Raw genomic sequence first — 1,153,433 nt, forward strand, 5'->3', positions numbered from 1 at the left:
TGAAATCTGTTCATTTGCTGAAAACCATCAAAACCACGAAAAGTTCTTGTATTTGAAGATAAAATCTTTTTGCTTTGAAGAAGAAAGATCTAGCTGACTGAAATAAGTTCATTGGATGAAAACCAACAAAAATTGACAAGAACCACGAAAAGTTCTTGTATTTTAAGATAAAATCTTACTCTATTAAGGAAAAAACTTCCAGCTCGCTGAAATCTGTTCATTTGCTGAAAACCAACAAAACCACGAAAAGTTCTTGTATTTGAAGATAAAATCTTTTTGCTTTGACGAAGAAAGATCTAGCTGACTGAAATAAGTTCATTAGATGAAAACCAACAAAAATTGACAAGAACCACGAAAAGTTCTTGTATTTTAAGATAAAATCTTACTCTATTCAGGAAAAACTTTCAGCTCGCTGAAATATGTTCATTTGCTGAAAACCATCAAAACCACGAAAAGTTCTTGAATTTGAAGATAAAATCTTTTTGCTTTGAAGAAGAAAGATCTAGCTGACTGAAATAAGTTCATTGGATGAAAACCGACAAAAATTGACAAGAACCACGAAAAGTTCTTGTATTTTAAGATAAAATCTTACGCTATTGAAGAAAAAACTCCCAGCTCGCAGAAATATGTTCATTTGCTGAAAACCATCAAAACCACGAAAAGTTCTTGTATTTGAAGATAAAATCTTTTTGCTTTGAAGAAGAAAGATCTCGCTGACTGAAATAAGTTCATTGGATGAAAACCAACAAAAATTGACAAGAACCACGAAAAGTTCTTGTATTTTAAGATAAAATCTTACTCTATTAAGGAAAAAACTTCCAGCTCGCTGAAATATGTTCATTTGCTGAAAACCATCAAAACCACGAAAAGTTCTTGTATTTGAAGATAAAATCTTTTTGCTTTGAAGAAGAAAGATCCAGCTGACTGAAATAAGTTCATGAGATGAAAACCAACAAAAATTGACAAGAACCACGAAAAGTTCTTGTATTTTAAGATAAAATCTTACTCTATTAAGGAAAAAACTTTCAGTTCGCTGAATTATGTTCATTTGCTGAAAACCATCAAAACCACGAAAAGTTCTTGTATTTGAAGATAAAATCTTTTTGCTTTGAAGAAGAAAGATCTAGCTGACTGAAATAAGTTCATTAGATGGAAACCAACAAAAATTGACAAGAACCACGAAAAGTTCTTGTATTTTAAGATAAAATCTTACTCTATTGAGGAAAAAACTTCCAGCTCGCTGAAATCTGTTCATTTGCTGAAAACCAACAAAACCACCAAAAGTTCTTGTGTTTGAAGATAAAATCTTTTTGCTTTGACGGAGAAAGATCTAGCTGACTGAAATAAGTTCATTCGATGAAAACAAACAAAAATTGACAATAACCACGAAAAGTTCTTGTATTTTAAGATAAAATCTTCGGCTATTAAAGAAAAAACTTCCAGCTCGCTGAAATATGTTCATTTGCTGAAAACCATCAAAACCACGAAAAGTTCTTGTATTTGAAGATAAAATCTTTTTGCTTTGAAGAAGAAAGATCTAGCTGACTGAAATAAGTTCATGAGATGAAAACCAACAAAAATTGACAAGAACCACGAAAAGTTCTTGTATTTTAAGATAAAATCTTACGCTGTTAAAGAAAAAACTCCCAGCTCGCTGAAATATGTTTATTTGCTGAAAACCAACAAAACCACGAAAAGTTCTTGTATTTGAAGATAAAATCTTTTTTCTTTGAAGAAGAAAGATCTAGCTGACTGAAATAAGTTCATTGGATGAAAACCAACAAAAATTGACAAGACCCACGAAAAGTTCTTGTATTTTAAGATAAAATCTTAGGCTATTAAAGAAAAAACTTCCAGCTCGCTGAAATCTGTTCATTTGCTGAAAACCATCAAAACCACGAAAAGTTCTTGTATTTGAAGATAAAATCTTTTTGCTTTGAAGAAGAAAGATCTAGCTGACTGAAATAAGTTCATTAGATGAAAACCAACAAAAATTGACAAGAACCACGAAAAGTTCTTGTATTTTAAGATAAAATCTTACTCTATTAAGGAAAAAACTTCCAGCTCGCTGAAATCTGTTCATTTGCTGAAAACCATCAAAACCACGAAAAGTTCTTGTATTTGAAGATAAAATCTTTTTGCTTTGAAGAAGAAAGATCCAGCTGACTGAAATAAGTTCATTGGATGAAAACCAACATAAATTGACAAGAACCACGAAAAGTTCTTGTATTTTAAGATAAAATCTTACTCTATGAAGGAAAAAACTTCCAGCTCGCTGAAATATGTTCATTTGCTGAAAACCATCAAAACCACGAAAAGTTCTTGTATTTGAACATAAAATCTTTTTGCTTTGACGAAGAAAGATCTAGCTGACTGAAATAAGTTCATTAGATGAAAACCAACAAAAATTGACAAGAACCACGAAAAGTTCTTGTATTTCAAGATAAAATCTTAGGCTATTAAAGAAAAAACTTCTGGCTCGCTGAAATATGTTCATTTGCTGAAAACCATCTAAACCACGAAAAGTTCTTGTATTTGAAGATAAAATCTTTTTTCTTTGAAGAAGAAAGATCTGGCTGACTGAAATAAGTTCATTCGATGAAAACCAACAAAAATTGACAAGAACCACGAAAAGTTCTTGTATTTTAAGATAAAATCTTACTCTATTAAGGAAAAACTTCCAGCTCGCTGAAATATGTTCATTTGCTGAAAACCATCAAAACCACGAAAAGTTCTTGAATTTGAAGATAAAATCTTTTTGCTTTGAAGAAGAAAGATCTAGCTGACTGAAATAAGTTCATTAGATGAAAACCAACAAAAATTGACAAGAACCACAAAAAGTTCTTGTATTTTAAGATAAAATCTTACTCTATTAAGGAAAAAACTTCCAGCTCGCAGAAATATGTTCATTTGCTGAAAACCATCAAAACCACGAAAAGTTCTTGTATTTGAAGATAAAATCTTTTTGCTTTGAAGAAGAAAAATCTAGCTGACTGAAATAAGTTCATTGGATGAAAACCAACAAAAATTGACAAGAACCACGAAAAGTTCTTGTATTTTAAGATAAAATCTTACTCTATTAAGGAAAAAACTTCCAGCTCGCTGAAATATGTTCATTTGCTGAAAACCATCAAAACCACGAAAAGTTCTTGTATTTGAAGATAAAATATTTTTGCTTTGAAGAAGAAAGATCCAGCTGACTGAAATAAGTTCATTCGATGAAAACCAACAAAAATTGACAAGAACCACGAAACGTTCTTGTATTTTAAGATAAAATCTTACTCTATTAAGGAAAAAACTTCCAGCTCGCTGAAATATGTTCATTTGCTGAAAACCATCAAAACCACGAAAAGTTCTTGTATTTGAAGATAAAATCTTTTTGCTTTGAAGAAGAAAGATCTAGCTGACTGAAATAAGTTCATTAGATGAAAACCAACAAAAATTGACAAGAACCACGAAAAGTTCTTGTATTTTAACATAAAATCTTACTCTATTAAGGAAAAAACTTCCAGCTCGCTGAAATATGTTCATTTGCTGAAAACCATCAAAACCACGAAAAGTTCTTGTATTTGAAGATAAAATCTTTTTGCTTTGAAGAAGAAAGATCTAGCTGACTGAAATAAGTTCATGAGATGAAAACCAACAAAATTTGACAAGAACCACGAAAAGTTCTTGTATTTTAAGATAAAATCTTACTCTATTAAGGAAAAACTTCCAGCTCGCTGAAATATGTTCATTTGCTGAAAACCATCAAAACCACGAAAAGTTCTTGAATTTGAAGATAAAATCTTTTTGCTTTGAAGAAGAAAGATCCAGCTGACTGAAATAAGTTCATTAGATGAAAACCAACAAAAATTGACAAGAACCACGAAAAGTTCTTGTATTTTAAGATAAAATCTTACTCTATGAAGGAAAAAACTTCCAGCTCGCTGAAATATGTTCATTTGCTGAAAACCATCAAAACCACGAAAACTTCTTGTATTTGAACATAAAATCTTTTTGCTTTGACGAAGAAAGATCGAGCTGACTGAAATAAGTTCATTAGATGAAAACCAACAAAAATTGACAAGAACCACGAAAAGTTCTTGTATTTCAAGATAAAATCTTAGGCTATTAAAGAAAAAACTTCTGGCTCGCTGAAATATGTTCATTTGCTGAAAACCATCAAAACCACGAAAAGTTCTTGTATTTGAAGATAAAATCTTTTTTCTTTGAAGAAGAAAGATCTAGCTGACTGAAATAAGTTCATTAGATGAAAACCAACAAAAATTGACAAGAACCACGAAAAGTTCTTGTATTTTAAGATAAAATCTTACTCTATTAAGGAAAAAACTTCCAGCTCGCTGAAATATGTTCATTTGCTGAAAACCATCAAAACCACGAAAAGTTCTTGAATTTGAAGATAACATCTTTTTGCTTTGAAGAAGAAAGATCTAGCTGACTGAAATAAGTTCATTGGATGAAAACCAACAAAAATTGACAAGAACCACGAAAAGTTCTTGTATTTTAAGATAAAATCTTACTCTATTAAGGAAAAAACTTCCAGCTCGCTGAAATATGTTCATTTGCTGAAAACCATCAAAACCACGAAAAGTTCTTGTATTTGAAGATAAAATCTTTTTGCTTTGAAGAAGAAAGATCCAGCTGACTGAAATAAGTTCATCAGATGAAAACCAACAAAAATTGACAAGAACCACGAAAAGTTCTTGTATTTTAAGATAAAATCTTACTCTATTAAGGAAAAAACTTCCAGTTCGCTGAATTATGTTCATTTGCTGAAAACCATCAAAACCACGAAAAGTTCTTGTGTTTGAAGATAAAATCTTTTTGCTTTGAAGAAGAAAGATCCAGCTGACTGAAATAAGTTCATTAGATGAAAACCAACAAAAATTGACAAGAACCACGAAAAGTTCTTGTATTTTAAGATAAAATCTTACTCTATTAAGGAAAAAACTTCCAGCTCGCTGAAATCTGTTCATTTGCTGAAAACCATCAAAACCACGAAAAGTTCTTGTATTTGAAGATAAAATCTTTTTGCTTTGAAGAAGAAAGATCTAGCTGACTGAAATAAGTTCATTAGATGAAAACCAACAAAATTTGACAAGAACCACGAAAACTTCTTGTATTTTAAGATAATATCTTACGCTATTAAAGAAAAAACTTCTGGCTCGCTGAAATATGTTCATTTGCTGAAAACCAACAAAACCACGAAAAGTTCTTGTATTTGAAGATAAAATCTTTTTGCTTTGAAGAAGAAAGATCCAGCTGACTGAAATAAGTTCATTGGATGAAAACCAACAAAAATTGACAAGAACCACGAAAAGTTCTTGTATTTTAAGATAAAATCTTACTCTATTAAGGAAAAAACTTCCAGCTCGCTGAAATATGTTCATTTGCTGAAAACCATCAAAACCACGAAAAGTTCTTGTATTTGAAGATAAAATCTTTTTGCTTTGAAGAAGAAAGATCCAGCTGACTGAAATAAGTTCATCAGATGAAAACCAACAAAAATTGACAAGAACCACGAAAAGTTCTTGTATTTTAAGATAAAATCTTAGGCTATTAAAGAAAAAACTTCCAGCTCGCTGAAATATGTTCATTTGCTGAAAACCATCAAAACCACGAAAAGTTCTTGTATTTGAAGATAAAATCTTTTTGCTTTGAAGAAGAAAGATCTAGCTGACTGAAATAAGTTCATCAGATGAAAACCAACAAAAATTGACAAGAACCACAAAAAGTTCTTGTATTTTAAGATAAAATCTTACTCTGTTAAGGAAAAAACTTCCAGCTCACTGAAATATGTTCATTTGCTGAAAACCATCAAAACCACGAAAAGTTCTTGTATTTGAAGATAAAATCTTTTTGCTTTGAAGAAGAAAGATCTAGCTGACTGAAATAAGTTCATGAGATGAAAACCAACAAAAATTGACAAGAACCACGAAAAGTTCTTGTATTTTAAGATAAAATCTTACTCTATTCAGGAAAAAACTTCCAGCTCGCTGAAATATGTTCATTTGCTGAAAACCAACAAAACCACGAAAAGTTCTTGTATTTGAAGATAAAATCTTTTTTCTTTGAAGAAGAAAGATCCAGCTGACTGAAATAAGTTCATTAGATGAAAACCAACAAAAATTGACAAGAACAAGAAAAGTTCTTGTATTTTAAGATAAAATCTTACTCTATTAAGCAAAAAACTTCCAGCTCGCTGAAATATGTTCATTTGCTGAAAACCATAAAAACCACGAAAAGTTCTTGTATTTGAAGATAAAATCTTTTTGCTTTGAAGAAGAAAGATCTAGCTGACTGAAATAAGTTCATTAGATGAAAACCAACAAAAATTGACAAGAACCACAAAACGTTCTTGTATTTTAAGATAAAATCTTAGGCTATTAAAGAAAAAACTTCCAGCTCGCTGAAATCTGTTCATTTGCTGAAAACCATCAAAACCACGAAAAGTTCTTGTATTTGAAGATAAAATCCTTTTGCTTTGAAGAAGAAAGATCTAGCTGACTGAAATAAGTTCATTAGATGAAAACCAACAAAAATTGACAAGAACAAGAAAAGTTCTTGTATTTTAAGATAAAATCTTACTCTATTAAGGAAAAAACTTCCAGCTCGCTGAAATATGTTCATTTGCTGAAAACCATAAAAACCACGAAAAGTTCTTGTATTTGAAGATAAAATCTTTTTGCTTTGAAGAAGAAAGATCTAGCTGACTGAAATAAGTTCATTAGATGAAAACCAACAAAAATTGACAAGAACCACAAAAAGTTCTTGTATTTTAAGATAAAATCTCAGGCTATTAAAGAAAAAACTTCCAGCTCGCTGAAATCTGTTCATTTGCTGAAAACCATCAAAACCACGAAAAGTTCTTGTATTTGAAGATAAAATCCTTTTGCTTTGAAGAAGAAAGATCTAGCTGACTGAAATAAGTTCATTAGATGAAAACCAACAAAAATTGACAAGAACCACGAAAATTTCTTGTATTTTAAGATAAAATCTTACTCTATTAAGGAAAAAACTTCCAGCTCGCTGAAATATGTTCATTTGCTGAAAACCATCAAAACCACGAAAAGTTCTTGTATTTGAAGATAAAATCTTTTTGCTTTGAAGAAGGAAGATCCAGCTGACTGAAATAAGTTCATCAGATGAAAACCAACAAAAATTGACAAGAACCACGAAAAGTTCTTGTATTTTAAGATAAAATCTTAGGCTATTAAAGAAAAAACTTCCAGCTCGCTGAAATATGTTCATTTGCTGAAAACCATCAAAACCACGAAAAGTTCTTGTATTTGAAGATAAAATCTTTTTGCTTTGAAGAAGAAAGATCTAGCTGACTGAAATAAGTTCATCAGATGAAAACCAACAAAAATTGACAAGAACCACGAAAAGTTCTTGTATTTTAAGATAAAATCTTACTCTATTAAGGAAAAAACTTCCAGCTCGCTGAAATCTGTTCATTTGCTGAAAACCAACAAAACCACGAAAAGTTCTTGTATTTGAAGATAAAATCTTTTTTCTTTGAAGAAGAAAGATCTAGCTGACTGAAATAAGTTCATTAGATGAAAACCAACAAAAATTGACAAGAACCACGAAAAGTTCTTGTATTTTAAGATAAAATCTTAGGCTATTAAAGAAAAAACTTCCAGCTCGCTGAAATCTGTTCATTTGCTGAAAACCATCAAAACCACGAAAAGTTCTTGTATTTGAAGATAAAATCTTTTTGCTTTGAAGAAGAAAGATCTAGCTGACTGAAATAAGTTCATTCGATGAAAACCAACAAAAATTGACAAGAACCACGAAAAGTTCTTGTATTTTAAGATAAAATCTTACTCTGTTAAGGAAAAAACTTCCAGCTCACTGAAATATGTTCATTTGCTGAAAACCATCAAAACCACGAAAAGTTCTTGTATTTGAAGATAAAATCTTTTTGCTTTGAAGAAGAAAGGTCTAGCTGACTGAAATAAGTTCATGAGATGAAAACCAACAAAAATTGACAAGAACCACGAAAAGTTCTTGTATTTTAAGATAAAATCTTACTCTATTCAGGAAAAAACTTCCAGCTCGCTGAAATATGTTCATTTGCTGAAAACCAACAAAACCACGAAAAGTTCTTGTATTTGAAGATAAAATCTTTTTTCTTTGAAGAAGAAAGATCCAGCTGACTGAAATAAGTTCATTAGATGAAAACCAACAAAAATTGACAAGAACAAGAAAAGTTCTTGTATTTTAAGATAAAATCTTACTCTATTAAGGAAAAAACTTCCAGCTCGCTGAAATATGTTCATTTGCTGAAAACCATAAAAACCACGAAAAGTTCTTGTATTTGAAGATAAAATCTTTTTGCTTTGAAGAAGAAAGATCTAGCTGACTGAAATAAGTTCATTAGATGAAAACCAACAAAAATTGACAAGAACCACAAAAAGTTCTTGTATTTTAAGATAAAATCTTAGGCTATTAAAGAAAAAACTTCCAGCTCGCTGAAATCTGTTCATTTGCTGAAAACCATCAAAACCACGAAAAGTTCTTGTATTTGAAGATAAAATCCTTTTGCTTTGAAGAAGAAAGATCTAGCTGACTGAAATAAGTTCATGAGATGAAAACCAACAAAAATTGACAAGAACCACGAAAATTTCTTGTATTTTAAGATAAAATCTTATTCTATTAAGGAAAAAACTTCCAGCTCGCTGAAATCTGTTCATTTGCTGAAAACCAACAAAACCACCAAAAGTTCTTGTATTTGAAGATAAAATCTTTTTGCTTTGAAGAAGCAAGATCTAGCTGACTGAAATAAGTTCATGAGATGAAAACCAACAAAAATTGACAATAACCACGAAAAGTTCTTGTATTTTAAGATAAAATCTTACGCTGTTAAAGAAAAAACTCCCAGCTCGCTGAAATCTGTTCATTTGCTGAAAACCATCAAAACCACGAAAAGTTCTTGTATTTGAAGATAAAATCCTTTTGCTTTGAAGAAGAAAGATCTAGCTGACTGAAATAAGTTCATTAGATGAAAACCAACAAAAATTGACAAGAACCACGAAAATTTCTTGTATTTTAAGATAAAATCTTACTCTATTAAGGAAAAAACTTCCAGCTCGCTGAAATCTGTTCATTTGCTGAAAACCAACAAAACCACGAAAAGTTCTTGTATTTGAAGATAAAATCTTTTTTCTTTGAAGAAGAAAGATCTAGCTGACTGAAATAAGTTCATCAGATGAAAACCAACAAAAATTGACAAGAACCACGAAAAGTTCTTGTATTTTAAGATAAAATCTTCGGCTATTAAAGAAAAAACTTCCAGCTCGCTGAAATATGTTCATTTGCTGAAAACCATCAAAACCACGAAAAGTTCTTGTATTTGAAGATAAAATTTTTTTGCTTTGAAGAAGAAAGATCTAGCTGACTGAAATAAGTTCATCAGATGAAAACCAACAAAAATTGACAAGAACCATGAAAAGTTCTTGTATTTTAAGATAAAATCTTACTCTATTCAGGAAAAAACTTCCAGCTCGCTGAAATATGTTCATTTGCTGAAAACCATCAAAACCACGAAAAGTTCTTGTATTTGAAGATAAAATCTTTTTGCTTTGAAGAAGAAAGATCGAGCTGACTGAAATAAGTTCATTAGATGAAAACCAACAAAAATTGACAAGAACCACGAAAAGTTCTTGTATTTTAAGATAAAATCTTACGCTGTTAAAGAAAAAACTCCCAGCTCGCTGAAATATGTTTATTTGCTGAAAACCAACAAAACCACGAAAAGTTCTTGTATTTGAAGATAAAATCTTTTTTCTTTGAAGAAGAAAGATCTAGCTGACTGAAATAAGTTCATTAGATGAAAACCAACAAAAATTGACAAGAACCACGAAACGTTCTTGTATTTTAAGATAAAATCTTACTCTATTAAGGAAAAAACTTCCAGCTCGCTGAAATATGTTCATTTGCTGAAAACCATCAAAACCACGAAAAGTTCTTGTATTTGAAGATAAAATCTTTTTGCTTTGAAGAAGAAAGATCTAGCTGACTGAAATAAGTTCATTAGATGAAAACCAACAAAAATTGACAAGACCCACGAAAAGTTCTTGTATTTTAAGATAAAATCTTAGGCTATTGAAGAAAAAACTTCCAGCTCGCTGAAATCTGTTCATTTGCTGAAAACCATCAAAACCACGAAAAGTTCTTGTATTTGAAGATAAAATCTTTTTGCTTTGAAGAAGAAAGATCTAGCTGACTGAAATTAGTTCATTAGATGAAAACCAACAAAAATTGACAAGAACCACGAAAAGTTCTTGTATTTTAAGATAAAATCTTACTCTATTAAGGAAAAAACTTCCAGCTCGCTGAAATCTGTTCATTTGCTGAAAACCAACAAAACCACCAAAAGTTCTTGTATTTGAAGATAAAATCTTTTTGCTTTGACGAAGAAAGATCTAGCTGACTGAAATAAGTTCATTAGATGAAAACCAACAAAAATTGACAAGAACCACGAAAAGTTCTTGTATTTTAAGATAAAATCTTCGGCTATTAAAGAAAAAACTCCCAGCTCGCTGAAATATGTTCATTTGCTGAAAACCAACAAAACCACGAAAAGTTCTTGTATTTGAAGATAAAATCTTTTTGCTTTGAAGAAGAAAGATCTAGCTGACTGAAATAAGTTCATTAGATGAAAACCAACAAAAATTGACAAGACCCACGAAAAGTTCTTGTATTTTAAGATAAAATCTTAGGCTATTAAAGAAAAAACTTCCAGCTCGCTGAAATCTGTTCATTTGCTGAAAACCATCAAAACCACGAAAAGTTCTTGTATTTGAAGATAAAATCTTTTTGCTTTGAAGAAGAAAGATCTAGCTGACTGAAATAAGTTCATTAGATGAAAACCAACAAAAATTGACAAGAACCACGAAAAGTTCTTGTATTTTAAGATAAAATCTTCGGCTATTAAAGAAAAAACTTCCAGCTCGCTGAAATCTGTTCATTTGCTGAAAACCATCAAAACCACGAAAAGTTCTTGTATTTGAAGATAAAATCTTTTTGCTTTGAAGAAGAAAGATCCAGCTGACTGAAATAAGTTCATTAGATGAAAACCAACATAAATTGACAAGAACCACGAAAAGTTCTTGTATTTTAAGATAAAATCTTACTCTATGAAGGAAAAAACTTCCAGCTCGCTGAAATATGTTCATTTGCTGAAAACCATCAAAACCACGAAAAGTTCTTGTATTTGAACATAAAATCTTTTTGCTTTGACGAAGAAAGATCTAGCTGACTGAAATAAGTTCATTAGATGAAAACCAACAAAAATTGACAAGAACCACGAAAAGTTCTTGTATTTCAAGATAAAATCTTAGGCTATTAAAGAAAAAACTTCTGGCTCGCTGAAATATGTTCATTTGCTGAAAACCATCAAAACCACGAAAAGTTCTTGTATTTGAAGATAAAATCTTTTTTCTTTGAAGAAGAAAGATCTAGCTGACTGAAATAAGTTCATTAGATGAAAACCAACAAAAATTGACAAGAACCACGAAAAGTTCTTGTATTTTAAGATAAAATCTTACTCTATTAAGGAAAAACTTCCAGCTCGCTGAAATATGTTCATTTGCTGAAAACCATCAAAACCACGAAAAGTTCTTGAATTTGAAGATAAAATCTTTTTGCTTTGAAGAAGAAAGATCTAGCTGACTGAAATAAGTTCATTAGATGAAAACCAACAAAAATTGACAAGAACCACAAAAAGTTCTTGTATTTTAAGATAAAATCTTACTCTATTAAGGAAAAAACTTCCAGCTCGCAGAAATATGTTCATTTGCTGAAAACCATCAAAACCACGAAAAGTTCTTGAATTTGAAGATAAAATCTTTTTGCTTTGAAGAAGAAAGATCTAGCTGACTGAAATAAGTTCATTAGATGAAAACCAACAAAAATTGACAAGAACCACAAAAAGTTCTTGTATTTTAAGATAAAATCTTACTCTATTAAGGAAAAAACTTCCAGCTCGCAGAAATATGTTCATTTGCTGAAAACCATCAAAACCACGAAAAGTTCTTGTATTTGAAGATAAAATCTTTTTGCTTTGAAGAAGAAAAATCTAGCTGACTGAAATAAGTTCATTGGATGAAAACCAACAAAAATTGACAAGAACCACGAAAAGTTCTTGTATTTTAAGATAAAATCTTACTCTATTAAGGAAAAAACTTCCAGCTCGCTGAAATATGTTCATTTGCTGAAAACCATCAAAACCACGAAAAGTTCTTGTATTTGAAGATAAAATCGTTTTGCTTTGAAGAAGAAAGATCCAGCTGACTGAAATAAGTTCATTAGATGAAAACCAACAAAAATTGACAAGAACCACGAAACGTTCTTGTATTTTAAGATAAAATCTTACTCTATTAAGGAAAAAACTTCCAGCTCGCTGAAATATGTTCATTTGCTGAAAACCATCAAAACCACGAAAAGTTCTTGTATTTGAAGATAAAATCTTTTTGCTTTGAAGAAGAAAGATCTAGCTGACTGAAATAAGTTCATTAGATGAAAACCAACAAAAATTGACAAGAACCACGAAAAGTTCTTGTATTTTAACATAAAATCTTACTCTATTAAGGAAAAAACTTCCAGCTCGCTGAAATATGTTCATTTGCTGAAAACCATCAAAACCACGAAAAGTTCTTGTATTTGAAGATAAAATCTTTTTGCTTTGAAGAAGAAAGATCTAGCTGACTGAAATAAGTTCATGAGATGAAAACCAACAAAATTTGACAAGAACCACGAAAAGTTCTTGTATTTTAAGACAAAATCTTACTCTATTAAGGAAAAACTTCCAGCTCGCTGAAATATGTTCATTTGCTGAAAACCATCAAAACCACGAAAAGTTCTTGAATTTGAGAATAAAATCTTTTTGCTTTGAAGAAGAAAGATCCAGCTGACTGAAATAAGTTCATTAGATGAAAACCAACAAAAATTGACAAGAACCACGAAAAGTTCTTGTATTTTAAGATAAAATCTTACTCTATGAAGGAAAAAACTTCCAGCTCGCTGAAATATGTTCATTTGCTGAAAACCATCAAAACCACGAAAAGTTCTTGTATTTGAACATAAAATCTTTTTGCTTTGACGAAGAAAGATCGAGCTGACTGAAATAAGTTCATTAGATGAAAACCAACAAAAATTGACAAGAACCACGAAAAGTTCTTGTATTTCAAGATAAAATCTTAGGCTATTAAAGAAAAAACTTCTGGCTCGCTGAAATATGTTCATTTGCTGAAAACCATCAAAACCACGAAAAGTTCTTGTATTTGAAGATAAAATCTTTTTTCTTTGAAGAAGAAAGATCTAGCTGACTGAAATAAGTTCATTAGATGAAAACCAACAAAAATTGACAAGAACCACGAAAAGTTCTTGTATTTTAAGATAAAATCTTACTCTATTAAGGAAAAAACTTCCAGCTCGCTGAAATATGTTCATTTGCTGAAAACCATCAAAACCACGAAAAGTTCTTGAATTTGAAGATAACATCTTTTTGCTTTGAAGAAGAAAGATCTAGCTGACTGAAATAAGTTCATTGGATGAAAACCAACAAAAATTGACAAGAACCACGAAAAGTTCTTGTATTTTAAGATAAAATCTTACTCTATTTAGGAAAAAACTTCCAGCTCGCTGAAATATGTTCATTTGCTGAAAACCATCAAAACCACGAAAAGTTCTTGTATTTGAAGATAAAATCTTTTTGCTTTGAAGAAGAAAGATCCAGCTGACTGAAATAAGTTCATTAGATGAAAACCAACAAAAATTGACAAGAACCACGAAAAGTTCTTGTATTTTAAGATAAAATCTTACTCTATTAAGGAAAAAACTTCCAGTTCGCTGAATTATGTTCATTTGCTGAAAACCATCAAAACCACGAAAAGTTCTTGTGTTTGAAGATAAAATCTTTTTGCTTTGAAGAAGAAAGATCCAGCTGACTGAAATAAGTTCATTAGATGAAAACCAACAAAAATTGACAAGAACCACGAAAAGTTCTTGTATTTTAAGATAAAATCTTACTCTATGAAGGAAAAAACTTCCAGTTCGCTGAAATATGTTCATTTGCTGAAAACCATCAAAACCACGAAAAGTTCTTGTATTTGAACATAAAATCTTTTTGCTTTGACGAAGAAAGATCGAGCTGACTGAAATAAGTTCATTAGATGAAAACCAACAAAAATTGACAAGAACCACGAAAAGTTCTTGTATTTCAAGATAAAATCTTAGGCTATTAAAGAAAAAACTTCTGGCTCGCTGAAATATGTTCATTTGCTGAAAACCATCAAAACCACGAAAAGTTCTTGTATTTGAAGATAAAATCTTTTTTCTTTGAAGAAGAAAGATCTAGCTGACTGAAATAAGTTCATTAGATGAAAACCAACAAAAATTGACAAGAACCACGAAAAGTTCTTGTATTTTAAGATAAAATCTTACTCTATTAAGGAAAAAACTTCCAGCTCGCTGAAATATGTTCATTTGCTGAAAACCATCAAAACCACGAAAAGTTCTTGTATTTGAAGATAAAATCTTTTTGCTTTGAAGAAGAAAGATCCAGCTGACTGAAATAAGTTCATTAGATGAAAACCAACAAAAATTGACAAGAACCACGAAAAGTTCTTGTATTTTAAGATAAAATCTTACTCTATTAAGGAAAAAACTTCCAGTTCGCTGAATTATGTTCATTTGCTGAAAACCATCAAAACCACGAAAAGTTCTTGTGTTTGAAGATAAAATCTTTTTGCTTTGAAGAAGAAAGATCCAGCTGACTGAAATAAGTTCATTAGATGAAAACCAACAAAAATTGACAAGAACCACGAAAAGTTCTTGTATTTTAAGATAAAATCTTACTCTATTAAGGAAAAAACTTCCAGCTCGCTGAAATCTGTTCATTTGCTGAAAACCATCAAAACCACGAAAAGTTCTTGTATTTGAAGATAAAATCTTTTTGCTTTGAAGAAGAAAGATCTAGCTGACTGAAATAAGTTCATTAGATGAAAACCAACAAAATTTGACAAGAACCACGAAAACTTCTTGTATTTTAAGATAATATCTTACGCTATTAAAGAAAAAACTTCTGGCTCGCTGAAATATGTTCATTTGCTGAAAACCAACAAAACCACGAAAAGTTCTTGTATTTGAAGATAAAATCTTTTTGCTTTGAAGAAGAAAGATCCAGCTGACTGAAATAAGTTCATTGGATGAAAACCAACAAAAATTGACAAGAACCACGAAAAGTTCTTGTATTTTAAGATAAAATCTTACTCTATTCAGGAAAAAACTTCCAGCTCGCTGAAATATGTTCATTTGCTGAAAACCATCAAAACCACGAAAAGTTCTTGTATTTGAAGATAAAATCTTTTTGCTTTGAAGAAGAAAGATCCAGCTGACTGAAATAAGTTCATCAGATGAAAACCAACAAAAATTGACAAGAACCACGAAAAGTTCTTGTATTTTAAGATAAAATCTTAGGCTATTAAAGAAAAAACTTCCAGCTCGCTGAAATATGTTCATTTGCTGAAAACCATCAAAACCACGAAAAGTTCTTGTATTTGAAGATAAAATCTTTTTGCTTTGAAGAAGAAAGATCTAGCTGACTGAAATAAGTTCATTAGATGAAAATCAACAAAAATTGACAAGAACCACGAAAAGTTCTTGTATTTTAAGATCAAATCTTAGGCTATTAAAGAAAAAACTTCCAGCTCGCTGAAATCTGTTCATTTGCTGAAAACCATCAAAACCACGAAAAGTTCTTGTATTTGAAGATAAAATCTTTTTGCTTTGAAGAAGAAAGATCTAGCTGACTGAAATAAGTTCATTCGATGAAAACCAACAAAAATTGACAAGAACCACGAAAAGTTCTTGTATTTTAAGATAAAATCTTACTCTGTGAAGGAAAAAACTTCCAGCTCACTGAAATATGTTCATTTGCTGAAAACCATCAAAACCACGAAAAGTTCTTGTATTTGAAGATAAAATCTTTTTGCTTTGAAGAAGAAAGATCTAGCTGACTGAAATAAGTTCATGAGATGAAAACCAACAAAAATTGACAAGAACCACGAAATGTTCTTGTATTTTAAGATAAAATCTTACTCTATTCAGGAAAAAACTTCCAGCTCGCTGAAATATGTTCATTTGCTGAAAACCAACAAAACCACGAAAAGTTCTTGTATTTGAAGATAAAATCTTTTTTCTTTGAAGAAGAAAGATCCAGCTGACTGAAATAAGTTCATTAGATGAAAACCAACAAAAATTGACAAGAACAAGAAAAGTTCTTGTATTTTAAGATAAAATCTTACTCTATTAAGGAAAAAACTTCCAGCTCGCTGAAATATGTTCATTTGCTGTAAACCATAAAAACCACGAAAAGTTCTTGTATTTGAAGATAAAATCTTTTTGCTTTGAAGAAGAAAGATCTAGCTGACTGAAATAAGTTCATTAGATGAAAACCAACAAAAATTGACAAGAACCACAAAAAGTTCTTGTATTTTAAGATAAAATCTTAGGCTATTAAAGAAAAAACTTCCAGCTCGCTGAAATCTGTTCATTTGCTGAAAACCATCAAAACCACGAAAAGTTCTTGTATTTGAAGATAAAATCTTTTTGCTTTGAAGAAGAAAGATCCAGCTGACTGAAATAAGTTCATCAGATGAAAACCAACAAAAATTGACAAGAACCACGAAAATTTCTTGTATTTTAAGATAAAATCTTCCTCTATTAAGGAAAAAACTTCCAGCTCGCTGAAATCTGTTCATTTGCTGAAAACCAACAAAACCACCAAAAGTTCTTGTATTTGAAGATAAAATCTTTTTGCTTTGAAGAAGCAAGATCTAGCTGACTGAAATAAGTTCATTGGATGAAAACCAACAAAAATTGACAAGAACCACGAAAAGTTCTTGTATTTTAAGATAAAATCTTACGCTGTTAAAGAAAAAACTCCCAGCTCGCTGAAATATGTTCATTTGCTGAAAACCAACAAAACCACGAAAAGTTCTTGTATTTGAAGATAAAATCTTTTTTCTTTGAAGAAGAAAGATCTAGCTGACTGAAATAAGTTCATGAGATGAAAACCAACAAAAATTGACAAGAACCACGAAAAGTTCTTGTATTTTAAGATAAAATCTTCGGCTATTAAAGAAAAAACTTCCAGCTCGCTGAAATATGTTCATTTGCTGAAAACCATCAAAACCACGAAAAGTTCTTGTATTTGAAGATAAAATTTTTTTGCTTTGAAGAAGAAAGATCTAGCTGACTGAAATAAGTTCATCAGATGAAAACCAACAAAAATTGACAAGAACCATGAAAAGTTCTTGTATTTTAAGATAAAATCTTACTCTATTCAGGAAAAAACTTCCAGCTCGCTGAAATATGTTCATTTGCTGAAAACCATCAAAACCACGAAAAGTTCTTGTATTTGAAGATAAAATCTTTTTGCTTTGAAGACGAAAGATCTAGCTGACTGAAATAAGTTCATCAGATGAAAACCAACAAAAATTGACAAGAACCACGAAAAGTTCTTGTATTTTAAGATAAAATCTTACGCTGTTAAAGAAAAAACTCCCAGCTCGCTGAAATATGTTTATTTGCTGAAAACCAACAAAACCACGAAAAGTTCTTGTATTTGAAGATAAAATCTTTTTTCTTTGAAGAAGAAAGATCTGGCTGACTGAAATAAGTTCATTAGATGAAAACCAACAAAAATTGACAAGAACCACGAAACGTTCTTGTATTTTAAGATAAAAACTTACTCTATTAAGGAAAAAACTTCCAGCTCGCTGAAAAATGTTCATTTGGTGAAAACCATCAAAACCACGAAAAGTTCTTGTATTTGAAGATGAAATCTTTTTGCTTTGAAGAAGAAAGATCTAGCTGACTGAAATAAGTTCATTAGATGAAAACCAACAAAAATTGACAAGACCCACGAAAAGTTCTTGTATTTTAAGATAAAATCTTAGGCTATTAAAGAAAAAACTTCCAGCTCGCTGAAATCTGTTCATTTGCTGAAAACCATCAAAACCACGAAAAGTTCTTGTATTTGAAGATAAAATCTTTTTGCTTTGAAGAAGAAAGATCTAGCTGACTGAAATTAGTTCATTAGATGAAAACCAACAAAAATTGACAAGAACCACGAAAAGTTCTTGTATTTTAAGATAAAATCTTACTCTATTAAGGAAAAAACTTCCAGCTCGCTGAAATCTGTTCATTTGCTGAAAACCAACAAAACCACCAAAAGTTCTTGTATTTGAAGATAAAATCTTTTTGCTTTGACGAAGAAAGATCTAGCTGACTGAAATAAGTTCATTAGATGAAAACCAACAAAAATTGACAAGAACCACGAAAAGTTCTTGTATTTTAAGATAAAATCTTCGGCTATTAAAGAAAAAACTCCCAGCTCGCTGAAATATGTTCATTTGCTGAAAACCAACAAAACCACGAAAAGTTCTTGTATTTGAAGATAAAATCTTTTTGCTTTGAAGAAGAAAGATCTAGCTGACTGAAATAAGTTCATTAGATGAAAACCAACAAAAATTGACAAGACCCACGAAAAGTTCTTGTATTTGAAGATAAAATCTTAGGCTATTAAAGAAAAAACTTCCAGCTCGCTGAAATCTGTTCATTTGCTGAAAACCATCAAAACCACGAAAAGTTCTTGTATTTGAAGATAAAATCTTTTTGCTTTGAAGAAGAAAGATCTAGCTGACTGAAATAAGTTCATTAGATGAAAACCAACAAAAATTGACAAGAACCACGAAAAGTTCTTGTATTTTAAGATAAAATCTTCGGCTATTAAAGAAAAAACTTCCAGCTCGCTGAAATCTGTTCATTTGCTGAAAACCATCAAAACCACGAAAAGTTCTTGTATTTGAAGATAAAATCTTTTTGCTTTGAAGAAGAAAGATCCAGCTGACTGAAATAAGTTCATTAGATGAAAACCAACATAAATTGACAAGAACCACGAAAAGTTCTTGTATTTTAAGATAAAATCTTACTCTATGAAGGAAAAAACTTCCAGCTCGCTGAAATATGTTCATTTGCTGAAAACCATCAAAACCACGAAAAGTTCTTGTATTTGAACATAAAATCTTTTTGCTTTGACGAAGAAAGATCTAGCTGACTGAAATAAGTTCATTAGATGAAAACCAACAAAAATTGACAAGAACCACGAAAAGTTCTTGTATTTCAAGATAAAATCTTAGGCTATTAAAGAAAAAACTTCTGGCTCGCTGAAATATGTTCATTTGCTGAAAACCAACAAAACCACGAAAAGTTCTTGTATTTGAAGATAAAATCTTTTTTCTTTGAAGAGGAAAGATCCAGCTGACTGAAATAAGTTCATTAGATGAAAACCAACAAAAATTGACAAGAACCACGAAAAGTTCTTGTATTTTAAGATAAAATCTTACTCTATTAAGGAAAAAACTTCCAGCTCGCTGAAATATTTTCATTTGCTGAAAACCATCAAAACCACGAAAAGTTCTTGTATTTGAAGATAAAATCTTTTTGCTTTGAAGAAGAAAGATCCAGCTGACTGAAATAAGTTCATTGGATGAAAACCAACAAAAATTGACAAGAACCACGAAAAGTTCTTGTATTTTAAGATAAAATCTTACTCTATTAAGGAAAAAACTTCCAGCTCGCTGAAATATGTTCATTTGCTGAAAACCATCAAAACCACGAAAAGTTCTTGTATTTGAAGATAAAATCTTTTTGCTTTGAAGAAGAAAGATCCAGCTGACTGAAATGAGTTCATTAGATGAAAACCAACAAAAATTGACAAGAACCACGAAAAGTTCTTGTATTTTAAGATAAAATCTTACTCTATTAAGGAAAAAACTTCCAGTTCGCTGAATTATGTTCATTTGCTGAAAACCATCAAAACCACGAAAAGTTCTTGTGTTTGAAGATAAAATCTTTTTGCTTTGAAGAAGAAAGATCCAGCTGACTGAAATAAGTTCATTCGATGAAAACCAACAAAAATTGACAAGAACCACGAAAAGTTCTTGTATTTTAAGATAAAATCTTACTCTATTAAGGAAAAAACTTCCAGCTCGCTGAAATCTGTTCATTTGCTGAAAACCATCAAAACCACGAAAAGTTCTTGTATTTGAAGATAAAATCTTTTTGCTTTGAAGAAGAAAGATCTAGCTGACTGAAATAAGTTCATCAGATGAAAACCAACAAAAATTGACAAGAACCACGAAAAGTTCTTGTATTTTAAGATAAAATCTTAGGCTATTAAAGAAAAAACTTCCAGCTCGCTGAAATATGTTTATTTGCTGAAAACCATCAAAACCACGAAAAGTTCTTGTATTTGAAGATAAAATCTTTTTGCTTTGAAGAAGAAAGATCTAGCTGACTGAAATAAGTTCATCAGATGAAAACCAACAAAAATTGACAAGAACCACGAAAAGTTCTTGTATTTTAAGATAAAATCTTACTCTATTAAGGAAAAAACTTCCAGCTCGCTGAAATCTGTTCATTTGCTGAAAACCAACAAAACCACGAAAAGTTCTTGTATTTGAAGATAAAATCTTTTTTCTTTGAAGAAGAAAGATCTAGCTGACTGAAATAAGTTCATTAGATGAAAACCAACAAAAATTGACAAGAACCACGAAAAGTTCTTGTATTTTAAGATAAAATCTTAGGCTATTAAAGAAAAAACTTCCAGCTCGCTGAAATCTGTTCATTTGCTGAAAACCATCAAAACCACGAAAAGTTCTTGTATTTGAAGATAAAATCTTTTTGCTTTGAAGAAGAAAGATCCAGCTGAATGAAATAAGTTCATTGGATGAAAACCAACAAAAATTGACAAGAACCACGAAAAGTTCTTGTATTTTAAGATAAAATCTTACTCTGTTAAGGAAAAAACTTCCAGCTCACTGAAATATGTTCATTTGCTGAAAACCATCAAAACCACGAAAAGTTCTTGTATTTGAAGATAAAATCTTTTTGCTTTGAAGAAGAAAGATCTAGCTGACTGAAATAAGTTCATGAGATGAAAACCAACAAAAATTGACAAGAACCACGAAAAGTTCTTGTATTTTAAGATAAAATCTTACTCTATTCAGGAAAAAACTTCCAGCTCGCTGAAATATGTTCATTTGCTGAAAACCAACAAAACCACGAAAAGTTCTTGTATTTGAAGATAAAATCTTTTTTCTTTGAAGAAGAAAGATCCAGCTGACTGAAATAAGTTCATTAGATGAAAACCAACAAAAATTGACAAGAACAAGAAAAGTTCTTGTATTTTAAGATAAAATCTTACTCTGTTAAGGAAAAAACTTCCAGCTCGCTGAAATATGTTCATTTGCTGAAAACCATAAAAACCACGAAAAGTTCTTGTATTTGAAGATAAAATCTTTTTGCTTTGAAGAAGAAAGATCTAGCTGACTGAAATAAGTTCATTAGATGAAAACCAACAAAAATTGACAAGAACCACAAAAAGTTCTTGTATTTTAAGATAAAATCTTAGGCTATTAAAGAAAAAACTTCCAGCTCGCTGAAATCTGTTCATTTGCTGAAAACCATCAAAACCACGAAAAGTTCTTGTATTTGAAGATAAAATCTTTTTGCTTTGAAGAAGAAAGATCTAGCTGACTGAAATAAGTTCATTAGATGAAAACCAACAAAAATTGACAAGAACCACGAAAATTTCTTGTATTTTAAGATAAAATCTTACTCTATTAAGGAAAAAACTTCCAGCTCGCTGAAATCTGTTCATTTGCTGAAAACCAACAAAACCACCAACAGTTCTTGTATTTGAAGATAAAATCTTTTTGCTTTGAAGAAGAAAGATCCAGCTGACTGAAATAAGTTCATTAGATGAAAACCAACAAAAATTGACAAGAACCACGAAAAGTTCTTGTATTTTAAGATAAAATCTTACGCTGTTAAAGAAAAAACTCCCAGCTCGCTGAAATATGTTCATTTGCTGAAAACCAACAAAACCACGAAAAGTTCTTGTATTTGAAGATAAAATCTTTTTTCTTTGAAGAAGAAAGATCTAGCTGACTGAAATAAGTTCATTGGATGAAAACCAACAAAAATTGACAAGAACCACGAAAAGTTCTTGTATTTTAAGATAAAATCTTACTCTATTAAGGAAAAAACTTCCAGCTCGCTGAAATATGTTCATTTGCTGAAAACCATCAAAACCACGAAAAGTTCTTGTATTTGAAGATAAAATCTTTTTGCTTTGAAGAAGAAAGATCCAGCTGACTGAAATAAGTTCATTCGATGAAAACCAACAAAAATTGACAAGAACCACGAAAAGTTCTTGTATTTTAAGATAAAATCTTACTCTATTAAGGAAAAAACTTCCAGCTCGCTGAAATATGTTCATTTGCTGAAAACCATCAAAACCACGAAAAGTTCTTGTATTTGAAGATAAAATCTTTTTGCTTTGAAGAAGAAAGATCTAGCTGACTGAAATAAGTTCATTCGATGAAAACCAACAAAAATTGACAAGAACCACAAAAAGTTCTTGTATTTTAAGATAAAATCTTAGGCTATTAAAGAAAAAACTTCCAGCTCGCTGAAATCTGTTCATTTGCTGAAAACCATCAAAACCACGAAAAGTTCTTGTATTTGAAGATAAAATCTTTTTGCTTTGAAGAAGAAAGATCTAGCTGACTGAAATAAGTTCATTAGATGAAAACCAACAAAAATTGACAAGAACCACGAAAATTTCTTGTATTTTAAGATAAAATCTTACTCTATTAAGGAAAAAACTTCCAGCTCGCTGAAATCTGTTCATTTGCTGAAAACCAACAAAACCACCAACAGTTCTTGTATTTGAAGATAAAATCTTTTTGCTTTGAAGAAGAAAGATCTAGCTGACTGAAATAAGTTCATTAGATGAAAACCAACAAAAATTGACAAGAACCACGAAAAGTTCTTGTATTTTAAGATAAAATCTTACGCTGTTAAAGAAAAAACTCCCAGCTCGCTGAAATATGTTCATTTGCTGAAAACCAACAAAACCACGAAAAGTTCTTGTATTTGAAGATAAAATCTTTTTTCTTTGAAGAAGAAAGATCTAGCTGACTGAAATAAGTTCATTGGATGAAAACCAACAAAAATTGACAAGAACCACGAAAAGTTCTTGTATTTTAAGATAAAATCTTACTCTATTAAGGAAAAAACTTCCAGCTCGCTGAAATATGTTCATTTGCTGAAAACCATCAAAACCACGAAAAGTTCTTGTATTTGAAGATAAAATCTTTTTGCTTTGAAGAAGAAAGATCTAGCTGACTGAAATAAGTTCATTAGATGAAAACCAAACAAAAATTGACAAGAACCACAAAAAGTTCTTGTATTTTAAGATAAAATCTTACGCTATTAAAGAAAAAACTCCCAGCTCGCTGAAATATGTTCATTTGCTGAAAACCAACAAAACCACGAAAAGTTCTTGTATTTGAAGATAAAATCTTTTTTCTTTGAAGAAGAAAGATCCAGCTGACTGAAATAAGTTCATTAGATGAAAACCAACAAAAATTGACAAGAACCACGAAAAGTTCTTGTATTTTAAGATAAAATCTTACTCTATTAAGGAAAAAACTTCCAGCTCGCTGAAATATTTTCATTTGCTGAAAACCATCAAAACCACGAAAAGTTCTTGTATTTGAAGATAAAATCTTTTTGCTTTGAAGAAGAAAGATCTCGCTGACTGAAATAAGTTCATTGGATGAAAACCAACAAAAATTGACAAGAACCACGAAAAGTTCTTGTATTTTAAGATAAAATCTTACTCTATTAAGGAAAAAACTTCCAGCTCGCTGAAATATGTTCATTTGCTGAAAACCATCAAAACCACGAAAAGTTCTTGTATTTGAAGATAAAATCTTTTTGCTTTGAAGAAGAAAGATCCAGCTGACTGAAATAAGTTCATTAGATGAAAACCAACAAAAATTGACAAGAACCACGAAAAGTTCTTGTATTTTAAGATAAAATCTTACTCTATTAAGGAAAAAACTTCCAGTTCGCTGAATTATGTTCATTTGCTGAAAACCATCAAAACCACGAAAAGTTCTTGTGTTTGAAGATAAAATCTTTTTGCTTTGAAGAAGAAAGATCCAGCTGACTGAAATAAGTTCATTAGATGAAAACCAACAAAAATTGACAAGAACCACGAAAAGTTCTTGTATTTTAAGATAAAATCTTACTCTATTAAGGAAAAAACTTCCAGCTCGCTGAAATCTGTTCATTTGCTGAAAACCATCAAAACCACGAAAAGTTCTTGTATTTGAAGATAAAATCTTTTTGCTTTGAAGAAGAAAGATCTAGCTGACTAAAATAAGTTCATTAGATGAAAACCAACAAAATTTGACAAGAACCACGAAAACTTCTTGTATTTTAAGATAATATCTTACGCTATTAAAGAAAAAACTTCTGGCTCGCTGAAATATGTTCATTTGCTGAAAACCAACAAAACCACGAAAAGTTCTTGTATTTGAAGATAAAATCTTTTTGCTTTGAAGAAGAAAGATCCAGCTGACTGAAATAAGTTCATTGGATGAAAACCAACAAAAATTGACAAGAACCACGAAAAGTTCTTGTATTTTAAGATAAAATCTTACTCTATTAAGGAAAAAACTTCCAGCTCGCTGAAATATGTTCATTTGCTGAAAACCATCAAAACCACGAAAAGTTCTTGTATTTGAAGATAAAATCTTTTTGCTTTGAAGAAGAAAGATCTAGCTGACTGAAATAAGTTCATCAGATGAAAACCAACAAAAATTGACAAGAACCACGAAAAGTTCTTGTATTTTAAGATAAAATCTTAGGCTATTAAAGAAAAAACTTCCAGCTCGCTGAAATATGTTCATTTGCTGAAAACCATCAAAACCACGAAAAGTTCTTGTATTTGAAGATAAAATCTTTTTGCTTTGAAGAAGAAAGATCTAGCTGACTGAAATAAGTTCATCAGATGAAAACCAACAAAAATTGACAAGAACCACGAAAAGTTCTTGTATTTTAAGATAAAATCTTACTCTATTAAGGAAAAAACTTCCAGCTCGCTGAAATCTGTTCATTTGCTGAAAACCAACAAAACCACGAAAAGTTCTTGTATTTGAAGATAAAATCTTTTTTCTTTGAAGAAGAAAGATCTAGCTGACTGAAATAAGTTCATTAGATGAAAACCAACAAAAATTGACAAGAACCACGAAAAGTTCTTGTATTTTAAGATAAAATCTTAGGCTATTAAAGAAAAAACTTCCAGCTCGCTGAAATCTGTTCATTTGCTGAAAACCATCAAAACCACGAAAAGTTCTTGTATTTGAAGATAAAATCTTTTTGCTTTGAAGAAGAAAGATCCAGCTGAATGAAATAAGTTCATTGGATGAAAACCAACAAAAATTGACAAGAACCACGAAAAGTTCTTGTATTTTAAGATAAAATCTTACTCTGTTAAGGAAAAAACTTCCAGCTCACTGAAATATGTTCATTTGCTGAAAACCAACAAAACCACGAAAAGTTCTTGTATTTGAAGATAAAATCTTTTTTCTTTGAAGAAGAAAGATCCAGCTGACTGAAATAAGTTCATTGGATGAAAACCAACAAAAATTGACAAGAACAAGAAAAGTTCTTGTATTTTAAGATAAAATCTTACTCTATTAAGGAAAAAACTTCCAGCTCGCTGAAATATGTTCATTTGCTGAAAACCATAAAAACCACGAAAAGTTCTTGTATTTGAAGATAAAATCTTTTTGCTTTGAAGAAGAAAGATCTAGCTGACTGAAACAAGTTCATTGGATGAAAACCAACAAAAATTGACAAGAACCACAAAAAGTTCTTGTATTTTAAGATAAAATCTTAGGCTATTAAAGAAAAAACTCCCAGCTCGCTGAAATATGTTCATTTGCTGAAAACCAACAAAACCACGAAAAGTTCTTGTATTTGAAGATAAAATCTTTTTGCTTTGAAGAAGAAAGATCTAGCTGACTGAAATAAGTTCATTAGATGAAAACCAACAAAAATTGACAAGAACCACGAAAATTTCTTGTATTTTAAGATAAAATCTTACTCTATTAAGGAAAAAACTTCCAGCTCGCTGAAATCTGTTCATTTGCTGAAAACCAACAAAACCACCAAAAGTTCTTGTATTTGAAGATAAAATCTTTTTGCTTTGAAGAAGAAAGATCTAGCTGACTGAAATAAGTTCATTAGATGAAAACCAACAAAAATTGACAAGAACCACGAAAAGTTCTTGTATTTTAAGATAAAATCTTACGCTGTTAAAGAAAAAACTCCCAGCTCGCTGAAATATGTTCATTTGCTGAAAACCAACAAAACCACGAAAAGTTCTTGTATTTGAAGATAAAATCTTTTTTCTTTGAAGAAGAAAGATCTAGCTGACTGAAATAAGTTCATTGGATGAAAACCAACAAAAATTGACAAGAACCACGAAAAGTTCTTGTATTTTAAGATAAAATCTTACTCTATTAAGGAAAAAACTTCCAGCTCGCTGAAATATGTTCATTTGCTGAAAACCATCAAAACCACGAAAAGTTCTTGTATTTGAAGATAAAATCTTTTTGCTTTGAAGAAGAAAGATCTAGCTGACTGAAATAAGTTCATTAGATGAAAACCAAACAAAAATTGACAAGAACCACGAAAAGTACTTGTATTTTAAGATAATATCTTACGCTATTAAAGAAAAAACTTCTGGCTCGCTGAAATATGTTAATTTGCTGAAAACCAACAAAACCACGAAAAGTTCTTGTATTTGAAGATAAAATCTTTTTGCTTTGAAGAAGAAAGATCCAGCTGAATGAAATAAGTTCATTGGATGAAAACCAACAAAAATTGACAAGAACCACGAAAAGTTATTGTATTTTAAGATAAAATCTTACTCTATTAAGGAAAAAACTTCCAGCTCGCTGAAATATGTTCATTTGCTGAAAACCATCAAAACCACGAAAAGTTCTTGTATTTGAAGATAAAATCTTTTTGCTTTGACGAAGAAAGATCCAGCTGACTGAAATAAGTTCATCAGATGGAAACCAACAAAAATTGACAAGAACCACGAAAAGTTCTTGTATTTTAAGATAAAATCTTAGGCGATTAAAGAAAAAACTTCCAGCTCGCTGAAATCTGTTCATTTGCTGAAAACCATCAAAACCACGAAAAGTTCTTGTATTTCAAGATAAAATCTTTTTGCTTTGAAGAAGAAAGATCTAGCTGACTGAAATAAGTTCATTAGATGAAAACCAACAAAAATTGACAAGAACCACGAAAAGTTCTTGTATTTTAAGATAAAATCTTACTCTATTCAGGAAAAAACTTCCAGCTCGCTGAAATATGTTCATTTGCTGAAAACCATCAAAACCACGAAAAGTTCTTGTATTTGAAGATAAAATCTTTTTGCTTTGAAGAAGAAAGATCAAGCTCACTGAAATAAGTTCATTAGATGAAAACCAACAAAAATTGACAAGAACCACGAAAAGTTCTTGTATTTTAAGATAAAATCTGAGGCTATTAAAGAAAAAACTTCCAGCTCGCTGAAATCTGTTCATTTGCTGAAAACCATCAAAACCACGAAAAGTTCTTGTATTTGAAGATAAAATCTTTTTGCTTTGAAGAAGAAAGATCTAGCTGACTGAAATAAGTTCATTAGATGAAAACCAACAAAAATTGACAAGAACCACGAAAAGTTCTTGTATTTTAAGATAAAATCTTACGCTATTAAAGAAAAAACTCCCAGCTCGCTGAAATATGTTAATTTGCTGAAAACCAACAAAACCACGAAAAGTTCTTGTATTTGAAGATAAAATCTTTTTTCTTTGAAGAAGAAAAATCCAGCTGACTGAAATAAGTTCATTAGATGAAAACCAACAAAAATTGACAAGAACCACGAAAAGTTCTTGTATTTTAAGATAAAATCTTAGGCTATTAAAGAAAAAACTTCCAGCTCGCTGAAATCTGTTCATTTGCTGAAAACCATCAAAACCACGAAAAGTTCTTGTATTTGAAGATAAAATCTTTTTGCTTTGAAGAAGAAAGATCTAGCTGACTGAAATAAGTTCATGAGATGAAAACCAACAAAAATTGACAAGAACCACGAAAAGTTCTTGTATTTTAAGATAAAATCTTACTCTATGAAGGAAAAAACTTCCAGCTCGCTGAAATATGTTCATTTGCTGAAAACCATCAAAACCACGAAAAGTTCTTGTATTTGAAGTTAAAATCTTTTTGCTTTGACGAAGAAAGATCTAGCTGACTGAAATAAGTTCATAAGATGAAAACCAACAAAAATTGACAAGAAACACGAAAAGTTATTGTATTTTAAGATAAAATCTTAGGCTATTAAAGAAAAAACTTCCAGCTCGCTGAAATCTGTTAATTTGCTGAAAACCATCAAAACCACGAAAAGTTCTTGTATTTGAAGATAAAATCTTTTTGCTTTGAAGAAGAAAGATCTAGCTGACTGAAATAAGTTCATGAGATGAAAACCAACAAAAATTGACAAGAACAAGAAAAGTTCTTGTATTTTAAGATAAAATCTTACTCTATTAAGGAAAAAACTTGCAGCTCGCTGAAATATGTTCATTTGCTGAAAACCATAAAAACCACGAAAATTTCTTGTATTTGAAGATAAAATCTTTTTGCTTTGAAGAAGAAAGATCTAGCTGACTGAAATAAGTTCATAAGATGAAAAACAACAAAAATTGACAACAACCACGAAAAGTTCTTGTATTTTAAGATAAAATCTTAGGCTATTAAAGAAGAAACTTCCAGCTCGCTGAAATCTGTTCATTTGCTGAAAACCATCAAAACCACGAAAAGTTCTTGTATTTGAAGATAAAATCTTTTTGCTTTGAAGAAGAAAGATCTAGCTGACTGAAATAAGTTCATTGGATGAAAACCAACAAAAATTGACAAGAACCACGAAAAGTTCTTGTATTTTAAGATAAAATCTTACGCTATTAAAGAAAAAAATCACAGCTCGCAGAAATATGTTCATTTGCTGAAAACCATCAAAACCACGAAAAGTTCTTGTATTTGAAGATAAAATCTTTTTGCTTTGAAGAAGAAAGATCTAGCTGACTGAAATAAGTTCATTAGATGAAAACCAACAAAAATTGACAAGAACCACGAAAAGTTCTTGTATTTTAAGATAAAATCTTAGGCTATTAAAGAAAAAACTTCCAGCTCGCTGAAATCTGTTCATTTGCTGAAAACCAACAAAACCACGAAAAGTTCTTGTATTTGAAGATAAAATCTTTTTGCTTTGACGAAGAAAGATCTAGCTGACTGAAATAAGTTCATTAGATGAAAACCAACAAAAATTGACAAGAACCACGAAAAGTTCTTGTATTTTAAGATAAAATCTTACTCTGTTCAGGAAAAACTTCCAGCTCGCTGAAATATGTTCATTTGCTGAAAACCATCAAAACCACGAAAAGTTCTTGAATTTGAAGATAAAATCTTTTTGCTTTGAAGAAGAAAGATCTAGCTGACTGAAATAAGTTCATTGGATGAAAACCAACAAAAATTGACAAGAACCACGAAAAGTTCTTGTATTTTAAGATAAAATGTTACGCTATTAAAGAAAAAACTCCCAGCTTGCAGAAGTATGTTCATTTGCTGAAAACCATCAAAACCACGAAAAGTTCTTGTATTTGAAGATAAAATCTTTTTGCTTTGAAGAAGAAAGATCTCGCTGACTGAAATAAGTTCATTGGATGAAAACCAACAAAAATTGACAAGAACCACGAAAAGTTCTTGTATTTTAAGATAAATTCTTACTCTATTAAGGAAAAAACTACCAGCTCGCTGAAATATGTTCATTTGCTGAAAACCATCAAAACCACGAAAAGTTCTTGTATTTGAAGATAAAATCTTTTTGCTTTGAAGAAGAAAGATCCAGCTGACTGAAATAAGTTCATTAGATGAAAACCAACAAAAATTGACAAGAACCACGAAAAGTTCTTGTATTTTAAGATAAAATCTTACTCTATTAAGGAAAAAACTTCCAGTTCGCTGAATTATGTTCATTTGCTGAAAACCATCAAAACCACGAAAAGTTCTTGTATTTGAAGATAAAATCTTTTTGCTTTGAAGAAGAAAGATCTAGCTGACTGAAATAAGTTCATTAGATGAAAACCAACAAAAATTGACAAGAACCACGAAAAGTTCTTGTATTTTAAGATAAAATCTTACTCTATTCAGGAAAAAACTTCCAGCTCGCTGAAATCTGTTCATTTGCTGAAAACCAACAAAACCACGAAAAGTTCTTGTATTTCAAGATAAAATCTTTTTGCTTTGACGGAGAAATATCTAGCTGACTGAAACAAGTTCATTCGATGAAAACCAACAAAAATTGACAATAACCACGAAAAGTTCTTGTATTTTAAGATAAAATCTTCGGCTATTAAAGAAAAAACTTCCAGCTCGCTGAAATATGTTCATTTGCTGAAAACCATCAAAACCTCGAAAAGTTCTTGTATTTGAAGATAAAATTTTTTTGCTTTGAAGAAGAAAGATCTCGCTTACTGAAATAAGTTCATTCGATGAAAACCAACAAAAATTGACAAGAACCATGAAAAGTTCTTGTATTTTAAGATAAAATGTTACTCTATTCAGGAAAAAACTTCCAGCTCGCTGAAATATGTTCATTTGCTGAAAACCATCAAAACCACGAAAAGTTCTTGTATTTGAAGATAAAATCTTTTTGCTTTGAAGAAGAAAGATCTAGCTGACTGAAATAAGTTCATTAGATGAAAACCAACAAAAATTGACAAGAACCACGAAAAGTTCTTGTATTTTAAGATAAAATCTTACGCTGTTAAAGAAAAAACTCCCAGCTCGCTGAAATATGTTTATTTGCTGAAAACCAACAAAACCACGAAAAGTTCTTGTATTTGAAGATAAAATCTTTTTTCTTTGAAGAAGAAAGATCTAGCTGACTGAAATAAGTTCATTAGATGAAAACCAACAAAAATTGACAAGAACCACGAAAAGTTCTTGTATTTTAAGATAAAATCTTACGCTATTAAAGAAAAAACTCCCAGCTCGCTGAAATATGTTAATTTGCTGAAAACCAACAAAACCACGAAAAGTTCTTGTATTTGAAGATAAAATCTTTTTTCTTTGAAGAAGAAAAATCCAGCTGACTGAAATAAGTTCATTAGATGAAAACCAACAAAAATTGACAAGAACCACGAAAAGTTCTTGTATTTTAAGATAAAATCTTAGGCTATTAAAGAAAAAACTTCCAGCTCGCTGAAATCTGTTCATTTGCTGAAAACCATCAAAACCACGAAAAGTTCTTGTATTTGAAGATAAAATCTTTTTGCTTTGAAGAAGAAAGATCTAGCTGACTGAAATAAGTTCATGAGATGAAAACCAACAAAAATTGACAAGAACCACGAAAAGTTCTTGTATTTTAAGATAAAATCTTACTCTATGAAGGAAAAAACTTCCAGCTCGCTGAAATATGTTCATTTGCTGAAAACCATCAAAACCACGAAAAGTTCTTGTATTTGAAGTTAAAATCTTTTTGCTTTGACGAAGAAAGATGTAGCTGACTGAAATAAGTTCATAAGATGAAAACCAACAAAAATTGACAAGAAACACGAAAAGTTATTGTATTTTAAGATAAAATCTTAGGCTATTAAAGAAAAAACTTCCAGCTCGCTGAAATCTGTTAATTTGCTGAAAACCATCAAAACCACGAAAAGTTCTTGTATTTGAAGATAAAATCTTTTTGCTTTGAAGAAGAAAGATCTAGCTGACTGAAATAAGTTCATGAGATGAAAACCAACAAAAATTGACAAGAACAAGAAAAGTTCTTGTATTTTAAGATAAAATCTTACTCTATTAAGGAAAAAACTTGCAGCTCGCTGAAATATGTTCATTTGCTGAAAACCATAAAAACCACGAAAATTTCTTGTATTTGAAGATAAAATCTTTTTGCTTTGAAGAAGAAAGATCTAGCTGACTGAAATAAGTTCATAAGATGAAAAACAACAAAAATTGACAACAACCACGAAAAGTTCTTGTATTTTAAGATAAAATCTTAGGCTATTAAAGAAGAAACTTCCAGCTCGCTGAAATCTGTTCATTTGCTGAAAACCATCAAAACCACGAAAAGTTCTTGTATTTGAAGATAAAATCTTTTTGCTTTGAAGAAGAAAGATCTAGCTGACTGAAATAAGTTCATTGGATGAAAACCAACAAAAATTGACAAGAACCACGAAAAGTTCTTGTATTTTAAGATAAAATCTTACGCTATTAAAGAAAAAAATCACAGCTCGCAGAAATATGTTCATTTGCTGAAAACCATCAAAACCACGAAAAGTTCTTGTATTTGAAGATAAAATCTTTTTGCTTTGAAGAAGAAAGATCTAGCTGACTGAAATAAGTTCATTAGATGAAAACCAACAAAAATTGACAAGAACCACGAAAAGTTCTTGTATTTTAAGATAAAATCTTAGGCTATTAAAGAAGAAACTTCCAGCTCGCTGAAATCTGTTCATTTGCTGAAAACCATCAAAACCACGAAAAGTTCTTGTATTTGAAGATAAAATCTTTTTGCTTTGACGAAGAAAGATCTAGCTGACTGAAATAAGTTCATTAGATGAAAACCAACAAAAATTGACAAGAACCACGAAAAGTTCTTGTATTTTAAGATAAAATCTTACTCTGTTCAGGAAAAACTTCCAGCTCGCTGAAATATGTTCATTTGCTGAAAACCATCAAAACCACGAAAAGTTCTTGAATTTGAAGATAAAATCTTTTTGCTTTGAAGAAGAAAGATCTAGCTGACTGAAATAAGTTCATTGGATGAAAACCAACAAAAATTGACAAGAACCACGAAAAGTTCTTGTATTTTAAGATAAAATGTTACGCTATTAAAGAAAAAACTCCCAGCTTGCAGAAATATGTTCATTTGCTGAAAACCATCAAAACCACGAAAAGTTCTTGTATTTGAAGATAAAATCTTTTTGCTTTGAAGAAGAAAGATCTCGCTGACTGAAATAAGTTCATTGGATGAAAACCAACAAAAATTGACAAGAACCACGAAAAGTTCTTGTATTTTAAGATAAATTCTTACTCTATTAAGGAAAAAACTACCAGCTCGCTGAAATATGTTCATTTGCTGAAAACCATCAAAACCACGAAAAGTTCTTGTATTTGAAGATAAAATCTTTTTGCTTTGAAGAAGAAAGATCCAGCTGACTGAAATAAGTTCATTAGATGAAAACCAACAAAAATTGACAAGAACCACGAAAAGTTCTTGTATTTTAAGATAAAATCTTACTCTATTAAGGAAAAAACTTCCAGTTCGCTGAATTATGTTCATTTGCTGAAAACCATCAAAACCACGAAAAGTTCTTGTATTTGAAGATAAAATCTTTTTGCTTTGAAGAAGAAAGATCTAGCTGACTGAAATAAGTTCATTAGATGAAAACCAACAAAAATTGACAAGAACCACGAAAAGTTCTTGTATTTTAAGATAAAATCTTACTCTATTCAGGAAAAAACTTCCAGCTCGCTGAAATCTGTTCATTTGCTGAAAACCAACAAAACCACGAAAAGTTCTTGTATTTCAAGATAAAATCTTTTTGCTTTGACGGAGAAATATCTAGCTGACTGAAATAAGTTCATTCGATGAAAACCAACAAAAATTGACAATAACCACGAAAAGTTCTTGTATTTTAAGATAAAATCTTCGGCTATTAAAGAAAAAACTTCCAGCTCGCTGAAATATGTTCATTTGCTGAAAACCATCAAAACCTCGAAAAGTTCTTGTATTTGAAGATAAAATTTTTTTGCTTTGAAGAAGAAAGATCTCGCTTACTGAAATAAGTTCATTCGATGAAAACCAACAAAAATTGACAAGAACCATGAAAAGTTCTTGTATTTTAAGATAAAATCTTACTCTATTCAGGAAAAAACTTCCAGCTCGCTGAAATATGTTCATTTGCTGAAAACCATCAAAACCACGAAAAGTTCTTGTATTTGAAGATAAAATCTTTTTGCTTTGAAGAAGAAAGATCTAGCTGACTGAAATAAGTTCATTAGATGAAAACCAACAAAAATTGACAAGAACCACGAAAAGTTCTTGTATTTTAAGATAAAATCTTACGCTGTTAAAGAAAAAACTCCCAGCTCGCTGAAATATGTTTATTTGCTGAAAACCAACAAAACCACGAAAAGTTCTTGTATTTGAAGATAAAATCTTTTTTCTTTGAAGAAGAAAGATCTAGCTGACTGAAATAAGTTCATTAGATGAAAACCAACAAAAATTGACAAGAACCACGAAACGTTCTTGTATTTTAAGATAAAATCTTACTCTATTAAGGAAAAAACTTCCAGCTCGCTGAAATATGTTCATTTGCTGAAAACCATCAAAACCACGAAAAGTTCTTGTATTTGAAGATAAAATCTTTTTGCTTTGAAGAAGAAAGATCCAGCTGACTGAAATAAGTTCATTCGATGAAAACCAACAAAAATTGACAAGACCCACGAAAAGTTCTTCTATTTTAAGATAAAATCTTAGGCTATTAAAGAAAAAACTTCCAGCTCGCTGAAATCTGTTCATTTGCTGAAAACCATCAAAACCACGAAAAGTTCTTGTATTTGAAGATAAAATCTTTTTGCTTTGAAGAAGAAAGATCGAGCTGACTGAAATAAGTTCATTAGATGAAAACCAACAAAAATTGACAAGAACCACGAAAAGTTCTTGTATTTTAAGATAAAATCTTACTCTATTAAGGAAAAAACTTCCAGCTCGCTGAAATCTGTTCATTTGCTGAAAACCAACAAAACCACCAAAAGTTCTTGTATTTGAAGATAAAATCTTTTTGCTTTGACGAAGAAAGATCTAGCTGACTGAAATAAGTTCATGAGATGAAAACCAACAAAAATTGACAAGAACCACGAAAAGTTCTTGTATTTTAAGATAAAATCTTCGGCTATTGAAGAAAAAACTCCCAGCTCGCTGAAATATGTTCATTTGCTGAAAACCATCAAAACCACGAAAAGTTCTTGTATTTGAAGATAAAATCTTTTTGCTTTGAAGAAGAAAGATCTAGCTGACTGAAATAAGTTCATTAGATGAAAACCAACAAAAATTGACAAGACCCACGAAACGTTCTTGTATTTTAAGATAAAATCTTAGGCTATTAAAGAAAAAACTTCCAGCTCGCTGAAATCTGTTCATTTGCTGAAAACCATCAAAACCACGAAAAGTTCTTGTATTTGAAGATAAAATCTTTTTGCTTTGAAGAAGAAAGATCTAGCTGACTGAAATAAGTTCATTCGATGAAAACCAACAAAAATTGACAAGAACCACGAAAAGTTCTTGTATTTTAAGATAAAATCTTCGGCTATGAAAGAAAAAACTTCCAGCTCGCTGAAATCTGTTCATTTGCTGAAAACCATCAAAACCACGAAAAGTTCTTGTATTTGAAGATAAAATCTTTTTGCTTTGAAGAAGAAAGATCCAGCTGACTGAAATAAGTTCATTAGATGAAAACCAACATATATTGACAAGAACCACGAAAAGTTCTTGTATTTTAAGATAAAATCTTACTCTATGAAGGAAAAAACTTCCAGCTCGCTGAAATATGTTCATTTGCTGAAAACCATCAAAACCACGAAAAGTTCTTGTATTTGAACATAAAATCTTTTTGCTTTGACGAAGAAAGATCTAGCTGACTGAAATAAGTTCATTAGATGAAAACCAACAAAAATTGACAAGAACCACGAAAAGTTCTTGTATTTCAAGATAAAATCTTAGGCTATTAAAGAAAAAACTTCTGGCTCGCTGAAATATGTTCATTTGCTGAAAACCATCAAAACCACGAAAAGTTCTTGTATTTGAAGATAAAATCTTTTTTCTTTGAAGAATAAAGATCTCGCTGACTGAAATAAGTTCATGAGATGAAAACCAACAAAAATTGACAAGAACCACGAAAAGTTCTTGTATTTTAAGATAAAATCTTACTCTATTAAGGAAAAAACTTCCAGCTCGCAGAAATATGTTCATTTGCTGAAAACCATCAAAACCACGAAAAGTTCTTGTATTTGAAGATAAAATCTTTTTGCTTTGAAGAAGAAAGATCTAGCTGACTGAAATAAGTTCATGAGATGAAAACCAACAAAAATTGACAAGAACCACGAAAAGTTCTTGTATTTCAAGATAAAATCTTAGGCTATTAAAGAAAAAACTTCTGGCTCGCTGAAATATGTTCATTTGCTGAAAACCATCAAAACCACGAAAAGTTCTTGTATTTGAAGATAAAATCTTTTTTCTTTGAAGAGGAAAGATCTAGCTGACTGAAATAAGTTCATTAGATGAAAACCAACAAAAATTGACAAGAACCACGAAAAGTTCTTGTATTTTAAGATAAAATCTTACTCTATTAAGGAAAAAACTTCCAGCTCGCTGAAATATGTTCATTTGCTGAAAACCATCAACACCACGAAAAGTTCTTGAATTTGAAGATAACATCTTTTTTCTTTGAAGAAGAAAGATCTAGCTGACTGAAATAAGTTCATTGGATGAAAACCAACAAAAATTGACAAGAACCACGAAAAGTTCTTGTATTTTAAGATAAAATCTTACGCTATTGAAGAAAAAACTCCCAGCTCGCTGAAATATGTTCATTTGCTGAAAACCAACAAAACCACGAAAAGTTCTTGTATTTGAAGATAAAATCTTTTTTCTTTGAAGAAGAAAGATCCAGCTGACTGAAATAAGTTCATTAGATGAAAACCAACAAAAATTGACAAGAACCACGAAAAGTTCTTGTATTTTAAGATAAAATCTTACTCTAGTAAGGAAAAACTTCCAGCTCGCTGAAATATGTTCATTTGCTGAAAACCATCAAAACCACGAAAAGTTCTTGAATTTGAAGATAAAATCTTTTTGCGTTGACGAAGAAAGATCTAGCTGACTGAAATAAGTTCATTAGATGAAAACCAACAAAAATTGACAAGAACCACAAAAAGTTCTTGTATTTTAAGATAAAATCTTACTCTATTAAGGAAAAAACTTCCAGCTCGCAGAAATATGTTCATTTGCTGAAAACCATCAAAACCACGAAAAGTTCTTGTATTTGAAGATAAAATCTTTTTGCTTTGAAGAAGAAAGATCTAGCTGACTGAAATAAGTTCATTGGATGAAAACCAACAAAAATTGACAAGAACCACGAAAAGTTCTTGTATTTTAAGATAAAATCTTACTCTATTAAGGAAAATACTTCCAGTTCGCTGAATTATGTTCATTTGCTGAAAACCATCAAAACCACGAAAAGTTCTTGTATTTGAAGATAAAATCTTTTTGCTTTGAAGAAGAAAGATCTAGCTGACTGAAATAAGTTCATTAGATGAAAACCAACAAAAATTGACAAGAACCACGAAAAGTTCTTGTATTTTAAGATAAAATCTTACTCTATTAAAGAAAAAACTTCCAGCTCGCTGAAATCTGTTCATTTGCTGAAAACCAACAAAACCACCAAAAGTTCTTGTATTTGAAGATAAAATCTTTTTGCTTTGACGGAGAAAGATCTCGCTGACTGAAATAAGTTCATTAGATGAAAACCAACAAAAATTGACAAGAACCACGAAAAGTTCTTGTATTTTAAGATAAAATCTTACGCTGTTAAAGAAAAAACTCCCAGCTCGCTGAAATATGTTTATTTGCTGAAAACCAACAAAACCACGAAAAGTTCTTGTATTTGAAGATAAAATCTTTTTTCTTTGAAGAAGAAAGATCTAGCTGACTGAAATAAGTTCATTCGATGAAAACCAACAAAAATTGACAGGAACCACGAAACGTTCTTGTATTTTAAGATAAAATCTTACTCTATTAAGGAAAAAACTTCCAGCTCGCTGAAATATGTTCATTTGCTGAAAACCATCAAAACCACGAAAAGTTCTTGTATTTGAAGATAAAATCTTTTTGCTTTGAAGAAGAAAGATCTAGCTGACTGAAATAAGTTCATTAGATGAAAACCAACAAAATTTGACAAGAACCACGAAAAGTTCTTGTATTTTAAGATAAAATCTTACTCTATTAAGGAAAAAACTTCCAGCTCGCTGAAATATGTTCATTTGCTGAAAACCATCAAAACCACGAAAAGTTCTTGAATTTGAAGATAAAATCTTTTTGCTTTGAAGAAGAAAGATCCAGCTGACTGAAATAAGTTCATTAGATGAAAACCAACAAAAATTGACAAGAACCACGAAAAGTTCTTGTATTTTAAGATAAAATCTTACTCTATGAAGGAAAAAACTTCCAGCTCGCTGAAATATGTTCATTTGCTGAAAACCATCAAAACCACGAAAAGTTCTTGCATTTGAACATAAAATCTTTTTGCTTTGACGAAGAAAGATCTAGCTGACTGAAATAAGTTCATTTGATGAAAACCAACAAAAATTGACAAGAACCACGAAAAGTTCTTGTATTTTAAGATAAAATCTTCGGCTATGAAAGAAAAAACTTCCAGCTCGCTGAAATCTGTTCATTTGCTGAAAACCATCAAAACCACGAAAAGTTCTTGTATTTGAAGATAAAATCTTTTTGCTTTGAAGAAGAAAGATCCAGCTGACTGAAATAAGTTCATTAGATGAAAACCAACATATATTGACAAGAACCACGAAAAGTTCTTGTATTTTAAGATAAAATCTTACTCTATGAAGGAAAAAACTTCCAGCTCGCTGAAATATGTTCATTTGCTGAAAACCATCAAAACCACGAAAAGTTCTTGTATTTGAACATAAAATCTTTTTGCTTTGACGAAGAAAGATCTAGCTGACTGAAATAAGTTCATTAGATGAAAACCAACAAAAATTGACAAGAACCACGAAAAGTTCTTGTATTTCAAGATAAAATCTTAGGCTATTAAAGAAAAAACTTCTGGCTCGCTGAAATATGTTCATTTGCTGAAAACCATCAAAACCACGAAAAGTTCTTGTATTTGAAGATAAAATCTTTTTTCTTTGAAGAATAAAGATCTCGCTGACTGAAATAAGTTCATGAGATGAAAACCAACAAAAATTGACAAGAACCACGAAAAGTTCTTGTATTTTAAGATAAAATCTTACTCTATTAAGGAAAAAACTTCCAGCTCGCAGAAATATGTTCATTTGCTGAAAACCATCAAAACCACGAAAAGTTCTTGTATTTGAAGATAAAATCTTTTTGCTTTGAAGAAGAAAGATCTAGCTGACTGAAATAAGTTCATGAGATGAAAACCAACAAAAATTGACAAGAACCACGAAAAGTTCTTGTATTTCAAGATAAAATCTTAGGCTATTAAAGAAAAAACTTCTGGCTCGCTGAAATATGTTCATTTGCTGAAAACCATCAAAACCACGAAAAGTTCTTGTATTTGAAGATAAAATCTTTTTTCTTTGAAGAGGAAAGATCTAGCTGACTGAAATAAGTTCATTAGATGAAAACCAACAAAAATTGACAAGAACCACGAAAAGTTCTTGTATTTTAAGATAAAATCTTACTCTATTAAGGAAAAAACTTCCAGCTCGCTGAAATATGTTCATTTGCTGAAAACCATCAAAACCACGAAAAGTTCTTGAATTTGAAGATAACATCTTTTTTCTTTGAAGAAGAAAGATCTAGCTGACTGAAATAAGTTCATTGGATGAAAACCAACAAAAATTGACAAGAACCACGAAAAGTTCTTGTATTTTAAGATAAAATCTTACGCTATTGAAGAAAAAACTCCCAGCTCGCTGAAATATGTTCATTTGCTGAAAACCAACAAAACCACGAAAAGTTCTTGTATTTGAAGATAAAATCTTTTTTCTTTGAAGAAGAAAGATCCAGCTGACTGAAATAAGTTCATTAGATGAAAACCAACAAAAATTGACAAGAACCACGAAAAGTTCTTGTATTTTAAGATAAAATCTTACTCTAGTAAGGAAAAACTTCCAGCTCGCTGAAATATGTTCATTTGCTGAAAACCATCAAAACCACGAAAAGTTCTTGAATTTGAAGATAAAATCTTTTTGCGTTGACGAAGAAAGATCTAGCTGACTGAAATAAGTTCATTAGATGAAAACCAACAAAAATTGACAAGAACCACAAAAAGTTCTTGTATTTTAAGATAAAATCTTACTCTATTAAGGAAAAAACTTCCAGCTCGCAGAAATATGTTCATTTGCTGAAAACCATCAAAACCACGAAAAGTTCTTGTATTTGAAGATAAAATCTTTTTGCTTTGAAGAAGAAAGATCTAGCTGACTGAAATAAGTTCATTGGATGAAAACCAACAAAAATTGACAAGAACCACGAAAAGTTCTTGTATTTTAAGATAAAATCTTACTCTATTAAGGAAAATACTTCCAGTTCGCTGAATTATGTTCATTTGCTGAAAACCATCAAAACCACGAAAAGTTCTTGTATTTGAAGATAAAATCTTTTTGCTTTGAAGAAGAAAGATCTAGCTGACTGAAATAAGTTCATTAGATGAAAACCAACAAAAATTGACAAGAACCACGAAAAGTTCTTGTATTTTAAGATAAAATCTTACTCTATTAAAGAAAAAACTTCCAGCTCGCTGAAATCTGTTCATTTGCTGAAAACCAACAAAACCACCAAAAGTTCTTGTATTTGAAGATAAAATCTTTTTGCTTTGACGGAGAAAGATCTCGCTGACTGAAATAAGTTCATTAGATGAAAACCAACAAAAATTGACAAGAACCACGAAAAGTTCTTGTATTTTAAGATAAAATCTTACGCTGTTAAAGAAAAAACTCCCAGCTCGCTGAAATATGTTTATTTGCTGAAAACCAACAAAACCACGAAAAGTTCTTGTATTTGAAGATAAAATCTTTTTTCTTTGAAGAAGAAAGATCTAGCTGACTGAAATAAGTTCATTCGATGAAAACCAACAAAAATTGACAGGAACCACGAAACGTTCTTGTATTTTAAGATAAAATCTTACTCTATTAAGGAAAAAACTTCCAGCTCGCTGAAATATGTTCATTTGCTGAAAACCATCAAAACCACGAAAAGTTCTTGTATTTGAAGATAAAATCTTTTTGCTTTGAAGAAGAAAGATCTAGCTGACTGAAATAAGTTCATTAGATGAAAACCAACAAAATTTGACAAGAACCACGAAAAGTTCTTGTATTTTAAGATAAAATCTTACTCTATTAAGGAAAAAACTTCCAGCTCGCTGAAATATGTTCATTTGCTGAAAACCATCAAAACCACGAAAAGTTCTTGAATTTGAAGATAAAATCTTTTTGCTTTGAAGAAGAAAGATCCAGCTGACTGAAATAAGTTCATTAGATGAAAACCAACAAAAATTGACAAGAACCACGAAAAGTTCTTGTATTTTAAGATAAAATCTTACTCTATGAAGGAAAAAACTTCCAGCTCGCTGAAATATGTTCATTTGCTGAAAACCATCAAAACCACGAAAAGTTCTTGCATTTGAACATAAAATCTTTTTGCTTTGACGAAGAAAGATCTAGCTGACTGAAATAAGTTCATTTGATGAAAACCAACAAAAATTGACAAGAACCACGAAAAGTTCTTGTATTTCAAGATAAAATCTTAGGCTATTAAAGAAAAAACTTCTGGCTCGCTGAAATATGTTCATTTGCTGAAAACCATCAAAACCACGAAAAGTTCTTGTATTTGAAGATAAAATCTTTTTTCTTTGAAGAAGAAAGATCTAGCTGACTGAAATAAGTTCATTAGATGAAAACCAACAAAAATTGACAAGAACCACGAAAAGTTCTTGTATTTTAAGATAAAATCTTACTCTATTAAGGAAAAAACTTCCAGCTCGCTGAAATATGTTCATTTGCTGAAAACCATCAAAACCACGAAAAGTTCTTGAATTTGAAGATAAAATCTTTTTGCTTTGAAGAAGAAAGATCTAGCTGACTGAAATAAGTTCATTGGATGAAAACCAACAAAAATTGACAAGAACCACGAAAAGTTCTTGTATTTTAAGATAAAATCTTACGCTATTAAAGAAAAAACTCCCAGCTCGCTGAAATATGTTCATTTGCTGAAAACCAACAAAACCACGAAAAGTTCTTGTATTTGAAGATAAAATCTTTTTGCTTTGAAGAAGAAAGATCTAGCTGACTGAAATAAGTTCATTAGATGAAAACCAACAAAAATTGACAAGAACCACGAAAAGTTCTTGTATTTTAAGATAAAATCTTACTCTATTAAGGAAAAACTTCCAGCTCGCTGAAATATGTTCATTTGCTGAAAACCATCAAAACCACGAAAAGTTCTTGAATTTGAAGATAAAATCTTTTTGCTTTGAAGAAGAAAGATCTAGCTGACTGAAATAAGTTCATTCGATGAAAACCAACAAAAATTGACAAGAACCACGAAAAGTTCTTGTATTTTAAGATAAAATCTTACTCTATTAAGGAAAAAACTTCCAGCTCGCAGAAATATGTTCATTTGCTGAAAACCGTCAAAACCACGAAAAGTTCTTGTATTTGAAGATAAAATCTTTTTGCTTTGAAGAAGAAAGATCTAGCTGACTGAAATAAGTTCATTGGATGAAAACCAACAAAAATTGACAAGAACCACGAAAAGTTCTTGTATTTTAAGATAAAATCTTACTCTATTAAGGAAAAAACTTCCAGCTCGCTGAAATCTGTTCATTTGCTGAAAACCAACAAAACCACCAAAAGTTCTTGTATTTGAAGATAAAATCTTTTTGCTTTGAAGAAGAAAGATCTAGCTGACTGAAATAAGTTCATTGGATGAAAACCAACAAAAATTGACAAGAACCACGAAAAGTTCTTGTATTTTAAGATAAAATCTTACGCTATTGAAGAAAAAACTCCCAGCTCGCTGAAATATGTTCATTTGCTGAAAACCAACAAAACCACGAAAAGTTCTTGTATTTGAAGATAAAATCTTTTTTCTTTGAAGAAGAAAGATCCAGCTGACTGAAATAAGTTCATTAGATGAAAACCAACAAAAATTGACAAGAACCACGAAAAGTTCTTGTATTTTAAGATAAAATCTTACTCTAGTAAGGAAAAACTTCCAGCTCGCTGAAATATGTTCATTTGCTGAAAACCATGAAAACCACGAAAAGTTCTTGAATTTGAAGATAAAATCTTTTTGCGTTGACGAAGAAAGATCTAGCTGACTGAAATAAGTTCATTAGATGAAAACCAACAAAAATTGACAAGAACCACAAAAAGTTCTTGTATTTTAAGATAAAATCTTACTCTATTAAGGAAAAAACTTCCAGCTCGCAGAAATATGTTCATTTGCTGAAAACCATCAAAACCACGAAAAGTTCTTGTATTTGAAGATAAAATCTTTTTGCTTTGAAGAAGAAAGATCTAGCTGACTGAAATAAGTTCATTGGATGAAAACCAACAAAAATTGACAAGAACCACGAAAAGTTCTTGTATTTTAAGATAAAATCTTACTCTATTAAGGAAAATACTTCCAGTTCGCTGAATTATGTTCATTTGCTGAAAACCATCAAAACCACGAAAAGTTCTTGTATTTGAAGATAAAATCTTTTTGCTTTGAAGAAGAAAGATCTAGCTGACTGAAATAAGTTCATTAGATGAAAACCAACAAAAATTGACAAGAACCACGAAAAGTTCTTGTATTTTAAGATAAAATCTTACTCTATTAAAGAAAAAACTTCCAGCTCGCTGAAATCTGTTCATTTGCTGAAAACCAACAAAACCACCAAAAGTTCTTGTATTTGAAGATAAAATCTTTTTGCGTTGACGAAGAAAGATCTAGCTGACTGAAATAAGTTCATTAGATGAAAACCAACAAAAATTGACAAGAACCACGAAAAGTTCTTGTATTTTAAGATAAAATCTTACGCTGTTAAAGAAAAAACTCCCAGCTCGCTGAAATATGTTTATTTGCTGAAAACCAACAAAACCACGAAAAGTTCTTGTATTTGAAGATAAAATCTTTTTTCTTTGAAGAAGAAAGATCTAGCTGACTGAAATAAGTTCATTCGATGAAAACCAACAAAAATTGACAGGAACCACGAAACGTTCTTGTATTTTAAGATAAAATCTTACTCTATGAAGGAAAAAACTTCCAGCTCGCTGAAATATGTTCATTTGCTGAAAACCATCAAAACCACGAAAAGTTCTTGTATTTGAAGATAAAATCTTTTTGCTTTGAAGAAGAAAGATCTAGCTGACTGAAATAAGTTCATTAGATGAAAACCAACAAAATTTGACAAGAACCACGAAAAGTTCTTGTATTTTAAGATAAAATCTTACTCTATTAAGGAAAAAACTTCCAGCTCGCTGAAATATGTTCATTTGCTGAAAACCATCAAAACCACGAAAAGTTCTTGAATTTGAAGATAAAATCTTTTTGCTTTGAAGAAGAAAGATCCACCTGACTGAAATAAGTTCATTAGATGAAAACCAACAAAAATTGACAAGAACCACGAAAAGTTCTTGTATTTTAAGATAAAATCTTACTCTATGAAGGAAAAAACTTCCAGCTCGCTGAAATATGTTCATTTGCTGAAAACCATCAAAACCACGAAAAGTTCTTGTATTTGAACATAAAATCTTTTTGCTTTGACGAAGAAAGATCTAGCTGACTGAAATAAGTTCATTTGATGAAAACCAACAAAAATTGACAAGAACCACGAAAAGTTCTTGTATTTCAAGATAAAATCTTAGGCTATTAAAGAAAAAACTTCTGGCTCGCTGAAATATGTTCATTTGCTGAAAACCATCAAAACCACGAAAAGTTCTTGTATTTGAAGATAAAATCTTTTTTCTTTGAAGAAGAAAGATCTCGCTGACTGAAATAAGTTCATTAGATGAAAACCAACAAAAATTGACAAGAACCACGAAAAGTTCTTGTATTTTAAGATAAAATCTTACTCTATTAAGGAAAAAACTTCCAGCTCGCTGAAATATGTTCATTTGCTGAAAACCATCAAAACCACGAAAAGTTCTTGAATTTGAAGATAAAATCTTTTTGCTTTGAAGAAGAAAGATCTAGCTGACTGAAATAAGTTCATTGGATGAAAACCAACAAAAATTGACAAGAACCACGAAAAGTTCTTGTATTTTAAGATAAAATCTTACGCTATTAAAGAAAAAACTCCCAGCTCGCTGAAATATGTTCATTTGCTGAAAACCAACAAAACCACGAAAAGTTCTTGTATTTGAAGATAAAATCTTTTTTCTTTGAAGAAGAAAGATCTAGCTGACTGAAATAAGTTCATTAGATGAAAACCAACAAAAATTGACAAGAACCACGAAAAGTTCTTGTATTTTAAGATAAAATCTTACTCTATTAAGGAAAAACTTCCAGCTCGCTGAAATATGTTCATTTGCTGAAAACCATCAAAACCACGAAAAGTTCTTGAATTTGAAGATAAAATCTTTTTGCTTTGAAGAAGAAAGATCTAGCTGACTGAAATAAGTTCATTCGATGAAAACCAACAAAAATTGACAAGAACCACGAAAAGTTCTTGTATTTTAAGATAAAATCTTACTCTATTAAGGAAAAAACTTCCAGCTCGCAGAAATATGTTCATTTGCTGAAAACCGTCAAAACCACGAAAAGTTCTTGTATTTGAAGATAAAATCTTTTTGCTTTGAAGAAGAAAGATCTAGCTGACTGAAATAAGTTCATTGGATGAAAACCAACAAAAATTGACAAGAACCACGAAAAGTTCTTGTATTTTAAGATAAAATCTTACTCTATTAAGGAAAAAACTTCCAGCTCGCTGAAATCTGTTCATTTGCTGAAAACCAACAAAACCACCAAAAGTTCTTGTATTTGAAGATAAAATCTTTTTGCTTTGACGGAGAAAGATCTCGCTGACTGAAATAAGTTCATGAGATGAAAACCAACAAAAATTGACAAGAACCACGAAAAGTTCTTGTATTTTAAGATAAAATCTTACGCTGTTAAAGAAAAAACTCCCAGCTCGCTGAAATATGTTTATTTGCTGAAAACCAACAAAACCACGAAAAGTTCTTGTATTTGAAGATAAAATCTTTTTTCTTTGAAGAAGAAAGATCTAGCTGACTGAAATAAGTTCATTCGATGAAAACCAACAAAAATTGACAGGAACCACGAAACGTTCTTGTATTTTAAGATAAAATCTTACTCTATTAAGGAAAAAACTTCCAGCTCGCTGAAATATGTTCATTTGCTGAAAACCATCAAAACCACGAAAAGTTCTTGTATTTGAAGATAAAATCTTTTTGCTTTGAAGAAGAAAGATCTAGCTGACTGAAATAAGTTCATTCGATGAAAACCAACAAAATTTGACAAGAACCACGAAAAGTTCTTGTATTTTAAGATAAAATCTTACTCTATTAAGGAAAAAACTTCCAGCTCGCTGAAATATGTTCATTTGCTGAAAACCATCAAAACCACGAAAAGTTCTTGAATTTGAAGATAAAATCTTTTTGCTTTGAAGAAGAAAGATCCAGCTGACTGAAATAAGTTCATTACATGAAAACCAACAAAAATTGACAAGAACCACGAAAAGTTCTTGTATTTTAAGATAAAATCTTACTCTATGAAGGAAAAAACTTCCAGCTCGCTGAAATATGTTCATTTGCTGAAAACCATCAAAACCACGAAAAGTTCTTGTATTTGAACATAAAATCTTTTTGCTTTGACGAAGAAAGATCTAGCTGACTGAAATAAGTTCATTTGATGAAAACCAACAAAAATTGACAAGAACCACGAAAAGTTCTTGTATTTCAAGATAAAATCTTAGGCTATTAAAGAAAAAACTTCTGGCTCGCTGAAATATGTTCATTTGCTGAAAACCATCAAAACCACGAAAAGTTCTTGTATTTGAAGATAAAATCTTTTTTCTTTGAAGAAGAAAGATCTAGCTGACTGAAATAAGTTCATTAGATGAAAACCAACAAAAATTGACAAGAACCACGAAAAGTTCTTGTATTTTAAGATAAAATCTTACTCTATTAAGGAAAAAACTTCCAGCTCGCTGAAATATGTTCATTTGCTGAAAACCATCAAAACCACGAAAAGTTCTTGAATTTGAAGATAAAATCTTTTTGCTTTGAAGAAGAAAGATCTAGCTGACTGAAATAAGTTCATTGGATGAAAACCAACAAAAATTGACAAGAACCACGAAAAGTTCTTGTATTTTAAGATAAAATCTTACTCTATTAAGGAAAAACTTCCAGCTCGCTGAAATATGTTCATTTGCTGAAAACCATCAAAACCACGAAAAGTTCTTGTATTTGAAGATAAAATCTTTTTGCTTTGAAGAAGAAAGATCTAGCTGACTGAAATAAGTTCATTAGATGAAAACCAACAAAAATTGACAAGAACCACGAAAAGTTCTTGTATTTTAACATAAAATCTTACTCTATTAAGGAAAAAACTTCCAGCTCGCTGAAATATGTTCATTTGCTGAAAACCATCAAAACCACGAAAAGTTCTTGTATTTGAAGATAAAATTTTTTTGCTTTGAAGAAGAAAGATCTCGCTTACTGAAATAAGTTCATTCGATGAAAACCAACAAAAATTGACAAGAACCATGAAAAGTTCTTGTATTTTAAGATAAAATCTTACTCTATTCAGGAAAAAACTTCCAGCTCGCTGAAATATGTTCATTTGCTGAAAACCATCAAAACCACGAAAAGTTCTTGTATTTGAAGATAAAATCTTTTTGCTTTGAAGAAGAAAGATCTAGCTGACTGAAATAAGTTCATTAGATGAAAACCAACAAAAATTGACAAGAACCACGAAAAGTTCTTGTATTTTAAGATAAAATCTTACGCTGTTAAAGAAAAAACTCCCAGCTCGCTGAAATATGTTTATTTGCTGAAAACCAACAAAACCACGAAAAGTTCTTGTATTTGAAGATAAAATCTTTTTTCTTTGAAGAAGAAAGATCTAGCTGACTGAAATAAGTTCATTAGATGAAAACCAACAAAAATTGACAAGACCCACGAAAAGTTCTTCTATTTTAAGATAAAATCTTAGGCTATTAAAGAAAAAACTTCCAGCTCGCTGAAATCTGTTCATTTGCTGAAAACCATCAAAACCACGAAAAGTTCTTGTATTTGAAGATAAAATCTTTTTGCTTTGAAGAAGAAAGATCTAGCTGACTGAAATAAGTTCATTAGATGAAAACCAACAAAAATTGACAAGAACCACGAAAAGTTCTTGTATTTTAAGATAAAATCTTACTCTATTAAGGAAAAAACTTCCAGCTCGCTGAAATCTGTTCATTTGCTGAAAACCAACAAAACCACCAAAAGTTCTTGTATTTGAAGATAAAATCTTTTTGCTTTGACGAAGAAAGATCTAGCTGACTGAAATAAGTTCATGAGATGAAAACCAATAAAAATTGACAAGAACCACGAAAAGTTCTTGTATTTTAAGATAAAATCTTCGGCTATTAAAGAAAAAACTCCCAGCTCGCTGAAATATGTTCATTTGCTGAAAACCAACAAAACCACGAAAAGTTCTTGTATTTGAAGATAAAATCTTTTTGCTTTGAAGAAGAAAGATCTAGCTGACTGAAATAAGTTCATTAGATGAAAACCAACAAAAATTGACAAGACCCACGAAACGTTCTTGTATTTTAAGATAAAATCTTAGGCTATTAAAGAAAAAACTTCCAGCTCGCTGAAATCTGTTCATTTGCTGAAAACCATCAAAACCACGAAAAGTTCTTGTATTTGAAGATAAAATCTTTTTGCTTTGAAGAAGAAAGATCTAGCTGACTGAAATAAGTTCATGAGATGAAAACCAACAAAAATTGACAAGAACCACGAAAAGTTCTTGTATTTTAAGATAAAATCTTCGGCTATGAAAGAAAAAACTTCCAGCTCGCTGAAATCTGTTCATTTGCTGAAAACCATCAAAACCACGAAAAGTTCTTGTATTTGAAGATAAAATCTTTTTGCTTTGAAGAAGAAAGATCCAGCTGACTGAAATAAGTTCATTAGATGAAAACCAACATAAATTGACAAGAACCACGAAAAGTTCTTGTATTTTAAGATAAAATCTTACTCTATGAAGGAAAAAACTTCCAGCTCGCTGAAATATGTTCATTTGCTGAAAACCATCAAAACCACGAAAAGTTCTTGTATTTGAACATAAAATCTTTTTGCTTTGACGAAGAAAGATCTAGCTGACTGAAATAAGTTCATTAGATGAAAACCAACAAAAATTGACAAGAACCACGAAAAGTTCTTGTATTTCAAGATAAAATCTTAGGCTATTAAAGAAAAAACTTCTGGCTCGCTGAAATATGTTCATTTGCTGAAAACCATCAAAACCACGAAAAGTTCTTGTATTTGAAGATAAAATCTTTTTTCTTTGAAGAATAAAGATCTAGCTGACTGAAATAAGTTCATGAGATGAAAACCAACAAAAATTGACAAGAACCACGAAAAGTTCTTGTATTTTAAGATAAAATCTGACTCTATTAAGGAAAAAACTTCCAGCTCGCAGAAATATGTTCATTTGCTGAAAACCATCAAAACCACGAAAAGTTCTTGTATTTGAAGATAAAATCTTTTTGCTTTGAAGAAGAAAGATCTAGCTGACTGAAATAAGTTCATGAGATGAAAACCAACAAAAATTGACAAGAACCACGAAACGTTCTTGTATTTTAAGATAAAATCTTACTCTATTAAGGAAAAAACTTCCAGCTCGCTGAAATATGTTCATTTGCTGAAAACCATCAAAACCACGAAAAGTTCTTGAATTTGAAGATAAAATCTTTTTGCTTTGAAGAAGAAAGATCCAGCTGACTGAAATAAGTTCATTAGATGAAAACCAACAAAAATTGACAAGAACCACGAAAAGTTCTTGTATTTTAAGATAAAATCTTGCTCTATGAAGGAAAAAACTTCCAGCTCGCTGAAATATGTTCATTTGCTGAAAACCATCAAAACCACGAAAAGTTCTTGTATTTGAACATAAAATCTTTTTGCTTTGACGAAGAAAGATCGAGCTGACTGAAATAAGTTCATTAGATGAAAACCAACAAAAATTGACAAGAACCACGAAAAGTTCTTGTATTTCAAGATAAAATCTTACGCTATTGAAGAAAAAACTCCCAGCTCGCTGAAATATGTTCATTTGCTGAAAACCAACAAAACCACGAAAAGTTCTTGTATTTGAAGATAAAATCTTTTTTCTTTGAAGAAGAAAGATCCAGCTGACTGAAATAAGTTCATGAGATGAAAACCAACAAAAATTGACAAGAACCACGAAAAGTTCTTGTATTTTAAGATAAAATCTTACTCTAGTAAGGAAAAACTTCCAGCTCGCTGAAATATGTTCATTTGCTGAAAACCATCAAAACCACGAAAAGTTCTTGAATTTGAAGATAAAATCTTTTTTCTTTGAAGAAGAAAGATCTAGCTGACTGAAATAAGTTCATTAGATGAAAACCAACAAAAATTGACAAGAACCACGAAAAGTTCTTGTATTTTAAGATAAAATCTTACTCTATTAAGGAAAAAACTTCCAGCTCGCTGAAATATGTTCATTTGCTGAAAACCATCAAAACCACGAAAAGTTCTTGAATTTGAAGATAAAATCTTTTTGCTTTGAAGAAGAAAGATCTAGCTGACTGAAATAAGTTCATTGGATGAAAACCAACAAAAATTGACAAGAACCACGAAAAGTTCTTGTATTTTAAGATAAAATCTTACGCTATTAAAGAAAAAACTCCCAGCTCGCTGAAATATGTTCATTTGCTGAAAACCAACAAAACCACGAAAAGTTCTTGTATTTGAAGATAAAATCTTTTTTCTTTGAAGAAGAAAGATCTAGCTGACTGAAATAAGTTCATTAGATGAAAACCAACAAAAATTGACAAGAACCACGAAAAGTTCTTGTATTTTAAGATAAAATCTTACTCTATTAAGGAAAAACTTCCAGCTCGCTGAAATATGTTCATTTGCTGAAAACCATCAAAACCACGAAAAGTTCTTGAATTTGAAGATAAAATCTTTTTGCTTTGAAGAAGAAAGATCTAGCTGACTGAAATAAGTTCATTCGATGAAAACCAACAAAAATTGACAAGAACCACGAAAAGTTCTTGTATTTTAAGATAAAATCTTACTCTATTAAGGAAAAAACTTCCAGCTCGCAGAAATATGTTCATTTGCTGAAAACCGTCAAAACCACGAAAAGTTCTTGTATTTGAAGATAAAATCTTTTTGCTTTGAAGAAGAAAGATCTAGCTGACTGAAATAAGTTCATTGGATGAAAACCAACAAAAATTGACAAGAACCACGAAAAGTTCTTGTATTTTAAGATAAAATCTTACTCTATTAAGGAAAAAACTTCCAGCTCGCTGAAATCTGTTCATTTGCTGAAAACCAACAAAACCACCAAAAGTTCTTGTATTTGAAGATAAAATCTTTTTGCTTTGACGGAGAAAGATCTCGCTGACTGAAATAAGTTCATGAGATGAAAACCAACAAAAATTGACAAGAACCACGAAAAGTTCTTGTATTTTAAGATAAAATCTTACGCTGTTAAAGAAAAAACTCCCAGCTCGCTGAAATATGTTTATTTGCTGAAAACCAACAAAACCACGAAAAGTTCTTGTATTTGAAGATAAAATCTTTTTTCTTTGAAGAAGAAAGATCTAGCTGACTGAAATAAGTTCATTCGATGAAAACCAACAAAAATTGACAGGAACCACGAAACGTTCTTGTATTTTAAGATAAAATCTTGCTCTATGAAGGAAAAAACTTCCAGCTCGCTGAAATATGTTCATTTGCTGAAAACCATCAAAACCACGAAAAGTTCTTGTATTTGAACATAAAATCTTTTTGCTTTGACGAAGAAAGATCGAGCTGACTGAAATAAGTTCATTAGATGAAAACCAACAAAAATTGACAAGAACCACGAAAAGTTCTTGTATTTCAAGATAAAATCTTAGGCTATTAAAGAAAAAACTTCTGGCTCGCTGAAATATGTTCATTTGCTGAAAACCATCAAAACCACGAAAAGTTCTTGTATTTGAAGATAAAATCTTTTTTCTTTGAAGAGGAAAGATCTAGCTGACTGAAATAAGTTCATTAGATGAAAACCAACAAAAATTGACAAGAACCACGAAAAGTTCTTGTATTTTAAGATAAAATCTTACTCTATTAAGGAAAAAACTTCCAGCTCGCTGAAATATGTTCATTTGCTGAAAACCATCAAAACCACGAAAAGTTCTTGAATTTGAAGATAACATCTTTTTGCTTTGAAGAAGAAAGATCTAGCTGACTGAAATAAGTTCATTGGATGAAAACCAACAAAAATTGACAAGAACCACGAAAAGTTCTTGTATTTTAAGATAAAATCTTACGCTATTGAAGAAAAAACTCCCAGCTCGCTGAAATATGTTCATTTGCTGAAAACCAACAAAACCACGAAAAGTTCTTGTATTTGAAGATAAAATCTTTTTTCTTTGAAGAAGAAAGATCCAGCTGACTGAAATAAGTTCATTAGATGAAAACCAACAAAAATTGACAAGAACCACGAAAAGTTCTTGTATTTTAAGATAAAATCTTACTCTAGTAAGGAAAAACTTCCAGCTCGCTGAAATATGTTCATTTGCTGAAAACCATCAAAACCACGAAAAGTTCTTGAATTTGAAGATAAAATCTTTTTGCGTTGACGAAGAAAGATCTAGCTGACTGAAATAAGTTCATTAGATGAAAACCAACAAAAATTGACAAGAACCACAAAAAGTTCTTGTATTTTAAGATAAAATCTTACTCTATTAAGGAAAAAACTTCCAGCTCGCAGAAATATGTTCATTTGCTGAAAACCATCAAAACCACGAAAAGTTCTTGTATTTGAAGATAAAATCTTTTTGCTTTGAAGAAGAAAGATCTAGCTGACTGAAATAAGTTCATTGGATGAAAACCAACAAAAATTGACAAGAACCACGAAAAGTTCTTGTATTTTAAGATAAAATCTTACTCTATTAAGGAAAATACTTCCAGTTCGCTGAATTATGTTCATTTGCTGAAAACCATCAAAACCACGAAAAGTTCTTGTATTTGAAGATAAAATCTTTTTGCTTTGAAGAAGAAAGATCTAGCTGACTGAAATAAGTTCATTAGATGAAAACCAACAAAAATTGACAAGAACCACGAAAAGTTCTTGTATTTTAAGATAAAATCTTACTCTATTAAAGAAAAAACTTCCAGCTCGCTGAAATCTGTTCATTTGCTGAAAACCAACAAAACCACCAAAAGTTCTTGTATTTGAAGATAAAATCTTTTTGCTTTGACGGAGAAAGATCTCGCTGACTGAAATAAGTTCATTAGATGAAAACCAACAAAAATTGACAAGAACCACGAAAAGTTCTTGTATTTTAAGATAAAATCTTACGCTGTTAAAGAAAAAACTCCCAGCTCGCTGAAATATGTTTATTTGCTGAAAACCAACAAAACCACGAAAAGTTCTTGTATTTGAAGATAAAATCTTTTTTCTTTGAAGAAGAAAGATCTAGCTGACTGAAATAAGTTCATTCGATGAAAACCAACAAAAATTGACAGGAACCACGAAACGTTCTTGTATTTTAAGATAAAATCTTACTCTATTAAGGAAAAAACTTCCAGCTCGCTGAAATATGTTCATTTGCTGAAAACCATCAAAACCACGAAAAGTTCTTGTATTTGAAGATAAAATCTTTTTGCTTTGAAGAAGAAAGATCTAGCTGACTGAAATAAGTTCATTAGATGAAAACCAACAAAATTTGACAAGAACCACGAAAAGTTCTTGTATTTTAAGATAAAATCTTACTCTATTAAGGAAAAAACTTCCAGCTCGCTGAAATATGTTCATTTGCTGAAAACCATCAAAACCACGAAAAGTTCTTGAATTTGAAGATAAAATCTTTTTGCTTTGAAGAAGAAAGATCCAGCTGACTGAAATAAGTTCATTAGATGAAAACCAACAAAAATTGACAAGAACCACGAAAAGTTCTTGTATTTTAAGATAAAATCTTACTCTGTGAAGGAAAAAACTTCCAGCTCGCTGAAATATGTTCATTTGCTGAAAACCATCAAAACCACGAAAAGTTCTTGTATTTGAACATAAAATCTTTTTGCTTTGACGAAGAAAGATCTAGCTGACTGAAATAAGTTCATTTGATGAAAACCAACAAAAATTGACAAGAACCACGAAAAGTTCTTGTATTTCAAGATAAAATCTTAGGCTATTAAAGAAAAAACTTCTGGCTCGCTGAAATATGTTCATTTGCTGAAAACCATCAAAACCACGAAAAGTTCTTGTATTTGAAGATAAAATCTTTTTTCTTTGAAGAAGAAAGATCTAGCTGACTGAAATAAGTTCATTAGATGAAAACCAACAAAAATTGACAAGAACCACGAAAAGTTCTTGTATTTTAAGATAAAATCTTACTCTATTAAGGAAAAAACTTCCAGCTCGCTGAAATATGTTCATTTGCTGAAAACCATCAAAACCACGAAAAGTTCTTGAATTTGAAGATAAAATCTTTTTGCTTTGAAGAAGAAAGATCTAGCTGACTGAAATAAGTTCATTGGATGAAAACCAACAAAAATTGACAAGAACCACGAAAAGTTCTTGTATTTTAAGATAAAATCTTACGCTATTAAAGAAAAAACTCCCAGCTCGCTGAAATATGTTCATTTGCTGAAAACCAACAAAACCACGAAAAGTTCTTGTATTTGAAGATAAAATCTTTTTTCTTTGAAGAAGAAAGATCTAGCTGACTGAAATAAGTTCATTAGATGAAAACCAACAAAAATTGACAAGAACCATGAAAAGTTCTTGTATTTTAAGATAAAATCTTACTCTATTAAGGAAAAACTTCCAGCTCGCTGAAATATGTTCATTTGCTGAAAACCATCAAAACCACGAAAAGTTCTTGAATTTGAAGATAAAATCTTTTTGCTTTGAAGAAGAAAGATCTAGCTGACTGAAATAAGTTCATTCGATGAAAACCAACAAAAATTGACAAGAACCACGAAAAGTTCTTGTATTTTAAGATAAAATCTTACTCTATTAAGGAAAAAACTTCCAGCTCGCAGAAATATGTTCATTTGCTGAAAACCGTCAAAACCACGAAAAGTTCTTGTATTTGAAGATAAAATCTTTTTTCTTTGAAGAAGAAAGATCTAGCTGACTGAAATAAGTTCATTCGATGAAAACCAACAAAAATTGACAAGAACCACGAAAAGTTCTTGTATTTTAAGATAAAATCTTACTCTATTAAGGAAAAAACTTCCAGCTCGCAGAAATATGTTCATTTGCTGAAAACCGTCAAAACCACGAAAAGTTCTTGTATTTGAAGATAAAATCTTTTTGCTTTGAAGAAGAAAGATCTAGCTGACTGAAATAAGTTCATTGGATGAAAACCAACAAAAATTGACAAGAACCACGAAAAGTTCTTGTATTTTAAGATAAAATCTTACTCTATTAAGGAAAAAACTTCCAGCTCGCTGAAATCTGTTCATTTGCTGAAAACCAACAAAACCACCAAAAGTTCTTGTATTTGAAGATAAAATCTTTTTGCTTTGACGGAGAAAGATCTCGCTGACTGAAATAAGTTCATGAGATGAAAACCAACAAAAATTGACAAGAACCACGAAAAGTTCTTGTATTTTAAGATAAAATCTTACGCTGTTAAAGAAAAAACTCCCAGCTCGCTGAAATATGTTTATTTGCTGAAAACCAACAAAACCACGAAAAGTTCTTGTATTTGAAGATAAAATCTTTTTTCTTTGAAGAAGAAAGATCTAGCTGACTGAAATAAGTTCATTCGATGAAAACCAACAAAAATTGACAGGAACCACGAAACGTTCTTGTATTTTAAGATAAAATCTTGCTCTATGAAGGAAAAAACTTCCAGCTCGCTGAAATATGTTCATTTGCTGAAAACCATCAAAACCACGAAAAGTTCTTGTATTTGAACATAAAATCTTTTTGCTTTGACGAAGAAAGATCGAGCTGACTGAAATAAGTTCATTAGATGAAAACCAACAAAAATTGACAAGAACCACGAAAAGTTCTTGTATTTCAAGATAAAATCTTAGGCTATTAAAGAAAAAACTTCTGGCTCGCTGAAATATGTTCATTTGCTGAAAACCATCAAAACCACGAAAAGTTCTTGTATTTGAAGATAAAATCTTTTTTCTTTGAAGAGGAAAGATCTAGCTGACTGAAATAAGTTCATTAGATGAAAACCAACAAAAATTGACAAGAACCACGAAAAGTTCTTGTATTTTAAGATAAAATCTTACTCTATTAAGGAAAAAACTTCCAGCTCGCTGAAATATGTTCATTTGCTGAAAACCATCAAAACCACGAAAAGTTCTTGAATTTGAAGATAACATCTTTTTGCTTTGAAGAAGAAAGATCTAGCTGACTGAAATAAGTTCATTGGATGAAAACCAACAAAAATTGACAAGAACCACGAAAAGTTCTTGTATTTTAAGATAAAATCTTACGCTATTGAAGAAAAAACTCCCAGCTCGCTGAAATATGTTCATTTGCTGAAAACCAACAAAACCACGAAAAGTTCTTGTATTTGAAGATAAAATCTTTTTTCTTTGAAGAAGAAAGATCCAGCTGACTGAAATAAGTTCATTAGATGAAAACCAACAAAAATTGACAAGAACCACGAAAAGTTCTTGTATTTTAAGATAAAATCTTACTCTAGTAAGGAAAAACTTCCAGCTCGCTGAAATATGTTCATTTGCTGAAAACCATCAAAACCACGAAAAGTTCTTGAATTTGAAGATAAAATCTTTTTGCGTTGACGAAGAAAGATCTAGCTGACTGAAATAAGTTCATTAGATGAAAACCAACAAAAATTGACAAGAACCACAAAAAGTTCTTGTATTTTAAGATAAAATCTTACTCTATTGAGGAAAAAACTTCCAGCTCGCAGAAATATGTTCATTTGCTGAAAACCATCAAAACCACGAAAAGTTCTTGTATTTGAAGATAAAATCTTTTTGCTTTGAAGAAGAAAGATCTAGCTGACTGAAATAAGTTCATTGGATGAAAACCAACAAAAATTGACAAGAACCACGAAAAGTTCTTGTATTTTAAGATAAAATCTTACTCTATTAAGGAAAATACTTCCAGTTCGCTGAATTATGTTCATTTGCTGAAAACCATCAAAACCACGAAAAGTTCTTGTATTTGAAGATAAAATCTTTTTGCTTTGAAGAAGAAAGATCTAGCTGACTGAAATAAGTTCATTAGATGAAAACCAACAAAAATTGACAAGAACCACGAAAAGTTCTTGTATTTTAAGATAAAATCTTACTCTATTAAAGAAAAAACTTCCAGCTCGCTGAAATCTGTTCATTTGCTGAAAACCAACAAAACCACCAAAAGTTCTTGTATTTGAAGATAAAATCTTTTTGCTTTGACGGAGAAAGATCTCGCTGACTGAAATAAGTTCATTAGATGAAAACCAACAAAAATTGACAAGAACCACGAAAAGTTCTTGTATTTTAAGATAAAATCTTACGCTGTTAAAGAAAAAACTCCCAGCTCGCTGAAATATGTTTATTTGCTGAAAACCAACAAAACCACGAAAAGTTCTTGTATTTGAAGATAAAATCTTTTTTCTTTGAAGAAGAAAGATCTAGCTGACTGAAATAAGTTCATTCGATGAAAACCAACAAAAATTGACAGGAACCACGAAACGTTCTTGTATTTTAAGATAAAATCTTACTCTATTAAGGAAAAAACTTCCAGCTCGCTGAAATATGTTCATTTGCTGAAAACCATCAAAACCACGAAAAGTTCTTGTATTTGAAGATAAAATCTTTTTGCTTTGAAGAAGAAAGATCTAGCTGACTGAAATAAGTTCATTAGATGAAAACCAACAAAATTTGACAAGAACCACGAAAAGTTCTTGTATTTTAAGATAAAATCTTACTCTATTAAGGAAAAAACTTCCAGCTCGCTGAAATATGTTCATTTGCTGAAAACCATCAAAACCACGAAAAGTTCTTGAATTTGAAGATAAAATCTTTTTGCTTTGAAGAAGAAAGATCCAGCTGACTGAAATAAGTTCATTAGATGAAAACCAACAAAAATTGACAAGAACCACGAAAAGTTCTTGTATTTTAAGATAAAATCTTACTCTGTGAAGGAAAAAACTTCCAGCTCGCTGAAATATGTTCATTTGCTGAAAACCATCAAAACCACGAAAAGTTCTTGTATTTGAACATAAAATCTTTTTGCTTTGACGAAGAAAGATCTAGCTGACTGAAATAAGTTCATTTGATGAAAACCAACAAAAATTGACAAGAACCACGAAAAGTTCTTGTATTTCAAGATAAAATCTTAGGCTATTAAAGAAAAAACTTCTGGCTCGCTGAAATATGTTCATTTGCTGAAAACCATCAAAACCACGAAAAGTTCTTGTATTTGAAGATAAAATCTTTTTTCTTTGAAGAAGAAAGATCTAGCTGACTGAAATAAGTTCATTAGATGAAAACCAACAAAAATTGACAAGAACCACGAAAAGTTCTTGTATTTTAAGATAAAATCTTACTCTATTAAGGAAAAAACTTCCAGCTCGCTGAAATATGTTCATTTGCTGAAAACCATCAAAACCACGAAAAGTTCTTGAATTTGAAGATAAAATCTTTTTGCTTTGAAGAAGAAAGATCTAGCTGACTGAAATAAGTTCATTGGATGAAAACCAACAAAAATTGACAAGAACCACGAAAAGTTCTTGTATTTTAAGATAAAATCTTACGCTATTAAAGAAAAAACTCCCAGCTCGCTGAAATATGTTCATTTGCTGAAAACCAACAAAACCACGAAAAGTTCTTGTATTTGAAGATAAAATCTTTTTTCTTTGAAGAAGAAAGATCTAGCTGACTGAAATAAGTTCATTAGATGAAAACCAACAAAAATTGACAAGAACCACGAAAAGTTCTTGTATTTTAAGATAAAATCTTACTCTATTAAGGAAAAACTTCCAGCTCGCTGAAATATGTTCATTTGCTGAAAACCATCAAAACCACGAAAAGTTCTTGAATTTGAAGATAAAATCTTTTTGCTTTGAAGAAGAAAGATCTAGCTGACTGAAATAAGTTCATTCGATGAAAACCAACAAAAATTGACAAGAACCACGAAAAGTTCTTGTATTTTAAGATAAAATCTTACTCTATTAAGGAAAAAACTTCCAGCTCGCAGAAATATGTTCATTTGCTGAAAACCGTCAAAACCACGAAAAGTTCTTGTATTTGAAGATAAAATCTTTTTGCTTTGAAGAAGAAAGATCTAGCTGACTGAAATAAGTTCATTGGATGAAAACCAACAAAAATTGACAAGAACCACGAAAAGTTCTTGTATTTTAAGATAAAATCTTACTCTATTAAGGAAAAAACTTCCAGCTCGCTGAAATCTGTTCATTTGCTGAAAACCAACAAAACCACCAAAAGTTCTTGTATTTGAAGATAAAATCTTTTTGCTTTGACGGAGAAAGATCTCGCTGACTGAAATAAGTTCATGAGATGAAAACCAACAAAAATTGACAAGAACCACGAAAAGTTCTTGTATTTTAAGATAAAATCTTACGCTGTTAAAGAAAAAACTCCCAGCTCGCTGAAATATGTTTATTTGCTGAAAACCAACAAAACCACGAAAAGTTCTTGTATTTGAAGATAAAATCTTTTTTCTTTGAAGAAGAAAGATCTAGCTGACTGAAATAAGTTCATTCGATGAAAACCAACAAAAATTGACAGGAACCACGAAACGTTCTTGTATTTTAAGATAAAATCTTACTCTATTAAGGAAAAAACTTCCAGCTCGCTGAAATATGTTCATTTGCTGAAAACCATCAAAACCACGAAAAGTTCTTGTATTTGAAGATAAAATCTTTTTGCTTTGAAGAAGAAAGATCTAGCTGACTGAAATAAGTTCATTCGATGAAAACCAACAAAATTTGACAAGAACCACGAAAAGTTCTTGTATTTTAAGATAAAATCTTACTCTATTAAGGAAAAAACTTCCAGCTCGCTGAAATATGTTCATTTGCTGAAAACCATCAAAACCACGAAAAGTTCTTGAATTTGAAGATAAAATCTTTTTGCTTTGAAGAAGAAAGATCCAGCTGACTGAAATAAGTTCATTACATGAAAACCAACAAAAATTGACAAGAACCACGAAAAGTTCTTGTATTTTAAGATAAAATCTTACTCTATGAAGGAAAAAACTTCCAGCTCGCTGAAATATGTTCATTTGCTGAAAACCATCAAAACCACGAAAAGTTCTTGTATTTGAACATAAAATCTTTTTGCTTTGACGAAGAAAGATCTAGCTGACTGAAATAAGTTCATTTGATGAAAACCAACAAAAATTGACAAGAACCACGAAAAGTTCTTGTATTTCAAGATAAAATCTTAGGCTATTAAAGAAAAAACTTCTGGCTCGCTGAAATATGTTCATTTGCTGAAAACCATCAAAACCACGAAAAGTTCTTGTATTTGAAGATAAAATCTTTTTTCTTTGAAGAAGAAAGATCTAGCTGACTGAAATAAGTTCATTAGATGAAAACCAACAAAAATTGACAAGAACCACGAAAAGTTCTTGTATTTTAAGATAAAATCTTACTCTATTAAGGAAAAAACTTCCAGCTCGCTGAAATATGTTCATTTGCTGAAAACCATCAAAACCACGAAAAGTTCTTGAATTTGAAGATAAAATCTTTTTGCTTTGAAGAAGAAAGATCTAGCTGACTGAAATAAGTTCATTGGATGAAAACCAACAAAAATTGACAAGAACCACGAAAAGTTCTTGTATTTTAAGATAAAATCTTACTCTATTAAGGAAAAACTTCCAGCTCGCTGAAATATGTTCATTTGCTGAAAACCATCAAAACCACGAAAAGTTCTTGTATTTGAAGATAAAATCTTTTTGCTTTGAAGAAGAAAGATCTAGCTGACTGAAATAAGTTCATTAGATGAAAACCAACAAAAATTGACAAGAACCACGAAAAGTTCTTGTATTTTAACATAAAATCTTACTCTATTAAGGAAAAAACTTCCAGCTCGCTGAAATATGTTCATTTGCTGAAAACCATCAAAACCACGAAAAGTTCTTGTATTTGAAGATAAAATTTTTTTGCTTTGAAGAAGAAAGATCTCGCTTACTGAAATAAGTTCATTCGATGAAAACCAACAAAAATTGACAAGAACCATGAAAAGTTCTTGTATTTTAAGATAAAATCTTACTCTATTCAGGAAAAAACTTCCAGCTCGCTGAAATATGTTCATTTGCTGAAAACCATCAAAACCACGAAAAGTTCTTGTATTTGAAGATAAAATCTTTTTGCTTTGAAGAAGAAAGATCTAGCTGACTGAAATAAGTTCATTAGATGAAAACCAACAAAAATTGACAAGAACCACGAAAAGTTCTTGTATTTTAAGATAAAATCTTACGCTGTTAAAGAAAAAACTCCCAGCTCGCTGAAATATGTTTATTTGCTGAAAACCAACAAAACCACGAAAAGTTCTTGTATTTGAAGATAAAATCTTTTTTCTTTGAAGAAGAAAGATCTAGCTGACTGAAATAAGTTCATTAGATGAAAACCAACAAAAATTGACAAGAACCACGAAACGTTCTTGTATTTTAAGATAAAATCTTACTCTATTAAGGAAAAAACTTCCAGCTCGCTGAAATATGTTCATTTGCTGAAAACCATCAAAACCACGAAAAGTTCTTGTATTTGAAGATAAAATCTTTTTGCTTTGAAGAAGAAAGATCCAGCTGACTGAAATAAGTTCATTAGATGAAAACCAACAAAAATTGACAAGACCCACGAAAAGTTCTTCTATTTTAAGATAAAATCTTAGGCTATTAAAGAAAAAACTTCCAGCTCGCTGAAATCTGTTCATTTGCTGAAAACCATCAAAACCACGAAAAGTTCTTGTATTTGAAGATAAAATCTTTTTGCTTTGAAGAAGAAAGATCTAGCTGACTGAAATAAGTTCATTAGATGAAAACCAACAAAAATTGACAAGAACCACGAAAAGTTCTTGTATTTTAAGATAAAATCTTACTCTATTAAGGAAAAAACTTCCAGCTCGCTGAAATCTGTTCATTTGCTGAAAACCAACAAAACCACCAAAAGTTCTTGTATTTGAAGATAAAATCTTTTTGCTTTGACGAAGAAAGATCTAGCTGACTGAAATAAGTTCATGAGATGAAAACCAACAAAAATTGACAAGAACCACGAAAAGTTCTTGTATTTTAAGATAAAATCTTCGGCTATTAAAGAAAAAACTCCCAGCTCGCTGAAATATGTTCATTTGCTGAAAACCAACAAAACCACGAAAAGTTCTTGTATTTGAAGATAAAATCTTTTTGCTTTGAAGAAGAAAGATCTAGCTGACTGAAATAAGTTCATTAGATGAAAACCAACAAAAATTGACAAGACCCACGAAACGTTCTTGTATTTTAAGATAAAATCTTAGGCTATTAAAGAAAAAACTTCCAGCTCGCTGAAATCTGTTCATTTGCTGAAAACCATCAAAGCCACGAAAAGTTCTTGTATTTGAAGATAAAATCTTTTTGCTTTGAAGAAGAAAGATCTAGCTGACTGAAATAAGTTCATTCGATGAAAACCAACAAAAATTGACAAGAACCACGAAAAGTTCTTGTATTTTAAGATAAAATCTTCGGCTATGAAAGAAAAAACTTCCAGCTCGCTGAAATCTGTTCATTTGCTGAAAACCATCAAAACCACGAAAAGTTCTTGTATTTGAAGATAAAATCTTTTTGCTTTGAAGAAGAAAGATCCAGCTGACTGAAATAAGTTCATTAGATGAAAACCAACATAAATTGACAAGAACCACGAAAAGTTCTTGTATTTTAAGATAAAATCTTACTCTATGAAGGAAAAAACTTCCAGCTCGCTGAAATATGTTCATTTGCTGAAAACCATCAAAACCACGAAAAGTTCTTGTATTTGAACATAAAATCTTTTTGCTTTGACGAAGAAAGATCTAGCTGACTGAAATAAGTTCATTAGATGAAAACCAACAAAAATTGACAAGAACCACGAAAAGTTCTTGTATTTCAAGATAAAATCTTAGGCTATTAAAGAAAAAACTTCTGGCTCGCTGAAATATGTTCATTTGCTGAAAACCATCAAAACCACGAAAAGTTCTTGTATTTGAAGATAAAATCTTTTTTCTTTGAAGAATAAAGATCTAGCTGACTGAAATAAGTTCATGAGATGAAAACCAACAAAAATTGACAAGAACCACGAAAAGTTCTTGTATTTTAAGATAAAATCTTACTCTATTAAGGAAAAAACTTCCAGCTCGCAGAAATATGTTCATTTGCTGAAAACCATCAAAACCACGAAAAGTTCTTGTATTTGAAGATAAAATCTTTTTGCTTTGAAGAAGAAAGATCTAGCTGACTGAAATAAGTTCATGAGATGAAAACCAACAAAAATTGACAAGAACCACGAAACGTTCTTGTATTTTAAGATAAAATCTTACGCTATTAAGGAAAAAACTTCCAGCTCGCTGAAATATGTTCATTTGCTGAAAACCATCAAAACCACGAAAAGTTCTTGAATTTGAAGATAAAATCTTTTTGCTTTGAAGAAGAAAGATCCAGCTGACTGAAATAAGTTCATTAGATGAAAACCAACAAAAATTGACAAGAACCACGAAAAGTTCTTGTATTTTAAGATAAAATCTTGCTCTATGAAGGAAAAAACTTCCAGCTCGCTGAAATATGTTCATTTGCTGAAAACCATCAAAACCACGAAAAGTTCTTGTATTTGAACATAAAATCTTTTTGCTTTGACGAAGAAAGATCGAGCTGACTGAAATAAGTTCATTAGATGAAAACCAACAAAAATTGACAAGAACCACGAAAAGTTCTTGTATTTCAAGATAAAATCTTACGCTATTGAAGAAAAAACTCCCAGCTCGCTGAAATATGTTCATTTGCTGAAAACCAACAAAACCACGAAAAGTTCTTGTATTTGAAGATAAAATCTTTTTTCTTTGAAGAAGAAAGATCCAGCTGACTGAAATAAGTTCATTAGATGAAAACCAACAAAAATTGACAAGAACCACGAAAAGTTCTTGTATTTTAAGATAAAATCTTACTCTAGTAAGGAAAAACTTCCAGCTCGCTGAAATATGTTCATTTGCTGAAAACCATCAAAACCACGAAAAGTTCTTGAATTTGAAGATAAAATCTTTTTGCGTTGACGAAGAAAGATCTAGCTGACTGAAATAAGTTCATTAGATGAAAACCAACAAAAATTGACAAGAACCACAAAAAGTTCTTGTATTTTAAGATAAAATCTTACTCTATTGAGGAAAAAACTTCCAGCTCGCAGCAATATGTTCATTTGCTGAAAACCATCAAAACCACGAAAAGTTCTTGTATTTGAAGATAAAATCTTTTTGCTTTGATGAAGAAAGATCTAGCTGACTGAAATAAGTTCATTGGATGAAAACCAACAAAAATTGACAAGAACCACGAAAAGTTCTTGTATTTTAAGATAAAATCTTACTCTATTAAGGAAAATACTTCCAGTTCGCTGAATTATGTTCATTTGCTGAAAACCATCAAAACCACGAAAAGTTCTTGTATTTGAAGATAAAATCTTTTTGCTTTGAAGAAGAAAGATCTAGCTGACTGAAATAAGTTCATTAGATGAAAACCAACAAAAATTGACAAGAACCACGAAAAGTTCTTGTATTTTAAGATAAAATCTTACTCTATTAAGGAAAAAACTTCCAGCTCGCTGAAATCTGTTCATTTGCTGAAAACCAACAAAACCACCAAAAGTTCTTGTATTTGAAGATAAAATCTTTTTGCTTTGACGGAGAAAGATCTCGCTGACTGAAATAAGTTCATTAGATGAAAACCAACAAAAATTGACAAGAACCACGAAAAGTTCTTGTATTTTAAGATAAAATCTTACGCTGTTAAAGAAAAAACTCCCAGCTCGCTGAAATATGTTTATTTGCTGAAAACCAACAAAACCACGAAAAGTTCTTGTATTTGAAGATAAAATCTTTTTTCTTTGAAGAAGAAAGATCCAGCTGACTGAAATAAGTTCATTCGATGAAAACCAACAAAAATTGACAGGAACCACGAAACGTTCTTGTATTTTAAGATAAAATCTTACTCTATTAAGGAAAAAACTTCCAGCTCGCTGAAATATGTTCATTTGCTGAAAACCATCAAAACCACGAAAAGTTCTTGTATTTGAAGATAAAATCTTTTTGCTTTGAAGAAGAAAGATCTAGCTGACTGAAATAAGTTCATTCGATGAAAACCAACAAAATTTGACAAGAACCACGAAAAGTTCTTGTATTTTAAGATAAAATCTTACTCTATTCAGGAAAAAACTTCCAGCTCGCTGAAATATGTTCATTTGCTGAAAACCATCAAAACCACGAAAAGTTCTTGAATTTGAAGATAAAATCTTTTTGCTTTGAAGAAGAAAGATCCAGCTGACTGAAATAAGTTCATTAGATGAAAACCAACAAAAATTGACAAGAACCACGAAAAGTTCTTGTATTTTAAGATAAAATCTTACTCTATGAAGGAAAAAACTTCCAGCTCGCTGAAATATGTTCATTTGCTGAAAACCATCAAAACCACGAAAAGTTCTTGTATTTGAACATAAAATCTTTTTGCTTTGACGAAGAAAGATCTAGCTGACTGAAATAAGTTCATTTGATGAAAACCAACAAAAATTGACAAGAACCACGAAAAGTTCTTGTATTTCAAGATAAAATCTTAGGCTATTAAAGAAAAAACTTCTGGCTCGCTGAAATATGTTCATTTGCTGAAAACCATCAAAACCACGAAAAGTTCTTGTATTTGAAGATAAAATATTTTTTCTTTGAAGAAGAAAGATCTAGCTGACTGAAATAAGTTCATTAGATGAAAACCAACAAAAATTGACAAGAACCACGAAAAGTTCTTGTATTTTAAGATAAAATCTTACTCTATTAAGGAAAATACTTCCAGTTCGCTGAATTATGTTCATTTGCTGAAAACCATCAAAACCACGAAAAGTTCTTGTATTTGAAGATAAAATCTTTTTGCTTTGAAGAAGAAAGATCTAGCTGACTGAAATAAGTTCATTAGATGAAAACCAACAAAAATTGACAAGAACCACGAAAAGTTCTTGTATTTTAAGATAAAATCTTACTCTATTAAGGAAAAAACTTCCAGCTCGCTGAAATCTGTTCATTTGCTGAAAACCAACAAAACCACCAAAAGTTCTTGTATTTGAAGATAAAATCTTTTTGCTTTGACGGAGAAAGATCTCGCTGACTGAAATAAGTTCATTAGATGAAAACCAACAAAAATTGACAAGAACCACGAAAAGTTCTTGTATTTTAAGATAAAATCTTACGCTGTTAAAGAAAAAACTCCCAGCTCGCTGAAATATGTTTATTTGCTGAAAACCAACAAAACCACGAAAAGTTCTTGTATTTGAAGATAAAATCTTTTTTCTTTGAAGAAGAAAGATCGAGCTGACTGAAATAAGTTCATTCGATGAAAACCAACAAAAATTGACAGGAACCACGAAACGTTCTTGTATTTTAAGATAAAATCTTACTCTATTAAGGAAAAAACTTCCAGCTCGCTGAAATATGTTCATTTGCTGAAAACCATCAAAACCACGAAAAGTTCTTGTATTTGAAGATAAAATCTTTTTGCTTTGAAGAAGAAAGATCTAGCTGACTGAAATAAGTTCATTCGATGAAAACCAACAAAATTTGACAAGAACCACGAAAAGTTCTTGTATTTTAAGATAAAATCTTACTCTATTAAGGAAAAAACTTCCAGCTCGCTGAAATATGTTCATTTGCTGAAAACCATCAAAACCACGAAAAGTTCTTGAATTTGAAGATAAAATCTTTTTGCTTTGAAGAAGAAAGATCCAGCTGACTGAAATAAGTTCATTAGATGAAAACCAACAAAAATTGACAAGAACCACGAAAAGTTCTTGTATTTTAAGATAAAATCTTACTCTATGAAGGAAAAAACTTCCAGCTCGCTGAAATATGTTCATTTGCTGAAAACCATCAAAACCACGAAAAGTTCTTGTGTTTGAACATAAAATCTTTTTGCTTTGACGAAGAAAGATCTAGCTGACTGAAATAAGTTCATTTGATGAAAACCAACAAAAATTGACAAGAACCACGAAAAGTTCTTGTATTTCAAGATAAAATCTTAGGCTATTAAAGAAAAAACTTCTGGCTCGCTGAAATATGTTCATTTGCTGAAAACCATCAAAACCACGAAAAGTTCTTGTATTTGAAGATAAAATCTTTTTTCTTTGAAGAAGAAAGATCTAGCTGACTGAAATAAGTTCATTAGATGAAAACCAACAAAAATTGACAAGAACCACGAAAAGTTCTTGTATTTTAAGATAAAATCTTACTCTATTAAGGAAAAAACTTCCAGCTCGCTGAAATATGTTCATTTGCTGAAAACCATCAAAACCACGAAAAGTTCTTGAATTTGAAGATAAAATCTTTTTGCTTTGAAGAAGAAAGATCTAGCTGACTGAAATAAGTTCATTGGATGAAAACCAACAAAAATTGACAAGAACCACGAAAAGTTCTTGTATTTTAAGATAAAATCTTACGCTATTAAAGAAAAAACTCCCAGCTCGCTGAAATATGTTCATTTGCTGAAAACCAACAAAACCACGAAAAGTTCTTGTATTTGAAGATAAAATCTTTTTTCTTTGAAGAAGAAAGATCTAGCTGACTGAAATAAGTTCATTAGATGAAAACCAACAAAAATTGACAAGAACCACGAAAAGTTCTTGTATTTTAAGATAAAATCTTACTCTATTAAGGAAAAACTTCCAGCTCGCTGAAATATGTTCATTTGCTGAAAACCATCAAAACCACGAAAAGTTCTTGAATTTGAAGATAAAATCTTTTTGCTTTGAAGAAGAAAGATCCAGCTGACTGAAATAAGTTCATTCGATGAAAACCAACAAAAATTGACAAGAACCACGAAAAGTTCTTGTATTTTAAGATAAAATCTTACTCTATTAAGGAAAAAACTTCCAGCTCGCAGAAATATGTTCATTTGCTGAAAACCATCAAAACCACGAAAAGTTCTTGTATTTGAAGATAAAATCTTTTTGCTTTGAAGAAGAAAGATCTAGCTGACTGAAATAAGTTCATTGGATGAAAACCAACAAAAATTGACAAGAACCACGAAAAGTTCTTGTATTTTAAGATAAAATCTTACTCTATTAAGGAAAAAACTTCCAGCTCGCTGAAATCTGTTCATTTGCTGAAAACCAACAAAACCACCAAAAGTTCTTGTATTTGAAGATAAAATCTTTTTGCTTTGACGGAGAAAGATCTCGCTGACTGAAATAAGTTCATTAGATGAAAACCAACAAAAATTGACAAGAACCACGAAAAGTTCTTGTATTTTAAGATAAAATCTTACGCTGTTAAAGAAAAAACTCCCAGCTCGCTGAAATATGTTTATTTGCTGAAAACCAACAAAACCACGAAAAGTTCTTGTATTTGAAGATAAAATCTTTTTTCTTTGAAGAAGAAAGATCTAGCTGACTGAAATAAGTTCATTCGATGAAAACCAACAAAAATTGACAGGAACCACGAAACGTTCTTGTATTTTAAGATAAAATCTTACTCTATTAAGGAAAAAACTTCCAGCTCGCTGAAATATGTTCATTTGCTGAAAACCATCAAAACCACGAAAAGTTCTTGTATTTGAAGATAAAATCTTTTTGCTTTGAAGAAGAAAGATCTAGCTGACTGAAATAAGTTCATTCGATGAAAACCAACAAAATTTGACAAGAACCACGAAAAGTTCTTGTATTTTAAGATAAAATCTTACTCTATTAAGGAAAAAACTTCCAGCTCGCTGAAATATGTTCATTTGCTGAAAACCATCAAAACCACGAAAAGTTCTTGAATTTGAAGATAAAATCTTTTTGCTTTGAAGAAGAAAGATCCAGCTGACTGAAATAAGTTCATTAGATGAAAACCAACAAAAATTGACAAGAACCACGAAAAGTTCTTGTATTTTAAGATAAAATCTTACTCTATGAAGGAAAAAACTTCCAGCTCGCTGAAATATGTTCATTTGCTGAAAACCATCAAAACCACGAAAAGTTCTTGTATTTGAACATAAAATCTTTTTGCTTTGACGAAGAAAGATCTAGCTGACTGAAATAAGTTCATTTGATGAAAACCAACAAAAATTGACAAGAACCACGAAAAGTTCTTGTATTTTAAGATAAAATCTTACTCTATTAAGGAAAAACTTCCAGCTCGCTGAAATATGTTCATTTGCTGAAAACCATCAAAACCACGAAAAGTTCTTGAATTTGAAGATAAAATCTTTTTGCTTTGAAGAAGAAAGATCCAGCTGACTGAAATAAGTTCATTAGATGAAAACCAACAAAAATTGACAAGAACCACGAAAAGTTCTTGTATTTTAAGATAAAATCTTACTCTATGAAGGAAAAAACTTCCAGCTCGCTGAAATATGTTCATTTGCTGAAAACCATCAAAACCACGAAAAGTTCTTGTATTTGAACATAAAATCTTTTTGCTTTGACGAAGAAAGATCGAGCTGACTGAAATAAGTTCATTAGATGAAAACCAACAAAAATTGACAAGAACCACGAAAAGTTCTTGTATTTCAAGATAAAATCTTAGGCTATTGAAGAAAAAACTTCTGGCTCGCTGAAATATGTTCATTTGCTGAAAACCATCAAAACCACGAAAAGTTCTTGAATTTGAAGATAACATCTTTTTGCTTTGAAGAAGAAAGATCTAGCTGACTGAAATAAGTTCATTGGATGAAAACCAACAAAAATTGACAAGAACCACGAAAAGTTCTTGTATTTTAAGATAAAATCTTACGCTATTAAAGAAAAAACTCCCAGCTCGCTGAAATATGTTCATTTGCTGAAAACCATCAAAACCACGAAAAGTTCTTGTATTTGAACATAAAATCTTTTTGCTTTGACGAAGAAAGATCTAGCTGACTGAAATAAGTTCATTAGATGAAAACCAACAAAAATTGACAAGAACCACGAAAAGTTCTTGTATTTCATGATAAAATCTTCGGCTATTAAAGAAAAAACTTCTGGCTCGCTGAAATATGTTCATTTGCTGAAAACCATCAAAACCACGAAAAGTTCTTGTATTTGAAGATAAAATCTTTTTTCTTTGAAGAAGAAAGATCTAGCTGACTGAAATAAGTTCATTAGATGAAAACCAACAAAAATTGACAAGAACCACGAAAAGTTCTTGTATTTCAAGATAAAATCTTAGGCTATTAAAGAAAAAACTTCTGGCTCGCTGAAATATGTTCATTTGCTGAAAACCATCAAAACCACGAAAAGTTCTTGAATTTGAAGATAACATCTTTTTGCTTTGAAGAAGAAAGATCTAGCTGACTGAAATAAGTTCATTGGATGAAAACCAACAAAAATTGACAAGAACCACGAAAAGTTCTTGTATTTTAAGATAAAATCTTACTCCAGTAAGGAAAAACTTCCAGCTCGCTGAAATATGTTCATTTGCTGAAAACCATCAAAACCACGAAAAGTTCTTGAATTTGAAGATAAAATCTTTTTGCGTTGACGAAGAAAGATCTAGCTGACTGAAATAAGTTCATTAGATGAAAACCAACAAAAATTGACAAGAACCACAAAAAGTTCTTGTATTTTAAGATAAAATCTTACTCTATTAAGGAAAAAACTTCCAGCTCGCAGAAATATGTTCATTTGCTGAAAACCATCAAAACCACGAAAAGTTCTTGTATTTGAAGATAAAATCTTTTTGCTTTGAAGAAGAAAGATCTAGCTGACTGAAATAAGTTCATTGGATGAAAACCAACAAAAATTGACAAGAACCACGAAAAGTTCTTGTATTTTAAGATAAAATCTTACTCTATTAAGGAAAAAACTTCCAGCTCGCTGAAATATGTTCATTTGCTGAAAACCATCAAAACCACGAAAAGTTCTTGCATTTGAAGATAAAATCTTTTTGCTTTGAAGAAGAAAGATCCAGCTGACTGAAATAAGTTCATTAGATGAAAACCAACAAAAATTGACAAGAACCACGAAAAGTTCTTGTATTTTAAGATAAAATCTTACTCTATTAAGGAAAATACTTCCAGTTCGCTGAATTATGTTCATTTGCTGAAAACCATCAAAACCACGAAAAGTTCTTGTATTTGAAGATAAAATCTTTTTGCTTTGAAGAAGAAAGATCTAGCTGACTGAAATAAGTTCATTAGATGAAAACCAACAAAAATTGACAAGAACCACGAAAAGTTCTTGTATTTTAAGATAAAATCTTACTCTATTAAGGAAAAAACTTCCAGCTCGCTGAAATCTGTTCATTTGCTGAAAACCAACAAAACCACGAAAAGTTCTTGTATTTGAAGATAAAATCTTTTTTCTTTGAAGAAGAAAGATCTAGCTGACTGAAATAAGTTCATTCGATGAAAACCAACAAAAATTGACAAGAACCACGAAACGTTCTTGTATTTTAAGATAAAATCTTACTCTATTAAGGAAAAAACTTCCAGCTCGCTGAAATATGTTCATTTGCTGAAAACCATCAAAACCACGAAAAGTTCTTGTATTTGAAGATAAAATCTTTTTGCTTTGAAGAAGAAAGATCTAGCTGACTGAAATAAGTTCATTAGATGAAAACCAACAAAATTTGACAAGAACCACGAAAAGTTCTTGTATTTTAAGATAAAATCTTACTCTATTAAGGAAAAAACTTCCAGCTCGCTGAAATATGTTCATTTGCTGAAAACCATCAAAACCACGAAAAGTTCTTGAATTTGAAGATAAAATCTTTTTGCTTTGAAGAAGAAAGATCCAGCTGACTGAAATAAGTTCATTAGATGAAAACCAACAAAAATTGACAAGAACCACGAAAAGTTCTTGTATTTTAAGATAAAATCTTACTCTATGAAGGAAAAAACTTCCAGCTCGCTGAAATATGTTCATTTGCTGAAAACCATCAAAACCACGAAAAGTTCTTGTATTTGAACATAAAATCTTTTTGCTTTGACGAAGAAAGATCGAGCTGACTGAAATAAGTTCATTAGATGAAAACCAACAAAAATTGACAAGAACCACGAAAAGTTCTTGTATTTCAAGATAAAATCTTACGCTATTAAAGAAAAAACTTCTGGCTCGCTGAAATATGTTCATTTGCTGAAAACCATCAAAACCACGAAAAGTTCTTGTATTTGAAGATAAAATCTTTTTTCTTTGAAGAAGAAAGATCTAGCTGACTGAAATAAGTTCATTAGATGAAAACCAACAAAAATTGACAACAACCACGAAAAGTTCTTGTATTTTAAGATAAAATCTTACTCTATTAAGGAAAAAACTTCCAGCTCGCTGAAATATGTTCATTTGCTGAAAACCATCAAAACCACGAAAAGTTCTTGAATTTGAAGATAAAATCTTTTTGCTTTGAAGAAGAAAGATCTAGCTGACTGAAATAAGTTCATTGGATGAAAACCAACAAAAATTGACAAGAACCACGAAAAGTTCTTGTATTTTAAGATAAAATCTTACGCTATTAAAGAAAAAACTCCCAGCTCGCTGAAATATGTTCATTTGCTGAAAACCAACAAAACCACGAAAAGTTCTTGTATTTGAAGATAAAATCTTTTTTCTTTGAAGAAGAAAGATCTAGCTGACTGAAATAAGTTCATTAGATGAAAACCAACAAAAATTGACAAGAACCACGAAAAGTTCTTGTATTTTAAGATAAAATCTTACTCTATTAAGGAAAAACTTCCAGCTCGCTGAAATATGTTCATTTGCTGAAAACCATCAAAACCACGAAAAGTTCTTGAATTTGAAGATGAAATCTTTTTGCTTTGAAGAAGAAAGATCTAGCTGACTGAAATAAGTTCATTAGATGAAAACCAACAAAAATTGACAAGAACCACGAAAAGTTCTTGTATTTTAAGTTAAAATCTTACTCTATTAAGGAAAAAACTTCCAGCTCGCTGAAATATGTTCATTTGCTGAAAACCATCAAAACCACGAAAAGTTCTTGTATTTGAAGATAAAATCTTTTTGCTTTGAAGAAGAAAGATCCAGCTGACTGAAATAAGTTCATTAGATGAAAACCAACAAAAATTGACAAGAACCACGAAATGTTCTTGTATTTTAAGATAAAATCTTACGCTATTAAGGAAAAAACTTCCAGCTCGCTGAAATATGTTCATTTGCTGAAAACCATCAAAACCACGAAAAGTTCTTGTATTTGAAGATAAAATCTTTTTGCTTTGAAGAAGAAAGATCTAGCTGACTGAAATAAGTTCATTGGATGAAAACCAACAAAAATTGACAAGAACCACGAAAAGTTCTTGTATTTTAAGATAAAATCTTACTCTATTAAGGAAAAAACTTCCAGCTCGCTGAAATATGTACATTTGCTGAAAACCATCAAAACTACGAAAAGTTCTTGTATTTGAAGATAAAATCTTTTTGCTTTGAAGAAGAAAGATCCAGCTGACTGAAATAAGTTCATTGGATGAAAACCAACAAAAATTGACAAGAACCACGAAAAGTTCTTGTATTTTAAGATAAAATCTTGCTCTATTAAGGAAAAAACTTCCAGTTCGCTGAATTATGTTCATTTGCTGAAAACCATCAAAACCACGAAAAGTTCTTGTATTTGAAGATAAAATCTTTTTGCTTTGAAGAAGAAAGATCTAGCTGACTGAAATAAGTTCATTAGATGAAAACCAACAAAAATTGACAAGAACCACGAAAAGTTCTTGTATTTTAAGATAAAATCTTACTCTATTAAGGAAAAAACTTGCAGCTCGCTGAAATCTGTTCATTTGCTGAAAACCAACAAAACCACCAAAAGTTCTTGTATTTGAAGATAAAATCTTTTTGCTTTGACGGAGAAAGATCTTGCTGACTGAAATAAGTTTATTCGATGAAAACCAACAAAAATTGACAAGAACCACGAAAAGTTCTTGTATTTTAAGATAAAATCTTAGGCTATTAAAGAAAAAACTTCCAGCTTGCTGAAATGTGTTCATTTGCTGAAAACCATCAAAACCTCGAAAAGTTCTTGTATTTGAAGATAAAATCTTTTTGCTTTGAAGAAGAAAGATCTAGCTGACTGAAATAAGTTCATTAGATGAAAACCAACAAAAATTGACAAGAACCATGAAAAGTTCTTGTTTTTTAAGATAAAATCTTACTCTATTCAGGAAAAAACTTCCAGCTCGCTGAAATATGTTCATTTGCTGAAAACCATCAAAACCACGAAAAGTTCTTGTATTTGAAGATAAAATCTTTTTGCTTGAAGAAGAAAGATCCAGCTGACTGAAATAAGTTCATTAGATGAAAACCAACAAAAATTGACAAGAACCACGAAAAGTTCTTGTATTTTAAGATAAAATCTTACGCTGTTAAAGAAAAAACTCCCAGCTCGCTGAAATATGTTCATTTGCTGAAAACCATCAAAACCACGAAAAGTTCTTGTATTTGAAGATAAAATCTTTTTGCTTGAAGAAGAAAGATCCAGCTGACTGAAATAAGTTCATTAGATGAAAACCAACAAAAATTGACAAGAACCACGAAAAGTTCTTGTATTTTAAGATAAAATCTTACTCTATTCAGGAAAAAACTTCCAGCTCGCTGAAATATGTTCATTTGCTGAAAACCATCAAAACCACGAAAAGTTCTTGTCTTTGAAGATAAAATCTTTTTGCTTGAAGAAGATCCAGCTGACTGAAATAAGTTCATTAGATGAAAACCAACAAAAATTGACAAGAACCACGAAAAGTTCTTGTATTTTAAGATAAAATCTTACGCTGTTAAAGAAAAAACTCCCAGCTCGCTGAAATATGTTCATTTGCTGAAAACCATCAAAACCACGAAAAGTTCTTGTATTTGAAGATAAAATCTTTTTGCTTGAAGAAGAAAGATCCAGCTGACTGAAATAAGTTCATTAGATGAAAACCAACTAAAATTGACAAGAACCACGAAAAGTTCTTGTATTTTAAGATAAAATCTTACGCTGTTAAAGAAAAAACTCCCAGCTCGCTGAAATCTGTTCATTTGCTGAAAACCATCAAAACCACGAAAAGTTCTTGTATTTGAAGATAAAATCTTTTTGCTTTGAAGAAGAAAGATCTAGCTGACTGAAATAAGTTCATTAGATGAAAACCAACAAAATTTGACAAGAACCACGAAAAGTTCTTGTATTTTAAGATAAAATCTTACTCTATGAAGGAAAAACTTCCAGCTCGCTGAAATATGTTCATTTGCTGAAAACCATCAAAACCACGAAAAGTTCTTGAATTTGAAGATAAAATCTTTTTGCTTTGAAGAAGAAAGATCGAGCTGACTGAAATAAGTTCATTAGATGAAAACCAACAAAAATTGACAAGAACCACGAAAAGTTCTTGTATTTTAAGATAAAATCTTACTCTATGAAGGAAAAAACTTCCAGCTCGCTGAAATCTGTTCATTTGCTGAAAACCAACAAAACCACCAAAAGTTCTTGTATTTGAAGATGAAATCTTTTTGCTTTAACGGAGAAAGATCTAGCTGACTGAAATAAGTTCATTCGATGAAAACCAACAAAAATTGACAATAACCACGAAAAGTTCTTGTATTTTAAGATAAAATCTTCGGCTATTAAAGAAAAAACTTCCAGCTCGCTGAAATATGTTCATTTGCTGAAAACCATCAAAACCTCGAAAAGTTCTTGTATTTGAAGATAAAATCTTTTTGCTTTGAAGAAGAAAGATCTCGCTGACTGAAATAAGTTCATTAGATGAAAACCAACAAAAATTGACAAGAACCATGAAAAGTTCTTGTATTTTAAGATAAAATCTGACTCGATCCAGGAAAAAACTTCCAGCTCGCTGAAATATGTTCATTTGCTGAAAACCATCAAAACCACGAAAAGTTCTTGTATTTGAAGATAAAATCTTTTTGCTTTGAAGAAGAAAGATCTAGCTGACTGAAATAAGTTCATTAGATGAAAACCAACAAAAATTGACAAGAACCACGAAAAGTTCTTGTATTTTAAGATAAAATCTTACGCTGTTAAAGAAAAAACTCCCAGCTCGCTGAAATATGTTTATTTGCTGAAAACCAACAAAACCACGAAAAGTTCTTGTATTTGAAGATAAAATCTTTTTTCTTTGAAGAAGAAAGATCTAGCTGACTGAAATAAGTTCATCAGATGAAAACCAACAAAAATTGACAAGAACCACGAAACGTTCTTGTATTTTAAGATAAAATCTTACTCTATTAAGGAAAAAACTTCCAGCTCGCTGAAATATGTTCATTTGCTGAAAACCATCAAAACCACGAAAAGTTCTTGTATTTGAAGATAAAATCTTTTTGCTTTGAAGAAGAAAGATCTAGCTGACTGAAATAAGTTCATTAGATGAAAACCAACAAAATTTGACAAGAACCACGAAAAGTTCTTGTATTTTAAGATAAAATCTTACTCTATTAAGGAAAAACTTCCAGCTCGCTGAAATATGTTCATTTGCTGAAAACCATCAAAACCACGAAAAGTTCTTGAATTTGAAGATAAAATCTTTTTGCTTTGAAGAAGAAAGATCCAGCTGACTGAAATAAGTTCATTCGATGAAAACCAACAAAAATTGACAAGAACCACGAAAAGTTCTTCTATTTTAAGATAAAATCTTACTCTATGAAGGAAAAAACTTCCAGCTCGCTGAAATATGTTCATTTGCTGAAAACCATCAAAACCACGAAAAGTTCTTGTATTTGAACATAAAATCTTTTTGCTTTGAAGAAGAAAGATCTAGCTGACTGAAATAAGTTCATTGGATGAAAACCAACAAAAATTGACAAGAACCACGAAAAGTTCTTGTATTTTAAGATAAAATCTTACGCTATTAAAGAAAAATCTCCCAGCTCGCTGAAATATGTTCATTTGCTGAAAACCAACAAAACCACGAAAAGTTCTTGTATTTGAAGATAAAATCTTTTTTCTTTGAAGAAGAAAGATCTAGCTGACTGAAATAAGTTCATTAGATGAAAACCAACAAAAATTGACAAGAACCACGAAAGGTTTTTGTATTTTAAGATAAAATCTTCGGCTATTAAAGAAAAAACTTCCAGCTCGCTGAAATATGTTCATTTGCTGAAAACCATCAAAACCACGAAAAGTTCTTGTATTTGAAGATAAAATTTTTTTGCTTTGAAGAAGAAAGATCTAGCTGACTGAAATAAGTTCATCAGATGAAAACCAACAAAAATTGACAAGAACCACGAAAAGTTCTTGTATTTTAACATAAAATCTTACTCTATTAAGGAAAAAACTTCCAGCTCGCTGAAATATGTTCATTTGCTGAAAACCATCAAAACCACGAAAAGTTCTTGTATTTGAAGATAAAATCTTTTTGCTTTGAAGAAGAAAGATCTAGCTGACTGAAATAAGTTCATTAGATGAAAACCAACAAAATTTGACAAGAACCACGAAAAGTTCTTGTATTTTAAGATAAAATCTTACTCTATTAAGGAAAAACTTCCAGCTCGCTGAAATATGTTCATTTGCTGAAAACCATCAAAACCACGAAAAGTTCTTGAATTTGAAGATAAAAACTTTTTGCTTTGAAGAAGAAAGATCTAGCTGACTGAAATAAGTTCATTAGATGAAAACCAACACAAATTGACAAGAACCACAAAAAGTTCTTGTATTTTAAGATAAAATCTTACTCTATTAAAGAAAAAACTTCCAGCTCGCTGAAATATGTTCATTTGCTGAAAACCATCAAAACCATGAAAAGTTCTTGCATTTGAAGATAAAATCTTTTTGCTTTGAAGAAGAAAGATCTAGCTGACTGAAATAAGTTCATTAGATGAAAACCAACAAAAATTGACAAGAACCACGAAAAGTTCTTGTATTTTAAGATAAAATCTTACTCTATTAAGGAAAAAACTTCCAGCTCGCTGAAATATGTTCATTTGCTGAAAACCATCAAAACCACGAAAAGTTCTTGAATTTGAAGATAAAATCTTTTTGCTTTGAAGAAGAAAGATCTAGCTGACTGAAATAAGTTCATTGGATGAAAACCAACAAAAATTGACAAGAACCACGAAAAGTTCTTGTATTTTAAGATAAAATCTTACGCTATTAAAGAAAAAACTCCCAGCTCGCTGAAATATGTTCATTTGCTGAAAACCAACAAAACCACGAAAAGTTCTTGTATTTGAAGATAAAATCTTTTTTCTTTGAAGAAGAAAGATCTAGCTGACTGAAATAAGTTCATTAGATGAAAACCAACAAAAATTGACAAGAACCACGAAAAGTTCTTGTATTTTAAGATAAAATCTTACTCTATTAAGGAAAAACTTCCAGCTCGCTGAAATATGTTCATTTGCTGAAAACCATCAAAACCACGAAAAGTTCTTGAATTTGAAGATGAAATCTTTTTGCTTTGAAGAAGAAAGATCTAGCTGACTGAAATAAGTTCATTAGATGAAAACCAACAAAAATTGACAAGAACCACGAAAAGTTCTTGTATTTTAAGTTAAAATCTTACTCTATTAAGGAAAAAACTTCCAGCTCGCTGAAATATGTTCATTTGCTGAAAACCATCAAAACCACGAAAAGTTCTTGTATTTGAAGATAAAATCTTTTTGCTTTGAAGAAGAAAGATCCAGCTGACTGAAATAAGTTCATTAGATGAAAACCAACAAAAATTGACAAGAACCACGAAATGTTCTTGTATTTTAAGATAAAATCTTACGCTATTAAGGAAAAAACTTCCAGCTCGCTGAAATATGTTCATTTGCTGAAAACCATCAAAACCACGAAAAGTTCTTGTATTTGAAGATAAAATCTTTTTGCTTTGAAGAAGAAAGATCTAGCTGACTGAAATAAGTTCATTGGATGAAAACCAACAAAAATTGACAAGAACCACGAAAAGTTCTTGTATTTTAAGATAAAATCTTACTCTATTAAGGAAAAAACTTCCAGCTCGCTGAAATATGTACATTTGCTGAAAACCATCAAAACTACGAAAAGTTCTTGTATTTGAAGATAAAATCTTTTTGCTTTGAAGAAGAAAGATCCAGCTGACTGAAATAAGTTCATTGGATGAAAACCAACAAAAATTGACAAGAACCACGAAAAGTTCTTGTATTTTAAGATAAAATCTTGCTCTATTAAGGAAAAAACTTCCAGTTCGCTGAATTATGTTCATTTGCTGAAAACCATCAAAACCACGAAAAGTTCTTGTATTTGAAGATAAAATCTTTTTGCTTTGAAGAAGAAAGATCTAGCTGACTGAAATAAGTTCATTAGATGAAAACCAACAAAAATTGACAAGAACCACGAAAAGTTCTTGTATTTTAAGATAAAATCTTACTCTATTAAGGAAAAAACTTGCAGCTCGCTGAAATCTGTTCATTTGCTGAAAACCAACAAAACCACCAAAAGTTCTTGTATTTGAAGATAAAATCTTTTTGCTTTGACGGAGAAAGATCTTGCTGACTGAAATAAGTTTATTCGATGAAAACCAACAAAAATTGACAAGAACCACGAAAAGTTCTTGTATTTTAAGATAAAATCTTAGGCTATTAAAGAAAAAACTTCCAGCTTGCTGAAATGTGTTCATTTGCTGAAAACCATCAAAACCTCGAAAAGTTCTTGTATTTGAAGATAAAATCTTTTTGCTTTGAAGAAGAAAGATCTAGCTGACTGAAATAAGTTCATTAGATGAAAACCAACAAAAATTGACAAGAACCATGAAAAGTTCTTGTTTTTTAAGATAAAATCTTACTCTATTCAGGAAAAAACTTCCAGCTCGCTGAAATATGTTCATTTGCTGAAAACCATCAAAACCACGAAAAGTTCTTGTATTTGAAGATAAAATCTTTTTGCTTGAAGAAGAAAGATCCAGCTGACTGAAATAAGTTCATTAGATGAAAACCAACAAAAATTGACAAGAACCACGAAAAGTTCTTGTATTTTAAGATAAAATCTTACGCTGTTAAAGAAAAAACTCCCAGCTCGCTGAAATATGTTCATTTGCTGAAAACCATCAAAACCACGAAAAGTTCTTGTATTTGAAGATAAAATCTTTTTGCTTGAAGAAGAAAGATCCAGCTGACTGAAATAAGTTCATTAGATGAAAACCAACAAAAATTGACAAGAACCACGAAAAGTTCTTGTATTTTAAGATAAAATCTTACTCTATTCAGGAAAAAACTTCCAGCTCGCTGAAATATGTTCATTTGCTGAAAACCATCAAAACCACGAAAAGTTCTTGTCTTTGAAGATAAAATCTTTTTGCTTGAAGAAGATCCAGCTGACTGAAATAAGTTCATTAGATGAAAACCAACAAAAATTGACAAGAACCACGAAAAGTTCTTGTATTTTAAGATAAAATCTTACGCTGTTAAAGAAAAAACTCCCAGCTCGCTGAAATATGTTCATTTGCTGAAAACCATCAAAACCACGAAAAGTTCTTGTATTTGAAGATAAAATCTTTTTGCTTGAAGAAGAAAGATCCAGCTGACTGAAATAAGTTCATTAGATGAAAACCAACAAAAATTGACAAGAACCACGAAAAGTTCTTGTATTTTAAGATAAAATCTTACGCTGTTAAAGAAAAAACTCCCAGCTCGCTGAAATCTGTTCATTTGCTGAAAACCATCAAAACCACGAAAAGTTCTTGTATTTGAAGATAAAATCTTTTTGCTTTGAAGAAGAAAGATCTAGCTGACTGAAATAAGTTCATTAGATGAAAACCAACAAAATTTGACAAGAACCACGAAAAGTTCTTGTATTTTAAGATAAAATCTTACTCTATGAAGGAAAAACTTCCAGCTCGCTGAAATATGTTCATTTGCTGAAAACCATCAAAACCACGAAAAGTTCTTGAATTTGAAGATAAAATCTTTTTGCTTTGAAGAAGAAAGATCGAGCTGACTGAAATAAGTTCATTAGATGAAAACCAACAAAAATTGACAAGAACCACGAAAAGTTCTTGTATTTTAAGATAAAATCTTACTCTATGAAGGAAAAAACTTCCAGCTCGCTGAAATCTGTTCATTTGCTGAAAACCAACAAAACCACCAAAAGTTCTTGTATTTGAAGATGAAATCTTTTTGCTTTAACGGAGAAAGATCTAGCTGACTGAAATAAGTTCATTCGATGAAAACCAACAAAAATTGACAATAACCACGAAAAGTTCTTGTATTTTAAGATAAAATCTTCGGCTATTAAAGAAAAAACTTCCAGCTCGCTGAAATATGTTCATTTGCTGAAAACCATCAAAACCTCGAAAAGTTCTTGTATTTGAAGATAAAATCTTTTTGCTTTGAAGAAGAAAGATCTCGCTGACTGAAATAAGTTCATTAGATGAAAACCAACAAAAATTGACAAGAACCATGAAAAGTTCTTGTATTTTAAGATAAAATCTGACTCGATCCAGGAAAAAACTTCCAGCTCGCTGAAATATGTTCATTTGCTGAAAACCATCAAAACCACGAAAAGTTCTTGTATTTGAAGATAAAATCTTTTTGCTTTGAAGAAGAAAGATCTAGCTGACTGAAATAAGTTCATTAGATGAAAACCAACAAAAATTGACAAGAACCACGAAAAGTTCTTGTATTTTAAGATAAAATCTTACGCTGTTAAAGAAAAAACTCCCAGCTCGCTGAAATATGTTTATTTGCTGAAAACCAACAAAACCACGAAAAGTTCTTGTATTTGAAGATAAAATCTTTTTTCTTTGAAGAAGAAAGATCTAGCTGACTGAAATAAGTTCATCAGATGAAAACCAACAAAAATTGACAAGAACCACGAAACGTTCTTGTATTTTAAGATAAAATCTTACTCTATTAAGGAAAAAACTTCCAGCTCGCTGAAATATGTTCATTTGCTGAAAACCATCAAAACCACGAAAAGTTCTTGTATTTGAAGATAAAATCTTTTTGCTTTGAAGAAGAAAGATCTAGCTGACTGAAATAAGTTCATTAGATGAAAACCAACAAAATTTGACAAGAACCACGAAAAGTTCTTGTATTTTAAGATAAAATCTTACTCTATTAAGGAAAAACTTCCAGCTCGCTGAAATATGTTCATTTGCTGAAAACCATCAAAACCACGAAAAGTTCTTGAATTTGAAGATAAAATCTTTTTGCTTTGAAGAAGAAAGATCCAGCTGACTGAAATAAGTTCATTCGATGAAAACCAACAAAAATTGACAAGAACCACGAAAAGTTCTTCTATTTTAAGATAAAATCTTACTCTATGAAGGAAAAAACTTCCAGCTCGCTGAAATATGTTCATTTGCTGAAAACCATCAAAACCACGAAAAGTTCTTGTATTTGAACATAAAATCTTTTTGCTTTGAAGAAGAAAGATCTAGCTGACTGAAATAAGTTCATTGGATGAAAACCAACAAAAATTGACAAGAACCACGAAAAGTTCTTGTATTTTAAGATAAAATCTTACGCTATTAAAGAAAAATCTCCCAGCTCGCTGAAATATGTTCATTTGCTGAAAACCAACAAAACCACGAAAAGTTCTTGTATTTGAAGATAAAATCTTTTTTCTTTGAAGAAGAAAGATCTAGCTGACTGAAATAAGTTCATTAGATGAAAACCAACAAAAATTGACAAGAACCACGAAAGGTTTTTGTATTTTAAGATAAAATCTTCGGCTATTAAAGAAAAAACTTCCAGCTCGCTGAAATATGTTCATTTGCTGAAAACCATCAAAACCACGAAAAGTTCTTGTATTTGAAGATAACATTTTTTTGCTTTGAAGAAGAAAGATCTAGCTGACTGAAATAAGTTCATCAGATGAAAACCAACAAAAATTGACAAGAACCACGAAAAGTTCTTGTATTTTAACATAAAATCTTACTCTATTAAGGAAAAAACTTCCAGCTCGCTGAAATATGTTCATTTGCTGAAAACCATCAAAACCACGAAAAGTTCTTGTATTTGAAGATAAAATCTTTTTGCTTTGAAGAAGAAAGATCTAGCTGACTGAAATAAGTTCATTAGATGAAAACCAACAAAATTTGACAAGAACCACGAAAAGTTCTTGTATTTTAAGATAAAATCTTACTCTATTAAGGAAAAACTTCCAGCTCGCTGAAATATGTTCATTTGCTGAAAACCATCAAAACCACGAAAAGTTCTTGAATTTGAAGATAAAAACTTTTTGCTTTGAAGAAGAAAGATCTAGCTGACTGAAATAAGTTCATTAGATGAAAACCAACACAAATTGACAAGAACCACAAAAAGTTCTTGTATTTTAAGATAAAATCTTACTCTATTAAAGAAAAAACTTCCAGCTCGCTGAAATATGTTCATTTGCTGAAAACCATCAAAACCATGAAAAGTTCTTGCATTTGAAGATAAAATCTTTTTGCTTTGAAGAAGAAAGATCTAGCTGACTGAAATAAGTTCATTAGATGAAAACCAACAAAAATTGACAAGAACCACGAAAAGTTCTTGTATTTTAAGATAAAATCTTACTCTATTAAGGAAAAAACTTCCAGCTCGCTGAAATATGTTCATTTGCTGAAAACCATCAAAACCACGAAAAGTTCTTGTATTTGAAGATAAAATCTTTTTGCTTTGAAGAAGAAAGATCTAGCTGACTGAAATAAGTTCATTAGATGAAAACCAACAAAAATTGACAAGAACAACGAAAAGTTCTTGTATTTTAAGATAAAATCTTACGCTGTTACAGAAAAACTCCCAGCTCGCTGAAATATGTTCATTTGCTGAAAACCAACAAAACCACGAAAAGTTCTTGTATTTGAAGATAAAATCTTTTTTCTTTGAAGAAGAAAGATCTAGCTGACTGAAATAAGTTCATTAGATGAAAACCAACAAAAATTGACAAGAACCACGAAAAGTTCTTGTATTTTAAGATAAAATCTTACTCTATTAAGGAAAAAACTTCCAGCTCGCTGAAATATGTTCATTTGCTGAAAACCATCAAAACCACGAAAAGTTCTTGTATTTGAAGATAAAATCTTTTTGCTTTGAAGAAGAAAGATCTAGCTGACTGAAATAAGTTCATTCGATGAAAACCAACAAAAATTGACAAGAACCACGAAAAGTTCTTGTACTTTAACATAAAATCTTACTCTGTTAAGGAAAAAACTTCCAGCTCGCTGAAATATGTTCATTTGCTGAAAACCATCAAAACCACGAAAAGTTCTTGTATTTGAAGATAAAATCTTTTTGCTTTGAAGAAGAAAGATCTAGCTGACTGAAATAAGTTCATTAGATGAAAACCAACAAAATTTGACAAGAACCACGAAAAGTTCTTGTATTTTAAGATAAAATCTTACTCTATGAAGGAAAAAACTTCCAGCTCGCTGAAATATGTTCATTTGCTGAAAACCATCAAAACCACGAAAAGTTCTTGTATTTGAACATAAAATCTTTTTGCTTTGACGAAGAAAGATCTAGCTGACTGAAATAAGTTCATTAGATGAAAACCAACAAAAATTGACAAGAACCACGAAAAGTTCTTGTATTTCAAGATAAAATCTTAGGCTATTAAAGAAAAAACTTCTGGCTCGCTGAAATATGTTCATTTGCTGAAAACCATCAAAACCACGAAAAGTTCTTGAATTTGAAGATAAAATCTTTTTGCTTTGAAGAAGAAAGATCTAGCTGACTGAAATAAGTTCATTGGATGAAAACCAACAAAAATTGACAAGAACCACGAAAAGTTCTTGTATTTTAAGATAAAATCTTACGCTATTAAAGAAAAAACTCCCAGCTCGCTGAAATATGTTCATTTGCTGAAAACCAACAAAACCACGAAAAGTTCTTGTATTTGAAGATAAAATCTTTTTTCTTTGAAGAAGAAAGATCTAGCTGACTGAAATAAGTTCATTAGATGAAAACCAACAAAAATTGACAAAAACCACGAAAAGTTTTTGTATTTTAAGATAAAATCTTACTCTATTAAGGAAAAACTTCCAGCTCGCTGAAATATGTTCATTTGCTGAAAACCATCAAAACCACGAAAAGTTCTTGAATTTGAAGATAAAATCTTTTTGCTTTGAAGAAGAAAGATCTAGCTGACTGAAATAAGTTCATTAGATGAAAACCAACAAAAATTGACAAGAACCACGAAAAGTTCTTGTATTTTAAGATAAAATCTTACTCTATTAAGGAAAAAACTTCCAGCTCGCTGAAATATGTTCATTTGCTGAAAACCATCAAAACCACGAAAAGTTCTTGTATTTGAAGATAAAATCTTTTTGCTTTGAAGAAGAAAGATCCAGCTGACTGAAATAAGTTCATTAGATGAAAACCAACAAAAATTGACAAGAACCACGAAAAGTTCTTGTATTTTAAGATAAAATCTTACTCTATTAAGGAAAAAACTTCCAGCTCGCTGAAATATGTTCATTTGCTGAAAACCATCAAAACCACGAAAAGTTCTTGTATTTGAAGATAAAATCTTTTTGCTTTGAAGAAGAAAGATCCAGCTGACTGAAATAAGTTCATGAGATGAAAACCAACAAAAATTGACAAGAACCACGAAAAGTTCTTGTATTTTAAGATAAAATCTTACTCTGTTAAGGAAAAAACTTCCAGTTCGCTGAATTATGTTCATTTGCTGAAAACCATCAAAACCACGAAAAGTTCTTGTATTTGAAGATAAAATCTTTTTGCTTTGAAGAAGAAAGATCTAGCTGACTGAAATAAGTTCATTAGATGAAAACCAACAAAAATTGACAAGAACCACGAAAAGTTCTTGTATTTTAAGATAAAATCTTACTCTATTAAGGAAAAAACTTCCAGCTCGCTGAAATCTGTTCATTTGCTGAAAACCAACAAAACCACCAAAAGTTCTTGTATTTGAAGATAAAATCTTTTTGCTTTGACGGAGAAAGATCGAGCTGACTGAAATAAGTTCATTAGATGAAAACCAACAAAAATTGACAAGAACCATGAAAAGTTCTTGTATTTTAAGATAAAATCTTACTCTATTCAGGAAAAAACTTCCAGCTCGCTGAAATATGTTCATTTGCTGAAAACCATCAAAACCACGAAAAGTTCTTGTATTTGAAGATAAAATCTTTTTGCTTTGAAGAAGAAAGATCCAGCTGACTGAAATAAGTTAATTAGATGAAAACCAACAAAATTTGACAAGAACCACGAAAAGTTCTTGTATTTTAAATAAAATCTTACGCTGTTAAAGAAAAAACTCCCAGCTCGCTGAAATATGTTCATTTGCTGAAAACCAACAAAACCACGAAAAGTTCTTGTATTTGAAGATAAAATCTTTTTGCTTTGAAGAAGAAAGATCTAGCTGACTGAAATAAGTTCATTCGATGAAAACCAACAAAAATTGACAAGAACCACGAAAAGTTCTTGTATTTTAACATAAAATCTTACTCTATTAAGGAAAAAACTTCCAGCTCGCTGAAATATGTTCATTTGCTGAAAACCATCAAAACCACGAAAAGTTCTTGTATTTGAAGATAAAATCTTTTTGCTTTGAAGAAGAAAGATCTAGCTGACTGAAATAAGTTCATTCGATGAAAACCAACAAAATTTGACAAGAACCACGAAAAGTTCTTGTATTTTAAGATAAAATCTTACTCTATTAAGGAAAAACTTCCAGCTCGCTGAAATATGTTCATTTGCTGAAAACCATCAAAACCACGAAAAGTTCTTGAATTTGAAGATAAAAACTTTTTGCTTTGAAGAAGAAAGATCTAGCTGACTGAAATAAGTTCATTAGATGAAAACCAACACAAATTGACAAGAACCACGAAAAGTTCTTGTATTTTAAGATAAAATCTTACGCTGTTAGAGAAAAAACTCCCAGCTCGCTGAAATATGTTCATTTGCTGAAAACCAACAAAACCACGAAAATTTCTTGTATTTGAAGATAAAATCTTTTTTCTTTGAAGAAGAAAGATCTAGCTGGCTGAAATAAGTTCATTAGATGAAAACCAACAAAAATTGACAAGAACCACGAAAAGTTCTTGTATTTTAAGATAAAATCTTACTCTATTAAGGAAAAAACTTCCAGCTCGCTGAAATATGTTCATTTGCTGAAAACCATCAAAACCACGAAAAGTTCTTGTATTTGAAGATAAAATCTTTTTGCTTTGAAGAAGAAAGATCGAGCTGACTGAAATAAGTTCATTCGATGAAAACCAACAAAAATTGACAAGAACCACGAAAAGTTCTTGTATTTTAAGATAAAATCTTACTCTATTAAAGAAAAAACTTCCAGCTCGCTGAAATATGTTCATTTGCTGAAAACCATCAAAACCACGAAAAGTTCTTGTATTTGAAGATAAAATCTTTTTGCTTTGAAGAAGAAAGATCTAGCTGACTGAAATAAGTTCATTAGATGAAAACCAACAAAAATTGACAAGAACCACGAAAAGTTCTTGTATTTTAAGATAAAATCTTACTCTATTAAGGAAAAAACTTCCAGCTCGCTGAAATATGTTCATTTGCTGAAAACCATCAAAACCACGAAAAGTTCTTGTATTTGAAGATAAAATCTTTTTGCTTTGAAGAAGAAAGATCTAGCTGACTGAAATAAGTTCATGAGATGAAAACCAACAAAAATTGACAAGAACCACGAAAAGTTCTTGTATTTTAAGATAAAATCTTACGCTGTTAAAGAAAAAACTCCCAGCTCGCTGAAATATGTTCATTTGCTGAAAACCAACAAAACCACGAAAAGTTCTTGTATTTGAAGATAAAATCTTTTTTCTTTGAAGAAGAAAGATCTAGCTGACTGAAATAAGTTCATTAGATGAAAACCAACACAAATTGACAAGAACCACAAAAAGTTCTTGTATTTTAAGATAAAATCTTACTCTATTACAGAAAAAACTTCCAGCTCGCTGAAATATGTTCATTTGCTGAAAACCATCAAAACCACGAAAAGTTCTTGTATTTGAAGATAAAATCTTTTTGCTTTGAAGAAGAAAGATCTAGCTGACTGAAATAAGTTCATTAGATGAAAACCAACAAAAATTGACAAGAACCACGAAAAGTTCTTGTATTTTAAGATAAAATCTTACTCTATTAAGGAAAAAACTTCCAGCTCGCTGAAATATGTTCATTTGCAGAAAACCATCAAAACCACGAAAAGTTCTTGTATTTGAAGATAAAATCTTTTTGCTTTGAAGAAGAAAGATCTAGCTGACTGAAATAAGTTCATTAGATGAAAACCAACAAAAATTGACAAGAACCACGAAAAGTTCTTGTACTTTAACATAAAATCTTACTCTGTTAAGGAAAAAACTTCCAGCTCGCTGAAATATGTTCATTTGCTGAAAACCATCAAAACCACGAAAAGTTCTTGTATTTGAAGATAAAATCTTTTTGCTTTGAAGAAGAAAGATCTAGCTGACTGAAATAAGTTCATTAGATGAAAACCAACACAAATTGACAAGAACCACAAAAAGTTCTTGTATTTTAAGATAAAATCTTACTCTATTAAAGAAAAAACTTCCAGCTCGCTGAAATATGTTCATTTGCTGAAAACCATCAAAACCACGAAAAGTTCTTGTATTTGAAGATAAAATCTTTTTGCTTTGAAGAAGAAAGATCTAGCTGACTGAAATAAGTTCATTAGATGAAAACCAACAAAAATTGACAAGAACCACGAAAAGTTCTTGTATTTTAAGATAAAATCTTACTCTATGAAGGAAAAAACTTCCAGCTCGCTGAAATATGTTCATTTGCTGAAAACCATCAAAACCACGAAAAGTTCTTGTATTTGAAGATAAAATCTTTTTGCTTTGAAGAAGAAAGATCTAGCTGACTGAAATAAGTTCATTAGATGAAAACCAACAAAAATTGACAAGAACCACGAAAAGTTCTTGTATTTTAAGATAAAATCTTACGCTGTTAAAGAAAAAACTCCCAGCTCGCTGAAATATGTTCATTTGCTGAAAACCAACAAAACCACGAAAAGTTCTTGTATTTGAAGATAAAATCTTTTTTCTTTGAAGAAGAAAGATCTAGCTGACTGAAATAAGTTCATCAGATGAAAACCAACAAAAATTGACAAGAACCACGAAAAGTTCTTGTATTTTAAGATAAAATCTTACTCTATTAAGGAAAAAACTTCCAGCTCGCTGAAATATGTTCATTTGCTGAAAACCATCAAAACCACGAAAAGTTCTTGTATTTGAAGATAAAATCTTTTTGCTTTGAAGAAGAAAGATCCAGCTGACTGAAATAAGTTCATTAGATGAAAACCAACAAAAATTGACAAGAACCACGAAAAGTTCTTGTATTTTAAGATAAAATCTTACTCTATTAAGGAAAAAACTTCCAGCTCGCTGAAATATGTTCATTTGCTGAAAACCAGCAAAACCACGAAAAGTTCTTGTATTTGAAGATAAAATCTTTTTGCTTTGAAGAAGAAAGATCTAGCTGACTGAAATAAGTTCATTGGATGAAAACCAACAAAAATTGACAAGAACCACGAAATGTTCTTGTCTTTTAAGATAAAATCTTACTCTATTAAGGAAAAAACTTCCAGCTCGCTGAAATATGTTCATTTGCTGAAAACCATCAAAACCACGAAAAGTTCTTGTATTTGAAGATAAAATCTTTTTGCTTTGAAGAAGAAAGATCCAGCTGACTGAAATAAGTTCATTAGATGAAAACCAACAAAAATTGACAAGAACCACGAAAAGTTCTTGTATTTTAAGATAAAATCTTACTCTATTAAGGAAAAAACTTCCAGTTCGCTGAATTATGTTCATTTGCTGAAAACCATCAAAACCACGAAAAGTTCTTGTGTTTGAAGATAAAATCTTTTTGCTTTGAAGAAGAAAGATCTAGCTGACTGAAATAAGTTCATTAGATGAAAACCAACAAAAATTGACAAGAACCACGAAAAGTTCTTGTATTTTAAGATAAAATCTTACTCTAATAAGGAAAAAACTTCCAGCTCGCTGAAATCTGTTCATTTGCTGAAAACCATCAAAACCACGAAAAGTTCTTGTATTTGAAGATAACATCTTTTTGCTTTGAAGAAGAAAGATCTAGCTGACTGAAATAAGTTCATTAGATGAAAACCAACAAAATTTGACAAGAACCACGAAAACTTCTTGTATTTTAAGATAATATCTTACGCTATTAAAGAAAAAACTTCTGGCTCGCTGAAATATGTTCATTTGCTGAAAACCAACAAAACCACGAAAAGTTCTTGTATTTGAAGATAAAATCTTTTTGCTTTGAAGAAGAAAGATCCAGCTGACTGAAATAAGTTCATGAGATGAAAACCAACAAAAATTGACAAGAACCACGAAAAGTTCTTGTATTTTAAGATAAAATCTTACGCTATTGAAGAAAAAACTCCCAGCTCGCTGAAATATGTTAATTTGCTGAAAACCAACAAAACCACGAAAAGTTCTTGTATTTGAAGATAAAATCTTTTTTCTTTGAAGAAGAAAGATCCAGCTGACTGAAATAAGTTCATTAGATGAAAACCAACAAAAATTGACAAGAACCACGAAATGTTCTTGTATTTTAAGATAAAATCTTACGCTATTAAGGAAAAAACTTCCAGCTCGCTGAAATATGTTCATTTGCTGAAAACCATCAAAACCACGAAAAGTTCTTGTATTTGAAGATAAAATCTTTTTGCTTTGAAGAAGAAAGATCTAGCTGACTGAAATAAGTTCATTGGATGAAAACCAACAAAAATTGACAAGAACCACGAAAAGTTCTTGTATTTTAAGATAAAATCTTACTCTATGAAGGAAAAAACTTCCAGCTCGCTGAAATATGTACATTTGCTGAAAACCATTAAAACTACGAAAAGTTCTTGTATTTGAAGATAAAATCTTTTTGCTTTGAAGAAGAAAGATCCAGCTGACTGAAATAAGTTCATTAGATGAAAACCAACAAAAATTGACAAGAACCACGAAAAGTTCTTGTATTTTAAGATAAAATCTTACTCTATTCAGGAAAAAACTTCCAGTTCGCTGAATTATGTTCATTTGCTGAAAACCATCAAAACCACGAAAAGTTCTTGTGTTTGAAGATAAAATCTTTTTGCTTTGAAGAAGAAAGATCTAGCTGACTGAAATAAGTTCATTAGATGAAAACCAACAAAAATTGACAAGAACCACGAAAAGTTCTTGTATTTTAAGATAAAATCTTACTCTAATAAGGAAAAAACTTCCAGCTCGCTGAAATCTGTTCATTTGCTGAAAACCATCAAAACCACGAAAAGTTCTTGTATTTGAAGATCACATCTTTTTGCTTTGAAGAAGAAAGATCTAGCTGACTGAAATAAGTTCATTAGATGAAAACCAACAAAATTTGACAAGAACCACGAAAACTTCTTGTATTTTAAGATAAAATCTTAGGCTATTAAAGAAAAAACTTCCAGCTCGCTGAAATATGTTCATTTGCTGAAAACCATCAAAACCACGAAAAGTTCTTGTATTTGAAGATAAAATCTTTTTGCTTTGAAGAAGAAAGATCCAGCTGACTGAAATAAGTTCATCAGATGAAAACCAACAAAAATTGACAAGAACCACGAAAAGTTCTTGTATTTTAAGATAAAATCTTACTCTATTAAGGAAAAAACTTCCAGCTCGCTGAAATCTGTTCATTTGCTGAAAACCATCAAAACCACGAAAAGTTCTTGTATTTGAAGATAAAATCTTTTTGCTTTGAAGAAGAAAGATCCAGCTGACTGAAATAAGTTCATTGGATGAAAACCAACAAAAATTGAAAAGAACCACGAAAAGTTCTTGTATTTTAAGATAAAATCTTACTCTATGAAGGAAAAAACTTCCAGCTCGCTGAAATATGTACATTTGCTGAAAACCATTAAAACTACGAAAAGTTCTTGTATTTGAAGATAAAATCTTTTTGCTTTGAAGAAGAAAGATCCAGCTGACTGAAATAAGTTCATTAGATGAAAACCAACAAAAATTGACAAGAACCACGAAAAGTTCTTGTATTTTAAGATAAAATCTTACTCTATTCAGGAAAAAACTTCCAGTTCGCTGAATTATGTTCATTTGCTGAAAACCATCAAAACCACGAAAAGTTCTTGTGTTTGAAGATAAAATCTTTTTGTTTTGAAGAAGAAAGATCTAGCTGACTGAAATAAGTTCATTAGATGAAAACCAACAAAAATTGACAAGAACCACGAAAAGTTCTTGTATTTTAAGATAAAATCTTACTCTAATAAGGAAAAAACTTCCAGCTCGCTGAAATCTGTTCATTTGCTGAAAACCATCAAAACCACGAAAAGTTCTTGTATTTGAAGATAACATCTTTTTGCTTTGAAGAAGAAAGATCTAGCTGACTGAAATAAGTTCATTGGATGAAAACCAACAAAATTTGACAAGAACCACGAAAACTTCTTGTATTTTAAGATAAAATCTTAGGCTATTAAAGAAAAAACTTCCAGCTCGCTGAAATATGTTCATTTGCTGAAAACCATCAAAACCACGAAAAGTTCTTGTATTTGAAGATAAAATCTTTTTGCTTTGAAGAAGAAAGATCCAGCTGACTGAAATAAGTTCATCAGATGAAAACCAACAAAAATTGACAAGAACCACGAAAAGTTCTTGTATTTTAAGATAAAATCTTACTCTATTAAGGAAAAAACTTCCAGCTCGCTGAAATCTGTTCATTTGCTGAAAACCAACAAAACCACGAAAAGTTCTTGTATTTGAAGATAAAATCTTTTTGCTTTGACGAAGAAAGATCCAGCTGACTGAAATAAGTTCATGAGATGAAAACCAACAAAAATTGACAAGAACCACGAAAAGTTCTTGTATTTTAAGATAAAATCTTACTCTATTCAGGAAAAAACTTCCAGCTCGCTGAAATATGTTCATTTGCTGAAAACCATCAAAACCACGAAAAGTTCTTGTATTTGAAGATAAAATCTTTTTGCTTTGAAGAAGAAAGATCTAGCTGACTGAAATAAGTTCATTAGATGAAAACCAACAAAAATTGACAAGAACCACGAAAAGTTCTTGTATTTTAAGATAAAATCTTACGCTATTGAAGAAAAAACTCCCAGCTCGCTGAAATATGTTAATTTGCTGAAAACCAACAAAACCACGAAAAGTTCTTGTATTTGAAGATAAAATCTTTTTTCTTTGAAGAAGAAAGATCCAGCTGACTGAAATAAGTTCATTAGATGAAAACCAACAAAAATTGACAAGAACCACGAAAAGTTCTTGTATTTTAAGATAAAATCTTACTCTATGAAGGAAAAAACTTCCAGCTCGCTGAAATATGTACATTTGCTGAAAACCATTAAAACTACGAAAAGTTCTTGTATTTGAAGATAAAATATTTTTGCTTTGAAGAAGAAAGATCCAGCTGACTGAAATAAGTTCATTAGATGAAAACCAACAAAAATTGACAAGAACCACGAAATGTTCTTGTATTTTAAGATAAAATCTTACTCTCTTAAGGAAAAAACTTCCAGTTCGCTGAATTATGTTCATTTGCTGAAAACCATCAAAACCACGAAAAGTTCTTGTATTTGAAGATAAAATCTTTTTGCTTTGAAGAAGAAAGATCCAGCTGACTGAAATAAGTTCATTGGATGAAAACCAACAAAAATTGACAAGAACCACGAAAAGTTCTTGTCTTTTAAGATAAAATCTTACTCTATTGAGGAAAAAACTTCCAGTTCGCTGAATTATGTTCATTTGCTGAAAACCATCAAAACCACGAAAAGTTCTTGTGTTTGAAGATAAAATCTTTTTGCTTTGAAGAAGAAAGATCCAGCTGACTGAAATAAGTTCATTGGATGAAAACCAACAAAAATTGACAAGAACCAAAAAAAGTTCTTGTATTTTAAGATAAAATCTTACTCTATTAAGGAAAAAACTTCCAGCTCGCTGAAATATGTTCATTTGCTGAAAACCATCAAAACCACGAAAAGTTCTTGTATTTGAAGATAAAATCTTTTTGCTTTGAAGAAGAAAGATCTAGCTGACTGAAATAAGTTCATCAGATGAAAACCAACAAAAATTGACAAGAACCACGAAAAGTTCTTGTATTTTAAGATAAAATCTTAGGCTATTAAAGAAAAAACTTCCAGCTCGCTGAAATATATTCATTTGCTGAAAACCATCAAAACCACGAGAAGTTCTTGTATTTGAAGATAAAATCTTTTTGCTTTGAAGAAGAAAGATCCAGCTGACTGAAATAAGTTCATCAGATGAAAACCAACAAAACTTGACAAGAACCACGAAAAGTTCTTGTATTTTAAGATAAAATCTTACTCTATTAAGGAAAAAACTTCCAGCTCGCTGAAATCTGTTCATTTGCTGAAAACCAACAAAACCACGAAAAGTTCTTGTATTTGAAGATAAAATCTTTTTGCTTTGAAGAAGAAAGATCCAGCTGACTGAAATAAGTTCATCAGATGAAAACCAACAAAACTTGACAAGAACCACGAAAAGTTCTTGTATTTTAAGATAAAATCTTACGCTATTGAAGAAAAAACTCCCAGCTCGCTGAAATATGTTAATTTGCTGAAAACCAACAAAACCACGAAAAGTTCTTGTATTTGAAGATAAAATCTTTTTTCTTTGAAGAAGAAAGATCCAGCTGACTGAAATAAGTTCATTAGATGAAAACCAACACAAATTGACAAGAACCACGAAATGTTCTTGTATTTTAAGATAAAATCTTACGCTATTAAGGAAAAAACTTCCAGCTCGCTGAAATATGTTCATTTGCTGAAAACCATCAAAACCACGAAAAGTTCTTGTATTTGAAGATAAAATCTTATTGCTTTGAAGAAGAAAGATCTAGCTGACTGAAATAAGTTCATTGGATGAAAACCAACAAAAATTGACAAGAACCACGAAAAGTTCTTGTATTTTAAGATAAAATCTTACTCTATGAAGGAAAAAACTTCCAGCTCGCTGAAATATGTACATTTGCTGAAAACCATTAAAACTACGAAAAGTTCTTGTATTTGAAGATAAAATCTTTTTGCTTTGAAGAAGAAAGATCCAGCTGACTGAAATAAGTTCATTAGATGAAAACCAACAAAAATTGACAAGAACCACGAAAAGTTCTTGTATTTTAAGATAAAATCTTACTCTATTAAGGAAAAAACTTCCAGTTCGCTGAATTATGTTCATTTGCTGAAAACCATCAAAACCACGAAAAGTTCTTGTATTTGAAGATAAAATCTTTTTGCTTTGAAGAAGAAAGATCCAGCTGACTGAAATAAGTTCATTGGATGAAAACCAACAAAAATTGACAAGAACCACGAAAAGTTCTTGTCTTTTAAGATAAAATCTTACTCTATTAAGGAAAAAACTTCCAGTTCGCTGAATTATGTTCATTTGCTGAAAACCATCAAAACCACGAAAAGTTCTTGTGTTTGAAGATAAAATCTTTTTGCTTTGAAGAAGAAAGATCCAGCTGACTGAAATAAGTTCATTGGATGAAAACCAACAAAAATTGACAAGAACCAAAAAAAGTTCTTGTATTTTAAGATAAAATCTTACTCTATTAAGGAAAAAACTTCCAGCTCGCTGAAATATGTTCATTTGCTGAAAACCATCAAAACCACGAAAAGTTCTTGTATTTGAAGATAAAATCTTTTTGCTTTGAAGAAGAAAGATCTAGCTGACTGAAATAAGTTCATCAGATGAAAACCAACAAAAATTGACAAGAACCACGAAAAGTTCTTGTATTTTAAGATAAAATCTTAGGCTATTAAAGAAAAAACTTCCAGCTCGCTGAAATATATTCATTTGCTGAAAACCATCAAAACCACGAGAAGTTCTTGTATTTGAAGATAAAATCTTTTTGCTTTGAAGAAGAAAGATCCAGCTGACTGAAATAAGTTCATCAGATGAAAACCAACAAAACTTGACAAGAACCACGAAAAGTTCTTGTATTTTAAGATAAAATCTTACTCTATTAAGGAAAAAACTTCCAGCTCGCTGAAATCTGTTCATTTGCTGAAAACCAACAAAACCACGAAAAGTTCTTGTATTTGAAGATAAAATCTTTTTGCTTTGAAGAAGAAAGATCTAGCTGACTGAAATAAGTTCATTAGATGAAAACCAACAAAAATTGACAAGAACCACGAAAAGTTCTTGTATTTTAAGATAAAATCTTACGCTATTGAAGAAAAAACTCCCAGCTCGCTGAAATATGTTAATTTGCTGAAAACCAACAAAACCACGAAAAGTTCTTGTATTTGAAGATAAAATCTTTTTTCTTTGAAGAAGAAAGATCCAGCTGACTGAAATAAGTTCATTAGATGAAAACCAACAAAAATTGACAAGAACCACGAAAAGTTCTTGTATTTTAAGATAAAATCTTAGGCTATTAAAGAAAAAACATCCAGCTCGCTGAAATCTGTTCATTTGCTGAAAACCATCAAAACCACGAAAAGTTCTTGTATTTGAAGATAAAATCTTTTTTCTTTGAAGAAGAAAGATCTAGCTGACTGAAATAAGTTCATTAGATGAAAACCAACAAAAATTGACAAGAACCACGAAAAGTTCTTGTATTTTAAGATAAAATCTTACTCTATTAAGGAAAAAACTTCCAGCTCGCTGAAATATGTTCATTTGCTGAAAACCATCAAAACCACGAAAAGTTCTTGTATTTGAAGATAAAATCTTTTTGCTTTGACGAAGAAAGATCTAGCTGACTGAAATAAGTTCATTAGATGAAAACCAACAAAAATTGACAAGAACCACGAAAAGTTCTTGTATTTTAAGATAAAATCTTACTCTATTCAGGAAAAAACTTCCAGCTCGCTGAAATATGTTCATTTGCTGAAAACCATCAAAACCACGAAAAGTTCTTGTATTTGAAGATAAAATCTTTTTGCTTTGAAGAAGAAAGATCTAGCTGACTGAAATAAGTTCATTGGATGAAAACCAACAAAAATTGACAAGAACCACGAAAAGTTCTTGTATTTTAAGATAAAATCTTACGCTATTGAAGAAAAAACTCCCAGCTCGCTGAAATATGTTAATTTGCTGAAAACCAACAAAACCACGAAAAGTTCTTGTATTTGAAGATAAAATCTTTTTTCTTTGAAGAAGAAAGATCCAGCTGACTGAAATAAGTTCATTCGATGAAAACCAACAAAAATTGACAAGAACCACGAAAAGTTCTTGTATTTTAAGATAAAATCTTAGGCTATTAAAGAAAAAACATCCAGCTCGCTGAAATCTGTTCATTTGCTGAAAACCATCAAAACCACGAAAAGTTCTTGTATTTGAAGATAAAATCTTTTTCCTTTGAAGAAGAAAGATCTGGCTGACTGAAATAAGTTCATTAGATGAAAACCAACAAAAATTGACAAGAACCACGAAAAGTTCTTGTATTTTAAGATAAAATCTTACTCTATGAAGGAAAAAACTTCCAGCTCGCTGAAATATGTTCATTTGCTGAAAACCATCAAAACCACGAAAAGTTCTTGTATTTGAAGATAAAATCTTTTTGCTTTGACGAAGAAAGATCTAGCTGACTGAAATAAGTTCATTAGATGAAAACCAACAAAAATTGACAAGAACCACGAAAAGTTCTTGTATATTAAGATAAAATCTTAGGCTATTGAAGAAAAAACTTCCAGCTCGCTGAAATCTGTTCATTTGCTGAAAACCATCAAAACCACGAAAAGTTCTTGTATTTGAAGATAAAATCTTTTTGCTTTGAAGAAGAAAGATCTAGCTGACTGAAATAAGTTCATGAGATGAAAACCAACAAAAATTGACAAGAACCACGAAAAGTTCTTGTATTTTAAGATAAAATCTTACTCTATGAAGGAAAAAACTTCCAGCTCGCTGAAATATGTTCATTTGCTGAAAACGATCAAAACCACGAAAAGTTCTTGTATTTGAAGATAAAATCTTTTTGCTTTGAAGAAGAAAGATCTAGCTGACTGAAATAAGTTCATTGGATGAAAACCAACAAAAATTGACAAGAACCACGAAAAGTTCTTGTATTTTAAGATAAAATCTTACGCTATTAAAGAAAAAACTCCCAGCTCGCTGAAATATGTTCATTTGCTGAAAACCAACAAAACCACGAAAAGTTCTTGTATTTGAAGATAAAATCTTTTTTCTTTGAAGAAGAAAGATCCAGCTGACTGAAATAAGTTCATTCGATGAAAACCAACAAAAATGGACAAGAAAAAGAAAAGTTCTTGTATTTAAAGATAAAATCTTACTCAATTAAGGAAAAAACTTCCAGCTCACTGAAATATGTTCATTTGCTGAAAACCATAAAAACCATGAAAAGTTCTTGTATTTGAAGATAAAATCTTTTTGCTTTGAAGAAGAAAGATCTAGCTGACTGAAATAAGTTCATTAGATGAAAACCAACAAAAATTGACAAGAACCACGAAAAGTTCTTGTATTTTAAGATAAAATCTTAGGCTATTAAAGAAAAAACTTCCAGCTCGCTGAAATCTGTTCATTTGCTGAAAACCATCAAAACCACGAAAAGTTCTTGTATTTGAAGATAAAATCTTTTTGCTTTGAAGAAGAAAGATCTAGCTGACTGAAATAAGTTCATTAGATGAAAACCAACAAAAATTGACAAGAACCACGAAAAGTTCTTGTATTTTAAGATAAAATCTTACTCTATTAAGGAAAAAACGTCCAGCTCGCTGAAATCTGTTCATTTGCTGAAAACCAACAAAACCACGAAAAGTTCTTGTATTTGAAGATAAAATCTTTTTGCTTTGACGAAGAAAGATCTCGCTGACTGAAATAAGTTCATTGGATGAAAACCAACAAAAATTGACAAGAACCACGAAAAGTTCTTGTATTTTAAGATAAAATCTTAGGCTATTAAAGAAAAAACTTCCAGCTCGCTGAAATCTGTTCATTTGCTGAAAACCAACAAAATCACGAAAAGTTCTTGTATTTGAAGATAAAATCTTTTTGCTTTGAAGAAGAAAGATCCAGCTGACTGAAATAAGTTCATTGGAAGAAAACCAACAAAAATTGACAAGAACCACGAAAAGTTCTTGTATTTTAAGATAAAATCTTACTCTATTAAAGAAAAAACTTCCAGCTCGCTGAAATCTGTTCATTTGCTGAAAACCATAAAAACCACGAAAAGTTCTTGTATTTGAAGATAAAATCTTTTTGCTTTGAAGAAGAAAGATCTAGCTGACTGAAATAAGTTCATTAGATGAAAACCAACAAAAATTGACAAGAACCACGAAAAGTTCTTGTATTTTAAGATAAAATCTTACTCTATTAAGGAAAAAACGTCCAGCTCGCTGAAATCTGTTCATTTGCTGAAAACCAACAAAACCACCAAAAGTTCTTGTATTTGAAGATAAAATCTTTTTGCTTTGACGAAGAAAGATCTCGCTGACTGAAATAAGTTCATTAGATGAAAACCAACAAAAATTGACAAGAACCACGAAAAGTTCTTGTATTTTAAGATAAAATCTTACTCTATTCAGGAAAAAACTTCCAGCTCGCTGAAATCTGTTCATTTGCTGAAAACCATCAAAACCACGAAAAGTTCTTGTATTTGAAGATAAAATCTTTTTGCTTTGAAGAAGAAAGATCTAGCTGACTGAAATAAGTTCATTAGATGAAAACCAACAAAAATTGACAAGAACCACGAAAAGTTCTTGTATTTTAAGATAAAATCTTACGCTGTTAAAGAAAAAACTCCCAGCTCGCTGAAATATGTTCATTTGCTGAAAACCAACAAAACCACAAAAAGTTCTTGTATTTGAAGATAAAATCTTTTTTCTTTGAAGAAGAAAGATCCAGCTGACTGAAATAAGTTCATTAGATGAAAACCAACAAAAATTGACAAGAACCACGAAAAGTTCTTGTATTTCAAGATAAAATCTTACTCTATTAAGGAAAAAACTTCCAGCTCGCTGAAATATGTTCATTTGCTGAAAACCATCAAAACCACGAAAAGTTCTTGTATTTGAAGATAAAATCTTTTTGCCTTGAAGAAGAAAGATCTAGCTGACTGAAATAAGTTCATTAGATGAAAACCAACAAAAATTGACAAGAACCACGAAAAGTTCTTGTATTTTAAGATAATATCTTACGCTATTAAAGAAAAAACTTCTGGCTCGCTGAAATATGTTCATTTGCTGAAAACCAACAAAATCACGAAAAGTTCTTGTATTTGAAGATAAAATCTTTTTGCTTTGAAGAAGAAAGATCCAGCTGACTGAAATAAGTTCATTTGATGAAAACCAACAAAAATTGACAAGAACCACGAAAAGTTCTTGTATTTTAAGATAAAATCTTACTCTATTAAGGAAAAAACTTCCAGCTCGCTGAAATATGTTCATTTGCTGAAAACCATCAAAACCACGAAAAGTTCTTGTATTTGAAGATAAAATCTTTTTGCTTTGACGAAGAAAGATCTAGCTGACTGAAATAAGTTCATTGGATGAAAACCAACAAAAACTGACAAGAACCACGAAAGGTTCTTTTATTTTAAGATAAAATCTTAGGCTATTAAAGAAAAAACTTCCAGCTCGCTGAAATATGTTCATTTGCTGAACACCATCAAAACCACGAAAAGTTCTTGTATTTGAAGATAAAATCTTTTTGCTTTGAAGAAGAAAGATCTAGCTGACTGAAATAAGTTCATTAGATGAAAACCAACAAAAATTGACAAGAACCACGAAAAGTTCTTGTATTTTAAGATAAAATCTTACTCTATTAAGGAAAAAACTTCCAGCTCGCTGAAATATGTTCATTTGCTGAAAACCATCAAAACCACGAAAAGTTCTTGTGTTTGAAGATAAAATCTGTTTGCTTTGACGAAGAAAGATCGAGCTGACTGAAATAAGTTCATTAGATGAAAACCAACAAAAATTGACAAGAACCACGAAAAGTTCTTGTATTTTAAGATAAAATCTTAGGCTATTAAAGAAAAAACTTCCAGCTCGCTGAAATCTGTTCATTTGCTGAAAACCATCAAAACCACGAAAAGTTCTTGTATTTGAAGATAAAATCTTTTTGCTTTGAAGAAGAAAGATCTAGCTGACTGAAATAAGTTCATGAGATGAAAACCAACAAAAATTGACAAGAACCACGAAAAGTTCTTGTATTTTAAGATAAAATCTTACGCTGTTAAAGAAAAAACTCCCAGTTCGCTGAAATATGTTCATTTGCTGAAAACCAACAAAACCACGAAAAGTTCTTGTATTTGAAGATAAAATCTTTTTTCTTTGAAGAAGAAAGATCCAGCTGACTGAAATAAGTTCATTGGATGAAAACCAACAAAAATTGACAAGAACCACGAAAAGTTCTTGTATTTTAAGATAAAATCTTACTCTATTAAGGAAAAAACTTCCAGCTCGCTGAAATATGTTCATTTGCTGAAAACCATCAAAACCACGAGAAGTTCTTGTATTTGAAGGTAAAATCTTTTTGCTTTGACGAAGAAAGATCTAGCTGACTGAAATAAGTTCATTAGATGAAAACCAACAAAAATTGACAAGAACCACGAAAGGTTCTTTTATTTTAAGATAAAATCTTAGGCTATTAAAGAAAAAACTTCCAGCTCGCTGAAATCTGTTCATTTGCTGAAAACCATCAAAACCACGAAAAGTTCTTGTATTTCAAGATAAAATCTTTTTGCTTTGAAGAAGAAAGATCTAGCTGACTGAAATAAGTTCATTAGATGAAAACCAACAAAAATTGACAAGAACCACGAAAAGTTCTTGTATTTTAAGATAAAATCTTACTCTATTAAGGAAAAAACTTCCAGCTCGCTGAAATATGTTCATTTGCTGAAAACCATCAAAACCACGAAAAGTTCTTGTATTTGAAGATAAAATCTTTTTGCTTTGAAGAAGAAAGATCCAGCTGACTGAAATAAGTTCATTAGATGAAAACCAACAAAAATTGACAAGAACCACGAAAAGTTCTTGTATTTTAAGATAAAATCTTACTCTATTCAGGAAAAAACTTCCAGTTCGCTGAATTATGTTCATTTGCTGAAAACCATCAAAACCACGAAAAGTTCTTGTATTTGAAGATAAAATCTTTTTGCTTTGAAGAAGAAAGATCTAGCTGACTGAAATAAGTTCATTAGATGAAAACCAACAAAAATTGACAAGAACCACGAAAAGTTCTTGTATTTTAAGATAAAATCTTACTCTATTAAGGAAAAAACTTCCAGCTCGCTGAAATCTGTTCATTTGCTGAAAACCAACAAAACCACCAAAAGTTCTTGTATTTGAAGATAAAATCTTTTTGCTTTGACGGAGAAAGATCGAGCTGACTGAAATAAGTTCATCAGATGAAAACCAACAAAAATTGACAGGAACCATGAAAAGTTCTTGTATTTTAAGATAAAATCTTACTCTATTCAGGAAAAAACTTCCAGCTCGCTGAAATATGTTCATTTGCTGAAAACCATCAAAACCACGAAAAGTTCTTGTATTTGAAGATAAAATCTTTTTGCTTTGAAGAAGAAAGATCTAGCTGACTGAAATAAGTTCATTAGATGAAAACCAACAAAATTTGACAAGAACCACGAAAAGTTCTTGTATTTTAAGATAAAATCTTAGGCTATTAAAGAAAAAACTCCCAGCTCGCTGAAATATGTTCATTTGCTGAAAACCAACAAAACCACGAAAAGTTCTTGTATTTGAAGATAAAATCTTTTTGCTTTGAAGAAGAAAGATCTAGCTGACTGAAATAAGTTCATTCGATGAAAACCAACAAAAATTGACAAGAACCACGAAAAGTTCTTGTATTTTAACATAAAATCTTACTCTATTAAGGAAAAAACTTCCAGCTCGCTGAAATATGTTCATTTGCTGAAAACCATCAAAACCACGAAAAGTTCTTGTATTTGAAGATAAAATCTTTTTGCTTTGAAGAAGAAAGATCTAGCTGACTGAAATAAGTTCATTAGATGAAAACCAACAAAATTTGACAAGAACCACGAAAAGTTCTTGTATTTTAAGATAAAATCTTACTCTATTAAGGAAAAACTTCCAGCTCGCTGAAATATGTTCATTTGCTGAAAACCATCAAAACCACGAAAAGTTCTTGAATTTGAAGATAAAAACTTTTTGCTTTGAAGAAGAAAGATCTAGCTGACTGAAATAAGTTCATTAGATGAAAACCAACACAAATTGACAAGAACCACGAAAAGTTCTTGTATTTTAAGATAAAATCTTACTCTATTAAGGAAAAAACTTCCAGCTCGCTGAAATATGTTCATTTGCTGAAAACCATCAAAACCACGAAAAGTTCTTGTATTTGAAGATAAAATCTTTTTGCTTTGAAGAAGAAAGATCTAGCTGACTGAAATAAGTTCATTAGATGAAAACCAACAAAAATTGACAAGAACAACGAAAAGTTCTTGTATTTTAAGATAAAATCTTACGCTGTTACAGAAAAAACTCCCAGCTCGCTGAAATATGTTCATTTGCTGAAAACCAACAAAACCACGAAAAGTTCTTGTATTTGAAGATAAAATCTTTTTTCTTTGAAGAAGAAAGATCTAGCTGACTGAAATAAGTTCATTAGATGAAAACCAACAAAAATTGACAAGAACCACGAAAAGTTCTTGTATTTTAAGATAAAATCTTACTCTATTAAGGAAAAAACTTCCAGCTCGCTGAAATATGTTCATTTGCTGAAAACCATCAAAACCACGAAAAGTTCTTGTATTTGAAGATAAAATCTTTTTGCTTTGAAGAAGAAAGATCTAGCTGACTGAAATAAGTTCATTCGATGAAAACCAACAAAAATTGACAAGAACCACGAAAAGTTCTTGTACTTTAACATAAAATCTTACTCTGTTAAGGAAAAAACTTCCAGCTCGCTGAAATATGTTCATTTGCTGAAAACCATCAAAACCACGAAAAGTTCTTGTATTTGAAGATAAAATCTTTTTGCTTTGAAGAAGAAAGATCTAGCTGACTGAAATAAGTTCATTAGATGAAAACCAACAAAATTTGACAAGAACCAAGAAAAGTTCTTGTATTTTAAGATAAAATCTTACTCTATTAAGGAAAAACTTCCAGCTCGCTGAAATATGTTCATTTGCTGAAAACCACCAAAACCACGAAAAGTTCTTGAATTTGAAGATAAAATCTTTTTGCTTTGAAGAAGAAAGATCTAGCTGACTGAAATAAGTTCATGAGATGAAAACCAACACAAATTGACAAGAACCACAAAAAGTTCTTGTATTTTAAGATAAAATCTTACTCTATTAAAGAAAAAACTTCCAGCTCGCTGAAATATGTTCATTTGCTGAAAACCATCAAAACCACGAAAAGTTCTTGTATTTGAAGATAAAATCTTTTTGCTTTGAAGAAGAAAGATCTAGCTGACTGAAATAAGTTCATTAGATGAAAACCAACAAAAATTGACAAGAACCACGAAAAGTTCTTGTATTTTAAGATAAAATCTTACTCTATTAAGGAAAAAACTTCCAGCTCGCTGAAATATGTTCATTTGCTGAAAACCATCAAAACCACGAAAAGTTCTTGTATTTGAAGATAAAATCTTTTTGCTTTGAAGAAGAAAGATCTAGCTGACTGAAATAAGTTCATTAGATGAAAACCAACAAAAATTGACAAGAACCACGAAAAGTTCTTGTATTTTTAGATAAAATCTTACGCTGTTAAAGAAAAAACTCCCAGCTCGCTGAAATATGTTCATTTGCTGAAAACCAACAAAACCACGAAAAGTTCTTGTATTTGAAGATAAAATCTTTTTTCTTTGAAGAAGAAAGATCTAGCTGACTGAAATAAGTTCATTAGATGAAAACCAACACAAATTGACAAGAACCACAAAACGTTCTTGTATTTTAAGATAAAATCTTACTCTATTAAAGAAAAAACTTCCAGCTCGCTGAAATATGTTCATTTGCTGAAAACCATCAAAACCACGAAAAGTTCTTGTATTTGAAGATAAAATCTTTTTGCTTTGAAGAAGAAAGATCTAGCTGACTGAAATAAGTTCATTCGATGAAAACCAACAAAAATTGACAAGAACCACGAAAAGTTCTTGTATTTTAAGATAAAATCTTATTCTATTAAGGAAAAAACTTCCAGCTCGCTGAAATATGTTCATTTGCTGAAAACCATCAAAACCACGAAAAGTTCTTGTATTTGAAGATAAAATCTTTTTGCTTTGAAGAAGAAAGATCTAGCTGACTGAAATAAGTTCATTAGATGAAAACCAACAAAAATTGACAAGAACAACGAAAAGATCTTGTATTTTAAGATAAAATCTTACGCTGTTACAGAAAAAACTCCCAGCTCGCTGAAATATGTTCATTTGCTGAAAACCAACAAAACCACGAAAAGTTCTTGTATTTGAAGATAAAATCTTTTTTCTTTGAAGAAGAAAGATCTAGCTGACTGAAATAAGTTCATTAGATGAAAACCAACAAAAATTGACAAGAACCACGAAAAGTTCTTGTATTTTAAGATAAAATCTTACTCTATTAAGGAAAAAACTTCCAGCTCGCTGAAATATGTTCATTTGCTGAAAACCATCAAAACCACGAAAAGTTCTTGTATTTGAAGATAAAATCTTTTTGCTTTGAAGAAGAAAGATCTAGCTGACTGAAATAAGTTCATTCGATGAAAACCAACAAAAATTGACAAGAACCACGAAAAGTTCTTGTACTTTAACATAAAATCTTACTCTGTTAAGGAAAAAACTTCCAGCTCGCTGAAATATGTTCATTTGCTGAAAACCATCAAAACCACGAAAAGTTCTTGTATTTGAAGATAAAATCTTTTTGCTTTGAAGAAGAAAGATCTAGCTGACTGAAATAAGTTCATTAGATGAAAACCAACAAAAATTGACAAGAACCACGAAAAGTTCTTGTATTTTAAGATAAAATCTTACTCTATTAAGGAAAAAACTTCCAGCTCGCTGAAATATGTTCATTTGCTGAAAACCAGCAAAACCACGAAAAGTTCTTGTATTTGAAGATAAAATCTTTTTGCTTTGAAGAAGAAAGATCTAGCTGACTGAAATAAGTTCATTGGATGAAAACCAACAAAAATTGACAAGAACCACGAAAAGTTCTTGTCTTTTAAGATAAAATCTTACTCTATTAAGGAAAAACTTCCAGCTCGCTGAAATATGTTCATTTGCTGAAAACCACCAAAACCACGAAAAGTTCTTGAATTTGAAGATAAAATCTTTTTGCTTTGAAGAAGAAAGATCTAGCTGACTGAAATAAGTTCATTAGATGAAAACCAACACAAATTGACAAGAACCACAAAAAGTTCTTGTATTTTAAGATAAAATCTTACTCTATTAAAGAAAAAACTTCCAGCTCGCTGAAATATGTTCATTTGCTGAAAACCATCAAAACCACGAAAAGTTCTTGTATTTGAAGATAAAATCTTTTTGCTTTGAAGAAGAAAGATCTAGCTGACTGAAATAAGTTCATTAGATGAAAACCAACAAAAATTGACAAGAACCACGAAAAGTTCTTGTATTTTAAGATAAAATCTTACTCTATTAAGGAAAAAACTTCCAGCTCGCTGAAATATGTTCATTTGCTGAAAACCATCAAAACCACGAAAAGTTCTTGTATTTGAAGATAAAATCTTTTTGCTTTGAAGAAGAAAGATCTAGCTGACTGAAATAAGTTCATTAGATGAAAACCAACAAAAATTGACAAGAACCACGAAAAGTTCTTGTATTTTAAGATAAAATCTTACGCTGTTAAAGAAAAAACTCCCAGCTCGCTGAAATATGTTCATTTGCTGAAAACCAACAAAACCACGAAAAGTTCTTGTATTTGAAGACAAAATCTTTTTTCTTTGAAGAAGAAAGATCTAGCTGACTGAAATAAGTTCATTAGATGAAAACCAACAAAAATTGACAAGAACCACGAAAAGTTCTTGTATTTTAAGATAAAATCTTACTCTATTAAGGAAAAAACTTCCAGCTCGCTGAAATATGTTCATTTGCTGAAAACCATCAAAACCACGAAAAGTTCTTGTATTTGAAGATAAAATCTTTTTGCTTTGAAGAAGAAAGATCTAGCTGACTGAAATAAGTTCATTAGATGAAAACCAACAAAAATTGACAAGAACCACGAAAAGTTCTTGTATTTTAAGATAAAATCTTACTCTATTAAGGAAAAAACTTCCAGCTCGCTGAAATATGTTCATTTGCTGAAAACCATCAAAACCACGAAAAGTTCTTGTATTTGAAGATAAAATCTTTTTGCTTTGAAGAAGAAAGATCCAGCTGACTGAAATAAGTTCATTGGATGAAAACCAACAAAAATTGACAAGAACCACGAAAAGTTCTTGTCTTTTAAGATAAAATCTTACTCTATTAAGGAAAAACTTCCAGCTCGCTGAAATATGTTCATTTGCTGAAAACCACCAAAACCACGAAAAGTTCTTGAATTTGAAGATAAAATCTTTTTGCTTTGAAGAAGAAAGATCTAGCTGACTGAAATAAGTTCATTAGATGAAAACCAACACAAATTGACAAGAACCACAAAAAGTTCTTGTATTTTAAGATAAAATCTTACTCTATTAAAGAAAAAACTTCCAGCTCGCTGAAATATGTTCATTTGCTGAAAACCATCAAAACCACGAAAAGTTCTTGTATTTGAAGATAAAATCTTTTTGCTTTGAAGAAGAAAGATCTAGCTGACTGAAATAAGTTCATTAGATGAAAACCAACAAAAATTGACAAGAACCACGAAAAGTTCTTGTATTTTAAGATAAAATCTTACTCTATTAAGGAAAAAACTTCCAGCTCGCTGAAATATGTTCATTTGCTGAAAACCATCAAAACCACGAAAAGTTCTTGTATTTGAAGATAAAATCTTTTTGCTTTGAAGAAGAAAGATCTAGCTGACTGAAATAAGTTCATTAGATGAAAACCAACAAAAATTGACAAGAACCACGAAAAGTTCTTGTATTTTAAGATAAAATCTTACGCTGTTAAAGAAAAAACTCCCAGCTCGCTGAAATATGTTCATTTGCTGAAAACCAACAAAACCACGAAAAGTTCTTGTATTTGAAGATAAAATCTTTTTTCTTTGAAGAAGAAAGATCTAGCTGACTGAAATAAGTTCATTAGATGAAAACCAACAAAAATTGACAAGAACCACGAAAAGTTCTTGTATTTTAAGATAAAATCTTACTCTATTCAGGAAAAAACTTCCAGCTCGCTGAAATATGTTCATTTGCTGAAAACCATCAAAACCACGAAAAGTTCTTGTATTTGAAGATAAAATCTTTTTGCTTTGAAGAAGAAAGATCTAGCTGACTGAAATAAGTTCATTCGATGAAAACCAACAAAAATTGACAAGAACCACGAAAAGTTCTTGTATTTTAAGATAAAATCTTACTCTATTAAGGAAAAAACTTCCAGCTCGCTGAAATATGTTCATTTGCTGAAAACCATCAAAACCACGAAAAGTTCTTGTATTTGAAGATAAAATCTTTTTGCTTTGAAGAAGAAAGATCTAGCTGACTGAAATAAGTTCATTAGATGAAAACCAACAAAAATTGACAAGAACAACGAAAAGATCTTGTATTTTAAGATAAAATCTTACGCTGTTACAGAAAAAACTCCCAGCTCGCTGAAATATGTTCATTTGCTGAAAACCAACAAAACCACGAAAAGTTCTTGTATTTGAAGATAAAATCTTTTTTCTTTGAAGAAGAAAGATCTAGCTGACTGAAATAAGTTCATTTGATGAAAACCAACAAAAATTGACAAGAACCACGAGAAGTTCTTGTATTTTAAGATAAAATCTTACTCTATTAAGGAAAAAACTTCCAGCTCGCTGAAATATGTTCATTTGCTGAAAACCATCAAAACCACGAAAAGTTCTTGTATTTGAAGATAAAATCTTTTTGCTTTGAAGAAGAAAGATCTAGCTGACTGAAATAAGTTCATTCGATGAAAACCAACAAAAATTGACAAGAACCACGAAAAGTTCTTGTACTTTAACATAAAATCTTACTCTGTTAAGGAAAAAACTTCCAGCTCGCTGAAATATGTTCATTTGCTGAAAACCATCAAAACCACGAAAAGTTCTTGTATTTGAAGATAAAATCTTTTTGCTTTGAAGAAGAAAGATCCAGCTGACTGAAATAAGTTCATTAGATGAAAACCAACAAAATTTGACAAGAACCACGAAAAGTTCTTGTATTTTAAGATAAAATCTTACTCTATTAAGGAAAAACTTCCAGCTCGCTGAAATATGTTCATTTGCTGAAAACCACCAAAACCACGAAAAGTTCTTGAATTTGAAGATAAAATCTTTTTGCTTTGAAGAAGAAAGATCTAGCTGACTGAAATAAGTTCATTAGATGAAAACCAACACAAATTGACAAGAACCACAAAAAGTTCTTGTATTTTAAGATAAAATCTTACTCTATTAAAGAAAAAACTTCCAGCTCGCTGAAATATGTTCATTTGCTGAAAACCATCAAAACCACGAAAAGTTCTTGTATTTGAAGATAAAATCTTTTTGCTTTGAAGAAGAAAGATCTAGCTGACTGAAATAAGTTCATTAGATGAAAACCAACAAAAATTGACAAGAACCACGAAAAGTTCTTGTATTTTAAGATAAAATCTTACTCTATTAAGGAAAAAACTTCCAGCTCGCTGAAATATGTTCATTTGCTGAAAACCATCAAAACCACGAAAAGTTCTTGTATTTGAAGATAAAATCTTTTTGCTTTGAAGAAGAAAGATCCAGCTGACTGAAATAAGTTCATTAGATGAAAACCAACAAAAATTGACAAGAACCACGAAAAGTTCTTGTATTTTAAGATAAAATCTTACGCTGTTAAAGAAAAAACTCCAAGCTCGCTGAAATATGTTCATTTGCTGAAAACCAACAAAACCACGAAAAGTTCTTGTATTTGAAGATAAAATCTTTTTTCTTTGAAGAAGAAAGATCTAGCTGACTGAAATAAGTTCATTAGATGAAAACCAACAAAAATTGACAAGAACCACGAAAAGTTCTTGTATTTTAAGATAAAATCTTACTCTATTAAGGAAAAAACTTCCAGCTCGCTGAAATATGTTCATTTGCTGAAAACCATCAAAACCACGAAAAGTTCTTGTATTTGAAGATAAAATCTTTTTGCTTTGAAGAAGAAAGATCTAGCTGACTGAAATAAGTTCATTAGATGAAAACCAACAAAAATTGACCAGAACCACGAAAAGTTCTTGTATTTTAAGATAAAATCTTACTCTATTAAGGAAAAAACTTCCAGCTCGCTGAAATATGTTCATTTGCTGAAAACCAGCAAAACCACGAAAAGTTCTTGTATTTGAAGATAAAATCTTTTTGCTTTGAAGAAGAAAGATCTAGCTGACTGAAATAAGTTCATTGGATGAAAACCAACAAAAATTGACAAGAACCACGAAAAGTTCTTGTCTTTTAAGATAAAATCTTACTCTATTAAGGAAAAAACTTCCAGCTCGCTGAAATATGTTCATTTGCTGAAAACCATCAAAACCACGAAAAGTTCTTGTATTTGAAGATAAAATCTTTTTGCTTTGAAGAAGAAAGATCCAGCTGACTGAAATAAGTTCATTAGATGAAAACCAACAAAAATTGACAAGAACCACGAAAAGTTCTTGTATTTTAAGATAAAATCTTACTCTATTAAGGAAAAAACTTCCAGCTCGCTGAAATATGTTCATTTGCTGAAAACCAGCAAAACCACGAAAAGTTCTTGTATTTGAAGATAAAATCTTTTTGCTTTGAAGAAGAAAGATCTAGCTGACTGAAATAAGTTCATTGGATGAAAACCAACAAAAATTGACAAGAACCACGAAAAGTTCTTGTCTTTTAAGATAAAATCTTACTCTATTAAGGAAAAAACTTCCAGTTCGCTGAATTATGTTCATTTGCTGAAAACCATCAAAACCACGAAAAGTTCTTGTGTTTGAAGATAAAATCTTTTTGCTTTGAAGAAGAAAGATCGAGCTGACTGAAATAAGTTCATGAGATGAAAACCAACAAAAATTGACAAGAACCACGAAAAGTTCTTGTATTTTAAGATAAAATCTTACTCTAATAAGGAAAAAACTTCCAGCTCGCTGAAATCTGTTCATTTGCTGAAAACCATCAAAACCACGAAAAGTTCTTGTATTTGAAGATAACATCTTTTTGCTTTGAAGAAGAAAGATCTAGCTGACTGAAATAAGTTCATTAGATGAAAACCAACAAAATTTGACAAGAACCACAAAAACTTCTTGTATTTTAAGATAATATCTTACGCTATTAAAGAAAAAACTTCTGGCTCGCTGAAATATGTTCATTTGCTGAAAACCAACAAAACCACGAAAAGTTCTTGTATTTGAAGATAAAATCTTTTTGCTTTGAAGAAGAAAGATCTAGCTGACTGAAATAAGTTCATCAGATGAAAACCAACAAAAATTGACAAGAACCACAAAAAGTTCTTGTATTTTAAGATAAAATCTTACTCTATTAAAGAAAAAACTTCCAGCTCGCTGAAATATGTTCATTTGCTGAAAACCATCAAAACCACGAAAAGTTCTTGTATTTGAAGATAAAATCTTTTTGCTTTGAAGAAGAAAGATCTAGCTGACTGAAATAAGTTCATCAGATGAAAACCAACAAAAATTGACAAGAACCACGAAAAGTTCTTGTATTTTAAGATAAAATCTTACTCTATTGAGGAAAAAACTTCCAGCTCGCTGAAATATGTTCATTTGCTGAAAACCATCAAAACCACGAAAAGTTCTTGTATTTGAAGATAAAATCTTTTTGCTTTGAAGAAGAAAGATCTAGCTGACTGAAATAAGTTCATTAGATGAAAACCAACAAAAATTGACAAGAACAACGAAAAGATCTTGTATTTTAAGATAAAATCTTACGCTGTTACAGAAAAAACTCCCAGCTCGCTGAAATATGTTCATTTGCTGAAAACCAACAAAACCACGAAAAGTTCTTGTATTTGAAGATAAAATCTTTTTTCTTTGAAGAAGAAAGATCTAGCTGACTGAAATAAGTTCATTAGATGAAAACCAACAAAAATTGACAAGAACCACGAAAAGTTCTTGTATTTTAAGATAAAATCTTACTCTATTCAGGAAAAAACTTCCAGCTCGCTGAAATATGTTCATTTGCTGAAAACCATCAAAACCACGAAAAGTTCTTGTATTTGAAGATAAAATCTTTTTGCTTTGAAGAAGAAAGATCTAGCTGACTGAAATAAGTTCATTCGATGAAAACCAACAAAAATTGACAAGAACCACGAAAAGTTCTTGTACTTTAACATAAAATCTTACTCTGTTAAGGAAAAAACTTCCAGCTCGCTGAAATATGTTCATTTGCTGAAAACCATCAAAACCACGAAAAGTTCTTGTATTTGAAGATAAAATCTTTTTGCTTTGAAGAAGAAAGATCTAGCTGACTGAAATAAGTTCATTAGATGAAAACCAACAAAATTTGACAAGAACCACGAAAAGTTCTTGTATTTTAAGATAAAATCTTACTCTATTAAGGAAAAACTTCCAGCTCGCTGAAATATGTTCATTTGCTGAAAACCACCAAAACCACGAAAAGTTCTTGAATTTGAAGATAAAATCTTTTTGCTTTGAAGAAGAAAGATCTAGCTGACTGAAATAAGTTCATTAGATGAAAACCAACACAAATTGACAAGAACCACAAAAAGTTCTTGTATTTTAAGATAAAATCTTACTCTATTAAAGAAAAAACTTCCAGCTCGCTGCAATATGTTCATTTGCTGAAAACCATCAAAACCACGAAAAGTTCTTGTATTTGAAGATAAAATCTTTTTGCTTTGAAGAAGAAAGATCTAGCTGACTGAAATAAGTTCATTAGATGAAAACCAACAAAAATTGACAAGAACCACGAAAAGTTCTTGTATTTTAAGATAAAATCTTACTCTATTAAGGAAAAAACTTCCAGCTCGCTGAAATATGTTCATTTGCTGAAAACCATCAAAACCACGAAAAGTTCTTGTATTTGAAGATAAAATCTTTTTGCTTTGAAGAAGAAAGATCTAGCTGACTGAAATAAGTTCATTAGATGAAAACCAACAAAAATTGACAAGAACCACGAAAAGTTCTTGTATTTTAAGATAAAATCTTACGCTGTTAAAGAAAAAACTCCCAGCTCGCTGAAATATGTTCATTTGCTGAAAACCAACAAAACCACGAAAAGTTCTTGTATTTGAAGATAAAATCTTTTTTCTTTGAAGAAGAAAGATCTAGCTGACTGAAATAAGTTCATTAGATGAAAACCAACACAAATTGACAAGAACCACGAAAAGTTCTTGTATTTTAAGATAAAATCTTACTCTATTAAGGAAAAAACTTCCAGCTCGCTGAAATATGTTCATTTGCTGAAAACCATCAAAACCACGAAAAGTTCTTGTATTTGAAGATAAAATCTTTTTGCTTTGAAGAAGAAAGATCTAGCTGACTGAAATAAGTTCATTGGATGAAAACCAACAAAAATTGACAAGAACCACGAAAAGTTCTTGTATTTTAAGATAAAATCTTACTCTATTAAGGAAAAAACTTCCAGCTCGCTGAAATATGTTCATTTGCTGAAAACCAGCAAAACCACGAAAAGTTCTTGTATTTGAAGATAAAATCTTTTTGCTTTGAAGAAGAAAGATCTAGCTGACTGAAATAAGTTCATTGGATGAAAACCAACAAAAATTGACAAGAACCACGAAAAGTTCTTGTCTTTTAAGATAAAATCTTACTCTATTAAGGAAAAAACTTCCAGCTCGCTGAAATATGTTCATTTGCTGAAAACCATCAAAACCACGAAAAGTTCTTGTATTTGAAGATAAAATCTTTTTGCTTTGAAGAAGAAAGATCCAGCTGACTGAAATAAGTTCATTAGATGAAAACCAACAAAAATTGACAAGAACCACGAAAAGTTCTTGTATTTTAAGATAAAATCTTACTCTATTAAGGAAAAAACTTCCAGTTCGCTGAATTATGTTCATTTGCTGAAAACCATCAAAACCACGAAAAGTTCTTGTGTTTGAAGATCAAATCTTTTTGCTTTGAAGAAGAAAGATCTAGCTGACTGAAATAAGTTCATTAGATGAAAACCAACAAAAATTGACAAGAACCACGAAAAGTTCTTGTATTTTAAGATAAAATCTTACTCTAATAAGGAAAAAACTTCCAGCTCGCTGAAATCTGTTCATTTGCTGAAAACCATCAAAACCACGAAAAGTTCTTGTATTTGAAGATAACATCTTTTTGCTTTGAAGAAGAAAGATCTAGCTGACTGAAATAAGTTCATTGGATGAAAACCAACAAAATTTGACAAGAACCACGAAAACTTCTTGTATTTTAAGATAATATCTTACGCTATTAAAGAAAAAACTTCTGGCTCGCTGAAATATGTTCATTTGCTGAAAACCAACAAAACCACGAAAAGTTCTTGTGTTTGAAGATAAAATCTTTTTGCTTTGAAGAAGAAAGATCCAGCTGACTGAAATAAGTTCATTGGATGAAAACCAACAAAAATTGACAAGAACCAAAAAAAGTTCTTGTATTTTAAGATAAAATCTTACTCTATTAAGGAAAAAACTTCCAGCTCGCTGAAATATGTTCATTTGCTGAAAACCATCAAAACCACGAAAAGTTCTTGTATTTGAAGATAAAATCTTTTTGCTTTGAAGAAGAAAGATCTAGCTGACTGAAATAAGTTCATCAGATGAAAACCAACAAAAATTGACAAGAACCACGAAAAGTTCTTGTATTTTAAGATAAAATCTTAGGCTATTAAAGAAAAAACTTCCAGCTCGCTGAAATATGTTCATTTGCTGAAAACCATCAAAACCACGAAAAGTTCTTGTATTTGAAGATAAAATCTTTTTGCTTTGAAGAAGAAAGATCCAGCTGACTGAAATAAGTTCATCAGATGAAAACCAACAAAAATTGACAAGAACCACGAAAAGTTCTTGTATTTTAAGATAAAATCTTACTCTATTAAGGAAAAAACTTCCAGCTCGCTGAAATCTGTTCATTTGCTGAAAACCAACAAAACCACGAAAAGTTCTTGTATTTGAAGATAAAATCTTTTTGCTTTGACGAAGAAAGATCCAGCTGACTGAAATAAGTTCATGAGATGAAAACCAACAAAAATTGACAAGAACCACGAAAAGTTCTTGTATTTTAAGATAAAATCTTACTCTATTCAGGAAAAAACTTCCAGCTCGCTGAAATATGTTCATTTGCTGAAAACCATCAAAACCACGAAAAGTTCTTGTATTTGAAGATAAAATCTTTTTGCTTTGAAGAAGAAAGATCTAGCTGACTGAAATAAGTTCATTAGATGAAAACCAACAAAAATTGACAAGAACCACGAAAAGTTCTTGTATTTTAAGATAAAATCTTACGCTATTGAAGAAAAAACTCCCAGCTCGCTGAAATATGTTAATTTGCTGAAAACCAACAAAACCACGAAAAGTTCTTGTATTTGAAGATAAAATCTTTTTTCTTTGAAGAAGAAAGATCCAGCTGACTGAAATAAGTTCATTAGATGAAAACCAACAAAAATTGACAAGAACCACGAAATGTTCTTGTATTTTAAGATAAAATCTTACGCTATTAAGGAAAAAACTTCCAGCTCGCTGAAATATGTTCATTTGCTGAAAACCATCAAAACCACGAAAAGTTCTTGTATTTGAAGATAAAATCTTTTTGCTTTGAAGAAGAAAGATCTAGCTGACTGAAATAAGTTCATTGGATGAAAACCAACAAAAATTGACAAGAACCACGAAAAGTTCTTGTATTTTAAGATAAAATCTTACTCTATGAAGGAAAAAACTTCCAGCTCGCTGAAATATGTACATTTGCTGAAAACCATTAAAACTACGAAAAGTTCTTGTATTTGAAGATAAAATCTTTTTGCTTTGAAGAAGAAAGATCCAGCTGACTGAAATAAGTTCATTAGATGAAAACCAACAAAAATTGACAAGAACCACGAAAAGTCCTTGTATTTTAAGATAAAATCTTACTCTATTAAGGAAAAAATTTCCAGTTCGCTGAATTATGTTCATTTGCTGAAAACCATCAAAACCACAAAAAGTTCTTGTATTTGAAGATAAAATCTTTTTGCTTTGAAGAAGAAAGATCTAGCTGACTGAAATAAGTTCATTGGATGAAAACCAACAAAAATTGACAAGAACCACGAAAAGTTCTTGTCTTTTAAGATAAAATCTTACTCTATTAAGGAAAAAACTTCCAGCTCGCTGAAATATGTTCATTTGCTGAAAACCATCAAAACCACGAAAAGTTCTTGTATTTGAAGATAAAATCTTTTTGCTTTGAAGAAGAAAGATCCAGCTGACTGAAATAAGTTCATTAGATGAAAACCAACAAAAATTGACAAGAACCACGAAAAGTTCTTGTATTTTAAGATAAAATCTTACTCTATTAAGGAAAAAACTTCCAGTTCGCTGAATTATGTTCATTTGCTGAAAACCATCAAAACCACGAAAAGTTCTTGTGTTTGAAGATAAAATCTTTTTGCTTTGAAGAAGAAAGATCTCGCTGACTGAAATAAGTTCATTAGATGAAAACCAACAAAAATTGACAAGAACCACGAAAAGTTCTTGTATTTTAAGATAATATCTTACGCTATTAAAGAAAAAACTTCTGGCTCGCTGAAATATGTAAATATGTTCATTTGCTGAAAACCAACAAAACCACGAAAAGTTCTTGTATTTGAAGATAAAATCTTTTTGCTTTGAAGAAGAAAGATCCAGCTGACTGAAATAAGTTCATCAGATGAAAACCAACAAAAATTGACAAGAACCACGAAAAGTTCTTGTATTTTAAGATAAAATCTTACTCTATTAAGGAAAAAACTTCCAGCTCGCTGAAATCTGTTCATTTGCTGAAAACCAACAAAACCACGAAAAGTTCTTGTATTTGAAGATAAAATCTTTTTGCTTTGACGAAGAAAGATCCAGCTGACTGAAATAAGTTCATGAGATGAAAACCAACAAAAATTGACAAGAACCACGAAAAGTTCTTGTATTTTAAGATAAAATCTTACTCTATGAAGGAAAAAACTTCCAGCTCGCTGAAATATGTTCATTTGCTGAAAACCATCAAAACCACGAAAAGTTCTTGTATTTGAAGATAAAATCTTTTTGCTTTGAAGAAGAAAGATCTAGCTGACTGAAATAAGTTCATTAGATGAAAACCAACAAAAATTGACAAGAACCACGAAAAGTTCTTGTATTTTAAGATAAAATCTTACGCTATTAAAGAAAAAACTCCCAGCTCGCTGAAATATGTACATTTGCTGAAAACCATCAAAACCACGAAAAGTTCTTGTATTTGAAGATAAAATCTTTTTGCTTTGAAGAAGAAAGATCTAGCTGACTGAAATAAGTTCATTGGATGAAAACCAACAAAAATTGACAAGAACCACGAAAAGTTCTTGTATTTTAAGATAAAATCTTACTCTATGAAGGAAAAAACTTCCAGCTCGCTGAAATATGTACATTTGCTGAAAACCATCAAAACCACGAAAAGTTCTTGTATTTGAAGATAAAATCTTTTTGCTTTGAAGAAGAAAGATCCAGCTGACTGAAATAAGTTCATTAGATGAAAACCAACAAAAATTGACAAGAACCACGAAAAGTTCTTGTCTTTTAAGATAAAATCTTACTCTATTAAGGAAAAAACTTCCAGTTCGCTGAATTATGTTCATTTGCTGAAAACCATCAAAACCACGAAAAGTTCTTGTGTTTGAAGATAAAATCTTTTTGCTTTGAAGAAGAAAGATCTAGCTGACTGAAATAAGTTCATTAGATGAAAACCAACAAAAATTGACAAGAACCACGAAAAGTTCTTGTATTTTAAGATAAAATCTTACTCTATTAAGGAAAAAACTTCCAGCTCGCTGAAATCTGTTCATTTGCTGAAAACCATCAAAACCACGAAAAGTTCTTGTATTTGTAGATAACATCTTTTTGCTTTGAAGAAGAAAGATCTAGCTGACTGAAATAAGTTCATTAGATGAAAACCAACAAAATTTGACAAGAACCACGAAAACTTCTTGTATTTTAAGATAATATCTTACGCTATTAAAGAAAAAACTTCTGGCTCGCTGAAATATGTTCATTTGCTGAAAACCAACAAAACCACGAAAAGTTCTTGTATTTGAAGATAAAATCTTTTTGCTTTGAAGAAGAAAGATCCAGCTGACTGAAATAAGTTCATGAGATGAAAACCAACAAAAATTGACAAGAACCACGAAAAGTTCTTGTATTTTAAGATAAAATCTTACTCTATGAAGGAAAAAACTTCCAGCTCGCTGAAATATGTTCATTTGCTGAAAACCATCAAAACCACGAAAAGTTCTTGTATTTGAAGATAAAATCTTTTTGCTTTGAAGAAGAAAGATCTAGCTGACTGAAATAAGTTCATTAGATGAAAACCAACAAAAATTGACAAGAACCACGAAAAGTTCTTGTATTTTAAGATAAAATCTTACGCTATTGAAGAAAAAACTCCCAGCTCGCTGAAATATGTTAATTTGCTGAAAACCAACAAAACCACGAAAAGTTCTTGTATTTGAAGATAAAATCTTTTTTCTTTGAAGAAGAAAGATCCAGCTGACTGAAATAAGTTCATTGGATGAAAACCAACAAAAATTGACAAGAACCACGAAATGTTCTTGTATTTTAAGATAAAATCTTACGCTATTAAGGAAAAAACTTCCAGCTCGCTGAAATATGTTCATTTGCTGAAAACCACCAAAACCACGAAAAGTTCTTGAATTTGAAGATAAAATCTTTTTGCTTTGAAGAAGAAAGATCTAGCTGACTGAAATAAGTTCATTAGATGAAAACCAACACAAATTGACAAGAACCACAAAAAGTTCTTGTATTTTAAGATAAAATCTTACTCTATTAAAGAAAAAACTTCCAGCTCGCTGCAATATGTTCATTTGCTGAAAACCATCAAAACCACGAAAAGTTCTTGTATTTGAAGATAAAATCTTTTTGCTTTGAAGAAGAAAGATCTAGCTGACTGAAATAAGTTCATTAGATGAAAACCAACAAAAATTGACAAGAACCACGAAAAGTTCTTGTATTTTAAGATAAAATCTTACTCTATGAAGGAAAAAACTTCCAGCTCGCTGAAATATGTTCATTTGCTGAAAACCATCAAAACCACGAAAAGTTCTTGTATTTGAAGATAAAATCTTTTTGCTTTGAAGAAGAAAGATCTAGCTGACTGAAATAAGTTCATTAGATGAAAACCAACAAAAATTGACAAGAACCACGAAAAGTTCTTGTATTTTAAGATAAAATCTTACGCTGTTAAAGAAAAAACTCCCAGCTCGCTGAAATATGTTCATTTGCTGAAAACCAACAAAACCACGAAAAGTTCTTGTATTTGAAGATAAAATCTTTTTTCTTTGAAGAAGAAAGATCTAGCTGACTGAAATAAGTTCATTAGATGAAAACCAACACAAATTGACAAGAACCACGAAAAGTTCTTGTATTTTAAGATAAAATCTTACTCTATTAAGGAAAAAACTTCCAGTTCGCTGAATTATGTTCATTTGCTGAAAACCATCAAAACCACGAAAAGTTCTTGTATTTGAAGATAAAATCTTTTTGCTTTGAAGAAGAAAGATCTAGCTGACTGAAATAAGTTCATTGGATGAAAACCAACAAAAATTGACAAGAACCACGAAAAGTTCTTGTCTTTTAAGATAAAATCTTACTCTATTAAGGAAAAAACTTCCAGCTCGCTGAAATATGTTCATTTGCTGAAAACCATCAAAACCACGAAAAGTTCTTGTATTTGAAGATAAAATCTTTTTGCTTTGAAGAAGAAAGATCCAGCTGACTGAAATAAGTTCATTAGATGAAAACCAACAAAAATTGACAAGAACCACGAAAAGTTCTTGTCTTTTAAGATAAAATCTTACTCTATTAAGGAAAAAACTTCCAGTTCGCTGAATTATGTTCATTTGCTGAAAACCATCAAAACCACGAAAAGTTCTTGTGTTTGAAGATAAAATCTTTTTGCTTTGAAGAAGAAAGATCTAGCTGACTGAAATAAGTTCATTAGATGAAAACCAACAAAAATTGACAAGAACCACGAAAAGTTCTTGTATTTTAAGATAAAATCTTACTCTATTAAGGAAAAAACTTCCAGCTCGCTGAAATCTGTTCATTTGCTGAAAACCATCAAAACCACGAAAAGTTCTTGTATTTGAAGATAACATCTTTTTGCTTTGAAGAAGAAAGATCTAGCTGACTGAAATAAGTTCATTAGATGAAAACCAACAAAATTTGACAAGAACCACGAAAACTTCTTGTATTTTAAGATAATATCTTACGCTATTAAAGAAAAAACTTCTGGCTCGCTGAAATATGTTCATTTGCTGAAAACCAACAAAACCACGAAAAGTTCTTGTATTTGAAGATAAAATCTTTTTGCTTTGAAGAAGAAAGATCCAGCTGACTGAAATAAGTTGATCAGATGAAAACCAACAAAAATTGACAAGAACCACGAAAAGTTCTTGTATTTTAAGATAAAATCTTACTCTATTAAGGAAAAAACTTCCAGCTCGCTGAAATCTGTTCATTTGCTGAAAACCAACAAAACCACGAAAAGTTCTTGTATTTGAAGATAAAATCTTTTTGCTTTGACGAAGAAAGATCCAGCTGACTGAAATAAGTTCATGAGATGAAAACCAACAAAAATTGACAAGAACCACGAAAAGTTCTTGTATTTTAAGATAAAATCTTACTCTATGAAGGAAAAAACTTCCAGCTCGCTGAAATATGTTCATTTGCTGAAAACCATCAAAACCACGAAAAGTTCTTGTATTTGAAGATAAAATCTTTTTGCTTTGAAGAAGAAAGATCTAGCTGACTGAAATAAGTTCATTAGATGAAAACCAACAAAAATTGACAAGAACCACGAAAAGTTCTTGTATTTTAAGATAAAATCTTACGCTATTGAAGAAAAAACTCCCAGCTCGCTGAAATATGTTAATTTGCTGAAAACCAACAAAACCACGAAAAGTTCTTGTATTTGAAGATAAAATCTTTTTTCTTTGAAGAAGAAAGATCCAGCTGACTGAAATAAGTTCATTGGATGAAAACCAACAAAAATTGACAAGAACCACGAAATGTTCTTGTATTTTAAGATAAAATCTTACGCTATTAAGGAAAAAACTTCCAGCTCGCTGAAATATGTTCATTTGCTGAAAACCACCAAAACCACGAAAAGTTCTTGAATTTGAAGATAAAATCTTTTTGCTTTGAAGAAGAAAGATCTAGCTGACTGAAATAAGTTCATTAGATGAAAACCAACACAAATTGACAAGAACCACAAAAAGTTCTTGTATTTTAAGATAAAATCTTACTCTATTCAAGAAAAAACTTCCAGCTCGCTGCAATATGTTCATTTGCTGAAAACCATCAAAACCACGAAAAGTTCTTGTATTTGAAGATAAAATCTTTTTGCTTTGAAGAAGAAAGATCCAGCTGACTGAAATAAGTTCATTAGATGAAAACCAACAAAAATTGACAAGAACCACGAAAAGTTCTTGTATTTTAAGATAAAATCTTACTCTATGAAGGAAAAAACTTCCAGCTCGCTGAAATATGTTCATTTGCTGAAAACCATCAAAACCACGAAAAGTTCTTGTATTTGAAGATAAAATCTTTTTGCTTTGAAGAAGAAAGATCTAGCTGACTGAAATAAGTTCATTAGATGAAAACCAACAAAAATTGACAAGAACCACGAAAAGTTCTTGTATTTTAAGATAAAATCTTACGCTGTTAAAGAAAAAACTCCCAGCTCGCTGAAATATGTTCATTTGCTGAAAACCAACAAAACCACGAAAAGTTCTTGTATTTGAAGATAAAATCTTTTTTCTTTGAAGAAGAAAGATCTAGCTGACTGAAATAAGTTCATTAGATGAAAACCAACACAAATTGACAAGAACCACGAAAAGTTCTTGTATTTTAAGATAAAATCTTACTCTATTAAGGAAAAAACTTCCAGCTCGCTGAAATCTGTTCATTTGCTGAAAACCATCAAAACCACGAAAAGTTCTTGTATTTGAAGATAAAATCTTTTTGCTTTGAAGAAGAAAGATCTAGCTGACTGAAATAAGTTCATTGGATGAAAACCAACAAAAATTGACAAGAACCACGAAAAGTTCTTGTATTTTAAGATAAAATCTTACTCTATTAAGGAAAAAACTTCCAGCTCGCTGAAATATGTTCATTTGCTGAAAACCAGCAAAACCACGACAAGTTCTTGTATTTGAAGATAAAATCTTTTTGCTTTGAAGAAGAAAGATCTAGCTGACTGAAATAAGTTCATTGGATGAAAACCAACAAAAATTGACAAGAACCACGAAAAGTTCTTGTCTTTTAAGATAAAATCTTACTCTATTAAGGAAAAAACTTCCAGCTCGCTGAAATATGTTCATTTGCTGAAAACCATCAAAACCACGAAAAGTTCTTGTATTTGAAGATAAAATCTTTTTGCTTTGAAGAAGAAAGATCCAGCTGACTGAAATAAGTTCATTAGATGAAAACCAACAAAAATTGACAAGAACCACGAAAAGTTCTTGTATTTTAAGATAAAATCTTACTCTATTAAGGAAAAAACTTCCAGTTCGCTGAATTATGTTCATTTGCTGAAAACCATCAAAACCACGAAAAGTTCTTGTGTTTGAAGATAAAATCTTTTTGCTTTGAAGAAGAAAGATCTAGCTGACTGAAATAAGTTCATTAGATGAAAACCAACAAAAATTGACAAGAACCACGAAAAGTTCTTGTATTTTAAGATAAAATCTTACTCTAATAAGGAAAAAACTTCCAGCTCGCTGAAATCTGTTCATTTGCTGAAAACCATCAAAACCACGAAAAGTTCTTGTATTTGAAGATAACATCTTTTTGCTTTGAAGAAGAAAGATCTAGCTGACTGAAATAAGTTCATTGGATGAAAACCAACAAAATTTGACAAGAACCACGAAAACTTCTTGTATTTTAAGATAATATCTTACGCTATTAAAGAAAAAACTTCTGGCTCGCTGAAATATGTTCATTTGCTGAAAACCAACAAAACCACGAAAAGTTCTTGTGTTTGAAGATAAAATCTTTTTGCTTTGAAGAAGAAAGATCCAGCTGACTGAAATAAGTTCATTGGATGAAAACCAACAAAAATTGACAAGAACCAAAAAAAGTTCTTGTATTTTAAGATAAAATCTTACTCTATTAAGGAAAAAACTTCCAGCTCGCTGAAATATGTTCATTTGCTGAAAACCATCAAAACCACGAAAAGTTCTTGTATTTGAAGATAAAATCTTTTTGCTTTGAAGAAGAAAGATCCAGCTGACTGAAATAAGTTCATCAGATGAAAACCAACAAAAATTGACAAGAACCACGAAAAGTTCTTGTATTTTAAGATAAAATCTTAGGCTATTAAAGAAAAAACTTCCAGCTCGCTGAAATATGTTCATTTGCTGAAAACCAGCAAAACCACGAAAAGTTCTTGTATTTGAAGATAAAATCTTTTTGCTTTGAAGAAGAAAGATCTAGCTGACTGAAATAAGTTCATTGGATGAAAACCAACAAAAATTGACAAGAACCACGAAAAGTTCTTGTCTTTTAAGATAAAATCTTACTTTATTAAGGAAAAAACTTCCAGCTCGCTGAAATATGTTCATTTGCTGAAAACCATCAAAACCACGAAAAGTTCTTGTATTTGAAGATAAAATCTTTTTGCTTTGAAGAAGAAAGATCCAGCTGACTGAAATAAGTTCATTAGATGAAAACCAACAAAAATTGACAAGAACCACGAAAAGTTCTTGTATTTTAAGATAAAATCTTACTCTAATAAGGAAAAAACTTCCAGCTCGCTGAAATCTGTTCATTTGCTGAAAACCATCAAAACCACGAAAAGTTCTTGTATTTGAAGATAACATCTTTTTGCTTTGAAGAAGAAAGATCTAGCTGACTGAAATAAGTTCATTGGATGAAAACCAACAAAATTTGACAAGAACCACGAAAACTTCTTGTATTTTAAGATAATATCTTACGCTATTAAAGAAAAAACTTCTGGCTCGCTGAAATATGTTCATTTGCTGAAAACCAACAAAACCACGAAAAGTTCTTGTGTTTGAAGATAAAATCTTTTTGCTTTGAAGAAGAAAGATCCAGCTGACTGAAATAAGTTCATTGGATGAAAACCAACAAAAATTGACAAGAACCAAAAAATGTTCTTGTATTTTAAGATAAAATCTTACTCTATTAAGGAAAAAACTTCCAGCTCGCTGAAATATGTTCATTTGCTGAAAACCATCAAAACCACGAAAAGTTCTTGTATTTGAAGATAAAATCTTTTTGCTTTGAAGAAGAAAGATCCAGCTGACTGAAATAAGTTCATCAGATGAAAACCAACAAAAATTGACAAGAACCACGAAAAGTTCTTGTATTTTAAGATAAAATCTTAGGCTATTGAAGAAAAAACTTCCAGCTCGCTGAAATATGTTCATTTGCTGAAAACCATCAAAACCACGAAAAGTTCTTGTATTTGAAGATAAAATCTTTTTGCTTTGAAGAAGAAAGATCCAGCTGACTGAAATAAGTTCATCAGATGAAAACCAACAAAAATTGACAAGAACCACGAAAAGTTCTTGTATTTTAAGATAAAATCTTACTCTATTAAGGAAAAAACTTCCAGCTCGCTGAAATCTGTTCATTTGCTGAAAACCAACAAAACCACGAAAAGTTCTTGTATTTGAAGATAAAATCTTTTTGCTTTGACGAAGAAAGATCCAGCTGACTGAAATAAGTTCATGAGATGAAAACCAACAAAAATTGACAAGAACCACGAAAAGTTCTTGTATTTTAAGATAAAATCTTACTCTATTCAGGAAAAAACTTCCAGCTCGCTGAAATATGTTCATTTGCTGAAAACCATCAAAACCACGAAAAGTTCTTGTATTTGAAGATAAAATCTTTTTGCTTTGAAGAAGAAAGATCTAGCTGACTGAAATAAGTTCATTAGATGAAAACCAACAAAAATTGACAAGAACCACGAAAAGTTCTTGTATTTTAAGATAAAATCTTACGCTATTGAAGAAAAAACTCCCAGCTCGCTGAAATATGTTAATTTGCTGAAAACCAACAAAACCACGAAAAGTTCTTGTATTTGAAGATAAAATCTTTTTTCTTTGAAGAAGAAAGATCCAGCTGACTGAAATAAGTTCATCAGATGAAAACCAACAAAAATTGACAAGAACCACGAAATGTTCTTGTATTTTAAGATAAAATCTTACGCTATTAAGGAAAAAACTTCCAGCTCGCTGAAATATGTTCATTTGCTGAAAACCATCAAAACCACGAAAAGTTCTTGTATTTGAAGATAAAATCTTTTTGCTTTGAAGAAGAAAGATCTAGCTGACTGAAATAAGTTCATTGGATGAAAACCAACAAAAATTGACAAGAACCACGAAAAGTTCTTGTATTTTAAGATAAAATCTTACTCTATGAAGGAAAAAACTTCCAGCTCGCTGAAATATGTACATTTGCTGAAAACCATTAAAACTACGAAAAGTTCTTGTATTTGAAGATAAAATCTTTTTGCTTTGAAGAAGAAAGATCCAGCTGACTGAAATAAGTTCATTAGATGAAAACCAACAAAAATTGACAAGAACCACGAAAAGTCCTTGTATTTTAAGATAAAATCTTACTCTATTAAGGAAAAAATTTCCAGTTCGCTGAATTATGTTCATTTGCTGAAAACCATCAAAACCACGAAAAGTTCTTGTATTTGAAGATAAAATCTTTTTGCTTTGAAGAAGAAAGATCTAGCTGACTGAAATAAGTTCATTGGATGAAAACCAACAAAAATTGACAAGAACCACGAAAAGTTCTTGTCTTTTAAGATAAAATCTTACTCTATTAAGGAAAAAACTTCCAGCTCGCTGAAATATGTTCATTTGCTGAAAACCATCAAAACCACGAAAAGTTCTTGTATTTGAAGATAAAATCTTTTTGCTTTGAAGAAGAAAGATCCAGCTGACTGAAATAAGTTCATTAGATGAAAACCAACAAAAATTGACAAGAACCACGAAAAGTTCTTGTATTTTAAGATAAAATCTTACTCTATTAAGGAAAAAACTTCCAGTTCGCTGAATTATGTTCATTTGCTGAAAACCATCAAAACCACGAAAAGTTCTTGTGTTTGAAGATAAAATCTTTTTGCTTTGAAGAAGAAAGATCTAGCTGACTGAAATAAGTTCATTAGATGAAAACCAACAAAAATTGACAAGAACCACGAAAAGTTCTTGTATTTTAAGATAAAATCTTACTCTATTAAGGAAAAAACTTCCAGCTCGCTGAAATCTGTTCATTTGCTGAAAACCATCAAAACCACGAAAAGTTCTTGTATTTGAAGATAACATCTTTTTGCTTTGAAGAAGAAAGATCTAGCTGACTGAAATAAGTTCATTAGATGAAAACCAACAAAATTTGACAAGAACCACGAAAACTTCTTGTATTTTAAGATAATATCTTACGCTATTAAAGAAAAAACTTCTGGCTCGCTGAAATATGTAAATATGTTCATTTGCTGAAAACCAACAAAACCACGAAAAGTTCTTGTATTTGAAGATAAAATCTTTTTGCTTTGAAGAAGAAAGATCCAGCTGACTGAAATAAGTTCATCAGATGAAAACCAACAAAAATTGACAAGAACCACGAAAAGTTCTTGTATTTTAAGATAAAATCTTACTCTATTAAGGAAAAAACTTCCAGCTCGCTGAAATCTGTTCATTTGCTGAAAACCAACAAAACCACGAAAAGTTCTTGTATTTGAAGATAAAATCTTTTTGCTTTGACGAAGAAAGATCCAGCTGACTGAAATAAGTTCATGAGATGAAAACCAACAAAAATTGACAAGAACCACGAAAAGTTCTTGTATTTTAAGATAAAATCTTACTCTATGAAGGAAAAAACTTCCAGCTCGCTGAAATATGTTCATTTGCTGAAAACCATCAAAACCACGAAAAGTTCTTGTATTTGAAGATAAAATCTTTTTGCTTTGAAGAAGAAAGATCTAGCTGACTGAAATAAGTTCATTAGATGAAAACCAACAAAAATTGACAAGAACCACGAAAAGTTCTTGTATTTTAAGATAAAATCTTACGCTATTGAAGAAAAAACTCCCAGCTCGCTGAAATATGTTAATTTGCTGAAAACCAACAAAACCACGAAAAGTTCTTGTATTTGAAGATAAAATCTTTTTTCTTTGAAGAAGAAAGATCCAGCTGACTGAAATAAGTTCATTAGATGAAAACCAACAAAAATTGACAAGAACCACGAAATGTTCTTGTATTTTAAGATAAAATCTTACGCTATTAAGGAAAAAACTTCCAGCTCGCTGAAATATGTTCATTTGCTGAAAACCATCAAAACCACGAAAAGTTCTTGTATTTGAAGATAAAATCTTTTTGCTTTGAAGAAGAAAGATCTAGCTGACTGAAATAAGTTCATTGGATGAAAACCAACAAAAATTGACAAGAACCACGAAAAGTTCTTGTATTTTAAGATAAAATCTTACTCTATGAAGGAAAAAACTTCCAGCTCGCTGAAATATGTACATTTGCTGAAAACCATTAAAACTACGAAAAGTTCTTGTATTTGAAGATAAAATCTTTTTGCTTTGAAGAAGAAAGATCCAGCTGACTGAAATAAGTTCATGAGATGAAAACCAACAAAAATTGACAAGAACCACGAAAAGTCCTTGTATTTTAAGATAAAATCTCACTCTATTAAGGAAAAAATTTCCAGTTCGCTGAATTATGTTCATTTGCTGAAAACCATCAAAACCACGAAAAGTTCTTGTATTTGAAGATAAAATCTTTTTGCTTTGAAGAAGAAAGATCTAGCTGACTGAAATAAGTTCATTGGATGAAAACCAACAAAAATTGACAAGAACCACGAAAAGTTCTTGTCTTTTAAGATAAAATCTTACTCTATTAAGGAAAAAACTTCCAGCTCGCTGAAATATGTTCATTTGCTGAAAACCATCAAAACCACGAAAAGTTCTTGTATTTGAAGATAAAATCTTTTTGCTTTGAAGAAGAAAGATCCAGCTGACTGAAATAAGTTCATTAGATGAAAACCAACAAAAATTGACAAGAACCACGAAAAGTTCTTGTCTTTTAAGATAAAATCTTACTCTATTAAGGAAAAAACTTCCAGTTCGCTGAATTATGTTCATTTGCTGAAAACCATCAAAACCACGAAAAGTTCTTGTGTTTGAAGATAAAATCTTTTTGCTTTGAAGAAGAAAGATCTAGCTGACTGAAATAAGTTCATTAGATGAAAACCAACAAAAATTGACAAGAACCACGAAAAGTTCTTGTATTTTAAGATAAAATCTTACTCTATTAAGGAAAAAACTTCCAGCTCGCTGAAATCTGTTCATTTGCTGAAAACCATCAAAACCACGAAAAGTTCTTGTATTTGAAGATAACATCTTTTTGCTTTGAAGAAGAAAGATCTAGCTGACTGAAATAAGTTCATTAGATGAAAACCAACAAAATTTGACAAGAACCACGAAAACTTCTTGTATTTTAAGATAATATCTTACGCTATTAAAGAAAAAACTTCTGGCTCGCTGAAATATGTTCATTTGCTGAAAACCAACAAAACCACGAAAAGTTCTTGTATTTGAAGATAAAATCTTTTTGCTTTGAAGAAGAAAGATCCAGCTGACTGAAATAAGTTCATCAGATGAAAACCAACAAAAATTGACAAGAACCACGAAAAGTTCTTGTATTTTAAGATAAAATCTTACTCTATTAAGGAAAAAACTTCCAGCTCGCTGAAATCTGTTCATTTGCTGAAAACCAACAAAACCACGAAAAGTTCTTGTATTTGAAGATAAAATCTTTTTGCTTTGACGAAGAAAGATCCAGCTGACTGAAATAAGTTCATGAGATGAAAACCAACAAAAATTGACAAGAACCACGAAAAGTTCTTGTATTTTAAGATAAAATCTTACTCTATGAAGGAAAAAACTTCCAGCTCGCTGAAATATGTTCATTTGCTGAAAACCATCAAAACCACGAAAAGTTCTTGTATTTGAAGATAAAATCTTTTTGCTTTGAAGAAGAAAGATCTAGCTGACTGAAATAAGTTCATTAGATGAAAACCAACAAAAATTGACAAGAACCACGAAAAGTTCTTGTATTTTAAGATAAAATCTTACGCTATTGAAGAAAAAACTCCCAGCTCGCTGAAATATGTTAATTTGCTGAAAACCAACAAAACCACGAAAAGTTCTTGTATTTGAAGATAAAATCTTTTTTCTTTGAAGAAGAAAGATCCAGCTGACTGAAATAAGTTCATTAGATGAAAACCAACAAAAATTAACAAGAACCACGAAAAGTTCTTGTATTTTAAGATAAAATCTTACGCTATTAAGGAAAAAACTTCCAGCTCGCTGAAATATGTTCATTTGCTGAAAACCATCAAAACCACGAAAAGTTCTTGTATTTGAAGATAAAATCTTTTTGCTTTGAAGAAGAAAGATCTAGCTGACTGAAATAAGTTCATTGGATGAAAACCAACAAAAATTGACAAGAACCACGAAAAGTTATTGTATTTTAAGATAAAATCTTACTCTATGAAGGAAAAAACTTCCAGCTCGCTGAAATATGTACATTTGCTGAAAACCATTAAAACTACGAAAAGTTCTTGTATTTGAAGATAAAATCTTTTTGCTTTGAAGAAGAAAGATCCAGCTGACTGAAATAAGTTCATTAGATGAAAACCAACAAAAATTGACAAGAACCACGAAAAGTCCTTGTATTTTAAGATAAAATCTTACTCTATTAAGGAAAAAATTTCCAGTTCGCTGAATTATGTTCATTTGCTGAAAACCATCAAAACCACGAAAAGTTCTTGTATTTGAAGATAAAATCTTTTTGCTTTGAAGAAGAAAGATCTAGCTGACTGAAATAAGTTCATTGGATGAAAACCAACAAAAATTGACAAGAACCACGAAAAGTTCTTGTCTTTTAAGATAAAATCTTACTCTATTAAGGAAAAAACTTCCAGCTCGCTGAAATATGTTCATTTGCTGAAAACCATCAAAACCACGAAAAGTTCTTGTATTTGAAGATAAAATCTTTTTGCTTTGAAGAAGAAAGATCCAGCTGACTGAAATAAGTTCATTAGATGAAAACCAACAAAAATTGACAAGAACCACGAAAAGTTCTTGTATTTTAAGATAAAATCTTACTCTATTAAGGAAAAAACTTCCAGTTCGCTGAATTATGTTCATTTGCTGAAAACCATCAAAACCACGAAAAGTTCTTGTGTTTGAAGATAAAATCTTTTTGCTTTGAAGAAGAAAGATCTAGCTGACTGAAATAAGTTCATTAGATGAAAACCAACAAAAATTGACAAGAACCACGAAAAGTTCTTGTATTTTAAGATAAAATCTTACTCTATTAAGGAAAAAACTTCCAGCTCGCTGAAATCTGTTCATTTGCTGAAAACCATCAAAACCACGAAAAGTTCTTGTATTTGAAGATAACATCTTTTTGCTTTGAAGAAGAAAGATCTAGCTGACTGAAATAAGTTCATTAGATGAAAACCAACAAAATTTGACAAGAACCACGAAAACTTCTTGTATTTTAAGATAATATCTTACGCTATTAAAGAAAAAACTTCTGGCTCGCTGAAATATGTTCATTTGCTGAAAACCAACAAAACCACGAAAAGTTCTTGTATTTGAAGATAAAATCTTTTTGCTTTGAAGAAGAAAGATCCAGCTGACTGAAATAAGTTCATTGGATGAAAACCAACAAAAATTGACAAGAACCAAAAAAAGTTCTTGTATTTTAAGATAAAATCTTACTCTATTAAGGAAAAAACTTCCAGCTCGCTGAAATATGTTCATTTGCTGAAAACCATCAAAACCACGAAAAGTTCTTGTATTTGAAGATAAAATCTTTTTGCTTTGAAGAAGAAAGATCTAGCTGACTGAAATAAGTTCATCAGATGAAAACCAACAAAAATTGACAAGAACCACGAAAAGTTCTTGTATTTTAAGATAAAATCTTAGGCTATTAAAGAAAAAACTTCCAGCTCGCTGAAATATGTTCATTTGCTGAAAACCATCAAAACCACGAGAAGTTCTTGTATTTGAAGATAAAATCTTTTTGCTTTGAAGAAGAAAGATCCAGCTGACTGAAATAAGTTCATCAGATGAAAACCAACAAAAATTGACAAGAACCACGAAAAGTTCTTGTATTTTAAGATAAAATCTTACTCTATTAAGGAAAAAACTTCCAGCTCGCTGAAATCTGTTCATTTGCTGAAAACCAACAAAACCACGAAAAGTTCTTGTATTTGAAGATAAAATCTTTTTGCTTTGACGAAGAAAGATCCAGCTGACTGAAATAAGTTCATGAGATAAAAACCAACAAAAATTGACAAGAACCACGAAAAGTTCTTGTATTTTAAGATAAAATCTTACTCTATGAAGGAAAAAACTTCCAGCTCGCTGAAATATGTTCATTTGCTGAAAACCATCAAAACCACGAAAAGTTCTTGTATTTGAAGATAAAATCTTTTTGCTTTGACGAAGAAAGATCTAGCTGACTGAAATAAGTTCATTAGATGAAAACCAACAAAAATTGACAAGAACCACGAAAAGCTCTTGTATTTTAAGATAAAATCTTACTCTATTCAGGAAAAAACTTCCAGCTCGCTGAAATATGTTCATTTGCTGAAAACCATCAAAACCACGAAAAGTTCTTGTATTTGAAGATAAAATCTTTTTGCTTTGAAGAAGAAAGATCTAGCTGACTGAAATAAGTTCATCAGATGAAAACCAACAAAAATTGACAAGAACCACGAAAAGTTCTTGTATTTTAAGATAAAATCTTACGCTATTGAAGAAAAAACTCCCAGCTCGCTGAAATATGTTAATTTGCTGAAAACCAACAAAACCACGAAAAGTTCTTGTATTTGAAGATAAAATCTTTTTTCTTTGAAGAAGAAAGATCCAGCTGACTGAAATAAGTTCATTCGATGAAAACCAACAAAAATTGACAAGAACCACGAAAAGTTCTTGTATTTTAAGATAAAATCTTAGGCTATTAAAGAAAAAACATCCAGCTCGCTGAAATCTGTTCATTTGCTGAAAACCATCAAAACCACGAAAAGTTCTTGTATTTGAAGATAAAATCTTTTTGCTTTGAAGAAGAAAGATCCAGCTGACTGAAATAAGTTCATCAGATGAAAACCAACAAAAATTGACAAGAACCACGAAAAGTTCTTGTATTTTAAGATAAAATCTTACTCTATTAAGGAAAAAACTTCCAGCTCGCTGAAATATGTTCATTTGCTGAAAACCATCAAAACCACGAAAAGTTCTTGTATTTGAAGATAAAATCTTTTTGCTTTGAGGAAGAAAGATCTAGCTGACTGAAATAAGTTCATTAGATGAAAACCAACAAAAATTGACAAGAACCACGAAAAGTTCTTGTATTTTAAAATAAAATCTTAGGCTATTGAAGAAAAAACTTCCAGCTCGCTGAAATATGTTCATTTGCTGAAAACGATCAAAACCACGAAAAGTTCTTGTATTTGAAGATAAAATCTTTTTGCTTTGAAGAAGAAAGATCTAGCTGACTGAAATAAGTTCATTGGATGAAAACCAACAAAAGTTGACAAGAACCACGAAAAGTTCTTGTATTTTAAGATAAAATCTTACGCTATTAAAGAAAAAACTCCCAGCTCGCTGAAATATGTTCATTTGCTGAAAACCAACAAAACCACGAAAAGTTCTTGTATTTGAAGATAAAATCTTTTTTCTTTGAAGAAGAAAGATCCAGCTGACTGAAATAAGTTCATTGGATGAAAACCAACAAAAATGGACAAGAACAAGAAAAGTTCTTGTATTTTAAGATAAAATCTTACTCTATTAAGGAAAAAACTTCCAGCTCGCTGAAATCTGTTCATTTGCTGAAAACCAACAAAACCACGAAAAGTTCTTGTATTTGAAGATAAAATCTTTTTGCTTTGACGAAGAAAGATCCAGCTGACTGAAATAAGTTCATGAGATGAAAACCAACAAAAATTGACAAGAACCACGAAAAGTTCTTGTATTTTAAGATAAAATCTTACTCTATTCAGGAAAAAACTTCCAGTTCGCTGAATTATGTTCATTTGCTGAAAACCATCAAAACCACGAAAAGTTCTTGTGTTTGAAGATAAAATCTTTTTGCTTTGAAGAAGAAAGATCTAGCTGACTGAAATAAGTTCATTAGATGAAAACCAACAAAAATTGACAAGAACCACGAAAAGTTCTTGTATTTTAAGATAAAATCTTACTCTATTAAGGAAAAAACTTCCAGCTCGCTGAAATCTGTTCATTTGCTGAAAACCATCAAAACCACGAAAAGTTCTTGTATTTGAAGATAACATCTTTTTGCTTTGAAGAAGAAAGATCTAGCTGACTGAAATAAGTTCATTAGATGAAAACCAACAAAATTTGACAAAACCACGAAAACTTCTTGTATTTTAAGATAATATCTTACGCTATCAAAGAAAAAACTTCTGGCTCGCTGAAATATGTTCATTTGCTGAAAACCATCAAAACCACGAAAAGTTCTTGTATTTGAAGATAAAATCTTTTTGCTTTGAAGAAGTAAGATCCAGCTGACTGAAATAAGTTCATTGGATGAAAACCAACAAAAATTGACAAGAACCAAAAAAAGTTCTTGTATTTTAAGATAAAATCTTACTCTATTAAGGAAAAAACTTCCAGCTCGCTGAAATATGTTCATTTGCTGAAAACCATCAAAACCACGAAAAGTTCTTGTATTTGAAGATAAAATCTTTTTGCTTTGAAGAAGAAAGATCTAGCTGACTGAAATAAGTTCATCAGATGAAAACCAACAAAAATTGACAAGAACCACGAAAAGTTCTTGTATTTTAAGATAAAATCTTAGGCTATTAAAGAAAAAACTTCCAGCTCGCTGAAATATGTTCATTTGCTGAAAACCATCAAAACCACGAGAAGTTCTTGTATTTGAAGATAAAATCTTTTTGCTTTGAAGAAGAAAGATCCAGCTGACTGAAATAAGTTCATCAGATGAAAACCAACAAAAATTGACAAGAACCACGAAAAGTTCTTGTATTTTAAGATAAAATCTTACTCTATTAAGGAAAAAACTTCCAGCTCGCTGAAATCTGTTCATTTGCTGAAAACCAACAAAACCACGAAAAGTTCTTGTATTTGAAGATAAAATCTTTTTGCTTTGACGAAGAAAGATCCAGCTGACTGAAATAAGTTCATGAGATAAAAACCAACAAAAATTGACAAGAACCACGAAAAGTTCTTGTATTTTAAGATAAAATCTTACTCTATGAAGGAAAAAACTTCCAGCTCGCTGAAATATGTTCATTTGCTGAAAACCATCAAAACCACGAAAAGTTCTTGTATTTGAAGATAAAATCTTTTTGCTTTGACGAAGAAAGATCTAGCTGACTGAAATAAGTTCATTAGATGAAAACCAACAAAAATTGACAAGAACCACGAAAAGTTCTTGTATTTTAAGATAAAATCTTACTCTATTCAGGAAAAAACTTCCAGCTCGCTGAAATATGTTCATTTGCTGAAAACCATCAAAACCACGAAAAGTTCTTGTATTTGAAGATAAAATCTTTTTGCTTTGAAGAAGAAAGATCTAGCTGACTGAAATAAGTTCATTAGATGAAAACCAACAAAAATTGACAAGAACCACGAAAAGTTCTTGTATTTTAAGATAAAATCTTACGCTATTGAAGAAAAAACTCCCAGCTCGCTGAAATATGTTAATTTGCTGAAAACCAACAAAACCACGAAAAGTTCTTGTATTTGAAGATAAAATCTTTTTTCTTTGAAGAAGAAAGATCCAGCTGACTGAAATAAGTTCATTCGATGAAAGCCAACAAAAATTGACAAGAACCACGAAAAGTTCTTGTATTTTAAGATAAAATCTTAGGCTATTAAAGAAAAAACATCCAGCTCGCTGAAATCTGTTCATTTGCTGAAAACCATCAAAACCACGAAAAGTTCTTGTATTTGAAGATAAAATCTTTTTGCTTTGAAGAAGAAAGATCTGGCTGACTGAAATAAGTTCATTAGATGAAAACCAACAAAAATTGACAAGAACCACGAAAAGTTCTTGTATTTTAAGATAAAATCTTACTCTATGAAGGAAAAAACTTCCAGCTCGCTGAAATATGTTCATTTGCTGAAAACCATCAAAACCACGAAAAGTTCTTGTATTTGAAGATAAAATCTTTTTGCTTTGACGAAGAAAGATCTAGCTGACTGAAATAAGTTCATTAGATGAAAACCAACAAAAATTGACAAGAACCACGAAAAGTTCTTGTATTTTAAGATAAAATCTTAGGCTATTGAAGAAAAAACTTCCAGCTCGCTGAAATCTGTTCATTTGCTGAAAACCATCAAAACCACGAAAAGTTCTTGTATTTGAAGATAAAATCTTTTTGCTTTGAAGAAGAAAGATCTAGCTGACTGAAATAAGTTCATGAGATGAAAACCAACAAAAATTGACAAGAACCACGAAAAGTTCTTGTATTTTAAGATAAAATCTTACTCTATGAAGGAAAAAACTTCCAGCTCGCTGAAATATGTTCATTTGCTGAAAACGATCAAAACCACGAAAAGTTCTTGTATTTGAAGATAAAATCTTTTTGCTTTGAAGAAGAAAGATCTAGCTGACTGAAATAAGTTCATTGGATGAAAACCAACAAAAGTTGACAAGAACCACGAAAAGTTCTTGTATTTTAAGATAAAATCTTACGCTATTAAAGAAAAAACTCCCAGCTCGCTGAAATATGTTCATTTGCTGAAAACCAACAAAACCACGAAAAGTTCTTGTATTTGAAGATAAAATCTTTTTTCTTTGAAGAAGAAAGATCCAGCTGACTGAAATAAGTTCATTGGATGAAAACCAACAAAAATGGACAAGAACAAGAAAAGTTCTTGTATTTTAAGATAAAATCTTACTCTATTAAGGAAAAAACTTCCAGCTCGCTGAAATCTGTTCATTTGCTGAAAACCAACAAAACCACGAAAAGTTCTTGTATTTGAAGATAAAATCTTTTTGCTTTGACGAAGAAAGATCCAGCTGACTGAAATAAGTTCATGAGATGAAAACCAACAAAAATTGACAAGAACCACGAAAAGTTCTTGTATTTTAAGATAAAATCTTCCTCTATTCAGGAAAAAACTTCCAGCTCGCTGAAATATGTTCATTTGCTGAAAACCATCAAAACCACGAAAAGTTCTTGTATTTGAAGATAAAATCTTTTTGCTTTGAAGAAGAAAGATCTAGCTGACTGAAATAAGTTCATTAGATGAAAACCAACAAAAATTGACAAAACCACGAAAAGTTCTTGTATTTTAAGATAAAATCTTACGCTATTGAAGAAAAAACTCCCAGCTCGCTGAAATATGTTAATTTGCTGAAAACCAACAAAACCACGAAAAGTTCTTGTATTTGAAGATAAAATCTTTTTTCTTTGAAGAAGAAAGATCCAGCTGACTGAAATAAGTTCATTAGATGAAAACCAACAAAAATTGACAAGAACCACGAAATGTTCTTGTATTTTAAGATAAAATCTTACGCTATTAAGGAAAAAACTTCCAGCTCGCTGAAATATGTTCATTTGCTGAAAACCATCAAAACCACGAAAAGTTCTTGTATTTGAAGATAAAATCTTTTTGCTTTGAAGAAGAAAGATCTAGCTGACTGAAATAAGTTCATTGGATGAAAACCAACAAAAATTGACAAGAACCACGAAAAGTTCTTGTATTTTAAGATAAAATCTTACTCTATGAAGGAAAAAACTTCCAGCTCGCTGAAATATGTACATTTGCTGAAAACCATTAAAACTACGAAAAGTTCTTGTATTTGAAGATAAAATCTTTTTGCTTTGAAGAAGAAAGATCCAGCTGACTGAAATAAGTTCATTAGATGAAAACCAACAAAAATTGACAAGAACCACGAAAAGTCCTTGTATTTTAAGATAAAATCTTACTCTATTAAGGAAAAAATTTCCAGTTCGCTGAATTATGTTCATTTGCTGAAAACCATCAAAACCACGAAAAGTTCTTGTATTTGAAGATAAAATCTTTTTGCTTTGAAGAAGAAAGATCTAGCTGACTGAAATAAGTTCATTGGATGAAAACCAACAAAAATTGACAAGAACCACGAAAAGTTCTTGTCTTTTAAGATAAAATCTTACTCTATTGAGGAAAAAACTTCCAGCTCGCTGAAATATGTTCATTTGCTGAAAACCATCAAAACCACGAAAAGTTCTTGTGTTTGAAGATAAAATCTTTTTTGCTTTGAAGAAGAAAGATCTAGCTGACTGAAATAAGTTCATTAGATGAAAACCAACAAAAATTGACAAGAACCACGAAAAGTTCTTGTATTTTAAGATAAAATCTTACTCTATTAAGGAAAAAACTTCCAGCTCGCTGAAATCTGTTCATTTGCTGAAAACCATCAAAACCACGAAAAGTTCTTGTATTTGAAGATAACATCTTTTTGCTTTGAAGAAGAAAGATCCAGCTGACTGAAATAAGTTCATTGGATGAAAACCAACAAAATTTGACAAGAACCACGAAAACTTCTTGTATTTTAAGATAATATCTTACGCTATTAAAGAAAAAACTTCTGGCTCGCTGAAATATGTTCATTTGCTGAAAACCAACAAAACCACGAAAAGTTCTTGTATTTGAAGATAAAATCTTTTTGCTTTGAAGAAGAAAGATCCAGCTGACTGAAATAAGTTCATTGGATGAAAACCAACAAAAATTGACAAGAACCAAAAAAAGTTCTTGTATTTTAAGATAAAATCTTACTCTATTAAGGAAAAAACTTCCAGCTCGCTGAAATATGTTCATTTGCTGAAAACCATCAAAACCACGAAAAGTTCTTGTATTTGAAGATAAAATCTTTTTGCTTTGAAGAAGAAAGATCTAGCTGACTGAAATAAGTTCATCAGATGAAAACCAACAAAAATTGACAAGAACCACGAAAAGTTCTTGTATTTTAAGATAAAATCTTACTCTATTAAGGAAAAAACTTCCAGCTCGCTGAAATCTGTTCATTTGCTGAAAACCAACAAAACCACGAAAAGTTCTTGTATTTGAAGATAAAATCTTTTTGCTTTGACGAAGAAAGATCCAGCTGACTGAAATAAGTTCATGAGATGAAAACCAACAAAAATTGACAAGAACCACGAAAAGTTCTTGTATTTTAAGATAAAATCTTACTCTATTAAGGAAAAAACTTCCAGCTCGCTGAAATATGTTCATTTGCTGAAAACCATCAAAACCACGAAAAGTTCTTGTATTTGAAGATAAAATCTTTTTGCTTTGACGAAGAAAGATCTAGCTGACTGAAATAAGTTCATTAGATGAAAACCAACAAAAATTGACAAGAACCACGAAAAGTTCTTGTATTTTAAGATAAAATCTTACTCTATTCAGGAAAAAACTTCCAGCTCGCTGAAATATGTTCATTTGCTGAAAACCATCAAAACCACGAAAAGTTCTTGTATTTGAAGATAAAATCTTTTTGCTTTGAAGAAGAAAGATCTAGCTGACTGAAATAAGTTCATTAGATGAAAACCAACAAAAATTGACAAGAACCACGAAAAGTTCTTGTATTTTAAGATAAAATCTTACTCTATTCAGGAAAAAACTTCCAGCTCGCTGAAATATGTTCATTTGCTGAAAACCATCAAAACCACGAAAAGTTCTTGTATTTGAAGATAAAATCTTTTTGCTTTGAAGAAGAAAGATCTAGCTGACTGAAATAAGTTCATTAGATGAAAACCAACAAAAATTGACAAAACCACGAAAAGTTCTTGTATTTTAAGATAAAATCTTACGCTATTGAAGAAAAAACTCCCAGCTCGCTGAAATATGTTAATTTGCTGAAAACCAACAAAACCACGAAAAGTTCTTGTATTTGAAGATAAAATCTTTTTTCTTTGAAGAAGAAAGATCCAGCTGACTGAAATAAGTTCATTAGATGAAAACCAACAAAAATTGACAAGAACCACGAAATGTTCTTGTATTTTAAGATAAAATCTTACGCTATTAAGGAAAAAACTTCCAGCTCGCTGAAATATGTTCATTTGCTGAAAACCATCAAAACCACGAAAAGTTCTTGTATTTGAAGATAAAATCTTTTTGCTTTGAAGAAGAAAGATCTAGCTGACTGAAATAAGTTCATTGGATGAAAACCAACAAAAATTGACAAGAACCACGAAAAGTTCTTGTATTTTAAGATAAAATCTTACTCTATGAAGGAAAAAACTTCCAGCTCGCTGAAATATGTACATTTGCTGAAAACCATTAAAACTACGAAAAGTTCTTGTATTTGAAGATAAAATCTTTTTGCTTTGAAGAAGAAAGATCCAGCTGACTGAAATAAGTTCATTAGATGAAAACCAACAAAAATTGACAAGAACCACGAAAAGTCCTTGTATTTTAAGATAAAATATTACTCTATTAAGGAAAAAATTTCCAGTTCGCTGAATTATGTTCATTTGCTGAAAACCATCAAAACCACGAAAAGTTCTTGTATTTGAAGATAAAATCTTTTTGCTTTGAAGAAGAAAGATCTAGCTGACTGAAATAAGTTCATTGGATGAAAACCAACAAAAATTGACAAGAACCACGAAAAGTTCTTGTCTTTTAAGATAAAATCTTACTCTATTGAGGAAAAAACTTCCAGCTCGCTGAAATATGTTCATTTGCTGAAAACCATCAAAACCACGAAAAGTTCTTGTGTTTGAAGATAAAATCTTTTTTGCTTTGAAGAAGAAAGATCTAGCTGACTGAAATAAGTTCATTAGATGAAAACCAACAAAAATTGACAAGAACCACGAAAAGTTCTTGTATTTTAAGATAAAATCTTACTCTATTAAGGAAAAAACTTCCAGCTCGCTGAAATCTGTTCATTTGCTGAAAACCATCAAAACCACGAAAAGTTCTTGTATTTGAAGATAACATCTTTTTGCTTTGAAGAAGAAAGATCCAGCTGACTGAAATAAGTTCATTAGATGAAAACCAACAAAATTTGACAAGAACCACGAAAACTTCTTGTATTTTAAGATAATATCTTACGCTATTAAAGAAAAAACTTCTGGCTCGCTGAAATATGTTCATTTGCTGAAAACCAACAAAACCACGAAAAGTTCTTGTATTTGAAGATAAAATCTTTTTGCTTTGAAGAAGAAAGATCCAGCTGACTGAAATAAGTTCATTGGATGAAAACCAACAAAAATTGACAAGAACCAAAAAAAGTTCTTGTATTTTAAGATAAAATCTTACTCTATTAAGGAAAAAACTTCCAGCTCGCTGAAATATGTTCATTTGCTGAAAACCATCAAAACCACGAAAAGTTCTTGTATTTGAAGATAAAATCTTTTTGCTTTGAAGAAGAAAGATCTAGCTGACTGAAATAAGTTCATCAGATGAAAACCAACAAAAATTGACAAGAACCACGAAAAGTTCTTGTATTTTAAGATAAAATCTTACTCTATTAAGGAAAAAACTTCCAGCTCGCTGAAATCTGTTCATTTGCTGAAAACCAACAAAACCACGAAAAGTTCTTGTATTTGAAGATAAAATCTTTTTGCTTTGACGAAGAAAGATCCAGCTGACTGAAATAAGTTCATGAGATGAAAACCAACAAAAATTGACAAGAACCACGAAAAGTTCTTGTATTTTAAGATAAAATCTTACTCTATTAAGGAAAAAACTTCCAGCTCGCTGAAATATGTTCATTTGCTGAAAACCATCAAAACCACGAAAAGTTCTTGTATTTGAAGATAAAATCTTTTTGCTTTGACGAAGAAAGATCTAGCTGACTGAAATAAGTTCATTAGATGAAAACCAACAAAAATTGACAAGAACCACGAAAAGTTCTTGTATTTTAAGATAAAATCTTACTCTATTCAGGAAAAAACTTCCAGCTCGCTGAAATATGTTCATTTGCTGAAAACCATCAAAACCACGAAAAGTTCTTGTATTTGAAGATAAAATCTTTTTGCTTTGAAGAAGAAAGATCTAGCTGACTGAAATAAGTTCATTAGATGAAAACCAACAAAAATTGACAAGAACCACGAAAAGTTCTTGTATTTTAAGATAAAATCTTACGCTATTGAAGAAAAAACTCCCAGCTCGCTGAAATATGTTAATTTGCTGAAAACCAACAAAACCACGAAAAGTTCTTGTATTTGAAGATAAAATCTTTTTTCTTTGAAGAAGAAAGATCCAGCTGACTGAAATAAGTTCATTCGATGAAAACCAACAAAAATTGACAAGAACCACGAAAAGTTCTTGTATTTTAAGATAAAATCTTAGGCTATTAAAGAAAAAACATCCAGCTCGCTGAAATCTGTTCATTTGCTGAAAACCATCAAAACCACGAAAAGTTCTTGTATTTGAAGATAAAATCTTTTTGCTTTGAAGAAGAAAGATCTGGCTGACTGAAATAAGTTCATTAGATGAAAACCAACAAAAATTGACAAGAACCACGAAAAGTTCTTGTATTTTAAGATAAAATCTGACTCTATGAAGGAAAAAACTTCCAGCTCGCTGAAATATGTTCATTTGCTGAAAACCATCAAAACCACGAAAAGTTCTTGTATTTGAAGATAAAATCTTTTTGCTTTGACGAAGAAAGATCTAGCTGACTGAAATAAGTTCATTAGATGAAAACCAACAAAAAATTGACAAGAACCACGAAAAGTTCTTGTATTTTAAGATAAAATCTTAGGCTATTGAAGAAAAAACTTCCAGCTCGCTGAAATCTGTTCATTTGCTGAAAACCATCAAAACCACGAAAAGTTCTTGTATTTGAAGATAAAATCTTTTTGCTTTGAAGAAGAAAGATCTAGCTGACTGAAATAAGTTCATGAGATGAAAACCAACAAAAATTGACAAGAACCACGAAAAGTTCTTGTATTTTAAGATAAAATCTTACTCTATGAAGGAAAAAACTTCCAGCTCGCTGAAATATGTTCATTTGCTGAAAACGATCAAAACCACGAAAAGTTCTTGTATTTGAAGATAAAATCTTTTTGCTTTGAAGAAGAAAGATCTAGCTGACTGAAATAAGTTCATTGGATGAAAACCAACAAAAGTTGACAAGAACCACGAAAAGTTCTTGTATTTTAAGATAAAATCTTACGCTATTAAAGAAAAAACTCCCAGCTCGCTGAAATATGTTCATTTGCTGAAAACCAACAAAACCACGAAAAGTTCTTGTATTTGAAGATAAAATCTTTTTTCTTTGAAGAAGAAAGATCCAGCTGACTGAAATAAGTTCATTGGATGAAAACCAACAAAAATGGACAAGAACAAGAAAAGTTCTTGTATTTTAAGATAAAATCTTACTCAATTAAGGAAAAAACTTCCAGCTCACTGAAATATGTTCATTTGCTGAAAACCATAAAAACCACGAAAAGTTCTTGTATTTGAAGATAAAATCTTTTTGCTTTGAAGAAGAAAGATCTAGCTGACTGAAATAAGTTCATTAGATGAAAACCAACAAAAATTGACAAGAACCACGAAAAGTTCTTGTATTTTAAGATAAAATCTTAGGCTATTAAAGAAAAAACTTCCAGCTCGCTGAAATCTGTTCATTTGCTGAAAACCATCAAAACCACGAAAAGTTCTTGTATTTGAAGATAAAATCTTTTTGCTTTGAAGAAGAAAGATCTAGCTGACTGAAATAAGTTCATTAGATGAAAACCAACAAAAATTGACAAGAACCACGAAAAGCTCTTGTATTTTAAGATAAAATCTTACGCTGTTAAAGAAAAAACTCCCAGCTCGCTGAAATATGTTCATTTGCTGAAAACCAACAAAACCACGAAAAGTTCTTGTATTTGAAGATAAAATCTTTTTTCTTTGAAGAAGAAAGATCCAGCTGACTGAAATAAGTTCATTAGATGAAAACCAACAAAAATTGACAAGAACCACGAAAAGTTCTTGTATTTTAAGATAAAATCTTACTCTATTAAGGAAAAAACTTCCAGCTCGCTGAAATATGTTCATTTGCTGAAAACCATCAAAACCACGAAAAGTTCTTGTATTTGAAGATAAAATCTTTTTGCTTTGAAGAAGAAAGATCTAGCTGACTGAAATAAGTTCATCAGATGAAAACCAACAAAAATTGACAAGAACCACGAAAAGTTCTTGTATTTTAAGATAAAATCTTACTCTATTAAGGAAAAAACTTCCAGCTCGCTGAAATCTGTTCATTTGCTGAAAACCAACAAAACCACGAAAAGTTCTTGTATTTGAAGATAAAATCTTTTTGCTTTGACGAAGAAAGATCCAGCTGACTGAAATAAGTTCATGAGATGAAAACCAACAAAAATTGACAAGAACCACGAAAAGTTCTTGTATTTTAAGATAAAATCTTACTCTATTAAGGAAAAAACTTCCAGCTCGCTGAAATATGTTCATTTGCTGAAAACCATCAAAACCACGAAAAGTTCTTGTATTTGAAGATAAAATCTTTTTGCTTTGACGAAGAAAGATCTAGCTGACTGAAATAAGTTCATTAGATGAAAACCAACAAAAATTGACAAGAACCACGAAAAGTTCTTGTATTTTAAGATAAAATCTTACTCTATTAAGGAAAAAACTTCCAGCTCGCTGAAATCTGTTCATTTGCTGAAAACCAACAAAACCACGAAAAGTTCTTGTATTTGAAGATAAAATCTTTTTGCTTTGACGAAGAAAGATCCAGCTGACTGAAATAAGTTCATGAGATGAAAACCAACAAAAATTGACAAGAACCACGAAAAGTTCTTGTATTTTAAGATAAAATCTTACTCTATTAAGGAAAAAACTTCCAGCTCGCTGAAATATGTTCATTTGCTGAAAACCATCAAAACCACGAAAAGTTCTTGTATTTGAAGATAAAATCTTTTTGCTTTGACGAAGAAAGATCTAGCTGACTGAAATAAGTTCATTAGATGAAAACCAACAAAAATTGACAAGAACCACGAAAAGTTCTTGTATTTTAAGATAAAATCTTACTCTATTCAGGAAAAAACTTCCAGCTCGCTGAAATATGTTCATTTGCTGAAAACCATCAAAACCACGAAAAGTTCTTGTATTTGAAGATAAAATCTTTTTGCTTTGAAGAAGAAAGATCTAGCTGACTGAAATAAGTTCATTAGATGAAAACCAACAAAAATTGACAAGAACCACGAAAAGTTCTTGTATTTTAAGATAAAATCTTACGCTATTGAAGAAAAAACTCCCAGCTCGCTGAAATATGTTAATTTGCTGAAAACCAACAAAACCACGAAAAGTTCTTGTATTTGAAGATAAAATCTTTTTTCTTTGAAGAAGAAAGATCCAGCTGACTGAAATAAGTTCATTCGATGAAAACCAACAAAAATTGACAAGAACCACGAAAAGTTCTTGTATTTTAAGATAAAATCTTAGGCTATTAAAGAAAAAACATCCAGCTCGCTGAAATCTGTTCATTTGCTGAAAACCATCAAAACCACGAAAAGTTCTTGTATTTGAAGATAAAATCTTTTTGCTTTGAAGAAGAAAGATCTGGCTGACTGAAATAAGTTCATTAGATGAAAACCAACAAAAATTGACAAGAACCACGAAAAGTTCTTGTATTTTAAGATAAAATCTGACTCTATGAAGGAAAAAACTTCCAGCTCGCTGAAATATGTTCATTTGCTGAAAACCATCAAAACCACGAAAAGTTCTTGTATTTGAAGATAAAATCTTTTTGCTTTGACGAAGAAAGATCTAGCTGACTGAAATAAGTTCATTAGATGAAAACCAACAAAAAATTGACAAGAACCACGAAAAGTTCTTGTATTTTAAGATAAAATCTTAGGCTATTGAAGAAAAAACTTCCAGCTCGCTGAAATCTGTTCATTTGCTGAAAACCATCAAAACCACGAAAAGTTCTTGTATTTGAAGATAAAATCTTTTTGCTTTGAAGAAGAAAGATCTAGCTGACTGAAATAAGTTCATGAGATGAAAACCAACAAAAATTGGCAAGAACCACGAAAAGTTCTTGTATTTTAAGATAAAATCTTACTCTATGAAGGAAAAAACTTCCAGCTCGCTGAAATATGTTCATTTGCTGAAAACGATCAAAACCACGAAAAGTTCTTGTATTTGAAGATAAAATCTTTTTGCTTTGAAGAAGAAAGATCTAGCTGACTGAAATAAGTTCATTGGATGAAAACCAACAAAAGTTGACAAGAACCACGAAAAGTTCTTGTATTTTAAGATAAAATCTTACGCTATTAAAGAAAAAACTCCCAGCTCGCTGAAATATGTTCATTTGCTGAAAACCAACAAAACCACGAAAAGTTCTTGTATTTGAAGATAAAATCTTTTTTCTTTGAAGAAGAAAGATCCAGCTGACTGAAATAAGTTCATTGGATGAAAACCAACAAAAATGGACAAGAACAAGAAAAGTTCTTGTATTTTAAGATAAAATCTTACTCAATTAAGGAAAAAACTTCCAGCTCACTGAAATATGTTCATTTGCTGAAAACCATAAAAACCACGAAAAGTTCTTGTATTTGAAGATAAAATCTTTTTGCTTTGAAGAAGAAAGATCTAGCTGACTGAAATAAGTTCATTAGATGAAAACCAACAAAAATTGACAAGAACCACGAAAAGTTCTTGTATTTTAAGATAAAATCTTAGGCTATTAAGGAAAAAACTTCCAGCTCGCTGAAATCTGTTCATTTGCTGAAAACCATCAAAACCACGAAAAGTTCTTGAATTTGAAGATAAAATCTTTTTGCTTTGAAGAAGAAAGATCTAGCTGACTGAAATAAGTTCATTAGATGAAAACCAACAAAAATTGACAAGAACCACGAAAAGTTCTTGTATTTTAAGATAAAATCTTACGCTGTTAAAGAAAAAACTCCCAGCTCGCTGAAATATGTTCATTTGCTGAAAACCAACAAAACCACGAAAAGTTCTTGTATTTGAAGATAAAATCTTTTTTCTTTGAAGAAGAAAGATCCAGCTGACTGAAATAAGTTCATTAGATGAAAACCAACAAAAATTGACAAGAACCACGAAAAGTTCTTGTATTTTAAGATAAAATCTTACTCTATTAAGGAAAAAACTTCCAGCTCGCTGAAATATGTTCATTTGCTGAAAACCATCAAAACCACGAAAAGTTCTTGTATTTGAAGATAAAATCTTTTTGCTTTGAAGAAGAAAGATCTAGCTGACTGAAATAAGTTCATCAGATGAAAACCAACAAAAATTGACAAGAACCACGAAAAGTTCTTGTATTTTAAGATAAAATCTTACTCTATTAAGGAAAAAACTTCCAGCTCGCTGAAATCTGTTCATTTGCTGAAAACCAACAAAACCACGAAAAGTTCTTGTATTTGAAGATAAAATCTTTTTGCTTTGACGAAGAAAGATCCAGCTGACTGAAATAAGTTCATGAGATGAAAACCAACAAAAATTGACAAGAACCACGAAAAGTTCTTGTATTTTAAGATAAAATCTTACTCTATTAAGGAAAAAACTTCCAGCTCGCTGAAATATGTTCATTTGCTGAAAACCATCAAAACCACGAAAAGTTCTTGTATTTGAAGATAAAATCTTTTTGCTTTGACGAAGAAAGATCTAGCTGACTGAAATAAGTTCATTAGATGAAAACCAACAAAAATTGACAAGAACCACGAAAAGTTCTTGTATTTTAAGATAAAATCTTACTCTATTCAGGAAAAAACTTCCAGCTCGCTGAAATATGTTCATTTGCTGAAAACCATCAAAACCACGAAAAGTTCTTGTATTTGAAGATAAAATCTTTTTGCTTTGAAGAAGAAAGATCTAGCTGACTGAAATAAGTTCATTAGATGAAAACCAACAAAAATTGACAAGAACCACGAAAAGTTCTTGTATTTTAAGATAAAATCTTACGCTATTGAAGAAAAAACTCCCAGCTCGCTGAAATATGTTAATTTGCTGAAAACCAACAAAACCACGAAAAGTTCTTGTATTTGAAGATAAAATCTTTTTTCTTTGAAGAAGAAAGATCCAGCTGACTGAAATAAGTTCATTCGATGAAAACCAACAAAAATTGACAAGAACCACGAAAAGTTCTTGTATTTTAAGATAAAATCTTAGGCTATTAAAGAAAAAACATCCAGCTCGCTGAAATCTGTTCATTTGCTGAAAACCATCAAAACCACGAAAAGTTCTTGTATTTGAAGATAAAATCTTTTTGCTTTGAAGAAGAAAGATCTGGCTGACTGAAATAAGTTCATTAGATGAAAACCAACAAAAATTGACAAGAACCACGAAAAGTTCTTGTATTTTAAGATAAAATCTGACTCTATGAAGGAAAAAACTTCCAGCTCGCTGAAATATGTTCATTTGCTGAAAACCATCAAAACCACGAAAAGTTCTTGTATTTGAAGATAAAATCTTTTTGCTTTGACGAAGAAAGATCTAGCTGACTGAAATAAGTTCATTAGATGAAAACCAACAAAAAATTGACAAGAACCACGAAAAGTTCTTGTATTTTAAGATAAAATCTTAGGCTATTGAAGAAAAAACTTCCAGCTCGCTGAAATCTGTTCATTTGCTGAAAACCATCAAAACCACGAAAAGTTCTTGTATTTGAAGATAAAATCTTTTTGCTTTGAAGAAGAAAGATCTAGCTGACTGAAATAAGTTCATGAGATGAAAACCAACAAAAATTGACAAGAACCACGAAAAGTTCTTGTATTTTAAGATAAAATCTTACTCTATGAAGGAAAAAACTTCCAGCTCGCTGAAATATGTTCATTTGCTGAAAACGATCAAAACCACGAAAAGTTCTTGTATTTGAAGATAAAATCTTTTTGCTTTGAAGAAGAAAGATCTAGCTGACTGAAATAAGTTCATTGGATGAAAACCAACAAAAGTTGACAAGAACCACGAAAAGTTCTTGTATTTTAAGATAAAATCTTACGCTATTAAAGAAAAAACTCCCAGCTCGCTGAAATATGTTCATTTGCTGAAAACCAACAAAACCACGAAAAGTTCTTGTATTTGAAGATAAAATCTTTTTTCTTTGAAGAAGAAAGATCCAGCTGACTGAAATAAGTTCATTGGATGAAAACCAACAAAAATGGACAAGAACAAGAAAAGTTCTTGTATTTTAAGATAAAATCTTACTCAATTAAGGAAAAAACTTCCAGCTCACTGAAATATGTTCATTTGCTGAAAACCATAAAAACCACGAAAAGTTCTTGTATTTGAAGATAAAATCTTTTTGCTTTGAAGAAGAAAGATCTAGCTGACTGAAATAAGTTCATTAGATGAAAACCAACAAAAATTGACAAGAACCACGAAAAGTTCTTGTATTTTAAGATAAAATCTTAGGCTATTAAAGAAAAAACTTCCAGCTCGCTGAAATCTGTTCATTTGCTGAAAACCATCAAAACCACGAAAAGTTCTTGTATTTGAAGATAAAATCTTTTTGCTTTGAAGAAGAAAGATCTAGCTGACTGAAATAAGTTCATGAGATGAAAACCAACAAAAATTGACAAGAACCACGAAAAGTTCTTGTATTTTAAGATAAAATCTTACGCTGTTAAAGAAAAAACTCCCAGCTCGCTGAAATATGTTCATTTGCTGAAAACCAACAAAACCACGAAAAGTTCTTGTATTTGAAGATAAAATCTTTTTTCTTTGAAGAAGAAAGATCCAGCTGACTGAAATAAGTTCATTAGATGAAAACCAACAAAAATTGACAAGAACCACGAAAAGTTCTTGTATTTTAAGATAAAATCTTACTCTATTAAGGAAAAAACTTCCAGCTCGCTGAAATATGTTCATTTGCTGAAAACCATCAAAACCACGAAAAGTTCTTGTATTTGAAGATAAAATCTTTTTGCTTTGAAGAAGAAAGATCTAGCTGACTGAAATAAGTTCATCAGATGAAAACCAACAAAAATTGACAAGAACCACGAAAAGTTCTTGTATTTTAAGATAAAATCTTACTCTATTAAGGAAAAAACTTCCAGCTCGCTGAAATCTGTTCATTTGCTGAAAACCAACAAAACCACGAAAAGTTCTTGTATTTGAAGATAAAATCTTTTTGCTTTGACGAAGAAAGATCCAGCTGACTGAAATAAGTTCATGAGATGAAAACCAACAAAAATTGACAAGAACCACGAAAAGTTCTTGTATTTTAAGATAAAATCTTACTCTATTAAGGAAAAAACTTCCAGCTCGCTGAAATATGTTCATTTGCTGAAAACCATCAAAACCACGAAAAGTTCTTGTATTTGAAGATAAAATCTTTTTGCTTTGACGAAGAAAGATCTAGCTGACTGAAATAAGTTCATTAGATGAAAACCAACAAAAATTGACAAGAACCACGAAAAGTTCTTGTATTTTAAGATAAAATCTTACTCTATTCAGGAAAAAACTTCCAGCTCGCTGAAATATGTTCATTTGCTGAAAACCATCAAAACCACGAAAAGTTCTTGTATTTGAAGATAAAATCTTTTTGCTTTGAAGAAGAAAGATCTAGCTGACTGAAATAAGTTCATTAGATGAAAACCAACAAAAATTGACAAGAACCACGAAAAGTTCTTGTATTTTAAGATAAAATCTTACGCTATTGAAGAAAAAACTCCCAGCTCGCTGAAATATGTTAATTTGCTGAAAACCAACAAAACCACGAAAAGTTCTTGTATTTGAAGATAAAATCTTTTTTCTTTGAAGAAGAAAGATCCAGCTGACTGAAATAAGTTCATTCGATGAAAACCAACAAAAATTGACAAGAACCACGAAAAGTTCTTGTATTTTAAGATAAAATCTTAGGCTATTAAAGAAAAAACATCCAGCTCGCTGAAATCGGTTCATTTGCTGAAAACCATCAAAACCACGAAAAGTTCTTGTATTTGAAGATAAAATCTTTTTGCTTTGAAGAAGAAAGATCTGGCTGACTGAAATAAGTTCATTAGATGAAAACCAACAAAAATTGACAAGAACCACGAAAAGTTCTTGTATTTTAAGATAAAATCTGACTCTATGAAGGAAAAAACTTCCAGCTCGCTGAAATATGTTCATTTGCTGAAAACCATCAAAACCACGAAAAGTTCTTGTATTTGAAGATAAAATCTTTTTGCTTTGACGAAGAAAGATCTAGCTGACTGAAATAAGTTCATTAGATGAAAACCAACAAAAAATTGACAAGAACCACGAAAAGTTCTTGTATTTTAAGATAAAATCTTAGGCTATTGAAGAAAAAACTTCCAGCTCGCTGAAATCTGTTCATTTGCTGAAAACCATCAAAACCACGAAAAGTTCTTGTATTTGAAGATAAAATCTTTTTGCTTTGAAGAAGAAAGATCTAGCTGACTGAAATAAGTTCATGAGATGAAAACCAACAAAAATTGACAAGAACCACGAAAAGTTCTTGTATTTTAAGATAAAATCTTACTCTATGAAGGAAAAAACTTCCAGCTCGCTGAAATATGTTCATTTGCTGAAAACGATCAAAACCACGAAAAGTTCTTGTATTTGAAGATAAAATCTTTTTGCTTTGAAGAAGAAAGATCTAGCTGACTGAAATAAGTTCATTGGATGAAAACCAACAAAAGTTGACAAGAACCACGAAAAGTTCTTGTATTTTAAGATAAAATCTTACGCTATTAAAGAAAAAACTCCCAGCTCGCTGAAATATGTTCATTTGCTGAAAACCAACAAAACCACGAAAAGTTCTTGTATTTGAAGATAAAATCTTTTTTCTTTGAAGAAGAAAGATCCAGCTGACTGAAATAAGTTCATTGGATGAAAACCAACAAAAATGGACAAGAACAAGAAAAGTTCTTGTATTTTAAGATAAAATCTTACTCAATTAAGGCAAAAACTTCCAGCTCACTGAAATATGTTCATTTGCTGAAAACCATAAAAACCACGAAAAGTTCTTGTATTTGAAGATAAAATCTTTTTGCTTTGAAGAAGAAAGATCTAGCTGACTGAAATAAGTTCATTAGATGAAAACCAACAAAAATTGACAAGAACCACGAAAAGTTCTTGTATTTTAAGATAAAATCTTAGGCTATTAAAGAAAAAACTTCCAGCTCGCTGAAATCTGTTCATTTGCTGAAAACCATCAAAACCACGAAAAGTTCTTGTATTTGAAGATAAAATCTTTTTGCTTTGAAGAAGAAAGATCTAGCTGACTGAAATAAGTTCATTAGATGAAAACCAACAAAAATTGACAAGAACCACGAAAAGTTCTTGTATTTTAAGATAAAATCTTACGCTGTTAAAGAAAAAACTCCCAGCTCGCTGAAATATGTTCATTTGCTGAAAACCAACAAAACCACGAAAAGTTCTTGTATTTGAAGATAAAATATTTTTTCTTTGAAGAAGAAAGATCCAGCTGACTGAAATAAGTTCATTAGATGAAAACCAACAAAAATTGACAAGAACCACGAAAAGTTCTTGTATTTTAAGATAAAATCTTACTCTATTAAGGAAAAAACTTCCAGCTCGCTGAAATATGTTCATTTGCTGAAAACCATCAAAACCACGAAAAGTTCTTGTATTTGAAGATAAAATCTTTTTGCTTTGAAGAAGAAAGATCTAGCTGACTGAAATAAGTTCATTAGATGAAAACCAACAAAAATTGACAAGAACCACGAAAAGTTCTTGTATTTTAAGATAAAATCTTACTCTATTAAGGAAAAAACTTCCAGCTCGCTGAAATATGTTCATTTGCTGAAAACCATCAAAACCACGAAAAGTTCTTGTATTTGAAGATAAAATCTTTTTGCTTTGACGAAGAAAGATCTAGCTGACTGAAATAAGTTCATCAGATGAAAACCAACAAAAACTGACAAGAACCACGAAAGGTTCTTTTATTTTAAGATAAAATCTTAGGCTATTAAAGAAAAAACTTCCAGCTCGCTGAAATATGTTCATTTGCTGAAAACCATCAAAACCACGAAAAGTTCTTGTATTTGAAGATAAAATCTTTTTGCTTTGACGAAGAAAGATCTTGCTGACTGAAATAAGTTCATTAGATGAAAACCAACAAAAATTGACAAGAACCACGAAAAGTTCTTGTATTTTAAGATAAAATCTTACGCTATTGAAGAAAAAACTCCCAGCTCGCTGAAATATGTTAATTTGCTGAAAACCAACAAAACCACGAAAAGTTCTTGTATTTGAAGATAAAATCTTTTTTCTTTGAAGAAGAAAGATCCAGCTGACTGAAATAAGTTCATTCGATGAAAACCAACAAAAATTGACAAGAACCACGAAAAGTTCTTGTATTTTAAGATAAAATCTTAGGCTATTAAAGAAAAAACATCCAGCTCGCTGAAATCTGTTCATTTGCTGAAAACCATCAAAACCACGAAAAGTTCTTGTATTTGAAGATAAAATCTTTTTGCTTTGAAGAAGAAAGATCTGGCTGACTGAAATAAGTTCATTAGATGAAAACCAACAAAAATTGACAAGAACCACGAAAAGTTCTTGTATTTTAAGATAAAATCTTACTCTATGAAGGAAAAAACTTCCAGCTCGCTGAAATATGTTCATTTGCTGAAAACCATCAAAACCACGAAAAGTTCTTGTATTTGAAGATAAAATCTTTTTGCTTTGACGAAGAAAGATCTAGCTGACTGAAATAAGTTCATCAGATGAAAACCAACAAAAATTGACAAGAACCACGAAAAGTTCTTGTATTTTAAGATAAAATCTTAGGCTATTGAAGAAAAAACTTCCAGCTCGCTGAAATCTGTTCATTTGCTGAAAACCATCAAAACCACGAAAAGTTCTTGTATTTGAAGATAAAATCTTTTTGCTTTGAAGAAGAAAGATCTAGCTGACTGAAATAAGTTCATGAGATGAAAATCAACAAAAATTGACAAGAACCACGAAAAGTTCTTGTATTTTAAGATAAAATCTTACTCTATGAAGGAAAAAACTTCCAGCTCGCTGAAATATGTTCATTTGCTGAAAACGATCAAAACCACGAAAAGTTCTTGTATTTGAAGATAAAATCTTTTTGCTTTGAAGAAGAAAGATCTAGCTGACTGAAATAAGTTCATTGGATGAAAACCAACAAAAGTTGACAAGAACCACGAAAAGTTCTTGTATTTTAAGATAAAATCTTACGCTATTAAAGAAAAAACTCCCAGCTCGCTGAAATATGTTCATTTGCTGAAAACCAACAAAACCACGAAAAGTTCTTGTATTTGAAGAGAAAATCTTTTTTCTTTGAAGAAGAAAGATCCAGCTGACTGAAATAAGTTCATTGGATGAAAACCAACAAAAATGGACAAGAACAAGAAAAGTTCTTGTATTTTAAGACAAAATCTTACTCAATTAAGGAAAAAACTTCCAGCTCACTGAAATATGTTCATTTGCTGAAAACCATAAAAACCACGAAAAGTTCTTGTATTTGAAGATAAAATCTTTTTGCTTTGAAGAAGAAAGATCTCGCTGACTGAAATAAGTTCATTCGATGAAAACCAACAAAAATTGACAAGAACCACGAAAAGTTCTTGTATTTTAAGATAAAATCTTAGGCTATTAAAGAAAAAACTTCCAGCTCGCTGAAATCTGTTCATTTGCTGAAAACCATCAAAACCACGAAAAGTTCTTGTATTTGAAGATAAAATCTTTTTGCTTTGAAGAAGAAAGATCTAGCTGACTGAAATAAGTTCATTAGATGAAAACCAACAAAAATTGACAAGAACCACGAAAAGTTCTTGTATTTTAAGATAAAATCTTACTCTATTAAGGAAAAAACGTCCAGCTCGCTGAAATCTGTTCATTTGCTGAAAACCAACAAAACCACCAAAAGTTCTTGTATTTGAAGATAAAATCTTTTTGCTTTGACGAAGAAAGATCTAGCTGACTGAAATAAGTTCATGAGATGAAAACCAACAAAAATTGACAAGAACCACGAAAAGTTCTTGTATTTTAAGATAAAATCTTAGGCTATTAAAGAAAAAACTTCCAGCTCGCTGAAATCTGTTCATTTGCTGAAAACCATCAAAACCACGAAAAGTTCTTGTATTTGAAGATAAAATCTTTTTGCTTTGAAGAAGAAAGATCTAGCTGACTGAAATAAGTTCATTAGATGAAAACCAACAAAAATTGACAAGAACCACAAAAAGTTCTTGTATTTTAAGATAAAATCTTACGCTGTTAAAGAAAAAACTCCCAGCTCGCTGAAATATGTTCATTTGCTGAAAACCAACAAAACCACGAAAAGTTCTTGTATTTGAAGATAAAATCTTTTTGCTTTGAAGAAGAAAGATCTAGCTGACTGAAATAAGTTCATGAGATGAAAACCAACAAAAATTGACAAGAACCACGAAAAGTTCTTGTATTTTAAGGTAATATCTTACGCTATTAAAGAAAAAACTTCTGGCTCGCTGAAATATGTTCATTTGCTGAAAACCAACAAAATCACGAAAAGTTCTTGTATTTGAAGATAAAATCTTTTTGCTTTGAAGAAGAAAGATCCAGCTGACTGAAATAAGTTCATTGGATGAAAACCAACAAAAATTGACAAGAACCACGAAAAGTTCTTGTATTTTAAGATAAAATCTTACTCTATTAAGGAAAAAACTTCCAGCTCGCTGAAATATGTTCATTTGCTGAAAACCATCAAAACCACGAAAAGTTCTTGTATTTGAAGATAAAATCTTTTTGCTTTGACGAAGAAAGATCTAGCTGACTGAAATAAGTTCATTAGATGAAAACCAACAAAAACTGACAAGAACCACGAAAGGTTCTTTTATTTTAAGATAAAATCTTAGGCTATTAAAGAAAAAACTTCCAGCTCGCTGAAATATGTTCATTTGCTGAAAACCATCAAAACCACGAAAAGTTCTTGTATTTGAAGATAAAATCTTTTTGCTTTGAAGAAGAAAGATCTAGCTGACTGAAATAAGTTCATTCGATGAAAACCAACAAAAATTGACAAGAACCACGAAAAGTTCTTGTATTTTAAGATAAAATCTTACTCTATGAAGGAAAAAACTTCCAGCTCGCTGAAATATGTTCATTTGCTGAAAACCATCAAAACCACGAAAAGTTCTTGTATTTGAAGATAAAATCTTTTTGCTTTGACGAAGAAAGATCTAGCTGACTGAAATAAGTTCATTAGATGAAAACCAACAAAAATTGACAAGAACCACGAAAAGTTCTTGTATTTTAAGATAAAATCTTAGGCTATTAAAGAAAAAACTTCCAGCTCGCTGAAATCTGTTCATTTGCTGAAAACCATCAAAACCACGAAAAGTTCTTGTATTTGAAGATAAAATATTTTTGCTTTGAAGAAGAAAGATCTAGCTGACTGAAATAAGTTCATGAGATGAAAACCAACAAAAATTGACAAGAACCACGAAAAGTTCTTGTATTTTAAGATAAAATCTTACTCTATTCAGGAAAAAACTTCCAGCTCGCTGAAATATGTTCATTTGCTGAAAACCATCAAAACCACGAAAAGTTCTTGTATTTGAAGATAAAATCTTTTTGCTTTGACGAAGAAAGATCGAGCTGACTGAAATAAGTTCATTAGATGAAAACCAACAAAAATTGACAAGAACCACGAAAAGTTCTTGTATTTTAAGATAAAATCTTAGGCTATTAAAGAAAAAACTTCCAGCTCGCTGAAATCTGTTCATTTGCTGAAAACCATCAAAACCACGAAAAGTTCTTGTATTTGAAGATAAAATCTTTTTGCTTTGAAGAAGAAAGATCTAGCTGACTGAAATAAGTTCATTAGATGAAAACCAACAAAAATTGACAAGAACCACGAAAAGTTCTTGTATTTTAAGATAAAATCTTACGCTGTTAAAGAAAAAACTCCCAGCTCGCTGAAATATGTTCATTTGCTGAAAACCATCAAAACCACGAAAAGTTCTTGTATTTGAAGGTAAAATCTTTTTGCTTTGACGAAGAAAGATCTAGCTGACTGAAATAAGTTCATTAGATGAAAACCAACAAAAATTGACAAGAACCACGAAAGGTTCTTTTATTTTAAGATAAAATCTTAGGCTATTAAAGAAAAAACTTCCAGCTCGCTGAAATCTGTTCATTTGCTGAAAACCATCAAAACCACGAAAAGTTCTTGTATTTCAAGATAAAATCTTTTTGCTTTGAAGAAGAAAGATCTAGCTGACTGAAATAAGTTCATTAGATGAAAACCAACAAAAATTGACAAGAACCACGAAAAGTTCTTGTATTTTAAGATAAAATCTTACTCTATTCAGGAAAAAACTTCCAGCTCGCTGAAATATGTTCATTTGCTGAAAACCATCAAAACCACGAAAAGTTCTTGTATTTGAAGATAAAATCTTTTTGCTTTGAAGAAGAAAGATCTAGCTGACTGAAATAAGTTCATTAGATGAAAACCAACAAAAATTGACAAGAACCACGAAAAGTTCTTGTATTTTAAGATAAAATCTTACTCTATGAAGGAAAAAACTTCCAGCCCGCTGAAATATGTTCATTTGCTGAAAACCATCAAAACCACGAAAAGTTCTTGTATTTGAAGATAAAATCTTTTTGCTTTGACGAAGAAAGATCTAGCTGACTGAAATAAGTTCATTAGATGAAAACCAACAAAAATTGACAAGAACCACGAAAAGTTCTTGTATTTTAAGATAAAATCTTAGGCTATTAAAGAAAAAACTTCCAGCTCGCTGAAATCTGTTCATTTGCTGAAAACCATCAAAACCACGAAAAGTTCTTGTATTTGAAGATAAAATCTTTTTGCTTTGAAGAAGAAAGATCTAGCTGACTGAAATAAGTTCATTAGATGAAAACCAACAAAAATTGACAAGAACCACGAAAAGTTCTTGTATTTTAAGATAAAATCTTACGCTGTTAAAGAAAAAACTCCCAGCTCGCTGAAATATGTTCATTTGCTGAAAACCAACAAAACCACGAAAAGTTCTTGTATTTGAAGATAAAATCTTTTTGCTTTGAAGAAGAAAGATCTAGCTGACTGAAATAAGTTCATGAGATGAAAACCAACAAAAATTGACAAGAACCACGAAAAGTTCTTGTATTTTAAGGTAATATCTTACGCTATTAAAGAAAAAACTTCTGGCTCGCTGAAATATGTTCATTTGCTGAAAACCAACAAAATCACGAAAAGTTCTTGTATTTGAAGATAAAATCTTTTTGCTTTGAAGAAGAAAGATCCAGCTGACTGAAATAAGTTCAGTGGATGAAAACCAACAAAAATTGACAAGAACCACGAAAAGTTCTTGTATTTTAAGATAAAATCTTACTCTATTAAGGAAAAAACTTCCAGCTCGCTGAAATATGTTCATTTGCTGAAAACCATCAAAACCACGAAAAGTTCTTGTATTTGAAGATAAAATCTTTTTGCTTTGACGAAGAAAGATCCAGCTGACTGAAATAAGTTCATTAGATGAAAACCAACAAAAACTGACAAGAACCACGAAAGGTTCTTTTATTTTAAGATAAAATCTTAGGCTATTAAAGAAAAAACTTCCAGCTCGCTGAAATATGTTCATTTGCTGAAAACCATCAAAACCACGAAAAGTTCTTGTATTTGAAGATAAAATCTTTTTGCTTTGAAGAAGAAAGATCTAGCTGACTGAAATAAGTTCATTAGATGAAAACCAACAAAAATTGACAAGAACCACGAAAAGTTCTTGTATTTTAAGATAAAATCTTACTCTATGAAGGAAAAAACTTCCAGCTCGCTGAAATATGTTCATTTGCTGAAAACCATCAAAACCACGAAAAGTTCTTGTATTTGAAGATAAAATCTTTTTGCTTTGACGAAGAAAGATCTAGCTGACTGAAATAAGTTCATTAGATGAAAACCAACAAAAATTGACAAGAACCACGAAAAGTTCTTGTATTTTAAGATAAAATCTTAGGCTATTAAAGAAAAAACTTCCAGCTCGCTGAAATCTGTTCATTTGCTGAAAACCATCAAAACCACGAAAAGTTCTTGTATTTGAAGATAAAATATTTTTGCTTTGAAGAAGAAAGATCTAGCTGACTGAAATAAGTTCATGAGATGAAAACCAACAAAAATTGACAAGAACCACGAAAAGTTCTTGTATTTTAAGATAAAATCTTACTCTATTCAGGAAAAAACTTCCAGCTCGCTGAAATATGTTCATTTGCTGAAAACCATCAAAACCACGAAAAGTTCTTGTATTTGAAGATAAAATCTTTTTGCTTTGACGAAGAAAGATCGAGCTGACTGAAATAAGTTCATTAGATGAAAACCAACAAAAATTGACAAGAACCACGAAAAGTTCTTGTATTTTAAGATAAAATCTTAGGCTATTAAAGAAAAAACTTCCAGCTCGCTGAAATCTGTTCATTTGCTGAAAACCATCAAAACCACGAAAAGTTCTTGTATTTGAAGATAAAATCTTTTTGCTTTGAAGAAGAAAGATCTAGCTGACTGAAATAAGTTCATTAGATGAAAACCAACAAAAATTGACAAGAACCACGAAAAGTTCTTGTATTTTAAGATAAAATCTTACGCTGTTAAAGAAAAAACTCCCAGCTCGCTGAAATATGTTCATTTGCTGAAAACCATCAAAACCACGAAAAGTTCTTGTATTTGAAGGTAAAATCTTTTTGCTTTGACGAAGAAAGATCTAGCTGACTGAAATAAGTTCATTAGATGAAAACCAACAAAAATTGACAAGAACCACGAAAGGTTCTTTTATTTTAAGATAAAATCTTAGGCTATTAAAGAAAAAACTTCCAGCTCGCTGAAATCTGTTCATTTGCTGAAAACCATCAAAACCACGAAAAGTTCTTGTATTTCAAGATAAAATCTTTTTGCTTTGAAGAAGAAAGATCTAGCTGACTGAAATAAGTTCATTAGATGAAAACCAACAAAAATTGACAAGAACCACGAAAAGTTCTTGTATTTTAAGATAAAATCTTACTCTATTCAGGAAAAAACTTCCAGCTCGCTGAAATATGTTCATTTGCTGAAAACCATCAAAACCACGAAAAGTTCTTGTATTTGAAGATAAAATCTTTTTGCTTTGAAGAAGAAAGATCTAGCTGACTGAAATAAGTTCATTAGATGAAAACCAACAAAAATTGACAAGAACCACGAAAAGTTCTTGTATTTTAAGATAAAATCTTACTCTATGAAGGAAAAAACTTCCAGCCCGCTGAAATATGTTCATTTGCTGAAAACCATCAAAACCACGAAAAGTTCTTGTATTTGAAGATAAAATCTTTTTGCTTTGACGAAGAAAGATCTAGCTGACTGAAATAAGTTCATTAGATGAAAACCAACAAAAATTGACAAGAACCACGAAAAGTTCTTGTATTTTAAGATAAAATCTTAGGCTATTAAAGAAAAAACTTCCAGCTCGCTGAAATCTGTTCATTTGCTGAAAACCATCAAAACCACGAAAAGTTCTTGTATTTGAAGATAAAATCTTTTTGCTTTGAAGAAGAAAGATCTAGCTGACTGAAATAAGTTCATGAGATGAAAACCAACAAAAATTGACAAGAACCACGAAAAGTTCTTGTATTTTAAGATAAAATCTTACTCTATTCAGGAAAAAACTTCCAGCTCGCTGAAATATGTTCATTTGCTGAAAACAATCAAAACCACGAAAAGTTCTTGTATTTGAAGATAAAATCTTTTTGCTTTGAAGAAGAAAGATCTAGCTGACTGAAATAAGTTCATTAGATGAAAACCAACAAAAATTGACAAGAACCACGAAAAGTTCTTGTATTTTAAGATAAAATCTTACTCTATTCAGGAAAAAACTTCCAGCTCGCTGAAATATGTTCATTTGCTGAAAACCATCAAAACCACGAAAAGTTCTTGTATTTGAAGATAAAATCTTTTTGCTTTGACGAAGAAAGATCTAGCTGACTGAAATAAGTTCATTAGATGAAAACCAACAAAAATTGACAAGAACCACGAAAAGTTCTTGTATTTTAAGATAAAATCTTACGCTATTAAAGAAAAAACTCCCAGCTCGCAGAAATATGTTCATTTGCTGAAAAACAACAAAACCACGAAAAGTTCTTGTATTTGAAGATAAAATCTTTTTTCTTTGAAGAAGAAAGATCCAGCTGACTGAAATAAGTTCATGAGATGAAAACCAACAAAAATTGACAAGAACAAGAAAAGTTCTTGTATTTTAAGATAAAATCTTACTCTGTTAAGGAAAAAACTTCCAGCTCGCTGAAATATGTTCATTTGCTGAAAACCATCAAAACCACGAAAAGTTCTTGTATTTGAAGATAAAATCTTTTTTCTTTCAAGAAGAAAGATCTAGCTGACTGAAATAAGTTCATTAGATGAAAACCAACAAAAATTGACAAGAACCACGAAAAGTTCTTGTATTTGAAGATAAAATCTTTTTTCTTTGAAGAAGAAAGATCCAGCTGACTGAAATAAGTTCATTAGATGAAAACCAACAAAAATTGACAAGAACCACGAAAAGTTCTTGTATTTTAAGATAAAATCTTAGGCTATTAAAGAAAAAACATCCAGCTCGCTGAAATATGTTCATTTGCTGAAAACCATCAAAACCACGAAAAGTTCTTGCATTTGAAGATAAAATCTTTTTGCTTTGAAGAAGAAAGATCGAGCTGACTGAAATAAGTTCATTAGATGAAAACCAACAAAAATTGACAAGAACCACGAAAAGTTCTTGTATTTTAAGATAAAATCTTACTCTATGAAGGAAAAAACTTCCAGCTCGCTGAAATATGTTCATTTGCTGAAAACCATCAAAACCACGAAAAGTTCTTGTATTTGAAGATAAAATCTTTTTGCTTTGACGAAGAAAGATCTGGCTGACTGAAATAAGTTCATTAGATGAAAACCAACAAAAATTGACAAGAACCACGAAAAGTTCTTGTATTTTAAGATAAAATCTTAGGCTATTGAAGAAAAAACTTCCAGCTCGCTGAAATCTGTTCATTTGCTGAAAACCATCAAAACCACGAAAAGTTCTTGTATTTGAAGATAAAATCTTTTTGCTTTGAAGAAGAAAGATCTAGCTGACTGAAATAAGTTCATGAGATGAAAACCAACAAAAATTGACAAGAACCACGAAAAGTTCTTGTATTTTAAGATAAAATCTTACTCTATGAAGGAAAAAACTTCCAGCTCGCTGAAATATGTTCATTTGCTGAAAACGATCAAAACCACGAAAAGTTCTTGTATTTGAAGATAAAATCTTTTTGCTTTGAAGAAGAAAGATCTAGCTGACTGAAATAAGTTCATGAGATGAAAACCAACAAAAATTGACAAGAACCACGAAAAGTTCTTGTATTTTAAGATAAAATCTTACGCTATTAAAGAAAAAACTCCCAGCTCGCTGAAATATGTTCATTTGCTGAAAACCAACAAAGCCACGAAAAGTTCTTGTATTTGAAGATAAAATCTTTTTTCTTTAAAGAAGAAAGATCCAGCTGACTGAAATAAGTTCATTAGATGAAAACCAACAAAAATTGACAAGAACAAGAAAAGTTCTTGTATTTTAAGATAAAATCTTACTCTATTAAGGAAAAAACGTCCAGCTCGCTGAAATCTGTTCATTTGCTGAAAACCAACAAAACCACCAAAAGTTCTTGTATTTGAAGATAAAATCTTTTTGCTTTGACGAAGAAAGATCTAGCTGACTGAAATAAGTTCATCAGATGAAAACCAACAAAAATTGACAAGAACCACGAAAAGTTCTTGTATTTTAAGATAAAATCTTACGCTGTTAAAGAAAAAACTCCCAGCTCGCTGAAATATGTTCATTTGCTGAAAACCAACAAAACCACGAAAAGTTCTTGTATTTGAAGATAAAATCTTTTTTCTTTGAAGAAGAAAGATCTAGCTGACTGAAATAAGTTCATTAGATGAAAACCAACAAAAATTGACAAGAACCACGAAAAGTTCTTGTATTTTAAGATAAAATCTTACTCTATTAAGGAAAAAACTTCCAGCTCGCTGAAATATGTTCATTTGCTGAAAACCATCAAAACCACGAAAAGTTCTTGTATTTGAAGATAAAATCTTTTTGCTTTGAAGAAGAAAGATCTAGCTGACTGAAATAAGTTCATTAGATGAAAACCAACAAAAATTGACAAGAACCACGAAAGGTTCTTGTATTTTAAGATAAAATCTTAGGCTATTAAAGAAAAAACTTCCAGCTCGCTGAAATCTGTTCATTTGCTGAAAACCATCAAAACCACAAAAAGTTCTTGTATTTCAAGATAAAATCTTTTTGCTTTGAAGAAGAAAGATCTAGCTGACTGAAATAAGTTCATCAGATGAAAACCAACAAAAATTGACAAGAACCACGAAAAGTTCTTGTATTTTAAGATAAAATCTTACTCTATTCAGGAAAAAACTTCCAGCTCGCTGAAATATGTTCATTTGCTGAAAACCATCAAAACCACGAAAAGTTCTTGTATTTGAAGATAAAATCTTTTTGCTTTGAAGAAGAAAGATCTAGCTGACTGAAATAAGTTCATTAGATGAAAACCAACAAAAATTGACAAGAACCACGAAAAGTTCTTGTATTTTAAGATAAAATCTTACTCTATGAAGGAAAAAACTTCCAGCTCGCTGAAATATGTTCATTTGCTGAAAACCATCAAAACCACGAAAAGTTCTTGTATTTGAAGATAAAATCTTTTTGCTTTGAAGAAGAAAGATCTAGCTGACTGAAATAAGTTCATTAGATGAAAACCAACAAAAATTGACAAGAACCACGAAAAGTTCTTGTATTTTAAGATAAAATCTTACTCTATTCAGGAAAAAACTTCCAGCTCGCTGAAATATGTTCATTTGCTGAAAACCATCAAAACCACGAAAAGTTCTTGTATTTGAAGATAAAATCTTTTTGCTTTGACGAAGAGAGATCTAGCTGACTGAAATAAGTTCATTAGATGAAAACCAACAAAAATTGACAAGAACCACGAAAAGTTCTTGTATTTTAAGATAAAATCTTACGCTATTAAAGAAAAAACTCCCAGCTCGCAGAAATATGTTCATTTGCTGAAAAACAACAAAACCACGAAAAGTTCTTGTATTTGAAGATAAAATCTTTTTTCTTTGAAGAAGAAAGATCCAGCTGACTGAAATAAGTTCATTAGATGAAAACCAACAAAAATTGACAAGAACAAGAAAAGTTCTTGTATTTTAAGATAAAATCTTACTCTGTTGAGGAAAAAACTTCCAGCTCGCTGAAATATGTTCATTTGCTGAAAACCATCAAAACCACGAAAAGTTCTTGTATTTGAAGATAAAATCTTTTTTCTTTGAAGAAGAAAGATCTAGCTGACTGAAATAAGTTCATTAGATGAAAACCAACAAAAATTGACAAGAACCACGAAAAGTTCTTGTATTTGAAGATAAAATCTTTTTTCTTTGAAGAAGAAAGATCCAGCTGACTGAAATAAGTTCATTAGATGAAAACCAACAAAAATTGACAAGAACCACGAAAAGTTCTTGTATTTTAAGATAAAATCTTAGGCTATTAAAGAAAAAACATCCAGCTCGCTGAAATATGTTCATTTGCTGAAAACCATCAAAACCACGAAAAGTTCTTGCATTTGAAGATAAAATCTTTTTGCTTTGAAGAAGAAAGATCTAGCTGACTGAAATAAGTTCATTAGATGAAAACCAACAAAAATTGACAAGAACCACGAAAAGTTCTTGTATTTTAAGATAAAATCTTACTCTATGAAGGAAAAAACTTCCAGCTCGCTGAAATATGTTCATTTGCTGAAAACCATCAAAACCACGAAAAGTTCTTGTATTTGAAGATAAAATCTTTTTGCTTTGACGAAGAAAGATCTGGCTGACTGAAATAACTTCATTAGATGAAAACCAACAAAAATTGACAAGAACCACAAAAAGTTCTTGTATTTTAAGATAAAATCTTAGGCTATTGAAGAAAAAACTTCCAGCTCGCTGAAATCTGTTCATTTGCTGAAAACCATCAAAACCACGAAAAGTTCTTGTATTTGAAGATAAAATCTTTTTGCTTTGAAGAAGAAAGATCTAGCTGACTGAAATAAGTTCATGAGATGAAAACCAACAAAAATTGACAAGAACCACGAAAAGTTCTTGTATTTTAAGATAAAATCTTCCTCTATGAAGGAAAAAACTTCCAGCTCGCTGAAATATGTTCATTTGCTGAAAACGATCAAAACCACGAAAAGTTCTTGTATTTGAAGATAAAATCTTTTTGCTTTGAAGAAGAAAGATCTAGCTGACTGAAATAAGTTCATGAGATGAAAACCAACAAAAATTGACAAGAACCACGAAAAGTTCTTGTATTTTAAGATAAAATCTTACGCTATTAAAGAAAAAACTCCCAGCTCGCTGAAATATGTTCATTTGCTGAAAACCAACAAAGCCACGAAAAGTTCTTGTATTTGAAGATAAAATCTTTTTTCTTTAAAGAAGAAAGATCCAGCTGACTGAAATAAGTTCATTAGATGAAAACCAACAAAAATTGACAAGAACAAGAAAAGTTCTTGTATTTTAAGATAAAATCTTACTCTATTAAGGAAAAAACGTCCAGCTCGCTGAAATCTGTTCATTTGCTGAAAACCAACAAAACCACCAAAAGTTCTTGTATTTGAAGATAAAATCTTTTTGCTTTGACGAACAAAGATCTAGCTGACTGAAATAAGTTCATTAGATGAAAACCAACAAAAATTGACAAGAACCACGAAAAGTTCTTGTATTTTAAGATAAAATCTTAGGCTATTAAAGAAAAAACTTCCAGCTCGCTGAAATATGTTCATTTGCTGAAAACCATCAAAACCTCGAAAAGTTCTTGTATTTGAAGATAAAATCTTTTTGCTTTGTAGAAGAAAGATCCAGCTGACTGAAATAAGTTCATTAGATGAAAACCAACAAAAATTGACAAGAACCACGAAAAGTTCTTGTATTTTAAGATAAAATCTTACGCTGTTAAAGAAAAAACTCCCAGCTCGCTGAAATATGTTCATTTGCTGAAAACCAACAAAACCACGAAAAGTTCTTGTATTTGAAGATAAAATCTTTTTTCTTTGAAGAAGAAAGATCTAGCTGACTGAAATAAGTTCATTAGATGAAAACCAACAAAAATTGACAAGAACCATGAAAAGTTCTTGTATTTTAAGATAAAATCTTACTCTATTCAGGAAAAAACTTCCAGCTCGCTGAAATATGTTCATTTGCTGAAAACCATCAAAACCACGAAAAGTTCTTGTATTTGAAGATAAAATCTTTTTTCTTTGAAGAAGAAAGATCTAGCTGACTGAAATAAGTTCATTAGATGAAAACCAACAAAAATTGACAAGAACCACGAAAAGTTCTTGTATTTGAAGATAAAATCTTTTTTCTTTGAAGAAGAAAGATCCAGCTGACTGAAATAAGTTCATTAGATGAAAACCAACAAAAATTGACAAGAACCACGAAAAGTTCTTGTATTTTAAGATAAAATCTTAGGCTATTAAAGAAAAAACATCCAGCTCGCTGAAATCTGTTCATTTGCTGAAAACCATCAAAACCACGAAAAGTTCTTGCATTTGAAGATAAAATCTTTTTGCTTTGAAGAAGAAAGATCTAGCTGACTGAAATAAGTTCATTAGATGAAAACCAACAAAAATTGACAAGAACCACGAAAAGTTCTTGTATTTTAAGATAAAATCTTACTCTATGAAGGAAAAAACTTCCAGCTCGCTGAAATATGTTCATTTGCTGAAAACCATCAAAACCACGAAAAGTTCTTGTATTTGAAGATAAAATCTTTTTGCTTTGACGAAGAAAGATCTGGCTGACTGAAATAAGTTCATTAGATGAAAACCAACAAAAATTGACAAGAACCACGAAAAGTTCTTGTATTTTAAGATAAAATCTTAGGCTATTAAAGAAAAAACTTCCAGCTCGCTGAAATCTGTTCATTTGCTGAAAACCATCAAAACCACGAAAAGTTCTTGCATTTGAAGATAAAATCTTTTTGCTTTGAAGAAGAAAGATCTAGCTGACTGAAATAAGTTCATTAGATGAAAACCAACAAAAATTGACAAGAACCACGAAAAGTTCTTGTATTTTAAGATAAAATCTTACTCTATGAAGGAAAAAACTTCCAGCTCGCTGAAATATGTTCATTTGCTGAAAACCATCAAAACCACGAAAAGTTCTTGTATTTGAAGATAAAATCTTTTTGCTTTGACGAAGAAAGATCTGGCTGACTGAAATAACTTCATTAGATGAAAACCAACAAAAATTGACAAGAACCACAAAAAGTTCTTGTATTTTAAGATAAAATCTTAGGCTATTGAAGAAAAAACTTCCAGCTCGCTGAAATCTGTTCATTTGCTGAAAACCATCAAAACCACGAAAAGTTCTTGTATTTGAAGATAAAATCTTTTTGCTTTGAAGAAGAAAGATCTAGCTGACTGAAATAAGTTCATGAGATGAAAACCAACAAAAATTGACAAGAACCACGAAAAGTTCTTGTATTTTAAGATAAAATCTTACTCTATTAAGGAAAAAACGTCCAGCTCGCTGAAATCTGTTCATTTGCTGAAAACCAACAAAACCACCAAAAGTTCTTGTATTTGAAGATAAAATCTTTTTGCTTTGACGAACAAAGATCTAGCTGACTGAAATAAGTTCATTAGATGAAAACCAACAAAAATTGACAAGAACCACGAAAAGTTCTTGTATTTTAAGATAAAATCTTAGGCTATTAAAGAAAAAACTTCCAGCTCGCTGAAATATGTTCATTTGCTGAAAACCATCAAAACCTCGAAAAGTTCTTGTATTTGAAGATAAAATCTTTTTGCTTTGTAGAAGAAAGATCCAGCTGACTGAAATAAGTTCATTAGATGAAAACCAACAAAAATTGACAAGAACCACGAAAAGTTCTTGTATTTTAAGATAAAATCTTACGCTGTTAAAGAAAAAACTCCCAGCTCGCTGAAATATGTTCATTTGCTGAAAACCAACAAAACCACGAAAAGTTCTTGTATTTGAAGATAAAATCTTTTTTCTTTGAAGAAGAAAGATCTAGCTGACTGAAATAAGTTCATTAGATGAAAACCAACAAAAATTGACAAGAACCATGAAAAGTTCTTGTATTTTAAGATAAAATCTTACTCTATTCAGGAAAAAACTTCCAGCTCGCTGAAATATGTTCATTTGCTGAAAACCATCAAAACCACGAAAAGTTCTTGTATTTGAAGATAAAATCTTTTTTCTTTGAAGAAGAAAGATCTAGCTGACTGAAATAAGTTCATTAGATGAAAACCAACAAAAATTGACAAGAACCACGAAAAGTTCTTGTATTTGAAGATAAAATCTTTTTTCTTTGAAGAAGAAAGATCCAGCTGACTGAAATAAGTTCATTAGATGAAAACCAACAAAAATTGACAAGAACCACGAAAAGTTCTTGTATTTTAAGATAAAATCTTAGGCTATTAAAGAAAAAACATCCAGCTCGCTGAAATCTGTTCATTTGCTGAAAACCATCAAAACCACGAAAAGTTCTTGCATTTGAAGATAAAATCTTTTTGCTTTGAAGAAGAAAGATCTAGCTGACTGAAATAAGTTCATTAGATGAAAACCAACAAAAATTGACAAGAACCACGAAAAGTTCTTGTATTTTAAGATAAAATCTTACTCTATGAAGGAAAAAACTTCCAGCTCGCTGAAATATGTTCATTTGCTGAAAACCATCAAAACCACGAAAAGTTCTTGTATTTGAAGATAAAATCTTTTTGCTTTGACGAAGAAAGATCTGGCTGACTGAAATAAGTTCATTAGATGAAAACCAACAAAAATTGACAAGAACCACGAAAAGTTCTTGTATTTTAAGATAAAATCTTAGGCTATTAAAGAAAAAACTTCCAGCTCGCTGAAATCTGTTCATTTGCTGAAAACCATCAAAACCACGAAAAGTTCTTGCATTTGAAGATAAAATCTTTTTGCTTTGAAGAAGAAAGATCTAGCTGACTGAAATAAGTTCATTAGATGAAAACCAACAAAAATTGACAAGAACCACGAAAAGTTCTTGTATTTTAAGATAAAATCTTACTCTATGAAGGAAAAAACTTCCAGCTCGCTGAAATATGTTCATTTGCTGAAAACCATCAAAACCACGAAAAGTTCTTGTATTTGAAGATAAAATCTTTTTGCTTTGACGAAGAAAGATCTGGCTGACTGAAATAACTTCATTAGATGAAAACCAACAAAAATTGACAAGAACCACAAAAAGTTCTTGTATTTTAAGATAAAATCTTAGGCTATTGAAGAAAAAACTTCCAGCTCGCTGAAATCTGTTCATTTGCTGAAAACCATCAAAACCACGAAAAGTTCTTGTATTTGAAGATAAAATCTTTTTGCTTTGAAGAAGAAAGATCTAGCTGACTGAAATAAGTTCATGAGATGAAAACCAACAAAAATTGACAAGAACCACGAAAAGTTCTTGTATTTTAAGATAAAATCTTCCTCTATGAAGGAAAAAACTTCCAGCTCGCTGAAATATGTTCATTTGCTGAAAACGATCAAAACCACGAAAAGTTCTTGTATTTGAAGATAAAATCTTTTTGCTTTGAAGAAGAAAGATCTAGCTGACTGAAATAAGTTCATGAGATGAAAACCAACAAAAATTGACAAGAACCACGAAAAGTTCTTGTATTTTAAGATAAAATCTTACGCTATTAAAGAAAAAACTCCCAGCTCGCTGAAATATGTTCATTTGCTGAAAACCAACAAAGCCACGAAAAGTTCTTGTATTTGAAGATAAAATCTTTTTTCTTTAAAGAAGAAAGATCCAGCTGACTGAAATAAGTTCATTAGATGAAAACCAACAAAAATTGACAAGAACAAGAAAAGTTCTTGTATTTTAAGATAAAATCTTACTCTATTAAGGAAAAAACGTCCAGCTCGCTGAAATCTGTTCATTTGCTGAAAACCAACAAAACCACCAAAAGTTCTTGTATTTGAAGATAAAATCTTTTTGCTTTGACGAACAAAGATCTAGCTGACTGAAATAAGTTCATTAGATGAAAACCAACAAAAATTGACAAGAACCACGAAAAGTTCTTGTATTTTAAGATAAAATCTTAGGCTATTAAAGAAAAAACTTCCAGCTCGCTGAAATATGTTCATTTGCTGAAAACCATCAAAACCTCGAAAAGTTCTTGTATTTGAAGATAAAATCTTTTTGCTTTGTAGAAGAAAGATCCAGCTGACTGAAATAAGTTCATTAGATGAAAACCAACAAAAATTGACAAGAACCACGAAAAGTTCTTGTATTTTAAGATAAAATCTTACGCTGTTAAAGAAAAAACTCCCAGCTCGCTGAAATATGTTCATTTGCTGAAAACCAACAAAACCACGAAAAGTTCTTGTATTTGAAGATAAAATCTTTTTTCTTTGAAGAAGAAAGATCTAGCTGACTGAAATAAGTTCATTAGATGAAAACCAACAAAAATTGACAAGAACCATGAAAAGTTCTTGTATTTTAAGATAAAATCTTACTCTATTCAGGAAAAAACTTCCAGCTCGCTGAAATATGTTCATTTGCTGAAAACCATCAAAACCACGAAAAGTTCTTGTATTTGAAGATAAAATCTTTTTTCTTTGAAGAAGAAAGATCTAGCTGACTGAAATAAGTTCATTAGATGAAAACCAACAAAAATTGACAAGAACCACGAAAAGTTCTTGTATTTGAAGATAAAATCTTTTTTCTTTGAAGAAGAAAGATCCAGCTGACTGAAATAAGTTCATTAGATGAAAACCAACAAAAATTGACAAGAACCACGAAAAGTTCTTGTATTTTAAGATAAAATCTTAGGCTATTAAAGAAAAAACATCCAGCTCGCTGAAATCTGTTCATTTGCTGAAAACCATCAAAACCACGAAAAGTTCTTGCATTTGAAGATAAAATCTTTTTGCTTTGAAGAAGAAAGATCTAGCTGACTGAAATAAGTTCATTAGATGAAAACCAACAAAAATTGACAAGAACCACGAAAAGTTCTTGTATTTTAAGATAAAATCTTACTCTATGAAGGAAAAAACTTCCAGCTCGCTGAAATATGTTCATTTGCTGAAAACCATCAAAACCACGAAAAGTTCTTGTATTTGAAGATAAAATCTTTTTGCTTTGACGAAGAAAGATCTGGCTGACTGAAATAAGTTCATTAGATGAAAACCAACAAAAATTGACAAGAACCACGAAAAGTTCTTGTATTTTAAGATAAAATCTTAGGCTATTAAAGAAAAAACTTCCAGCTCGCTGAAATCTGTTCATTTGCTGAAAACCATCAAAACCACGAAAAGTTCTTGTATTTGAAGATAAAATCTTTTTGCTTTGAAGAAGAAAGATCTAGCTGACTGAAATAAGTTCATGAGATGAAAACCAACAAAAATTGACAAGAACCACGAAAAGTTCTTGTATTTTAAGATAAAATCTTACTCTATGAAGGAAAAAACTTCCAGCTCGCTGAAATATGTTCATTTGCTGAAAACGATCAAAACCACGAAAAGTTCTTGTATTTGAAGATAAAATCTTTTTGCTTTGAAGAAGAAAGATCTAGCTGACTGAAATAAGTTCATGAGATGAAAACCAACAAAAATTGACAAGAACCACGAAAAGTTCTTGTATTTTAAGATAAAATCTTACGCTATTAAAGAAAAAACTCCCAGCTCGCTGAAATATGTTCATTTGCTGAAAACCAACAAAGCCACGAAAAGTTCTTGTATTTGAAGATAAAATCTTTTTTCTTTAAAGAAGAAAGATCCAGCTGACTGAAATAAGTTCATTAGATGAAAACCAACAAAAATTGACAAGAACAAGAAAAGTTCTTGTATTTTAAGATAAAATCTTACTCTATTAAGGAAAAAACGTCCAGCTCGCTGAAATCTGTTCATTTGCTGAAAACCAACAAAACCACCAAAAGTTCTTGTATTTGAAGATAAAATCTTTTTGCTTTGACGAAGAAAGATCTAGCTGACTGAAATAAGTTCATTAGATGAAAACCAACAAAAATTGACAAGAACCACGAAAAGTTCTTGTATTTTAAGATAAAATCTTAGGCTATTAAAGAAAAAACTTCCAGCTCGCTGAAATATGTTCATTTGCTGAAAACCATCAAAACCTCGAAAAGTTCTTGTATTTGAAGATAAAATCTTTTTGCTTTGAAGAAGAAAGATCTAGCTGACTGAAATAAGTTCATTGGATGAAAACCAACAAAAATTGACAAGAACCATGAAAAGTTCTTGTATTTTAAGATAAAATCTTACTCTATTCAGGAAAAAACTTCCAGCTCGCTGAAATATGTTCATTTGCTGAAAACCATCAAAACCACGAAAAGTTCTTGTATTTGAAGATAAAATCTTTTTGCTTTGTAGAAGAAAGATCCAGCTGACTGAAATAAGTTCATCAGATGAAAACCAACAAAAATTGACAAGAACCACGAAAAGTTCTTGTATTTTAAGATAAAATCTTACGCTGTTAAAGAAAAAACTCCCAGCTCGCTGAAATATGTTCATTTGCTGAAAACCAACAAAACCACGAAAAGTTCTTGTATTTGAAGATAAAATCTTTTTTCTTTGAACAAGAAAGATCTAGCTGACTGAAATAAGTTCATTAGATGAAAACCAACAAAAATTGACAAGAACCACGAAAAGTTCTTGTATTTTAAGATAAAATCTTACTCTATTAAGGAAAAAACTTCCAGCTCGCTGAAATATGTTCATTTGCTGAAAACCATCAAAACCACGAAAAGTTCTTGTATTTGAAGATAAAATCTTTTTGCTTTGAAGAAGAAAGATCTAGCTGACTGAAATAAGTTCATTAGATGAAAACCAACAAAAATTGACAAGAACCACGAAAGGTTCTTGTATTTTAAGATAAAATCTTAGGCTATTAAAGAAAAAACTTCCAGCTCGCTGAAATCTGTTCATTTGCTGAAAACCATCAAAACCACAAAAAGTTCTTGTATTTCAAGATAAAATCTTTTTGCTTTGAAGAAGAAAGATCTAGCTGACTGAAATAAGTTCATCAGATGAAAACCAACAAAAATTGACAAGAACCACGAAAAGTTCTTGTATTTTAAGATAAAATCTTACTCTATTCAGGAAAAAACTTCCAGCTCGCTGAAATATGTTCATTTGCTGAAAACCATCAAAACCACGAAAAGTTCTTGTATTTGAAGATAAAATCTTTTTGCTTTGAAGAAGAAAGATCTAGCTGACTGAAATAAGTTCATTAGATGAAAACCAACAAAAATTGACAAGAACCACGAAAAGTTCTTGTATTTTAAGATAAAATCTTACTCTATGAAGGAAAAAACTTCCAGCTCGCTGAAATATGTTCATTTGCTGAAAACCATCAAAACCACGAAAAGTTCTTGTATTTGAAGATAAAATCTTTTTGCTTTGAAGAAGAAAGATCTAGCTGACTGAAATAAGTTCATTAGATGAAAACCAACAAAAATTGACAAGAACCACGAAAAGTTCTTGTATTTTAAGATAAAATCTTACTCTATTAAAGAAAAAACTCCCAGCTCGCAGAAATATGTTCATTTGCTGAAAAACAACAAAACCACGAAAAGTTCTTGTATTTGAAGATAAAATCTTTTTTCTTTGAAGAAGAAAGATCCAGCTGACTGAAATAAGTTCATTAGATGAAAACCAACAAAAATTGACAAGAACAAGAAAAGTTCTTGTATTTTAAGATAAAATCTTACTCTGTTGAGGAAAAAACTTCCAGCTCGCTGAAATATGTTCATTTGCTGAAAACCATCAAAACCACGAAAAGTTCTTGTATTTGAAGATAAAATCTTTTTTCTTTGAAGAAGAAAGATCTAGCTGACTGAAATAAGTTCATTAGATGAAAACCAACAAAAATTGACAAGAACCACGAAAAGTTCTTGTATTTGAAGATAAAATCTTTTTTCTTTGAAGAAGAAAGATCCAGCTGACTGAAATAAGTTCATTAGATGAAAACCAACAAAAATTGACAAGAACCACGAAAAGTTCTTGTATTTTAAGATAAAATCTTAGGCTATTAAAGAAAAAACATCCAGCTCGCTGAAATATGTTCATTTGCTGAAAACCATCAAAACCACGAAAAGTTCTTGCATTTGAAGATAAAATCTTTTTGCTTTGAAGAAGAAAGATCTAGCTGACTGAAATAAGTTCATTAGATGAAAACCAACAAAAATTGACAAGAACCACGAAAAGTTCTTGTATTTTAAGATAAAATCTTACTCTATGAAGGAAAAAACTTCCAGCTCGCTGAAATATGTTCATTTGCTGAAAACCATCAAAACCACGAAAAGTTCTTGTATTTGAAGATAAAATCTTTTTGCTTTGACGAAGAAAGATCTGGCTGACTGAAATAAGTTCATTAGATGAAAACCAACAAAAATTGACAAGAACCACAAAAAGTTCTTGTATTTTAAGATAAAATCTTAGGCTATTGAAGAAAAAACTTCCAGCTCGCTGAAATCTGTTCATTTGCTGAAAACCAACAAAACCACCAAAAGTTCTTGTATTTGAAGATAAAATCTTTTTGCTTTGACGAAGAAAGATCTAGCTGACTGAAATAAGTTCATTAGATGAAAACCAACAAAAATTGACAAGAACCACGAAAAGTTCTTGTATTTTAAGATAAAATCTTAGGCTATTAAAGAAAAAACTTCCAGCTCGCTGAAATATGTTCATTTGCTGAAAACCATCAAAACCTCGAAAAGTTCTTGTATTTGAAGATAAAATCTTTTTGCTTTGTAGAAGAAAGATCCAGCTGACTGAAATAAGTTCATTAGATGAAAACCAACAAAAATTGACAAGAACCACGAAAAGTTCTTGTATTTTAAGATAAAATCTTACGCTGTTAAAGAAAAAACTCCCAGCTCGCTGAAATATGTTCATTTGCTGAAAACCAACAAAACCACGAAAAGTTCTTGTATTTGAAGATAAAATCTTTTTTCTTTGAAGAAGAAAGATCTAGCTGACTGAAATAAGTTCATTAGATGAAAACCAACAAAAATTGACAAGAACCATGAAAAGTTCTTGTATTTTAAGATAAAATCTTACTCTATTCAGGAAAAAACTTCCAGCTCGCTGAAATATGTTCATTTGCTGAAAACCATCAAAACCACGAAAAGTTCTTGTATTTGAAGATAAAATCTTTTTGCTTTGTAGAAGAAAGATCCAGCTGACTGAAATAAGTTCATTAGATGAAAACCAACAAAAATTGACAAGAACCACGAAAAGTTCTTGTATTTTAAGATAAAATCTTACGCTGTTAAAGAAAAAACTCCCAGCTCGCTGAAATATGTTCATTTGCTGAAAACCAACAAAACCACGAAAAGTTCTTGTATTTGAAGATAAAATCTTTTTTCTTTGAAGAAGAAAGATCTAGCTGACTGAAATAAGTTCATTAGATGAAAACCAACAAAAATTGACAAGAACCACGAAAAGTTCTTGTATTTTAAGATAAAATCTTACTCTATTAAGGAAAAAACTTCCAGCTCGCTGAAATATGTTCATTTGCTGAAAACCATCAAAACCACGAAAAGTTCTTGTATTTGAAGATAAAATCTTTTTGCTTTGAAGAAGAAAGATCTAGCTGACTGAAATAAGTTCATTAGATGAAAACCAACAAAAATTGACAAGAACCACGAAAGGTTCTTGTATTTTAAGATAAAATCTTAGGCTATTAAAGAAAAAACTTCCAGCTCGCTGAAATCTGTTCATTTGCTGAAAACCATCAAAACCACAAAAAGTTCTTGTATTTCAAGATAAAATCTTTTTGCTTTGAAGAAGAAAGATCTAGCTGACTGAAATAAGTTCATCAGATGAAAACCAACAAAAATTGACAAGAACCACGAAAAGTTCTTGTATTTTAAGATAAAATCTTACTCTATTCAGGAAAAAACTTCCAGCTCGCTGAAATATGTTCATTTGCTGAAAACCATCAAAACCACAAAAAGTTCTTGTATTTGAAGATAAAATCTTTTTGCTTTGAAGAAGAAAGATCGAGCTGACTGAAATAAGTTCATCAGATGAAAACCAACAAAAATTGACAAGAACCACGAAAAGTTCTTGTATTTTAAGATAAAATCTTACTCTATGAAGGAAAAAACTTCCAGCTCGCTGAAATATGTTCATTTGCTGAAAACCATCAAAACCACGAAAAGTTCTTGTATTTGAAGATAAAATCTTTTTGCTTTGACGAAGAAAGATCTAGCTGACTGAAATAAGTTCATTAGATGAAAACCAACAAAAATTGACAAGAACCACGAAAAGTTCTTGTATTTTAAGATAAAATCTTACTCTATGAAGGAAAAAACTTCCAGCTCGCTGAAATCTGTTCATTTGCTGAAAACCATCAAAACCACGAAAAGTTCTTGTATTTGAAGATAAAATCTTTTTGCTTTGAAGAAGAAAGATCTAGCTGACTGAAATAAGTTCATGAGATGAAAACCAACAAAAATTGACAAGAACCACGAAAAGTTCTTGTATTTTAAGATAAAATCTTACTCTATTCAGGAAAAAACTTCCAGCTCGCTGAAATCTGTTCATTTGCTGAAAACCATCAAAACCACGAAAAGTTCTTGTATTTGAAGATAAAATCTTTTTGCTTTGAAGAAGAAAGATCTAGCTGACTGAAATAAGTTCATTAGATGAAAACCAACAAAAATTGACAAGAACCACGAAAAGTTCTTGTATTTTAAGATAAAATCTTACGCTATTAAAGAAAAAACTCCCAGCTCGCTGAAATATGTTCATTTGCTGAAAACCAACAAAACCACGAAAAGTTCTTGTATTTGAAGATAAAATCTTTTTTCTTTGAAGAAGAAAGATCCAGCTGACTGAAATAAGTTCATGAGATGAAAACCAACAAAAATTGACAAGAACAAGAAAAGTTCTTGTATTTTAAGATAAAATCTTACTCTATTAAAGAAAAAACTTCCAGCTCGCTGAAATCTGTTCATTTGCTGAAAACCATCAAAACCACGAAAAGTTCTTGTATTTGAAGATAAAATCTTTTTGCTTTGAAGAAGAAAGATCCAGCTGACTGAAATAAGTTCATTCGATGAAAACCAACAAAAATTGACAAGAACCACGAAAAGTTCTTGTATTTTAAGATAAAATCTTACTCTATTAAGGATAAAACTTCCAGCTCGCTGAAATCTGTTCATTTGCTGAAAACCAACAAAACCACCAAAAGTTCTTGTATTTGAAGATAAAATCTTTTTGCTTTGACGAAGAAAGATCTAGCTGACTGAAATAAGTTCATTCGATGAAAACCAACAAAAATTGACAAGAACCACGAAAAGTTCTTGTATTTTAAGATAAAATCTTAGGCTATTAAAGAAAAAACTTCCAGCTCGCTGAAATCTGTTCATTTGCTGAAAACCATCAAAACCACGAAAAGTTCTTGTATTTGAAGATAAAATCTTTTTGCTTTGAAGAAGAAAGATCTCGCTGACTGAAATAAGTTCATTAGATGAAAACCAACAAAAATTGACAAGAATCACGAAAAGTTCTTGTATTTTAAGATAAAATCTTACTCTATTCAGGAAAAAACTTCCAGCTCGCTGAAATCTGTTCATTTGCTGAAAACCAACAAAACCACCAAAAGTTCTTGTATTTGAAGATAAAATCTTTTTGCTTTGACGAAGAAAGATCTAGCTGACTGAAATAAGTTCATTCGATGAAAACCAACAAAAATTGACAAGAACCACGAAAAGTTCTTGTATTTTAAGATAAAATCTTAGGCTATTAAAGAAAAAACTTCCAGCTCGCTGAAATCTGTTCATTTGCTGAAAACCATCAAAACCACGAAAAGTTCTTGTATTTGAAGATAAAATCTTTTTGCTTTGAAGAAGAAAGATCTAGCTGACTGAAATAAGTTCATTAGATGAAAACCAACAAAAATTGACAAGAACCACGAAAAGTTCTTGTATTTTAAGATAAAATCTTACTCTATTCAGGAAAAAACTTCCAGCTCGCTGAAATATGTTAATTTGCTGAAAACCATCAAAACCACGAAAAGTTCTTGTATTTGAAGATAAAATCTTTTTGCTTTGACGAAGAAAGATCTGGCTGACTGAAATAAATTCATTAGATGAAAACCAACAAAAATTGACAAGAACCACGAAAAGTTCTTGTATTTTAAGATAAAATCTTAGGCTATTGAAGAAAAAACTTCCAGCTCGCTGAAATCTGTTCATTTGCTGAAAACCAACAAAACCACGAAAAGTTCTTGTATTTGAAGATAAAATCTTTTTTCTTTGAAGAAGAAAGATCCAGCTGACTGAAATAAGTTCATTAGATGAAAACCAACAAAAATTGACAAGAACCACGAAAAGTTCTTGTATTTTCAGATAAAATCTTACTCTATTAAGGAAAAAACTTCCAGCTCACTGAAATATGTTCATTTGCTGAAAACCATAAAAACCACGAAAAGTTCTTGTATTTGAAGATAAAATCTTTTTGCTTTGAAGAAGAAAGATCTAGCTGACTGAAATAAGTTCATTAGATGAAAACCAAAAAAATTGACAAGAACCACGAAAAGTTCTTGTATTTTAAGATAAAATCTTACTCTATTCAGGAAAAAACTTCCAGCTCGCTGAAATATGTTCATTTGCTGAAAACCATCAAAACCACGAAAAGTTCTTGTATTTGAAGATAAAATCTTTTTGCTTTGAAGAAGAAAGATCTAGCTGACTGAAATAAGTTCATTAGATGAAAACCAACAAAAATTGACAAGAACCACGAAAAGTTCTTGTATTTTAAGATAAAATCTTACTCTATTAAGGAAAAAACGTCCAGCTCGCTGAAATCTGTTCATTTGCTGAAAACCAACAAAACCACCAAAAGTTCTTGTATTTGAAGATAAAATCTTTTTGCTTTGACGAAGAAAGATCTAGCTGACTGAAATAAGTTCATTAGATGAAAACCAACAAAAATTGACAAGAACCACGAAAAGTTCTTGTATTTTAAGATGAAATCTTAGGCTATTAAAGAAAAAACTTCCAGCTCGCTGAAATCTGTTCATTTGCTGAAAACCATCAAAACCACGAAAAGTTCTTGTATTTGAAGATAAAATCTTTTTGCTTTGAAGAAGAAAGATCTAGCTGACTGAAATAAGTTCATTAGATGAAAACCAACAAAAATTGACAAGAACCACGAAAAGTTCTTGTATTTTAAGATAAAATCTTACTCGATGAAGGAAAAAACTTCCAGCTCGCTGAAATCTGTTCATTTGCTGAAAACCAACAAAACCACCGAAAGTTCTTGTATTTGAAGATAAAATCTTTTTGCTTTGACGGAGAAAGATCTAGCTGACTGAAATAAGTTCATTCGATGAAAACCAACAAAAATTGACAATAACCACGAAAAGTTCTTGTATTTTAAGATAAAATCTTAGGCTATTAAAGAAAAAACTTCCAGCTCGCTGAAATATGTTCATTTGCTGAAAACCATCAAAACCTCGAAAAGTTCTTGTATTTGAAGATAAAATCTTTTTGCTTTGAAGAAGAAAGATCTAGCTGACTGAAATAAGTTCATTAGATGAAAACCAACAAAAATTGACAAGAACCACGAAAAGTTCTTGTATTTTAAGATAAAATCTTACTCTATTAAGGAAAAAACTTCCAGCTCGCTGAAATATGTTCATTTGCTGAAAACCATCAAAACCACGAAAAGTTCTTGTATTTGAAGATAAAATCTTTTTGCTTTGAAGAAGAAAGATCTAGCTGACTGAAATAAGTTCATTAGATGAAAACCAACAAAAATTGACAAGAACCACGAAAAGTTCTTGTATTTGAAGATAAAATCTTTTTGCTTTGAAGAAGAAAGATCTAGCTGACTGAAATAAGTTCATTAGATGAAAACCAACAAAAATTGACAAGAACCACGAAAAGTTCTTGCATTTTAAGATAAAATCTTACGCTATTAAAGAAAAAACTCCCAGCTCGCTGAAATATGTTCATTTGCTGAAAACCAACAAAACCACGAAAAGTTCTTGTATTTGAAGATAAAATCTTTTTTCTTTGAAGAAGAAAGATCCAGCTGACTGAAATAAGTTCATTAGATGAAAACCAACAAAAATTGACAAGAACCACGAAAAGTTCTTGTATTTTAAGATAAAATCTTAGGCTATTAAAGAAAAAACTTCCAGCTCGCTGAAATCTGTTCATTTGCTGAAAACCATCAAAACCACGAAAAGTTCTTGTATTTGAAGATAAAATCTTTTTGCTTTGAAGAAGAAAGATCTAGCTGACTGAAATAAGTTCATTAGATGAAAACCAACAAAAATTGACAAGAACCACGAAAAGTTCTTGTATTTTAAGATAAAATCTTACTCTATTAAGGAAAAAACTTCCAGCTCGCTGAAATCTGTTCATTTGCTGAAAACCAACAAAACCACCAAAAGTTCATGTATTTGAAGATAAAATCTTTTTGCTTTGACGGAGAAAGATCTTGCTGACTGAAATAAGTTCATTCGATGAAAACCAACAAAAATTGACAATAACCACGAAAAGTTCTTGTATTTTAAGATAAAATCTTAGGCTATTAAAGAAAAAACTTCCAGCTCGCTGAAATATGTTCATTTGCTGAAAACCATCAAAACCTCGAAAAGTTCTTGTATTTGAAGATAAAATCTTTTTGCTTTGAAGAAGAAAGATCCAGCTGACTGAAATAAGTTCATCAGATGAAAACCAACAAAAATTGACAAGAACCATGAAAAGTTCTTGTATTTTAAGATAAAATCTTACTCTATTCAGGAAAAAACTTCCAGCTCGCTGAAATATGTTCATTTGCTGAAAACCATCAAAACCACGAAAAGTTCTTGTATTTGAAGATAAAATCTTTTTGCTTTGAAGAAGAAAGATCGAGCTGACTGAAATAAGTTCATTGGATGAAAACCAACAAAAATTGACAAGAACCACGAAAAGTTCTTGTATTTTAAGATAAAATCTTAGGCTATTAAAGAAAAAACTTCCAGCTCGCTGAAATCTGTTCATTTGCTGAAAACCATCAAAACCACGAAAAGTTCTTGTATTTGAAGATAAAATCTTTTTGCTTTGAAGAAGAAAGATCTAGCTGACTGAAATAAGTTCATGAGATGAAAACCAACAAAAATTGACAAGAACCACGAAAAGTTCTTGTATTTTAAGATAAAATCTGACTCTATTAAGGAAAAAACGTCCAGCTCGCTGAAATCTGTTCATTTGCTGAAAACCAACAAAACCACCAAAAGTTCTTGTATTTGAAGATAAAATCTTTTTGCTTTGAAGAAGAAAGATCTAGCTGACCGAAATAAGTTCATTAGATGAAAACCAACAAAAATTGACAAGAACCACGAAAAGTTCTTGTATTTTAAGATAAAATCTTAGGCTATTAAAGAAAAAACTTCCAGCTCGCTGAAATCTGTTCATTTGCTGAAAACCATCAAAACCACGAAAAGTTCTTGTATTTGAAGATAAAATCTTTTTTCTTTGAAGAAGAAAGATCTAGCTGACTGAAATAAGTTCATTAGATGAAAACCAACAAAAATTGACAAGAACCACGAAAAGTTCTTGTATTTTAAGATAAAATCTTACTCTATTAAGGAAAAAACTTCCAGCTCGCTGAAATATGTTCATTTGCTGAAAACCATCAAAACCACGAAAAGTTCTTGTATTTGAAGATAAAATCTTTTTGCTTTGAAGAAGAAAGATCTAGCTGACTGAAATAAGTTCATTAGATGAAAACCAACAAAAATTGACAAGAACCACGAAAAGTTCTTGTATTTTAAGATAATATCTTACGCTATTAAAGAAAAAACTTCTGGCTCGCTGAAATATGTTCATTTGCTGAAAACCAACAAAACCACGAAAAGTTCTTGTATTTGAAGATAAAATCTTTTTGCTTTGAAGAAGAAAGATCTAGCTGACTGAAATAAGTTCATTGGATGAAAACCAACAAAAATTGACAAGAACCACGAAAAGTTCTTGTATTTTAAGATAAAATCTTACTCTATTAAGGAAAAAACTTCCAGCTCGCTGAAATATGTTCATTTGCTGAAAACCATCAAAACCACGAAAAGTTCTTGTATTTGAAGATAAAATCTTTTTGCTTTGACGAAGAAAGATCTAGCTGACTGAAATAAGTTCATGAGATGAAAACCAACAAAAATTGACAAGAACCACGAAAGGTTCTTGTATTTTAAGATAAAATCTTAGGCTATTAAAGAAAAAACTTCCAGCTCGCTGAAATCTGTTCATTTGCTGAAAACCATCAAAACCACGAAAAGTTCTTGTATTTCAAGATAAAATCTTTTTGCTTTGAAGAAGAAAGATCTAGCTGACTGAAATAAGTTCATTAGATGAAAACCAACAAAAATTGACAAGAACCACGAAAAGTTCTTGTATTTTAAGATAAAATCTTACTCTATTCAGGAAAAAACTTCCAGCTCGCTGAAATATGTTCATTTGCTGAAAACCATCAAAACCACGAAAAGTTCTTGTATTTGAAGATAAAATCTTTTTGCTTTGAAGAAGAAAGATCTAGCTGACTGAAATAAGTTCATTAGATGAAAACCAACAAAAATTGACAAGAACCACGAAAAGTTCTTGTATTTTAATATAAAATCTTACTCTATGAAGGAAAAAACTTCCAGCTCGCTGAAATATGTTCATTTGCTGAAAACCATCAAAACCACGAAAAGTTCTTGTATTTGAAGATAAAATCTTTTTGCTTTGACGAAGAAAGATCTAGCTGACTGAAATAAGTTCATGAGATGAAAACCAACAAAAATTGACAAGAACCACGAAAAGTTCTTGTATTTTAAGATAAAATCTTACGCTATTAAAGAAAAAACTCCCAGCTCGCTGAAATATGTTCATTTGCTGAAAACCAACAAAACCACGAAAAGTTCTTGTATTTGAAGATAAAATCTTTTTTCTTTGAAGAAGAAAGATCCAGCTGACTGAAATAAGTTCATTGGATGAAAACCAACAAAAATTGACAAGAACCACGAAAAGTTCTTGTATTTTAAGATAAAATCTTACTCTATTAAGGAAAAAACTTCCAGCTCGCTGAAATATGTTCATTTGCTGAAAACCATCAAAACCACGAAAAGTTCTTGAATTTGAAGATAAAATCTTTTTGCTTTGAAGAAGAAAGATCTAGCTGACTGAAATAAGTTCATTGGATGAAAACCAACAAACATTGACAAGAACCACGAAAAGTTCTTGTATTTTAAGATAAAATCTTTCGCTATTAAATAAAAAACTCCCAGCTCACTGAAATATGTTCATTTGCTGAAAACCATCAAAACCACGAAAAGTTCTTGTATTTGAAGATAAAATCTTTTTGCTTTGAAGAAGAAAGATCTAGCTGACTGAAATAAGTTCATTAGATGAAAACCAACAAAAATTGACAAGAACCACGAAAAGTTCTTGTATTTTAAGATAAAATCTTACTCTATTAAGGAAAAAACTTCCAGCTCGCTGAAATATGTTCATTTGCTGAAAACCATCAAAACCACGAAAAGTTCTTGTATTTGAAGATAAAATCTTTTTGCTTTGACGAAGAAAGATCTAGCTGACTGAAATAAGTTCATGAGATGAAAACCAACAAAAATTGACAAGAACCACGAAAAGTTCTTGTATTTTAAGATAAAATCTTACGCTATTAAAGAAAAAACTCCCAGCTCGCTGAAATATGTTCATTTGCTGAAAACCAACAAAACCACGAAAAGTTCTTGTATTTGAAGATAAAATCTTTTTTCTTTGAAGAAGAAAGATCCAGCTGACTGAAATAAGTTCATTAGATGAAAACCAACAAAAATTGACAAGAACCACGAAAAGTTCTTGTATTTTAAGATAAAATCTTACTCTATTAAGGAAAAAACTTCCAGCTCGCTGAAATATGTTCATTTGCTGAAAACCATCAAAACCACAAAAAGTTCTTGAATTTGAAGATAAAATCTTTTTGCTTTGAAGAAGAAAGATCTAGCTGACTGAAATAAGTTCATTGGATGAAAACCAACAAACATTGACAAGAACCACGAAAAGTTCTTGTATTTTAAGATAAAATCTTACGCTATTAAATAAAAAACTCCCAGCTCACTGAAATATGTTCATTTGCTGAAAACCATCAAAACCACGAAAAGTTCTTGTATTTGAAGATAAAATCTTTTTGCTTTGAAGAAGAAAGATCTAGCTGACTGAAATAAGTTCATTAGATGAAAACCAACAAAAATTGACAAGAACCACGAAAAGTTCTTGTATTTTAAGATAAAATCTTACTCTATTAAGGAAAAAACTTCCAGCTCGCTGAAATATGTTCATTTGCTGAAAACCATCAAAACCACGAAAAGTTCTTGTATTTGAAGATAAAATCTTTTTGCTTTGAAGAAGAAAGATCTAGCTGACTGAAATAAGTTCATTAGATGAAAACCAACAAAAATTGACAAGAACCACGAAAAGTTCTTGTATTTTAAGATAAAATCTTAGGCTATTAAAGAAAAAACTTCCAGCTCGCTGAAATCTGTTCATTTGCTGAAAACCATCAAAACCACGAAAAGTTCTTGTATTTGAAGATAAAATCTTTTTGCTTTGAAGAAGAAAGATCTAGCTGACTGAAATGAGTTCATTAGATGAAAACCAACAAAAATTGACAAGAACCACGAAAAGTTCTTGTATTTTAAGATAAAATCTTACTCTATTCAGGAAAAAACTTCCAGCTCGCTGAAATATGTTCATTTGCTGAAAACCATCAAAACCACGAAAAGTTCTTGTATTTGAAGATAAAATCTTTTTGCTTTGACGAAGAAAGATCTCGCTGACTGAAATAAGTTCATTAGATGAAAACCAACAAAAATTGACAAGAACCACGAAAAGTTCTTGTATTTGAAGATAAAATCTTTTTGCTTTGAAGAAGAAAGATCTAGCTGACTGAAATAAGTTCATTCGATGAAAACCAACAAAAATTGACAAGAACCACGAAAAGTTCTTGTATTTTAAGATAAAATCTTACGCTATTAAAGAAAAAACTCCCAGCTCGCTGAAATATGTTCATTTGCTGAAAACCAACAAAACCACGAAAAGTTCTTGTATTTGAAGATAAAATCTTTTTTCTTTGAAGAAGAAAGATCCAGCTGACTGAAATAAGTTCATAAGATGAAAACCAACAAAAATTGACAAGAACCACGAAAAGTTCTTGTATTTTAAGATAAAATCTTACTCTATTAAGGAAAAAACTTCCAGCTCGCTGAAATATGTTCATTTGCTGAAAACCATCAAAACCACGAAAAGTTCTTGAATTTGAAGATAAAATCTTTTTGCTTTGAAGAAGAAAGATCTAGCTGACTGAAATAAGTTCATTGGATGAAAACCAACAAAAATTGACAAGAACCACGAAAAGTTCTTGTATTTTAAGATAAAATCTTACGCTATTAAATAAAAAACTCCCAGCTCACTGAAATATGTTCATTTGCTGAAAACCATCAAAACCACGAAAAGTTCTTGTATTTGAAGATAAAATCTTTTTGCTTTGAAGAAGAAAGATCTAGCTGACTGAAATAAGTTCATTAGATGAAAACCAACAAAAATTGACAAGAACCACGAAAAGTTCTTGTATTTTAAGATAAAATCTTACTCTATTAAGGAAAAAACTTCCAGCTCGCGGAAATATGTTCATTTGCTGAAAACCATCAAAACCACGAAAAGTTCTTGTATTTGAAGATAAAATCTTTTTGCTTTGAAGAAGAAAGATCTAGCTGACTGAAATAAGTTCATTAGATGAAAACCAACAAAAATTGACAAGAACCACGAAAAGTTCTTGTATTTTAAGATAAAATCTTAGGCTATTAAAGAAAAAACTTCCAGCTCGCTGAAATCTGTTCATTTGCTGAAAACCATCAAAACCACGAAAAGTTCTTGTATTTGAAGATAAAATCTTTTTGCTTTGAAGAAGAAAGATCTAGCTGACTGAAATAAGTTCATTAGATGAAAACCAACAAAAATTGACAAGAACCACGAAAAGTTCTTGTATTTTAAGATAAAATCTTACTCTATGAAGGAAAAAACTTCCAGCTCGCTGAAATATGTTCATTTGCTGAAAACCATCAAAACCACGAAAAGTTCTTGTATTTGAAGATAAAATCTTTTTGCTTTGAAGAAGAAAGATCTAGCTGACTGAAATAAGTTCATTAGATGAAAACCAACAAAAATTGACAAGAACCACGAAAAGTTCTTGTATTTTAAGATAAAATCTTACTCTATGAAGGAAAAAACTTCCAGCTCGCTGAAATATGTTCATTTGCTGAAAACCATCAAAACCACGAAAAGTTCTTGTATTTGAAGATAAAATCTTTTTGCTTTGACGAAGAAAGATCTAGCTGACTGAAATAAGTTCATTAGATGAAAACCAACAAAAATTGACAAGAACCACGAAAAGTTCTTGTATTTTAAGATAAAATCTTAGGCTATTAAAGAAAAAACTTCCAGCTCGCTGAAATCTGTTCATTTGCTGAAAACCATCAAAACCACGAAAAGTTCTTGTATTTGAAGATAAAATCTTTTTGCTTTGAAGAAGAAAGATCTAGCTGACTGAAATAAGTTCATGAGATGAAAACCAACAAAAATTGACAAGAACCACGAAAAGTTCTTGTATTTTAAGATAAAATCTTACTCTATTCAGGAAAAAACTTCCAGCTCGCTGAAATATGTTCATTTGCTGAAAACCATCAAAACCACGAAAAGTTCTTGTATTTGAAGATAAAATCTTTTTGCTTTGAAGAAGAAAGATCTAGCTGACTGAAATAAGTTCATTAGATGAAAACCAACAAAAATTGACAAGAACCACGAAAAGTTCTTGTATTTTAAGATAAAATCTTACGCTATTAAAGAAAAAACTCCCAGCTCGCTGAAATATGTTCATTTGCTGAAAACCAACAAAACCACGAAAAGTTCTTGTATTTGAAGATAAAATCTTTTTTCTTTGAAGAAGAAAGATCCAGCTGACTGAAATAAGTTCATTAGATGAAAACCAACAAAAATTGACAAGAACAAGAAAAGTTCTTGTATTTTAAGATAAAATCTTAGGCTATTAAAGAAAAAACTTCCAGCTCGCTGAAATCTGTTCATTTGCTGAAAACCATCAAAACCACGAAAAGTTCTTGTATTTGAAGATAAAATCTTTTTTCTTTGAAGAAGAAAGATCTAGCTGACTGAAATAAGTTCATTAGATGAAAACCAACAAAAATTGACAAGAACCACGAAAAGTTCTTGTATTTTAAGATAAAATCTTACTCTATTAAGGAAAAAACTTCCAGCTCGCTGAAATATGTTCATTTGCTGAAAACCATCAAAACCACGAAAAGTTCTTGTATTTGAAGATAAAATCTTTTTGCTTTGAAGAAGAAAGATCTAGCTGACTGAAATAAGTTCATTGGATGAAAACCAACAAAAATTGACAAGAACCACGAAAAGTTCTTGTATTTTAAGATAAAATCTTACGCTATTAAATAAAAAACTCCCAGCTCACTGAAATATGTTCATTTGCTGAAAACCATCAAAACCACGAAAAGTTCTTGTATTTGAAGATAAAATCTTTTTGCTTTGAAGAAGAAAGATCTAGCTGACTGAAATAAGTTCATTAGATGAAAACCAACAAAAATTGACAAGAACCACGAAAAGTTCTTGTATTTTAAGATAAAATCTTACTCTATTAAGGAAAAAACTTCCAGCTCGCTGAAATATGTTCATTTGCTGAAAACCATCAAAACCACGAAAAGTTCTTGTATTTGAAGATAAAATCTTTTTGCTTTGAAGAAGAAAGATCTAGCTGACTGAAATAAGTTCATTAGATGAAAACCAACAAAAATTGACAAGAACCACGAAAAGTTCTTGTATTTTAAGATAAAATCTTAGGCTATTAAAGAAAAAACTTCCAGCTCGCTGAAATCTGTCCATTTGCTGAAAACCATCAAAACCACGAAAAGTTCTTGTATTTGAAGATAAAATCTTTTTGCTTTGAAGAAGAAAGATCTAGCTGACTGAAATAAGTTCATTAGATGAAAACCAACAAAAATTGACAAGAACCACGAAAAGTTCTTGTATTTTAAGATAAAATCTTACTCTATTCAGGAAAAAACTTCCAGCTCGCTGAAATATGTTCATTTGCTGAAAACCATCAAAACCACGAAAAGTTCTTGTATTTGAAGATAAAATCTTTTTGCTTTGAAGAAGAAAGATCTAGCTGACTGAAATAAGTTCATTAGATGAAAACCAACAAAAATTGACAAGAACCACGAAAAGTTCTTGTATTTTAAGATAAAATCTTACTCTATTAAGGAAAAAACTTGCAGCTCGCTGAAATATGTTCATTTGCTGAAAACCATCAAAACCACGAAAAGTTCTTGAATTTGAAGATAAAATCTTTTTGCTTTGAAGAAGAAAGATCTAGCTGACTGAAATAAGTTCATTGGATGAAAACCAACAAAAATTGACAAGAACCACGAAAAGTTCTTGTATTTTAAGATAAAATCTTACGCTATTAAATAAAAAACTCCCAGCTCACTGAAATATGTTCATTTGCTGAAAACCATCAAAACCACGAAAAGTTCTTGTATTTGAAGATAAAATCTTTTTGCTTTGAAGAAGAAAGATCTAGCTGACTGAAATAAGTTCATTAGATGAAAACCAACAAAAATTGACAAGAACCACGAAAAGTTCTTGTATTTTAAGATAAAATCTTACTCTATTAAGGAAAAAACTTCCAGCTCGCGGAAATATGTTCATTTGCTGAAAACCATCAAAACCACGAAAAGTTCTTGTATTTGAAGATAAAATCTTTTTGCTTTGAAGAAGAAAGATCTAGCTGACTGAAATAAGTTCATTAGATGAAAACCAACAAAAATTGACAAGAACCACGAAAAGTTCTTGTATTTTAAGATAAAATCTTAGGCTATTAAAGAAAAAACTTCCAGCTCGCTGAAATCTGTTCATTTGCTGAAAACCATCAAAACCACGAAAAGTTCTTGTATTTGAAGATAAAATCTTTTTGCTTTGAAGAAGAAAGATCTAGCTGACTGAAATAAGTTCATTAGATGAAAACCAACAAAAATTGACAAGAACCACGAAAAGTTCTTGTATTTTAAGATAAAATCTTACTCTATGAAGGAAAAAACTTCCAGCTCGCTGAAATATGTTCATTTGCTGAAAACCATCAAAACCACGAAAAGTTCTTGTATTTGAAGATAAAATCTTTTTGCTTTGAAGAAGAAAGATCTAGCTGACTGAAATAAGTTCATTAGATGAAAACCAACAAAAATTGACAAGAACCACGAAAAGTTCTTGTATTTTAAGATAAAATCTTACTCTATGAAGGAAAAAACTTCCAGCTCGCTGAAATATGTTCATTTGCTGAAAACCATCAAAACCACGAAAAGTTCTTGTATTTGAAGATAAAATCTTTTTGCTTTGACGAAGAAAGATCTAGCTGACTGAAATAAGTTCATTAGATGAAAACCAACAAAAATTGACAAGAACCACGAAAAGTTCTTGTATTTTAAGATAAAATCTTAGGCTATTAAAGAAAAAACTTCCAGCTCGCTGAAATCTGTTCATTTGCTGAAAACCATCAAAACCACGAAAAGTTCTTGTATTTGAAGATAAAATCTTTTTGCTTTGAAGAAGAAAGATCTAGCTGACTGAAATAAGTTCATGAGATGAAAACCAACAAAAATTGACAAGAACCACGAAAAGTTCTTGTATTTTAAGATAAAATCTTACTCTATTCAGGAAAAAACTTCCAGCTCGCTGAAATATGTTCATTTGCTGAAAACCATCAAAACCACGAAAAGTTCTTGTATTTGAAGATAAAATCTTTTTGCTTTGAAGAAGAAAGATCTAGCTGACTGAAATAAGTTCATTAGATGAAAACCAACAAAAATTGACAAGAACCACGAAAAGTTCTTGTATTTTAAGATAAAATCTTACGCTATTAAAGAAAAAACTCCCAGCTCGCTGAAATATGTTCATTTGCTGAAAACCAACAAAACCACGAAAAGTTCTTGTATTTGAAGATAAAATCTTTTTTCTTTGAAGAAGAAAGATCCAGCTGACTGAAATAAGTTCATTAGATGAAAACCAACAAAAATTGACAAGAACAAGAAAAGTTCTTGTATTTTAAGATAAAATCTTAGGCTATTAAAGAAAAAACTTCCAGCTCGCTGAAATCTGTTCATTTGCTGAAAACCATCAAAACCACGAAAAGTTCTTGTATTTGAAGATAAAATCTTTTTTCTTTGAAGAAGAAAGATCTAGCTGACTGAAATAAGTTCATTAGATGAAAACCAACAAAAATTGACAAGAACCACGAAAAGTTCTTGTATTTTAAGATAAAATCTTACTCTATTAAGGAAAAAACTTCCAGCTCGCTGAAATATGTTCATTTGCTGAAAACCATCAAAACCACGAAAAGTTCTTGAATTTGAAGATAAAATCTTTTTGCTTTGAAGAAAAAAGATCTAGCTGACTGAAATAAGTTCATTGGATGAAAACCAACAAAAATTGACAAGAACCACGAAAAGTTCTTGTATTTTAAGATAAAATCTTACGCTATTAAATAAAAAACTCCCAGCTCACTGAAATATGTTCATTTGCTGAAAACCATCAAAACCACGAAAAGTTCTTGTATTTGAAGATAAAATCTTTTTGCTTTGAAGAAGAAAGATCTAGCTGACTGAAATAAGTTCATTAGATGAAAACCAACAAAAATTGACAAGAACCACGAAAAGTTCTTGTATTTTAAGATAAAATCTTACTCTATTAAGGAAAAAACTTCCAGCTCGCTGAAATATGTTCATTTGCTGAAAACCATCAAAACCACGAAAAGTTCTTGTATTTGAAGATAAAATCTTTTTGCTTTGAAGAAGAAAGATCTAGCTGACTGAAATAAGTTCATTAGATGAAAACCAACAAAAATTGACAAGAACCACGAAAAGTTCTTGTATTTTAAGATAAAATCTTAGGCTATTAAAGAAAAAACTTCCAGCTCGCTGAAATCTGTCCATTTGCTGAAAACCATCAAAACCACGAAAAGTTCTTGTATTTGAAGATAAAATCTTTTTGCTTTGAAGAAGAAAGATCCAGCTGACTGAAATAAGTTCATTAGATGAAAACCAACAAAAATTGACAAGAACTACGAAAAGTTCTTGTATTTTAAGATAAAATCTTACTCTATTAAGGAAAAAACTTCCAGCTCGCTGAAATATGTTCATTTGCTGAAAACCATCAAAACCACGAAAAGTTCTTGTATTTGAAGATAAAATCTTTTTGCTTTGAAGAAGAAAGATCTAGCTGACTGAAATAAGTTCATGAGATGAAAACCAACAAAAATTGACAAGAACCACGAAAAGTTCTTGTATTTTAAGATAAAATCTTACTCTGTTCAGGAAAAAACTTCCAGCTCGCTGAAATATGTTCATTTGCTGAAAACCATCAAAACCACGAAAAGTTCTTGTATTTGAAGATAAAATCTTTTTGCTTTGAAGAAGAAAGATCTAGCTGACTGAAATAAGTTCATTAGATGAAAACCAACAAAAATTGACAAGAACCACGAAAAGTTCTTGTATTTTAAGATAAAATCTTACGCTATGAAAGAAAAAACTCCCAGCTCGCTGAAATATGTTCATTTGCTGAAAACCAACAAAACCACGAAAAGTTCTTGTATTTGAAGATAAAATCTTTTTTCTTTGAAGAAGAAAGATCCAGCTGACTGAAATAAGTTCATTAGATGAAAACCAACAAAAATTGACAAGAACAAGAAAAGTTCTTGTATTTTAAGATAAAATCTTACTCTATTAAGGAAAAAACTTCCAGCTCGCTGAAATATGTTCATTTGCTGAAAACCATCAAAACCACGAAAAGTTCTTGTATTTGAAGATAAAATCTTTTTTCTTTGAAGAAGAAAGATCTAGCTGACTGAAATAAGTTCATTAGATGAAAACCAACAAAAATTGACAAGAACCACGAAAAGTTCTTGTATTTTAAGATAAAATCTTACTCTATTAAGGAAAAAACTTCCAGCTCGCTGAAATATGTTCATTTGCTGAAAACCATCAAAACCACGAAAAGTTCTTGAATTTGAAGATAAAATCTTTTTGCTTTGAAGAAGAAAGATCTAGCTGACTGAAATAAGTTCATTGGATGAAAACCAACAAAAATTGACAAGAACCACGAAAAGTTCTTGTATTTTAAGATAAAATCTTACGCTATTAAATAAAAAACTCCCAGCTCGCTGAAATATGTTCATTTGCTGAAAACCATCAAAACCACGAAAAGTTCTTGTATTTGAAGATAAAATCTTTTTGCTTTGAAGAAGAAAGATCTAGCTGACTGAAATAAGTTCATTGGATGAAAACCAACAAAAATTGACAAGAACCACGAAAAGTTCTTGTATTTTAAGATAAAATCTTACTCTATTAAGGAAAAAACTTCCAGCTCGCTGAAATATGTTCATTTGCTGAAAACCATCAAAACCACGAAAAGTTCTTGTATTTGAAGATAAAATCTTTTTGCTTTGAAGAAGAAAGATCTAGCTGACTGAAATAAGTTCATTAGATGAAAACCAACAAAAATTGACAAGAACCACGAAAAGTTCTTGTGTTTTAAGATAAAATCTTAGGCTATTAAAGAAAAAACTTCCAGCTCGCTGAAATCTGTTCATTTGCTGAAAACCATCAAAACCACGAAAAGTTCTTGTATTTGAAGATAAAATCTTTTTGCTTTGAAGAAGAAAGATCTAGCTGACTGAAATAAGTTCATTAGATGAAAACCAACAAAAATTGACAAGAACCACGAAAAGTTCTTGTATTTTAAGATAAAATCTGAGGCTATTAAGGAAAAAACTTCCAGCTCGCTGAAATATGCTCATTTGCTGAAAACCATCAAAACCACGAAAAGTTCTTGTATTTGAAGATAAAATCTTTTTGCTTTGAAGAAGAAAGATCCAGCTGACTGAAATAAGTTCATTCGATGAAAACCAACAAAAATTGACAAGAACCACGAAAAGTTCTTGTATTTTAAGATAAAATCTTACGCTATTAAAGAAAAAACTCCCAGCTCGCTGAAATATGTTCATTTGCTGAAAACCAACAAAACCACGAAAAGTTCTTGTATTTTAAGATAAAATCTTTTTGCTTTGAAGAAGAAAGATCTAGCTGACTGAAATAAGTTCATTAGATGAAAACCAACAAAAATTGACAAGAACCACGAAAAGTTCTTGTATTTTAAGATAAAATCTTACTCTATTAAGGAAAAAACTTCCAGCTCGCTGAAATATGTTCATTTGCTGAAAACCATCAAAACCACGAAAAGTTCTTGTATTTGAAGATAAAATCTTTTTGCTTTGAAGAAGAAAGATCTAGCTGACTGAAATAAGTTCATTAGATGAAAACCAACAAAAATTGACAAGAACCACGAAAAGTTCTTGTATTTTAAGATAAAATCTTACTCGATTCAGGAAAAAACTTCCAGCTCGCTGAAATATGTTCATTTGCTGAAAACCATCAAAACCACAAAAAGTTCTTGTATTTGAAGATAAAATCTTTTTGCTTTGAAGAAGAAAGATCCAGCTGACTGAAATAAGTTCATTAGATGAAAACCAACAAAAATTGACAAGAACCACGAAAAGTTCTTGTATTTCAAGATAAAATCTTACGCTATTAAAGAAAAAACTCCCAGCTCGCTGAAATATGTTCATTTGCTGAAAACCAACAAAACCACGAAAAGTTCTTGTATTTGAAGATAAAATCTTTTTTCTTTGAAGAAGAAAGATCTAGCTGACTGAAATAAGTTCATTAGATGAAAACCAACAAAAATTGACAAGAACCACGAAAAGTTCTTGTATTTTAAGATAAAATCTTACTCTATTAAGGAAAAAACTTGCAGCTCGCTGAAATATGTTCATTTGCTGAAAACCATCAAAACCACGAAAAGTTCTTGAATTTGAAGATAAAATCTTTTTGCTTTGAAGAAGAAAGATCTAGCTGACTGAAATAAGTTCATTCGATGAAAACCAACAAAAATTGACAAGAACCACGAAAAGTTCTTGTATTTTAAGATAAAATCTTACTCTATTAAGGAAAAAACTTCCAGCTCGCTGAAATATGTTCATTTGCTGAAAACCATCAAAACCACGAAAAGTTCTTGTATTTGAAGATAAAATCTTTTTGCTTTGAAGAAGAAAGATCTAGCTGACTGAAATAAGTTCATTAGATGAAAACCAACAAAAATTGACAAGAACCACGAAAAGTTCTTGTATTTTAAGATAAAATCTTACTCTATTAAGGAAAAAACTTCCAGCTCGCTGAAATATGTTCATTTGCTGAAAACCATCAAAACCACGAAAAGTTCTTGAATTTGAAGATAAAATCTTTTTGCTTTGAAGAAGAAAGATCTAGCTGACTGAAATAAGTTCATTAGATGAAAACCAACAAAAATTGACAAGAACCACGAAAAGTTCTTGTATTTTAAGATAAAATCTTACTCTATTCAGGAAAAAACTTCCAGCTCGCTGAAATATGTTCATTTGCTGAAAACCATCAAAACCACAAAAAGTTCTTGTATTTGAAGATAAAATCTTTTTGCTTTGAAGAAGAAAGATCGAGCTGACTGAAATAAGTTCATTAGATGAAAACCAACAAAAATTGACAAGAACCACGAAAAGTTCTTGTATTTTAAGATAAAATCTTACTCTATTAAGGAAAAAACTTCCAGCTCGCTGAAATATGTTCATTTGCTGAAAACCATCAAAACCACGAAAAGTTCTTGTATTTGAAGATGAAATCTTTTTGCTTTGAAGAAGAAAGATCTAGCTGACTGAAATAAGTTCATTAGATGAAAACCAACAAAAATTGACAAGAACCACGAAAAGTTCTTGTATTTTAAGATAAAATCTTAGGCTATTAAAGAAAAAACTTCCAGCTCGCTGAAATCTGTTCATTTGCTGAAAACCATCAAAACCACGAAAAGTTCTTGTATTTGAAGATAAAATCTTTTTGCTTTGAAGAAGAAAGATCCAGCTGACTGAAATAAGTTCATTAGATGAAAACCAACAAAAATTGACAAGAACCACGAAAAGTTCTTGTACTTTAACATAAAATCTTACTCTATTAAGGAAAAAACTTCCAGCTCGCTGAAATCTGTTCATTTGCTGAAAACCAACAAAACCACCAAAAGTTCTTGTATTTGAAGATAAAATCTTTTTGCTTTGACGAAGAAAGATCTAGCTGACTGAAATAAGTTCATTCGATGAAAACCAACAAAAATTGACAAGAACCACGAAAAGTTCTTGTATTTTAAGATAAAATCTTAGGCTATTAAAGAAAAAACTTCCAGCTCGCTGAAATCTGTTCATTTGCTGAAAACCATCAAAACCACGAAAAGTTCTTGTATTTGAAGATAAAATCTTTTTGCTTTGAAGAAGAAAGATCTAGCTGACTGAAATAAGTTCATTCGATGAAAACCAACAAAAATTGACAAGAACCACGAAAAGTTCTTGTATTTTAAGATAAAATCTTACTCTATTCAGGAAAAAACTTCCAGCTCGTTGAAATATGTTCATTTGCTGAAAACCATCAAAACCACGAAAAGTTCTTGTATTTGAAGATAAAATCTTTTTGCTTTGAAGAAGAAAGATCTAGCTGACTGAAATAAGTTCATGAGATGAAAACCAACAAAAATTGAGAAGAAACACGAAAAGTTCTTGTATTTTAAGATAAAATCTTACGCTATTAAAGAAAAAACTCCCAGCTCGCTGAAATATGTTCATTTGCTGAAAACCAACAAAACCACGAAAAGTTCTTGTATTTGAAGATAAAATCTTTTTTCTTTGAAGAAGAAAGATCTCGCTGACTGAAATAAGTTCATTAGATGAAAACCAACAAAAATTGACAAGAACCACGAAAAGTTCTTGTATTTTAAGATAAAATCTTACTCTATTAAGGAAAAAACTTCCAGCTCGCTGAAATATGTTCATTTGCTGAAAACCATCAAAACCACGAAAAGTTCTTGTATTTGAAGATAAAATCTTTTTGCTTTGAAGAAGAAAGATCTAGCTGACTGAAATAAGTTCATTAGATGAAAACCAACAAAAATTGACAAGAACCACGAAAAGTTCTTGTATTTTAAGATAAAATCTTAGGCTATTAAAGAAAAAACTTCCAGCTCGCTGAAATATGTTCATTTGCTGAAAACCAACAAAACCACGAAAAGTTCTTGTATTTGAAGATAAAATCTTTTTTCTTTGAAGAAGAAAGATCTAGCTGACTGAAATAAGTTCATTAGATGAAAACCAACAAAAATTGACAAGAACCACGAAAAGTTCTTGTATTTTAAGATAAAATCTGACTCGATTCAGGAAAAAACTTCCAGCTCGCTGAAATATGTTCATTTGCTGAAAATCATCAAAACCACGAAAAGTTCTTGTATTTGAAGATAAAATCTTTTTGCTTTGAAGAAGAAAGATCCAGCTGACTGAAATAAGTTCATCAGATGAAAACCAACAAAAATTGACAAGAACCACGAAAAGTTCTTGTATTTTAAGATAAAATCTTACGCTATTAAAGAAAAAACTCCCAGCTCGCTGAAATATGTTCATTTGCTGAAAACCAACAAAACCACGAAAAGTTCTTGTATTTGAAGATAAAATCTTTTTTCTTTGAAGAAGAAAGATCTAGCTGACTGAAATAAGTTCATTAGATGAAAACCAACAAAAATTGACAAGAACCACGAAAAGTTCTTGTATTTTAAGATAAAATCTTACTCTATTAAGGAAAAAACTTGCAGCTCGCTGAAATATGTTCATTTGCTGAAAACCATCAAAACCACGAAAAGTTCTTGAATTTGAAGATAAAATCTTTTTGCTTTGAAGAAGAAAGATCTAGCTGACTGAAATAAGTTCATTAGATGAAAACCAACAAAAATTGACAAGAACCACGAAAAGTTCTTGTATTTTAAGATAAAATCTTAGGCTATTAAAGAAAAAACTTCCAGCTCGCTGAAATATGTTCATTTGCTGAAAACCAACAAAACCACGAAAAGTTCTTGTATTTGAAGATAAAATCTTTTTTCTTTGAAGAAGAAAGATCTAGCTGACTGAAATAAGTTCATTAGATGAAAACCAACAAAAATTGACAAGAACCACGAAAAGTTCTTGTATTTTAAGATAAAATCTGACTCGATTCAGGAAAAAACTTCCAGCTCGCTGAAATATGTTCATTTGCTGAAAATCATCAAAACCACGAAAAGTTCTTGTATTTGAAGATAAAATCTTTTTGCTTTGAAGAAGAAAGATCCAGCTGACTGAAATAAGTTCATCAGATGAAAACCAACAAAAATTGACAAGAACCACGAAAAGTTCTTGTATTTTAAGATAAAATCTTACGCTATTAAAGAAAAAACTCCCAGCTCGCTGAAATATGTTCATTTGCTGAAAACCAACAAAACCACGAAAAGTTCTTGTATTTGAAGATAAAATCTTTTTTCTTTGAAGAAGAAAGATCTAGCTGACTGAAATAAGTTCATTAGATGAAAACCAACAAAAATTGACAAGAACCACGAAAAGTTCTTGTATTTTAAGATAAAATCTTACTCTATTAAGGAAAAAACTTGCAGCTCGCTGAAATATGTTCATTTGCTGAAAACCATCAAAACCACGAAAAGTTCTTGAATTTGAAGATAAAATCTTTTTGCTTTGAAGAAGAAAGATCTAGCTGACTGAAATAAGTTCATTAGATGAAAACCAACAAAAATTGACAAGAACCACGAAAAGTTCTTGTATTTTAAGATAAAATCTTACTCTATTAAAGAAAAAACTTCCAGCTCGCTGAAATATGTTCATTTGCTGAAAACCATCAAAACCACGAAAAGTTCTTGTATTTGAAGATAAAATCTTTTTGCTTTGAAGAAGAAAGATCTAGCTGACTGAAATAAGTTCATCAGATGAAAACCAACAAAAATTGACAAGAACCACGAAAAGTTCTTGTATTTTAAGATAAAATCTAACTCGATTCAGGAAAAAACTTCCAGCTCACTGAAATATGTTCATTTGCTGAAAACCATCAAAACCACGAAAAGTTCTTGTATTTGAAGATAAAATCTTTTTGCTTTGAAGAAGAAAGATCCAGCTGACTGAAATAAGTTCATTAGATGAAAACCAACAAAAATTGACAAGAACCACGAAAAGTTCTTGTATTTTAAGATAAAATCTTACGCTATTAAAGAAAAAACTCCCAGCTCGCTGAAATATGTTCATTTGCTGAAAACCAACAAAACCACGAAAAGTTCTTGTATTTGAAGATAAAATCTTTTTTCTTTGAAGAAGAAAGATCTAGCTGACTGAAATAAGTTCATTAGATGAAAACCAACAAAAATTGACAAGAACCACGAAAAGTTCTTGTATTTTAAGATAAAATCTTACTCTATTAAGGAAAAAACTTGCAGCTCGCTGAAATATGTTCATTTGCTGAAAACCATCAAAACCACGAAAAGTTCTTGAATTTGAAGATAAAATCTTTTTGCTTTGAAGAAGAAAGATCTAGCTGACTGAAATAAGTTCATTCGATGAAAACCAACAAAAATTGACAAGAACCACGAAAAGTTCTTGTATTTTAAGATAAAATCTTACTCTATTAAGGAAAAAACTTCCAGCTCGCTGAAATATGTTCATTTGCTGAAAACCATCAAAACCACGAAAAGTTCTTGTATTTGAAGATAAAATCTTTTTGCTTTGAAGAAGAAAGATCTAGCTGACTGAAATAAGTTCATTAGATGAAAACCAACAAAAATTGACAAGAACCACGAAAAGTTCTTGTATTTTAAGATAAAATCTTACTCTATTAAGGAAAAAACTTCCAGCTCGCTGAAATATGTTCATTTGCTGAAAACCATCAAAACCACGAAAAGTTCTTGTATTTGAAGATAAAATCTTTTTGCTTTGAAGAAGAAAGATCTAGCTGACTGAAATAAGTTCATTAGATGAAAACCAACAAAAATTGACAAGAACCACGAAAAGTTCTTGTATTTTAAGCTAAAATCTTAGACTATTAAAGAAAAAACTTCCAGCTCGCTGAAATCTGTTCATTTGCTGAAAACCATCAAAACCACGAAAAGTTCTTGTATTTGAAGATAAAATCTTTTTGCTTTGAAGAAGAAAGATCCAGCTGACTGAAATAAGTTCATTAGATGAAAACCAACAAAAATTGACAAGAACCACGAAAAGTTCTTGTATTTTAAGATAAAATCTTACTCTATTAAGGAAAAAACTTCCAGCTCGCTGAAATCTGTTCATTTGCTGAAAACCAACAAAACCACCAAAAGTTCTTGTATTTGAAGATAAAATCTTTTTGCTTTGACGAAGAAAGATCTAGCTGACTGAAATAAGTTCATTCGATGAAAACCAACAAAAATTGACAAGAACCACGAAAAGTTCTTGTATTTTAAGATAAAATCTTAGGCTATTAAAGAAAAAACTTCCAGCTCGCTGAAATCTGTTCATTTGCTGAAAACCATCAAAACCACGAAAAGTTCTTGTATTTGAAGATAAAATCTTTTTGCTTTGAAGAAGAAAGATCTAGCTGACTGAAATAAGTTCATTAGATGAAAACCAACAAAAATTGACAAGAACCACGAAAAGTTCTTGTATTTTAAGATAAAATCTTACTCTATTCAGGAAAAAACTTCCAGCTCGTTGAAATATGTTCATTTGCTGAAAACCATCAAAACCACGAAAAGTTCTTGTATTTGAAGATAAAATCTTTTTGCTTTGAAGAAGAAAGATCTAGCTGACTGAAATAAGTTCATTCGATGAAAACCAACAAAAATTGAGAAGAAACACGAAAAGTTCTTGTATTTTAAGATAAAATCTTACGCTATTAAAGAAAAAACTCCCAGCTCGCTGAAATATGTTCATTTGCTGAAAACCAACAAAACCACGAAAAGTTCTTGTATTTGAAGATAAAATCTTTTTTCTTTGAAGAAGAAAGATCTCGCTGACTGAAATAAGTTCATTAGATGAAAACCAACAAAAATTGACAAGAACCACGAAAAGTTCTTGTATTTTAAGATAAAATCTTACTCTATTAAGGAAAAAACTTCCAGCTCGCTGAAATATGTTCATTTGCTGAAAACCATCAAAACCACGAAAAGTTCTTGTATTTGAAGATAAAATCTTTTTGCTTTGAAGAAGAAAGATCTAGCTGACTGAAATAAGTTCATTAGATGAAAACCAACAAAAATTGACAAGAACCACGAAAAGTTCTTGTATTTTAAGATAAAATCTTACTCTATTAAGGAAAAAACTTCCAGCTCGCTGAAATATGTTCATTTGCTGAAAACCATCAAAACCACGAAAAGTTCTTGTATTTGAAGATAAAATCTTTTTTCTTTGAAGAAGAAAGATCTAGCTGACTGAAATAAGTTCATTAGATGAAAACCAACAAAAATTGACAAGAACCACGAAAAGTTCTTGTATTTTAAGATAAAATCTTACTCTATTAAGGAAAAAACTTGCAGCTCGCTGAAATATGTTCATTTGCTGAAAACCATCAAAACCACGAAAAGTTCTTGTATTTGAAGATAAAATCTTTTTGCTTTGAAGAAGAAAGATCTAGCTGACTGAAATAAGTTCATTAGATGAAAACCAACAAAAATTGACAAGAACCACGAAAAGTTCTTGTATTTTAAGCTAAAATCTTAGACTATTAAAGAAAAAACTTCCAGCTCGCTGAAATCTGTTCATTTGCTGAAAACCATCAAAACCACGAAAAGTTCTTGTATTTGAAGATAAAATCTTTTTGCTTTGAAGAAGAAAGATCTAGCTGACTGAAATAAGTTCATTAGATGAAAACCAACAAAAATTGACAAGAACCACGAAAAGTTCTTGTATTTTAAGCTAAAATCTTAGACTATTAAAGAAAAAACTTCCAGCTCGCTGAAATCTGTTCATTTGCTGAAAACCATCAAAACCACGAAAAGTTCTTGTATTTGAAGATAAAATCTTTTTGCTTTGAAGAAGAAAGATCCAGCTGACTGAAATAAGTTCATTAGATGAAAACCAACAAAAATTGACAAGAACCACGAAAAGTTCTTGTATTTTAAGATAAAATCTTACTCTATTAAGGAAAAAACTTCCAGCTCGCTGAAATCTGTTCATTTGCTGAAAACCAACAAAACCACCAAAAGTTCTTGTATTTGAAGATAAAATCTTTTTGCTTTGACGAAGAAAGATCTAGCTGACTGAAATAAGTTCATTCGATGAAAACCAACAAAAATTGACAAGAACCACGAAAAGTTCTTGTATTTTAAGATAAAATCTTAGGCTATTAAAGAAAAAACTTCCAGCTCGCTGAAATCTGTTCATTTGCTGAAAACCATCAAAACCACGAAAAGTTCTTGTATTTGAAGATAAAATCTTTTTGCTTTGAAGAAGAAAGATCTAGCTGACTGAAATAAGTTCATTAGATGAAAACCAACAAAAATTGACAAGAACCACGAAAAGTTCTTGTATTTTAAGATAAAATCTTACTCTATTCAGGAAAAAACTTCCAGCTCGTTGAAATATGTTCATTTGCTGAAAACCATCAAAACCACGAAAAGTTCTTGTATTTGAAGATAAAATCTTTTTGCTTTGAAGAAGAAAGATCTAGCTGACTGAAATAAGTTCATTCGATGAAAACCAACAAAAATTGAGAAGAAACACGAAAAGTTCTTGTATTTTAAGATAAAATCTTACGCTATTAAAGAAAAAACTCCCAGCTCGCTGAAATATGTTCATTTGCTGAAAACCAACAAAACCACGAAAAGTTCTTGTATTTGAAGATAAAATCTTTTTTCTTTGAAGAAGAAAGATCTCGCTGACTGAAATAAGTTCATTAGATGAAAACCAACAAAAATTGACAAGAACCACGAAAAGTTCTTGTATTTTAAGATAAAATCTTACTCTATTAAGGAAAAAACTTCCAGCTCGCTGAAATATGTTCATTTGCTGAAAACCATCAAAACCACGAAAAGTTCTTGTATTTGAAGATAAAATCTTTTTGCTTTGAAGAAGAAAGATCTAGCTGACTGAAATAAGTTCATTAGATGAAAACCAACAAAAATTGACAAGAACCACGAAAAGTTCTTGTATTTTAAGATAAAATCTTACTCTATTAAGGAAAAAACTTCCAGCTCGCTGAAATATGTTCATTTGCTGAAAACCATCAAAACCACGAAAAGTTCTTGTATTTGAAGATAAAATCTTTTTTCTTTGAAGAAGAAAGATCTAGCTGACTGAAATAAGTTCATTAGATGAAAACCAACAAAAATTGACAAGAACCACGAAAAGTTCTTGTATTTTAAGATAAAATCTTACTCTATTAAGGAAAAAACTTGCAGCTCGCTGAAATATGTTCATTTGCTGAAAACCATCAAAACCACGAAAAGTTCTTGAATTTGAAGATAAAATCTTTTTGCTTTGAAGAAGAAAGATCTAGCTGACTGAAATAAGTTCATTAGATGAAAACCAACAAAAATTGACAAGAACCACGAAAAGTTCTTGTATTTTAAGATAAAATCTTACTCTATTAAAGAAAAAACTTCCAGCTCGCTGAAATATGTTCATTTGCTGAAAACCATCAAAACCACGAAAAGTTCTTGTATTTGAAGATAAAATCTTTTTGCTTTGAAGAAGAAAGATCTAGCTGACTGAAATAAGTTCATTAGATGAAAACCAACAAAAATTGACAAGAACCACGAAAAGTTCTTGTATTTTAAGATAAAATCTAACTCGATTCAGGAAAAAACTTCCAGCTCGCTGAAATATGTTCATTTGCTGAAAACCATCAAAACCACGAAAAGTTCTTGTATTTGAAGATAAAATCTTTTTGCTTTGAAGAAGAAAGATCCAGCTGACTGAAATAAGTTCATTAGATGAAAACCAACAAAAATTGACAAGAACCACGAAAAGTTCTTGTATTTTAAGATAAAATCTTACGCTATTAAAGAAAAAACTCCCAGCTCGCTGAAATATGTTCATTTGCTGAAAACCAACAAAACCACGAAAAGTTCTTGTATTTGAAGATAAAATCTTTTTTCTTTGAAGAAGAAAGATCTAGCTGACTGAAATAAGTTCATTAGATGAAAACCAACAAAAATTGACAAGAACCACGAAAAGTTCTTGTATTTTAAGATAAAATCTTACTCTATTAAGGAAAAAACTTGCAGCTCGCTGAAATATGTTCATTTGCTGAAAACCATCAAAACCACGAAAAGTTCTTGAATTTGAAGATAAAATCTTTTTGCTTTGAAGAAGAAAGATCTAGCTGACTGAAATAAGTTCATTCGATGAAAACCAACAAAAATTGACAAGAACCACGAAAAGTTCTTGTATTTTAAGATAAAATCTTACTCTATTAAGGAAAAAACTTCCAGCTCGCTGAAATATGTTCATTTGCTGAAAACCATCAAAACCACGAAAAGTTCTTGTATTTGAAGATAAAATCTTTTTGCTTTGAAGAAGAAAGATCCAGCTGACTGAAATAAGTTCATTAGATGAAAACCAACAAAAATTGACAAGAACCACGAAAAGTTCTTGTATTTTAAGATAAAATCTTACTCTATTAAGGAAAAAACTTCCAGCTCGCTGAAATCTGTTCATTTGCTGAAAACCAACAAAACCACCAAAAGTTCTTGTATTTGAAGATAAAATCTTTTTGCTTTGACGAAGAAAGATCTAGCTGACTGAAATAAGTTCATTCGATGAAAACCAACAAAAATTGACAAGAACCACGAAAAGTTCTTGTATTTTAAGATAAAATCTTAGGCTATTAAAGAAAAAACTTCCAGCTCGCTGAAATCTGTTCATTTGCTGAAAACCATCAAAACCACGAAAAGTTCTTGTATTTGAAGATAAAATCTTTTTGCTTTGAAGAAGAAAGATCTAGCTGACTGAAATAAGTTCATTAGATGAAAACCAACAAAAATTGACAAGAACCACGAAAAGTTCTTGTATTTTAAGATAAAATCTTACTCTATTCAGGAAAAAACTTCCAGCTCGTTGAAATATGTTCATTTGCTGAAAACCATCAAAACCACGAAAAGTTCTTGTATTTGAAGATAAAATCTTTTTGCTTTGAAGAAGAAAGATCTAGCTGACTGAAATAAGTTCATTAGATGAAAACCAACAAAAATTGAGAAGAAACACGAAAAGTTCTTGTATTTTAAGATAAAATCTTACGCTATTAAAGAAAAAACTCCCAGCTCGCTGAAATATGTTCATTTGCTGAAAACCAACAAAACCACGAAAAGTTCTTGTATTTGAAGATAAAATCTTTTTTGTTTGAAGAAGAAAGATCTCGCTGACTGAAATAAGTTCATTAGATGAAAACCAACAAAAATTGACAAGAACCACGAAAAGTTCTTGTATTTTAAGATAAAATCTTACTCTATTAAGGAAAAAACTTCCAGCTCGCTGAAATATGTTCATTTGCTGAAAACCATCAAAACCACGAAAAGTTCTTGTATTTGAAGATAAAATCTTTTTGCTTTGAAGAAGAAAGATCTAGCTGACTGAAATAAGTTCATTAGATGAAAACCAACAAAAATTGACAAGAACCACGAAAAGTTCTTGTATTTTAAGATAAAATCTTACTCTATTAAGGAAAAAACTTCCAGCTCGCTGAAATATGTTCATTTGCTGAAAACCATCAAAACCACGAAAAGTTCTTGTATTTGAAGATAAAATCTTTTTTCTTTGAAGAAGAAAGATCTAGCTGACTGAAATAAGTTCATTAGATGAAAACCAACAAAAATTGACAAGAACCACGAAAAGTTCTTGTATTTTAAGATAAAATCTTACTCTATTAAGGAAAAAACTTGCAGCTCGCTGAAATATGTTCATTTGCTGAAAACCATCAAAACCACGAAAAGTTCTTGAATTTGAAGATAAAATCTTTTTGCTTTGAAGAAGAAAGATCTAGCTGACTGAAATAGGTTCATTAGATGAAAACCAACAAAAATTGACAAGAACCACGAAAAGTTCTTGTATTTTAAGATAAAATCTTACTCTATTAAAGAAAAAACTTCCAGCTCGCTGAAATATGTTCATTTGCTGAAAACCATCAAAACCACGAAAAGTTCTTGTATTTGAAGATAAAATCTTTTTGCTTTGAAGAAGAAAGATCTAGCTGACTGAAATAAGTTCATTAGATGAAAACCAACAAAAATTGACAAGAACCACGAAAAGTTCTTGTATTTTAAGATAAAATCTAACTCGATTCAGGAAAAAACTTCCAGCTCGCTGAAATATGTTCATTTGCTGAAAACCATCAAAACCACGAAAAGTTCTTGTATTTGAAGATAAAATCTTTTTGCTTTGAAGAAGAAAGATCCAGCTGACTGAAATAAGTTCATTAGATGAAAACCAACAAAAATTGACAAGAACCACGAAAAGTTCTTGTATTTTAAGATAAAATCTTACGCTATTAAAGAAAAAACTCCCAGCTCGCTGAAATATGTTCATTTGCTGAAAACCAACAAAACCACGAAAAGTTCTTGTATTTGAAGATAAAATCTTTTTTCTTTAAAGAAGAATGATCTAGCTGACTGAAATAAGTTCATTAGATGAAAACCAACAAAAATTGACAAGAACCACGAAAAGTTCTTGTATTTTAAGATAAAATCTTACTCTATTAAGGAAAAAACTTGCAGCTCGCTGAAATATGTTCATTTGCTGAAAACCATCAAAACCACGAAAAGTTCTTGAATTTGAAGATAAAATCTTTTTGCTTTGAAGAAGAAAGATCTAGCTGACTGAAATAAGTTCATTCGATGAAAACCAACAAAAATTGACAAGAACCACGAAAAGTTCTTGTATTTTAAGATAAAATCTTACTCTATTAAGGAAAAAACTTCCAGCTCGCTGAAATATGTTCATTTGCTGAAAACCATCAAAACCACGAAAAGTTCTTGTATTTGAAGATAAAATCTTTTTGCTTTGAAGAAGAAAGATCTAGCTGACTGAAATAAGTTCATTAGATGAAAACCAACAAAAATTGACAAGAACCACGAAAAGTTCTTGTATTTTAAGATAAAATCTTACTCTATGAAGGAAAAAACTTCCAGCTCGCTGAAATATGTTCATTTGCTGAAAACCATCAAAACCACGAAAAGTTCTTGAATTTGAAGATAAAATCTTTTTGCTTTGAAGAAGAAAGATCTAGCTGACTGAAATAAGTTCATTAGATGAAAACCAACAAAAATTGACAAGAACCACGAAAAGTTCTTGTATTTTAAGATAAAATCTTACTCTATTAAGGAAAAAACTTCCAGCTCGCTGAAATATGTTCATTTGCTGAAAACCATCAAAACCACGAAAAGTTCTTGTATTTGAAGATAAAATCTTTTTGCTTTGAAGAAGAAAGATCTAGCTGACTGAAATAAGTTCATTAGATGAAAACCAACAAAAATTGACAAGAACCACGAAAAGTTCTTGTATTTTAAGATAAAATCTTACTCTATGAAGGAAAAAACTTCTAGCTCGCTGAAATATGTTCATTTGCTGAAAACCATCAAAACCACGAAAAGTTCTTGAATTTGAAGATAAAATCTTTTTGCTTTGAAGAAGAAAGATCTAGCTGACTGAAATAAGTTCATTAGATGAAAACCAACAAAAATTGACAAGAACCACGAAAAGTTCTTGTATTTTAAGATAAAATCTTACTCTATTCAGGAAAAAACTTCCAGCTCGCTGAAATATGTTCATTTGCTGAAAACCATCAAAACCACAAAAAGTTCTTGCATTTGAAGATAAAATGTTTTTGCTTTGAAGAAGAAAGATCTAGCTGACTGAAATAAGTTCATTGGATGAAAACCAACAAAAATTGACAAGAACCACGAAAAGTTCTTGTATTTTAAGATAAAATCTTACTCTATTAAGGAAAAAACTTCCAGCTCGCTGAAATATGTTCATTTGCTGAAAACCATCAAAACCACGAAAAGTTCTTGTATTTGAAGATAAAATCTTTTTGCTTTGAAGAAGAAAGATCTAGCTGACTGAAATAAGTTCATTAGATGAAAACCAACAAAAATTGACAAGAACCACGAAAAGTTCTTGTATTTTAAGCTAAAATCTTAGACTATTAAAGAAAAAACTTCCAGCTCGCTGAAATCTGTTCATTTGCTGAAAACCATCAAAACCACGAAAAGTTCTTGTATTTGAAGATAAAATCTTTTTGCTTTGAAGAAGAAAGATCCAGCTGACTGAAATAAGTTCATTAGATGAAAACCAACAAAAATTGACAAGAACCACGAAAAGTTCTTGTATTTTAAGATAAAATCTTACTCTATTAAGGAAAAAACTTCCAGCTCGCTGAAATCTGTTCATTTGCTGAAAACCAACAAAACCACCAAAAGTTCTTGTATTTGAAGATAAAATCTTTTTGCTTTGACGAAGAAAGATCTAGCTGACTGAAATAAGTTCATTCGATGAAAACCAACAAAAATTGACAAGAACCACGAAAAGTTCTTGTATTTTAAGATAAAATCTTAGGCTATTAAAGAAAAAACTTCCAGCTCGCTGAAATCTGTTCATTTGCTGAAAACCATCAAAACCACGAAAAGTTCTTGTATTTGAAGATAAAATCTTTTTGCTTTGAAGAAGAAAGATCTAGCTGACTGAAATAAGTTCATTAGATGAAAACCAACAAAAATTGACAAGAACCACGAAAAGTTCTTGTATTTTAAGATAAAATCTTACTCTATTCAGGAAAAAACTTCCAGCTCGTTGAAATATGTTCATTTGCTGAAAACCATCAAAACCACGAAAAGTTCTTGCATTTGAAGATAAAATCTTTTTGCTTTGAAGAAGAAAGATCTAGCTGACTGAAATAAGTTCATTAGATGAAAACCAACAAAAATTGAGAAGAAACACGAAAAGTTCTTGTATTTTAAGATAAAATCTTACGCTATTAAAGAAAAAACTCCCAGCTCGCTGAAATATGTTCATTTGCTGAAAACCAACAAAACCACGAAAAGTTCTTGTATTTGAAGATAAAATCTTTTTTCTTTGAAGAAGAAAGATCTCGCTGACTGAAATAAGTTCATTAGATGAAAACCAACAAAAATTGACAAGAACCACGAAACGTTCTTGTATTTTAAGATAAAATCTTACTCTATTAAGGAAAAAACTTCCAGCTCGCTGAAATATGTTCATTTGCTGAAAACCATCAAAACCACGAAAAGTTCTTGTATTTGAAGATAAAATCTTTTTGCTTTGAAGAAGAAAGATCTAGCTGACTGAAATAAGTTCATTAGATGAAAACCAACAAAAATTGACAAGAACCACGAAAAGTTCTTGTATTTTAAGATAAAATCTTACTCTATTAAGGAAAAAACTTCCAGCTCGCTGAAATATGTTCATTTGCTGAAAACCATCAAAACCACGAAAAGTTCTTGAATTTGAAGATAAAATCTTTTTGCTTTGAAGAAGAAAGATCTAGCTGACTGAAATAAGTTCATTAGATGAAAACCAACAAAAATTGACAAGAACCACGAAAAGTTCTTGTATTTTAAGATAAAATCTTACTCTATTCAGGAAAAAACTTCCAGCTCGCTGAAATATGTTCATTTGCTGAAAACCATCAAAACCACGAAAAGTTCTTGTATTTGAAGATAAAATCTTTTTGCTTTGAAGAAGAAAGATCTAGCTGACTGAAATAAGTTCATTAGATGAAAACCAACAAAAATTGACAAGAACCACGAAAAGTTCTTGTATTTTAAGATAAAATCTTAGGCTATTAAAGAAAAAACTTCCAGCTCGCTGAAATCTGTTCATTTGCTGAAAACCATCAAAACCACGAAAAGTTCTTGTATTTGAAGATAAAATCTTTTTGCTTTGAAGAAGAAAGATCCAGCTGACTGAAATAAGTTCATTAGATGAAAACCAACAAAAATTGACAAGAACCACGAAAAGTTCTTGTATTTTAAGATAAAATCTTACTCTATTAAGGAAAAAACTTCCAGCTCGCTGAAATCTGTTCATTTGCTGAAAACCAACAAAACAACCAAAAGTTCTTGTATTTGAAGATAAAATCTTTTTGCTTTGACGAAGAAAGATCGAGCTGACTGAAATAAGTTCATTCGATGAAAACCAACAAAAATTGACAAGAACCACGAAAAGTTCTTGTATTTTAAGATAAAATCTTAGGCTATTGAAGAAAAAACTTCCAGCTCGCTGAAATCTGTTCATTTGCTGAAAACCATCAAAACCACGAAAAGTTCTTGTATTTGAAGATAAAATCTTTTTGCTTTGAAGAAGAAAGATCTAGCTGACTGAAATAAGTTCATTAGATGAAAACCAACAAAAATTGACAAGAACCACGAAAAGTTCTTGTATTTTAAGATAAAATCTTACTCTATTAAGGAAAAAACTTCCAGCTCGCTGAAATATGTTCATTTGCTGAAAACCATCAAAACCACGAAAAGTTCTTGTATTTGAAAGTAAAATCTTTTTGCTTTGAAGAAGAAAGATCTAGCTGACTGAAATAAGTTCATTAGATGAAAACCAACAAAAATTGACAAGAACCACGAAAAGTTCTTGTATTTTAAGATAAAATCTTACTCTGTTAAAGAAAAAACTCCCAGCTCGCTGAAATATGTTCATTTGCTGAAAAACAACAAAACAGCGAAAAGTTCTTGTATTTGAAGATAAAATCTTTTTGCTTTGAAGAAGAAAGATCGAGCTGACTGAAATAAGTTCATTAGATGAAAACCAAAAAAAATTGACAAGAAACACGAAAAGTTCTTATATTTTAAGATAAAATCTTACGCTATTAAAGAAAAAACTCCCAGCTCGCTGAAATATGTTCATTTGCTGAAAACCAACAAAACCACGAAAAGTTCTTGTATTTGAAGATAAAATCTTTTTTCTTTGAAGAAGAAAGATCTAGCTGACTGAAATAAGTTCATGAGATGAAAACCAACAAAAATTGACAAGAACCACGAAAAGTTCTTGTATTTTAAGACAAAATCTTACTCTATTAAGGAAAAAACTTGCAGCTCACTGAAATATGTTCATTTGCTGAAAACCATCAAAACCACGAAAAGTTCTTGAATTTGAAGATAAAATCTTTTTGCTTTGAAGAAGAAAGATCTAGCTGACTGAAATAAGTTCATTAGATGAAAACCAACAAAAATTGACAAGAACCACGAAAAGTTCTTGTATTTTAAGATAAAATCTTAGGCTATTAAAGAAAAAACTTCCAGCTCGCTGAAATATGTTCATTTGCTGAAAACCAACAAAACCACGAAAAGTACTTGTATTTGAAGATAAAATCTTTTTTCTTTGAAGAAGAAAGATCTAGCTGACTGAAATAAGTTCATTAGATGAAAACCAACAAAAATTGACAAGAACCACGAAAAGTTCTTGTATTTTAAGATAAAATCTTACTCTATTTAGGAAAAAACTTGCAGCTCGCTGAAATATGTTCATTTGCTGAAAACCATCAAAACCACGAAAAGTTCTTGAATTTGAAGATAAAATCTTTTTGCTTTGAAGAAGAAAGATCTAGCTGACTGAAATAAGTTCATTAGATGAAAACCAACAAAAATTGACAAGAACCACGAAAAGTTCTTGTATTTTAAGATAAAATCTTACTCTATTAAGGAAAAAACTTCCAGCTCGCTGAAATATGTTCATTTGCTGAAAACCATCAAAACCACGAAAAGTTCTTGAATTTGAAGATAAAATCTTTTTGCTTTGAAGAAGAAAGATCGAGCTGACTGAAATAAGTTCATTAGATGAAAACCAACAAAAATTGACAAGAACCACGAAAAGTTCTTGTATTTTAAGATAAAATCTTACTCTATTCAGGAAAAAACTTCCAGCTCGCTGAAATATGTTCATTTGCTGAAAACCATCAAAACCACGAAAAGTTCTTGTATTTGAAGATAAAATCTTTTTGCTTTGAAGAAGAAAGATCTAGCTGACTGAAATAAGTTCATTAGATGAAAACCAACAAAAATTGACAAGAACCACGAAAAGTTCTTGTATTTTAAGATAAAATCTTACTCTATTAAGGAAAAAACTTCCAGCTCGCTGAAATATGTTCATTTGCTGAAAACCATCAAAACCACGAAAAGTTCTTGTATTTGAAGATAAAATCTTTTTGCTTTGAAGAAGAAAGATCTAGCTGACTGAAATAAGTTCATTAGATGAAAACCAACAAAAATTGACAAGAACCACGAAAAGTTCTTGTATTTTAAGATAAAATCTTAGGCTATTAAAGAAAAAACTTCCAGCTCGCTGAAATCTGTTCATTTGCTGAAAACCATCAAAACCACGAAAAGTTCTTGTATTTGAAGATAAAATCTTTTTGCTTTGAAGAAGAAAGATCCAGCTGACTGAAATAAGTTCATTAGATGAAAACCAACAAAAATTGACAAGAACCACGAAAAGTTCTTGTATTTTAAGATAAAATCTTACTCTATTAAGGAAAAAACTTCCAGCTCGCTGAAATCTGTTCATTTGCTGAAAACCAACAAAACCACCAAAAGTTCTTGTATTTGAAGATAAAATCTTTTTGCTTTGACGAAGAAAGATCGAGCTGACTGAAATAAGTTCATTCGATGAAAACCAACAAAAATTGACAAGAACCACGAAAAGTTCTTGTATTTTAAGATAAAATCTTAGGCTATTAAAGAAAAAACTTCCAGCTCGCTGAAATCTGTTCATTTGCTGAAAACCATCAAAACCACGAAAAGTTCTTGTATTTGAAGATAAAATCTTTTTGCTTTGAAGAAGAAAGATCTAGCTGACTGAAATAAGTTCATCAGATGAAAACCAACAAAAATTGACAAGAACCACGAAAAGTTCTTGTATTTTAAGATAAAATCTTACTCTATTAAGGAAAAAACTTCCAGCTCGCTGAAATCTGTTCATTTGCTGAAAACCAACAAAACCACCAAAAGTTCTTGTATTTGAAGATAAAATCTTTTTGCTTTGACGAAGAAAGATCGAGCTGACTGAAATAAGTTCATTCGATGAAAACCAACAAAAATTGACAAGAACCACGAAAAGTTCTTGTATTTTAAGATAAAATCTTAGGCTATTAAAGAAAAAACTTCCAGCTCGCTGAAATCTGTTCATTTGCTGAAAACCATCAAAACCACGAAAAGTTCTTGTATTTGAAGATAAAATCTTTTTGCTTTGAAGAAGAAAGATCTAGCTGACTGAAATAAGTTCATTAGATGAAAACCAACAAAAATTGACAAGAACCACGAAAAGTTCTTGTATTTTAAGATAAAATCTTGCTCTGTTAAAGAAAAAACTCCCAGCTCGCTGAAATATGTTCATTTGCTGAAAAACAACAAAACAGCGAAAAGTTCTTGTATTTGAAGATAAAATCTTTTTGCTTTGAAGAAGAAAGATCTAGCTGACTGAAATAAGTTCATTAGATGAAAACCAACAAAAATTGACAAGAACCACGAAAAGTTCTTGTATTTTAAGATAAAATCTTACGCTATTAAAGAAAAAACTCCCAGCTCGCTGAAATATGTTCATTTGCTGAAAACCAACAAAACCACGAAAAGTTCTTGTATTTGAAGATAAAATCTTTTTTCTTTGAAGAAGAAAGATCTAGCTGACTGAAATAAGTTCATTAGATGAAAACCAACAAAAATTGACAAGAACCACGAAAAGTTCTTGTATTTTAAGATAAAATCTTACTCTATTAAGGAAAAAACTTGCAGCTCACTGAAATATGTTCATTTGCTGAAAACCATCAAAACCACGAAAAGTTCTTGAATTTGAAGATAAAATCTTTTTGCTTTGAAGAAGAAAGATCTAGCTGACTGAAATAAGTTCATTAGATGAAAACCAACAAAAAATGACAAGAACCACGAAAAGTTCTTGTATTTTAAGATAAAATCTTACTCTATTAAGGAAAAAACTTCCAGCTCGCTGAAATATGTTCATTTGCTGAAAACCATCAAAACCACGAAAAGTTCTTGTATTTGAAGATAAAATCTTTTTGCTTTTAAGAAGAAAGATCTAGCTGACTGAAATAAGTTCATTAGATGAAAACCAACAAAAATTGACAAGAACCACGAAAAGTTCTTGTATTTTAAGATAAAATCTTAGGCTATTAAAGAAAAAACTTCCAGCTCGCTGAAATCTGTTCATTTGCTGAAAACCATCAAAACCACGAAAAGTTCTTGTATTTGAAGATAAAATCTTTTTGCTTTGAAGAAGAAAGATCCAGCTGACTGAAATAAGTTCATTAGATGAAAACCAACAAAAATTGACAAGAACCACGAAAAGTTCTTGTATTTTAAGATAAAATCTAACTCTATTAAGGAAAAAACTTCCAGCTCGCTGAAATCTGTTCATTTGCTGAAAACCAACAAAACCACCAAAAGTTCTTGTATTTGAAGATAAAATCTTTTTGCTTTGACGAAGAAAGATCTAGCTCACTGAAATAAGTTCATGAGATGAAAACCAACAAAAATTGACAAGAACCACGAAAAGTTCTTGTATTTTAAGATAAAATCTTAGGCTATTAAAGAAAAAACTTCCAGCTCGCTGAAATCTGTTCATTTGCTGAAAACCATAAAAACCACGAAAAGTTCTTGTATTTGAAGATAAAATCTTTTTGCTTTGAAGAAGAAAGATCTAGCTGACTGAAATAAGTTCATTAGATGAAAACCAACAAAAATTGACAAGAACCACGAAAAGTTCTTGTATTTTAAGATAAAATCTTACTCTATTAAGGAAAAAACTTCCAGCTCGCTGAAATATGATCATTTGCTGAAAACCATCAAAACCACGAAAAGTTCTTGTATTTGAAGATAAAATCTTTTTGCTTTGAAGAAGAAAGATCTAGCTGACTGAAATAAGTTCATTAGATGAAAACCAACAAAAATTGACAAGAACCACGAAAAGTTCTTGTATTTTAAGATAAAATCTTACTCTATTAAGGAAAAAACTTGCAGCTCGCTGAAATATGTTCATTTGCTGAAAACCATCAAAACCACGAAAAGTTCTTGAATTTGAAGATAAAATCTTTTTGCTTTGAAGAAGAAAGATCTAGCTGACTGAAATAAGTTCATTAGATGAAAACCAACAAAAATTGACAAGAACCACGAAAAGTTCTTGTATTTTAAGATAAAATCTTACTCTATTAAGGAAAAAACTTCCAGCTCGCTGAAATATGTTCATTTGCTGAAAACCATCAAAACCACGAAAAGTTCTTGTATTTGAAGATAAAATCTTTTTGCTTTGAAGAAGAAAGATCTAGCTGACTGAAATAAGTTCATTCGATGAAAACCAACAAAAATTGACAAGAACCACGAAAAGTTCTTGTATTTGAAGATAAAATCTTACTCTATTAAGGAAAAAACTTCCAGCTCGCTGAAATATGTTCATTTGCTGAAAACCATCAAAACCACGAAAAGTTCTTGAATTTGAAGATAAAATCTTTTTGCTTTGAAGAAGAAAGATCTAGCTGACTGAAATAAGTTCATTAGATGAAAACCAACAAAAATTGACAAGAACCACGAAAAGTTCTTGTATTTTAAGATAAAATCTTACTCTATTCAGGAAAAAACTTCCAGCTCGCTGAAATATGTTCATTTGCTGAAAACCATCAAAACCACGAAAAGTTCTTGTATTTGAAGATAAAATCTTTTTGCTTTGAAGAAGAAAGATCTAGCTGACTGAAATAAGTTCATTAGATGAAAACCAACAAAAATTGACAAGAACCACGAAAAGTTCTTGTATTTTAAGATAAAATCTTACTCTATTAAGGAAAAAACTTCCAGCTCGCTGAAATATGTTCATTTGCTGAAAACCATCAAAACCACGAAAAGTTCTTGTATTTGAAGATAAAATCTTTTTGCTTTGAAGAAGAAAGATCTAGCTGACTGAAATAAGTTCATTAGATGAAAACCAACAAAAATTGACAAGAACCACGAAAAGTTCTTGTATTTTAAGATAAAATCTTAGGCTATTAAAGAAAAAACTTCCAGCTCGCTGAAATCTGTTCATTTGCTGAAAACCATCAAAACCACGAAAAGTTCTTGTATTTGAAGATAAAATCTTTTTGCTTTGAAGAAGAAAGATCCAGCTGACTGAAATAAGTTCATCAGATGAAAACCAACAAAAATTGACAAGAACCACGAAAAGTTCTTGTATTTTAAGATAAAATCTTACTCTATTAAGGAAAAAACTTCCAGCTCGCTGAAATCTGTTCATTTGCTGAAAACCAACAAAACAACCAAAAGTTCTTGTATTTGAAGATAAAATCTTTTTGCTTTGACGAAGAAAGATCGAGCTGACTGAAATAAGTTCATTCGATGAAAACCAACAAAAATTGACAAGAACCACGAAAAGTTCTTGTATTTTAAGATAAAATCTTAGGCTATTGAAGAAAAAACTTCCAGCTCGCTGAAATCTGTTCATTTGCTGAAAACCATCAAAACCACGAAAAGTTCTTGTATTTGAAGATAAAATCTTTTTGCTTTGAAGAAGAAAGATCTAGCTGACTGAAATAAGTTCATTAGATGAAAACCAACAAAAATTGACAAGAACCACGAAAAGTTCTTGTATTTTAAGATAAAATCTTACTCTATTAAGGAAAAAACTTCCAGCTCGCTGAAATATGTTCATTTGCTGAAAACCATCAAAACCACGAAAAGTTCTTGTATTTGAAGATAAAATCTTTTTGCTTTGAAGAAGAAAGATCTAGCTGACTGAAATAAGTTCATTAGATGAAAACCAACAAAAATTGACAAGAACCACGAAAAGTTCTTATATTTTAAGATAAAATCTTACGCTATTAAAGAAAAAACTCCCAGCTCGCTGAAATATGTTCATTTGCTGAAAACCAACAAAACCACGAAAAGTTCTTGTATTTGAAGATAAAATCTTTTTTCTTTGAAGAAGAAAGATCTAGCTGACTGAAATAAGTTCATGAGATGAAAACCAACAAAAATTGACAAGAACCACGAAAAGTTCTTGTATTTTAAGACAAAATCTTACTCTATTAAGGAAAAAACTTGCAGCTCACTGAAATATGTTCATTTGCTGAAAACCATCAAAACCACGAAAAGTTCTTGAATTTGAAGATAAAATCTTTTTGCTTTGAAGAAGAAAGATCTAGCTGACTGAAATAAGTTCATTAGATGAAAACCAACAAAAATTGACAAGAACCACGAAAAGTTCTTGTATTTTAAGATAAAATCTTACTCTATTAAGGAAAAAACTTCCAGCTCGCTGAAATATGTTCATTTGCTGAAAACCATCAAAACCACGAAAAGTTCTTGTATTTGAAGATAAAATCTTTTTGCTTTGAAGAAGAAAGATCTAGCTGACTGAAATAAGTTCATTAGATGAAAACCAACAAAAATTGACAAGAACCACGAAAAGTTCTTGTATTTTAAGATAAAATCTTAGGCTATTAAAGAAAAAACTTCCAGCTCACTGAAATCTGTTCATTTGCTGAAAACCATCAAAACCACGAAAAGTTCTTGTATTTGAAGATAAAATCTTTTTGCTTTGAAGAAGAAAGATCCAGCTGACTGAAATAAGTTCATTAGATGAAAACCAACAAAAATTGACAAGAACCACGAAAAGTTCTTGTATTTTAAGATAAAATCTTACTCTATTAAGGAAAAAACTTCCAGCTCGCTGAAATCTGTTCATTTGCTGAAAACCAACAAAACCACCAAAAGTTCTTGTATTTGAAGACAAAATCTTTTTGCTTTGACGAAGAAAGATCTGGCTGACTGAAATAAGTTCATCAGATGAAAACCAACAAAAATTGACAAGAACCACGAAAAGTTCTTGTATTTTAAGATAAAATCTTAGGCTATTAAAGAAAAAACTTCCAGCTCGCTGAAATCTGTTCATTTGCTGAAAACCATCAAAACCACGAAAAGTTCTTGTGTTTGAAGATAAAATCTTTTTGCTTTGAAGAAGAAAGATCTAGCTGACTGAAATAAGTTCATCAGATGAAAACCAACAAAAATTGACAAGAACCACGAAAAGTTCTTGTATTTTAAGATCAAATCTTACTCTATTAAGGAAAAAACTTCCAGCTCGCTGAAATATGTTCATTTGCTGAAAACCATCAAAACCACGAAAAGTTCTTGTATTTGAAGATAAAATCTTTTTGCTTTGAAGAAGAAAGATCTAGCTGACTGAAATAAGTTCATTAGATGAAATCCAACAAAAATTGACAAGAACCACGAAAAGTTCTTGTATTTTAAGATAAAATCTTACTCTGTTAAAGAAAAAACTCCCAGCTCGCTGAAATATGTTCATTTGCTGAAAAACAACAAAACAGCGAAAAGTTCTTGTATTTGAAGATAAAATCTTTTTGCTTTGAAGAAGAAAGATCTAGCTGACTGAAATAAGTTCATTAGATGAAAACCAACAAAAATTGACAAGAACCACGAAAAGTTCTTGTATTTTAAGATAAAATCTTACGCTATCAAAGAAAAAAGTCCCAGCTCGCTGAAATATGTTCATTTGCTGAAAACCAACAAAACCACGAAAAGTTCTTGTATTTGAAGATAAAATCTTTTTGCTTTGAAGAAGAAAGATCTAGCTGACTGAAATAAGTTCATTAGATGAAAACCAACAAAAATTGACAAGAACCACGAAAAGTTCTTGTATTTTAAGATAAAATCTTACTCTATTAAGGAAAAAACTTGCAGCTCACTGAAATATGTTCATTTGCTGAAAACCATCAAAACCACGAAAAGTTCTTGAATTTGAAGATAAAATCTTTTTGCTTTGAAGAAGAAAGATCTGGCTGACTGAAATAAGTTCATTGGATGAAAACCAACAAAAATTGACAAGAACCACGAAAAGTTCTTGTATTTTAAGATAAAATCTTACTCTATTAAGGAAAAAACTTCCAGCTCGCTGAAATATGTTCATTTGCTGAAAACCATCAAAACCACGAAAAGTTCTTGTATTTGAAGATAAAATCTTTTTGCTTCGAAGAAGAAAGATCTAGCTGACTGAAATAAGTTCATTAGATGAAAACCAACAAAAATTGACAAGAACCACGAAAAGTTCTTGTATTTCAAGATAAAATCTTACTCTATTAAGGAAAAAACTTCCAGCTCGCTGAAATATGTTCATTTGCTGAAAACCATCAAAACCACGAAAAGTTCTTGTATTTGAAGATAAAATCTTTTTGCTTTGAAGAAGAAAGATCTAGCTGACTGAAATAAGTTCATTAGATGAAAACCAACAAAAATTGACAAGAACCACGAAAAGTTCTTGTATTTTAAGATAAAATCTTACTCTATTAAGGAAAAAACTTGCAGCTCACTGAAATATGTTCATTTGCTGAAAACCATCAAAACCACGAAAAGTTCTTGAATTTGAAGATAAAATCTTTTTGCTTTGAAGAAGAAAGATCTAGCTGACTGAAATAAGTTCATCAGATGAAAACCAACAAAAATTGACAAGAACCACGAAAAGTTCTTGTATTTTAAGATAAAATCTTACTCTATTAAGGAAAAAACTTCCAGCTCGCTGAAATATGTTCATTTGCTGAAAACCATCAAAACCACGAAAAGTTCTTGTATTTGAAGATAAAATCTTTTTGCTTTGAAGAAGAAAGATCTAGCTGACTGAAATAAGTTCATTAGATGAAAACCAACAAAAATTGACAAGAACCACGAAAAGTTCTTGTATTTTAAGATAAAATCTTACTCTATTAAGGAAAAAACTTCCAGCTCGCTGAAATATGTTCATTTGCTGAAAACCATCAAAACCACGAAAAGTTCTTGTATTTGAAGATAAAATCTTTTTGCTTTGAAGAAGAAAGATCTAGCTGACTGAGATAAGTTCATTGGATGAAAACCAACAAAAATTGACAAGAACCACGAAAAGTTCTTGTATTTTAAGATAAAATCTTAGGCTATTAAAGAAAAAACTTCCAGCTCGCTGAAATCTGTTCATTTGCTGAAAACCATCAAAACCACGAAAAGTTCTTGTATTTGAAGATAAAATCTTTTTGCTTTGAAGAAGAAAGATCTAGCTGACTGAAATAAGTTCATGAGATGAAAACCAACAAAAATTGACAAGAACCACGAAAAGTTCTTGTATTTTAAGATAAAATCTTACTCGATTCAGGAAAAAACTTCCAGCTCGCTGAAATATGTTCATTTGCTGAAAAACAACAAAACCGCGAAAAGTTCTTGTATTTGAAGATAAAATCTTTTTGCTTTGAAGAAGAAAGATCCAGCTGACTGAAATAAGTTCATTAGATGAAAACCAACAAAAATTGACAAGAACCACGAAAAGTTCTTGTATTTTAAGATAAAATCTCACGCTATTAAAGAAAAAACTCCCAGCTCGCTGAAATATGTTCATTTGCTGAAAACCATCAAAACCACGAAAAGTTCTTGTATTTGAAGATAAAATCTTTTTGCTTTGAAGAAGAAAGATCTAGCTGACTGAAATAAGTTCATTAGATGAAAACCAACAAAAATTGACAAGAACCACGAAAAGTTCTTGTATTTTAAGATAAAATCTTACTCTATTAAGGAAAAAACTTCCAGCTCGCTGAAATATGTTCATTTGCTGAAAACCATCAAAACCACGAAAAGTTCTTGTATTTGAAGATAAAATCTTTTTGCTTTGAAGAAGAAAGATCTAGCTGACTGAAATAAGTTCATTAGATGAAAACCAACAAAAATTGACAAGAACCACGAAAAGTTCTTGTATTTTAAGATAAAATCTTAGGCTATTAAAGAAAAAACTTCCAGCTCGCTGAAATCTGTTCATTTGCTGAAAACCATCAAAACCACGAAAAGTTCTTGTATTTGAAGATAAAATCTTTTTGCTTTGAAGAAGAAAGATCTAGCTGACTGAAATAAGTTCATTAGATGAAAACCAACAAAAATTGACAAGAACCACGAAAAGTTCTTGTATTTTAAGATAAAATCTTACTCGATTCAGGAAAAAACTTCCAGCTCGCTGAAATATGTTCATTTGCTGAAAACCATCAAAACCACGAAAAGTTCTTGTATTTGAAGATAAAATCTTTTTGCTTTGAAGAAGAAAGATCTAGCTGACTGAAATAAGTTAATTCGATGAAAACCAACAAAAATTGACAAGAACCACGAAAAGTTCTTGTATTTTAAGATAAAATCTTACGCTATTAAAGAAAAAACTCCCAGCTCGCTGAAATATGTTCATTTGCTGAAAACCAACAAAGCCACGAAAAGTTCTTTTATTTGAAGATAAAATCTTTTTTCTTTGAAGAAGAAAGATCTAGCTGACTGAAATAAGTTCATGAGATGAAAACCAACAAAAATTGACAAGAGCCACGAAAGGTTCTTGTATTTTAAGATAAAATCTTACTCTATTAAGGAAAAAACTTCCAGCTCGCTGAAATCTGTTCATTTGCTGAAAACCATCAAAACCACGAAAAGTTCTTGAATTTGAAGATAAAATCTTTTTGCTTTGAAGAAGAAAGATCTAGCTGACTGAAATAAGTTCATGAGATGAAAACCAACAAAAATTGACAAGAACCACGAAAAGTTCTTGTATTTTAAGATAAAATCTTACTCTATGAAGGAAAAAACTTCCAGCTCGCTGAAATATGTTCATTTGCTGAAAACCATCAAAACCACGAAAAGTTCTTGTATTTGAAGATAAAATCTTTTTGCTTTGAAGAAGAAAGATCTAGCTGACTGAAATAAGTTCATTAGATGAAAACCAACAAAAATTGACAAGAACCAAGAAAAGTTCTTGTATTTTAAGATAAAATCTTACTCTATTAAGGAAAAAACTTCCAGCTCGCTGAAATATGTTCATTTGCTGAAAACCATCAAAACCACGAAACGTTCTTGTATTTGAAGATAAAATCTTTTTGCTTTGAAGAAGAAAGATCTAGCTGACTGAAATAAGTTCATTAGATGAAAACCAACAAAAATTGACAAGAACCACGAAAAGTTCTTGTATTTTAAGATAAAATCTTACTCTATTAAGGAAAAAACTTCCAGCTCGCTGAAATATGTTCATTTGCTGAAAACCATCAAAACCACGAAAAGTTCTTGTATTTGAAGATAAAATCTTTTTGCTTTGAAGAAGAAAGATCGAGCTGACTGAAATAAGTTCATTAGATGAAAACCAACAAAAATTGACAAGAACCACGAAAAGTTCTTGTATTTTAAGATAAAATCTTACTCGATTCAGGAAAAAACTTCCAGCTCGCTGAAATATGTTCATTTGCTGAAAACCATCAAAACCACGAAAAGTTCTTGTATTTGAAGATAAAATCTTTTTGCTTTGAAGAAGAAAGATCTAGCTGACTGAAATAAGTTCATTAGATGAAAACCAACAAAAATTGACAAGAACCACGAAAAGTTCTTGTATTTTAAGATAAAATCTTACTCTATTAAGGAAAAAACTTGCAGCTCACTGAAATATGTTCATTTGCTGAAAACCATCAAAACCACGAAAAGTTCTTGAATTTGAAGATAAAATCTTTTTGCTTTGAAGAAGAAAGATCTAGCTGACTGAAATAAGTTCATCAGATGAAAACCAACAAAAATTGACAAGAACCACGAAAAGTTCTTGTATTTTAAGATAAAATCTTACTCTATTAAGGAAAAAACTTCCAGCTCGCTGAAATATGTTCATTTGCTGAAAACCATCAAAACCACGAAAAGTTCTTGTATTTGAAGATAAAATCTTTTTGCTTTGAAGAAGAAAGATCTAGCTGACTGAAATAAGTTCATTAGATGAAAACCAACAAAAATTGACAAGAACCACGAAAAGTTCTTGTATTTTAAGATAAAATCTTACTCTATTAAGGAAAAAACTTCCAGCTCGCTGAAATATGTTCATTTGCTGAAAACCATCAAAACCACGAAAAGTTCTTGTATTTGAAGATAAAATCTTTTTGCTTTGAAGAAGAAAGATCTAGCTGACTGAGATAAGTTCATTGGATGAAAACCAACAAAAATTGACAAGAACCACGAAAAGTTCTTGTATTTTAAGATAAAATCTTAGGCTATTAAAGAAAAAACTTCCAGCTCGCTGAAATCTGTTCATTTGCTGAAAACCATCAAAACCACGAAAAGTTCTTGTATTTGAAGATAAAATCTTTTTGCTTTGAAGAAGAAAGATCGAGCTGACTGAAATAAGTTCATTAGATGAAAACCAACAAAAATTGACAAGAACCACGAAAAGTTCTTGTATTTTAAGATAAAATCTTACTCGATTCAGGAAAAAACTTCCAGCTCGCTGAAATATGTTCATTTGCTGAAAAACAACAAAACCGCGAAAAGTTCTTGTATTTGAAGATAAAATCTTTTTGCTTTGAAGAAGAAAGATCCAGCTGACTGAAATAAGTTCATTAGATGAAAACCAACAAAAATTGACAAGAACCACGAAAAGTTCTTGTATTTTAAGATAAAATCTTACGCTATTAAAGAAAAAACTCCCAGCTCGCTGAAATATGTTCATTTGCTGAAAACCATCAAAACCACGAAAAGTTCTTGTATTTGAAGATAAAATCTTTTTGCTTTGAAGAAGAAAGATCTAGCTGACTGAAATAAGTTCATTAGATGAAAACCAACAAAAATTGACAAGAACCACGAAAAGTTCTTGTATTTTAAGATAAAATCTTAGGCTATTAAAGAAAAAACTTCCAGCTCGCTGAAATCTGTTCATTTGCTGAAAACCATCAAAACCACGAAAAGTTCTTGTATTTGAAGATAAAATCTTTTTGCTTTGAAGAAGAAAGATCTAGCTGACTGAAATAAGTTCATTAGATGAAAACCAACAAAAATTGACAAGAACCACGAAAAGTTCTTGTATTTTAAGATAAAATCTTACTCGATTCAGGAAAAAACTTCCAGCTCGCTGAAATATGTTCATTTGCTGAAAACCATCAAAACCACGAAAAGTTCTTGTATTTGAAGATAAAATCTTTTTGCTTTGAAGAAGAAAGATCTAGCTGACTGAAATAAGTTAATTCGATGAAAACCAACAAAAATTGACAAGAACCACGAAAAGTTCTTGTATTTTAAGATAAAATCTTACTCTATTAAGGAAAAAACTTGCAGCTCACTGAAATATGTTCATTTGCTGAAAACCATCAAAACCACGAAAAGTTCTTGAATTTGAAGATAAAATCTTTTTGCTTTGAAGAAGAAAGATCTGGCTGACTGAAATAAGTTCATTGGATGAAAACCAACAAAAATTGACAAGAACCACGAAAAGTTCTTGTATTTTAAGATAAAATCTTACTCTATTAAGGAAAAAACTTCCAGCTCGCTGAAATATGTTCATTTGCTGAAAACCATCAAAACCACGAAAAGTTCTTGTATTTGAAGATGAAATCTTTTTGCTTTGAAGAAGAAAGATCTAGCTGACTGAAATAAGTTCATTAGATGAAAACCAACAAAAATTGACAAGAACCACGAAAAGTTCTTGTATTTTAAGATAAAATCTTACTCTATTAAGGAAAAAACTTCCAGCTCGCTGAAATATGTTCATTTGCTGAAAACCATCAAAACCACGAAAAGTTCTTGTATTTGAAGATAAAATCTTTTTGCTTCGAAGAAGAAAGATCTAGCTGACTGAAATAAGTTCATTAGATGAAAACCAACAAAAATTGACAAGAACCACGAAAAGTTCTTGTATTTCAAGATAAAATCTTACTCTATTAAGGAAAAAACTTCCAGCTCGCTGAAATATGTTCATTTGCTGAAAACCATCAAAACCACGAAAAGTTCTTGTATTTGAAGATAAAATCTTTTTGCTTTGAAGAAGAAAGATCTAGCTGACTGAAATAAGTTCATTAGATGAAAACCAACAAAAATTGACAAGAACCACGAAAAGTTCTTGTATTTTAAGATAAAATCTTACTCTATTAAGGAAAAAACTTGCAGCTCACTGAAATATGTTCATTTGCTGAAAACCATCAAAACCACGAAAAGTTCTTGAATTTGAAGATAAAATCTTTTTGCTTTGAAGAAGAAAGATCTAGCTGACTGAAATAAGTTCATCAGATGAAAACCAACAAAAATTGACAAGAACCACGAAAAGTTCTTGTATTTTAAGATAAAATCTTACTCTATTAAGGAAAAAACTTCCAGCTCGCTGAAATATGTTCATTTGCTGAAAACCATCAAAACCACGAAAAGTTCTTGTATTTGAAGATAAAATCTTTTTGCTTTGAAGAAGAAAGATCTAGCTGACTGAAATAAGTTCATTAGATGAAAACCAACAAAAATTGACAAGAACCACGAAAAGTTCTTGTATTTTAAGATAAAATCTTACTCTATTAAGGAAAAAACTTCCAGCTCGCTGAAATATGTTCATTTGCTGAAAACCATCAAAACCACGAAAAGTTCTTGTATTTGAAGATAAAATCTTTTTGCTTTGAAGAAGAAAGATCTAGCTGACTGAGATAAGTTCATTGGATGAAAACCAACAAAAATTGACAAGAACCACGAAAAGTTCTTGTATTTTAAGATAAAATCTTAGGCTATTAAAGAAAAAACTTCCAGCTCGCTGAAATCTGTTCATTTGCTGAAAACCATCAAAACCACGAAAAGTTCTTGTATTTGAAGATAAAATCTTTTTGCTTTGAAGAAGAAAGATCTAGCTGACTGAAATAAGTTCATTAGATGAAAACCAACAAAAATTGACAAGAACCACGAAAAGTTCTTGTATTTTAAGATAAAATCTTACTCGATTCAGGAAAAAACTTCCAGCTCGCTGAAATATGTTCATTTGCTGAAAAACAACAAAACCGCGAAAAGTTCTTGTATTTGAAGATAAAATCTTTTTGCTTTGAAGAAGAAAGATCCAGCTGACTGAAATAAGTTCATTAGATGAAAACCAACAAAAATTGACAAGAACCACGAAAAGTTCTTGTATTTTAAGATAAAATCTTACGCTATTAAAGAAAAAACTCCCAGCTCGCTGAAATATGTTCATTTGCTGAAAACCATCAAAACCACGAAAAGTTCTTGTATTTGAAGATAAAATCTTTTTGCTTTGAAGAAGAAAGATCTAGCTGACTGAAATAAGTTCATTAGATGAAAACCAACAAAAATTGACAAGAACCACGAAAAGTTCTTGTATTTTAAGATAAAATCTTACTCTATTAAGGAAAAAACTTCCAGCTCGCTGAAATATGTTCATTTGCTGAAAACCATCAAAACCACGAAAAGTTCTTGTATTTGAAGATAAAATCTTTTTGCTTTGAAGAAGAAAGATCTAGCTGACTGAAATAAGTTCATTAGATGAAAACCAACAAAAATTGACAAGAACCACGAAAAGTTCTTGTATTTTAAGATAAAATCTTAGGCTATTAAAGAAAAAACTTCCAGCTCGCTGAAATCTGTTCATTTGCTGAAAACCATCAAAACCACGAAAAGTTCTTGTATTTGAAGATAAAATCTTTTTGCTTTGAAGAAGAAAGATCTAGCTGACTGAAATAAGTTCATTAGATGAAAACCAACAAAAATTGACAAGAACCACGAAAAGTTCTTGTATTTTAAGATAAAATCTTACTCGATTCAGGAAAAAACTTCCAGCTCGCTGAAATATGTTCATTTGCTGAAAACCATCAAAACCACGAAAAGTTCTTGTATTTGAAGATAAAATCTTTTTGCTTTGAAGAAGAAAGATCTAGCTGACTGAAATAAGTTAATTCGATGAAAACCAACAAAAATTGACAAGAACCACGAAAAGTTCTTGTATTTTAAGATAAAATCTTAGGCTATTAAAGAAAAAACTCCCAGCTCGCTGAAATCTGTTCATTTGCTGAAAACCAACAAAGCCACGAAAAGTTCTTGTATTTGAAGATAAAATCTTTTTTCTTTGAAGAAGAAAGATCTAGCTGACTGAAATAAGTTCATGAGATGAAAACCAACAAAAATTGACAAGAGCCACGAAAGGTTCTTGTATTTTAAGATAAAATCTTACTCTATTAAGGAAAAAACTTCCAGCTCGCTGAAATCTGTTCATTTGCTGAAAACCATCAAAACCACGAAAAGTTCTTGAATTTGAAGATAAAATCTTTTTGCTTTGAAGAAGAAAGATCTAGCTGACTGAAATAAGTTCATGAGATGAAAACCAACAAAAATTGACAAGAACCACGAAAAGTTCTTGTATTTTAAGATAAAATCTTACTCTATGAAGGAAAAAACTTCCAGCTCGCTGAAATATGTTCATTTGCTGAAAACCATCAAAACCACGAAAAGTTCTTGTATTTGAAGATAAAATCTTTTTGCTTTGAAGAAGAAAGATCTAGCTGACTGAAATAAGTTCATTAGATGAAAACCAACAAAAATTGACAAGAACCAAGAAAAGTTCTTGTATTTTAAGATAAAATCTTACTCTATTAAGGAAAAAACTTCCAGCTCGCTGAAATATGTTCATTTGCTGAAAACCATCAAAACCACGAAACGTTCTTGTATTTGAAGATAAAATCTTTTTGCTTTGAAGAAGAAAGATCTAGCTGACTGAAATAAGTTCATTAGATGAAAACCAACAAAAATTGACAAGAACCACGAAAAGTTCTTGTATTTTAAGATAAAATCTTACTCTATTAAGGAAAAAACATCCAGCTCGCTGAAATATGTTCATTTGCTGAAAACCATCAAAACCACGAAAAGTTCTTGTATTTGAAGATAAAATCTTTTTGCTTTGAAGAAGAAAGATCGAGCTGACTGAAATAAGTTCATTAGATGAAAACCAACAAAAATTGACAAGAACCACGAAAAGTTCTTGTATTTTAAGATAAAATCTTAATCGATTCAGGAAAAAACTTCCAGCTCGCTGAAATATGTTCATTTGCTGAAAACCATCAAAACCACGAAAAGTTCTTGTATTTGAAGATAAAATCTTTTTGCTTTGAAGAAGAAAGATCTAGCTGACTGAAATAAGTTCATTAGATGAAAACCAACAAAAATTGACAAGAACCACGAAAAGTTCTTGTATTTTAAGATAAAATCTTACTCTATTAAGGAAAAAACTTGCAGCTCACTGAAATATGTTCATTTGCTGAAAACCATCAAAACCACGAAAAGTTCTTGAATTTGAAGATAAAATCTTTTTGCTTTGAAGAAGAAAGATCTAGCTGACTGAAATAAGTTCATCAGATGAAAACCAACAAAAATTGACAAGAACCACGAAAAGTTCTTGTATTTTAAGATAAAATCTTACTCTATTAAGGAAAAAACTTCCAGCTCGCTGAAATATGTTCATTTGCTGAAAACCATCAAAACCACGAAAAGTTCTTGTATTTGAAGATAAAATCTTTTTGCTTTGAAGAAGAAAGATCTAGCTGACTGAAATAAGTTCATTAGATGAAAACCAACAAAAATTGACAAGAACCACGAAAAGTTCTTGTATTTTAAGATAAAATCTTACTCTATTAAGGAAAAAACTTCCAGCTCGCTGAAATATGTTCATTTGCTGAAAACCATCAAAACCACGAAAAGTTCTTGTATTTGAAGATAAAATCTTTTTGCTTTGAAGAAGAAAGATCTAGCTGACTGAGATAAGTTCATTGGATGAAAACCAACAAAAATTGACAAGAACCACGAAAAGTTCTTGTATTTTAAGATAAAATCTTACTCTATTAAGGAAAAACTTCCAGCTCGCTGAAATATGTTCATTTGCTGAAAACCATCAAAACCACGAAAAGTTCTTGTATTTGAAGATAAAATCTTTTTGCTTTGAAGAAGAAAGATCTAGCTGACTGAAATAAGTTCATTAGATGAAAACCAACAAAAATTGACAAGAACCACGAAAAGTTCTTGTATTTTAAGATAAAATCTTACTCTATTAAGGAAAAAACTTCCAGCTCGCTGAAATTTGTTCATTTGCTGAAAACCATCAAAACCACGAAAAGTTCTTGTATTTGAAGATAAAATCTTTTTGCTTTGAAGAAGAAAGATCTAGCTGACTGAAATAAGTTCATTAGATGAAAACCAACAAAAATTGACAAGAACCAAGAAAAGTTCTTGTATTTTAAGATAAAATCTTACTCTATGAAGGAAAAAACTTCCAGCTCGCTGAAATATGTTCATTTGCTGAAAACCATCAAAACCACGAAAAGTTCTTGTATTTGAAGATAAAATCTTTTTGCTTTGAAGAAGAAAGATCTAGCTGACTGAAATAAGTTCATTAGATGAAAACCAACAAAAATTGACAAGAACCACGAAAAGTTCTTGTATTTTAAGATAAAATCTTACGCTATTAAAGAAAAAACTCCCAGCTCGCTGAAATATGTTCATTTGCTGAAAACCAACAAAGCCACGAAAAGTTCTTGTATTTGAAGATAAAATCTTTTTTCTTTGAAGAAGAAAGATCTAGCTGACTGAAATAAGTTCATAAGATGAAAACCAACAAAAATTGACAAGAGCCACGAAAAGTTCTTGTATTTTAAGATAAAATCTTACTCTATTAAGGAAAAAACTTCCAGCTCGCTGAAATATGTTCATTTGCTGAAAACCATCAAAACCACGAAAAGTTCTTGTATTTGAAGATAAAATCTTTTTGCTTTGAAGAAGAAAGATCGAGCTGACTGAAATAAGTTCATTAGATGAAAACCAACAAAAATTGACAAGAACCACGAAAAGTTCTTGTATTTTAAGATAAAATCTTACTCTATTAAGGAAAAAACTTCCAGCTCGCTGAAATATGTTCATTTGCTGAAAACCATCAAAACCACGAAAAGTTCTTGTATTTGAAGATAAAATCTTTTTGCTTTGAAGAAGAAAGATCTAGCTGACTGAAATAAGTTCATTAGATGAAAACCAACAAAAATTGACAAGAACCACGAAAAGTTCTTGTATTTTAAGATAAAATCTTACGCTATTAAAGAAAAAACTCCCAGCTCGCTGAAATATGTTCATTTGCTGAAAACCAACAAAGCCACGAAAAGTTCTTGTATTTGAAGATAAAATCTTTTTTCTTTGAAGAAGAAAGATCTAGCTGACTGAAATAAGTTCATTAGATGAAAACCAACAAAAATTGACAAGAGCCACGAAAAGTTCTTGTATTTTAAGATAAAATCTTACTCTATTAAGGAAAAAACTTCCAGCTCGCTGAAATCTGTTCATTTGCTGAAAACCATCAAAACCACGAAAAGTTCTTGTATTTGAAGATAAAATCTTTTTGCTTTGAAGAAGAAAGATCTAGCTGACTGAAATAAGTTCATGAGATGAAAACCAATAAAAATTGACAAGAACCACGAAAAGTTCTTGTATTTTATGATAAAATCTTACTCTATTAAGGAAAAAACTTCCAGCTCGCTGAAATATGTTCATTTGCTGAAAACCATCAAAACCACGAAAAGTTCTTGTATTTGAAGATAAAATCTTTTTGCTTTGAAGAAGAAAGATCTAGCTGACTGAAATAAGTTCATTAGATGAAAACCAACAAAAATTGACAAGAACCACGAAAAGTTCTTGTATTTTAAGATAAAATCTTACTCTATTAAGGAAAAAACTTCCAGCTCGCTGAAATCTGTTCACTTGCTGAACACCAACAAAACCACCAAAAGTTCTTGTATTTGAAGATAAAATCTTTTTGCTTTGAAGAAGAAAGATCTAGCTGACTGAAATAAGTTCATTAGATGAAAACAAACAAAAATTGACAAGAACCACGAAAAGTTCTTGTATTTTAAGATAAAATCTTAGACTATTAAAGAAAAAACTTGCAGCTCGCTGAAATCTGTTCATTTGCTGAAAACCATCAAAACCACGAAAAGTTCTTGTATTTGAAGATAAAATCTTTTTGCTTTGAAGAAGAAAGATCCAGCTGACTGAAATAAGTTCATCAGATCAAAACCAACAAAAATTGACAAGAACCACGAAAAGTTCTTGTATTTTAAGATAAAATCTTACTCTATTCAGGAAAAAACTTCCAGCTCGCTGAAATATGTTCATTTGCTGAAAACCATCAAAACCACGAAAAGTTCTTGTATTTGAAGATAAAATCTTTTTGCTTTGAAGAAGAAAGATCTAGCTGACTGAAATAAGTTCATTAGATGAAAACCAACAAAAATTGACAAGAACCACGAAAAGTTCTTGTATTTTAAGATAAAATCTTACGCTATTAAAGAAAAAAGTCCCAGCTCGCTGAAATATGTTCATTTGCTGAAAACCAACAAAACCACGAAAAGTTCTTGTATTTGAAGATAAAATCTTTTTTCTTTGAAGAAGAAAGATCGAGCTGACTGAAATAAGTTCATTGGATGAAAACCAACAAAAATTGACAAGAACCACGAAAAGTTCTTGTATTTTAAGATAAAATCTTACTCTATTAAGGAAAAAACTTCCAGCTCGCTGAAATCTGTTCATTTGCTGAAAACCATCAAAACCACGAAAAGTTCTTGAATTTGAAGATAAAATCTTTTTGCTTTGAAGAAGAAAGATCTCGCTGACTGAAATAAGTTCATTAGATGAAAACCAACAAAAATTGACAAGAACCACGAAAAGTTCTTGTATTTTAAGATAAAATCTTACTCTATTAAGGAAAAAACTTCCAGCTCGCTGAAATATGTTCATTTGCTGAAAACCATCAAAACCACGAAAAGTTCTTGTATTTGAAGATAAAATCTTTTTGCTTTGAAGAAGAAAGATCTAGCTGACTGAAATAAGTTCATTGGATGAAAACTAACAAAAATTGACAAGAACCACGAAAAGTTCTTGTATTTTAAGATAAAATCTTACTCTATTAAGGAAAAAACTTCCAGCTCGCTGAAATATGTTCATTTGCTGAAAACCATCAAAACCACGAAAAGTTCTTGTATTTGAAGATAAAATCTTACTCTATTAAGGAAAAAACTTCCAGCTCGCTGAAATCTGTTCATTTGCTGAACACCAACAAAACCACCAAAAGTTCTTGTATTTGAAGATAAAATCTTTTTTCTTTGAAGAAGAAAGATCTAGCTGACTGAAATAAGTTCATTAGATGAAAACCAACAAAAATTGACAAGAACCACGAAAAGTTCTTGTATTTTAAGATAAAATCTTGCTCTATTAAGGAAAAAACTTGCAGCTCGCTGAAATATGTTCATTTGCTGAAAACCAACAAAACCACGAAAAGTTCTTGTATTTGAAGATAAAATCTTTTTGCTTTGAAGAAGAAAGATCTAGCTGACTGAAATAAGTTCATTAGATGAAAACCAACAAAAATTGACAAGAACCACGAAAAGTTCTTGTATTTTAAGATAAAATCTTACTCTATTAAGGAAAAAACTTGCAGCTCGCTGAAATATGTTCATTTGCTGAAAAACATCAAAACCACGAAAAGTTCTTGAATTTGAAGATAAAATCTTTTTGCTTTGAAGAAGAAAGATCAAGCTGACTGAAATAAGTTCATTAGATGAAAACCAACAAAAATTGACAAGAACCACGAAAAGTTCTTGTATTTTAAGATAAAATCTTACTCTATTAAGGAAAAAACTTCCAGCTCGCTGAAATATGTTCATTTGCTGAAAACCATCAAAACCACGAAAAGTTCTTGTATTTGAAGATAAAATCTTTTTGCTTTGAAGAAGAAAGATCTAGCTGACTGAAATAAGTTCATTAGATGAAAACCAACAAAAATTGACAAGAACCACGAAAAGTTCTTGTATTTTAAGATAAAATCTTACTCTATTAAGGAAAAAACTTCCAGCTCGCTGAAATATGTTCATTTGCTGAAAACCATCAAAACCACGAAAAGTTCTTGTATTTGAAGATAAAATCTTTTTGCTTTGAAGAAGAAAGATCTAGCTGACTGAAATAAGTTCATAAGATGAAAACCAACAAAAATTGACAAGAACCACGAAAAGTTCTTGTATTTTAAGATAAAATCTTACGCTATTAAAGAAAAAACTCCCAGCTCGCTGAAATATGTTCATTTGCTGAAAACCAACAAAACTACGAAAAGTTCTTGTATTTGAAGATAAAATCTTTTTTCTTTGAAGAAGAAAGATCTAGCTGACTGAAATAAGTTCATTAGATGAAAACCAACAAAAATTGACAAGAGCCACGAAAAGTTCTTGTATTTTAAGATAAAATCTTACTCTATTAAGGAAAAAACTTCCAGCTCGCTGAAATCTGTTCTTTTGCTGAAAACCATCAAAACCACGAAAAGTTCTTGTATTTGAAGATAAAATCTTTTTGCTTTGAAGAAGAAAGATCTAGCTGACTGAAATAAGTTCATGAGATGAAAACCAACAAAAATTGACAAGAACCACGAAAAGTTCTTGTATTTTATGATAAAATCTTACTCTATTAAGGAAAAAACTTCCAGCTCGCTGAAATATGTTCATTTGCTGAAAACCATCAAAACCACGAAAAGTTCTTGTATTTGAAGATAAAATCTTTTTGCTTTGAAGAAGAAAGATCTAGCTGACTGAAATAAGTTCATTGGATGAAAACCAACAAAAATTGACAAGAACCACGAAAAGTTCTTGTATTTTAAGATAAAATCTTACTCTATTAAGGAAAAAACTTCCAGCTCGCTGAAATCTGTTCATTTGCTGAACACCAACAAAACCACCAAAAGTTCTTGTATTTGAAGATAAAATCTTTTTGCTTTGAAGAAGAAAGATCTAGCTGACTGAAATTAGTTCATTAGATGAAAACCAACAAAAATTGGCAAGAACCACGAAAAGTTCTTGTATTTTAAGATAAATCTTAGGCTATTAAAGAAAAAACTTCCAGCTCGCTGAAATCTGTTCATTTGCTGAAAACCATCAAAACCACGAAAAGTTCTTGTATTTGAAGATAAAATCTTTTTGCTTTGAAGAAGAAAGATCTAGCTGACTGAAATGAGTTCATCAGATGAAAACCAACAAAAATTGACAAGAACCACGAAAAGTTCTTGTATTTTAAGATAAAATCTTACTCTATGAAGGAAAAAACTTCCAGCTCGCTGAAATATGTTCATTTGCTGAAAACCATCAAAACCACGAAAAGTTCTTGTATTTGAAGATAAAATCTTTTTGCTTTGAAGAAGAAAGATCTAGCTGACTGAAATAAGTTCATTGGATGAAAACCAACAAAAATTGACAAGAACCACGAAAAGTTCTTGTATTTTAAGATAAAATCTTACGCTATTAAAGAAAAAACTCCCAGCTCGCTGAAATATGTTCATTTGCTGAAAACCAACAAAACCACGAAAAGTTCTTGTATTTGAAGATAAAATCTTTTTTCTTTGAAGAAGAAAGATCTAGCGGACTGAAATAAGTTCATTAGATGAAAACCAACAAAAATTGACAAGAACCACGAAAAGTTCTTGTATTTTAAGATAAAATCTTACTCTATTAAGGAAAAAACTTCCAGCTCTCTGAAATATGTTCATTTGCTGAAAACCATCAAAACCACGAAAAGTTCTTGTATTTGAAGATAAAATCTTTTTGCTTTGAAGAAGAAAGATCTAGCTGACTGAAATAAGTTCATTAGATGAAAACCAACAAAAATTGACAAGAACCACGAAAAGTTCTTGTATTTTAAGATAAAATCTTACTCTATTAAGGAAAAAACTTCCAGCTCGCTGAAATATGTTCATTTGCTGAAAACCATCAAAACCACGAAAAGTTCTTGTATTTGAAGATAAAATCTTACTCCATTAAGGAAAAAACTTCCAGCTCGCTGAAATCTGTTCATTTGCTGAACACCAACAAAACCACCAAAAGTTCTTGCATTTGAAGATAAAATCTTTTTGCTTTGAAGAAGAAAGATCTAGCTGACTGAAATAAGTTCATTAGATGAAAACCAACAAAAATTGACAAGAACCACGAAAAGTTCTTGTATTTTAAGATAAAATCTTACGCTATTGAAGAAAAAAGTCCCAGCTCGCTGAAATATGTTCATTTGCTGAAAACCAACAAAACCACGAAAAGTTCTTGTATTTGAAGATAAAATCTTTTTTCTTTGAAGAAGAAAGATCTCGCTGACTGAAATAAGTTCATTGGATGAAAACCAACAAAAATTGACAAGAACCACGAAAAGTTCTTGTATTTTAAGATAAAATCTTACTCTATTCAGGAAAAAACTTGCAGCTCGCTGAAATATGTTCATTTGCTGAAAAACATCAAAACCACGAAAAGTTCTTGAATTTGAAGATAAAATCTTTTTGCTTTGAAGAAGAAAGATCTAGCTGACTGAAATAAGTTCATTAGATGAAAACCAACAAAAATTGACAAGAACCACGAAAAGTTCTTGTATTTTAAGATAAAATCTTACTCTATTAAGGAAAAAACTTCCAGCTCGCTGAAATATGTTCATTTGCTGAAAACCATCAAAACCACGAAAAGTTCTTGTATTTGAAGATAAAATCTTTTTGCTTTGAAGAAGAAAGATCTAGCTGACTGAAATAAGTTCATTAGATGAAAACCAACAAAAATTGACAAGAACCACGAAAAGTTCTTGTATTTTAAGATAAAATCTTACGCTATTAAAGAAAAAACTCCCAGCTCGCTGAAATATGTTCATTTGCTGAAAACCAACAAAACCACGAAAAGTTCTTGTATTTGAAGATAAAATCTTTTTTCTTTGAAGAAGAAAGATCTAGCTGACTGAAATAAGTTCATTAGATGAAAACCAACAAAAATTGACAAGAGCCACGAAAAGTTCTTGTATTTTAAGATAAAATCTTACTCTATTAAGGAAAAAACTTCCAGCTCGCTGAAATCTGTTCATTTGCTGAAAACCATCAAAACCACGAAAAGTTCTTGTATTTGAAGATAAAATCTTTTTGCTTTGAAGAAGAAAGATCTAGCTGACTGAAATAAGTTCATTAGATGAAAACCAACAAAAATTGACAAGAACCACGAAAAGTTCTTGCATTTTAAGATAAATCTTAGGCTATTAAAGAAAAAACTTCCAGCTCGCTGAAATCTGTTCATTTGCTGAAAACCATCAAAACCACGAAAAGTTCTTGCATTTGAAGATAAAATCTTTTTGCTTTGAAGAAGAAAGATCTAGCTGACTGAAATAAGTTCATTAGATGAAAACCAACAAAAATTGACAAGAACCACGAAAAGTTCTTGTATTTTAAGATAAAATCTTACTCTATTAAGGAAAAAACTGCCAGCTCGCTGAAATATGTTCATTTGCTGAAAACCATCAAAACCACGAAAAGTTCTTGTATTTGAAGATAAAATCTTTTTGCTTTGAAGAAGAAAGATCTAGCTGACTGAAATAAGTTCATCAGATGAAAACTAACAAAAATTGACAAGAACCACGAAAAGTTCTTGTATTTTAAGATAAAATCTTACTCTATTAAGGAAAAAACTTCCAGCTCGCTGAAATATGTTCATTTGCTGAAAACCATCAAAACCACGAAAAGTTCTTGTATTTGAAGATAAAATCTTACTCCATTAAGGAAAAAACTTCCAGCTCGCTGAAATCTGTTCATTTGCTGAACACCAACAAAACCACCAAAAGTTCTTGTATTTGAAGATAAAATCTTTTTTCTTTGAAGAAGAAAGATCTAGCTGACTGAAATAAGTTCATTAGATGAAAACCAACAAAAATTGACAAGAACCACGAAAAGTTCTTGTATTTTAAGATAAAATCTTACTCTATTAAGGAAAAAACTTGCAGCTCGCTGAAATATGTTCATTTGCTGAAAACCAACAAAACCACGAAAAGTTCTTGTATTTGAAGATAAAATCTTTTTGCTTTGAAGAAGAAAGATCCAGCTGACTGAAATAAGTTCATTAGATGAAAACCAACAAAAATTGACAAGAACCACGAAAAGTTCTTGTATTTTAAGATAAAATCTTACTCTATTAAGGAAAAAACTTGCAGCTCGCTGAAATATGTTCATTTGCTGAAAAACATCAAAACCACGAAAAGTTCTTGAATTTGAAGATAAAATCTTTTTGCTTTGAAGAAGAAAGATCAAGCTGACTGAAATAAGTTCATTAGATGAAAACCAACAAAAATTGACAAGAACCACGAAAAGTTCTTGTATTTTAAGATAAAATCTTACTCTATTAAGGAAAAAACTTCCAGCTCGCTGAAATATGTTCATTTGCTGAAAACCATCAAAACCACGAAAAGTTCTTGTATTTGAAGATAAAATCTTTTTGCTTTGAAGAAGAAAGATCTAGCTGACTGAAATAAGTTCATGAGATGAAAACCAACAAAAATTGACAAGAACCACGAAAAGTTCTTGTATTTTAAGATAAAATCTTACTCTATTAAGGAAAAAACTTCCAGCTCGCTGAAATATGTTCATTTGCTGAAAACCATCAAAACCACGAAAAGTTCTTGTATTTGAAGATAAAATCTTTTTGCTTTGAAGAAGAAAGATCTAGCTGACTGAAATAAGTTCATTAGATGAAAACCAACAAAAATTGACAAGAACCACGAAAAGTTCTTGTATTTTAAGATAAAATCTTACGCTATTAAAGAAAAAACTCCCAGCTCGCTGAAATATGTTCATTTGCTGAAAACCAACAAAACTACGAAAAGTTCTTGTATTTGAAGATAAAATCTTTTTTCTTTGAAGAAGAAAGATCTCGCTGACTGAAATAAGTTCATTAGATGAAAACCAACAAAAATTGACAAGAGCCACGAAAAGTTCTTGTATTTTAAGATAAAATCTTACTCTATTAAGGAAAAAACTTCCAGCTCGCTGAAATCTGTTCTTTTGCTGAAAACCATCAAAACCACGAAAAGTTCTTGTATTTGAAGATAAAATCTTTTTGCTTTGAAGAAGAAAGATCTAGCTGACTGAAATAAGTTCATGAGATGAAAACCAACAAAAATTGACAAGAACCACGAAAAGTTCTTGTATTTTATGATAAAATCTTACTCTATTAAGGAAAAAACTTCCAGCTCGCTGAAATATGTTCATTTGCTGAAAACCATCAAAACCACGAAAAGTTCTTGTATTTGAAGATAAAATCTTTTTGCTTTGAAGAAGAAAGATCTAGCTGACTGAAATAAGTTCATTGGATGAAAACCAACAAAAATTGACAAGAACCACGAAAAGTTCTTGTATTTTAAGATAAAATCTTACTCTATTAAGGAAAAAACTTCCAGCTCGCTGAAATCTGTTCATTTGCTGAACACCAACAAAACCACCAAAAGTTCTTGTATTTGAAGATAAAATCTTTTTGCTTTGAAGAAGAAAGATCTAGCTGACTGAAATTAGTTCATTAGATGAAAACCAACAAAAATTGACAAGAACCACGAAAAGTTCTTGTATTTTAAGATAAATCTTAGGCTATTAAAGAAAAAACTTCCAGCTCGCTGAAATCTGTTCATTTGCTGAAAACCATCAAAACCACGAAAAGTTCTTGTATTTGAAGATAAAATCTTTTTGCTTTGAAGAAGAAAGATCTAGCTGACTGAAATGAGTTCATCAGATGAAAACCAACAAAAATTGACAAGAACCACGAAAAGTTCTTGTATTTTAAGATAAAATCTTACTCTATGAAGGAAAAAACTTCCAGCTCGCTGAAATATGTTCATTTGCTGAAAACCATCAAAACCACGAAAAGTTCTTGTATTTGAAGATAAAATCTTTTTGCTTTGAAGAAGAAAGATCTAGCTGACTGAAATAAGTTCATTAGATGAAAACCAACAAAAATTGACAAGAACCACGAAAAGTTCTTGTATTTTAAGATAAAATCTTACGCTATTAAAGAAAAAACTCCCAGCTCGCTGAAATATGTTCATTTGCTGAAAACCAACAAAACCACGAAAAGTTCTTGTATTTGAAGATAAAATCTTTTTTCTTTGAAGAAGAAAGATCTAGCGGACTGAAATAAGTTCATTAGATGAAAACCAACAAAAATTGACAAGAACCACGAAAAGTTCTTGTATTTTAAGATAAAATCTTACTCTATTAAGGAAAAAACTTCCAGCTCTCTGAAATATGTTCATTTGCTGAAAACCATCAAAACCACGAAAAGTTCTTGTATTTGAAGATAAAATCTTTTTGCTTTGAAGAAGAAAGATCTAGCTGACTGAAATAAGTTCATTAGATGAAAACCAACAAAAATTGACAAGAACCACGAAAAGTTCTTGTATTTTAAGATAAAATCTTACTCTATTAAGGAAAAAACTTCCAGCTCGCTGAAATATGTTCATTTGCTGAAAACCATCAAAACCACGAAAAGTTCTTGTATTTGAAGATAAAATCTTACTCCATTAAGGAAAAAACTTCCAGCTCGCTGAAATCTGTTCATTTGCTGAACACCAACAAAACCACCAAAAGTTCTTGCATTTGAAGATAAAATCTTTTTGCTTTGAAGAAGAAAGATCTAGCTGACTGAAATAAGTTCATTAGATGAAAACCAACAAAAATTGACAAGAACCACGAAAAGTTCTTGTATTTTAAGATAAAATCTTAAGCTATTAAAGAAAAAAGTCCCAGCTCGCTGAAATATGTTCATTTGCTGAAAACCAACAAAACCACGAAAAGTTCTTGTATTTGAAGATAAAATCTTTTTTCTTTGAAGAAGAAAGATCTCGCTGACTGAAATAAGTTCATTGGATGAAAACCAACAAAAATTGACAAGAACCACGAAAAGTTCTTGTATTTTAAGATAAAATCTTGCTCTATTAAGGAAAAAACTTGCAGCTCGCTGAAATATGTTCATTTGCTGAAAAACATCAAAACCACGAAAAGTTCTTGAATTTGAAGATAAAATCTTTTTGCTTTGAAGAAGAAAGATCTAGCTGACTGAAATAAGTTCATTAGATGAAAACCAACAAAAATTGACAAGAACCACGAAAAGTTCTTGTATTTTAAGATAAAATCTTACTCTATTAAGGAAAAAACTTCCAGCTCGCTGAAATATGTTCATTTGCTGAAAACCATCAAAACCACGAAAAGTTCTTGTATTTGAAGATAAAATCTTTTTGCTTTGAAGAAGAAAGATCTAGCTGACTGAAATAAGTTCATTAGATGAAAACCAACAAAAATTCACAAGAACCACGAAAAGTTCTTGTATTTTAAGATAAAATCTTACGCTATTAAAGAAAAAACTCCCAGCTCGCTGAAATATGTTCATTTGCTGAAAACCAACAAAACCACGAAAAGTTCTTGTATTTGAAGATAAAATCTTTTTTCTTTGAAGAAGAAAGATCTAGCTGACTGAAATAAGTTCATTAGATGAAAACCAACAAAAATTGACAAGAGCCACGAAAAGTTCTTGTATTTTAAGATAAAATCTTACTCTATTAAGGAAAAAACTTCCAGCTCGCTGAAATCTGTTCATTTGCTGAAAACCATCAAAACCACGAAAAGTTCTTGTATTTGAAGATAAAATCTTTTTGCTTTGAAGAAGAAAGATCTAGCTGACTGAAATAAGTTCATTAGATGAAAACCAACAAAAATTGACAAGAACCACGAAAAGTTCTTGCATTTTAAGATAAATCTTAGGCTATTAAAGAAAAAACTTCCAGCTCGCTGAAATCTGTTCATTTGCTGAAAACCATCAAAACCACGAAAAGTTCTTGTATTTGAAGATAAAATCTTTTTGCTTTGAAGAAGAAAGATCTAGCTGACTGAAATAAGTTCATTAGATGAAAACCAACAAAAATTGACAAGAACCACGAAAAGTTCTTGTATTTTAAGATAAAATCTTACTCTATGAAGGAAAAAACTTCCAGCTCGCTGAAATATGTTCATTTGCTGAAAACCATCAAAACCACGAAAAGTTCTTGTATTTGAAGATAAAATCTTTTTGCTTTGAAGAAGAAAGATCTAGCTGACTGAAATTAGTTCATTAGATGAAAACCAACAAAAATTGACAAGAACCACGAAAAGTTCTTGTATTTTAAGATAAATCTTAGGCTATTAAAGAAAAAACTTCCAGCTCGCTGAAATCTGTTCATTTGCTGAAAACCATCAAAACCACGAAAAGTTCTTGTATTTGAAGATAAAATCTTTTTGCTTTGAAGAAGAAAGATCTAGCTGACTGAAATGAGTTCATCAGATGAAAACCAACAAAAATTGACAAGAACCACGAAAAGTTCTTGTATTTTAAGATAAAATCTTACTCTATGAAGGAAAAAACTTCCAGCTCGCTGAAATATGTTCATTTGCTGAAAACCATCAAAACCACGAAAAGTTCTTGTATTTGAAGATAAAATCTTTTTGCTTTGAAGAAGAAAGATCTAGCTGACTGAAATAAGTTCATTAGATGAAAACCAACAAAAATTGACAAGAACCACGAAAAGTTCTTGTATTTTAAGATAAAATCTTACGCTATTAAAGAAAAAACTCCCAGCTCGCTGAAATATGTTCATTTGCTGAAAACCAACAAAACCACGAAAAGTTCTTGTATTTGAAGATAAAATCTTTTTTCTTTGAAGAAGAAAGATCTAGCGGACTGAAATAAGTTCATTAGATGAAAACCAACAAAAATTGACAAGAACCACGAAAAGTTCTTGTATTTTAAGATAAAATCTTACTCTATTAAGGAAAAAACTTCCAGCTCTCTGAAATATGTTCATTTGCTGAAAACCATCAAAACCACGAAAAGTTCTTGTATTTGAAGATAAAATCTTTTTGCTTTGAAGAAGAAAGATCTAGCTGACTGAAATAAGTTCATTAGATGAAAACCAACAAAAATTGACAAGAACCACGAAAAGTTCTTGTATTTTAAGATAAAATCTTACTCTATTAAGGAAAAAACTTCCAGCTCGCTGAAATATGTTCATTTGCTGAAAACCATCAAAACCACGAAAAGTTCTTGTATTTGAAGATAAAATCTTACTCCATTAAGGAAAAAACTTCCAGCTCGCTGAAATCTGTTCATTTGCTGAACACCAACAAAACCACCAAAAGTTCTTGCATTTGAAGATAAAATCTTTTTGCTTTGAAGAAGAAAGATCTAGCTGACTGAAATAAGTTCATTAGATGAAAACCAACAAAAATTGACAAGAACCACGAAAAGTTCTTGTATTTTAAGATAAAATCTTACGCTATTAAAGAAAAAAGTCCCAGCTCGCTGAAATATGTTCATTTGCTGAAAACCAACAAAACCACGAAAAGTTCTTGTATTTGAAGATAAAATCTTTTTTCTTTGAAGAAGAAAGATCTCGCTGACTGAAATAAGTTCATTGGATGAAAACCAACAAAAATTGACAAGAACCACGAAAAGTTCTTGTATTTTAAGATAAAATCTTGCTCTATTAAGGAAAAAACTTGCAGCTCGCTGAAATATGTTCATTTGCTGAAAAACATCAAAACCACGAAAAGTTCTTGAATTTGAAGATAAAATCTTTTTGCTTTGAAGAAGAAAGATCTAGCTGACTGAAATAAGTTCATTAGATGAAAACCAACAAAAATTGACAAGAACCACGAAAAGTTCTTGTATTTTAAGATAAAATCTTACTCTATTAAGGAAAAAACTTCCAGCTCGCTGAAATCTGTTCATTTGCTGAAAACCATCAAAACCACGAAAAGTTCTTGTATTTGAAGATAAAATCTTTTTGCTTTGAAGAAGAAAGATCTAGCTGACTGAAATAAGTTCATTAGATGAAAACCAACAAAAATTGACAAGAACCACGAAAAGTTCTTGTATTTTAAGATAAAATCTTACGCTATTAAAGAAAAAACTCCCAGCTCGCTGAAATATGTTCATTTGCTGAAAACCAACAAAACCACGAAAAGTTCTTGTATTTGAAGATAAAATCTTTTTTCTTTGAAGAAGAAAGATCTAGCTGACTGAAATAAGTTCATTAGATGAAAACAACAAAAATTGACAAGAGCCACGAAAAGTTCTTGTATTTTAAGATAAAATCTTACTCTATTAAGGAAAAAACTTCCAGCTCGCTGAAATCTGTTCATTTGCTGAAAACCATCAAAACCACGAAAAGTTCTTGTATTTGAAGATAAAATCTTTTTGCTTTGAAGAAGAAAGATCTAGCTGACTGAAATAAGTTCATTAGATGAAAACCAACAAAAATTGACAAGAACCACGAAAAGTTCTTGCATTTTAAGATAAATCTTAGGCTATTAAAGAAAAAACTTCCAGCTCGCTGAAATCTGTTCATTTGCTGAAAACCATCAAAACCACGAAAAGTTCTTGTATTTGAAGATAAAATCTTTTTGCTTTGAAGAAGAAAGATCTAGCTGACTGAAATAAGTTCATTAGATGAAAACCAACAAAAATTGACAAGAACCACGAAAAGTTCTTGTATTTTAAGATAAAATCTTACTCTATTAAGGAAAAAACTTCCAGCTCGCTGAAATATGTTCATTTGCTGAAAACCATCAAAACCACGAAAAGTTCTTGTATTTGAAGATAAAATCTTACTCCATTAAGGAAAAAACTTCCAGCTCGCTGAAATCTGTTCATTTGCTGAACACCAACAAAACCACCAAAAGTTCTTGCATTTGAAGATAAAATCTTTTTGCTTTGAAGAAGAAAGATCTAGCTGACTGAAATAAGTTCATTAGATGAAAACCAACAAAAATTGACAAGAACCACGAAAAGTTCTTGTATTTTAAGATAAAATCTTACGCTATTAAAGAAAAAAGTCCCAGCTCGCTGAAATATGTTCATTTGCTGAAAACCAACAAAACCACGAAAAGTTCTTGTATTTGAAGATAAAATCTTTTTTCTTTGAAGAAGAAAGATCTCGCTGACTGAAATAAGTTCATTGGATGAAAACCAACAAAAATTGACAAGAACCACGAAAAGTTCTTGTATTTTAAGATAAAATCTTGCTCTATTAAGGAAAAAACTTGCAGCTCGCTGAAATATGTTCATTTGCTGAAAAACATCAAAACCACGAAAAGTTCTTGAATTTGAAGATAAAATCTTTTTGCTTTGAAGAAGAAAGATCGAGCTGACTGAAATAAGTTCATTAGATGAAAACCAACAAAAATTGACAAGAACCACGAAAAGTTCTTGTATTTTAAGATAAAATCTTACTCTATTAAGGAAAAAACTTCCAGCTCGCTGAAATATGTTCATTTGCTGAAAACCATCAAAACCACGAAAAGTTCTTGTATTTGAAGATAAAATCTTTTTGCTTTGAAGAAGAAAGATCTAGCTGACTGAAATAAGTTCATTAGATGAAAACCAACAAAAATTGACAAGAACCACGAAAAGTTCTTGTATTTTAAGATAAAATCTTACGCTATTAAAGAAAAAACTCCCAGCTCGCTGAAATATGTTCATTTGCTGAAAACCAACAAAACCACGAAAAGTTCTTGTATTTGAAGATAAAATCTTTTTTCTTTGAAGAAGAAAGATCTAGCTGACTGAAATAAGTTCATTAGATGAAAACCAACAAAAATTGACAAGAGCCACGAAAAGTTCTTGTATTTTAAGATAAAATCTTACTCTATTAAGGAAAAAACTTCCAGCTCGCTGAAATCTGTTCATTTGCTGAAAACCATCAAAACCACGAAAAGTTCTTGTATTTGAAGATAAAATCTTTTTGCTTTGAAGAAGAAAGATCTAGCTGACTGAAATAAGTTCATTAGATGAAAACCAACAAAAATTGACAAGAACCACGAAAAGTTCTTGCATTTTAAGATAAATCTTAGGCTATTAAAGAAAAAACTTCCAGCTCGCTGAAATCTGTTCATTTGCTGAAAACCATCAAAACCACGAAAAGTTCTTGTATTTGAAGATAAAATCTTTTTGCTTTGAAGAAGAAAGATCTAGCTGACTGAAATAAGTTCATTAGATGAAAACCAACAAAAATTGACAAGAACCACGAAAAGTTCTTGTATTTTAAGATAAAATCTTACTCTATGAAGGAAAAAACTTCCAGCTCGCTGAAATCTGTTCATTTGCTGAAAACCATCAAAACCACGAAAAGTTCTTGTATTTGAAGATAAAATCTTTTTGCTTTGAAGAAGAAAGATCTAGCTGACTGAAATAAGTTCATTAGATGAAAACCAACAAAAATTGACAAGAACCACGAAAAGTTCTTGCATTTTAAGATAAATCTTAGGCTATTAAAGAAAAAACTTCCAGCTCGCTGAAATCTGTTCATTTGCTGAAAACCATCAAAACCACGAAAAGTTCTTGTATTTGAAGATAAAATCTTTTTGCTTTGAAGAAGAAAGATCTAGCTGACTGAAATAAGTTCATTAGATGAAAACCAACAAAAATTGACAAGATCCACGAAAAGTTCTTGTATTTTAAGATAAAATCTTACGCTATTAAAGAAAAAACTCCCAGCTCGCTGAAATATGTTCATTTGCTGAAAACCAACAAAACCACGAAAAGTTCTTGTATTTGAAGATAAAATCTTTTTTCTTTGAAGAAGAAAGATCTAGCGGACTGAAATAAGTTCATTAGATGAAAACCAACAAAAATTGACAAGAACCACGAAAAGTTCTTGTATTTTAAGATAAAATCTTACTCTATTAAGGAAAAAACTTCCAGCTCTCTGAAATATGTTCATTTGCTGAAAACCATCAAAACCACGAAAAGTTCTTGTATTTGAAGGTAAAATCTTTTTGCTTTGAAGAAGAAAGATCTAGCTGACTGAAATAAGTTCATTAGATGAAAACCAACAAAAATTGACAAGAACCACGAAAAGTTCTTGTATTTTAAGATAAAATCTTACTCTATTAAGGAAAAAACTTCCAGCTCGCTGAAATATGTTCATTTGCTGAAAACCATCAAAACCACGAAAAGTTCTTGTATTTGAAGATAAAATCTTTTTGCTTTGAAGAAGAAAGATCGAGCTGACTGAAATAAGTTCATTAGATGAAAACCAACAAAAATTGACAAAACCACGAAAAGTTCTTGTATTTTAAGATAAAATCTTACTCTATTGAGGAAAAAACTTCCAGCTCGCTGAAATATGTTCATTTGCTGAAAACCATCAAAACCACGAAAAGTTCTTGTATTTGAAGATAAAATCTTTTTGCTTTGAAGAAGAAAGATCTCGCTGACTGAAATAAGTTCATGAGATGAAAACCAACAAAAATTGACAAGAACCACGAAAAGTTCCTGTATTTTAAGATAAAATCTTCGGCTATTAAAGAAAAAACTTCCAGCTCGCTGAAATCTGTTCATTTGCTGAAAACCATCAAAACCACGAAAAGTTCTTGTATTTGAAGATAAAATCTTTTTGCTTTGAAGAAGAAAGATCCAGCTGACTGAAATAAGTTCATTAGATGAGAACCAACAAAAATTGACAAGAACCACGAAAAGTTCTTGTATTTTAAGATAAAATCTTGCTCTATTCAGGAAAAAACTTCCAGCTCGCTGAAATATGTTCATTTGCTGAAAACCATCAAAACCACGAAAAGTTCTTGTATTTGAAGATAAAATCTTTTTGCTTTGAAGAAGAAAGATCTAGCTGACTGAAATAAGTTCATTCGATGAAAACCAACAAAAATTGACAAGAACCACGAAAAGTTCTTGTATTTTAAGATAAAATCTTACTCTATTAAGGAAAAAACTTCCAGCTCGCTGAAATATGTTCATTTGCTGAAAACCATCAAAACCACGAAAAGTTCTTGTATTTGAAGATAAAATCTTACTCCATTAAGGAGAAAACTTCCAGCTCGCTGAAATCTGTTCATTTGCTGAACACCAACAAAACCACCAAAAGTTCTTGTATTTGAAGATAAAATATTTTTGCTTTGAAGAAGAAAGATCTAGCTGACTGAAATAAGTTCATTGGATGAAAACCAACAAAAATTGACAAAAACCACGAAAAGTTCTTGTATTTTAAGATAAAATCTTACGCTATTAAAGAAAAAAGTCCCAGCTCGCTGAAATATGTTCATTTGCTGAAAACCAACAAAACCACGAAAAGTTCTTGTATTTGAAGATAAAATCTTTTTTCTTTGAAGAAGAAAGATCTAGCTGACTGAAATAAGTTCATTAGATGAAAACCAACAAAAATTGACAAGAACCACGAAATGTTCTTGTATTTTAAGATAAAATCTTACTCTATTAAGCAAAAAACTTGCAGCTCGCTGAAATATGTTCATTTGCTGAAAGCCATCAAAACCACGAAAAGTTCTTGAATTTGAAGATAAAATCTTTTTGCTTTGAAGAAGAAAGATCTCGCTGACTGAAATAAGTTCATTAGATGAAAACCAACAAAAATTGACAAGAACCACGAAAAGTTCTTGTATTTTAAGATAAAATCTTACGCTATTAAAGAAAAAACTCCCAGCTCGCTGAAATATGTTCATTTGCTGAAAACCAACAAAACCACGAAAAGTTCTTGTATTTGAAGATAAAATCTTTTTTCTTTGAAGAAGAAAGATCTAGCTGACTGAAATAAGTTCATTGGATGAAAACCAACAAAAATTGACAAGAACCACGAAAAGTTCTTGTATTTTAAGATAAAATCTTACTCTATTAAGGAAAAAACTTGCAGCTCGCTGAAATATGTTCATTTGCTGAAAAACATCAAAACCACGAAAAGTTCTTGAATTTGAAGATAAAATCTTTTTGCTTTGAAGAAGAAAGATCTAGCTGACTGAAATAAGTTCATTAGATGAAAACCAACAAAAATTGACAAGAACCACGAAAAGTTCTTGTATTTTAAGATAAAATCTTACTCTATTAAGGAAAAAACTTCCAGCTCGCTGAAATATGTTCATTTGCTGAAAACCATCAAAACCACGAAAAGTTCTTGTATTTGAAGATAAAATCTTTTTGCTTTGAAGAAGAAAGATCTAGCTGACTGAAATAAGTTCATTAGATGAAAACCAACAAAAATTGACAAGAACCACGAAAAGTTCTTGTATTTTATGATAAAATCTTACTCTATTAAGGAAAAAACTTCCAGCTCGCTGAAATCTGTTCATTTGCTGAACACCAACAAAACCACCAAAAGTTCTTGTATTTGAAGATAAAATCTTTTTGCTTTGAAGAAGAAAGATCTAGCTGACTGAAATAAGTTCATTAGATGAAAACCAACAAAAATTGACAAGAACCACGAAAAGTTCTTGTATTTTAAGATAAATCTTAGGCTATTAAAGAAAAAACTTCCAGTTCGCTGAAATCTGTTCATTTGCTGAAAACCATCAAAACCACGAAAAGTTCTTGTATTTGAAGATAAAATCTTTTTTCTTTGAAGAAGAAAGATCTAGCGGACTGAAATAAGTTCATGAGATGAAAACCAACAAAAATTGACAAGAACCACGAAAAGTTCTTGTATTTTAAGATAAAATCTTACTCTATTAAGGAAAAAACTTCCAGCTCTCTGAAATATGTTCATTTGCTGAAAACCATCAAAACCACGAAAAGTTCTTGTATTTGAAGATAAAATCTTTTTGCTTTGAAGAAGAAAGATCTAGCTGACTGAAATAAGTTCATTAGATGAAAACCAACAAAAATTGACAAGAACCACGAAAAGTTCTTGTATTTTAAGATAAAATCTTACTCTATTAAGGAAAAAACTTCCAGCTCGCTGAAATATGTTCATTTGCTGAAAAACATCAAAACCACGAAAAGTTCTTGTATTTGAAGATAAAATCTTTTTGCTTTGAAGAAGAAAGATCGAGCTGACTGAAATAAGTTCATTAGATGAAAACCAACAAAAATTGACAAAACCACGAAAAGTTCTTGTATTTTAAGATAAAATCTTACTCTATTAAGGAAAAAACTTCCAGCTCTCTGAAATATGTTCATTTGCTGAAAACCATCAAAACCACGAAAAGTTCTTGTATTTGAAGATAAAATCTTTTTGCTTTGAAGAAGAAAGATCCAGCTGACTGAAATAAGTTCATTAGATGAAAACCAACAAAAATTGACAAGAACCACGAAAAGTTCTTGTATTTTAAGATAAAATCTTACGCTATTAAAGAAAAAACTCCCAGCTCGCTGAAATATGTTCATTTGCTGAAAACCAACAAAACCACGAAAAGTTCTTGTATTTGAAGATAAAATCTTTTTTCTTTGAAGAAGAAAGATCTAGTGGACTGAAATAAGTTCATTAGATGAAAACCAACAAAAATTGACAAGAACCACGAAAAGTTCTTGTATTTTAAGATAAAATCTTACTCTATTAAGGAAAAAACTTCCAGCTCTCTGAAATATGTTCATTTGCTGAAAACCATCAAAACCACGAAAAGTTCTTGTATTTGAAGATAAAATCTTTTTGCTTTGAAGAAGAAAGATCCAGCTGACTGAAATAAGTTCATTAGATGAAAACCAACAACAATTGACAAGAACCACGAAAAGTTCTTGTATTTTAAGATAAAATCTTACTCTATTAAGGAAAAAACTTCCAGCTCGCTGAAATATGTTCATTTGCTGAAAACCATCAAAACCACGAAAAGTTCTTGTATTTGAAGATAAAATCTTTTTGCTTTGAAGAAGAAAGATCGAGCTGACTGAAATAAGTTCATTAGATGAAAACCAACAAAAATTGACAAGAACCACGAAAAGTTCCTGTATTTTAAGATAAAATCTTCGGCTATTAAAGAAAAAACTTCCAGCTCGCTGAAATCTGTTCATTTGCTGAAAACCATCAAAACCACGAAAAGTTCTTGTATTTGAAGATAAAATCTTTTTGCTTTGAAGAAGAAAGATCTAGCTGACTGAAATAAGTTCATTAGATGAAAACCAACAAAAATTGACAAGAACCACGAAAAGTTCTTGTATTTGAAGATAAAATCTTGCTCCATTCAGGAAAAAACTTCCAGCTCGCTGAAATATGTTCATTTGCTGAAAACCATCAAAACCACGAAAAGTTCTTGTATTTGAAGATAAAATCTTTTTGCTTTGAAGAAGAAAGATCTAGCTGACTGAAATAAGTTCATTCGATGAAAACCAACAAAAATTGACAAGAACCACGAAAAGTTCTTGTATTTTAAGATAAAATCTTACTCTATTAAGGAAAAAACTTCCAGCTCGCTGAAATATGTTCATTTGCTGAAAACCATCAAAACCACGAAAAGTTCTTGTATTTGAAGATAAAATCTTTTTGCTTTGAAGAAGAAAGATCTAGCTGACTGAAATAAGTTCATCAGATGAAAACCAACAAAAATTGACAAGAACCACGAAAAGTTCTTGTATTTTAAGATAAAATCTTACGCTATTAAAGAAAAAACTCCCAGCTCGCTGAAATATGTTCATTTGCTGAAAACCAACAAAACCACGAAAAGTTCTTGTATTTGAAGATAAAAATTTTTTTCTTTGAAGAAGAAAGATCTAGCTGACTGAAATAAGTTCATTAGATGAAAACCAACAAAAATTGACAAGAACCATGAAAAGTTCTTGCATTTTAAGATAAAATCTTACTCTATTAAGGAAAAAACTTGCAGCTCGCTGAAATATGTTCATTTGCTGAAAACCATCAAAACCACGAAAAGTTCTTGAATTTGAAGATAAAATCTTTTTGCTTTGAAGAAGAAAGATCTAGCTGACTGAAATAAGTTCATGAGATGAAAACCAACAAAAATTGACAAGAACCACGAAAAGTTCTTGTATTTTAAGATAAAATCTTACTCTATTAAGGAAAAAACTTCCAGCTCGCTGAAATATGTTCATTTGCTGAAAACCATCAAAACCACGAAAAGTTCTTGTATTTGAAGATAAAATCTTTTTGCTTTGAAGAAGAAAGATCTAGCTGACTGAAATAAGTTCATTAGATGAAAACCAACAAAATTTGACAAGAACCACGAAAAGTTCTTGTATTTTAAGATAAAATCTTAGGCTATTAAAGAAAAAACTTCCAGCTCGCTGAAATCTGTTCATTTGCTGAAAACCATCAAAACCACGAAAAGTTCTTGTATTTGAAGATAAAATCTTTTTGCTTTGAAGAAGAAAGATCTAGCTGACTGAAATAAGTTCATTGGATGAAAACCAACAAAAATTGACAAGAACCACGAAAAGTTCTTGTATTTTAAGAGAAAATCTTACTCTATTCAGGAAAAAACTTCCAGCTCGCTGAAATATGTTCATTTGCTGAAAACCATCAAAACCACAAAAAGTTCTTGTATTTGAAGATAAAATCTTTTTTCTTTGAAGAAGAAAGATCTAGCGGACTGAAATAAGTTCATTAGATGAAAACCAACAAAAATTGACAAGAACCACGAAAAGTTCTTGTATTTTAAGATAAAATCTTACTCTATTAAGGAAAAAACTTCCAGCTCTCTGAAATATGTTCATTTGCTGAAAACCATCAAAACCACGAAAAGTTCTTGTATTTGAAGGTAAAATCTTTTTGCTTTGAAGAAGAAAGATCTAGCTGACTGAAATAAGTTCATTAGATGAAAACCAACAAAAATTGACAAGAACCACGAAAAGTTCTTGTATTTTAAGATAAAATCTTACTCTATTAAGGAAAAAACTTCCAGCTCGCTGAAATATGTTCATTTGCTGAAAACCATCAAAACCACGAAAAGTTCTTGTATTTGAAGATAAAATCTTTTTGCTTTGAAGAAGAAAGATCGAGCTGACTGAAATAAGTTCATTAGATGAAAACCAACAAAAATTGACAAAACCACGAAAAGTTCTTGTATTTTAAGATAAAATCTTACTCTATTGAGGAAAAAACTTCCAGCTCGCTGAAATATGTTCATTTGCTGAAAACCATCAAAACCACGAAAAGTTCTTGTATTTGAAGATAAAATCTTTTTGCTTTGAAGAAGAAAGATCTCGCTGACTGAAATAAGTTCATTAGATGAAAACCAACAAAAATTGACAAGAACCACGAAAAGTTCCTGTATTTTAAGATAAAATCTTCGGCTATTAAAGAAAAAACTTCCAGCTCGCTGAAATCTGTTCATTTGCTGAAAACCATCAAAACCACGAAAAGTTCTTGTATTTGAAGATAAAATCTTTTTGCTTTGAAGAAGAAAGATCTAGCTGACTGAAATAAGTTCATTAGATGAAAACCAACAAAAATTGACAAGAACCACGAAAAGTTCTTGTATTTTAAGATAAAATCTTGCTCTATTCAGGAAAAAACTTCCAGCTCGCTGAAATATGTTCATTTGCTGAAAACCATCAAAACCACGAAAAGTTCTTGTATTTGAAGATAAAATCTTTTTGCTTTGAAGAAGAAAGATCTAGCTGACTGAAATAAGTTCATTCGATGAAAACCAACAAAAATTGACAAGAACCACGAAAAGTTCTTGTATTTTAAGATAAAATCTTACTCTATTAAGGAAAAAACTTCCAGCTCGCTGAAATATGTTCATTTGCTGAAAACCATCAAAACCACGAAAAGTTCTTGTATTTGAAGATAAAATCTTACTCCATTAAGGAGAAAACTTCCAGCTCGCTGAAATCTGTTCATTTGCTGAACACCAACAAAACCACCAAAAGTTCTTGTATTTGAAGATAAAATATTTTTGCTTTGAAGAAGAAAGATCTAGCTGACTGAAATAAGTTCATTGGATGAAAACCAACAAAAATTGACAAAAACCACGAAAAGTTCTTGTATTTTAAGATAAAATCTTACGCTATTAAAGAAAAAAGTCCCAGCTCGCTGAAATATGTTCATTTGCTGAAAACCAACAAAACCACGAAAAGTTCTTGTATTTGAAGATAAAATCTTTTTTCTTTGAAGAAGAAAGATCTAGCTGACTGAAATAAGTTCATTAGATGAAAACCAACAAAAATTGACAAGAACCACGAAAAGTTCTTGTATTTTAAGATAAAATCTTACTCTATTAAGCAAAAAACTTGCAGCTCGCTGAAATATGTTCATTTGCTGAAAGCCATCAAAACCACGAAAAGTTCTTGAATTTGAAGATAAAATCTTTTTGCTTTGAAGAAGAAAGATCTCGCTGACTGAAATAAGTTCATTAGATGAAAACCAACAAAAATTGACAAGAACCACGAAAAGTTCTTGTATTTTAAGATAAAATCTTACGCTATTAAAGAAAAAACTCCCAGCTCGCTGAAATATGTTCATTTGCTGAAAACCAACAAAACCACGAAAAGTTCTTGTATTTGAAGATAAAATCTTTTTTCTTTGAAGAAGAAAGATCTAGCTGACTGAAATAAGTTCATTAGATGAAAACCAACAAAAATTGACAAGAACCACGAAAAGTTCTTGTATTTTAAGATAAAATCTTACTCTATTAAGGAAAAAACTTGCAGCTCGCTGAAATATGTTCATTTGCTGAAAAACATCAAAACCACGAAAAGTTCTTGAATTTGAAGATAAAATCTTTTTGCTTTGAAGAAGAAAGATCTAGCTGACTGAAATAAGTTCATTAGATGAAAACCAACAAAAATTGACAAGAACCACGAAAAGTTCTTGTATTTTAAGATAAAATCTTACTCTATTAAGGAAAAAACTTCCAGCTCGCTGAAATATGTTCATTTGCTGAAAACCATCAAAACCACGAAAAGTTCTTGTATTTGAAGATAAAATCTTTTTGCTTTGAAGAAGAAAGATCTAGCTGACTGAAATAAGTTCATTAGATGAAAACCAACAAAAATTGACAAGAACCACGAAAAGTTCTTGTATTTTATGATAAAATCTTACTCTATTAAGGAAAAAACTTCCAGCTCGCTGAAATCTGTTCATTTGCTGAACACCAACAAAACCACCAAAAGTTCTTGTATTTGAAGATAAAATCTTTTTGCTTTGAAGAAGAAAGATCTAGCTGACTGAAATAAGTTCATTAGATGAAAACCAACAAAAATTGACAAGAACCACGAAAAGTTCTTGTATTTTAAGATAAATCTTAGGCTATTAAAGAAAAAACTTCCAGTTCGCTGAAATCTGTTCATTTGCTGAAAACCATCAAAACCACGAAAAGTTCTTGTATTTGAAGATAAAATCTTTTTTCTTTGAAGAAGAAAGATCGAGCGGACTGAAATAAGTTCATGAGATGAAAACCAACAAAAATTGACAAGAACCACGAAAAGTTCTTGTATTTTAAGATAAAATCTTACTCTATTAAGGAAAAAACTTCCAGCTCTCTGAAATATGTTCATTTGCTGAAAACCATCAAAACCACGAAAAGTTCTTGTATTTGAAGATAAAATCTTTTTGCTTTGAAGAAGAAAGATCTAGCTGACTGAAATAAGTTCATTAGATGAAAACCAACAAAAATTGACAAGAACCACGAAAAGTTCTTGTATTTTAAGATAAAATCTTACTCTATTAAGGAAAAAACTTCCAGCTCGCTGAAATATGTTCATTTGCTGAAAAACATCAAAACCACGAAAAGTTCTTGTATTTGAAGATAAAATCTTTTTGCTTTGAAGAAGAAAGATCGAGCTGACTGAAATAAGTTCATTAGATGAAAACCAACAAAAATTGACAAAACCACGAAAAGTTCTTGTATTTTAAGATAAAATCTTACTCTATTAAGGAAAAAACTTCCAGCTCTCTGAAATATGTTCATTTGCTGAAAACCATCAAAACCACGAAAAGTTCTTGTATTTGAAGATAAAATCTTTTTGCTTTGAAGAAGAAAGATCCAGCTGACTGAAATAAGTTCATTAGATGAAAACCAAAAAAAATTGACAAGAACCACGAAAAGTTCTTGTATTTTAAGATAAAATCTTACGCTATTAAAGAAAAAACTCCCAGCTCGCTGAAATATGTTCATTTGCTGAAAACCAACAAAACCACGAAAAGTTCTTGTATTTGAAGATAAAATCTTTTTTCTTTGAAGAAGAAAGATCTAGTGGACTGAAATAAGTTCATGAGATGAAAACCAACAAAAATTGACAAGAACCACGAAAAGTTCTTGTATTTTAAGATAAAATCTTACTCTATTAAGGAAAAAACTTCCAGCTCTCTGAAATATGTTCATTTGCTGAAAACCATCAAAACCACGAAAAGTTCTTGTATTTGAAGATAAAATCTTTTTGCTTTGAAGAAGAAAGATCCAGCTGACTGAAATAAGTTCATTAGATGAAAACCAACAACAATTGACAAGAACCACGAAAAGTTCTTGTATTTTAAGATAAAATCTTACTCTATTAAGGAAAAAACTTCCAGCTCGCTGAAATATGTTCATTTGCTGAAAACCATCAAAACCACGAAAAGTTCTTGTATTTGAAGATAAAATCTTTTTGCTTTGAAGAAGAAAGATCGAGCTGACTGAAATAAGTTCATTAGATGAAAACCAACAAAAATTGACAAGAACCACGAAAAGTTCCTGTATTTTAAGATAAAATCTTCGGCTATTAAAGAAAAAACTTCCAGCTCGCTGAAATCTGTTCATTTGCTGAAAACCATCAAAACCACGAAAAGTTCTTGTATTTGAAGATAAAATCTTTTTGCTTTGAAGAAGAAAGATCTAGCTGACTGAAATAAGTTCATTAGATGAAAACCAACAAAAATTGACAAGAACCACGAAAAGTTCTTGTATTTGAAGATAAAATCTTGCTCCATTCAGGAAAAAACTTCCAGCTCGCTGAAATATGTTCATTTGCTGAAAACCATCAAAACCACGAAAAGTTCTTGTATTTGAAGATAAAATCTTTTTGCTTTGAAGAAGAAAGATCTAGCTGACTGAAATAAGTTCATTCGATGAAAACCAACAAAAATTGACAAGAACCACGAAAAGTTCTTGTATTTTAAGATAAAATCTTACTCTATTAAGGAAAAAACTTCCAGCTCGCTGAAATATGTTCATTTGCTGAAAACCATCAAAACCACGAAAAGTTCTTGTATTTGAAGATAAAATCTTTTTGCTTTGAAGAAGAAAGATCTAGCTGACTGAAATAAGTTCATTAGATGAAAACCAACAAAAATTGACAAGAACCACGAAAAGTTCTTGTATTTTAAGATAAAATCTTACGCTATTAAAGAAAAAACTCCCAGCTCGCTGAAATATGTTCATTTGCTGAAAACCAACAAAACCACGAAAAGTTCTTGTATTTGAAGATAAAAATTTTTTTCTTTGAAGAAGAAAGATCTAGCTGACTGAAATAAGTTCATTAGATGAAAACCAACAAAAATTGACAAGAACCATGAAAAGTTCTTGCATTTTAAGATAAAATCTTACTCTATTGAGGAAAAAACTTGCAGCTCGCTGAAATATGTTCATTTGCTGAAAACCATCAAAACCACGAAAAGTTCTTGAATTTGAAGATAAAATCTTTTTGCTTTGAAGAAGAAAGATCTAGCTGACTGAAATAAGTTCATTAGATGAAAACCAACAAAAATTGACAAGAACCACGAAAAGTTCTTGTATTTTAAGATAAAATCTTACTCTATTAAGGAAAAAACTTCCAGCTCGCTGAAATATGTTCATTTGCTGAAAACCATCAAAACCACGAAAAGTTCTTGTATTTGAAGATAAAATCTTTTTGCTTTGAAGAAGAAAGATCTAGCTGACTGAAATAAGTTCATTAGATGAAAACCAACAAAATTTGACAAGAACCACGAAAAGTTCTTGTATTTTAAGATAAAATCTTAGGCTATTAAAGAAAAAACTTCCAGCTCGCTGAAATCTGTTCATTTGCTGAAAACCATCAAAACCACGAAAAGTTCTTGTATTTGAAGATAAAATCTTTTTGCTTTGAAGAAGAAAGATCTAGCTGACTGAAATAAGTTCATTGGATGAAAACCAACAAAAATTGACAAGAACCACGAAAAGTTCTTGTATTTTAAGAGAAAATCTTACTCTATTCAGGAAAAAACTTCCAGCTCGCTGAAATATGTTCATTTGCTGAAAACCATCAAAACCACAAAAAGTTCTTGTATTTGAAGATAAAATCTTTTTGCTTTGAAGAAGAAAGATCGAGCTGACTGAAATAAGTTCATTAGATGAAAACCAACAAAAATTGACAAGAACCACGAAAAGTTCTTGTATTTTAAGATAAAATCTTACTCTATTAAGGAAAAAACTTCCAGCTCACTGAAATATGTTCATTTGCTGAAAACCATCAAAACCACGAAAAGTTCTTGTATTTGAAGATAAAATCTTTTTGCTTTGAAGAAGAAAGATCTCGCTGACTGAAATAAGTTCATTGGATGAAAACCAACAAAAATTGACAAGAACCACGAAAAGTTCTTGTATTTTAAGATAAAATCTTACGCTATTAAAGAAAAAACTCCCAGCTCGCTGAAATATGTTCATTTGCTGAAAACCAACAAAACCACGAAAAGTTCTTGTATTTGAAGATAAAATCTTTTTGCTTTGAAGAAGAAAGATCGAGCTGACTGAAATAAGTTCATTCGATGAAAACCAACAAAAATTGACAAGAACCACGAAAAGTTCTTGTATTTTAAGATAAAATCTTACTCTATTAAGGAAAAAACTTCCAGCTCGCTGAAATATGTTCATTTGCTGAAAACCATCAAAACCACGAAAAGTTCTTGTATTTGAAGATAAAATCTTTTTTCTTTGAAGAAGAAAGATCTAGCTGACTGAAATAAGTTCATTAGATGAAAACCAACAAAAATTGACAAGAACCACGAAAAGTTCTTGTATTTTAAGATAAAATCTTACTCTATTAAGGAAAAAACTTCCAGCTCGCTGAAATATGTTCATTTGCTGAAAATCATCAAAACCACGAAAAGTTCTTGTATTTGAAGATAAAATCTTTTTGCTTTGAAGAAGAAAGATCGAGCTGACTGAAATAAGTTCATTAGATGAAAACCAACAAAAATTGACAAGAACCACGAAAAGTTCTTGTATTTTAAGATAAAATCTTACTCTATTAAGGAAAAAACTTCCAGCTCGCTGAAATATGTTCATTTGCTGAAAACCATCAAAACCACGAAAAGTTCTTGTATTTGAAGATAAAATCTTTTTGCTTTGAAGAAGAAAGATCTAGCTGACTGAAATAAGTTCATTGGATGAAAACCAACAAAATTTGACAAGAACCACGAAAAGTTCTTGTATTTTAAGATAAAATCTTAGGCTATTAAAGAAAAAACATCCAGCTCGCTGAAATCTGTTCATTTGCTGAAAACCATCAAAACCACAAAAAGTTCTTGTATTTGAAGATAAAATCTTTTTGCTTTGAAGAAGAAAGATCTAGCTGACTGAAATAAGTTCATTAGATGAAAACCAACAAAAATTGACAAGAACCACGAAAAGTTCTTGTATTTTAAGATAAAATCTTACTCTATTCAGGAAAAAACTTCCAGCTCGCTGAAATATGTTCATTTGCTGAAAACCATCAAAACCACGAAAAGTTCTTGTATTTGAAGATAAAATCTTACTCCATTAAGGAGAAAACTTCCAGCTCGCTGAAATCTGTTCATTTGCTGAACACCAACAAAACCACCAAAAGTTCTTGTATTTGAAGATAAAATATTTTTGCTTTGAAGAAGAAAGATCTAGCTGACTGAAATAAGTTCATTGGATGAAAACCAACAAAAATTGACAAAAACCACGAAAAGTTCTTGTATTTTAAGATAAAATCTTACGTTATTAAAGAAAAAAGTCCCAGCTCGCTGAAATATGTTCATTTGCTGAAAACCAACAAAACCACGAAAAGTTCTTGTATTTGAAGATAAAATCTTTTTTCTTTGAAGAAGAAAGATCTAGCTGACTGAAATAAGTTCATTAGATGAAAACCAACAAAAATTGACAAGAACCACGAAAAGTTCTTGTATTTTAAGATAAAAACTTACTCTATTAAGAAAAAAACTTGCAGCTCGCTGAAATATGTTCATTTGCTGAAAGCCATCAAAACCACGAAAAGTTCTTGAATTTGAAGATAAAATCTTTTTGCTTTGAAGAAGAAAGATCTCGCTGACTGAAATAAGTTCATTAGATGAAAACCAACAAAAATTGACAAGAACCACGAAAAGTTCTTGTATTTTAAGATAAAATCTTACGCTATTAAAGAAAAAACTCCCAGCTCGCTGAAATATGTTCATTTGCTGAAAACCAACAAAACCACGAAAAGTTCTTGTATTTGAAGATAAAATCTTTTTTCTTTGAAGAAGAAAGATCTAGCTGACTGAAATAAGTTCATTAGATGAAAACCAACAAAAATTGACAAGAACCACGAAAAGTTCTTGTATTTCAAGATAAAATCTTACTCTATTAAGGAAAAAACTTGCAGCTCGCTGAAATATGTTCATTTGCTGAAAAACATCAAAACCACGAAAAGTTCTTGAATTTGAAGATAAAATCTTTTTGCTTTGAAGAAGAAAGATCTAGCTGACTGAAATAAGTTCATTAGATGAAAACCAACAAAAATTGACAAGAACCACGAAAAGTTCTTGTATTTTAAGATAAAATCTTACTCTATTAAGGAAAAAACTTCCAGCTCGCTGAAATATGTTCATTTGCTGAAAACCATCAAAACCACGAAAAGTTCTTGTATTTGAAGATAAAATCTTTTTGCTTTGAAGAAGAAAGATCTAGCTGACTGAAATAAGTTCATTAGATGAAAACCAACAAAAATTGACAAGAACCACGAAAAGTTCTTGTATTTTATGATAAAATCTTACTCTATTAAGGAAAAAACTTCCAGCTCGCTGAAATCTGTTCATTTGCTGAACACCAACAAAACCACCAAAAGTTCTTGTATTTGAAGATAAAATCTTTTTGCTTTGAAGAAGAAAGATCTAGCTGACTGAAATAAGTTCATTAGATGAAAACCAACAAAAATTGACAAGAACCACGAAAAGTTCTTGTATTTTAAGATAAATCTTAGGCTATTAAAGAAAAAACTTCCAGCTCGCTGAAATCTGTTCATTTGCTGAAAACCATCAAAACCACGAAAAGTTCTTGTATTTGAAGATAAAATCTTTTTTCTTTGAAGAAGAAAGATCTCGCGGACTGAAATAAGTTCATTAGATGAAAACCAACAAAAATTGACAAGAACCACGAAAAGTTCTTGTATTTTAAGATAAAATCTTACTCTATTAAGGAAAAAACTTCCAGCTCTCTGAAATATGTTCATTTGCTGAAAACCATCAAAACCACGAAAAGTTCTTGTATTTGAAGATAAAATCTTTTTGCTTTGAAGAAGAAAGATCTAGCTGACTGAAATAAGTTCATTAGATGAAAACCAACAAAAATTGACAAGAACCACGAAAAGTTCTTGTATTTTAAGATAAAATCTTACGCTATTGAAGAAAAAACTCCCAGCTCGCTGAAATATGTTCATTTGCTGAAAACCAACAAAACCACGAAAAGTTCTTGTATTTGAAGATAAAATCTTTTTTCTTTGAAGAAGAAAGATCTAGTGGACTGAAATAAGTTCATTAGATGAAAACCAACAAAAATTGACAAGAACCACGAAAAGTTCTTGTATTTTAAGATAAAATCTTACTCTATTAAGGAAAAAACTTCCAGCTCTCTGAAATATGTTCATTTGCTGAAAACCATCAAAACCACGAAAAGTTCTTGTATTTGAAGATAAAATCTTTTTGCTTTGAAGAAGAAAGATCCAGCTGACTGAAATAAGTTCATTAGATGAAAACCAACAACAATTGACAAGAACCACGAAAAGTTCTTGTATTTTAAGATAAAATCTTACTCTATTAAGGAAAAAACTTCCAGCTCGCTGAAATATGTTCATTTGCTGAAAACCATCAAAACCACGAAAAGTTCTTGTATTTGAAGATAAAATCTTTTTGCTTTGAAGAAGAAAGATCGAGCTGACTGAAATAAGTTCATTAGATGAAAACCAACAAAAATTGACAAGAACCACGAAAAGTTCCTGTATTTTAAGATAAAATCTTCGGCTATTAAAGAAAAAACTTCCAGCTCGCTGAAATCTGTTCATTTGCTGAAAACCATCAAAACCACGAAAAGTTCTTGTATTTGAAGATAAAATCTTTTTGCTTTGAAGAAGAAAGATCTAGCTGACTGAAATAAGTTCATTAGATGAAAACCAACAAAAATTGACAAGAACCACGAAAAGTTCTTGTATTTTAAGATAAAATCTTGCTCCATTCAGGAAAAAACTTCCAGCTCGCTGAAATATGTTCATTTGCTGAAAACCATCAAAACCACGAAAAGTTCTTGTATTTGAAGATAAAATCTTTTTGCTTTGAAGAAGAAAGATCTAGCTGACTGAAATAAGTTCATTCGATGAAAACCAACAAAAATTGACAAGAACCACGAAAAGTTCTTGTATTTTAAGATAAAATCTTACTCTATTAAGGAAAAAACTTCCAGCTCGCTGAAATATGTTCATTTGCTGAAAACCATCAAAACCACGAAAAGTTCTTGTATTTGAAGATAAAATCTTTTTGCTTTGAAGAAGAAAGATCTAGCTGACGGAAATAAGTTCATTAGATGAAAACCAACAAAAATTGACAAGAACCACGAAAAGTTCTTGTATTTTAAGATAAAATCTTACGCTATTAAAGAAAAAACTCCCAGCTCGCTGAAATATGTTCATTTGCTGAAAACCAACAAAACCACGAAAAGTTCTTGTATTTGAAGATAAAAATTTTTTTCTTTGAAGAAGAAAGATCTAGCTGACTGAAATAAGTTCATTAGATGAAAACCAACAAAAATTGACAAGAACCATGAAAAGTTCTTGCATTTTAAGATAAAATCTTACTCTATTAAGGAAAAAACTTGCAGCTCGCTGAAATATGTTCATTTGCTGAAAACCATCAAAACCACGAAAAGTTCTTGAATTTGAAGATAAAATCTTTTTGCTTTGAAGAAGAAAGATCTAGCTGACTGAAATAAGTTCATTTGATGAAAACCAACAAAAATTGACAAGAACCACGAAAAGTTCTTGTATTTTAAGATAAAATCTTACTCTATTAAGGAAAAAACTTCCAGCTCGCTGAAATATGTTCATTTGCTGAAAACCATCAAAACCACGAAAAGTTCTTGTATTTGAAGATAAAATCTTTTTGCTTTGAAGAAGAAAGATCTAGCTGACTGAAATAAGTTCATTAGATGAAAACCAACAAAATTTGACAAGAACCACGAAAAGTTCTTGTATTTTAAGATAAAATCTTAGGCTATTAAAGAAAAAACTTCCAGCTCGCTGAAATCTGTTCATTTGCTGAAAACCATCAAAACCACGAAAAGTTCTTGTATTTGAAGATAAAATCTTTTTGCTTTGAAGAAGAAAGATCTAGCTGACTGAAATAAGTTCATTGGATGAAAACCAACAAAAATTGACAAGAACCACGAAAAGTTCTTGTATTTTAAGAGAAAATCTTACTCTATTCAGGAAAAAACTTCCAGCTCGCTGAAATATGTTCATTTGCTGAAAACCATCAAAACCACGAAAAGTTCTTGTATTTGAAGATAAAATCTTTTTGCTTTGAAGAAGAAAGATCGAGCTGACTGAAATAAGTTCATTAGATGAAAACCAACAAAAATTGACAAGAACCACGAAAAGTTCTTGTATTTTAAGATAAAATCTTACTCTATTAAGGAAAAAACTTCCAGCTCACTGAAATATGTTCATTTGCTGAAAACCATCAAAACCACGAAAAGTTCTTGTATTTGAAGATAAAATCTTTTTGCTTTGAAGAAGAAAGATCTCGCTGACTGAAATAAGTTCATTGGATGAAAACCAACAAAAATTGACAAGAACCACGAAAAGTTCTTGTATTTTAAGATAAAATCTTACGCTATTAAAGAAAAAACTCCCAGCTCGCTGAAATATGTTCATTTGCTGAAAACCAACAAAACCACGAAAAGTTCTTGTATTTGAAGATAAAATCTTTTTGCTTTGAAGAAGAAAGATCGAGCTGACTGAAATAAGTTCATTCGATGAAAACCAACAAAAATTGACAAGAACCACGAAAAGTTCTTGTATTTTAAGATAAAATCTTACTCTATTAAGGAAAAAACTTCCAGCTCGCTGAAATATGTTCATTTGCTGAAAACCATCAAAACCACGAAAAGTTCTTGTATTTGAAGATAAAATCTTTTTTCTTTGAAGAAGAAAGATCTAGCTGACTGAAATAAGTTCATTAGATGAAAACCAACAAAAATTGACAAGAACCACGAAAAGTTCTTGTATTTTAAGATAAAATCTTACTCTATTAAGGAAAAAACTTCCAGCTCGCTGAAATATGTTCATTTGCTGAAAATCATCAAAACCACGAAAAGTTCTTGTATTTGAAGATAAAATCTTTTTGCTTTGAAGAAGAAAGATCGAGCTGACTGAAATAAGTTCATTAGATGAAAACCAACAAAAATTGACAAGAACCACGAAAAGTTCTTGTATTTTAAGATAAAATCTTACTCTATTAAGGAAAAAACTTCCAGCTCGCTGAAATATGTTCATTTGCTGAAAACCATCAAAACCACGAAAAGTTCTTGTATTTGAAGATAAAATCTTTTTGCTTTGAAGAAGAAAGATCTAGCTGACTGAAATAAGTTCATTGGATGAAAACCAACAAAATTTGACAAGAACCACGAAAAGTTCTTGTATTTTAAGATAAAATCTTAGGCTATTAAAGAAAAAACATCCAGCTCGCTGAAATCTGTTCATTTGCTGAAAACCATCAAAACCACAAAAAGTTCTTGTATTTGAAGATAAAATCTTTTTGCTTTGAAGAAGAAAGATCTAGCTGACTGAAATAAGTTCATTAGATGAAAACCAACAAAAATTGACAAGAACCACGAAAAGTTCTTGTATTTTAAGATAAAATCTTACTCTATTCAGGAAAAAACTTCCAGCTCGCTGAAATATGTTCATTTGCTGAAAACCATCAAAACCACGAAAAGTTCTTGTATTTGAAGATAAAATCTTTTTGCTTTGAAGAAGAAAGATCTAGCTGACTGAAATAAGTTCATTCGATGAAAACCAACAAAAATTGACAAGAACCACGAAAAGTTCTTGTATTTTAAGATAAAATCTTACTCTATTAAGGAAAAAACTTCCAGCTCGCTGAAATATGTTCATTTGCTGAAAACCATCAAAACCACGAAAAGTTCTTATATTTGTAGATAAAATCTTTTTGCTTTGAAGAAGAAAGATCCAGCTGACTGAAATAAGTTCATTAGATGAAAACCAACAAAAATTGACAAGAACCACGAAAAGTTCTTGTATTTTAAGATAAAATCGTACGCTATTAAAGAAAAAACTCCCAGCTCGCTGAAATATGTTCATTTGCTGAAAACCAACAAAACCACGAAAAGTTCTTGTATTTGAAGATAAAATCTTTTTGCTTTGAAGAAGAAAGATCCAGCTGACTGAAATAAGTTCATTAGATGAAAACCAACAAAAATTGACAAGAACCACGAAAAGTTCTTGTATTTTAAGATAAAATCTTACGCTATTAAAGAAAAAACTCCCAGCTCGCTGAAATATGTTCATTTGCTGAAAACCAACAAAACCACGAAAAGTTCTTGTATTTGAAGATAAAATCTTTTTTCTTTGAAGAAGAAAGATCTAGCTGACTGAAATAAGTTCATTAGATGAAAACCAACAAAAATTGACAAGAACCACGAAAAGTTCTTGTATTTTAAGATAAAATCTTACGCTATTAAAGAAAAAACTCCCAGCTCGCTGAAATATGTTCATTTGCTGAAAACCATCAAAACCACGAAAAGTTCTTGAATTTGAAGATAAAATCTTTTTGCTTTGAAGAAGAAAGATCTAGCTGACTGAAATAAGTTCATTAGATGAAAACCAACAAAAATTGACAAGAACCACGAAAAGTTCTTGTATTTTAAGATAAAATCTTACTCTATTAAGGAAAAAACTTCCAGCTCGCTGAAATATGTTCATTTGCTGAAAACCATCAAAACCACGAAAAGTTCTTGTATTTGAAGATAAAATCTTTTTGCTTTGAAGAAGAAAGATCGAGCTGACTGAAATAAGTTCATTAGATGAAAACCAACAAAAATTGACAAGAACCACGAAAAGTTCTTGTATTTTAAGATAAAATCTTACTCTATTAAGGAAAAAACTTCCAGCTCGCTGAAATATGTTCATTTGCTGAAAACCATCAAAACCACGAAAAGTTCTTGTATTTGAAGATAAAATCTTTTTGCTTTGAAGAAGAAAGATCTAGCTGACTGAAATAAGTTCATTAGATGAAAACCAACAAAATTTGACAAGAACCACGAAAAGTTCTTGTATTTTAAGATAAAATCTTAGGCTATTAAAGAAAAAACATCCAGCTCGCTGAAATCTGTTCATTTACTGAAAACCATCAAAACCACAAAAAGTTCTTGTATTTGAAGATAAAATCTTTTTGCTTTGAAGAAGAAAGATCTAGCTGACTGAAATAAGTTCATTAGATGAAAACCAACAAAAATTGACAAGAACCACGAAAAGTTCTTGTATTTTAAGATAAAATCTTACGCTATTAAAGAAAAAACTCCCAGCTCGCTGAAATATGTTCATTTGCTGAAAACCAACAAAACCACGAAAAGTTCTTGTATTTGAAGATAAAATCTTTTTTCTTTGAAGAAGAAAGATCCAGCTGACTGAAATAAGTTCATTCGATGAAAACCAACAAAAATTGACAAGAACCACGAAAAGTTCTTGTATTTTAAGATAAAATCTTACTCTATTAAGGAAAAAACTTCCAGCTCGCTGAAATATGTTCATTTGCTGAAAACCATCAAAACCACGAAAAGTTCTTATATTTGAAGATAAAATCTTTTTGCTTTGAAGAAGAAAGATCTAGCTGACTGAAATAAGTTCATTAGATGAAAACCAACAAAAATTGACAAGAACCACGAAAAGTTCTTGTATTTTAAGATAAAATCTTACGCTATTAAAGAAAAAACTCCCAGCTCGCTGAAATATGTTCATTTGCTGAAAACCAACAAAACCACGAAAAGTTCTTGTATTTGAAGATAAAATCTTTTTGCTTTGAAGAAGAAAGATCCAGCTGACTGAAATAAGTTCATTAGATGAAAACCAACAAAAATTGACAAGAACCATGAAAAGTTCTTGTATTTTAAGATAAAATCTTACTCTATTAAGGAAAAAACTTGCAGCTCGCTGAAATATGTTCATTTGCTGAAAACCATCAAAACCACGAAAAGTTCTTGAATTTGAAGATAAAATCTTTTTGCTTTGAAGAAGAAAGATCTAGCTGACTGAAATAAGTTCATTAGACGAAAACCAACAAAAATTGACAAGAACCACGAAAAGTTCTTGTATTTTAAGATAAAATCTTACTCTATGAAGGAAAAAACTTCCAGCTCGCTGAAATATGTTCATTTGCTGAAAACCATCAAAACCACGAAAAGTTCTTGTATTTGAAGATAAAATCTTTTTGCTTTGAAGAAGAAAGATCGAGCTGACTGAAATAAGTTCATTAGATGAAAACCAACAAAAATTGACAAGAACCACGAAAAGTTCTTGTATTTTAAGATAAAATCTTTTTGCTTTGAAGAAGAAAGATCTAGCTGACTGAAATAAGTTCATTAGATGAAAACCAACAAAATTTGACAAGAACCACGAAAAGTTCTTGTATTTTAAGATAAAATCTTAGGCTATTAAAGAAAAAACTTCCAGCTCGCTGAAATCTGTTCATTTGCTGAAAACCATCAAAACCACGAAAAGTTCTTGTATTTGAAGATAAAATCTTTTTGCTTTGAAGAAGAAAGATCTAGCTGACTGAAATAAGTTCATTAGATGAAAACCAACAAAAATTGACAAGAACCACGAAAAGTTCTTGTATTTCAAGAGAAAATCTTACTCTATTCAGGAAAAAACTTCCAGCTCGCTGAAATATGTTCATTTGCTGAAAACCATCAAAACCACGAAAATTTCTTGTATTTGAAGATAAAATCTTTTTGCTTTGAAGAAGAAAGATCTAGCTGACTGAAATAAGTTCATTCGATGAAAACCAACAAAAATTGACAAGAACCACGAAAAGTTCTTGTATTTTAAGATAAAATCTTACTCTATTAAGGAAAAAACTTCCAGCTCGCTGAAATATGTTCATTTGCTGAAAACCATCAAAACCACGAAAAGTTCTTGTATTTGAAGATAAAATCTTTTTGCTTTGAAGAATAAAGATCTAGCTGACTGAAATAAGTTCATTGGATGAAAACCAACAAAATTTGACAAGAACCACGAAAAGCTCTTGTATTTTAAGATAAAATCTTAGGCTATTAAAGAAAAAACTTCCAGCTCGCTGAAATCTGTTCATTTGCTGAAAACCATCAAAACCACGAAAAGTTCTTGTATTTGAAGATAAAATCTTTTTGCTTTGAAGAAGAAAGATCTAGCTGACTGAAATAAGTTCATTAGATGAAAACCAACAAAAATTGACAAGAACCACGAAAAATTCTTGTATTTTAAGAGAAAATCTTACTCTATTCAGGAAAAAACTTCCAGCTCGCTGAAATATGTTCATTTGCTGAAAACCATCAAAACCACGAAAAGTTCTTGTATTTGAAGATAAAATCTTTTTGCTTTGAAGAAGAAAGATCTAGCTGACTGAAATAAGTTCATTAGATGAAAACCAACAAAAATTGACAAGAACCACGAAAAGTTCTTGTATTTTAAGATAAAATCTTACTCTATTAAGGAAAAAACTTCCAGCTCGCTGAAATATGTTCATTTGCTGAAAACCATCAAAACCACGAAAAGTTCTTGTATTTGAAGATAAAATCTTTTTGCTTTGAAGAAGAAAGATCTCGCTGACTGAAATAAGTTCATTGGATGAAAACCAACAAAAATTGACAAGAACCACGAAAAGTTCTTGTATTTTAAGATAAAATCTTACGCTATCAAAGAAAAAACTCCCAGCTCGCTGAAATATGTTCATTTGCTGAAAACCATCAAAACCACGAAAAGTTCTTGTATTTGAAGATAAAATCTTTTTGCTTTGAAGAAGAAAGATCTAGCTGACTGAAATAAGTTCATTCGATGAAAACCAACAAAAATTGACAAGAACCACGAAAAGTTCTTGTATTTTAAGATAAAATCTTACTCTATTAAGGAAAAAACTTCCAGCTCGCTGAAATATGTTCATTTGCTGAAAACCATCAAAACCACGAAAAGTTCTTGTATTTGAAGATAAAATCTTTTTGCTTTGAAGAAGAAAGATCTAGCTGACTGAAATAAGTTCATTAGATGAAAACTAACAAAAATTGACAAGAACCACGAGACGTTCTTGTATTTTAAGATAAAATCTTACGCTATTAAAGAAAAAACTCCCAGCTCGCTGAAATATGTTCATTTGCTGAAAACCAACAAAACCACGAAAAGTTCTTGTATTTGAAGATAAAATCTTTTTTCTTTGAAGAAGAAAGATCCAGCTGACTGAAATAAGTTCATGAGATGAAAACCAACAAAAATTGACAAGAACAAGAAAAGTTCTTGTATTTTAAGATAATATCTTACTCTATTAAGGAAAAAACTTCCAGCTCGCTGAAATATGTTCATTTGCTGAAAACCATCAAAACCACGAAAAGTTCTTGTATTTGAAGATAAAATCTTTTTTCTTTGAAGAAGAAAGATCTAGCTGACTGAAATAAGTTCATTAGATGAAAACCAACAAAAATTGACAAGAACCACGAAAAGTTCTTGTATTTTAAGATAAAATCTTACTCTATTAAGGAAAAAACTTCCAGCTCGCTGAAATATGTTCATTTGCTGAAAACCATCAAAACCACGAAAAGTTCTTGAATTTGAAGATAAAATCTTTTTGCTTTGAAGAAGAAAGATCTAGCTGACTGAAATAAGTTCATTGGATGAAAACCAACAAAAATTGACAAGAACCACGAAAAGTTCTTGTATTTTAAGATAAAATCTTACGCTATTAAAGAAAAAACTCCCAGCTCGCTGAAATATGTTCATTTGCTGAAAACCATCAAAACCTCGAAAAGTTCTTGTATTTGAAGATAAAATCTTTTTGCTTTGAAGAAGAAAGATCTAGCTGACTGAAATAAGTTCATTAGATGAAAACCAACAAAAATTGACAAGAACCACGAAAAGTTCTTGTATTTTAAGATAAAATCTTACTCTATTAAGGAAAAAACTTCCAGCTCGCTGAAATATGTTCATTTGCTGAAAACCATCAAAACCACGAAAAGTTCTTGAATTTGAAGATAAAATCTTTTTGCTTTGAAGAAGAAAGATCTAGCTGACTGAAATAAGTTCATTGGATGAAAACCAACAAAAATTGACAAGAACCACGAAAAGTTCTTGTATTTTAAGATAAAATCTTACGCTATTAAAGAAAAAACTCCCAGCTCGCTGAAATATGTTCATTTGCTGAAAACCATCAAAACCTCGAAAAGTTCTTGTATTTGAAGATAAAATCTTTTTGCTTTGAAGAAGAAAGATCTAGCTGACTGAAATAAGTTCATTAGATGAAAACCAACAAAAATTGACAAGAGCCACGAAAAGTTCTTGTATTTTAAGATAAAATCTTACTCTATTAAGGAAAAAACTTCCAGCTCGCTGAAATCTGTTCATTTGCTGAAAACCATCAAAACCACGAAAAGTTCTTGTATTTGAAGATAAAATCTTTTTGCTTTGAAGAAGAAAGATCTAGCTGACTGAAATAAGTTCATTCGATGAAAACCAACAAAAATTGACAAGAACCACGAAAAGTTCTTGTATTTTAAGATAAAATCTTAGGCTATTACAGAAAAAACTTCCAGCTCGCTGAAATCTGTTCATTTGCTGAAAACCATCAAAACCACGAAAAGTTCTTGTATTTGAAGATAAAATCTTTTTGCTTTGAAGAAGAAAGATCTAGCTGACTGAAATAAGTTCATCAGATGAAAACCAACAAAAATTGACAAGAACCACGAAAAGTTCTTGTATTTTAAGATAAAATCTTTTTGCTTTGAAGAAGAAAGATCTAGCTGACTGAAATAAGTTCATTAGATGAAAACCAACAAAAATTGACAAGAACCACGAAAAGTTCTTGTATTTTAAGATAAAATCTTACTCTATTCAGGAAAAAACTTCCAGCTCGCTGAAATATGCTCATTTGCTGAAAACCATCAAAACCACGAAAAGTTCTTGTATTTGAAGATAAAATCTTTTTGCTTTGAAGAAGAAAGATCTAGCTGACTGAAATAAGTTCATTGGATGAAAACCAACAAGAATTGACAAGAACCACGAAAAGTTCTTGTATTTTAAGATAAAATCTTTCGCTATTAAAGAAAAAACTCCCAGCTCGCTGAAATATGTTCATTTGCTGAAAACCAACAAAACCACGAAAAGTTCTTGTATTTGAGGATAAAATCTTTTTGCTTTGAAGAAGAAAGATCTAGCTGACTGAAATAAGTTCATTAGATGAAAACCAACAAAAATTGACAAGAACCACGAAAAGTTCTTGTATTTTAAGATAAAATCTTACTCTATTAAGGAAAAAACTTCCAGCTCGCTGAAATATGTTCATTTGCTGAAAACCATCAAAACCACGAAAAGTTCTTGTATTTGAAGATAAAATCTTTTTGCTTTGAAGAAGAAAGATCTAGCTGACTGAAATAAGTTCATTAGATGAAAACCAACAAAAATTGACAAGAACCACGAAAAGTTCTTGTATTTTAAGATAAAATCTTACTCTGTTAAAGAAAAAACTCCCAGCTCGCTGAAATATGTTCATTTGCTGAAAAACAACAAAACCGCGAAAAGTTCTTGTATTTGAAGATAAAATCTTTTTGCTTTGAAGAAGAAAGATCTAGCTGACTGAAATAAGTTCATTAGATGAAAACCAACAAAAATTGACAAGAACCACGAAAAGTTCTTGTATTTTAAGATAAAATCTTACGATATTAAAGAAAAAACTCCCAGCTCGCTGAAATATGTTCATTTGCTGAAAACCAACAAAACCACGAAAAGTTCTTGTATTTGAAGATAAAATCTTTTTTCTTTGAAGAAGAAAGATCCAGCTGACTGAAATAAGTTCATGAGATGAAAACCAACAAAAATTGACAAGAACAAGAAAAGTTCTTGTATTTTAAGATAAAATCTTACTCTATTCAGGAAAAAACTTCCAGCTCGCTGAAATATGTTCATTTGCTGAAAACCATCAAAACCACGAAAAGTTCTTGTATTTGAAGATAAAATCTTTTTTCTTTGAAGAAGAAAGATCTAGCTGACTGAAATAAGTTCATTAGATGAAAACCAACAAAAATTGACAAGAACCACGAAAAGTTCTTGTATTTTAAGATAAAATCTTGCGCTATTAAAGAAAAAACTCCCAGCTCGCTGAAATATGTTCATTTGCTGAAAACCATCAAAACCTCGAAAAGTTCTTGTATTTGAAGATAAAATCTTTTTGCTTTGAAGAAGAAAGATCTAGCTGACTGAAATAAGTTCATTAGATGAAAACCAACAAAAATTGACAAGAACCACGAAAAGTTCTTGTATTTTAAGATAAAATCTTAGGCTATTACAGAAAAAACTTCCAGCTCGCTGAAATCTGTTCATTTGCTGAAAACCATCAAAACCACGAAAAGTTCTTGTATTTGAAGATAAAATCTTTTTGCTTTGAAGAAGAAAGATCTAGCTGACTGAAATAAGTTCATTAGATGAAAACCAACAAAAATTGACAAGAACCACGAAAAGTTCTTGTATTTTAAGATAAAATCTTAGGCTATTAAGGAAAAAACTTCCAGCTCGCTGAAATATGTTCATTTGCTGAAAAACAACAAAACCGCGAAAATTTCTTGTATTTGAAGATAAAATCTTTTTGCTTTGAAGAAGAAAGATCTAGCTGACTGAAATAAGTTCATTAGATGAAAACCAACAAAAATTGACAAGAACCACGAAAAGTTCTTGTATTTTAAGATAAAATCTTCCTCTATTCAGGAAAAAATTTCCAGCTCGCTGAAATATGCTCATTTGCTGAAAACCATCAAAACCACGAAAAGTTCTTGTATTTGAAGATAAAATCTTTTTGCTTTGAAGAAGAAAGATCTAGCTGACTGAAATAAGTTCATTGGATGAAAACCAACAAAAATTGACAAGAACCACGAAAAGTTCTTGTATTTTAAGATAAAATCTTACGCTATTAAAGAAAAAACTCCCAGCTCGCTGAAATATGTTCATTTGCTGAAAACCAACAAAACCACGAAAAGTTCTTGTATTTGAAGATAAAATCTTTTTGCTTTGAAGAAGAAAGATCTAGCTGACTGAAATAAGTTCATTAGATGAAAACCAACAAAAATTGACAAGAACCACGAAAAGTTCTTGTATTTTAAGATAAAATCTTACTCTATTAAGGAAAAAACTTCCAGCTCGCTGAAATATGTTCATTTGCTGAAAACCATCAAAACCACGAAAAGTTCTTGTATTTGAAGATAAAATCTTTTTGCTTTGAAGAAGAAAGATCTAGCTGACTGAAATAAGTTCATTAGATGAAAACCAACAAAAATTGACAAGAACCACGAAAAGTTCTTGTATTTTAAGATAAAATCTTACTCTGTTAAAGAAAAAACTCCCAGCTCGCTGAAATATGTTCATTTGCTGAAAAACAACAAAACCGCGAAAAGTTCTTGTATTTGAAGATAAAATCTTTTTGCTTTGAAGAAGAAAGATCTAGCTGACTGAAATAAGTTCATTGGATGAAAACCAACAAAAATTGACAAGAACCACGAAAAGTTCTTGTATTTTAAGATAAAATCTTACGCTATTAATGAAAAAACTCCCAGCTCGCTGAAATATGTGAATTTGCTGAAAACCAACAAAACCACGAAAAGTTCTTGTATTTGAAGATAAAATCTTTTTGCTTTGAAGAAGAAAGATCTAGCTGACTGAAATAAGTTCATTAGATGAAAACCAACAAAAATTGACAAGAACCACGAAAAGTTCTTGTATTTTAAGATAAAATCTTAGGCTATTAAGGAAAAAACTTCCAGCTCGCTGAAATATGTTCATTTGCTGAAAAACAACAAAACCGCGAAAATTTCTTGTATTTGAAGATAAAATCTTTTTGCTTTGAAGAAGAAAGATCTAGCTGACTGAAATAAGTTCATTAGATGAAAACCAACAAAAATTGACAAGAACCACGAAAAGTTCTTGTATTTTAAGATAAAATCTTCCTCTATTCAGGAAAAAATTTCCAGCTCGCTGAAATATGCTCATTTGCTGAAAACCATCAAAACCACGAAAAGTTCTTGTATTTGAAGATAAAATCTTTTTGCTTTGAAGAAGAAAGATCTAGCTGACTGAAATAAGTTCATTGGATGAAAACCAACAACAATTGACAAGAACCACGAAAAGTTCTTGTATTTTAAGATAAAATCTTACGCTATTAAAGAAAAAACTCCCAGCTCGCTGAAATATGTTCATTTGCTGAAAACCAACAAAACCACGAAAAGTTCTTGTATTTGAAGATAAAATCTTTTTGCTTTGAAGAAGAAAGATCTAGCTGACTGAAATAAGTTCATTAGATGAAAACCAACAAAAATTGACAAGAACCACGAAAAGTTCTTGTATTTTAAGATAAAATCTTACTCTATTAAGGAAAAAACTTCCAGCTCGCTGAAATATGTTCATTTGCTGAAAACCATCAAAACCACGAAAAGTTCTTGTATTTGAAGATAAAATCTTTTTGCTTTGAAGAAGAAAGATCTAGCTGACTGAAATAAGTTCATTAGATGAAAACCAACAAAAATTGACAAGAACCACGAAAAGTTCTTGTATTTTAAGATAAAATCTTACTCTGTTAAAGAAAAAACTCCCAGCTCGCTGAAATATGTTCATTTGCTGAAAAACAACAAAACCGCGAAAAGTTCTTGTATTTGAAGATAAAATCTTTTTGCTTTGAAGAAGAAAGATCTAGCTGACTGAAATAAGTTCATTAGATGAAAACCAACAAAAATTGACAAGAACCACGAAAAGTTCTTGTATTTTAAGATAAAATCTTACGCTATTAATGAAAAAACTCCCAGCTCGCTGAAATATGTGAATTTGCTGAAAACCAACAAAACCACGAAAAGTTCTTGTATTTGAAGATAAAATCTTTTTTCTTTGAAGAAGAAAGATCTAGCTGACTGAAATAAGTTCATTAGATGAAAACCAACAAAAATTGACAAGAACCACGAAAAGTTCTTGTATTTTAAGATAAAATCTTAGGCTATTAAAGAAAAAACTTCCAGCTCGCTGAAATCTGTTCATTTGCTGAAAACCATCAAAACCACGAAAAGTTCTTGTATTTGAAGATCAAATCTTTTTGCTTTGAAGAAGAAAGATCTAGCTGACTGAAATAAGTTCATTAGATGAAAACCAACAAAAATTGACAAGAACCACGAAAAGTTCTTGTATTTTAAGATAAAATCTTACTCGATTCAGGAAAAAACTTCCAGCTCGCTGAAATATGTTCATTTGCTGAAAACCATAAAAACCACGAAAAGTTCTTGTATTTGAAGATAAAATCTTTTTGCTTTGAAGAAGAAAGATCCAGCTGACTGAAATAAGTTCATGAGATGAAAACCAACAAAAATTGACAAGAACCACGAAAAGTTCTTGTATTTTAAGATAAAATCTTACGCTATTAAAGAAAAAACTCCCAGCTCGCTGAAATATGTTCATTTGCTGAAAACCAACAAAACCACGAAAAGTTCTTGAATTTGAAGATAAAATCTTTTTGCTTTGAAGAAGAAAGATCTAGCTGACTGAAATAAGTTCATTAGATGAAAACTAACAAAAATTGACAAGAACCACGAAAAGTTCTTGTATTTTAAGATAAAATCTTACTCTATCAAGGAAAAAACTTCCAGCTCGCTGAAGTATGTTCATTTGCTGAAAACCATCAAAACCACGAAAAGTTCTTGTATTTGAAGATAAAATCTTTTTGCTTTGAAGAAGAAAGATCTAGCTGACTGAAATAAGTTCATTAGATGAAAACCAACAAAAATTGACAAGAACCACGAAAAGTTCTTGTATTTTAAGATAAAATCTTACTCTATTAAGGAAAAAACTTCCAGCTCGCTGAAATATGTTCATTTGCTGAAAACCATCAAAACCACGAAAAGTTCTTGAATTTGAAGATAAAATCTTTTTGCTTTGAAGAAGAAAGATCTAGCTGACTGAAATAAGTTCATTAGATGAAAACCAACAAAAATTGACAAGAACCACGAAAAGTTCTTGTATTTTAAGATAAAATCTTACTCTATTCAGGAAAAAACTTCCAGCTCGCTGAAATATGTTCATTTGCTGAAAACCATCAAAACCACGAAAAGTTCTTGTATTTGAAGATAAAATCTTTTTGCTTTGAAGAAGAAAGATCTAGCTGACTGAAATAAGTTCATTAGATGAAAACCAACAAAAATTGACAAGAACCACGAAAAGTTCTTGTATTTTAAGATAAAATCTTACTCTATTCAGGAAAAAACTTCCAGCTCGCTGAAATCTGTTCATTTGCTGAAAACCAACAAAACCACCAAAAGTTCTTGTATTTGAAGATAAAATCTTTTTGCTTTGACGAAGAAAGATCTAGCTGACTGAAATAAGTTCATTCGATGAAAACCAACAAAAATTGACAAGAACCACGAAAAGTTCTTGTATTTTAAGATAAAATCTTAGGCTATTAAAGAAAAAACTTCCAGCTCGCTGAAATCTGTTCATTTGCTGAAAACCATCAAAACCACGAAAAGTTCTTGTATTTGAAGATAAAATCTTTTTGCTTTGAAGAAGAAAGATCTAGCTGACTGAAATAAGTTCATTAGATGAAAACCAACAAAAATTGACAAGAACCACGAAAAGTTCTTGTATTTTAAGATAAAATCTTACTCTATTTCGGAAAAAACTTCCAGCTCGCTGAAATATGTTCATTTGCTGAAAACCATCAAAACCACGAAAAGTTCTTGTATTTGAAGATAAAATCTTTTTGCTTTGACGAAGAAAGATCTGGCTGACTGAAATAAATTCATTAGATGAAAACCAACAAAAATTGACAAGAACCACGAAAAGTTCTTGTATTTTAAGATAAAATCTTAGGCTATTGAAGAAAAAACTTCCAGCTCGCTGAAATCTGTTCATTTGCTGAAAACCAACAAAACCACGAAAAGTTCTTGTATTTGAAGATAAAATCTTTTTTCTTTGAAGAAGAAAGATCTAGCTGACTGAAATAAGTTCATCAGATGAAAACCAACAAAAATTGACAAGAACCATGAAAAGTTCTTGTATTTTAAGATAAAATCTTACTCTATTCAGGAAAAAACTTCCAGCTCGCTGAAATCTGTTCATTTGCTGAAAACCATCAAAACCACGAAAAGTTCTTGTATTTGAAGATAAAATCTTTTTGCTTTGAAGAAGAAAGATCCAGCTGACTGAAATAAGTTCATTAGATGAAAACCAACAAAAATTGACAAGAACCACGAAAAGTTCTTGTATTTTAAGATAAAATCTTAGGCTATTAAAGAAAAAACTTCCAGCTCGCTGAAATCTGTTCATTTGCTGAAAACCATCAAAACCACGAAAAGTTCTTGTATTTGAAGATAAAATCTTTTTGCTTTGAAGAAGAAAGATCTAGCTGACTGAAATAAGTTCATTAGATGAAAACCAACAAAAATTGACAAGAACCACGAAAAGTTCTTGTATTTTAAGATAAAATCTTACTCTATTAAGGAAAAAACGTCCAGCTCGCTGAAATCTGTTCATTTGCTGAAAACCAACAAAACCACCAAAAGTTCTTGTATTTGAAGATAAAATCTTTTTGCTTTGAAGAAGAAAGATCTAGCTGACTGAAATAAGTTCATTAGATGAAAACCAACAAAAATTGACAAGAACCACGAAAAGTTCTTGTATTTTAAGATAAAATCTTAGGCTATTAAAGAAAAAACTTCCAGCTCGCTGAAATCTGTTCATTTGCTGAAAACCATCAAAACCACGAAAAGTTCTTGTATTTGAAGATAAAATCTTTTTGATTTGAAGAAGAAAGATCTAGCTGACTGAAATAAGTTCATTAGATGAAAACCAACAAAAATTGACAAGAACCACGAAAAGTTCTTGTATTTTAAGATAAAATCTTACTCTATTAAGGAAAAAACTTCCAGCTCGCTGAAATCTGTTCATTTGCTGAAAATCAACAAAACCACCAAAAGTTCTTGTATTTGAAGATAAAATCTTTTTGCTTTGACGGAGAAAGATCTAGCTGACTGAAATAAGTTCATTCGATGAAAACCAACAAAAATTGACAATAACCACGAAAAGTTCTTGTATTTTGAGATAAAATCTTAGGCTATTAAAGAAAAAACTTCCAGCTCGCTGAAATATGTTCATTTCCTGAAAACCATCAAAACCTCGAAAAGTTCTTGTGTTTGAAGATAAAATATTTTTGCTTTGAAGAAGAAAGATCTAGCTGACTGAAATAAGTTCATCAGATGAAAACCAACAAAAATTGACAAGAACCATGAAAAGTTCTTGTATTTTAAGAAAAATCTTACGCTGTTAAAGAAAAAACTCCCAGCTCGCTGAAATATGTTCATTTGCTGAAAACCAACAAAACCACGAAAAGTTCTTGTATTTGAAGATAAAATCTTTTTTCTTTGAAGAAGAAAGATCTAGCTGACTGAAATAAGTTCATTAGATGAAAACCAACAAAAATTGACAAGAACCACGAAAAGTTCTTGTATTTTAAGATAAAATCTTACTCTATTAAGGAAAAAACTTCCAGCTCGCTGAAATATGTTCATTTGCTGAAAACCATCAAAACCACGAAAAGTTCTTGTATTTGAAGATAAAATCTTTTTGCTTTGAAGAAGAAAGATCTAGCTGACTGAAATAAGTTCATTAGATGAAAACCAACAAAAATTGACAAGAACCACGAAAAGTTCTTGTATTTTAAGATAATATCTTACGCTATTAAAGAAAAAACTTCTGGCTCGCTGAAATATGTTCATTTGCTGAAAACCAACAAAACCACGAAAAGTTCTTGTATTTGAAGATAAAATCTTTTTGCTTTGAAGAAGAAAGATCCAGCTGACTGAAATAAGTTCATTGGATGAAAACCAACAAAAATTGACAAGAACCACGAAAAGTTCTTGTATTTTAAGATAAAATCTTACTCTATTAAGGAAAAAACTTCCAGCTCGCTGAAATATGTTCATTTGCTGAAAACCATCAAAACCACGAAAAGTTCTTGTATTTGAAGATAAAATCTTTTTGCTTTGACGAAGAAAGATCTAGCTGACTGAAATAAGTTCATTAGATGAAAACCAACAAAAATTGACAAGAACCACGAAAGGTTCTTGTATTTTAAGATAAAATCTTAGGCTATTAAAGAAAAAAACTTCCAGCTCGCTGAAATCTGTTCATTTGCTGAAAACCATCAAAACCACGAAAAGTTCTTGTATTTCAAGATAAAATCTTTTTGCTTTGAAGAAGAAAGATCTAGCTGACTGAAATAAGTTCATTAGATGAAAACCAACAAAAATTGACAAGAACCACGAAAAGTTCTTGTATTTTAAGATAAAATCTTACTCTATTCAGGATAAAACCTCCAGCTCGCTGAAATATGTTCATTTGCTGAAAACCATCAAAACCACGAAAAGTTCTTGTATTTGAAGATAAAATCTTTTTGCTTTGAAGAAGAAAGATCTAGCTGACTGAAATAAGTTCATGAGATGAAAACCAACAAAAATTGACAAGAACCACGAAAAGTTCTTGTATTTTAAGATAAAATCTTACTCTATGAAGGAAAAAACTTCCAGCTCGCTGAAATATGTTCATTTGCTGAAAACCATCAAAACCACGAAAAGTTCTTGTATTTGAAGATAAAATCTTTTTGCTTTGACGAAGAAAGATCTAGCTGACTGAAATAAGTTCATTAGATGAAAACCAACAAAAATTGACAAGAACCACGAAACGTTCTTGTATTTTAAGATAAAATCTTCGGCTATTAAAGAAAAAACTTCCAGCTCGCTGAAATCTGTTCATTTGCTGAAAACCATCAAAACCACGAAAAGTTCTTGTATTTGAAGATAAAATCTTTTTGCTTTGAAGAAGAAAGATCTAGCTGACTGAAATAAGTTCATGAGATGAAAACCAACAAAAATTGACAAGAACCACGAAAAGTTCTTGTATTTTAAGATAAAATCTTACGCTATTAAAGAAAAAACTCCCAGCTCGCTGAAATATGTTCATTTGCTGAAAACCAACAAAACCACGAAAAGTTCTTGTATTTGAAGATAAAATCTTTTTTCTTTGAAGAAGAAAGATCCAGCTGACTGAAATAAGTTCATTAGATGAAAACCAACAAAAATTGACAAGAACAAGAAAAGTTCTTGTATTTTAAGATAAAATCTTACTCTATTAAGGAAAAAACTTCCAGCTCGCTGAAATATGTTCATTTGCTGAAAACCATCAAAACCACGAAAAGTTCTTGAATTTGAAGATAAAATCTTTTTGCTTTGAAGAAGAAAGATCTAGCTGACTGAAATAAGTTCATTGGATGAAAACCAACAAAAATTGACAAGAACCACGAAAAGTTCTTGTATTTTAAGATAAAATCTTACGCTATTAAATAAAAAACTCCCAGCTCACTGAAATATGTTCATTTGCTGAAAACCATCAAAACCACGAAAAGTTCTTGTATTTGAAGATAAAATCTTTTTGCTTTGAAGAAGAAAGATCTAGCTGACTGAAATAAGTTCATTAGATGAAAACCAACAAAAATTGACAAGAACCACGAAAAGTTCTTGTATTTTAAGATAAAATCTTACTCTATTAAGGAAAAAACTTCCAGCTCGCTGAAATATGTTCATTTGCTGAAAACCATCAAAACCACGAAAAGTTCTTGAATTTGAAGATAAAATCTTTTTGCTTTGAAGAAGAAAGATCTAGCTGACTGAAATAAGTTCATTAGATGAAAACCAACAAAAATTGACAAGAACCACGAAAAGTTCTTGTATTTTAAGATAAAATCTTAGGCTATTAAAGAAAAAACTTCCAGCTCGCTGAAATCTGTTCATTTGCTGAAAACCATCAAAACCACGAAAAGTTCTTGTATTTGAAGATAAAATCTTTTTGCTTTGAAGAAGAAAGATCTAGCTGACTGAAATAAGTTCATTAGATGAAAACCAACAAAAATTGACAAGAACCACGAAAAGTTCTTGTATTTTAAGATAAAATCTTACTCTATTCAGGAAAAAACTTCCAGCTCGCTGAAATATGTTCATTTGCTGAAAACCATCAAAACCACGAAAAGTTCTTGTATTTGAAGATAAAATCTTTTTGCTTTGAAGAAGAAAGATCTAGCTGACTGAAATAAGTTCATTAGATGAAAACCAACAAAAATTGACAAGAACCACGAAAAGTTCTTGTATTTTAAGATAAAATCTTACTCTATGAAGGAAAAAACTTCCAGCTCGCTGAAATATGTTAATTTGCTGAAAACCATCAAAACCACGAAAAGTTCTTGTATTTGAAGATAAAATCTTTTTGCTTTGACGAAGAAAGATCTAGCTGACTGAAATAAGTTCATTAGATGAAAACCAACAAAAATTGACAAGAACCACGAAAAGTTCTTGTATTTTAAGATAAAATCTTAGGCTATTAAAGAAAAAACTTCCAGCTCGCTGAAATCTGTTCATTTGCTGAAAACCATCAAAACCACGAAAAGTTCTTGTATTTGAAGATAAAATCTTTTTGCTTTGAAGAAGAAAGATCTAGCTGACTGAAATAAGTTCATGAGATGAAAACCAACAAAAATTGACAAGAACCACGAAAAGTTCTTGTATTTTAAGATAAAATCTTACTCTATTCAGGAAAAAACTTCCAGCTCGCTGAAATATGTTCATTTGCTGAAAACCATCAAAACCACGAAAAGTTCTTGTATTTGAAGATAAAATCTTTTTGCTTTGAAGAAGAAAGATCTGGCTGACTGAAATAAGTTCATTAGATGAAAACCAACAAAAATTGACAAGAACCACGAAAAGTTCTTGTATTTTAAGATAAAATCTTACGCTATTAAAGAAAAAACTCCCAGCTCGCTGAAATATGTTCATTTGCTGAAAACCAACAAAACCACGAAAAGTTCTTGTATTTGAAGATAAAATCTTTTTTCTTTGAAGAAGAAAGATCCAGCTGACTGAAATAAGTTCATTAGATGAAAACCAACAAAAATTGACAAGAACAAGAAAACTTCTTGTATTTTAAGATAAAATCTTACTCTCTTAAGGAAAAAACTTCCAGCTCGCTGAAATATGTTCATTTGCTGAAAACCATCAAAACCACGAAAAGTTCTTGTATTTGAAGATAAAATCTTTTTTCTTTGAAGAAGAAAGATCTAGCTGACTGAAATAAGTTCATTAGATGAAAACCAACAAAAATTGACAAGAACCACGAAAAGTTCTTGTATTTTAAGATAAAATCTTACTCTATTAAGGAAAAAACTTCCAGCTCGCTGAAATATGTTCATTTGCTGAAAACCATCAAAACCACGAAAAGTTCTTGAATTTGAAGATAAAATCTTTTTGCTTTGAAGAAGAAAGATCTAGCTGACTGAAATAAGTTCATTAGATGAAAACCAACAAAAATTGACAAGAACCACGAAAAGTTCTTGTATTTTAAGATAAAATCTTAGGCTATTAAAGAAAAAACTTCCAGCTCGCTGAAATCTGTTCATTTGCTGAAAACCATCAAAACCACGAAAAGTTCTTGTATTTGAAGATAAAATCTTTTTGCTTTGAAGAAGAAAGATCTAGCTGACTGAAATAAGTTCATTAGATGAAAACCAACAAAAATTGACAAGAACCACGAAAAGTTCTTGTATTTTAAGATAAAATCTGAGGCTATTAAGGAAAAAACTTCCAGCTCGCTGAAATATGTTCATTTGCTGAAAAACAACAAAACCGCGAAAAGTTCTTGTATTTGAAGATAAAATCTTTTTGCTTTGAAGAAGAAAGATCTAGCTGACTGAAATAAGTTCATTAGATGAAAACCAACAAAAATTGACAAGAACCACGAAAAGTTCTTGTATTTTAAGATAAAATCTTACTCTATTCAGGAAAAAACTTCCAGCTCGCTGAAATATGCTCATTTTCTGAAAACCATCAAAACCACGAAAAGTTCTTGTATTTGAAGATAAAATCTTTTTGCTTTGAAGAAGAAAGATCCAGCTGACTGAAATAAGTTCATTAGATGAAAACCAACAAAAATTGACAAGAACCACGAAAAGTTCTTGTATTTTAAGATAAAATCTTACGCTATTAAAGAAAAAACTCCCAGCTCGCTGAAATATGTTCATTTGCTGAAAACCAACAAAACCACGAAAAGTTCTTGTATTTGAAGATAAAATCTTTTTTCTTTGAAGAAGAAAGATCTAGCTGACTGAAATAAGTTCATTAGATGAAAACCAACAAAAATTGACAAGAACCACGAAAAGTTCTTGTATTTTAAGATAAAATCTTACTCTATTAAGGAAAAAACTTCCAGCTCGCTGAAATATGTTCATTTGCTGAAAACCATCAAAACCACGAAAAGTTCTTGTATTTGAAGATAAAATCTTTTTGCTTTGAAGAAGAAAGATCTAGCTGACTGAAATAAGTTCATTAGATGAAAACCAACAAAAATTGACAAGAACCACGAAAAGTTCTTGTATTTTCAGATAAAATCTTACTCTGTTAAAGAAAAAACTCCCAGCTCGCTGAAATCTGTTCATTTGCTGAAAACCATCAAAACCACGAAAAGTTCTTGTATTTGAAGATAAAATCTTTTTGCTTTGAAGAAGAAAGATCTAGCTGACTGAAATAAGTTCATTAGATGAAAACCAACAAAAATTGACAAGAACCACGAAAAGTTCTTGTATTTTAAGATAAAATCTTACGCTATTAAAGAAAAAACTCCCAGCTCGCTGAAATCTGTTCATTTGCTGAAAACCATCAAAACCACGAAAAGTTCTTGTATTTGAAGATAAAATCTTTTTGCTTTGAAGAAGAAAGATCTAGCTGACTGAAATAAGTTCATTAGATGAAAACCAACAAAAATTGACAAGAACCACGAAAAGTTCTTGTATTTTAAGATAAAATCTTACTCGATTCAGGAAAAAACTTCCAGCTCGCTGAAATATGTTCATTTGCTGAAAACCATCAAAACCACGAAAAGTTCTTGTATTTGAAGATAAAATCTTTTTGCTTTGAAGAAGAAAGATCTAGCTGACTGAAATAAGTTCATTCGATGAAAACCAACAAAAATTGACAAGAACCACGAAAAGTTCTTGTATTTTAAGATGAAATCTTACGCTATTAAAGAAAAAACTCCCAGCTCGCTGAAATATGTTCATTTGCTGAAAACCATCAAAACCACGAAAAGTTCTTGAATTTGAAGATAAAATCTTTTTGCTTTGAAGAAGAAAGATCTAGCTGACTGAAATAAGTTCATTAGATGAAAACCAACAAAAATTGACAAGAACCACGAAAAGTTCTTGTATTTTAAGATAAAATCTTACTCTATTAAGGAAAAAACTTCCAGCTCGCTGAAATATGTTCATTTGCTGAAAACCATCAAAACCACGAAAAGTTCTTGTATTTGAAGATAAAATCTTTTTGCTTTGAAGAAGAAAGATCTAGCTGACTGAAATAAGTTCATTAGATGAAAACCAACAAAAATTGACAAGAACCACGAAAAGTTCTTGTATTTTAAGATAAAATCTTACTCCAATAAGGAAAAAACTTCCAGCTCGCTGAAATATGTTCATTTGCTGAAAACCATCAAAACCACGAAAAGTTCTTGAATTTGAAGATAAAATCTTTTTGCTTTGAAGAAGAAAGATCGAGCTGACTGAAATAAGTTCATTAGATGAAAACCAACAAAAATTGACAAGAACCACGAAAAGTTCTTGTATTTTAAGATAAAATCTTACTCTATTAAGGAAAAAACTTCCAGCTCGCTGAAATATGTTCATTTGCTGAAAACCATCAAAACCACGAAAAGTTCTTGTATTTGAAGATAAAATCTTTTTGCTTTGAAGAAGAAAGATCTAGCTGACTGAAATAAGTTCATTAGATGAAAACCAACAAAAATTGACAAGAACCACGAAAAGTTCTTGTATTTTAAGATAAAATCTTAGGCTATTAAAGAAAAAACTTCCAGCTCGCTGAAATCTGTTCATTTGCTGAAAACCATCAAAACCACGAAAAGTTCTTGTATTTGAAGATAAAATCTTTTTGCTTTGAAGAAGAAAGATCCAGCTGACTGAAATAAGTTCATTAGATGAAAACCAACAAAAATTGACAAGAACCACGAAAAGTTCTTGTATTTTAAGATAAAATCTTACTCTATTAAGGAAAAAACTTCCAGCTCGCTGAAATCTGTTCATTTGCTGAAAACCAACAAAACCACCAAAAGTTCTTGTATTTGAAGATAAAATATTTTTGCTTTGACGAAGAAAGATCGAGCTGACTGAAATAAGTTCATTCGATGAAAACCAACAAAAATTGACAAGAACCACGAAAAGTTCTTGTATTTTAAGATAAAATCTTAGGCTATTAAAGAAAAAACTTCCAGCTCGCTGAAATCTGTTCATTTGCTGAAAACCATCAAAACCACGAAAAGTTCTTGTATTTGAAGATAAAATCTTTTTGCTTTGAAGAAGAAAGATCTAGCTGACTGAAATAAGTTCATTAGATGAAAACCAACAAAAATTGACAAGAACCACGAAAAGTTCTTGTATTTTAAGATAAAATCTTACTCTATTCAGGAAAAAACTTCCAGCTCGCTGAAATATGTTCATTTGCTGAAAACCATCAAAACCACGAAAAGTTCTTGTATTTGAAGATAAAATCTTTTTGCTTTGAAGAAGAAAGATCTAGCTGACTGAAATAAGTTCATTAGATGAAAACCAACAAAAATTGACAAGAACCACGAAAAGTTCTTGTATTTTAAGATAAAATCTTACGCTATTAAAGAAAAAACTCCCAGCTCGCTGAAATATGTTCATTTGCTGAAAACCAACAAAACCACGAAAAGTTCTTGTATTTGAAGATAAAATCTTTTTTCTTTGAAGAAGAAAGATCTCGCTGACTGAAATAAGTTCATTAGATGAAAACCAACAAAAATTGACAAGAACAACGAAAAGTTCTTGTATTTTAAGATAAAATCTTACTCTATTAAGGAAAAAACTTCCAGCTCGCTGAAATATGTTCATTTGCTGAAAACCATCAAAACCACGAAAAGTTCTTGTATTTGAAGATAAAATCTTTTTGCTTTGAAGAAGAAAGATCTAGCTGACTGAAATAAGTTCATTAGATGAAAACCAACAAAAATTGACAAGAACCACGAAAAGTTCTTGTATTTTAAGATAAAATCTTAGGCTATTAAAGAAAAAACTTCCAGCTCGCTGAAATATGTTCATTTGCTGAAAACCAACAAAACCACGAAAAGTTCTTGTATTTGAAGATAAAATCTTTTTGCTTTGAAGAAGAAAGATCTAGCTGACTGAAATAAGTTCATGAGATGAAAACCAACAAAAATTGACAAGAACCACGAAAAGTTCTTGTATTTTAAGATAAAATCTTACTCTATTCAGGAAAAAACTTCCAGCTCGCTGAAATATGTTCATTTGCTGAAAACCATCAAAACCACGAAAAGTTCTTGTATTTGAAGATAAAATCTTTTTGCTTTGAAGAAGAAAGATCTGGCTGACTGAAATAAGTTCATTAGATGAAAACCAACAAAAATTGACAAGAACCACGAAAAGTTCTTGTATTTTAAGATAAAATCTTACGCTATTAAAGAAAAAACTCCCAGCTCGCTGAAATATGTTCATTTGCTGAAAACCAACAAAACCACGAAAAGTTCTTGTATTTGAAGATAAAATCTTTTTTCTTTGAAGAAGAAAGATCCAGCTGACTGAAATAAGTTCATTAGATGAAAACCAACAAAAATTGACAAGAACAAGAAAACTTCTTGTATTTTAAGATAAAATCTTACTCTCTTAAGGAAAAAACTTCCAGCTCGCTGAAATATGTTCATTTGCTGAAAACCATCAAAACCACGAAAAGTTCTTGTATTTGAAGATAAAATCTTTTTTCTTTGAAGAAGAAAGATCTAGCTGACTGAAATAAGTTCATTAGATGAAAACCAACAAAAATTGACAAGAACCACGAAAAGTTCTTGTATTTTAAGATAAAATCTTACTCTATTAAGGAAAAAACTTCCAGCTCGCTGAAATATGTTCATTTGCTGAAAACCATCAAAACCACGAAAAGTTCTTGAATTTGAAGATAAAATCTTTTTGCTTTGAAGAAGAAAGATCTAGCTGACTGAAATAAGTTCATTAGATGAAAACCAACAAAAATTGACAAGAACCACGAAAAGTTCTTGAATTTGAAGATAAAATCTTTTTGCTTTGAAGAAGAAAGATCTAGCTGACTGAAATAAGTTCATTAGATGAAAACCAACAAAAATTGACAAGAACCACGAAAAGTTCTTGTATTTTAAGATAAAATCTTAGGCTATTAAAGAAAAAACTTCCAGCTCGCTGAAATCTGTTCATTTGCTGAAAACCATCAAAACCACGAAAAGTTCTTGTATTTGAAGATAAAATCTTTTTGCTTTGAAGAAGAAAGATCTAGCTGACTGAAATAAGTTCATTAGATGAAAACCAACAAAAATTGACAAGAACCACGAAAAGTTCTTGTATTTTAAGATAAAATCTGAGGCTATTAAGGAAAAAACTTCCAGCTCGCTGAAATATGTTCATTTGCTGAAAAACAACAAAACCGCGAAAAGTTCTTGTATTTGAAGATAAAATCTTTTTGCTTTGAAGAAGAAAGATCTAGCTGACTGAAATAAGTTCATTAGATGAAAACCAACAAAAATTGACAAGAACCACGAAAAGTTCTTGTATTTTAAGATAAAATCTTACTCTATTCAGGAAAAAACTTCCAGCTCGCTGAAATATGCTCATTTTCTGAAAACCATCAAAACCACGAAAAGTTCTTGTATTTGAAGATAAAATCTTTTTGCTTTGAAGAAGAAAGATCCAGCTGACTGAAATAAGTTCATTAGATGAAAACCAACAAAAATTGACAAGAACCACGAAAAGTTCTTGTATTTTAAGATAAAATCTTACGCTATTAAAGAAAAAACTCCCAGCTCGCTGAAATATGTTCATTTGCTGAAAACCAACAAAACCACGAAAAGTTCTTGTATTTGAAGATAAAATCTTTTTTCTTTGAAGAAGAAAGATCTAGCTGACTGAAATAAGTTCATTAGATGAAAACCAACAAAAATTGACAAGAACCACGAAAAGTTCTTGTATTTTAAGATAAAATCTTACTCTATTAAGGAAAAAACTTCCAGCTCGCTGAAATATGTTCATTTGCTGAAAACCATCAAAACCACGAAAAGTTCTTGTATTTGAAGATAAAATCTTTTTGCTTTGAAGAAGAAAGATCTAGCTGACTGAAATAAGTTCATTAGATGAAAACCAACAAAAATTGACAAGAACCACGAAAAGTTCTTGTATTTTCAGATAAAATCTTACTCTGTTAAAGAAAAAACTCCCAGCTCGCTGAAATCTGTTCATTTGCTGAAAACCATCAAAACCACGAAAAGTTCTTGTATTTGAAGATAAAATCTTTTTGCTTTGAAGAAGAAAGATCTAGCTGACTGAAATAAGTTCATTAGATGAAAACCAACAAAAATTGACAAGAACCACGAAAAGTTCTTGTATTTTAAGATAAAATCTTACGCTATTAAAGAAAAAACTCCCAGCTCGCTGAAATCTGTTCATTTGCTGAAAACCATCAAAACCACGAAAAGTTCTTGTATTTGAAGATAAAATCTTTTTGCTTTGAAGAAGAAAGATCTAGCTGACTGAAATAAGTTCATTAGATGAAAACCAACAAAAATTGACAAGAACCACGAAAAGTTCTTGTATTTTAAGATAAAATCTTACTCGATTCAGGAAAAAACTTCCAGCTCGCTGAAATATGTTCATTTGCTGAAAACCATCAAAACCACGAAAAGTTCTTGTATTTGAAGATAAAATCTTTTTGCTTTGAAGAAGAAAGATCTAGCTGACTGAAATAAGTTCATTCGATGAAAACCAACAAAAATTGACAAGAACCACGAAAAGTTCTTGTATTTTAAGATGAAATCTTACGCTATTAAAGAAAAAACTCCCAGCTCGCTGAAATATGTTCATTTGCTGAAAACCATCAAAACCACGAAAAGTTCTTGAATTTGAAGATAAAATCTTTTTGCTTTGAAGAAGAAAGATCTAGCTGACTGAAATAAGTTCATTAGATGAAAACCAACAAAAATTGACAAGAACCACGAAAAGTTCTTGTATTTTAAGATAAAATCTTACTCTATTAAGGAAAAAACTTCCAGCTCGCTGAAATATGTTCATTTGCTGAAAACCATCAAAACCACGAAAAGTTCTTGTATTTGAAGATAAAATCTTTTTGCTTTGAAGAAGAAAGATCTAGCTGACTGAAATAAGTTCATTAGATGAAAACCAACAAAAATTGACAAGAACCACGAAAAGTTCTTGTATTTTAAGATAAAATCTTACTCCAATAAGGAAAAAACTTCCAGCTCGCTGAAATATGTTCATTTGCTGAAAACCATCAAAACCACGAAAAGTTCTTGAATTTGAAGATAAAATCTTTTTGCTTTGAAGAAGAAAGATCGAGCTGACTGAAATAAGTTCATTAGATGAAAACCAACAAAAATTGACAAGAACCACGAAAAGTTCTTGTATTTTAAGATAAAATCTTACTCTATTAAGGAAAAAACTTCCAGCTCGCTGAAATATGTTCATTTGCTGAAAACCATCAAAACCACGAAAAGTTCTTGTATTTGAAGATAAAATCTTTTTGCTTTGAAGAAGAAAGATCTAGCTGACTGAAATAAGTTCATTAGATGAAAACCAACAAAAATTGACAAGAACCACGAAAAGTTCTTGTATTTTAAGATAAAATCTTAGGCTATTAAAGAAAAAACTTCCAGCTCGCTGAAATCTGTTCATTTGCTGAAAACCATCAAAACCACGAAAAGTTCTTGTATTTGAAGATAAAATCTTTTTGCTTTGAAGAAGAAAGATCCAGCTGACTGAAATAAGTTCATTAGATGAAAACCAACAAAAATTGACAAGAACCACGAAAAGTTCTTGTATTTTAAGATAAAATCTTACTCTATTAAGGAAAAAACTTCCAGCTCGCTGAAATCTGTTCATTTGCTGAAAACCAACAAAACCACCAAAAGTTCTTGTATTTGAAGATAAAATATTTTTGCTTTGACGAAGAAAGATCGAGCTGACTGAAATAAGTTCATTCGATGAAAACCAACAAAAATTGACAAGAACCACGAAAAGTTCTTGTATTTTAAGATAAAATCTTAGGCTATTAAAGAAAAAACTTCCAGCTCGCTGAAATCTGTTCATTTGCTGAAAACCATCAAAACCACGAAAAGTTCTTGTATTTGAAGATAAAATCTTTTTGCTTTGAAGAAGAAAGATCTAGCTGACTGAAATAAGTTCATTAGATGAAAACCAACAAAAATTGACAAGAACCACGAAAAGTTCTTGTATTTTAAGATAAAATCTTACTCTATTCAGGAAAAAACTTCCAGCTCGCTGAAATATGTTCATTTGCTGAAAACCATCAAAACCACGAAAAGTTCTTGTATTTGAAGATAAAATCTTTTTGCTTTGAAGAAGAAAGATCTAGCTGACTGAAATAAGTTCATTAGATGAAAACCAACAAAAATTGACAAGAACCACGAAAAGTTCTTGTATTTTAAGATAAAATCTTACGCTATTAAAGAAAAAACTCCCAGCTCGCTGAAATATGTTCATTTGCTGAAAACCAACAAAACCACGAAAAGTTCTTGTATTTGAAGATAAAATCTTTTTTCTTTGAAGAAGAAAGATCTCGCTGACTGAAATAAGTTCATTAGATGAAAACCAACAAAAATTGACAAGAACAACGAAAAGTTCTTGTATTTTAAGATAAAATCTTACTCTATTAAGGAAAAAACTTCCAGCTCGCTGAAATATGTTCATTTGCTGAAAACCATCAAAACCACGAAAAGTTCTTGTATTTGAAGATAAAATCTTTTTGCTTTGAAGAAGAAAGATCTAGCTGACTGAAATAAGTTCATTAGATGAAAACCAACAAAAATTGACAAGAACCACGAAAAGTTCTTGTATTTTAAGATAAAATCTTAGGCTATTAAAGAAAAAACTTCCAGCTCGCTGAAATATGTTCATTTGCTGAAAACCAACAAAACCACGAAAAGTTCTTGTATTTGAAGATAAAATCTTTTTTCTTTGAAGAAGAAAGATCCAGCTGACTGAAATAAGTTCATTAGATGAAAACCAACAAAAATTGACAAGAACCACGAAAAGTTCTTGTATTTTAAGATAAAATCTTACTCGATTCAGGAAAAAACTTCCAGCTCGCTGAAATATGTTCATTTGCTGAAAACCATCAAAACCACGAAAAGTTCTTGTATTTGAAGATAAAATCTTTTTGCTTTGAAGAAGAAAGATCCAGCTGACTGAAATAAGTTCATTCGATGAAAACCAACAAAAATTGACAAGAACCACGAAAAGTTCTTGTATTTTAAGATAAAATCTTACGCTATTAAAGAAAAAACTCCCAGCTCGCTGAAATATGTTCATTTGCTGAAAACCAACAAAACCACGAAAAGTTCTTGTATTTGAAGATAAAATCTTTTTTCTTTGAAGAAGAAAGATCTAGCTGACTGAAATAAGTTCATTAGATGAAAACCAACAAAAATTGACAAGAACCACGAAAAGTTCTTGTATTTTAAGATAAAATCTTACTCTATTAAGGAAAAAACTTGCAGCTCGCTGAAATATGTTCATTTGCTGAAAACCATCAAAACCACGAAAAGTTCTTGAATTTGAAGATAAAATCTTTTTGCTTTGAAGAAGAAAGATCTAGCTGACTGAAATAAGTTCATTAGATGAAAACCAACAAAAATTGACAAGAACCACGAAAAGTTCTTGTATTTTAAGATAAAATCTTACTCTGTTAAGGAAAAAACTTCCAGCTCGCTGAAATATGTTCATTTGCTGAAAACCATCAAAACCACGAAAAGTTCTTGTATTTGAAGATAAAATCTTTTTGCTTTGAAGAAGAAAGATCTAGCTGACTGAAATAAGTTCATTGGATGAAAACCAACAAAAATTGACAAGCACCACGAAAAGTTCTTGTATTTGAAGATAAAATCTTACTCTATTAAGGAAAAAACTTCCAGCTCGCTGAAATATGTTCATTTGCTGAAAACCATCAAAACCACGAAAAGTTCTTGAATTTGAAGATAAAATCTTTTTGCTTTGAAGAAGAAAGATCGAGCTGACTGAAATAAGTTCATTAGATGAAAACCAACAAAAATTGACAAGAACCACGAAAAGTTCTTGTATTTTAAGATAAAATCTTACTCTATTCAGGAAAAAACTTCCAGCTCGCTGAAATATGTTCATTTGCTGAAAACCATCAAAACCACGAAAAGTTCTTGTATTTGAAGATAAAATCTTTTTGCTTTGAAGAAGAAAGATCTAGCTGACTGAAATAAGTTCATTCGATGAAAACCAACAAAAATTGACAAGAACCACGAAAAGTTCTTGTATTTTAAGATAAAATCTTACTCTGTTAAAGAAAAAACTCCCAGCTCGCTGAAATATGTTCATTTGCTGAAAAACAACAAAACCGCGAAAAGTTCTTGTATTTGAAGATAAAATCTTTTTGCTTTGAAGAAGAAAGATCTAGCTGACTGAAATAAGTTCATCAGATGAAAACCAACAAAAATTGACAAGAACCACGAAAAGTTCTTGTATTTTAAGATAAAATCTTACTCTATTAAGGAAAAAACTTGCAGCTCACTGAAATATGTTCATTTGCTGAAAACCATCAAAACCACGAAAAGTTCTTGAATTTGAAGATAAAATCTTTTTGCTTTGAAGAAGAAAGATCTAGCTGACTGAAATAAGTTCATTAGATGAAAACCAACAAAAATTGACAAGAACCACGAAAAGTTCTTGTATTTTAAGATAAAATCTTACTCTATTAAGGAAAAAACTTGCAGCTCACTGAAATATGTTCATTTGCTGAAAACCATCAAAACCACGAAAAGTTCTTGAATTTGAAGATAAAATCTTTTTGCTTTGAAGAAGAAAGATCTAGCTGACTGAAATAAGTTCATTGGATGAAAACCAACAAAAATTGACAAGAACCACGAAAAGTTCTTGTATTTTAAGATAAAATCTTACTCTATTAAGGAAAAAACTTCCAGCTCGCTGAAATATGTTCATTTGCTGAAAACCATCAAAACCACGAAAAGTTCTTGTATTTGAAGATAAAATCTTTTTGCTTTGAAGAAGAAAGATCCAGCTGACTGAAATAAGTTCATTAGATGAAAACCAACAAAAATTGACAAGAACTACGAAAAGTTCTTGTATTTTAAGATAAAATCTTACTCTATTAAGGAAAAAACTTCCAGCTCGCTGAAATATGTTCATTTGCTGAAAACCATCAAAACCACGAAAAGTTCTTGTATTTGAAGATAAAATCTTTTTGCTTTGAAGAAGAAAGATCTAGCTGACTGAAATAAGTTCATTAGATGAAAACCAACAAAAATTGACAAGAACCACGAAAAGTTCTTGTATTTTAAGATAAAATCTTAGGCTATTAAAGAAAAAACTTCCAGCTCGCTGAAATCTGTTCATTTGCTGAAAACCATCAAAACCACGAAAAGTTCTTGTATTTGAAGATAAAATCTTTTTGCTTTGAAGAAGAAAGATCTAGCTGACTGAAATAAGTTCATTAGATGAAAACCAACAAAAATTGACAAGAACCACGAAAAGTTCTTGTATTTTAAGATAAAATCTTACTCTATTAAGGAAAAAACTTCCAGCTCGCTGAAATATGTTCATTTGCTGAAAACCATCAAAACCACGAAAAGTTCTTGTATTTGAAGATAAAATCTTTTTGCTTTGAAGAAGAAAGATCTAGCTGACTGAAATAAGTTCATTAGATGAAAACCAACAAAAATTGACAAGAACCACGAAAAGTTCTTGTATTTTAAGATAAAATCTTACGATATTAAAGAAAAAACTCCCAGCTCGCTGAAATATGTTCATTTGCTGAAAAACAACAAAACCGCGAAAAGTTCTTGTATTTGAAGATAAAATCTTTTTGCTTTGAAGAAGAAAGATCCAGCTGACTGAAATAAGTTCATTAGATGAAAACCAACAAAAATTGACAAGAACCACGAAAAGTTCTTGTATTTTAAGATAAAATCTTACTCTATTAAGGAAAAAACTTGCAGCTCACTGAAATATGTTCATTTGCTGAAAACCATCAAAACCACGAAAAGTTCTTGAATTTGAAGATAAAATCTTTTTGCTTTGAAGAAGAAAGATCTAGCTGACTGAAATAAGTTCATTAGATGAAAACCAACAAAAATTGACAAGAACCACGAAAAGTTCTTGTATTTTAAGATAAAATCTTACTCTATTAAGGAAAAAACTTCCAGCTCGCTGAAATATGTTCATTTGCTGAAAACCATCAAAACCACGAAAAGTTCTTGTATTTGAAGATAAAATCTTTTTGCTTTGAAGAAGAAAGATCTCGCTGACTGAAATAAGTTCATTAGATGAAAACCAACAAAAATTGACAAGAACCACGAAAAGTTCTTGTATTTTAAGATAAAATCTTACTCTATTAAGGAAAAAACTTCCAGCTCGCTGAAATATGTTCATTTGCTGAAAACCATCAAAACCACGAAAAGTTCTTGTATTTGAAGATAAAATCTTTTTGCTTTGAAGATGAAAGATCTAGCTGACTGAAATAAGTTCATTAGATGAAAACCAACAAAAATTGACAAGAACCACGAAAAGTTCCTGTATTTTAAGATAAAATCTTACTCTATTAAGGAAAAAACTTGCAGCTCACTGAAATATGTTCATTTGCTGAAAACCATCAAAACCACGAAAAGTTCTTGAATTTGAAGATAAAATCTTTTTGCTTTGAAGAAGAAAGATCTAGCTGACTGAAATAAGTTCATTGGATGAAAACCAACAAAAATTGACAAGAACCACGAAAAGTTCTTGTATTTTAAGATAAAATCTTACTCTATTAAGGAAAAAACTTCCAGCTCGCTGAAATATGTTCATTTGCTGAAAACCATCAAAACCACGAAAAGTTCTTGTATTTGAAGATAAAATCTTTTTGCTTTGAAGAAGAAAGATCCAGCTGACTGAAATAAGTTCATTAGATGAAAACCAACAAAAATTGACAAGAACCACGAAAAGTTCTTGTATTTTAAGATAAAATCTTACTCTATTAAGGAAAAAACTTCCAGCTCGCTGAAATATGTTCATTTGCTGAAAACCATCAAAACCACGAAAAGTTCTTGTATTTGAAGATAAAATCTTTTTGCTTTGAAGAAGAAAGATCTAGCTGACTGAAATAAGTTCATTAGATGAAAACCAACAAAAATTGACAAGAACCACGAAAAGTTCTTGTATTTTAAGATAAAATCTTAGGCTATTAAAGAAAAAACTTCCAGCTCGCTGAAATCTGTTCATTTGCTGAAAACCATCAAAACCACGAAAAGTTCTTGTATTTGAAGATAAAATCTTTTTGCTTTGAAGAAGAAAGATCTAGCTGACTGAAATAAGTTCATTAGATGAAAACCAACAAAAATTGACAAGAACCACGAAAAGTTCTTGTATTTTAAGATAAAATCTTACTCTATTAAGGAAAAAACTTCCAGCTCGCTGAAATATGTTCATTTGCTGAAAACCATCAAAACCACGAAAAGTTCTTGTATTTGAAGATAAAATCTTTTTGCTTTGAAGAAGAAAGATCTAGCTGACTGAAATAAGTTCATTAGATGAAAACCAACAAAAATTGACAAGAACCACGAAAAGTTCTTGTATTTTAAGATAAAATCTTACGATATTAAAGAAAAAACTCCCAGCTCGCTGAAATATGTTCATTTGCTGAAAAACAACAAAACCGCGAAAAGTTCTTGTATTTGAAGATAAAATCTTTTTGCTTTGAAGAAGAAAGATCCAGCTGACTGAAATAAGTTCATTTGATGAAAACCAACAAAAATTGACAAGAACCACGAAAAGTTCTTGTATTTTAAGATAAAATCTTACGCTATTAAAGAAAAAACTCCCAGCTCGCTGAAATATGTTCATTTGCTGAAAACCATCAAAACCACGAAAAGTTCTTGTATTTGAAGATAAAATCTTTTTGCTTTGAAGAAGAAAGATCTAGCTGACTGAAATAAGTTCATTGGATGAAAACCAACAAAAATTGACAAGCACCACGAAAAGTTCTTGTATTTGAAGATAAAATCTTACTCTATTAAGGAAAAAACTTCCAGCTCGCTGAAATATGTTCATTTGCTGAAAACCATCAAAACCACGAAAAGTTCTTGAATTTGAAGATAAAATCTTTTTGCTTTGAAGAAGAAAGATCGAGCTGACTGAAATAAGTTCATTAGATGAAAACCAACAAAAATTGACAAGAACCACGAAAAGTTCTTGTATTTTAAGATAAAATCTTACTCTATTAAGGAAAAAACTTCCAGCTCGCTGAAATATGTTCATTTGCTGAAAACCATCAAAACCACGAAAAGTTCTTGTATTTGAAGATAAAATCTTTTTGCTTTGAAGAAGAAAGATCTAGCTGACTGAAATTAGTTCATTAGATGAAAACCAACAAAAATTGACAAGAACCACGAAAAGTTCTTGTATTTTAAGATAAAATCTTAGGCTATTAAAGAAAAAACTTCCAGCTCGCTGAAATCTGTTCATTTGCTGAAAACCATCAAAACCACGAAAAGTTCTTGTATTTGAAGATAAAATCTTTTTGCTTTGAAGAAGAAAGATCCAGCTGACTGAAATAAGTTCATTCGATGAAAACCAACAAAAATTGACAAGAACCACGAAAAGTTCTTGTATTTTAAGATAAAATCTTACTCTGTTAAAGAAAAAACTCCCAGCTCGCTGAAATATGTTCATTTGCTGAAAAACAACAAAACCGCGAAAAGTTCTTGTATTTGAAGATAAAATCTTTTTGCTTTGAAGAAGAAAGATCTAGCTGACTGAAATAAGTTCATTAGATGAAAACCAACAAAAATTGACAAGAACCACGAAAAGTTCTTGTATTTTAAGATAAAATCTTACTCTATTAAGGAAAAAACTTGCAGCTCACTGAAATATGTTCATTTGCTGAAAACCATCAAAACCACGAAAAGTTCTTGAATTTGAAGATAAAATCTTTTTGCTTTGAAGAAGAAAGATCTAGCTGACTGAAATAAGTTCATTAGATGAAAACCAACAAAAATTGACAAGAACCACGAAAAGTTCTTGTATTTTAAGATAAAATCTTACTCTGTTAAGGAAAAAACTTCCAGCTCGCTGAAATATGTTCATTTGCTGAAAACCATCAAAACCACGAAAAGTTCTTGTATTTGAAGATAAAATCTTTTTGCTTTGAAGAAGAAAGATCTAGCTGACTGAAATAAGTTCATTGGATGAAAACCAACAAAAATTGACAAGCACCACGAAAAGTTCTTGTATTTGAAGATAAAATCTTACTCTATTAAGGAAAAAACTTCCAGCTCGCTGAATTATGTTCATTTGCTGAAAACCATCAAAACCACGAAAAGTTCTTGAATTTGAAGATAAAATCTTTTTGCTTTGAAGAAGAAAGATCGAGCTGACTGAAATAAGTTCATTAGATGAAAACCAACAAAAATTGACAAGAACCACGAAAAGTTCTTGTATTTTAAGATAAAATCTTACTCTATTCAGGAAAAAACTTCCAGCTCGCTGAAATATGTTCATTTGCTGAAAACCATCAAAACCACGAAAAGTTCTTGTATTTGAAGATAAAATCTTTTTGCTTTGAAGAAGAAAGATCTAGCTGACTGAAATAAGTTCATTCGATGAAAACCAACAAAAATTGACAAGAACCACGAAAAGTTCTTGTATTTTAAGATAAAATCTTACTCTGTTAAAGAAAAAACTCCCAGCTCGCTGAAATATGTTCATTTGCTGAAAAACAACAAAACCGCGAAAAGTTCTTGTATTTGAAGATAAAATCTTTTTGCTTTGAAGAAGAAAGATCTAGCTGACTGAAATAAGTTCATCAGATGAAAACCAACAAAAATTGACAAGAACCACGAAAAGTTCTTGTATTTTAAGATAAAATCTTACTCTATTAAGGAAAAAACTTGCAGCTCACTGAAATATGTTCATTTGCTGAAAACCATCAAAACCACGAAAAGTTCTTGAATTTGAAGATAAAATCTTTTTGCTTTGAAGAAGAAAGATCTAGCTGACTGAAATAAGTTCATTAGATGAAAACCAACAAAAATTGACAAGAACCACGAAAAGTTCTTGTATTTTAAGATAAAATCTTACTCTATTAAGGAAAAAACTTGCAGCTCACTGAAATATGTTCATTTGCTGAAAACCATCAAAACCACGAAAAGTTCTTGAATTTGAAGATAAAATCTTTTTGCTTTGAAGAAGAAAGATCTAGCTGACTGAAATAAGTTCATTGGATGAAAACCAACAAAAATTGACAAGAACCACGAAAAGTTCTTGTATTTTAAGATAAAATCTTACTCTATTAAGGAAAAAACTTCCAGCTCGCTGAAATATGTTCATTTGCTGAAAACCATCAAAACCACGAAAAGTTCTTGTATTTGAAGATAAAATCTTTTTGCTTTGAAGAAGAAAGATCCAGCTGACTGAAATAAGTTCATTAGATGAAAACCAACAAAAATTGACAAGAACTACGAAAAGTTCTTGTATTTTAAGATAAAATCTTACTCTATTAAGGAAAAAACTTCCAGCTCACTGAAATATGTTCATTTGCTGAAAACCATCAAAACCACGAAAAGTTCTTGTATTTGAAGATAAAATCTTTTTGCTTTGAAGAAGAAAGATCTAGCTGACTGAAATAAGTTCATTAGATGAAAACCAACAAAAATTGACAAGAACCACGAAAAGTTCTTGTATTTTAAGATAAAATCTTAGGCTATTAAAGAAAAAACTTCCAGCTCGCTGAAATCTGTTCATTTGCTGAAAACCATCAAAACCACGAAAAGTTCTTGTATTTGAAGATAAAATCTTTTTGCTTTGAAGAAGAAAGATCTAGCTGACTGAAATAAGTTCATTAGATGAAAACCAACAAAAATTGACAAGAACCACGAAAAGTTCTTGTATTTTAAGATAAAATCTTACTCTATTAAGGAAAAAACTTCCAGCTCGCTGAAATATGTTCATTTGCTGAAAACCATCAAAACCACGAAAAGTTCTTGTATTTGAAGATAAAATCTTTTTGCTTTGAAGAAGAAAGATCTAGCTGACTGAAATAAGTTCATTAGATGAAAACCAACAAAAATTGACAAGAACCACGAAAAGTTCTTGTATTTTAAGATAAAATCTTACGATATTAAAGAAAAAACTCCCAGCTCGCTGAAATATGTTCATTTGCTGAAAAACAACAAAACCGCGAAAAGTTCTTGTATTTGAAGATAAAATCTTTTTGCTTTGAAGAAGAAAGATCCAGCTGACTGAAATAAGTTCATTAGATGAAAACCAACAAAAATTGACAAGAACCACGAAAAGTTCTTGTATTTTAAGATAAAATCTTACTCTATTAAGGAAAAAACTTGCAGCTCACTGAAATATGTTCATTTGCTGAAAACCATCAAAACCACGAAAAGTTCTTGAATTTGAAGATAAAATCTTTTTGCTTTGAAGAAGAAAGATCTAGCTGACTGAAATAAGTTCATTAGATGAAAACCAACAAAAATTGACAAGAACCACGAAAAGTTCTTGTATTTTAAGATAAAATCTTACTCTATTAAGGAAAAAACTTCCAGCTCGCTGAAATATGTTCATTTGCTGAAAACCATCAAAACCACGAAAAGTTCTTGTATTTGAAGATAAAATCTTTTTGCTTTGAAGAAGAAAGATCTCGCTGACTGAAATAAGTTCATTAGATGAAAACCAACAAAAATTGACAAGAACCACGAAAAGTTCTTGTATTTTAAGATAAAATCTTACTCTATTAAGGAAAAAACTTCCAGCTCGCTGAAATATGTTCATTTGCTGAAAACCATCAAAACCACGAAAAGTTCTTGTATTTGAAGATAAAATCTTTTTGCTTTGAAGATGAAAGATCTAGCTGACTGAAATAAGTTCATTAGATGAAAACCAACAAAAATTGACAAGAACCACGAAAAGTTCCTGTATTTTAAGATAAAATCTTACTCTATTAAGGAAAAAACTTGCAGCTCACTGAAATATGTTCATTTGCTGAAAACCATCAAAACCACGAAAAGTTCTTGAATTTGAAGATAAAATCTTTTTGCTTTGAAGAAGAAAGATCTAGCTGACTGAAATAAGTTCATTGGATGAAAACCAACAAAAATTGACAAGAACCACGAAAAGTTCTTGTATTTTAAGATAAAATCTTACTCTATTAAGGAAAAAACTTCCAGCTCGCTGAAATATGTTCATTTGCTGAAAACCATCAAAACCACGAAAAGTTCTTGTATTTGAAGATAAAATCTTTTTGCTTTGAAGAAGAAAGATCCAGCTGACTGAAATAAGTTCATTAGATGAAAACCAACAAAAATTGACAAGAACCACGAAAAGTTCTTGTATTTTAAGATAAAATCTTACTCTATTAAGGAAAAAACTTCCAGCTCGCTGAAATATGTTCATTTGCTGAAAACCATCAAAACCACGAAAAGTTCTTGTATTTGAAGATAAAATCTTTTTGCTTTGAAGAAGAAAGATCTAGCTGACTGAAATAAGTTCATTAGATGAAAACCAACAAAAATTGACAAGAACCACGAAAAGTTCTTGTATTTTAAGATAAAATCTTAGGCTATTAAAGAAAAAACTTCCAGCTCGCTGAAATCTGTTCATTTGCTGAAAACCATCAAAACCACGAAAAGTTCTTGTATTTGAAGATAAAATCTTTTTGCTTTGAAGAAGAAAGATCTAGCTGACTGAAATAAGTTCATTAGATGAAAACCAACAAAAATTGACAAGAACCACGAAAAGTTCTTGTATTTTAAGATAAAATCTTACTCTATTAAGGAAAAAACTTCCAGCTCGCTGAAATATGTTCATTTGCTGAAAACCATCAAAACCACGAAAAGTTCTTGTATTTGAAGATAAAATCTTTTTGCTTTGAAGAAGAAAGATCTAGCTGACTGAAATAAGTTCATTAGATGAAAACCAACAAAAATTGACAAGAACCACGAAAAGTTCTTGTATTTTAAGATAAAATCTTACGATATTAAAGAAAAAACTCCCAGCTCGCTGAAATATGTTCATTTGCTGAAAAACAACAAAACCGCGAAAAGTTCTTGTATTTGAAGATAAAATCTTTTTGCTTTGAAGAAGAAAGATCCAGCTGACTGAAATAAGTTCATTTGATGAAAACCAACAAAAATTGACAAGAACCACGAAAAGTTCTTGTATTTTAAGATAAAATCTTACGCTATTAAAGAAAAAACTCCCAGCTCGCTGAAATATGTTCATTTGCTGAAAACCATCAAAACCACGAAAAGTTCTTGTATTTGAAGATAAAATCTTTTTGCTTTGAAGAAGAAAGATCTAGCTGACTGAAATAAGTTCATTGGATGAAAACCAACAAAAATTGACAAGCACCACGAAAAGTTCTTGTATTTGAAGATAAAATCTTACTCTATTAAGGAAAAAACTTCCAGCTCGCTGAAATATGTTCATTTGCTGAAAACCATCAAAACCACGAAAAGTTCTTGAATTTGAAGATAAAATCTTTTTGCTTTGAAGAAGAAAGATCGAGCTGACTGAAATAAGTTCATTAGATGAAAACCAACAAAAATTGACAAGAACCACGAAAAGTTCTTGTATTTTAAGATAAAATCTTACTCTATTAAGGAAAAAACTTCCAGCTCGCTGAAATATGTTCATTTGCTGAAAACCATCAAAACCACGAAAAGTTCTTGTATTTGAAGATAAAATCTTTTTGCTTTGAAGAAGAAAGATCTAGCTGACTGAAATTAGTTCATTAGATGAAAACCAACAAAAATTGACAAGAACCACGAAAAGTTCTTGTATTTTAAGATAAAATCTTAGGCTATTAAAGAAAAAACTTCCAGCTCGCTGAAATCTGTTCATTTGCTGAAAACCATCAAAACCACGAAAAGTTCTTGTATTTGAAGATAAAATCTTTTTGCTTTGAAGAAGAAAGATCCAGCTGACTGAAATAAGTTCATTCGATGAAAACCAACAAAAATTGACAAGAACCACGAAAAGTTCTTGTATTTTAAGATAAAATCTTACTCTGTTAAAGAAAAAACTCCCAGCTCGCTGAAATATGTTCATTTGCTGAAAAACAACAAAACCGCGAAAAGTTCTTGTATTTGAAGATAAAATCTTTTTGCTTTGAAGAAGAAAGATCTAGCTGACTGAAATAAGTTCATTAGATGAAAACCAACAAAAATTGACAAGAACCACGAAAAGTTCTTGTATTTTAAGATAAAATCTTACTCTATTAAGGAAAAAACTTGCAGCTCACTGAAATATGTTCATTTGCTGAAAACCATCAAAACCACGAAAAGTTCTTGAATTTGAAGATAAAATCTTTTTGCTTTGAAGAAGAAAGATCTAGCTGACTGAAATAAGTTCATTAGATGAAAACCAACAAAAATTGACAAGAACCACGAAAAGTTCTTGTATTTTAAGATAAAATCTTACTCTATTAAGGAAAAAACTTCCAGCTCGCTGAAATATGTTCATTTGCTGAAAACCATCAAAACCACGAAAAGTTCTTGTATTTGAAGATAAAATCTTTTTGCTTTGAAGAAGAAAGATCTCGCTGACTGAAATAAGTTCATTAGATGAAAACCAACAAAAATTGACAAGAACCACGAAAAGTTCTTGTATTTTAAGATAAAATCTTACTCTATTAAGGAAAAAACTTCCAGCTCGCTGAAATATGTTCATTTGCTGAAAACCATCAAAACCACGAAAAGTTCTTGTATTTGAAGATAAAATCTTTTTGCTTTGAAGATGAAAGATCTAGCTGACTGAAATAAGTTCATTAGATGAAAACCAACAAAAATTGACAAGAACCACGAAAAGTTCCTGTATTTTAAGATAAAATCTTACTCTATTAAGGAAAAAACTTGCAGCTCACTGAAATATGTTCATTTGCTGAAAACCATCAAAACCACGAAAAGTTCTTGAATTTGAAGATAAAATCTTTTTGCTTTGAAGAAGAAAGATCTAGCTGACTGAAATAAGTTCATTGGATGAAAACCAACAAAAATTGACAAGAACCACGAAAAGTTCTTGTATTTTAAGATAAAATCTTACTCTATTAAGGAAAAAACTTCCAGCTCGCTGAAATATGTTCATTTGCTGAAAACCATCAAAACCACGAAAAGTTCTTGTATTTGAAGATAAAATCTTTTTGCTTTGAAGAAGAAAGATCCAGCTGACTGAAATAAGTTCATTAGATGAAAACCAACAAAAATTGACAAGAACTACGAAAAGTTCTTGTATTTTAAGATAAAATCTTACTCTATTAAGGAAAAAACTTCCAGCTCGCTGAAATATGTTCATTTGCTGAAAACCATCAAAACCACGAAAAGTTCTTGTATTTGAAGATAAAATCTTTTTGCTTTGAAGAAGAAAGATCTAGCTGACTGAAATAAGTTCATTAGATGAAAACCAACAAAAATTGACAAGAACCACGAAAAGTTCTTGTATTTTAAGATAAAATCTTAGGCTATTAAAGAAAAAACTTCCAGCTCGCTGAAATCTGTTCATTTGCTGAAAACCATCAAAACCACGAAAAGTTCTTGTATTTGAAGATAAAATCTTTTTGCTTTGAAGAAGAAAGATCTAGCTGACTGAAATAAGTTCATTAGATGAAAACCAACAAAAATTGACAAGAACCACGAAAAGTTCTTGTATTTTAAGATAAAATCTTACTCTATTAAGGAAAAAACTTCCAGCTCGCTGAAATATGTTCATTTGCTGAAAACCATCAAAACCACGAAAAGTTCTTGTATTTGAAGATAAAATCTTTTTGCTTTGAAGAAGAAAGATCTAGCTGACTGAAATAAGTTCATTAGATGAAAACCAACAAAAATTGACAAGAACCACGAAAAGTTCTTGTATTTTAAGATAAAATCTTACGATATTAAAGAAAAAACTCCCAGCTCGCTGAAATATGTTCATTTGCTGAAAAACAACAAAACCGCGAAAAGTTCTTGTATTTGAAGATAAAATCTTTTTGCTTTGAAGAAGAAAGATCCAGCTGACTGAAATAAGTTCATTAGATGAAAACCAACAAAAATTGACAAGAACCACGAAAAGTTCTTGTATTTTAAGATAAAATCTTACTCTATTAAGGAAAAAACTTGCAGCTCACTGAATTATGTTCATTTGCTGAAAACCATCAAAACCACGAAAAGTTCTTGAATTTGAAGATAAAATCTTTTTGCTTTGAAGAAGAAAGATCTAGCTGACTGAAATAAGTTCATTAGATGAAAACCAACAAAAATTGACAAGAACCACGAAAAGTTCTTGTATTTTAAGATAAAATCTTACTCTATTAAGGAAAAAACTTCCAGCTCGCTGAAATATGTTCATTTGCTGAAAACCATCAAAACCACGAAAAGTTCTTGTATTTGAAGATAAAATCTTTTTGCTTTGAAGAAGAAAGATCTCGCTGACTGAAATAAGTTCATTAGATGAAAACCAACAAAAATTGACAAGAACCACGAAAAGTTCTTGTATTTTAAGATAAAATCTTACTCTATTAAGGAAAAAACTTCCAGCTCGCTGAAATATGTTCATTTGCTGAAAACCATCAAAACCACGAAAAGTTCTTGTATTTGAAGATAAAATCTTTTTGCTTTGAAGATGAAAGATCTAGCTGACTGAAATAAGTTCATTAGATGAAAACCAACAAAAATTGACAAGAACCACGAAAAGTTCCTGTATTTTAAGATAAAATCTTACTCTATTAAGGAAAAAACTTGCAGCTCACTGAAATATGTTCATTTGCTGAAAACCATCAAAACCACGAAAAGTTCTTGAATTTGAAGATAAAATCTTTTTGCTTTGAAGAAGAAAGATCTAGCTGACTGAAATAAGTTCATTAGATGAAAACCAACAAAAATTGACAAGAACCACGAAAAGTTCTTGTATTTTAAGATAAAATCTTACTCTATTAAGGAAAAAACTTCCAGCTCGCTGAAATATGTTCATTTGCTGAAAACCATCAAAACCACGAAAAGTTCTTGTATTTGAAGATAAAATCTTTTTGCTTTGAAGAAGAAAGATCCAGCTGACTGAAATAAGTTCATTCGATGAAAACCAACAAAAATTGACAAGAACCACGAAAAGTTCTTGTATTTTAAGATAAAATCTTACTCTATTAAGGAAAAAACTTCCAGCTCGCTGAAATATGTTCATTTGCTGAAAACCATCAAAACCACGAAAAGTTCTTGTATTTGAAGATAAAATCTTTTTGCTTTGAAGAAGAAAGATCTAGCTGACTGAAATAAGTTCATTAGATGAAAACCAACAAAAATTGACAAGAACCACGAAAAGTTCTTGTATTTTAAGATAAAATCTTAGGCTATTAAAGAAAAAACTTCCAGCTCGCTGAAATCTGTTCATTTGCTGAAAACCATCAAAACCACGAAAAGTTCTTGTATTTGAAGATAAAATCTTTTTGCTTTGAAGAAGAAAGATCTAGCTGACTGAAATAAGTTCATTAGATGAAAACCAACAAAAATTGACAAGAACCACGAAAAGTTCTTGTATTTTAAGATAAAATCTTACTCTATTAAGGAAAAAACTTCCAGCTCGCTGAAATATGTTCATTTGCTGAAAACCATCAAAACCACGAAAAGTTCTTGTATTTGAAGATAAAATCTTTTTGCTTTGAAGAAGAAAGATCTAGCTGACTGAAATAAGTTCATTAGATGAAAACCAACAAAAATTGACAAGAACCACGAAAAGTTCTTGTATTTTAAGATAAAATCTTACGATATTAAAGAAAAAACTCCCAGCTCGCTGAAATATGTTCATTTGCTGAAAAACAACAAAACCGCGAAAAGTTCTTGTATTTGAAGATAAAATCTTTTTGCTTTGAAGAAGAAAGATCCAGCTGACTGAAATAAGTTCATTTGATGAAAACCAACAAAAATTGACAAGAACCACGAAAAGTTCTTGTATTTTAAGATAAAATCTTACGCTATTAAAGAAAAAACTCCCAGCTCGCTGAAATATGTTCATTTGCTGAAAACCAACAAAACCACGAAAAGTTCTTGTATTTGAAGATAAAATCTTTTTTCTTTGAAGAAGAAAGATCTAGCTGACTGAAATAAGTTCATTAGATGAAAACCAACAAAAATTGACAAGAACCACGAAAAGTTCTTGTATTTTAAGATAAAATCTTACTCTATTAAGGAAAAAACTTCCAGCTCGCTGAAATATGTTCATTTGCTGAAAACCATCAAAACCACGAAAAGTTCTTGTATTTGAAGATAAAATCTTTTTGCTTTGAAGAAGAAAGATCTAGCTGACTGAAATAAGTTCATTAGATGAAAACCAACAAAAATTGACAAGAACCACGAAAAGTTCTTGTATTTTAAGATAAAATCTTACTCTATTAAGGAAAAAACTTCCAGCTCGCTGAAATATGTTCATTTGCTGAAAACCATCAAAACCACGAAAAGTTCTTGTATTTGAAGATAAAATCTTTTTGCTTTGAAGAAGAAAGATCTAGCTGACTGAAATAAGTTCATCAGATGAAAACCAACAAAAATTGACAAGAACCACGAAAAGTTCTTGTATTTTAAGATAAAATCTTAGGCTATTAAAGAAAAAACTTCCAGCTCGCTGAAATCTGTTCATTTGCTGAAAACCATCAAAACCACGAAAAGTTCTTGTATTTGAAGATAAAATCTTTTTGCTTTGAAGAAGAAAGACCTAGCTGACTGAAATAAGTTCATTAGATGAAAACCAACAAAAATTGACAAGAACCACGAAAAGTTCTTGTATTTTAAGATAAAATCTTACTCGATTCAGGAAAAAACTTCCAGCTCGCTGAAATATGTTCATTTGCTGAAAACCATCAAAACCACGAAAAGTTCTTGTATTTGAAGATAAAATCTTTTTGCTTTGAAGAAGAAAGATCTAGCTGACTGAAATAAGTTCATCAGATGAAAACCAACAAAAGTTGACAAGAACCACGAAAAGTTCTTGTATTTTAAGATAAAATCTTACGCTATTAAAGAAAAAACTCCCAGCTCGCTGAAATATGTTCATTTGCTGAAAACCAACAAAGCCACGAAAAGTTCTTGTATTTGAAGATAAAATCTTTTTTCTTTGAAGAAGAAAGATCTAGCTGACTGAAATAAGTTCATTAGATGAAAACCAACAAAAATTGACAAGAGCCACGAAAGGTTCTTGTATTTTAAGATAAAATCTTACTCTATTAAGGAAAAAACTTCCAGCTCGCTGAAATCTGTTCATTTGCTGAAAACCATCAAAACCACGAAAAGTTCTTGAATTTGAAGATAAAATCTTTTTGCTTTGAAGAAGAAAGATCTAGCTGACTGAAATAAGTTCATGAGATGAAAACCAACAACAATTGACAAGAACCACGAAAAGTTCTTGTATTTTAAGATAAAATCTTACTCTATTAAGGAAAAAACTTCCAGCTCGCTGAAATATGTTCATTTGCTGAAAACCATCAAAACCACGAAAAGTTCTTGTATTTGAAGATAAAATCTTTTTGCTTTGAAGAAGAAAGATCTAGCTGACTGAAATAAGTTCATTAGATGTAAACCAACAAAAATTGACAAGAACCAAGAAAAGTTCTTGTATTTTAAGATAAAATCTTACTCTATTAAGGAAAAAACTTCCAGCTCGCTGAAATATGTTCATTTGCTGAAAACCATCAAAACCACGAAACGTTCTTGTATTTGAAGATAAAATCTTTTTGCTTTGAAGAAGAAAGATCGAGCTGACTGAAATAAGTTCATTAGATGAAAACCAACAAAAATTGACAAGAACCACGAAAAGTTCTTGTATTTTAAGATAAAATCTTACTCTATTAAGGAAAAAACTTCCAGCTCGCTGAAATATGTTCATTTGCTGAAAACCATCAAAACCACGAAAAGTTCTTGTATTTGAAGATAAAATCTTTTTGCTTTGAAGAAGAAAGATCTAGCTGACTGAAATAAGTTCATTAGATGAAAACCAACAAAAATTGACAAGAACCACGAAAAGTTCTTGTATTTTAAGATAAAATCTTACTCGATTCAGGAAAAAACTTCCAGCTCGCTGAAATATGTTCATTTGCTGAAAACCATCAAAACCACGAAAAGTTCTTGTATTTGAAGATAAAATCTTTTTTCTTTGAAGAAAGATCTAGCTGACTGAAATAAGTTCATTAGATGAAAACCAACAAAAATTGACAAGAACCACGAAAAGTTCTTGTATTTTAAGATAAAATCTTACTCTGTTAAGGAAAAAACTTGCAGCTCGCTGAAATATGTTCATTTGCTAAAAACCATCAAAACCACGAAAAGTTCTTGAATTTGAAGATAAAATCTTTTTGCTTTGAAGAAGAAAGATCTAGCTGACTGAAATAAGTTCATTAGATGAAAACCAACAAAAATTGACAAGAACCACGAAAAGTTCTTGTATTTTAAGATAAAATCTTACTCTGTTAAGGAAAAAACTTCCAGCTCGCTGAAATATGTTCATTTGCTGAAAACCATCAAAACCACGAAAAGTTCTTGTATTTGAAGATAAAATCTTTTTGCTTTGAAGAAGAAAGATCTAGCTGACTGAAATAAGTTCATTAGATGAAAACCAACAAAAATTGACAAGAAGCACGAAAAGTTCTTGTATTTTAAGATAAAATCTTACTCTATTAAGGAAAAAACTTCCAGCTCGCTGAAATATGTTCATTTGCTGAAAACCATCAAAACCACGAAAAGTTCTTGTATTTGAAGATAAAATCTTTTTGCTTTGAAGAAGAAAGATCTAGCTGACTGAAATAAGTTCATTAGATGAAAACCAACAAAAATTGACAAGAACCACGAAAAGTTCTTGTATTTTAAGATAAAATCTTACTCTATTAAGGAAAAAACTTCCAGCTCGCTGAAATATGTTCATTTGCTGAAAACCATCAAAACCACGAAAAGTTCTTGTATTTGAAGATAAAATCTTTTTGCTTTGAAGAAGAAAGATCTAGCTGACTGAAATAAGTTCATTAGATGAAAACCAACAAAAATTGACAAGAACCACGAAAAGTTCTTGTATTTTAAGATAAAATCTTACTCTATTAAGGAAAAAACTTGCAGCTCGCTGAAATATGTTCATTTGCTAAAAACCATCAAAACCACGAAAAGTTCTTGAATTTGAAGATAAAATCTTTTTGCTTTGAAGAAGAAAGATCTAGCTGACTGAAATAAGTTCATTAGATGAAAACCAACAAAAATTGACAAGAACCACGAAAAGTTCTTGTATTTTAAGATAAAATCTTACTCTATTAAGGAAAAAACTTGCAGCTTGCTGAAATATGTTCATTTGCTGAAAACCATCAAAACCACGAAAAGTTCTTGAATTTGAAGATAAAATCTTTTTGCTTTGAAGAAGAAAGATCTAGCTGACTGAAATAAGTTCATTCGATGAAAACCAACAAAAATTGACAAGAACCACGAAAAGTTCTTGTATTTTAAGATAAAATCTTACTCTATTAAGGAAAAAACTTCCAGCTCGCTGAAATATGTTCATTTGCTGAAAACCATCAAAACCACGAAAAGTTCTTGTATTTGAAGATAAAATCTTTTTGCTTTGAAGAAGAAAGATCTAGCTGACTGAAATAAGTTCATTAGATGAAAACCAACAAAAATTGACAAGAACCACGAAAAGTTCTTGTATTTTAAGATAAAATCTTACTCTATTAAGGAAAAAACTTCCAGCTCGCTGAAATATGTTCATTTGCTGAAAACCATCAAAACCACGAAAAGTTCTTGTATTTGAAGATAAAATCTTTTTGCTTTGAAGAAGAAAGATCTAGCTGACTGAAATAAGTTCATTGGATGAAAACCAACAAAAATTGACAAGAACCACGAAAAGTTCTTGTATTTTAAGATAAAATCTTACTCTATTAAGGAAAAAACTTCCAGCTCGCTGAAATATGTTCATTTGCTGAAAACCATCAAAACCACGAAAAGTTCTTGTATTTGAAGATAAAATCTTTTTGCTTTGAAGAAGAAAGATCTAGCTGACTGAAATAAGTTCATTAGATGAAAACCAACAAAAATTGACAAGAACCACGAAAAGTTCTTGTATTTTAAGATAAAATCTTCGGCTATGAAAGAAAAAACTTCCAGCTCGCTGAAATCTGTTCATTTGCTGAAAACCATCAAAACCACGAAAAGTTCTTGTATTTGAAGATAAAATCTTACTCTATTAAGGAAAAAACTTGCAGCTTGCTGAAATATGTTCATTTGCTGAAAACCATCAAAACCACGAAAAGTTCTTGAATTTGAAGATAAAATCTTTTTGCTTTGAAGAAGAAAGATCTAGCTGACTGAAATAAGTTCATTCGATGAAAACCAACAAAAATTGACAAGAACCACGAAAAGTTCTTGTATTTGAAGATAAAATCTTACTCTATTAAGGAAAAAACTTCCAGCTCGCTGAAATATGTTCATTTGCTGAAAACCATCAAAACCACGAAAAGTTCTTGTATTTGAAGATAAAATCTTTTTGCTTTGAAGAAGAAAGATCTAGCTGACTGAAATAAGTTCATTAGATGAAAACCAACAAAAATTGACAAGAACCACGAAAAGTTCTTGTATTTTAAGATAAAATCTTACTCTATTAAGGAAAAAACTTCCAGCTCGCTGAAATATGTTCATTTGCTGAAAACCATCAAAACCACGAAAAGTTCTTGTATTTGAAGATAAAATCTTTTTGCTTTGAAGAAGAAAGATCTAGCTGACTGAAATAAGTTCATTGGATGAAAACCAACAAAAATTGACAAGAACCACGAAAAGTTCTTGTATTTTAAGATAAAATCTTACTCTATTAAGGAAAAAACTTCCAGCTCGCTGAAATATGTTCATTTGCTGAAAACCATCAAAACCACGAAAAGTTCTTGTATTTGAAGATAAAATCTTTTTGCTTTGAAGAAGAAAGATCTAGCTGACTGAAATAAGTTCATTAGATGAAAACCAACAAAAATTGACAAGAACCACGAAAAGTTCTTGTATTTTAAGATAAAATCTTCGGCTATGAAAGAAAAAACTTCCAGCTCGCTGAAATCTGTTCATTTGCTGAAAACCATCAAAACCACGAAAAGTTCTTGTATTTGAAGATAAAATCTTTTTGCTTTGAAGAAGAAAGATCTAGCTGACTGAAATAAGTTCATTAGATGAAAACCAACAAAAATTGACAAGAACCACGAAAAGTTCTTGTATTTTAAGATAAAATCTTACTCTATTAAGGAAAAAACTTCCAGCTCGCTGAAATATGTTCATTTGCTGAAAACCATCAAAACCACGAAAAGTTCTTGTATTTGAAGATAAAATCTTTTTGCTTTGAAGAAGAAAGATCTAGCTGACTGAAATAAGTTCATTTGATGAAAACCAACAAAAATTGACAAGAACCACGAAAAGTTCTTGTATTTTAAGATAAAATCTTACGATATTAAAGAAAAAACTCCCAGCTCGCTGAAATATGTTCATTTGCTGAAAAACAACAAAACCGCGAAAAGTTCTTGTATTTGAAGATAAAATCTTTTTGCTTTGAAGAAGAAAGATCCAGCTGACTGAAATAAGTTCATTAGATGAAAACCAACAAAAATTGACAAGAACCACGAAAAGTTCTTGTATTTTAAGATAAAATCTTACGCTATTAAAGAAAAAACTCCCAGCTCGCTGAAATATGTTCATTTGCTGAAAACCAACAAAACCACGAAAAGTTCTTGTATTTGAAGATAAAATCTTTTTTCTTTGAAGAAGAAAGATCTCGCTGACTGAAATAAGTTCATGAGATGAAAACCAACAAAAATTGACAAGAACCACGAAAAGTTCTTGTATTTTAAGATAAAATCTTACTCTATTAAGGAAAAAACTTCCAGCTCGCTGAAATATGTTCATTTGCTGAAAACCATCAAAACCACGAAAAGTTCTTGTATTTGAAGATAAAATCTTTTTGCTTTGAAGAAGAAAGATCTAGCTGACTGAAATAAGTTCATTAGATGAAAACCAACAAAAATTGACAAGAACCACGAAAAGTTCTTGTATTTTAAGATAAAATCTTCGGCTATGAAAGAAAAAACTTCCAGCTCGCTGAAATCTGTTCATTTGCTGAAAACCATCAAAACCACGAAAAGTTCTTGTATTTGAAGATAAAATCTTTTTGCTTTGAAGAAGAAAGATCTAGCTGACTGAAATAAGTTCATTAGATGAAAACCAACAAAAATTGACAAGAACCACGAAAAGTTCTTGTATTTTAAGATAAAATCTTACTCTATTAAGGAAAAAACTTCCAGCTCGCTGAAATATGTTCATTTGCTGAAAACCATCAAAACCACGAAAAGTTCTTGTATTTGAAGATAAAATCTTTTTGCTTTGAAGAAGAAAGATCTAGCTGACTGAAATAAGTTCATTTGATGAAAACCAACAAAAATTGACAAGAACCACGAAAAGTTCTTGTATTTTAAGATAAAATCTTACGATATTAAAGAAAAAACTCCCAGCTCGCTGAAATATGTTCATTTGCTGAAAAACAACAAAACCGCGAAAAGTTCTTGTATTTGAAGATAAAATCTTTTTGCTTTGAAGAAGAAAGATCCAGCTGACTGAAATAAGTTCATTAGATGAAAACCAACAAAAATTGACAAGAACCACGAAAAGTTCTTGTATTTTAAGATAAAATCTTACGCTATTAAAGAAAAAACTCCCAGCTCGCTGAAATATGTTCATTTGCTGAAAACCAACAAAACCACGAAAAGTTCTTGTATTTGAAGATAAAATCTTTTTTCTTTGAAGAAGAAAGATCTCGCTGACTGAAATAAGTTCATTAGATGAAAACCAACAAAAATTGACAAGAACCACGAAAAGTTCTTGTATTTTAAGATAAAATCTTACTCTATTAAGGAAAAAACTTCCAGCTCGCTGAAATATGTTCATTTGCTGAAAACCATCAAAACCACGAAAAGTTCTTGTATTTGAAGATAAAATCTTTTTGCTTTGAAGAAGAAAGATCTAGCTGACTGAAATAAGTTCATCAGATGAAAACCAACAAAAATTGACAAGAACCACGAAAAGTTCTTGTATTTTAAGATAAAATCTTACTCTATTAAGGAAAAAACTTCCAGCTCGCTGAAATATGTTCATTTGCTGAAAACCATCAAAACCACGAAAAGTTCTTGTATTTGAAGATAAAATCTTTTTGCTTTGAAGAAGAAAGATCTAGCTGACTGAAATAAGTTCATTGGATGAAAACCAACAAAAATTGACAAGAACCACGAAAAGTTCTTGTATTTTAAGATAAAATCTTAGGCTATTAAAGAAAAAACTTCCAGCTCGCTGAAATCTGTTCATTTGCTGAAAACCATCAAAACCACGAAAAGTTCTTGTATTTGAAGATAAAATCTTTTTGCTTTGAAGAAGAAAGACCTAGCTGACTGAAATAAGTTCATTAGATGAAAACCAACAAAAATTGACAAGAACCACGAAAAGTTCTTGTATTTTAAGATAAAATCTTACTCGATTCAGGAAAAAACTTCCAGCTCGCTGAAATATGTTCATTTGCTGAAAACCATCAAAACCACGAAAAGTTCTTGTATTTGAAGATAAAATCTTTTTGCTTTGAAGAAGAAAGATCTAGCTGACTGAAATAAGTTCATGAGATGAAAACCAACAAAAATTGACAAGAACCACGAAAAGTTCTTGTATTTTAAGATAAAATCTTACGCTATTAAAGAAAAAACTCCCAGCTCGCTGAAATATGTTCATTTGCTGAAAACCAACAAAGCCACGAAAAGTTCTTGTATTTGAAGATAAAATCTTTTTTCTTTGAAGAAGAAAGATCTAGCTGACTGAAATAAGTTCATTAGATGAAAACCAACAAAAATTGACAAGAGCCACGAAAGGTTCTTGTATTTTAAGATAAAATCTTACTCTATTAAGGAAAAAACTTCCAGCTCGCTGAAATCTGTTCATTTGCTGAAAACCATCAAAACCACGAAAAGTTCTTGAATTTGAAGATAAAATCTTTTTGCTTTGAAGAAGAAAGATCTAGCTGACTGAAATAAGTTCATGAGATGAGAACCAACAAAAATTGACAAGAACCACGAAAAGTTCTTGTATTTTAAGATAAAATCTTACTCTATTAAGGAAAAAACTTCCAGCTCGCTGAAATATGTTCATTTGCTGAAAACCATCAAAACCACGAAAAGTTCTTGTATTTGAAGATAAAATCTTTTTGCTTTGAAGAAGAAAGATCCAGCTGACTGAAATAAGTTCATTAGATGAAAACCAACAAAAATTGACAAGAACCAAGAAAAGTTCTTGTATTTTAAGATAAAATCTTACTCTATTAAGGAAAAAACTTCCAGCTCGCTGAAATATGTTCATTTGCTGAAAACCATCAAAACCACGAAACGTTCTTGTATTTGAAGATAAAATCTTTTTGCTTTGAAGAAGAAAGATCTAGCTGACTGAAATAAGTTCATTGGATGGAAACCAACAAAAATTGACAAGAACCACGAAAAGTTCTTGTATTTTAAGATAAAATCTTACTCTATTAAGGAAAAAACTTCCAGCTCGCTGAAATATGTTCATTTGCTGAAAACCATCAAAACCACGAAAAGTTCTTGTATTTGAAGATAAAATCTTTTTGCTTTGAAGAAGAAAGATCTAGCTGACTGAAATAAGTTCATTAGATGAAAACCAACAAAAATTGACAAGAACCACGAAAAGTTCTTGTATTTTAAGATAAAATCTTACTCGATTCAGGAAAAAACTTCCAGCTCGCTGAAATATGTTCATTTGCTGAAAACCATCAAAACCACGAAAAGTTCTTGTATTTGAAGATAAAATCTTTTTGCTTTGAAGAAGAAAGATCGAGCTGACTGAAATAAGTTCATTAGATGAAAACCAACAAAAATTGACAAGAACCACGAAAAGTTCTTGTATTTTAAGATAAAATCTTACGCTATTAAAGAAAAAACTCCCAGCTCGCTGAAATATGTTCATTTGCTGAAAACCAACAAAACCGCGAAAAGTTCTTGTATTTGAAGATAAAATCTTTTTTCTTTGAAGAAGAAAGATCTAGCTGACTGAAATAAGTTCATTAGATGAAAACCAACAAAAATTGACAAGAACCACGAAAAGTTCTTGTATTTTAAGATAAAATCTTACTCTATTAAGGAAAAAACTTGCAGCTTGCTGAAATATGTTCATTTGCTGAAAACCATCAAAACCACGAAAAGTTCTTGAATTTGAAGATAAAATCTTTTTGCTTTGAAGAAGAAAGATCTAGCTGACTGAAATAAGTTCATTCGATGAAAACCAACAAAAATTGACAAGAACCACGAAAAGTTCTTGTATTTTAAGATAAAATCTTACTCTATTAAGGAAAAAACTTCCAGCTCGCTGAAATATGTTCATTTGCTGAAAACCATCAAAACCACGAAAAGTTCTTGTATTTGAAGATAAAATCTTTTTGCTTTGAAGAAGAAAGATCTAGCTGACTGAAATAAGTTCATTAGATGAAAACCAACAAAAATTGACAAGAACCACGAAAAGTTCTTGTATTTTAAGATAAAATCTTACTCTATTAAGGAAAAAACTTCCAGCTCGCTGAAATATGTTCATTTGCTGAAAACCATCAAAACCACGAAAAGTTCTTGTATTTGAAGATAAAATCTTTTTGCTTTGAAGAAGAAAGATCTAGCTGACTGAAATAAGTTCATTGGATGAAAACCAACAAAAATTGACAAGAACCACGAAAAGTTCTTGTATTTTAAGATAAAATCTTACGCTATTAAAGAAAAAACTCCCAGCTCGCTGAAATATGTTCATTTGCTGAAAACCAACAAAGCCACGAAAAGTTCTTGTATTTGAAGATAAAATCTTTTTGCTTTGAAGAAGAAAGATCTAGCTGACTGAAATAAGTTCATTAGATGAAAACCAACAAAAATTGACAAGAACCACGAAAAGTTCTTGTATTTTAAGATAAAATCTTACTCTATTAAGGAAAAAACTTCCAGCTCGCTGAAATATGTTCATTTGCTGAAAACCATCAAAACCACGAAAAGTTCTTGTATTTGAAGATAAAATCTTTTTGCTTTGAAGAAGAAAGATCTAGCTGACTGAAATAAGTTCATTAGATGAAAACCAACAAAAATTGACAAGAACCAAGAAAAGTTCTTGTATTTTAAGATAAAATCTTACTCGATTCAGGAAAAAACTTCCAGCTCGCTGAAATATGTTCATTTGCTGAAAACCATCAAAACCACGAAAAGTTCTTGTATTTGAAGATAAAATCTTTTTGCTTTGAAGAAGAAAGATCTAGCTGACTGAAATAAGTTCATCAGATGAAAACCAACAAAAATTGACAAGAACCACGAAAAGTTCTTGTATTTTAAGATAAAATCTTACGCTATTAAAGAAAAAACTCCCAGCTCGCTGAAATATGTTCATTTGCTGAAAACCAACAAAGCCACGAAAAGTTCTTGTATTTGAAGATAAAATCTTTTTTCTTTGAAGAAGAAAGATCTAGCTGACTGAAATAAGTTCATTAGATGAAAACCAACAAAAATTGACAAGAGCCACGAAAGGTTCTTGTATTTTAAGATAAAATCTTACTCTATTAAGGAAAAAACTTCCAGCTCGCTGAAATCTGTTCATTTGCTGAAAACCATCAAAACCACGAAAAGTTCTTGAATTTGAAGATAAAATCTTTTTGCTTTGAAGAAGAAAGATCTAGCTGACTGAAATAAGTTCATGAGATGAGAACCAACAAAAATTGACAAGAACCACGAAAAGTTCTTGTATTTTAAGATAAAATCTTACTCTATTAAGGAAAAAACTTCCAGCTCGCTGAAATATGTTCATTTGCTGAAAACCATCAAAACCACGAAAAGTTCTTGTATTTGAAGATAAAATCTTTTTGCTTTGAAGAAGAAAGATCCAGCTGACTGAAATAAGTTCATTAGATGAAAACCAACAAAAATTGACAAGAACCAAGAAAAGTTCTTGTATTTTAAGATAAAATCTTACTCTATTAAGGAAAAAACTTCCAGCTCGCTGAAATATGTTCATTTGCTGAAAACCATCAAAACCACGAAACGTTCTTGTATTTGAAGATAAAATCTTTTTGCTTTGAAGAAGAAAGATCTAGCTGACTGAAATAAGTTCATTGGATGGAAACCAACAAAAATTGACAAGAACCACGAAAAGTTCTTGTATTTTAAGATAAAATCTTACTCTATTAAGGAAAAAACTTCCAGCTCGCTGAAATATGTTCATTTGCTGAAAACCATCAAAACCACGAAAAGTTCTTGTATTTGAAGATAAAATCTTTTTGCTTTGAAGAAGAAAGATCTAGCTGACTGAAATAAGTTCATTAGATGAAAACCAACAAAAATTGACAAGAACCACGAAAAGTTCTTGTATTTTAAGATAAAATCTTACTCGATTCAGGAAAAAACTTCCAGCTCGCTGAAATATGTTCATTTGCTGAAAACCATCAAAACCACGAAAAGTTCTTGTATTTGAAGATAAAATCTTTTTGCTTTGAAGAAGAAAGATCGAGCTGACTGAAATAAGTTCATTAGATGAAAACCAACAAAAATTGACAAGAACCACGAAAAGTTCTTGTATTTTAAGATAAAATCTTACGCTATTAAAGAAAAAACTCCCAGCTCGCTGAAATATGTTCATTTGCTGAAAACCAACAAAACCGCGAAAAGTTCTTGTATTTGAAGATAAAATCTTTTTTCTTTGAAGAAGAAAGATCTAGCTGACTGAAATAAGTTCATTCGATGAAAACCAACAAAAATTGACAAGAACCACGAAAAGTTCTTGTATTTTAAGATAAAATCTTACTCTATTAAGGAAAAAACTTCCAGCTCGCTGAAATATGTTCATTTGCTGAAAACCATCAAAACCACGAAAAGTTCTTGAATTTGAAGATAAAATCTTTTTGCTTTGAAGAAGAAAGATCTAGCTGACTGAAATAAGTTCATTCGATGAAAACCAACAAAAATTGACAAGAACCACGAAAAGTTCTTGTATTTTAAGATAAAATCTTACTCTATTAAGGAAAAAACTTCCAGCTCGCTGAAATATGTTCATTTGCTGAAAACCATCAAAACCACGAAAAGTTCTTGTATTTGAAGATAAAATCTTTTTGCTTTGAAGAAGAAAGATCTAGCTGACTGAAATAAGTTCATTAGATGAAAACCAACAAAAATTGACAAGAACCACGAAAAGTTCTTGTATTTTAAGATAAAATCTTACTCTATTAAGGAAAAAACTTCCAGCTCGCTGAAATATGTTCATTTGCTGAAAACCATCAAAACCACGAAAAGTTCTTGTATTTGAAGATAAAATCTTTTTGCTTTGAAGAAGAAAGATCTAGCTGACTGAAATAAGTTCATTGGATGAAAACCAACAAAAATTGACAAGAACCACGAAAAGTTCTTGTATTTTAAGATAAAATCTTACTCTATTAAGGAAAAAACTTCCAGCTCGCTGAAATATGTTCATTTGCTGAAAACCATCAAAACCACGAAAAGTTCTTGTATTTGAAGATAAAATCTTTTTGCTTTGAAGAAGAAAGATCTAGCTGACTGAAATAAGTTCATTAGATGAAAACCAACAAAAATTGACAAGAACCACGAAAAGTTCTTGTATTTTAAGATAAAATCTTCGGCTATGAAAGAAAAAACTTCCAGCTCGCTGAAATCTGTTCATTTGCTGAAAACCATCAAAACCACGAAAAGTTCTTGTATTTGAAGATAAAATCTTTTTGCTTTGAAGAAGAAAGATCTAGCTGACTGAAATAAGTTCATTAGATGAAAACCAACAAAAATTGACAAGAACCACGAAAAGTTCTTGTATTTTAAGATAAAATCTTACTCTATTAAGGAAAAAACTTCCAGCTCGCTGAAATATGTTCATTTGCTGAAAACCATCAAAACCACGAAAAGTTCTTGTATTTGAAGATAAAATCTTTTTGCTTTGAAGAAGAAAGATCTAGCTGACTGAAATAAGTTCATTTGATGAAAACCAACAAAAATTGACAAGAACCACGAAAAGTTCTTGTATTTTAAGATAAAATCTTACGATATTAAAGAAAAAACTCCCAGCTCGCTGAAATATGTTCATTTGCTGAAAAACAACAAAACCGCGAAAAGTTCTTGTATTTGAAGATAAAATCTTTTTGCTTTGAAGAAGAAAGATCCAGCTGACTGAAATAAGTTCTTTAGATGAAAACCAACAAAAATTGACAAGAACCACGAAAAGTTCTTGTATTTTAAGATAAAATCTTACGCTATTAAAGAAAAAACTCCCAGCTCGCTGAAATATGTTCATTTGCTGAAAACCAACAAAACCACGAAAAGTTCTTGTATTTGAAGATAAAATCTTTTTTCTTTGAAGAAGAAAGATCTCGCTGACTGAAATAAGTTCATGAGATGAAAACCAACAAAAATTGACAAGAACCACGAAAAGTTCTTGTATTTTAAGATAAAATCTTACTCTATTAAGGAAAAAACTTCCAGCTCGCTGAAATATGTTCATTTGCTGAAAACCATCAAAACCACGAAAAGTTCTTGTATTTGAAGATAAAATCTTTTTGCTTTGAAGAAGAAAGATCTAGCTGACTGAAATAAGTTCATTAGATGAAAACCAACAAAAATTGACAAGAACCACGAAAAGTTCTTGTATTTTAAGATAAAATCTTCGGCTATGAAAGAAAAAACTTCCAGCTCGCTGAAATCTGTTCATTTGCTGAAAACCATCAAAACCACGAAAAGTTCTTGTATTTGAAGATAAAATCTTTTTGCTTTGAAGAAGAAAGATCTAGCTGACTGAAATAAGTTCATTAGATGAAAACCAACAAAAATTGACAAGAACCACGAAAAGTTCTTGTATTTTAAGATAAAATCTTACTCTATTAAGGAAAAAACTTCCAGCTCGCTGAAATATGTTCATTTGCTGAAAACCATCAAAACCACGAAAAGTTCTTGTATTTGAAGATAAAATCTTTTTGCTTTGAAGAAGAAAGATCTAGCTGACTGAAATAAGTTCATTTGATGAAAACCAACAAAAATTGACAAGAACCACGAAAAGTTCTTGTATTTTAAGATAAAATCTTACGATATTAAAGAAAAAACTCCCAGCTCGCTGAAATATGTTCATTTGCTGAAAAACAACAAAACCGCGAAAAGTTCTTGTATTTGAAGATAAAATCTTTTTGCTTTGAAGAAGAAAGATCCAGCTGACTGAAATAAGTTCATTAGATGAAAACCAACAAAAATTGACAAGAACCACGAAAAGTTCTTGTATTTTAAGATAAAATCTTACGCTATTAAAGAAAAAACTCCCAGCTCGCTGAAATATGTTCATTTGCTGAAAACCAACAAAACCACGAAAAGTTCTTGTATTTGAAGATAAAATCTTTTTTCTTTGAAGAAGAAAGATCTCGCTGACTGAAATAAGTTCATTAGATGAAAACCAACAAAAATTGACAAGAACCACGAAAAGTTCTTGTATTTTAAGATAAAATCTTACTCTATTAAGGAAAAAACTTCCAGCTCGCTGAAATATGTTCATTTGCTGAAAACCATCAAAACCACGAAAAGTTCTTGTATTTGAAGATAAAATCTTTTTGCTTTGAAGAAGAAAGATCTAGCTGACTGAAATAAGTTCATCAGATGAAAACCAACAAAAATTGACAAGAACCACGAAAAGTTCTTGTATTTTAAGATAAAATCTTACTCTATTAAGGAAAAAACTTCCAGCTCGCTGAAATATGTTCATTTGCTGAAAACCATCAAAACCACGAAAAGTTCTTGTATTTGAAGATAAAATCTTTTTGCTTTGAAGAAGAAAGATCTAGCTGACTGAAATAAGTTCATTGGATGAAAACCAACAAAAATTGACAAGAACCACGAAAAGTTCTTGTATTTTAAGATAAAATCTTAGGCTATTAAAGAAAAAACTTCCAGCTCGCTGAAATCTGTTCATTTGCTGAAAACCATCAAAACCACGAAAAGTTCTTGTATTTGAAGATAAAATCTTTTTGCTTTGAAGAAGAAAGACCTAGCTGACTGAAATAAGTTCATTAGATGAAAACCAACAAAAATTGACAAGAACCACGAAAAGTTCTTGTATTTTAAGATAAAATCTTACTCGATTCAGGAAAAAACTTCCAGCTCGCTGAAATATGTTCATTTGCTGAAAACCATCAAAACCACGAAAAGTTCTTGTATTTGAAGATAAAATCTTTTTGCTTTGAAGAAGAAAGATCTAGCTGACTGAAATAAGTTCATGAGATGAAAACCAACAAAAATTGACAAGAACCACGAAAAGTTCTTGTATTTTAAGATAAAATCTTACGCTATTAAAGAAAAAACTCCCAGCTCGCTGAAATATGTTCATTTGCTGAAAACCAACAAAGCCACGAAAAGTTCTTGTATTTGAAGATAAAATCTTTTTTCTTTGAAGAAGAAAGATCTAGCTGACTGAAATAAGTTCATTAGATGAAAACCAACAAAAATTGACAAGAGCCACGAAAGGTTCTTGTATTTTAAGATAAAATCTTACTCTATTAAGGAAAAAACTTCCAGCTCGCTGAAATCTGTTCATTTGCTGAAAACCATCAAAACCACGAAAAGTTCTTGAATTTGAAGATAAAATCTTTTTGCTTTGAAGAAGAAAGATCTAGCTGACTGAAATAAGTTCATGAGATGAGAACCAACAAAAATTGACAAGAACCACGAAAAGTTCTTGTATTTTAAGATAAAATCTTACTCTATTAAGGAAAAAACTTCCAGCTCGCTGAAATATGTTCATTTGCTGAAAACCATCAAAACCACGAAAAGTTCTTGTATTTGAAGATAAAATCTTTTTGCTTTGAAGAAGAAAGATCCAGCTGACTGAAATAAGTTCATTAGATGAAAACCAACAAAAATTGACAAGAACCAAGAAAAGTTCTTGTATTTTAAGATAAAATCTTACTCTATTAAGGAAAAAACTTCCAGCTCGCTGAAATATGTTCATTTGCTGAAAACCATCAAAACCACGAAACGTTCTTGTATTTGAAGATAAAATCTTTTTGCTTTGAAGAAGAAAGATCTAGCTGACTGAAATAAGTTCATTGGATGGAAACCAACAAAAATTGACAAGAACCACGAAAAGTTCTTGTATTTTAAGATAAAATCTTACTCTATTAAGGAAAAAACTTCCAGCTCGCTGAAATATGTTCATTTGCTGAAAACCATCAAAACCACGAAAAGTTCTTGTATTTGAAGATAAAATCTTTTTGCTTTGAAGAAGAAAGATCTAGCTGACTGAAATAAGTTCATTAGATGAAAACCAACAAAAATTGACAAGAACCACGAAAAGTTCTTGTATTTTAAGATAAAATCTTACTCGATTCAGGAAAAAACTTCCAGCTCGCTGAAATATGTTCATTTGCTGAAAACCATCAAAACCACGAAAAGTTCTTGTATTTGAAGATAAAATCTTTTTGCTTTGAAGAAGAAAGATCGAGCTGACTGAAATAAGTTCATTAGATGAAAACCAACAAAAATTGACAAGAACCACGAAAAGTTCTTGTATTTTAAGATAAAATCTTACGCTATTAAAGAAAAAACTCCCAGCTCGCTGAAATATGTTCATTTGCTGAAAACCAACAAAACCGCGAAAAGTTCTTGTATTTGAAGATAAAATCTTTTTTCTTTGAAGAAGAAAGATCTAGCTGACTGAAATAAGTTCATTAGATGAAAACCAACAAAAATTGACAAGAACCACGAAAAGTTCTTGTATTTTAAGATAAAATCTTACTCTATTAAGGAAAAAACTTGCAGCTTGCTGAAATATGTTCATTTGCTGAAAACCATCAAAACCACGAAAAGTTCTTGAATTTGAAGATAAAATCTTTTTGCTTTGAAGAAGAAAGATCTAGCTGACTGAAATAAGTTCATTCGATGAAAACCAACAAAAATTGACAAGAACCACGAAAAGTTCTTGTATTTTAAGATAAAATCTTACTCTATTAAGGAAAAAACTTCCAGCTCGCTGAAATATGTTCATTTGCTGAAAACCATCAAAACCACGAAAAGTTCTTGTATTTGAAGATAAAATCTTTTTGCTTTGAAGAAGAAAGATCTAGCTGACTGAAATAAGTTCATTAGATGAAAACCAACAAAAATTGACAAGAACCACGAAAAGTTCTTGTATTTTAAGATAAAATCTTACTCTATTAAGGAAAAAACTTCCAGCTCGCTGAAATATGTTCATTTGCTGAAAACCATCAAAACCACGAAAAGTTCTTGTATTTGAAGATAAAATCTTTTTGCTTTGAAGAAGAAAGATCTAGCTGACTGAAATAAGTTCATTGGATGAAAACCAACAAAAATTGACAAGAACCACGAAAAGTTCTTGTATTTTAAGATAAAATCTTACGCTATTAAAGAAAAAACTCCCAGCTCGCTGAAATATGTTCATTTGCTGAAAACCAACAAAGCCACGAAAAGTTCTTGTATTTGAAGATAAAATCTTTTTGCTTTGAAGAAGAAAGATCTAGCTGACTGAAATAAGTTCATTAGATGAAAACCAACAAAAATTGACAAGAACCACGAAAAGTTCTTGTATTTTAAGATAAAATCTTACTCTATTAAGGAAAAAACTTCCAGCTCGCTGAAATATGTTCATTTGCTGAAAACCATCAAAACCACGAAAAGTTCTTGTATTTGAAGATAAAATCTTTTTGCTTTGAAGAAGAAAGATCTAGCTGACTGAAATAAGTTCATTAGATGAAAACCAACAAAAATTGACAAGAACCAAGAAAAGTTCTTGTATTTTAAGATAAAATCTTACTCGATTCAGGAAAAAACTTCCAGCTCGCTGAAATATGTTCATTTGCTGAAAACCATCAAAACCACGAAAAGTTCTTGTATTTGAAGATAAAATCTTTTTGCTTTGAAGAAGAAAGATCTAGCTGACTGAAATAAGTTCATCAGATGAAAACCAACAAAAATTGACAAGAACCACGAAAAGTTCTTGTATTTTAAGATAAAATCTTACGCTATTAAAGAAAAAACTCCCAGCTCGCTGAAATATGTTCATTTGCTGAAAACCAACAAAGCCACGAAAAGTTCTTGTATTTGAAGATAAAATCTTTTTTCTTTGAAGAAGAAAGATCTAGCTGACTGAAATAAGTTCATTAGATGAAAACCAACAAAAATTGACAAGAGCCACGAAAGGTTCTTGTATTTTAAGATAAAATCTTACTCTATTAAGGAAAAAACTTCCAGCTCGCTGAAATCTGTTCATTTGCTGAAAACCATCAAAACCACGAAAAGTTCTTGAATTTGAAGATAAAATCTTTTTGCTTTGAAGAAGAAAGATCTAGCTGACTGAAATAAGTTCATGAGATGAGAACCAACAAAAATTGACAAGAACCACGAAAAGTTCTTGTATTTTAAGATAAAATCTTACTCTATTAAGGAAAAAACTTCCAGCTCGCTGAAATATGTTCATTTGCTGAAAACCATCAAAACCACGAAAAGTTCTTGTATTTGAAGATAAAATCTTTTTGCTTTGAAGAAGAAAGATCTAGCTGACTGAAATAAGTTCATTAGATGAAAACCAACAAAAATTGACAAGAACCAAGAAAAGTTCTTGTATTTTAAGATAAAATCTTACTCTATTAAGGAAAAAACTTCCAGCTCGCTGAAATATGTTCATTTGCTGAAAACCATCAAAACCACGAAACGTTCTTGTATTTGAAGATAAAATCTTTTTGCTTTGAAGAAGAAAGATCTAGCTGACTGAAATAAGTTCATTAGATGGAAACCAACAAAAATTGACAAGAACCACGAAAAGTTCTTGTATTTTAAGATAAAATCTTACTCTATTAAGGAAAAAACTTCCAGCTTGCTGAAATATGTTCATTTGCCGAAAACCATCAAAACCACGAAAAGTTCTTGTATTTGAAGATAAAATCTTTTTGCTTTGAAGAAGAAAGATCTAGCTGACTGAAATAAGTTCATTAGATGAAAACCAACAAAAATTGACAAGAACCACGAAAAGTTCTTGTATTTTAAGATAAAATCTTACTCGATTCAGGAAAAAACTTCCAGCTCGCTGAAATATGTTCATTTGCTGAAAACCATCAAAACCACGAAAAGTTCTTGTATTTGAAGATAAAATCTTTTTGCTTTGAAGAAGAAAGATCGAGCTGACTGAAATAAGTTCATTGGATGAAAACCAACAAAAATTGACAAGAACCACGAAAAGTTCTTGTATTTTAAGATAAAATCTTACGCTATTAAAGAAAAAACTCCCAGCTCGCTGAAATATGTTCATTTGCTGAAAACCAACAAAACCACGAAAAGTTCTTGTATTTGAAGATAAAATCTTTTTTCTTTGAAGAAGAAAGATCTAGCTGACTGAAATAAGTTCATTAGATGAAAACCAACAAAAATTGACAAGAACCACGAAAAGTTCTTGTATTTTAAGATAAAATCTTACTCTATTAAGGAAAAAACTTGCAGCTCGCTGAAATATGTTCATTTGCTGAAAACCATCAAAACCACGAAAAGTTCTTGAATTTGAAGATAAAATCTTTTTGCTTTGAAGAAGAAAGATCTAGCTGACTGAAATAAGTTCATTAGATGAAAACCAACAAAAATTGACAAGAACCACGAAAAGTTCTTGTATTTTAAGATAAAATCTTACTCTATTAAGGAAAAAACTTCCAGCTCGCTGAAATATGTTCATTTGCTGAAAACCATCAAAACCACGAAAAGTTCTTGTATTTGAAGATAAAATCTTTTTGCTTTGAAGAAGAAAGATCTAGCTGACTGAAATAAGTTCATTAGATGAAAACCAACAAAAATTGACAAGAACCACGAAAAGTTCTTGTATTTTAAGATAAAATCTTACTCTATTAAGGAAAAAACTTCCAGCTCGCTGAAATATGTTCATTTGCTGAAAACCATCAAAACCACGAAAAGTTCTTGTATTTGAAGATAAAATCTTTTTGCTTTGAAGAAGAAAGATCTAGCTGACTGAAATAAGTTCATTAGATGAAAACCAACAAAAATTGACAAGAACCACGAAAAGTTCTTGTATTTTAAGATAAAATCTTACGCTATTAAAGAAAAAACTCCCAGCTCGCTGAAATATGTTAATTTGCTGAAAACCAACAAAGCCACGAAAAGTTCTTGTATTTGAAGATAAAATCTTTTTGCTTTGAAGAAGAAAGATCTAGCTGACTGAAATAAGTTCATTAGATGAAAACCAACAAAAATTGACAAGAACCACGAAAAGTTCTTGTATTTTAAGATAAAATCTTACTCTATTAAGGAAAAAACTTCCAGCTCGCTGAAATTTGTTCATTTGCTGAAAACCATCAAAACCACGAAAAGTTCTTGTATTTGAAGATAAAATCTTTTTGCTTTGAAGAAGAAAGATCTAGCTGACTGAAATAAGTTCATTAGATGAAAACCAACAAAAATTGACAAGAACCAAGAAAAGTTCTTGTATTTTAAGATAAAATCTTACTCTATTAAGGAAAAAACTTCCAGCTCGCTGAAATATGTTCATTTGCTGAAAACCATCAAAACCACGAAAAGTTCTTGTATTTGAAGATAAAATCTTTTTGCTTTGAAGAAGAAAGATCTAGCTGACTGAAATAAGTTCATTAGATGAAAACCAACAAAAATTGACAAGAACCACGAAAAGTTCTTGTATTTTAAGATAAAATCTTACGCTATTAAAGAAAAAACTCCCAGCTCGCTGAAATATGTTCATTTGCTGAAAACCAACAAAGCCACGAAAAGTTCTTGTATTTGAAGATAAAATCTTTTTTCTTTGAAGAAGAAAGATCTAGCTGACTGAAATAAGTTCATTAGATGAAAACCAACAAAAATTGACAAGAGCCACGAAAAGTTCTTGTATTTTAAGATAAAATCTTACTCTATTAAGGAAAAAACTTCCAGCTCGCTGAAATATGTTCATTTGCTGAAAACCATCAAAACCACGAAAAGTTCTTGTATTTGAAGATAAAATCTTTTTGCTTTGAAGAAGAAAGATCTAGCTGACTGAAATAAGTTCATTAGATGAAAACCAACAAAAATTGACAAGAACCACGAAAAGTTCTTGTATTTTAAGATAAAATCTTACTCTATTAAGGAAAAAACTTCCAGCTCGCTGAAATCTGTTCACTTGCTGAACACCAACAAAACCACCAAAAGTTCTTGTATTTGAAGATAAAATCTTTTTGCTTTGAAGAAGAAAGATCTAGCTGACTGAAATAAGTTCATTAGATGAAAACAAACAAAAATTGACAAGAACCACGAAAAGTTCTTGTATTTTAAGATAAAATCTTAGGCTATTAAAGAAAAAACTTGCAGCTCGCTGAAATCTGTTCATTTGCTGAAAACCATCAAAACCACGAAAAGTTCTTGTATTTGAAGATAAAATCTTTTTGCTTTGAAGAAGAAAGATCCAGCTGACTGAAATAAGTTCATCAGATGAAAACCAACAAAAATTGACAAGAACCACGAAAAGTTCTTGTATTTTAAGATAAAATCTTACTCTATTCAGGAAAAAACTTCCAGCTCGCTGAAATATGTTCATTTGCTGAAAACCATCAAAACCACGAAAAGTTCTTGTATTTGAAGATAAAATCTTTTTGCTTTGAAGAAGAAAGATCTAGCTGACTGAAATAAGTTCATTAGATGAAAACCAACAAAAATTGACAAGAACCAAGAAAAGTTCTTGTATTTTAAGATAAAATCTTACTCTATTAAGGAAAAAACTTCCAGCTCGCTGAAATATGTTCATTTGCTGAAAACCATCAAAACCACGAAACGTTCTTGTATTTGAAGATAAAATCTTTTTGCTTTGAAGAAGAAAGATCTAGCTGACTGAAATAAGTTCATTAGATGGAAACCAACAAAAATTGACAAGAACCACGAAAAGTTCTTGTATTTTAAGATAAAATCTTACTCTATTAAGGAAAAAACTTCCAGCTCGCTGAAATATGTTCATTTGCTGAAAACCATCAAAACCACGAAAAGTTCTTGTATTTGAAGATAAAATCTTTTTGCTTTGAAGAAGAAAGATCTAGCTGACTGAAATAAGTTCATTAGATGAAAACCAACAAAAATTGACAAGAACCACGAAAAGTTCTTGTATTTTAAGATAAAATCTTACTCGATTCAGGAAAAAACTTCCAGCTCGCTGAAATATGTTCATTTGCTGAAAACCATCAAAACCACGAAAAGTTCTTGTATTTGAAGATAAAATCTTTTTGCTTTGAAGAAGAAAGATCGAGCTGACTGAAATAAGTTCATTAGATGAAAACCAACAAAAATTGACAAGAACCACGAAAAGTTCTTGTATTTTAAGATAAAATCTTACGCTATTAAAGAAAAAACTCCCAGCTCGCTGAAATATGTTCATTTGCTGAAAACCAACAAAACCACGAAAAGTTCTTGTATTTGAAGATAAAATCTTTTTTCTTTGAAGAAGAAAGATCTAGCTGACTGAAATAAGTTCATTAGATGAAAACCAACAAAAATTGACAAGAACCACGAAAAGTTCTTGTATTTTAAGATAAAATCTTACTCTATTAAGGAAAAAACTTGCAGCTCGCTGAAATATGTTCATTTGCTGAAAACCATCAAAACCACGAAAAGTTCTTGAATTTGAAGATAAAATCTTTTTGCTTTGAAGAAGAAAGATCTAGCTGACTGAAATAAGTTCATTAGATGAAAACCAACAAAAATTGACAAGAACCACGAAAAGTTCTTGTATTTTAAGATAAAATCTTACTCTATTAAGGAAAAAACTTCCAGCTCGCTGAAATATGTTCATTTGCTGAAAACCATCAAAACCACGAAAAGTTCTTGTATTTGAAGATAAAATCTTTTTGCTTTGAAGAAGAAAGATCTAGCTGACTGAAATAAGTTCATTAGATGAAAACCAACAAAAATTGACAAGAACCACGAAAAGTTCTTGTATTTTAAGATAAAATCTTACTCTATTAAGGAAAAAACTTCCAGCTCGCTGAAATATGTTCATTTGCTGAAAACCATCAAAACCACGAAAAGTTCTTGTATTTGAAGATAAAATCTTTTTGCTTTGAAGAAGAAAGATCTAGCTGACTGAAATAAGTTCATTAGATGAAAACCAACAAAAATTGACAAGAACCACGAAAAGTTCTTGTATTTTAAGATAAAATCTTACGCTAGTAAAGAAAAAACTCCCAGCTCGCTGAAATATGTTCATTTGCTGAAAACCAACAAAGCCACGAAAAGTTCTTGTATTTGAAGATAAAATCTTTTTGCTTTGAAGAAGAAAGATCTAGCTGACTGAAATAAGTTCATTAGATGAAAACCAACAAAAATTGACAAGAACCACGAAAAGTTCTTGTATTTTAAGATAAAATCTTACTCTATCAAGGAAAAAACTTCCAGCTCGCTGAAATTTGTTCATTTGCTGAAAACCATCAAAACCACGAAAAGTTCTTGTATTTGAAGATAAAATCTTTTTGCTTTGAAGAAGAAAGATCTAGCTGACTGAAATAAGTTCATTAGATGAAAACCAACAAAAATTGACAAGAACCAAGAAAAGTTCTTGTATTTTAAGATAAAATCTTACTCTATTAAGGAAAAAACTTCCAGCTCGCTGAAATATGTTCATTTGCTGAAAACCATCAAAACCACGAAAAGTTCTTGTATTTGAAGATAAAATCTTTTTGCTTTGAAGAAGAAAGATCGAGCTGACTGAAATAAGTTCATTAGATGAAAACCAACAAAAATTGACAAGAACCACGAAAAGTTCTTGTATTTTAAGATAAAATCTTACGCTATTAAAGAAAAAACTCCCAGCTCGCTGAAATATGTTCATTTGCTGAAAACCAACAAAGCCACGAAAAGTTCTTGTATTTGAAGATAAAATCTTTTTTCTTTGAAGAAGAAAGATCTAGCTGACTGAAATAAGTTCATTAGATGAAAACCAACAAAAATTGACAAGAGCCACGAAAAGTTCTTGTATTTTAAGATAAAATCTTACTCTATTAAGGAAAAAACTTCCAGCTCGCTGAAATATGTTCATTTGCTGAAAACCATCAAAACCACGAAAAGTTCTTGTATTTGAAGATAAAATCTTTTTGCTTTGAAGAAGAAAGATCTAGCTGACTGAAATAAGTTCATTAGATGAAAACCAACAAAAATTGACAAGAACCACGAAAAGTTCTTGTATTTTAAGATAAAATCTTGCTCTATTAAGGAAAAAACTTCCAGCTCGCTGAAATCTGTTCACTTGCTGAACACCAACAAAACCACCAAAAGTTCTTGTATTTGAAGATAAAATCTTTTTGCTTTGAAGAAGAAAGATCTAGCTGACTGAAATAAGTTCATTAGATGAAAACAAACAAAAATTGACAAGAACCACGAAAAGTTCTTGTATTTTAAGATAAAATCTTAGGCTATTAAAGAAAAAACTTGCAGCTCGCTGAAATCTGTTCATTTGCTGAAAACCATCAAAACCACGAAAAGTTCTTGTATTTGAAGATAAAATCTTTTTGCTTTGAAGAAGAAAGATCCAGCTGACTGAAATAAGTTCATCAGATGAAAACCAACAAAAATTGACAAGAACCACGAAAAGTTCTTGTATTTTAAGATAAAATCTTACTCTATTCAGGAAAAAACTTCCAGCTCGCTGAAATATGTTCATTTGCTGAAAACCATCAAAACCACGAAAAGTTCTTGTGTTTGAAGATAAAATCTTTTTGCTTTGAAGAAGAAAGATCTAGCTGACTGAAATAATTTCATTAGATGAAAACCAACAAAAATTGACAAGAACCACGAAAAGTTCTTGTATTTTAAGATAAAATCTTACGCTATTGAAGAAAAAAGTCCCAGCTCGCTGAAATATGTTCATTTGCTGAAAACCAACAAAACCACGAAAAGTTCTTGTATTTGAAGATAAAATCTTTTTTCTTTGAAGAAGAAAGATCTAGCTGACTGAAATAAGTTCATTAGATGAAAACCAACAAAAATTGACAAGAACCACGAAAAGTTCTTGTATTTTAAGATAAAATCTTACTCTATTAAGGAAAAAACTTCCAGCTCGCTGAAATCTGTTCATTTGCTGAAAACCATCAAAACCACGAAAAGTTCTTGAATTTGAAGATAAAATCTTTTTGCTTTGAAGAAGAAAGATCTAGCTGACTGAAATAAGTTCATTAGATGAAAACCAACAAAAATTGACAAGAACCACGAAAAGTTCTTGTATTTTAAGATAAAATCTTACTCTATTAAGGAAAAAACTTCCAGCTCGCTGAAATATGTTCATTTGCTGAAAACCATCAAAACCACGAAAAGTTCTTGTATTTGAAGATAAAATCTTACTCCATTAAGGAAAAAACTTCCAGCTCGCTGAAATCTGTTCATTTGCTGAAAACCATCAAAACCACGAAAAGTTCTTGAATTTGAAGATAAAATCTTTTTGCTTTGAAGAAGAAAGATCTAGCTGACTGAAATAAGTTCATTAGATGAAAACCAACAAAAATTGACAAGAACCACGCAAAGTTCTTGTATTTTAAGATAAAATCTTACTCTATTAAGGAAAAAACTTCCAGCTCGCTGAAATATGTTCATTTGCTGAAAACCATCAAAACCACGAAAAGTTCTTGTATTTGAAGATAAAATCTTTTTGCTTTGAAGAAGAAAGATCTAGCTGACTGAAATAAGTTCATTAGATGAAAACCAACAAAAATTGACAAGAACCACGAAACGTTCTTGTATTTTAAGATAAAATCTTACGCTATTAAAGAAAAAACTCCCAGCTCGCTGAAATATGTTCATTTGCTGAAAACCAACAAAACCACGAAAAGTTCTTGTATTTGAAGATAAAATCTTTTTTCTTTGAAGAAGAAAGATCTAGCTGACTGAAATAAGTTCATTAGATGAAAACCAACAAAAATTGACAAGAACCACGAAAAGTTCTTGTATTTTAAGATAAAATCTTACTCTATTAAGGAAAAAACTTGCAGCTCGCTGAAATATGTTCATTTGCTGAAAACCATCAAAACCACGAAAAGTTCTTGAATTTGAAGATAAAATCTTTTTGCTTTGAAGAAGAAAGATCTAGCTGACTGAAATAAGTTCATGAGATGAAAACCAACAAAAATTGACAAGAACCACGAAAAGTTCTTGTATTTTAAGATAAAATCTTACTCTATTAAGGAAAAAACTCCCAGCTCGCTGAAATATGTTCATTTGCTGAAAACCAACAAAGCCACGAAAAGTTCTTGTATTTGAAGATAAAATCTTTTTGCTTTGAAGAAGAAAGATCTAGCTGACTGAAATAAGTTCATTAGATGAAAACCAACAAAAATTGACAAGAACCACGAAAAGTTCTTGTATTTTAAGATAAAATCTTACTCTATCAAGGAAAAAACTTCCAGCTCGCTGAAATTTGTTCATTTGCTGAAAACCATCAAAACCACGAAAAGTTCTTGTATTTGAAGATAAAATCTTTTTGCTTTGAAGAAGAAAGATCTAGCTGACTGAAATAAGTTCATTAGATGAAAACCAACAAAAATTGACAAGAACCACGAAAAGTTCTTGTATTTTAAGATAAAATCTTACTCTATTAAGGAAAAAACTTCCAGCTCGCTGAAATATGTTCATTTGCTGAAAACCATCAAAACCACGAAAAGTTCTTGTATTTGAAGATAAAATCTTTTTGCTTTGAAGAAGAAAGATCGAGCTGACTGAAATAAGTTCATTAGATGAAAACCAACAAAAATTGACAAGAACCACGAAAAGTTCTTGTATTTTAAGATAAAATCTTACGCTATTAAAGAAAAAACTCCCAGCTCGCTGAAATATGTTCATTTGCTGAAAACCAACAAAGCCACGAAAAGTTCTTGTATTTGAAGATAAAATCTTTTTTCTTTGAAGAAGAAAGATCTAGCTGACTGAAATAAGTTCATTAGATGAAAACCAACAAAAATTGACAAGAGCCACGAAAAGTTCTTGTATTTTAAGATAAAATCTTACTCTATTAAGGAAAAAACTTCCAGCTCGCTGAAATATGTTCATTTGCTGAAAACCATCAAAACCACGAAAAGTTCTTGTATTTGAAGATAAAATCTTTTTGCTTTGAAGAAGAAAGATCTAGCTGACTGAAATAAGTTCATTAGATGAAAACCAACAAAAATTGACAAGAACCACGAAAAGTTCTTGTATTTTAAGATAAAATCTTGCTCTATTAAGGAAAAAACTTCCAGCTCGCTGAAATCTGTTCACTTGCTGAACACCAACAAAACCACCAAAAGTTCTTGTATTTGAAGATAAAATCTTTTTGCTTTGAAGAAGAAAGATCTAGCTGACTGAAATAAGTTCATTAGATGAAAACAAACAAAAATTGACAAGAACCACGAAAAGTTCTTGTATTTTAAGATAAAATCTTAGGCTATTAAAGAAAAAACTTGCAGCTCGCTGAAATCTGTTCATTTGCTGAAAACCATCAAAACCACGAAAAGTTCTTGTATTTGAAGATAAAATCTTTTTGCTTTGAAGAAGAAAGATCCAGCTGACTGAAATAAGTTCATCAGATGAAAACCAACAAAAATTGACAAGAACCACGAAAAGTTCTTGTATTTTAAGATAAAATCTTACTCTATTCAGGAAAAAACTTCCAGCTCGCTGAAATATGTTCATTTGCTGAAAACCATCAAAACCACGAAAAGTTCTTGTATTTGAAGATAAAATCTTTTTGCTTTGAAGAAGAAAGATCTAGCTGACTGAAATAATTTCATTAGATGAAAACCAACAAAAATTGACAAGAACCACGAAAAGTTCTTGTATTTTAAGATAAAATCTTACGCTATTGAAGAAAAAAGTCCCAGCTCGCTGAAATATGTTCATTTGCTGAAAACCAACAAAACCACGAAAAGTTCTTGTATTTGAAGATAAAATCTTTTTTCTTAGAAGAAGAAAGATCTAGCTGACTGAAATAAGTTCATTAGATGAAAACCAACAAAAATTGACAAGAACCACGAAAAGTTCTTGTATTTTAAGATAAAATCTTACTCTATTAAGGAAAAAACTTCCAGCTCGCTGAAATCTGTTCATTTGCTGAAAACCATCAAAACCACGAAAAGTTCTTGAATTTGAAGATAAAATCTTTTTGCTTTGAAGAAGAAAGATCTAGCTGACTGAAATAAGTTCATTAGATGAAAACCAACAAAAATTGACAAGAACCACGCAAAGTTCTTGTATTTTAAGATAAAATCTTACTCTATTAAGGAAAAAACTTCCAGCTCGCTGAAATATGTTCATTTGCTGAAAACCATCAAAACCACGAAAAGTTCTTGTATTTGAAGATAAAATCTTTTTGCTTTGAAGAAGAAAGATCTAGCTGACTGAAATAAGTTCATTAGATGAAAACCAACAAAAATTGACAAGAACCACGAAAAGTTCTTGTATTTTAAGATAAAATCTTACTCTATTAAGGAAAAAACTTCCAGCTCGCTGAAATATGTTCATTTGCTGAAAACCATCAAAACCACGAAAAGTTCTTGTATTTGAAGATAAAATCTTACTCCATTAAGGAAAAAACTTCCAGCTCGCTGAAATCTGTTCATTTGCTGAAAACCATCAAAACCACGAAAAGTTCTTGAATTTGAAGATAAAATCTTTTTGCTTTGAAGAAGAAAGATCTAGCTGACTGAAATAAGTTCATTAGATGAAAACCAACAAAAATTGACAAGAACCACGCAAAGTTCTTGTATTTTAAGATAAAATCTTACTCTATTAAGGAAAAAACTTCCAGCTCGCTGAAATATGTTCATTTGCTGAAAACCATCAAAACCACGAAAAGTTCTTGTATTTGAAGATAAAATCTTTTTGCTTTGAAGAAGAAAGATCTAGCTGACTGAAATAAGTTCATTAGATGAAAACCAACAAAAATTGACAAGAACCACGAAACGTTCTTGTATTTTAAGATAAAATCTTACGCTATTAAAGAAAAAACTCCCAGCTCGCTGAAATATGTTCATTTGCTGAAAACCAACAAAACCACGAAAAGTTCTTGTATTTGAAGATAAAATCTTTTTTCTTTGAAGAAGAAAGATCTAGCTGACTGAAATAAGTTCATTAGATGAAAACCAACAAAAATTGACAAGAACCACGAAAAGTTCTTGTATTTTAAGATAAAATCTTACTCTATTAAGGAAAAAACTTGCAGCTCGCTGAAATATGTTCATTTGCTGAAAACCATCAAAACCACGAAAAGTTCTTGAATTTGAAGATAAAATCTTTTTGCTTTGAAGAAGAAAGATCTAGCTGACTGAAATAAGTTCATGAGATGAAAACCAACAAAAATTGACAAGAACCACGAAAAGTTCTTGTATTTTAAGATAAAATCTTACTCTATTAAGGAAAAAACTTCCAGCTCGCTGAAATATGTTCATTTGCTGAAAACCATCAAAACCACGAAAAGTTCTTGTATTTGAAGATAAAATCTTTTTGCTTTGAAGAAGAAAGATCTAGCTGACTGAAATAAGTTCATGAGATGAAAACCAACAAAAATTGACAAGAACCACGAAAAGTTCTTGTATTTTAAGATAAAATCTTACGCTATTAAAGAAAAAACTCACAGCTCGCTGAAATATGTTCATTTGCTGAAAACCAACAAAGCCACGAAAAGTTCTTGTATTTGAAGATAAAATCTTTTTGCTTTGAAGAAGAAAGATCTAGCTGACTGAAATAAGTTCATTAGATGAAAACCAACAAAAATTGACAAGAACCACGAAACGTTCTTGTATTTTAAGATAAAATCTTACTCTATTAAGGAAAAAACTTCCAGCTCGCTGAAATTTGTTCATTTGCTGAAAACCATCAAAACCACGAAAAGTTCTTGAATTTGAAGATAAAATCTTTTTGCTTTGAAGAAGAAAGATCTAGCTGACTGAAATAAGTTCATTAGATGAAAACCAACAAAAATTGACAAGAACCAAGAAAAGTTCTTGTATTTTAAGATAAAATCTTACTCTATTAAGCAAAAAAATTCCAGCTCGCTGAAATATGTTCATTTGCTGAAAACCATCAAAACCACGAAAAGTTCTTGTATTTGAAGATAAAATCTTTTTGCTTTGAAGAAGAAAGATCTAGCTGACTGAAATAAGTTCATGAGATGAAAACCAACAAAAATTGACAAGAACCACGAAAAGTTCTTGTATTTTAAGATAAAATCTTACGCTATTAAAGAAAAAACTCCCAGCTCGCTGAAATATGTTCATTTGCTGAAAACCAACAAAGCCACGAAAAGTTCTTGTATTTGAAGATAAAATCTTTTTTCTTTGAAGAAGAAAGATCTAGCTGACTGAAATAAGTTCATTAGATGAAAACCAACAAAAATTGACAAGAGCCACGAAAAGTTCTTGTATTTTAAGATAAAATCTTACTCTATTAAGGAAAAAACTTCCAGCTCGCTGAAATATGTTCATTTGCTGAAAACCATCAAAACCACGAAAAGTTCTTGTATTTGAAGATAAAATCTTTTTGCTTTGAAGAAGAAAGATCTAGCTGACTGAAATAAGTTCATTAGATGAAAACCAACAAAAATTGACAAGAACCACGAAAAGTTCTTGTATTTTAAGATAAAATCTTACGCTATTAAAGAAAAAACTTGCAGCTCGCTGAAATCTGTTCATTTGCTGAAAACCATCAAAACCACGAAAAGTTCTTGTATTTGAAGATAAAATCTTTTTGCTTTGAAGAAGAAAGATCCAGCTGACTGAAATAAGTTCATCAGATGAAAACCAACAAAAATTGACAAGAACCACGAAAAGTTCTTGTATTTTAAGATAAAATCTTACTCTATTCAGGAAAAAACTTCCAGCTCGCTGAAATATGTTCATTTGCTGAAAACCATCAAAACCACGAAAAGTTCTTGTATTTGAAGATAAAATCTTTTTGCTTTGAAGAAGAAAGATCTAGCTGACTGAAATAAGTTCATTAGATGGAAACCAACAAAAATTGACAAGAACCACGAAAAGTTCTTGTATTTTAAGATAAAATCTTACTCTATTAAGGAAAAAACTTCCAGCTCGCTGAAATATGTTCATTTGCTGAAAACCATCAAAACCACGAAAAGTTCTTGTATTTGAAGATAAAATCTTTTTGCTTTGAAGAAGAAAGATCTAGCTGACTGAAATAAGTTCATTGGATGAAAACCAACAAAAATTGACAAGAGCCACGCAAAGTTCTTGTATTTTAAGATAAAATCTTACTCTATTAAGGAAAAAACTTCCAGCTCGCTGAAATATGTTCATTTGCTGAAAACCATCAAAACCACGAAAAGTTCTTGTATTTGAAGATAAAATCTTTTTGCTTTGAAGAAGAAAGATCTAGCTGACTGAAATAAGTTCATTAGATGAAAACCAACAAAAATTGACAAGAACCACGAAAAGTTCTTGTATTTTAAGATAAAATCTTACGCTATTAAAGAAAAAACTTGCAGCTCGCTGAAATCTGTTCATTTGCTGAAAACCATCAAAACCACGAAAAGTTCTTGTATTTGAAGATAAAATCTTTTTGCTTTGAAGAAGAAAGATCCAGCTGACTGAAATAAGTTCATCAGATGAAAACCAACAAAAATTGACAAGAACCACGAAAAGTTCTTGTATTTTAAGATAAAATCTTACTCTATTCAGGAAAAAACTTCCAGCTCGCTGAAATATGTTCATTTGCTGAAAACCATCAAAACCACGAAAAGTTCTTGTATTTGAAGATAAAATCTTTTTGCTTTGAAGAAGAAAGATCTAGCTGACTGAAATAAGTTCATTCGATGAAAAACAACAAAAATTGACAAGAACCAAGAAAAGTTCTTGTATTTTAAGATAAAATCTTACTCTATTAAGGAAAAAACTTCCAGCTCGCTGAAATATGTTCATTTGCTGAAAACCATCAAAACCACGAAACGTTCTTGTATTTGAAGATAAAATCTTTTTGCTTTGAAGAAGAAAGATCTAGCTGACTGAAATAAGTTCATTAGATGGAAACCAACAAAAATTGACAAGAACCACGAAAAGTTCTTGTATTTTAAGATAAAATCTTACTCTATTAAGGAAAAAACTTCCAGCTCGCTGAAATATGTTCATTTGCTGAAAACCATCAAAACCACGAAAAGTTCTTGTATTTGAAGATAAAATCTTTTTGCTTTGAAGAAGAAAGATCTAGCTGACTGAAATAAGTTCATTAGATGAAAACCAACAAAAATTGACAAGAACCACGAAAAGTTCTTGTATTTTAAGATAAAATCTTACTCGATTCAGGAAAAAACTTCCAGCTCGCTGAAATATGTTCATTTGCTGAAAACCATCAAAACCACGAAAAGTTCTTGTATTTGAAGATAAAATCTTTTTGCTTTGAAGAAGAAAGATCGAGCTGACTGAAATAAGTTCATTAGATGAAAACCAACAAAAATTGACAAGAACCACGAAAAGTTCTTGTATTTTAAGATAAAATCTTACGCTATTAAAGAAAAAACTCCCAGCTCGCTGAAATATGTTCATTTGCTGAAAACCAACAAAACCACGAAAAGTTCTTGTATTTGAAGATAAAATCTTTTTTCTTTGAAGAAGAAAGATCTAGCTGACTGAAATAAGTTCATTAGATGAAAACCAACAAAAATTGACAAGAACCACGAAAAGTTCTTGTATTTTAAGATAAAATCTTACTCTATTAAGGAAAAAACTTGCAGCTCGCTGAAATATGTTCATTTGCTGAAAACCATCAAAACCACGAAAAGTTCTTGAATTTGAAGATAAAATCTTTTTGCTTTGAAGAAGAAAGATCTAGCTGACTGAAATAAGTTCATTAGATGAAAACCAACAAAAATTGACAAGAACCACGAAAAGTTCTTGTATTTTAAGATAAAATCTTACTCTATTAAGGAAAAAACTTCCAGCTCGCTGAAATATGTTCATTTGCTGAAAACCATCAAAACCACGAAAAGTTCTTGTATTTGAAGATAAAATCTTTTTGCTTTGAAGAAGAAAGATCTAGCTGACTGAAATAAGTTCATTAGATGAAAACCAACAAAAATTGACAAGAACCACGAAAAGTTCTTGTATTTTAAGATAAAATCTTACTCTATTAAGGAAAAAACTTCCAGCTCGCTGAAATATGTTAATTTGCTGAAAACCATCAAAACCACGAAAAGTTCTTGTATTTGAAGATAAAATCTTTTTGCTTTGAAGAAGAAAGATCTAGCTGACTGAAATAAGTTCATTAGATGAAAACCAACAAAAATTGACAAGAACCACGAAAAGTTCTTGTATTTTAAGATAAAATCTTACGCTATTAAAGAAAAAACTCCCAGCTCGCTGAAATATGTTCATTTGCTGAAAACCAACAAAGCCACGAAAAGTTCTTGTATTTGAAGATAAAATCTTTTTGCTTTGAAGAATAAAGATCTAGCTGACTGAAATAAGTTCATTAGATGAAAACCAACAAAAATTGACAAGAACCACGAAAAGTTCTTGTATTTTAAGATAAAATCTTACTCTATTAAGGAAAAAACTTCCAGCTCGCTGAAATTTGTTCATTTGCTGAAAACCATCAAAACCACGAAAAGTTCTTGAATTTGAAGATAAAATCTTTTTGCTTTGAAGAAGAAAGATCTAGCTGACTGAAATAAGTTCATTAGATGAAAACCAACAAAAATTGACAAGAACCAAGAAAAGTTCTTGTATTTTAAGATAAAATCTTACTCTATTAAGGAAAAAACTTCCAGCTCGCTGAAATATGTTCATTTGCTGAAAACCATCAAAACCACGAAAAGTTCTTGTATTTGAAGATAAAATCTTTTTGCTTTGAAGAAGAAAGATCTAGCTGACTGAAATAAGTTCATGAGATGAAAACCAACAAAAATTGACAAGAACCACGAAAAGTTCTTGTATTTTAAGATAAAATCTTACGCTATTAAAGAAAAAACTCCCAGTTCGCTGAAATATGTTCATTTGCTGAAAACCAACAAAGCCACGAAAAGTTCTTGTATTTGAAGATAAAATCTTTTTTCTTTGAAGAAGAAAGATCTAGCTGACTGAAATAAGTTCATTAGATGAAAACCAACAAAAATTGACAAGAGCCACGAAAAGTTCTTGTATTTTAAGATAAAATCTTACTCTATTAAGGAAAAAACTTCCAGCTCGCTGAAATATGTTCATTTGCTGAAAACCATCAAAACCACGAAAAGTTCTTGTATTTGAAGATAAAATCTTTTTGCTTTGAAGAAGAAAGATCTAGCTGACTGAAATAAGTTCATTAGATGAAAACCAACAAAAATTGACAAGAACCACGAAAAGTTCTTGTATTTTAAGATAAAATCTTACGCTATTAAAGAAAAAACTTGCAGCTCGCTGAAATCTGTTCATTTGCTGAAAACCGTCAAAACCACGAAAAGTTCTTGTATTTGAAGATAAAATCTTTTTGCTTTGAAGAAGAAAGATCCAGCTGACTGAAATAAGTTCATCAGATGAAAACCAACAAAAATTGACAAGAACCACGAAAAGTTCTTGTATTTTAAGATAAAATCTTACTCTATTCAGGAAAAAACTTCCAGCTCGCTGAAATATGTTCATTTGCTGAAAACCATCAAAACCACGAAAAGTTCTTGTATTTGAAGATAAAATCTTTTTGCTTTGAAGAAGAAAGATCTAGCTGACTGAAATAAGTTCATTAGATGAAAAACAACAAAAATTGACAAGAACCAAGAAAAGTTCTTGTATTTTAAGATAAAATCTTACTCTATTAAGGAAAAAACTTCCAGCTCGCTGAAATATGTTCATTTGCTGAAAACCATCAAAACCACGAAACGTTCTTGTATTTGAAGATAAAATCTTTTTGCTTTGAAGAAGAAAGATCTAGCTGACTGAAATAAGTTCATTAGATGGAAACCAACAAAAATTGACAAGAACCACGAAAAGTTCTTGTATTTTAAGATAAAATCTTACTCTATTAAGGAAAAAACTTCCAGCTCGCTGAAATATGTTCATTTGCTGAAAACCATCAAAACCACGAAAAGTTCTTGTATTTGAAGATAAAATCTTTTTGCTTTGAAGAAGAAAGATCTAGCTGACTGAAATAAGTTCATTAGATGAAAACCAACAAAAATTGACAAGAACCACGAAAAGTTCTTGTATTTTAAGATAAAATCTTACTCGATTCAGGAAAAAACTTCCAGCTCGCTGAAATATGTTCATTTGCTGAAAACCATCAAAACCACGAAAAGTTCTTGAATTTGAAGATAAAATCTTTTTGCTTTGAAGAAGAAAGATCGAGCTGACTGAAATAAGTTCATTAGATGAAAACCAACAAAAATTGACAAGAACCACGAAAAGTTCTTGTATTTTAAGATAAAATCTTACGCTATTAAAGAAAAAACTCCCAGCTCGCTGAAATATGTTCATTTGCTGAAAACCAACAAAACCACGAAAAGTTCTTGTATTTGAAGATAAAATCTTTTTTCTTTGAAGAAGAAAGATCTAGCTGACTGAAATAAGTTCATTAGATGAAAACCAACAAAAATTGACAAGAACCACGAAAAGTTCTTGTATTTTAAGATAAAATCTTACTCTATTAAGGAAAAAACTTGCAGCTCGCTGAAATATGTTCATTTGCTGAAAACCATCAAAACCACGAAAAGTTCTTGAATTTGAAGATAAAATCTTTTTGCTTTGAAGAAGAAAGATCTAGCTGACTGAAATAAGTTCATTAGATGAAAACCAACAAAAATTGACAAGAACCACGAAAAGTTCTTGTATTTTAAGATAAAATCTTACTCTATTAAGGAAAAAACTTCCAGCTCGCTGAAATATGTTCATTTGCTGAAAACCATCAAAACCACGAAAAGTTCTTGTATTTGAAGATAAAATCTTTTTGCTTTGAAGAAGAAAGATCCAGCTGACTGAAATAAGTTCATTAGATGAAAACCAACAAAAATTGACAAGAACCACGAAAAGTTCTTGTATTTTAAGATAAAATCTTACTCTATTAAGGAAAAAACTTCCAGCTCGCTGAAATATGTTCATTTGCTGAAAACCATCAAAACCACGAAAAGTTCTTGTATTTGAAGATAAAATCTTTTTGCTTTGAAGAAGAAAGATCTAGCTGACTGAAATAAGTTCATTAGATGAAAACCAACAAAAATTGACAAGAACCACGAAAAGTTCTTGTATTTTAAGATAAAATCTTACGCTATTAAAGAAAAAACTCACAGCTCGCTGAAATATGTTCATTTGCTGAAAACCAACAAAGCCACGAAAAGTTCTTGTATTTGAAGATAAAATCTTTTTGCTTTGAAGAAGAAAGATCTAGCTGACTGAAATAAGTTCATTAGATGAAAACCAACAAAAATTGACAAGAACCACGAAAAGTTCTTGTATTTTAAGATAAAATCTTACTCTATTGAGGAAAAAACTTCCAGCTCGCTGAAATTTGTTCATTTGCTGAAAACCATCAAAACCACGAAAAGTTCTTGAATTTGAAGATAAAATCTTTTTGCTTTGAAGAAGAAAGATCTAGCTGACTGAAATAAGTTCATTAGATGAAAACCAACAAAAATTGACAAGAACCAAGAAAAGTTCTTGTATTTTAAGATAAAATCTTACTCTATTAAGGAAAAAACTTCCAGCTCGCTGAAATATGTTCATTTGCTGAAAACCATCAAAACCACGAAAAGTTCTTGTATTTGAAGATAAAATCTTTTTGCTTTGAAGAAGAAAGATCTAGCTGACTGAAATAAGTTCATTAGATGAAAACCAACAAAAATTGACAAGAACCACGAAAAGTTCTTGTATTTTAAGATAAAATCTTACGCTATTAAAGAAAAAACTCCCAGCTCGCTGAAATATGTTCATTTGCTGAAAACCAACAAAGCCACGAAAAGTTCTTGTATTTGAAGATAAAATCTTTTTTCTTTGAAGAAGAAAGATCTAGCTGACTGAAATAAGTTCATTAGATGAAAACCAACAAAAATTGACAAGAACCACGAAAAGTTCTTGTATTTTAAGATAAAATCTTACTCGATTCAGGAAAAAACTTGCAGCTCGCTGAAATATGTTCATTTGCTGAAAACCATCAAAACCACGAAAAGTTCTTGTATTTGAAGATAAAATCTTTTTGCTTTGAAGAAGAAAGATCGAGCTGACTGAAATAAGTTCATTAGATGAAAACCAACAAAAATTGACAAGAACCACGAAAAGTTCTTGTATTTTAAGATAAAATCTTACGCTATTAAAGAAAAAACTCCCAGCTCGCTGAAATATGTTCATTTGCTGAAAACCAACAAAACCACGAAAAGTTCTTGTATTTGAAGATAAAATCTTTTTTCTTTGAAGAAGAAAGATCTAGCTGACTGAAATAAGTTCATTAGATGAAAACCAACAAAAATTGACAAGAACCACGAAAAGTTCTTGTATTTTAAGATAAAATCTTACTCTATTAAGGAAAAAACTTGCAGCTCGCTGAAATATGTTCATTTGCTGAAAACCATCAAAACCACGAAAAGTTCTTGAATTTGAAGATAAAATCTTTTTGCTTTGAAGAAGAAAGATCTAGCTGACTGAAATAAGTTCATTAGATGAAAACCAACAAAAATTGACAAGAACCACGAAAAGTTCTTGTATTTTAAGATAAAATCTTACTCTATTAAGGAAAAAACTTGCAGCTCGCTGAAATATGTTCATTTGCTGAAAACCATCAAAACCACGAAAAGTTCTTGAATTTGAAGATAAAATCTTTTTGCTTTGAAGAAGAAAGATCTAGCTGACTGAAATAAGTTCATTAGATGAAAACCAACAAAAATTGACAAGAACCACGAAAAGTTCTTGTATTTTAAGATAAAATCTTACTCTATTAAGGAAAAAACTTCCAGCTCGCTGAAATATGTTCATTTGCTGAAAACCATCAAAACCACGAAAAGTTCTTGTATTTGAAGATAAAATCTTTTTGCTTTGAAGAAGAAAGATCCAGCTGACTGAAATAAGTTCATTAGATGAAAACCAACAAAAATTGACAAGAACCACGAAAAGTTCTTGTATTTTAAGATAAAATCTTACTCTATTAAGGAAAAAACTTCCAGCTCGCTGAAATATGTTCATTTGCTGAAAACCATCAAAACCACGAAAAGTTCTTGTATTTGAAGATAAAATCTTTTTGCTTTGAAGAAGAAAGATCTAGCTGACTGAAATAAGTTCATTAGATGAAAACCAACAAAAATTGACAAGAACCACGAAAAGTTCTTGTATTTTAAGATAAAATCTTACGCTATTAAAGAAAAAACTCACAGCTCGCTGAAATATGTTCATTTGCTGAAAACCAACAAAGCCACGAAAAGTTCTTGTATTTGAAGATAAAATCTTTTTGCTTTGAAGAAGAAAGATCTAGCTGACTGAAATAAGTTCATTAGATGAAAACCAACAAAAATTGACAAGAACCACGAAAAGTTCTTGTATTTTAAGATAAAATCTTACTCTATTGAGGAAAAAACTTCCAGCTCGCTGAAATTTGTTCATTTGCTGAAAACCATCAAAACCACGAAAAGTTCTTGAATTTGAAGATAAAATCTTTTTGCTTTGAAGAAGAAAGATCTAGCTGACTGAAATAAGTTCATTAGATGAAAACCAACAAAAATTGACAAGAACCAAGAAAAGTTCTTGTATTTTAAGATAAAATCTTACTCTATTAAGGAAAAAACTTCCAGCTCGCTGAAATATGTTCATTTGCTGAAAACCATCAAAACCACGAAAAGTTCTTGTATTTGAAGATAAAATCTTTTTGCTTTGAAGAAGAAAGATCTAGCTGACTGAAATAAGTTCATTAGATGAAAACCAACAAAAATTGACAAGAACCACGAAAAGTTCTTGTATTTTAAGATAAAATCTTACGCTATTAAAGAAAAAACTCACAGCTCGCTGAAATATGTTCATTTGCTGAAAACCAACAAAGCCACGAAAAGTTCTTGTATTTGAAGATAAAATCTTTTTGCTTTGAAGAAGAAAGATCTAGCTGACTGAAATAAGTTCATTAGATGAAAACCAACAAAAATTGACAAGAACCACGAAAAGTTCTTGTATTTTAAGATAAAATCTTACTCTATTGAGGAAAAAACTTCCAGCTCGCTGAAATTTGTTCATTTGCTGAAAACCATCAAAACCACGAAAAGTTCTTGAATTTGAAGATAAAATCTTTTTGCTTTGAAGAAGAAAGATCTAGCTGACTGAAATAAGTTCATTAGATGAAAACCAACAAAAATTGACAAGAACCAAGAAAAGTTCTTGTATTTTAAGATAAAATCTTACTCTATTAAGGAAAAAACTTCCAGCTCGCTGAAATATGTTCATTTGCTGAAAACCATCAAAACCACGAAAAGTTCTTGTATTTGAAGATAAAATCTTTTTGCTTTGAAGAAGAAAGATCTAGCTGACTGAAATAAGTTCATTAGATGAAAACCAACAAAAATTGACAAGAACCACGAAAAGTTCTTGTATTTTAAGATAAAATCTTACGCTATTAAAGAAAAAACTCCCAGCTCGCTGAAATATGTTCATTTGCTGAAAACCAACAAAGCCACGAAAAGTTCTTGTATTTGAAGATAAAATCTTTTTTCTTTGAAGAAGAAAGATCTAGCTGACTGAAATAAGTTCATTAGATGAAAACCAACAAAAATTGACAAGAACCACGAAAAGTTCTTGTATTTTAAGATAAAATCTTACTCGATTCAGGAAAAAACTTCCAGCTCGCTGAAATATGTTCATTTGCTGAAAACCATCAAAACCACGAAAAGTTCTTGTATTTGAAGATAAAATCTTTTTGCTTTGAAGAAGAAAGATCGAGCTGACTGAAATAAGTTCATTAGATGAAAACCAACAAAAATTGACAAGAACCACGAAAAGTTCTTGTATTTTAAGATAAAATCTTACGCTATTAAAGAAAAAACTCCCAGCTCGCTGAAATATGTTCATTTGCTGAAAACCAACAAAACCACGAAAAGTTCTTGTATTTGAAGATAAAATCTTTTTTCTTTGAAGAAGAAAGATCTAGCTGACTGAAATAAGTTCATTAGATGAAAACCAACAAAAATTGACAAGAACCACGAAAAGTTCTTGTATTTTAAGATAAAATCTTACTCTATTAAGGAAAAAACTTGCAGCTCGCTGAAATATGTTCATTTGCTGAAAACCATCAAAACCACGAAAAGTTCTTGAATTTGAAGATAAAATCTTTTTGCTTTGAAGAAGAAAGATCTAGCTGACTGAAATAAGTTCATTAGATGAAAACCAACAAAAATTGACAAGAACCACGAAAAGTTCTTGTATTTTAAGATAAAATCTTACTCTATTAAGGAAAAAACTTCCAGCTCGCTGAAATATGTTCATTTGCTGAAAACCATCAAAACCACGAAAAGTTCTTGTATTTGAAGATAAAATCTTTTTGCTTTGAAGAAGAAAGATCTAGCTGACTGAAATAAGTTCATTAGATGAAAACCAACAAAAATTGACAAGAACCACGAAAAGTTCTTGTATTTTAAGATAAAATCTTACTCTATTAAGGAAAAAACTTCCAGCTCGCTGAAATATGTTCATTTGCTGAAAACCATCAAAACCACGAAAAGTTCTTGTATTTGAAGATAAAATCTTTTTGCTTTGAAGAAGAAAGATCTAGCTGACTGAAATAAGTTCATTCGATGAAAACCAACAAAAATTGACAAGAACCACGAAAAGTTCTTGTATTTTAAGATAAAATCTTACGCTATTAAAGAAAAAACTCCCAGCTCGCTGAAATATGTTCATTTGCTGAAAACCAACAAAGCCACGAAAAGTTCTTGTATTTGAAGATAAAATCTTTTTGCTTTGAAGAAGAAAGATCTAGCTGACTGAAATAAGTTCATTAGATGAAAACCAACAAAAATTGACAAGAACCACGAAAAGTTCTTGTATTTTAAGATAAAATCTTACTCTATTAAGGAAAAAACTTCCAGCTCGCTGAAATTTGTTCATTTGCTGAAAACCATCAAAACCACGAAAAGTTCTTGTATTTGAAGATAAAATCTTTTTGCTTTGAAGAAGAAAGATCTAGCTGACTGAAATAAGTTCATTAGATGAAAACCAACAAAAATTGACAAGAACCACGAAAAGTTCTTGTATTTTAAGATAAAATCTTACGCTATTAAAGAAAAAACTCACAGCTCGCTGAAATATGTTCATTTGCTGAAAACCAACAAAGCCACGAAAAGTTCTTGTATTTGAAGATAAAATCTTTTTGCTTTGAAGAAGAAAGATCTAGCTGACTGAAATAAGTTCATTAGATGAAAACCAACAAAAATTGACAAGAACCACGAAAAGTTCTTGTATTTTAAGATAAAATCTTACTCTATTGAGGAAAAAACTTCCAGCTCGCTGAAATTTGTTCATTTGCTGAAAACCATCAAAACCACGAAAAGTTCTTGAATTTGAAGATAAAATCTTTTTGCTTTGAAGAAGAAAGATCTAGCTGACTGAAATAAGTTCATTAGATGAAAACCAACAAAAATTGACAAGAACCAAGAAAAGTTCTTGTATTTTAAGATAAAATCTTACTCTATTAAGGAAAAAACTTCCAGCTCGCTGAAATATGTTCATTTGCTGAAAACCATCAAAACCACGAAAAGTTCTTGTATTTGAAGATAAAATCTTTTTGCTTTGAAGAAGAAAGATCTAGCTGACTGAAATAAGTTCATTAGATGAAAACCAACAAAAATTGACAAGAACCACGAAAAGTTCTTGTATTTTAAGATAAAATCTTACGCTATTAAAGAAAAAACTCACAGCTCGCTGAAATATGTTCATTTGCTGAAAACCAACAAAGCCACGAAAAGTTCTTGTATTTGAAGATAAAATCTTTTTGCTTTGAAGAAGAAAGATCTAGCTGACTGAAATAAGTTCATTAGATGAAAACCAACAAAAATTGACAAGAACCACGAAAAGTTCTTGTATTTTAAGATAAAATCTTACTCTATTGAGGAAAAAACTTCCAGCTCGCTGAAATTTGTTCATTTGCTGAAAACCATCAAAACCACGAAAAGTTCTTGAATTTGAAGATAAAATCTTTTTGCTTTGAAGAAGAAAGATCTAGCTGACTGAAATAAGTTCATTAGATGAAAACCAACAAAAATTGACAAGAACCAAGAAAAGTTCTTGTATTTTAAGATAAAATCTTACTCTATTAAGGAAAAAACTTCCAGCTCGCTGAAATATGTTCATTTGCTGAAAACCATCAAAACCACGAAAAGTTCTTGTATTTGAAGATAAAATCTTTTTGCTTTGAAGAAGAAAGATCTAGCTGACTGAAATAAGTTCATTAGATGAAAACCAACAAAAATTGACAAGAACCACGAAAAGTTCTTGTATTTTAAGATAAAATCTTACGCTATTAAAGAAAAAACTCCCAGCTCGCTGAAATATGTTCATTTGCTGAAAACCAACAAAGCCACGAAAAGTTCTTGTATTTGAAGATAAAATCTTTTTTCTTTGAAGAAGAAAGATCTAGCTGACTGAAATAAGTTCATTAGATGAAAACCAACAAAAATTGACAAGAACCACGAAAAGTTCTTGTATTTTAAGATAAAATCTTACTCGATTCAGGAAAAAACTTCCAGCTCGCTGAAATATGTTCATTTGCTGAAAACCATCAAAACCACGAAAAGTTCTTGTATTTGAAGATAAAATCTTTTTGCTTTGAAGAAGAAAGATCGAGCTGACTGAAATAAGTTCATTAGATGAAAACCAACAAAAATTGACAAGAACCACGAAAAGTTCTTGTATTTTAAGATAAAATCTTACGCTATTAAAGAAAAAACTCCCAGCTCGCTGAAATATGTTCATTTGCTGAAAACCAACAAAACCACGAAAAGTTCTTGTATTTGAAGATAAAATCTTTTTTCTTTGAAGAAGAAAGATCTAGCTGACTGAAATAAGTTCATTAGATGAAAACCAACAAAAATTGACAAGAACCACGAAAAGTTCTTGTATTTTAAGATAAAATCTTACTCTATTAAGGAAAAAACTTCCAGCTCGCTGAAATATGTTCATTTGCTGAAAACCATCAAAACCACGAAAAGTTCTTGTATTTGAAGATAAAATCTTTTTGCTTTGAAGAAGAAAGATCTAGCTGACTGAAATAAGTTCATTAGATGAAAACCAACAAAAATTGACAAGAACCACGAAAAGTTCTTGTATTTTAAGATAAAATCTTACTCTATTAAGGAAAAAACTTCCAGCTCGCTGAAATATGTTCATTTGCTGAAAACCATCAAAACCACGAAAAGTTCTTGTATTTGAAGATAAAATCTTTTTGCTTTGAAGAAGAAAGATCTAGCTGACTGAAATAAGTTCATTCGATGAAAACCAACAAAAATTGACAAGAACCACGAAAAGTTCTTGTATTTTAAGATAAAATCTGCCGCTATTAAAGAAAAAACTCCCAGCTCGCTGAAATATGTTCATTTGCTGAAAACCAACAAAGCCACGAAAAGTTCTTGTATTTGAAGATAAAATCTTTTTGCTTTGAAGAAGAAAGATCTAGCTGACTGAAATAAGTTCATTAGATGAAAACCAACAAAAATTGACAAGAACCACGAAAAGTTCTTGTATTTTAAGATAAAATCTTACTCTATTAAGGAAAAAACTTCCAGCTCGCTGAAATTTGTTCATTTGCTGAAAACCATCAAAACCACGAAAAGTTCTTGTATTTGAAGATAAAATCTTTTTGCTTTGAAGAAGAAAGATCTAGCTGACTGAAATAAGTTCATTAGATGAAAACCAACAAAAATTGACAAGAACCAAGAAAAGTTCTTGTATTTTAAGATAAAATCTTACTCTATTAAGGAAAAAACTTCCAGCTCGCTGAAATATGTTCATTTGCTGAAAACCATCAAAACCACGAAAAGTTCTTGTATTTGAAGATAAAATCTTTTTGCTTTGAAGAAGAAAGATCTAGCTGACTGAAATAAGTTCATTAGATGAAAACCAACAAAAATTGACAAGAACCACGAAAAGTTCTTGTATTTTAAGATAAAATCTTACGCTATTAAAGAAAAAACTCCCAGCTCGCTGAAATATGTTCATTTGCTGAAAACCAACAAAGCCACGAAAAGTTCTTGTATTTGAAGATAAAATCTTTTTTCTTTGAAGAAGAAAGATCTAGCTGACTGAAATAAGTTCATTAGATGAAAACCAACAAAAATTGACAAGAGCCACGAAAAGTTCTTGTATTTTAAGATAAAATCTCACTCTATTAAGGAAAAAACTTCCAGCTCGCTGAAATATGTTCATTTGCTGAAAACCATCAAAACCACGAAAAGTTCTTGTATTTGAAGATAAAATCTTTTTGCTTTGAAGAAGAAAGATCTAGCTGACTGAAATAAGTTCATTAGATGAAAACCAACAAAAATTGACAAGAACCACGAAAAGTTCTTGTATTTTAAGATAAAATCTTACTCTATTAAGGAAAAAACTTCCAGCTCGCTGAAATCTGTTCACTTGCTGAACACCAACAAAACCACCAAAAGTTCTTGTATTTGAAGATAAAATCTTTTTGCTTTGAAGAAGAAAGATCTAGCTGACTGAAATAAGTTCATTAGATGAAAACAAACAAAAATTGACAAGAACCACGAAAAGTTCTTGTATTTTAAGATAAAATCTTAGGCTATTAAAGAAAAAACTTGCAGCTCACTGAAATCTGTTCATTTGCTGAAAACCATCAAAACCACGAAAAGTTCTTGTATTTGAAGATAAAATCTTTTTGCTTTGAAGAAGAAAGATCCAGCTGACTGAAATAAGTTCATCAGATGAAAACCAACAAAAATTGACAAGAACCACGAAAAGTTCTTGTATTTTAAGATAAAATCTTACTCTATTCAGGAAAAAACTTCCAGCTCGCTGAAATATGTTCATTTGCTGAAAACCATCAAAACCACGAAAAGTTCTTGTATTTGAAGATAAAATCTTTTTGCTTTGAAGAAGAAAGATCTAGCTGACTGAAATAATTTCATGAGATGAAAACCAACAAAAATTGACAAGAACCACGAAAAGTTCTTGTATTTTAAGATAAAATCTTACGCTATTAAAGAAAAAAGTCCCAGCTCGCTGAAATATGTTCATTTGCTGAAAACCAACAAAACCACGAAAAGTTCTTGTATTTGAAGATAAAATCTTTTTTCTTTGAAGAAGAAAGATCTAGCTGACTGAAATAAGTTCATTAGATGAAAACCAACAAAAATTGACAAGAACCACGAAAAGTTCTTGTATTTTAAGATAAAATCTTACTCTATTAAGGAAAAGACTTCCAGCTCGCTGAAATCTGTTCATTTGCTGAAAACCATCAAAACCACGAAAAGTTCTTGTATTTGAAGATAAAATATTTTTGCTTTGAAGAAGAAAGATCTCGCTGACTGAAATAAGTTCATTCGATGAAAACCAACAAAAATTGACAAGAACCACGAAAAGTTCTTGTATTTTAAGATAAAATCTTACGCTATTAAAGAAAAAAGTCCCAGCTCGCTGAAATATGTTCATTTGCTGAAAACCAACAAAACCACGAAAAGTTCTTGTATTTGAAGATAAAATCTTTTTTCTTTGAAGAAGAAAGATCAAGCTGACTGAAATAAGTTCATTAGATGAAAACCAACAAAAATTGACAAGAACCACGAAAAGTTCTTGTATTTTAAGATAAAATCTTACTCTATTAAGGAAAAAACTTGCAGCTCGCTGAAATATGTTCATTTGCTGAAAGCCATCAAAACCACGAAAAGTTCTTGAATTTGAAGATAAAATCTTTTTGCTTTGAAGAAGAAAGATCGAGCTGACTGAAATAAGTTCATTAGATGAAAACCAACAAAAATTGACAAGAACCACGAAAAGTTCTTGTACTTTAAGATAAAATCTTACGCTATTAAAGAAAAAACTCCCAGCTCGCTGAAATATGTTCATTTGCTGAAAACCAACAAAACCACGAAAAGTTCTTGTATTTGAAGATAAAATCTTTTTGCTTTGAAGAAGAAAGATCTAGCTGACTGAAATAAGTTCATTAGATGAAAACCAACAAAAATTGACAAGAACCACGAAAAGTTCTTGTATTTTAAGATAAAATCTTACTCTATTAAGGAAAAAACTTCCAGCTCGCTGAAATATGTTCATTTGCTGAAAACCATCAAAACCACGAAAAGTTCTTGTATTTGAAGATAAAATCTTTTTGCTTTGAAGAAGAAAGATCTAGCTGACTGAAATAAGTTCATGAGATGAAAACCAACAAAAATTGACAAGAACCACGAAAAGTTCTTGTATTTTAAGATAAAATCTTACGCTATTAAAGAAAAAACTCCCAGCTCGCTGAAATATGTTCATTTGCTGAAAACCAACAAAACCACGAAAAGTTCTTGTATTTGAAGATAAAATCTTTTTTCTTTGAAGAAGAAAGATCTAGCTGACTGAAATAAGTTCATGAGATGAAAACCAACAAAAATTGACAAGAGCCACGAAAAGTTCTTGTATTTTAAGATAAAATCTTACTCTATTAAGGAAAAAACTTCCAGCTCGCTGAAATCTGTTCATTTGCTGAAAACCATCAAAACCACGAAAAGTTCTTGTATTTGAAGATAAAATCTTTTTGCTTTGAAGAAGAAAGATCTAGCTGACTGAAATAAGTTCATGAGATGAAAACCAACAAAAATTGACAAGAACCACGAAAAGTTCTTGTATTTTATGATAAAATCTTACTCTATTAAGGAAAAAACTTCCAGCTCGCTGAAATATGTTCATTTGCTGAAAACCATCAAAACCACGAAAAGTTCTTGTATTTGAAGATAAAATCTTTTTGCTTTGAAGAAGAAAGATCTAGCTGACTGAAATAAGTTCATTAGATGAAAACCAACAAAAATTGACAAGAACCACGAAAAGTTCTTGTATTTTAAGATAAAATCTTACTCTATTAAGGAAAAAACTTCCAGCTCGCTGAAATATGTTCATTTGCTGAAAACCATCAAAACCACGAAAAGTTCTTGTATTTGAAGATAAAATCTTTTTGCTTTGAAGAAGAAAGATCTAGCTGACTGAAATAAGTTCATGAGATGAAAACCAACAAAAATTGACAAGAACCACGAAAAGTTCTTGTATTTTAAGATAAAATCTTACGCTATTAAAGAAAAAACTCCCAGCTAGCTGAAATATGTTCATTTGCTGAAAACCAACAAAACCACGAAAAGTTCTTGTATTTGAAGATAAAATCTTTTTTCTTTGAAGAAGAAAGATCTAGCTGACTGAAATAAGTTCATGAGATGAAAACCAACAAAAATTGACAAGAGCCACGAAAAGTTCTTGTATTTTAAGATAAAATCTTACTCTATTAAGGAAAAAACTTCCAGCTCGCTGAAATCTGTTCATTTGCTGAAAACCATCAAAACCACGAAAAGTTCTTGTATTTGAAGATAAAATCTTTTTGCTTTGAAGAAGAAAGATCTAGCTGACTGAAATAAGTTCATGAGATGAAAACCAACAAAAATTGACAAGAACCACGAAAAGTTCTTGTATTTTATGATAAAATCTTACTCTATTAAGGAAAAAACTTCCAGCTCGCTGAAATATGTTCATTTGCTGAAAACCATCAAAACCACGAAAAGTTCTTGTATTTGAAGATAAAATCTTTTTGCTTTGAAGAAGAAAGATCTAGCTGACTGAAATAAGTTCATTAGATGAAAACCAACAAAAATTGACAAGAGCCACGAAAAGTTCTTGTATTTTAAGATAAAATCTTACTCTATTAAGGAAAAAACTTCCAGCTCGCTGAAATCTGTTCATTTGCTGAACACCAACAAAACCACCAAAAGTTCTTGTATTTGAAGATAAAATCTTTTTGCTTTGAAGAAGAAAGATCTAGCTGACTGAAATAAGTTCATTAGATGAAAACCAACAAAAATTGACAAGAACCACGAAAAGTTCTTGTATTTTAAGATAAATCTTAGGCTATTAAAGAAAAAACTTCCAGCTCGCTGAAATCTGTTCATTTGCTGAAAACCATCAAAACCACGAAAAGTTCTTGTATTTGAAGATAAAATCTTTTTGCTTTGAAGAAGAAAGATCTAGCTGACTGAAATAAGTTCATTAGATGAAAACCAACAAAAATTGACAAGAACCACGAAAAGTTCTTGTATTTTAAGATAAAATCTTACTCGATGAAGGAAAAAACTTCCAGCTCGCTGAAATATGTTCATTTGCTGAAAACCATCAAAACCACGAAAAGTTCTTGTATTTGAAGATAAAATCTTTTTGCTTTGAAGAAGAAAGATCTAGCTGACTGAAATAAGTTCATTAGATGAAAACCAACAAAAATTGACAAGAACCACGAAAAGTTCTTGTATTTTAAGATAAAATCTTACGCTATTAAAGAAAAAACTCCCAGCTCGCTGAAATATGTTCATTTGCTGAAAACCAACAAAACCACGAAAAGTTCTTGTATTTGAAGATAAAATCTTTTTTCTTTGAAGAAGAAAGATCTAGCGGACTGAAATAAGTTCATTAGATGAAAACCAACAAAAATTGACAAGAACCACGAAAAGTTCTTGTATTTTAAGATAAAATCTTACTCTATTAAGGAAAAAACTTCCAGCTCTCTGAAATATGTTCATTTGCTGAAAACCATCAAAACCACGAAAAGTTCTTGTATTTGAAGATTAAATCTTTTTGCTTTGAAGAAGAAAGATCTAGCTGACTGAAATAAGTTCATTAGATGAAAACCAACAAAAATTGACAAGAACCACGAAAAGTTCTTGTATTTTAAGATAAAATCTTACTCTATTAAGGAAAAAACTTCCAGCTCGCTGAAATATGTTCATTTGCTGAAAACCATCAAAACCACGAAAAGTTCTTGTATTTGAAGATAAAATCTTACTCCATTAAGGAAAAAACTTCCAGCTCGCTGAAATCTGTTCATTTGCTGAACACCAACAAAACCACCAAAAGTTCTTGTATTTGAAGATAAAATATTTTTGCTTTGAAGAAGAAAGATCTAGCTGACTGAAATAAGTTCATTAGATGAAAACCAACAAAAATTGACAAGAACCACGAAAAGTTCTTGTATTTTAAGATAAAATCTTACGCTATTAAAGAAAAAAGTCCCAGCTCGCTGAAATATGTTCATTTGCTGAAAACCAACAAAACCACGAAAAGTTCTTGTATTTGAAGATAAAATCTTTTTTCTTTGAAGAAGAAAGATCTAGCTGACTGAAATAAGTTCATTAGATGAAAACCAACAAAAATTGACAAGAACCACGAAAAGTTCTTGTATTTTAAGATAAAATCTTACTCTATTAAGGAAAAAACTTGCAGCTCGCTGAAATATGTTCATTTGCTGAAAAACATCAAAACCACGAAAAGTTCTTGAATTTGAAGATAAAATCTTTTTGCTTTGAAGAAGAAAGATCTAGCTGACTGAAATAAGTTCATTCGATGAAAACCAACAAAAATTGACAAGAACCACGAAAAGTTCTTGTATTTTAAGATAAAATCTTACTCTATTAAGGAAAAAACTTCCAGCTCGCTGAAATATGTTCATTTGCTGAAAACCATCAAAACCACGAAAAGTTCTTGTATTTGAAGATAAAATCTTTTTGCTTTGAAGAAGAAAGATCTAGCTGACTGAAATAAGTTCATTAGATGAAAACCAACAAAAATTGACAAGAACCACGAAAAGTTCTTGTATTTTAAGATAAAATCTTACTCTATTAAGGAAAAAACTTCCAGCTCGCTGAAATATGTTCATTTGCTGAAAACCATCAAAACCACGAAAAGTTCTTGTATTTGAAGATAAAATCTTTTTGCTTTGAAGAAGAAAGATCTAGCTGACTGAAATAAGTTCATTAGATGAAAACCAACAAAAATTGACAAGAACCACGAAAAGTTCTTGTATTTTAAGATAAAATCTTACTCTATTAAGGAAAAAACTTCCAGCTCTCTGAAATATGTTCATTTGCTGAAAACCATCAAAACCACGAAAAGTTCTTGTATTTGAAGATAAAATCTTTTTGCTTTGAAGAAGAAAGATCTAGCTGACTGAAATAAGTTCATTAGATGAAAACCAACAAAAATTGACAAGAACCACGAAAAGTTCTTGTATTTTAAGATAAAATCTTACTCTATTAAGGAAAAAACTTCCAGCTCGCTGAAATATGTTCATTTGCTGAAAACCATCAAAACCACGAAAAGTTCTTGTATTTGAAGATAAAATCTTTTTGCTTTGAAGAAGAAAGATCGAGCTGACTGAAATAAGTTCATTAGATGAAAACCAACAAAAATTGACAAAACCACGAAAAGTTCTTGTATTTCAACATAAAATCTTACTCGATTAAGGAAAAAACTTCCAGCTCTCTGAAATATGTTCATTTGCTGAAAACCATCAAAACCACGAAAAGTTCTTGTATTTGAAGATAAAATCTTTTTGCTTTGAAGAAGAAAGATCTAGCTGACTGAAATAAGTTCATTGGATGAAAACCAACAAAAATTGACAAGAACCACGAAAAGTTCTTGTATTTTAAGATAAAATCTTACTCTATTAAGGAAAAAACTTCCAGCTCGCTGAAATATGTTCATTTGCTGAAAACCATCAAAACCACGAAAAGTTCTTGTATTTGAAGATAAAATCTTTTTGCTTTGAAGAAGAAAGATCGAGCTGACTGAAATAAGTTCATTAGATGAAAACCAACAAAAATTGACAAAACCACGAAAAGTTCTTGTATTTCAAGATAAAATCTTACTCGATCAAGGAAAAAACTTCCAGCTCTCTGAAATATGTTCATTTGCTGAAAACCATCAAAACCACGAAAAGTTCTTGTATTTGAAGATAAAATCTTTTTGCTTTGAAGAAGAAAGATCTAGCTGACTGAAATAAGTTCATTAGATGAAAACCAACAAAAATTGACAAGAACCACGAAAAGTTCTTGTATTTTAAGATAAAATCTTACTCTATTAAGGAAAAAACTTCCAGCTCGCTGAAATATGTTCATTTGCTGAAAACCATCAAAACCACGAAAAGTTCTTGTATTTGAAGATAAAATCTTTTTGCTTTGAAGAAGAAAGATCTAGCTGACTGAAATAAGTTCATTAGATGAAAACCAACAAAAATTGACAAGAACCACGAAAACTTCCTGTATTTTAAGATAAAATCTTAGGCTATTAAAGAAAAAACTTCCAGCTCGCTGAAATCTGTTCATTTGCTGAAAACCATCAAAACCACGAAAAGTTCTTGTATTTGAAGATAAAATCTTTTTGCTTTGAAGAAGAAAGATCCAGCTGACTGAAATAAGTTCATTCGATGAAAACCAACAAAAATTGACAAGAACCACGAAAAGTTCTTGTATTTTAAGATAAAATCTTACTCTATTAAGGAAAAAACTTCCAGCTCGCTGAAATATGTTCATTTGCTGAAAACCATCAAAACCACGAAAAGTTCTTGTATTTGAAGATAAAATCTTTTTGCTTTGAAGAAGAAAGATCTAGCTGACTGAAATAAGTTCATTAGATGAAAACCAACAAAAATTGACAAGAACCACGAAAAGTTCTTGTATTTTAAGATAAAATCTTACGCTATTAAAGAAAAAAGTCCCAGCTCGCTGAAATATGTTCATTTGCTGAAAACCAACAAAACCACAAAAAGTTCTTGTATTTGAAGATAAAATCTTTTTGCTTTGAAGAAGAAAGATCTAGCTGACTGAAATAAGTTCATTCGATGAAAACCAACAAAAATTGACAAGAACCACGAAAAGTTCTTGTATTTTAAGATAAAATCTTACGCTATTAAAGAAAAATCTCCCAGCTCGCTGAAATATGTTCATTTGCTGAAAACCAACAAAACCACGAAAAGTTCTTGTATTTGAAGATAAAAAATTTTTGCTTTGAAGAAGAAAGATCTAGCTGACTGAAATAAGTTCATGAGATGAAAACCAACAAAAATTGACAAGAACCATGAAAAGTTCTTGTATTTTAAGATAAAATCTTACTCTATTAAGGAAAAAACTTGCAGCTCGCTGAAATATGTTCATTTGCTGAAAACCATCAAAACCACGAAAAGTTCTTGAATTTGAAGATAAAATCTTTTTGCTTTGAAGAAGAAAGATCTAGCTGACTGAAATAAGTTCATTAGATGAAAACCAACAAAAATTGACAAGAACCACGAAAAGTTCTTGTATTTTAAGATAAAATCTTACTCTATTAAGGAAAAAACTTCCAGCTCGCTGAAATATGTTCATTTGCTGAAAACCATCAAAACCACGAAAAGTTCTTGTATTTGAAGATAAAATCTTTTTGCTTTGAAGAAGAAAGATCTAGCTGACTGAAATAAGTTCATTCGATGAAAACCAACAAAAATTGACAAGAACCACGAAAAGTTCTTGTATTTTAAGATAAAATCTTACTCTATTAAGGAAAAAACTTCCAGCTCGCTGAAATATGTTCATTTGCTGAAAACCATCAAAACCACGAAAAGTTCTTGTATTTGAAGATAAAATCTTTTTGCTTTGAAGAAGAAAGATCGAGCTGACTGAAATAAGTTCATTAGGTGAAAACCAACAAAAATTGACAAGAACCACGAAAAGTTCTTGTATTTTAAGATAAAATCTTACGCTATTAAAGAAAAAACTCCCAGCTCGCTGAAATATGTTCATTTGCTGAAAACCAACAAAACCACGAAAAGTTCTTGTATTTGAAGATAAAATCTTTTTGCTTTGAAGAAGAAAGATCTAGCTGACTGAAATAAGTTCATTAGATGAAAACCAACAAAAATTGACAAGAACCACGAAAAGTTCTTGTATTTTAAGATAAAATCTTACGCTATTAAAGAAAAAACTCCCAGCTCGCTGAAATATGTTCATTTGCTGAAAACCAACAAAACCACGAAAAGTTCTTGTATTTGAAGATAAAAATTTTTTTCTTTGAAGAAGAAAGATCTAGCTGACTGAAATAAGTTCATTAGATGAAAACCAACAAAAATTGACAAGAACCATGAAAAGTTCTTGTATTTTAAGATAAAATCTTACTCTATTAAGGAAAAAACTTGCAGCTCGCTGAAATATGTTCATTTGCTGAAAACCATCAAAACCACGAAAAGTTCTTGAATTTGAAGATAAAATCTTTTTGCTTTGAAGAAGAAAGATCTAGCTGACTGAAATAAGTTCATTAGATGAAAACCAACAAAAATTGACAAGAACCACGAAAAGTTCTTGTATTTTAAGATAAAATCTTACTCTATTCAGGAAAAAACTTCCAGCTCGCTGAAATATGTTCATTTGCTGAAAACCATCAAAACCACGAAAAGTTCTTGTATTTGAAGATAAAATCTTTTTGCTTTGAAGAAGAAAGATCGAGCTGACTGAAATAAGTTCATTAGATGAAAACCAACAAAAATTGACAAGAACCACGAAAAGTTCTTGTATTTTAAGATAAAATCTTACTCTATTAAGGAAAAAACTTCCAGCTCGCTGAAATATGTTCATTTGCTGAAAACCATCAAAACCACGAAAAGTTCTTGTATTTGAAGATAAAATCTTTTTGCTTTGAAGAAGAAAGATCTAGCTGACTGAAATAAGTTCATTAGATGAAAACCAACAAAAATTGACAAGAACCACGAAAAGTTCTTGTATTTTAAGAGAAAATCTTACTCTATTCAGGAAAAAACTTCCAGCTCGCTGAAATATGTTCATTTGCTGAAAACCATCAAAACCACGAAAAGTTATTGTATTTGAAGATAAAATCTTTTTGCTTTGAAGAAGAAAGATCTAGCTGACTGAAATAAGTTCATTAGATGAAAACCAACAAAAATTGACAAGAACCACGAAAAGTTCTTGTATTTTAAGATAAAATCTTACTCTATTAAGGAAAAAACTTCCAGCTCGCTGAAATATGTTCATTTGCTGAAAACCATCAAAACCACGAAAAGTTCTTGTATTTGAAGATAAAATCTTTTTGCTTTGAAGAAGAAAGATCTCGCTGACTGAAATAAGTTCATTGGATGAAAACCAACAAAAATTGACAAGAACCACGAAAAGTTCTTGTATTTTAAGATAAAATCTTACGCTATTAAAGAAAAAACTCCCAGCTCGCTGAAATATGTTCATTTGCTGAAAACCAACAAAACCACGAAAAGTTCTTGTATTTGAAGATAAAATCTTTTTGCTTTGAAGAAGAAAGATCCAGCTGACTGAAATAAGTTCATTAGATGAAAACCAACAAAAATTGACAAGAACCACGAAAAGTTCTTGTATTTTAAGATAAAATCTTACTCTATTCAGGAAAAAACTTGCAGCTCGCTGAAATATGTTCATTTGCTGAAAACCATCAAAACCACGAAAAGTTCTTGTATTTGAAGATAAAATCTTTTTGCTTTGAAGAAGAAAGATCTAGCTGACTGAAATAAGTTCATTCGATGAAAACCAACAAAAATTGACAAGAACCACGAAAAGTTCTTGTATTTTAAGATAAAATCTTACTCTATTAAGGAAAAAACTTCCAGCTCGCTGAAATATGTTCATTTGCTGAAAACCATCAAAACCACGAAAAGTTCTTGTATTTGAAGATAAAATCTTTTTGCTTTGAAGAAGAAAGATCTAGCTGACTGAAATAAGTTCATTAGATGAAAACCAATAAAAATTGACAAGAACCACGAAAAGTTCTTGTATTTTAAGATAAAATCTTACGCTATTAAAGAAAAAACTCCCAGCTCGCTGAAATATGTTCATTTGCTGAAAACCAACAAAACCACGAAAAGTTCTTGTATTTGAAGATAAAATCTTTTTGCTTTGAAGAAGAAACATCTTGCTGACTGAAATAAGTTCATTAGATGAAAACCAACAAAAATTGACAAGAACCACGAAAAGTTCTTGTATTTTAAGATAAAATCTTACGCTATTAAAGAAAAAACTCCCAGCTCGCTGAAATATGTTCATTTGCTGAAAACCAACAAAACCACGAAAAGTTCTTGTATTTGAAGATAAAATCTTTTTTCTTTGAAGAAGAAAGATCTAGCTGACTGAAATAAGTTCATTAGATGAAAACCAACAAAAATTGACAAGAACCATGAAAAGTTCTTGTATTTTAAGATAAAATCTTACTCGATTCAGGAAAAAACTTGCAGCTCGCTGAAATATGTTCATTTGCTGAAAACCATCAAAACCACGAAAAGTTCTTGAATTTGAAGATAAAATCTTTTTGCGTTGAAGAAGAAAGATCTAGCTGACTGAAATAAGTTCATTAGATGAAAACCAACAAAAATTGACAAGAACCACGAAAAGTTCTTGTATTTTAAGATAAAATCTTACTCTATTAAGGAAAAAACTTCCAGCTCGCTGAAATATGTTCATTTGCTGAAAACCATCAAAACCACGAAAAGTTCTTGTATTTGAAGATAAAATCTTTTTGCTTTGAAGAAGAAAGATCTAGCTGACTGAAATAAGTTCATTAGATGAAAACCAACAAAAATTGACAAGAACCACGAAAAGTTCTTGTATTTTAAGATAAAATCTTACGCTATTAAAGAAAAAACTCCCAGCTCGCTGAAATATGTTCATTTGCTGAAAACCAACAATACCACGAAAAGTTCTTGTATTTGAAGATAAAATCTTTTTGCTTTGAAGAAGAAAGATCTAGCTGACTGAAATAAGTTCATTAGATGAAAACCAACAAAAATTGACAAGAACCACGAAAAGTTCTTGTATTTTAAGATAAAATCTTACTCTATTAAGGAAAAAACTTCCAGCTCGCTGAAATATGTTCATTTGCTGAAAACGATCAAAACCACGAAAAGTTCTTGTATTTGAAGATAAAATCTTTTTGCTTTGAAGAAGAAAGATCTAGCTGACTGAAATAAGTTCATTAGATGAAAACCAACAAAAATTGACAAGAACCACGAAAAGTTCTTGTATTTTAAGATAAAATCTTACTCTATTAAGGAAAAAACTTCCAGCTCGCTGAAATATGTTCATTTGCTGAAAACCATCAAAACCACGAAAAGTTCTTGTATTTGAAGATAAAATCTTTTTGCTTTGAAGAACAAAGATCTAGCTGACTGAAATAAGTTCATTAGATGAAAACCAACAAAATTTGACAAGAACCACGAAAAGTTCTTGTATTTTAAGATAAAATCTTAGGCTATTAAAGAAAAAACTTCCAGCTCGCTGAAATCTGTTCATTTGCTGAAAACCATCAAAACCACGAAAAGTTCTTGTATTTGAAGATAAAGTCTTTTTGCTTTGAAGAAGAAAGATCTAGCTGACTGAAATAAGTTCATTAGATGAAAACCAACAAAAATTGACAAGAACCACGAAAAGTTCTTGTATTTTAAGATAAAATCTTACTCTATTCAGGAAAAAACTTCCAGCTCGCTGAAATATGTTCATTTGCTGAAAACCATCAAAACCACGAAAAGTTCTTGTATTTGAAGATAAAATCTTTTTGCTTTGAAGAAGAAAGATCTAGCTGACTGAAATAAGTTCATTCGATGAAAACCAACAAAAATTGACAAGAACCACGAAAAGTTCTTGTATTTCAAGATAAAATCTTACTCTATTAAGGAAAAAACTTCCAGCTCGCTGAAATATGTTCATTTGCTGAAAACCATCAAAACCACGAAAAGTTCTTGTATTTGAAGATAAAATCTTTTTGCTTTGAAGAAGAAAGATCTAGCTGACTGAAATAAGTTCATTAGATGAAAACCAACAAAATTTGACAAGAACCACGAAAAGTTCTTGTATTTTAAGATAAAATCTTCGGCGATTAAAGAAAAAACTTCCAGCTCGCTGAAATCTGTTCATTTGCTGAAAACCATCAAAACCACGAAAAGTTCTTGTATTTGAAGATAAAATCTTTTTGCTTTGAAGAAGAAAGATCTAGCTGACTGAAATAAGTTCATTAGATGAAAACCAACAAAAATTGACAAGAACCACGAAAAGTTCTTGTATTTTAAGAGAAAATCTTACTCTATTCAGGAAAAAACTTCCAGCTCGCTGAAATATGTTCATTTGCTGAAAACCATCAAAACCACGAAAAGTTCTTGTATTTGAAGATAAAATCTTTTTGCTTTGAAGAAGAAAGATCTAGCTGACTGAAATAAGTTCATTAGATGAAAACCAACAAAAATTGACAAGAACCACGAAAAGTTCTTGTATTTTAAGATAAAATCTTACTCTATTAAGGAAAAAACTTCCAGCTCGCTGAAATATGTTCATTTGCTGAAAACCATCAAAACCACGAAAAGTTCTTGTATTTGAAGATAAAATCTTTTTGCTTTGAAGAAGAAAGATCTCGCTGACTGAAATAAGTTCATTGGATGAAAACCAACAAAAATTGACAAGAACCACGAAAAGTTCTTGTGTTTTAAGATAAAATCTTACGCTATTAAAGAAAAAACTCCCAGCTCGCTGAAATATGTTCATTGGCTGAAAACCAACAAAACCACGAAAAGTTCTTGTATTTGAAGATAAAATCTTTTTGCTTTGAAGAAGAAAGATCTAGCTGACTGAAATAAGTTCATTAGATGAAAACCAACAAAAATTGACAAGAACCACGAAAAGTTCTTGTATTTTAAGATAAAATCTTACTCTATTCAGGAAAAAACTCCCAGCTCGCTGAAATATGTTCATTTGCTGAAAACCAACAATACCACGAAAAGTTCTTGTATTTGAAGATAAAATCTTTTTGCTTTGAAGAAGAAAGATCTAGCTGACTGAAATAAGTTCATTAGATGAAAACCAACAAAAATTGACAAGAACCACGAAAAGTTCTTGTATTTTAAGATAAAATCTTACTCTATTAAGGAAAAAACTTCCAGCTCACTGAAATATGTTCATTTGCTGAAAACCATCAAAACCACGAAAAGTTCTTGTATTTGAAGATAAAATCTTTTTGCTTTGAAGAAGAAAGATCTAGCTGACTGAAATAAGTTCATTAGATGAAAACCAACAAAAATTGACAAGAACCACGAAAAGTTCTTGTATTTTAAGATAAAATCTTACTCTATTAAGGAAAAAACTTCCAGCTCGCTGAAATATGTTCATTTGCTGAAAACCATCAAAACCACGAAAAGTTCTTGTATTTGAAGATAAAATCTTTTTGCTTTGAAGAAGAAAGATCTCGCTGACTGAAATAAGTTCATTAGATGAAAACCAACAAAATTTGACAAGAACCACGAAAAGTTCTTGTATTTTAAGATAAAATCTTAGGCTATTAAAGAAAAAACTTCCAGCTCGCTGAAATCTGTTCATTTGCTGAAAACCATCAAAACCACGAAAAGTTCTTGTATTTGAAGATAAAGTCTTTTTGCTTTGAAGAAGAAAGATCTAGCTGACTGAAATAAGTTCATTAGATGAAAACCAACAAAAATTGACAAGAACCACGAAAAGTTCTTGTATTTTAAGATAAAATCTTACTCTATTCAGGAAAAAACTTCCAGCTCGCTGAAATATGTTCATTTGCTGAAAACCATCAAAACCACGAAAAGTTCTTGTATTTGAAGATAAAATCTTTTTGCTTTGAAGAAGAAAGATCTAGCTGACTGAAATAAGTTCATTCGATGAAAACCAACAAAAATTGACAAGAACCACGAAAAGTTCTTGTATTTCAAGATAAAATCTTACTCTATTAAGGAAAAAACTTCCAGCTCGCTGAAATATGTTCATTTGCTGAAAACCATCAAAACCACGAAAAGTTCTTGTATTTGAAGATAAAATCTTTTTGCTTTGAAGAAGAAAGATCTAGCTGACTGAAATAAGTTCATTAGATGAAAACCAACAAAATTTGACAAGAACCACGAAAAGTTCTTGTATTTTAAGATAAAATCTTCGGCGATTAAAGAAAAAACTTCCAGCTCGCTGAAATCTGTTCATTTGCTGAAAACCATCAAAACCACGAAAAGTTCTTGTATTTGAAGATAAAATCTTTTTGCTTTGAAGAAGAAAGATCTAGCTGACTGAAATAAGTTCATTAGATGAAAACCAACAAAAATTGACAAGAACCACGAAAAGTTCTTGTATTTTAAGAGAAAATCTTACTCTATTCAGGAAAAAACTTCCAGCTCGCTGAAATATGTTCATTTGCTGAAAACCATCAAAACCACGAAAAGTTCTTGTATTTGAAGATAAAATCTTTTTGCTTTGAAGAAGAAAGATCTAGCTGACTGAAATAAGTTCATTAGATGAAAACCAACAAAAATTGACAAGAACCACGAAAAGTTCTTGTATTTTAAGATAAAATCTTACTCTATTAAGGAAAAAACTTCCAGCTCGCTGAAATATGTTCATTTGCTGAAAACCATCAAAACCACGAAAAGTTCTTGTATTTGAAGATAAAATCTTTTTGCTTTGAAGAAGAAAGATCTAGCTGACTGAAATAAGTTCATTAGGTGAAAACCAACAAAAATTGACAAGAACCACGAAAAGTTCTTGTATTTTAAGATAAAATCTTACGCTATTAAAGAAAAAACTCCCAGCTCGCTGAAATATGTTCATTTGCTGAAAACCAACAAAACCACGAAAAGTTCTTGTATTTGAAGATAAAATCTTTTTGCTTTGAAGAAGAAAGATCTAGCTGACTGAAATAAGTTCATTAGATGAAAACCAACAAAAATTGACAAGAACCACGAAAAGTTCTTGTATTTTAAGATAAAATCTTACGCTATTAAAGAAAAAACTCCCAGCTCGCTGAAATATGTTCATTTGCTGAAAACCAACAAAACCACGAAAAGTTCTTGTATTTGAAGATAAAAATTTTTTTCTTTGAAGAAGAAAGATCTAGCTGACTGAAATAAGTTCATTAGATGAAAACCAACAAAAATTGACAAGAACCATGAAAAGTTCTTGTATTTTAAGATAAAATCTTACTCTATTAAGGAAAAAACTTGCAGCTCGCTGAAATATGTTCATTTGCTGAAAACCATCAAAACCACGAAAAGTTCTTGAATTTGAAGATAAAATCTTTTTGCTTTGAAGAAGAAAGATCTAGCTGACTGAAATAAGTTCATTCGATGAAAACCAACAAAAATTGACAAGAACCACGAAAAGTTCTTGTATTTTAAGATAAAATCTTACTCTATTCAGGAAAAAACTTCCAGCTCGCTGAAATATGTTCATTTGCTGAAAACCATCAAAACCACGAAAAGTTCTTGTATTTGAAGATAAAATCTTTTTGCTTTGAAGAAGAAAGATCGAGCTGACTGAAATAAGTTCATTAGATGAAAACCAACAAAAATTGACAAGAACCACGAAAAGTTCTTGTATTTTAAGAGAAAATCTTACTCTATTCAGGAAAAAACTTCCAGCTCGCTGAAATATGTTCATTTGCTGAAAACCATCAAAACCACGAAAAGTTCTTGTATTTGAAGATAAAATCTTTTTGCTTTGAAGAAGAAAGATCTAGCTGACTGAAATAAGTTCATTAGATGAAAACCAACAAAAATTGACAAGAACCACGAAAAGTTCTTGTATTTTAAGATAAAATCTTACTCTATTAAGGAAAAAACTTCCAGCTCGCTGAAATATGTTCATTTGCTGAAAACCATCAAAACCACGAAAAGTTCTTGTATTTGAAGATAAAATCTTTTTGCTTTGAAGAAGAAAGATCTCGCTGACTGAAATAAGTTCATTGGATGAAAACCAACAAAAATTGACAAGAACCACGAAAAGTTCTTGTGTTTTAAGATAAAATCTTACGCTATTAAAGAAAAAACTCCCAGCTCGCTGAAATATGTTCATTGGCTGAAAACCAACAAAACCACGAAAAGTTCTTGTATTTGAAGATAAAATCTTTTTGCTTTGAAGAAGAAAGATCTAGCTGACTGAAATAAGTTCATTAGATGAAAACCAACAAAAATTGACAAGAACCACGAAAAGTTCTTGTATTTTAAGATAAAATCTTACTCTATTCAGGAAAAAACTCCCAGCTCGCTGAAATATGTTCATTTGCTGAAAACCAACAATACCACGAAAAGTTCTTGTATTTGAAGATAAAATCTTTTTGCTTTGAAGAAGAAAGATCTAGCTGACTGAAATAAGTTCATTAGATGAAAACCAACAAAAATTGACAAGAACCACGAAAAGTTCTTGTATTTTAAGATAAAATCTTACTCTATTAAGGAAAAAACTTCCAGCTCACTGAAATATGTTCATTTGCTGAAAACCATCAAAACCACGAAAAGTTCTTGTATTTGAAGATAAAATCTTTTTGCTTTGAAGAAGAAAGATCTAGCTGACTGAAATAAGTTCATTAGATGAAAACCAACAAAAATTGACAAGAACCACGAAAAGTTCTTGTATTTTAAGATAAAATCTTACTCTATTAAGGAAAAAACTTCCAGCTCGCTGAAATATGTTCATTTGCTGAAAACCATCAAAACCACGAAAAGTTCTTGTATTTGAAGATAAAATCTTTTTGCTTTGAAGAAGAAAGATCTCGCTGACTGAAATAAGTTCATTAGATGAAAACCAACAAAATTTGACAAGAACCACGAAAAGTTCTTGTATTTTAAGATAAAATCTTAGGCTATTAAAGAAAAAACTTCCAGCTCGCTGAAATCTGTTCATTTGCTGAAAACCATCAAAACCACGAAAAGTTCTTGTATTTGAAGATAAAGTCTTTTTGCTTTGAAGAAGAAAGATCTAGCTGACTGAAATAAGTTCATTAGATGAAAACCAACAAAAATTGACAAGAACCACGAAAAGTTCTTGTATTTTAAGATAAAATCTTACTCTATTCAGGAAAAAACTTCCAGCTCGCTGAAATATGTTCATTTGCTGAAAACCATCAAAACCACGAAAAGTTCTTGTATTTGAAGATAAAATCTTTTTGCTTTGAAGAAGAAAGATCTAGCTGACTGAAATAAGTTCATTCGATGAAAACCAACAAAAATTGACAAGAACCACGAAAAGTTCTTGTATTTCAAGATAAAATCTTACTCTATTAAGGAAAAAACTTCCAGCTCGCTGAAATATGTTCATTTGCTGAAAACCATCAAAACCACGAAAAGTTCTTGTATTTGAAGATAAAATCTTTTTGCTTTGAAGAAGAAAGATCTAGCTGACTGAAATAAGTTCATTAGATGAAAACCAACAAAATTTGACAAGAACCACGAAAAGTTCTTGTATTTTAAGATAAAATCTTCGGCGATTAAAGAAAAAACTTCCAGCTCGCTGAAATCTGTTCATTTGCTGAAAACCATCAAAACCACGAAAAGTTCTTGTATTTGAAGATAAAATCTTTTTGCTTTGAAGAAGAAAGATCTAGCTGACTGAAATAAGTTCATTAGATGAAAACCAACAAAAATTGACAAGAACCACGAAAAGTTCTTGTATTTTAAGAGAAAATCTTACTCTATTCAGGAAAAAACTTCCAGCTCGCTGAAATATGTTCATTTGCTGAAAACCATCAAAACCACGAAAAGTTCTTGTATTTGAAGATAAAATCTTTTTGCTTTGAAGAAGAAAGATCTAGCTGACTGAAATAAGTTCATTAGATGAAAACCAACAAAAATTGACAAGAACCACGAAAAGTTCTTGTATTTTAAGATAAAATCTTACTCTATTAAGGAAAAAACTTCCAGCTCGCTGAAATATGTTCATTTGCTGAAAACCATCAAAACCACGAAAAGTTCTTGTATTTGAAGATAAAATCTTTTTGCTTTGAAGAAGAAAGATCTAGCTGACTGAAATAAGTTCATTAGGTGAAAACCAACAAAAATTGACAAGAACCACGAAAAGTTCTTGTATTTTAAGATAAAATCTTACGCTATTAAAGAAAAAACTCCCAGCTCGCTGAAATATGTTCATTTGCTGAAAACCAACAAAACCACGAAAAGTTCTTGTATTTGAAGATAAAATCTTTTTGCTTTGAAGAAGAAAGATCTAGCTGACTGAAATAAGTTCATTAGATGAAAACCAACAAAAATTGACAAGAACCACGAAAAGTTCTTGTATTTTAAGATAAAATCTTACGCTATTAAAGAAAAAACTCCCAGCTCGCTGAAATATGTTCATTTGCTGAAAACCAACAAAACCACGAAAAGTTCTTGTATTTGAAGATAAAAATTTTTTTCTTTGAAGAAGAAAGATCTAGCTGACTGAAATAAGTTCATTAGATGAAAACCAACAAAAATTGACAAGAACCATGAAAAGTTCTTGTATTTTAAGATAAAATCTTACTCTATTAAGGAAAAAACTTGCAGCTCGCTGAAATATGTTCATTTGCTGAAAACCATCAAAACCACGAAAAGTTCTTGAATTTGAAGATAAAATCTTTTTGCTTTGAAGAAGAAAGATCTAGCTGACTGAAATAAGTTCATTCGATGAAAACCAACAAAAATTGACAAGAACCACGAAAAGTTCTTGTATTTTAAGATAAAATCTTACTCTATTCAGGAAAAAACTTCCAGCTCGCTGAAATATGTTCATTTGCTGAAAACCATCAAAACCACGAAAAGTTCTTGTATTTGAAGATAAAATCTTTTTGCTTTGAAGAAGAAAGATCGAGCTGACTGAAATAAGTTCATTAGATGAAAACCAACAAAAATTGACAAGAACCACGAAAAGTTCTTGTATTTTAAGATAAAATCTTACTCTATTAAGGAAAAAACTTCCAGCTCGCTGAAATATGTTCATTTGCTGAAAACCATCAAAACCACGAAAAGTTCTTGTATTTGAAGATAAAATCTTTTTGCTTTGAAGAAGAAAGATCTAGCTGACTGAAATAAGTTCATTAGATGAAAACCAACAAAAATTGACAAGAACCATGAAAAGTTCTTGTATTTTAAGATAAAATCTTACTCTATTAAGGAAAAAACTTGCAGCTCGCTGAAATATGTTCATTTGCTGAAAACCATCAAAACCACGAAAAGTTCTTGAATTTGAAGATAAAATCTTTTTGCGTTGAAGAAGAAAGATCTAGCTGACTGAAATAAGTTCATTAGATGAAAACCAACAAAAATTGACAAGAACCACGAAAAGTTCTTGTATTTTAAGATAAAATCTTACTCTATTAAGGAAAAAACTTCCAGCTCGCTGAAATATGTTCATTTGCTGAAAACCATCAAAACCACGAAAAGTTCTTGTATTTGAAGATAAAATCTTTTTGCTTTGAAGAAGAAAGATCTAGCTGACTGAAATAAGTTCATTAGATGAAAACCAACAAAAATTGACAAGAACCACGAAAAGTTCTTGTATTTTAAGATAAAATCTTACGCTATTAAAGAAAAAACTCCCAGCTCGCTGAAATATGTTCATTTGCTGAAAACCAACAATACCACGAAAAGTTCTTGTATTTGAAGATAAAATCTTTTTGCTTTGAAGAAGAAAGATCTAGCTGACTGAAATAAGTTCATTAGATGAAAACCAACAAAAATTGACAAGAACCACGAAAAGTTCTTGTATTTTAAGATAAAATCTTACTCTATTAAGGAAAAAACTTCCAGCTCACTGAAATATGTTCATTTGCTGAAAACCATCAAAACCACGAAAAGTTCTTGTATTTGAAGATAAAATCTTTTTGCTTTGAAGAAGAAAGATCTAGCTGACTGAAATAAGTTCATTAGATGAAAACCAACAAAAATTGACAAGAACCACGAAAAGTTCTTGTATTTTAAGATAAAATCTTACTCTATTAAGGAAAAAACTTCCAGCTCGCTGAAATATGTTCATTTGCTGAAAACCATCAAAACCACGAAAAGTTCTTGTATTTGAAGATAAAATCTTTTTGCTTTGAAGAAGAAAGATCTAGCTGACTGAAATAAGTTCATTAGATGAAAACCAACAAAATTTGACAAGAACCACGAAAAGTTCTTGTATTTTAAGATAAAATCTTAGGCTATTAAAGAAAAAACTTCCAGCTCGCTGAAATCTGTTCATTTGCTGAAAACCATCAAAACCACGAAAAGTTCTTGTATTTGAAGATAAAGTCTTTTTGCTTTGAAGAAGAAAGATCTAGCTGACTGAAATAAGTTCATTAGATGAAAACCAACAAAAATTGACAAGAACCACGAAAAGTTCTTGTATTTTAAGAGAAAATCTTACTCTATTCAGGAAAAAACTTCCAGCTCGCTGAAATATGTTCATTTGCTGAAAACCATCAAAACCACGAAAAGTTCTTGTATTTGAAGATAAAATCTTTTTGCTTTGAAGAAGAAAGATCTAGCTGACTGAAATAAGTTCATTAGATGAAAACCAACAAAAATTGACAAGAACCACGAAAAGTTCTTGTATTTTAAGATAAAATCTTACTCTATTAAGGAAAAAACTTCCAGCTCGCTGAAATCTGTTCATTTGCTGAAAACCATCAAAACCACGAAAAGTTCTTGTATTTGAAGATAAAATCTTTTTGCTTTGAAGAAGAAAGATCTCGCTGACTGAAATAAGTTCATTGGATGAAAACCAACAAAAATTGACAAGAACCACGAAAAGTTCTTGTGTTTTAAGATAAAATCTTACGCTATTAAAGAAAAAACTCCCAGCTCGCTGAAATATGTTCATTGGCTGAAAACCAACAAAACCACGAAAAGTTCTTGTATTTGAAGATAAAATCTTTTTGCTTTGAAGAAGAAAGATCTAGCTGACTGAAATAAGTTCATTAGATGAAAACCAACAAAAATTGACAAGAACCACGAAAAGTTCTTGTATTTTAAGATAAAATCTTACTCTATTCAGGAAAAAACTTCCAGCTCGCTGAAATATGTTCATTTGCTGAAAACCATCAAAACCACGAAAAGTTCTTGAATTTGAAGATAAAATCTTTTTGCTTTGAAGAAGAAAGATCTAGCTGACTGAAATAAGTTCATTAGATGAAAACCAACAAAAATTGACAAGAACCACGAAAAGTTCTTGTATTTTAAGATAAAATCTTACTCTATTAAGGAAAAAACTTCCAGCTCGCTGAAATATGTTCATTTGCTGAAAACCATCAAAACCACGAAAAGTTCTTGTATTTGAAGATAAAATCTTTTTGCTTTGAAGAAGAAAGATCGAGCTGACTGAAATAAGTTCATTCGATGAAAACCAACAAAAATTGACAAGAACCACGAAAAGTTCTTGTATTTTAAGATAAAATCTTACGCTATTAAAGAAAAAACTCCCAGCTCGCTGAAATATGTTCATTTGCTGAAAACCAACAAAACCACGAAAAGTTCTTGTATTTGAAGATAAAATCTTTTTGCTTTGAAGAAGAAAGATCGAGCTGACTGAAATAAGTTCATTAGATGAAAACCAACAAAAATTGACAAGAACCACGAAAAGTTCTTGTATTTTAAGATAAAATCTTACGCTATTAAAGAAAAAACTCCCAGCTCGCTGAAATATGTTCATTTGCTGAAAACCAACAAAACCACGAAAAGTTCTTGTATTTGAAGATAAAAATTTTTTTCTTTGAAGAAGAAAGATCTAGCTGACTGAAATAAGTTCATTGGATGAAAACCAACAAAAATTGACAAGAACCATGAAAAGTTCTTGTATTTTAAGATAAAATCTTACTCTATTAAGGAAAAAACTTCCAGCTCGCTGAAATATGTTCATTTGCTGAAAACCATCAAAACCACGAAAAGTTCTTGTATTTGAAGATAAAATCTTTTTGCTTTGAAGAAGAAAGATCTAGCTGACTGAAATAAGTTCATTAGATGAAAACCAACAAAAATTGACAAGAACCACGAAAAGTTCTTGTATTTTAAGAGAAAATCTTACTCTATTCAGGAAAAAACTTCCAGCTCGCTGAAATATGTTCATTTGCTGAAAACCATCAAAACCACGAAAAGTTCTTGTATTTGAAGATAAAATCTTTTTGCTTTGAAGAAGAAAGATCTCGCTGACTGAAATAAGTTCATTGGATGAAAACCAACAAAAATTGACAAGAACCACGAAAAGTTCTTGTATTTTAAGATAAAATCTTACGCTATTAAAGAAAAAACTCCCAGCTCGCTGAAATATGTTCATTTGCTGAAAACCAACAAAACCACGAAAAGTTCTTGTATTTGAAGATAAAATCTTTTTGCTTTGAAGAAGAAAGATCCAGCTGACTGAAATAAGTTCATTAGATGAAAACCAACAAAAATTGACAAGAACCACGAAAAGTTCTTGTATTTTAAGATAAAATCTTACTCTATTCAGGAAAAAACTTCCAGCTCGCTGAAATATGTTCATTTGCTGAAAACCATCAAAACCACGAAAAGTTCTTGTATTTGAAGATAAAATCTTTTTGCTTTGAAGAAGAAAGATCTAGCTGACTGAAATAAGTTCATTCGATGAAAACCAACAAAAATTGACAAGAACCACGAAAAGTTCTTGTATTTTAAGATAAAATCTTACTCTATTAAGGAAAAAACTTCCAGCTCGCTGAAATATGTTCATTTGCTGAAAACCATCAAAACCACGAAAAGTTCTTGTATTTGAAGATAAAATCTTTTTGCTTTGAAGAAGAAAGATCTAGCTGACTGAAATAAGTTCATTAGATGAAAACCAACAAAAATTGACAAGAACCACGAAAAGTTCTTGTATTTTAAGATAAAATCTTACGCTATTAAAGAAAAAACTCCCAGCTCGCTGAAATATGTTCATTTGCTGAAAACCAACAAAACCACGAAAAGTTCTTGTATTTGAAGATAAAATCTTTTTGCTTTGAAGAAGAAAGATCTTGCTGACTGAAATAAGTTCATTAGATGAAAACCAACAAAAATTGACAAGAACCACGAAAAGTTCTTGTATTTTAAGATAAAATCTTACGCTATTAAAGAAAAAACTCCCAGCTCGCTGAAATATGTTCATTTGCTGAAAACCAACAAAACCACGAAAAGTTATTGTATTTGAAGATAAAATCTTTTTTCTTTGAAGAAGAAAGATCTAGCTGACTGAAATAAGTTCATTAGATGAAAACCAACAAAAATTGACAAGAACCATGAAAAGTTCTTGTATTTTAAGATAAAATCTTACTCTATTAAGGAAAAAACTTGCAGCTCGCTGAAATATGTTCATTTGCTGAAAACCATCAAAACCACGAAAAGTTCTTGAATTTGAAGATAAAATCTTTTTGCGTTGAAGAAGAAAGATCTAGCTGACTGAAATAAGTTCATTAGATGAAAACCAACAAAAATTGACAAGAACCACGAAAAGTTCTTGTATTTTAAGATAAAATCTTACTCTATTAAGGAAAAAACTTCCAGCTCGCTGAAATATGTTCATTTGCTGAAAACCATCAAAACCACGAAAAGTTCTTGTATTTGAAGATAAAATCTTTTTGCTTTGAAGAAGAAAGATCTAGCTGACTGAAATAAGTTCATTAGATGAAAACCAACAAAAATTGACAAGAACCACGAAAAGTTCTTGTATTTTAAGATAAAATCTTACGCTATTAAAGAAAAAACTCCCAGCTCGCTGAAATATGTTCATTTGCTGAAAACCAACAATACCACGAAAAGTTCTTGTATTTGAAGATAAAATCTTTTTGCTTTGAAGAAGAAAGATCTAGCTGACTGAAATAAGTTCATTAGATGAAAACCAACAAAAATTGACAAGAACCACGAAAAGTTCTTGTATTTTAAGATAAAATCTTACTCTATTAAGGAAAAAACTTCCAGCTCGCTGAAATATGTTCATTTGCTGAAAACCATCAAAACCACGAAAAGTTCTTGTATTTGAAGATAAAATCTTTTTGCTTTGAAGAAGAAAGATCTAGCTGACTGAAATAAGTTCATTAGATGAAAACCAACAAAAATTGACAAGAACCACGAAAAGTTCTTGTATTTTAAGATAAAATCTTACTCTATTAAGGAAAAAACTTCCAGCTCGCTGAAATATGTTCATTTGCTGAAAACCATCAAAACCACGAAAAGTTCTTGTATTTGAAGATAAAATCTTTTTGCTTTGAAGAAGAAAGATCTAGCTGACTGAAATAAGTTCATTAGATGAAAACCAACAAAATTTGACAAGAACCACGAAAAGTTCTTGTATTTTAAGATAAAATCTTAGGCTATTAAAGAAAAAACTTCCAGCTCGCTGAAATCTGTTCATTTGCTGAAAACCATCAAAACCACGAAAAGTTCTTGTATTTGAAGATAAAGTCTTTTTGCTTTGAAGAAGAAAGATCTAGCTGACTGAAATAAGTTCATGAGATGAAAACCAACAAAAATTGACAAGAACCACGAAAAGTTCTTGTATTTTAAGATAAAATCTTACTCTATTCAGGAAAAAACTTCCAGCTCGCTGAAATATGTTCATTTGCTGAAAACCATCAAAACCACGAAAAGTTCTTGTATTTGAAGATAAAATCTTTTTGCTTTGAAGAAGAAAGATCTAGCTGACTGAAATAAGTTCATTCGATGAAAACCAACAAAAATTGACAAGAACCACGAAAAGTTCTTGTATTTCAAGATAAAATCTTACTCTATTCAGGAAAAAACTTCCAGCTCGCTGAAATATGTTCATTTGCTGAAAACCATCAAAACCACGAAAAGTTCTTGTATTTGAAGATAAAATCTTTTTGCTTTGAATAAGAAAGATCTCGCTGACTGAAATAAGTTCATTGGATGAAAACCAACAAAAATTGACAAGAACCACGAAAAGTTCTTGTGTTTTAAGATAAAATCTTACGCTATTAAAGAAAAAACTCGCAGCTCGCTGAAATATGTTCATTTGCTGAAAACCAACAAAACCACGAAAAGTTCTTGTATTTGAAGATAAAATCTTTTTGCTTTGAAGAAGAAAGATCTAGCTGACTGAAATAAGTTCATTAGATGAAAACCAACAAAAATTGACAAGAACCACGAAAAGTTCTTGTATTTTAAGATAAAATCTTACTCTATTCAGGAAAAAACTTCCAGCTCGCTGAAATATGTTCATTTGCTGAAAACCATCAAAACCACGAAAAGTTCTTGTATTTGAAGATAAAATCTTTTTGCTTTGAAGAAGAAAGATCTAGCTGACTGAAATAAGTTCATTCGATGAAAACCAACAAAAATTGACAAGAACCACGAAAAGTTCTTGTATTTTAAGATAAAATCTTACTCTATTAAGGAAAAAACTTCCAGCTCGCTGAAATATGTTCATTTGCTGAAAACCATCAAAACCACGAAAAGTTCTTGTATTTGAAGATAAAATCTTTTTGCTTTGAAGAAGAAAGATCTAGCTGACTGAAATAAGTTCATTAGATGAAAACCAACAAAAATTGACAAGAACCACGAAAAGTTCTTGTATTTTAAGATAAAATCTTACGCTATTAAAGAAAAAACTCCCAGCTCGCTGAAATATGTTCATTTGCTGAAAACCAACAAAACCACGAAAAGTTCTTGTATTTGAAGATAAAATGTTTTTGCTTTGAAGAAAGATCTAGCTGACTGAAATAAGTTCATTAGATGAAAACCAACAAAAATTGACAAGAACCACGAAAAGTTCTTGTATTTTAAGATAAAATCTTACGCTATTAAAGAAAAAACTCCCAGCTCGCTGAAATATGTTCATTTGCTGAAAACCAACAAAACCACGAAAAGTTCTTGTATTTGAAGATAAAATCTTTTTTCTTTGAAGAAGAAAGATCTAGCTGACTGAAATAAGTTCATTGGATGAAAACCAACAAAAATTGACAAGAACCACGAAAAGTTCTTGTATTTTAAGATAAAATCTTACTCTATTCAGGAAAAAACTTGCAGCTCGCTGAAATATGTTCATTTGCTGAAAACCATCAAAACCACGAAAAGTTCTTGAATTTGAAGATAAAATCTTTTTGCTTTGAAGAAGAAAGATCTAGCTGACTGAAATAAGTTCATTAGATGAAAACCAACAAAAATTGACAAGAACCACGAAAAGTTCTTGTATTTTAAGATAAAATCTTACTCTATTAAGGAAAAAACTTCCAGCTCGCTGAAATATGTTCATTTGCTGAAAACCATCAAAACCACAAAAAGTTCTTGTATTTGAAGATAAAATCTTTTTGCTTTGAAGAAGAAAGATCTAGCTGACTGAAATAAGTTCATTAGATGAAAACCAACAAAAATTGACAAGAACCACGAAAAGTTCTTGTATTTTAAGATAAAATCTTACTCTATTCAGGAAAAAACTTCCAGCTCGCTGAAATATGTTCATTTGCTGAAAACCATCAAAACCACGAAAAGTTCTTGTATTTGAAGATAAAATCTTTTTGCTTTGAAGAAGAAAGATCTAGCTGACTGAAATAAGTTCATTCGATGAAAACCAACAAAAATTGACAAGAACCACGAAAAGTTCTTGTATTTTAAGATAAAATCTTACTCTATTAAGGAAAAAACTTCCAGCTCGCTGAAATATGTTCATTTGCTGAAAACCATCAAAACCACGAAAAGTTCTTATATTTGAAGATAAAATCTTTTTGCTTTGAAGAAGAAAGATCTAGCTGACTGAAATAAGTTCATTAGATGAAAACCAACAAAAATTGACAAGAACCACGAAAAGTTCTTGTATTTTCAGATAAAATCTTACGCTATTAAAGAAAAAACTCCCAGCTCGCTGAAATATGTTCATTTGCTGAAAACCAACAAAACCACGAAAAGTTCTTGTATTTGAAGATAAAATCTTTTTGCTTTGAAGAAGAAAGATCTAGCTGACTGAAATAAGTTCATGAGATGAAAACCAACAAAAATTGACAAGAACCACGAAAAGTTCTTGTATTTTAAGATAAAATCTTACGCTATTAAAGAAAAAACTCCCAGCTCGCTGAAATATGTTCATTTGCTGAAAACCAACAAAACCACGAAAAGTTCTTGTATTTGAAGATAAAATCTTTTTGCTTTGAAGAAGAAAGATCTAGCTGACTGAAATAAGTTCATTCGATGAAAACCAACAAAAATTGACAAGAACCACGAAAAGTTCTTGTATTTTAAGATAAAATCTTACTCTATTAAGGAAAAAACTTCCAGCTCGCTGAAATATGTTCATTTGCTGAAAACCATCAAAACCACGAAAAGTTCTTATATTTGAAGATAAAATCTTTTTGCTTTGAAGAAGAAAGATCTAGCTGACTGAAATAAGTTCATTAGATGAAAACCAACAAAAATTGACAAGAACCACGAAAAGTTCTTGTATTTTAAGATAAAATCTTACGCTATTAAAGAAAAAACTCCCAGCTCGCTGAAATATGTTCATTTGCTGAAAACCAACAAAACCACGAAAAGTTCTTGTATTTGAAGATAAAATCTTTTTGCTTTGAAGAAGAAAGATCTAGCTGACTGAAATAAGTTCATGAGATGAAAACCAACAAAAATTGACAAGAACCACGAAAAGTTCTTGTATGTTAAGATAAAATCTTACGCTATTAAAGAAAAAACTCCCAGCTCGCTGAAATATGTTCATTTGCTGAAAACCAACAAAACCACGAAAAGTTCTTGTATTTGAAGATAAAATCTTTTTTCTTTGAAGAAGAAAGATCTAGCTGACTGAAATAAGTTCATTAGATGAAAACCAACAAAAATTGACAAGAACCATGAAAAGTTCTTGTATTTTAAGATAAAATCTTACTCTATTAAGGAAAAAACTTGCAGCTCGCTGAAATATGTTCATTTGCTGAAAACCATCAAAACCACGAAAAGTTCTTGTATTTGAAGATAAAATCTTTTTGCTTTGAAGAAGAAAGATCGAGCTGACTGAAATAAGTTCATTAGATGAAAACCAACAAAAATTGACAAGAACCACGAAAAGTTCTTGTATTTTAAGATAAAATCTTACTCTATTAATGAAAAAACTTCCAGCTCGCTGAAATATGTTCATTTGCTGAAAACCATCAAAACCACGAAAAGTTCTTGTATTTGAAGATAAAATCTTTTTGCTTTGAAGAAGAAAGATCCAGCTGACTGAAATAAGTTCATTAGATGAAAACCAACAAAATTTGACAAGAACCACGAAAAGTTCTTGTATTTTAAGATAAAATCTTAGGCTATTAAAGAAAAAACTTCCAGCTCGCTGAAATCTGTTCATTTGCTGAAAACCATCAAAACCACGAAAAGTTCTTGTATTTGAAGATAAAATCTTTTTGCTTTGAAGAAGAAAGATCTAGCTGACTGAAATAAGTTCATGAGATGAAAACCAACAAAAATTGACAAGAACCACGAAAAGTTCTTGTATTTTAAGAGAAAATCTTACTCTATTCAGGAAAAAACTTCCATCTCGCTGAAATATGTTCATTTGCTGAAAACCATCAAAACCACGAAAAGTTCTTGTATTTGAAGATAAAATCTTTTTGCTTTGAAGAAGAAAGATCTAGCTGACTGAAATAAGTTCATTAGATGAAAACCAACAAAAATTGACAAGAACCACGAAAAGTTCTTGTATTTTAAGATAAAATCTTACTCTATTAAGGAAAAAACTTCCAGCTCGCTGAAATATGTTCATTTGCTGAAAACCATCAAAACCACGAAAAGTTCTTGTATTTGAAGATAAAATCTTTTTGCTTTGAAGAAGAAAGATCTAGCTGACTGAAATAAGTTCATTAGATGAAAACCAACAAAATTTGACAAGAACCACGAAAAGTTCTTGTATTTTAAGATAAAATCTGAGGCTATTAAAGAAAAAACTTCCAGCTCGCTGAAATCTGTTCATTTGCTGAAAACCATCAAAACCACGAAAAGTTCTTGTATTTGAAGATAAAATCTTTTTGCTTTGAAGAAGAAAGATCTAGCTGACTGAAATAAGTTCATTAGATGAAAACCAACAAAAATTGACAAGAACCACGAAAAGTTCTTGTATTTTAAGAGAAAATCTTACTCTATTCAGGAAAAAACTTCCAGCTCGCTGAAATATGTTCATTTGCTGAAAACCATCAAAACCACGAAAAGTTCTTGTATTTGAAGATAGAATCTTTTTGCTTTGAAGAAGAAAGATCTAGCTGACTGAAATAAGTTCATTAGATGAAAACCAACAAAAATTGACAAGAACCACGAAAAGTTCTTGTATTTTAAGATAAAACCTTACTCTATTAAGGAAAAAACTTCCAGCTCGCTGAAATATGTTCATTTGCTGAAAACCAACAAAACCACGAAAAGTTCTTGTATTTGAAGATAAAATCTTTTTTCTTTGAAGAAGAAAGATCAAGCTGACTGAAATAAGTTCATTAGATGAAAACCAACAAAAATTGACAAGAACCACGAAAAGTTCTTGTATTTTAAGATAAAATCTTACTCTATTCAGGAAAAAACTGCCAGCTCGCTGAAATATGTTCATTTGCTGAAAACCATCAAAACCACGAAAAGTTCTTGTATTTGAAGATAAAATCTTTTTGCTTTGAAGAAGAAAGATCTAGCTGACTGAAATAAGTTCATTCGATGAAAACCAACAAAAATTGACAAGAACCACGAAAAGTTCTTGTATTTTAAGATAAAATCTTACGCTATTAAAGAAAAAACTCCCAGCTCGCTGAAATATGTTCATTTGCTGAAAACCAACAAAACCACGAAAAGTTCTTGTATTTGAAGATAAAATCTTTTTTCTTTGAAGAAGAAAGATCTAGCTGACTGAAATAAGTTCATTGGATGAAAACCAACAAAAATTGACAAGAACCATGAAAAGTTCTTGTATTTTAAGATAAAATCTTACTCTATTAAGGAAAAAACTTGCAGCTCGCTGAAATATGTTCATTTGCTGAAAACCATCAAAACCACGAAAAGTTCTTGTATTTGAAGATAAAATCTTTTTGCTTTGAAGAAGAAAGATCTAGCTGACTGAAATAAGTTCATTAGATGAAAACCAACAAAAATTGACAAGAACCACGAAAAGTTCTTGTATTTTAAGATAAAATCTTACGCTATTAAAGAAAAAACTCCCAGCTCGCTGAATTCTGTTCATTTGCTGAAAACCAACAAAACCACGAAAAGTTCTTGTATTTGAAGATAAAATCTTTTTGCTTTGAAGAAGAAAGATCTAGCTGACTGAAATAAGTTCATTAGATGAAAACCAACAAAAATTGACAAGAACCACGAAAAGTTCTTGTATTTTAAGATAAAATCTTACGCTATTAAAGAAAAAACTCCCAGCTCGCTGAAATATGTTCATTTGCTGAAAACCAACAAAACCACGAAAAGTTCTTGTATTTGAAGATAAAATCTTTTTGCTTTGAAGAAGAAAGATCTAGCTGACTGAAATAAGTTCATGAGATGAAAACCAACAAAAATTGACAAGAACCACGAAAAGTTCTTGTATTTTAAGATAAAATCTTACGCTATTAAAGAAAAAACTCCCAGCTCGCTGAAATATGTTCATTTGCTGAAAACCAACAAAACCACGAAAAGTTCTTGTATTTGAAGATAAAATCTTTTTGCTTTGAAGAAGAAAGATCTAGCTGACTGAAATAAGTTCATTCGATGAAAACCAACAAAAATTGACAAGAACCACGAAAAGTTCTTGTATTTTAAGATAAAATCTTGCTCTATTAAGGAACAAACTTCCAGCTCGCTGAAATATGTTCATTTGCTGAAAACCATCAAAACCACGAAAAGTTCTTATATTTGAAGATAAAATCTTTTTGCTTTGAAGAAGAAAGATCTAGCTGACTGAAATAAGTTCATTAGATGAAAACCAACAAAAATTGACAAGAACCACGAAAAGTTCTTGTATTTTAAGATAAAATCTTAGTCTATTAAAGAAAAAACTCCCAGCTCGCTGAAATATGTTCATTTGCTGAAAACCAACAAAACCACGAAAAGTTCTTGTATTTGAAGATAAAATCTTTTTGCTTTGAAGAAGAAAGATCTAGCTGACTGAAATAAGTTCATGAGATGAAAACCAACAAAAATTGACAAGAACCACGAAAAGTTCTTGTATGTTAAGATAAAATCTTACGCTATTAAAGAAAAAACTCCCAGCTCGCTGAAATATGTTCATTTGCTGAAAACCAACAAAACCACGAAAAGTTCTTGTATTTGAAGATAAAATCTTTTTTCTTTGAAGAAGAAAGATCTAGCTGACTGAAATAAGTTCATTAGATGAAAACCAACAAAAATTGACAAGAACCATGAAAAGTTCTTGTATTTTAAGATAAAATCTTACTCTATTAAGGAAAAAACTTGCAGCTCGCTGAAATATGTTCATTTGCTGAAAACCATCAAAACCACGAAAAGTTCTTGTATTTGAAGATAAAATCTTTTTGCTTTGAAGAAGAAAGATCGAGCTGACTGAAATAAGTTCATTAGATGAAAACCAACAAAAATTGACAAGAACCACGAAAAGTTCTTGTATTTTAAGATAAAATCTTACTCTATTAATGAAAAAACTTCCAGCTCGCTGAAATATGTTCATTTGCTGAAAACCATCAAAACCACGAAAAGTTCTTGTATTTGAAGATAAAATCTTTTTGCTTTGAAGAAGAAAGATCCAGCTGACTGAAATAAGTTCATTAGATGAAAACCAACAAAATTTGACAAGAACCACGAAAAGTTCTTGTATTTTAAGATAAAATCTTAGGCTATTAAAGAAAAAACTTCCAGCTCGCTGAAATCTGTTCATTTGCTGAAAACCATCAAAACCACGAAAAGTTCTTGTATTTGAAGATAAAATCTTTTTGCTTTGAAGAAGAAAGATCTAGCTGACTGAAATAAGTTCATGAGATGAAAACCAACAAAAATTGACAAGAACCACGAAAAGTTCTTGTATTTTAAGATAAAATCTTACTCTATTAAGGAAAAAACTTCCAGCTCGCTGAAATATGTTCATTTGCTGAAAACCATCAAAACCACGAAAAGTTCTTGTATTTGAAGATAAAATCTTTTTGCTTTGAAGAAGAAAGATCTAGCTGACTGAAATAAGTTCATTAGATGAAAACCAACAAAATTTCACAAGAACCACGAAAAGTTCTTGTATTTTAAGATAAAATCTGAGGCTATTAAAGAAAAAACTTCCAGCTCGCTGAAATCTGTTCATTTGCTGAAAACCATCAAAACCACGAAAAGTTCTTGTATTTGAAGATAAAATCTTTTTGCTTTGAAGAAGAAAGATCTAGCTGACTGAAATAAGTTCATTAGATGAAAACCAACAAAAATTGACAAGAACCACGAAAAGTTCTTGTATTTTAAGAGAAAATCTTACTCTATTCAGGAAAAAACTTCCAGCTCGCTGAAATATGTTCATTTGCTGAAAACCATCAAAACCACGAAAAGTTCTTGTATTTGAAGATAAAATCTTTTTGCTTTGAAGAAGAAAGATCTAGCTGACTGAAATAAGTTCATTAGATGAAAACCAACAAAAATTGACAAGAACCACGAAAAGTTCTTGTATTTTAAGATAAAACCTTACTCTATTAAGGAAAAAACTTCCAGCTCGCTGAAATATGTTCATTTGCTGAAAACCAACTAAACCACGAAAAGTTCTTGTATTTGAAGATAAAATCTTTTTTCTTTGAAGAAGAAAGATCTAGCTGACTGAAATAAGTTCATTAGATGAAAACCAACAAAAATTGACAAGAACCACGAAAAGTTCTTGTATTTTAAGATAAAATCTTACTCTATTCAGGAAAAAACTGCCAGCTCGCTGAAATATGTTCATTTGCTGAAAACCATCAAAACCACGAAAAGTTCTTGTATTTGAAGATAAAATCTTTTTGCTTTGAAGAAGAAAGATCTAGCTGACTGAAATAAGTTCATTCGATGAAAACCAACAAAAATTGACAAGAACCACGAAAAGTTCTTGTATTTTAAGATAAAATCTTACGCTATTAAAGAAAAAACTCCCAGCTCGCTGAAATATGTTCATTTGCTGAAAACCAACAAAACCACGAAAAGTTCTTGTATTTGAAGATAAAATCTTTTTTCTTTGAAGAAGAAAGATCTAGCTGACTGAAATAAGTTCATTAGATGAAAACCAACAAAAATTGACAAGAACCATGAAAAGTTCTTGTATTTTAAGATAAAATCTTACTCTATTAAGGAAAAAACTTGCAGCTCGCTGAAATATGTTCATTTGCTGAAAACCATCAAAACCACGAAAAGTTCTTGTATTTGAAGATAAAATCTTTTTGCTTTGAAGAAGAAAGATCTAGCTGACTGAAATAAGTTCATTAGATGAAAACCAACAAAAATTGACAAGAACCACGAAAAGTTCTTGTATTTTAAGATAAAATCTTGCTCTATTAAGGAACAAACTTCCAGCTCGCTGAAATATGTTCATTTGCTGAAAACCATCAAAACCACGAAAAGTTCTTATATTTGAAGATAAAATCTTTTTGCTTTGAAGAAGAAAGATCTAGCTGACTGAAATAAGTTCATTAGATGAAAACCAACAAAAATTGACAAGAACCACGAAAAGTTCTTGTATTTTAAGATAAAATCTTAGTCTATTAAAGAAAAAACTCCCAGCTCGCTGAAATATGTTCATTTGCTGAAAACCAACAAAACCACGAAAAGTTCTTGTATTTGAAGATAAAATCTTTTTGCTTTGAAGAAGAAAGATCTAGCTGACTGAAATAAGTTCATGAGATGAAAACCAACAAAAATTGACAAGAACCACGAAAAGTTCTTGTATGTTAAGATAAAATCTTACGCTATTAAAGAAAAAACTCCCAGCTCGCTGAAATATGTTCATTTGCTGAAAACCAACAAAACCACGAAAAGTTCTTGTATTTGAAGATAAAATCTTTTTTCTTTGAAGAAGAAAGATCTAGCTGACTGAAATAAGTTCATTAGATGAAAACCAACAAAAATTGACAAGAACCATGAAAAGTTCTTGTATTTTAAGATAAAATCTTACTCTATTAAGGAAAAAACTTGCAGCTCGCTGAAATATGTTCATTTGCTGAAAACCATCAAAACCACGAAAAGTTCTTGTATTTGAAGATAAAATCTTTTTGCTTTGAAGAAGAAAGATCGAGCTGACTGAAATAAGTTCATTAGATGAAAACCAACAAAAATTGACAAGAACCACGAAAAGTTCTTGTATTTTAAGATAAAATCTTACTCTATTAATGAAAAAACTTCCAGCTCGCTGAAATATGTTCATTTGCTGAAAACCATCAAAACCACGAAAAGTTCTTGTATTTGAAGATAAAATCTTTTTGCTTTGAAGAAGAAAGATCCAGCTGACTGAAATAAGTTCATTAGATGAAAACCAACAAAATTTGACAAGAACCACGAAAAGTTCTTGTATTTTAAGATAAAATCTTAGGCTATTAAAGAAAAAACTTCCAGCTCGCTGAAATCTGTTCATTTGCTGAAAACCATCAAAACCACGAAAAGTTCTTGTATTTGAAGATAAAATCTTTTTGCTTTGAAGAAGAAAGATCTAGCTGACTGAAATAAGTTCATGAGATGAAAACCAACAAAAATTGACAAGAACCACGAAAAGTTCTTGTATTTTAAGATAAAATCTTACTCTATTAAGGAAAAAACTTCCAGCTCGCTGAAATATGTTCATTTGCTGAAAACCATCAAAACCACGAAAAGTTCTTGTATTTGAAGATAAAATCTTTTTGCTTTGAAGAAGAAAGATCTAGCTGACTGAAATAAGTTCATTAGATGAAAACCAACAAAATTTCACAAGAACCACGAAAAGTTCTTGTATTTTAAGATAAAATCTGAGGCTATTAAAGAAAAAACTTCCAGCTCGCTGAAATCTGTTCATTTGCTGAAAACCATCAAAACCACGAAAAGTTCTTGTATTTGAAGATAAAATCTTTTTGCTTTGAAGAAGAAAGATCTAGCTGACTGAAATAAGTTCATTAGATGAAAACCAACAAAAATTGACAAGAACCACGAAAAGTTCTTGTATTTTAAGAGAAAATCTTACTCTATTCAGGAAAAAACTTCCAGCTCGCTGAAATATGTTCATTTGCTGAAAACCATCAAAACCACGAAAAGTTCTTGTATTTGAAGATAAAATCTTTTTGCTTTGAAGAAGAAAGATCTAGCTGACTGAAATAAGTTCATTAGATGAAAACCAACAAAAATTGACAAGAACCACGAAAAGTTCTTGTATTTTAAGATAAAACCTTACTCTATTAAGGAAAAAACTTCCAGCTCGCTGAAATATGTTCATTTGCTGAAAACCAACAAAACCACGAAAAGTTCTTGTATTTGAAGATAAAATCTTTTTTCTTTGAAGAAGAAAGATCTAGCTGACTGAAATAAGTTCATTAGATGAAAACCAACAAAAATTGACAAGAACCACGAAAAGTTCTTGTATTTTAAGATAAAATCTTACTCTATTCAGGAAAAAACTGCCAGCTCGCTGAAATATGTTCATTTGCTGAAAACCATCAAAACCACGAAAAGTTCTTGTATTTGAAGATAAAATCTTTTTGCTTTGAAGAAGAAAGATCTAGCTGACTGAAATAAGTTCATTCGATGAAAACCAACAAAAATTGACAAGAACCACGAAAAGTTCTTGTATTTTAAGATAAAATCTTACGCTATTAAAGAAAAAACTCCCAGCTCGCTGAAATATGTTCATTTGCTGAAAACCAACAAAACCACGAAAAGTTCTTGTATTTGAAGATAAAATCTTTTTTCTTTGAAGAAGAAAGATCTAGCTGACTGAAATAAGTTCATTAGATGAAAACCAACAAAAATTGACAAGAACCATGAAAAGTTCTTGTATTTTAAGATAAAATCTTACTCTATTAAGGAAAAAACTTGCAGCTCGCTGAAATATGTTCATTTGCTGAAAACCATCAAAACCACGAAAAGTTCTTGTATTTGAAGATAAAATCTTTTTGCTTTGAAGAAGAAAGATCTAGCTGACTGAAATAAGTTCATTAGATGAAAACCAACAAAAATTGACAAGAACCACGAAAAGTTCTTGTATTTTAAGATAAAATCTTACGCTATTAAAGAAAAAACTCCCAGCTCGCTGAATTCTGTTCATTTGCTGAAAACCAACAAAACCACGAAAAGTTCTTGTATTTGAAGATAAAATCTTTTTGCTTTGAAGAAGAAAGATCTAGCTGACTGAAATAAGTTCATTCGATGAAAACCAACAAAAATTGACAAGAACCACGAAAAGTTCTTGTATTTTAAGATAAAATCTTACGCTATTAAAGAAAAAACTCCCAGCTCGCTGAAATATGTTCATTTGCTGAAAACCAACAAAACCACGAAAAGTTCTTGTATTTGAAGATAAAATCTTTTTTCTTTGAAGAAGAAAGATCTAGCTGACTGAAATAAGTTCATTAGATGAAAACCAACAAAAATTGACAAGAACCATGAAAAGTTCTTGTATTTTAAGATAAAATCTTACTCTATTAAGGAAAAAACTTGCAGCTCGCTGAAATATGTTCATTTGCTGAAAACCATCAAAACCACGAAAAGTTCTTGAATTTGAAGATAAAATCTTTTTGCTTTGAAGAAGAAAGATCTAGCTGACTGAAATAAGTTCATTAGATGAAAACCAACAAAAATTGACAAGAACCACGAAAAGTTCTTGTATTTTAAGATAAAATCTTACTCTATGAAGGAAAAAACTTCCAGCTCGCTGAAATATGTTCATTTGCTGAAAACCATCAAAACCACGAAAAGTTCTTGTATTTGAAGATAAAATCTTTTTGCTTTGAAGAAGAAAGATCGAGCTGACTGAAATAAGTTCATTAGATGAAAACCAACAAAAATTGACAAGAACCACGAAAAGTTCTTGTATTTTAAGATAAAATCTTACTCAATTAAGGAAAAAACTTCCAGCTCGCTGAAATATGTTCATTTGCTGAAAACCATCAAAACCACGAAAAGTTCTTGTATTTGAAGATAAAATCTTTTTGCTTTGAAGAAGAAAGATCTAGCTGACTGAAATAAGTTCATTCGATGAAAACCAACAAAATTTGACAAGAACCACGAAAAGTTCTTGTATTTTAAGATAAAATCTTAGGCTATTAAAGAAAAAACTTCCAGCTCGCTGAAATCTGTTCATTTGCTGAAAACCATCAAAACCACGAAAAGTTCTTGTATTTGAAGATAAAATCTTTTTGCTTTGAAGAAGAAAGATCTAGCTGACTGAAATAAGTTCATTAGATGAAAACCAACAAAAATTGACAAGAACCACGAAAAGTTCTTGTATTTTAAGATAAAATCTTACTCTATTCAGGAAAAAACTTCCAGCTCGCTGAAATATGTTCATTTGCTGAAAACCATCAAAACCACGAAAAGTTCTTGTATTTGAAGATAAAATCTTTTTGCTTTGAAGAAGAAAGATCTAGCTGACTGAAATAAGTTCATCAGATGAAAACCAACAAAAATTGACAAGAACCACGAAAAGTTCTTGTATTTTAAGATAAAATCTTACTCTATTAAGGAAAAAACTTCCAGCTCGCTGAAATATGTTCATTTGCTGAAAACCATCAAAACCACCAAAAGTTCTTGTATTTGAAGATAAAATCTTTTTGCTTTGAAGAAGAAAGATCTAGCTGACTGAAATAAGTTCATTGGATGAAAACCAACAAAAATTGACAAGAACCACGAAAAGTTCTTGTATTTTAAGATAAAATCTTACGCTATTAAAGAAAAAACTCCCAGCTCGCTGAAATATGTTCATTTGCTGAAAACCAACAAAACCACGAAAAGTTCATGTATTTGAAGATAAAATCTTTTTTCTTTGAAGAAGAAAGATCTAGCTGACTGAAATAAGTTCATGAGATGAAAACCAACAAAAATTGACAAGAACCACGAAAAGTTCTTGTATTCTAAGATAAAATCTTACTCTATTAAGCAAAAAACTTGCAGCTCGCTGAAATCTGTTCATTTGCTGAAAACCATCAAAACCACGAAAAGTTCTTGTATTTGAAGATAAAATCTTTTTGCTTTGAAGAAGAAAGATCTAGCTGACTGAAATAAGTTCATCAGATGAAAACCAACAAAAATTGACAAGAACCACGAAAAGTTCTTGTATTTTAAGATAAAATCTTACTCTGTTAAAGAAAAAACTCCCAGCTCGCTGAAATATGTTCATTTGCTGAAAAACAACAAAACCGCGAAAAGTTCTTGTATTTGAAGATAAAATCTTTTTGCTTTGAAGAAGAAAGATCTAGCTGACTGAAATAAGTTCATTAGATGAAAACCAACAAAAATTGACAAGAACCACGAAAAGTTCTTGTATTTTAAGATAAAATCTGACTCTATTAAGGAAAAAACTTCCAGCTCGCTGAAATATGTTCATTTGCTGAAAACCATCAAAACCACGAAAAGTTCTTGTATTTGAAGATAAAATCTTTTTGCTTTGAAGAAGAAAGATCTAGCTGACTGAAATAAGTTCATTAGATGAAAACCAACAAAAATTGACAAGAACCACGAAAAGTTCTTGTATTTTAAGATAAAATCTTACTCGATTCAGGAAAAAACTTCCAGCTCGCTGAAATATGTTCATTTGCTGAAAACCATCAAAACCACGAAAAGTTCTTGTATTTGAAGATAAAATCTTTTTGCTTTGAAGAAGAAAGATCTAGCTGACTGAAATAAGTTCATTGGATGAAAACCAACAAAAATTGACATGAACCACGAAAAGTTCTTGTATTTTAAGATAAAATCTTACTCTATTAAGGAAAAAACTTCCAGCTCGCTGAAATATGTTCATTTGCTGAAAACCATCAAAACCACGAAAAGTTCTTGTATTTGAAGATAAAATCTTTTTGCTTTGAAGAAGAAAGATCTAGCTGACTGAAATAAGTTCATTCGATGAAAACCAACAAAATTTGACAAGAACCACGAAAAGTTCTTGTATTTTAAGATGAAATCTTAGGCTATTAAAGAAAAAACTTCCAGCTCGCTGAAATCTGTTCATTTGCTGAAAACCATCAAAACCACGAAAAGTTCTTGTATTTGAAGATAAAATCTTTTTGCTTTGAAGAAGAAAGATCTAGCTGACTGAAATAAGTTCATTAGATGAAAACCAACAAAAATTGACAAGAACCACGAAAGGTTCTTGTATTTTAAGATAAAATCTTACGCTATTAAAGAAAAAACTCCCAGCTCGCTGAAATATGTTCATTTGCTGAAAACCATCAAAACCACGAAAAGTTCTTGTATTTGAAGATAAAATCTTTTTGCTTTGAAGAAGAAAGATCGAGCTGACTGAAATAAGTTCATTGGATGAAAACCAACAAAAATTGACAAGAACCACGAAACGTTCTTGTATTTTAAGATAAAATCTTACTCTATTGAGGAAAAAACTTCCAGCTCGCTGAAATATGTTCATTTGCTGAAAACCATCAAAACCACGAAAAGTTCTTGTATTTGAAGATAAAATCTTTTTGCTTTGAAGAAGAAAGATCTAGCTGACTGAAATAAGTTCATTAGATGAAAACCAACAAAATTTGACAAGAACCACGAAAAGTTCTTGTATTTTAAGATAAAATCTTAGGCTATTAAAGAAAAAACTTCCAGCTCGCTGAAATCTGTTCATTTGCTGAAAACCATCAAAACCACGAAAAGTTCTTGTATTTGAAGATAAAATCTTTTTGCTTTGAAGAAGAAAGATCTAGCTGACTGAAATAAGTTCATTAGATGAAAACCAACAAAAATTGACAAGAACCACGAAAAGTTCTTGTATTTTAAGAGAAAATCTTACTCTATTCAGGAAAAAACTTCCTGCTCGCTGAAATATGTTCATTTGCTGAAAACCATCAAAACCACGAAAAGTTCTTGTATTTGAAGATAAAATCTTTTTGCTTTGAAGAAGAAAGATCTAGCTGACTGAAATAAGTTCATTAGATGAAAACCAACAAAAATTGACAAGAACCACGAAAAGTTCTTGTATTTTAAGATAAAATCTTACTCTATTAAGGAAAAAACTTCCAGCTCGCTGAAATATGTTCATTTGCTGAAAACCATCAAAACCACGAAAAGTTCTTGTATTTGAAGATAAAATCTTTTTGCTTTGAAGAAGAAAGATCGAGCTGACTGAAATAAGTTCATTGGATGAAAACCAACAAAAATTGACAAGAACCACGAAAAGTTCTTGTATTTTAAGATAAAATCTTACGCTATTAAAGACAAAACTCCCAGCTCGCTGAAATATGTTCATTTGCTGAAAACCAACAAAACCACGAAAAGTTCTTGTATTTGAAGATAAAATCTTTTTTCTTTGAAGAAGAAAGATCTAGCTGACTGAAATAAGTTCATTAGATGAAAACCAACAAAAATTGACAAGAACCACGAAAAGTTCTTGTATTTTAAGATAAAATCTTACGCTATTAAAGAAAAAACTCCCAGCTCGCTGAAATATGTTCATTTGCTGAAAACCAACAAAACCACGAAAAGTTCTTGTATTTGAAGATAAAATCTTTTTTCTTTGAAGAAGAAAGATCGAGCTGACTGAAATAAGTTCATTAGATGAAAACCAACAAAAATTGACAAGAACCACGAAAAGTTCTTGTATTTTAAGATAAAATCTTACTCTATTAAGGAAAAAACTTGCAGCTCGCTGAAATATGTTCATTTGCTGAAAACCATCAAAACCACGAAAAGTTCTTGAATTTGAAGATAAAATCTTTTTGCTTTGACGAAGAAAGATCTAGCTGACTGAAATAAGTTCATTCGATGAAAACCAACAAAAATTGACAAGAACCACGAAAAGTTCTTGTATTTTAAGATAAAATCTTACTCTATTAAGGAAAAAACTTCCAGCTCGCTGAAATATGTTCATTTGCTGAAAACCATCAAAACCACGAAAAGTTCTTGTATTTGAAGATAAAATCTTTTTGCTTTGAAGAAGAAAGATCGAGCTGACTGAAATAAGTTCATTGGATGAAAACCAACAAAAATTGACAAGAACCACGAAAAGTTCTTGTATTTTAAGATAAAATCTTACTCTATTAAGGAAAAAACTTCCAGCTCGCTGAAATATGTTCATTTGCTGAAAACCATCAAAACCACGAAAAGTTCTTGTATTTGAAGATAAAATCTTTTTGCTTTGAAGAAGAAAGATCTAGCTGACTGAAATAAGTTCATTGGATGAAAACCAACAAAAATTGACAAGAACCACGAAAAGTTCTTGTATTTTAAGATAAAATCTTAGGCTATTAAAGAAAAAACTTCCAGCTCGCTGAAATCTGTTCATTTGCTGAAAACCATCAAAACCACGAAAAGTTCTTGTATTTGAAGATAAAATCTTTTTGCTTTGAAGAAGAAAGATCGAGCTGACTGAAATAAGTTCATTCGATGAAAACCAACAAAAATTGACAAGAACCACGAAAAGTTCTTGTATTTTAAGATAAAATCTTACGCTATTAAAGAAAAAACTCCCAGCTCGCTGAAATATGTTCATTTGCTGAAAACCAACAAAACCATGAAAAGTTCTTGTGTTTGAAGATAAAATCTTTTTTCTTTGAAGAAGAAAGATCTAGCTGACTGAAATAAGTTCATTAGATGAAAACCAACAAAAATTGACAAGAACCACGAAAAGTTCTTGTATTTTAAGATAAAATCTTACTCTATTAAGGAAAAAACTTCCAGCTCGCTGAAATCTGTTCATTTGCTGAAAACCATCAAAACCACGAAAAGTTCTTGTATTTGAAGATAAAATCTTTTTGCTTTGAAGAAGAAAGATCTAGCTGACTGAAATAAGTTCATTAGATGAAAACCAACAAAAATTGACAAGAACCACGAAAAGTTCTTGTATTTTAAGATAAAATCTTACTCGATTCAGGAAAAAACTTCCAGCTCGCTGAAATATGTTCATTTGCTGAAAACCATCAAAACCACGAAAAGTTCTTGTATTTGAAGATAAAATCTTTTTGCTTTGAAGAAGAAAGATCGAGCTGACTGAAATAAGTTCATTAGATGAAAACCAACAAAAATTGACAAGAACCACGAAAAGTTCTTGTATTTTAAGATAAAATCTTACGCTATTAAAGAAAAAACTCCCAGCTCGCTGAAATATGTTCATTTGCTGAAAACCAACAAAACCACGAAAAGTTCTTGTATTTGAAGATAAAATCTTTTTTCTTTGAAGAAGAAAGATCTAGCTGACTGAAATAAGTTCATTAGATGAAAACCAACAAAAATTGACAAGAACCACGAAAAGTTCTTGTATTTTAAGATAAAATCTTACTCTATTAAGGAAAAAACTTGCAGCTCGCTGAAATATGTTCATTTGCTGAAAACCATCAAAACCACGAAAAGTTCTTGAATTTGAAGATAAAATCTTTTTGCTTTGAAGAAGAAAGATCTAGCTGACTGAAATAAGTTCATTAGATGAAAACCAACAAAAATTGACAAGAACCACGAAAAGTTCTTGTATTTTAAGATAAAATCTTACTCTATTAAGGAAAAAACTTCCAGCTCGCTGAAATATGTTCATTTGCTGAAAACCATCAAAACCACGAAAAGTTCTTGTATTTGAAGATAAAATCTTTTTGCTTTGAAGAAGAAAGATCTAGCTGACTGAAATAAGTTCATTAGATGAAAACCAACAAAAATTGACAAGAACCACGAAAAGTTCTTGTATTTTAAGATAAAATCTTACTCTATTAAGGAAAAAACTTCCAGCTCGCTGAAATATGTTCATTTGCTGAAAACCATCAAAACCACGAAAAGTTCTTGTATTTGAAGATAAAATCTTTTTGCTTTGAAGAAGAAAGATCTAGCTGACTGAAATAAGTTCATTAGATGAAAACCAACAAAAATTGACAAGAACCACGAAAAGTTCTTGTATTTTAAGATAAAATCTTACGCTATTAAAGAAAAAACTCCCAGCTCGCTGAAATATGTTCATTTGCTGAAAACCAACAAAGCCACGAAAAGTTCTTGTATTTGAAGATAAAATCTTTTTGCTTTGAAGAAGAAAGATCTAGCTGACTGAAATAAGTTCATTAGATGAAAACCAACAAAAATTGACAAGAACCACGAAAAGTTCTTGTATTTTAAGATAAAATCTTACTCTATCAAGGAAAAAACTTCCAGCTCGCTGAAATTTGTTCATTTGCTGAAAACCATCAAAACCACGAAAAGTTCTTGTATTTGAAGATAAAATCTTTTTGCTTTGAAGAAGAAAGATCTAGCTGACTGAAATAAGTTCATTAGATGAAAACCAACAAAAATTGACAAGAACCAAGAAAAGTTCTTGTATTTTAAGATAAAATCTTACTCTATTAAGGAAAAAACTTCCAGCTCGCTGAAATATGTTCATTTGCTGAAAACCATCAAAACCACGAAAAGTTCTTGTATTTGAAGATAAAATCTTTTTGCTTTGAAGAAGAAAGATCGAGCTGACTGAAATAAGTTCATTAGATGAAAACCAACAAAAATTGACAAGAACCACGAAAAGTTCTTGTATTTTAAGATAAAATCTTACGCTATTAAAGAAAAAACTCCCAGCTCGCTGAAATATGTTCATTTGCTGAAAACCAACAAAGCCACGAAAAGTTCTTGTATTTGAAGATAAAATCTTTTTTCTTTGAAGAAGAAAGATCTAGCTGACTGAAATAAGTTCATTAGATGAAAACCAACAAAAATTGACAAGAGCCACGAAAAGTTCTTGTATTTTAAGATAAAATCTTACTCTATTAAGGAAAAAACTTCCAGCTCGCTGAAATATGTTCATTTGCTGAAAACCATCAAAACCACGAAAAGTTCTTGTATTTGAAGATAAAATCTTTTTGCTTTGAAGAAGAAAGATCTAGCTGACTGAAATAAGTTCATTAGATGAAAACCAACAAAAATTGACAAGAACCACGAAAAGTTCTTGTATTTTAAGATAAAATCTTGCTCTATTAAGGAAAAAACTTCCAGCTCGCTGAAATCTGTTCACTTGCTGAACACCAACAAAACCACCAAAAGTTCTTGTATTTGAAGATAAAATCTTTTTGCTTTGAAGAAGAAAGATCTAGCTGACTGAAATAAGTTCATTAGATGAAAACAAACAAAAATTGACAAGAACCACGAAAAGTTCTTGTATTTTAAGATAAAATCTTAGGCTATTAAAGAAAAAACTTGCAGCTCGCTGAAATCTGTTCATTTGCTGAAAACCATCAAAACCACGAAAAGTTCTTGTATTTGAAGATAAAATCTTTTTGCTTTGAAGAAGAAAGATCCAGCTGACTGAAATAAGTTCATCAGATGAAAACCAACAAAAATTGACAAGAACCACGAAAAGTTCTTGTATTTTAAGATAAAATCTTACTCTATTCAGGAAAAAACTTCCAGCTCGCTGAAATATGTTCATTTGCTGAAAACCATCAAAACCACGAAAAGTTCTTGTATTTGAAGATAAAATCTTTTTGCTTTGAAGAAGAAAGATCTAGCTGACTGAAATAATTTCATTAGATGAAAACCAACAAAAATTGACAAGAACCACGAAAAGTTCTTGTATTTTAAGATAAAATCTTACGCTATTGAAGAAAAAAGTCCCAGCTCGCTGAAATATGTTCATTTGCTGAAAACCAACAAAACCACGAAAAGTTCTTGTATTTGAAGATAAAATCTTTTTTCTTTGAAGAAGAAAGATCTAGCTGACTGAAATAAGTTCATTAGATGAAAACCAACAAAAATTGACAAGAACCACGAAAAGTTCTTGTATTTTAAGATAAAATCTTACTCTATTAAGGAAAAAACTTCCAGCTCGCTGAAATCTGTTCATTTGCTGAAAACCATCAAAACCACGAAAAGTTCTTGAATTTGAAGATAAAATCTTTTTGCTTTGAAGAAGAAAGATCTAGCTGACTGAAATAACTTCATTAGATGAAAACCAACAAAAATTGACAAGAACCACGCAAAGTTCTTGTATTTTAAGATAAAATCTTACTCTATTAAGGAAAAAACTTCCAGCTCGCTGAAATATGTTCATTTGCTGAAAACCATCAAAACCACGAAAAGTTCTTGTATTTGAAGATAAAATCTTTTTGCTTTGAAGAAGAAAGATCTAGCTGACTGAAATAAGTTCATTAGATGAAAACCAACAAAAATTGACAAGAACCACGAAAAGTTCTTGTATTTTAAGATAAAATCTTACTCTATTAAGGAAAAAACTTCCAGCTCGCTGAAATATGTTCATTTGCTGAAAACCATCAAAACCACGAAAAGTTCTTGTATTTGAAGATAAAATCTTACTCCATTAAGGAAAAAACTTCCAGCTCGCTGAAATCTGTTCATTTGCTGAAAACCATCAAAACCACGAAAAGTTCTTGAATTTGAAGATAAAATCTTTTTGCTTTGAAGAAGAAAGATCTAGCTGACTGAAATAAGTTCATTAGATGAAAACCAACAAAAATTGACAAGAACCACGCAAAGTTCTTGTATTTTAAGATAAAATCTTACTCTATTAAGGAAAAAACTTCCAGCTCGCTGAAATATGTTCATTTGCTGAAAACCATCAAAACCACGAAAAGTTCTTGTATTTGAAGATAAAATCTTTTTGCTTTGAAGAAGAAAGATCTAGCTGACTGAAATAAGTTCATTAGATGAAAACCAACAAAAATTGACAAGAACCACGAAACGTTCTTGTATTTTAAGATAAAATCTTACGCTATTAAAGAAAAAACTCCCAGCTCGCTGAAATATGTTCATTTGCTGAAAACCAACAAAACCACGAAAAGTTCTTGTATTTGAAGATAAAATCTTTTTTCTTTGAAGAAGAAAGATCTAGCTGACTGAAATAAGTTCATTAGATGAAAACCAACAAAAATTGACAAGAACCACGAAAAGTTCTTGTATTTTAAGATAAAATCTTACTCTATTAAGGAAAAAACTTGCAGCTCGCTGAAATATGTTCATTTGCTGAAAACCATCAAAACCACGAAAAGTTCTTGAATTTGAAGATAAAATCTTTTTGCTTTGAAGAAGAAAGATCTAGCTGACTGAAATAAGTTCATGAGATGAAAACCAACAAAAATTGACAAGAACCACGAAAAGTTCTTGTATTTTAAGATAAAATCTTACTCTATTAAGGAAAAAACTCCCAGCTCGCTGAAATATGTTCATTTGCTGAAAACCAACAAAGCCACGAAAAGTTCTTGTATTTGAAGATAAAATCTTTTTGCTTTGAAGAAGAAAGATCTAGCTGACTGAAATAAGTTCATTAGATGAAAACCAACAAAAATTGACAAGAACCACGAAAAGTTCTTGTATTTTAAGATAAAATCTTACTCTATCAAGGAAAAAACTTCCAGCTCGCTGAAATTTGTTCATTTGCTGAAAACCATCAAAACCACGAAAAGTTCTTGTATTTGAAGATAAAATCTTTTTGCTTTGAAGAAGAAAGATCTAGCTGACTGAAATAAGTTCATTAGATGAAAACCAACAAAAATTGACAAGAACCACGAAAAGTTCTTGTATTTTAAGATAAAATCTTACTCTATTAAGGAAAAAACTTCCAGCTCGCTGAAATATGTTCATTTGCTGAAAACCATCAAAACCACGAAAAGTTCTTGTATTTGAAGATAAAATCTTTTTGCTTTGAAGAAGAAAGATCGAGCTGACTGAAATAAGTTCATTAGATGAAAACCAACAAAAATTGACAAGAACCACGAAAAGTTCTTGTATTTTAAGATAAAATCTTACGCTATTAAAGAAAAAACTCCCAGCTCGCTGAAATATGTTCATTTGCTGAAAACCAACAAAGCCACGAAAAGTTCTTGTATTTGAAGATAAAATCTTTTTTCTTTGAAGAAGAAAGATCTAGCTGACTGAAATAAGTTCATTAGATGAAAACCAACAAAAATTGACAAGAGCCACGAAAAGTTCTTGTATTTTAAGATAAAATCTTACTCTATTAAGGAAAAAACTTCCAGCTCGCTGAAATATGTTCATTTGCTGAAAACCATCAAAACCACGAAAAGTTCTTGTATTTGAAGATAAAATCTTTTTGCTTTGAAGAAGAAAGATCTAGCTGACTGAAATAAGTTCATTAGATGAAAACCAACAAAAATTGACAAGAACCACGAAAAGTTCTTGTATTTTAAGATAAAATCTTGCTCTATTAAGGAAAAAACTTCCAGCTCGCTGAAATCTGTTCACTTGCTGAACACCAACAAAACCACCAAAAGTTCTTGTATTTGAAGATAAAATCTTTTTGCTTTGAAGAAGAAAGATCTAGCTGACTGAAATAAGTTCATTAGATGAAAACAAACAAAAATTGACAAGAACCACGAAAAGTTCTTGTATTTTAAGATAAAATCTTAGGCTATTAAAGAAAAAACTTGCAGCTCGCTGAAATCTGTTCATTTGCTGAAAACCATCAAAACCACGAAAAGTTCTTGTATTTGAAGATAAAATCTTTTTGCTTTGAAGAAGAAAGATCCAGCTGACTGAAATAAGTTCATCAGATGAAAACCAACAAAAATTGACAAGAACCACGAAAAGTTCTTGTATTTTAAGATAAAATCTTACTCTATTCAGGAAAAAACTTCCAGCTCGCTGAAATATGTTCATTTGCTGAAAACCATCAAAACCACGAAAAGTTCTTGTATTTGAAGATAAAATCTTTTTGCTTTGAAGAAGAAAGATCTAGCTGACTGAAATAATTTCATTAGATGAAAACCAACAAAAATTGACAAGAACCACGAAAAGTTCTTGTATTTTAAGATAAAATCTTACGCTATTGAAGAAAAAAGTCCCAGCTCGCTGAAATATGTTCATTTGCTGAAAACCAACAAAACCACGAAAAGTTCTTGTATTTGAAGATAAAATCTTTTTTCTTTGAAGAAGAAAGATCTAGCTGACTGAAATAAGTTCATTAGATGAAAACCAACAAAAATTGACAAGAACCACGAAAAGTTCTTGTATTTTAAGATAAAATCTTACTCTATTAAGGAAAAAACTTCCAGCTCGCTGAAATCTGTTCATTTGCTGAAAACCATCAAAACCACGAAAAGTTCTTGAATTTGAAGATAAAATCTTTTTGCTTTGAAGAAGAAAGATCTAGCTGACTGAAATAAGTTCATTAGATGAAAACCAACAAAAATTGACAAGAACCACGCAAAGTTCTTGTATTTTAAGATAAAATCTTACTCTATTAAGGAAAAAACTTCCAGCTCGCTGAAATATGTTCATTTGCTGAAAACCATCAAAACCACGAAAAGTTCTTGTATTTGAAGATAAAATCTTTTTGCTTTGAAGAAGAAAGATCTAGCTGACTGAAATAAGTTCATTAGATGAAAACCAACAAAAATTGACAAGAACCACGAAAAGTTCTTGTATTTTAAGATAAAATCTTACTCTATTAAGGAAAAAACTTCCAGCTCGCTGAAATATGTTCATTTGCTGAAAACCATCAAAACCACGAAAAGTTCTTGTATTTGAAGATAAAATCTTACTCCATTAAGGAAAAAACTTCCAGCTCGCTGAAATCTGTTCATTTGCTGAAAACCATCAAAACCACGAAAAGTTCTTGAATTTGAAGATAAAATCTTTTTGCTTTGAAGAAGAAAGATCTAGCTGACTGAAATAAGTTCATTAGATGAAAACCAACAAAAATTGACAAGAACCACGCAAAGTTCTTGTATTTTAAGATAAAATCTTACTCTATTAAGGAAAAAACTTCCAGCTCGCTGAAATATGTTCATTTGCTGAAAACCATCAAAACCACGAAAAGTTCTTGTATTTGAAGATAAAATCTTTTTGCTTTGAAGAAGAAAGATCTAGCTGACTGAAATAAGTTCATTAGATGAAAACCAACAAAAATTGACAAGAACCACGAAACGTTCTTGTATTTTAAGATAAAATCTTACGCTATTAAAGAAAAAACTCCCAGCTCGCTGAAATATGTTCATTTGCTGAAAACCAACAAAACCACGAAAAGTTCTTGTATTTGAAGATAAAATCTTTTTTCTTTGAAGAAGAAAGATCTAGCTGACTGAAATAAGTTCATTAGATGAAAACCAACAAAAATTGACAAGAACCACGAAAAGTTCTTGTATTTTAAGATAAAATCTTACTCTATTAAGGAAAAAACTTGCAGCTCGCTGAAATATGTTCATTTGCTGAAAACCATCAAAACCACGAAAAGTTCTTGAATTTGAAGATAAAATCTTTTTGCTTTGAAGAAGAAAGATCTAGCTGACTGAAATAAGTTCATGAGATGAAAACCAACAAAAATTGACAAGAACCACGAAAAGTTCTTGTATTTTAAGATAAAATCTTACTCTATTAAGGAAAAAACTTCCAGCTCGCTGAAATATGTTCATTTGCTGAAAACCATCAAAACCACGAAAAGTTCTTGTATTTGAAGATAAAATCTTTTTGCTTTGAAGAAGAAAGATCTAGCTGACTGAAATAAGTTCATGAGATGAAAACCAACAAAAATTGACAAGAACCACGAAAAGTTCTTGTATTTTAAGATAAAATCTTACGCTATTAAAGAAAAAACTCACAGCTCGCTGAAATATGTTCATTTGCTGAAAACCAACAAAGCCACGAAAAGTTCTTGTATTTGAAGATAAAATCTTTTTGCTTTGAAGAAGAAAGATCTAGCTGACTGAAATAAGTTCATTAGATGAAAACCAACAAAAATTGACAAGAACCACGAAACGTTCTTGTATTTTAAGATAAAATCTTACTCTATTAAGGAAAAAACTTCCAGCTCGCTGAAATTTGTTCATTTGCTGAAAACCATCAAAACCACGAAAAGTTCTTGAATTTGAAGATAAAATCTTTTTGCTTTGAAGAAGAAAGATCTAGCTGACTGAAATAAGTTCATTAGATGAAAACCAACAAAAATTGACAAGAACCAAGAAAAGTTCTTGTATTTTAAGATAAAATCTTACTCTATTAAGCAAAAAAATTCCAGCTCGCTGAAATATGTTCATTTGCTGAAAACCATCAAAACCACGAAAAGTTCTTGTATTTGAAGATAAAATCTTTTTGCTTTGAAGAAGAAAGATCTAGCTGACTGAAATAAGTTCATGAGATGAAAACCAACAAAAATTGACAAGAACCACGAAAAGTTCTTGTATTTTAAGATAAAATCTTACGCTATTAAAGAAAAAACTCCCAGCTCGCTGAAATATGTTCATTTGCTGAAAACCAACAAAGCCACGAAAAGTTCTTGTATTTGAAGATAAAATCTTTTTTCTTTGAAGAAGAAAGATCTAGCTGACTGAAATAAGTTCATTAGATGAAAACCAACAAAAATTGACAAGAGCCACGAAAAGTTCTTGTATTTTAAGATAAAATCTTACTCTATTAAGGAAAAAACTTCCAGCTCGCTGAAATATGTTCATTTGCTGAAAACCATCAAAACCACGAAAAGTTCTTGTATTTGAAGATAAAATCTTTTTGCTTTGAAGAAGAAAGATCTAGCTGACTGAAATAAGTTCATTAGATGAAAACCAACAAAAATTGACAAGAACCACGAAAAGTTCTTGTATTTTAAGATAAAATCTTACGCTATTAAAGAAAAAACTTGCAGCTCGCTGAAATCTGTTCATTTGCTGAAAACCATCAAAACCACGAAAAGTTCTTGTATTTGAAGATAAAATCTTTTTGCTTTGAAGAAGAAAGATCCAGCTGACTGAAATAAGTTCATCAGATGAAAACCAACAAAAATTGACAAGAACCACGAAAAGTTCTTGTATTTTAAGATAAAATCTTACTCTATTCAGGAAAAAACTTCCAGCTCGCTGAAATATGTTCATTTGCTGAAAACCATCAAAACCACGAAAAGTTCTTGTATTTGAAGATAAAATCTTTTTGCTTTGAAGAAGAAAGATCTAGCTGACTGAAATAAGTTCATTAGATGGAAACCAACAAAAATTGACAAGAACCACGAAAAGTTCTTGTATTTTAAGATAAAATCTTACTCTATTAAGGAAAAAACTTCCAGCTCGCTGAAATATGTTCATTTGCTGAAAACCATCAAAACCACGAAAAGTTCTTGTATTTGAAGATAAAATCTTTTTGCTTTGAAGAAGAAAGATCTAGCTGACTGAAATAAGTTCATTGGATGAAAACCAACAAAAATTGACAAGAGCCACGCAAAGTTCTTGTATTTTAAGATAAAATCTTACTCTATTAAGGAAAAAACTTCCAGCTCGCTGAAATATGTTCATTTGCTGAAAACCATCAAAACCACGAAAAGTTCTTGTATTTGAAGATAAAATCTTTTTGCTTTGAAGAAGAAAGATCTAGCTGACTGAAATAAGTTCATTAGATGAAAACCAACAAAAATTGACAAGAACCACGAAAAGTTCTTGTATTTTAAGATAAAATCTTACGCTATTAAAGAAAAAACTTGCAGCTCGCTGAAATCTGTTCATTTGCTGAAAACCATCAAAACCACGAAAAGTTCTTGTATTTGAAGATAAAATCTTTTTGCTTTGAAGAAGAAAGATCCAGCTGACTGAAATAAGTTCATCAGATGAAAACCAACAAAAATTGACAAGAACCACGAAAAGTTCTTGTATTTTAAGATAAAATCTTACGCTATTAAAGAAAAAACTCCCAGCTCGCTGAAATATGTTCATTTGCTGAAAACCAACAAAACCACGAAAAGTTCTTGTATTTGAAGATAAAATCTTTTTTCTTTGAAGAAGAAAGATCTAGCTGACTGAAATAAGTTCATTAGATGAAAACCAACAAAAATTGACAAGAACCACGAAAAGTTCTTGTATTTTAAGATAAAATCTTACTCTATTAAGGAAAAAACTTGCAGCTCGCTGAAATATGTTCATTTGCTGAAAACCATCAAAACCACGAAAAGTTCTTGAATTTGAAGATAAAATCTTTTTGCTTTGAAGAAGAAAGATCTAGCTGACTGAAATAAGTTCATTAGATGAAAACCAACAAAAATTGACAAGAACCACGAAAAGTTCTTGTATTTTAAGATAAAATCTTACTCTATTAAGGAAAAAACTTCCAGCTCGCTGAAATATGTTCATTTGCTGAAAACCATCAAAACCACGAAAAGTTCTTGTATTTGAAGATAAAATCTTTTTGCTTTGAAGAAGAAAGATCTAGCTGACTGAAATAAGTTCATTAGATGAAAACCAACAAAAATTGACAAGAACCACGAAAAGTTCTTGTATTTTAAGATAAAATCTTACTCTATTAAGGAAAAAACTTCCAGCTCGCTGAAATATGTTAATTTGCTGAAAACCATCAAAACCACGAAAAGTTCTTGTATTTGAAGATAAAATCTTTTTGCTTTGAAGAAGAAAGATCTAGCTGACTGAAATAAGTTCATTAGATGAAAACCAACAAAAATTGACAAGAACCACGAAAAGTTCTTGTATTTTAAGATAAAATCTTACGCTATTAAAGAAAAAACTCCCAGCTCGCTGAAATATGTTCATTTGCTGAAAACCAACAAAGCCACGAAAAGTTCTTGTATTTGAAGATAAAATCTTTTTGCTTTGAAGAATAAAGACCTAGCTGACTGAAATAAGTTCATTAGATGAAAACCAACAAAAATTGACAAGAACCACGAAAAGTTCTTGTATTTTAAGATAAAATCTTACTCTATTAAGGAAAAAACTTCCAGCTCGCTGAAATTTGTTCATTTGCTGAAAACCATCAAAACCACGAAAAGTTCTTGAATTTGAAGATAAAATCTTTTTGCTTTGAAGAAGAAAGATCTAGCTGACTGAAATAAGTTCATTAGATGAAAACCAACAAAAATTGACAAGAACCAAGAAAAGTTCTTGTATTTTAAGATAAAATCTTACTCTATTAAGGAAAAAACTTCCAGCTCGCTGAAATATGTTCATTTGCTGAAAACCATCAAAACCACGAAAAGTTCTTGTATTTGAAGATAAAATCTTTTTGCTTTGAAGAAGAAAGATCTAGCTGACTGAAATAAGTTCATGAGATGAAAACCAACAAAAATTGACAAGAACCACGAAAAGTTCTTGTATTTTAAGATAAAATCTTACGCTATTAAGGAAAAAACTTCCAGCTCGCTGAAATATGTTCATTTGCTGAAAACCATCAAAACCACGAAAAGTTCTTGTATTTGAAGATAAAATCTTTTTGCTTTGAAGAAGAAAGATCTAGCTGACTGAAATAAGTTCATTAGATGAAAACCAACAAAAATTGACAAGAACCACGAAAAGTTCTTGTATTTTAAGATAAAATCTTACTCTATTAAGGAAAAAACTTCCAGCTCGCTGAAATATGTTAATTTGCTGAAAACCATCAAAACCACGAAAAGTTCTTGTATTTGAAGATAAAATCTTTTTGCTTTGAAGAAGAAAGATCTAGCTGACTGAAATAAGTTCATTAGATGAAAACCAACAAAAATTGACAAGAACCACGAAAAGTTCTTGTATTTTAAGATAAAATCTTACGCTATTAAAGAAAAAACTCCCAGCTCGCTGAAATATGTTCATTTGCTGAAAACCAACAAAGCCACGAAAAGTTCTTGTATTTGAAGATAAAATCTTTTTGCTTTGAAGAATAAAGACCTAGCTGACTGAAATAAGTTCATTAGATGAAAACCAACAAAAATTGACAAGAACCACGAAAAGTTCTTGTATTTTAAGATAAAATCTTACTCTATTAAGGAAAAAACTTCCAGCTCGCTGAAATTTGTTCATTTGCTGAAAACCATCAAAACCACGAAAAGTTCTTGAATTTGAAGATAAAATCTTTTTGCTTTGAAGAAGAAAGATCTAGCTGACTGAAATAAGTTCATTAGATGAAAACCAACAAAAATTGACAAGAACCAAGAAAAGTTCTTGTATTTTAAGATAAAATCTTACTCTATTAAGGAAAAAACTTCCAGCTCGCTGAAATATGTTCATTTGCTGAAAACCATCAAAACCACGAAAAGTTCTTGTATTTGAAGATAAAATCTTTTTGCTTTGAAGAAGAAAGATCTAGCTGACTGAAATAAGTTCATGAGATGAAAACCAACAAAAATTGACAAGAACCACGAAAAGTTCTTGTATTTTAAGATAAAATCTTACGCTATTAAAGAAAAAACTCCCAGTTCGCTGAAATATGTTCATTTGCTGAAAACCAACAAAGCCACGAAAAGTTCTTGTATTTGAAGATAAAATCTTTTTTCTTTGAAGAAGAAAGATCTAGCTGACTGAAATAAGTTCATTAGATGAAAACCAACAAAAATTGACAAGAGCCACGAAAAGTTCTTGTATTTTAAGATAAAATCTTACTCTATTAAGGAAAAAACTTCCAGCTCGCTGAAATATGTTCATTTGCTGAAAACCATCAAAACCACGAAAAGTTCTTGTATTTGAAGATAAAATCTTTTTGCTTTGAAGAAGAAAGATCTAGCTGACTGAAATAAGTTCATTAGATGAAAACCAACAAAAATTGACAAGAACCACGAAAAGTTCTTGTATTTTAAGATAAAATCTTACGCTATTAAAGAAAAAACTTGCAGCTCGCTGAAATCTGTTCATTTGCTGAAAACCGTCAAAACCACGAAAAGTTCTTGTATTTGAAGATAAAATCTTTTTGCTTTGAAGAAGAAAGATCCAGCTGACTGAAATAAGTTCATCAGATGAAAAACAACAAAAATTGACAAGAACCAAGAAAAGTTCTTGTATTTTAAGATAAAATCTTACTCTATTAAGGAAAAAACTTCCAGCTCGCTGAAATATGTTCATTTGCTGAAAACCATCAAAACCACGAAACGTTCTTGTATTTGAAGATAAAATCTTTTTGCTTTGAAGAAGAAAGATCGAGCTGACTGAAATAAGTTCATTAGATGGAAACCAACAAAAATTGACAAGAACCACGAAAAGTTCTTGTATTTTAAGATAAAATCTTACTCTATTAAGGAAAAAACTTCCAGCTCGCTGAAATATGTTCATTTGCTGAAAACCATCAAAACCACGAAAAGTTCTTGTATTTGAAGATAAAATCTTTTTGCTTTGAAGAAGAAAGATCTAGCTGACTGAAATAAGTTCATTAGATGAAAACCAACAAAAATTGACAAGAACCACGAAAAGTTCTTGTATTTTAAGATAAAATCTTACTCGATTCAGGAAAAAACTTCCAGCTCGCTGAAATATGTTCATTTGCTGAAAACCATCAAAACCACGAAAAGTTCTTGAATTTGAAGATAAAATCTTTTTGCTTTGAAGAAGAAAGATCTAGCTGACTGAAATAAGTTCATTAGATGAAAACCAACAAAAATTGACAAGAACCACGAAAAGTTCTTGTATTTTAAGATAAAATCTTACGCTATTAAAGAAAAAACTCACAGCTCGCTGAAATATGTTCATTTGCTGAAAACCAACAAAGCCACGAAAAGTTCTTGTATTTGAAGATAAAATCTTTTTGCTTTGAAGAAGAAAGATCTAGCTGACTGAAATAAGTTCATTAGATGAAAACCAACAAAAATTGACAAGAACCACGAAAAGTTCTTGTATTTTAAGATAAAATCTTACTCTATTGAGGAAAAAACTTCCAGCTCGCTGAAATTTGTTCATTTGCTGAAAACCATCAAAACCACGAAAAGTTCTTGAATTTGAAGATAAAATCTTTTTGCTTTGAAGAAGAAAGATCTAGCTGACTGAAATAAGTTCATTAGATGAAAACCAACAAAAATTGACAAGAACCAAGAAAAGTTCTTGTATTTTAAGATAAAATCTTACTCTATTAAGGAAAAAACTTCCAGCTCGCTGAAATATGTTCATTTGCTGAAAACCATCAAAACCACGAAAAGTTCTTGTATTTGAAGATAAAATCTTTTTGCTTTGAAGAAGAAAGATCTAGCTGACTGAAATAAGTTCATTAGATGAAAACCAACAAAAATTGACAAGAACCACGAAAAGTTCTTGTATTTTAAGATAAAATCTTACGCTATTAAAGAAAAAACTCCCAGCTCGCTGAAATATGTTCATTTGCTGAAAACCAACAAAGCCACGAAAAGTTCTTGTATTTGAAGATAAAATCTTTTTTCTTTGAAGAAGAAAGATCTAGCTGACTGAAATAAGTTCATTAGATGAAAACCAACAAAAATTGACAAGAACCACGAAAAGTTCTTGTATTTTAAGATAAAATCTTACTCGATTCAGGAAAAAACTTCCAGCTCGCTGAAATATGTTCATTTGCTGAAAACCATCAAAACCACGAAAAGTTCTTGTATTTGAAGATAAAATCTTTTTGCTTTGAAGAAGAAAGATCGAGCTGACTGAAATAAGTTCATTAGATGAAAACCAACAAAAATTGACAAGAACCACGAAAAGTTCTTGTATTTTAAGATAAAATCTTACGCTATTAAAGAAAAAACTCCCAGCTCGCTGAAATATGTTCATTTGCTGAAAACCAACAAAACCACGAAAAGTTCTTGTATTTGAAGATAAAATCTTTTTTCTTTGAAGAAGAAAGATCTAGCTGACTGAAATAAGTTCATTAGATGAAAACCAACAAAAATTGACAAGAACCACGAAAAGTTCTTGTATTTTAAGATAAAATCTTACTCTATTAAGGAAAAAACTTGCAGCTCGCTGAAATATGTTCATTTGCTGAAAACCATCAAAACCACGAAAAGTTCTTGAATTTGAAGATAAAATCTTTTTGCTTTGAAGAAGAAAGATCTAGCTGACTGAAATAAGTTCATTAGATGAAAACCAACAAAAATTGACAAGAACCACGAAAAGTTCTTGTATTTTAAGATAAAATCTTACTCTATTAAGGAAAAAACTTGCAGCTCGCTGAAATATGTTCATTTGCTGAAAACCATCAAAACCACGAAAAGTTCTTGAATTTGAAGATAAAATCTTTTTGCTTTGAAGAAGAAAGATCTAGCTGACTGAAATAAGTTCATTAGATGAAAACCAACAAAAATTGACAAGAACCACGAAAAGTTCTTGTATTTTAAGATAAAATCTTACTCTATTAAGGAAAAAACTTCCAGCTCGCTGAAATATGTTCATTTGCTGAAAACCATCAAAACCACGAAAAGTTCTTGTATTTGAAGATAAAATCTTTTTGCTTTGAAGAAGAAAGATCCAGCTGACTGAAATAAGTTCATTAGATGAAAACCAACAAAAATTGACAAGAACCACGAAAAGTTCTTGTATTTTAAGATAAAATCTTACTCTATTAAGGAAAAAACTTCCAGCTCGCTGAAATATGTTCATTTGCTGAAAACCATCAAAACCACGAAAAGTTCTTGTATTTGAAGATAAAATCTTTTTGCTTTGAAGAAGAAAGATCTAGCTGACTGAAATAAGTTCATTAGATGAAAACCAACAAAAATTGACAAGAACCACGAAAAGTTCTTGTATTTTAAGATAAAATCTTACGCTATTAAAGAAAAAACTCACAGCTCGCTGAAATATGTTCATTTGCTGAAAACCAACAAAGCCACGAAAAGTTCTTGTATTTGAAGATAAAATCTTTTTGCTTTGAAGAAGAAAGATCTAGCTGACTGAAATAAGTTCATTAGATGAAAACCAACAAAAATTGACAAGAACCACGAAAAGTTCTTGTATTTTAAGATAAAATCTTACTCTATTGAGGAAAAAACTTCCAGCTCGCTGAAATTTGTTCATTTGCTGAAAACCATCAAAACCACGAAAAGTTCTTGAATTTGAAGATAAAATCTTTTTGCTTTGAAGAAGAAAGATCTAGCTGACTGAAATAAGTTCATTAGATGAAAACCAACAAAAATTGACAAGAACCAAGAAAAGTTCTTGTATTTTAAGATAAAATCTTACTCTATTAAGGAAAAAACTTCCAGCTCGCTGAAATATGTTCATTTGCTGAAAACCATCAAAACCACGAAAAGTTCTTGTATTTGAAGATAAAATCTTTTTGCTTTGAAGAAGAAAGATCTAGCTGACTGAAATAAGTTCATTAGATGAAAACCAACAAAAATTGACAAGAACCACGAAAAGTTCTTGTATTTTAAGATAAAATCTTACGCTATTAAAGAAAAAACTCACAGCTCGCTGAAATATGTTCATTTGCTGAAAACCAACAAAGCCACGAAAAGTTCTTGTATTTGAAGATAAAATCTTTTTGCTTTGAAGAAGAAAGATCTAGCTGACTGAAATAAGTTCATTAGATGAAAACCAACAAAAATTGACAAGAACCACGAAAAGTTCTTGTATTTTAAGATAAAATCTTACTCTATTGAGGAAAAAACTTCCAGCTCGCTGAAATTTGTTCATTTGCTGAAAACCATCAAAACCACGAAAAGTTCTTGAATTTGAAGATAAAATCTTTTTGCTTTGAAGAAGAAAGATCTAGCTGACTGAAATAAGTTCATTAGATGAAAACCAACAAAAATTGACAAGAACCAAGAAAAGTTCTTGTATTTTAAGATAAAATCTTACTCTATTAAGGAAAAAACTTCCAGCTCGCTGAAATATGTTCATTTGCTGAAAACCATCAAAACCACGAAAAGTTCTTGTATTTGAAGATAAAATCTTTTTGCTTTGAAGAAGAAAGATCTAGCTGACTGAAATAAGTTCATTAGATGAAAACCAACAAAAATTGACAAGAACCACGAAAAGTTCTTGTATTTTAAGATAAAATCTTACGCTATTAAAGAAAAAACTCCCAGCTCGCTGAAATATGTTCATTTGCTGAAAACCAACAAAGCCACGAAAAGTTCTTGTATTTGAAGATAAAATCTTTTTTCTTTGAAGAAGAAAGATCTAGCTGACTGAAATAAGTTCATTAGATGAAAACCAACAAAAATTGACAAGAACCACGAAAAGTTCTTGTATTTTAAGATAAAATCTTACTCGATTCAGGAAAAAACTTCCAGCTCGCTGAAATATGTTCATTTGCTGAAAACCATCAAAACCACGAAAAGTTCTTGTATTTGAAGATAAAATCTTTTTGCTTTGAAGAAGAAAGATCGAGCTGACTGAAATAAGTTCATTAGATGAAAACCAACAAAAATTGACAAGAACCACGAAAAGTTCTTGTATTTTAAGATAAAATCTTACGCTATTAAAGAAAAAACTCCCAGCTCGCTGAAATATGTTCATTTGCTGAAAACCAACAAAACCACGAAAAGTTCTTGTATTTGAAGATAAAATCTTTTTTCTTTGAAGAAGAAAGATCTAGCTGACTGAAATAAGTTCATTAGATGAAAACCAACAAAAATTGACAAGAACCACGAAAAGTTCTTGTATTTTAAGATAAAATCTTACTTTATTAAGGAAAAAACTTGCAGCTCGCTGAAATATGTTCATTTGCTGAAAACCATCAAAACCACGAAAAGTTCTTGAATTTGAAGATAAAATCTTTTTGCTTTGAAGAAGAAAGATCTAGCTGACTGAAATAAGTTCATTAGATGAAAACCAACAAAAATTGACAAGAACCACGAAAAGTTCTTGTATTTTAAGATAAAATCTTACTCTATTAAGGAAAAAACTTCCAGCTCGCTGAAATATGTTCATTTGCTGAAAACCATCAAAACCACGAAAAGTTCTTGTATTTGAAGATAAAATCTTTTTGCTTTGAAGAAGAAAGATCTAGCTGACTGAAATAAGTTCATTAGATGAAAACCAACAAAAATTGACAAGAACCACGAAAAGTTCTTGTATTTTAAGATAAAATCTTACTCTATTAAGGAAAAAACTTCCAGCTCGCTGAAATATGTTCATTTGCTGAAAACCATCAAAACCACGAAAAGTTCTTGTATTTGAAGATAAAATCTTTTTGCTTTGAAGAAGAAAGATCTAGCTGACTGAAATAAGTTCATTAGATGAAAACCAACAAAAATTGACAAGAACCACGAAACGTTCTTGTATTTTAAGATAAAATCTTACTCTATTAAGGAAAAAACTTCCAGCTCGCTGAAATTTGTTCATTTGCTGAAAACCATCAAAACCACGAAAAGTTCTTGAATTTGAAGATAAAATCTTTTTGCTTTGAAGAAGAAAGATCTAGCTGACTGAAATAAGTTCATTAGATGAAAACCAACAAAAATTGACAAGAACCAAGAAAAGTTCTTGTATTTTAAGATAAAATCTTACTCTATTAAGCAAAAAAATTCCAGCTCGCTGAAATATGTTCATTTGCTGAAAACCATCAAAACCACGAAAAGTTCTTGTATTTGAAGATAAAATCTTTTTGCTTTGAAGAAGAAAGATCTAGCTGACTGAAATAAGTTCATGAGATGAAAACCAACAAAAATTGACAAGAACCACGAAAAGTTCTTGTATTTTAAGATAAAATCTTACGCTATTAAAGAAAAAACTCCCAGCTCGCTGAAATATGTTCATTTGCTGAAAACCAACAAAGCCACGAAAAGTTCTTGTATTTGAAGATAAAATCTTTTTTCTTTGAAGAAGAAAGATCTAGCTGACTGAAATAAGTTCATTAGATGAAAACCAACAAAAATTGACAAGAGCCACGAAAAGTTCTTGTATTTTAAGATAAAATCTTACTCTATTAAGGAAAAAACTTCCAGCTCGCTGAAATATGTTCATTTGCTGAAAACCATCAAAACCACGAAAAGTTCTTGTATTTGAAGATAAAATCTTTTTGCTTTGAAGAAGAAAGATCTAGCTGACTGAAATAAGTTCATTAGATGAAAACCAACAAAAATTGACAAGAACCACGAAAAGTTCTTGTATTTTAAGATAAAATCTTACGCTATTAAAGAAAAAACTTGCAGCTCGCTGAAATCTGTTCATTTGCTGAAAACCATCAAAACCACGAAAAGTTCTTGTATTTGAAGATAAAATCTTTTTGCTTTGAAGAAGAAAGATCCAGCTGACTGAAATAAGTTCATCAGATGAAAACCAACAAAAATTGACAAGAACCACGAAAAGTTCTTGTATTTTAAGATAAAATCTTACTCTATTCAGGAAAAAACTTCCAGCTCGCTGAAATATGTTCATTTGCTGAAAACCATCAAAACCACGAAAAGTTCTTGTATTTGAAGATGAAATCTTTTTGCTTTGAAGAAGAAAGATCTCGCTGACTGAAATAAGTTCATTAGATGGAAACCAACAAAAATTGACAAGAACCACGAAAAGTTCTTGTATTTTAAGATAAAATCTTACTCTATTAAGGAAAAAACTTCCAGCTCGCTGAAATATGTTCATTTGCTGAAAACCATCAAAACCACGAAAAGTTCTTGTATTTGAAGATAAAATCTTTTTGCTTTGAAGAAGAAAGATCTAGCTGACTGAAATAAGTTCATTGGATGAAAACCAACAAAAATTGACAAGAGCCACGCAAAGTTCTTGTATTTTAAGATAAAATCTTACTCTATTAAGGAAAAAACTTCCAGCTCGCTGAAATATGTTCATTTGCTGAAAACCATCAAAACCACGAAAAGTTCTTGTATTTGAAGATAAAATCTTTTTGCTTTGAAGAAGAAAGATCTAGCTGACTGAAATAAGTTCATTAGATGAAAACCAACAAAAATTGACAAGAACCACGAAAAGTTCTTGTATTTTAAGATAAAATCTTACGCTATTAAAGAAAAAACTTGCAGCTCGCTGAAATCTGTTCATTTGCTGAAAACCATCAAAACCACGAAAAGTTCTTGTATTTGAAGATAAAATCTTTTTGCTTTGAAGAAGAAAGATCCAGCTGACTGAAATAAGTTCATCAGATGAAAACCAACAAAAATTGACAAGAACCACGAAAAGTTCTTGTATTTTAAGATAAAATCTTACTCTATTCAGGAAAAAACTTCCAGCTCGCTGAAATATGTTCATTTGCTGAAAACCATCAAAACCACGAAAAGTTCTTGTATTTGAAGATAAAATCTTTTTGCTTTGAAGAAGAAAGATCTAGCTGACTGAAATAAGTTCATTCGATGAAAAACAACAAAAATTGACAAGAACCAAGAAAAGTTCTTGTATTTTAAGATAAAATCTTACTCTATTAAGGAAAAAACTTCCAGCTCGCTGAAATATGTTCATTTGCTGAAAACCATCAAAACCACGAAACGTTCTTGTATTTGAAGATAAAATCTTTTTGCTTTGAAGAAGAAAGATCTAGCTGACTGAAATAAGTTCATTAGATGGAAACCAACAAAAATTGACAAGAACCACGAAAAGTTCTTGTATTTTAAGATAAAATCTTACTCTATTAAGGAAAAAACTTCCAGCTCGCTGAAATATGTTCATTTGCTGAAAACCATCAAAACCACGAAAAGTTCTTGTATTTGAAGATAAAATCTTTTTGCTTTGAAGAAGAAAGATCTAGCTGACTGAAATAAGTTCATTAGATGAAAACCAACAAAAATTGACAAGAACCACGAAAAGTTCTTGTATTTTAAGATAAAATCTTACTCGATTCAGGAAAAAACTTCCAGCTCGCTGAAATATGTTCATTTGCTGAAAACCATCAAAACCACGAAAAGTTCTTGTATTTGAAGATAAAATCTTTTTGCTTTGAAGAAGAAAGATCGAGCTGACTGAAATAAGTTCATTAGATGAAAACCAACAAAAATTGACAAGAACCACGAAAAGTTCTTGTATTTTAAGATAAAATCTTACGCTATTAAAGAAAAAACTCCCAGCTCGCTGAAATATGTTCATTTGCTGAAAACCAACAAAACCACGAAAAGTTCTTGTATTTGAAGATAAAATCTTTTTTCTTTGAAGAAGAAAGATCTAGCTGACTGAAATAAGTTCATTAGATGAAAACCAACAAAAATTGACAAGAACCACGAAAAGTTCTTGTATTTTAAGATAAAATCTTACTCTATTAAGGAAAAAACTTGCAGCTCGCTGAAATATGTTCATTTGCTGAAAACCATCAAAACCACGAAAAGTTCTTGAATTTGAAGATAAAATCTTTTTGCTTTGAAGAAGAAAGATCTAGCTGACTGAAATAAGTTCATTAGATGAAAACCAACAAAAATTGACAAGAACCACGAAAAGTTCTTGTATTTTAAGATAAAATCTTACTCTATTAAGGAAAAAACTTCCAGCTCGCTGAAATATGTTCATTTGCTGAAAACCATCAAAACCACGAAAAGTTCTTGTATTTGAAGATAAAATCTTTTTGCTTTGAAGAAGAAAGATCTAGCTGACTGAAATAAGTTCATTAGATGAAAACCAACAAAAATTGACAAGAACCACGAAAAGTTCTTGTATTTTAAGATAAAATCTTACTCTATTAAGGAAAAAACTTCCAGCTCGCTGAAATATGTTAATTTGCTGAAAACCATCAAAACCACGAAAAGTTCTTGTATTTGAAGATAAAATCTTTTTGCTTTGAAGAAGAAAGATCTAGCTGACTGAAATAAGTTCATTAGATGAAAACCAACAAAAATTGACAAGAACCACGAAAAGTTCTTGTATTTTAAGATAAAATCTTACGCTATTAAAGAAAAAACTCCCAGCTCGCTGAAATATGTTCATTTGCTGAAAACCAACAAAGCCACGAAAAGTTCTTGTATTTGAAGATAAAATCTTTTTGCTTTGAAGAATAAAGACCTAGCTGACTGAAATAAGTTCATTAGATGAAAACCAACAAAAATTGACAAGAACCACGAAAAGTTCTTGTATTTTAAGATAAAATCTTACTCTATTAAGGAAAAAACTTCCAGCTCGCTGAAATTTGTTCATTTGCTGAAAACCATCAAAACCACGAAAAGTTCTTGAATTTGAAGATAAAATCTTTTTGCTTTGAAGAAGAAAGATCTAGCTGACTGAAATAAGTTCATTAGATGAAAACCAACAAAAATTGACAAGAACCAAGAAAAGTTCTTGTATTTTAAGATAAAATCTTACTCTATTAAGGAAAAAACTTCCAGCTCGCTGAAATATGTTCATTTGCTGAAAACCATCAAAACCACGAAAAGTTCTTGTATTTGAAGATAAAATCTTTTTGCTTTGAAGAAGAAAGATCTAGCTGACTGAAATAAGTTCATGAGATGAAAACCAACAAAAATTGACAAGAACCACGAAAAGTTCTTGTATTTTAAGATAAAATCTTACGCTATTAAAGAAAAAACTCCCAGTTCGCTGAAATATGTTCATTTGCTGAAAACCAACAAAGCCACGAAAAGTTCTTGTATTTGAAGATAAAATCTTTTTTCTTTGAAGAAGAAAGATCTAGCTGACTGAAATAAGTTCATTAGATGAAAACCAACAAAAATTGACAAGAGCCACGAAAAGTTCTTGTATTTTAAGATAAAATCTTACTCTATTAAGGAAAAAACTTCCAGCTCGCTGAAATATGTTCATTTGCTGAAAACCATCAAAACCACGAAAAGTTCTTGTATTTGAAGATAAAATCTTTTTGCTTTGAAGAAGAAAGATCTAGCTGACTGAAATAAGTTCATTAGATGAAAACCAACAAAAATTGACAAGAACCACGAAAAGTTCTTGTATTTTAAGATAAAATCTTACGCTATTAAAGAAAAAACTTGCAGCTCGCTGAAATCTGTTCATTTGCTGAAAACCGTCAAAACCACGAAAAGTTCTTGTATTTGAAGATAAAATCTTTTTGCTTTGAAGAAGAAAGATCCAGCTGACTGAAATAAGTTCATCAGATGAAAACCAACAAAAATTGACAAGAACCACGAAAAGTTCTTGTATTTTAAGATAAAATCTTACTCTATTCAGGAAAAAACTTCCAGCTCGCTGAAATATGTTCATTTGCTGAAAACCATCAAAACCACGAAAAGTTCTTGTATTTGAAGATAAAATCTTTTTGCTTTGAAGAAGAAAGATCTAGCTGACTGAAATAAGTTCATTAGATGAAAAACAACAAAAATTGACAAGAACCAAGAAAAGTTCTTGTATTTTAAGATAAAATCTTACTCTATTAAGGAAAAAACTTCCAGCTCGCTGAAATATGTTCATTTGCTGAAAACCATCAAAACCACGAAACGTTCTTGTATTTGAAGATAAAATCTTTTTGCTTTGAAGAAGAAAGATCTAGCTGACTGAAATAAGTTCATTAGATGGAAACCAACAAAAATTGACAAGAACCACGAAAAGTTCTTGTATTTTAAGATAAAATCTTACTCTATTAAGGAAAAAACTTCCAGCTCGCTGAAATATGTTCATTTGCTGAAAACCATCAAAACCACGAAAAGTTCTTGTATTTGAAGATAAAATCTTTTTGCTTTGAAGAAGAAAGATCTAGCTGACTGAAATAAGTTCATTAGATGAAAACCAACAAAAATTGACAAGAACCACGAAAAGTTCTTGTATTTTAAGATAAAATCTTACTCGATTCAGGAAAAAACTTCCAGCTCGCTGAAATATGTTCATTTGCTGAAAACCATCAAAACCACAAAAAGTTCTTGAATTTGAAGATAAAATCTTTTTGCTTTGAAGAAGAAAGATCGAGCTGACTGAAATAAGTTCATTAGATGAAAACCAACAAAAATTGACAAGAACCACGAAAAGTTCTTGTATTTTAAGATAAAATCTTACGCTATTAAAGAAAAAACTCCCAGCTCGCTGAAATATGTTCATTTGCTGAAAACCAACAAAACCACGAAAAGTTCTTGTATTTGAAGATAAAATCTTTTTTCTTTGAAGAAGAAAGATCTAGCTGACTGAAATAAGTTCATTAGATGAAAACCAACAAAAATTGACAAGAACCACGAAAAGTTCTTGTATTTTAAGATAAAATCTTACTCTATTAAGGAAAAAACTTGCAGCTCGCTGAAATATGTTCATTTGCTGAAAACCATCAAAACCACGAAAAGTTCTTGAATTTGAAGATAAAATCTTTTTGCTTTGAAGAAGAAAGATCTAGCTGACTGAAATAAGTTCATTAGATGAAAACCAACAAAAATTGACAAGAACCACGAAAAGTTCTTGTATTTTAAGATAAAATCTTACTCTATTAAGGAAAAAACTTCCAGCTCGCTGAAATATGTTCATTTGCTGAAAACCATCAAAACCACGAAAAGTTCTTGTATTTGAAGATAAAATCTTTTTGCTTTGAAGAAGAAAGATCCAGCTGACTGAAATAAGTTCATTAGATGAAAACCAACAAAAATTGACAAGAACCACGAAAAGTTCTTGTATTTTAAGATAAAATCTTACTCTATTAAGGAAAAAACTTCCAGCTCGCTGAAATATGTTCATTTGCTGAAAACCATCAAAACCACGAAAAGTTCTTGTATTTGAAGATAAAATCTTTTTGCTTTGAAGAAGAAAGATCTAGCTGACTGAAATAAGTTCATTAGATGAAAACCAACAAAAATTGACAAGAACCACGAAAAGTTCTTGTATTTTAAGATAAAATCTTACGCTATTAAAGAAAAAACTCACAGCTCGCTGAAATATGTTCATTTGCTGAAAACCAACAAAGCCACGAAAAGTTCTTGTATTTGAAGATAAAATCTTTTTGCTTTGAAGAAGAAAGATCTAGCTGACTGAAATAAGTTCATTAGATGAAAACCAACAAAAATTGACAAGAACCACGAAAAGTTCTTGTATTTTAAGATAAAATCTTACTCTATTGAGGAAAAAACTTCCAGCTCGCTGAAATTTGTTCATTTGCTGAAAACCATCAAAACCACGAAAAGTTCTTGAATTTGAAGATAAAATCTTTTTGCTTTGAAGAAGAAAGATCTAGCTGACTGAAATAAGTTCATTAGATGAAAACCAACAAAAATTGACAAGAACCAAGAAAAGTTCTTGTATTTTAAGATAAAATCTTACTCTATTAAGGAAAAAACTTCCAGCTCGCTGAAATATGTTCATTTGCTGAAAACCATCAAAACCACGAAAAGTTCTTGTATTTGAAGATAAAATCTTTTTGCTTTGAAGAAGAAAGATCTAGCTGACTGAAATAAGTTCATTAGATGAAAACCAACAAAAATTGACAAGAACCACGAAAAGTTCTTGTATTTTAAGATAAAATCTTACGCTATTAAAGAAAAAACTCCCAGCTCGCTGAAATATGTTCATTTGCTGAAAACCAACAAAGCCACGAAAAGTTCTTGTATTTGAAGATAAAATCTTTTTTCTTTGAAGAAGAAAGATCTAGCTGACTGAAATAAGTTCATTAGATGAAAACCAACAAAAATTGACAAGAACCACGAAAAGTTCTTGTATTTTAAGATAAAATCTTACTCGATTCAGGAAAAAACTTCCAGCTCGCTGAAATATGTTCATTTGCTGAAAACCATCAAAACCACGAAAAGTTCTTGTATTTGAAGATAAAATCTTTTTGCTTTGAAGAAGAAAGATCGAGCTGACTGAAATAAGTTCATTAGATGAAAACCAACAAAAATTGACAAGAACCACGAAAAGTTCTTGTATTTTAAGATAAAATCTTACGCTATTAAAGAAAAAACTCCCAGCTCGCTGAAATATGTTCATTTGCTGAAAACCAACAAAACCACGAAAAGTTCTTGTATTTGAAGATAAAATCTTTTTTCTTTGAAGAAGAAAGATCTAGCTGACTGAAATAAGTTCATTAGATGAAAACCAACAAAAATTGACAAGAACCACGAAAAGTTCTTGTATTTTAAGATAAAATCTTACTCTATTAAGGAAAAAACTTGCAGCTCGCTGAAATATGTTCATTTGCTGAAAACCATCAAAACCACGAAAAGTTCTTGAATTTGAAGATAAAATCTTTTTGCTTTGAAGAAGAAAGATCTAGCTGACTGAAATAAGTTCATTAGATGAAAACCAACAAAAATTGACAAGAACCACGAAAAGTTCTTGTATTTTAAGATAAAATCTTACTCTATTAAGGAAAAAACTTGCAGCTCGCTGAAATATGTTCATTTGCTGAAAACCATCAAAACCACGAAAAGTTCTTGAATTTGAAGATAAAATCTTTTTGCTTTGAAGAAGAAAGATCTAGCTGACTGAAATAAGTTCATTAGATGAAAACCAACAAAAATTGACAAGAACCACGAAAAGTTCTTGTATTTTAAGATAAAATCTTACGCTATTAAAGAAAAAACTCACAGCTCGCTGAAATATGTTCATTTGCTGAAAACCAACAAAGCCACGAAAAGTTCTTGTATTTGAAGATAAAATCTTTTTGCTTTGAAGAAGAAAGATCTAGCTGACTGAAATAAGTTCATTAGATGAAAACCAACAAAAATTGACAAGAACCACGAAAAGTTCTTGTATTTTAAGATAAAATCTTACTCTATTGAGGAAAAAACTTCCAGCTCGCTGAAATTTGTTCATTTGCTGAAAACCATCAAAACCACGAAAAGTTCTTGAATTTGAAGATAAAATCTTTTTGCTTTGAAGAAGAAAGATCTAGCTGACTGAAATAAGTTCATTAGATGAAAACCAACAAAAATTGACAAGAACCAAGAAAAGTTCTTGTATTTTAAGATAAAATCTTACTCTATTAAGGAAAAAACTTCCAGCTCGCTGAAATATGTTCATTTGCTGAAAACCATCAAAACCACGAAAAGTTCTTGTATTTGAAGATAAAATCTTTTTGCTTTGAAGAAGAAAGATCTAGCTGACTGAAATAAGTTCATTAGATGAAAACCAACAAAAATTGACAAGAACCACGAAAAGTTCTTGTATTTTAAGATAAAATCTTACGCTATTAAAGAAAAAACTCACAGCTCGCTGAAATATGTTCATTTGCTGAAAACCAACAAAGCCACGAAAAGTTCTTGTATTTGAAGATAAAATCTTTTTGCTTTGAAGAAGAAAGATCTAGCTGACTGAAATAAGTTCATTAGATGAAAACCAACAAAAATTGACAAGAACCACGAAAAGTTCTTGTATTTTAAGATAAAATCTTACTCTATTGAGGAAAAAACTTCCAGCTCGCTGAAATTTGTTCATTTGCTGAAAACCATCAAAACCACGAAAAGTTCTTGAATTTGAAGATAAAATCTTTTTGCTTTGAAGAAGAAAGATCTAGCTGACTGAAATAAGTTCATTAGATGAAAACCAACAAAAATTGACAAGAACCAAGAAAAGTTCTTGTATTTTAAGATAAAATCTTACTCTATTAAGGAAAAAACTTCCAGCTCGCTGAAATATGTTCATTTGCTGAAAACCATCAAAACCACGAAAAGTTCTTGTATTTGAAGATAAAATCTTTTTGCTTTGAAGAAGAAAGATCTAGCTGACTGAAATAAGTTCATTAGATGAAAACCAACAAAAATTGACAAGAACCACGAAAAGTTCTTGTATTTTAAGATAAAATCTTACGCTATTAAAGAAAAAACTCCCAGCTCGCTGAAATATGTTCATTTGCTGAAAACCAACAAAGCCACGAAAAGTTCTTGTATTTGAAGATAAAATCTTTTTTCTTTGAAGAAGAAAGATCTAGCTGACTGAAATAAGTTCATTAGATGAAAACCAACAAAAATTGACAAGAACCACGAAAAGTTCTTGTATTTTAAGATAAAATCTTACTCGATTCAGGAAAAAACTTCCAGCTCGCTGAAATATGTTCATTTGCTGAAAACCATCAAAACCACGAAAAGTTCTTGTATTTGAAGATAAAATCTTTTTGCTTTGAAGAAGAAAGATCGAGCTGACTGAAATAAGTTCATTAGATGAAAACCAACAAAAATTGACAAGAACCACGAAAAGTTCTTGTATTTTAAGATAAAATCTTACGCTATTAAAGAAAAAACTCCCAGCTCGCTGAAATATGTTCATTTGCTGAAAACCAACAAAACCACGAAAAGTTCTTGTATTTGAAGATAAAATCTTTTTTCTTTGAAGAAGAAAGATCTAGCTGACTGAAATAAGTTCATTAGATGAAAACCAACAAAAATTGACAAGAACCACGAAAAGTTCTTGTATTTTAAGATAAAATCTTACTCTATTAAGGAAAAAACTTGCAGCTCGCTGAAATATGTTCATTTGCTGAAAACCATCAAAACCACGAAAAGTTCTTGAATTTGAAGATAAAATCTTTTTGCTTTGAAGAAGAAAGATCTAGCTGACTGAAATAAGTTCATTAGATGAAAACCAACAAAAATTGACAAGAACCACGAAAAGTTCTTGTATTTTAAGATAAAATCTTACTCTATTAAGGAAAAAACTTCCAGCTCGCTGAAATATGTTCATTTGCTGAAAACCATCAAAACCACGAAAAGTTCTTGTATTTGAAGATAAAATCTTTTTGCTTTGAAGAAGAAAGATCTAGCTGACTGAAATAAGTTCATTAGATGAAAACCAACAAAAATTGACAAGAACCACGAAAAGTTCTTGTATTTTAAGATAAAATCTTACTCTATTAAGGAAAAAACTTCCAGCTCGCTGAAATATGTTCATTTGCTGAAAACCATCAAAACCACGAAAAGTTCTTGTATTTGAAGATAAAATCTTTTTGCTTTGAAGAAGAAAGATCTAGCTGACTGAAATAAGTTCATTCGATGAAAACCAACAAAAATTGACAAGAACCACGAAAAGTTCTTGTATTTTAAGATAAAATCTTACGCTATTAAAGAAAAAACTCCCAGCTCGCTGAAATATGTTCATTTGCTGAAAACCAACAAAGCCACGAAAAGTTCTTGTATTTGAAGATAAAATCTTTTTGCTTTGAAGAAGAAAGATCTAGCTGACTGAAATAAGTTCATTAGATGAAAACCAACAAAAATTGACAAGAACCACGAAAAGTTCTTGTATTTTAAGATAAAATCTTACTCTATTAAGGAAAAAACTTCCAGCTCGCTGAAATTTGTTCATTTGCTGAAAACCATCAAAACCACGAAAAGTTCTTGTATTTGAAGATAAAATCTTTTTGCTTTGAAGAAGAAAGATCTAGCTGACTGAAATAAGTTCATTAGATGAAAACCAACAAAAATTGACAAGAACCAAGAAAAGTTCTTGTATTTTAAGATAAAATCTTACTCTATTAAGGAAAAAACTTCCAGCTCGCTGAAATATGTTCATTTGCTGAAAACCATCAAAACCACGAAAAGTTCTTGTATTTGAAGATAAAATCTTTTTGCTTTGAAGAAGAAAGATCTAGCTGACTGAAATAAGTTCATTAGATGAAAACCAACAAAAATTGACAAGAACCACGAAAAGTTCTTGTATTTTAAGATAAAATCTTACGCTATTAAAGAAAAAACTCCCAGCTCGCTGAAATATGTTCATTTGCTGAAAACCAACAAAGCCACGAAAAGTTCTTGTATTTGAAGATAAAATCTTTTTTCTTTGAAGAAGAAAGATCTAGCTGACTGAAATAAGTTCATTAGATGAAAACCAACAAAAATTGACAAGAGCCACGAAAAGTTCTTGTATTTTAAGATAAAATCTCACTCTATTAAGGAAAAAACTTCCAGCTCGCTGAAATATGTTCATTTGCTGAAAACCATCAAAACCACGAAAAGTTCTTGTATTTGAAGATAAAATCTTTTTGCTTTGAAGAAGAAAGATCTAGCTGACTGAAATAAGTTCATTAGATGAAAACCAACAAAAATTGACAAGAACCACGAAAAGTTCTTGTATTTTAAGATAAAATCTTACTCTATTAAGGAAAAAACTTCCAGCTCGCTGAAATCTGTTCACTTGCTGAACACCAACAAAACCACCAAAAGTTCTTGTATTTGAAGATAAAATCTTTTTGCTTTGAAGAAGAAAGATCTAGCTGACTGAAATAAGTTCATTAGATGAAAACAAACAAAAATTGACAAGAACCACGAAAAGTTCTTGTATTTTAAGATAAAATCTTAGGCTATTAAAGAAAAAACTTGCAGCTCACTGAAATCTGTTCATTTGCTGAAAACCATCAAAACCACGAAAAGTTCTTGTATTTGAAGATAAAATCTTTTTGCTTTGAAGAAGAAAGATCCAGCTGACTGAAATAAGTTCATCAGATGAAAACCAACAAAAATTGACAAGAACCACGAAAAGTTCTTGTATTTTAAGATAAAATCTTACTCTATTCAGGAAAAAACTTCCAGCTCGCTGAAATATGTTCATTTGCTGAAAACCATCAAAACCACGAAAAGTTCTTGTATTTGAAGATAAAATCTTTTTGCTTTGAAGAAGAAAGATCTAGCTGACTGAAATAATTTCATGAGATGAAAACCAACAAAAATTGACAAGAACCACGAAAAGTTCTTGTATTTTAAGATAAAATCTTACGCTATTAAAGAAAAAAGTCCCAGCTCGCTGAAATATGTTCATTTGCTGAAAACCAACAAAACCACGAAAAGTTCTTGTATTTGAAGATAAAATCTTTTTTCTTTGAAGAAGAAAGATCTAGCTGACTGAAATAAGTTCATTAGATGAAAACCAACAAAAATTGACAAGAACCACGAAAAGTTCTTGTATTTTAAGATAAAATCTTACTCTATTAAGGAAAAGACTTCCAGCTCGCTGAAATCTGTTCATTTGCTGAAAACCATCAAAACCACGAAAAGTTCTTGTATTTGAAGATAAAATATTTTTGCTTTGAAGAAGAAAGATCTCGCTGACTGAAATAAGTTCATTCGATGAAAACCAACAAAAATTGACAAGAACCACGAAAAGTTCTTGTATTTTAAGATAAAATCTTACGCTATTAAAGAAAAAAGTCCCAGCTCGCTGAAATATGTTCATTTGCTGAAAACCAACAAAACCACGAAAAGTTCTTGTATTTGAAGATAAAATCTTTTTTCTTTGAAGAAGAAAGATCAAGCTGACTGAAATAAGTTCATTAGATGAAAACCAACAAAAATTGACAAGAACCACGAAAAGTTCTTGTATTTTAAGATAAAATCTTACTCTATTAAGGAAAAAACTTGCAGCTCGCTGAAATATGTTCATTTGCTGAAAGCCATCAAAACCACGAAAAGTTCTTGAATTTGAAGATAAAATCTTTTTGCTTTGAAGAAGAAAGATCGAGCTGACTGAAATAAGTTCATTAGATGAAAACCAACAAAAATTGACAAGAACCACGAAAAGTTCTTGTACTTTAAGATAAAATCTTACGCTATTAAAGAAAAAACTCCCAGCTCGCTGAAATATGTTCATTTGCTGAAAACCAACAAAACCACGAAAAGTTCTTGTATTTGAAGATAAAATCTTTTTGCTTTGAAGAAGAAAGATCTAGCTGACTGAAATAAGTTCATTAGATGAAAACCAACAAAAATTGACAAGAACCACGAAAAGTTCTTGTATTTTAAGATAAAATCTTACTCTATTAAGGAAAAAACTTCCAGCTCGCTGAAATATGTTCATTTGCTGAAAACCATCAAAACCACGAAAAGTTCTTGTATTTGAAGATAAAATCTTTTTGCTTTGAAGAAGAAAGATCTAGCTGACTGAAATAAGTTCATGAGATGAAAACCAACAAAAATTGACAAGAACCACGAAAAGTTCTTGTATTTTAAGATAAAATCTTACGCTATTAAAGAAAAAACTCCCAGCTCGCTGAAATATGTTCATTTGCTGAAAACCAACAAAACCACGAAAAGTTCTTGTATTTGAAGATAAAATCTTTTTTCTTTGAAGAAGAAAGATCTAGCTGACTGAAATAAGTTCATGAGATGAAAACCAACAAAAATTGACAAGAGCCACGAAAAGTTCTTGTATTTTAAGATAAAATCTTACTCTATTAAGGAAAAAACTTCCAGCTCGCTGAAATCTGTTCATTTGCTGAAAACCATCAAAACCACGAAAAGTTCTTGTATTTGAAGATAAAATCTTTTTGCTTTGAAGAAGAAAGATCTAGCTGACTGAAATAAGTTCATGAGATGAAAACCAACAAAAATTGACAAGAACCACGAAAAGTTCTTGTATTTTATGATAAAATCTTACTCTATTAAGGAAAAAACTTCCAGCTCGCTGAAATATGTTCATTTGCTGAAAACCATCAAAACCACGAAAAGTTCTTGTATTTGAAGATAAAATCTTTTTGCTTTGAAGAAGAAAGATCTAGCTGACTGAAATAAGTTCATTAGATGAAAACCAACAAAAATTGACAAGAACCACGAAAAGTTCTTGTATTTTAAGATAAAATCTTACTCTATTAAGGAAAAAACTTCCAGCTCGCTGAAATATGTTCATTTGCTGAAAACCATCAAAACCACGAAAAGTTCTTGTATTTGAAGATAAAATCTTTTTGCTTTGAAGAAGAAAGATCTAGCTGACTGAAATAAGTTCATGAGATGAAAACCAACAAAAATTGACAAGAACCACGAAAAGTTCTTGTATTTTAAGATAAAATCTTACGCTATTAAAGAAAAAACTCCCAGCTAGCTGAAATATGTTCATTTGCTGAAAACCAACAAAACCACGAAAAGTTCTTGTATTTGAAGATAAAATCTTTTTTCTTTGAAGAAGAAAGATCTAGCTGACTGAAATAAGTTCATGAGATGAAAACCAACAAAAATTGACAAGAGCCACGAAAAGTTCTTGTATTTTAAGATAAAATCTTACTCTATTAAGGAAAAAACTTCCAGCTCGCTGAAATCTGTTCATTTGCTGAAAACCATCAAAACCACGAAAAGTTCTTGTATTTGAAGATAAAATCTTTTTGCTTTGAAGAAGAAAGATCTAGCTGACTGAAATAAGTTCATGAGATGAAAACCAACAAAAATTGACAAGAACCACGAAAAGTTCTTGTATTTTATGATAAAATCTTACTCTATTAAGGAAAAAACTTCCAGCTCGCTGAAATATGTTCATTTGCTGAAAACCATCAAAACCACGAAAAGTTCTTGTATTTGAAGATAAAATCTTTTTGCTTTGAAGAAGAAAGATCTAGCTGACTGAAATAAGTTCATTAGATGAAAACCAACAAAAATTGACAAGAGCCACGAAAAGTTCTTGTATTTTAAGATAAAATCTTACTCTATTAAGGAAAAAACTTCCAGCTCGCTGAAATCTGTTCATTTGCTGAACACCAACAAAACCACCAAAAGTTCTTGTATTTGAAGATAAAATCTTTTTGCTTTGAAGAAGAAAGATCTAGCTGACTGAAATAAGTTCATTAGATGAAAACCAACAAAAATTGACAAGAACCACGAAAAGTTCTTGTATTTTAAGATAAATCTTAGGCTATTAAAGAAAAAACTTCCAGCTCGCTGAAATCTGTTCATTTGCTGAAAACCATCAAAACCACGAAAAGTTCTTGTATTTGAAGATAAAATCTTTTTGCTTTGAAGAAGAAAGATCTAGCTGACTGAAATAAGTTCATTAGATGAAAACCAACAAAAATTGACAAGAACCACGAAAAGTTCTTGTATTTTAAGATAAAATCTTACTCGATGAAGGAAAAAACTTCCAGCTCGCTGAAATATGTTCATTTGCTGAAAACCATCAAAACCACGAAAAGTTCTTGTATTTGAAGATAAAATCTTTTTGCTTTGAAGAAGAAAGATCTAGCTGACTGAAATAAGTTCATTAGATGAAAACCAACAAAAATTGACAAGAACCACGAAAAGTTCTTGTATTTTAAGATAAAATCTTACGCTATTAAAGAAAAAACTCCCAGCTCGCTGAAATATGTTCATTTGCTGAAAACCAACAAAACCACGAAAAGTTCTTGTATTTGAAGATAAAATCTTTTTTCTTTGAAGAAGAAAGATCTAGCGGACTGAAATAAGTTCATTAGATGAAAACCAACAAAAATTGACAAGAACCACGAAAAGTTCTTGTATTTTAAGATAAAATCTTACTCTATTAAGGAAAAAACTTCCAGCTCTCTGAAATATGTTCATTTGCTGAAAACCATCAAAACCACGAAAAGTTCTTGTATTTGAAGATTAAATCTTTTTGCTTTGAAGAAGAAAGATCTAGCTGACTGAAATAAGTTCATTAGATGAAAACCAACAAAAATTGACAAGAACCACGAAAAGTTCTTGTATTTTAAGATAAAATCTTACTCTATTAAGGAAAAAACTTCCAGCTCGCTGAAATATGTTCATTTGCTGAAAACCATCAAAACCACGAAAAGTTCTTGTATTTGAAGATAAAATCTTACTCCATTAAGGAAAAAACTTCCAGCTCGCTGAAATCTGTTCATTTGCTGAACACCAACAAAACCACCAAAAGTTCTTGTATTTGAAGATAAAATATTTTTGCTTTGAAGAAGAAAGATCTAGCTGACTGAAATAAGTTCATTAGATGAAAACCAACAAAAATTGACAAGAACCACGAAAAGTTCTTGTATTTTAAGATAAAATCTTACGCTATTAAAGAAAAAAGTCCCAGCTCGCTGAAATATGTTCATTTGCTGAAAACCAACAAAACCACGAAAAGTTCTTGTATTTGAAGATAAAATCTTTTTTCTTTGAAGAAGAAAGATCTAGCTGACTGAAATAAGTTCATTAGATGAAAACCAACAAAAATTGACAAGAACCACGAAAAGTTCTTGTATTTTAAGATAAAATCTTACTCTATTAAGGAAAAAACTTGCAGCTCGCTGAAATATGTTCATTTGCTGAAAAACATCAAAACCACGAAAAGTTCTTGAATTTGAAGATAAAATCTTTTTGCTTTGAAGAAGAAAGATCTAGCTGACTGAAATAAGTTCATTCGATGAAAACCAACAAAAATTGACAAGAACCACGAAAAGTTCTTGTATTTTAAGATAAAATCTTACTCTATTAAGGAAAAAACTTCCAGCTCGCTGAAATATGTTCATTTGCTGAAAACCATCAAAACCACGAAAAGTTCTTGTATTTGAAGATAAAATCTTTTTGCTTTGAAGAAGAAAGATCTAGCTGACTGAAATAAGTTCATTAGATGAAAACCAACAAAAATTGACAAGAACCACGAAAAGTTCTTGTATTTTAAGATAAAATCTTACTCTATTAAGGAAAAAACTTCCAGCTCGCTGAAATATGTTCATTTGCTGAAAACCATCAAAACCACGAAAAGTTCTTGTATTTGAAGATAAAATCTTTTTGCTTTGAAGAAGAAAGATCTAGCTGACTGAAATAAGTTCATTAGATGAAAACCAACAAAAATTGACAAGAACCACGAAAAGTTCTTGTATTTTAAGATAAAATCTTACTCTATTAAGGAAAAAACTTCCAGCTCGCTGAAATATGTTCATTTGCTGAAAACCATCAAAACCACGAAAAGTTCTTGTATTTGAAGATAAAATCTTTTTGCTTTGAAGAAGAAAGATCTAGCTGACTGAAATAAGTTCATTAGATGAAAACCAACAAAAATTGACAAGAACCACGAAAAGTTCTTGTATTTTAAGATAAAATCTTACTCTATTAAGGAAAAAACTTCCAGCTCGCTGAAATATGTTCATTTGCTGAAAACCATCAAAACCACGAAAAGTTCTTGTATTTGAAGATAAAATCTTTTTGCTTTGAAGAAGAAAGATCTAGCTGACTGAAATAAGTTCATTAGATGAAAACCAACAAAAATTGACAAGAACCACGAAAAGTTCTTGTATTTTAAGATAAAATCTTACTCTATTAAGGAAAAAACTTCCAGCTCTCTGAAATATGTTCATTTGCTGAAAACCATCAAAACCACGAAAAGTTCTTGTATTTGAAGATAAAATCTTTTTGCTTTGAAGAAGAAAGATCTAGCTGACTGAAATAAGTTCATTAGATGAAAACCAACAAAAATTGACAAGAACCACGAAAAGTTCTTGTATTTTAAGATAAAATCTTACTCTATTAAGGAAAAAACTTCCAGCTCGCTGAAATATGTTCATTTGCTGAAAACCATCAAAACCACGAAAAGTTCTTGTATTTGAAGATAAAATCTTTTTGCTTTGAAGAAGAAAGATCGAGCTGACTGAAATAAGTTCATTAGATGAAAACCAACAAAAATTGACAAAACCACGAAAAGTTCTTGTATTTCAACATAAAATCTTACTCGATTAAGGAAAAAACTTCCAGCTCTCTGAAATATGTTCATTTGCTGAAAACCATCAAAACCACGAAAAGTTCTTGTATTTGAAGATAAAATCTTTTTGCTTTGAAGAAGAAAGATCTAGCTGACTGAAATAAGTTCATTGGATGAAAACCAACAAAAATTGACAAGAACCACGAAAAGTTCTTGTATTTTAAGATAAAATCTTACTCTATTAAGGAAAAAACTTCCAGCTCGCTGAAATATGTTCATTTGCTGAAAACCATCAAAACCACGAAAAGTTCTTGTATTTGAAGATAAAATCTTTTTGCTTTGAAGAAGAAAGATCGAGCTGACTGAAATAAGTTCATTAGATGAAAACCAACAAAAATTGACAAGAACCACGAAAACTTCCTGTATTTTAAGATAAAATCTTAGGCTATTAAAGAAAAAACTTCCAGCTCGCTGAAATCTGTTCATTTGCTGAAAACCATCAAAACCACGAAAAGTTCTTGTATTTGAAGATAAAATCTTTTTGCTTTGAAGAAGAAAGATCCAGCTGACTGAAATAAGTTCATTCGATGAAAACCAACAAAAATTGACAAGAACCACGAAAAGTTCTTGTATTTTAAGATAAAATCTTACTCTATTAAGGAAAAAACTTCCAGCTCGCTGAAATATGTTCATTTGCTGAAAACCATCAAAACCACGAAAAGTTCTTGTATTTGAAGATAAAATCTTTTTGCTTTGAAGAAGAAAGATCTAGCTGACTGAAATAAGTTCATTAGATGAAAACCAACAAAAATTGACAAGAACCACGAAAAGTTCTTGTATTTTAAGATAAAATCTTACGCTATTAAAGAAAAAAGTCCCAGCTCGCTGAAATATGTTCATTTGCTGAAAACCAACAAAACCACAAAAAGTTCTTGTATTTGAAGATAAAATCTTTTTGCTTTGAAGAAGAAAGATCTAGCTGACTGAAATAAGTTCATTCGATGAAAACCAACAAAAATTGACAAGAACCACGAAAAGTTCTTGTATTTTAAGATAAAATCTTACGCTATTAAAGAAAAATCTCCCAGCTCGCTGAAATATGTTCATTTGCTGAAAACCAACAAAACCACGAAAAGTTCTTGTATTTGAAGATAAAAAATTTTTGCTTTGAAGAAGAAAGATCTAGCTGACTGAAATAAGTTCATGAGATGAAAACCAACAAAAATTGACAAGAACCATGAAAAGTTCTTGTATTTTAAGATAAAATCTTACTCTATTAAGGAAAAAACTTGCAGCTCGCTGAAATATGTTCATTTGCTGAAAACCATCAAAACCACGAAAAGTTCTTGAATTTGAAGATAAAATCTTTTTGCTTTGAAGAAGAAAGATCTAGCTGACTGAAATAAGTTCATTAGATGAAAACCAACAAAAATTGACAAGAACCACGAAAAGTTCTTGTATTTTAAGATAAAATCTTACTCTATTAAGGAAAAAACTTCCAGCTCGCTGAAATATGTTCATTTGCTGAAAACCATCAAAACCACGAAAAGTTCTTGTATTTGAAGATAAAATCTTTTTGCTTTGAAGAAGAAAGATCTAGCTGACTGAAATAAGTTCATTCGATGAAAACCAACAAAAATTGACAAGAACCACGAAAAGTTCTTGTATTTTAAGATAAAATCTTACTCTATTAAGGAAAAAACTTCCAGCTCGCTGAAATATGTTCATTTGCTGAAAACCATCAAAACCACGAAAAGTTCTTGTATTTGAAGATAAAATCTTTTTGCTTTGAAGAAGAAAGATCGAGCTGACTGAAATAAGTTCATTCGGTGAAAACCAACAAAAATTGACAAGAACCACGAAAAGTTCTTGTATTTTAAGATAAAATCTTACGCTATTAAAGAAAAAACTCCCAGCTCGCTGAAATATGTTCATTTGCTGAAAACCAACAAAACCACGAAAAGTTCTTGTATTTGAAGATAAAATCTTTTTGCTTTGAAGAAGAAAGATCTAGCTGACTGAAATAAGTTCATTAGATGAAAACCAACAAAAATTGACAAGAACCACGAAAAGTTCTTGTATTTTAAGATAAAATCTTACGCTATTAAAGAAAAAACTCCCAGCTCGCTGAAATATGTTCATTTGCTGAAAACCAACAAAACCACGAAAAGTTCTTGTATTTGAAGATAAAAATTTTTTTCTTTGAAGAAGAAAGATCTAGCTGACTGAAATAAGTTCATTAGATGAAAACCAACAAAAATTGACAAGAACCATGAAAAGTTCTTGTATTTTAAGATAAAATCTTACTCTATTAAGGAAAAAACTTGCAGCTCGCTGAAATATGTTCATTTGCTGAAAACCATCAAAACCACGAAAAGTTCTTGAATTTGAAGATAAAATCTTTTTGCTTTGAAGAAGAAAGATCTAGCTGACTGAAATAAGTTCATTAGATGAAAACCAACAAAAATTGACAAGAACCACGAAAAGTTCTTGTATTTTAAGATAAAATCTTACTCTATTCAGGAAAAAACTTCCAGCTCGCTGAAATATGTTCATTTGCTGAAAACCATCAAAACCACGAAAAGTTCTTGTATTTGAAGATAAAATCTTTTTGCTTTGAAGAAGAAAGATCGAGCTGACTGAAATAAGTTCATTAGATGAAAACCAACAAAAATTGACAAGAACCACGAAAAGTTCTTGTATTTTAAGATAAAATCTTACTCTATTAAGGAAAAAACTTCCAGCTCGCTGAAATATGTTCATTTGCTGAAAACCATCAAAACCACGAAAAGTTCTTGTATTTGAAGATAAAATCTTTTTGCTTTGAAGAAGAAAGATCTAGCTGACTGAAATAAGTTCATTAGATGAAAACCAACAAAAATTGACAAGAACCACGAAAAGTTCTTGTATTTTAAGAGAAAATCTTACTCTATTCAGGAAAAAACTTCCAGCTCGCTGAAATATGTTCATTTGCTGAAAACCATCAAAACCACGAAAAGTTATTGTATTTGAAGATAAAATCTTTTTGCTTTGAAGAAGAAAGATCTAGCTGACTGAAATAAGTTCATTAGATGAAAACCAACAAAAATTGACAAGAACCACGAAAAGTTCTTGTATTTTAAGATAAAATCTTACTCTATTAAGGAAAAAACTTCCAGCTCGCTGAAATATGTTCATTTGCTGAAAACCATCAAAACCACGAAAAGTTCTTGTATTTGAAGATAAAATCTTTTTGCTTTGAAGAAGAAAGATCTCGCTGACTGAAATAAGTTCATTGGATGAAAACCAACAAAAATTGACAAGAACCACGAAAAGTTCTTGTATTTTAAGATAAAATCTTACGCTATTAAAGAAAAAACTCCCAGCTCGCTGAAATATGTTCATTTGCTGAAAACCAACAAAACCACGAAAAGTTCTTGTATTTGAAGATAAAATCTTTTTGCTTTGAAGAAGAAAGATCCAGCTGACTGAAATAAGTTCATTAGATGAAAACCAACAAAAATTGACAAGAACCACGAAAAGTTCTTGTATTTTAAGATAAAATCTTACTCTATTCAGGAAAAAACTTGCAGCTCGCTGAAATATGTTCATTTGCTGAAAACCATCAAAACCACGAAAAGTTCTTGTATTTGAAGATAAAATCTTTTTGCTTTGAAGAAGAAAGATCTAGCTGACTGAAATAAGTTCATTCGATGAAAACCAACAAAAATTGACAAGAACCACGAAAAGTTCTTGTATTTTAAGATAAAATCTTACTCTATTAAGGAAAAAACTTCCAGCTCGCTGAAATATGTTCATTTGCTGAAAACCATCAAAACCACGAAAAGTTCTTGTATTTGAAGATAAAATCTTTTTGCTTTGAAGAAGAAAGATCTAGCTGACTGAAATAAGTTCATTAGATGAAAACCAATAAAAATTGACAAGAACCACGAAAAGTTCTTGTATTTTAAGATAAAATCTTACGCTATTAAAGAAAAAACTCCCAGCTCGCTGAAATATGTTCATTTGCTGAAAACCAACAAAACCACGAAAAGTTCTTGTATTTGAAGATAAAATCTTTTTGCTTTGAAGAAGAAACATCTTGCTGACTGAAATAAGTTCATTAGATGAAAACCAACAAAAATTGACAAGAACCACGAAAAGTTCTTGTATTTTAAGATAAAATCTTACGCTATTAAAGAAAAAACTCCCAGCTCGCTGAAATATGTTCATTTGCTGAAAACCAACAAAACCACGAAAAGTTCTTGTATTTGAAGATAAAATCTTTTTTCTTTGAAGAAGAAAGATCTAGCTGACTGAAATAAGTTCATTAGATGAAAACCAACAAAAATTGACAAGAACCATGAAAAGTTCTTGTATTTTAAGATAAAATCTTACTCGATTCAGGAAAAAACTTGCAGCTCGCTGAAATATGTTCATTTGCTGAAAACCATCAAAACCACGAAAAGTTCTTGAATTTGAAGATAAAATCTTTTTGCGTTGAAGAAGAAAGATCTAGCTGACTGAAATAAGTTCATTAGATGAAAACCAACAAAAATTGACAAGAACCACGAAAAGTTCTTGTATTTTAAGATAAAATCTTACTCTATTAAGGAAAAAACTTCCAGCTCGCTGAAATATGTTCATTTGCTGAAAACCATCAAAACCACGAAAAGTTCTTGTATTTGAAGATAAAATCTTTTTGCTTTGAAGAAGAAAGATCTAGCTGACTGAAATAAGTTCATTAGATGAAAACCAACAAAAATTGACAAGAACCACGAAAAGTTCTTGTATTTTAAGATAAAATCTTACGCTATTAAAGAAAAAACTCCCAGCTCGCTGAAATATGTTCATTTGCTGAAAACCAACAATACCACGAAAAGTTCTTGTATTTGAAGATAAAATCTTTTTGCTTTGAAGAAGAAAGATCTAGCTGACTGAAATAAGTTCATTAGATGAAAACCAACAAAAATTGACAAGAACCACGAAAAGTTCTTGTATTTTAAGATAAAATCTTACTCTATTAAGGAAAAAACTTCCAGCTCGCTGAAATATGTTCATTTGCTGAAAACGATCAAAACCACGAAAAGTTCTTGTATTTGAAGATAAAATCTTTTTGCTTTGAAGAAGAAAGATCTAGCTGACTGAAATAAGTTCATTAGATGAAAACCAACAAAAATTGACAAGAACCACGAAAAGTTCTTGTATTTTAAGATAAAATCTTACTCTATTAAGGAAAAAACTTCCAGCTCGCTGAAATATGTTCATTTGCTGAAAACCATCAAAACCACGAAAAGTTCTTGTATTTGAAGATAAAATCTTTTTGCTTTGAAGAAGAAAGATCTAGCTGACTGAAATAAGTTCATTAGATGAAAACCAACAAAATTTGACAAGAACCACGAAAAGTTCTTGTATTTTAAGATAAAATCTTAGGCTATTAAAGAAAAAACTTCCAGCTCGCTGAAATCTGTTCATTTGCTGAAAACCATCAAAACCACGAAAAGTTCTTGTATTTGAAGATAAAGTCTTTTTGCTTTGAAGAAGAAAGATCTAGCTGACTGAAATAAGTTCATTAGATGAAAACCAACAAAAATTGACAAGAACCACGAAAAGTTCTTGTATTTTAAGATAAAATCTTACTCTATTCAGGAAAAAACTTCCAGCTCGCTGAAATATGTTCATTTGCTGAAAACCATCAAAACCACGAAAAGTTCTTGTATTTGAAGATAAAATCTTTTTGCTTTGAAGAAGAAAGATCTAGCTGACTGAAATAAGTTCATTCGATGAAAACCAACAAAAATTGACAAGAACCACGAAAAGTTCTTGTATTTCAAGATAAAATCTTACTCTATTAAGGAAAAAACTTCCAGCTCGCTGAAATATGTTCATTTGCTGAAAACCATCAAAACCACGAAAAGTTCTTGTATTTGAAGATAAAATCTTTTTGCTTTGAAGAAGAAAGATCTAGCTGACTGAAATAAGTTCATTAGATGAAAACCAACAAAATTTGACAAGAACCACGAAAAGTTCTTGTATTTTAAGATAAAATCTTCGGCGATTAAAGAAAAAACTTCCAGCTCGCTGAAATCTGTTCATTTGCTGAAAACCATCAAAACCACGAAAAGTTCTTGTATTTGAAGATAAAATCTTTTTGCTTTGAAGAAGAAAGATCTAGCTGACTGAAATAAGTTCATTAGATGAAAACCAACAAAAATTGACAAGAACCACGAAAAGTTCTTGTATTTTAAGAGAAAATCTTACTCTATTCAGGAAAAAACTTCCAGCTCGCTGAAATATGTTCATTTGCTGAAAACCATCAAAACCACGAAAAGTTCTTGTATTTGAAGATAAAATCTTTTTGCTTTGAAGAAGAAAGATCTAGCTGACTGAAATAAGTTCATTAGATGAAAACCAACAAAAATTGACAAGAACCACGAAAAGTTCTTGTATTTTAAGATAAAATCTTACTCTATTAAGGAAAAAACTTCCAGCTCGCTGAAATATGTTCATTTGCTGAAAACCATCAAAACCACGAAAAGTTCTTGTATTTGAAGATAAAATCTTTTTGCTTTGAAGAAGAAAGATCTCGCTGACTGAAATAAGTTCATTGGATGAAAACCAACAAAAATTGACAAGAACCACGAAAAGTTCTTGTGTTTTAAGATAAAATCTTACGCTATTAAAGAAAAAACTCCCAGCTCGCTGAAATATGTTCATTGGCTGAAAGCCAACAAAACCACGAAAAGTTCTTGTATTTGAAGATAAAATCTTTTTGCTTTGAAGAAGAAAGATCTAGCTGACTGAAATAAGTTCATTAGATGAAAACCAACAAAAATTGACAAGAACCACGAAAAGTTCTTGTATTTTAAGATAAAATCTTACTCTATTCAGGAAAAAACTTCCAGCTCGCTGAAATATGTTCATTTGCTGAAAACCATCAAAACCACGAAAAGTTCTTGAATTTGAAGATAAAATCTTTTTGCTTTGAAGAAGAAAGATCTAGCTGACTGAAATAAGTTCATTAGATGAAAACCAACAAAAATTGACAAGAACCACGAAAAGTTCTTGTATTTTAAGATAAAATCTTACTCTATTAAGGAAAAAACTTCCAGCTCGCTGAAATATGTTCATTTGCTGAAAACCATCAAAACCACGAAAAGTTCTTGTATTTGAAGATAAAATCTTTTTGCTTTGAAGAAGAAAGATCGAGCTGACTGAAATAAGTTCATTCGATGAAAACCAACAAAAATTGACAAGAACCACGAAAAGTTCTTGTATTTTAAGATAAAATCTTACTCTATTAAGGAAAAAACTTCCAGCTCGCTGAAATATGTTCATTTGCTGAAAACCATCAAAACCACGAAAAGTTCTTGTATTTGAAGATAAAATCTTTTTGCTTTGAAGAAGAAAGATCTCGCTGACTGAAATAAGTTCATTGGATGAAAACCAACAAAAATTGACAAGAACCACGAAAAGTTCTTGTATTTTAAGATAAAATCTTACGCTATTAAAGAAAAAACTCCCAGCTCGCTGAAATATGTTCATTTGCTGAAAACCAACAAAACCACGAAAAGTTCTTGTATTTGAAGATAAAATCTTTTTGCTTTGAAGAAGAAAGATCCAGCTGACTGAAATAAGTTCATTAGATGAAAACCAACAAAAATTGACAAGAACCACGAAAAGTTCTTGTATTTTAAGATAAAATCTTACTCTATTCAGGAAAAAACTTGCAGCTCGCTGAAATATGTTCATTTGCTGAAAACCATCAAAACCACGAAAAGTTCTTGTATTTGAAGATAAAATCTTTTTGCTTTGAAGAAGAAAGATCTAGCTGACTGAAATAAGTTCATTCGATGAAAACCAACAAAAATTGACAAGAACCACGAAAAGTTCTTGTATTTTAAGATAAAATCTTACTCTATTAAGGAAAAAACTTCCAGCTCGCTGAAATATGTTCATTTGCTGAAAACCATCAAAACCACGAAAAGTTCTTGTATTTGAAGATAAAATCTTTTTGCTTTGAAGAAGAAAGATCTAGCTGACTGAAATAAGTTCATTAGATGAAAACCAATAAAAATTGACAAGAACCACGAAAAGTTCTTGTATTTTAAGATAAAATCTTACGCTATTAAAGAAAAAACTCCCAGCTCGCTGAAATATGTTCATTTGCTGAAAACCAACAAAACCACGAAAAGTTCTTGTATTTGAAGATAAAATCTTTTTGCTTTGAAGAAGAAACATCTTGCTGACTGAAATAAGTTCATTAGATGAAAACCAACAAAAATTGACAAGAACCACGAAAAGTTCTTGTATTTTAAGATAAAATCTTACGCTATTAAAGAAAAAACTCCCAGCTCGCTGAAATATGTTCATTTGCTGAAAACCAACAAAACCACGAAAAGTTCTTGTATTTGAAGATAAAATCTTTTTTCTTTGAAGAAGAAAGATCTAGCTGACTGAAATAAGTTCATTAGATGAAAACCAACAAAAATTGACAAGAACCATGAAAAGTTCTTGTATTTTAAGATAAAATCTTACTCGATTCAGGAAAAAACTTGCAGCTCGCTGAAATATGTTCATTTGCTGAAAACCATCAAAACCACGAAAAGTTCTTGAATTTGAAGATAAAATCTTTTTGCGTTGAAGAAGAAAGATCTAGCTGACTGAAATAAGTTCATTAGATGAAAACCAACAAAAATTGACAAGAACCACGAAAAGTTCTTGTATTTTAAGATAAAATCTTACTCTATTAAGGAAAAAACTTCCAGCTCGCTGAAATATGTTCATTTGCTGAAAACCATCAAAACCACGAAAAGTTCTTGTATTTGAAGATAAAATCTTTTTGCTTTGAAGAAGAAAGATCTAGCTGACTGAAATAAGTTCATTAGATGAAAACCAACAAAAATTGACAAGAACCACGAAAAGTTCTTGTATTTTAAGATAAAATCTTACGCTATTAAAGAAAAAACTCCCAGCTCGCTGAAATATGTTCATTTGCTGAAAACCAACAATACCACGAAAAGTTCTTGTATTTGAAGATAAAATCTTTTTGCTTTGAAGAAGAAAGATCTAGCTGACTGAAATAAGTTCATTAGATGAAAACCAACAAAAATTGACAAGAACCACGAAAAGTTCTTGTATTTTAAGATAAAATCTTACTCTATTAAGGAAAAAACTTCCAGCTCGCTGAAATATGTTCATTTGCTGAAAACGATCAAAACCACGAAAAGTTCTTGTATTTGAAGATAAAATCTTTTTGCTTTGAAGAAGAAAGATCTAGCTGACTGAAATAAGTTCATTAGATGAAAACCAACAAAAATTGACAAGAACCACGAAAAGTTCTTGTATTTTAAGATAAAATCTTACTCTATTAAGGAAAAAACTTCCAGCTCGCTGAAATATGTTCATTTGCTGAAAACCATCAAAACCACGAAAAGTTCTTGTATTTGAAGATAAAATCTTTTTGCTTTGAAGAAGAAAGATCTAGCTGACTGAAATAAGTTCATTAGATGAAAACCAACAAAATTTGACAAGAACCACGAAAAGTTCTTGTATTTTAAGATAAAATCTTAGGCTATTAAAGAAAAAACTTCCAGCTCGCTGAAATCTGTTCATTTGCTGAAAACCATCAAAACCACGAAAAGTTCTTGTATTTGAAGATAAAGTCTTTTTGCTTTGAAGAAGAAAGATCTAGCTGACTGAAATAAGTTCATTAGATGAAAACCAACAAAAATTGACAAGAACCACGAAAAGTTCTTGTATTTTAAGATAAAATCTTACTCTATTCAGGAAAAAACTTCCAGCTCGCTGAAATATGTTCATTTGCTGAAAACCATCAAAACCACGAAAAGTTCTTGTATTTGAAGATAAAATCTTTTTGCTTTGAAGAAGAAAGATCTAGCTGACTGAAATAAGTTCATTCGATGAAAACCAACAAAAATTGACAAGAACCACGAAAAGTTCTTGTATTTCAAGATAAAATCTTACTCTATTAAGGAAAAAACTTCCAGCTCGCTGAAATATGTTCATTTGCTGAAAACCATCAAAACCACGAAAAGTTCTTGTATTTGAAGATAAAATCTTTTTGCTTTGAAGAAGAAAGATCTAGCTGACTGAAATAAGTTCATTAGATGAAAACCAACAAAATTTGACAAGAACCACGAAAAGTTCTTGTATTTTAAGATAAAATCTTCGGCGATTAAAGAAAAAACTTCCAGCTCGCTGAAATCTGTTCATTTGCTGAAAACCATCAAAACCACGAAAAGTTCTTGTATTTGAAGATAAAATCTTTTTGCTTTGAAGAAGAAAGATCTAGCTGACTGAAATAAGTTCATTAGATGAAAACCAACAAAAATTGACAAGAACCACGAAAAGTTCTTGTATTTTAAGAGAAAATCTTACTCTATTCAGGAAAAAACTTCCAGCTCGCTGAAATATGTTCATTTGCTGAAAACCATCAAAACCACGAAAAGTTCTTGTATTTGAAGATAAAATCTTTTTGCTTTGAAGAAGAAAGATCTAGCTGACTGAAATAAGTTCATTAGATGAAAACCAACAAAAATTGACAAGAACCACGAAAAGTTCTTGTATTTTAAGATAAAATCTTACTCTATTAAGGAAAAAACTTCCAGCTCGCTGAAATATGTTCATTTGCTGAAAACCATCAAAACCACGAAAAGTTCTTGTATTTGAAGATAAAATCTTTTTGCTTTGAAGAAGAAAGATCTCGCTGACTGAAATAAGTTCATTGGATGAAAACCAACAAAAATTGACAAGAACCACGAAAAGTTCTTGTGTTTTAAGATAAAATCTTACGCTATTAAAGAAAAAACTCCCAGCTCGCTGAAATATGTTCATTGGCTGAAAGCCAACAAAACCACGAAAAGTTCTTGTATTTGAAGATAAAATCTTTTTGCTTTGAAGAAGAAAGATCTAGCTGACTGAAATAAGTTCATTAGATGAAAACCAACAAAAATTGACAAGAACCACGAAAAGTTCTTGTATTTTAAGATAAAATCTTACTCTATTCAGGAAAAAACTTCCAGCTCGCTGAAATATGTTCATTTGCTGAAAACCATCAAAACCACGAAAAGTTCTTGAATTTGAAGATAAAATCTTTTTGCTTTGAAGAAGAAAGATCTAGCTGACTGAAATAAGTTCATTAGATGAAAACCAACAAAAATTGACAAGAACCACGAAAAGTTCTTGTATTTTAAGATAAAATCTTACTCTATTAAGGAAAAAACTTCCAGCTCGCTGAAATATGTTCATTTGCTGAAAACCATCAAAACCACGAAAAGTTCTTGTATTTGAAGATAAAATCTTTTTGCTTTGAAGAAGAAAGATCGAGCTGACTGAAATAAGTTCATTCGATGAAAACCAACAAAAATTGACAAGAACCACGAAAAGTTCTTGTATTTTAAGATAAAATCTTACTCTATTAAGGAAAAAACTTCCAGCTCGCTGAAATATGTTCATTTGCTGAAAACCATCAAAACCACGAAAAGTTCTTGTATTTGAAGATAAAATCTTTTTGCTTTGAAGAAGAAAGATCTAGCTGACTGAAATAAGTTCATTAGGTGAAAACCAACAAAAATTGACAAGAACCACGAAAAGTTCTTGTATTTTAAGATAAAATCTTACGCTATTAAAGAAAAAACTCCCAGCTCGCTGAAATATGTTCATTTGCTGAAAACCAACAAAACCACGAAAAGTTCTTGTATTTGAAGATAAAATCTTTTTGCTTTGAAGAAGAAAGATCTAGCTGACTGAAATAAGTTCATTAGATGAAAACCAACAAAAATTGACAAGAACCACGAAAAGTTCTTGTATTTTAAGATAAAATCTTACGCTATTAAAGAAAAAACTCCCAGCTCGCTGAAATATGTTCATTTGCTGAAAACCAACAAAACCACGAAAAGTTCTTGTATTTGAAGATAAAAATTTTTTTCTTTGAAGAAGAAAGATCTAGCTGACTGAAATAAGTTCATTAGATGAAAACCAACAAAAATTGACAAGAACCATGAAAAGTTCTTGTATTTTAAGATAAAATCTTACTCTATTAAGGAAAAAACTTGCAGCTCGCTGAAATATGTTCATTTGCTGAAAACCATCAAAACCACGAAAAGTTCTTGAATTTGAAGATAAAATCTTTTTGCTTTGAAGAAGAAAGATCTAGCTGACTGAAATAAGTTCATTCGATGAAAACCAACAAAAATTGACAAGAACCACGAAAAGTTCTTGTATTTTAAGATAAAATCTTACTCTATTCAGGAAAAAACTTCCAGCTCGCTGAAATATGTTCATTTGCTGAAAACCATCAAAACCACGAAAAGTTCTTGTATTTGAAGATAAAATCTTTTTGCTTTGAAGAAGAAAGATCGAGCTGACTGAAATAAGTTCATTAGATGAAAACCAACAAAAATTGACAAGAACCACGAAAAGTTCTTGTATTTTAAGATAAAATCTTACTCTATTAAGGAAAAAACTTCCAGCTCGCTGAAATATGTTCATTTGCTGAAAACCATCAAAACCACGAAAAGTTCTTGTATTTGAAGATAAAATCTTTTTGCTTTGAAGAAGAAAGATCTAGCTGACTGAAATAAGTTCATTAGATGAAAACCAACAAAAATTGACAAGAACCATGAAAAGTTCTTGTATTTTAAGATAAAATCTTACTCTATTAAGGAAAAAACTTGCAGCTCGCTGAAATATGTTCATTTGCTGAAAACCATCAAAACCACGAAAAGTTCTTGAATTTGAAGATAAAATCTTTTTGCGTTGAAGAAGAAAGATCTAGCTGACTGAAATAAGTTCATTAGATGAAAACCAACAAAAATTGACAAGAACCACGAAAAGTTCTTGTATTTTAAGATAAAATCTTACTCTATTAAGGAAAAAACTTCCAGCTCGCTGAAATATGTTCATTTGCTGAAAACCATCAAAACCACGAAAAGTTCTTGTATTTGAAGATAAAATCTTTTTGCTTTGAAGAAGAAAGATCTAGCTGACTGAAATAAGTTCATTAGATGAAAACCAACAAAAATTGACAAGAACCACGAAAAGTTCTTGTATTTTAAGATAAAATCTTACGCTATTAAAGAAAAAACTCCCAGCTCGCTGAAATATGTTCATTTGCTGAAAACCAACAATACCACGAAAAGTTCTTGTATTTGAAGATAAAATCTTTTTGCTTTGAAGAAGAAAGATCTAGCTGACTGAAATAAGTTCATTAGATGAAAACCAACAAAAATTGACAAGAACCACGAAAAGTTCTTGTATTTTAAGATAAAATCTTACTCTATTAAGGAAAAAACTTCCAGCTCACTGAAATATGTTCATTTGCTGAAAACCATCAAAACCACGAAAAGTTCTTGTATTTGAAGATAAAATCTTTTTGCTTTGAAGAAGAAAGATCTAGCTGACTGAAATAAGTTCATTAGATGAAAACCAACAAAAATTGACAAGAACCACGAAAAGTTCTTGTATTTTAAGATAAAATCTTACTCTATTAAGGAAAAAACTTCCAGCTCGCTGAAATATGTTCATTTGCTGAAAACCATCAAAACCACGAAAAGTTCTTGTATTTGAAGATAAAATCTTTTTGCTTTGAAGAAGAAAGATCTAGCTGACTGAAATAAGTTCATTAGATGAAAACCAACAAAATTTGACAAGAACCACGAAAAGTTCTTGTATTTTAAGATAAAATCTTAGGCTATTAAAGAAAAAACTTCCAGCTCGCTGAAATCTGTTCATTTGCTGAAAACCATCAAAACCACGAAAAGTTCTTGTATTTGAAGATAAAGTCTTTTTGCTTTGAAGAAGAAAGATCTAGCTGACTGAAATAAGTTCATTAGATGAAAACCAACAAAAATTGACAAGAACCACGAAAAGTTCTTGTATTTTAAGATAAAATCTTACTCTATTCAGGAAAAAACTTCCAGCTCGCTGAAATATGTTCATTTGCTGAAAACCATCAAAACCACGAAAAGTTCTTGTATTTGAAGATAAAATCTTTTTGCTTTGAAGAAGAAAGATCTAGCTGACTGAAATAAGTTCATTCGATGAAAACCAACAAAAATTGACAAGAACCACGAAAAGTTCTTGTATTTCAAGATAAAATCTTACTCTATTAAGGAAAAAACTTCCAGCTCGCTGAAATATGTTCATTTGCTGAAAACCATCAAAACCACGAAAAGTTCTTGTATTTGAAGATAAAATCTTTTTGCTTTGAAGAAGAAAGATCTAGCTGACTGAAATAAGTTCATTAGATGAAAACCAACAAAATTTGACAAGAACCACGAAAAGTTCTTGTATTTTAAGATAAAATCTTCGGCGATTAAAGAAAAAACTTCCAGCTCGCTGAAATCTGTTCATTTGCTGAAAACCATCAAAACCACGAAAAGTTCTTGTATTTGAAGATAAAATCTTTTTGCTTTGAAGAAGAAAGATCTAGCTGACTGAAATAAGTTCATTAGATGAAAACCAACAAAAATTGACAAGAACCACGAAAAGTTCTTGTATTTTAAGAGAAAATCTTACTCTATTCAGGAAAAAACTTCCAGCTCGCTGAAATATGTTCATTTGCTGAAAACCATCAAAACCACGAAAAGTTCTTGTATTTGAAGATAAAATCTTTTTGCTTTGAAGAAGAAAGATCTAGCTGACTGAAATAAGTTCATTAGATGAAAACCAACAAAAATTGACAAGAACCACGAAAAGTTCTTGTATTTTAAGATAAAATCTTACTCTATTAAGGAAAAAACTTCCAGCTCGCTGAAATCTGTTCATTTGCTGAAAACCATCAAAACCACGAAAAGTTCTTGTATTTGAAGATAAAATCTTTTTGCTTTGAAGAAGAAAGATCTCGCTGACTGAAATAAGTTCATTGGATGAAAACCAACAAAAATTGACAAGAACCACGAAAAGTTCTTGTGTTTTAAGATAAAATCTTACGCTATTAAAGAAAAAACTCCCAGCTCGCTGAAATATGTTCATTGGCTGAAAACCAACAAAACCACGAAAAGTTCTTGTATTTGAAGATAAAATCTTTTTGCTTTGAAGAAGAAAGATCTAGCTGACTGAAATAAGTTCATTAGATGAAAACCAACAAAAATTGACAAGAACCACGAAAAGTTCTTGTATTTTAAGATAAAATCTTACTCTATTCAGGAAAAAACTTCCAGCTCGCTGAAATATGTTCATTTGCTGAAAACCATCAAAACCACGAAAAGTTCTTGAATTTGAAGATAAAATCTTTTTGCTTTGAAGAAGAAAGATCTAGCTGACTGAAATAAGTTCATTAGATGAAAACCAACAAAAATTGACAAGAACCACGAAAAGTTCTTGTATTTTAAGATAAAATCTTACTCTATTAAGGAAAAAACTTCCAGCTCGCTGAAATATGTTCATTTGCTGAAAACCATCAAAACCACGAAAAGTTCTTGTATTTGAAGATAAAATCTTTTTGCTTTGAAGAAGAAAGATCGAGCTGACTGAAATAAGTTCATTCGATGAAAACCAACAAAAATTGACAAGAACCACGAAAAGTTCTTGTATTTTAAGATAAAATCTTACGCTATTAAAGAAAAAACTCCCAGCTCGCTGAAATATGTTCATTTGCTGAAAACCAACAAAACCACGAAAAGTTCTTGTATTTGAAGATAAAATCTTTTTGCTTTGAAGAAGAAAGATCGAGCTGACTGAAATAAGTTCATTAGATGAAAACCAACAAAAATTGACAAGAACCACGAAAAGTTCTTGTATTTTAAGATAAAATCTTACGCTATTAAAGAAAAAACTCCCAGCTCGCTGAAATATGTTCATTTGCTGAAAACCAACAAAACCACGAAAAGTTCTTGTATTTGAAGATAAAAATTTTTTTCTTTGAAGAAGAAAGATCTAGCTGACTGAAATAAGTTCATTGGATGAAAACCAACAAAAATTGACAAGAACCATGAAAAGTTCTTGTATTTTAAGATAAAATCTTACTCTATTAAGGAAAAAACTTGCAGCTCGCTGAAATATGTTCATTTGCTGAAAACCATCAAAACCACGAAAAGTTCTTGAATTTGAAGATAAAATCTTTTTGCTTTGAAGAAGAAAGATCTAGCTGACTGAAATAAGTTCATTCGATGAAAACCAACAAAAATTGACAAGAACCACGAAAAGTTCTTGTATTTTAAGATAAAATCTTACTCTATTCAGGAAAAAACTTCCAGCTCGCTGAAATATGTTCATTTGCTGAAAACCATCAAAACCACGAAAAGTTCTTGTATTTGAAGATAAAATCTTTTTGCTTTGAAGAAGAAAGATCGAGCTGACTGAAATAAGTTCATTAGATGAAAACCAACAAAAATTGACAAGAACCACGAAAAGTTCTTGTATTTTAAGATAAAATCTTACTCTATTAAGGAAAAAACTTCCAGCTCGCTGAAATATGTTCATTTGCTGAAAACCATCAAAACCACGAAAAGTTCTTGTATTTGAAGATAAAATCTTTTTGCTTTGAAGAAGAAAGATCTAGCTGACTGAAATAAGTTCATTAGATGAAAACCAACAAAAATTGACAAGAACCACGAAAAGTTCTTGTATTTTAAGAGAAAATCTTACTCTATTCAGGAAAAAACTTCCAGCTCGCTGAAATATGTTCATTTGCTGAAAACCATCAAAACCACGAAAAGTTCTTGTATTTGAAGATAAAATCTTTTTGCTTTGAAGAAGAAAGATCTCGCTGACTGAAATAAGTTCATTGGATGAAAACCAACAAAAATTGACAAGAACCACGAAAAGTTCTTGTATTTTAAGATAAAATCTTACGCTATTAAAGAAAAAACTCCCAGCTCGCTGAAATATGTTCATTTGCTGAAAACCAACAAAACCACGAAAAGTTCTTGTATTTGAAGATAAAATCTTTTTGCTTTGAAGAAGAAAGATCCAGCTGACTGAAATAAGTTCATTAGATGAAAACCAACAAAAATTGACAAGAACCACGAAAAGTTCTTGTATTTTAAGATAAAATCTTACTCTATTCAGGAAAAAACTTCCAGCTCGCTGAAATATGTTCATTTGCTGAAAACCATCAAAACCACGAAAAGTTCTTGTATTTGAAGATAAAATCTTTTTGCTTTGAAGAAGAAAGATCTAGCTGACTGAAATAAGTTCATTCGATGAAAACCAACAAAAATTGACAAGAACCACGAAAAGTTCTTGTATTTTAAGATAAAATCTTACTCTATTAAGGAAAAAACTTCCAGCTCGCTGAAATATGTTCATTTGCTGAAAACCATCAAAACCACGAAAAGTTCTTGTATTTGAAGATAAAATCTTTTTGCTTTGAAGAAGAAAGATCTAGCTGACTGAAATAAGTTCATTAGATGAAAACCAACAAAAATTGACAAGAACCACGAAAAGTTCTTGTATTTTAAGATAAAATCTTACGCTATTAAAGAAAAAACTCCCAGCTCGCTGAAATATGTTCATTTGCTGAAAACCAACAAAACCACGAAAAGTTCTTGTATTTGAAGATAAAATCTTTTTGCTTTGAAGAAGAAAGATCTTGCTGACTGAAATAAGTTCATTAGATGAAAACCAACAAAAATTGACAAGAACCACGAAAAGTTCTTGTATTTTAAGATAAAATCTTACGCTATTAAAGAAAAAACTCCCAGCTCGCTGAAATATGTTCATTTGCTGAAAACCAACAAAACCACGAAAAGTTATTGTATTTGAAGATAAAATCTTTTTTCTTTGAAGAAGAAAGATCTAGCTGACTGAAATAAGTTCATTAGATGAAAACCAACAAAAATTGACAAGAACCATGAAAAGTTCTTGTATTTTAAGATAAAATCTTACTCTATTAAGGAAAAAACTTGCAGCTCGCTGAAATATGTTCATTTGCTGAAAACCATCAAAACCACGAAAAGTTCTTGAATTTGAAGATAAAATCTTTTTGCGTTGAAGAAGAAAGATCTAGCTGACTGAAATAAGTTCATTAGATGAAAACCAACAAAAATTGACAAGAACCACGAAAAGTTCTTGTATTTTAAGATAAAATCTTACTCTATTAAGGAAAAAACTTCCAGCTCGCTGAAATATGTTCATTTGCTGAAAACCATCAAAACCACGAAAAGTTCTTGTATTTGAAGATAAAATCTTTTTGCTTTGAAGAAGAAAGATCTAGCTGACTGAAATAAGTTCATTAGATGAAAACCAACAAAAATTGACAAGAACCACGAAAAGTTCTTGTATTTTAAGATAAAATCTTACACTATTAAAGAAAAAACTCCCAGCTCGCTGAAATATGTTCATTTGCTGAAAACCAACAATACCACGAAAAGTTCTTGTATTTGAAGATAAAATCTTTTTGCTTTGAAGAAGAAAGATCTAGCTGACTGAAATAAGTTCATTAGATGAAAACCAACAAAAATTGACAAGAACCACGAAAAGTTCTTGTATTTTAAGATAAAATCTTACTCTATTAAGGAAAAAACTTCCAGCTCGCTGAAATATGTTCATTTGCTGAAAACCATCAAAACCACGAAAAGTTCTTGTATTTGAAGATAAAATCTTTTTGCTTTGAAGAAGAAAGATCTAGCTGACTGAAATAAGTTCATTAGATGAAAACCAACAAAAATTGACAAGAACCACGAAAAGTTCTTGTATTTTAAGATAAAATCTTACTCTATTAAGGAAAAAACTTCCAGCTCGCTGAAATATGTTCATTTGCTGAAAACCATCAAAACCACGAAAAGTTCTTGTATTTGAAGATAAAATCTTTTTGCTTTGAAGAAGAAAGATCTAGCTGACTGAAATAAGTTCATTAGATGAAAACCAACAAAATTTGACAAGAACCACGAAAAGTTCTTGTATTTTAAGATAAAATCTTAGGCTATTAAAGAAAAAACTTCCAGCTCGCTGAAATCTGTTCATTTGCTGAAAACCATCAAAACCACGAAAAGTTCTTGTATTTGAAGATAAAGTCTTTTTGCTTTGAAGAAGAAAGATCTAGCTGACTGAAATAAGTTCATGAGATGAAAACCAACAAAAATTGACAAGAACCACGAAAAGTTCTTGTATTTTAAGATAAAATCTTACTCTATTCAGGAAAAAACTTCCAGCTCGCTGAAATATGTTCATTTGCTGAAAACCATCAAAACCACGAAAAGTTCTTGTATTTGAAGATAAAATCTTTTTGCTTTGAAGAAGAAAGATCTAGCTGACTGAAATAAGTTCATTCGATGAAAACCAACAAAAATTGACAAGAACCACGAAAAGTTCTTGTATTTCAAGATAAAATCTTACTCTATTCAGGAAAAAACTTCCAGCTCGCTGAAATATGTTCATTTGCTGAAAACCATCAAAACCACGAAAAGTTCTTGTATTTGAAGATAAAATCTTTTTGCTTTGAATAAGAAAGATCTCGCTGACTGAAATAAGTTCATTGGATGAAAACCAACAAAAATTGACAAGAACCACGAAAAGTTCTTGTGTTTTAAGATAAAATCTTACGCTATTAAAGAAAAAACTCGCAGCTCGCTGAAATATGTTCATTTGCTGAAAACCAACAAAACCACGAAAAGTTCTTGTATTTGAAGATAAAATCTTTTTGCTTTGAAGAAGAAAGATCTAGCTGACTGAAATAAGTTCATTAGATGAAAACCAACAAAAATTGACAAGAACCACGAAAAGTTCTTGTATTTTAAGATAAAATCTTACTCTATTCAGGAAAAAACTTCCAGCTCGCTGAAATATGTTCATTTGCTGAAAACCATCAAAACCACGAAAAGTTCTTGTATTTGAAGATAAAATCTTTTTGCTTTGAAGAAGAAAGATCTAGCTGACTGAAATAAGTTCATTCGATGAAAACCAACAAAAATTGACAAGAACCACGAAAAGTTCTTGTATTTTAAGATAAAATCTTACTCTATTAAGGAAAAAACTTCCAGCTCGCTGAAATATGTTCATTTGCTGAAAACCATCAAAACCACGAAAAGTTCTTATATTTGAAGATAAAATCTTTTTGCTTTGAAGAAGAAAGATCTAGCTGACTGAAATAAGTTCATTAGATGAAAACCAACAAAAATTGACAAGAACCACGAAAAGTTCTTGTATTTTAAGATAAAATCTTACGCTATTAAAGAAAAAACTCCCAGCTCGCTGAAATATGTTCATTTGCTGAAAACCAACAAAACCACGAAAAGTTCTTGTATTTGAAGATAAAATCTTTTTGCTTTGAAGAAGAAAGATCTAGCTGACTGAAATAAGTTCATGAGATGAAAACCAACAAAAATTGACAAGAACCACGAAAAGTTCTTGTATGTTAAGATAAAATCTTACGCTATTAAAGAAAAAACTCCCAGCTCGCTGAAATATGTTCATTTGCTGAAAACCAACAAAACCACGAAAAGTTCTTGTATTTGAAGATAAAATCTTTTTTCTTTGAAGAAGAAAGATCTAGCTGACTGAAATAAGTTCATTAGATGAAAACCAACAAAAATTGACAAGAACCATGAAAAGTTCTTGTATTTTAAGATAAAATCTTACTCTATTAAGGAAAAAACTTGCAGCTCGCTGAAATATGTTCATTTGCTGAAAACCATCAAAACCACGAAAAGTTCTTGTATTTGAAGATAAAATCTTTTTGCTTTGAAGAAGAAAGATCGAGCTGACTGAAATAAGTTCATTAGATGAAAACCAACAAAAATTGACAAGAACCACGAAAAGTTCTTGTATTTTAAGATAAAATCTTACTCTATTAATGAAAAAACTTCCAGCTCGCTGAAATATGTTCATTTGCTGAAAACCATCAAAACCACGAAAAGTTCTTGTATTTGAAGATAAAATCTTTTTGCTTTGAAGAAGAAAGATCCAGCTGACTGAAATAAGTTCATTAGATGAAAACCAACAAAATTTGACAAGAACCACGAAAAGTTCTTGTATTTTAAGATAAAATCTTAGGCTATTAAAGAAAAAACTTCCAGCTCGCTGAAATCTGTTCATTTGCTGAAAACCATCAAAACCACGAAAAGTTCTTGTATTTGAAGATAAAATCTTTTTGCTTTGAAGAAGAAAGATCTAGCTGACTGAAATAAGTTCATGAGATGAAAACCAACAAAAATTGACAAGAACCACGAAACGTTCTTGTATTTTAAGAGAAAATCTTACTCTATTCAGGAAAAAACTTCCATCTCGCTGAAATATGTTCATTTGCTGAAAACCATCAAAACCACGAAAAGTTCTTGTATTTGAAGATAAAATCTTTTTGCTTTGAAGAAGAAAGATCTAGCTGACTGAAATAAGTTCATTAGATGAAAACCAACAAAAATTGACAAGAACCACGAAAAGTTCTTGTATTTTAAGATAAAATCTTACTCTATTAAGGAAAAAACTTCCAGCTCGCTGAAATATGTTCATTTGCTGAAAACCAACAAAACCACGAAAAGTTCTTGTATTTGAAGATAAAATCTTTTTTCTTTGAAGAAGAAAGATCAAGCTGACTGAAATAAGTTCATTAGATGAAAACCAACAAAAATTGACAAGAACCACGAAAAGTTCTTGTATTTTAAGATAAAATCTTACTCTATTAAGGAAAAAACTGCCAGCTCGCTGAAATATGTTCATTTGCTGAAAACCATCAAAACCACGAAAAGTTCTTGTATTTGAAGATAAAATCTTTTTGCTTTGAAGAAGAAAGATCTAGCTGACTGAAATAAGTTCATTCGATGAAAACCAACAAAAATTGACAAGAACCACGAAAAGTTCTTGTATTTTAAGATAAAATCTTACGCTATTAAAGAAAAAACTCCCAGCTCGCTGAAATATGTTCATTTGCTGAAAACCAACAAAACCACGAAAAGTTCTTGTATTTGAAGATAAAATCTTTTTTCTTTGAAGAAGAAAGATCTAGCTGACTGAAATAAGTTCATTGGATGAAAACCAACAAAAATTGACAAGAACCATGAAAAGTTCTTGTATTTTAAGATAAAATCTTACTCTATTAAGGAAAAAACTTGCAGCTCGCTGAAATATGTTCATTTGCTGAAAACCATCAAAACCACGAAAAGTTCTTGTATTTGAAGATAAAATCTTTTTGCTTTGAAGAAGAAAGATCTAGCTGACTGAAATAAGTTCATTAGATGAAAACCAACAAAAATTGACAAGAACCACGAAAAGTTCTTGTATTTTAAGATAAAATCTTACGCTATTAAAGAAAAAACTCCCAGCTCGCTGAATTCTGTTCATTTGCTGAAAACCAACAAAACCACGAAAAGTTCTTGTATTTGAAGATAAAATCTTTTTGCTTTGAAGAAGAAAGATCTAGCTGACTGAAATAAGTTCATTAGATGAAAACCAACAAAAATTGACAAGAACCACGAAAAGTTCTTGTATTTTAAGATAAAATCTTACGCTATTAAAGAAAAAACTCCCAGCTCGCTGAAATATGTTCATTTGCTGAAAACCAACAAAACCACGAAAAGTTCTTGTATTTGAAGATAAAATCTTTTTGCTTTGAAGAAGAAAGATCTAGCTGACTGAAATAAGTTCATTCGATGAAAACCAACAAAAATTGACAAGAACCACGAAAAGTTCTTGTATTTTAAGATAAAATCTTGCTCTATTAAGGAACAAACTTCCAGCTCGCTGAAATATGTTCATTTGCTGAAAACCATCAAAACCACGAAAAGTTCTTATATTTGAAGATAAAATCTTTTTGCTTTGAAGAAGAAAGATCTAGCTGACTGAAATAAGTTCATTAGATGAAAACCAACAAAAATTGACAAGAACCACGAAAAGTTCTTGTATTTTAAGATAAAATCTTAGTCTATTAAAGAAAAAACTCCCAGCTCGCTGAAATATGTTCATTTGCTGAAAACCAACAAAACCACGAAAAGTTCTTGTATTTGAAGATAAAATCTTTTTGCTTTGAAGAAGAAAGATCTAGCTGACTGAAATAAGTTCATGAGATGAAAACCAACAAAAATTGACAAGAACCACGAAAAGTTCTTGTATGTTAAGATAAAATCTTACGCTATTAAAGAAAAAACTCCCAGCTCGCTGAAATATGTTCATTTGCTGAAAACCAACAAAACCACGAAAAGTTCTTGTATTTGAAGATAAAATCTTTTTTCTTTGAAGAAGAAAGATCTAGCTGACTGAAATAAGTTCATTAGATGAAAACCAACAAAAATTGACAAGAACCATGAAAAGTTCTTGTATTTTAAGATAAAATCTTACTCTATTAAGGAAAAAACTTGCAGCTCGCTGAAATATGTTCATTTGCTGAAAACCATCAAAACCACGAAAAGTTCTTGTATTTGAAGATAAAATCTTTTTGCTTTGAAGAAGAAAGATCGAGCTGACTGAAATAAGTTCATTAGATGAAAACCAACAAAAATTGACAAGAACCACGAAAAGTTCTTGTATTTTAAGATAAAATCTTACTCTATTAATGAAAAAACTTCCAGCTCGCTGAAATATGTTCATTTGCTGAAAACCATCAAAACCACGAAAAGTTCTTGTATTTGAAGATAAAATCTTTTTGCTTTGAAGAAGAAAGATCCAGCTGACTGAAATAAGTTCATTAGATGAAAACCAACAAAATTTGACAAGAACCACGAAAAGTTCTTGTATTTTAAGATAAAATCTTAGGCTATTAAAGAAAAAACTTCCAGCTCGCTGAAATCTGTTCATTTGCTGAAAACCATCAAAACCACGAAAAGTTCTTGTATTTGAAGATAAAATCTTTTTGCTTTGAAGAAGAAAGATCTAGCTGACTGAAATAAGTTCATGAGATGAAAACCAACAAAAATTGACAAGAACCACGAAAAGTTCTTGTATTTTAAGATAAAATCTTACTCTATTAAGGAAAAAACTTCCAGCTCGCTGAAATATGTTCATTTGCTGAAAACCATCAAAACCACGAAAAGTTCTTGTATTTGAAGATAAAATCTTTTTGCTTTGAAGAAGAAAGATCTAGCTGACTGAAATAAGTTCATTAGATGAAAACCAACAAAATTTCACAAGAACCACGAAAAGTTCTTGTATTTTAAGATAAAATCTGAGGCTATTAAAGAAAAAACTTCCAGCTCGCTGAAATCTGTTCATTTGCTGAAAACCATCAAAACCACGAAAAGTTCTTGTATTTGAAGATAAAATCTTTTTGCTTTGAAGAAGAAAGATCTAGCTGACTGAAATAAGTTCATTAGATGAAAACCAACAAAAATTGACAAGAACCACGAAAAGTTCTTGTATTTTAAGAGAAAATCTTACTCTATTCAGGAAAAAACTTCCAGCTCGCTGAAATATGTTCATTTGCTGAAAACCATCAAAACCACGAAAAGTTCTTGTATTTGAAGATAAAATCTTTTTGCTTTGAAGAAGAAAGATCTAGCTGACTGAAATAAGTTCATTAGATGAAAACCAACAAAAATTGACAAGAACCACGAAAAGTTCTTGTATTTTAAGATAAAACCTTACTCTATTAAGGAAAAAACTTCCAGCTCGCTGAAATATGTTCATTTGCTGAAAACCAACAAAACCACGAAAAGTTCTTGTATTTGAAGATAAAATCTTTTTTCTTTGAAGAAGAAAGATCTAGCTGACTGAAATAAGTTCATTAGATGAAAACCAACAAAAATTGACAAGAACCACGAAAAGTTCTTGTATTTTAAGATAAAATCTTACTCTATTCAGGAAAAAACTGCCAGCTCGCTGAAATATGTTCATTTGCTGAAAACCATCAAAACCACGAAAAGTTCTTGTATTTGAAGATAAAATCTTTTTGCTTTGAAGAAGAAAGATCTAGCTGACTGAAATAAGTTCATTCGATGAAAACCAACAAAAATTGACAAGAACCACGAAAAGTTCTTGTATTTTAAGATAAAATCTTACGCTATTAAAGAAAAAACTCCCAGCTCGCTGAAATATGTTCATTTGCTGAAAACCAACAAAACCACGAAAAGTTCTTGTATTTGAAGATAAAATCTTTTTTCTTTGAAGAAGAAAGATCTAGCTGACTGAAATAAGTTCATTAGATGAAAACCAACAAAAATTGACAAGAACCATGAAAAGTTCTTGTATTTTAAGATAAAATCTTACTCTATTAAGGAAAAAACTTGCAGCTCGCTGAAATATGTTCATTTGCTGAAAACCATCAAAACCACGAAAAGTTCTTGTATTTGAAGATAAAATCTTTTTGCTTTGAAGAAGAAAGATCTAGCTGACTGAAATAAGTTCATTAGATGAAAACCAACAAAAATTGACAAGAACCACGAAAAGTTCTTGTATTTTAAGATAAAATCTTACGCTATTAAAGAAAAAACTCCCAGCTCGCTGAATTCTGTTCATTTGCTGAAAACCAACAAAACCACGAAAAGTTCTTGTATTTGAAGATAAAATCTTTTTGCTTTGAAGAAGAAAGATCTAGCTGACTGAAATAAGTTCATTCGATGAAAACCAACAAAAATTGACAAGAACCACGAAAAGTTCTTGTATTTTAAGATAAAATCTTACGCTATTAAAGAAAAAACTCCCAGCTCGCTGAAATATGTTCATTTGCTGAAAACCAACAAAACCACGAAAAGTTCTTGTATTTGAAGATAAAATCTTTTTTCTTTGAAGAAGAAAGATCTAGCTGACTGAAATAAGTTCATTAGATGAAAACCAACAAAAATTGACAAGAACCATGAAAAGTTCTTGTATTTTAAGATAAAATCTTACTCTATTAAGGAAAAAACTTGCAGCTCGCTGAAATATGTTCATTTGCTGAAAACCATCAAAACCACGAAAAGTTCTTGAATTTGAAGATAAAATCTTTTTGCTTTGAAGAAGAAAGATCTAGCTGACTGAAATAAGTTCATTAGATGAAAACCAACAAAAATTGACAAGAACCACGAAAAGTTCTTGTATTTTAAGATAAAATCTTACTCTATTAAGGAAAAAACTTCCAGCTCGCTGAAATATGTTCATTTGCTGAAAACCATCAAAACCACGAAAAGTTCTTGTATTTGAAGATAAAATCTTTTTGCTTTGAAGAAGAAAGATCGAGCTGACTGAAATAAGTTCATTAGATGAAAACCAACAAAAATTGACAAGAACCACGAAAAGTTCTTGTATTTTAAGATAAAATCTTACTCAATTAAGGAAAAAACTTCCAGCTCGCTGAAATATGTTCATTTGCTGAAAACCATCAAAACCACGAAAAGTTCTTGTATTTGAAGATAAAATCTTTTTGCTTTGAAGAAGAAAGATCTAGCTGACTGAAATAAGTTCATTCGATGAAAACCAACAAAATTTGACAAGAACCACGAAAAGTTCTTGTATTTTAAGATAAAATCTTAGGCTATTAAAGAAAAAACTTCCAGCTCGCTGAAATCTGTTCATTTGCTGAAAACCATCAAAACCACGAAAAGTTCTTGTATTTGAAGATAAAATCTTTTTGCTTTGAAGAAGAAAGATCTAGCTGACTGAAATAAGTTCATTAGATGAAAACCAACAAAAATTGACAAGAACCACGAAAAGTTCTTGTATTTTAAGATAAAATCTTACTCTATTCAGGAAAAAACTTCCAGCTCGCTGAAATATGTTCATTTGCTGAAAACCATCAAAACCACGAAAAGTTCTTGTATTTGAAGATAAAATCTTTTTGCTTTGAAGAAGAAAGATCTAGCTGACTGAAATAAGTTCATCAGATGAAAACCAACAAAAATTGACAAGAACCACGAAAAGTTCTTGTATTTTAAGATAAAATCTTACTCTATTAAGGAAAAAACTTCCAGCTCGCTGAAATATGTTCATTTGCTGAAAACCATCAAAACCACCAAAAGTTCTTGTATTTGAAGATAAAATCTTTTTGCTTTGAAGAAGAAAGATCTAGCTGACTGAAATAAGTTCATTGGATGAAAACCAACAAAAATTGACAAGAACCACGAAAAGTTCTTGTATTTTAAGATAAAATCTTACGCTATTAAAGAAAAAACACCCAGCTCGCTGAAATATGTTCATTTGCTGAAAACCAACAAAACCACGAAAAGTTCATGTATTTGAAGATAAAATCTTTTTTCTTTGAAGAAGAAAGATCTAGCTGACTGAAATAAGTTCATGAGATGAAAACCAACAAAAATTGACAAGAACCACGAAAAGTTCTTGTATTTTAAGATAAAATCTTACTCTATTAAGCAAAAAACTTGCAGCTCGCTGAAATCTGTTCATTTGCTGAAAACCATCAAAACCACGAAAAGTTCTTGTATTTGAAGATAAAATCTTTTTGCTTTGAAGAAGAAAGATCTAGCTGACTGAAATAAGTTCATCAGATGAAAACCAACAAAAATTGACAAGAACCACGAAAAGTTCTTGTATTTTAAGATAAAATCTTACTCTGTTAAAGAAAAAACTCCCAGCTCGCTGAAATATGTTCATTTGCTGAAAAACAACAAAACCGCGAAAAGTTCTTGTATTTGAAGATAAAATCTTTTTGCTTTGAAGAAGAAAGATCTAGCTGACTGAAATAAGTTCATTAGATGAAAACCAACAAAAATTGACAAGAACCACGAAAAGTTCTTGTATTTTAAGATAAAATCTGACTCTATTAAGGAAAAAACTTCCAGCTCGCTGAAATATGTTCATTTGCTGAAAACCATCAAAACCACGAAAAGTTCTTGTATTTGAAGATAAAATCTTTTTGCTTTGAAGAAGAAAGATCTAGCTGACTGAAATAAGTTCATTAGATGAAAACCAACAAAAATTGACAAGAACCACGAAAAGTTCTTGTATTTTAAGATAAAATCTTACTCGATTCAGGAAAAAACTTCCAGCTCGCTGAAATATGTTCATTTGCTGAAAACCATCAAAACCACGAAAAGTTCTTGTATTTGAAGATAAAATCTTTTTGCTTTGAAGAAGAAAGATCTAGCTGACTGAAATAAGTTCATTGGATGAAAACCAACAAAAATTGACATGAACCACGAAAAGTTCTTGTATTTTAAGATAAAATCTTACTCTATTAAGGAAAAAACTTCCAGCTCGCTGAAATATGTTCATTTGCTGAAAACCATCAAAACCACGAAAAGTTCTTGTATTTGAAGATAAAATCTTTTTGCTTTGAAGAAGAAAGATCTAGCTGACTGAAATAAGTTCATTCGATGAAAACCAACAAAATTTGACAAGAACCACGAAAAGTTCTTGTATTTTAAGATGAAATCTTAGGCTATTAAAGAAAAAACTTCCAGCTCGCTGAAATCTGTTCATTTGCTGAAAACCATCAAAACCACGAAAAGTTCTTGTATTTGAAGATAAAATCTTTTTGCTTTGAAGAAGAAAGATCTAGCTGACTGAAATAAGTTCATTAGATGAAAACCAACAAAAATTGACAAGAACCACGAAAGGTTCTTGTATTTTAAGATAAAATCTTACGCTATTAAAGAAAAAACTCCCAGCTCGCTGAAATATGTTCATTTGCTGAAAACCATCAAAACCACGAAAAGTTCTTGTATTTGAAGATAAAATCTTTTTGCTTTGAAGAAGAAAGATCGAGCTGACTGAAATAAGTTCATTGGATGAAAACCAACAAAAATTGACAAGAACCACGAAACGTTCTTGTATTTTAAGATAAAATCTTACTCTATTGAGGAAAAAACTTCCAGCTCGCTGAAATATGTTCATTTGCTGAAAACCATCAAAACCACGAAAAGTTCTTGTATTTGAAGATAAAATCTTTTTGCTTTGAAGAAGAAAGATCTAGCTGACTGAAATAAGTTCATTAGATGAAAACCAACAAAATTTGACAAGAACCACGAAAAGTTCTTGTATTTTAAGATAAAATCTTAGGCTATTAAAGAAAAAACTTCCAGCTCGCTGAAATCTGTTCATTTGCTGAAAACCATCAAAACCACGAAAAGTTCTTGTATTTGAAGATAAAATCTTTTTGCTTTGAAGAAGAAAGATCTAGCTGACTGAAATAAGTTCATTAGATGAAAACCAACAAAAATTGACAAGAACCACGAAAAGTTCTTGTATTTTAAGAGAAAATCTTACTCTATTCAGGAAAAAACTTCCTGCTCGCTGAAATATGTTCATTTGCTGAAAACCATCAAAACCACGAAAAGTTCTTGTATTTGAAGATAAAATCTTTTTGCTTTGAAGAAGAAAGATCTAGCTGACTGAAATAAGTTCATTAGATGAAAACCAACAAAAATTGACAAGAACCACGAAAAGTTCTTGTATTTTAAGATAAAATCTTACTCTATTAAGGAAAAAACTTCCAGCTCGCTGAAATATGTTCATTTGCTGAAAACCATCAAAACCACGAAAAGTTCTTGTATTTGAAGATAAAATCTTTTTGCTTTGAAGAAGAAAGATCGAGCTGACTGAAATAAGTTCATTGGATGAAAACCAACAAAAATTGACAAGAACCACGAAAAGTTCTTGTATTTTAAGATAAAATCTTACGCTATTAAAGACAAAACTCCCAGCTCGCTGAAATATGTTCATTTGCTGAAAACCAACAAAACCACGAAAAGTTCTTGTATTTGAAGATAAAATCTTTTTTCTTTGAAGAAGAAAGATCTAGCTGACTGAAATAAGTTCATTAGATGAAAACCAACAAAAATTGACAAGAACCACGAAAAGTTCTTGTATTTTAAGATAAAATCTTACGCTATTAAAGAAAAAACTCCCAGCTCGCTGAAATATGTTCATTTGCTGAAAACCAACAAAACCACGAAAAGTTCTTGTATTTGAAGATAAAATCTTTTTTCTTTGAAGAAGAAAGATCGAGCTGACTGAAATAAGTTCATTAGATGAAAACCAACAAAAATTGACAAGAACCACGAAAAGTTCTTGTATTTTAAGATAAAATCTTACTCTATTAAGGAAAAAACTTGCAGCTCGCTGAAATATGTTCATTTGCTGAAAACCATCAAAACCACGAAAAGTTCTTGAATTTGAAGATAAAATCTTTTTGCTTTGACGAAGAAAGATCTAGCTGACTGAAATAAGTTCATTCGATGAAAACCAACAAAAATTGACAAGAACCACGAAAAGTTCTTGTATTTTAAGATAAAATCTTACTCTATTAAGGAAAAAACTTCCAGCTCGCTGAAATCTGTTCATTTGCTGAAAACCATCAAAACCACGAAAAGTTCTTGTATTTGAAGATAAAATCTTTTTGCTTTGAAGAAGAAAGATCCAGCTGACTGAAATAAGTTCATTGGATGAAAACCAACAAAAATTGACAAGAACCACGAAAAGTTCTTGTATTTTAAGATAAAATCTTACTCTATTAAGGAAAAAACTTCCAGCTCGCTGAAATCTGTTCATTTGCTGAAAACCATCAAAACCACGAAAAGTTCTTGTATTTGAAGATAAAATCTTTTTGCTTTGAAGAAGAAAGATCTAGCTGACTGAAATAAGTTCATTGGATGAAAACCAACAAAAATTGACAAGAACCACGAAAAGTTCTTGTATTTTAAGATAAAATCTTAGGCTATTAAAGAAAAAACTTCCAGCTCGCTGAAATCTGTTCATTTGCTGAAAACCATCAAAACCACGAAAAGTTCTTGTATTTGAAGATAAAATCTTTTTGCTTTGAAGAAGAAAGATCGAGCTGACTGAAATAAGTTCATTCGATGAAAACCAACAAAAATTGACAAGAACCACGAAAAGTTCTTGTATTTTAAGATAAAATCTTACGCTATTAAAGAAAAAACTCCCAGCTCGCTGAAATATGTTCATTTGCTGAAAACCAACAAAACCATGAAAAGTTCTTGTGTTTGAAGATAAAATCTTTTTTCTTTGAAGAAGAAAGATCTAGCTGACTGAAATAAGTTCATTAGATGAAAACCAACAAAAATTGACAAGAACCACGAAAAGTTCTTGTATTTTAAGATAAAATCTTACTCTATTAAGGAAAAAACTTCCAGCTCGCTGAAATCTGTTCATTTGCTGAAAACCATCAAAACCACGAAAAGTTCTTGTATTTGAAGATAAAATCTTTTTGCTTTGAAGAAGAAAGATCTAGCTGACTGAAATAAGTTCATTAGATGAAAACCAACAAAAATTGACAAGAACCACGAAAAGTTCTTGTATTTTAAGATAAAATCTTACTCTGTTAAAGAAAAAACTCCCAGCTCGCTGAAATATGTTCATTTGCTGAAAAACAACAAAACCGCGAAAAGTTCTTGTATTTGAAGATAAAATCTTTTTTCTTTGAAGAAGAAAGATCTAGCTGACTGAAATAAGTTCATTAGGTGAAAACCAACAAAAATTGACAAGAACCACGAAAAGTTCTTGTATTTTAAGATAAAATCTTACTCGATTCAGGAAAAAACTTCCAGCTCGCTGAAATATGTTCATTTGCTGAAAACCATCAAAACCACGAAAAGTTCTTGTATTTGAAGATAAAATCTTTTTGCTTTGAAGAAGAAAGATCTAGCTGACTGAAATAAGTTCATTAGATGAAAACCAACAAAAATTGACAAGAACCACGAAAAGTTCTTGTATTTTAAGATAAAATCTTCCTCTATTAAGGAAAAAACTTGCAGCTCGCTGAAATATGTTCATTTGCTGAAAACCATCAAAACCACGAAAAGTTCTTGTATTTGAAGATAAAATCTTTTTTCTTTGAAGAAGAAAGATCTAGCTGACTGAAATAAGTTCATTAGATGAAAACCAACAAAAATTGACAAGAACCACGAAAAGTTCTTGTATTTTAAGATAAAATCTTAGGCTATTAAAGAAAAAACTTCCAGCTCGCTGAAATCTGTTCATTTGCTGAAAACCATCAAAACCACGAAAAGTTCTTGTATTTGAAGATAAAATCTTTTTGCTTTGAAGAAGAAAGATCCAGCTGACTGAAATAAGTTCATTAGATGAAAACCAACAAAAATTGACAAGAACCACGAAAAGTTCTTGTATTTTAAGATAAAATCTTACTCTATTAAGGAAAAAACTTCCAGCTCGCTGAAATCTGTTCATTTGCTGAAAACCAACAAAACCACGAAAAGTTCTTGTATTTGAAGATAAAATCTTTTTGCTTTGACGAAGAAAGATCTAGCTGACTGAAATAAGTTCATTAGATGAAAACCAACAAAAATTGACAAGAACCACGAAAAGTTCTTGTATTTTAAGATAAAATCTTACGCTATTAAAGAAAAAACTCCCAGCTCGCTGAAATATGTTCATTTGCTGAAAACCAACAAAACCACGAAAAGTTCTTGTATTTGAAGATAAAATCTTTTTTCTTTGAAGAAGAAAGATCTAGCTGACTGAAATAAGTTAATTAGATGAAAACCAACAAAAATTGACAAGAACCACGAAAAGTTCTTGTATTTTAAGATAAAATCTTACTCTATTAAGGAAAAAACTTGCAGCTCGCTGAAATATGTTCATTTGCTGAAAACCATCAAAACCACGAAAAGTTCTTGAATTTGAAGATAAAATCTTTTTGCTTTGAAGAAGAAAGATCTAGCTGACTGAAATAAGTTCATTAGATGAAAACCAACAAACATTGACAAGAACCACGAAAAGTTCTTGTATTTTAAGATAAAATCTTACTCTATTAAGGAAAAAACTTCCAGCTCGCTGAAATATGTTCATTTGCTGAAAACCATCAAAACCACGAAAAGTTCTTGTATTTGAAGATAAAATCTTTTTGCTTTGAAGAAGAAAGATCGAGCTGACTGAAATAAGTTCATTGGATGAAAACCAACAAAAATTGACAAGAACCACGAAAAGTTCTTGTATTTTAAGATAAAATCTTACTCTATTAAGGAAAAAACTTCCAGCTCGCTGAAATATGTTCATTTGCTGAAAACCATCAAAACCACGAAAAGTTCTTGTATTTGAAGATAAAATCTTTTTGCTTTGAAGAAGAAAGATCTAGCTGACTGAAATAAGTTCATTAGATGAAAACCAACAAAAATTGACAAGAACCACGAAAAGTTCTTGTATTTTAAGATAAAATCTTAGGCTATTAAAGAAAAAACTTCCAGCTCGCTGAAATCTGTTCATTTGCTGAAAACCATCAAAACCACGAAAAGTTCTTGTATTTGAAGATAAAATCTTTTTGCTTTGAAGAAGAAAGATCTAGCTGACTGAAATAAGTTCATTCGATGAAAACCAACAAAAATTGACAAGAACCACGAAAAGTTCTTGTATTTTAAGATAAAATCTTACGCTATTAAAGAAAAAACTCCCAGCTCGCTGAAATATGTTCATTTGCTGAAAACCAACAAAACCATGAAAAGTTCTTGTGTTTGAAGATAAAATCTTTTTTCTTTGAAGAAGAAAGATCTAGCTGACTGAAATAAGTTCATGAGATGAAAACCAACAAAAATTGACAAGAACCACGAAAAGTTCTTGTATTTTAAGATAAAATCTTACTCTATTAAGGAAAAAACTTCCAGCTCGCTGAAATCTGTTCATTTGCTGAAAACCATCAAAACCACGAAAAGTTCTTGTATTTGAAGATAAAATCTTTTTGCTTTGAAGAAGAAAGATCTAGCTGACTGAAATAAGTTCATTAGATGAAAACCAACAAAAATTGACAAGAACCACGAAAAGTTCTTGTATTTTAAGATAAAAGCTTACTCTGTTAAAGAAAAAACTCCCAGCTCGCTGAAATATGTTCATTTGCTGAAAAACAACAAAACCGCGAAAAGTTCTTGTATTTGAAGATAAAATCTTTTTTCTTTGAAGAAGAAAGGTCTAGCTGACTGAAATAAGTTCATTAGATGAAAACCAACAAAAATTGACAAGAACCACGAAAAGTTCTTGTATTTTAAGATAAAATCTTAGGCTATTAAAGAAAAAACTTCCAGCTCGCTGAAATCTGTTCATTTGCTGAAAACCATCAAAACCACGAAAAGTTCTTGTATTTGAAGATAAAATCTTTTTGCTTTGAAGAAGAAAGATCCAGCTGACTGAAATAAGTTCATTGGATGAAAACCAACAAAAATTGACAAGAACCACGAAAAGTTCTTGTATTTTAAGATAAAATCTTACTCTATTAAGGAAAAAACTTCCAGCTCGCTGAAATCTGTTCATTTGCTGAAAACCAACAAAACCACCAAAAGTTCTTGTATTTGAAGATAAAATCTTTTTGCTTTGACGAAGAAAGATCTTGCTGACTGAAATAAGTTCATTAGATGAAAACCAACAAAAATTGACAAGAACCACGAAAAGTTCTTGTATTTTAAGATAAAATCTTACGCTATTAAAGAAAAAACTCCCAGCTCGCTGAAATATGTTCATTTGCTGAAAACCAACAAAACCACGAAAAGTTCTTAAATTTGAAGATAAAATCTTTTTGCTTTGAAGAAGAAAGATCTAGCTGACTGAAATAAGTTCATTGGATGAAAACCAACAAAAATTGACAAGAACCACGAAAAGTTCTTGTATTTTAAGATAAAATCTTACTCTATGAAGGAAAAAACTTCCAGCTCGCTGAAATATGTTCATTTGCTGAAAACCAACAAAACCACGAAAAGTTCTTAAATTTGAAGATAAAATCTTTTTGCTTTGAAGAAGAAAGATCTAGCTGACTGAAATAAGTTCATTAGATGAAAACCAACAAAAATTGACAAGAACCACGAAAAGTTCTTGTATTTTAAGATAAAATCTTACTCTATTAAGGAAAAAACTTCCAGCTCGCTGAAATATGTTCATTTGCTGAAAACCATCAAAACCACGAAAAGTTCTTGTATTTGAAGATAAAATCTTTTTGCTTTGAAGAAGAAAGATCGAGCTGACTGAAATAAGTTCATTGGATGAAAACCAACAAAAATTGACAAGAACCACGAAAAGTTCTTGTATTTTAAGATAAAATCTTACTCTATTAAGGAAAAAATTTCCAGCTCGCTGAAATATGTTCATTTGCTGAAAACCATCAAAACCACGAAAAGTTCTTGTATTTGAAGATAAAATCTTTTTTCTTTGAAGAAGAAAGATCTAGCTGACTGAAATAAGTTCATTAGATGAAAACCAACAAAAATTGACAAGAACCACGAAAAGTTCTTGTATTTTAAGATAAAATCTTACTCTATTAAGGAAAAAACTTGCAGCTCGCTGAAATATGTTCATTTGCTGAAAACCATCAAAACCACGAAAAGTTCTTGAATTTGAAGATAAAATCTTTTTGCTTTGAAGAAGAAAGATCTAGCTGACTGAAATAAGTTCATTAGATGAAAACCAACAAAAATTGACAAGAACCACGAAAAGTTCTTGTATTTTAAGATAAAATCTTACTCTATTAAGGAAAAAACTTCCAGCTCGCTGAAATATGTTCATTTGCTGAAAACCATCAAAACCACGAAAAGTTCTTGTATTTGAAGATAAAATCTTTTTGCTTTGAAGAAGAAAGATCGAGCTGACTGAAATAAGTTCATTGGATGAAAACCAACAAAAATTGACAAGAACCACGAAAAGTTCTTGTATTTTAAGATAAAATCTTACTCTATTAAGGAAAAAACTTCCAGCTCGCTGAAATATGTTCATTTGCTGAAAACCATCAAAACCACGAAAAGTTCTTGTATTTGAAGATAAAATCTTTTTGCTTTGAAGAAGAAAGATCGAGCTGACTGAAATAAGTTCATTAGATGAAAACCAACAAAAATTGACAAGAACCACGAAAAGTTCTTGTATTTTAAGATAAAATCTTAGGCTATTAAAGAAAAAACTTCCAGCTCGCTGAAATCTGTTCATTTGCTGAAAACCATCAAAACCACGAAAAGTTCTTGTATTTGAAGATAAAATCTTTTTGCTTTGAAGAAGAAAGATCGAGCTGACTGAAATAAGTTCATTCGATGAAAACCAACAAAAATTGACAAGAACCACGAAAAGTTCTTGTATTTTAAGATAAAATCTTACGCTATTAAAGAAAAAACTCCCAGCTCGCTGAAATATGTTTATTTGCTGAAAACCAACAAAACCATGAAAAGTTCTTGTGTTTGAAGATAAAATCTTTTTTCTTTGAAGAAGAAAGATCTAGCTGACTGAAATAAGTTCATGAGATGAAAACCAACAAAAATTGACAAGAACCACGAAAAGTTCTTGTATTTTAAGATAAAATCTTACTCTATTAAGGAAAAAACTTCCAGCTCGCTGAAATCTGTTCATTTGCTGAAAACCATCAAAACCACGAAAAGTTCTTGTATTTGAAGATAAAATCTTTTTGCTTTGAAGAAGAAAGATCTAGCTGACTGAAATAAGTTCATTAGATGAAAACCAACAAAAATTGACAAGAACCACGAAAAGTTCTTGTATTTTAAGATAAAATCTTACTCTGTTAAAGAAAAAACTCCCAGCTCGCTGAAATATGTTCATTTGCTGAAAAACAACAAAACCGCGAAAAGTTCTTGTATTTGAAGATAAAATCTTTTTTCTTTGAAGAAGAAAGGTCTAGCTGACTGAAATAAGTTCATTAGATGAAAACCAACAAAAATTGACAAGAACCACGAAAAGTTCTTGTATTTTAAGATAAAATCTTAGGCTATTAAAGAAAAAACTTCCAGCTCGCTGAAATCTGTTCATTTGCTGAAAACCATCAAAACCACGAAAAGTTCTTGTATTTGAAGATAAAATCTTTTTGCTTTGAAGAAGAAAGATCCAGCTGACTGAAATAAGTTCATTAGATGAAAACCAACAAAAATTGACAAGAACCACGAAAAGTTCTTGTATTTTAAGATAAAATCTTACTCTATTAAGGAAAAAACTTCCAGCTCGCTGAAATCTGTTCATTTGCTGAAAACCAACAAAACCACCAAAAGTTCTTGTATTTGAAGATAAAATCTTTTTGCTTTGACGAAGAAAGATCTAGCTGACTGAAATAAGTTCATTAGATGAAAACCAACAAAAATTGACAAGAACCACGAAAAGTTCTTGTATTTTAAGATAAAATCTTACGCTATTAAAGAAAAAACTCCCAGCTCGCTGAAATATGTTCATTTGCTGAAAACCAACAAAACCACGAAAAGTTCTTGTATTTGAAGATAAAATCTTTTTTCTTTGTAGAAGAAAGATCTAGCTGACTGAAATAAGTTCATCAGATGAAAACCAACAAAAATTGACAAGAACCACGAAAAGTTCTTGTATTTTAAGATAAAATCTTACTCTATTAAGGAAAAAACTTGCAGCTCGCTGAAATATGTTCATTTGCTGAAAACCATCAAAACCACGAAAATTTCTTGAATTTGAAGATAAAATCTTTTTGCTTTGAAGAAGAAAGATCGAGCTGACTGAAATAAGTTCATTGGATGAAAACCAACAAAAATTGACAAGAACCACGAAAAGTTCTTGTATTTTAAGATAAAATCTTACTCTATTAAGGAAAAAACTTCCAGCTCGCTGAAATATGTTCATTTGCTGAAAACCATCAAAACCACGAAAAGTTCTTGTATTTGAAGATAAAATCTTTTTGCTTTGAAGAAGAAAGATCTAGCTGACTGAAATAAGTTCATTCGATGAAAACCAACAAAAATTGACAAGAACCACGAAAAGTTCTTGTATTTTAAGATAAAATCTTAGGCTATTAAAGAAAAAACTTCCAGCTCGCTGAAATCTGTTCATTTGCTGAAAACCATCAAAACCACGAAAAGTTCTTGTATTTGAAGATAAAATCTTTTTGCTTTGAAGAAGAAAGATCGAGCTGACTGAAATAAGTTCATTCGATGAAAACCAACAAAAATTGACAAGAACCACGAAAAGTTCTTGTATTTTAAGATAAAATCTTACGCTATTAAAGAAAAAACTCCCAGCTCGCTGAAATATGTTCATTTGCTGAAAACCAACAAAACCATGAAAAGTTCTTGTGTTTGAAGATAAAATCTTTTTGCTTTGAAGAAGAAAGATCTAGCTGACTGAAATAAGTTCATTAGATGAAAACCAACAAAAATTGACAAGAACCACGAAAAGTTCTTGTATTTTAAGATAAAATCTTACTCTATTAAGGAAAAAACTTCCAGCTCGCTGAAATCTGTTCATTTGCTGAAAACCATCAAAACCACGAAAAGTTCTTGTATTTGAAGATAAAATCTTTTTTCTTTGAAGAAGAAAGATCTAGCTGACTGAAATAAGTTCATTAGATGAAAACCAACAAAAATTGACAAGAACCACGAAAAGTTCTTGTATTTTAAGATAAAATCTTACTCGATTCAGGAAAAAACTTCCAGCTCGCTGAAATATGTTCATTTGCTGAAAACCATCAAAACCACGAAAAGTTCTTGTATTTGAAGATAAAATCTTTTTGCTTTGAAGAAGAAAGATCTAGCTGACTGAAATAAGTTCATTAGATGAAAACCAACAAAAATTGACAAGAACCACGAAAAGTTCTTGTATTTTAAGATAAAATCTTCCTCTATTCAGGAAAAAACTTGCAGCTCGCTGAAATATGTTCATTTGCTGAAAACCATCAAAACCACGAAAAGTTCTTGTATTTGAAGATAAAATCTTTTTTCTTTGAAGAAGAAAGATCTAGCTGACTGAAATAAGTTCATTCGATGAAAACCAACAAAAATTGACAAGAACCACGAAAAGTTCTTGTATTTTAAGATAAAATCTTACTCTATTAAGGAAAAAACTTCCAGCTCGCTGAAATCTGTTCATTTGCTGAAAACCATCAAAACCACGAAAAGTTCTTGTATTTGAAGATAAAATCTTTTTGCTTTGAAGAAGAAAGATCTAGCTGACTGAAATAAGTTCATTAGATGAAAACCAACAAAAATTGACAAGAACCACGAAAAGTTCTTGTATTTTAAGATAAAATCTTAGGCTATTAAAGAAAAAACTTCCAGCTCGCTGAAATCTGTTCATTTGCTGAAAACCATCAAAACCACGAAAAGTTCTTGTATTTGAAGATAAAATCTTTTTGCTTTGAAGAAGAAAGATCCAGCTGACTGAAATAAGTTCATTAGATGAAAACCAACAAAAATTGACAAGAACCACGAAAAGTTCTTGTATTTTAAGATAAAATCTTACTCTATTAAGGAAAAAACTTCCAGCTCGCTGAAATCTGTTCATTTGCTGAAAACCAACAAAACCACCAAAAGTTCTTGTATTTGAAGATAAAATCTTTTTGCTTTGACGAAGAAAGATCGAGCTGACTGAAATAAGTTCATTAGATGAAAACCAACAAAAATTGACAAGAACCACGAAAAGTTCTTGTATTTTAAGATAAAATCTTACGCTATTAAAGAAAAAACTCCCAGCTCGCTGAAATATGTTCATTTGCTGAAAACCAACAAAACCACGAAAAGTTCTTGTATTTGAAGATAAAATCTTTTTTCTTTGAAGAAGAAAGATCTAGCTGACTGAAATAAGTTCATTAGATGAAAACCAACAAAAATTGACAAGAACCACGAAAAGTTCTTGTATTTTAAGATAAAATCTTACTCTATTAAGGAAAAAACTTGCAGCTCGCTGAAATATGTTCATTTGCTGAAAACCATCAAAACCACGAAAAGTTCTTGAATTTGAAGATAAAATCTTTTTGCTTTGAAGAAGAAAGATCTAGCTGACTGAAATAAGTTCATTGGATGAAAACCAACAAAAATTGACAAGAACCACGAAAAGTTCTTGTATTTTAAGATAAAATCTTACTCTATTAAGGAAAAAACTTCCAGCTCGCTGAAATATGTTCATTTGCTGAAAACCATCAAAACCACGAAAAGTTCTTGTATTTGAAGATAAAATCTTTTTGCTTTGAAGAAGAAAGATCGAGCTGACTGAAATAAGTTCATTGGATGAAAACCAACAAAAATTGACAAGAACCACGAAAAGTTCTTGTATTTTAAGATAAAATCTTACTCTATTAAGGAAAAAACTTCCAGCTCGCTGAAATATGTTCATTTGCTGAAAAGCATCAAAACCACGAAAAGTTCTTGTATTTGAAGATAAAATCTTTTTGCTTTGAAGAAGAAAGATCTAGCTGACTGAAATAAGTTCATTAGATGAAAACCAACAAAAATTGACAAGAACCACGAAAAGTTCTTGTATTTTAAGATAAAATCTTAGGCTATTAAAGAAAAAACTTCCAGCTCGCTGAAATCTGTTCATTTGCTGAAAACCATCAAAACCACGAAAAGTTCTTGTATTTGAAGATAAAATCTTTTTGCTTTGAAGAAGAAAGATCTAGCTGACTGAAATAAGTTCATTCGATGAAAACCAACAAAAATTGACAAGAACCACGAAAAGTTCTTGTATTTTAAGATAAAATCTTACGCTATTAAAGAAAAAACTCCCAGCTCGCTGAAATATGTTCATTTGCTGAAAACCAACAAAACCATGAAAAGTTCTTGTGTTTGAAGATAAAATCTTTTTTCTTTGAAGAAGAAAGATCTAGCTGACTGAAATAAGTTCATGAGATGAAAACCAACAAAAATTGACAAGAACCACGAAAAGTTCTTGTATTTTAAGATAAAATCTTACTCTATTAAGGAAAAAACTTCCAGCTCGCTGAAATCTGTTCATTTGCTGAAAACCATCAAAACCACGAAAAGTTCTTGTATTTGAAGATAAAATCTTTTTGCTTTGAAGAAGAAAGATCTAGCTGACTGAAATAAGTTCATTAGATGAAAACCAACAAAAATTGACAAGAACCACGAAAAGTTCTTGTATTTTAAGATAAAAGCTTACTCTGTTAAAGAAAAAACTCCCAGCTCGCTGAAATATGTTCATTTGCTGAAAAACAACAAAACCACGAAAAGTTCTTGTATTTGAAGATAAAATCTTTTTTCTTTGAAGAAGAAAGGTCTAGCTGACTGAAATAAGTTCATTAGATGAAAACCAACAAAAATTGACAAGAACCACGAAAAGTTCTTGTATTTTAAGATAAAATCTTAGGCTATTAAAGAAAAAACTTCCAGCTCGCTGAAATCTGTTCATTTGCTGAAAACCATCAAAACCACGAAAAGTTCTTGTATTTGAAGATAAAATCTTTTTGCTTTGAAGAAGAAAGATCCAGCTGACTGAAATAAGTTCATTGGATGAAAACCAACAAAAATTGACAAGAACCACGAAAAGTTCTTGTATTTTAAGATAAAATCTTACTCTATTAAGGAAAAAACTTCCAGCTCGCTGAAATCTGTTCATTTGCTGAAAACCAACAAAACCACCAAAAGTTCTTGTATTTGAAGATAAAATCTTTTTGCTTTGACGAAGAAAGATCTAGCTGACTGAAATAAGTTCATCAGATGAAAACCAACAAAAATTGACAAGAACCACGAAAAGTTCTTGTATTTTAAGATAAAATCTTACGCTATTAAAGAAAAAACTCCCAGCTCGCTGAAATATGTTCATTTGCTGAAAACCAACAAAACCACGAAAAGTTCTTAAATTTGAAGATAAAATCTTTTTGCTTTGAAGAAGAAAGATCTAGCTGACTGAAATAAGTTCATTAGATGAAAACCAACAAAAATTGACAAGAACCACGAAAAGTTCTTGTATTTTAAGATAAAATCTTACTCTATTAAGGAAAAAACTTCCAGCTCGCTGAAATATGTTCATTTGCTGAAAACCATCAAAACCACGAAAAGTTCTTAAATTTGAAGATAAAATCTTTTTGCTTTGAAGAAGAAAGATCTAGCTGACTGAAATAAGTTCATTAGATGAAAACCAACAAAAATTGACAAGAACCACGAAAAGTTCTTGTATTTTAAGATAAAATCTTACTCTATTAAGGAAAAAACTTCCAGCTCGCTGAAATATGTTCATTTGCTGAAAACCATCAAAACCACGAAAAGTTCTTGTATTTGAAGATAAAATCTTTTTGCTTTGAAGAAGAAAGATCGAGCTGACTGAAATAAGTTCATTGGATGAAAACCAACAAAAATTGACAAGAACCACGAAAAGTTCTTGTATTTTAAGATAAAATCTTACTCTATTAAGGAAAAAATTTCCAGCTCGCTGAAATATGTTCATTTGCTGAAAACCATCAAAACCACGAAAAGTTCTTGTATTTGAAGATAAAATCTTTTTTCTTTGAAGAAGAAAGATCTTGCTGACTGAAATAAGTTCATTAGATGAAAACCAACAAAAATTGACAAGAACCACGAAAAGTTCTTGTATTTTAAGATAAAATCTTACTCTATTAAGGAAAAAACTTGCAGCTCGCTGAAATATGTTCATTTGCTGAAAACCATCAAAACCACGAAAAGTTCTTGAATTTGAAGATAAAATCTTTTTGCTTTGAAGAAGAAAGATCTAGCTGACTGAAATAAGTTCATTAGATGAAAACCAACAAAAATTGACAAGAACCACGAAAAGTTCTTGTATTTTAAGATAAAATCTTACTCTATTAAGGAAAAAACTTCCAGCTCGCTGAAATATGTTCATTTGCTGAAAACCATCAAAACCACGAAAAGTTCTTGTATTTGAAGATAAAATCTTTTTGCTTTGAAGAAGAAAGATCGAGCTGACTGAAATAAGTTCATTGGATGAAAACCAACAAAAATTGACAAGAACCACGAAAAGTTCTTGTATTTTAAGATAAAATCTTACTCTATTAAGGAAAAAACTTCCAGCTCGCTGAAATATGTTCATTTGCTGAAAACCATCAAAACCACGAAAAGTTCTTGTATTTGAAGATAAAATCTTTTTGCTTTGAAGAAGAAAGATCTAGCTGACTGAAATAAGTTCATTCGATGAAAACCAACAAAAATTGACAAGAACCACGAAAAGTTCTTGTATTTTAAGATAAAATCTTAGGCTATTAAAGAAAAAACTTCCAGCTCGCTGAAATCTGTTCATTTGCTGAAAACCATCAAAACCACGAAAAGTTCTTGTATTTGAAGATAAAATCTTTTTGCTTTGAAGAAGAAAGATCTAGCTGACTGAAATAAGTTCATTCGATGAAAACCAACAAAAATTGACAAGAACCACGAAAAGTTCTTGTATTTTAAGATAAAATCTTACGCTATTAAAGAAAAAACTCCCAGCTCGCTGAAATATGTTCATTTGCTGAAAACCAACAAAACCATGAAAAGTTCTTGTGTTTGAAGATAAAATCTTTTTTCTTTGAAGAAGAAAGATCTAGCTGACTGAAATAAGTTCATGAGATGAAAACCAACAAAAATTGACAAGAACCACGAAAAGTTCTTGTATTTTAAGATAAAATCTTACTCTATTAAGGAAAAAACTTCCAGCTCGCTGAAATCTGTTCATTTGCTGAAAACCATCAAAACCACGAAAAGTTCTTGTATTTGAAGATAAAATCTTTTTGCTTTGAAGAAGAAAGATCTAGCTGACTGAAATAAGTTCATTAGATGAAAACCAACAAAAATTGACAAGAACCACGAAAAGTTCTTGTATTTTAAGATAAAATCTTACTCTGTTAAAGAAAAAACTCCCAGCTCGCTGAAATATGTTCATTTGCTGAAAAACAACAAAACCGCGAAAAGTTCTTGTATTTGAAGATAAAATCTTTTTTCTTTGAAGAAGAAAGGTCTAGCTGACTGAAATAAGTTCATTAGATGAAAACCAACAAAAATTGACAAGAACCACGAAAAGTTCTTGTATTTTAAGATAAAATCTTAGGCTATTAAAGAAAAAACTTCCAGCTCGCTGAAATCTGTTCATTTGCTGAAAACCATCAAAACCACGAAAAGTTCTTGTATTTGAAGATAAAATCTTTTTGCTTTGAAGAAGAAAGATCCAGCTGACTGAAATAAGTTCATTAGATGAAAACCAACAAAAATTGACAAGAACCACGAAAAGTTCTTGTATTTTAAGATAAAATCTTACTCTATTAAGGAAAAAACTTCCAGCTCGCTGAAATCTGTTCATTTGCTGAAAACCAACAAAACCACCAAAAGTTCTTGTATTTGAAGATAAAATCTTTTTGCTTTGACGAAGAAAGATCTAGCTGACTGAAATAAGTTCATTAGATGAAAACCAACAAAAATTGACAAGAACCACGAAAAGTTCTTGTATTTTAAGATAAAATCTTACGCTATTAAAGAAAAAACTCCCAGCTCGCTGAAATATGTTCATTTGCTGAAAACCAACAAAACCACGAAAAGTTCTTGTATTTGAACATAAAATCTTTTTTCTTTGAAGAAGAAAGATCTAGCTGACTGAAATAAGTTCATTAGATGAAAACCAACAAAAATTGACAAGAACCACGAAAAGTTCTTGTATTTTAAGATAAAATCTTACTCTATTAAGGAAAAAACTTGCAGCTCGCTGAAATATGTTCATTTGCTGAAAACCATCAAAACCACGAAAAGTTCTTGAATTTGAAGATAAAATCTTTTTGCTTTGAAGAAGAAAGATCTAGCTGACTGAAATAAGTTCATTAGATGAAAACCAACAAAAATTGACAAGAACCACGAAAAGTTCTTGTATTTTAAGATAAAATCTTACTCTATTAAGGAAAAAACTTCCAGCTCGCTGAAATATGTTCATTTGCTGAAAACCATCAAAACCACGAAAAGTTCTTGTATTTGAAGATAAAATCTTTTTGCTTTGAAGAAGAAAGATCGAGCTGACTGAAATAAGTTCATTGGATGAAAACCAACAAAAATTGACAAGAACCACGAAAAGTTCTTGTATTTTAAGATAAAATCTTACTCTATTAAGGAAAAAATTTCCCGCTCGCTGAAATATGTTCATTTGCTGAAAACCATCAAAACCACGAAAAGTTCTTGTATTTGAAGATAAAATCTTTTTGCTTTGAAGAAGAAAGATCTAGCTGACTGAAATAAGTTCATTCGATGAAAACCAACAAAAATTGACAAGAACCACGAAAAGTTCTTGTATTTTAAGATAAAATCTTAGGCTATTAAAGAAAAAACTTCCAGCTCGCTGAAATCTGTTCATTTGCTGAAAACCATCAAAACCACGAAAAGTTCTTGTATTTGAAGATAAAATCTTTTTGCTTTGAAGAAGAAAGATCTGGCTGACTGAAATAAGTTCATTCGATGAAAACCAACAAAAATTGACAAGAACCACGAAAAGTTCTTGTATTTTAAGATAAAATCTTACGCTATTAAAGAAAAAACTCCCAGCTCGCTGAAATATGTTCATTTGCTGAAAACCAACAAAACCATGAAAAGTTCTTGTGTTTGAAGATAAAATCTTTTTTCTTTGAAGAAGAAAGATCTAGCTGACTGAAATAAGTTCATGAGATGAAAACCAACAAAAATTGACAAGAACCACGAAAAGTTCTTGTATTTTAAGATAAAATCTTACTCTATTAAGGAAAAAACTTCCAGCTCGCTGAAATCTGTTCATTTGCTGAAAACCATCAAAACCACGAAAAGTTCTTGTATTTGAAGATAAAATCTTTTTGCTTTGAAGAAGAAAGATCGAGCTGACTGAAATAAGTTCATTGGATGAAAACCAACAAAAATTGACAAGAACCACGAAAAGTTCTTGTATTTTAAGATAAAATCTTACTCTGTTAAAGAAAAAACTCCCAGCTCGCTGAAATATGTTCATTTGCTGAAAAACAACAAAACCGCGAAAAGTTCTTGTATTTGAAGATAAAATCTTTTTTCTTTGAAGAAGAAAGGTCCAGCTGACTGAAATAAGTTCATTAGATGAAAACCAACAAAAATTGACAAGAACCACGAAAAGTTCTTGTATTTTAAGATAAAATCTTACTCTATTAAGGAAAAAACTTGCAGCTCGCTGAAATATGTTCATTTGCTGAAAACCATCAAAACCACGAAAAGTTCTTGAATTTGAAGATAAAATCTTTTTGCTTTGAAGAAGAAAGATCTAGCTGACTGAAATAAGTTCATTAGATGAAAACCAACAAAAATTGACAAGAACCACGAAAAGTTCTTGTATTTTAAGATAAAATCTTACTCTATTAAGGAAAAAACTTCCAGCTCGCTGAAATCTGTTCATTTGCTGAAAACCATCAAAACCACGAAAAGTTCTTGTATTTGAAGATAAAATCTTTTTGCTTTGAAGAAGAAAGATCTAGCTGACTGAAATAAGTTCATTAGATGAAAACCAACAAAAATTGACAAGAACCACGAAAAGTTCTTGTATTTTAAGATAAAAGCTTACTCTGTTAAAGAAAAAACTCCCAGCTCGCTGAAATATGTTCATTTGCTGAAAAACAACAAAACCACGAAAAGTTCTTGTATTTGAAGATAAAATCTTTTTTCTTTGAAGAAGAAAGGTCTAGCTGACTGAAATAAGTTCATTAGATGAAAACCAACAAAAATTGACAAGAACCACGAAAAGTTCTTGTATTTTAAGATAAAATCTTAGGCTATTAAAGAAAAAACTTCCAGCTCGCTGAAATCTGTTCATTTGCTGAAAACCATCAAAACCACGAAAAGTTCTTGTATTTGAAGATAAAATCTTTTTGCTTTGAAGAAGAAAGATCCAGCTGACTGAAATAAGTTCATTGGATGAAAACCAACAAAAATTGACAAGAACCACGAAAAGTTCTTGTATTTTAAGATAAAATCTTACTCTATTAAGGAAAAAACTTCCAGCTCGCTGAAATCTGTTCATTTGCTGAAAACCAACAAAACCACCAAAAGTTCTTGTATTTGAAGATAAAATCTTTTTGCTTTGACGAAGAAAGATCTAGCTGACTGAAATAAGTTCATCAGATGAAAACCAACAAAAATTGACAAGAACCACGAAAAGTTCTTGTATTTTAAGATAAAATCTTACGCTATTAAAGAAAAAACTCCCAGCTCGCTGAAATATGTTCATTTGCTGAAAACCAACAAAACCACGAAAAGTTCTTAAATTTGAAGATAAAATCTTTTTGCTTTGAAGAAGAAAGATCTAGCTGACTGAAATAAGTTCATTAGATGAAAACCAACAAAAATTGACAAGAACCACGAAAAGTTCTTGTATTTTAAGATAAAATCTTACTCTATTAAGGAAAAAACTTCCAGCTCGCTGAAATATGTTCATTTGCTGAAAACCATCAAAACCACGAAAAGTTCTTAAATTTGAAGATAAAATCTTTTTGCTTTGAAGAAGAAAGATCTAGCTGACTGAAATAAGTTCATTAGATGAAAACCAACAAAAATTGACAAGAACCACGAAAAGTTCTTGTATTTTAAGATAAAATCTTACTCTATTAAGGAAAAAACTTCCAGCTCGCTGAAATATGTTCATTTGCTGAAAACCATCAAAACCACGAAAAGTTCTTGTATTTGAAGATAAAATCTTTTTGCTTTGAAGAAGAAAGATCGAGCTGACTGAAATAAGTTCATTGGATGAAAACCAACAAAAATTGACAAGAACCACGAAAAGTTCTTGTATTTTAAGATAAAATCTTACTCTATTAAGGAAAAAATTTCCAGCTCGCTGAAATATGTTCATTTGCTGAAAACCATCAAAACCACGAAAAGTTCTTGTATTTGAAGATAAAATCTTTTTTCTTTGAAGAAGAAAGATCTTGCTGACTGAAATAAGTTCATTAGATGAAAACCAACAAAAATTGACAAGAACCACGAAAAGTTCTTGTATTTTAAGATAAAATCTTACTCTATTAAGGAAAAAACTTGCAGCTCGCTGAAATATGTTCATTTGCTGAAAACCATCAAAACCACGAAAAGTTCTTGAATTTGAAGATAAAATCTTTTTGCTTTGAAGAAGAAAGATCTAGCTGACTGAAATAAGTTCATTAGATGAAAACCAACAAAAATTGACAAGAACCACGAAAAGTTCTTGTATTTTAAGATAAAATCTTACTCTATTAAGGAAAAAACTTCCAGCTCGCTGAAATATGTTCATTTGCTGAAAACCATCAAAACCACGAAAAGTTCTTGTATTTGAAGATAAAATCTTTTTGCTTTGAAGAAGAAAGATCGAGCTGACTGAAATAAGTTCATTGGATGAAAACCAACAAAAATTGACAAGAACCACGAAAAGTTCTTGTATTTTAAGATAAAATCTTACTCTATTAAGGAAAAAACTTCCAGCTCGCTGAAATATGTTCATTTGCTGAAAACCATCAAAACCACGAAAAGTTCTTGTATTTGAAGATAAAATCTTTTTGCTTTGAAGAAGAAAGATCTAGCTGACTGAAATAAGTTCATTCGATGAAAACCAACAAAAATTGACAAGAACCACGAAAAGTTCTTGTATTTTAAGATAAAATCTTAGGCTATTAAAGAAAAAACTTCCAGCTCGCTGAAATCTGTTCATTTGCTGAAAACCATCAAAACCACGAAAAGTTCTTGTATTTGAAGATAAAATCTTTTTGCTTTGAAGAAGAAAGATCTAGCTGACTGAAATAAGTTCATTCGATGAAAACCAACAAAAATTGACAAGAACCACGAAAAGTTCTTGTATTTTAAGATAAAATCTTACGCTATTAAAGAAAAAACTCCCAGCTCGCTGAAATATGTTCATTTGCTGAAAACCAACAAAACCATGAAAAGTTCTTGTGTTTGAAGATAAAATCTTTTTTCTTTGAAGAAGAAAGATCTAGCTGACTGAAATAAGTTCATGAGATGAAAACCAACAAAAATTGACAAGAACCACGAAAAGTTCTTGTATTTTAAGATAAAATCTTACTCTATTAAGGAAAAAACTTCCAGCTCGCTGAAATCTGTTCATTTGCTGAAAACCATCAAAACCACGAAAAGTTCTTGTATTTGAAGATAAAATCTTTTTGCTTTGAAGAAGAAAGATCTAGCTGACTGAAATAAGTTCATTAGATGAAAACCAACAAAAATTGACAAGAACCACGAAAAGTTCTTGTATTTTAAGATAAAATCTTACTCTGTTAAAGAAAAAACTCCCAGCTCGCTGAAATATGTTCATTTGCTGAAAAACAACAAAACCGCGAAAAGTTCTTGTATTTGAAGATAAAATCTTTTTTCTTTGAAGAAGAAAGGTCTAGCTGACTGAAATAAGTTCATTAGATGAAAACCAACAAAAATTGACAAGAACCACGAAAAGTTCTTGTATTTTAAGATAAAATCTTAGGCTATTAAAGAAAAAACTTCCAGCTCGCTGAAATCTGTTCATTTGCTGAAAACCATCAAAACCACGAAAAGTTCTTGTATTTGAAGATAAAATCTTTTTGCTTTGAAGAAGAAAGATCCAGCTGACTGAAATAAGTTCATTAGATGAAAACCAACAAAAATTGACAAGAACCACGAAAAGTTCTTGTATTTTAAGATAAAATCTTACTCTATTAAGGAAAAAACTTCCAGCTCGCTGAAATCTGTTCATTTGCTGAAAACCAACAAAACCACCAAAAGTTCTTGTATTTGAAGATAAAATCTTTTTGCTTTGACGAAGAAAGATCTAGCTGACTGAAATAAGTTCATTAGATGAAAACCAACAAAAATTGACAAGAACCACGAAAAGTTCTTGTATTTTAAGATAAAATCTTACGCTATTAAAGAAAAAACTCCCAGCTCGCTGAAATATGTTCATTTGCTGAAAACCAACAAAACCACGAAAAGTTCTTGTATTTGAACATAAAATCTTTTTTCTTTGAAGAAGAAAGATCTAGCTGACTGAAATAAGTTCATTAGATGAAAACCAACAAAAATTGACAAGAACCACGAAAAGTTCTTGTATTTTAAGATAAAATCTTACTCTATTAAGGAAAAAACTTGCAGCTCGCTGAAATATGTTCATTTGCTGAAAACCATCAAAACCACGAAAAGTTCTTGAATTTGAAGATAAAATCTTTTTGCTTTGAAGAAGAAAGATCTAGCTGACTGAAATAAGTTCATTAGATGAAAACCAACAAAAATTGACAAGAACCACGAAAAGTTCTTGTATTTTAAGATAAAATCTTACTCTATTAAGGAAAAAACTTCCAGCTCGCTGAAATATGTTCATTTGCTGAAAACCATCAAAACCACGAAAAGTTCTTGTATTTGAAGATAAAATCTTTTTGCTTTGAAGAAGAAAGATCGAGCTGACTGAAATAAGTTCATTGGATGAAAACCAACAAAAATTGACAAGAACCACGAAAAGTTCTTGTATTTTAAGATAAAATCTTACTCTATTAAGGAAAAAATTTCCCGCTCGCTGAAATATGTTCATTTGCTGAAAACCATCAAAACCACGAAAAGTTCTTGTATTTGAAGATAAAATCTTTTTGCTTTGAAGAAGAAAGATCTAGCTGACTGAAATAAGTTCATTCGATGAAAACCAACAAAAATTGACAAGAACCACGAAAAGTTCTTGTATTTTAAGATAAAATCTTAGGCTATTAAAGAAAAAACTTCCAGCTCGCTGAAATCTGTTCATTTGCTGAAAACCATCAAAACCACGAAAAGTTCTTGTATTTGAAGATAAAATCTTTTTGCTTTGAAGAAGAAAGATCTGGCTGACTGAAATAAGTTCATTCGATGAAAACCAACAAAAATTGACAAGAACCACGAAAAGTTCTTGTATTTTAAGATAAAATCTTACGCTATTAAAGAAAAAACTCCCAGCTCGCTGAAATATGTTCATTTGCTGAAAACCAACAAAACCATGAAAAGTTCTTGTGTTTGAAGATAAAATCTTTTTTCTTTGAAGAAGAAAGATCTAGCTGACTGAAATAAGTTCATGAGATGAAAACCAACAAAAATTGACAAGAACCACGAAAAGTTCTTGTATTTTAAGATAAAATCTTACTCTATTAAGGAAAAAACTTCCAGCTCGCTGAAATCTGTTCATTTGCTGAAAACCATCAAAACCACGAAAAGTTCTTGTATTTGAAGATAAAATCTTTTTGCTTTGAAGAAGAAAGATCGAGCTGACTGAAATAAGTTCATTGGATGAAAACCAACAAAAATTGACAAGAACCACGAAAAGTTCTTGTATTTTAAGATAAAATCTTACTCTGTTAAAGAAAAAACTCCCAGCTCGCTGAAATATGTTCATTTGCTGAAAAACAACAAAACCGCGAAAAGTTCTTGTATTTGAAGATAAAATCTTTTTTCTTTGAAGAAGAAAGGTCCAGCTGACTGAAATAAGTTCATTAGATGAAAACCAACAAAAATTGACAAGAACCACGAAAAGTTCTTGTATTTTAAGATAAAATCTTACTCTATTAAGGAAAAAACTTGCAGCTCGCTGAAATATGTTCATTTGCTGAAAACCATCAAAACCACGAAAAGTTCTTGAATTTGAAGATAAAATCTTTTTGCTTTGAAGAAGAAAGATCTAGCTGACTGAAATAAGTTCATTAGATGAAAACCAACAAAAATTGACAAGAACCACGAAAAGTTCTTGTATTTTAAGATAAAATCTTACTCTATTAAGGAAAAAACTTCCAGCTCGCTGAAATATGTTCATTTGCTGAAAACCATCAAAACCACGAAAAGTTCTTGTATTTGAAGATAAAATCTTTTTTCTTTGAAGAAGAAAGATCTAGCTGACTGAAATAAGTTCATTAGATGAAAACCAACAAAAATTGACAAGAACCACGAAAAGTTCTTGTATTTTAAGATAAAATCTTACTCGATTCAGGAAAAAACTTTCAGCTGGCTGAAATATGTTCATTTGCTGAAAACCATCAAAACCACGAAAAGTTCTTGTATTTGAAGATAAAATCTTTTTTCTTTGAAGAAGAAAGATCTAGCTGACTGAAATAAGTTCATTAGATGAAAACCAACAAAAATTGACAAGAACCACGAAAAGTTCTTGTATTTTAAGATAAAATCTTACTCTATTAAGGAAAAAACTTGCAGCTCGCTGAAATATGTTCATTTGCTGAAAACCAACAAAACCACCAAAAGTTCTTGTATTTGAAGATAAAATCTTTTTGCTTTGACGAAGAAAGATCTAGCTGACTGAAATAAGTTCATTAGATGAAAACCAACAAAAATTGACAAGAACCACGAAAAGTTCTTGTATTTTAAGATAAAATCTTACTCTATTCAGGAAAAAACTTCCAGCTCGCTGAAATATGTTCATTTGCTGAAAACCATCAAAACCACGAAAAGTTCTTGTATTTGAAGATAAAATCTTTTTGCTTTGAAGAAGAAAGATCTAGCTGACTGAAATAAGTTCATTCGATGAAAACCAACAAAAATTGACAAGAACCACGAAAAGTTCTTGTATTTTAAGATAAAATCTTACGCTATTGAAGAAAAAACTCCCAGCTCGCTGAAATATGTTCATTTGCTGAAAACCAACAAAACCACGAAAAGTTCTTGTATTTGAAGATAAAATCTTTTTTCTTTGACGAAGAAAGATCTAGCTGACTGAAATAAGTTCATTAGATGAAAACCAACAAAAATTGACAAGAACCACGAAAAGTTCTTGTATTTTAAGATAAAATCTTACTCTATTAAGGAAAAAACTTCCAGCTCGCTGAAATATGTTCATTTGCTGAAAACCATCAAAACCACGAAAAGTTCTTGTATTTGAAGATAAAATCTTTTTGCTTTGAAGAAGAAAGATCCAGCTGACTGAAATAAGTTCATTAGATGAAAACCAACAAAAATTGACAAGAACCACGAAAAGTTCTTGTATTTTAAGATAAAATCTTACTCTGTTAAAGAAAAAACTCCCAGCTCGCTGAAATATGTTCATTTGCTCAAAAAACAACAAAACCGCGAAAAGTTCTTGTATTTGAAGATAAAATCTTTTTGCTTTGAAGAAGAAAGATCTAGCTGACTGAAATAAGTTCATTCGATGAAAACCAACAAAAATTGACAAGAACCACGAAAAGTTCTTGTATTTTAAGATAAAATCTTACGCTATTAAAGAAAAAACTCCCAGCTCGCTGAAATATGTTCATTTGCTGAAAACCAACAAAACCACGAAAAGTTCTTGTATTTGAAGATAAAATCTTTTTGATTTGAGAAGAAAGATCTAGCTGACTGAAATAAGTTCATTAGATGAAAACCAACAAAAATTGACAAGAACCACGAAAAGTTCTTGTATTTTAAGATAAAATCTTACTCGATTCAGGAAAAAACTTCCAGCTGGCTGAAATATGTTCATTTGCTGAAAACCATCAAAACCACGAAAAGTTCTTGTATTTGAAGATAAAATCTTTTTGCTTTGAAGAAGAAAGTTCTAGCTGACTGAAATAAGTTCATTGGATGAAAACCAACAAAAATTGACAAGAACCACGAAAAGTTCTTGTATTTTAAGATAAAATCTTACGCTATTAAAGAAAAAACTTCCAGCTCGCTGAAATATGTTCATTTGCTGAAAACCAACAAAACCACGAAAAGTTCTTGTATTTGAAGATAAAATCTTTTTTCTTTGAAGAAGAAAGATCTAGCTGACTGAAATAAGTTCATTCGATGAAAACCAACAAAAATTGACAAGAACCACGAAAAGTTCTTGTATTTTAAGATAAAATCTTACTCTATTAAGGAAAAAACTTGCAGCTCGCTGAAATATGTTCATTTGCTGAAAACCATCAAAACCACGAAAAGTTCTTGAATTTGAAGATAAAATCTTTTTGCTTTGAAGAAGAAAGATCTAGCTGACTGAAATAAGTTCATTAGATGAAAACCAACAAAAATTGACAAGAACCACGAAAAGTTCTTGTATTTTAAGATAAAATCTTACTCTATTAAGGAAAAAACTTCCAGCTCGCTGAAATATGTTCATTTGCTGAAAACCATCAAAACCACGAAAAGTTCTTGTATTTGAAGATAAAATCTTTTTGCTTTGAAGAAGAAAGATCTAGCTGACTGAAGTAAGTTCATTAGATGAAAACCAACAAAAATTGACAAGAACCACGAAAAGTTCTTGTATTTTAAGATAAAATCTTACTCTATTAAGGAAAAAACTTCCAGCTCGCTGAAATATGTTCATTTGCTGAAAACCATCAAAACCACGAAAAGTTCTTGTATTTGAAGATAAAATCTTTTTGCTTTGAAGAAGAAAGATCTAGCTGACTGAAATAAGTTCATTAGATGAAAACCAACAAAAATTGACAAGAACCACGAAAAGTACTTGTATTTTAAGATAAAATCTTACTCTATTAAGGAAAAAACTTCCAGCTCGCTGAAATATGTTCATTTGCTGAAAACCATCAAAACCACGAAAAGTTCTTGTATTTGAAGATTAAATCTTTTTGCTTTGAAGAAGAAAGATCTAGCTGACTGAAATAAGTTCATTAGATGAAAACCAACAAAAATTGACAAGAACCACGAAAAGTTCTTGTATTTTAAGATAAAATCTTAGGCTATTAAAGAAAAAACTTCCAGCTCGCTGAAATCTGTTCATTTGCTGAAAACCATCAAAACCACGAAAAGTTCTTGTATTTGAAGATAAAATCTTTTTGCTTTGAAGAAGAAAGATCTAGCTGACTGAAATAAGTTCATGAGATGAAAACCAACAAAAATTGACAAGAACCACGAAAAGTTCTTGTATTTTAAGATAAAATCTTAGGCTATTAAAGAAAAAACTTCCAGCTCGCTGAAATCTGTTCATTTGCTGAAAACCATCAAAACCACGAAAAGTTCTTGTATTTGAAGATAAAATCTTTTTGCTTTGAAGAAGAAAGATCGAGCTGACTGAAATAAGTTCATTAGATGAAAACCAACAAAAATTGACAAGAACCACGAAAAGTTCTTGTATTTTAAGAGAAAATCTTACTCTATTCAGGAAAAAACTTCCAGCTCGCTGAAATATGTTCATTTGCTGAAAACCATCAAAACCACGAAAAGTTCTTGTATTTGAAGATAAAATCTTTTTGCTTTGAAGAAGAAAGATCTAGCTGACTGAAATAAGTTCATTCGATGAAAACCAACAAAAATTGACAAGAACCACGAAAAGTTATTGTATTTTAAGATAAAATCTTACTCGATTCAGGAAAAAACTTCCAGCTGGCTGAAATATGTTCATTTGCTGAAAACCATCAAAACCACGAAAAGTTCTTGTATTTGAAGATAAAATCTTTTTGCTTTGAAGAAGAAAGATCTAGCTGACTGAAATAAGTTCATGAGATGAAAACCAACAAAAATTGACAAGAACCACGAAAAGTTCTTGTATTTTAAGATAAAATCTTACTCGATTCAGGAAAAAACTTCCAGCTCGCTGAAATATGTTCATTTGCTGAAAACCATCAAAACCACGAAAAGTTCTTGAATTTGAAGATAAAATCTTTTTGCTTTGAAGAAGAAAGATCTAGCTGACTGAAATAAGTGCATTAGATGAAAACCAACAAAAATTGACAAGAACCACGAAAAGTTCTTGTATTTTAAGATAAAATCTTACTCTATTAAGGAAAAAACTTCCAGCTCGCTGAAATATGTTCATTTGCTGAAAACCATCAAAACCACGAAAAGTTCTTGTATTTGAAGATAAAATCTTTTTGCTTTGAAGAAGAAAGATCCAGCTGACTGAAATAAGTTCATTAGATGAAAACCAACAAAAATTGACAAGAACCACGAAAAGTTCTTGTATTTTAAGATAAAATCTTACTCTATTAAGGAAAAAACTTCCAGCTCGCTGAAATATGTTCATTTGCTGAAAACCATCAAAACCACGAAAAGTTCTTGTATTTTAAGATAAAATCTTAGGCTATTAAAGAAAAAACTTCCAGCTCGCTGAAATCTGTTCATTTGCTGAAAACCAACAAAACCACCAAAAGTTCTTGTATTTGAAGATAAAATCTTTTTGCTTTGACGAAGAAAGATCTAGCTGACTGAAATAAGTTCATTTGGATGAAAACCAACAAAAATTGACAAGAACCACGAAAAGTTCTTGTATTTTAAGATTAAAATCTTACTCTATTCAGGAAAAAACTTCCAGCTCGCTGAAATATGTTCATTTGCTGAAAAACAACAAAACCGCGAAAAGTTCTTGTATTTGAAGATAAAATCTTACTCTGTTAAAGAAAAAACTCCCAGCTCGCTGAAATATGTTCATTTGCTGAAAAACAACAAAACCGCGAAAAGTTCTTGTATTTGAAGATAAAATCTTTTTTCTTTGAAGAAGAAAGATCTAGCTGACTGAAATAAGTTCATTAGATGAAAACCAACAAAAATTGACAAGAACCACGAAAAGTTCTTGTATTTTAAGATAAAATCTTACTCTATTAAGGAAAAAACTTCCAGCTCGCTGAAATATGTTCATTTGCTGAAAACCATCAAAACCACGAAAAGTTCTTGAATTTGAAGATAAAATCTTTTTGCTTTGAAGAAGAAAGATCTAGCTGACTGAAATAAGTTCATGAGATGAAAACCAACAAAAATTGACAAGAACCACGAAAAGTTCTTGTATTTTAAGATAAAATCTTACTCTATTCAGGAAAAAACTTCCAGCTCGCTGAAATATGTTCATTTCCTGAAAACCATCAAAACCACGAAAAGTTCTTGTATTTGAAGATAAATTCTTTTTGCTTTGAAGAAGAAAGATCTAGCTGACTGAAATAAGTTCATTAGATGAAAACCAACAAAAATTGACAAGAACCACGAAAAGTTCTTGTATTTTAAGATAAAATCTTACTCGATTCAGGAAAAAACTTCCAGCTGGCTGAAATATGTTCATTTGCTGAAAACCATCAAAACCACGAAAAGTTCTTGTATTTGAAGATAAAATCTTTTTGCTTTGAAGAAGAAAGATCTAGCTGACTGAAATAAGTTCATTAGATGAAAACCAACAAAAATTGACAAGAACCACGAAAAGTTCTTGTATTTTAAGATAAAATCTTACGCTATTAAAGAAAAAACTCCCAGCTCGCTGAAATATGTTCATTTGCTGAAAACCAACAAAACCACGAAAAGTTCTTGTATTTGAAGATAAAATCTTTTTTCTTTGAAGAAGAAAGATCTAGCTGACTGAAATAAGTTCATTCGATGAAAACCAACAAAAATTGACAAGAACCACGAAAAGTTCTTGTATTTTAAGATAAAATCTTACTCTATTAAGGAAAAAACTTCCAGCTCGCTGAAATATGTTCATTTGCTGAAAACCATCAAAATCACGAAAAGTTCTTGTATTTGAAGATAAAATCTTTTTGCTTTGAAGAAGAAAGATCTAGCTGACTGAAGTAAGTTCATTAGATGAAAACCAACAAAAATTGACAAGAACCACGAAAAGTTCTTGTATTTTAAGATAAAATCTTACTCTCTTAAGGAAAAAACTTCCAGCTCGCTGAAATATGTTCATTTGCTGAAAACCATCAAAATCACGAAAAGTTCTTGTATTTGAAGATAAAATCTTTTTGCTTTGAAGAAGAAAGATCTAGCTGACTGAAGTAAGTTCATTAGATGAAAACCAACAAAAATTGACAAGAACCACGAAAAGTTCTTGTATTTTAAGATAAAATCTTACTCGATGAAGGAAAAAACTTCCAGCTCGCTGAAATATGTTCATTTGCTGAAAACCATCAAAACCACGAAAAGTTCTTGTATTTGAAGATAAAATCTTTTTGCTTTGAAGAAGAAAGATCTAGCTGACTGAAATAAGTTCATTAGATGAAAACCAACAAAAATTGACAAGAACCACGAAAAGTTCTTGTATTTTAAGATAAAATCTTACTCTATTAAGGAAAAAACTTCCAGCTCGCTGAAATATGTTCATTTGCTGAAAACCATCAAAACCACGAAAAGTTCTTGTATTTGAAGATAAAATCTTTTTGCTTTGAAGAAGAAAGATCTAGCTGACTGAAATAAGTTCATTAGATGAAAACCAACAAAAATTGACAAGTACCACGAAAAGTTCTTGTATTTTAAGATAAAATCTTAGGCTATTAAAGAAAAAACTTCCAGCTCGCTGAAATCTGTTCATTTGCTGAAAACCATCAAAACCACGAAAAGTTCTTGTATTTGAAGATAAAATCTTTTTGCTTTGAAGAAGAAAGATCGAGCTGACTGAAATAAGTTCATTAGATGAAAACCAACAAAAATTGACAAGAACCACGAAAAGTTCTTGTATTTTAAGATAAAATCTTACTCGATTCAGGAAAAAACTTCCAGCTCGCTGAAATATGTTCATTTGCTGAAAACCATCAAAACCACGAAAAGTTCTTGTATTTGAAGATAAAATCTTTTTGCTTTGAAGAAGAAAGATCTAGCTGACTGAAATAAGTTCATTAGATGAAAACCAACAAAAATTGACAAGAACCACGAAAAATTCTTCTATTTTAAGATAAAATCTTACGCTATTAAAGAAAAAACTCCCAGCTCGCTGAAATATGTTCATTTGCTGAAAACCAACAAAACCACGAAAAGTTCTTGTATTTGAAGATAAAATCTTTTTTCTTTGAAGAAGAAAGATCTAGCTGACTGAAATAAGTTCATTAGATGAAAACCAACAAAAATTGACAAGAACCACGAAAAGTTCTTGTATTTTAAGATAAAATCTTACTCTATTAAGGAAAAAACCTCCAGCTCGCTGAAATATGTTCATTTGCTGAAAACCATCAAAACCACGAAAAGTTCTTGTATTTGAAGATGAAATCTTTTTGCTATGAAGAAGAAAGATCTAGCTGACTGAAATAAGTTCATTAGATGAAAACCAACAAAAATTGACAAGAACCACGAAACGTTCTTGTATTTTTAGATAAAATCTTACTCTATTAAGGAAAAAACTTCCAGCTCGCTGAAATATGTTCATTTGCTGAAAACCATCAAAACCACGAAAAGTTCTTGTATTTGAAGATAAAATCTTTTTGCTTTGAAGAAGAAAGATCTAGCTGACTGAAGTAAGTTCATTAGATGAAAACCATCAAAAATTGACAAGAACCACGAAAAGTTCTTGTATTTTAAGATAAAATCTTAGGCTATTAAAGAAAAAACTTCCAGCTCGCTGAAATCTGTTCATTTGCTGAAAACCATCAAAACCACGAAAAGTTCTTGTATTTGAAGATAAAATCTTTTTGCTTTGAAGAAGAAAGATCTAGCTGACTGAAATAAGTTCATCAGATGAAAACCAACAAAAATTGACAAGAACCACGAAAAGTTCTTGTATTTTAAGATAAAATCTTACTCTATTAAGGAAAAAACTTCCAGCTCGCTGAAATCTGTTCATTTGCTGAAAACCAACAAAACCACCAAAAGTTCTTGTATTTTAAGATAAAATCTTTTTTCTTTGAAGAAGAAAGATCTAGCTGACTGAAATAAGTTCATTCGATGAAAACCAACAAAAATTGACAAGAACCACGAAAAGTTCTTGTATTTTAAGATAAAATCTTACTCTATTAAGGAAAAAACTTCCAGCTCGCTGAAATATGTTCATTTGCTGAAAACCATCAAAACCACGAAAAGTTCTTGAATTTGAAGATAAAATCTTTTTGCTTTGAAGAAGAAAGATCTAGCTGACTGAAATAAGTTCATTAGATGAAAACCAACAAAAATTGACAAGAACCACGAAAAGTTCTTGTATTTTAAGATAAAATCTTACTCTATTAAGGAAAAAACTTCCAGCTCGCTGAAATATGTTCATTTGCTGAAAACCATCAAAATCACGAAAAGTTCTTGTATTTGAAGATAAAATCTTTTTGCTTTGAAGAAGAAAGATCTAGCTGACTGAAGTAAGTTCATTAGATGAAAACCAACAAAAATTGACAAGAACCACGAAAAGTTCTTGTATTTTAAGATAAAATCTTACTCTATTAAGGAAAAAACTTCCAGCTCGCTGAAATATGTTCATTTGCTGAAAACCATCAAAACCACGAAAAGTTCTTGTATTTGAAGATAAAATCTTTTTGCTTTGAAGAAGAAAGATCTAGCTGACTGAAATAAGTTCATTAGATGAAAACCAACAAAAATTGACAAGAACCACGAAAAGTTCTTGTATTTTAAGATAAAATCTTACTCTATTAAGGAAAAAACTTCCAGCTCGCTGAAATATGTTCATTTGCTGAAAACCATCAAAACCACGAAAAGTTCTTGTATTTGAAGATAAAATCTTTTTGCTTTGAAGAAGAAAGATCTAGCTGACTGAAATAAGTTCATTAGATGAAAACCAACAAAAATTGACAAGAACCACGAAAAGTTCTTGTATTTTAAGATAAAATCTTAGGCGATTAAAGAAAAAACTTCCAGCTCGCTGAAATCTGTTCATTTGCTGAAAACCATCAAAACCACGAAAAGTTCTTGTATTTGAAGATAAAATCTTTTTGCTTTGAAGAAGAAAGATCTAGCTGACTGAAATAAGTTCATTAGATGAAAACCAACAAAAATTGACAAGAACCACGAAAAGTTCTTGTATTTTAAGATAAAATCTTACTCGATTCAGGAAAAAACTTCCAGCTCGCTGAAATATGTTCATTTGCTGAAAACCAACAAAACCACGAAAAGTTCTTGTATTTGAAGATAAAATCTTTTTGCTTTGAAGAAGAAAGATCCAGCTGACTGAAATAAGTTCATTAGATGAAAACCAACAAAAATTGACAAGAACCACGAAAAGTTCTTGTATTTTAAGATAAAATCTTACTCTATTAAGGAAAAAACTTCCAGCTCGCTGAAATATGTTCATTTGCTGAAAACCATCAAAACCACGAAAAGTTCTTGTATTTGAAGATAAAATCTTTTTGCTTTCAAGAAGAAAGATCTAGCTGACTGAAATAAGTTCATTAGATGAAAACCAACAAAAATTGACAAGAACCACGAAAAGTTCTTGTATTTTAAGATAAAATCTTACTCTATTAAGGAAAAAACTTCCAGCTCGCTGAAATATGTTCATTTGCTGAAAACCATCAAAACCACGAAAAGTTCTTGTATTTGAAGATAAAATCTTTTTGCTTTGAAGAAGAAAGATCTAGCTGACTGAAATAAGTTCATTAGATGAAAACCAACAAAAATTGACAAGAACCACGAAAAGTTCTTGTATTTTAAGATAAAATCTTACTCTATTCAAGAAAAAACTTCCAGCTCGCTGAAATCTGTTCATTTGCTGAAAACCATCAAAACCACGAAAAGTTCTTGTATTTGAAGATAAAATCTTTTTGCTTTGAAGAAGAAAGATCTAGCTGACTGAAATAAGTTCATTAGATGAAAACCAACAAAAATTGACAAGAACCACGAAAAGTTCTTGTATTTTAAGATAAAATCTTACTCGATTCAGGAAAAAACTTCCAGCTGGCTGAAATATGTTCATTTGCTGAAAACCATCAAAACCACGAAAAGTTCTTGTATTTGAAGATTAAATCTTTTTGCTTTGAAGAAGAAAGATCTAGCTGACTGAAATAAGTTCATTAGATGAAAACCAACAAAAATTGACAAGAACCACGAAAAGTTCTTGTATTTTAAGATAAAATCTTAGGCTATTAAAGAAAAAACTTCCAGCTCGCTGAAATCTGTTCATTTGCTGAAAACCATCAAAACCACGAAAAGTTCTTGTATTTGAAGATAAAATCTTTTTGCTTTGAAGAAGAAAGATCTAGCTGACTGAAATAAGTTCATGAGATGAAAACCAACAAAAATTGACAAGAACCACGAAAAGTTCTTGTATTTTAAGATAAAATCTTAGGCTATTAAAGAAAAAACTTCCAGCTCGCTGAAATCTGTTCATTTGCTGAAAACCATCAAAACCACGAAAAGTTCTTGTATTTGAAGATAAAATCTTTTTGCTTTGAAGAAGAAAGATCGAGCTGACTGAAATAAGTTCATTAGATGAAAACCAACAAAAATTGACAAGAACCACGAAAAGTTCTTGTATTTTAAGAGAAAATCTTACTCTATTCAGGAAAAAACTTCCAGCTCGCTGAAATATGTTCATTTGCTGAAAACCATCAAAACCACGAAAAGTTCTTGTATTTGAAGATAAAATCTTTTTGCTTTGAAGAAGAAAGATCTAGCTGACTGAAATAAGTTCATTCGATGAAAACCAACAAAAATTGACAAGAACCACGAAAAGTTATTGTATTTTAAGATAAAATCTTACTCGATTCAGGAAAAAACTTCCAGCTGGCTGAAATATGTTCATTTGCTGAAAACCATCAAAACCACGAAAAGTTCTTGTATTTGAAGATAAAATCTTTTTGCTTTGAAGAAGAAAGATCTAGCTGACTGAAATAAGTTCATGAGATGAAAACCAACAAAAATTGACAAGAACCACGAAAAGTTCTTGTATTTTAAGATAAAATCTTACTCGATTCAGGAAAAAACTTCCAGCTCGCTGAAATATGTTCATTTGCTGAAAACCATCAAAACCACGAAAAGTTCTTGAATTTGAAGATAAAATCTTTTTGCTTTGAAGAAGAAAGATCTAGCTGACTGAAATAAGTGCATTAGATGAAAACCAACAAAAATTGACAAGAACCACGAAAAGTTCTTGTATTTTAAGATAAAATCTTACTCTATTAAGGAAAAAACTTCCAGCTCGCTGAAATATGTTCATTTGCTGAAAACCATCAAAACCACGAAAAGTTCTTGTATTTGAAGATAAAATCTTTTTGCTTTGAAGAAGAAAGATCCAGCTGACTGAAATAAGTTCATTAGATGAAAACCAACAAAAATTGACAAGAACCACGAAAAGTTCTTGTATTTTAAGATAAAATCTTACTCTATTAAGGAAAAAACTTCCAGCTCGCTGAAATATGTTCATTTGCTGAAAACCATCAAAACCACGAAAAGTTCTTGTATTTTAAGATAAAATCTTAGGCTATTAAAGAAAAAACTTCCAGCTCGCTGAAATCTGTTCATTTGCTGAAAACCAACAAAACCACCAAAAGTTCTTGTATTTGAAGATAAAATCTTTTTGCTTTGACGAAGAAAGATCTAGCTGACTGAAATAAGTTCATTTGGATGAAAACCAACAAAAATTGACAAGAACCACGAAAAGTTCTTGTATTTTAAGATTAAAATCTTACTCTATTCAGGAAAAAACTTCCAGCTCGCTGAAATATGTTCATTTGCTGAAAAACAACAAAACCGCGAAAAGTTCTTGTATTTGAAGATAAAATCTTACTCTGTTAAAGAAAAAACTCCCAGCTCGCTGAAATATGTTCATTTGCTGAAAAACAACAAAACCGCGAAAAGTTCTTGTATTTGAAGATAAAATCTTTTTTCTTTGAAGAAGAAAGATCTAGCTGACTGAAATAAGTTCATTAGATGAAAACCAACAAAAATTGACAAGAACCACGAAAAGTTCTTGTATTTTAAGATAAAATCTTACTCTATTAAGGAAAAAACTTCCAGCTCGCTGAAATATGTTCATTTGCTGAAAACCATCAAAACCACGAAAAGTTCTTGAATTTGAAGATAAAATCTTTTTGCTTTGAAGAAGAAAGATCTAGCTGACTGAAATAAGTTCATGAGATGAAAACCAACAAAAATTGACAAGAACCACGAAAAGTTCTTGTATTTTAAGATAAAATCTTACTCTATTCAGGAAAAAACTTCCAGCTCGCTGAAATATGTTCATTTCCTGAAAACCATCAAAACCACGAAAAGTTCTTGTATTTGAAGATAAATTCTTTTTGCTTTGAAGAAGAAAGATCTAGCTGACTGAAATAAGTTCATTAGATGAAAACCAACAAAAATTGACAAGAACCACGAAAAGTTCTTGTATTTTAAGATAAAATCTTACTCGATTCAGGAAAAAACTTCCAGCTGGCTGAAATATGTTCATTTGCTGAAAACCATCAAAACCACGAAAAGTTCTTGTATTTGAAGATAAAATCTTTTTGCTTTGAAGAAGAAAGATCTAGCTGACTGAAATAAGTTCATTAGATGAAAACCAACAAAAATTGACAAGAACCACGAAAAGTTCTTGTATTTTAAGATAAAATCTTACGCTATTAAAGAAAAAACTCCCAGCTCGCTGAAATATGTTCATTTGCTGAAAACCAACAAAACCACGAAAAGTTCTTGTATTTGAAGATAAAATCTTTTTTCTTTGAAGAAGAAAGATCTAGCTGACTGAAATAAGTTCATTCGATGAAAACCAACAAAAATTGACAAGAACCACGAAAAGTTCTTGTATTTTAAGATAAAATCTTACTCTATTAAGGAAAAAACTTCCAGCTCGCTGAAATATGTTCATTTGCTGAAAACCATCAAAATCACGAAAAGTTCTTGTATTTGAAGATAAAATCTTTTTGCTTTGAAGAAGAAAGATCTAGCTGACTGAAGTAAGTTCATTAGATGAAAACCAACAAAAATTGACAAGAACCACGAAAAGTTCTTGTATTTTAAGATAAAATCTTACTCTCTTAAGGAAAAAACTTCCAGCTCGCTGAAATATGTTCATTTGCTGAAAACCATCAAAATCACGAAAAGTTCTTGTATTTGAAGATAAAATCTTTTTGCTTTGAAGAAGAAAGATCTAGCTGACTGAAGTAAGTTCATTAGATGAAAACCAACAAAAATTGACAAGAACCACGAAAAGTTCTTGTATTTTAAGATAAAATCTTACTCGATGAAGGAAAAAACTTCCAGCTCGCTGAAATATGTTCATTTGCTGAAAACCATCAAAACCACGAAAAGTTCTTGTATTTGAAGATAAAATCTTTTTGCTTTGAAGAAGAAAGATCTAGCTGACTGAAATAAGTTCATTAGATGAAAACCAACAAAAATTGACAAGAACCACGAAAAGTTCTTGTATTTTAAGATAAAATCTTACTCTATTAAGGAAAAAACTTCCAGCTCGCTGAAATATGTTCATTTGCTGAAAACCATCAAAACCACGAAAAGTTCTTGTATTTGAAGATAAAATCTTTTTGCTTTGAAGAAGAAAGATCTAGCTGACTGAAATAAGTTCATTAGATGAAAACCAACAAAAATTGACAAGTACCACGAAAAGTTCTTGTATTTTAAGATAAAATCTTAGGCTATTAAAGAAAAAACTTCCAGCTCGCTGAAATCTGTTCATTTGCTGAAAACCATCAAAACCACGAAAAGTTCTTGTATTTGAAGATAAAATCTTTTTGCTTTGAAGAAGAAAGATCGAGCTGACTGAAATAAGTTCATTAGATGAAAACCAACAAAAATTGACAAGAACCACGAAAAGTTCTTGTATTTTAAGATAAAATCTTACTCGATTCAGGAAAAAACTTCCAGCTCGCTGAAATATGTTCATTTGCTGAAAACCATCAAAACCACGAAAAGTTCTTGTATTTGAAGATAAAATCTTTTTGCTTTGAAGAAGAAAGATCTAGCTGACTGAAATAAGTTCATTAGATGAAAACCAACAAAAATTGACAAGAACCACGAAAAATTCTTCTATTTTAAGATAAAATCTTACGCTATTAAAGAAAAAACTCCCAGCTCGCTGAAATATGTTCATTTGCTGAAAACCAACAAAACCACGAAAAGTTCTTGTATTTGAAGATAAAATCTTTTTTCTTTGAAGAAGAAAGATCTAGCTGACTGAAATAAGTTCATTAGATGAAAACCAACAAAAATTGACAAGAACCACGAAAAGTTCTTGTATTTTAAGATAAAATCTTACTCTATTAAGGAAAAAACCTCCAGCTCGCTGAAATATGTTCATTTGCTGAAAACCATCAAAACCACGAAAAGTTCTTGTATTTGAAGATGAAATCTTTTTGCTATGAAGAAGAAAGATCTCGCTGACTGAAATAAGTTCATTAGATGAAAACCAACAAAAATTGACAAGAACCACGAAACGTTCTTGTATTTTTAGATAAAATCTTACTCTATTAAGGAAAAAACTTCCAGCTCGCTGAAATATGTTCATTTGCTGAAAACCATCAAAACCACGAAAAGTTCTTGTATTTGAAGATAAAATCTTTTTGCTTTGAAGAAGAAAGATCTAGCTGACTGAAGTAAGTTCATTAGATGAAAACCATCAAAAATTGACAAGAACCACGAAAAGTTCTTGTATTTTAAGATAAAATCTTAGGCTATTAAAGAAAAAACTTCCAGCTCGCTGAAATCTGTTCATTTGCTGAAAACCATCAAAACCACGAAAAGTTCTTGTATTTGAAGATAAAATCTTTTTGCTTTGAAGAAGAAAGATCTAGCTGACTGAAATAAGTTCATCAGATGAAAACCAACAAAAATTGACAAGAACCACGAAAAGTTCTTGTATTTTAAGATAAAATCTTACTCTATTAAGGAAAAAACTTCCAGCTCGCTGAAATCTGTTCATTTGCTGAAAACCAACAAAACCACCAAAAGTTCTTGTATTTTAAGATAAAATCTTTTTTCTTTGAAGAAGAAAGATCTAGCTGACTGAAATAAGTTCATTCGATGAAAACCAACAAAAATTGACAAGAACCACGAAAAGTTCTTGTATTTTAAGATAAAATCTTACTCTATTAAGGAAAAAACTTCCAGCTCGCTGAAATATGTTCATTTGCTGAAAACCATCAAAACCACGAAAAGTTCTTGAATTTGAAGATAAAATCTTTTTGCTTTGAAGAAGAAAGATCTAGCTGACTGAAATAAGTTCATTAGATGAAAACCAACAAAAATTGACAAGAACCACGAAAAGTTCTTGTATTTTAAGATAAAATCTTACTCTATTAAGGAAAAAACTTCCAGCTCGCTGAAATATGTTCATTTGCTGAAAACCATCAAAATCACGAAAAGTTCTTGTATTTGAAGATAAAATCTTTTTGCTTTGAAGAAGAAAGATCTAGCTGACTGAAGTAAGTTCATTAGATGAAAACCAACAAAAATTGACAAGAACCACGAAAAGTTCTTGTATTTTAAGATAAAATCTTACTCTATTAAGGAAAAAACTTCCAGCTCGCTGAAATATGTTCATTTGCTGAAAACCATCAAAACCACGAAAAGTTCTTGTATTTGAAGATAAAATCTTTTTGCTTTGAAGAAGAAAGATCTAGCTGACTGAAATAAGTTCATTAGATGAAAACCAACAAAAATTGACAAGAACCACGAAAAGTTCTTGTATTTTAAGATAAAATCTTACTCTATTAAGGAAAAAACTTCCAGCTCGCTGAAATATGTTCATTTGCTGAAAACCATCAAAACCACGAAAAGTTCTTGTATTTGAAGATAAAATCTTTTTGCTTTGAAGAAGAAAGATCTAGCTGACTGAAATAAGTTCATTAGATGAAAACCAACAAAAATTGACAAGAACCACGAAAAGTTCTTGTATTTTAAGATAAAATCTTAGGCGATTAAAGAAAAAACTTCCAGCTCGCTGAAATCTGTTCATTTGCTGAAAACCATCAAAACCACGAAAAGTTCTTGTATTTGAAGATAAAATCTTTTTGCTTTGAAGAAGAAAGATCTAGCTGACTGAAATAAGTTCATTAGATGAAAACCAACAAAAATTGACAAGAACCACGAAAAGTTCTTGTATTTTAAGATAAAATCTTACTCGATTCAGGAAAAAACTTCCAGCTCGCTGAAATATGTTCATTTGCTGAAAACCAACAAAACCACGAAAAGTTCTTGTATTTGAAGATAAAATCTTTTTGCTTTGAAGAAGAAAGATCCAGCTGACTGAAATAAGTTCATTAGATGAAAACCAACAAAAATTGACAAGAACCACGAAAAGTTCTTGTATTTTAAGATAAAATCTTACTCTATTAAGGAAAAAACTTCCAGCTCGCTGAAATATGTTCATTTGCTGAAAACCATCAAAACCACGAAAAGTTCTTGTATTTGAAGATAAAATCTTTTTGCTTTCAAGAAGAAAGATCTAGCTGACTGAAATAAGTTCATTAGATGAAAACCAACAAAAATTGACAAGAACCACGAAAAGTTCTTGTATTTTAAGATAAAATCTTACTCTATTAAGGAAAAAACTTCCAGCTCGCTGAAATATGTTCATTTGCTGAAAACCATCAAAACCACGAAAAGTTCTTGTATTTGAAGATAAAATCTTTTTGCTTTGAAGAAGAAAGATCTAGCTGACTGAAATAAGTTCATTAGATGAAAACCAACAAAAATTGACAAGAACCACGAAAAGTTCTTGTATTTTAAGATAAAATCTTACTCTATTCAAGAAAAAACTTCCAGCTCGCTGAAATCTGTTCATTTGCTGAAAACCATCAAAACCACGAAAAGTTCTTGTATTTGAAGATAAAATCTTTTTGCTTTGAAGAAGAAAGATCTAGCTGACTGAAATAAGTTCATTAGATGAAAACCAACAAAAATTGACAAGAACCACGAAAAGTTCTTGTATTTTAAGATAAAATCTTACTCGATTCAGGAAAAAACTTCCAGCTGGCTGAAATATGTTCATTTGCTGAAAACCATCAAAACCACGAAAAGTTCTTGTATTTGAAGATAAAATCTTTTTGCTTTGAAGAAGAAAGATCTCGCTGACTGAAATAAGTTCATGAGATGAAAACCAACAAAAATTGACAAGAACCACGAAAAGTTCTTGTATTTTAAGATAAAATCTTACTCTATTAAGGAAAAAACTTCCAGCTCGCTGAAATATGTTCATTTGCTGAAAACCATCAAAACCACGAAAAGTTCTTGTATTTGAAGATAAAATCTTTTTTCTTTGAAGAAGAAAGATCTAGCTGACTGAAGTAAGTTCATTGGATGAAAACCAACAAAAATTGACAAGAACCACGAAAAATTCTTGTATTTTAAGATAAAATCTTACGCCATTAAAGAAAAAACTCCCAGCTCGCTGAAATATGTTCATTTGCTGAAAACCAACAAAACCACGAAAAGTTCTTGTATTTGAAGATAAAATCTTTTTTCTTTGAAGAAGAAAGATCTAGCTGACTGAAATAAGTTCATTCGATGAAAACCAACAAAAATTGACAAGAACCACGAAAAGTTCTTGTATTTTAAGATAAAATCTTACTCTATTAAGGAAAAAACTTCCAGCTCGCTGAAATATGTTCATTGGCTGAAAACCATCAAAACCACGAAAAGTTCTTGTATTTGAAGATAAAATCTTTTTGCTTTGAAGAAGAAAGATCTAGCTGACTGAAGTAAGTTCATTAGATGAAAACCAACAAAAATTGACAAGAACCACGAAAAATTCTTGTATTTTAAGATAAAATCTTACGCTATTAAAGAAAAAACTCCCAGCTCGCTGAAATATGTTCATTTGCTGAAAACCAACAAAACCACGAAAAGTTCTTGTATTTGAAGATAAAATCTTTTTTCTTTGAAGAAGAAAGATCCAGCTGACTGAAATAAGTTCATTCGATGAAAACCAACAAAAATTGACAAGAACCACGAAAAGTTATTGTATTTTAAGATAAAATCTTACTCTATTAAGGAAAAAACTTGCAGCTCGCTGAAATATGTTCATTTGCTGAAAACCATCAAAACCACGAAAAGTTCTTGAATTTGAAGATGAAATCTTTTTGCTTTGAAGAAGAAAGATCTAGCTGACTGAAATAAGTTCATTAGATGAAAACCAACAAAAATTGACAAGAACCACGAAAAGTTCTTGTATTTTAAGATAAAATCTTACTCTATTAAGGAAAAAACTTCCAGCTCGCTGAAATATGTTCATTTGCTGAAAACCATCAAAACCACGAAAAGTTCTTGTATTTGAAGATAAAATCTTTTTGCTTTGAAGAAGAAAGATCTAGCTGACTGAAATAAGTTCATTAGATGAAAACCAACAAAAATTGACAAGAACCACGAAAAGTTCTTGTATTTTAAGATAAAATCTTACTCTATTAAGGAAAAAACTTCCAGCTCGCTGAAATATGTTCATTTGCTGAAAACCATCAAAACCACGAAAAGTTCTTGTATTTGAAGATAAAATCTTTTTGCTTTGAAGAAGAAAGATCTAGCTGACTGAAGTAAGTTCATTAGATGAAAACCAACAAAAATTGACAAGAACCACGAAAAGTTCTTGTATTTTAAGATAAAATCTTAGGCTATTAAAGAAAAAACTTCCAGCTCGCTGAAATCTGTTCATTTGCTGAAAACCATCAAAACCACGAAAAGTTCTTGTATTTGAAGATAAAATCTTTTTGCTTTGAAGAAGAAAGATCTAGCTGACTGAAATAAGTTCATCAGATGAAAACCAACAAAAATTGACAAGAACCACGAAAAGTTCTTGTATTTTAAGATAAAATCTTACTCTATTAAGGAAAAAACTTCCAGCTCGCTGAAATCTGTTCATTTGCTGAAAACCAACAAAACCACCAAAAGTTCTTGTATTTTAAGACAAAATCTTTTTGCTTTGAAGAAGAAAGATCTAGCTGACTGAAATAAGTTCATTAGATGAAAACCAACAAAAATTGACAAGAACCACGAAAAGTTCTTGTATTTTAAGATAAAATCTTACTCTATTCAGGAAAAAACTTCCAGCTCGCTGAAATATGTTCATTTGCTGAAAACCAACAAAACCACGAAAAGTTCTTGTATTTGAAGATAAAATCTTTTTTCTTTGAAGAAGAAAGATCTAGCTGACTGAAGTAAGTTCATTAGATGAAAACAAACAAAAATTGACAAGAACCACGAAAAGTTCTTGTATTTTAAGATAAAATCTTACTCTCTTAAGGAAAAAACTTCCAGCTCGCTGAAATATGTTCATTTGCTGAAAACCATCAAAACCACGAAAAGTTCTTGTATTTGAAGATAAAATCTTTTTGCTTTGAAGACGAAAGATCTAGCTGACTGAAATAAGTTCATTAGATGAAAACCAACAAAAATTGACAAGAACCACGAAAAGTTCTTGTATTTTAAGATAAAATCTTACTCTATCAAGGAAAAAACTTCCAGCTCGCTGAAATATGTTCATTTGCTGAAAACCATCAAAACCACGAAAAGTTCTTGTATTTTAAGATAAAATCTTAGGCTATTAAAGAAAAAACTTCCAGCTCGCTGAAATCTGTTCATTTGCTGAAAACCAACAAAACCACCAAAAGTTCTTGTATTTGAAGATAAAATCTTTTTGCTTTGACGAAGAAAGATCTAGCTGACTGAAATAAGTTCATTAGATGAAAACCAACAAAAATTGACAAGAACCACGAAAAGTTCTTGTATTTTAAGATTAAAATCTTACTCTATTCAGGAAAAAACTTCCAGCTCGCTGAAATATGTTCATTTGCTGAAAAACAACAAAACCGCGAAAAGTTCTTGTATTTGAAGATAAAACCTTACTCTGTTAAAGAAAAAACTCCCAGCTCGCTGAAATATGTTCATTTGCTGAAAAACAACAAAACCGCGAAAAGTTCTTGGATTTGAAGATAAAATCTTTTTTCTTTGTAGAAGAAAGATCTAGCTGACTGAAATAAGTTCATTAGATGAAAACCAACAAAAATTGACAAGAACCACGAAAAGTTCTTGTATTTTAAGATAAAATCTTACTCTATGAAGGAAAAAACTTGCAGCTCGCTGAAATATGTTCATTTGCTGAAAACCATCAAAACCACGAAAAGTTCTTGAATTTGAAGATAAAATCTTTTTGCTTTGAAGAAGAAAGATCTAGCTGACTGAAATAAGTTCATTAGATGAAAACCAACAAAAATTGACAAGAACCACGAAAAGTTCTTGTATTTTAAGATAAAATCTTACTCTATTAAGGAAAAAACTTCCAGCTCGCTGAAATATGTTCATTTGCTGAAAACCATCAAAACCACGAAAAGTTCTTGAATTTGAAGATAAAATCTTTTTGCTTTGAAGAAGAAAGATCTAGCTGACTGAAATAAGTTCATTCGATGAAAACCAACAAAAATTGACAAGAACCACGAAAAGTTCTTGTATTTTAAGATAAAATCTTACTCTATTAAGGAAAAAACTTCCAGCTCGCTGAAATATGTTCATTTGCTGAAAACCATCAAAATCACGAAAAGTTCTTGTATTTGAAGATAAAATCTTTTTGCTTTGAAGAAGAAAGATCTAGCTGACTGAAATAAGTTCATCAGATGAAAACCAACAAAAATTGACAAGAACCACGAAAAGTTCTTGTATTTTAAGATAAAATCTTACTCTATTAAGGAAAAAACTTCCAACTCGCTGAAATATGTTCATTTGCTGAAAACCATCAAAATCACGAAAAGTTCTTGTATTTGAAGATAAAATCTTTTTGCTTTGAAGAAGAAAGATCTAGCTGACTGAAGTAAGTTCATTAGATGAAAACCAACAAAAATTGACAAGAACCACGAAAAGTTCTTGTATTTTAAGATAAAATCTTACTCTATTAAGGAAAAAACTTCCAGCTCGCTGAAATATGTTCATTTGCTGAAAACCATCAAAACCACGAAAAGTTCTTGAATTTGAAGATAAAATCTTTTTGCTTTGAAGAAGAAAGATCTAGCTGACTGAAATAAGTTCATTGGATGAAAACCAACAAAAATTGACAAGAACCACGAAAAGTTCTTGTATTTTAAGATAAAATCTTACTCTATTAAGGAAAAAACTTCCAGCTCGCTGAAATATGTTCATTTGCTGAAAACCATCAAAACCACGAAAAGTTCTTGTATTTGAAGATAAAATCTTTTTGCTTTGAAGAAGAAAGATCTAGCTGACTGAAATAAGTTCATTAGATGAAAACCAACAAAAATTGACAAGAACCACGAAAAGTTCTTGTATTTTAAGATAAAATCTTACTCTATTAAGGAAAAAACTTCCAGCTCGCTGAAATATGTTCATTTGCTGAAAACCATCAAAACCACGAAAAGTTCTTGTATTTTAAGATAAAATCTTAGGCTATGAAAGAAAAAACTTCCAGCTCGCTGAAATCTGTTCATTTGCTGAAAACCAACAAAACCACCAAAAGTTCTTGTATTTGAAGATAAAATCTTTTTGCTTTGACGAAGAAAGATCTAGCTGACTGAAATAAGTTCATTAGATGAAAACCAACAAAAATTGACAAGAACCACGAAAAGTTCTTGTATTTTAAGATTAAAATCTTACTCTATTCAGGAAAAAACTTCCAGCTCGCTGAAATATGTTCATTTGCTGAAAAACAACAAAACCGCGAAAAGTTCTTGTATTTGAAGATAAAATCTTACTCTGTTAAAGAAAAAACTCCCAGCTCGCTGAAATATGTTCATTTGCTGAAAAACAACAAAACCGCGAAAAGTTCTTGTATTTGAAGATAAAATCTTTTTTCTTTGAAGAAGAAAGATCTAGCTGACTGAAATAAGTTCATTAGATGAAAACCAACAAAAATTGACAAGAACCACGAAAAGTTCTTGTATTTTAAGATAAAATCTTACTCTATTAAGGAAAAAACTTCCAGCTCGCTGAAATATGTTCATTTGCTGAAAACCATCAAAACCACGAAAAGTTCTTGAATTTGAAGATAAAATCTTTTTGCTTTGAAGAAGAAAGATCTAGCTGACTGAAATAAGTTCATTCGATGAAAACCAACAAAAATTGACAAGAACCACGAAAAGTTCTTGTATTTTAAGATAAAATCTTACTCTATTAAGGAAAAAACTTCCAGCTCGCTGAAATATGTTCATTTGCTGAAAACCATCAAAACCACGAAAAGTTCTTGAATTTGAAGATAAAATCTTTTTGCTTTGAAGAAGAAAGATCTAGCTGACTGAAATAAGTTCATTCGATGAAAACCAACAAAAATTGACAAGAACCACGAAAAGTTCTTGTATTTTAAGATAAAATCTTACTCTATTAAGGAAAAAACTTCCAGCTCGCTGAAATCTGTTCATTTGCTGAAAACCAACAAAACCACCAAAAGTTCTTGTATTTTAAGACAAAATCTTTTTGCTTTGAAGAAGAAAGATCTAGCTGACTGAAATAAGTTCATTAGATGAAAACCAACAAAAATTGACAAGAACCACGAAAAGTTCTTGTATTTTAAGATAAAATCTTACTCTATTCAGGAAAAAACTTCCAGCTCGCTGAAATATGTTCATTTGCTGAAAACCATCAAAACCACGAAAAGTTCTTGTATTTGAAGATAAAATCTTTTTGCTTTGAAGACGAAAGATCTAGCTGACTGAAATAAGTTCATTAGATGAAAACCAACAAAAATTGACAAGAACCACGAAAAGTTCTTGTATTTTAAGATAAAATCTTACTCTATCAAGGAAAAAACTTCCAGCTCGCTGAAATATGTTCATTTGCTGAAAACCATCAAAACCACGAAAAGTTCTTGTATTTTAAGATAAAATCTTAGGCTATTAAAGAAAAAACTTCCAGCTCGCTGAAATCTGTTCATTTGCTGAAAACCAACAAAACCACCAAAAGTTCTTGTATTTGAAGATAAAATCTTTTTGCTTTGACGAAGAAAGATCTAGCTGACTGAAATAAGTTCATTAGATGAAAACCAACAAAAATTGACAAGAACCACGAAAAGTTCTTGTATTTTAAGATTAAAATCTTACTCTATTCAGGAAAAAACTTCCAGCTCGCTGAAATATGTTCATTTGCTGAAAAACAACAAAACCGCGAAAAGTTCTTGTATTTGAAGATAAAACCTTACTCTGTTAAAGAAAAAACTCCCAGCTCGCTGAAATATGTTCATTTGCTGAAAAACAACAAAACCGCGAAAAGTTCTTGGATTTGAAGATAAAATCTTTTTTCTTTGAAGAAGAAAGATCTAGCTGACTGAAATAAGTTCATTAGATGAAAACCAACAAAAATTGACAAGAACCACGAAAAGTTCTTGTATTTTAAGATAAAATCTTACTCTATTAAGGAAAAAACTTGCAGCTCGCTGAAATATGTTCATTTGCTGAAAACCATCAAAACCACGAAAAGTTCTTGAATTTGAAGATAAAATCTTTTTGCTTTGAAGAAGAAAGATCTAGCTGACTGAAATAAGTTCATTAGATGAAAACCAACAAAAATTGACAAGAACCACGAAAAGTTCTTGTATTTTAAGATAAAATCTTACTCTATTAAGGAAAAAACTTCCAGCTCGCTGAAATATGTTCATTTGCTGAAAACCATCAAAACCACGAAAAGTTCTTGAATTTGAAGATAAAATCTTTTTGCTTTGAAGAAGAAAGATCTAGCTGACTGAAATAAGTTCATTCGATGAAAACCAACAAAAATTGACAAGAACCACGAAAAGTTCTTGTATTTTAAGATAAAATCTTACTCTATTAAGGAAAAAACTTCCAGCTCGCTGAAATATGTTCATTTGCTGAAAACCATCAAAATCACGAAAAGTTCTTGTATTTGAAGATAAAATCTTTTTGCTTTGAAGAAGAAAGATCTAGCTGACTGAAATAAGTTCATTCGATGAAAACCAACAAAAATTGACAAGAACCACGAAAAGTTCTTGTATTTTAAGATAAAATCTTACTCTATTAAGGAAAAAACTTGCAGCTCGCTGAAATATGTTCATTTGCTGAAAACCATCAAAACCACGAAAAGTTCTTGAATTTGAAGATAAAATATTTTTGATTTGAAGAAGAAAGATCGAGCTGACTGAAATAAGTTCATTGGATGAAAACCAACAAAAATTGACAAGAACCACGAAAAGTTCTTGTATTTTAAGATAAAATCTTACTCTATTAAGGAAAAAACTTCCAGCTCGCTGAAATATGTTCATTTGCTGAAAACCATCAAAACCACGAAAAGTTCTTGTATTTGAAGATAAAATCTTTTTGCTTTGAAGAAGAAAGATCTAGCTGACTGAAATAAGTTCATCAGATGAAAACCAACAAAAATTGACAAGAACCACGAAAAGTTCTTGTATTTTAAGATAAAATCTTACTCTATTAAGGAAAAAACTTCCAGCTCGCTGAAATATGTTCATTTGCTGAAAACCATCAAAACCACGAAAAGTTCTTGTATTTTAAGATAAAATCTTAGGCTATGAAAGAAAAAACTTCCAGCTCGCTGAAATCTGTTCATTTGCTGAAAACCAACAAAACCACCAAAAGTTCTTGTATTTGAAGATAAAATCTTTTTGCTTTGACGAAGAAAGATCTAGCTGACTGAAATAAGTTCATGAGATGAAAACCAACAAAAATTGACAAGAACCACGAAAAGTTCTTGTATTTTAAGATTAAAATCTTACTCTATTCAGGAAAAAACTTCCAGCTCGCTGAAATATGTTCATTTGCTGAAAAACAACAAAACCGCGAAAAGTTCTTGTATTTGAAGATAAAATCTTACTCTGTTAAAGAAAAAACTCCCAGCTCGCTGAAATATGTTCATTTGCTGAAAAACAACAAAACCGCGAAAAGTTCTTGTATTTGAAGATAAAATCTTTTTTCTTTGAAGAAGAAAGATCTAGCTGACTGAAATAAGTTCATTAGATGAAAACCAACAAAAATTGACAAGAACCACGAAAAGTTCTTGTATTTTAAGATAAAATCTTACTCTATTAAGGAAAAAACTTCCAGCTCGCTGAAATATGTTCATTTGCTGAAAACCATCAAAACCACGAAAAGTTCTTGAATTTGAAGATAAAATCTTTTTGCTTTGAAGAAGAAAGATCTAGCTGACTGAAGTAAGTTCATTAGATGAAAACCAACAAAAATTGACAAGAACCACGAAAAGTTCTTGTATTTTAAGATAAAATCTTACTCTATTAAGGAAAAAACTTCCAGCTCGCTGAAATATGTTCATTTGCTGAAAACCATCAAAACCACGAAAAGTTCTTGCATTTGAAGATAAAATCTTTTTGCTTTGAAGAAGAAAGATCTAGCTGACTGAAATAAGTTCATTAGATGAAAACCAACAAAAATTGACAAGAACCACGAAAAGTTCTTGTATTTTAAGATAAAATCTTACTCTATTAAGGAAAAAACTTCCAGCTCGCTGAAATATGTTCATTTGCTGAAAACCATCAAAACCACGAAAAGTTCTTGTATTTGAAGATAAAATCTTTTTGCTTTGAAGAAGAAAGATCTCGCTGACTGAAATAAGTTCATTAGATGAAAACCAACAAAAATTGACAAGAACCACGAAAAGTTCTTGTATTTTAAGATAAAATCTTAGGCTATTAAAGAAAAAACTTCCAGCTCGCTGAAATCTGTTCATTTGCTGAAAACCATCAAAACCACGAAAAGTTCTTGAATTTGAAGATAAAATCTTTTTGCTTTGAAGAAGAAAGATCTAGCTGACTGAAATAAGTTCATTCGATGAAAACCAACAAAAATTGACAAGAACCACGAAAAGTTCTTGTATTTTAAGATAAAATCTTACTCTATTAAGGAAAAAACTTCCAGCTCGCTGAAATATGTTCATTTGCTGAAAACCATCAAAACCACGAAAAGTTCTTGTATTTGAAGATAAAATCTTTTTGCTTTGAAGAAGAAAGATCTAGCTGACTGAAATAAGTTCATTAGATGAAAACCAACAAAAATTGACAAGAACCACGAAAAGTTCTTGTATTTTAAGATAAAATCTTACTCTATTAAGGAAAAAACTTCCAGCTCGCTGAAATATGTTCATTTGCTGAAAACCATCAAAACCACGAAAAGTTCTTGTATTTTAAGATAAAATCTTAGGCTATTAAAGAAAAAACTTCCAGCTCGCTGAAATCTGTTCATTTGCTGAAAACCAACAAAACCACCAAAAGTTCTTGTATTTGAAGATAAAATCTTTTTGCTTTGACGAAGAAAGATCTAGCTGACTGAAATAAGTTCATTAGATGAAAACCAACAAAAATTGACAAGAACCACGAAAAGTTCTTGTATTTTAAGATTAAAATCTTACTCTATTCAGGAAAAAACTTCCAGCTCGCTGAAATATGTTCATTTGCTGAAAAACAACAAAACCGCGAAAAGTTCTTGTATTTGAAGATAAAATCTTACTCTGTTAAAGAAAAAACTCCCAGCTCGCTGAAATATGTTCATTTGCTGAAAAACAACAAAACCGCGAAAAGTTCTTGTATTTGAAGATAAAATCTTTTTTCTTTGAAGAAGAAAGATCTAGCTGACTGAAATAAGTTCATTCGATGAAAACCAACAAAAATTGACAAGAACCACGAAAAGTTCTTATATTTTAAGATAAAATCTTACTCTATTAAGGAAAAAACTTGCAGCTCGCTGAAATATGTTCATTTGCTGAAAACCATCAAAACCACGAAAAGTTCTTGTATTTGAAGATAAAATCTTTTTGCTTTGAAGAAGAAAGATCCAGCTGACTGAAATAAGTTCATTAGATGAAAACCAACAAAAATTGACAAGAACCACGAAACGTTCTTGTATTTTAAGATAAAATCTTACTCGATTCAGGAAAAAACTTCCAGCTGGCTGAAATATGTTCATTTGCTGAAAACCATCAAAACCACGAAAAGTTCTTGTATTTGAAGATAAAATCTTTTTGCTTTGAAGAAGAAAGATCTAGCTGACTGAAATAAGTTCATTCGATGAAAACCAACAAAAATTGACAAGAACCACGAAAAGTTCTTGTATTTTAAGATAAAATCTTACGCTATTAAAGAAAAAACTCCCAGCTCGCTGAAATATGTTCATTTGCTGAAAACCAACAAAACCACGAAAAGTTCTTGTATTTGAAGATAAAATCTTTTTTCTTTGAAGAAGAAAGATCTAGCTGACTGAAATAAGTTCATTCGATGAAAACCAACAAAAATTGACAAGAACCACGAAAAGTTCTTGTATTTTAAGATAAAATCTTACTCTATTAAGGAAAAAACTTCCAGCTTGCTGAAATATGTTCATTTGCTGAAAACCATCAAAATCACGAAAAGTTCTTGTATTTGAAGATAAAATCTTTTTGCTTTGAAGAAGAAAGATCTAGCTGACTGAAGTAAGTTCATCAGATGAAAACCAACAAAAATTGACAAGAACCACGAAAAGTTCTTGTATTTTAAGATAAAATCTTACTCGATGAAGGAAAAAACTTCCAGCTCGCTGAAATATGTTCATTTGCTGAAAACCATCAAAATCACGAAAAGTTCTTGTATTTGAAGATAAAATCTTTTTGCTTTGAAGAAGAAAGATCTAGCTGACTGAAATAAGTTCATTAGATGAAAACCAACAAAAATTGACAAGAACCACGAAAAGTTCTTGTATTTTAAGATAAAATCTTACTCGATGAAGGAAAAAACTTCCAGCTCGCTGAAATATGTTCATTTGCTGAAAACCATCAAAACCACGAAAAGTTCTTGTATTTGAAGATAAAATCTTTTTGCTTTGAAGAAGAAAGATCTAGCTGACTGAAATAAGTTCATTGGATGAAAACCAACAAAAATTGACAAGAACCACGAAAAGTTCTTGTATTTTAAGATAAAATCTTACTCTATTAAGGAAAAAACTTCCAGCTCGCTGAAATATGTTCATTTGCTGAAAACCATCAAAACCACGAAAAGTTCTTGTATTTGAAGATAAAATCTTTTTGCTTTGAAGAAGAAAGATCTAGCTGACTGAAATAAGTTCATGAGATGAAAACCAACAAAAATTGACAAGTACCACGAAAAGTTCTTGTATTTTAAGATAAAATCTTAGGCTATTAAAGAAAAAACTTCCAGCTCGCTGAAATCTGTTCATTTGCTGAAAACCATCAAAACCACGAAAAGTTCTTGTATTTGAAGATAAAATCTTTTTGCTTTGAAGAAGAAAGATCGAGCTGATTGAAATAAGTTCATTAGATGAAAACCAACAAAAATTGACAAGAACCACGAAAAGTTCTTGTATTTTAAGATAAAATCTTACTCGATTCAGGAAAAAACTTCCAGCTCGCTGAAATATGTTCATTTGCTGAAAACCATCAAAACCACGAAAAGTTCTTGTATTTGAAGATAAAATCTTTTTGCTTTGAAGAAGAAAGATCTAGCTGACTGAAATAAGTTCATTAGATGAAAACCAACAAAAATTGACAAGAACCACGAAAAATTCTTCTATTTTAAGATAAAATCTTACGCTATTAAAGAAAAAACTCCCAGCTCGCTGAAATATGTTCATTTGCTGAAAACCAACAAAACCACGAAAAGTTCTTGTATTTGAAGATAAAATCTTTTTTCTTTGAAGAAGAAAGATCTAGCTGACTGAAATAAGTTCATTCGATGAAAACCAACAAAAATTGACAAGAACCACGAAAAGTTCTTGTATTTTAAGATAAAATCTTACTCTATTAAGGAAAAAACTTGCAGCTCGCTGAAATATGTTCATTTGCTGAAAACCAACAAAACCACGAAAAGTTCTTGAATTTGAAGATAAAATCTTTTTGCTTTGAAGAAGAAAGATCTAGCTGACTGAAATAAGTTCATTAGATGAAAACCAACAAAAATTGACAATAACCACGAAAAGTTGTTGTATTTTAAGATAAAATCTTACACTATTAAGGAAAAAACTTCCAGCTCACTGAAATATGTTCATTTGCTGAAAACCATCAAAACCACGAAAAGTTCTTGTATTTGAAGATAAAATCTTTTTGCTTTGAAGAAGAAAGATCTAGCTGACTGAAATAAGTTCATTAGATGAAAACCAACAAAAATTGACAAGAACCACGAAACGTTCTTGTATTTTAAGATAAAATCTTACTCTATTAAGGAAAAAACTTCCAGCTCGCTGAAATATGTTCATTTGCTGAAAACCATCAAAACCACGAAAAGTTCTTGTATTTGAAGATAAAATCTTTTTGCTTTGAAGAAGAAAGATCTCGCTGACTGAAGTAAGTTCATTCGATGAAAACCATCAAAAATTGACAAGAACCACGAAAAGTTCTTGTATTTTAAGATAAAATCTTAGGCTATTAAAGAAAAAACTTCCAGCTCGCTGAAATCTGTTCATTTGCTGAAAAGCATCAAAACCACGAAAAGTTCTTGTATTTGAAGATAAAATCTTTTTGCTTTGAAGAAGAAAGATCTAGCTGACTGAAATAAGTTCATCAGATGAAAACCAACAAAAATTGACAAGAACCACGAAAAGTTCTTGTATTTTAAGATAAAATCTTTTTTCTTTGAAGAAGAAAGATCTAGCTGACTGAAATAAGTTCATTCGATGAAAACCAACAAAAATTGACAAGAACCACGAAAAGTTCTTGTATTTTAAGATAAAATCTTACTCTATTAAGGAAAAAACTTCCAGCTCGCTGAAATATGTTCATTTGCTGAAAACCATCAAAACCACGAAAAGTTCTTGAATTTGAAGATAAAATCTTTTTGCTTTGAAGAAGAAAGATCCAGCTGACTGAAATAAGTTCATGAGATGAAAACCAACAAAAATTGACAAGAACCACGAAAAGTTCTTGTATTTTAAGATAAAATCTTACTCTATTAAGGAAAAAACTTCCAGCTCGCTGAAATATGTTCATTTGCTGAAAACCATCAAAATCACGAAAAGTTCTTGTATTTGAAGATAAAATCTTTTTGCTTTGAAGAAGAAAGATCTAGCTGACTGAAGTAAGTTCATTAGATGAAAACCAACAAAAATTGACAAGAACCACGAAAATTTCTTGTATTTTAAGATAAAATCTTACTCTATTAAGGAAAAAACTTCCAGCTCGCTGAAATATGTTCATTTGCTGAAAACCATCAAAACCACGAAAAGTTCTTGTATTTGAAGATAAAATCTTTTTGCTTTGAAGAAGAAAGATCTAGCTGACTGAAATAAGTTCATTAGATGAAAACCAACAAAAATTGACAAGAACCACGAAAAGTTCTTGTATTTTAAGATAAAATCTTAGGCGATTAAAGAAAAAACTTCCAGCTCGCTGAAATCTGTTCATTTGCTGAAAACCATCAAAACCACGAAAAGTTCTTGTATTTGAAGATAAAATCTTTTTGCTTTGAAGAAGAAAGATCCAGCTGACTGAAATAAGTTCATTAGATGAAAACTAACAAAAATTGACAAGAACCACGAAAAGTTCTTGTATTTTAAGATAAAATCTTACTCGATTCAGGAAAAAACTTCCAGCTCGCTGAAATATGTTCATTTGCTGAAAACCAACAAAACCACGAAAAGTTCTTGTATTTGAAGATAAAATCTTTTTTCTTTGAAGAAGAAAGATCTAGCTGACTGAAATAAGTTCATTCGATGAAAACCAACAAAAATTGACAAGAACCACGAAAAGTTCTTGTATTTTAAGATAAAATCTTACTCTCTTAAGGAAAAAACTTCCAGCTCGCTGAAATATGTTCATTTGCTGAAAACCATCAAAACCACGAAAAGTTCTTGTATTTGAAGATAAAATCTTTTTGCTTTGAAGAAGAAAGATCTAGCTGACTGAAGTAAGTTCATTAGATGAAAACCAACAAAAATTGACAAGAACCACGAAAAGTTCTTGTATTTTAAGATAAAATCTTACTCGATGAAGGAAAAAACTTCCAGCTCGCTGAAATATGTTCATTTGCTGAAAACCATCAAAATCACGAAAAGTTCTTGTATTTGAAGATAAAATCTTTTTGCTTTGAAGAAGAAAGATCTAGCTGACTGAAGTAAGTTCATTAGATGAAAACCAACAAAAATTGACAAGAACCACGAAAAGTTCTTGTATTTTAAGATAAAATCTTACTCGATGAAGGAAAAAACTTCCAGCTCGCTGAAATATGTTCATTTGCTGAAAACCATCAAAACCACGAAAAGTTCTTGTATTTGAAGATAAAATCTTTTTGCTTTGAAGAAGAAAGATCTAGCTGACTGAAATAAGTTCATTAGATGAAAACCAACAAAAATTGACAAGAACCACGAAACGTTCTTGTATTTTAAGATAAAATCTTACTCTATTAAGGAAAAAACTTCCAGCTCGCTGAAATATGTTCATTTGCTGAAAACCATTAAAACCACGAAAAGTTCTTGTATTTGAAGATAAAATCTTTTTGCTTTGAAGAAGAAAGATCTAGCTGACTGAAGTAAGTTCATTAGATGAAAACCATCAAAAATTGACAAGAACCACGAAAAGTTCTTGTATTTTAAGATAAAATCTTAGGCTATTAAAGAAAAAACTTCCAGCTCGCTGAAATCTGTTCATTTGCTGAAAACCATCAAAACCACGAAAAGTTCTTGTATTTGAAGATAAAATCCTTTTGCTTTGAAGAAGAAAGATCCAGCTGACTGAAATAAGTTCATTAGATGAAAACCAACAAAAATTGACAAGAACCACGAAAAGTTCTTGTATTTTAAGATAAAATCTTACTCTATTAAGGAAAAAACTTCCAGCTCGCTGAAATATGTTCATTTGCTGAAAACCATCAAAACCACGAAAAGTTCTTGAATTTGAAGATAAAATCTTTTTGCTTTGAAGAAGAAAGATCCAGCTGACTGAAATAAGTTCATTAGATGAAAACCAACAAAAATTGACAAGAACCACGAAAAGTTCTTGTATTTTAAGATAAAATCTTACTCTATTAAGGAAAAAACTTCCAGCTCGCTGAAATATGTTCATTTGCTGAAAACCATCAAAATCACGAAAAGTTCTTGTATTTGAAGATAAAATCTTTTTGCTTTGAAGAAGAAAGATCTAGCTGACTGAAGTAAGTTCATTAGATGAAAACCAACAAAAATTGACAAGAACCACGAAAAGTTCTTGTATTTTAAGATAAAATCTTACTCTATTAAGGAAAAAACTTCCAGCTCGCTGAAATATGTTCATTTGCTGAAAACCATCAAAACCACGAAAAGTTCTTGTATTTGAAGATAAAATCTTTTTGCTTTGAAGAAGAAAGATCGAGCTGACTGAAATAAGTTCATTAGATGAAAACCAACAAAAATTGACAAGAACCACGAAAAGTTCTTGTATTTTAAGATAAAATCTTTTTGCTTTGAAGAAGAAAGATCTAGCTGACTGAAATAAGTTCATTAGATGAAAACCAACAAAAATTGACAAGAACCACGAAAAGTTCTTGTATTTTAAGATAAAATCTTAGGCGATTAAAGAAAAAACTTCCAGCTCGCTGAAATATGTTCATTTGCTGAAAACCATCAAAACCACGAAAAGTTCTTGTATTTGAAGATAAAATCTTTTTGCTTTGAAGAAGAAAGATCTAGCTGACTGAAGTAAGTTCATAAGATGAAAACCATCAAAAATTGACAAGAACTACGAAAAGTTCTTGTATTTTAAGATAAAATCTTAGGCTATTAAAGAAAAAACTTCCAGCTCGCTGAAATCTGTTCATTTGCTGAAAACCATCAAAACCACGAAAAGTTCTTGTATTTGAAGATAAAATCTTTTTGCTTTGAAGAAGAAAGATCTAGCTGACTGAAATAAGTTCATTAGATGAAAACCAACAAAAATTGACAAGAACCACGAAAAGTTCTTGTATTTTAAGATAAAATCTTACTCTATTAAGGAAAAAACTTCCAGCTCGCTGAAATCTGTTCATTTGCTGAAAACCAACAAAACCACCAAAAGTTCTTGTATTTTCAGATAAAATCTTTTTTCTTTGAAGAAGAAAGATCTAGCTGACTGAAATAAGTTCATTCGATGAAAACCAACAAAAATTGACAAGAACCACGAAAAGTTCTTGTATTTTAAGATAAAATCTTACTCTATTAAGGAAAAAACTTCCAGCTCGCTGAAATATGTTCATTTGCTGAAAACCATCAAAACCACGAAAAGTTCTTGAATTTGAAGATAAAATCTTTTTGCTTTGAAGAAGAAAGATCGAGCTGACTGAAATAAGTTAATTAGATGAAAACCAACAAAAATTGACAAGAACCACGAAAAGTTCTTGTATTTTAAGATAAAATCTTACTCTATTAAGGAAAAAACTTCCAGCTCGCTGAAATATGTTCATTTGCTGAAAACCATCAAAACCACGAAAAGTTCTTGCATTTGAAGATAAAATCTTTTTGCTTTGAAGAAGAAAGATCTAGCTGACTGAAATAAGTTCATTAGATGAAAACCAACAAAAATTGACAAGAACCACGAAAAGTTCTTGTATTTTAAGATAAAATCTTACTCTATTAAGGAAAAAACTTCCAGCTCGCTGAAATATGTTCATTTGCTGAAAACCATCAAAATCACGAAAAGTTCTTGTATTTGAAGATAAAATCTTTTTGCTTTGAAGAAGAAAGATCTAGCTGACTGAAGTAAGTTCATTAGATGAAAACCAACATAAATTGACAAGAACCACGAAAAGTTCTTGTATTTTAAGATAAAATCTTACTCTATTAAGGAAAAAACTTCCAGCTCGCTGAAATATGTTCATTTGCTGAAAACCATCAAAACCACGAAAAGTTCTTGTATTTGAAGATAAAATCTTTTTGCTTTGAAGAAGAAAGATCTAGCTGACTGAAATAAGTTCATTAGATGAAAACCAACAAAAATTGACAAGAACCACGAAAAGTTCTTGTATTTTAAGATAAAATCTTACTCTATTAAGGAAAAAACTTCCAGCTCGCTGAAATATGTTCATTTGCTGAAAACCATCAAAATCACGAAAAGTTCTTGTATTTGAAGATAAAATCTTTTTGCTTTGAAGAAGAAAGATCTAGCTGACTGAAGTAAGTTCATGAGATGAAAACCAACAAAAATTGACAAGAACCACGAAAAGTTCTTGTATTTTAAGATAAAATCTTACTCTATTAAGGAAAAAACTTCCAGCTCGCTGAAATATGTTCATTTGCTGAAAACCATCAAAACCACGAAAAGTTCTTGTATTTGAAGATAAAATCTTTTTGCTTTGAAGAAGAAAGATCTAGCTGACTGAAATAAGTTCATTAGATGAAAACCAACAAAAATTGACAAGAACCACGAAAAGTTCTTGTATTTTAAGATAAAATCTTACTCTATTAAGGAAAAAACTTCCAGGTCGCTGAAATATGTTCATTTGCTGAAAACCATCAAAACCACGAAAAGTTCTTGTATTTGAAGATAAAATCTTTTTGCTTTGAAGAAGAAAGATCCAGCTGACTGAAATAAGTTCATTAGATGAAAACCAACAAAAATTGACAAGAACCACGAAAAGTTCTTGTATTTTAAGATAAAATCTTAGGCTATTAAAGAAAAAACTTCCAGCTCGCTGAAATCTGTTCATTTGCTGAAAACCATCAAAACCACGAAAAGTTCTTGTATTTGAAGATAAAATCTTTTTGCTTTGAAGAAGAAAGATCTAGCTGACTGAAATAAGTTCATTAGATGAAAACCAACAAAAATTGACAAGAACCACGAAAAGTTCTTGTATTTTAAGATAAAATCTTACTCGATTCAGGAAAAAACTTCCAGCTCGCTGAAATATGTTCATTTGCTGAAAACCATCAAAACCACGAAAAGTTCTTGTATTTGAAGATGAAATCTTTTTGCTTTGAAGAAGAAAGATCTAGCTGACTGAAATAAGTTCAAAAGATGAAAACCAACAAAAATTGACAAGAACCACGAAAAGTTCTTGTATTTTAAGATAAAATCTTACGCTATTAAAGAAAAAACTCCCAGCTCGCTGAAATATGTTCATTTGCTGAAAACCAACAAAACCACGAAAAGTTCTTGTATTTGAAGATAAAATCTTTTTTCTTTGAAGAAGAAAGATCGAGCTGACTGAAATAAGTTCATTGGATGAAAACCAACAAAAATTGACAAGAACCACGAAAAGTTCTTGTATTTTAAGATAAAATCTTACTCTATTAAGGAAAAAACTTCCAGCTCGCTGAAATATGTTCATTTGCTGAAAACCATCAAAACCACGAAAAGTTCTTGAATTTGAAGATAAAATCTTTTTGCTTTGAAGAAGAAAGATCTAGCTGACTGAAATAAGTTCATTAGATGAAAACCAACAAAAATTGACAAGAACCACGAAAAGTTCTTGTATTTTAAGATAAAATCTTACTCTATTAAGGAAAAAACTTCCAGCTCGCTGAAATATGTTCATTTGCTGAAAACCATCAAAATCACGAAAAGTTCTTGTATTTGAAGATAAAATCTTTTTGCTTTGAAGAAGAAAGATCTAGCTGACTGAAGTAAGTTCATTAGATGAAAACCAACAAAAATTGACAAGAACCACGAAAAGTTCTTGTATTTTAAGATAAAATCTTACTCTATTAAGGAAAAAACTTCCAGCTCGCTGAAATATGTTCATTTGCTGAAAACCATCAAAATCACGAAAAGTTCTTGTATTTGAAGATAAAATCTTTTTGCTTTGAAGAAGAAAGATCTAGCTGACTGAAGTAAGTTCATGAGATGAAAACCAACAAAAATTGACAAGAACCACGAAAAGTTCTTGTATTTTAAGATAAAATCTTACTCTATTAAGGAAAAAACTTCCAGCTCGCTGAAATATGTTCATTTGCTGAAAACCATCAAAACCACGAAAAGTTCTTGTATTTGAAGATAAAATCTTTTTGCTTTGAAGAAGAAAGATCTAGCTGACTGAAATAAGTTCATTAGATGAAAACCAACAAAAATTGACAAGAACCACGAAAAGTTCTTGTATTTTAAGATAAAATCTTACTCTATTAAGGAAAAAACTTCCAGGTCGCTGAAATATGTTCATTTGCTGAAAACCATCAAAACCACGAAAAGTTCTTGTATTTGAAGATAAAATCTTTTTGCTTTGAAGAAGAAAGATCCAGCTGACTGAAATAAGTTCATTAGATGAAAACCAACAAAAATTGACAAGAACCACGAAAAGTTCTTGTATTTTAAGATAAAATCTTAGGCTATTAAAGAAAAAACTTCCAGCTCGCTGAAATCTGTTCATTTGCTGAAAACCATCAAAACCACGAAAAGTTCTTGTATTTGAAGATAAAATCTTTTTGCTTTGAAGAAGAAAGATCTAGCTGACTGAAATAAGTTCATTAGATGAAAACCAACAAAAATTGACAAGAACCACGAAAAGTTCTTGTATTTTAAGATAAAATCTTACTCGATTCAGGAAAAAACTTCCAGCTCGCTGAAATATGTTCATTTGCTGAAAACCATCAAAACCACGAAAAGTTCTTGTATTTGAAGATGAAATCTTTTTGCTTTGAAGAAGAAAGATCTAGCTGACTGAAATAAGTTCAAAAGATGAAAACCAACAAAAATTGACAAGAACCACGAAAAGTTCTTGTATTTTAAGATAAAATCTTACGCTATTAAAGAAAAAACTCCCAGCTCGCTGAAATATGTTCATTTGCTGAAAACCAACAAAACCACGAAAAGTTCTTGTATTTGAAGATAAAATCTTTTTTCTTTGAAGAAGAAAGATCGAGCTGACTGAAATAAGTTCATTGGATGAAAACCAACAAAAATTGACAAGAACCACGAAAAGTTCTTGTATTTTAAGATAAAATCTTACTCTATTAAGGAAAAAACTTCCAGCTCGCTGAAATATGTTCATTTGCTGAAAACCATCAAAACCACGAAAAGTTCTTGAATTTGAAGATAAAATCTTTTTGCTTTGAAGAAGAAAGATCTAGCTGACTGAAATAAGTTCATTAGATGAAAACCAACAAAAATTGACAAGAACCACGAAAAGTTCTTGTATTTTAAGATAAAATCTTACTCTATTAAGGAAAAAACTTCCAGCTCGCTGAAATATGTTCATTTGCTGAAAACCATCAAAATCACGAAAAGTTCTTGTATTTGAAGATAAAATCTTTTTGCTTTGAAGAAGAAAGATCTAGCTGACTGAAGTAAGTTCATTAGATGAAAACCAACAAAAATTGACAAGAACCACGAAAAGTTCTTGTATTTTAAGATAAAATCTTACTCTATTAAGGAAAAAACTTCCAGCTCGCTGAAATATGTTCATTTGCTGAAAACCATCAAAACCACGAAAAGTTCTTGTATTTGAAGATAAAATCTTTTTGCTTTGAAGAAGAAAGATCGAGCTGACTGAAATAAGTTCATTAGATGAAAACCAACAAAAATTGACAAGAACCACGAAAAGTTCTTGTATTTTAAGATAAAATCTTACTCTATTAAGGAAAAAACTTCCAGCTCGCTGAAATATGTTCATTTGCTGAAAACCATCAAAACCACGAAAAGTTCTTGTATTTGAAGATAAAATCTTTTTGCTTTGAAGAAGAAAGATCTAGCTGACTGAAATAAGTTCATTAGATGAAAACCAACAAAAATTGACAAGAACCACGAAAAGTTCTTGTATTTTAAGATAAAATCTTAGGCTATTAAAGAAAAAACTTCCAGCTCGCTGAAATCTGTTCATTTGCTGAAAACCATCAAAACCACGAAAAGTTCTTGTATTTGAAGATAAAATCTTTTTGCTTTGAAGAAGAAAGATCTAGCTGACTGAAATAAGTTCATTAGATGAAAACCAACAAAAATTGACAAGAACCACGAAAAGTTCTTGTATTTTAAGATAAAATCTTACTCGATTCAGGAAAAAACTTCCAGCTCGCTGAAATATGTTCATTTGCTGAAAACCATCAAAACCACGAAAAGTTCTTGTATTTGAAGATGAAATCTTTTTGCTTTGAAGAAGAAAGATCTAGCTGACTGAAATAAGTTCATTAGATGAAAACCAACAAAAATTGACAAGAACCACGAAAAATTCTTGTATTTTAAGATAAAATCTTACGCTATTGAAGAAAAAACTCCCAGCTCGCTGAAATATGTTCATTTGCTGAAAACCAACAAAACCACGAAAAGTTCTTGTATTTGAAGATAAAATCTTTTTTCTTTGAAGAAGAAAGATCTAGCTGACTGAAATAAGTTCATTGGATGAAAACCAACAAAAATTGACAAGAACCACGAAAAGTTCTTGTATTTTAAGATAAAATCTTACTCTATTAAGGAAAAAACTTCCAGCTCGCTGAAATATGTTCATTTGCTGAAAACCATCAAAACCACGAAAAGTTCTTGAATTTGAAGATAAAATCTTTTTGCTTTGAAGAAGAAAGATCTAGCTGACTGAAATAAGTTCATTAGATGAAAACCAACAAAAATTGACAAGAACCACGAAAAGTTCTTGTATTTTAAGATAAAATCTTACTCTATTAAGGAAAAAACTTCCAGCTCGCTGAAATATGTTCATTTGCTGAAAACCATCAAAATCACGAAAAGTTCTTGTATTTGAAGATAAAATCTTTTTGCTTTGAAGAAGAAAGATCCAGCTGACTGAAGTAAGTTCATTAGATGAAAACCAACAAAAATTGACAAGAACCACGAAAAGTTCTTGTATTTTAAGATAAAATCTTACTCTATTAAGGAAAAAACTTCCAGCTCGCTGAAATATGTTCATTTGCTGAAAACCATCAAAACCACGAAAAGTTCTTGTATTTGAAGATAAAATCTTTTTGCTTTGAAGAAGAAAGATCTAGCTGACTGAAATAAGTTCATTAGATGAAAACCAACAAAAATTTACAAGAACCACGAAACGTTCTTGTATTTTAAGATAAAATCTTACTCTATTAAGGAAAAAACTTCCAGCTCGCTGAAATATGTTCATTTGCTGAAAACCATCAAAACCACGAAAAGTTCTTGTATTTGAAGATAAAATCTTTTTGCTTTGAAGAAGAAAGATCTAGCTGACTGAAGTAAGTTCATTAGATGAAAACCATCAAAAATTGACAAGAACCACGAAAAGTTCTTGTATTTTAAGATAAAATCTTACTCGATTCAGGAAAAAACTTCCAGCTCGCTGAAATATGTTCATTTGCTGAAAACCATCAAAACCACGAAAAGTTCTTGTATTTGAAGATGAAATCTTTTTGCTTTGAAGAAGAAAGATCTAGCTGACTGAAATAAGTTCATTAGATGAAAACCAACAAAAATTGACAAGAACCACGAAAAATTCTTGTATTTTAAGATAAAATCTTACGCTATTAAAGAAAAAACTCCCAGCTCGCTGAAATATGTTCATTTGCTGAAAACCAACAAAACCACGAAAAGTTCTTGTATTTGAAGATAAAATCTTTTTTCTTTGAAGAAGAAAGATCTAGCTGACTGAAATAAGTTCATTGGATGAAAACCAACAAAAATTGACAAGAACCACGAAAAGTTCTTGTATTTTAAGATAAAATCTTACTCTATTAAGGAAAAAACTTCCAGCTCGCTGAAATATGTTCATTTGCTGAAAACCATCAAAACCACGAAAAGTTCTTGAATTTGAAGATAAAATCTTTTTGCTTTGAAGAAGAAAGATCTAGCTGACTGAAATAAGTTCATTAGATGAAAACCAACAAAAATTGACAAGAACCACGAAAAGTTCTTGTATTTTAAGATAAAATCTTACTCTATTAAGGAAAAAACTTCCAGCTCGCTGAAATATGTTCATTTGCTGAAAACCATCAAAATCACGAAAAGTTCTTGTATTTGAAGATAAAATCTTTTTGCTTTGAAGAAGAAAGATCCAGCTGACTGAAGTAAGTTCATTAGATGAAAACCAACAAAAATTGACAAGAACCACGAAAAGTTCTTGTATTTTAAGATAAAATCTTACTCTATTAAGGAAAAAACTTCCAGCTCGCTGAAATATGTTCATTTGCTGAAAACCATCAAAACCACGAAAAGTTCTTGTATTTGAAGATAAAATCTTTTTGCTTTGAAGAAGAAAGATCTAGCTGACTGAAATAAGTTCATTAGATGAAAACCAACAAAAATTTACAAGAACCACGAAACGTTCTTGTATTTTAAGATAAAATCTTACTCTATTAAGGAAAAAACTTCCAGCTCGCTGAAATATGTTCATTTGCTGAAAACCATCAAAACCACGAAAAGTTCTTGTATTTGAAGATAAAATCTTTTTGCTTTGAAGAAGAAAGATCTAGCTGACTGAAGTAAGTTCATTAGATGAAAACCATCAAAAATTGACAAGAACCACGAAAAGTTCTTGTATTTTAAGATAAAATCTTACTCGATTCAGGAAAAAACTTCCAGCTCGCTGAAATATGTTCATTTGCTGAAAACCATCAAAACCACGAAAAGTTCTTGTATTTGAAGATAAAATCTTTTTGCTTTGAAGAAGAAAGATCTAGCTGACTGAAATAAGTTCATTAGATGAAAACCAACAAAAATTGACAAGAACCACGAAAAGTTCTTGTATTTTAAGATAAAATCTTACTCTATTAAGGAAAAAACTTCCAGCTCGCTGAAATCTGTTCATTTGCTGAAAACCAACAAAACCACCAAAAGTTCTTGTATTTTAAGATAAAATCTTTTTTCTTTGAAGAAGAAAGATCTAGCTGACTGAAATAAGTTCATTCGATGAAAACCAACAAAAATTGACAAGAACCACGAAAAGTTCTTGTATTTTAAGATAAAATCTTACTCTATTAAGGAAAAAACTTCCAGCTCGCTGAAATATGTTCATTTGCAGAAAACCATCAAAACCACGAAAAGTTCTTGAATTTGAAGATAAAATCTTTTTGCTTTGAAGAAGAAAGATCGAGCTGACTGAAATAAGTTCATTAGATGAAAACCAACAAAAATTGACAAGAACCACGAAAAGTTCTTGTATTTTAAGATAAAATCTTACTCTATTAAGGAAAAAACTTCCAGCTCGCTGAAATATGTTCATTTGCTGAAAACCATCAAAACCACGAAAAGTTCTTGTATTTGAAGATAAAATCTTTTTGCTTTGAAGAAGAAAGATCTAGCTGACTGAAATAAGTTCATTAGATGAAAACCAACAAAAATTGACAAGAACCACGAAAAGTTCTTGTATTTTAAGATAAAATCTTACTCTATGAAGGAAAAAACTTCCAGCTCGCTGAAATATGTTCATTTGCTGAAAACCATCAAAATCACGAAAAGTTCTTGTATTTGAAGATAAAATCTTTTTGCTTTGAAGAAGAAAGATCTAGCTGACTGAAGTAAGTTCATTAGATGAAAACCAACAAAAATTGACAAGAACCACGAAAAGTTCTTGTATTTTAAGATAAAATCTTACTCTATTAAGGAAAAAACTTCCAGCTCGCTGAAATATGTTCATTTGCTGAAAACCATCAAAACCACGAAAAGTTCTTGTATTTGAAGATAAAATCTTTTTGCTTTGAAGAAGAAAGATCCAGCTGACTGAAATAAGTTCATTAGATGAAAACCAACAAAAATTGACAAGAACCACGAAAAGTTCTTGTATTTTAAGATAAAATCTTACTCTATTAAGGAAAAAACTTCCAGGTCGCTGAAATATGTTCATTTGCTGAAACCATCAAAACCACGAAAAGTTCTTGTATTTGAAGATAAAATCTTTTTGCTTTGAAGAAGAAAGATCTAGCTGACTGAAATAAGTTCATTAGATGAAAACCAACAAAAATTGACAAGAACCACGAAAAGTTCTTGTATTTTAAGATAAAATCTTAGGCTATTAAAGAAAAAACTTCCAGCTCGCTGAAATCTGTTCATTTGCTGAAAACCATCAAAACCACGAAAAGTTCTTGTATTTGAAGATAAAATCTTTTTGCTTTGAAGAAGAAAGATCTAGCTGACTGAAATAAGTTCATTAGATGAAAACCAACAACAATTGACAAGAACCACGAAAAGTTCTTGTATTTTAAGATAAAATCTTACTCGATTCAGGAAAAAACTTCCAGCTCGCTGAAATATGTTCATTTGCTGAAAACCATCAAAACCACGAAAAGTTCTTGTATTTGAAGATAAAATCTTTTTGCTTTGAAGAAGAAAGATCTAGCTGACTGAAATAAGTTCATTAGATGAAAACCAACAAAAATTGACAAGAACCACGAAAAGTTCTTGTATTTTAAGATAAAATCTTACTCTATTAAGGAAAAAACTTCCAGCTCGCTGAAATATGTTCATTTGCTGAAAACCATCAAAATCACGAAAAGTTCTTGTATTTGAAGATAAAATCTTTTTGCTTTGAAGAAGAAAGATCTAGCTGACTGAAGTAAGTTCATTAGATGAAAACCAACAAAAATTGACAAGAACCACGAAAAGTTCTTGTATTTTAAGATAAAATCTTACTCTATTAAGGAAAAAACTTCCAGCTCGCTGAAATATGTTCATTTGCTGAAAACCATCAAAACCACGAAAAGTTCTTGTATTTGAAGATAAAATCTTTTTGCTTTGAAGAAGAAAGATCCAGCTGACTGAAATAAGTTCATTAGATGAAAACCAACAAAAATTGACAAGAACCACGAAAAGTTCTTGTATTTTAAGATAAAATCTTACTCTATTAAGGAAAAAACTTCCAGGTCGCTGAAATATGTTCATTTGCTGAAAACCATCAAAACCACGAAAAGTTCTTGTATTTGAAGATAAAATCTTTTTGCTTTGAAGAAGAAAGATCTAGCTGACTGAAATAAGTTCATGAGATGAAAACCAACAAAAATTGACAAGAACCACGAAAAGTTCTTGTATTTTAAGATAAAATCTTAGGCTATTAAAGAAAAAACTTCCAGCTCGCTGAAATCTGTTCATTTGCTGAAAACCATCAAAACCACGAAAAGTTCTTGTATTTGAAGATAAAATCTTTTTGCTTTGAAGAAGAAAGATCTAGCTGACTGAAATAAGTTCATTAGATGAAAACCAACAAAAATTGACAAGAACCACGAAAAGTTCTTGTATTTTAAGATAAAATCTTACTCGATTCAGGAAAAAACTTCCAGCTCGCTGAAATATGTTCATTTGCTGAAAACCATCAAAACCACGAAAAGTTCTTGTATTTGAAGATAAAATCTTTTTGCTTTGAAGAAGAAAGATCTAGCTGACTGAAACAAGTTCATTAGATGAAAACCAACAAAAATTGACAAGAACCACGAAAAATTCTTGTATTTTAAGATAAAATCTTACGCTATTAAAGAAAAAACTCCCAGCTCGCTGAAATATGTTCATTTGCTGAAAACCAACAAAACCACGAAAAGTTCTTGTATTTGAAGATAAAATCTTTTTTCTTTGAAGAAGAAAGATCTAGCTGACTGAAATAAGTTCATTAGATGAAAACCAACAAAAATTGACAAGAACCACGAAAAGTTCTTGTATTTTAAGATAAAATCTTACTCTATTAAGGAAAAAACTTGCAGCTCGCTGAAATATGTTCATTTGCTGAAAACCAACAAAACCACGAAAAGTTCTTGAATTTGAAGATAAAATCTTTTTGCTTTGAAGAAGAAAGATCTAGCTGACTGAAGTAAGTTCATTAGATGAAAACCATCAAAAATTGACAAGAACCACGAAAAGTTCTTGTATTTTAAGATAAAATCTTAGGCTATTAAAGAAAAAACTTCCAGCTCGCTGAAATCTGTTCATTTGCTGAAAACCATCAAAACCACGAAAAGTTCTTGTATTTGAAGATAAAATCTTTTTGCTTTGAAGAAGAAAGATCTAGCTGACTGAAATAAGTTCATGAGATGAAAACCAACAAAAATTGACAAGAACCACGAAAAGTTCTTGTATTTTAAGATAAAATCTTACTCTATGAAGGAAAAAACTTCCAGCTCGCTGAAATCTGTTCATTTGCTGAAAACCAACAAAACCACCAAAAGTTCTTGTATTTTAAGATAAAATCTTTTTGCTTTGACGAAGAAAGATCGAGCTGACTGAAATAAGTTCATTAGATGAAAACGAACAAAAATTGACAAGAACCACGAAAAGTTCTTGTATTTTAAGATAAAATCTTAGGCTATTAAAGAAAAAACTTCCAGCTCGCTGAAATCTGTTCATTTGCTGAAAACCATCAAAACCACGAAAAGTTCTTGTATTTGAAGATAAAATCTTTTTGCTTTGAAGAAGAAAGATCTAGCTGACTGAAATAAGTTCATTAGATGAAAACCAACAAAAATTGACAAGAACCACGGAAAGTTCTTGTATTTTAAGATAAAATCTTACTCTGTTAAAGAAAAAACTCCCAGCTCGATGAAATATGTTCATTTGCTGAAAACCAACAAAACCACGAAAAGTTCTTGTATTTGAAGATAAAATCTTTTTTCTTTGAAGAAGAAAGATCTAGCTGACTGAAGTAAGTTCATTAGATGAAAACAAACAAAAATTGACAAGAACCACGAAAAGTTCTTGTATTTTAAGATAAAATCTTACTCTATTGAGGAAAAAACTTCCAGCTCGCTGAAATATGTTCATTTGCTGAAAACCATCAAAACCACGAAAAGTTCTTGTATTTGAAGATAAAATCTTTTTGCTTTGAAGAAGAAAGATCTAGCTGACTGAAATAAGTTCATTGGATGAAAACCAACAAAAATTGACAAGAACCACGAAAAGTTCTTGTATTTTAAGATAAAATCTTAGGCTATTAAAGAAAAAACTTCCAGCTCGCTGAAATATGTTCATTTGCTGAAAACCATCAAAACCACGAAAAGTTCTTGTATTTGAAGATAAAATCTTTTTGCTTTGAAGAAGAAAGATCTAGCTGACTGAAATAAGTTCATTAGATGAAAACCAACAAAAATTGACAAGAACCACGAAAAGTTCTTGTATTTTAAGATAAAATCTTAGGCTATTAAAGAAAAAACTTCCAGCTCGCTGAAATCTGTTCATTTGCTGAAAACCATCAAAACCACGAAAAGTTCTTGTATTTGAAGATAAAATCTTTTTGCTTTGAAGAAGAAAGATCCAGCTGACTGAAATAAGTTCATTAGATGAAAACCAACAAAAATTGACAAGAACCACGAAAAGTTCTTGTATTTTAAGATAAAATCTTACTCTATTAAGGAAAAAACTTCCAGCTCGCTGAAATCTGTTCATTTGCTGAAAACCAACAAAACCACCAAAAGATCTTGTATTTTAAGATAAAATCTTTTTTCTTTGAAGAAGAAAGATCTAGCTGACTGAAATAAGTTCATTCGATGAAAACCAACAAAAATTGACAAGAACCACGAAAAGTTCTTGTATTTTAAGATAAAATCTTACTCTATTAAGGAAAAAACTTCCAGCTCGCTGAAATATGTTCATTTGCTGAAAACCATCAAAACCACGAAAAGTTCTTGAATTTGAAGATAAAATCTTTTTGCTTTGAAGAAGAAAGATCGAGCTGACTGAAATAAGTTCATTAGATGAAAACCAACAAAAATTGACAAGAACCACGAAAAGTTCTTGTATTTTAAGATAAAATCTTACTCTATTAAGGAAAAAACTTCCAGCTCGCTGAAATATGTTCATTTGCTGAAAACCATCAAAACCACGAAAAGTTCTTGTATTTGAAGATAAAATCTTTTTGCTTTGAAGAAGAAAGATCTAGCTGACTGAAATAAGTTCATTAGATGAAAACCAACAAAAATTTACAAGAACCACGAAACGTTCTTGTATTTTAAGATAAAATCTTACTCTATTAAGGAAAAAACTTCCAGCTCGCTGAAATATGTTCATTTGCTGAAAACCATCAAAACCACGAAAAGTTCTTGTATTTGAAGATAAAATCTTTTTGCTTTGAAGAAGAAAGATCTAGCTGACTGAAGTAAGTTCATTAGATGAAAACCATCAAAAATTGACAAGAACCACGAAAAGTTCTTGTATTTTAAGATAAAATCTTACTCGATTCAGGAAAAAACTTCCAGCTCGCTGAAATATGTTCATTTGCTGAAAACCATCAAAACCACGAAAAGTTCTTGTATTTGAAGATAAAATCTTTTTGCTTTGAAGAAGAAAGATCTAGCTGACTGAAATAAGTTCATTAGATGAAAACCAACAAAAATTGACAAGAACCACGAAAAGTTCTTGTATTTTAAGATAAAATCTTACTCTATTAAGGAAAAAACTTCCAGCTCGCTGAAATCTGTTCATTTGCTGAAAACCAACAAAACCACCAAAAGTTCTTGTATTTTAAGATAAAATCTTTTTTCTTTGAAGAAGAAAGATCTAGCTGACTGAAATAAGTTCATTCGATGAAAACCAACAAAAATTGACAAGAACCACGAAAAGTTCTTGTATTTTAAGATAAAATCTTACTCTATTAAGGAAAAAACTTCCAGCTCGCTGAAATATGTTCATTTGCAGAAAACCATCAAAACCACGAAAAGTTCTTGAATTTGAAGATAAAATCTTTTTGCTTTGAAGAAGAAAGATCGAGCTGACTGAAATAAGTTCATTAGATGAAAACCAACAAAAATTGACAAGAACCACGAAAAGTTCTTGTATTTTAAGATAAAATCTTACTCTATTAAGGAAAAAACTTCCAGCTCGCTGAAATATGTTCATTTGCTGAAAACCATCAAAACCACGAAAAGTTCTTGTATTTGAAGATAAAATCTTTTTGCTTTGAAGAAGAAAGATCTAGCTGACTGAAATAAGTTCATTAGATGAAAACCAACAAAAATTGACAAGAACCACGAAAAGTTCTTGTATTTTAAGATAAAATCTTACTCTATGAAGGAAAAAACTTCCAGCTCGCTGAAATATGTTCATTTGCTGAAAACCATCAAAATCACGAAAAGTTCTTGTATTTGAAGATAAAATCTTTTTGCTTTGAAGAAGAAAGATCTAGCTGACTGAAGTAAGTTCATTAGATGAAAACCAACAAAAATTGACAAGAACCACGAAAAGTTCTTGTATTTTAAGATAAAATCTTACTCTATTAAGGAAAAAACTTCCAGCTCGCTGAAATATGTTCATTTGCTGAAAACCATCAAAACCACGAAAAGTTCTTGTATTTGAAGATAAAATCTTTTTGCTTTGAAGAAGAAAGATCCAGCTGACTGAAATAAGTTCATTAGATGAAAACCAACAAAAATTGACAAGAACCACGAAAAGTTCTTGTATTTTAAGATAAAATCTTACTCTATTAAGGAAAAAACTTCCAGGTCGCTGAAATATGTTCATTTGCTGAAACCATCAAAACCACGAAAAGTTCTTGTATTTGAAGATAAAATCTTTTTGCTTTGAAGAAGAAAGATCTAGCTGACTGAAATAAGTTCATTAGATGAAAACCAACAAAAATTGACAAGAACCACGAAAAGTTCTTGTATTTTAAGATAAAATCTTAGGCTATTAAAGAAAAAACTTCCAGCTCGCTGAAATCTGTTCATTTGCTGAAAACCATCAAAACCACGAAAAGTTCTTGTATTTGAAGATAAAATCTTTTTGCTTTGAAGAAGAAAGATCTAGCTGACTGAAATAAGTTCATTAGATGAAAACCAACAACAATTGACAAGAACCACGAAAAGTTCTTGTATTTTAAGATAAAATCTTACTCGATTCAGGAAAAAACTTCCAGCTCGCTGAAATATGTTCATTTGCTGAAAACCATCAAAACCACGAAAAGTTCTTGTATTTGAAGATAAAATCTTTTTGCTTTGAAGAAGAAAGATCTAGCTGACTGAAATAAGTTCATTAGATGAAAACCAACAAAAATTGACAAGAACCACGAAAAGTTCTTGTATTTTAAGATAAAATCTTACTCTATTAAGGAAAAAACTTCCAGCTCGCTGAAATATGTTCATTTGCTGAAAACCATCAAAATCACGAAAAGTTCTTGTATTTGCAGATAAAATCTTTTTGCTTTGAAGAAGAAAGATCTAGCTGACTGAAGTAAGTTCATTAGATGAAAACCAACAAAAATTGACAAGAACCACGAAAAGTTCTTGTATTTTAAGATAAAATCTTACTCTATTAAGGAAAAAACTTCCAGCTCGCTGAAATATGTTCATTTGCTGAAAACCATCAAAACCACGAAAAGTTCTTGTATTTGAAGATAAAATCTTTTTGCTTTGAAGAAGAAAGATCCAGCTGACTGAAATAAGTTCATTAGATGAAAACCAACAAAAATTGACAAGAACCACGAAAAGTTCTTGTATTTTAAGATAAAATCTTACTCTATTAAGGAAAAAACTTCCAGGTCGCTGAAATATGTTCATTTGCTGAAAACCATCAAAACCACGAAAAGTTCTTGTATTTGAAGATAAAATCTTTTTGCTTTGAAGAAGAAAGATCTAGCTGACTGAAATAAGTTCATGAGATGAAAACCAACAAAAATTGACAAGAACCACGAAAAGTTCTTGTATTTTAAGATAAAATCTTAGGCTATTAAAGAAAAAACTTCCAGCTCGCTGAAATCTGTTCATTTGCTGAAAACCATCAAAACCACGAAAAGTTCTTGTATTTGAAGATAAAATCTTTTTGCTTTGAAGAAGAAAGATCTAGCTGACTGAAATAAGTTCATTAGATGAAAACCAACAAAAATTGACAAGAACCACGAAAAGTTCTTGTATTTTAAGATAAAATCTTACTCGATTCAGGAAAAAACTTCCAGCTCGCTGAAATATGTTCATTTGCTGAAAACCATCAAAACCACGAAAAGTTCTTGTATTTGAAGATAAAATCTTTTTGCTTTGAAGAAGAAAGATCTAGCTGACTGAAATAAGTTCATTGGATGAAAACCAACAAAAATTGACAAGAACCACGAAAAATTCTTGTATTTTAAGATAAAATCTTACGCTATTAAAGAAAAAACTCCCAGCTCGCTGAAATATGTTCATTTGCTGAAAACCAACAAAACCACGAAAAGTTCTTGTATTTGAAGATAAAATCTTTTTTCTTTGAAGAAGAAAGATCTAGCTGACTGAAATAAGTTCATTCGATGAAAACCAACAAAAATTGACAAGAACCACGAAAAGTTCTTGTATTTTAAGATAAAATCTTACTCTATTAAGGAAAAAACTTGCAGCTCGCTGAAATATGTTCATTTGCTGAAAACCAACAAAACCACGAAAAGTTCTTGAATTTGAAGATAAAATCTTTTTGCTTTGAAGAAGAAAGATCTAGCTGACTGAAGTAAGTTCATTAGATGAAAACCATCAAAAATTGACAAGAACCACGAAAAGTTCTTGTATTTTAAGATAAAATCTTAGGCTATTAAAGAAAAAACTTCCAGCTCGCTGAAATCTGTTCATTTGCTGAAAACCATCAAAACCACGAAAAGTTCTTGTATTTGAAGATAAAATCTTTTTGCTTTGAAGAAGAAAGATCTAGCTGACTGAAATAAGTTCATGAGATGAAAACCAACAAAAATTGACAAGAACCACGAAAAGTTCTTGTATTTTAAGATAAAATCTTACTCTATGAAGGAAAAAACTTCCAGCTCGCTGAAATCTGTTCATTTGCTGAAAACCAACAAAACCACCAAAAGTTCTTGTATTTTAAGATAAAATCTTTTTGCTTTGACGAAGAAAGATCGAGCTGACTGAAATAAGTTCATTAGATGAAAACGAACAAAAATTGACAAGAACCACGAAAAGTTCTTGTATTTTAAGATAAAATCTTAGGCTATTAAAGAAAAAACTTCCAGCTCGCTGAAATCTGTTCATTTGCTGAAAACCATCAAAACCACGAAAAGTTCTTGTATTTGAAGATAAAATCTTTTTGCTTTGAAGAAGAAAGATCTAGCTGACTGAAATAAGTTCATTAGATGAAAACCAACAAAAATTGACAAGAACCACGGAAAGTTCTTGTATTTTAAGATAAAATCTTACTCTGTTAAAGAAAAAACTCCCAGCTCGCTGAAATATGTTCATTTGCTGAAAACCAACAAAACCACGAAAAGTTCTTGTATTTGAAGATAAAATCTTTTTTCTTTGAAGAAGAAAGATCTAGCTGACTGAAGTAAGTTCATTAGATGAAAACAAACAAAAATTGACAAGAACCACGAAAAGTTCTTGTATTTTAAGATAAAATCTTACTCTATTAAGGAAAAAACTTCCAGCTCGCTGAAATATGTTCATTTGCTGAAAACCATCAAAACCACGAAAAGTTCTTGTATTTGAAGATAAAATCTTTTTGCTTTGAAGAAGAAAGATCTAGCTGACTGAAATAAGTTCATTAGATGAAAACCAACAAAAATTGACAAGAACCACGAAAAGTTCTTGTATTTTAAGATAAAATCTTACGCTATTGAAGAAAAAACTCCCAGCTCGCTGAAATATGTTCATTTGCTGAAAACCAACAAAACCACGAAAAGTTCTTGTATTTGAAGATAAAATCTTTTTTCTTTGAAGAAGAAAGATCTAGCTGACTGAAATAAGTTCATTGGATGAAAACCAACAAAAATTGACAAGAACCACGAAAAGTTCTTGTATTTTAAGATAAAATCTTAGGCTATTAAAGAAAAAACTTCCAGCTCGCTGAAATATGTTCATTTGCTGAAAACCATCAAAACCACGAAAAGTTCTTGTATTTGAAGATAAAATCTTTTTGCTTTGAAGAAGAAAGATCTAGCTGACTGAAATAAGTTCATTAGATGAAAACCAACAAAAATTGACAAGAACCACGAAAAGTTCTTGTATTTTAAGATAAAATCTTAGGCTATTAAAGAAAAAACTTCCAGCTCGCTGAAATCTGTTCATTTGCTGAAAACCATCAAAACCACGAAAAGTTCTTGTATTTGAAGATAAAATCTTTTTGCTTTGAAGAAGAAAGATCCAGCTGACTGAAATAAGTTCATTAGATGAAAACCAACAAAAATTGACAAGAACCACGAAAAGTTCTTGTATTTTAAGATAAAATCTTACTCTATTAAGGAAAAAACTTCCAGCTCGCTGAAATCTGTTCATTTGCTGAAAACCAACAAAACCACCAAAAGATCTTGTATTTTAAGATAAAATCTTTTTTCTTTGAAGAAGAAAGATCTAGCTGACTGAAATAAGTTCATTCGATGAAAACCAACAAAAATTGACAAGAACCACGAAAAGTTCTTGTATTTTAAGATAAAATCTTACTCTATTAAGGAAAAAACTTCCAGCTCGCTGAAATATGTTCATTTGCTGAAAACCATCAAAACCACGAAAAGTTCTTGAATTTGAAGATAAAATCTTTTTGCTTTGAAGAAGAAAGATCGAGCTGACTGAAATAAGTTCATTAGATGAAAACCAACAAAAATTGACAAGAACCACGAAAAGTTCTTGTATTTTAAGATAAAATCTTACTCTATTAAGGAAAAAACTTCCAGCTCGCTGAAATATGTTCATTTGCTGAAAACCATCAAAACCACGAAAAGTTCTTGTATTTGAAGATAAAATCTTTTTGCTTTGAAGAAGAAAGATCTTGCTGACTGAAATAAGTTCATTAGATGAAAACCAACAAAAATTGACAAGAACCACGAAAAGTTCTTGTATTTTAAGATAAAATCTTACTGTATTAAGGAAAAAACTTCCAGCTCGCTGAAATATGTTCATTTGCTGAAAACCATCAAAATCACGAAAAGTTCTTGTATTTGAAGATAAAATCTTTTTGCTTTGAAGAAGAAAGATCTAGCTGACTGAAATAAGTTCATTAGATGAAAACCAACAAAAATTGACAAGAACCACGAAAAGTTCTTGTATTTTAAGATAAAATCTTACTCTATTAAGGAAAAAACTTCCAGGTCGCTGAAATATGTTCATTTGCTGAAAACCATCAAAACCACGAAAAGTTCTTGTATTTGAAGATAAAATCTTTTTGCTTTGAAGAAGAAAGATCTAGCTGACTGAAATAAGTTCATTAGATGAAAACCAACAAAAATTGACAAGAACCACGAAAAGTTCTTGTATTTTAAGATAAAATCTTAGGCTATTAAAGAAAAAACTTCCAGCTCGCTGAAATCTGTTCATTTGCTGAAAACCATCAAAACCACGAAAAGTTCTTGTATTTGAAGATAAAATCTTTTTGCTTTGAAGAAGAAAGATCTAGCTGACTGAAATAAGTTCATTAGATGAAAACCAACAAAAATTGACAAGAACCACGAAAAGTTCTTGTATTTTAAGATAAAATCTTACTCGATTCAGGAAAAAACTTCCAGCTCGCTGAAATATGTTCATTTGCTGAAAACCATCAAAACCACGAAAAGTTCTTGTATTTGAAGATGAAATCTTTTTGCTTTGAAGAAGAAAGATCCAGCTGACTGAAATAAGTTCATTCGATGAAAACCAACAAAAATTGACAAGAACCACGAAAAATTCTTGTATTTTAAGATAAAATCTTACTCTATTAAGGAAAAAACTTCCAGCTCGCTGAAATATGTTCATTTGCTGAAAACCATCAAAACCACGAAAAGTTCTTGTATTTGAAGATAAAATCTTTTTGCTTTGAAGAAGAAAGATCTAGCTGACTGAAATAAGTTCATTAGATGAAAACCAACAAAAATTGACAAGAACCACGAAAAGTTCTTGTATTTTAAGATAAAATCTTACTCTATTAAGGAAAAAACTTCCAGCTCGCTGAAATATGTTCATTTGCTGAAAACCATCAAAACCACGAAAAGTTCTTGTATTTGAAGATAAAATCTTTTTGCTTTGAAGAAGAAAGATCTAGCTGACTGAAATAAGTTCATTAGATGAAAACCAACAAAAATTGACAAGAACCACGAAAAGTTCTTGTATTTTAAGATAAAATCTTAGGCTATTAAAGAAAAAACTTCCAGCTCGCTGAAATCTGTTCATTTGCTGAAAACCATCAAAACCACGAAAAGTTCTTGTATTTGAAGATAAAATCTTTTTTCTTTGAAGAAGAAAGATCTAGCTGACTGAAATAAGTTCATTGGATGAAAACCAACAAAAATTGACAAGAACCACGAAAAGTTCTTGTATTTTAAGATAAAATCTTAGGCTATTAAAGAAAAAACTTCCAGCTCGCTGAAATCTGTTCATTTGCTGAAAACCATCAAAACCACAAAAAGTTCTTGTATTTGAAGATAAAATCTTTTTGCTTTGAAGAAGAAAGATCTAGCTGACTGAAATAAGTTCATTAGATGAAAACCAACAAAAATTGACAAGAACCACGAAAAATTCTTGTATTTTAAGATAAAATCTTACGCTATTAAAGAAAAAACTTGCAGCTCGCTGAAATATGTTCATTTGATGAAAACCAACAAAACCGCGAAAAGTTCTTGAATTTGAAGATAAAATCTTTTTGCTTTGAAGAAGAAAGATCTAGCTGACTGAAATAAGTTCATTAGATGAAAACCAACAAAAATTGACAAGAACCACGAAAAGTTCTTGTATTTTAAGATAAAATCTTACTCTCTTAAGGAAAAAACTTCCAGCTCGCTGAAATATGTTCATTTGCTGAAAACCATCAAAACCACGAAAAGTTCTTGTATTTGAGGATAAAATCTTTTTGCTTTGAAGAAGAAAGATCTAGCTGACTGAAATAAGTTCATTAGATGAAAACCAACAAAAATTGACAAGAACCACGAAACGTTCTTGTATTTTAAGATAAAATCTTAGGCTATTAAAGCAAAAACTTCCAGCTCGCTGAAATCTGTTCATTTGCTGAAAACCATCAAAACCACGAAAAGTTCTTGTATTTGAAGATAAAATCTTTTTGCTTTGAAGAAGAAAGATCTAGCTGACTGAAATAAGTTCATTAGATGAAAACCAACAAAAATTGACAAGAACCACGAAAAGTTCTTGTATTTTAAGATAAAATCTTACTCTATTAAGGAAAAAACTTCCAGCTCGCTGAAATCTGTTCATTTGCTGAAAACCAACAAAACCACCAAAAGTTCTTGTATTTTAAGATAAAATCTTTTTTCTTTGAAGAAGAAAGATCTAGCTGACTGAAATAAGTTCATTCGATGAAAACCAACAAAAATTGACAAGAACCACGAAAAGTTCTTGTATTTTAAGATAAAATCTTACTCTATTCAGGAAAAAACTTCCAGCTCGCTGAAATATGTTCATTTGCTGAAAACCATCAAAACCACGAAAAGTTCTTGAATTTGAAGATAAAATCTTTTTGCTTTGAAGAAGAAAGATCGAGCTGACTGAAATAAGTTCATTAGATGAAAACCAACAAAAATTGACAAGAACCACGAAAAGTTCTTGTATTTTAAGATAAAATCTTACTCGATTCAGGAAAAAACTTCCAGCTCGCTGAAATATGTTCATTTGCTGAAAACCATCAAAACCACGAAAAGTTCTTGTATTTGAAGATGAAATCTTTTTGCTTTGAAGAAGAAAGATCCAGCTGACTGAAATAAGTTCATTAGATGAAAACCAACAAAAATTGACAAGAACCACGAAAAATTCTTGTATTTTAAGACAAAATCTTACTCTATTAAGGAAAAAACTTCCAGCTCGCTGAAATATGTTCATTTGCTGAAAACCATCAAAACCACGAAAAGTTCTTGTATTTGAAGATAAAATCTTTTTGCTTTGAAGAAGAAAGATCTAGCTGACTGAAATAAGATCATTAGATGAAAACCAACAAAAATTGACAAGAACCACGAAAAGTTCTTGTATTTTAAGATAAAATCTTACTCTATTAAGGAAAAAACTTCCAGCTCGCTGAAATATGTTCATTTGCTGAAAACCATCAAAACCACGAAAAGTTCTTGTATTTGAAGATAAAATCTTTTTGCTTTGAAGAAGAAAGATCTAGCTGACTGAAATAAGTTCATTAGATGAAAACCAACAAAAATTGACAAGAACCACGAAAAGTTCTTGTATTTTAAGATAAAATCTTAGGCTATTAAAGAAAAAACTTCCAGCTCGCTGAAATCTGTTCATTTGCTGAAAACCATCAAAACCACGAAAAGTTCTTGTATTTGAAGATAAAATCTTTTTTCTTTGAAGAAGAAAGATCTAGCTGACTGAAATAAGTTCATTAGATGAAAACCAACAAAAATTGACAAGAACCACGAAAAGTTCTTGTATTTTAAGATAAAATCTTAGGCTATTAAAGAAAAAACTTCCAGCTCGCTGAAATCTGTTCATTTGCTGAAAACCATCAAAACCACGAAAAGTTCTTGTATTTGAAGATAAAATCTTTTTGCTTTGAAGAAGAAAGATCTAGCTGACTGAAATAAGTTCATTAGATGAAAACCAACAAAAATTGACAAGAACCACGAAAAATTCTTGTATTTTAAGATAAAATCTTACGCTATTAAAGAAAAAACTCCCAGCTCGCTGAAATATGTTCATTTGCTGAAAACCAACAAAACCACGAAAAGTTCTTGTATTTGAAGATAAAATCTTTTTGCTTTGAAGAAGAAAGATCTAGCTGACTGAAATAAGTTCATTCGATGAAAACCAACAAAAATTGACAAGAACCACGAAAAGTTCTTGTATTTTAAGATAAAATCTTACTCTATTAAGGAAAAAACTTGCAGCTCGCTGAAATATGTTCATTTGATGAAAACCAACAAAACCGCGAAAAGTTCTTGAATTTGAAGATAAAATCTTTTTGCTTTGAAGAAGAAAGATCTGGCTGACTGAAATAAGTTCATTAGATGAAAACCAACAAAAATTGACAAGAACCACGAAAAGTTCTTGTATTTTAAGATAAAATCTTACTCTATTAAGGAAAAAACTTCCAGCTCGCTGAAATCTGTTCATTTGCTGAAAACCAACAAAACCACCAAAAGTTCTTGTATTTTAAGATAAAATCTTTTTTCTTTGAAGAAGAAAGATCTAGCTGACTGAAATAAGTTCATTCGATGAAAACCAACAAAAATTGACAAGAACCACGAAAAGTTCTTGTATTTTAAGATAAAATCTTACTCGATTCAGGAAAAAACTTCCAGCTCGCTGAAATATGTTCATTTGCTGAAAACCATCAAAACCACGAAAAGTTCTTGTATTTGAAGATGAAATCTTTTTGCTTTGAAGAAGAAAGATCCAGCTGACTGAAATAAGTTCATTAGATGAAAACCAACAAAAATTGACAAGAACCACGAAAAATTCTTGTATTTTAAGACAAAATCTTACTCTATTAAGGAAAAAACTTCCAGCTCGCTGAAATATGTTCATTTGCTGAAAACCATCAAAACCACGAAAAGTTCTTGTATTTGAAGATAAAATCTTTTTGCTTTGAAGAAGAAAGATCTAGCTGACTGAAATAAGATCATTAGATGAAAACCAACAAAAATTGACAAGAACCACGAAAAGTTCTTGTATTTTAAGATAAAATCTTACTCTATTAAGGAAAAAACTTCCAGCTCGCTGAAATATGTTCATTTGCTGAAAACCATCAAAACCACGAAAAGTTCTTGTATTTGAAGATAAAATCTTTTTGCTTTGAAGAAGAAAGATCTAGCTGACTGAAATAAGTTCATTAGATGAAAACCAACAAAAATTGACAAGAACCACGAAAAGTTCTTGTATTTTAAGATAAAATCTTAGGCTATTAAAGAAAAAACTTCCAGCTCGCTGAAATCTGTTCATTTGCTGAAAACCATCAAAACCACGAAAAGTTCTTGTATTTGAAGATAAAATCTTTTTTCTTTGAAGAAGAAAGATCTAGCTGACTGAAATAAGTTCATTAGATGAAAACCAACAAAAATTGACAAGAACCACGAAAAGTTCTTGTATTTTAAGATAAAATCTTAGGCTATTAAAGAAAAAACTTCCAGCTCGCTGAAATCTGTTCATTTGCTGAAAACCATCAAAACCACGAAAAGTTCTTGTATTTGAAGATAAAATCTTTTTGCTTTGAAGAAGAAAGATCTAGCTGACTGAAATAAGTTCATTCGATGAAAACCAACAAAAATTGACAAGAACCACGAAAAATTCTTGTATTTTAAGATAAAATCTTACGCTATTAAAGAAAAAACTCCCAGCTCGCTGAAATATGTTCATTTGCTGAAAACCAACAAAACCACGAAAAGTTCTTGTATTTGAAGATAAAATCTTTTTGCTTTGAAGAAGAAAGATCTAGCTGACTGAAATAAGTTCATTCGATGAAAACCAACAAAAATTGACAAGAACCACGAAAAGTTCTTGTATTTTAAGATAAAATCTTACTCTATTAAGGAAAAAACTTGCAGCTCGCTGAAATATGTTCATTTGATGAAAACCAACAAAACCGCGAAAAGTTCTTGAATTTGAAGATAAAATCTTTTTGCTTTGAAGAAGAAAGATCTGGCTGACTGAAATAAGTTCATTAGATGAAAACCAACAAAAATTGACAAGAACCACGAAAAGTTCTTGTATTTTAAGATAAAATCTTACTCTCTTAAGGAAAAAACTTCCAGCTCGCTGAAATATGTTCATTTGCTGAAAACCATCAAAACCACGAAAAGTTCTTGTATTTGAAGATAAAATCTTTTTGCTTTGAAGAAGAAAGATCTAGCTGACTGAAATAAGTTCATTAGATGAAAACCAACAAAAATTGACAAGAACCACGAAACGTTCTTGTATTTTAAGATAAAATCTTAGGCTATTAAAGAAAAAACTTCCAGCTCGCTGAAATCTGTTCATTTGCTGAAAACCATCAAAACCACGAAAAGTTCTTGTATTTGAAGATAAAATCTTTTTGCTTTGAAGAAGAAAGATCTAGCTGACTGAAATAAGTTCATTAGATGAAAACCAACAAAAATTGACAAGAACCACGAAAAGTTCTTGTATTTTAAGATAAAATCTTACTCTATTAAGGAAAAAACTTCCAGCTCGCTGAAATCTGTTCATTTGCTGAAAACCAACAAAACCACCAAAAGTTCTTGTATTTTAAGATAAAATCTTTTTTCTTTGAAGAAGAAAGATCTAGCTGACTGAAATAAGTTCATTCGATGAAAACCAACAAAAATTGACAAGAACCACGAAAAGTTCTTGTATTTTAAGATAAAATCTTACTCTATTCAGGAAAAAATTTCCAGCTCGCTGAAATATGTTCATTTGCTGAAAACCATCAAAACCACGAAAAGTTCTTGAATTTGAAGATAAAATCTTTTTGCTTTGAAGAAGAAAGATCGAGCTGACTGAAATAAGTTCATTAGATGAAAACCAACAAAAATTGACAAGAACCACGAAAAGTTCTTGTATTTTAAGATAAAATCTTACTCTATTAAGGAAAAAACTTCCAGCTCGCTGAAATATGTTCATTTGCTGAAAACCATCAAAACCACGAAAAGTTCTTGTATTTGAAGATAAAATCTTTTTGCTTTGAAGAAGAAAGATCTAGCTGACTGAAATAAGTTCATTAGATGAAAACCAACAAAAATTGACAAGAACCACGAAAAGTTCTTGTATTTTAAGATAAAATCTTACTCTATTAAGGAAAAAACTTCCAGCTCGCTGAAATATGTTCATTTGCTGAAAACCATCAAAATCACGAAAAGTTCTTGTATTTGAAGATAAAATCTTTTTGCTTTGAAGAAGAAAGATCTAGCTGACTGAAGTAAGTTCATGAGATGAAAACCAACAAAAATTGACAAGAACCACGAAAAGTTCTTGTATTTTAAGATAAAATCTTACTCTATTAAGGAAAAAACTTCCAGCTCGCTGAAATATGTTCATTTGCTGAAAACCATCAAAACCACGAAAAGTTCTTGTATTTGAAGATAAAATCTTTTTGCTTTGAAGAAGAAAGATCCAGCTGACTGAAATAAGTTCATTAGATGAAAACCAACAAAAATTGACAAGAACCACGAAAAGTTCTTGTATTTTAAGATAAAATCTTACTCTATTAAGGAAAAAACGTCCAGCTCGCTGAAATATGTTCATTTGCTGAAAACCATCAAAACCACGAAAAGTTCTTGTATTTGAAGATAAAATCTTTTTGCTTTGAAGAAGAAAGATCTAGCTGACTGAAATAAGTTCATTAGATGAAAACCAACAAAAATTGACAAGAACCACGAAAAGTTCTTGTATTTTAAGATAAAATCTTAGGCTATTAAAGAAAAAACTTCCAGCTCGCTGAAATCTGTTCATTTGCTGAAAACCATCAAAACCACGAAAAGTTCTTGTATTTGAAGATAAAATCTTTTTGCTTTGAAGAAGAAAGATCTAGCTGACTGAAATAAGTTCAATAGATGAAAACCAACAAAAATTGACAAGAACCACGAAAAGTTCTTGTATTTTAAGATAAAATCTTACTCGATTCAGGAAAAAACTTCCAGCTCGCTGAAATATGTTCATTTGCTGAAAACCATCAAAACTACGAAAAGTTCTTGTATTTGAAGATAAAATCTTTTTGCTTTGAAGAAGAAAGATCTAGCTGACTGAAATAAGTTCATTAGATGAAAACCAACAAAAATTGACAAGAACCACGAAAAATTCTTGTATTTTAAGATAAAATCTTACGCTATTAAAGAAAAAACTCCCAGCTCGCTGAAATATGTTCATTTGCTGAAAACCAACAAAACCACGAAAAGTTCTTGTATTTGAAGATAAAATCTTTTTTCTTTGAAGAAGAAAGATCTAGCTGACTGAAATAAGTTCATTCGATGAAAACCAACAAAAATTGACAAGAACCACGAAAAGTTCTTGTATTTTAAGATAAAATCTTACTCTATTAAGGAAAAAACTTGCAGCTCGCTGAAATATGTTCATTTGCTGAAAACCAACAAAACCACGAAAAGTTCTTGAATTTGAAGATAAAATCTTTTTGCTTTGAAGAAGAAAGATCTAGCTGACTGAAATAAGTTCATTGGATGAAAACCAACAAAAATTGACAAGAACCACGAAAAGTTCTTGTATTTTAAGATAAAATCTTACTCTATTAAGGAAAAAACTTCCAGCTCGCTGAAATGTGTTCATTTGCTGAAAACCATCAAAACCACGAAAAGTTCTTGTATTTGAAGATAAAATCTTTTTGCTTTGAAGAAGAAAGATCTAGCTGACTGAAATAAGTTCATTCGATGAAAACCAACAAAAATTGACAAGAACCACGAAACGTTCTTGTATTTTAAGATAAAATCTTACTCTATAAAGGAAAAAACTTCCAGCTCGCTGAAATCTGTTCATTTGCTGAAAACCAACAAAACCACCAAAAGTTCTTGTATTTTAAGATAAAATCTTTTTGCTTTGACGAAGAAAGATCGAGCTGACTGAAATAAGTTCATTAGATGAAAACGAACAAAAATTGACAAGAACCACGAAAAGTTCTTGTATTTTAAGATAAAATCTTAGGCTATTAAAGAAAAAACTTCCAGCTCGCTGAAATCTGTTCATTTGCTGAAAACCATCAAAACCACGAAAAGTTCTTGTATTTGAAGATAAAATCTTTTTGCTTTGAAGAAGAAAGATCTAGCTGACTGAAATAAGTTCATTAGATGAAAACCAACAAAAATTGACAAGAACCACGAAAAGTTCTTGTATTTTAAGATAAAATCTTACTCTGTTAAAGAAAAAACTCCCAGCTCGCTGAAATATGTTCATTTGCTGAAAACCAACAAAACCACGAAAAGTTCTTGTATTTGAAGATAAAATCTTTTTTCTTTGAAGAAGAAAGATCTAGCTGACTGAAGTAAGTTCATTAGATGAAAACAAACAAAAATTGACAAGAACCACGAAAAGTTCTTGTATTTTAAGATAAAATCTTACTCTATTAAGGAAAAAACTTCCAGCTCGCTGAAATATGTTCATTTGCTGAAAACCATCAAAACCACGAAAAGTTCTTGTATTTGAAGATAAAATCTTTTTTCTTTGAAGAAGAAAGATCTAGCTGACTGAAATAAGTTCATTAGATGAAAACCAACAAAAATTGACAAGAACCACGAAAAGTTCTTGTATTTTAAGATAAAATCTTACTCTGTTAAAGAAAAAACTCCCAGCTCGCTGAAATATGTTCATTTGCAGAAAAACAACAAAACCGCGAAATGTTCTTGTATTTGAAGATAAAATCTTTTTGCTTTGAAGAAGAAAGATCTAGCTGACTGAAATAAGTTCATTAGATGAAAACCAACAAAAATTGACAAGAACCACGAAAAGTTCTTGTATTTTAAGATAAAATCTTACGCTATTAAAGAAAAAACTCCCAGCTCGCTGAAATATGTTCATTTGCTGAAAACCAACAAAACCACGAAAAGTTCTTGTATTTGAAGATAAAATCTTTTTTCTTTGAAGAAGAAAGATCTAGCTGACTGAAATAAGTTCATTGGATGAAAACCAACAAAAATTGACAAGAACCACGAAAAGTTCTTGTATTTTAAGATAAAATCTTAGGCTATTAAAGAAAAAACTTCCAGCTCGCTGAAATCTGTTCATTTGCTGAAAACCATCAAAACCACGAAAAGTTCTTGTATTTGAAGATAAAATCTTTTTGCTTTGAAGAAGAAAGATCTAGCTGACTGAAATAAGTTCATTCGATGAAAACCAACAAAAATTGACAAGAACCACGAAAAGTTCTTGTATTTTAAGATAAAATCTTAGGCTATTAAAGAAAAAACTTCCAGCTCGCTGAAATCTGTTCATTTGCTGAAAACCATCAAAACCACGAAAAGTTCTTGTATTTGAAGATAAAATCTTTTTTCTTTGAAGAAGAAAGATCTAGCTGACTGAAATAAGTTCATTAGATGAAAACCAACAAAAATTGACAAGAACCACGAAAAGTTCTTGTATTTTAAGATAAAATCTTACTCGATTCAGGAAAAAACTTCCAGCTCGCTGAAATATGTTCATTTGCTGAAAACCATCAAAACCACGAAAAGTTCTTGTATTTGAAGATAAAATCTTTTTGCTTTGAAGAAGAAAGATCTAGCTGACTGAAATAAGTTCATTAGATGAAAACCAACAAAAATTGACAAGAACCACGAAAACTTCTTGTATTTTAAGATAAAATCTTACGCTATTAAAGAAAAAACTCCCAGCTCGCTGAAATATGTTCATTTGCTGAAAACCAACAAAACCACGAAAAGTTCTTGTATTTGAAGATAAAATCTTTTTTCTTTGAAGAAGAAAGATCTAGCTGACTGAAATAAGTTCATTCGATGAAAACCAACAAAAATTGACAAGAACCACGAAAAGTTCTTGTATTTTAAGATAAAATCTTACTCTATTAAGGAAAAAACTTGCAGCTCGCTGAAATATGTTCATTTGCTGAAAACCATCAAAACCACGAAAAGTTCTTGAATTTGAAGATAAAATCTTTTGGCTTTGAAGAAGAAAGATCCAGCTGACTGAAATAAGTTCATTAGATGAAAACCAACAAAAATTGACAAGAACCACGAAAAGTTCTTGTATTTTAAGATAAAATCTTACTCTATTAAGGAAAAAACTTCCAGCTCGCTGAAATATGTTCATTTGCTGAAAACCATCAAAACCACGAAAACTTCTTGTATTTGAAGATAAAATCTTTTTGCTTTGAAGAAGAAAGATCTAGCTGACTGAAATAAGTTCATTAGATGAAAACCAACAAAAATTGACAAGAACCACGAAAAGTTCTTGTATTTTAAGATAAAATCTTACTCTATTAAGGAAAAAACTTCCAGCTCGCTGAAATATGTTCATTTGCTGAAAACCATCAAAATCACGAAAAGTTCTTGTATTTGAAGATAAAATCTTTTTGCTTCGAAGAAGAAAGATCTAGCTGACTGAAATAAGTTCATTAGATGAAAACCAACAAAAATTGACAAGAACCACGAAAAGTTCTTGTATTTTAAGATAAAATCTTACTCTATTAAGGAAAAAACTTCCAGCTGGCTGAAATATGTTCATTTGCTGAAAACCATCAAAACCACGAAAAGTTCTTGTATTTGAAGATAAAATCTTTTTTCTTTGAAGAAGAAAGATCTAGCTGACTGAAATAAGTTCATTCGATGAAAACCAACAAAAATTGACAAGAACCACGAAAAGTTCTTGTATTTTAAGATAAAATCTTACTCTATTAAGGAAAAAACTTCCAGCTCGCTGAAATATGTTCATTTGCTGAAAACCATCAAAACCACGAAAAGTTCTTGTATTTGAAGATAAAATCTTTTTGCTTTGAAGAAGAAAGATCTAGCTGACTGAAATAAGTTCATTCGATGAAAACCAACAAAAATTGACAAGAACCACGAAAAGTTCTTGTATTTTAAGATAAAATCTTACTCTGTTAAAGAAAAAACTCCCAAGTCGCTGAAATATGTTCATTTGCAGAAAAACAACAAAACCGCGAAATGTTCTTGTATTTGAAGATAAAATCTTTTTGCTTTGAAGAAGAAAGATCTAGCTGACTGAAATAAGTTCATTAGATGAAAACCAACAAAAATTGACAAGAACCACGAAAAGTTCTTGTATTTTAAGATAAAATCTTACGCTATTAAAGAAAAAACTCCCAGCTCGCTGAAATATGTTCATTTGCTGAAAACCAACAAAACCACGAAAAGTTCTTGTATTTGAAGATAAAATCTTTTTTCTTTGAAGAAGAAAGATCTAGCTGACTGAAATAAGTTCATTGGATGAAAACCAACAAAAATTGACAAGAACCACGAAAAGTTCTTGTATTTTAAGATAAAATCTTAGGCTATTAAAGAAAAAACTTCCAGCTCGCTGAAATCTGTTCATTTGCTGAAAACCATCAAAACCACGAAAAGTTCTTGTATTTGAAGATAAAATCTTTTTGCTTTGAAGAAGAAAGATCTAGCTGACTGAAATAAGTTCATTCGATGAAAACCAACAAAAATTGACAAGAACCACGAAAAGTTCTTGTATTTTAAGATAAAATCTTAGGCTATTAAAGAAAAAACTTCCAGCTCGCTGAAATCTGTTCATTTGCTGAAAACCATCAAAACCACGAAAAGTTCTTGTATTTGAAGATAAAATCTTTTTGCTTTGAAGAAGAAAGATCTAGCTGACTGAAATAAGTTCATTAGATGAAAACCAACAAAAATTGACAAGAACCACGAAAAGTTCTTGTATTTTAAGATAAAATCTTACTCGATTCAGGAAAAAACTTCCAGCTCGCTGAAATATGTTCATTTGCTGAAAACCATCAAAACCACGAAAAGTTCTTGTATTTGAAGATAAAATCTTTTTGCTTTGAAGAAGAAAGATCTAGCTGACTGAAATAAGTTCATGAGATGAAAACCAACAAAAATTGACAAGAACCACGAAAAATTCTTGTATTTTAAGATAAAATCTTACGCTATTAAAGAAAAAACTCCCAGCTCGCTGAAATATGTTCATTTGCTGAAAACCAACAAAACCACGAAAAGTTCTTGTATTTGAAGATAAAATCTTTTTTCTTTGAAGAAGAAAGATCTAGCTGACTGAAATAAGTTCATTCGATGAAAACCAACAAAAATTGACAAGAACCACGAAAAGTTCTTGTATTTTAAGATAAAATCTTACTCTATTAAGGAAAAAACTTGCAGCTCGCTGAAATATGTTCATTTGCTGAAAACCATCAAAACCACGAAAAGTTCTTGAATTTGAAGATAAAATCTTTTGGCTTTGAAGAAGAAAGATCTAGCTGACTGAAATAAGTTCATTAGATGAAAACCAACAAAAATTGACAAGAACCACGAAAAGTTCTTGTATTTTAAGATAAAATCTTACTCTATTAAGGAAAAAACTTCCAGCTCGCTGAAATATGTTCATTTGCTGAAAACCATCAAAATCACGAAAAGTTCTTGTATTTGAAGATAAAATCTTTTTGCTTCGAAGAAGAAAGATCTAGCTGACTGAAGTAAGTTCATTAGATGAAAACCAACAAAAATTGACAAGAACCACGAAAAGTTCTTGTATTTTAAGATAAAATCTTACTCTATTAAGGAAAAAACTTCCAGCTGGCTGAAATATGTTCATTTGCTGAAAACCATCAAAACCACGAAAAGTTCTTGTATTTGAAGATAAAATCTTTTTTCTTTGAAGAAGAAAGATCTAGCTGACTGAAATAAGTTCATTCGATGAAAACCAACAAAAATTGACAAGAACCACGAAAAGTTCTTGTATTTTAAGATAAAATCTTACTCTATTAAGGAAAAAACTTCCAGCTCGCTGAAATATGTTCATTTGCTGAAAACCATCAAAACCACGAAAAGTTCTTGTATTTGAAGATAAAATCTTTTTGCTTTGAAGAAGAAAGATCTAGCTGACTGAAATAAGTTCATTCGATGAAAACCAACAAAAATTGACAAGAACCACGAAAAGTTCTTGTATTTTAAGATAAAATCTTAGGCTATTAAAGAAAAAACTTCCAGCTCGCTGAAATCTGTTCATTTGCTGAAAACCATCAAAACCACGAAAAGTTCTTGTATTTGAAGATAAAATCTTTTTGCTTTGAAGAAGAAAGATCTAGCTGACTGAAATAAGTTCATTAGATGAAAACCAACAAAAATTGACAAGAACCACGAAAAGTTCTTGTATTTTAAGATAAAATCTTCCTCAATTCAGGAAAAAACTTCCAGCTCGCTGAAATATGTTCATTTGCTGAAAACCATCAAAACCACGAAAAGTTCTTGTATTTGAAGATAAAATCTTTTTGCTTTGAAGAAGAAAGATCTAGCTGACTGAGATAAGTTCATTAGATGAAAACCAACAAAAATTGACAAGAACCACGAAAAATTCTTGTATTTTAAGATAAAATCTTCCGCTATTAAAGAAAAAACTCCCAGCTCGCTGAAATATGTTCATTTGCTGAAAACCAACAAAAATTGACAAGAACCACGAAAAGTTCTTGTATTTTAAGATAAAATCTTAGGCTATTAAAGAAAAAACTTCCAGCTCGCTGAAATATGTTCATTTGCTGAAAACCAACAAAACCACGAAAAGTTCTTGAATTTGAAGATAAAATCTTTTTGCTTTGAAGAAGAAAGATCTAGCTGACTGAAATAAGTTCATTAGATGAAAACCAACAAAAATTGACAAGAACCACGAAAAGTTCTTGTATTTTAAGATAAAATCTTACTCTATTAAGGAAAAAACTTCCAGCTCGCTGAAATATGTTCATTTGCTGAAAACCATCAAAACCACGAAAAGTTCTTGTATTTGAAGATAAAATCTTTTTGCTTTGAAGAAGAAAGATCCAGCTGACAGAAATAAGTTCATGAGATGAAAACCAACAAAAATTGACAAGAACCACGAAACGTTCTTGTATTTTAAGATAAAATCTTACTCTATTAAGGAAAAAACTTCCAGCTCGCTGAAATATGTTCATTTGCTGAAAACCATCAAAACCACGAAAAGTTCTTGTATTTGAAGATAAAATCTTTTTGCTTTGAAGAAGAAAGATCTGGCTGACTGAAGTAAGTTCATGAGATGAAAACCATCAAAAATTGACAAGAACCACGAAAAGTTCTTGTATTTTAAGATAAAATCTTAGGCTATTAAAGAAAAAACTTCCAGCTCGCTGAAATCTGTTCATTTGCTGAAAACCATCAAAACCACGAAAAGTTCTTGTACTTGAAGATAAAATCTTTTTGCTTTGAAGAAGAAAGATCCAGCTGACTGAAATAAGTTCATTAGATGAAAACCAACAAAAATTGACAAGAACCACGAAAAGTTCTTGTATTTTAAGATAAAATCTTACTCTATTAAGGAAAAAACTTCCAGCTCGCTGAAATCTGTTCATTTGCTGAAAACCAACAAAACCACCAAAAGTTCTTGTATTTTAAGATAAAATCTTTTTGCTTTGACGAAGAAAGATCCAGCTGACTGAAATAAGTTCATTAGATGAAAACCAACAAAAATTGACAAGAACCACGAAAAGTTCTTGTATTTTAAGATAAAATCTTACTCTGTTAAAGAAAAAACTCCCAGCTCGCTGAAATATGTTCATTTGCTGAAAAACAACAAAACCGCGAAATGTTCTTGTATTTGAAGATAAAATCTTTTTGCTTTGAAGAAGAAAGATCTAGCTGACTGAAATAAGTTCATTGGATGAAAACCAACAAAAATTGACAAGAACCACGAAAAGTTCTTGTATTTTAAGATAAAATCTTACGCTATTAAAGAAAAAACTCCCAGCTCGCTGAAATATGTTCATTTGCTGAAAACCAACAAAACCACGAAAAGTTCTTGTATTTGAAGATAAAATCTTTTTGCTTTGAAGAAGAAAGATCTAGCTGACTGAAATAAGTTCATTGGATGAAAACCAACAGAAACTGAGAAGAACCACGAAAAGTTCTTGTATTTTAAGATAAAATCTTACTCTATTCAGGAAAAAACTTCCAGCTCGCTGAAATATGTTCATTTGCTGAAAACCATCAAAACCACGAAAAGTTCTTGTATTTGAAGATAAAATCTTTTTTCTTTGAAGAAGAAAGATCTAGCTGACTGAAATAAGTTCATTAGATGAAAACCAACAAAAATTGACAAGAACCACGAAAAGTTCTTGTATTTTAAGATAAAATCTTAGGCTATTAAAGAAAAAACTTCCAGCTCGCTGAAATCTGTTCATTTGCTGAAAACCATCAAAACCACGAAAAGTTCTTGTATTTGAAGATAAAATCTTTTTTCTTTGAAGAAGAAAGATCTAGCTGACTGAAATAAGTTCATTCGATGAAAACCAACAAAAATTGACAAGAACCACGAAAAATTCTTGTATTTTAAGATAAAATCTTACGCTATTGAAGAAAAAACTCCCAGCTCGCTGAAATATGTTCATTTGCTGAAAACCAACAAAACCACGAAAAGTTCTTGTATTTGAAGATAAAATCTTTTTTCTTTGAAGAAGAAAGATCTAGCTGACTGAAATAAGTTCATTCGATGAAAACCAACAAAAATTGACAAGAACCACGAAAAGTTCTTGTATTTTAAGATAAAATCTTACTCTATTAAGCAAAAAACTTGCAGCTCGCTGAAATATGTTCATTTGCTGAAAACCATCAAAACCACGAAAAGTTCTTGAATTTGAAGATAAAATCTTTTTGCTTTGAAGAAGAAAGATCTAGCTGACTGAAATAAGTTCATTAGATGAAAACCAACAAAAATTGACAAGAACCACGAAAAGTTCTTGTATTTTAAGATAAAATCTTACTCTATTAAGGAAAAAACTTCCAGCTCGCTGAAATATGTTCATTTGCTGAAAACCATTAAAATCACGAAAAGTTCTTGTATTTGAAGATAAAATCTTTTTGCTTCGAAGAAGAAAGATCTAGCTGACTGAAGTAAGTTCATTAGATGAAAACCAACAAAAATTGACAAGAACCACGAAAAGTTCTTGTATTTGAAGATAAAATCTTTTTGCTTTGAAGAAGAAAGATCGAGCTGACTGAAATAAGTTCATTAGATGAAAACCAACAAAAATTGACAAGAACCACGAAAAGTTCTTGTATTTTAAGATAAAATCTTACTCTATTAAGGAAAAAACTTCCAGCTCGCTGAAATATGTTCATTTGCTGAAAACCATCAAAACCACGAAAAGTTCTTGTATTTGAAGATAAAATCTTTTTGCTTTGAAGAAGAAAGATCTAGCTGACTGAAATAAGTTCATTCGATGAAAACCAACAAAAATTGACAAGAACCACGAAAAGTTCTTGTATTTTAAGATAAAATCTTAGGCTATTAAAGAAAAAACTTCCAGCTCGCTGAAATCTGTTCATTTGCTGAAAACCATCAAAACCACGAAAAGTTCTTGTATTTGAAGATAAAATCTTTTTTCTTTGAAGAAGAAAGATCTAGCTGACTGAAATAAGTTCATTCGATGAAAACCAACAAAAATTGACAAGAACCACGAAAAGTTCTTGTATTTTAAGATAAAATCTTACTCTATTAAGGAAAAAACTTGCAGCTCGCTGAAATATGTTCATTTGCTGAAAACCAACAAAACCACGAAAAGTTCTTGAATTTGAAGATAAAATCTTTTTGCTTTGAAGAAGAAAGATCTAGCTGACTGAAATAAGTTCATTAGATGAAAACCAACAAAAATTGACAAGAACCACGAAAAGTTCTTGTATTTTAAGATAAAATCTTACTCTATTCAGGAAAAAACTTCCAGCTCGCTGAAATATGTTCATTTGCTGAAAACCATCAAAACCACGAAAAGTTCTTGTATTTGAAGATAAAATCTTTTTGCTTTGAAGAAGAAAGATCCAGCTGACTGAAATAAGTTCATGAGATGAAAACCAACAAAAATTGACAAGAACCACGAAACGTTCTTGTATTTTAAGATAAAATCTTACTCTATTAAGGAAAAAACTTCCAGCTCGCTGAAATATGTTCATTTGCTGAAAACCATCAAAACCACGAAAAGTTCTTGTATTTGAAGATAAAATCTTTTTGCTTTGAAGAAGAAAGATCTGGCTGACTGAAGTAAGTTCATGAGATGAAAACCATCAAAAATTGACAAGAACCACGAAAAGTTCTTGTATTTTAAGATAAAATCTTAGGCTATTAAAGAAAAAACTTCCAGCTCGCTGAAATCTGTTCATTTGCTGAAAACCATCAAAACCACGAAAAGTTCTTGTATTTGAAGATAAAATCTTTTTGCTTTGAAGAAGAAAGATCCAGCTGACTGAAATAAGTTCATTAGATGAAAACCAACAAAAATTGACAAGAACCACGAAAAGTTCTTGTATTTTAAGATAAAATCTTACTCTATTAAGGAAAAAACTTCCAGCTCGCTGAAATCTGTTCATTTGCTGAAAACCAACAAAACCACCAAAAGTTCTTGTATTTTAAGATAAAATCTTTTTGCTTTGACGAAGAAAGATCGAGCTGACTGAAATAAGTTCATTAGATGAAAACGAACAAAAATTGACAAGAACCACGAAAAGTTCTTGTATTTTAAGATAAAATCTTAGGCTATTAAAGAAAAAACTTCCAGCTCGCTGAAATCTGTTCATTTGCTGAAAACCATCAAAACCACGAAAAGTTCTTGTATTTGAAGATAAAATCTTTTTGCTTTGAAGAAGAAAGATCTAGCTGACTGAAATAAGTTCATTAGATGAAAACCAACAAAAATTGACAAGAACCACGAAAAGTTCTTGTATTTTAAGATAAAATCTTACTCTATTCAGGAAAAAACTTCCAGCTCGCTGAAATATGTTCATTTGCTGAAAACCAACAAAACCACGAAAAGTTCTTGTATTTGATGATAAAATCTTTTTTCTTTGAAGAAGAAAGATCTAGCTGACTGAAGTAAGTTCATTAGATGAAAACAAACAAAAATTGACAAGAACCACGAAAAGTTCTTGTATTTTAAGATAAAATCTTACTCTATTAAGGAAAAAACTTCCAGCTCGCTGAAATATGTTCATTTGCTGAAAACCATCAAAACCACGAAAAGTTCTTGTATTTGAAGATAAAATCTTTTTGCTTTGAAGAAGAAAGATCTAGCTGACTGAAATAAGTTCATTAGATGAAAACCAACAAAAATTGACAAGAACCACGAAAAGTTCTTGTATTTTAAGATAAAATCTTACGCTATTAAAGAAAAAACTCCCAGCTCGCTGAAATATGTTCATTTGCTGAAAACCAACAAAACCACGAAAAGTTCTTGTATTTGAAGATAAAATCTTTTTTCCTTGAAGAAGAAAGATCTAGCTGACTGAAATAAGTTCATTAGATGAAAACCAACAAAAATTGACAAGAACCACGAAAAATTCTTGTATTTTAAGATAAAATCTTACGCTATTAAAGAAAAAACTCCCAGCTCGCTGAAATATGTTCATTTGCTGAAAACCAACAAAACCACGAAAAGTTCTTGTATTTGAAGATAAAATCTTTTTTCTTTGAAGAAGAAAGATCTAGCTGACTGAAATAAGTTCATTCGATGAAAACCAACAAAAATTGACAAGAACCACGAAAAGTTCTTGTATTTTAAGATAAAATCTTACTCTATTAAGGAAAAAACTTGCAGCTCGCTGAAATATGTTCATTTGCTGAAAACCAACAAAACCACGAAAAGTTCTTGAATTTGAAGATAAAATCTTTTTGCTTTGAAGAAGAAAGATCTAGCTGACTGAAATAAGTTCATTAGATGAAAACCAACAAAAATTGACAAGAACCACGAAAAGTTCTTGTATTTTAAGATAAAATCTTACTCTATTAAGGAAAAAACTTCCAGCTCGCTGAAATATGTTCATTTGCTGAAAACCATCAAAACCACGAAAAGTTCTTGTATTTGAAGATAAAATCTTTTTGCTTTGAAGAAGAAAGATCTAGCTGACTGAAATAAGTTCATTAGATGAAAACCAACAAAAATTGACAAGAACCACGAAACGTTCTTGTATTTTAAGATAAAATCTTACTCTATTAAGGAAAAAACTTCCAGCTCGCTGAAATATGTTCATTTGCTGAAAACCATCAAAACCACGAAAAGTTCTTGTATTTGAAGATAAAATCTTTTTGCTTTGAAGAAGAAAGATCTGGCTGACTGAAGTAAGTTCATGAGATGAAAACCAACAAAAATTGACAAGAACCACGAAAGGTTCTTGTATTTTAAGATAAAATCTTAGGCTATTAAAGAAAAAACTTCCAGCTCGCTGAAATCTGTTCATTTGCTGAAAACCATCAAAACCACGAAAAGTTCTTGTATTTGAAGATAAAATCTTTTTGCTTTGAAGAAGAAAGATCTAGCTGACTGAAATAAGTTCATTAGCTGAAAACCAACAAAAATTGACAAGAACCACGAAAAGTTCTTGTATTTTAAGATAAAATCTTGCTCTATTAAGGAAAAAACTTCCAGCTCGCTGAAATCTGTTCATTTGCTGAAAACCAACAAAACCACCAAAAGTTCTTGTATTTTAAGATAAAATCTTTTTGCTTTGACGAAGAAAGATCGAGCTGACTGAAATAAGTTCATTAGATGAAAACGAACAAAAATTGACAAGAACCACGAAAAGTTCTTGTATTTTAAGATAAAATCTTAGGCTATTAAAGAAAAAACTTCCAGCTCGCTGAAATCTGTTCATTTGCTGAAAACCATCAAAACCACGAAAAGTTCTTGTATTTGAAGATAAAATCTTTTTGCTTTGAAGAAGAAAGATCTCGCTGACTGAAATAAGTTCATGAGATGAAAACCAACAAAAATTGACAAGAACCACGAAAAGTTCTTGTATTTTAAGATAAAATCTTACTCTATTCAGGAAAAAACTTCCAGCTCGCTGAAATATGTTCATTTGCTGAAAACCAACAAAACCACGAAAAGTTCTTGTATTTGAAGATAAAATCTTTTTTCTTTGAAGAAGAAAGATCTAGCTGACTGAAGTAAGTTCATTGGATGAAAACAAACAAAAATTGACAAGAACCACGAAAAGTTCTTGTATTTTAAGATAAAATCTTACTCTATTAAGGAAAAAACTTCCAGCTCGCTGAAATATGTTCATTTGCTGAAAACCATCAAAACCACGAAAAGTTCTTGTATTTGAAGATAAAATCTTTTTGCTTTGAAGAAGAAAGATCTAGCTGACTGAAATAAGTTCATTGGATGAAAACCAACAAAAATTGACAAGAACCACGAAAAGTTCTTGTATTTTAAGATAAAATCTTACGCTATTAAAGAAAAAACTCCCAGCTCGCTGAAATATGTTCATTTGCTGAAAACCAACAAAACCACGAAAAGTTCTTGTATTTGAAGATAAAATCTTTTTTCTTTGAAGAAGAAAGATCTAGCTGACTGAAATAAGTTCATTAGATGAAAACCAACAAAAATTGACAAGAACCACGAAAAGTTCTTGTATTTTAAGATAAAATCTTACTCTATTCAGGAAAAAACTTCCAGCTCGCTGAAATATGTTCATTTGCTGAAAACCATCAAAACCACGAAAAGTTCTTGTATTTGAAGATAAAATCTTTTTGCTTTGAAGAAGAAAGATCTAGCTGACTGAAATAAGTTCATTAGATGAAAACCAACAAAAATTGACAAGAACCACGAAAAGTTCTTGTATTTTAAGATAAAATCTTAGGCTATTAAAGAAAAAACTTCCAGCTCGCTGAAATCTGTTCATTTGCTGAAAACCATCAAAACCACGAAAAGTTCTTGTATTTGAAGATAAAATCTTTTTGCTTTGAAGAAGAAAGATCTAGCTGACTGAAATAAGTTCATTAGATGAAAACCAACAAAAATTGACAAGAACCACGAAAAGTTCTTGTATTTTAAGATAAAATCTTACTCTATTAAGGAAAAAACTTCCAGCTCGCTGAAATATGTTCATTTGCTGAAAACCATCAAAACCACGAAAAGTTCTTGTATTTGAAGATAAAATCTTTTTGCTTTGAAGAAGAAAGATCTAGCTGACTGAAATAAGTTCATTAGATGAAAACCAACAAAAATTGACAAGAACCACGAAAAGTTCTTGTATTTTAAGATAAAATCTTACGCTATTAAAGAAAAAACTCCCAGCTCGCTGAAATATGTTCATTTGCTGAAAACTAACAAAACCACGAAAAGTTCTTGTATTTGAAGATAAAATCATTTTGATTTGAAGAAGAAAGATCCAGCTGACTGAAATAAGTTCATTAGATGAAAACCAACAAAAATTGACAAGAACAAGAAAAGTTCTTGTATTTTAAGATAAAATCTTACTCTATTAAGGAAAAAACTTCCAGCTCGCTGAAATATGTTCATTTGCTGAAAACCATCAAAACCACGAAAAGTTCTTGTATTTGAAGATAAAATCTTTTTGCTTTGAAGAAGAAAGATCTAGCTGACTGAAATAAGTTCATTGGATGAAAACCAACAAAAATTGACAAGAACCACGAAAAGTTCTTGTATTTTAAGATAAAATCTTACGCTATTGAAGAAAAAACTCCCAGCTCGCTGAAATATGTTCATTTGCTGAAAACCAACAAAACCACGAAAAGTTCTTGTATTTGAAGATAAAATCTTTTTGCTTTGAAGAAGAAAGATCTAGCTGACTGAAATAAGTTCATTGGATGAAAACCAACAAAAATTGACAAGAACCACGAAAAGTTCTTGTATTTTAAGATAAAATCTTACTCTATTCAGGAAAAAACTCCCAGCTCGCTGAAATATGTTCATTTGCTGAAAACCAACAAAACCACGAAAAGTTCTTGTATTTGAAGATAAAATCTTTTTGCTTTGAAGAAGAAAGATCGAGCTGACTGAAATAAGTTCATTGGATGAAAACCAACAGAAATTGAGAAGAACCACGAAAAGTTCTTGTATTTTAAGATAAAATCTTACTCTATTAAGGAAAAAACTTCCAGCTCGCTGAAGTCTGTTCATTTGCTGAAAACCAACAAAACCACCAAAAGTTCTTGTATTTGAAGATAAAATCTTTTTGCTTTGACGAAGAAAGATCGAGCTGACTGAAATAAGTTCATTAGATGAAAACCAACAAAAATTGACAAGAACCACGAAAAGTTCTTGTATTTTAAGATAAAATCTTAGGCTATTAAAGAAAAAACTTCCAGCTCGCTGAAATCTGTTCATTTGCTGAAAACCATCAAAACCACGAAAAGTTCTTGTATTTGAAGATAAAATCTTTTTGCTTTGAAGAAGAAAGATCCAGCTGACTGAAATAAGTTCATGAGATGAAAACCAACAAAAATTGACAAGAACCACGAAAAGTTCTTGTATTTTAAGATAAAATCTTACTCTATTCAGGAAAAAACTTCCAGCTCGCTGAAATATGTTCATTTGCTGAAAACCATCAAAACCACGAAAAGTTCTTGTATTTGAAGATAAAATCTTTTTGCTTTGAAGAAGAAAGATCTAGCTGACTGAAATAAGTTCATTAGATGAAAACCAACAAAAATTGACAAGAACCACGAAAAGTTCTTGTATTTTAAGATAAAATCTTACGCGATTAAAGAAAAAACTCCCAGCTCGCTGAAATATGTTCATTTGCTGAAAAACAACAAAACCGCGAAATGTTCTTGTATTTGAAGATAAAATCTTTTTGCTTTGAAGAAGAAAGATCTAGCTGACTGAAATAAGTTCATTGGATGAAAACCAACAAAAATTGACAAGAACCACGAAAAGTTCTTGTATTTTAAGATAAAATCTTACGCTATTAAAGAAAAAACTCCCAGCTCGCTGAAATATGTTCATTTGCTGAAAACCAACAAAACCACGAAAAGTTCTTGTATTTGAAGATAAAATCTTTTTGCTTTGAAGAAGAAAGATCTAGCTGACTGAAATAAGTTCATTGGATGAAAACCAACAGAAATTGAGAAGAACCACGAAAAGTTCTTGTATTTTAAGATAAAATCTTACTCTATTCAGGAAAAAACTTCCAGCTCGCTGAAATCTGTTCATTTGCTGAAAACCATCAAAACCACGAAAAGTTCTTGTATTTGAAGATAAAATCTTTTTTCTTTGAAGATGAAAGATCTAGCTGACTGAAATAAGTTCATTAGATGAAAACCAACAAAAATTGACAAGAACCACGAAAAGTTCTTGTATTTTAAGATAAAATCTTACTCTATTAAGGAAAAAACTTCCAGCTCGCTGAAATCTGTTCATTTGCTGAAAACCAACAAAACCACCAAAAGTTCTTGTATTTGAAGATAAAATCTTTTTGCTTTGACGAAGAAAGATCTAGCTGACTGAAATAAGTTCATTAGATGAAAACCAACAAAAATTGACAAGAACCACGAAAAGTTCTTGTATTTTAAGATAAAATCTTAGGCTATTAAAGAAAAAACTTCCAGCTCGCTGAAATCTGTTCATTTGCTGAAAACCATCAAAACCACGAAAAGTTCTTGTATTTGAAGATAAAATCTTTTTGCTTTGAAGAAGAAAGATCCAGCTGACTGAAATAAGTTCATGAGATGAAAACCAACAAAAATTGACAAGAACCACGAAAAGTTCTTGTATTTTAAGATAAAATCTTACTCTATTAAGGAAAAAACTTCCAGCTCGCTGAAATATGTTCATTTGCTGAAAACCATCAAAACCACGAAAAGTTCTTGTATTTGAAGATAAAATCTTTTTGCTTTGAAGAAGAAAGATCGAGCTGACTGAAATAAGTTCATTAGATGAAAACCAACAAAAATTGACAAGAACCACGAAAAGTTCTTGTATTTTAAGATAAAATCTTACGCGATTAAAGAAAAAACTCCCAGCTCGCTGAAATATGTTCATTTGCTGAAAACCAACAAAACCACGAAAAGTTCTTGTATTTGAAGATAAAATCTTTTTTTATTGAAGAAGAAAGATCGAGCTGACTGAAATAAGTTCATTGGATGAAAACCAACAAAAATTGACAAGAACCACGAAAAGTTCTTGTATTTTAAGATAAAATCTTACTCTATTAAGGAAAAAACTTCCAGCTCGCTGAAATATGTTCATTTGCTGAAAACCATCAAAACCACGAAAAGTTCTTGTATTTGAAGATAAAATCTTTTTGCTTTGAAGAAGAAAGATCTAGCTGACTGAAATAAGTTCATTAGATGAAAACCAACAAAAATTGACAAGAACCACGAAAAGTTCTTGTATTTTAAGATAAAATCTTAGGCTATTAAAGAAAAAACTTCCAGCTCGCTGAAATCTGTTCATTTGCTGAAAACCATCAAAACCACGAAAAGTTCTTGTATTTGAAGATAAAATCTTTTTGCTTTGAAGAAGAAAGATCCAGCTGACTGAAATAAGTTCATGAGATGAAAACCAACAAAAATTGACAAGAACCACGAAAAGTTCTTGTATTTTAAGATAAAATCTTACTCTATTCAGGAAAAAACTTCCAGCTCGCTGAAATATGTTCATTTGCTGAAAACCATCAAAACCACGAAAAGTTCTTGTATTTGAAGATAAAATCTTTTTGCTTTGAAGAAGAAAGATCTAGCTGACTGAAATAAGTTCATTAGATGAAAACCAACAAAAATTGACAAGAACCACGAAAAGTTCTTGTATTTTAAGATAAAATCTTACGCGATTAAAGAAAAAACTCCCAGCTCGCTGAAATATGTTCATTTGCTGAAAAACAACAAAACCGCGAAATGTTCTTGTATTTGAAGATAAAATCTTTTTGCTTTGAAGAAGAAAGATCTAGCTGACTGAAATAAGTTCATTGGATGAAAACCAACAAAAATTGACAAGAACCACGAAAAGTTCTTGTATTTTAAGATAAAATCTTACGCTATTAAAGAAAAAACTCCCAGCTCGCTGAAATATGTTCATTTGCTGAAAACCAACAAAACCACGAAAAGTTCTTGTATTTGAAGATAAAATCTTTTTGCTTTGAAGAAGAAAGATCTAGCTGACTGAAATAAGTTCATTGGATGAAAACCAACAGAAATTGAGAAGAACCACGAAAAGTTCTTGTATTTTAAGATAAAATCTTACTCTATTCAGGAAAAAACTTCCAGCTCGCTGAAATCTGTTCATTTGCTGAAAACCATCAAAACCACGAAAAGTTCTTGTATTTGAAGATAAAATCTTTTTTCTTTGAAGATGAAAGATCTAGCTGACTGAAATAAGTTCATTAGATGAAAACCAACAAAAATTGACAAGAACCACGAAAAGTTCTTGTATTTTAAGATAAAATCTTACTCTATTAAGGAAAAAACTTCCAGCTCGCTGAAATCTGTTCATTTGCTGAAAACCAACAAAACCACCAAAAGTTCTTGTATTTGAAGATAAAATCTTTTTGCTTTGACGAAGAAAGATCTAGCTGACTGAAATAAGTTCATTAGATGAAAACCAACAAAAATTGACAAGAACCACGAAAAGTTCTTGTATTTTAAGATAAAATCTTAGGCTATTAAAGAAAAAACTTCCAGCTCGCTGAAATCTGTTCATTTGCTGAAAACCATCAAAACCACGAAAAGTTCTTGTATTTGAAGATAAAATCTTTTTGCTTTGAAGAAGAAAGATCCAGCTGACTGAAATAAGTTCATGAGATGAAAACCAACAAAAATTGACAAGAACCACGAAAAGTTCTTGTATTTTAAGATAAAATCTTACTCTATTAAGGAAAAAACTTCCAGCTCGCTGAAATATGTTCATTTGCTGAAAACCATCAAAACCACGAAAAGTTCTTGTATTTGAAGATAAAATCTTTTTGCTTTGAAGAAGAAAGATCGAGCTGACTGAAATAAGTTCATTAGATGAAAACCAACAAAAATTGACAAGAACCACGAAAAGTTCTTGTATTTTAAGATAAAATCTTACGCGATTAAAGAAAAAACTCCCAGCTCGCTGAAATATGTTCATTTGCTGAAAACCAACAAAACCACGAAAAGTTCTTGTATTTGAAGATAAAATCTTTTTTTATTGAAGAAGAAAGATCGAGCTGACTGAAATAAGTTCATTGGATGAAAACCAACAAAAATTGACAAGAACCACGAAAAGTTCTTGTATTTTAAGATAAAATCTTACTCTATTAAGGAAAAAACTTCCAGCTCGCTGAAATATGTTCATTTGCTGAAAACCATCAAAACCACGAAAAGTTCTTGTATTTGAAGATAAAATCTTTTTGCTTTGAAGAAGAAAGATCTAGCTGACTGAAATAAGTTCATTAGATGAAAACCAACAAAAATTGACAAGAACCACGAAAAGTTCTTGTATTTTAAGATAAAATCTTACTCTGTTAAAGAAAAAACTCCCAGCTCGCTGAAATATGTTCATTTGCTGAAAAACAACAAAACCGCAAAAAGTTCTTGTATTTGAAGATAAAATCTTTTTGCTTTGAAGAAGAAAGATCTAGCTGACTGAAATAAGTTCATTAGATGAAAACCAACAAAAATTGACAAGAACCACGAAAAGTTCTTGTATTTTAAGATAAAATCTTACGCTATTAAAGAAAAAACTTCCAGCTCGCTGAAATCTGTTCATTTGCTGAAAACCATCAAAACCACGAAAAGTTCTTGTATTTGAAGATAAAATCTTTTTGCTTTGAAGAAGAAAGATCTGGCTGACGGAAATAAGTTCATTAGATGAAAACCAACAAAAATTGACAAGAACCACGAAAAGTTCTTGTATTTTAAGATAAAATCTTACTCTATTAAGGAAAAAACTTCCAGCTCGCTGAAATATGTTCATTTGCTGAAAACCATCAAAACCACGAAAAGTTCTTGTATTTGAAGATAAAATCTTTTTGCTTTGAAGAAGAAAGATCCAGCTGACTGAAATAAGTTCATGAGATGAAAACCAACAAAAATTGACAAGAACAAGAAAAGTTCTTGTATTTTAAGATAAAATCTTACTCTATTAAGGAAAAAACTTCCAGCTCGCTGAAATATGTTCATTTGCTGAAAACCATCAAAACCACGAAAAGTTCTTGTATTTGAAGATAAAATCTTTTTGCTTTGAGGAAGAAAGATCTAGCTGACTGAAATAAGTTCATTCGATGAAAACCAACAAAAATTGACAAGAACCACGAAAAGTTCTTGTATTTTAAGATAAAATCTTACTCTATTAAGGAAAAAACTTCCAGCTCGCTGAAATATGTTCATTTGGTGAAAACCATCAAAACCACGAAAAGTTCTTGTATTTGAAGATAAAATCTTTTTGCTTTGAAGAAGAAAGATCTAGCTGACTGAAATAAGTTCATTGGATGAAAACCAACAAAAATTGACAAGAACCACGAAAAGTTCTTGTATTTTAAGATAAAATCTTACGCTATTAAAGAAAAAACTCCCAATTCGCTGAAATATTTTCATTTGCTGAAAACCATCAAAACCACGAAAAGTTCTTGTATTTGAAGATAAAATCTTTTTGCTTTGAAGAAGAAAGATCTAGCTGACTGAAATAAGTTCATTAGATGAAAACCAACAAAAATTGACAAGAACCACGAAAACTTCTTGTATTTTAAGATAATATCTTACGCTATTAAAGAAAAAACTTCTGGCTCGCTGAAATATGTTCATTTGCTGAAAACCAACAAAACCACGAAAAGTTCTTGTATTTGAAGATAAAATCTTTTTGCTTTGAAGAAGAAAGATCCAGCTGACTGAAATAAGTTCATTAGATGAAAACCAACAAAAATTGACAAGAACCACGAAAAGTTCTTGTATATTAAGATAAAATCTTACTCTATTAAGGAAAAAACTTCCAGCTCGCTGAAATCTGTTCATTTGCTGAAAACCATCAAAACCACGAAAAGTTCTTGTATTTGAAGATAAAATCTTTTTGCTTTGAAGAAGAATGATACAGCTGACTGAAATAAGTTCATTAGATGAAAACCAACAAAAATTGACAACAACCACGAAAAGTTCTTGTATTTTAAGATAAAATCTTAGGCTATTAAAGAAAAAACTTCCAGCTCGCTGAAATCTGTTCATTTGCTGAAAACCATCAAAACCACGAAAAGTTCTTGTATTTGAAGATAAAATCTTTTTGCTTTGAAGAAGAAAGATCTAGCTGACTGAAATAAGTTCATTAGATGAAAACCAACAAAAATTGACAAGAACCACGAAAAGTTCTTGTATTTTAAGATAAAATCTTAGGCTATTAAAGAAAAAACTTCCAGCTCGCTGAAATCTGTTCATTTGCTGAAAACCATCAAAACCACGAAAAGTTCTTGTATTTGAAGATAAAATCTTTTTGCTTTGAAGAAGAAAGATCCAGCTGACTGAAATAAGTTCATTAGATGAAAACCAACAAAAATTGACAAGAACCACGAAAAGTTCTTGTATTTTAAGATAAAATCTTACGCTATCAAAGAAAAAACTCCCAGCTCGCTGAAATATGTTCATTTGCTGAAAACCAACAAAACCACGAAAAGTTCTTGTATTTGGAGATAAAATCTTTTTTCTTTGAAGAAGAAAGATCTCGCTGACTGAAATAAGTTCATTCGATGAAAACCATCAAAAATTGACAAGAACCACGAAAAGTTCTTGTATTTTAAGATAAAATCTTACTCTATTAAGGAAAAAACTTCCAGCTCGCTGAAATATGTACATTTGCTGAAAACCATCAAAACCACGAAAAGTTCTTGTATTTGAAGATAAAATCTTTTTGCTTTGAAGATGAAAGATCTAGCTGACTGAAATAAGTTCATTGGATGAAAACCAACAAAAATTGACAAGAACCACGAAAACTTCTTGTATTTTAAGATAAAATCTTACTCTATCAAGGAAAAAACTTCCAGCTCGCTGAAATATGTTCATTTGCTGAAAACCACCAAAACCACGAAAAGTTCTTGTATTTGAAGATAAAATCTTTTTGCTTTGAAGAAGAAAGTTCGAGCTGACTGAAATAAGTTCATTAGATGAAAACCAACAAAAATTGACAAGAACCACGAAAAGTTCTTGTATTTTAAGATAAAATCTTACGCTATTAAAGAAAAAACTCCCAGCTCGCTGAAATATGTTCATTTGCTGAAAACCAACAAAACCACGAAAAGTTCTTGTATTTGGAGATAAAATCTTTTTTCTTTGAAGAAGAAAGATCTCGCTGACTGAAATAAGTTCATTCGATGAAAACCAACAAAAATTGACAAGAACCACGAAAAGTTCTTGTATTTTAAGATAAAATCTTACTCTATTGAGGAAAAAACTTCCAGCTCGCTGAAATATGTACATTTGCTGAAAACCATCAAAAACACGAAAAGTTCTTGTATTTGAAGATAAAATCTTTTTGCTTTGAAGATGAAAGATCTAGCTGACTGAAATAAGTTCATTGGATGAAAACCAACAAAAATTGACAAGAACCACGAAAAGTTCTTGTATTTTAAGATAAAATCTTACTCTATTCAGGAAAAAACTTCCAGCTCGCTGAAATATGTTCATTTGCTGAAAACCATCAAAACCACGAAAAGTTCTTGTATTTGAAGATAAAATCTTTTTGCTTTGAAGAAGAAAGATCTAGCTGACTGAAATAAGTTCATTAGATGAAAACCAACAAAAATTGACAAGAACCACGAAAAGTTCTTGTATTTTAAGATAAAATCTTACGCTATTAAAGAAAAAACTCCCAGCTCGCTGAAATATGTTCATTTGCTGAAAACCAACAAAACCACGAAAAGTTCTTGTATTTGAAGATAAAATCTTTTTTCTTTGAAGAAGAAAGATCCAGCTGACTGAAATAAGTTCATTAAATGAAAACCAACAAAAATTGACAAGAACCACGAAAAGTTCTTGTATTTTAAGATAAAATCTTACTCTATTAAGGAAAAAACTTCCAGCTCGCTGAAATATGTTCATTTGCTGAAAACCATCAAAACCACGAAAAGTTCTTGTATTTGAAGATAAAATCTTTTTGCTTTGAAGAAGAAAGATCTCGCTGACTGAAATAAGTTCATTAGATGAAAACCAACAAAAATTGACAAGAACCACGAAAACTTCTTGTATTTTAAGATAAAATCTTACTCTATTAAGGAAAAAACTTCCAGCTCGCTGAAATATGTTCATTTGCTGAAAACCACCAAAACCACGAAAAGTTCTTGTATTTGAAGATAAAATCTTTTTGCTTTGAAGAAGAAAGATCTAGCTGACTGAAATAAGTTCATTAGATGAAAACCAACAAAAATTGACAAGAACCACGAAAAGTTCTTGTATTTTAAGATAAAATCTTACGCTATTAAAGAAAAAACTCCCAGCTCGCTGAAATATGTTCATTTGCTGAAAACCAACAAAACCACGAAAAGTTCTTGTATTTGAAGATAAAATCTTTTTTCTTTGAAGAAGAAAGATCTAGCTGACTGAAATAAGTTCATTAGATGAAAACCAACAAAAATTGACAAGAACCACGAAAAGTTCTTGTATTTTAAGATAAAATCTTACTCTATTAAGGAAAAAACTTCCAGCTCGCTGAAATATGTTCATTTGCTGAAAACCATCAAAACCACGAAAAGTTCGTGAATTTGAAGATAAAATCTTTTTGCTTTGAAGAAGAAAGATCTAGCTGACTGAAATAAGTTCATTAGATGAAAACCAACAAAAATTGACAAGAACCACGAAAAGTTCTTGTATTTTAAGATAAAATCTTAGTCTATTAAGGAAAAAACTTCCAGCTCGCTGAAATATGTTCATTTGCTGAAAACCATCAAAACCACGAAAAGTTCTTGTATTTGAAGATAAAATCTTTTTTCTTTGAAGAAGAAAGATCTAGCTGACTGAAATAAGTTCATTGGATGAAAACCAACAAAAATTGACAAGAACCACGAAAAGTTCTTGTATTTTAAGATAAAATCTTACGCTACTAAAGAAAAAACTCCCAGCTCGCTGAAATATGTTCATTTGCTGAAAACCAACAAAACCACGAAAAGTTCTTGTATTTGAAGATAAAATCTTTTTGCTTTGAAGAAGAAAGATCTCGCTGACTGAAATAAGTTCATTAGATGAAAACCAACAAAAATTGACAAGAACCACGAAAACTTCTTGTATTTTAAGATAAAATCTTACTCTATTAAGGAAAAAACTTCCAGCTCGCTGAAATATGTTCATTTGCTGAAAACCACCAAAACCACGAAAAGTTCTTGTATTTGAAGATAAAATCTTTTTGCTTTGAAGAAGAAAGATCTAGCTGACTGAAATAAGTTCATTAGATGAAAACCAACAAAAATTGACAAGAACCACGAAAAGTTCTTGTATTTTAAGATAAAATCTTACGCTATTAAAGAAAAAACTCCCAGCTCGCTGAAATATGTTCATTTGCTGAAAACCAACAAAACCACGAAAAGTTCTTGTATTTGAAGATAAAATCTTTTTTCTTTGAAGAAGAAAGATCTAGCTGACTGAAATAAGTTCATTAGATGAAAACCAACAAAAATTGACAAGAACCACGAAAAGTTCTTGTATTTTAAGATAAAATCTTACTCTATTAAGGAAAAAACTTCCAGCTCGCTGAAATATGTTCATTTGCTGAAAACCATCAAAACCACGAAAAGTTCGTGAATTTGAAGATAAAATCTTTTTGCTTTGAAGAAGAAAGATCTAGCTGACTGAAATAAGTTCATTAGATGAAAACCAACAAAAATTGACAAGAACCACGAAAAGTTCTTGTATTTTAAGATAAAATCTTAGTCTATTAAGGAAAAAACTTCCAGCTCGCTGAAATATGTTCATTTGCTGAAAACCATCAAAACCACGAAAAGTTCTTGTATTTGAAGATAAAATCTTTTTTCTTTGAAGAAGAAAGATCTAGCTGACTGAAATAAGTTCATTGGATGAAAACCAACAAAAATTGACAAGAACCACGAAAAGTTCTTGTATTTTAAGATAAAATCTTACGCTACTAAAGAAAAAACTCCCAGCTCGCTGAAATATGTTCATTTGCTGAAAACCAACAAAACCACGAAAAGTTCTTGTATTTGAAGATAAAATCTTTTTTCTTTGAAGAAGAAAGATCTAGCTGACTGAAATAAGTTCATTCGATGAAAACCAACAAAAATTGACAAGAACCACGAAAAGTTCTTGTATTTTAAGATAAAATCTTACTCTGTTAAAGAAAAAACTCGCAGCTCGCTGAAATATGTTCATTTGCTGAAAACCATCAAAACCGCGAAAAGTTCTTGTTTTTGAAGATAAAATCTTTTTGCTTTGAAGAAGAAAGATCCAGCTGACTGAAATAAGTTCATTAGATGAAAACCAACAAAAATTGACAAGAACCACGAAAAGTTCTTGTATATTAAGATAAAATCTTACTCTATTAAGGAAAAAACTTCCAGCTCGCTGAAATATGTTCATTTGCTGAAAACCATCAAAACCACGAAAAGTTCTTGTATTTGAAGATAAAATCTTTTTGCTTTGAAGAAGAAAGATCCAGCTGACTGAAATAAGTTCATTAGATGAAAACCAACAAAAATTGACAACAACCACGAAAAGTTCTTGTATTTTAAGATAAAATCTTAGGCTATTAAAGAAAAAACTTCCAGCTCGCTGAAATCTGTTCATTTGCTGAAAACCATCAAAACCACGAAAAGTTCTTGTATTTGAAGATAAAATCTTTTTGCTTTGAAGAAGAAAGATCTAGCTGACTGAAATAAGTTCATTAGATGAAAACCAACAAAAATTGACAAGAACCACGAAAAGTTCTTGTATTTTAAGATAAAATCTTAGGCTATTAAAGAAAAAACTTCCAGCTCGCTGAAATCTGTTCATTTGCTGAAAACCATCAAAACCACGAAAAGTTCTTGTATTTGAAGATAAAATCTTTTTGCTTTGAAGAAGAAAGATCCAGCTGACTGAAATAAGTTCATTAGATGAAAACCAACAAAAATTGACAAGAACCACGAAAAGTTCTTGTATTTTAAGATAAAATCTTACGCTATTAAAGAAAAAACTCCCAGCTCGCTGAAATATGTTCATTTGCTGAAAACCAACAAAACCACGAAAAGTTCTTGTATTTGGAGATAAAATCTTTTTTCTTTGAAGAAGAAAGATCTCGCTGACTGAAATAAGTTCATTCGATGAAAACCAACAAAAATTGACAAGAACCACGAAAAGTTCTTGTATTTTAAGATAAAATCTTACTCTATTAAGGAAAAAACTTCCAGCTCGCTGAAATATGTACATTTGCTGAAAACCATCAAAACCACGAAAAGTTCTTGTATTTGAAGATAAAATCTTTTTGCTTTGAAGATGAAAGATCTAGCTGACTGAAATAAGTTCATTGGATGAAAACCAACAAAAATTGACAAGAACCACGAAAAGTTCTTGTATTTTAAGATAAAATCTTACTCTATTCAGGAAAAAACTTCCAGCTCGCTGAAATATGTTCATTTGCTGAAAACCATCAAAACCACGAAAAGTTCTTGTATTTGAAGATAAAATCTTTTTGCTTTGAAGAAGAAAGATCTAGCTGACTGAAATAAGTTCATTAGATGAAAACCAACAAAAATTGACAAGAACCACGAAAAGTTCTTGTATTTTAAGATAAAATCTTACGCTATTAAAGAAAAAACTCCCAGCTCGCTGAAATATGTTCATTTGCTGAAAACCAACAAAACCACGAAAAGTTCTTGTATTTGAAGATAAAATCTTTTTTCTTTGAAGAAGAAAGATCCAGCTGACTGAAATAAGTTCATTAAATGAAAACCAACAAAAATTGACAAGAACCACGAAAAGTTCTTGTATTTTAAGATAAAATCTTACTCTATTAAGGAAAAAACTTCCAGCTCGCTGAAATATGTTCATTTGCTGAAAACCATCAAAACCACGAAAAGTTCTTGTATTTGAAGATAAAATCTTTTTGCTTTGAAGAAGAAAGATCTAGCTGACTGAAATAAGTTCATTAGATCAAAACCAACAAAAATTGACAAGAACCACGAAAACTTCTTGTATTTTAAGATAAAATCTTACTCTATTAAGGAAAAAACTTCCAGCTCGCTGAAATATGTTCATTTGCTGAAAACCACCAAAACCACGAAAAGTTCTTGTATTTGAAGATAAAATCTTTTTGCTTTGAAGAAGAAAGATCTAGCTGACTGAAATAAGTTCATTAGATGAAAACCAACAAAAATTGACAAGAACCACGAAAAGTTCTTGTATTTTAAGATAAAATCTTACGCTATTAAAGAAAAAACTCCCAGCTCGCTGAATTATGTTCATTTGCTGAAAACCAACAAAACCACGAAAAGTTCTTGTATTTGAAGATAAAATCTTTTTTCTTTGAAGAAGAAAGATCTAGCTGACTGAAATAAGTTCATTAGATGAAAACCAACAAAAATTGACAAGAACCACGAAAAGTTCTTGTATTTTAAGATAAAATCTTACTCTATTAAGGAAAAAACTTCCAGCTCGCTGAAATATGTTCATTTGCTGAAAACCATCAAAACCACGAAAAGTTCTTGAATTTGAAGATAAAATCTTTTTGCTTTGAAGAAGAAAGATCTAGCTGACTGAAATAAGTTCATTAGATGAAAACCAACAAAAATTGACAAGAACCACGAAAAGTTCTTGTATTTTAAGATAAAATCTTAGTCTATTAAGGAAAAAACTTCCAGCTCGCTGAAATATGTTCATTTGCTGAAAACCATCAAAACCACGAAAAGTTCTTGTATTTGAAGATAAAATCTTTTTGCTTTGAAGAAGAAAGATCTAGCTGACTGAAATAAGTTCATTAGATGAAAACCAACAAAAATTGACAAGAACCACGAAAAGTTCTTGTATTTTAAGATAAAATCTTACGCTACTAAAGAAAAAACTCCCAGCTCGCTGAAATCTGTTCATTTGCTGAAAACCAACAAAACCACGAAAAGTTCTTGTATTTGAAGATAAAATCTTTTTTCTTTGAAGAAGAAAGATCTAGCTGACTGAAATAAGTTCATTAGATGAAAACCAACAAAAATTGACAAGAACCACGAAAAGTTCTTGTATTTTAAGATAAAATCTTACTCTGTTAAAGAAAAAACTCGCAGCTCGCTGAAAGATGTTCATTTGCTGAAAACCAACAAAACCGCGAAAAGTTCTTGTTTTTGAAGATAAAATCTTTTTGCTTTGAAGAAGAAAGATCTAGCTGACTGAAATAAGTTCATGAGATGAAAACCAACAAAATTTGACAAGAACCACGAAAACTTCTTGTATTTTAAGATAATATCTTACGCTATTAAAGAAAAAACTTCCAGCTCGCTGAAATCTGTTCATTTGCTGAAAACCAACAAAACCACGAAAAGTTCTTGTATTTGAAGATAAAATCTTTTTTCTTTGAAGAAGAAAGATCTAGCTGACTGAAATAAGTTCATTAGATGAAAACCAACAAAAATTGACAAGAACCACGAAAAGTTCTTGTATTTTAAGATAAAATCTTACTCTGTTAAAGAAAAAACTCGCAGCTCGCTGAAATATGTTCATTTGCTGAAAACCATCAAAACCGCGAAAAGTTCTTGTTTTTGAAGATAAAATCTTTTTGCTTTGAAGAAGAAAGATCTAGCTGACTGAAATAAGTTCATGAGATGAAAACCAACAAAATTTGACAAGAACCACGAAAACTTCTTGTATTTTAAGATAATATCTTACGCTATTAAAGAAAAAACTTCTGGCTCGCTGAAATATGTTCATTTGCTGAAAACCAACAGAACCACGAAAAGTTCTTGTATTTGAAGATAAAATCTTTTTGCTTTGAAGAAGAAAGATCCAGCTGACTGAAATAAGTTCATTAGATGAAAACCAACAAAAATTGAATAGAACAAGAAAAGTTCTTGTCTTTTAAGATAAAATCTTACTCTATTGAGGAAAAAACTTCCAGCTCGCTGAAATATGTTCATTTGCTGAAAACCATCAAAACCACGAAAAGTTCTTGTGTTTGAAGATAAAATCTTTTTGCTTTGAAGAAGAAAGATCTGGCTGACTGAAATAAGTTCATCAGATGAAAACCAACAAAAATTGACAAAAACCACGAAAAGTTCTTGTATTTTAAGATAAAATCTTACTCTATTAAGGAAAAAACTTCCAGCTCGCTGAAATCTGTTCATTTGCTGAAAACCAACAAAACCACCAAAAGTTCTTGTATTTGAAGATAAAATCTTTTTGCTTTGAAGAAGAAAGATCTAGCTGACTGAAATAAGTTCATTAGATGAAAACCAACAAAAATTGACAAGAACCACGAAAAGTTCTTGTATTTTAAGATAAAATCTTACGCTATTAAGGAAAAAACTTCCAGCTCGCTGAAATATGTTCATTTGCTGAAAACCATCAAAACCACGAAAAGTTCTTGTATTTGAAGATAAAATCTTTTTTCTTTGAAGAAGAAAGATCTAGCTGACTGAAATAAGTTCATTAGATGAAAACCAACAAAAATTGACAAGAACCACGAAAAGTTCTTGTATTTTAAGATAAAATCTTACTCTATTAAGGAAAAAACTTCCAGCTCGCTGAAATATGTTCATTTGCTGAAAACCATCAAAACCACGAAAAGTTCTTGTATTTGAAGATAAAATCTTTTTGCTTTGAAGAAGAAAGATCTAGCTGACTGAAATAAGTTCATTAGATGAAAACCAACAAAAATTGACAAGAACCACGAAAACTTCTTGTATTTTAAGATAAAATCTTACTCTATTAAGGAAAAAACTTCCAGCTCGCTGAAATATGTTCATTTGCTGAAAACCACCAAAACCACGAAAAGTTCTTGTATTTGAAGATAAAATCTTTTTTCTTTGAAGAAAAAAGATCTAGCTGACTGAAATAAGTTCATTAGATGAAAACCAACAAAAATTGACAAGAACCACGAAAAGTTCTTGTATTTTAAGATAAAAGCTTACGCTATTTAAGAAAAAACTCCCAGCTCGCTGAAATATGTTCATTTGCTGAAAACCAACAAAACCACGAAAAGTTCTTGTATTTGAAGATAAAATCTTTTTTCTTTGAAGAAGAAAGATCTAGCTGACTGAAATAAGTTCATCAGATGAAAACCAACAAAAATTGACAAGAACCACGAAAAGTTCTTGTATTTTAAGATAAAATCTTTCTCTATTAAGGAAAAAACTTCCAGCTCGCTGAAATATGTTCATTTGCTGAAAACCATCAAAACCACGAAAAGTTCTTGAATTTGAAGATAAAATCTTTTTGCTTTGAAGAAGAAAGATCTAGCTGACTGAAATAAGTTCATTAGATGAAAACCAACAAAAATTGACAAGAACCACGAAAAGTTCTTGTATTTTAAGATAAAATCTTACGCTACGAAAGAAAAAACTCCCAGCTCGCTGAAATATGTTCATTTGCTGAAAACCAACAAAACCACGAAAAGTTCTTGTATTTGAAGATAAAATCTTTTTTCTTTGAAGAAGAAAGATCTAGCTGACTGAAATAAGTTCATTAGATGAAAACCAACAAAAATTGACAAGAACCACGAAAAGTTCTTGTATTTTAAGATAAAATCTTACTCTGTTAAAGAAAAAACTCGCAGCTCGCTGAAATATGTTCATTTGCTGAAAACCATCAAAACCGCGAAAAGTTCTTGTTTTTGAAGATAAAATCTTTTTGCTTTGAAGAAGAAAGATCTAGCTGACTGAAATAAGTTCATGAGATGAAAACCAACAAAATTTGACAAGAACCACGAAAACTTCTTGTATTTTAAGATAATATCTTACGCTATTAAAGAAAAAACTTCTGGCTCGCTGAAATATGTTCATTTGCTGAAAACCAACAGAACCACGAAAAGTTCTTGTATTTGAAGATAAAATCTTTTTGCTTTGAAGAAGAAAGATCCAGCTGACTGAAATAAGTTCATTAGATGAAAACCAACAAAAATTGAATAGAACAAGAAAAGTTCTTGTATTTTAAGATAAAATCTTACTCTGTTGAGGAAAAAACTTCCAGCTCGCTGAAATATGTTCATTTGCTGAAAACCATCAAAACCACGAAAAGTTCTTGTATTTGAAGATAAAATCTTTTTGCTTTGAAGAAGAAAGATCTAGCTGACTGAAATAAGTTCATCAGATGAAAACCAACAAAAATTGACAAAAACCACGAAAAGTTCTTGTATTTTAAGATAAAATCTTACTCTATTAAGGAAAAAACTTCCAGCTCGCTGAAATCTGTTCATTTGCTGAAAACCAACAAAACCACCAAAAGTTCTTGTATTTGAAGATAAAATCTTTTTGCTTTGAAGAAGAAAGATCTAGCTGACTGAAATAAGTTCATTAGATGAAAACCAACAAAAATTGACAAGAACCACGAAAAGTTCTTGTATTTTAAGATAAAATCTTACGCTATTAAAGAAAAAACTCCCAGCTCGCTGAAATATGTTCATTTGCTGAAAACCAACAAAACCACGAAAAGTTCTTGTATTTGAAGATAAAATCTTTTTTCTTTGAAGAAGAAAGATCTAGCTGACTGAAATAAGTTCATTAGATGAAAACCAACAAAAATTGACAAGAACCACGAAAAGTTCTTGTATTTTAAGATAAAATCTTACTCTATTAAGGAACAAACTTCCAGCTCGCTGAAATATGTTCATTTGCTGAAAACCATCAAAACCACGAAAAGTTCTTGAATTTGAAGATAAAATCTTTTTGCTTTGAAGAAGAAAGATCTAGCTGACTGAAATAAGTTCATTAGATGAAAACCAACAAAAATTGACAAGAACCACGAAAAGTTCTTGTATTTTAAGATAAAATCTTAGTCTATTAAGGAAAAAACTTCCAGCTCGCTGAAATATGTTCATTTGCTGAAAACCATCAAAACCACGAAAAGTTCTTGTATTTGAAGATAAAATCTTTTTTCTTTGAAGAAGAAAGATCTAGCTGACTGAAATAAGTTCATTAGATGAAAACCAACAAAAATTGACAAGAACCACGAAAAGTTCTTGTATTTTAAGATAAAATCTTACTCTGTTAAAGAAAAAACTCGCAGCTCGCTGAAATATGTTCATTTGCTGAAAACCATCAAAACCGCGAAAAGTTCTTGTTTTTGAAGATAAAATCTTTTTGCTTTGAAGAAGAAAGATCTAGCTGACTGAAATAAGTTCATGAGATGAAAACCAACAAAATTTGACAAGAACCACGAAAACTTCTTGTATTTTAAGATAATATCTTACGCTATTAAAGAAAAAACTTCTGGCTCGCTGAAATATGTTCATTTGCTGAAAACCAACAGAACCACGAAAAGTTCTTGTATTTGAAGATAAAATCTTTTTGCTTTGAAGAAGAAAGATCCAGCTGACTGAAATAAGTTCATTAGATGAAAACCAACAAAAATTGAATAGAACAAGAAAAGTTCTTGTATTTTAAGATAAAATCTTACTCTATTAAGGAAAAAACTTCCAGCTCGCTGAAATATGTTCATTTGCTGAAAACCATCAAAACCACGAAAAGTTCTTGTATTTGAAGATAAAATCTTTTTGCTTTGAAGAAGAAAGATCTAGCTGACTGAAATAAGTTCATCAGATGAAAACCAACAAAAATTGACAAAAACCACGAAAAGTTCTTGTATTTTAAGATAAAATCTTACTCTATTAAGGAAAAAACTTCCAGCTCGCTGAAATCTGTTCATTTACTGAAAACCAACAAAACCACCAAAAGTTCTTGTATTTGAAGATAAAATCTTTTTGCTTTGACGAAGAAAGATCTAGCTGACTGAAATAAGTTCATTAGATGAAAACCAACAAAAATTGACAAGAACCACGAAAAGTTCTTGTATTTTAAGATAAAATCTTAGGCTATTAAAGAAAAAACTTCCAGCTCGCTGAAATCTGTTCATTTGCTGAAAACCATCAAAACCACGAAAAGTTCTTGTATTTGAAGATAAAATCTTTTTGCTTTGAAGAAGAAAGATCTAGCTGACTGAAATAAGTTCATTAGATGAAAACCAACAAAAATTGACAAGTCCCACGAAAAGTTCTTGTATTTTAAGATAAAATCTTACTCTATTCAGGAAAAAACTTCCAGCTCGCTGAAATATGTTCATTTGCTGAAAACCATCAAAACCACGAAAAGTTCTTGCATTTGAAGATAAAATCTTTTTGCTTTGAAGAAGAAAGATCTAGCTGGCTGAAATAAGTTCATTAGATGAAAACCAACAAAAATTGACAAGAACCACGAAAAGGTCTTGTATTTTAAGATAAAATCTTACTCTATTAAGGAAAAAACTTCCAGCTCGCTGAAATCTGTTCATTTGCTGAAAACCAACAAAACCACCAAAAGTTCTTGTATTTGAAGATAAAATCTTTTTGCTTTGACGAAGAAAGATCTAGCTGACTGAAATAAGTTCATTAGATGAAAACCAACAAAAATTGACAAGAACCACGAAAAGTTCTTGTATTTTAAGATAAAATCTTAGGCTATTAAAGAAAAAACTCCCAGCTCGCTGAAATATGTTCATTTGCTGAAAACCAACAAAACCACGAAAAGTTCTTGTATTTGAAGATAAAATCTTTTTTCTTTGAAGAAGAAAGATCTAGCTGACTGAAATAAGTTCATTAGATGAAAACCAACAAAAATTGACAAGAACCACGAAAAGTTCTTGTATTTTAAGATAAAATCTTACTCTATTAAGGAAAAAACTTCCAACTCGCTGAAATATATTCATTTGCTGAAAACCATCAAAACCACGAAAAGTTCTTGTATTTGAAGATAAAATCTTTTTGATTTGAAGAAGAAAGATCTAGCTGACTGAAATAAGTACATGAGATGAAAACCAACAAAAATTGACAAGAACCACGAAAAGTTCTTGTATTTTAAGATAAAATCTTACTCTGTTAAAGAAAAAACTCCCAGCTCGCTGAAATATGTTCATTTGCTGAAAAACAACAAAACCGCGAAAAGTTCTTGTATTTGAAGATAAAATCTTTTTGCTTTGAAGAAGAAAGATCTAGCTGACTGAAATAAGTTCATTAGATGAAAACCAACAAAAATTGACAAGAACCACGAAAGGTTCTTGTATTTTAAGATAAAATCTTAGGCTATTAAAGAAAAAACATCCAGCTCGCTGAAATATGTTCATTTGCTGAAAACCATCAAAACCACGAAAAGTTCTTGTATTTGAAGATAAAATCTTTTTGCTTTGAAGAAGAAAGATCTAGCTGACTGAAATAAGTTCATTAGATGAAAACCAACAAAAATTGACAAGAACCACGAAAAGTTCTTGTATTTTAAGATAAAATCTTAGGCTATTAAAGAAAAAACTTCCAGCTCGCTGAAATCTGTTCATTTGCTGAAAACCATCAAAACCACGAAACGTTCTTGTATTTGAAGATAAAATCTTTTTGCTTTGAAGAAGAAAGATCTAGCTGACTGAAATAAGTTCATTCGATGAAAACCAACAAAAATTGACAAGAACCACGAAAAGTTCTTGTATTTTAAGATAAAATCTGACTCTGTTAAAGAAAAAACTCCCAGCTCGCTGAAATATGTTCATTTGCTGAAAAACAACAAAACCGCGAAAAGTTCTTGTATTTGAAGATAAAATCTTTTTGCTTTGAAGAAGAAAGATCTAGCTGACTGAAATAAGTTCATTAGATGAAAACCAACAAAAATTGACAAGAACCACGAAAAGTTCTTGTATTTTCAGATAAAATCTTCCTCTATTAAGGAAAAAACTTCCAGCTCGCTGAAATTTGTTCATTTGCTGAAAACCAACAAAACCACCAAAAGTTCTTGTATTTGAAGATAAAATCTTTTTGCTTTGACGAAGAAAGATCTAGCTGACTGAAATAAGTTCATTAGATGAAAACCAACAAAAATTGACAAGAACCACGAAAAGTTCTTGTATTTTAAGATAAAATCTTAGGCTATTAAAGAAAAAACTTCCAGCTCGCTGAAATCTGTTCATTTGCTGAAAACCATCAAAACCACGAAAAGTTCTTGTATTTGAAGATAAAATCTTTTTGCTTTGAAGAAGAAAGATCTAGCTGACTGAAATAAGTTCATTAGATGAAAACCAACAAAAATTGACAAGAACCACGAAAAGTTCTTGTATTTTAAGATAAAATCTTACTCTATTCAGGAAAAAACTTCCAGCTCGCTGAAATCTGTTCATTTGCTGAAAACCATCAAAACCACGAAACGTTCTTGTATTTGAAGATAAAATCTTTTTGCTTTGAAGAAGAAAGATCTAGCTGACTGAAATAAGTTCATTAGATGAAAACCAACAAAAATTGACAAGAACCACGAAAAGTTCTTGTATTTTAAGATAAAATCTTCCTCTATTAAGGAAAAAACTTCCAGCTCGCTGAAATTTGTTCATTTGCTGAAAACCAACAAAACCACCAAAAGTTCTTGTATTTGAAGATAAAATCTTTTTGCTTTGACGAAGAAAGATCTAGCTGACTGAAATAAGTTCATTAGATGAAAACCAACAAAAATTGACAAGAACCACGAAAAGTTCTTGTATTTTAAGATAAAATCTTAGGCTATTAAAGAAAAAACTTCCAGCTCGCTGAAATCTGTTCATTTGCTGAAAACCATCAAAACCACGAAAAGTTCTTGTATTTGAAGATAAAATCTTTTTGCTTTGAAGAAGAAAGATCTAGCTGACTGAAATAAGTTCATTAGATGAAAACCAACAAAAATTGACAAGAACCACGAAAAGTTCTTGTATTTTAAGATAAAATCTTTCTCTATTAAGGAAAAAACTTCCAGCTCGCTGAAATATGTTCATTTGCTGAAAACCATCAAAACCACGAAAAGTTCTTGTATTTGAAGACAAAATCTTTTTGCTTTGAAGAAGAAAGATCTAGCTGACTGAAATAAGTTCATTAGATGAAAACCAACAAAAATTGACAAGAACCACGAAAAGTTCTTGTATTTTAAGATAAAATCTTACTCTGTTAAAGAAAAAACTCCCAGCTCGCTGAAATATGTTCATTTGCTGAAAAACAACAAAACCGCGAAAAGTTCTTGTATTTGAAGATAAAATCTTTTTGCTTTGACGAAGAAAGATCTAGCTGACTGAAATAAGTTCATTAGATGAAAACCAACAAAAATTGACAAGAACCACGAAAAGTTCTTGTATTTTAAGATAAAATCTTACTCTATTCAGGAAAAAACTTCCAGCTCGCTGAAATATGTTCATTTGCTGAAAACCATCAAAACCACGAAAAGTTCTTGTATTTGAAGATAAAATCTTTTTGCTTTGAAGAAGAAAGATCTAGCTGACTGAAATAAGTTCATCAGATGAAAACCAACAAAAATTGACAAGAACCACGAAACGTTCTTGTATTTTAAGATAAAATCTTACTCTATTAAGGAAAAAACTTCCAGCTCGCTGAAATATGTACATTTGCTGAAAACCATCAAAACCACGAAAAGTTCTTGTATTTGAAGATAAAATCTTTTTGCTTTGAAGAAGAAAGATCTGGCTGACTGAAGTAAGTTCATTAGATGAAAACCATCAAAAATTGACAAGAACCACGAAAAATTCTTGTATTTTAAGATAAAATCTTAGGCTATTAAAGAAAAAACTTCCAGCTCGCTGAAATCTGTTCATTTGCTGAAAACCATCAAAACCACGAAAAGTTCTTGTATTTGAAGATAAAATCTTTTTGCTTTGAAGAAGAAAGATCTAGCTGACTGAAATAAGTTCATTAGATGAAAACCAACAAAAATTGACAAGAACCACGAAAAGTTCTTGTATTTTAAGATAAAATCTTACTCTATTAAGGAAAAAACTTCCAGCTCGCTGAAATCTGTTCATTTGCTGAAAACCAACAAAACCACCAAAAGTTCTTGTATTTTAAGATAAAATCTGTTTGCTTTGACGAAGAAAGATCGAGCTGACTGAAATAAGTTCATTGGATGAAAACCAACAAAAATTGACAAGAACCACGAAAAGTTCTTGTATTTTAAGATAAAATCTTAGGCTATTAAAGAAAAAACTTCCAGCTCGCTGAAATCTGTTCATTTGCTGAAAACCATCAAAACCACGAAAAGTTCTTGTATTTGAAGATAAAATCTTTTTGCTTTGAAGAAGAAAGATCTAGCTGACTGAAATAAGTTCATTGGATGAAAACCAACAAAAATTGACAAGAACCACGAAAAGTTCTTGTATTTTAAGATAAAATCTTACTCTATTAAGGAAAAAACTTCCAGCTCGCTGAAATATGTTCATTTGCTGAAAACCATCAAAACCACGAAAAGTTCTTGTATTTGAAGATAAAATCTTTTTGCTTTGAAGAAGAAAGATCTAGCTGACTGAAATAAGTTCATTAGATGAAAACCAACAAAAATTGACAAGAACCACGAAAAGTTCTTGTATTTTAAGATAAAATCTTATTCTATTCAGGAAAAAACTTCCATCTCGCTGAAATATGTTCATTTGCTGAAAACCATCAAAACCACGAAAAGTTCTTGTATTTGAAGATAAAATCTTTTTGCTTTGAAGAAGAAAGATCTAGCTGACTGAAATAAGTTCATTAGATGAAAACCAACAAAAATTGACAAGAACCACGAAAAGTTCTTGTATTTTAAGATAAAATCTTACTCTGTTAAAGAAAAAACTCCCAGCTCGCTGAAATATGTTCATTTGCTGAAAAACAACAAAACCGCGAAAAGTTCTTGTATTTGAAGATAAAATCTTTTTGCTTTGACGAAGAAAGATCTAGCTGACTGAAATAAGTTCATTAGATGAAAACCAACAAAAATTGACAAGAACCACGAAAAGTTCTTGTATTTTAAGATAAAATCTTACTCTATTCAGGAAAAAACTTCCAGCTCGCTGAAATATGTTCATTTGCTGAAAACCATCAAAACCACGAAAAGTTCTTGTATTTGAAGATAAAATCTTTTTGCTTTGAAGAAGAAAGATCTAGCTGACTGAAATAAGTTCATTAGATGAAAACCAACAAAAATTGACAAGAACCACGAAACGTTCTTGTATTTTAAGATAAAATCTTACTCTATTAAGGAAAAAACTTCCAGCTCGCTGAAATATGTTCATTTGCTGAAAACCATCAAAACCACGAAAAGTTCTTGTATTTGAAGATAAAATCTTTTTGCTTTGAAGAAGAAAGATCTGGCTGACTGAAGTAAGTTCATTAGATGAAAACCATCAAAAATTGACAAGAACCACGAAAAGTTCTTGTATTTTAAGATAAAATCTTAGGCTATTAAAGAAAAAACTTCCAGCTCGCTGAAATCTGTTCATTTGCTGAAAACCATCAAAACCACGAAAAGTTCTTGTATTTGAAGATAAAATCTTTTTGCTTTGAAGAAGAAAGATCTAGCTGACTGAAATAAGTTCATTAGATGAAAACCAACAAAAATTGACAAGAACCACGAAAAGTTCTTGTATTTTAAGATAAAATCTTACTCTATTAAGGAAAAAACTTCCAGCTCGCTGAAATCTGTTCATTTGCTGAAAACCAACAAAACCACCAAAAGTTCTTGTATTTTAAGATAAAATCTTTTTGCTTTGACGAAGAAAGATCGAGCTGACTGAAATAAGTTCATTTGATGAAAACGAACAAAAATTGACAAGAACCACGAAAAGTTCTTGTATTTTAAGATAAAATCTTAGGCTATTAAAGAAAAAACTTCCAGCTCGCTGAAATCTGTTCATTTGCTGAAAACCATCAAAACCACGAAAAGTTCTTGTATTTGAAGATAAAATCTTTTTGCTTTGAAGAAGAAAGATCTAGCTGACTGAAATAAGTTCATGAGATGAAAACCAACAAAAATTGACAAGAACCACGAAAAGTTCTTGTATTTTAAGATAAAATCTTACTCTATTCAGGAAAAAACTTCCAGCTCGCTGAAATATGTTCATTTGCTGAAAACCAACAAAACCACGAAAAGTTCTTGTATTTGAAGATAAAATCTTTTTTCTTTGAAGAAGAAAGATCTAGCTGACTGAAGTAAGTTCATTAGATGAAAACAAACAAAAATTGACAAGAACCACGAAAAGTTCTTGTATTTTAAGATAAAATCTTACTCTGTTAAAGAAAAAACTCCCAGCTCGCTGAAATATGTTCATTTGCAGAAAAACAACAAAACCGCGAAATGTTCTTGTATTTGAAGATAAAATCTTTTTGCTTTGAAGAAGAAAGATCTAGCTGACTGAAATAAGTTCATTCGATGAAAACCAACAAAAATTGACAAGAACCACGAAAAGTTCTTGTATTTTAAGATAAAATCTTACGCTATTAAAGAAAAAACTCCCAGCTCGCTGAAATATGTTCATTTGCTGAAAACCAACAAAACCACGAAAAGTTCTTGTATTTGAAGATAAAATCTTTTTTCTTTGAAGAAGTAAGATCTAGCTGACTGAAATAAGTTCATTAGATGAAAACCAACAAAAATTGACAAGAACCACGAAAAGTTCTTGTATTTTAAGATAAAATCTTACTCTATTCAGGAAAAAACTTCCAGCTCGCTGAAATATGTTCATTTGCTGAAAACCATCAAAACCACGAAAAGTTCTTGTATTTGAAGATAAAATCTTTTTGCTTTGAAGAAGAAAGATCTAGCTGACTGAAATAAGTTCATTAGATGAAAACCAACAAAAATTGACAAGAACCACGAAAAGTTCTTTTATTTTAAGATAATATCTTAGGCTATTAAAGAAAAAACTTCCAGCTCGCTGAAATCTGTTCATTTGCTGAAAACCATCAAAACCACGAAAAGTTCTTGTATTTGAAGATAAAATCTTTTTGCTTTGAAGAAGAAAGATCTAGCTGACTGAAATAAGTTCATTAGATGAAAACCAACAAAAATTGACAAGAACCACGAAAAGTTCTTGTATTTTAAGATAAAATCTTACTCTATTAAGGAAAAAACTTCCAGCTCGCTGAAATCTGTTCATTTGCTGAAAACCATCAAAACCACGAAAAGTTCTTGTATTTGAAGATAAAATCTTTTTGCTTTGAAGAAGAAAGATCTCGCTGACTGAAATAAGTTCATTGGATGAAAACCAACAAAAATTGACAAGAACCACGAAAAGTTCTTGTATTTTAAGATAAAATCTTACTCTATTCAGGAAAAAACTTCCAGCTCGCTGAAATATGTTCATTTGCTGAAAACCAACAAAACCACGAAAAGTTCTTGTATTTGAAGATAAAATCTTTTTTCTTTGAAGAAGAAAGATCTAGCTGACTGAAGTAAGTTCATTAGATGAAAACAAACAAAAATTGACAAGAACCACGAAAAGTTCTTGTATTTTAAGATAAAATCTTACTCTATTAAGGAAAAAACTTCCAGCTCGCTGAAATATGTTCATTTGCTGAAAACCATCAAAACCACGAAAAGTTCTTGTATTTGAAGATAAAATCTTTTTGCTTTGAAGAAGAAAGATCTAGCTGACTGAAATAAGTTCATTAGATGAAAACCAACAAAAATTGACAAGAACCACGAAAAGTTCTTGTATTTTAAGATAAAATCTTACTCTGTTAAAGAAAAAACTCCCAGCTCGCTGAAATATGTTCATTTGCAGAAAAACAACAAAACCGCGAAATGTTCTTGTATTTGAAGATAAAATCTTTTTGCTTTGAAGAAGAAAGATCTAGCTGACTGAAATAAGTTCATTTGATGAAAACCAACAAAAATTGACAAGAACCACGAAAAGTTCTTGTATTTTAAGATAAAATCTTACGCTATTAAAGAAAAAACTCCCAGCTCGCTGAAATATGTTCATTTGCTGAAAACCAACAAAACCACGAAAAGTTCTTGTATTTGAAGATAAAATCTTTTTTCTTTGAAGAAGAAAGATCTAGCTGACTGAAATAAGTTCATTAGATGAAAACCAACAAAAATTGACAAGAACCACGAAAAGTTCTTGTATTTTAAGATAAAATCTTACTCTATTCAGGAAAAAACTTCCAGCTCGCTGAAATATGTTCATTTGCTGAAAACCATCAAAACCACGAAAAGTTCTTGTATTTGAAGATAAAATCATTTTGATTTGAAGAAGAAAGATCCAGCTGACTGAAATAAGTTCATTAGATGAAAACCAACAAAAATTGACAAGAACAAGAAAAGTTCTTGTATTTTAAGATAAAATCTTACTCTATAAAGGAAAAAACTTCCAGCTCGCTGAAATATGTTCATTTGCTGAAAACCATCAAAACCACGAAAAGTTCTTGTATTTGAAGATAAAATCTTTTTGCTTTGAGGAAGAAAGATCTAGCTGACTGAAATAAGTTCATTGGATGAAAACCAACAAAAATTGACAAGAACCACGAAAAGTTCTTGTATTTTAAGATAAAATCCTACTCTGTTAAAGAAAAAACTCCCAGCTCGCTGAAATATGTTCATTTGCTGAAAAACAACAAAACCGCGAAATGTTCTTGTATTTGAAGACAAAATCTTTTTGCTTTGAAGAAGAAAGATCTAGCTGACTGAAATAAGTTCATTGGATGAAAACCAACAGAAATTGAGAAGAACCACGAAAAGTTCTTGTATTTTAAGATAAAATCTTACTCTATTCAGGAAAAAACTTCCAGCTCGCTGAAATATGTTCATTTGCTGAAAACCATCAAAACCACGAAAAGTTCTTGTATTTGAAGATAAAATCTTTTTTCTTTGAAGAAGAAAGATCTAGCTGACTGAAATAAGTTCATTAGATGAAAACCAACAAAAATTGACAAGAACCACGAAAAGTTCTTGTATTTTAAGATAAAATCTTACTCTATTAAGGAAAAAACTTCCAGCTCGCTGAAATCTGTTCATTTGCTGAAAACCAACAAAACCACCAAAAGTTCTTGTATTTGAAGATAAAATCTTTTTGCTTTGAAGAAGAAAGATCTAGCTGACTGAAATAAGTTCATTAGATGAAAACCAACAAAAATTGACAAGAACCACGAAAAGTTCTTGTATTTTAAGATAAAATCTTACGCTATTAAAGAAAAAACTCCCAGCTCGCTGAAATATGTTCATTTGCTGAAAACCAACAAAACCACGAAAAGTTCTTGTATTTGAAGATAAAATCTTTTTTCTTTGAAGAAGAAAGATCTAGCTGACTGAAATAAGTTCATTAGATGAAAACCAACAAAAATTGACAAGAACCACGAAAAGTTCTTGTATTTTAAGATAAAATCTTATTCTATTCAGGAAAAAACTTCCAGCTCGCTGAAATATGTTCATTTGCTGAAAACCATCAAAACCACGAAAAGTTCTTGTATTTGAAGATAAAATCATTTTGATTTGAAGAAGAAAGATCCAGCTGACTGAAATAAGTTCATTCGATGAAAACCAACAAAAATTGACAAGAACAAGAAAAGTTCTTGTATTTTAAGATAAAATCTTACTCTATTAAGGAAAAAACTTCCAGCTCGCTGAAATATGTTCATTTGCTGAAAACCATCAAAACCACGAAAAGTTCTTGTATTTGAAGATAAAATCTTTTTGCTTTGAGGAAGAAAGATCCAGCTGACTGAAATAAGTTCATTGGATGAAAACCAACAAAAATTGACAAGAACCACGAAAAGTTCTTCTATTTTAAGATAAAATCCTACTCTGTTAAAGAAAAAACTCCCAGCTCGCTGAAATATGTTCATTTGCTGAAAAACAACAAAACCGCGAAATGTTCTTGTATTTGAAGACAAAATCTTTTTGCTTTGAAGAAGAAAGATCTAGCTGACTGAAATAAGTTCATTGGATGAAAACCATCAAAAATTGACAAGAACCACGAAAAGTTCTTGTATTTTAAGATAAAATCTTAGGCTATTAAAGAAAAAACTCCCAGCTCGCTGAAATATGTTCATTTGCTGAAAACCAACAAAACCACGAAAAGTTCTTGTATTTGAAGATAAAATCTTTTTGCTTTGAAGAAGAAAGATCTAGCTGACTGAAATAAGTTCATTGGATGAAAACCAACAGAAATTGAGAAGAACCACGAAAAGTTCTTGTATTTTAAGATAAAATCTTACTCTATTCAGGAAAAAACTTCCAGCTCGCTGAAATATGTTCATTTGCTGAAAACCATCAAAACCACGAAAAGTTCTTGTATTTGAAGATAAAATCTTTTTTCTTTGAAGATGAAAGATCCAGCTGACTGAAATAAGTTCATTAGATGAAAACCAACAAAAATTGACAAGAACCACGAAAAGTTCTTGTATTTTAAGATAAAATCTGAGTCTATTAAGGAAAAAACTTCCAGCTCGCTGAAATATGTTCATTTGCTGAAAACCATCAAAACCACGAAAAGTTCTTGTATTTGAAGATAAAATCTTTTTTCTTTGAAGAAGAAAGATCTAGCTGACTGAAATAAGTTCATTAGATGAAAACCAACAAAAATTGACAAGAACCACGAAAAGTTCTTGTATTTTAAGATAAAATCTTACGCTACTAAAGAAAAAACTCCCAGCTCGCTGAAATATGTTCATTTGCTGAAAACCGACAAAACCACGAAAAGTTCTTGTATTTGAAGATAAAATCTTTTTTCTTTGAAGAAGAAAGATCTAGCTGACTGAAATAAGTTCATTAGATGAAAACCAACAAAAATTGACAAGAACCACGAAAAGTTCTTGTATTTTAAGATAAAATCTTACTCTGTTAAAGAAAAAACTCCCAGCTCGCTGAAATATGTTCATTTGCTGAAAACCATCAAAACCGCGAAAAGTTCTTGTATTTGAAGATAAAATCTTTTTGCTTTGAAGAAGAAAGATCTAGCTGACTGAAATAAGTTCATGAGATGAAAACCAACAACATTTGACGAGAACCACGAAAACTTCTTGTATTTTAAGATAATATCTTACGCTATTAAAGAAAAAACTTCTGGCTCGCTGAAATATGTTCATTTGCTGAAAACCAACAAAACCACGAAAAAGTCTTGTATTTGAAGATAAAATCTTTTTGCTTTGAAGAAGAAAGATCCAGCTGACTGAAATAAGTTCATTAGATGAAAACCAACAAAAATTGACAAGAACAAGAAAAGTTCTTGTATTTTAAGATAAAATCTTACTCGATTGAGGAAAAAACTTCCAGCTCGCTGAAATATGTTCATTTGCTGAAAACCATCAAAACCACGAAAAGTTCTTGTATTTGAAGATAAAATCTTTTTGATTTGAAGAAGAAAGATCTAGCTGACTGAAATAAGTTCATCAGATGAAAACCAACAAAAATTGACAAGAACCACGAAAAGTTCTTGTATTTTAAGATAAAATCTTACTCTATTAAGGAAAAAACTTCCAGCTCGCTGAAATCTGTTCATTTGCTGAAAACCAACAAAACCACCAAAAGTTCTTGTATTTGAAGATAAAATCTTTTTGCTTTGACGAAGAAAGATCTAGCTGACTGAAATAAGTTCATTAGATGAAAACCAACAAAAATTGACAAGAACCACGAAAAGTTCTTGTATTTTAAGATAAAATCTTAGGCTATTAAAGAAAAAACTTCCAGCTCGCTGAAATCTGTTCATTTGCTGAAAACCATCAAAACCACGAAAAGTTCTTGTATTTGAAGATAAAATCTTTTTGCTTTGAAGAAGAAAGATCGAGCTGACTGAAATAAGTTCATTAGATGAAAACCAACAAAAATTGACAAGAACCACGAAAAGTTCTTGTATTTTAAGATAAAATCTTACTCTATTAAGGAAAAAACTTCCAGCTCGCTGAAATCTGTTCATTTGCTGAAAACGAACAAAACCACCAAAAGTTCTTGTATTTGAAGATAAAATCTTTTTGCTTTGACGAAGAAATATCTAGCTGACTGAAATAAGTTCATTAGATGAAAACCAACAAAAATTGACAAGAACCACGAAAAGTTCTTGTATTTTAAGATAAAATCTTAGGCTATTAAAGAAAAAACTTCCAGCTCGCTGAAATCTGTTCATTTGCTGAAAACCATCAAAACCACGAAAAGTTCTTGTATTTGAAGATAAAATCTTTTTGCTTTGAAGAAGAAAGATCTAGCTGACTGAAATAAGTTCATTAGATGAAAACCAACAAAAATTGACAAGAACCACGAAAAGTTCTTGTATTTTAAGATAAAATCTTACTCTATTCAGGAAAAAACTTCCAGCTCGCTGAAATCTGTTCATTTGCTGAAAACCATCAAAACCACGAAAAGTTCTTGTATTTGAAGATAAAATCTTTTTGCTTTGAAGAAGAAAGATCCAGCTGACTGAAATAAGTTCATTAGATGAAAAACAACAAAAATTGACAAGAACCACGAAAAGTTCTTGTATTTTAAGATAAAATCTTACGCTATTAAAGAAAAAACTCCCAGCTCGCTGAAATATGTTCATTTGCTGAAAACCAACAAAACCACGAAAAGTTCTTGTATTTGAAGATAAAATCTTTTTTCTTTGAAGAAGAAAGATCTAGCTGACTGAAATAAGTTCATTAGATGAAAACCAACAAAAATTGACAAGAACCACGAAAAGTTCTTGTATTTTAAGATAAAATCTTACTCTATTTAGGAAAAAACTTCCAACTCGCTGAAATATATTCATTTGCTGAAAACCATCAAAACCACGAAAAGTTCTTGTATTTGAAGATAAAATCTTTTTGATTTGAAGAAGAAAGATCTAGCTGACTGAAATAAGTTCATTAGATGAAAACCAACAAAAATTGACAAGAACCACGAAAAGTTCTTGTATTTTAAGATAAAATCTTACTCTGTTAAAGAAAAAACTCCCAGCTCGCTGAAATATGTTCATTTGCTGAAAAACAACAAAACCGCGAAAAGTTCTTGTATTTGAAGATAAAATCTTTTTGCTTTGAAGAAGAAAGATCTAGCTGACTGAAATAAGTTCATCAGATGAAAACCAACAAAAATTGACAAGAACCACGAAAAGTTCTTGTATTTTAAGTTAAAATCTTAGGCTATTAAAGAAAAAACATCCAGCTCGCTGAAATCTGTTCATTTGCTGAAAACCATCAAAACCACGAAAAGTTCTTGTATTTGAAGATAAAATCTTTTTGCTTTGAAGAAGAAAGATCCAGCTGACTGAAATAAGTTCATTAGATGAAAAACAACAAAAATTGACAAGAACCACGAAAAGTTCTTGTATTTTAAGATAAAATCTTACGCTATTAAAGAAAAAACTCCCAGCTCGCTGAAATATGTTCATTTGCTGAAAACCAACAAAACCACGAAAAGTTCTTGTATTTGAAGATAAAATCTTTTTTCTTTGAAGAAGAAAGATCTAGCTGACTGAAATAAGTTCATTAGATGAAAACCAACAAAAATTGACAAGAACCACGAAAAGTTCTTGTATTTTAAAATAAAATCTTACTCTATTAAGGAAAAAACTTCCAACTCGCTGAAATATATTCATTTGCTGAAAACCATCAAAACCACGAAAAGTTCTTGTATTTGAAGATAAAATCTTTTTGATTTGAAGAAGAAAGATCTAGCTGACTGAAATAAGTTCATTAGATGAAAACCAACAAAAATTGACAAGAACCACGAAAAGTTCTTGTATTTTAAGATAAAATCTTACTCTGTTAAAGAAAAAACTCCCAGCTCGCTGAAATATGTTCATTTGCTGAAAAACAACAAAACCGCGAAAAGTTCTTGTATTTGAAGATAAAATCTTTTTGCTTTGAAGAAGAAAGATCTAGCTGACTGAAATAAGTTCATTAGATGAAAACCAACAAAAATTGACAAGAACCACGAAAAGTTCTTGTATTTTAAGATAAAATCTTACTCTATTCAGGAAAAAACTTCCAGCTCGCTGAAATCTGTTCATTTGCTGAAAACCATCAAAACCACGAAAAGTTCTTGTATTTGAAGATAAAATCTTTTTGCTTTGAAGAAGAAAGATCCAGCTGACTGAAATAAGTTCATTAGATGAAAAACAACAAAAATTGACAAGAACCACGAAAAGTTCTTGTATTTTAAGATAAAATCTTACGCTATTAAAGAAAAAACTCCCAGCTCGCTGAAATATGTTCATTTGCTGAAAACCAACAAAACCACGAAAAGTTCTTGTATTTGAAGATAAAATCTTTTTTCTTTGAAGAAGAAAGATCTAGATGACTGAAATAAGTTCATTAGATGAAAACCAACAAAAATTGACAAGAACCACGAAAAGTTCTTGTATTTTAAGATAAAATCTTACTCTATTAAGGAAAAAACTTCCAACTCGCTGAAATATATTCATTTGCTGAAAACCATCAAAACCACGAAAAGTTCTTGTATTTGAAGATAAAATCTTTTTGATTTGAAGAAGAAAGATCTAGCTGACTGAAATAAGTTCATCAGATGAAAACCAACAAAAATTGACAAGAACCACGAAAAGTTCTTGTATTTTAAGATAAAATCTTACTCTGTTAAAGAAAAAACTCCCAGCTCGCTGAAATATGTTCATTTGCTGAAAAACAACAAAACCGCGAAAAGTTCTTGTATTTGAAGATAAAATCTTTTTGCTTTGAAGAAGAAAGATCTAGCTGACTGAAATAAGTTCATTAGATGAAAACCAACAAAAATTGACAAGAACCACGAAAAGTTCTTGTATTTTAAGATAAAATCTTACTCTATTAAGGAAAAAACTTCCAACTCGCTGAAATATATTCATTTGCTGAAAACCATCAAAACCACGAAAAGTTCTTGTATTTGAAGATAAAATCTTTTTGATTTGAAGAAGAAAGATCTAGCTGACTGAAATAAGTTCATCAGATGAAAACCAACAAAAATTGACAAGAACCACGAAAAGTTCTTGTATTTTAAGATAAAATCTTACTCTGTTAAAGAAAAAACTCCCAGCTCGCTGAAATATGTTCATTTGCTGAAAAACAACAAAACCGCGAAAAGTTCTTGTATTTGAAGATAAAATCTTTTTGCTTTGAAGAAGAAAGATCTAGCTGACTGAAATAAGTTCATTAGATGAAAACCAACAAAAATTGACAAGAACCACGAAAAGTTCTTGTATTTTAAGATAAAATCTTCCTCTATTAAGGAAAAAACTTCCAGCTCGCTGAAATATGTTCATTTGCTGAAAACCATCAAAACCACGAAAAGTTCTTGTATTTGAAGATAAAATCTTTTTGCTTTGAAGAAGAAAGATCTAGCTGACTGAAATAAGTTCATTAGATGAAAACCAACAAAAATTGACAAGAACCACGAAAAGTTCTTGTATTTTAAGATAAAATCTTACTCTATTCAGGAAAAAACTTCCATCTCGCTGAAATATGTTCATTTGCTGAAAACCATCAAAACCACGAAAAGTTCTTGTATTTGAAGATAAAATCTTTTTGCTTTGAAGAAGAAAGATCTAGCTGACTGAAATAAGTTCATTAGATGAAAACCAACAAAAATTGACAAGAACCACGAAAAGTTCTTGTATTTTAAGATAAAATCTTACTCTGTTAAAGAAAAAACTCCCAGCTCGCTGAAATATGTTCATTTGCTGAAAAACAACAAAACCGCGAAAAGTTCTTGTATTTGAAGATAAAATCTTTTTGCTTTGACGAAGAAAGATCTAGCTGACTGAAATAAGTTCATTAGATGAAAACCAACAAAAATTGACAAGAACCACGAAAAGCTCTTGTATTTTAAGATAAAATCTTCCTCTATTAAGGAAAAAACTTCCAGCTCGCTGAAATTTGTTCATTTGCTGAAAACCAACAAAACCACCAAAAGTTCTTGTATTTGAAGATAAAATCTTTTTGCTTTGACGAAGAAAGATCTAGCTGACTGAAATAAGTTCATTCGATGAAAACCAACAAAAATTGACAAGAACCACGAAAAGTTCTTGTATTTTAAGATAAAATCTTACTCTGTTAAAGAAAAAACTCCCAGCTCGCTGAAATATGTTCATTTGCTGAAAAACAACAAAACCGCGAAAAGTTCTTGTATTTGAAGATAAAATCTTTTTGCTTTGAAGAAGAAAGATCTAGCTGACTGAAATAAGTTCATCAGATGAAAACCAACAAAAATTGACAAGAACCACGAAAAGTTCTTGTATTTTAAGATAAAATCTTAGGCTATTAAAGAAAAAACTTCCAGCTCGCTGAAATATGTTCATTTGCTGAAAACCATCAAAACCACGAAACGTTCTTGTATTTGAAGATAAAATCTTTTTGCTTTGAAGAAGAAAGATCTAGCTGACTGAAATAAGTTCATTCGATGAAAACCAACAAAAATTGACAAGAACCACGAAAAGTTCTTGTATTTTAAGATAAAATCTTACTCTATTAAGGAAAAAACTTCCAGCTCGCTGAAATATGTTCATTTGCTGAAAACCATCAAAACCACGAAAAGTTCTTGTATTTGAAGATAAAATCTTTTTGCTTTGAAGAAGAAAGATCGAGCTGACTGAAATAAGTTCATTAGATGAAAACCAACAAAAATTGACAAGAACCACGAAAAGTTCTTGTATTTTAAGATAAAATCTTACTCTGTTAAAGAAAAAACTCCCAGCTCGCTGAAATATGTTCATTTGCTGAAAAACAACAAAACCGCGAAAAGTTCTTGTATTTGAAGATAAAATCTTTTTGCTTTGACGAAGAAAGATCTAGCTGACTGAAATAAGTTCATTAGATGAAAACCAACAAAAATTGACAAGAACCACGAAAAGCTCTTGTATTTTAAGATAAAATCTTCCTCTATTAAGGAAAAAACTTCCAGCTCGCTGAAATTTGTTCATTTGCTGAAAACCAACAAAACCACCAAAAGTTCTTGTATTTGAAGATAAAATCTTTTTGCTTTGACGAAGAAAGATCTAGCTGACTGAAATAAGTTCATTCGATGAAAACCAACAAAAATTGACAAGAACCACGAAAAGTTCTTGTATTTTAAGATAAAGTCTTAAGCTATTAAAGAAAAAACTCCCAGCTCGCTGAAATATGTTCATTTGCTGAAAACCAACAAAACCACGAAAAGTTCTTGTATTTGAAGATAAAATCTTTTTTCTTTGAAGAAGAAAGATCTAGCTGACTGAAATAAGTTCATTAGATGAAAACCAACAAAAATTGACAAGAACCACGAAAAGTTATTGTATTTCAAGATAAAATCTTACTCTATTAAGGAAAAAACTTTCAGCTCGCTGAAATATGTTCATTTGCTGAAAACCATCAAAACTACGAAAAGTTCTTGTATTTGAAGATAAAATCTTTTTGCTTTGAAGAAGAAAGATCGAGCTGACTGAAATAAGTTCATTGGATGAAAACCAACAAAAATTGACAAGAACCACGAAAAGTTCTTGTATTTTAAGATAAAATCTTACTCTATTGAGGAAAAAACTTCCAGCTCGCTGAAATATGTTCATTTGCTGAAAACCATCAAAACCACGAAAAGTTCTTGAATTTGAAGATAAAATCTTTTTGCTTTGAAGAAGAAAAATCTAGCTGACTGAAATAAGTTCATAAGATGAAAACCAACAAAAATTGACAAGAACCACGAAAAGTTCTTGTATTTTAAGATAAAATCTTACTCTATTAAGGAAAAAACTTCCAGCTCGCTGAAATATGTTCATTTGCTGAAAACCATCAAAACCACGAAAAGTTCTTGTATTTGAAGATAAAATCTTTTTGCTTTGAAGAAGAAAGATCTAGCTGACTGAAATAAGTTCATCAGATGAAAATCAACAAAATTTGACAAGAACCACGAAAACGTCTTGTATTTTAAGATAATATCTTACGCTATTAAAGAAAAAACTTCTGGCTCGCTGAAATATGTTCATTTGCTGAAAACCAACAAAACCACGAAAAGTTCTTGTATTTGAAGATAAAATCTTTTTGCTTTGAAGAAGAAAGATCTCGCTGACTGAAATAAGTTCATTGGATGAAAACCAACAAAAATTGACAAGAACCACGAAAAGTTCTTGTATTTTAAGATAAAATCTTACTCTATTGAGGAAAAAACTTCCAGCTCGCTGAAATATGTTCATTTGCTGAAAACCATCAAAACCACGAAAAGTTCTTGAATTTGAAGATAAAATCTTTTTGCTTTGAAGAAGAAAAATCTAGCTGACTGAAATAAGTTCATAAGATGAAAACCAACAAAAATTGACAAGAACCACGAAAAGTTCTTGTATTTTAAGATAAAATCTTACTCTATTAAGGAAAAAACTTCCAGCTCGCTGAAATATGTTCATTTGCTGAAAACCATCAAAACCACGAAAAGTTCTTGTATTTGAAGATAAAATCTTTTTGCTTTGAAGAAGAAAGATCTAGCTGACTGAAATAAGTTCATCAGATGAAAATCAACAAAATTTGACAAGAACCACGAAAACGTCTTGTATTTTAAGATAATATCTTACGCTATTAAAGAAAAAACTTCTGGCTCGCTGAAATATGTTCATTTGCTGAAAACCAACAAAACCACGAAAAGTTCTTGTATTTGAAGATAAAATCTTTTTGCTTTGAAGAAGAAAGATCTCGCTGACTGAAATAAGTTCATTGGATGAAAACCAACAAAAATTGACAAGAACCACGAAAAGTTCTTGTATTTTAAGATAAAATCTTACTCTGTGAAAGAAAAAACTCCCAGCTCGCTGAAATATGTTCATTTGCTGAAAAACAACAAAACCGCGAAAAGTTCTTGTATTTGAAGATAAAATCTTTTTGCTTTGACGAAGAAAGATCTAGCTGACTGAAATAAGTTCATTAGATGAAAACCAACAAAAATTGACAAGAACCACGAAAAGTTCTTGTATTTTAAGATAAAATCTTCCTCTATTAAGGAAAAAACTTCCAGCTCGCTGAAATTTGTTCATTTGCTGAAAACCAACAAAACCACCAAAAGTTCTTGTATTTGAAGATAAAATCTTTTTGCTTTGACGAAGAAAGATCTAGCTGACTGAAATAAGTTCATTCGATGAAAACCAACAAAAATTGACAAGAACCACGAAAAGTTCTTGTATTTTAAGATAAAATCTTAGGCTATTAAAGAAAAAACTTCCAGCTCGCTGAAATCTGTTCATTTGCTGAAAACCATCAAAACCACGAAAAGTTCTTGTATTTGAAGATAAAATCTTTTTGCTTTGAAGAAGAAAGATCTAGCTGACTGAAATAAGTTCATGAGATGAAAACCAACAAAAATTGACAAGAACCACGAAAAGTTCTTGTATTTTAAGATAAAATCTTACGCTATTAAAGAAAAAACTCCCAGCTCGCTGAAATATGTTCATTTGCTGAAAACCAACAAAACCACGAAAAGTTCTTGTATTTGAAGATAAAATCTTTTTTCTTTGAAGAAGAAAGATCTAGCTGACTGAAATAAGTTCATTAGATGAAAACCAACAAAAATTGACAAGAACCACGAAAAGTTCTTGTATTTTAAGATAAAATCTTACTCTATTAAGGAAAAAACTTCCAGCTCGCTGAAATATGTTCATTTGCTGAAAACCATCAAAACCACGAAAAGTTCTTGTATTTGAAGATAAAATCTTTTTGCTTTGAAGAAGAAAGATCTAGCTGACTGAAATAAGTTCATCAGATGAAAACCAACAAAAATTGACAAGAACCACGAAAAGTTCTTGTATTTTAAGATAAAATCTTAATCTGTTAAAGAAAAAACTCCCAGCTCGCTGAAATATGTTCATTTGCTGAAAAACAACAAAACCGCGAAAAGTTCTTGTATTTGAAGATAAAATCTTTTTGCTTTGAAGAAGAAAGATCTAGCTGACTGAAATAAGTTCATTAGATGAAAACCAACAAAAATTGACAAGAACCACGAAAAGTTCTTGTATTTTAAGATAAAATCTTACTCTATTCAGGAAAAAACTTCCATCTCGCTGAAATATGTTCATTTGCTGAAAACCATCAAAACCACGAAAAGTTCTTGTATTTGAAGATAAAATCTTTTTGCTTTGAAGAAGAAAGATCTAGCTGACTGAAATAAGTTCATTAGATGAAAACCAACAAAAATTGACAAGAACCACGAAAAGTTCTTGTATTTTAAGATAAAATCTTACGCTATTAAAGAAAAAGCTCCCAGCTCGCTGAAATATGTTCATTTGCTGAAAACCAACAAAACCACGAAAAGTTCTTGTATTTGAAGATAAAATCTTTTTTCTTTGAAGAAGAAAGATCTAGCTGACTGAAATAAGTTCATTAGATGAAAACCAACAAAAATTGACAAGAACCACGAAAAGTTATTGTATTTCAAGATAAAATCTTACTCTATTAAGGAAAAAACTTTCAGCTCGCTGAAATATGTTCATTTGCTGAAAACCATCAAAACTACGAAAAGTTCTTGTATTTGAAGATAAAATCTTTTTGCTTTGAAGAAGAAAGATCGAGCTGACTGAAATAAGTTCATTGGATGAAAACCAACAAAAATTGACAAGAACCACGAAAAGTTCTTGTATTTTAAGATAAAATCTGACTCTATTAAGGAAAAAACTTCCAACTCGCTGAAATATATTCATTTGCTGAAAACCATCAAAACCACGAAAAGTTCTTGTATTTGAAGATAAAATCTTTTTGATTTGAAGAAGAAAGATCTAGCTGACTGAAATAAGTTCATTAGATGAAAACCAACAAAAATTGACAAGAACCACGAAAAGTTCTTGTATTTTAAGATAAAATCTTACTCTGTTAAAGAAAAAACTCCCAGCTCGCTGAAATATGTTCATTTGCTGAAAAACAACAAAACCGCGAAAAGTTCTTGTATTTGAAGATAAAATCTTTTTGCTTTGAAGAAGAAAGATCTAGCTGACTGAAATAAGTTCATTAGATGAAAACCAACAAAAATTGACAAGAACCACGAAAAGTTCTTGTATTTTAAGTTAAAATCTTAGGCTATTAAAGAAAAAACATCCAGCTCGCTGAAATATGTTCATTTGCTGAAAACCATCAAAACCACGAAAAGTTCTTGTATTTGAAGATAAAATCTTTTTGCTTTGAAGAAGAAAGATCTAGCTGACTGAAATAAGTTCATCAGATGAAAACCAACAAAAATTGACAAGAACCACGAAAAGTTCTTGTATTTTAAGATAAAATCTTAGGCTATTAAAGAAAAAACTTCCAGCTCGCTGAAATATGTTCATTTGCTGAAAACCATCAAAACCACGAAACGTTCTTGTATTTGAAGATAAAATCTTTTTGCTTTGAAGAAGAAAGATCTAGCTGACTGAAATAAGTTCATTCGATGAAAACCAACAAAAATTGACAAGAACCACGAAAAGTTCTTGTATTTTAAGATAAAATCTTACTCTATTAAGGAAAAAACTTCCAGCTCGCTGAAATATGTTCATTTGCTGAAAACCATCAAAACCACGAAAAGTTCTTGTATTTGAAGATAAAATCTTTTTGCTTTGAAGAAGAAAGATCTAGCTGACTGAAATAAGTTCATTCGATGAAAACCAACAAAAATTGACAAGAACCACGAAAAGTTCTTGTATTTTAAGATAAAATCTTACTCTGTTAAAGAAAAAACTCCCAGCTCGCTGAAATATGTTCATTTGCTGAAAAACAACAAAACCGCGAAAAGTTCTTGTATTTGAAGATAAAATCTTTTTGCTTTGAAGAAGAAAGATCTAGCTGACTGAAATAAGTTCATTAGATGAAAACCAACAAAAATTGACAAGAACCACGAAAAGTTCTTGTATTTTAAGATAAAATCTTACTCTATTCAGGAAAAAACTTCCATCTCGCTGAAATATGTTCATTTGCTGAAAACCATCAAAACCACGAAAAGTTCTTGTATTTGAAGATAAAATCTTTTTGCTTTGAAGAAGAAAGATCTAGCTGACTGAAATAAGTTCATTAGATGAAAACCAACAAAAATTGACAAGAACCACGAAAAGTTCTTGTATTTTAAGATAAAATCTTACTCTGTTAAAGAAAAAACTCCCAGCTCGCTGAAATATGTTCATTTGCTGAAAAACAACAAAACCGCGAAAAGTTCTTGTATTTGAAGATAAAATCTTTTTGCTTTGACGAAGAAAGATCTAGCTGACTGAAATAAGTTCATTAGATGAAAACCAACAAAAATTGACAAGAACCACGAAAAGCTCTTGTATTTTAAGATAAAATCTTCCTCTATTAAGGAAAAAACTTCCAGCTCGCTGAAATTTGTTCATTTGCTGAAAACCAACAAAACCACCAAAAGTTCTTGTATTTGAAGATAAAATCTTTTTGCTTTGACGAAGAAAGATCTAGCTGACTGAAATAAGTTCATTCGATGAAAACCAACAAAAATTGACAAGAACCACGAAAAGTTCTTGTATTTTAAGATAAAATCTTAGGCTATTAAAGAAAAAACTTCCAGCTCGCTGAAATCTGTTCATTTGCTGAAAACCATCAAAACCACGAAAAGTTCTTGTATTTGAAGATAAAATCTTTTTGCTTTGAAGAAGAAAGATCTAGCTGACTGAAATAAGTTCATTAGATGAAAACCAACAAAAATTGACAAGAACCACGAAAAGTTCTTGTATTTTAAGATAAAATCTTACTCTATTAAGGAAAAAACTTCCAGCTCGCTGAAATATGTTCATTTGCTGAAAACCATCAAAACCACGAAAAGTTCTTGTATTTGAAGATAAAATCTTTTTGCTTTGAAGAAGAAAGATCGAGCTGACTGAAATAAGTTCATTAGATGAAAACCAACAAAAATTGACAAGAACCACGAAAAGTTCTTGTATTTTAAGATAAAATCTTACTCTGTTAAAGAAAAAACTCCCAGCTCGCTGAAATATGTTCATTTGCTGAAAAACAACAAAACCGCGAAAAGTTCTTGTATTTGAAGATAAAATCTTTTTGCTTTGAAGAAGAAAGATCTAGCTGACTGAAATAAGTTCATTAGATGAAAACCAACAAAAATTGACAAGAACCACGAAAAGTTCTTGTGTTTTAAGATAAAATCTTACTCTATTCAGGAAAAAACTTCCATCTCGCTGAAATATGTTCATTTGCTGAAAACCATCAAAACCACGAAAAGTTCTTGTATTTGAAGATAAAATCTTTTTGCTTTGAAGAAGAAAGATCTAGCTGACTGAAATAAGTTCATTAGATGAAAACCAACAAAAATTGACAAGAACCACGAAAAGTTCTTGTATTTCAAGATAAAATCTTACTCTATTAAGGAAAAAACTTTCAGCTCGCTGAAATATGTTCATTTGCTGAAAACCATCAAAACTACGAAAAGTTCTTGTATTTGAAGATAAAATCTTTTTGCTTTGAAGAAGAAAGATCGAGCTGACTGAAATAAGTTCATTGGATGAAAACCAACAAAAATTGACAAGAACCACGAAAAGTTCTTGTATTTTAAGATAAAATCTTACTCTATTAAGGAAAAAACTTCCAGCTCGCTGAAATATGTTCATTTGCTGAAAACCATCAAAACCACGAAAAGTTCTTGAATTTGAAGATAAAATCTTTTTGCTTTGAAGAAGAAAAATCTAGCTGACTGAAATAAGTTCATAAGATGAAAACCAACAAAAATTGACAAGAACCACGAAAAGTTCTTGTATTTTAAGATAAAATCTTACTCTATTAAGGAAAAAACTTCCAGCTCGCTGAAATATGTTCATTTGCTGAAAACCATCAAAACCACGAAAAGTTCTTGTATTTGAAGATAAAATCTTTTTGGTTTGAAGAAGAAAGATCTAGCTGACTGAAATAAGTTCATCAGATGAAAATCAACAAAATTTGACAAGAACCACGAAAACGTCTTGTATTTTAAGATAATATCTTACGCTATTAAAGAAAAAACTTCTGGCTCGCTGAAATATGTTCATTTGCTGAAAACCAACAAAACCACGAAAAGTTCTTGTATTTGAAGATAAAATCTTTTTGCTTTGAAGAAGAAAGATCTCGCTGACTGAAATAAGTTCATTGGATGAAAACCAACAAAAATTGACAAGAACCACGAAAAGTTCTTGTATTTTAAGATAAAATCTTACTCTGTGAAAGAAAAAACTCCCAGCTCGCTGAAATATGTTCATTTGCTGAAAAACAACAAAACCGCGAAAAGTTCTTGTATTTGAAGATAAAATCTTTTTGCTTTGACGAAGAAAGATCTAGCTGACTGAAATAAGTTCATTAGATGAAAACCAACAAAAATTGACAAGAACCACGAAAAGTTCTTGTATTTTAAGATAAAATCTTCCTCTATTAAGGAAAAAACTTCCAGCTCGCTGAAATTTGTTCATTTGCTGAAAACCAACAAAACCACCAAAAGTTCTTGTATTTGAAAATAAAATCTTTTTGCTTTGACGAAGAAAGATCTAGCTGACTGAAATAAGTTCATTCGATGAAAACCAACAAAAATTGACAAGAACCACGAAAAGTTCTTGTATTTTAAGATAAAATCTTAGGCTATTAAAGAAAAAACTTCCAGCTCGCTGAAATCTGTTCATTTGCTGAAAACCATCAAAACCACGAAAAGTTCTTGTATTTGAAGATAAAATCTTTTTGCTTTGAAGAAGAAAGATCTAGCTGACTGAAATAAGTTCATGAGATGAAAACCAACAAAAATTGACAAGAACCACGAAAAGTTCTTGTATTTTAAGATAAAATCTTACGCTATTAAAGAAAAAACTCCCAGCTCGCTGAAATATGTTCATTAGCTGAAAACCAACAAAACCACGAAAAGTTCTTGTATTTGAAGATAAAATCTTTTTTCTTTGAAGAAGAAAGATCTAGCTGACTGAAATAAGTTCATTAGATGAAAACCAACAAAAATTGACAAGAACCACGAAAAGTTCTTGTATTTTAAGATAAAATCTTACTCTATTAAGGAAAAATCTTCCAGCTCGCTGAAATATGTTCATTTGCTGAAAACCATCAAAACCACGAAAAGTTCTTGTATTTGAAGATAAAATCTTTTTGCTTTGAAGAAGAAAGATCTAGCTGACTGAAATAAGTTCATTAGATGAAAATCAACAAAATTTGACAAGAACCACGAAAACGTCTTGTATTTTAAGATAATATCTTACGCCATTAAAGAAAAAACTTCTGGCTCGCTGAAATATGTTCATTTGCTGAAAACCAACAAAACCACGAAAAGTTCTTGTATTTGAAGATAAAATCTTTTTGCTTTGAAGAAGAAAGATCTAGCTGACTGAAATAAGTTCATTGGATGAAAACCAACAAAAATTGACAAGAACCACGAAAAGTTCTTGTATTTTAAGATAAAATCTTACTCTATTAAGGAAAAAACTTCCAGCTCGCTGAAATCTGTTCATTTGCTGAAAACCAACAAAACCACGAAAAGTTCTTGTATTTGAAGATAAAATCTTTTTGCTTTGACGGAGAAAGATCTAGCTGACTGAAATAAGTTCATTAGATGAAAACCAACAAAAATTGACAAGAACCACGAAATGTTCTTGTATTTTAAGATAAAATCTTAGGCTATTAAAGAAAAAACTTCCAGCTCGCTGAAATCTGTTCATTTGCTGAAAACCATCAAAACCACGAAAAGTTCTTGTATTTGAAGATAAAATCTTTTTGCTTTGAAGAAGAAAGATCTAGCTGACTGAAATAAGTTCATGAGATGAAAACCAACAAAAATTGACAAGAACCACGAAAAGTTCTTGTATTTTAAGATAAAATCTTACTCTATTCAGGAAAAAACTTCCAGCTCGCTGAAATATGTTCATTTGCTGAAAACCATCAAAACCTCGAAAAGTTCTTGTATTTGAAGATAAAATCTTTTTTCTTTGAAGAAGAATGATCCAGCTGACTGAAATAAGTTCATCAGATGAAAACCAACAAAAATTGACAAGAACAAGAAAAGTTCTTGTATTTTAAGATAAAATCTTAGGCTATTAAAGAAAAAACTTCCAGCTCGCTGAAATCTGTTCATTTGCTGAAAACCATCAAAACCACGAAAAGTTCTTGTACTTGAAGATAAAATCTTTTTGCTTTGAAGAAGAAAGATCGCGCTGACTGAAATAAGTTCATGAGATGAAAACCAACAAAAATTGACAAGAACCACGAAAAGTTCTTGTATTTTAAGATAAAATCTTACTCTATGAAGGAAAAAACTTCCAGCTCGCTGAAATATGTTCATTTGCTGAAAACCATCAAAACCACGAAAAGTTCTTGTGTTTGAAGATAAAATCTTTTTTCTTTGAAGAAGAAAGATCTAGCTGACTGAAATAAGTTCATTAGATGAAAACCAACAAAAATTGACAAGAACCACGAAAAGTTCTTGTATTTTAAGATAAAATCTTACTCTATGAAGGAAAAAACTTCCAGCTCGCTGAAATATGTTCATTTGCTGAAAACCATCAAAACCACGAAAAGTTCTTGTATTTGAAGATAAAATCTTTTTGCTTTGAAGAAGAAAGATCCAGCTGACTGAAATAAGTTCATTTGATGAAAACCAACAAAAATTGACAAGAACCACGAAAAGTTCTTGTATTTTAAGATAAAATCTTACGCTATTAAAGAAAAAACTCCCAGCTCGCTGAAATATGTTCATTTGCTGAAAACCAACAAAACCACGAAAAGTTCTTGTATTTGAAGATAAAATCTTTTTTCTTTGAAGAAGAAAGATCTAGCTGACTGAAATAAGTTCATTAGATGAAAACCAACAAAAATTGACAAGAACAAGAAAAGTTCTTGTATTTTAAGATAAAATCTTACTCTATTAAGGAAAAAACTTCCAGCTCGCTGAAATATGTTCATTTGCTAAAAACCATCAAAACCACGAAAAGTTCTTGTATTTGAAGATGAAATCTTTTTGCTTTGATGAAGCAAGATCTAGCTGACTGAAATAAGTTCATTAGATGAAAACCAACAAAAATTGACAAGAACCACGAAAAGTTCTTGTATTTTAAGATAAAATCTTAGGCTATTAAAGAAAAAACTTCCAGCTCGCTGAAATCTGTTCATTTGCTGAAAACCATCAAAACCACGAAAAGTTCTTGTATTTGAAGATAAAATCTTTTTGCTTTGAAGAAGAAAGATCTAGCTGACTGAAATAAGTTCATGAGATGAAAACCAACAAAAATTGACAAGAACCACGAAAAGTTCTTGTATTTTAAGATAAAATCTTACTCTATTCAGGAAAAAACTTCCAGCTCGCTGAAATCTGTTCATTTGCTGAAAACCATCAAAACCACGAAAAGTTCTTGGATTTGAAGATAAAATCTTTTTGCTTTGAAGACGAAAGATCTAGCTGACTGAAATAAGTTCATTAGATGAAAACCACCAAAAATTGACAAGAACCACGAAAAGTTCTTGTATTTTAAGATAAAATCTTACGCTATTAAAGAAAAAACTCCCAGCTCGCTGAAATATGTTAATTTGCTGAAAACCAACAAAACCACGAAAAGTTCTTGTATTTGAAGATAAAATCTTTTTTCTTTGAAGAAGAAAGATCCAGCTGACAGAAATAAGTTCATGAGATGAAAACCAACAAAAATTGACAAGAACCACGAAAAGTTCTTGTATTTTAAGATAAAATCTTAGGCTATTAAAGAAAAAACTTCCAGCTCGCTGAAATCTGTTCATTTGCTGAAAACCATCAAAACCACGAAAAGTTCTTGTATTTGAAGATAAAATCTTTTTGCTTTGAAGAAGAAAGATCTAGCTGACTGAAATAAGTTCATTAGATGAAAACCAACAAAAATTGACAAGAACCACGAAAAGTTCTTGTATTTTAAGATAAAATCTTACTCTATTAAGGAAAAAACTTCCAGCTCGCTGAAATATGTTCATTTGCTGAAAACCATCAAAACCACGAAAAGTTCTTGAATTTGAAGATAAAATCTTTTTGCTTTGAAGAAGAAAAATCTAGCTGACTGAAATAAGTTCATAAGATGAAAACCAACAAAAATTGACAAGAACCACGAAAAGTTCTTGTATTTTAAGATAAAATCTTACTCTATTAAGGAAAAAACTTCCAGCTCGCTGAAATATGTTCATTTGCTGAAAACCATCAAAACCACGAAAAGTTCTTGTATTTGAAGATAAAATCTTTTTGGTTTGAAGAAGAAAGATCTAGCTGACTGAAATAAGTTCATCAGATGAAAATCAACAAAATTTGACAAGAACCACGAAAACGTCTTGTATTTTAAGATAATATCTTACGCTATTAAAGAAAAAACTTCTGGCTCGCTGAAATATGTTCATTTGCTGAAAACCAACAAAACCACGAAAAGTTCTTGTATTTGAAGATAAAATCTTTTTGCTTTGAAGAAGAAAGATCTCGCTGACTGAAATAAGTTCATTGGATGAAAACCAACAAAAATTGACAAGAACCACGAAAAGTTCTTGTATTTTAAGATAAAATCTTACTCTGTGAAAGAAAAAACTCCCAGCTCGCTGAAATATGTTCATTTGCTGAAAAACAACAAAACCGCGAAAAGTTCTTGTATTTGAAGATAAAATCTTTTTGCTTTGACGAAGAAAGATCTAGCTGACTGAAATAAGTTCATTAGATGAAAACCAACAAAAATTGACAAGAACCACGAAAAGTTCTTGTATTTTAAGATAAAATCTTCCTCTATTAAGGAAAAAACTTCCAGCTCGCTGAAATTTGTTCATTTGCTGAAAACCAACAAAACCACCAAAAGTTCTTGTATTTGAAAATAAAATCTTTTTGCTTTGACGAAGAAAGATCTAGCTGACTGAAATAAGTTCATTCGATGAAAACCAACAAAAATTGACAAGAACCACGAAAAGTTCTTGTATTTTAAGATAAAATCTTAGGCTATTAAAGAAAAAACTTCCAGCTCGCTGAAATCTGTTCATTTGCTGAAAACCATCAAAACCACGAAAAGTTCTTGTATTTGAAGATAAAATCTTTTTGCTTTGAAGAAGAAAGATCTAGCTGACTGAAATAAGTTCATGAGATGAAAACCAACAAAAATTGACAAGAACCACGAAAAGTTCTTGTATTTTAAGATAAAATCTTACGCTATTAAAGAAAAAACTCCCAGCTCGCTGAAATATGTTCATTAGCTGAAAACCAACAAAACCACGAAAAGTTCTTGTATTTGAAGATAAAATCTTTTTTCTTTGAAGAAGAAAGATCTAGCTGACTGAAATAAGTTCATTAGATGAAAACCAACAAAAATTGACAAGAACCACGAAAAGTTCTTGTATTTTAAGATAAAATCTTACTCTATTAAGGAAAAATCTTCCAGCTCGCTGAAATATGTTCATTTGCTGAAAACCATCAAAACCACGAAAAGTTCTTGTATTTGAAGATAAAATCTTTTTGCTTTGAAGAAGAAAGATCTAGCTGACTGAAATAAGTTCATTAGATGAAAATCAACAAAATTTGACAAGAACCACGAAAACGTCTTGTATTTTAAGATAATATCTTACGCCATTAAAGAAAAAACTTCTGGCTCGCTGAAATATGTTCATTTGCTGAAAACCAACAAAACCACGAAAAGTTCTTGTATTTGAAGATAAAATCTTTTTGCTTTGAAGAAGAAAGATCTAGCTGACTGAAATAAGTTCATTGGATGAAAACCAACAAAAATTGACAAGAACCACGAAAAGTTCTTGTATTTTAAGATAAAATCTTACTCTATTAAGGAAAAAACTTCCAGCTCGCTGAAATCTGTTCATTTGCTGAAAACCAACAAAACCACGAAAAGTTCTTGTATTTGAAGATAAAATCTTTTTGCTTTGACGGAGAAAGATCTAGCTGACTGAAATAAGTTCATTAGATGAAAACCAACAAAAATTGACAAGAACCACGAAATGTTCTTGTATTTTAAGATAAAATCTTAGGCTATTAAAGAAAAAACTTCCAGCTCGCTGAAATCTGTTCATTTGCTGAAAACCATCAAAACCACGAAAAGTTCTTGTATTTGAAGATAAAATCTTTTTGCTTTGAAGAAGAAAGATCTAGCTGACTGAAATAAGTTCATGAGATGAAAACCAACAAAAATTGACAAGAACCACGAAAAGTTCTTGTATTTTAAGATAAAATCTTACTCTATTCAGGAAAAAACTTCCAGCTCGCTGAAATATGTTCATTTGCTGAAAACCATCAAAACCTCGAAAAGTTCTTGTATTTGAAGATAAAATCTTTTTTCTTTGAAGAAGAATGATCCAGCTGACTGAAATAAGTTCATCAGATGAAAACCAACAAAAATTGACAAGAACAAGAAAAGTTCTTGTATTTTAAGATAAAATCTTAGGCTATTAAAGAAAAAACTTCCAGCTCGCTGAAATCTGTTCATTTGCTGAAAACCATCAAAACCACGAAAAGTTCTTGTACTTGAAGATAAAATCTTTTTGCTTTGAAGAAGAAAGATCGCGCTGACTGAAATAAGTTCATGAGATGAAAACCAACAAAAATTGACAAGAACCACGAAAAGTTCTTGTATTTTAAGATAAAATCTTACTCTATGAAGGAAAAAACTTCCAGCTCGCTGAAATATGTTCATTTGCTGAAAACCATCAAAACCACGAAAAGTTCTTGTGTTTGAAGATAAAATCTTTTTTCTTTGAAGAAGAAAGATCTAGCTGACTGAAATAAGTTCATTAGATGAAAACCAACAAAAATTGACAAGAACCACGAAAAGTTCTTGTATTTTAAGATAAAATCTTACTCTATGAAGGAAAAAACTTCCAGCTCGCTGAAATATGTTCATTTGCTGAAAACCATCAAAACCACGAAAAGTTCTTGTATTTGAAGATAAAATCTTTTTGCTTTGAAGAAGAAAGATCCAGCTGACTGAAATAAGTTCATTTGATGAAAACCAACAAAAATTGACAAGAACCACGAAAAGTTCTTGTATTTTAAGATAAAATCTTACGCTATTAAAGAAAAAACTCCCAGCTCGCTGAAATATGTTCATTTGCTGAAAACCAACAAAACCACGAAAAGTTCTTGTATTTGAAGATAAAATCTTTTTTCTTTGAAGAAGAAAGATCTAGCTGACTGAAATAAGTTCATTAGATGAAAACCAACAAAAATTGACAAGAACAAGAAAAGTTCTTGTATTTTAAGATAAAATCTTACTCTATTAAGGAAAAAACTTCCAGCTCGCTGAAATATGTTCATTTGCTAAAAACCATCAAAACCACGAAAAGTTCTTGTATTTGAAGATGAAATCTTTTTGCTTTGATGAAGCAAGATCTAGCTGACTGAAATAAGTTCATTAGATGAAAACCAACAAAAATTGACAAGAACCACGAAAAGTTCTTGTATTTTAAGATAAAATCTTAGGCTATTAAAGAAAAAACTTCCAGCTCGCTGAAATCTGTTCATTTGCTGAAAACCATCAAAACCACGAAAAGTTCTTGTATTTGAAGATAAAATCTTTTTGCTTTGAAGAAGAAAGATCTAGCTGACTGAAATAAGTTCATGAGATGAAAACCAACAAAAATTGACAAGAACCACGAAAAGTTCTTGTATTTTAAGATAAAATCTTACTCTATTCAGGAAAAAACTTCCAGCTCGCTGAAATCTGTTCATTTGCTGAAAACCATCAAAACCACGAAAAGTTCTTGGATTTGAAGATAAAATCTTTTTGCTTTGAAGACGAAAGATCTAGCTGACTGAAATAAGTTCATTAGATGAAAACCACCAAAAATTGACAAGAACCACGAAAAGTTCTTGTATTTTAAGATAAAATCTTACGCTATTAAAGAAAAAACTCCCAGCTCGCTGAAATATGTTAATTTGCTGAAAACCAACAAAACCACGAAAAGTTCTTGTATTTGAAGATAAAATCTTTTTTCTTTGAAGAAGAAAGATCCAGCTGACAGAAATAAGTTCATGAGATGAAAACCAACAAAAATTGACAAGAACCACGAAAAGTTCTTGTATTTTAAGATAAAATCTTAGGCTATTAAAGAAAAAACTTCCAGCTCGCTGAAATCTGTTCATTTGCTGAAAACCATCAAAACCACGAAAAGTTCTTGTATTTGAAGATAAAATCTTTTTGCTTTGAAGAAGAAAGATCTAGCTGACTGAAATAAGTTCATTAGATGAAAACCAACAAAAATTGACAAGAACCACGAAAAGTTCTTGTATTTTAAGATAAAATCTTTCTCCATGAAGGAAAAAACTTCCAGCTCGCTGAAATATGTTCATTTGCTGAAAACCATCAAAACCACGAAAAGTTCTTGTATTTGAAGATAAAATCTTTTTGCTTTGACGAAGAAAGATGTAGCTGACTGAAATAAGTTCATTAGATGAAAACCAACAAAAATTGACAAGAACCACGAAAAGTTCTTGTATTTTAAGATAAAATCTTAGGCTATTAAAGAAAAAACTTCCAGCTCGCTGAAATCTGTTAATTTGCTGAAAACCATCAAAAGCACGAAAAGTTCTTGTATTTGAAGATAAAATCTTTTTGCTTTGAAGAAGAAAGATCTAGCTGACTGAAATAAGTTCATCAGATGAAAATCAACAAAATTTGACAAGAACCACGAAAACGTCTTGTATTTTAAGATAATATCTTGCGCTATTAAAGAAAAAACTTCTGGCTCGCTGAAATATGTTCATTTGCTGAAAACCAACAAAACCACGAAAAGTTCTTGTATTTGAAGATAAAATCTTTTTGCTTTGAAGAAGAAAGATCTAGCTGACTGAAATAAGTTCATTGGATGAAAACCAACAAAAATTGACAAGAACCACGAAAAGTTCTTGTATTTTAAGATAAAATCTTACTCTGTGAAAGAAAAAACTCCCAGCTCGCTGAAATATGTTCATTTGCTGAAAAACAACAAAACCGCGAAAAGTTCTTGTATTTGAAGATAAAATCTTTTTGCTTTGACGAAGAAAGATGTAGCTGACTGAAATAAGTTCATAAGATGAAAACCAACAAAAATTGACAAGAACCACGAAAAGTTCTTGTATTTTAAGATAAAATCTTACTCTATTGAGGAAAAAACTTCCAGCTCGCTGAAATATGTTCATTTGCTGAAAACCATCAAAACCACGAAAAGTTCTTGTATTTGAAGATAAAATCTTTTTGCTTTGAAGAAGAAAGATCTAGCTGACTGAAATAAGTTCATCAGATGAAAATCAACAAAATTTGACAAGAACCACGAAAACGTCTTGTATTTTAAGATAATATCTTACGCTATTAAAGAAAAAACTTCTGGCTTGCTGAAATATGTTCATTTGCTGAAAACCAACAAAACCACGAAAAGTTCTTGTATTTGAAGATAAAATCTTTTTGCTTTGAAGAAGAAAGATCTCGCTGACTGAAATAAGTTCATTGGATGAAAACCAACAAAAATTGACAAGAACCACGAAAAGTTCTTGTATTTTAAGATAAAATCTTACTCTGTGAAAGAAAAAACTCCCAGCTCGCTGAAATATGTTCATTTGCTGAAAAACAACAAAACCGCGAAAAGTTCTTGTATTTGAAGATAAAATCTTTTTGCTTTGACGAAGAAAGATCTAGCTGACTGAAATAAGTTCATTAGATGAAAACCAACAAAAATTGACAAGAACCACGAAAAGTTCTTGTATTTTAAGATAAAATCTTACTCTATTAAGGAAAAAACTTCCAGCTCGCTGAAATATGTTCATTTGCTGAAAACCATAAAAACCACGAAAAGTTCTTGTATTTGAAGATAAAATCTTTTTGCTTTGAAGAAGAAACATCTAGCTGACTGAAATAAGTTCATTAGATGAAAACCATCAAAAATTGACAAGAACCACGAAAAGTTCTTGTATTTTAAGATAAAATCTTAGGCTATTAAAGAAAAAACTTCCAGCTCGCTGAAATCTGTTCATTTGCTGAAAACCATCAAAACCACGAAAAGTTCTTGTATTTGAAGATAAAATCTTTTTGCTTTGAAGAAGAAAGATCGCGCTGACTGAAATAAGTTCATGAGATGAAAACCAACAAAAATTGACAAGAACCACGAAAAATTCTTGTATTTTAAGATAAAATCTTACTCTATGAAGGAAAAAACTTCCAGCTCGCTGAAATATGTTCATTTGCTGAAAACCATCAAAACCACGAAAAGTTCTTGTGTTTGAAGATAAAATCTTTTTGCTTTGAAGAAGAAAGATCTAGCTGACTGAAATAAGTTCATTAGATGAAAACCAACAAAAATTGACAAGAACCACGAAAAGTTCTTGTATTTTAAGATAAAATCTTACTCTATGAAGGAAAAAACTTCCAGCTCGCTGAAATATGTTCATTTGCTGAAAACCATCAAAACCACGAAAAGTTCTTGTATTTGAAGATAAAATCTTTTTGCTTTGAAGAAGAAAGATCCAGCTGACTGAAATAAGTTCATTTGATGAAAACCAACAAAAATTGACAAGAACCACGAAAAGTTCTTGTATTTTAAGATAAAATCTTACGCTATTAAAGAAAAAACTCCCAGCTCGCTGAAATATGTTCATTTGCTGAAAACCAACAAAACCACGAAAAGTTCTTGTATTTGAAGATAAAATCTTTTTTCTTTGAAGAAGAAAGATCCAGCTGACTGAAATAAGTTCATTAGATGAAAACCAACAAAAATTGACAAGAACAAGAAAAGTTCTTGTATTTTAAGATAAAATCTTACTCTATTAAGGAAAAAACTTCCAGCTCGCTGAAATATGTTCATTTGCTGAAAACCATCAAAACCACGAAAAGTTCTTGTATTTGAAGATGAAATCTTTTTGCTTTGATGAAGCAAGATCTAGCTGACTGAAATAAGTTCATTAGATGAAAACCAACAAAAATTGACAAGAACCACGAAAAGTTCTTGTATTTTAAGATAAAATCTTAGGCTATTAAAGAAAAAACTTCCAGCTCGCTGAAATCTGTTCATTTGCTGAAAACCATCAAAACCACGAAAAGTTCTTGTATTTGAAGATAAAATCTTTTTGCTTTGAAGAAGAAAGATCTAGCTGACTGAAATAAGTTCATGAGATGAAAACCAACAAAAATTGACAAGAACCACGAAAAGTTCTTGTATTTTAAGATAAAATCTTACTCTATTCAGGAAAAAACTTCCAGCTCGCTGAAATCTGTTCATTTGCTGAAAACCATCAAAACCACGAAAAGTTCTTGGATTTGAAGATAAAATCTTTTTGCTTTGAAGACGAAAGATCTAGCTGACTGAAATAAGTTCATTAGATGAAAACCACCAAAAATTGACAAGAACCACGAAAAGTTCTTGTATTTTAAGATAAAATCTTACGCTATTAAAGAAAAAACTCCCAGCTCGCTGAAATATGTTAATTTGCTGAAAACCAACAAAACCACGAAAAGTTCTTGTATTTGAAGATAAAATCTTTTTTCTTTGAAGAAGAAAGATCCAGCTGACAGAAATAAGTTCATGAGATGAAAACCAACAAAAATTGACAAGAACCACGAAAAGTTCTTGTATTTTAAGATAAAATCTTAGGCTATTAAAGAAAAAACTTCCAGCTCGCTGAAATCTGTTCATTTGCTGAAAACCATCAAAACCACGAAAAGTTCTTGTATTTGAAGATAAAATCTTTTTGCTTTGAAGAAGAAAGATCTAGCTGACTGAAATAAGTTCATTAGATGAAAACCAACAAAAATTGACAAGAACCACGAAAAGTTCTTGTATTTTAAGATAAAATCTTTCTCCATGAAGGAAAAAACTTCCAGCTCGCTGAAATATGTTCATTTGCTGAAAACCATCAAAACCACGAAAAGTTCTTGTATTTGAAGATAAAATCTTTTTTCTTTGAAGAAGAAAGATCCAGCTGACTGAAATAAGTTCATAAGATGAAAACCAACAAAAATTGACAAGAACCACGAAAAGTTCTTGTATTTTAAGATAAAATCTTAGGCTATTAAAGAAAAAACTTCCAGCTCGCTGAAATCTGTTCATTTGCTGAAAACCATCAAAAGCACGAAAAGTTCTTGTATTTGAAGATAAAATCTTTTTGCTTTGAAGAAGAAAGATCTAGCTGACTGAAATAAGTTCATCAGATGAAAATCAACAAAATTTGACAAGAACCACGAAAACGTCTTGTATTTTAAGATAATATCTTACGCTATTAAAGAAAAAACTTCTGGCTCGCTGAAATATGTTCATTTGCTGAAAACCAACAAAACCACGAAAAGTTCTTGTATTTGAAGATAAAATCTTTTTGCTTTGAAGAAGAAAGATCTAGCTGACTGAAATAAGTTCATTGGATGAAAACCAACAAAAATTGACAAGAACCACGAAAAGTTCTTGTATTTTAAGATAAAATCTTACTCTGTGAAAGAAAAAACTCCCAGCTCGCTGAAATATGTTCATTTGCTGAAAAACAACAAAACCGCGAAAAGTTCTTGTATTTGAAGATAAAATCTTTTTGCTTTGACGAAGAAAGATGTAGCTGACTGAAATAAGTTCATAAGATGAAAACCAACAAAAATTGACAAGAACCACGAAAAGTTCTTGTATTTTAAGATAAAATCTTACTCTATTGAGGAAAAAACTTCCAGCTCGCTGAAATATGTTCATTTGCTGAAAACCATCAAAACCACGAAAAGTTCTTGTATTTGAAGATAAAATCTTTTTGCTTTGAAGAAGAAAGATCTAGCTGACTGAAATAAGTTCATCAGATGAAAATCAACAAAATTTGACAAGAACCACGAAAACGTCTTGTATTTTAAGATAATATCTTACGCTATTAAAGAAAAAACTTCTGGCTCGCTGAAATATGTTCATTTGCTGAAAACCAACAAAACCACGAAAAGTTCTTGTATTTGAAGATAAAATCTTTTTGCTTTGAAGAAGAAAGATCTCGCTGACTGAAATAAGTTCATTGGATGAAAACCAACAAAAATTGACAAGAACCACGAAAAGTTCTTGTATTTTAAGATAAAATCTTACTCTGTGAAAGAAAAAACTCCCAGCTCGCTGAAATATGTTCATTTGCTGAAAAACAACAAAACCGCGAAAAGTTCTTGTATTTGAAGATAAAATCTTTTTGCTTTGACGAAGAAAGATCTAGCTGACTGAAATAAGTTCATTAGATGAAAACCAACAAAAATTGACAAGAACCACGAAAAGTTCTTGTATTTTAAGATAAAATCTTCCTCTATTAAGGAAAAAACTTCCAGCTCGCTGAACTTTGTTCATTTGCTGAAAACCAACAAAACCACCAAAAGTTCTTGTATTTGAAGATAAAATCTTTTTGCTTTGACGAAGAAAGATCTAGCTGACTGAAATAAGTTCATTCGATGAAAACCAACAAAAATTGACAAGAACCACGAAAAGTTCTTGTATTTTAAGATAAAATCTTAGGCTATTAAAGAAAAAACTTCCAGCTCGCTGAAATCTGTTCATTTGCTGAAAACCATCAAAACCACGAAAAGTTCTTGTATTTGAAGATAAAATCTTTTTGCTTTGAAGAAGAAAGATCTAGCTGACTGAAATAAGTTCATGAGATGAAAACCAACAAAAATTGACAAGAACCACGAAAAGTTCTTGTATTTTAAGATAAAATCTTACTCTATTAAGGAAAAAACTTCCAGCTCGCTGAAATATGTTCATTTGCTGAAAACCATCAAAACCACGAAAAGTTCTTGTATTTGAAGATAAAATCTTTTTGCTTTGAAGAAGAAAGATCTAGCTGACTGAAATAAGTTCATCAGATGAAAACCAACAAAAATTGACAAGAACCACGAAAAGTTCTTGTATTTTAAGATAAAATCTTAATCTGTTAAAGAAAAAACTCCCAGCTCGCTGAAATATGTTCATTTGCTGAAAAACAACAAAACCGCGAAAAGTTCTTGTATTTGAAGATAAAATCTTTTTGCTTTGAAGAAGAAAGATCTAGCTGACTGAAATAAGTTCATTAGATGAAAACCAACAAAAATTGACAAGAACCACGAAAAGTTCTTGTATTTTAAGATAAAATCTTACTCTATTAAGGAAAAATCTTCCAGCTCGCTGAAATATGTTCATTTGCTGAAAACCATCAAAACCACGAAAAGTTCTTGTATTTGAAGATAAAATCTTTTTGCTTTGAAGAAGAAAGATCTAGCTGACTGAAATAAGTTCATTAGATGAAAATCAACAAAATTTGACAAGAACCACGAAAACGTCTTGTATTTTAAGATAATATCTTACGCCATTAAAGAAAAAACTTCTGGCTCGCTGAAATATGTTCATTTGCTGAAAACCATCAAAACCACGAAAAGTTCTTGTATTTGAAGATAAAATCTTTTTGCTTTGAAGAAGAAAGATCTAGCTGACTGAAATAAGTTCATGAGATGAAAACCAACAAAAATTGACAAGAACCACGAAAAGTTCTTGTATTTTAAGATAAAATCTTACTCTATTCAGGAAAAAACTTCCAGCTCGCTGAAATATGTTCATTTGCTGAAAACCATCAAAACCACGAAAAGTTCTTGTATTTGAAGATAAAATCTTTTTTCTTTGAAGAAGAATGATCCAGCTGACTGAAATAAGTTCATCAGATGAAAACCAACAAAAATTGACAAGAACAAGAAAAGTTCTTGTATTTTAAGATAAAATCTTACTCTATTAAGGAAAAAACTTCCAGCTCGCTGAAATATGTTCATTTGCTGAAAACCATCAAAACCACGAAAAGTTCTTGTATTTGAAGATAAAATCTTTTTGCTTTGAAGAAGAAAGATCTAGCTGACTGAAATAAGTTCATTAGATGAAAACCATCAAAAATTGACAAGAACCACGAAAAGTTCTTGTATTTTAAGATAAAATCTTAGGCTATTAAAGAAAAAACTTCCAGCTCGCTGAAATCTGTTCATTTGCTGAAAACCATCAAAACCACGAAAAGTTCTTGTATTTGAAGATAAAATCTTTTTGCTTTGAAGAAGAAAGATCGCGCTGACTGAAATAAGTTCATGAGATGAAAACCAACAAAAATTGACAAGAACCACGAAAAGTTCTTGTATTTTAAGATAAAATCTTACTCTATGAAGGAAAAAACTTCCAGCTCGCTGAAATATGTTCATTTGCTGAAAACCATCAAAACCACGAAAAGTTCTTGTGTTTGAAGATAAAATCTTTTTGCTTTGAAGAAGAAAGATCTAGCTGACTGAAATAAGTTCATTAGATGAAAACCAACAAAAATTGACAAGAACCACGAAAAGTTCTTGTATTTTAAGATAAAATCTTACTCTATGAAGGAAAAAACTTCCAGCTCGCTGAAATATGTTCATTTGCTGAAAACCATCAAAACCACGAAAAGTTCTTGTATTTGAAGATAAAATCTTTTTGCTTTGAAGAAGAAAGATCCAGCTGACTGAAATAAGTTCATTTGATGAAAACCAACAAAAATTGACAAGAACCACGAAAAGTTCTTGTATTTTAAGATAAAATCTTACGCTATTAAAGAAAAAACTCCCAGCTCGCTGAAATATGTTCATTTGCTGAAAACCAACAAAACCACGAAAAGTTCTTGTATTTGAAGATAAAATCTTTTTTCTTTGAAGAAGAAAGATCCAGCTGACTGAAATAAGTTCATTAGATGAAAACCAACAAAAATTGACAAGAACAAGAAAAGTTCTTGTATTTTAAGATAAAATCTTACTCTATTAAGGAAAAAACTTCCAGCTCGCTGAAATATGTTCATTTGCTGAAAACCATCAAAACCACGAAAAGTTCTTGTATTTGAAGATGAAATCTTTTTGCTTTGATGAAGCAAGATCTAGCTGACTGAAATAAGTTCATTGGATGAAAACCAACAAAAATTGACAAGAACCACGAAAAGTTCTTGTATTTTAAGATAAAATCTTAGGCTATTAAAGAAAAAACTTCCAGCTCGCTGAAATCTGTTCATTTGCTGAAAACCATCAAAACCACGAAAAGTTCTTGTATTTGAAGATAAAATCTTTTTGCTTTGAAGAAGAAAGATCTAGCTGACTGAAATAAGTTCATGAGATGAAAACCAACAAAAATTGACAAGAACCACGAAAAGTTCTTGTATTTTAAGATAAAATCTTACTCTATTCAGGAAAAAACTTCCAGCTCGCTGAAATCTGTTCATTTGCTGAAAACCATCAAAACCACGAAAAGTTCTTGGATTTGAAGATAAAATCTTTTTGCTTTGAAGACGAAAGATCTAGCTGACTGAAATAAGTTCATTAGATGAAAACCACCAAAAATTGACAAGAACCACGAAAAGTTCTTGTATTTTAAGATAAAATCTTACGCTATTAAAGAAAAAACTCCCAGCTCGCTGAAATATGTTAATTTGCTGAAAACCAACAAAACCACGAAAAGTTCTTGTATTTGAAGATAAAATCTTTTTTCTTTGAAGAAGAAAGATCCAGCTGACAGAAATAAGTTCATGAGATGAAAACCAACAAAAATTGACAAGAACCACGAAAAGTTCTTGTATTTTAAGATAAAATCTTAGGCTATTAAAGAAAAAACTTCCAGCTCGCTGAAATCTGTTCATTTGCTGAAAACCATCAAAACCACGAAAAGTTCTTGTATTTGAAGATAAAATCTTTTTGCTTTGAAGAAGAAAGATCTAGCTGACTGAAATAAGTTCATTAGATGAAAACCAACAAAAATTGACAAGAACCACGAAAAGTTCTTGTATTTTAAGATAAAATCTTACTCTATGAAGGAAAAAACTTCCAGCTCGCTGAAATATGTTCATTTGCTGAAAACCATCAAAACCACGAAAAGTTCTTGTATTTGAAGATAAAATCTTTTTGCTTTGACGAAGAAAGGTGTAGCTGACTGAAATAAGTTCATTAGATGAAAACCAACAAAAATTGACAAGAACCACGAAAAGTTCTTGTATTTTAAGATAAAATCTTAGGCTATTAAAGAAAAAACTTCCAGCTCGCTGAAATCTGTTCATTTGCTGAAAACCATCAAAAGCACGAAAAGTTCTTGTATTTGAAGATAAAATCTTTTTGCTTTGAAGAAGAAAGATCTAGCTGACTGAAATAAGTTCATCAGATGAAAATCAACAAAATTTGACAAGAACCACGAAAACGTCTTGTATTTTAAGATAATATCTTACGCTATTAAAGAAAAAACTTCTGGCTCGCTGAAATATGTTCATTTGCTGAAAACCAACAAAACCACGAAAAGTTCTTGTATTTGAAGATAAAATCTTTTTGCTTTGAAGAAGAAAGATCTAGCTGACTGAAATAAGTTCATTGGATGAAAACCAACAAAAATTGACAAGAACCACGAAAAGTTCTTGTATTTTAAGATAAAATCTTACTCTGTGAAAGAAAAAACTCCCAGCTCGCTGAAATATGTTCATTTGCTGAAAAACAACAAAACCGCGAAAAGTTCTTGTATTTGAAGATAAAATCTTTTTGCTTTGACGAAGAAAGATGTAACTGACTGAAATAAGTTCATGAGATGAAAACCAACAAAAATTGACAAGAACCACGAAAAGTTCTTGTATTTTAAGATAAAATCTTAGGCTATTAAAGAAAAAACTTCCAGCTCGCTGAAATCTGTTCATTTGCTGAAAACCATCAAAACCACGAAAAGTTCTTGTATTTGAAGATAAAATCTTTTTTCTTTGAAGAAGAAAGATCCAGCTGACTGAAATAAGTTCATTAGATGAAAACCAACAAAAATTGACAAGAACCACGAAAAGTTCTTGTATTTTAAGATAAAATCTTAGGCTATTAAAGAAAAAACTTCCAGCTCGCTGAAATCTGTTCATTTGCTGAAAACCATCAAAACCACGAAAAGTTCTTGTATTTGAAGATAAAATCTTTTTGCTTTGAAGAAGAAAGATCGCGCTGACTGAAATAAGTTCATGAGATGAAAACCAACAAAAATTGACAAGAACCACGAAAAGTTCTTGTATTTTAAGATAAAATCTTACTCTATGAAGGAAAAAACTTCCAGCTCGCTGAAATATGTTCATTTGCTGAAAACCATCAAAACCACGAAAAGTTCTTGTATTTGAAGATAATATTTTTTGCTTTGATGAAGAAAGATCTAGCTGACTGAAATAAGTTCATTCGATGAAAACCAACAAAAATTGACAAGAACCACGAAAAGTTCTTGTATTTTAAGATAAAATCTTAGGCTATTAAAGAAAAAACTTCCAGCTCGCTGAAATCTGTTCATTTGCTGAAAACCATCAAAACCACGAAAAGTTCTTGTATTTGAAGATAAAATCTTTTTGCTTTGAAGAAGAAAGATCTAGCTGACTGAAATAAGTTCATTCGATGAAAACCAACAAAAATTGACAAGAACCACGAAAAGTTCTTGTATTTTAAGATAAAATCTTACTCTATTCAGGAAAAAACTTCCAGCTCGCTTAAATCTGTTCATTTGCTGAAAACCATCAAAACCACGAAAAGTTCTTGTATTTGAAGATAAAATCTTTTTGCTTTGAAGAAGAAAGATCTAGCTGCTGAAATAAGTTCATTAGATGAAAACCAACAAAAATTGACAAGAACCACGAAAAGTTCTTGTATTTTAAGATAAAATTTACTCTATGAAGGAAAAAACTTCCAGCTCGCTGAAATATGTTCATTTGCTGAAAACCATCAAAACCACGAAAAGTTCTTGTATTTGAAGAGAAAATCTTTTTGCTTTGACGAAGAAAGATGTAACTGACTGAAATAAGTTCATTAGATGAAAACCAACAAAAATTGACAAGAACCACGAAAAGTTCTTGTATTTTAAGATAAAATCTTAGGCTATTAAAGAAAAAACTTCCAGCTCGCTGAAATCTGTTCATTTGCTGAAAACCGTCAAAACCTCGAAAAGTTCTTGTATTTGAAGATAAAATCTTTTTGCTTTGAAGAAGAAAGATCTAGCTGACTGAAATAAGTTCATGAGATGAAAACCAACAAAAATTGACAAGAACCACGAAAAGTTCTTGTATTTTAAGATAAAATCTTACGCTATTAAAGAAAAAACTCCCAGCTCGCTGAAATATGTTCATTTGCTGAAAACCAACAAAACCACGAAAAGTTCTTGTATTTGAAGATAAAATCTTTTTTCTTTGAAGAAGAAAGATCCAGCTGACTGAAATAAGTTCATGAGATGAAAACCAACAAAAATTGACAAGAACCACGAAAAGTTCTTGTATTTTAAGATAAAATCTTACGCTATTAAAGAAAAAACTCCCAGCTCGCTGAAATATGTTCATTTGCTGAAAACCATCAAAACCACGAAAAGTTCTTGTATTTGAAGATAAAATCTTTTTGCTTTGAAGAAGAAAGATCTCGCTGACTGAAATAAGTTCATCAGATGAAAATCAACAAAATTTGACAAGAACCACGAAAACGTCTTGTATTTTAAGATAATATCTTACGCTATTAAAGAAAAAACTTCTGGCTCGCTGAAATATGTTCATTTGCTGAAAACCAACAAAACCACGAAAAGTTCTTGTATTTGAAGATAAAATCTTTTTGCTTTGAAGAAGAAAGATCTAGCTGACTGAAATAAGTTCATTGGATGAAAACCAACAAAAATTGACAAGAACCACGAAAAGTTCTTGTATTTTAAGATAAAATCTTACTCTGTGAAAGAAAAAACTCCCAGCTCGCTGAAATATGTTCATTTGCTGAAAAACAACAAAACCGCGAAAAGTTCTTGTATTTGAAGATAAAATCTTTTTGCTTTGACGAAGAAAGATCTAGCTGACTGAAATAAGTTCATTAGATGAAAACCAACAAAAATTGACAAGAACCACGAAAAGTTCTTGTATTTTAAGATAAAATCTTACTCTATTCAGGAAAAAACTTCCAGCTCGCTTAAATCTGTTCATTTGCTGAAAACCATCAAAACCACGAAAAGTTCTTGTATTTGAAGATAAAATCTTTTTGCTTTGAAGAAGAAAGATCTAGCTGCTGAAATAAGTTCATTAGATGAAAACCAACAAAAATTGACAAGAACCACGAAAAGTTCTTGTATTTTAAGATAAAATTTACTCTATGAAGGAAAAAACTTCCAGCTCGCTGAAATATGTTCATTTGCTGAAAACCATCAAAACCACGAAAAGTTCTTGTATTTGAAGAGAAAATCTTTTTGCTTTGACGAAGAAAGATGTAACTGACTGAAATAAGTTCATTAGATGAAAACCAACAAAAATTGACAAGAACCACGAAAAGTTCTTGTATTTTAAGATAAAATCTTAGGCTATTAAAGAAAAAACTTCCAGCTCGCTGAAATCTGTTCATTTGCTGAAAACCGTCAAAACCTCGAAAAGTTCTTGTATTTGAAGATAAAATCTTTTTGCTTTGAAGAAGAAAGATCTAGCTGACTGAAATAAGTTCATGAGATGAAAACCAACAAAAATTGACAAGAACCACGAAAAGTTCTTGTATTTTAAGATAAAATCTTACGCTATTAAAGAAAAAACTCCCAGCTCGCTGAAATATGTTCATTTGCTGAAAACCAACAAAACCACGAAAAGTTCTTGTATTTGAAGATAAAATCTTTTTTCTTTGAAGAAGAAAGATCCAGCTGACTGAAATAAGTTCATGAGATGAAAACCAACAAAAATTGACAAGAACCACGAAAAGTTCTTGTATTTTAAGATAAAATCTTACGCTATTAAAGAAAAAACTCCCAGCTCGCTGAAATATGTTCATTTGCTGAAAACCATCAAAACCACGAAAAGTTCTTGTATTTGAAGATAAAATCTTTTTGCTTTGAAGAAGAAAGATCTCGCTGACTGAAATAAGTTCATCAGATGAAAATCAACAAAATTTGACAAGAACCACGAAAACGTCTTGTATTTTAAGATAATATCTTACGCTATTAAAGAAAAAACTTCTGGCTCGCTGAAATATGTTCATTTGCTGAAAACCAACAAAACCACGAAAAGTTCTTGTATTTGAAGATAAAATCTTTTTGCTTTGAAGAAGAAAGATCTAGCTGACTGAAATAAGTTCATTGGATGAAAACCAACAAAAATTGACAAGAACCACGAAAAGTTCTTGTATTTTAAGATAAAATCTTACTCTGTGAAAGAAAAAACTCCCAGCTCGCTGAAATATGTTCATTTGCTGAAAAACAACAAAACCGCGAAAAGTTCTTGTATTTGAAGATAAAATCTTTTTGCTTTGACGAAGAAAGATCTAGCTGACTGAAATAAGTTCATTAGATGAAAACCAACAAAAATTGACAAGAACCACGAAAAGTTCTTGTATTTTAAGATAAAATCTTCCTCTATTAAGGAAAAAACTTCCAGCTCGCTGAAATTTGTTCATTTGCTGAAAACCAACAAAACCACCAAAAGTTCTTGTATTTGAAGATAAAATCTTTTTGCTTTGACGAAGAAAGATCTAGCTGACTGAAATAAGTTCATTCGATGAAAACCAACAAAAATTGACAAGAACCACGAAAAGTTCTTGTATTTTAAGATAAAATCTTAGGCTATTAAAGAAAAAACTTCCAGCTCGCTGAAATCTGTTCATTTGCTGAAAACCATCAAAACCACGAAAAGTTCTTGTATTTGAAGATAAAATCTTTTTGCTTTGAAGAAGAAAGATCTAGCTGACTGAAATAAGTTCATTAGATGAAAACCAACAAAAATTGACAAGAACCACGAAAAGTTCTTGTATTTTAAGATAAAATCTTACGCTATTAAAGAAAAAACTCCCAGCTCGCTGAAATATGTTCATTTGCTGAAAACCAACAAAACCACGAAAAGTTCTTGTATTTGAAGATAAAATCTTTTTTCTTTGAAGAAGAAAGATCTAGCTGACTGAAATAAGTTCATTGGATGAAAACCAACAAAAATTGACAAGAACCACGAAAAGTTCTTGTATTTTAAGATAAAACCTTACTCTATTAAGGAAAAAACTTCCAGCTCGCTGAAATATGTTCATTTGCTGAAAACCATCAAAACCACGAAAAGTTCTTGTATTTGAAGATAAAATCTTTTTGCTTTGAAGAAGAAAGATCTAGCTGACTGAAATAAGTTCATTAGATGAAAACCAACAAAAATTGACAAGAACCACGAAAAGTTCTTGTATTTTAAGATAAAATCTTAATCTGTTAAAGAAAAAACTCCCAACTCGCTGAAATATGTTCATTTGCTGAAAAACAACAAAACCGCGAAAAGTTCTTGTATTTGAAGATAAAATCTTTTTGCTTTGAAGAAGAAAGATCTAGCTGACTGAAATAAGTTCATTAGATGAAAACCAACAAAAATTGACAAGAACCACGAAAAGTTCTTGTATTTTAAGATAAAATCTTACTCTATTCAGGAAAAAACTTCCATCTCGCTGAAATATGTTCATTTGCTGAAAACCATCAAAACCACGAAAAGTTCTTGTATTTGAAGATAAAATCTTTTTGCTTTGAAGAAGAAAGATCTAGCTGACTGAAATAAGTTCATTAGATGAAAACCAACAAAAATTGACAAGAACCACGAAAAGTTCTTGTATTTTAAGATAAATTCTTACGCTATTAAAGAAAAAGCTCCCAGCTCGCTGAAATATGTTGATTTGCTGAAAACCAACAAAACCACGAAAAGTTCTTGTATTTGAAGATAAAATCTTTTTTCTTTGAAGAAGAAAGATCTAGCTGACTGAAATAAGTTCATGAGATGAAAACCAACAAAAATTGACAAGAACCACGAAAAGTTATTGTATTTCAAGATAAAATCTTACTCTATTAAGGAAAAAACTTTCAGCTCGCTGAAATATGTTCATTTGCTGAAAACCATCAAAACTACGAAAAGTTCTTGTATTTGAAGATAAAATCTTTTTGCTTTGAAGAAGAAAGATCGAGCTGACTGAAATCAGTTCATTGGATGAAAACCAACAAAAATTGACAAGAACCACGAAAAGTTCTTGTATTTTAAGATAAAATCTTACTCTATTAAGGAAAAAACTTCCAGCTCGCTGAAATATGTTCATTTGCTGAAAACCATCAAAACCACGAAAAGTTCTTGTATTTGAAGATAAAATCTTTTTGCTTTGAAGAAGAAAGATCTCGCTGACTGAAATAAGTTCATTAGATGAAAATCAACAAAATTTGACAAGAACCACGAAAACGTCTTGTATTTTAAGATAATATCTTACGCTATTAAAGAAAAAACTTCTGGCTCGCTGAAATATGTTCATTTGCTGAAAACCAACAAAACCACGAAAAGTTCTTGTATTTGAAGATAAAATCTTTTTGCTTTGAAGAAGAAAGATCTAGCTGACTGAAATAAGTTCATTGGATGAAAACCAACAAAAATTGACAAGAACCACGAAAAGTTCTTGTATTTTAAGATAAAATCTTACTCTATTAAGGAAAAAACTTCCAGCTCGCTGAAATCTGTTCATTTGCTGAAAACCAACAAAACCACGAAAAGTTCTTGTATTTGAAGATAAAATCTTTTTGCTTTGACGGAGAAAGATCTAGCTGACTGAAATAAGTTCATTAGATGAAAACCAACAAAAATTGACAAGAACCACGAAAAGTTCTTGTATTTTAAGATAAAATCTTAGGCTATTAAAGAAAAAACTTCCAGCTCGCTGAAATCTGTTCATTTGCTGAAAACCATCAAAACCACGAAAAGTTCTTGTATTTGAAGATAAAATCTTTTTGCTTTGAAGAAGAAAGATCTAGCTGACTGAAATAAGTTCATGAGATGAAAACCAACAAAAATTGACAAGAACCACGAAAAGTTCTTGTATTTTAAGATAAAATCTTACTCTATTCAGGAAAAAACTTCCAGCTCGCTGAAATATGTTCATTTGCTGAAAACCATCAAAACCACGAAAAGTTCTTGTGTTTGAAGATAAAATCTTTTTGATTTGAAGAAGAAAGATCGAGCTGACTGAAATAAGTTCATTGGATGAAAACCAACAAAAATTGACAAGAACCACGAAAAGTTCTTGTATTTTAAGATAAAATCTTACGCTATTAAAGAAAAAACTCCCAGCTCGCTGAAATATGTTCATTTGCTGAAAACCAACAAAACCACGAAAAGTTCTTGTATTTGAAGATAAAATCTTTTTTCTTTGAAGAAGAATGATCCAGCTGACTGAAATAAGTTCATCAGATGAAAACCAACAAAAATTGACAAGAACAAGAAAAGTTCTTGTATTTTAAGATAAAATCTTACTCTATTAAGGAAAAAACTTCCAGCTCGCTGAAATATGTTCATTTGCTGAAAACCATAAAAACCACGAAAAGTTCTTGTATTTGCAGATAAAATCTTTTTGCTTTGAAGAAGAAAGATCTAGCTGACTGAAATAAGTTCATTAGATGAAAACCATCAAAAATTGACAAGAACCACGAAAAGTTCTTGTATTTTAAGATAAAATCTTAGGCTATTAAAGAAAAAACTTCCAGCTCGCTGAAATCTGTTCATTTGCTGAAAACCATCAAAACCACGAAAAGTTCTTGTATTTGAAGATAAAATCTTTTTGCTTTGAAGAAGAAAGATCGCGCTGACTGAAATAAGTTCATGAGATGAAAACCAACAAAAATTGACAAGAACCACGAAAAGTTCTTGTATTTTAAGATAAAATCTTACTCTATGAAGGAAAAAACTTCCAGCTCGCTGAAATATGTTCATTTGCTGAAAACCATCAAAACCACGAAAAGTTCTTGTATTTGAAGATAAAATCTTTTTGCTTTGATGAAGAAAGATCTAGCTGACTGAAATAAGTTCATTCGATGAAAACCAACAAAAATTGACAAGAACCACGAAAAGTTCTTGTATTTTAAGATAAAATCTTAGGCTATTAAAGAAAAAACTTCCAGCTCGCTGAAATCTGTTCATTTGCTGAAAACCATCAAAACCACGAAAAGTTCTTGTATTTGAAGATAAAATCTTTTTGCTTTGAAGAAGAAAGGTCTAGCTGACTGAAATAAGTTCATGAGATGAAAACCAACAAAAATTGACAAGAACCACGAACAGTTCTTGTATTTTAAGATAAAATCTTACTCTATTCAGGAAAAAACTTCCAGCTCGCTTAAATCTGTTCATTTGCTGAAAACCATCAAAACCACGAAAAGTTCTTGTATTTGAAGATAAAATCTTTTTGCTTTGAAGAAGAAAGATCTAGCTGCTGAAATAAGTTCATTAGATGAAAACCAACAAAAATTGACAAGAACCACGAAAAGTTCTTGTATTTTAAGATAAAATCTTACTCTATGAAGGAAAAAACTTCCAGCTCGCTGAAATATGTTCATTTGCTGAAAACCATCAAAACCACGAAAAGTTCTTGTATTTGAAGAGAAAATCTTTTTGCTTTGACGAAGAAAGATGTAACTGACTGAAATAAGTTCATTAGATGAAAACCAACAAAAATTGACAAGAACCACGAAAAGTTCTTGTATTTTAAGATAAAATCTTAGGCTATTAAAGAAAAAACTTCCAGCTCGCTGAAATCTGTTCATTTGCTGAAAACCATCAAAACCTCGAAAAGTTCTTGTATTTGAAGATAAAATCTTTTTGCTTTGAAGAAGAAAGATCTAGCTGACTGAAATAAGTTCATTAGATGAAAACCAACAAAAATTGACAAGAACCACGAAAAGTTCTTGTATTTTAAGATAAAATCTTACGCTATTAAAGAAAAAACTCCCAGCTCGCTGAAATATGTTCATTTGCTGAAAACCAACAAAACCACGAAAAGTTCTTGTATTTGAAGATAAAATCTTTTTTCTTTGAAGAAGAAAGATCCAGCTGACTGAAATAAGTTCATTAGATGAAAACCAACAAAAATTGACAAGAACAAGAAAAGTTCTTGTATTTCAAGATAAAATCTTACTCTATTAAGGAAAAAACTTCCAGCTCGCTGAAATATGTTCATTTGCTGAAAACCATCAAAACCACGAAAAGTTCTTGTATTTGAAGATAAAATCTTTTTGCTTTGATGAAGCAAGATCCAGCTGACTGAAATAAGTTCATTAGATGAAAACCAACAAAAATTGACAAGAACCACGAAAAGTTCTTGTATTTTAAGATAAAATCTTAGGCTATTAAAGAAAAAACTTCCAGCTCGCTGAAATCTGTTCATTTGCTGAAAACCATCAAAACCACGAAAAGTTCTTGTATTTGAAGATAAAATCTTTTTGCTTTGAAGAAGAAAGATCTAGCTGACTGAAATAAGTTCATGAGATGAAAACCAACAAAAATTGACAAGAACCACGAAAAGTTCTTGTATTTTAAGATAAAATCTTACGCTATTAAAGAAAAAACTCCCAGCTCGCTGAAATATGTTAATTTGCTGAAAACCAACAAAACCACGAAAAGTTCTTGTATTTGAAGATAAAATCTTTTTTCTTTGAAGAAGAAAGATCCAGCTGACTGAAATAAGTTCATTCGATGAAAACCAACAAAAATTGACAAGAACCACGAAAAGTTCTTGTATTTTAAGATAAAATCTTAGGCTATTAAAGAAAAAACTTCCAGCTCGCTGAAATCTGTTCATTTGCTGAAAACCATCAAAACCACGAAAAGTTCTTGTATTTGAAGATAAAATCTTTTTGCTTTGAAGAAGAAAGATCTAGCTGACTGAAATAAGTTCATTAGATGAAAACCAACAAAAATTGACAAGAACCACGAAAAGTTCTTGTATTTTAAGATAAAATCTTACTCTATGAAGGAAAAAACTTCCAGCTCGCTGAAATATGTTCATTTGCTGAAAACCATCAAAACCACGAAAAGTTCTTGTATTTGAAGATAAAATCTTTTTGCTTTGACGAAGAAAGATGTAGCTGACTGAAATAAGTTCATTAGATGAAAACCAACAAAAATTGACAAGAACCACGAAAAGTTCTTGTATTTTAAGATAAAATCTTAGGCTATTAAAGAAAAAACTTCCAGCTCGCTGAAATCTGTTCATTTGCTGAAAACCATCAAAAGCACGAAAAGTTCTTGTATTTGAAGATAAAATCTTTTTGCTTTGAAGAAGAAAGATCTAGCTGACTGAAATAAGTTCATGAGATGAAAACCAACAAAAATTGACAAGAACCACGAAAAGTTCTTGTATTTTAAGATAAAATCTTACTCTATTCAGGAAAAAACTTCCAGCTCGCTGAAATATGTTCATTTGCTGAAAACCATCAAAACCACGAAAAGTTCTTGTATTTGAAGACAAAATCTTTTTGCTTTGAAGAAGAAAGATCCAGCTGACTGAAATAAGTTCATGAGATGAAAACCAACAAAAATTGACAAGAACCACGAAAAGTTCTTGTATTTTAAGATAAAATCTTACGCTATTAAAGAAAAAACTCCCAGCTCGCTGAAATATGTTCATTTGCTGAAAACCAACAAAACCACGAAAAGTTCTTGTATTTGAAGATAAAATCTTTTTTCTTTGAAGAAGAAAGATCCAGCTGACTGAAATAAGTTCATTAGATGAAAACCAACAAAAATTGACAAGAACAAGAAAAGTTCTTGTATTTTAAGATAAAATCTTACTCTATTAAGGAAAAAACTTCCAGCTCGCTGAAATCTGTTCATTTGCTGAAAACCAACAAAACCACGAAAAGTTCTTGTATTTGAAGATAAAATCTTTTTGCTTTGAAGAAGAAAGATCTAGCTGACTGAAATAAGTTCATGAGATGAAAACCAACAAAAATTGACAAGAACCACGAAAAGTTCTTGTATTTTAAGATAAAATCTTACTCTATTCAGGAAAAAACTTCCAGCTCGCTGAAATATGTTCATTTGCTGAAAACCATCAAAACCACGAAAAGTTCTTGAATTTGAAGATAAAATCTTTTTGCTTTGAAGAAGAAAGATCTAGCTGACTGAAATAAGTTCATCAGATGAAAACCAACAAAATTTGACAAGAACCACGAAAACGTCTTGTATTTTAGGATAATATCTTACGCTATTAAAGAAAAAACTTCTGGCTCGCTGAAATATGTTCATTTGCTGAAAACCAACAAAACCACGAAAAGTTCTTGTATTTGAAGATAAAATCTTTTTGCTTTGAAGAAGAAAGATCTTGCTGACTGAAATAAGTTCATTGGATGAAAACCAACAAAAATTGACAAGAACCACGAAAAGTTCTTGTATTTTAAGATAAAATCTTAGGCTATTAAAGAAAAAACTTCCAGCTCGCTGAAATCTGTTCATTTGCTGAAAACCATCAAAACCACGAAAAGTTCTTGTATTTGAAGATAAAATCTTTTGCTTTGAAGAAGAAAGATCTAGCTGACTGAAATAAGTTCATGAGATGAAAACCAACAAAAATTGACAAGAACCACGAAAAGTTCTTGTATTTTAAGATAAAATCTTAGGCTATTAAAGAAAAAACTTCCAGCTCGCTGAAATCTGTTCATTTGCTGAAAACCATCAAAAGCACGAAAAGTTCTTGTATTTGAAGATAAAATCTTTTTGCTTTGAAGAAGAAAGATCTAGCTGACTGAAATAAGTTCATGAGATGAAAACCAACAAAAATTGACAAGAACCACGAAAAGTTCTTGTATTTTAAGATAAAATCTTACTCTATTCAGGAAAAAACTTCCAGCTCGCTGAAATATGTTCATTTGCTGAAAACCATCAAAACCACGAAAAGTTCTTGTATTTGAAGACAAAATCTTTTTGCTTTGAAGAAGAAAGATCTAGCTGACTGAAATAAGTTCATGAGATGAAAACCAACAAAAATTGACAAGAACCACGAAAAGTTCTTGTATTTTAAGATAAAATCTTACGCTATTAAAGAAAAAACTCCCAGCTCGCTGAAATATGTTCATTTGCTGAAAACCAACAAAACCACGAAAAGTTCTTGTATTTGAAGATAAAATCTTTTTTCTTTGAAGAAGAAAGATCCAGCTGACTGAAATAAGTTCATCAGATGAAAACCAACAAAAATTGACAAGAACAAGAAAAGTTCTTGTATTTTAAGATAAAATCTTACTCTATTAAGGAAAAAACTTCCAGCTCGCTGAAATCTGTTCATTTGCTGAAAACCAACAAAACCACGAAAAGTTCTTGTATTTGAAGATAAAATCTTTTTGCTTTGAAGAAGAAAGATCTAGCTGACTGAAATAAGTTCATGAGATGAAAACCAACAAAAATTGACAAGAACCACGAAAAGTTCTTGTATTTTAAGATAAAATCTTACTCTATTCAGGAAAAAACTTCCAGCTCGCTGAAATATGTTCATTTGCTGAAAACCATCAAAACCACGAAAAGTTCTTGAATTTGAAGATAAAATCTTTTTGCTTTGAAGAAGAAAAATCTAGCTGACTGAAATAAGTTCATCAGATGAAAACCAACAAAATTTGACAAGAACCACGAAAACGTCTTGTATTTTAGGATAATATCTTACGCTATTAAAGAAAAAACTTCTGGCTCGCTGAAATATGTTCATTTGCTGAAAACCAACAAAACCACGAAAAGTTCTTGTATTTGAAGACAAAATCTTTTTGCTTTGAAGAAGAAAGATCTAGCTGACTGAAATAAGTTCATGAGATGAAAACCAACAAAAATTGACAAGAACCACGAAAAGTTCTTGTATTTTAAGATAAAATCTTACTCTATTAAGGAAAAAACTTCCAGCTCGCTGAAATCTGTTCATTTGCTGAAAACCAACAAAACCACGAAAAGTTCTTGTATTTGAAGATAAAATCTTTTTGCTTTGAAGAAGAAAGATCTAGCTGACTGAAATAAGTTCATGAGATGAAAACCAACAAAAATTGACAAGAACCACGAAAAGTTCTTGTATTTTAAGATAAAATCTTACTCTATTCAGGAAAAAACTTCCAGCTCGCTGAAATATGTTCATTTGCTGAAAACCATCAAAACCACGAAAAGTTCTTGAATTTGAAGATAAAATCTTTTTGCTTTGAAGAAGAAAAATCTAGCTGACTGAAATAAGTTCATCAGATGAAAACCAACAAAATTTGACAAGAACCACGAAAACGTCTTGTATTTTAGGATAATATCTTACGCTATTAAAGAAAAAACTTCTGGCTCGCTGAAATATGTTCATTTGCTGAAAACCAACAAAACCACGAAAAGTTCTTGTATTTGAAGATAAAATCTTTTTGCTTTGAAGAAGAAAGATCTTGCTGACTGAAATAAGTTCATTGGATGAAAACCAACAAAAATTGACAAGAACCACGAAAAGTTCTTGTATTTTAAGATAAAATCTTACTCTATTAAGGAAAAAACTTCCAGCTCGCTGAAATCTGTTCATTTGCTGAAAACCAACAAAACCACGAAAAGTTCTTGTATTTGAAGATAAAATCTTTTTGCTTTGACGGAGAAAGATCTAGCTGACTGAAATAAGTTCATTAGATGAAAACCAACAAAAATTGACAAGAACCACGAAAAGTTCTTGTATTTTAAGATAAAATCTTAGGCTATTAAAGAAAAAACTTCCAGCTCGCTGAAATCTGTTCATTTGCTGAAAACCATCAAAACCACGAAAAGTTCTTGTATTTGAAGATAAAATCTTTTTGCTTTGAAGAAGAAAGATCTAGCTGACTGAAATAAGTTCATGAGATGAAAACCAACAAAAATTGACAAGAACCACGAAAAGTTCTTGTATTTTAAGATAAAATCTTACTCTATTCAGGAAAAAACTTCCAGCTCGCTGAAATCTGTTCATTTGCTGAAAACCATCAAAACCACGAAAAGTTCTTGTATTTGAAGATAAAATCTTTTTGATTTGAAGAAGAAAGATCTAGCTGACTGAAATAAGTTCATTAGATGAAAACCAACAAAAATTGACAAGAACCACGAAAAGTTCTTGTATTTTAAGATAAAATCTTACGCTATTAAAGAAAACACTCCCAGCTCGCTGAAATATGTTCATTTGCTGAAAACCAACAAAACCACGAAAAGTTCTTGTATTTGAAGATAAAATCTTTTTTCTTTGACGAAGAAAGATCCAGCTGACTGAAATAAGTTCATTAGATGAAAACCAACAAAAATTGACAAGAACAAGAAAAGTTCTTGTATTTTAAGATAAAATCTTACTCTATTAAGGAAAAAACTTCCAGCTCGCTGAAATATGTTCATTTGCTGAAAACCATAAAAACCACGAAAAGTTCTTGTATTTGAAGATAAAATCTTTTTGCTTTGAAGAAGAAAGATCTAGCTGACTGAAATAAGTTCATTAGATGAAAACCATCAAAAATTGACAAGAACCACGAAAAGTTCTTGTATTTTAAGATAAAATCTTAGGCTATTAAAGAAAAAACTTCCAGCTCGCTGAAATCTGTTCATTTGCTGAAAACCATCAAAACCACGAAAAGTTCTTGTATTTGAAGATAAAATCTTTTTGCTTTGAAGAAGAAAGATCGCGCTGACTGAAATAAGTTCATAAGATGAAAACCAACAAAAATTGACAAGAACCACGAAAAGTTCTTGTATTTTAAGATAAAATCTTACTCTATGAAGGAAAAAACTTCCAGCTCGCTGAAATATGTCCATTTGCTGAAAACCATCAAAACCACGAAAAGTTCTTGTATTTGAAGATAAAATCTTTTTGCTTTGATGAAGAAAGAACTAGCTGACTGAAATAAGTTCATTGGATGAAAACCAACAAAAATTGACAAGAACCACGAAAAGTTCTTGTATTTTAAGATAAAATCTTAGGCTATTAAAGAAAAAACTTCCAGCTCGCTGAAATCTGTTCATTTGCTGAAAACCATCAAAACCACGAAAAGTTCTTGTATTTGAAGATAAAATCTTTTTGCTTTGAAGAAGAAAGGTCTAGCTGACTGAAATAAGTTCATGAGATGAAAACCAACAAAAATTGACAAGAACCACGAAAAGTTCTTGTATTTTAAGATAAAATCTTACTCTATTCAGGAAAAAACTTCCAGCTCGCTGAAATCTGTTCATTTGCTGAAAACCATCAAAACCACGAAAAGTTCTTGTATTTTAAGATAAAATCTTAGGCTATTAAAGAAAAAACTTCCAGCTCGCTGAAATCTGTTCATTTGCTGAAAACCATCAAAACCACGAAAAGTTCTTGTATTTGAAGATAAAATCTTTTTGCTTTGAAGAAGAAAGATCTAGCTGACTGAAATAAGTTCATGAGATGAAAACCAACAAAAATTGACAAGAACCACGAAAAGTTCTTGTATTTTAAGATAAAATCTTACTCTATTCAGGAAAAAACTTCCAGCTCGCTGAAATCTGTTCATTTGCTGAAAACCATCAAAACCACGAAAAGTTCTTGTATTTGAAGATAAAATCTTTTTGCTTTGAAGAAGAAAAATCTAGCTGACTGAAATAAGTTCATCAGATGAAAACCAACAAAATTTGACAAGAACCACGAAAACGTCTTGTATTTTAGGATAATATCTTACGCTATTAAAGAAAAAACTTCTGGCTCGCTGAAATATGTTCATTTGCTGAAAACCAACAAAACCACGAAAAGTTCTTGTATTTGAAGACAAAATCTTTTTGCTTTGAAGAAGAAAGATCTAGCTGACTGAAATAAGTTCATGAGATGAAAACCAACAAAAATTGACAAGAACCACGAAAAGTTCTTGTATTTTAAGATAAAATCTTACGCTATTAAAGAAAAAACTCCCAGCTCGCTGAAATATGTTCATTTGCTGAAAACCAACAAAACCACGAAAAGTTCTTGTATTTGAAGATAAAATCTTTTTTCTTTGAAGAAGAAAGATCCAGCTGACTGAAATAAGTTCATTAGATGAAAACCAACAAAAATTGACAAGAACAAGAAAAGTTCTTGTATTTTAAGATAAAATCTTACTCTATTAAGGAAAAAACTTCCAGCTCGCTGAAATCTGTTCATTTGCTGAAAACCAACAAAACCACGAAAAGTTCTTGTATTTGAAGATAAAATCTTTTTGCTTTGAAGAAGAAAGATCTAGCTGACTGAAATAAGTTCATGAGATGAAAACCAACAAAAATTGACAAGAACCACGAAAAGTTCTTGTATTTTAAGATAAAATCTTACTCTATTCAGGAAAAAACTTCCAGCTCGCTGAAATATGTTCATTTGCTGAAAACCATCAAAACCACGAAAAGTTCTTGAATTTGAAGATAAAATCTTTTTGCTTTGAAGAAGAAAAATCTAGCTGACTGAAATAAGTTCATCAGATGAAAACCAACAAAATTTGACAAGAACCACGAAAACGTCTTGTATTTTAGGATAATATCTTACGCTATTAAAGAAAAAACTTCTGGCTCGCTGAAATATGTTCATTTGCTGAAAACCAACAAAACCACGAAAAGTTCTTGTATTTGAAGATAAAATCTTTTTGCTTTGAAGAAGAAAGATCTTGCTGACTGAAATAAGTTCATTGGATGAAAACCAACAAAAATTGACAAGAACCACGAAAAGTTCTTGTATTTTAAGATAAAATCTTACTCTATTAAGGAAAAAACTTCCAGCTCGCTGAAATCTGTTCATTTGCTGAAAACCAACAAAACCACGAAAAGTTCTTGTATTTGAAGATAAAATCTTTTTGCTTTGACGGAGAAAGATCTAGCTGACTGAAATAAGTTCATTAGATGAAAACCAACAAAAATTGACAAGAACCACGAAAAGTTCTTGTATTTTAAGATAAAATCTTAGGCTATTAAAGAAAAAACTTCCAGCTCGCTGAAATCTGTTCATTTGCTGAAAACCATCAAAACCACGAAAAGTTCTTGTATTTGAAGATAAAATCTTTTTGCTTTGAAGAAGAAAGATCTAGCTGACTGAAATAAGTTCATGAGATGAAAACCAACAAAAATTGACAAGAACCACGAAAAGTTCTTGTATTTTAAGATAAAATCTTACTCTATTCAGGAAAAAACTTCCAGCTCGCTGAAATCTGTTCATTTGCTGAAAACCATCAAAACCACGAAAAGTTCTTGTATTTGAAGATAAAATCTTTTTGATTTGAAGAAGAAAGATCTAGCTGACTGAAATAAGTTCATTAGATGAAAACCAACAAAAATTGACAAGAACCACGAAAAGTTCTTGTATTTTAAGATAAAATCTTACGCTATTAAAGAAAACACTCCCAGCTCGCTGAAATATGTTCATTTGCTGAAAACCAACAAAACCACGAAAAGTTCTTGTATTTGAAGATAAAATCATTTTTCTTTGACGAAGAAAGATCCAGCTGACTGAAATAAGTTCATTAGATGAAAACCAACAAAAATTGACAAGAACAAGAAAAGTTCTTGTATTTTAAGATAAAATCTTACTCTATTAAGGAAAAAACTTCCAGCTCGCTGAAATATGTTCATTTGCTGAAAACCATAAAAACCACGAAAAGTTCTTGTATTTGAAGATAAAATCTTTTTGCTTTGAAGAAGAAAGATCTAGCTGACTGAAATAAGTTCATTAGATGAAAACCATCAAAAATTGACAAGAACCACGAAAAGTTCTTGTATTTTAAGATAAAATCTTAGGCTATTAAAGAAAAAACTTCCAGCTCGCTGAAATCTGTTCATTTGCTGAAAACCATCAAAACCACGAAAAGTTCTTGTATTTGAAGATAAAATCTTTTTGCTTTGAAGAAGAAAGATCGCGCTGACTGAAATAAGTTCATAAGATGAAAACCAACAAAAATTGACAAGAACCACGAAAAGTTCTTGTATTTTAAGATAAAATCTTACTCTATGAAGGAAAAAACTTCCAGCTCGCTGAAATATGTTCATTTGCTGAAAACCATCAAAACCACGAAAAGTTCTTGTATTTGAAGATAAAATCTTTTTGCTTTGATGAAGAAAGAACTAGCTGACTGAAATAAGTTCATTGGATGAAAACCAACAAAAATTGACAAGAACCACGAAAAGTTCTTGTATTTTAAGATAAAATCTTAGGCTATTAAAGAAAAAACTTCCAGCTCGCTGAAATCTGTTCATTTGCTGAAAACCATCAAAACCACGAAAAGTTCTTGTATTTGAAGATAAAATCTTTTTGCTTTGAAGAAGAAAGGTCTAGCTGACTGAAATAAGTTCATGAGATGAAAACCAACAAAAATTGACAAGAACCACGAAAAGTTCTTGTATTTTAAGATAAAATCTTACTCTATTCAGGAAAAAACTTCCAGCTCGCTGAAATCTGTTCATTTGCTGAAAACCATCAAAACCACGAAAAGTTCTTGTATTTTAAGATAAAATCTTAGGCTATTAAAGAAAAAACTTCCAGCTCGCTGAAATCTGTTCATTTGCTGAAAACCATCAAAACCACGAAAAGTTCTTGTATTTGAAGATAAAATCTTTTTGCTTTGAAGAAGAAAGATCTAGCTGACTGAAATAAGTTCATGAGATGAAAACCAACAAAAATTGACAAGAACCACGAAAAGTTCTTGTATTTTAAGATAAAATCTTACTCTATTCAGGAAAAAACTTCCAGCTCGCTGAAATCTGTTCATTTGCTGAAAACCATCAAAACCACGAAAAGTTCTTGTATTTGAAGATAAAATCTTTTTGCTTTGAAGAAGAAAGATCTAGCTGACTGAAATAAGTTCATTCGATGAAAACCAACAAAAATTGACAAGAACCACGAAAAGTTCTTGTATTTTAAGATAAAATCTTACGCTATTAAAGAAAAAACTCCCAGCTCGCTGAAATATGTTAATTTGCTGAAAACCAACAAAACCACGAAAAGTTCTTGTATTTGAAGATAAAATCTTTTTTCTTTGAAGAAGAAAGATCCAGCTGACTGAAATAAGTTCATGAGATGAAAACCAACAAAAATTGACAAGAACCACGAAAAGTTCTTGTATTTTAAGATAAAATCTTAGGCTATTAAAGAAAAAACTTCCAGCTTGCTGAAATCTGTTCATTTGCTGAAAACCATCAAAACCACGAAAAGTTCTTGTATTTGAAGATAAAATCTTTTTGCTTTGAAGAAGAAAGATCTAGCTGACTGAAATAAGTTCATTGGATGAAAACCAACAAAAATTGACAAGAACCACGAAAAGTTCTTGTATTTTAAGATAAAATCTTACTCTATGAAGGAAAAAACTTCCAGCTCGCTGAAATATGTTCATTTGCTGAAAACCATCAAAACCACGAAAAGTTCTTGTATTTGAAGATAAAATCTTTTTGCTTTGACGAAGAAAGATGTAGCTGACTGAAATAAGTTCATTAGATGAAAACCAACAAAAATTGACAAGAACCACGAAAAGTTCTTGTATTTTAAGATAAAATCTTAGGCTATTAAAGAAAAAACTTCCAGCTCGCTGAAATCTGTTCATTTGCTGAAAACCATCAAAAGCACGAAAAGTTCTTGTATTTGAAGATAAAAAATCTTTTTGCTTTGAAGAAGAAAGATCTAGCTGACTGAAATAAGTTCATTAGATGAAAACCAACAAAAATTGACAAGAACCACGAAAAGTTCTTGTATTTTAAGATAAAATCTTACGCTATTAAAGAAAAAACTCCCAGCTCGCTGAAATATGTTCATTTGCTGAAAACCAACAAAACCACGAAAAGTTCTTGTATTTGAAGATAAAATCTTTTTTCTTTGAAGAAGAAAGATCCAGCTGACTGAAATAAGTTCATTAGATGAAAACCAACAAAAATTGACAAGAACCACGAAAAGTTCTTGTATTTTAAGATAAAATCTTACTCTATTCAGGAAAAAACTTCCAGCTCGCTGAAATATGTTCATTTGCTGAAAACCATCAAAACCACGAAAAGTTCTTGTATTTGAAGATAAAATCTTTTTGCTTTGAAGAAGAAAGATCTAGCTGACTGAAATAAGTTCATTAGATGAAAACCAACAAAAATTGACAAGAACCACGAAAAGTTCTTGTATTTTAAGATAAAATCTTACGCTGTTGAAGAAAAAACTCCCAGCTCGCTGAAATATGTTCATTTGCTGAAAACCAACAAAACCACGAAAAGTTCTTGTATTTGAAGATAAAATCTTTTTTCTTTGAAGAAGAAAGATCCAGCTGACTGAAATAAGTTCATTAGATGAAAACCAACAAAAATTGACAAGAACCACGAAAAGTTCTTGTATTTTAAGATAAAATCTTACTCTATTCAGGAAAAAACTTCCAGCTCGCTGAAATCTGTTCATTTGCTGAAAACCATCAAAACCACGAAAAGTTCTTGTATTTGAAGATAAAATCTTTTTGCTTTGAAGAAGAAAGATCTAGCTGACTGAAATAAGTTCATTAGATGAAAACCAACAAAAATTGACAAGAACCACGAAAAGTTCTTGTATTTGAAGATAAAATCTTTTTGCTTTGAATAAGAAAGGTCTAGCTGACTGAAATAAGTTCATGAGATGAAAACCAACAAAAATTGACAAGAACCACGAAAAGTTCTTGTATTTTAAGATAAAATCTTACTCTATTCAGGAAAAAACTTCCAGCTCGCTGAAATCTGTTCATTTGCTGAAAACCATCAAAACCACGAAAAGTTCTTGTATTTTAAGATAAAATCTTAGGCTATTAAAGAAAAAACTTCCAGCTCGCTGAAATCTGTTCATTTGCTGAAAACCATCAAAACCACGAAAAGTTCTTGTATTTGAAGATAAAATCTTTTTGCTTTGAAGAAGAAAGATCTAGCTGACTGAAATAAGTTCATGAGATGAAAACCAACAAAAATTGACAAGAACCACGAAAAGTTCTTGTATTTTAAGATAAAATCTTCCTCTATTCAGGAAAAAACTTCCAGCTCGCTGAAATCTGTTCATTTGCTGAAAACCATCAAAACCACGAAAAGTTCTTGTATTTGAAGATAAAATCTTTTTGCTTTGAAGAAGAAAGATCTAGCTGACTGAAATAAGTTCATTAGATGAAAACCAACAAAAATTGACAAGAACCACGAAAAGTTCTTGTATTTTAAGATAAAATCTTACGCTATTAAAGAAAAAACTCCCAGCTCGCTGAAATATGTTAATTTGCTGAAAACCAACAAAACCACGAAAAGTTCTTGTATTTGAAGATAAAATCTTTTTTCTTTGAAGAAGAAAGATCCAGCTGACTGAAATAAGTTCATTAGATGAAAACCAACAAAAATTGACAAGAACCACGAAAAGTTCTTGTATTTTAAGATAAAATCTTACGCTGTTGAAGAAAAAACTCCCAGCTCGCTGAAATATGTTCATTTGCTGAAAACCAACAAAACCACGAAAAGTTCTTGTATTTGAAGATAAAATCTTTTTTCTTTGAAGAAGAAAGATCCAGCTGACTGAAATAAGTTCATTAGATGAAAACCAACAAAAATTGACAAGAACCACGAAAAGTTCTTGTATTTTAAGATAAAATCTTACTCTATTCAGGAAAAAACTTCCAGCTCGCTGAAATCTGTTCATTTGCTGAAAACCATCAAAACCACGAAAAGTTCTTGTATTTGAAGATAAAATCTTTTTGCTTTGAAGAAGAAAGATCTAGCTGACTGAAATAAGTTCATTAGATGAAAACCAACAAAAATTGACAAGAACCACGAAAAGTTCTTGTATTTGAAGATAAAATCTTTTTGCTTTGAATAAGAAAGGTCTAGCTGACTGAAATAAGTTCATGAGATGAAAACCAACAAAAATTGACAAGAACCACGAAAAGTTCTTGTATTTTAAGATAAAATCTTACTCTATTCAGGAAAAAACTTCCAGCTCGCTGAAATCTGTTCATTTGCTGAAAACCATCAAAACCACGAAAAGTTCTTGTATTTTAAGATAAAATCTTAGGCTATTAAAGAAAAAACTTCCAGCTCGCTGAAATCTGTTCATTTGCTGAAAACCATCAAAACCACGAAAAGTTCTTGTATTTGAAGATAAAATCTTTTTGCTTTGAAGAAGAAAGATCTAGCTGACTGAAATAAGTTCATGAGATGAAAACCAACAAAAATTGACAAGAACCACGAAAAGTTCTTGTATTTTAAGATAAAATCTTCCTCTATTCAGGAAAAAACTTCCAGCTCGCTGAAATCTGTTCATTTGCTGAAAACCATCAAAACCACGAAAAGTTCTTGTATTTGAAGATAAAATCTTTTTGCTTTGAAGAAGAAAGATCTAGCTGACTGAAATAAGTTCATTAGATGAAAACCAACAAAAATTGACAAGAACCACGAAAAGTTCTTGTATTTTAAGATAAAATCTTACGCTATTAAAGAAAAAACTCCCAGCTCGCTGAAATTTGTTAATTTGCTGAAAACCAACAAAACCACGAAAAGTTCTTGTATTTGAAGATAAAATCTTTTTTCTTTGAAGAAGAAAGATCCAGCTGACTGAAATAAGTTCATTAGATGAAAACCAACAAAAATTGACAAGAACCACGAAAAGTTCTTGTATTTTAAGATAAAATCTTAGGCTATTAAAGAAAAAACTTCCAGCTTGCTGAAATCTGTTCATTTGCTGAAAACCATCAAAACCACGAAAAGTTCTTGTATTTGAAGATAAAATCTTTTTGCTTTGAAGAAGAAAGATCTAGCTGACTGAAATAAGTTCATTAGATGAAAACCAACAAAAATTGACAAGAACCACGAAAAGTTCTTGTATTTTAAGATAAAATCTTACTCTATTCAGGAAAAAACTTCCAGCTCGCTGAAATATGTTCATTTGCTGAAAACCATCAAAAGCACGAAAAGTTCTTGTATTTGAAGATAAAATCTTTTTGCTTTGACGAAGAAAGATGTAGCTGACTGAAATAAGTTCATTAGATGAAAACCAACAAAAATTGACAAGAACCACGAAAAGTTCTTGTATTTTAAGATAAAATCTTAGGCTATTAAAGAAAAAACTTCCAGCTCGCTGAAATCTGTTCATTTGCTGAAAACCATCAAAAGCACGAAAGGTTCTTGTATTTGAAGATAAAAAATCTTTTTGCTTTGAAGAAGAAAGATCTAGCTGACTGAAATAAGTTCATTAGATGAAAACCAACAAAAATTGACAAGAACCACGAAAAGTTCTTGTATTTTAAGATAAAATCTTACGCTATTAAAGAAAAAACTCCCAGCTCGCTGAAATATGTTCATTTGCTGAAAACCAACAAAACCACGAAAAGTTCTTGTATTTGAAGATAAAATCTTTTTTCTTTGAAGAAGAAAGATCCAGCTGACTGAAATAAGTTCATTAGATGAAAACCAACAAAAATTGACAAGAACCACGAAAAGTTCTTGTATTTTAAGATAAAATCTTACTCTATTCAGGAAAAAACTTCCAGCTCGCTGAAATCTGTTCATTTGCTGAAAACCATCAAAACCACGAAAAGTTCTTGTATTTGAAGATAAAATCTTTTTGCTTTGAAGAAGAAAGATCTAGCTGACTGAAATAAGTTCATTAGATGAAAACCAACAAAAATTGACAAGAACCACGAAAAGTTCTTGTATTTTAAGATAAAATCTTACGCTATTAAAGAAAAAACTCCCAGCTCGCTGAAATATGTTAATTTGCTGAAAACCAACAAAACCACGAAAAGTTCTTGTATTTGAAGATAAAATCTTTTTTCTTTGAAGAAGAAAGATCCAGCTGACTGAAATAAGTTCATTAGATGAAAACCAACAAAAATTGACAAGAACCACGAAAAGTTCTTGTATTTTAAGATAAAATCTTAGGCTATTAAAGAAAAAACTTCCAGCTTGCTGAAATCTGTTCATTTGCTGAAAACCATCAAAACCACGAAAAGTTCTTGTATTTGAAGATAAAATCTTTTTGCTTTGAAGAAGAAAGATCTAGCTGACTGAAATAAGTTCATTAGATGAAAACCAACAAAAATTGACAAGAACCACGAAAAGTTCTTGTATTTTAAGATAAAATCTTACTCTATTCAGGAAAAAACTTCCAGCTCGCTGAAATATGTTCATTTGCTGAAAACCATCAAAAGCACGAAAAGTTCTTGTATTTGAAGATGAAATCTTTTTGCTTTGACGAAGAAAGATCTAGCTGACTGAAATAAGTTCATTAGATGAAAACCAACAAAAATTGACAAGAACCACGAAAAGTTCTTGTATTTTAAGATAAAATCTTAGGCTATTAAAGAAAAAACTTCCAGCTCGCTGAAATCTGTTCATTTGCTGAAAACCATCAAAAGCACGAAAGGTTCTTGTATTTGAAGATAAAAAATCTTTTTGCTTTGAAGAAGAAAGATCTAGCTGACTGAAATAAGTTCATTGGATGAAAACCAACAAAAATTGACAAGAACCACGAAAAGTTCTTGTATTTTAAGATAAAATCTTACGCTATTAAAGAAAAAACTCCCAGCTCGCTGAAATATGTTCATTTGCTGAAAACCAACAAAACCACGAAAAGTTCTTGTATTTGAAGATAAAATCTTTTTTCTTTGAAGAAGAAAGATCCAGCTGACTGAAATAAGTTCATTAGATGAAAACCAACAAAAATTGACAAGAACCACGAAAAGTTCTTGTATTTTAAGATAAAATCTTACTCTATTCAGGAAAAAACTTCCAGCTCGCTGAAATATGTTCATTTGCTGAAAACCATCAAAACCACGAAAAGTTCTTGTATTTGAAGATAAAATCTTTTTGCTTTGAAGAAGAAAGATCTAGCTGACTGAAATAAGTTCATTAGATGAAAACCAACAAAAATTGACAAGAACCACGAAAAGTTCTTGTATTTTAAGATAAAATCTTCCGCTATTAAAGAAAAAACTCCCAGCTCGCTGAAATATGTTCATTTGCTGAAAACCAACAAAACCACGAAAAGTTCTTGTATTTGAAGATAAAATCTTTTTGCTTTGATGAAGCAAGATCCAGCTGACTGAAATAAGTTCATTAGATGAAAACCAACAAAAATTGACAAGAACCACGAAAAGTTCTTGTATTTTAAGATAAAATCTTAGGCTATTAAAGAAAAAACTTCCAGCTCGCTGAAATCTGTTCATTTGCTGAAAACCATCAAAACCACGAAAAGTTCTTGTATTTGAAGATAAAATCTTTTTGCTTTGAAGAAGAAAGATCTAGCTGACTGAAATAAGTTCATGAGATGAAAACCAACAAAAATTGACAAGAACCACGAAAAGTTCTTGTATTTTAAGATAAAATCTTACTCTATTCAGGAAAAAACTTCCAGCTCGCTGAAATCTGTTCATTTGCTGAAAACCATCAAAACCACGAAAAGTTCTTGTATTTGAAGATAAAATCTTTTTGCTTTGAAGAAGAAAGATCTAGCTGACTGAAATAAGTTCATTCGATGAAAACCAACAAAAATTGACAAGAACCACGAAAAGTTCTTGTATTTTAAGATAAAATCTTACGCTATTAAAGAAAAAACTTCCAGCTCGCTGAAATCTGTTCATTTGCTGAAAACCATCAAAACCACGAAAAGTTCTTGTATTTGAAGATAAAATCTTTTTGCTTTGAAGAAGAAAGATCTAGCTGACTGAAATAAGTTCATTAGATGAAAACCAACAAAAATTGACAAGAACCACGAAAAGTTCTTGTATTTTAAGATAAAATCTTAGGCTATTAAAGAAAAAACTCCCAGCTCGCTGAAATATGTTCATTTGCTGAAAACCAACAAAACCACGAAAAGTTCTTGTATTTGAAGATAAAATCTTTTTTCTTTGAAGAAGAAAGATCCAGCTGACTGAAATAAGTTCATTAGATGAAAACCAACAAAAATTGACAAGAACCACGAAAAGTTCTTGTATTTTAAGATAAAATCTGACTCTATTAAGGAAAAAACTTCCAGCTCGCTGAAATCTGTTCATTTGCTGAAAACCATCAAAACCACGAAAAGTTCTTGTATTTGAAGATAAAATCTTTTTGCTTTGAAGAAGAAAGATCTAGCTGACTGAAATAAGTTCATGAGATGAAAACCAACAAAAATTGACAAGAACCACGAAAAGTTCTTGTATTTTAAGATAAAATCTTACTCTATTCAGGAAAAAACTTCCAGCTCGCTGAAATATGTTCATTTGCTGAAAACCATCAAAACCACGAAAAGTTCTTGTATTTGAAGATAAAATCTTTTTGCTTTGAAGAAGAAAGATCGAGCTGACTGAAATAAGTTCATTGGATGAAAACCAACAAAAATTGACAAGAACCACGAAAAGTTCTTGTATTTTAAGATAAAATCTTACGCTATTAAAGAAAAAACTCCCAGCTCGCTGAAATATGTTCATTTGCTGAAAACCAACAAAACCACGAAAAGTTCTTGTATTTGAAGATAAAATCTTTTTGCTTTGAAGAAGAAAGATCTCGCTGACTGAAATAAGTTCATGAGATGAAAACCAACAAAAATTGACAAGAACCACGAAAAGTTCTTGTATTTTAAGATAAAATCTTACTCTATTCAGGAAAAAACTTCCAGCTCGCTGAAATATGTTCATTTGCTGAAAACCATCAAAACCACGAAAAGTTCTTGAATTTGAAGATAAAATCTTTTTGCTTTGAAGAAGAAAAATCTAGCTGACTGAAATAAGTTCATAAGATGAAAACCAACAAAAATTGACAAGAACCACGAAACGTTCTTGTATTTTAAGATAAAATCTTACTCTATTAAGGAAAAAACTTCCAGCTCGCTGAAATATGTTCATTTGCTGAAAACCATCAAAACCACGAAAAGTTCTTGTATTTGAAGATAAAATCTTTTTGCTTTGAAGAAGAAAGATCTAGTTGACTGAAATAAGTTCATTAGATGAAAATCAACAAAATTTGACAAGAACCACGAAAACGTCTTGTATTTTAGGATAATATCTTACGCTATTAAAGGAAAAACTTCTGGCTCGCTGAAATATGTTCATTTGCTGAAAACCAACAAAACCACGAAAAGTTCTTGTATTTGAAGATAAAATCTTTTTGCTTTGAAGAAGAAAGATCTAGCTGACTGAAATAAGTTCATTGGATGAAAACCAACAAAAATTGACAAGAACCATGAAAAGTTCTTGTATTTTAAGATAAAATCTTACTCTATCAAGGAAAAAACTTCCAGCTCGCTGAAATCTGTTCATTTGCTGAAAACCAACAAAACCACGAAAAGTTCTTGTATTTGAAGATAAAATCTTTTTGCTTTGACGGAGAAAGATCTAGCTGACTGAAATAAGTTCATTAGATGAAAACCAACAAAAATTGACAAGAACCACGAAAAGTTCTTGTATTTTAAGATAAAATCTTAGGCTATTAAAGAAAAAACTTCCAGCTCGCTGAAATCTGTTCATTTGCTGAAAACCATCAAAACCACGAAAAGTTCTTGTATTTGAAGATAAAATCTTTTTGCTTTGAAGAAGAAAGATCTAGCTGACTGAAATAAGTTCATGAGATGAAAACCAACAAAAATTGACAAGAACCACGAAAAGTTCTTGTATTTTAAGATAAAATCTTACTCTATTCAGGAAAAAACTTCCAGCTCGCTGAAATCTGTTCATTTGCTGAAAACCATCAAAACCACGAAAAGTTCTTGTATTTGAAGATAAAATCTTTTTGCTTTGAAGAAGAAAGATCCAGCTGACTGAAATAAGTTCATTAGATGAAAACCAACAAAAATTGACAAGAACCACGAAAAGTTCTTGTATTTTAAGATAAAATCTGACTCTATTAAGGAAAAAACTTCCAGCTCGCTGAAATCTGTTCATTTGCTGAAAACCATCAAAACCACGAAAAGTTCTTGTATTTGAAGATAAAATCTTTTTGCTTTGAAGAAGAAAGATCTAGCTGACTGAAATAAGTTCATGAGATGAAAACCAACAAAAATTGACAAGAACCACGAAAAGTTCTTGTATTTTAAGATAAAATCTTACTCTATTCAGGAAAAAACTTCCAGCTCGCTGAAATATGTTCATTTGCTGAAAACCATCAAAACCACGAAAAGTTCTTGTATTTGAAGATAAAATCTTTTTGCTTTGAAGAAGAAAGATCGAGCTGACTGAAATAAGTTCATTGGATGAAAACCAACAAAAATTGACAAGAACCACGAAAAGTTCTTGTATTTTAAGATAAAATCTTACGCTATTAAAGAAAAAACTCCCAGCTCGCTGAAATATGTTCATTTGCTGAAAACCAACAAAACCACGAAAAGTTCTTGTATTTGAAGATAAAATCTTTTTGCTTTGAAGAAGAAAGATCTCGCTGACTGAAATAAGTTCATGAGATGAAAACCAACAAAAATTGACAAGAACCACGAAAAGTTCTTGTATTTTAAGATAAAATCTTACTCTATTCAGGAAAAAACTTCCAGCTCGCTGAAATATGTTCATTTGCTGAAAACCATCAAAACCACGAAAAGTTCTTGAATTTGAAGATAAAATCTTTTTGCTTTGAAGAAGAAAAATCTAGCTGACTGAAATAAGTTCATAAGATGAAAACCAACAAAAATTGACAAGAACCACGAAACGTTCTTGTATTTTAAGATAAAATCTTACTCTATTAAGGAAAAAACTTCCAGCTCGCTGAAATATGTTCATTTGCTGAAAACCATCAAAACCACGAAAAGTTCTTGTATTTGAAGATAAAATCTTTTTGCTTTGAAGAAGAAAGATCTAGTTGACTGAAATAAGTTCATTAGATGAAAATCAACAAAATTTGACAAGAACCACGAAAACGTCTTGTATTTTAGGATAATATCTTACGCTATTAAAGGAAAAACTTCTGGCTCGCTGAAATATGTTCATTTGCTGAAAACCAACAAAACCACGAAAAGTTCTTGTATTTGAAGATAAAATCTTTTTGCTTTGAAGAAGAAAGATCTAGCTGACTGAAATAAGTTCATTGGATGAAAACCAACAAAAATTGACAAGAACCATGAAAAGTTCTTGTATTTTAAGATAAAATCTTACTCTATTAAGGAAAAAACTTCCAGCTCGCTGAAATCTGTTCATTTGCTGAAAACCAACAAAACCACGAAAAGTTCTTGTATTTGAAGATAAAATCTTTTTGCTTTGAAGAAGAAAGATCTAGCTGACTGAAATAAGTTCATTGGATGAAAACCAACAAAAATTGACAAGAACCATGAAAAGTTCTTGTATTTTAAGATAAAATCTTACTCTATCAAGGAAAAAACTTCCAGCTCGCTGAAATCTGTTCATTTGCTGAAAACCAACAAAACCACGAAAAGTTCTTGTATTTGAAGATAAAATCTTTTTGCTTTGACGGAGAAAGATCTAGCTGACTGAAATAAGTTCATTAGATGAAAACCAACAAAAATTGACAAGAACCACGAAAAGTTCTTGTATTTTAAGATAAAATCTTAGGCTATTAAAGAAAAAACTTCCAGCTCGCTGAAATCTGTTCATTTGCTGAAAACCATCAAAACCACGAAAAGTTCTTGTATTTGAAGATAAAATCTTTTTTCTTTGAAGAAGAAAGATCCAGCTGACTGAAATAAGTTCATTAGATGAAAACCAACAAAAATTGACAAGAACAAGAAAAGTTCTTGTATTTTCAGATAAAATCTTACTCTATTAAGGAAAAAACTTCCAGCTCGCTGAAATATGTTCATTTGCTGAAAACCATCAAAACCACGAAAAGTTCTTGTATTTGAAGATAAAATCTTTTTGCTTTGAAGAAGAAAGATCTAGCTGACTGAAATAAGTTCATTAGATGAAAACCATCAAAAATTGACAAGAACCACGAAAAGTTCTTGTATTTTAAGATAAAATCTTAGGCTATTAAAGAAAAAACTTCCAGCTCGCTGAAATCTGTTCATTTGCTGAAAACCATCAAAACCACGAAAAGTTCTTGTATTTGAAGATAAAATCTTTTTGCTTTGAAGAAGAAAGATCGCGCTGACTGAAATAAGTTCATTAGATGAAAACCAACAAAAATTGACAAGAACCACGAAAAGTTCTTGTATTTTAAGATAAAATCTTACTCTATGAAGGAAAAAACTTCCAGCTCGCTGAAATATGTTCATTTGCTGAAAACCATCAAAACCACGAAAAGTTCTTGTATTTGAAGATAAAATCTTTTTGCTTTGATGAAGAAAGATCTAGCTGACTGAAATAAGTTCATTAGATGAAAACCAACAAAAATTGACAAGAACCACGAAAAGTTCTTGTATTTTAAGATAAAATCTTAGGCTATTAAAGAAAAAACTTCCAGCTCGCTGAAATCTGTTCATTTGCTGAAAACCATCAAAACCACGAAAAGTTCTTGTATTTGAAGATAAAATCTTTTTGCTTTGAAGAAGAAAGGTCAAGCTGACTGAAATAAGTTCATGAGATGAAAACCAACAAAAATTGACAAGAACCACGAAAAGTTCTTGTATTTTAAGATAAAATCTTACTCTATTCAGGAAAAAACTTCCAGCTCGCTGAAATCTGTTCATTTGCTGAAAACCATCAAAACCACGAAAAGTTCTTGTATTTTAAGATAAAATCTTAGGCTATTAAAGAAAAAACTTCCAGCTCGCTGAAATCTGTTCATTTGCTGAAAACCATCAAAACCACGAAAAGTTCTTGTATTTGAAGATAAAATCTTTTTGCTTTGAAGAAGAAAGATCTAGCTGACTGAAATAAGTTCATTAGATGAAAACCAACAAAAATTGACAAGAACCACGAAAATTCTTGTATTTTAAGATAAAATCTTACTCTATGAAGGAAAAAACTTCCAGCTCGCTGAAATATGTTCATTTGCTGAAAACCATCAAAACCACGAAAAGTTCTTGTATTTGAAGATAAAATCTTTTTGCTTTGACGAAGAAAGATGTAGCTGACTGAAATAAGTTCATTAGATGAAAACCAACATAAATTGACAAGAACCACGAAAAGTTCTTGTATTTTAAGATAAAATCTTAGGCTATTAAAGAAAAAACTTCCAGCTCGCTGAAATCTGTTCATTTGCTGAAAACCATCAAAAGCACGAAAAGTTCTTGTATTTGAAGATAAAATCTTTTTGCTTTGAAGAAGAAAGATCGAGCTGACTGAAATAAGTTCATGAGATGAAAACCAACAAAAATTGACAAGAACCACGAAAAGTTCTTGTATTTTAAGATAAAATCTTACTCTATTCAGGAAAAAACTTCCAGCTCGCTGAAATATGTTCATTTGCTGAAAACCATCAAAACCACGAAAAGTTCTTGTATTTGAAGATAAAATCATTTTGCTTTGAAGAAGAAAGATCTAGCTGACTGAAATAAGTTCATTAGATGAAAACCAACAAAAATTGACAAGAACCACGAAAAGTTCTTGTATTTTAAGATAAAATCTTACGCTATTAAAGAAAAAACTCCCAGCTCGCTGAAATATGTTCATTTGCTGAAAACCAACAAAACCACGAAAAGTTCTTGTATTTGAAGATAAAATCTTTTTTCTTTGAAGAAGAAAGATCCAGCTGACTGAAATAAGTTCATTAGATGAAAACCAACAAAAATTGACAAGAACCACGAAAAGTTCTTGTATTTTAAGATAAAATCTTACTCTATTCAGGAAAAAACTTCCAGCTCGCTGAAATCTGTTCATTTGCTGAAAACCATCAAAACCACGAAAAGTTCTTGTATTTGAAGATAAAATCTTTTTGCTTTGAAGAAGAAAGATCTAGCTGACTGAAATAAGTTCATTAGATGAAAACCAACAAAAATTGACAAGAACCACGAAAAGTTCTTGTATTTGAAGATAAAATCTTTTTGCTTTGAATAAGAAAGGTCCAGCTGACTGAAATAAGTTCATGAGATGAAAACCAACAAAAATTGACAAGAACCACGAAAAGTTCTTGTATTTTAAGATAAAATCTTACTCTATTCAGGAAAAAACTTCCAGCTCGCTGAAATCTGTTCATTTGCTGAAAACCATCAAAACCACGAAAAGTTCTTGTATTTTAAGATAAAATCTGAGGCTATTAAAGAAAAAACTTCCAGCTCGCTGAAATCTGTTCATTTGCTGAAAACCATCAAAACCACGAAAAGTTCTTGTATTTGAAGATAAAATCTTTTTGCTTTGAAGAAGAAAGATCTAGCTGACTGAAATAAGTTCATGAGATGAAAACCAACAAAAATTGACAAGAACCACGAAAAGTTCTTGTATTTTAAGATAAAATCTTACTCTATTCAGGAAAAAACTTCCAGCTCGCTGAAATCTGTTCATTTGCTGAAAACCATCAAAACCACGAAAAGTTCTTGTATTTGAAGATAAAATCTTTTTGCTTTGAAGAAGAAAGATCTAGCTGACTGAAATAAGTTCATTAGATGAAAATCAACAAAAATTGACAAGAACCACGAAAAGTTCTTGTATTTTAAGATAAAATCTTACGCTATTAAAGAAAAAACTCCCAGCTCGCTGAAATATGTTAATTTGCTGAAAACCAACAAAACCACGAAAAGTTCTTGTATTTGAAGATAAAATCTTTTTTCTTTGAAGAAGAAAGATCCAGCTGACTGAAATAAGTTCATTAGATGAAAACCAACAAAAATTGACAAGAACCACGAAAAGTTCTTGTATTTTAAGATAAAATCTTAGGCTATTAAAGAAAAAACTTCCAGCTTGCTGAAATCTGTTCATTTGCTGAAAACCATCAAAACCACGAAAAGTTCTTGTATTTGAAGATAAAATCTTTTTGCTTTGAAGAAGAAAGATCTAGCTGACTGAAATAAGTTCATTAGATGAAAACCAACAAAAATTGACAAGAACCACGAAAAGTTCTTGTATTTTAAGATAAAATCTTACTCTATGAAGGAAAAAACTTCCAGCTCGCTGAAATATGTTCATTTGCTGAAAACCATCAAAAGCACGAAAAGTTCTTGTATTTGAAGATAAAATCTTTTTGCTTTGACGAAGAAAGATGTAGCTGACTGAAATAAGTTCATTAGATGAAAACCAACAAAAATTGACAAGAACCACGAAAAGTTCTTGTATTTTAAGATAAAATCTTAGGCTATTAAAGAAAAAACTTCCAGCTCGCTGAAATCTGTTCATTTGCTGAAAACCATCAAAAGCACGAAAAGTTCTTGTATTTGAAGATAAAAAATCTTTTTGCTTTGAAGAAGGAAGATCTAGCTGACTGAAATAAGTTCATGAGATGAAAACCAACAAAAATTGACAAGAACCACGAAAAGTTCTTGTATTTTAAGATAAAATCTTACTCTCTTCAGGAAAAAACTTCCAGCTCGCTGAAATCTGTTCATTTGCTGAAAACCATCAAAACCACGAAAAGTTCTTGTATTTGAAGATAAAATCTTTTTGCTTTGAAGAAGAAAGATCTAGCTGACTGAAATAAGTTCATTCGATGAAAACCAACAAAAATTGACAAGAACCACGAAAAGTTCTTGTATTTTAAGATAAAATCTTACGCTATTAAAGAAAAAACTTCCAGCTCGCTGAAATCTGTTCATTTGCTGAAAACCATCAAAAGCACGAAAAGTTCTTGTATTTGAAGATAAAATCTTTTTGCTTTGAAGAAGAAAGATCTAGCTGACTGAAATAAGTTCATGAGATGAAAACCAACAAAAATTGACAAGAACCACGAAAAGTTCTTGTATTTTAAGATAAAATCTTACTCTATTAAAGAAAAAACTCCCAGCTCGCTGAAATATGTTCATTTGCTGAAAACCAACAAAACCACGAAAAGTTCTTGTATTTGAAGATAAAATCTTTTTGCTTTGAAGAAGAAAGATCGAGCTGACTGAAATAAGTTCATTAGATGAAAACCAACAAAAATTGACAAGAACCACGAAAAGTTCTTGTATTTTAAGATAAAATCTTACTCTATTCAGGAAAAAACTTCCAGCTCGCTGAAATATGTTCATTTGCTGAAAACCATCAAAACCACGAAAAGTTCTTGAATTTGAAGATAAAATCTTTTTGCTTTGAAGAAGAAAAATCTAGCTGACTGAAATAAGTTCATAAGATGAAAACCAACAAAAATTGACAAGAACCACGAAAAGTTCTTGTATTTTAAGATAAAATCTTACTCTATTAAGGAAAAAACTTCCAGCTCGCTGAAATCTATTCATTTGCTGAAAACCATCAAAACCACGAAAAGTTCTTGTATTTGAAGATAAAATCTTTTTGCTTTGAAGAAGAAAGATCTAGCTGACTGAAATAAGTTCATGAGATGAAAACCAACAAAAATTGACAAGAACCACGAAAAGTTCTTGTATTTTAAGATAAAATCTTACTCTATTCAGGAAAAAACTTCCAGCTCGCTGAAATATGTTCATTTGCTGAAAACCATCAAAACCACGAAAAGTTCTTGTATTTGAAGATAAAATCTTTTTTCTTTGAAGAAGAAAGATCCAGCTGACTGAAATAAGTTCATTAGATGAAAACCAACAAAAATTGACAAGAACAAGAAAAGTTCTTGTATTTTAAGATAAAATCTGACTCTATTAAGGAAAAAACTTCCAGCTCGCTGAAATCTGTTCATTTGCTGAAAACCATCAAAACCACGAAAAGTTCTTGTATTTGAAGATAAAATCTTTTTGCTTTGAAGAAGAAAGATCTAGCTGACTGAAATAAGTTCATGAGATGAAAACCAACAAAAATTGACAAGAACCACGAAAAGTTCTTGTATTTTAAGATAAAATCTTACTCTATTCAGGAAAAAACTTCCAGCTCGCTGAAATATGTTCATTTGCTGAAAACCATCAAAACCACGAAAAGTTCTTGTATTTGAAGATAAAATCTTTTTGCTTTGAAGAAGAAAGATCTAGCTGACTGAAATAAGTTCATGAGATGAAAACCAACAAAAATTGACAAGAACCACGAAAAGTTCTTGTATTTTAAGATAAAATCTTACGCTATTAAAGAAAAAACTCCCAGCTCGCTGAAATATGTTCATTTGCTGAAAACCAACAAAACCACGAAAAGTTCTTGTATTTGAAGATAAAATCTTTTTGCTTTGAAGAAGAAAGATCTCGCTGACTGAAATAAGTTCATGAGATGAAAACCAACAAAAATTGACAAGAACCACGAAAAGTTCTTGTATTTTAAGATAAAATCTTACTCTATTCAGGAAAAAACTTCCAGCTCGCTGAAATATGTTCATTTGCTGAAAACCATCAAAACCACGAAAAGTTCTTGAATTTGAAGATAAAATCTTTTTGCTTTGAAGAAGAAAAATCTAGCTGACTGAAATAAGTTCATAAGATGAAAACCAACAAAAATTGACAAGAACCACGAAAAGTTCTTGTATTTTAAGATAAAATCTTACTCTATTAAGGAAAAAACTTCCAGCTCGCTGAAATATGTTCATTTGCTGAAAACCATCAAAACCACGAAAAGTTCTTGTATTTGAAGATAAAATCTTTTTGCTTTGAAGAAGAAAGATCTAGCTGACTGAAATAAGTTCATTAGATGAAAATCAACAAAATTTGACAAGAACCACGAAAACGTCTTGTATTTTAGGATAATATCTTACGCTATTAAAGGAAAAACTTCTGGCTCGCTGAAATATGTTCATTTGCTGAAAACCAACAAAACCACGAAAAGTTCTTGTATTTGAAGATAAAATCTGTTTGCTTTGAAGAAGAAAGATCTAGCTGACTGAAATAAGTTCATTCGATGAAAACCAACAAAAATTGACAAGAACCACGAAAAGTTCTTGTATTTTAAGATAAAATCTTAGGCTATTAAAGAAAAAACTTCGAGCTCGCTGAAATCTGTTCATTTGCTGAAAACCATCAAAACCACGAAAAGTTCTTGTATTTGAAGATAAAATCTTTTTGCTTTGAAGAAGAAAGATCTAGCTGACTGAAATAAGTTCATGAGATGAAAACCAACAAAAATTGACAAGAACCACGAAAAGTTCTTGTATTTTAAGATAAAATCTTACTCTATTCAGGAAAAAACTTCCAGCTCGCTGAAATATGTTCATTTGCTGAAAACCATCAAAACCACGAAAAGTTCTTGTGTTTGAAGATAAAATCTTTTTGATTTGAAGAAGAAAGATCTAGCTGACTGAAATAAGTTCATTGGATGAAAACCAACAAAAATTGACAAGAACCACGAAAAGTTCTTGTATTTTAAGATAAAATCTTACGCTATTCAAGAAAAAACTCCCAGCTCGCTGAAATATGTTCATTTGCTGAAAACCAACAAAACCACGAAAAGTTCTTGTATTTGAAGATAAAATCTTTTTTCTTTGAAGAAGAAAGATCCAGCTGACTGAAATAAGTTCATTAGATGAAAACCAACAAAAATTGACAAGAACAAGAAAAGTTCTTGTATTTTCAGATAAAATCTTACTCTATTAAGGAAAAAACTTCCAGCTCGCTGAAATATGTTCATTTGCTGAAAACCATCAAAACCACGAAAAGTTCTTGTATTTGAAGATAAAATCTTTTTGCTTTGAAGAAGAAAGATCTAGCTGACTGAAATAAGTTCATTAGATGAAAACCATCAAAAATTGACAAGAACCACGAAAAGTTCTTGTATTTTAAGATAAAATCTTAGGCTATTAAAGAAAAAACTTCCAGCTCGCTGAAATCTGTTCATTTGCTGAAAACCATCAAAACCACGAAAAGTTCTTGTATTTGAAGATAAAATCTTTTTGCTTTGAAGAAGAAAGATCGCGCTGACTGAAATAAGTTCATTAGATGAAAACCAACAAAAATTGACAAGAACCACGAAAAGTTCTTGTATTTTAAGATAAAATCTTACTCTATGAAGGAAATAACTTCCAGCTCGCTGAAATATGTTCATTTGCTGAAAACCATCAAAACCACGAAAAGTTCTTGTATTTGAAGATAAAATCTTTTTGCTTTGATGAAGAAAGATCCAGCTGACTGAAATAAGTTCATTAGATGAAAACCAACAAAAATTGACAAGAACCACGAAAAGTTCTTGTATTTTAAGATAAAATCTTAGGCTATTAAAGAAAAAACTTCCAGCTCGCTGAAATCTGTTCATTTGCTGAAAACCATCAAAACCACGAAAAGTTCTTGTATTTGAAGATAAAATCTTTTTGCTTTGAAGAAGAAAGGTCAAGCTGACTGAAATAAGTTCATGAGATGAAAACCAACAAAAATTGACAAGAACCACGAAAAGTTCTTGTATTTTAAGATAAAATCTTACTCTATTCAGGAAAAAACTTCCAGCTCGCTGAAATCTGTTCATTTGCTGAAAACCATCAAAACCACGAAAAGTTCTTGTATTTTAAGATAAAATCTTAGGCTATTAAAGAAAAAACTTCCAGCTCGCTGAAATCTGTTCATTTGCTGAAAACCATCAAAACCACGAAAAGTTCTTGTATTTGAAGATAAAATCTTTTTGCTTTGAAGAAGAAAGATCTAGCTGACTGAAATAAGTTCATGAGATGAAAACCAACAAAAATTGACAAGAACCACGAAAAGTTCTTGTATTTTAAGATAAAATCTTACTCTATTCAGGAAAAAACTTCCAGCTCGCTGAAATCTGTTCATTTGCTGAAAACCATCAAAACCACGAAAAGTTCTTGTATTTGAAGATAAAATCTTTTTGCTTTGAAGAAGAAAGATCTAGCTGACTGAAATAAGTTCATTAGATGAAAACCAACAAAAATTGACAAGAACCACGAAAAGTTCTTGTATTTTAAGATAAAATCTTAGGCTATTAAAGAAAAAACTTCCAGCTCGCTGAAATCTGTTCATTTGCTGAAAACCATCAAAACCACGAAAAGTTCTTGTATTTGAAGATAAAATCTTTTTGCTTTGAAGAAGAAAGATCTAGCTGACTGAAATAAGTTCATTAGATGAAAACCAACAAAAATTGACAAGAACCACGAAAAGTTCTTGTATTTTAAGATAAAATCTGACTCTATGAAGGAAAAAACTTCCAGCTCGCTGAAATATGTTCATTTGCTGAAAACCATCAAAACCACGAAAAGTTCTTGTATTTGAAGATAAAATCTTTTTGCTTTGACGAAGAAAGATGTAGCTGACTGAAATAAGTTCATTAGATGAAAACCAACAAAAATTGACAAGAACCACGAAAAGTTCTTGTATTTTAAGATAAAATCTTAGGCTATTAAAGAAAAAACTTCCAGCTCGCTGAAATCTGTTCATTTGCTGAAAACCATCAAAAGCACGAAAAGTTCTTGTATTTGAAGATAAAATCTTTTTGCTTTGAAGAAGAAAGATCTAGCTGACTGAAATAAGTTCATGAGATGAAAACCAACAAAAATTGACAAGAACCATGAAAAGTTCTTGTATTTTAAGATAAAATCTTACTCTATTCAGGAAAAAACTTCCAGCTCGCTGAAATATGTTCATTTGCTGAAAACCATCAAAACCAGGAAAAGTTCTTGTATTTGAAGATAAAATCTTTTTGCTTTGAAGAAGAAAGATCTAGCTGACTGAAATAAGTTCATTCGATGAAAACCAACAAAAATTGACAAGAACCACGAAAAGTTCTTGTATTTTAAGATAAAATCTTAGGCTATTAAAGAAAAAACTCCCAGCTCGCTGAAATATGTTCATTTGCTGAAAACCAACAAAACCACGAAAAGTTCTTGTATTTGAAGATAAAATCTTTTTTCTTTGAAGAAGAAAGATCCAGCTGACTGAAATAAGTTCATTAGATGAAAACCAACAAAAATTGACAAGAACAAGAAAAGTTCTTGTATTTTAAGATAAAATCTTACTCTATTAAGGAAAAAACTTCCAGCTCGCTGAAATATGTTCATTTGCTGAAAACCATCAAAACCATGAAAAGTTCTTGTATTTGAAGATAAAATCTTTTTGCTTTGAAGAAGAAAGATCTAGCTGACTGAAATAAGTTCATGAGATGAAAACCAACAAAAATTGACAAGAACCACGAAAAGTTCTTGTATTTTAAGATAAAATCTTACTCTATTCAGGAAAAAACTTCCAGCTCGCTGAAATATGTTCATTTGCTGAAAACCATCAAAACCACGAAAAGTTCTTGTATTTGAAGATAAAATCTTTTTGCTTTGAAGAAGAAAGATCTAGCTGACTGAAATAAGTTCATTGGATGAAAACCAACAAAAATTGACAAGAACCACGAAAAGTTCTTGTATTTTAAGATAAAATCTTACGCTATTAAAGAAAAAACTTCCAACTCGCTGAAATATATTCATTTGCTGAAAACCATCAAAACCACGAAAAGTTCTTGTATTTGAAGATAAAATCTTTTTGCTTTGAAGAAGAAAGATCTAGCTGACTGAAATAAGTTCATTAGATGAAAACCAACAAAAATTGACAAGAACCACGAAAAGTTCTTGTATTTTAAGATAAAATCTTAGGCTATTAAAGAAAAAACTTCCAGCTCGCTGAAATATGTTCATTTGCTGAAAACCATCAAAACCACGAAAAGTTCTTGTATTTGAAGATAAAATCTTTTTGCTTTGAAGAAGAAAGATCCAGCTGACTGAAATAAGTTCATGAGATGAAAACCAACAAAAATTGACAAGAACCACGAAAAGTTCTTGTATTTTAAGATAAAATCTTAGGCTATTAAAGAAAAAACTTCCAGCTCGCTGAAATCTGTTCATTTGCTGAAAACCATCAAAACCACGAAAAGTTCTTGTATTTGAAGATAAAATCTTTTTGCTTTGATGAAGCAAGATCCAGCTGACTGAAATAAGTTCATTAGATGAAAACCAACAAAAATTGACAAGAACCACGAAAAGTTCTTGTATTTTAAGATAAAATCTTATGCTATTGAAGAAAAAACTTCCAGCTCGCTGAAATCTGTTCATTTGCTGAAAACCATCAAAACCACGAAAAGTTCTTGTATTTGAAGATAAAATCTTTTTGCTTTGAAGAAGAAAGATCTAGCTGACTGAAATAAGTTCATGAGATGAAAACCAACAAAAATTGACAAGAACCACGAAAAGTTCTTGTATTTTAAGATAAAATCTTACTCTATTAAGGAAAAAACTTCCAGCTGGCTGAAATATGTTCATTTGCTGAAAACCATCAAAACCACGAAAAGTTCTTGTATTTGAAGATAAAATCTTTTTGCTTTGAAGAAGAAAGATCTAGCTGACTGAAATAAGTTCATTGGATGAAAACCAACAAAAATTGACAAGAACCACGAAAAGTTCTTGTATTTTAAGATAAAATCTTACTCTATTAAGGAAAAAAACTTCCAGCTCGCTGAAATATGTTCATTTGCTGAAAACCATCAAAACCACGAAAAGTTCTTGTATTTGAAGATAAAATCTTTTTGCTTTGAAGAAGAAAGATCTAGCTGACTGAAATAAGTTCATTAGATGAAAACCAACAAAAATTGACAAGAACCACGAAAAGTTCTTGTATTTTAAGATAAAATCTTACTCTGTTAAAGAAAAAACTCCCAGCTCGCTGAAATCTGTTCATTTGCTGAAAACCATCAAAACCACGAAAAGTTCTTGTATTTTAAGATAAAATCTTAGGCTATTAAAGAAAAAACTTCCAGCTCGCTGAAATCTGTTCATTTGCTGAAAACCATCAAAACCACGAAAAGTTCTTATATTTGAAGATAAAATCTTTTTGCTTTGAAGAAGAAAGATCTAGCTGACTGAAATAAGTTCATTAGATGAAAACCAACAAAAATTGACAAGAACCACGAAAAGTTCTTGTATTTTAAGATAAAATCTTACTCTATGAAGGAAAAAACTTCCAGCTCGCTGAAATATGTTCATTTGCTGAAAACCATCAAAACCACGAAAAGTTCTTGTATTTGAAGATAAAATCTTTTTGCTTTGACGAAGAAAGATGTAGCTGACTGAAATAAGTTCATTAGATGAAAACCAACAAAAATTGACAAGAACCACGAAAAGTTCTTGTATTTTAAGATAAAATCTTAGGCTATTAAAGAAAAAACTTCCAGCTCGCTGAAATCTGTTCATTTGCTGAAAACCATCAAAAGCACGAAAAGTTCTTGTATTTGAAGATAAAATCTTTTTGCTTTGAAGAAGAAAGATCTAGCTGACTGAAATAAGTTCATTGGATGAAAACCAACAAAAATTGACAAGAACCACGAAAAGTTCTTGTATTTTAAGATAAAATCTTACGCTATGAAAGAAAAAACTTCCAACTCGCTGAAATATATTCATTTGCTGAAAACCATCAAAACCACGAAAAGTTCTTGTATTTGAAGATAAAATCTTTTTGCTTTGAAGAAGAAAGATCTAGCTGACTGAAATAAGTTCATGAGATGAAAACCAACAAAAATAGACAAGAACCACGAAAAGTTCTTGTATTTTAAGATAAAATCTTACTCTATTCAGGAAAAAACTTCCAGCTCGCTGAAATATGTTCATTTGCTGAAAACCATCAAAACCACGAAAAGTTCTTGTATTTGAAGATAAAATCTTTTTGCTTTGAAGAAGAAAGATCTAGCTGACTGAAATAAGTTCATTAGATGAAAACCAACAAAAATTGACAAGAACCACGAAAAGTTCTTGTATTTTAAGATAAAATCTTACGCTATTAAAGAAAAAACTCCCAGCTCGCTGAAATATGTTCATTTGCTGAAAACCAACAAAACCACGAAAAGTTCTTGTATTTGAAGATAAAATCTTTTTTCTTTGAAGAAGAAAGATCCAGCTGACTGAAATAAGTTCATTAGATGAAAACCAACAAAAATTGACAAGAACAAGAAAAGTTCTTGTATTTTAAGATAAAATCTAAGGCTATTAAAGAAAAAACTTCCAGCTCGCTGAAATCTGTTCATTTGCTGAAAACCATCAAAACCACGAAAAGTTCTTGTATTTGAAGATAAAATCTTTTTGCTTTGAAGAAGAAAGATCTCGCTGACTGAAATAAGTTCATGAGATGAAAACCAACAAAAATTGACAAGAACCACGAAAAGTTCTTGTATTTTAAGATAAAATCTTACTCTATTCAGGAAAAAACTTCCAGCTCGCTGAAATCTGTTCATTTGCTGAAAACCATCAAAACCACGAAAAGTTCTTGTATTTGAAGATAAAATCTTTTTGCTTTGAAGAAGAAAGATCTCGCTGACTGAAATAAGTTCATTAGATGAAAACCAACAAAAATTGACAAGAACCACAAAAAGTTCTTGTATTTTAAGATAAAATCTTACGCTATTAAAGAAAAAACTTCTAGCTCGCTGAAATCTGTTCATTTGCTGAAAACCATCAAAAGCACGAAAAGTTCTTGTATTTGAAGATAAAATCTTTTTGCTTTGAAGAAGAAAGATCTAGCTGACTGAAATAAGTTCATGAGATGAAAACCAACAAAAATTGACAAGAACCACGAAAAGTTCTTGTATTTTAAGATAAAATCTTACTCTATTCAGGGAAAAACTTCCAGCTCGCTGAAATATGTTCATTTGCTGAAAACCATCAAAACCACGAAAAGTTCTTGTATTTGAAGATAAAATCTTTTAGCTTTGAAGAAGAAAGATCTAGCTGACTGAAATAAGTTCATTAGATGAAAACCAACAAAAATTGACAAGAACCACGAAAAGTTCTTGTATTTTAAGATAAAATCTTAGGCTATTAAAGAAAAAACTCCCAGCTCGCTGAAATCTGTTCATTTGCTGAAAACCAACAAAACCACCAAAAGTTCTTGTATTTGAAGATAAAATCTTTTTGCTTTGACGAAGAAAGATCTAGCTGACTGAAATAAGTTCATTCGATGAAAACCAACAAAAATTGACAAGAACCACGAAAAGTTCTTGTATTTTAAGATAAAATCTTAGGCTATTAAAGAAAAAACTTCCAGCTCGCTGAAATCTGTTCATTTGCTGAAAACCATCAAAACCACGAAAAGTTCTTGTATTTGAAGATAAAATCTTTTTGCTTTGAAGAAGAAAGATCTAGCTGACTGAAATAAGTTCATTAGATGAAAACCAACAAAAATTGACAAGAACCACGAAAAGTTCTTGTATTTTAAGATAAAATCTTACTCTATTAAGGAAAAAACTTCCAGCTCGCTGAAATATGTTCATTTGCTGAAAACCATCAAAACCACGAAAAGTTCTTGTATTTGAAGATAAAAATCTTTTTGCTTTGAAGAAGAAAGATCTAGCTGACTGAAATAAGTTCATTAGATGAAAACCAACAAAAATTGACAAGAACCACGAAAAGTTCTTGTATTTTAAGATAAAATCTTACTCTGTTAAAGAAAAAACTCCCAGCTCGCTGAAATATGTTCATTTGCTGAAAAACAACAAAACAGCGAAAAGTTCTTGTATTTGAAGATAAAATCTTTTTGCTTTGAAGAAGAAAGATCTAGCTGACTGAAATAAGTTCATGAGATGAAAAACAACAAAAATTGACAAGAACCACGAAAAGTTCTTGTATTTTAAGATAAAATCTTACGCTATTAAAGAAAAAACTCCCAGCTCGCTGAAATATGTTCATTTGCTGAAAACCAACAAAACCACGAAAAGTTCTTGTATTTGAAGATAAAATCTTTTTTCTTTGAAGAAGAAAGATCTAGCTGACTGAAATAAGTTCATTAGATGAAAACCAACAAAAATTGACAAGAACCACGAAAAGTTCTTGTATTTTAAGATAAAATCTTACTCTATTAAGGAAAAAACTTGCAGCTCACTGAAATATGTTCATTTGCTGAAAACCATCAAAACCACGAAAAGTTCTTGAATTTGAAGATAAAATCTTTTTGCTTTGAAGAAGAAAGATCTAGCTGACTGAAATAAGTTCATTAGATGAAAACCAACAAAAATTGACAAGAACCACGAAAAGTTCTTGTATTTTAAGATAAAATCTTACTCTATTAAGGAAAAAACTTCCAGCTCGCTGAAATATGTTCATTTGCTGAAAACCATCAAAACCACGAAAAGTTCTTGTATTTGAAGATAAAATCTTTTTGCTTTGAAGAAGAAAGATCTAGCTGACTGAAATAAGTTCATCAGATGAAAACCAACAAAAATTGACAAGAACCACGAAAAGTTCTTGTATTTTAAGATAAAATCTTACTCTGTTAAAGAAAAAACTCCCAGCTCGCTGAAATCTGTTCATTTGCTGAAAACCATCAAAACCACGAAAAGTTCTTGTATTTGAAGATAAAATCTTTTTGCTTTGAAGAAGAAAGATCCAGCTGACTGAAATAAGTTCATTAGATGAAAACCAACAAAAATTGACAAGAACCACGAAAAGTTCTTGTATTTTAAGATAAAATCTTACTCTATTAAGGAAAAAACTTCCAGCTCGCTGAAATCTGTTCATTTGCTGAAAACCAACAAAACCACCAAAAGTTCTTGTATTTGAAGATAAAATCTTTTTGCTTTGACGAAGAAAGATCTAGCTGACTGAAATAAGTTCATTCGATGAAAACCAACAAAAATTGACAAGAACCACGAAAAGTTCTTGTATTTTAAGATAAAATCTTAGGCTATTAAAGAAACAACTTCCAGCTCGCTGAAATCTGTTCATTTGCTGAAAACCATCAAAACCACGAAAAGTTCTTGTATTTGAAGATAAAATCTTTTTGCTTTGAAGAAGAAAGATCTCGCTGACTGAAATAAGTTCATGAGATGAAAACCAACAAAAATTGACAAGAACCACGAAAAGTTCTTGTATTTTAAGATAAAATCTTACTCTATTAAGGAAAAAACTTCCAGCTCGCTGAAATATGTTCATTTGCTGAAAACCATCAAAACCACGAAAAGTTCTTGTATTTGAAGATAAAATCTTTTTGCTTTGAAGAAGAAAGATCTAGCTGACTGAAATAAGTTCATTCGATGAAAACCAACAAAAATTGACAAGAACCACGAAAAGTTCTTGTATTTTAAGATAAAATCTTACTCTGTTAAAGAAAAAACTCCCAGCTCGCTGAAATATGTTCATTTGCTGAAAAACAACAAAACAGCGAAAAGTTCTTGTATTTGAAGATAAAATCTTTTTGCTTTGAAGAAGAAAGATCTAGCTGACTGAAATAAGTTCATTAGATGAAAACCAACAAAAATTGACAAGAACCACGAAAAGTTCTTGTATTTTATGATAAAATCTTACGCTATTAAAGAAAAAACTCCCAGCTCGCTGAAATATGTTCATTTGCTGAAAACCAACAAAACCACGAAAAGTTCTTGTATTTGAAGATAAAATATTTTTTCTTTGAAGAAGAAAGATCTAGCTGACTGAAATAAGTTCATTAGATGAAAACCAACAAAAATTGACAAGAACCACGAAAAGTTCTTGTATTTTAAGATAAAATCTTACTCTATTAAGGAAAAAACTTGCAGCTCACTGAAATATGTTCATTTGCTGAAAACCATCAAAACCACGAAAAGTTCTTGAATTTGAAGATAAAATCTTTTTGCTTTGAAGAAGAAAGATCCAGCTGACTGAAATAAGTTCATTAGATGAAAACCAACAAAAATTGACAAGAACCACGAAAAGTTCTTGTATTTTAAGATAAAATCTTACTCTATTAAGGAAAAAACTTCCAGCTCGCTGAAATATGTTCATTTGCTGAAAACCATCAAAACCACGAAAAGTTCTTGTATTTGAAGATAAAATCTTTTTGCTTTGAAGAAGAAAGATCCAGCTGACTGAAATAAGTTCATTAGATGAAAACCAACAAAAATTGACAAGAACCACGAAACGTTCTTGTATTTTAAGATAAAATCTTACTCTATTAAGGAAAAAACTTCCAGCTCGCTGAAATATGTTCATTTGCTGAAAACCATCAAAACCACGAAAAGTTCTTGTATTTGAAGATAAAATCTTTTTGCTTTGAAGAAGAAAGATCTAGCTGACTGAAATAAGTTCATTAGATGAAAACCAACAAAAATTGACAAGAACCACGAAAAGTTCTTGTATTTTAAGATAAAATCTTACGATATTAAAGAAAAAACTCCCAGCTCGCTGAAATATGGTCATTTGCTGAAAAACAACAAAACCGCGAAAAGTTCTTGTATTTGAAGATAAAATCTTTTTGCTTTGAAGAAGAAAGATCCAGCTGACTGAAATAAGTTCATTAGATGAAAACCAACAAAAATTGACAAGAACCACGAAAAGTTCTTGTATTTTATGATAAAATCTTACGCTATTAAAGAAAAAACTCCCAGCTCGCTGAAATATGTTCATTTGCTGAAAACCAACAAAACCACGAAAAGTTCTTGTATTTGAAGATAAAATCTTTTTTCTTTGAAGAAGAAAGATCTAGCTGACTGAAATAAGTTCATTAGATGAAAACCAACAAAAATTGACAAGAACCACGAAAAGTTCTTGTATTTTAAGATAAAATCTTACTCTATTAAGGAAAAAACTTGCAGCTCACTGAAATATGTTCATTTGCTGAAAACCATCAAAACCACGAAAAGTTCTTGAATTTGAAGATAAAATCTTTTTGCTTTGAAGAAGAAAGATCTAGCTGACTGAAATAAGTTCATTAGATGAAAACCAACAAAAATTGACAAGAACCACGAAAAGTTCTTGTATTTTAAGATAAAATCTTACTCTATTAAGGAAAAAACTTCCAGCTCGCTGAAATATGTTCATTTGCTGAAAACCATCAAAACCACGAAAAGTTCTTGTATTTGAAGATGAAATCTTTTTGCTTTGAAGAAGAAAGATCCAGCTGACTGAAATAAGTTCATTAGATGAAAACCAACAAAAATTGACAAGAACCACGAAAAGTTCTTGTATTTTAAGATAAAATCTTACTCTATTAAGGAAAAAACTTCCAGCTCGCTGAAATATGTTCATTTGCTGAAAACCATCAAAACCACGAAAAGTTCTTGTATTTGAAGATAAAATCTTTTTGCTTTGAAGAAGAAAGATCTAGCTGACTGAAATAAGTTCATTAGATGAAAACCAACAAAAATTGACAAGAACCACGAAAAGTTCTTGTATTTTAAGATAAAATCTTACGATATTAAAGAAAAAACTCCCAGCTCGCTGAAATATGGTCATTTGCTGAAAAACAACAAAACCGCGAAAAGTTCTTGTATTTGAAGATAAAATCTTTTTGCTTTGAAGAAGAAAGATCCAGCTGACTGAAATAAGTTCATTAGATGAAAACCAACAAAAATTGACAAGAACCACGAAAAGTTCTTGTATTTTAAGATAAAATCTTACGCTATTAAAGAAAAAACTCCCAGCTCGCTGAAATATGTTCATTTGCTGAAAACCAACAAAACCACGAAAAGTTCTTGTATTTGAAGATAAAATCTTTTTTCTTTGAAGAAGAAAGATCTAGCTGACTGAAATAAGTTCATTAGATGAAAACCAACAAAAATTGACAAGAACCACGAAAAGTTCTTGTATTTTAAGATAAAATCTTACTCTATTAAGGAAAAAACTTCCAGCTCGCTGAAATATGTTCATTTGCTGAAAACCATCAAAACCACGAAAAGTTCTTGTATTTGAAGATAAAATCTTTTTGCTTTGAAGAAGAAAGATCTAGCTGACTGAAATAAGTTCATTAGATGAAAACCAACAAAAATTGACAAGAACCACGAAAAGTTCTTGTATTTTAAGATAAAATCTTACTCTATTAAGGAAAAAACTTCCAGCTCGCTGAAATATGTTCATTTGCTGAAAACCATCAAAACCACGAAAAGTTCTTGTATTTGAAGATAAAATCTTTTTGCTTTGAAGAAGAAAGATCTAGCTGACTGAAATAAGTTCATTAGATGAAAACCAACAAAAATTGACAAGAACCACGAAAAGTTCTTGTATTTTAAGATAAAATCTTAGGCTATTAAAGAAAAAACTTCCAGCTCGCTGAAATCTGTTCATTTGCTGAAAACCATCAAAACCACGAAAAGTTCTTGTATTTGAAGATAAAATCTTTTTGCTTTGAAGAAGAAAGACCTAGCTGACTGAAATAAGTTCATTAGATGAAAACCAACAAAAATTGACAAGAACCACGAAAAGTTCTTGTATTTTAAGTTAAAATCTTACTCTATTAAGGAAAAAACTTCCAGCTCTCTGAAATATGTTCATTTGCTGAAAACCATCAAAACCACGAAAAGTTCTTGTATTTGAAGATAAAATCTTTTTGCTTTGAAGAAGAAAGATCTAGCTGACTGAAATAAGTTCATTAGATGAAAACCAACAAAAATTGACAAGAACCACGAAAAGTTCTTGTATTTTAAGATAAAATCTTACGCTATTAAAGAAAAAACTCCCAGCTCGCTGAAATATGTTCATTTGCTGAAAACCAACAAAACCACGAAATGTTATTGTATTTGAAGATATAATCTTTTTGCTTTGAAGAAGAAAGATCTAGCTGACTGAAATAAGTTCATTAGATGAAAACCAAAAATTGACAAGAACCACGAAAAGTTCTTGTATTTTAAGATAAAATCTTAGGCTATTGAAGACAAAACTTCCAGCTCGCTGAAATCTGTTCATTTGCTGAAAACCATCAAAACCACGAAAAGTTCTTGTATTTGAAGATAAAATCTTTTTGCTTTGAAGAAGAAAGATCAAGCTGACTGAAATAAGTTCATTAGATGAAAACCAACAAAAATTGACAAGAACCACGAAAAGTTCTTGTATTTTAAGATAAAATCTTACTCGATTCAGGAAAAAACTTCCAGCTCGCTGAAATATGTTCATTTGCTGAAAACCATCAAAACCACGAAAAGTTCTTGTATTTGAAGATAAAATCTTTTTGCTTTGAAGAAGAAAGATCTAGCTGACTGAAATAAGTTCATTAGATGAAAACCAACAAAAATTGACAAGAACCACGAAAAGTTCTTGTATTTTAAGATAAAATCTTACGCTACTAAAGAAAAAACTCCCAGCTCGCTGAAATATGTTCATTTGCTGAAAACCAACAAAACCACGAAAAGTTCTTGTATTTGAAGATAAAATCTTTTTTCTTTGAAGAAGAAAGATCTAGCTGACTGAAATAAGTTCATTAGATGTAAACCAACAAAAATTGACAAGAACCACGAAAAGTTCTTGTATTTTAAGATAAAATCTTACTCTGTTAAAGAAAAAACTCCCAGCTCGCTGAAATATGTTCATTTGCTGAAAACCATCAAAACCGCGAAAAGTTCTTGTATTTGAAGATAAAATCTTTTTGCTTTGAAGAAGAAAGATCTAGCTGACTGAAATAAGTTCATTAGATGAAAACCAACAAAAATTGACAAGAACCACGAAAAGTTCTTGTATTTTAAGATAAAATCTTACTCTATTAAGGAAAAAACTTCCAGCTCGCTGAAATATGTTCATTTGCTGAAAACCATCAAAACCACGAAAAGTTCTTGTATTTGAAGATAAAAATCTTTTTGCTTTGAAGAAGAAAGATCTAGCTGACTGAAATAAGTTCATTAGATGAAAACCAACAAAAATTGACAAGAACCACGAAAAGTTCTTGTATTTTAAGATAAAATCTTACTCTGTTAAAGAAAAAACTCCCAGCTCGCTGAAATATGTTCATTTGCTGAAAAACAACAAAACAGCGAAAAGTTCTTGTATTTGAAGATAAAATCTTTTTGCTTTGAAGAAGAAAGATCTAGCTGACTGAAATAAGTTCATGAGATGAAAAACAACAAAAATTGACAAGAACCACGAAAAGTTCTTGTATTTTAAGATAAAATCTTACGCTATTAAAGAAAAAACTCCCAGCTCGCTGAAATATGTTCATTTGCTGAAAACCAACAAAACCACGAAAAGTTCTTGTATTTGAAGATAAAATCTTTTTTCTTTGAAGAAGAAAGATCTATCTGACTGAAATAAGTTCATTAGATGAAAACCAACAAAAATTGACAAGAACCACGAAAAGTTCTTGTATTTTAAGATAAAATCTTACTCTATTAAGGAAAAAACTTGCAGCTCACTGAAATATGTTCATTTGCTGAAAACCATCAAAACCACGAAAAGTTCTTGAATTTGAAGATAAAATCTTTTTGCTTTGAAGAAGAAAGATCTAGCTGACTGAAATAAGTTCATTAGATGAAAACCAACAAAAATTGACAAGAACCACGAAAAGTTCTTGTATTTTAAGATAAAATCTTACTCTATTAAGGAAAAAACTTCCAGCTCGCTGAAATATGTTCATTTGCTGAAAACCATCAAAACCACGAAAAGTTCTTGTATTTGAAGATAAAATCTTTTTGCTTTGAAGAAGAAAGATCTAGCTGACTGAAATAAGTTCATCAGATGAAAACCAACAAAAATTGACAAGAACCACGAAAAGTTCTTGTATTTTAAGATAAAATCTTACTCTGTTAAAGAAAAAACTCCCAGCTCGCTGAAATCTGTTCATTTGCTGAAAACCATCAAAACCACGAAAAGTTCTTGTATTTGAAGATAAAATCTTTTTGCTTTGAAGAAGAAAGATCCAGCTGACTGAAATAAGTTCATTAGATGAAAACCAACAAAAATTGACAAGAACCACGAAAAGTTCTTGTATTTTAAGATAAAATCTTACTCTATTAAGGAAAAAACTTCCAGCTCGCTGAAATCTGTTCATTTGCTGAAAACCAACAAAACCACCAAAAGTTCTTGTATTTGAAGATAAAATCTTTTTGCTTTGACGAAGAAAGATCTAGCTGACTGAAATAAGTTCATTCGATGAAAACCAACAAAAATTGACAAGAACCACGAAAAGTTCTTGTATTTTAAGATAAAATCTTAGGCTATTAAAGAAACAACTTCCAGCTCGCTGAAATCTGTTCATTTGCTGAAAACCATCAAAACCACGAAAAGTTCTTGTATTTGAAGATAAAATCTTTTTGCTTTGAAGAAGAAAGATCTCGCTGACTGAAATAAGTTCATGAGATGAAAACCAACAAAAATTGACAAGAACCACGAAAAGTTCTTGTATTTTAAGATAAAATCTTACTCTATTAAGGAAAAAACTTCCAGCTCGCTGAAATATGTTCATTTGCTGAAAACCATCAAAACCACGAAAAGTTCTTGTATTTGAAGATAAAATCTTTTTGCTTTGAAGAAGAAAGATCTAGCTGACTGAAATAAGTTCATTCGATGAAAACCAACAAAAATTGACAAGAACCACGAAAAGTTCTTGTATTTTAAGATAAAATCTTACTCTGTTAAAGAAAAAACTCCCAGCTCGCTGAAATATGTTCATTTGCTGAAAAACAACAAAACAGCGAAAAGTTCTTGTATTTGAAGATAAAATCTTTTTGCTTTGAAGAAGAAAGATCTAGCTGACTGAAATAAGTTCATTAGATGAAAACCAACAAAAATTGACAAGAACCACGAAAAGTTCTTGTATTTTATGATAAAATCTTACGCTATTAAAGAAAAAACTCCCAGCTCGCTGAAATATGTTCATTTGCTGAAAACCAACAAAACCACGAAAAGTTCTTGTATTTGAAGATAAAATATTTTTTCTTTGAAGAAGAAAGATCTAGCTGACTGAAATAAGTTCATTAGATGAAAACCAACAAAAATTGACAAGAACCACGAAAAGTTCTTGTATTTTAAGATAAAATCTTACTCTATTAAGGAAAAAACTTGCAGCTCACTGAAATATGTTCATTTGCTGAAAACCATCAAAACCACGAAAAGTTCTTGAATTTGAAGATAAAATCTTTTTGCTTTGAAGAAGAAAGATCCAGCTGACTGAAATAAGTTCATTAGATGAAAACCAACAAAAATTGACAAGAACCACGAAAAGTTCTTGTATTTTAAGATAAAATCTTACTCTATTAAGGAAAAAACTTCCAGCTCGCTGAAATATGTTCATTTGCTGAAAACCATCAAAACCACGAAAAGTTCTTGTATTTGAAGATAAAATCTTTTTGCTTTGAAGAAGAAAGATCCAGCTGACTGAAATAAGTTCATTAGATGAAAACCAACAAAAATTGACAAGAACCACGAAAAGTTCTTGTATTTTAAGATAAAATCTTACTCTATTAAGGAAAAAACTTCCAGCTCGCTGAAATATGTTCATTTGCTGAAAACCATCAAAACCACGAAAAGTTCTTGTATTTGAAGATAAAATCTTTTTGCTTTGAAGAAGAAAGATCTAGCTGACTGAAATATGTTCATTAGATGAAAACCAACAAAAATTGACAAGAACCACGAAAAGTTCTTGTATTTTAAGATAAAATCTTACGATATTAAAGAAAAAACTCCCAGCTCGCTGAAATATGGTCATTTGCTGAAAAACAACAAAACCGCGAAAAGTTCTTGTATTTGAAGATAAAATCTTTTTGCTTTGAAGAAGAAAGATCCAGCTGACTGAAATAAGTTCATTAGATGAAAACCAACAAAAATTGACAAGAACCACGAAAAGTTCTTGTATTTTATGATAAAATCTTACGCTATTAAAGAAAAAACTCCCAGCTCGCTGAAATATGTTCATTTGCTGAAAACCAACAAAACCACGAAAAGTTCTTGTATTTGAAGATAAAATCTTTTTTCTTTGAAGAAGAAAGATCTAGCTGACTGAAATAAGTTCATTAGATGAAAACCAACAAAAATTGACAAGAACCACGAAAAGTTCTTGTATTTTAAGATAAAATCTTACTCTATTAAGGAAAAAACTTGCAGCTCACTGAAATATGTTAATTTGCTGAAAACCATCAAAACCACGAAAAGTTCTTGAATTTGAAGATAAAATCTTTTTGCTTTGAAGAAGAAAGATCTAGCTGACTGAAATAAGTTCATTAGATGAAAACCAACAAAAATTGACAAGAACCACGAAAAGTTCTTGTATTTTAAGATAAAATCTTACTCTATTAAGGAAAAAACTTCCAGCTCGCTGAAATATGTTCATTTGCTGAAAACCATCAAAACCACGAAAAGTTCTTGTATTTGAAGATGAAATCTTTTTGCTTTGAAGAAGAAAGATCCAGCTGACTGAAATAAGTTCATTAGATGAAAACCAACAAAAATTGACAAGAACCACGAAAAGTTCTTGTATTTTAAGATAAAATCTTACTCTATTAAGGAAAAAACTTCCAGCTCGCTGAAATATGTTCATTTGCTGAAAACCATCAAAACCACGAAAAGTTCTTGTATTTGAAGATAAAATCTTTTTGCTTTGAAGAAGAAAGATCTAGCTGACTGAAATAAGTTCATTAGATGAAAACCAACAAAAATTGACAAGAACCACGAAAAGTTCTTGTATTTTAAGATAAAATCTTACGATATTAAAGAAAAAACTCCCAGCTCGCTGAAATATGGTCATTTGCTGAAAAACAACAAAACCGCGAAAAGTTCTTGTATTTGAAGATAAAATCTTTTTGCTTTGAAGAAGAAAGATCCAGCTGACTGAAATAAGTTCATTAGATGAAAACCAACAAAAATTGACAAGAACCACGAAAAGTTCTTGTATTTTAAGATAAAATCTTACGCTATTAAAGAAAAAACTCCCAGCTCGCTGAAATATGTTCATTTGCTGAAAACCAACAAAACCACGAAAAGTTCTTGTATTTGAAGATAAAATCTTTTTTCTTTGAAGAAGAAAGATCTAGCTGACTGAAATAAGTTCATTAGATGAAAACCAACAAAAATTGACAAGAACCACGAAAAGTTCTTGTATTTTAAGATAAAATCTTACTCTATTAAGGAAAAAACTTCCAGCTCGCTGAAATATGTTCATTTGCTGAAAACCATCAAAACCACGAAAAGTTCTTGTATTTGAAGATAAAATCTTTTTGCTTTGAAGAAGAAAGATCTAGCTGACTGAAATAAGTTCATTAGATGAAAACCAACAAAAATTGACAAGAACCACGAAAAGTTCTTGTATTTTAAGATAAAATCTTACTCTATTAAGGAAAAAACTTCCAGCTCGCTGAAATATGTTCATTTGCTGAAAACCATCAAAACCACGAAAAGTTCTTGTATTTGAAGATAAAATCTTTTTGCTTTGAAGAAGAAAGATCTAGCTGACTGAAATAAGTTCATTAGATGAAAACCAACAAAAATTGACAAGAACCACGAAAAGTTCTTGTATTTTAAGATAAAATCTTAGGCTATTAAAGAAAAAACTTCCAGCTCGCTGAAATCTGTTCATTTGCTGAAAACCATCAAAACCACGAAAAGTTCTTGTATTTGAAGATAAAATCTTTTTGCTTTGAAGAAGAAAGACCTAGCTGACTGAAATAAGTTCATTAGATGAAAACCAACAAAAATTGACAAGAACCACGAAAAGTTCTTGTATTTTAAGTTAAAATCTTACTCTATTAAGGAAAAAACTTCCAGCTCTCTGAAATATGTTCATTTGCTGAAAACCATCAAAACCACGAAAAGTTCTTGTATTTGAAGATAAAATCTTTTTGCTTTGAAGAAGAAAGATCTAGCTGACTGAAATAAGTTCATTAGATGAAAACCAACAAAAATTGACAAGAACCACGAAAAGTTCTTGTATTTTAAGATAAAATCTTACGCTATTAAAGAAAAAACTCCCAGCTCGCTGAAATATGTTCATTTGCTGAAAACCAACAAAACCACGAAATGTTATTGTATTTGAAGATATAATCTTTTTGCTTTGAAGAAGAAAGATCTAGCTGACTGAAATAAGTTCATTAGATGAAAACCAAAAATTGACAAGAACCACGAAAAGTTCTTGTATTTTAAGATAAAATCTTAGGCTATTGAAGACAAAACTTCCAGCTCGCTGAAATCTGTTCATTTGCTGAAAACCATCAAAACCACGAAAAGTTCTTGTATTTGAAGATAAAATCTTTTTGCTTTGAAGAAGAAAGATCAAGCTGACTGAAATAAGTTCATTAGATGAAAACCAACAAAAATTGACAAGAACCACGAAAAGTTCTTGTATTTTAAGATAAAATCTTACTCGATTCAGGAAAAAACTTCCAGCTCGCTGAAATATGTTCATTTGCTGAAAACCATCAAAACCACGAAAAGTTCTTGTATTTGAAGATAAAATCTTTTTGCTTTGAAGAAGAAAGATCTAGCTGACTGAAATAAGTTCATTAGATGAAAACCAACAAAAATTGACAAGAACCACGAAAAGTTCTTGTATTTTAAGATAAAATCTTACGCTACTAAAGAAAAAACTCCCAGCTCGCTGAAATATGTTCATTTGCTGAAAACCAACAAAACCACGAAAAGTTCTTGTATTTGAAGATAAAATCTTTTTTCTTTGAAGAAGAAAGATCTAGCTGACTGAAATAAGTTCATTAGATGTAAACCAACAAAAATTGACAAGAACCACGAAAAGTTCTTGTATTTTAAGATAAAATCTTACTCTGTTAAAGAAAAAACTCCCAGCTCGCTGAAATATGTTCATTTGCTGAAAACCATCAAAACCGCGAAAAGTTCTTGTATTTGAAGATAAAATCTTTTTGCTTTGAAGAAGAAAGATCTAGCTGACTGAAATAAGTTCATGAGATGAAAACCAACAAAATTTGACAAGAACCACGAAAACTTCTTGTATTTTAAGATAATATCTTACGCTATTAAAGAAAAAACTTCTGGCTCGCTGAAATATGTTCATTTGCTGAAAACCAACAAAACCACGAAAAGTTCTTGTATTTGAAGATAAAATCTTTTTGCTTTGAAGAAGAAAGATCCAGCTGACTGAAATAAGTTCATTCGATGAAAACCAACAAAAATTGACAAGAACCACGAAAAGTTCATGTATTTTAAGATAAAATCTTACTCTATTGAGGAAAAAACTTCCAGCTCGCTGAAATATGTTCATTTGCTGAAAACCATCAAAACCACGAAAAGTTCTTGTATTTGAAGATAAAATCTTTTTGCTTTGAAGAAGAAAGATCTAGCTGACTGAAATAAGTTCATTAGATGAAAACCAACAAAAATTGACAAGAACCACGAAAAGTTCTTGTATTTTAAGATAAAATCTTACTCTATTCAGGAAAAAACTTCCAGCTCGCTGAAATCTGTTCATTTGCTGAAAACCAACAAAACCACCAAAAGTTCTTGTATTTGAAGATAAAATCTTTTTGCTTTGACGAAGAAAGATCTAGCTGACTGAAATAAGTTCATTAGATGAAAACCAACAAAAATTGACAAGAACCACGAAAAGTTCTTGTATTTTAAGATAAAATCTTAGGCTATTAAAGAAAAAACTTCCAGCTCGCTGAAATCTGTTCATTTGCTGAAAACCATCAAAACCACGAAAAGTTCTTGTATTTGAAGATAAAATCTTTTTGCTTTGAAGAAGAAAGATCGAGCTGACTGAAATAAGTTCATTCGATGAAAACCAACAAAAATTGACAAGAACCACGAAAAGTTCTTGTATTTTAAGATAAAATCTTAGGCTATTAAAGAAAAAACTTCCAGCTCGCTGAAATCTGTTCATTTGCTGAAAACCATCAAAACCACGAAAAGTTCTTGTATTTGAAGATAAAATCTTTTTGCTTTGAAGAAGAAAGATCTAGCTGACTGAAATAAGTTCATTAGATGAAAACCAACAAAAATTGACAAGAACCACGAAAAGTTCTTGTATTTTAAGATAAAATCTTACTCTATTCAGGAAAAAACTTCCAGCTCGCTGAAATCTGTTCATTTGCTGAAAACCATCAAAACCACGAAAAGTTCTTGTATTTGAAGATAAAATCTTTTTGCTTTGAAGAAGAAAGATCCAGCTGACTGAAATAAGTTCATTAGATGAAAACCAACAAAAATTGACAAGAACCACGAAAAGTTCTTGTATTTTAAGATAAAATCTTAGGCTATTAAAGAAAAAACTTCCAGCTCGCTGAAATCTGTTCATTTGCTGAAAACCATCAAAACCACGAAACGTTCTTGTATTTGAAGATAAAATCTTTTTGCTTTGAAGAAGAAAGATCTAGCTGACTGAAATAAGTTCATTCGATGAAAACCAACAAAAATTGACAAGAACCACGAAAAGTTCTTGTATTTTAAGATAAAATCTTACTCTATTAAGGAAAAAACTTCCAGCTCGCTGAAATATGTTCATTTGCTGAAAACCATCAAAACCACGAAAAGTTCTTGTATTTGAAGATAAAATCTTTTTGCTTTGAAGAAGAAAGATCTAGCTGACTGAAATAAGTTCATTAGATGAAAACCAACAAAAATTGACAAGAACCACGAAAAGTTCTTGTATTTTAAGATAAAATCTTACTCTGTTAAAGAAAAAACTCCCAGCTCGCTGAAATATGTTCATTTGCTGAAAAACAACAAAACCGCGAAAAGTTCTTGTATTTGAAGATAAAATCTTTTTGCTTTGAAGAAGAAAGATCTAGCTGACTGAAATAAGTTCATTAGATGAAAACCAACAAAAATTGACAAGAACCACGAAAAGTTCTTGTATTTTAAGATAAAATCTTCCTCTATTAAGGAAAAAACTTCCAGCTCGCTGAAATTTGTTCATTTGCTGAAAACCAACAAAACCACCAAAAGTTCTTGTATTTGAAGATAAAATCTTTTTGCTTTGACGAAGAAAGATCTAGCTGACTGAAATAAGTTCATTAGATGAAAACCAACAAAAATTGACAAGAACCACGAAAAGTTCTTGTATTTTAAGATAAAATCTTACGCTATTGAAGAAAAAACTCCCAGCTCGCTGAAATATGTTCATTTGCTGAAAACCAACAAAACCACGAAAAGTTCTTGTATTTGAAGATAAAATCTTTTTTCTTTGAAGAAGAAAGATCTAGCTGACTGAAATAAGTTCATTAGATGAAAACCAACAAAAATTGACAAGAACCACGAAAAGTTCTTGTATTTTAAGATAAAATCTTACGCTATTAAAGAAAAAACTCCCAGCTCGCTGAAATATGTTCATTTGCTGAAAACCAACAAAACCACGAAAAGTTCTTGTATTTGAAGATAAAATCATTTTTCTTTGAAGAAGAAAGATCTAGCTGACTGAAATAAGTTCATTAGATGAAAACCAACAAAAATTGACAAGAACCACGAAAAGTTCTTGTATTTTCAGATAAAATCTTACTCTGTTAAAGAAAAAACTCCCAGCTCGCTGAAATATGTTCATTTGCTGAAAAACAACAAAACCGCGAAAAGTTCTTGTATTTGAAGATAAAATCTTTTTGCTTTGAAGAAGAAAGATCTAGCTGACTGAAATAAGTTCATTGGATGAAAACCAACAAAAATTGACAAGAACCACGAAAAGTTCTTGTATTTTAAGATAAAATCTTACTCTATTAAGGAAAAAACTTCCAGCTCGCTGAAATATGTTCATTTGCTGAAAACCATCAAAACCACGAAAAGTTCTTGAATTTGAAGATAAAATCTTTTTGCTTTGAAGAAGAAAAATCTAGCTGACTGAAATAAGTTCATAAGATGAAAACCAACAAAAATTGACAAGAACCACGAAAAGTTCTTGTATTTTAAGATAAAATCTTACTCTATTAAGGAAAAAACTTCCAGCTCGCTGAAATATGTTCATTTGCTGAAAACCATCAAAACCACGAAAAGTTCTTGTATTTGAAGATAAAATCTTTTTGCTTTGAAGAAGAAAGATCTAGCTGACTGAAATAAGTTCATTAGATGAAAATCAACAAAATTTGACAAGAACCACGAAAACGTCTTGTATTTTAAGATAATATCTTACGCTATTAAAGAAAAAACTTCTGGCTCGCTGAAATATGTTCATTTGCTGAAAACCAACAAAACCACGAAAAGTTCTTGTATTTGAAGATAAAATCTTTTTGCTTTGAAGAAGAAAGATCTAGCTGACTGAAATAAGTTCATTGGATGAAAACCAACAAAAATTGACAAGAACCACGAAAAGTTCTTGTATTTTAAGATAAAATCTTACTCTGTGAAAGATAAAACTCCCAGCTCGCTGAAATATGTTCATTTGCTGAAAAACAACAAAACCGCGAAAAGTTCTTGTATTTGAAGATAAAATCTTTTTGCTTTGACGAAGAAAGATCTAGCTGACTGAAATAAGTTCATTAGATGAAAACCAACAAAAATTGACAAGAACCACGAAAAGTTCTTGTATTTTAAGATAAAATCTTCCTCTATTAAGGAAAAAACTTCCAGCTCGCTGAAATTTGTTCATTTGCTGAAAACCAACAAAACCACCAAAAGTTCTTGTATTTGAAGATAAAATCTTTTTGCTTTGACGAAGAAAGATCTAGCTGACTGAAATAAGTTCATTCGATGAAAACCAACAAAAATTGACAAGAACCACGAAAAGTTCTTGTATTTTAAGATAAAATCTTAGGCTATTAAAGAAAAAACTTCCAGCTCGCTGAAATCTGTTCATTTGCTGAAAACCATCAAAACCACGAAAAGTTCTTGTATTTGAAGATAAAATCTTTTTGCTTTGAAGAAGAAAGATCTAGCTGACTGAAATAAGTTCATTAGATGAAAACCAACAAAAATTGACAAGAACCACGAAAAGTTCTTGTATTTTAAGATAAAATCTTACGCTATTAAAGAAAAAACTCCCAGCTCGCTGAAATATGTTCATTTGCTGAAAACCAACAAAACCACGAAAAGTTCTTGTATTTGAAGATAAAATCTTTTTTCTTTGAAGAAGAAAGATCTAGCTGACTGAAATAAGTTCATTAGATGAAAACCAACAAAAATTGACAAGAACCACGAAAAGTTCTTGTATTTTAAGATAAAATCTTACTCTATTAAGGAAAAAACTTCCAGCTCGCTGAAATATGTTTATTTGCTGAAAACCATCAAAACCACGAAAAGTTCTTGTATTTGAAGATAAAATCTTTTTGCTTTGAAGAAGAAAGATCTAGCTGACTGAAATAAGTTCATTGGATGAAAACCAACAAAAATTGACAAGAACCACGAAAAGTTCTTGTATTTTAAGATAAAATCTTACTCTGTTAAAGAAAAAACTCCCAGCTCGCTGAAATATGTTCATTTGCTGAAAAACAACAAAACCGCGAAAAGTTCTTGTATTTGAAGATAAAATCTTTTTGCTTTGAAGAAGAAAGATCTAGCTGACTGAAATAAGTTCATTAGATGAAAACCAACAAAAATTGACAAGAACCACGAAAAGTTCTTGTATTTTAAGATAAAATCTTACGCTATTAAAGAAAAAGCTCCCAGCTCGCTGAAATATGTTCATTTGCTGAAAACCAACAAAACCACGAAAAGTTCTTGTATTTGAAGATAAAATCTTTTTTCTTTGAAGAAGAAAGATCTAGCTGACTGAAATAAGTTCATTCGATGAAAACCAACAAAAATTGACAAGAACCACGAAAAGTTATTGTATTTCAAGATAAAATCTTACTCTGTTCAGGAAAAAACTTTCAGCTCGCTGAAATATGTTCATTTGCTGAAAACCATCAAAACTACGAAAAGTTCTTGTATTTGAAGATAAAATCTTTTTGCTTTGAAGAAGAAAGATCGAGCTGACTGAAATAAGTTCATTGGATGAAAACCAACAAAAATTGACAAGAACCACGAAAAGTTCTTGTATTTTAAGATAAAATCTTACTCTATTAAGGAAAAAACTTCCAGCTCGCTGAAATATGTTCATTTGCTGAAAACCATCAAAACCACGAAAAGTTCTTGAATTTGAAGATAAAATCTTTTTGCTTTGAAGAAGAAAAATCTAGCTGACTGAAATAAGTTCATAAGATGAAAACCAACAAAAATTGACAAGAACCACGAAAAGTTCTTGTATTTTAAGATAAAATCTTACTCTATTAAGGAAAAAACTTCCAGCTCGCTGAAATATGTTCATTTGCTGAAAACCATCAAAACCACGAAAAGTTCTTGTATTTGAAGATAAAATCTTTTTGCTTTGAAGAAGAAAGATCTAGCTGACTGAAATAAGTTCATTGGATGAAAATCAACAAAATTTGACAAGAACCACGAAAACGTCTTGTATTTTAAGATAATATCTTACGCTATTAAAGAAAAAACTTCTGGCTCGCTGAAATATGTTCATTTGCTGAAAACCAACAAAACCACGAAAAGTTCTTGTATTTGAAGATAAAATCTTTTTGCTTTGAAGAAGAAAGATCTAGCTGACTGAAATAAGTTCATTGGATGAAAACCAACAAAAATTGACAAGAACCACGAAAAGTTCTTGTATTTTAAGATAAAATCTTACTCTATTAAGGAAAAAACTTCCAGCTCGCTGAAATCTGTTCATTTGCTGAAAACCAACAAAACCACGAAAAGTTCTTGTATTTGAAGATAAAATCTTTTTGCTTTGACGGAGAAAGATCTAGCTGACTGAAATAAGTTCATTAGATGAAAACCAACAAAAATTGACAAGAACCACGAAAAGTTCTTGTATTTTAAGATAAAATCTTGCTCTATTCAGGAAAAAACTTCCAGCTCGCTGAAATCTGTTCATTTGCTGAAAACCATCAAAACCACGAAAAGTTCTTGTATTTGAAGATAAAATCTTTTTGCTTTGAAGAAGAAAGATCTAGCTGACTGAAATAAGTTCATTAGATGAAAACCAACAAAAATTGACAAGAACCACGAAAAGTTCTTGTATTTTAAGATAAAATCTTACTCTGTTAAAGAAAAAACTCCCAGCTCGCTGAAATATGTTCATTTGCTGAAAAACAACAAAACCGCGAAAAGTTCTTGTATTTGAAGATAAAATCTTTTTGCTTTGAAGAAGAAAGATCTAGCTGACTGAAATAAGTTCATCAGATGAAAACCAACAAAAATTGACAAGAACCACGAAAAGTTCTTGTATTTTAAGATAAAATCTTACGCTATTAAAGAAAAAGCTCCCAGCTCGCTGAAATATGTTCATTTGCTGAAAACCAACAAAACCACGAAAAGTTCTTGTATTTGAAGATAAAATCTTTTTTCTTTGAAGAAGAAAGATCTAGCTGACTGAAATAAGTTCATTCGATGAAAACCAACAAAAATTGACAAGAACCACGAAAAGTTATTGTATTTCAAGATAAAATCTTACTCTGTTAAGGAAAAAACTTTCAGCTCGCTGAAATATGTTCATTTGCTGAAAACCATCAAAACTACGAAAAGTTCTTGTATTTGAAGATAAAATCTTTTTGCTTTGAAGAAGAAAGATCGAGCTGACTGAAATAAGTTCATTGGATGAAAACCAACAAAAATTGACAAGAACCACGAAAAGTTCTTGTATTTTAAGATAAAATCTTACTCTATTAAGGAAAAAACTTCCAGCTCGCTGAAATATGTTCATTTGCTGAAAACCATCAAAACCACGAAAAGTTCTTGAATTTGAAGATAAAATCTTTTTGCTTTGAAGAAGAAAAATCTAGCTGACTGAAATAAGTTCATAAGATGAAAACCAACAAAAATTGACAAGAACCACGAAAAGTTCTTGTATTTTAAGATAAAATCTTACTCTATTAAGGAAAAAACTTCCAGCTCGCTGAAATATGTTCATTTGCTGAAAACCATCAAAACCACGAAAAGTTCTTGTATTTGAAGATAAAATCTTTTTGCTTTGAAGAAGAAAGATCTAGCTGACTGAAATAAGTTCATTGGATGAAAATCAACAAAATTTGACAAGAACCACGAAAACGTCTTGTATTTTAAGATAATATCTTACGCTATTAAAGAAAAAACTTCTGGCTCGCTGAAATATGTTCATTTGCTGAAAACCAACAAAACCACGAAAAGTTCTTGTATTTGAAGATAAAATCTTTTTGCTTTGAAGAAGAAAGATCTAGCTGACTGAAATAAGTTCATTGGATGAAAACCAACAAAAATTGACAAGAACCACGAAAAGTTCTTGTATTTTAAGATAAAATCTTACTCTATTAAGGAAAAAACTTCCAGCTCGCTGAAATCTGTTCATTTGCTGAAAACCAACAAAACCACGAAAAGTTCTTGTGTTTGAAGATAAAATCTTTTTGCTTTGACGGAGAAAGATCTAGCTGACTGAAATAAGTTCATTAGATGAAAACCAACAAAAATTGACAAGAACCACGAAAAGTTCTTGTATTTTAAGATAAAATCTTAGGCTATCAAAGAAAAAACTTCCAGCTCGCTGAAATCTGTTCATTTGCTGAAAACCATCAAAACCACGAAAAGTTCTTGTATTTGAAGATAAAATCTTTTTGCTTTGAAGAAGAAAGATCTAGCTGACTGAAATAAGTTCATGAGATGAAAACCAACAAAAATTGACAAGAACCACGAAAAGTTCTTGTATTTTATGATAAAATCTTACTCTATTAAGGAAAAAACTTCCAGCTCGCTGAAATATGTTCATTTGCTGAAAACCATCAAAACCACGAAAAGTTCTTGTATTTGAAGATAAAATATTTTTGCTTTGAAGAAGTAAGATCTAGCTGACTGAAATAAGTTCATGACATGAAAACCAACAAAAATTGACAAGAACCACGAAAAGTTCTTGTATTTTAAGATAAAATCTTACTCTATTAAGGAAAAAACTTCCAGCTCGCTGAAATCTGTTCATTTGCTGAACACCAACAAAACCACGAAAAGTTCTTGTATTTGAAGATAAAATCTTTTTGCTTTGAAGAAGAAAGATCTAGCTGACTGAAATAAGTTCATTAGATGAAAACCAACAAAAATTGACAAGAACCACGAAAAGTTCTTGTATTTTAAGATAAAATCTTACTCTATTAAGGAAAAAACTTGCAGCTCGCTGAAATGTGTTCATTTGCTGAAAACCATCAAAACCACGAAAAGTTCTTGAATTTGAAGATAAAATCTTTTTGCTTTGAAGAAGAAAGATCTCGCTGACTGAAATAAGTTCATTGGATGAAAACCAACAAAAATTGACAAGAACCACGAAAAGTTCTTGTATTTTAAGATAAAATCTTACTCTGTGAAAGAAAAAACTCCCAGCTCGCTGAAATATGTTCATTTGCTGAAAAACAACAAAACCGCGAAAAGTTCTTGTATTTGAAGATAAAATCTTTTTGCTTTGACGAAGAAAGATCTAGCTGACTGAAATAAGTTCATTAGATGAAAACCAACAAAAATTGACAAGAACCACGAAAAGTTCTTGTATTTTAAGATAAAATCTTCCTCTATTAAGGAAAAAACTTCCAGCTCGCTGAAATTTGTTCATTTGCTGAAAACCAACAAAACCACCAAAAGTTCTTGTATTTGAAGATAAAATCTTTTTGCTTTGACGAAGAAAGATCTAGCTGACTGAAATAAGTTCATTCGATGAAAACCAACAAAAATTGACAAGAACCACGAAAAGTTCTTGTATTTTAAGATAAAATCTTAGGCTATTAAAGAAAAAACTTCCAGCTCGCTGAAATCTGTTCATTTGCTGAAAACCATCAAAACCACGAAAAGTTCTTGTATTTGAAGATAAAATCTTTTTGCTTTGAAGAAGAAAGATCTAGCTGACTGAAATAAGTTCATTAGATGAAAACCAACAAAAATTGGCAAGAACCACGAAAAGTTCTTGTATTTTAAGATAAAATCTTACGCTATTAAAGAAAAAACTCCCAGCTCGCTGAAATATGTTCATTTGCTGAAAACCAACAAAACCACGAAAAGTTCTTGTATTTGAAGATAAAATCTTTTTTCTTTGAAGAAGAAAGATCTAGCTGACTGAAATAAGTTCATTAGATGAAAACCAACAAAAATTGACAAGAACCACGAAAAGTTCTTGTATTTTAAGATAAAATCTTACTCTATTAAGGAAAAAACTTCCAGCTCGCTGAAATATGTTCATTTGCTGAAAACCATCAAAACCACGAAAAGTTCTTGTATTTGAAGATAAAATCTTTTTGCTTTGAAGAAGAAAGATCTAGCTGATTGAAATAAGTTCATTAGATGAAAACCAACAAAAATTGACAAGAACCACGAAAAGTTCTTGTATTTTAAGATGAAATCTTACTCTGTTAAAGAAAAAACTCCCAGCTCGCTGAAATATGTTCATTTGCTGAAAAACAACAAAACCGCGAAAAGTTCTTGTATTTGAAGATAAAATCTTTTTGCTTTGAAGAAGAAAGATCTAGCTGACTGAAATAAGTTCATTAGATGAAAACCAACAAAAATTGACAAGAACCACGAAAAGTTCTTGTATTTTAAGATAAAATCTTACGCTATTAAAGAAAAAGCTCCCAGCTCGCTGAAATATGTTCATTTGCTGAAAACCAACAAAACCACGAAAAGTTCTTGTATTTGAAGATAAAATCTTTTTTCTTTGAAGAAGAAAGATCTAGCTGACTGAAATAAGTTCATTCGATGAAAACCAACAAAAATTGACAAGAACCACGAAAAGTTATTGTATTTCAAGATAAAATCTTACTCTATTAAGGAAAAAACTTTCAGCTCGCTGAAATATGTTCATTTGCTGAAAACCATCAAAACTACGAAAAGTTCTTGTATTTGAAGATAAAATCTTTTTGCTTTGAAGAAGAAAGATCGAGCTGACTGAAATAAGTTCATTGGATGAAAACCAACAAAAATTGACAAGAACCACGAAAAGTTCTTGTATTTTAAGATAAAATCTTACTCTATTAAGGAAAAAACTTCCAGCTCGCTGAAATATGTTCATTTGCTGAAAACCATCAAAACCACGAAAAGTTCTTGAATTTGAAGATAAAATCTTTTTGCTTTGAAGAAGAAAAATCTAGCTGACTGAAATAAGTTCATAAGATGAAAACCAACAAAAATTGACAAGAACCACGAAAAGTTCTTGTATTTTAAGATAAAATCTTACTCTATTAAGGAAAAAACTTCCAGCTCGCTGAAATATGTTCATTTGCTGAAAACCATCAAAACCACGAAAAGTTCTTGTATTTGAAGATAAAATCTTTTTGCTTTGAAGAAGAAAGATCTAGCTGACTGAAATAAGTTCATTAGATGAAAATCAACAAAATTTGACAAGAACCACGAAAACGTCTTGTATTTTAAGATAATATCTTACGCTATTAAAGAAAAAACTTCTGGCTCGCTGAAATATGTTCATTTGCTGAAAACCAACAAAACCACGAAAAGTTCTTGTATTTGAAGATAAAATCTTTTTGCTTTGAAGAAGAAAGATCTAGCTGACTGAAATAAGTTCATTGGATGAAAACCAACAAAAATTGACAAGAACCACGAAAAGTTCTTGTATTTTAAGATAAAATCTTACTCTATTAAGGAAAAAACTTCCAGCTCGCTGAAATCTGTTCATTTGCTGAAAACCAACAAAACCACGAAAAGTTCTTGTATTTGAAGATAAAATCTTTTTGCTTTGACGGAGAAAGATCTAGCTGACTGAAATAAGTTCATTAGATGAAAACCAACAAAAATTGACAAGAACCACGAAAAGTTTTTGTATTTTAAGATAAAATCTTAGGCTATTAAAGAAAAAACTTCCAGCTCGCTGAAATCTGTTCATTTGCTGAAAACCATCAAAACCACGAAAAGTTCTTGTATTTGAAGATAAAATCTTTTTTCTTTGAAGAAGAATGATCCAGCTGACTGAAATAAGTTCATCAGATGAAAACCAACAAAAATTGACAAGAACAAGAAAAGTTCTTGTATTTTAAGATAAAATCTTACTCTATTAAGGAAAAAACTTCCAGCTCGCTGAAATATGTTCATTTGCTGAAAACCAACAAAACCACGAAAAGTTCTTGTATTTGAAGATAAAATCTTTTTGCTTTGAAGAAGAAAGATCTAGCTGACTGAAATAAGTTCATTAGATGAAAACCATCAAAAATTGACAAGAACCACGAAAAGTTCTTGTATTTTAAGATAAAATCTTAGGCTATTAAAGAAAAAACTTCCAGCTCGCTGAAATCTGTTCATTTGCTGAAAACCATCAAAACTACGAAAAGTTCTTGTATTTGAAGATAAAATCTTTTTGCTTTGAAGAAGAAAGATCGCGCTGACTGAAATAAGTTCATGAGATGAAAACCAACAAAAATTGACAAGAACCACGAAAAGTTCTTGTATTTTAAGATAAAATCTTATGCTATTCAAGAAAAAACTCCCAGCTCGCTGAAATATGTTCATTTGCTGAAATCCAACAAAACCACGAAAAGTTCTTGTATTTGAAGATAAAATCTTTTTTCTTTGAAGAAGAAAGATCTAGCTGACTGAAATAAGTTCATTAGATGAAAACCAACAAAAATTGACAAGAGCCACGAAAAGTTCTTGTATTTTATGATAAAATTTTACTCTATTAAGGAAAAAACTTCCAGCTCGCTGAAATATGTTCATTTGCTGAAAACCATCAAAACCACGAAAAGTTCTTGTATTTGAAGATAAAATATTTTTGCTTTGAAGAAGAAAGATCCAGCTGACTGAAATAAGTTCATCAGATGAAAACCAACAAAAATTGACAAGAACCACGAAAAGTTCTTGTATTTTAAGATAAAATCTTTCTCTATTAAGGTAAAAACTTCCAGCTCGCTGAAATCTGTTCATTTGCTGAACACCAACAAAACCACGAAAAGTTCTTGTATTTGAAGATAAAATCTTTTTGCTTTGAAGAAGAAAGATCTAGCTGACTGAAATAAGTTCATGAGATGAAAACCAACAAAAATTGACAAGAACTACGAAAAGTTCTTGTATTTTAAGATAAAATCTTACTCTATTAAGGAAAAAACTTGCAGCTCGCTGAAATGTGTTCATTTGCTGAAAACCATCAAAACCACGAAAAGTTCTTGAATTTGAAGATAAAATCTTTTTGCTTTGAAGAAGAAAGATCTAGCTGACTGAAATAAGTTCATTAGATGAAAACCAACAAAAATTGACAAGAACCACGAAAAGTTCTTGTATTTTAAGATAAAATCTTACTCTATTAAGGAAAAAACTTCCAGCTCGCTGAAATATGTTCATTTGCTGAAAACCATCAAAATCACGAAAAGTTCTTGTATTTGAAGATAAAATCTTTTTGCTTTGAAGAAGAAAGATCTAGCTGACTGAAATAAGTTCATTAGATGAAAACCAACAAAAATTGACAAGAACCACGAAAAGTTCTTGTATTTTAAGATAAAATCTTAGGCTATTAAAGAAAAAACTTCCAGCTCGCTGAAATATGTTCATTTGCTGAAAACCATCAAAACCACGAAAAGTTCTTGTATTTGAAGATAAAATCTTTTTGCTTTGAAGAAGAAAGATCTAGCTGACTGAAATAAGTTCATAAGATGAAAACCAACAAAAATTGACAAGAACCACGAAAAGTTCTTGTATTTTAAGATAAAATCTTACTCTATTCAGGAAAAAACTTCCAGCTCGCTGAAATATGTTCATTTGCTGAAAACCATCAAAACCACGAAAAGTTCTTGTATTTGAAGATAAAATCTTTTTGCTTTGAAGAAGAAAGATCTAGCTGACTGAAATAAGTTCATTAGATGAAAACCAACAAAAATTGACAAGAACCACGAAAAGTTCTTGTATTTTATGATAAAATCTTACTCTATTAAGGAAAAAACTTCCAGCTCGCTGAAATATGTTCATTTGCTGAAAACCATCAAAACCACGAAAAGTTCTTGTATTTGAAGATAAAATATTTTTGCTTTGAAGAAGAAAGATCTAGCTGACTGAAATAAGTTCATTCGATGAAAACCAACAAAAATTGACAAGAACCACGAAAAGTTCTTGTATTTTAAGATAAAATCTTACGCTATTAATGAAAAAACTCCCAGCTCGCTGAAATATGTTCATTTGCTGAAAACCAACAAAACCACGAAAAGTTCTTGTATTTGAAGATAAAATCTTTTTGCTTTGAAGAAGAAAGATCTAGCTTACTGAAATAAGTTCATTAGATGAAAACCAACAAAAATTGACAAGAACCACGAAAAGTTCTTGTATTTTAAGATAAAATCTTAGGCTATTAAAGAAAAAACTTCCAGCTCGCTGAAATCTGTTCATTTGCTGAAAACCATCAAAACTACGAAAAGTTCTTGTATTTGAAGATAAAATCTTTTTGCTTTGAAGAAGAAAGATCGCGCTGACTGAAATAAGTTCATGAGATGAAAACCAACAAAAATTGACAAGAACCACGAAAAGTTCTTGTATTTTAAGATAAAATCTTATGCTATTCAAGAAAAAACTCCCAGCTCGCTGAAATATGTTCATTTGCTGAAATCCAACAAAACCACGAAAAGTTCTTGTATTTGAAGATAAAATCTTTTTTCTTTGAAGAAGAAAGATCTAGCTGACTGAAATAAGTTCATTAGATGAAAACCAACAAAAATTGACAAGAGCCACGAAAAGTTCTTGTATTTTATGATAAAATTTTACTCTATTAAGGAAAAAACTTCCAGCTCGCTGAAATATGTTCATTTGCTGAAAACCATCAAAACCACGAAAAGTTCTTGTATTTGAAGATAAAATATTTTTGCTTTGAAGAAGAAAGATCCAGCTGACTGAAATAAGTTCATCAGATGAAAACCAACAAAAATTGACAAGAACCACGAAAAGTTCTTGTATTTTAAGATAAAATCTTTCTCTATTAAGGTAAAAACTTCCAGCTCGCTGAAATCTGTTCATTTGCTGAACACCAACAAAACCACGAAAAGTTCTTGTATTTGAAGATAAAATCTTTTTGCTTTGAAGAAGAAAGATCTAGCTGACTGAAATAAGTTCATGAGATGAAAACCAACAAAAATTGACAAGAACTACGAAAAGTTCTTGTATTTTAAGATAAAATCTTACTCTATTAAGGAAAAAACTTGCAGCTCGCTGAAATGTGTTCATTTGCTGAAAACCATCAAAACCACGAAAAGTTCTTGAATTTGAAGATAAAATCTTTTTGCTTTGAAGAAGAAAGATCTAGCTGACTGAAATAAGTTCATTAGATGAAAACCAACAAAAATTGACAAGAACCACGAAAAGTTCTTGTATTTTAAGATAAAATCTTACTCTATTAAGGAAAAAACTTCCAGCTCGCTGAAATATGTTCATTTGCTGAAAACCATCAAAATCACGAAAAGTTCTTGTATTTGAAGATAAAATCTTTTTGCTTTGAAGAAGAAAGATCTAGCTGACTGAAATAAGTTCATTAGATGAAAACCAACAAAAATTGACAAGAACCACGAAAAGTTCTTGTATTTTAAGATAAAATCTTAGGCTATTAAAGAAAAAACTTCCAGCTCGCTGAAATATGTTCATTTGCTGAAAACCATCAAAACCACGAAAAGTTCTTGTATTTGAAGATAAAATCTTTTTGCTTTGAAGAAGAAAGATCTAGCTGACTGAAATAAGTTCATAAGATGAAAACCAACAAAAATTGACAAGAACCACGAAAAGTTCTTGTATTTTAAGATAAAATCTTACTCTATTCAGGAAAAAACTTCCAGCTCGCTGAAATATGTTCATTTGCTGAAAACCATCAAAACCACGAAAAGTTCTTGTATTTGAAGATAAAATATTTTTGCTTTGAAGAAGAAAGATCTAGCTGACTGAAATAAGTTCATTCGATGAAAACCAACAAAAATTGACAAGAACCACGAAAAGTTCTTGTATTTTAAGATAAAATCTTACGCTATTAATGAAAAAACTCCCAGCTCGCTGAAATATGTTCATTTGCTGAAAACCAACAAAACCACGAAAAGTTCTTGTATTTGAAGATAAAATCTTTTTGCTTTGAAGAAGAAAGATCTAGCTTACTGAAATAAGTTCATTAGATGAAAACCAACAAAAATTGACAAGAACCACGAAATCTTCTTGTATTTTAAGATAAAATCTTACGCTATTAATGAAAAAACTCCCAGCTCGCTGAAATATGTTCATTTGCTGAAAACCATCAAAACCACGAAAAGTTCTTGTATTTGAAGATAAAATCTTTTTGCTTTGAAGAAGAAAGATCTAGCTGACTGAAATAAGTTCATTCGATGAAAACCAACAAAAATTGACAAGAACCATGAAAAGTTCTTGTATTTTAAGATAAAATCTTACGCTATTAAAGAAAAAACTCCCAGCTCGCTGAAATATGATCATTTGCTGAAAACCAACAAAACCACGAAAAGTTCTTGTATTTGAAGATAAAATCTTTTTGCTTTGAAGAAGAAAGATCTAGCTGACTGAAATAAGTTCATTAGATGAAAACCAACAAAAATTGACAAGAACCACGAAAAGTTCTTGTATTTTAAGATAAAATCTTACTCTATTAAGGAAAAAACTTCCAGCTCGCTGAAATATGTTCATTTGCTGAAAACCATCAAAACCACGAAAAGTTCTTGTATTTGAAGATAAAATATTTTTGCTTTGAAGAAGAAAGATCTAGCTGACTGAAATAAGTTCATTAGATGAAAACCAACAAAAATTGACAAGAACCACGAAAAGTTCTTGTATTTTAAGATAAAATCTTACGCTATTAATGAAAAAACTCCCAGCTCGCTGAAATATGTTCATTTGCTGAAAACCAACAAAACCACGAAAAGTTCTTGTATTTGAAGATAAAATCTTTTTGCTTTGAAGAAGAAAGATCTAGCTTACTGAAATAAGTTCATTAGATGAAAACCAACAAAAATTGACAAGAACCACGAAATCTTCTTGTATTTTAAGATAAAATCTTACGCTATTAATGAAAAAACTCCCAGCTCGCTGAAATATGTTCATTTGCTGAAAACCATCAAAACCACGAAAAGTTCTTGTATTTGAAGATAAAATCTTTTTGCTTTGAAGAAGAAAGATCTAGCTGACTGAAATAAGTTCATTCGATGAAAACCAACAAAAATTGACAAGAACCATGAAAAGTTCTTGTATTTTAAGATAAAATCTTACGCTATTAAAGAAAAAACTCCCAGCTCGCTGAAATATGATCATTTGCTGAAAACCAACAAAACCACGAAAAGTTCTTGTATTTGAAGATAAAATCTTTTTGCTTTGAAGAAGAAAGATCTAGCTGACTGAAATAAGTTCATTAGATGAAAACCAACAAAAATTGACAAGAACCACGAAAAGTTCTTGTATTTTAAGATAAAATCTTACTCTATTCAGGAAAAAACTTCCAGCTCGCTGAAATATGTTCATTTGCTGAAAACCATCAAAACCACGAAAAGTTCTTGTATTTGAAGATAAAATCTTTTTGCTTTGAAGAAGAAAGATCTAGCTGACTGAAATAAGTTCATTAGATGAAAACCAACAAAAATTGACAAGAACCACGAAAAGTTCTTGTATTTTATGATAAAATCTTACTCTATTAAGGAAAAAACTTCCAGCTCGCTGAAATATGTTCATTTGCTGAAAACCATCAAAACCACGAAAAGTTCTTGTATTTGAAGATAAAATATTTTTGCTTTGAAGAAGAAAGATCTAGCTGACTGAAATAAGTTCATTAGATGAAAACCAACAAAAATTGACAAGAACCACGAAAAGTTCTTGTATTTTAAGATAAAATCTTACGCTATTAATGAAAAAACTCCCAGCTCGCTGAAATATGTTCATTTGCTGAAAACCAACAAAACCACGAAAAGTTCTTGTATTTGAAGATAAAATCTTTTTGCTTTGAAGAAGAAAGATCTAGCTTACTGAAATAAGTTCATTAGATGAAAACCAACAAAAATTGACAAGAACCACGAAATCTTCTTGTATTTTAAGATAAAATCTTACGCTATTAATGAAAAAACTCCCAGCTCGCTGAAATATGTTCATTTGCTGAAAACCAACAAAACCACGAAAAGTTCTTGTATTTGAAGATAAAATCTTTTTGCTTTGAAGAAGAAAGATCTAGCTGACTGAAATAAGTTCATGAGATGAAAACCAACAAAAATTGACAAGAACCACGAAAAGTTCTTGTATTTTATGATAAAATCTTACTCTATTAAGGAAAAAACTTCCAGCTCGCTGAAATATGTTCATTTGCTGAAAACCATCAAAACCACGAAAAGTTCGTGTATTTGAAGATAAAATATTTTTGCTTTGAAGAAGAAAGATCTAGCTGACTGAAATAAGTTCATTAGATGAAAACCAACAAAAATTGACAAGAACCACGAAAAGTTCTTGTATTTTAAGATAATATCTTACGCTATTAAAGAAAAAACTTCCAGCTCGCTGAAATCTGTTCATTTGCTGAAAACCATCAAAACCACGAAAAGTTCTTGTATTTGAAGATAAAATCTTTTTGCTTTGAAGAAGAAAGATCTAGCTGACTGAAATAAGTTCATTAGATGAAAACCAACAAAAATTGACAAGAACCACGAAAAGTTCTTGTATTTTAAGATAAAATCTTACTCTTTTAAGGAAAAAACTTCCAGCTCGCTGAAATCTGTTCATTTGCTGAAAACCATCAAAACCACGAAAAGTTCTTGTATTTGAAGATAAAATCTTTTTGCTTTGAAGAAGAAAGATCTAGCTGACTGAAGTAAGTTCATTAGATGAAAACCAACAAAAATTGACAAGAACCACGAAAAGTTCTTGTATTTTAAGATTAAAATCTTACGCTATTAAAGAAAAAACTCCCAGCTCGCTGAAATATGTTCATTTGCTGAAAACCATCAAAACCACGAAAAGTTCTTGTATTTGAAGATAAAATCTTTTTGCTTTGAAGAAGAAAGATCTAGCTGACTGAAATAAGTTCATTAGATGAAAACCAACAAAAATTGACAAGAACCACGAAAAGTTCTTGTATTTTAAGATAAAATCTTACTCTTTTAAGGAAAAAACTTCCAGCTCGCTGAAATCTGTTCATTTGCTGAAAACCATCAAAACCACGAAAAGTTCTTGTATTTGAAGATAAAATCTTTTTGCTTTGAAGAAGAAAGATCTAGCTGACTGAAGTAAGTTCATTAGATGAAAACCAACAAAAATTGACAAGAACCACAAAAAGTTCTTGTATTTTAAGATTAAAATCTTACGCGATTAAAGAAAAAACTCCCAGCTCACTGAAATATGTTCATTTGCTGAAAACCAACAAAACCACGAAAAGTTCTTGTATTTGAAGATAAAATCTTTTTGCTTTGAAGAAGAAAGATCTAGCTGACTGAAATAAGTTCATTAGATGAAAACCAACAAAAATTGACAAGAACCACGAAAAGTTCTTGTATTTTAAGATAAAATCTTACTCTATTAAGGAAAAAACTTCCAGCTCTCTGAAATATGTTCATTTGCTGAAAACCATCAAAACCACGAAAAGTTCTTGTATTTGAAGATAAAATCTTTTTGCTTTGAAGAAGAAAGATCTAGCTGACTGAAATAAGTTCATGAGATGAAAACCAACAAAAATTGACAAGAACCACGAAAAGTTCTTGTATTTTAAGATAAAATCTTACTCTATTAAGGAAAAAACTTCCAGCTCGCTGAAATATGTTCATTTGCTGAAAACCATCAAAACCACGAAAAGTTCTTGGATTTGAAGATAAAATCTTTTTGCTTTGAAGAAGAAAGATCTAGCTGACTGAAATAAGTTCATTAGATGAAAACCAACAAAAATTGACAAGAACCACGAAAAGTTCTTGTATTTTAAGATAAAATCTTAGGCTATTAAAGAAAAAACTTCCAGCTCGCTGAAATCTGTTCATTTGCTGAAAACCATCAAAACCACGAAAAGTTCTTGTCTTTGAAGATAAAATCTTTTTGCTTTGAAGAAGAAAGATCGCGCTGACTGAAATAAGTTCATGAGATGAAAACCAACAAAAATTGACAAGAACCACGAAAAGTTCTTGTATTTTAAGATAAAATCTTACGCTATTCAAGAAAAAACTCCCAGCTCGCTGAAATATGTTCATTTGCTGAAATCCAACAAAACCACGAAAAGTTCTTGTATTTGAAGATAAAATCTTTTTTCTTTGAAGAAGAAAGATCTAGCTGACTGAAATAAGTTCATTAGATGAAAACCAACAAAAATTGACAAGAGCCACGAAAAGTTCTTGTATTTTATGATAAAATTTTACTCTATTAAGGAAAAAACTTCCAGCTCGCTGAAATCTGTTCATTTGCTGAAAACCATCAAAACCACGAAAAGTTCTTGTATTTGAAGATAAAATATTTTTGCTTTGAAGAAGAAAGATCTAGCTGACTGAAATAAGTTCATTGGATGAAAACCAACAAAAATTGACAAGAACCACGAAATCTTCTTGTATTTTAAGATAAAATCTTACGCTATTAATGAAAAAACTCCCAGCTCGCTGAAATATGTTCATTTGCTGAAAACCAACAAAACCACGAAAAGTTCTTGTATTTGAAGATAAAATCTTTTTGCTTTGAAGAAGAAAGATCTAGCTGACTGAAATAAGTTCATGAGATGAAAACCAACAAAAATTGACAAGAACCACGAAAAGTTCTTGTATTTTATGATAAAATCTTACTCTATTAAGGAAAAAACTTCCAGCTCGCTGAAATATGTTCATTTGCTGAAAACCATCAAAACCACGAAAAGTTCGTGTATTTGAAGATAAAATATTTTTGCTTTGAAGAAGAAAGATCTAGCTGACTGAAATAAGTTCATTAGATGAAAACCAACAAAAATTGACAAGAACCACGAAAAGTTCTTGTATTTTAAGATAATATCTTACGCTATTAATGAAAAAACTCCCAGCTCGCTGAAATATGTTCATTTGCTGAAAACCAACAAAACCACGAAAAGTTCTTGTATTTTAAGATAAAATCTTAGGCTATTAAAGAAAAAACTTCCAGCTCGCTGAAATCTGTTCATTTGCTGAAAACCATCAAAACCACGAAAAGTTCTTGTATTTGAAGATAAAATCTTTTTGCTTTGAAGAAGAAAGATCTAGCTGACTGAAATAAGTTCATTAGATGAAAACCAACAAAAATTGACAAGAACCACGAAAAGTTCTTGTATTTTAAGATAAAATCTTACTCTTTTAAGGAAAAAACTTCCAGCTCGCTGAAATCTGTTCATTTGCTGAAAACCATCAAAACCACGAAAAGTTCTTGTATTTGAAGATAAAATCTTTTTGCTTTGAAGAAGAAAGATCTAGCTGACTGAAGTAAGTTCATTAGATGAAAACCAACAAAAATTGACAAGAACCACGAAAAGTTCTTGTATTTTAAGATTAAAATCTTACGCTATTAAAGAAAAAACTCCCAGCTCGCTGAAATATGTTCATTTGCTGAAAACCAACAAAACCACGAAAAGTTCTTGTATTTGAAGATAAAATCTTTTTGCTTTGAAGAAGAAAGATCGAGCTGACTGAAATAAGTTCATTAGATGAAAACCAACAAAAATTGACAAGAACCATGAAAAGTTCTTGTATTTTAAGATAAAATCTTAGGCTATTAAAGAAAAAACTTCCAGCTCGCTGAAATCTGTTCATTTGCTGAAAACCATCAAAACCACGAAAAGTTCTTGTATTTGAAGATAAAATCTTTTTGCTTTGAAGAAGAAAGATCTAGCTGACTGAAATAAGTTCATCAGATGAAAACCAACAAAAATTGACAAGAACCACGAAAAGTTCTTGTATTTTAAGATAAAATCTTACTCTATTAAGGAAAAAACTTCCAGCTCTCTGAAATATGTTCATTTGCTGAAAACCATCAAAACCACGAAAAGTTCTTGTATTTGAAGATAAAATCTTTTTGCTTTGAAGAAGAAAGATCTAGCTGACTGAAATAAGTTCATGAGATGAAAACCAACAAAAATTGACAAGAACCACGAAAAGTTCTTGTATTTTAAGATAAAATCTTACTCTATTAAGGAAAAAACTTCCAGCTCGCTGAAATATGTTCATTTGCTGAAAACCATCAAAACCACGAAAAGTTCTTGGATTTGAAGATAAAATCTTTTTGCTTTGAAGAAGAAAGATCTAGCTGACTGAAATAAGTTCATTAGATGAAAACCAACAAAAATTGACAAGAACCACGAAAAGTTCTTGTATTTTAAGATAAAATCTTAGGCTATTAAAGAAAAAACTTCCAGCTCGCTGAAATCTGTTCATTTGCTGAAAACCATCAAAACCACGAAAAGTTCTTGTATTTGAAGATAAAATCTTTTTGCTTTGAAGAAGAAAGATCGCGCTGACTGAAATAAGTTCATGAGATGAAAACCAACAAAAATTGACAAGAACCACGAAAAGTTCTTGTATTTTAAGATAAAATCTTACGCTATTCAAGAAAAAACTCCCAGCTCGCTGAAATATGTTCATTTGCTGAAATCCAACAAAACCACGAAAAGTTCTTGTATTTGAAGATAAAATCTTTTTTCTTTGAAGAAGAAAGATCTAGCTGACTGAAATAAGTTCATTAGATGAAAACCAACAAAAATTGACAAGAGCCACGAAAAGTTCTTGTATTTTATGATAAAATTTTACTCTATTAAGGAAAAAACTTCCAGCTCGCTGAAATATGTTCATTTGCTGAAAACCATCAAAACCACGAAAAGTTCTTGTATTTGAAGATAAAATATTTTTGCTTTGAAGAAGAAAGATCTAGCTGACTGAAACAAGTTCATCAGATGAAAACCAACAAAAATTGACAAGAACCACGAAAAGTTCTTGTATTTTAAGATAAAATCTTACTCTATTAAGGAAAAAACTTCCAGCTCGCTGAAATCTGTTCATTTGCTGAACACCAACAAAACCACGAAAAGTTCTTGTATTTGAAGATAAAATCTTTTTGCTTTGAAGAAGAAAGATCTAGCTGACTGAAATAAGTTCATTAGATGAAAACCAACAAAAATTGACAAGAACTACGAAAAGTTCTTGTATTTTAAGATAAAATCTTACTCTATTAAGGAAAAAACTTGCAGCTCGCTGAAATGTGTTCATTTGCTGAAAACCATCAAAACCACGAAAAGTTCTTGAATTTGAAGATAAAATCTTTTTGCTTTGAAGAAGAAAGATCTAGCTGACTGAAATAAGTTCATTAGATGAAAACCAACAAAAATTGACAAGAACCACGAAAAGTTCTTGTATTTTAAGATAAAATCTTACTCTATTAAGGAAAAAACTTCCAGCTCTCTGAAATATGTTCATTTGCTGAAAACCATCAAAACCACGAAAAGTTCTTGTATTTGAAGATAAAATCTTTTTGCTTTGAAGAAGAAAGATCTAGCTGACTGAAATAAGTTCATTAGATGAAAACCAACAAAAATTGACAAGAACCACGAAAAGTTCTTGTATTTTAAGATAAAATCTTACTCTATTAAGGAAAAAACTTCCAGCTCGCTGAAATATGTTCATTTGCTGAAAACCATCAAAATCACGAAAAGTTCTTGTATTTGAAGATAAAATCTTTTTGCTTTGAAGAAGAAAGATCTAGCTGACTGAAATAAGTTCATTAGATGAAAACCAACAAAAATTGACAAGAACCACGAAAAGTTCTTGTATTTTAAGATAAAATCTTAGGCTATTAAAGAAAAAACTTCCAGCTCGCTGAAATATGTTCATTTGCTGAAAACCATCAAAACCACGAAAAGTTCTTGTATTTGAAGATAAAATCTTTTTGCTTTGAAGAAGAAAGATCTAGCTGACTGAAATAAGTTCATTAGATGAAAACCAACAAAAATTGACAAGAACCACGAAAAGTTCTTGTATTTTAAGATAAAATCTTACTCTATTGAAGAAAAAACTCCCAGCTCGCTGAAATATGATCATTTGCTGAAAACCAACAAAACCACGAAAAGTTCTTGTATTTGAAGATAAAATCTTTTTGCTTTGAAGAAGAAAGATCTAGCTGACTGAAATAAGTTCAGTAGATGAAAACCAACAAAAATTGACAAGAACCACGAAAAGTTCTTGTATTTTAAGATAAAATCTTACTCTATTCAGGAAAAAACTTCCAGCTCGCTGAAATATGTTCATTTGCTGAAAACCATCAAAACCACGAAAAGTTCTTGTATTTGAAGATAAAATCTTTTTTCTTTGAAGAAGAAAGATCTAGCTGACTGAAATAAGTTCATTAGATGAAAACCAACAAAAATTGACAAGAACCACGAAAAGTTCTTGTATTTTATGATAAAATCTTACTCTATTAAGGAAAAAACTTCCAGCTCGCTGAAATATGTTCATTTGCTGAAAACCATCAAAACCACGAAAAGTTCTTGTATTTGAAGATAAAATATTTTTGCTTTGAAGAAGAAAGATCTAGCTGACTGAAATAAGTTCATTGGATGAAAACCAACAAAAATTGACAAGAACCACGAAAAGTTCTTGTATTTTAAGATAAAATCTTACGCTATTAATGAAAAAACTCCCAGCTCGCTGAAATATGTTCATTTGCTGAAAACCAACAAAACCACGAAAAGTTCTTGTATTTGAAGATAAAATCTTTTTGCTTTGAAGAAGAAAGATCCAGCTTACTGAAATAAGTTCATTAGATGAAAACCAACAAAAATTGACAAGAACCACGAAATCTTCTTGTATTTTAAGATAAAATCTTACGCTATTAATGAAAAAACTCCCAGCTCGCTGAAATATGTTCATTTGCTGAAAACCAACAAAACCACGAAAAGTTCTTGTATTTGAAGATAAAATCTTTTTGCTTTGAAGAAGAAAGATCCAGCTGACTGAAATAAGTTCATTAGATGAAAACCAACAAAAATTGACAAGAACCACGAAAAGTTCTTGTATTTTATGATAAAATCTTACTCTATTAAGGAAAAAACTTCCAGCTCGCTGAAATATGTTCATTTGCTGAAAACCATCAAAACCACGAAAAGTTCGTGTATTTGAAGATAAAATATTTTTGCTTTGAAGAAGAAAGATCTAGCTGACTGAAATAAGTTCATTAGATGAAAACCAACAAAAATTGACAAGAACCACGAAAAGTTCTTGTATTTTAAGATAATATCTTACGCTATTAATGAAAAAACTCCCAGCTCGCTGAAATATGTTCATTTGCTGAAAACCAACAAAACCACGAAAAGTTCTTGTATTTTAAGATAAAATCTTAGGCTATTAAAGAAAAAACTTCCAGCTCGCTGAAATCTGTTCATTTGCTGAAAACCATCAAAACCACGAAAAGTTCTTGTATTTGAAGATAAAATCTTTTTGCTTTGATGAAGAAAGATCTAGCTGACTGAAATAAGTTCATTAGATGAAAACCAACAAAAATTGACAAGAACCACGAAAGGTTCTTGTATTTTAAGATAAAATCTTACTCTTTTAAGGAAAAAACTTCCAGCTCGCTGAAATCTGTTCATTTGCTGAAAACCATCAAAACCACGAAAAGTTCTTGTATTTGAAGATAAAATCTTTTTGCTTTGAAGAAGAAAGATCTCGCTGACTGAAGTAAGTTCATTAGATGAAAACCAACAAAAATTGACAAGAACCACGAAAAGTTCTTGTATTTTAAGATTAAAATCTTACGCTATTAAAGAAAAAACTCCCAGCTCGCTGAAATATGTTCATTTGCTGAAAACCAACAAAACCACGAAAAGTTCTTGTATTTGAAGATAAAAGCTTTTTTCTTTGAAGAAGAAAGATCTAGCTGACTGAAATAAGTTCATTAGATGAAAACCAACAAAAATTGACAAGAACCACGAAAAGTTCTTGTATTTTAAGATAAAATCTTACTCTATTAAGGAAAAAACTTGCAGCTCGCTGAAATATGTTCATTTGCTGAAAACCATCAAAACCACGAAAAGTTCTTGAATTTGAAGATAAAATCTTTTTGCTTTGAAGAAGAAAGATCTAGCTGACTGAAATAAGTTCATTAGATGAAAACCAACAAAAATTGACAAGAACCACGAAAAGTTCTTGTATTTTAAGATAAAATCTTACTCTATTAAGGAAAAAACTTCCAGCTCGCTGAAATATGTTGATTTGCTGAAAACCATCAAAACCACGAAAAGTTCTTGTATTTGAAGATAAAATCTTTTTGCTTTGAAGAAGAAAGATCTAGCTGACTGAAATAAGTTCATTGGATGAAAACCAACAAAAATTGACAAGAACCACGAAAAGTTCTTGTATTTTAAGATAAAATCTTAGGCTATTAAAGAAAAAACTTCCAGCTCGCTGAAATATGTTCATTTGCTGAAAACCATCAAAACCACGAAAAGTTCTTGTATTTGAAGATAAAATCTTTTTGCTTTGAAGAAGAAAGATCTAGCTGACTGAAATAAGTTCATTAGATGAAAACCAACAAAAAATGACAAGAACCACGAAAAGTTCTTGTATTTTAAGATAAAATCTTACTCTATTCAGGAAAAAAACTTCCAGCTCGCTGAAATATGTTCATTTGCTGAAAACCATCAAAACCACGAAAAGTTCTTGTATTTGAAGATAAAATCTTTTTTCTTTGAAGAAGAAAGATCTAGCTGACTGAAATAAGTTCATTCGATGAAAACCAACAATAATTGACAAGAACCATGAAAAGTTCTTGTATTTTAAGATAAAATCTTACGCTATTAAAGAAAAAACTCCCAGCTCGCTGAAATATGATCATTTGCTGCAAACCAACAAAACCACGAACAGTTCTTGTATTTGAAGATAAAATCTTTTTGCTTTGAAGAAGAAAGATCTAGCTGACTGAAATAAGTTCATGAGATGAAAACCAACAAAAATTGACAAGAACCACGAAAAGTTCTTGTATTTTATGATAAAATCTTACTCTATTAAGGAAAAAACTTCCAGCTCGCTGAAATATGTTCATTTGCTGAAAACCATCAAAACCACGAAAAGTTCTTGTATTTGAAGATAAAATATTTTTGCTTTGAAGAAGAAAGATCTGGCTGACTGAAATAAGTTCATTAGATGAAAACCAACAAAAATTGACAAGAACCACGAAAAGTTCTTGTATTTTAAGATAAAATCTTACGCTATTAATGAAAAAACTCCCAGCTCGCTGAAATATGTTCATTTGCTGAAAACCAACAAAACCACGAAAAGTTCTTGTATTTGAAGATAAAATCTTTTTGCTTTGAAGAAGAAAGATCTAGCTGACTGAAATAAGTTCATTAGATGAAAACCAACAAAAATTGACAAGAACCACGAAAAGTTCTTGTATTTTAAGATAAAATCTTACTCTATTAAGGAAAAAACTTCCAGCTCGCTGAAATATGTTCATTTGCTGAAAACCATCAAAACCGCGAAAAGTTCTTGTATTTGAAGATAAAATCTTTTTGCTTTGAAGAATAAAGATCTAGCTGACTGAAATAAGTTCATTAGATGAAAACCAACAAAAATTGACAAAAACCACGAAAAGTTCTTGTATTTTAAGATAAAATCTTAGGCTATTAAAGAAAAAACTTCCAGCTCGCTGAAATCTGTTCATTTGCTGAAAACCATCAAAACCAAGAAAAGTTCTTGTATTTGAAGATAAAATCTTTTTGCTTTGAAGAAGAAAGATCTAGCTGACTGAAATAAGTTCATTAGATGAAAACCAACAAAAATTGACAAGAACCACGAAAAGTTCTTGTATTTTAAGATAAAATCTTACTCTATTAAGGAAAAAACTTCCAGCTCGCTGAAATATGTTCATTTGCTGAAAACCATCAAAACCACGAAAAGTTCTTGTATTTGAAGATAAAATCTTTTTGCTTTGAAGAAGAAAGATCTAGCTGACTGAAGTAAGTTCATTAGATGAAAACCAACAAAAATTGACAAGAACCACGAAAAGTTCTTGTATTTTAAGATAAAATCTTACGCTATTAAAGAAAAAACTCCCAGCTCGCTGAAATATGTTCATTTGCTGAAAACCAACAAAACCACGAAAAGTTCTTGTATTTGAAGATAAAATCTTTTTTCTTTGAAGAAGAAAGATCTAGCTGACTGAAATAAGTTCATTAGATGAAAACCAACAAAAATTGACAAGAGCCACGAAAAGTTCTTGTATTTTAAGATAAAATCTTACTCTATTAAGGAAAAAACTTCCAGCTCGCTGAAATATGTTCATTTGCTGAAAAGCATCAAAACCACGAAAAGTTCTTGTATTTGAAGATAAAATATTTTTGCTTTGAAGAAGAAAGATGTAGCTGACTGAAATAAGTTCATTAGATGAAAACCAACAAAAATTGACAAGAACCACGAAAAGTTCTTGTATTTTAAGATAAAATCTTACGCTATTAATTAAAAAACTCCCAGCTCGCTGAAATATGTTCATTTGCTGAAAACCAACAAAACCACGAAAAGTTCTTGTATTTGAAGATAAAATCTTTTTGCTTTGAAGAAGAAAGATCTAGCTGACTGAAATAAGTTCATTAGATGAAAACCAACAAAAATTGACAAGAACCACGAAAAGTTCTTGTATTTTATGATAAAATCTTACTCTATTAAGGAAAAAACTTGCAGCTCGCTGAAATATGTTCATTTGCTGAAAACCATCAAAACCACGAAAAGTTCTTGTATTTGAAGATAAAATATTTTTGCTTTGAAGAAGAAAGATCTAGCTGACTGAAATAAGTTCATTAGATGAAAACCAACAAAAATTGACAAGAACCACGAAAAGTTCTTGTATTTTAAGATAATATCTTACGCTATTAATGAAAAAACTCCCAGCTCGCTGAAATATGTTCATTTGCTGAAAACCAACAAAACCACGAAAAGTTCTTGTATTTTAAGATAAAATCTTAGGCTATGAAAGAAAAAACTTCCAGCTCGCTGAAATCTGTTCATTTGCTGTAAACCATCAAAACCACGAAAAGTTCTTGTATTTGAAGATAAAATCTTTTTGCTTTGAAGAAGAAAGATCTAGCTGACTGAAATAAGTTCATTAGATGAAAACCAACAAAAATTGACAAGAACCACGAAAAGTTCTTGTATTTTAAGATAAAATCTTACTCTATTAAGGAAAAAACTTCCAGCTCGCTGAAATCTGTTCATTTGCTGAAAACCATCAAAACCACGAAAAGTTCTTGTATTTGAAGATAAAATCTTTTTGCTTTGAAGAAGAAAGATCTAGCTGACTGAAGTAAGTTCATTAGATGAAAACCAACAAAAATTGACAAGAACCACGAAAAGTTCTTGTATTTTAAGATAAAATCTTACGCTATTAAAGAAAAAACTCCCAGCTCGCTGAAATATGTTCATTTGCTGAAAACCAACAAAACCACGAAAAGTTCTTGTATTTGAAGATAAAATCTTTTTTCTTTGAAGAAGAAAGATCTAGCTGACTGAAATAAGTTCATTAGATGAAAACCAACAAAAATTGACAAGAACCACGAAAAGTTCTTGTATTTTAAGATAAAATCTTACTCTATTAAGGAAAAAACTTGCAGCTCGCTGAAATATGTTCATTTGCTGAAAACCATCAAAACCACGAAAAGTTCTTGAATTTGAAGATAAAATCTTTTTGCTTTGAAGAAGAAAGATCTAGCTGACTGAAATAAGTTCATTAGATGAAAACCAACAAAAATTGACAAGAACCACGAAAAGTTCTTGTATTTTAAGATAAAATCTTACTCTATTAAGGAAAAAACTTCCAGCTCTCTGAAATATGTTCATTTGCTGAAAACCATCAAAACCACGAAAAGTTCTTGTATTTGAAGATAAAATCTTTTTGCTTTGAAGAAGAAAGATCTAGCTGACTGAAATAAGTTCATTAGATGAAAACCAACAAAAATTGACAAGAACCACGAAAAGTTCTTGTATTTTAAGATAAAATCTTACTCTATTAAGGAAAAAACTTCCAGCTCGCTGAAATATGTTCATTTGCTGAAAACCATCAAAACCACGAAAAGTTCTTGTATTTGAAGATAAAATCTTTTTGCTTTGAAGAAGAAAGATCTAGCTGACTGAAATAAGTTCATTAGATGAAAACCAACAAAAATTGACAAGAACCACGAAAAGTTCTTGTATTTTAAGATAAAATCTTAGGCTATTAAAGAAAAAACTTCCAGCTCGCTGAAATATGTTCATTTGCTGAAAACCATCAAAACCACGAAAAGTTCTTGTATTTGAAGATAAAATCTTTTTGCTTTGAAGAAGAAAGATCTAGCTGACTGAAATAAGTTCATTAGATGAAAACCAACAAAAATTGACAAGAACCACGAAAAGTTCTTGTATTTTAAGATAAAATCTTACTCTATTAAGGAAAAAACTTCCAGCTCGCTGAAATCTGTTCATTTGCTGAAAACCATCAAAACCACGAAAAGTTCTTGTATTTGAAGATAAAATCTTTTTGCTTTGAAGAAGAAAGATCTAGCTGACTGAAGTAAGTTCATTAGATGAAAACCAACAAAAATTGACAAGAACCACGAAAAGTTCTTGTATTTTAAGATAAAATCTTACGCTATTAAAGAAAAAACTCCCAGCTCGCTGAAATATGTTCATTTGCTGAAAACCAACAAAACCACGAAAAGTTCTTGTATTTGAAGATAAAATCTTTTTTCTTTGAAGAAGAAAGATCTAGCTGACTGAAATAAGTTCATTAGATGAAAACCAACAAAAATTGACAAGAACCACGAAAAGTTCTTGTATTTTAAGATAAAATCTTACTCTATTAAGGAAAAAACTTGCAGCTCGCTGAAATATGTTCATTTGCTGAAAACCATCAAAACCACGAAAAGTTCTTGAATTTGAAGATAAAATCTTTTTGCTTTGAAGAAGAAAGATCTAGCTGACTGAAATAAGTTCATTAGATGAAAACCAACAAAAATTGACAAGAACCACGAAAAGTTCTTGTATTTTAAGATAAAATCTTACTCTATTCAGGAAAAAACTTCCAGCTCTCTGAAATATGTTCATTTGCTGAAAACCATCAAAACCACGAAAAGTTCTTGTATTTGAAGATAAAATCTTTTTGCTTTGAAGAAGAAAGATCTAGCTGACTGAAATAAGTTCATTAGATGAAAACCAACAAAAATTGACAAGAACCACGAAAAGTTCTTGTATTTTAAGATAAAATCTTACTCTATTAAGGAAAAAACTTCCAGCTCGCTGAAATATGTTCATTTGCTGAAAACCATCAAAACCACGAAAAGTTCTTGTATTTGAAGATAAAATATTTTTGCTTTGAAAAAGAAAGATCTAGCTGACTGAAATAAGTTCATTAGATGAAAACCAACAAAAATTGACAAGAACCACGAAAAGTTCTTGTATTTTAAGATAAAATCTTAGGCTATTAAAGAAAAAACTTCCAGCTCGCTGAAATATGTTCATTTGCTGAAAACCATCAAAACCACGAAAAGTTCTTGTATTTGAAGATAAAATCTTTTTGCTTTGAAGAAGAAAGATCTAGCTGACTGAAATAAGTTCATTAGATGAAAACCAACAAAAATTGACAAGAACCACGAAAAGTTCTTGTATTTTAAGATAAAATCTTACTCTATTCAGGAAAAAACTTCCAGCTCGCTGAAATATGTTCATTTGCTGAAAACCATCAAAACCACGAAAAGTTCTTGTATTTGAAGATAAAATCTTTTTGCTTTGAAGAAGAAAGATCGAGCTGACTGAAATAAGTTCATTAGATGAAAACCAACAAAAATTGACAAGAACCACGAAAAGTTCTTGTATTTTAAGATAAAATCTTACTCTATTAAGGAAAAAACTTCCAGCTCGCTGAAATATGTTCATTTGCTGAAAACCATCAAAACCACGAAAAGTTCTTGTATTTGAAGATAAAATCTTTTTGCTTTGAAGAAGAAAGATCTAGCTGACTGAAATAAGTTCATTCGATGAAAACCAACAAAAATTGACAAGAACCATGAAAAGTTCTTGTATTTTAAGATAAAATCTTACGCTATTAAAGAAAAAACTCCCAGCTCGCTGAAATATGATCATTTGCTGAAAACCAACAAAACCACGAAAAGTTCTTGGATTTGAAGATAAAATCTTTTTGCTTTGAAGAAGAAAGATCTAGCTGACTGAAATAAGTTCATTAGATGAAAACCAACAAAAATTGACAAGAACCACGAAAAGTTCTTGTATTTTATGATAAAATCTTACTCTATTAAGGAAAAAACTTCCAGCTCGCTGAAATATGTTCATTTGCTGAAAACCATCAAAACCACGAAAAGTTCTTGTATTTGAAGATAAAATATTTTTGCTTTGAAGAAGAAAGATCTAGCTGACTGAAATAAGTTCATTAGATGAAAACCAACAAAAATTGACAAGAACCACGAAAAGTTCTTGTATTTTAAGATAAAATCTTACGCTATTAATGAAAAAACTCCCAGCTCGCTGAAATATGTTCATTTGCTGAAAACCAACAAAACCACGAAAAGTTCTTGTATTTGAAGATAAAATCTTTTTGCTTTGAAGAAGAAAGATCTAGCTGACTGAAATAAGTTCATTAGATGAAAACCAACAAAAATTGACAAGAACCACGAAAAGTTCTTGTATTTTAAGATAAAATCTTACTCTATTAAGGAAAAAACTTCCAGCTCGCTGAAATATGTTCATTTGCTGAAAACCATCAAAACCGCGAAAAGTTCTTGTATTTGAAGATAAAATCTTTTTGCTTTGAAGAATAAAGATCTAGCTGACTGAAATAAGTTCATGAGATGAAAACCAACAAAAATTGACAAAAACCACGAAACGTTCTTGTATTTTAAGATAAAATCTTAGGCTATTAAAGAAAAAACTTCCAGCTCGCTGAAATCTGTTCATTTGCTGAAAACCATCAAAACCACGAAAAGTTCTTGTATTTGAAGATAAAATCTTTTTGCTTTGAAGAAGAAAGATCTAGCTGACTGAAATAAGTTCATTAGATGAAAACCAACAAAAATTGACAAGAACCACGAAAAGTTCTTGTATTTTAAGATAAAATCTTACTCTATTAAGGAAAAAACTTCCAGCTCGCTGAAATATGTTCATTTGCTGAAAACCATCAAAACCACGAAAAGTTCTTGTATTTGAAGATGAAATCTTTTTGCTTTGAAGAAGAAAGATCTCGCTGACTGAAGTAAGTTCATTAGATGAAAACCAACAAAAATTGACAAGAACCACGAAAAGTTCTTGTATTTTAAGATAAAATCTTACTCTATTCAGGAAAAAACTTCCAGCTCGCTGAAATATGTTCATTTGCTGAAAACCATCAAAACCACGAAAAGTTCTTGTATTTGAAGATAAAATCTTTTTGCTTTGAAGAAGAAAGATCTAGCTGACTGAAATAAGTTCATTAGATGAAAACCAACAAAAATTGACAAGAACCACGAAAAGTTCCTGTATTTTAAGATAAAATCTTTCGCTATTAAAGAAAAAACTCCCAGCTCGCTGAAATATGTTCATTTGCTGAAAACCATCAAAACCACGAAAAGTTCTTGTATTTGAAGATAAAATCATTTTGCTTTGAAGAAGAAAGATCTAGCTGACTGAAATAAGTTCATTAGATGAAAACCAACAAAAATTGACAAGAACCACGAAAAGTTCTTGTATTTTAAGATAAAATCTTACTCTATTAAGGAAAAAACTTCCAGCTCTCTGAAATATGTTCATTTGCTGAAAACCATCAAAACCACGAAAAGTTCTTGTATTTGAAGATAAAATCTTTTTGCTTTGAAGAAGAAAGATCTAGCTGACTGAAATAAGTTCATTAGATGAAAACCAACAAAAATTGACAAGAACCACGAAAAGTTCTTGTATTTTAAGATAAAATCTTACTCTATTAAGGAAAAAACTTCCAGCTCGCTGAAATATGTTCATTTGCTGAAAACCATCAAAACCACGAAAAGTTCTTGTATTTGAAGATAAAATCTTTTTGCTTTGAAGAAGAAAGATCTAGCTGACTGAAATAAGTTCATTAGATGAAAACCAACAAAAATTGACAAGAACCACGAAAAGTTCTTGTATTTTAAGATAAAATCTTACTCTATTAAGGAAAAAACTTCCAGCTCGCTGAAATATGTTCATTTGCTGAAAACCATCAAAACCACGAAAAGTTCTTGTATTTGAAGATAAAATATTTTTGCTTTGAAGAAGAAAGATCTAGCTGACTGAAATAAGTTCATTAGATGAAAACCAACAAAAATTGACAAGAACCACGAAAAGTTCTTGTATTTTAAGATAAAATCTTACGCTATTAATGAAAAAACTCCCAGCTCGCTGAAATATGTTCATTTGCTGAAAACCATCAAAACCACGAAAAGTTCTTGTATTTGAAGATAAAATCTTTTGGCTTTGAAGAAGAAAGATCTAGCTGACTGAAATAAGTTCATTAGATGAAAACCAACAAAAATTGACAAGAACCACGAAAAGTTCTTGTATTTTAAGATAAAATCTTACTCTATTCAGGAAAAAACTTCCAGCTCGCTGAAATATGTTCATTTGCTGAAAACCATCAAAACCACGAAAAGTTCTTGTATTTGAAGATAAAATCTTTTTGCTTTGAAGAAGAAAGATCTAGCTGACTGAAATAAGTTCATTAGATGAAAACCAACAAAAATTGACAAGAACCACGAAAAGTTCTTGTATTTTAAGATAAAATCTTACTCTATGAAGGAAAAAACTTCCAGCTCGCTGAAATATGTTCATTTGCTGAAAACCATCAAAACCACGAAAAGTTCTTGTATTTGAAGATAAAATCTTTTTGCTTTGAAGAAGAAAGATCTAGCTGACTGAAATAAGTTCATTAGATGAAAACCAACAAAAATTGACAAGAACCATGAAAAGTTCTTGTATTTTAAGATAAAATCTTACGCTATTAAAGAAAAAACTCCCAGCTCGCTGAAATATGATCATTTGCTGAAAACCAACAAAACCACGAAAAGTTCTTGTATTTGAAGATAAAATCTTATTTCAGTCAGCTGGATCTTTCTTCTTCAAAGAAAAAAGATTTTATCTTCAAATACAAGAACTTTTCGTGGTTTTGTTGGTTTTCAGCAAATTAACATATTTCAGCGAGCTGGAAGTTTTTTCCTGAATAGAGTAAGATTTTATCTTAAAATACAAGAACTTTTCATGGTTCTTGTCAATTTTTGTTGGTTTTCATCTAATGAACTTATTTCAGTCAGCTCGATCTTTCTTCTTCAAAGCAAAAAGATTTTATCTTCAAATACAAGAACTTTTCGTGGTTTTGATGGTTTTCAGCAAATGAACATATTTCAGCGAGCTGGAAGTTTTTTCCTTAATAGAGTAAGATTTTATCTTAAAATACAAGAACTTTTCGTGGTTCTTGTCAATTTTTGTTGGTTTTCATCTAATGAACTTATTTCAGTCAGCTAGATCTTTCTTCTTCAAAGAAAAAAGATTTTATCTTCAAATACAAGAACTTTTCGTGGTTTTGTTGGTTTTCAGCAAATGAACATATTTCAGCGAGCTGGGAGTTTTTTCTTTAACAGCGTAAGATTTTATCTTAAAATAGAAGAACTTTTCGTGGTTCTTGTCAATTTTTGTTGGTTTTCATCTAATGAACTTATTTCAGTCAGCTAGATCTTTCTTCTTCAAAGCAAAAAGATTTTATCTTCAAATACAAGAACTTTTCGTGGTTTTGATGGTTTTCAGCAAATGAACATATTTCAGCGAGCTGGAAGTTTTTTCCTGAATAGAGTAAGATTTTATCTTAAAATACAAGAACTTTTCATGGTTCTTGTCAATTTTTGTTGGTTTTCATCTAATGAACTTATTTCAGTCAGCTCGATCTTTCTTCTTCAAAGCAAAAAGATTTTATCTTCAAATACAAGAACTTTTCGTGGTTTTGTTGGTTTTCAGCAAATGAACATATTTCAGCGAGCTGGGAGTTTTTTCTTTAATAGCGTAAGATTTTATCTTAAAATACAAGAACTTTTCGTGGTTCTTGTCAATTTTTGTTGGTTTTCATCTAATGAACTTATTTCAGTCAGCTAGATCTTTCTTCTTCAAAGCAAAAAGATTTTATCTTCAAATTCAAGAACTTTTCGTGGTTTTGATGGTTTTCAGCAAATGAACATATTTCAGCGAGCTGGAAGTTTTTTCCTTAATAGAGTAAGATTTTATCTTAAAATACAAGAACTTTTCGTGGTTCTTGTCAATTTTTGTTGGTTTTCATCTAATGAACTTATTTCAGTCAGCTGGATCTTTCTTCTTCAAATAAAAAAGATTTTATCTTCAAATACAAGAACTTTTCGTGGTTTTGTTGGTTTTCAGCAAATGAACATATTTCAGCGAGCTGGGAGTTTTTTCTTTAATAACGTAAGATTTTATCTTAAAATACAAGAACTTTTCGTGGTTCTTGTCAATTTTTGTTGGTTTTCATCCAATGAACTTATTTCAGTCAGCAAGATCTTTCTTCTTCAAAGAAAAAAGATTTTATCTTCAAATACAAGAACTTTTCGTGGTTTTGTTGGTTTTCAGCAAATGAACATATTTCAGCGAGCTGGGAGTTTTTTCTTTAACAGCGTAAGATTTTATCTTAAAATACAAGAACTTTTCGTGGTTCTTGTCAATTTTTGTTGGTTTTCATCTAATGAACTTATTTCAGTCAGCTAGATCTTTCTTCTTCAAAGCAAAAAGATTTTATCTTCAAATACAAGAACTTTTCGTGGTTTTGATGGTTTTCAGCAAATGAACATATTTCAGCGAGCTGGAAGTTTTTTCCTTAATAGAGTAAGATTTTAAATTAAAATACAAGAACTTTTCGTGGTTCTTGTCAATTTTTGTTGGTTTTCATCTAATGAACTTATTTCAGTCAGCTAGATCTTTCTTCTTCAAAGAAAAAAGATTTTATCTTCAAATACAAGAACTTTTCGTGGTTTTGGTGGTTTTCAGCAAATGAACATATTTCAGCGAGCTGGGAGTTTTTTCTTTAACAGCGTAAGATTTTATCTTAAAATACAAGAACTTTTCGTGGTTCTTGTCAATTTTTGTTGGTTTTCATCTAATGAACTTATTTCAGTCAGCTAGATCTTTCTTCTTCAAAGCAAAAAGATTTTATCTTCAAATACAAGAACTTTTCGTGGTTTTGATGGTTTTCAGCAAATGAACATATTTCAGCGAGCTGGAAGTTTTTTCCTGAATAGAGTAAGATTTTATCTTAAAATACAAGAACTTTTCATGGTTCTTGTCAATTTTTGTTACTTTTCATCTAATGAACTTATTTCAGTCAGCTAGATCTTTCTTCTTCAAAGCAAAAAGATTTTATCTTCAAATACAAGAACTTTTCGTGGTTTTGTTGGTTTTCAGCAAATGAACATATTTCAGCGAGCTGGGAGTTTTTTCTTTAATAGCGTAAGATTTTATCTTAAAATACAAGAACTTTTCGTGGTTCTTGTCAATTTTTGTTGGTTTTCATCTAATGAACTTATTTCAGTCAGCTAGATCTTTCTTCTTCAAAGCAAAAAGATTTTATCTTCAAATTCAAGAACTTTTAGTGGTTTTGATGGTTTTCAGCAAATGAACATATTTCAGCGAGCTGGAAGTTTTTTCCTTAATAGAGTAAGATTTTATCTTAAAATACAAGAACTTTTCGTGGTTCTTGTCAATTTTTGTTGGTTTTCATCTAATGAACTTATTTCAGTCAGCTAGATCTTTCTTCTTCAAAGAAAAGAGATTTTATCTTCAAATACAAGAACTTTTTGTGGTTTTGTTGGTTTTCAGCAAATGAACATATTTCAGCGAGCTGGGAGTTTTTTCTTTAACAGCGTAAGATTTTATCTTAAAATACAAGAACTTTTCGTGGTTCTTGTCAATTTTTGTTGGTTTTCATCTAATGAACTTATTTCAGTCAGCTAGATCTTTCTTCTTCAAAGCAAAAAGATTTTATCTTCAAATACAAGAACTTTTCGTGGTTTTGATGGTTTTCAGCAAATGAACATATTTCAGCGAGCTGGAAGTTTTTTCCTGAATAGAGTAAGATTTTATCTTAAAATACAAGAACTTTTCATGGTTCTTGTCAATTTTTGTTGGTTTTCATCCAATGAACTTATTTCAGTCAGCTGGATCTTTCTTCTTCAAAGCAAAAAGATTTTATCTTCAAATACAAGAACTTTTCGTGGTTTTGTTGGTTTTCAGCAAATGAACATATTTCAGCGAGATGGGAGTTTTTTCTTTAATAGCGTAAGATTTTATCTTCAAATACAAGAACTTTTCGTGGTTCTTGTCAATTTTTGTTGGTTTTCATCTAATGAACTTATTTCAGTCAGCTCGATCTTTCTTCTTCAAAGCAAAAAGATTTTATCTTCAAATTCAAGAACTTTTAGTGGTTTTGATGGTTTTCAGCAAATGAACATATTTCAGCGAGCTGGAAGTTTTTTCCTTAATAGAGTAAGATTTTATCTTAAAATACAAGAACTTTTCGTGGTTCTTGTCAATTTTTGTTGGTTTTCATCTAATGAACTTATTTCAGTCAGCTAGATCTTTCTTCTTCAAAGAAAAAAGATTTTATCTTCAAATACAAGAACTTTTCGTGGTTTTGTTGGTTTTCAGCAAATGAACATATTTCAGCGAGCTGGGAGTTTTTTCTTTAATAGCGTAAGATTTTATCTTAAAATACAAGAACTTTTCGTGGTTCTTGTCAATTTTTGTTGGTTTTCATCTAATGAACTTATTTCAGTCAGCTAGATCTTTCTTCTTCAAAGCAAAAAGATTTTATCTTCAAATACAAGAACTTTTCGTGGTTCTTGTCAATTTTTGTTGGTTTTCATCGAATGAACTTATTTCAGTCAGCTCGATCTTTCTTCTTCAAAGCAAAAAGATTTTATCTTCAAATACAAGAACTTTTCGTGGTTTTGATGGTTTTCAGCAAATGAACATATTTCAGCGAGCTGGGAGTTTTTTCTTTAACAGCGTAAGATTTTATCTTAAAATAGAAGAACTTTTCGTGGTTCTTGTCAATTTTTGTTGGTTTTCATCTAATGAACTTATTTCAGTCAGCTAGATCTTTCTTCTTCAAAGCAAAAAGATTTTATCTTCAAATACAAGAACTTTTCGTGGGTTTGATGGTTTTGAGCAAATGAACATATTTCAGCGAGCTGGAAGTTTTTTCCTGAATAGAGTAAGATTTTATCTTAAAATACAAGAACTTTTCATGGTTCTTGTCAATTTTTGTTGGTTTTCATCTAATGAACTTATTTCAGTCAGCTCGATCTTTCTTCTTCAAAGCAAAAAGATTTTATCTTCAAATACAAGAACTTTTCGTGGTTTTGTTGGTTTTCAGCAAATGAACATATTTCAGCGAGCTGGGAGTTTTTTCTTTAATAGCGTAAGATTTTATCTTAAAATACAAGAACTTTTCGTGGTTCTTGTCAATTTTTGTTGGTTTTCATCTAATGAACTTATTTCAGTCAGCTAGATCTTTCTTCTTCAAAGCAAAAAGATTTTATCTTCAAATTCAAGAACTTTTCGTGGTTTTGATGGTTTTCAGCAAATGAACATATTTCAGCGAGCTGGAAGTTTTTTCCTTAATAGAGTAAGATTTTATCTTAAAATACAAGAACTTTTCGTGGTTCTTGTCAATTTTTGTTGGTTTTCATCTAATGAACTTATTTCAGTCAGCTAGATCTTTCTTCTTCAAATAAAAAAGATTTTATCTTCAAATACAAGAACTTTTCGTGGTTTTGTTGGTTTTCAGCAAATGAACATATTTCAGCGAGCTGGGAGTTTTTTCTTTAATAGCGTAAGATTTTATCTTAAAATACAAGAACTTTTCGTGGTTCTTGTCAATTTTTGTTGGTTTTCATCTAATGAACTTATTTCAGTCAGCTAGATCTTTCTTCTTCAAAGAAAAAAGATTTTATCTTCAAATACAAGAACTTTTCGTGGTTTTGGTGGTTTTCAGCAAATGAACATATTTCAGCGAGCTGGGAGTTTTTTCTTTAACAGCGTAAGATTTTATCTTAAAATACAAGAACTTTTCGTGGTTCTTGTCAATTTTTGTTGGTTTTCATCTAATGAACTTATTTCAGTCAGCTAGATCTTTCTTCTTCAAAGCAAAAAGATTTTATCTTCAAATACAAGAACTTTTCGTGGTTTTGATGGTTTTCAGCAAATGAACATATTTCAGCGAGCTGGAAGTTTTTTCCTGAATAGAGTAAGATTTTATCTTAAAATACAAGAACTTTTCATGGTTCTTGTCAATTTTTGTTACTTTTCATCTAATGAACTTATTTCAGTCAGCTAGATCTTTCTTCTTCAAAGCAAAAAGATTTTATCTTCAAATACAAGAACTTTTCGTGGTTTTGTTGGTTTTCAGCAAATGAACATATTTCAGCGAGCTGGGAGTTTTTTCTTTAATAGCGTAAGATTTTATCTTAAAATACAAGAACTTTTCGTGGTTCTTGTCAATTTTTGTTGGTTTTCATCTAATGAACTTATTTCAGTCAGCTAGATCTTTCTTCTTCAAAGCAAAAAGATTTTATCTTCAAATTCAAGAACTTTTAGTGGTTTTGATGGTTTTCAGCAAATGAACATATTTCAGCGAGCTGGAAGTTTTTTCCTTAATAGAGTAAGATTTTATCTTAAAATACAAGAACTTTTCGTGGTTCTTGTCAATTTTTGTTGGTTTTCATCTAATGAACTTATTTCAGTCAGCTAGATCTTTCTTCTTCAAAGAAAAGAGATTTTATCTTCAAATACAAGAACTTTTTGTGGTTTTGTTGGTTTTCAGCAAATGAACATATTTCAGCGAGCTGGGAGTTTTTTCTTTAACAGCGTAAGATTTTATCTTAAAATACAAGAACTTTTCGTGGTTCTTGTCAATTTTTGTTGGTTTTCATCTAATGAACTTATTTCAGTCAGCTAGATCTTTCTTCTTCAAAGCAAAAAGATTTTATCTTCAAATACAAGAACTTTTCGTGGTTTTGATGGTTTTCAGCAAATGAACATATTTCAGCGAGCTGGAAGTTTTTTCCTGAATAGAGTAAGATTTTATCTTAAAATACAAGAACTTTTCATGGTTCTTGTCAATTTTTGTTGGTTTTCATCCAATGAACTTATTTCAGTCAGCTGGATCTTTCTTCTTCAAAGCAAAAAGATTTTATCTTCAAATACAAGAACTTTTCGTGGTTTTGTTGGTTTTCAGCAAATGAACATATTTCAGCGAGATGGGAGTTTTTTCTTTAATAGCGTAAGATTTTATCTTCAAATACAAGAACTTTTCGTGGTTCTTGTCAATTTTTGTTGGTTTTCATCTAATGAACTTATTTCAGTCAGCTCGATCTTTCTTCTTCAAAGCAAAAAGATTTTATCTTCAAATTCAAGAACTTTTAGTGGTTTTGATGGTTTTCAGCAAATGAACATATTTCAGCGAGCTGGAAGTTTTTTCCTTAATAGAGTAAGATTTTATCTTAAAATACAAGAACTTTTCGTGGTTCTTGTCAATTTTTGTTGGTTTTCATCTAATGAACTTATTTCAGTCAGCTAGATCTTTCTTCTTCAAAGAAAAAAGATTTTATCTTCAAATACAAGAACTTTTCGTGGTTTTGTTGGTTTTCAGCAAATGAACATATTTCAGCGAGCTGGGAGTTTTTTCTTTAATAGCGTAAGATTTTATCTTAAAATACAAGAACTTTTCGTGGTTCTTGTCAATTTTTGTTGGTTTTCATCTAATGAACTTATTTCAGTCAGCTAGATCTTTCTTCTTCAAAGCAAAAAGATTTTATCTTCAAATACAAGAACTTTTCGTGGTTCTTGTCAATTTTTGTTGGTTTTCATCGAATGAACTTATTTCAGTCAGCTCGATCTTTCTTCTTCAAAGCAAAAAGATTTTATCTTCAAATACAAGAACTTTTCGTGGTTTTGATGGTTTTCAGCAAATGAACATATTTCAGCGAGCTGGGAGTTTTTTCTTTAACAGCGTAAGATTTTATCTTAAAATAGAAGAACTTTTCGTGGTTCTTGTCAATTTTTGTTGGTTTTCATCTAATGAACTTATTTCAGTCAGCTAGATCTTTCTTCTTCAAAGCAAAAAGATTTTATCTTCAAATACAAGAACTTTTCGTGGGTTTGATGGTTTTGAGCAAATGAACATATTTCAGCGAGCTGGAAGTTTTTTCCTGAATAGAGTAAGATTTTATCTTAAAATACAAGAACTTTTCATGGTTCTTGTCAATTTTTGTTGGTTTTCATCTAATGAACTTATTTCAGTCAGCTCGATCTTTCTTCTTCAAAGCAAAAAGATTTTATCTTCAAATACAAGAACTTTTCGTGGTTTTGTTGGTTTTCAGCAAATGAACATATTTCAGCGAGCTGGGAGTTTTTTCTTTAATAGCGTAAGATTTTATCTTAAAATACAAGAACTTTTCGTGGTTCTTGTCAATTTTTGTTGGTTTTCATCTAATGAACTTATTTCAGTCAGCTAGATCTTTCTTCTTCAAAGCAAAAAGATTTTATCTTCAAATTCAAGAACTTTTCGTGGTTTTGATGGTTTTCAGCAAATGAACATATTTCAGCGAGCTGGAAGTTTTTTCCTTAATAGAGTAAGATTTTATCTTAAAATACAAGAACTTTTCGTGGTTCTTGTCAATTTTTGTTGGTTTTCATCTAATGAACTTATTTCAGTCAGCTAGATCTTTCTTCTTCAAATAAAAAAGATTTTATCTTCAAATACAAGAACTTTTCGTGGTTTTGTTGGTTTTCAGCAAATGAACATATTTCAGCGAGCTGGGAGTTTTTTCTTTAATAGCGTAAGATTTTATCTTAAAATACAAGAACTTTTCGTGGTTCTTGTCAATTTTTGTTGGTTTTCATCTAATGAACTTATTTCAGTCAGCTAGATCTTTCTTCTTCAAAGAAAAAAGATTTTATCTTCAAATACAAGAACTTTTCGTGGTTTTGTTGGTTTTCAGCAAATGAACATATTTCAGCGAGCTGGGAGTTTTTTCTTTAACAGCGTAAGATTTTATCTTAAAATACAAGAACTTTTCGTGGTTCTTGTCAATTTTTGTTGGTTTTCATCTAATGAACTTATTTCAGTCAGCTAGATCTTTCTTCTTCAAAGCAAAAAGATTTTATCTTCAAATACAAGAACTTTTCGTGGTTTTGATGGTTTTCAGCAAATGAACATATTTCAGCGAGCTGGAAGTTTTTTCCTTAATAGAGTAAGATTTTAAATTAAAATACAAGAACTTTTCGTGGTTCTTGTCAATTTTTGTTGGTTTTCATCTAATGAACTTATTTCAGTCAGCTAGATCTTTCTTCTTCAAAGAAAAAAGATTTTATCTTCAAATACAAGAACTTTTCGTGGTTTTGGTGGTTTTCAGCAAATGAACATATTTCAGCGAGCTGGGAGTTTTTTCTTTAACAGCGTAAGATTTTATCTTAAAATACAAGAACTTTTCGTGGTTCTTGTCAATTTTTGTTGGTTTTCATCTAATGAACTTATTTCAGTCAGCTAGATCTTTCTTCTTCAAAGCAAAAAGATTTTATCTTCAAATACAAGAACTTTTCGTGGTTTTGTTGGTTTTCAGCAAATGAACATATTTCAGCGAGCTGGGAGTTTTTTCTTTAATAGCGTAAGATTTTATCTTAAAATACAAGAACTTTTCGTGGTTCTTGTCAATTTTTGTTGGTTTTCATCTAATGAACTTATTTCAGTCAGCTAGATCTTTCTTCTTCAAAGCAAAAAGATTTTATCTTCAAATTCAAGAACTTTTAGTGGTTTTGATGGTTTTCAGCAAATGAACATATTTCAGCGAGCTGGAAGTTTTTTCCTTAATAGAGTAAGATTTTATCTTAAAATACAAGAACTTTTCGTGGTTCTTGTCAATTTTTGTTGGTTTTCATCTAATGAACTTATTTCAGTCAGCTAGATCTTTCTTCTTCAAAGAAAAGAGATTTTATCTTCAAATACAAGAACTTTTTGTGGTTTTGTTGGTTTTCAGCAAATGAACATATTTCAGCGAGCTGGGAGTTTTTTCTTCAACAGCGTAAGATTTTATCTTAAAATACAAGAACTTTTCGTGGTTCTTGTCAATTTTTGTTGGTTTTCATCGAATGAACTTATTTCAGTCAGCTAGATCTTTCTTCTTCAAAGCAAAAAGATTTTATCTTCAAATACAAGAACTTTTCGTGGTTTTGATGGTTTTCAGCAAATGAACATATTTCAGCGAGCTGGAAGTTTTTTCCTGAATAGAGTAAGATTTTATCTTAAAATACAAGAACTTTTCATGGTTCTTGTCAATTTTTGTTGGTTTTCATCCAATGAACTTATTTCAGTCAGCTAGATCTTTCTTCTTCAAAGCAAAAAGATTTTATCTTCAAATACAAGAACTTTTCGTGGTTTTGTTGGTTTTCAGCAAATGAACATATTTCAGCGAGATGGGAGTTTTTTCTTTCATAGCGTAAGATTTTATCTTCAAATATAAGAACTTTTCGTGGTTCTTGTCAATTTTTGTTGGTTTTCATCTAATGAACTTATTTCAGTCAGCTAGATCTTTCTTCTTCAAAGCAAAAAGATTTTATCTTCAAATTCAAGAACTTTTAGTGGTTTTGATGGTTTTCAGCAAATGAACATATTTCAGCGAGCTGGAAGTTTTTTCCTTAATAGAGTCAGATTTTATCTTAAAATACAAGAACTTTTCGTGGTTCTTGTCAATTTTTGTTGGTTTTCATCTAATGAACTTATTTCAGTCAGCTAGATCTTTCTTCTTCAAAGAAAAAAGATTTTATCTTCAAATACAAGAACTTTTCGTGGTTTTGTTGGTTTTCAGCAAATGAACATATTTCAGCGAGCTGGGAGTTTTTTCTTTAATAGCGTAAGATTTTATCTTAAAATACAAGAACTTTTCGTGGTTCTTGTCAATTTTTGTTGGTTTTCATCTAATGAACTTATTTCAGTCAGCTAGATCTTTCTTCTTCAAAGAAAAAAGATTTTATCTTCAAATACAAGAACTTTTCGTGGTTTTGTTGGTTTTCAGCAAATGAACATATGTCAGCGAGCTGGGAGTTTTTTCTTTAACAGCGTAAGATTTTATCTTAAAATACAAGAACTTTTCGTGGTTCTTGTCAATTTTTGTTGGTTTTCATCTAATGAACTTATTTCAGTCAGCTAGATCTTTCTTCTTCAAAGCAAAAAGATTTTATCTTCAAATACAAGAACTTTTCGTGGTTTTGATGGTTTTCAGCAAATGAACATATTTCAGCGAGCTGGAAGTTTTTTCCTGAATAGAGTAAGATTTTATCTTAAAATACAAGAACTTTTCGTGGTTCTTGTCAATTTTTGTTGGTTTTCATCCAATGAACTTATTTCAGTCAGCTAGATCTTTCTTCTTCAAAGCAAAAAGATTTTATCTTCAAATACAAGAACTTTTCGCGGTTTTGTTGTTTTTCAGCAAATGAACATATTTCAGCGAGCTGGGAGTTTTTTCTTTAACAGAGTAAGATTTTATCTTAAAATACAAGAACTTTTCGTGGTTCTTGTCAATTTTTGTTGGTTTTCATCTAATGAACTTATTTCAGTCAGCTAGATCTTTCTTCTTCAAAGCAAAAAGATTTTATCTTCAAATACAAGAACTTTTCGTGGTTTTGATGGTTTTCAGCAAATGAACATATTTCAGCGAGCTGCAAGTTTTTTCCTTCATAGAGTAAGATTTTATCTTAAAATACAAGAACTTTTCGTGGTTCTTGTCAATTTTTGTTGGTTTTCATCTAATGAACTTATTTCAGTCAGCTCGATCTTTCTTCTTCAAAGCAAAAAGATTTTATCTTCAAATACAAGAACTTTTCGTGGTTTTGATGGTTTTCAGCAAATGAACATATTTCAGCGAGCTGGAAGTTTTTTCCTGAATAGAGTAAGATTTTATCTTAAAATACAAGAACTTTTCGTGGTTCTTGTCAATTTTTGTTGGTTTTCATCTAATGAACTTATTTCAGTCAGCTAGATCTTTCTTCTTCAAAGCAAAAAGATTTTATCTTCAAATACAAGAACTTTTCGTGGTTTTGATGGTTTTCAGCAAATGAACAGATTTCAGCGAGCTGGAAGTTTTTTCTTTAATAGCCTAAGATTTTATCTTAAAATACAAGAACTTTTCGTGGTTCTTGTAAATTTTTGTTGGTTTTCATCTCATGAACTTATTTCAGTCAGCTGGATCTTTCTTCTTCAAAGAAAAAAGATTTTATCTTCAAATACAAGAACTTTTCGTGGTTTTGTTGGTTTTCAGCAAATGAACATATTTCAGCGAGCTGGAAGTTTTTTCCTGAATAGAGTAAGATTTTATCTTAAAATACAAGAACTTTTCATGGTTCTTGTCAATTTTTGTTGGTTTTCATCCAATGAACTTATTTCAGTCAGCGAGATCTTTCTTCTTCAAAGCAAAAAGATTTTATCTTCAAATACAAGAACTTTTCGTGGTTTTGATGGTTTTCATCTAATGAACTTATTTCAGTCAGCTGGATCTTTCTTCTCCAAAGCAAAAAGATTTTATCTTCAAATACAAGAACTTTTCGTGGTTTTGATGGTTTTCAGCAAATGAACATATTTCAGCGAGCTGGAAGTTTTTTCCTTAATAGAGTAAGATTTTATGTTAAAATACAAGAACTTTTCGTGGTTCTTGTCAATTTTTGTTGGTTTTCATCTAATGAACTTATTTCAGTCAGCTAGATCTTTCTTCTTCAAAGCAAAAAGATTTTATCTTCAAATACAAGAACTTTTCGTGGTTTTGATGGTTTTCAGCAAATGAACATATTTCAGCGAGCTGGAAGTTTTTTCCTTAATAGAGTAAGATTTTATCTTAAAATACAAGAACATTTCGTGGTTCTTGTCAATTTTTGTTGGTTTTCATCTAATGAACTTATTTCAGTCAGCTAGATCTTTCTTCTTCAAAGAAAAAAGATTTTATCTTCAAATACAAGAACTTTTCGTGGTTTTGTTGGTTTTCAGCAAATGAACATATTTCAGCGAGCTGGGAGTTTTTTCTTTAACAGCGTAAGATTTTATCTTAAAATACAAGAACTTTTCGTGGTTCTTGTCAATTTTTGTTGGTTTTCATCTAATGAACTTATTTCAGTCAGCTAGATCTTTCTTCTTCAAAGCAAAAAGATTTTATCTTCAAACACAAGAACTTTTCGTGGTTTTGATGGTTTTCAGCAAATGAACATATTTCAGCGAGCTGGAAGTTTTTTCCTGAATAGAGTAAGATTTTATCTTAAAATACAAGAACTTTTCGTGGTACTTGTCAATTTTTGTTGGTTTTCATCGAATAAACTTATTTCAGTCAGCTAGATCTTTCTTCTTCAAAGCAAAAAGATTTTATCTTCAAATACAAGAACTTTTCGCGGTTTTGATGGTTTTCAGCAAATGAACAGATTTCAGCGAGCTGGGAGTTTTTGCTTTAATAGCCTAAGATTTCATCTTAAAATACAAGAACTTTTCGTGGTTCTTGTCAATTTTTGTTGGTTTTCATCTAATGAACTTATTTCAGTCAGCTAGATCTTTCTTCTTCAAAGCAAAAAGATTTTATCTTCAAATACAAGAACTTTTCGTGGTTTTGATGGTTTTCAGCAAATGAACATATTTCAGCGAGCTGGAAGTTTTTTCCTGAATAGAGTAAGATTTTATCTTAAAATACAAGAACTTTTCATGGTTCTTGTCAATTTTTGTTGGTTTTCATCTAATGAACTTATTTCAGTCAGCGAGATCTTTCTTCTTCAAAGCAAAAAGATTTTATCTTCAAATACAAGAACTTTTCGTGGTTTTGTTGGTTTTCAGCAAATGAACATATTTCAGCGAGCTGGGAGTTTTTTCGTTAATAGCGTAAGATTTTATCTGAAAATACAAGAACTTTTCGTGGTTCTTGTCAATTTTTGTTGGTTTTCATCTAATGAACTTATTTCAGTCAGCTATATCTTTCTTCTTCAAAGCAAAAAGATTTTATCTTCAAATTCAAGAACTTTTCGTGGTTTTGATGGTTTTCAGCAAATGAACATATTTCAGCGAGCTGGAGGTTTTTTCCTTAATAGAGTAAGATTTTATCTTAAAATACAAGAACTTTTCGTGGTTCTTGTCAATTTTTGTTGGTTTTCATCTCATGAACTTATTTCAGTCAGCTAGATCTTTCTTCTTCAAAGAAAAAAGATTTTATCTTCAAATACAAGAACTTTTCGTGGTTTTGTTGGTTTTCAGCAAATGAACATATTTCAGCGAGCTGGGAGTTTTTTCTTTAATAACGTAAGATTTTATCTTAAAATACAAGAACTTTTCGTGGTTCTTGTCAATTTTTGTTGGTTTTCATCTAATGAACTTATTTCAGTCAGCTAGATCTTTCTTCTTCAAAGAAAAAAGATTTTATCTTCAAATACAAGAACTTTTCGTGGTTTTGTTGGTTTTCAGCAAATGAACATATTTCAGCGAGCTGGGAGTTTTTTCTTTAATAGCGTAAGATTTTATCTTAAAATACAAGAACTTTTCGTGGTTCTTGTCAATTTTTGTTGGTTTTCATCTCATGAACTTATTTCAGTCAGCTAGATCTTTCTTCTTCAAAGCAAAAAGATTTTATCTTCAAATACAAGAACTTTTCGTGGTTTTGATGGTTTTCAGCAAATGAACATATTTCAGCGAGCTGGAAGTTTTTTCCTGAATAGAGTAAGATTTTATCTTAAAATACAAGAACTTTTCGTGGTTCTTGTCAATTTTTGTTGGTTTTCATCGAATAAACTTATTTCAGTAAGCGAGATCTTTCTTCTTCAAAGCAAAAAGATTTTATCTTTAAATACAAGAACTTTTCGCGGTTTTGATGGTTTTCAGCAAATGAACAGATTTCAGCGAGCTGGGAGTTTTTTCTTTAATAGCGTAAGATTTTATCTGAAAATACAAGAACTTTTCGTGGTTCTTGTCAATTTTTGTTGGTTTTCATCTAATGAACTTATTTCAGTCAGCTAGATCTTTCTTCTTCAAAGCAAAAAGATTTTATCTTCAAATTCAAGAACTTTTCGTGGTTTTGATGGTTTTCAGCAAATGAACATATTTCAGCAAGCTGGAGGTTTTTCCCTTAATAGAGTAAGATTTTATCTTAAAATACAAGAACTTTTCGTGGTTCTTGTCAATTTTTGTTGGTTTTCATCTAATGAACTTATTTCAGTCAGCTAGATCTTTCTTCTTCAAAGAAAAAAGATTTTATCTTCAAATACAAGAACTTTTCGTGGTTTTGTTGGTTTTCAGCAAATGAACATATTTCAGCGAGCTGGGAGTTTTTTCTTTAATAACGTAAGATTTTATCTTAAAATACAAGAACTTTTCGTGGTTCTTGTCAATTTTTGTTGGTTTTCATCTAATGAACTTATTTCAGTCAGCTGGATCTTTCTTCTTCAAAGAAAAAAGATTTTATCTTCAAATACAAGAACTTTTCGTGGTTTTTATGGTTTTCAGCAAATGAACATATTTCAGCGAGCTGGAAGATTTTTTCCTTAATAGAGTAAGATTTTATCTTAAAATACAAGAACTTTTCTTGTTCTTGTCAATTTTTGTTGGTTTTCATCTAATGAACTTATTTCAGTCAGCTGGATCTTTCTTCTTCAAAGAAAAAAGATTTTATCTTCAAATACAAGAACTTTTCGTGGTTTTGTTGGTTTTCAGCAAATGAACATATTTCAGCGAGCTGGGAGTTTTTTCTTTAATAGCGTAAGATTTTATCTTAAAATACAAGAACTTTTCGTGGTTCTTGTCAATTTTTGTTGGTTTTCATCCAATGAACTTATTTCAGTCAGCTAGATCTTTCTTCTTCAAAGCAAAAAGATTTTATCTTCAAATACAAGAACTTTTCGTGGTTTTGATGGTTTTCAGCAAATGAACATATTTCAGCGAGCTGGAAGTTTTTTCCTGAACAGAGTAAGATTTTATCTTAAAATACAAGAACTTTTCGTGGTTGTTGTCAATTTTTGTTGGTTTTCATCTCATGAACTTATTTCAGTCAGCTAGATCTTTCTTCTTCAAAGCAAAAAGATTTTATCTTCAAATACAAGAACTTTTCGTGGTTTTGATGGTTTTCAGCAAATGAACAGATTTCAGCGAGCTGGAAGTTTTTTCTTTAATAGCCTAAGATTTTATCTTAAAATACAAGAACTTTTCGTGGTTCTTGTCAATTTTTGTTGGTTTTCATCTAATGAACTTATTTCAGTCAGCTAGATCTTTCTTCGTCAAAGAAAAAAGATTTTATCTTCAAATACAAGAACTTTTCGTGGTTTTGATGGTTTTCAGCAAATGAACATATTTCAGCGAGCTGGAAGTTTTTTCCTTCATAGAGCAAGATTTTATCTTAAAATACAAGAACTCTTCGTGGTTCTTGTCAATTTTTGTTGGTTTTCATCTAATGAACTTATTTCAGTCAGCTAGATCTTTCTTCTTCAAAGCAAAAAGATTTTATCTTCAAATACAAGAACTTTTCGTGGTTTTGATGGTTTTCAGCAAATGAACATATTTCAGCGAGCTGGAAGTTTTTTCTTTAATAGCCTAAGATTTTATCTTAAAATACAAGAACTTTTCGTGGTTTTGATGGTTTTCAGCAAATGAACATATTTCAGCGAGCTGGAAGTTTTTTCCTTAATAGAGTAAGATTTTATCTTAAAATACAAGAACTTTTCGTGGTTCTTGTCAATTTTTGTTGGTTTTCATCTAATGAACTTATTTCAGTCAGCTGGATCTTTCTTCTTCAAAGAAAAAAGATTTTATCTTCAAATACAAGAACTTTTCGTGGTTTTGTTGGTTTTCAGCAAATGAACATATTTCAGCGAGCTGGGAGTTTTTTCTTTAATAGCGTAAGATTTTATCTTAAAATACAAGAACTTTTCGTGGTTCTTGTCAATTTTTGTTGGTTTTCATCTCATGAACTTATTTCAGTCAGCCAGATCTTTCTTCTTCAAAGCAAAAAGATTTTATCTTCAAATACAAGAACTTTTCGTGGTTTTGATGGTTTTCAGCAAATGAACATATTTCAGCGAGCTGGAAGTTTTTTCCTGAATAGAGTAAGATTTTATCTTAAAATACAAGAACTTTTCGTGGTTCTTGTCAATTTTTGTTGGTTTTCATCTAATGAACTTATTTCAGTCAGCTAGATCTTTCTTCTTCAAAGCAAAAAGATTTTATCTTCAAATACAAGAACTTTTCGTGGTTTTGATGGTTTTCAGCAAATGAACATATTTCAGCGAGCTGGAAGTTTTTTCCTTAATAGAGTAAGATTTTATCTTAAAATACAAGAACTTTTCGTGGTTCTTGTCAATTTTTGTTGGTTTTCATCTAATGAACTTATTTCAGTCAGCTAGATCTTTCTTCTTCAAAGCAAAAAGATTTTATCTTCAAATACAAGAACTTTTCGTGGTTTTGATGGTTTTCAGCAAATGAACATATTTCAGCGAGCTGCAAGTTTTTTCCTTCATAGAGTAAGATTTTATCTTAAAATACAAGAACTTTTCGTGGTTCTTGTAAATTTTTGTTGGTTTTCATCTCATGAACTTATTTCAGTCAGCTGGATCTTTCTTCTTCAAAGAAAAAAGATTTTATCTTCAAATACAAGAACTTTTCGTGGTTTTGTTGGTTTTCAGCAAATGAACATATTTCAGCGAGCTGGAAGTTTTTTCCTGAATAGAGTAAGATTTTATCTTAAAATACAAGAACTTTTCATGGTTCTTGTCAATTTTTGTTGGTTTTCATCCAATGAACTTATTTCAGTCAGCGAGATCTTTCTTCTTCAAAGCAAAAAGATTTTATCTTCAAATACAAGAACTTTTCGTGGTTTTGATGGTTTTCATCTAATGAACTTATTTCAGTCAGCTGGATCTTTCTTCTCCAAAGCAAAAAGATTTTATCTTCAAATACAAGAACTTTTCGTGGTTTTGATGGTTTTCAGCAAATGAACATATTTCAGCGAGCTGGAAGTTTTTTCCTTAATAGAGTAAGATTTTATGTTAAAATACAAGAACTTTTCGTGGTTCTTGTCAATTTTTGTTGGTTTTCATCTAATGAACTTATTTCAGTCAGCTAGATCTTTCTTCTTCAAAGCAAAAAGATTTTATCTTCAAATACAAGAACTTTTCGTGGTTTTGATGGTTTTCAGCAAATGAACATATTTCAGCGAGCTGGAAGTTTTTTCCTTAATAGAGTAAGATTTTATCTTAAAATACAAGAACATTTCGTGGTTCTTGTCAATTTTTGTTGGTTTTCATCTAATGAACTTATTTCAGTCAGCTAGATCTTTCTTCTTCAAAGAAAAAAGATTTTATCTTCAAATACAAGAACTTTTCGTGGTTTTGTTGGTTTTCAGCAAATGAACATATTTCAGCGAGCTGGGAGTTTTTTCTTTAACAGCGTAAGATTTTATCTTAAAATACAAGAACTTTTCGTGGTTCTTGTCAATTTTTGTTGGTTTTCATCTAATGAACTTATTTCAGTCAGCTAGATCTTTCTTCTTCAAAGCAAAAAGATTTTATCTTCAAACACAAGAACTTTTCGTGGTTTTGATGGTTTTCAGCAAATGAACATATTTCAGCGAGCTGGAAGTTTTTTCCTGAATAGAGTAAGATTTTATCTTAAAATACAAGAACTTTTCGTGGTACTTGTCAATTTTTGTTGGTTTTCATCGAATAAACTTATTTCAGTCAGCTAGATCTTTCTTCTTCAAAGCAAAAAGATTTTATCTTCAAATACAAGAACTTTTCGCGGTTTTGATGGTTTTCAGCAAATGAACAGATTTCAGCGAGCTGGGAGTTTTTGCTTTAATAGCCTAAGATTTCATCTTAAAATACAAGAACTTTTCGTGGTTCTTGTCAATTTTTGTTGGTTTTCATCTAATGAACTTATTTCAGTCAGCTAGATCTTTCTTCTTCAAAGCAAAAAGATTTTATCTTCAAATACAAGAACTTTTCGTGGTTTTGATGGTTTTCAGCAAATGAACATATTTCAGCGAGCTGGAAGTTTTTTCCTGAATAGAGTAAGATTTTATCTTAAAATACAAGAACTTTTCATGGTTCTTGTCAATTTTTGTTGGTTTTCATCTAATGAACTTATTTCAGTCAGCGAGATCTTTCTTCTTCAAAGCAAAAAGATTTTATCTTCAAATACAAGAACTTTTCGTGGTTTTGTTGGTTTTCAGCAAATGAACATATTTCAGCGAGCTGGGAGTTTTTTCGTTAATAGCGTAAGATTTTATCTGAAAATACAAGAACTTTTCGTGGTTCTTGTCAATTTTTGTTGGTTTTCATCTAATGAACTTATTTCAGTCAGCTATATCTTTCTTCTTCAAAGCAAAAAGATTTTATCTTCAAATTCAAGAACTTTTCGTGGTTTTGATGGTTTTCAGCAAATGAACATATTTCAGCGAGCTGGAGGTTTTTTCCTTAATAGAGTAAGATTTTATCTTAAAATACAAGAACTTTTCGTGGTTCTTGTCAATTTTTGTTGGTTTTCATCTCATGAACTTATTTCAGTCAGCTAGATCTTTCTTCTTCAAAGAAAAAAGATTTTATCTTCAAATACAAGAACTTTTCGTGGTTTTGTTGGTTTTCAGCAAATGAACATATTTCAGCGAGCTGGGAGTTTTTTCTTTAATAACGTAAGATTTTATCTTAAAATACAAGAACTTTTCGTGGTTCTTGTCAATTTTTGTTGGTTTTCATCTAATGAACTTATTTCAGTCAGCTAGATCTTTCTTCTTCAAAGAAAAAAGATTTTATCTTCAAATACAAGAACTTTTCGTGGTTTTGTTGGTTTTCAGCAAATGAACATATTTCAGCGAGCTGGGAGTTTTTTCTTTAATAGCGTAAGATTTTATCTTAAAATACAAGAACTTTTCGTGGTTCTTGTCAATTTTTGTTGGTTTTCATCTCATGAACTTATTTCAGTCAGCTAGATCTTTCTTCTTCAAAGCAAAAAGATTTTATCTTCAAATACAAGAACTTTTCGTGGTTTTGATGGTTTTCAGCAAATGAACATATTTCAGCGAGCTGGAAGTTTTTTCCTGAATAGAGTAAGATTTTATCTTAAAATACAAGAACTTTTCGTGGTTCTTGTCAATTTTTGTTGGTTTTCATCGAATAAACTTATTTCAGTAAGCGAGATCTTTCTTCTTCAAAGCAAAAAGATTTTATCTTTAAATACAAGAACTTTTCGCGGTTTTGATGGTTTTCAGCAAATGAACAGATTTCAGCGAGCTGGGAGTTTTTTCTTTAATAGCGTAAGATTTTATCTGAAAATACAAGAACTTTTCGTGGTTCTTGTCAATTTTTGTTGGTTTTCATCTAATGAACTTATTTCAGTCAGCTAGATCTTTCTTCTTCAAAGCAAAAAGATTTTATCTTCAAATTCAAGAACTTTTCGTGGTTTTGATGGTTTTCAGCAAATGAACATATTTCAGCAAGCTGGAGGTTTTTCCCTTAATAGAGTAAGATTTTATCTTAAAATACAAGAACTTTTCGTGGTTCTTGTCAATTTTTGTTGGTTTTCATCTAATGAACTTATTTCAGTCAGCTAGATCTTTCTTCTTCAAAGAAAAAAGATTTTATCTTCAAATACAAGAACTTTTCGTGGTTTTGTTGGTTTTCAGCAAATGAACATATTTCAGCGAGCTGGGAGTTTTTTCTTTAATAACGTAAGATTTTATCTTAAAATACAAGAACTTTTCGTGGTTCTTGTCAATTTTTGTTGGTTTTCATCTAATGAACTTATTTCAGTCAGCTGGATCTTTCTTCTTCAAAGAAAAAAGATTTTATCTTCAAATACAAGAACTTTTCGTGGTTTTTATGGTTTTCAGCAAATGAACATATTTCAGCGAGCTGGAAGATTTTTTCCTTAATAGAGTAAGATTTTATCTTAAAATACAAGAACTTTTCTTGTTCTTGTCAATTTTTGTTGGTTTTCATCTAATGAACTTATTTCAGTCAGCTGGATCTTTCTTCTTCAAAGAAAAAAGATTTTATCTTCAAATACAAGAACTTTTCGTGGTTTTGTTGGTTTTCAGCAAATGAACATATTTCAGCGAGCTGGGAGTTTTTTCTTTAATAGCGTAAGATTTTATCTTAAAATACAAGAACTTTTCGTGGTTCTTGTCAATTTTTGTTGGTTTTCATCCAATGAACTTATTTCAGTCAGCTAGATCTTTCTTCTTCAAAGCAAAAAGATTTTATCTTCAAATACAAGAACTTTTCGTGGTTTTGATGGTTTTCAGCAAATGAACATATTTCAGCGAGCTGGAAGTTTTTTCCTGAACAGAGTAAGATTTTATCTTAAAATACAAGAACTTTTCGTGGTTGTTGTCAATTTTTGTTGGTTTTCATCTCATGAACTTATTTCAGTCAGCTAGATCTTTCTTCTTCAAAGCAAAAAGATTTTATCTTCAAATACAAGAACTTTTCGTGGTTTTGATGGTTTTCAGCAAATGAACAGATTTCAGCGAGCTGGAAGTTTTTTCTTTAATAGCCTAAGATTTTATCTTAAAATACAAGAACTTTTCGTGGTTCTTGTCAATTTTTGTTGGTTTTCATCTAATGAACTTATTTCAGTCAGCTAGATCTTTCTTCGTCAAAGAAAAAAGATTTTATCTTCAAATACAAGAACTTTTCGTGGTTTTGATGGTTTTCAGCAAATGAACATATTTCAGCGAGCTGGAAGTTTTTTCCTTCATAGAGCAAGATTTTATCTTAAAATACAAGAACTCTTCGTGGTTCTTGTCAATTTTTGTTGGTTTTCATCTAATGAACTTATTTCAGTCAGCTAGATCTTTCTTCTTCAAAGCAAAAAGATTTTATCTTCAAATACAAGAACTTTTCGTGGTTTTGATGGTTTTCAGCAAATGAACATATTTCAGCGAGCTGGAAGTTTTCCCTTTAATAGCCTAAGATTTTATCTTAAAATACAAGAACTTTTCGTGGTTTTGATGGTTTTCAGCAAATGAACATATTTCAGCGAGCTGGAAGTTTTTTCCTTAATAGAGTAAGATTTTATCTTAAAATACAAGAACTTTTCGTGGTTCTTGTCAATTTTTGTTGGTTTTCATCTAATGAACTTATTTCAGTCAGCTGGATCTTTCTTCTTCAAAGAAAAAAGATTTTATCTTCAAATACAAGAACTTTTCGTGGTTTTGTTGGTTTTCAGCAAATGAACATATTTCAGCGAGCTGGGAGTTTTTTCTTTAATAGCGTAAGATTTTATCTTAAAATACAAGAACTTTTCGTGGTTCTTGTCAATTTTTGTTGGTTTTCATCTCATGAACTTATTTCAGTCAGCCAGATCTTTCTTCTTCAAAGCAAAAAGATTTTATCTTCAAATACAAGAACTTTTCGTGGTTTTGATGGTTTTCAGCAAATGAACATATTTCAGCGAGCTGGAAGTTTTTTCCTGAATAGAGTAAGATTTTATCTTAAAATACAAGAACTTTTCGTGGTTCTTGTCAATTTTTGTTGGTTTTCATCTAATGAACTTATTTCAGTCAGCTAGATCTTTCTTCTTCAAAGCAAAAAGATTTTATCTTCAAATACAAGAACTTTTCGTGGTTTTGATGGTTTTCAGCAAATGAACATATTTCAGCGAGCTGGAAGTTTTTTCCTTAATAGAGTAAGATTTTATCTTAAAATACAAGAACTTTTCGTGGTTCTTGTCAATTTTTGTTGGTTTTCATCTAATGAACTTATTTCAGTCAGCTAGATCTTTCTTCTTCAAAGAAAAAAGATTTTATCTTCAAATACAAGAACTTTTCGTGGTTTTGTTGGTTTTCAGCAAATGAACATATTTCAGCGAGCTGGGAGTTTTTTCTTTAATAGCGTAAGATTTTATCTTAAAATACAAGAACTTTTCGTGGTTCTTGTCAATTTTTGTTGGTTTTCATCCAATGAACTTATTTCAGTCAGCTAGATCTTTCTTCTTCAAAGCAAAAAGATTTTATCTTCAAATACAAGAACTTTTCGCGGTTTTGTTGTTTTTCAGCAAATGAACATATTTCAGCGAGCTGGGAGTTTTTTCTTTAACAGAGTAAGATTTTATCTTAAAATACAAGAACTTTTCGTGGTTCTTGTCATTTTTTGTTGGTTTTCATCTAATGAACTTATTTCAGTCAGCTAGATCTTTCTTCTTCAAAGAAAAAAGATTTTATCTTCAAATACAAGAACTTTTCGTGGTTTTGATAGTTTTCAGCAAATGAACAGATTTCAGCGAGCTGGAAGTTTTTTCTTTAATAGCCTAAGATTTTATCTTAAAATACAAGAACTTTTCGTGGTTCTTGTCAATTTTTGTTGGTTTTCATCCAATGAACTTATTTCAGTCAGCTCGATCTTTCTTCGTCAAGGCAAAAAGATTTTATCTTCAAATACAAGAACTTTTCGTGGTTTTGATGGTTTTCAGCAAATGAACAGATTTCAGCGAGCTGGAAGTTTTTTCCTTCATAGAGTAAGATTTTATCTTAAAATACAAGAACCTTTCGTGGTTCTTGTCAATTTTTGTTGGTTTTCATCCAATGAACTTATTTCAGTCAGCTAGATCTTTCTTCTTCAAAGCAAAAAGATTTTATCTTCAAATACAAGAACTTTTCGTGGTTTTGATGGTTTTCAGCAAATGAACAGATTTCAGCGAGCTGGAAGTTTTTTCTTTAACAGAGTAAGATTTTATCTTAAAATACAAGAACTTTTCGTGGTTCTTGTCAATTTTTGTTGGTTTTCATCTAATGAACTTATTTCAGTCAGCTAGATCTTTCTTCGTCAAAGCAAAAAGATTTTATCTTCAAATACAAGAACTTTTGGTGGTTTTGTTGGTTTTCAGCAAATGAACAGATTTCAGCGAGCTGGAAGTTTTTTCCTTAATAGAGTAAGATTTTATCTTAAAATACAAGAACTTTTCGTGGTTCTTGTCAATTTTTGTTGGTTTTCATCTAATGAACTTATTTCAGTCAGCTAGATCTTTCTTCTTCAAAGCAAAAAGATTTTATCTTCAAATACAAGAACTTTTCGTGGTTTTGATGGTTTTCAGCAAATGAACAGATTTCAGCGAGCTGGAAGTTTTTTCTTTAATAGCCTAAGATTTCATCTTAAAATACAAGACCTTTTCGTGGTTCTTGTCAATTTTTGTTGGTTTTCATCTAATGAACTTATTTCAGTCAGCTAGATCTTTCTTCTTCAAAGCAAAAAGATTTTATCTTCAAATACAAGAACTTTTCGTGGTTTTGATGGTTTTCAGCAAATGAACATATTTCAGCGAGCTGGAAGTTTTTTCCTGAACAGAGTAAGATTTTATCTTAAAATACAAGAACTTTTCGTGGTTCTTGTCAATTTTTGTTGGTTTTCATCGAATGAACTTATTTCAGTCAGCTAGATCTTTCTTCTTCAAAGCAAAAAGATTTTATCTTCAAATACAAGTACTTTTCGTGGTTTTGATGGTTTTCAGCAAATGAACAGATTTCAGCGAGCTGGAAGTTTTTTCTTTAATAGCCTAAGATTTTATCTTAAAATACAAGAACTTTTCGTGGTTCTTGTCAATTTTTGTTGGTTTTCATCTAATGAACTTATTTCAGTCAGCTGGATCTTTCTTCTTCAAAGAAAAAAGATTTTATCTTCAAATACAAGAACTTTTCGTGGTTTTGTTGGTTTTCAGCAAATTAACATATTTCAGCGAGCTGGGAGTTTTTTCTTTAATAGCGTAAGATTTTATCTTAAAATACAAGAACTTTTCGTGGTTCTTGTCAATTTTTGTTGGTTTTCATCTAATGAACTTATTTCAGTCAGCTAGATCTTTCTTGTTCAAAGCAAAAAGATTTTATCTTCAAATACAAGAACTTTTCGTGGTTTTGATGGTTTTCAGCAAATGAACAGATTTCAGCGAGCTGGAAGTTTTTTCCTTAATAGAGTAAGATTTTATCTTAAAATGCAAGAACTTTTCTTGTTCTTGTCAATTTTTGTTGGTTTTCATCTAATGAACTTATTTCAGTCAGCTGGATCTTTCTTCTTCAAAGAAAAAAGATTTTATCTTCAAATACAAGAACTGTTCGTGGTTTTGTTGGTTTTCAGCCAATGAACATATATCAGCGAGCTGGGAGTTTTTTCTTTAATAGCGTAAGATTTTATCTTAAAATACAAGAACTTTTCGTGGTTCTTGTCAATTTTTGTTGGTTTTCATCTAATAAACTTATTTCAGTCAGCTAGATCTTTCTTCTTCAAAGCAAAAAGATTTTATCTTCAAATACAAGAACTTTTCGTGGTTTTGATGGTTTTCAGCAAATGAACATATTTCAGCGAGCTGGAAGTTTTTTCCTGAATAGAGTAAGATTTTATCTTAAAATACAAGAACTTTTCGTGGTTCTTGTCAATTTTTGTTGGTTTTCATCTCATGAACTTATTTCAGTCAGCTAGATCTTTCTTCTTCAAAGCAAAAAGATTTTATCTTCAAATACAAGAACTTTTCGTGGTTTTGATGGTTTTCAGCAAATGAACATATTTCAGCGAGCTGGAAGTTTTTTCCTTAATAGAGTAAGATTATATCTTAAAATACAAGAACTTTTCGTGGTTCTTGTCAATTTTTGTTGGTTTTCATCTAATGAACTTATTTCAGTCAGCTGGATCTTTCTTCTTCAAAGAAAAAAGATTTTATCTTCAAACACAAGAACTTTTCGTGGTTTTGTTGGTTTTCAGCAAATGAACATATTTCAGCGAGCTGGGAGTTTTTTCTTTAATAGCGTAAGATTTTATCTTAAAATACAAGAACTTTTCGTGGTTCTTGTCAATTTTTGTTGGTTTTCATCGAATGAACTTATTTCAGTCAGCTAGATCTTTCTTCTTCAAAGCAAAAAGATTTTATCTTCAAATACAAGAACTTTTCGTGGTTTTGATGGTTTTCAGCAAATGAACAGATTTCAGCGAGCTGGAAGTTTTTTCCTTCATAGAGTAAGATTTTATCTTAAAATACAAGAACTTTTCGTGGTTCTTGTCAATTTTTGTTGGTTTTCATCTCATGAACTTATTTCAGTCAGCCAGATCTTTCTTCTTCAAAGCAAAAAGATTTTATCTTCAAATACAAGAACTTTTCGTGCTTTTGATGGTTTTCAGCAAATGAACAGATTTCAGCGAGCTGGAAGTTTTTTCTTTAATAGCCTAAGATTTTATCTTAAAATACAAGAACTTTTCGTGGTTCTTGTCAATTTTTGTTGGTTTTCATCTAATGAACTTATTTCAGTCAGCTACATCTTTCTTCGTCAAAGCAAAAAGATTTTATCTTCAAATACAAGAACTTTTCGTGGTTTTGATGGTTTTCAGCAAATGAACATATTTCAGCGAGCTGGAAGTTTTTTCCTTCATAGAGTAAGATTTTATCTTAAAATACAAGAACTTTTTGTGGTTCTTGTCAATTTTTGTTGGTTTTCATCTAATGAACTTATTTCAGTCAGCTAGATCTTTCTTCTTCAAAGCAAAAAGATTTTATCTTCAAATACAAGAACTTTTCGTGGTTTTGATGGTTTTCAGCAAATGAACAGATTTCAGCGAGCTGGAAGTTTTTTCTTTAATAGCCTAAGATTTTATCTTAAAATACAAGAACTTTTCGTGGTTCTTGTCAATTTTTGTTGGTTTTCATCTCATGAACTTATTTCTGTCAGCTGGATCTTTCTTCTTCAAAGAAAAAAGATTTTATCTTCAAATACAAGAACTTTTCGTGGTTTTGTTGGTTTTCAGCAAATTAACATATTTCAGCGAGCTGGGAGTTTTTTCTTTAATAGCCTAAGATTTTATCTTAAAATACAAGAACTTTTCGTGGTTCTTGTCAATTTTTGGTGGTTTTCATGTAATGAACTTATTTCAGTCAGCTAGATCTTTCGTCTTCAAAGCAAAAAGATTTTATCTTCAAATACAAGAACTTTTCGTGGTTTTGATGGTTTTCAGCAAATGAACAGATTTCAGCGAGCTGGAAGTTTTTTCCTGAATAGAGTAAGATTTTATCTTAAAATACAAGAACTTTTCGTGGTTCTTGTCAATTTTTGTTGGTTTTCATCAAATGAACTTATTTCAGTCAGCTAGATCTTTCTTCTTCAAAGCAAAAAGATTTTATCTTCAAATACAAGAACTTTTCGTGGTTTTGATGGTTTTCAGCAAATGAACAGATTTCAGCGAGCTGGAAGTTTTTTCTTTAATAGCCTAAGATTTTATCTTAAAATACAAGAACTTTTCGTGGTTCTTGTCAATTTTTGTTGGTTTTCATCTAATGAACTTATTTCAGTCAGCTAGATCTTGCTTCATCAAAGCAAAAAGATTTCATCTTCAAATACAAGAACTTTTCGTGGTTTTGATGGTTTTCAGCAAATGAACATATTTCAGCGAGCTGGAAGTTTTTTCCTTAATAGAGTAAGATTTTATCTTAAAATACAAGAACTTTTCGTGGTTCTTGTCAATTTTTGTTGGTTTTCATCCAATGAACTTATTTCAGTCAGCTAGATCTTTCTTCTTCAAAGCAAAAAGATTTTATCTTCAAATACAAGAACTTTTCGTGGTTTTGTTGGTTTTCAGCAAATGAACATATTTCAGCGAGCTGGGAGTTTTTTCTTTAATAGCGTAAGATTTTATCTTAAAATACAAGAACTTTTCGTGGTTCTTGTCAATTTTTGTTGGTTTTCATCTAATGAACTTATTTCAGTCAGCTAGATCTTTCTTCTTCAAAGCAAAAAGATTTTATCTTCAAATACAAGAACTTTTCGTGGTTTTGATGGTTTTCAGCAAATGAACATATTTCAGCGAGCTGGAAATTTTTTCCTGAATAGAGTAAGATTTTATCTTAAAATACAAGAACTTTTCGTGGTTCTTGTCAATTTTTGTTGGTTTTCATCTCATGAACTTATTTCAGTCAGCTCGATCTTTCTTCTTCAAAGCAAAAAGATTTTATCTTCAAATACAAGAACTTTTCGTGGTTCTTGTCAATTTTTGTTGGTTTTCATCTAATGAACTTATTTCAGTCAGCTGGATCTTTCTTCTTCAAAGAAAAAAGATTTTATCTTCAAATACAAGAACTTTTCGTGGTTTTGTTGGTTTTCAGCAAATTAACATATTTCAGCGAGCTGGGAGTTTTTTCTTTAATAGCGTAAGATTTTATCTTAAAATACAAGAACTTTTCGTGGTTCTTGTCAATTTTTGTTGGTTTTCATCTAATGAACTTATTTCAGTCAGCTAGATCTTTCTTCTTCAAAGCAAAAAGATTTTATCTTCAAATACAAGAACTTTTCGTGGTTTTGATGGTTTTCAGCAAATGAACAGATTTCAGCGAGCTGGAAGTTTTTTCCTTAATAGAGTAAGATTTTATCTTAAAATACAAGAACTTTTCTTGTTCTTGTCAATTTTTGTTGGTTTTCATCTAATGAACTTATTTCAGTCAGCTGGATCTTTCTTCTTCAAAGAAAAAAGATTTTATCTTCAAATACAAGAACTGTTCGTGGTTTTGTTGGTTTTCAGCCAATGAACATATATCAGCGAGCTGGGAGTTTTTTCTTTAATAGCGTAAGATTTTATCTTAAAATACAAGAACTTTTCGTGGTTCTTGTCAATTTTTGTTGGTTTTCATCTAATAAACTTATTTCAGTCAGCTCGATCTTTCTTCTTCAAAGCAAAAAGATTTTATCTTCAAATACAAGAACTTTTCGTGGTTTTGATGGTTTTCAGCAAATGAACATATTTCAGCGAGCTGGAAGTTTTTTCCTGAATAGAGTAAGATTTTATCTTAAAATACAAGAACTTTTCGTGGTTCTTGTCAATTTTTGTTGGTTTTCATCTCATGAACTTATTTCAGTCAGCTAGATCTTTCTTCTTCAAAGCAAAAAGATTTTATCTTCAAATACAAGAACTTTTCGTGGTTTTGATGGTTTTCAGCAAATGAACATATTTCAGCGAGCTGGAAGTTTTTTCCTCAATAGAGTAAGATTTTATCTTAAAATACAAGAACTTTTCGTGGTTCTTGTCAATTTTTGTTGGTTTTCATCTAATGAACTTATTTCAGTCAGCTGGATCTTTCTTCTTCAAAGAAAAAAGATTTTATCTTCAAATACAAGAACTTTTCGTGGTTTTGTTGGTTTTCAGCAAATGAACATATTTCAGCGAGCTGGGAGTTTTCTCTTTAATAGCGTAAGATTTTATCTTAAAATACAAGAACTTTTCGTGGTTCTTGTCAATTTTTGTTGGTTTTCATCGAATGAACTTATTTCAGTCAGCTAGATCTTTCTTCTTCAAAGCAAAAAGATTTTATCTTCAAATACAAGAACTTTTCGTGGTTTTGATGGTTTTCAGCAAATGAACATATTTCAGCGAGCTGGAAGTTTTTTCCTGAATAGAGTAAGATTTTATCTTAAAATACAAGAACTTTTCGTGGTTCTTGTCAATTTTTGTTGGTTTTCATCTCATGAACTTATTTCAGTCAGCCAGATCTTTCTTCTTCAAAGCAAAAAGATTTTATCTTCAAATACAAGAACTTTTCGTGCTTTTGATGGTTTTCAGCAAATGAACAGATTTCAGCGAGCTGGAAGTTTTTTCTTTAATAGCCTAAGATTTTATCTTAAAATACAAGAACTTTTCGTGGTTCTTGTCAATTTTTGTTGGTTTTCATCTAATGAACTTATTTCAGTCAGCTACATCTTTCTTTGTCAAAGCAAAAAGATTTTATCTTCAAATACAAGAACTTTTCGTGGTTTTGATGGTTTTCAGCAAATGAACATATTTCAGCGAGCTGGAAGTTTTTTCCTTCATAGAGTAAGATTTTATCTTAAAATACAAGAACTTTTCGTGGTTCTTGTCAATTTTTGTTGGTTTTCATCTAATGAACTTATTTCAGTCAGCTAGATCTTTCTTCTTCAAAGCAAAAAGATTTTATCTTCAAATACAAGAACTTTTCGTGGTTTTGATGGTTTTCAGCAAATGAACAGATTTCAGCGAGCTGGAAGTTTTTTCTTTAATAGCCTAAGATTTTATCTTAAAATACAAGAACTTTTCGTGGTTCTTGTCAATTTTTGTTGGTTTTCATCTCATGAACTTATTTCTGTCAGCTGGATCTTTCTTCTTCAAAGAAAAAAGATTTTATCTTCAAATACAAGAACTTTTCGTGGTTTTGTTGGTTTTCAGCAAATTAACATATTTCAGCGAGCTGGGAGTTTTTTCTTTAATAGCGTAAGATTTTATCTTAAAATACAAGAACTTTTCGTGGTTCTTGTCAATTTTTGGTGGTTTTCATCTAATGAACTTATTTCAGTCAGCTAGATCTTTCGTCTTCAAAGCAAAAAGATTTTATCTTCAAATCCAAGAACTTTTCGTGGTTTTGATGGTTTTCAGCAAATGAACAGATTTCAGCGAGCTGGAAGTTTTTTCCTGAATAGAGTAAGATTTTATCTTAAAATACAAGAACTTTTCGTGGTTCTTGTCAATTTTTGTTGGTTTTCATCTCATGAACTTATTTCAGTCAGCTAGATCTTTCTTCTTCAAAGCAAAAAGATTTTATCTTCAAATACAAGAACTTTTCGTGGTTTTGATGGTTTTCAGCAAATGAACAGATTTCAGCGAGCTGGAAGTTTTTTCTTTAATAGCCTAAGATTTTATCTTAAAATACAAGAACTTTTCGTGGTTCTTGTCAATTTTTGTTGGTTTTCATCTAATGAACTTATTTCAGTCAGCTAGATCTTGCTTCATCAAAGCAAAAAGATTTCATCTTCAAATACAAGAACTTTTCGTGGTTTTGATGGTTTTCAGCAAATGAACATATTTCAGCGAGCTGGAAGTTTTTTCCTTAATAGAGTAAGATTTTATCTTAAAATACAAGAACTTTTCTTGTTCTTGTCAATTTTTGTTGGTTTTCATCTAATGAACTTATTTCAGTCAGCTGGATCTTTCTTCTTCAAAGAAAAAAGATTTTATCTTCAAATACAAGAACTTTTCGTGGTTTTGTTGGTTTTCAGCAAATGAACATATTTCAGCGAGCTGGGAGTTTTTTCTTTAATAGCGTAAGATTTTATCTTAAAATACAAGAACTTTTCGTGGTTCTTGTCAATTTTTGTTGGTTTTCATCAAATGAACTTATTTCAGTCAGCTGGATCTTTCTTCTTCAAAGCAAAAAGATTTTATCTTCAAATACAAGAACTTTTCGTGGTTTTGATGGTTTTCAGCAAATGAACATATTTCAGCGAGCTGGAAGTTTTTTCCTGAATAGAGTAAGATTTTATCTTAAAATACAAGAACTTTTCGTGGTTCTTGTCAATTTTTGTTGGTTTTCATCTCATGAACTTATTTCAGTCAGCTAGACCTTTCTTCTTCAAAGCAAAAAGATTTTATCTTCAAATACAAGAACTTTTCGTGGTTTTGATGGTTTTCAGCAAATGAACAGATTTCAGCGAGCTGGAAGTTTTTTCTTTAATAGCCTAAGATTTTATCTTAAAATACAAGAACTTTTCGTGGTTCTTGTCAATTTTTGTTGGTTTTCATCTCATGAACTTATTTCAGTCAGCTAGACCTTTCTTCTTCAAAGCAAAAAGATTTTATCTTCAAATACAAGAACTTTTCGTGGTTTTGATGGTTTTCAGCAAATGAACAGATTTCAGCGAGCTGGAAGTTTTTTCTTTAATAGCCGAAGATTTTATCTTAAAATACAAGAACTTTTCGTGGTTCTTGTCAATTTTTGTTGGTTTTCATCTCATGAACTTATTTCAGTCAGCTAGATCTTTCTTCATCAAAGCAAAAAGATTTTATCTTCAAATACAAGAACTTTTCGTGGTTTTGATGGTTTTCAGCAAATGAACATATTTCAGCGAGCTGGAAGTTTTTTCCTTCATAGAGTAAGATTTTATCTTAAAATACAAGAACTTTTCGTGGTTCTTGTCAATTTTTGTTGGTTTTCATCGAATGAACTTATTTCAGTCAGCGCGATCTTTCTTCTTCAAAGCAAAAAGATTTTATCTTCAAATACAAGAACTTTTCGTGGTTTTGATGGTTTTCAGCAAATGAACAGATTTCAGCGAGCTGGAAGTTTTTTCTTTAATAGCCTAAGATTTTATCTTAAAATACAAGAACTTTTCGTGGTTCTTGTCAATTTTTGATGGTTTTCATCTAATGAACTTATTTCAGTCAGCTAGATCTTTCTTCTTCAAAGCAAAAAGATTTTATCTTCAAATACAAGAACTTTTCGTGGTTTTTATGGTTTTCAGCAAATGAACATATTTCAGCGAGCTGGAAGTTTTTTCCTTAATAGAGTAAGATTTTATCTTAAAATACAAGAACTTTTCTTGTTCTTGTCAATTTTTGTTGGTTTTCATCTAATGAACTTATTTCAGTCAGCTGGATCTTTCTTCTTCAAAGAAAAAAGATTTTATCTTCAAATACAAGAACTTTTCGTGGTTTTGATGGTTTTCACCAACGAACATATTTCAGCGAACTGGAAGTTTTTTCCTGAATAGAGTAAGATTTTATCTTAAAATACAAGAACTTTTCGTGGTTCTTGTCAATTTTTGTTGGTTTTCATCTCATGAACTTATTTCAGTCAGCTAGATCTTTCTTCTTCAAAGCAAAAAGATTTTATCTTCAAATACAAGAACTTTTCGTGGTTTTGATGGTTTTCAGCAAATGAACAGATTTCAGCGAGCTGGAAGTTTTTTCTTTAATAGCCTAAGATTTTATCTTAAAATACAAGAACTTTTCGTGGTTCTTGTCAATTTTTGTTGGTTTTCATCTAATGAACTTATTTCTGTCAGCTGGATCTTTCTTCTTCAAAGAAAAAAGATTTTATCTTCAAATACAAGAACTTTTCGTGGTTTTGTTGGTTTTCAGCAAATTAACATATTTTAGCGAGCTGGGAGTTTTTTCTTTAATAGCGTAAGATTTTATCTTAAAATACAAGAACTTTTCGTGGTTCTTGTCAATTTTTGGTGGTTTTCATCTAATGAACTTATTTCAGTCAGCTAGATCTTTCTTCTTCAAAGCAAAAAGATTTTATCTTCAAATGCAAGAACTTTTCGTGGTTTTGATGGTTTTCAGCAAATGAACAGATTTCAGCGAGCTGGAAGTTTTTTCCTTAATAGAGTAAGATTTTATCTTAAAATACAAGAACTTTTCGTGGTTCTTGTCAATTTTTGTTGGTTTTCATCTAATGAACTTATTTCAGTCAGCTGGATCTTTCTTCTTCAAAGCAAAAAGATTTTATCTTCAAATACAAGAACTTTTCGAGTTTTGTTGGTTTTCAGCAAATGAACATATTTCAGCGAGCCAGAAGTTTTTTCTTTAATAGCGTAAGATATTATCTTAAAATACAAGAACTTTTCGTGGTTCTTGTCAATTTTTGTTGGTTTTCATCTAATGAACTTATTTCAGTCAGCTAGATCTTTCTTCTTCGAAGCAAAAAGATTTTATCTTGAAATACAAGAACTTTTCGTGGTTTTGTTGGTTTTCAGCAAATGAACAGATTTCAGCGAGCTGGAAGTTTTTTCCTTGATAGAGTAAGATTTTATCTTAAAATACAAGAACTTTTCGTGGTTCTTGTCAATTTTTGTTGGTTTTCATCCAATGAACTTATTTCAGTCAGCTAGATCTTTCTTCTTCAAAGCAAAAAGATTTTATCTTCAAATACAAGAACTTTTCGTGGTTTTAATGGTTTTCAGCAAATGAACATATTTCAACGAGCTGGAAGTTTTTTCCTTAATAGAGTAAGATTTTATCTTAAAATACAAGAACTTTTCGTGGTTCTTGTCAATTTTTGTTGGTTTTCATCTGATGAACTTATTTCAGTCAGCTGGATCTTTCTTCTTCAAAGCAAAAAGATTTTATCTTCAAATACAAGAACCTTTCGTGGTTTTGATGGTTTTCAGCAAATGAACATATTTCAGCGAGCTGGAAGTTTTTTCCTTAATAGAGTAAGATTTTATCTTAAAATACAAGAACTTTTCGTGGCTCTTGTCAATTTTTGTTGGTTTTCATCTAATGAAACTATTTCAGTCAGCTCTATCTTTCTTCTTCAAAGCAAAAAGATTTTATCTTCAAATACAAGAACTTTTGGTGGTTTTGTTGGTTTTCAGCAAATGAACATATTTCAGCGAGCTGGAAGTTTTTTCCTGAATAGAGTAAGATTTTATCTTAAAATACAAGAACTTTTCGTGGTTCTTGTCAATTTTTGTTGGTTTTCATCCAATGAACTTATTTCAGTCAGCTGGATCTTTCTTCTTCAAAGAAAAAAGATTTTATCTTCAAATACAAGAACTTTTCGTGGTTTTGTTGGTTTTCAGCAAATGAACATATTTCAGCGAGCTGGGAGTTTTTTCTTTAATAGCGTAAGATTTTATCTTAAAATACAAGAACTTTTCGTGGTTCTTGTCAATTTTTGTTGGTTTTCATCAAATGAACTTATTTCAGTCAGCTGGATCTTTCTTCTTCAAAGCAAAAAGATTTTATCTTCAAATACAAGAACTTTTCGTGGTTTTGATGGTTTTCAGCAAATGAACATATTTCAGCGAGCTGGAAGTTTTTTCCTTCATAGAGTAAGATTTTATCTTAAAATACAAGAACTTTTCGTGGTTCTTGTCAATTTTTGTTGGTTTTCATCTAATGAACTTATTTCAGTCAGCTGGATCTTTCTTCTTCAAAGCAAAAAGATTTTATCTTCAAACACAAGAACTTTTCGTGGTTTTGATGGTTTTCAGCAAATGAACAGATTTCAGCGAGCTGGAAGTTTTTTCCTGAATAGAGTAAGATTTTATCTTAAAATACAAGAACTTTTCGTGGTTCTTGTCAATTTTTGTTGGTTTTCATCTCATGAACTTATTTCAGTCAGCTAGACCTTTCTTCTTCAAAGCAAAAAGATTTTATCTTCAAATACAAGAACTTTTCGTGGTTTTGATGGTTTTCAGCAAATGAACAGATTTCAGCGAGCTGGAAGTTTTTTCTTTAATAGCCGAAGATTTTATCTTAAAATACAAGAACTTTTCGTGGTTCTTGTCAATTTTTGTTGGTTTTCATCTAATGAACTTATTTCAGTCAGCTAGATCTTTCTTCATCAAAGCAAAAAGATTTTATCTTCAAATACAAGAACTTTTCGTGGTTTTGATGGTTTTCAGCAAATGAACATATTTCAGCGAGCTGGAAGTTTTTTCCTTCATAGAGTAAGATTTTATCTTAAAATACAAGAACTTTTCGTGGTTCTTGTCAATTTTTGTTGGTTTTCATCCAATGAACTTATTTCAGTCAGCGCGATCTTTCTTCTTCAAAGCAAAAAGATTTTATCTTCAAATACAAGAACTTTTCGTGGTTTTGATGGTTTTCAGCAAATGAACATATTTCAGCGAGCTGGAAGTTTTTTCCTTCATAGAGTAAGATTTTATCTTAAAATACAAGAACTTTTCGTGGTTCTTGTCAATTTTTGTTGGTTTTCATCCAATGAACTTATTTCAGTCAGCGCGATCTTTCTTCTTCAAAGCAAAAAGATTTTATCTTCAAATACAAGAACTTTTCGTGGTTTTGATGGTTTTCAGCAAATGAACAGATTTCAGCGAGCTGGAAGTTTTTTCTTTAATAGCCTAAGATTTTATCTTAAAATACAAGAACTTTTCGTGGTTCTTGTCAATTTTTGATGGTTTTCATCTGATGAACTTATTTCAGTCAGCTAGATCTTTCTTCTTCAAAGCAAAAAGATTTTATCTTCAAATACAAGAACTTTTCGTGGTTTTGATGGTTTTCAGCAAATGAACATATTTCAGCGAGCTGGAAGTTTTTTCCTTAATAGAGTAAGATTTTATCTTAAAATACAAGAACTTTTCTTGTTCTTGTCAATTTTTGTTGGTTTTCATCTAATGAACTTATTTCAGTCAGCTGGATCTTTCTTCTTCAAAGAAAAAAGATTTTATCTTCAAATACAAGAACTTTTCGTGGTTTTGATGGTTTTCACCAACGAACATATTTCAGCGAGCTGGAAGTTTTTTCCTGAATAGAGTAAGATTTTATCTTCAAATACAAGAACTTTTCGTGGTTCTTGTCAATTTTTGGTGGTTTTCATCTAATGAACTTATTTCAGTCAGCTAGATCTTTCTTCTTCAAAGCAAAAAGATTTTATCTTCAAATACAAGAACTTTTCGTGGTTTTGATGGTTTTCAGCAAATGAACAGATTTCAGCGAGCTGGAAGTTTTTTCCTGAATAGAGTAAGATTTTATCTTAAAATACAAGAACTTTTCGTGGTTCTTGTCAATTTTTGTTGGTTTTCATCTAATGAACTTATTTCAGTCAGCTAGATCTTTCTTCTTCAAAGCAAAAAGATTTTATCTTCAAATACAAGAACTTTTCGTGGTTTTGATGGTTTTCAGCAAATGAACATATTTCAGCGAGCTGGAAGTTTTTTCCTTAATAGAGTAAGATTTTATCTTAAAATACAAGAACTTTTCGTGGTTCTTGTCAATTTTTGTTGGTTTTCATCGAATGAACTTATTTCAGTCAGCTGGATCTTTCTTCTTCAAAGCAAAAAGATTTTATCTTCAAATACAAGAACTTTTCGAGTTTTGTTGGTTTTCAGCAAATGAACATATTTCAGCGAGCCAGAAGTTTTTTCTTTAATAGCGTAAGATATTATCTTAAAATACAAGAACTTTTCGTGGTTCTTGTCAATTTTTGTTGGTTTTCATCTAATGAACTTATTTCAGTCAGCTAGATCTTTCTTCTTCGAAGCAAAAAGATTTTATCTTGAAATACAAGAACTTTTCGTGGTTTTGTTGGTTTTCAGCAAATGAACAGATTTCAGCGAGCTGGAAGTTTTTTCCTTAATAGAGTAAGATTTTATCTTAAAATACAAGAACTTTTCGTGGTTCTTGTCAATTTTTGTTGGTTTTCATCCAATGAACTTATTTCAGTCAGCTAGATCTTTCTTCTTCAAAGCAAAAAGATTTTATCTTCAAATACAAGAACTTTTCGTGGTTTTGATGGTTTTCAGCAAATGAACATATTTCAACGAGCTGGAAGTTTTTTCCTTAATAGAGTAAGATTTTATCTTAAAATACAAGAACTTTTCGTGGTTCTTGTCAATTTTTGTTGGTTTTCATCTGATGAACTTATTTCAGTCAGCTAGATCTTTCTTCTTCAAAGCAAAAAGATTTTATCTTCAAATACAAGAACCTTTCGTGGTTTTGATGGTTTTCAGCAAATGAACATATTTCAGCGAGCTGGAAGTTTTTTCCTTAATAGAGTAAGATTTTATCTTAAAATACAAGAACTTTTCGTGGCTCTTGTCAATTTTTGTTGGTTTTCATCTAATGAAACTATTTCAGTCAGCTCTATCTTTCTTCTTCAAAGCAAAAAGATTTTATCTTCAAATACAAGAACTTTTGGTGGTTTTGTTGGTTTTCAGCAAATGAACATATTTCAGCGAGCTGGAAGTTTTTTCCTTCATAGAGTAAGATTTTATCTTAAAATACAAGAACTTTTCGTGGTTCTTGTCAATTTTTGTTGGTTTTCATCCAATGAACTTATTTCAGTCAGCTAGATCTTTCTTCTTCAAAGCAAAAAGATTTTATCTTCAAATACAAGAACTTTTCGTGGTTTTGATGGTTTTCAGCAAATGAACAGATTTCAGCGAGCTGGAAGTTTTTTCCTTAATAGAGCAAGATTTTATCTTAAAATACAAGAACTTTTCGTGGCTCTTGTCAATTTTTGTTGGTTTTCATCTGATGAACTTATTTCAGTCAGCTGGATCTTTCTTCTTCAAAGCAAAAAGATTTTATCTTCAAATACAAGAACTTTTCGTGGTTTTGTTGGTTTTCAGTAAATGAACATATTTCAGCGAGCCAGAAGTTTTTTCTTTAATAGCGTAAGATATTATCTTAAAATACAAGAAGTTTTCGTGGTTCTTGTCAAATTTTGTTGGTTTTCATCCAATGAACTTATTTCAGTCAGCTAGATCTTTATTCTTCAAAGCAAAAAGATTTTATCTTCAAATACAAGAACCTTTCGTGGTTTTGATGGTTTTCAGCAAATGAACAGATTTCAGCGAGCTGGAAGTTTTTTCTTTAATAGCCTAAGATTTTATCTTAAAATACAAGAACTTTTCGTGGTTCTTGTCAATTTTTGTTGGTTTTCATCTAATGAACTGATTTCAGTCAGCTCGAATTTTCTTCGTCAAAGCAAAAAGATTTTATCTTCAAATATAAGAACTTTTGGTGGTTTTGTTGGTTTTCAGCAAATGAACAGATTTCAGCGAGCTGGAAGTTTTTTCCTTAATCGAGTAAGATTTTATCTTAAAATACAAGAAGTTTTCGTGGTTCTTGTCAATTTTTGTTGGTTTTCATCCAATGAACTTATTTCAGTCAGCGAGATCTTTCTTCTTCAAAGAAAAAAGATTTTATCTTCAAATACAAGAACTTTTCGTGGTTTTGTTGGTTTTCAGCAAATGAACATATTTCAGCGAGCTGGGAGTTTTTTCTTTAATAGCGTGAGATTTTATCTTAAAATACAAGAACTTTTCGTGGTTCTTGTCAATTTTTGTTGGTTTTCATCCAATGAACTTATTTCAGTCAGCTCGATCTTTCTTCTTCAAAGCAAAAAGATTTTATCTTCAAATACAAGAACTTTTCGTGGTTTTGATGGTTTTCAGCAAATGAACAGATTTCAGCGAGCTGGAAGTTTTTTCTTTAATAGCCTAAGATTTTAGCTTAAAATACAAGAACTTTTCGTGGTTCTTGTCAATTTTTGTTGGTTTTCATCTCATGAACTTATTTCAGTCAGCTAGATCTTTCTTCTTCAAAGGAAAAAGATTTTATCTTCAAATACAAGAACTTTTCGTGGTTTTGATGGTTTTCAGCAAATGAACATATTTCAGCGAGCTGGAAGTTTTTTCCTTAATAGAGTAAGATTTTATCTTAAAATAGAAGAACTTTTCGTGGTTCTTGTCAATTTTTGTTGGTTTTCATCTGATGAACTTATTTCAGTCAGCTGGATCTTTCTTCTTCAAAGCAAAAAGATTTTATCTTCAAATACAAGAACTTTTCGAGTTTTGTTGGTTTTCAGCAAATGAACATATTTCAGCGAGCCAGAAGTTTTTTCTTTAATAGCGTAAGATATTATCTTAAAATACAAGAAGTTTTCGTGGTTCTTGTCAATTTTTGTTGGTTTTCATCCAATGAACATATTTCAGTCAGCTCGATCTTTCTTCTTCAAAGCAAAAAGATTTTATCTACAAATACAAGAACTTTTCGTGGTTTTGATGGTTTTCAGCAAATGAACATATTTCAGCGAGCTGGAAGTTTTTTCCTGAATAGAGTAAGATTTTATCTTAAAATACAAGAAGTTTTCGTGGTTCTTGTCAATTTTTGTTGGTTTTCATCCAATGAACATATTTCAGTCAGCTCGATCTTTCTTCTTCAAAGCAAAAAGATTTTATCTACAAATACAAGAACTTTTCGTGGTTTTGATGGTTTTCAGCAAATGAACATATTTCAGCGAGCTGGAAGTTTTTTCCTGAATAGAGTAAGATTTTATCTTAAAATACAAGAACTTTTCGTGGTTCTTGTCAATTTTTGTTGGTTTTCATCTGATGAACTTATTTCAGTCAGCTGGATCTTTCTTCTTCAAAGCAAAAAGATTTTATCTTCAAATACAAGAACTTTTCGAGTTTTGTTGGTTTTCAGCAAATGAACATATTTCAGCGAGCCAGAAGTTTTTTCTTTAATAGCGTAAGATATTATCTTAAAATACAAGAAGTTTTCGTGGTTCTTGTCAATTTTTGTTGGTTTTCATCCAATGAACATATTTCAGTCAGCTCGATCTTTCTTCTTCAAAGCAAAAAGATTTTATCTACAAATACAAGAACTTTTCGTGGTTTTGATGGTTTTCAGCAAATGAACATATTTCAGCGAGCTGGAAGTTTTTTCCTGAATAGAGTAAGATTTTATCTTAAAATACAAGAACTTTTCGTGGTTCTTGTCAATTTTTGTTGGTTTTCATCTAATGAACTTATTTCAGTCAGATAGATCTTTCTTCTTCAAAGCAAAAAGATTTTATCTTCAAATACAAGAACTTTTCGTGGTTTTGATGGTTTTCAGCAAATGAACAGATTTCAGCGAGCTGGAAGTTTTTTCTTTAATAGCCTAAGATTTTATCTTAAAATACAAGAACTTTTCGTGGTTCTTGTCAATTTTTGTTGGTTTTCATCTAATGAACTTATTTCAGTCAGCTAGATCTTTCTTCTTCAAAGCAAAAAGATTTTATCTTCAAATACAAGAACTTTTCGTGGTTTTGATGGTTTTCAGCAAATGAACAGATTTCAGCGAGCTGGAAGTTTTTTCTTTAATAGCCTAAGATTTTATCTTAAAATACAAGAACTTTTCGTGGTTCTTGTCAATTTTTGTTGGTTTTCATCTAATGAACTGATTTCAGTCAGCTCGAATTTTCTTCGTCAAAGCAAAAAGATTTTATCTTCAAATACAAGAACTTTTGGTGGTTTTGTTGGTTTTCAGCAAATGAACAGATTTCAGCGAGCTGGAAGTTTTTTCCTTAATCGAGTAAGATTTTATCTTAAAATACAAGAAGTTTTCGTGGTTCTTGTCAATTTTTGTTGGTTTTCATCCAATGAACTTATTTCAGTCAGCTAGATCTTTCTTCTTCAAAGCAAAAAGATTTTATCTTCAAATACAAGAACTTTTTGTGGTTTTGATGGTTTTCAGCAAATGAACATATTTCAGCGAGCTGGAAGTTTTTTCCTGAATAGACTAAGATTTTATCTTAAAATACAAGAACTTTTCGTGGTTCTTGTCAATTTTTGTTGGTTTTCATCTAATGAACTTATTTCAGTCAGCTAGATCTTTCTTCTTCAAAGCAAAAAGATTTTATCTTCAAATACAAGAACTTTTCGTGGTTTTGATGGTTTTCAGCAAATGAACATATTTCAGCGAGCTGGAAGTTTTTTCCTTAATAGAGTAAGATTTTATCTTAAAATACAAGAACTTTTCGTGGCTCTTGTCAATTTTTGTTGGTTTTCATCTGATGAACATATTTCAGTCAGCTGGATCTTTCTTCTTCAAAGCAAAAAGATTTTATCTTCAAATACAAGAACTTTTCGTGGTTTTGTTGGTTTTCAGTAAAGGAACATATTTCAGCGAGCAAGAAGTTTTTTCTTTAATAGCGTAAGATATTATCTTAAAATACAAGAAGTTTTCGTGGTTCTTGTCAATTTTTGTTGGTTTTCATCTAATGAACTTATTTCAGTCAGCTAGATCTTTCTTCTTCAAAGCAAAAAGATTTTATCTTCAAATACAAGAACCTTTCGTGGTTTTGATGGTTTTCAGCAAATGAACATATTTCAGCGAGCTGGAAGTTTTTTCTTTAATAGCCTAAGATTTTATCTTAAAATACAAGAACTTTTCGTGGTTCATGTCAATTTTTGTTGGTTTTCATCTAATGAACTTATTTCAGTCAGCTAGATCTTTCTTTGTCAAAGCAAAAAGATTTTATCTTCAAATACAAGAACTTTTGGTGGTTTTGTTGGTTTTCAGCAAATGAACAGATTTCAGCGAGCTGGAAGTTTTTTTCTGAATAGAGTAAGATTTTATCTTAAAATACAAGAACTTTTCGTGGTTCTTGTCAATTTTTGTTGGTTTTCATCTAATGAACTTATTTCAGTCAGCTAGATCTTTCTTCTTCAAAGCAAAAAGATTTTATCTTCAAATACAAGAACTTTTCGTGGTTTTGATGGTTTTCAGCAAATGAACATATTTCAGCGAGCTGGAAGTTTTTTCCTGAACAGACTAAGATTTTATCTTAAAATACAAGAACTTTTCGTGGTTCTTGTCAATTTTTGTTGGTTTTCATCTGATGAACTTATTTCAGTCAGCTAGATCTTTCTTCTTCAAAGAAAAAAGATTTTATCTTCAAATACAAGAACTTTTCGTGGTTTTGTTGGTTTTCAGCAAATGAACATATTTCAGCGAGCTGGAATTTTTTCCTGAATAGACTAAGATTTTATCTTAAAATACAAGAACTTTTCGTGGTTCTTGTCAATTTTTGTTGGTTTTCATCTAATGAACTTATTTCAGTCAGCTAGATCTTTCTTCTTCAAAGAAAAAAGATTTTATCTTCAAATACAAGAACTTTTCGTGGTTTTGTTGGTTTTCAGCAAATGAACATATTTCAGCGAGCTGGGAGTTTTTTCTTCAATAGCGTAAGATTTTATCTTAAAATACAAGAACTTTTCGTGGTGCTTGTCAATTTTTGTTGGTTTTCATCGAATGAACTTATTTCAGTCAGCTAGATCTTTCTTCTTCAAAGCAAAAAGATTTTATCTTCAAATACAAGAACTTTTCGTGGTTTTGATGGTTTTCAGCAAATGAACAGATTTCAGCGAGCTGGAAGTTTTTTCTTTAATAGCCTAAGATTTTATCTTAAAATACAAGAACTTTTCGTGGTTCTTGTCAATTTTTGTTGGTTTTCATCTAATGAACTGATTTCAGTCAGCTCGAATTTTCTTCGTCAAAGCAAAAAGATTTTATCTTCAAATACAAGAACTTTTGGTGGTTTTGTTGGTTTTCAGCAAATGAACAGATTTCAGCGAGCTGGAAGTTTTTTCCTTAATCGAGTAAGATTTTATCTTAAAATACAAGAAGTTTTCGTGGTTCTTGTCAATTTTTGTTGGTTTTCATCCAATGAACTTATTTCAGTCAGCTAGATCTTTCTTCTTCAAAGCAAAAAGATTTTATCTTCAAATACAAGAACTTTTCGTGGTTTTGATGGTTTTCAGCAAATGAACATATTTCAGCGAGCTGGAAGTTTTTTCCTGAATAGACTAAGATTTTATCTTAAAATACAAGAACTTTTCGTGGTTCTTGTCAATTTTTGTTGGTTTTCATCTAATGAACTTATTTCAGTCAGCTAGATCTTTCTTCTTCAAAGAAAAAAGATTTTATCTTCAAGTACAAGAACTTTTCGTGGTTTTGTTGGTTTTCAGCAAATGAACATATTTCAGCGAGCTGGGAGTTTTTTCTTTAATAGCGTAAGATTTTATCTTAAAATACAAGAACTTTTCGTGGTGCTTGTCAATTTTTGTTGGTTTTCATCTAATGAACTTATTTCAGTCAGCTAGATCTTTCTTCTTCAAAGCAAAAAGATTTTATCTTCAAATACAAGAACTTTTCGTGGTTTTGATGGTTTTCAGCAAATGAACATATTTCAGCGAGATGGAAGTTTTTTCCTGAATAGAGTAAGATTTTATCTTAAAATACAAGAACTTTTCGTGGTTCTTGTCAATTTTTGTTGGTTTTCATCTAATGAACTTATTTCAGTCAGCTCGATCTTTCTTCTTCAAAGCAAAAAGATTTTATCTTCAAATACAAGAACTTTTCGTGGTTTTGATGGTTTTCAGCAAATGAACAGATTTCAGCGAGCTGGAAGTTTTTTCTTTAATAGCCTAAGATTTTAGCTTAAAATACAAGAACTTTTCGTGGTTCTTGTCAATTTTTGTTGGTTTTCATCTAATGAACTTATTTCAGTCAGCTAGATCTTTCTTCTTCAAAGGAAAAAGATTTTATCTTCAAATACAAGAACTTTTCGTGGTTTTGATGGTTTTCAGCAAATGAACATATTTCAGCGAGCTGGAAGTTTTTTCCTTAATAGAGTAAGATTTTATCTTAAAATAGAAGAACTTTTCGTGGTTCTTGTCAATTTTTGTTGGTTTTCATCTGATGAACTTATTTCAGTCAGCTGGATCTTTCTTCTTCAAAGGAAAAAGATTTTATCTTCAAATACAAGAACTTTTCGAGTTTTGTTGGTTTTCAGCAAATGAACATATTTCAGCGAGCCAGAAGTTTTTTCTTTAATAGCGTAAGATATTATCTTAAAATACAAGAAGTTTTCGTGGTTCTTGTCAATTTTTGTTGGTTTTCATCCAATGAACATATTTCAGTCAGCTCGATCTTTCTTCTTCAAAGCAAAAAGATTTTATCTACAAATACAAGAACTTTTCGTGGTTTTGATGGTTTTCAGCAAATGAACATATTTCAGCGAGCTGGAAGTTTTTTCCTGAATAGAGTAAGATTTTATCTTAAAATACAAGAACTTTTCGTGGTTCTTGTCAATTTTTGTTGGTTTTCATCTAATGAACTTATTTCAGTCAGATAGATCTTTCTTCTTCAAAGCAAAAAGATTTTATCTTCAAATACAAGAACTTTTCGTGGTTTTGATGGTTTTCAGCAAATGAACAGATTTCAGCGAGCTGGAAGTTTTTTCCTTAATAGAGTAAGATTTTATCTTAAAATAGAAGAACTTTTCGTGGTTCTTGTCAATTTTTGTTGGTTTTCATCTGATGAACTTATTTCAGTCAGCTGGATCTTTCTTCTTCAAAGGAAAAAGATTTTATCTTCAAATACAAGAACTTTTCGAGTTTTGTTGGTTTTCAGCAAATGAACATATTTCAGCGAGCCAGAAGTTTTTTCTTTAATAGCGTAAGATATTATCTTAAAATACAAGAAGTTTTCGTGGTTCTTGTCAATTTTTGTTGGTTTTCATCCAATGAACATATTTCAGTCAGCTCGATCTTTCTTCTTCAAAGCAAAAAGATTTTATCTACAAATACAAGAACTTTTCGTGGTTTTGATGGTTTTCAGCAAATGAACATATTTCAGCGAGCTGGAAGTTTTTTCCTGAATAGAGTAAGATTTTATCTTAAAATACAAGAACTTTTCGTGGTTCTTGTCAATTTTTGTTGGTTTTCATCTAATGAACTTATTTCAGTCAGATAGATCTTTCTTCTTCAAAGCAAAAAGATTTTATCTTCAAATACAAGAACTTTTCGTGGTTTTGATGGTTTTCAGCAAATGAACAGATTTCAGCGAGCTGGAAGTTTTTTCTTTAATAGCCTAAGATTTTATCTTAAAATACAAGAACTTTTCGTGGTTCTTGTCAATTTTTGTTGGTTTTCATCGAATGAACTTATTTCAGTCAGCTAGATCTTTCTTCTTCAAAGCAAAAAGATTTTATCTTCAAATACAAGAACTTTTGGTGGTTTTGTTGGTTTTCAGCAAATGAACAGATTTCAGCGAGCTGGAAGTTTTTTCCTTAATAGATTAAGATTTTATCTTAAAATACAAGAACTTTTCGTGGTTCTTGTCAATTTTTGTTGGTTTTCATCTAATGAACTTATTTCAGTCAGCTGGATCTTTCTTCTTCAAAGCAAAAAGATTTTATCTTCAAATACAAGAACTTTTCGTGGTTTTGATGGTTTTCAGCAAATGAACATATTTCAGCGAGCTGGAAGTTTTTTCCTTAATAGAGTAAGATTTTATCTTAAAATACAAGAACTTTTCGTGGCTCTTGTCAATTTTTGTTGGTTTTCATCTGATGAACTTATTTCAGTCAGCTGGATCTTTCTTCTTCAAAGCAAAAAGATTTTATCTTCAAAGACAAGAACTTTTCGTGGTTTTGTTGGTTTTCAGTAAAGGAACATATTTCAGCGAGCAAGAAGTTTTTTCTTTAATAGCGTAAGATATTATCTTAAAATACAAGAAGTTTTCGTGGTTCTTGTCAATTTTTGTTGGTTTTCATCTAATGAACTTATTTCAGTCAGCTAGATCTTTCTTCTTCAAAGCAAAAAGATTTTATCTTCAAATACAAGAACTTTTCGTGGTTTTGATGGTTTTCAGCAAATGAACAGATTTCAGCGAGCTGGAAGTTTTTTCTTTAATAGCCTAAGATTTTATCTTAAAATACAAGAACTTTTCGTGGTTCTTGTCAATTTTTGTTGGTTTTCATCTAATGAACTGATTTCAGTCAGCTCGAATTTTCTTCGTCAAAGCAAAAAGATTTTATCTTCAAATACAAGAACTTTTGGTGGTTTTGTTGGTTTTCAGCAAATGAACAGATTTCAGCGAGCTGGAAGTTTTTTCCTTAATCGAGTAAGATTTTATCTTAAAATACAAGAAGTTTTCGTGGTTCTTGTCAATTTTTGTTGGTTTTCATCCAATGAACTTATTTCAGTCAGCTAGATCTTTCTTCTTCAAAGCAAAAAGATTTTATCTTCAAATACAAGAACTTTTTGTGGTTTTGATGGTTTTCAGCAAATGAACATATTTCAGCGAGCTGGAAGTTTTTTCCTGAATAGACTAAGATTTTATCTTAAAATACAAGAACTTTTCGTGGTTCTTGTCAATTTTTGTTGGTTTTCATCTAATGAACTTATTTCAGTCAGCTAGATCTTTCTTCTTCAAAGCAAAAAGATTTTATCTTCAAATACAAGAACTTTTCGTGGTTTTGATGGTTTTCAGCAAATGAACATATTTCAGCGAGCTGGAAGTTTTTTCCTTAATAGAGTAAGATTTTATCTTAAAATACAAGAACTTTTCGTGGCTCTTGTCAATTTTTGTTGGTTTTCATCTGATGAACATATTTCAGTCAGCTGGATCTTTCTTCTTCAAAGCAAAAAGATTTTATCTTCAAATACAAGAACTTTTCGTGGTTTTGTTGGTTTTCAGTAAAGGAACATATTTCAGCGAGCAAGAAGTTTTTTCTTTAATAGCGTAAGATATTATCTTAAAATACAAGAAGTTTTCGTGGTTCTTGTCAATTTTTGTTGGTTTTCATCTAATGAACTTATTTCAGTCAGCTAGATCTTTCTTCTTCAAAGCAAAAAGATTTTATCTTCAAATACAAGAACCTTTCGTGGTTTTGATGGTTTTCAGCAAATGAACATATTTCAGCGAGCTGGAAGTTTTTTCTTTAATAGCCTAAGATTTTATCTTAAAATACAAGAACTTTTCGTGGTTCATGTCAATTTTTGTTGGTTTTCATCTAATGAACTTATTTCAGTCAGCTAGATCTTTCTTTGTCAAAGCAAAAAGATTTTATCTTCAAATACAAGAACTTTTGGTGGTTTTGTTGGTTTTCAGCAAATGAACAGATTTCAGCGAGCTGGAAGTTTTTTTCTGAATAGAGTAAGATTTTATCTTAAAATACAAGAACTTTTCGTGGTTCTTGTCAATTTTTGTTGGTTTTCATCTAATGAACTTATTTCAGTCAGCTAGATCTTTCTTCTTCAAAGCAAAAAGATTTTATCTTCAAATACAAGAACTTTTCGTGGTTTTGATGGTTTTCAGCAAATGAACATATTTCAGCGAGCTGGAAGTTTTTTCCTGAACAGACTAAGATTTTATCTTAAAATACAAGAACTTTTCGTGGTTCTTGTCAATTTTTGTTGGTTTTCATCTGATGAACTTATTTCAGTCAGCTAGATCTTTCTTCTTCAAAGAAAAAAGATTTTATCTTCAAATACAAGAACTTTTCGTGGTTTTGTTGGTTTTCAGCAAATGAACATATTTCAGCGAGCTGGAATTTTTTCCTGAATAGACTAAGATTTTATCTTAAAATACAAGAACTTTTCGTGGTTCTTGTCAATTTTTGTTGGTTTTCAGCAAATGAACATATTTCAGCGAGCTGGGAGTTTTTTCTTCAATAGCGTAAGATTTTATCTTAAAATACAAGAACTTTTCGTGGTGCTTGTCAATTTTTGTTGGTTTTCATCGAATGAACTTATTTCAGTCAGCTAGATCTTTCTTCTTCAAAGCAAAAAGATTTTATCTTCAAATACAAGAACTTTTCGTGGTTTTGATGGTTTTCAGCAAATGAACAGATTTCAGCGAGCTGGAAGTTTTTTCTTTAATAGCCTAAGATTTTATCTTAAAATACAAGAACTTTTCGTGGTTCTTGTCAATTTTTGTTGGTTTTCATCTAATGAACTGATTTCAGTCAGCTCGAATTTTCTTCGTCAAAGCAAAAAGATTTTATCTTCAAATACAAGAACTTTTGGTGGTTTTGTTGGTTTTCAGCAAATGAACAGATTTCAGCGAGCTGGAAGTTTTTTCCTTAATCGAGTAAGATTTTATCTTAAAATACAAGAAGTTTTCGTGGTTCTTGTCAATTTTTGTTGGTTTTCATCCAATGAACTTATTTCAGTCAGCTAGATCTTTCTTCTTCAAAGCAAAAAGATTTTATCTTCAAATACAAGAACTTTTCGTGGTTTTGATGGTTTTCAGCAAATGAACATATTTCAGCGAGATGGAAGTTTTTTCCTGAATAGAGTAAGATTTTATCTTAAAATACAAGAACTTTTCGTGGTTCTTGTCAATTTTTGTTGGTTTTCATCTAATGAACTTATTTCAGTCAGCTCGATCTTTCTTCTTCAAAGCAAAAAGATTTTATCTTCAAATACAAGAACTTTTCGTGGTTTTGATGGTTTTCAGCAAATGAACAGATTTCAGCGAGCTGGAAGTTTTTTCTTTAATAGCCTAAGATTTTAGCTTAAAATACAAGAACTTTTCGTGGTTCTTGTCAATTTTTGTTGGTTTTCATCTAATGAACTTATTTCAGTCAGCTAGATCTTTCTTCTTCAAAGGAAAAAGATTTTATCTTCAAATACAAGAACTTTTCGTGGTTTTGATGGTTTTCAGCAAATGAACATATTTCAGCGAGCTGGAAGTTTTTTCCTTAATAGAGTAAGATTTTATCTTAAAATAGAAGAACTTTTCGTGGTTCTTGTCAATTTTTGTTGGTTTTCATCTGATGAACTTATTTCAGTCAGCTGGATCTTTCTTCTTCAAAGGAAAAAGATTTTATCTTCAAATACAAGAACTTTTCGAGTTTTGTTGGTTTTCAGCAAATGAACATATTTCAGCGAGCCAGAAGTTTTTTCTTTAATAGCGTAAGATATTATCTTAAAATACAAGAAGTTTTCGTGGTTCTTGTCAATTTTTGTTGGTTTTCATCCAATGAACATATTTCAGTCAGCTCGATCTTTCTTCTTCAAAGCAAAAAGATTTTATCTACAAATACAAGAACTTTTCGTGGTTTTGATGGTTTTCAGCAAATGAACATATTTCAGCGAGCTGGAAGTTTTTTCCTGAATAGAGTAAGATTTTATCTTAAAATACAAGAACTTTTCGTGGTTCTTGTCAATTTTTGTTGGTTTTCATCTAATGAACTTATTTCAGTCAGATAGATCTTTCTTCTTCAAAGCAAAAAGATTTTATCTTCAAATACAAGAACTTTTCGTGGTTTTGATGGTTTTCAGCAAATGAAGAGATTTCAGCGAGCTGGAAGTTTTTTCCTTAATAGAGTAAGATTTTATCTTAAAATAGAAGAACTTTTCGTGGTTCTTGTCAATTTTTGTTGGTTTTCATCTGATGAACTTATTTCAGTCAGCTGGATCTTTCTTCTTCAAAGGAAAAAGATTTTATCTTCAAATACAAGAACTTTTCGAGTTTTGTTGGTTTTCAGCAAATGAACATATTTCAGCGAGCCAGAAGTTTTTTCTTTAATAGCGTAAGATATTATCTTAAAATACAAGAAGTTTTCGTGGTTCTTGTCAATTTTTGTTGGTTTTCATCCAATGAACATATTTCAGTCAGCTCGATCTTTCTTCTTCAAAGCAAAAAGATTTTATCTACAAATACAAGAACTTTTCGTGGTTTTGATGGTTTTCAGCAAATGAACATATTTCAGCGAGCTGGAAGTTTTTTCCTGAATAGAGTAAGATTTTATCTTAAAATACAAGAACTTTTCGTGGTTCTTGTCAATTTTTGTTGGTTTTCATCTAATGAACTTATTTCAGTCAGATAGATCTTTCTTCTTCAAAGCAAAAAGATTTTATCTTCAAATACAAGAACTTTTCGTGGTTTTGATGGTTTTCAGCAAATGAACAGATTTCAGCGAGCTGGAAGTTTTTTCTTTAATAGCCTAAGATTTTATCTTAAAATACAAGAACTTTTCGTGGTTCTTGTCAATTTTTGTTGGTTTTCATCGAATGAACTTATTTCAGTCAGCTAGATCTTTCTTCTTCAAAGCAAAAAGATTTTATCTTCAAATACAAGAACTTTTGGTGGTTTTGTTGGTTTTCAGCAAATGAACAGATTTCAGCGAGCTGGAAGTTTTTTCCTTAATAGATTAAGATTTTATCTTAAAATACAAGAACTTTTCGTGGTTCTTGTCAATTTTTGTTGGTTTTCATCTAATGAACTTATTTCAGTCAGCTGGATCTTTCTTCTTCAAAGCAAAAAGATTTTATCTTCAAATACAAGAACTTTTCGTGGTTTTGATGGTTTTCAGCAAATGAACATATTTCAGCGAGCTGGAAGTTTTTTCCTTAATAGAGTAAGATTTTATCTTAAAATACAAGAACTTTTCGTGGCTCTTGTCAATTTTTGTTGGTTTTCATCTGATGAACTTATTTCAGTCAGCTGGATCTTTCTTCTTCAAAGCAAAAAGATTTTATCTTCAAAGACAAGAACTTTTCGTGGTTTTGTTGGTTTTCAGTAAAGGAACATATTTCAGCGAGCAAGAAGTTTTTTCTTTAATAGCGTAAGATATTATCTTAAAATACAAGAAGTTTTCGTGGTTCTTGTCAAATTTTGTTGGTTTTCATCTAATGAACTTATTTCAGTCAGCTAGATCTTTCTTCTTCAAAGCAAAATGATTTTATCTTCAAATACAAGAACCTTTCGTGGTTTTGATGGTTTTCAGCAAATGAACAGATTTCAGCGAGCTGGAAGTTTTTTCTTTAATAGCCTAAGATTTTATCTTAAAATACAAGAAATTTTCGTGGTTCATGTCAATTTTTGTTGGTTTTCATCGAATGAACTTATTTCAGTCAGCTAGATCTTTCTTCTTCAAAGCAAAAAGATTTTATCTTCAAATACAAGAACTTTTCGTGGTTTTGTTGGTTTTCAGCAAATGAACATATTTCAGCGAGCTGGGAGTTTTTTCTTTAATAGCGTCAGATTTTATCTTAAAATACAAGAACTTTTCGTGGTGCTTGTCAATTTTTGTTGGTTTTCATCTAATGAACTTATTTCAGTCAGCTAGATCTTTCTTCTTCAAAGCAAAAAGGTTTTATCTTCAAATACAAGAACTTTGCGTGGTTTTGATGGTTTTCAGCAAATGAACATATTTCAGCGAGCTGGAAGTTTTTTCCTTAATAGAGTAAGATTTTATCTTAAAATACAAGAACTTTTCGTGGTTCTTGTCAATTTTTGTTGGTTTTCATCTAATGAACTTATTTCAGTCAGCTAGATCTTTCTTCTTCAAAGCAAAAAGATTTTATCTTCAAATACAAGATATTTTCGAGTTTTGTTGGTTTTCAGCAAATGAACATATTTCAGCGAGCCAGAAGTTTTTTCTTTAATAGCGTAAGATATTATCTTAAAATACAAGAACTTTTCGTGGTTCTTGTCAATTTTTGTTGGTTTTCATCTAATGAACTTATTTCAGTCAGCTAGATCTTTCTTCTTCGAAGCAAAAAGATTTTATCTTGAAATACAAGAACTTTTCGTGGTTTTGTTGGTTTTCAGCAAATGAACAGATTTCAGCGAGCTGGAAGTTTTTTCCTTAATAGAGTAAGATTTTATCTTAAAATACAAGAACTTTTCGTGGTTCTTGTCAATTTTTGTTGGTTTTCATCCAATGAACTTATTTCAGTCAGCTAGATCTTTCTTCTTCAAAGCAAAAAGATTTTATCTTCAAATACAAGAACTTTTCGTGGTTTTGATGGTTTTCAGCAAATGAACATATTTCAGCGAGCTGGAAGTTTTTTCCTTAATAGAGTAAGATTTTATCTTAAAATACAAGAACTTTTCGTGGTTCTTGTCAATTTTTGTTGGTTTTCATCTGATGAACTTATTTCAGTCAGCTAGATCTTTCTTCTTCAAAGCAAAAAGATTTTATCTTCAAATACAAGAACCTTTCGTGGTTTTGATGGTTTTCAGCAAATGAACATATTTCAGCGAGCTGGAAGTTTTTTCCTGAATAGAGTAAGATTTTATCTTAAAATACAAGAACTTTTCGTGGCTCTTGTCAATTTTTGTTGGTTTTCATCTGATGAACTTATTTCAGTCAGCTGGATCTTTCTTCTTGAAAGCAAAAAGATTTTATCTTCAAATACAAGAACTTTTCATGGTTTTGATGGTTTTCAGCAAATGAACAGATTTCAGCGAGCAAGAAGTTTTTTCTTTAATAGCGTAAGATTTTATCTTAAAGTACAAGAACTTTTCGTGGTTCTTGTCAATTTTTTTTGTTTTTCATCTAATGAAACTATTTCAGTCAGCTCTATCTTTCTTCTTCAAAGCAAAAAGATTTTATCTTCAAATACAAGAACTTTTGGTGGTTTTGTTGGTTTTCAGCAAATGAACAGATTTCAGCGAGCTGGAAGTTTTTTCCTTAATAGAGTAAGATTTTATCTTAAAATACAAGAACTTTTCGTGGTTCTTGTCAATTTTTGTTGGTTTTCATCTAATGAACTTATTTCAGTCAGCTAGATCTTTCTTCTTCAAAGCAAAAAGATTTTATCTTCAAATACAAGAACTTTTCGTGGTTTTGATGGTTTTCAGCAAATGAACAGATTTCAGTGAGCTGGAAGTTTTTTCCTTAATAGAGCAAGATTTTATCTTAAAATACAAGAACTTTTCGTGGCTCTTGTCAATTTTTGTTGGTTTTCATCTGATGAACTTATTTCAGTCAGCTGGATCTTTCTTCTTCAAAGCAAAAAGATTTTATCTTCAAATACAAGAACTTTTCGTGGTTTTGTTGGTTTTCAGTAAATGAACATATTTCAGCGAGCCAGAAGTTTTTTCTTTAATAGCGTAAGATATTATCTTAAAATACAAGAAGTTTTCGTGGTTCTTGTCAAATTTTGTTGGTTTTCATCTAATGAACTTATTTCAGTCAGCTGGATCTTTATTCTTCAAAGCAAAAAGATTTTATCTTCAAATACAAGAACCTTTCGTGGTTTTGATGGTTTTCAGCAAATGAACAGATTTCAGCGAGCTGGAAGTTTTTTCTTTAATAGCCTAAGATTTTATCTTAAAATACAAGAACTTTTCGTGGTTCTTGTCAATTTTTGTTGGTTTTCATCTAATGAACTGATTTCAGTCAGCTCGAATTTTCTTCGTCAAAGCAAAAAGATTTTATCTTCAAATACAAGAACTTTTGGTGGTTTTGTTGGTTTTCAGCAAATGAACAGATTTCAGCGAGCTGGAAGTTTTTTCCTTAATCGAGTAAGATTTTATCTTAAAATACAAGAAGTTTTCGTGGTTCTTGTCAATTTTTGTTGGTTTTCATCCAATGAACTTATTTCAGTCAGCTAGATCTTTCTTCTTCAAAGCAAAAAGATTTTATCTTCAAATACAAGAACTTTTCGTGGTTTTGATGGTTTTCAGCAAATGAACATATTTCAGCGAGCTGGAAGTTTTTTCCTGAATAGACTAAGATTTTATCTTAAAATACAAGAACTTTTCGTGGTTCTTGTCAATTTTTGTTGGTTTTCATCTGATGAACTTATTTCAGTCAGCTGGATCTTTCTTCTTCAAAGCAAAAAGATTTTATCTTCAAATACAAGAACTTTTCGTGGTTTTGTTGGTTTTCAGTGAAGGAACATATTTCAGCGAGCAAGAAGTTTTTTCTTTAATAGCGTAAGATATTATCTTAAAATACAAGAAGTTTTCGTGGTTCTTGTCAAATTTTGTTGGTTTTCATCTAATGAACTTATTTCAGTCAGCTAGATCTTTCTTCTTCAAAGCAAAAAGATTTTATCTTCAAATACAAGAACCTTTCGTGGTTTTGATGGTTTTCAGCAAATGAACATATTTCAGCGAGCTGGAAGTTTTTCCTTCAATAGCCTAAGATTTTATCTTAAAATACAAGAACTTTTCGTGGTTCATGTCAATTTTTGTTGGTTTTCATCTAATGAACTTATTTCAGTCAGCTAGATCTTTCTTTGTCAAAGCAAAAAGATTTTATCTTCAAATACAAGAACTTTTGGTGGTTTTGTTGGTTTTCAGCAAATGAACAGATTTCAGCGAGCTGGAAGTTTTTTTCTTAATAGAGTAAGATTTTATCTTAAAATACAAGAACTTTTCGTGGTTCTTGTCAATTTTTGTTGGTTTTCATCTAATGAACTTATTTCAGTCAGCTGGATCTTTCTTCTTCAAAGCAAAAAGATTTTATCTTCAAATACAAGAACTTTTGGTGGTTTTGTTGGTTTTCAGCAAATGAACAGATTTCAGCGAGCTGGGAGTTTTTTCTTTAATAGCGTAAGATTTTATCTTAAAATACAAGAACTTTTCGTGGTTCTTGTCAATTTTTGTTGGTTTTCATCTAATGAACTTATTTCAGTCAGCTAGATCTTTCTTCTTCAAAGCAAAAAGATTTTATCTTCAAATACAAGAACTTTTCGTGGTTTTGATGGTTTTCAGCATATGAACAGATTTCAGCGAGCTGGAAGTTTTTTCCTGAATGGAGTAAGATTTTATCTTAAAATACAAGAACTTTTGGTGGTTCTTGTCAATTTTTGTTGGTTTTCATCTAATGAACTTATTTCAGTCAGCTGGATCTTTCTTCTTCAAAGCAAAAAGATTATATCTTCAAATACAAGAACTTTTCGTGGTTTTGATGGTTTTCAGCAAATGAACAGATTTCAGCGAGCTGGAAGTTTTTTCCTGAATAGAGTAAGATTTTATCTTAAAATACAAGAACTTTTCGTGGTTCTTGTCAATTTTTGTTGGTTTTCATCCAATGAACTTATTTCAGTCAGCTAGATCTTTCTTCTTCAAAGCAAAAAGATTTTATCTTCAAATACGAGAACTTTTCGTGGTTTTGATGGTTTTCAGCAAATGAACATATTTCAGCGAGCTGGAAGTTTTTTCCTTAATAGAGTAAGATTTTATCTTAAAATACAAGAACTTTTCGTGGTTCTTGTCAATTTTTGTTGGTTTTCATCTGATGAACTTATTTCAGTCAGCTGGATCTTTCTTCTTCAAAGCAAAAAGATTTTATCTTCAAATACAAGAACTTTTCGTGGTTTTGATGGTTTTCAGCAAATGAACATATTTCAGCGACCTGGAAGTTTTTTCCTTAATAGAGTAAGATTTTATCTTAAATTACAAGAACTTTTCGTGGTTCTTGTCAATTTTTGTTGGTTTTCATCTTATGAACTTATTTCAGTCAGCTAGATCTTTCTTCTTCAAAGAAAAAAGATTTTATCTTCAAATACAAGAACTTTTCGTGGTTTTGATGGTTTTCAGCAAATGAACATATTTCAGCGAGCTGGAAGTTTTTTCCTGAATAGAGTAAGATTTTATCTTAAAATACAAGAACTTTTCGTGGTTCTTGTCAATTTTTGTTGGTTTTCATCTAATGAACTTATTTCAGTCAGCTAGATCTTTCTTCTTCAAAGCAAAAAGATTTTATCTTCAAATACAAGAACTTTTCGTGGTTTTGATGGTTTTCAGCAAATGAACATATTTCAGCGAGCTGGAAGTTTTTTCCTGAATAGAGTAAGATTTTATCTTAAAATACAAGAACTTTTCGTGGTTCTTGTCAATTTTTGTTGGTTTTCATCGAATGAACTTATTTCAGTCAGCTAGATCTTTCTTCTTCAAAGCAAAAAGATTTTATCTTCAAATACAAGAACTTTTCGTGGTTTTGATGGTTTTCAGCAAATGAAAAGATTTCAGCGAGCTGGAAGTTTTTTCCTTCATAGCGTAAGATTTTATCTTAAAATACAAGAACTTTTCGTGGTTCTTGTCAATTTTTGTTGGTTTTCATCTGATGAACTTATTTCAGTCAGCTAGATCTTTCTTCTTCAAAGCAAAAAGATTTTATCTTCAAATACAAGAACTTTTCGTGGTTTTGATGGTTTTCAGCAAATGAACAGATTTCAGCGAGCTGGAAGTTTTTTCTTTAATAGCCTAAGATTTTATCTTAAAATACAAGAACTTTTCGTGGTTCTTGTCAATTTTTGTTGGTTTTCATCTAATGAACTTATTTCAGTCAGCTAGATCTTTCTTCGTCAAAGCAAAAAGATTTTATCTTCAAATACAAGAACTTTTGGTGGTTTTGTTGGTTTTCAGCAAATGAACAGATTTCAGCGAGCTGGAAGTTTTTTCCTTAATCGAGTAAGATTTTATCTTAAAATACAAGAACTTTTCGTGGTTCTTGTCAATTTTTGTTGGTTTTAATCCAATGAACTTATTTCAGTCAGCTAGATCTTTCTTCTTCAAAGCAAAAAGATTTCATCTTCAAATACAAGAACTTTTCGTGGTTTTGATGGTTTTCAGCAAATGAACAGATTTCAGCGAGCTGGAAGTTTTTTCTTTAATAGCCTAAGATTTTATCTTAAAATACAAGAACTTTTCGTGGTTCTTGTCAATTTTTGTTGGTTTTCATCTTATGAACTTATTTCAGTCAGCTCGATCTTTCTTCTTCAAAGAAAAAAGATTTTATCTTCAAAAACAAGAACTTTTCGTGGTTTTGTTGGTTTTCAGCAAATGAACATATTTCAGCGAGCTGGGAGTTTTTTCTTTAATAGCGTAAGATTTTATCTTAAAATACAAGAACTTTTCGTGGTTCTTGTCAATTTTTGTTGGTTTTCATCTAATGAACTTATTTCAGTCAGCTAGATCTTTCTTCTTCAAAGCAAAAAGATTTTATCTTCAAATACAAGAACTTTTCGTGGTTTTGATGGTTTTCAGCAAATGAACATATTTCAGCGAGCTGGAAGTTTTTTCCTTAATAGAGTAAGATTTTATCTTAAAATACAAGAACTTTTCGTGGTTCTTGTCAATTTTTGTTGGTTTTCATCTAATGAACTTATTTCAGTCAGCTAGATCTTTCTTCTTCAAAGCAAAAAGATTTTATCTTCAAATACAAGAACTTTTCGTGGTTTTGATGGTTTTCAGCAAATGAAAAGATTTCAGCGAGCTGGAAGTTTTTTCCTTAATAGCGTAAGATTTTATCTTAAAATACAAGAACTTTTCGTGGTTCTTGTCAATTTTTGTTGGTTTTCATCTGATGAACTTATTTCAGTCAGCTAGATCTTTCTTCTTCAAAGCAAAAAGATTTTATCTTCAAATACAAGAACTTTTCGTGGTTTTGATGGTTTTCAGCAAATGAACAGATTTCAGCGAGCTGGAAGTTTTTTCTTTAATAGCCTAAGATTTTATCTTAAAATACAAGAACTTTTCGTGGTTCTTGTCAATTTTTGTTGGTTTTCATCTAATGAACTTATTTCAGTCAGCTAGATCTTTCTTCGTCAAAGCAAAAAGATTTTATCTTCAAATACAAGAACTTTTGGTGGTTTTGTTGGTTTTCAGCAAATGAACAGATTTCAGCGAGCTGGAAGTTTTTTACTTAATAGAGTAAGATTTTATCTTAAAATACAAGAACTTTTCGTGGTTCTTGTCAATTTTTGTTGGTTTTCATCTAATGAACTTATTTCAGTCAGCTAGATCTTTCTTCTTCAAAGCAAAAAGATTTCATCTTCAAATACAAGAACTTTTCGTGGTTTTGATGGTTTTCAGCAAATGAACAGATTTCAGCGAGCTGGAAGTTTTTTCTTTAATAGCCTAAGATTTTATCTTAAAATACAAGAACTTTTCGTGGTTCTTGTCAATTTTTGTTGGTTTTCATCTTATGAACTTATTTCAGTCAGCTCGATCTTTCTTCTTCAAAGAAAAAAGATTTTATCTTCAAAAACAAGAACTTTTCGTGGTTTTGTTGGTTTTCAGCAAATGAACATATTTCAGCGAGCTGGGAGTTTTTTCTTTAATAGCGTAAGATTTTATCTTAAAATACAAGAACTTTTCGTGGTTCTTGTCAATTTTTGTTGGTTTTCATCTAATGAACTTATTTCAGTCAGCTAGATCTTTCTTCTTCAAAGCAAAAAGATTTTATCTTCAAATACAAGAACTTTTCGTGGTTTTGATGGTTTTCAGCAAATGAACATATTTCAGCGAGCTGGAAGTTTTTTCCTTAATAGAGTAAGATTTTATCTTAAAATACAAGAACTTTTCGTGGTTCTTGTCAATTTTTGTTGGTTTTCATCTAATGAACTTATTTCAGTCAGCTAGATCTTTCTTCTTCAAAGCAAAAAGATTTTATCTTCAAATACAAGAACTTTTCGTGGTTTTGATGGTTTTCAGCAAATGAAAAGATTTCAGCGAGCTGGAAGTTTTTTCCTTAATAGCGTAAGATTTTATCTTAAAATACAAGAACTTTTCGTGGTTCTTGTCAATTTTTGTTGGTTTTCATCTGATGAACTTATTTCAGTCAGCTAGATCTTTCTTCTTCAAAGCAAAAAGATTTTATCTTCAAATACAAGAACTTTTCGTGGTTTTGATGGTTTTCAGCAAATGAACAGATTTCAGCGAGCTGGAAGTTTTTTCTTTAATAGCCTAAGATTTTATCTTAAAATACAAGAACTTTTCGTGGTTCTTGTCAATTTTTGTTGGTTTTCATCTAATGAACTTATTTCAGTCAGCTAGATCTTTCTTCGTCAAAGCAAAAAGATTTTATCTTCAAATACAAGAACTTTTGGTGGTTTTGTTGGTTTTCAGCAAATGAACAGATTTCAGCGAGCTGGAAGTTTTTTACTTAATAGAGTAAGATTTTATCTTAAAATACAAGAACTTTTCGTGGTTCTTGTCAATTTTTGTTGGTTTTCATCTAATGAACTTATTTCAGTCAGCTAGATCTTTCTTCTTCAAAGCAAAAAGATTTCATCTTCAAATACAAGAACTTTTCGTGGTTTTGATGGTTTTCAGCAAATGAACAGATTTCAGCGAGCTGGAAGTTTTTTCTTTAATAGCCTAAGATTTTATCTTAAAATACAAGAACTTTTCGTGGTTCTTGTCAATTTTTGTTGGTTTTCATCGAATGAACTTATTTCAGTCAGCTCGATCTTACTTCTTCAAAGCAAAAAGATTTTATCTTCAAATACAAGAACTTTTCGTGGTTTTGTTGGTTTTCAGCAAATGAACAGATTTCAGCGACCTGGAAGTTTTTTCCTTAATAGAGTAAGATTTTATCTTAAATTACAAGAACTTTTCGTGGTTCTTGTCAATTTTTGTTGGTTTTCATCTTATGAACTTATTTCAGTCAGCTAGATCTTTCTTCTTCAAAGAAAAAAGATTTTATCTTCAAATACAAGAACTTTTCGTGGTTTTGTTGGTTTTCAGCAAATGAACATATTTCAGCGAGCTGGGAGTTTTTTCTTTAATAGCGTAAGATTTTATCTTAAAATACAAGAACTTTTCGTGGTTCTTGTCAATTTTTGTTGGTTTTCATCTGATGAACTTATTTCAGTCAGCTAGATCTTTCTTCTTCAAAGCAAAAAGATTTTATCTTCAAATACAAGAACTTTTCGTGGTTTTGATGGTTTTCAGCAAATGAACATATTTCAGCGAGCTGGAAGTTTTTTCCTTAATAGAGTAAGATTTTATCTTAAAATACAAGAACTTTTCGTGGTTCTTGTCAATTTTTGTTGGTTTTCATCTAATGAACTTATTTCAGTCAGCTGGATCTTTCTTCTTCAAAGCAAAAAGATTTTATCTTCAAATACAAGAACTTTTCGTGGTTTTGATGGTTTTCAGCAAATGAACATATTTCAGCGACCTGGAAGTTTTTTCCTTAATAGAGTAAGATTTTATCTTAAATTACAAGAACTTTTCGTGGTTCTTGTCAATTTTTGTTGGTTTTCATCTTATGAACTTATTTCAGTCAGCTAGATCTTTCTTCTTCAAAGAAAAAAGATTTTATCTTCAAATACAAGAACTTTTCGTGGTTTTGTTGGTTTTCAGCAAATGAACATATTTCAGCGAGCTGGGAGTTTTTTCTTTAATAGCGTAAGATTTTATCTTAAAATACAAGAACTTTTCGTGGTTCTTGTCAATTTTTGTTGGTTTTCATCTAATGAACTTATTTCAGTCAGCTAGATCTTTCTTCTTCAAAGCAAAAAGATTTTATCTTCAATTACAAGAACTTTTCGTGGTTTTGATGGTTTTCAGCAAATGAACATATTTCAGCGAGCTGGAAGTTTTTTCCTGAATAGAGCAAGATTTTATCTTAAAATACAAGAACTTTTCGTGGTTCTTGTCAATTTTTGTTGGTTTTCATCTAATGAACTTATTTCAGTCAGCTAGATCTTTCTTCTTCAAAGCAAAAAGATTTTATCTTCAAATACAAGAACTTTTGGTGGTTTTGTTGGTTTTCAGCAAATGAACAGATTTCAGCGACCTGGAAGTTTTTTCCTTAATAGAGTAAGATTTTATCTTAAATTACAAGAACTTTTCGTGGTTCTTGTCAATTTTTGTTGGTTTTCATCTAATGAACTTATTTCAGTCAGCTGGATCTTTCTTCTTCAAAGCAAAAAGATTTTATCTTCAAATACAAGAACTTTTCGTGGTTTTGATGGTTTTCAGCAAATGAACATATTTCAGCGACCTGGAAGTTTTTTCCTTAATAGAGTAAGATTTTATCTTAAATTACAAGAACTTTTCGTGGTTCTTGTCAATTTTTGTTGGTTTTCATCTTATGAACTTATTTCAGTCAGCTAGATCTTTCTTCTTCAAAGAAAAAAGATTTTATCTTCAAATACAAGAACTTTTCGTGGTTTTGTTGGTTTTCAGCAAATGAACATATTTCAGCGAGCTGGGAGTTTTTTCTTTAATAGCGTAAGATTTTATCTTAAAATACAAGAACTTTTCGTGGTTCTTGTCAATTTTTGTTGGTTTTCATCTAATGAACTTATTTCAGTCAGCTAGATCTTTCTTCTTCAAAGCAAAAAGATTTTATCTTCAAATACAAGAACTTTTCGTGGTTTTGATGGTTTTCAGCAAATGAACATATTTCAGCGAGCTGGAAGTTTTTTCCTGAATAGAGCAAGATTTTATCTTAAAATACAAGAACTTTTCGTGGTTCTTGTCAATTTTTGTTGGTTTTCATCTAATGAACTTATTTCAGTCAGCTAGATCTTTCTTCTTCAAAGCAAAAAGATTTTATCTTCAAATACAAGAACTTTTCGTGGTTTTGATGGTTTTCAGCAAATGAAAAGATTTCAGCGAGCTGGAAGTTTTTTCCTTAATAGCGTAAGATTTTATCTTAAAATACAAGAACTTTTCGTGGTTCTTGTCAATTTTTGTTGGTTTTCATCTGATGAACTTATTTCAGTCAGCTAGATCTTTCTTCTTCAAAGCAAAAAGATTTTATCTTCAAATACAAGAACTTTTCGTGGTTTTGATGGTTTTCAGCAAATGAACAGATTTCAGCGAGCTGGAAGTTTTTTCTTGAATAGCCTAAGATTTTATCTTAAAATACAAGAACTTTTCGTGGTTCTTGTCAATTTTTGTTGGTTTTCATCTGATGAACTTATTTCAGTCAGCTAGATCTTTCTTCGTCAAAGCAAAAAGATTTTATCTTCAAATACAAGAACTTTTGGTGGTTTTGTTGGCTTTCAGCAAATGAACAGATTTCAGCGAGCTGGAAGTTTTTTCCTTAATAGAGTAAGATTTTATCTTAAAATACAAGAACTTTTCGTGGTTCTTGTCAATTTTTGTTGGTTTTCATCTAATGAACTTATTTCAGTCAGCTCGATCTTACTTCTTCAAAGCAAAAAGATTTTATCTTCAAATACAAGAACTTTTCGTGGTTTTGATGGTTTTCAGCAAATGAACATATTTCAGCCAGCTGGAAGTTTTTTCCTTAATAGAGTAAGATTTTATCTTAAAATACAAGAACTTTTCGTGGTTCTTGTCAATTTTTGTTGGTTTTCATCTGATGAACTTATTTCAGTCAGCTAGATCTTTCTTCGTCAAAGCAAAAAGATTTTATCTTCAAATACAAGAACTTTTGGTGGTTTTGTTGGTTTTCAGCAAATGAACAGATTTCAGCGAGCTTGAAGTTTTTTCCTTAAAGAGTAAGATTTTATCTTAAAATACAAGAACTTTTCATGGTTCTTGTCAATTTTTGTTGGTTTTCATCTAATGAACTTATTTCAGTCAGCTAGATCTTTCTTCTTCAAAGCAAAAAGATTTTATCTTCAAATACAAGAACTTTTCGTGGTTTTGATGGTTTTCAGCAAATGAACAGATTTCAGCGAGCTGGAAGTTTTTTCTTTAATAGCCTAAGATTTTATCTTAAAATACAAGAACTTTTCGTGGTTCTTGTCAATTTTTGTTGGTTTTCATCTAATGAACTTATTTCAGTCAGCTGGATCTTTCTTCTTCAAAGCAAAAAGATTTTATCTTCAAATACAAGAACTTTTCGTGGTTTTGTTGGTTTTCAGCAAATGAACATATTTCAGCCAGCCAGAAGTTTTTTCTTTAATAGCGTAAGATATTATCTTAAAATACAAGAAGTGTTCGTGGTTCTTGTCAAATTTTGTTGGTTTTCATCTAATGAACTTATTTCAGTCAGCTCGATCTTTCTTCTTCAAAGCAAAAAGATTTTATCTTCAAATACAAGAACTTTTCGTGGTTTTGATGGTTTTCAGCAAATGAACATATTTCAGCGAGCCGCAAGTTCTTTCCTTAATAGAGTAAGATTTTATCTTAAAATACAAGAACTTTTCGTGGTTCTTGTCAATTTTTGTTGGTTTTCATCGAATGAACTTATTTCAGTCAGCTAGATCTTTCTTCTTCAAAGCAAAAAGATTTTATCTTCAAATACAAGAACTTTTCATGGTTTTGATGGTTTTCAGCAAATGAACATATTTCAGCGAGCTGGAAGTTTTTTCCTGAATAGACTAAGATTTTACCTTAAAATACAAGAACTTTTCGTGGTTCTTGTCAATTTTTGTTGGTTTTCATCGAATGAACTTATTTCAGTCAGCTAGATCTTTCTTCTTCAAAGAAAAAAGATTTTATCTTCAAATACAAGAACTTTTCGTGGTTTTGATGGTTTTCAGCAAATGAACAGAGTTCAGCGAGCTGGGAGTTTTTTCTTTATTCGCCTAAGATTTTATCTTAAAATACAAGAACTTATCGTGGTTCTTGTCAATTTTTGTTGGTTTTCATCTAATGAACTTATTTCAGTCAGCTAGATCTTTCTTCTTCAAAGCAAAAAGATTTTATCTTCAAATACAAGAACTTTTGGTGGTTTTGTTGGTTTTCAGCAAATGAACAGATTTCAGCGAGCTGGAAGTTTTTTCCTTAATAGAGTAAGATTTTATCTTAAAATACAAGAACTTTTCGTGGTTCTTGACAATTTTTGTTGGTTTTCATCTAATGAACTTATTTCAGTCAGCTAGATCTTTCTTCTTCAAAGCAAAAAGATTTTATCTTCAAATACAAGAACTTTTCGTGGTTTTGATGGTTTTCAGCAAATGAACATATTTCAGCCAGCTGGAAGTTTTTTCCTCAATAGAGTAAGATTTTATCTTAAAATACAAGAACTTTTCGTGGTTCTTGTCAATTTTTGTTGGTTTTCATCTGATGAACTCATTTCAGTCAGCTGGATCTTACTTCTTCAAAGCAAAAAGATTTTATCTTCAAATACAAGAACTTTTTGTGGCTTTGATGGTTTTCAGCAAATGAACATATTTCAGCGACCTGGAAGTTTTTTCCTTAATAGAGTAAGATTTTATCTTAAAATACAAGAACTTTTCGTGGTTGTTGTCAATTTTTGTTGGTTTTCATCTTATGAACTTATTTCGGTCAGCGAGATCTTTCTTCTTCAAAGCAAAAAGATTTTATCTTCAAATACAAGAACTTTTCGTGGTTTTGATGGTTTTCAGCAAATGAACAGATTTCAGCGAGCTGGAAGTTTTTTCTTTAATAGCCTAAGATTTTATCTTAAAATACAAGAACTTTTCGTGGTTCTTGTCAATTTTTGTTGGTTTTCATCTAATGAACTTATTTCAGTCAGCTCGATCTTACTTCTTCAAAGCAAAAAGATTTTATCTTCAAATACAAGAACTTTTCGTGGTTTTGATGGTTTTCAGCAAATGAACATATTTCAGCCAGCTGGAAGTTTTTTCCTTAATAGATTAAGATTTTATCTTAAAATACAAGAACTTTTCGTGGTTCTTGTCAATTTTTGTTGGTTTTCATCTAATGAACTTATTTCAGTCAGCTAGATCTTTCTTCGTCAAAGCAAAAAGATTTTATCTTCAAATACAAGAACTTTTGGTGGTTTTGTTGGTTTTCAGCAAATGAACAGATTTCAGCGAGCTTGAAGTTTTTTGCTTAAAGAGTAAGATTTTATCTTAAAATACAAGAACTTTTCATGGTTCTTGTCAATTTTTGTTGGTTTTCATCTAATGAACTTATTTCAGTCAGCTAGATCTTTCTTCTTCAAAGCAAAAAGATTTTATCTTCAAATACAAGAACTTTTCGTGGTTTTGATGGTTTTCAGCAAATGAACAGATTTCAGCGAGCTGGAAGTTTTTTCTTTAATAGCCTAAGATTTTATCTTAAAATACAAGAACTTTTCGTGGTTCTTGTCAATTTTTGTTGGTTTTCATCGAATGAACTTATTTCAGTCAGCTAGATCTTTCTTCTTCAAAGCAAAAAGATTTTATCTTCAAATACAAGAACTTTTCGTGGTTTTGATGGTTTTCAGCAAATGAACATATTTCAGCGAGCTGGAAGTTTTTTCCTTAATAGAGTAAGATTTTATCTTAAAATACAAGAACTTTTCGTGGTTCTTGTCAATTTTTGTTGGTTTTCATCTAATGAACTTATTTCAGTCAGCTGGATCTTTCTTCTTCAAAGCAAAAAGATTTTATCTTCAAATACAAGAACTTTTCGTGGTTTTGTTGGTTTTCAGCAAATGAACATATTTCAGCCAGCCAGAAGTTTTTTCTTTAATAGCGTAAGATATTATCTTAAAATACAAGAAGTGTTCGTGGTTCTTGTCAAATTTTGTTGGTTTTCATCTAATGAACTTATTTCAGTCAGCTAGATCTTTCTTCTTCAAAGCAAAAAGATTTTATCTTCAAATACAAGAACTTTTCGTGGTTTTGATGGTTTTCAGCAAATGAACATATTTCAGCGAGCCGGAAGTTCTTTCCTTAATAGAGTAAGATTTTATCTTAAAATACAAGAACTTTTCGTGGTTCTTGTCAATTTTTGTTGGTTTTCATCTAATGAACTTATTTCAGTCAGCTAGATCTTTCTTCTTCAAAGCAAAAAGATTTTATCTTCAAATACAAGAACTTTTCGTGGTTTTGATGGTTTTCAGCAAATGAACATATTTCAGCGAGCTGGAAGTTTTTTCCTTAATAGAGTAAGATTTTATCTTAAAATACAAGAACTGTTCGTGGTTCTTGTCAATTTTTGTTGGTTTTCATCTCATGAACTTATTTCAGTCAGCGAGATCTTTCTTCTTCAAAGCAAAAAGATTTTATCTTCAAATACAAGAACTTTTCATGGTTTTGATGGTTTTCAGCAAATGAACATATTTCAGCGAGCTGGAAGTTTTTTCCTGAATAGACTAAGATTTCACCTTAAAATACAAGAACTTTTCGTGGTTCTTGTCAATTTTTGTTGGTTTTCATCTAATGAACTTATTTCAGTCAGCTGGATCTTTCTTCTTCAAAGCAAAAAGATTTTATCTTCAAATACAAGAACTTTTTGTGGCTTTGATGGTTTTCAGCAAATGAACATATTTCAGCGACCTGGAACTTTTTTCCTTAATAGAGTAAGATTTTATCTTAAAATACAAGAACTTTTCGTGGTTCTTGTCAATTTTTGTTGGTTTTCATCTTATGAACTTATTTCAGTCAGCTAGATCTTTCTTCTTCAAAGAAAAAAGATTTTATCTTCAAATACAAGAACTTTTCGTGGTTTTGTTGGTTTTCCGCAAATGAACATATTTCAGCGAGCTGGGAGTTTTTTCTTTAATAGCGTAAGATTTTATCTTAAAATACAAGAACTTTTCGTGGTTCTTGTCAATTTTTGTTGGTTTTCATCTGATGAACTTATTTCAGTCAGCTAGATCTTTCTTCTTCAAAGCAAAAAGATTTTATCTTCAAATGCAAGAACTTTTCGTGGTTTTGATGGTTTTCAGCAAATGAACAGAGTTCAGCGAGCTGGGAGTTTTTTCTTTAATCGCCGAAGATTTTATCTTAAAATACAAGAACTTATCGTGGTTCTTGTCAATTTTTGTTGGTTTTCATCTCATGAACTTATTTCAGTCAGCTAGATCTTTCTTCTTCAAAGCAAAAAGATTTTATCTTCAAATACAAGAACTTTTGGTGGTTTTGTTGGTTTTCAGCAAATGAACAGATTTCAGCGAGCTGGAAGTTTTTTCCTTAATAGAGTAAGATTTTATCTTAAAATACAAGAACTTTTCGTGGTTCTTGACAATTTTTGTTGGTTTTCATCTAATGAACTTATTTCAGTCAGCTGGATCTTTCTTCTTCAAAGCAAAAAGATTTTATCTTCAAATACAAGAACTTTTCGTGGTTTTGTTGGTTTTCAGCAAATGAACATATTTCAGCCAGCCAGAAGTTTTTTCTTTAATAGCGTAAGATATTATCTTAAAATACAAGAAGTGTTCGTGGTTCTTGTCAAATTTTGTTGGTTTTCATCTAATGAACTTATTTCAGTCAGCTAGATCTTTCTTCTTCAAAGCAAAAAGATTTTATCTTCAAATACAAGAACTTTTCGTGGTTTTGATGGTTTTCAGCAAATGAACATATTTCAGCGAGCCGGAAGTTCTTTCCTTAATAGAGTAAGATTTTATCTTAAAATACAAGAACTTTTCGTGGTTCTTGTCAATTTTTGTTGGTTTTCATCCAATGAACTTACTTCAGTCAGCTAGATCTTTCTTCTTCAAAGCAAAAAGATTTTATCTTCAAATACAAGAACTTTTCGTGGTTTTGATGGTTTTCAGCAAATGAACATATTTCAGCGAGCTGGAAGTTTTTTCCTTAATAGAGTAAGATTTTATCTTAAAATACAAGAACTGTTCGTGGTTCTTGTCAATTTTTGTTGGTTTTCATCTAATGAACTTATTTCAGTCAGCGAGATCTTTCTTCTTCAAAGCAAAAAGATTTTATCTTCAAATACAAGAACTTTTCATGGTTTTGATGGTTTTCAGCAAATGAACATATTTCAGCGAGCTGGAAGTTTTTTCCTGAATAGACTAAGATTTTACCTTAAAATACAAGAACTTTTCGTGGTTCTTGTCAATTTTTGTTGGTTTTCATCTCATGAACTTATTTCAGTCAGCTAGATCTTTCTTCTTCAAAGAAAAAAGATTTTATCTTCAAATACAAGAACTTTTCGTGGTTTTGTTGGTTTTCAGCAAATGAACATATTTCAGCGAGCTGGGAGTTTTTTCTTTAATAGCGTAAGATTTTATCTTAAAATACAAGAACTTTTCGTGGTTCTTGTCAATTTTTGTTGGTTTTCATCTAATGAACTTATTTCAGTCAGCTGGATCTTTCTTCTTCAAAGCAAAAAGATTTTATCTTCAAATACAAGAACTTTTTGTGGTTTTGATGGTTTTCAGCAAATGAACATATTTCAGCGACCTGGAAGTTTTTTCCTTAATAGAGTAAGATTTTATCTTAAAATACAAGAAATTTTCGTGGTTCTTGTCAATTTTTGTTGGTTTTCATCTAATGAACTTATTTCAGTCAGCTAGATCTTTCTTCTTCAAAGCAAAAAGATTTTATCTACAAATACAAGAACTTTTCGTGGTTTTGATGGTTTTCAGCAAATGAACAGAGTTCAGCGAGCTGGGAGTTTTTTCTTTAATCGCCTAAGATTTTATCTTAAAATACAAGAACTTTTCGTGGTTCTTGTCAATTTTTGTTGGTTTTCATCTAATGAACTTATTTCAGTCAGCTAGATCTTTCTTCTTCAAAGCCAAAAGATTTTATCTTCAAATACAAGAACTTTTGGTGGTTTTGTTGGTTTTCAGCAAATGAACAGATTTCAGCGAGCTGGAAGTTTTTTCCTTAATAGAGTAAGATTTTATCTTAAAATACAAGAACTTTTCGTGGTTCTTGTCAATTTTTGTTGGTTTTCATCTCATGAACTTATTTCAGTCAGCTAGATCTTTCTTCTTCAAAGCAAAAAGATTTTATCTTCAAATACAAGAACTTTTCGTGGTTTTGATGGTTTTCAGCAAATGAACATATTTCAGCCAGCTGGAAGTTTTTTCCTTAATAGAGTAAGATTTTATCTTAAAATACAAGAACTTTTCGTGGTTCTTGTCAATTTTTGTTGGTTTTCATCTAATGAACTCATTTCAGTCAGCTGGATCTTACTTCTTCAAAGCAAAAAGATTTTATCTTCAAATACAAGAACTTTTCGTGGTTTTGATGGTTTTCAGCAAATGAACAGATTTCAGCGAGCTGGAAGTTTTTTCTTTCATAGCCTAAGATTTTATCTTAAAATACAAAAACTTTTCGTGGTTCTTGTCAATTTTTGTTGGTTTTCATCTAATGAACTTATTTCAGTCAGCTGGATCTTTCTTCGTCAAAGCAAAAACATTTTATCTTCAAATACAAGAACTTTTAGTGGTTTTGTTGGTTTTCAGCAAATGAACAGATTTCAGCGAGCTGGAAGTTTTTTCCTGAATAGAGTAAGATTTTATCTTAAAATACAAGAACTTTTCGTGGTTCTTGTCAATTTTTGTTGGTTTTCATCTGATGAACTTATTTCAGTCAGCTAGATCTTTCTTCTTCAAAGCAAAAAGATTTTATCTTCAAATACAAGAACTTTTCGTGGTTTTGATGGTTTTCAGCAAATGAACAGATTTCAGCGAGCTGGAAGTTTTTTCTTTAATAGCCTAAGATTTTATCTTAAAATACAAGAACTTTTCGTGGTTCTTGTCAATTTTTGTTGGTTTTCATCTAATGAACTTATTTCAGTCAGCTAGATCTTTCTTCTTCAAAGCAAAAAGATTTTATCTTCAAATGCAAGAACTTTTCGTGGTTTTGATGGTTTTCAGCAAATGAACATATTTCAGCGATCTGGAAGTTTTTTTCTTGATAGAGTAAGATTTTATCTTACAATACAAGAACTTTTCGTGGTTCTTGTCAATTTTTGTTGGTTTTCATCTAATGAACTTATTTCAGTCAGCTGGATCTTTCTTCTTCAAAGCAAAAAGATTTTATCTTCAAATACAAGAACTTTTCGTGGTTTTGTTGGTTTTCAGCAAATGAACATATTTCAGCCAGCCAGAAGTTTTTTCTTTAATAGCGTAAGATATTATCTTAAAATACAAGAAGTTTTCGTGGTTCTTGTCAATTTTTGTTGGTTTTCATCTCATGAACTTATTTCGGTCAGCGAGATCTTTCTTCTTCAAAGCAAAAAGATTTTATCTTCAAATACAAGAACTTTTCGTGGTTTTGATGGTTTTCAGCAAATGAACAGATTTCAGCGAGCTGGAAGTTTTTTCTTTAATAGCCTAAGATTTTATCTTAAAATACAAGAACTTTTCGTGGTTCTTGTCAATTTTTGTTGGTTTTCATCTAATGAACTTATTTCAGTCAGCTCGATCTTACTTCTTCAAAGCAAAAAGATTTTATCTTCAAATACAAGAACTTTTCGTGGTTTTGATGGTTTTCAGCAAATGAACATATTTCAGCCAGCTGGAAGTTTTTTCCTTAATAGAGTAAGATTTTATCTTAAAATACAAGAACTTTTCGTGGTTCTTGTCAATTTTTGTTGGTTTTCATCTAATGAACTTATTTCAGTCAGCTAGATCTTTCTTCGTCAAAGCAAAAAGATTTTATCTTCAAATACAAGAACTTTTGGTGGTTTTGTTGGTTTTCAGCAAATGAACAGATTTCAGCGAGCTTGAAGTTTTTTCCTTAAAGAGTAAGATTTTATCTTAAAATACAAGAACTTTTCATGGTTCTTGTCAATTTTTGTTGGTTTTCATCGAATGAACTTATTTCAGTCAGCTAGATCTTTCTTCTTCAAAGCAAAAAGATTTTATCTTCAAATACAAGAACTTTTCATGGTTTTGATGGTTTTCAGCAAATGAACAGATTTCAGCGAGCTGGAAGTTTTTTCTTTAATAGCCTAAGATTTTATCTTAAAATACAAGAACTTTTCGTGGTTCTTGTCAATTTTTGTTGGTTTTCATCGAATGAACTTATTTCAGTCAGCTAGATCTTTCTTCTTCAAAGCAAAAAGATTTTATCTTCAAATACAAGAACTTTTCGTGGTTTTGATGGTTTTCAGCAAATGAACATATTTCAGCGAGCTGGAAGTTTTTTCCTTAATAGAGTAAGATTTTATCTTAAAATACAAGAACTTTTCGTGGTTCTTGTCAATTTTTGTTGGTTTTCATCTAATGAACTTATTTCAGTCAGCTGGATCTTTCTTCTTCAAAGCAAAAAGATTTTATGTTCAAATACAAGAACTTTTCGTGGTTTTGTTGGTTTTCAGCAAATGAACATATTTCAGCCAGCCAGAAGTTTTTTCTTTAATAGCGTAAGATATTATCTTAAAATACAAGAAGTGTTCGTGGTTCTTGTCAAATTTTGTTGGTTTTCATCTAATGAACTTATTTCAGTCAGCTAGATCTTTCTTCTTCAAAGCAAAAAGATTTTATCTTCAAATACAAGAACTTTTCGTGGTTTTGATGGTTTTCAGCAAATGAACATATTTCAGCGAGCCGGAAGTTCTTTCCATAATAGAGTAAGATTTTATCTTAAAATACAAGAACTTTTCGTGGTTCTTGTCAATTTTTGTTGGTTTTCATCTAATGAACTTATTTCAGTCAGCTAGATCTTTCTTCTTCAAAGCAAAAAGATTTTATCTTCAAATGCAAGAACTTTTCGTGGTTTTGATGGTTTTCAGCAAATGAACATATTTCAGCGATCTGGAAGTTTTTTTCTTAATAGAGTAAGATTTTATCTTACAATACAAGAACTTTTCGTGGTTCTTGTCAATTTTTGTTGGTTTTCATCTAATGAACTTATTTCAGTCAGCTGGATCTTTCTTCTTCAAAGCAAAAAGATTTTATCTTCAAATACAAGAACTTTTCGTGGTTTTGTTGGTTTTCAGCAAATGAACATATTTCAGCCAGCCAGAAGTTTTTTCTTTAATAGCGTAAGATATTATCTTAAAATACAAGAAGTTTTCGTGGTTCTTGTCAATTTTTGTTGGTTTTCATCTCATGAACTTATTTCGGTCAGCGAGATCTTTCTTCTTCAAAGCAAAAAGATTTTATCTTCAAATACAAGAACTTTTCGTGGTTTTGATGGTTTTCAGCAAATGAACAGATTTCAGCGAGCTGGAAGTTTTTTCTTTAATAGCCTAAGATTTTATCTTAAAATACAAGAACTTTTCGTGGTTCTTGTCAATTTTTGTTGGTTTTCATCTAATGAACTTATTTCAGTCAGCTCGATCTTACTTCTTCAAAGCAAAAAGATTTTATCTTCAAATACAAGAACTTTTCGTGGTTTTGATGGTTTTCAGCAAATGAACATATTTCAGCCAGCTGGAAGTTTTTTCCTTAATAGAGTAAGATTTTATCTTAAAATACAAGAACTTTTCGTGGTTCTTGTCAATTTTTGTTGGTTTTCATCCAATGAACTTATTTCAGTCAGCTAGATCTTTCTTCGTCAAAGCAAAAAGATTTTATCTTCAAATACAAGAACTTTTGGTGGTTTTGTTGGTTTTCAGCAAATGAACAGATTTCAGCGAGCTTGAAGTTTTTTCCTTAAAGAGTAAGATTTTATCTTAAAATACAAGAACTTTTCATGGTTCTTGTCAATTTTTGTTGGTTTTCATCTAATGAACTTATTTCAGTCAGCTAGATCTTTCTTCTTCAAAGCAAAAAGATTTTATCTTCAAATACAAGAACTTTTCATGGTTTTGATGGTTTTCAGCAAATGAACAGATTTCAGCGAGCTGGAAGTTTTTTCTTTAATAGCCTAAGATTTTATCTTAAAATACAAGAACTTTTCGTGGTTCTTGTCAATTTTTGTTGGTTTTCATCGAATGAACTTATTTCAGTCAGCTAGATCTTTCTTCTTTAAAGCAAAAAGATTTTATCTTCAAATACAAGAACTTTTCGTGGTTTTGATGGTTTTCAGCAAATGAACATATTTCAGCGAGCTGGAAGTTTTTTCCTTAATAGAGTAAGATTTTATCTTAAAATACAAGAACTTTTCGTGGTTCTTGTCAATTTTTGTTGGTTTTCATCTAATGAACTTATTTCAGTCAGCTGGATCTTTCTTCTTCAAAGCAAAAAGATTTTATGTTCAAATACAAGAACTTTTCGTGGTTTTGTTGGTTTTCAGCAAATGAACATATTTCAGCCAGCCAGAAGTTTTTTCTTTAATAGCGTAAGATATTATCTTAAAATACAAGAAGTGTTCGTGGTTCTTGTCAAATTTTGTTGGTTTTCATCTAATGAACTTATTTCAGTCAGCTAGATCTTTCTTCTTCAAAGCAAAAAGATTTTATCTTCAAATACAAGAACTTTTCGTGGTTTTGATGGTTTTCAGCAAATGAACATATTTCAGCGAGCCGGAAGTTCTTTCCATAATAGAGTAAGATTTTATCTTAAAATACAAGAACTTTTCGTGGTTCTTGTCAATTTTTGTTGGTTTTCATCTAATGAACTTATTTCAGTCAGCTAGATCTTTCTTCTTCAAAGCAAAAAGATTTTATCTTCAAATACAAGAACTTTTCGTGGTTTTGATGGTTTTCAGCAAATGAACATATTTCAGCGAGCTGGAAGTTTTTTCCTTAATAGAGTAAGATTTTATCTTAAAATACAAGAACTGTTCGTGGTTCTTGTCAATTTTTGTTGGTTTTCATCTCATGAACTTATTTCAGTCAGCGAGATCTTTCTTCTTCAAAGCAAAAAGATTTTATCTTCAAATACAAGAACTTTTCATGGTTTTGATGGTTTTCAGCAAATGAACATATTTCAGCGAGCTGGGAGTTTTTTCTTTAATAGCGTAAGATTTTATCTTAAAATACAAGAACTTTTCGTGGTTCTTGTCAATTTTTGTTGGTTTTCATCTAATGAACTTATTTCAGTCAGCTGGATCTTTCTTCTTCAAAGCAAAAAGATTTTATCTTCAAATACAAGAACTTTTTGTGGCTTTGATGGTTTTCAGCAAATGAACATATTTCAGCGACCTGGAAGTTTTTTCCTTAATAGAGTAAGATTTTATCTTAAAATACAAGAACTTTTCGTGGTTCTTGTCAATTTTTGTTGGTTTTCATCTAATGAACTTATTTCAGTCAGCTAGATCTTTCTTCTTCAAAGCAAAAAGATTTTATCTTCAAATGCAAGAACTTTTCGTGGTTTTGATGGTTTTCAGCAAATGAACATATTTCAGCGATCTGGAAGTTTTTTTCTTAATAGAGTAAGATTTTATCTTACAATACAAGAACTTTTCGTGGTTCTTGTCAATTTTTGTTGGTTTTCATCTAATGAACTTATTTCAGTCAGCTGGATCTTTCTTCTTCAAAGCAAAAAGATTTTATCTTCAAATACAAGAACTTTTCGTGGTTTTGTTGGTTTTCAGCAAATGAACATATTTCAGCCAGCCAGAAGTTTTTTCTTTAATAGCGTAAGATATTATCTTAAAATACAAGAAGTTTTCGTGGTTCTTGTCAATTTTTGTTGGTTTTCATCTCATGAACTTATTTCGGTCAGCGAGATCTTTCTTCTTCAAAGCAAAAAGATTTTATCTTCAAATACAAGAACTTTTCGTGGTTTTGATGGTTTTCAGCAAATGAACAGATTTCAGCGAGCTGGAAGTTTTTTCTTTAATAGCCTAAGATTTTATCTTAAAATACAAGAACTTTTCGTGGTTCTTGTCAATTTTTGTTGGTTTTCATCTAATGAACTTATTTCAGTCAGCTCGATCTTACTTCTTCAAAGCAAAAAGATTTTATCTTCAAATACAAGAACTTTTCGTGGTTTTGATGGTTTTCAGCAAATGAACATATTTCAGCCAGCTGGAAGTTTTTTCCTTAATAGAGTAAGATTTTATCTTAAAATACAAGAACTTTTCGTGGTTCTTGTCAATTTTTGTTGGTTTTCATCCAATGAACTTATTTCAGTCAGCTAGATCTTTCTTCGTCAAAGCAAAAAGATTTTATCTTCAAATACAAGAACTTTTGGTGGTTTTGTTGGTTTTCAGCAAATGAACAGATTTCAGCGAGCTTGAAGTTTTTTCCTTAAAGAGTAAGATTTTATCTTAAAATACAAGAACTTTTCATGGTTCTTGTCAATTTTTGTTGGTTTTCATCTAATGAACTTATTTCAGTCAGCTAGATCTTTCTTCTTCAAAGCAAAAAGATTTTATCTTCAAATACAAGAACTTTTCATGGTTTTGATGGTTTTCAGCAAATGAACAGATTTCAGCGAGCTGGAAGTTTTTTCTTTAATAGCCTAAGATTTTATCTTAAAATACAAGAACTTTTCGTGGTTCTTGTCAATTTTTGTTGGTTTTCATCGAATGAACTTATTTCAGTCAGCTAGATCTTTCTTCTTCAAAGCAAAAAGATTTTATCTTCAAATACAAGAACTTTTCGTGGTTTTGATGGTTTTCAGCAAATGAACATATTTCAGCGAGCTGGAAGTTTTTTCCTTAATAGAGTAAGATTTTATCTTAAAATACAAGAACTTTTCGTGGTTCTTGTCAATTTTTGTTGGTTTTCATCTAATGAACTTATTTCAGTCAGCTGGATCTTTCTTCTTCAAAGCAAAAAGATTTTATGTTCAAATACAAGAACTTTTCGTGGTTTTGTTGGTTTTCAGCAAATGAACATATTTCAGCCAGCCAGAAGTTTTTTCTTTAATAGCGTAAGATATTATCTTAAAATACAAGAAGTGTTCGTGGTTCTTGTCAAATTTTGTTGGTTTTCATCTAATGAACTTATTTCAGTCAGCTAGATCTTTCTTCTTCAAAGCAAAAAGATTTTATCTTCAAATACAAGAACTTTTCGTGGTTTTGATGGTTTTCAGCAAATGAACATATTTCAGCGAGCCGGAAGTTCTTTCCATAATAGAGTAAGATTTTATCTTAAAATACAAGAACTTTTCGTGGTTCTTGTCAATTTTTGTTGGTTTTCATCTAATGAACTTATTTCAGTCAGCTAGATCTTTCTTCTTCAAAGCAAAAAGATTTTATCTTCAAATACAAGAACTTTTCGTGGTTTTGATGGTTTTCAGCAAATGAACATATTTCAGCGAGCTGGAAGTTTTTTCCTTAATAGAGTAAGATTTTATCTTAAAATACAAGAACTGTTCGTGGTTCTTGTCAATTTTTGTTGGTTTTCATCTCATGAACTTATTTCAGTCAGCGAGATCTTTCTTCTTCAAAGCAAAAAGATTTTATCTTCAAATACAAGAACTTTTCATGGTTTTGATGGTTTTCAGCAAATGAACATATTTCAGCGAGCTGGGAGTTTTTTCTTTAATAGCGTAAGATTTTATCTTAAAATACAAGAACTTTTCGTGGTTCTTGTCAATTTTTGTTGGTTTTCATCTAATGAACTTATTTCAGTCAGCTGGATCTTTCTTCTTCAAAGCAAAAAGATTTTATCTTCAAATACAAGAACTTTTTGTGGCTTTGATGGTTTTCAGCAAATGAACATATTTCAGCGACCTGGAAGTTTTTTCCTTAATAGAGTAAGATTTTATCTTAAAATACAAGAACTTTTCGTGGTTCTTGTCAATTTTTGTTGGTTTTCATCTTATGAACTTATTTCAGTCAGCTAGATCTTTCTTCTTCAAAGAAAAAAGATTTTATCTTCAAATACAAGAACTTTTCGTGGTTTTGTTGGTTTTCAGCAAATGAACATATTTCAGCGAGCTGGGAGTTTTTTCTTTAATAGCGTAAGATTTTATCTTAAAATACAAGAACTTTTCGTGGTTCTTGTCAATTTTTGTTGGTTTTCATCTGATGAACTTATTTCAGTCAGCTAGATCTTTCTTCTTCAAAGCAAAAAGATTTTATCTTCAAATACAAGAACTTTTCGTGGTTTTGATGGTTTTCAGCAAATGAACAGAGTTCAGCGAGCTGGGAGTTTTTTCTTTAATCGCCGAAGATTTTATCTTAAAATACAAGAACTTATCGTGGTTCTTGTCAATTTTTGTTGGTTTTCATCTAATGAACTTATTTCAGTCAGCTAGATCTTTCTTCTTCAAAGCAAAAAGATTTTATCTTCAAATACAAGAACTTTTGGTGGTTTTGTTGGTTTTCAGCAAATGAACAGATTTCAGCGAGCTGGAAGTTTTTTCCTTAATAGAGTAAGATTTTATCTTAAAATACAAGAACTTTTCGTGGTTCTTGACAATTTTTGTTGGTTTTCATCTAATGAACTTATTTCAGTCAGCTAGATCTTTCTTCTTCAAAGCAAAAAGATTTTATCTTAAAATACAAGAACTTTTCGTGGTTCTTGTCAATTTTTGTTGGTTTTCATCTAATGAACTCATTTCAGTCAGCTGGATCTTTCTTCTTCAAAGCAAAAAGATCTTATCTTCAAATACAAGAACTTTTCGTGGTTTTGATGGTTTTCAGCAAATGAACAGATTTCAGCGAGCTGGAAGTTTTTTCTTTCATAGCCTAAGATTTTATCTTAAAATACAAAAACTTTTCGTGGTTCTTGTCAATTTTTGTTGGTTTTCATCTAATGAACTTATTTCAGTCAGCTGGATCTTTCTTCGTCAAAGCAAAAACATTTTATCTTCAAATACAAGAACTTTTAGTGGTTTTGTTGGTTTTCAGCAAATGAACAGATTTCAGCGAGCTGGAAGTTTTTTCCTTAATAGAGTAAGATTTTATCTTAAAATACAAGAACTTTTCGTGGTTCTTGTCAATTTTTGTTGGTTTTCATCCAATGAACTTATTTCAGTCAGCTAGATCTTTCTTCTTCAAAGCAAAAAGATTTTATCTTCAAATACAAGAACTTTTCGTGGTTTTGATGGTTTTCAGCAAATGAACAGATTTCAGCGAGCTGGAAGTTTTTTCTTTAATAGCCTAAGATTTTATCTTAAAATACAAGAACTTTTCGTGGTTCTTGTCAATTTTTGTTGGTTTTCATCCAATGAACTTATTTCAGTCAGCTGGATCTTTCTTCTTCAAAGCAAAAAGATTTTATCTTCAAATACAAGAACTTTTCGTGGTTTTGATGGTTTTCAGCAAATGAACATATTTCAGCGATCTGGAAGTTTTTTTCTTAATAGAGTAAGATTTTATCTTAAAATACAAGAACTTTTCGTGGTTCTTGTCAATTTTTGTTGGTTTTCATCTAATGAACTTATTTCAGTCAGCTGGATCTTTCTTCTTCAAAGCAAAAAGATTTTATCTTCAAATACAAGAACTTTTCGTGGTTTTGTTGGTTTTCAGCAAATGAACATATTTCAGCCAGCCAGAAGTTTTTTCTTTAATAGCGTAAGATATTATCTTAAAATACAAGAAGTTTTCGTGGTTCTTGTCAATTTTTGTTGGTTTTCATCTCATGAACTTATTTCGGTCAGCGAGATCTTTCTTCTTCAAAGCAAAAAGATTTTATCTTCAAATACAAGAACTTTTCGTGGTTCTTGTCAATTTTTGTTGGTTTTCATCTCATGAACTTATTTCAGTCAGCTGGATCTTTCTTCTTCAAAGCAAAAAGATTTTATCTTCAAATACAAGAACTTTTCGTGGTTTTGATGGTTTTCAGCAAATGAACATATTTCAGCGACCTGGAAGTTTTTTCCTTAATAGAGTAAGATTTTATCTTAAAATACAAGAACTTTTCGTGGTTCTTGTCAATTTTTGTTGGTTTTCATCTTATGAACTTATTTCAGTCAGCTAGATCTTTCTTCTTCAAAGAAAAAAGATTTTATCTTCAAATACAAGAACTTTTGGTGGTTTTGTTGGTTTTCAGCAAATGAACAGATTTCAGCGAGCTGGGAGTTTTTTCTTTAATAGCGTAAGATTTTATCTTAAAATACAAGAACTTTTCGTGGTTCTTGTCAATTTTTGTTGGTTTTCATCTAATGAACTTATTTCAGTCAGCTAGATCTTTCTTCTTCAAAGCAAAAAGATTTTATCTTCAAATACAAGAACTTTTCGTGGTTTTGATGGTTTTCAGCAAATGAACAGATTTCAGCGAGCTGGAAGTTTTTTCCTTATTGCCTAAGATTTTATCTTAAAATACAAGAACTTTTCATGGTTCTTGTCAATTTTTGTTGGTTTTCATCTAATGAACTTATTTCAGTCAGCTAGATCTTTCTTCTTCAAAGCAAAAAGATTTTATCTTCAAATACAAGAACTTTTCGTGGTTTTGATGGTTTTCAGCAAATGAACATATTTCAGCCAGCTGGAAGTTTTTTCCTTAATAGAGTAAGATTTTATCTTAAAATACAAGAACTTTTCGTGGTTCTTGTCAATTTTTGTTGGTTTTCATCTAATGAACTCATTTCAGTCAGCTGGATCTTTCTTCTTCAAAGCAAAAAGATTTTATCTTCAAATACAAGAACTTTTCGTGGTTTTGATGGTTTTCAGCAAATGAACAGATTTCAGCGAGCTGGAAGTTTTTTCTTTAATAGCCTAAGATTTTATCTTAAAATACAAGAACTTTTCGTGGTTCTTGTCAATTTTTGTTGGTTTTCATCTAATGAACTTATTTCAGTCAGCTAGATCTTTCTTCGTCAAAGCAAAAAGATTTTATCTTCAAATACAAGAACTTTTAGTGGTTTTGTTGGTTTTCAGCAAATGAACAGATTTCAGCGAGCTGGAAGTTTTTTCCTTAATCGAGTAAGATTTTATCTTAAAATACAAGAACTTTTCGTGGTTCTTGTCAATTTTTGTTGGTTTTCATCTAATGAACTTATTTCAGTCAGCTCGATCTTTCTTCTTCAAAGCAAAAAGATTTTTTCTTCAAATACAAGAACTTTTCGTGGTTTTGATGGTTTTCAGCAAATGAACAGATTTCAGCGAGCTGGAAGTTTTTTCTTTAATAGCCTAAGATTTTATCTTAAAATACAAGAACTTTTCGTGGTTCTTGTCAATTTTTGTTGGTTTTCATCTAATGTACTTATTTCAGTCAGCTGGATCTTTCTTCTTCAAAGCAAAAAGATTTTATCTTCAAATACAAGAACTTTTCGTGGTTTTGATGGTTTTCAGCAAATGAACATATTTCAGCGAGCTGGAAGTTTTTTCCTTCATCGAGGAAGATTTTATCTTAAAATACAAGAACTTTTCGTGGTTCTTGTCAATTTTTGTTGGTTTTCATCTCATGAACTAATTTCAGTCAGCTGGATCTTTCTTCTTCAAAGCAAAAAGATTTTATCTTAAAATACAAGAACTTTTCGTGGTTCTTGTCAATTTTTGTTGGTTTTCATCTAATGAACTTATTTCAGTCAGCTAGATCTTTCTTCTTCAAAGCAAAAAGATTTTATCTTCAAATACAAGAACTTTTCGTGGTTTTGATGGTTTCAGCAAATGAACAGATTTCAGCGAGCTGGAAGTTTTTTCTTTATTGCCACGATTTTATCTTAAAATACAAGAACTTTTCATGGTTCTTGTCAATTTTTGTTGGTTTTCATCTCATGAACTTATTTCAGTCAGCTAGATCTTTCTTCTTCAAAGCAAAAAGATTTTATCTTCAAATACAAGAACTTTTCGTGGTTTTGATGGTTTTCAGCAAATGAACATATTTCAGCCAGCTGGAAGTTTTTTCCTTACTAGAGTAAGATTTTATCTTAAAATACAAGAACTTTTCGTGGTTCTTGTCAATTTTTGTTGGTTTTCATCTAATGAACTTATTTCAGTCAGCTGGATCTTTCTTCTTCAAAGCAAAAAGATTTTGTCTTCAAATACAAGAACTTTTCGTGGTTTTGTTGGTTTTCAGCAAATGAACATATTTCAGCCAGCCAGAAGTTTTTTCTTTAATAGCGTAAGATATTATCTTAAAATACAAGACGTTTTCGTGGTTCTTGTCAATTTTTGTTGGTTTTCATCGAATGAACTTATTTCAGTCAGCTAGATCTTTCTTCTTCAAAGCAAAAAGATTTTATCTTCAAATACAAGAACTTTTCGTGGTTTTGATGGTTTTCAGCAAATGAACATATTTCAGCGAGCTGGAAGTTCTTTCCTTACTAGAGTAAGATTTTACCTTAAAATACAAGAACTTTTCGTGGTTCTTGTCAATTTTTGTTGGTTTTCATCTCATGAACTTCCTTCAGTCAGCTAGATCTTTCTTCTTCAAAGGAAAAAGATTTTATCTTCAAATACAAGAACTTTTCGTGGTTTTGATGGTTTTCAGCAAATGAACATATTTCAGCGAGCTGGAAGTTTTTTCCTTAATAGAGTAAGATTTTATCTTAAAATACAAGAACTTTTCGTGGTTCTTGACAATTTTTGTTGGTTTTCATCTAATGAACTTATTTCAGTCAGCTAGATCTTTCTTCTTCAAAGCAAAAAGATTTTATCTTCAAATACAAGAACTTTTCGTGGTTTTGATGGTTTTCAGCAAATGAACATATTTCAGCCAGCTGGAAGTTTTTTCCTTAATAGAGTAAGATTTTATCTTAAAATACAAGAACTTTTCGTGGTTCTTGTCAATTTTTGTTGGTTTTCATCTAATGAACTCATTTCAGTCAGCTGGATCTTTCTTCTTCAAAGCAAAAAGATTTTATCTTCAAATATAAGAACTTTTCGTGGTTTTGATGGTTTTCAGCAAATGAACAGATTTCAGCGAGCTGGAAGTTTTTTCTTTAATAGCCTAAGATTTTATCTTAAAATACAAGAACTTTTCGTGGTTCTTGTCAATTTTTGTTGGTTTTCATCTAATGAACTTATTTCAGTCAGCTGGATCTTTCTTCGTCAAAGCAAAAACATTTTATCTTCAAATACAAGAACTTTTAGTGGTTTTGTTGGTTTTCAGCAAATGAACAGATTTCAGCGAGCTGGAAGTTTTTTCCTTAATAGAGTAAGATTTTATCTTAAAATACAAGAACTTTTCGTGGTTCTTGTCAATTTTTGTTGGTTTTCATCTAATGAACTTATTTCAGTCAGCTAGATCTTTCTTCTTCAAAGCAAAAAGATTTTATCTTCAAATACAAGAACTTTTCGTGGTTTTGTTGGTTTTCAGCAAATGAACATATTTCAGCGAGCTGGGAGTTTTTTCTTTAATAGCGTAAGATTTTATCTTAAAATACAAGAACTTTTCGTGGTTCTTGTCAATTTTTGTTGGTTTTCATCTGATGAACTTATTTCAGTCAGCTAGATCTTTCTTCTTCAAAGCAAAAAGATTTTATCTTCAAATACAAGAACTTTTCGTGGTTTTGATGGTTTTCAGCAAATGAACAGAGTTCAGCGAGCTGGGAGTTTTTTCTTTAATCGCCGAAGATTTTATCTTAAAATACAAGAACTTATCGTGGTTCTTGTCAATTTTTGTTGGTTTTCATCTAATGAACTTATTTCAGTCAGCTAGATCTTTCTTCTTTAAAGCAAAAAGATTTTATCTTCAAATACAAGAACTTTTCGTGGTTTTGATGGTTTTCAGCAAATGAACATATTTCAGCCAGCTGGAAGTTTTTTCCTTAATAGAGTAAGATTTTATCTTAAAATACAAGAACTTTTCGTGGTTCTTGTCAATTTTTGTTGGTTTTCATCTAATGAACTCATTTCAGTCAGCTGGATCTTTCTTCTTCAAAGCAAAAAGATCTTATCTTCAAATACAAGAACTTTTCGTGGTTTTGATGGTTTTCAGCAAATGAACAGATTTCAGCGAGCTGGAAGTTTTTTCTTTCATAGCCTAAGATTTTATCTTAAAATACAAAAACTTTTCGTGGTTCTTGTCAATTTTTGTTGGTTTTCATCTAATGAACTTATTTCAGTCAGCTGGATCTTTCTTCGTCAAAGCAAAAACATTTTATCTTCAAATACAAGAACTTTTAGTGGTTTTGTTGGTTTTCAGCAAATGAACAGATTTCAGCGAGCTGGAAGTTTTTTCCTTAATAGAGTAAGATTTTATCTTAAAATACAAGAACTTTTCGTGGTTCTTGTCAATTTTTGTTGGTTTTCATCTAATGAACTTATTTCAGTCAGCGAGATCTTTCTTCTTCAAAGCAAAAAGATTTTATCTTCAAATACAAGAACTTTTCGTGGTTTTGATGGTTTTCAGCAAATGAACAGATTTCAGCGAGCTGGAAGTTTTTTCTTTAATAGCCTAAGATTTTATCTTAAAATACAAGAACTTTTCGTGGTTCTTGTCAATTTTTGTTGGTTTTCATCCAATGAACTTATTTCAGTCAGCTGGATCTTTCTTCTTCAAAGCAAAAAGATTTTATCTTAAAATACAAAAACTTTTCGTGGTTCTTGTCAATTTTTGTTGGTTTTCATCTAATGAACTTATTTCAGTCAGCTGGATCTTTCTTCGTCAAAGCAAAAACATTTTATCTTCAAATACAAGAACTTTTAGTGGTTTTGTTGGTTTTCAGCAAATGAACAGATTTCAGCGAGCTGGAAGTTTTTTCCTTAATAGAGTAAGATTTTATCTTAAAATACAAGAACTTTTCGTGGTTCTTGTCAATTTTTGTTGGTTTTCATCTAATGAACTTATTTCAGTCAGCGAGATCTTTCTTCTTCAAAGCAAAAAGATTTTATCTTCAAATACAAGAACTTTTCGTGGTTTTGATGGTTTTCAGCAAATGAACAGATTTCAGCGAGCTGGAAGTTTTTTCTTTAATAGCCTAAGATTTTATCTTAAAATACAAGAACTTTTCGTGGTTCTTGTCAATTTTTGTTGGTTTTCATCCAATGAACTTATTTCAGTCAGCTGGATCTTTCTTCTTCAAAGCAAAAAGATTTTATCTTCAAATACAAGAACTTTTCGTGGTTTTGATGGTTTTCAGCAAATGAACATATTTCAGCGATCTGGAAGTTTTTTCTTTAATAGCGTAAGATTTTATCTTAAAATACAAGAACTTTTCGTGGTTCTTGTCAATTTTTGTTGGTTTTCATCCAATGAACTTATTTCAGTCAGCTAGATCTTTCTTCTTCAAAGCAAAAAGATTTTATCTTCAAATACAAGAACTTTTCGTGGTTTTGATGGTTTTCAGCAAATGAACAGATTTCAGCGAGCTGGAAGTTTTTTCTTTATTGCCTAAGATTTTATCTTAAAATACAAGAACTTTTCATGGTTCTTGTCAATTTTTGTTGGTTTTCATCTGATGAACTTATTTCAGTCAGCTAGATCTTTCTTCTTCAAAGCAAAAAGATTTTATCTTCAAATACAAGAACTTTTCGTGGTTTTGATGGTTTTCAGCAAATGAACATATTTCAGCCAGCTGGAAGTTTTTTCCTTAATAGAGTAAGATTTTATCTTAAAATACAAGAACTTTTCGTGGTTCTTGTCAATTTTTGTTGGTTTTCATCTAATGAACTCATTTCAGTCAGCTGGATCTTTCTTCTTCAAAGCAAAAAGATTTTATCTTCAAATACAAGAACTTTTCGTGGTTTTGATGGTTTTCAGCAAATGAACAGATTTCAGCGAGCTGGAAGTTTTTTCTTTAATAGCCTAAGATTTTATCTTAAAATACAAGAACTTTTCGTGGTTCTTGTCAATTTTTGTTGGTTTTCATCTAATGTACTTATTTCAGTCAGCTAGATCTTTCTTCTTCAAAGCAAAAAGATTTTATCTTCAAATACAAGAACTTTTCGTGGTTTTGATGGTTTTCAGCAAATGAACATATTTCAGCGAGCTGGAAGTTTTTTCCTTCATCGAGTAAGATTTTATCTTAAAATACAAGAACTTTTCGTGGTTCTTGTCAATTTTTGTTGGTTTTCATCTAATGAACTAATTTCAGTCAGCTGGATCTTTCTTCTTCAAAGCAAAAAGATTTTATCTTAAAATACAAGAACTTTTCGTGGTTCTTGTCAATTTTTGTTGGTTTTCATCTAATGAACTTATTTCAGTCAGCTAGATCTTTCTTCTTCAAAGCAAAAAGATTTTATCTTCAAATACAAGAACTTTTCGTGGTTTTGATGGTTTCAGCAAATGAACAGATTTCAGCGAGCTGGAAGTTTTTTCTTTATTGCCACGATTTTATCTTAAAATACAAGAACTTTTCATGGTTCTTGTCAATTTTTGTTGGTTTTCATCTAATGAACTTATTTCAGTCAGCTGGATCTTTCTTCTTCAAAGCAAAAAGATTTTATCTTCAAATACAAGAACTTTTCGTGGTTTTGATGGTTTTCAGCAAATGAACATATTTCAGCCAGCTGGAAGTTTTTTCTTTAATAGCCTAAGATTTTATCTTAAAATACAAGAACTTTTCGTGGTTCTTGTCAATTTTTGTTGGTTTTCATCTAATGAACTTATTTCAGTCAGCTAGATCTTTCTTCTTCAAAGCAAAAAGATTTTATCTTCAAATACAAGAACTTTTCGTGGTTTTGATGGTTTTCAGCAAATGAACATATTTCAGCGAGCTGGAAGTTTTTTCCTTAATAGAGTAAGATTTTATCTTAAAATACAAGAACTTTTCGTGGTTCTTGTCAATTTTTGTTGGTTTTCATCTAATGAACTTATTTCAGTCAGCTGGATCTTTCTTCTTCAAAGCAAAAAGATTTTATCTTCAAATACAAGAACTTTTCGTGGTTTTGATGGTTTTCAGCAAATGAACAGAGTTCAGCGAGCTGGGAGTTTTTTCTTTAATCGCCGAAGATTTTATCTTAAAATACAAGAACTTATCGTGGTTCTTGTCAATTTTTGTTGGTTTTCATCTAATGAACTTATTTCAGTCAGCTGGATCTTTCTTCTTCAAAGCAAAAAGATTTTATCTTCAAATACAAGAACTTTTCGTGGTTTTGATGGTTTTCAGCAAATGAACATATTTCAGCCAGCTGGAAGTTTTTTCCTTAATAGAGTAAGATTTTATCTTAAAATACAAGAACTTTTCGTGGTTCTTGTCAATTTTTGTTGGTTTTCATCTAATGAACTCATTTCAGTCAGCTGGAACTTTCTTCTTGAAAGCAAAAAGATCTTATCTTCAAATACAAGAACTTTTCGTGGTTTTGATGGTTTTCAGCAAATGAACAGATTTCAGCGAGCTGGAAGTTTTTTCTTTCATAGCCTAAGATTTTATCTTAAAATACAAAAACTTTTCGTGGTTCTTGTCAATTTTTGTTGGTTTTCATCTAATGAACTTATTTCAGTCAGCTGGATCTTTCTTCGTCAAAGCAAAAACATTTTATCTTCAAATACAAGAACTTTTAGTGGTTTTGTTGGTTTTCAGCAAATGAACAGATTTCAGCGAGCTGGAAGTTTTTTCCTTAATAGAGTAAGATTTTATCTTAAAATACAAGAACTTTTCGTGGTTCTTGTCAATTTTTGTTGGTTTTCATCCAATGAACTTATTTCAGTCAGCTGGATCTTTCTTCTTCAAAGCAAAAAGATTTTATCTTCAAATACAAGAACTTTTCGTGGTTTTGATGGTTTTCAGCAAATGAACATATTTCAGCGATCTGGAAGTTTTTTTCTTAATAGAGTAAGATTTTATCTTAAAATACAAGAACTTTTCGTGGTTCTTGTCAATTTTTGTTGGTTTTCATCTAATGAACTTATTTCAGTCAGCTGGATCTTTCTTCTTCAAAGCAAAAAGATTTTATCTTCAAATACAAGAACTTTTCGTGGTTTTGTTGGTTTTCAGCAAATGAACATATTTCAGCCAGCCAGAAGTTTTTTCTTTAATAGCGTAAGATATTATCTTAAAATACAAGAAGTTTTCGTGGTTCTTGTCAATTTTTGTTGGTTTTCATCTCATGAACTTATTTCAGTCAGCTGGATCTTTCTTCTTCAAAGCAAAAAGATTTTATCTTCAAATACAAGAACTTTTCGTGGTTTTGATGGTTTTCAGCAAATGAACATATTTCAGCGACCTGGAAGTTTTTTCCTTAATAGAGTAAGATTTTATCTTAAAATACAAGAACTTTTCGTGGTTCTTGTCAATTTTTGTTGGTTTTCATCTTATGAACTTATTTCAGTCAGCTAGATCTTTCTTCTTCAAAGAAAAAAGATTTTATCTTCAAATACAAGAACTTTTGGTGGTTTTGTTGGTTTTCAGCAAATGAACAGATTTCAGCGAGCTGGGAGTTTTTTCTTTAATAGCGTAAGATTTTATCTTAAAATACAAGAACTTTTCGTGGTTCTTGTCAATTTTTGTTGGTTTTCATCTAATGAACTTATTTCAGTCAGCTAGATCTTTCTTCTTCAAAGCAAAAAGATTTTATCTTCAAATACAAGAACTTTTCGTGGTTTTGATGGTTTTCAGCAAATGAACATATTTCAGCCAGCTGGAAGTTTTTTCCTTACTAGAGTAAGATTTTATCTTAAAATACAAGAACTTTTCGTGGTTCTTGTCAATTTTTGTTGGTTTTCATCTAATGAACTTATTTCAGTCAGCTGGATCTTTCTTCTTCAAAGCAAAAAGATTTTATCTTCAAATACAAGAACTTTTCGTGGTTTTGATGGTTTTCAGCAAATGAACAGATTTCAGCGAGCTGGAAGTTTTTTCTTTAATAGCCTAAGATTTTATCTTAAAATACAAGAACTTTTCGTGGTTCTTGTCAATTTTTGTTGGTTTTCATCGAATGAACTTATTTCAGTCAGCTAGATCTTTCTTCTTCAAAGCAAAAAGATTTTATCTTCAAATACAAGAACTTTTCGTGGTTTTGATGGTTTTCAGCAAATGAACATATTTCAGCGAGCTGGAAGTTTTTTCCTTAATAGAGTAAGATTTTATCTTAAAATACAAGAACTTTTCGTGGTTCTTGTCAATTTTTGTTGGTTTTCATCTAATGAACTTATTTCAGTCAGCTGGATCTTTCTTCTTCAAAGCAAAAAGAATTTATCTTCAAATACAAGAACTTTTCGTGGTTTTGATGGTTTTCAGCAAATGAACAGAGTTCAGCGAGCTGGGAGTTTTTTCTTTAATCGCCGAAGATTTTATCTTAAAATACAAGAACTTATCGTGGTTCTTGTCAATTTTTGTTGGTTTTCATCTAATGAACTTATTTCAGTCAGCTAGATCTTTCTTCTTCAAAGCAAAAAGATTTTATCTTCAAATACAAGAACTTTTCGTGGTTTTGATGGTTTTCAGCAAATGAACATATTTCAGCCAGCTGGAAGTTTTTTCCTTAATAGAGTAAGATTTTATCTTAAAATACAAGAACTTTTCGTGGTTCTTGTCAATTTTTGTTGGTTTTCATCTAATGAACTCATTTCAGTCAGCTGGAACTTTCTTCTTGAAAGCAAAAAGATCTTATCTTCAAATACAAGAACTTTTCGTGGTTTTGATGGTTTTCAGCAAATGAACAGATTTCAGCGAGCTGGAAGTTTTTTCTTTCATAGCCTAAGATTTTATCTTAAAATACAAAAACTTTTCGTGGTTCTTGTCAATTTTTGTTGGTTTTCATCTAATGAACTTATTTCAGTCAGCTGGATCTTTCTTCGTGAAAGCAAAAACATTTTATCTTCAAATACAAGAACTTTTAGTGGTTTTGTTGGTTTTCAGCAAATGAACAGATTTCAGCGAGCTGGAAGTTTTTTCCTTAATAGAGTAAGATTTTATCTTAAAATACAAGAACTTTTCGTGGTTCTTGTCAATTTTTGTTGGTTTTCATCTCATGAACTTATTTCAGTCAGCTAGATCTTTCTTCTTCAAAGCAAAAAGATTTTATCTTCAAATACAAGAACTTTTTGTGGTTTTGATGGTTTTCAGCAAATGAACAGATTTCAGCGAGCTGGAAGTTTTTTCTTTAATAGCCTAAGATTTTATCTTAAAATACAAGAACTTTTCGTGGTTCTTGTCAATTTTTGTTGGTTTTCATCCAATGAACTTATTTCAGTCAGCTGGATCTTTCTTCTTCAAAGCAAAAAGATTTTATCTTCAAATACAAGAACTTTTCGTGGTTTTGATGGTTTTCAGCAAATGAACATATTTCAGCGATCTGGAAGTTTTTTTCTTAATAGAGTAAGATTTTATCTTAAAATACAAGAACTTTTCGTGGTTCTTGTCAATTTTTGTTGGTTTTCATCTAATGAACTTATTTCAGTCAGCTGGATCTTTCTTCTTCAAAGCAAAAAGATTTTATCTTCAAATACAAGAACTTTTCGTGGTTTTGTTGGTTTTCAGCAAATGAACATATTTCAGCCAGCCAGAAGTTTTTTCTTTAATAGCGTAAGATATTATCTTAAAATACAAGAAGTTTTCGTGGTTCTTGTCAATTTTTGTTGGTTTTCATCTCATGAACTTATTTCAGTCAGCTGGATCTTTCTTCTTCAAAGCAAAAAGATTTTATCTTCAAATACAAGAACTTTTCGTGGTTTTGATGGTTTTCAGCAAATGAACATATTTCAGCGACCTGGAAGTTTTTTCCTTAATAGAGTAAGATTTTATCTTAAAATACAAGAACTTTTCGTGGTTCTTGTCAATTTTTGTTGGTTTTCATCTTATGAACTTATTTCAGTCAGCTAGATCTTTCTTCTTCAAAGAAAAAAGATTTTATCTTCAAATACAAGAACTTTTGGTGGTTTTGTTGGTTTTCAGCAAATGAACAGATTTCAGCGAGCTGGGAGTTTTTTCTTTAATAGCGTAAGATTTTATCTTAAAATACAAGAACTTTTCGTGGTTCTTGTCAATTTTTGTTGGTTTTCATCTAATGAACTTATTTCAGTCAGCTAGATCTTTCTTCTTCAAAGCAAAAAGATTTTATCTTCAAATACAAGAACTTTTCGTGGTTTTGATGGTTTTCAGCAAATGAACATATTTCAGCCAGCTGGAAGTTTTTTCCTTACTAGAGTAAGATTTTATCTTAAAATACAAGAACTTTTCGTGGTTCTTGTCAATTTTTGTTGGTTTTCATCTGATGAACTTATTTCAGTCAGCTGGATCTTTCTTCTTCAAAGCAAAAAGATTTTATCTTCAAATACAAGAACTTTTCGTGGTTTTGATGGTTTTCAGCAAATGAACAGATTTCAGCGAGCTGGAAGTTTTTTCTTTAATAGCCTAAGATTTTATCTTAAAATACAAGAACTTTTCGTGGTTCTTGTCAATTTTTGTTGGTTTTCATCGAATGAACTTATTTCAGTCAGCTAGATCTTTCTTCTTCAAAGCAAAAAGATTTTATCTTCAAATACAAGAACTTTTCGTGGTTTTGATGGTTTTCAGCAAATGAACATATTTCAGCGAGCTGGAAGTTTTTTCCTTAATAGAGTAAGATTTTATCTTAAAATACAAGAACTTTTCGTGGTTCTTGTCAATTTTTGTTGGTTTTCATCTAATGAACTTATTTCAGTCAGCTGGATCTTTCTTCTTCAAAGCAAAAAGATTTTATCTTTAAATACAAGAACTTTTCGTGGTTTTGATGGTTTTCAGCAAATGAACAGAGTTCAGCGAGCTGGGAGTTTTTTCTTTAATCGCCGAAGATTTTATCTTAAAATACAAGAACTTATCGTGGTTCTTGTCAATTTTTGTTGGTTTTCATCTAATGAACTTATTTCAGTCAGCTAGATCTTTCTTCTTCAAAGCAAAAAGATTTTATCTTCAAATACAAGAACTTTTCGTGGTTTTGATGGTTTTCAGCAAATGAACATATTTCAGCCAGCTGGAAGTTTTTTCCTTAATAGAGTAAGATTTTATCTTAAAATACAAGAACTTTTCGTGGTTCTTGTCAATTTTTGTTGGTTTTCATCTAATGAACTCATTTCAGTCAGCTGGAACTTTCTTCTTCAAAGCAAAAAGATCTTATCTTCAAATACAAGAACTTTTCGTGGTTTTGATGGTTTTCAGCAAATGAACAGATTTCAGCGAGCTGGAAGTTTTTTCTTTCATAGCCTAAGATTTTATCTTAAAATACAAAAACTTTTCGTGGTTCTTGTCAATTTTTGTTGGTTTTCATCTAATGAACTTATTTCAGTCAGCTGGATCTTTCTTCGTCAAAGCAAAAACATTTTATCTTCAAATACAAGAACTTTTAGTGGTTTTGTTGGTTTTCAGCAAATGAACAGATTTCAGCGAGCTGGAAGTTTTTTCCTTAATAGAGTAAGATTTTATCTTAAAATACAAGAACTTTTCGTGGTTCTTGTCAATTTTTGTTGGTTTTCATCTAATGAACTTATTTCAGTCAGCTAGATCTTTCTTCTTCAAAGCAAAAAGATTTTATCTTCAAATACAAGAACTTTTCGTGGTTTTGATGGTTTTCAGCAAATGAACAGATTTCAGCGAGCTGGAAGTTTTTTCTTTAATAGCCTAAGATTTTATCTTAAAATACAAGAACTTTTCGTGGTTCTTGTCAATTTTTGTTGGTTTTCATCCAATGAACTTATTTCAGTCAGCTGGATCTTTCTTCTTCAAAGCAAAAAGATTTTATCTTCAAATACAAGAACTTTTCGTGGTTTTGATGGTTTTCAGCAAATGAACATATTTCAGCGATCTGGAAGTTTTTTTCTTAATAGAGTAAGATTTTATCTTAAAATACAAGAACTTTTCGTGGTTCTTGTCAATTTTTGTTGGTTTTCATCTAATGAACTTATTTCAGTCAGCTGGATCTTTCTTCTTCAAAGCAAAAAGATTTTATCTTCAAATACAAGAACTTTTCGTGGTTTTGTTGGTTTTCAGCAAATGAACATATTTCAGCCAGCCAGAAGTTTTTTCTTTAATAGCGTAAGATATTATCTTAAAATACAAGAAGTTTTCGTGGTTCTTGTCAATTTTTGTTGGTTTTCATCTCATGAACTTATTTCAGTCAGCTGGATCTTTCTTCTTCAAAGCAAAAAGATTTTATCTTCAAATACAAGAACTTTTCGTGGTTTTGATGGTTTTCAGCAAATGAACATATTTCAGCGACCTGGAAGTTTTTTCCTTAATAGAGTAAGATTTTATCTTAAAATACAAGAACTTTTCGTGGTTCTTGTCAATTTTTGTTGGTTTTCATCTTATGAACTTATTTCAGTCAGCTAGATCTTTCTTCTTCAAAGAAAAAAGATTTTATCTTCAAATACAAGAACTTTTGGTGGTTTTGTTGGTTTTCAGCAAATGAACAGATTTCAGCGAGCTGGGAGTTTTTTCTTTAATAGCGTAAGATTTTATCTTAAAATACAAGAACTTTTCGTGGTTCTTGTCAATTTTTGTTGGTTTTCATCTAATGAACTTATTTCAGTCAGCTAGATCTTTCTTCTTCAAAGCAAAAAGATTTTATCTTCAAATACAAGAACTTTTCGTGGTTTTGATGGTTTTCAGCAAATGAACATATTTCAGCCAGCTGGAAGTTTTTTCCTTACTAGAGTAAGATTTTATCTTAAAATACAAGAACTTTTCGTGGTTCTTGTCAATTTTTGTTGGTTTTCATCTAATGAACTTATTTCAGTCAGCTGGATCTTTCTTCTTCAAAGCAAAAAGATTTTATCTTCAAATACAAGAACTTTTCGTGGTTTTGATGGTTTTCAGCAAATGAACAGATTTCAGCGAGCTGGAAGTTTTTTCTTTAATAGCCTAAGATTTTATCTTAAAATACAAGAACTTTTCGTGGTTCTTGTCAATTTTTGTTGGTTTTCATCGAATGAACTTATTTCAGTCAGCTAGATCTTTCTTCTTCAAAGCAAAAAGATTTTATCTTCAAATACAAGAACTTTTCGTGGTTTTGATGGTTTTCAGCAAATGAACATATTTCAGCGAGCTGGAAGTTTTTTCCTTAATAGAGTAAGATTTTATCTTAAAATACAAGAACTTTTCGTGGTTCTTGTCAATTTTTGTTGGTTTTCATCTAATGAACTCATTTCAGTCAGCTGGAACTTTCTTCTTCAAAGCAAAAAGATCTTATCTTCAAATACAAGAACTTTTCGTGGTTTTGATGGTTTTCAGCAAATGAACAGATTTCAGCGAGCTGGAAGTTTTTTCTTTCATAGCCTAAGATTTTATCTTAAAATACAAAAACTTTTCGTGGTTCTTGTCAATTTTTGTTGGTTTTCATCTAATGAACTTATTTCAGTCAGCTGGATCTTTCTTCGTCAAAGCAAAAACATTTTATCTTCAAATACAAGAACTTTTAGTGGTTTTTGTTGGTTTTCAGCAAATGAACAGATTTCAGCGAGCTGGAAGTTTTTTCCTTAATAGAGTAAGATTTTATCTTAAAATACAAGAACTTTTCGTGGTTCTTGTCAATTTTTGTTGGTTTTCATCTAATGAACTTATTTCAGTCAGCTAGATCTTTCTTCTTCAAAGCAAAAAGATTTTATCTTCAAATACAAGAACTTTTCGTGGTTTTGATGGTTTTCAGCAAATGAACAGATTTCAGCGAGCTGGAAGTTTTTTCTTTAATAGCCTAAGATTTTATCTTAAAATACAAGAACTTTTCGTGGTTCTTGTCAATTTTTGTTGGTTTTCATCCAATGAACTTATTTCAGTCAGCTGGATCTTTCTTCTTCAAAGCAAAAAGATTTTATCTTCAAATACAAGAACTTTTCGTGGTTTTGATGGTTTTCAGCAAATGAACATATTTCAGCGATCTGGAAGTTTTTTTCTTAATAGAGTAAGATTTTATCTTAAAATACAAGAACTTTTCGTGGTTCTTGTCAATTTTTGTTGGTTTTCATCTAATGAACTTATTTCAGTCAGCTGGATCTTTCTTCTTCAAAGCAAAAAGATTTTATCTTCAAATACAAGAACTTTTCGTGGTTTTGTTGGTTTTCAGCAAATGAACATATTTCAGCCAGCCAGAAGTTTTTTCTTTAATAGCGTAAGATATTATCTTAAAATACAAGAAGTTTTCGTGGTTCTTGTCAATTTTTGTTGGTTTTCATCTCATGAACTTATTTCAGTCAGCTGGATCTTTCTTCTTCAAAGCAAAAAGATTTTATCTTCAAATACAAGAACTTTTCGTGGTTTTGATGGTTTTCAGCAAATGAACATATTTCAGCGACCTGGAAGTTTTTTCCTTAATAGAGTAAGATTTTATCTTAAAATACAAGAACTTTTCGTGGTTCTTGTCAATTTTTGTTGGTTTTCATCTTATGAACTTATTTCAGTCAGCTAGATCTTTCTTCTTCAAAGAAAAAAGATTTTATCTTCAAATACAAGAACTTTTGGTGGTTTTGTTGGTTTTCAGCAAATGAACAGATTTCAGCGAGCTGGGAGTTTTTTCTTTAATAGCGTAAGATTTTATCTTAAAATACAAGAACTTTTCGTGGTTCTTGTCAATTTTTGTTGGTTTTCATCTAATGAACTTATTTCAGTCAGCTAGATCTTTCTTCTTCAAAGCAAAAAGATTTTATCTTCAAATACAAGAACTTTTCGTGGTTTTGATGGTTTTCAGCAAATGAACAGATTTCAGCGAGCTGGAAGTTTTTTCTTTATTGCCTAAGATTTTATCTTAAAATACAAGAACTTTTCATGGTTCTTGTCAATTTTTGTTGGTTTTCATCTAATGAACTTATTTCAGTCAGCTAGATCTTTCTTCTTCAAAGCAAAAAGATTTTATCTTCAAATACAAGAACTTTTCGTGGTTTTGATGGTTTTCAGCAAATGAACATATTTCAGCCAGCTGGAAGTTTTTTCCTGAATAGAGTAAGATTTTATCTTAAAATACAAGAACTTTTCGTGGTTCTTGTCAATTTTTGTTGGTTTTCATCTCATGAACTCATTTCAGTCAGCTGGATCTTTCTTCTTCAAAGCAAAAAGATTTTATCTTCAAATACAAGAACTTTTCGTGGTTTTGATGGTTTTCAGCAAATGAACAGATTTCAGCGAGCTGGAAGTTTTTTCTTTAATAGCCTCAGATTTTATCTTAAAATACAAGAACTTTTCGTGGTTCTTGTCAATTTTTGTTGGTTTTCATCTAATGAACTTATTTCAGTCCGCTAGATCTTTCTTCGTCAAAGCAAAAAGATTTTATCTTCAAATACAAGAACTTTTAGTGGTTTTGTTGGTTTTCAGCAAATGAACAGATTTCAGCGAGCTGGAAGTTTTTTCCTTAATCGAGTAAGATTTTATCTTAAAATACAAGAACTTTTCGTGGTTCTTGTCAATTTTTGTTGGTTTTCATCCAATGAACTTATTTCAGTCAGCTCGATCTTTCTTCTTCAAAGCAAAAAGATTTTATCTTCAAATACAAGAACTTTTCGTGGTTTTGATGGTTTTCAGCAAATGAACAGATTTCAGCGAGCTGGAAGTTTTTTCTTTAATAGCCTAAGATTTTATCTTAAAATACAAGAACTTTTCGTGGTTCTTGTCAATTTTTGTTGGTTTTCATCTAATGTACTTATTTCAGTCAGCTAGATCTTTCTTCTTCAAAGCAAAAAGATTTTATCTTCAAATACAAGAACTTTTCGTGGTTTTGATGGTTTTCAGCAAATGAACATATTTCAGCGAGCTGGAAGTTTTTTCCTTCATCGAGTAAGATTTTATCTTAAAATACAAGAACTTTTCGTGGTTCTTGTCAATTTTTGTTGGTTTTCATCTAATGAACTAATTTCAGTCAGCTGGATCTTTCTTCTTCAAAGCAAAAAGATTTTATCTTAAAATACAAGAACTTTTCGTGGTTCTTGTCAATTTTTGTTGGTTTTCATCTAATGAACTTATTTCAGTCAGCTAGATCTTTCTTCTTCAAAGCAAAAAGATTTTATCTTCAAATACAAGAACTTTTCGTGGTTTTGATGGTTTCAGCAAATGAACAGATTTCAGCGAGCTGGAAGTTTTTTCTTTATTGCCACGATTTTATCTTAAAATACAAGAACTTTTCATGGTTCTTGTCAATTTTTGTTGGTTTTCATCTAATGAACTTATTTCAGTCAGCTAGATCTTTCTTCTTCAAAGCAAAAAGATTTTATCTTCAAATACAAGAACTTTTCGTGGTTTTGATGGTTTTCAGCAAATGAACATATTTCAGCCAGCTGGAAGTTTTTTCCTTACTAGAGTAAGATTTTATCTTAAAATACAAGAACTTTTCGTGGTTCTTGTCAATTTTTGTTGGTTTTCATCTAATGAACTTATTTCAGTCAGCTGGATCTTTCTTCTTCAAAGCAAAAAGATTTTATCTTCAAATACAAGAACTTTTCGTGGTTTTGATGGTTTTCAGCAAATGAACAGATTTCAGCGAGCTGGAAGTTTTTTCTTTAATAGCCTAAGATTTTATCTTAAAATACAAGAACTTTTCGTGGTTCTTGTCAATTTTTGTTGGTTTTCATCGAATGAACTTATTTCAGTCAGCTAGATCTTTCTTCTTCAAAGCAAAAAGATTTTATCTTCAAATACAAGAACTTTTCGTGGTTTTGATGGTTTTCAGCAAATGAACATATTTCAGCGAGCTGGAAGTTTTTTCCTTAATAGAGTAAGATTTTATCTTAAAATACAAGAACTTTTCGTGGTTCTTGTCAATTTTTGTTGGTTTTCATCTAATGAACTTATTTCAGTCAGCTGGATCTTTCTTCTTCAAAGCAAAAAGATTTTATCTTCAAATACAAGAACTTTTCGTGGTTTTGTTGGTTTTCAGCAAATGAACATATTTCAGCCAGCCAGAAGTTTTTTCTTTAATAGAGTAAGATTTTATCTTAAAATACAAGAACTTTTCGTGGTTCTTGTCAATTTTTGTTGGTTTTCATCTAATGAACTTATTTCAGTCAGCTAGATCTTTCTTCTTCAAAGCAAAAAGATTTTATCTTCAAATACAAGAACTTTTCGTGGTTTTGATGGTTTTCAGCAAATGAACATATTTCAGCGAGCTGGAAGTTTTTTCCTTAATAGAGTAAGATTTTATCTTAAAATACAAGAACTGTTCGTGGTTCTTGTCAATTTTTGTTGGTTTTCATCTCATGAACTTATTTCAGTCAGCGAGATCTTTCTTCTTCAAAGCAAAAAGATTTTATCTTCAAATACAAGAACTTTTCATGGTTTTGATGGTTTTCAGCAAATGAACATATTTCAGCGAGCTGGAAGTTTTTTCCTGAATAGACTAAGATTTCACCTTAAAATACAAGAACTTTTCGTGGTTCTTGTCAATTTTTGTTGGTTTTCATCTAATGAACTTATTTCAGTCAGCTAGATCTTTCTTCTTCAAAGAAAAAAGATTTTATCTTCAAATACAAGAACTTTTCGTGGTTTTGATGGTTTTCAGCAAATGAACATATTTCAGCGAGCTGGGAGTTTTTTCTTTAATAGCGTAAGATTTTATCTTAAAATACAAGAACTTTTCGTGGTTCTTGTCAATTTTTGTTGGTTTTCATCTAATGAACTTATTTCAGTCAGCTGGATCTTTCTTCTTCAAAGCAAAAAGATTTTATCTTCAAATACAAGAACTTTTTGTGGCTTTGATGGTTTTCAGCAAATGAACATATTTCAGCGACCTGGAAGTTTTTTCCTTAATAGAGTAAGATTTTATCTTAAAATACAAGAACTTTTCGTGGTTCTTGTCAATTTTTGTTGGTTTTCATCTTATGAACTTATTTCAGTCAGCTAGATCTTTCTTCTTCAAAGAAAAAAGATTTTATCTTCAAATACAAGAACTTTTCGTGGTTTTGTTGGTTTTCAGCAAATGAACATATTTCAGCGAGCTGGGAGTTTTTTCTTTAATAGCGTAAGATTTTATCTTAAAATACAAGAACTTTTCGTGGTTCTTGTCAATTTTTGTTGGTTTTCATCTGATGAACTTATTTCAGTCAGCTAGATCTTTCTTCTTCAAAGCAAAAAGATTTTATCTTCAAATACAAGAACTTTTCGTGGTTTTGATGGTTTTCAGCAAATGAACAGAGTTCAGCGAGCTGGGAGTTTTTTCTTTAATCGCCGAAGATTTTATCTTAAAATACAAGAACTTATCGTGGTTCTTGTCAATTTTTGTTGGTTTTCATCTAATGAACTTATTTCAGTCAGCTAGATCTTTCTTCTTCAAAGCAAAAAGATTTTATCTTCAAATACAAGAACTTTTGGTGGTTTTGTTGGTTTTCAGCAAATGAACAGATTTCAGCGAGCTGGAAGTTTTTTCCTTAATAGAGTAAGATTTTATCTTAAAATACAAGAACTTTTCGTGGTTCTTGACAATTTTTGTTGGTTTTCATCTAATGAACTTATTTCAGTCAGCTAGATCTTTCTTCTTCAAAGCAAAAAGATTTTATCTTCAAATACAAGAACTTTTCGTGGTTTTGATGGTTTTCAGCAAATGAACATATTTCAGCCAGCTGGAAGTTATTTCCTTAATAGAGTAAGATTTTATCTTAAAATACAAGAACTTTTCGTGGTTCTTGTCAATTTTTGTTGGTTTTCATCTAATGAACTCATTTCAGTCAGCTGGATCTTTCTTCTTCAAAGCAAAAAGATCTTATCTTCAAATACAAGAACTTTTCGTGGTTTTGATGGTTTTCAGCAAATGAACAGATTTCAGCGAGCTGGAAGTTTTTTCTTTAATAGCCTAAGATTTTATCTTAAAATACAAGAACTTTTCGTGGTTCTTGTCAATTTTTGTTGGTTTTCATCCAATGAACTTATTTCAGTCAGCTGGATCTTTCTTCTTCAAAGCAAAAAGATTTTATCTTCAAATACAAGAACTTTTCGTGGTTTTGATGGTTTTCAGCAAATGAACATATTTCAGCGATCTGGAAGTTTTTTTCTTAATAGAGTAAGATTTTATCTTAAAATACAAGAACTTTTCGTGGTTCTTGTCAATTTTTGTTGGTTTTCATCTAATGAACTTATTTCAGTCAGCTGGATCTTTCTTCTTCAAAGCAAAAAGATTTTATCTTCAAATACAAGAACTTTTCGTGGTTTTGTTGGTTTTCAGCAAATGAACATATTTCAGCCAGCCAGAAGTTTTTTCTTTAATAGCGTAAGATATTATCTTAAAATACAAGAAGTTTTCGTGGTTCTTGTCAATTTTTGTTGGTTTTCATCTCATGAACTTATTTCGGTCAGCGAGATCTTTCTTCTTCAAAGCAAAAAGATTTTATCTTCAAATACAAGAACTTTTCGTGGTTCTTGTCAATTTTTGTTGGTTTTCATCTCATGAACTTATTTCAGTCAGCTGGATCTTTCTTCTTCAAAGCAAAAAGATTTTATCTTCAAATACAAGAACTTTTCGTGGTTTTGATGGTTTTCAGCAAATGAACATATTTCAGCGACCTGGAAGTTTTTTCCTTAATAGAGTAAGATTTTATCTTAAAATACAAGAACTTTTCGTGGTTCTTGTCAATTTTTGTTGGTTTTCATCTTATGAACTTATTTCAGTCAGCTAGATCTTTCTTCTTCAAAGAAAAAAGATTTTATCTTCAAATACAAGAACTTTTGGTGGTTTTGTTGGTTTTCAGCAAATGAACAGATTTCAGCGAGCTGGGAGTTTTTTCTTTAATAGCGTAAGATTTTATCTTAAAATACAAGAACTTTTCGTGGTTCTTGTCAATTTTTGTTGGTTTTCATCTAATGAACTTATTTCAGTCAGCTAGATCTTTCTTCTTCAAAGCAAAAAGATTTTATCTTCAAATACAAGAACTTTTCGTGGTTTTGATGGTTTTCAGCAAATGAACAGATTTCAGCGAGCTGGAAGTTTTTTCTTTATTGCCTAAGATTTTATCTTAAAATACAAGAACTTTTCATGGTTCTTGTCAATTTTTGTTGGTTTTCATCTAATGAACTTATTTCAGTCAGCTAGATCTTTCTTCTTCAAAGCAAAAAGATTTTATCTTCAAATACAAGAACTTTTCGTGGTTTTGATGGTTTTCAGCAAATGAACATATTTCAGCCAGCTGGAAGTTTTTTCCTTAATAGAGTAAGATTTTATCTTAAAATACAAGAACTTTTCGTGGTTCTTGTCAATTTTTGTTGGTTTTCATCTAATGAACTCATTTCAGTCAGCTGGATCTTTCTTCTTCAAAGCAAAAAGATTTTATCTTCAAATACAAGAACTTTTCGTGGTTTTGATGGTTTTCAGCAAATGAACAGATTTCAGCGAGCTGGAAGTTTTTTCTTTAATAGCCTAAGATTTTATCTTAAAATACAAGAACTTTTCGTGGTTCTTGTCAATTTTTGTTGGTTTTCATCTAATGAACTTATTTCAGTCAGCTAGATCTTTCTTCGTCAAAGCAAAAAGATTTTATCTTCAAATACAAGAACTTTTAGTGGTTTTGTTGGTTTTCAGCAAATGAACAGATTTCAGCGAGCTGGAAGTTTTTTCCTTAATCGAGTAAGATTTTATCTTAAAATACAAGAACTTTTCGTGGTTCTTGTCAATTTTTGTTGGTTTTCATATAATGAACTTATTTCAGTCAGCTCGATCTTTCTTCTTCAAAGCAAAAAGATTTTTTCTTCAAATACAAGAACTTTTCGTGGTTTTGATGGTTTTCAGCAAATGAACAGATTTCAGCGAGCTGGAAGTTTTTTCTTTAATAGCCTAAGATTTTATCTTAAAATACAAGAACTTTTCGTGGTTCTTGTCAATTTTTGTTGGTTTTCATCTAATGTACTTATTTCAGTCAGCTAGATCTTTCTTCTTCAAAGCAAAAAGATTTTATCTTCAAATACAAGAACTTTTCGTGGTTTTGATGGTTTTCAGCAAATGAACATATTTCAGCGAGCTGGAAGTTTTTTCCTTCATCGAGGAAGATTTTATCTTAAAATACAAGAACTTTTCGTGGTTCTTGTCAATTTTTGTTGGTTTTCATCTAATGAACTAATTTCAGTCAGCTGGATCTTTCTTCTTCAAAGCAAAAAGATTTTATCTTAAAATACAAGAACTTTTCGTGGTTCTTGTCAATTTTTGTTGGTTTTCATCTAATGAACTTATTTCAGTCAGCTAGATCTTTCTTCTTCAAAGCAAAAAGATTTTATCTTCAAATACAAGAACTTTTCGTGGTTTTGATGGTTTCAGCAAATGAACAGATTTCAGCGAGCTGGAAGTTTTTTCTTTATTGCCACGATTTTATCTTAAAATACAAGAACTTTTCATGGTTCTTGTCAATTTTTGTTGGTTTTCATCTAATGAACTTATTTCAGTCAGCTAGATCTTTCTTCTTCAAAGCAAAAAGATTTTATCTTCAAATACAAGAACTTTTCGTGGTTTTGATGGTTTTCAGCAAATGAACATATTTCAGCCAGCTGGAAGTTTTTTCCTTACTAGAGTAAGATTTTATCTTAAAATACAAGAACTTTTCGTGGTTCTTGTCAATTTTTGTTGGTTTTCATCTAATGAACTTATTTCAGTCAGCTGGATCTTTCTTCTTCAAAGCAAAAAGATTTTATCTTCAAATACAAGAACTTTTCGTGGTTTTGTTGGTTTTCAGCAAATGAACATATTTCAGCCAGCCAGAAGTTTTTTCTTGAATAGCGTAAGATATTATCTTAAAATACAAGAAGTTTTCGTGGTTCTTGTCAATTTTTGTTGGTTTTCATCGAATGAACTTATTTCAGTCAGCTAGATCTTTCTTCTTCAAAGCAAAAAGATTTTATCTTCAAATACAAGAACTTTTCGTGGTTTTGATGGTTTTCAGCAAATGAACATATTTCAGCGAGCTGGAAGTTCTTTCCTTACTAGAGTAAGATTTTACCTTAAAATACAAGAACTTTTCGTGGTTCTTGTCAATTTTTGTTGGTTTTCATCTAATGAACTCATTTCAGTCAGCTGGATCTTTCTTCTTCAAAGCAAAAAGATTTTATCTTCAAATACAAGAACTTTTCGTGGTTTTGATGGTTTTCAGCAAATGAACAGATTTCAGCGAGCTGGAAGTTTTTTCTTTAATAGCCTAAGATTTTATCTTAAAATACAAGAACTTTTCGTGGTTCTTGTCAATTTTTGTTGGTTTTCATCTAATGAACTTATTTCAGTCAGCTAGATCTTTCTTCTTCAAAGCAAAAAGATTTTATCTTCAAATACAAGAACTTTTCGTGGTTTTGATGGTTTTCAGCAAATGAACATATTTCAGCGATCTGGAAGTTTTTTCCTTAATAGAGTAAGATTTTATCTTAAAATACAAGAACTTTTCGTGGTTCTTGTCAATTTTTGTTGGTTTTCATCTGATGAACTTATTTCAGTCAGCTGGATCTTTCTTCTTCAAAGAAAAAAGATTTTATCTTCAAATACAAGAACTTTTCGTGGTTTTGTTGGTTTTCAGCAAATGAACATATTTCAGCGAGCTGGGAGTTTTTTCTTTAATAGCGTAAGATTTTATCTTAAAATACAAGAACTTTTCGTGGTTCTTGTCAATTTTTGTTGGTTTTCATCTGATGAACTTATTTCAGTCAGCTAGATCTTTCTTCTTCAAAGCAAAAAGATTTTATCTTCAAATACAAGAACTTTTCGTGGTTTTGATGGTTTTCAGCAAATGAACAGAGTTCAGCGAGCTGGGAGTTTTTTCTTTAATCGCCGAAGATTTTATCTTAAAATACAAGAACTTATCGTGGTTCTTGTCAATTTTTGTTGGTTTTCATCTCATGAACTTATTTCAGTCAGCTAGATCTTTCTTCTTCAAAGCAAAAAGATTTTATCTTCAAATACAAGAACTTTTCGTGGTTTTGATGGTTTTCAGCAAATGAACATATTTCAGCCAGCTGGAAGTTTTTTCCTTAATAGAGTAAGATTTTATCTTAAAATACAAGAACTTTTCGTGGTTCTTGTCAATTTTTGTTGGTTTTCATCTAATGAACTCATTTCAGTCAGCTGGATCTTTCTTCTTCAAAGCAAAAAGATCTTATCTTCAAATACAAGAACTTTTCGTGGTTTTGATGGTTTTCAGCAAATGAACAGATTTCAGCGAGCTGGAAGTTTTTTCTTTCATAGCCTAAGATTTTATCTTAAAATACAAAAACTTTTCGTGGTTCTTGTCAATTTTTGTTGGTTTTCATCTAATGAACTTATTTCAGTCAGCTAGATCTTTCTTCTTCAAAGCAAAAAGATTTTATCTTCAAATACAAGAACTTTTCGTGGTTTTGATGGTTTTCAGCAAATGAACATATTTCAGCCAGCTGGAAGTTTTTTCCTTAATAGAGTAAGATTTTATCTTAAAATACAAGAACTTTTCGTGGTTCTTGTCAATTTTTGTTGGTTTTCATCTAATGAACTCATTTCAGTCAGCTGGATCTTTCTTCTTCAAAGCAAAAAGATCTTATCTTCAAATACAAGAACTTTTCGTGGTTTTGATGGTTTTCAGCAAATGAACAGATTTCAGCGAGCTGGAAGTTTTTTCTTTCATAGCCTAAGATTTTATCTTAAAATACAAAAACTTTTCGTGGTTCTTGTCAATTTTTGTTGGTTTTCATCTAATGAACTTATTTCAGTCAGCTGGATCTTTCTTCGTCAAAGCAAAAACATTTTATCTTCAAATACAAGAACTTTTAGTGGTTTTGTTGGTTTTCAGCAAATGAACAGATTTCAGCGAGCTGGAAGTTTTTTCCTTAATAGAGTAAGATTTTATCTTAAAATACAAGAACTTTTCGTGGTTCTTGTCAATTTTTGTTGGTTTTCATCTAATGAACTTATTTCAGTCAGCTAGATCTTTCTTCTTCAAAGCAAAAAGATTTTATCTTCAAATACAAGAACTTTTCGTGGTTTTGATGGTTTTCAGCAAATGAACATATTTCAGCGATCTGGAAGTTTTTTTCTTAATAGAGTAAGATTTTATCTTAAAATACAAGAACTTTTCGTGGTTCTTGTCAATTTTTGTTGGTTTTCATCTAATGAACTTATTTCAGTCAGCTGGATCTTTCTTCTTCAAAGGAAAAAGATTTTATCTTCAAATACAAGAACTTTTCGTGGTTTTGTTGGTTTTCAGCAAATGAACATATTTCAGCCAGCCAGAAGTTTTTTCTTTAATAGCGTAAGATATTATCTTAAAATACAAGAAGTTTTCGTGGTTCTTGTCAATTTTTGTTGGTTTTCATCTCATGAACTTATTTCGGTCAGCGAGATCTTTCTTCTTCAAAGCAAAAAGATTTTATCTTCAAATACAAGAACTTTTCGTGGTTCTTGTCAATTTTTGTTGGTTTTCATCTCATGAACTTATTTCAGTCAGCTGGATCTTTCTTCTTCAAAGCAAAAAGATTTTATCTTCAAATACAAGAACTTTTTGTGGTTTTGATGGTTTTCAGCAAATGAACATATTTCAGCGACCTGGAAGTTTTTTCCTTAATAGAGTAAGATTTTATCTTAAAATACAAGAACTTTTCGTGGTTCTTGTCAATTTTTGTTGGTTTTCATCTTATGAACTTATTTCAGTCAGCTAGATCTTTCTTCTTCAAAGAAAAAAGATTTTATCTTCAAATACAAGAACTTTTGGTGGTTTTGTTGGTTTTCAGCAAATGAACAGATTTCAGCGAGCTGGGAGTTTTTTCTTTAATAGCGTAAGATTTTATCTTAAAATACAAGAACTTTTCGTGGTTCTTGTCAATTTTTGTTGGTTTTCATCTGATGAACTTATTTCAGTCAGCTAGATCTTTCTTCTTCAAAGCAAAAAGATTTTATCTTCAAATACAAGAACTTTTCGTGGTTTTGATGGTTTTCAGCAAATGAACAGATTTCAGCGAGCTGGAAGTTTTTTCTTTATTGCCTAAGATTTTATCTTAAAATACAAGAACTTTTCATGGTTCTTGTCAATTTTTGTTGGTTTTCATCTAATGAACTTATTTCAGTCAGCTGGATCTTTCTTCTTCAAAGCAAAAAGATTTTATCTTCAAATACAAGAACTTTTCGTGGTTTTGATGGTTTTCAGCAAATGAACATATTTCAGCCAGCTGGAAGTTTTTTCCTTAATAGAGTAAGATTTTATCTTAAAATACAAGAACTTTTCGTGGTTCTTGTCAATTTTTGTTGGTTTTCATCTCATGAACTCATTTCAGTCAGCTGGATCTTTCTTCTTCAAAGCAAAAAGATTTTATCTTCAAATACAAGAACTTTTCGTGGTTTTGATGGTTTTCAGCAAATGAACAGATTTCAGCGAGCTGGAAGTTTTTTCTTTAATAGCCTAAGATTTTATCTTAAAATACAAGAACTTTTCGTGGTTCTTGTCAATTTTTGTTGGTTTTCATCTGATGAACTTATTTCAGTCAGCTCGATCTTTCTTCGTCAAAGCAAAAAGATTTTATCTTCAAATACAAGAACTTTTAGTGGTTTTGTTGGTTTTCAGCAAATGAACAGATTTCAGCGAGCTGGAAGTTTTTTCCTTAATCGAGTAAGATTTTATCTTAAAATACAAGAACTTTTCGTGGTTCTTGTCAATTTTTGTTGGTTTTCATCTAATGAACTTATTTCAGTCAGCTCGATCTTTCTTCTTCAAAGCAAAAAGATTTTATCTTCAAATACAAGAACTTTTCGTGGTTTTGATGGTTTTCAGCAAATGAACAGATTTCAGCGAGCTGGAAGTTTTTTCTTTAATAGCCTAAGATTTTATCTTAAAATACAAGAACTTTTCGTGGTTCTTGTCAATTTTTGTTGGTTTTCATCTAATGTACTTATTTCAGTCAGCTAGATCTTTCTTCTTCAAAGCAAAAAGATTTTATCTTCAAATACAAGAACTTTTCGTGGTTTTGATGGTTTTCAGCAAATGAACATATTTCAGCGAGCTGGAAGTTTTTTCCTTCATCGAGTAAGATTTTATCTTAAAATACAAGAACTTTTCGTGGTTCTTGTCAATTTTTGTTGGTTTTCATCTAATGAACTAATTTCAGTCAGCTGGATCTTTCTTCTTCAAAGCAAAAAGATTTTATCTTAAAATACAAGAACTTTTCGTGGTTCTTGTCAATTTTTGTTGGTTTTCATCTAATGAACTTATTTCAGTCAGCTAGATCTTTCTTCTTCAAAGCAAAAAGATTTTATCTTCAAATACAAGAACTTTTCGTGGTTTTGATGGTTTCAGCAAATGAACAGATTTCAGCGAGCTGGAAGTTTTTTCTTTATTGCCACGATTTTATCTTAAAATACAAGAACTTTTCATGGTTCTTGTCAATTTTTGTTGGTTTTCATCTAATGAACTTATTTCAGTCAGCTAGATCTTTCTTCTTCAAAGCAAAAAGATTTTATCTTCAAATACAAGAACTTTTCGTGGTTTTGATGGTTTTCAGCAAATGAACATATTTCAGCCAGCTGGAAGTTTTTTCCTTACTAGAGTAAGATTTTATCTTAAAATACAAGAACTTTTCGTGGTTCTTGTCAATTTTTGTTGGTTTTCATCTAATGAACTTATTTCAGTCAGCTGGATCTTTCTTCTTCAAAGCAAAAAGATTTTATCTTCAAATACAAGAACTTTTCGTGGTTTTGTTGGTTTTCAGCAAATGAACATATTTCAGCCAGCCAGAAGTTTTTTCTTTAATAGCGTAAGATATTATCTTAAAATACAAGAAGTTTTCGTGGTTCTTGTCAATTTTTGTTGGTTTTCATCGAATGAACTTATTTCAGTCAGCTAGATCTTTCTTCTTCAAAGCAAAAAGATTTTATCTTCAAATACAAGAACTTTTCGTGGTTTTGATGGTTTTCAGCAAATGAACATATTTCAGCGAGCTGGAAGTTCTTTCCTTAATCGAGTAAGATTTTACCTTAAAATACAAGAACTTTTCGTGGTTCTTGTCAATTTTTGTTGGTTTTCATCTAATGAACTTCTTTCAGTCAGCTAGATCTTTCTTCTTCAAAGGAAAAAGATTTTATCTTCAAATACAAGAACTTTTCGTGGTTTTGATGGTTTTCAGCAAATGAACATATTTCAGCAAGCTGGAAGTTTTTTCCTGAAAAGAGTAAGATTTTATCTTAAAATACAAGAACTTTTCGTGGTTCTTGACAATTTTTGTTGGTTTTCATCTAATGAACTTATTTCAGTCAGCTAGATCTTTCTTCTTCAAAGCAAAAAGATTTTATCTTCAAATACAAGAACTTTTCGTGGTTTTGATGGTTTTCAGCAAATGAACATATTTCAGCCAGCTGGAAGTTTTTTCCTTAATAGAGTAAGATTTTATCTTAAAATACAAGAACTTTTCGTGGTTCTTGTCAATTTTTGTTGGTTTTCATCTAATGAACTCATTTCAGTCAGCTGGATCTTTCTTCTTCAAAGCAAAAAGATTTTATCTTCAAATACAAGAACTTTTCGTGGTTTTGATGGTTTTCAGCAAATGAACAGATTTCAGCGAGCTGGAAGTTTTTTCTTTAATAGCCTAAGATTTTATCTTAAAATACAAGAACTTTTCGTGGTTCTTGTCAATTTTTGTTGGTTTTCATCTAATGAACTTATTTCAGTCAGCTGGATCTTTCTTCGTCAAAGCAAAAACATTTTATCTTCAAATACAAGAACTTTTAGTGGTTTTGTTGGTTTTCAGCAAATGAACAGATTTCAGCGAGCTGGAAGTTTTTTCCTTAATAGAGTAAGATTTTATCTTAAAATACAAGAACTTTTCGTGGTTCTTGTCAATTTTTGTTGGTTTTCATCTAATGAACTTATTTCAGTCAGCTAGATCTTTCTTCTTCAAAGCAAAAAGATTTTATCTTCAAATACAAGAACTTTTCGTGGTTTTGATGGTTTTCAGCAAATGAACATATTTCAGCGATCTGGAAGTTTTTTTCTTAATAGAGTAAGATTTTATCTTAAAATACAAGAACTTTTCGTGGTTCTTGTCAATTTTTGTTGGTTTTCATCTAATGAACTTATTTCAGTCAGCTGGATCTTTCTTCTTCAAAGCAAAAATATTTTATCTTCAAACACAAGAACTTTTCGTGGTTTTGTTGGTTTTCAGCAAATGAACATATTTCAGCCAGCCAGAAGTTTTTTCTTTATTAGCGTAAGATATTATCTTAAAATACAAGAAGTTTTCGTGGTTCTTGTCAATTTTTGTTGGTTTTCATCTCATGAACTTATTTCGGTCAGCGAGATCTTTCTTCTTCAAAGCAAAAAGATTTTATCTTCAAATACAAGAACTTTTCGTGGTTCTTGTCAATTTTTGTTGGTTTTCATCTCATGAACTTATTTCAGTCAGCTGGATCTTTCTTCTTCAAAGCAAAAAGATTTTATCTTCAAATACAAGAACTTTTCGTGGTTTTGATGGTTTTCAGCAAATGAACATATTTCAGCGACCTGGAAGTTTTTTCCTTAATAGAGTAAGATTTTATCTTAAAATACAAGAACTTTTCGTGGTTCTTGTCAATTTTTGTTGGTTTTCATCTTATGAACTTATTTCAGTCAGCGAGATCTTTCTTCTTCAAAGAAAAAAGATTTTATCTTCAAATACAAGAACTTTTGGTGGTTTTGTTGGTTTTCAGCAAATGAACAGATTTCAGCGAGCTGGGAGTTTTTTCTTCAATAGCGTAAGATTTTATCTTAAAATACAAGAACTTTTCGTGGTTCTTGTCAATTTTTGTTGGTTTTCATCTAATGAACTCATTTCAGTCAGCTGGATCTTTCTTCTTCAAAGCAAAAAGATTTTATCTTCAAATACAAGAACTTTTCGTGGTTTTGATGGTTTTCAGCAAATGAACAGATTTCAGCGAGCTGGAAGTTTTTTCTTTAATAGCCTAAGATTTTATCTTAAAATACAAGAACTTTTCGTGGTTCTTGTCAATTTTTGTTGGTTTTCATCTAATGAACTTATTTCAGTCAGCTAGATCTTTCTTCGTCAAAGCAAAAAGATTTTATCTTCAAATACAAGAACTTTTAGTGGTTTTGTTGGTTTTCAGCAAATGAACAGATTTCAGCGAGCTGGAAGTTTTTTCCTTAATCGAGTAAGATTTTATCTTAAAATACAAGAACTTTTCGTGGTTCTTGTCAATTTTTGTTGGTTTTTATCTAATGAACTTATTTCAGTCAGCTCGATCTTTCTTCTTCAAAGCAAAAAGATTTTATCTTCAAATACAAGAACTTTTCGTGGTTTTGATGGTTTTCAGCAAATGAACAGATTTCAGCGAGCTGGAAGTTTTTTCTTTAATAGCCTAAGATTTTATCTTAAAATACAAGAACTTTTCGTGGTTCTTGTCAATTTTTGTTGGTTTTCATCTAATGTACTTATTTCAGTCAGCTAGATCTTTCTTCTTCAAAGCAAAAAGATTTTATCTTCAAATACAAGAACTTTTCGTGGTTTTGATGGTTTTCAGCAAATGAACATATTTCAGCGAGCTGGAAGTTTTTTCCTTCATCGAGCAAGATTTTATCTTAAAATACAAGAACTTTTCGTGGTTCTTGTCAATTTTTGTTGGTTTTCATCTAATGAACTTATTTCAGTCAGCTGGATCTTTCTTCTTCAAAGCAAAAAGATTTTATCTTCAAATACAAGAACTTTTCGTGGTTTTGTTGGTTTTCAGCAAATGAACATATTTCAGCCAGCCAGAAGTTTTTTCTTTAATAGCGTAAGATATTATCTTAAAATACAAGAAGTTTTCGTGGTTCTTGTCAATTTTTGTTGGTTTTCATCGAATGAACTTATTTCAGTCAGCTAGATCTTTCTTCTTCAAAGCAAAAAGATTTTATCTTCAAATACAAGAACTTTTCGTGGTTTTGATGGTTTTCAGCAAATGAACATATTTCAGCGAGCTGGAAGTTCTTTCCTTACTAGAGTAAGATTTTATCTTAAAATACAAGAACTTTTCGTGGTTCTTGTCAATTTTTGTTGGTTTTCATCTAATGAACTTATTTCAGTCAGCTAGATCTTTCTTCTTCAAAGCAAAAAGATTTTATCTTCAAATACAAGAACTTTTCGTGGTTTTGATGGATTTCAGCAAATGAACATATTTCAGCGAGCTGGGAGTTTTTTCTTCAATAGCGTAAGATTTTATCTTAAAATACAAGAACTTTTCGTGGTTCTTGTCAATTTTTGTTGGTTTTCATCTAATGAACTTATTTCAGTCAGCTCGATCTTTCTTCTTCAAAGCAAAAAGATTTTATCTTCAAATACAAGAACTTTTCGTGGTTTTGATGGTTTTCAGCAAATGAACATATTTCAGCGAGCTGGAAGTTTTTTCCTGAATAGAGTAAGATTTTATCTTAAAATACAAGAACTTTTCGTGGTTCTTGTCAATTTTTGTTGGTTTTCATCTAATGAACTTCTTTCAGTCAGCTAGATCTTTCTTCTTCAAAGGAAAAAGATTTTATCTTCAAATACAAGAACTTTTCGTGGTTTTGATGGTTTTCAGCAAATGAACATATTTCAGCGAGCTGGAAGTTTTTTCCTTAATAGAGTAAGATTTTATCTTAAAATACAAGAACTTTTTGTGGTTCTTGTCAATTTTTGTTGGTTTTCATCTTATGAACTTATTTCAGTCAGCTGGATCTTTCTTCTTCAAAGCAAAAAGATTTTATCTTCAAATACAAGAACTTTTCGAGTTTTGTTGGTTTTCAGCAATGAACATATTTCAGCGAGCCAGAAGTTTTTTCTTTAATAGCGTAAGATATTATCTTAAAATACAAGAAGTTTTCGTGGTTCTTGTCAATTTTTGTTGGTTTTCATCTAATCAACTTATTTCAGTCAGCTAGATCTTTCTTCTTCAAAGCAAAAAGATTTTATCTTCAAATACAAGAACTTTTCGTGGTTTTGATGGTTTTCAGCAAATGAACATATTTCAGCGAGCTGGAAGTTTTTTCCTTAATAGAGTAAGATTTTATCTTAAAATACAAGAACTTTTCGTCGTTCTTGTCAATTTTTGTTGGTTTTCATCTTATGAACTTATTTCAGTCAGCTAGATCTTTCTTCTTCAAAGAAAAAAGATTTTATCTTCAAATACAAGTACTTTTCGTGGTTTTGTTGGTTTTCAGCAAATGAACATATTTCAGCGAGCTGGGAGTTTTTTCTTTAATAGCGTAAGATTTTATCTTAAAATACAAGAACCTTTCGTGGTTCTTGTCAATTTTTGTTGGTTTTCATCTGATGAACTTATTTCAGTCAGCTAGATCTTTCTTCGTCAAAGCAAAAAGATTTTATCTTCAAATACAAGAACTTTTCGAGTTTTGTTGGTTTTCAGCAAATGAACAGATTTCAGCGAGCTGGAAGTTTTTTCCTTAATAGAGTAAGATTTTATCTTAAAATACAAGAACTTTTCGTGGTTCTTGTCAATTTTTGTTGGTTTTCATCCAATGAACTTATTTCAGTCAGCTAGATCTTTCTTCTTCAAAGCAAAAAGATTTTATCTTCAAATACAAGAACTTTTCGTGGTTTTGATGGTTTTCAGCAAATGAACAGATTTCAGCGAGCTGGAAGTTTTTTCTTTAATAGCCTAACATTTTATCTTAAAATACAAGAACTTTTCGTGGTTCTTGTCAAATTTTGTTGGTTTTCATCCAATGAACTTATTTCAGTCAGCCAGATCTTTCTTCTTCAAAGCAAAAAGATTTTATCTTCAAATACAAGAACTTTTCGTGGTTTTGATGGTTTTCAGCAAATGAACATATTTCAGCCAGCTGGAAGTTTTTTCCTTAATAGAGTAAGATTTTATCTTAAAATACAAGAACTTTTCGTGGTTCTTGTCAATTTTTGTTGGTTTTCATCTAATGAACTCATTTCAGTCAGCTGGATCTTTCTTCTTCAAAGCAAAAAGATTTTATCTTCAAATACAAGAACTTTTCGTGGTTTTGATGGTTTTCAGCAAATGAACAGATTTCAGCGAGCTGGAAGGTTTTTTTTAATAGCCTAAGATTTTATCTTAAAATACAAGAAGTTTTCGTGGTTCTTGTCAATTTTTGTTGGTTTTCATCTAATGAACTTATTTCAGTCAGCTCGATCTTTCTTCTTCAAAGCAAAAAGATTTTATCTTCAAATACAAGAACTTTTCGTGGTTTTGATGGTTTTCAGCAAATGAACATATTTCAGCGAGCTGGAAGTTCTTTCCTTACTAGAGTAAGATTTTATCTTAAAATACAAGAACTTTTCGTGGTTCTTGTCAATTTTTGTTGGTTTTCATCTGATGAACTTATTTCAGTCAGCTAGATCTTTCTTCTTCAAAGCAAAAAGATTTTATCTTCAAATACAAGAACTTTTCGTGGTTTTGATGGTTTTCAGCAAATGAACATATTTCAGCGATCTGGAAGTTTTTTCTTTAATAGCGTCAGATTTTATCTTAAAATACAAGAACTTTTCGTGGTTCTTGTCAATTTTTGTTGGTTTTCATCTAATGAACTTATTTCAGTCAGCTCGATCTTTCTTCTTCAAAGCAAAAAGATTTTATCTTCAAATACAAGAACTTTTCGTGGTTTTGATGGTTTTCAGCAAATGAACATATTTCAGCGAGCTGGAAGTTTTTTCCTGAATAGAGTAAGATTTTATCTTAAAATACAAGAACTTTTCGTGGTTCTTGTCAATTTTTGTTGGTTTTCATCTAATGAACTTATTTCAGTCAGCTCGATCTTTCTTCTTCAAAGCAAAAAGATTTTATCTTCAAATACAAGAACTTTTCGTGGTTTTGATGGTTTTCAGCAAATGAACAGATTTCAGCGAGCTGGAAGTTTTTTCTTTAATAGCCTAAGATTTTATCTTAAAATACAAGAACTTTTCGTGGTTCTTGTCAATTTTTGTTGGTTTTCATCTAATGAACTTATTTCAGTCAGCTAGATCTTTCTTCTTCAAAGGAAAAAGATTTTATCTTCAAATACAAGAACTTTTCGTGGTTTTGATGGTTTTCAGCAAATGAACATATTTCAGCGACCTGGAAGTTTTTTCCTTAATAGAGTAAGATTTTATCTTAAAATACAAGAACTTTTCGTGGTTCTTGTCAATTTTTGTTGGTTTTCATCTTATGAACTTATTTCAGTCAGCTAGATCTTTCTTCTTCAAAGAAAAAAGATTTTATCTTCAAATACAAGTACTTTTCGTGGTTTTGTTGGTTTTCAGCAAATGAACATATTTCAGCGAGCTGGGAGTTTTTTCTTTAATAGCGTAAGATTTTATCTTAAAATACAAGAACTTTTCGTGGTTCTTGTCAATTTTTGTTGGTTTTCATCTAATGAACTTATTTCAGTCAGCTAGATCTTTCTTCTTCAAAGCAAAAAGATTTTATCTTCAAATACAAGAACTTTTCGTGGTTTTGATGGTTTTCAGCAAATGAACAGATTTCAGCGAGCTGGAAGTTTTTTCTTTAATAGCCTCAGATTTTATCTTAAAATACAAGAACTTTTCGTGGTTCTTGTCAATTTTTGTTGGTTTTCATCCAATGAACTTATTTCAGTCAGCTAGATCTTTCTTCGTCAAAGCAAAAAGATTTTATCTTCAAATACAAGAACTTTTCGAGTTTTGTTGGTTTTCAGCAAATGAACAGATTTAAGCGAGCTGGAAGTTTTTTCCTTAATAGAGTAAGATTTTATCTTAAAATACAAGAACTTTTCGTGGTTCTTGTCAATTTTTGTTGGTTTTCATCTTATGAACTTATTTCAGTCAGCTAGATCTTTCTTCTTCAAAGCAAAAAGATTTTATCTTCAAATACAAGAACTTTTCGTGGTTTTGATGGTTTTCAGCAAATGAACAGATTTCAGCGAGCTGGAAGTTTTTTCTTTAATAGCCTAACATTTTATCTTAAAATACAAGAACTTTTCGTGGTTCTTGTCAATTTTTGTTGGTTTTCATCTGATGAACTTATTTCAGTCAGCTAGATCTTTCTTCTTCAAAGCAAAAAGATTTTATCTTCAAATACAAGAACTTTTCGTGGTTTTGATGGTTTTCAGCAAATGAACACATTTCAGCCAGCTGGAAGTTTTTTCCTTAATAGAGTAAGATTTTATCTTAAAATACAAGAACTTTTCGTGGTTCTTGTCAATTTTTGTTGGTTTTCATCGAATGAACTCATTTCAGTCAGCTGGATCTTTCTTCTTCAAAGCAAAAAGATTTTATCTTCAAATACAAGAACTTTTGGTGGTTTTGATGGTTTTCAGCAAATGAACAGATTTCAGCGAGCTGGAAGTTTTTTTTTAATAGCCTAAGATTTTATCTTAAAATACAAGAACTTTTCGTGGTTCTTGTCAATTTTTGTTGGTTTTCATCGAATGAACTTATTTCAGTCAGCTCGATCTTTCTTCGTCAAAGCAAAAAGATTTTATCTTCAAATACAAGAACTTTTGGTGGTTTTGTTGGTTTTCAGCAAATGAACAGATTTCAGCGAGCTGGAAGTTTTTTCCTTAATAGATTAAGATTTTATCTTAAAATACAAGAACTTTTCGTGGTTCTTGTCAATTTTTGTTGGTTTTCATCTAATGAACTTATTTCAGTCAGCTAGATCTTTCTTCTTCAAAGCAAAAAGATTTTATCTTCAAATACAAGAACTTTTCGTGGTTTTGATGGTTTTCAGCAAATGAACAGATTTCAGCGAGCTGGAAGTTTTTTCTTTAATAGCCTAAGATTTTATCTTAAAATACAAGAACTTTTCGTGGTTCTTGTCAATTTTTGTTGGTTTTCATCTCATGAACTTATTTCAGTCAGCTAGATCTTTCTTCTTCAAAGCAAAAAGATTTTATCTTCAAATACAAGAACTTTTCGAGGTTTTGATGGTTTTCAGCAAATGAACATATTTCAGCGAGCTGGAAGTTTTTTCCTTAATAGAGTAAGATTTTATCCTAAAATACAAGAACTTTTCGTGGTTCTTGTCAATTTTTGTTGGTTTTCATCTAATGAACTTATTTCAGTCAGCTGGATCTTTCTTCTTCAAAGCAAAAAGATTTTATCTTCAAATACAAGAACTTTTGGTGGTTTTGTTGGTTTTCAGCAAATGAACATATTTCAGCCAGCCAGAAGTTTTTTCTTCAATAGCGTAAGATATTATCTTAAAATACAAGAAGTTTTCGTGGTTCTTGTCAATTTTTGTTGGTTTTCATCGAATGAACTTATTTCAGTCAGCTAGATCTTTCTTCTTCAAAGCAAAAAGATTTTATCTTCAAATACAAGAACTTTTCGTGGTTTTGATGGTTTTCAGCAAATGAACATATTTCAGCGAGCTGGAAGTTCTTTCCTTAATAGAGTAAGATTTTATCTTAAAATGCAAGAACTTTTCGTGGTTCTTGTCAATTTTTGTTGGTTTTCATCTAATGAACTTATTTCAGTCAGCTAGATCTTTCTTCTTCAAAGAAAAAAGATTTTATCTTCAAATAGAAGAACTTTTCGTGGTTTTGTTGGTTTTCAGCAAATGAACATATTTCAGCGAGCTGGGAGTTTTTTCTTTAATCGCGTAAGATTTTATCTTAAAATACAAGAACTTTTCGTGGTTCTTGTCAATTTTTGTTGGTTTTCATCTAATGAACTTATTTCAGTCAGCTGGATCTTTCTTCTTCAAAGCAAAAAGATTTTATCTTCAAATACAAGAACTTTTCGTGGTTTTGATGGTTTTCAGCAAATGAACATATTTCAGCGAGCTGGAAGTTTTTCGCTGAATAGAGTAAGATTTTATCTTAAAATACAAGAACTTTTCGTGGTTCTTGTCAATTTTTGTTGGTTTTCATCTGATCAACTTATTTCAGTCAGCTGGATCTTTCTTCTTCAAAGCAAAAAGATTTTATCTTCAAATACAAGAACTTTTCGTGGTTTTGATGGTTTTCAGCAAATGAACAGATTTCAGCGAGCTGGAAGTTTTTTCTTTAATAGCCTAAGATTTTATCTTAAAATACAAGAACTTTTCGTGGTTCTTGTCAATTTTTGTTGGTTTTCATCTAATGAACTTATTTCAGTCAGCTAGATCTTTCTTCTTCAAAGCAAAAAGATTTTATTTTCAAATACAAGAACTTTTCGTGGTTTTGATGGTTTTCAGCAAATTAACATATTTCAGCGAGCTGGAAGTTTTTTCCTTAATAGAGTAAGATTTTATCTTAAAATACAAGAACTTTTCGTGGTTCTTGTCAATTTTTGTTGGTTTTCATCTGATGAACTTATTTCAGTCAGCTGGATCTTTCTTCTTGATAGCAAAAAGATTTCATCTTCAAATACAAGAACTTTTCATGGTTTTGATGGTTTTCAGCAAATGAACAGATTTCAGCGAGCAAGAAGTTTTTTCTTTAATAGCGTAAGATTTTATCTTAAAGTCCAAGAACTTTTCGTGGTTCTTGTCAATTTTTTTTGTTTTTCATCTCATGAAACTATTTCAGTCAGCTCTATCTTTCTTCTTCAAAGCAAAAAGATTTTATCTTCAAATACAAGAACTTTTCGTGGTTTTGTTGGTTTTCAGCAAATGAACATATTTCAGCGAGCTGGGAGTTTTTTCTTTAATAGCGTAAGATTTTATCTTAAAATACAAGAACTTTTCGTGGTTCTTGTCAATTTTTGTTGGTTTTCATCTCATGAACTTATTTGAGTCAGCTGGATCTTTCTTCTTCAAAGCAAAAAGATTTTATCTTCAAATACAAGAACTTTTCGTGGTTTTGATGGTTTTCAGCAAATGAACATATTTCAGCGAGCTGGAAGTTTTTCGCTGAATAGAGTAAGATTTTATCTTAAAATACAAGAACTTTTCGTGGTTCTTGTCAATTTTTGTTGGTTTTCATCTGATGAACTTATTTCAGTCAGCTGGATCTTTCTTCTTCAAAGCAAAAAGATTTTATCTTCAAATACAAGAACTTTTCGTGGTTTTGATGGTTTTCAGCAAATGAACAGATTTCAGCGAGCTGGAAGTTTTTTCCTTAATAGAGTAAGATTTTATCTTAAAATACAAGAACTTTTCGTGGTTCTTGTCAATTTTTGTTGGTTTTCATCTAATGAACTTATTTCAGTCAGCTGGATCTTTCTTCTTCAAAGCAAAAAGATTTTATCTTCAAATACAAGAACTTTTCGAGTTTTGTTGGTTTTCAGCAAATGAACATATTTCAGCGAGCCAGAAGTATTTTCTTTAATAGCGTAAGATATTATCTTAAAATACAAGAACTTTTCGTGGTTCTTGTCAATTTTTGTTGGTTTTCATCTAATGAACTTATTTCAGTCAGCTGGATCTTTCTTCTTCAAAGCAAAAAGATTTTATCTTCAAATACAAGAACTTTTCGTGGTTTTGTTGGTTTTCAGCAAATGAACAGATTTCAGCGAGCTGGAAGTTTTTTCCTTAATAGAGTAAGATTTTATCTTAAAATACAAGAACTTTTCGTGGTTCTTGTCAATTTTTGTTGGTTTTCATCTAATGAACTTATTTCAGTCAGCTAGATCTTTCTTCTTCAAAGCAAAAAGATTTTATCTTCAAATACAAGAACTTTTGGTGGTTTTGTTGGTTTTCAGCAAATGAACAGATTTCAGCGAGCTGGAAGTTTTTTCCTTAATAGAGTAAGATTTTATCTTAAAATACAAGAACTTTTCGTGGTTCTTGTCAATTTTTGTTGGTTTTCATCTGATGAACTTATTTCAGTCAGCTAGATCTTTCTTCTTCAAAGCAAAAAGATTTTATCTTCAAATACAAGAACTTTTCGTGGTTTTGATGGTTTTCAGCAAATGAACATATTTCAGCGAGCTGGAAGTTTTTTCCTTAATAGAGTAAAATTTTATCTTAAAATACAAGAACTTTTCGTGGCTCTTGTCAATTTTTGTTGGTTTTCATCTGATGAACTTATTTCAGTCAGCTGGATCTTTCTTCTTGAAAGCAAAAAGATTTTATCTTCAAATACAAGAACTTTTCATGGTTTTGATGGTTTTCAGCAAATGAACAGATTTCAGCGAGCAAGAAGTTTTTTCTTTAATAGCGTAAGATTTTATCTTAAAGTCCAAGATCTTTTCGTGGTTCTTGTCAATTTTTTTTGTTTTTCATCTAATGAAACTATTTCAGTCAGCTCTATCTTTCTTCTTCAAAGCAAAAAGATTTTATCTTCAAATACAAGAACTTTTGGTGGTTTTGTTGGTTTTCAGCAAATGAACAGATTTCAGCGAGCTGGAAGTTTTTTCCTTAATAGAGTAGGATTTTATCTTAAAATACAAGAACTTTTCGTGGTTCTTGTCAATTTTTGTTGGTTTTCATCTAATGAACTTATTTCAGTCAGCTGGATCTTTCTTCTTCAAAGCAAAAAGATTTTATCTTCAAATACAAGAACTTTTCGAGTTTTGTTGGTTTTCAGCAAATGAACATATTTCAGCGAGCCAGAAGTATTTTCTTTAATAGCGTAAGATATTATCTTAAAATACAAGAACTTTTCGTGGTTCTTGTCAATTTTTGTTGGTTTTCATCTAATGAACTTATTTCAGTCAGCTGGATCTTTCATCTTCAAAGCAAAAAGATTTTATCTTCAAATACAAGAACTTTTCGTGGTTTTGTTGGTTTTCAGCAAATGAACAGATTTCAGCGAGCTGGAAGTTTTTTCCTTAATAGAGTAAGATTTTATCTTAAAATACAAGAACTTTTCGTGGTTCTTGTCAATTTTTGTTGGTTTTCATCTAATGAACTTATTTCAGTCAGCTAGATCTTTCTTCTTCAAAGCAAAAAGATTTTATCTTCAAATACAAGAACTTTTGGTGGTTTTGTTGGTTTTCAGCAAATGAACAGATTTCAGCGAGCTGGAAGTTTTTTGCCTGAATAGAGTAAGATTTTATCTTAAAATACAAGAACTTTTCGTGGTTCTTGTCAATTTTTGTTGGTTTTCATCTGATGAACTTATTTCAGTCAGCTAGATCTTTCTTCTTCATAGCAAAAAGATTTTATCTTCAAATACAAGAACTTTTCGTGGTTTTGATGGTTTTCAGCAAATGAACATATTTCTGCGAGCTGGAAGTTTTTTCCTTAATAGAGTAAGATTTTATCTTCAAACACAAGAACTTTTCGTGGCTCTTGTCAATTTTTGTTGGTTTTCATCTGATGAACTTATTTCAGTCAGCTGGATCTTTCTTCTTCAAAGCAAAAAGATTTTATCTTCAAATACAAGAACTTTTCGTGGTTTTGTTGGTTTTCAGTAAATGAACATATTTCAGCGAGCCAGAAGTTTTTTCTTTAATAGCGTAAGATATTATCTTAAAATACAAGAAGTTTTCGTGGTTCTTGTCAAATTTTGTTGGTTTTCATCTGATGAACTTATTTCAGTCAGCTAGATCTTTCTTCTTCAAAGCAAAAAGATTTTATCTTCACATACAAGAACCTTTCGTGGTTTTGATGGTTTTCAGCAAATGAACAGATTTCAGCGAGCTGGAAGTTTTTTCTTTAATAGCCTAAGATTTTATCTTAAAATACAAGAACTTTTCGTGGTTCTTGTCAATTTTTGTTGGTTTTCATCAAATGAACTGATTTCAGTCAGCTCGAATCTTCTTCGTCAAAGCAAAAAGATTTTATCTTCAAATACAAGAACTTTTGGTGGTTTTGTTGGTTTTCAGCAAATGAACAGATTTCAGCGAGCTGGAAGTTTTTTCCTTAATAGAGTAAGATTTTATCTTAAAATACAAGAACTTTTCGTGGTTCTTGTCAATTTTTGTTGGTTTTCATCTGATGAACTTATTTCAGTCAGCTAGATCTTTCTTCTTCAAAGCAAAAAGATTTTATCTTCAAATACAAGAACTTTTCGTGGTTTTGTTGGTTTTCAGCAAATGAACATATTTCAGCGAGCTGGGAGTTTTTTCTTTAATAGCGTAATATTTTATGTTAAAATACAAGAACTTTTCGTGGTGCTTGTCAATTTTTGTTGGTTTTCATCGAATGAACTTATTTCAGTCAGCGAGATCTTTCTTCTTCAAAGCAAAAAGATTTTATCTTCAAACACAAGAACTTTTCGTGGTTTTGATGGTTTTCAGCAAATGAACATATTTCAGCGAGCTGGAAGTTTTTTCCTTAATAGAGTAAGATTTTATCTTAAAATACAAGAACTTTTCGTGGTTCTTGTCAATTTTTGTTGGTTTTCATCTAATGAACTTATTTCAGTCAGCTGGATCTTTCTTCTTCAAAGCAAAAAGATTTTATCTTCAAATACAAGAACTTTTCGAGTTTTGTTGGTTTTCAGCAAATGAACATATTTCAGCGAGCCAGAAGTTTTTTCTTTAATAGCGTAAGATATTATCTGAAAATACAAGAACTTTTCGTGGTTCTTGTCAATTTTTGTTGGTTTTCATCTAATGAACTTATTTCAGTCAGCTAGATCTTTCTTCTTCGAAGCAAAAAGATTTTATCTTGAAATACAAGAACTTTTCGTGGTTTTGTTGGTTTTCAGCAAATGAACAGATTTCAGCGAGCTGGAAGTTTTTTCCTTAATAGAGTAAGATTTTATCTTAAAATACAAGAACTTTTCGTGGTTCTTGTCAATTCTTGTTGGTTTTCATCCAATGAACTTATTTCAGTCAGCTGGATCTTTCTTCTTCAAAGCAAAAAGATTTTATCTTCAAATACAAGAACTTTTCGTGGTTTTGATGGTTTTCAGCAAATGAACATATTTCAGCGAGCTGGAAGTTTTTTCCTTAATCGAGTAAGATTTTATCTTAAAATACAAGAACTTTTCGTGGTTCTTGTCAATTTTTGTTGGTTTTCGTCTGATGAACTTATTTCAGTCAGCTAGATCTTTCTTCTTCAAAGCAAAAAGATTTATCTTCAAATACACGAACTTTTCGTGGTTTTGATGGTTTTCAGCAAATGAACAGATTTCAGCGAGCAAGAAGTTTTTTCTTTAATAGCGTAAGATTTTATCTTAAAGTACAAGAACTTTTCGTGGTTCTTGTCAATTTTTTTTGTTTTTCATCTAAGGAAACTATTTCAGTCAGCTCTATCTTTCTTCTTCAAAGCAAAAAGATTTTATCTTCAAATACAAGAACTTTTGGTGGTTTTGTTGGTTTTCAGCAAATGAACAGATTTCAGCGAGCTGGAAGTTTTTTCCTTAATAGAGTAGGAATTTATCTTAAAATACAAGAACTTTTCGTGGTTCTTGTCAATTTTTGTTGGTTTTCATCTAATGAACTTATTTCAGTCAGCTAGATCTTTCTTCTTCAAAGCAAAAAGATTTTATCTTCAAATACAAGAACTTTTCGTGGTTTTGATGGTTTTCAGCAAATGAACATATTTCAGCGAGCTGGAAGTTTTTTCCTGAATAGAGTAAGATTTTATCTTAAAATACAAGAACTTTTCGTGGCTCTTGTCAATTTTTGTTGGTTTTCATCTGATGAACTGATTTCAGTCAGCTCGAATCTTCTTCGTCAAAGCAAAAAGATTTTATCTTCAAATACAAGAACTTTTGGTGGTTTTGTTGGTTTTCAGCAAATGAACAGATTTCAGCGAGCTGGAAGTTTTTTCCTTAATAGAGTAAGATTTTATCTTAAAATACAAGAACTTTTCGTGGTTCTTGTCAATTTTTGTTGGTTTTCATCTAATGAACTTATTTCAGTCAGCTAGATCTTTCTTCTTCAAAGCAAAAAGATTTTATCTTCAAATACAAGAACTTTTCGTGGTTTTGTTGGTTTTCAGCAAATGAACATATTTCAGCGAGCTGGGAATTTTTTCTTTAATAGCGTAAGATTTTATCTTAAAATACAAGAACTTTTCGTGGTGCTTGTCAATTTTTGTTGGTTTTCATCTAATGAACTCATTTCAGTCAGCTGGATCTTTCTTCTTCAAAGCAAAAAGATTTTATCTTCAAATACAAGAACTTTTCGTGGTTTTGATGGTTTTCAGCAAATGAACATATTTCAGCGAGCTGGAAGTTTTTTCCTTAATAGAGTAAGATTTTATCTTAAAATACAAGAACTTTTCGTGGTTCTTGTCAATTTTTGTTGGTTTTCATCTAATGAACTTATTTCAGTCAGCTGGATCTTTCTTCTTCAAAGCAAAAAGATTTTATCTTCAAATACAAGAACTTTTCGAGTTTTGTTGGTTTTCAGCAAATGAACATATTTCAGCGAGCCAGAAGTTTTTTCTTTAATAGCGTAAGATATTATCTTAAAATACAAGAACTTTTCGTGGTTCTTGTCAATTTTTGTTGGTTTTCATCTAATGAACTTATTTCAGTCAGCTAGATCTTTCTTCTTCAAAGAAAAAAGATTTTATCTTCAAATACAAGAACTTTTCGTGGTTTTGTTGGTTTTCAGCAAATGAACATATTTCAGCGAGCTGGGAGTTTTTTCTTTAATAGCGTAAGATTTTATCTTAAAATACAAGAACTTTTCGTGGTGCTTGTCAATTTTTGTTGGTTTTCATCTAATGAACTTATTTCAGTCAGCTAGATCTTTCTTCTTCAAAGCAAAAAGATTTTATCTTCAAATACAAGAACTTTTCGTGGTTTTGATGGTTTTCAGCAAATGAACATATTTCAGCGAGATGGAAGTTTTTTCCTGAATAGAGTAAGATTTTATCTTAAAATACAAGAACTTTTCGTGGTTCTTGTCAATTTTTGTTGGTTTTCATCTAATGAACTTATTTCAGTCAGCTCGATCTTTCTTCTTCAAAGCAAAAAGATTTTATCTTCAAATACAAGAACTTTTCGTGGTTTTGATGGTTTTCAGCAAATGAACAGATTTCAGCGAGCTGGAAGTTTTTTCTTTAATAGCCTAAGATTTTAGCTTAAAATACAAGAACTTATCGTGGTTCTTGTCAATTTTTGTTGGTTTTCATCTAATGAACTTATTTCAGTCAGCTAGATCTTTCTTTGTCAAAGCAAAAAGATTTTATCCTCAAATACAAGAACTTTTGGTGGTTTTGTTGGTTTTCAGCAAATGAACAGATTTCAGCGAGCTGGAAGTTTTTTTCTTAATAGAGTAAGATTTTATCTTAAAATACAAGAACTTTTCGTGGTTCTTGTCAATTTTTGTTGGTTTTCATCTAATGAACCTATTTCAGTCAGCTAGATCTTTCTTCTTCAAAGCAAAAAGATTTTATCTTCAAATACAAGAACTTTTCGTGGTTTTGATGGTTTTCAGCAAATGAACATATTTCAGCGAGCTGGAAGTTTTTTCCTGAACAGACTAAGATTTTATCTTAAAATACAAGAACTTTTCGTGGTTCTTGTCAATTTTTGTTGGTTTTCATCTGATGAACTTTTTTCAGTCAGCTCGATCTTTCTTCTTCAAAGAAAAAAGATTTTATCTTCAAATACAAGAACTTTTCGTGGTTTTGTTGGTTTTCAGCAAATGAACATATTTCAGCGAGCTGGGAGTTTTTTCTTTAATAGCGTAAGATTTTATCTTAAAATACAAGAACTTTTCGTGGTTCTTGTCAATTTTTGTTGGTTTTCATCCAATGAACTTATTTCAGTCAGCTAGATCTTTCTTCTTCAAAGCAAAAAGATTTTATCTTCAAATACAAGAACTTTTCATGGTTTTGATGGTTTTCAGCAAATGAACAGATTTCAGCGAGCTGGAAGTTTTTTCCTTCATCGAGTAAGATTTTATCTTAAAATACAAGAACTTTTCGTGGTTCTTGTCAATTTTTGTTGGTTTTCATCTAATGAACTTATTTCAGTTAGCTCGATCTTTCTTCTTCAAAGCAAAAAGATTTTATCTTCAAATACAAGAACTTTTCGTGGTTTTGATGGTTTTCAGAAAATGAACAGATTTCAGCGAGCTGGAAGTTTTTTCTTTAATAGCCTCAGATTTTATCTTAAAATACAAGAACTTTTCGTGGTTCTTGTCAATTTTTGTTGGTTTTCATCTAATGTACTTATTTCAGTCAGCTAGATCTTTCTTCTTCAAAGCAAAAAGATTTTATCTTCAAATACAAGAACTTTTCGTGGTTTTGATGGTTTTCAGCAAATGAACATATTTCAGCGAGCTGGAAGTTTTTTCCTTCATCGAGTAAGATTTTATCTTAAAATACAAGAACTTTTCGTGGTTCTTGTCAATTTTTGTTGGTTTTCATCTAATGAACTTATTTCAGTCAGCTGGATCTTTCTTCTTCAAAGCAAAAAGATTTTATCTTCAAATACAAGAACTTTTCGTGGTTTTGTTGGTTTTCAGCAAATGAACATATTTCAGCCAGCCAGAAGTTTTTTCTTCAATAGCGTAAGATATTATCTTAAAATACAAGAAGTTTTCGTGGTTCTTGTCAATTTTTGTTGGTTTTCATCGAATGAACTTATTTCAGTCAGCTAGATCTTTCTTCTTCAAAGCAAAAAGATTTTATCTTCAAATACAAGAACTTTTCGTGGTTTTGATGGTTTTCAGCAAATGAACATATTTCAGCGAGCTGGAAGTTTTTTCCTGAATAGAGTAAGATTTTATCTTAAAATACAAGAACTTTTCGTGGTTCTTGTCAATTTTTGTTGGTTTTCATCTAATGAACTTCTTTCAGTCAGCTAGATCTTTCTTCTTCAAAGGAAAAAGATTTTATCTTCAAATACAAGAACTTTTCGTGGTTTTGATGGTTTTCAGCAAATGAACATATTTCAGCGAGCTGGAAGTTTTTTCCTTAATAGAGTAAGATTTTATCTTAAAATACAAGAACTTTTCGTGGTTCTTGTCAATTTTTGTTGGTTTTCATCTCATGAACTTATTTCAGTCAGCTAGATCTTTCTTCTTCAAAGCAAAAAGATTTTATCTTCAAATACAAGAACTTTTCGTGGTTTTGATGGTTTTCAGCAAATGAACAGATTTCAGCGAGCTGGAAGTTTTTTCTTTAATAGCCTAACATTTTATCTTAAAATACAAGAACTTTTCGTGGTTCTTGTCAATTTTTGTTGGTTTTCATCTAATGAACTTATTTCAGTCAGCTAGATCTTTCTTCTTCAAAGCAAAAAGATTTTATCTTCAAATACAAGAACTTTTCATGGTTTTGATGGTTTTCAGCAAATGAACATATTTCAGCCAGCTGGAAGTTTTTTCCTTAATAGAGTAAGATTTTATCTTAAAATACAAGAACTTTTCGTGGTTCTTGTCAATTTTTGTTGGTTTTCATCGAATGAACTCATTTCAGTCAGCTGGATCTTTCTTCTTCAAAGCAAAAAGATTTTATCTTCAAATACAAGAACTTTTCGTGGTTTTGATGGTTTTCAGCAAATGAACATATTTCAGCGAGCTGGGAGTTTTTTCTTTAATAGCGTCAGATTTTATCTTAAAATACAAGAACTTTTCGTGGTTTTGATGGTTTTCAGCAAATGAACATATTTCAGCGAGCTGGAAGTTTTTTCCTGAATAGAGTAAGATTTTATCTTAAAATACAAGAACTTTTCGTGGTTCTTGTCAATTTTTGTTGGTTTTCATCTAATGAACTTATTTCAGTCAGCTAGATCTTTCTTCTTCAAAGCAAAAAGATTTTATCTTCAAATACAAGAACTTTTCGTGGTTTTGATGGTTTTCAGCAAATGAACAGATTTCAGCGAGCTGGAAGTTTTTTCTTTAATAGCCTAAGATTTTATCTTAAAATACAAGAACTTTTCGTGGTTCTTGTCAATTTTTGTTGGTTTTCATCTAATGAACTTATTTCAGTCAGCTAGATCTTTCTTCTTCAAAGGAAAAAGATTTTATCTTCAAATACAAGAACTTTTCGTGGTTTTGATGGTTTTCAGCAAATGAACATATTTCAGCGACCTGGAAGTTTTTTCCTTAATAGAGTAAGATTTTATCTTAAAATACAAGAACTTTTCGTGGTTCTTGTCAATTTTTGTTGGTTTTCATCTTATGAACTTATTTCAGTCAGCTAGATCTTTCTTCTTCAAAGCAAAAAGATTTTATCTTCAAATACAAGTACTTTTCGTGGTTTTGTTGGTTTTCAGCAAATGAACATATTTCAGCGAGCTGGGAGTTTTTTCTTTAATAGCGTAAGATTTTATCTTAAAATACAAGAACTTTTCGTGGTTCTTGTCAATTTTTGTTGGTTTTCATCGAATGAACTTATTTCAGTCAGCTCGATCTTTCTTCTTCAAAGCAAAAAGATTTTATCTTCAAATACAAGAACTTTTCGTGGTTTTGATGGTTTTCAGCAAATGAACAGATTTCAGCGAGCTGGAAGTTTTTTCTTTAATAGCCTCAGATTTTATCTTAAAATGCAAGAACTTTTCGTGGTTCTTGTCAATTTTTGTTGGTTTTCATCTAATGAACTTATTTCAGTCAGCTAGATCTTTCTTCGTCAAAGCAAAAAGATTTTATCTTCAAATACAAGAACTTTTCGAGTTTTGTTGGTTTTCAGCAAATGAACAGATTTCAGCGAGCTGGAAGTTTTTTCCTTAATAGAGTAAGATTTTATCTTAAAATACAAGAACTTTTCGTGGTTCTTGTCAATTTTTGTTGGTTTTCATCTAATGAACTTATTTCAGTCAGCTAGATCTTTCTTCTTCAAAGCAAAAAGATTTTATCTTCAAATACAAGAACTTTTCGTGGTTTTGATGGTTTTCAGCAAATGAACAGATTTCAGCGAGCTGGAAGTTTTTTCTTTAATAGCCTAACATTTTATCTTAAAATACAAGAACTTTTCGTGGTTCTTGTCAATTTTTGTTGGTTTTCATCGAATGAACTTATTTCAGTCAGCTAGATCTTTCTTCTTCAAAGCAAAAAGATTTTATCTTCAAATACAAGAACTTTTCGTGGTCTTGATGGTTTTCAGCAAATGAACACATTTCAGCCAGCTGGAAGTTTTTTCCTTAATAGAGTAAGATTTTATCTTAAAATACAAGAACTTTTCGTGGTTCTTGTCAATTTTTGTTGGTTTTCATCTCATGAACTCATTTCAGTCAGCTGGATCTTTCTTCTTCAAAGCAAAAAGATTTTATCTTCAAATACAAGAACTTTTGGTGGTTTTGATGGTTTTCAGCAAATGAACAGATTTCAGCGAGCTGGAAGTTTTTTCTTTAATAGCCTAAGATTTTATCTTAAAATACAAGAACTTTTCGTGGTTCTTGTCAATTTTTGTTGGTTTTCATCTCATGAACTTATTTCAGTCAGCGAGATCTTTCTTCTTCAAAGCAAAAAGATTTTATCTTCAAATACAAGAACTTTTCGTGGTTTTGATGGTTTTCAGCAAATGAACATATTTCAGCGAGCTGGAAGTTTTTTCCTTACTAGAGTAAGATTTTATCTTAAAATACAAGAACTTTTCGTGGTTCTTGTCAATTTTTGTTGGTTTTCATCTGATGAACTTATTTCAGTCAGCTGGATCTTTCTTCTTCAAAGCAAAAAGATTTTATCTTCAAATACAAGTACTTTTCGTGGTTTTGTTGGTTTTCAGCAAATGAACATATTTCAGCGAGCTGGGAGTTTTTTCTTTAATAGCGTAAGATTTTATCTTAAAATACAAGAACTTTTCGTGGTTCTTGTCAATTTTTGTTGGTTTTCATCTAATGAACTTATTCCAGTCAGCTAGATCTTTCTTCTTCAAAGCAAAAAGATTTTATCTTCAAATACAAGAACTTTTCGTGGTTTTGATGGTTTTCAGCAAGTGAACAGATTTTAGCGAGCTGGAAGTTTTTTCTTTAATAGCCTCAGATTTTATCTTAAAATGCAAGAACTTTTCGTGGTTCTTGTCAATTTTTGTTGGTTTTCATCCAATGAACTTATTTCAGTCAGCTAGATCTTTCTTCGTCAAAGCAAAAAGATTTTATCTTCAAATACAAGAACTTTTCGAGTTTTGTTGGTTTTCAGCAAATGAACAGATTTCAGCGAGCTGGAAGTTTTTTCCTTAATAGAGTAAGATTTTATCTTAAAATACAAGAACTTTTCGTGGTTCTTGTCAATTTTTGTTGGTTTTCATCTAATGAACTTATTTCAGTCAGCTAGATCTTTCATCTTCAAAGCAAAAAGATTTTATCTTCAAATACAAGAACTTTTCGTGGTTTTGATGGTTTTCAGCAAATGAACAGATTTCAGCGAGCTGGAAGTTTTTTCTTTAATAGCCTAACATTTTATCTTAAAATACAAGAACTTTTCGTGGTTCTTGTCAATTTTTGTTGGTTTTCATCCAATGAACTCATTTCAGACAGCTGGATCTTTCTTCTTCAAAGCAAAAAGATTTTATCTTCAAATACAAGAACTTTTGGTGGTTTTGATGGTTTTCAGCAAATGAACAGATTTCTGCGAGCTGGAAGTTTTTTTTTAATAGCCTAAGATTTTATCTTAAAATACAAGAACTTTTCGTGGTTCTTGTCAATTTTTGTTGGTTTTCATCGAATGAACTTATTTCAGTCAGCTCGATCTTTCTTCGTCAAAGCAAAAAGATTTTATCTTCAAATACAAGAACTTTTGGTGGTTTTGTTGGTTTTCAGCAAATGAACAGATTTCAGCGAGCTGGAAGTTTTTTCCTTAATAGAGTAAGATTTTATCTTAAAATACAAGAACTTTTCGTGGTTCTTGTCAATTTTTGTTGGTTTTCATCTAATGAACTTATTTCAGTCAGCTAGATCTTTCTTCTTCAAAGCAAAAAGATTTTATCTTCAAATACAAGAACTTTTCGTGGTTTTGATGGTTTTCAGCAAATGAACAGATTTCAGCGAGCTGGAAGTTTTTTCTTTAATAGCCTAAGATTTTAGCTTAAAATACAAGAACTTTTCGTGGTTCTTGTCAATTTTTGTTGGTTTTCATCTCATGAACTTATTTCAGTCAGCTAGATCTTTCTTCTTCAAAGCAAAAAGATTTTATCTTCAAATACAAGAACTTTTCGTGGTTTTGATGGTTTTCAGCAAATGAACATATTTCAGCGAGCTGGAAGTTTTTTCCTTAATAGAGTAAGATTTTATCTTAAAATACAAGAACTTTTCGTGGTTCTTGTCAATTTTTGTTGGTTTTCATCGAATGAACTTATTTCAGTCAGCTAGATCTTTCTTCTTCAAAGCAAAAAGATTTTATCTTCAAATACAAGAACTTTTCGTGGTTTTGATGGTTTTCAGCAAATGAACATATTTCAGCGAGCTGGAAGTTTTTTCCTGAATCGAGTAAGATTTTATCTTAAAATACAAGAACTTTTCGTGGTTCTTGTCAATTTTTGTTGGTTTTCATCTAATGAACTTATTTCAGTCAGCTGGATCTTTCTTCTTCAAAGCAAAAAGATTTTATCTTCAAATACAAGAACTTTTCGAGTTTTGTTGGTTTTCAGCAAATGAACATATTTCAGCGAGCCAGAAGTATTTTCTTTAATAGCGTAAGATATTATCTTAAAATACAAGAACTTTTCGTGGTTCTTGTCAATTTTTGTTGGTTTTCATCTAATGAACTTATTTCAGTCAGCTGGATCTTTCTTCTTCAAAGCAAAAAGATTTTATCTTCAAATACAAGAACTTTTCGTGGTTTTGTTGGTTTTCAGCAAATGAACAGATTTCAGCGAGCTGGAAGTTTTTTCCTTAATAGAGTAAGATTTTATCTTAAAATACAAGAACTTTTCGTGGTTCTTGTCAATTTTTGTTGGTTTTCATCCAATGAACTTATTTCAGTCAGCTAGATCTTTCTTCTTCAAAGCAAAAAGATTTTATCTTCAAATACAAGAACTTTTGGTGGTTTTGTTGGTTTTCAGCAAATGAACAGATTTCAGCGAGCTGGAAGTTTTTTCCTTAGTAGAGTAAGATTTTATCTTAAAATACAAGAACTTTTCGTGGTTCTTGTCAATTTTTGTTGGTTTTCATCTGATGAACTTATTTCAGTCAGCTAGATCTTTCTTCTTCAAAGCAAAAAGATTTTATCTTCAAATACAAGAACTTTTCGTGGTTTTGATGGTTTTCAGCAAATGAACATATTTCAGCGAGCTGGAAGTTTTTTCCTTAATAGAGTAAGATTTTATCTTAAAATACAAGAACTTTTCGTGGCTCTTGTCAATTTTTGTTGGTTTTCATCTGATGAACTTATTTCAGTCAGCTGGATCTTTCTTCTTGAAAGCAAAAAGATTTTATGTTCAAATACAAGAACTTTTCATGGTTTTGATGGTTTTCAGCAAATGAACAGATTTCAGCGAGCAAGAAGTTTTTTCTTTAATAGCGTAAGATTTTATCTTAAAGTCCAAGAACTTTTCGTGGTTCTTGTCAATTTTTTTTGGTTTTCATCTCATGAAACTATTTCAGTCAGCTCTATCTTTCTTCTTCAAAGCAAAAAGATTTTATCTTCAAATACAAGAACTTTTCGTGGTTTTGTTGGTTTTCAGCAAATGAACAGATTTCAGCGAGCTGGAAGTTTTTTCCTTAATAGAGTAGGATTTTATCTTAAAATACAAGAACTTTTCGTGGTTCTTGTCAATTTTTGTTGGTTTTCATCTGATGAACTTATTTCAGTCAGCTGGATCTTTCTTCTTCAAAGCAAAAAGATTTTATCTTCAAATACAAGAACTTTTCGAGTTTTGTTGGTTTTCAGCAAATGAACATATTTCAGCGAGCCAGAAGTATTTTCTTCAATAGCGTAAGATATTATCTTAAAATACAAGAACTTTTCGTGGTTCTTGTCAATTTTTGTTGGTTTTCATCTTATGAACTTATTTCAGTCAGCTGGATCTTTCATCTTCAAAGCAAAAAGATTTTATCTTCAAATACAAGAACTTTTCGTGGTTTTGTTGGTTTTCAGCAAATGAACAGATTTCAGCGAGCTGGAAGTTTTTTCCTTAATAGAGTAAGATTTTATCTTAAAATACAAGAACTTTTCGTGGTTCTTGTCAATTTTTGTTGGTTTTCATCTAATGAACTTATTTCAGTCAGCCAGATCTTTCTTCTTCAAAGCAAAAAGATTTTATCTTCAAATACAAGAACTTTTGGTGGTTTTGTTGGTTTTCAGCAAATGAACAGATTTCAGCGAGCTGGAAGTTTTTTCCTGAATAGAGTAAGATTTTATCTTAAAATACAAGAACTTTTCGTGGTTCTTGTCAATTTTTGTTGGTTTTCATCTGATGAACTTATTTCAGTCAGCTAGATCTTTCTTCTTCAAAGCAAAAAGATTTTATCTTCAAATACAAGAACTTTTCGTGGTTTTGATGGTTTTCAGCAAATTAACATATTTCAGCGAGCTGGAAGTTTTTTCCTTAATAGAGTAAGATTTTATCTTAAAATACAAGAACTTTTCGTGGCTCTTGTCAATTTTTGTTGGTTTTCATCTGATGAACTTATTTCAGTCAGCTGGATCTTTCTTCTTGATAGCAAAAAGATTTTATCTTCAAATACAAGAACTTTTCATGGTTTTGATGGTTTTCAGCAAATGAACAGATTTCAGCGAGCAAGAAGTTTTTTCTTTAATAGCGTAAGATTTTATCTTAAAGTCCAAGAACTTTTCGTGGTTCTTGTCAATTTTTTTTGTTTTTCATCTAATGAAACTATTTCAGTCAGCTCTATCTTTCTTCTTCAAAGCAAAAAGATTTTATCTTCAAATACAAGAACTTTTCGTGGTTTTGTTGGTTTTCAGCAAATGAACATATTTCAGCGAGCTGGGAGTTTTTTCTTTAATAGCGTAAGATTTTATCTTAAAATACAAGAACTTTTGGTGGTTTTGTTGGTTTTCAGCAAATGAACAGATTTCAGCGAGCTGGAAGTTTTTTCCTTAATAGAGTAGGATTTTATCTTAAAATACAAGAACTTTTCGTGGTTCTTGTCAATTTTTGTTGGTTTTCATCTAATGAACTTATTTCAGTCAGCTAGATCTTTCTTCTTCAAAGCAAAAAGATTTTATCTTCAAATAGAAGAACTTTTCGTGGTTTTGATGGTTTTCAGCAAATGAACATATTTCAGCGAGCTGGAAGTTTTTTCCTTAATAGCGTAAGATTTTATCTTAAAATACAAGAACTTTTCGTGGCTCTTGTCAATTTTTGTTGGTTTTCATCTGATGAACTTATTTCAGTCAGCTGGATCTTTCTTCTTCAAAGCAAAAAGATTTCATCTTCAAATACAAGAACTTTTCGTGGTTTTGTTGGTTTTCAGTAAATGAACATATTTCAGCGAGCCAGAAGTTTTTTCTTTAATAGCGTAAGATATTATCTTAAAATACAAGAAGTTTTCGTGGTTCTTGTCAAATTTTGTTGGTTTTCATCCAATGAACTTATTTCAGTCAGCTGGATCTTTCTTCTTCAAAGCAAAAAGATTTTATCTTCACATACAAGAACCTTTCGTGGTTTTGATGGTTTTCAGCAAATGAACAGATTTCAGCGAGCTGGAAGTTTTTTCTTTAATAGCCTAAGATTTTATCTTAAAATACAAGAACTTTTCGTGGTTCTTGTCAATTTTTGTTGGTTTTCATCTGATGAACTGATTTCAGTCAGCTCGAATCTTCTTCGTCAAAGCAAAAAGATTTTATCTTCAAATACAAGAACTTTTGGTGGTTTTGTTGGTTTTCAGCAAATGAACAGATTTCAGCGAGCTGGAAGTTTTTTCCTTAATAGAGTAAGATTTTATCTTAAAATACAAGAACTTTTCGTGGTTCTTGTCAATTTTTGTTGGTTTTCATCTAATGAACTTATTTCAGTCAGCTAGATCTTTCTTCTTCAAAGCAAAAAGATTTTATCTTCAAATACAAGAACTTTTCGTGGTTTTGTTGGTTTTCAGCAAATGAACATATTTCAGCGAGCTGGGAGTTTTTTCTTTAATAGCGTAAGATTTTATCTTAAAATACAAGAACTTTTCGTGGTGCTTGTCAATTTTTGTTGGTTTTCATCCAATGAACTTATTTCAGTCAGCTGGATCTTTCTTCTTCAAAGCAAAAAGATTTTATCTTCAAATACAAGAACTTTTCGAGTTTTGTTGGTTTTCAGCAAATGAACATATTTCAGCGAGCCAGAAGTTTTTTCTTTAATAGCGTAAGATATTATCTTAAAATACAAGAACTTTTCGTGGTTCTTGTCAATTTTTGTTGGTTTTCATCTGATGAACTTATTTCAGTCAGCTAGATCTTTCTTCTTCAAAGCAAAAAGATTTTATCTTCAAATACAAGAACTTTTCGTGGTTTTGATGGTTTTCAGCAAATGAACATATTTCAGCGAGCTGGAAGTTTTTTCCTGAATAGACTAAGATTTTATCTTAAAATACAAGAACTTTTCGTGGCTCTTGTCAATTTTTGTTGGTTTTCATCTGATGAACTTATTTCAGTCAGCTGGATCTTTCTTCTTGAAAGCAAAAAGATTTTATCTTCAAATACAAGAACTTTTCATGGTTTTGATGGTTTTCAGCAAATGAACAGATTTCAGCGAGCAAGAAGTTTTTTCTTTAATAGCGTAAGATTTTATCTTAAAGTACAAGAACTTTTCGTGGTTCTTGTCAATTTTTTTTGTTTTTCATCTAATGAAACTATTTCAGTCAGCTCTATCTTTCTTCTTCAAAGCAAAAAGATTTTATCTTCAAATACAAGAACTTTTGGTGGTTTTGTTGGTTTTCAGCAAATGAACAGATTTCAGCGAGCTGGAAGTTTTTTCCTTAATAGAGTAAGATTTTATCTTAAAATACAAGAACTTTTCGTGGTTCTTGTCAATTTTTGTTGGTTTTCATCTAATGAACTTATTTCAGTCAGCTAGATCTTTCTTCTTCAAAGCAAAAAGATTTTATCTTCAAATACAAGAACTTTTCGTGGTTTTGATGGTTTTCAGCAAATGAACAGATTTCAGCGAGCTGGAAGTTTTTTCCTTAATAGAGCAAGATTTTATCTTAAAATACAAGAACTTTTCGTGGTTCTTGTCAATTTTTGTTGGTTTTCATCCAATGAACTTATTTCAGTCAGCTAGATCTTTCTTCTTCGAAGCAAAAAGATTTTATCTTGAAATACAAGAACTTTTCGTGGTTTTGTTGGTTTTCAGCAAATGAACAGATTTCAGCGAGCTGGAAGTTTTTTCCTGAATAGAGTAAGATTTTATCTTAAAATACAAGAACTTTTCGTGGTTCTTGTCAATTTTTGTTGGTTTTCATCCAATGAACTTATTTCAGTCAGCTAGATCTTTCTTCTTCAAAGCAAAAAGATTTTATCTTCAAATACAAGAACTTTTCGTGGTTTTGATGGTTTTCAGCAAATGAACATATTTCAGCGAGCTGGAAGTTTTTTCCTTAATAGAGGAAGATTTTATCTTAAAATACAAGAACTTTTCGTGGTTCTTGTCAATTTTTGTTCGTTTTCATCTGATGAACTTATTTCAGTCAGCTGGATCTTTCTTCTTCAAAGCAAAAAGATTTTATCTTCAAATACAAGAACTTTTCGTGGTTTTGATGGTTTTCAGCAAATGAACATATTTCAGCGAGCTGGAAGTTTTTTCCTTAATAGAATAAGATTTTATCTTAAAATACAAGAACTTTTCGTGGCTCTTGTCAATTTTTGTTGGTTTTCATCTGATGAACTTATTTCAGTCAGCTGGATCTTTCTTCTTGAAAGCAAAAAGATTTTATCTTCAAATACAAGAACTTTTCATGGTTTTGATGGTTTTCAGCAAATGAACAGATTTCAGCGAGCAAGAAGTTTTTTCTTTAATCGCGTAAGATTTTATCTTAAAGTACAAGAACTTTTCGTGGTTCTTGTCAATTTTTTTTGTTTTTCATCCAATGAAACTATTTCAGTCAGCTCTATCTTTCTTCTTCAAAAAAAAAAGATTTTATCTTCAAATACAAGAACTTTTGGTGGTTTTGTTGGTTTTCAGCAAATGAACAGATTTCAGCGAGCTGGAAGTTTTTTCCTTAATAGAGTAAGATTTTATCTTAAAATACAAGAACTTTTCGTGGTTCTTGTCAATTTTTGTTGGTTTTCATCTAATGAACTTATTTCAGTCAGCTAGATCTTTCTTCTTCAAAGCAAAAAGATTTTATCTTCAAATACAAGAACTTTTCGTGGTTTTGATGGTTTTCAGCAAATGAACAGATTTCAGCGAGCTGGAAGTTTTTTCCTTAATAGAGCAAGATTTTATCTTAAAATACAAGAACTTTTCGTGGCTCTTGTCAATTTTTGTTGGTTTTCATCTGATGAACTTATTTCAGTCAGCTGGATCTTTCTTCTTCAAAGCAAAAAGATTTTATCTTCAAATACAAGAACTTTTCGTGGTTTTGTTGGTTTTAAGTAAATGAACATATTTCAGCGAGCCAGAAGTTTTTTCTTGAATAGCGTAAGATATTATCTTAAAATACAAGACGTTTTCGTGGTTCTTGTCAAATTTTGTTGGTTTTCATCTAATGAACTTATTTCAGTCAGCTAGATCTTTATTCTTCAAAGCAAAAAGATTTTATCTTCAAATACAAGAACCTTTCGTGGTTTTGATGGTTTTCAGCAAATGAACAGATTTCAGCGAGCTGGAAGTTTTTTCTTGAATAGCCTAAGATTTTATCTTAAAATACAAGAACTTTTCGTGGTTCTTGTCAATTTTTGTTGGTTTTCATCCAATGAACTGATTTCAGTCAGCTCGAATTTTCTTCGTCAAAGCAAAAAGATTTTATCTTCAAATACAAGAACTTTTGGTGGTTTTGTTGGTTTTCAGCAAATGAACAGATTTCAGCGAGCTGGAAGTTTTTTCCTTCATCGAGTAAGATTTTATCTTAAAATACAAGAAGTTTTCGTGGTTCTTGTCAATTTTTGTTGGTTTTCATCCAATGAACTTATTTCAGTCAGCTAGATCTTTCTTCTTCAAAGCAAAAAGATTTTATCTTCAAATACAAGAACTTTTGGTGGTTTTGTTGGTTTTCAGCAAATGAACAGATTTCAGCGAGCTGGAAGTTTTTTCCTTAATAGAGTAAGATTTTATCTTAAAATACAAGAACTTTTCGTGGTTCTTGTCAATTTTTGTTGGTTTTCATCTCATGAACTTATTTCAGTCAGCTAGATCTTTGTTCTTCAAAGCAAAAAGATTTTATCTTCAAACACAAGAACTTTTCGTGGTTTTGATGGTTTTCAGCAAATGAACATATTTCAGCGAGCAAGAAGTTTTTTCTTTAATAGCGTAAGATATTATCTTAAAATACAAGAAGTTTTCGTGGTTCTTGTCAAATTTTGTTGGTTTTCATCTAATGAACTTATTTCAGTCAGCTAGATCTTTCTTCTTCAAAGCAAAAAGATTTTATCTTCAAATACAAGAACCTTTCGTGGTTTTGATGGTTTTCAGCAAATGAACAGATTTCAGCGAGCTGGAAGTTTTTTCTTTAATAGCCTAAGATTTTATCTTAAAATACAAGAACTTTTCGTGGTTCATGTCAATTTTTGTTGGTTTTCATCTAATGAACTGATTTCAGTCAGCTCGAATCTTCTTCGTCAAAGCAAAAAGATTTTATCTTCAAATACAAGAACTTTTGGTGGTTTTGTTGGTTTTCAGCAAATGAACAGATTTCAGCGAGCTGGAAGTTTTTTCCTTAATAGAGTAAGATTTTATCTTAAAATACAAGAACTTTTCGTGGTTCTTGTCAATTTTTGTTGGTTTTCATCTAATGAACTTATTTCAGTCAGCTAGATCTTTCTTCTTCAAAGCAAAAAGATTTTATCTTCAAATACAAGAACCTTTCGTGGTTTTGATGGTTTTCAGCAAATGAACAGATTTCAGCGAGCTGGAAGTTTTTTCTTCAATAGCCTAAGATTTTATCTTAAAATACAAGAACTTTTCGTGGTTCATGTCAATTTTTGTTGGTTTTCATCGAATGAACTGATTTCAGTCAGCTCGAATCTTCTTCGTCAAAGCAAAAAGATTTTATCTTCAAATACAAGAACTTTTGGTGGTTTTGTTGGTTTTCAGCAAATGAACAGATTTCAGCGAGCTGGAAGTTTTTTCCTTAATAGAGTAAGATTTTATCTTAAAATACAAGAACTTTTCGTGGTTCTTGTCAATTTTTGTTGGTTTTCATCTAATGAACTTATTTCAGTCAGCTAGATCTTTCTTCTTCAAAGCAAAAAGATTTTATCTTCAAATACAAGAACTTTTCGTGGTTTTGTTGGTTTTCAGCAAATGAACATATTTCAGCGAGCTGGGAGTTTTTTCTTTAATAGCGTAAGATTTTATCTTAAAATACAAGAACTTTTCGTGGTGCTTGTCAATTTTTGTTGGTTTTCATCCAATGAACTTATTTCAGTCAGCTAGATCTTTCTTCTTCAAAGCAAAAAGATTTTATCTTCAAATACAAGAACTTTTCGTGGTTTTGATGGTTTTCAGCAAATGAACATATTTCAGCGAGCTGGAAGTTTTTTCCTTAATAGAGTAAGATTTTATCTTAAAATACAAGAACTTTTCGTGGTTCTTGTCAATTTTTGTTGGTTTTCATCTAATGAACTTATTTCAGTCAGCTGGATCTTTCTTCTTCAAAGCAAAAAGATTTTATCTTCAAATACAAGAACTTTTCGAGTTTTGTTGGTTTTCAGCAAATGAACATATTTCAGAGAGCCAGAAGTTTTTTCTTTAATAGCGTAAGATATTATCTTAAAATACAAGAACTTTTCGTGGTTCTTGTCAATTTTTGTTGGTTTTCATCGAATGAACTTATTTCAGTCAGCTAGATCTTTCTTCTTCGAAGCAAAAAGATTTTATCTTGAAATACAAGAACTTTTCGTGGTTTTGTTGGTTTTCAGCAAATGAACAGATTTCAGCGAGCTGGAAGTTTTTTCCTTAATAGAGTAAGATTTTATCTTAAAATACAAGAACTTTTCGTGGTTCTTGTCAATTTTTGTTGGTTTTCATCCAATGAACTTATTTCAGTCAGCTAGATCTTTCTTCTTCAAAGCAAAAAGATGTTATCTTCAAATACAAGAATTTTTCGTGGTTTTGATGGTTTTCAGCAAATGAACATATTTCAGCGAGCTGGAAGTTTTTTCCTTAATAGAGTAAGATTTTATCTTAAAATACAAGAACTTTTCGTGGTTCTTGTCAATTTTTGTTGGTTTTCATCTGATGAACTTATTTCAGTCAGCTAGATCTTTCTTCTTCAAAGCAAAAAGATTTTATCTTCAAATACAAGAACCTTTCGTGGTTTTGATGGTTTTCAGCAAATGAACATATTTCAGCGAGCTGGAAGTTTTTTCCTTAATAGAGTAAGATTTTATCTTAAAATACAAGAACTTTTCGTGGCTCTTGTCAATTTTTTTTGTTTTTCATCTAATGAAACGATTTCAGTCAGCTCTATCTTTCTTCTTCAAAGCAAAAAGATTTTATCTTCAAATACAAGAACTTTTGGTGGTTTTGATGGTTTTCAGCAAATGAACAGATTTCAGCGAGCAAGAAGTTTTTTCCTTAATAGAGTAAGATTTTATCTTAAAATACAAGAACTTTTCGTGGTTCTTGTCAATTTTTGTTGGTTTTCATCTAATGAACTTATTTCAGTCAGCTAGATCTTTCTTCTTCAAAGCAAAAAGATTTTATCTTCAAATACAAGAACTTTTCGTGGTTTTGATGGTTTTCAGCAAATGAACATATTTCAGCGAGCTGGAAGTTTTTTCCTGAATAGACTAAGATTTTATCTTAAAATACAAGAACTTTTCGTGGTTCTTGTCAATTTTTGTTGGTTTTCATCTAATGAACTTATTTCAGTCAGCTAGATCTTTCTTCTTCAAAGCAAAAAGATTTTATCTTCAAATACAAGAACTTTTCGTGGTTTTGTTGGTTTTCAGCAAATGAACATATTTCAGCGAGCTGGGAGTTTTTTCTTTAATAGCGTAAGATATTAACTTAAAATACAAGAACTTTTCGTGGTGCTTGTCAATTTTTGTTGGTTTTCATCTGATGAACTTATTTCAGTCAGCTAGATCTTTCTTCTTCAAAGCAAAAAGATTTTATCTTCAAATACAAGAACTTTTCGTGGTTTTGATGGTTTTCAGCAAATGAACATATTTCAGCGAGCTGGAAGTTTTTTCCTGAATAGAGTAAGATTTTATCTTAAAATACAAGAACTTTTCGTGGTTCTTGTCAATTTTTGTTGGTTTTCATCTAATGAACTTATTTCAGTCAGATAGATCTTTCTTCTTCAAAGCAAAAAGATTTTATCTTCAAATACAAGAACTTTTCGTGGTTTTGATGGTTTTCAGCAAATGAACAGATTTCAGCGAGCTGGAAGTTTTTTCTTTAATAGCCTAAGATTTTATCTTAAAATACAAGAACTTTTCGTGGTTCTTGTCAATTTTTGTTGGTTTTCATCTCATGAACTTATTTCAGTCAGCTGGATCTTTCTTCTTCAAAGCAAAAAGATTTTATCTTCAAATACAAGAACTTTTCGTGGTTTTGTTGGTTTTCAGTAAAGGAACATATTTCAGCGAGCAAGAAGTTTTTTCTTTAATAGCGTAAGATATTATCTTAAAATACAAGAAGTTTTCGTGGTTCTTGTCAAATTTTGTTGGTTTTCATCTAATGAACTTATTTCAGTCAGCTAGATCTTTCTTCTTCAAAGCAAAAAGATTTTATCTTCAAATACAAGAACCTTTCGTGGTTTTGATGGTTTTCAGCAAATGAACATATTTCAGCGAGCTGGAAGTTTTTTCTTTAATAGCCTAAGATTTTATCTTAAAATATAAGAACTTTTCGTGGTTCATGTCAATTTTTGTTGGTTTTCATCTGATGAACTTATTTCAGTCAGCTAGATCTTTCTTTGTCAAAGCAAAAAGATTTTATCTTCAAATACAAGAACTTTTGGTGGTTTTGTTGGTTTTCAGCAAATGAACAGATTTCAGCGAGCTGGAAGTTTTTTTCTTAATAGAGTAAGATTTTATCTTAAAATACAAGAACTTTTCGTGGTTCTTGTCAATTTTTGTTGGTTTTCATCTAATGAACTTATTTCAGTCAGCTAGATCTTTCTTCTTCAAAGCAAAAAGATTTTATCTTCAAATACAAGAACTTTTGGTGGTTTTGTTGGTTTTCAGCAAATGAACAGATTTCAGCGAGCAAGAAGTTTTTTCTTTAATAGCGTAAGATTTTATCTTAAAGTACAAGAACTTTTCGTGGTTCTTGTCAATTTTTTTTGTTTTTCATCTAATGAAACTATTTCAGTCAGCTCTATCTTTCTTCTTCAAAGCAAAAAGATTTTATCTTCAAATACAAGAACTTTTGGTGGTTTTGTTGGTTTTCAGCAAATGAACAGATTTCAGCGAGCTGGAAGTTTTTTCCTTAATAGAGTAAGATTTTATCTTAAAATACAAGAACTTTTCGTGGTTCTTGTCAATTTTTGTTGGTTTTCATCTAATGAACTTATTTCAGTCAGCTAGATCTTTCTTCTTCAAAGCAAAAAGATTTTATCTTCAAATACAAGAACTTTTCGTGGTTTTGATGGTTTTCAGCAAATGAACAGATTTCAGCGAGCTGGAAGTTTTTTCCTTAATAGAGCAAGATTTTATCTTAAAATACAAGAACTTTTCGTGGTTCTTGTCAATTTTTGTTGGTTTTCATCCAATGAACTTATTTCAGTCAGCTAGATCTTTCTTCTTCGAAGCAAAAAGATTTTATCTTGAAATACAAGAACTTTTCGTGGTTTTGTTGGTTTTCAGCAAATGAACAGATTTCAGCGAGCTGGAAGTTTTTTCCTGAATAGAGTAAGATTTTATCTTAAAATACAAGAACTTTTCGTGGTTCTTGTCAATTTTTGTTGGTTTTCATCCAATGAACTTATTTCAGTCAGCTAGATCTTTCTTCTTCAAAGCAAAAAGATTTTATCTTCAAATACAAGAACTTTTGGTGGTTTTGTTGGTTTTCAGCAAATGAACAGATTTCAGCGAGCTGGAAGTTTTTTCCTTAATAGAGTAAGATTTTATCTTAAAATACAAGAACTTTTCGTGGTTCTTGTCAATTTTTGTTGGTTTTCATCTGATGAACTTATTTCAGTCAGCTAGATCTTTCTTCTTCAAAGCAAAAAGATTTTATCTTCAAATACAAGAACTTTTCGTGGTTTTGATGGTTTTCAGCAAATGAACATATTTCAGCGAGCTGGAAGTTTTTTCCTTAATAGAGTAAGATTTTATCTTAAAATACAAGAACTTTTCGTGGCTCTTGTCAATTTTTGTTGGTTTTCATCTGATGAACTTATTTCAGTCAGCTGGATCTTTCTTCTTCAAAGCAAAAAGATTTTATCTTCAAATACAAGAACTTTTCGTGGTTTTGTTGGTTTTCAGTAAAGGAACATATTTCAGCGAGCCAGAAGTTTTTTCTTTAATAGCGTAAGATATTATCTTAAAATACAAGAAGTTTTCGTGGTTCTTGTCAAATTTTGTTGGTTTTCATCGAATGAACTTATTTCAGTCAGCTAGATCTTTCTTCTTCAAAGCAAAAAGATTTTATCTTCAAATACAAGAACCTTTCGTGGTTTTGATGGTTTTCAGCAAATGAACAGATTTCAGCGAGCTGGAAGTTTTTTCTTTAATAGCCTAAGATTTTATCTTAAAATACAAGTACTTTTCGTGGTTCATGTCAATTTTTGTTGGTTTTCATCTAATGAACTTATTTCAGTCAGCTAGATCTTTCTTTGTCAAAGCAAAAAGATTTTATCTTCAAATACAAGAACTTTTGGTGGTTTTGTTGGTTTTCAGCAAATGAACAGATTTCAGCGAGCTGGAAGTTTTTTTCTTAATAGAGTAAGATTTTATCTTAAAATACAAGAACTTTTCGTGGTTCTTGTCAATTTTTGTTGGTTTTCATCTAATGAACTTATTTCATCAGCTAGATCTTTCTTCTTCAAAGCAAAAAGATTTTATCTTCAAATACAAGAACTTTTCGTGGTTTTGATGGTTTTCAGCAAATGAACAGATTTCAGCGAGCTGGAAGTTTTTTCCTTAATAGAGCAAGATTTTATCTTAAAATACAAGAACTTTTCGTGCCTCTTGTCAATTTTTGTTGGTTTTCATCTGATGAACTTATTTCAGTCAGCTGGATCTTTCTTCTTCAAAGCAAAAAGATTTTATCTTCAAATACAAGAACTTTTCGTGGTTTTGTTGGTTTTCAGTAAATGAACATATTTCAGCGAGCCAGAAGTTTTTTCTTTAATAGCGTAAGATATTATCTTAAAATACAAGAAGTTTTCGTGGTTCTTGTCAAATTTTGTTGGTTTTCATCTGATGAACTTATTTCAGTCAGCTAGATCTTTATTCTTCAAAGCAAAAAGATTTTATCTTCAAATACAAGAACCTTTCGTGGTTTTGATGGTTTTCAGCAAATGAACAGATTTCAGCGAGCTGGAAGTTTTTTCTTTAATAGCCTAAGATTTTATCTTAAAATACAAGAACTTTTCGTGGTTCTTGTCAATTTTTGTTGGTTTTCATCTAATGAACTGATTTCAGTCAGCTCGAATTTTCTTCGTCAAAGCAAAAAGATTTTATCTTCAAATACAGGAACTTTTGGTGGTTTTGTTGGTTTTCAGCAAATGAACAGATTTCAGCGAGCTGGAAGTTTTTTCCTTAATCGAGTAAGATTTTATCTTAAAATACAAGAAGTTTTCGTGGTTCTTGTCAATTTTTGTTGGTTTTCATCCAATGAACTTATTTCAGTCAGCTAGATCTTTCTTCTTCAAAGCAAAAAGATTTTATCTTCAAATACAAGAACTTTTCGTGGTTTTGATGGTTTTCAGCAAATGAACATATTTCAGCGAGCTGGAAGTTTTTTCCTGAATAGACTAAGATTTTATCTTAAAATACAAGAACTTTTCGTGGTTCTTGTCAATTTTTGTTGGTTTTCATCTAATGAACTTATTTCAGTCAGCTAGATCTTTCTTCTTCAAAGAAAAAAGATTTTATCTTCAAATACAAGAACTTTTCGTGGTTTTGTTGGTTTTCAGCAAATGAACATATTTCAGTGAGCTGGGAGTTTTTTCTTTAATAGCGTAAGATTTTATCTTAAAATACAAGAACTTTTCGTGGTGCTTGTCAATTTTTGTTGGTTTTCATCTAATGAACTTATTTCAGTCAGCTAGATCTTTCTTCTTCAAAGCAAAAAGATTTTATCTTCAAATACAAGAACTTTTCGTGGTTTTGATGGTTTTCAGCAAATGAACATATTTCAGCGAGATGGAAGTTTTTTCCTGAATAGAGGAAGATTTTATCTTAAAATACAAGAACTTTTCGTGGTTCTTGTCAATTTTTGTTGGTTTTCATCTGATGAACTTATTTCAGTCAGCTGGATCTTTCTTCTTCAAAGCAAAAAGATTTTATCTTCAAATACAAGAACTTTTCGTGGTTTTGTTGGTTTTCAGCAAATGAACATATTTCAGCGAGCTGGAAGTTTTTTCCTTAATAGAGTAAGATTTTATCTTAAAATACAAGAACTTTTCGTGGCTCTTGTCAATTTTTGTTGGTTTTCATCTGATGAACTTATTTCAGTCAGCTGGATCTTTCTTCTTCAAAGCAAAAAGATTTTATCTTCAAATACAAGAACTTTTCGTGGTTTTGTTGGTTTTCAGTAAAGGAACATATTTCAGCGAGCCAGAAGTTTTTTCTTTAATAGCGTAAGATATTATCTTAAAATACAAGAAGTTTTCGTGGTTCTTGTCAAATTTTGTTGGTTTTCATCTAATGAACTTATTTCAGTCAGCTGGATCTTTCTTCTTCAAAGCAAAAAGATTTTATCTTCAAATACAAGAACCTTTCGTGGTTTTGATGGTTTTCAGCAAATGAACAGATTTCAGCGAGCTGGAAGTTTTTTCTTTAATAGCCTAAGATTTTATCTTAAAATACAAGTACTTTTCGTGGTTCATGTCAATTTTTGTTGGTTTTCATCTAATGAACTTATTTCAGTCAGCTAGATCTTTCTTTGTCAAAGCAAAAAGATTTTATCTTCAAATACAAGAACTTTTGGTGGTTTTGTTGGTTTTCAGCAAATGAACAGATTTCAGCGAGCTGGAAGTTTTTTTCTTAATAGAGTAAGATTTTATCTTAAAATACAAGAACTTTTCGTGGTTCTTGTCAATTTTTGTTGGTTTTCATCTAATGAACTTATTTCAGTCAGCTAGATCTTTCTTCTTCAAAGCAAAAAGATTTTATCTTCAAATACAAGAACTTTTCGTGGTTTTGATGGTTTTCAGCAAATGAACAGATTTCAGCGAGCTGGAAGTTTTTTCCTTAATAGAGCAAGATTTTATCTTAAAATACAAGAACTTTTCGTGGCTCTTGTCAATTTTTGTTGGTTTTCATCTGATGAACTTATTTCAGTCAGCTGGATCTTTCTTCTTCAAAGCAAAAAGATTTTATCTTCAAATACAAGAACTTTTCGTGGTTTTGTTGGTTTTCAGTAAATGAACATATTTCAGCGAGCCAGAAGTTTTTTCTTTAATAGCGTAAGATATTATCTTAAAATACAAGAAGTTTTCGTGGTTCTTGTCAAATTTTGTTGGTTTTCATCTGATGAACTTATTTCAGTCAGCTAGATCTTTATTCTTCAAAGCAAAAAGATTTTATCTTCAAATACAAGAACCTTTCGTGGTTTTGATGGTTTTCAGCAAATGAACAGATTTCAGCGAGCTGGAAGTTTTTTCTTTAATAGCCTAAGATTTTATCTTAAAATACAAGAACTTTTCGTGGTTCTTGTCAATTTTTGTTGGTTTTCATCTAATGAACTGATTTCAGTCAGCTCGAATTTTCTTCGTCAAAGCAAAAAGATTTTATCTTCAAATACAGGAACTTTTGGTGGTTTTGTTGGTTTTCAGCAAATGAACAGATTTCAGCGAGCTGGAAGTTTTTTCCTTAATCGAGTAAGATTTTATCTTAAAATACAAGAAGTTTTCGTGGTTCTTGTCAATTTTTGTTGGTTTTCATCCAATGAACTTATTTCAGTCAGCTAGATCTTTCTTCTTCAAAGCAAAAAGATTTTATCTTCAAATACAAGAACTTTTCGTGGTTTTGATGGTTTTCAGCAAATGAACATATTTCAGCGAGCTGGAAGTTTTTTCCTGAATAGACTAAGATTTTATCTTAAAATACAAGAACTTTTCGTGGTTCTTGTCAATTTTTGTTGGTTTTCATCTGATGAACTTATTTCAGTCAGCTGGATCTTTCTTCTTCAAAGCAAAAAGATTTTATCTTCAAATACAAGAACTTTTCGTGGTTTTGTTGGTTTTCAGCAAATGAACATATTTCAGCGAGCTGGAAGTTTTTTCCTTAATAGAGTAAGATTTTATCTTAAAATACAAGAACTTTTCGTGGCTCTTGTCAATTTTTGTTGGTTTTCATCTGATGAACTTATTTCAGTCAGCTGGATCTTTCTTCTTCAAAGCAAAAAGATTTTATCTTCAAATACAAGAACTTTTCGTGGTTTTGTTGGTTTTCAGTAAAGGAACATATTTCAGCGAGCCAGAAGTTTTTTCTTTAATAGCGTAAGATATTATCTTAAAATACAAGAAGTTTTCGTGGTTCTTGTCAAATTTTGTTGGTTTTCATCTAATGAACTTATTTCAGTCAGCTGGATCTTTCTTCTTCAAAGCAAAAAGATTTTATCTTCAAATACAAGAACCTTTCGTGGTTTTGATGGTTTTCAGCAAATGAACAGATTTCAGCGAGCTGGAAGTTTTTTCTTTAATAGCCTAAGATTTTATCTTAAAATACAAGTACTTTTCGTGGTTCATGTCAATTTTTGTTGGTTTTCATCTCATGAACTTATTTCAGTCAGCTGGATCTTTCTTCTTGAAAGCAAAAAGATTTTATCTTCAAATACAAGAACTTTTCATGGTTTTGATGGTTTTCAGCAAATGAACAGATTTCAGCGAGCAAGAAGTTTTTTCTTTAATAGCGTAAGATTTTATCTTAAAGTACAAGAACTTTTCGTGGTTCTTGTCAATTTTTTTTGTTTTTCATCTAATGAAACTATTTCAGTCAGCTCTATCTTTCTTCTTCAAAGCAAAAAGATTTTATCTTCAAATACAAGAACTTTTGGTGGTTTTGTTGGTTTTCAGCAAATGAACAGATTTCAGCGAGCTGGAAGTTTTTTCCTTAATAGAGTAAGATTTTATCTTAAAATACAAGAACTTTTCGTGGTTCTTGTCAATTTTTGTTGGTTTTCATCTAATGAACTTATTTCAGTCAGCTAGATCTTTCTTCTTCAAAGCAAAAAGATTTTATCTTGAAATACAAGAACTTTTCGTGGTTTTGTTGGTTTTCAGCAAATGAACAGATTTCAGCGAGCTGGAAGTTTTTTCCTGAATAGAGTAAGATTTTATCTTAAAATACAAGAACTTTTCGTGGTTCTTGTCAATTTTTGTTGGTTTTCATCCAATGAACTTATTTCAGTCAGCTAGATCTTTCTTCTTCAAAGCAAAAAGATTTTATCTTCAAATACAAGAACTTTTCGTGGTTTTGATGGTTTTCAGCAAATGAACATATTTCAGCGAGCTGGAAGTTTTTTCCTTAATAGAGGAAGATTTTATCTTAAAATACAAGAACTTTTCGTGGTTCTTGTCAATTTTTGTTCGTTTTCATCTGATGAACTTATTTCAGTCAGCTGGATCTTTCTTCTTCAAAGCAAAAAGATTTTATCTTCAAATACAAGAACTTTTCGTGGTTTTGATGGTTTTCAGCAAATGAACATATTTCAGCGAGCTGGAAGTTTTTTCCTTAATAGAATAAGATTTTATCTTAAAATACAAGAACTTTTCGTGGCTCTTGTCAATTTTTGTTGGTTTTCATCTGATGAACTTATTTCAGTCAGCTGGATCTTTCTTCTTGAAAGCAAAAAGATTTTATCTTCAAATACAAGAACTTTTCATGGTTTTGATGGTTTTCAGCAAATGAACAGATTTCAGCGAGCAAGAAGTTTTTTCTTTAATCGCGTAAGATTTTATCTTAAAGTACAAGAACTTTTCGTGGTTCTTGTCAATTTTTTTTGTTTTTCATCCAATGAAACTATTTCAGTCAGCTCTATCTTTCTTCTTCAAAGCAAAAAGATTTTATCTTCAAATACAAGAACTTTTGGTGGTTTTGTTGGTTTTCAGCAAATGAACAGATTTCAGCGAGCTGGAAGTTTTTTCCTTAATAGAGTAAGATTTTATCTTAAAATACAAGAACTTTTCGTGGTTCTTGTCAATTTTTGTTGGTTTTCATCTAATGAACTTATTTCAGTCAGCTAGATCTTTCTTCTTCAAAGCAAAAAGATTTTATCTTCAAATACAAGAACTTTTCGTGGTTTTGATGGTTTTCAGCAAATGAACAGATTTCAGCGAGCTGGAAGTTTTTTCCTTAATAGAGCAAGATTTTATCTTAAAATACAAGAACTTTTCGTGGCTCTTGTCAATTTTTGTTGGTTTTCATCTGATGAACTTATTTCAGTCAGCTGGATCTTTCTTCTTCAAAGCAAAAAGATTTTATCTTCAAATACAAGAACTTTTCGTGGTTTTGTTGGTTTTCAGTAAATGAACATATTTCAGCGAGCCAGAAGTTTTTTCTTGAATAGCGTAAGATATTATCTTAAAATACAAGACGTTTTCGTGGTTCTTGTCAAATTTTGTTGGTTTTCATCTAATGAACTTATTTCAGTCAGCTAGATCTTTATTCTTCAAAGCAAAAAGATTTTATCTTCAAATACAAGAACCTTTCGTGGTTTTGATGGTTTTCAGCAAATGAACAGATTTCAGCGAGCTGGAAGTTTTTTCTTGAATAGCCTAAGATTTTATCTTAAAATACAAGAACTTTTCGTGGTTCTTGTCAATTTTTGTTGGTTTTCATCCAATGAACTGATTTCAGTCAGCTCGAATTTTCTTCGTCAAAGCAAAAAGATTTTATCTTCAAATACAAGAACTTTTGGTGGTTTTGTTGGTTTTCAGCAAATGAACAGATTTCAGCGAGCTGGAAGTTTTTTCCTTCATCGAGTAAGATTTTATCTTAAAATACAAGAAGTTTTCGTGGTTCTTGTCAATTTTTGTTGGTTTTCATCCAATGAACTTATTTCAGTCAGCTAGATCTTTGTTCTTCAAAGCAAAAAGATTTTATCTTCAAACACAAGAACTTTTCGTGGTTTTGATGGTTTTCAGCAAATGAACATATTTCAGCGAGCAAGAAGTTTTTTCTTTAATAGCGTAAGATATTATCTTAAAATACAAGAAGTTTTCGTGGTTCTTGTCAAATTTTGTTGGTTTTCATCTAATGAACTTATTTCAGTCAGCTAGATCTTTCTTCTTCAAAGCAAAAAGATTTTATCTTCAAATACAAGAACCTTTCGTGGTTTTGATGGTTTTCAGCAAATGAACAGATTTCAGCGAGCTGGAAGTTTTTTCTTTAATAGCCTAAGATTTTATCTTAAAATACAAGAACTTTTCGTGGTTCATGTCAATTTTTGTTGGTTTTCATCTAATGAACTGATTTCAGTCAGCTCGAATCTTCTTCGTCAAAGCAAAAAGATTTTATCTTCAAATACAAGAACTTTTGGTGGTTTTGTTGGTTTTCAGCAAATGAACAGATTTCAGCGAGCTGGAAGTTTTTTCCTTAATAGAGTAAGATTTTATCTTAAAATACAAGAACTTTTCGTGGTTCTTGTCAATTTTTGTTGGTTTTCATCTAATGAACTTATTTCAGTCAGCTAGATCTTTCTTCTTCAAAGCAAAAAGATTTTATCTTCAAATACAAGAACCTTTCGTGGTTTTGATGGTTTTCAGCAAATGAACAGATTTCAGCGAGCTGGAAGTTTTTTCTTCAATAGCCTAAGATTTTATCTTAAAATACAAGAACTTTTCGTGGTTCATGTCAATTTTTGTTGGTTTTCATCGAATGAACTGATTTCAGTCAGCTCGAATCTTCTTCGTCAAAGCAAAAAGATTTTATCTTCAAATACAAGAACTTTTGGTGGTTTTGTTGGTTTTCAGCAAATGAACAGATTTCAGCGAGCTGGAAGTTTTTTCCTTAATAGAGTAAGATTTTATCTTAAAATACAAGAACTTTTCGTGGTTCTTGTCAATTTTTGTTGGTTTTCATCTAATGAACTTATTTCAGTCAGCTAGATCTTTCTTCTTCAAAGCAAAAAGATTTTATCTTCAAATACAAGAACTTTTCGTGGTTTTGTTGGTTTTCAGCAAATGAACATATTTCAGCGAGCTGGGAGTTTTTTCTTTAATAGCGTAAGATTTTATCTTAAAATACAAGAACTTTTCGTGGTGCTTGTCAATTTTTGTTGGTTTTCATCCAATGAACTTATTTCAGTCAGCTAGATCTTTCTTCTTCAAAGCAAAAAGATTTTATCTTCAAATACAAGAACTTTTCGTGGTTTTGATGGTTTTCAGCAAATGAACATATTTCAGCGAGCTGGAAGTTTTTTCCTTAATAGAGTAAGATTTTATCTTAAAATACAAGAACTTTTCGTGGTTCTTGTCAATTTTTGTTGGTTTTCATCGAATGAACTTATTTCAGTCAGCTGGATCTTTCTTCTTCAAAGCAAAAAGATTTTATCTTCAAATACAAGAACTTTTCGAGTTTTGTTGGTTTTCAGCAAATGAACATATTTCAGAGAGCCAGAAGTTTTTTCTTTAATAGCGTAAGATATTATCTTAAAATACAAGAACTTTTCGTGGTTCTTGTCAATTTTTGTTGGTTTTCATCGAATGAACTTATTTCAGTCAGCTCGATCTTTCTTCTTCGAAGCAAAAAGATTTTATCTTGAAATACAAGAACTTTTCGTGGTTTTGTTGGTTTTCAGCAAATGAACAGATTTCAGCGAGCTGGAAGTTTTTTCCTTAATAGAGTAAGATTTTATCTTAAAATACAAGAACTTTTCGTGGTTCTTGTCAATTTTTGTTGGTTTTCATCCAATGAACTTATTTCAGTCAGCTAGATCTTTCTTCTTCAAAGCAAAAAGATGTTATCTTCAAATACAAGAATTTTTCGTGGTTTTGATGGTTTTCAGCAAATGAACATATTTCAGCGAGCTGGAAGTTTTTTCCTTAATAGAGTAAGATTTTATCTTAAAATACAAGAACTTTTCGTGGTTCTTGTCAATTTTTGTTGGTTTTCATCTGATGAACTTATTTCAGTCAGCTAGATCTTTCTTCTTCAAAGCAAAAAGATTTTATCTTCAAATACAAGAACCTTTCGTGGTTTTGATGGTTTTCAGCAAATGAACATATTTCAGCGAGCTGGAAGTTTTTTCCTTAATAGAGTAAGATTTTATCTTAAAATACAAGAACTTTTCGTGGCTCTTGTCAATTTTTTTTGTTTTTCATCTAATGAAACTATTTCAGTCAGCTCTATCTTTCTTCTTCAAAGCAAAAAGATTTTATCTTCAAATACAAGAACTTTTGGTGGTTTTGATGGTTTTCAGCAAATGAACAGATTTCAGTGAGCAAGAAGTTTTTTCCTTAATAGAGTAAGATTTTATCTTAAAATACAAGAACTTTTCGTGGTTCTTGTCAATTTTTGTTGGTTTTCATCTAATGAACTTATTTCAGTCAGCTAGATCTTTCTTCTTCAAAGCAAAAAGATTTTATCTTCAAATACAAGAACTTTTCGTGGTTTTGATGGTTTTCAGCAAATGAACATATTTCAGCGAGCTGGAAGTTTTTTCCTGAATAGACTAAGATTTTATCTTAAAATACAAGAACTTTTCGTGGTTCTTGTCAATTTTTGTTGGTTTTCATCTAATGAACTTATTTCAGTCAGCTAGATCTTTCTTCTTCAAAGCAAAAAGATTTTATCTTCAAATACAAGAACTTTTCGTGGTTTTGTTGGTTTTCAGCAAATGAACATATTTCAGCGAGCTGGGAGTTTTTTCTTTAATAGCGTAAGATATTAACTTAAAATACAAGAACTTTTCGTGGTGCTTGTCAATTTTTGTTGGTTTTCATCTAATGAACTTATTTCAGTCAGCTAGATCTTTCTTCTTCAAAGCAAAAAGATTTTATCTTCAAATACAAGAACTTTTCGTGGTTTTGATGGTTTTCAGCAAATGAACATATTTCAGCGAGCTGGAAGTTTTTTCCTGAATAGAGTAAGATTTTATCTTAAAATACAAGAACTTTTCGTGGTTCTTGTCAATTTTTGTTGGTTTTCATCTAATGAACTTATTTCAGTCAGATAGATCTTTCTTCTTCAAAGCAAAAAGATTTTATCTTCAAATACAAGAACTTTTCGTGGTTTTGATGGTTTTCAGCAAATGAACAGATTTCAGCGAGCTGGAAGTTTTTTCTTTAATAGCCTAAGATTTTATCTTAAAATACAAGAACTTTTCGTGGTTCTTGTCAATTTTTGTTGGTTTTCATCTCATGAACTTATTTCAGTCAGCTGGATCTTTCTTCTTCAAAGCAAAAAGATTTTATCTTCAAATACAAGAACTTTTCGTGGTTTTGTTGGTTTTCAGTAAAGGAACATATTTCAGCGAGCAAGAAGTTTTTTCTTTAATAGCGTAAGATATTATCTTAAAATACAAGAAGTTTTCGTGGTTCTTGTCAAATTTTGTTGGTTTTCATCTAATGAACTTATTTCAGTCAGCTAGATCTTTCTTCTTCAAAGCAAAAAGATTTTATCTTCAAATACAAGAACCTTTCGTGGTTTTGATGTTTTTCAGCAAATGAACATATTTCAGCGAGCTGGAAGTTTTTTCTTTAATAGCCTAAGATTTTATCTTAAAATATAAGAACTTTTCGTGGTTCATGTCAATTTTTGTTGGTTTTCATCTGATGAACTTATTTCAGTCAGCTAGATCTTTCTTTGTCAAAGCAAAAAGATTTTATCTTCAAATACAAGAACTTTTGGTGGTTTTGTTGGTTTTCAGCAAATGAACAGATTTCAGCGAGCTGGAAGTTTTTTTCTTAATAGAGTAAGATTTTATCTTAAAATACAAGAACTTTTCGTGGTTCTTGTCAATTTTTGTTGGTTTTCATCTAATGAACTTATTTCAGTCAGCTAGATCTTTCTTCTTCAAAGCAAAAAGATTTTATCTTCAAATACAAGAACTTTTCGTGGTTTTGATGGTTTTCAGCAAATGAACATATTTCAGCGAGCTGGAAGTTTTTTCCTGAACAGACTAAGATTTTATCTTAAAATACAAGAACTTTTCGTGGTTCTTGTCAATTTTTGTTGGTTTTCATCTAATGAACTTATTTCAGTCAGCTAGATCTTTCTTCTTCAAAGAAAAAAGATTTTATCTTCAAATACAAGAACTTTTCGTGGTTTTGATGGTTTTCAGCAAATGAACATATTTCAGCGAGCTGGAATTTTTTCCTGAATAGACTAAGATTTTATCTTAAAATACAAGAACTTTTCGTGGTTCTTGTCAATTTTTGTTGGTTTTCATCTAATGAACTTATTTCAGTCAGCTAGATCTTTCTTCTTCAAAGAAAAAAGATTTTATCTTCAAATACAAGAACTTTTCGTGGTTTTGTTGGTTTTCAGCAAATGAACATATTTCAGCGAGCTGGGAGTTTTTTCTTTAATAGCGTAAGATTTTATCTTAAAATACAAGAACTTTTCGTGGTGCTTGTCAATTTTTGTTGGTTTTCATCTAATGAACTTATTTCAGTCAGCTAGATCTTTCTTCTTCAAAGCAAAAAGATTTTATCTTCAAATACAAGAACTTTTCGTGGTTTTGATGGTTTTCAGCAAATGAACATATTTCAGCGAGATGGAAGTTTTTTCCTGAATAGAGTAAGATTTTATCTTAAAATACAAGAACTTTTCGTGGTTCTTGTCAATTTTTGTTGGTTTTCATCTCATGAACTTATTTCAGTCAGCTCGATCTTTCTTCTTCAAAGCAAAAAGATTTTATCTTCAAATACAAGAACTTTTCGTGGTTTTGATGGTTTTCAGCAAATTAACAGATTTCAGCGAGCTGGAAGTTTTTTCTTTAATAGCCTAAGATTTTAGCTTAAAATACAAGAACTTTTCGTGGTTCTTGTCAATTTTTGTTGGTTTTCATCTAATGAACTTATTTCAGTCAGCTAGATCTTTCTTCTTCAAAGGAAAAAGATTTTATCTTCAAATACAAGAACTTTTCGTGGTTTTGATGGTTTTCAGCAAATGAACATATTTCAGCGAGCTGGAAGTTTTTTCCTTAATAGAGTAAGATTTTATCTTAAAATAGAAGAACTTTTCGTGGTTCTTGTCAATTTTTGTTGGTTTTCATCTAATGAACTTATTTCAGTCAGCTGGATCTTTCTTCTTCAAAGCAAAAAGATTTTATCTTCAAATACAAGAACTTTTCGAGTTTTGTTGGTTTTCAGCAAATGAACATATTTCAGCGAGCCAGAAGTTTTTTCTTTAATAGCGTAAGATATTATCTTAAAATACAAGAAGTTTTCGTGGTTCTTGTCAATTTTTGTTGGTTTTCATCCAATGAACATATTTCAGTCAGCTCGATCTTTCTTCTTCAAAGCAAAAAGATTTTATCTACAAATACAAGAACTTTTCGTGGTTTTGATGGTTTTCAGCAAATGAACATATTTCAGCGAGCTGGAAGTTTTTTCCTGAATAGAGTAAGATTTTATCTTAAAATACAAGAACTTTTCGTGGTTCTTTTCAATTTTTGTTGGTTTTCATCTAATGAACTTATTTCAGTCAGCTGGATCTTTCTTCTTCAAAGCAAAAAGATTTTATCTTCAAATACAAGAACTTTTCGTGGTTTTGATGGTTTTCAGCAAATGAACAGATTTCAGCGAGCTGGAAGTTTTTTCTTTAATAGCCTAAGATTTTATCTTAAAATACAAGAACTTTTCGTGGTTCTTGTCAATTTTTGTTGGTTTTCATCGAATGAACTTATTTCAGTCAGCTAGATCTTTCTTCTTCAAAGCAAAAAGATTTTATCTTCAAATACAAGAACTTTTGGTGGTTTTGTTGGTTTTCAGCAAATGAACAGATTTCAGCGAGCTGGAAGTTTTTTCCTTAATAGAGTAAGATTTTATCTTAAAATACAAGAACTTTTCGTGGTTCTTGTCAATTTTTGTTGGTTTTCATCTAATGAACTTATTTCAGTCAGCTAGATCTTTCTTCTTCAAAGCAAAAAGATTTTATCTTCAAATACAAGAACTTTTCGTGGTTTTGATGGTTTTCAGCAAATGAACATATTTCAGCGAGCTGGAAGTTTTTTCCTTAATAGAGTAAGATTTTATCTTAAAATACAAGAACTTTTCGTGGCTCTTGTCAATTTTTGTTGGTTTTCATCTGATGAACTTATTTCAGTCAGATAGATCTTTCTTCTTCAAAGCAAAAAGATTTTATCTTCAAATACAAGAACTTTTGGTGGTTTTGTTGGTTTTCAGCAAATGAACAGATTTCAGCGAGCTGGAAGTTTTTTCCTTAATAGAGTAAGATTTTATCTTAAAATACAAGAACTTTTCGTGGTTCTTGTCAATTTTTGTTGGTTTTCATCTAATGAACTTATTTCAGTCAGCTAGATCTTTCTTCTTCAAAGCAAAAAGATTTTATCTTCAAATACAAGAACTTTTCGTGGTTTTGATGGTTTTCAGCAAATGAACATATTTCAGCGAGCTGGAAGTTTTTTCCTTAATAGAGTAAGATTTTATCTTAAAATACAAGAACGTTTCGTGGCTCTTGTCAATTTTTGTTGGTTTTCATCTGATGAACTTATTTCAGTCAGCTGGATCTTTCTTCTTCAAAGCAAAAAGATTTTATCTTCAAATACAAGAACTTTTCGTGGTTTTGTTGGTTTTCAGTAAAGGAACATATTTCAGCGAGCCAGAAGTTTTTTCTTTAATAGCGTAAGATATTATCTTAAAATACAAGAAGTTTTCGTGGTTCTTGTCAAATTTTGTTGGTTTTCATCTAATGAACTTATTTCAGTCAGCTAGATCTTTCTTCTTCAAAGCAAAAAGATTTTATCTTCAAATACAAGAACCTTTCGTGGTTTTGATGGTTTTCAGCAAATGAACAGATTTCAGCGAGCTGGAAGTTTTTTCTTTAATAGCCTAAGATTTTATCTTAAAATACAAGTACTTTTCGTGGTTCATGTCAATTTTTGTTGGTTTTCATCTAATGAACTTATTTCAGTCAGCTAGATCTTTCTTTGTCAAAGCAAAAAGATTTTATCTTCAAATACAAGAACTTTTGGTGGTTTTGTTGGTTTTCAGCAAATGAACAGATTTCAGCGAGCTGGAAGTTTTTTTCTTAATAGAGTAAGATTTTATCTTAAAATACAAGAACTTTTCGTGGTTCTTGTCAATTTTTGTTGGTTTTCATCTAATGAACTTATTTCAGTCAGCTAGATCTTTCTTCTTCAAAGCAAAAAGATTTTATCTTCAAATACAAGAACTTTTCGTGGTTTTGATGGTTTTCAGCAAATGAACAGATTTCAGCGAGCTGGAAGTTTTTTCCTTAATAGAGCAAGATTTTATCTTAAAATACAAGAACTTTTCGTGGCTCTTGTCAATTTTTGTTGGTTTTCATCTGATGAACTTATTTCAGTCAGCTGGATCTTTCTTCTTCAAAGCAAAAAGATTTTATCTTCAAATACAAGAACTTTTCGTGGTTTTGTTGGTTTTCAGTAAATGAACATATTTCAGCGAGCCAGAAGTTTTTTCTTTAATAGCGTAAGATATTATCTTAAAATACAAGAAGTTTTCGTGGTTCTTGTCAAATTTTGTTGGTTTTCATCTGATGAACTTATTTCAGTCAGCTAGATCTTTATTCTTCAAAGCAAATAGATTTTATCTTCAAATACAAGAACCTTTCGTGGTTTTGATGGTTTTCAGCAAATGAACAGATTTCAGCGAGCTGGAAGTTTTTTCTTTAATAGCCTAAGATTTTATCTTAAAATACAAGAACTTTTCGTGGTTCTTGTCAATTTTTGTTGGTTTTCATCTAATGAACTGATTTCAGTCAGCTCGAATTTTCTTCGTCAAAGCAAAAAGATTTTATCTTCAAATACAGGAACTTTTGGTGGTTTTGTTGGTTTTCAGCAAATGAACAGATTTCAGCGAGCTGGAAGTTTTTTCCTTAATCGAGTAAGATTTTATCTTAAAATACAAGAAGTTTTCGTGGTTCTTGTCAATTTTTGTTGGTTTTCATCCAATGAACTTATTTCAGTCAGCTAGATCTTTCTTCTTCAAAGCAAAAAGATTTTATCTTCAAATACAAGAACTTTTCGTGGTTTTGATGGTTTTCAGCAAATGAACATATTTCAGCGAGCTGGAAGTTTTTTCCTGAATAGACTAAGATTTTATCTTAAAATACAAGAACTTTTCGTGGTTCTTGTCAATTTTTGTTGGTTTTCATCTAATGAACTTATTTCAGTCAGCTAGATCTTTCTTCTTCAAAGAAAAAAGATTTTATCTTCAAATACAAGAACTTTTCGTGGTTTTGTTGGTTTTCAGCAAATGAACATATTTCAGTGAGCTGGGAGTTTTTTCTTTAATAGCGTAAGATTTTATCTTAAAATACAAGAACTTTTCGTGGTGCTTGTCAATTTTTGTTGGTTTTCATCTAATGAACTTATTTCAGTCAGCTAGATCTTTCTTCTTCAAAGCAAAAAGATTTTATCTTCAAATACAAGAACTTTTCGTGGTTTTGATGGTTTTCAGCAAATGAACATATTTCAGCGAGATGGAAGTTTTTTCCTGAATAGAGGAAGATTTTATCTTAAAATACAAGAACTTTTCGTGGTTCTTGTCAATTTTTGTTGGTTTTCATCTGATGAACTTATTTCAGTCAGCTGGATCTTTCTTCTTCAAAGCAAAAAGATTTTATCTTCAAATACAAGAACTTTTCGTGGTTTTGTTGGTTTTCAGTAAAGGAACATATTTCAGCGAGCCAGAAGTTTTTTCTTTAATAGCGTAAGATATTATCTTAAAATACAAGAAGTTTTCGTGGTTCTTGTCAAATTTTGTTGGTTTTCATCTAATGAACTTATTTCAGTCAGCTGGATCTTTCTTCTTCAAAGCAAAAAGATTTTATCTTCAAATACAAGAACCTTTCGTGGTTTTGATGGTTTTCAGCAAATGAACAGATTTCAGCGAGCTGGAAGTTTTTTCTTTAATAGCCTAAGATTTTATCTTAAAATACAAGTACTTTTCGTGGTTCATGTCAATTTTTGTTGGTTTTCATCTAATGAACTTATTTCAGTCAGCTAGATCTTTCTTTGTCAAAGCAAAAAGATTTTATCTTCAAATACAAGAACTTTTGGTGGTTTTGTTGGTTTTCAGCAAATGAACAGATTTCAGCGAGCTGGAAGTTTTTTTCTTAATAGAGTAAGATTTTATCTTAAAATACAAGAACTTTTCGTGGTTCTTGTCAATTTTTGTTGGTTTTCATCTAATGAACTTATTTCAGTCAGCTAGATCTTTCTTCTTCAAAGCAAAAAGATTTTATCTTCAAATACAAGAACTTTTCGTGGTTTTGATGGTTTTCAGCAAATGAACAGATTTCAGCGAGCTGGAAGTTTTTTCCTTAATAGAGTAAGATTTTATCTTAAAATACAAGAACTTTTCGTGGCTCTTGTCAATTTTTGTTGGTTTTCATCTGATGAACTTATTTCAGTCAGCTGGATCTTTCTTCTTCAAAGCAAAAAGATTTTATCTTCAAATACAAGAACTTTTCGTGGTTTTGTTGGTTTTCAGTAAATGAACATATTTCAGCGAGCCAGAAGTTTTTTCTTTAATAGCGTAAGATATTATCTTAAAATACAAGAAGTTTTCGTGGTTCTTGTCAAATTTTGTTGGTTTTCATCTGATGAACTTATTTCAGTCAGCTAGATCTTTATTCTTCAAAGCAAAAAGATTTTATCTTCAAATACAAGAACCTTTCGTGGTTTTGATGGTTTTCAGCAAATGAACAGATTTCAGCGAGCTGGAAGTTTTTTCTTTAATAGCCTAAGATTTTATCTTAAAATACAAGAACTTTTCGTGGTTCTTGTCAATTTTTGTTGGTTTTCATCTAATGAACTGATTTCAGTCAGCTCGAATTTTCTTCGTCAAAGCAAAAAGATTTTATCTTCAAATACAGGAACTTTTGGTGGTTTTGTTGGTTTTCAGCAAATGAACAGATTTCAGCGAGCTGGAAGTTTTTTCCTTAATCGAGTAAGATTTTATCTTAAAATACAAGAAGTTTTCGTGGTTCTTGTCAATTTTTGTTGGTTTTCATCTAATGAACTTATTTCAGTCAGCTAGATCTTTCTTCTTCAAAGGAAAAAGATTTTATCTTCAAATACAAGAACTTTTCGTGGTTTTGATGGTTTTCAGCAAATGAACATATTTCAGCGAGCTGGAAGTTTTTTCCTTAATAGAGTAAGATTTTATCTTAAAATAGAAGAACTTTTCGTGGTTCTTGTCAATTTTTGTTGGTTTTCATCTAATGAACTTATTTCAGTCAGCTGGATCTTTCTTCTTCAAAGCAAAAAGATTTTATCTTCAAATACAAGAACTTTTCGAGTTTTGTTGGTTTTCAGCAAATGAACATATTTCAGCGAGCCAGAAGTTTTTTCTTTAATAGCGTAAGATATTATCTTAAAATACAAGAAGTTTTCGTGGTTCTTGTCAATTTTTGTTGGTTTTCATCCAATGAACATATTTCAGTCAGCTCGATCTTTCTTCTTCAAAGCAAAAAGATTTTATCTACAAATACAAGAACTTTTCGTGGTTTTGATGGTTTTCAGCAAATGAACATATTTCAGCGAGCTGGAAGTTTTTTCCTGAATAGAGTAAGATTTTATCTTAAAATACAAGAACTTTTCGTGGTTCTTGTCAATTTTTGTTGGTTTTCATCTAATGAACTTATTTCAGTCAGCTAGATCTTTCTTCTTCAAAGAAAAAAGATTTTATCTTCAAATACAAGAACTTTTCGTGGTTTTGTTGGTTTTCAGCAAATGAACATATTTCAGTGAGCTGGGAGTTTTTTCTTTAATAGCGTAAGATTTTATCTTAAAATACAAGAACTTTTCGTGGTGCTTGTCAATTTTTGTTGGTTTTCATCTAATGAACTTATTTCAGTCAGCTAGATCTTTCTTCTTCAAAGCAAAAAGATTTTATCTTCAAATACAAGAACTTTTCGTGGTTTTGATGGTTTTCAGCAAATGAACATATTTCAGCGAGATGGAAGTTTTTTCCTGAATAGAGGAAGATTTTATCTTAAAATACAAGAACTTTTCGTGGTTCTTGTCAATTTTTGTTGGTTTTCATCTGATGAACTTATTTCAGTCAGCTGGATCTTTCTTCTTCAAAGCAAAAAGATTTTATCTTCAAATACAAGAACTTTTCGTGGTTTTGTTGGTTTTCAGTAAAGGAACATATTTCAGCGAGCCAGAAGTTTTTTCTTTAATAGCGTAAGATATTATCTTAAAATACAAGAAGTTTTCGTGGTTCTTGTCAAATTTTGTTGGTTTTCATCTAATGAACTTATTTCAGTCAGCTGGATCTTTCTTCTTCAAAGCAAAAAGATTTTATCTTCAAATACAAGAACCTTTCGTGGTTTTGATGGTTTTCAGCAAATGAACAGATTTCAGCGAGCTGGAAGTTTTTTCTTTAATAGCCTAAGATTTTATCTTAAAATACAAGTACTTTTCGTGGTTCATGTCAATTTTTGTTGGTTTTCATCTAATGAACTTATTTCAGTCAGCTAGATCTTTCTTTGTCAAAGCAAAAAGATTTTATCTTCAAATACAAGAACTTTTGGTGGTTTTGTTGGTTTTCAGCAAATGAACAGATTTCAGCGAGCTGGAAGTTTTTTTCTTAATAGAGTAAGATTTTATCTTAAAATACAAGAACTTTTCGTGGTTCTTGTCAATTTTTGTTGGTTTTCATCTAATGAACTTATTTCAGTCAGCTAGATCTTTCTTCTTCAAAGCAAAAAGATTTTATCTTCAAATACAAGAACTTTTCGTGGTTTTGATGGTTTTCAGCAAATGAACAGATTTCAGCGAGCTGGAAGTTTTTTCCTTAATAGAGCAAGATTTTATCTTAAAATACAAGAACTTTTCGTGGCTCTTGTCAATTTTTGTTGGTTTTCATCTGATGAACTTATTTCAGTCAGCTGGATCTTTCTTCTTCAAAGCAAAAAGATTTTATCTTCAAATACAAGAACTTTTCGTGGTTTTGTTGGTTTTCAGTAAATGAACATATTTCAGCGAGCCAGAAGTTTTTTCTTTAATAGCGTAAGATATTATCTTAAAATACAAGAAGTTTTCGTGGTTCTTGTCAAATTTTGTTGGTTTTCATCTGATGAACTTATTTCAGTCAGCTAGATCTTTATTCTTCAAAGCAAAAAGATTTTATCTTCAAATACAAGAACCTTTCGTGGTTTTGATGGTTTTCAGCAAATGAACAGATTTCAGCGAGCTGGAAGTTTTTTCTTTAATAGCCTAAGATTTTATCTTAAAATACAAGAACTTTTCGTGGTTCTTGTCAATTTTTGTTGGTTTTCATCTAATGAACTGATTTCAGTCAGCTCGAATTTTCTTCGTCAAAGCAAAAAGATTTTATCTTCAAATACAGGAACTTTTGGTGGTTTTGTTGGTTTTCAGCAAATGAACAGATTTCAGCGAGCTGGAAGTTTTTTCCTTAATCGAGTAAGATTTTATCTTAAAATACAAGAAGTTTTCGTGGTTCTTGTCAATTTTTGTTGGTTTTCATCTAATGAACTTATTTCAGTCAGCTAGATCTTTCTTCTTCAAAGGAAAAAGATTTTATCTTCAAATACAAGAACTTTTCGTGGTTTTGATGGTTTTCAGCAAATGAACATATTTCAGCGAGCTGGAAGTTTTTTCCTTAATAGAGTAAGATTTTATCTTAAAATAGAAGAACTTTTCGTGGTTCTTGTCAATTTTTGTTGGTTTTCATCTAATGAACTTATTTCAGTCAGCTGGATCTTTCTTCTTCAAAGCAAAAAGATTTTATCTTCAAATACAAGAACTTTTCGAGTTTTGTTGGTTTTCAGCAAATGAACATATTTCAGCGAGCCAGAAGTTTTTTCTTTAATAGCGTAAGATATTATCTTAAAATACAAGAAGTTTTCGTGGTTCTTGTCAATTTTTGTTGGTTTTCATCCAATGAACATATTTCAGTCAGCTCGATCTTTCTTCTTCAAAGCAAAAAGATTTTATCTACAAATACAAGAACTTTTCGTGGTTTTGATGGTTTTCAGCAAATGAACATATTTCAGCGAGCTGGAAGTTTTTTCCTTAATAGCCTAAGATTTTATCTTAAAATACAAGAACTTTTCGTGGTTCCTGTCAATTTTTGTTGGTTTTCATCGAATGAACTTATTTCAGTCAGCTAGATCTTTCTTCTTCAAAGCAAAAAGATTTTATCTTCAAATACAAGAACTTTTGGTGGTTTTGTTGGTTTTCAGCAAATGAACAGATTTCAGCGAGCTGGAAGTTTTTTCCTTAATAGAGTAAGATTTTATCTTAAAATACAAGAACTTTTCGTGGTTCTTGTCAATTTTTGTTGGTTTTCATCTAATGAACTTATTTCAGTCAGCTAGATCTTTCTTCTTCAAAGCAAAAAGATTTTATCTTCAAATACAAGAACTTTTCGTGGTTTTGATGGTTTTCAGCAAATGAACATATTTCAGCGAGCTGGAAGTTTTTTCCTTAATAGAGTAAGATTTTATCTTAAAATACAAGAACTTTTCGTGGCTCTTGTCAATTTTTGTTGGTTTTCATCTGATGAACTTATTTCAGTCAGATAGATCTTTCTTCTTCAAAGCAAAAAGATTTTATCTTCAAATACAAGAACTTTTGGTGGTTTTGTTGGTTTTCAGCAAATGAACAGATTTCAGCGAGCTGGAAGTTTTTTCCTTAATAGAGTAAGATTTTATCTTAAAATACAAGAACTTTTCGTGGTTCTTGTCAATTTTTGTTGGTTTTCATCTAATGAACTTATTTCAGTCAGCTAGATCTTTCTTCTTCAAAGCAAAAAGATTTTATCTTCAAATACAAGAACTTTTCGTGGTTTTGATGGTTTTCAGTAAATGAACATATTTCAGCGAGCCAGAAGTTTTTTCTTTAATAGCGTAAGATATTATCTTAAAATACAAGAAGTTTTCGTGGTTCTTGTCAAATTTTGTTGGTTTTCATCTGATGAACTTATTTCAGTCAGCTAGATCTTTATTCTTCAAAGCAAATAGATTTTATCTTCAAATACAAGAACCTTTCGTGGTTTTGATGGTTTTCAGCAAATGAACAGATTTCAGCGAGCTGGAAGTTTTTTCTTTAATAGCCTAAGATTTTATCTTAAAATACAAGAACTTTTCGTGGTTCTTGTCAATTTTTGTTGGTTTTCATCTAATGAACTGATTTCAGTCAGCTCGAATTTTCTTCGTCAAAGCAAAAAGATTTTATCTTCAAATACAGGAACTTTTGGTGGTTTTGTTGGTTTTCAGCAAATGAACAGATTTCAGCGAGCTGGAAGTTTTTTCCTTAATCGAGTAAGATTTTATCTTAAAATACAAGAAGTTTTCGTGGTTCTTGTCAATTTTTGTTGGTTTTCATCCAATGAACTTATTTCAGTCAGCTAGATCTTTCTTCTTCAAAGCAAAAAGATTTTATCTTCAAATACAAGAACTTTTCGTGGTTTTGATGGTTTTCAGCAAATGAACATATTTCAGCGAGCTGGAAGTTTTTTCCTGAATAGACTAAGATTTTATCTTAAAATACAAGAACTTTTCGTGGTTCTTGTCAATTTTTGTTGGTTTTCATCTAATGAACTTATTTCAGTCAGCTAGATCTTTCTTCTTCAAAGAAAAAAGATTTTATCTTCAAATACAAGAACTTTTCGTGGTTTTGTTGGTTTTCAGCAAATGAACATATTTCAGTGAGCTGGGAGTTTTTTCTTTAATAGCGTAAGATTTTATCTTAAAATACAAGAACTTTTCGTGGTGCTTGTCAATTTTTGTTGGTTTTCATCTAATGAACTTATTTCAGTCAGCTAGATCTTTCTTCTTCAAAGCAAAAAGATTTTATCTTCAAATACAAGAACTTTTCGTGGTTTTGATGGTTTTCAGCAAATGAACATATTTCAGCGAGATGGAAGTTTTTTCCTGAATAGAGGAAGATTTTATCTTAAAATACAAGAACTTTTCGTGGTTCTTGTCAATTTTTGTTGGTTTTCATCTGATGAACTTATTTCAGTCAGCTGGATCTTTCTTCTTCAAAGCAAAAAGATTTTATCTTCAAATACAAGAACTTTTCGTGGTTTTGTTGGTTTTCAGTAAAGGAACATATTTCAGCGAGCCAGAAGTTTTTTCTTTAATAGCGTAAGATATTATCTTAAAATACAAGAAGTTTTCGTGGTTCTTGTCAAATTTTGTTGGTTTTCATCTAATGAACTTATTTCAGTCAGCTGGATCTTTCTTCTTCAAAGCAAAAAGATTTTATCTTCAAATACAAGAACCTTTCGTGGTTTTGATGGTTTTCAGCAAATGAACAGATTTCAGCGAGCTGGAAGTTTTTTCTTTAATAGCCTAAGATTTTATCTTAAAATACAAGTACTTTTCGTGGTTCATGTCAATTTTTGTTGGTTTTCATCTAATGAACTTATTTCAGTCAGCTAGATCTTTCTTTGTCAAAGCAAAAAGATTTTATCTTCAAATACAAGAACTTTTGGTGGTTTTGTTGGTTTTCAGCAAATGAACAGATTTCAGCGAGCTGGAAGTTTTTTTCTTAATAGAGTAAGATTTTATCTTAAAATACAAGAACTTTTCGTGGTTCTTGTCAATTTTTGTTGGTTTTCATCTAATGAACTTATTTCAGTCAGCTAGATCTTTCTTCTTCAAAGCAAAAAGATTTTATCTTCAAATACAAGAACTTTTCGTGGTTTTGATGGTTTTCAGCAAATGAACAGATTTCAGCGAGCTGGAAGTTTTTTCCTTAATAGAGCAAGATTTTATCTTAAAATACAAGAACTTTTCGTGGCTCTTGTCAATTTTTGTTGGTTTTCATCTGATGAACTTATTTCAGTCAGCTGGATCTTTCTTCTTCAAAGCAAAAAGATTTTATCTTCAAATACAAGAACTTTTCGTGGTTTTGTTGGTTTTCAGTAAATGAACATATTTCAGCGAGCCAGAAGTTTTTTCTTTAATAGCGTAAGATATTATCTTAAAATACAAGAAGTTTTCGTGGTTCTTGTCAAATTTTGTTGGTTTTCATCTGATGAACTTATTTCAGTCAGCTAGATCTTTATTCTTCAAAGCAAAAAGATTTTATCTTCAAATACAAGAACCTTTCGTGGTTTTGATGGTTTTCAGCAAATGAACAGATTTCAGCGAGCTGGAAGTTTTTTCTTTAATAGCCTAAGATTTTATCTTAAAATACAAGAACTTTTCGTGGTTCTTGTCAATTTTTGTTGGTTTTCATCTAATGAACTGATTTCAGTCAGCTCGAATTTTCTTCGTCAAAGCAAAAAGATTTTATCTTCAAATACAGGAACTTTTGGTGGTTTTGTTGGTTTTCAGCAAATGAACAGATTTCAGCGAGCTGGAAGTTTTTTCCTTAATAGAGCAAGATTTTATCTTAAAATACAAGAACTTTTCGTGGCTCTTGTCAATTTTTGTTGGTTTTCATCTGATGAACTTATTTCAGTCAGCTGGATCTTTCTTCTTCAAAGCAAAAAGATTTTATCTTCAAATACAAGAACTTTTCGTGGTTTTGTTGGTTTTCAGCAAATGAACATATTTCAGTGAGCTGGGAGTTTTTTCTTTAATAGCGTAAGATTTTATCTTAAAATACAAGAACTTTTCGTGGTGCTTGTCAATTTTTGTTGGTTTTCATCTAATGAACTTATTTCAGTCAGCTAGATCTTTCTTCTTCAAAGCAAAAAGATTTTATCTTCAAATACAAGAACTTTTCGTGGTTTTGATGGTTTTCAGCAAATGAACATATTTCAGCGAGATGGAAGTTTTTTCCTGAATAGAGGAAGATTTTATCTTAAAATACAAGAACTTTTCGTGGTTCTTGTCAATTTTTGTTGGTTTTCATCTGATGAACTTATTTCAGTCAGCTGGATCTTTCTTCTTCAAAGCAAAAAGATTTTATCTTCAAATACAAGAACTTTTCGTGGTTTTGTTGGTTTTCAGCAAATGAACATATTTCAGCGAGCTGGAAGTTTTTTCCTTAATAGAGTAAGATTTTATCTTAAAATACAAGAAATTTTCGTGGCTCTTGTCAATTTTTGTTGGTTTTCATCTGATGAACTTATTTCAGTCAGCTGGATCTTTCTTCTTCAAAGCAAAAAGATTTTATCTTCAAATACAAGAACTTTTCGTGGTTTTGTTGGTTTTCAGTAAAGGAACATATTTCAGCGAGCCAGAAGTTTTTTCTTTAATAGCGTAAGATATTATCTTAAAATACAAGAAGTTTTCGTGGTTCTTGTCAAATTTTGTTGGTTTTCATCTAATGAACTTATTTCAGTCAGCTGGATCTTTCTTCTTCAAAGCAAAAAGATTTTATCTTCAAATACAAGAACCTTTCGTGGTTTTGATGGTTTTCAGCAAATGAACAGATTTCAGCGAGCTGGAAGTTTTTTCTTTAATAGCCTAAGATTTTATCTTAAAATACAAGTACTTTTCGTGGTTCATGTCAATTTTTGTTGGTTTTCATCTAATGAACTTATTTCAGTCAGCTAGATCTTTCTTTGTCAAAGCAAAAAGATTTTATCTTCAAATACAAGAACTTTTGGTGGTTTTGTTGGTTTTCAGCAAATGAACAGATTTCAGCGAGCTGGAAGTTTTTTTCTTAATAGAGTAAGATTTTATCTTAAAATACAAGAACTTTTCGTGGTTCTTGTCAATTTTTGTTGGTTTTCATCTAATGAACTTATTTCAGTCAGCTAGATCTTTCTTCTTCAAAGCAAAAAGATTTTATCTTCAAATACAAGAACTTTTCGTGGTTTTGATGGTTTTCAGCAAATGAACAGATTTCAGCGAGCTGGAAGTTTTTTCCTTAATAGAGCAAGATTTTATCTTAAAATACAAGAACTTTTCGTGGCTCTTGTCAATTTTTGTTGGTTTTCATCTGATGAACTTATTTCAGTCAGCTGGATCTTTCTTCTTCAAAGCAAAAAGATTTTATCTTCAAATACAAGAACTTTTCGTGGTTTTGTTGGTTTTCAGTAAATGAACATATTTCAGCGAGCCAGAAGTTTTTTCTTTAATAGCGTAAGATATTATCTTAAAATACAAGAAGTTTTCGTGGTTCTTGTCAAATTTTGTTGGTTTTCATCTGATGAACTTATTTCAGTCAGCTAGATCTTTATTCTTCAAAGCAAAAAGATTTTATCTTCAAATACAAGAACCTTTCGTGGTTTTGATGGTTTTCAGCAAATGAACAGATTTCAGCGAGCTGGAAGTTTTTTCTTTAATAGCCTAAGATTTTATCTGAAAATACAAGAACTTTTCGTGGTTCTTGTCAATTTTTGTTGGTTTTCATCTAATGAACTGATTTCAGTCAGCTCGAATTTTCTTCGTCAAAGCAAAAAGATTTTATCTTCAAATACAGGAACTTTTGGTGGTTTTGTTGGTTTTCAGCAAATGAACAGATTTCAGCGAGCTGGAAGTTTTTTCCTTAATCGAGTAAGATTTTATCTTAAAATACAAGAAGTTTTCGTGGTTCTTGTCAATTTTTGTTGGTTTTCATCCAATGAACTTATTTCAGTCAGCTAGATCTTTCTTCTTCAAAGCAAAAAGATTTTATCTTCAAATACAAGAACTTTTCGTGGTTTTGATGGTTTTCAGCAAATGAACAGATTTCAGCGAGCTGGAAGTTTTTTCCTTAATAGAGCAAGATTTTATCTTAAAATACAAGAACTTTTCGTGGCTCTTGTCAATTTTTGTTGGTTTTCATCTGATGAACTTATTTCAGTCAGCTGGATCTTTCTTCTTCAAAGCAAAAAGATTTTATCTTCAAATACAAGAACTTTTCGTGGTTTTGTTGGTTTTCAGTAAATGAACATATTTCAGCGAGCCAGAAGTTTTTTCTTTAATAGCGTAAGATATTATCTTAAAATACAAGAAGTTTTCGTGGTTCTTGTCAAATTTTGTTGGTTTTCATCTGATGAACTTATTTCAGTCAGCTAGATCTTTATTCTTCAAAGCAAAAAGATTTTATCTTCAAATACAAGAACCTTTCGTGGTTTTGATGGTTTTCAGCAAATGAACAGATTTCAGCGAGCTGGAAGTTTTTTCTTTAATAGCCTAAGATTTTATCTTAAAATACAAGAACTTTTCGTGGTTCTTGTCAATTTTTGTTGGTTTTCATCTAATGAACTGATTTCAGTCAGCTCGAATTTTCTTCGTCAAAGCAAAAAGATTTTATCTTCAAATACAGGAACTTTTGGTGGTTTTGTTGGTTTTCAGCAAATGAACAGATTTCAGCGAGCTGGAAGTTTTTTCCTTAATCGAGTAAGATTTTATCTTAAAATACAAGAAGTTTTCGTGGTTCTTGTCAATTTTTGTTGGTTTTCATCCAATGAACTTATTTCAGTCAGCTAGATCTTTCTTCTTCAAAGCAAAAAGATTTTATCTTCAAATACAAGAACTTTTCGTGGTTTTGATGGTTTTCAGCAAATGAACATATTTCAGCGAGCTGGAAGTTTTTTCCTGAATAGACTAAGATTTTATCTTAAAATACAAGAACTTTTCGTGGTTCTTGTCAATTTTTGTTGGTTTTCATCTAATGAACTTATTTCAGTCAGCTAGATCTTTCTTCTTCAAAGAAAAAAGATTTTATCTTCAAATACAAGAACTTTTCGTGGTTTTGTTGGTTTTCAGCAAATGAACATATTTCAGTGAGCTGGGAGTTTTTTCTTTAATAGCGTAAGATTTTATCTTAAAATACAAGAACTTTTCGTGGTGCTTGTCAATTTTTGTTGGTTTTCATCTAATGAACTTATTTCAGTCAGCTAGATCTTTCTTCTTCAAAGCAAAAAGATTTTATCTTCAAATACAAGAACTTTTCGTGGTTTTGATGGTTTTCAGCAAATGAACATATTTCAGCGAGATGGAAGTTTTTTCCTGAATAGAGGAAGATTTTATCTTAAAATACAAGAACTTTTCGTGGTTCTTGTCAATTTTTGTTGGTTTTCATCTGATGAACTTATTTCAGTCAGCTGGATCTTTCTTCTTCAAAGCAAAAAGATTTTATCTTCAAATACAAGAACTTTTCGTGGTTTTGTTGGTTTTCAGCAAATGAACATATTTCAGCGAGCTGGAAGTTTTTTCCTTAATAGAGTAAGATTTTATCTTAAAATACAAGAACTTTTCGTGGCTCTTGTCAATTTTTGTTGGTTTTCATCTGATGAACTTATTTCAGTCAGCTGGATCTTTCTTCTTCAAAGCAAAAAGATTTTATCTTCAAATACAAGAACTTTTCGTGGTTTTGTTGGTTTTCAGTAAAGGAACATATTTCAGCGAGCCAGAAGTTTTTTCTTTAATAGCGTAAGATATTATCTTAAAATACAAGAAGTTTTCGTGGTTCTTGTCAAATTTTGTTGGTTTTCATCTAATGAACTTATTTCAGTCAGCTGGATCTTTCTTCTTCAAAGCAAAAAGATTTTATCTTCAAATACAAGAACCTTTCGTGGTTTTGATGGTTTTCAGCAAATGAACAGATTTCAGCGAGCTGGAAGTTTTTTCTTTAATAGCCTAAGATTTTATCTTAAAATACAAGTACTTTTCGTGGTTCATGTCAATTTTTGTTGGTTTTCATCTAATGAACTTATTTCAGTCAGCTAGATCTTTCTTTGTCAAAGCAAAAAGATTTTATCTTCAAATACAAGAACTTTTGGTGGTTTTGTTGGTTTTCAGCAAATGAACAGATTTCAGCGAGCTGGAAGTTTTTTTCTTAATAGAGTAAGATTTTATCTTAAAATACAAGAACTTTTCGTGGTTCTTGTCAATTTTTGTTGGTTTTCATCTAATGAACTTATTTCAGTCAGCTAGATCTTTCTTCTTCAAAGCAAAAAGATTTTATCTTCAAATACAAGAACTTTTCGTGGTTTTGATGGTTTTCAGCAAATGAACAGATTTCAGCGAGCTGGAAGTTTTTTCCTTAATAGAGCAAGATTTTATCTTAAAATACAAGAACTTTTCGTGGCTCTTGTCAATTTTTGTTGGTTTTCATCTGATGAACTTATTTCAGTCAGCTGGATCTTTCTTCTTCAAAGCAAAAAGATTTTATCTTCAAATACAAGAACTTTTCGTGGTTTTGTTGGTTTTCAGTAAATGAACATATTTCAGCGAGCCAGAAGTTTTTTCTTTAATAGCGTAAGATATTATCTTAAAATACAAGAAGTTTTCGTGGTTCTTGTCAAATTTTGTTGGTTTTCATCTGATGAACTTATTTCAGTCAGCTAGATCTTTATTCTTCAAAGCAAAAAGATTTTATCTTCAAATACAAGAACCTTTCGTGGTTTTGATGGTTTTCAGCAAATGAACAGATTTCAGCGAGCTGGAAGTTTTTTCTTTAATAGCCTAAGATTTTATCTGAAAATACAAGAACTTTTCGTGGTTCTTGTCAATTTTTGTTGGTTTTCATCTAATGAACTGATTTCAGTCAGCTCGAATTTTCTTCGTCAAAGCAAAAAGATTTTATCTTCAAATACAGGAACTTTTGGTGGTTTTGTTGGTTTTCAGCAAATGAACAGATTTCAGCGAGCTGGAAGTTTTTTCCTTAATCGAGTAAGATTTTATCTTAAAATACAAGAAGTTTTCGTGGTTCTTGTCAATTTTTGTTGGTTTTCATCCAATGAACTTATTTCAGTCAGCTAGATCTTTCTTCTTCAAAGCAAAAAGATTTTATCTTCAAATACAAGAACTTTTCGTGGTTTTGATGGTTTTCAGCAAATGAACATATTTCAGCGAGCTGGAAGTTTTTTCCTGAATAGACTAAGATTTTATCTTAAAATACAAGAACTTTTCGTGGTTCTTGTCAATTTTTGTTGGTTTTCATCTAATGAACTTATTTCAGTCAGCTAGATCTTTCTTCTTCAAAGAAAAAAGATTTTATCTTCAAATACAAGAACTTTTCGTGGTTTTGTTGGTTTTCAGCAAATGAACATATTTCAGTGAGCTGGGAGTTTTTTCTTTAATAGCGTAAGATTTTATCTTAAAATACAAGAACTTTTCGTGGTGCTTGTCAATTTTTGTTGGTTTTCATCTAATGAACTTATTTCAGTCAGCTAGATCTTTCTTCTTCAAAGCAAAAAGATTTTATCTTCAAATACAAGAACTTTTCGTGGTTTTGATGGTTTTCAGCAAATGAACAGATTTCAGCGAGATGGAAGTTTTTTCCTGAATAGAGGAAGATTTTATCTTAAAATACAAGAACTTTTCGTGGTTCTTGTCAATTTTTGTTGGTTTTCATCTAATGAACTTATTTCAGTCAGCTAGATCTTTCTTCTTCAAAGGAAAAAGATTTTATCTTCAAATACAAGAACTTTTCGTGGTTTTGATGGTTTTCAGCAAATGAACATATTTCAGCGAGCTGGAAGTTTTTTCCTTAATAGAGTAAGATTTTATCTTAAAATAGAAGAACTTTTCGTGGTTCTTGTCAATTTTTGTTGGTTTTCATCTAATGAACTTATTTCAGTCAGCTGGATCTTTCTTCTTCAAAGCAAAAAGATTTTATCTTCAAATACAAGAACTTTTCGAGTTTTGTTGGTTTTCAGCAAATGAACATATTTCAGCGAGCCAGAAGTTTTTTCTTTAATAGCGTAAGATATTATCTTAAAATACAAGAAGTTTTCGTGGTTCTTGTCAATTTTTGTTGGTTTTCATCCAATGAACATATTTCAGTCAGCTCGATCTTTCTTCTTCAAAGCAAAAAGATTTTATCTACAAATACAAGAACTTTTCGTGGTTTTGATGGTTTTCAGCAAATGAACATATTTCAGCGAGCTGGAAGTTTTTTCCTGAATAGAGTAAGATTTTATCTTAAAATACAAGAACTTTTCGTGGTTCTTGTCAATTTTTGTTGGTTTTCATCTAATGAACTTATTTCAGTCAGATAGATCTTTCTTCTTCAAAGCAAAAAGATTTTATCTTCAAATACAAGAACTTTTCGTGGTTTTGATGGTTTTCAGCAAATGAACAGATTTCAGCGAGCTGGAAGTTTTTTCTTTAATAGCCTAAGATTTTATCTTAAAATACAAGAACTTTTCGTGGTTCTTGTCAATTTTTGTTGGTTTTCATCTAATGAACTTATTTCAGTCAGCTAGATCTTTCTTCTTCAAAGCAAAAAGATTTCATCTTCAAATACAAGAACTTTTCGTGGTTTTGTTGGTTTTCAGTAAAGGAACATATTTCAGCGAGCAAGAAGTTTTTTCTTTAATAGCGTAAGATATTATCTTAAAATACAAGAAGTTTTCGTGGTTCTTGTCAAATTTTGTTGGTTTTCATCTCATGAACTTATTTCAGTCAGCTAGATCTTTCTTCTTCAAAGCAAAAAGATTTTATCTTCAAATACAAGAACCTTTCGTGGTTTTGATGGTTTTCAGCAAATGAACATATTTCAGCGAGCTGGAAGTTTTTTCTTTAATAGCCTAAGATTTTATCTTAAAATACAAGAACTTTTCGTGGTTCATGTCAATTTTTGTTGGTTTTCATCTAATGAACTTATTTCAGTCAGCTAGATCTTTCTTTGTCAAAGCAAAAAGATTTTATCTTCAAATACAAGAACTTTTGGTGGTTTTGTTGGTTTTCAGCAAATGAACAGATTTCAGCGAGCTGGAAGTTTTTTTCTTAATAGAGGAAGATTTTATCTTAAAATACAAGAACTTTTCGTGGTTCTTGTCAATTTTTGTTGGTTTTCATCTAATGAACTTATTTCAGTCAGCTAGATCTTTCTTCTTCAAAGCAAAAAGATTTTATCTTCAAATACAAGAACTTTTCGTGGTTTTGATGGTTTTCAGCAAATGAACATATTTCAGCGAGCTGGAAGTTTTTTCCTGAACAGACTAAGATTTTATCTTAAAATACAAGAACTTTTCGTGGTTCTTGTCAATTTTTGTTGGTTTTCATCTAATGAACTTATTTCAGTCAGCTAGATCTTTCTTCTTCAAAGCAAAAAGATTTTATCTTCAAATACAAGAACTTTTGGTGGTTTTGTTGGTTTTCAGCAAATGAACAGATTTCAGCGAGCTGGAAGTTTTTTCCTCAATAGAGTAAGATTTTATCTTAAAATACAAGAACTTTTCGTGGTTCTTGTCAATTTTTGTTGGTTTTCATCTAATGAACTTATTTCAGTCAGCTAGATCTTTCTTCTTCAAAGCAAAAAGATTTTATCTTCAAATACAAGAACTTTTCGTGGTTTTGATGGTTTTCAGCAAATGAACATATTTCAGAGAGCTGGAAGTTTTTTCCTTAATAGAGTAAGATTTTATCTTAAAATACAAGAACTTTTCGTGGCTCTTGTCAATTTTTGTTGGTTTTCATCTGATGAACTTATTTCAGTCAGCTGGATCTTTCTTCTTCAAAGCAAAAAGATTTTATCTTCAAATACAAGAACTTTTCGTGGTTTTGTTGGTTTTCAGTAAAGGAACATATTTCAGCGAGCCAGAAGTTTTTTCTTTAATAGCGTAAGATATTATCTTAAAATACAAGAAGTTTTCGTGGTTCTTGTCAAATTTTGTTGGTTTTCATCTAATGAACTTATTTCAGTCAGCTAGATCTTTCTTCTTCAAAGCAAAAAGATTTTATCTTCAAATACAAGAACTTTTCGTGGTTTTGTTGGTTTTCAGTAAAGGAACATATTTCAGCGAGCAAGAAGTTTTTTCTTTAATAGCGTAAGATATTATCTTAAAATACAAGAAGTTTTCGTGGTTCTTGTCAAATTTTGTTGGTTTTCATCTAATGAACTTATTTCAGTCAGCTAGATCTTTCTTCTTCAAAGCAAAAAGATTTTATCTTCAAATACAAGAACTTTTCGTGGTTTTGTTGGTTTTCAGCAAATGAACATATTTCAGCGAGCCAGAGGTTTTTTCTTTAATAGCGTAAGATATTATCTTAAAATACAAGAAGTTTTCGTGGTTCTTGTCAAATTTTGTTGGTTTTCATCTGATGAACTTATTTCAGTCAGCTAGATCTTTCTTCTTCAAAGCAAAAAGATTTTATTTTCAAATACAAGAACTTTTCGTGGTTTTGATGGTTTTCAGCAAATTAACATATTTCAGCGAGCTGGAAGTTTTTTCCTTAATAGAGTAAGATTTTATCTTAAAATACAAGAACTTTTCGTGGTTCTTGTCAATTTTTGTTGGTTTTCATCTGATGAACTTATTTCAGTCAGCTGGATCTTTCTTCTTCAAAGCAAAAAGATTTTATCTTCAAATACAAGAACTTTTCGTGGTTTTGATGGTTTTCAGCAAATGAACAGATTTCAGCGAGCTGGAAGTTTTTTCCTTAATAGAGTAAGATTTTATCTTAAAATACAAGAACTTTTCGTGGTTCTTGTCAATTTTTGTTGGTTTTCATCTCATGAACTTATTTCAGTCAGCGAGATCTTTCTTCTTCAAAGCAAAAAGATTTTATCTTCAAATACAAGAACTTTTCGAGTTTTGTTGGTTTTCAGCAAATGAACATATTTCAGCGAGCCAGAAGTATTTTCTTTAATAGCGTAAGATATTATCTTAAAATACAAGAACTTTTCGTGGTTCTTGTCAATTTTTGTTGGTTTTCATCTAATGAACTTATTTCAGTCAGCTGGATCTTTCTTCTTCAAAGCAAAAAGATTTTATCTTCAAATACAAGAACTTTTCGTGGTTTTGTTGGTTTTCAGCAAATGAACATATTTCAGCGAGCTGGAAGTTTTTTCCTTAATAGAGTAAGATTTTATCTTAAAATACAAGAACTTTTCGTGGCTCTTGTCAATTTTTGTTGGTTTTCATCTGATGAACTTATTTCAGTCAGCTGGATCTTTCTTCTTGAAAGCAAAAAGATTTTATCTTCAAATACAAGAACTTTTCATGGTTTTGATGGTTTTCAGCAAATGAACAGATTTCAGCGAGCAAGAAGTTTTTTCTTTAATAGCGTAAGATTTTATCTTAAAGTCCAAGAACTTTTCGTGGTTCTTGTCAATTTTTTTTGTTTTTCATCTGATGAAACTATTTCAGTCAGCTCTATCTTTCTTCTTCAAAGCAAAAAGATTTTATCTTCAAATACAAGAACTTTTGGTGGTTTTGTTGATTTTCAGCAAATGAACAGATTTCAGCGAGCTGGAAGTTTTTTCCTTAATAGAGTAGGATTTTATCTTAAAATACAAGAACTTTTCGTGGTTCTTGTCAATTTTTGTTGGTTTTCATCTAATGAACTTATTTCAGTCAGCTGGATCTTTCTTCTTCAAAGCAAAAAGATTTTATCTTCAAATACAAGAACTTTTCGAGTTTTGTTGGTTTTCAGCAAATGAACATATTTCAGCGAGCCAGAAGTATTTTCTTTAATAGCGTAAGATATTATCTTAAAATACAAGAACTTTTCGTGGTTCTTGTCAATTTTTGTTGGTTTTCATCTAATGAACTTATTTCAGTCAGCTGGATCTTTCATCTTCAAAGCAAAAAGATTTTATCTTCAAATACAAGAACTTTTCGTGGATTTGTTGGTTTTCAGCAAATGAACAGATTTCAGCGAGCTGGAAGTTTTTTCCTTAATAGAGTAAGATTTTATCTTAAAATACAAGAACTTTTCGTGGTTCTTGTCAATTTTTGTTGGTTTTCATCTCATGAACTTATTTCAGTCAGCTAGATCTTTCTTCTTCAAAGCAAAAAATTTTATCTTCAAATACAAGAACTTTTGGTGGTTTTGTTGGTTTTCAGCAAATGAACAGATTTCAGCGAGCTGGAAGTTTTTTGCCTGAATAGAGTAAGATTTTATCTTAAAATACAAGAACTTTTCGTGGTTCTTGTCAATTTTTGTTGGTTTTCATCTGATGAACTTATTTCAGTCAGCTAGATCTTTCTTCTTCAAAGCAAAAAGATTTTATCTTCAAATACAAGAACTTTTCGTGGTTTTGATGGTTTTCAGCAAATGAACAGATTTCAGCGAGCTGGAAGTTTTTTCTTTAATAGCCTAAGATTTTATCTTAAAATACAAGAACTTTTCGTGGTTCTTGTCAATTTTTGTTGGTTTTCATCAAATGAACTGATTTCAGTCAGCTCGAATCTTCTTCGTCAAAGCAAAAAGATTTTATCTTCAAATACAAGAACTTTTGGTGGTTTTGTTGGTTTTCAGCAAATGAACAGATTTCAGCGAGCTGGAAGTTTTTTCCTTAATAGAGTAAGATTTTATCTTAAAATACAAGAACTTTTCGTGGTTCTTGTCAATTTTTGTTGGTTTTCATCTAATGAACTTATTTCAGTCAGCTAGATCTTTCTTCTTCAAAGCAAAAAGATTTTATCTTCAAATACAAGAACTTTTCGTGGTTTTGTTGGTTTTCAGCAAATGAACATATTTCAGCGAGCTGGGAGTTTTTTCTTTAATAGCCTTAGATTTTATCTTAAAATACAAGAACTTTTCGTGGTTCTTGTCAATTTTTGTTGGTTTTCATCTCATGAACTTATTTCAGTCAGCTAGATCTTTCTTCTTCAAAGCAAAAAGATTTTATCTTCAAATACAAGAACTTTTGGTGGTTTTGTTGGTTTTCAGCAAATGAACAGATTTCAGCGAGCTGGAAGTTTTTTCCTTAATAGAGTAAGATTTTATCTTAAAATACAAGAACTTTTCGTGGTTCTTGTCAATTTTTGTTGGTTTTCATCTAATGAACTTATTTCAGTCAGCTAGATCTTTCTTCTTCAAAGCAAAAAGATTTTATCTTCAAATACAAGAACTTTTCGTGGTTTTGTTGGTTTTCAGCAAATGAACATATTTCAGCGAGCCAGAGGTTTTTTCTTTAATAGCGTAAGATATTATCTTAAAATACAAGAAGTTTTCGTGGTTCTTGTCAAATTTTGTTGGTTTTCATCTGATGAACTTATTTCAGTCAGCTAGATCTTTCTTCTTCAAAGCAAAAAGATTTTATTTTCAAATACAAGAACTTTTCGTGGTTTTGATGGTTTTCAGCAAATTAACATATTTCAGCGAGCTGGAAGTTTTTTCCTTAATAGAGTAAGATTTTATCTTAAAATACAAGAACTTTTCGTGGTTCTTGTCAATTTTTGTTGGTTTTCATCTGATGAACTTATTTCAGTCAGCTGGATCTTTCTTCTTCAAAGCAAAAAGATTTTATCTTCAAATACAAGAACTTTTCGTGGTTTTGATGGTTTTCAGCAAATGAACAGATTTCAGCGAGCTGGAAGTTTTTTCCTTAATAGAGTAAGATTTTATCTTAAAATACAAGAACTTTTCGTGGTTCTTGTCAATTTTTGTTGGTTTTCATCTCATGAACTTATTTCAGTCAGCGAGATCTTTCTTCTTCAAAGCAAAAAGATTTTATCTTCAAATACAAGAACTTTTCGAGTTTTGTTGGTTTTCAGCAAATGAACATATTTCAGCGAGCCAGAAGTATTTTCTTTAATAGCGTAAGATATTATCTTAAAATACAAGAACTTTTCGTGGTTCTTGTCAATTTTTGTTGGTTTTCATCTAATGAACTTATTTCAGTCAGCTGGATCTTTCTTCTTCAAAGCAAAAAGATTTTATCTTCAAATACAAGAACTTTTCGTGGTTTTGTTGGTTTTCAGCAAATGAACAGATTTCAGCGAGCTGGAAGTTTTTTCCTTAATAGAGTAAGATTTTATCTTAAAATACAAGAACTTTTCGTGGTTCTTGTCAATTTTTGTTGGTTTTCATCTAATGAACTTATTTCAGTCAGCTAGATCTTTCTTCTTCAAAGCAAAAAGATTTTATCTTCAAATACAAGAACTTTTGGTGGTTTTGTTGGTTTTCAGCAAATGAACAGATTTCAGCGAGCTGGAAGTTTTTTCCTTAATAGAGTAAGATTTTATCTTAAAATACAAGAACTTTTCGTGGTTCTTGTCAATTTTTGTTGGTTTTCATCTGATGAACTTATTTCAGTCAGCTAGATCTTTCTTCTTCAAAGCAAAAAGATTTTATCTTCAAATACAAGAACTTTTCGTGGTTTTGATGGTTTTCAGCAAATGAACATATTTCAGCGAGCTGGAAGTTTTTTCCTTAATAGAGTAAGATTTTATCTTAAAATACAAGAACTTTTCGTGGCTCTTGTCAATTTTTGTTGGTTTTCATCTGATGAACTTATTTCAGTCAGCTGGATCTTTCTTCTTGAAAGCAAAAAGATTTTATCTTCAAATACAAGAACTTTTCATGGTTTTGATGGTTTTCAGCAAATGAACAGATTTCAGCGAGCAAGAAGTTTTTTCTTTAATAGCGTAAGATTTTATCTTAAAGTCCAAGAACTTTTCGTGGTTCTTGTCAATTTTTTTTGTTTTTCATCTGATGAAACTATTTCAGTCAGCTCTATCTTTCTTCTTCAAAGCAAAAAGATTTTATCTTCAAATACAAGAACTTTTGGTGGTTTTGTTGATTTTCAGCAAATGAACAGATTTCAGCGAGCTGGAAGTTTTTTCCTTAATAGAGTAGGATTTTATCTTAAAATACAAGAACTTTTCGTGGTTCTTGTCAATTTTTGTTGGTTTTCATCTAATGAACTTATTTCAGTCAGCTAGATCTTTCTTCTTCAAAGCAAAAAGATTTTATCTTCAAATACAAGAACTTTTGGTGGTTTTGTTGGTTTTCAGCAAATGAACAGATTTCAGCGAGCTGGAAGTTTTTTCCTTAATAGAGTAAGATTTTATCTTAAAATACAAGAACTTTTCGTGGTTCTTGTCAATTTTTGTTGGTTTTCATCTAATGAACTTATTTCAGTCAGCTAGATCTTTCTTCTTCAAAGCAAAAAGATTTTATCTTCAAATACAAGAACTTTTCGTGGTTTTGTTGGTTTTCAGCAAATGAACATATTTCAGCGAGCCAGAGGTTTTTTCTTTAATAGCGTAAGATATTATCTTAAAATACAAGAAGTTTTCGTGGTTCTTGTCAAATTTTGTTGGTTTTCATCTGATGAACTTATTTCAGTCAGCTAGATCTTTCTTCTTCAAAGCAAAAAGATTTTATTTTCAAATACAAGAACTTTTCGTGGTTTTGATGGTTTTCAGCAAATTAACATATTTCAGCGAGCTGGAAGTTTTTTCCTTAATAGAGTAAGATTTTATCTTAAAATACAAGAACTTTTCGTGGTTCTTGTCAATTTTTGTTGGTTTTCATCTGATGAACTTATTTCAGTCAGCTGGATCTTTCTTCTTCAAAGCAAAAAGATTTTATCTTCAAATACAAGAACTTTTCGTGGTTTTGATGGTTTTCAGCAAATGAACAGATTTCAGCGAGCTGGAAGTTTTTTCCTTAATAGAGTAAGATTTTATCTTAAAATACAAGAACTTTTCGTGGTTCTTGTCAATTTTTGTTGGTTTTCATCTCATGAACTTATTTCAGTCAGCGAGATCTTTCTTCTTCAAAGCAAAAAGATTTTATCTTCAAATACAAGAACTTTTCGAGTTTTGTTGGTTTTCAGCAAATGAACATATTTCAGCGAGCCAGAAGTATTTTCTTTAATAGCGTAAGATATTATCTTAAAATACAAGAACTTTTCGTGGTTCTTGTCAATTTTTGTTGGTTTTCATCTAATGAACTTATTTCAGTCAGCTGGATCTTTCTTCTTCAAAGCAAAAAGATTTTATCTTCAAATACAAGAACTTTTCGTGGTTTTGTTGGTTTTCAGCAAATGAACAGATTTCAGCGAGCTGGAAGTTTTTTCCTTAATAGAGTAAGATTTTATCTTAAAATACAAGAACTTTTCGTGGTTCTTGTCAATTTTTGTTGGTTTTCATCTAATGAACTTATTTCAGTCAGCTAGATCTTTCTTCTTCAAAGCAAAAAGATTTTATCTTCAAATACAAGAACTTTTGGTGGTTTTGTTGGTTTTCAGCAAATGAACAGATTTCAGCGAGCTGGAAGTTTTTTCCTTAATAGAGTAAGATTTTATCTTAAAATACAAGAACTTTTCGTGGTTCTTGTCAATTTTTGTTGGTTTTCATCTGATGAACTTATTTCAGTCAGCTAGATCTTTCTTCTTCAAAGCAAAAAGATTTTATCTTCAAATACAAGAACTTTTCGTGGTTTTGATGGTTTTCAGCAAATGAACATATTTCAGCGAGCTGGAAGTTTTTTCCTTAATAGAGTAAGATTTTATCTTAAAATACAAGAACTTTTCGTGGCTCTTGTCAATTTTTGTTGGTTTTCATCTGATGAACTTATTTCAGTCAGCTGGATCTTTCTTCTTGAAAGCAAAAAGATTTTATCTTCAAATACAAGAACTTTTCATGGTTTTGATGGTTTTCAGCAAATGAACAGATTTCAGCGAGCAAGAAGTTTTTTCTTTAATAGCGTAAGATTTTATCTTAAAGTCCAAGAACTTTTCGTGGTTCTTGTCAATTTTTTTTGTTTTTCATCTGATGAAACTATTTCAGTCAGCTCTATCTTTCTTCTTCAAAGCAAAAAGATTTTATCTTCAAATACAAGAACTTTTGGTGGTTTTGTTGATTTTCAGCAAATGAACAGATTTCAGCGAGCTGGAAGTTTTTTCCTTAATAGAGTAGGATTTTATCTTAAAATACAAGAACTTTTCGTGGTTCTTGTCAATTTTTGTTGGTTTTCATCTAATGAACTTATTTCAGTCAGCTGGATCTTTCTTCTTCAAAGCAAAAAGATTTTATCTTCAAATACAAGAACTTTTCGAGTTTTGTTGGTTTTCAGCAAATGAACATATTTCAGCGAGCCAGAAGTATTTTCTTTAATAGCGTAAGATATTATCTTAAAATACAAGAACTTTTCGTGGTTCTTGTCAATTTTTGTTGGTTTTCATCTAATGAACTTATTTCAGTCAGCTGGATCTTTCATCTTCAAAGCAAAAAGATTTTATCTTCAAATACAAGAACTTTTCGTGGATTTGTTGGTTTTCAGCAAATGAACAGATTTCAGCGAGCTGGAAGTTTTTTCCTTAATAGAGTAAGATTTTATCTTAAAATACAAGAACTTTTCGTGGTTCTTGTCAATTTTTGTTGGTTTTCATCTCATGAACTTATTTCAGTCAGCTAGATCTTTCTTCTTCAAAGCAAAAAATTTTATCTTCAAATACAAGAACTTTTGGTGGTTTTGTTGGTTTTCAGCAAATGAACAGATTTCAGCGAGCTGGAAGTTTTTTGCCTGAATAGAGTAAGATTTTATCTTAAAATACAAGAACTTTTCGTGGTTCTTGTCAATTTTTGTTGGTTTTCATCTGATGAACTTATTTCAGTCAGCTAGATCTTTCTTCTTCAAAGCAAAAAGATTTTATCTTCAAATACAAGAACTTTTCGTGGTTTTGATGGTTTTCAGCAAATGAACAGATTTCAGCGAGCTGGAAGTTTTTTCTTTAATAGCCTAAGATTTTATCTTAAAATACAAGAACTTTTCGTGGTTCTTGTCAATTTTTGTTGGTTTTCATCAAATGAACTGATTTCAGTCAGCTCGAATCTTCTTCGTCAAAGCAAAAAGATTTTATCTTCAAATACAAGAACTTTTCGTGGTTTTGTTGGTTTTCAGCAAATGAACATATTTCAGCGAGCTGGAAGTTTTTTCCTTAATAGAGTAAGATTTTATCTTAAAATACAAGAACTTTTCGTGGCTCTTGTCAATTTTTGTTGGTTTTCATCTGATGAACTTATTTCAGTCAGCTGGATCTTTCTTCTTGAAAGCAAAAAGATTTTATCTTCAAATATACGAACTTTTCATGGTTTTGATGGTTTTCAGCAAATGAACAGATTTCAGCGAGCAAGAAGTTTTTTCTTTAATAGCGTTAGATTTTATCTTAAAGTACAAGAACTTTTCGTGGTTCTTGTCAATTTTTTTTGTTTTTCATCTAATGAAACTATTTCAGTCAGCTCTATCTTTCTTCTTCAAAGCAAAAAGATTTTATCTTCAAATACAAGAACTTTTGGTGGTTTTGTTGGTTTTCAGCAAATGAACAGATTTCAGCGAGCTGGAAGTTTTTTCCTTAATAGAGTAGGAATTTATCTTAAAATGCAAGAACTTTTCGTGGTTCTTGTCAATTTTTGTTGGTTTTCATCTAATGAACTTATTTCAGTCAGCTAGATCTTTCTTCTTCAAAGCAAAAAGATTTTATCTTCAAATACAAGAACTTTTCGTGGTTTTGATGGTTTTCAGCAAATGAACATATTTCAGCGAGCTGGAAGTTTTTTCCTCAATAGAGTAAGATTTTATCTTAAAATACAAGAACTTTTCGTGGCTCTTGTCAATTTTTGTTGGTTTTCATCTAATGAACTGATTTCAGTCAGCTCGAATCTTCTTCGTCAAAGCAAAAAGATTTTATCTTCAAATACAAGAACTTTTGGTGGTTTTGTTGGTTTTCAGCAAATGAACAGATTTCAGCGAGCTGGAAGTTTTTTCCTTAATAGAGTAAGATTTTATCTTAAAATACAAGAACTTTTCGTGGTTCTTGTCAATTTTTGTTGGTTTTCATCTAATGAACTTATTTCAGTCAGCTGGATCTTTCTTCTTCAAAGCAAAAAGATTTTATCTTCAAATACAAGAACTTTTCGTGGTTTTGTTGGTTTTCAGCAAATGAACATATTTCAGCGAGCTGGGTGTTTTTTCTTTAATAGCGTAAGATTTTATCTTAAAATACAAGAACTTTTCGTGGTGCTTGTCAATTTTTGTTGGTTTTCATCTGATGAACTCATTTCAGTCAGCTGGATCTTTCTTCTTCAAAGCAAAAAGATTTTATCTTCAAATACAAGAACTTTTCGTGGTTTTGATGGTTTTCAGCAAATGAACATATTTCAGCGAGCTGGAAGTTTTTTCTTTAATAGCGTAAGATATTATCTTAAAATACAAGAACTTTTCGTGGTTCTTGTCAATTTTTGTTGGTTTTCATCTAATGAACTTATTTCAGTCAGCTAGATCTTTCTTCTTCGAAGCAAAAAGATTTTATCTTGAAATACAAGAACTTTTCGTGGTTTTGTTGGTTTTCAGCAAATGAACAGATTTCAGCGAGCTGGAAGTTTTTTCCTTAATAGAGTAAGATTTTATCTTAAAATACAAGAACTTTTCGTGGTTCTTGTCAATTTTTGTTGGTTTTCATCTGATGAACTTATTTCAGTCAGCTAGATCTTTCTTCTTCAAAGCAAAAAGATTTTATCTTCAAATACAAGAACTTTTCGTGGTTTTGATGGTTTTCAGCAAATGAACATATTTCAGCGAGCTGGAAGTTTTTTCCTTAATAGAGTAAGATTTTATCTTAAAATGCAAGAACTTTTCGTGGCTCTTGTCAATTTTTGTTGGTTTTCATCTGATGAACTTATTTCAGTCAGCTGGATCTTTCTTCTTGAAAGCAAAAAGATTTTATCTTCAAATACAAGAACTTTTCATGGTTTTGATGGTTTTCAGCAAATGAACAGATTTCAGCGAGCAAGAAGTTTTTTCTTTAATAGCGTAAGATTTTATCTTAAAGGACAAGAACTTTTCGTAGTTCTTGTCAATTTTTTTTGTTTTTCATCTCATGAAACTATTTCAGTCAGCTCTATCTTTCTTCTTCAAAGCAAAAAGATTTTATCTTCAAATACAAGAACTTTTGGTGGTTTTGTTGGTTTTCAGCAAATGAACAGATTTCAGCGAGCTGGAAGTTTTTTCCTTAATAGAGTAAGATTTTATCTTAAAATACAAGAACTTTTCGTGGTTCTTGTCAATTTTTGTTGGTTTTCATCTAATGAACTTATTTCAGTCAGCTAGATCTTTCTTCTTCAAAGCAAAAAGATTTTATCTTCAAATACAAGAACTTTTCGTGGTTTTGATGGTTTTCAGCAAATGAACAGATTTCAGCGAGCTGGAAGTTTTTTCCTTAATAGAGCAAGATTTTATCTTAAAATACAAGAACTTTTCGTGGCTCTTGTCAATTTTTGTTGGTTTTCATCTGATGAACTTATTTCAGTCAGCTGGATCTTTCTTCTTCAAAGCAAAAAGATTTTATCTTCAAATACAAGAACTTTTCGTGGTTTTGTTGGTTTTCAGTAAATGAACATATTTCAGCGAGCCAGAAGTTTTTTCTTTAATAGCGTAAGATATTATCTTAAAATACAAGAAGTTTTCGTGGTTCTTGTCAAATTTTGTTGGTTTTCATCTAATGAACTTATTTCAGTCAGCTAGATCTTTATTCTTCAAAGCAAAAAGATTTTATCTTCAAATACAAGAACCTTTCGTGGTTTTGATGGTTTTCAGCAAATGAACAGATTTCAGTGAGCTGGAAGTTTTTTCTTTAATAGCCTAAGATTTTATCTTAAAATACAAGAACTTTTCGTGGTTCTTGTCAATTTTTGTTGGTTTTCATCTAATGAACTGATTTCAGTCAGCTCGAATTTTCTTCGTCAAAGCAAAAAGATTTTATCTTCAAATACAAGAACTTTTCGTGGTTTTGTTGGTTTTCAGCAAATGAACATATTTCAGCGAGCTGGAAGTTTTTTCCTTCATCGAGTAAGATTTTATCTTAAAATACAAGAAGTTTTCGTGGTTCTTGTCAATTTTTGTTGGTTTTCATCCAATGAACTTATTTCAGTCAGCTAGATCTTTCTTCTTCAAAGCAAAAAGATTTTATCTTCAAATACAAGAACTTTTCGTGGTTTTGATGGTTTTCAGCAAATGAACATATTTCAGCGAGCTGGAAGTTTTTTCCTGAATAGACTAAGATTTTATCTTAAAATACAAGAACTTTTCGTGGTTCTTGTCAATTTTTGTTGGTTTTCATCTAATGAACTTATTTCAGTCAGCTAGATCTTTCTTCTTCAAAGAAAAAAGATTTTATCTTCAAATACAAGAACTTTTCGTGGTTTTGTTGGTTTTCAGCAAATGAACATATTTCAGCGAGCTGGGAGTTTTTTCTTTAATAGCGTAAGATTTTATCTTAAAATACAAGAACTTTTCGTGGTGCTTGTCAATTTTTGTTGGTTTTCATCGAATGAACTTATTTCAGTCAGCTAGATCTTTCTTCTTCAAAGCAAAAAGATTTTATCTTCAAATACAAGAACTTTTCGTGGTTTTGATGGTTTTCAGCAAATGAACATATTTCAGCGAGATGGAAGTTTTTTCCTGAATAGAGTAAGATTTTATCTTAAAATACAAGAACTTTAAGTGGTTCTTGTCAATTTTTGTTGGTTTTCATCTCATGAACTTATTTCAGTCAGCTCGATCTTTCTTCTTCAAAGCAAAAAGATTTTATCTTCAAATACAAGAACTTTTCGTGGTTTTGATGGTTTTCAGCAAATGAACAGATTTCAGCGAGCTGGAAGTTTTTTCTTTAATAGCCTCAGATTTTAGCTTAAAATACAAGAACTTTTCGTGGTTCTTGTCAATTTTTGTTGGTTTTCATCTAATGAACTTATTTCAGTCAGCTAGATCTTTCTTTGTCAAAGCAAAAAGATTTTATCTTCAAATACAAGAACTTTTGGTGGTTTTGTTGGTTTTCAGCAAATGAACAGATTTCAGCGAGCTGGAAGTTTTTTTCTTAATAGAGTAAGATTTTATCTTAAAATACAAGAACTTTTCGTGGTTCTTGTCAATTTTTGTTGGTTTTCATCTAATGAACTTATTTCAGTCAGCTAGATCTTTCTTCTTCAAAGCAAAAAGATTTTATCTTCAAATACAAGAACTTTTCGTGGTTTTGATGGTTTTCAGCAAATGAACATATTTCAGCGAGCTGGAAGTTTTTTCCTGAACAGACTAAGATTTTATCTTAAAATACAAGAACTTTTCGTGGTTCTTGTCAATTTTTGTTGGTTTTCATCTAATGAACTTATTTCAGTCAGCTAGATCTTTCTTCTTCAAAGAAAAAAGATTTTATCTTCAAATACAAGAACTTTTCGTGGTTTTGTTGGTTTTCAGCAAATGAACATATTTCAGCGAGCTGGGAGTTTTTTCTTTAATAGCGTAAGATTTTATCTTAAAATACAAGAACTTTTCGTGGTTCTTGTCAATTTTTGTTGGTTTTCATCTAATGAACTTATTTCAGTCAGCTAGATCTTTCTTCTTCAAAGCAAAAAGATATTATCTTCAAATACAAGAACTTTTCGTGGTTTTGATGGTTTTCAGCAAATGAACAGATTTCAGCGAGCTGGAAGTTTTTTCTTTAATAGCCTAAGATTTTATCTTAAAATACAAGAACTTTTCGTGGTTCTTGTCAATTTTTGTTGGTTTTCATCTAATGAACTTATTTCAGTCAGCTAGATCTTTCTTCTTCAAAGCAAAAAGATTTTATCTTCAAATACAAGAACTTTTGGTGGTTTTGTTGGTTTTCAGCAAATGAACAGATTTCAGCGAGCTGGAAGTTTTTTTCTTAATAGAGTAAGATTTTATCTTAAAATACAAGAACTTTTCGTGGTTCTTGTCAATTTTTGTTGGTTTTCATCGAATGAACTTATTTCAGTCAGCTAGATCTTTCTTCTTCGAAGCAAAAAGATTTTATCTTGAAATACAAGAACTTTTCGTGGTTTTGTTGGTTTTCAGCAAATGAACAGATTTCAGCGAGCTGGAAGTTTTTTCCTTAATAGAGTAAGATTTTATCTTAAAATACAAGAACTTTTCGTGGTTCTTGTCAATTTTTGTTGGTTTTCATCTCATGAACTTATTTCAGTTAGCTCGATCTTTCTTCTTCAAAGCAAAAAGATTTTATCTTCAAATACAAGAACTTTTCGTGGTTTTGATGGTTTTCAGCAAATGAACAGATTTCAGCGAGCTGGAAGTTTTTTCTTTAATAGCCTAAGATTTTATCTTAAAATACAAGAACTTTTCGTGGTTCTTGTCAATTTTTGTTGGTTTTCATCTAATGTACTTATTTCAGTCAGCTAGATCTTTCTTCTTCAAAGCAAAAAGATTTTATCTTCAAATACAAGAACTTTTCGTGGTTTTGATGGTTTTCAGCAAATGAACATATTTCAGCGAGATGGAAGTTTTTTCCTGAATAGAGTAAGATTTTATCTTAAAATACAAGAACTTTTCGTGGTTCTTGTCAATTTTTGTTGGTTTTCATCAAATGAACTTATTTCAGTCAGCTCGATCTTTCTTCTTCAAAGCAAAAAGATTTTATCTTCAAATACAAGAACTTTTCGTGGTTTTGATGGTTTTCAGCAAATGAACAGATTTCAGCGAGCTGGAAGTTTTTTCTTTAATAGCCTAAGATTTTAGCTTAAAATACAAGAACTTTTCGTGGTTCTTGTCAATTTTTGTTGGTTTTCATCTAATGAACTTATTTCAGTCAGCTGGATCTTTCTTTGTCAAAGCAAAAAGATTTTATCCTCAAATACAAGAACTTTTGGTGGTTTTGTTGGTTTTCAGCAAATGAACAGATTTCAGCGAGCTGGAAGTTTTTTTCTTAATAGAGTAAGACTTTATCTTAAAATACAAGAACTTTTCGTGGTTCTTGTCAATTTTTGTTGGTTTTCATCTCATGAACCTATTTCAGTCAGCTAGATCTTTCTTCTTCAAAGCAAAAAGATTTTATCTTCAAATACAAGAACTTTTCGTGGTTTTGATGGTTTTCAGCAAATGAACATATTTCAGCGAGCTGGAAGTTTTTTCCTGAACAGACTAAGATTTTATCTTAAAATACAAGAACTTTTCGTGGTTCTTGTCAATTTTTGTTGGTTTTCATCTGATGAACTTATTTCAGTCAGCTAGATCTTTCTTCTTCAAAGAAAAAAGATTTTATCTTCAAATACAAGAACTTTTCGTGGTTTTGTTGGTTTTCAGCAAATGAACATATTTCAGCGAGCTGGGAGTTTTTTCTTTAATAGCGTAAGATTTTATCTTAAAATACAAGAACTTTTCGTGGTTCTTGTCAATTTTTGTTGGTTTTCATCTAATGAACTTATTTCAGTCAGCTAGATCTTTCTTCTTCAAAGCAAAAAGATTTTATCTTCAAACACAAGAACTTTTCGTGGTTTTGATGGTTTTCAGCAAATGAACAGATTTCAGCGAGCTGGAAGTTTTTTCCTTCATCGAGTAAGATTTTATCTTAAAATACAAGAACTTTTCGTGGTTCTTGTCAATTTTTGTTGGTTTTCATCTTATGAACTTATTTCAGTTAGGTCGATCTTTCTTCTTCAAAGCAAAAAGATTTTATCTTCAAATACAAGAACTTTTCGTGGTTTTGATGGTTTTCAGCAAATGAACAGATTTCAGCGAGCTGGAAGTTTTTTCTTTAATAGCCTAAGATTTTATCTTAAAATACAAGAACTTTTCGTGGTTCTTGTCAATTTTTGTTGGTTTTCATCTAATGTACTTATTTCAGTCAGCTAGATCTTTCTTCTTCAAAGCAAAAAGATTTTATCTTCAAATACAAGAACTTTTCGTGGTTTTGATGGTTTTCAGCAAATGAACATATTTCAGCGAGCTGGAAGTTTTTTCCTTCATCGAGTAAGATTTTATCTTAAAATACAAGAACTTTTCGTGGTTCTTGTCAATTTTTGTTGGTTTTCATCTCATGAACTTATTTCAGTCAGCTGGATCTTTCTTCTTCAAAGCAAAAAGATTTTATCTTCAAATACAAGAACTTTTCGTGGTTTTGTTGGTTTTCAGCAAATGAACATATTTCAGCCAGCCAGAAGTTTTTTCTTTAATAGCGTAAGATATCATCTTAAAATACAAGAAGTTTTCGTGGTTCTTGTCAATTTTTGTTGGTTTTCATCGAATGAACTTATTTCAGTCAGCTAGATCTTTCTTCTTCAAAGCAAAAAGATTTTATCTTCAAATACAAGAACTTTTCGTGGTTTTGATGGTTTTCAGCAAATGAACATATTTCAGCGAGCTGGAAGTTCTTTCCTTACTAGAGTAAGATTTTATCTTAAAATACAAGAACTTTTCGTGGTTCTTGTCAATTTTTGTTGGTTTTCATCTAATGAACTTATTTCAGTCAGCTAGATCTTTCTTCTTCAAAGCAAAAAGATTTTATCTTCAAATACAAGAACTTTTCGTGGTTTTGATGGTTTTCAGCAAATGAACATATTTCAGCGAGCTGGAAGTTTTTTCCTGAATAGACTAAGATTTTATCTTAAAATACAAGAACTTTTCGTGGTTCTTGTCAATTTTTGTTGGTTTTCATCTAATGAACTTATTTCAGTCAGCTAGATCTTTCTTCTTCAAAGAAAAAAGATTTTATCTTCAAATACAAGAACTTTTCGTGGTTTTGTTGGTTTTCAGCAAATGAACATATTTCAGCGAGCTGGGAGTTTTTTCTTTAATAGCGTAAGATTTTATCTTAAAATACAAGAACTTTTCGTGGTGCTTGTCAATTTTTGTTGGTTTTCATCTAATGAACTTATTTCAGTCAGCTAGATCTTTCTTCTTCAAAGCAAAAAGATTTTATCTTCAAATACAAGAACTTTTCGTGGTTTTGATGGTTTTCAGCAAATGAACATATTTCAGCGAGATGGAAGTTTTTTCCTGAATAGAGTAAGATTTTATCTTAAAATACAAGAACTTTTCGTGGTTCTTGTCAATTTTTGTTGGTTTTCATCCAATGAACTTATTTCAGTCAGCTCGATCTTTCTTCTTCAAAGCAAAAAGATTTTATCTTCAAATACAAGAACTTTTCGTGGTTTTGATGGTTTTCAGCAAATGAACAGATTTCAGCGAGCTGGAAGTTTTTTCTTTAATAGCCTAAGATTTTAGCTTAAAATACAAGAACTTTTCGTGGTTCTTGTCAATTTTTGTTGGTTTTCATCTAATGAACTTATTTCAGTCAGCTAGATCTTTCTTTGTCAAAGCAAAAAGATTTTATCCTCAAATACAAGAACTTTTGGTGGTTTTGTTGGTTTTCAGCAAATGAACAGATTTCAGCGAGCTGGAAGTTTTTTTCTTAATAGAGTAAGATTTTATCTGAAAATACAAGAACTTTTCGTGGTTCTTGTCAATTTTTGTTGGTTTTCATCTAATGAACCTATTTCAGTCAGCTAGATCTTTCTTCTTCAAAGCAAAAAGATTTTATCTTCAAATACAAGAACTTTTCGTGGTTTTGATGGTTTTCAGCAAATGAACATATTTCAGCGAGCTGGAAGTTTTTTCCTGAACAGACTAAGATTTTATCTTAAAATACAAGAACTTTTCGTGGTTCTTGTCAATTTTTGTTGGTTTTCATCTGATGAACTTATTTCAGTCAGCTAGATCTTTCTTCTTCAAAGAAAAAAGATTTTATCTTCAAATACAAGAACTTTTCGTGGTTTTGTTGGTTTTCAGCAAATGAACATATTTCAGCGAGCTGGGAGTTTTTTCTTTAATAGCGTAAGATTTTATCTTAAAATACAAGAACTTTTCGTGGTTCTTGTCAATTTTTGTTGGTTTTCATCTAATGAACTTATTTCAGTCAGCTAGATCTTTCTTCTTCAAAGCAAAAAGATTTTATCTTCAAATACAAGAACTTTTCGTGGTTTTGATGGTTTTCAGCAAATGAACAGATTTCAGCGAGCTGGAAGTTTTTTCCTTCATCGAGTAAGATTTTATCTTAAAATACAAGAACTTTTCGTGGTTCTTGTCAATTTTTGTTGGTTTTCATCTAATGTACTTATTTCAGTCAGCTAGATCTTTCTTCTTCAAAGCAAAAAGATTTTATCTTAAAATACAAGAACTTTTCGTGGTTCTTGTCAATTTTTGTTGGTTTTCATCTAATGAACTTATTTCAGTCAGCTGGATCTTTCTTCTTCAAAGCAAAAAGATTTTATCTTCAAATACAAGAACTTTTCGTGGTTTTGTTGGTTTTCAGCAAATGAACATATTTCAGCCAGCCAGAAGTTTTTTCTTTAATAGCGTAAGATATTATCTTAAAATACAAGAAGTTTTCGTGGTTCTTGTCAATTTTTGTTGGTTTTCATCGAATGAACTTATTTCAGTCAGCTAGATCTTTCTTCTTCAAAGCAAAAAGATTTTATCTTCAAATACAAGAACTTTTCGTGGTTTTGATGGTTTTCAGCAAATGAACATATTTCAGCGAGCTGGAAGTTCTTTCCTTACTAGAGTAAGATTTTATCTTAAAATACAAGAACTTTTCGTGGTTCTTGTCAATTTTTGTTGGTTTTCATCTAATGAACTTATTTCAGTCAGCTGGATCTTTCTTCTTCAAAGCAAAAAGATTTTATCTTCAAATACAAGAACTTTTCGTGGTTTTGATGGTTTTCAGCAAATGAACATATTTCAGCGAGCTGGGAGTTTTTTCTTTAATAGCGTAAGATTTTATCTTAAAATACAAGAACTTTTCGTGGTTCTTGTCAATTTTTGTTGGTTTTCATCTAATGAACTTATGTCAGTCAGCTCGATCTTTCTTCTTCAAAGCAAAAAGATTTTATCTTCAAATACAAGAACTTTTCGTGGTTTTGATGGTTTTCAGCAAATGAACATATTTCAGCGAGCTGGAAGTTTTTTCCTGAATAGAGTAAGATTTTATCTTAAAATACAAGAACTTTTCGTGGTTCTTGTCAATTTTTGTTGGTTTTCATCCAATGAACTTCTTTCAGTCAGCTAGATCTTTCTTCTTCAAAGGAAAAAGATTTTATCTTCAAATACAAGAACTTTTCGTGGTTTTGATGGTTTTCAGCAAATGAACATATTTCAGCGAGCTGGAAGTTTTTTCCTTAATAGAGTAAGATTTTATCTTAAAATACAAGAACTTTTCGTGGTTCTTGTCAATTTTTGTTGGTTTTCATCTCATGAACTTATTTCAGTCAGCTAGATCTTTCTTCTTCAAAGCAAAAAGATTTTATCTTCAAATACAAGAACTTTTCGTGGTTTTGATGGTTTTCAGCAAATGAACAGATTTCAGCGAGCTGGAAGTTTTTTCTTTAATAGCCTAACATTTTATCTTAAAATACAAGAACTTTTCGTGGTTCTTGTCAATTTTTGTTGGTTTTCATCCAATGAACTTATTTCAGTCAGCTAGATCTTTCTTCTTCAAAGCAAAAAGATTTTATCTTCAAATACAAGAACTTTTCGTGGTTTTGATGGTTTTCAGCAAATGAACATATTTCAGCCAGCTGGAAGTTTTTTCCTTAATAGAGTAAGATTTTATCTTAAAATACAAGAACTTTTCGTGGTTCTTGTCAATTTTTGTTGGTTTTCATCTGATGAACTCATTTCAGTCAGCTGGATCTTTCTTCTTCAAAGCAAAAAGATTTTATCTTCAAATACAAGAACTTTTCGTGGTTTTGATGGTTTTCAGCAAATGAACAGATTTCAGCGAGCTGGAAGTTTTTTTTTAACAGCCTAAGATTTTATCTTAAAATACAAGAACTTTTCGTGGTTCTTGTCAATTTTTGTTGGTTTTCATCTAATGAACTTATTTCAGTCAGCTAGATCTTTCTTCTTCAAAGCAAAAAGATTTTATCTTCAAATACAAGAACTTTTCGTGGTTTTGATGGTTTTCAGCAAATGAACATATTTCAACGAGCTGATAGTTCTTTCCTTACTAGAGTAAGATTTTATCTTAAAATACAAGAACTTTTCGTGGTTCTTGTCAATTTTTGTTGGTTTTCATCGAATGAACTTATTTCAGTCAGCTGGACCTTTCTTCTTCAAAGCAAAAAGATTTTATCTTCAAATACAAGAACTTTTCGTGGTTTTGATGGTTTTCAGCAAATGAACATATTTCAGCGAGCTGGGAGTTTTTTCTTTAATAGCGTCAGATTTTATCTTAAAATACAAGAACTTTTCGTGGTTTTGATGGTTTTCAGCAAATGAACATATTTCAGCGACCTGGAAGTTTTTTCCTTAATAGAGTAAGATTTTATCTTAAAATACAAGAACTTTTCGTGGTTCTTGTCAATTTTTGTTGGTTTTCATCTTATGAACTTATTTCAGTCAGCTAGATCTTTCTTCTTCAAAGCAAAAAGATTTTATCTTCAAATACAAGTACTTTTCGTGGTTTTGTTGGTTTTCAGCAAATGAACATATTTCAGCGAGCTGGGAGTTTTTTCTTTAATAGCGTAAGATTTTATCTTAAAATACAAGAACTTTTCGTGGTTCTTGTCAATTTTTGTTGGTTTTCATCTGATGAACTTATTTCAGTCAGCTAGATCTTTCTTCTTCAAAGCAAAAAGATTTTATCTTCAAATACAAGAACTTTTCGTGGTTTTGATGGTTTTCAGCAAATGAACAGATTTCAGCGAGCTGGAAGTTTTTTCTTTAATAGCCTCAGATTTTATCTTAAAATGCAAGAACTTTTCGTGGTTCTTGTCAATTTTTGTTGGTTTTCATCTAATGAACTTATTTCAGTCAGCTAGATCTTTCTTCGTCAAAGCAAAAAGATTTTATCTTCAAATACAAGAACTTTTCGAGTTTTGTTGGTTTTCAGCAAATGAACAGATTTCAGCGAGCTGGAAGTTTTTTCCTTAATAGAGTAAGATTTTATCTTAAAATACAAGAACTTTTCGTGGTTCTTGTCAATTTTTGTTGGTTTTCATCTCATGAACTTATTTCAGTCAGCTAGATCTTTCTTCTTCAAAGCAAAAAGATTTTATCTTCAAATACAAGAACTTTTCGTGGTTTTGATGGTTTTCAGCAAATGAACAGATTTCAGCGAGCTGGAAGTTTTTTCTTTAATAGCCTAACATTTTATCTTAAAATACAAGAACTTTTCGTGGTTCTTGTCAATATTTGTTGGTTTTCATCTGATGAACTTATTTCAGTCAGCTAGATCTTTCTTCTTCAAAGCAAAAAGATTTTATCTTCAAATACAAGAACTTTTCGTGGTCTTGATGGTTTTCAGCAAATGAACACATTTCAGCCAGCTGGAAGTTTTTTCCTTAATAGAGTAAGATTTTATCTTAAAATACAAGAACTTTTCGTGGTTCTTGTCAATTTTTGTTGGTTTTCATCTCATGAACTCATTTCAGTCAGCTGGATCTTTCTTCTTCAAAGCAAAAAGATTTTATCTTCAAATACAAGAACTTTTGGTGGTTTTGATGGTTTTCAGCAAATGAACAGATTTCAGCGAGCTGGAAGTTTTTTTTTAATAGCCTAAGATTTTATCTTAAAATACAAGAACTTTTCGTGGTTCTTGTCAATTTTTGTTGGTTTTCATCGAATTAACTTATTTCAGTCAGCTCGATCTTTCTTCGTCAAAGCAAAAAGATTTTATCTTCAAATACAAGAACTTTTGGTGGTTTTGTTCGTTTTCAGCAAATGAACAGATTTCAGCGAGCTGGAAGTTTTTTCCTTCATAGAGTAAGATTTTATCTTAAAATACAAGAACTTTTCGTGGTTCTTGTCAATTTTTGTTGGTTTTCATCTCATGAACTTATTTCAGTCAGCTAGATCTTTCTTCTTCAAAGCAAAAAGATTTTATCTTCAAATACAAGAACTTTTCGTGGTTTTGATGGTTTTCAGCAAATGAACAGATTTCAGCGAGCTGGAAGTTTTTTCTTTAATAGCCTAACATTTTATCTTAAAATACAAGAACTTTTCGTGGTTCTTGTCAATTTTTGTTGGTTTTCATCTAATGAACTTATTTCAGTCAGCTAGATCTTTCTTCTTCAAAGCAAAAAGATTTTATCTTCAAATACAAGAACTTTTCGTGGTTTTGATGGTTTTCAGCAAATGAACATATTTCAGCCAGCTGGAAGTTTTTTCCTTAATAGAGTAAGATTTTATCTTAAAATACAAGAACTTTTCGTGGTTCTTGTCAATTTTTGTTGGTTTTCATCTAATGAACTCATTTCAGTCAGCTGGATCTTTCTTCTTCAAAGCAAAAAGATTTTATCTTCAAATACAAGAACTTTTCGTGGTTTTGATGGTTTTCAGCAAATGAACAGATTTCAGCGAGCTGGAAGTTTTTTTTTAACAGCCTAAGATTTTATCTTAAAATACAAGAAGTTTTCGTGGTTCTTGTCAATTTTTGTTGGTTTTCATCTAATGAACTTATTTCAGTCAGCTAGATCTTTCTTCTTCAAAGCAAAAAGATTTTATCTTCAAATACAAGAACTTTTCGTGGTTTTGATGGTTTTCAGCAAATGAACATATTTCAACGAGCTGATAGTTCTTTCCTTACTAGAGTAAGATTTTATCTTAAAATACAAGAACTTTTCGTGGTTCTTGTCAATTTTTGTTGGTTTTCATCTCATGAACTCATTTCAGTCAGCTGGATCTTTCTTCTTCAAAGCAAAAAGATTTTATCTTCAAATACAAGAACTTTTGGTGGTTTTGATGGTTTTCAGCAAATGAACAGATTTCAGCGAGCTGGAAGTTTTTTTTTAATAGCCTAAGATTTTATCTTAAAATACAAGAACTTTTCGTGGTTCTTGTCAATTTTTGTTGGTTTTCATCGAATGAACTTATTTCAGTCAGCTCGATCTTTCTTCGTCAAAGCAAAAAGATTTTATCTTCAAATACAAGAACTTTTGGTGGTTTTGTTGGTTTTCAGCAAATGAACAGATTTCAGCGAGCTGGAAGTTTTTTCCTTAATAGAGTAAGATTTTATCTTAAAATACAAGAACTTTTCGTGGTTCTTGTCAATTTTTGTTGGTTTTCATCTAATGAACTTATTTCAGTCAGCTAGATCTTTCTTCTTCAAAGCAAAAAGATTTTATCTTCAAATACAAGAACTTTTCGTGGTTTTGATGGTTTTCAGCAAATGAACAGATTTCAGCGAGCTGGAAGTTTTTTCTTTAATAGCCTAAGATTTTATCTTAAAATACAAGAACTTTTCGTGGTTCTTGTCAATTTTTGTTGGTTTTCATCTCATGAACTTATTTCAGTCAGCTAGATCTTTCTTATTCAAAGCAAAAAGATTTTATCTTCAAATACAAGAACTTTTCGTGGTTTTGATGGTTTTCAGCAAATGAACATATTTCAGCGAGCTGGAAGTTTTTTCCTTAATAGAGTAAGATTTTATCTTAAAATACAAGAACTTTTCGTGGTTCTTGTCAATTTTTGTTGGTTTTCATCTAATGAACTTATTTCAGTCAGCTGGATCTTTCTTCTTCAAAGCAAAAAGATTTTATCTTCAAATACAAGTACTTTTCGTGGTTTTGTTGGTTTTCAGCAAATGAACATATTTCAGCGAGCTGGGAGTTTTTTCTTGAATAGCGTAAGATTTTATCTTAAAATACAAGAACTTTTCGTGGTTCTTGTCAATTTTTGTTGGTTTTCATCTAATGAACTTATTTCAGTCAGCTAGATCTTTCTTCTTCAAAGCAAAAAGATTTTATCTTCAAATACAAGAACTTTTCGTGGTTTTGATGGTTTTCAGCAAATGAACAGATTTCAGCGAGCTGGAAGTTTTTTCTTTAATAGCCTCAGATTTTATCTTAAAATGCAAGAACTTTTCGTGGTTCTTGTCAATTTTTGTTGGTTTTCATCCAATGAACTTATTTCAGTCAGCTAGATCTTTCTTCGTCAAAGCAAAAAGATTTTATCTTCAAATACAAGAACTTTTCGAGTTTTGTTGGTTTTCAGCAAATGAACAGATTTCAGCGAGCTGGAAGTTTTTTCCTTAATAGAGTAAGATTTTATCTTAAAATACAAGAACTTTTCGTGGTTCTTGTCAATTTTTGTTGGTTTTCATCTAATGAACTTATTTCAGTCAGCTAGATCTTTCTTCTTCAAAGCAAAAAGATTTTATCTTCAAATACAAGAACTTTTCGTGGTTTTGATGGTTTTCAGCAAATGAACAGATTTCAGCGAGCTGGAAGTTTTTTCTTTAATAGCCTAACATTTTATCTTAAAATACAAGAACTTTTCGTGGTTCTTGTCAATTTTTGTTGGTTTTCATCTAATGAACTTATTTCAGTCAGCTAGATCTTTCTTCTTCAAAGCAAAAAGATTTTATCTTCAAATACAAGAACTTTTCGTGGTTTTGATGGTTTTCAGCAAATGAACACATTTCAGCCAGCTGGAAGTTTTTTCCTTAATAGAGTAAGATTTTATCTTAAAATACAAGAACTTTTCGTGGTTCTTGTCAATTTTTGTTGGTTTTCATCCAATGAACTCATTTCAGACAGCTGGATCTTTCTTCTTCAAAGCAAAAAGATTTTATCTTCAAATACAAGAACTTTTGGTGGTTTTGATGGTTTTCAGCAAATGAACATATTTCAGCGAGCTGGAAGTTTTTTCCTGAATAGAGTAAGATTTTATCTTAAAATACAAGAACTTTTCGTGGTTCTTGTCAATTTTTGTTGGTTTTCATCTAATGAACTTCTTTCAGTCAGCTAGATCTTTCTTCTTCAAAGGAAAAAGATTTTATCTTCAAATACAAGAACTTTTCGTGGTTTTGATGGTTTTCAGCAAATGAACATATTTCAGCGAGCTGGAAGTTTTTTCCTGAATAGAGTAAGATTTTATCTTAAAATACAAGAACTTTTCGTGGTTCTTGTCAATTTTTGTTGGTTTTCATCTCATGAACTTATTTCAGTCAGCTAGATCTTTCTTCTTCAAAGCAAAAAGATTTTATCTTCAAATACAAGAACTTTTCGTGGTTTTGATGGTTTTCAGCAAATGAACAGATTTCAGCGAGCTGGAAGTTTTTTTTTAACAGCCTAAGATTTTATCTTAAAATACAAGAAGTTTTCGTGGTTCTTGTCAATTTTTGTTGGTTTTCATCTAATGAACTTATTTCAGTCAGCTAGATCTTTCTTCTTCAAAGCAAAAAGATTTTATCTTCAAATACAAGAACTTTTCGTGGTTTTGATGGTTTTCAGCAAATGAACATATTTCAACGAGCTGGAAGTTCTTTCCTTACTAGAGTAAGATTTTATCTTAAAATACAAGAACTTTTCGTGGTTCTTGTCAATTTTTGTTGGTTTTCATCTAATGAACTTATTTCAGTCAGCTGGATCTTTCTTCTTCAAAGCAAAAAGATTTTATCTTCAAATACAAGAACTTTTCGTGGTTTTGATGGTTTTCAGCCAATGAACATATTTCAGCGAGCTGGGAGTTTTTTCTTTAATAGCGTCAGATTTTATCTTAAAATACAAGAACTTTTCGTGGTTTTGATGGTTTTCAGCAAATGAACATATTTCAGCGAGCTGGAAGTTTTTTCCTGAATAGAGTAAGATTTTATCTTAAAATACAAGAACTTTTCGTGGTTCTTGTCAATTTTTGTTGGTTTTCATCTAATGAACTTATTTCAGTCAGCTAGATCTTTCTACTTCAAAGCAAAAAGATTTTATCTTCAAATACAAGAACTTTTCGTGGTTTTGATGGTTTTCAGCAAATGAACAGATTTCAGCGAGCTGGAAGTTTTTTCTTTAATAGCCTAAGATTTTATCTTAAAATACAAGAACTTTTCGTGGTTCTTGTCAATTTTTGTTGGTTTTCATCTAATGAACTTATTTCAGTCAGCTAGATCTTTCTTCTTCAAAGGAAAAAGATTTTATCTTCAAATACAAGAACTTTTCGTGGTTTTGATGGTTTTCAGCAAATGAACATATTTCAGCGACCTGGAAGTTTTTTCCTTAATAGAGTAAGATTTTATCTTAAAATACAAGAACTTTTCGTGGTTCTTGTCAATTTTTGTTGGTTTTCATCTTATGAACTTATTTCAGTCAGCTCGATCTTTCTTCTTCAAAGCAAAAAGATTTTATCTTCAAATACATGTACTTTTCGTGGTTTTGTTGGTTTTCAGCAAATGAACATATTTCAGCGAGCTGGGAGTTTTTTCTTTAATAGCGTAAGATTTTATCTTAAAATACAAGAACTTTTCGTGGTTCTTGTCAATTTTTGTTGGTTTTCATCCAATGAACTTATTTCAGTCAGCTCGATCTTTCTTCTTCAAAGCAAAAAGATTTTATCTTCAAATACAAGAACTTTTCGTGGTTTTGATGGTTTTCAGCAAATGAACAGATTTCAGCGAGCTGGAAGTTTTTTCTTTAATAGCCTCAGATTTTATCTTAAAATGGAAGAACTTTTCGTGGTTCTTGTCAATTTTTGTTGGTTTTCATCTAATGAACTTATTTCAGTCAGCTAGATCTTTCTTCGTCAAAGCAAAAAGATTTTATCTTCAAATACAAGAACTTTTCGAGTTTTGTTGGTTTTCAGCAAATGAACAGATTATAGCGAGCTGGAAGTTTTTTCCTTAATAGAGTAAGATTTTATCTTAAAATACAAGAACTTTTCGTGGTTCTTGTCAATTTTTGTTGGTTTTCATCTAATGAACTTATTTCAGTCAGCTAGATCTTTCTTCTTCAAAGCAAAAAGATTTTATCTTCAAATACAAGAACTTTTCGTGGTCTTGATGGTTTTCAGCAAATGAACACATTTCAGCCAGCTGGAAGTTTTTTCCTTAATAGAGTAAGATTTTATCTTAAAATACAAGAACTTTTCGTGGTTCTTGTCAATTTTTGTTGGTTTTCATCCAATGAACTTATTTCAGTCAGCTCGATCTTTCTTCTTCAAAGCAAAAAGATTTTATCTTCAAATACAAGAACTTTTCGTGGTTTTGATGGTTTTCAGCAAATGAACAGATTTCAGCGAGCTGGAAGTTTTTTCTTTAATAGCCTCAGATTTTATCTTAAAATGGAAGAACTTTTCGTGGTTCTTGTCAATTTTTGTTGGTTTTCATCTAATGAACTTATTTCAGTCAGCTAGATCTTTCTTCGTCAAAGCAAAAAGATTTTATCTTCAAATACAAGAACTTTTCGAGTTTTGTTGGTTTTCAGCAAATGAACACATTTCAGCCAGCTGGAAGTTTTTTCCTTAATAGAGTAAGATTTTATCTTAAAATACAAGAACTTTTCGTGGTTCTTGTCAATTTTTGTTGGTTTTCATCTCATGAACTCATTTCAGTCAGCTGGATCTTTCTTCTTCAAAGCAAAAAGATTTTATCTTCAAATACAAGAACTTTTGGTGGTTTTGATGGTTTTCAGCAAATGAACAGATTTCAGCGAGCTGGAAGTTTTTTTTTAATAGCCTAAGATTTTATCTTAAAATACAAGAACTTTTCGTGGTTCTTGTCAATTTTTGTTGGTTTTCATCTAATGAACTTATTTCAGTCAGCTCGATCTTTCTTCGTCAAAGCAAAAAGATTTTATCTTCAAATACAAGAACTTTTGGTGGTTTTGTTGGTTTTCAGCAAATGAACAGATTTCAGCGAGCTGGAAGTTTTTTCCTTAATAGAGTAAGATTTTATCTTAAAATACAAGAACTTTTCGTGGTTCTTGTCAATTTTTGTTGGTTTTCATCTAATGAACTTATTTCAGTCAGCTAGATCGTTCTTCTTCAAAGCAAAAAGATTTTATCTTCAAATACAAGAACTTTTCGTGGTTTTGATGGTTTTCAGCAAATGAACAGATTTCAGCGAGCTGGAAGTTTTTTCTTTAATAGCCTAAGATTTTATCTTAAAATACAAGAACTTTTCGTGGTTCTTGTCAATTTTTGTTGGTTTTCATCTCATGAACTTATTTCAGTCAGCTAGATCTTTCTTCTTCAAAGCAAAAAGATTTTATCTTCAAATACAAGAACTTTTCGTGGTTTTGATGGTTTTCAGCAAATGAACATATTTCAGCGAGCTGGAAGTTTTTTCCTTAATAGAGTAAGATTTTATCTTAAAATACAAGAACTTTTCGTGGTTCTTGTCAATTTTTGTTGGTTTTCATCTAATGAACTTATATCAGTCAGCTGGATCTTTCTTCTTCAAAGCAAAAAGATTTTATCTTCAAATACAAGTACTTTTCGTGGTTTTGTTGGTTTTCAGCAAATGAACATATTTCAGCGAGCTGGGAGTTTTTTCTTTAATAGCGTAAGATTTTATCTTAAAATACAAGAACTTTTCGTGGTTCTTGTCAATTTTTGTTGGTTTTCATCTAATGAACTTATTTCAGTCAGCTAGATCTTTCTTCTTCAAAGCAAAAAGATTTTATCTTCAAATACAAGAACTTTTCGTGGTTTTGATGGTTTTCAGCAAATGAACAGATTTCAGCGAGCTGGAAGTTTTTTCTTTAATAGCCTCAGATTTTATCTGAAAATGCAAGAACTTTTCGTGGTTCTTGTCAATTTTTGTTGGTTTTCATCCAATGAACTTATTTCAGTCAGCTAGATCTTTCTTCGTCAAAGCAAAAAGATTTTATCTTCAAATACAAGAACTTTTCGAGTTTTGTTGGTTTTCAGCAAATGAACAGATTTCAGCGAGCTGGAAGTTTTTTCCTTAATAGAGTAAGATTTTATCTTAAAATACAAGAACTTTTCGTGGTTCTTGTCAATTTTTGTTGGTTTTCATCTAATGAACTTATTTCAGTCAGCTAGATCTTTCTTCTTCAAAGCAAAAAGATTTTATCTTCAAATACAAGAACTTTTCGTGGTTTTGATGGTTTTCAGCAAATGAACAGATTTCAGCGAGCTGGAAGTTTTTTCTTTAATAGCCTAACATTTTATCTTAAAATACAAGAACTTTTCGTGGTTCTTGTCAATTTTTGTTGGTTTTCATCTGATGAACTTATTTCAGTCAGCTAGATCTTTCTTCTTCAAAGCAAAAAGATTTTATCTTCAAATACAAGAACTTTTCGTGGTTTTGATGGTTTTCAGCAAATGAACACATTTCAGCCAGCTGGAAGTTTTTTCCTCAATAGAGTAAGATTTTATCTTAAAATACAAGAACTTTTCGTGGTTCTTGTCAATTTTTGTTGGTTTTCATCCAATGAACTCATTTCAGACAGCTGGATCTTTCTTCTTCAAAGCAAAAAGATTTTATCTTCAAATACAAGAACTTTTGGTGGTTTTGATGGTTTTCAGCAAATGAACAGATTTCAGCGAGCTGGAAGTTTTTTTTTAATAGCCTAAGATTTTATCTTAAAATACAAGAACCTTTCGTGGTTCTTGTCAATTTTTGTTGGTTTTCATCTCATGAACTTATTTCAGTCAGCGAGATCTTTCTTCTTCAAAGCAAAAAGATTTTATCTTCAAATACAAGAACTTTTCGTGGTTTTGATGGTTTTCAGCAAATGAACATATTTCAGCGAGCTGGAAGTTTTTTCCTTAATAGAGTAAGATTTTATCTTAAAATACAAGAACTTTTCGTGGTTCTTGTCAATTTTTGTTGGTTTTCATCTAATGAACTTATTTCAGTCAGCTGGATCTTTCTTCTTCAAAGCAAAAAGATTTTATCTTCAAATACAAGAACTTTTCGAGTTTTGTTGGTTTTCAGCAAATGAACATATTTCAGCGAGCCAGAAGTATTTTCTTTAATAGCGTAAGATATTATCTTAAAATACAAGAACTTTTCGTGGTTCTTGTCAATTTTTGTTGGTTTTCATCTAATGAACTTATTTCAGTCAGCTGGATCTTTCTTCTTCAAAGCAAAAAGATTTTATCTTCAAATACAAGAACTTTTCGTGGTTTTGTTGGTTTTCAGCAAATGAACAGATTTCAGCGAGCTGGAAGTTTTTTCCTTAATAGAGTAAGATTTTATCTTAAAATACAAGAACTTTTCGTGGTTCTTGTCAATTTTTGTTGGTTTTCATCTAATGAACTTATTTCAGTCAGCTAGATCTTTCTTCTTCAAAGCAAAAAGATTTTATCTTCAAATACAAGAACTTTTGGTGGTTTTGTTGGTTTTCAGCAAATGAACAGATTTCAGCGAGCTGGAAGTTTTTTCCTTAGTAGAGTAAGATTTTATCTTAAAATACAAGAACTTTTCGTGGTTCTTGTCAATTTTTGTTGGTTTTCATCTGATGAACTGATTTCAGTCAGCTAGATCTTTCTTCTTCAAAGCAAAAAGATTTTATCTTCAAATACAAGAACTTTTCGTGGTTTTGATGGTTTTCAGCAAATGAACATATTTCAGCGAGCTGGAAGTTTTTTCCTTCATAGAGTAAGATTTTATCTTAAAATACAAGAACTTTTCGTGGCTCTTGTCAATTTTTGTTGGTTTTCATCTGATGAACTTATTTCAGTCAGCTGGATCTTTCTTCTTGAAAGCAAAAAGATTTTATCTTCAAATACAAGAACTTTTCATGGTTTTGATGGTTTTCAGCAAATGAACAGATTTCAGCGAGCAAGAAGTTTTTTCTTTAATAACGTAAGATTTTATCTTAAAGTCCAAGAACTTTTCGTGGTTCTTGTCAATTTTTTTTGTTTTTCATCTAATGAAACTATTTCAGTCAGCTCTATCTTTCTTCTTCAAAGCAAAAAGATTTTATCTTCAAATACAAGAACTTTTGGTGGTTTTGTTGGTTTTCAGCAAATGAACAGATTTCAGCGAGCTGGAAGTTTTTTCCTTAATAGAGTAGGATTTTATCTTAAAATACAAGAACTTTTCGTGGTTCTTGTCAATTTTTGTTGGTTTTCATCTAATGAACTTATTTCAGTCAGCTGGATCTTTCTTCTTCAAAGCAAAAAGATTTTATCTTCAAATACAAGAACTTTTCGAGTTTTGTTGGTTTTCAGCAAATGAACATATTTCAGCGAGCCAGAAGTATTTTCTTCAATAGCGTAAGATATTATCTTAAAATACAAGAACTTTTCGTGGTTCTTGTCAATTTTTGTTGGTTTTCATCGAATGAACTTATTTCAGTCAGCTGGATCTTTCATCTTCAAAGCAAAAAGATTTTATCTTCAAATGCAAGAACTTTTCGTGGTTTTGTTGGTTTTCAGCAAATGAACAGATTTCAGCGAGCTGGAAGTTTTTTCCTTAATAGAGTAAGATTTTATCTTAAAATACAAGAACTTTTCGTGGTTCTTGTCAATTTTTGTTGGTTTTCATCTCATGAACTTATTTCAGTCAGCCAGATCTTTCTTCTTCAAAGCAAAAAGATTTTATCTTCAAATACAAGAACTTTTGGTGGTTTTGTTGGTTTTCAGCAAATGAACAGATTTCAGCGAGCTGGAAGTTTTTTCCTGAATAGAGTAAGATTTTATCTTAAAATACAAGAACTTTTCGTGGTTCTTGTCAATTTTTGTTGGTTTTCATCTGATGAACTTATTTCAGTCAGCTAGATCTTTCTTCTTCAAAGCAAAAAGATTTTATCTTCAAATACAAGAACTTTTCATGGTTTTGATGGTTTTCAGCAAATGAACATATTTCAGCGAGCCAGAAGTTTTTTCTTTAATAGCGTAAGATATTATCTTAAAATACAAGAAGTTTTCGTGGTTCTTGTCAATTTTTTTTGTTTTTCATCTGATGAAACTATTTCAGTCAGCTCTATCTTTCTTCTTCAAAGCAAAAAGATTTTATCTTCAAATACAAGCACTTTTCGTGGTTTTGTTGGTTTTCAGCAAATGAACATATTTCAGCGAGCTGGGAGTTTTTTCTTTAATAGCGTAAGATTTTATCTTAAAATACAAGAACTTTTGGTGGTTTTGTTGGTTTTCAGCAAATGAACAGATTTCAGCGAGCTGGAAGTTTTTTCCTTAATAGAGTAGGATTTTATCTTAAAATACAAGAACTTTTCGTGGTTCTTGTCAATTTTTGTTGGTTTTCATCCAATGAACTTATTTCAGTCAGCTAGATCTTTCTTCTTCAAAGCAAAAAGATTTTATCTTCAAATACAAGAACTTTTCGTGGTTTTGATGGTTTTCAGCAAATGAACATATTTCAGCGAGCTGGAAGTTTTTTCCTTAATAGCGTAAGATTTTATCTTAAAATACAAGAACTTTTCGTGGCTCTTGTCAATTTTTGTTGGTTTTCATCTGATGAACTTATTTCAGTCAGCTGGATCTTTCTTCTTCAAAGCAAAAAGATTTTATCTTCAAATACAAGAACTTTTCGTGGTTTTGTTGGTTTTCAGTAAATGAACATATTTCAGCGAGCCAGAAGTTTTTTCTTTAATAGCGTAAGATATTATCTTAAAATACAAGAAGTTTTCGTGGTTCTTGTCAAATTTTGTTGGTTTTCATCTAATGAACTTATTTCAGTCAGCTGGATCTTTCTTCTTCAAAGCAAAAAGATTTTATCTTCACATACAAGAACCTTTCGTGGTTTTGATGGTTTTCAGCAAATGAACAGATTTCAGCGAGCTGGAAGTTTTTTCTTTAATAGCCTAAGATTTTATCTTAAAATACAAGAACTTTTCGTGGTTCTTGTCAATTTTTGTTGGTTTTCATCTAATGAACTGATTTCAGTCAGCTCGAATCTTCTTCGTCAAAGCAAAAAGATTTTATCTTCAAATACAAGAACTTTTGGTGGTTTTGTTGGTTTTCAGCAAATGAACAGATTTCAGCGAGCTGGAAGTTTTTTCTTTAATAGCCTAACATTTTATCTTAAAATACAAGAACTTTTCGTGGTTCTTGTCAATTTTTGTTGGTTTTCATCTGATGAACTTATTTCAGTCAGCTAGATCTTTCTTCTTCAAAGCAAAAAGATTTTATCTTCAAATACAAGAACTTTTCGTGGTTTTGATGGTTTTCAGCAAATGAACACATTTCAGCCAGCTGGAAGTTTTTTCCTTAATAGAGTAAGATTTTATCTTAAAATACAAGAACTTTTCGTGGTTCTTGTCAATTTTTGTTGGTTTTCATCCAATGAACTCATTTCAGACAGCTGGATCTTTCTTCTTCAAAGCAAAAAGATTTTATCTTCAAATACAAGAACTTTTGGTGGTTTTGATGGTTTTCAGCAAATGAACAGATTTCAGCGAGCTGGAAGTTTTTTTTTAATAGCCTAAGATTTTATCTTAAAATACAAGAACCTTTCGTGGTTCTTGTCAATTTTTGTTGGTTTTCATCTCATGAACTTATTTCAGTCAGCGAGATCTTTCTTCTTCAAAGCAAAAAGATTTTATCTTCAAATACAAGAACTTTTCGTGGTTTTGATGGTTTTCAGCAAATGAACATATTTCAGCGAGCTGGAAGTTTTTTCCTTAATAGAGTAAGATTTTATCTTAAAATACAAGAACTTTTCGTGGTTCTTGTCAATTTTTGTTGGTTTTCATCTAATGAACTTATTTCAGTCAGCTGGATCTTTCTTCTTCAAAGCAAAAAGATTTTATCTTCAAATACAAGAACTTTTCGAGTTTTGTTGGTTTTCAGCAAATGAACATATTTCAGCGAGCCAGAAGTATTTTCTTTAATAGCGTAAGATATTATCTTAAAATACAAGAACTTTTCGTGGTTCTTGTCAATTTTTGTTGGTTTTCATCTGATGAACTTATTTCAGTCAGCTGGATCTTTCTTCTTCAAAGCAAAAAGATTTTATCTTCAAATACAAGAACTTTTCGTGGTTTTGTTGGTTTTCAGCAAATGAACAGATTTCAGCGAGCTGGAAGTTTTTTCCTTAATAGAGTAAGATTTTATCTTAAAATACAAGAACTTTTCGTGGTTCTTGTCAATTTTTGTTGGTTTTCATCTAATGAACTTATTTCAGTCAGCTAGATCTTTCTTCTTCAAAGCAAAAAGATTTTATCTTCAAATACAAGAACTTTTGGTGGTTTTGTTGGTTTTCAGCAAATGAACAGATTTCAGCGAGCTGGAAGTTTTTTCCTTAATAGAGTAAGATTTTATCTTAAAATACAAGAACTTTTCGTGGTTCTTGTCAATTTTTGTTGGTTTTCATCTGATGAACTGATTTCAGTCAGCTAGATCTTTCTTCTTCAAAGCAAAAAGATTTTATCTTCAAATACAAGAACTTTTCGTGGTTTTGATGGTTTTCAGCAAATGAACATATTTCAGCGAGCTGGAAGTTTTTTCCTTCATAGAGTAAGATTTTATCTTAAAATACAAGAACTTTTCGTGGCTCTTGTCAATTTTTGTTGGTTTTCATCTGATGAACTTATTTCAGTCAGCTGGATCTTTCTTCTTGAAAGCAAAAAGATTTTATCTTCAAATACAAGAACTTTTGGTGGTTTTGTTGGTTTTCAGCAAATGAACAGATTTCAGCGAGCTGGAAGTTTTTTCCTTAATAGAGTAGGATTTTATCTTAAAATACAAGAACTTTTCGTGGTTCTTGTCAATTTTTGTTGGTTTTCATCTAATGAACTTATTTCAGTCAGCTGGATCTTTCTTCTTCAAAGCAAAAAGATTTTATCTTCAAATACAAGAACTTTTCGAGTTTTGTTGGTTTTCAGCAAATGAACATATTTCAGCGAGCCAGAAGTATTTTCTTCAATAGCGTAAGATATTATCTTAAAATACAAGAACTTTTCGTGGTTCTTGTCAATTTTTGTTGGTTTTCATCGAATGAACTTATTTCAGTCAGCTGGATCTTTCATCTTCAAAGCAAAAAGATTTTATCTTCAAATGCAAGAACTTTTCGTGGTTTTGTTGGTTTTCAGCAAATGAACAGATTTCAGCGAGCTGGAAGTTTTTTCCTTAATAGAGTAAGATTTTATCTTAAAATACAAGAACTTTTCGTGGTTCTTGTCAATTTTTGTTGGTTTTCATCTAATGAACTTATTTCAGTCAGCCAGATCTTTCTTCTTCAAAGCAAAAAGATTTTATCTTCAAATACAAGAACTTTTGGTGGTTTTGTTGGTTTTCAGCAAATGAACAGATTTCAGCGAGCTGGAAGTTTTTTCCTGAATAGAGTAAGATTTTATCTTAAAATACAAGAACTTTTCGTGGTTCTTGTCAATTTTTGTTGGTTTTCATCTGATGAACTTATTTCAGTCAGCTAGATCTTTCTTCTTCAAAGCAAAAAGATTTTATCTTCAAATACAAGAACTTTTCGTGGTTTTGATGGTTTTCAGCAAATGAACATATTTCAGCGAGCTGGAAGTTTTTTCCTTAATAGAGTAAGATTTTATCTTAAAATACAAGAACTTTTCGTGGCTCTTGTCAATTTTTGTTGGTTTTCATCTGATGAACTTATTTCAGTCAGCTGGATCTTTCTTCTTGAAAGCAAAAAGATTTTATCTTCAAATACAAGAACTTTTGGTGGTTTTGTTGGTTTTCAGCAAATGAACAGATTTCAGCGAGCTGGAAGTTTTTTCCTTAATAGAGTAAGATTTTATCTTAAAATACAAGAACTTTTCGTGGTTCTTGTCAATTTTTGTTGGTTTTCATCTGATGAACTTATTTCAGTCAGCTAGATCTTTCTTCTTCAAAGCAAAAAGATTTTATCTTCAAATACAAGAACTTTTCGTGGTTTTGATGGTTTTCAGCAAATGAACATATTTCAGCGAGCTGGAAGTTTTTTCCTTAATAGAGTAAGATTTTATCTTAAAATACAAGAACTTTTCGTGGCTCTTGTCAATTTTTGTTGGTTTTCATCTGATGAACTTATTTCAGTCAGCTGGATCTTTCTTCTTGAAAGCAAAAAGATTTTATCTTCAAATACAAGAACTTTTGGTGGTTTTGTTGGTTTTCAGCAAATGAACAGATTTCAGCGAGCTGGAAGTTTTTTCCTTAATAGAGTAGGATTTTATCTTAAAATACAAGAACTTTTCGTGGTTCTTGTCAATTTTTGTTGGTTTTCATCTAATGAACTTATTTCAGTCAGCTGGATCTTTCTTCTTCAAAGCAAAAAGATTTTATCTTCAAATACAAGAACTTTTCGAGTTTTGTTGGTTTTCAGCAAATGAACATATTTCAGCGAGCCAGAAGTATTTTCTTCAATAGCGTAAGATATTATCTTAAAATACAAGAACTTTTCGTGGTTCTTGTCAATTTTTGTTGGTTTTCATCTGATGAACTTATTTCAGTCAGCTAGATCTTTCTTCTTCAAAGCAAAAAGATTTTATCTTCAAATACAAGAACTTTTCGTGGTTTTGATGGTTTTCAGCAAATTAACATATTTCAGCGAGCTGGAAGTTTTTTCCTTAATAGAGTAAGATTTTATCTTAAAATACAAGAACTTTTCGTGGCTCTTGTCAATTTTTGTTGGTTTTCATCTGATGAACTTATTTCAGTCAGCTGGATCTTTCTTCTTGATAGCAAAAAGATTTTATCTTCAAATACAAGAACTTTTCATGGTTTTGATGGTTTTCAGCAAATGAACAGATTTCAGCGAGCAAGAAGTTTTTTCTTTAATAGCGTAAGATTTTATCTTAAAGTCCACGAACTTTTCGTGGTTCTTGTCAATTTTTTTTGTTTTTCATCTGATGAAACTATTTCAGTCAGCTCTATCTTTCTTCTTCAAAGCAAAAAGATTTTATCTTCAAATACAAGAACTTTTCGTGGTTTTGTTGGTTTTCAGCAAATGAACATATTTCAGCGAGCTGGGAGTTTTTTCTTTAATAGCGTAAGATTTTATCTTAAAATACAAGAACTTTTGGTGGTTTTGTTGGTTTTCAGCAAATGAACAGATTTCAGCGAGCTGGAAGTTTTTTCCTTAATAGAGTAGGATTTTATCTTAAAATACAAGAACTTTTCGTGGTTCTTGTCAATTTTTGTTGGTTTTCATCTAATGAACTTATTTCAGTCAGCTAGATCTTTCTTCTTCAAAGCAAAAAGATTTTATCTTCAAATACAAGAACTTTTCGTGGTTTTGATGGTTTTCAGCAAATGAACATATTTCAGCGAGCTGGAAGTTTTTTCCTTAATAGCGTAAGATTTTATCTTAAAATACAAGAACTTTTCGTGGCTCTTGTCAATTTTTGTTGGTTTTCATCTGATGAACTTATTTCAGTCAGCTGGATCTTTCTTCTTCAAAGCAAAAAGATTTTATCTTCAAATACAAGAACTTTTCGTGGTTTTGTTGGTTTTCAGTAAATGAACATATTTCAGCGAGCCAGAAGTTTTTTCTTTAATAGCGTAAGATATTATCTTAAAATACAAGAAGTTTTCGTGGTTCTTGTCAAATTTTGTTGGTTTTCATCTAATGAACTTATTTCAGTCAGCTGGATCTTTCTTCTTCAAAGCAAAAAGATTTTATCTTCACATACAAGAACCTTTCGTGGTTTTGATGGTTTTCAGCAAATGAACAGATTTCAGCGAGCTGGAAGTTTTTTCTTTAATAGCCTAAGATTTTATCTTAAAATACAAGAACTTTTCGTGGTTCTTGTCAATTTTTGTTGGTTTTCATCTAATGAACTGATTTCAGTCAGCTCGAATCTTCTTCGTCAAAGCAAAAAGATTTTATCTTCAAATACAAGAACTTTTGGTGGTTTTGTTGGTTTTCAGCAAATGAACAGATTTCAGCGAGCTGGAAGTTTTTTCCTTAATAGAGTAAGATTTTATCTTAAAATACAAGAACTTTTCGTGGTTCTTGTCAATTTTTGTTGGTTTTCATCTAATGAACTTATTTCAGTCAGCTAGATCTTTCTTCTTCAAAGCAAAAAGATTTTATCTTCAAATACAAGAACTTTTCGTGGTTTTGTTGGTTTTCAGCAAATGAACATATTTCAGCGAGCTGGGAGTTTTTTCTTTAATAGCGTAAGATTTTATCTTAAAATACAAGAACTTTTCGTGGTGCTTGTCAATTTTTGTTGGTTTTCATCTAATGAACTTATTTCAGTCAGCTAGATCTTTCTTCTTCAAAGCAAAAAGATTTTATCTTCAAATACAAGAACTTTTCGTGGTTTTGATGGTTTTCAGCAAATGAACATATTTCAGCGAGCTGGAAGTTTTTTCCTTAATAGAGTAAGATTTTATCTTAAAATACAAGAACTTTTCGTGGTTCTTGTCAATTTTTGTTGGTTTTCATCTAATGAACTTATTTCAGTCAGCTGGATCTTTCTTCTTCAAAGCAAAAAGATTTTATCTTCAAAGACAAGAACTTTTCGAGTTTTGTTGGTTTTCAGCAAATGAACATATTTCAGCGAGCCAGAAGTTTTTTCTTTAATAGCGTAAGATATTATCTTAAAATACAAGAACTTTTCGAGGTTCTTGTCAATTTTTGTTGGTTTTCATCTAATGAACTTATTTCAGTCAGCTAGATCTTTCTTCTTCGAAGCAAAAAGATTTTATCTTGAAATACAAGAACTTTTCGTGGTTTTGTTGGTTTTCAGCAAATGAACAGATTTCAGCGAGCTGGAAGTTTTTTCCTTAATAGAGTAAGATTTTATCTTAAAATACAAGAACTTTTCGTGGTTCTTGTCAATTTTTGTTGGTTTTCATCTGATGAACTTATTTCAGTCAGCTGGATCTTTCTTCTTGAAAGCAAAAAGATTTTATCTTCAAATACAAGAACTTTTCATGGTTTTGATGGTTTTCAGCAAATGAACAGATTTCAGCGAGCAAGAAGTTTTTTCTTTAATAGCGTAAGATTTTATCTTAAAATACAAGAACTTTTCGTGGTTCTTGTCAATTTTTGTTGGTTTTCATCTAATGAACTTATTTCAGTCAGCTAGATCTTTCTTCTTCAAAGCCAAAAGATTTTATCTTCAAATACAAGAACTTTTCGTGGTTTTGATGGTTTTCAGCAAATGAACAGATTTCAGCGAGCTGGAAGTTTTTTCCTTAATAGAGCAAGATTTTATCTTAAAATACAAGAACTTTTCGTGGTTCTTGTCAATTTTTGTTGGTTTTCATCGAATGAACTTATTTCAGTCAGCTGGATCTTTCATCTTCAAAGCAAAAAGATTTTATCTTCAAATGCAAGAACTTTTCGTGGTTTTGTTGGTTTTCAGCAAATGAACAGATTTCAGCGAGCTGGAAGTTTTTTCCTTAATAGAGTAAGATTTTATCTTAAAATACAAGAACTTTTCGTGGTTCTTGTCAATTTTTGTTGGTTTTCATCTAATGAACTTATTTCAGTCAGCCAGATCTTTCTTCTTCAAAGCAAAAAGATTTTATCTTCAAATACAAGAACTTTTGGTGGTTTTGTTGGTTTTCAGCAAATGAACAGATTTCAGCGAGCTGGAAGTTTTTTCCTGAATAGAGTAAGATTTTATCTTAAAATACAAGAACTTTTCGTGGTTCTTGTCAATTTTTGTTGGTTTTCATCTGATGAACTTATTTCAGTCAGCTAGATCTTTCTTCTTCAAAGCAAAAAGATTTTATCTTCAAATACAAGAACTTTTCGTGGTTTTGATGGTTTTCAGCAAATTAACATATTTCAGCGAGCTGGAAGTTTTTTCCTTAATAGAGTAAGATTTTATCTTAAAATACAAGAACTTTTCGTGGCTCTTGTCAATTTTTGTTGGTTTTCATCTGATGAACTTATTTCAGTCAGCTGGATCTTTCTTCTTGATAGCAAAAAGATTTTATCTTCAAATACAAGAACTTTTCATGGTTTTGATGGTTTTCAGCAAATGAACAGATTTCAGCGAGCAAGAAGTTTTTTCTTTAATAGCGTAAGATTTTATCTTAAAGTCCACGAACTTTTCGTGGTTCTTGTCAATTTTTTTTGTTTTTCATCTGATGAAACTATTTCAGTCAGCTCTATCTTTCTTCTTCAAAGCAAAAAGATTTTATCTTCAAATACAAGAACTTTTCGTGGTTTTGTTGGTTCTCAGCAAATGAACATATTTCAGCGAGCTGGGAGTTTTTTCTTTAATAGCGTAAGATTTTATCTTAAAATACAAGAACTTTTGGTGGTTTTGTTGGTTTTCAGCAAATGAACAGATTTCAGCGAGCTGGAAGTTTTTTCCTTAATAGAGTAGGATTTTATCTTAAAATACAAGAACTTTTCGTGGTTCTTGTCAATTTTTGTTGGTTTTCATCTAATGAACTTATTTCAGTCAGCTAGATCTTTCTTCTTCAAAGCAAAAAGATTTTATCTTCAAATACAAGAACTTTTCGTGGTTTTGATGGTTTTCAGCAAATGAACATATTTCAGCGAGCTGGAAGTTTTTTCCTTAATAGCGTAAGATTTTATCTTAAAATACAAGAACTTTTCGTGGCTCTTGTCAATTTTTGTTGGTTTTCATCTGATGAACTTATTTCAGTCAGCTGGATCTTTCTTCTTCAAAGCAAAAAGATTTTATCTTCAAATACAAGAACTTTTCGTGGTTTTGTTGGTTTTCAGTAAATGAACATATTTCAGCGAGCCAGAAGTTTTTTCTTTAATAGCGTAAGATATTATCTTAAAATACAAGAAGTTTTCGTGGTTCTTGTCAAATTTTGTTGGTTTTCATCTAATGAACTTATTTCAGTCAGCTGGATCTTTCTTCTTCAAAGCAAAAAGATTTTATCTTCACATACAAGAACCTTTCGTGGTTTTGATGGTTTTCAGCAAATGAACAGATTTCAGCGAGCTGGAAGTTTTTTCTTTAATAGCCTAAGATTTTATCTTAAAATACAAGAACTTTTCGTGGTTCTTGTCAATTTTTGTTGGTTTTCATCTAATGAACTGATTTCAGTCAGCTCGAATCTTCTTCGTCAAAGCAAAAAGATTTTATCTTCAAATACAAGAACTTTTGGTGGTTTTGATGGTTTTCAGCAAATGAACATATTTCAGCGAGCTGGAAGTTTTTTCCTTAATAGAGTAAGATTTTATCTTAAAATACAAGAACTTTTCGTGGTTCTTGTCAATTTTTGTTGGTTTTCATCTAATGAACTTATTTCAGTCAGCTGGATCTTTCTTCTTCAAAGCAAAAAGATTTTATCTTCAAAGACAAGAACTTTTCGAGTTTTGTTGGTTTTCAGCAAATGAACATATTTCAGCGAGCCAGAAGTTTTTTCTTTAATAGCGTAAGATATTATCTTAAAATACAAGAACTTTTCGAGGTTCTTGTCAATTTTTGTTGGTTTTCATCTAATGAACTTATTTCAGTCAGCTAGATCTTTCTTCTTCGAAGCAAAAAGATTTTATCTTGAAATACAAGAACTTTTCGTGGTTTTGTTGGTTTTCAGCAAATGAACAGATTTCAGCGAGCTGGAAGTTTTTTCCTTAATAGAGTAAGATTTTATCTTAAAATACAAGAACTTTTCGTGGTTCTTGTCAATTTTTGTTGGTTTTCATCTGATGAACTTATTTCAGTCAGCTGGATCTTTCTTCTTGAAAGCAAAAAGATTTTATCTTCAAATACAAGAACTTTTCATGGTTTTGATGGTTTTCAGCAAATGAACAGATTTCAGCGAGCAAGAAGTTTTTTCTTTAATAGCGTAAGATTTTATCTTAAAGTACAAGAACTTTTCGTGGTTCTTGTCAATTTTTTTTGTTTTTCATCTAATGAAACTATTTCAGTCAGCTCTATCTTTCTTCTTCAAAGCAAAAAGATTTTATCTTCAAATACAAGAACTTTTGGTGGTTTTGTTGGTTTTCAGCAAATGAACAGATTTCAGCGAGCTGGAAGTTTTTTCCTTAATAGAGTAAGATTTTATCTTAAAATACAAGAACTTTTCGTGGTTCTTGTCAATTTTTGTTGGTTTTCATCTAATGAACTTATTTCAGTCAGCTAGATCTTTCTTCTTCAAAGCCAAAAGATTTTATCTTCAAATACAAGAACTTTTCGTGGTTTTGATGGTTTTCAGCAAATGAACAGATTTCAGCGAGCTGGAAGTTTTTTCCTTAATAGAGCAAGATTTTATCTTAAAATACAAGAACTTTTCGTGGTTCTTGTCAATTTTTGTTGGTTTTCATCGAATGAACTTATTTCAGTCAGCTGGATCTTTCATCTTCAAAGCAAAAAGATTTTATCTTCAAATGCAAGAACTTTTCGTGGTTTTGTTGGTTTTCAGCAAATGAACAGATTTCAGCGAGCTGGAAGTTTTTTCCTGAATAGAGTAAGATTTTATCTTAAAATACAAGAACTTTTCGTGGTTCTTGTCAATTTTTGTTGGTTTTCATCTAATGAACTTATTTCAGTCAGCCAGATCTTTCTTCTTCAAAGCAAAAAGATTTTATCTTCAAATACAAGAACTTTTGGTGGTTTTGTTGGTTTTCAGCAAATGAACAGATTTCAGCGAGCTGGAAGTTTTTTCCTGAATAGAGTAAGATTTTATCTTAAAATACAAGAACTTTTCGTGGTTCTTGTCAATTTTTGTTGGTTTTCATCTGATGAACTTATTTCAGTCAGCTAGATCTTTCTTCTTCAAAGCAAAAAGATTTTATCTTCAAATACAAGAACTTTTCGTGGTTTTGATGGTTTTCAGCAAATTAACATATTTCAGCGAGCTGGAAGTTTTTTCCTTAATAGAGTAAGATTTTATCTTAAAATACAAGAACTTTTCGTGGCTCTTGTCAATTTTTGTTGGTTTTCATCTGATGAACTTATTTCAGTCAGCTGGATCTTTCTTCTTGATAGCAAAAAGATTTTATCTTCAAATACAAGAACTTTTCATGGTTTTGATGGTTTTCAGCAAATGAACAGATTTCAGCGAGCAAGAAGTTTTTTCTTTAATAGCGTAAGATTTTATCTTAAAGTCCACGAACTTTTCGTGGTTCTTGTCAATTTTTTTTGTTTTTCATCTGATGAAACTATTTCAGTCAGCTCTATCTTTCTTCTTCAAAGCAAAAAGATTTTATCTTCAAATACAATAACTTTTCGTGGTTTTGTTGGTTTTCAGCAAATGAACATATTTCAGCGAGCTGGGAGTTTTTTCTTTAATAGCGTAAGATTTTATCTTAAAATACAAGAACTTTTGGTGGTTTTGTTGGTTTTCAGCAAATGAACAGATTTCAGCGAGCTGGAAGTTTTTTCCTTAATAGAGTAGGATTTTATCTTAAAATACAAGAAGTTTTCGTGGTTCTTGTCAAATTTTGTTGGTTTTCATCTAATGAACTTATTTCAGTCAGCTGGATCTTTCTTCTTCAAAGCAAAAAGATTTTATCTTCACATACAAGAACCTTTCGTGGTTTTGATGGTTTTCAGCAAATGAACAGATTTCAGCGAGCTGGAAGTTTTTTCCTTAATAGAGTAAGATTTTATCTTAAAATACAAGAACTTTTCGTGGTTCTTGTCAATTTTTGTTGGTTTTCATCTAATGAACTAATTTCAGTCAGCTGGATCTTTCTTCTTCAAAGCAAAAAGATTTTATCTTCAAAGACAAGAACTTTTCGAGTTTTGTTGGTTTTCAGCAAATGAACATATTTCAGCGAGCCAGAAGTTTTTTCTTTAATAGCGTAAGATATTATCTTAAAATACAAGAACTTTTCGAGGTTCTTGTCAATTTTTGTTGGTTTTCATCTAATGAACTTATTTCAGTCAGCTAGATCTTTCTTCTTCGAAGCAAAAAGATTTTATCTTGAAATACAAGAACTTTTCGTGGTTTTGTTGGTTTTCAGCAAATGAACAGATTTCAGCGAGCTGGAAGTTTTTTCCTTAATAGAGTAAGATTTTATCTTAAAATACAAGAACTTTTCGTGGTTCTTGTCAATTTTTGTTGGTTTTCATCTGATGAACTTATTTCAGTCAGCTGGATCTTTCTTCTTGAAAGCAAAAAGATTTTATCTTCAAATACAAGAACTTTTCATGGTTTTGATGGTTTTCAGCAAATGAACAGATTTCAGCGAGCAAGAAGTTTTTTCTTTAATAGCGTAAGATTTTATCTTAAAGTACAAGAACTTTTCGTGGTTCTTGTCAATTTTTTTTGTTTTTCATCTAATGAAACTATTTCAGTCAGCTCTATCTTTCTTCTTCAAAGCAAAAAGATTTTATCTTCAAATACAAGAACTTTTGGTGGTTTTGTTGGTTTTCAGCAAATGAACAGATTTCAGCGAGCTGGAAGTTTTTTCCTTAATAGAGTAAGATTTTATCTTAAAATACAAGAACTTTTCGTGGTTCTTGTCAATTTTTGTTGGTTTTCATCTAATGAACTTATTTCAGTCAGCTAGATCTTTCTTCTTCAAAGCCAAAAGATTTTATCTTCAAATACAAGAACTTTTCGTGGTTTTGATGGTTTTCAGCAAATGAACAGATTTCAGCGAGCTGGAAGTTTTTTCCTTAATAGAGCAAGATTTTATCTTAAAATACAAGAACTTTTCGTGGTTCTTGTCAATTTTTGTTGGTTTTCATCCAATGAACTTATTTCAGTCAGCTAGATCTTTCTTCTTCGAAGCAAAAAGATTTTATCTTGAAATACAAGAACTTTTCGTGGTTTTGTTGGTTTTCAGCAAATGAACAGATTTCAGCGAGCTGGAAGTTTTTTCCTTAATAGAGTAAGATTTTATCTTAAAATACAAGAACGTTTCGTGGTTCTTGTCAATTTTTGTTGGTTTTCATCCAATGAACTTATTTCAGTCAGCTAGATCTTTCTTCTTCAAAGCAAAAAGATTTTATCTTCAAATACAAGAACTTTTCGTGGTTTTGATGGTTTTCAGCAAATGAACATATTTCAGCGAGCTGGAAGTTTTTTCCTTAATAGAGTAAGATTTTATCTTAAAATACAAGAACTTTTCGTGGTTCTTGTCAATTTTTGTTGGTTTTCATCTGATGAACTTATTTCAGTCAGCTGGATCTTTCTTCTTCAAAGCAAAAAGATTTTATCTTCAAATACAAGAACTTTTCGTGGTTTTGATGGTTTTCAGCAAATGAACATATTTCAGCGAGCTGGAAGTTTTTTCCTTAATAGAATAAGATTTTATCTTAAAATACAAGAACTTTTCGTGGCTCTTGTCAATTTTTGTTGGTTTTCATCTGATGAACTTATTTCAGTCAGCTGGATCTTTCTTCTTGAAAGCAAAAAGATTTTATCTTCAAATACAAGAACTTTTCATGGTTTTGATGGTTTTCAGCAAATGAACAGATTTCAGCGAGCAAGAAGTTTTTTCTTTAATAGCGTAAGATTTTATCTTAAAGTACAAGAACTTTTCGTGGTTCTTGTCAATTTTTTTTGTTTTTCATCCAATGAAACTATTTCAGTCAGCTCTATCTTTCTTCTTCAAAGCAAAAAGATTTTATCTTCAAATACAAGAACTTTTGGTGGTTTTGTTGGTTTTCAGCAAATGAACAGATTTCAGCGAGCTGGAAGTTTTTTCCTTAATAGAGTAAGATTTTATCTTAAAATACAAGAACTTTTCGTGGTTCTTGTCAATTTTTGTTGGTTTTCATCTAATGAACTTATTTCAGTCAGCTAGATCTTTCTTCTTCAAAGCAAAAAGATTTTATCTTCAAATACAAGAACTTTTCGTGGTTTTGATGGTTTTCAGCAAATGAACAGATTTCAGCGAGCTGGAAGTTTTTTCCTCAATAGAGCAAGATTTTATCTTAAAATACAAGAACTTTTCGTGGCTCTTGTCAATTTTTGTTGGTTTTCATCTGATGAACTTATTTCAGTCAGCTGGATCTTTCTTCTTCAAAGCAAAAAGATTTTATCTTCAAATACAAGAACTTTTCGTGGTTTTGTTGGTTTTCAGTAAATGAACATATTTCAGCGAGCCAGAAGTTTTTTCTTTAATAGCGTAAGATATTATCTTAAAATACAAGACGTTTTCGTGGTTCTTGTCAAATTTTGTTGGTTTTCATCTAATGAACTTATTTCAGTCAGCTAGATCTTTATTCTTCAAAGCAAAAAGATTTTATCTTCAAATACAAGAACCTTTCGTGGTTTTGATGGTTTTCAGCAAATGAACAGATTTCAGCGAGCTGGAAGTTTTTTCCTTAATAGAGTAAGATTTTATCTTAAAATACAAGAACTTTTCGTGGTTCTTGTCAATTTTTGTTGGTTTTCATCTAATGAACTGATTTCAGTCAGCTCGAATTTTCTTCGTCAAAGCAAAAAGATTTCATCTTCAAATACAAGAACTTTTGGTGGTTTTGTTGGTTTTCAGCAAATGAACAGATTTCAGCGAGCTGGAAGTTTTTTCCTTAATCGAGTAAGATTATATCTTAAAATACAAGAAGTTTTCGTGGTTCTTGTCAATTTTTGTTGGTTTTCATCCAATGAACTTATTTCAGTCAGCTAGATCTTTCTTCTTCAAAGCAAAAAGATTTTATCTTCAAATACAAGAACTTTTCGTGGTTTTGATGGTTTTCAGCAAATGAACATATTTCAGCGAGCTGGAAGTTTTTTCCTGAATAGACTAAGATTTTATCTTAAAATACAAGAACTTTTCGTGGTTCTTGTCAATTTTTGTTGGTTTTCATCTGATGAACTTATTTCAGTCAGCTGGATCTTTCTTCTTCAAAGCAAAAAGATTTTATCTTCAAATACAAGAACTTTTCGTGGTTTTGATGGTTTTCAGCAAATGAACATATTTCAGCGAGCTGGAAGTTTTTTCCTTAATAGAATAAGATTTTATCTTAAAATACAAGAACTTTTCGTGGCTCTTGTCAATTTTTGTTGGTTTTCATCTGATGAACTTATTTCAGTCAGCTGGATCTTTCTTCTTGAAAGCAAAAAGATTTTATCTTCAAATACAAGAACTTTTCATGGTTTTGATGGTTTTCAGCAAATGAACAGATTTCAGCGAGCAAGAAGTTTTTTCTTTAATAGCGTAAGATTTTATCTTAAAGTACAAGAACTTTTCGTGGTTCTTGTCAATTTTTTTTGTTTTTCATCCAATGAAACTATTTCAGTCAGCTCTATCTTTCTTCTTCAAAGCAAAAAGATTTTATCTTCAAATACAAGAACTTTTGGTGGTTTTGTTGGTTTTCAGCAAATGAACAGATTTCAGCGAGCTGGAAGTTTTTTCCTTAATAGAGTAAGATTTTATCTTAAAATACAAGAACTTTTCGTGGTTCTTGTCAATTTTTGTTGGTTTTCATCTAATGAACTTATTTCAGTCAGCTAGATCTTTCTTCTTCAAAGCAAAAAGATTTTATCTTCAAATACAAGAACTTTTCGTGGTTTTGATGGTTTTCAGCAAATGAACAGATTTCAGCGAGCTGGAAGTTTTTTCCTCAATAGAGCAAGATTTTATCTTAAAATACAAGAACTTTTCGTGGCTCTTGTCAATTTTTGTTGGTTTTCATCTGATGAACTTATTTCAGTCAGCTGGATCTTTCTTCTTCAAAGCAAAAAGATTTTATCTTCAAATACAAGAACTTTTCGTGGTTTTGTTGGTTTTCAGTAAATGAACATATTTCAGCGAGCCAGAAGTTTTTTCTTTAATAGCGTAAGATATTATCTTAAAATACAAGACGTTTTCGTGGTTCTTGTCAAATTTTGTTGGTTTTCATCTAATGAACTTATTTCAGTCAGCTCGATCTTTATTCTTCAAAGCAAAAAGATTTTATCTTCAAATACAAGAACCTTTCGTGGTTTTGATGGTTTTCAGCAAATGAACAGATTTCAGCGAGCTGGAAGTTTTTTCCTTAATAGAGTAAGATTTTATCTTAAAATACAAGAACTTTTCGTGGTTCTTGTCAATTTTTGTTGGTTTTCATCTAATGAACTGATTTCAGTCAGCTCGAATTTTCTTCGTCAAAGCAAAAAGATTTTATCTTCAAATACAAGAACTTTTGGTGGTTTTGTTGGTTTTCAGCAAATGAACAGATTTCAGCGAGCTGGAAGTTTTTTCCTTAATCGAGTAAGATTTTATCTTAAAATACAAGAAGTTTTCGTGGTTCTTGTCAATTTTTGTTGGTTTTCATCCAATGAACTTATTTCAGTCAGCTAGATCTTTCTTCTTCAAAGCAAAAAGATTTTATCTTCAAATACAAGAACTTTTCGTGGTTTTGATGGTTTTCAGCAAATGAACATATTTCAGCGAGCTGGAAGTTTTTTCCTGAATAGACTAAGATTTTATCTTAAAATACAAGAACTTTTCGTGGTTCTTGTCAATTTTTGTTGGTTTTCATCTCATGAACTTATTTCAGTCAGCTAGATCTTTCTTCTTCAAAGCAAAAAGATTTTATCTTCAAATACAAGAACTTTTCGTGGTTTTGATGGTTTTCAGCAAATGAACAGATTTCAGCGAGCTGGAAGTTTTTTCTTTAATAGCCTAAGATTTTATCTTAAAATACAAGTACTTTTCGTGGTTCTTGTCAATTTTTGTTGGTTTTCATCTAATGAACTTATTTCAGTCAGCTAGATCTTTCTTCTTCAAAGGAAAAAGATTTTATCTTCAAATACAAGAACTTTTCGTGGTTTTGATGGTTTTCAGCAAATGAACATATTTCAGCGAGCTGGAAGTTTTTTCCTTGATAGAGTAAGATTTTATCTTAAAATAGAAGAACTTTTCGTGGTTCTTGTCAATTTTTGTTGGTTTTCATCCAATGAACTTATTTCAGTCAGCTGGATCTTTCTTCTTCAAAGCAAAAAGATTTTATCTTCAAATACAAGAACTTTTCGAGTTTTGTTGGTTTTCAGCAAATGAACATATTTCAGCGAGCCAGAAGTTTTTTCTTTAATAGCGTAAGATATTATCTTAAAATACAAGAAGTTTTCGTGGTTCTTGTCAAATTTTGTTGGTTTTCATCTAATGAACTTATTTCAGTCAGCTAGATCTTTCTTCTTCAAAGCAAAAAGATTTTATCTTCAAATACAAGAACCTTTCGTGGTTTTGATGGTTTTCAGCAAATGAACAGATTTCAGCGAGCTGGAAGTTTTTTCTTTAATAGCCTAAGATTTTATCTTAAAATACAAGAACTTTTCGTGGTTCATGTCAATTTTTGTTGGTTTTCAACTAATGAACTGATTTCAGTCAGCTCGAATCTTCTTCGTCAAAGCAAAAAGATTTTATCTTCAAATACAAGAACTTTTGGTGGTTTTGTTGGTTTTCAGCAAATGAACAGATTTCAGCGAGCTGGAAGTTTTTTCCTTAATAGAGTAAGATTTTATCTTAAAATACAAGAACTTTTCGTGGTTCTTGTCAATTTTTGTTGGTTTTCATCTAATGAACTTATTTCAGTCAGCTAGATCTTTCTTCTTCAAAGCAAAAAGATTTTATCTTCAAATACAAGAACTTTTCGTGGTTTTGTTGGTTTTCAGCAAATGAACATATTTCAGCGAGCTGGGAGTTTTTTCTTTAATAGCGTAAGATTTTATCTTAAAATACAAGAACTTTTCGTGGTGCTTGTCAATTTTTGTTGGTTTTCATCTAATGAACTTATTTCAGTCAGCTGGATCTTTCTTCTTCAAAGCAAAAAGATTTTATCTTCAAATACAAGAACTTTTCGAGTTTTGTTGGTTTTCAGCAAATGAACATATTTCAGCGAGCCAGAAGTTTTTTCTTTAATAGCGTAAGATATTATCTTAAAATACAAGAACTTTTCGTGGTTCTTGTCAATTTTTGTTGGTTTTCATCTAATGAACTTATTTCAGTCAGCTAGATCTTTCTTCTTCGAAGCAAAAAGATTTTATCTTGAAATACAAGAACTTTTCGTGGTTTTGTTGGTTTTCAGCAAATGAACAGATTTCAGCGAGCTGGAAGTTTTTTCCTTAATAGAGTAAGATTTTATCTTAAAATACAAGAACTTTTCGTGGTTCTTGTCAATTTTTGTTGGTTTTCATCTGATGAACTTATTTCAGTCAGCTAGATCTTTCTTCTTCAAAGCAAAAAGATTTTATCTTCAAATACAAGAACCTTTCGTGGTTTTGATGGTTTTCAGCAAATGAACATATTTCAGCGAGCTGGAAGTTTTTTATTTAATAGAGCAAGATTTTATCTTAAAATACAAGAACTTTTCGTGGCTCTTGTCAATTTTTATTGGTTTTCATCTGATGAACTTATTTCAGTCAGCTAGATCTTTCTTCTTCAAAGCAAAAAGATTTTATCTTCAAATACAAGAACTTTTCGTGGTTTTGATGGTTTTCAGCAAATGAACAGATTTCAGCGAGCTGGAAGTTTTTTATTTAATAGAGCAAGATTTTATCTTAAAATACAAGAACTTTTCGTGGCTCTTGTCAATTTTTATTGGTTTTCATCTGATGAACTTATTTCAGTCAGCTGGATCTTTCTTCTTCAAAGCAAAATGATTTTATCTTCAAATACAAGAACTTTTCGTGGTTTTGTTGGTTTTCAGTAAATGAACATATTTCAGCGAGCCAGAAGTTTTTTCTTTAATAGCGTAAGATATTATCTTAAAATACAAGAAGTTTTCGTGGTTCTTGTCAAATTTTGTTGGTTTTCATCTAATGAACTTATTTCAGTCAGCTAGATCTTTATTCTTCAAAGCAAAAAGATTTTATCTTCAAATACAAGAACCTTTCGTGGTTTTGATGGTTTTCAGCAAATGAACAGATTTCAGCGAGCTGGAAGTTTTTTCTTTAATAGCCTAAGATTTTATCTTAAAATACAAGAACTTTTCGTGGTTCTTGTCAATTTTTGTTGGTTTTCATCGAATGAACTGATTTCAGTCAGCTCGAATTTTCTTCGTCAAAGCAAAAAGATTTTATCTTCAAATACAAGAACTTTTGGTGGTTTTGTTGGTTTTCAGCAAATCAACAGATTTCAGCGAGCTGGAAGTTTTTTCCTGAATCGAGTAAGATTTTATCTTAAAATACAAGAAGTTTTCGTGGTTCTTGTCAATTTTTGTTGGTTTTCATCCAATGAACTTATTTCAGTCAGCTAGATCTTTCTTCTTCAAAGCAAAAAGATTTTATCTTCAAATACAAGAACTTTTCGTGGTTTTGATGGTTTTCAGCAAATGAACATATTTCAGCGAGCTGGAAGTTTTTTCCTGAATAGACTAAGATTTTATCTTAAAATACAAGAACTTTTCGTGGTTCTTGTCAATTTTTGTTGGTTTTCATCTGATGAACTTATTTCAGTCAGCGAGATCTTTCTTCTTCAAAGAAAAAAGATTTTATCTTCAATACAAGAACTTTTCGTGCTTTTGTTGGTTTTCAGCAAATGAACATATTTCAGCGAGCTGGGAGTTTTTTCTTTAATAGCGTAAGATTTTATCTTAAAATACAAGAACTTTTCGTGGTGCTTGTCAATTTTTGTTGGTTTTCATCTAATGAACTTATTTCAGTCAGCTAGATCTTTCTTCTTCAAAGCAAAAAGATTTTATCTTCAAATACAAGAACTTTTCGTGGTTTTGATGGTTTTCAGCAAATGAACATATTTCAGCGAGATGGAAGTTTTTTCCTGAATAGAGTAAGATTTTATCTTAAAATACAAGAACTTTTCGTGGTTCTTGTCAATTTTTGTTGGTTTTCATCCAATGAACTTATTTCAGTCAGCTCGATCTTTCTTCTTCAAAGCAAAAAGATTTTATCTTCAAATACAAGAACTTTTCGTGGTTTTGATGGTTTTCAGCAAATGAACAGATTTCAGCGAGCTGGAAGTTTTTTCTTTAATAGCCTAAGATTTTAGCTTAAAATACAAGAACTTTTCGTGGTTCTTGTCAATTTTTGTTGGTTTTCATCTAATGAACTTATTTCAGTCAGCTAGATCTTTCTTCTTCAAAGGAAAAAGATTTTATCTTCAAATACAAGAACTTTTCGTGGTTTTGATGGTTTTCAGCAAATGAACATATTTCAGCGAGCTGGAAGTTTTTTCCTTAATAGAGTAAGATTTTATCTTAAAATAGAAGAACTTTTCGTGGTTCTTGTCAATTTTTGTTGGTTTTCATCTAATGAACTTATTTCAGTCAGCTGGATCTTTCTTCTTCAAAGCAAAAAGATTTTATCTTCAAATACAAGAACTTTTCGAGTTTTGTTGGTTTTCAGCAAATGAACATATTTCAGCGAGCCAGAAGTTTTTTCTTTAATAGCGTAAGATATTATCTTAAAATACAAGAAGTTTTCGTGGTTCTTGTCAATTTTTGTTGGTTTTCATCCAATGAACATATTTCAGTCAGCTCGATCTTTCTTCTTCAAAGCAAAAAGATTTTATCTTCAAATACAAGAACTTTTCGTGGTTTTGATGGTTTTCAGCAAATGAACATATTTCAGCGAGCTGGAAGTTTTTTCCTGAATAGAGTAAGATTTTATCTTAAAATACAAGAACTTTTCGTGGTTCTTGTCAATTTTTGTTGGTTTTCATCTAATGAACTTATTTCAGTCAGATAGATCTTTCTTCTTCAAAGCAAAAAGATTTTATCTTCAAATACAAGAACTTTTCGTGGTTTTGATGGTTTTCAGCAAATGAACAGATTTCAGCGAGCTGGAAGTTTTTTCTTTAATAGCGTAAGATATTATCTTAAAATACAAGAACTTTTCGTGGTTCTTGTCAATTTTTGTTGGTTTTCATCCAATGAACTTATTTCAGTCAGCTAGATCTTTCTTCTTCAAAGCAAAAAGATTTTATCTTCAAATACAAGAACCTTTCGTGGTTTTGATGGTTTTCAGCAAATGAACATATTTCAGCGAGCTGGAAGTTTTTTCTTTAATAGCCTAAGATTTTATCTTAAAATACAAGAACTTTTCGTGGTTCATGTCAATTTTTGTTGGTTTTCATCTAATGAACTTATTTCAGTCAGCTCGATCTTTCTTCTTCAAAGCAAAAAGATTTTATCTTCAAATACAAGAACTTTTCGTGGTTTTGATGGTTTTCAGCAAATGAACATATTTCAGCGAGCTGGAAGTTTTTTCCTTAATAGAGTAAGATTTTATCTTAAAATACAAGAACTTTTCGTGGCTCTTGTCAATTTTTGTTGGTTTTCATCTGATGAACTTATTTCAGTCAGCTGGATCTTTCTTCTTCAAAGCAAAAAGATTTTATCTTCAAATACAAGAACTTTTCGTGGTTTTGTTGGTTTTCAGTAAAGGAACATATTTCAGCGAGCAAGAAGTTTTTTCTTTAATAGCGTAAGATATTATCTTAAAATACAAGAAGTTTTCGTGGTTCTTGTCAAATTTTGTTGGTTTTCATCTAATGAACTTATTTCAGTCAGCTAGATCTTTCTTCTTCAAAGCAAAAAGATTTTATCTTCAAATACAAGAACCTTTCGTGGTTTTGATGGTTTTCAGCAAATGAACATATTTCAGCGAGCTGGAAGTTTTTTCTTTAATAGCCTAAGATTTTATCTTAAAATACAAGAACTTTTCGTGGTTCATGTCAATTTTTGTTGGTTTTCATCTAATGAACTTATTTCAGTCAGCTGGATCTTTCTTTGTCAAAGCAAAAAGATTTTATCTTCAAATACAAGAACTTTTGGTGGTTTTGTTGGTTTTCAGCAAATGAACAGATTTCAGCGAGCTGGAAGTTTTTTCCTGAACAGACTAAGATTTTATCTTAAAATACAAGAACTTTTCGTGGTTCTTGTCAATTTTTGTTGGTTTTCATCTGATGAACTTATTTCAGTCAGCTAGATCTTTCTTCTTCAAAGAAAAAAGATTTTATCTTCAAATACAAGAACTTTTCGTGGTTTTGTTGGTTTTCAGCAAATGAACATATTTCAGCGAGCTGGAATTTTTTCCTGAATAGACGAAGATTTTATCTTAAAATACAAGAACTTTTCGTGGTTCTTGTCAATTTTTGTTGGTTTTCATCTAATGAACTTATTTCAGTCAGCTAGATCTTTCTTCTTCAAAGAAAAAAGATTTTATCTCCAAATACAAGAACTTTTCGTGGTTTTGTTGGTTTTCAGCAAATGAACATATTTCAGCGAGCTGGAAGTTTTTTCCTTAATAGAGTAAGATTTTATCTTAAAATAGAAGAACTTTTCGTGGTTCTTGTCAATTTTTGTTGGTTTTCATCCAATGAACTTATTTCAGTCAGCTAGATCTTTCTTCTTCAAAGCAAAAAGATTTTATCTTCAAATACAAGAACTTTTGGTGGTTTTGTTGGTTTTCAGCAAATGAACAGATTTCAGCGAGCTGGAAGTTTTTTCCTGAACAGACTAAGATTTTATCTTAAAATACAAGAACTTTTCGTGGTTCTTGTCAATTTTTGTTGGTTTTCATCTGATGAACTTATTTCAGTCAGCTGGATCTTTCTTTGTCAAAGCAAAAAGATTTTATCTTCAAATACAAGAACTTTTGGTGGTTTTGTTGGTTTTCAGCAAATGAACAGATTTCAGCGAGCTGGAAGTTTTTTCCTGAACAGACTAAGATTTTATCTTAAAATACAAGAACTTTTCGTGGTTCTTGTCAATTTTTGTTGGTTTTCATCTGATGAACTTATTTCAGTCAGCTAGATCTTTCTTCTTCAAAGAAAAAAGATTTTATCTTCAAATACAAGAACTTTTCGTGGTTTTGTTGGTTTTCAGCAAATGAACATATTTCAGCGAGCTGGAATTTTTTCCTGAATAGACGAAGATTTTATCTTAAAATACAAGAACTTTTCGTGGTTCTTGTCAATTTTTGTTGGTTTTCATCTAATGAACTTATTTCAGTCAGCTAGATCTTTCTTCTTCAAAGAAAAAAGATTTTATCTCCAAATACAAGAACTTTTCGTGGTTTTGTTGGTTTTCAGCAAATGAACATATTTCAGCGAGCTGGGAGTTTTTTCTTTAATAGCGTAAGATTTCATCTTAAAATACAAGAACTTTTCGTGGTTCTTGTCAAATTTTGTTGGTTTTCATCTAATGAACTTATTTCAGTCAGCTCGATCTTTATTCTTCAAAGCAAAAAGATTTTATCTTCAAATACAAGAACATTTCGTGGTTTTGATGGTTTTCAGCAAATGAACAGATTTCAGCGAGCTGGAAGTTTTTTCTTTAATAGCCTAAGATTTTATCTTAAAATACAAGAACTTTTCGTGGTTCTTGTCAATTTTTGTTGGTTTTCATCTAATGAACTGATTTCAGTCAGCTCGAATTTTCTTCGTCAAAGCAAAAAGATTTTATCTTCAAATACAAGAACTTTTGGTGGTTTTGTTGGTTTTCAGCAAATGAACAGATTTCAGCGAGCTGGAAGTTTTTTCCTTAATCGAGTAAGATTTTATCTAAAAATACAAGAAGTTTTCGTGGTTCTTGTCAATTTTTGTTGGTTTTCATCCAATGAACTTATTTCAGTCAGCTAGATCTTTCTTCTTCAAAGCAAAAAGATTTTATCTTCAAATACAAGAACTTTTCGTGGTTTTGATGGTTTTCAGCAAATGAACATATTTCAGCGAGCTGGAAGTTTTTTCCTGAATAGACTAAGATTTTATCTTAAAATACAAGAACTTTTCGTGGTTCTTGTCAATTTTTGTTGGTTTTCATCTAATGAACTTATTTCAGTCAGCGAGATCTTTCTTCTTCAAAGAAAAAAGATTTTATCTTCAAATACAAGAACTTTTCGTGGTTTTGTTGGTTTTCAGCAAATGAACATATTTCAGCGAGCTGGGAGTTTTTTCTTTAATAGCGTAAGATTTTATCTTAAAATACAAGAACTTTTCGTGGTGCTTGTCAATTTTTGTTGGTTTTCATCTAATGAACTTATTTCAGTCAGCTAGATCTTTCTTCTTCAAAGCAAAAAGATTTTATCTTCAAATACAAGAACTTTTCGTGGTTTTGATGGTTTTCAGCAAATGAACATATTTCAGCGAGATGGAAGTTTTTTCCTGAATAGAATAAGATTTTATCTTAAAATACAAGAACTTTTCGTGGTTCTTGTCAATTTTTGTTGGTTTTCATCCAATGAACTTATTTCAGTCAGCTCGATCTTTCTTCTTTAAAGCAAAAAGATTTTATCTTCAAATACAAGAACTTTTCGTGGTTTTGATGGTTTTCAGCAAATGAACAGATTTCAGCGAGCTGGAAGTTTTTTCTTTAATAGCCTAAGATTTTAGCTTAAAATACAAGAACTTTTCGTGGTTCTTGTCAATTTTTGTTGGTTTTCATCTAATGAACTTATTTCAGTCAGCTAGATCTTTCTTCTTCAAAGGAAAAAGATTTTATCTTCAAATACAAGAACTTATCGTGGTTTTGATGGTTTTCAGCAAATGAACATATTTCAGCGAGCTGGAAGTTTTTTCCTTAATAGAGTAAGATTTTATCTTAAAATAGAAGAACTTTTCGTGGTTCTTGTCAATTTTTGTTGGTTTTCATCTGATGAACTTATTTCAGTCAGCTGGATCTTTCTTCTTCAAAGCAAAAAGATTTTATCTTCAAATACAAGAACTTTTCGAGTTTTGTTGGTTTTCAGCAAATGAACATATTTCAGCGAGCCAGAAGTTTTTTCTTTAATAGCGTAAGATATTATCTTAAAATACAAGAAGTTTTCGTGGTTCTTGTCAATTTTTGTTGGTTTTCATCCAATGAACATATTTCAGTCAGCTCGATCTTTCTTCTTCAAAGCAAAAAGATTTTATCTTCAAATACAAGAACCTTTCGTGGTTTTGATGGTTTTCAGCAAATGAACAGATTTCAGCGAGCTGGAAGTTTTTTCTTTAATAGCCTAAGATTTTATCTTAAAATACAAGAACTTTTCGTGGTTCTTGTCAATTTTTGTTGGTTTTCATCTAATGAACTGATTTCAGTCAGCTCGAATTTTCTTCGTCAAAGCAAAAAGATTTTATCTTCAAATACAAGAACTTTTGGTGGTTTTGTTGGTTTTCAGCAAATGAACAGATTTCAGCGAGCTGGGAGTTTTTTCCTGAATCGAGTAAGATTTTATCTTAAAATACAAGAAGTTTTCGTGGTTCTTGTCAATTTTTGTTGGTTTTCATCCAATGAACTTATTTCAGTCAGCTAGATCTTTCTTCTTCAAAGCAAAAAGATTTTATCTTCAAATACAAGAACTTTTCGTGGTTTTGATGGTTTTCAGCAAATGAACATATTTCAGCGAGCTGGAAGTTTTTTCCTGAATAGACTAAGATTTTATCTTAAAATACAAGAACTTTTCGTGGTTCTTGTCAATTTTTGTTGGTTTTCATCTGATGAACTTATTTCAGTCAGCGAGATCTTTCTTCTTCAAAGAAAAAAGATTTTATCTTCAAATACAAGAACTTTTCGTGCTTTTGTTGGTTTTCAGCAAATGAACATATTTCAGCGAGCTGGGAGTTTTTTCTTTAATAGCGTAAGATTTTATCTTAAAATACAAGAACTTTTCGTGGTGCTTGTCAATTTTTGTTGGTTTTCATCCAATGAACTTATTTCAGTCAGCTAGATCTTTCTTCTTCAAAGCAAAAAGATTTTATCTTCAAATACAAGAACTTTTCGTGGTTTTGATGGTTTTCAGCAAATGAACATATTTCAGCGAGATGGAAGTTTTTTCCTGAATAGAGTAAGATTTTATCTTAAAATACAAGAACTTTTCGTGGTTCTTGTCAATTTTTGTTGGTTTTCATCCAATGAACTTATTTCAGTCAGCTCGATCTTTCTTCTTCAAAGCAAAAAGATTTTATCTTCAAATACAAGAACTTTTCGTGGTTTTGATGGTTTTCAGCAAATGAACAGATTTCAGCGAGCTGGAAGTTTTTTCTTTAATAGCCTAAGATTTTAGCTTAAAATACAAGAACTTTTCGTGGTTCTTGTCAATTTTTGTTGGTTTTCATCTAATGAACTTATTTCAGTCAGCTAGATCTTTCTTCTTCAAAGGAAAAAGATTTTATCTTCAAATACAAGAACTTTTCGTGGTTTTGATGGTTTTCAGCAAATGAACATATTTCAGCGAGCTGGAAGTTTTTTCCTTAATAGAGTAAGATTTTATCTTAAAATAGAAGAACTTTTCGTGGTTCTTGTCAATTTTTGTTGGTTTTCATCTAATGAACTTATTTCAGTCAGCTGGATCTTTCTTCTTCAAAGCAAAAAGATTTTATCTTCAAATACAAGAACTTTTCGAGTTTTGTTGGTTTTCAGCAAATGAACATATTTCAGCGAGCCAGAAGTTTTTTCTTTAATAGCGTAAGATATTATCTTAAAATACAAGAAGTTTTCGTGGTTCTTGTCAATTTTTGTTGGTTTTCATCCAATGAACATATTTCAGTCAGCTCGATCTTTCTTCTTCAAAGCAAAAAGATTTTATCTTCAAATACAAGAACTTTTCGTGGTTTTGATGGTTTTCAGCAAATGAACATATTTCAGCGAGCTGGAAGTTTTTTCCTGAATAGAGTAAGATTTTATCTTAAAATACAAGAACTTTTCGTGGTTCTTGTCAATTTTTGTTGGTTTTCATCTAATGAACTTATTTCAGTCAGATAGATCTTTCTTCTTCAAAGCAAAAAGATTTTATCTTCAAATACAAGAACTTTTCGTGGTTTTGATGGTTTTCAGCAAATGAACAGATTTCAGCGAGCTGGAAGTTTTTTCTTTAATAGCCTAAAATTTTATCTTAAAATACAAGAACTTTTCGTGGTTCTTGTCAATTTTTGTTGGTTTTCATCTAATGAACTTATTTCAGTCAGCTAGATCTTTCTTCTTCAAAGCAAAAAGATTTTATCTTCAAATACAAGAACTTTTCGTGGTTTTGTTGGTTTTCAGTAAAGGAACATATTTCAGCGAGCAAGAAGTTTTTTCTTTAATAGCGTAAGATATTATCTTAAAATACAAGAAGTTTTCGTGGTTCTTGTCAAATTTTGTTGGTTTTCATCTAATGAACTTATTTCAGTCAGCTAGATCTTTCTTCTTCAAAGCAAAAAGATTTTATCTTCAAATACAAGAACCTTTCGTGGTTTTGATGGTTTTCAGCAAATGAACATATTTCAGCGAGCTGGAAGTTTTTTCTTTAATAGCCTAAGATTTTATCTTAAAATACAAGAACTTTTCGTGGTTCATGTCAATTTTTGTTGGTTTTCATCTAATGAACTTATTTCAGTCAGCTCGATCTTTCTTCTTCAAAGCAAAAAGATTTTATCTTCAAATACAAGAACTTTTCGTGGTTTTGATGGTTTTCAGCAAATGAACATATTTCAGCGAGCTGGAAGTTTTTTCCTTAATAGAGTAAGATTTTATCTTAAAATACAAGAACTTTTCGTGGCTCTTGTCAATTTTTGTTGGTTTTCATCTGATGAACTTATTTCAGTCAGCTGGATCTTTCTTCTTCAAAGCAAAAAGATTTTATCTTCAAATACAAGAACTTTTCGTGGTTTTGTTGGTTTTCAGTAAAGGAACATATTTCAGCGAGCAAGAAGTTTTTTCTTTAATAGCGTAAGATATTATCTTAAAATACAAGAAGTTTTCGTGGTTCTTGTCAAATTTTGTTGGTTTTCATCTAATGAACTTATTTCAGTCAGCTAGATCTTTCTTCTTCAAAGCAAAAAGATTTTATCTTCAAATACAAGAACCTTTCGTGGTTTTGATGGTTTTCAGCAAAAGAACATATTTCAGCGAGCTGGAAGTTTTTTCTTTAATAGCCTAAGATTTTATCTTAAAATACAAGAACTTTTCGTGGTTCATGTCAATTTTTGTTGGTTTTCATCTAATGAACTTATTTCAGTCAGCTAGATCTTTCTTTGTCAAAGCAAAAAGATTTTATCTTCAAATACAAGAACTTTTGGTGGTTTTGTTGGTTTTCAGCAAATGAACAGATTTCAGCGAGCTGGAAGTTTTTTTCTGAATAGAGTAAGATTTTATCTTAAAATACAAGAACTTTTCGTGGTTCTTGTCAATTTTTGTTGGTTTTCATCTAATGAACTTATTTCAGTCAGCTAGATCTTTCTTCTTCAAAGCAAAAAGATTTTATCTTCAAATACAAGAACTTTTCGTGGTTTTGATGGTTTTCAGCAAATGAACATATTTCAGCGAGCTGGAAGTTTTTTCCTGAACAGACTAAGATTTTATCTTAAAATACAAGAACTTTTCGTGGTTCTTGTCAATTTTTGTTGGTTTTCATCTGATGAACTTATTTCAGTCAGCTAGATCTTTCTTCTTCAAAGAAAAAAGATTTTATCTTCAAATACAAGAACTTTTCGTGGTTTTGTTGGTTTTCAGCAAATGAACATATTTCAGCGAGCTGGAATTTTTTCCTGAATAGACGAAGATTTTATCTTAAAATACAAGACCTTTTCGTGGTTCTTGTCAATTTTTGTTGGTTTTCATCTCATGAACTTATTTCAGTCAGCTAGATCTTTCTTCTTCAAAGAAAAAAGATTTTATCTTCAAATACAAGAACTTTTCGTGGTTTTGTTGGTTTTCAGCTGATGAACATATTTCAGCGAGCTGGGAGTTTTTTCTTTAATAGCGTAAGATTTCATCTTAAAATACAAGAACTTTTCGTGGTTCTTGTCAAATTTTGTTGGTTTTCATCTAATGAACTTATTTCAGTCAGCTAGATCTTTATTCTTCAAAGCAAAAAGATTTTATCTTCAAATACAAGAACATTTCGTGGTTTTGATGGTTTTCAGCAAATGAACAGATTTCAGCGAGCTGGAAGTTTTTTCTTTAATAGCCTAAGATTTTATCTTAAAATACAAGAACTTTTCGTGGTTCTTGTCAATTTTTGTTGGTTTTCATCTAATGAACTGATTTCAGTCAGCTCGAATTTTCTTCGTCAAAGCAAAAAGATTTTATCTTCAAATACAAGAACTTTTGGTGGTTTTGTTGGTTTTCAGCAAATGAACAGATTTCAGCGAGCTGGAAGTTTTTTCCTTAATCGAGTAAGATTTTATCTTAAAATACAAGAAGTTTTCGTGGTTCTTGTCAATTTTTGTTGGTTTTCATCCAATGAACTTATTTCAGTCAGCTAGATCTTTCTTCTTCAAAGCAAAAAGATTTTATCTTCAAATACAAGAACTTTTCGTGGTTTTGATGGTTTTCAGCAAATGAACATATTTCAGCGAGCTGGAAGTTTTTTCCTGAATAGACTAAGATTTTATCTTAAAATACAAGAACTTTTCGTGGTTCTTGTCAATTTTTGTTGGTTTTCATCTAATGAACTTATTTCAGTCAGCGAGATCTTTCTTCTTCAAAGAAAAAAGATTTTATCTTCAAATACAAGAACTTTTCGTGGTTTTGTTGGTTTTCAGCAAATGAACATATTTCAGCGAGCTGGGAGTTTTTTCTTTAATAGCGTAAGATGTTATCTTAAAATACAAGAACTTTTCGTGGTGCTTGTCAATTTTTGTTGGTTTTCATCTAATGAACTTATTTCAGTCAGCTAGATCTTTCTTCTTCAAAGCAAAAAGATTTTATCTTCAAATACAAGAACTTTTCGTGGTTTTGATGGTTTTCAGCAAATGAACATATTTCAGCGAGATGGAAGTTTTTTCCTGAATAGAGTAAGATTTTATCTTAAAATACAAGAACTTTTCGTGGTTCTTGTCAATTTTTGTTGGTTTTCATCCAATGAACTTATTTCAGTCAGCTCGATCTTTCTTCTTCAAAGCAAAAAGATTTTATCTTCAAATACAAGAACTTTTCGTGGTTTTGATGGTTTTCAGCAAATGAACAGATTTCAGCGAGCTGGAAGTTTTTTCTTTAATAGCCTCAGATTTTAGCTTAAAATACAAGAACTTTTCGTGGTTCTTGTCAATTTTTGTTGGTTTTCATCTAATGAACTTATTTCAGTCAGCTAGATCTTTCTTCTTCAAAGGAAAAAGATTTTATCTTCAAATACAAGAACTTTTCGTGGTTTTGATGGTTTTCAGCAAATGAACATATTTCAGCGAGCTGGAAGTTTTTTCCTTAATAGAGTAAGATTTTATCTTAAAATAGAAGAACTTTTCGTGGTTCTTGTCAATTTTTGTTGGTTTTCATCTAATGAACTTATTTCAGTCAGCTGGATCTTTCTTCTTCAAAGCAAAAAGATTTTATCTTCAAATACAAGAACTTTTCGAGTTTTGTTGGTTTTCAGCAAATGAACATATTTCAGCGAGCCAGAAGTTTTTTCTTTAATAGTGTAAGATATTATCTTAAAATACAAGAAGTTTTCGTGGTTCTTGTCAATTTTTGTTGGTTTTCATCCAATGAACATATTTCAGTCAGCTCGATCTTTCTTCTTCAAAGCAAAAAGATTTTATCTACAAATACAAGAACTTTTCGTGGTTTTGATGGTTTTCAGCAAATGAACATATTTCAGCGAGCTGGAAGTTTTTTCCTGAATAGAGTAAGATTTTATCTTAAAATACAAGAACTTTTCGTGGTTCTTGTCAATTTTTGTTGGTTTTCATCTAATGAACTTATTTCAGTCAGATAGATCTTTCTTCTTCAAAGCAAAAAGATTTTATCTTCAAATACAAGAACTTTTCGTGGTTTTGATGGTTTTCAGCAAATGAACAGATTTCAGCGAGCTGGAAGTTTTTTCTTGAATAGCCTAAAATTTTATCTTAAAAGACAAGAACTTTTCGTGGTTCTTGTCAATTTTTGTTGGTTTTCATCTAATGAACTTATTTCAGTCAGCTAGATCTTTCTTCTTCAAAGCAAAAAGATTTTATCTTCAAATACAAGAACTTTTCGTGGTTTTGTTGGTTTTCAGTAAAGGAACATATTTCAGCGAGCAAGAAGTTTTTTCTTTAATAGCGTAAGATATTATCTTAAAATACAAGAAGTTTTCGTGGTTCTTGTCAAATTTTGTTGGTTTTCATCTAATGAACTTATTTCAGTCAGCAAGATCTTTCTTCTTCAAAGCAAAAAGATTTTATCTTCAAATACAAGAACCTTTCGTGGTTTTGATGGTTTTCAGCAAATGAACATATTTCAGCGAGCTGGAAGTTTTTTCTTTAATAGCCTAAGATTTTATCTTAAAATACAAGAACTTTTCGTGGTTCATGTCAATTTTTGTTGGTTTTCATCTAATGAACTTATTTCAGTCAGCTCGATCTTTCTTCTTCAAAGCAAAAAGATTTTATCTTCAAATACAAGAACTTTTCGTGGTTTTGATGGTTTTCAGCAAATGAACATATTTCAGCGAGCTGGAAGTTTTTTCCTTAATAGAGTAAGATTTTATCTTAAAATACAAGAACTTTTCGTGGCTCTTGTCAATTTTTGTTGGTTTTCATCTGATGAACTTATTTCAGTCAGCTGGATCTTTCTTCTTCAAAGCAAAAAGATTTTATCTTCAAATACAAGAACTTTTCGTGGTTTTGTTGGTTTTCAGTAAAGGAACATATTTCAGCGAGCAAGAAGTTTTTTCTTTAATAGCGTAAGATATTATCTTAAAATACAAGACGTTTTCGTGGTTCTTGTCAAATTTTGTTGGTTTTCATCTAATGAACTTATTTCAGTCAGCTAGATCTTTCTTCTTCAAAGCAAAAAGATTTTATCTTCAAATACAAGAACCTTTCGTGGTTTTGATGGTTTTCAGCAAATGAACATATTTCAGCGAGCTGGAAGTTTTTTCTTTAATAGCCTAAGATTTTATCTTAAAATACAAGAACTTTTCGTGGTTCATGTCAATTTTTGTTGGTTTTCATCTAATGAACTTATTTCAGTCAGCTAGATCTTTCTTTGTCAAAGCAAAAAGATTTTATCTTCAAATACAAGAACTTTTGGTGGTTTTGTTGGTTTTCAGCAAATGAACAGATTTCAGCGAGCTGGAAGTTTTTTTCTGAATAGAGTAAGATTTTATCTTAAAATACAAGAACTTTTCGTGGTTCTTGTCAATTTTTGTTGGTTTTCATCTAATGAACTTATTTCAGTCAGCTAGATCTTTCTTCTTCAAAGCAAAAAGATTTTATCTTCAAATACAAGAACTTTTCGTGGTTTTGATGGTTTTCACCAAATGAACATATTTCAGCGAGCTGGAAGTTTTTTCCTGAACAGACTAAGATTTTATCTTAAAATACAAGAACTTTTCGTGGTTCTTGTCAATTTTTGTTGGTTTTCATCTGATGAACTTATTTCAGTCAGCTAGATCTTTCTTCTTCAAAGAAAAAAGATTTTATCTTCAAATACAAGAACTTTTCGTGGTTTTGTTGGTTTTCAGCAAATGAACATATTTCAGCGAGCTGGAATTTTTTCCTGAATAGACTAAGATTTTATCTTAAAATACAAGAACTTTTCGTGGTTCTTGTCAATTTTTGTTGGTTTTCATCGAATGAACTTATTTCAGTCAGCTAGATCTTTCTTCTTCAAAGAAAAAAGATTTTATCTTCAAATACAAGAACTTTTCGTGGTTTTGTTGGTTTTCAGCAAATGAACATATTTCAGCGAGCTGGGAGTTTTTTCTTTAATAGCGTAAGATTTTATCTTAAAATACAAGAACTTTTCGTGGTGCTTGTCAATTTTTGTTGGTTTTCATCTAATGAACTTATTTCAGTCAGCTAGATCTTTCTTCTTCAAAGCAAAAAGATTTCATCTTCAAATACAAGAACTTTTCGTGGTTTTGATGGTTTTCAGCAAATGAACAGATTTCAGCGAGCTGGAAGTTTTTTCTTTAATAGCCTAAGATTTTATCTTAAAATACAAGAACTTTTCGTGGTTCTTGTCAATTTTTGTTGGTTTTCATCTAATGAACTTATTTCAGTCAGCTCGATCTTTCTTCTTCAAAGCAAAAAGATTTTATCTTCAAATACAAGAACTTTTCGTGGTTTTGATGGTTTTCAGCAAATGAACAGATTTCAGCGAGCTGGAAGTTTTTTCTTTAATAGCCTCAGAATTTAGCTTAAAATACAAGAACTTTTCGTGGTTCTTGTCAATTTTTGTTGGTTTTCATCGAATGAACTTATTTCAGTCAGCTAGATCTTTCTTCTTCAAAGGAAAAAGATTTTATCTTCAAATACAAGAACTTTTCGTGGTTTTGATGGTTTTCAGCAAATGAACATATTTCAGCGAGCTGGTAGTTTTTTCCTTAATAGAGTAAGATTTTATCTTAAAATAGAAGAACTTTTCGTGGTTCTTGTCAATTTTTGTTGGTTTTCATCGAATGAACTTATTTCAGTCAGCTGGATCTTTCTTCTTCAAAGCAAAAAGATTTTATCTTCAAATACAAGAACTTTTCGAGTTTTGTTGGTTTTCAGCAAATGAACATATTTCAGCGAGCCAGAAGTTTTTTCTTTAATAGCGTAAGATATTATCTTAAAATACAAGAAGTTTTCGTGGTTCTTGTCAATTTTTGTTGGTTTTCATCCAATGAACATATTTCAGTCAGCTCGATCTTTCTTCTTCAAAGCAAAAAGATTTTATCTACAAATACAAGAACTTTTCGTGGTTTTGATGGTTTTCAGCAAATGAACATATTTCAGCGAGCTGGAAGTTTTTTCCTGAATAGAGTAAGATTTTATCTTAAAATACAAGAACTTTTCGTGGTTCTTGTCAATTTTTGTTGGTTTTCATCTAATGAACTTATTTCAGTCAGATAGATCTTTCTTCTTCAAAGCAAAAAGATTTTATCTTCAAATACAAGAACTTTTCATGGTTTTGATGGTTTTCAGCAAATGAACAGATTTCAGCGAGCTGGAAGTTTTTTCTTTAATAGCCTAAGATTTTATCTTAAAATACAAGAACTTTTCGTGGTTCTTGTCAATTTTTGTTGGTTTTCATCCAATGAACTTATTTCAGTCAGCTAGATCTTTCTTCTTCAAAGCAAAAAGATTTTATCTTCAAATACAAGAACTTTTGGTGGTTTTGTTGGTTTTCAGCAAATGAACAGATTTCAGCGAGCTGGAAGTTTTTTCCTTAATAGAGTAAGATTTTATCTTAAAATACAAGAACTTTTCGTTGTTCTTGTCAATTTTTGTTGGTTTTCATCTAATGAACTTATTTCAGTCAGCTAGATCTTTCTTCTTCAAAGCAAAAAGATTTTATCTTCAAATACAAGAACTTTTCGTGGTTTTGATGGTTTTCAGCAAATGAACATATTTCAGCGAGCTGGAAGTTTTTTCCTTAATAGAGTAAGATTTTATCTTAAAATACAAGAACTTTTCGTGGTTCTTGTCAATTTTTGTTGGTTTTCATCTAATGAACTTATTTCAGTCAGCTGGATCTTTCTTCTTCAAAGCAAAAAGATTTTATCTTCAAATGCAAGAACTTTTCGAGTTTTGTTGGTTTTCAGCAAATGAACATATTTCAGCGAGCCAGAAGTTTTTTCTTTAATAGCGTAAGATATTATCTTAAAATACAAGAACTTTTCGTGGTTCTTGTCAATTTTTGTTGGTTTTCATCTAATGAACTTATTTCAGTCAGCTAGATCTTTCTTCTTCGAAGCAAAAAGATTTTATCTTGAAATACAAGAACTTTTCGTGGTTTTGTTGGTTTTCAGCAAATGAACAGATTTCAGCGAGCTGGAAGTTTTTTCCTTAATAGAGTAAGATTTTATCTTAAAATACAAGAACTTTTCGTGGTTCTTGTCAATTTTTGTTGGTTTTCATCCAATGAACTTATTTCAGTCAGCTAGATCTTTCTTCTTCAAAGCAAAAAGATTTTATCTTCAAATACAAGAACTTTTCGTGGTTTTGATGGTTTTCAGCAAATGAACATATTTCAGCGAGCTGGAAGTTTTTTCCTTAATAGAGTAAGATTTTATCTTAAAATACAAGAACTTTTCGTGGTTCTTGTCAATTTTTGTTGGTTTTCATCGGATGAACATATTTCAGTCAGCTCGATCTTTCTTCTTCAAAGCAAAAAGATTTTATCTTCAAATACAAGAACCTTTCGTGGTTTTGATGGTTTTCAGCAAATGAACATATTTCAGCGAGCTGGAAGTTTTTTCCTTAATAGAGTAAGATTTTATCTTAAAATACAAGAACTTTTCGTGGCTCTTGTCAATTTTTGTTGGTTTTCATCTGATGAACTTATTTCAGTCAGCTGGATCTTTCTTCTTGAAAGCAAAAAGATTTTATCTTCAAATACAAGAACTTTTCATGGTTTTGATGGTTTTCAGCAAATGAACAGATTTCAGCGAGCAAGAAGTTTTTTCTTTAATAGCGTAAGATTTTATCTTAAAATACAAGAACTTTTCGTGGTTCTTGTCAATTTTTGTTGGTTTTCATCTAATGAACTTATTTCAGTCAGCTGGATCTTTCTTCTTCAAAGCAAAAAGATTTTATCTTCAAATGCAAGAACTTTTCGAGTTTTGTTGGTTTTCAGCAAATGAACATATTTCAGCGAGCCAGAAGTTTTTTCTTTAATAGCGTAAGATATTATCTTAAAATACAAGAACTTTTCGTGGTTCTTGTCAATTTTTGTTGGTTTTCATCTAATGAACTTATTTCAGTCAGCTAGATCTTTCTTCTTCGAAGCAAAAAGATTTTATCTTGAAATACAAGAACTTTTCGTGGTTTTGTTGGTTTTCAGCAAATGAACAGATTTCCGCGAGCTGGAAGTTTTTTCCTTAATAGAGTAAGATTTTATCTTAAAATACAAGAACTTTTCGTGGTTCTTGTCAATTTTTGTTGGTTTTCATCCAATGAACTTATTTCAGTCAGCTAGATCTTTCTTCTTCAAAGCAAAAAGATTTTATCTTCAAATACAAGAACTTTTCGTGGTTTTGATGGTTTTCAGCAAATGAACATATTTCAGCGAGCTGGAAGTTTTTTCCTTAATAGAGTAAGATTTTATCTTAAAATACAAGAACTTTTCGTGGTTCTTGTCAATTTTTGTTGGTTTTCATCGGATGAACATATTTCAGTCAGCTCGATCTTTCTTCTTCAAAGCAAAAAGATTTTATCTTCAAATACAAGAACCTTTCGTGGTTTTGATGGTTTTCAGCAAATGAACATATTTCAGCGAGCTGGAAGTTTTTTCCTTAATAGAGTAAGATTTTATCTTAAAATACAAGAACTTTTCGTGGCTCTTGTCAATTTTTGTTGGTTTTCATCTGATGAACTTATTTCAGTCAGCTGGATCTTTCTTCTTGAAAGCAAAAAGATTTTATCTTCAAATACAAGAACTTTTCATGGTTTTGATGGTTTTCAGCAAATGAACAGATTTCAGCGAGCAAGAAGTTTTTTCTTTAATAGCGTAAGATTTTATCTTAAAGTACAAGAACTTTTCGTGGTTCTTGTCAATTTTTTTTGTTTTTCATCTAATGAAACTATTTCAGTCAGCTCTATCTTTCTTCTTCAAAGCAAAAAGATTTTATCTTCAAATACAAGAACTTTTGGAGGTTTTGTTGGTTTTCAGCAAATGAACAGATTTCAGCGAGCTGGAAGTTTTTTCCTTAATAGAGTAAGATTTTATCTTAAAAGACAAGAACTTTTCGTGGTTCTTGTCAATTTTTGTTGGTTTTCATCTAATGAACTTATTTCAGTCAGCTAGATCTTTCTTCTTCAAAGCAAAAAGATTTTATCTTCAAATACAAGAACTTTTCGTGGTTTTGATGGTTTTCAGCAAATGAACAGATTTCAGCGAGCTGGAAGTTTTTTCCTTAATAGAGCAAGATTTTATCTTAAAATACAAGAACTTTTCGTGGCTCTTGTCAATTTTTGTTGGTTTTCATCTGATGAACTTATTTCAGTCAGCTGGATCTTTCTTCTTCAAAGCAAAAAGATTTTATCTTCAAATACAAGAACTTTTCGTGGTTTTGTTGGTTTTCAGTAAATGAACATATTTCAGCGAGCCAGAAGTTTTTTCTTTAATAGCGTAAGATATTATCTTAAAATACAAGAAGTTTTCGTGGTTCTTGTCAAATTTTGTTGGTTTTCATCCAATGAACTTATTTCAGTCAGCTAGATCTTTATTCTTCAAAGCAAAAAGATTTTATCTTCAAATACAAGAACCTTTCGTGGTTTTGATGGTTTTCAGCAAATGAACAGATTTCAGCGAGCTGGAAGTTTTTTCTTTAATAGCCTAAGATTTTATCTTAAAATACAAGAACTTTTCGTGGTTCTTGTCAATTTTTGTTGGTTTTCATCGAATGAACTGATTTCAGTCAGCTCGAATTTTCTTCGTCAAAGCAAAAAGATTTTATCTTCAAATACAGGAACTTTTGGTGGTTTTGTTGGTTTTCAGCAAATGAACAGATTTCAGCGAGCTGGAAGTTTTTTCCTTAATCGAGTAAGATTTTATCTTAAAATACAAGAAGTTTTCGTGGTTCTTGTCAATTTTTGTTGGTTTTCATCCAATGAACTTATTTCAGTCAGCTAGATCTTTCTTCTTCAAAGCAAAAAGATTTTATCTTCAAATACAAGAACTTTTCGTGGTTTTGATGGTTTTCAGCAAATGAACATATTTCAGCGAGCTGGAAGTTTTTTCCTGAATAGACTAAGATTTGATCTTAAAATACAAGAACTTTTCGTGGTTCTTGTCAATTTTTGTTGGTTTTCATCAAATGAACTTATTTCAGTCAGCTAGATCTTTCTTCTTCAAAGAAAAAAGATTTTATCTTCAAATACAAGAACTTTTCGTGGTTTTGTTGGTTTTCAGCAAATGAACATATTTCAGCGAGCTGGGAGTTTTTTCTTTAATAGCGTAAGATTTTATCTTAAAATACAAGAACTTTTCGTGGTGCTTGTCAATTTTTGTTGGTTTTCATCGAATGAACTTATTTCAGTCAGCTAGATCTTTCTTCTTCAAAGCAAAAAGATTTTATCTTCAAATACAAGAACTTTTCGTGGTTTTGATGGTTTTCAGCAAATGAACATATTTCAGCGAGATGGAAGTTTTTTCCTGAATAGAGTAAGATTTTATCTTAAAATACAAGAACTTTTCGTGGTTCTTGTCAATTTTTGTTGGTTTTCATCTAATGAACTTATTTCAGTCAGCTCGATCTTTCTTCTTCAAAGCAAAAAGATTTTATCTTCAAATACAAGAACTTTTCGTGGTTTTGATGGTTTTCAGCAAATGAACAGATTTCAGCGAGCTGGAAGTTTTTTCTTTAATAGCCTAAGATTTTAGCTTAAAATACAAGAACATTTCGTGGTTCTTGTCAATTTTTGTTGGTTTTCATCTCATGAACTTATTTCAGTCAGCTAGATCTTTCTTCTTCAAAGGAAAAAGATTTTATCTTCAAATACAAGAACTTTTCGTGGTTTTGATGGTTTTCAGCAAATGAACATATTTCAGCGAGCTGGAAGTTTTTTCCTTAATAGAGTAAGATTTTATCTTAAAATAGAAGAACTTTTCGTGGTTCTTGTCAATTTTTGTTGGTTTTCATCTAATGAACTTATTTCAGTCAGCTGGATCTTTCTTCTTCAAAGCAAAAAGATTTTATCTTCAAATACAAGAACTTTTCGAGTTTTGTTGGTTTTCAGCAAATGAACATATTTCAGCGAGCCAGAAGTTTTTTCTTTAATAGCGTAAGATATTATCTTAAAATACAAGAAGTTTTCGTGGTTCTTGTCAATTTTTGTTGGTTTTCATCCAATGAACATATTTCAGTCAGCTCGATCTTTCTTCTTCAAAGCAAAAAGATTTTATCTACAAATACAAGAACTTTTCGTGGTTTTGATGGTTTTCAGCAAATGAACAGATTTCAGCGAGCTGGAAGTTTTTTCCTGAATAGAGTAAGATTTTATCTTAAAATACAAGAACTTTTCGTGGTTCTTGTCAATTTTTGTTGGTTTTCATCTAATGAACTTATTTCAGTCAGATAGATCTTTCTTCTTCAAAGCAAAAAGATTTTATCTTCAAATACAAGAACTTTTCGTGGTTTTGATGGTTTTCAGCAAATGAACAGATTTCAGCGAGCTGGAAGTTTTTTCTTTAATAGCCTAAGATTTTATCTTAAAATACAAGAACTTTTCGTGGTTCTTGTCAATTTTTGTTGGTTTTCATCTAATGAACTTATTTCAGTCAGCTAGATCTTTCTTCTTCAAAGCAAAAAGATTTTATCTTCAAATACAAGAACTTTTCGTGGTTTTGTTGGTTTTCAGTAAAGGAACATATTTCAGCGAGCAAGAAGTTTTTTCTTCAATAGCGTAAGATATTATCTTAAAATACAAGAAGTTTTCGTGGTTCTTGTCAAATTTTGTTGGTTTTCATCTAATGAACTTATTTCAGTCAGCTAGATCTTTCTTCTTCAAAGCAAAAAGATTTTATCTTCAAATACAAGAACCTTTCGTGGTTTTGATGGTTTTCAGCAAATGAACATATTTCAGCGAGCTGGAAGTTTTTTCTTTAATAGCCTAAGATTTTATCTTAAAATACAAGAACTTTTCGTGGTTCATGTCAATTTTTGTTGGTTTTCATCTAATGAACTTATTTCAGTCAGCTAGATCTTTCTTTGTCAAAGCAAAAAGATTTTATCTTCAAATACAAGAACTTTTGGTGGTTTTGTTGGTTTTCAGCAAATGAACAGATTTCAGCGAGCTGGAAGTTTTTTTCTTAATAGAGTAAGATTTTATCTTAAAATACAAGAACTTTTCGTGGTTCTTGTCAATTTTTGTTGGTTTTCATCTAATGAACTTATTTCAGTCAGCTAGATCTTTCTTCTTCAAAGAAAAAAGATTTTATCTTCAAATACAAGAACTTTTCGTGGTTTTGTTGGTTTTCAGCAAATGAACATATTTCAGCGAGCTGGAATTTTTTCCTGAATAGACTAAGATTTTATCTTAAAATACAAGAACTTTTCGTGGTTCTTGTCAATTTTTGTTGGTTTTCATCTAATGAACTTATTTCAGTCAGCTAGATCTTTCTTCTTCAAAGAAAAAAGATTTTATCTTCAAATACAAGAACTTTTCGTGGTTTTGTTGGTTTTCAGCAAATGAACATATTTCAGCGAGCTGGGAGTTTTTTCTTTAATAGCGTAAGATTTTATCTTAAAATACAAGAACTTTTCGTGGTGCTTGTCAATTTTTGTTGGTTTTCATCTAATGAACTTATTTCAGTCAGCTAGATCTTTCTTCTTCAAAGCAAAAAGATTTTATCTTCAAATACAAGAACTTTTCGTGGTTTTGATGGTTTTCAGCAAATGAACATATTTCAGCGAGATTGAAGTTTTTTCCTGAATAGAGTAAGATTTTATCTTAAAATACAAGAACTTTTCGTGGTTCTTGTCAATTTTTGTTGGTTTTCATCTAATGAACTTATTTCAGTCAGCTCGATCTTTCTTCTTCAAAGCAAAAAGATTTTATCTTCAAATACAAGAACTTTTCGTGGTTTTGATGGTTTTCAGCAAATTAACAGATTTCAGCGAGCTGGAAGTTTTTTCTTTAATAGCCTAAGATTTTAGCTTAAAATACAAGAACTTTTCGTGGTTCTTGTCAATTTTTGTTGGTTTTCATCTAATGAACTTATTTCAGTCAGCTAGATCTTTCTTCTTCAAAGGAAAAAGATTTTATCTTCAAATACAAGAACTTTTCGTGGTTTTGATGGTTTTCAGCAAATGAACATATTTCAGCGAGCTGGAAGTTTTTTCCTTAATAGAGTAAGATTTTATCTTAAAATAGAAGAACTTTTCGTGGTTCTTGTCAATTTTTGTTGGTTTTCATCTAATGAACTTATTTCAGTCAGCTGGATCTTTCTTCTTCAAAGCAAAAAGATTTTATCTTCAAATACAAGAACTTTTCGAGTTTTGTTGGTTTTCAGCAAATGAACATATTTCAGCGAGCCAGAAGTTTTTTCTTTAATAGCGTAAGATATTATCTTAAAATACAAGAAGTTTTCGTGGTTCTTGTCAATTTTTGTTGGTTTTCATCCAATGAACATATTTCAGTCAGCTCGATCTTTCTTCTTCAAAGCAAAAAGATTTTATCTACAAATACAAGAACTTTTCGTGGTTTTGATGGTTTTCAGCAAATGAACATATTTCAGCGAGCTGGAAGTTTTTTCCTGAATAGAGTAAGATTTTATCTTAAAATACAAGAACTTTTCGTGGTTCTTTTCAATTTTTGTTGGTTTTCATCTAATGAACTTATTTCAGTCAGATAGATCTTTCTTCTTCAAAGCAAAAAGATTTTATCTTCAAATACAAGAACTTTTCGTGGTTTTGATGGTTTTCAGCAAATGAACAGATTTCAGCGAGCTGGAAGTTTTTTCTTTAATAGCCTAAGATTTTATCTTAAAATACAAGAACTTTTCGTGGTTCTTGTCAATTTTTGTTGGTTTTCATCTAATGAACTTATTTCAGTCAGCTAGATCTTTCTTCTTCAAAGCAAAAAGATTTTATCTTCAAATACAAGAACTTTTCGTGGTTTTGTTGGTTTTCAGTAAAGGAACATATTTCAGCGAGCAAGAAGTTTTTTCTTTAATAGCGTAAGATATTATCTTAAAATACAAGAAGTTTTCGTGGTTCTTGTCAAATTTTGTTGGTTTTCATCTAATGAACTTATTTCAGTCAGCTAGATCTTTCTTCTTCAAAGCAAAAAGATTTTATCTTCAAATACAAGAACCTTTCGTGGTTTTGATGGTTTTCAGCAAATGAACATATTTCAGCGAGCTGGAAGTTTTTTCTTTAATAGCCTAAGATTTTATCTTAAAATACAAGAACTTTTCGTGGTTCATGTCAATTTTTGTTGGTTTTCATCTAATGAACTTATTTCAGTCAGCTAGATCTTTCTTTGTCAAAGCAAAAAGATTTTATCTTCAAATACAAGAACTTTTGGTGGTTTTGTTGGTTTTCAGCAAATGAACAGATTTCAGCGAGCTGGAAGTTTTTTTCTTAATAGAGTAAGATTTTATCTTAAAATACAAGAACTTTTCGTGGTTCTTGTCAATTTTTGTTGGTTTTCATCTAATGAACTTATTTCAGTCAGCTAGATCTTTCTTCTTCAAAGCAAAAAGATTTTATCTTCAAATACAAGAACTTTTCGTGGTTTTGATGGTTTTCAGCAAATGAACATATTTCAGCGAGCTGGAAGTTTTTTCCTGAACAGAGTAAGATTTTATCTTAAAATACAAGAACTTTTCGTGGTTCTTGTCAATTTTTGTTGGTTTTCATCTAATGAACTTATTTCAGTCAGCTAGATCTTTCTTCTTCAAAGAAAAAAGATTTTATCTTCAAATACAAGAACTTTTCGTGGTTTTGTTGGTTTTCAGCAAATGAACATATTTCAGCGAGCTGGAATTTTTTCCTGAATAGACTAAGATTTTATCTTAAAATACAAGAACTTTTCGTGGTTCTTGTCAATTTTTGTTGGTTTTCATCTAATGAACTTATTTCAGTCAGCTAGATCTTTCTTCTTCAAAGAAAAAAGATTTTATCTTCAAATACAAGAACTTTTCGTGGTTTTGTTGGTTTTCAGCAAATGAACATATTTCAGCGAGCTGGGAGTTTTTTCTTTAATAGCGTAAGATTTTATCTTAAAATACAAGAACTTTTCGTGGTGCTTGTCAATTTTTGTTGGTTTTCATCTAATGAACTTATTTCAGTCAGCTAGATCTTTCTTCTTCAAAGCAAAAAGATTTTATCTTCAAATACAAGAACTTTTCGTGGTTTTGATGGTTTTCAGCAAATGAACATATTTCAGCGAGATGGAAGTTTTTTCCTGAATAGAGTAAGATTTTATCTTAAAATACAAGAACTTTTCGTGGTTCTTGTCAATTTTTGTTGGTTTTCATCTAATGAACTTATTTCAGTCAGCTCGATCTTTCTTCTTCAAAGCAAAAAGATTTTATCTTCAAATACAAGAACTTTTCGTGGTTTTGATGGTTTTCAGCAAATTAACAGATTTCAGCGAGCTGGAAGCTTTTTTCTTTAATAGCCTAAGATTTTAGCTTAAAATACAAGAACTTTTCGTGGTTCTTGTCAATTTTTGTTGGTTTTCATCTAATGAACTTATTTCAGTCAGCTAGATCTTTCTTCTTCAAAGGAAAAAGATTTTATCTTCAAATACAAGAACTTTTCGTGGTTTTGATGGTTTTCAGCAAATGAACATATTTCAGCGAGCTGGAAGTTTTTTCCTTAATAGAGTAAGATTTTATCTTAAAATAGAAGAACTTTTCGTGGTTCTTGTCAATTTTTGTTGGTTTTCATCTAATGAACTTATTTCAGTCAGCTGGATCTTTCTTCTTCAAAGCAAAAAGATTTTATCTTCAAATACAAGAACTTTTCGAGTTTTGTTGGTTTTCAGCAAATGAACATATTTCAGCGAGCCAGAAGTTTTTTCTTTAATAGCGTAAGATATTATCTTAAAATACAAGAAGTTTTCGTGGTTCTTGTCAATTTTTGTTGGTTTTCATCCAATGAACATATTTCAGTCAGCTCGATCTTTCTTCTTCAAAGCAAAAAGATTTTATCTACAAATACAAGAACTTTTCGTGGTTTTGATGGTTTTCAGCAAATGAACATATTTCAGCGAGCTGGAAGTTTTTTCCTGAATAGAGTAAGATTTTATCTTAAAATACAAGAACTTTTCGTGGTTCTTTTCAATTTTTGTTGGTTTTCATCTAATGAACTTATTTCAGTCAGATAGATCTTTCTTCTTCAAAGCAAAAAGATTTTATCTTCAAATACAAGAACTTTTCGTGGTTTTGATGGTTTTCAGCAAATGAACAGATTTCAGCGAGCTGGAAGTTTTTTCTTTAATAGCCTAAGATTTTATCTTAAAATACAAGAACTTTTCGTGGTGCTTGTCAATTTTTGTTGGTTTTCATCTAATGAACTTATTTCAGTCAGCTAGATCTTTCTTCTTCAAAGCAAAAAGATTTTATCTTCAAATACAAGAACTTTTCGTGGTTTTGATGGTTTTCAGCAAATGAACATATTTCAGCGAGATGGAAGTTTTTTCCTGAATAGAGTAAGATTTTATCTTAAAATACAAGAACTTTTCGTGGTTCTTGTCAATTTTTGTTGGTTTTCATCTAATGAACTTATTTCAGTCAGCTCGATCTTTCTTCTTCAAAGCAAAAAGATTTTATCTTCAAATACAAGAACTTTTCGTGGTTTTGATGGTTTTCAGCAAATTAACAGATTTCAGCGAGCTGGAAGTTTTTTCTTTAATAGCCTAAGATTTTAGCTTAAAATACAAGAACTTTTCGTGGTTCTTGTCAATTTTTGTTGGTTTTCATCTAATGAACTTATTTCAGTCAGCTAGATCTTTCTTCTTCAAAGGAAAAAGATTTTATCTTCAAATACAAGAACTTTTCGTGGTTTTGATGGTTTTCAGCAAATGAACATATTTCAGCGAGCTGGAAGTTTTTTCCTTAATAGAGTAAGATTTTATCTTAAAATAGAAGAACTTTTCGTGGTTCTTGTCAATTTTTGTTGGTTTTCATCTAATGAACTTATTTCAGTCAGCTGGATCTTTCTTCTTCAAAGCAAAAAGATTTTATCTTCAAATACAAGAACTTTTCGAGTTTTGTTGGTTTTCAGCAAATGAACATATTTCAGCGAGCTGGAAGTTTTTTCCTGAATAGAGTAAGATTTTATCTTAAAATACAAGAACTTTTCGTGGTTCTTTTCAATTTTTGTTGGTTTTCATCTAATAAACTTATTTCAGTCAGATAGATCTTTCTTCTTCAAAGCAAAAAGATTTTATCTTCAAATACAAGAACTTTTCGTGGTTTTGATGGTTTTCAGCAAATGAACAGATTTCAGCGAGCTGGAAGTTTTTTCTTTAATAGCCTAAGATTTTATCTTAAAATACAAGAACTTTTCGTGGTTCTTGTCAATTTTTGTTGGTTTTCATCTAATGAACTTATTTCAGTCAGCTAGATCTTTCTTCTTCAAAGCAAAAAGATTTTATCTTCAAATACAAGAACTTTTGGTGGTTTTGTTGGTTTTCAGCAAATGAACAGATTTCAGCGAGCTGGAAGTTTTTTCCTTAATAGAGTAAGATTTTATCTTAAAATACAAGAACTTTTCGTGGCTCTTGTCAATTTTTGTTGGTTTTCATCTGATGAACTTATTTCAGTCAGCTGGATCTTTCTTCTTCAAAGCAAAAAGATTTTATCTTCAAATACAAGAACTTTTCGTGGTTTTGTTGGTTTTCAGTAAAGGAACATATTTCAGCGAGCCAGAAGTTTTTTCTTTAATAGCGTAAGATATTATCTTAAAATACAAGAAGTTTTCGTGGTTCTTGTCAAATTTTGTTGGTTTTCATCTAATGAACTTATTTCAGTCAGCTAGATCTTTCTTCTTCAAAGCAAAAAGATTTTATCTTCAAATACAAGAACCTTTCGTGGTTTTGATGGTTTTCAGCAAATGAACAGATTTCAGCGAGCTGGAAGTTTTTTCTTTAATAGCCTAAGATTTTATCTTAAAATACAAGAACTTTTCGTGGTTCATGTCAATTTTTGTTGGTTTTCATCTAATGAACTTATTTCAGTCAGCTAGATCTTTCTTTGTCAAAGCAAAAAGATTTTATCTTCAAATACAAGAACTTTTGGTGGTTTTGTTGGTTTTCAGCAAATGAACAGATTTCAGCGAGCTGGAAGTTTTTTTCTTAATAGAGTAAGATTTTATCTTAAAATACAAGAACTTTTCGTGGTTCTTGTCAATTTTTGTTGGTTTTCATCTGATGAACTTATTTCAGTCAGCTAGATCTTTCTTCTTCAAAGCAAAAAGATTTTATCTTCAAATACAAGAACTTTTCGTGGTTTTGATGGTTTTCAGCAAATGAACAGATTTCAGCGAGCTGGAAGTTTTTTCCTTAATAGAGCAAGATTTTATCTTAAAATACAAGAACTTTTCGTGGCTCTTGTCAATTTTTGTTGGTTTTCATCTGATGAACTTATTTCAGTCAGCTGGATCTTTCTTCTTCAAAGCAAAAAGATTTTATCTTCAAATACAAGAACTTTTCGTGGTTTTGTTGGTTTTCAGTAAATGAACATATTTCAGCGAGCCAGAATTTTTTTCTTTAATAGCGTAAGATATTATCTTAAAATACAAGAAGTTTTCGTGGTTCTTGTCAAATTTTGTTGGTTTTCATCTAATGAACTTATTTCAGTCAGCTGGATCTTTATTCTTCAAAGCAAAAAGATTTTATCTTCAAATACAAGAACCTTTCGTGGTTTTGATGGTTTTCAGCAAATGAACAGATTTCAGCGAGCTGGAAGTTTTTTCTTTAATAGCCTAAGATTTTATCTTAAAATACAAGAACTTTTCGTGGTTCTTGTCAATTTTTGTTGGTTTTCATCTAATGAACTTATTTCAGTCAGCTGGATCTTTCTTCTTCAAAGCAAAAAGATTTTATCTTCAAATACAAGAACTTTTCGTGGTTTTGATGGTTTTCAGCAAATGAACAGATTTCAGCGAGCTGGAAGTTTTTTCCTTAATAGAGCAAGATTTTATCTTAAAATACAAGAACTTTTCGTGGCTCTTGTCAATTTTTGTTGGTTTTCATCTGATGAACTTATTTCAGTCAGCTGGATCTTTCTTCTTCAAAGCAAAAAGATTTTATCTTCAAATACAAGAACTTTTCGTGGTTTTGTTGGTTTTCAGTAAATGAACATATTTCAGCGAGCCAGAAGTTTTTTCTTTAATAGCGTAAGATATTATCTTAAAATACAAGAAGTTTTCGTGGTTCTTGTCAAATTTTGTTGGTTTTCATCTAATGAACTTATTTCAGTCAGCTGGATCTTTCTTCTTCAAAGCAAAAAGATTTTATCTTCACATACAAGAACCTTTCGTGGTTTTGATGGTTTTCAGCAAATGAACAGATTTCAGCGAGCTGGAAGTTTTTTCTTTAATAGCCTAAGATTTTATCTTAAAATACAAGAACTTTTCGTGGTTCTTGTCAATTTTTGTTGGTTTTCATCTAATGAACTGATTTCAGTCAGCTAGATCTTTCTTTGTCAAAGCAAAAAGATTTTATCTTCAAATACAAGAACTTTTGGTGGTTTTGTTGGTTTTCAGCAAATGAACAGATTTCAGCGAGCTGGAAGTTTTTTTCTTAATAGAGTAAGATTTTATCTTAAAATACAAGAACTTTTCGTGGTTCTTGTCAATTTTTGTTGGTTTTCATCTAATGAACTGATTTCAGTCAGCTAGATCTTTCTTTGTCAAAGCAAAAAGATTTTATCTTCAAATACAAGAACTTTTGGTGGTTTTGTTGGTTTTCAGCAAATGAACAGATTTCAGCGAGCTGGAAGTTTTTTTCTTAATAGAGTAAGATTTTATCTTAAAATACAAGAACTTTTCGTGGTTCTTGTCAATTTTTGTTGGTTTTCATCTAATGAACTTATTTCAGTCAGCTAGATCTTTCTTCTTCAAAGCAAAAAGATTTTATCTTCAAATACAAGAACTTTTCGTGGTTTTGATGGTTTTCAGCAAATGAACATATTTCAGCGAGCTGGAAGTTTTTTCCTTAATAGAGTAAGATTTTATCTTAAAATACAAGAACTTTTCGTGGTTCTTGTCAATTTTTGTTGGTTTTCATCTAATGAACTTATTTCAGTCAGCTAGATCTTTCTTCTTCAAAGAAAAAAGATTTTATCTTCAAATACAAGAACTTTTCGTGGTTTTGTTGGTTTTCAGCAAATGAACATATTTCAGCGAGCTGGAATTTTTTCCTGAATAGCGTAAGATTTTATCTTAAAATACAAGAACTTTTCGTGGTGCTTGTCAATTTTTGTTGGTTTTCATCTAATGAACTTATTTCAGTCAGCTAGATCTTTCTTCTTCAAAGCAAAAAGATTTTATCTTCAAATACAAGAACTTTTCGTGGTTTTGATGGTTTTCAGCAAATGAACATATTTCAGCGAGATGGAAGTTTTTTCCTGAATAGAGTAAGATTTTATCTTAAAATACAAGAACTTTTCGTGGTTCTTGTCAATTTTTGTTGGTTTTCATCTAATGAACTTATTTCAGTCAGCTCGATCTTTCTTCTTCAAAGCAAAAAGATTTTATCTTCAAATACAAGAACTTTTCGTGGTTTTGATGGTTTTCAGCAAATTAACAGATTTCAGCGAGCTGGAAGTTTTTTCTTTAATAGCCTAAGATTTTAGCTTAAAATACAAGAACTTTTCGTGGTTCTTGTCAATTTTTGTTGGTTTTCATCTAATGAACTTATTTCAGTCAGCTAGATCTTTCTTCTTCAAAGGAAAAAGATTTTATCTTCAAATACAAGAACTTTTCGTGGTTTTGATGGTTTTCAGCAAATGAACATATTTCAGCGAGCTGGAAGTTTTTTCCTTAATAGAGTAAGATTTTATCTTAAAATAGAAGAACTTTTCGTGGTTCTTGTCAATTTTTGTTGGTTTTCATCTAATGAACTTATTTCAGTCAGCTGGATCTTTCTTCTTCAAAGCAAAAAGATTTTATCTTCAAATACAAGAACTTTTCGAGTTTTGTTGGTTTTCAGCAAATGAACATATTTCAGCGAGCCAGAAGTTTTTTCTTTAATAGCGTAAGATATTATCTTAAAATACAAGAAGTTTTCGTGGTTCTTGTCAATTTTTGTTGGTTTTCATCCAATGAACATATTTCAGTCAGCTCGATCTTTCTTCTTCAAAGCAAAAAGATTTTATCTACAAATACAAGAACTTTTCGTGGTTTTGATGGTTTTCAGCAAATGAACATATTTCAGCGAGCTGGAAGTTTTTTCCTGAATAGAGTAAGATTTTATCTTAAAATACAAGAACTTTTCGTGGTTCTTTTCAATTTTTGTTGGTTTTCATCTAATGAACTTATTTCAGTCAGATAGATCTTTCTTCTTCAAAGCAAAAAGATTTTATCTTCAAATACAAGAACTTTTCGTGGTTTTGATGGTTTTCAGCAAATGAACAGATTTCAGCGAGCTGGAAGTTTTTTCTTTAATAGCCTAAGATTTTATCTTAAAATACAAGAACTTTTCGTGGTTCTTGTCAATTTTTGTTGGTTTTCATCTAATGAACTTATTTCAGTCAGCTAGATCTTTCTTCTTCAAAGCAAAAAGATTTTATCTTCAAATACAAGAACTTTTGGTGGTTTTGTTGGTTTTCAGCAAATGAACATATTTCAGCGAGCTGGAAGTTTTTTCCTTAATAGAGTAAGATTTTATCTTAAAATACAAGAACTTTTCGTGGCTCTTGTCAATTTTTGTTGGTTTTCATCTGATGAACTTATTTCAGTCAGCTGGATCTTTCTTCTTCAAAGCAAAAAGATTTTATCTTCAAATACAAGAACTTTTCGTGGTTTTGTTGGTTTTCAGTAAAGGAACATATTTCAGCGAGCCAGAAGTTTTTTCTTTAATAGCGTAAGATATTATCTTAAAATACAAGAAGTTTTCGTGGTTCTTGTCAAATTTTGTTGGTTTTCATCTAATGAACTTATTTCAGTCAGCTAGATCTTTCTTCTTCAAAGCAAAAAGATTTTATCTTCAAATACAAGAACCTTTCGTGGTTTTGATGGTTTTCAGCAAATGAACAGATTTCAGCGAGCTGGAAGTTTTTTCTTTAATAGCCTAAGATTTTATCTTAAAATACAAGAACTTTTCGTGGTTCATGTCAATTTTTGTTGGTTTTCATCTAATGAACTTATTTCAGTCAGCTAGATCTTTCTTTGTCAAAGCAAAAAGATTTTATCTTCAAATACAAGAACTTTTGGTGGTTTTGTTGGTTTTCAGCAAATGAACAGATTTCAGCGAGCTGGAAGTTTTTTTCTTAATAGAGTAAGATTTTATCTTAAAATACAAGAACTTTTCGTGGTTCTTGTCAATTTTTGTTGGTTTTCATCTGATGAACTTATTTCAGTCAGCTAGATCTTTCTTCTTCAAAGCAAAAAGATTTTATCTTCAAATACAAGAACTTTTCGTGGTTTTGATGGTTTTCAGCAAATGAACAGATTTCAGCGAGCTGGAAGTTTTTTCCTTAATAGAGCAAGATTTTATCTTAAAATACAAGAACTTTTCGTGGCTCTTGTCAATTTTTGTTGGTTTTCATCTGATGAACTTATTTCAGTCAGCTGGATCTTTCTTCTTCAAAGCAAAAAGATTTTATCTTCAAATACAAGAACTTTTCGTGGTTTTGTTGGTTTTCAGTAAATGAACATATTTCAGCGAGCCAGAAGTTTTTTCTTTAATAGCGTAAGATATTATCTTAAAATACAAGAAGTTTTCGTGGTTCTTGTCAAATTTTGTTGGTTTTCATCTAATGAACTTATTTCAGTCAGCTAGATCTTTATTCTTCAAAGCAAAAAGATTTTATCTTCAAATACAAGAACCTTTCGTGGTTTTGATGGTTTTCAGCAAATGAACAGATTTCAGCGAGCTGGAAGTTTTTTCTTTAATAGCCTAAGATTTTATCTTAAAATACAAGAACTTTTCGTGGTTCTTGTCAATTTTTGTTGGTTTTCATCTAATGAACTTATTTCAGTCAGCTAGATCTTTCTTCTTCAAAGCAAAAAGATTTTATCTTCAAATACAAGAACTTTTCGTGGTTTTGATGGTTTTCAGCAAATGAACAGATTTCAGCGAGCTGGAAGTTTTTTCCTTAATAGAGCAAGATTTTATCTTAAAATACAAGAACTTTTCGTGGCTCTTGTCAATTTTTGTTGGTTTTCATCTGATGAACTTATTTCAGTCAGCTGGATCTTTCTTCTTCAAAGCAAAAAGATTTTATCTTCAAATACAAGAACTTTTCGTGGTTTTGTTGGTTTTCAGTAAATGAACATATTTCAGCGAGCCAGAAGTTTTTTCTTTAATAGCGTAAGATATTATCTTAAAATACAAGAAGTTTTCGTGGTTCTTGTCAATTTTTGTTGGTTTTCATCGAATGAACTTATTTCAGTCAGCTAGATCTTTATTCTTCAAAGCAAAAAGATTTTATCTTCAAATACAAGAACCTTTCGTGGTTTTGATGGTTTTCAGCAAATGAACAGATTTCAGCGAGCTGGAAGTTTTTTCTTTAATAGCCTAAGATTTTATCTTAAAATACAAGAACTTTTCGTGGTTCTTGTCAATTTTTGTTGGTTTTCATCTAATGAACTGATTTCAGTCAGCTCGAATTTTCTTCGTCAAAGCAAAAAGATTTTATCTTCAAATACAGGAACTTTTGGTGGTTTTGTTGGTTTTCAGCAAATGAACAGATTTCAGCGAGCTGGAAGTTTTTTCCTCAATCGAGCAAGATTTTATCTTAAAATACAAGAAGTTTTCGTGGTTCTTGTCAATTTTTGTTGGTTTTCATCCAATGAACTTATTTCAGTCAGCTAGATCTTTCTTCTTCAAAGCAAAAAGATTTTATCTTCAAATACAAGAACTTTTCGTGGTTTTGATGGTTTTCAGCAAATGAACTTATTTCAGCGAGCTGGAAGTTTTTTCCTGAATAGACTAAGATTTTATCTTAAAATACAAGAACTTTTCGTGGTTCTTGTCAATTTTTGTTGGTTTTCATCTAATGAACTTATTTCAGTCAGCTAGATCTTTCTTCTTCAAAGAAAAAAGATTTTATCTTCAAATACAAGAACTTTTCGTGGTTTTGATGGTTTTCAGCAAATGAACATATTTCAGCGAGCTGGGAGTTTTTTCTTTAATAGCGTAAGATTTTATCTTAAAATACAAGAACTTTTCGTGGTGCTTGTCAATTTTTGTTGGTTTTCATCTAATGAACTTATTTCAGTCAGCTAGATCTTTCTTCTTCAAAGCAAAAAGATTTTATCTTCAAATACAAGAACTTTTCGTGGTTTTGATGGTTTTCAGCAAATGAACAGATTTCAGCGAGCTGGAAGTTTTTTCCTTAATAGAGCAAGATTTTATCTTAAAATACAAGAACTTTTCGTGGCTCTTGTCAATTTTTGTTGGTTTTCATCTGATGAACTTATTTCAGTCAGCTGGATCTTTCTTCTTCAAAGCAAAAAGATTTTATCTTCAAATACAAGAACTTTTCGTGGTTTTGTTGGTTTTCAGTAAATGAACATATTTCAGCGAGCCAGAAGTTTTTTCTTTAATAGCGTAAGATATTATCTTAAAATACAAGAAGTTTTCGTGGTTCTTGTCAAATTTTGTTGGTTTTCATCTAATGAACTTATTTCAGTCAGCTAGATCTTTATTCTTCAAAGCAAAAAGATTTTATCTTCAAATACAAGAACCTTTCGTGGTTTTGATGGTTTTCAGCAAATGAACAGATTTCAGCGAGCTGGAAGTTTTTTCTTTAACAGCCTAAGATTTTATCTTAAAATACAAGAACTTTTCGTGGTTCTTGTCAATTTTTGTTGGTTTTCATCTAATGAACTTATTTCAGTCAGCTAGATCTTTCTTCTTCAAAGCAAAAAGATTTTATCTTCAAATACAAGAACTTTTCGTGGTTTTGATGGTTTTCAGCAAATGAACAGATTTCAGCGAGCTGGAAGTTTTTTCCTTAATAGAGCAAGATTTTATCTTAAAATACAAGAACTTTTCGTGGCTCTTGTCAATTTTTGTTGGTTTTCATCTGATGAACTTATTTCAGTCAGCTGGATCTTTCTTCTTCAAAGCAAAAAGATTTTATCTTCAAATACAAGAACTTTTCGTGGTTTTGTTGGTTTTCAGTAAATGAACATATTTCAGCGAGCCAGAAGTTTTTTCTTTAATAGCGTAAGATATTATCTTAAAATACAAGAAGTTTTCGTGGTTCTTGTCAAATTTTGTTGGTTTTCATCGAATGAACTTATTTCAGTCAGCTAGATCTTTATTCTTCAAAGCAAAAAGATTTTATCTTCAAATACAAGAACCTTTCGTGGTTTTGATGGTTTTCAGCAAATGAACAGATTTCAGCGAGCTGGAAGTTTTTTCTTTAATAGCCTAAGATTTTATCTTAAAATACAAGAACTTTTCGTGGTTCTTGTCAATTTTTGTTGGTTTTCATCTAATGAACTGATTTCAGTCAGCTCGAATTTTCTTCGTCAAAGCAAAAAGATTTTATCTTCAAATACAGGAACTTTTGGTGGTTTTGTTGGTTTTCAGCAAATGAACAGATTTCAGCGAGCTGGAAGTTTTTTCCTCAATCGAGCAAGATTTTATCTTAAAATACAAGAAGTTTTCGTGGTTCTTGTCAATTTTTGTTGGTTTTCATCCAATGAACTTATTTCAGTCAGCTAGATCTTTCTTCTTCAAAGCAAAAAGATTTTATCTTCAAATACAAGAACTTTTCGTGGTTTTGATGGTTTTCAGCAAATGAACATATTTCAGCGAGCTGGAAGTTTTTTCCTGAATAGACTAAGATTTTATCTTAAAATACAAGAACTTTTCGTGGTTCTTGTCAATTTTTGTTGGTTTTCATCCAATGAACTTATTTCAGTCAGCTAGATCTTTCTTCTTCAAAGAAAAAAGATTTTATCTTCAAATACAAGAACTTTTCGTGGTTTTGTTGGTTTTCAGCAAATGAACATATTTCAGCGAGCTGGAAGTTTTTTCTTTAATAGCGTAAGATTTTATCTTAAAATACAAGAACTTTTCGTGGTGCTTGTCAATTTTTGTTGGTTTTCATCTAATGAACTTATTTCAGTCAGCTAGATCTTTCTTCTTCAAAGCAAAAAGATTTTATCTTCAAATACAAGAACTTTTCGTGGTTTTGATGGTTTTCAGCAAATGAACATATTTCAGCGAGATGGAAGTTTTTTCCTGAATAGAGTAAGATTTTATCTTAAAATACAAGAACTTTTCGTGGTTCTTGTCAATTTTTGTTGGTTTTCATCTAATGAACTTATTTCAGTCAGCTCGATCTTTCTTCTTCAAAGCAAAAAGATTTTATCTTCAAATACAAGAACTTTTCGTGGTTTTGATGGTTTTCAGCAAATGAACAGATTTCAGCGAGCTGGAAGTTTTTTCTTTAATAGCCTAAGATTTTAGCTTAAAATACAAGAACTTTTCGTGGTTCTTGTCAATTTTTGTTGGTTTTCATCTCATGAACTTATTTCAGTCAGCTAGATCTTTCTTCTTCAAAGGAAAAAGATTTTATCTTCAAATACAAGAACTTTTCGTGGTTTTGATGGTTTTCAGCAAATGAACATATTTCAGCGAGCTGGAAGTTTTTTCCTTAATAGAGTAAGATTTTATCTTAAAATAGAAGAACTTTTCGTGGTTCTTGTCAATTTTTGTTGGTTTTCATCTAATGAACTTATTTCAGTCAGCTGGATCTTTCTTCTTCAAAGCAAAAAGATTTTATCTTCAAATACAAGAACTTTTCGAGTTTTGTTGGTTTTCAGCAAATGAACATATTTCAGCGAGCCAGAAGTTTTTTCTTTAATAGCGTAAGATATTATCTTAAAATACAAGAAGTTTTCGTGGTTCTTGTCAATTTTTGTTGGTTTTCATCCAATGAACATATTTCAGTCAGCTCGATCTTTCTTCTTCAAAGCAAAAAGATTTTATCTACAAATACAAGAACTTTTCGTGGTTTTGATGGTTTTCAGCAAATGAACATATTTCAGCGAGCTGGAAGTTTTTTCCTGAATAGAGTAAGATTTTATCTTAAAATACAAGAACTTTTCGTGGTTCTTGTCAATTTTTGTTGGTTTTCATCTAATGAACTTATTTCAGTCAGATAGATCTTTCTTCTTCAAAGCAAAAAGATTTTATCTTCAAATACAAGAACTTTTCGTGGTTTTGATGGTTTTCAGCAAATGAACAGATTTCAGCGAGCTGGAAGTTTTTTCTTTAATAGCCTAAGATTTTATCTTAAAATACAAGAACTTTTCGTGGTTCTTGTCAATTTTTGTTGGTTTTCATCCAATGAACTTATTTCAGTCAGCTCGATCTTTCTTCTTCAAAGCAAAAAGATTTTATCTTCAAATACAAGAACTTTTCGTGGTTTTGTTGGTTTTCAGTAAAGGAACATATTTCAGCGAGCAAGAAGTTTTTTCTTTAATAGCGTAAGATATTATCTTAAAATACAAGAAGTTTTCGTGGTTCTTGTCAAATTTTGTTGGTTTTCATCTAATGAACTTATTTCAGTCAGCTAGATCTTTCTTCTTCAAAGCAAAAAGATTTTATCTTCAAATACAAGAACCTTTCGTGGTTTTGATGGTTTTCAGCAAATGAACATATTTCAGCGAGCTGGAAGTTTTTTCTTTAATAGCCTAAGATTTTATCTTAAAATACAAGAACTTTTCGTGGTTCATGTCAATTTTTGTTGGTTTTCATCTAATGAACTTATTTCAGTCAGCTAGATCTTTCTTTGTCAAAGCAAAAAGATTTTATCTTCAAATACAAGAACTTTTGGTGGTTTTGTTGGTTTTCAGCAAATGAACAGATTTCAGCGAGCTGGAAGTTTTTTTCTTAATAGAGTAAGATTTTATCTTAAAATACAAGAACTTTTCGTGGTTCTTGTCAATTTTTGTTGGTTTTCATCTAATGAACTTATTTCAGTCAGCTAGATCTTTCTTCTTCAAAGCAAAAAGATTTTATCTTCAAATACAAGAACTTTTCGTGGTTTTGATGGTTTTCAGCAAATGAACATATTTCAGCGAGCTGGAAGTTTTTTCCTGAACAGACTAAGATTTTATCTTAAAATACAAGAACATTTCGTGGTTCTTGTCAATTTTTGTTGGTTTTCATCTAATGAACTTATTTCAGTCAGCTAGATCTTTCTTCTTCAAAGAAAAAAGATTTTATCTTCAAATACAAGAACTTTTCGTGGTTTTGTTGGTTTTCAGCAAATGAACATATTTCAGCGAGCTGGAATTTTTTCCTGAATAGACTAAGATTTTATCTTAAAATACAAGAACTTTTCGTGGTTCTTGTCAATTTTTGTTGGTTTTCATCCAATGAACTTATTTCAGTCAGCTAGATCTTTCTTCTTCAAAGAAAAAAGATTTTATCTTCAAATACAAGAACTTTTCGTGGTTTTGTTGGTTTTCAGCAAATGAACATATTTCAGCGAGCTGGGAGTTTTTTCTTTAATAGCGTAAGATTTTATCTTAAAATACAAGAACTTTTCGTGGTGCTTGTCAATTTTTGTTGGTTTTCATCTAATGAACTTATTTCAGTCAGCTAGATCTTTCTTCTTCAAAGCAAAAAGATTTTATCTTCAAATACAAGAACTTTTCGTGGTTTTGATGGTTTTCAGCAAATGAACATATTTCAGCGAGATGGAAGTTTTTTCCTGAATAGAGTAAGATTTTATCTTAAAATAGAAGAACTTTTCGTGGTTCTTGTCAATTTTTGTTGGTTTTCATCTAATGAACTTATTTCAGTCAGCTCGATCTTTCTTCTTCAAAGCAAAAAGATTTTATCTTCAAATACAAGAACTTTTCGTGGTTTTGATGGTTTTCAGCAAATGAACATATTTCAGCGAGCTGGAAGTTTTTTCCTTAATAGAGTAAGATTTTAGCTTAAAATACAAGAACTTTTCGTGGTTCTTGTCAATTTTTGTTGGTTTTCATCTCATGAACTTATTTCAGTCAGCTGGATCTTTCTTCTTCAAAGCAAAAAGATTTTATCTTCAAATACAAGAACTTTTCGAGTTTTGTTGGTTTTCAGCAAATGAACATATTTCAGCGAGCCAGAAGTTTTTTCCTGAATAGAGTAAGATTTTATCTTAAAATACAAGAACTTTTCGTGGTTCTTTTCAATTTTTGTTGGTTTTCATCTAATGAACTTATTTCAGTCAGATAGATCTTTCTTCTTCAAAGCAAAAAGATTTTATCTTCAAATACAAGAACTTTTCGTGGTTTTGATGGTTTTCAGCAAATGAACAGATTTCAGCGAGCTGGAAGTTTTTTCTTTAATAGCCTAAGATTTTATCTTAAAATACAAGAACTTTTCGTGGTTCTTGTCAATTTTTGTTGGTTTTCATCTGATCAACTTATTTCAGTCAGCTAGATCTTTCTTCTTCAAAGAAAAAAGATTTTATCTTCAAATACAAGAACTTTTCGTGGTTTTGTTGGTTTTCAGCAAATGAACATATTTCAGCGAGCTGGGAGTTTTTTCTTTAATAGCGTAAGATTTTATCTTAAAATACAAGAACTTTTCGTGGTTCTTGTCAATTTTTGTTGGTTTTCATCTAATGAACTTATTTCAGTCAGCTGGATCTTTCTTCTTCAAAGCAAAAAGATTTTATCTTCAAATACAAGAACTTTTCGTGGTTTTGATGGTTTTCAGCAAATGAACATATTTCAGCGAGCTGGAAGTTTTTTCCTGAATAGAGTAAGATTTTATCTTAAAATACAAGAACTTTTCGTGGTTCTTGTCAATTTTTGTTGGTTTTCATCTAATGAACTTATTTCAGTCAGCTAGATCTTTCTTCTTCAAAGCAAAAAGATTTTATCTTCAAATACAAGAACTTTTCGTGGTTTTGATGGTTTTCAGCAAATGAACAGATTTCAGCGAGCTGGAAGTGTTTTCTTTAATAGCCTAAGATTTTATCTTAAAATACAAGAACTTTTCGTGGTTCTTGTCAATTTTTGTTGGTTTTCATCGAATGAACTTATTTCAGTCAGCTCGATCTTTCTTCTTCAAAGGAAAAAGATTTTATCTTCAAATACAAGAACTTTTCGTGGTTTTGATGGTTTTCAGCAAATGAACATATTTCAGCGAGCCAGAAGTTTTTTCTTTAATAGCGTAAGATATTATCTTAAAATACAAGAACTTTTCGTGGTTCTTGTCAATTTTTGTTGGTTTTCATCTCATGAACTTATTTCAGTCAGCTGGATCTTTCTTCTTCAAAGCAAAAAGATTTTATCTTCAAATACAAGAACTTTTCGTGGTTTTGTTGGTTTTCAGCAAATGAACATATTTCAGCGAGCCAGAGGTTTTTTCTTTAATAGCGTAAGATATTATCTTAAAATACAAGAAGTTTTCGTGGTTCTTGTCAATTTTTGTTGGTTTTCATCTCATGAACTTATTTCAGTCAGCTGGATCTTTCTTCTTCAAAGCAAAAAGATTTTATCTTCAAATACAAGAACTTTTCGAGTTTTGTTGGTTTTCAGCAAATGAACATATTTCAGCGAGCCAGAAGTTTTTTCCTGAATAGAGTAAGATTTTATCTTAAAATACAAGAACTTTTCGTGGTTCTTTTCAATTTTTGTTGGTTTTCATCTAATGAACTTATTTCAGTCAGATAGATCTTTCTTCTTCAAAGCAAAAAGATTTTATCTTCAAATGCAAGAACTTTTCGTGGTTTTGATGGTTTTCAGCAAATGAACAGATTTCAGCGAGCTGGAAGTTTTTTCTTTAATAGCCTAAGATTTTATCTTAAAATACAAGAACTTTTCGTGGTTCTTGTCAATTTTTGTTGGTTTTCATCTAATGAACTTATTTCAGTCAGCTAGATCTTTCTTCTTCAAAGAAAAAAGATTTTATCTTCAAATACAAGAACTTTTCGTGGTTTTGTTGGTTTTCAGCAAATGAACATATTTCAGCGAGCTGGGAGTTTTTTCTTTAATAGCGTAAGATTTTATCTCAAAACACAAGAACTTTTCGTGGTTCTTGTCAATTTTTGTTGGTTTTCATCTAATGAACTTATTTCAGTCAGCTAGATCTTTCTTCTTCAAAGCAAAAAGATTTTATCTTCAAATACAAGAACTTTTCGTGGTTTTGATGGTTTTCAGCAAATGAACATATTTCAGCGAGCTGGAAGTTTTTTCCTGAATAGAGTAAGATTTTATCTTAAAATACAAGAACTTTTCGTGGTTCTTGTCAATTTTTGTTGGTTTTCATCTAATGAACTTATTTCAGTCAGCTAGATCTTTCTTCTTCAAAGCAAAAAGATTTTATCTTCAAATACAAGAACTTTTCGTGGTTTTGATGGTTTTCAGCAAATGAACAGATTTCAGCGAGCTGGAAGTGTTTTCTTTAATAGCCTAAGATTTTATCTTAAAATACAAGAACTTTTCGTGGTTCTTGTCAATTTTTGTTGGTTTTCATCGAATGAACTTATTTCAGTCAGCTAGATCTTTCTTCTTCAAAGGAAAAAGATTTTATCTTCAAATACAAGAACTTTTCGTGGTTTTGATGGTTTTCAGCAAATGAACATATTTCAGCGAGCTGGAAGTTTTTTCCTTAATAGAGTAAGATTTTATCTTAAAATACAAGAACTTTTCGTGGTTCTTGTCAATTTTTGTTGGTTTTCATCTCATGAACTTATTTCAGTCAGCTGGATCTTTCTTCTTCAAAGCAAAAAGATTTTATCTTCAAATACAAGAACTTTTCGAGTTTTGTTGGTTTTCAGCAAATGAACATATTTCAGCGAGCCAGAAGTTTTTTCTTTAATAGCGTAAGATATTATCTTAAAATACAAGAACTTTTCGTGGTTCTTGTCAATTTTTGTTGGTTTTCATCTAATGAACTTATTTCAGTCAGCTGGATCTTTCTTCTTCAAAGCAAAAAGATTTTATCTTCAAATACAAGAACTTTTCGTGGTTTTGTTGGTTTTCAGCAAATGAACATATTTCAGCGAGCCAGAGGTTTTTTCTTTAATAGCGTAAGATATTATCTTAAAATACAAGAAGTTTTCGTGGTTCTTGTCAAATTTTGTTGGTTTTCATCTGATGAACTTATTTCAGTCAGCTAGATCTTTCTTCTTCAAAGCAAAAAGATTTTATCTTCAAATACAAGAACTTTTCGTGGTTTTGTTGGTTTTCAGCAAATGAACAGATTTCAGCGAGCTGGAAGTTTTTTCCTTAATAGAGTAAGATTTTATCTTAAAATACAAGAACTTTTCGTGGTTCTTGTCAATTTTTGTTGGTTTTCATCTAATGAACTTATTTCAGTCAGCTAGATCTTTCTTCTTCAAAGCAAAAAGATTTTATCTTCAAATACAAGAACTTTTCGTGGTTTTGATGGTTTTCAGCAAATGAACATATTTCAGCGAGCTGGAAGTTTTTTCCTTAATAGAGTAAGATTTTATCTTAAAATACAAGAACTTTTCGTGGTTCTTGTCAATTTTTGTTGGTTTTCATCTCATGAACTTATTTCAGTCAGCTAGATCTTTCTTCTTCAAAGCAAAAAGATTTTATCTTCAAATACAAGAACTTTTCGTGGTTTTGATGGTTTTCAGCAAATGAACAGATTTCAGCGAGCTGGAAGTTTTTTCTTTAATAGCCTAAGATTTTATCTTAAAATACAAGAACTTTTCGTGGTTCTTGTCAATTTTTGTTGGTTTTCATCGAATGAACTTATTTCAGTCAGCTAGATCTTTCTTCTTCAAAGCAAAAAGATTTTATCTTCAAATACAAGAACTTTTGGTGGTTTTGTTGGTTTTCAGCAAATGAACATATTTCAGCGAGCTGGAAGTTTTTTCCTTAATAGAGTAAGGTTTTATCTTAAAATACAAGAACTTTTCGTGGCTCTTGTCAATTTTTGATGGTTTTCATCTGATGAACTTATTTCAGTCAGCTGGATCTTTCTTCTTCAAAGCAAAAAGATTTTATCTTCAAATACAAGAACTTTTCGTGGTTTTGTTGGTTTTCAGTAAATGAACATATTTCAGCGAGCCAGAAGTTTTTTCTTTGATAGCGTAAGATATTATCTTAAAATACAAGAAGTTTTCGTGGTTCTTGTCAAATTTTGTTGGTTTTCATCTAATGAACTTATTTCAGTCAGCTAGATCTTTCTTCTTCAAAGCAAAAAGATATTATCTTCAAATACAAGAACCTTTAGTGGTTTTGATGGTTTTCAGCAAATGAACATAATTCAGCGAACTGGAAGATTTTCCTTAATAGAGTAAGAATTTATCTTAAAATACAAGAACTTTTCGTGGTTCTTGTCAATTTTTGTTGGTTTTCATCTAATTAACTTATTTCAGTCAGCAAGATCTTTCTTCTTCAAAGCAAAAAGATTTTATCTTCAAATACAAGAACTTTTGGTGGTTTTGTTGGTTTTCAGCAAATGAACAGATTTCAGCGAGCTGGAAGTTTTTTCCTTAATAGAGTAAGATTTTATCTTAAAATACAAGAACTTTTCGTGGTTCTTGTCAATTTTTGTTGGTTTTCATCTAATGAACTTATTTCAGTCAGCTGGATCTTTCTTCTTCAAAGCAAAAAGATTTTATCTTCAAATACAAGAACTTTTGGTGGTTTTGTTGGTTTTCAGCAAATGAACAGATTTCAGCGAGATGGAAGTTTTTTCCTTAATAGAGTAAGATTTTATCTTAAAATACAAGAACTTTTCGTGGTTCTTGTCAATTTTTGTTGGTTTTCATCTAATGAACTTATTTCAGTCAGCTAGATCTTTCTTCTTCAAAGCAAAAAGATTTTATCTTCAAATACAAGAACCTTTCGTGGTTTTGATGGTTTTCAGCAAATGAACATAATTCAGCGAACTGGAAGATTTTTCCTTAATAGAGTAAGATTTTATCTTAAAATACAAGAACTTTTCGTGGTTCTTGTCAATTTTTGTTGGTTTTCATCTAATGAACTTATTTCAGTCAGCTAGATCTTTCTTCTTCAAAGCAAAAAGATTTTATCTTCAAATACAAGAACTTTTCGTGGTTTTGATGGTTTTCAGCAAATGAACATATTTCAGCGAGCTGGAAGTTTTTTCCTTAATAGAGTAAGATTTTATCTTAAAATACAAGAACTTTTCGTGGTTCTTGTCAATTTTTGTTGGTTTTCATCGAATGAACTTATTTCAGTCAGCTAGATCTTTCTTCTTCAAAGCAAAAAGATTTTATCTTCAAATACAAGAACTTTTCATGGTTTTGATGGTTTTCAGCAAATGAACAGATTTCAGCGAGCAAGAAGTTTTTTCTTTAATAGGGTAAGATTTTATCTTAAAATACAAGAAGTTTTCGTGGTTCTTGACAATTTTTTTTGGTTTTCATCTAATGAACTTATTTCAGTCAGCTAGATCTTTCTTCTTCAAAGCAAAAAGATTTTATCTTCAAATACAAGAACTTTTCGTGGTTTTGATGGTTTTCAGCAAATGAACATATTTCAGCGAGCTGGAAGTTTTTTCCTTAATAGAGTAAGATTTTATCTTAAAATACAAGAACTTTTCGTGGTTCTTGTCAATTTTTGTTGGTTTTCATCTAATGAACTTATTTCAGTCAGCTGGATCTTTCTTCTTCAAAGCAAAAAGATTTTATCTTCAAATACAAGAACTTTTCGTGGTTTTGTTGGTTTTCAGCAAATGAACATATTTCAGCGAGCCAGAGGTTTTTTCTTTAATAGCGTAAGATATTATCTTAAAATACAAGAAGTTTTCGTGGTTCTTGTCAAATTTTGTTGGTTTTCATCTGATGAACTTATTTCAGTCAGCTAGATCTTTCTTCTTCAAAGCAAAAAGATTTTATCTTCAAATACAAGAACTTTTCGTGGTTTTGATGGTTTTCAGCAAATGAACATATTTCAGCGAGCTGGAAGTTTTTTCCTGAATGGAGTAAGATTTTATCTTAAAATACAAGAACTTTTCGTGGTTCTTGTCAATTTTTGTTGGTTTTCATCTAATGAACTTATTTCAGTCAGCTAGATCTTTCTTCTTCAAAGCAAAAAGATTTTATCTTCAAATACAAGAACTTTTGGTGGTTTTGTTGGTTTTCAGCAAATGAACATATTTCAGCGAGCTGGGAGTTTTTTCTTTAATAGCATAAGATTTTATCTTAAAATACAAGAACTTTTCGTGGTTCTTGTCAATTTTTGTTGGTTTTCATCTAATGAACTTATTTCAGTCAGCTAGATCTTTCTTCTTCAAAGCAAAAAGATTTTATCTTCAAATACAAGAACTTTTCGTGGTTTTGATGGTTTTCAGCAAATGAACATATTTCAGCGAGCTGGAAGTTTTTTCCTTAATAGCCTAAGATTTTATCTTAAAATACAAGAACTTTTCGTGGTTCTTGTCAATTTTTGTTGGTTTTCATCTAATGAACTTATTTCAGTCAGCTAGATCTTTCTTCTTCAAAGCAAAAAGATTTTATCTTCAAATACAAGAACTTTTGGTGGTTTTGTTGGTTTTCAGCAAATGAACAGATTTCAGCGAGCTGGAAGTTTTTTCCTTAATAGAGTAAGATTTTATCTTAAAATACAAGAACTTTTCGTGGTTCTTGTCAATTTTTGTTGGTTTTCATCTAATGAACTTATTTCAGTCAGCTAGATCTTTCTTCTTCAAAGCAAAAAGATTTTATCTTCAAATACAAGAACCTTTCGTGGTTTTGATGGTTTTCAGCAAATGAACATAATTCAGCGAACTGGAAGATTTTTCCTTAATAGAGTAAGATTTTATCTTAAAATACAAGAACTTTTCGTGGTTCTTGTCAATTTTTGTTGGTTTTCATCTAATGAACTCATTTCAGTCAGCTGGATCTTTCTTCTTCAAAGCAAAAAGATTTTATCTTCAAATACAAGAACTTTTCGTGGTTTTGATGGTTTTCAGCAAATGAACATATTTCAGCGAGCTGGAAGTTTTTTCCTTAATAGAGTAAGATTTTATCTTAAAATACAAGAACTTTTCGTGGTTCTTGTCAATTTTTGTTGGTTTTCATCTAATGAACTTATTTCAGTCAGCTGGATCTTTCTTCTTCAAAGCAAAAAGATTTTATCTTCAAATACAAGAACTTTTCGTGGTTTTGTTGGTTTTCAGCAAATGAACATATTTCAGCGAGCCAGAGGTTTTTTCTTTAATAGTGTAAGATATTATCTTAAAATACAAGAAGTTTTCGTGGTTCTTGTCAAATTTTGTTGGTTTTCATCTGATGAACTTATTTCAGTCAGCTAGATCTTTCTTCTTCAAAGCAAAAAGATTTTATCTTCAAATACAAGAACTTTTCGTGGTTTTGATGGTTTTCAGCAAATCAACATATTTCAGCGAGCTGGAAGTTTTTTCCTGAATAGAGTAAGATTTTATCTGAAAATACAAGAACTTTTCGTGGTTCTTGTCAATTTTTGTTGGTTTTCATCTAATGAACTTATTTCAGTCAGCTAGATCTTTCTTCTTCAAAGCAAAAAGATATTATCTTCAAATACAAGAACTTTTCATGGTTTTGATGGTTTTCAGCAATTGAACAGATTTCAGCGAGCAAGAAGTTTTTTCTTTAATAGGGTAAGATTTTATCTTAAAATACAAGAAGTTTTCGTGGTTCTTGACAATTTTTTTTGGTTTTCATCTAATGAACTTATTTCAGTCAGCTAGATCTTTCTTCTTCAAAGCAAAAAGATTTTATCTTCAAATACAAGAACTTTTCGTGGTTTTGATGGTTTTCAGCAAATGAACATATTTCAGCGAGCTGGAAGTTTTTTCCTTAATAGAGTAAGATTTTATCTTAAAATACAAGAACTTTTCGTGGTTCTTGTCAATTTTTGTTGGTTTTCATCTAATGAACTTATTTCAGTCAGCTGGATCTTTCTTCTTCAAAGCAAAAAGATTTTATCTTCAAATACAAGAACTTTTCGTGGTTTTGTTGGTTTTCAGCAAATGAACATATTTCAGCGAGCCAGAGGTTTTTTCTTTAATAGCGTAAGATATTATCTTAAAATACAAGAAGTTTTCGTGGTTCTTGTCAAATTTTGTTGGTTTTCATCTGATGAACTTATTTCAGTCAGCTAGATCTTTCTTCTTCAAAGCAAAAAGATTTTATCTTCAAATACAAGAACTTTTCGTGGTTTTGATGGTTTTCAGCAAATGAACATATTTCAGCGAGCTGGAAGTTTTTTCCTGAATGGAGTAAGATTTTATCTTAAAATACAAGAACTTTTCGTGGTTCTTGTCAATTTTTGTTGGTTTTCATCTAATGAACTTATTTCAGTCAGCTAGATCTTTCTTCGTCAAAGCAAAAAGATTTTATCTTCAAATACAAGAACTTTTGGTGGTTTTGTTGGTTTTCAGCAAATGAACATATTTCAGCGAGCTGGGAGTTTTTTCTTTAATAGCATAAGATTTTATCTTAAAATACAAGAACTTTTCGTGGTTCTTGTCAATTTTTGTTGGTTTTCATCTAATGAACTTATTTCAGTCAGCTAGATCTTTCTTCTTCAAAGCAAAAAGATTTTATCTTCAAATACAAGAACTTTTCGTGGTTTTGATGGTTTTCAGCAAATGAACATATTTCAGCGAGCTGGAAGTTTTTTCCTTAATAGCCTAAGATTTTATCTTAAAATACAAGAACTTTTCGTGGTTCTTGTCAATTTTTGTTGGTTTTCATCTAATGAACTTATTTCAGTCAGCTAGATCTTTCTTCTTCAAAGCAAAAAGATTTTATCTTCAAATACAAGAACTTTTGGTGGTTTTGTTGGTTTTCAGCAAATGAACAGATTTCAGCGAGCTGGAAGTTTTTTCCTTAATAGAGTAAGATTTTATCTTAAAATACAAGAACTTTTCGTGGTTCTTGTCAATTTTTGTTGTTTTTCATCTAATGAACTTATTTCAGTCAGCTGCATCTTTCTTCTTCACAGGAAAAAGATTTTATCTTCAAATACAAGAACTTTTGGTGGTTTTGTTGGTTTTCAGCAAATGAACAGATTTCAGCGAGCTGGAAGTTTTTTCCTTAATAGAGTAAGATTTTATCTTAAAATACAAGAACTTTTCGTGGTTCTTGTCAATTTTTGTTGGTTTTCATCTAATGAACTTATTTCAGTCAGCTAGATCTTTCTTCTTCAAAGCAAAAAGATTTTATCTTCAAATACAAGAACTTTTCGTGGTTTTGATGGTTTTCAGCAAATGAACATATTTCAGCGAGCTGGAAGTTTTTTCCTTCATAGAGTAAGATTTTATCTTGAAATACAAGAACTTTTCGTGGCTCTTGTCAATTTTTGTTGGTTTTCACCTGATGAACTTATTTCAGTCAGCTAGATCTTTCTTCTTCAAAGCAAAAAGATTTTATCTTCAAATACAAGAACTTTTCGTGGTTTTGATGGTTTTCAGCAAATGAACATATTTCAGCGAGCTGGAAGTTTTTTCCTTAATACAGTAAGATTTTATCTTAAAATACAAGAACTTTTCGTGGTTCTTGTCAATTTTTGTTGGTTTTCATCTAATGAACTTATTTCAGTCAGCAAGATCTTTCTTCTTCAAAGCAAAAAGATTTTATCTTCAAATACAAGAACTTTTCGTGGTTTTGATGGTTTTCAGCAAATGAACAGATTTCAGCGAGCAAGAAGTTTTTTCTTTAATAGCGTAAGATTTTATCTTAAAATACAAGAAGTTTTCGTGGTTCTTGTCAATTTTTTTTGGTTTTCATCCAATGAACTTATTTCAGTCAGCTAGATCTTTCTTCTTCAAAGCAAAAAGATTTTATCTTCAAATACAAGAACTTTTGGTGGTTTTGTTGGTTTTCAGCAAATGAACATATTTCAGCGAGCTGGAAGTTTTTTCCTTAATAGAGTAAGATTTTATCTTAAAATACAAGAACTTTTCGTGGTTCTCGTCAATTTTTGTTGGTTTTCATCTAATGAACTTATTTCAGTCAGCTAGATCTTTCTTCTTCAAAGCAAAAAGATTTTATCTTCAAATACAAGAACTTTTGGTGGTTTTGTTGGTTTTCAGCAAATGAACAGATTTCAGCGAGCTGGAAGTTTTTTCCTTAATAGAGTAAGATTTTATCTTAAAATACAAGAACTTTTCGTGGTTCTTGTCAATTTTTGTTGGTTTTCATCTAATGAACTTATTTCAGTCAGCTAGATCTTTCTTCTTCAAAGCAAAAAGATTTTATCTTCAAATACAAGAACCTTTCGTGGTTTTGATGGTTTTCAGCAAATGAACATAATTCAGCGAACTGGAAGATTTTTCCTTAATAGAGTAAGATTTTATCTTAAAATACAAGAACTTTTCGTGGTTCTTGTCAATTTTTGTTGGTTTTCATCTAATGAACTCATTTCAGTCAGCTGGATCTTTCTTCTTCAAAGCAAAAAGATTTTATCTTCAAATACAAGAACTTTTCGTGGTTTTGATGGTTTTCAGCAAATGAACATATTTCAGCGAGCTGGAAGTTTTTTCCTTAATAGAGTAAGATTTTATCTTAAAATACAAGAACTTTTCGTGGTTCTTGTCAATTTTTGTTGGTTTTCATCTAATGAACTTATTTCAGTCAGCTGGATCTTTCTTCTTCAAAGCAAAAAGATTTTATCTTCAAATACAAGAACTTTTCGTGGTTTTGTTGGTTTTCAGCAAATGAACATATTTCAGCGAGCCAGAGGTTTTTTCTTTAATAGCGTAAGATATTATCTTAAAATACAAGAAGTTTTCGTGGTTCTTGTCAAATTTTGTTGGTTTTCATCTGATGAACTTATTTCAGTCAGCTAGATCTTTCTTCTTCAAAGCAAAAAGATTTTATCTTCAAATACAAGAACTTTTCGTGGTTTTGATGGTTTTCAGCAAATCAACATATTTCAGCGAGCTGGAAGTTTTTTCCTGAATAGAGTAAGATTTTATCTGAAAATACAAGAACTTTTCGTGGTTCTTGTCAATTTTTGTTGGTTTTCATCTAATGAACTTATTTCAGTCAGCTAGATCTTTCTTCTTCAAAGCAAAAAGATATTATCTTCAAATACAAGAACTTTTCGTGGTTTTGATGGTTTTCAGCAAATGAACAGATTTCAGCGAGCTGGAAGTTTTTTCTTTAATAGCCTAAGATTTTATCTTAAAATACAAGAAATTTTCGTGGTTCTTGTCAATTTTTGTTGGTTTTCATCTAATGAACTTATTTCAGTCAGCGAGATCTTTCTTCGTCAAAGCAAAAAGATTTTATCTTCAAATACAAGAACTTTTGGTGGTTTTGATGGTTTTCAGCAAATGAACATATTTCAGCGAGCTGGAAGTTTTTTCCTTAATAGAGTAAGATTTTATCTTAAAATACAAGAACTTTTCGTGGTTCTTGTCAATTTTTGTTGGTTTTCATCTAATGAACTTATTTCAGTCAGCTGGATCTTTCTTCTTCAAAGCAAAAAGATTTTATCTTCAAATACAAGAACTTTTCGTGGTTTTGATGGTTTTCAGCAAATGAACATATTTCAGCGAGCTGGAAGTTTTTTCCTTAATAGAGTAAGATTTTATCTTAAAATACAAGAACTTTTCGTGGTTCTTGTCAATTTTTGTTGGTTTTCATCTAATGAACTTATTTCAGTCAGCTGGATCTTTCTTCTTCAAAGCAAAAAGATTTTATCTTCAAATACAAGAACTTTTCGTGGTTTTGTTGGTTTTCAGCAAATGAACATATTTCAGCGAGCCAGAAGTTTTTTCTTTAATAGCGTAAGATATTATCTTAAAATACAAGAAGTTTTCGTGGTTCTTGTCAAATTTTGTTGGTTTTCATCTAATGAACTTATTTCAGTCAGCTAGATCTTTCTTCTTCAAAGCAAAAAGATTTTATCTTCAAATACAAGAACTTTTCGTGGTTTTGATGGTTTTCAGCAAATGAACATATTTCAGCGAGCTGGAAGTTTTTTCCTGAATAGAGTAAGATTTTATCTTAAAATACAAGAACTTTTCGTGGTTCTTGTCAATTTTTGTTGGTTTTCATCTAATGAACTTATTTCAGTCAGCGAGATCTTTCTTCTTCAAAGCAAAAAGATTTTATCTTCAAATACAAGAACTTTTCGTGGTTTTGATGGTTTTCAGCAAATGAACATATTTCAGCGAGCTGGAAGTTTTATCCTTAATAGAGTAAGATTTTATCTTAAAATACAAGAACTTTTCGTGGTTCTTGTCAATTTTTGTTGGTTTTCATCTGATGAACTTATTTCAGTCAGCTAGATCTTTCTTCTTCAAAGAAAAAAGATTTTATCTTCAAATACAAGAACTTTTCGTGGTTTTGTTGGTTTTCAGCAAATGAACATATTTCAGCGAGCTGGAAGTTTTTTCCTTAATAGAGTAAGATTTTATCTTAAAATACAAGAACTTTTCGTGGTTCTTGTCAATTTTTGTTGGTTTTCATCTAATGAACTTATTTCAGTCAGCTAGATCTTTCTTCTTCAAAGCAAAAAGATTTTATCTTCAAATACAAGAACTTTTCGTGGTTTTGATGGTTGTCAGCAAATGAACAGATTTCAGCGAGCTGGAAGTTTTTTCCTTAATAGAGTAAGATTTTATCTTAAAATACAAGAACTTTTCGTGGCTCTTGTCAATTTTTGTTGGTTTTCATCTAATGAACTTATTTCAGTGAGCTGGATCTTTCTTCTTCAAATCAAAAAGATTTTATCTTCAAATACAAGAACTTTTCGTGGTTTTGATGGTTTTCAGCAAATGAACATATTTCAGCGAGCTGGAAGTTTTTTCCTTAATAGAGTAAGATTTTATCTTAAAATACAAGAACTTTTCGTGGTTCTTGTCAATTTTTGTTGGTTTTCATCTAATGAACTTATTTCAGTCAGCTGGATCTTTCTTCTTCAAAGAAAAAAGATTTTATCTTCAAATACAAGAACTTTTCGTGGTTTTGTTGGTTTTCAGCAAATGAACATATTTCAGCGAGCTGGGAGTTTTTTCTTTAATAGCGTAAGATTTTATCTTAAAATACAAGAACTTTTCGTTTTTCTTGTCAATTTTTGTTGGTTTTCATCTAATGAACTTATTTCAGTCAGCTAGATCTTTCTTCTTCAAAGCAAAAAGATTTTATCTTCAAATACAAGAACTTTTCGTGGTTTTGTTGGTTTTAAGCAAATGAACATATTTCAGCGAGCCAGAAGTTTTTTCTTTAATAGCGTAAGATATTATCTTAAAATACAAGAAGTTTTCGTGGTTCTTGTCAAATTTTGTTGGTTTTCATCTAATGAACTTATTTCAGTCAGCTAGATCTTTCTTCTTCAAAGCAAAAAGATTTGATCTTCAAACACAAGAACTTTTCGTGGTTTTGATGGTTTTCAGCAAATGAACATATTTCAGCGAGCTGGAAGTTTTTTCCTTAATAGAGTAAGATTTTATCTTAAAATACAAGAACTTTTCGTGGTTCTTGTCAATTTTTGTTGGTTTTCATCTAATGAACTTATTTCAGTCAGCTGGATCTTTCTTCTTCAAAGCAAAAAGATTTTATCTTCAAATACAAGAACTTTTCGTGGTTATGTTGGTTTTCAGCAAATGAACATATTTCAGCGAGCTGGGAGTTTTTTCTTTAATAGCGTAAGATTTTATCTTAAAATACAAGAACTTTTCGTTTTTCTTGTCAATTTTTGTTGGTTTTCATCTAATGAACTTATTTCAGTCAGCTAGATCTTTCTTCTTCAAAGCAAAAAGATTTTATCTTCAAATACAAGAACTTTTCGTGGTTTTGATGGTTTTCAGCAAATGAACATATTTCAGCGAGCTGGAAGTTTTTTCCTTAATAGAGGAAGATTTTATCTTAAAATACAAGAACTTTTCGTGGTTCTCGTCAATTTTTGTTGGTTTTCATCTAATGAACTTATTTCAGTCAGCTAGATCTTTCTTCTTCAAAGAAAAAAGATTTTATCTTCAAATACAAGAACTTTTCGTGGTTTTGATGGTTTTCAGCAAATGAACATATTTCAGCGAGCCAGAAGTTTTTTCTTTAATAGCGTAAGATATTATCTTAAAATACAAGAAGTTTTCGTGGTTCTTGTCAAATTTTGTTGGTTTTCATCTAATGAACTTATTTCAGTCAGCTAGATCTTTCTTCTTCAAAGCAAAAAGATTTTATCTTCAAACACAAGAACTTTTCGTGGTTTTGATGGTTTTCAGCAAATGAACATATTTCAGCGAGCTGGAAGTTTTTTCCTTAATAGAGTAAGATTTTATCTTAAAATACAAGAACTTTTCGTGGTTCTTGTCAATTTTTGTTGGTTTTCATCTAATGAACTTATTTCAGTCAGCGAGATCTTTCTTCTTCAAAGCAAAAAGATTTTATCTTCAAATACAAGAACTTTTCGTGGTTTTGATGGTTTTCAGCAAATGAACATATTTCAGCGAGCTGGAAGTTTTTTCCTGAATAGAGTAAGATTTTATCTTAAAATACAAGAACTTTTCGTGGTTCTTGTCAATTTTTGTTGGTTTTCATCTGATGAACTTATTTCAGTCAGCTGGATCTTTCTTCTTCAAAGAAAAAAGATTTTATCTTCAAATACAAGAACTTTTCGTGGTTTTGTTGGTTTTCAGCAAATGAACATATTTCAGCGAGCTGGGAGTTTTTTCTTTAATAGCGTAAGATTTTATCTTAAAATACAAGAACTTTTCGTTTTTCTTGTCAATTTTTGTTGGTTTTCATCTAATGAACTTATTTCAGTCAGCTGGATCTTTCTTCTTCAAAGCAAAAAGATTTTATCTTCAAATACAAGAACGTTTCGTGGTTTTGATGGTTTTCAGCAAATGAACATATTTCAGCGAGCTGGAAGTTTTTTCCTTAATAGAGTAAGATTTTATCTTAAAATACAAGAACTTTTCGTGGTTCTTGTCAATTTTTGTTGGTTTTCATCTGATGAACTTATTTCAGTCAGCTAGATCTTTCTTCTTCAAAGCAAAAAGATTTTATCTTCAAATACAAGAACTTTTCGTGGTTTTGATGGTTTTCAGCAAATGAACAGATTTCAGCGAGCTGGAAGTTTTTTCCTTAATAGAGTAAGATTTTATCTTAAAATACAAGAACTTTTCGTTTTTCTTGTCAATTTTTGTTGGTTTTCATCTAATGAACTTATTTCAGTCAGCTAGATCTTTCTTCTTCAAAGCAAAAAGATTTTATCTTCAAATACAAGAACTTTTCGTGGTTTTGATGGTTTTCAGCAAATGAACATATTTCAGCGAGCTGGAAGTTTTTTCCTTAATAGAGTAAGATTTTATCTTAAAATACAAGAACTTTTCGTGGTTCTCGTCAATTTTTGTTGGTTTTCATCTAATGAACTTATTTCAGTCAGCTAGATCTTTCTTCTTCAAAGCAAAAAGATTTTATCTTCAAATACAAGAACTTTTCGTGGTTTTGTTGGTTTTCAGCAAATGAACATATTTCAGCGAGCCAGAAGTTTTTTCTTTAATAGCGTAAGATATTATCTTAAAATACAAGAAGTTTTCGTGGTTCTTGTCAAATTTTGTTGGTTTTCATCTAATGAACTTATTTCAGTCAGCTAGATCTTTCTTCTTCAAAGCAAAAAGATTTGATCTTCAAACACAAGAACTTTTCGTGGTTTTGATGGTTTTCAGCAAATGAACATATTTCAGCGAGCTGGAAGTTTTTTCCTTAATAGAGTAAGATTTTATCTTAAAATACAAGAACTTTTCGTGGTTCTTGTCAATTTTTGTTGGTTTTCATCTAATGAACTTATTTCAGTCAGCGAGATCTTTCTTCTTCAAAGCAAAAAGATTTTATCTTCAAATACAAGAACTTTCCGTGGTTTTGATGGTTTTCAGCAAATGAACATATTTCAGCGAGCTGGAAGTTTTTTCCTTAATAGAGTAAGATTTTATCTTAAAATACAAGAACTTTTCGTGGTTCTTGTCAATTTTTGTTGGTTTTCATCTAATGAACTTATTTCAGTCAGCTGGATCTTTCTTCTTCAAAGAAAAAAGATTTTATCTTCAAATACAAGAACTTTTCGTGGTTATGTTGGTTTTCAGCAAATGAACATATTTCAGCGAGCTGGGAGTTTTTTCTTTAATAGCGTAAGATTTTATCTTAAAATACAAGAACTTTTCGTTTTTCTTGTCAATTTTTGTTGGTTTTCATCTAATGAACTTATTTCAGTCAGCTAGATCTTTCTTCTTCAAAGCAAAAAGATTTTATCTTCAAATCCAAGAACTTTTCGTGGTTTTGATGGTTTTCAGCAAATGAACATATTTCAGCGAGCTGGAAGTTTTTTCCTTAATAGAGGAAGATTTTATCTTAAAATACAAGAACTTTTCGTGGTTCTCGTCAATTTTTGTTGGTTTTCATCTAATGAACTCATTTCAGTCAGCTAGATCTTTCTTCTTCAAAGAAAAAAGATTTTATCTTCAAATACAAGAACTTTTCGTGGTTTTGATGGTTTTCAGCAAATGAACATATTTCAGCGAGCCAGAAGTTTTTTCTTTAATAGCGTAAGATATTATCTTAAAATACAAGAAGTTTTCGTGGTTCTTGTCAAATTTTGTTGGTTTTCATCTAATGAACTTATTTCAGTCAGCTAGATCTTTCTTCTTCAAAGCAAAAAGATTTTATCTTCAAACACAAGAACTTTTCGTGGTTTTGATGGTTTTCAGCAAATGAACATATTTCAGCGAGCTGGAAGTTTTTTCCTTAATAGAGTAAGATTTTATCTTAAAATACAAGAACTTTTCGTGGTTCTTGTCAATTTTTGTTGGTTTTCATCTAATGAACTTATTTCAGTCAGCGAGATCTTTCTTCTTCAAAGCAAAAAGATTTTATCTTCAAATACAAGAACTTTTCGTGGTTTTGATGGTTTTCAGCAAATGAACATATTTCAGCGAGCTGGAAGTTTTTTCCTGAATAGAGTAAGATTTTATCTTAAAATACAAGAACTTTTCGTGGTTCTTGTCAATTTTTGTTGGTTTTCATCTGATGAACTTATTTCAGTCAGCTGGATCTTTCTTCTTCAAAGAAAAAAGATTTTATCTTCAAATACAAGAACTTTTCGTGGTTTTGTTGGTTTTCAGCAAATGAACATATTTCAGCGAGCTGGGAGTTTTTTCTTTAATAGCGTAAGATTTTATCTTAAAATACAAGAACTTTTCGTTTTTCTTGTCAATTTTTGTTGGTTTTCATCTCATGAACTTATTTCAGTCAGCTGGATCTTTCTTCTTCAAAGCAAAAAGATTTTATCTTCAAATACAAGAACGTTTCGTGGTTTTGATGGTTTTCAGCAAATGAACATATTTCAGCGAGCTGGAAGTTTTTTCCTTAATAGAGTAAGATTTTATCTTAAAATACAAGAACTTTTCGTGGTTCTTGTCAATTTTTGTTGGTTTTCATCTGATGAACTTATTTCAGTCAGCTAGATCTTTCTTCTTCAAAGCAAAAAGATTTTATCTTCAAATACAAGAACTTTTCGTGGTTTTGATGGTTTTCAGCAAATGAACAGATTTCAGCGAGCTGGAAGTTTTTTCCTTAATAGAGTAAGATTTTATCTTAAAATACAAGAACTTTTCGTTTTTCTTGTCAATTTTTGTTGGTTTTCATCTAATGAACTTATTTCAGTCAGCTAGATCTTTCTTCTTCAAAGCAAAAAGATTTTATCTTCAAATACAAGAACTTTTCGTGGTTTTGATGGTTTTCAGCAAATGAACATATTTCAGCGAGCTGGAAGTTTTTTCCTTAATAGAGGAAGATTTTATCTTAAAATACAAGAACTTTTCGTGGTTCTCGTCAATTTTTGTTGGTTTTCATCTAATGAACTTATTTCAGTCAGCTAGATCTTTCTTCTTCAAAGAAAAAAGATTTTATCTTCAAATACAAGAACTTTTCGTGGTTTTGATGGTTTTCAGCAAATGAACATATTTCAGCGAGCCAGAAGTTTTTTCTTTAATAGCGTAAGATATTATCTTAAAATACAAGAAGTTTTCGTGGTTCTTGTCAAATTTTGTTGGTTTTCATCTAATGAACTTATTTCAGTCAGCTGGATCTTTCTTCTTCAGAGCAAAAAGATTTTATCTTCAAACACAAGAACTTTTCGTGGTTTTGATGGTTTTCAGCAAATGAACATATTTCAGCGAGCTGGAAGTTTTTTCCTTAATAGAGTAAGATTTTATCTTAAAATACAAGAACTTTTCGTGGTTCTTGTCAATTTTTGTTGGTTTTCATCTAATGAACTTATTTCAGTCAGCGAGATCTTTCTTCTTCAAAGCAAAAAGATTTTATCTTCAAATACAAGAACTTTTCGTGGTTTTGATGGTTTTCAGCAAATGAACATATTTCAGCGAGCTGGAAGTTTTTTCCTGAATAGAGTAAGATTTTATCTTAAAATACAAGAACTTTTCGTGGTTCTTGTCAATTTTTGTTGGTTTTCATCTGATGAACTTATTTCAGTCAGCTGGATCTTTCTTCTTCAAAGAAAAAAGATTTTATCTTCAAATACAAGAACTTTTCGTGGTTTTGTTGGTTTTCAGCAAATGAACATATTTCAGCGAGCTGGGAGTTTTTTCTTTAATAGCGTAAGATTTTATCTTAAAATACAAGAACTTTTCGTTTTTCTTGTCAATTTTTGTTGGTTTTCATCTAATGAACTTATTTCAGTCAGCTGGATCTTTCTTCTTCAAAGCAAAAAGATTTTATCTTCAAATACAAGAACGTTTCGTGGTTTTGATGGTTTTCAGCAAATGAACATATTTCAGCGAGCTGGAAGTTTTTTCCTTAATAGAGTAAGATTTTATCTTAAAATACAAGAACTTTTCGTGGTTCTTGTCAATTTTTGTTGGTTTTCATCTGATGAACTTATTTCAGTCAGCTAGATCTTTCTTCTTCAAAGCAAAAAGATTTTATCTTCAAATACAAGAACTTTTCGTGGTTTTGATGGTTTTCAGCAAATGAACAGATTTCAGCGAGCTGGAAGTTTTTTCCTTAATAGAGTAAGATTTTATCTTAAAATACAAGAACTTTTCGTGGCTCTTGTCAATTTTTGTTGGTTTTCATCTGATGAACTTATTTCAGTCAGCTGGATCTTTCTTCTTCAAAGCAAAAAGATTTTATCTTCAAATACAAGAACTGTTCGTGGTTTTGATGGTTTTCAGCAAATGAACATATTTCAGCGAGCTGGAAGTTTTTTCCTTAATAGAGTAAGATTTTATCTTAAAATACAAGAACTTTTCGTGGTTCTTGTCAATTTTTGTTGGTTTTCATCTAATGAACTTATTTCAGTCAGCTGGATCTTTCTTCTTCAAAGAAAAAAGATTTTATCTTCAAATACAAGAACTTTTCGTGGTTTTGTTGGTTTTCAGCAAATGAACATATTTCAGCGAGCTGGGAGTTTTTTCTTTAATAGCGTAAGATTTTATCTTAAAATACAAGAACTTTTCGTTTTTCTTGTCAATTTTTGTTGGTTTTCATCTAATGAACTTATTTCAGTCAGCTAGATCTTTCTTCTTCAAAGCAAAAAGATTTTATCTTCAAATACAAGAACTTTTCGTGGTTTTGATGGTTTTCAGCAAATGAACATATTTCAGCGAGCTGGAAGTTTTTTCCTTAATAGAGTAAGATTTTATCTTAAAATACAAGAACTTTTCGTGGTTCTTGTCAATTTTTGTTGGTTTTCATCTGATGAACTTATTTCAGTCAGCTGGATCTTTCTTCTTCAAAGAAAAAAGATTTTATCTTCAAATACAAGAACTTTTCGTGGTTTTGTTGGTTTTCAGCAAATGAACATATTTCAGCGAGCTGGGAGTTTTTTCTTTAATAGCGTAAGATTTTATCTTAAAATACAAGAACTTTTCGTGGTTCTTGTCAATTTTTGTTGGTTTTCATCTAATGAACTTATTTCAGTCAGCTAGATCTTTCTTCCTATAAGAAAAAAGATTTTATCTTCAAATACAAGAACTTTTCGTGGTTTTGTTGGTTTTCAGCAAATGAACATATTTCAGCGAGCTGGGAGTTTTTTCTTTAATAGCGTAAGATTTTATCTTAAAATACAAGAACTTTTCGTGGTTCTCGTCAATTTTTGTTGGTTTTCATCTAATGAACTTATTTCAGTCAGCTAGATCTTTCTTCTTCAAAGAAAAAAGATTTTATCTTCAAATACAAGAACTTTTCGTGGTTTTGATGGTTTTCAGCAAATGAACATATTTCAGCGAGCCAGAAGTTTTTTCTTTAATAGCGTAAGATATTATCTTAAAATACAAGAAGTTTTCGTGGTTCTTGTCAAATTTTGTTGGTTTTCATCTAATGAACTTATTTCAGTCAGCTAGATCTTTCTTCTTCAGAGCAAAAAGATTTTATCTTCAAACACAAGAACTTTTCGTGGTTTTGATGGTTTTCAGCAAATGAACATATTTCAGCGAGCTGGAAGTTTTTTCCTTAATAGAGTAAGATTTTATCTTAAAATACAAGAACTTTTCGTGGTTCTTGTCAATTTTTGTTGGTTTTCATCTAATGAACTTATTTCAGTCAGCGAGATCTTTCTTCTTCAAAGCAAAAAGATTTTATCTTCAAATACAAGAACTTTTCGTGGTTTTGATGGTTTTCAGCAAATGAACATATTTCAGCGAGCTGGAAGTTTTTTCCTGAATAGAGTAAGATTTTATCTTAAAATACAAGAACTTTTCGTGGTTCTTGTCAATTTTTGTTGGTTTTCATCTGATGAACTTATTTCAGTCAGCTGGATCTTTCTTCTTCAAAGAAAAAAGATTTTATCTTCAAATACAAGAACTTTTCGTGGTTTTGTTGGTTTTCAGCAAATGAACATATTTCAGCGAGCTGGGAGTTTTTTCTTTAATAGCGTAAGATTTTATCTTAAAATACAAGAACTTTTCGTTTTTCTTGTCAATTTTTGTTGGTTTTCATCTAATGAACTTATTTCAGTCAGCTGGATCTTTCTTCTTCAAAGCAAAAAGATTTTATCTTCAAATACAAGAACGTTTCGTGGTTTTGATGGTTTTCAGCAAATGAACATATTTCAGCGAGCTGGAAGTTTTTTCCTTAATAGAGTAAGATTTTATCTTAAAATACAAGAACTTTTCGTGGTTCTTGTCAATTTTTGTTGGTTTTCATCTGATGAACTTATTTCAGTCAGCTAGATCTTTCTTCTTCAAAGCAAAAAGATTTTATCTTCAAATACAAGAACTTTTCGTGGTTTTGATGGTTTTCAGCAAATGAACAGATTTCAGCGAGCTGGAAGTTTTTTCCTTAATAGAGTAAGATTTTATCTTAAAATACAAGAACTTTTCGTGGCTCTTGTCAATTTTTGTTGGTTTTCATCTGATGAACTTATTTCAGTCAGCTGGATCTTTCTTCTTCAAAGCAAAAAGATTTTATCTTCAAATACAAGAACTGTTCGTGGTTTTGATGGTTTTCAGCAAATGAACATATTTCAGCGAGCTGGAAGTTTTTTCCTTAATAGAGTAAGATTTTATCTTAAAATACAAGAACTTTTCGTGGTTCTTGTCAATTTTTGTTGGTTTTCATCTAATGAACTTATTTCAGTCAGCTGGATCTTTCTTCTTCAAAGAAAAAAGATTTTATCTTCAAATACAAGAACTTTTCGTGGTTTTGTTGGTTTTCAGCAAATGAACATATTTCAGCGAGCTGGGAGTTTTTTCTTTAATAGCGTAAGATTTTATCTTAAAATACAAGAACTTTTCGTTTTTCTTGTCAATTTTTGTTGGTTTTCATCTAATGAACTTATTTCAGTCAGCTAGATCTTTCTTCTTCAAAGCAAAAAGATTTTATCTTCAAATACAAGAACTTTTCGTGGTTTTGATGGTTTTCAGCAAATGAACATATTTCAGCGAGCTGGAAGTTTTTTCCTTAATAGAGTAAGATTTTATCTTAAAATACAAGAACTTTTCGTGGTTCTTGTCAATTTTTGTTGGTTTTCATCTGATGAACTTATTTCAGTCAGCTGGATCTTTCTTCTTCAAAGAAAAAAGATTTTATCTTCAAATACAAGAACTTTTCGTGGTTTTGTTGGTTTTCAGCAAATGAACATATTTCAGCGAGCTGGGAGTTTTTTCTTTAATAGCGTAAGATTTTATCTTAAAATACAAGAACTTTTCGTGGTTCTTGTCAATTTTTGTTGGTTTTCATCTAATGAACTTATTTCAGTCAGCTAGATCTTTCTTCCTATAAGAAAAAAGATTTTATCTTCAAATACAAGAACTTTTCGTGGTTTTGTTGGTTTTCAGCAAATGAACATATTTCAGCGAGCTGGGAGTTTTTTCTTTAATAGCGTAAGATTTTATCTTAAAATACAAGAACTTTTCGTGGTTCTTGTCAATTTTTGTTGGTTTTCATCTAATGAACGTATTTCAGTCAGCTGGATCTTTCTTCTTCAAAGCAAAAAGATTTTATCTTCAAATACAAGAACTTTTCGTGGTTTTGTTGGTTTTCAGCAAATGAACAGATTTCAGCGAGCTGGGAGTTTTTTCTTCAATAGCGTAAGATTTTATCTTAAAATACAAGAACTTTTCGTGGTTCTTGTCAATTTTTGTTGGTTTTCATCTAATGAACTTATTTCAGTCAGCTAGATCTTTCTTCTTCAAAGCAAAAAGATTTTATCTTCAAATACAAGAACTTTTCGTGGTTTTGATGGTTTTCAGCAAATGAACATATTTCAGCGAGCTGGAAGTTTTTTCCTTAATAGAGTAAGATTTTATCTTAAAATACAAGAACTTTTCGTGGTTCTCGTCAATTTTTGTTGGTTTTCATCTAATGAACTTATTTCAGTCAGCTAGATCTTTCTTCTTCAAAGCAAAAAGATTTTATCTTCAAATACAAGAACTTTTCGTGGTTTTGTTGGTTTTCAGCAAATGAACATATTTCAGCGAGCCAGAAGTTTTTTCTTTAATAGCGTAAGATATTATCTTAAAATACAAGAAGTTTTCGTGGTTCTTGTCAAATTTTGTTGGTTTTCATCTAATGAACTTATTTCAGTCAGCTAGATCTTTCTTCTTCAAAGCAAAAAGATTTGATCTTCAAACACAAGAACTTTTCGTGGTTTTGATGGTTTTCAGCAAATGAACATATTTCAGCGAGCTGGAAGTTTTTTCCTTAATAGAGTAAGATTTTATCTTAAAATACAAGAACTTTTCGTGGTTCTTGTCAATTTTTGTTGGTTTTCATCTAATGAACTTATTTCAGTCAGCGAGATCTTTCTTCTTCAAAGCAAAAAGATTTTATCTTCAAATACAAGAACTTTTCGTGGTTTTGATGGTTTTCAGCAAATGAACATATTTCAGCGAGCTGGAAGTTTTTTCCTTAATAGAGTAAGATTTTATCTTAAAATACAAGAACTTTTCGTGGTTCTTGTCAATTTTTGTTGGTTTTCATCTAATGAACTTATTTCAGTCAGCTGGATCTTTCTTCTTCAAAGAAAAAAGATTTTATCTTCAAATACAAGAACTTTTCGTGGTTATGTTGGTTTTCAGCAAATGAACATATTTCAGCGAGCTGGGAGTTTTTTCTTTAATAGCGTAAGATTTTATCTTAAAATACAAGAACTTTTCGTTTTTCTTGTCAATTTTTGTTGGTTTTCATCTAATGAACTTATTTCAGTCAGCTAGATCTTTCTTCTTCAAAGCAAAAAGATTTTATCTTCAAATACAAGAACTTTTCGTGGTTTTGATGGTTTTCAGCAAATGAACATATTTCAGCGAGCTGGAAGTTTTTTCCTTAATAGAGGAAGATTTTATCTTAAAATACAAGAACTTTTCGTGGTTCTCGTCAATTTTTGTTGGTTTTCATCTAATGAACTTATTTCAGTCAGCTAGATCTTTCTTCTTCAAAGAAAAAAGATTTTATCTTCAAATACAAGAACTTTTCGTGGTTTTGATGGTTTTCAGCAAATGAACATATTTCAGCGAGCCAGAAGTTTTTTCTTTAATAGCGTAAGATATTATCTTAAAATACAAGAAGTTTTCGTGGTTCTTGTCAAATTTTGTTGGTTTTCATCTAATGAACTTATTTCAGTCAGCTAGATCTTTCTTCTTCAAAGCAAAAAGATTTTATCTTCAAACACAAGAACTTTTCGTGGTTTTGATGGTTTTCAGCAAATGAACATATTTCAGCGAGCTGGAAGTTTTTTCCTTAATAGAGTAAGATTTTATCTTAAAATACAAGAACTTTTCGTGGTTCTTGTCAATTTTTGTTGGTTTTCATCTAATGAACTTATTTCAGTCAGCGAGATCTTTCTTCTTCAAAGCAAAAAGATTTTATCTTCAAATACAAGAACTTTTCGTGGTTTTGATGGTTTTCAGCAAATGAACATATTTCAGCGAGCTGGAAGTTTTTTCCTGAATAGAGTAAGATTTTATCTTAAAATACAAGAACTTTTCGTGGTTCTTGTCAATTTTTGTTGGTTTTCATCTGATGAACTTATTTCAGTCAGCTGGATCTTTCTTCTTCAAAGAAAAAAGATTTTATCTTCAAATACAAGAACTTTTCGTGGTTTTGTTGGTTTTCAGCAAATGAACATATTTCAGCGAGCTGGGAGTTTTTTCTTTAATAGCGTAAGATTTTATCTTAAAATACAAGAACTTTTCGTTTTTCTTGTCAATTTTTGTTGGTTTTCATCTAATGAACTTATTTCAGTCAGCTGGATCTTTCTTCTTCAAAGCAAAAAGATTTTATCTTCAAATACAAGAACGTTTCGTGGTTTTGATGGTTTTCAGCAAATGAACATATTTCAGCGAGCTGGAAGTTTTTTCCTTAATAGAGTAAGATTTTATCTTAAAATACAAGAACTTTTCGTGGTTCTTGTCAATTTTTGTTGGTTTTCATCTGATGAACTTATTTCAGTCAGCTAGATCTTTCTTCTTCAAAGCAAAAAGATTTTATCTTCAAATACAAGAACTTTTCGTGGTTTTGATGGTTTTCAGCAAATGAACAGATTTCAGCGAGCTGGAAGTTTTTTCCTTAATAGAGTAAGATTTTATCTTAAAATACAAGAACTTTTCGTTTTTCTTGTCAATTTTTGTTGGTTTTCATCTAATGAACTTATTTCAGTCAGCTAGATCTTTCTTCTTCAAAGCAAAAAGATTTTATCTTCAAATACAAGAACTTTTCGTGGTTTTGATGGTTTTCAGCAAATGAACATATTTCAGCGAGCTGGAAGTTTTTTCCTTAATAGAGGAAGATTTTATCTTAAAATACAAGAACTTTTCGTGGTTCTCGTCAATTTTTGTTGGTTTTCATCTAATGAACTTATTTCAGTCAGCTAGATCTTTCTTCTTCAAAGAAAAAAGATTTTATCTTCAAATACAAGAACTTTTCGTGGTTTTGATGGTTTTCAGCAAATGAACATATTTCAGCGAGCCAGAAGTTTTTTCTTTAATAGCGTAAGATATTATCTTAAAATACAAGAAGTTTTCGTGGTTCTTGTCAAATTTTGTTGGTTTTCATCGAATGAACTTATTTCAGTCAGCTAGATCTTTCTTCTTCAAAGCAAAAAGATTTTATCTTCAAACACAAGAACTTTTCGTGGTTTTGATGGTTTTCAGCAAATGAACATATTTCAGCGAGCTGGAAGTTTTTTCCTTAATAGAGTAAGATTTTATCTTAAAATACAAGAACTTTTCGTGGTTCTTGTCAATTTTTGTTGGTTTTCATCTAATGAACTTATTTCAGTCAGCGAGATCTTTCTTCTTCAAAGCAAAAAGATTTTATCTTCAAATACAAGAACTTTTCGTGGTTTTGATGGTTTTCAGCAAATGAACATATTTCAGCGAGCTGGAAGTTTTTTCCTGAATAGAGTAAGATTTTATCTTAAAATACAAGAACTTTTCGTGGTTCTTGTCAATTTTTGTTGGTTTTCATCTGATGAACTTATTTCAGTCAGCTGGATCTTTCTTCTTCAAAGAAAAAAGATTTTATCTTCAAATACAAGAACTTTTCGTGGTTTTGTTGGTTTTCAGCAAATGAACATATTTCAGCGAGCTGGAAGTTTTTTCCTTAATAGAGTAAGATTTTATCTTAAAATACAAGAACTTTTCGTGGTTCTTGTCAATTTTTGTTGGTTTTCATCTGATGAACTTATTTCAGTCAGCTAGATCTTTCTTCTTCAAAGCAAAAAGATTTTATCTTCAAATACAAGAACTTTTCGTGGTTTTGATGGTTTTCAGCAAATGAACAGATTTCAGCGAGCTGGAAGTTTTTTCCTTAATAGAGTAAGATTTTATCTTAAAATACAAGAACTTTTCGTGGCTCTTGTCAATTTTTGTTGGTTTTCATCTGATGAACTTATTTCAGTCAGCTGGATCTTTCTTCTTCAAAGCAAAAAGATTTTATCTTCAAATACAAGAACTGTTCGTGGTTTTGATGGTTTTCAGCAAATGAACATATTTCAGCGAGCTGGAAGTTTTTTCCTTAATAGAGTAAGATTTTATCTTAAAATACAAGAACTTTTCGTGGTTCTTGTCAATTTTTGTTGGTTTTCATCTAATGAACTTATTTCAGTCAGCTGGATCTTTCTTCTTCAAAGAAAAAAGATTTTATCTTCAAATACAAGAACTTTTCGTGGTTTTGTTGGTTTTCAGCAAATGAACATATTTCAGCGAGCTGGGAGTTTTTTCTTTAATAGCGTAAGATTTTATCTTAAAATACAAGAACTTTTCGTTTTTCTTGTCAATTTTTGTTGGTTTTCATCTAATGAACTTATTTCAGTCAGCTAGATCTTTCTTCTTCAAAGCAAAAAGATTTTATCTTCAAATACAAGAACTTTTCGTGGTTTTGATGGTTTTCAGCAAATGAACATATTTCAGCGAGCTGGAAGTTTTTTCCTTAATAGAGTAAGATTTTATCTTAAAATACAAGAACTTTTCGTGGTTCTTGTCAATTTTTGTTGGTTTTCATCTGATGAACTTATTTCAGTCAGCTGGATCTTTCTTCTTCAAAGAAAAAAGATTTTATCTTCAAATACAAGAACTTTTCGTGGTTTTGTTGGTTTTCAGCAAATGAACATATTTCAGCGAGCTGGGAGTTTTTTCTTTAATAGCGTAAGATTTTATCTTAAAATACAAGAACTTTTCGTGGTTCTTGTCAATTTTTGTTGGTTTTCATCTAATGAACTTATTTCAGTCAGCTAGATCTTTCTTCCTATAAGAAAAAAGATTTTATCTTCAAATACAAGAACTTTTCGTGGTTTTGTTGGTTTTCAGCAAATGAACATATTTCAGCGAGCTGGGAGTTTTTTCTTTAATAGCGTAAGATTTTATCTTAAAATACAAGAACTTTTCGTGGTTCTTGTCAATTTTTGTTGGTTTTCATCTAATGAACGTATTTCAGTCAGCTGGATCTTTCTTCTTCAAAGCAAAAAGATTTTATCTTCAAATACAAGAACTTTTCGTGGTTTTGTTGGTTTTCAGCAAATGAACAGATTTCAGCGAGCTGGGAGTTTTTTCTTCAATAGCGTAAGATTTTATCTTAAAATACAAGAACTTTTCGTGGTTCTTGTCAATTTTTGTTGGTTTTCATCTAATGAACTTATTTCAGTCAGCTAGATCTTTCTTCTTCAAAGCAAAAAGATTTTATCTTCAAATACAAGAACTTTTCGTGGTTTTGATGGTTTTCAGCAAATGAACATATTTCAGCGAGCTGGAAGTTTTTTCCTTAATAGAGTAAGATTTTATCTTAAAATACAAGAACTTTTCGTGGTTCTTGTCAATTTTTGTTGGTTTTCATCTCATGAACTTATTTCAGTCAGCTAGATCTTTCTTCTTCAAAGCAAAAAGATTTTAGCTTCAAATACAAGAACTTTTCGTGGTTTTGATGGTTTTCAGCAAATGAACATATTTCAGCGAGCTGGAAGTTTTTTCCTGAATAGAGTAAGATTTTATCTTAAAATACAAGAACTTTTCGTGGTTCTCGTCAATTTTTGTTGGTTTTCATCTAATGAACTTATTTCAGTCAGCTAGATCTTTCTTCTTCAAAGCAAAAAGATTTTATCTTCAAATACAAGAACTTTTCGTGGTTTTGTTGGTTTTCAGCAAATGAACATATTTCAGCGAGCCAGAAGTTTTTTCTTTAATAGCGTAAGATATTATCTTAAAATACAAGAAGTTTTCGTGGTTCTTGTCAAATTTTGTTGGTTTTCATCTCATGAACTTATTTCAGTCAGCTAGATCTTTCTTCTTCAAAGCAAAAAGATTTTATCTTCAAACACAAGAACTTTTCGTGGTTTTGATGGTTTTCAGCAAATGAACATATTTCAGCGAGCTGGAAGTTTTTTCCTTAATAGAGTAAGATTTTATCTTAAAATACAAGAACTTTTCGTGGTTCTTGTCAATTTTTGTTGGTTTTCATCTAATGAACTTATTTCAGTCAGCGAGATCTTTCTTCTTCAAAGCAAAAAGATTTTATCTTCAAATACAAGAACTTTTCGTGGTTTTGATGGTTTTCAGCAAATGAACATATTTCAGCGAGCTGGAAGTTTTTTCCTTAATAGAGTAAGATTTTATCTTAAAATACAAGAACTTTTCGTGGTTCTTGTCAATTTTTGTTGGTTTTCATCTAATGAACTTATTTCAGTCAGCTGGATCTTTCTTCTTCAAAGAAAAAAGATTTTATCTTCAAATACAAGAACTTTTCGTGGTTTTGTTGGTTTTCAGCAAATGAACATATTTCAGCGAGCTGGGAGTTTTTTCTTTAATAGCGTAAGATTTTATCTTAAAATACAAGAACTTTTCGTTTTTCTTGTCAATTTTTGTTGGTTTTCATCCAATGAACTTATTTCAGTCAGCTGGATCATTCTTCTTCAAAGCAAAAAGATTTTATCTTCAAATACAAGAACTTTTCGTGGTTTTGATGGTTTTCAGCAAATGAACATATTTCAGCGAGCTGGAAGTTTTTTCCTTAATAGAGTAAGATTTTATCTTAAAATACAAGAACTTTTCGTGGTTCTTGTCAATTTTTGTTGGTTTTCATCTAATGAACTTATTTCAGTCATCGAGATCTTTCTTCTTCAAAGCAAAAAGATTTTATCTTCAAATACAAGAACTTTTCGTGGTTTTGATGGTTTTCAGCAAATGAACATATTTCAGCGAGCTGGAAGTTTTTTCCTGAATAGAGTAAGATTTTATCTTAAAATACAAGAACTTTTCGTGGTTCTTGTCAATTTTTGTTGGTTTTCATCTGATGAACTTATTTCAGTCAGCTGGATCTTTCTTCTTCAAAGAAAAAAGATTTTATCTTCAAATACAAGAACTTTTCGTGGTTTTGTTGGTTTTCAGCAAATGAACATATTTCAGCGAGCTGGAAGTTTTTTCTTTAATAGCGTAAGATTTTATCTTAAAATACAAGAACTTTTCGTTTTTCTTGTCAATTTTTGTTGGTTTTCATCTAATGAACTTATTTCAGTCAGCTGGATCTTTCTTCTTCAAAGCAAAAAGATTTTATCTTCAAATACAAGAACGTTTCGTGGTTTTGATGGTTTTCAGCAAATGAACATATTTCAGCGAGCTGGAAGTTTTTTCCTTAATAGAGTAAGATTTTATCTTAAAATACAAGAACTTTTCGTGGTTCTTGTCAATTTTTGTTGGTTTTCATCTAATGAACTTATTTCAGTCAGCTGGATCTTTCTTCTTCAAAGCAAAAAGATTTTATCTTCAAATACAAGAACTTTTCGTGGTTTTGATGGTTTTCAGCAAATGAACAGATTTCAGCGAGCTGGAAGTTTTTTCCTTAATAGAGGAAGATTTTATCTTAAAATACAAGAACTTTTCGTGGTTCTTGTCAATTTTTGTTGGTTTTCATCTAATGAACTTATTTCAGTCAGCTGGATCTTTCTTCTTCAAAGAAAAAAGATTTTATCTTCAAATACAAGAACTTTTCGTGGTTTTGTTGGTTTTCAGCAAATGAACATATTTCAGCGAGCTGGGAGTTTTTTCTTTAATAGCGTAAGATTTTATCTTAAAATACAAGAACTTTTCGTTTTTCTTGTCAATTTTTGTTGGTTTTCATCTAATGAACTTATTTCAGTCAGCTAGATCTTTCTTCTTCAAAGCAAAAAGATTTTATCTTCAAATACAAGAACTTTTCGTGGTTTTGATGGTTTTCAGCAAATGAACATATTTCAGCGAGCTGGAAATTTTTTCCTTAATAGAGTAAGATTTTATCTTAAAATACAAGAACTTTTCGTGGTTCTTGTCAATTTTTGTTGGTTTTCATCTGATGAACTTATTTCAGTCAGCTGGATCTTTCTTCTTCAAAGAAAAAAGATTTCATCTTCAAATACAAGAACTTTTCGTGGTTTTGTTGGTTTTCAGCAAATGAACATATTTCAGCGAGCTGGGAGTTTTTTCTTTAATAGCGTAAGATTTTATCTTAAAATACAAGAACTTTTCGTGGTTCTTGTCAATTTTTGTTGGTTTTCATCTAATGAACTTATTTCAGTCAGCTAGATCTTTCTTCCTATAAGAAAAAAGATTTTATCTTCAAATACAAGAACTTTTCGTGGTTTTGTTGGTTTTCAGCAAATGAACATATTTCAGCGAGCTGGGAGTTTTTTCTTTAATAGCGTAAGATTTTATCTTAAAATACAAGAACTTTTCGTGGTTCTTGTCAATTTTTGTTGGTTTTCATCTAATGAACGTATTTCAGTCAGCTGGATCTTTCTTCTTCAAAGCAAAAAGATTTTATCTTCAAATACAAGAACTTTTCGTGGTTTTGTTGGTTTTCAGCAAATGAACAGATTTCAGCGAGCTGGGAGTTTTTTCTTCAATAGCGTAAGATTTTATCTTAAAATACAAGAACTTTTCGTGGTTCTTGTCAATTTTTGTTGGTTTGCATCTAATGAACTTATTTCAGTCAGCTAGATCTTTCTTCTTCAAAGCAAAAAGATTTTATCTTCAAATACAAGAACTTTTCGTGGTTTTGATGGTTTTCAGCAAATGAACATATTTCAGCGAGCTGGAAGTTTTTTCCTTAATAGAGTAAGATTTTATCTTAAAATACAAGAACTTTTCGTGGTTCTTGTCAATTTTTGTTGGTTTTCATCTCATGAACTTATTTCAGTCAGCTAGATCTTTCTTCTTCAAAGCAAAAAGATTTTATCTTCAAATACAAGAACTTTTCGTGGTTTTGTTGGTTTTCAGCAAATGAACATATTTCAGCGAGCTGGGAGTTTTTTCTTTAATAGCGTAAGATTTTATCTTAAAATACAAGAACTTTTCGTGGTTCTTGTCAATTTTTGTTGGTTTTCATCTAATGAACTTATTTCAGTCAGCTGGATCTTTCTTCTTCAAAGAAAAAAGATTTTATCTTCAAATACAAGAACTTTTCGTGGTTTTGTTGGTTTTCAGCAAATGAACATATTTCAGCGAGCTGGGAGTTTTTTCTTTAATAGCGTAAGATTTTATCTTAAAATACAAGAACTTTTCGTTTTTCTTGTCAATTTTTGTTGGTTTTCATCTAATGAACTTATTTCAGTCAGCTGGATCTTTCTTCTTCAAAGCAAAAAGATTTTATCTTCAAATACAAGAACGTTTCGTGGTTTTGATGGTTTTCAGCAAATGAACATATTTCAGCGAGCTGGAAGTTTTTTCCTTAATAGAGTAAGATTTTATCTTAAAATACAAGAACTTTTCGTGGTTCTTGTCAATTTTTGTTGGTTTTCATCTAATGAACTTATTTCAGTCAGCTGGATCTTTCTTCTTCAAAGCAAAAAGATTTTATCTTCAAATACAAGAACTTTTCGTGGTTTTGATGGTTTTCAGCAAATGAACAGATTTCAGCGAGCTGGAAGTTTTTTCCTTAATAGAGTAAGATTTTATCTTAAAATACAAGAACTTTTCGTGGCTCTTGTCAATTTTTGTTGGTTTTCATCTAATGAACTTATTTCAGTCAGCTGGATCTTTCTTCTTCAAAGCAAAAAGATTTTATCTTCAAATACAAGAACTTTTCGTGGTTTTGATGGTTTTCAGCAAATGAACATATTTCAGCGAGCTGGAAGTTTTTTCCTTAATAGAGGAAGATTTTATCTTAAAATACAAGAACTTTTCGTGGTTCTTGTCAATTTTTGTTGGTTTTCATCTAATGAACTTATTTCAGTCAGCTGGATCTTTCTTCTTCAAAGAAAAAAGATTTTATCTTCAAATACAAGAACTTTTCGTGGTTTTGTTGGTTTTCAGCAAATGAACATATTTCAGCGAGCTGGGAGTTTTTTCTTTAATAGCGTAAGATTTTATCTTAAAATACAAGAACTTTTCGTTTTTCTTGTCAATTTTTGTTGGTTTTCATCTAATGAACTTATTTCAGTCAGCTAGATCTTTCTTCTTCAAAGCAAAAAGATTTTATCTTCAAATACAAGAACTTTTCGTGGTTTTGATGGTTTTCAGCAAATGAACATATTTCAGCGAGCTGGAAATTTTTTCCTTAATAGAGTAAGATTTTATCTTAAAATACAAGAACTTTTCGTGGTTCTTGTCAATTTTTGTTGGTTTTCATCTGATGAACTTATTTCAGTCAGCTGGATCTTTCTTCTTCAAAGAAAAAAGATTTCATCTTCAAATACAAGAACTTTTCGTGGTTTTGTTGGTTTTCAGCAAATGAACATATTTCAGCGAGCTGGGAGTTTTTTCTTTAATAGCGTAAGATTTTATCTTAAAATACAAGAACTTTTCGTGGTTCTTGTCAATTTTTGTTGGTTTTCATCTAATGAACTTATTTCAGTCAGCTAGATCTTTCTTCCTATAAGAAAAAAGATTTTATCTTCAAATACAAGAACTTTTCGTGGTTTTGTTGGTTTTCAGCAAATGAACATATTTCAGCGAGCTGGGAGTTTTTTCTTTAATAGCGTAAGATTTTATCTTAAAATACAAGAACTTTTCGTGGTTCTTGTCAATTTTTGTTGGTTTTCATCTAATGAACGTATTTCAGTCAGCTGGATCTTTCTTCTTCAAAGCAAAAAGATTTTATCTTCAAATACAAGAACTTTTCGTGGTTTTGTTGGTTTTCAGCAAATGAACAGATTTCAGCGAGCTGGGAGTTTTTTCTTCAATAGCGTAAGATTTTATCTTAAAATACAAGAACTTTTCGTGGTTCTTGTCAATTTTTGTTGGTTTGCATCTAATGAACTTATTTCAGTCAGCTAGATCTTTCTTCTTCAAAGCAAAAAGATTTTATCTTCAAATACAAGAACTTTTCGTGGTTTTGATGGTTTTCAGCAAATGAACATATTTCAGCGAGCTGGAAGTTTTTTCCTTAATAGAGTAAGATTTTATCTTAAAATACAAGAACTTTTCGTGGTTCTTGTCAATTTTTGTTGGTTTTCATCTCATGAACTTATTTCAGTCAGCTAGATCTTTCTTCTTCAAAGCAAAAAGATTTTATCTTCAAATACAAGAACTTTTCGTGGTTTTGTTGGTTTTCAGCAAATGAACATATTTCAGCGAGCTGGGAGTTTTTTCTTTAATAGCGTAAGATTTTATCTTAAAATACAAGAACTTTTCGTGGTTCTTGTCAATTTTTGTTGGTTTTCATCTAATGAACTTATTTCAGTCAGCTGGATCTTTCTTCTTCAAAGAAAAAAGATTTTATCTTCAAATACAAGAACTTTTCGTGGTTTTGTTGGTTTTCAGCAAATGAACATATTTCAGCGAGCTGGGAGTTTTTTCTTTAATAGCGTAAGATTTTATCTTAAAATACAAGAACTTTTCGTTTTTCTTGTCAATTTTTGTTGGTTTTCATCTAATGAACTTATTTCAGTCAGCTGGATCTTTCTTCTTCAAAGCAAAAAGATTTTATCTTCAAATACAAGAACGTTTCGTGGTTTTGATGGTTTTCAGCAAATGAACATATTTCAGCGAGCTGGAAGTTTTTTCCTTAATAGAGTAAGATTTTATCTTAAAATACAAGAACTTTTCGTGGTTCTTGTCAATTTTTGTTGGTTTTCATCTGATGAACTTATTTCAGTCAGCTAGATCTTTCTTCTTCAAAGCAAAAAGATTTTATCTTCAAATACAAGAACTTTTCGTGGTTTTGATGGTTTTCAGCAAATGAACAGATTTCAGCGAGCTGGAAGTTTTTTCCTTAATAGAGTAAGATTTTATCTTAAAATACAAGAACTTTTCGTTTTTCTTGTCAATTTTTGTTGGTTTTCATCTGATGAACTTATTTCAGTCAGCTAGATCTTTCTTCTTCAAAGCAAAAAGATTTTATCTTCAAATACAAGAACTTTTCGTGGTTTTGATGGTTTTCAGCAAATGAACATATTTCAGCGAGCTGGAAGTTTTTTCCTTAATAGAGTAAGATTTTATCTTAAAATACAAGAACTTTTCGTGGTTCTCGTCAATTTTTGTTGGTTTTCATCTAATGAACTTATTTCAGTCAGCTAGATCTTTCTTCTTCAAAGCAAAAAGATTTTATCTTCAAATACAAGAACTTTTCGTGGTTTTGTTGGTTTTCAGCAAATGAACATATTTCAGCGAGCCAGAAGTTTTTTCTTTAATAGCGTAAGATATTATCTTAAAATACAAGAAGTTTTCGTGGTTCTTGTCAAATTTTGTTGGTTTTCATCTAATGAACTTATTTCAGTCAGCTAGATCTTTCTTCTTCAAAGCAAAAAGATTTGATCTTCAAACACAAGAACTTTTCGTGGTTTTGATGGTTTTCAGCAAATGAACATATTTCAGCGAGCTGGAAGTTTTTTCCTTAATAGAGTAAGATTTTATCTTAAAATACAAGAACTTTTCGTGGTTCTTGTCAATTTTTGTTGGTTTTCATCTAATGAACTTATTTCAGTCAGCGAGATCTTTCTTCTTCAAAGCAAAAAGATTTTATCTTCAAATACAAGAACTTTTCGTGGTTTTGATGGTTTTCAGCAAATGAACATATTTCAGCGAGCTGGAAGTTTTTTCCTTAATAGAGTAAGATTTTATCTTAAAATACAAGAACTTTTCGTGGTTCTTGTCAATTTTTGTTGGTTTTCATCTAATGAACTTATTTCAGTCAGCTGGATCTTTCTTCTTCAAAGAAAAAAGATTTTATCTTCAAATACAAGAACTTTTCGTGGTTATGTTGGTTTTCAGCAAATGAACATATTTCAGCGAGCTGGGAGTTTTTTCTTTAATAGCGTAAGATTTTATCTTAAAATACAAGAACTTTTCGTTTTTCTTGTCAATTTTTGTTGGTTTTCATCTAATGAACTTATTTCAGTCAGCTAGATCTTTCTTCTTCAAAGCAAAAAGATTTTATCTTCAAATACAAGAACTTTTCGTGGTTTTGATGGTTTTCAGCAAATGAACATATTTCAGCGAGCTGGAAGTTTTTTCCTTAATAGAGGAAGATTTTATCTTAAAATACAAGAACTTTTCGTGGTTCTCGTCAATTTTTGTTGGTTTTCATCTAATGAACTTATTTCAGTCAGCTAGATCTTTCTTCTTCAAAGAAAAAAGATTTTATCTTCAAATACAAGAACTTTTCGTGGTTTTGATGGTTTTCAGCAAATGAACATATTTCAGCGAGCCAGAAGTTTTTTCTTTAATAGCGTAAGATATTATCTTAAAATACAAGAAGTTTTCGTGGTTCTTGTCAAATTTTGTTGGTTTTCATCTAATGAACTTATTTCAGTCAGCTAGATCTTTCTTCTTCAAAGCAAAAAGATTTTATCTTCAAACACAAGAACTTTTCGTGGTTTTGATGGTTTTCAGCAAATGAACATATTTCAGCGAGCTGGAAGTTTTTTCCTTAATAGAGTAAGATTTTATCTTAAAATAGAAGAACTTTTCGTGGTTCTTGTCAATTTTTGTTGGTTTTCATCTAATGAACTTATTTCAGTCAGCGAGATCTTTCTTCTTCAAAGCAAAAAGATTTTATCTTCAAATACAAGAACTTTTCGTGGTTTTGATGGTTTTCAGCAAATGAACATATTTCAGCGAGCTGGAAGTTTTTTCCTGAATAGAGTAAGATTTTATCTTAAAATACAAGAACTTTTCGTGGTTCTTGTCAATTTTTGTTGGTTTTCATCTGATGAACTTATTTCAGTCAGCTGGATCTTTCTTCTTCAAAGAAAAAAGATTTTATCTTCAAATACAAGAACTTTTTGTGGTTTTGTTGGTTTTCAGCAAATGAACATATTTCAGCGAGCTGGGAGTTTTTTCTTTAATAGCGTAAGATTTTATCTTAAAATACAAGAACTTTTCGTTTTTCTTGTCAATTTTTGTTGGTTTTCATCTAATGAACTTATTTCAGTCAGCTGGATCTTTCTTCTTCAAAGCAAAAAGATTTTATCTTCAAATACAAGAACGTTTCGTGGTTTTGATGGTTTTCAGCAAATGAACATATTTCAGCGAGCTGGAAGTTTTTTCCTTAATAGAGTAAGATTTTATCTTAAAATACAAGAACTTTTCGTGGTTCTTGTCAATTTTTGTTGGTTTTCATCTGATGAACTTATTTCAGTCAGCTAGATCTTTCTTCTTCAAAGCAAAAAGATTTTATCTTCAAATACAAGAACTTTTCGTGGTTTTGATGGTTTTCAGCAAATGAACAGATTTCAGCGAGCTGGAAGTTTTTTCCTTAATAGAGTAAGATTTTATCTTAAAATACAAGAACTTTTCGTTTTTCTTGTCAATTTTTGTTGGTTTTCATCTAATGAACTTATTTCAGTCAGCTAGATCTTTCTTCTTCAAAGCAAAAAGATTTTATCTTCAAATACAAGAACTTTTCGTGGTTTTGATGGTTTTCAGCAAATGAACATATTTCAGCGAGCTGGAAGTTTTTTCCTTAATAGAGGAAGATTTTATCTTAAAATACAAGAACTTTTCGTGGTTCTCGTCAATTTTTGTTGGTTTTCATCTAATGAACTTATTTCAGTCAGCTAGATCTTTCTTCTTCAAAGAAAAAAGATTTTATCTTCAAATACAAGAACTTTTCGTGGTTTTGATGGTTTTCAGCAAATGAACATATTTCAGCGAGCCAGAAGTTTTTTCTTTAATAGCGTAAGATATTATCTTAAAATACAAGAAGTTTTCGTGGTTCTTGTCAAATTTTGTTGGTTTTCATCTAATGAACTTATTTCAGTCAGCTAGATCTTTCTTCTTCAAAGCAAAAAGATTTTATCTTCAAACACAAGAACTTTTCGTGGTTTTGATGGTTTTCAGCAAATGAACATATTTCAGCGAGCTGGAAGTTTTTTCCTTAATAGAGTAAGATTTTATCTTAAAATACAAGAACTTTTCGTGGTTCTTGTCAATTTTTGTTGGTTTTCATCTAATGAACTTATTTCAGTCAGCGAGATCTTTCTTCTTCAAAGCAAAAAGATTTTATCTTCAAATACAAGAACTTTTCGTGGTTTTGATGGTTTTCAGCAAATGAACATATTTCAGCGAGCTGGAAGTTTTTTCCTGAATAGAGTAAGATTTTATCTTAAAATACAAGAACTTTTCGTGGTTCTTGTCAATTTTTGTTGGTTTTCATCTGATGAACTTATTTCAGTCAGCTGGATCTTTCTTCTTCAAAGAAAAAAGATTTTATCTTCAAATACAAGAACTTTTCGTGGTTTTGTTGGTTTTCAGCAAATGAACATATTTCAGCGAGCTGGGAGTTTTTTCTTTAATAGCGTAAGATTTTATCTTAAAATACAAGAACTTTTCGTTTTTCTTGTCAATTTTTGTTGGTTTTCATCTAATGAACTTATTTCAGTCAGCTGGATCTTTCTTCTTCAAAGCAAAAAGATTTTATCTTCAAATACAAGAACGTTTCGTGGTTTTGATGGTTTTCAGCAAATGAACATATTTCAGCGAGCTGGAAGTTTTTTCCTTAATAGAGTAAGATTTTATCTTAAAATACAAGAACTTTTCGTGGTTCTTGTCAATTTTTGTTGGTTTTCATCTGATGAACTTATTTCAGTCAGCTAGATCTTTCTTCTTCAAAGCAAAAAGATTTTATCTTCAAATACAAGAACTTTTCGTGGTTTTGATGGTTTTCAGCAAATGAACAGATTTCAGCGAGCTGGAAGTTTTTTCCTTAATAGAGTAAGATTTTATCTTAAAATACAAGAACTTTTCGTGGCTCTTGTCAATTTTTGTTGGTTTTCATCTGATGAACTTATTTCAGTCAGCTGGATCTTTCTTCTTCAAAGCAAAAAGATTTTATCTTCAAATACAAGAACTGTTCGTGGTTTTGATGGTTTTCAGCAAATGAACATATTTCAGCGAGCTGGAAGTTTTTTCCTTAATAGAGTAAGATTTTATCTTAAAATACAAGAACTTTTCGTGGTTCTTGTCAATTTTTGTTGGTTTTCATCTAATGAACTTATTTCAGTCAGCTGGATCTTTCTTCTTCAAAGAAAAAAGATTTTATCTTCAAATACAAGAACTTTTCGTGGTTTTGTTGGTTTTCAGCAAATGAACATATTTCAGCGAGCTGGGAGTTTTTTCTTCAATAGCGTAAGATTTTATCTTAAAATACAAGAACTTTTCGTTTTTCTTGTCAATTTTTGTTGGTTTTCATCTAATGAACTTATTTCAGTCAGCTAGATCTTTCTTCTTCAAAGCAAAAAGATTTTATCTTCAAATACAAGAACTTTTCGTGGTTTTGATGGTTTTCAGCAAATGAACATATTTCAGCGAGCTGGAAGTTTTTTCCTTAATAGAGTAAGATTTTATCTTAAAATACAAGAACTTTTCGTGGTTCTTGTCAATTTTTGTTGGTTTTCATCTGATGAACTTATTTCAGTCAGCTGGATCTTTCTTCTTCAAAGAAAAAAGATTTTATCTTCAAATACAAGAACTTTTCGTGGTTTTGTTGGTTTTCAGCAAATGAACATATTTCAGCGAGCTGGGAGTTTTTTCTTTAATAGCGTAAGATTTTATCTTAAAATACAAGAACTTTTCGTGGTTCTTGTCAATTTTTGTTGGTTTTCATCGAATGAACTTATTTCAGTCAGCTAGATCTTTCTTCCTATAAGAAAAAAGATTTTATCTTCAAATACAAGAACTTTTCGTGGTTTTGTTGGTTTTCAGCAAATGAACATATTTCAGCGAGCTGGGAGTTTTTTCTTTAATAGCGTAAGATTTTATCTTAAAATACAAGAACTTTTCGTGGTTCTTGTCAATTTTTGTTGGTTTTCATCTAATGAACGTATTTCAGTCAGCTGGATCTTTCTTCTTCAAAGCAAAAAGATTTTATCTTCAAATACAAGAACTTTTCGTGGTTTTGTTGGTTTTCAGCAAATGAACAGATTTCAGCGAGCTGGGAGTTTTTTCTTCAATAGCGTAAGATTTTATCTTAAAATACAAGAACTTTTCGTGGTTCTTGTCAATTTTTGTTGGTTTTCATCTAATGAACTTATTTCAGTCAGCTAGATCTTTCTTCTTCAAAGCAAAAAGATTTTATCTTCAAATACAAGAACTTTTCGTGGTTTTGATGGTTTTCAGCAAATGAACATATTTCAGCGAGCTGGAAGTTTTTTCCTTAATAGAGTAAGATTTTATCTTAAAATACAAGAACTTTTCGTGGTTCTTGTCAATTTTTGTTGGTTTTCATCTCATGAACTTATTTCAGTCAGCTAGATCTTTCTTCTTCAAAGCAAAAAGATTTTAGCTTCAAATACAAGAACTTTTCGTGGTTTTGATGGTTTTCAGCAAATGAACATATTTCAGCGAGCTGGAAGTTTTTTCCTGAATAGAGTAAGATTTTATCTTAAAATACAAGAACTTTTCGTGGTTCTCGTCAATTTTTGTTGGTTTTCATCTAATGAACTTATTTCAGTCAGCTAGATCTTTCTTCTTCAAAGCAAAAAGATTTTATCTTCAAATACAAGAACTTTTCGTGGTTTTGTTGGTTTTCAGCAAATGAACATATTTCAGCGAGCCAGAAGTTTTTTCTTTAATAGCGTAAGATATTATCTTAAAATACAAGAAGTTTTCGTGGTTCTTGTCAAATTTTGTTGGTTTTCATCTAATGAACTTATTTCAGTCAGCTAGATCTTTCTTCTTCAAAGCAAAAAGATTTTATCTTCAAACACAAGAACTTTTCGTGGTTTTGATGGTTTTCAGCAAATGAACATATTTCAGCGAGCTGGAAGTTTTTTCCTTAATAGAGTAAGATTTTATCTTAAAATACAAGAACTTTTCGTGGTTCTTGTCAATTTTTGTTGGTTTTCATCTAATGAACTTATTTCAGTCAGCGAGATCTTTCTTCTTCAAAGCAAAAAGATTTTATCTTCAAATACAAGAACTTTTCGTGGTTTTGATGGTTTTCAGCAAATGAACATATTTCAGCGAGCTGGAAGTTTTTTCCTTAATAGAGTAAGATTTTATCTTAAAATACAAGAACTTTTCGTGGTTCTTGTCAATTTTTGTTGGTTTTCATCTAATGAACTTATTTCAGTCAGCTGGATCTTTCTTCTTCAAAGAAAAAAGATTTTATCTTCAAATACAAGAACTTTTCGTGCTTTTGTTGGTTTTCAGCAAATGAACATATTTCAGCGAGCTGGGAGTTTTTTCTTTAATAGCGTAAGATTTTATCTTAAAATACAAGAACTTTTCGTTTTTCTTGTCAATTTTTGTTGGTTTTCATCTAATGAACTTATTTCAGTCAGCTAGATCATTCTTCTTCAAAGCAAAAAGATTTTATCTTCAAATACAAGAACTTTTCGTGGTTTTGATGGTTTTCAGCAAATGAACATATTTCAGCGAGCTGGAAGTTTTTTCCTTAATAGAGGAAGATTTTATCTTAAAATACAAGAACTTTTCGTGGTTCTCGTCAATTTTTGTTGGTTTTCATCTAATGAACTTATTTCAGTCAGCTAGATCTTTCTTCTTCAAAGAAAAAAGATTTTATCTTCAAATACAAGAACTTTTCGTGGTTTTGATGGTTTTCAGCAAATGAACATATTTCAGCGAGCTGGAAGTTTTTTCCTTAATAGAGTAAGATTTTATCTTAAAATACAAGAACTTTTCGTGGTTCTTGTCAATTTTTGTTGGTTTTCATCTAATGAACTTATTTCAGTCATCGAGATCTTTCTTCTTCAAAGCAAAAAGATTTTATCTTCAAATACAAGAACTTTTCGTGGTTTTGATGGTTTTCAGCAAATGAACATATTTCAGCGAGCTGGAAGTTTTTTCCTGAATAGAGTAAGATTTTATCTTAAAATACAAGAACTTTTCGTGGTTCTTGTCAATTTTTGTTGGTTTTCATCTGATGAACTTATTTCAGTCAGCTGGATCTTTCTTCTTCAAAGAAAAAAGATTTTATCTTCAAATACAAGAACTTTTCGTGGTTTTGTTGGTTTTCAGCAAATGAACATATTTCAGCGAGCTGGGAGTTTTTTCTTTAATAGCGTAAGATTTTATCTTAAAATACAAGAACTTTTCGTTTTTCTTGTCAATTTTTGTTGGTTTTCATCTAATGAACTTATTTCAGTCAGCTGGATCTTTCTTCTTCAAAGCAAAAAGATTTTATCTTCAAATACAAGAACGTTTCGTGGTTTTGATGGTTTTCAGCAAATGAACATATTTCAGCGAGCTGGAAGTTTTTTCCTTAATAGAGTAAGATTTTATCTTAAAATACAAGAACTTTTCGTGGTTCTTGTCAATTTTTGTTGGTTTTCATCTAATGAACTTATTTCAGTCAGCTGGATCTTTCTTCTTCAAAGCAAAAAGATTTTATCTTCAAATACAAGAACTTTTCGTGGTTTTGATGGTTTTCAGCAAATGAACAGATTTCAGCGAGCTGGAAGTTTTTTCCTTAATAGAGTAAGATTTTATCTTAAAATACAAGAACTTTTCGTGGCTCTTGTCAATTTTTGTTGGTTTTCATCTAATGAACTTATTTCAGTCAGCTGGATCTTTCTTCTTCAAAGCAAAAAGATTTTATCTTCAAATACAAGAACTTTTCGTGGTTTTGATGGTTTTCAGCAAATGAACATATTTCAGCGAGCTGGAAGTTTTTTCCTTAATAGAGGAAGATTTTATCTTAAAATACAAGAACTTTTCGTGGTTCTTGTCAATTTTTGTTGGTTTTCATCTAATGAACTTATTTCAGTCAGCTGGATCTTTCTTCTTCAAAGAAAAAAGATTTTATCTTCAAATACAAGAACTTTTCGTGGTTTTGTTGGTTTTCAGCAAATGAACATATTTCAGCGAGCTGGGAGTTTTTTCTTTAATAGCGTAAGATTTTATCTTAAAATACAAGAACTTTTCGTTTTTCTTGTCAATTTTTGTTGGTTTTCATCTAATGAACTTATTTCAGTCAGCTAGATCTTTCTTCTTCAAAGCAAAAAGATTTTATCTTCAAATACAAGAACTTTTCGTGGTTTTGATGGTTTTCAGCAAATGAACATATTTCAGCGAGCTGGAAATTTTTTCCTTAATAGAGTAAGATTTTATCTTAAAATACAAGAACTTTTCGTGGTTCTTGTCAATTTTTGTTGGTTTTCATCTGATGAACTTATTTCAGTCAGCTGGATCTTTCTTCTTCAAAGAAAAAAGATTTTATCTTCAAATACAAGAACTTTTCGTGGTTTTGTTGGTTTTCAGCAAATGAACATATTTCAGCGAGCTGGGAGTTTTTTCTTTAATAGCGTAAGATTTTATCTTAAAATACAAGAACTTTTCGTGGTTCTTGTCAATTTTTGTTGGTTTTCATCTAATGAACTTATTTCAGTCAGCTAGATCTTTCTTCCTATAAGAAAAAAGATTTTATCTTCAAATACAAGAACTTTTCGTGGTTTTGTTGGTTTTCAGCAAATGAACATATTTCAGCGAGCTGGGAGTTTTTTCTTTAATAGCGTAAGATTTTATCTTAAAATACAAGAACTTTTCGTGGTTCTTGTCAATTTTTGTTGGTTTTCATCTAATGAACGTATTTCAGTCAGCTGGATCTTTCTTCTTCAAAGCAAAAAGATTTTATCTTCAAATACAAGAACTTTTCGTGGTTTTGTTGGTTTTCAGCAAATGAACAGATTTCAGCGAGCTGGGAGTTTTTTCTTCAATAGCGTAAGATTTTATCTTAAAATACAAGAACTTTTCGTGGTTCTTGTCAATTTTTGTTGGTTTGCATCTAATGAACTTATTTCAGTCAGCTAGATCTTTCTTCTTCAAAGCAAAAAGATTTTATCTTCAAATACAAGAACTTTTCGTGGTTTTGATGGTTTTCAGCAAATGAACATATTTCAGCGAGCTGGAAGTTTTTTCCTTAATAGAGTAAGATTTTATCTTAAAATACAAGAACTTTTCGTGGTTCTTGTCAATTTTTGTTGGTTTTCATCTCATGAACTTATTTCAGTCAGCTAGATCTTTCTTCTTCAAAGCAAAAAGATTTTATCTTCAAATACAAGAACTTTTCGTGGTTTTGATGGTTTTCAGCAAATGAACAGATTTCAGCGAGCTGGAAGTTTTTTCCTTAATAGAGTAAGATTTTATCTTAAAATACAAGAACTTTTCGTGGCTCTTGTCAATTTTTGTTGGTTTTCATCTGATGAACTTATTTCAGTCAGCTGGATCTTTCTTCTTCAAAGCAAAAAGATTTTATCTTCAAATACAAGAACTGTTCGTGGTTTTGATGGTTTTCAGCAAATGAACATATTTCAGCGAGCTGGAAGTTTTTTCCTTAATAGAGTAAGATTTTATCTTAAAATACAAGAACTTTTCGTGGTTCTTGTCAATTTTTGTTGGTTTTCATCTAATGAACTTATTTCAGTCAGCTGGATCTTTCTTCTTCAAAGAAAAAAGATTTTATCTTCAAATACAAGAACTTTTCGTGGTTTTGTTGGTTTTCAGCAAATGAACATATTTCAGCGAGCTGGGAGTTTTTTCTTCAATAGCGTAAGATTTTATCTTAAAATACAAGAACTTTTCGTTTTTCTTGTCAATTTTTGTTGGTTTTCATCTAATGAACTTATTTCAGTCAGCTAGATCTTTCTTCTTCAAAGCAAAAAGATTTTATCTTCAAATACAAGAACTTTTCGTGGTTTTGATGGTTTTCAGCAAATGAACATATTTCAGCGAGCTGGAAGTTTTTTCCTTAATAGAGTAAGATTTTATCTTAAAATACAAGAACTTTTCGTGGTTCTTGTCAATTTTTGTTGGTTTTCATCTGATGAACTTATTTCAGTCAGCTGAATCTTTCTTCTTCAAAGAAAAAAGATTTTATCTTCAAATACAAGAACTTTTCGTGGTTTTGTTGGTTTTCAGCAAATGAACATATTTCAGCGAGCTGGGAGTTTTTTCTTTAATAGCGTAAGATTTTATCTTAAAATACAAGAACTTTTCGTGGTTCTTGTCAATTTTTGTTGGTTTTCATCGAATGAACTTATTTCAGTCAGCTAGATCTTTCTTCCTATAAGAAAAAAGATTTTATCTTCAAATACAAGAACTTTTCGTGGTTTTGTTGGTTTTCAGCAAATGAACATATTTCAGCGAGCTGGGAGTTTTTTCTTTAATAGCGTAAGATTTTATCTTAAAATACAAGAACTTTTCGTGGTTCTTGTCAATTTTTGTTGGTTTTCATCTAATGAACGTATTTCAGTCAGCTGGATCTTTCTTCTTCAAAGCAAAAAGATTTTATCTTCAAATACAAGAACTTTTCGTGGTTTTGTTGGTTTTCAGCAAATGAACAGATTTCAGCGAGCTGGGAGTTTTTTCTTCAATAGCGTAAGATTTTATCTTAAAATACAAGAACTTTTCGTGGTTCTTGTCAATTTTTGTTGGTTTTCATCTAATGAACTTATTTCAGTCAGCTAGATCTTTCTTCTTCAAAGCAAAAAGATTTTATCTTCAAATACAAGAACTTTTCGTGGTTTTGATGGTTTTCAGCAAATGAACATATTTCAGCGAGCTGGAAGTTTTTTCCTTAATAGAGTAAGATTTTATCTTAAAATACAAGAACTTTTCGTGGTTCTTGTCAATTTTTGTTGGTTTTCATCTCATGAACTTATTTCAGTCAGCTAGATCTTTCTTCTTCAAAGCAAAAAGATTTTAGCTTCAAATACAAGAACTTTTCGTGGTTTTGATGGTTTTCAGCAAATGAACATATTTCAGCGAGCTGGAAGTTTTTTCCTGAATAGAGTAAGATTTTATCTTAAAATACAAGAACTTTTCGTGGTTCTCGTCAATTTTTGTTGGTTTTCATCTAATGAACTTATTTCAGTCAGCTAGATCTTTCTTCTTCAAAGCAAAAAGATTTTATCTTCAAATACAAGAACTTTTCGTGGTTTTGTTGGTTTTCAGCAAATGAACATATTTCAGCGAGCCAGAAGTTTTTTCTTTAATAGCGTAAGATATTATCTTAAAATACAAGAAGTTTTCGTGGTTCTTGTCAAATTTTGTTGGTTTTCATCTAATGAACTTATTTCAGTCAGCTAGATCTTTCTTCTTCAAAGCAAAAAGATTTTATCTTCAAACACAAGAACTTTTCGTGGTTTTGATGGTTTTCAGCAAATGAACATATTTCAGCGAGCTGGAAGTTTTTTCCTTAATAGAGTAAGATTTTATCTTAAAATACAAGAACTTTTCGTGGTTCTTGTCAATTTTTGTTGGTTTTCATCTAATGAACTTATTTCAGTCAGCGAGATCTTTCTTCTTCAAAGCAAAAAGATTTTATCTTCAAATACAAGAACTTTTCGTGGTTTTGATGGTTTTCAGCAAATGAACATATTTCAGCGAGCTGGAAGTTTTTTCCTTAATGGAGTAAGATTTTATCTTAAAATACAAGAACTTTTCGTGGTTCTTGTCAATTTTTGTTGGTTTTCATCTAATGAACTTATTTCAGTCAGCTGGATCTTTCTTCTTCAAAGAAAAAAGATTTTATCTTCAAATACAAGAACTTTTCGTGCTTTTGTTGGTTTTCAGCAAATGAACATATTTCAGCGAGCTGGGAGTTTTTTCTTTAATAGCGTAAGATTTTATCTTAAAATACAAGAACTTTTCGTTTTTCTTGTCAATTTTTGTTGGTTTTCATCTAATGAACTTATTTCAGTCAGCTAGATCATTCTTCTTCAAAGCAAAAAGATTTTATCTTCAAATACAAGAACTTTTCGTGGTTTTGATGGTTTTCAGCAAATGAACATATTTCAGCGAGCTGGAAGTTTTTTCCTTAATAGAGGAAGATTTTATCTTAAAATACAAGAACTTTTCGTGGTTCTCGTCAATTTTTGTTGGTTTTCATCTAATGAACTTATTTCAGTCAGCTAGATCTTTCTTCTTCAAAGAAAAAAGATTTTATCTTCAAATACAAGAACTTTTCGTGGTTTTGATGGTTTTCAGCAAATGAACATATTTCAGCGAGCTGGAAGTTTTTTCCTTAATAGAGTAAGATTTTATCTTAAAATACAAGAACTTTTCGTGGTTCTTGTCAATTTTTGTTGGTTTTCATCTAATGAACTTATTTCAGTCATCGAGATCTTTCTTCTTCAAAGCAAAAAGATTTTATCTTCAAATACAAGAACTTTTCGTGGTTTTGATGGTTTTCAGCAAATGAACATATTTCAGCGAGCTGGAAGTTTTTTCCTGAATAGAGTAAGATTTTATCTTAAAATACAAGAACTTTTCGTGGTTCTTGTCAATTTTTGTTGGTTTTCATCTGATGAACTTATTTCAGTCAGCTGGATCTTTCTTCTTCAAAGAAAAAAGATTTTATCTTCAAATACAAGAACTTTTCGTGGTTTTGTTGGTTTTCAGCAAATGAACATATTTCAGCGAGCCAGAAGTTTTTTCTTTAATAGCGTAAGATATTATCTTCAAATACAAGAACTTTTCGTGGTTTTGATGGTTTTCAGCAAATGAACATAATTCAGCGAACTGGAAGATTTTTCCTGAATAGAGTAAGATTTTATCTTAAAATACAAGAACTTTTCGTGGTTGTTGTCAATTTTTGTTGGTTTTCATCTAATGAACATATTTCAGTCAGCTGGATCTTTCTTCCTCAAAGAAAAAAGATTTTATCTTCAAATACAAGAACTTTTCGTGGTTTTGATGGTTTTCAGCAAATGAACATATTTCAGCGAGCTGGAAGTTTTTTCCTTAATAGAGTAAGATTTTATCTTAAAATACAAGAACTTTTCGTGGTTCTTGTCAATTTTTGTTGGTTTTCATCGAATGAACTTATTTCAGTCAGCTAGATCTTTCTTCTTCAAAGCAAAAAGATTTTATCTTCAAATACAAGAACTTTTCGTGGTTTTGATGGTTTTCAGCAAATGAACATATTTCAGGGAGCTGGGAGTTTTTTCTTTAATAGCGTAAGATTTTATCTTAAAATACAAGAACTTTTCGTGGTTCTTGTAAATTTTTGTTGGTTTTCATCTAATGAACTTATTTCAGTCAGCTAGATCTTTCTTCTTCAAAGCAAAAAGATTTTATCTTCAAATACAAGAACTTTTCGTGGTTTTGATGGTTTTCAGCAAATGAACATATTTCAGTGAGCTGGAAGTTTTTTCCTTCATTGAGTAAGATTTTATCTTAAAATACAAGAACTTTTCGTGGTTCTTGTCAATTTTTGTTGGTTTTCATCTAATGAACTTATTTCAGTCAGCGAGATCTTTCTTCCTCAAAGAAAAAAGATTTTATCTTCAAATACAAGAACTTTTCGTGGTTTTGTTGGTTTTCAGCAAATGAACAGATTTCAGCGAGCTGGGAGTTTTTTCTTTAATAGCGTAAGATTTTATCTTAAAATACAAGAACTTTTCGTGGTTCTTGTCAATTTTTGTTGGTTTTCATCTAATGAACTTATTTCAGTCAGCTAGATCTTTCTTCTTCAAAGCCAAAAGATTTTATCTTCAAATCCAAGAACTTTTCGTGGTTTTGATGGTTTTCAGCAAATGAACATATTTCAGCGAGCTGGAAGTTTCTTCCTTAATAGAGTAAGATTTTATCTTAAAATACAAGAACTTTTCGTGGTTCTTGTCAATTTTTGTTGGTTTTCATCGAATGAACTTATTTCAGTCAGCTAGATCTTTCTTCTTCAAAGCAAAAAGATTTTATCTTCAAATACAAGAACTTTTCGTGGTTTTGATGGTTTTCAGCAAATGAACATATTTCAGGGAGCTGGGAGTTTTTTCTTTAATAGCGTAAGATTTTATCTTAAAATACAAGAACTTTTCGTGGTTCTTGTAAATTTTTGTTGGTTTTCATCTAATGAACTTATTTCAGTCAGCTAGATCTTTCTTCTTCAAAGCAAAAAGATTTTATCTTCAAATACAAGAACTTTTCGTGGTTTTGATGGTTTTCAGCAAATGAACATATTTCAGTGAGCTGGAAGTTTTTTCCTTCATTGAGTAAGATTTTATCTTAAAATACAAGAACTTTTCGTGGTTCTTGTCAATTTTTGTTGGTTTTCATCTAATGAACTTATTTCAGTCAGCGAGATCTTTCTTCCTCAAAGAAAAAAGATTTTATCTTCAAATACAAGAACTTTTCGTGGTTTTGTTGGTTTTCAGCAAATGAACAGATTTCAGCGAGCTGGGAGTTTTTTCTTTAATAGCGTAAGATTTTATCTTAAAATACAAGAACTTTTCGTGGTTCTTGTCAATTTTTGTTGGTTTTCATCTAATGAACTTATTTCAGTCAGCTAGATCTTTCTTCTTCAAAGCCAAAAGATTTTATCTTCAAATCCAAGAACTTTTCGTGGTTTTGATGGTTTTCAGCAAATGAACATATTTCAGCGAGCTGGAAGTTTCTTCCTTAATAGAGTAAGATTTTATCTTAAAATACAAGAACTTTTCGTGGTTCTTGTCAATTTTTGTTGGTTTTCATCGAATGAACTTATTTCAGTCAGCTAGATCTTTCTTCTTCAAAGCAAAAAGATTTTATCTTCAAATACAAGAACTTTTCGTGGTTTTGATGGTTTTCAGCAAATGAACATATTTCAGGGAGCTGGGAGTTTTTTCTTTAATAGCGTAAGATTTTATCTTAAAATACAAGAACTTTTCGTGGTTCTTGTAAATTTTTGTTGGTTTTCATCTAATGAACTTATTTCAGTCAGCAAGATCTTTCTTCTTCAAAGCCAAAAGATTTTATCTTCAAATCCAAGAACTTTTCGTGGTTTTGATGGTTTTCAGCAAATGAACATATTTCAGCGAGCTGGAAGTTTCTTCCTTAATAGAGTAAGATTTTATCTTAAAATACAAGAACTTTTCGTGGTTCTTGTCAATTTTTGTTGGTTTTCATCTAATGAACTTATTTCAGTCAGCTGGATCTTTCTTCTTCAAAGCAAAAAGATTTTATCTTCAAATACAAGAACTTTTCGTGCTTTTGATGGTTTTCAGCAAATGAACATATTTCAGCGAGCTGGAAGTTTTTTCCTCAATAGAGTAAGATTTTATCTTAAAATACAAGAACTTTTCGTGGTTTTGATGGTTTTCAGCAAATGAACAGATTTCAGCGAGCTGGGAGTTTTTTCTTTAATAGCGTAAGATTTTATCTTAAAATACAAGAACTTTTCGTGGTTCTTGTCAATTTTTGTTGGTTTTCATCTAATGAACTTATTTCAGTCAGCTAGATCTTTCTTCTTCAAAGAAAAAAGATTTTATCTTCAAATACAAGAACTTTTCGTGGTTTTGTTGGTTGTCAGCAAATGAACATATCTCAGCGAGCTGGGAGTTTTTTCTTTAATAGCGTAAGATTTTATCTTAAAATACAAGAACTTTTCGTGGTTCTTGTCAATTTTTGTTGGTTTTCATGTAATGAACTTATTTCAGTCAGCTAGATCTTTCTTCTTCAAAGCAAAAAGATTTTATCTTCAAATACAAGAACTTTTCGTGGTTTTGATGGTTTTCAGCAAATGAACACATTTCAGCGAGCTGGAAGTTTTTTCCTCAATAGAGTAAGATTTTATCTTAAAATACAAGAACTTTTCGTGGCTCTTGTCAATTTTTGTTGGTTTTCATCTGATGAACATATTTCAGTCAGCTGGATCTTTCTTCTTCAAAGCAAAAAGATTTTATCTTCAAATACAAGAACTTTTCGTGGTTTTGTTGGTTGTCAGCAAATGAACATATCTCAGCGAGCTGGGAGTTTTTTCTTTAATAGCGTAAGATTTTATCTTAAAATACAAGAACTTTTCGTGGTTCTTGTCAATTTTTGTTGGTTTTCATGTAATGAACTTATTTCAGTCAGCTAGATCTTTCTTCTTCAAAGCAAAAAGATTTTATCTTCAAATACAAGAACTTTTCGTGGTTTTGATGGTTTTCAGCAAATGAACATATTTCAGCGAGCTGGAAGTTTTTTCCTGAATAGAGTAAGATTTTATCTTAAAATACAAGAAGTTTTCGTGGTTCTTGTCAATTTTTGTTGGTTTTCATCTAATGAACTTATTTCAGTCAGCTGGATCTTTCTTCTTCAAAGCAAAAAGATTTTATCTTCAAATACAAGAACTTTTCGTGGTTTTGTTGGTTTTCAGCAAATGAACATATTTCAGCGAGCCAGATGTTTTTTCTTTAATAGCGTAAGATATTATCTTAAAATACAAGAAGTTTTCGTGGTTCTTCTCAAATTTTGTTGGTTTTCATCGAATGAACTTATTTCAGTCAGCTAGATCTTTCTTCTTCAAAGCAAAAAAATATTATCTTCAAATACAAGAAATTTTCGTGGTTTTGATGGTTTTCAGCAAATGAACATATTTCAGCGAGCTGGAAGTTTTTTCCTTAATAGAGGAAGATTTTATCTTAAAATACAAGAACTTTTCGTGGCTCTTGTCAATTTTTGTTGGTTTTCATCTAATGAACTTATTTCAGTCAGCTGGATCTTTCTTCTTCAATGCAAAAAGATTTTATCTTCAAACACAAGAACTTTTCGTGGTTTTGATGGTTTTCAGCAAATGAACAGATTTCAGCGAGCTGGAAGTTTTTTCTTGAATAGCCTAAGATTTTATCTTAAAATACAAGAACTTTTCGTGGTTCTTGTCAATTTTTGTTGGTTTTCATCTAATGAACTTATTTCAGTCAGCTGGATCTTTCTTCGTCAAAGCAAAAAGATTTTATCTTCAAATACAAGAACTTTTCGTGGTTTTGATGGTTTTCAGCAAATGAACATATTTCAGCGAGCTGGGAGTTTTTTCTTTAATAGCGTAAGATTTTATCTTAAAATACAAGAACTTTTCGTGGTTCTTGTAAATTTTTGTTGGTTTTCATCTAATGAACTTATTTCAGTCAGCTAGATCTTTCTTCTTCAAAGCAAAAAGATTTTATCTTCAAATACAAGAACTTTTCGTGGTTTTGATGGTTTTCAGCAAATGAACATATTTCAGTGAGCTGGAAGTTTTTTCCTTCATTGAGTCAGATTTTATCTTAAAATACAAGAACTTTTCGTGGTTCTTGTCAATTTTTGTTGGTTTTCATCTAATGAACTTATTTCAGTCAGCTAGATCTTTCTTCCTCAAAGAAAAAAGATTTTATCTTCAAATACAAGAACTTTTCGTGGTTTTGTTGGTTTTCAGCAAATGAACATATTTCAGCGAGATGGGAGTTTTTTCTTTAATAGCGTCAGATTTTATCTTAAAATACAAGAACTTTTCGTGGTTCTTTTCAATTTTTGTTGGTTTTCATCTAATGAACTTATTTCAGTCAGCTCGATCTTTCTTCTTCAAAGCCAAAAGATTTTATCTTCAAATACAAGAACTTTTCGTGGTTTTGATGGTTTTCAGCAAATGAACATATTTCAGCGAGCTGGAAGTTTTTTCCTTAATAGAGTAAGATTTTATCTTAAAATACAAGAACTTTTCGTGGTTCTTGTCAATTTTTGTTGGTATTCATCTAATGAACTTATTTCAGTCAGCTGGATCTTTCTTCTTCAAAGCAAAAAGATTTTATCTTCAAATACAAGAACTTTTCGTGCTTTTGATGGTTTTCAGCAAATGAACATATTTCAGCGAGCTGGAAGTTTTTTCCTTAATAGAGTAAGATTTTATCTTAAAATACAAGAACTTTTCGTGGTTCTTGTCAATTTTTGTTGGTTTTCATCTAATGAACTTATTTCAGTCAGCTAGATCTTTCTTCTTCAAAGCAAAAAAATATTATCTTCAAATACAAGAACTTTTCGTGGTTTTGATGGTTTTCAGCAAATGAACATATTTCAGCGAGCTGGAAGTTTTTTCCTTAATAGAGTAAGATTTTATCTTAAAATACAAGAACTTTTCGTGGCTCTTGTCAATTTTTGTTGGTTTTCATCTAATGAACTTATTTCAGTCAGCTAGATCTTTCTTCCTCAAAGAAAAAAGATTTTATCTTCAAATACAAGAACTTTTCGTGGTTTTGTTGGTTTTCAGCAAATGAACATATTTCAGCGAGCTGGGAGTTTTTTCTTTAATAGCGTAAGATTTTATCTTAAAATACAAGAACTTTTCGTGGTTCTTGTCAATTTTTGTTGGTTTTCATCTAATGAACTTATTTCAGTCAGCTGGATCTTTCTTCTTCAAAGCAAAAAGATTTTATCTTCAAATACAAGAACTTTTGGTGGTTTTGTTGGTTTTCAGCAAATGAACAGATTTCAGCGAGCTGGGAGTTTTTTCTTTAATAGCGTAAGATTTTATCTTAAAATACAAGAACTTTTCTTGGTTCTTGTCAATTTTTGTTGGTTTTCATCTGATGAACTTATTTCAGTCAGCTAGATCTTTCTTCTTCAAAGCCAAAAGATTTTATCTTCAAATACAAGAACTTTTCGAGGTTTTGATGGTTTTCAGCAAATGAACAGATTTCAGCGAGCTGGAAGTTTTTTCCTTAATAGAGTAAGATTTTATCTTAAAATACAATAACTTTTCGTGGTTCTTGTCAATTTTTGTTGGTTTTCATCCAATGAACTTATTTCAGTCAGCTGGATCTTTCTTCTTCAAAGCAAAAAGATTTTATCTTCAAATACAAGAACTTTTCGTGGTTTTGTTGGATTTCAGCAAATGAACAGATTTCAGCGAGCTGGGAGTTTTTTCTTTAATAGCGTAAGATTTTATCTTAAAATACAAGAACTTTTCGTTTTTCTTGTCAATTTTTGTTGGTTTTCATCTAATGAACTTATTTCAGTCAGCGAGATCTTTCTTCTTCAAAGCAAAAAGATTTTATCTTCAAATACAAGAACTTTTCGTGGTTTTGATGGTTTTCAGCAAATGAACATATTTCAGCGAGCTGGAAGTTTTTTCCTGAATAGAGTAAGATTTTATCTTAAAATACAAGAAGTTTTCGTGGTTCTTGTCAATTTTTGTTGGTTTTCATCTAATGAACTTATTTCAGTCAGCTGGATCTTTCTTCTTCAAAGCAAAAAGATTTTATCTTCAAATACAAGAACTTTTCGTGGTTTTGCTGGTTTTCAGCAAATGAACATATTTCAGCGAGCCAGATGTTTTTTCTTTAATAGCGTAAGATATTATCTTAAAATACAAGAAGTTTTCGTGGTTCTTCTCAAATTTTGTTGGTTTTCATCTAATGAACTTATTTCAGTCAGCTAGATCTTTCTTCTTCAAAGCAAAAAAATATTATCTTCAAATTCAAGAAATTTTCGTGGTTTTGATGGTTTTCAGCAAATGAACATATTTCAGCGAGCTGGAAGTTTTTTCCTCAATAGAGTAAGATTTTATCTTAAAATACAAGAACTTTTCGTGGTTTTGATGGTTTTCAGCAAATGAACAGATTTCAGCGAGCTGGGAGTTTTTTCTTTAATAGCGTAAGATTTTATCTTAAAATACAAGAACTTTTCGTGGTTCTTGTCAATTTTTGTTGGTTTTCATCTAATGAACTTATTTCAGTCAGCTAGATCTTTCTTCTTCAAAGAAAAAAGATTTTATCTTCAAATACAAGAACTTTTCGTGGTTTTGTTGGTTGTCAGCAAATGAACATATCTCAGCGAGCTGGGAGTTTTTTCTTTAATAGCGTAAGATTTTATCTTAAAATACAAGAACTTTTCGTGGTTCTTGTCAATTTTTGTTGGTTTTCATGTAATGAACTTATTTCAGTCAGCTAGATCTTTCTTCTTCAAAGCAAAAAGATTTTATCTTCAAATACAAGAACTTTTCGTGGTTTTGATGGTTTTCAGCAAATGAACATATTTCAGCGAGCTGGAAGTTTTTTCCTGAATAGAGTAAGATTTTATCTTAAAATACAAGAAGTTTTCGTGGTTCTTGTCAATTTTTGTTGGTTTTCATCTAATGAACTTATTTCAGTCAGCTGGATCTTTCTTCTTCAAAGCAAAAAGATTTTATCTTCAAATACAAGAACTTTTCGTGGTTTTGTTGGTTTTCAGCAAATGAACATATTTCAGCGAGCCAGATGTTTTTTCTTTAATAGCGTAAGATATTATCTTAAAATACAAGAAGTTTTCGTGGTTCTTCTCAAATTTTGTTGGTTTTCATCGAATGAACTTATTTCAGTCAGCTAGATCTTTCTTCTTCAAAGCAAAAAAATATTATCTTCAAATACAAGAAATTTTCGTGGTTTTGATGGTTTTCAGCAAATGAACATATTTCAGCGAGCTGGAAGTTTTTTCCTTAATAGGGGAAGATTTTATCTTAAAATACAAGAACTTTTCGTGGCTCTTGTCAATTTTTGTTGGTTTTCATCTAATGAACTTATTTCAGTCAGCTGGATCTTTCTTCTTCAATGCAAAAAGATTTTATCTTCAAACACAAGAACTTTTCGTGGTTTTGATGGTTTTCAGCAAATGAACAGATTTCAGCGAGCTGGAAGTTTTTTCTTGAATAGCCTAAGATTTTATCTTAAAATACAAGAACTTTTCGTGGTTCTTGTCAATTTTTGTTGGTTTTCATCTAATGAACTTATTTCAGTCAGCTGGATCTTTCTTCGTCAAAGCAAAAAGATTTTATCTTCAAATACAAGAACTTTTCGTGGTTTTGATGGTTTTCAGCAAATGAACATATTTCAGCGAGCTGGGAGTTTTTTCTTTAATAGCGTAAGATTTTATCTTAAAATACAAGAACTTTTCGTGGTTCTTGTAAATTTTTGTTGGTTTTCATCTAATGAACTTATTTCAGTCAGCTAGATCTTTCTTCTTCAAAGCAAAAAGATTTTATCTTCAAATACAAGAACTTTTCGTGGTTTTGATGGTTTTCAGCAAATGAACATATTTCAGTGAGCTGGAAGTTTTTTCCTTCATTGAGTCAGATTTTATCTTAAAATACAAGAACTTTTCGTGGTTCTTGTCAATTTTTGTTGGTTTTCATCTAATGAACTTATTTCAGTCAGCTAGATCTTTCTTCCTCAAAGAAAAAAGATTTTATCTTCAAATACAAGAACTTTTCGTGGTTTTGTTGGTTTTCAGCAAATGAACATATTTCAGCGAGATGGGAGTTTTTTCTTTAATAGCGTCAGATTTTATCTTAAAATACAAGAACTTTTCGTGGTTCTTTTCAATTTTTGTTGGTTTTCATCTAATGAACTTATTTCAGTCAGCTCGATCTTTCTTCTTCAAAGCCAAAAGATTTTATCTTCAAATACAAGAACTTTTCGTGGTTTTGATGGTTTTCAGCAAATGAACATATTTCAGCGAGCTGGAAGTTTTTTCCTTAATAGAGTAAGATTTTATCTTAAAATACAAGAACTTTTCGTGGTTCTTGTCAATTTTTGTTGGTATTCATCTAATGAACTTATTTCAGTCAGCTGGATCTTTCTTCTTCAAAGCAAAAAGATTTTATCTTCAAATACAAGAACTTTTCGTGCTTTTGATGGTTTTCAGCAAATGAACATATTTCAGCGAGCTGGAAGTTTTTTCCTTAATAGAGTAAGATTTTATCTTAAAATACAAGAACTTTTCGTGGTTCTTGTCAATTTTTGTTGGTTTTCATCTAATGAACTTATTTCAGTCAGCTAGATCTTTCTTCTTCAAAGCAAAAAAATATTATCTTCAAATACAAGAACTTTTCGTGGTTTTGATGGTTTTCAGCAAATGAACATATTTCAGCGAGCTGGAAGTTTTTTCCTTAATAGAGTAAGATTTTATCTTAAAATACAAGAACTTTTCGTGGCTCTTGTCAATTTTTGTTGGTTTTCATCTAATGAACTTATTTCAGTCAGCTAGATCTTTCTTCCTCAAAGAAAAAAGATTTTATCTTCAAATACAAGAACTTTTCGTGGTTTTGTTGGTTTTCAGCAAATGAACATATTTCAGCGAGCTGGGAGTTTTTTCTTTAATAGCGTAAGATTTTATCTTAAAATACAAGAACTTTTCGTGGTTCTTGTCAATTTTTGTTGGTTTTCATCTAATGAACTTATTTCAGTCAGCTGGATCTTTCTTCTTCAAAGCAAAAAGATTTTATCTTCAAATACAAGAACTTTTGGTGGTTTTGTTGGTTTTCAGCAAATGAACAGATTTCAGCGAGCTGGGAGTTTTTTCTTTAATAGCGTAAGATTTTATCTTAAAATACAAGAACTTTTCTTGGTTCTTGTCAATTTTTGTTGGTTTTCATCTGATGAACTTATTTCAGTCAGCTAGATCTTTCTTCTTCAAAGCCAAAAGATTTTATCTTCAAATACAAGAACTTTTCGAGGTTTTGATGGTTTTCAGCAAATGAACAGATTTCAGCGAGCTGGAAGTTTTTTCCTTAATAGAGTAAGATTTTATCTTAAAATACAATAACTTTTCGTGGTTCTTGTCAATTTTTGTTGGTTTTCATCCAATGAACTTATTTCAGTCAGCTGGATCTTTCTTCTTCAAAGCAAAAAGATTTTATCTTCAAATACAAGAACTTTTCGTGGTTTTGTTGGATTTCAGCAAATGAACAGATTTCAGCGAGCTGGGAGTTTTTTCTTTAATAGCGTAAGATTTTATCTTAAAATACAAGAACTTTTCGTTTTTCTTGTCAATTTTTGTTGGTTTTCATCTAATGAACTTATTTCAGTCAGCGAGATCTTTCTTCTTCAAAGCAAAAAGATTTTATCTTCAAATACAAGAACTTTTCGTGGTTTTGATGGTTTTCAGCAAATGAACATATTTCAGCGAGCTGGAAGTTTTTTCCTGAATAGAGTAAGATTTTATCTTAAAATACAAGAAGTTTTCGTGGTTCTTGTCAATTTTTGTTGGTTTTCATCTAATGAACTTATTTCAGTCAGCTGGATCTTTCTTCTTCAAAGCAAAAAGATTTTATCTTCAAATACAAGAACTTTTCGTGGTTTTGCTGGTTTTCAGCAAATGAACATATTTCAGCGAGCCAGATGTTTTTTCTTTAATAGCGTAAGATATTATCTTAAAATACAAGAAGTTTTCGTGGTTCTTCTCAAATTTTGTTGGTTTTCATCTAATGAACTTATTTCAGTCAGCTAGATCTTTCTTCTTCAAAGCAAAAAAATATTATCTTCAAATTCAAGAAATTTTCGTGGTTTTGATGGTTTTCAGCAAATGAACATATTTCAGCGAGCTGGAAGTTTTTTCCTCAATAGAGTAAGATTTTATCTTAAAATACAAGAACTTTTCGTGGTTTTGATGGTTTTCAGCAAATGAACAGATTTCAGCGAGCTGGGAGTTTTTTCTTTAATAGCGTAAGATTTTATCTTAAAATACAAGAACTTTTCGTGGTTCTTGTCAATTTTTGTTGGTTTTCATCTAATGAACTTATTTCAGTCAGCTAGATCTTTCTTCTTCAAAGAAAAAAGATTTTATCTTCAAATACAAGAACTTTTCGTGGTTTTGTTGGTTGTCAGCAAATGAACATATCTCAGCGAGCTGGGAGTTTTTTCTTTAATAGCGTAAGATTTTATCTTAAAATACAAGAACTTTTCGTGGTTCTTGTCAATTTTTGTTGGTTTTCATGTAATGAACTTATTTCAGTCAGCTAGATCTTTCTTCTTCAAAGCAAAAAGATTTTATCTTCAAATACAAGAACTTTTCGTGGTTTTGATGGTTTTCAGCAAATGAACATATTTCAGCGAGCTGGAAGTTTTTTCCTGAATAGAGTAAGATTTTATCTTAAAATACAAGAAGTTTTCGTGGTTCTTGTCAATTTTTGTTGGTTTTCATCTAATGAACTTATTTCAGTCAGCTGGATCTTTCTTCTTCAAAGCAAAAAGATTTTATCTTCAAATACAAGAACTTTTCGTGGTTTTGTTGGTTTTCAGCAAATGAACATATTTCAGCGAGCCAGATGTTTTTTCTTTAATAGCGTAAGATATTATCTTAAAATACAAGAAGTTTTCGTGGTTCTTCTCAAATTTTGTTGGTTTTCATCGAATGAACTTATTTCAGTCAGCTAGATCTTTCTTCTTCAAAGCAAAAAAATATTATCTTCAAATACAAGAAATTTTCGTGGTTTTGATGGTTTTCAGCAAATGAACATATTTCAGCGAGCTGGAAGTTTTTTCCTTAATAGGGGAAGATTTTATCTTAAAATACAAGAACTTTTCGTGGCTCTTGTCAATTTTTGTTGGTTTTCATCTAATGAACTTATTTCAGTCAGCTGGATCTTTCTTCTTCAATGCAAAAAGATTTTATCTTCAAACACAAGAACTTTTCGTGGTTTTGATGGTTTTCAGCAAATGAACAGATTTCAGCGAGCTGGAAGTTTTTTCTTGAATAGCCTAAGATTTTATCTTAAAATACAAGAACTTTTCGTGGTTCTTGTCAATTTTTGTTGGTTTTCATCTAATGAACTTATTTCAGTCAGCTGGATCTTTCTTCGTCAAAGCAAAAAGATTTTATCTTCAAATACAAGAACTTTTCGTGGTTTTGATGGTTTTCAGCAAATGAACATATTTCAGCGAGCTGGGAGTTTTTTCTTTAATAGCGTAAGATTTTATCTTAAAATACAAGAACTTTTCGTGGTTCTTGTAAATTTTTGTTGGTTTTCATCTAATGAACTTATTTCAGTCAGCTAGATCTTTCTTCTTCAAAGCAAAAAGATTTTATCTTCAAATACAAGAACTTTTCGTGGTTTTGATGGTTTTCAGCAAATGAACATATTTCAGTGAGCTGGAAGTTTTTTCCTTCATTGAGTCAGATTTTATCTTAAAATACAAGAACTTTTCGTGGTTCTTGTCAATTTTTGTTGGTTTTCATCTAATGAACTTATTTCAGTCAGCTAGATCTTTCTTCTTCAAAGAAAAAAGATTTTATCTTCAAATACAAGAACTTTTCGTGGTTTTGTTGGTTTTCAGCAAATGAACATATTTCAGCGAGATGGGAGTTTTTTCTTTAATAGCGTCAGATTTTATCTTAAAATACAAGAACTTTTCGTGGTTCTTTTCAATTTTTGTTGGTTTTCATCTAATGAACTTATTTCAGTCAGCTCGATCTTTCTTCTTCAAAGCCAAAAGATTTTATCTTCAAATACAAGAACTTTTCGTGGTTTTGATGGTTTTCAGCAAATGAACATATTTCAGCGAGCTGGAAGTTTTTTCCTTAATAGAGTAAGATTTTATCTTAAAATACAAGAACTTTTCGTGGTTCTTGTCAATTTTTGTTGGTATTCATCTAATGAACTTATTTCAGTCAGCTGGATCTTTCTTCTTCAAAGCAAAAAGATTTTATCTTCAAATACAAGAACTTTTCGTGCTTTTGATGGTTTTCAGCAAATGAACATATTTCAGCGAGCTGGAAGTTTTTTCCTTAATAGAGTAAGATTTTATCTTAAAATACAAGAACTTTTCGTGGCTCTTGTCAATTTTTGTTGGTTTTCATCTAATGAACTTATTTCAGTCAGCTAGATCTTTCTTCCTCAAAGAAAAAAGATTTTATCTTCAAATACAAGAACTTTTCGTGGTTTTGTTGGTTTTCAGCAAATGAACATATTTCAGCGAGCTGGGAGTTTTTTCTTTAATAGCGTAAGATTTTATCTTAAAATACAAGAACTTTTCGTGGTTCTTGTCAATTTTTGTTGGTTTTCATCTAATGAACTTATTTCAGTCAGCTCGATCTTTCTTCTTCAAAGCCAAAAGATTTTATCTTCAAATACAAGAACTTTTCGTGGTTTTGATGGTTTTCAGCAAATGAACATATTTCAGCGAGCTGGAAGTTTTTTCCTTAATAGAGTAAGATTTTATCTTAAAATACAAGAACTTTTCGTGGTTCTTGTCAATTTTTGTTGGTATTCATCTAATGAACTTATTTCAGTCAGCTGGATCTTTCTTCTTCAAAGCAAAAAGATTTTATCTTCAAATACAAGAACTTTTCGTGCTTTTGATGGTTTTCAGCAAATGAACATATTTCAGCGAGCTGGAAGTTTTTTCCTTAATAGAGTAAGATTTTATCTTAAAATACAAGAACTTTTCGTGGCTCTTGTCAATTTTTGTTGGTTTTCATCTAATGAACTTATTTCAGTCAGCTAGATCTTTCTTCCTCAAAGAAAAAAGATTTTATCTTCAAATACAAGAACTTTTCGTGGTTTTGTTGGTTTTCAGCAAATGAACATATTTCAGCGAGCTGGGAGTTTTTTCTTTAATAGCGTAAGATTTTATCTTAAAATACAAGAACTTTTCGTGGTTCTTGTCAATTTTTGTTGGTTTTCATCTAATGAACTTATTTCAGTCAGCTGGATCTTTCTTCTTCAAAGCAAAAAGATTTTATCTTCAAATACAAGAACTTTTGGTGGTTTTGTTGGTTTTCAGCAAATGAACAGATTTCAGCGAGCTGGGAGTTTTTTCTTTAATAGCGTAAGATTTTATCTTAAAATACAAGAACTTTTCGTGGTTCTTGTCAATTTTTGTTGGTTTTCATCTGATGAACTTATTTCAGTCAGCTAGATCTTTCTTCTTCAAAGCCAAAAGATTTTATCTTCAAATACAAGAACTTTTCGAGGTTTTGATGGTTTTCAGCAAATGAACAGATTTCAGCGAGCTGGAAGTTTTTTCCTTAATAGAGTAAGATTTTATCTTAAAATACAATAACTTTTCGTGGTTCTTGTCAATTTTTGTTGGTTTTCATCCAATGAACTTATTTCAGTCAGCTGGATCTTTCTTCTTCAAAGCAAAAAGATTTTATCTTCAAATACAAGAACTTTTCGTGGTTTTGTTGGATTTCAGCAAATGAACAGATTTCAGCGAGCTGGGAGTTTTTTCTTTAATAGCGTAAGATTTTATCTTAAAATACAAGAACTTTTCGTTTTTCTTGTCAATTTTTGTTGGTTTTCATCTAATGAACTTATTTCAGTCAGCGAGATCTTTCTTCTTCAAAGCAAAAAGATTTTATCTTCAAATACAAGAACTTTTCGTGGTTTTGATGGTTTTCAGCAAATGAACATATTTCAGCGAGCTGGAAGTTTTTTCCTGAATAGAGTAAGATTTTATCTTAAAATACAAGAAGTTTTCGTGGTTCTTGTCAATTTTTGTTGGTTTTCATCTAATGAACTTATTTCAGTCAGCTGGATCTTTCTTCTTCAAAGCAAAAAGATTTTATCTTCAAATACAAGAACTTTTCGTGGTTTTGCTGGTTTTCAGCAAATGAACATATTTCAGCGAGCCAGATGTTTTTTCTTTAATAGCGTAAGATATTATCTTAAAATACAAGAAGTTTTCGTGGTTCTTCTCAAATTTTGTTGGTTTTCATCTAATGAACTTATTTCAGTCAGCTAGATCTTTCTTCTTCAAAGCAAAAAAATATTATCTTCAAATTCAAGAAATTTTCGTGGTTTTGATGGTTTTCAGCAAATGAACATATTTCAGCGAGCTGGAAGTTTTTTCCTTAATAGAGTAAGATTTTATCTGAAAATACAAGAACTTTTCGTGGCTCTTGTCAATTTTTGTTGGTTTTCATCTAATGAACTTATTTCAGTCAGCTGGATCTTTCTTCTTCAAAGCAAAAAGATTTTATCTTCAAACACAAGAACTTTTCGTGGTTTTGATGGTTTTTAGCAAATGAACAGATTTCAGCGAGCTGGAAGTTTTTTCTTTAATAGCCTAAGATTTTATCTTAAAATACAAGAACTTTTCGTGGTTCTTGTCAATTTTTGTTGGTTTTCATCTAATGAACTTATTTCAGTCAGCTGGATCTTTCTTCGTCAAAGCAAAAAGATTTTATCTTCAAATACAAGAACTTTTGGTGGTTTTGTTGGTTTTCAGCAAATGAACAGATTTCAGCGAGCTGGAAGTTTTTTCCTCAACAGAGTAAGATTTTATCTTAAAATACAAGAACTTTTCGTGGTTCTTGTCAATTTTTGTTGGTTTTCATCTAATGAACTTATTTCAGTCAGCTAGATCTTTCTTCCTCAAAGAAAAAAGATTTTATCTTCAAATACAAGAACTTTTCGTGGTTTTGTTGGTTTTCAGCAAATGAACATATTTCAGCGAGCTGGGAGTTTTTTCTTTAATAGCGTAAGATTTTATCTTAAAATACAAGAACTTTTCGTGGTTCTTGTCAATTTTTGTTGGTTTTCATCTAATGAACTTATTTCAGTCAGCTGGATCTTTCTTCTTCAAAGCAAAAAGATTTCATCTTCAAATACAAGAACTTTTGGTGGTTTTGTTGGTTTTCAGCAAATGAACAGATTTCAGCGAGCTGGGAGTTTTTTCTTTAATAGCGTAAGATTTTATCTTAAAATACAAGAACTTTTCGTGGTTCTTGTCAATTTTTGTTGGTTTTCATCTGATGAACTTATTTCAGTCAGCTGGATCTTTCTTCTTCAAAGCCAAAAGATTTTATCTTCAAATACAAGAACTTTTCGAGGTTTTGATGGTTTTCAGCAAATGAACATATTTCAGCGAGCTGGAAGTTTTTTCCTTAATAGAGTAAGATTTTATCTTAAAATACAAGAACTTTTCGTGGTTCTTGTCAATTTTTGTTGGTTTTCATCTAATGAACTTATTTCAGTCAGCTAGATCTTTCTTCTTCAAAGAAAAAAGATTTTATCTTAAAATACAAGAACTTTTCGTGGTTTTGTTGGTTTTCAGCAAATGAACATATTTCAGCGAGCTGGGAGTTTTTTCTTTAATAGCGTAAGATTTTATCTTAAAATACAAGAACTTTTCGTGGTTCTTGTCAATTTTTGTTGGTTTTCATCTAATGAACTTATTTCAGTCAGCTGGATCTTTCTTCTTCAAAGCAAAAAGATTTTATCTTCAAATACAAGAACTTTTCGTGGTTTTGTTGGTTTTCAGCAAATGAACAGATTTCAGCGAGCTGGGAGTTTTTTCTTTAATAGCGTAAGATTTTATCTTAAAATACAAGAACTTTTCGTTTTTCTTGTCAATTTTTGTTGGTTTTCATCTAATGAACTTATTTCAGTCAGCTAGATCTTTCTTCTTCAAAGCAAAAAGATTTTATCTTCAAATACAAGAACTTTTCGTGGTTTTGATGGTTTTCAGCAAATGAACATATTTCAGCGAGCTGGAAGTTTTTTCCTGAATAGAGTAAGATTTTATCTTAAAATACAAGAACTTTTCGTGGTTCTTGTCAATTTTTGTTGGTTTTCATCTAATGAACTTATTTCAGTCAGCTGGATCTTTCTTCTTCAAAGCAAAAAGATTTTATCTTCAAATACAAGAACTTTTCGTGGTTTTGTTGGTTTTCAGCAAATGAACATATTTCAGCGAGCCAGATGTTTTTTCTTTAATAGCGTAAGATATTATCTTAAAATACAAGAAGTTTTCGTGGTTCTTCTCAAATTTTGTTGGTTTTCATCGAATGAACTTATTTCAGTCAGCTGGATCTTTCTTCTTCAAAGCAAAAAGATTTTATCTTCAAACACAAGAACTTTTCGTGGTTTTGATGGTTTTCAGCAAATGAACAGATTTCAGCGAGCTGGAAGTTTTTTCTTTCATAGCCTAAGATTTTATCTTAAAATACAAGAACTTTTCGTGGTTCTTGTCAATTTTTGTTGGTTTTCATCTGATGAACTTATTTCAGTCAGCTGGATCTTTCTTCGTCAAAGCAAAAAGATTTTATCTTCAAATACAAGAACTTTTGGTGGTTTTGTTGGTTTTCAGCAAATGAACAGATTTCAGCGAGCTGGAAGTTTTTTTCTTAACAGAGTAAGATTTTATCTTAAAATACAAGAACTTTTCGTGGTTCTTGTCAATTTTTGTTGGTTTTCATCTAATGAACTTATTTCAGTCAGCTAGATCTTTCTTCTTCAAAGCAAAAAGATTTTATCTTCAAATACAAGAACTTTTCGTGGTTTTGATGGTTTTCAGCAAATGAACATCATTCAGCGAGCTGGAAGATTTTTCCTTAATAGAGTAAGATTTTATCTTAAAATACAAGAACTTTTCGTGGTTCTTGTCAATTTTTGTTGGTTTTCATCTAATGAACTTATTTCAGTCAGCTGGATCTTTCTTCTTCAAAGCAAAAAGATTTTATCTTCAAATACAAGAACTTTTCGTGGTTTTGATGGTTTTCAGCAAATGAACATATTTCAGCGAGCTGGAAGTTTTTTCCTCAATAGAGTAAGATTTTATCTTAAAATACAAGAACTTTTCGTGGTTCTTGTCAATTTTTGTTGGTTTTCATCTAATGAACTTATTTCAGTCAGCAAGATCTTTCTTCTTCAAAGCAAAAAGATTTTATCTTCAAATACAAGAACTTTTCGTGGTTTTGATGGTTTTCAGCAAATGAACATATTTCAGCGAGCTGGAAGTTTTTTCATTAATAGAGTAAGATTTTATCTTAAAATACAAGAATTTTTTGTTGTTCTTGTCAATTTTTGTTGGTTTTCATCTAATGAACTTATTTCAGTCAGCTAGATCTTTCTTCTTCAAAGCAAAAAGATTTTATCTTCAAATACAAGAACTTTTCGTGGTTTTGATGGTTTTCAGCAAATGAGCATATTTCAGCGAGCTGGAAGTTTTTTCCAGAAAAGAGTAAGATTTTATCTTAAAATACAAGAACTTTTCGTGGTTCTTGTCAATTTTTGTTGGTTTTCATCTAATGAACTTATTTCAGTCAGCTGGATCTTTCTTCTTCAAAGCAAAAAGATTTTATCTTCAAATACAAGAACTTTTCGTGGTTTTGTTGGTTGTCAGCAAATGAACATATCTCAGCGAGCTGGGAGTTTTTTCTTTAATAGCGTAAGATTTTATCTTAAAATACAAGAACTTTTCGTGGTTCTTGTCAATTTTTGTTGTTTTTCATCTAATGAACTTATTTCAGTCAGCTAGATCTTTCTTCTTCAAAGCAAAAAGATTTTATCTTCAAATACAAGAACTTTTCGTGGTTTTGATGGTTTTCAGCAAATGAACATATTTCAGCGAGCTGGAAGTTTTTTCCTTAATAGAGGAAGATTTTATCTTAAAATACAAGAACTTTTCGTGGCTCTTGTCAATTTTTGTTGGTTTTCATCTCATGAACTTATTTCAGTCAGCTGGATCTTTCTTCTTCAATGCAAAAAGATTTTATCTTCAAACACAAGAACTTTTCGTGGTTTTGATGGTTTTCAGCAAATGAACAGATTTCAGCGAGCTGGAAGTTTTTTCTTGAATAGCCTAAGATTTTATCTTAAAATACAAGAACTTTTCGTGGTTCTTGTCAATTTTTGTTGGTTTTCATCTAATGAACTTATTTCAGTCAGCTGGATCTTTCTTCGTCAAAGCAAAAAGATTTTATCTTCAAATACAAGAACTTTTCGTGGTTTTGATGGTTTTCAGCAAATGAACATATTTCAGCGAGCTGGGAGTTTTTTCTTTAATAGCGTAAGATTTTATCTTAAAATACAAGAACTTTTCGTGGTTCTTGTAAATTTTTGTTGGTTTTCATCTAATGAACTTATTTCAGTCAGCTAGATCTTTCTTCTTCAAAGCAAAAAGATGTTATCTTCAAATACAAGAACTTTTCGTGGTTTTGATGGTTTTCAGCAAATGAACATATTTCAGTGAGCTGGAAGTTTTTTCCTCCATTGAGTCAGATTTTATCTTAAAACACAAGAACTTTTCGTGGTTCTTGTCAATTTTTGTTGGTTTTTATCTAATGAACTTATTTCAGTCAGCTAGATCTTTCTTCCTCAAAGAAAAAAGATTTTATCTTCAAATACAAGAACTTTTCGTGGTTTTGTTGGTTTTCAGCAAATGAACATATTTCAGCGAGATGGGAGTTTTTTCTTTAATAGCGTCAGATTTTATCTTAAAATACAAGAACTTTTCGTGGTTCTTTTCAATTTTTGTTGGTTTTCATCTAATGAACTTATTTCAGTCAGCTCGATCTTTCTTCTTCAAAGCCAAAAGATTTTATCTTCAAATACAAGAACTTTTCGTGGTTTTGATGGTTTTCAGCAAATGAACATATTTCAGCGAGCTGGAAGTTTTTTCCTTAATAGAGTAAGATTTTATCTTAAAATACAAGAACTTTTCGTGGTTCTTGTCAATTTTTGTTGGTATTCATCTGATGAACTTATTTCAGTCAGCTGGATCTTTCTTCTTCAAAGCAAAAAGATTTTATCTTCAAATACAAGAACTTTTCGTGCTTTTGATGGTTTTCAGCAAATGAACATATTTCAGCAAGCTGGAAGTTTTTTCCTTAATAGAGTAAGATTTTATCTTAAAATACAAGAACTTTTCGTGGCTCTTGTCAATTTTTGTTGGTTTTCATCTAATGAACTTATTTCAGTCAGCTAGATCTTTCTTCCTCAAAGAAAAAAGATTTTATCTTCAAATACAAGAACTTTTCGTGGTTTTGTTGGTTTTCAGCAAATGAACATATTTCAGCGAGCTGGGAGTTTTTTCTTTAATAGCGTAAGATTTTATCTTAAAATACAAGAACTTTTCGTGGTTCTTGTCAATTTTTGTTGGTTTTCATCTAATGAACTTATTTCAGTCAGCTGGATCTTTCTTCTTCAAAGCAAAAAGATTTTATCTTCAAATACAAGAACTTTTGGTGGTTTTGTTGGTTTTCAGCAAATGAACAGATTTCAGCGAGCTGGGAGTTTTTTCTTTAATAGCGTAAGATTTTATCTTAAAATACAAGAACTTTTCGTGGTTCTTGTCAATTTTTGTTGGTTTTCATCTAATGAACTTATTTCAGTCAGCTAGATCTTTCTTCTTCAAAGCCAAAAGATTTTATCTTCAAATACAAGAACTTTTCGAGGTTTTGATGGTTTTCAGCAAATGAACAGATTTCAGCGAGCTGGAAGTTTTTTCCTTAATAGAGTAAGATTTTATCTTAAAATACAATAACTTTTCGTGGTTCTTGTCAATTTTTGTTGGTTTTCATCCAATGAACTTATTTCAGTCAGCTGGATCTTTCTTCTTCAAAGCAAAAAGATTTTATCTTCAAATACAAGAACTTTTCGTGGTTTTGTTGGATTTCAGCAAATGAACAGATTTCAGCGAGCTGGGAGTTTTTTCTTTAATAGCGTAAGATTTTATCTTAAAATACAAGAACTTTTCGTTTTTCTTGTCAATTTTTGTTGGTTTTCATCTAATGAACTTATTTCAGTCAGCGAGATCTTTCTTCTTCAAAGCAAAAAGATTTTATCTTCAAATACAAGAACTTTTCGTGGTTTTGATGGTTTTCAGCAAATGAACATATTTCAGCGAGCTGGAAGTTTTTTCCTGAATAGAGTAAGATTTTATCTTAAAATACAAGAAGTTTTCGTGGTTCTTGTCAATTTTTGTTGGTTTTCATCTAATGAACTTATTTCAGTCAGCTGGATCTTTCTTCTTCAAAGCAAAAAGATTTTATCTTCAAATACAAGAACTTTTCGTGGTTTTGTTGGTTTTCAGCAAATGAACATATTTCAGCGAGCCAGATGTTTTTTCTTTAATAGCGTAAGATATTATCTTAAAATACAAGAAGTTTTCGTGGTTCTTCTCAAATTTTGTTGGTTTTCATCTAATGAACTTATTTCAGTCAGCTAGATCTTTCTTCATCAAAGCAAAAAAATATTATCTTCAAATACAAGAAATTTTCGTGGTTTTGATGGTTTTCAGCAAATGAACATATTTCAGCGAGCTGGAAGTTTTTTCCTTAATAGAGTAAGATTTTATCTTAAAATACAAGAACTTTTCGTGGCTCTTGTCAATTTTTGTTGGTTTTCATCTAATGAACTTATTTCAGTCAGCTGGATCTTTCTTCTTCAAAGCAAAAAGATTTTATCTTCAAACACAAGAACTTTTCGTGGTTTTGATGGTTTTTAGCAAATGAACAGATTTCAGCGAGCTGGAAGTTTTTTCTTTAATAGCCTAAGATTTTATCTTAAAATACAAGAACTTTTCGTGGTTCTTGTCAATTTTTGTTGGTTTTCATCTAATGAACTTATTTCAGTCAGCTAGATCTTTCTTCCTCAAAGAAAAAAGATTTTATCTTCAAATACAAGAACTTTTCGTGGTTTTGTTGGTTTTCAGCAAATGAACATATTTCAGCGAGCTGGGAGTTTTTTCTTTAATAGCGTAAGATTTTATCTTAAAATACAAGAACTTTTCGTGGTTCTTGTCAATTTTTGTTGGTTTTCATCTAATGAACTTATTTCAGTCAGCTGGATCTTTCTTCTTCAAAGCAAAAAGATTTCATCTTCAAATACAAGAACTTTTGGTGGTTTTGTTGGTTTTCAGCAAATGAACAGATTTCAGCGAGCTGGGAGTTTTTTCTTTAATAGCGTAAGATTTTATCTTAAAATACAAGAACTTTTCGTGGTTCTTGTCAATTTTTGTTGGTTTTCATCTCATGAACTTATTTCAGTCAGCTAGATCTTTCTTCTTCAAAGCCAAAAGATTTTATCTTCAAATACAAGAACTTTTCGAGGTTTTGATGGTTTTCAGCAAATGAACATATTTCAGCGAGCTGGAAGTTTTTTCCTTAATAGAGTAAGATTTTATCTTAAAATACAAGAACTTTTCGTGGTTCTTGTCAATTTTTGTTGGTTTTCATCTAATGAACTTATTTCAGTCAGCTAGATCTTTCTTCTTCAAAGAAAAAAGATTTTATCTTAAAATACAAGAACTTTTCGTGGTTTTGTTGGTTTTCAGCAAATGAACATATTTCAGCGAGCTGGGAGTTTTTTCTTTAATAGCGTAAGATTTTATCTTAAAATACAAGAACTTTTCGTGGTTCTTGTCAATTTTTGTTGGTTTTCATCTAATGAACTTATTTCAGTCAGCTGGATCTTTCTTCTTCAAAGCAAAAAGATTTTATCTTCAAATACAAGAACTTTTCGTGGTTTTGTTGGTTTTCAGCAAATGAACAGATTTCAGCGAGCTGGGAGTTTTTTCTTTAATAGCGTAAGATTTTATCTTAAAATACAAGAACTTTTCGTTTTTCTTGTCAATTTTTGTTGGTTTTCATCTAATGAACTTATTTCAGTCAGCTAGATCTTTCTTCTTCAAAGCAAAAAGATTTTATCTTCAAATACAAGAACTTTTCGTGGTTTTGATGGTTTTCAGCAAATGAACATATTTCAGCGAGCTGGAAGTTTTTTCCTTAATAGAGTAAGATTTTATCTTAAAATACAAGAACTTTTCGTGGTTCTTGTCAATTTTTGTTGGTTTTCATCTAATGAACTTATTTCAGTCAGCTGGATCTTTCTTCTTCAAAGCAAAAAGATTTTATCTTCAAATACAAGAACTTTTCGTGGTTTTGTTGGTTTTCAGCAAATGAACATATTTCAGCGAGCTGGGAGTTTTTTCTTTAATAGCGTAAGATTTTATCTTAAAATACAAGAACTTTTCGTTTTTCTTGTCAATTTTTGTTGGTTTTCATCGAATGAACTTATTTCAGTCAGCTAGATCTTTCTTCTTGAAAGCAAAAAGATTTTATCTTCAAATACAAGAACTTTTCGAGGTTTTGATGGTTTTCAGCAAATGAACATATTTCAGCGAGCTGGAAGTTTTTTCCTCAATAGAGTAAGATTTTATCTTAAAATACAAGAACTTTTCGTGGTTCTTGTCAATTTTTGTTGGTTTTCATCTCATGAACTCATTTCAGTCAGCAAGATCTTTCTTCTTCAAAGCAAAAAGATTTTATCTTCAAATACAAGAACTTTTCGTGGTTTTGATGGTTTTCAGCAAATGAACATATTTCAGCGAGCTGGAAGTTTTTTCCTTAATAGAGTAAGATTTTATCTTAAAATACAAGAATTTTTTGTTGTTCTTGTCAATTTTTGTTGGTTTTCATCTAATGAACTTATTTCAGTCAGCTAGATCTTTCTTCTTCAAAGCAAAAAGATTTTATCTTCAAATACAAGAACTTTTCGTGGTTTTGATGGTTTTCAGCAAATGAACATATTTCAGCGAGCTGGAAGTTTTTTCCAGAAAAGAGTAAGATTTTATCTTAAAATACAAGAACTTTTCGTGGTTCTTGTCAATTTTTGTTGGTTTTCATCTAATGAACTTATTTCAGTCAGCTGGATCTTTCTTCTTCAAAGCAAAAAGATTTTATCTTCAAATACAAGAACTTTTCGTGGTTTTGTTGGTTTTCAGCAAATGAACATATTTCAGCGAGCTGGGAGTTTTTTCTTTAATAGCGTAAGATTTTATCTTAAAATACAAGAACTTTTCGTTTTTCTTGTCAATTTTTGTTGGTTTTCATCTAATGAACTTGTTTCAGTCAGCTAGATCTTTCTTCTTGAAAGCAAAAAGATTTTATCTTCAAATACAAGAACTTTTCGTGCTTTTGATGGTTTTCAGCAAATGAACATATTTCAGCGAGCTGGAAGTTTTTTCCTTAATAGAGTAAGATTTTATCTTAAAATACAAGAACTTTTCGTGGCTCTTGTCAATTTTTGTTGGTTTTCATCTAATGAACTTATTTCAGTCAGCTAGATCTTTCTTCCTCAAAGAAAAAATATTTTATCTTCAAATACAAGAACTTTTCGTGGTTTTGTTGGTTTTCAGCAAATGAACATATTTCAGCGAGCCAGATGTTTTTTCTTTAATAGCGTAAGATATTATCTTAAAATACAAGAAGTTTTCGTGGTTCTTCTCAAATTTTGTTGGTTTTCATCTAATGAACTTATTTCAGTCAGCTAGATCTTTCTTCTTCAAAGCAAAAAAATATTATCTTCAAATACAAGAAATTTTCGTGGTTTTGATGGTTTTCAGCAAATGAACAGATTTCAGCGAGCTGGAAGTTTTTTCTTTAATAGCCTAAGATTTTATCTTAAAATACAAGAACTTTTCGTGGTTCTTGTCAATTTTTGTTGGTTTTCATCTAATGAACTTATTTCAGTCAGCTGGATCTTTCTTCGTCAAAGCAAAAAGATTTTATCTTCAAATACAAGAACTTTTGGTGGTTTTGTTGGTTTTCAGCAAATGAACAGATTTCAGCGAGCTGGAAGTTTTTTCCTTAATAGAGTAAGATTTTATCTTAAAATACAAGAATTTTTTGTGGTTCTTGTCAATTTTTGTTGGTTTTCATCTAATGAACTTATTTCAGTCAGCTAGATCTTTCTTCTTCAAAGCAAAAAGATTTTATCTTCAAATACAAGAACTTTTCGTGGTTTTGATGGTTTTCAGCAAATGAACATATTTCAGCGAGCTGGAAGTTTTTTTCCAGAAAAGAGTAAGATTTTATCTTAAAATACAAGAACTTTTCGTGGTTCTTGTCAATTTTTGTTGGTTTTCATCTAATGAACTTATTTCAGTCAGCTGGATCTTTCTTCTTCAAAGCAAAAAGATTTTATCTTCAAATACAAGAACTTTTCGTGGTTTTGTTGGTTTTCAGCAAATGAACATATTTCAGCGAGCTGGGAGTTTTTTCTTTAATAGCGTAAGATTTTATCTTAAAATACAAGAACATTTCGTTTTTCTTGTCAATTTTTGTTGGTTTTCATCTAATGAACTTATTTCAGTCAGCTAGATCTTTCTTCTTGAAAGCAAAAAGATTTTATCTTCAAATACAAGAACTTTTCGTGCTTTTGATGGTTTTCAGCAAATGAACATATTTCAGCGAGCTGGAAGTTTTTTCCTTAATAGAGTAAGATTTTATCTTAAAATACAAGAACTTTTCGTGGCTCTTGTCAATTTTTGTTGGTTTTCATCCAATGAACTTATTTCAGTCAGCTAGATCTTTCTTCCTCAAAGAAAAAAGATTTTATCTTCAAATACAAGAACTTTTCGTGGTTTTGTTGGTTTTCAGCAAATGAACATATTTCAGCGAGCTGGGAGTTTTTTCTTTAATAGCGTAAGATTTCATCTTAAAATACAAGAACTTTTCGTGGTTCTTGTCAATTTTTGTTGGTTTTCATCTGATGAACTTATTTCAGTCAGCTAGATCTTTCTTCTTCAAAGCCAAAAGATTTTATCTTCAAATACAAGAACTTTTCGAGGTTTTGATGGTTTTCAGCAAATGAACATATTTCAGCGAGCTGGAAGTTTTTTCCTTAATAGAGTAAGATTTTATCTTAAAATACAAGAACTTTTCGTGGTTCTTGTCAATTTTTGTTGGTTTTCATCTAATGAACTTATTTCAGTCAGCTAGATCTTTCTTCTTCAAAGAAAAAAGATTTTATCTTCAAATACAAGAACTTTTCGTGGTTTTGTTGGTTTTCAGCAAATGAACATATTTCAGCGAGCTGGGAGTTTTTTCTTTAATAGCGTAAGATTTTATCTTAAAATACAAGAAGTTTTCGTGGTTCTTCTCAAATTTTGTTGGTTTTCATCTCATGAACTTATTTCAGTCAGCTGGATCTTTTTTCTTCAAAGCAAAAAGATTTTATCTTCAAATACAAGAACTTTTCGTGGTTTTGTTGGTTTTCAGCAAATGAACATATTTCAGCGAGCCAGATGTTTTTTCTTTAATAGCGTAAGATAATATCTTAAAATACAAGAAGTTTTCGTGGTTCTTCTCAAATTTTGTTGGTTTTCATCTAATGAACTTATTTCAGTCAGCTAGATCTTTCTTCGTCAAAGCAAAAAGATTTCATCTTCAAATACAAGAACTTTTGGTGGTTTTGTTGGTTTTCAGCAAATGAACAGATTTCAGCGAGCTGGAAGTTTTTTCCTTAATAGAGTAAGATTTTATCTTAAAATACAAGAACTTTTCGTGGTTCTTGTCAATTTTTGTTGGTTTTCATCCAATGAACTTATTTCAGTCAGCTAGATCTTTCTTCTTCAAAGAAAAAAGATTTTATCTTCAAATACAAGAACTTTTCGTGGTTTTGATGGTTTTCAGCAAATGAACATAATTCAGCGAACTGGAAGATTTTTCCTTAATAGAGTAAGATTTTATCTTAAAATACAAGAACTTTTCGTGGTTCTTGTCAATTTTTGTTGGTTTTCATCTAATGAACTTATTTCAGTCAGCTGGATCTTTCTTCTTCAAAGCAAAAAGATTTTATCTTCAAATACAAGAACTTTTCGTGGTTTTGATGGTTTTCAGCAAATGAACATATTTCAGCGAGCTGGAAGTTTTTTCCTTAATAGAGTAAGATTTTATCTTAAAATACAAGAACTTTTCGTGGTTCTTGTCAATTTTTGTTGGTTTTCATCGAATGAACTTATTTCAGTCAGCTAGATCTTTCTTCTTCAAAGCATAGAGATTTTATCTTCAAATACAAGAACTTTTCGTGGTTTTGATGGTTTTCAGCAAATGAACATATTTCAGCGAGCTGGAAGTTTTTTGCAGAAAAGAGTCAGATTTTATCTTAAAATACAAGAACTTTTCGTGGTTCTTGTCAATTTTTGTTGGTTTTCATCGAATGAACTTATTTCAGTCAGCTGGATCTTTCTTCTTCAAAGCAAAAAGATTTTATCTTCAAATACAAGAACTTTTCGTGGTTTTGTTGGTTTTCAGCAAATGAACATATTTCAGCGAGCCAGAAGTTTTTTCTTTAATAGCGTAAGATATTATCTTAAAATACAAGAAGTTTTCGTGGTTCTTGTCAAATTTTGTTGGTTTTCATCTAATGAACTTATTTCAGTCAGCTAGATCTTTCTTCTTCAAAGCAAAAAGATTTTATCTTCAAATACAAGAACTTTTCGTGGTTTTGATGGTTTTCAGCAAATGAACATATTTCAGCGAGCTGGAAGTTTTTTCCTTAATAGAGTAAGATTTTATCTTAAAATACAAGAACTTTTCGTGGTTCTTGTCAATTTTTGTTGGTTTTCATCTAATGAACTTATTTCAGTCAGCTAGATCTTTCTTCTTCAAAGCAAAAAGATTTTATCTTCAAATACAAGAACTTTTCGTGGTTTTGATGGTTTTCAGCAAATGAACATATTTCAGCGAGCTGGAAGTTTTTTCCTCAATAGAGTAAGATTTTATCTTAAAATACAAGAACTTTTCGTGGTTCTTGTCAATTTTTGTTGGTTTTCATCTAATGAACTTATTTCAGTCAGCTAGATCTTTCTTCTTCAAAGCAAAAAGATTTTATCTTCAAATACAAGAACTTTTCGTGGTTTTGATGGTTTTCAGCAAATGAACAGATTTCAGCGAGCTGGAAGTTTTTTCTTTAACAGCCGAAGATATTATCTTAAAATACAAGAACTTTTCGTGGTTCTTGTCAATTTTTGTTGGTTTTCATCTAATGAACTTATTTCAGTCAGCTAGATCTTTCTTCGTCAAAGCAAAAAGATTTTATCTTCAAATACAAGAACTTTTGGTGGTTTTGTTGGTTTTCAGCAAATGAACAGATTTCAGCGAGCTGGAATTTTTTTCTTTAATAGAGGAAGATTTTATCTTAAAATACAAGAACTTTTCGTGGTTCTTGTCAATTTTTGTTGGTTTTCATCTAATGAACTTATTTCAGTCAGCTAGATCTTTGTTCTTCAAATCAAAAAGATTTTATCTTCAAATACAAGAACTTTTCGTGGTTTTGATGGTTTTCAGCAAATAAACATAATTCAGCGAACTGGAAGTTTTTTCCTTAATAGAGTAAGATTTTATCTTAAAATACAAGAACTTTTCGTGGTTCTTGTCAATTTTTGTTGGTTTTCATCCAATGAACTTATTTCAGTCAGCTAGATCTTTCTTCTTCAAAGCAAAAAGATTTTATCTTCAAATACAAGAACTTTTCGTGGTTTTGATGGTTTTCAGCAAATGAACATATTTCAGCGAGCTGGAAGTTTTTTCCTGAATAGAGTAAGATTTTATCTTAAAATACAAGAACTTTTCGTGGTTCTTGTCAATTTTTGTTGGTTTTCATCTAATGAACTTATTTCAGTCAGCTAGATCTTTCTTCTTCAAAGAAAAAAGATTTTATCTTCAAATACAAGAACTTTTCGTGGTTTTGTTGGTTTTCAGCAAATGAACATATTTCAGCGAGCGAGGAGTTTTTTTTTTAATAGCGGAAGATTTTATCTTAAAATACAAGAACTTTTCGTGGTTCTTGTCAATTTTTGTTGGTTTTCATCTAATGAACTTATTTCAGTCAGCTGGATCTTTCTTCTTCAAAGCAAAAAGATTTTATCTTCAAATACAAGAACTTTTCGTGGTTTTGTTGGTTTTCAGCAAATGAACATATTTCAGCGAGCCAGAAGTTTTTTCTTCAATAGCATAAGATATTATCTTGAAATACAAGAAGTTTTCGTGGTTCTTGTCAAATTTTGTTGGTTTTCATCGAATGAACTTATTTCAGTCAGCGAGATCTTTCTTCTTCAAAGCAAAAAGATTTTATCTTCAAATACAAGAACTTTTCGTGGTTTTGATGGTTTTCAGCAAATGAACATATTTCAGCGAGCTGGAAGTTTTTTCCTTAATAGAGTAAGATTTTATGTTAAAATAGAAGAACTTTTCGTGGTTCTTGTCAATTTTTGTTGGTTTTCATCTAATGAACTTATTTCAGTCCGCTAGATCTTTCTTCTTCAAAGCAAAAAGATTTTATCTTCAAATACAAGAACTTTTCGTGGTTTTGATGGTTTTCAGCAAATGAACATATTTCAGCGAGCTGGAAGTTTTTTCCAGAAAAGAGTAAGATTTTATCTTAAAATACAAGAACTTTTCGTGGTTCTTGTCAATTTTTGTTTGTTTTCATCTAATGAACTTATTTCAGTCAGCTGGATCTTTCTTCTTCAAAGCAAAAAGATTTTATATTCAAATACAAGAACTTTTCGTGGTTTTGTTGGTTTTCAGCAAATGAACATATTTCAGCGAGCCAGAAGTTTTTTCTTTAATAGCGTAAGATATTATCTTAAAATACAAGAAGTTTTCGTGGTTCTTGTCAAATTTTGTAGGTTTTCATCGAATGAACTCATTTCAGTCAGCTAGATCTTTCTTCTTCAAAGCAAAAAGATTTTATCTTCAAATACAAGAACTTTTCGTGGTTTTGATGGTTTTCAGCAAATGAACATATTTCAGCGAGCTGGAAGTTTTTTCCTGAATAGAGTAAGATTTTATCTTAAAATACAAGAACTTTTCGTGGTTCTTGTCAATTTTTGTTGGTTTTCATCTAATGAACTTATTTCAGTCAGCTAGATCTTTCTTCTTCAAAGAAAAAAGATTTTATCTTCAAATACAAGAACTTTTCGTGGCTTTGATGGTTTTCAGCAAATGAACATATTTCAGCGAGCTGGAAGTTTTTTCCTCAATAGAGTAAGATTTTATCTTAAAATACAAGAACTTTTCGTGGTTCTTGTCAATTTTTGTTGGTTTTCATCTGATGAACTTATTTCAGTCAGCGAGATCTTTCTTCTTCAAAGAAAAAAGATTTTATCTTCAAATACAAGAACTTTTCGTGGTTTTGATGGTTTTCAGCAAATGAACATATTTCAGCGAGCTGGAAGTTTTTTCCTCAATAGAGTAAGATTTTATCTTAAAATACAAGAACTTTTCGTGGTTCTTGTCAATTTTTGTTGGTTTTCATCTGATGAACTTATTTCAGTCAGCTGGATCTTTCTTCTTCAAAGGAAAAAGATTTCATCTTCAAATACAAGAACTTTTGGTGGTTTTGTTGGTTTTCAGCAAATGAAGAGATTTCAGCTAGCTGGAAGTTTTTTCTTTAATAGAGTAAGATTTTATCTTAAAATACAAGAACTTTTCGTGGTTCTTGTCAATTTTTGTTGGTTTTCATCTAATGAACTTATTTCAGTCAGCTAGATCTTTCTTCTTCAAAGCAAAAAGATTTTATCTTCAAATACAAGAACTTTTCGTGGTTTTGATGGTTTTCAGCAAATGAACATATTTCAGTGAGCTGGAAGTTTTTTCCTTAATAGAGTAAGATTTTATCTTAAAATACAAGAACTTTTCGTGGTTCTTGTCAATTTTTGTTGGTTTTCATCTCATGAACTTATTTCAGTCAGCTAGATCTTTCTTCTTCAAAGAAAAAAGATTTTATCTTCAAATACAAGAACTTTTCGTGGTTTTGTTGGTTTTCAGCAAATGAACATATTTCAGCGAGCTAGGAGTTTTTTCTTTAATAGCGTAAGATTTTATCTTAAAATACAAGAACTTTTCGTGGTTCTTGTCAATTTTTGTTGGTTTTCATCTAATGAACTTATTTCAGTCAGCTGGATCTTTCTTCTTCAAAGCAAAAAGATTTTATCTTCAAATACAAGAACTTTTCGTGGTTTTGTTGGTTTTCAGCAAATGAACATATTTCAGCGAGCCAGAAGTTTTTTCCTGAATAGCGTAAGATATTATCTTAAAATACAAGAAGTTTTCGTGGTTCTTGTCAAATTTTGTAGGTTTTCATCGAATGAACTCATTTCAGTCAGCTAGATCTTTCTTCTTCAAAGCAAAAAGATTTTATCTTCAAATACAAGAACTTTTCGTGGTTTTGATGGTTTTCAGCAAATGAACATATTTCAGCGAGCTGGAAGTTTTTTCCTGAATAGAGTAAGATTTTATCTTAAAATACAAGAACTTTTCGTGGTTCTTGTCAATTTTTGTTGGTTTTCATCTAATGAACTTATTTCAGTCAGCTAGATCTTTCTTCGTCAAAGCAAAAAGATTTTATCTTCAAATACAAGAACTTTTGGTGGTTTTGTTGGTTTTCAGCAAATGAAGAGATTTCAGCGAGCTGGAAGTTTTTTCTTTAATAGAGTAAGATTTTATCTTAAAATACAAGAACTTTTCGTGGTTCTTGTCAATTTTTGTTGGTTTTCATCTAATGAACTTATTTCAGTCAGCGAGATCTTTCTTCTTCAAAGCAAAAAGATTTTATCTTCAAATACAAGAACTTTTCGTGGTTTTGATGGTTTTCAGCAAATAAACATATTTCAGCGAGCTGGAAGTTTTTTCCTTAACAGAGTAAGATTTTATCTTAAAATACAAGAAATTTTCGTGGTTCTTGTCAATTTTTGTTGGTTTTCATCTCATGAACTTATTTCAGTCAGCTGGATCTTTCTTCTTCAAAGCAAAAAGATTTTATCTTCAAATACAAGAACTATTCGTGGTTTTGTTGGTTTTCAGCAAATGAACATATTTCAGCGAGCCAGAAGTTTTTTCTTTAATAGCGTAAGATATTATCTTAAAATACAAGAACTTTTCGTGGTTCTTGTCAATTTTTGTTGGTTTTCATCCAATGAACTTATTTCAGTCAGCTAGATCTTTCTTCTTCAAAGCAAAAAGATTTTATCTTCAAATACAAGAACTTTTCGTGGTTTTGATGGTTTTCAGCAAATGAACATATTTCAGCGAGCTGGAAGTTTTTTCCTTAATAGGGTAAGATTTTATCTTAAAATACAAGAACTTTTCGTGGTTCTTGTCAATTTTTGTTGGTTTTCATCTAATGAACTTATTTCAGTCAGCTAGATCTTTCTTCTTCAAAGCAAAAAGATTTTATCTTCAAATACAAGAACTTTTCGTGGTTTTGATGGTTTTCAGCAAATGAACATATTTCAGTGAGCTGGAAGTTTTTTCCTTAATAGAGTAAGATTTTATCTTAAAATACAAGACGTTTTCGTGGTTCTTGTCAATTTTTGTTGGTTTTCATCTCATGAACTTATTTCAGTCAGCTAGATCTTTCTTCTTCAAAGAAAAAAGATTTTATCTTCAAATACAAGAACTTTTCGTGGTTTTGTTGGTTTTCAGCAAATGAACATATTTCAGCGAGCTAGGAGTTTTTTCTTTAATAGCGTAAGATTTTATCTTAAAATACAAGAACTTTTCGTGGTTCTTGTCAATTTTTGTTGGTTTTCATCTAATGAACTTATTTCAGTCAGCTGGATCTTTCTTCTTCAAAGCAAAAAGATTTTATCTTCAAATACAAGAACTTTTCGTGGTTTTGTTGGTTTTCAGCAAATGAACATATTTCAGCGAGCCAGAAGTTTTTTCTTTAATAGCATAAGATATTATCTTAAAATACAAGAACTTTTCGTGGTTCTTGACAAATTTTGTTGGTTTTCATCTAATGAACTTATTTCAGTCAGCGAGATCTTTCTTCTTCAAAGCAAAAAGATTTTATCTTCAAATACAAGAACTTTTCGTGGTTTTGATGGTTTTCAGCAAATGAACATATTTCAGCGAGCTGGAAGTTTTCCTTAATAGAGTAAGATTTTATCTTAAAATACAAGAAGTTTTCGTGGTTCTTGTCAATTTTTGTTGGTTTTCATCTAATGAACTTATTTCAGTCAGCTAGATCTTTCTTCTTCAAAGAAAAAAGATTTTATCTTCAAATACAAGAACTTTTCGTGGTTTTGTTGGTTTTCAGCAAATGAACATATTTCAGCGAGCTGGGAGTTTTTTCTTTAATAGCGTAAGATTTTATCTTAAAATACAAGAACTTTTCGTGGTTCTTGTCAATTTTTGTTGGTTTTCATCTAATGAACTAATTTCAGTCAGCTAGATCTTTCTTCTTCAAAGCAAAAAGATTTTGTCTTCAAATACAAGAACTTTTCGTGGTTTTGATGGTTTTCAGCAAATGAACATATTTCAGCGAGCGGGAAGTTTTTTCCTGAATAGAGTAAGATTTTATCTTAAAATACAAGAACTTTTCGTGGTTCTTGTCAATTTTTGTTGGTTTTCATCTAATGAACTTATTTCAGTCAGCTGGATATTTCTTCTTCAAAGCAAAAAGATTTTATCTTCAAATACAAGAACTTTTCGTGGTTTTGTTGGTTTTCAGCAAATGAACATATTTCAGCGAGCTGGAAGTTTTTTCCTTAATAGAGTAAGATTTTATCTTAAAATAGAAGAACTTGTCGTGGTTCTTGTCAATTTTTGTTGGTTTTCATCTAATGAACTTATTTCAGTCCGCTAGATCTTTCTTCTTCAAAGCAAAAAGATTTTATCTTCAAATACAAGAACTTTTCGTGGTTTTGATGGTTTTCAGCAAATTAACATATTTCAGCGAGCTGGAAGTTTTTTCCAGAAAAGAGTAAGATTTTATCTTAAAATACAAGAACTTTTCGTGGTTCTTGTCAATTTTTGTTTGTTTTCATCTAATGAACTTATTTCAGTCAGCTGGATCTTTCTTCTTCAAAGCAAAAAGATTTTATCTTCAAATACAAGAACTTTTCGTGGTTTTGATGGTTTTCAGCAAATGAACATATTTCAGCGAGCTGGAAGTTTTTTCCTCAATAGAGTAAGATTTTATCTTAAAATACAAGAACTTTTCGTGGTTCTTGTCAATTTTTGTTGGTTTTCATCTCATGAACTTATTTCAGTCAGCTGGATCTTTCTTCTTCAAAGCAAAAAGATTTTATCTTCAAACACAAGAACTTTTCGTGGTTTTGATGGTTTTCAGCAAATGAACAGATTTCAGCGAGCTGGAAGTTTTTTCTTCAATAGCCTAAGATTTTATCTTAAAATACAAGAACTTTTCGTGGTTCTTGTCAATTTTTGTTGGTTTTCATCTAATGAACTAATTTCAGTCAGCTAGATCTTTCTTCTTCAAAGCAAAAAGATTTTGTCTTCAAATACAAGAACTTTTCGTGGTTTTGATGGTTTTCAGCAAATGAACATATTTCAGCGAGCGGGAAGTTTTTTCCTGAATAGAGTAAGATTTTATCTTAAAATACAAGAACTTTTCGTGGTTCTTGTCAATTTTTGTTGGTTTTCATCTAATGAACTTATTTCAGTCAGCTGGATATTTCTTCTTCAAAGCAAAAAGATTTTATCTTCAAATACAAGAACTTTTCGTGGTTTTGTTGGTTTTCAGCAAATGAACATATTTCAGCGAGCTGGAAGTTTTTTCCTTAATAGAGTAAGATTTTATCTTAAAATAGAAGAACTTGTCGTGGTTCTTGTCAATTTTTGTTGGTTTTCATCTAATGAACTTATTTCAGTCCGCTAGATCTTTCTTCTTCAAAGCAAAAAGATTTTATCTTCAAATACAAGAACTTTTCGTGGTTTTGATGGTTTTCAGCAAATTAACATATTTCAGCGAGCTGGAAGTTTTTTCCAGAAAAGAGTAAGATTTTATCTTAAAATACAAGAACTTTTCGTGGTTCTTGTCAATTTTTGTTTGTTTTCATCTAATGAACTTATTTCAGTCAGCTGGATCTTTCTTCTTCAAAGCAAAAAGATTTTATCTTCAAATACAAGAACTTTTCGTGGTTTTGATGGTTTTCAGCAAATGAACATATTTCAGCGAGCTGGAAGTTTTTTCCTCAATAGAGTAAGATTTTATCTTAAAATACAAGAACTTTTCGTGGTTCTTGTCAATTTTTGTTGGTTTTCATCTCATGAACTTATTTCAGTCAGCTGGATCTTTCTTCTTCAAAGCAAAAAGATTTTATCTTCAAACACAAGAACTTTTCGTGGTTTTGATGGTTTTCAGCAAATGAACAGATTTCAGCGAGCTGGAAGTTTTTTCTTCAATAGCCTAAGATTTTATCTTAAAATACAAGAACTTTTCGTGGTTCTTGTCAATTTTTGTTGGTTTTCATCTAATGAACTTCTTTCAGTCAGCTAGATCTTTCTTCGTCAAAGCAAAAAGATTTTATCTTCAAATACAAGAACTTTTGGTGGTTTTGTTGGTTTTCAGCAAATGAAGAGATTTCAGCGAGCTGGAAGTTTTTTCTTTAATAGAGTAAGATTTTATCTTAAAATACAAGAACTTTTCGTGGTTCTTGTCAATTTTTGTTGGTTTTCATCTCATGAACTTATTTCAGTCAGCTAGATCTTTCTTCTTCAAAGCAAAAAGATTTTATCTTCAAATACAAGAACTTTTCGTGGTTTTGATGGTTTTCAGCAAATAAACATATTTCAGCGAGCTGGAAGTTTTTTCCTGAATAGAGTAAGATTTTATCTTAACATACAAGAAATTTTCGTGGTTCTTGTCAATTTTTGTTGGTTTTCATCTAATGAACTTATTTCAGTCAGCTGGATCTTTCTTCTTCAAAGCAAAAAGATTTTATCTTCAAATACAAGAACTATTCGTGGTTTTGTTGGTTTTCAGCAAATGAACATATTTCAGCGAGCCAGAAGTTTTTTCTTTAATAGCGTAAGATATTATCTTAAAATACAAGAACTTTTCGTGGTTCTTGTCAAATTTTGTTGGTTTTCATCTAATGAACTTATTTCAGTCAGCTAGATCTTTCTTCTTCAAAGCAAAAAGATTTTATCTTCAAATACAAGAACTTTTCGTGGTTTTGATGGTTTTCAGCAAATGAACATATTTCAGCGAGCTGGAAGTTTTTTCCTTAATAGGGTAAGATTTTATCTTAAAATACAAGAACTTTTCGTGGTTCTTGTCAATTTTTGTTGGTTTTCATCTAATGAACTTATTTCAGTCAGCTAGATCTTTCTTCTTCAAAGCAAAAAGATTTTATCTTCAAATACAAGAACTTTTCGTGGTTTTGATGGTTTTCAGCAAATGAACATATTTCAGTGAGCTGGAAGTTTTTTCCTCAATAGAGTAAGATTTTATCTTAAAATACAAGAACTTTTCGTGGTTCTTGTCAATTTTTGTTGGTTTTCATCTAATGAACTAATTTCAGTCAGCTAGATCTTTCTTCTTCAAAGCAAAAAGATTTTATCTTCAAATACAAGAACTTTTCGTGGTTTTGTTGGTTTTCAGCAAATGAACATATTTCAGCGAGCTAGGAGTTTTTTCTTTAATAGCGTAAGATTTTATCTTAAAATACAAGAACTTTTCGTGGTTCTTGTCAATTTTTGTTGGTTTTCATCTAATGAACTTATTTCGGTCAGCTGGATCTTTCTTCTTCAAAGCAAAAAGATTTTATCTTCAAATACAAGAACTTTTCGTGGTTTTGATGGTTTTCAGCAAATGAACATATTTCAGCGAGCTGGAAGTTTTTTCCACAATAGAGTAAGATTTTATCTTAAAATACAAGAACTTTTCGTGGTTCTTGTCAATTTTTGTTGGTTTTCATCTAATGAACTTATTTCAGTCAGCGAGATCTTTCTTCTTCAAAGAAAAAAGATTTTATCTTCAAATACAAGAACTTTTCGTGGTTTTGATGGTTTTCAGCAAATGAACATATTTCAGCGAGCTGGAAGTTTTTTCCTCAATAGAGTAAGATTTTATCTTAAAATACAAGAACTTTTCGTGGTTCTTGTCAATTTTTGTTGGTTTTCATCTGATGAACTTATTTCAGTCAGCTGGATCTTTCTTCTTCAAAGCAAAAAGATTTTATCTTCAAATACAAGAACTTTTGATGGTTTTGTTGGTTTTCAGCAAATGAAGAGATTTCAGCGAGCTGGAAGTTTTTTCTTTAATAGAGTAAGATTTTATCTTAAAATACAAGAACTTTTCGTGGTTCTTGTCAATTTTTGTTGGTTTTCATCTCATGAACTTATTTCAGTCAGCTAGATCTTTCTTCTTCAAAGCAAAAAGATTTTATCTTCAAATACAAGAACTTTTCGTGGTTTTGATGGTTTTCAGCAAATAAACATATTTCAGCGAGCTGGAAGTTTTTTCCTTAACAGAGTAAGATTTTATCTTAAAATACAAGAAATTTTCGTGGTTCTTGTCAATTTTTGTTGGTTTTCATCTAATGAACTTATTTCAGTCAGCTGGATCTTTCTTCTTCAAAGCAAAAAGATTTTATCTTCAAATACAAGAACTATTCGTGGTTTTGTTGGTTTTCAGCAAATGAACATATTTCAGCGAGCCAGAAGTTTTTTCTTTAATAGCGTAAGATATTATCTTAAAATACAAGAACTTTTCGTGGTTCTTGTCAAATTTTGTTGGTTTTCATCTAATGAACTTATTTCAGTCAGCTAGATCTTTCTTCTTCAAAGCAAAAAGATTTTATCTTCAAATACAAGAACTTTTCGTGGTTTTGATGGTTTTCAGCAAATGAACATATTTCAGCGAGCTAGGAGTTTTTTCTTTAATAGCGTAAGATTTTATCTTAAAATACAAGAACTTTTCGTGGTTCTTGTCAATTTTTGTTGGTTTTCATCTAATGAACTTATTTCAGTCAGCTAGATCTTTCTTCTTCAAAGCAAAAAGATTTTATCTTCAAATACAAGAACTTTTCGTGGTTTTGATGGTTTTCAGCAAATGAACATATTTCAGTGAGCTGGAAGTTTTTTCCTTAATAGAGTAAGATTTTATCTTAAAATACAAGAACTTTTCGTGGTTCTTGTCAATTTTTGTTGGTTTTCATCTAATGAACTAATTTCAGTCAGCTAGATCTTTCTTCTTCAAAGAAAAAAGATTTTATCTTCAAATACAAGAACTTTTCGTGGTTTTGTTGGTTTTCAGCAAATGAACATATTTCAGCGAGCTAGGAGTTTTTTCTTTAATAGCGTAAGATTTTATCTTAAAATACAAGAACTTTTCGTGGTTCTTGTCAATTTTTGTTGGTTTTCATCTAATGAACTTATTTCAGTCAGCTGGATCTTTCTTCTTCAAAGCAAAAAGATTTTATCTTCAAATACAAGAACTTTTCGTGGTTTTGATGGTTTTCAGCAAATGAACATATTTCAGCGAGCTGGAAGTTTTTTCCACAATAGAGTAAGATTTTATCTTAAAATACAAGAACTTTTCGTGGTTCTTGTCAATTTTTGTTGGTTTTCATCTAATGAACTTATTTCAGTCAGCGAGATCTTTCTTCTTCAAAGAAAAAAGATTTTATCTTCAAATACAAGAACTTTTCGTGGTTTTGATGGTTTTCAGCAAATGAACATATTTCAGCGAGCTGGAAGTTTTTTCCTCAATAGAGTAAGATTTTATCTTAAAATACAAGAACTTTTCGTGGTTCTTGTCAATTTTTGTTGGTTTTCATCTGATGAACTTATTTCAGTCAGCTGGATCTTTCTTCTTCAAAGCAAAAAGATTTTATCTTCAAATACAAGAACTTTTGGTGGTTTTGTTGGTTTTCAGCAAATGAAGAGATTTCAGCGAGCTGGAAGTTTTTTCTTTAATAGAGTAAGATTTGATCTTAAAATACAAGAACTTTTCGTGGTTCTTGTCAATTTTTGTTGGTTTTCATCTCATGAACTTATTTCAGTCAGCTAGATCTTTCTTCTTCAAAGCAAAAAGATTTTATCTTCAAATACAAGAACTTTTCGTGGTTTTGATGGTTTTCAGCAAATAAACATATTTCAGCGAGCTGGAAGTTTTTTCCTTAACAGAGTAAGATTTTATCTTAAAATACAAGAAATTTTCGTGGTTCTTGTCAATTTTTGTTGGTTTTCATCTAATGAACTTATTTCAGTCAGCTGGATCTTTCTTCTTCAAAGCAAAAAGATTTTATCTTCAAATACAAGAACTATTCGTGGTTTTGTTGGTTTTCAGCAAATGAACATATTTCAGCGAGCCAGAAGTTTTTTCTTTAATAGCGTAAGATATTATCTTAAAATACAAGAACTTTTCGTGGTTCTTGTCAAATTTTGTTGGTTTTCATCTAATGAACTTATTTCAGTCAGCTAGATCTTTCTTCTTCAAAGCAAAAAGATTTTATCTTCAAATACAAGAACTTTTCGAGGTTTTGATGGTTTTCAGCAAATGAACATATTTCAGCGAGCTGGAAGTTTTTTCCTTAATAGGGTAAGATTTTATCTTAAAATACAAGAACTTTTCGTGGTTCTTGTCAATTTTTGTTGGTTTTCATCTAATGAACTTATTTCAGTCAGCTAGATCTTTCTTCTTCAAAGCAAAAAGATTTTATCTTCACATACAAGAACTTTTCGTGGTTTTGATGGTTTTCAGCAAATGAACATATTTCAGTGAGCTGGAAGTTTTTTCCTTAATAGAGTAAGATTTTATCTTAAAATACAAGAACTTTTCGTGGTTCTTGTCAATTTTTGTTGGTTTTCATCTAATGAACTTATTTCAGTCAGCTAGATCTTTCTTCTTCAAAGAAAAAAGATTTTATCTTCAAATACAAGAACTTTTCGTGGTTTTGTTGGTTTTCAGCAAATGAACATATTTCAGCGAGCTAGGAGTTTTTTCTTTAATAGCGTAAGATTTTATCTTAAAATACAAGAACTTTTCGTGGTTCTTGTCAATTTTTGTTGGTTTTCATCTAATGAACTTATTTCAGTCAGCTGCATCTTTCTTCTTCAAAGCAAAAAGATTTTATCTTCAAATACAAGAACTTTTCGTGGTTTTGTTGGTTTTCAGCAAATGAACATATTTCAGCGAGCCAGAAGTTTTTTCTTTAATAGCATAAGATATTATCTTAAAATACATGAACTTTTCGTGGTTCTTGTCAAATTTTGTTGGTTTTCATCTAATGAACTTATTTCAGTCAGCGAGATCTTTCTTCTTCAAAGCAAAAAGATTTTATCTTCAAATACAAGAACTTTTCGTGGTTTTGATGGTTTTCAGCAAATGAACATATTTCAGCGAGCTGGAAGTTTTCCTTAATAGAGTAAGATTTTATCTTAAAATACAAGAACTTTTCGTGGTTCTTGTCAATTTTTGTTGGTTTTCATCTAATGAACTTATTTCAGTCAGCTAGATCTTTCTTCTTCAAAGAAAAAAGATTTTATCTTCAAATACAAGAACTTTTCGTGGTTTTGTTGGTTTTCAGCAAATGAACATATTTCAGCGAGCTGGGAGTTTTTTCTTTAATAGCGTAAGATTTTATCTTAAAATACAAGAACTTTTCGTGGTTCTTGTCAATTTTTGTTGGTTTTCATCTAATGAACTAATTTCAGTCAGCTAGATCTTTCTTCTTCAAAGCAAAAAGATTTTATCTTCAAATACAAGAACTTTTCGTGGTTTTGATGGTTTTCAGCAAATGAACATATTTCAGCGAGCGGGAAGTTTTTTCCTGAATAGAGTAAGATTTTATCTTAAAATACAAGAACTTTTCGTGGTTCTTGTCAATTTTTGTTGGTTTTCATCTAATGAACTTATTTCATGTCAGCTAGATCTTTCTTCTTCAAAGCAAAAAGATTTTATCTTCAAATACAAGAACTTTTCGTGGTTTTGATGGTTTTCAGCAAATGAACATATTTCAGCGAGCCAGATGTTTTTTCTTTAATAGCAGAAGATATTATCTTAAAATACAAGAAGTTTTCGTGGTTCTTCTCAAATTTTGTTGGTTTTCATCTAATGAACTTATTTCAGTCAGCTAGATCTTTCTTCTTCAAAGCAAAAAGATTTTATCTTCAAATACAAGAACTTTTCGTGCTTTTGATGGTTTTCAGCAAATGAACATATTTCAGCGAGCTGGAAGTTTTTTCCTTAATAGAGTAAGATTTTATCTTAAAATACAAGAACTTTTCGTGGTTCTTGTCAATTTTTGTTGGTTTTCATCTAATGAACTTATTTCAGTCAGCTAGATCTTTCTTCTTCAAAGCAAAAAAATATTATCTTCAAATACAAGAACTTTTCGTGGTTTTGATGGTTTTCAGCAAATGAACATATTTCAGCGAGCTGGAAGTTTTTTCCTTAATAGAGTAAGATTTTATCTTAAAATACAAGAACTTTTCGTGGCTCTTGTCAATTTTTGTTGGTTTTCATCTAATGAACTTATTTCAGTCAGCTGGATCTTTCTTCTTCAAAGCAAAAAGATTTTATCTTCAAACACAAGAACTTTTCGTGGTTTTGTTGGTTTTCAGGAAATGAACATATTTCAGCGAGCCAGAAGTTTTTTCTTTAATAGCGTAAGATATTATCTTAAAATACAAGAACTTTTCGTGGTTCTTGTCAAATTTTGTTGGTTTTCATCGAATGAACTTATTTCAGTCAGCTAGATCTTTCTCCTTCAAAGCAAAAATATTTTATCTTCAAATACAAGAACCTTTCGTGGTTTTGATGGTTTTCAGCAAATCAACAGATTTCAGCGAGCTGGAAGTTTTTTCTTCAATAGCCTAAGATTTTATCTTAAAATACAAGAACTTTTCGTGGTTCTTGTCAATTTTTGTTGGTTTTCATCTAATGAACTTATTTCAGTCAGCTAGATCTTTCTTCTTCAAAGCAAAAAGATTTTATCTTCAAATACAAGAACATTTGGTGGTTTTGTTGGTTTTCAGCAAATGAACAGATTTCAGCGAGGTGGAAGTTTTTTCCTTAATAGAGTAAGATTTTATGTTAAAATACAAGAACTTTTCGTGGTTCTTGTCAATTTTTGTTGGTTTTCATCTAATGAACTTATTTCAGTCAGCTAGATCTTTCTTCTTCAAAGCAAAAAGATTTTATCTTCAAATACAAGAACTTTTCGTGGTTTTGATGGTTTTCAGCAAATGAACATAATTCAGCGAACTGGAAGATTTTTCCTTAATAGAGTAAGATTTTATCTTAAAATACAAGAACTTTTCGTGGTTCTTGTCAATTTTTGTTGGTTTTCATCTAATGAATTATTTCAGTCAGCTCGATCTTTCTTCTTCAAAGCAAAATGATTTTATCTTCAAATACAAGAACTTTTCGTGGTTTTGATGGTTTTCAGCAAATGAACATATTTCAGCGAGCTGGAAGTTTTTTCCTTAATAGAGTAAGATTTTATCTTAAAATACAAGAACTTTTCGTGGTTCTTGTCAATTTTTGTTGGTTTTCATCTAATGAACTTATTTCAGTCAGCTGGATCTTTCTTCTTCAAAGCAAAAAGATTTTATCTTCAAATACAAGAACTTTTCGTGGTTTTGTTGGTTTTCAGCAAATGAACATATTTCAGCGAGCCAGAACTTTTTTCTTTAATAGCGTAAGATATTATCTTAAAATACAAGAAGTTTTCGTGGTTCTTGTCAAATTTTGTTGGTTTTCATCTGATGAACTTATTTCAGTCAGCTAGATCTTTCTTCTTCAAAGCAAAAAGATTTTATCTTCAAATACAAGAACTTTTCGTGGTTTTGATGGTTTTCAGCAAATGAACATATTTCAGCGAGCGGGAAGTTTTTTCCTGAATAGAGTAAGATTTTATCTTAAAATACAAGAACTTTTCGTGGTTCTTGTCAATTTTTGTTGGTTTTCATCTAATGAACTTATTTCATGTCAGCTGGATCTTTCTTCTTCAAAGCAAAAAGATTTTATCTTCAAATACAAGAACTTTTCGTGGTTTTGATGGTTTTCAGCAAATGAACAGATTTCAGCGAGCTGGAGGTTTTTTCTTTAATAGCCTAAGATTTTATCTTAAAATACAAGAACTTTTCGTGGTTCTTGTCAATTTTTGTTGGTTTTCATCTGATGAACTTATTTCAGTCAGCTAGATCTTTCTTCGTCAAAGCAAAAAGATTTTATCTTCAAATACAAGAACTTTTGGTGGTTTTGTTGGTTTTCAGCAAATGAACAGATTTCAGCGAGCTGGAAGTTTTTTCCTTAATAGAGTAAGATTTTATCTTAAAATACAAGAACTTTTCGTGGTTCTTGTCAATTTTTGTTGGTTTTCATCTAATGAACTTATTTCAGTCAGCGAGATCTTTCTTCTTCAAAGCAAAAAGATTTTATCTTCAAATACAAGAACTTTTCGTGGTTTTGATGGTTTTCAGCAAATGAACATAATTCAGCGAACTGGAAGTTTTTTCCTTAATAGAGTAAGATTTTATCTTAAAATACAAGAACTTTTCGTGGTTCTTGTCAATTTTTGTTGGTTTTCATCTAATGAACTTATTTCAGTCAGCTAGATCTTTCTTCTTCAAAGCAAAAAGATTTTATCTTCAAATACAAGAACTTTTCGTGGTTTTGTTGGTTTTCAGCAAATGAACATATTTCAGCGAGCTGGGAGTTTTTTCTTTAATAGCGTAAGATTTTATCTTAAAATACAAGAACTTTTCGTGGTTCTTGTCAATTTTTGTTGGTTTTCATCTAATGAACTTATTTCAGTCAGCTGGATCTTTCTTCTTCAAAGCAAAAAGATTTTATCTTCAAATACAAGAACTTTTCGTGGTTTTGTTGGTTTTCAGCAAATGAACATATTTCAGCGAGCCAGATGTTTTTTCTTTAATAGCATAAGATATTATCTTAAAATACAAGAAGTTTTCGTGGTTCTTCACAAATTTTGTTGGTTTTCATCTGATGAACTTATTTCAGTCAGCTAGATCTTTCTTCTTCAAAGCAAAAAGATTTTATCTTCAAATACAAGAACTTTTCGTGCTTTTGATGGTTTTCAGCAAATGAACATATTTCAGCGAGCTGGAAGTTTTTTCCTTAATAGAGTAAGATTTTATCTTCAAACACAAGAACTTTTCGTGGTTTTGTTGGTTTTCAGGAAATGAACATATTTCAGCGAGCCAGAAGTTTTTTCTTTGATAGCGTAAGATATTATCTTAAAATACAAGAACTTTTCGTGGTTCTTGTCAAATTTTGTTGGTTTTCATCTAATGAACTTATTTCAGTCAGCTAGATCTTTCTTCTTCAAAGCAAAAATATTTTATCTTCAAATACAAGAACTTTTGGTGGTTTTGTTGGTTTTCAGCAAATGAACAGATTTCAGCGAGGTGGAAGTTTTTTCCTTAATAGAGTAAGATTTTATCTTAAAATACAAGAACTATTCCTGGTTCTTGTCAATTTTTGTTGGTTTTCATCTAATGAACTTATTTCAGTCAGCTAGATCTTTCTTCTTCAAAGCAAAAAGATTTTATCTTCAAATACAAGAACTTTTCGTGGTTTTGATGGTTTTCAGCAAATGAACATAATTCAGCGAACTGGAAGATTTTTCCTCAATAGAGTAAGATTTTATCTTAAAATACAAGAAGTTTTCGTGGTTCTTGTCAAATTTTGTTGGTTTTCATCTAATGAACTTATTTCAGTCAGCTGGATCTTTCTTCTTCAAAGCAAAAAGATTTTATCTTCAAATACAAGAACTTTTCGTGGTTTTGATGGTTTTCAGCAAATGAACATATTTCAGCAAGCTGGAAGTTTTTTCCTGAATAGAGTAAGATTTTATCTTAAAATACAAGAACTTTTCGTGGTTCTTGTCAATTTTTGTTGGTTTTCATCTAATGAACTTATTTCAGTCAGCTGGATCTTTCTTCTTCAAAGAAAAAAGATTTTATCTTCAAATACAAGAACTTTTCGTGGTTTTGTTGGTTTTCAGCAAATGAACATATTTCAGCGAGCTGGGAGTTTTTTCTTTCATAGCGTAAGATTTTATCTTAAAATACAAGAACTTTTCGTGGTTCTTGTCAATTTTTGTTGGTTTTCATCTAATGAACTTATTTCAGTCAGCTAGATCTTTCTTCTTCAAAGCAAAAAGATTTTATCTTCAAATACAAGAACTTTTCGTGGTTTTGTTGGTTTTCAGCAAATGAACATATTTCAGCGAGCCAGAACTTTTTTCTTTAATAGCGTAAGATATTATCTTAAAATACAAGAAGTTTTCGTGGTTCTTGTCAATTTTTGTTGGTTTTCATCTAATGAACTTATTTCAGTCAGCGAGATCTTTCTTCTTCAAAGCCAAAAGATGTTATCTTCAAATACAAGAACTTTTCGTGCTTTTGATGGTTTTCAGCAAATGAACATATTTCAGCGAGCTGGAAGTTTTTTCCTTAATAGAGTAAGATTTTATCTGAAAATACAAGAACTTTTCGTGGTTCTTGTCAATTTTTGTTGGTTTTCATCGAATGAACTTATTTCAGTCAGCTAGATCTTTCTTCTTCAAAGCAAAAAAATATGATCTTCAAATACAAGAACTTTTCGTGGTTTTGATGGTTTTCAGCAAATGAACATATTTCAGCGAGCTTGAAGTTTTTTCCTTAATAGAGTAAGATTTTATCTTAAAATACAAGAACTTTTCGTGGCTCTTGTCAATTTTTGTTGGTTTTCATCTAATGAACTTATTTCAGTCAGCTGGATCTTTCTTCTTCAAAGCAAAAAGATTTTATCTTCAAACACAAGAACTTTTCGTGGTTTTGTTGGTTTTCAGGAAATGAACATATTTCAGCGAGCCAGAAGTTTTTTCTTTGATAGCGTAAGATATTATCTTAAAATACAAGAACTTTTCGTGGTTCTTGTCAAATTTTGTTGGTTTTCATCGAATGAACTTATTTCAGTCAGCAAGATCTTTCTTCTTCAAAGCAAAAATATTTTATCTTCAAATACAAGAACTTTTGGTGGTTTTGTTGGTTTTCAGCAAATGAACAGATTTCAGCGAGGTGGAAGTTTTTTCCTGAATAGAGTAAGATTTTATCTTAAAATACAAGAACTTTTCGTGGTTCTTGTCAATTTTTGTTGGTTTTCATCTAATGAACTTATTTCAGTCAGCTAGATCTTTCTTCTTCAAAGCAAAAAGATTTTATCTTCAAATACAAGAACTTTTCGTGGTTTTGTTGGTTTTCAGCAAATGAACATATTTCAGCGAGCCAGAACTTTTTTCTTTAACAGCGTAAGATATTATCTTAAAATACAAGAAGTTTTCGTGGTTCTTGTCAAATTTTGTTGGTTTTCATCTAATGAACTTATTTCAGTCAGCTAGATCTTTCTTCTTCAAAGCAAAAAGATTTTATCTTCAAATACAAGAACTTTTCGTGGTTTTGATGGTTTTCAGCAAATGAACATATTTCAGCAAGCTGGAAGTTTTTTCCTGAATAGAGTAAGATTTTATCTTAAAATACAAGAACTTTTCGTGGTTCTTGTCAATTTTTGTTGGTTTTCATCTAATGAACTTATTTCAGTCAGCTGGATCTTTCTTCTTCAAAGAAAAAAGATTTTATCTTCAAATACAAGAACTTTTCGTGGTTTTGTTGGTTTTCAGCAAATGAACATATTTCAGCGAGGTGGGAGTTTTTTCTTTCATAGCGTAAGATTTTATCTTAAAATACAAGAACTTTTCGTGGTTCTTGTCAATTTTTGTTGGTTTTCATCTAATGAACTTATTTCAGTCAGCGAGATCTTTCTTCCTCAAAGCAAAAAGATTTTCTCTTCAAATACAAGAACTTTTCGTGGTTTTGATGGTTTTCAGCAAATGAACAGATTTCAGCGAGCTGGAAGTTTTTTCCTTAATAGAGTAAGATTTTATCTTAAAATACAAGAACTTTTCGTGGTTCTTGTCAATTTTTGTTGGTTTTCATCTAATGAACTTATTTCAGTCAGCTGGATCTTTCTTCTTCAAAGCAAAAAGATTTTATCTTCAAATACAAGAACTTTTCGTGGTTTTGATGGTTTTCAGCAAATGAACATATTTCAGCAAGCTGGAAGTTTTTTCCTGAATAGAGTAAGATTTTATCTTAAAATACAAGAACTTTTCGTGGTTCTTGTCAATTTTTGTTGGTTTTCATCTCATGAACTTATTTCAGTCAGCTGGATCTTTCTTCTTCAAAGAAAAAAGATTTTATCTTCAAATACAAGAACTTTTCGTGGTTTTGTTGGTTTTCAGCAAATGAACATATTTCAGCGAGCTGGGAGTTTTTTCTTTCATAGCGTAAGATTTTATCTTAAAATACAAGAACTTTTCGTGGTTCTTGTCAATTTTTGTTGGTTTTCATCTAATGAACTTATTTCAGTCAGCTAGATCTTTCTTCTTCAAAGCAAAAAGATTTTATCTTCAAATACAAGAACTTTTCGTGGTTTTGATGGTTTTCAGCAAATGAACATATTTCAGCGAGCTGGAAGTTTTTTCCTCAATAGAGTAAGATTTTATCTTAAAATACAAGAACTTTTCGTGGTTCTTGTCAATTTTTGTTGGTTTTCATCTAATGAACTTATTTCAGTCAGCTGGATCTTTCTTCTTCAAAGCAAAAAGATTTTATCTTCAAATACAAGAACTTTTCGTGGTTTTGTTGGTTTTCAGCAAATGAACATATTTCAGCGAGCCAGAACTTTTTTCTTTAATAGCGTAAGATATTATCTTAAAATACAAGAAGTTTTCGTGGTTCTTGTCAAATTTTGTTGGTTTTCATCTCATAAACTTATTTCAGTCAGCTAGATCTTTCTTCTTCAAAGCAAAAAGATTTTATCTTCAAATACAAGAACTTTTCGTGGTTTTGATGGTTTTCAGCAAATGAACAGATTTCAGCGAGCTGGAAGTTTTTTCCTTAATAGAGTAAGATTTTATCTTAAAATACAAGAACTTTTCGTGGTTCTTGTCAATTTTTGTTGGTTTTCATCTAATGAACTTATTTCAGTCAGCTAGATCTTTCTTCTTCAAAGCAAAAAGATTTTATCTTCAAATACAAGAACTTTTCGTGGTTTTGATGGTTTTCAGCAAATGAACATATTTCAGCGAGCTGGGAGTTTTTTCTTTCATAGCGTAAGATTTTATCTTAAAATACAAGAACTTTTCGTGGTTCTTGTCAATTTTTGTTGGTTTTCATCTCATGAACTTATTTCAGTCAGCTAGATCTTTCTTCCTCAAAGCAAAAAGATTTTATCTTCAAATACAAGAACTTTTCGTGGTTTTGTTGGTTTTCAGCAAATGAACATATTTCAGCGAGCTGGAAGTTTTTTCCTTAATAGAGTAAGATTTTATCTTGAAATACAAGAACTTTTCGTGGTTCTTGTCAATTTTTGTTGGTTTTCATCTAATGAACTTATTTCAGTCAGCGAGATCTTTCTTCCTCAAAGCAAAAAGATTTTCTCTTCAAATACAAGAACTTTTCGTGGTTTTGATGGTTTTCAGCAAATGAACAGATTTCAGCGAGCTGGAAGTTTTTTCTTTAATAGCCTAAGATTTTATCTTAAAATACAAGAACTTTTCGTGGTTCTTGTCAATTTTTGTTGGTTTTCATCTAATGAACTTATTTCAGTCAGCTAGATCTTTCTTCGTCAAAGCAAAAAGATTTTATCTTCAAATACAAGAACTTTTGGTGGTTTTGTTGGTTTTCAGCAAATGAACAGATTTCAGCGAGCTGGAAGTTTTTTCCTTAATAGAGTAAGATTTTATCTTAAAATACAAGAACTTTTCGTGGTTCTTGTCAATTTTTGTTGGTTTTCATCTGATGAACTTATTTCAGTCAGCTAGATCTTTGTTCTTCAAATCAAAAAGATTTTATCTTCAAATACAAGAACTTTTCGTGGTTTTGATAGTTTTCAGCAAATAAACATAATTCAGCGAACTGGAAGTTTTTTCCTTAATAGAGTAAGATTTTATCTTAAAATACAAGAACTTTTCGTGGTTCTTGTCAATTTTTGTTGGTTTTCATCGAATGAACTTATTTCAGTCAGCTAGATCTTTCTTCTTCAAAGCAAAAAGATTTTATCTTCAAATACAAGAACTTTTCGTGGTTTTAATGGTTTTCAGCAAATGAACATATTTCAGCGAGCTGGAAGTTTTTTCCTTAATAGAGTAAGATTTTATCTTAAAATACAAGAACTTTTCGTGGTTCTTGTCAATTTTTGTTGGTTTTCATCCAATGAACTTATTTCAGTCAGCTGGATCTTTCTTCTTCAAAGAAAAAAGATTTTATCTTCAAATACAAGAACTTTTGGTGGTTTTGATGGTTTTCAGCAAATGAACATATTTCAGCGAGCTGGAAGTTTTTTCCTCAATAGAGTAAGATTTTATCTTAAAATACAAGAACTTTTCGTGGTTCTTGTCAAATTTTGTTGGTTTTCATCTCATGAACTTATTTCAGTCAGCTGGATCTTTCTTCTTCAAAGCAAAAGGATTTTATCTTCAAATACAAGAACTTTTTGTGGTTTTGATGGTTTTCAGCAAATGAACATATTTCAGCGAGCTGGAAGTTTTTTCCTTAATAGAGTAAGATTTTATCTTAAAATACAAGAACTTTTCGTGGTTCTTGTCAATTTTTGTTGGTTTTCATCTCATGAACTTATTTCAGTCAGCTGGATCTTTCTTCTTCAAAGCAAAAAGATTTTATCTTCAAATACAAGAACTTTTCGTGGTTTTGTTGGTTTTCAGCAAATGAACATATTTCAGCGAGCCAGAACTTTTTTCTTTAATAGCGTAAGATATTATCTTAAAATACAAGAATTTTTCGTGGTTCTTGTCAAATTTTGTTGGTTTTCATCTAATGAACTTATTTCAGTCAGCTAGATCTTTCTTCTTCAAAGCAAAAAGATTTTATCTTCAAATACAAGAACTTTTCGTGGTTTTGTTGGTTTTCAGCAAATGAACATATTTCAGCGAGCCAGATGTTTTTTCTTTAATAGCAGAAGATATTATCTTAAAATACAAGAAGTTTTCGTGGTTCTTGTCAATTTTTGTTGGTTTTCATCTAATGAACTTATTTCAGTCAGCTGGATCTTTCTTCTTCAAAGCAAAAAGATTTTATCTTCAAATACAAGAACTTTTTGTGGTTTTGTTGGTTTTCAGCAAATGAACATATTTCAGCGAGCCAGAAGTTTTTTCTTTAATAGCGTAAGATATTATCTTAAAATACAAGAAGTTTTCGTGGTTCTTGTCAAATTTTGTTGGTTTTCATCGAATGAACTTATTTCAGTCAGCTAGATCTTTCTTCTTCAAAGCAAAAAGATTTTATCTTCAAATACAAGAACTTTTCGTGGTTTTGATGGTTTTCAGCAAATGAACATATTTCAGCGAGCTGGAAGTTTTTTCCTTAATAGAGTAAGATTTTATCTTAAAATACAAGAACTTTTCGTGGTTCTTGTCAATTTTTGTTGGTTTTCATCTAATGAACTTATTTCAGTCAGCTGGATCTTTCTTCTTCAAAGCAAAAAGATTTTATCTTCAAATACAAGAACTTTTCGTGGTTTTGTTGGTTTTCAGCAAATGAACATATTTCAGCGAGCCAGAACTTTTTTCTTTAATAGCGTAAGATATTATCTTAAAATACAAGAAGTTTTCGTGGTTCTTGTCAAATTTTGTTGGTTTTCATCTAATGAACTTATTTCAGTCAGCTAGATCTTTCTTCTTCAAAGCAAAAAGATTTTATCTTCAAATACAAGAACTTTTCGTGGTTTTGATGGTTTTCAGCAAATGAACAGATTTCAGCGAGCTGGAAGTTTTTTTCCTTAATAGAATAAGATTTTATCTTAAAATACAAGAACTTTTCGTGGTTCTTGTCAATTTTTGTTGGTTTTCATCTCATGAACTTATTTCAGTCAGCTGGATCTTTCTTCTTCAAAGCAAAAAGATTTTATCTTCAAATACAAGAACTTTTCGTGGTTTTGATGGTTTTCAGCAAATGAACATATTTCAGCAAGCTGGAAGTTTTTTCCTGAATAGAGTAAGATTTTATCTGAAAATACAAGAACTTTTCGTGGTTCTTGTCAATTTTTGTTGGTTTTCATCGAATGAACTTATTTCAGTCAGCTGGATCTTTCTTCTTCAAAGAAAAAAGATTTTATCTTCAAATACAAGAACTTTTCGTGGTTTTGTTGGTTTTCAGCAAATGAACATATTTCAGCGAGCTGGGAGTTTTTTCTTTCATAGCGTAAGATTTTATCTTAAAATACAAGAACTTTTCGTGGTTCTTGTCAATTTTTGTTGGTTTTCATCTAATGAACTTATTTCAGTCAGCTAGATCTTTCTTCTTCAAAGCAAAAAGATTTTATCTTCAAATACAAGAACTTTTCGTGGTTTTGATGGTTTTCAGCAAATGAACATATTTCAGCGAGCTGGAAGTTTTTTCCTCAATAGAGTAAGATTTTATCTTAAAATACAAGAACTTTTCGTGGTTCTTGTCAATTTTTGTTGGTTTTCATCGAATGAACTTATTTCAGTCAGCTGGATCTTTCTTCTTCAAAGCAAAAAGATTTTATCTTCAAATACAAGAACTTTTCGTGGTTTTGTTGGTTTTCAGCAAATGAACATATTTCAGCGAGCCAGAACTTTTTTCTTTAATAGCGTAAGATATTATCTTAAAATACAAGAAGTTTTCGTGGTTCTTGTCAAATTTTGTTGGTTTTCATCGAATGAACTTATTTCAGTCAGCTAGATCTTTCTTCTTCAAAGCAAAAAGATTTTATCTTCAAATACAAGAACTTTTCGTGGTTTTGATGGTTTTCAGCAAATGAACAGATTTCAGCGAGCTGGAAGTTTTTTCCTTAATAGAGTAAGATTTTATCTTAAAATACAAGAACATTTCGTGGTTCTTGTCAATTTTTGTTGGTTTTCATCTAATGAACTTATTTCAGTCAGCTAGATCTTTCTTCTTCAAAGCAAAAAGATTTTATCTTCAAATACAAGAACTTTTCGTGGTTTTGATGGTTTTCATCAAATGAACATATTTCAGCAAGCTGGAAGTTTTTTCCTGAATAGAGTAAGATTTTATCTTAAAATACAAGAACTTTTCGTGGTTCTTGTCAATTTTTGTTGGTTTTCATCTAATGAACTTATTTCAGTCAGCTGGATCTTTCTTCTTCAAAGAAAAAAGATTTTATCTTCAAATACAAGAACTTTTCGTGGTTTTGTTGGTTTTCAGCAAATGAACATATTTCAGCGAGCCAGAACTTTTTTCTTTAATAGCGTAAGATATTATCTTAAAATACAAGAAGTTTTCGTGGTTCTTGTCAAATTTTGTTGGTTTTCATCGAATGAACTTATTTCAGTCAGCTAGATCTTTCTTCTTCAAAGCAAAAAGATTTTATCTTCAAATACAAGAACTTTTCGTGGTTTTGATGGTTTTCAGCAAATGAACAGATTTCAGCGAGCTGGAAGTTTTTTCCTTAATAGAGTAAGATTTTATCTTAAAATACAAGAACTTTTCGTGGTTCTTGTCAATTTTTGTTGGTTTTCATCTAATGAACTTATTTCAGTCAGCTGGATCTTTCTTCTTCAAAGCAAAAAGATTTTATCTTCAAATACAAGAACTTTTCGTGGTTTTGTTGGTTTTCAGCAAATGAACATATTTCAGCGAGCCAGAACTTTTTTCTTTAATAGCGTAAGATATTATCTTAAAATACAAGAAGTTTTCGTGGTTCTTGTCAAATTTTGTTGGTTTTCATCTAATGAACTTATTTCAGTCAGCTAGATCTTTCTTCTTCAAAGCAAAAAGATTTTATCTTCAAATACAAGAACTTTTCGTGGTTTTGATGGTTTTCAGCAAATGAACAGATTTCAGCGAGCTGGAAGTTTTTTTCCTTAATAGAGTAAGATTTTATCTTAAAATACAAGAACTTTTCGTGGTTCTTGTCAATTTTTGTTGGTTTTCATCTCATGAACTTATTTCAGTCAGCTGGATCTTTCTTCTTCAAAGCAAAAAGATTTTATCTTCAAATACAAGAACTTTTCGTGGTTTTGATGGTTTTCAGCAAATGAACATATTTCAGCAAGCTGGAAGTTTTTTCCTGAATAGAGTAAGATTTTATCTGAAAATACAAGAACTTTTCGTGGTTCTTGTCAATTTTTGTTGGTTTTCATCGAATGAACTTATTTCAGTCAGCTGGATCTTTCTTCTTCAAAGAAAAAAGATTTTATCTTCAAATACAAGAACTTTTCGTGGTTTTGTTGGTTTTCAGCAAATGAACATATTTCAGCGAGCTGGGAGTTTTTTCTTTCATAGCGTAAGATTTTATCTTAAAATACAAGAACTTTTCGAGGTTCTTGTCAATTTTTGTTGGTTTTCATCTAATGAACTTATTTCAGTCAGCGAGATCTTTCTTCTTCAAAGCAAAAAGATTTTATCTTCAAATACAAGAACTTTTCGTGGTTTTGATGGTTTTCAGCAAATGAACATATTTCAGCGAGCTGGAAGTTTTTTCCTCAATAGAGTAAGATTTTATCTTAAAATACAAGAACTTTTCGTGGTTCTTGTCAATTTTTGTTGGTTTTCATCTAATGAACTTATTTCAGTCAGCTGGATCTTTCTTCTTCAAAGCAAAAAGATTTTATCTTCAAATACAAGAACTTTTCGTGGTTTTGTTGGTTTTCAGCAAATGAACATATTTCAGCGAGCCAGAACTGTTTTCTTTAATAGCGTAAGATATTATCTTAAAATACAAGAAGTTTTCGTGGTTCTTGTCAAATTTTGTTGGTTTTCATCGAATGAACTTATTTCAGTCAGCTAGATCTTTCTTCTTCAAAGCAAAAAGATTTTATCTTCAAATACAAGAACTTTTCGTGGTTTTGATGGTTTTCAGCAAATGAACAGATTTCAGCGAGCTGGAAGTTTTTTCCTTAATAGAGTAAGATTTTATCTTAAAATACAAGAACTTTTCGTGGTTCTTGTCAATTTTTGTTGGTTTTCATCTAATGAACTTATTTCAGTCAGCTAGATCTTTCTTCTTCAAAGCAAAAAGATTTTATCTTCAAATACAAGAACTTTTCGTGGTTTTGATGGTTTTCATCAAATGAACATATTTCAGCAAGCTGGAAGTTTTTTCCTGAATAGAGTAAGATTTTATCTTAAAATACAAGAACTTTTCGTGGTTCTTGTCAATTTTTGTTGGTTTTCATCTAATGAACTTATTTCAGTCAGCTGGATCTTTCTTCTTCAAAGAAAAAAGATTTTATCTTCAAATACAAGAACTTTTCGTGGTTTTGTTGGTTTTCAGCAAATGAACATATTTCAGCGAGCTGGGAGTTTTTTCTTTCATAGCGTAAGATTTTATCTTAAAATACAAGAACTTTTCGTGGTTCTTGTCAATTTTTGTTGGTTTTCATCGAATGAACTTATTTCAGTCAGCTAGATCTTTCTTCTTCAAAGCAAAAAGATTTTATCTTCAAATACAAGAACTTTTCGTGGTTTTGATGGTTTTCATCAAATGAACATATTTCAGCAAGCTGGAAGTTTTTTCCTGAATAGAGTAAGATTTTATCTTAAAATACAAGAACTTTTCGTGGTTCTTGTCAATTTTTGTTGGTTTTCATCTAATGAACTTATTTCAGTCAGCTGGATCTTTCTTCTTCAAAGAAAAAAGATTTTATCTTCAAATACAAGAACTTTTCGTGGTTTTGTTGGTTTTCAGCAAATGAACATATTTCAGCGAGCTGGGAGTTTTTTCTTTCATAGCGTAAGATTTTATCTTAAAATACAAGAACTTTTCGTGGTTCTTGTCAATTTTTGTTGGTTTTCATCGAATGAACTTATTTCAGTCAGCTAGATCTTTCTTCTTCAAAGCAAAAAGATTTTATCTTCAAATACAAGAACTTTTCGTGGTTTTGATGGTTTTCAGCAAATGAACATATTTCAGCGAGCTGGAAGTTTTTTCCTTAATAGAGTAAGATTTTATCTTAAAATACAAGAACTTTTCGTGGTTCTTGTCAATTTTTGTTGGTTTTCATCTAATGAACTTATTTCAGTCAGCTAGATCTTTCTTCCTCAAAGCAAAAAGATTTTATCTTCAAATACAAGAACTTTTCGTGGTTTTGATGGTTTTCAGCAAATGAACAGATTTCAGCGAGCTGGAAGTTTTTTCTTTAATAGCCTAAGATTTTATCTTAAAATACAAGAACTTTTCGTGGTGCTTGTCAATTTTTGTTGGTTTTCATCTGATGAACTTATTTCAGTCAGCTAGATCTTTCTTCGTCAAAGCAAAAAGATTTTATCTTCAAATACAAGAACTTTTGGTGGTTTTGTTGGTTTTCAGCAAATGAACAGATTTCAGCGAGCTGGAAGTTTTTTCCTTAATAGAGTAAGATTTTATCTTAAAATACAAGAACTTTTCGTGGTTCTTGTCAATTTTTGTTGGTTTTCATCCAATGAACTTATTTCAGTCAGCTAGATCTTTGTTCTTCAAATCAAAAAGATTTTATCTTCAAATACAAGAACTTTTCGTGGTTTTGATAGTTTTCAGCAAATAAACATAATTCAGCGAACTGGAAGTTTTTTCCTTAATAGAGTAAGATTTTATCTTAAAATACAAGAACTTTTCGTGGTTCTTGTCAATTTTTGTTGGTTTTCATCGAATGAACTTATTTCAGTCAGCGAGATCTTTCTTCTTCAAAGCAAAAAGATTTTATCTTCAAATACAAGAACTTTTCGTGGTTTTGATGGTTTTCAGCAAATGAACATATTTCAGCGAGCTGGAAGTTTTTTCCTTAATAGAGTAAGATTTTATCTTAAAATACAAGAAGTTTTCGTGGTTCTTGTCAATTTTTGTTGGTTTTCATCTCATGAACTTATTTCAGTCAGCTGGATCTTTCTTCTTCAAAGCAAAAAGATTTTATCTTCAAATACAAGAACTTTTTGTGGTTTTGTTGGTTTTCAGCAAATGAACATATTTCAGCGAGCCAGAAGTTTTTTCTTTAATAGCGTAAGATATTATCTTAAAATACAAGAAGTTTTCGTGGTTCTTGTCAAATTTTGTTGGTTTTCATCTAATGAACTTATTTCAGTCAGCTAGATCTTTCTTCTTCAAAGAAAAAAGATTTTATCTTCAAATACAAGAACTTTTGGTGGTTTTGATGGTTTTCAGCAAATGAACATATTTCAGCGAGCTGGAAGTTTTTTCCTGAATAGAGTAAGATTTTATCTTAAAATACAAGAACTTTTCGTGGTTCTTGTCAATTTTTGTTGGTTTTCATCTCATGAACTTATTTCAGTCAGCTAGATCTTTCTTCTTCAAAGCAAAAGGATTTTATCTTCAAATACAAGAACTTTTTGTGGTTTTGTTGGTTTTCAGCAAATGAACATATTTCAGCGAGCCAGAAGTTTTTTCTTTAATAGCGTAAGATATTATCTTAAAATACAAGAAGTTTTCGTGGTTCTTGTCAAATTTTGTTGGTTTTCATCTAATGAACTTATTTCAGTCAGCTCGATCTTTCTTCTTCAAAGAAAAAAGATTTTATCTTCAAATACAAGAACTTTTCGTGGTTTTGATGGTTTTCAGCAAATGAACATATTTCAGCGAGCTGGAAGTTTTTTCCTGAATAGAGTAAGATTTTATCTTAAAATACAAGAACTTTTCGTGTTTCTTGTCAATTTTTGTTGGTTTTCATCTAATGAACTTATTTCAGTCAGCTAGATCTTTCTTCTTCAAAGCAAAAAGATTTTATCTTCAAATACAAGAACTTTTCGTGGTTTTGATGGTTTTCAGCAAATGAACATATTTCAGCGAGCTGGAAGTTTTTCCTTAATAGAGTAAGATTTTATCTTAAAATACAAGAACTTTTCGTGGTTCTTGTCAATTTTTGTTGGTTTTCATCAAATGAACTTATTTCAGTCAGCTGGATCTTTCTTCTTCAAAGCAAAAAGATTTTATCTTCAAATACAAGAACTTTTTGTGGTTTTGTTGGTTTTCAGCAAATGAACATATTTCAGCGAGCCAGAAGTTTTTTCTTTAATAGCGTAAGATATTATCTTAAAATACAAGAAGTTTTCGTGGTTCTTGTCCAATTTTGTTGGTTTTCATCAAATGAACTTATTTCAGTCAGCTAGATCTTTCTTCTTCAAAGCAAAAAGATTTTATCTTCAAATACAAGAACTTTTCGTGGTTTTGATGGTTTTCAGCAAATGAACATATTTCAGCGAGCTGGAAGTTTTTTCCTGAATAGAGTAAGATTTTATCTTAAAATACAAGAACTTTTTGTGGTTCTTGTCAATTTTTGTTGGTTTTCATCCACTGAACTTATTTCAGTCAGCTGGATCTTTCTTCTTCAAAGCAAAAAGATTTTATCTTCAAATACAAGAACTTTTCGTGGTTTTGATGGTTTTCAGCAAATGAACATATTTCAGCGAGCTGGAAGTTTTTTCCTGAATAGAGTAAGATTTTATCTTAAAATACAAGAACTTTTCGTGGTTCTTGTCAATTTTTGTTGGTTTTCATCTCATGAACTTATTTCAGTCAGCTAGATCTTTCTTCTTCAAAGCAAAAAGATTTTATCTTCAAATACAAGAACTTTTCATGGTTTTGATGGTTTTCAGCAAATGAACCTATTTCAGCGAGCTGGAAGTTTTTTCCTTAATAGAGTAAGATTTTATCTTAAAATACAAGAACTTTTCGAGATTCTTGTCATTTTTTGTTGGTTTTCATCAAATGAACTTATTTCAGTCAGCGAGATCTTTCTTCTTCAAAGCAAAAAGATTTTATCTTCAAATACAAGAACTTTTCGAGGTTTTGTTGGTTTTCAGCAAATGAACATATTTCAGCGAGCCAGAAGTTTTTTCTTTAATAGCGTAAGATTTTATCTTAAAATACAAGAACTTTTCGTGATTCTTGTCAATTTTTGTTGGTTTTCATCTGATGAACTTATTTCAGTCAGCTAGATCTTTCTTCTTCAAAGCAAAAAGATTTTATCTTCAAATACAAGAACTTTTCGTGGTTTTGTTGGTTTTCAGCAAATGAACATATTTCAGCGAGCTGGGAGTTTTTTCTTTAATAGCGTAAGATTTTATCTTAAAATACAAGAACTTTTCGTGGTTCTTGTCAATTTTTGTTGGTTTTCATCTAATGAACTTATTTCAGTCAGCTAGATCTTTCTTCTTCAAAGCAAAAAGATTTTATCTTCAAATACAAGAACTTTTCGTGGTTTTGATGGTTTTCAGCAAATGAACATATTTCAGCGAGCTGGAAGTTTTTTCCTGAATAGAGTAAGATTTTATCTTAAAATACAAGAACTTTTCGTGGTTCTTGTCAATTTTTGTTGGTTTTCATCTAATGAACTTATTTCAGTCAGCTAGATCTTTCTTCTTCAAAGCAAAAAGATTTTATCTTCAAATACAAGAACTTTTCGTGGTTTTGATGGTTTTCAGCAAATGAACATATTTCAGCGAGCTGGAAGTTTTTTCCTTAATAGAGTAAGATTTCATCTTAAAATACAAGAACTTTTCGTGGTTCTTGTCAATTTTTGTTCGTTTTCATCTAATGAACTTATTTCAGTCAGCTGGATCTTTCTTCTTCAAAGCAAAAAGATTTTATCTTCAAATACAAGAACTTTTTGTGGTTTTGTTGGTTTTCAGCAAATGAACATCTTTCAGCGAGCCAGAAGTTTTTTCTTTAATAGCGTAAGATATTATCTTAAAATACAAGAACTTTTCGTGGTTCTTGTCAATTTTTGTTGGTTTTCATCTGATGAACTTATTTCAGTCAGCTAGATCTTTCTTCTTCAAAGAAAAAAGATTTTATCTTCAAATACAAGAACTTTTCGTGGTTTTGATGGTTTTCAGCAAATGAACATAATTCAGCAAACTGGAAGTTTTTTCCTTAATAGAGTAAGATTTTATCTTAAAATACAAGAACTTTTCGTGGTTCTTGTCAATTTTTGTTGGTTTTCATCTAATGAACTTATTTCAGTCAGCTGGATCTTTCTTCTTCAAAGCAAAAAGATTTTATCTTCAAATACAAGAACTTTTCGTGGTTTTGTTGGTTTTCAGCAAATGAACATATTTCAGCGAGCTGGGAGTTTTTTCTTTAATAGCGTAAGATTTTATCTTAAAATACAAGAACTTTTCGTGGTTCTTGTCAATTTTTGTTGGTTTTCATCGAATGAACTTATTTCAGTCAGCTAGATCTTTCTTCTTCAAAGCAAAAAGATTTTATCTTCAAATACAAGAACTTTTCGTGGTTTTGATGGTTTTCAGCAAATGAACATATTTCAGCGAGCTGGATTTTTTTTCCTGAATAGAGTAAGATTTTATCTTAAAATACAAGAACTTTTCGTGGTTCTTGTCAATTTTTGTTGGTTTTCATCCAATGAACTTATTTCAGTCAGCTAGATCTTTCTTCTTCAAAGCAAAAAGATTTTATCTTCAAATACAAGAACTTTTCGTGGCTTTGATGGTTTTCAGCAAATGAACATATTTCAGCGAGCTGGAAGTTTCTTCCTTAATACAGTAAGATTTTATCTTAAAATACAAGAACTTTTCGTGATTCTTGTCAATTTTTGTTGGTTTTCATCAAATGAACTTATTTCAGTCAGCTAGATCTTTCTTCTTCAAAGCAAAAAGAATTTATCTTCAAATACAAGAACTTTTCGAGGTTTTGTTGGTTTTCAGCAAATGAACATATTTCAGCGAGCCAGAAGTTTTTTCTTTAATAGCGTAGGATATTATCTTAAAATACAAGAAGTTTTCGTGGTTCTTGTCAATTTTTGTTGGTTTTCATCTGATGAACTTATTTCAGTCAGCTAGATCTTTCTTCTTCAAAGCAAAAAGATTTTATCTTCAAATACAAGAACTTTTCGTGGTTTTGATGGTTTTCAGCAAATGAACAGATTTCAGCGAGCTGCAAGTTTTTTCTTTAATAGCCTAAGATTTTATCTTAAAATACAAGAACTTTTCGTGGTTCTTGTCAATTTTTGTTGGTTTTCATCTAATGAACTTATTTCAGTCAGCTAGATCTTTCTTCTTCAAAGCAACAAGATTTTATCTTCAAATACAAGAACTTTTCGTGGTTTTGATGGTTTTCAGCAAATGAACATATTTCAACGAGCTGGGAGTTTTTTCTTTAATAGCGTAAGATTTTATCTTAAAATACAAGAACTTTTCGTGGTTCTTGTCAATTTTTGTTGGTTTTCATCTAATGAACTTATTTCAGTCAGCTAGATCTTTCTTCTTCAAAGCAAAAAGATTTTATCTTCAAATACAAGAACTTTTCGTGGTTTTGATGGTTTTCAGCAAATGAACATATTTCAGCGAGCTGGAAGTTTTTTCCTGAATAGAGTAAGATTTTATCTTAAAATACAAGAACTTTTCGTGGTTCTTGTCAATTTTTGTTGGTTTTCATCTCATGAACTTATTTCAGTCAGCTAGATCTTTCTTCTTCAAAGCAAAAAGATTTTATCTTCAAATACAAGAACTTTTCATGGTTTTGATGGTTTTCAGCAAATGAACATATTTCAGCGAGCTGGAAGTTTTTTCCTTAATAGAGTAAGATTTTATCTTAAAATACAAGAACTTTTCGTGATTCTTGTCAATTTTTGTTGGTTTTCATCAAATGAACTTATTTCAGTCAGCGAGATCTTTCTTCTTCAAAGCAAAAAGATTTTATCTTCAAATACAAGAACTTTTCGAGGTTTTGTTGGTTTTCAGCAAATGAACATATTTCAGCGAGCCAGAAGTTTTTTCTTTAATAGCGTAAGATTTTATCTTAAAATACAAGAACTTTTCGTGATTCTTGTCAATTTTTGTTGGTTTTCATCTGATGAACTTATTTCAGTCAGCTAGATCTTTCTTCTTCAAAGCAAAAAGATTTTATCTTCAAATACAAGAACTTTTCGTGGTTTTGTTGGTTTTCAGCAAATGAACATATTTCAGCGAGCTGGGAGTTTTTTCTTTAATAGCGTAAGATTTTATCTTAAAATACAAGAACTTTTCGTGGTTCTTGTCAATTTTTGTTGGTTTTCATCTAATGAACTTATTTCAGTCAGCTAGATCTTTCTTCTTCAAAGCAAAAAGATTTTATCTTCAAATACAAGAACTTTTCGTGGTTTTGATGGTTTTCAGCAAATGAACATATTTCAGCGAGCTGGATTTTTTTTCCTGAATGGAGTAAGATTTTATCTTAAAATACAAGAACTTTTCGTGGTTCTTGTCAATTTTTGTTGGTTTTCATCCAATGAACTTATTTCAGTCAGCTAGATCTTTCTTCTTCAAAGCAAAAAGATTTTATCTTCAAATACAAGAACTTTTCGTGGCTTTGATGGTTTTCAGCAAATGAACATATTTCAGCGAGCTGGAAGTTTCTTCCTTAATACAGTAAGATTTTATCTTAAAATACAAGAACTTTTCGTGATTCTTGTCAATTTTTGTTGGTTTTCATCAAATGAACTTATTTCAGTCAGCTAGATCTTTCTTCTTCAAAGCAAAAAGAATTTATCTTCAAATACAAGAACTTTTCGAGGTTTTGTTGGTTTTCAGCAAATGAACATATTTCAGCGAGCCAGAAGTTTTTTCTTTAATAGCGTAGGATATTATCTTAAAATACAAGAAGTTTTCGTGGTTCTTGTCAATTTTTGTTGGTTTTCATCTAATGAACTTATTTCAGTCAGCTAGATCTTTCTTCTTCAAAGCAAAAAGATTTTATCTTCAAATACAAGAACTTTTCGTGGTTTTGATGGTTTTCAGCAAATGAACAGATTTCAGCGAGCTGGAAGTTTTTTCTTTAATAGCCTAAGATTTTATCTTAAAATACAAGAACTTTTCGTGGTTCTTGTCAATTTTTGTTGGTTTTCATCTAATGAACTTATTTCAGTCAGCTAGATCTTTCTTCTTCAAAGCAAAAAGATTTTATCTTCAAATACAAGAACTTTTCGTGGTTTTGTTGGTTTTCAGCAAATGAACATATTTCAACGAGCTGGGAGTTTTTTCTTTAATAGCGTAAGATTTTATCTTAAAATACAAGAACTTTTCGTGGTTCTTGTCAATTTTTGTTGGTTTTCATCTCATGAACTTATTTCAGTCAGCTAGATCTTTCTTCTTCAAAGGAAAAAGATTTTATCTTCAAATACAAGAACTTTTCGTGGTTTTGTTGGTTTTCAGCAAATGAACATATTTCAGCGAGCTGGAAGTTTTTTCTTTCATAGTGTAAGATTTTATGTTAAAATACAAGAACGTTTCGTTGTTCTTGTCAATTTTTGTTGGTTTTCATCTCATGAAATTATTTCAGTCAGCTCGATCTTTCTTCTTCAAAGCAAAAAGATTTTATCTTCAAATACAAGAACTTTTCGTGGTTCTGTTGGTTTTCAGCAAATTAACATATTTCAGCAAGCGAGAAGTTTTTTCTTTAATAGCGGAAGATTTTAACTTAAAATACAAGAACATTTCGTGGTTCTTGTGAATTCGTGTTGGTTTTCTTCGAATGAACTTATTTCAGTCAGCTAGATCTTTCTTCTTTAATGCAAAAAGATTTTATCTTCAAATGCAAGAACTTTTCGTGGTTTTGTTGGTTTTCAGCAAAAGAACATATTTCAGCGAGCTGGAAGTTTTTTCTTTAATAGCGTAAGATTTTATCTTAAAATACAAGAACTTTTCGTGGTTCTTGTCAATTTTTGTTGGTTTTCATCCAATGAACTTATTTCAGTCAGCTGGATCTTTCTTCTTCAAAGCAAAAAGATTTATCTTCAAATACAAGAACTTTTCGTGGTTTTGTTGGTTTTCAGCAAATGAACATATTTCAGCGAGCGAGAAGTTTTTTCTTTAATAGCGTAAGATTTTAAATTAAAATACAAGAACATTTCGTGGTTCTTGTGAATTCGTGTTGGTTTTCATCGAATGAACTTATTTCAGTCAGCTAGATCTTTCTTCTTTCATGCAAAAAGATTTTATCTTCAAACACAAGAACTTTTTGTGGTTTTGTTCGTATTCAGCGAAAGAACATATTTCAGCGAGCTGGAAGTTATTTCTTGAATAGCATAAGATTTTATCTTAAAATACAAGAACTTTTCGTGGTTCTTGTCAATTTTGTTGGTTTTCATCCAATGAACTTATTTCAGTCAGCTGGATCTTTCTTCTTGAAAGCAAAAAGATTTTATCTTCAAATGCAAGAACTTTTCGTGGTTTTCTTTGTTTTCAGCAAATGAACATATTTCAGCGAGCTGGAAGTTTTTCTTTAATAGCGTAAGATTTTATCTTAAAATACAAGAACTTTTCGTGGTTCTTGTCAATTTTTGTTGGTTTTCATTCAATGATCTTATTTCAGTCAACGAGATCTTTCTTCTTTGAAGCAAAAAGATTTTATCTTCAAATGCAAGAACTTTTCGTGGTTTTGATGGTTTTCAGCAAATGAACATATTTCAGCGAGCTGGAAGTTTTTTCCTTAATAGCATAAGATTTTATCTTAAAATACAAGAACTTTTCGTGGTTTTGTTGGTTTTCAGCAAAAGAACATATTTCAGCAAGCGAGAAGTTTTTTCTTTAATAGCGTAATATTTCATCTTAAAATACAAGAACATTTCGTGGTTCTTGTCAATTCGTGTTGGTTTTCATCCAATGAACTTATTTCAGTCAGCTGGATCTTTCTTCTTCAAAGCAAAAAGATTTTATCTTCAAATACAAGAACTTTTTGTGGTTTTCTTTGTTTTCAGCAAATGAACATATTTCAGCGAGCTGGAAGTTTTTCTTTAATAGCGTAAGATTTTATCTTAAAATACAAGAACTTTTCGTGGTTCTTGTCAATTTTTGTTGGTTTTCATTCAATGATCTTATTTCAGTCAGCGAGATCTTTCTTCTTTAATGCAAAAAGATTTTATCTTCAAGTGCAAGAACTTTTCGTGGTTTTCTTGGTTTTCAGCAAATGAACATATTTCAGCGAGCTGGAAGTTTTTTCTTTGATAGCTCAAGATTTTATCATAAAATACAAGAACTTTTCGTGGTTCTTGTCAATTTTTGTTGGTTTTCATCTCATGAACTTATTTCAGTCAGCGAGATCTTTCTTCTTTGATGCAAAAAGATTTTATCTTCAAATGCAAGAACTTTTCGTGGTTTTGATGGTTTTCAGCAAATGAACATATTTCAGCGAGCTGGAAGTTTTTTCCTCAATAGCATAAGATTTTATCTTCAAATACAAGGACTTTTCGTGGTTTTGTTCGTTTTCAGCAAATGAACATATTTCAGTGAGCGATAAGTTTTTTCTTTAATCGCGTCAGATTTTAACTTAAAATATAAGAACATTTCGTGGTTCTTGTGAATTCGTGTTGGTTTTCATCGAATGAACTTATTTCAGTCAGCCAGCTCTTTCTTCTTTAATGCAAAAAGATTTCATCTTCAAACACAAGAACTTTTCGTAGTTTTGTTTGTTTTCAGCAAAAGAACATATTTCAGCGAGCTGGAAGTTTTTTCTTTAATAGCGTAAGATTTTATCTTAAAATACAAGAACTTTTCGTGGTTCTTGTCAATTTTTGTTGGTTTTCATCTAATGAACTTATTTCAGTCAGCGAGATCTTTCTTCTTTGATGCAAAAAGATTTTATCTTCAAATGCAAGAACTTTTCGTGGTTTTGATGGTTTTCAGCAAATGAACATATTTCAGCGAGCTGGAAGTTTTTTCCTCAATAGCATAAGATTTTATCTTCAAATACAAGGACTTTTCGTGGTTTTGTTCGTTTTCAGCAAATGAACATATTTCAGTGAGCGATAAGTTTTTTCTTTAATCGCGTCAGATTTTATCTTAAAAGACAAGAACTTACCGTGTTTCTTGTCAATTTTTGTTGGTTTTCATCTAATGAACTTATTTCAGTCAGCCAGATCTTTCTTTTTTAATGCAAAAAGATTTTATCTTCAAATGCAAGAACTTTTCGTGGTTTTGTTGGTTTTCAGCAAAAGAACATATTTCAGCGAGCTGGAAGTTTTTTCATTAATAGCTCAAGATTTTGCCTTAAAATACACGAACTTTTCGTGGTTCTTGTCAATTTTTGTTGGTTTTCATACAATGAACATATTTCAGTCAGCTGGATCTTTCTTCTTCAAAGCAAAAAGATTTTATCTTCAAATACAAGAACTTTTCGTGGTTTTGTTGGTTTTCAGCAAATTAACATATTTCATCGAGCTGGAAGTTTTTTCTTTAATAGCTTCAGATTTTATCTTAAAATACAAGAACTTTTCGTGGTTCTTTTCAATTTTGGTTGGATTTCATCGATTGAACTTATTTCAGTCAGCTGGATCTTTCTTTAATGCAAAAAGATTTTATCTTGAAATGCAAGAACTTTTCGTGGTTTTGTTGGTTTTCAGCAAAAGAACATATTTCAGCGAGCTGGAAGTTTTTTCTTTAATAGCTCAAGATTTTATCTTAAAATACAAGAACTTTTCAAGGTTCTTGTCAATTTTTGTTGGTTTTCATCCAATGAACTTATTTCAGTCAGCTCGATCTTTCTTTACTGCAAAAAGATTTTATCTTCAAATGTAAGAACTTTTCGTGGTTCTTTTTAATTTTTGTTGATTTTCATCCAATGAACTTATTTCAGTCAGCTAGATCTTTCTTCAAAGCAAAAAGATTTTATCTTCAATGACAAGAACTTTTCGTGGTTTTGTTGGTTTTCAGCAAAAGAACATATTTCAGCGAGCTGGAAGTTTTTTCTTTAATAGCTCAAGATTTTATCTTAAAATACAAGAACGTTTCGTGGTTGATGTCAATTTTTGTTGGTTTTCATCCAATGAACTTATTTCAGTCAGCTCGATCTTTCTTCTTTCATGCAGAAAGATTTTATCTTCAAATACAAGAACTTTTCGTGGTTTTCTTGGTTTTCAGCAAATGAACATATTTCAGCGAGCTGGAAGTTATTTCTTCAATAGCTCAAGATTTTGCCTTAAAATACAAGAACTTATCGTGGTTCTTGTCAATTTTTGTTGGTTTTCATCCAATGAACTTATTTCAGTCAGCGAGATCTTTCTTCTTTAATGCAAAAAGATTTTATCTTCAAGGACAAGAACTTTTCGTGGTTTTCTTGGTTTTCAGCAAATGAACATATTTCAGCGAGCTGGAAGTTTTTTCTTGAATAGCTCAAGATTTTATCTTAAAACACAAGAACTTTTCGTGGTCCTTGTCAATTTTTGTTGGTTTTCATCTGATGAACTTATTTCAGTCAGCAAGATCTTTCTTCTTCGAAGCAAAAAGATTTTATCTTCAAATACAAGAACTTTTCGTGGTTTTGTTGGTTTTCAGCAAATGAACATATTTTTGCGAGCGAGAAGTTTTTTCTTTAATAGTGTAAGATTTTATCTTAAAATACAAGAACTTTTCGTGGTTCTGGTCAATTTTTGTTGGTTTTCATCCAATGAACATATTTCAGTCAGCTGGATCTTTCTTCTTCAAAGCAAAAAGATTTTATCTTCAAATACAAGAACTTTTCGTGGTTTTGTTGGTTTTCAGCAAAAGAACATATTTCAGCGAGCTGGAAGTTTTTTCTTAAATAGCTCAAGATTTTGCCTTAAAATACAAGAACTTTTCGTGGGTCTTGTCAATTTTTGTTGGTTTTCTTCCAATGAACATATTTCAGTCAGCTGGATCTTTCTTCTTCAAAGCAAAAAGATTTTACCTTCAAATACAAGAACTTTTCGTGGTTTTCTTTGTTTTCAGCGATCTCGAAGTTTTTTCTTTAATAGCATAAGATTTTATCTGAAAACACAAGAACTTTTCGTGGTTCTTGTCAATTTTTGTTGGTTTTCATCTCATGAACTTATTTCGGTCAGCGAGATCTTTCTTCTTTAATGTAAAAAGATTTTATCTTCAAATACAACAACTTTTCGTGGTTTTGTTGGTTTTCAGCAAAAGAACATATTTCAGCGAGCTGGAAGTTTTTTCTTCAAAAGCGTAAGATTTTATCTTAAAATACAAGAACTTTTCGTGGTTCTTGTCAATTTTTGTTGGTTTTCATCTCATGAACTTATTTCAGTCAGCGAGATCTTTCTTCTTTGATGCAAAAAGATTTTATCTTCAAATGCAAGAACTTTTCGTGGTTTTGTTGGTTTTCAGCAAAAGAACGTATTTCAGCGAGCTGGAAGTTTTTTCATTAATAGCTCAAGATTTTGCCTTAAAATACAAGAACTTTTCGTGGTTCTTGTCAATTTTTGTTGGTTTTCATACAATGAACATATTTCAGTCAGTGGATCTTTCTTCTTCAAAGCAAAAAGATTTTATCTTCAAATACAAGAACTTTTCGTGGTTTTGTTGGTTTTCAGCAAATTAACATATTTAAGCGAGCTGGAAGTTTTTTCTTTAATAGCTTCAGATTTTATCTTAAAATACAAGAACTTTTCGTGGTTCTTTTCAATTTTGGTTGGATTTCATCTATTGAACTTATTTCAGTCAGCTGGATCTTTCTTTAATGCAAAAATATTTTATCTTGAAATGTAAGAACTTTTCGTGGTTTTGTTGGTTTTCAGCAAAAGAACATATTTCAGCGAGCTGGAAGTTTTTTCTTTAATAGCTCAAGATTTTATCTTAAAATACAAGAACTTTTCAAGGTTCTTGTCAATTTTTGTTGGTTTTCATCCAATGAACTTATTTCAGTCAGCTCGATCTTTCTTTACTGCAAAAAGATTTTATCTTCAAATGTAAGAACTTTTCGTGGTTCTTTTTAATTTTTGGTGATTTTCATCGAATGAACTTATTTCAGTCAGCTAGATCTTTCTTCAAAGCAAAAAGATTTTATCTTCAATTACAAGAACTTTTCGTGGTTTTGTTGGTTTTCAGCAAAAGAACATATTTCAGCGAGCTGGAAGTTTTTTCTTCAATAGCTCAAGATTTTATCTTAAAATACAAGAACTTTTCGTGGTTGATGTCAATTTTTGTTGGTTTTCATCCAATGAACTTATTTCAGTCAGCTCGATCTTTCTTCTTTCATGCAGAAAGATTTTATCTTCAAATACAAGAACTTTTCGTGGTTTTCTTGGTTTTCAGCAAATGAACATATTTCAGCGAGCTGGAAGTTATTTCTTTAATAGCTCAAGATTTTGCCTTAAAATACAAGAACTTATCGTGGTTCTTGTCAATTTTTGTTGGTTTTCATCCAATGAACTTATTTCAGTCAGCTGGATCTTTCTTCTTTAATGCAAAAAGATTTTATCTTCAAGGACAAGAACTTTTCGTGGTTTTCTTGGTTTTCAGCAAATGAACATATTTCAGCGAGCTGGAAGTTTTTTCTTGAATAGCTCAAGATTTTATCTTAAAATACAAGAACTTTTCGTGGTCCTTGTCAATTTTTGTTGGTTTTCATCTGATGAACTTATTTCAGTCAGCAAGATCTTTCTTCTTCGAAGCAAAAAGATTTTATCTTCAAATACAAGAACTTTTCGTGGTTTTGTTGGTTTTCAGCAAATGAACATATTTTGGCGAGCGAGAAGTTTTTTCTTTCATAGTGTAAGATTTTATCTTAAAATACAAGAACTTTTCGTGGTTCTTGTCAATTTTTGTTGGTTTTCATACAATGAACATATTTCAGTCAGCAAGATCTTTCTTCTTCAAAGCAAAAAGATTTTATCTTCAAATACAAGAACTTTTCGTGGTTTTGTTGGTTTTCAGCAAAAGAACATATTTCAGCGAGCTGGAAGTTTTTTCTTCAAAAGCGTAAGATTTTATCTTAAAATACAAGAACTTTTCGTGGTTCTTGTCAATTTTTGTTGGTTTTCATCTCATGAACTTATTTCAGTCAGCGAGATCTTTCTTCTTTGATGCAAAAAGATTTTATCTTCAAATGCAAGAACTTTTCGTGGTTTTGTTGGTTTTCAGCAAAAGAACATATTTCAGCGAGCTGGAAGTTTTTTCATTCATCGCTCAAGATTTTGCCTTAAAATACAAGAACTTTTCGTGGTTCTTGTCAATTTTTGTTGGTTTTCATACAATGAACATATTTCAGTCAGCTGGATCTTTCTTCTTCAAAGCAAAAAGATTTTATCTTCAAATACAAGAACTTTTCGTGGTTTTGTTGGTTTTCAGCAAATTAACATATTTAAGCGAGCTGGAAGTTTTTTCTTTAATAGCTTCAGATTTTATCTTAAAATACAAGAACTTTTCGTGGTTCTTTTCAATTTTGGTTGGATTTCATCTATTGAACTTATTTCAGTCAGCTGGATCTTTCTTTAATGCAAAAATATTTTATCTTGAAATGTAAGAACTTTTCGTGGTTTTGTTGGTTTTCAGCAAAAGAACATATTTCAGCGAGCTGGAAGTTTTTTCTTTAATAGCTCAAGATTTTATCTTAAAATACAAGAACTTTTCAAGGTTCTTGTCAATTTTTGTTGGTTTTCATCCAATGAACTTATTTCAGTCAGCTCGATCTTTCTTTACTGCAAAAAGATTTTATCTTCAAATGTAAGAACTTTTCGTGGTTTTGTTGGTTTTCAGCAAAAGAACATATTTCAGCGAGCTGGAAGTTTTTTCATTCATCGCTCAAGATTTTGCCTTAAAATACAAGAACTTTTCGTGGTTCTTGTCAATTTTTGTTGGTTTTCATCTAATGAACTTATTTCAGTCAGCTAGATCTTTCTTCTTAAAAGCAAAAAGATTTTGTCTTCAAATTCAAGAACTTTTCGTGGTTTTGTTGGTTTTCAGCAAAAGAACATATTTCAGCGAGCTGGAAGTTTTTTCTTTAATAGCTCAAGATTTTGCCTTAAAATACAAGAACCTTTCGTGGTCCTTGTCAATTTTTGTTGGTTTTCATCCAATGAACATATTTCAGTCAGCTGGATCTTTCTTCTTCAAAGCAAAAAGATTTTATCTTCAAATACAAGAACTTTTCGTGGTTTTGTTGGTTTTCAGCAAAAGAACATATTTCAGCGAGCTGGAAGTTTTTTCTTTAATAGCTCAAGATTTTGCCTTAAAATACAAGAACCTTTCGTGGTCCTTGTCAATTTTTGTTGGTTTTCTTCCAATGAACATATTTCAGTCAGCTGGATCTTTCTTCTTCAAAGCAAAAAGATTTTACCTTCAAATACAAGAACTTTTCGTGGTTTTCTTTGTTTTCAGCGATCTCGAAGTTTTTTCTTTAATAGCATAAGATTTTATCTGAAAACACAAGAACTTTTCGTGGTTCTTGTCAATTTTTGTTGGTTTTCATCTCATGAACTTATTTCGGTCAGCGAGATCTTTCTTCTTTCATGTAAAAAGATTTTATCTTCAAATACAACAACTTTTCGTGCTTTTGTTGGTTTTCAGCAAAAGAACATATTTCAGCGAGCTGGAAGTTTTTTCTTCAAAAGCGTAAGATTTTATCTTAAAATACAAGAACTTTTCGTGGTTCTTGTCAATTTTTGTTGGTTTTCATCTGATGAACTTATTTCAGTCAGCTTGATCTTTCTTCTTTAATGCAAAAAGATTTTATCTTCAAATGCAAGAACTTGTCATGGTTTTGTTGGTTTTCAGCAAAAGAACATATTTCAGCGAGCTGGAAGTTTTTTCCTTAATAGCTCAAGATTTTGCCTTAAAATCCAAGAACTTTTCGTGGTTCTTGTCAATTTTTGTTGGTTTTCATCCAATGAACTTATTTCAGTCAGCTGGATCTTTCTTCTTCAAAGCAAAAAGATTTTATCTTCAAATACAAGAACTTTTCGTGGTTTTGTTGGTTTTCAGCAAATTAACGTATTTCAGCGAGCTGGAAGTTTTTTCTTTAATAGCTTCAGATTTTATCTTAAAATACAAGAACTTTTCGTGGTTCTTGTCAATTTTTGTTGGTTTTCATCCAATGAACTTATTTCAGTCAGCTCGATCTTTCTTTACTGCAAAAAGATTTTATCTTCAAATGTAAGAACTTTTCGTGGTTTTGTTGGTTTTCAGCAAAAGAACATATTTCAGCGTGCTGGAAGTTTTTTCTTGAATAGCGTAAGATTTTATCTTAAAATACAAGAACTTTTCGTGGTTCTTGTTAATTTTTGTTGGTTTTCATCTAATGAACTTATTTCAGTCAGCTCGATCTTTCTTCTTCAAAGCAAAATGATTTTATCTTCAAATACAAGAACTTTTCGTGGTTTTCTTTGTTTTCGGCAAATGAACATATTTCAGCGAGCTGGAAGTTTTTTCTTCAATAGCTCAAGATTTTATATTAAAATACAAGAATTTTTCGTTGTTCTTGTCAATTTTTGTTGGTTTTCATCCAATTAACATATTTCAGTCAGCTGGATCTTTCTTCTTCAAAGCAAAAAGATTTTATCATAAAATACAATAACTTTTCGTGGTTCTTGTCAATTTTTGTTGGTTTTCATCTCATGAACTTATTTCAGTCAGCGAGATCTTTCTTCTTTGATGCAAAAAGATTTTATCTTCAAATGCAAGAACTTTTCGTGGTTTTGATGGTTTTCAGCAAATGAACATATTTCAGCGAGCTGGAAGTTTTTTCCTTAATAGCATAAGATTTTATCTTCAAATACAAAAACTGATCGTGGTTTTCTTTGTTTTCAGCAAATGAACATATTTCAGCGAGCTGGAAGTTTTTTCTTTCACAGCGTAAGATTTTATCTTAAAATACAAGAACTTTTCGTGGTTCTTGTCAATTTTTGTTGGTTTTCATCTATTGAACTTATTTCAGTCAGCTGGATCTTTCTTCTTTAATGCAAAAACATTTCACCTTCAAACACAAGAACTTTTCGTAGTTTTGTTGGTTTTCAGCAAAAGAACATATTTCAGCGAGCTGGAAGTTTTTTCTTTAATAGCGTAAGATTTTATCTTAAAATACAAGAACTTTTCGTGGTTCTTGTCAATTTTTGTTGGTTTTCATACAATGAACATATTTCAGTCAGCGAGGTCTTTCTTCTTCAAAGGAAAAAGATTTTATCTTCAAATACAAGAACTTTTCGTGGTTTTGTTGGTTTTCAGCAAATTAACATATTTCAGCAAGCTGGAAGTTTTTTCTTTAATAGCGTCAGATTTTATCTTAAAAGACAAGAACTTTCCGTGTTTCTTGTTAATTTTTGTTGGTTTTCATCTAATGAACTTATTTCAGTCAGCCAGATCTTTATTTTTAATGCAAAAAGATTTTATCTTCAAATGCAAGAACTTTTCGTGGTTTTGTTGGTTTTCAGCAAAAGAACATATTTCAGCGTGCTGGAAGTTTTTTCTTGAATAGCGTAAGATTTTATCTTAAAATACAAGAACTTTTCGTGGTTCTTGTTAATTTTTGTTGGTTTTCATCTGATGAACTTATTTCAGTCAGCCAGATCTTTATTTTTAATGCAAAAAGATTTTATCTTCAAATGCAAGAACTTTTCGTGGTTTTGTTGGTTTTCAGCAAAAGAACATATTTCAGCGAGCTGGAAGTTTTTTCATTAATAGCTCAAGATTTTGCCTTAAAATACAAGAACTTTTCGTGGTTCTTGTCAATTTTTGTTGGTTTTCATACAATGAACATATTTCAGTCAGCTGGATCTTTCTTCTTCAAAGCAAAAAGATTTTATCTTCAAATACAAGAACTTTTCGTGGTTTTGTTGGTTTTCAGCAAATTAACATATTTCAGCGAGCTGGAAGTTTTTTCTTTAATAGCTTCAGATTTTATCTTAAAATACAAGAACTTTTCGTGGTTGATGTCAATTTTTGTTGGTTTTCATCCAATGAACTTATTTCAGTCAGCTCGATCTTTCTTCTTTCATGCAGAAAGATTTTATCTTCAAATACAAGAACTTTTCGTGGTTTTCTTGGTTTTCAGCAAATGAAAATATTTCAGCGAGCTGGAAGTTATTTCTTTGATAGCTCAAGATTTTGCCTTAAAATACAAGAACTTTTCGTGGTTCTTGTCAATTTTTGTTGGTTTTCATCCAATGAACTTATTTCAGTCAGCGAGATCTTTCTTCTTTAATGCAAAAAGATTTTATCTTCAAATACAAGAACTTTTCGTGGTTTTCTTGGTTTTCAGCAAATGAACATATTTCAGCGAGCTGGAAGTTTTTTCTTGAATAGCTCAAGATTTTATCTTAAAATACAAGAACCTTTCGTGGTCCTTTTCAATTTTTGTTGGTTTTCATCTGATGAACTTATTTCAGTCAGCAAGATCTTTCTTCTTCGAAGCAAAAAGATTTTATCTTCAAATACAAGAACTTTTCGTGGTTTTGTTGGTTTTCAGCAAATGAACATATTTTTGCGAGCGAGAAGTTTTTTCTTTAATAGTGTAAGATTTTATCTTAAAATACAAGAACTTTTCGTGGTTCTTGTCAATTTTTGTTGGTTTTCATCCAATGAACATATTTCAGTCAGCTGGATCTTTCTTCTTCAAAGCAAAAAGATTTTATCTTCAAATACAAGAACTTTTCGTGGTTTTGTTGGTTTTCAGCAAAAGAACATATTTCAGCGAGCTGGAAGTTTTTTCTTCAAAAGCGTAAGATTTTATCTTAAAATACAAGAACTTTTCGTGGTTCTTGTCAATTTTTGTTGGTTTTCATCTGATGAACTTATTTCAGTCAGCTTGATCTTTCTTCTTTAATGGAAAAAGATTTTATCTTCAAATGCAAGAACTTTTCGTGGTTTTGTTGGTTTTCAGCAAAAGAACATATTTCAGCGAGCGAGAAGTTTTTTCTTCAACAGCTCAAGACTTTGCCTTAAAATACAAGAACATTTCGTGGTTCTTGTCAATTTTTGTTGGTTTTCATCCAATGAACTTATTTCAGTCAGCTCGATCTTTCTTCTTCAAAGCAAAATGATTTTATCTTCAAATACAAGAACTTTTCGTGGTTTTCTTTGTTTTCAGCAAATGAACATATTTCAGCGAGCTGGAAGTTTTTTCTTGAATAGCTTCAGATTTTATCTTAAAATACAAGAACTTTTCATGGTTCTTTTCAATTTTTGTTGGTTTTCATCTGTTGAACTTATTTTAGTCAGCTGGATCTTTCTTTAATGCAAAAAGATTTTATCTTCAAATGTAAGAACTTTTCGTGGTTTTGTTGGTTTTCAGCAAAATATCATATTTCCGCGAGCTGGAAGTTTTTTCTTTAATAGCTCAAGATTTTATCTTAAAATACAAGAACTTTTCGTGGTTCTTGTCAATTTTTGTTGGTTTTCATCCAATGAACTTATTTCAGTCAGCTCGATCTTTCTTTACTGCAAAAAGATTTTATCTTCAAATGTAAGAACTTTTCGTGGTTTTGTTGGTTTTCAGCAAAAGAACATATTTCAGCGTGCTGGAAGTTTTTTCTTGAATAGCGTAAGATTTTATCTTAAAATACAAGAACTTTTCGTGGTTCTTGTTAATTTATGTTGGTTTTCATCTAATGAACTTATTTCAGTCAGCTAGATCTTTCTTCAAAGCAAAAAGATTTTATCTTCAAATACTAGAACTTTTCGTGGTTTTGTTGGTTTTCAGCAAAAGAACATATTTCAGCAAGCTGGAAGTTTTTTCTTTAATAGCGTCAGATTTTATCTTAAAATACAAGAACTTTTCGTGGTTCTTGTCAATTTTTGTTGGTTTTCATCTATTGAACTTATTTCAGTCAGCTGGATCTTTCTTCTTCAATGCAAAAAGATTTTATCTTCAAATGCAAGAACTTTTCGTGGTTTTGTTGGTTTTCAGCAAAAGAACATATTTCAGCGAGCGAGAAGTTTTTTCTTCAACAGCTCAAGACTTTGCCTTAAAATACAAGAACATTTCGTGGTTCTTGTCAATTTTTGTTGGTTTTCATCCAATGAACTTATTTCAGTCAGCTCGATCTTTCTTCTTCAAAGCAAAATGATTTTATCTTCAAATACAAGAACTTTTCGTGGTTTTCTTTGTTTTCAGCAAATGAACATATTTCAGCGAGCTGGAAGTTTTTTCTTCAACAGCTCAAGATTTTATATTAAAATACAAGAAATTTTCGTGGTTCTTGTCAATTTTTGTTGGTTTTCATCCAATGAACTTATTTCAGTCAGCTCGATCTTTCTTCTTCAAAGCAAAAAGATTTTATCTTCAAATACAAGAACTTTTCGTGGTTTTCTTTGTTTTCAGCAAATGAACATATTTCAGCGAGCTGGAAGTTTTTTCTTTAATAGCGTAAGATTTTATCTTAAAATACAAGAACTTTTCGTGGTTCTTGTCAATTTTTGTTGGTTTTCATCCAATGAACTTATTTCAGTCAGGTGGATCTTTCTTCTTTAATGCAAAAAGATTTTATCTTCAAATACAAGAACTTTTCGTGGTTTTCTTTGTTTTCAGCAAATGAACATATTTCAGCGAGCTGGAAGTTTTTTCTTGAATAGCTCAAGATTTTATATTAAAATACAAGAACTTTTCGTGGATCTTGTCAATTTTTGTTGGTTTTCATCTCTTGAACTTATTTCAGTCAGCTAGATCTTTCTTCAAAGCAAAAAGATTTTATCTTCAATTACAAGAACTTTTCGTGGTTTTGTTGGTTTTCAGCAAAAGAACATATTTCAGCGAGCTGGATGTTTTTTCTTTAATAGCTCAACATTTTGCCTTAAAATACAAGAACTTTTCGTGGTTCTTTTCAATTTTTGTTGGTTTTCATCCAATGAACTTATTGCAGTCAGCTCGATCTTTCTTTACTGCAAAAAGATTTTATCTTCAAATGTAAGAACTTTTCGTGGTTTTGTTGGTTTTCAGCAAAAGAACATATTTCAGCGAGCTGGAAGTTATTTCTTTAATAGCTCAAGATTTTGCCTTAAAATACAAGAACTTTTCGTGGTTCTTGTCAATTTTTGTTGGTTTTCATCCAACGAACTTATTTCAGTCAGCTAGATCTTTCTTCTTTAATGCAAAAAGATTTTATCTTCAAATACAAGAACTTTTCGTGGTTTTCTTGGTTTTCAGCAAATGAACATATTTCAGCGAGCTGGAAGTTTTTTCTTGAATAGCTCAAGATTTTATCTTAAAATACAAGAACCTTTCGTGGTCCTTTTCAATTTTTGTTGGTTTTCATCTGATGAACTTATTTCAGTCAGCAAGATCTTTCTTCTTCGAAGCAAAAAGATTTTATCTTCAAATACAAGAACTTTTCGTGGTTTTGTTGGTTTTCAGCAAATGAACATATTTTTGCGAGCGAGAAGTTTTTTCTTTAATAGTGTAAGATTTTATCTTCAAATACAAGAACTTTTCGTGGTTCTTGTCAATTTTTGTTGGTTTTCATCCAATGAACATATTTCAGTCAGCTGGATCTTTCTTCTTCAAAGCAAAAAGATTTTATCTTCAAATACAAGAACTTTTCGTGGTTTTGTTGGTTTTCAGCAAAAGAACATATTTCAGCGAGCTGGAAGTTTTTTCTTCAAAAGCGTAAGATTTTATCTTAAAATACAAGAACTTTTCGTGGTTCTTGTCAATTTTTGTTGGTTTTCATCTGATGAACTTATTTCAGTCAGCTTGATCTTTCTTCTTTAATGGAAAAAGATTTTATCTTCAAATGCAAGAACTTTTCGTGGTTTTGTTGGTTTTCAGCAAAAGAACATATTTCAGCGAGCTGGAAGTTTTTTCTTGAATAGCTTCAGATTTTATCTTAAAATACAAGAACTTTTCGTGGTTCTTTTCAATTTTTGTTGGTTTTCATCTGTTGAACTTATTTTAGTCAGCTGGATCTTTCTTTAATGCAAAAAGATTTTATCTTCAAATGTAAGAACTTTTCGTGGTTTTGTTGGTTTTCAGCAAAAGAACATATTTCAGCGAGCTGGAAGTTTTTTCTTTAATAGCTCAAGATTTTATCTTAAAATACAAGAACTTTTCGTGGTTCTTGTCAATTTTTGTTGGTTTTCATCCAATGAACTTATTTCAGTCAGCTCGATCTTTCTTTACTGCAAAAAGATTTTATCTTCAAATGTAAGAACTTTTCGTGGTTTTGTTGGTTTTCAGCAAAAGAACATATTTCAGCGTGCTGGAAGTTTTTTCTTGAATAGCGTAAGATTTTATCTTAAAATACAAGAACTTTTCGTGGTTCTTGTTAATTTTTGTTGGTTTTCATCTGATGAACTTATTTCAGTCAGCTAGATCTTTCTTCAAAGCAAAAAGATTTTATCTTCAAATACTGGAACTTTTCGTGGTTTTGTTGGTTTTCAGCAAAAGAACATATTTCAGCAAGCTGGAAGTTTTTTCTTTAATAGCGTCAGATTTTATCTTAAAATACAAGAACTTTTCGTGGTTCTTGTCAATTTTTGTTGGCTTTCATCTGTTGAACTTATTTCAGTCAGCTGGATCTTTCTTCTTCAAAGCAAAATGATTTTATCTTCAAATACAAGAACTTTTCGTGGTTTTCTTTGTTTTCAGCAAATGAACATATTTCAGCGAGCTGGAAGTTTTTTCTTTAATAGCTTCAGATTTTATCTTAAAACACAAGAACTTTTCGCGGTTCTTTTCAATTTTTGTTGGTTTTCATCTCTTGAACTTATTTCAGGCAGCTGGATCCTTCTTTAATGCAAAAATATTTTATCTTCAAATGTAAGAACTTTTCGTGGTTTTGTTGGTTTTCAGCAAAAGAACATATTTCAGCGAGCTGGAAGTTTTTTCTTCAATAGCTCAAGATTTTATCTTAAAATACAAGAACTTTTCGTGGTTCTTGTCAATTTTTGTTGGTTTTCATCCAATGAACTTATTGCAGTCAGCTCGATCTTTCTTTACTGCAAAAAGATTTTATCTTCAAATGTAAGAACTTTTCGTGGTTTTGTTGGTTTTCAGCAAAAGAACATATTTCAGCGAGCTGGAAGTTATTTCTTTAATAGCTCAAGATTTTGCCTTAAAATACAAGAACTTTTCGTGGTTCTTGTCAATTTTTGTTGGTTTTCATCCAACGAACTTATTTCAGTCAGCTAGATCTTTCTTCTTTAATGCAAAAATATTTTATCTTCAAATACAAGAACTTTTTGTGGTTTTCTTGGTTTTCAGCAAATGAACATATTTCAGCGAGCTGGAAGTTTTTTCTTGAATAGCTCAAGATTTTATCTTAAAATACAAGAACCTTTCGTGGTCCTTTTCAATTTTTGTTGGTTTTCATCTGATGAACTTATTTCAGTCAGCAAGATCTTTCTTCTTCGAAGCAAAAAGATTTTATCTTCAAATACAAGAACTTTTCGTGGTTTTGTTGGTTTTCAGCAAATGAACATATTTTTGCGAGCGAGAAGTTTTTTCTTTGATAGTGTAAGATTTTATCTTAAAATACAAGAACTTTTCGTGGTTCTTGTCAATTTTTGTTGGTTTTCATCCAATGAACATATTTCAGTCAGCTGGATCTTTCTTCTTCAAAGCAAAAAGATTTTATCTTCAAATACAAGAACTTTTCGTGGTTTTGTTGGTTTTCAGCAAAAGAACATATTTCAGCGAGCTGGAAGTTTTTTCTTCAAAAGCGTAAGATTTTATCTTAAAATACAAGAACTTTTCGTGGTTCTTGTCAATTTTTGTTGGTTTTCATCTGATGAACTTATTTCAGTCAGCTTGATCTTTCTTCTTTAATGGAAAAAGATTTTATCTTCAAATGCAAGAACTTTTCGTGGTTTTGTTGGTTTTCAGCAAAAGAACATATTTCAGCGAGCTGGAAGTTTTTTCTTGAATAGCTTCAGATTTTATCTTAAAATACAAGAACTTTTCGTGGTTCTTTTCAATTTTTGTTGGTTTTCATCTGTTGAACTTATTTTAGTCAGCTGGATCTTTCTTTAATGCAAAAAGATTTTATCTTCAAATGTAAGAACTTTTCGTGGTTTTGTTGGTTTTCAGCAAAATAACATATTTCAGCGAGCTGGAAGTTTTTTCTTTAATAGCTCAAGATTTTATCTTAAAATACAAGAACTTTTCGTGGTTCTTGTCAATTTTTGTTGGTTTTCATCCAATGAACTTATTTCAGTCAGCTCGATCTTTCTTTACTGCAAAAAGATTTTATCTTCAAATGTAAGAACTTTTCGTGGTTTTGTTGGTTTTCAGCAAAAGAACATATTTCAGCGTGCTGGAAGTTTTTTCTTGAATAGCGTAAGATTTTATCTTAAAATACAAGAACTTTTCGTGGTTCTTGTTAATTTTTGTTGGTTTTCATCTGATGAACTTATTTCAGTCAGCTCGATCTTTCTTCAAAGCAAAAAGATTTTATCTTCAAATACTGGAACTTTTCGTGGTTTTGTTGGTTTTCAGCAAAAGAACATATTTCAGCAAGCTGGAAGTTTTTTCTTTAATAGCGTCAGATTTTATCTTAAAATACAAGAACTTTTCGTGGTTCTTGTCGATTTTTGTTGGTTTTCATCTCTTGAACTTATTTCAGTCAGCTGGATCTTTCTTCTTCAAAGCAAAATGATTTTATCTTCAAATACAAGAACTTTTCGTGGTTTTCTTTGTTTTCAGCAAATGAACATATTTCAGCGAGCTGGAAGTTTTTTCTTCAATAGCTCAAGATTTTATATTAAAATACAAGAACTTTTCGTGGTTCTTGTCAATTTTTGTTGGTTTTCATCCAATGAACTTATTTCAGTCAGCTCGATCTTTCTTCTTCAAAGCAAAAAGATTTTATCTTCAAATACAAGAACTTTTCGTGGTTTTCTTTGTTTTCAGCAAATGAACATATTTCAGCGAGCTGGAAGTTTTTTCTTTAATAGCGTAAGATTTTATCTTAAAATACAAGAACTTTTCGTGGTTCTTGTCAATTTTTGTTGGTTTTCATCCAATGAACTTATTTCAGTCAGGTGGATCTTTCTTCTTTAATGCAAAAAGATTTTATCTTCAAATACAAGAACTTTTCGTGGTTTTGTTGGTTTTCAGCAAAAGAACATATTTCAGCGAGCTGGATGTTTTTTCTTTAATAGCTCAACATTTTGCCTTAAAATACAAGAACTTTTCGTGGTTCTTGTCAATTATTGTTGGTTTTCATCCAATGAACTTATTTCAGTCAGCGAGATCTTTCTCTAATGCAAAAAGATTTTATCTTCAAATGTATGAACTTTTCGTGGTTTTGTTGGTTTTCAGCAAAAGAACATATTTCAGCGAGCTGGATGTTTTTTCTTTCATAGCTCAACATTTTGCCTTAAAACACAAGAACTTTTCGTGGTTCTTGTCAATTTTTGTTGGTTTTCATCCAATGAACTTATTTCAGTCAGCTGGATCTTTCTTCTTCAAAGCAAAAAGATTTTATCTTCAAACACAAGAACTTTTCGTGGTGTTGTTGGTTTTCAGCAAATTAACATATTTCAGCGAGCTGGAAGTTTTTTCTTTAATAGCTTCAGATTTTATCTTAAAACACAAGAACTTTTCGCGGTTATTTTCAATTTTTGTTGGTTTTCATCTCTTGAACTTATTTCAGGCAGCTGGATCTTTCTTTAATGCAAAAATATTTTATCTTCAAATGTAAGAACTTTACGTGGTTTTGTTGGTTTTCAGCAAAAGAACATATTTCAGCGAGCTGGAAGTTTTTTCTTTAATAGCTCAAGATTTTATCTTAAAATACAAGAACTTTTCGTGGTTCTTGTCAATTTTTGTTGGTTTTCATCCAATGAACTTATTGCAGTCAGCTCGATCTTTCTTTACTGCAAAAAGATTTTATCTTCAAATGTAAGAACTTTTCGTGGTTTTGTTGGTTTTCAGCAAAAGAACATATTTCAGCGAGCTGGAAGTTATTTCTTTAATAGCTCAAGATTTTGCCTTAAAATACAAGAACTTTTCGTGGTTCTTGTCAATTTTTGTTGGTTTTCATCCAACGAACTTATTTCAGTCAGCTAGATCTTTCTTCTTTAATGCAAAAAGATTTTATCTTCAAATACAAGAACTTTTCGTGGTTTTCTTGGTTTTCAGCAAATGAACATATTTCAGCGAGCTGGAAGTTTTTTCTTGAACAGCTCAAGATTTTATCTTAAAATACAAGAACCTTTCGTGGTCCTTTTCAATTTTTGTTGGTTTTCATCTGATGAACTTATTTCAGTCAGCAAGATCTTTCTTCTTCGAAGCAAAAAGATTTTATCTTCAAATACAAGAACTTTTCGTGGTTTTGTTGGTTTTCAGCAAATGAACATATTTTTGCGAGCGAGAAGTTTTTTCTTTAATCGCGTCAGATTTTATCTTAAAATACAAGAACTTTTCGTGGTTCTTGTCAATTTTTGTTGGTTTTCATCTATTGAACTTATTTCAGTCAGCTGGATCTTTCTTCTTCAAAGCAAAATGATTTTATCTTCAAATACAAGAACTTTTCGTGGTTTTCTTTGTTTTCAGCAAATGAACATATTTCAGCGAGCTGGAAGTTTTTTCTTCAATAGCTCAAGATTTTATATTAAAATACAAGAACTTTTCGTGGTTCTTGTCAATTTTTGTTGGTTTTCATCCAATGAACTTATTTCAGTCAGCTCGATCTTTCTTCTTCAAAGCAAAAAGATTTTATCTTCAAATACAAGAACTTTTCGTGGTTTTCTTTGTTTTCAGCAAATGAACATATTTCAGCGAGCTGGAAGTTTTTTCTTTAATAGCGTAAGATTTTATCTTAAAATACAAGAACTTTTCGTGGTTCTTGTCAATTTTTGTTGGTTTTCATCCAATGAACTTATTTCAGTCAGGTGGATCTTTCTTCTTTAATGCAAAAAGATTTTATCTTCAAATACAAGAACTTTTCGTGGTTTTGTTGGTTTTCAGCAAAAGAACATATTTCAGCGAGCTGGATGTTTTTTCTTTAATAGCTCAACATTTTGCCTTAAAATACAAGAACTTTTCGTGGTTCTTGTCAATTATTGTTGGTTTTCATCCAATGAACTTATTTCAGTCAGCGAGATCTTTCTCTAATGCAAAAAGATTTTATCTTCAAATGTATGAACTTTTCGTGGTTTTGTTGGTTTTCAGCAAAAGAACATATTTCAGCGAGCTGGATGTTTTTTCTTTCATAGCTCAACATTTTGCCTTAAAACACAAGAACTTTTCGTGGTTCTTGTCAATTTTTGTTGGTTTTCATCCAATGAACTTATTTCAGTCAGCTGGATCTTTCTTCTTCAAAGCAAAAAGATTTTATCTTCAAACACAAGAACTTTTCGTGGTGTTGTTGGTTTTCAGCAAATTAACATATTTCAGCGAGCTGGAAGTTTTTTCTTTAATAGCTTCAGATTTTATCTTAAAACACAAGAACTTTTCGCGGTTATTTTCAATTTTTGTTGGTTTTCATCTCTTGAACTTATTTCAGGCAGCTGGATCTTTCTTTAATGCAAAAATATTTTATCTTCAAATGTAAGAACTTTACGTGGTTTTGTTGGTTTTCAGCAAAAGAACATATTTCAGCGAGCTGGAAGTTTTTTCTTCAATAGCTCAAGATTTTATCTTAAAATACAAGAACTTTTCGTGGTTCTTGTCAATTATTGTTGGTTTTCATCCAATGAACTTATTGCAGTCAGCTCGATCTTTCTTTACTGCAAAAAGATTTTATCTTCAAATGTAAGAACTTTTCGTGGTTTTGTTGGTTTTCAGCAAAAGAACATATTTCAGCGAGCTGGAAGTTATTTCTTTAATAGCTCAAGATTTTGCCTTAAAATACAAGAACTTTTCGTGGTTCTTGTCAATTTTTGTTGGTTTTCATCCAACGAACTTATTTCAGTCAGCTAGATCTTTCTTCTTTAATGCAAAAAGATTTTATCTTCAAATACAAGAACTTTTCGTGGTTTTCTTGGTTTTCAGCAAATGAACATATTTCAGCGAGCTGGAAGTTTTTTCTTGAACAGCTCAAGATTTTATCTTAAAATACAAGAACCTTTCGTGGTCCTTTTCAATTTTTGTTGGTTTTCATCTGATGAACTTATTTCAGTCAGCAAGATCTTTCTTCTTCGAAGCAAAAAGATTTTATCTTCAAATACAAGAACTTTTCGTGGTTTTGTTGGTTTTCAGCAAATGAACATATTTTTGCGAGCGAGAAGTTTTTTCTTTAATAGTGTAAGATTTTATCTTAAAATACAAGAACTTTTCGTGGTTCTTGTCAATTTTTGTTGGTTTTCATCCAATGAACATATTTCAGTCAGCTGGATCTTTCTTCTTCAAAGCAAAAAGATTTTATCTTCAAATACAAGAACTTTTCGTGGTTTTGTTGGTTTTCAGCAAAAGAACATATTTCAGCGAGCTGGAAGTTTTTTCTTCAAAAGCGTAAGATTTTATCTTAAAATACAAGAACTTTTCGTGGTTCTTGTCAATTTTTGTTGATTTTCATCTGATGAACTTATTTCAGTCAGCTTGATCTTTCTTCTTTAATGCAAAAAGATTTTATCTTCAAATGCAAGAACTTTTCGTGGTTTTGTTGGTTTTCAGCAAAAGAACATATTTAAGCGAGCTGGAAGTTTTTTCCTTAATAGCTCAAGATTTTGCCTTAAAATCCAAGAACTTTTCGTGGTTCTTGTCAATTTTTGTTGGTTTTCATCCAATGAACTTATTTCAGTCAGCTGGATCTTTCTTCTTCAAAGCAAAAAGATTTTATCTTCAAATACAAGAACTTTTCGTGGTTTTGTTGGTTTTCAGCAAATTAACATATTTCAGCGAGCTGGAAGTTTTTTCTTGAATAGCTTCAGATTTTATCTTAAAATACAAGAACTTTTCGTGGTTCTTTTCAATTTTTGTTGGTTTTCATCTGTTGAACTTATTTTAGTCAGCTGGATCTTTCTTTAATGCAAAAAGATTTTATCTTCAAATGTAAGAACTTTTCGTGGTTTTGTTGGTTTTCAGCAAAAGAACATATTTCAGCGAGCTGGAAGTTTTTTCTTTAATAGCTCAAGATTTTATCTTAAAATACAAGAACTTTTCGTGGTTCTTGTCAATTTTTGTTGGTTTTCATCCAATGAACTTATTTCAGTCAGCTCGATCTTTCTTTACTGCCAAATGATTTTATCTTCAAATACAAGAACTTTTCGTGGTTTTCTTTGTTTTCAGCAAATGAACATATTTCAGCGAGCTGGAAGTTTTTTCTTCAATAGCTCAAGATTTTATATTAAAATACAAGAACTTTTCGTGGTTCTTGTCAATTTTTGTTGGTTTTCATCCAATGAACTTATTTCAGTCAGCTCGATCTTTCTTCTTCAAAGCAAAAAGATTTTATCTTCAAATACAAGAACTTTTCGTGGTTTTCTTTGTTTTCAGCAAATGAACATATTTCAGCGAGCTGGAAGTTTTTTCTTTAATAGCGTAAGATTTTATCTTAAAATACAAGAACTTTTCGTGGTTCTTGTCAATTTTTGTTGGTTTTCATCCAATGAACTTATTTCAGTCAGGTGGATCTTTCTTCTTTAATGCAAAATGATTTTATCTTCAAATACAAGAACTTTTCGTGGTTTTCTTTGTTTTCAGCAAATGAACATATTTCAGCGAGCTGGAAGTTTTTTCTTGAATAGCTCAAGATTTTATATTAAAATACAAGAACTTTTCGTGGATCTTGTCAATTTTTGTTGGTTTTCATCTCTTGAACTTATTTCAGTCAGCTAGATCTTTCTTCTTCAAGGCAAAAAGATTTTATCTTCAAATACAAGAACTTTTCGTGGTTTTGTTGGTTTTCAGCAAAAGAACATATTTCAGCGAGCTGGATGTTTTTTCTTTCATAGCTCAACATTTCGCCTTAAAATACAAGAACTTTTCGTGGTTCTTGTCAATTTTTGTTGGTTTTCATCCAATGAACTTATTTCAGTCAGCGAGATCTTTCTCTAATGCAAAAAGATTTTATCTTCAAATGTATGAACTTTTCGTGGTTTTGTTGGTTTTCAGCAAAAGAACATATTTCAGCGAGCTGGATGTTTTTTCTTTCATAGCTCAACATTTTGCCTTAAAACACAAGAACTTTTCGTGGTTCTTGTCAATTTTTGTTGGTTTTCATCCAATGAACTTATTTCAGTCAGCTGGATCTTTTTTCTTCAAAGCAAAAAGATTTTATCTTCAAACACAAGAACTTTTCGTGGTGTTGTTGGTTTTCAGCAAATTAACATATTTCAGCGAGCTTGAAGTTTTTTCTTTAATAGCTTCAGATTTTATCTTAAAACACAAGAACTTTTCGCGGTTCTTTTCAATTTTTGTTGGTTTTCATCTCTTGAACTTATTTCAGGCAGCTGGATCTTTCTTTAATGCAAAAATGTTTTATCTTCAAATGTAAGAACTTTTCGTGGTTTTGTTGGTTTTCAGCAAAAGAACATATTTCAGCGAGCTGGAAGTTTTTTCTTCAATAGCTCAAGATTTTATCTTAAAATACAAGAACTTTTCGTGGTTCTTGTCAATTTTTGTTGGTTTTCATCCAATGAACTTATTGCAGTCAGCTCGATCTTTCTTTACTGCATAAAGATTTTATCTTCAAATGTAAGAACTTTTCGTGGTTTTGTTGGTTTTCAGCAAAAGAACATATTTGAGCGAGCTGGAAGTTATTTCTTTAATAGCTCAAGATTTTGCCTTAAAATACAAGAACTTTTCGTGGTTCTTGTCAATTTTTGTTGGTTTTCATCCAACGAACTTATTTCAGTCAGCTAGATCTTTCTTCTTTAATGCAAAAAGATTTTATCTTCAAATACAAGAACTTTTCGTGGTTTTCTTGGTTTTCAGCAAATGAACATATTTCAGCGAGCTGGAAGTTTTTTCTTGAACAGCTCAAGATTTTATCTTAAAATACAAGAACCTTTCGTGGTCCTTGTCAATTTTTGTTGGTTTTCATCTGATGAACTTATTTCAGTCAGCAAGATCTTTCTTCTTCGAAGCAAAAAGATTTTATCTTCAAATACAAGAACTTTTCGTGGTTTTGTTGGTTTTCAGCAAATGAACATATTTTTGCGAGCGAGAAGTTTTTTCTTTAATAGTGTAAGATTTTATCTTAAAATACAAGAACTTTTCGTGGTTCTTGTCAATTTTTGTTGGTTTTCATCCAATGAACATATTTCAGTCAGCTGGATCTTTCTTCTTCAAAGCAAAAAGATTTTCTCTTCAAATACAAGAAGTTTTCGTGGTTTTGTTGGTTTTCAGCAAAAGAACATATTTCAGCGAGCTGGAAGTTTTTTCTTCAAAAGCGTAAGATTTTATCTTAAAATACAAGAACTTTTCGTGGTTCTTGTCAATTTCTGTTGGTTTTCATCTGATGAACTTATTTCAGTCAGCTTGATCTTTCTTCTTTCATGCAAAAAGATTTTATCTTCAAATGCAAGAACTTTTCGTGGTTTTGTTGGTTTTCAGCAAAAGAACATATTTAAGCGAGCTGGAAGTTTTTTCCTTAATAGCTCAAGATTTTGCCTTAAGATCCAAGAACTTTTCGTGGTTCTTGTCAATTTTTGTTGGTTTTCATCCAATGAACTTATTTCAGTCAGCTGGATCTTTCTTCTTCAAAGCAAAAAGATTTTATCTTCAAATACAAGAACTTTTCGTGGTTTTGTTGGTTTTCAGCAAAATAACATATTTCAGCGAGCTGGAAGTTTTTTCTTGAATAGCTTCAGATTTTATCTTAAAATACAAGAACTTTTCGTGGTTCTTTTCAATTTTTGTTGGTTTTCATCTGTTGAACTTATTTTAGTCAGCTGGATCTTTGTTTAATGCAAAAAGATTTTATCTTCAAATGTAAGAACTTTTCGTGGTTTTGTTGGTTTTCAGCAAAATAACATATTTCAGCGAGCTGGAAGTTTTTTCTTTAATAGCTCAAGATTTTATCTTAAAATACAAGAACTTTTCGTGGTTCTTGTCAATTTTTGTTGGTTTTCATCCAATGAACTTATTTCAGTCAGCTCGATCTTTCTTTACTGCAAAAAGATTTTATCTTCAAATGTAAGAACATTTCGTGGTTTTGTTGGTTTTCAGCAAAAGAACATATTTCAGCGTGCTGGAAGTTTTTTTGTTGAATAGCGTAAGATTTTATCTTAAAATACAAGAACTTTTCGTGGTTCTTGTTAATTTTTGTTGGTTTTCATCGAATGAACTTATTTCAGTCAGCTGGATCTTTCTTCAAAGCAAAAAGATTTTATCTTCAAATACTAGAACTTTTCGTGGTTTTGTTGGTTTTCAGCAAAAGAACATATTTCAGCGAGCGAGAAGTTTTTTCTTCAACAGCTCAAGACTTTGCCTTAAAATACAAGAACATTTCGTGGTTCTTGTCAATTTTTGTTGGTTTTCATCCAATGAACTTATTTCAGTCAGCTCGATCTTTCTTCTTCAAAGCAAAATGATTTTCTCTTCAAATACCAGAACTTTTCGTGGTTTTCTTTGTTTTCAGCAAATGAACATATTTCAGCGAGCTGGAAGTTTTTTCTTCAATAGCTCAAGATTTTATATTAAAATACAAGAACTTTTTGTGGTTCTTGTCAATTTTTGTTGGTTTTCATCCAATGAACTTATTTCAGTCAGCTCGATCTTTCTTCTTCAAAGCAAAAAGATTTTATCTTCAAATACAAGAACTTTTCGTGGTTTTCTTTGTTTTCAGCAAATGAACATATTTCAGCGAGCTGGAAGTTTTTTCTTTAATAGCGTAAGATTTTATCTTAAAAAGAAGAACTTTTCGTGGTTCTTGTCAATTTTTGATGGTTTTCATCCAATGAACTTATTTCAGTCAGGTGGATCTTTCTTCTTCAATGCAAAAAGATTTTATCTTCAAATACAAGAACTTTTCGTGGTTTTCTTTGTTTTCAGCAAATGAACATATTTCAGCGAGCTGGAAGTTTTTTCTTGAATAGCTCAAGATTTTATATTAAAATAGAAGAACTTTTCGTGGATCTTGTCAATTTTTGTTGGTTTTCATCTATTGAACTTATTTCAGTCAGCTGGATCTTTCTTCTTCAAGGCAAAAAGATTTTATCTTCAAATACAAGAACTTTTCGTGGTTTTGTTGGTTTTCAGCAAAAGAACATATTTCAGCGAGCTGGATGTTTTTTCATTAATAGCTCAACATTTTGCCTTAAAATACAAGAACCTTTCGTGGTTCTTGTCAATTTTTGTTGGTTTTCATCTAATGAACTTATTTCAGTCAGCGAGATCTTTCTCAAATGCAAAAAGATTTTATCTTCAAATGTATGAACTTTTCGTGGTTTTGTTGGTTTTCAGCAAAAGAACATATTTCAGCGAGCTGGATGTTTTTTCTTTAATAGCTCAACATTTTGCCTTAAAACACAAGAACTTTTCGTGGTTCTTGTCAATTTTTGTTGGTTTTCATCCAATGAACTTATTTCAGTCAGCTGGATCTTTCTTCTTCAAAGCAAAAAGATTTTATCTTCAAACACAAGAACTTTTCGTGGTTTTGTTGGTTTTCAGCAAATTAACATATTTCAGCGAGCTGGAAGTTTTTTCTTTAATAGCTTCAGATTTTATCTTAAAATACAAGAACTTTTCGCGGTTCTTTTCAATTTTTGTTGGTTTTCATCTATTGAACTTATTTCAGGCAGCTGGATCTTTCTTTAATGCAAAAATATTTTATCTTCAAATGTAAGAACTTTTCGTGGTTTTGTTGGTTTTCAGCAAAAGAACATATTTCAGCGAGCTGGAAGTTTTTTCTTTAATAGCTCAAGATTTTATCTTGAAATACAAGAACTTTTCGTGGTTCTTGTCAATTTTTGTTGGTTTTCATCCAATGAACTTATTGCAGTCAGCTCGATCTTTCTTTACTGCAAAAAGATTTTATCTTCAAATGTAAGAACTTTTCGTGGTTTTGTTGGTTTTCAGCAAAAGAACATATTTCAGCGAGCTGGAAGTTTTTTCTTTAATAGCGTAAGATTTTATCTTAAAATACAAGAACTTTTCGTGGTTCTTGTTAATTTTTGTTGGTTTTCATCCAATGAACTTATTTCAATCAGCAAGATCTTTCTTCAAAGCAAAAAGATTTTATCTTCAATTACAAGAACTTTTCGTGGTTATCTTGGTTTTCAGCAAATGAACATATTTCAGCGAGCTGGAAGTTATTTCTTTAATAGCTCAAGATTTTGCCTTAAAATACAAGAACTTTTCGTGGTTCTTGTCAATTTTTGTTGGTTTTCATCCAATGAACTTATTTCAGTCAGCTCGATCTTTCTTCTTTGATGCAAAAAGATTTTATCTTCAAGTACAAGAACTTTTCGTGGTTTTCTTGGTTTTCAGCAAATGAACATATTTCAGCGAGCTGGAAGTTTTTGCTTGAATAGCTCAAGATTTTATCTTAAAATACAAGAACTTTTCGTGGTTCTTGACAATTTTTGTTGGTTTTCATCTATCGAACTTATTTCAGTCAGCTCGATCTTTCTTTACTGCAAAAAGATTTTGTCTTCAACTGTAAGAACTTTTCGTGGTTTTCTTGGTTTTCAGCAAAAGAACATATTTCAGCGAGCTGGAAGTTTTTTCTTTAATAGCGTAAGATTTTATCTTAAAATACAAGAACTTTTCGTGGTTTTTGTCAATTTTTGTTGGTTTTCATCTATTGAACTTATTTCAGTCAGCTAGATCTTTCTCTGATGCAAAAAGATTTTATCTTCAAATGTGAGAACTTTTCGTGGTTTTGTTGGTTTTCAGCAAAAGAACATATTTCAGCGAGCTGGAAGTTTTTTCTTGAATAGCTCAAGATTTTAACTTAAAATACAAGAACATTTCGTGGTTATTGTCAATTTTTGTTGGTTTTCATCTCATGAACTTATTTCAGTCAGCTCGATCTTTCTTCTTTAATGCAAAAAGATTTTATCTTCAAATGCAAGAACTTTTCGTGGTTTTGTTGGTTTTCAGCAAAAGAACATATTTCAGCGAGCGAAAAGTTTTTTCTTTAATAGCTCAAGATTTTAACTTAAAATACAAGAACATTTCGTGGTTATTGTGAATTCTTGTTGGTTTTCATCTCATGAACTTATTTCAGTCAGCTAGATCTTTCTTCTTTAATGCAAAAAGATTTTATCTTCAAATACAAGAACTTTTCGTGGTTTTGTTGGTTTTCAGCAAAAGAACATGTTTCATCGAGCTGGAAGTTTTTTCTTTAATAGCGTAAGATTTTATCTTAAAATACAAGAACTTTTCGTGGTTCTTGTCAATTTTTGTTGGTTCTCATCTAATGAACTTATTTCAGTCAGCTGGATCTTTCTTCTTTAATGCAAAAAGATTTTATCTTCAAATGCATGATCTTTTCGTGGTTTTGTTGGTTTTCAGCAAAAGAACATATTTCAGCAAGCTGGAAGTTTTTTCTTCAATAGCTTCAGATTTTATCTTAAAATACAAGAACTTTTCGTGGTTCTTGTCAATTTTTGTTGGGTTTCATCTATTGAACTTATTTCAGTCAGCTACATCTTTATTTAATGCAAAAAGATTTTATCTTCAAATACAAGAACTTTTCGTGGTTTTCTTGGTTTTCAGCAAATGAACATATTTCAGGGAGCTGGAAGTTTTTTCTTTAATAGCGTAAGATTTTGTCTCCAAATACAAGAACTTTTCGTGGTTCTTGTGAATTCGTGTTGGTATTCATCGAATGAACTTATTTCAGTCAGCGAGATCTTACTTCTTAAATGGAAAAACATTTTATCTTCAAACACAAGAACTTTTCGTGGTTTTGTTGGTTTTCAGCAAAAGAACATATTTCAGCGAGCTCGAAGTTTTTTCTTTAATAGCATAAGATTTTATCTTAAAACACAAGAACTTTTCGTGGTTCTTGTCAATTTTTGTTGGTTTTCAACCAATGAAATTATTTCAGTCAGCGAGATCTTTCTTCTTTAATGCAAAAAGATTTTATCTTCAAATACAAGAACTTTTCGTGGTTTTGTTGGTTTTCAGCAAAAGAACATATTTCAGCGAGCTGGAAGTTTTTTCTTTAATAGCGTAAGATTTTAACTTAAAATACAAGAACATTTCGTGGTTATTGTGAATTCTTGTTGGTTTTCATCTCATGAACTTATTTCATTCAGCTCGATCTTTCTTCTTTAATGCAAAAAGATTTTATCCTCAAATACAAGAACTTTTCGTGGTTTTGTTGGTTTTCAGCAAAAGAACATGTTTCATCGAGCTGGAAGTTTTTTCTTTAATAGCTTCAGATTTTATCTTAAAATACAAGAACTTTTCGTGGTTCTTGTCAATTTTTGTTGGGTTTCATCTGTTGAACTTATTTCAGTCAGCTACATCTTTCCTTAATGCAAAAAGATTTTATCTTCAAAGACAAGAACTTTTCGTGGTTTTCTTGGTTTTCAGCAAATGAACATATTTCAGCGAGCTGGAAGTTTTTTCTTTAATAGCGTAAGATTTTATCTTAAAATACAAGAACTTTTCGTGGTTCTTGTCAATTTTTGTTGGTTTTCATCTGATGACCTTATTTCAGTCAGCTCGATCATTCTTCTTTAATGCAAAAAGATTTTATCTTCAAATACAAGAACTTTTCGTGGTTCTGTTGGTTTTCAGCAAAGAAACATATTTCAGCGAGCGAGAATTTTTTTCTTTAATAGCGTAAGATTTTATCTTAAAATACAAGAACATTTCGTGGTTCTTGTGAATTCGTGTTGGTATTCATCAAATGAACTTATTTCAGTCAGCGAGATCTTACTTCTTTCATGCAAAAACATTTTATCTTCAAACACAAGAACTTTTCGTGGTTTTGTTGGTTTTCAGCAAAAGAACATATTTCAGCGAGCTCGATGTTTTTTCTTTAATAGCATAAGATGTTATCTTAAAACACAAGAACTTTTCGTGGTTCTTGTCAATTTTTGTTGGTTTTCAACCAATGAAATTATTTCAGTCAGCGAGATCTTTCTTCTTTAATGCGAAAAGATTTCATCTTCAAATACAAGAACTTTTCGTGGTTTTGTTGGTTTTCAGCAAAAGAACATATTTCAGCGAGCTGGAAGTTTTTTCTTCAATAGCGTAAGATTTTATCTTAAAATACAAGAACTTTTCGTGGTTCTTGTCAATTTTTGTTGGTTCTCATCTCATGAACTTATTTCAGTCAGCTGGATCTTACTTCTTCAAAGCAAAAAGATTTTATCTTCAAATACAAGAACTTTTCGTGGTTTTCCTTGTTTTCAGCAAATGAACATATTTCAGCGAGCTGGAAGTTTTTTCTTTAATAGCTTCAGATTTTATCTTAAAATACAAGAGCTTTTCGTGGTTCTTGTCAATTTTTGTTGGTTTTCATGTGATGAACTTATTTCAGTCAGCGAGATCTTTCTTCTTGAATGCAAAAAGATGTTATCTTCAAATGCAAGAACTTTTCGTGGTTTTGTTGGTTTTCAGCAAATTTACATATTTCAGCGAGCGAGAAGTTTTTTCTTTAATAGCTCAAGATTTTATCTTAAAATACAAGAACTTTTCGTGGTTCTTGTCAATTTTTGTTGGTTTTCATCCAATGAACTTATTTCAGTTAGCGAGATCTTTCTTCTTCAAAGCAAAAATATTGTATCTTCAAATCCAAGAACTTTTCGTGGTTTTGTTGGTTTTCAGCAAAAGAACATATTTCAGCGAGCGAGAAGTTTTTTCTTTAATAGCGTAAGATTTTAACTTAAAATACAAGAACATTTCGTGGTTATTGTGAATTCTTGTTGGTTTTCATCCAATGAACTTATTTCAGTCAGCTAGATCTTTCTTCTTTAATGCATAAAGATTTTATCTTCAAATACAAGAACTTTGCGTGGTTTTGTTGTTTTTCAGCAAAAGAACATATTTCAGCGAGCTGGAAGTTTTTTCTTTAATAGCATAAGATTTTATCTTAAAATACAAGAACTTTTCGTGGTTCTTGTCAATTTTTGTTGGTTCTCATCTAATGAACGTGTTTCAGTCAGCTCGATCTTTCTTCAAAGCAAATAGATTTTATCTTCAAGTACAAGAACTTTTCGTGGTTTTCTTGGTTTTCAGCAAATGAACATATTTCAGCGAGCTGGAAGTGTTTTCTTGAATAGCTCAAGATTTTATCTTAAAATACAAGAACATTTCGTGGTTCTTGTGAATTCGTGTTGGTTTTCATCGAATGAACTTATTTCAGTCAGCGAGATCTTACTTCTTTAGTGCAAAAAGATTTTATCTTCGAACACGAGAACTTTTCGTGGTTTTGTTGGTTTTCAGCAAAAGAACATATTTCAGCGAGCTCGAAGTTTTTTCTTCAATAGCGTAAGATTTTATTTTAAAATACAAGAACTTTTCGTGGTTCTTGTCAATTTTTGTTGGTTTTCATCTATTGAACTAATTTCAGTCAGCTAGATCTTTCTCTAATGCAAAAAGATTTTATCTTGAAATGTAAGAACTTTTCGTGGTTTTGTTGGTTTTCAGCAAAAGAACATATTTCAGCGAGCTGGAAGTTTTTTCTTTAATAGCTCAAGATTTTATCTTAAAATTCAAGAACTTTTCGTGGTTTTGTTGGATTTCAGCAAAAGAACATGTTTCAGCGAGCTGGAAGTTTTTTCTTTAATAGCGTAAGATTTTATCTTAAAATACAAGAACTTTTCGTGGTTCTTGTCAATTTTTGTTGGTTCTCATCTTATGAACTTATTTCAGTCAGCTGGATCTTTCTTCTTTAATGCAAAAAGATTTTATCTTCAAATGCATGAACTTTTCGTGGTTTTGTTGGTTTTCAGCAAAAGAACATATTTCAGCAAGCTGGAAGTTTTTTCTTTAATAGCTTCAGATTTTATCTTAAAATACAAGAACTTTTCGTGGTTCTTGTCAATTTTTGTTGGTTTTCATCTGTTGAACTTATTTCCGTCAGCTCGATCTTTCTTCTTTAATGCATTAAGATTTTATCTTCAAATACAAGAACTTTTCGTGGTTTTCTTGGTTTTCAGCAAATGAACATATTTCAGCGAGCTGGAAGTTATTTCATGAATAGCTCAAGATTTTTTCTTCAAATACAAGAACTTTTCATGGTTCTTGTCAATTTTTGTTGGTTTTCATCTCATGAACGTATTTCAGTCAGCTGGATCTTTCTTCTTCAAAGCAAAAAGATTTATCTTCAAATACAAGAACTTTTCGTAGTTTTGTTGGTTTTCAGCAAAAGAACATATTTCAGTGAGCGAGAAGTTTTTTCTTTACCAGCTCAAGATTTTGCCTTAAAATACAAGAACTTTTCGTGGTTCTTGTCAATTTTTGCTGGTTTTCATCCAATGAACTTATTTCAGTCAGCTGGATCTTTCTTCTTCAAAGCAGAAAGATTTTATCTTCAAATACAAGAACATTTCGTGGTTTTCTTTGTTTTCAGCAAATGAACATGTTTCAGCGAGCTGGAAGTTTTTTCTTTGATAGCGTAAGATTTTATCTTAAAATACAAGAACTTTTCGTGGTTCTTGTCAATTTTTGTTGGTTCTCATCTTATGAACTTATTTCAGTCAGCTGGATCTTTCTTCTTTAATGCAAAAAGATTTTATCTTCAAATGCATGAACTTTTCGTGGTTTCGTTGGTTTTCAGCAAAAGAACATATTTCAGCAAGCTGGAAGTTTTTTCTTTAATAGCTTCAGATTTTATCTTAAAATACAAGAACTTTTCGTGGTTCTTGTCAATTTTTGTTGGTTTTCATCTATTGAACTTATTTCCGTCAGCTCGATCTTTCTTCTTTAATGCATAAAGATTTTATCTTCAAATACAAGAACTTTTCGTGGTTTTCTTGGTATTCAGCAAATGAACATATTTCAGCGAGCTGGAAGTTATTTCATGAATCGCTCAAGATTTTTTCTTCAAATACAAGAACTTTTCATGGTTCTTGTCAATTTTTGTTGGTTTTCATCTCATGAACGTATTTCAGTCAGCCAGATCTTTCTTCTTCAAAGCAAAAAGATTTTATCTTCAAATACAAGAACTTTTCGTAGTTTTGTTGGTTTTCAGCAAAAGAACATATTTCAGTGAGCGAGAAGTTTTTTCTTTACTAGCTCAAGATTTTGCCTTAAAATACAAGAACTTTTCGTGGTTGTTGTCAATTTTTGTTGGTTTTCATCCAATGAACTTATTTCAGTCAGCTGGATCTTTCTTCTTTAATGCAAAAAGAATTTATCTTCAAGGACAAGAACTTTTCGTGGTTTTCTTGGTTTTCAGCAAATGAACATATTTCAGCGAGCTGGAAGTTTTTTCTTGAATAGCTCAAGGTTTTATCTTAAAATACAAGAACATTTCGTGGTTCTTGTGAATTCGTGTTGGTTTTCATCCAATGAACTTATTTCAGTCAGCGAGATCTTACTTCTTTAATGCAAAAAGCTTTTATCTTCAAACACAAGAACTTTTCGTGGTTTTGTTGGTTTTCAGCAAAAGAACATATTTCAGCGAGCTCGAAGTTTTTTCTTTAATAGCGTAAGATTTTATCTTGAAATACAAGAACTTTTCGTGGTTCTTGTCAATTTTTGTTGGTTCTCATCTAATGAACGTATTTCAGTCAGCAAGATCTTTCTTCTTGAAAGCAAAAAGATTTTATCTTCAAATACAAGAACTTTTCGTGGTTTTGTTGGTTTTCAGCAAATGAACATATTTCAGCGAGCTGGAAGTTTTTTCTTCAATAGTGTAAGATTTTATCTTAAAATACAAGAACTTTTCGTGGTTCTTGTCAACTTTTGTTGGTTTTCATCTGATGAACTCATTTCAGTCAGCTAGATCTTGCTTCTTTAATGCATAAAGATTTTATCTTCAAATCCAAGAACTTTTCGTGGTTCTGTTGGTTTTCAGCAAATAAACATATTTCAGCGAGCGAGAAGTTTTTTCTTTAATAGCGTAAGATTTTATCTTAAAATACAAGAACATTTCGTGGTTCTTGTGAATTCGTGTTGGTTTTCATCTCATGAACTTATTTCAGTCAGCGAGATCTTACTTCTTTAAAGCAGAAAGATTTTATCTTCAAACACAAGAACTTTTCGTGGTTTTGTTGGTTTTCGGCAAAAGAACATATTTCAGCGAGCTCGAAGTTTTTTCTTCAATAGCATAAGATTTTATCTTAAAATACAAGAACTTTTCGTGGTTCTTGTCAATTTTTGTTGGTTCTCATCTTATGAACTTATTTCAGTCAGCTGGATCTTTCTTCTTTAATGCAAAAAGATTTCATCTTCAAATGCATGAACTTTTCGTGGTTTTGTTGGTTTTCAGCAAAAGAACATATTTCAGCAAGCTGGAAGTTTTTTCTTTAATAGCTTCAGATTTTATCTTAAAATACAAGAACTTTTCGTGGTTCTTGTCAATTTTTGTTGGTTTTCATCTGTTGAACTTATTTCCGTCAGCTCGATCTTTCTTCTTTAATGCATAAAGATTTTATCTTCAAATACAAGAACTTTTCGTGGTTTTCTTGGTTTTCAGCAAATGAACATATTTCAGCGAGCTGGAGGTTATTTCATTGATCGCTCAAGATTTTTTCTTCAAATACAAGAACTTTTCGTGGTTCTTGTCAATTTTTGTTGGTTTTCATCCAATGAACTTATTTCAGTCAGCTAGATCTTTCTTCTTCAAAGCAAAAAGATTTTATCTTCAAATACAAGAACTTTTCGTAGTTTTGTTGGTTTTCAGCAAAAGAACATATTTCAGTGAGCTAGAAGTTTTTTCTTTCCTAGCTCAAGATTTTGCCTTAAAATACAAGAACTTTTCGTGGTTCTTGTCAATTTTTGCTGGTTTTCATCCAATGAACTTATTTCAGTCAGCTGGATCTTTCTTCTTCAAAGCAAAAAGATTTTATCTTCAAATACAAGAACATTTCGTGGTTTTCTTTGTTTTCAGCAAATGAACATATTTCAGCGAGCTGGAAGTTTTTTCTTTAATAGCGTAAGATTTTATCTTAAAATACAAGAACTTTTCGTGGTTCTTGTCAATTTTTGTTGGTTTTCATCCAATGAACTTATTTCAGTCAGCTCGATCTTTCTTCTTTAATGCAAAAAGAATTTATCTTCAAGTACAAGAACTTTTCGTGGTTTTCTTGGTTTTCAGCAAATGAACATATTTCAGCGAGCTGGAAGTTTTTTCTTGAATAGCTCAAGGTTTTATCTTAAAATACAAGAACATTTCGTGGGTCTTGTGAATTCGTGTTGGTTTTCATTTAATGAACTTATTTCAGTCAGCGAGATCTTACTTCTTTAATGCAAAAATCTTTTATCTTCAAACACAATAACTTTTCATGGTTTTGTTGGTTTTCAGCAAAAGAACATATTTCAGCGAGCTCGAAGTTTTTTCTTTAATAGCGTAAGATTTTATCTTAAAATACAAGAACTTTTCGTGGTTCTTGTCAATTTTTGTTGGTTCTCATCTAATGAACTTATTTCAGTCAGCTAGATCTTTCTCCTTCAAAGCAAAAAGATTTTATCTTCAAATACAAGAACTTTTCGTGGTTTTCTTTGTTTTCAGCAAATGAACATATTTCAGCGAGCTGGAAGTTTTTTCTTCAATAGCTCAAGATTTTATCTTAAAATACAAGAACTTTTCGTGGTTCTTGTCAATTTTTGTTGGTTTTCATCTGATTAACTTATTTCAGTCAGCAAGATCTTTCTTCTTGAAAGCAAAAAGATTTTATCTTCAAATACAAGAACTTTTCGTCGTTTTGATGGTTTTCAGCAAATGAACATATTTCAGCGAGCTGGAAGTTTTTTCTTTAATAGTGTAAGATTTTATCTTAAAATACAAGAACTTTTCGTGGTTCTTGTCAACTTTTGTTGGTTTTCATCTGATGAACTCATTTCAGTCAGCTAGATCTTGCTTCTTTAATGCAAAAAGATTTTATCTTCAAATCCAAGAACTTTTCGTGGTTCTGTTGGTTTTCAGGAAAAGAACATATTTCAGCGAGCTGGAAGTTTTTTCTTTCATAGCTCAAGATTTTTTCTTAAAATACAAGAACTTTTCGTGGTTCTTGTCAATTTTTGTTGGTTTTCAACTCATGAACTTACTTCAGTCAGCTCGAGCTTTCTTCCTCAAAGCAAAAAGATTTTATCTTCAAATACAAGAACTTTTCGTGGTTTTGTTGGTTTTCAGCAAAAGAACATATTTCAGTGAGCGAGACGTTTTTTCTTTACTTGCTCAAGATTTTGCCTTAAAATACAAGAACTTTTCGTGGTTCTTGTCAATTTTTGTTGGTTTTCATCCAATTAACTTATTTCAGTCAGCGAGATCTTTCTTCTTTAAAGAAAAAAGATTTTATCTTCAAGTACAAGAACTTTTCGTGGTTTTCTTGGTTTTCAGCAAATGAACATATTTCAGCGAGCTGGAAGTTTTTTCTTTAATAGCTCAAGATTTTATCTTAAAATACAAGAACTTTTCGTGGTTCTTGTCAATTTTTGTTGGTTTTCATCCAATGAAGTTATTTCAGTCAGCTAGATCTTTCTTCTTTAATGCAAAAAGATGTTATCTTCAAATGCAAGAACTTTTCTTGGTTTTGTTGGTTTTCAGCAAAAGAACATTTTTCAACGAGCTGGAAGTTTTTTCTTTAATAACGTCAGATTTTATCTTAAAATGCAAGAACTTTTCGTGGTTCTTGTTAATTTTTTTTGGTTTTCATCGAATGAACTTATTTCAGTCAGCTGGATCTTGCTTCTTGAAAGCAAAAGGATTTTATCTTCAAATACAAGAACTTTTCGTGGTTTTGTTGGTTTTCAGCAAATGAACATATTTCAGCGAGCAAGAAGTTTTTTCTTTAATAGCGTAAGATTTTAACTTAAAATACAAGAACATTTCGTGGTTATTGTCAATTTTTGTTGGTTTACGTCGATTGAACTTATTTCAGTCAGCTAGATCTTTCTTTAATGCAAAAAGATTTTATCTTCAAATACAAGAACTTTTCGTGGTTTTGTTGGTTTTCAGTAAAAGAACATATTTCAGCGAGCTGGAAGTTTTTTCTTTAATAGCTCAAGATTTTATCTTAAAATACAAGAACTTTTCGTGGTTCATGTCAATTTTTGTTGGTTTTCATCCAACGAACTTATTTCAGTCAGCTATATCTTTCTTCATTAATGCATAAAGATTTTATCTTCAAATACAAGAACTTTTCGTGGTTTTCTTGGTTTTCAGCAAATGAACATATTTCAGCGAGCTGGAAGTTTTTTCTTTCATAGCTCAAGATTTTTTCTGAAAATACAAGAACTTTTCGTGGTTCTTGTCAATTTTTGTTGGTTTTCATCTCATGAACTTATTTCAGTCAGCTCGAGCTTTCTTCTTCAAAGCAAAAAGATTTTATCTTCAAATACAAGAACTTTTCGTGGTTTTGTTGGTTTTCAGCAAAAGAACATATTTCAGTGAGCGAGACGTTTTTTCTTTACTTGCTCAAGATTTTGCCTTAAAATACAAGACATTTTCGTGGTTCTTGTCAATTTTTGTTGGTTTTCATCCAATGAACTTATTTCAGTCAGCGAGATCTTTCTTCTTTAATGAAAAAAGATTTTATCTTCAAGTACAAGAACTTTTCGTGGTTTTCTTGGTTTTCAGCAAATGAACATATTTCAGCGAGCTGGAAGTTTTTTCTTTAACAGCTCAAGATTTTATCTTAAAATACAAGAACTTTTCGTGGTTCTTGTCAATTTTTGTTGGTTTTCATCTCATGAACTTATTTCAGTCAGCGAGATCTTTCTTCTTTAATGCAAAAAGATTTTATCTTCAAATGCAAGAACTTTTCTTGGTTTTGTTGGTTTTCAGCAAAAGAACATATTTCAGCGAGCTGGGAGCTTTTTCTTAAATAGCGTAAGATTTTAACTTAAAATACAAGAACATTTCGTGGTTATTGTCAATTTTTGTTGGTTTTCATCTATTGAACTTATTTCAGTCAGCTCAATCTTTCTTTAATGCAAAAAGATTTTATCTTCAAATGTAAGAACTTTTCGTGGTTTAGTTGGTTTTCAGCAAAAGATCATATTTCAGCGAGCGAGAAGTTTTTTCTTTTATAGCTCAAGATTTTATCTTAAAATAAAAGAACTTTTCGTGGTTCTTGTCAATTTTTGTTGGTTTTCATCCAATGAACTTATTTCAGTTAGCGAGATCTTTCTTCTTCAAAGCAAAAAGATTTTATCTTCAAATACAAGAACTTTTTGTGGTTTTGATGGTTTTCAGCAAATTAACATATTTCAACGACCTGGAAGTTTTTTCTTTAATAGCGTCAGATTTTATCTTAAAATGCAAGAACTTTTCGTGGTTCTTGTCAATTGTTTTTGGTTTTCATCGAATGAACTTATTTCAGTCAGCTAGATCTTGCTTCTTGAAAGCAAAAAGATTTTATCTTCAAATACAAGAACTTTTCGTGGTTCTTGTCAATTTTTGTTGGTTTTCATCCAATGAACTTATTTCAGTTAGCGAGATCTTTCTTCTTCAAAGCAAAAAGATTTTATCTTCAAATACAAGAACTTTTCGTGGTTTTGATGGTTTTCAGCAAATTAACATATTTCAACGAGCTGGAAGTTTTTTCTTTAATAACGTCAGATTTTCTCTTAAAATGCAAGAACTTTTCGTGGTTCTTGTCAATTTTTTTTGGTTTTCATCGAATGAACTTATTTCAGTCAGCTAGATCTTTCTTCTTCAAAGCAAAAAGATTTTATCTTCAAATACAAGAACTTTTCGTGGTTTTGATGGTTTTCAGCAAATGAACATAATTCAGCGAACTGGAAGTTTTTTCCTTAATAGAGTAAGATTTTATCTTAAAATACAAGAACTTTTCGTGGTTCTTGTCAATTTTTGTTGGTTTTCATCTAATGAACTTATTTCAGTCAGCTGGATCTTTCTTCGTCAAAGCAAAAAGATTTTATCTTCAAATACAAGAACTTTTCGTGGTTTTGATGGTTTTCAGCAAATGAACATATTTCAGCGAGCTGGAAGTTTTTTCGTTAATAGAGTAAGATTTTATCTTAAAATACAAGAACTTTTCGTGGTTCTTGTCAATTTTTGTTGGTTTTCATCTAATGAACTTATTTCAGTCAGCTGGATCTTGCTTCTTGAAAGCAAAAGGATTTTATCTTCAAATACAAGAACTTTTCGTGGTTTTGTTGGTTTTCAGCAAATGAACATATTTCAGCGAGCAAGAAGTTTTTTCTTTAATAGCGTAAGATTTTAACTTAAAATACAAGAACATTTCGTGGTTATTGTCAATTTTTGTTGGTTTACGTCGATTGAACTTATTTCAGTCAGCTAGATCTTTCTTTAATGCAAAAAGATTTTATCTTCAAATACAAGAACTTTTCGTGGTTCTTGTCAATTTTTGTTGGTTTTCATCTAATGAACTTATTTCAGTCAGCGAGATCTTTCTTCTTTAATGCAAAAAGATTTTATCTTCAAATGCAAGAACTTTTCTTGGTTTTGTTGGTTTTCAGCAAAAGAACATATTTCAGCGAGCTGGGAGCTTTTTCTTAAATAGCGTAAGATTTTAACTTAAAATACAAGAACATTTCGTGGTTATTGTCAATTTTTGTTGGTTTTCATCTATTGAACTTATTTCAGTCAGCTCAATCTTTCTTTAATGCAAAAAGATTTTATCTTCAAATGTAAGAACTTTTCGTGGTTTAGTTGGTTTTCAGCAAAAGATCATATTTCAGCGAGCGAGAAGTTTTTTCTTTAATAGCTCAAGATTTTATCTTAAAATAAAAGAACTTTTCGTGGTTCTTGTCAATTTTTGTTGGTTTTCATCCAATGAACTTATTTCAGTTAGCGAGATCTTTCTTCTTCAAAGCAAAAAGATTTTATCTTCAAATACAAGAACTTTTCGTGGTTTTGATGGTTTTCAGCAAATTAACATATTTCAACGACCTGGAAGTTTTTTCTTTAATAGCGTCAGATTTTATCTTAAAATGCAAGAACTTTTCGTGGTTCTTGTCAATTGTTTTTGGTTTTCATCGAATGAACTTATTTCAGTCAGCTAGATCTTGCTTCTTGAAAGCAAAAAGATTTTATCTTCAAATACAAGAACTTTTCGTGGTTCTTGTCAATTTTTGTTGGTTTTCATCCAATGAACTTATTTCAGTTAGCGAGATCTTTCTTCTTCAAAGCAAAAAGATTTTATCTTCAAATACAAGAACTTTTCGTGGTTTTGATGGTTTTCAGCAAATTAACATATTTCAACGAGCTGGAAGTTTTTTCTTTAATAACGTCAGATTTTATCTTAAAATGCAAGAACTTTTCGTGGTTCTTGTCAATTTTTTTTGGTTTTCATCGAATGAACTTATTTCAGTCAGCTGGATCTTGCTTCTTGAAAGCAAAAGGATTTTATCTTCAAATACAAGAACTTTTCGTGGTTTTGTTGGTTTTCAGCAAATGAACATATTTCAGCGAGCAAGAAGTTTTTTCTTTAATAGCGTAAGATTTTAACTTAAAATACAAGAACATTTCGTGGTTATTGTCAATTTTTGTTGGTTTACGTCGATTGAACTTATTTCAGTCAGCTAGATCTTTCTTTAATGCAAAAAGATTTTATCTTCAAATACAAGAACTTTTCGTGGTTTTGTTGGTTTTCAGCAAAAGAACATATTTCAGCGAGCTGGAAGTTTTTTCTTTAATAGCTCAAGATTTTATCTTAAAATACAAGAACTTTTCGTGGTTCATGTCAATTTTTGTTGGTTTTCATCCAACGAACTTATTTCAGTCAGCTATATCTTTCTTCATTAATGCATAAAGATTTTATCTTCAAATACAAGAACTTTTCGTGGTTTTCTTGGTTTTCAGCAAATGAACATATTTCAGCGAGCTGGAAGTTTTTTCTTTCATAGCTCAAGATTTTTTCTTAAAATACAAGAACTTTTCGTGGTTCTTGTCAATTTTTGTTGGTTTTCATCTCATGAACTTATTTCAGTCAGCTCGAGCTTTCTTCTTCAAAGCAAAAAGATTTTATCTTCAAGTACAAGAACTTTTCGTGGTTTTCTTGGTTTTCAGGAAATGAACATATTTCAGCGAGCTGGAAGTTTTTTCTTTAATAGCTCAAGATTTTATCTTAAAATACAAGAACTTTTCGTGGTTCTTGTCAATTTTTGTTGGTTTTCATCTAATGAACTTATTTCAGTCAGCGAGATCTTTCTTCTTTAATGCAAAAAGATTTTATCTTCAAATGCAAGAACTTTTCTTGGTTTTGTTGGTTTTCAGCAAAAGAACATATTTCAGCGAGCTGGGAGCTTTTTCTTAAATAGCGTAAGATTTTAACTTAAAATACAAGAACATTTCGTGGTTATTGTCAATTTTTGTTGGTTTTCATCTATTGAACTTATTTCAGTCAGCTCAATCTTTCTTTAATGCAAAAAGATTTTATCTTCAAATGTAAGAACTTTTCGTGGTTTAGTTGGTTTTCAGCAAAAGATCATATTTCAGCGAGCGAGAAGTTTTTTCTTTAATAGCTCAAGATTTTATCTTAAAATAAAAGAACTTTTCGTGGTTCTTGTCAATTTTTGTTGGTTTTCATCCAATGAACTTATTTCAGTTAGCGAGATCTTTCTTCTTCAAAGCAAAAAGATTTTATCTTCAAATACAAGAACTTTTCGTGGTTTTGATGGTTTTCAGCAAATTAACATATTTCAACGACCTGGAAGTTTTTTCTTTAATAGCGTCAGATTTTATCTTAAAATGCAAGAACTTTTCGTGGTTCTTGTCAATTGTTTTTGGTTTTCATCGAATGAACTTATTTCAGTCAGCTGGATCTTGCTTCTTGAAAGCAAAAAGATTTTATCTTCAAATACAAGAACTTTTCGTGGTTTTGTTGGTTTTCAGCAAATGAACATATTTCAGCGAGCAAGAAGATTTTTCTTTAATAGCGTAAGATTTTAACTTAAAATACAAGAACATTTCGTGGTTATTGTCAATTTTTTTTGGTTTACATCGATTGAACTTATTTCAGTCAGCTAGATCTTTCTTTAATGCAAAAAGATTTTATCTTCAAATGTGAGAACTTTTCGTGGTTTAGTTGGTTTTCAGCAAAAGAACATATTTCAGCGAGCTGGAAGTTTTTTCTTTAATAGCTCAAGATTTTATCTTAAAATACAAGAACTTTTCGTGGTTCATGTCAATTTTTGTTGGTTTTCATCCAACGAACTTATTTCAGTCAGCTATATCTTTCTTCTTTAAAGCTTAAAGATTTTATCTTCAAATACAAGAACTTTTCGTGGTTTTCTTGGTTTTCAGCAAATGAACATATTTCAGCGAGCTGGAAGTTTTTTCTTTCATAGCTCAAGATTTTTTCTTAAAATACAAGAACTTTTCGTGGTTCTTGTCATTTTTTGTTGGTTTTCATCCAATGAACTTATTTCAGTCAGCGAGATCTTTCTTCTTCAAAGCAAAAAGATTTTATCTTCAAATACAAGAACTTTTCATGGTTTTCTTTGTTTTCAGCAATTGAACATATTTCAGCGAGCTGGAAGTTTTTTCTTTAATAGCGTAAGATTTTATCTTAAAATACAAGAACATTTCGTGTTTTGTTGTGAATTCGTGTTGGTTTTCATCAAATGAACTTATTTCAGTCAGCGAGATCTTACTTCTTTAATGCAAAAAGCTTTTATCTTCAAACACAATAACTTTTCGTGGTTTTGTTGGTTTTCAGCAAAAGAACAGATTTCAGCGAGCAAGAAGTTTTTTCTTTAATAGCGTAAGATTTTAACTTAAAATACAAGAACTTTTCGTGGTTCTTGTCAATTTTTGTTGGTTTTCATCTATTGAACTTATTTCAGTCAGCTAGATCTTTCTTCTTTAATGCAAAAAGAATGAATATTTCACATCGGTATTTACGGTTGAGAAAGGCATGGATGTTAAGGAACTTGGGGAAATAAATGGTGATGTCTTTAGGAATGTGCACATTGCAGAGAGGGAGGTGCTGGAAGTCTTAACGCGCATCAGGGTAGATAAATCTCCGGGACCTGATGAAATGTATCCCAGGACGTTATGGGAGGTTAAGGAGGAAATTGCGGGTCCCCTAGCAGAGATATTTGAATCATCCACCGCTGCAGGTGAGGTGCCTGAAGATTGGAGGGTAGCAAATGTTGTTCCTTTGTTTAAGAAGGGCGGCAGGGAAAAGCCTGGGAACTACAGACCGGTGAGCCTGACATCTGTCGTGGGTAAGTTGTTCGAGGGTATTCTGAGGGACAGGATCAACAGACATTTGGAGAGACAGGGACTAATTAGGAACAGTCAGCATGGTTTTGTGAGAGGAAAATCATGTCTCACGAATTTTATTGCGTTTTTTGAAGGGGTAACCAAGAAAATAGATGAGGGATGTGCAGTAGACGTGGTCTTCATGGACTTCAGCAAAGCCTTTGACAAGGTACCGCATGGTACGTTGTTTCGTAAGGTTAAATCTCATGGGATCCAAGGTGAGGTAGCCAATTGGATACAAAATTGGCTTGACGACAGAAGACAGAGGGTGGTTGTCGAGGGTTGTTTTTCAAACTGGATGCCTGTGTCCAGCGGTGTGCCTCAGGGATCGGTGCTGGGTCCGCTGTTATTTGTTATTTATATTAATGATTTGGATGAGAATTTAGGAAGCATGGTTAGTAAGTTTGCAGATGACACCAAGATTGGTGGCATTGTGGACAGTGAAGCAGGTTATCTGGGATTGCAACGGGATCTTGAAAAATTGGGCCAGTGGGCTGATGAATGGCAGATGGAGTTTAATTTAGATAAATGTGAGGTGATGCATTTTGGTAGATCGAATCGGGCCAGGACCTACTCCGTTAATGGTAAGGCGTTGGGGAGAGTTATAGAACAAAGAGATCTAGGAGTACAGGTTCATAGCTCCTTGAAAGTGGAGTCACAGGTGGATAGGGTGGTGAAGAAGGCATTCGGCATGCTTGGTTTCATTGGTCAGAACATTGAATGCAGGAGTTGGGATGTCTTGTTGAAGTTGTACAGGGCATTGGTGAGGCCACACTTGGAGTACTGTGTACAGTTCTGGTCACCCTATTATAGAAATGATATTATTAAACTAGAAAGAGTGCAAAAAAGATTTACTAGGATGCTACCGGGACTTGATGGTTTGACTTATAGGGAGAGGTTAGACAGACTGGGACTTTTTTCCCTGGAGAGTAGGAGGTTAAGGGGTGATCTTATAGAAGTCTATAAAATAATGAGGGGCATAGATATGGTAGATAGTCAAAATCTTTTCCCAAAGGTAGGGGAGTCTTTTACGAGGGGGCATAGATTTAAGGTGAGAGGGGAGAGATACAAAAGGGTCCAGAGGGGCAATTTTTTCACTCAAAGGGTGGTGAGTGTCTGGAACGAGCGGCCAGAGGCAGTGGTAGAGGCGGGTACAATTTTGTCTTTTAAAAAGCATTTGGACAGTTACATGGGTAAGATGGGTATAGAGGGATATGGGCCAAGTGCAGGAAATTGGGACTAGCTTAGTGGTATAAACTGGGCGACATGGACATGTTGGGCCGAAGGGCCTGTTTCCATGTTGTAACTTCTATGATTCTATGATTCTTTAATACGTTAAACACTTGAAATATTTTTATAATAAATTGAACAATTCATTAGAAATTAAACAATTGAATTATTTATGTAATAAATTAAAAACTTGCATTATTTTTATAATAAATTGAACAATTCATTATAAATTAAATACTTAAATTATTAATGTAATAAATGAAATTATTGAATTATTTACATTATAAATTAAGCACTTGATTATTTATATAATTAAACAGTTGAATTAATTATATAATAATGTAAACAATTGGATTATTGACATAAAAAAATAAACAATTGAATTATTTATATAATAAGTTAAATAATTCATTATAAATTAAAGTATTGAATTATTTGTATAATATATTATTTGTAAAATTTAAACAATTTGAATTATTTATATAATGAATGAAACTTGACTTATTTCTATAATGAATTAAAAAATTAAATTATGTACATAATAAATTAAGCAATTGGATTATTGATATAATAAATGAAACAATTCATTATAAAATCAACACTTGAATTATTCATATAATAAATCAAACAATTCTTATAAATTAAACGATTGAATTATATGTATCATAAAGTAATCATTGGAATTATTTATATAATAAATTAATCACTGGAATTATTTACATCAAAAATTAAACTTTGATTCATTTTTATAATAAATTAAACAATTCATTATAAAATAAGCAATTGAATAATTTATACAATAAATTAAACACTTGAATTATTTATGTAATCAGCTAAACTATTGAATTATTTATATAATAGGTTCAAAAGTTTCAATATTCATTATAAATTAAACTATTGAAGTATTTGTATAATAAATTACACAGTTGAAGTATTTATATAATAAATTAAACAATTGAATTATTTATGTAATAAATAAGGTTATTGAATTGTTTAGCGAACAAATTAAATAATTGATGTAATCCTTTAATAAATTAAACAAGTCGATTATTTATATAAGAAATTAAACAATTCATTATAAGAACATAAGAACATAAGAAATAGGAGCAGGAGTATGCCAATCGGCCCCTCGAGCCTGCTCCGCCATTCAATAAGATCATGGCTGATCTGATCCTTACCTCAAACCTAAATTCATGTCCAATTTCCTGCCCGCTCCCTGTAACCCCTAATTCCCTTTACTTCTAGGAATCTGTCTATTTCTGTTTTAAATTTGTTTAATGATGTAGCTTCCACAGCTTCCTGGGGCAGCAAATTCAACAGACCTACCACCCTCTAAGTGAAGAAGTTTCTCCTCATCTCAGTTTTGAAAGAGCAGCCCCTTATTCTAAGATTATGCCCCCTAGTTCTAGTTTCACCCATCCTTGGGAACATCCTTAACGCATCCACCCGATCAAGCCCCTTCACAATCTTATATATTTCAATAAGAACCCCTCTCATTCTCTGAACTCCAATGAGTAGAGTCCCAATCTACTCAACCTCTTCTCATATGTCCACCCCCTCATCCCCGGGATTAACCGAGTGAACCTTCTTTGTACTGCCTCGAGAGCAAGTATGTCTTTTCTTAAGCATGGACACTAAAACTGCATGCAGCATTCCAGGTGTGGTCTCACCAATACCTTATATAACTGCAGGAATACCTCCCTGTTTTTATATTCTATCCCGCTAGCAATAAAAGCCAACATTCCATTGGCCTTCTTGATCACCTGCTGCACCTGCATATTAACTTTTTGATTTTCTTGCACTAGGACCCCCAGATCCCTTTGTACTGCAGTACTTTCCAGTTTCTCGCCATTAATCTTGCTCTCTGAGTTTTCATGCCAAAGTGCATAGCCTCACATTTTCCAATATTGTATTGTATCTGCCAAATCTCCGTCCACTCACCCAGCCTTTCTATATCCCCTTGTAGGTTTTTAATGTCCTCCTCACTCTCTACTTTCCTTCCCATCTTTGTATCATCTGCAAACTTCGATATGTTACACTCGGTCACCTCCTCCAAATCGTTAATATAGATTATAAATCGTTGGGGACCCAGCACCGACCCCTGCGGAACACCACTGGCTACTGGTTGCCAGTCCGAGAATGAACCATTTATCCCAACTCTCTGTTTCCTGTTTGATAACCAATCCTCCACCCATGCCAGAATATTACCCCAAATCCAGTGATTCTTTATCTTGAGCAATAATCTTCTATGTGGCACCTTGTCGAATGCCTTCTGGAAGTCTAAATACACTACGTCCACTGGTTCCCCTTTATCCACCCTGTGTGTTTTGTCCTCAAAGAACTCAAGCAAATTTGTCAGACATGACTTCCCCTTCATAAAGCCATGCTGACTTTTTCCTATTAAATTATGTTTATCCAAATGTTCTGCGACTGTCTCCTTAATAATAGACTCCAAAATTTTACCCACCCACTATAATTTCCAGCCTTCTGCCTGCTACCCTTTTTAAATAAGGGTGTTGCATTAACTGTTTTCCAATCTGCCAGGACCTTTGCCGAGTCCAGAGAATTTTGGAAAATTATTACCAAAGCATCCACAATCCCTATTGCCACTTCCCTCAAGACCCGAGGATGTAAGCCATCAGGTCCAGGGGATTTATCCGCCATGACTCCCATTAATATACTGACTAGCAATTCATTCGTGATTTTAATCGTATTTAGCTCCTCCCACCCTAGAGCCCCCTGTTTGTCCAGTGTTGGGATATTCTTAGTGTCCTCTACCGTAAAGACTGAAACAAAATATTTGTTCAGCATTTTTGCCATCTCCCTGTTTCCCACCATTAATTTCCCGGTCTCATCCTCCAAGGGACCTACGTTTGCCTTAGCCACCCTTTTTCTTTTTATTTAACTATAGAAACTCTTGCTATCTGTTTTTATATTTTTTGCTAATTTATTTTCATAATCTATCTTCCCTTTCTCAATCAATCCTTTAGTTACTTTTTGCTGTCTTTTGAAGACTTCCCAATCTTCTATCCTCCCACTAACTTTGGCTACCTTGTTTTTAGTCGGATACTATCGTTAATATCTTTACTTAGCCACGGATGGCTGTCATTTCTTTTACACCCTTTTTTCCTCAGTAGAATATATATTTTTTGAACGTTGTAAAATAAGTCCTTAAATAAACACCACTGCTCATGTACCGTCTTACCCTTTAATCTATTTTCCCAGTCCACTTTAATCAATTCCGCTCTCATACCATCATAGTCTCCTTTATTCAAGCTCAGTACGCTTGTTTGAGAACCAACCTTCTCACCCTCCAATTGGAGGGTGAATCATTTATAGTGAAGAATTGAATTGAAGCATTGAATCATTTACATATTAAATTATTCACTTGATTATTTACATAATTTATAAAACCTTTGAATTATTAATATTATAAATTGAGCAATTCATTATAATTTAAACTAATGAATTCTTTGTATTATAAATTAAACTATTGAATTATTAATATAACGAATTAAACACTTGAATTATTTATATAATAAATTAAACTTTGAATTATTTTTACAATAAATTAAACAATTCATTACAAAATAAACATTTGAATTATTTGCATAATAAAATTAAACAATTCATTATAAATTAAACATGAATTATTTATGTAATAAATTAAACAGATGAATTATTTATATAAAAAATGAAACAATTGAATTATTTATATAATAAATGAAACACTTGATGTATTCCTATGATAAATTAAACAATTGAATTGTGTACATAATAAATTAAACACAATTGACTTAATTCTATAATAAATTAAACAATTGAATTATTTATATCAAATTAAACAATTCATTATAAGTTATAAACACGTTATTTATAAAATAAATTAAACACTTAGAGTCATAGAGTCATAGAAGTTTACAACATGGAAACAGGCCCTTAGGCCCAACATATCCATGTCGCCCAGTTCATACCACTAAGCTCGTCCCAATTTCCTGCACTTGGCCCATATCCCTCCATACCCATCTTACCCATGTAACTGTCCAAATGCTTTTTAAAAGACAAAATTGTACCCGCCTCAACTACTGCCTCTGGCCGCTTGTTCCAGACACTCACCACCCTTTGAGTGAAAAAATTGCCCCTCTGGACCCTTTTGTATCACTCCCCTCTCACCTTAAATCTATGTCCCCTCGTTATAGACTCCCCTACCTTTGGGAAAAGATTTTGACTATCTACCTTATCTATGCCCCTCATTATTTTATAGACTTCTATAAGATCACCCCTTAACCTCCTACTCTCCATGGAAAAAAGTCCCAGTCTATCTAACCTCTCCTCCCAGTCTATCTGACTTGAATTATTTATATAAGAAATTAAACTTTCAATTATTTTTATAATAAATTAAACAATTCTTAATATAATAAAAACATGAATTATTTATGTATAAATTAAATTATTGAATCATTCATTATGTAAATTAAAAATTAATTATAAATTAAACGATTGAATTATTTATATAATAATTTAAACTTGGAATTATTTTTGTGATAAATTAAACAATTCATTATAAAATAAACACTTGAATTATTTGCATAATAAAATTGAACACTTGAATTATTTATGTAAGAAATTTAATTATTTAATTATTTATATAATAAATTAAACACTTGAATTATATATACAATGTATTAAACACTTGAACTATTTATGTAATAAATTGAACACTTGATGTATTCCTATAATAAATTATACAATTGAATGATCTATATCATAAATTAAACACGTGACTTATTTCGATAATAAATTAAACAATTTAATTATTTATATCAAATTAAACAATTCATTATAAGTTATAAGCATTTCAATATTTATATAATAAATTAAAGACTTGAATTATTTATATAAGAATTTAAACTTTCAATTATTTTTATAATAAATTAAACAATTCGTTATAAAATAAAAACATGAATTATTTATGTATAAATTAAATGATTGAATCATTCATATTATAAATTAAAAATTAATTACAAATTAAACAATTGAATAATTTATATAATAAATTAAACAACTGATTTATTTTATAATAAATTAAACAATTCTTTATAATTTAAACTATTGAATTATTTGTATAATAAATTAAACAGATGAATTATTTATATAATAATTAAACAATGTATTTGTTTATATAACAAATTAAACAATTGAATAATTTATTTACAAATGAAACCATTCATAATAAGTTAAGCACTTGACGTATTCCTTTAAGAAATTAAACAATTGGATTATTTATGTGAGAAATTAAACAATTCATTATAAATTGAAGAATTGAATCATTAATATATTAAATTATACACTTGATTATTTACATAATATATTAAACCTTTGAATTATTTAAATAATAAAATACTTGACTTCTTTCTATAAAAATTAAACACTTGACTTCTTTATATTCTAAATTAAAGACTTGAATGAATTATGTAATAAATTAAACTATTGAATTATTTTTATAATAAATTAAACAGTTGAAGTATTTACATTATATATTAAACCTTTGAATTATTTATATAATAAATTGAACACTCAACTTCTTTATATATTAAATTATACCTTTGCATTATTTATATTATAAATTAAATAATTCATTATAAAATAAACACTTGAATCATTTGTATAATCAAATAAACAAGTCATTTCAAATTAAACACTCCAATTATTTGTGTAATAAATTAAATTATTGAATTATTTATATTATAAATATAATAAATTAAACACATGAATTAATTATATAAGAAATTCAACTTTTAATCATTTGTATAATAAATTATACAATTCATTTTAGAATAAACACTTGAATTAGTTATTTACTAAATTAAACAATTGATTATTTATATAATAAATTAAACAGTTGAATAACTTAATAAGAAATTAAACAATTCATGAAGAATTGAAGAATTGACTCTTTTACATATTAAATTATTCACTTGATTATTTACATAATATCATAAACCTTTGAATTAGTTATATAATAAATTAAGCGCTTGAATGCTTTATATAATAAATTAAACACTTGAATTAATTATGTAATAAACTAAATTATTGAATTATTCATATAATAAATTAAACTGTTGAATTAATTATATAATAAATTAAACTACTGATTCATTTATATAATAAATTAAACAATTGGCTTAATTCTATCATTAATTAAACAATTCCTTATAAGTTTAAACGCTTGAATTATTTATATAAGTTAATCTCTTGAATTTTTATATAATAAATTAAACACATGAATTAATTAATATCAATTAAACTTTCAATTATTTTTATAAAAAATTAAACAATTCATTATAAATTAAACTATTGAATTATTGTCATAATAAATTAAACAATTCATTTGTTTTTTAATAAGCAATTCAATTATTGATATATTTAATTACACAATTGATTATATAATGAATTAAACTATTGAATTATTTATATCATAATTTAAACTATTGAATTATTTAAATAATAAATTAAACAATTGAATTATTTATGTAATAAATTAAACAATTCTTTATACATTAAATTATTGAATTATTTATATAAGAACTTCAACTATTGAATTGCTTGCATAATAAAATTAAATACTTGAATTATTTAAATAATAAATAATTCTATTATTTTTTCATAAATTAAATAACTCAGTATAAATTAAACAATTGAAATATTTATATAATAAATTAAACAATTCAATATACATTAAACTATTCAATTATTTATATATTCAATTAAACCCTTAATAATTTTAAAAATAAAATAAACAATACAATTATTTATGTAATTAGAGAATTGAAAATAGATATCATAGATTAAAAATTGAATTATTTATTTAATAAATTAAACAATTATTTATAAATTAAATTATTGAGTTATTCATAAGAACTTAAACTATTGAATTGCTTGCATAATAAATTAAACACTTGAATTTTTTAAATAATAAATCAAATAATTCTATTATGTTTTCGCAAAGAAAATTCATTATCAATTGAACTATTGAATTATTTATAGGTTCATTTAAACAATTCGATTATTTATATAATAAATGAAACTAAACATTATGAATTAAGCAAATGAAATAATATAATAAATTATACACATGATTATTTACATAATGAATTAAACAATTCAATCATTTATATAATATATCAAACCTTTGAATTATTTACATGATAATTAAACATTTAATAATTTGTATCAAAAAATAAACAATTCAATTATTTATATAATGAATTACATATTTGATTGTTTATACAATAAATTAAACACACGAATTATGATGTAATAAATTAAACAATTCAATTATTTATACAATAAATTAAAAAGTGCATGAATTAAACTATTGAATTATTAATATAATAAATTAAAAACTTGAATTACTTAGATAATAAATTAAACAATTCGTTATAAATCAAACTATAGAATTATTTACAAAATAAATGAATCAATTGAATCATTTATATAATAAATTAAACAGTTGAATTATTTACACAATAAATTAATCAATTCTTCTCAAATTAATCGATTGAATTATTTAAATAATAAATTAAACTCTTATTAAACAATAAATTAATCAATTGAATCATTTATATAATAAAGAATAAACTTGACTTCATTCTATAATAAATTAAACAATTCACTATCGACTAAACTATTGAATTATTTATATAATTAGCCAATTGAATCATTTATATCATACATTAAACAGTTGAACTGCTCATATAAAAAAATTACAATTCTTTATAAATTAAACGATGGAATAATTTACAAAATTAAACTATTGAATTATTTGTATCATAAATTAAACACTTCAATTATTTAAATAACAAATTAAATAATTGAATTATTCATACAATAAATTAAACAATTCATCATAAATTAAACTATTGTTTTTTTCATACAAATTAAATCATTTAATTCTTCAGGAAATACATTAAAAACGTGAATTATTTACCTCCTCGCTCTTAATTTACCTGCTGCGCTCCGTGCTCTTCATGGACCTGCACCGCCCCCTGTATTCTTTATTTATTTGCACCGAGCATCACTCATTATTTACCTGCTCCTCTCCTCGCTCTTTATTTCCCTGCTCCGCTCCTCAGTCTTTATTTACCAGCTCCACTCCTCACTCTTAATTTACCTGCTCGACTCTTCGCTCTTTATTTACATGCTGCTCTCCTCGCTCTTTAATTACCTGCTCCACTCCTCGCTCTTTATTGACCTGCTCCGCTCCTCACTCTTTATTTACCTGCTCTGCTCCTGGCTCTTTAATTACCTGCTCCGCTCCGCACTTTTTACTTAACTGCTCCACTCCTCGCTCTTTGTTTACCTGCTCCACTCCTCGCTCTTTATTTACCAGATCCACTCCTCACTCTTTATTACCTGCTCGTCTCCTCACTCTTTGTTTACCTGCTCCACTCCTCGCTCTGTATTTAACTGCTCCTCTCCTCACTCTTTATTTACCTGCTATACTCCTCACTCTTTATTTACCTGCTCCGCTCCTCACTCTTTATTTACCTTCTCCGCTCCTCACTATTTATTTACCTTCTCTGCTCCTCGCTCTTTATTTACCTGCTCCACTCCTTGCTCATTATTTACCTGCTCCGCTCCTCACTCTTTATTTACCTGCTCCGCTCATCACTCTTTATTTACCTTCTCTGCTCCTCGCTCTTTATTTACCTTCTCTGCTCCTCACTCTTTATTTAACTGCTCCGCTCTAATCTCTTTATTTAATGCTCGGCTCCTCGCTATTTATTTACCTGCTCCTCTCCAAGCTCTTCATTTACCTGCTCCTCTCCTCGCTCTTTATTTACCTGCTCCTCTCCTCGCTCTTTATTTACCTGCTCCTCTCCTCACTCTTTATTTACCTGCTCCTCTCCTCGCTCTTTATTTACCTGCTCCTCTCCTCACTCTTTATTTACCTGCTCCGCTCCTCACTCTTTATTTACCTGCTCAACTCCTCCCTCTTCATTTACCAGCTCCACTCCTCATTCTTTGTTTGGCTGCTACTCTCCTCGCTCTTTATTTACCTGCTCTGCTCCTGGCTCTTTAATTACCTGCTCCGCTCCGCACTTTTTACTTAACTGCTCCACTCCTCGCTCTTTGTTTACCTGCTCCACTCCTCGCTCTTTATTTACCAGATCCACTCCTCACTCTTTATTACCTGCTCGTCTCCTCACTCTTTGTTTACCTGCTCCACTCCTCGCTCTTTATTTACCAGATCCACTCCTCACTCTTTATTACCTGCTCGTCTCCTCACTCTTTGTTTACCTGCTCCACTCCTCGCTCTGTATTTAACTGCTCCTCTCCTCACTCTTTATTTACCTGCTATACTCCTCACTCTTTATTTACCTGCTCCGCTCCTCACTCTTTATTTACCTTCTCCGCTCCTCACTATTTATTTACCTTCTCTGCTCCTCGCTCTTTATTTACCTGCTCCACTCCTTGCTCATTATTTACCTGCTCCGCTCCTCACTCTTTATTTACCTGCTCCGCTCATCACTCTTTATTTACCTTCTCTGCTCCTCGCTCTTTATTTACCTTCTCTGCTCCTCACTCTTTATTTAACTGCTCCGCTCTAATCTCTTTATTTAATGCTCCGCTCCTCGCTATTTATTTACCTGCTCCTCTCCAAGCTCTTCATTTACCTGCTCCTCTCCTCGCTCTTTATTTACCTGCTCCTCTCCTCGCTCTTTATTTACCTGCTCCTCTCCTCACTCTTTATTTACCTGCTCCTCTCCTCGCTCTTTATTTACCTGCTCCTCTCCTCACTCTTTATTTACCTGCTCCGCTCCTCACTCTTTATTTACCTGCTCAACTCCTCCCTCTTCATTTACCAGCTCCACTCCTCATTCTTTGTTTGGCTGCTACTCTCCTCGCTCTTTATTTACCTGCTCTGCTCCTGGCTCTTTAATTACCTGCTCCGCTCCGCACTTTTTACTTAACTGCTCCACTCCTCGCTCTTTGTTTACCTGCTCCACTCCTCGCTCTTTATTTACCAGATCCACTCCTCACTCTTTATTACCTGCTCGTCTCCTCACTCTTTGTTTACCTGCTCCACTCCTCGCTCTGTATTTAACTGCTCCTCTCCTCACTCTTTATTTACCTGCTATACTCCTCACTCTTTATTTACCTGCTCCGCTCCTCACTCTTTATTTACCTTCTCCGCTCCTCACTATTTATTTACCTTCTCTGCTCCTCGCTCTTTATTTACCTGCTCCACTCCTTGCTCATTATTTACCTGCTCCGCTCCTCACTCTTTATTTACCTGCTCCGCTCATCACTCTTTATTTACCTTCTCTGCTCCTCGCTCTTTATTTACCTTCTCTGCTCCTCACTCTTTATTTAACTGCTCCGCTCTAATCTCTTTATTTAATGCTCCGCTCCTCGCTATTTATTTACCTGCTCCTCTCCAAGCTCTTCATTTACCTGCTCCTCTCCTCGCTCTTTATTTACCTGCTCCTCTCCTCGCTCTTTATTTACCTGCTCCTCTCCTCACTCTTTATTTACCTGCTCCTCTCCTCGCTCTTTATTTACCTGCTCCTCTCCTCACTCTTTATTTACCTGCTCCGCTCCTCACTCTTTATTGACCTGCTCAACTCCTCCCTCTTCATTTACCAGCTCCACTCCTCATTCTTTGTTTGGCTGCTACTCTCCTCGCTCTTTATTTACCTGCTCCGCACCTCACTCTTTATTTACCGACTCCTATCATCGCTCTTTATTTACCTGCTCCGCTCCTCACTTTTTATTTTCCTGCTCCACTCCTCACTCTTTGCTGACCTGCTCCAGTCCTTGCACTTCATTTACCAGCTTCACTCCTGACTCTTTATTGACCTGCTCCTCTCCTCACTCTTTGTTTATCTGCTCCACTCCTCGCTCTGTATTTACCTGCTCCTCTCCTCGCTCTTCATTTCCCTGATCCTCTCCTCGCTCTTTATTTACCTGCTCCACTCCTCACTCTTTACTTACCTGCTATACTCCTCACTCTTTATTTACCTGCTCCGCTCCTCACTCTTTATTTACCTTCTCCGCTCCTCACTCTTTATTTACCTTCTCTGCTCCTCGCTCTTTATTTACCTGCTCCACTGCTTGCTCATTATTTAACTGCTCCGCTCCTCACTCTTTATTTACCTGCTCCGCTCATCACTCTTTATTTACCTTCTCTGCTCCTCGCTCTTTATTTACCTTCTCTGCTCCTCACTCTTTATTTAACTGCTCCGCTCTAATCTCTTTATTTAATGCTCCGCTCCTCGCTATTTATTTACCTGCTACTCTCCACGCTCTTCATTTACCTGCTCCTCTCCTCGCTCTTTATTACCTGCTCCTCTCCTCACTCTTTATTACCTGCTCCTCTCCTCGCTCTTTATTACCTGCTCCTCTCCACGCTCTTCATTTACCTGCTCAACTCCTCGATCTTCAATTACCTGCTCCTCTCCTCACCCTTTATTAACCTGCTCAAATCCTCGCTCGTTATTTACCTGCTCCTCTCCTCACTCTGTATGTACCTGCTCCGCTCTAAGCTCTTTCTTCACTGCTCCGCTCCTCGCTATTTATTCAGCTGCTCCTCTCCTCGCTCTTTATTTACCTGCTCCTCTCCTTGCTCTTTATTTACCTGCTCATCTCCTCACTCTTTATTTACCTGCTCAACTCCTCGATCTTTATTTACCTGCTCCTCTCCTCACTATTTATTAAACTGCTCCTCACCTCGCTCTTTATTTACCTGCTCATCTCCACGCTCTTTATTTACCTGCTCCGCTCCTCACACATTGTTTACCTGCTCCACACCTCGCTCTTTATTTACCAGCTCCGCTCCTCACTCTTTGTTTACCTGCTCCGCTCCTCACTCTTCATTTACCTGCTCCACTCCTCGCTCTTCATTTACCAGCTCCACTCCTCATTCTTTGTTTGGCTGCTACTCTCCTCGCTCTTTATTTACCTGCTCCGCTCCTCACTTTTTATTTTCCTGCTCCACTCCTCACTCTTTGCTGACCTGCTCCAGTCCTTGCACTTCATTTACCAGCTTCACTCCTCGCTCTGTATTTACCTGCTCCTCTCCTCGCTCTTCATTTCCATGATCCTCTCCTCGCTCTTTATTTACCTGCTCCACTCCTTACTCTTTATTTACCTGCTCCTCTCCTCGCTCGTTATTTACCAGATCCACGATGTGCTCTTAAATTTTCTGCTCCTCTCCTCACTCTTTATTCAACTGCTCGGCTCCTCACTCTTTATGTACCAGCTCCGCTCCTCACTCTTTATTTACATGCTCCGCTTCTCACTGTTTATCTACCTGCTCCGCTCCTCACTCGTTATTTACCTGCTCCGCCCCTCACTCTTCATTTAACTGCTCCGCTCATCACACTTTAGTTATCTGCTCCGCCCCTCAAACTTTATTTACGTGCTCCGCTCCTCACTCTTTGTTCACCTGCTCCACCCCTCACTCTTTATTCACCTGCTCCGTTCCTCACTCTTTATTTACCTGCTCCACTCCACGTTCTATATTTACCTGCTCCGCTCCAAGCTCTTCATTTAACTGCTCCTTTCCTCACTCTTTATTGATCTGCTCATCTCCTGACTCTTTATTTACCTGCTCCTCTCCTCGCTCCTTATTTACCTGCTCCGCTCCTCACTCTTTGTTTACCTGCTCCGCTCCTCACTCTTTGTTTACCTGCTCCGCCCCTCACTCTTTATTTACCTGCTCCGCCCCTCACTCTTTATTTACCTGCTCCACTCCTCACTCTTTATTTACCTGCTCCGCTCCTCACCCTTTATTTACCTTCTCCGCTCCTCACTCTTTATTTACCTTCTCTGCTCCTCTCTCTTTATTAACCTGCTCCGCTCCTTACTCGTTATTGACCTGCTCCGCTCCTCACTCTTAATTTACCTTCTCCGCTCCTTACTCTTTATTTACCTCCTCCACCCCTCACTCTTTATTTACCTCCTCCACTCCTCACTCGTTATTCACCTGCTCCGCTCCTCACCCTTTATTTACCTGCGCCACTCCACGTTCTATATTTACCTGCTCCGCTCGAAGCTCTTTATTTACTGCTCCGCTCCTCACTCTTTATTGACCTGCTCATCTCCTGACTCTTTATTTACCTGCTCCTCTCCTCGCTCCTTATTTACCTGGTCCTCTCCTCGCTCTTTATTTACCTGCTCCTTTCCTCACTCTTTATTTAATTGCTCATCTCCTCACTCTTTATTTACCTACTCATCTCCACGCTCTTTATTTACATGCTCCGCTGCTCATTCTTTATTCACCTGCTACTCTCCTCGCTCTTTGTTTAGCTGCTCCGCTCCTCACTCTTTATTTACCTGTTCCGCTCCTCACTCTTTATTTACCTGCTCCGCTCCTCACTCTTTATTAACCTGCTCCGCCCCTCACTCTTTATTTCGCTGCTCCGCTCCTCACTCTTTATTTACCTGCTCCGACCCTCTCTCTTTATTTATCTGCTCCGCTCCTCACTCTTTATTTACCTTCTCCGCTCCTCACTCTTTATTTACCTTCTCTGCCCCTCTCTCTTTATTTACCTGCTCCGATCCTCGCTCTTAATTTTCCCTCTCTGCTCATCTCTCTTTATTTACCTGCTCCGCTCCTCACTCTTTCTTTACCTTCTCTGCTCCTCTCTCTTTATTTACCTGCTCCGCTCCTCGCTCATTATTGACCGGCTCCTCTCCTCACTCTTTATTTACCTGCTCATCTCCTCGCTCTTTATTTACCTGCTCCACTCCTCGCTCTTTATTCACCTTCTCCGCTCCTCTCTCTTCATTTACCTGCTCCGCTCCTCACTCTTTATTTACCTTCTCTGTTCCTCTCTCTTTATTTACCTGCTCCGCTCTTCACTCTTTATTTACCTTCTCTGCTCCTATCTCTTTAATTACCGCCTCAGCTCCTCACTCTTTATTTACCTGCTCCACTCCACGTTCTATATTTACCTGCTCCGCTTTAAGCTCTTTATTTAACTGCTCCATTCCTCACTCTTTATTGACCTGCTCATCTCCTGACTCTTTATTTACCTGCTCCTCTCCTCGCTCCTTATTTACCTGGTCCTCTCCTCGCTCTTTATTGACCTGCTCCTTTCCTCACTCTTTATTTAATTGCTCATCTCCTCACTCTTTATTTACCTGCTCATCTCCACGCTCTTTATTTAACTGCTCCGCTCCTCACACTTTAGTTACCTGCTCCGCCCCTCAAACTTTATTTACGTGCTCCGCTCCTCACTCTTTGTTCACCTGCTCCACCCCTCACTCTTTATTCACCTGCTCCGTTCCTCACTCTTTATTTACCTGCTCCACTCCACGTTCTATATTTACCTGCTCCGCTCTAAGCTCTTTATTTAACTGCTCCTTTCCTCACTCTTTATTGACCTGCTCATCTCCTGACTCTTTATTTACCTGCTCCTCTCCTCGCTCCTTCTTTACCTGGTCCTCTCCTAGCTCTTTATTTACCTGCTCCTTTCCTCACACTTTATTTAATTGCTCATCTCCTCACTCTTCATTTACCTGCTCCGCTCCTCACTCTTTATTTACCTGCTCAACTCCTCCCTCTTCATTTACCAGCTCCACTCCTCATTCTTTGTTTGGCTGCTACTCTCCTCGCTCTTTATTTACCTGCTCTGCTCCTGGCTCTTTAATTACCTGCTCCGCTCCGCACTTTTTACTTAACTGCTCCACTCCTCGCTCTTTGTTTACCTGCTCCACTCCTCGCTCTTTATTTACCAGATCCACTCCTCACTCTTTATTACCTGCTCGTCTCCTCACTCTTTGTTTACCTGCTCCACTCCTCGCTCTGTATTTAACTGCTCCTCTCCTCACTCTTTATTTACCTGCTATACTCCTCACTCTTTATTTACCTGCTCCGCTCCTCACTCTTTATTTACCTTCTCCGCTCCTCACTATTTATTTACCTTCTCTGCTCCTCGCTCTTTATTTACCTGCTCCACTCCTTGCTCATTATTTACCTGCTCCGCTCCTCACTCTTTATTTACCTGCTCCGCTCATCACTCTTTATTTACCTTCTCTGCTCCTCGCTCTTTATTTACCTTCTCTGCTCCTCACTCTTTATTTAACTGCTCCGCTCTAATCTCTTTATTTAATGCTCCGCTCCTCGCTATTTATTTACCTGCTCCTCTCCAAGCTCTTCATTTACCTGCTCCTCTCCTCGCTCTTTATTTACCTGCTCCTCTCCTCGCTCTTTATTTACCTGCTCCTCTCCTCACTCTTTATTTACCTGCTCCTCTCCTCGCTCTTTATTTACCTGCTCCTCTCCTCACTCTTTATTTACCTGCTCCGCTCCTCACTCTTTATTGACCTGCTCAACTCCTCCCTCTTCATTTACCAGCTCCACTCCTCATTCTTTGTTTGGCTGCTACTCTCCTCGCTCTTTATTTACCTGCTCCGCACCTCACTCTGTATTTACCGACTCCTATCATCGCTCTTTATTTACCTGCTCCGCTCCTCACTTTTTATTTTCCTGCTCCACTCCTCACTCTTTGCTGACCTGCTCCAGTCCTTGCACTTCATTTACCAGCTTCACTCCTGACTCTTTATTGACCTGCTCCTCTCCTCACTCTTTGTTTATCTGCTCCACTCCTCGCTCTGTATTTACCTGCTCCTCTCCTCGCTCTTCATTTCCCTGATCCTCTCCTCGCTCTTTATTTACCTGCTCCACTCCTCACTCTTTACTTACCTGCTATACTCCTCACTCTTTATTTACCTGCTCCGCTCCTCACTCTTTATTTACCTTCTCCGCTCCTCACTCTTTATTTACCTTCTCTGCTCCTCGCTCTTTATTTACCTGCTCCACTGCTTGCTCATTATTTAACTGCTCCGCTCCTCACTCTTTATTTACCTGCTCCGCTCATCACTCTTTATTTACCTTCTCTGCTCCTCGCTCTTTATTTACCTTCTCTGCTCCTCACTCTTTATTTAACTGCTCCGCTCTAATCTCTTTATTTAATGCTCCGCTCCTCGCTATTTATTTACCTGCTACTCTCCACGCTCTTCATTTACCTGCTCCTCTCCTCGCTCTTTATTACCTGCTCCTCTCCTCACTCTTTATTACCTGCTCCTCTCCTCGCTCTTTATTACCTGCTCCTCTCCACGCTCTTCATTTACCTGCTCAACTCCTCGATCTTCAATTACCTGCTCCTCTCCTCACCCTTTATTAACCTGCTCAAATCCTCGCTCGTTATTTACCTGCTCCTCTCCTCACTCTGTATGTACCTGCTCCGCTCTAAGCTCTTTCTTCACTGCTCCGCTCCTCGCTATTTATTCAGCTGCTCCTCTCCTCGCTCTTTATTTACCTGCTCCTCTCCTTGCTCTTTATTTACCTGCTCATCTCCTCACTCTTTATTTACCTGCTCAACTCCTCGATCTTTATTTACCTGCTCCTCTCCTCACTATTTATTAAACTGCTCCTCACCTCGCTCTTTATTTACCTGCTCATCTCCACGCTCTTTATTTACCTGCTCCGCTCCTCACACATTGTTTACCTGCTCCACACCTCGCTCTTTATTTACCAGCTCCGCTCCTCACTCTTTGTTTACCTGCTCCGCTCCTCACTCTTCATTTACCTGCTCCACTCCTCGCTCTTCATTTACCAGCTCCACTCCTCATTCTTTGTTTGGCTGCTACTCTCCTCGCTCTTTATTTACCTGCTCCGCTCCTCACTTTTTATTTTCCTGCTCCACTCCTCACTCTTTGCTGACCTGCTCCAGTCCTTGCACTTCATTTACCAGCTTCACTCCTCGCTCTGTATTTACCTGCTCCTCTCCTCGCTCTTCATTTCCATGATCCTCTCCTCGCTCTTTATTTACCTGCTCCACTCCTTACTCTTTATTTACCTGCTCCTCTCCTCGCTCGTTATTTACCAGATCCACGATGTGCTCTTAAATTTTCTGCTCCTCTCCTCACTCTTTATTCAACTGCTCGGCTCCTCACTCTTTATGTACCAGCTCCGCTCCTCACTCTTTATTTACATGCTCCGCTTCTCACTGTTTATCTACCTGCTCCGCTCCTCACTCGTTATTTACCTGCTCCGCCCCTCACTCTTCATTTAACTGCTCCGCTCATCACACTTTAGTTATCTGCTCCGCCCCTCAAACTTTATTTACGTGCTCCGCTCCTCACTCTTTGTTCACCTGCTCCACCCCTCACTCTTTATTCACCTGCTCCGTTCCTCACTCTTTATTTACCTGCTCCACTCCACGTTCTATATTTACCTGCTCCGCTCCAAGCTCTTCATTTAACTGCTCCTTTCCTCACTCTTTATTGATCTGCTCATCTCCTGACTCTTTATTTACCTGCTCCTCTCCTCGCTCCTTATTTACCTGCTCCGCTCCTCACTCTTTGTTTACCTGCTCCGCTCCTCACTCTTTGTTTACCTGCTCCGCCCCTCACTCTTTATTTACCTGCTCCGCCCCTCACTCTTTATTTACCTGCTCCACTCCTCACTCTTTATTTACCTGCTCCGCTCCTCACCCTTTATTTACCTTCTCCGCTCCTCACTCTTTATTTACCTTCTCTGCTCCTCTCTCTTTATTAACCTGCTCCGCTCCTTACTCGTTATTGACCTGCTCCGCTCCTCACTCTTAATTTACCTTCTCCGCTCCTTACTCTTTATTTACCTCCTCCACCCCTCACTCTTTATTTACCTCCTCCACTCCTCACTCGTTATTCACCTGCTCCGCTCCTCACCCTTTATTTACCTGCGCCACTCCACGTTCTATATTTACCTGCTCCGCTCGAAGCTCTTTATTTACTGCTCCGCTCCTCACTCTTTATTGACCTGCTCATCTCCTGACTCTTTATTTACCTGCTCCTCTCCTCGCTCCTTATTTACCTGGTCCTCTCCTCGCTCTTTATTTACCTGCTCCTTTCCTCACTCTTTATTTAATTGCTCATCTCCTCACTCTTTATTTACCTACTCATCTCCACGCTCTTTATTTACATGCTCCGCTGCTCATTCTTTATTCACCTGCTACTCTCCTCGCTCTTTGTTTAGCTGCTCCGCTCCTCACTCTTTATTTACCTGTTCCGCTCCTCACTCTTTATTTACCTGCTCCGCTCCTCACTCTTTATTAACCTGCTCCGCCCCTCACTCTTTATTTCGCTGCTCCGCTCCTCACTCTTCATTTACCTGCTCCGACCCTCTCTCTTTATTTATCTGCTCCGCTCCTCACTCTTTATTTACCTTCTCCGCTCCTCACTCTTTATTTACCTTCTCTGCCCCTCTCTCTTTATTTACCTGCTCCGATCCTCGCTCTTAATTTTCCCTCTCTGCTCATCTCTCTTTATTTACCTGCTCCGCTCCTCACTCTTTCTTTACCTTCTCTGCTCCTCTCTCTTTATTTACCTGCTCCGCTCCTCGCTCATTATTGACCGGCTCCTCTCCTCACTCTTTATTTACCTGCTCATCTCCTCGCTCTTTATTTACCTGCTCCACTCCTCGCTCTTTATTCACCTTCTCCGCTCCTCTCTCTTCATTTACCTGCTCCGCTCCTCACTCTTTATTTACCTTCTCTGTTCCTCTCTCTTTATTTACCTGCTCCGCTCTTCACTCTTTATTTACCTTCTCTGCTCCTATCTCTTTAATTACCGCCTCAGCTCCTCACTCTTTATTTACCTGCTCCACTCCACGTTCTATATTTACCTGCTCCGCTTTAAGCTCTTTATTTAACTGCTCCATTCCTCACTCTTTATTGACCTGCTCATCTCCTGACTCTTTATTTACCTGCTCCTCTCCTCGCTCCTTATTTACCTGGTCCTCTCCTCGCTCTTTATTGACCTGCTCCTTTCCTCACTCTTTATTTAATTGCTCATCTCCTCACTCTTTATTTACCTGCTCATCTCCACGCTCTTTATTTAACTGCTCCGCTCCTCACACTTTAGTTACCTGCTCCGCCCCTCAAACTTTATTTACGTGCTCCGCTCCTCACTCTTTGTTCACCTGCTCCACCCCTCACTCTTTATTCACCTGCTCCGTTCCTCACTCTTTATTTACCTGCTCCACTCCACGTTCTATATTTACCTGCTCCGCTCTAAGCTCTTTATTTAACTGCTCCTTTCCTCACTCTTTATTGACCTGCTCATCTCCTGACTCTTTATTTACCTGCTCCTCTCCTCGCTCCTTCTTTACCTGGTCCTCTCCTAGCTCTTTATTTACCTGCTCCTTTCCTCACACTTTATTTAATTGCTCATCTCCTCACTCTTCATTTACCTGCTCAACTCCACGCTCTTTATTTACATGCTCCGCTGTTCATTCTTTATTCACCTGCTACTCTCCTCGCTCTTTGTTTAGCTGCTCCGCTCCTCACTCTTCATTTACCTGCTCCACTCCACGTTCTATATTTACCTGCTCCGCTCCTCACTCTTTGTTTACCTGCTCCGCTCGTCACTCTTTGTTTACCTGCTCCACCCCTCACTCTTTATTTACCTGCTCCGCCCCTCACTCTTTATTAACCTGCTCCACTCCTCACTCTTTATTTACCTGCTCCGCTCCTCACCCTTTATTTACCTTCTCCGCTCCTCACTCTTTATTTACCTTCTCTGCTCCTCTCTCTTTATTAACCTGCTCCGCTCCTTACTCGTTATTGACCTGCTCCGCTCCTCACTCTTAATTTACCTTCTCCGCTCCTTACTCTTTATTTAACTCCTCCACCCCTCACTCTGTATTTACCTCCTCCACTCCTCACTCGTTATTCACCTGCTCCGCTCCTCACTCTTTATTTACCTGCGCCACTCCACGTTCTATATTTACCTGCTCCGCTCGAAGCTCTTTATTTACTGCTCCGCTCCTCACTCTTTATTGACCTGCTCATCTCCTGACTCTTTATTTACCTGCTCCTCTCCTCGCTCCTTATTTACCTGGTCCTCTCCTCGCTCTTTATTTACCTGCTCCTTTCCTCACTCTTTATTTAATTGCTCATCTCCTCACTCTTTATTTACCTACTCATCTCCACGCTCTTTATTTACATGCTCCGCTGCTCATTCTTTATTCACCTGCTACTCTCCTCGCTCTTTGTTTCGCTGCTCCGCTCCTCACTCTTTATTTACCTGTTCCGCTCCTCACTCTTTATTTACCTGCTCCGCTCCTCACTCTTTATTAACCTGCTCCGCCCCTCACTCTTTATTTCGCTGCTCCGCTCCTCACTCTTTATTTACCTGCTCCGACCCTCTCTCTTTATTTATCTGCTCCGCTCCTCACTCTTTATTTACCTTCTCCGCTCCTCACTCTTTATTTACCTTCTCTGCCCCTCTCTCTTTATTTACCTGCTCCGATCCTCGCTCTTAATTTTCCCTCTCTGCTCATCTCTCTTTATTTACCTGCTCCGCTCCTCACTCTTTCTTTACCTTCTCTGCTCCTCTCTCTTTATTTACCTGCGCCGCTCCTCACTCTTTATGTACCTTCTCTGCTCCTCTCTCTTGATTTACCTGCTCCGCTCCTCGCTCATTATTGACCGGCTCCTCTCCTCACTCTTTATTTACCTGCTCATCTCCTCGCTCTTTATTTACCTGCTCCACTCCTCGCTCTTTATTCACCTTCTCCGCTCCTCTCTCTTCATTTACCTGCTCCGCTCCTCACTCTTTATTTACCTTCTCTGTTCCTCTCTCTTTATTTACCTGCTCCGCTCTTCACTCTTTATTTACCTTCTCTGCTCCTATCTCTTTAATTACCGCCTCAGCTCCTCACTCTTTATTTACCTGCTCCACTCCACGTTCTATATTTACCTGCTCCGCTTTAAGCTCTTTATTTAACTGCTCCATTCCTCACTCTTTATTGACCTGCTCATCTCCTGACTCTTTATTTACCTGCTCCTCTCCTCGCTCCTTATTTACCTGGTCCTCTCCTCGCTCTTTATTGACCTGCTCCTTTCCTCACTCTTTATTTAATTGCTCATCTCCTCACTCTTTATTTACCTGCTCATCTCCACGCTCTTTATTTAACTGCTCCGCTCCTCACACTTTAGTTACCTGCTCCGCCCCTCAAACTTTATTTACGTGCTCCGCTCCTCACTCTTTGTTCACCTGCTCCACCCCTCACTCTTTATTCACCTGCTCCGTTCCTCACTCTTTATTTACCTGCTCCACTCCACGTTCTATATTTACCTGCTCCGCTCTAAGCTCTTTATTTAACTGCTCCTTTCCTCACTCTTTATTGACCTGCTCATCTCCTGACTCTTTATTTACCTGCTCCTCTCCTCGCTCCTTCTTTACCTGGTCCTCTCCTAGCTCTTTATTTACCTGCTCCTTTCCTCACACTTTATTTAATTGCTCATCTCCTCACTCTTTATTTACCTGCTCAACTCCACGCTCTTTATTTACATGCTCCGCTGTTCATTCTTTATTCACCTGCTACTCTCCTCGCTCTTTGTTTAGCTGCTCCGCTCCTCACTCTTCATTTACCTGCTCCACTCCACGTTCTATATTTACCTGCTCCGCTCTAAGCTCTTTATTTAACTGCTCCATTCCTCACTCTTTATTGACCTGCTCATCTCCTGACTCTTTATTTACCTGCTCCTCTCCTCGCTCCTTATTTACCTGCTCCGCTCCTCACTCTTTGTTTACCTGCTCCGCTCCTCACTCTTTGTTTACCTGCTCCACCCCTCACTCTTTATTTACCTGCTCCGCCCCTCACTCTTTATTTACCTGCTCCACTCCTCACTCTTTATTTACCTGCTCCGCTCCTCACCCTTTATTTACCTTCTCCGCTCCTCACTCTTTATTTACCTTCTCTGCTCCTCTCTCTTTATTAACCTGCTCCGCTCCTTACTCGTTATTGACCTGCTCCGCTCCTCACTCTTAATTTACCTTCTCCGCTCCTTACTCTTTATTTACCTCCTCCACCCCTCACTCTTTATTTACCTCCTCCACTCCTCACTCGTTATTCACCTGCTCCGCTCCTCACTCTTTATTTACCTGCGCCACTCCACGTTCTATATTTACCTGCTCCGCTCGAAGCTCTTTATTTACTGCTCCGCTCCTCACTCTTTATTGACCTGCTCATCTCCTGACTCTTTATTTACCTGCTCCTCTCCTCGCTCCTTATTTACCTGGTCCTCTCCTCGCTCTTTATTTACCTGCTCCTTTCCTCACTCTTTATTTAATTGCTCATCTCCTCACTCTTTATTTACCTACTCATCTCCACGCTCTTTATTTACATGCTCCGCTGCTCATTCTTTATTCACCTGCTACTCTCCTCGCTCTTTGTTTAGCTGCTCCGCTCCTCACTCTTTATTTACCTGTTCCGCTCCTCACTCTTTATTTACCTGCTCCGCTCCTCACTCTTTATTAACCTGCTCCGCCCCTCACTCTTTATTTCGCTGCTCCGCTCCTCACTCTTTATTTACCTGCTCCGACCCTCTCTCTTTATTTATCTGCTCCGCTCCTCACTCTTTATTTACCTTCTCCGCTCCTCACTCTTTATTTACCTTCTCTGCCCCTCTCTCTTTATTTACCTGCTCCGATCCTCGCTCTTAATTTTCCCTCTCTGCTCATCTCTCTTTATTTACCTGCTCCGCTCCTCACTCTTTCTTTACCTTCTCTGCTCCTCTCTCTTTATTTACCTGCGCCGCTCCTCACTCTTTATGTACCTTCTCTGCTCCTCTCTCTTGATTTACCTGCTCCGCTCCTCGCTCATTATTGACCGGCTCCTCTCCTCACTCTTTATTTACCTGCTCATCTCCTCGCTCTTTATTTACCTGCTCCACTCCTCGCTCTTTATTCACCTTCTCCGCTCCTCTCTCTTCATTTACCTGCTCCGCTCCTCACTCTTTATTTAACTTCTCTGTTCCTCTCTCTTTATTTACCTGCTCCGCTCTTCACTCTTTATTTACCTTCTCTGCTCCTATCTCTTTAATTACCGCCTCAGCTCCTCACTCTTTATTTACCTGCTCCACTCCACGTTCTATATTTACCTGCTCCGCTTTAAGCTCTTTATTTAACTGCTCCATTCCTCACTCTTTATTGACCTGCTCATCTCCTGACTCTTTATTTACCTGCTCCTCTCCTCGCTCCTTATTTACCTGGTCCTCTCCTCGCTCTTTATTGACCTGCTCCTTTCCTCACTCTTTATTTAATTGCTCATCTCCTCACTCTTTATTTACCTGCTCATCTCCACGCTCTTTATTTAACTGCTCCGCTCCTCACACTTTAGTTACCTGCTCCGCCCCTCAAACTTTATTTACGTGCTCCGCTCCTCACTCTTTGTTCACCTGCTCCACCCCTCACTCTTTATTCACCTGCTCCGTTCCTCACTCTTTATTTACCTGCTCCACTCCACGTTCTATATTTACCTGCTCCGCTCTAAGCTCTTTATTTAACTGCTCCTTTCCTCACTCTTTATTGACCTGCTCATCTCCTGACTCTTTATTTACCTGCTCCTCTCCTCGCTCCTTCTTTACCTGGTCCTCTCCTAGCTCTTTATTTACCTGCTCCTTTCCTCACACTTTATTTAATTGCTCATCTCCTCACTCTTTATTTACCTGCTCAACTCCACGCTCTTTATTTACATGCTCCGCTGTTCATTCTTTATTCACCTGCTACTCTCCTCGCTCTTTGTTTAGCTGCTCCGCTCCTCACTCTTCATTTACCTGCTCCACTCCACGTTCTATATTTACCTGCTCCGCTCTAAGCTCTTTATTTAACTGCTCCATTCCTCACTCTTTATTGACCTGCTCATCTCCTGACTCTTTATTTACCTGCTCCTCTCCTCGCTCCTTATTTACCTGCTCCGCTCCTCACTCTTTGTTTACCTGCTCCGCTCCTCACTCTTTGTTTACCTGCTCCACCCCTCACTCTTTATTTACCTGCTCCGCCCCTCACTCTTTATTTACCTGCTCCACTCCTCACTCTTTATTTACCTGCTCCGCTCCTCACCCTTTATTTACCTTCTCCGCTCCTCACTCTTTATTTACCTTCTCTGCTCCTCTCTCTTTATTAACCTGCTCCGCTCCTTACTCGTTATTGACCTGCTCCGCTCCTCACTCTTAATTTACCTTCTCCGCTCCTTACGCTTTATTTACCTCCTCCACCCCTCACTCTTTATTTACCTCCTCCACTCCTCACTCGTTATTCACCTGCTCCGCTCCTCACTCTTTATTTACCTGCGCCACTCCACGTTCTATATTTACCTGCTCCGCTCGAAGCTCTTTATTTACTGCTCCGCTCCTCACTCTTTATTGACCTGCTCATCTCCTGACTCTTTATTTACCTGCTCCTCTCCTCGCTCCTTATTTACCTGGTCCTCTCCTCGCTCTTTATTTACCTGCTCCTTTCCTCACTCTTTATTTAATTGCTCATCTCCTCACTCTTTATTTACCTACTCATCTCCACGCTCTTTATTTACATGCTCCGCTGCTCATTCTTTATTCACCTGCTACTCTCCTCGCTCTTTGTTTAGCTGCTCCGCTCCTCACTCTTTATTTACCTGTTCCGCTCCTCACTCTTTATTTACCTGCTCCGCTCCTCACTCTTTATTAACCTGCTCCGCCCCTCACTCTTTATTTCGCTGCTCCGCTCCTCACTCTTTATTTACCTGCTCCGACCCTCTCTCTTTATTTATCTGCTCCGCTCCTCACTCTTTATTTACCTTCTCCGCTCCTCACTCTTTATTTACCTTCTCTGCCCCTCTCTCTTTATTTACCTGCTCCGATCCTCGCTCTTAATTTTCCCTCTCTGCTCATCTCTCTTTATTTACCTGCTCCGCTCCTCACTCTTTCTTTACCTTCTCTGCTCCTCTCTCTTTATTTACCTGCGCCGCTCCTCACTCTTTATGTACCTTCTCTGCTCCTCTCTCTTTATTTACCTGCTCCGCTCCTCGCTCATTATTGACCGGCTCCTCTCCTCACTCTTTATTTACCTGCTCATCTCCTCGCTCTTTATTTACCTGCTCCACTCCTCGCTCTTTATTCACCTTCTCCGCTCCTCTCTCTTCATTTACCTGCTCCGCTCCTCACTCTTTATTTACCTTCTCTGTTCCTCTCTCTTTATTTACCTGCTCCGCTCTTCACTCTTTATTTACCTTCTCTGCTCCTATCTCTTTAATTACCGCCTCAGTTCCTCACTCTTTATTTACCTGCTCCACTCCACGTTCTATATTTACCTGCTCCGCTCTAAGCTCTTTATTTAACTGCTCCTTTCCTCACTCTTTATTGACCTGCTCATCTCCTGACTCTTTCTTTACCTGCTCCTCTCCTCGCTCCTTATTTACCTGGTCCTCTCCTCGCTCTTTATTTACCTGCTCCTTTCCTCACTCTTTATTTAATTGCTCATCTCCACGCTCTTTATTTACATGCTCCGCTGCTCATTCTTTATTCACCTGCTACTCTCCTCGCTCTTTGTTTAGCTGCTCCGCTCCACGTTCTATATTTACCTGCTCCGCTCGAAGCTCTTTATTTAACTGCTCCTTTCCTCACTCTTTATTGACATGCTCATCTCCTGACTCTTTATTTACCTGCTCCTCTCCTCGCTCCTTATTTACCTGGTCCTCTCCTCGCTCTTTATTTACATGCTCCGCTGCTCATTCTTTATTCACCTGCTACTCTCCTCGCTCTTTGTTTAGCTGCTCCGCTCCTCACTCTTTATTTACCTGCTCCGCTCCTCACTCTTTATTTACCTGCTCCACTCCACGTTCTATATTTACCTGCTCCGCTCTAAGCTCTTTATTTAACTGCTCCTTTCCTCAATCTTTATTGACCTGCTCATCTCCTGACTCTTTATTTACCTGCTCATCTCCACGCTCTTTATTTACATGCTCCGCTGTTCATTCTTTATTCACCTGCTGCTCTCCTCGCTCTTTGTTTAGCTGCTCCGCTCCTCACTCTTCATTTACCTGCTCCACTCCACGTTCTATATTTACCTGCTCCACTCTAAGCTCTTTATTTCACTGCTCCATTCCTCACTCTTTATTGACCTGCTCATCTCCTGACTCTTTATTTACCTGCTCCTCTCCTCGCTCCTTATTTACCTGGTCCTCTCCTCGCTCTATATTTACCTGCTTCTTTCCTCACTCTTTATTTAATTGCTCATCTCCTCACTCTTTATTTACCTGCTCATCTCCACGCTCTTTATTTACATGCTCCGCTGCTCATTCTTTATTCACCTGCTACTCTCCTCGCTCTTTGTTTAGCTGCTCCGCTCCACACTCTTTATTTACCTGCTCCACTCCACGTTCTATATTTACCTGCTCCGCTCTAAGCTCTTTATTTAACTGCTCCTTTCCTCACTCTTTATTGACCTGCTCATCTCCTGACTCTTTATTTACCTGCTCCTCTCCTCGCTCCTTATTTACCTGGTCCTCTCCTCGCTCTATATTTACCTGCTCCTTTCCTCACTCTTTATTTAATTGCTCATCTCCTCACTCTTTATTTACCGACTCATCTCCACGCTCTTTATTTCCATGCTCCGCTGCTCATTCTTTATTCACCTGCTACTCTCCTCGCTCTTTGATTAGCTGCTCCGCTCCTCACTCTTTATTTACCTGCTCCACTCCACGTTCTATATTTACCTGCTCCGCTCTAAGCTCTTTATTTAACTGCTCCTTTCCTCACTCTTTATTGACCTGCTCATCTCCTAACTCTTTATTTACCTGCTCAACTCCTCGATCTTTATTTACGTGCTCCTCCCCTCCCTCTTTATTTACCTGTTCCGCTCCTCACTCTTTATTTACCTGCTCCGCTCCTCACTCTTTATTTACCTGCTCCGACCCTCACTCTTTATTTATCTGCTCCGCTCCTCACTCTTTATTTACCTTCTCCGCTCCTCACTCTTTATTTACCTTCTCTGCCCCTCTCTCTTTATTTACCTGCTCCGATCCTCGCTCTTAATTTTCCCTCTCTGCTCATCTCTCTTTATTTACCTGCTCCGCTCCTCACTCTTTCTTTACCTTCTCTGCTCCTCTCTGTTTATTTACCTGCGCCGCTCCTCACTCTTTATTTACCTGCTCCACTCCTCGCTCTTTATTCACCTTCTCCGCTCCTCTCTCTTCATTTACCTGCTCCGCTCCTCACTCTTTATTTACCTTCTCCGCTCCTCACTCTATATTTACCTTCTCTGCCCCTCTCTCTTTATTTACCTGCTCCGATCCTCGCTCTTAATTTTCCCTCTCTGCTCATCTCTCTTTATTTATCTGCTCCGCTCCTCACTCTTTATGTACCTTCTCTGCTCCTCTCTCTTTATTTACCTGCTCCGCTCCTCACTCTTTATTTACCTTCTCTGTTCCTCTCTCTTTATTTACCTGCTCAGCTCCTCACTCTTTATTTACCTGCTCCACTCCACGTTCTATATTTACCTGCTCCGCTCTAAGCTCTTTATTTAACTGCTCCATTCCTCACTCTTTATTGACCTGCTCATCTCCTGACTCTTTATTTACCTGGTCCTCTCCTCGCTCCTTATTTACCTGGTCCTCTCCTCGCTCTTTATTTACCTGCTCCTTTCCTCACTCTTTATTTAATTGCTCATCTCCTCACTCTTTATTTACCTGCTCATCTCCACGCTCTTTATTTACATGCTCCGCTGCTCATTCTTTATTCACCTGCTACTCTCCTCGCTCTTTGTTTAGCTGCTCCGCTCCTCATTCTTTATTTACCTGCTCCACTCCACGTTCTATATTTACCTGCTCCGCTCTAAGCTCTTTATTTAACTGCTCCTTTCCTCTCTCTTTATTGACCTGCTCATCTCCTGACTCTTTATTTACCTGCTCCTCTCCTCGCTCCTTATTTACCTGGTCCTCTCCTCGCTCTTTATTTACCTGCTCCTTTCCTCACTCTTTATTTAATTGCTCATCTCCTCACTCTTTATTTACCTGCTCATCTCCACGCTCTTTATTTACATGCTCCGCTGCTCATTCTTTATTCACCTGCTACTCTCCTCGCTCTTTGTTTAGCTGCTCCGCTCCTCACTCTTAATTTACCTGCTCCGCTCCTCACTCTTTATTTACCTGCTCCACTCTACGTTCTATATTTACCTGCTCCGCTCTAAGCTCTTTATTTAACTGCTCCTTTCCTCACTCTTCATTGACCTGCTCATCTCCTGACTCTTTATTTACCTGCTCAACTCCTCGATCTTTATTTACGTGCTCCTCCCCTCACTCTTTATTTACCTGTTCCGCTCCTCACTCTTTATTTACCTGCTCCGCTCCTCACTCTTTATTAAACTGCTCCGCCCCTCACTCTTTATTTCGCTGCTCCGCTCCTCACTCTTTATTTACCTGCTCCGACCCTCACTCTATATTTATCTGCTCCGATCCTCGCTCTTAATTTTCCCTCTCTGCTCCTCTCTCTTTATTTACCTGCTCCGCTCCTCACTCTTTCTTCACCTTCTCTGCTCCTCTCTCTTTATTTACCTGCGCCGCTCCTCACTCTTTATGTACCTTCTCTGCTCCTCTCTCTTTATTTACCTGCTCCTGTCCTCACTCTTTATTTACCTGCTCATCTCCTCGCTCTTTATTTACCTGCTCCAATCCTCGCTCTTTATTCACCTTCTCCGCTCCTCTCTCTTCATTTACCTGCTCCGCTCCTCACTCTTTATTTACCTTCTCTGTTCCTCTCTCTTTATTTACCTGCTCCGCTCCTCACTCTTTATTTACCTTCTCTGCTCCTCTCTCTTTAATTACCGCCTCCGCTCCTCGCTCTTTATTTACCTGTTCCGCTCCTCGCTCCATATTTACCTGCTCCGATCCTCACTCTTTATTTACCTGCTCTGCTCCTGGCTCTTTAATTACCTGCTCCGCTCCGCACTTTTTATTTAACTGCTCCACTCCTCGCTCTTTATTTACCAGATCCACTCCTTACCCTTTATTTACCTGCTCGTCTCCTCACTCTTTGTTTACCTGCTCCACTCCTCGCTCTGTATTTAACTGCTCCTCTCCTCACTCTTTATTTACCTGCGATACTCCTCACTCTTTATTTACCTGCTCCGCTCCTCACTCTTTATTTATCTTCTCCGCTCCTCACTCTTTATTTACCTTCTCTGCTCCTCACTCTTTATTTACCTTCTCTGCTCCTCGCTCTTTAATTACCTGCTCCACTCCTTGCTCATTATTTACCTGCTCCGCTCCTCACTCTTTATTAACCTGCTCCGCTCATCACTCTTTATTTAACTTCTCTGCTCCTCGCTGTTTATTTACCTTCTCTGCTCCTCACTCTTTATTTAACTGCTCCGCTGTAATCTCTTTATTTACTGCTCCGCTCCTCGCTATTTATTTACCTGCTCCTCTCCACGCTCTTCATTTACCTGCTCCTCTCCTCGCTCTTTATTTACCTGCTCCTCTCCTCGCTCTTTATTTACCTGCTCATCTCCTCATTCTTTATTTACCTGCTCAACTCCTCGATCTTTATTAACCTGCTCCTCTCCTCACTCTTTATTAACCTGCTCAAATCCTCGCTCTTTATTTACCTGCTCCTCTCCTCACTCTTTATTTACCTGCTCCGCTCTAAGCTCTTGCTTTACTGCTCCGCTCCTCGCTATTTATTTACCTGCTCCTCTCCTCGCTCTTTATTTACCTGCTCCTCTCCTCGCTCTTTATTTACCTGCTCCGCTCCTCACTCTTTATTTACCTGCTCCGACCCTCACTCTTTCTTTATCTGCTCCGCTCCTCACTCTTTATTTACCTTCTCCGCTCCTCACTCTTTATTTACCTTCTCTGCCCCTCTCTCTTTATTTACCTGCTCCGCTCCTCGCTCTTAATTTTCCTTCTCTGCTCCTCTCTCTTTATTTACCTGCTCCGCTCCTCACTCTTTATTTACCTTCTCTGTTCCTCTCTCTTTATTTACCTGCTCCGCTCCTCACTCTTTATTTACCTTCTCTGCTCCTCTCTCTTTAATTACCGCCTCCGCTTCTCGCTCTTTATTCAGCTGTTCCGCTCCTCACTCTTTATTGACCTGCTCCTCTCCTCGCTCTTTATTTACCTGCTCCTGTCCTCGCTCTTTATTTACCTGCTCATCTCCTCACTCTTCATTTACCTGCTCAACTCCTCGATCTTTATTTACCTGCTCCTCTCCTCACTATTTATTAACCTGCTCCTCACCTCGCTCTTTATTTATCTGCTCATCTCCACGTTCTTTATTTACCTGCTCCGCTCCTCACACATTGTTTACCTGCTCCACACCTCGCTCTTTATTTACCAGCTCCGCTCCTCACTCTTTGTTTAACTGCTCCGCTCCTCACTCTTTATTTACCTGCTCCACTCCTCACTCTTCACTTACCTGCTAATCTCCTCACTCTTTGCTTACCTGCTCCACTCCTCGCTCTTCATTTACCAGCTTCACTCCTCACTCTTTGTTTGGCTGCTACTCTCCTCGCTCTTTATTTACCTGCTCCGCTCCTCACTCTTTATTAACCTGCTCCTATCCTCGTTCTTTATTTACCTGCTCCGCTCCTCACTTTTTATTTTCCTGCTCCTCTCCTCACTCTTTGCTTAACTGCTCCAGTCCTTGCACTTCATTTACCAGCTTCACACCTCACTCTTTATTGACCTGCTCCTCTCCTCACTCTTTGTTTATCTGCTCCACTCCTCGCTCTGCATTGACCTGCTCCTCTCCTCGCTCTTTATTTCCCTGATCCTCTCCTCGCTCTGCATTGACCTGCTCCTCTCCTCGCTCTTTATTTCCCTGATCCTCTCCTCGCTCTTTATTTAACTGCTCGGCTCCTCACTCTTTATGTACCAGCTCCGCTCCTCACTCTTTATTTACATGCTCCGCTCATCACTGTTTATTTACCTGCTCCGCTCCTCACTCGTTATTTACCTGCTCCGCTCCTCACTCTTTATTTACCTGCTCCACCCCGCACTCTTTATTCACCTGCTCCACTCCTCACTCTTTATTTCCCTGCTCCGCTCCTCACTCTTTATTTACCTTCGCCGCTCCTCACTCTTTATTTACCTTCTCTGCTCCTCTCTCTTTATTTACCTGATCCGCTCCTCGCTCTTTATTTACCTTCTCTGCTCCTCTCTCTTTATTTACCTGCTCCGCTCCTCACTCCTTATTTACCTTCTCTGCTTCTCTCTCTTTATTTACCTGCTCCGCTCCTCACTTTTTATTTACCGGCTGCTCTCCTCGTTCTTTATTTAACTTCTCTGCTCCTCTCTCTTTATTAACCTGCTCCGCTCCTCGCTCTTTATTTACCTGCTCCTCTCCTCGCTCCTTATTTATCTGCTCATCTCCTCGCTCTTTATTTACCTGCTCCTCTCCTCACTCTTTATTTATCTGCTCCGCTCCTCACTCTTTATTTACCTTCTCCGCTCCTCACTCTTTATTTACCTTCTCTGCTCCTCTCTCTTCATTTACCTGATCCGCTCCTCGCTCTTTATTGACCTTCTCTGCTCCTCTCTCTTTATTAACCTGCTCCGCTCCTTACTCGTTGTTTCCCTGCTCCGCGCCTCACTCTTAATTTACCTGCTCCGCTCCTTACTCTTTATTTACCTCCTCCACTCCTCACTCTTTATTTACCTGCTCCGCTCCTCACTCTTTATTTACCTCCTCCACTCCTCACTCTTTATTTACCTGCTCCGCTCCTCAATCTTTATTACCTGCGCCACTCCACGTTCTATATTTACCTGCTCCGCTCTAAGCTCTTTATTTACTGCTCCGCTCCTCGCTCTTTATTTACCTGCTCCTCTCCTCGCTCTTTATTTACCTGCTCCGCTCCTCACTCATTGTTTATCTGCTCCACCCTCACTCTTTATTTACCTGCTCCGCCCCTCACTCTTTATTTACCTGCTCCACTCCTCACTCTTTATTTACCTGCTCCACTCCTCACCCTTTATTTACCTTCTCCGCTCCTCACTCTGTATTTACCTTCTCTGCTCCTCTCTCTTTATTTACCTGATCCGCTCCTCGCTCTTTCTGTACCTTCTCTGCTCCTCTCTCTTTATTAACCTGCTCCGCTCCTTACTCGTTATTTACCTGCTCCGCTCCTCACTCTTAATTTACCTGCTCCGCTCCTTACTCTTTATTTACATCCTCCACTCCTCACTCTTTCGTTACCTGCTCCGCTCCTCACTCTTTATTTCCGTGCGCCATTCCACGTTCGATATTTACCTGCTCCGCTCTAAGCTCTTTATTTAACTGCTCCTTTCCTCACTCTTTATTGACCTGCTCATCTCCTCACTCTTTATTTACCTGCTCATCTCCACGCTATTTATTTACCTGCTGCGCTGCTGATTTTTTATTTACCTGATACTATCCTCGCTCTTTGTTTAGCTGCTCCGCTCCTCACTCTTTATTTACCTGCTCCACTCCACGTTCTATATTTAGCTGCTCCGCTCTCAGCTCTTCATTTAACTGCTCCTTTCCTCACTCTTTATTGACCTGCTCCTCTCCTCACTCTTTATTTACCTGCTCCGCTCCTCAATCTTTATTTACCTGCTATATTCCTCTCTCTTTATTTACCTGCTCCGCCCCTCACTCCTTATTTACCTGCTCCGCTCCTCACTCTTTATTTACCTTCTCCGCTCCTCTCTCTTTATTTACCTTCTCTGCCCCTCTCTCTTTATTTGCCTGCTCCGCTCCTCGCTCTTTATTTTCCTTCTCTGCTGCTCTCTCTTTATTTACCTGCTCCGCTCCTCACTCTTTATTTACCTTCTCTGCTCCTCTCTCTTTATTTACCTGCTCCGCTCCTCACTCTTTATGTACATTCTCTGCTCCTCTCTCTTTATTTACCTGCTCATCTCCTCGCTCTTTATTTACCTGCTCCACTCCTCGCACTTTATTCAGCTTCTCTGCTCCTCTCTCTTTATTTACCTGCTCCGCTCCTCACTCTTTATTTACCTTCTCTGCTCCTCTCTCTTTATTTACTTGCTCCGCTCCTCACTCTTTATTGACCTTCTCTGCTCCTCTCTCTTTAATTACCGACTCCGCTCCTCGCTCTGGATTTACCTGTTCCACTCCTCGCTCTTTATTTACTGGCTCCGCTCCTCACTCTTTGTTTACCTGCTCCGTTCCTCGCTCTTTATTTACCTGCTCCGCTCCTCACTATTTATGTTCCTGCTCCACTCCTCGCTCTTTATTTACCTGCTCCGCTCCTCGCTCTTTATTTACCTGCTCCACGACTCTCTTTATTTACCTGCTCCACTCTTCAGTCTTTATTAACCTGCCCCGCTCCTCTCTCTTTAATTTCCTGCTCCTCTCCTCAATCTTTATTTACCTGCTCCGTTCCTCGCTCCTTATTTACCTGCTACGCTCCTCTCTCTTTATTTACCTGCTCCTCTCCTCCCTCTTTATTTACCTGCTCCTCGCCTCACTCTTTATTTACCTGTTCCTCTCCTCATTCTTTATTTAACTGCTCCACTCCTCGCTCTTTTTTACCTGCTCCTCTCCTCGCTCTTTATTTACCTGCTCCGCTCCGCTCTCTTTATTGAACTGCTCCTCTCCTCACTCATTATTTACCTGCTCCACTCTTCACTCTTTATCTACCTGACCCGCTCCTCAGTCTTCATTTACCTACTCCTCTCCTCGCTCTTTATTTACCTGCTCCGCTCCTCACTCTTTGTTTACCTGCTCCGCTCCTCGCTCTTTATTTACCTGACCCGCTCCTCGCTCTTTATTTACCTGCTCCACGACTCTCTCTTTATTTACCTGCTCCACTCTTCAGTCTTTATTAACCTGCCCCGCTCCTCTCTCTTTAATTTCCTACTCCTCTCCTCAATCTTTATTTACCTGCTCCGTTCCTCGCTCCTTATTTACCTGCTACGCTCCTCTCTCTTTATTTACCTGCTCCACTCTTCACTCTTTATTTACCAGCCGCTCCTCACTCTTTACTTACCTGCTCCTCTCCTCACTCTTTATTAACCTGCCCCGCTCCTCTCTCTTTAATTACCTGCTCCTCTCCTCACTCTTTATTTACCTGCTCCGCTGCTCGCTCTTTATTTACCTTCTCAGCTCCTCTCTCTTTATTTACCTGCTCCTCTCCTCCCTCTTTATTTACCTGCTCCTCGCCTCACTCTTTATTTACCTGTTCCTCTCCTCATTCTTTATTTAACTGCTCCACTCATCGCTATTTTTTACCTGCTCCTCTCCTCGCTCTTTATTTACCTGTTCCGCTCCTCACTCTTTATTTCCAGCTCCTCACCTCACTCTTTATTTACCTGCTCCACCCCTCTCTCTTCATTTACCTGCTCCACTCCTCACTCTTCATTTCCCTGCTCCACTCTGAACTCTTTATTTACCTGCCCCGCTCCTCACTCTTTATTTACCTGCTCCGCTCCTTACTCTTTATTAAGCTGCTCCGCTCCACACTGTTTATTTACCTGCTCCGCTCCTCAATCTTTATTTCCTGCTCCACTCCTCACTCTTTATTTACCTGCTCCACTCCTCTCTCTTTATTTACCTGCTCCACTCTTCACTGTTTATTTACCTGCCCCGCTCCTCGCTCTTTATTTACCTGCCGCGCTCCTCGCTCTTCATTTACCTGCTCCGCTCCTCGCTCTTAATATTCCTGCTCCGCTCCTCCCTCTTTATTTACCTGCTCCGCTCCTCCCTCTTTACTTACCTGCTCCTCTCCTCACTCTTAATTTTCCTGCTCCGCTCCTCACTCTTTATTTACCTGCTCCTCTCCTTACTCTTTATTAAGCTGCTCCGCTCCACACTGTTTATTTACCTGCTCCGCTCCTCAATCTTTATTTCCTGCTCCACTCCTCACTCTTTATTTACCTGCCGCGCTCCTCGCTCTTCATTTACCTGCTCCGCTCCTCGCTCTTAATATTCCTGCTCCGCTCCTCCCTCTTTATTTACCTGCTCCTCTCCTCACTCTTAATTTTCCTGCTCCGCTCCTCACTCTTTATTTACCTGCTCCTCTCCTCACTCTTTATTTACCTGCTCCGCTCCTCGCTGTTTATTTACCTGCTCCTCTCCAAAATCTTTACTTACCTCCTCCACTCCTCGTTCTTTGCTGACCTGCTACGCACCTCGCTCTTTATTTACCTGCTCCTCTCCTCACTCTTAATTTTCCTGCTCCGCTCCTCCCTCTTTATTTACCTGCTCCTCTCCTCACTCTTAATTTTCCTGCTCCGCTCCTCACTCTTTATTTACCTGCTCCTCTCCTCACTCTTTATTTACCAGCTCCGCTCCCTACTCTATTTACCTGCTCCGCTCCTCGCTCTTTATTTACCTGCTCTGCTCCTCACTCTTTATTTACCTGTTCCTCTCCTCACTCTTTATTTACCTGCTCCGCTTCTCACTCTTTATTTTCCTGCTCCACACTGTGCTCTTGATTCACCACCCCCACTCCTCGTTCTTTGTTTACCTGCTCCTCTCCTCAATCTTTATTTATCTGCTCCACTCCTCACTCTTTATTTACCTGCTCCTCTCCTCACTCTTAATTTACCTGCTCCACTCCTCACTCTTTATTTACCTGCTACACTCCTCACTCTTTATTTACCGGCTGCACGACTCGCTCTTTATTTTCCAACTCTCCTCCTCGCTCATTATTTACCTGCTCCAATCCTCTATCTTTGTTTACGTGCTCCGCTCCTCGCTCTTTATTTACCTGCTCTCCTCCTCGCTCTTTATTTACCTGCTCCAATCCTCTCTCTTTATTTACCTGCTCCGCTCCTCACTCTTAATTAACCTGCTACACTTCTCTCTCTTTATTTACCTGCTCCTCTCCTTACTCTTTATTTACCTGGTCCGCTCCTGATTCTTTATTTACCTGCTCCGCTCCTCACTCTTTATTTACCTGCTCCTCCACTCGCTCTTTATTTACCTGCTCCGCTCCTCGCTCTTTATTTAGCTGCTGCGCTCCACGCTCTTTTTTTCCCTGATCCTCTCCTCGCTCTTTATTTACCTGCTCCGCTCCGCTCTCTTTATTTACCTGCTCCGCTCCTCACTCTTTATTAACCTGCTACACTTCTCTGTCTTTATTTACCTGCTCCGCTCCTCGATCTTTATTCACCTGCTCCACTCCTCGCTCTTTATCTCCCTGCCCCGCTCTTCGCTCTTTAATTACCTGCTCCACTCTTCACTATTTATTGACCTGCCCCGCTCCTCTCTCTTTAATTTCCTGCTCCTCTTCTCAATCTTTATTTACCTGCTCTCACTCCTCTCTCTTCATTTACCTGCTCCTCTCCTTACTCTTTATTTACCTGGTCCGCTCCTGATTCTTTATTTACCTGCTCCGCTCCTCACTCTTTATTTACCTGCTCCTCCACTCGCTCTTTATTTACCTGCTCCGCTCCTCGCTCTTTATTTAGCTGCTGCGCTCCACGCTCTTTTTTTCCCTGATCCTCTCCTCGCTCTTTATTTACCTGCTCCGCTCCGCTCTCTTTATTTACCTGCTCCGCTCCTCACTCTTTATTAACCTGCTACACTTCTCTGTCTTTATTTACCTGCTCCGCTCCTCGATCTTTATTCACCTGCTCCACTCCTCGCTCTTTATCTCCCTGCCCCGCTCTTCGCTCTTTAATTACCTGCTCCACTCTTCACTATTTATTGACCTGCCCCGCTCCTCTCTCTTTAATTTCCTGCTCCTCTTCTCAATCTTTATTTACCTGCTCTCACTCCTCTCTCTTCATTTACCTGCTCCTCTCCTCACTCTTTATTAACCTGCCCCGCTCCTCTCTCTTTAATTACCTGCTCCTCTACTCATTCTTTATTTACCTGCTCCGCTCCTCACTCTTTATTTACCTGCTCCGCTCCTCGCTGTTTGTTTACCTGCTCCGCTCCTCACTCTTTATTTACCTGCTCCTCTCCTCACTATTTATTCACCTCCTCCACTCCTCACTCTTTATTTACCCGATCCACTCCTCACTCTTTATTTACCTGCTCCACTCCTCGCTCTTTATTCACCTCCTCCGCTCCACACTCTTTATTTACCTGCTCCACTCCTCACTCTTTATTTACCTGCTCCGCTCCTCTAACTTTATTTACCTGCTCCAGTACTCGCTCTATATTTACCTGCTCCTCTCCTCACTCTTTATTTGCTGCTCCGCTCCACGCTCTTTGTTTACCTGCTCCACTCCTCGCTCTTTATTTACCTGCTCCTCACCTCACTGTTTATTTACCTGCTCTGCTACTCACTCGTTGTTTACCTGCTCCTCTCCTCGCTGTATATTTAGCTGCTCCGCGCATCGCTCTTTACTGACCTGGTCCTCTGCTCACTATTTGTTTACCTGCTCCGCTCCACGCTCTTTACTGACCTGGTCCTCTGCTCACTATTTGTTTACCTGCTCCCCTCCACGCTATTTGTTTATCTGCTACACTCCTCGCTCTTTATTTACCTGCTCCTCTCCTCACTCTTTGTTCACCTGCTCCACTCCTCGCTCTTTATTTACCTGCTCCTTTCCTCACTCTTTGTTTACCTGCTCCACTCCTCGCTCTTTATTTACCTGCTCATTTCCTCACTCTTTGTTTACCTGCTCCACTCCTCGCTCTTTAGTTACCTGCTCCTCTCCTCGCTCTATATTTCGCTGCTCCGCTGCTCGCTCTTTATTTTCCTGCTCCGCTCCTCGCTATATATTTAGCTGCTCCGTTCCTCGCTCTTTATTTACCTGCTCCGATCCTCGCTCTTTATTTACCTGCTCCACTCCTCACATTTTATTTTCCTGCTCCTCTGCTCATTCTATATTTACCTGCTCCGCTCCTCGTTCTTTATTTACCTGCTCCGCTCCTCACTGTTTATTTACCTGCTCCGCTCCTCGCTCTTTATTAACCTGCTCCGCTCTTCCCTCGTTGCTTCCCTGCTCCTCTCCTCGCTCTTTATTTTCCTGCTCCTCTCCTCACTCTTTCTTTACCTGCTCTGCTCCTCACTCTTTATTTACCTCCTCCTCTCCTCATTATATATTTACCTGCTCCGCTCCTCACTCTTTTTTTACCTGCTCCTCTCCTCACTCTTTATTCACCTCCTCCACTCCTCACTCTTTATTTACCTGATCCACTCCTCACTCTTTATTTACCTGCTCCACTCCTCGCTCTTTATTCACCTCCTCCGCTCCACACTCTTTATTTACCTGCTCCACTCCTCACTCTTTATTTAACTGCTCCGCTCCTCTAACTTTATTTACCTGCTCCAGTACTCGCTCTATATTTACCTGCTCCTCTCCTCACTCTTTATTTGCTGCTCCGCTCCACGCTCTTTGTTTACCTGCTCCACTCCTCGCTCTTTAATTCCCTGCTCCTCTGCTCACTGTTTGTTTACCTGCCCCACTCCTCCTTCTTTATTTACCTGCTCCGCTCCTCACTCTTTGTTAACCTGCTACACTCCTCGCTCTTTATTTCCCTGCTCCTCTGCACACGGTTTGTTTACCTGCCCCACTCCTCTCTCTTTATTTACCTGCTCCAATCCTCACTCTTTATTTACCTGCTCGACTCCTCGCTCGTTGTTGACCTGCTCCTCTCCTCGCTCTTTATTTACCTGCTCCTCACCTCACTCTTTATTTACCTGCTCTGCTCCTCACTCTTTGTTTACCTGCTCCTCTCCTCGCTGTATATTTAGCTGCTCCGCTCCTCGCTCTTTATTTACCTGCTCCGCTCCTCGCTCTATATTTAGCTGCTCCGCTCCTCGCTCTTTATTTTCCTGCTCCTCTCCTCACTTTTTAGTTACCTGCTCCACTCCTCACTCTTTATTTACCTGCTCCGCTCCTCACTCTTTATTTACCTGCTCCGCTCCTCACTCTTTATTTATCTACTCCGCTCCTCAGTCTTTGTTGACCTGCTCCTCTCCTCGCTCCATATTTAGCTGCTCTGCTCCTCACTCTTTATTTCCCTACTCCTCTCCTCGCTCTATATTTAACTGCTCCTCTCCTCGCTTTTTTATTTTCCTGCTCCTTTCCTCACTCTTTCTTCACCTGCTCTGCTCCTCACTCTTGATTTACCTCCTCCTCTCCTCATTATATATTTACCTGCTCCGCTCCTCGTTCTTTATTTACCTGCTCCTCTCTTCACTATTTATTCACCTCCTCCACTCCTCACTCTTGATTTAACTGCTCCACTCCTCCCTCTTTACACACCTCCACCGCTCCTCACTCTTTATTTACCTGTTCCGCTCCTCTATCTTTTGTTACCTGCTTCTCTTCATGCTCTTAAATTACCTGCTCTGCTCCTCGCTCGTTGATACCTGCTCCGCTTCTCACTCTTTATTTACCTGCTGCGCTCGTCGCTCGATCTTTACCTGCTCCACTCCTCTCTCTTTATTTACCTGCTCCACTCCACACTCTTTATTTACATGCTTTACTCCTCGCTCGTTATTTACCTGCTCCACTCCTCCCTCTTGATTTACCTGCTCCACTCCTCACTCTTGATGTACCTGCTCCACTCCTCGCTCTTTATTCACTCCTCCTCTCCTCACTATTTATTGACATACTCCACTCCTCACTTTTTATTTACCTGCTCCACTCCTGACTCATTATTTACCTGCTCCGCTCCTCTATCTTTATTTACCTTCTCCTCTTAAGGCTCTTTTATTACCTGATCTGCTCCTCGCTCTTTGTTTACCTCCTCCACTCCTCACTCTATATTTACCTGCTCCACACTGTGCTCTTTATTTACCTCCTCCACTCCTCACTCTTTAATTTCCTGCTCCACTCCTCACTCTTTATTTACGTGCTCCTCTCCTCACTCTTTGTTTACCTGCTCCGCTCATCGCTCTTTATTTACCTGCTCCGTTCCTCACTCATTATTCAACTGTTCCACTCCTCACTCTTTATTTACCTGCTCCACTCCTCGCTCTTTATTCACCTCCTCCGCTCCTCACTCTTTAATTACCTGCTCCGCTCCTCACTCTTTATTTACCTGCTCCACTCCTCGCTCTTTATTTACCTGCACCTCTCCTCACTCTATATTTACCTGCTCCACTCCTCGCTCTTTATTTCCCTCCTCCGCTCGTCAGTTTTTATTTACCTGCTCCGCTCCTCACTCTTTATTTACCTGCTCCACTCGACGCTCTTTATTTAACTGCTCCGCTCCTCGCTCTTTGATGACCTGCTCTGCTCCTCGCTCTTTGTTTACCTGCTCCGTTCCTCGCTCTTTATTTACCTGCTCCGCTCCTCACTATTTATGTTCCTGCTCCACTCCTCGCTCTTTATTTACCTGCTCCGCTCCTCGCTCTTTATTTACCTGCTCCACGACTCTCTTTATTTACCTGCTCCACTCTTCAGTCTTTATTAACCTGCCCCGCTCCTCTCTCTTTAATTTCCTGCTCCTCTCCTCAATCTTTATTTACCTGCTCCGTTCCTCGCTCCTTATTTACCTGCTACGCTCCTCTCTCTTTATTTACCTGCTCCTCTCCTCCCTCTTTATTTACCTGCTCCTCGCCTCACTCTTTATTTACCTGTTCCTCTCCTCATTCTTTATTTAACTGCTCCACTCCTCGCTCTTTTTTACCTGCTCCTCTCCTTGCTCTTTATTTACCTGCTCCGCTCCGCTCTCTTTATTGAACTGCTCCTCTCCTCACTCATTATTTACCTGCTCCACTCTTCACTCTTTATCTACCTGACCCGCTCCTCAGTCTTCATTTACCTACTCCTCTCCTCGCTCTTTATTTACCTGCTCCGCTCCTCACTCTTTGTTTACCTGCTCCGCTCCTCGCTCTTTATTTACCTGATCCTCTCCTCGCTCTTTATTTACCTGCTCCGCTCCGCTCTCTTTATTTACCTGCTCCGCTACTCACTCTTTATTAACCTGCTACACTTCTCTGTCTTTATTTACCTGCTCCGCTCCTCGATCTTTATTCACCTGCTCCACTCCTCGCTCTTTATCTCCCTGCCCCGCTCTTCGCTCTTTAATTACCTGCTCCACTCTTCACTATTTATTGACCTGCCCCGCTCCTCTCTCTTTAATTTCCTGCTCCTCTTCTCAATCTTTATTTACCTGCTCTCACTCCTCTCTCTTCATTTACCTGCTCCTCTCCTCACTCTTTATTAACCTGCCCCGCTCCTCTCTCTTTAATTACCTGCTCCTCTACTCATTCTTTATTTACCTGCTCCGCTCCTCACTCTTTATTTACCTGCTCCGCTCCTCACTCTTTATTTACCTGCTCCTCTCCTCACTATTTATTCACCTCCTCCACTCCTCACTCTTTATTTACCCGATTCACTCCTCACTCTTTATTTACCTGCTCCACTCCTCGCTCTTTATTCACCTCCTCCGCTCCACACTCTTTATTTACCTGCTCCACTCCTCACTCTTTATTTACCTGCTCCGCTCCTCTAACTTTATTTACCTGCTCCAGTACTCGCTCTATATTTACCTGCTCCTCTCCTCACTCTTTATTTGCTGCTCCGCTCCACGCTCTTTGTTTACCTGCTCCACTCCTCGCTCTTTATTTACCTGCTCCTCACCTCACTGTTTATTTACCTGCTCTGCTACTCACTCGTTGTTTACCTGCTCCTCTCCTCGCTGTATATTTAGCTGCTCCGCGCATCGCTCTTTACTGACCTGGTCCTCTGCTCACTATTTGTTTACCTGCTCCGCTCCACGCTCTTTACTGACCTGGTCCTCTGCTCACTATTTGTTTACCTGCTCCCCTCCACGCTATTTGTTTATCTGCTACACTCCTCGCTCTTTATTTACCTGCTCCTCTCCTCACTCTTTGTTCACCTGCTCCACTCCTCGCTCTTTATTTACCTGCTCCTTTCCTCACTCTTTGTTTACCTGCTCCACTCCTCGCTCTTTATTTACCTGCTCATTTCCTCACTCTTTGTTTATCTGCTCCACTCCTCGCTCTTTAGTTACCTGCTCCTCTCCTCGCTCTATATTTCGCTGCTCCGCTGCTCGCTCTTTATTTTCCTGCTCCGCTCCTCGCTATATATTTAGCTGCTCCGTTCCTCGCTCTTTATTTACCTGCTCCGATCCTCGCTCTTTATTTACCTGCTCCACTCCAAACATTTTATTTTCCTGCTCCTCTGCTCATTCTATATTTACCTGCTCCGCTCCTCGTTCTTTATTTACCTGCTCCGCTCCTCACTGTTTATTTACCTGCTCCGCTCCTCGCTCTTTATTAACCTGCTCCGCTCTTCCCTCGTTGCTTCCCTGCTCCTCTCCTCGCTCTTTATTTTCCTGCTCCTCTCCTCACTCTTTCTTTACCTGCTCTGCTCCTCACTCTTTATTTACCTCCTCCTCTCCTCATTATATATTTACCTGCTCCGCTCCTCACTCTTTTTTTACCTGCTCCTCTCCTCACTCTTTATTCACCTCCTCCACTCCTCACTCTTTATTTACCTGATCCACTCCTCACTCTTTATTTACCTGCTCCACTCCTCGCTCTTTATTCACCTCCTCCGCTCCACACTCTTTATTTACCTGCTCCACTCCTCACTCTTTATTTAACTGCTCCGCTCCTCTAACTTTATTTACCTGCTCCAGTACTCGCTCTATATTTACCTGCTCCTCTCCTCACTCTTTATTTGCTGCTCCGCTCCACGCTCTTTGTTTACCTGCTCCACTCCTCGCTCTTTAATTCCCTGCTCCTCTGCTCACTGTTTGTTTACCTGCCCCACTCCTCCTTCTTTATTTACCTGCTCCGCTCCTCACTCTTTGTTAACCTGCTACACTCCTCGCTCTTTATTTCCCTGCTCCTCTGCACACGGTTTGTTTACCTGCCCCACTCCTCGCTCTTTATTTACCTGCTCCAATCCTCACTCTTTATTTACCTGCTCGACTCCTCGCTCGTTGTTGACCTGCTCCTCTCCTCGCTCTTTATTTACCTGCTCCTCACCTCACTCTTTATTTACCTGCTCTGCTCCTCACTCTTTGTTTACCTGCTCCTCTCCTCGCTGTATATTTAGCTGCTCCGCTCCTCGCTCTTTATTTACCTGCTCCGCTCCTCGCTCTATATTTAGCTGCTCCGCTCCTCGCTCTTTATTTTCCTGCTCCTCTCCTCACTTTTTAGTTACCTGCTCCACTCCTCACTCTTTATTTACCTGCTCCGCTCCTCACTCTTTATTTACCTGCTCCGCTCCTCACTCTTTATTTATCTACTCCGCTCCTCAGTCTTTGTTGACCTGCTCCTCTCCTCGCTCCATATTTAGCTGCTCTGCTCCTCACTCTTTATTTCCCTACTCCTCTCCTCGCTCTATATTTAACTGCTCCTCTCCTCGCTCTTTTATTTTCCTGCTCCTTTCCTCACTCTTTCTTCACCTGCTCTGCTCCTCACTCTTGATTTACCTCCTCCTCTCCTCATTATATATTTACCTGCTCCGCTCCTCGTTCTTTATTTACCTGCTCCTCTCTTCACTATTTATTCACCTCCTCCACTCCTCACTCTTGATTTAACTGCTCCACTCCTCCCTCTTTACACACCTCCACCGCTCCTAACTCTTTATTTACCTGTTCCGCTCCTCTATCTTTTGTTACCTGCTTCTCTTCATGCTCTTAAATTACCTGCTCTGCTCCTCGCTCGTTGATACCTGCTCCGCTTCTCACTCTTTATTTACCTGCTGCGCTCGTCGCTCGATCTTTACCTGCTCCACTCCTCTCTCTTTATTTACCTGCTCCACTCCACACTCTTTATTTACATGCTTTACTCCTCGCTCGTTATTTACCTGCTCCACTCCTCCCTCTTGATTTACCTGCTCCACTCCTCACTCTTGATGTACCTGCTCCACTCCTCGCTCTTTATTCACTCCTCCTCTCCTCACTATTTATTGACATACTCCACTCCTCACTTTTTATTTACCTGCTCCACTCCTGACTCATTATTTACCTGCTCCGCTCCTCTATCTTTATTTACCTTCTCCTCTTCAGGCTCTTTTATTACCTGATCTGCTCCTCGCTCTTTGTTTACCTCCTCCACTCCTCACTCTATATTTACCTGCTCCACACTGTGCACTTTATTTACCTCCTCCACTCCTCACTCTTTAATTTCCTGCTCCACTCCTCACTCTTTATTTACGTGCTCCTCTCCTCACTCTTTGTTTACCTGCTCCGCTCATCGCTCTTTATTTACCTGCTCCGTTCCTCACTCATTATTCAACTGTTCCACTCCTCACTCTTTATTTACCTGCTCCACTCCTCGCTCTTTATTCACCTCCTCCGCTCCTCACTCTTTAATTACCTGCTCCGCTCCTCACTCTTTATTTACCTGCTCCACTCCTCGCTCTTTATTTACCTGCTCCTCTCCTCACTCTATATTTACCTGCTCCACTCCTCGCTCTTTATTTCCCTCCTCCGCTCGTCAGTTTTTATTTACCTGCTCCGCTCCTCACTCTTTATTTACCTGCTCCACTCGACGCTCTTTATTTAACTGCTCCGCTCCTCGCTCTTTGATGACCTGCTCTGCTCCTCGCTCTTTGTTTACCTGCTCCATTTCTCGCTCGATATTTACCTGCTCCTCTCCTCACTCTTTATTTACCTGCTCCTCTCCTCACTGTTTGTTTACCTGCCCCACTCGTCGCTCTTTATTTACCTGCTCCAATCCTCACTCTTTATTTACCTGCTCGACTCCTTGCTCGTTGTTTACCTGCTCCTCTCCTCGCTCTTTATTTACCTGCTCCTCACCTCACTCTTTATTTACCTGCTCTGCTCCTCACTCGTTGTTTACCTGCTCCTCTCCTCGCTGTATATTTAGCTGCTCCGCTGATCGCTCTTTATTTACATGCTCCTCTCCTCGCTCGATATTTAGCTGCTCCGCTCCTCGCTCTTTATTTACCTGCTCCTCTCCTCACTATTTATTCACCTCATCCACTCCTCACTCTTTATTTACCCGATCCACTCCTCACTCTTTATTTACCTGCTCCACTCCTCGCTCTTTATTCACCTCCTCCACTCCTCACTCTTTATTTACATGAACCACTCCTCACTCTTTATTTACCTGCTCCACTCCTCGCTCTTTATTCACCTCCTCCGCTCCTCACTCTTTATTTACCTGCTCCACTCCTCACTCTATATTTACCTGCTCCACTCCTCGCTCTTTATTTCCCTCCTCCGCTCGTCAGTTTTTATTTACCTGCTCCGCTCCTCACTCTTTATTTACCTGCTCCACTCGACGCTCTTTATTTAACTGCTCCGCTCCTCGCTCTTTGATGACCTGCTCTGCTCCTCGCTCTTTGTTTACCTGCTCCATTTCTCGCTCGATATTTACCTGCTCCTCTCCTCACTCTTTATTTATCTGCTCCGCTCCTCACTCTTTATTTACCTGCTCCTCTCCTCACTCTTTATTCACCTCCTCCACTCCTCACTCTTTATTTACATGAACCACTCCTCACTCTTTATTTACCTGCTCCACTCCTCGCTCTTTATTCACCTCCTCCGCTCCACACTCTTTATTTACCTGCTCCACTCCTCACTCTTTATTTACCTGCTCCGCTCCTCTAACTTTATTTACCTGCTCCAGTACTCGCTCTATATTTACCTGCTCCTCTCCTCACTCTTTATTTGCTGCTCCACTCCTCGCTCTTTATTTACCTGCTCCGCTCCTCACTCTTTGTTAACCTGCTCCACTCCTCGCTCTTTATTTCCCTGCTCCTCTGCTCACTGTTTGTTTACCTGCCCCACCTCTCGCTCTTTGTTTACCTGCTCCAATCCTCACTCTTTATTTACCTGCTCGACTCCTTGCTCGTTGTTTACCTGCTCCTCTCCTCGCTCTTTATTTACCTGCTCCTCACCTCACTGTTTATTTACCTGCTCTGCTACTCACTCGTTGTTTACCTGCTCCTCTCCTCGCTGTATATTTAGCTGCTCCGCGCATCGCTCTTTACTGACCTGGTCCTCTGCTCACTATTTGTTTACCTGCTCCGCTCCACGCTCTTTACTGACCTGGTCCTCTGCTCACTATTTGTTTACCTGCTCCCCTCCACGCTATTTGTTTATCTGCTCCACTCCTCGCTCTTTATTTACCTGCTCCTCTCCTCACTCTTTGTTCACCTGCTCCACTCCTCGCTCTTTATTTACCTGCTCCTTTCCTCACTCTTTGTTTACCTGCTCCACTCCTCGCTCTTTATTTACCTGCTCATTTCCTCACTCTTTGTTTACCTGCTCCTCTCCTCGCTCTATATTTCGCTGCTCCGCTGCTCGCTCTTTATTTTCCTGCTCCGCTCCTCGCTATATATTTAGCTGCTCCGTTCCTCGCTCTTTATTTACCTGCTCCGATCCTCGCTCTTTATTTACCTGCTCCACTCCTCACATTTTATTTTCCTGCTCCTCTGCTCATTCTATATTTACCTGCTCCGCTCCTCGCTCTTTATTTACCTGCTCCGCTCCTCACTGTTTATTTACCTGCTCCGCTCCTCGCTCTTTATTAACCTGCTCCGCTCTTCCCTCGTTGCTTCCCTGCTCCTCTCCTCGCTCTTTATTTTCCTGCTCCTCTCCTCACTCTTTCTTTACCTGCTCTGCTCCTCACTCTTTATTTACCTCCTCCTCTCCTCATTATATATTTACCTGCTCCGCTCCTCACTCTTTTTTACCTGCTCCTCTCCTCACTC

Source organism: Heptranchias perlo, unplaced genomic scaffold (genome assembly GCF_035084215.1).
Source record: "Heptranchias perlo isolate sHepPer1 unplaced genomic scaffold, sHepPer1.hap1 HAP1_SCAFFOLD_89, whole genome shotgun sequence".
In the NCBI taxonomy this organism is placed as follows: Eukaryota; Metazoa; Chordata; class Chondrichthyes; order Hexanchiformes; family Hexanchidae; genus Heptranchias; species Heptranchias perlo.